This window comes from Stenella coeruleoalba, assembly GCF_951394435.1.
Source record: "Stenella coeruleoalba genome assembly, chromosome: X".
Lineage (NCBI taxonomy): Eukaryota > Metazoa > Chordata > Mammalia > Artiodactyla > Delphinidae > Stenella > Stenella coeruleoalba.
Window position 1 is genome coordinate 87,732,882 of NC_137152.1, and position 1,153,433 is coordinate 88,886,314.

Below are 1,153,433 nucleotides of genomic sequence, written 5' to 3' on the forward strand. Positions count from 1 at the left end.
TAAGCCTGTTGGGAACATATTCTGGGCCAAGAGGGGTCTTTCAAATAACAGAATGTAAATGCCCACTCTACTTGTGCATAGATGGCAAAGAGGATCTGCTACTCCTCCCACCAGATTGGAAGTCCCAGAAACATGGAATTTGAGCTGATTCTCCCGATGTACAGTGGCAGGAAAAGGCCATTATGATGTACATATCTTTTTGTTCAGCTCAACTCCCTCAATGATAAGGGAGGGTGCTGTGATATACCAGAAATGTGAAATTCACAGCAAGCAGCAAGTACACAAGGCAAGGCAAGTCCACGGCCTAACTCATTTAGCAGGTAAAGATACAATGAATGACGTTCAGAGTCAAACAGTTTTTTATTTTATTAGTGAAAGGAAAAGTAGTCAAAGTTTCCTGCTCCTAGTGGTTCGTATCCCAAGCACCAAAAAGAATTACACTGGGGCTTCCCTGGTGGCACAGTGGTTGAGAGTCTGCCTGCCGATGCAGGGGACACGGGTTCGTGCCCCGGTCCGGGAGGATCCCACAAGCTGCGGAGCAGCTGGGCCCGTGAGCCATGGCCGCTGGGCCCGTAAGCCATGGATGCTGGGCCTGCGCGTCCAGACCCGGTGCTCCGCGAGGGAAGAGGCTGCAGCAGTGAGAGGCCTGCGTACCGGAAAAAAAAAAAAAGAATTACACTGAAACAAAAGGGGCCAGAGGACTGCAATGGTAGTTATGGGATATCCAGTTGCTCCGAAGCCAATTCTAGACTGCAACTAAATGACTTTATAGTCTGTAGCTCTCTTCTGAGTGGGATGAGTCAGGAAGACTCTTATCTCATCAGATCTCAGCAGGTGGGAGGCGATGCAAAACTGTCTCTTGACAGTTTCCCAGGGGAGAGGAGAGATACAGAGGTGAGTGGAAGATGGCCGTGAAGCAACTTCTTGCAAGCCTCCTATCTTCTTGTTCTCTGGGAGGGTCACAGGCATTTTGCCAAGACTCAGATTAGCTGTGGTTCAAGCCTTTGCCTGTGGGGTTTATGTGGATAACGCAACTTCCAGGGTACCGTGGTGGAGCTGCTGTTCTATAGCAGTTAGCTGAAGGCCCAGGTACCTTCCCTGGAGGGGGAAAAAAGGAAGTAAAGTAAGGGTCTGGTGAGGAACTTCCTTTCTCCCTCCTTTCTGCTGACCTTCTATTTATGTCCTTTTATTCAGTCTCTTTGGGGCTTGGGATAGGGTGGGGCAGGAATTAAAGGAATAATGGGACACACAACAAATTCAGGCCCTGAAAGATTCAGTACCAAGGCCAGAGAATCCCAAAGCCCAAGTCCTTTGCTATCCATTTCTGGCTCTTAGTTTTTCAACTGTGAATTGAAATGTATGAGTAATCTCTAAGGTCCCTTCTCGCTCTAACAGTATTAATTTCCATAAATGCAAGTTTAGTGAATGTAGTGATAGGAGCCTAATCTGCATACCTACCCCAAGAATGCTGGGACATGAGGGCAGATCATCAGGAACCCTATGACTAGAACAGAAAGGTGGATAACATTACTGTCACTTTAGGACCGCTATCAGATTTCCTTTTGGGGTCACTATACTCCTCCATACACATTTCGATTCATTCAGAGCTCCCCTCACCAATCTCCCCCACTTAACATTTGCCACCATTATTTTTGAGTTTTCCGCTTCAGCCCTCTCCCCCTTCCTTCTTTACTTACTAACTGTACAAGATGCAAATACTGATGTAGCTAGCCACAGCTCAGTTTCAAATTTCGGGTCAGCTGTCTGACAGTCGTCCATGTAGGAAACTGCCAGACATTCCATTTTCCAAGGGCAGAGCAGGTCACTTGATATAGCAATCCACAGGAGTCCTATGTGCCACCTTTCCCAATCATAGCCCTTCTTCCTCAAACTTCCACAAACGCACCCCTTACGTGGCAGAGAAGGTCTTGGCATAGCCACTAGTCCAAGTTATCATTCAATCACCCATTTATTCATTAACTCAACAAATAATTTATTGATAGCTGCTTTGTGTCAGGTGCTGTAGTTCGGTGATAAAGAAAATACGTAGTCTCTGCCCTCATGAGACTCACAATCTAGAGGTGACACAGACCACCAACAAATGAACACCTTCGTAATAATAGGAGCTATCACTGATTGACTGCTTACAGTGTCCCTGACACTATTCTAATTACTTGAGATGTAGTAACTAATTTAATTCTCCCAGCAACACTATGAGGTAAAGACTACTAGTATTGACTCCAAAGGACGCGAAGAGTTAATTCCTGTGCCCTTGCCCAGCCCAGAAGATTCCGTGCTGCCCGGTAGTTGCTAGCAAGGGTCTTGGCTCTGGCTGCCTTTGGCACGGGGTAAAGAAGTCAGGGTCCAAAACCTAGGAAAAGATCCAGCCTAGTGGCTCCTGGATTCGGGGTTGACCAGGCAGGATTCCCAGGACTGCGCTAGACACCCTCGAAACCTCTCCCACCGCGGTTTTCCCATCCTCTTTTTTCCTCCCCTTTCCCTCCCGCTCCCCAATGCCCCCCCCCTTTCCAGGCCGGCCCCTCCCTCTGAGACGCCTCCTCTCTGAGTCATTTCCCCTTCTCCGCCCCAAGACCTTGGCTCTCCCTTCCCTCTGGCAGGAAGGAGAGGAAGGGCAAACTGGCTTTGGGAACCAGGTGAGCGCTTTTCTCAGCGAGAACGAGAAACGCCTCCCGCCGCACCACCCTGCCCCCCAGCGCCCACTCCGTTGGGAGGGACAGGAAGTCGAGGGAGTTCCCTCCGGCTGAGTGGCTGGCTTCCCAGTAGTCCGAAGGCCCCGGTGGCCGAGCGTGGGAGGTGCCACACCCCGCCCGGTGTCTCCTGGGATGCGAGGAGGGAAGCGGCGGCCCAGTTGGACTGGCCTGCCGCAGGCTCGTTCGGGGTGAGCTCAGCGCGCCGGGGAGGGACCTCGCTGCCCGCGAAGCTGGGGGGCGGGGAGGGCCGGGCCGCCAGCCCCTGAGGAAAGCCCGCCCTGGAAAGGGGAGATGGGAGAGGCTCTAGAGGATGCGCGTGTGGAGTGGGGGTCGAGGCGCGGGACTTGGGGAACACGCGTCTGCGCGGAGAGGCGCGGGAGAACGCGCCTGGTTGCAGCAATTTATGGGTGTGTGTGTGGAGAACCTTGGCGCGTGCGTGCGGCGCGTCTGTTGGGAGGTGCGTGCGTGTGGGGGGCCGTGCGTGTGGGGTGCGTGCGTGTAGGCGTGCGTGGGGGTGGGGGAGGAGAGAACGGAAAGGAATGCTGAGGGACGCCGGGGGTGGGGACTGACACCGCGAGCTTGCGGGATTGAGGTAAAGATATCAGAGCGTCTCTGGCTGACAGCTCCGAGTCAGCATTCTTAACTTTTTAATTTTTTGAAGGGCGGGTGGAGGGTGGACGTGACCCGTTTGAAATTCTAAGGAAAAGTATCGGTCATCTCCTCAAAAAGAAAAAACAAAACCAAAAAACCAAACAAAAGCACATGGTGGTTCCTGGGCCCAAGGACGGCCATTCGTAGACCCCAGACTGTGGCTGAAGTCGGGCAGAAAACCCAAATAGGTGACTTAGGTATTCGCCACTGGGTCTTGTGATTCTGCGACGGGGGAACGGAACAGGTGACCGAGCTGTTGCCTCCTTTCTCTGCGGGCCCGTCCTGGGCTTGGTGGCTTCCAGGCCGTGTCACCGTGCCTTTGGGAGGTGGGGCCCTCAGAGTGGGTGTAAGAAACGGGGTCGCTCCCCAGGGTACGGCCGCTCCGGGGCCCATGGCCTTCCCCATCCAGCCGGGGCGCCAGGCCTCGCAACCGGGTCCCGTGAGCCGGCCGGCTGCTCAGCCCAGGTCTGGGCACCGGCCTCAGACGTGCTGGTCAGTTCCCTGCTCTTGCTCAGGTCCTCAGGTCGGAGCGCAGCGCGTCCTCGGATCCCCGCACCCGCAAGCGTCTCCATGGCCCGGGTGTAGTGTGGGGAGTGCGGCTTTAAGGTTGGCCGTTGGCTGGGTAAGTGACTAGGAAAGAAGCGGATTGGGGTTCTGATTCCGTCTTTATCATTAACTAACTGTGGGATGTGAAGCAATTTCCCTCATCTTTCTGCGCCTCACTTTCCTCATTTGTAAAATGGGAGAGTAGCTCACAGCGTGGTTGGAAGTGTAAATAAGACTATAATAAATTCCCAGCAAACGGAAGCATTTAATGAATGTCATCATACCTTAAGTATAAACATAAATAAGTAAGTAGATAAGTTAAAGTAGAAATTGTATCCTGAAAGAATGTATTAAACTGCTGGTTTTCTTTTTTGGTCTCTTCTAGGCACACCTAGTTGTGCCATCCTCAGCCAAAGCCCACCAGATCCATCCTGTAAAGTCACACGCCTGAAGTAAGTGGGCTTTTAGTTTGGATCTTTTGAGATGTTCTGAGAGATAAGGCTTAGTCTACCATCAACTCTCCCCTGGATTGCTGCCTTGGTCGCCAAGCCTTCACACTTGGCCTGCTTCCCTCCCGTTCATTTTCCGTGTTGTAGTCAGAGTTATCATTCCCTCTGAGCTACAGAGTAACCTGCTGGTTCGGAGCACAGACCTTGGTGTCAGACAGATCTCTTTCAGATCCCAGCTGCACCCTGCTCCATCACTTTCTGTGTGACCTCGCACAAGTTACTTCACCTCTTTAAGAATCCTTTTCCTTATCTGTAAAAGGGGGTAATGGTGGTCTCTACCTCATATAGGTGTTGTGAGAAGTTCCAGAAGTAATGCATATAGAGTGGTCCATAGTAACTCATAGTAGCTCAGTAAATGGCAGATTAAAATGGATTAGAGCAGTGAGGCTGCTGGCAAGAGTGTCTGAAGTGATGTACCATGGCCACTAGACTGGATAGGGAGTTAAGCAATAAAGTGGTAATGAGCTGAAGAATGGGAGAAGTCGAAGGATGGGAGATCTTGATGAGAATGAGGAGTGGGTATTCTGAGAACCAAGAAGTAATAAGGGTAAGAGGTTGTAGCCAGAGATTGGGTTAGTGGAGTTCAGAAATTCTGAAGTGGAGCAGCTCCATGTTTATCGGGTGGTCTAGGGCACTAATAGCTAGAAATGGCACGTGAAGTGGCATGTAGTCAGAGGTTGCAGAAGTAGAGGAGGTCAAGGGACAATGAAGCTAGAGTGTTGGATGAGTCATCCATAGCCTTTGAGGTTACTTATCTGATGACGTGGGTTGGAATGGAGAGGAAAATGGAGCTAGGGCCGATCCTGCTTAACAGGGAGCAGTCATTTATTTCACAGATATTTACTGCGCTCTTACTAAATGTCAGGTTATAACAAGACAGACAAGAGTCCTGCTATCATGGAGCTTACAGTCTAGTAGGAGTGATAACAGACATTAATAATCCCACCTATAAGTAGAAAACTGCAAATTGAGATAAGAGCTATGAAGGAAAAATAAGCGTTCTATAAGTACTTATAACAGGAGGACCTGACTCTGTCTGCAATGTCAGGGAAGACTCTCCTAAAGAAGTGATGAGAACTGAAGGATCAGCTGGGGTAGAAGGAGATAGAGGAGGGATGAATGGAGGAAGTGTTCCACATAGAGGAAACAAACATCATGTGCAGAGACCTGAAGCTAGAACACGTGCAAGGGACTTGAAGTACTGAAAGGTGTCTCCTGTGGCTAGAGCACATTAAGCAAGGGGGAGAGTATTGGGAGCTGAGACTGGATGGCAGGGCCCCTTAATTATTTTGGGCTTTATCCTAGGAGCATTGGGAATACTCCTACTAAAGGGTTTTGATTAGGTGAATGACATGATTTATCTGTATTGGTTTCTTTTTTTTTTAACATCTTTATTGAGGTATAATTGCTTTTCAATGGTGTGTTAGTTTCTGCTTTATAACAAAGTGAATCAGTTATACATATACATATGTTCCCATATGTCTTCCCTCTTGCGTTTCCCTCCCTCCCACCCTCCCTATCCCACCCCTCCAGGCGGTCACAAAGCACCGAGCCGATATCCCTGTGCCATGTGGCTGCTTCCCACTAGCTATCTACCTTACGTTTGTTAGTGTATATATTTCCATACCTCTCTCTCGCCCTGTCACAGCTCACCCTTCCCCCTCCCCATATCCTCAAGTCCGTTCTCCAGTAGGTCTGTGTCTTTATTCCTGTCTTACCCCTAGGTTCTTCATGACATTTTTTTCCTTAAATTCCATATATATGTGTTAGCATATGGTATTTGTCTTTCTCTTTCTGACTTACTTCACTCTGTATGACAGACTCTAGGTCTATCCACCTCATTACAAATAGCTCAATTTCATTTCTTTTTATGGCTGAGTAATATTCCATTGTATATATGTGCCACATCTTCTTTATCCATTCATCCGATGATGGGCACGTAGGTTGTTTCCATCTCCGGGCTATTGTAAATAGAGCTGCAATGAACATTTTGGTACATGACTCCTGAATTTTGGTTTTCTCAGGGTATATGCCCAGTAGTGGGATTGCTGGGTCATATGGTAGTTCTATTTGTAGTTTTCTAAGGAAACTCCATACTGTTCTCCATAGTGGCTGTACCAATTCACATTCCCACCAGCAGTGCAAGAGTGTTCCCTTTTCTCCACACCCTCTCCAGCATTTATTGTTTGTAGATTTTTTGATGATGGCCATTCTGACTGGTGTGAGATGATATCTCATTGTAGTTTTGATTTGCATTTCTCTAATGATTAATGATGTTGAGCATTCTTTCATGTGTTTGTTGGCGGTCTGTATATCTTCTTTGGAGAAATGTCTATTTAGGTCTTCTGCCCATTTTTGGATTGGGTTGTTTGTTTTTTTGTTATTGAGCTGCATGAGCTGCTTGTAAATTTTGGAAATTAATCCTTTGTCAATTGCTTCATTTGCAAATATTTTCTCCCATTCTGAGGGTTGTCTTTTGGTCTTGTTTATGGTTTCCTTTGCTGTGCAAAAGCTTTGAAGTTTCATTAGGTCCCATTGGTTTATTTTTGTTTTTATTTCCATTTCTCTAGGAGGTGGGTCAGAAAGGATCTTGCTGTGATTTATGTCATAGTGTTCTGCCTATGTTTTCCTCTAAGAGTTTGATAGTTTCTGGCCTTACATTTAGGCCTTTAATCCATTTTGAGCTTATTTTTGTGTATGGTGTTAGGGAGTGATCTAATCTCATACTTTTACATGTACCTGTCCAGTTTTCCCAGCACCACTTATTGAAGAGGCTGTCCTTTCTCCACTGTACATTACTGCCACCTTTATCAAAGATAAGGTGTCCATATGTGCGTGGGTTTATCTCTGGGCTTTCTATCCTATTACATTGATCTATCTTTCTGTTTTTGTGCCAGTACCATACTGTCTTGATTACTGTAGCTTTTGTAGTATAGTCTGAAGTCAGGGAGCCTGATTCCTCCAGCTCCGTTTTTCGTTCTCAAGATTGCTTTGGCTATTCGGGGTCTTTTGTGTTTCCATACAAATTGTGAAATTTTTTGTTCTAGTTCTGTGAAAAATGCCAGTGGTAGTTTGATAGGGATTGCACTGAATCTGTAGATTGCTTTGGGTAATAGAGTCATTTTCACCATGTTGATTCTTCCAATCCAAGAACATGGTATATCTCTCCATCTATTTGTATCATCTTTAATTTCTTTCATCAGTGTCTTATAATTTTCTGCATACAGGTCTTTTGTCTCCTTAGATAGGTTTATTCCTAGATATTTTATTCTTTTTGTTGCAGTGGTAAATGGGAGTGTTTTCTTGATTTCACTTTCAGATTTTTCATCATTAGTATATAGGAATGCCAGAGATTTCTGTGCATTAACTTTGTATCCTGCTACTTTACCAAATTCATTGATTAGCTCTAGTAGTTTTCTGCTAGCATCTTTAGGATTCTCTATGTATAGTATTATGTCATCTGCAAACAGTGACAGCTTTACTTCTTCTTTTCCGACTTGGATTCCTTTTATTTCCTTTTCTTCTCTGATTGCTGTGGCTAAAACTTCCAAAACTATGTTGAATAAGAGTGGTGAGAGTGGGCAACCTTGTCTTGTTCCTGATCTTAGTGGAAATGCTTTCAGTTTTTCACCATTGAGGATGATGTTGGCTGTGGGCTTGTCATATATGGCCTTTATTATGTTGAGGAAAGTTCCCTCTATGCCTACTTTCTGCAGGGTTTTTATCATAAATGGGTGTTGAATTTTGTCAAAAGTTTTCTCTGCATCTATTGAGATGATCATATGGTTTTTCTCCTTCAATTTGTCAATATGGTTTATCACATCGATAGATTTGCATATATTGAAGAATCCTTGCACTCCTGGAATAAACCCTGCTTGATCATGGTGTATGATCCTTTTAATATGCTGTTGGATTCAGTTTGCTAGTATTTTGGTGAGGATTTTTGCATCTATGTTCATCAGTGATATTGGCCTGTAGTTTTCTTTCTTTGTGACATCCTTGTCTGGTTTTGGTATCAAGGTGATGGTGGCCTCGTAGAAGGAGTTTGGGAGTGTTCCTCCCTCTGCTATATTTTGGAAGAGTTTGAGAAGGATAGGTGTTAGCTCTTCTCTAAATGTTTGATAGAATTCGCCTGTGAAGCCATCTGGTCCTGGGCTTTTGTTTGTTGGAAGAGTTTTAATCACAGTTTCAATTTCAGTGCTTGTGATTGGTCTGTTCATATTTTCTATTTCTTCCTGATTCAGTCTTGGCAGGTTGTGCCTTTCTAAGAATTTGTCCATTTCTTCCAGGTTGTCCATTTTATTGGCATAGAGTTGCTTGTAGTAATCTCTCATGATCCTTTGTATTTCTGCAGGGTCACTTGTTACTTCTCCTTTTTCATTTCTAATTCTATTGATTTGAGTCTTCTCCCTTTTTTTCTTGATGAGTCTGGCTAATGGTTTATCTATTTTGTTTATCTTCTCAGAGAACCAGCTTTTAGTTTTATTGATCTTTGCTATTGTTTCCTTCATTTCTTTTTCATTTATTTCTGATCTGATTTTTATGATTTCTTTCCTTCTGCTAACTTTGGGGTTTTTTTGTTCTTCTTTCTCTAATTGCTTGAGGTGCAAGGTATTTTGTTTCTTTTTTTAAAAGTAAATTTATTTATTTAGTTTTGACTGTGTTGGGTTTTATTTGCTGTACACAGGCTTTCTCTAGTTGCGGCGAGCGGGGGCTACTCTGTTGCAGTGCGCGGGCTTCTCATTGCGGTGGCTTCTCGTTGCAGAGCACGGGATCTAGGCATGTTGGCTTCAGTAGTTGTGGCACGCAGGCTCAGTAGTTGTGGTGAACAGGCTTAGTTGCTCCACGGCATGTGGGATCTTCCCGGACCAGGGCTTGAACCCATGTCCCATGCATTGGCAGGCAGATTCTTAACCACTGCACCAGCAGGGATGTCCTAGATTTATCTGTATTTCTATGTTTCTTCCTCCCACCTCAGATTTATTAAGATATAATTGATATATAACATTGTACAGTTTAAGATGTACATAACAACATAATGATTTGATATGTTTATATATTGCAAACATAATGGTTTGTTATGTTTATATATTGCAATATGATTATCATAGTATTTCTTAAGTAATGCACAACTATATGCTCATTAGAACAAAATAATCAACACAAGTATATAAATTGTGAAAGTCCAATTTGTATTTTTCTTTCTATGCATTAGAATACATATGTACCCACATATAATACAATAGATGTATACATTATTCTATATATAGAATTATATATAGAATATAGCAACTAGCTTTTTCCACTTAACAGTGTGCCTTTGACTTTTTCCATGTCTTTATTTTTTAATTACTCAATAATATATAAGTATATTTTCATGGTAAAAGATTGAAACAGTACACAGGTGTAGAGATAGTAAATCTTGAAACTTGCCTTTTCTGCTCCCTCTATAGTTGTTACTTCCACCCTCACCCCCCAAAAAAAGCAAAACAAAGAATAAACTAATTGTCAACAGTTTGGTGAGTATCCTTACAATCGCCTTTCCATGCATTTATATGAATAAATAAGTCCTTATACCATATATAATTTATTCATATCATTATGCAGCTTTTAAATTTCTTATTTATTGACTTAATTACACAATTGACACACGAATACATTTTTCTTTCAGAGGATTAGAATGTTACAGGGAAGGCTTAAGCCTTCTTTAGTCGTCATTGATTTCCTCCCTGATTCTCTCCCTCCCTACTCACTGTTGGACTTAGCTTCTTCCAGATCTTTTCTCTCTCTCTCTTTCCCTCTCTCGCTCTCTCTCACACACACACACACACACACACACACACACACACACACACAATTTATATATATAGTATTATTTAGTGTTATTTAAAATGTCAATTATTTATACTCCAGTAAAGATGTTAAATATATATATATATATTTTATCATGCTCATATGTATTGTTCTGCTACTTGGTACTTTTCACCCAGCATAATGTCTGAGAACTTTTCATGTTAGTACATGTAAATCTAACTTGTTCTTTTTCACTGTTTCGGAGTATTCTACAGAACAGATATGCTATAATTCATTTAGCCATTTCCCCATTGTCATGATTATTTCCAAGTTTTTTGCTAATATAAAATGTGCTGCAATGTACATCCTTCTACATGCCTCCTTCTTTCCTTTCTCTACTCACTTCTAAATGCTACCTTTAATCAATACTAGATTCTTATGCATATTTAGGTTTGTTTCAGAATTCTTTATTTGGTTCTACTGATCCATTTATTTATACTTGCATTCATACCACACTTTAAATTTCTATAGTTTTATAACGTTTGATATCTGACATGGAAAGTCATCTTTTTTCTTCAATTTTGTGTTATTCTTGCATATTTACTTTATAATATGGATTTTAGAATCAAATTATCATACCCAAATAGAATCTTATTGGCATTTTTGTTGGCCCCGCATTGAGTTTCCGGATTTAACTGGGGAGAATTGGCACCTTTACATTAATGACTCTTCCTTTATATGAATATATGTGGTATGACTCCCCATTTATTCAGATTTTTAAGTCCTTTAATAACATGTCATTTTCTCCATACATGTGTTGAACATATCTTGTTTGGGCTATTTCTAGATACTTTATAGCTTTTGTTGCTACTATTAATAGGATTTTTTCTTTCATTTTGTAATCAAGGGTATATAAGATAACTTGTTTTTTGTTTGAAATTGTGCCCAACAACTTTACTGAATTCTCCTTCTTTCTAATAGTTTGTTCATTGAGTCTGTTGGATTTTCTAGGTTGGCAAACAGATTATGTGCAAATATTGATAGTTTTCTCTCTGGCTTCAATCTGTATACCACGTGTATTTTTCTTATCTGAATGCATTGTCTAGGACTTCCAGTATAAGGCTGAATAGTAACAATGATATCAGACATCCTTAACTTATCCCTCCCTTTAATGGGAATGCTTCGAAAATTTCATCAAGTATGCTTCTTAGTGTGGGTTCTGGCAGTTGCCCTTTATTAAGTTAAGTAAGTTTTCTTTAATTCCTACTCTTTTGAGGCTTTTTAAAGGCAAGAATGGCTATGACATTTTATCAATTGCTTTTTCACCTATAAGTTGGACATATAGGTTTTTCCCCTTTAACTTGTTAATGCATTGAATTGCATTGATACCTTTTTTTTTTTTTTTTTGCGGTATGCGGGCCACTCACTGTTGTGGCCTCTCCCGTTGCGGAGCACAAGCTCCGGACGTGCAGGCTCAGTGGCCATGGCTCATGGGCCTAGCCGCTCCGCGGCATGTGGGATCTTCCTGGACCGGGGCACGAACCTGTGTCCCCTGCATCGGCAGGCGGACTCTCAACCACTGCGCCACCAGGGAAGCCCATGCATTGATAGCTTTTTAAAAACTTTCTATTATGATAATTTCCAAACATAAATGACAGTAGAGAGTACAGTAAACCCCCATAACTGAGCTTTAATAGCCATCAACATTTTGCCATACTTGTTTCAGCTATTCCCCTCCCCTCTTTTGTGCTGGGATGTTTTAGGCTAATCATGAGCATCATATGATTTCACTCCTAAATATTTCAGTATGCCTCACCAAAAATTGTAGCAAAAATGACGTCTTCTCATATAATCATAATGCCATTATAATACTAATACCCGGCGTATCTTCCAATTTTTCCAATTGTCTAAAAAATGGTTTTATTTTTTAGACTTTAAAAAAAATAAATTTATTTATTTTATTGCTTGCTGTGTTGGGTGTTCGTTGCCGCATGGGCTTTCTGTAGTTGGGAAGAGCCGAGGCTACTCTTTGTTGCACTGTGGGGGCTTCTCTTGTTGCAATGGCTTTTCTTGTTGTGGAGCATGGGCTCTAGGCGCGTGGGCTTCAGTAATTGTGGCACGTGGGCTCAGTAGTTGTGGCGCACGGGCTTAGTTGCTCCGCAGCATGTGGGATCTTCCGGGACCAGGGCTCGAACCCGTGCCCCCTGCATTGGCAGGCAGATTCCTAACCACTGCACCACCAAGGAAGTCCTAAAAAATATTTTTACCATTGAGGTTTCTTTCAATCAGGGCCCAACCAACAACTCATTATATTAGGTTATATCTCTTAGATTTCTTTTAAGTTTTTAAAAAGCTAATACAGAACAACACCACCTCCCTTTTATTTTCATGGCATTGGTTTGTTGAAGAAACCTGCTATTTGTTCTGTAGACTCTCCCACTTTCTGGATTTGGCTGATTACTTCCTTGAGGTGCTGTTTTATCTGTTTCTGTATTGCTTGTATTTCCTGTAGACTGGAAGGTGGACCTAAGTGCTTGATTAGATTCAGGTTCTTATTATTTGTTAAGACTGTTTAGTGGTTGATACTATGTACTTTCTTTTACATAATGTTTGCTTGTCTCACTATTAATGATACTAAAACTGGATTGAAGTGGTGTTAGTCTGATCCTGTCATTGTAAAGTTCTCCATCATCCTTTCACCTAGTGGCTTTACCATCCATTTGATAACTATTATGTGAGTCAATTAGTTCATTAAGGATTTCAAAATAATAAGTTTCTAATTCTATTATTCTTTCTGAATTTATTAGCTAGCATACCTCTGTAAGAAGAACTATCTCTCCTCTACTAGGGCTACTTGGTAAGTCTAAAATACAGTTCCTATACGAAAGACAGGATAAACGCTTAACTCTTTCCCTGTAATTGCCAATTTTCCAAGTAAGGAGTTGGTGTCCTGTTCCACGCTGACAGATCTGTAAGTGTTAAACTTCCCTGCATTCCTAATATTAACCTATCAGGTCAGGGAATGATGTGTTTTTTTTTTCTTTTTTAATGTACTCTGGGATTTGAGGGACTAATCTTTTATTTAGCAGTTTTGTATCTCTGTGTTCATAAGTGAGATTGCCTATAGTACTGATCCTCAGCCTGGGGCTAACCATCCCTCTAGGGGACATTTGGAAATGCCTGGAGGTGCTTTTGGTTGTCACAGTTTATTGGTGTGTGTGTGGTGGGAAGTCCTGCTGGCATTTAGTAGATAGGGATCAGGGATACTAAATGAAGAATTGTTCCGCCAAAAATGCCATCAGCATCCCCTTGAAAAATAATGGCCTGTAGTTTTCCTGTGCTTGATTATGGTATTAAGGTTATGCATTTTTATATCTACGTTCATAAGTGAGATGGGCCTATAATTTCTTTCCCTTTACTTGTCAGTTTTGATATCAAGATTATACTAGCCTATAGTTGTATGGTGTCATTTCCCTTCTTTTACTTTGCTTTGGAAATTTTTGTGTAAAGCTTGATTAATCTGTTCCTAGATGGTGTGGTCAAACTCTCCCACAAAACTTTCTGGGGCTGGTGACTTTTGAGGTAGAGTATTATCATTTCACATTCTTCTATGATTAATTGGTCTATTTAAGTTTTCTATTTCTTAGGCCAATTTTGGTTGTTTATTTTCTTGGGAATTATCCATTTCACTTAGGTTTTTTAAATTATTGCTATAAAAATTATACATAGTACTTTTTGGATAATTTTTTAATCTCTTGTTTCTGTAGTTTGGTTCCCTTTCATTTTTTATGTTAATTTATGATGGCTTTATTTTTGAAATCATACTTGCTAAAAATTTGTTCATTCTATTCTTTTCAGATAACTATCATTTCCTTTTATTGATTTACTCTGTTGTTTAATTGTTTGCTTTCTATTTTGATAATTATTGATTTTTTTAATTGAGGTATAATTGACATACAATGTTATATTAGTTTCAGGTGTACAAATATTTGATATTTGTATATATTGTTAAATGATCACCACAATAAGTTTAGTTAACATCCATCACCATACAAAGTTACAGAATTCTTTTTCTTGTGATGAGAACTTTAAATATTTAGTCTCTTAGTAACTTTTAAATATGTGATACAGTATTGCTAACTATAGTCACCATGCTGTACATTACATTCTCGTGATTCCCATGACTTAACTATTTTATAACTAGAAGTTTGTACTTTTTGACTCCCCTCACCCACTTTGCCCACTCCCCACCCCCTCCCTCTCTGCCTCTGGCAACCACCAATCTGTTCTCTGTGTCTTTGAGGGTTTTTTTTTTAACATTCTGTATATAAACAAGATCACGTAGTATTTGTCTTTCTTTGTCTGACTTATTTCAATTAGCATAATGCCCTCAAGGTCCATGCATGTTGTCATAAATGGCAAGATTTCATGGTTTTTTATGGCTGAACATAGGGGGTATGTTTTGTTTTATGTGAAACTGCCATATCTTTGTACCATTTTGCTCTCCTACCAACATCCTTAGTAGCATTTGGTAGTGTCAGTTTTTTTAATATTAACCATTCTGGTGAGTGTGAACTGATACCTCACTGCAGTTTTTATTTACATTTCCCTAGTGACTAATGATGTTGAGCCATCTTTTCATGTGCTATTGGCCATTTGTATATCTTCCTTTGTGAAGGGTCTGTTCAAATATTTTGCCCATTTTCTTTTTTTATTGTAGTAAAATATATATAACATAAAATTTATCACTTTAGTCACTTTTTTTAATTTTTAAATTTTATTTTATTTATATTTTTATACAACAGGTTTTTATTAGTCATCAATTGTATACACATCGGTGTATACATGTCAATCCCAATCACCCAATTCATCACACCACCACCACCACCACCCCGCCACTTTCCCACCTTGGTGTCCATACGTTTGTTCTCCACATCTGTGCCTCAATTTCTGCCCTGCAAACTGGTTCATCTGTACCATTTTTCTAGGTTCCACATATATGTGTTAATATATGATATTTGTTTTTCTTTTCCTGACTTACTTCACTCTGTATGACAGTCTCTAGATCCATCCACGTCTCAACAAATGACTCAGTTTCATTCCTTTTGATGGCTGAGTAATATTCCATTGTATATATGTACCACATCTTCTTTATCCGTCTGTCGATGGGCATTTAGGTTGCTTCCATGACCTGGCTATTGTAAACAGTGCTGCAATGAACATTGGGGTGCATGTGTCTTTTTGAATTATGGTTTTCTCTGGGTATATGCCCAGTAGTGGGATTGCTGGGACATATGGTAATTCTATTTTTAGTTTTTAAAGGAACCTCCATACTGTTCTCCATAGTGTCTGTACCACTTTACATTCCCACCGACAGTGCGAGAGGGTTCCCTTTTCTCCACACCCTCTCCAGCATTTGTTGTTTTTAGATTTTCTGATGATGCCCATTCTAACGGGTGTGAGGTGGTACCTCATTATAGTTTTGCTTTGCATTTCTCTAATAATTAGTGATGTTGAGCAGCTTTTCATGTGCTTCTTGGCCATCTGTACATCTTCTTTGGAGAAATGTCTATTTAGGTCTTCTGCCCATTTTTGGATTGGGTTGTTTGTTTCTTTAATATTGAGCTGAATAAGCTCTTTATATATATATTTTATTTATTTATTTTACATCTTTATTGGAGTATAATTGCTTTACAATGGTGTGTTAGTTTCTGCTTTATAACAAAGTGAATCAGTTATACATATACATATGTTCCCATATCTCTTCCCTCTTGCGTCTCTCTCCCTCCCACCCTCCCTATCCCACCCCTCTAGGTGGTCACAAAGCACCGAGCTGATCTCCCTTTGCTATGCGGCTGCTTCCCACTAGTTATCTACCTTACGTTTGGTAGTGTATATATGTCCATGCCTCTCTCTTGCTTTGTCACAGCTTGCCCTTCCCCCTCCCCATATCCTCAAGTCCATTCTCTTGTAGGTCTGTGTCGTTATTCCTGTCTTAGCACTAGGTTCTTCATAACATTTTTTTCTTAAATTCCATATATATGTGTTACCATACGGTATTTGTCTTTCTCTTTCTGACTTACTTCACTCTGTATGACAGACTCTAGGCCTATCCACCTCATTACAAATAGCTCAATTTCATTTCTTTTTATGGCTGAGTAATATTCCATTGTATATATGTGCCACATCTTCTTTATCCATTCATCCGATGATGGACACTTGGGTTGTTTCCATCTCCGGGCTATTGTAAATAGAGCTGCAATGAACATTTTGGTACATGACACTTTTTTTTTTTTTTTTTTTTTTGCGGTACGCAGGCCTCTCACTGCTGTAGCCTCTCCCATGGTGGAGCACAGGCTCCAGAGGCGCGGGCCCAGCGGCCATGGCTCACGGGCCTAGCTGCTCCACGGCATGTGGGATCTTCCCGGACCGGGGCACGAACCCGTGTCCCCTGCATCGGCAGGCAGACTCTCAACCACTGCACCACCAGGGAAGCCCTGTGCATTAATTTTGTATCTTGCTACTTTACCAAATTCATTGATTAGCTCTAGTAGTTTTCTGCTAGCATCTTTAGGATTCTCTATGTATAGTATTATGTCATTTGCAAACAGTGACAGCTTTACTTCTTCTTTTCCGATTTGGATTCCTTTTATTTCCTTTTCTTCTCTTACTGCTGTGGCTAAAACTTCCAAAACTATGTTGAATAAGAGTGGTGAGAGTGGGCAACCTTGTCTTGTTCCTGATCTTAGTGGAAATGCTTTCAGTTTTTCACCATTGAGGATGATGTTGGCTGTGGGTTTGTCATATATGGCCTTTATTATGTTGAGGAAAGTTCCCTCTATGCCTACTTTCTGCAGTTTTTTATCATAAATGGGTGTTGAATTTTGTCGAAAGCTTTCTCTGCATCTATTGAGATGACCATATGGTACTTCTCCTTCAATTTGTTAATATGGTGTATCACGTTGATTGATTTGCGTATATTGAAGAATCCTTGCATTCCTGGAATAAACCCCACTTGATCATGGTGTATGATCCACTTAATGTGCTGTTGGATTCTGTTTGCTAGTATTTTGTTGAGAACTTTTGCATCTATGTTCATCAGTGATATTAGCCTGTAGTTTTCTTTCTTTGTGACATCCTTGTCTGGTTTTGGTATCAAGGTGATGGTGGCCTCGTAGAAGGAGTTTGGGAGTGTTCCTCCCTCTGCTATATTTTGGAAGAGTTTGAGAAGGATAGGTGTTAGCTCTTCTCTAAATGTTTGATAGAATTCGCCTGTGAAGCCATCTGGTCCTGGGCTTTTGTTTGTTGGAAGAGTTTTAATCACAATTTCAATTTCAGTGCTTGTGATTGGTCTGTTCATATTTTCTATTTCTTCCTGATTCAGTCTTGGCAGGTTGAGCATTTCTAATAATTTGTCCATTTCTTCCAGGTTGTCCATTTTATTGGCTTAGAGTTGCTTGTAGTAATCTCTCATGATCTTTTGTATTTCTGCAGTGTCAGTTCTTACTTTTCCTTTTTCATTTCTAATTCTATTGATTTGAGTCTTCTCCCTTCTTTTCTTGATGAGTCTGGCTAATGGTTTATCTATTTTATCTTCTCAAAGAACCAGCTTTTAGTTTTATTGATCTTTGATATAGTTTCCTTCATTTCTTTTTCATTTATTTCTGATCTGATCTTTATGATTTCTTTCCTTCTGCTAACTTTGGGGTTTATTTGTTCTTCTTTCTCTAATTGCTTTAGGTGCAAGGTTAGGTTGTTTATTTGAGATGTTTCCTCTTTCTTAAGGTAGGATTGTATTGCTATAAACTTCCCTCTTAGAAATGCTTTTGCTGCATGCTATAGATTTTGGGTCATCGTGTCTCCATTGTCATTTGTTTCTAGGTATTCTTTGATTTCTTCAGTGATCACTTCGTTATTAAGTAGCGTATTGTTTAGCCTCCATGTGTTTGTGGTTTTTACAGATCTTTTCCTGTAATTGATATCTAGTCTCATAGTGTTGTGGTCGGAAAAGATACTTGATACAATTTCAATTTTCTTAAATTTACCAAGGCTTGATTTGTGACCCAAGATATGATCTATCCTGGAGAATGTTCCATGAGCACTTGAGAAAAATGTGTATTCTGTTGTTTTTGGATGGAATGTCCTATAAATATCAATTAAGTCCATCTTGTTTAATGTATCATTTAAAGCTTGTGTTTCCTTATTTATTTTCTTTCGGGATGATCTGTCCATTGGTGAAAGTGGGGTGTTAAAGTCCCCTACTATGAATGTGTTACTGTCGATTTCCCCTTTTATGGCTGTTAGTATTTGCCTTATGTATTGAGGTGCTCCTATGTTGGGTGCATAAATATTTACAATTGTTATATCTTCTTCTTGGATTGATCCCTTGATCATTATGTAGTGTCCTTCCTTGTCTCTTGTAACATTCTTTATTTTAAAGTCTATTTTATCTGATATGAGTATTGCTACTCCAGCTTTCTTTTGATTTCCATTTGCATGGAATATCTTTTTCCATCCCCTCACTTTCAGTCTGTATGTGTCCTTAGGTCTGAAGTGCGTCTCTTGTAGACAGCATATATATGGGTCTTGTTTTTGTATCCATTCAGCCAGTCTGTGTCTTTTGGTGCGAGCATTTAGTCCATTTACATTTAAGGTAATTATCGATATGTATGTTCCTATTCCCATTTTCTTAATTGTTTTGGGTTCGTTATTGTAGGTCTTTTCCTTCTCTTGTGTTTCTTTCCTAGAGAAGTTCCTTTAGCAGTTGTTGTAAAGCTGGTTTGGTGGTGCTGAACTCTCTCAGCTTTTGCTTGTCTGTAAAGGTTTTAATTTCGCCATCAAACCTGAATGAGATCCTTGCTGGGTAGAGTAATCTTGGTTGCAGGTTTTTCTCCTTCATCACTTTAAATATGTCCTGCCAGTCCCTTCTGGCTTGCAGAGCTTCTGCTGAAAGATCAGCATTTAACCTTATGGGGATTCCCTTGTGTGTTATTTGTTGTTTTTCCCTTGCTGCTTTTAATATGTTTTCTTTGTATTTAATTTTTGACAGTTTGATTAATATGTGTCTTGGCATATTTCTCCTTGGATTTATCCTGTATGGGACTCTCTGTGCTTCCTGGACTTGATTAACTATTTCCTTTCCCATATTAGGGAAGTTTTCAACTATAGTCTCTTCAAATATTTTCTCAGTCCCTTTCTTTTTCTCTTCTTCTTCTGGAACCCCTATAATTCGAATGTTGGTGTGTTTAATGTCGTCCCGGAGGTCTCTGAGACTGTTCTCAGTTCTTTTCATTCTGTTTTCTTTATTCTGCTCTGCAGTAGTTATTTCCACTATTTTATCTTCCAGGTCACTTATCCGTTCTTCTGCCTCAGTTATTTTGCTATTGATTCCATCCAGGGTATTTTTAATTTCATTTATTGTGTTGTTCATCGTTGTTTGTTTCATCTTTAGTTCTTCTAGGTCCTTGTTAAATGTTTCTTGCATTTTGTCTATTCTATTTCCAAGATTTTGGATCATCTTTACTATCATTATTCTGAATTCTTTTTCAGGTAGACTGCCTATTTCCTCCTCATTTGTTAGGTCTGGTGCGTTTTTGTCTTGCTCCTTCATCTGCTGTGTTTTTTTTTTTTTGTCTTCTTATTCTGCTTATCTAACTGTGTTTGGGGTCTCCTTTTTGCAGGCTGCAGCTTCGTAGTTCCCGTTGTTTTTGATGTCTGTCCCTGGTGGCTAAGGTTGGTTCAGTGGGTTGTGTAGGCTTCCTGGTGGAGGGGACTAGTGCCTGTGTTGTGTTGGATGAGGCTGGATCTTGTCTCTCTAAGGGCAAGATGGGAATAAAGACACAGACATACTAGAGAATGGACTTGAGGATATGGGGGGGGGAAGGGTGAGTTGTGACAAAGCGAGAGAGGCATGGACATATGGACATATATGCACTACGAAACGTAAAACAGGTAGCTAGTGGGAAGCAGCTGCATAGCACAGCGAGATCAGCTCAGTGCTTTGTGACCACCTAGGGGGGTGGGACAGGGAGGGTGGGAGGGAGGGAGACGCAAGAGTTATGGGGACATATGTATGTGTATAACTGATTCACTTTGTTATAAAGCAGAAACTAACACACCATTGTAAAGCAATAAGATGTTAAAAATAAATAAATAAAATAATCCATTCACGTTTTCTTAATTGTTTTGGGTTTGTTTTTGTAGATCCTTTTCTCTTGTGTGTCTCACTTAGAGAAGTTCCTTTAGCATTTGTTGTAGAGCTGGTTTGGTGGTGCTGAATTCTGTTAGCTTTTGCTTGTCTGTAAAGCTTTTGATTTCTCCATTGAATCTGAATGAGATCCTTGCTGGATAGAGTAATCTTGGTTGTGGGTTCTTCCCTTTCAGCATTTTAGGTATATCATGCTACTCCCTTCTGGCTTGTAGAGTTTCTGCTGAGAAATCAGCTGTTAACCTTCTGGGAGTTCCCTTGTATGTTATTTGTCATTATTCCCTTGCTGCTTACAATAATTTTTCTTTGTCTTTAATTTTTGCCAATTTGATTACTTTGTGTCTCAGCGTGTTTCTCCTTGGGTTTATTCTGTATGGGACTCTCTGTGCTTCCTGGGCTTAGGTGGCTATTTCCTTTCCCATGTTAGGGAAGTTTTCTACTCTAACCTCTTCAAATATTTTCTCAGGTTCTTTCTCTCTCTCTTCTCCTTCTGGGACCTCTATAATGCGAATGTTGTTGCGTTTAATGTTGTCCCAGAGGTCTCTTACGCTGTCTTCATTTCTTTTTATTGTTTTTTCTTTATTCTGTTCTGCAGCAGTGAATTCCTCCATTCTGTCTTCCAGGTTACTTATCCGTTCTTCTGCATCAGTTATTCTGCTATTGATTCCTTCTAGTGTAGTTTTCATTTCAATTATTGTATTGTTCATCTCTGTTTGTTCTTTAATTCTTCTAAGTCTTTGTTAAACATTTCTTGCATTTTCTCGATCTTTGCCTCCATTCTTTTTCCAAGGTCCTGGATCATCTTCACTATCGTTATTCTGAATTCTTTTTCTGGAGGTTGCCTATCTCCACTTCATTTAGTTGTTTTCCTGGGGTTTTATCTTGTTCCTTCATCTGGTACATAGCCCTCTGCCTTTTTATCTTGTCTATCTTTCTGTGAATGTGGTTTTTGTTCCACAGGCTGCAGGATTGTAGTTCTTCTTGCTTCTGCTGTCTGCCCTCTGTTGGATGTGGCTATTTAAGAGGCTTGTGCAAGTTTCCTGATGGGAGGGACAGGCTGTGGGTAGAGCTCACTTTAGTCACTTTTATGTGTACAATTCAGTGGCATTAAGTACTTTACATTGTTATCCAAGCATCACCACTAGCCACCTCCAACATTTTTTCATCTTCCCAAAGTGAAATTCTGTACCCATTAAACAATAACTCCCCATTACCCTCTGCCCCCAGACCCTGGTAACCACTGTTATAGTTTCTGACTCTATGAATTTGGCTATTCTATGTACTTCATATAATTAGAATCATATAATATTTTTTATTTTGTGCCTGGCTTATTTCACTTTGCGTAATGTTTTCAAATTTAATCCATGTAGCATGTTTCAGAATTTTCTTTCCTTTAAAGGCTGAATAATGTTTTGTATGTCTAGACCACATTTTGTTTATCCATTCATCCACTGATGGACATTTGGGTTGTTTCCACTTTCTCATTTTCTTCTATAATTGCATTTTTCATTGATTTTTTCCTACTTTTACAGTTGATTTTTTCTATTTTTTAATTGAGTTATAATTAACATATAACACGGTTTTAGGCGTACAACATAATGACTTGATACATGTATATATTGCAAAATGATTACCACAAGTTTAGTTTATAGCTTTTATTAAATTGATCTGATTGATTTTATTCACATACCATAATACCCATCCTTTTAAAGTATACAATTTAGTTATTTTCAGTATATTCACAATGCTGTGTAACCATCACCACTATTTAATTCCAGAATGTTTCTAACACCTCAAACAGAATCCCATAACCATTAGCAGTCACTACCACTTCTCCTTTTCCCCGAACCCCTGGCAACCACTAATCTACTTTCTTTCTCTATGGATTTGTCTGTTACGTACATTTCATATAAATGGAATTTCGTGTCTGGCTTCCTTCATGTAGCATAATGTTTTCAAGGCTCATCCATGTTATAGCATGCTTCAGTACCTTGTTCCTTTATGGCTGGATAGTACTCCACTGTAAGTATACCACATTTTGTTTATTCAGTTCATCAGTTGGTGGACATTGGGGTTGTTCCCACCTTTTTTTGCTATTTAGTATAGTGATGCTGTGACTATTTTTGTACAAATTTTTGTTTAAATACCTGTTTTCAATTGTTTTGGGTATATACCTAGGAGTAAAATTGCTGGGTCACATGGTAATCCTGTGTTTAACTTATTGAGGAGCTGCTGAACTTTTCCATAGTGACTGCACCATTTTATATTCCCACTGGCAATGTATGAGTGTTCTGATTTTTCCACATTCTTGCCATTTTTCATATTTTAAATTACAGCCATTCCAGTGGATGTGAAATAGATTCTTATTCAGTTATAAAAGGGAATGAAGAACTGATACATGCTACAACATGGATGAATCTTGAAAACATTATGGTAAGAAAAGAAGCCAGACACAAAAGGACATGTATTGTATGATTCCATTTATATGAAATGTCCAGAATAGGCAAATCCTTAGAGACATAAAGTAGAATTGTGGTTGCCAGGGGCTGGGGTGGGGGGAGAATGTGGAGTGTCTGCTTAATGAGTACAGCATTTCGTTTTGGGGTGATGAAAATGTTCTGGAATTGGATAGTGGTGATGGTTGCAAAACTTTGTGAGTATACTACAAAGCAATGAGTTGTACACTGTAAAAGGGTGAATTTTATGATATGTGAATCATATCTCAATAAAAAAATCCAGAGTCTCATTTTAGGCCTGGAGGTGAGATTTGTAGCATTTCTTTCTCCTGTTTTTGGCAGCATGCATACCATGTCGAGTCACCATGAAAAGCTGTACAGTTTGTTGACTGAAAAGGCACACAGCCAAGGGTGTGAAGGGGGAGTGAAATTAGCCCATACCCTGCTCTCTAACCTGTGTTCCCTAGCTTGGTGCTCCCCTAGCCCAGAGGAAGAAGCACCATTTTACCATTTTGTAATTCAGCTGCTTGGAGGAGACTCAATTACTTACTTTGATTTCTCTTCTTGAAGAGGGCACCTTTTGGTACTTTGCTTAGTGATTCCATATATTCTAGTGGAACTCCTAGTACAATGGATACTACTTTCCCATCGTGGAATTTGGGCCATCTCACAGCCTTTTACTCTAACTGGGTCTAATAACCAGTTATAAAATACCCCCATAGTTCCCTAAAGGTCTGTTGACTGTAACTAACTCTCTGGTATAATTTCTTTTTCTTTTCAATTTCTTTTTTTTTCTAGTTTTTTCGAGATATAATTGACATACAGCACTGTGTAAGTTTAAGATGTACAGCATAGTGATATGACTTACATACATCATGAAATCATTATGTCGTCTCATATAGGTACAACATTAAAGAAATAGAAAAAATATTTTTTCCTGGTGATGAGAACTCTTAGGATTTACTCTCTTAACAGCTTTTATACAGCAGTGTTAATTATCTTCATCATGCTGTATATTAAATCCATAGTACTTAATTTATCTTATAACTGGAAGTTTGTACCTTTTGACTACCTTCACCTAATTCCCCCCCCCACCTCTGGTGGTCACAAATCTGATTTCTTTTTCTAGGAGTTTGTTTCTTTGTTTGTTTTGGAAGTATAATTAACCTACAACACTATGTTAGTTTCTGGTACACAACATAGTGATTCAATATTTCTATACATTTCAAAATGTCATCGTAAGTCTAGTTGTCATCTGTTACCATACAAAGATATTACATAATTATTGAGTATATTCCCCACACTGTGACTCATTTACTTTGTAACTGAAAGTTTGTACCTCTTGATCTCCCTCACTTATTTCTCTCCTCCCCCAGTCTCCTCCAATCTTGCTACCACCTGTTTCTTCTCTATATCTATGACTCTGTTTCTGTTTAATTATGCTTGTTAATTCATTTTGTTTTTTAGATTACACACATAAGTGAGATTATGTGGTATTTGTCTTTATCTGTCTGACTTATTTTGCTTAGTATAATACACTCTAGGTCCATCCATGTTGTTGCAAATGGCAAGATTTCATGGCTGAGTAACGTTCCGTTTTATATATATATATATATATATATATATATATATATATATATATATATATATTTATCTATCAATGGAAACTTAGGTTCCTTCCATATCTTGGCTATTAGAAATAATGCTGCAATGCAATATCAAAAAAACAACCCAGTCAAAAAATGGGTGGACGATCTACATAGACATTATTTATATTGCACTTGGTCCTCTGCTAAGAGTTTTATGTGTGTCATCTTATTTAATCCTCACAACAAAATAATGAAATAGTTATTATTATCACCATATTTTACAGATGGGTTACTGTAGTCTCAGGAGTTTAAGTAACTTTACTCGAAGTCATCTGGCTAGAAAGCAGTGGAAATGGAATTTAAGTAAGGTCTATCTGAGTTCAGACATTTTTACTCTCTATCAAATGATACAGCAATGCCAACATTAGCTATAGTTTAGGATTATTGAGCCCTTACTATGTACCATGTAGTGTACTGAATACTTCATATGCATACTTCATTTAATCCTCATAATAACCTTTTAAGAAAGGTTGTGATCAACTGTTGTTATAAACTGTTGTTATCCCTATTTAATAGTTGAGGAATCTGAGGTTTAGAGATGTTAATTCCGTGGTTGTCACATAGTTAGTAAGTGGTAGAGTCAGGGCCTGAACACATCTGTTTGATTCCAAAGCCTGTGTGTTTCACCAATACACTCTATCAAAAAAACTAATTCTTAGAACAGTGGCTCTTTTCCCTGGCTGTGTATTTGAATCACCTTGGGAACTTAAGAAAAAGTCGATGCCAAACCTCATCATCAAAGATTCTGATTTAATTAATCAGGAATGCAGACTAGGCACTGTATTATTTTTAAGATTTTATTCATTTATTCAGTTTATTCAATGAACATTTAATGAATGTCTTCTCTATGTCAAACACTTTCTAGGCATTTACTCTCTAGCAAGATGTATTAGTTAGCTATTGCCACAACAATACATAACAACAAGCACGAAATCTCAGTGGCATGAAAAGTTAAGAATTTATTAAGCACTTATTCTCACCGATCTGGAGGCCAGCTGGGACTCAGCTGATTAGGCAGGGTTCTGTTGGGCAACTCTGATTCGGGCTGGGGTGACTCTGTTTTTCTTGCTGAAGGACTGTGAGTAAACTGGGGTGGCTCTACTGCATGTATTTCTCATCCTTGGATGAGTGGACTACCTGGGGCTTGTTTCTCTCATGGCTCATCTCATGCCAGTGGCAGAATCACAAGAGGGAGCATGTACAACTGTGCAAGCACATATCAGGGCCCTACTTGAGTCACATCTGTGTACACTCCATTACCCAGAGCAAGTTTCAAAGCTGAGCTCAAAGATAAGAGGTGGGAAAAAAAAAGATAAGAGGTGGGAAAATAAGTTCTACTTCTTTGGTGTGGACCTGCCAAGTTCATGGCAAGGGCTGAGAATTGGGGCCAATAATTCAATTTAAGGGGAAATACTGAAAGTGAATAATAAACCTAACTCATAAGAAAATAATCAAGTGTGTTAGAAATTGATAAGTAATATTGCAACAAAGAAAACAAATTCTGGAAGGTGGTGTGAAGGTAATTCTAATGTGCAACTGGGACTTAGGACCACTGATCTTACAATGTTCAACCTGGAAAGAAACCTGGGCTAACATTCTCTCCACCATTTTGAAAATAATAAAACAGATTCAGAAAGTAGAAGAATCTTACTCAAGGTCCATAGGTAGATAGTTATAGAAATGGAACTAGGGCTTGGATCTCCTGACTCTCTAAACTGTTTCTCTTATACCACAGTATTCTAATCTGTGGTCTTAGAATTCTCCCTTTACCAGTGGTACCAAATTGACTGTGTTGTAGAAGGACACAGTCATTCTTTCTTATCTTGGCCACAAACATTAGAGGTATACTGCCTAAATCCTATCCTTCCCTTAATAACGCATTTTAGAGCTCAATTTGACATTTCCCGTATTTGTACTCTTCAAAAGTCTGTGGATATTCTATACTCTTTAGTTTTATTTTCTCTTCAAGCTGAAGACTGTTGATTTTGGTCTATCTTCCTGTGATCTCCTAGTCCCACGCTAGCTCTCTACTTGGTTACTAGGCCTTCTCTCTTCCCCAGCTCTGTGATGCTTTGAGTAGTCTTTCTTGAGTTAATTTTTTACTCTGGGCTTCCACCAGGCATTAAAGTCATCATTTCTGTTTTGGGTTACAGTCTTCTTGATTTGCCAGGATGAACAGTCAAAAGAAACGAAAAGATATGGAACCTGCTTGCACCTGGAGCTTATTGTCTGAACAGAAAGGTGAGTAACTGAATGAGGTAAAAAAGGGTGTAATCTAGGTAATCTTGTTCATTCTCTTTCCCCTACTTCTCCTCATGGACTGTGGGATTTTTCTGAATCTTTAAAATTGTGTTGTATGTGTATAGGTATATGTATACTAAGGTATTACATGGATACAGAATTTACCCATTAATAATCTCTCCACAATTTTTGTGAAGAGGCATCTGGTGTTTATAATGTTTTCCATAGTCCCCAAAGCATCTATAATCCTAAAAGACTCTTAAGTCTCTTCCTTTACTGTAACCACAGATTTTCACAGGAAACAGCACAAAAGAGTAAAGAGTGAAGATTTCTGGAGTCCTTCCCCATGTGGCTGATTCCTGAACTCCAAGGAATGTTTAGTTATGGGGAATAGAAACTGGTTATCTTCAACAGACCACTCACTTGCTGCCCATTTCTGTGGCATTCTAATATCTGTCTCTCCATACTCTGCTTCCTCCCATCCACCTAGTCACAGCTCCCAACTATGTCTCACTCTTGCCTATAAAGGTGTGCAAGTACTAAAAACCTATAGGAATGTGAAGGGATGTGTGTGTGTGTGTGTGTGTGTGTGTGTGCATTTGAATGTAGGTCATTGTATATTTCTGTCGAACTAACATCAGCAATGTCTTATTCTTTCTCATTAACAAATTAGGCTCAACAGAAGCTCCAACAGAAGCAATAAGCTAACGTTCAAAGGAAAAAAAAATACCAGAAACAGTCACTTAAAATAATGAATTCCCCTTTAAATTCATGCCTAAAATTTTCCTTATTTATCATATAAATATAAATGTTTACACCCTAAATATATTTGTGCGGGAATTTCTTAGGTTTACCTTATGTTGGACATTAGCTATGAAATACCTTTTTGGTAAGTTAGAATAGATGTGAGGTGGCTTGCTTGCTTTGTTTTATTTCTGTTTGGGGAACAGCATGAATGGCTGTAATAGTGTGACTAAATTTCTGTGTATTTCATGTTTTGGTACAAAGGTGTATTTGCGATACTCTTAACCCCAGCTCTTCCTCCCACAGCTGCTTCAAGTTCTCTGGCTTCATTTTCATGGAAGGAGCTTACAGGTAGATGTCTTTTCTGATTTACTCTTTTTCTGTTTTGGGAATAGTGTCTCCCATGAACCCCACTCATCCCCACTCCTCTCCCATTTTTCCCCCCATATTCACTGAGCAACAATCAATGGTTTTTTTGGTAATATTCATGAAGTCCCAAACTGTCATAACAAATAGGACTTTTATATCATTTAGAATAGATATTCAAATACTAGGAGGACCTCTGATGATGGTAGTCAAGCACCAGATATACAGGACTTTATGGAGACAATAGACCAGTCTGCTTCTGGAATGATCTAGGTTGAGGTCAACAAATTACAGCTAGTGAGCCAAATCCAGCCAGCTGCCTGTTTTTGTAAATAAACTTTTACTGGAACCACCCATGCCCATTCATTTACATATTGTCTAGGGCTGCTTTCACGCTAATATGGCAGAGTTGAGTAAAGGTATACCTTGTTTTATTGCGCTTCATTTTATTGTACTTCACAGATATTATGGTTCTTTACAAATTGAAGATTTGTGGCAACCCTGTGTTGCCAGATGATGATTAGCATTTTTTTGCACTAAAGAACTTTTTAATTAAGGTGTGTACATTGTTTTTTAGATAAAATGCTATTGCACACCTAATAGACTACAGTACAGTTAGTGTAAGTGTAACTTTTATATGCACTAGGAAACCAAAAAGTTTGTGTGACTTGCTTTATTGCAATATTCGCTTTATTGCAGTGGTCTGGAACTAAACCCACAATATCTCCAAGGCATGCCTGTAATTGCAGCAGAGACCTAAAAGCCTAATCTATTTATGGAACTTTACAGAAAAAGTTTGCAAACACTTATCTAGATCAGCATTCCCCAACCTGAATTCTACAGAATACTATTCTCCAGGAATTAATAATTTTGCTTTTAATAAAGGGTTCTGTAGTCATTTAAGTCCAGAAAATACTGGATTAAACAAAGTTAAACAGTCTGTTTTTTTTTAACTGTTGATTTGCTCAGAGCCTTTCATATGCTAATATGTATTGAGAAACTCTAAAATGGGATAGAAGGTGCATTCCCCTTACCTTATTTGACCACTGGACACCTTTTTCACAGCTCTCCTATTAATATCTTGCAAAAATGTTACACAAGAAACTTATTTGGAAAATACTAGCTTAGATATTCACTTAACAGAAGTTTGAATTTGATAACTGACTCCTTGGATTATTTTTTCTAGTTGCAGAAAGTGAAAAACTATGTAATATAGTATTTAAGCATATAGGCCATGGCTTCAGACAAACCTGAGTCTTCATTGAAGTCTCTGCCATTTACTAGCTGTTGAACCTTGGACAAGTTACCCAATGCTATAAGCAGGACTGGCTACATATTTATGGGGTATGGTGCAAAATGAAAAGACAGGATTCCTTGTTCAAAAATTATTAAGAATTTCAAGATAGGAACAGCAGAGCATTACACCAAGTATGGATGCTCTGAGCACGAGGCCTAAGCACAGATTGCACACCCATGAACTTATAACCCTGGTTATAAGTTTTCAGTTTCCTCAACTATAAAATCTGGATAATACCTACTTCATGGGATTATTATGATGATTAAATTTTTTAAAATGTATGTAAAGGGCCTAGTACAGTATCTGACACAGAATAGGCGTAATAAATGGCTTTTTTTCATTCAAAAGCAAGCATTTATAGCCATTTTCAATAAATATTGAGTGTCTACCATGTTCCAGGCACCAGCTAGGTACTTAGAGTATTACGATGAAAAAGACAGACAAGGTCCCTGTTTTCATGTAGATTAGTGAGAAAGACAGATAATGAAAAAAATAAACAAGACAATTGTAAATTGTGCTAAGTGCTGTAAAGGGAAAACAGGGTCCTGGGAGAGGGTATAGTAGAGAGGATCTGCTTTAAACTGGATGGTCAGGGAAGTCTTCTTCTAGGAAGTAATGTTTAAGGTCTGAAGGATGAGAAGGGGATCTCCATGGGAAGAGCAGGAAGAAGTGTGTTCCAGGCAGAGATAATAGCTGGTGGAAAGGCCTGGAAGTGGGAAAGAACATGGCATTTGTGAGGAACTAAAGGTAAGCCAGTGTGGCTTTAGTATAGGGACTGAGAAGGAGAGTGATATAGAAGGCTGGGGAGTGAAGGTAGATAGGGCCCAGATCGTAGCAGACCTTGTAGGATGAGGTAAGGATTTTGGATTTGATATCAAGTGCAATGAAAAGCTCTTGAAAAGTTTTGGGCCATGGCAGTGACGTGATGTAATTGATATTTTTAGAAGATCACGTTGGCTGCCTGTGTGGAGAGGAGCCATAGATGGCAAGAGTATAAATGAGTAGGAGGCTGTTTCAGCAGTCCAGGAAAGAGTTGATAGTGCCTTGTATTGGGTGGTATTTGAGGTTGTAGTGGCAAATAAATGGATTGGAGGCTTATTTTGGAGATATAAATGATAGGCCTTGCTAAATGGATGTGGAGGATTCAAGGGGAAAAAAAGAAATAATGAATCCCAACATTTTTCTGAGCCCTGAGGAGGGGTTTTTTGGGGGGGTTGGGCAGTGGAATAGAAATCAAGAGCTCAGATGCATGAAGTTTGAGGAGGCTTTGAAACATCTGAGTAGAGATGGTGGTGATGGTAGTATTAGTTATAGTTGTTGTTTGTATTGTTGTCTAGTATTCTGTGATTACTGACTCTTGGTGTCACCCCATTAGATTACAGGAAAGTATTTAGAAAACATCTGAAAGAAAAATACCTAAAAAAAGGAGTTGACAAGTGTTATCACCATGGCAAGCATATAGAGTCACGACTGCTTGTTGTAAAAGAACACTGTATATCAGAAAAGCCACCATGCGGAATTCCTCAACAAAATAATTTTATTGAGATGGAACATATATTTGATCCTGATGAAGAGGGCTCCAGCTTATCCCAAACTGTGGTGCTTCAGGGATGTGCTGGGATTGGGAAAACAGCTGTGGTGCATAAGTTCATGTTTGACTGGGCAGCAGGAATGGTTACTCCAGGCAGATTTGACTATCTCATCTATGTAAACTGCAGAGAAATAAGCCGTTTTGCTAACCTTAGCGCTGCTGACCTGATCACTAACACTTTTCAAGATATTGACGGACCAATCCTGGATGTTATTCTTGTATATCCAGAGAAGCTTCTGTTCATTCTTGATGGATTTCCTGAGCTTCAGTACCCTGTAGGTGACCAGGAAGAGGATCTTAGTGCCAATCCCCTGGAGAGGAAGCCAGTAGAGACCCTCTTATGTAGTTTTGTGAGGAAAAAACTGTTTCCTGAATCCTCCCTCCTGATAACTGCCCGGCCTACAACCATGAAGAAGCTTCACTCTCTGTTAAAACAAGCTACCCAGGCAGAGATCCTGTGGTTTACAGATGCTGAAAAGAGAGCATATTTCTTGAGTCAGTTTTCAGGTGCTAACGCTGCAATGAGAGTTTTTTATGGTCTGCGAGAAAATGAAGGCCTTGACATTATGTCTTCTCTTCCCATCATCTCCTGGATGATCTGCAGTGTCCTGCAGTCACAGGGAGATGGTGACAGGACTCTTATGAGATCACTTCAAACCATGACTGATGTGTATCTGTTCTACTTTTCCAAGTGCCTCAAAACCCTTACAGGCATCTCGGTGTGGAAGGGACAGAGTTGCCTGTGGGGCCTTTGCTCTTTGGCTGCAGAGGGACTGCAGAACCAGCAGGTCCTGTTTGAAATCAGTGACCTCAGAAGACATGGGATAGGAGTGTATGATACCAACTGCACTTTTCTCAATCACTTTTTGAAAAAAGTTGAAGGAGGTGTCAGTGTCTATACTTTCCTTCACTTCAGTTTCCAAGAGTTCCTGACTGCTGTGTTCTATGCCCTGAAGAATGACAGCAGCTGGATGTTTTTTGATCAAGTGGGGAAAACGTGGCAAGAAATATTCCAGCAATATGGGAAAGGATTTTCATCATTAACAATACAGTTCTTATTTGGCCTCTTACATAAAGGAAAGGGAAAGTCTGTGGAAACTACTTTTGGGAGAAAAGTCTCTCCAGGACTTCGAGAGGAGTTATTGAAGTGGACTGAGAAAGAAATAAAGGATAAATCTTCTAGGTTACAGATTGAGCCAGTGGACTTGTTTCACTGTTTGTATGAGATTCAGGAAGAAGAATATGCAAAAAGGATAATTGATGATTTAGGGTCAATTATACTGCTTCAACCTACCTATACAAAAATGGACATTCTGGCTATGTCATTCTGTGTAAAAAGCAGTCATAGTCACCTGTCAGTGTCTCTGAAGTGTCAGCATCTACTTGGATTTGAGGAGGAAGATCAAGCTTCAGCATTCATGCCACCAACCTTGACACTTAATCAGTGAGTATACTAATGTCTTTTCACCAGTGTTTTGGCCTACAGAAATGATAGGCCTTCTTGTTTATTTCAAGTATTCAGGCACATAATCATTTCTCGCACTTTCAATAAATAAATTGAATTATCTCTGCTTTCCATATTGTATGTCAATCAACACAATGAGGATTTATTGAGTATCTATTACATATTAAGCACTGGCCAAGGTAGACACTGAGGGAAAGCTAACATTTGTGAGAACTTAACTATGTGCTAGGCACTGTGTTAGCCACTGTAAGTGTGTGTATGTGAGTGTGTGTGTCCATTAGTCTTCACTGTCTCTCTGTGAAGGTGCTTTATAATTATAAAAAGTTATGAGCATATAAATCATTAAGATTATCATTGAAGACTCTGCTATTTTGGTGCTGATGACTATTCTGGAAAAAGTTGTAAATTTAATGTTCAATTTGTCCTCACTCTTCTCTACATATACTTCATCACTGAGGCCTCAAAGAGCTCCAGGTTGGTAAGGGACATAGCTGCACTCCTGTGTATATTGCTATAAAGCCTGGGTTCTTTCTTCTAGACTCACACCTACATGGAGAGTTGAGAGCTGGAGTTCAAAGAGGTTTAGGTAAACCACTCACACAGTATGTACTCTGTATACTACAAAATACAGCTCTACTGACTTACTAAAGCAGCCAAGGAGACTTATACCTGCATTGTCTGGAAAATGCCACTGGTCATAAGTCTGTTCTCTGTACTCAGGTTAATATCGACAGTGCCTCTCATTTAGTTGTGGGGCCAGGTGAGGGGTAGGGGACCTTGAGAAGGAGACAGGAGTGGGCAGAAGGCTCAACTTGGGAAGTGAGTTAACCCAAGTCTTTTCTCTGGTAATTGTTAGTTCCTCAGTGGGCAGTAGCATAGAGGTGGAATTGAACATGGCATAGGTATGTTTGTGGAAAGTGAGGAGGGGAAGGGAGGTGCAGCAAGACTTTGGGACCAGAGAGGAAGGGGTATGAGAAGTTACATGGACTTGGAATTACGAAGCACTTTGGCTACATGTCTTCATGAATTCATGACAGCTTCAATCCAACTGTATATTATAAAGTAAAATAATGGACAGTATACATTTGAGAGATTTTAAGCACTGATGGAAACACAAAGGGGCTTCTAGCTCATTTTGGGTTTCCAGAAAATCAGCCTTAGATGGAGTCCCCATCCTTCAACCCCATTGCTTTCATCAGAAGGCTTAAATTCTTTTCAAAGTTTAACCCCCACAAAAACACCCACTTTTCCCAAGTGTGTTGACTAAGTGAGAGTTTACTGCAGTTGATCCTTGAACAACAAAGATTTGAACTGCGCAAGTCCACTTACATGGGGATTTTTTTCAATAAACGTGTACTACAGTACTATAGGATTGAGGTTGGTTGAATCCTCAGATGCAGAACCTCCGATATGGAGGGATAGGGAGGGCTCACTGTGAAGTTTTATGTGGATTTTCAGCTGTGGGGGTGTTGGTACCCCTAACCCCCATATTGTTCAAAGGTCAACCGTTTTGAACTTTCCTAGTTCTCAATTATTGTAGTTAATTCTTCTATTAGTACTGACAACCAAGAATCAGTTACAGTGTACAGATAGCTTGGGCAAGTCACTTGACCTCTCTAAGCATCTGCAAAATGGTGATTACAATACCTGTCATTGGATTAAGCACCAGATAAGATAAATTCTGTGTGTAAAGTGTTTACCTTGGTGCCTGGCATACAGTACCATGGCTTTGGCTTTGGAGTCAGACAGACCTGAGTACTGACCTTCATTCTGTTCCTCTGTGACCTTGGGCAAATTACCTTTTTGTGCCTTAATTTCCTTATCTGAAAAATGGGGTAATACCTCCTAAGGTTTTTGTAAATTAGCAATAAGATGGCAACAGAAGCCAAAATAAGCCTTTTACTTAAAATTTTGTTAATCATTTTATTTTTGCTTTCTCATCTCTTTTAGGCCCTTCCAGCTGCGTAATTTGCCAGTCTCTCCACTACACTTGCTCTGCCAAGCACTGCGTAACCCATACTGTAAAGTCAAAGACCTGAAGTAAGTTGAACTTTGCTTTAAACTCTTAGGTATTTGCAGGTAAAGACTAGGTTGCTAGAAATTACACTCCCAGCTGATGAAAAGATATGCTACAAGCCTAGAAGGGGTAGGGAGTCAGGCAGCGATCCCTGCCAACCCCTCCTGCCTCTTCTCCTTTTGTATGTGCTGTTTTTGCTGTAGCAAGTGGGTGTCAGACTGTAAAATCCAAGAGTTTGTGTCTGATGCCCGTCCTGGCCCTACCCCACTCCCCTGCCTTTTCCTTCCAGACTCCCATTGTCTTTCCCCTTGGTTTCCTTTTCTCTCCCTCCATTCCCCACCCCTATCCTCCTCTGCAATTATTCCCCCAAGCGCCAATGCTCTGAAGCCCCCACCCCCCACCTGGACCTTAGGTCCTCGCTCACTCTCAGGTGACTTGTCTGCTTGTCTGTCCACATCATACACACACAGACAGGAGCCTGCTTGGTTTCCCTCCCACCTCCTCACCACACACAGCGGTGTCTGCTTTCCTTCCCTTCTGCCCCAGAGGAAGAGGTAGCCTTTCCAAACTCACCCGAATTCCAGACTCACCAAATTCACTTACTTTTATTTTTTGTATTTTTGTGAGCATTTATTTTACTTTACACAACACCAAAGTATATAAAGACATAAAAACCCTCCATCCCACTGCCTCGTACCCCTCCCCACCCCATACCCCCACCACTCCTGCTTCCCCACTGGAGACTGGGGAGGCTTCTCCTGTCATGGGGCTGAACGATAGTAGTCTTCGTCTGCAGCTGGTGCTGGCGTCCTCTGTGTGCAGCCCTGAAGGATTCCTTTAGAGGTGGCCCTGTTGTAAGCCCGGGGTTAACCCCAGGCCTGTTTCTCATGATATAACTCACTCAGAACATGAATGAGCTTCCTGTCCAGTTCATTCCTGGAGACTTGGGATGCAGGAATCCCCACTACCCATCACTCCCTGATGCACCTCCCCTGCCAGTTCCAACATTTTCTTTGACGGTTTGTGATTTGCAACTGCTCTTCTGGTGTAAATTTCTGGCTTGGCAATAATCTGGTTGCCCAGACCAAGAACCCTGTGAAGTTAGCTTAAAGAAAAAAGGATCTGTGTAAAGTGGATTTTCACTCAGCACAACTGCAGGAAGTGAAAAGTGGTCGGGCTGCCACTCTGCACGTCTGGGGTCACGGGATCAACTCCTCTCTGCTTCTCTGCCTCTCTGCTCCCTGGGGCCTCAGACTGTGATTCTCTAAAGGGCACTGGGCCTTTGTAGAGCACACGGTTCTGTTCCCCCACAGCCAAGGCCAGGCCTCAGCTGTGGCCTCGGTGTCCATGACCCCGACCTTGCCCCCAACTCCCAGTGACCCACTGCTTCATTGCCCGACACCACCCTGGCTATGAAATCTGCCTCTCTGTTCAGATTCTCTAGTGTGAGGATCTGTTTGGCTCAGGATGGGTCAAATGTCCACTCGTGCTCCAGTCATCTACAGTCTAGTTTCAGGGGTGGGGGGGGGAAGCAGAGACAAGGGTGTTATATACTGTCTGCCCAGGTCCACCAGATGCTAGAGTTGGGGAGAGACACACACAGAAGCGGCAATAGTTCTGGGGTGTCGAGTACTAGTGCTCTGGAACACAAAGACGGTCATCAGAACACGTCTGTCTTTCTAGGTCTCTCTCTCCGTAAGCCCCCAATCTACAACTTCCCCGGCCACCACCCCATACCCTACCTTCCACCCCATTTCCCCATCTCTCTCGCAGCTCCCTTGCCCCATTCACCCACCCTTTCCTTCCACTCTTCCCAAGCCCTCCCCCACCCCTCCCCCTCTGAAAATTGATTTCCCATCAGGGTACGTTTCTATTCTGTTTCACATTTCTGAATTCAAGGGTTTTATAGCCAGATTCCCCTCCCACAGTGGAAGCAAGTTTTCTCCCCTGGCCTTTGAAGTACTGGAGGTCTCCCCTGCTGGTGGCGATCAGAGTCCCTCCCGTCTCTTTGTGGTTCTTGAGGGCCCATTCCCTGGCCCCCCACATCAGACCACAAGCTAGAATCAGAGGGCCCCCAGTAGGGAGACGTCTGAGATGGAGCTCCTGCTGTGAACGGTGCTGCTGGTGGGGAGGACGTGGGTGCGTCTGGGAAGGGGAATAAGGGGCATGAGTGTGAGGATGGGAATGAGGCAGGGAGCTGGACAGGAGACTGTCCTGTGAGACAGTCCTGTGAGACTGTGCGCCTGGACTTCGCTATCCCAGGTAAATAAAGCGTGGCTGTGTCCATGGACCTGAGCTCTCCCTCCCTCTGCCCACCAGAGGTGTAAATTTTCTGGTTCCCAACTCCGAGAAGCTGCATAAGGTCTCCACGCAGCTCCTCTGCTCCCTCGGCAGCTTCTGACCCTTCCACGTCCTTCTGTTTTCCTCCTCCTCCTGTGGCTCCAGAAGTGGCTGCAGTAGGAGCAGTGGCCTCTGCCTCTTCTTCCTCCTCACGTGCTCTTTCTGCCCCGTCCCACTGGCAGTGGCCAGGCCTGGTCCCTTTGCAACCGACTCCTGGAGAGAAGTGAGCAGATCTGAGACCTGTTCTGGGGGCGGGGGTGGGGGTGGGGTGGCGGAGCGGCGAACGGGACTGGGGGGGGTGGGGGGACGCGTGGGAGCGGCAAACGGGACTGGGGGCGGGTCCCAGGACGGGCCAGGGACCAAGTCAGAGTAATCTTACTGCCTGCAACAGCTTCCACCTCAGGAGGTCCCGCTCTTCCTGCACCTCCGCCAGCCTGGCATGGGCTTGCTGCAGCAGGGAGGCCGTCTCCTTGCGCTCCACGTCCTGCTGTGCCTTGAGCAACTTCATGTCTGAGACCAAGGCCCGCGCCACCGACTTGTGCAGTTTGGCGAGGTAGTACAGCCACTCCACCCTGTACCAGTGTAAGTGGCTCTGCCTGTGGAAGAAGCGCATGCCCAGGGCCAGGCTGCCCCAGACACAGGCCTCTTTGGCCTCGCTGGACACCTGATGATCTTCCAGTATGGCCTGGAGCTTGTCCTCCACCGCCGCCCAGGACAAGGAAATATTCTCGAGATAGAACGCAGAGCCTTTTTCGTGCCTGGCCATGCTCTCATTGATGAAGGCCACCACCTTGCCATGCCGGAACCCGTTACCAGGGTCCTCGAGTTTCAAGGCCATGATAGCTGAGGGCCTTTGGGGCTTGGCTGGCCCTGCGGGGATGAATCAACCAGTTGTCCCCTCCCCTCCCCCTCGGTCTCCTCATCTCCGCTTGCCTCCCCTCCCCCCCCCCCCCCCCCCTGTAAAGAGCTCTGCCCCAGGACACCTCCTGCCAAGCCTCACCTCCTGGCTAGTGCAGGTGCACGCTGAACACACGGGCCTACCACGTTTAAAGAGAGGGCACTGCTCGCTCTCTTTTACTCCCCGAGGGCTCTGACTTAACAAAGAAAGCCTCTTGTTACCACTCCACACGTTCACCTTGGGACTGTTCCAACTTCCAGAAACAGTGGGGGTGGGTGGGGTGCGTGAGGAAGATTCCCGCCCCCCTCCACCGACGTAAGGGAACCCCCTACGCTGTTGAAAGTCTTTGCAGGCCGGAAGAAACAGGAGTGGTCAGAAAAGATTCAGAACCAAGAATGTGAAGCGCTTGTAATCAAGTACAAAAAGTCTCAAACACCCCCCCCCACCACCATAATGGTTTGTCCCACTCGGTGGGCCTGCCCTTCCTACAGGTGGAATATTCTAGAACCAGAAACAGCCCCCATTCCTCAGTGGCCTCCACTACCCTGTGGAGGAAGAAGGTGGAGCCAGAGTACAGCCTCATCCCCATCACCCTAAGTGGTAATAAATCCTGGCTATATCCCTCCCAAAAACGTGTCTTGAATTTCTCTGCCTCCAGCCCTTCCCCCCACCCCGGGCAATTTATTCCCTGGACCACTGCAGCCCTCTGACCCCAGGTTTGTTTCCTGCCCTACCCTGGCATCAGAGGGATCTGACCATGTCTCTTTAAACTTCTAATGGTTTTTCCAGGCCTAGGGGATAAACCAGACAGCCCTCAGGTTGAGTATTACTTTGCCACTTACTGTATGACCTTGTGCTATAATTAAATTTCAGTTTTTACCTATGGGCCTAAGATGAGGACTGAATGGCAAAGCGCATGTAAAGTAGTAATGTTTTCTGTGGTCCTAGTTTTGTAAAATGTACAAATCCTGTGTGTGTGTTTGCATATGTTTCTATGATCTTGGAGAAAGGAGTGGGAGCATACACATCAGACTCTCAACGCTGGGGACCTCTGGGGCGTGGAGTTGGAGGGGAAGTTGGGAAAAAGTTTTCGTCTTTTAAAATCTTTCTGTGATTTCACTTGTTACAGAGAACATATGATGCTATATGTATGCATGCATTAAAAATCCTCAGTGGTTATCTTTGGGTGGTAGAAATACAGAACTTTCTCAAAAAAACTTTATTCTTTTTTTTTTTTTTTTGCGGTATGCGGGCCTCTCACTGTTGTGGCCTCTCCCGTTGCGGAGCACAGGCTCCAGACGCGCAGGCTCAGCGGCCATGGCTCATGGGCCCAGCCACTCCGCGGCATGTGGGATCCTCCCGGACCGGGGCACAAACCCGTGTCCCCTGCATCGGCAGGCGGACTCCCAACCACTGCACCACCAGAGAAGCCCTAAAAAACTTTATTCTTTATATTTTTCTCTATTGTAAAAATTATTTATAGTAAACATGTATTATGTTTTTCAGATTTTTAAGATTTTTTTTTCCTGATAACTTCTGATCACTGTAAGCAATTTCTAAATATCTAGGAAGTAAATGTCTCCCTGTAATCCAACCCTTCCCTTCAACCTGGAAGATAACCATTGTTAGCAGTCTGATATATATCTTCCAGTGTTTTAAAGTAGGCCATAGCAAATAATTGGCAGTTTCTCAGATGAAGCATCCCATCTCTTGCCTCCTGGCTTTCACTCAGGCTGCTGCATGAGTGGATTGTCCCTCAGCGCCTCCTGCTCTCCCCACTCCCATTCTCCTCATCCATCTAAGTCCTGTTCAATTTTTATCACCCTTTCAGAACAACACTCAAGTAGTGGTTCTTCTTACAAATATTTCTTGATCCTCCAAACCCCACCTCAAGCCAGGCTGAATTGTGCCACCTTTCTGTGTCCCCATGATATCTTGTGCATATCACTTGCACTGCTTTTCACACTGTATTATAATCTATGATTTTCTAATTTTTTCCCCATTAACTGGGCATTCCTTGAGGGCAGGGTCTGGATCTTAATTATTTCTGTGGTTTCAGCATCTAGCACAGTGGTAAGCATCTGATGAATTAATTATTGAATGAATTTAAATAATTCATTACATCAGTAAGGGACAAATGGGTACCTTTAAAGAGAGTTCTATTTTCTTCTCTGAAATGCCTTTTTCTCCACACAGACTGATTTTCTGCCACCTCACAGCTTCTTATGGCAGAGACCTCGCCTTAGTATTTGAAACCAACCAATATCTGACAGATTTGGAATTTGTGAAGAATACCCTGGAAGATTCCGGAATGAAGCTTCTGTGTGAAGGATTAAAACAGCCAAACTGTATCTTACAGACATTGAGGTAACTGAGCAGGAGAATTTGTTGTCTGTGTTCATGTAATTTTTTTGTCAATTTCTTTTGTTTTGGGGGAGAGCATGAATAAGGTAATGAGGTCATTCTTCTGTTCTCTGAAGGTTGTACCGATGCCTTATCTCTCCTGCTTCTTGTGGTGCGCTAGCAGCTGTTCTCAGCACCAATCAGTGGCTCACTGAGCTGGAATTTAGTGAAACAAAACTGGAAGCTTCAGCTTTGAAATTGCTCTGTGAAGGCTTAAAAGATCCAAATTGCAAAGTACAGAAGCTCAAGTAAGTTGTCACTATTAGTTTCCATACTGCAAGAAAAAAGTTAAAAATAGTGCAGCTCAAGATGGATGTTGTATGATCAAAACACATTTCAAGGAGTCATGGAGAGGAAGAATAAAAGTGGCAATAACGTTAATGACAGTAATGAAAACCCACACTTACTGAGCAATTACTTTGTGCTAAGCATTCTGCTGAGTGCTTTGTATACATGATTTCCTCTAATGCGCACAACAGCTCTGAGAGATTCAGGTTACTATCCCCATTTTAGCAGATGAGGAAACAGAAACCCAAGTTCAGAAGGCTAAATAACATGGCAAAGGCACAAGTAGAAACCCAGATGTGTCTGACTTCAAAGTCCATGTAGTGACCATAATAAAAAATTTACCATATATATATTAGTCAGGTTTCTCCAGAGAAACAGAACCAAAAAGATGTGTATAAATATATAGAGAGATTTATTTTAAGGAATTGGCTCACGTGGATTATGGCAGCTGTCAAGTACAGTATCTGCAGGGTAGGCCAGCAGACTGGAGACACAGGGAAGAGCCAGTGTTGCAGTTCAAGTCAAAAGGCAGTCCGCTGGCAGAACTCCATCTTCTTCCTGGGAGGTCGGTCTTTCTCTGATAAACTTTCAACTGATTGGATGAGGCTCACCCACATTATGGAGGGTAGTTTACTTTACTCAAAGTGTACTGATTTAAATGTTAATTTCATCTAAAAAGTACCTTCACAGAAACATCTAGAAAAATGTTTGACCAAATATCTGGTACCATGACCTAGCCAACTACTTGACACATAAAATTAACAATCACAACATATATGTGGGGTTTTCTAAAGTAAAATCTCTTTAGCATTAAAGCTTTCTAAATCCACTTTGAATCTCATTTTTTTGGCAAAATACCTCTATTTAAAATTTCCAAGTTGGGGAAATATAGATACGTGATGTCCTTATGAGTCCCCTTCAAGACTGAGTTTGGAGCCTGATAACTCAAGAGAAAATTGAAGACTCAGAGGTTGTAATGTATATCGTAGAAATTCTTGAAAGTGATGGAAGAGAAAGTTGATGGGAAATAGTTCAGGGAATTGGACTACCTAATATGGAGAAACAAAGATTGAGAAGACGGGAAGGTCAGTAAAAACCACTCTTTGTGCCAAAGAAGAAATGTTATATGGATGATGGTGATGAGCTGGGTCTCTCTAAGGATGGCAAATTAATTAGTAATGAACTTATAGATAAATGGAAAGGAAAGGAAAGATCTTTTGACTGTAAACTGTATTAAGGATGATTATAGCATTTTCCCCTGTGATTCAAAAGAAGATATGAGATAGAGTGCTAAAATCCATGCAGGGAATTAAAATGAGATTAGGTCGTGTTGATATTTCCTCCCAATTCTTTTCTTTTGGGGAGCAGTCAACATGTTTTGAGTTCTCATTGGGGGACACAGTGTTGTGGGAGCAACGTACAAGTCCCTCTCATGGGTAAAAGGGGGTTGTGACATATTCAGGGTTGGGGGGGTCTCATATGGGTGAGCCTGTATTTTCTTTGCTCATGATATTTTGCAGGTGGGGAATAGGATGATAAAGTGGCCAATTCTGTGTCTGTTCATCTTTCTTTCTCTCCAGGTTGTGTGCTAGCTTTCTCCCTGGAAGCTCAGAGACTATTTGCAGATATCTTGCCTCTGTTCTCATTTGCAATCCAAACCTCACTGAGCTGGACCTGAGTGAAAATCCCCTGGGGGACACAGGAGTGAAGTATCTTTGTGAGGGTCTCAGACATTCCAACTGTAAAGTAGAGAAGCTAGAGTAAGTTTTTTACAACTATCTGGCATCATCTTATAACTGTTAAACTTGTTAAATGCGTGCTGTGTGCCAGCATCTATGCTTGGTGCTTGCCAGAAGTTATTTCACGTAATTCACTCCTTGAAATAACTATATAGGGTGGGTTTTCTTACCCCATTGTACAGATGAGGAAACTTTGTGGATTGGGGGGAAAAGTGACTTGTCCAAGGTCACACCATTAAAAAGTGGTATAGTCAGGATGTGACTCCAAAATCTATCTCCATACCCCATGCTCTTTCCAGTATACTACCATCCTGTGTGTTTACAGGAGTGATGCTAATTAATATTAACTTTGTAAAGAATACTACTATGTACCCAACACTGGGCTAGATGTGGATGGAGTTATCAGAAGGACTACAAGTGACAGGGCTGCCCTTAAGGACACACAGATGTGAAACAGTTAGAGAGCAACACAGTTCAATGTGTAATCAAGTGCCGAACACTGTAAAATCATTTAGAAATGCCAGATGAGCCCAGGGAAAGGGAGGAGGTCACTGTGGGCTGGAGACCTCAGGAGGAGGCTCTGTGTAAGTGGTGGGCCAGGAGCTGGAACTTGAAGGATGGCTAGGACTTGGCTAAATGGGGAGACTGGGAGAACATTCCCGGGAAGCTAAATGACAGCAGTGGTTGATTTTTCTTCTTTGTCTCTGGGTAGCTTGAGCACATGTTACCTAACAGATGCTAGCTGTGTGGAGCTCTCTTCTTTCTTGCAAGTGAGTCAGACTTTAAAAGAGCTGTTTGTGTTTGCCAATGCCCTGGGGGACACAGGAGTACAGCATCTCTGTGAAGGTCTGCGGCATGCAAATGGTATAATCGAGAATCTTGTGTAAGTGTCTGCCTGTCCTTGTCCTTCTCGTGGGCACTGGCATTTGAGGTTTGGTGGGACTCCCCGCTGCCATGGTTAACCGCCACCTTGGTGTCCCCATCCCTCCAGGCTTTCCGAATGTTCCCTCTCTGCAGCTTGTTGTGAGTCCCTCGCCCAAGTCCTGAGCTCTACCCGGAGCCTGACAAGGCTGCTTCTCATTAATAACAAAATTGAAGATTTGGGACTGAAATTGCTGTGTAAAGGATTAAAACAGCCTGACTGTCAGTTAAAGGATCTGGCGTAAGTATAGTGGACAATAGCCACAGGCAGAGTTCCTTGATGTTTCAGCAACTCCCAAAATTAAGTGATTTTTTTCTGGCCTCGTGATATAATCTCTGCGGAAACAATAAACGAAGACCCAGATAATTTAGGGGGAATAAATCTTCCCCTCTCCATAATCTCTGTTTGGCCCTGGCCCAAGGGATATTTTTTACATGACACTCTGATTTTCTTTTTTCTTTTTTTTTTTTTTTGTGGTACGTGGGCCTCTCACTGTTGTGGCCCCTCCCGTTGCGGAGCACAGGCTTCGGACACGCAGGCTCGGCGGCCATGGCTCACGGGCCCAGCCACCCTGTGGCACGTGGGATCCTCCCAGACCGGGGCATGAACCCGTGTCCTCTGCATCGGCAGGCGGACTCTCAACCACTGCGCCACCAGGGAAGCCCTCTTTTCTTTTAAAAATAAATTTATTTACTTATTTATTTATTTATTTTTGGCTGCTTTGGGACTTCGTTGCTGCGCGGGCTTTCTCCAGTGGTGGCAAGTGGGGGCTACTCTTGGTTGTGGTGCACAGGCTTCTCATGGCAGTGGCTTCTCTTGTTGTGGAGCACGGGCTCTAGGCGTGCGGGCTTCAGTAGTTGTGGCATGCAGGCCCAGTAGTTGTAGCTCACGGGATCTAGATCACAGGCTCAGTAGTTGTGGCGCACGGGCCTAGTTGCTCTGCAGCATGTGGGATCCTCCTGGACCAGGGCTCGAACCCTTGTCCCCTGCATTGGCTGACGTATTCTTAACCACTGCACCACCAGGGAAGCCCGCCACTCTGATTTTCTAATGTGTTTTTCTAGTGGGTAATCCTAATACCTAAAGTGACCCAATGCAGCTGAAATGATGCCAACCTTATCTACCTTACTTCCTGGCAGACTGTGGACCTGTCACCTGACTGGAGAGTGTTGTCAGGATTTGTGCAATGCACTGTACACCAATGAACACCTACGAGTTCTTGACCTCAGTGACAATGCCTTAGGGGACGAGGGCATGCAGGTGCTGTGTGAAGGGCTGAAACACCCCTCCTGCAAGCTACAGACCTTGTGGTAAGTGCACAGAGACTCTTTGTACCCTGGGCTCTTGTTCCAGACTGTATATGAAATGGAGGGTCACTGTGGAACTTGGTAAAACCGGTTTCTTTCTTGAATCCCCAATCCCCCGTAGGCTAGCAGAATGTCATCTCACAGACGCGTGCTGTGGAGCCCTCGCCTCTGTCCTCAACAGAAATGAGAACCTAACGTTGCTAGACTTAAGTGGAAATGACCTTAAGGATTTCGGAGTTCAAGTGCTGTGTGATGCACTGATTCATCCAATATGTAAACTACAAACGTTCTAGTAAGTTACTGTGGTGGGGGAAGTGGGAGAGAGGGGGTCAGGACAGGCACGTTGGGTTTGATCATAGTCATTGCAGTGAGAAAAGAGAAGAAAAACTGAGGGATGTCCATGCCTAGGCAAAATATCAAAGTAAGTGAAATTACCAGTAGGCCTCTTCCTTGGACACAGGGACAAGGAGAGAGGTAGGGAACAGGTAGGTGCTGGATACTACTGCTAAGAAAAACAACAGGGTGTAGGAAAAAGAGCATCAGATCCACATTCTGCTAGGTCTGGCTTAAATACTAGGTCTAGCATCTACTAGCTATATGACCATGCTTACTTACTTAACCTCCCTGAACTTGAGTATCCTTGTCTATAAAATGGGGCTAACATGAGTAGCACCTGACTACCTGATGTTAGCATGGGGATTGCATGAAGTGAGACGTTAATTATGAATGTGCAGCCCCTGGCACGTAGGAGGTACTCCACAAATGTTAGACCCTTTCCCTTTCTTCTTCTAATACCTGCCAGAGGGCTTGATGTTTACATGTTGAGAGTCTTCAAGACTCAGGGGGATGAAGCTGTTGCAGAATTACAGTTACAGAAAGTGGAGGTCTTCACCCTTTCGGGTCAATGTTCACCTGCCAGCTCGGCAGGCTGGCATAACACACAAAGTAATTCTTAATTAGGATGTAGCTCTGCTCTGTTGGCGGCTAACCAGTGGCCAAATGGCCATTTATGTCTGGCATTCAGAACTGGAACACATAATGGAAAATAACGGCTGAGTGCAAAAATTCCACATTCCAAAGCCAATTTGATGGATTGAAGCGTAAATGAAAACAGCATAAAGGCCTGATTACAAGTCTGGCTGAAACAGAAGCTGGTTCTCTACTAGCAAAGTGAAGTCTGTTAGACTCGAGACTGTGGCAATTACTGCCCAGGAAGAGGGAATTATTCACAACATAATAAGCCTCCGGGGTTTAGGACCTCCCTGGTGTCTTTCTCAGAAAAGGGTGACTGGAGTCTGTATTTTCAGTAGGTTGAAATAAACTCAGCAATCAATCCTAATGTTTCTTTAAATATAGAGTAATTTAATGTGGTAGCACCCTATGGTGTGTAAGCTTCAGCAAAGGTCCTAAACGACATCACAGAGAAATTATTTTGTGATGCCATTATTTATTTTTTATTGTAAATTGTTGCACCGTTTCCTGTTTCTCTCACCCTTTGTCTTTTAACCAATGTGCTTCCATTGTGTTTTCAGGCCAACCTTCAAACCCTTGTAATTTGTCAATCTACAAGTTGATAGCAGTGTGCAATAGTGGCTCAAAATACAAAATAAAGGACACACGCACACACAGAGTAGATACCATTCACTGACCTCAAATAAATTTTGAACATTAGAGTGTATATAAGACAGATAACACTGAAATCAGTAGAAATATATACTTGCCCAAGTAAAGTGAGAGGAAACTGTTGATCATTTAATGTGGTGGTGGGCTAGAGAGGGGATAAATCCAGGAGAGCCTCCTAAAAGGGGAGTCTTGTCTGAGAATCGGAAAGGCTGAAGGAAGAAGGTTGTTTTCTAAGAGTTGCTTCAGTATGAGGTCTGAATCTTATTCCTCATTGTATTTTCCCCATAAACTTTCTAGTTCAGTGGTTTGCGTTTAGTAAATGCATATAGGAAACCAGTTATTAATTTAGAGCATCTGGGGGCAAGGCAAGGAGACAGTTCAATAAAGACTAGGTATCTAGACCTTCAGAAGATTGAGGGGAAAAAAAGAGGTTGTGGCCTCAGAGTGACAAGTGCTCACCTTCACTCATTCTACAAGCACTTGCTGAATATCTGCTATGTGCTAAGCAAATGGTGCCAGGTGCTGGGAGACAAGAATGAGTAAGATGAGAGACGTGACTCGTACTCTTTAGGGACCAGTGAACCTAGTGGTAGAGACAGGCACATAAACTTATGAATGCAGTAGGGTAATCATGAAATCTTAAGGGAACCACGGCAGGAGACAACTCACCCAGCCCAGGAGGCTCGGGGAAAGATTCCTGGAGGAAGGGCCACCTGAGTTGAGTCTCGGGACTATAGCCAGGGAAATGGGGGTAAGGACGGAGAAAGGTAGTCCATGCTCAGAAGATAGCATGAGCAAAGGTAGACAGACAATAAGCAGCATGTTTTGTGGTACTTGAGGGGGATAGAGGTGGGAAACCTCTAGGAAGTTCGCTATTGTTAGAGCATAAAGTGCAAAGCAGAATGTGTCAAGAAATGAGACTGAGGGGGTAGGCAAGGCCTTGTATGCCGTGTGTGATTAGTAAGATCTGTTTGCAGAATTCCGGGTTCGAATTCAGTTGTCACTCTTTTCTTTCACATATCTGAGTAGTAGTACATTTGGGCGCCTTTCCTCACCTTTCCAAAACTGGTTCCAAAGATGGAGCCAGTTTTGCTTCCAAAGCTGGTTGGAGAATCAGTCCACTGCCACTGCTGTTTCTTACTGCCACGTGGGGCTCACCTTGAGAACCGATGATCCTACCCAGTCCCACGGAAGCTTGGTGACTGGATGGTGATACCCTGGCTGGCGTGGATCCCTCCCAGCCCTGCAGTGCCGTTATACTTGGACTCCGAGGTTACATATATTTTAGTCCACACCCAAATGTGCAGTCATTGTTCTCTAAAGTACCATATGTGTCAGAGTGTCTGGGTCTAGAAGAGCTCTTTGAATCAGCCACAGGTATGTATGCGTGAAGCCAGTCCTTGCCCACAAAGATGTACGCCCCTGAGTTGAGTCAGGAGCCCCACTTAAGCCTTCTTCTTTCTTCAAGATATTTTATTTTTGGTGCCTTGGTGCCTTTCCCAGGCACTGGGCCTTGGATAAAGCCCCCTAGATCACCCTGACACATGTTCCTAATTCTAAATTTGGAAAGAAGGGGTTGAGAGTAGGTGGTCTCTTAACTCCCGGAAGACCCCCAGGCTTCCTAAGCGTATTGACCTGCCTCTTCTCCAGCAGTGAGTTACACATGTCAGGAGGTAAGACAGCTTTTGCTAAGTCACTCAAAAAATTCTAAAGTTCTTGTTACACTTCCATGGCATTAAATGTCTACTTACCCTACAATTGCATAACTAGCAGGGCTACTCATTTCACTTTGCTAGATAAAGATTAGCTTCTACCTATTAAAAACTAAAAACTGTACCTCACTACACACTTGAAAGTGTTTATACCTTCTTTTGTAGTCAATACGTTTTAATCAGGGCTACACATGTGGAGTTTGAAGCGCCTGCAGGACATTGTGGGAAGTTTTCTAGTAGGTAACAGTTGGATATAGGAGTGTTCCCTGGAGGTGATAGCTGAAGCCATGGCAATGGATGAGATCCTCTAGGGAGAATGAGAAGAGAAGAACCTCTGAGGAACATCTCTTGGGAATTAGACCTGGGCAGTACCAACTTTTAAGAGGTGGGTATGGAAAGGAAAACCCATGGAGAAAACCAAGAGAGAAAGGTGTCCTGGAAGCTATGGAAGAAGTGAGTTTCAAGGAGGAATTGCTCAACAGTGTCAAATGCAGCAGAGATATCCAAAATGATGAGTACTGCAAAGTGTCCTTTGGATTTACCAATTAGGAGGCCATAGGTGACCTTGTCAGGGGCTGTTTAGTGGTGTGATGGGGCTGGAAACCAGATTGCAGTGACTTGAGAAGATGGAAGATAAAGAAGTGGAGAAGGAGTGGAGACTACTTTTTCAAGATTTTTGTGAAAATGAGAAGAAATGTGGGGTTGTAGGCTGGGGAGGGATTGTTCGTTTTCTTTTTTGTCTTGTTTTTTTAGGATAGGCAAATTTGTAAGCTGAGAGAAAGGAGCCCATAGAGAGGGAGAGGTTATAGATACAGGATCAGGGACAGATGGACTCATGGAGCAGGGCCTTGGACAATTGCAGGGAGGGATAGGAGTGAGAGTTCAAGAGGAAGTTAAGCATTTTCTCTTTTGAGATCCGAGGAAGGGAGTTAAGGCTGAGGGAGAAGGTAGATACTGGAGTGGATGAAGTAACTGAGTGGTGGTGTGGTGCAAGTGTGAACAGGAATCTTATCCTTAAGAACAGGAAAGAAAGGTACTGAAGGCGTCTGTTGGCTTGACTTGACACAAGATTCTTTTCATTTTTCATAGCATTGACACGGATCATTTACATGAAGAAACATTCAGAAAAATAGAAGCTTTAAAAATGAGCAAGCCTGGAATCACCTGGTAGTTTCCAAGGAGAGCCCCTGAATCAGCTGCATATAGACCTCCTCTGTCTGGCACCATCTCTAACAGTTGTGCAGTATTCTTGTTCTAAACCTGTTAACCTTTGCTGAGGATGCTAGTGTGAAACAAGCAGCAGTGATTGCTATTTCTTACATAGACCCACCCACTAAATAGGATGTAAAAGGTGGAAGCACCTTAGTTGAAATGTCTTCAGCAATAATACCTTACATTCTTATATTGTGTTACAATGTTTACTGTGTTTTTACAAAAACCTTCCAAGGTTGGAAGATGAGGCTCAGAGAAGTTGTGACGAGCTCCAAGTCACACAGCTCAGTGGGAGAGTTGGGACTAGCATCCAGCCAGGTTTCTCAATACTCAGACAGGGCAGGGAAACAATAGAAAAAAAGACATGTGAAGGAGTCCACTTAAAGAGACAAGATACCTGAAATAATTAAAGAACAAGAGGGTGGACAAACACATGTTATATATTATGGTGCTGATTTTAAGTAAAACTGTAATTCACAAAAGAAAGTGAGAGGAATGAGTTGGGTTAATAGGTAAAGGCTTCATCGAGGTGAGACTTAATGTGGGCATTGAGAATGAATAGGATTAAGATGCGGGGAGATACACTGGCCAGTGGCTATAAGACTGCAGGCAAAAGGGCTATGTTTGTGAGCAGCTCACCAGAAGCACCTAGGGAGAGAGAAATACTTGCATTAGAGTTTCTTGAGCTGCCACAATATTCATATCCTAGGCTCCTGAGGGTGCTCTCCAGTTCCCAGGCTCCACTCCCTTTCTGAACTTTTAATACCTCCCCCATGTGTTTGTTCTTGTTCATAGACTCTTATGACTGACTCACTACTCATCCCTCACAGCGTATTCCATAGCCTAGCATGGATCCTGCACAAGCCCATGTTTCTATCTCTGCCTGGCTTCCACAAAACACTAGATGAGACAAGTGGAGAAAGGGAGTGCCAGGCAAGGAAAATAGCACAGAGCCTGTGGGACCGACAGAAAAGCAGGCTGACCTGATTAAGGTGTAGAGCTGTCTCTGGAAGCTACTTACTAGCTGTGTGACCCTGAATAAGTCACTTGGATTCTTGGAGCCTCAGTTTTCTAACCTATAAAATGGGGGTAAATTGACATTAACCTTGCAGGGCTGCTGTTCCCAGCATGGTGCCTATCCCACAGTAGGTACTGATTAATGGTAGCTGTATGTATGAGTGTGTTTATAGTTGAGCTGTGTAGTCTTTGAGCCCCCAGACCGTGTAGTCAGTGTGAACTGTGCATTTGAACTAAATGTGTGTGCTGGAGGTGGTGAATCTAGTGGGGGAAGAGACACACGGTGGAAAGTTATTGCAGGCGAGAGGTCCAGCTCTCCATGTCCTCATCTATTATCAGGTATTGTTCCCTGCTGCCCTGGGAGGTGGTAACTCTCAGAGACCCGGTTTGGCCTGAGAAGAATGGTCAAGGTAGCAATTTGTTTCCAGTTTTCTCAAGTTCTTCTTTCCCTTTAGTTATTTAACACTTATTTATTGAGGATTTATTATGTGCCAGGTTTTGTGCTAAGTGTTGGCTTTACAGAGGTGAATATACCTTTTTCTGTGCACTTTCCTTACTGTGTTCTCTGACTGCCCTGGTCCCTCTGTCAGTCTGGTGAACATCTGATAAAATTCAGTCACATTAAGGACTCAAAGATATAACGTTAAATGAAAAATTGCAGAACCCTGTGTGTGTGTGTGTATGTGTGCGTGTGCGTGTGTGTGTGTCCTGTTTGTGTACAAAAGGATAAATATGCATGTGTATGTATGTGTCCAGGGTATGTAAGGAAGGATATATACAAGAAATTGCTAACAGAAGTTACCTCTGGCAAGAGGAAGTTGGCAAGCAGGGGCACTGGGAGAACACGAAAGGAACTTTTCATTTTCATCTATAGCCTTCTGTTTTACTTGTTTTTTACCATGTGCATGTATTACGTTTATAATTAATAAACTTGATGTTAAAAATAAAACTTATTCATACTGAGGGGTTATTTTTCTTCTTTTAAGACATGACAATTTAGAAGAAAATACAGGGCAGTCATACATGACATAAAAACCCAAAGGAAGAGAAAGATCTGACAACATCAAAATTAAAAATTTCTTTATGAAAAAAAAATCACCATAAATAAAATTAAAAGAATATTGATAAACTGGAGGAACATATTTGTCACATGTATAAAGATAAGACTAATGTCCATATATATAATAACAAATGTCCAAATATAAATAACAAGTCAGTATGAAAAACAAAACATAGAGGACTTCTACTTCCAGCAATAATGAAGTAACAGTGAGTGGATTTACCCTCTCACATGAGCGACTCAATGGTCAAAATATGGGAAACAGCAGTTTCCAGACGTTGGATAACAGGCAGAGTTGGGACAAAAAATAGCAAGATGGTAGTTTTGAACAGAACTGTATCAGTAGTCATATTAAAGTCAATGGTCTCACAGCAACCCAATTAAAAGGCTGAGATTGGTAGAATGGAAAAAAATATATTTTAAAGACTCAACCATATGCTGCTTATAGATAATCCATTTTAAATATAAAAAAAAAATAGGTGAAACATAAAAGATGGGGAAAGGTATACTATGTTAACATTATTTTTTAAAAAGCTAGAGTGACTATTATCAGAGAACGTACACTGCAAAGGAAAGAATATTAACAGAGGTAAAGAGGGCCATTTCATAACTGGCTAATTAATCATGAGGACATAACAATCCTAAAGATATGTGCATTTTAGTAACATTCAAAATACATGAAGAAAAAAATGACTTGAGAAATAGACAAATCCATAATTTTAGTCAGAGACTTAAATATCTTTCTCAATAATGAATAGACCAAAAAGACAGAAAATAAGAATATGGAAAATTTGAATAACACAAATAATATATTTGACCTAATTGACGTCTATACAACACTCGATCCAATAACAACAGAAAACATTCTTTACAAGCGCACATTGAATATCATGATAGACCATATCTGGATCATGTAACAAATCTCAATATTAAGTTAAAGGATGCAAGTCATACAAAGTGTGTTCTCTGACCACAATGGAGTTAAATTAAAAATCAGTAAAAAAAGAAATACATGGAAAGTCCTCCAAATATTTGGAAAGAATTACACACTTCTAAATAATCCATGGCTTAAGAGTAAGTCTCAAGGGAAATTCGAAAGTATTTTCAACAGAATGAAAATGAAAACATGAGACATATTTTAGAAAAGAAAGGTCTTAAATCAATGACTTAAGGTTACATAATAAAAAACTAGAAAAAGGAGATCAAATTTAATCCAAAGTAAGCAGAAAAAAGGAAATAAAGATAAGAGCATAATATATATTGTATGATTACATTTTTAGAAAATTCTAGAAAATTCAAAGTATTCTTTAGTGACAGCAGATTAGTGGTTGCCTAGTGACAGCTGAGGAAAGGAAGGGATACATTATAAAGGTGCACAAGAAAACATTTGGGTGTGATGGATATGCTCATTATCTTGTTTGTGGTGATTATTTCAGTCAAAGCTCATCAAATTGTACTCTGACAATATATCTAGCTTATTGTATGTGAATTGTACCTCAACAGAGCTGTAAACACATACACAAACACACACAAACATGTCTGAAAGAGTCATTTAAGAACACGTGTTGGCTAAGCCCCTTATTCTGCACATAAGGATCCTGGGATCCAAAGAAGTCAAGGTCACACAGCCAATTCATGATAAGACTGAGATTAGAACTTGTGTCCTTATTCCTGGTCTTGCTCATCTTAGCATACTAAAGGCAGAGCTCAGATCAAAGGAATAAATTGCAAATGGTTGGTCTTCAGTCTTTTGTGGCATACCAGTGGGAAGGAGACATGTGAGTGATGAAAAGGGGTGATTTCCCAGGGTTCTTACAGTGATGTGCCGGAACTGGCTCATATTGACTGGTGAAAGTTGATGGTTACATTTTCAGGAATTTTGCAATCAGTTGTTAAAGCCATCATTAAAAAATCACATGATATAAACTTGCAATTACATAAATTTTATTAAAGGTAATAAATACTCTAGACTCATGACTTCCTACTAATTTTTATCAGATTTTACTATCATCTGTGCTCTTGAGGTAACTCACATCTGTTGTATTTGTGTAGTAGAAATGTTAAATAATGGTGTTTTACTCTGCATCTCTTCGGTAGCTTGAAAATGGCCATAATGGGAGTGTTTACAACACAGAAATGGGCAAATGCTACAAATTAGGGATCCCCCTCCTCCCCCTCCCCAGGAGAGCTGGTTGTTAAAACTTTACCAGCACATTTTTGCCTTAGAGCATCACTTTCCCTGCCATTCATTTAAGGCTGGCCTGGAAGGCCAGTACCTAAAGTCATGCTAGATAAACAGTGGGCAGTCCATAAATGTTTGAGGGTAACTAACCATCCCAGTTTATTCAGGACTCTTGATTCCTGAACATCCCAGGAAACTCCCCAGTCCTGGGAAAGCCAGAATAGTTGATCACCCTAGTGTTGGTACACTTTTTTTTTTAAAAAAATGGAACCAGGTGGGTAAATCAATTGAAAGCTCTCTCCATTCTTGGGAAGGTAGCTTCAATATATCTCTTTCTGTGAGCTAACTAGTGGCACATTTGTGCATAAAGCTCCACACTTTACACAGTCTCAGTAGTAGCCAGGGGGAAAGATAGGACCTTACATGTGATAGGTGTTCAGAGATGTCCACTGGTGGTAGATGATTGCAGAGAGGCAGGCCTGTAATGGGAATGGAGGCCCAAGGATGGTAGAAAGCTGGAGTCGTCTGCCAGCTGCTGGCAATGCAGGTGGCAACAGACTCTGGATCTGAGGCAAGCAGGGGTTGGGGAAGCCTCAAAAGAAAAAGGATCACAAAAGGTAGTGTCAATGAGAGTGATAATGAGTGTGAATACAAAAGGGGGTGGCTGCAACTTTGAGGTGTTTATTGTGGTTGTTAGCACTTTGAGGGCATCAAAGGAGTTTATTGGGAAGCACCTGCCTATTCCACTTTGTTTTCCTTTTCTTCTGTTCAAGACTCACTCCGCCCAAGGGCTAAGTAGACAGTTGCCTGTGCAGCATGGAAAAGTTTTCTTTGTCCAAAGACTTTCCCCCTCTGCCCCTTCCCCAACACCCAGACCTGTATTTTTTTCTTTTTTTCGGTACGCGGGCCTCTCACTGTTGTGGCCTCTTCCGTTGCGGAGCACAGGCTCCGGACGCGCAGGCTCAGCGGCCATGACTCATGGGCCCAGCTGCTCCGCGGCATGTGGGATCTTCCCGGACCGGGGCACGAACCCGTGTCCCCTGCATCGGCAGGCGGACTCTCAACCACTGCGCCACCAGGGAAGCCCCAGACCTGTAATTTTTATAAGCCAGTCTCTCTCATGAGTTAAGGTGCTCAAAAGTGCTGTTAACATCTCACCTCAGGTTAGTAAGTTAGTTCCCGATTGGTTTCCAAGAGTCTAGAACATACAGAACATGTGAGCTAGGTGGTAAGAACAGGAGCAGGGAAGGTTCTACAGCACTGACAGACAACACGGAAGACTGGGCATATCAGTAAAAGCCTAAATTGGAAAGAGAGGTAATGACCTTGGTGTGGAAGGGAGTCACCACAGACAAATGTCACCCACTTCTCAGTTTTGTTTATGGTTGATTGCTTCTCTTATCTCTTTCTTGCTTTTCCAGTCCAGGAAATCTTCCTTGAAGAAGTTCCATTCTGTGACTTCCCTGGTGGTCCAGTGGTTAGGACTCAGTGCTTTCACTGCGGTGGCCCTGGGTTCAATCCCTGGCCAGGGAACTAAGATCCCGCAAGCCACATGGCACGGCCAAAAAAAGAAAGTTCCATTCCCTAGTGTGATTGTATCACACACTCTCTCTCACCAAGCCTCTCTCTCACTTAATCCCCATCAGAACGGCGGGAGCAGGGGAGGCATGCCCCCTTTTCTGAAAGAAACAGATAATAGTAGGAGGAGGAGGAGGAGGAGGAATTATTACTGTTCAGGCATTCAGCTGTGACAGGCATTGTGCTTTACTATATATTCTCATTTAATTCTATGAAGTAGATATTTATTTTCTTCATGTTCTATATGAGATGCAGAGTGGTTAAGTAATTTGCCAAAGGTCACACAGGTAAGTAGCAGAGCCAAAATTCAAACCTATCTCACCCCAAAACCTGTGCTCTTAACAACCACACCTCTTCATGTGGACTCTGGCTAGGGTTGGAGGAAGAAGGAGGTAGACATAAAGGGAGAATATTTTCATTCAACACATGTGTATACACTACTTACTATGTGCTGGGTTTATGGGGTATAAAAAGATGAGTAGGCACAGTCCTTTCCCTTAACAAGATCTCAGTTGAACAGAGGAGATATGTCCATTGTTCTAAGAGCTCTGCTAGAAGGCAGAGTTTGATCAGGACCATAATATAATAATGATAATAGGAACCAGTTATTGAGAGCATACCATGTGTCAGGCACTATGCTAATGTAGTCTGCATATATTTAATCCTTGTGACAACTCTGGGACGATTACTGCATTTTACAGGTCAGGAGACAAGGCTAGTAGAGGTTTCATTAACTTTTGTGGCTCAGAATAATGTGTTACTGGGCCCTTCAGAGGCAGGAGAGAACTGGGCTGAACATTCACTTATGCCTTCCTTTTGAGTGAACTAAATGTATATGCACCCACCTCAGAGCCTACAGACCAGAGCTACCAGCTGCTTCAAGATCATGTATACCTCATCCAGCACTTGGTCTGAAGTACCTTGTCACTATACTTCCGTTGCATTTGGAACCTTGAGAACAGTGAAGGCCACCAGAGTTCATCATTGGCCACCACCACAAATGCGCCTCACCAGCGTTTTTTTTGTTTAAAACCACTCATTCGTTATAATTGTACTTTGTGCCACTGGTCTGTACACTTTCAAATAGATAAAATGATACATTTTATGTTATGTGTAATTTACCACAATAAAAAAACATTTATTACACAAAATGTTAACTTTTTTTTTTTTTTTTTTTTTTTTTGCGGTACGCGGGCCTCTCACTGTTGTGGCCTCTCCCGTTGCGGAGCACAGGCTCCGGACGCGCAGGCTCAGCGGCCATGTCTCACGGGCCCAGCCGCTCCACGGCATGTGGGATCCTCCCGGACCGGGGCACGAACCCGTGTCCCCTGCATCGGCAGGCGGACTCTCAACCACTGCGCCACCAGGGAAGCCCCCTCCTGCTTTTTTGAGGCAGCTTCCTGGCCATTGTTTCTCTGCCCTGCTGGAAACACAACACTAAGTCACATGCTAGTCTAATCATCTACCACAACCTCATTTTTGTTGTCTAGACACTGTTCATGCCCTCAAAGTAAATCAGGCCTTTTAGCTTTTAATACACAGCCTTCCTTGCCAATATCATGTCATTGTCCTGAGGGACTTCACTGTTCACCTGTTTTATTCATCCAAAATTTTGGCCTAGCAGTTCTTGACTTCTTAAAACCTAATGACTTTGACCTACCTCCATTTTATTTATTTTTTAATTTTTATTTTACATTAGAGTATAGTTGATTTAAAGTGTTGTGTTAGTTTCAGGTGTATGTTGATCTCTTTTATTATGGACTGAATGGAGTGACTTTGAGGAAGACAATTTTGTTTTTTTAATTTAATTTAATTTTATGTTGGAGTATAGTTGATTTACAATGTTGTGTTAGTTTCAGGTGTACAGCAAAGTGTTTCAGTTATACATATACATATATCCATTCTTTTTCAGATTCTTTCCCCATGTAAGTTATTACAGAGTATTGAGTAGAGTTCCCTGTGCTATACGTAGGTTCTTATTGATTATCTATTTTATACATAGTAGTGTGTATATGTCAATCTCAAACTCCTGATTTACGCCTCTCCCCCCACCTTTCCCCTTTGGTAACCCTAAGTTTGTTTTCTAAATCTGTGAGTCTGTTTCTCTTTTGTAAAGAAGTTCATTTGTATCATTTTTCTAGGTTCCACATATAAGTGATATCATATGATATTTGTCTTTGTCTGACTTACTTCACTCAGTAAGATTATCTCTAGGTCCATCCACATTGCTGCAAATGGCATTATTTCATTCTTTTTTATGGCTGAGTAATATTCCATTGTATATATATGTACCACATCTTCTTTATCCATTCGTCTGTCGATGGACACTTAGTTTGCTTCCATGTCCTGGCTATTGTAAATAGAGCTGCAATGAACATTGTGGTCCATGACTCTTTCTGAATGATGGTTTTCTCAGGGTATATGCCCAGTAGTGGGATGGCTGGGTCGTATGGTAGTTCTATTTTTAGTTTTTTAAGGAACCTCCATACTGTTCTCCATAGTGACCTGCCTCCACTTTAGTCACGCTCTTTCATGGCTGCTCTCTTGACTTGTACAGCCCAATACATTGGCCACTAGCCACAGGTGGCTATTTATTTATTTATTTTAGACAGGGCTTTTAAAAATTTTATTTATTTAATTTATTTATTTTTGGTTGCATTGGGTCTTCGTTGCTGTGCACAGGCTTTCTCTAGTTGCAGCCAGTGGGGGCTACACTTCATTGCAGTGCACAGGCTTCCCATTACGGTGGCTTCTCTTGTTGCGGAGCACAGGCTCTAGGTGCATAGGCTTCAGTAGTTGTAGCATGCGGGCTTCAGTAGTTGTGGCTCGTGGGCTCTAGAGTGCAGGCTCAGTAGTTGTGGTGCACAGCTTAGTTGCTCCACAGCATGTGGGATCTTCCCAGACCAGGGCTCAAACCTGTGTCCCCTGAATTGGCAGGCAGATTCTTAACCACTGTGCCACCAGGGAAGTCCCACAGGTGGCTATTTAAATTAATTAAAATTAAATAAAAATTAAAAATGAGTTCCTCAGTTGCACTAGCCACGTTTCACGTGCTCAATAGCCACATGTGCCGACCATATAGAGAAAATTTTCATCAGTGAAGAAAACTCCATTAGACAGCGTAGCTTGTGACATCATCCTCACCCAGAATTGCTCCACCTCAGAATGTGTATCTACAATTTTCTAGACACTGTTCAAGGAGCTGAGGATACAGTGGTGAACAAAATAGGTATCATTTATTAAGGCTTACTACATTTATTAAGCTTACTACTAATCAAGATAATATGGCATTGGAAGAGGGATAGACACATAGATCACTGAAACAGAATAGAGAACCTAAAAATAGACCCACACAAACATGCCAAGGTTTTTTTTTTTTTCAAAGCAGTTCAATGGAGGAAGGATAGCCTTTTCAACAAATGGTGTTGGAAAAATTGGACATTCATAGTTGAAAAAAAGACAGAAAAAGGAAAAGAAAAAAATGAACCTCAGCCTAAACTTCACACCTTATACAAAAATGAAAATGAATTGCAAACTTAGAAGCAAAATATAAAACTATAGAACTTTAGAAAAAGCATAAGAGAAAATCTTCAGAATCTTCAGGGCTAGATAAAATTTAAAACTTAATTAAAAACTTTTGCTCTGCAAAAGACTCTGTTAGGAGGATTAAAAGACAAGCTACAGGGCTTCCCTGGTGGTGCAGTGGTTAAGAATTAGCCTGCCAATGCAGGGGTCACGGGTTCGATCCCTGGTCCAGGAAGATCCCACATGCCGCAGAGCAACTAAGCCCGTGTGCCGCAACTACTGAAGCCCGTGCGCCTAGAGCCCATGCTCTGCAACAAGAAAAGCCACCGCAATGAGAAGCCCGTGCACCGCAGCAAAGAGTAGCCCCTGTTCGCCGCAACTAGAGAAAGCCCGCGTGCAGCAACGAAGACCCAGCACAGCCAAAAAGAAATTAATTAATTAATTAGTTTTAAAAAAAGACAAGCTACAAACCAGCAGGAGTATTACAAACCACATATCCAACAAAGAACTCAAATCTAAAATACATAAAGAAGTCTCAAAACAGTAAAAAACCAAACAGTCCAATTAGAAAATGGGAAAAAGACATGAACAAATATTTCACTGAAGAGGATATGCAGATGTCAAAGAAGCACATGAAATGATGTCAAACATCATCAGCCATTAAAGAAATGCAAATAGAACTACCAGAAACCCCACCCCGTGCAAAAAACACTACATTCCTACCAGAATGGCAAAAATAAAAAACAGTGATAATACCAAATGCTGATAACGATGGAGATAAAAAATCACTCATACATTGCTGGCAAAAAGTGGCACAACCATCCTGGAAAACATTTTGTCAGTTTCTTATAAAACTAAACATAAACCTACTATATGGCCCAGTAACTGTACCCCTGGGCATTTTTCCTAGAGAAATGGAAATTTATGTTCACACAAAAACCTATACATGAATGTTCATTGGAGTTTTATTCATAATAGCTCCAAACTGGAAACAACCCAAAATGTCTTTCAACAGGTGAATACAAAGCAACTTAAACCATGGTACATCCATACCCTGGAATACTACTCAATATTAAAAAGGAATGAACTGCGCAATACACATGATGAGCTGGATGAATCTTCAGAGAATTATGCTGAGTGCCAAAAGCCAGTCTCAAAAGGTTACATACTTTATGGCTCCATATATATAACATTCTTGAAATGACAAAATTTAGAAGTGAAGGACTGATTAGAGGTTAAGGGCAGGGATGGGGGAGAGCACGTATCTGGGAGAGAAGAGGGTGTGGTTATTAAAAGACACTGTGAGAGATCCTTGTGGTGATGGGACTGTTCTGTATTTTGACTGTATCAATGTCAATATTCTGGTTAGGATATTATATTATGGTTTTGCAGGATGTTACTGTTGGGAAAAACTAGGTGAAGGATATGAGATCTGTCTGTATTATTTCTTATAGCTGCATGTGAATCTACAATTATCTTAAAAGAGTAATTTCAACTTTTTAAAAAGTCAAGGAGGTGAACATTTTAAGAAGGAGGAAGTGATTAACGGGTCAAAGGCTGCAAAGAAGTCTAGCAAGGTGAGAAATGAAAAATGCCCATTACTTTTGACAGTATGGAGGTTATTGTGACAAGAGCTGTTTTTGCTGTAGTGAAGGGCTGGAAATTAGATGGAAGTGGACTGAGGTGTAGACAGGAAGCAAGGAAACAATGACAGTAAGAAAGACCACTCTCTCAAGAAGTTTGGCTGTGAAGGGGAAGGAGGTTGCTTGAGTGAAGTGTGGGGTTAAGCAAGTTTTTGTTTGTTTGTTTTCTTTTGTTTTGTTTTTAATAGAAACACTTCAACATGTTTAAACCTGTTGGGAAGGATCCAGTGGAGAGAAAAAATTTGAACAAATAGGAAAGATGAGGGATCGTCAATAGTGTAAGACTTCTGAAAGACAGACAATGGGCTCAAAAGTATACACAGAGCTATTGCCAGTGGAGAGAACAAGCAACACCTTTTTTCTAATGTAACAAAAAAGAAGATGAAGATGGAAGGAGATAAGTTTCTTTGTGATGCTGAGAACTGCTGAGAATAGGGGTGGATATGAAGGGAAGAGGGAGGTATATGAGGGAGAACTGGGATTTAAGGAGACTGAGAAGGTTTGAAATACCTGTGTGAATTTCTCTAGCAGTGCTCAGGTGCATGTACAGAGAAGACAGAGTTGGGCTTAGCAAGGTAGGTGGCTTACAAAACAAGTTCAAGGCAAGGGAACTTAGAACTGGCAAGAATGGTACTGAAATGATAAACCATGGCATCTAAGCTAAGTAATGAGAGAAATAAAAAAGAAGAGTCCTAATAGATTGGGAAGAAGTAGAGGGATCCGTGGACTTTAGGAGCTGAGACATTTTCATAGTGCTAGTTGAAAAACTCAAAATACGAGGTTGTGGCTGGAGGAGTAATGACAACCAGGGTGAGGGCCTGGTGGGTTTCATCTCAGCAGATCTTGGAGGAGAGTGGAAACCAGGTCCGATGGCCAGAGTTCGTTCAGCCTAGCATGTATAGTCTCTGCCTATTTGGATTAACATGATGGCAAACCCAGAGGTTATAATTTCTATACTGCCATAGCCTGGAGTGGCATCGATCCCAGAAGAGGTAGCTTCAATCTCTCGGTCCTTGTGGCCTAGCATTGTGGCATCCCTGGTGGCTACAGTTCCACTTCTCTGACCAAAACCCTCTATTTCTCTAGTCTTTATTGTCACTACAGTTATTCTTCTAAGTCATTTAACCCTCTACTCCTTTGACCCCTCCATTATTTCCCAAGAAATCTATCAGCCCTCTCTTCTTCATTTCCACCCCAGACAACTTACCAATATTTTCAAACTGCTTGCTGTTTGCCCATCTTTTGTACTTGCATACTAGCAGAACCCCAAACATACATCAAACGAAAATGTCTATCTCTTATGCATGGGGATTGGCTTCAGTCTCAGCTTGGTTTTCCACACTGCCATGATGGATACTTTGTGTGTCCTTCATCCCTTCATCAGCGTTCTCTCCCATTCACCCAAGAAGCCAGTTCAGCTCCTCACCAGTTTTCATAAGCCCCCTTCCCCCTGCCTCTCAGCAGTTAACTTGGACTCCTACGTTTCCATAATTACAGAGGCCAGAAATTACCTCAACTTCCTGCCACCCAACGTGATACACCCCTCACAGACTTAAAGACATCTATTTAATGTTAATTGTGGCATCTATGCCCTGTATCCTCCTTCCTTCTTCGGAACTTTGATCCATTGTTTGACAACCCTCCCTTCCTGCCTCCCAGCTGTATCTTCAATCTCTCTCTACTATTTTCTCCTTATCTCTCTCTCTCTCTCTCTCTCTCTCTCTCTCACACACACACACACACACACACACACACACACACACACACACACTGTTAGGTATAAATATGCTCAAGTATCATTCAGCTTAAAAAACCCAAATTCTCTTTTCAAACAAGTATTTCTCTGATATTTTATTCAGTTTCTTCATATTTTCTTCAAAATTAAGTCGATTTGAATTAATTACACTTCCAATCCATGATAGCTTGTGTTTGGGGGTGGGGGTGGGGAGTGGGATGGAAAATAATGGAAGAAGCTAGAAGGAAAGGAAAGGGAATGGAAGGGAAGGGAAGGATGCTGACAGTGAGAGAAATGATGTTTCAATATGGCCCATAGGAATAGCAAGAAAATATTAGAATGATGCTCACATAGCACATTTATTGCTATTATCATTGCAAAGTGTTTACTATGTATTTTAATTAAAAAACAAGTTACAAAACAATATGAATGGTTTGATAACATTTTTCTAAAAATGTGTGCGTGTATGTATAGGACAACAATGGACCAGAAAGATAAATGCCAAAATATTACCTGTGATTTTTTCTGGTTTGTGGGATAGCATTGATTGACCAATGTCTTCTAAATCTTCTACATTAAACATGTAAGTTTTGTTGTAAGAAAAAAAAAACCCTCCCTAGACACTAGGTTATTCCCTTCCTGTAGCTACCACCTTATCTCTCTTCTTTCCTTCAAATCTGAATGCTTTGAAGCCTCCATTTGCTTTTCCACGTCTTTCCTCTCCAGTCTCTCCTCAACTGTCTGCGATCCAGCCTGACTTCCCACCACCTACTGAAACCATCCTCACCAAGGTCATGTATGGCATCCTTGCTGCTCATCTGCTACACTTTTCCTGTACTTTTCTGACCTGCCTATGTTGTTGGACTGGATTAGATGTTATAGATTGCTCTGTTCTTCTTTATATTCCTTAATTCCTTGGATCCCAGGACCACCCTCTTTCCTAGGTTTGCTGGTAGCAAATGTATGAACTGAAAAGGCAGACAAATCTGGGTTTGAATCCTGGCTCTGGCACTGACTAACAGCATACATTTTTGCAGGCTTCCTTAATGTCTCTGGGCTTGTTTCTTTCTCAGGAAAAATGGAGATGATAATGCCTACTTCACAAAGTTCTGTTCAGGATTAAATGAGATGAAGCTTGTGAAGAACTTGGCATAGTCATTGGCACATGGCAAGTGGTAGTAAATGATAGTAGTAGCTTTGGTAGAATTGTTATTCCTCCTTCTCGGAATTCTCATCTCAGGTTCCCCTTTAAATGTCAGTGCTTTCTAGGACTCTGTCCTGGGTCTTGTTCTCTTCTGATGCTATGCCCTGTCCCTGGGTGATCTCATCCATGCTCATGGCTTCAACTCCCACCACATGCTGATAAACTATCAAATATGTACCCTCATCTAGACTCATTTCTCCTGAGTTCCAGACCCTTCTAATCATCTGCCTGAGGTTCATCACTTGGATGTCCCCTACCAGAAATTCAGAGATGGGAGGATTGTGTAGCCCAGTGGTTATCAACTGGGGACCATTCTGTCCCTTCGGGGGACATTTTTCAATGTCTAGAGTCATTTTTGGTTGTCATGACCGGCGGTTGGGGGGTGGAGAGTGTGTCTTACTGGTATCTAGGGGATAGAGGCAAAAGATGCAGCTAAACCTCCTACAATGCACAGGACAGCCATCCACAAAAAAGAATTATCTGGCCCCAAATGTCAATAGTGTCAAGATTGAGATACCCTTGCATAAATAACCCCTAAAGGCCCAACTCTGACATTCTTGCAGGGGACATTCAAGTGATGTTGAACGTGGACTGTGAGGTCTAGGGAAGGAGGTGACAGAAGGAGGTTTCAGTGGCAGAGCGATCATTGATGCCATCCTCCTCACTCCTCGTTTGCCTCCCAGCCCTCTTGTGCTTCCCTCTGCTTCCTTTGTAAAATCTTCTTGTAACTATTCCTTAAACAGCTGTCCCTTCAGTCTTCTGTCCTCATCTGCGCCCCTCTGAATAACTGTCCCTGAGTGAGCGCATCTAGTTCCGTGGCTTCAACTTCAACCTTTATGCTGACGACTTCCAGATCTATGTTTCCAAGCCAGATTTTGATCTCTCAAGTTCCAGACTCATGTAGCCCCCTACTTCCTATTATTCAGAGTATCTTCTGAACATAATTTCTATTCTCATATTTAAGGCTTGAGGATTTTGAAGGACTATATACATGCTACTTTCTGCCTGTACCCTCTGTTTTATTCACTTAACTGCCTAGTGTCTCATGACCAATTTCCCACTTTTTTTCCACCTATCAAAATTTACCCATTAAGCATCACACTCCCCGGAATCCTGGCAGGCGGCAAGAGCTAATCTTATAAATTCTACTCATACAAGTATTTGCCAGATGAGTTAGTATGTCTGAGATGCAGCGTCGTCTTTGGGGAATTCAATATAAGGTTACTATAAGAGATATAATCGATTAACGTTTATCCTGGTTCTGTCACTAACTGGCTGTGTGACTTTGGGTAAATTAGTTTCACTTACTGGGTCTCAGTTTCCTAACCGGTAAATTGAGAGGGTTAGAGGAGAACAGTTTTGGGAATGTTCCTGATTATAACAATCAGTAGAACTACTTGCTAAAAGTAAAAGTCTCCAGGCACTTCTCTAGAGTAGGATTCAGGATGGGTTATTATGTCATGGATTTAACCAGCTAAAATCTCCTATAGCAGCCTTAATTCCAATAGACAATCTCAACAGCCAAAAATCTCTATCTGCAAAACTCGGGATTTTCCCCCCGTCAGCTGTCTCATCCCAAAGGACCCAACGCCCCCCTGCACTCCAGCGGTAATGCCTCTCCCTGTCTCCCCCTACTCACTCCATAGCCACGGGAGAGACTGCAACTGCTGGGTTGAGAGGGGACACAGAATTACCCAGGGCTACATGGAGGAGGCTGTGTTTGGGCTGGGCCTTGAGGGATAGGGCAGGATTTCCCCAGAGATGGAGGGAACAACTTCTTCAGAAAGAGACCGTGGTGTGAATTCATTTATTCAAATGGTGTTTACTGGTATCTACTACGTGCCACGGTCTAAGAGCAAGGTAAAGAAGGGCACGGACTTTGGAGTCAGTGGGACCTGGGCTCTGTCGACTGAAAAAAATGCACAACCTAAAAATTGAGAATTATGTTTTATTCAGGGGACTTCCTGAGGACTTAAGACTGGGAGGCAACCTCTCAGATAGCTCTGAGGGACTGCTCTGAAGTGGTAAGGGTAAGGCCAGGATATATAGGAGTTTTGCAACAAAGACCAGGTAGTCGGGGACATCAAAAGATTACTGTCAGTAAAGCAATTATACTCTAATAAAGATGTTTAAAAAAAAAAAAGAAAACCTAGACATCTCAAGTTAATGAATTTAGCACTTTAAAAAATTTTTTTGTATTTTTTATTGGGGTATAGTTGCTTTACCCCAATGTGCTACCTCGTGCTGCACGTGGAAGTGAACCAGCCATTTGTATATGCATATCCGCTCCCTTTTGGATTTCCCTCCTATCCAGGTCACCACAGAGCACCGAGTAGAGTTTGCCATGATATACCGCAGGCCCTCACTAGTTATCTATTTCATACCCAGCGGCATATATATGTCGATCCCAATCTCCCAATTCATCCCCCCTCCCCGCTTTCCCCCCTGGTGTCCACACATTTGTTCTCTACACCTATGTCTCTTTTTCTGCTTTGCAGATATGTTCATCTTACCATTTTCATGTGTGGGAAGATGCAAGAGTCTGGGCTCATTGAAATCATTCCTCTAGTAGGCACCTTAGCTCTCTAGGGCCAGTATCCTGTTCTTTCCCATCCTGAGTCCACCCAGGGCTCACCGCTGGGGCGGGCTATAGTGGTTGAGGGCGTCCTTTATTTCCTAATATGGCAGGCACCATTTTTCATTTGCAGCTCCAAATACCTGTTTGTACCCTCATCCACAACACCCGTCTGACTGCCTACAGCAGCTTGCTGTTCTCCTTGGGCCCCGGAAGCAGCTCCCAGCCCACCCTCGCTGCTCAAATGCAACTGTCTGACCCACAGCCATTTTCCATCCAATTGCTGCTCCCCAAATACGCTTCCTAGGCAGCTGGAATTATGTCCCCATGCATCAGATGCCCATTTTGGTGACTTTGGAATTTGTCTGTAGCAACTCCAACTAAAGTACAGGCAAACTCAGGTGCAAAACTCTTGAATCCCTCACTCCCTGGTATCAGGTCAGGAAAAGCCCTGCAGGCCCTGTTTGCATACTTTGCTCCTGGTCCCTCCCCTGCCCCCCCCCGCCCCCCCCCCCCCCCGTGCCTCTGTGCGCATGTGCAGTTGGCTCTGGCAGCCATATTGTCTCCCTTTTGCTGGTGGTGTGTCGGCAGTTATGTTGTCCCCAGGGGCTGCATGGGTGTGTTTGTGAGGGTTTCTCCTCGAACCCATCAGTATTAGTGCAAGAAGGTTTGGTGACCTTATAGTTTATTGTCCCAGCCAGGTTATAAAAGCAGTGCTACTAGTCTTTACACTGTGACAAAACTTCCCCCGCGGGGAGGTAAGTCCCTGAACTGCCTGGGGTCAGCTGTGATCTATGGTCACACTATTTATACCCTTATAAATACGAGGGTACAAAATCGGGGGTAAAAATATCCATATGCAAGCAGGGGTTCTGGCCCAGAAAGACAGTTTGAACCTCTTGGTATTAAGTCTGAGTCGATTGCATTAGTCTTTTGCAGTACCGAGTCGTATCTGCTTGCAGCAAAGTGGAGTGGAAAATCAGGGTGTAATGCCCAGTCTCCACTAATCTGTCTGTGATATAGTCATAAAGGGACAATGTCTGCCAAAAGGAAAGGGCGCCTTAGGGCCAACGAGACTACCTTAGGCCAAGGTAGGTATAAGTATTCAGAAAGTTTAGGAAGTTTTAATTTTGAAACCCCATTAGCTCAAGTAGTCCGTTCCAGCAGAAAGCAAGGTGAGATTGGAGCTCCAGCCCTGGAGACCTCCTGGCCAGGGCTGGTCTGTGAGCTTGAAGGGGGCTGGTGGGCAGTGGCTTCGGTACTTCAGTGACCTGGAATCCTTGACACTGCAACCAGTCCGGTCCTGGCCCTGAGGCAGTGGTGACCCCACCCACTGTGACCTGAAGGTTGTATTGGCTTCCCTGGGTCCTGACCACACCTGCAGCTGATGGTCTCCCAGCCCACCCTGGCCAGGCCGCCAAGGATGTGGCACCTTTGGGCAGTGAGCTTGGTGGGGCAAGAAAAATGGTGGCAGCCCAGATGCTAGATGGGCTATGAGGAGCCCTGAGGACCGGAGAAGGGAGATCAGCATGGGTGTCAGCTAGGCCACTTCAACTTCAGACCATGGACCCACACGCTTCTGAGGATCTGGTGTGACCACTGTTTCCCAGTTGGAGGAGATGCTACTTGGCCCTGGCAACAATGAGCAAAGGCTTTGCCAGACCAGAAGCCTGCTGGAATCCTGAAAGAAGACAAGTGGAGGGGTCAGTAGCCAATAGGTGGTCTCCATTCTACCAGACCTTGATAATGGAAAAAAGAAGGGGTAAGACAACATACCACATTTGGTCAATAGGAACACCAAGGGAAGATTTTCTGTCTCTTGTTTGAAGTCCTGTGTATATAATTGAAAAGGTTTCTCTTAACTTCCCCCAAACCATTAAAAAGAAAATTTATTTTGCTATATCCACACAGACCGTCTAGCACTAAGGATTCTTGTAAATGTTCCTTTTTTCCCCCTCTTTTTAAAATTTAAGTTTTGGGGCTTCCCTGGTGGCGCAGTGGTTAAGAATCCACCTGCCAGTGCAGGGGACACGGGTTCGAGCCCTGGTCGGGGAAGATCCCACATGCTGTGGAGCAACTAAGCCCGTGTGCCACAACTACTGAGCCTGCACTCTAGAGCCCGTGTGCCACAACTACTGAGCCTGAGTGCCACAACTACTGAAGCCCGCATGCCTAGAGCCCGTGCTCAACAAGAGAAGCCACCACTCGCCGCAACTAGAGAAAAGCCCTCGCGCTGCAACAAAGACCCAACGCAGCCAAAAGTAAAATAAATAAAATAAAATAAATAAATTTTAAAAATGTTAAGAAAAGTAAAAATTAAGTTTTTTGAGATAAATTTCGCTATTTTAACCACTTTTAAGTGTACAGTTTAGTGATTTTTTGTATATTCACAATGTTATGCAACTATCACCGCTATTTAGTTCTAGAGCATTTTTGTTACCCCAAAGATAAATCCTGTACCCTTTAAACAATTGTTCCCCATTCTCCCCCTGGCAGTCACTAATTCGTTTCCTGTCTCTATGGACTTGCCTACTCTGAACATTTCATATAAATGAAATCGGACAATATATGGCCTTTAGTGTCTGGCTTGTTTCACTTAGCATGATGTTTTCAGGGGTCATCTATGTTGTAGTATGTATCAGCACTTCATTCCTTTTACTTTTTCTTCAGCTAGGACAACAAAAGAGATGATTTATTGTACACCTGTTACATTCAGCCACAACTGAGAACAGAACTAGCCCATAACGTTACAGGTCCAGGGCAAAGGACCAAAAAGGACCATTTTGACATGAGCAAGGTGGGTCTCTCAAAGGTAGTTGAGGCAGTCAGAACGGCCATGGATGTTCTAGATCCATTGAGATAAGTTCTAGACAGTAGGCATGCAGTCCAACAATTTGTACCAGCGTCCCCGGCTATGGCTTCTCTTGTTTCTGCTCCTGTGGCTTCCATGGGTGTACAAGTTTACTTGGACCTCTGCCTCATCTTTCTTCTTTTGTGCTTTAGCCTGTGCATTCTCTTCTTCCTCCACTCCACTCTCATGGCACAGAGGTTTCTCAGAAGATGGTGCTAAGGCTGAGAAACTTCACTCCTTTTTGACGGCCGGATAATATTCCATTGTATGAATACACCATGTTTGTGTGTCCATTCATCAGTTGATGGACAATAGGATTGTATCCAGTTTTTGAATAATGCTGCTGTGAACGTTTGTGCACAGGTTTTTGTTTGAATGTAGGTTTTCACTTCTCTTAAGTATATACCTGAGTATGGAATTGCTGGGTCATATGGTAACTCTATGTCTAACTTTTTGAAGAACTGCCAAACTTTTTTCCACAGAGGCAGCACCATTTTATATTCACAGCAGCAATGTATGACGGTTCCAATTTCTCCATATCCTCCCTGACACATTGTTATTTTTCATTTCTTTAATTATAGCCACCCCAGTGAATGTATGTCATTGTGGTTTTGATTTGCATTTTCCAAATAACTAATGATCTTTTCATATGTTTGTGCCATTTGTATATTTTCTTTGGAGAAATGTCTATTCAAATCCTTTGCCCATTTTTAAACTGGGTTCTTTGTCTTTTTATAGAGTTTATAAAGTTGTAAGCATTCTAATGTATTCTATATACTAGACCATTATCAGCTATGTCATTTGCAAATATCTTCTCTAATTCCATGGGTTGTCTTTTCATTTTCTTGGTAGTCTCCTTTGACATACAAAAGTTTTAATTTTGATGAAATCCAATTTATTTTTTCATCGGTTGCTTGTCCTTTCAGTATTATGTTTAAGAAACAACTGCTTAGGCTTCCCTGGTGGCGCAGTGGATAAGAATCTGCCTGCGAATGCAGGGAGCACAGGTTCGATCCCTGCTCCCGGAAGATCCCACATGCCGCGGAGCAACTAAGCCCGTGCGCCACAACTACTGAGCCTGCGCTCTAGAGCCCATGAGCCACAACTACTGAAGCCCACGTGCCTAGAGCCCGTGCTCCACAACAAAGAGTAGCCCCTGTTTGCCACAGCTAAAGAAAGCTCACGTGCAGCAACGAAGACCCAACACAGCCAAAAATAAATAAGTAAAATAAAAATTTTTTAAAAAAGGAAACAACTGCCTAGTCCAAGGTACAAATATTTATTACCTATCTTCTAAGAGTTTTATAGTATTAGTTATTACATTTGGTTCTTTGATTCACTTTGAGTAAATTTTTACATATTATGTGAGGTAGGGTTCTAAATTATTATTATTATTAATTTTGCATGTGGATATCCATTTGTTCCGGCACCATTTTTTGAAAAAACTATTCTTTCTCCATTGAATGGCCTTGGCACCCTTGCCAAAAAGTGATTGACTGTAAATTTATTTCTGGACTGTCAGTTCTATTCCATTGATCGACATGTCTGTTCTTATGATACCCCCACTATTTTGATTACTGTAAGTTTGTAGTACGTTTTGAAATTGGGAAGTGTTAGATCCCAGCTTTACTCTCCTTTTTGAAAATTGTTTTTGCTATTCTGGATCCCTTGCATTTCCGTATAAATTTTAAGACCAGCTTGTCAGTTTCTCCAAAGAAGGCAGTTGGAATGTTGATAGGGACTGCTTTGAGTCTGTGGATTAATTTTGACAAGTACTGCCATCTTAATAGTATTAAGTCTTCCAATTCATGAACACAAGATGCCTTTTCCATTTATTTAGGTCTTTTAAATTTTTTTCTACAAATTTTGTAATTTAGAGTGTACAGGTCTTACACTTCCTTGGTTAAGATTCTTCTTAAGTATTTCATTCTTTTTGATGCTATTATAAATTGAATTAACTTTTTTTGACTTTTCACTGCTAGTGTATAGAAATAACACTGATTTATTTGTATATTGATCTTGTATCCTGCAACTTTGCTGAACTCATTTGTTAGCTATAATAGTTTATTTGTGGGTACTTTAGGGTTTTCTATATATAAGATCAAGTCATCAGTAATCATTGGTACTTTTAATTCTTCCTTTACTATATGGATGCCATGTATTTCTTTTTCTTGCCTAATTTCCCTGACTAGACCCTCCCATACAATGTTAAGTAGAAGTGTCAAAGCAGACATCCTTGCCCTGTTCCTGATCTTAGGAGAAAACATTCCTTTTTTCACCATTATGTATGAGGTTACCTGTGTGTGTTTCATAGATACCCTTTAGCATCTTTAGGAAGTTCCCTTCTATTCCTAGTATTTTGAGTTCTTTTTAATCATGAAAGGGTGTTGGATTTTTGTTAAATGCTTTTTCTGTGTTTATTGAGATAATTGTGCTTCTCCCCCTTTAGTCTATTAATGTGGTATATTATATTAATTGACTTTCATATGTTGAACCAATCTTGCATTCTAGGGATAAACCCCACTTAGTCATGTCATATAATCCTTTAATATGCTGATGTATTTGTTTTTCTAGTATTTTGTATCTAGATTCATAAGGGATATTGGTCCATAGTTTTCTTTTCTTCTGATGTCTTTGACTGGCTTTGGCAATGTTGGCTTTATAGAATTAGTTGGGATGTGTTCCCTCCTTTTCTGCTTTTTGGAAGAATTTGAGAAGTACTGGTTTTAATTCTTTTATTGTTTCATAGAATTCACCAGTGAGATCATCTGGTCTTAGACTTTTTTGTATTGTAAGTTTTTTGTTTGTTTGTTTCTTTTATTTATTTATTTATTTTACTGCTAACTGTATCAATGATTATACCTGTGGTATTTTAATTTGTAGAGGTGACTGAATGTCAACATGGAGAAGTTAATGCTACTGAAAGAAGATTTTTATTACTTATATTTTCCAGGAGGAGGGAGTATGCCGTACCATGCAAGGCCACATGGGGAAGCACCAGTATCAGTCAGTAGGCAGAAAGGAGTGAGTGGAAAGCCTAGGCCAGAGCCTTTACTGGGGTTTCCAGGAAAGGCAAGGCAAGGCAGAGCAGGGTAAGTAGCTTAGGACTGCTAGTTTGAATAATTCTAGTGGGGCTTGGGGCATAGAGGGGCTGTCCCTAGTTGTCTGTTATCTGGCCTGGGTTGACTTAGTTCAGGGGAAATATTGGCTTGGTATGTGAGAGTTAGATAAGGAGGTGGCTCAAAGTATGGGCTCTGTTTATATCACAGAGGAGATATAAACAAATTTGGCCATTAGTTTGGCCCTGTAATTAGTGGATGCCAAAGAGACGATACAGCTTCTAAGAAAACTCAGTTCAAACACTGACTCACTTTACCTGTTATTCAGATTTTCTAGTTTCTTCTTGAGTCACTTTTGATAGTTTGTGTGTTTCTAGGAATTTGTCTGTTCCTAGAAACAGATTATCTGATTTGTTGGCATACATTTGTTTGTAGTATTCTTTATAATCCTTTTTCTTTTTAATTTCTCTAAGGTCAGTAGTAATGCCCTCAGTTTGATTCCTGATCTTAGTAATATGAGACTTCTTTTTTTCTTCGTCAGTCTAGATGAAGATTTGTCAATTTTGCTGTTTTTTTCAAAGAATGATTAATTGATTTTCTGTATTATTTTCTGATTTGCAGTTCGTTTATTTATGCCCTAATCTTTGTTATTCCTTTTCTTCTGCTTGTTTTGGGGTTAGTTTCCTCGTTTTTCTAGTTACTTAAGGTGGACATTAAGATATTGTTTGACATCTTTCTTCTTCTTCTTCTTCTTTTTTTTTTTTTTTTGCGGTACACGGGCCTCTCACTGTTGTGGCCTCTCCCGTTGCGGAGCACAGGCTCTGGACGCGCAGGCCCAGTGGCCATGGCTCACGGGCCCAGCCGCTCCACGGCACGGCATGTGGGATTTTCCCGGACTGGGGCACGAACCCGTGTCCCCTGCGTCGGCAGGCGGACACTCAACCACTGCGCCACCAGGGAAGCCCTCTTCTTTTTTAATGTAGGTATTTTACTGCTATAGTCTTCCCTCTGAGCACTACTTTTGCTGCATCCCACATGTTTTGGTATGTTGTGTTTTCATTTTCATTCATCTCAATATATTTTCTAATTTACTATGTGATTTCTTCTTTGACTCATTGGCTAGTTAGGAATGTGCTGTTTAGTTTCCACTTATTTGTGAATTTACCAAATTTCATTCTACTGACTACTAATTTCATTCCATTGTGGCAAGACAGCATACTTTGTATGATTTCAGTCTTTTAAAATTTACTGAAACTTGTTTTGTGGCCTAATATATTGTCTCTTCTGTAGAATGTTCCATGTGCATTTGAGAAGAATGTTTATTCTGCTGTTGTTGGGTGGAGTATTCTCTAGATGTCTGTTAGGTCTAGTGGGTTTATAGTATTACTCAGGTCTTCTATTTCCTTGATAATCTTCTCTATTTATTCTATCCATTATTGATAGTGGAACATTGAAATCTCCTACTATTATTGTAGAACTGTATTTCTCACTTCAATTCTGTCAATTTTTGCTTCATATATTTTGGGGCTCAATTTTTGGGGGAACTTATATTTATAATTGTTACATATTCTTGAGTGTTTGACCCTTTTATAATTACGTATTGTCCTTCTTTGTCTCTTGTAACAATTTTTGCCTTAAAGTCTGTTTTGCTTGATATTAGTATAGCCACTCCAGCTCCCTTTTGGTTATTGTTTGCATGGAATACATTTTTCCATCCTTTTATTTTCAACCTATTTGTGGTTTGGGTTATAAACGGGTCTCTTATAGACAGCATATGCCTGAATCATGTTTGTTTTTTTCTTTCCATTCTGTCATTCTCTGACTTTTAATTGAGTTTAATCCATTTACATTAATGTAATTACTGATAAGGAAGAACTTCCTTCTGCCGTTTTGCTATTTGTTTTCTATATGCCTCATTTTTTTGTTCCTCAGTTCCTTCATTACTGAATTCTTTTGTGTTCAATTGATATTTTGTAGCATACCATTTTAATTCCCTAGTCATTTCTTTTAATATACATCTTCAAGTTATTTTCTTAGTGGTTGCCCTGGGGGTCACAATTAACATTCTAATCTGTAGTAATCAAGGACCAGGAAAAACTTCTAGCTATCCAGAGTGAAAGCAGACAATAGTAAATACATATTCAAATTCTTGTGATGTAGGAGGCTGTACAAAGTTCATCTGTAAATGTTCAAAGCATCCCTAAGGCTATGGTTTCTCTCTATGTCCCACCTTAAGAGTTTTTCCAGGGACTTCCCTGACAGTCCAGTGGTTAAGACTCTGCACTTCCACTGATCACTGGTTGACCCCTGGTTGGTGAATTAAGGGATTTGATCCCTGGTTGGTGAACTAAGATCCCATGTGCTGCGTGGCCAAAAAAAAAAAAGTTGTCCCAGAGCAGTTTTCAAGTTTGTTTACTATGATAGGTCATAGCCTGCAAATTTTTCATCAAGCTTCATTCCAGAGAGACTGGAGAGACCAAGGGACAGTCTTGGTGTCTCCATAGCCCATTTGATGAAGGGAACATCCAGATTTCTCCCAATATCCTTTTTTTTTTTTCAGAGTCTGATGCTTTAACTGAAGTTTGCTCAAGGTTTCATAGAAGTAATCTGGAGTAACCAGATCATCTTTGATTTGCTGAGCCAAGTGAACTTGGGTGAGAGCACTCTGTTTAGCATATTGATCGGCCAAGGCATTTTCTTTCGCCTCATGGGTTTGTTCCTTAGTATGAGCGTGGGCTTTAATTACAGTCACTTTCTTGGAGAGGAGTACAGCATCTAGTAAAGCTTGAATGTGCTCACAGCTGCTTAAGTACCAGCAGCTATCAGGAAGCTCTGTTGTTTCATTAGTATGCCAAAATAATAAACCACACCAAAGGCATATCTTCTTTCTGTGTATATGCTAGCCCTTTCATTCCTTGCTGGTTGGTAGGCTAGAGTCAATCCTATAAGTCAACTAGTTACGTTAAGTGGACTTCAGGAAAATAATTGAATTCAGTAAGCTCTTGGAAAGTGGTGACAGTGTACCTAACTAGAAAATATACTTGTTCAGTCTCAAAATATGAATTGTCTACAAAGAATTCTAAGTCTGGGTTTTGTGGAGATGTTTCATGGGGATAAGAAAGAGACAGATGGAGTTCCTAGGTTAAAGTTAAACAATCATGAGATTCTCACTTCTTTGGAAGAGGGAATAAGATAGCTGGATTAAGATTATGACAATAAGACATATGAATGGCTGGCTAATAAACACATGAAAAGATGCTCAACAGTACTAGTCATTAGGGAAATGCAAATCAAAACCACATTGAGATACTACTTCATACCCTCAAGGATGGCTCTAAGAAAAAAAGATGGACAATAAGTGTTGTAAGGATATAGAAAATGGAAACCCTATACATTGCTGGTGGGAATGTAAAATGGTGCAGTCGCTGTTGAATAGTTTGATAGTTCCTCAGAAGGTTAAACATAGTTACCATATGATCCAGCAATTCTACTCCTAGGTATATAGCCAGGAGAATTAAAAACATATGTCCACACAAAAACTTATGCATGAATGGTCATAGTAACATTATTCATAATAGTCAAAAAGTGGAAACAACCTGAATATCCATCAACTGATGAATGGATAAACAAAATATGGTATATGCCTGCAATGGAATATTATTTAGCAAGAAAAAGTGATGAAGTACTGATGCCTGCTACAACATGGGTGACACTTAACACATGCTAAGTGAAAGAAGCCAGCCACAAAAGGCCACATATTGTATGATTCTGCTGACATGAAAAGTCCAGAATATGCAAGTCCATACAGACACAAAGTAGATTAATGGTTGACTATGGCTGGTGTGGAAGGAGACGGGGAAGTGACCGCTAATGGATATGGCTTTGCTTTTGGGGATCATGAAAATCTTTGGGAATTATATAGTGGTGATGGTTGAACAACTTTGTGAATATACAAAAAATGGCTGAACTGTTCACTGTAAAACATAAATGTTATGGTATATGAATTATATCTCAATTTTGAAAAAGAGTATGACTCCTAGAGAAGGCAATATGAGCTGAAGACAGAAGCAGCAGTTCATGGGAAGTGAGTCTGAAAGCAGAAAAATGTTGAGTGTTTTTGGTGAGAAGAATTTGAACTGCGTGAGGTACCAGTAGGTGGAAAGGTGACCCCAAGATCAAATGCAGCTGCAGCTTTTGCTCTTAGACAAGTGGGATATGTTTAACTACTGAATAGGGAGAAAGATTGTAATACCAAATGAGTCTCTGATTTCCATTATGTTTCTGAGATAAAACACAAAGAACTTGACCATCCCTTTTATGTTTAAAGAGAAAAAAAGACTTTGTAAAATTTGGGGGTGACCCAGAATGGTAGGGTTGTGGATAGTAGCCTTGAGTTGGTCAAAAGCTAACTCTGTAGTACCCTCTGAAGGCAGAGGTTCAGGGATGTCATTTTTAGTCATGTCATAGATGGTGGCAGGTGATTCAGAAAAATTGGGAATCCACTAACTGCAATATCCCTAAAGGCTCTAAATCTGCTAAGTTGCCTTTTAGTAATAAGGTGAGGGCGATTTTGAATGGCTGTACTTCTGTCTGCTCAGAGAGATTTGCCTCCCTAGGATATACCATGGCTTAGGTAGTGAATCTGAGTGTAACAAAATTGTAAGTTATCCTTACAAACTGTATGTCCTTTTATAGCCGAAGTTTCTAAGAGATAAAGAGGCCTCTTGCGAAGAGGTTATATCAGGTGAATATAAGAGCAGCTCACCTGTATATTGGATCAAGCTAGAGGAACAGAGAAATGGTAATTCTTGGAGATTATGATTGAGAACCCGAGATAAGTATGAAGGGGCTTCAGTGAGGCCTTGTGGCATCACAGTCAAGGTGTAATAATTTTTGTATGTTCAAGTGAAAAGGTATTGGAAATCAGGATGTAAGGGAACACCAAAGAAGGCTGAAGAGACATCTAATGCTATGAAGTATGTTGAATTTGGTGGTATAGAAACCAGGACAGTGTTGGGCTGAGAACCATAGGGAAATGTGGGACACTGTACAGTTTGTAGCCTTACATCTTATACAAAGAGGTACCTATGTCCATTAGGATGTTTTTACTGGATGGATAGGAGTGTTGCAGACACTAGTACAAGGAATGATTAAGCCTTTAACTATGAAATCTGTCACAATGGGTCATACTCCTTCTAGTGCTTTGGGTTTTAGGAGATATTGGCCAATTTAGGCAGAGGGATTGTGAGATCAATATTGACTTGTAAGGGTTCTATATCCTTTATTTTTCCCATATCTGTAGATGAGGGGGCCCTGAGGATATTGGGTAATGAAGAAATTAAATCAGAAAACTGAGGTAATTTTAGGGGGAAAGTGAATGGAGGACTCAGGAGTAGTGCTCAGGTACTACTGAGGTAGTTGAGGACAGCCAACATAAGATGGCATGCTGGGTTATCAGAGTCTAAGAGATCAAGAAAAAGTCCTTTGGGTGTACACCTAATAGTAGTTCCCCATCGAACCAAAAAGTCCCATCTGAATTGGTTAGAGAGGGTGGAAGGACAGAAGAGAAAGGTACATTGAGCAGTTAAGGGTCCCAAAGATATAGGCAAAGGGCTAAGCAAGAGGGAGAGAGTGTATTCAATTGGTAAATCCCATCACAGAGATTTTTTATTATCCCAAGGGAGGGTGGTGGGAAACTAGAAGGAATTAATGGTAGAGAGTGTGGCTCCAGTGCCTACTAAAAATGAGATTGAATGACCATTTGTGAATAAACAGTTATTTCTCCTTGTTGATCCAAAGGCAATTGGGGATACTCTAGGATGACTTTCTTGGAGGGGAGGAATCACTTTGTTTCTGACTGAGCAACCTGTATAGGGTTGCCAGGTAAAATACAGGAAGTCTAATTAAATGTGAATGTCAGATAAGAAACAAATCACTTTTTAGTGTACGTGTGTCCCAGATATTTCATGAGATATACTCACACTAAGATATTACTCGTTGTTTATCTGAAATTCAAAATTTCCTGTATTTTATTTTGCTAAATCTGGCAACCCTAGTTCAGTGTCTTGTTTCCTGGCCAAAGTGGGACATTCGCAGGCCCAGTGTCATTTTCTCTGCAATATCTACAGGTATGCATGTCTATCTGTGTTGTATTTGTGGAGGGCCGTTTATTTCCTTCAAGCTGTTTAAGTCATAATGACATAAATTTGCAGTGTGCGGTTTTCTCTGTGTTTATTATGCTCTCCTCAAAATGCTGAACAAAAAAGTGCTGGACACAAAGTGTAACTCATGAATGGGTGTAGTCTGCCAGGCTATTTTGTGCTTCTAAATATCTGATATTTCAGGCTTAAGGCCATTAACAAAGAATGTGAGAGAGTGGCATGGACATATATACACTACCAAATGTAAAATAGATAGCTAGTGGGAAGCAGCAGCATAGCACAGGGAGATCAGCTCGGTGCTTTGTGACCACCTAGAGGGGTGGGATAGGGAGGGTGGGAGGGAGACGCAAGAGGGAGGAGATATGGGGATATATGTATGTGTATAGCTGATTCACTTTGTTATAAAGCAGAAACTAACACACCATTGTAAAGCAGTTAGCATTAATGCCCAACCCTGAGTATTCTTTAAAAGTGGTTTCTAATTGGTCCCTAAAGTTAGAGACAAATTCATTGCGCCCTTGTTGACAGGTTTGAATTATTCCTCAGTCAGTGGAAGAGGGAAAACCTTCAGGGATTGCCTTGAAAAGAGTTTCTCCTATCTCTATGCCTTGCGCGTATCTGGAGAGTTCTGAAGGTAGGGGTCTAAAGGTGAGAGGAAGCTAAGAAAGGGAAAGAGGAGGAGAAAGAGGGCAGAGTAGAGGACAGAGAGCAAGAGAGGAGGAAGGCCAGGAGGGAATTGGTTTATAAGGGGCAGGCACAGAGTTAGAAAGGAGAAGGTCTTTGGGAAGAGAGAGGGCTGAGGTTGTTTTAAGAGAGGACTCAGTAGATTGGAATCTTTCTATACTGTTTCTTTTCTCAGCTTCTCCTTATCAGTTAAAGAAAGCTGCCATCTTGTTTCCTTTTATTCTAAGGCTCAAGTCTTGACGGGTCCCAAGAGTCCCAAATGGACCACTGTGGTTCAAAATTGTCTTCCTCTACATACAGATGGCCGAAAAGCACATGAAAAGATGTTCAACATCACTAATATTAGAGAAGTGCAAATCAAAACTACAATGAGGTATCACCTCACACTAGTCAGAATGGCCATCATCAAAAAATCTACAAACAACAAATGCTGGAGAGGGTGTGCAGAAAAGGGAACCCTCTTACACTGTTGGTGGGCATGTAAACTGGTACAGCCACTATGGAGAACAGTACGGAGGTTCCTTAAAAAACTAAAAACAGAGCTACAATATGATCCAGCAATCCCACTCCTGGGCATATATCCAGAGAAAACCATAAATTGAAAATATACATGCACCCCCAATGTTCATTACTGCACTGTTTACGATAGCTAGGACATGGAAGCAACCTAAATGTCCATCAACAGAGGAGTGGATAAAGAAGATGTGGTACATATAGACAATGGAATATTACTCAGCCATGAAAAAGGACAAAATAATGCCATTTGCAGCAACATGGATGGACCTAGAGATCGTCAGACTGAGTGAAGTAAGTCAGACAAAGACAAATGTCATATGATATTGCTTATATGTGGAATCTTAAAAAAGGATACAAAAGTACTTATCTACAAAACAGAAATAGGGTTACAGGTGTAGAAAATAAACTTATGGTTACCAGTGGGTAAAGGGGGGAGGGATAAATTGGAAGATTGGGATTGACACATACACACTACTATATATAAAATAGGTAACTAATAAGGACCTACTGTATAGCACAGGGAACTCTATTCAATGCTCTGTAATGGCCTACATGGGAAAAGAATCTAAAAAAGAGTGGGTATATGTATATGCATAACTGAACCACTGTGGTGTACACCTGAAACTAACACAACATTGTAAATCAACTATACCCCAATAATAAAAAAAAAAAACTAAAAATAGAACTACCATGTGATCCAACAATCCCACTCTTGGGCATATACTCAGAGAAAACCATACTTTGAAAAGATACATGCAACCCGATGTTTATTGTAGCACTATTTACAATAGCCAAGACATGGAATCAACCTAAATGTCCATCGACAGAGGAATGGGTAAAGAAGATGTGGTACATATATACAATGGAATATTACTCAGCCATAAAAAAGAATGAAATAATGTCATTTGCAGCAACATGGATGGACCTAGAGATTATCATACTAAGTGAAGTAAGTCAGACAGAGAAAGACAAATATCATATGATATCACTTATATGTGGAATCTAACAACTAATACAAATGAACTTATTTACAAAACAGAAACTCATAGACTTAGAAAACTTATGGTTACCAAAGGGGAAAGGTGGTGGGGGGAGGGATAAATTGGGAGATTGGGATTGACATATACACACTACTATATATAAAATAACTAACCAACAAGGACCTACTGTAGAGCACAGGGAATTCTACTCAATATTCTGTAATAACCTATATGGGAAAGGAATCTGAAAAAAAATGGATATATGTATATGTATAACTGAACCACTTTGGTGTACACCTGAAACTAACACAACATTGTAAATCAACTATACTGCAATATAAAATAAAAATTAAAAACAAAACAAAATTGTCTTCCTCAAAGTCACTCCATTCAGCCCATAATAAAAGAGATCAACATAGAAGAAGAAAGAAAGGCCTTGCTCAACCTTAGGATCATCATCCCATTCTCTGCTCCCAGAGAACCTGAAAGGCCAGAAAACCTCAAAAGACAAAAAGGAAATAGAGGCAGTGACTTCAGTCATACAATGGGTTAACCCTTTCAGAGAATCAAAGCCTGCAACTTGCGTGCAACCAAAAAGAACATGAGTGGGAACAGGACTTACCATTCGACCCACCAGGGGCTTCCAAGAAGGGAGGAAGAGGTTCCCCAGCTTGCTCTGTCCGTAGCTGAATCTCAGTAGGCCCAAGGGTTATCCAGACCCAATCCGAGTCATAGCACCAGACTGTCAAAAATAGTTACAGTGACTCAAATAGAGGTTACAGACTTATTCAGTTGATATGCATCCAGGAGCACCTCAGCATCAGGTAACTCCCTGAGCCGAAGTAGGATTGCGGTTTTTACAGGACGAGCAGAAGAGAGGGTTATAGGACTGTGGTCTTGTTTCAGGTTGCAATTTTCTTTAACTGTTAGTGCTGCACAACTTGAAGTTGGAATGGTTGGAGATGTTCTGGTTTACGGCAACTCTCTGGGCATTGTTGGTGCAATCTCATTTTGGCTGCTCTCAGAACAGTTCTTTGGAAAGCTGTCTTTTGTAAGCCTGTGGGTCCTCTGTTAACTCTCTAATGCCAGTTAAGGTACAGGGGACAGAGGGCTAGAAAAGAAAGAAAACAAGAAGAGAAATAAAAAGAGACAACATTCCAAGCAAGGAAAAAACTGGGATCTGTTTTACTTCTTTCACAGTTGTCTCTCAGCTTCCACCATTTATGCACTCTCCACTCAGGTACACAGATTCTTAAGTTCAAACCTCAGATTTTTCCTTCCCCCTACGGCACAGCTCGAACCATCTCAGTGCTCCCTACAATATGCCCTTGTACCCCAGGTTTGTTGCCTTCATCTCCTCCACCCCATAGCCACAGGACAGGTCACATCTCTTGGGTGAGGAACATGAAATCAGGGAAGGCTTCATGGAGGAGGCCGTATCTGAGCTGGGCTGAGAGATGGGGCAGGATTTGCCTAGGCAGACAGTGGGAAAGACTTTCTAGTAGGAGACAGTGGTATGAATTTGTTCATTCTTCAAATAAAGTATTATGGAGGGCCATTTTTATGCCAGGCATTAATCGGTTAACTGGGTAAGAGTGCGGACTCAAACCCCAAGCCTTGCCACTTTCTGGCCATACTAGGGGTTGGGGGATCAGCCATAACATAATCAGTGAAGCAGGCTGAGTGGAGACTGACAAATTGGAGAGCAAAAGCCCTGTTTAATGAGGACAACTGCTCAGATGCTGACAGTCATAGCCATGTGGGCTAGTTGGGTGTGATATTCTGATAGTTCAAGAAAAGCTAAAATTCTGGATTTTTATGTGAAATACTTTAATTTTTAAAATATTGGCCACTACATTTAAAATAATAAGTTTGTAGCTCAAACTATATACATCTGTAGGCTGGCTCTCTCCATGGTTGACAAGTTTGTCCCCTCTGACTTAAAGGCTTAACTCTGTACTTAGTACAGCAGGCAAGACCCTATAGCTAGCACCTCTGCTTCATCCCCTGCCTTGATTCTCCCTACGTCTCTCCTTCCCTGCCACTCTGTGGCCCAACACAGTAAAATTTTTCTCCACATGGTTCTCTATGTTCATGCACATGTTGAAATGCCCTTCTCCACATCCTCACCTCAATTTTCTTCTCTTAACATCTCCTACTCTTCAAGAGCCATCTCCCTTTAAGAAGTAAGCCTTCACCAGCTCCTTCTCTGTGCTTCCAAAAACACTGGGTAGTACTTACTGCACTGTATTGTCATTCCCTGTCTACACATCTTTCTTTTCCACTAGTCTGAATATACAGTGCCTGGGACATAAGGGCATGCAATGAATATTTGTTTGGTAAATGAATAAATGGAATGAATGTGTGTTTATAATGTCACTCGCTATATGTAACCACACACCAAGAAAAATATGAAGTCCCCTTTCTAGCCACTCATCCATTTATCCAGCAGATACTTATTGAGCACCCGTTATGTGCCGGGGACTGTTCTCAGTGATGGAGATTCAGGAATGGCCATGCCAGACAAAGTCCCTATCTTCACATATCTGATATTTTAGTGTGGGACGACACTAAATAAGATGTGTAATATAATGTAAGATGGTGATAAATGCCACGAGGAGAAAATAAAAGCCGGTAAGGCCTTAGAGGGTGTCAGGTGCACTTTTAGAGTAGTTGGGGAAGGGATCTCTGGGAAGGTGACATTTGAGCAAAGATTTGTGGGAAGGGTGGGAGCAAACCATACAGATAGCTGGAGGAGAACAGTAAGTACAAAGGCCCTGGAGTGGGAGTATGGTTGGCATGTTCGAGGAATAGCAAGGAGGCCAGAGTGGCTACAGAGGAGTGAGCAAGGGGGAGAGTGGTGGGAGGTCAGAGAGGCAACGGAGGGCTAGACCATGTTATCATCACCCTCCTCGACCACCCATTGAGCACAAAGCCTTAGCTGAGAAATGGGGTAAGGAATTTCAGACTTGCTGGGTTGTGTGGTGGTAGCGCCTGGGAGATATGCATGGGTCAAAACAGCTTCCCCAGAGACACATGCTTCTCTTAGTGCCCTCTCTACCCAGAGTCTTTCCCGCAAGGCTCTCAGATGCTGGTCCCACCTGAGACCAGGCACTGTTTGCCTTGGGAGGGTCATGAAGTAGTGGAGATTGGCCAGAGTTATTTCCTGATGGTTTGGGGCTGGGACCAGGCTGCGTGCCTCCGCCCAGCTGGAAAGGGCTCCCGAGCTGTTATTCATCAGATACGTGGGTGTTTAGAACAAGTCTCGAGTTTCCCACTTCTACACCTTTTCCTCTCCCAGGAAGTCATACCAAAAGCCAGGAGACCTGTGTTCTACTACCTGCTCAGCCTCTACAAGGAGCTGGGAGACCCAGGGCGAGGTTGGTGCTCCATGAAATGAAGCATTTGGACTCGATGGTCCAGAGGTGTCACATCATGTCTTTGTATTAACTCTTCCTGCGTGATGGGCAACAGGACTTCTAACCCTGGAAGTGGGCCTCCTGTGGCCCTCTTCGCGAAGCCGCATGCAGGTGTAATAGCTGTGGCGCTTATTCAAAGGCAGTGGCAGCGGCGGGGTTTGACTGAAGCCCCAAGGTCTCTTTCCCCAATTATCTCCTCCCACAGCTTTTCCTCTCCTGCATGCCCTGACATTCCCACCATTAATCATTCCTCACAAGCAAAGGTGGTGACACCTGGGAGCCGCCAGGCCTGCACACCCACCCCGCCCAAGCAGGACTCAATCACTCAATTGTGCTCCTGGAGGGCGGAAAGTACATCTCCTCTGAGCAAGAGACACACCGGCTTCGAGACTGTCGGAAAACCACTGCGGGTGGCTCAGGCCAAGGTCTCTACTGAGTGGTCCTGAGCAGCTCCAGCACACGAAGAGCCAGGGACCACTAGGAAGCCGACTGCCTGGGAATGCTACAATGGATGGTGGCTCTGAAGGAAAACTTGGTTGACCTCGCAGCGTGGTTTGGGGCTAGCTGCTGTGTAAATTCTTCCTGAGTCATGGACCTTTCGGACCTTGAGGCACAGTTTAATACTCTAAACGAGCATAGGAGGAGGACATAACTTGTCAAGGCCTGGTCCCTCAGGGGAAGCGTACCCATTCCTGCTTTGCTGGTCTCAACTTTGTGCTTCCCACACAGTTGCTGCTGCAAAGGATTATGGGAGCCCTAAGTCCTTCTTCCCATGAGAAGCACTGAACTGGGCAGGAAGATCTGAGTCAGTGGAGGAGGCTTTGGGGATGCGGGTGCTGGTGCCTCCCAGTGGCCCAACACCTGAGGCAAAGGAGGGACCCCAGCTGGGGAGGAGGACAGATACTTCCCTTAGACTCTAAGGGTGAGAGCATCCTGTGAGCTCAGCCAGGCCTGGGATCCTGGCCCAAATTGCTTCCTTTATGAGCTCTCTTTGTAAATATAGGGGCTTATTAGGAATCAGGATGTCCCTTTCACTTTAAACCGGGAGTCACAAGAGCACGTGAGGTGGGCCAGGTGTAAGCAGTTGGGGGTGACGGGAACTGTGAGCCCCATGTGAAGGCATCAGCCACTCCTCAGCTGTCCTCAGTTGATGCCATGCTGCAATCTGCCTGGATGGCCTCATCTACCAGTTGTTTTAGGAGAAAGATCTTTACACAGTGATTTTAGAAATTTCCCACATATTTCAATGTTGATAAGAAATTACATTTGTATTTATACAAAAATCACATCTATAGTGCTTACTATATGTAGGCACTGTTCCAAGCACTTTGCAAATAATAACCTGTATGATTCTTATAGCAATACCAATCTCATGAGATAGGTCTTCTTTTATCTCATTTTATGGGTGAGGAAAATGAGGCACAAAGAATTGAAATAACTTACCCACAGTCCCTCAGCTGGTAAGTGGCAGAGCCCGGGCTTAAAGCCAAGCTGCCTGACTCTGGAGACTGTGCTCTTTGTTGCTTTGCTATGCTGCCTCATTAAAACTAGCAAACGAGCACACTATAAACAGCAAAAACAAAACACCGCGCAGGTCAAAAAACAAGCAGACAAGCAAACACAAAAAGAGGCCTTTCATTTGCTTCCCTACTTTAAACCAAATCTGACAGAATTTGACACCTTTGCCATTTTTCCTGCTTTTGCCATCTATCTTCTTTGTAAGCTCCTTCATGCCCGACCTCCACTTAACAACCTTTTTTAGATATTCCCAATGATCTTTTTTCCAGCCCTTCCATAAAGCAACCTGACCTCCTTGCCTTATTGTCTTTCTTGCCCTCTGAAACACTACCTCTCTCTTTTCATTGTTCATTATAGACCTTTACCTTCAAAAATCCTACTCAACTCCTCCCAGAATCCCTCTCTCCTGCCATGGAGCTCATTCTGCAAGGAAGATTTGTGGGCTTACCACCATCCCTTGCAGTGGCCCACATTCTGCTTTCTGAACTTGTATTTCTTTGTTTTCTGTGTTGCATAATGTGGGCTTTCATAATCTCATACTTCTTAGCATCAATCCCTGTTTGGTGTGTATTTGTCTTGTCTTCCCAGCAAGAGTGTGAGCCATGCAAACAGGAGCTGTGTTACCTATGTGTTTTACTGTCCCTTGTTCAGAGCTGGGAGGTCACATCACATAATTGGCAAGGGCATGGGCTATGGAGCTGTCACACTTGGGCTCAAGGCCTCACTCTGCCACTTACAAAGTGTGTGACCAATGAAAGCTCATTTTACCTCTCTGAACTTCCTTTCCCTCATTTGTAAAACGAGGAGCATAACTAATACTTCCTTCATAGGATTAGTGTGAGACACAATGCGTATTAAATGCTTAACGCAGGGCCTATCAGCTAGTAAGCCTTCAGCATTTGGCGACTCATTACTATGTCACAGTACCATTAATCGCCTCCCGCAGCTGTGAAACTCTTCAATCTCTTGGCTCCAAAAGGACCTCTGATTTTTAGGGTTCATTTCACTCAGGTATGGCAAATTTAGGAAGTGTTGAATAAGACTGGCTAAAAAAAAAAAAACCAACCAACCAAACCAGGGCCCTGCAATTGTACAGTTAGAATGTGATTTTTCTGGATTCAAGTCAAACTTGACCTCTCCCAACTGGAAGGAATGGGATGGTCTGAGGCCTCTTTGGGTTGGATAGGTGTGTGCCTGTGTGTGCGCTCATGTGTGTGCTCTTGCGCCTGCACATACATGCATTTTCTTTCCGAAGCAGAGCCTAGGACATGTGTTTATACAGTGCGTCAACACAAACTGCCTAGGAGTAGGCTTCCCCAAACACATTAATGTACACAGCAGGTTGAGTCACACTATCGGTTAACATAGGGTTCCTGGTACTAACTCTTTCCAGCCTCCCTACTATCGCTAGGTAAGCAATCCCAGGCTACTCAACGCAATCTGACTCATACTTCTTGTTAAAACATGACTTACCAAAGGAGAACTTTCTACATGATTCTTCCCTCCAGGACAGGAAACAAAGATTTCCCAAATTCGACATGACAGGAACCTCCATAGTCCTACTTAAATATATTCCTGACGTGCCCTTGCTTCACAGCTTTACTGAAAGCTGCTGCTGGCCATTCTCTGGAGGCCTCTGGGAGGATTCTCAGCAAGGTGCTCAGAGAGCATATTTAGGGGTTGCGAGTTCACACGGGGTTGAGTGCCGAGGGAGATTCCTGTCCTTAAACACAGGGATGGGAGGCAGAAGGAGGACTCTTTCACTGAATAACACCATCACGGAATTTCCTTGAGACTCTCCCTTTCTGGAATCCCTAGTCTGGGACTCCCAGCCTCCTAGTGTGGAGAATTGTAGAATTACGTGCCACTTCTTTTTATTGTTTTTAAGGCAATTCAGTGTTAACTTGGAATAAGGAAGTTTGCTGTTGTTGATGATGTTATTCTAGATTTGTTTATCAACAAGTATACGAGATCGTGTACATCCAAATGAATGCTACCTTTCAAATAGTCACTTTGATATACCATGAACTTGAAAAAGTGAATTCATCAAACATTGCTAGGCCAGTTCCTTTAACTCACAGTCTACCATGAGTTAAGAGCACGTGTCCCAGAGCCAGCTGACTCGGGCTGAAGTCCTGTCTCTGGCATTTATGTGATCTTTGGAAAAATTCTCTCTGAGCCTCATTTTCAGCCATAGGTGGTTACCAGGGACTGAGGTTTTGACCAACAACAGCTTTACTTGTGAGGAGGATGACTGGCAGCCGTTTCACAGCAGGGAACTAGTTAAGCAAGATAAACATGGCTGCTCAGTAGATGTGTGCAGTAAAGGACGGGGAGGGGGGACAGGAGCCAATAGGTACTGCCCACTGAAGAGGGCAGAAGACCATCTAACTGTGCATGTGAAATAGGATGCAGGCTATATAACAGGAAGATTTGAAGCCAGTTGAGAGGGACGAGAAAATGAGTCCTGAGTCTATTTGTTGCTATATGTGAGATTTGTGCAAATTGCTGGATTTCCCCATGCTTCTGTTTCTTCCGCTATAAAATGGGCATAATAATACTACCTATATATCATAAAGCTTTGAAGAAGATTGTGAGATAATACATATAAAGAACTTATCATAATGCCTGGCCCATAACAATCTCAGTGTGTGTGTGTGTGAGAGAGAAAGAGAGAGAGAGAGAGAGAGAGAGAGAGAAATCACCTAAACACAGTCCTTATCCTCCTTCAGAGCTTGCATTCTTAGAAGCATGAAGAGGACCAGTACACGAGTAGCTGCATTAACCTCTAAGTGCTGGGAAAATGGTATTCACTAGTGCTGTAAAGACGAGATCACATCATATGGGAATCAGGAGACAATCTATGGAGGAGTTAGCATTTGTGATGAGGCTTATAGGATGAGTAGATATTTGACAATGAGACTTGGTGGGGTGAGTGATCTAGAAGGAGGGAATAGCTTTGTAAGGGCACAGGGGTGAAAAAGTGAGGCATATGTTCAGGGAACAGAGAGTATTTTGTTTTGTTTGGAGACTACTCGTAAGACTTCGGCCAGCTCTGACATTCTTTGGTGTTACAAATAGCAGAAAATAGACAGGAAAAGTAGGTTGGGTACCTACTGGATGCCAGATAAAAATGTTTATGTCTTGGCAAAAAGATGATGGGGAGTCATGAAAGATTTTTGATTATAAGCATAACATGATTACATTGGACTTTAGGAAAACTTATCTGGCAGGGTTTTAAAAAATGGATTTGAGAGGAAGATTTGAGGCCAGGAGATGGGCTAGGAGGCTACTGCAACCAGCTAAATGAGAGATAACAGTGACTGAACTGGAGTAAGGCAAGAGATGGAAAGAAGAAGATAGACTATTAAAGACGTTCTCAATAGGATTTGGTACTGGTGGATTGGCAGGGTGAATATAAGTAGAAGCCAACGAATACCCCAACGAAGATTTATAATGGGAGCACCAGCAACAGTGGCTGGGAAGTGGCACAGATTTGGAAACAGAGGATGATATGTGTGAGGTAAAGTTTGATGCGCAAGGTGGGATATCTAAGCAGAGATGCCTGGCAGGCAGTTGGAAAAAGCAATGAAGCTTCAATGGTGCTGTGATTGCACAAGGAATTTTTGAAACAACTTCTTCAGAACCGTTCCAACAGGAATGAATTAAAATCTTAAGACTCAAAGCACTGACTATATGGTGCCCTTCTAAATATAATTCAAAATTTTAAAAATCATACAAAAGTGTAAAGAGTGTATAAGGAAGTCCAATAAATTCTGATTTTCCCATGTTGACTACTTCAACTATCAAAAAATATATATGTCCCAGGGAGGCAAGGATTCTTCAATACATGCAAATCAATCAATGTGATATACCATATTAACAAATTGAAGAAGAAAAATCATATGATCATCTCAATAGATGCAGAAAAAGCTTTTGACAAAATTCAACACCCATTTATGATAAAAACTCTCCAGAAAGTGGGTATAGAGGGAACCTCCCTCAACATAATAAAGCCCATATACAACAAAACCACAGCAAACATCATTCTCAATGGTGAAAAACTGAAACCATTTCCTCTAAAATCAGGAACAAGACAAGGATGTCCACTCTCACCACTATTATTCAACATAGTTTTGCAAGTCCTAGCCACGGCAATCAGAGAAGAAAAAGAAGTAAAATGAATACAAATTGGAAAAGAAGTAAAACTGCCACTGTTTGCAGATGACATGATACTATACATAGATAATCCTAAAGATGCCACCAGTAAACTACTAGAGCTAATCAATGAATCTGGTAAAGTTGCAGGATACAAAATTAATACACAGAAATCTCTTGCATTCCTATACACTAACAAGAAAGATCAGAAAGAGAAATTAAGGAAACAATCCCATTCATCATTGCCACAAAAAGAACAAAATACCTAGGAATAAACCTACCTAAGGAGGTAAAAGACCTGTATGCAGAAAACTATAAGACACTGATGAACGAAATCAAAGATGACACAAACAGATGGAGAGATATACCATGTTCTTCCATTGGAAGAATCAACATTGTGAAAATGACTATACTACCCAAAGCAATCTACAGATTCAATGCAATCCCTATCAAATTACCAGTGACATTTTTTACAGAACTAGAACAAAATATCTTAAAATTTGTATGGAGACACAAAAGACCCCTTATAGCCAAAGTAGTCTTGAGGGAAAAAAACGGAGTTGGAGGAATCAGGCTCCTTGACTTCAGACTACACTACAAAGCTACAGTAATCAACACAATATGGTACTGGCACAAAAACAGAAATATAGATCAATAGAACAGAATAGAGAGGAGGTGTGGAGAAAAGGGAACCTGCTTACACTGTTGGTAGGAATGTAAATTGATACAGTATCTATGGAGAACAGTATGGAGGTTCCTTTAAAAACTACAAATAGAATTACCATATGACCCAGCAATCCCACTACTGGGCATATACCCAGAGAAAACCATAATTCAAAAAGACACATGCACCCCAATGTTCATTGCAGCACTATTTACAATAACCAGGTCATGGAAGCAACCTAAATGCCCATCGACAGATGAATGGATATAGAAGGTGTAGTACATATATACAACAGAATATTACGCAGCCATGAAAAGGAACGAAATTGGGTCATTTGTAGAGACATAGATGGACCTAGGGACCGTCATACAGAGTGAAGTAAGTCAGAAAGAGAAAAACAAATATCGTATATTAACGCATGTATGTGGAACCTAGAAAAATGGTACAGATGAACCGGTTTGCAAGGCAGAAACAGAGACACAGATGTAGAGAACAGACATATGGGCACCAAGGGGGGAAAGCAGAGTGGGGGGATGGTGGTGGTGTGATGAATTGGGAGATTGGGATTGACATGTATACACTAATATGTATAAAATAGATAACTAATAAGAACCTGCTGTATAAAAAATAAAATTAAATTAAAAAATATATATATATGAAAAGCTTTACTCCCAGATCTCTCTGTCTCTGTCTGTTTGTCTCTCTCATAATGGTGCCATAAGAATGGCCTTGGTCTGTCTTTTGGAAACCTGAGATTGACTTCTGAACCAGCTCCCAAGCCACATGAAGACAGCAGGCTCATTACCTTATAATTATGCCTCATTTCTTGACCACAAAACAGCATTACTGACCTTGATCACCTACCTTCACTATTAGAATTAGCCTCAAATGAACTAGCTATTTTCAAAGAGAAAATTCCCTTAAAGGGTAAGGATTTGCTCTAATTTAGGACATTAGGGCGTTAAAAAAATATTTCGCCATATGTCACACAATACACAAAAATAAATTCCAAATGGATTAAGTCCAAATTCACAAATTTGTTCATTTAACAAAAAATTATTGAGTACCTGGTACGTGTAAGGCACCATTCTAGGCCCTTGGTAAAACAGACAGAAATTCCTGCCCTCTTGAAACTTACTTTCTAGTTGGGTGAAAAAGTAAACAATAAGTAAGCTGTATAGTATGTTGGACGTTAATGAGTGCTATGAAAAAAGGAAAAGCTAGTGGGGACTGGGAGGGCTGGAGTGGGGACAGCTGCAGTTTTAAATTGTGTGAATAAGGGAGACGTTGAAAATTGACATTTGAGCAAAGACTTGAAGATGAGGGAGTTTGCCCTGTTGATATCTGGGGTTAGAGTGCCACAGACAGAGGCAACTGCCAGTGAAAATGCCCTAAAAAGTGGGAGCATGCCTGGCTGGTGTGGAAGGTCAACAAGAAGAGCAGGTGGATGGAGCAGAGTGAGAGAGGGAAGAATGGTAGGAGATAAGGTTGGAGAGGTGTGGAATGGGTGATGCAGATCACCTTAGGGTCTTCTAAGTCATTTTAAAGACTTTGGCTTTTACTGTGAGAGAAATTGGGAACTATTGGAGGATCTTGAGCAAAAGTGAGACGTAATCTGACTTACATAGAAAAGAATCATTCCAGTTGCTGTGAGAATAGACAAGGGGGACAAAGGCGAAGCAAGGAGACCAGTTAGGGGCCTATTGCAGTGAGCCAGGCAATTGATTGAGACTCAGATGGTAACAGTGAAAGGTGGGAAAAGTGGTCAGAGCCTGGGTATATTTTGAACACGAACCCAGAAGAATTTTCTGATGAATCAGTTGTGGTCCATGAGGGAAGCAGAGGAGTCAAGGATAACACAAAGGCTTTTGGCCTGAGAAAGTGGAAGGGGAGAATTGCCATAACTGAAAGATGGGACAAAATGATAGAAACACTAGAAGAAAGTATAATATTATATATTAATATTAACATTATATAATAATATTTCTATAGTCTTGGATTAGAGAAGGATTTCTTAAAGAAGACATGAAACTCAGAAGCTGCAAAGAAAAAAAATTGCTAGATTTAACTACGACAAAATGCAAACTTCTTTATACTAAAAGACAAATTTTTTTAAAAAGTGATGGGCTGGAAGAAAATATTTGTAATGTATGTACCAAACTCAGATTAAGATTCATAACTGTAAAGAGTACTTCTACAATATGCAAAGATAACTCAGTGAGAAAATGGTATAAGGTCATAAAACAGGCAGTTTACAGGAAAAGGAACAGAAATTAGGCCAGTAAATCTATGAAAAGAGGCTTAACCTCATTAGAGAAATACAGATTAAAACAACAATGCAATACCAGTTTTCATCCATGATACTAATAAAATTAAAAGACTGATAAATTTCATCGTGGACAAGGCTGTGGAGAAACGGGCACTCTCATACGCTCTTAATGGAGGTGTAGATTTGTAAAGAATTTCTGGTGAGCGATGTTTCATAATCTGCCCCAAATTAAAATGTTCATACCCCTTGATCATCCAGCAATTCCATTTCTAGGTACCTAATCTACAGAAATAATCACATAAGTGGGCAGAAATATAAGCAAAAGGATGTTCATTTCACCATTGTTTATAATAGTGAAATACTGGAAATGACCTAAGAATTCACCAAGAGGAGAATGGTAAAGTAAGTTGTGGTATTGTACATTCATACTATGAAATACCATATAGCCTTAAAACGGATAAGGTAGATCTATAGATGTACTTGTACATGGTGACATAAAGAGATAACAAAAGCGCTTTCTGGGGGGAAAAAAACCCAACTTAATAGAACAATACATCTGTTATGATTACCTTAAAAAAAAAAGAATAAACCCACCTCATGTGCATGTGTGTAAATTCATAGAAAGGCTGAGAAAAATGAAAAACTCCCATTGCTTGTGAACATGGCATGAGATTACACATGTGGGTGAGAGAATGGAGAATTTTTTTTATCCTCTGTATGCTTCTTTGTTCTTTGAAATCCCTTTACAGTCAAAATGTATTACTTTTGTAATTTTTAAGTATAAAAAAAATGAGGGATAAGTCAGATAGTGCACGTTTCTGAAAGTTCCCAGAGAAGAACCCTGAAGGCAGTGGCATGTTTGTTACGATACAGTTACACTGTGCAGTGTGACAGGAAGGACAGCATCTAACCCGTGCTCTGTGGCCTTGGGAAAGACACAACGTTTCTGAGCCTCTGTTTTCTTATACAGAGAATGTAGATAATACCTGCCCTACTTTATTATCAGTTGTGAAGATAAAATGGAAAAGCAGTTTGAAAATTGTAAAGCTCTGTAAAACTCTGCAAGATATTTGATAATATTTCACATGCCAGTTAATGACTCGCTTCTTCTGAGCAATAGTCAATGGCATCAAAATTCAGTCCGAAGTGGAAACTTTAGATGATCTCTTATTTTAACAGAGCTCTACCTGTCCAAGTTAGTTCCCACATAGCAACAGTGTAAGCATTTTACTTAAATTTTCTAGAGTGTTTTATGTTTGTATGAGAGATTCTGGTGCAGATGGATTTTGGCAATAGCCTTGAGCTATACCCTCCACTCCCCATCTCAGGGCCAATCACCCTGGACATACTGAATTAATCAGCAGGCTCTTATTTAGCACCTGCTGTGTGCTTAGCACTCTCCTGGGGGCAGGAGGCCAGACGTTCAGGTTTGCCTGGGACTGTCACGGTTTACACTATCTGTCTCATGTAATTGTTAATAGCACCACTTTCACTCTCAAAACTGTCCTAGTTTTATGATTAATTATATGATCACCCTACTATATCACCTATGGCACACGGAAGGAAACACAGGAAGTCCTTAGCTGATAAACATCGGACTCAGAGATTTCTTTCCCCATTCCAGCTCCCCACCACTGGAAAAGCCAGTATTACTTCCAGAGGAGCCATTATGAAAACTATGGGTCTCTCGGAGGCTTGGTGGCTCAGAGGCAGAACCAAGGCTGAGAAGAGCTGGTGTGGACCTCCAGAAGGCTGCCCTACAAGTTGTCCTCCTCTGCAAAACCTCCCTCAGACCATTTCTCTTTATTCATTGCCTGATACTCCCGTTCAGAGATTTACCTGGGGGAAGACAAGCATTCTATTTTCAATAGTGTAAACAGGTTGGGGAATGTTCATGGCAATTGATTTTGTTCCCTCCTAGTATGGAGCTGATACCTGCTTATACAGAGGAGGGAGTGTGTTTCTTGGAGGAATAGGATTGGAAAGAAAACAGTAATTTTTCCGCACAGCGTTTTGGGGGAGTAAGACCCTCCCTTAGGGAAGCCTAGGTACACGAGGGGCCAGTGGACCACGAGGGTGGGGGGCAGAAGGGAAGGTGGGTGACAAAGACATGTAATAGTTATTTGGGAAAAAACGTTGCCTTGTGCTCAACCTGTGTCTTGGGAAAGGAAAGGAATGTTCTTTCTCTGCCACCTGCTGCCCCTTCTTCTCCTCCCCTACCCTACATTGCCCAGCACCCAGAATTCAAGCCACTGCTAGACTATGCTCTGCGTAGGTTTGGGAATGAGACTTCATTTATAGCATTGCTTTAGCAGGAATGTGTACTCTTGGGTTCAAACAATGGGCTTACCAATACATTTTGGGGCATACCCTTTCTTAAGTTGGGAACTCCTTGTATAAGACCTGGTCCCTGCCCTGGAGGGGCTCACAGCCAGTGGATTTAGGGGAGACCCCATTAATAAACAGGAGACTACTGAAGAGTAATCAGGAGCCAACTGTAGGGTATTGGATCTAAGTACAATACAGATTTATCCAAGAGGGAGCCCAGAGAGGGGCGGTTTGTGGGCTCTTCAAAATTTTCACATAGGACAGCATGACTGATCTGCGCTAAGAATATGCTTAGAGAGCAAAAGGAGGGAGGAGAAAGTTCTAAGTAGTGATGGAATTCACCTGAAGCCAAAGTTTGGCATCAGACATGAACATGGACAGAGAAGGCTTCGAGAAGGTATCATACCTGATGAGAGCAAAATGGCTTTCTGAGGAGCAGTGGGAAACTGGCTTGGCTGAGATGAGATGGTGTCAAATATTTCCTGTGAATTAAAATTCATAAAACATCTCACTGCAACTTGCACATATTTCATGGGACTGAACACTTTGAGGCAATAACCTTTGACAGCATTTTTCAGGTGGATGACTTAACATGACTTAAGTTCAGATGAGGTGAGGACCAGAGGCTGGAAGGCTGGGAATCCAGAATAAGGACTTTGGACTTGATGAAAGAGTCCATAATGGTGTCATTGAAGATGCGTGATCAAGATTGGAACATTGGCATGTGGCTGGTACACGGAGTGAAGGGGGAAGGAGTCAGGGAGCCCATTTAGGAAGCTGCTACAGTAGGCTAGAGGCGAGGAGCTGCGTGCCTGGACCGGGATGGAAGCAGCAGACTGGAGAAGGGACAAATCTGAGAACTACTGTAGAGACAGAAACACCAGCATTTAGAGCTTGCAGGTGAAGAGCCAGAGGAGGCCCTTATGTATCTCAGGGTAACGTAAGCATGAGAGCAACTTTGTTAGAAGTTCATGTTCAATTGAAGGCCTCTCATCTCTGCAGCCTGCCATTCCTTTCTAGTGAACCCCCTTTCCAAGTTAACTCTGTGGTACCTATTCAGTATCCTAATTCTGCAAAAATTCAGGCTCATCCAGTGGAAGTCTTAAAGCATTTATTCATTCACCTGATTTTGCAAAATTAGGTGGATGAATAAATGCTATAGGGTTTCTAACTTGGAAGACAAAAGCATGCAATTCATCCTACTGCTAGGGCTTCACAAAAGTGTGACATGTCCAGAGTTTGTTCTCATAGAAATGAATGCTTTCTTACTTCATGTCCGCTGTGCCCTTCCTGTGAACCCTGTCCCCTGAGAAAATCTTAGAGCACCAATTTGCTAACTTAATTTGTAAAAGGTTAGTGAATCAATGCCCTGAGACTTTTATAGAAGTATTTGAAATTAATTAGCCTTGTCAACTTTTATTTATATAGGCTCTCTTCCAATTATATCTTTCCCCCCCAAGTATAACTTTTCAATAAGCTTGATTTTAAACAATAAAACTTAGAGAATCTGTGTAAGATTGAAGAATTTAAATATGTGGGTTTATTATTAACACAGTAGCAAATATGTCAAGGAAACACGCCCCATGAAAAGTGTTTCAAAGAAACACACATCTGCTCTGAGAAAGGTCTATACCCAATAAGTAAGCCCGAAGAGGCTTGTTTGCTTGGTGATGCCAGCAGATAAGACTGGCAAACCTCGGTGTGACTGAAGAAGCCAGTTTGAGACTCAGCCTAGCCCAGGAGAGCTACTGGACCCTGGCTGCGCTCAGCGAACCTTGGCACGATGGTGTTCACATTTTGGAAGGTCTTTCTGATCCTAAGCTGCCTTGCAGGTAAGGAAAGGATTTCCAACCGACCACAGATCATTGGGAATAGAGTTTCTTTTTAAACTGAAATCGCAAATTTTTACATAGACTATTCCCCTCCTGTGCTTAAAAGGAACTATGATTCGTATGCTGAGTAAAATAATTTTCGGAAATCTTGCTTAGCAAATATGTGTCATGCTGATATTTTGGGGGCCCAGCCTGTAAATAGAATTGTTTTATGTAGTTTCTGAATAAGGATTTCTTTCACAGGAAAATCACAGTATCTCCCTTTTTTTTCGTTTGAAAGTTGAACAGATGAATTTACTCAGAAGCTGAAGTTTGTGCCAAGGATACATTTTTCTCTGTTTTACTTCAGCATTTCCTTCAAACTCATTTTGATTGACTTGCTAAGCCTGGCCGGGAGTGCCTGCCGTGCTTTACTATCTAACATTTCTTAAGAGTTGTCCTTTTCCAAACATAAGACTGTGTTTAGGAAAATATGTGAGTGTTTTATCATTGTGCACACTATGGGTGTTCTTAGGGGTTTGAGTGGAACAAAATTATTTTTAGAGTCAAAATCCTAATGTTGGTAGGCCCAGGAGAGATCACTAATTCAGAAAAACCCCTTGGCCAGTTTTTTCAAATACCGGATACATTTTGAATCTGTTCTTATGATAAATTAGGTCCATGGTAGATACAAGAAGGTTGTTTACCCAAGAAATGATATTTTTAAGCCATCAGTAATATTAGGCAGTTATTAGAATGAGGTTTACTAAACATATTTAATGACATAAGAAAATGCTCAGGATAAAATATTGAGTGAAAAAGCAGGATATACCCACATTCCTAGAATAAATTACTAGAAGGTTATATACCAAACTGCTCATGGTGATTGCCTCCGGCTGCTGGGATTATAGATGTTTTTTTATCTTATTCTCTGCCTTTTTCATATTTTCCACGGTTTCTACAAAGAATATTACATAATTTTTATAATCAGAAAAAAGTGTTACTTTTCAAAACTATATGGTATTTAGTAATAGTTCTCTAAATGTTCGTTACTGTTTAAACAAACGTGTTCCGTGGAGTCACCAGAAGGCAATACTGCATTTATCCAGTGATCTAACCAGGACTTAGAGCTGGAAAAAGCCGCCTTTCTCAATTTCCATCCTGGTGGGAACATATGTTACTATTTTCCCTTTCCCCCAGGGATATTCATTTTAAAACCTTAACTTTAGACAGTGAAAGTCTTTGTTCCGTTTAAAGAGCTTCCAGTCATTAGCTAATTGGGTCGCCCCTGGGCCTTCTGCACTAGCCCTCTAAAAATCACACCTGTAGTCAACACCTACTTCCCTATGTGACGCCTTTCTCTGGCCTATACTAGATGCCAGTTTCAGAATAGTTGCAAGAGTGGTTGTTCACTCTAACAAACATATATATATATATATATATATATATATATATATATAATTTTTACCGATTATAAGTGTAATGTATGGTCTTTGTAGAGAGGTTGGAAATACGGAAATGTATAAATAAGAAAATAAAAGTCACCAGAAATCTTACCAGAGATTTGGGTGAATTTCTTATTTTTTTCCTTTGCAAGTGTATGTATTACATTACAAAATTGGGCTTATACCTTGTATACATTTTTTTTTATTGTTTAAAACTTACTTAGATGGTGTCAGGATCTTACTTGATTATGACTTTTGGAACAAAGCCCAATCAGAGTGACCAATAAATACTTCAGAGACTTTGTTTTTAAATTACTGTATAACTGGTTTTGTTGGTGTATAGTGTACATATACAATTTAGCTGGCCCAAAGCAAAATGTGGTAGTGTCAGTCTAGTAGATAGAATGGAAATATGGTACAATATATGGTACAATATATTGTTGTTTGCCTACATAAGTATGGAAGTCAGAGAAAGAAAGACTTCAGTAATGTATGCCTGGCGTTAGTAGTGTCCATCAGTTGATCCAGAAATGGCTGTGAGGTAATGTTTCCATCCATGTGTAATTTGATGTCCTACCTGGACTTGTTTCCTGGTCAGGAAGAATGTCACATTTTTGGTGTCAAGCATGGTGCTTGGCACATGGTGGGCACATAGGAAAGGTTTACTGAAAGAATTAACTACCTTCCGAAATCTTGCCATTCGTGACATGGATGGACCTTAAGGGCATTATGCAAAGTGAAATAAGTCAGAGAAAGACAAACACTGTATGATCTCACTCATATGTAGAATTGTATCTAAAAACAAAAAACTGAATTCATAGAAACAGAGAGTATAGCAGTGGTTACCAGGGGTGGTGGGTGTGCGGTAATGTGGAGATGTTGTTCGAAGGGTATAAACTTCCGGTTAGAAGATGAATAAGTTCTGGGGATCTAATGTACAGCATGGTGACTATAGTTGACAATACTGTATTATATGGTTGAAAGTTTTTAAGAGGGTAGATCTTAAATATTGTCACCACAAAAAAGAAAACATAATTATGTGATGTGATGGAAGTGTTAGTTAATGCTATGGTGGTAATCATTTTGAAATATATATCAAATCAACACTTTGTACAGCTTAAATTTACACGATGCTATATGTAAATCATATTTGAATAAAGGTGGAAAAATAAAAGAGTGGATTACCTCCTCAAACCCCAAGCATCCAGAAATGATTTTCACTTACATATATAAAATGAATTTTTTGTACAGGTAAGCATGACTGATTTTATTTTAAAGAAAACCTTTCTGCTGACTTCTAAGGAAGCTGGGTTAAATTCTACTTCAGGAAAATAATGTTAATCAACAATGTCTTCTGCAAAAAAAAAATGTCTTTTGCAAAAGTTCAAGCATATCATTTTAGATGCTTGTAATATATATTAGTCACCTGTTGGAAAGATATGTTAATGTTGTTTCCATTCTCGGAAGGTACGTGCTATGCATTTTAATGCAGTAATATATTTGAACTTTGGTTTTGCAGTCAGATCCATAAAGTTAGTGATCATTTGGTTATATTATTCCCTAACTCAAAAATGAAGCAATTTTACATGAAGTTGCTGGAAATTAAATCACTTCAAATGCATCAGGTCAAATATGGCTATTTGGTATAATAGGAGAATAATAATCCCCCTACAAGCAAAGTGCCTTCCACACTGTAGGCATTAAATAGATGAATGAACAATCATTACCAAAACATGAGGCATTTAAAATCTTTCTAGAGTGTTGATTAACTCAAGTGTATACAACTTGGATTATTTTCCTTTAATAGTATTCACTGATTTTTAAAAGCAGTCACACATATTTCAACCATGTATGTGTTTTTTTTTGGGAGGGTGTTGTTTTTAATTCAGCCAGGTCAGTGAGTGAAATTGCAGTTCTGAGTTTTGTCTAAATCAGGTACTAATCTTTATTTTGCTGTTTATTCACAGTCTTGTCAATGTGGAGATTTTTTCTGACTTTTTCAATTTTTAAATAATTTCTCAATTTAGACTAAATGAATCCAAAGGAAGGGAACTTTTTTTTTTTCCTGACACACACAGAATCACTTTCAGTTTAAGACTAAATTTGTACTGTTCACTATCCACATGTGGCTATTTAAATATAAATGAATTCAAATTAAATAAAATAAGAAATTCTGTTCTTCAGTCACACTAGCCACATTTCAGGTGTTCCATAGCTACACGCGGGACAGCACAGCTGTAGAACATTTCCATCATCACAGAAAGTTCTATTGGACAGTGCTGGGATAGACAGTGGTCTCAGAGGTTTAAGTAGTGAGTGTGCACTAATTGAATAATGTGACATTTTTTTTAAAGTTCATCTGGAAATATATAACTCAGCTCTGAAATGTATTGTCATTATATTAGAGATGGACAGTTTCTGAAAACTGTCTTTTCTTCAGAATTTAAGGATTGATTATGGTGCTGAGTATTGGGAATCAGGGCAATAAAAATGGCCTGGAAATATTGCCTTGCCAATTGTTACCTATTTACAGAACAATGTGTCGTATTCTTAAAAATATGTTGTCTCCCAGTAGATTTGGAGGTTACCATACTTATTCCGAGGTGATATTGTTGAGCTTTTACAGATCTCAATTTACATATTTATATGTCTTCTATTAAAAATACGTTGAAAATCCCAAATCCTTGATTTTCATTTGCCTCCATTCTGGTCTGTACTATAAATGGTTCTTCATGCGTTGACATGGCAGGCAGAGATTGTGTCTGTCTTGTTCATTAGTATTTCCCCAGTGTTAGCACTGTTTGTGGCAGAAAATAGGTGTTCAACAGATACTAACTGATAGGCATCAAGACTTCTTCCATGGCTTACCTTGTGTGAGAATTGTGTTTACTCTGCCTTCAGGCACTTTTGTCGAGGGTAGCCCTTAAAGGCTTTTTTGGTTTGTTTTTTGTTTTTGTTCTTTTTTTGCCTTACCTATCATAAATTATTACCTTTAGCCAATCCCATAATAGATACTGGGACATACAATAGAGGACAAAAATGATGGCCAAATAATACCTTCAAAATCCCTTTTTTAGGGGAAAGTTTATGGGAACTTTAATGGCCACTGAATCCCCATTCTATCCCTTTAATTTTGGATGCTTTAAAGACATTTGGAAGTCACTATTTGGGCATAGCCAGAGATGGATGTGGCTAACTTCCAGGAGAAATGAGATGGGCTTCTGAGGGCAGGAGAGAGTCACTTAGCTTTCTCCAGTGAACTTTCCATCAGAAAATGTAGCTGATTTCTGCAGGCCAATTTTGTTTTGGGGATACGCATGATGGGAACCAGAAACACATAGGGAGGAGAACATTGGGAAAGGGAAAACTGCATGGAGTTAGAAGGTGCTGCCTTGGTGTCTACCCTAAAACACTTCTCTCAATTCATCAAGACATTGGTTGCCATGTAAACAGCCAACTCTAACAGAGAAGCAGCTGGACCAGATGGCCTGGCTGTGACAAAGGACATGGCTATTGAATCCAGGAAACCAAGGGTAATCAGTACCATGGTTTGCTTTTTCTTTAAAATTTTCAAAATGTTTAATTCTCTGAGTTCCTTTTGCCTGACCACTGTCATTAAGAAAAAATAAAATTAAAGTCGTCTTTGGGAAGGGGGCCAGGAATTTGTCTTTCTGTACTATTTCCTCTGATCTTCCCACCATCTTTGTATCCTCATCCTGTCCCAACCTGGAAGGCAGCTAGCGTTCTCACTCTAGCCCCCCTGCAGCATAGAGAGCACCTCTTAAACTTGACCTTTTCTAATACTTGCCTGACAGTCTTATGTTCCATCGGGAAAGCTTCTATACTCTGACTTCGCAATGGATAATAACCAGTTATTACGATGAGCCAATGCCTCTATAGTGTTACCCAAAATATTGTCCCCTATAACATCCCTTGGGAAAATGTTTACATAGTACTAAGGATTTCAAGTACAGTGGTAGGCTGGATTTTGGGGTAGGGAGCTCTTTGGTATTCCTCTAAATCGTATGGGAAGCAGATCCTTTTCTAAGGCCAATAGTTCTCTTAGGCCCCTTTTACAGTCTTAAATCTTGAGGGAGATTTCTGGTTTGGGCAAAATGACATAGATCTGTGTCTCCTTGCTTCTCCCTACTAAGCACAAGTATAAAGCCTCCCTGGAAATAATGCAAGAGACAACCAAGGGAAAACTCTGAAAGATAGTAAGAAGAAAGCAAACTGGCTTGGACCCTGGGAACTACAGAGAGGCAGGGTATCTTATGCCTCTTTATCCAAAGGAGGAAGGGGCCCCAGTCCTGGCATTTCTTGATCCTAACATAGCAGCCCACAGGGAGACTGATTCTTCCCCCAAACTGAGTGGGAGTCCCTCTAACATCAGATGAGCTCAACACCACTGGCAAGGGGCAATCATCAGGAGACCCACCAACGATAGTAGACAAAAGAAGCGATCTCCTTCCTCACTGGGCCTGAGACTCCCTACTTTCACCTAGCGATACTGAGGAGGGAGGGTGGAACAGATAAGAGGGATGAAACCACAGAAAGTATCTGGTTCTAGAAGGCTCTTTGTCTCTCCTCCCCCACAAAGAGACACCAGGGCAGCTGGGGGTTCCAATAGGAGTGTCCTGCCATACCTGTCTCCCACTGAGAGATACGCAGAAACCTGACCTAGGGAAATGCTTCCACGTGCTCAGGCGACGGGGTCAGGGATAAATAGAAGCCCTGGTGACCCCAGATAACCAAACAGACCAAAGCAACACCACAAAAATTAAACTGGCATTAGAAATATGCAAAAGTAGGCCAAGACCTGTGTGCAAAACATGAAACAAAAGTGACTATCTGCTAAAATAAAAGATTTAAGTAGGAGTTTTCTAACACAATGCCTGTAGGTTTTGACAAATGTATAATCACATGTATCTACCATTATATTATCGTACAGAGTATTTTCACTCCCCTAAAAATCCTCTGTGCTCCACTGATTGATGTCTTCCTCTACACCAACCCCTGTCAACGGCTCATCTTTTTACTGTCTGCATAGTTTTGCCTTTTCCACAATGTCATATAGTTGGAATCATACAGTGTGTAGCCTTTTCAAATTGGCTTCTTTCACTTAGGAATATGCATTTAAGGTTCCTCCATGTCTTTTCATGGCTTGATGGCTCATTTCTTTTTAGCAGTGAAGAATATTGTCAGTGTCTGGATGTACCACGGTTTATCAATCCATTCACTTACTGAAGGACATCTTGGTTGCTTCCAAGTTTTGGCAGTTATAAATAAAGCTGCTATAAACCTGTGTGCAGATTTTTGTGTAGACATAAGTCTTCAACTTCTTCGGTTAAATATCAAGGAACACAATTGCTGGATAGTATGGTAAGAGTATGTTTAGTTTTGTAAGAAACCACCAAACTATCTCAAAATGCCTGTACCATTTTACATTCCCACCAGCAACAAACGTTGCTGGTGCTCCACATCCTCATCAGCATTCAGTGTGTCACTGTTGTGAATTTTTTAAAAAAATTAAAAAAAAATTTTGGTTGCGCCGTGCGGCATGTGGAATCTTAGTTCCCCGACCAGGGATCGAACCTGTGCCCCCTCCATTAGAAGCGCAGAGTCTTAACCACTGGACCACCAGGGAAGTCCCCCAGTAGTGTTGTTTTAATTTGCATTTCCCTGATGACATAAAATGTGGAGCATCTTTTCATATGCTCATTTGCCATCCATATAGCACCTTTGGTGAGATGTCTCTTTAAGGTCTTTGCCATTTTATAATCTGGTTGTTTGCTTTCTTATTGAGTTTTAAGAGTTCTTTGTATATTTTGGATAATGGTCCTTTATCATCTTTGTCTTCTGTAAATAGTTTCTCCTAGTCTGTGGCTTGTCTTTTCATTCTCTTCACAGTGTCTTTCACAGAGCAGTTTTAATTTTAATGAAATTCAGCTTATCAATTTTTTCTTTCATGGATCATGCTTTTGGTGTCATCATCAAACCCAAGGTCATCTAGATTTTCTCTTATGTTATGTTGTAGGAGTTTTATACCTTTGCTTTTTACATTTAGATCTGTGATCCATTTTGAGATAATTTTTGTGAAATGTGTAAGTTCTATGTCTAGATTCTTTTTTTTTTGGCACATGGAAATCCAGTTGTTCAGCACCATTTGTTGGGAAGATTTTCTTTCCTCCATTGTATTGCCTTTGCTCCTTTGTCAAAGATCAGTTGACTATATTTATGTGGGTCTACTTCTGGCCTCTCTATTCTGTTCCATTGATCTATTTGTCTATTCTTTCATCAGTATTACACAGTCTTGATTACTATAGCTTTATAGGAAGTCTTTAAGTTGGTTAGTGTCAGTCCTCCAACTTTGTTTTTCTCCTTCAGTATTTGTCTTGGTTATTCTGGGTCTTTTGCCTCGCCATATAAACTTTGGAATAACTTTGTTGCTATCCACATAATAACTTGCTGGGATTTTGACTGGGATTACATTGAGTCCATAGATTAAGTTGGGAAGAACTGATATCTCGGAAATATTGAGTCTTCCTTAAACATGGAATATCTCTCCATTTATTAATTCTTGTCTGATTTCTTTCATCAGAATTTTTTAGTTTTCCTCATACAGATCTTGTACGTATTTTGTTAGACTTACACTGAAGTATTTCATTTCTGGGAGTGCTAATGTAAATTGTATTGTGTTTTTTTAATTTTAATTTTATTATAGTATAGTTGATTTACAAACTTGTGTTAGTTTCAGGTGTACAGCAAAGTGATTCAGTTATACATATACATATATTCATTCTTTTTAAGATTCTTTTCCCATATAGGTTATCCCAGAATATTGAGTAGAGTCCCGTTTATAGATAGGAAAGCGATAAAGTTTTGTACATTAACCTTGTATCCCGAAAACTTGCAATAATCATTTATTAGTTCCAGGAGATTTTTGCTGATTCTTTTGGATTTTCTACATAGGCAGTCATGTCATCTCTTATTTCCTTCACAATCTGTATACCTTTTATTCCCTTTTTGTGTCCTATTGCATTAGCTAGGCTTCCAGTATGAGGTTGAAAAGGAGTGATGAAAGGGGATATCCTTGCCTTGTTCCTGACCTTAGTAGGAAAGCTTCTAGTTTTTCACCATTAAGTATGCTGTTAGCCGTAGGGTTTTTGTAAATGTTCTTCATCAAGTTGAAGAAGTCCTCTGTTCCTAGTTTATTGAGAACTTTTATCATGAATGCATGTTGGATTTTGTCAAACGCTTTCTCTGAATAAATTGATATGATCATGTGATATTTTTCTTTAGCCTATTGCTGTGATGAGTTACATTAATCAATTTTCAAGTGTTGAACCGGCCTTGCGTACTTGGGGTAAACCATTCAGTGTAATCTCTCATATAAACAGGCTAACTTAAAAAAAAAGAGCATATCAATTGATACAGAAAAAGTACCTGACAAAATCCAACACCCATTCATGAAAGAGAGAAACCAAAAAACCAAAACAAAAAACCCAAAACCTCTTAGCATGTTAGGAATAGACGATGTGTTAGTTTCCAAAAGCTGCTGCAACAAATCGCCATAAACTGGGTGGCTTAAAACAGACAAATTTATTCTCTCACAGTTCTGGAGGCCAAAATTCCAAAGTCAAAGGCTGGCAGAATTGATTCTGGAGAATCCATGCCATGCCTTTCTCCTAGCTGGCTGCTAGCAATTCTTGGCGTTCCTGGCTTGTATATGCATCACTCCAATTTCTGACTCCATCTTCACGTGGCCTTTCCTTCTATGCATCTGTGTGACAAATCTCACTGTCCTTGTTCTTATAATGACAGCAGTCATTGGGTTTAGGCCCCACCTTAAATCCAGGGTGATCTATGTCATCATTAATTACATTGCAAAGACCCTGTTTCCAAATAAGATCACATTCACAGGCACCAGGGATTAGCACTTGTTCGTATCCTTTTGGGGGCCCCAATTCAACCCATGGGAGAATTCCCTTAACTTGATAAAGAACATCTACAAATATCCTATAGCTAACATTGTATTTAATGGTGAAATACTGAATGCTTTTCCCCTAAGACTGGGGACAAGGCAAGGATGTCTACTTTCTCAACTCTCTTATTCAGTAAAATACTGGAAGTTATAGCTGCTGTAATAAGGCAATAAAAATTAATTAAAGACATACAGATAGGAAAGGAAGAAATAAAGTTCGCTCTACCCAACAAAAGACTAGCATCTAGGTTGTATAGAGAACTCTCAAAATTCAACAGTAAAAAATTAAGCAATCAGAAAATGGGCAAAAGACATTTTGCTAAGGAAGATATACAAATGGCAAATAATCACAGGAAAAGTTATTTAGCATCATTAATTTGCATTAGGGAAATGCAAATTAAAATCACAATAATATATTACTACGCACCTATTAGAATGGCTAAATTAGAAAATAGTGACAGCACCAAATGCTGATGAGGATGTGGAGAGGCTGAACCACTCATACACTTTGGAAAACAGTGTGGCTGTTTTTTGCTTTTACTTTTAGTAAAACTAAACATGTAACTACCATCTAACCCAGCAATTGCACTCTTGGGAATTTATCCCAGAGACATGGGAATTTATCCTCATACAAAAATCTGTACATGAATGTTTGTTGGAGTTTTATTCAACTGCTAAAAACTAGAAACAACCCAGATGTCCCTAAATGGGTAAATGGTTAAACAAATCATGGTACATACATAACATTGAATGTTACTAAGCAATAAAAGGCAATGAACTACTGATACACAGAACAATTTGGATGAATTCCTAGGTAATTATGCTGAGTGAAAAAAAGCTAATCAGCAAAAAGGTTACCATGCTTCCATTTACGTAACATTTATGAAATGACAACATTTTAGAAATGGAAGACGGATTAGTGGTTACCAATGCTTAGGATCAGGGATGGGGTACAGGAGGGAGGTGAGTGCGATTATCGAAGGGAAATATGAGGGATCTTTGTGGTGGTGGACTGTTCAGTATCTTGACTGTGGTTGTGGATACACAAACCTACACATGTGATAAAATTGTGTAGAATTAAATGCATACACACACAGGAGTACAAGTAAAACTGGAGAAACCTGAAATGAATAAAATCAGGGGGCTGTATCAATGTCAGTGTCCTGGTTGTGATATTATACAGTAGTTTTACAAAATAAGTTACCATGGGGGTGCTGAGTAAAGTGTACATGGGATCTCCATCTTATTTCTTAGAATTGTGTGTGAATCTACTATTATCCCAATAAAATTTTCAATTAAATATTGTTGAGGGCCCAAAAGACTTTTTGCTATGTAGGTTATTTCTATCTATATTTATTGTATTAGAAAGTAAAACTAAAAGAAATTTAAACACAAAAATACACAAACATGCATTCCATTAGCCACTAGAGGAATATCATTACTTGTCATGTAACTGCTGGAGCACTCCGTTGTGCACTCATGAGAAGATGAGAGTGAAAAAAATAACAACTTAGTATTATTATGAACATCATTTTGATCTTGTAGCCTCCCCAAAATGGTCTCAGGGCTAGGATGACCAACTCATCTAGTTTTACTGGGACTTTCCTGGTTTAAGCAGTGAAAGTCCTGGCAAAACCAGTATAGCTTGCCTGAGACTCACCTGGTTTTAAAACTGAAAGTGCCATATCTACAGAACCTCATCAGCCCTGGGCAAACTGAATTGGTTGTTCTCCATACTCATGGACTTTTTGGGTCCTTGGACAACGCTTTAAGAACCTCTTTGTCAGGCCATCCTTACACAGAAGAAATTCCCAGTTCAGTGTTATTACCTCACCATCACGTAGGAGTTGAACATCTTCACATTGTAATTTGTTAGAAACTCCCCTACCCCATGCCAGTTGCTTGCTCGACTTTCCTATATGGTTCATTCTACATTCTCCTTACCTTGGATTCCCCAAATAAGATGTCATTGAATGTGCTTTGTAATGAAAAAAATGTCATCAGAATGTGAGTGTGTACCATCGTTTTTTGATGATTATCTTTTCAGGTCCAGTTCGTGGAGTGCAAGTGACCATCCCAGACGATTTTGTGAATGTGACTGTTGGATCTAATGTCACTCTCATCTGCACCTACACCACCACTGTGACCTCACTGGACAAGCTTTCCATCCAGTGGACATTCTTCCATAAGGAGTCACAGCCAGTTTCTGTAAGGACTTCTTCCCCCTAAACTCCTCTCCTTTGGTAGTTCTGACATAAACTGTTGGGGTCAGTGTGAGAAGAAGGAATGGTAAGCCAGTGGCAACAGGAGCAGAACCTCAGATGCAAGGTGTTTGAAGATAGCTGTTTAGGGAAGATCATCATCTAAGTGACTTGGCTTTTGTCCTCTCCTCATATTCAGTTACAGCCTGTTATCTCAATTCTGTGTAGGTCAACATCAAGTATATCATGCATTCTAGAGTAGACAGGAAGGGTCTTTCTCACAGGTGAAATGAGCAGTAGTTCTGAAAGGGCTTCTCCCATCCCTCAGATCTCTCCCTATTATTTCCAGAAAACCCCAGTTCAAATATATGTCCTAGTTGATCTGCAAATCTCTGTCAAACTTAATATCTGGGCTCTGCCTGTCAAGTGAGCTAGCTCATTGCGACAGACTGAGTCCTGATGGGATGAGACTCTCCAGGTGGGTGGATAAAGGCAAAGTAGTAATGAACCTTGGGAAATAAAAGGCATCTGGAGGCTAGAGGATAAGAGACAGGAGGGGAGGCTAGGGTCTGGGGAAGAGGTTGCTGGAGGAGGGTGGGTGAAAGTCAAAGGAGGAGGATGATTCTACTTGCAAGCTGCCTATTCCCAGATTTTTTTCATCTGGCCCTAAGGGTAATGCCTTCTTTAAATTAGTCCAGGGACTAACACGGTATACTCAAAAGTATGTGTGTGTGTGTGCATGTATATACACGTGTACGCATGTGCATGCACTCACGCATGTGAGTGTGCAAGCATGTATGCCAACACATATCCCTTGAGGGAAAAAGTCTGTAGCTTTCGTCAGGTTTTCAGAAGGATGTATGATCCAAACAAGGAGTTCAGAGAAGAGACAAATCAGTGTGGTTTGGATATAGTGGAGTTGGGCCTTAAAGGAAAGCAAGGGTTCTGATTATAGAAAGAGAGAGGGAGAGGCGAGTTGAGCGGGCTAGAGGAGGCCCAAGTGCAGACGTGGAGAAGAAGGAGGGCCAGTGTCTCTTCAGCCATCACTGGTCTTTTGGTCTTTTGTCTTTACCAAAGGTCCTGAATATTTGTTTAGCAGGAAACATCGTTCAAGGGGAGACTATCAATGCCACCCTCTAATCAAAGTTCAACAATTTTGCTCAGTACTGGTTACCTTAGACAAGTATCTGAATCACTCTGTGTCTCTCTTCAAAACATGGTAGAATAGTAATATTCTTCTACATGGGCAGTACACCATGTAGCATTCAGTTCTCAGATCCACCCACTTTTTTTTTTTAACATCTTAATTGGAGTATAATTGCTTTACAATGGTGCGTTAGTTTCTGCTTTATAACAAAGTGAATCAGTTATACACATACATATGTCCCCATATTTCTTCCCTCTTGCGTCTCCCTCCCTCCCACCCTCCCTAACCCACCCCTCTAGGTGGTCACAAAGCACTGAGCTGATCTCCCTGTTCTATGCAGTTGCTTCCCACTAGCTATCTATTTTACATTTGGTAGTGTGTATATGTCCATGCCACTCTCTCACTTCATCCCAGCTTACCCTTCCCCCTCCCCACGTCCTCAAGTCCATTCTCTAGTAGGTCTGTGTCTTTATTCCTGTCTTACCCCTAGGTTCTTCAAGACATTTTTTCCCTTAAATTCCATATATATGTGTTAGCATACGGTATTTGACTTTCTCTTTCTGACTTACTTCACTCTGTATGACAGACTCTAGGTCCATCCACCTCATTACAAATAGCTCAATTTCGTTTCTTTTTATGGCTGAGTAATATTCCATTGTATATATGTGCCACATCTTCTTTATCCATTCATCCAATGATGGACACTTAGGTTGTTTCCATCTCCTGGCTATCGTAAATAGAGCTGCAATGAACATTTTGGTACATGATTCTTTTTGAATCATGGTTTTCTCAGGGTATATGCCCAGTAGTGGGATTGCTGGGTTATATGGTAGTTCTATTTGTAGTTTTTTAAGGAACCTCCATACTGTTCTCCATAGTGGCTGTACCAATTCACATTCCCACCAGTAGTGCAAGAGTGTCCCCTTTTCTCCACACCCTCTCCAGCATTTATTGTTTGCAGATTTTTTGATGATGGCCATTTTGACTGGTGTGAGATGATATCTCATTGTAGTTTTGATTTGCATTTCTCTAATGATTAATGATGTTGAGCATTCTTTCATGTGTTTGTTGGCAGTCTGTATATCTTCTTTGGAGAAATGTCTATTTAGGTCTTCTGCCCATTTTTGGATTGGGTTGTTTGTTTTTTTGTTATTGAGCTGCATGAGCTGCTTATAAATTTTGGAGATTAATCCTTTGTCAGTTGCTTCATTTGCAAATATTTTCTCCCATTCTGAGGGCTGTCTTTTGGTCTTGTTTATGGTTTCCTTTGCTGTGCAAAAGCTTTGAAGTTTCATTAGGTCCCATTGGTTTATTTTTGTTTTTATTTCCATTTCTCTAGGAGGTGGGTCAGAAAGGATCTTGCTGTGATTTATGTCATAGAGTGTTCTGCCTATGTTTTCCTCTAAGAATTTGATAGTTTCTGGCCTTACATTTAGGTCTTTAATCCATTTTGAGCTTATTTTTGTGTATGGTGTTAGGGAGTGATCTAATCTCATACTTTTATATGTACCTGTCCAGTTTTCCCAGCACCACTTATTGAAGAGGCTGTCCTTTCTCCACTGTACATTCCTGCCTCCTTTATCAAAGATAAGGTGACCATATGTACGTGGGTTTATCTTTGGGCTTTCTATCCTGTCCCATTGATCTCCATTGATCTATCTTTCTGTTTTTGTGCCAGTACCGTACTGTCTTGATTACTGTAGCTTTGTAGTATAGTGTGAAGTCAGGGAGCCTGATTCCTCCAGCTCCGTTTTTCGTTCTCAAGATTGCTTTGGCTATTCGGGGTCTTTTGTGTTTTCATACAAATTGTGAAGTTTTTTGTTCTAGTTCTGTGAAAAATGCCAGTGGCAGTCTGATAGGGATTGCATTGAATCTGTAGATTGCTTTGGGTAGTAGAGTCATTTTCACAATGTTGATTCTTCCAATCCAAGAACATGGTATATCTCTCCATCTATTTGTATCATCTTTAATTTCTTTCATCAGTGTCTTATAATTTTCTGCATACAGGTCTTTTGTCTCCTTAGGTAGGTTTATTCCTAGATATTTTATTCTTTTTGTTGCAGTGGTAAATGGGAGTGTTTTCTTGATTTCACTTTCAGATTTTTCATCATTAGTGTATAGGAATGCCAGAGATTTCTGTGCATTAATTTTGTATCCTGAACTTTACCAAATTCATTGATTAGCTCTAGTAGTTTTCTGGTAGCATCTTTAGGATTCTCTATGAATAGTATCATGTCATCTGCAAACAGTGACAGCTTTACTTCTTCTTTTCTGATTTGGATTCCTTTTATTTCCTTTTCTTCTCTGATTGCTGTGGCTAAAACTTCCAAAACTATGTTGAATAAGAGTGGTGAGAGTGGGCAACCTTGTCTTGTTCCTGATCTTAGTGGAAATGCTCTCAGTTTTTCACCATTGAGGACGATGTTGGCTGTGGGTTTGTCATATATGGCCTTTATTATGTTGAGGAAAGTTCCCTCTATGCCTACTTTCTGCAGGGTTTTTATCACGAATGGGTGTTGAATTTTGTCAAAAACTTTCACCCACTTCTGATCAAACACAGCACAGCCCATGCCTCGATAGTGAGGGTATGAAGGAAAAGGCAGTCAGTGTCTAAAAATGGTGCATGCAAGAGAAGCTTGGGAAAGATGTAGTTGGACCTGTCAGGCAAGAACACCTGTACTGGATCCCTTCATTGTTTGGGGTCTCTAGGACAATGGCACCAGCTTTTAGGAGTAGGATGGGAGGGTCTGAGTTTGGTAACAATTCAGATCAGCACAAGCCCCTGGCAAAGCTGGGACAGTCTTGAGTTTGCCTTCTCATGTCCATGTCTGGAATTCCTTTCAGCTTCCTCCAAAAGGCTTTGGGACCTGTGGCTGCCTTGAGCAGGGCAGTGGTCAACTCTTGTCATAAGTTCACCTTCTTTTCCTCCCCCAAGATCATTGTGTTAAAGGAGAAGTTGACTCCAAGACCTAGTATTTCTCAGTACCCAGGAGAGAATATCATATCTCTTACTGACTATCCCCCCCATGGGGTCCCTTTGTGAATGGGGGCTATGGAAGTATTCCATAAGTCTTCTGACCAGGAGCCAGGGTATTCATTAGCATGGTATTTCTCTTAGAGAAGCTCTCCTCTCAGAAGACATGGACAGATTCAGATAGTCAGTCCCTCAGCAGGGAGTCACAGCTGAAGCTTCTAGGCCCCAGAACAGGCAGGCTAGCATAGAAGTCTTGGTTCCCCTCTGATCACATGAATGGCCTCCTCTACCACCCAGCTAGTCACTGGTAAAAGTACAGAGACTTCACCTGCCCATGAACAGAACAGGCATTGACCCTACTTAGCATGAGTCTCTCAAACAACACTTACTCTTCCAGAATAGCCACAGTGGAAGAAACCCTGTGCCATCTTCACCTTTCTAACACACATATAATGTGGACAACCTCTTTCTAGAACCTAGTATCTTTATATTCCATGGCCGCTCAGATTCTTCCAACTTGGCCTCTGCAGATAGCATTATATCAAATGCTTTTCAGATGTTGGTGGAGTGAGGGTGCTTCATCTCCTCAGGGGCATTTGAAAATGAGAGGAATATTGGTTTAAGTGTTATAAATGGGAGTCACTACCAGCATTTAGTGGGTGGTGGCCAGAGAGGCTTATAGTCTTGCAATATGTAGGAGAGACCCACACAGGAAAGAATTGTCTGCCCCAAATGCCAGTGTGGCTCCCACCGAGAAACACTCCAAGTTCTTCTCTTCCCACCACCCCTTCCCATCAAAGTGTATCTATTCTGTGTCCCATTCCCTCAGGTGTCTATCCTTGTTAAATCTGATAAATTAGTGTAATGCTAAGGTGTTAAGGACTGGTGATCGTTCACTCTGTTGTCTCCCGAAGAAAATAACTTAAGCCGAAACCTTCCATGCTTCAAAGAAGCAGTTCAGTTGGTGGGTGTCTCAGGCAAATGGCAGGCTGGGAAGGGAGTGGTTTGGAGGCAGGGAAGCCTTCCTTTTGGTGTTATATTCCTTCCACGTGCAATCCCAGCCCCCCTATGCAGTCTAGAGAAAATTCTGGGCTTGAGACCATTGCCACTGTATACTCCTCACCTCCCATGGCTAGCACCTTTATGAACAGTGCAGGAAAGCAAGAAGCTGGAAGGGAAAGAATGGGTGGTTTGCTGTGGACTTCCATGCCCTCCTCATTTCCAAAATGTACCCACAAAGCAGCTCTGGAGGCTAAAGGCATTTATTAACTCCAACTCAGACTCAAACAGAAAGCAGACTGAATTCTTTCAACCCTTCTTGTTTATACTCCAGCTTCTAGTTAGAGAGCAGTGTCACAAAGCTGAGGGGAAAGAAATCTTTTTGGACAAATCTGGCTCCCAGCTGCATGGCCTCCTGTGAATAGGAACTTGGCGCAGTAGGGAGAGAAAGGCTGTCATTGCAGCTGGCAGCCGTCGAAGGCCTCATGTGGTGAACCCACTCGGCATGGGAAGCATCATGCCAATGAATAGCAGCAACTGGCAGGAGAAGGGTTGGGTTGGAGTAGCGGATGGGATGGCCCCAAGAGGGGAAGGTTGCCTGGGAATCATCTTCCTCGTCTAAGGCAGGGCTATGAGTGCCGTGTTAAGGTATTCAGCGGGAATTGGGAGGTCTGGATTCTAGGTCTGACTACAAATTGTGTGACCTTGGGAAGATCACTTCCTCTACTGGGGCCTCAGTGTCCTTTTCTGTAATAGAAGAGGATGAATCAGAGGTTGCAAACTGGCAGCCTCTGGGCCTGATTTGGCCAGTGGATGCATGTTGGTTGGCCAGCCCAGTATTTTGTTCATTTCCACAGTTTGAAAGCCTTGTTTGTCTTGGCTCTCCAGTTCACCACAGTTCCCACTATCCTCCATGATCTTACCACTATCCACCAGCCCCTCCCAGCCATTTCCCATATGTCCAATATCCAGCTGGTTCCTGAAGGCTCTTCAGCCTTAGCAACCATGAGCTAAGTTATCTCTAAGGGGCTCTTATAACTAATGTGCTATTATGTCTCCACATGTCAGCCTCTAATATCACCAAGGGGCAGGCAGAGAGGACCTTGAGGGGAAAGTGGGGCAGTCTGTCATGAACACAGCCACAAAGGGCAAGTGGGCAAAAGAATGAACAAGCACCACTTAAGGGAACACTTGGATGGGTTTTCTTAAAGCTGACTTGTCAGCCCCCAAATCACCACCCCCGAAGGATGTGGCCTGTTGAACAACCATGACTTTTCCTGGACCTCAATTGCTTTGATTTCTAAATTGACAATATACGTTCTTTGAAAAGTGTACAAGGCTCACAGGATCGTGGGCCGGGGTTTGGCCATCGTTCAGCTTTGATTTCTAAAAGGGTTATTCTTTTGTGGAAAATCGAACCAAGTTTCAGTCCTTCCTGTGTGATTAGATAAGTGGTTTCAGGAAAGCGTTTCATTTTGTTTCTCTTTACAAGGACAGTGTGACAGTGTGGACTTCCCCTAACAGAAAGTCCCTCCATCTGTGTGTCTGGCCACTGACCTGCCCTGGGGACTTTCCTTCTCACACAGCACCCTGAGGCCAAGGCCTTTCCCTTTTAGGTCTCCATGTTACACCTCCTTACCTCCATTTCTCTCCCAGACACCTCCAGTATTATTTGTGCGACGGCAGGATATATCAGGCTACAGTGCGAGGAGCAAGGATAGAAGGGCTGGTGAAGGTCCTTTTTGTCGGGAAGTTACAAGTCCAGGGCCTCCTGACTTATTTGCTCATTGATTCCTGGCCAACCGTGAGACTTTTACAATGTGACTTCTTTTCATGTCCTAATGCTGACCTAAAACACATTCTCTTGGCCCCGTTTTCTGCAGTAATAAAGTCCTTTCAACTAGATCCTCTGGGACTTACTGTGGGCCGTAGGCAGGACTGATGTATCTCCCTGTGATGTCATCAGGCTTCAACATAAAACAGACCGACCTACCCTCAGTCCTCCTAGGAGCAGGGGAAGCGGCCAGATGTCTAAGTTGTAAAGGGCTTCCTTGATAGACCGCAGGCTGCGTACCAGGTAAGAGTCCACAGGACCGCAAATTGTTAATTAGAAAGTAAATAAGGCTAGCGCTGACTAGTGAAATGGAAAGCCGGATATCTTGGACGTCAACTCACATGAAGGTAATAGACCTTTGACAAGTTGAACTTCCTCCTGGCCTACCTGAATACCTTAGGTTACACTGGCTTTCCAGTTTGTAAGTCAAACAAGACCCCTCTGGGGCAAAAGTTTGTGATTTCAGTAGGTGTGAATTGAATTATAAATGGTTCATTTAGGGCAGAAAAGAAAGCTAGTTGATGTTAGAGAACTGGAGGAGAGAGACAAGTTGTTTTCTCCTTAAATATATTCTTTTCTTTGAATTTTCCATCAGAACCTCCGTTTCTGCTTTAGTTTAAAAGTATATTGGCTTTCTACCTGAAGGAGAATACACTTGAATTTATCTAGACAATATCTTTTGGTTTACTGATTGCCTTCCCTCTCGTTAGCCTGTTAATGTAAAAAGCACTGGACAAGGAATTAGAAGAACGACGTTCTTGACCCGGCCCCACTGTTAACTTTGTGTGTCTTTTTTTTAACCTCTTTGAGCTTCAGTCTCTTCTGTAAAGTGAGGAGAGTGAATTAAATGAAACATAAGTCTCTTCTAGTAGATTTTATGCAATATTAATTGCCATTGGACTAGGCAATCCCAGTTTATTGAATAATAAAAAACAATCACTGGAATTATACACATTTATATGAAACTAGCAAAGAGTGTAAATAGGCTTTGTGTATTATGAAGGGACCTCAGGGACCACCTAGTCCAGTGATTCCCAAAGTTTAGTCATTCATGTCTCATCTTCATGATTGTGTCATATTTGTGTATTACCAACACTAGTAATTATTTAATGCTGTTTTCTCTATTGACTTGGTTTTTGTTGTTGTTGTTGTTTTGTTTTTTTTTTTTTTTTTTTTTTGGCCGCACCACGCAGCTCGTGGGATCTTAGTTCCCTGACCAGAGATTGAACCCGGGTCCGGTAGTGAAAGTGTTGAGTCCTAACCACTGGACCACCAGGGCACTCCCTGACTTGGTTTTTAAAAGTCTTAAAAATGTCTGCCTTAGTTTCACTGTAAGCAACAATACCCATGAAGTCACAGATCTGATGTGATAGCTATGTCTCTAATACACATTACATTTTTAAAGTTTTCAATTTCTTGCCACCTAAAATCAACTTGTCAGCTTATGCTTAGGGAGTACATACCATACTTTAGAGAACACTACTCTGGTTCCTCATTCAGATGTGGAAACTAGAGTTTGGAGAGATTAAATAACTTTGTTTCTTATTGCAAAGTAGGTTGCCATGTAGACATGAGGTGAGGCTACTTCCCCCATGTCACAGTCAGAGGTCCAGCATGGCTAAAACCCAGGTCTTATGGAAGCAACCTAAGTGTCCATCAACAGAAGAATGGATAAAGAAGATGTGGCACATATATACAATGGAATGTTACTCAGCCATAAGAAGAAACGAAATTGAGTTATTTGTAGTGAGGTGGATGGACCTAGAGTCTGTCATACAGAGTGAAGTAAGTCAGAAAGAGGAAAACAAATACCGTATGCTAACACATATATATGGAATCTAAAAAAGAAAAAATCATTCTAAAGGACCTAGGGGCAGCACAGGGGTAAAGACATAAAGACGCAGATGTAGAGAATGGACTTGAGGACACGGGGAGGGGGAAGGGTAAGCTGGGACGAAGTGAGAGAGTGGCATAGACATATATACTACCAAATGTAAAATAGATAGCTGGTGGGAAGCAGCCGCATGGCACAGGGAGATCAGCTCGGTGCTTTGTGTCCACCTAGAGGGGTGGGATAGGGAGGGTGGGAGGGAGATGCAAGAGGGAGGAGATATGGGGATGTATGTATACATATAGCTGATTCACTTTGTTATAAAGCAGAAACTAACACACCATTGTAAAGCAATTATACTCCAATAAAGATGTTTAAAATAACTAACTAAATAAATAAACCCCAGGTTTTCTTACTCCTAGACCAGGTCTCTTTCCATCACACCATGCTGCTTCCACAGTTGCCATTATGATCTGAATATCCATATTCTTTAACAGAGATGGGACTATAATCAAGATCTTTCTTAAATCTAGTAAATTATAATAATAATAAATAAATCTTTATGGATTTGGGCGAGTCGTTTAATCTCTGTGTTTGAGTGTCCTTATTTGTCTAAAAGCAGTAATAATTCCAGTTCTGCCTCCTGCTATGTGGGGAGAAAGGTAGCAGCTACCATTGACCAAGCACTTCCTAGGCCCTTGGCTGAGTTACTTTGCTTCATTCTCGCACCACCACTATGAAGCGATGGGGCCAGATGGTTTCTCAGGAGCCTCTCTGTTCTGAAATGTTATTCTTCTAACAAACAGGATGAACTCAGTTTTGCTTACCCAAAGGAATATGCATGCAAGGAGCGTGAATATTCTTTTAGGGAAATCAGATATTCTAGATAATCCCACTGGGTAAAGTAAACCGAAATCAAAAATGTTTATCAAGTAGGAAAGACGATGCTTTTGGTTTTCCCATCAGATGTTTGTGTCCTATATAATGAGTTTCCTGATGAGTAGACTCATCAGGTGAGCATCTTGATCTGTTAGCCTAAGCTTAGGAGTTGAATTCTGTCAGCTCCAGCTGCCTACTGTCTATAAGATATGCATATCTCCCTGCCCTGATGACATCACAGAGCTGCTTTGAGCACAAATGAGGTCGTGGCTGTGCAATGCTGTGAGAAAGCTAAAGTGTCCCACTGACCTGAGAAACTTTTGCCACAGGGACCTGTTCCTTACCGGGGGTGGGGGGTGGGGGATACTGCTTCCTTTTTTCATTCAATGTCAAAGTAGGTAACGTTGGATAGGGGGAACTTCCACGTAGCTTATCCTAGCCCCGGACACTGTCCAGTTCTCATTTCTGTCATTTTCTGTCCTAGATTTACTATTCTGAAGGTGGACAAGCTACAGCCATCGGCCAATTTAAAGATCGCATTGTAGGGTCCAATGCTCCAGGTAACGCATCCATCACTATTGCACATATGCAACCAGCAGATAGTGGCATCTACGTCTGCGATGTTAACAACCCCCCTGACTTTTTCGGCAAAAATCAAGGCACCCTCAACGTCAGTGTGTTAGGTATGGACAATTTTTTCTGCTTTTTCTCTTCTTGCAGCAACTTAGGAATTGAATGAGCTAGGGCAGTGAGTTATTGGTACCAATTAAGCCCCAGGGTAAATATCCTCCCTGCTCCTTTTATTATCGGGAAAATAAAGACGCACCACAAACCCAACCCACAGAGTAACACTGAGAAATCACTCATAAAACATGTTGAAACAATTGTCAAACCCAAAGGGCTGCCAACATGACAGATAGCAATAGATGACCACTTCCTGGATCCCTATCTCTGAAGGATGCGATGAGAACAGATGGGAAAATGCACAGTCCCACTATATGATCACTAGCAACTCTTTCCGAGGGAACCTCCAATTAGGGCCAGTCCTACCTGGGGGAAACAACTGTCAACTTGTTACCTCTCCAAAGCCAGCCACAATTCCCACCATTAAATCATTCTGTGGCATAAAGGCAGATGGATCCCTTTCTAAAATATTAATGCTATTTGGAAAAAAAGAAAGAGTTGAGAATTAATTTATTTATACACAAATATTCAGTATGTGACATGGGGCAAGTCATATCTGCTCTTAAATGAATTTGGAGTGGTTCATTTATGCAGCATTTATTGAGTGCCTGCTTTGTGCCAGGAGCCAGGATGGAGGCGTGGTTTCTGCTCCTGGGGAAGTTCACAATTTTGGTGATTCTTAGGGATCCTTCCAGTCTCTGTCTGAGAGGACAATGGGAGTTTTGCCCCTGTCTGTATGCCGAGGTGGTCCTGTCTGCAGGCCTTCAGATGTACTGAAGGGAGGGATGAAAGGGCTGTCAACCTTCGCCAACTAACCAGTGAGCTAAGGGCTCTCCCACTTCTAAGTAACCCAAATGGAGCTTATCTAGCCGTTGCTGCTCTTGAGCTGTGTATATCCATCGCGGGAAAGGAGGAACTAGATCAAACCAGTGACTTGATAATTGAGTAGCTTTGAAAAGCCGCAATTGGTAACAAGGTGCACACCCCAGGAGGACTGCCCAGAACTGTCTGAGCTTGCTGCCCAGGTGATGCCTAAAAAGAACCAGCTATTTACTGTGAGGTTTGCCACTGCATCTACCCACCTGGAAAAGAAGAAAAGGTAATCAAGAGCTGATTTCTAGCAACGGGATGACTCTATCATGTTTTTATTTTGCTGTACCCTGTGCTAGGCTTTGGGGTAAAGGGGATGACAAGAGAAGTATACACAAGCCCTTTCCTGGGAGAGTTGATGTTCCAGTGTGGAATAGATGCTGGCACATCAGGCTGGGAGTCAGAAGACCTAGGTTCTAGCTCTTACTCTGCTACTCAGTGGCCTCAGACAAGTCAGTCCACCTTTCTCTGGCCATTTTGAAATGGGGTTGAAATTCCTGCCCTGTCATATTATCGTTATGAGAATCAAATGATATGCTGGAGATTCAGTGTTCATAGAATTTGAGGGATTAGTCCTCTAATGTTTTTCTCTTACTCCCTGGCTCTGGGTTGTCCTGACCAGAAACAACCTAAAGAAGCCAAGCCTCTTTTTCTCTGAACTTGGAAATAGCCCTGAGGTAAAGTTAGGGTGGTTAATATTCTTCAAGTTCAGAGAGTCCCCAATCAACTTCCATAAGAAGTTGAGGGTCATTTCCTCTCTAAGTTGTTTTTTCCCATGCGTCTTTGGGTCAGTTGTTCTTGCAATGACTGTGCCATGACTTTTCCTTAAGCATCCAGTATCCAGGCAAGATAAGAGACAGAAGGCTCTGTGGATTTCTTTGTTTGGGAACCCTCAAAATCCTATTTTTATTAATTAGGCTAAGAACAAAGGCATTCCACAAATTTATGCTTTCTGGAAATTTTGAGACTGATATTTCCTCTAAAAATTGCAGAGGCTGCTTGCAGTTCTCAAGTTCTATTGCACATGAGTGCCTGTTCTGCTTGCCCTGACTGAGGGGTGGGGCATGGTAGCGGCAAGTGTGTAAGGGAGACCAACTGAGGAGAAAGGTATTGATATTTCCTTAAATATTGCTCTTCCTAGCAATGCATCTTTCGGAGACTTTTCATAACCCAGTGGTAGACATAGATCCCATGCATTCACTCATTCATGCATAAATTCATTCGGCAAACCCTGAACACATGTTCAGTTACCATGGTAGGCAATGGAGATGGAAAGATGTCAAAGTTCAGCTCCCAGCCCTCCTAAACTTCAAAGTCTAGTGGGGGAGGCAGATATATAACATAAGCTTACAGTGGAGGGAGGAGAGGAGAGCTGGGAGATCACAGGGGAAAGGGCATAAAGCCGTGCAGGGGGAACTGGAGAAGGCTTCCTGGAGAAAGTGACTTCTGCATTGAATGTTGAAGGATATGCAAGAGCGTGTCAGGCAGAAGAGGGGCTGAGGTGGCAGGGCACGATTTAGGTGAAGGAAAGAGCAATGCACAAAGGCTCAGGTGGTTTGGACGACCATTCAATTGAGAGACTTCCATTAGGTATGATAGCCTTAGAAAATGAATCTCTGAAAAATACCCAGCAGAAGTTTGAATAATTATTTTGTATGCACTTGGAAGGAGCATCATCTTCCTTCTGCAATTTGGCACATAAAAAGAAAATGATGAATTTAGAGAAGGTTTGAGAACACACTGAAGCGTTTTCATTAATTTTCTGAGGTGAGCCTCTTCTTCCCATCCCAATTCTGTAGAAAGCAATAAAGCTAAATGGTAGATCAGTGGCTTTGCCAGTAAAACATCCAAGTTCTGTCGGGGACTTTAACTGGATGAAATGTCAATTCAATACTGAATCAGTAGCCTTAGAAAATATATGGGTTTGGGATGTGGTTCAAAGTGATTTACTAAGTGTTTGGTTAATAAAAAATAAAGAAAAATGTGTTCAGCAAAATAAAAAAATGCCTATCTGGGTTTGATTCTGGGCTCAAGAAATGAATGCAAGTAATTCCAGGGTTTTGTCCATAATTAGTTCAAGTCCTGGGGTCTGGCTTCGTGATGAAGCACCCCCATTTAATTTTCGGTTCAGATTATTCTATTCCACTTATAGTGGAATAAAATCACCATGTTTTTAAAAAAGGCAATATCTAAATCTAGTGATAGGTGCACTGGATTTCTGGTTAAATAGCCTAGTTTATTTAGGGTAGGCAAATCCAAGGAGTTATCTCCATCTGAGGAAATCAACAGTAAGAAAGAATAAAGAGGGACTTCCCTGGTGGCACAGTGGTTAAGAATTTGCCTGCCAATGCAGGGGACATGGGTTCGATCCCTGGTCCAGGAAGATCCCACATGCTGTGGAGCAACTAAGCCCATGTGCCACAACTACTGAAGCCCATGTGCCTAGAGCCCGTGCTCCGCAACAAGAGAAGCCACCACAGTGAAAAGCCCATGCATCGCGATGCAGAGTAGCCCCTGCTTGCTGCAACTAGAGAAAGCCTGCACGCAGCAATGAAAACCCCATGCAGCCAAAAATAAATAAATAAATTTATTTTAAAAAAGAAAGAATAAAGAGCTAAACAGAAAAATACTTCTTTTAATTAAAAGACACCTGTTTAAAAGAAGGGATGGCACAACAGACAATTGGCTTAAGAAGGTATGGTACATATACACAATGGAATATTACTAAGCCATAAAAAAGAATGGAATACTGCTGGTTGCAGCAGAATGGAAAGACCTAGAGAATATTATGCTTAGTGAAATAAGTCCAACAGAGAAAGACAAATACTGGATCTCATTTATACGTGGAATCTACAAAATAATACAAATGAATGTATATGCAGAGCAGACTCACAGACATAGAAAACAAACTAGTGGCTATCAGAGGGAAGAGGGAAGGGGGAGGGACAGATTAGGGGTGTGGGATTAACAGATACAAACTATTATATATATAATAGATAAGCAACAAGGACATATTGTATAGCACAGGGAATTATACCCATTATCATAACCTATGATGGAGCATAATCTGCAAAAATACTGAATTGCTATGCTGTACATCTGAAACTATAACAGAATATCACAAATCAGTACACTTCTGTTAAAAGACAAGAAGGGATTGTGAAATTTTCAAAGAACTATAGCTATACCCATCTGTTTTCCTGCTCACATGTACAGTGGGTTAGAGTCTGAGATTGGAAGATTATCAGTGGCAAGGTCGGAAATGTGGCAGCAGGAGTTCATTCCTGCCTGTGGCCAACAGCAATTCCACGTGTATGATACTATATACATTATTTTATTTATATAAATACAATATATTTGGATTAGCTGGAGGCCAGGTAATCTCTTGTTCACATTTTACAGATGAATCAACTGAGGTTTGGCTATGTTAGGTTACTTGCCTAAATACGTCTAGGGTAAAGTTGTGGAGCAGTGTTCGGTGTGGATCCAGAGCTGTGCTCTTAACTGCTGCCTCCCAAGTAAGAGCCAGAGAGCTGGGCATCCTGGAGCATTTAGGGTCTAACTAGCCGAAGGCAGAGAATCTATGCCTTTGGAGTGTTTTATATCCAAATTAAGGAAGGTGAATTGGAAAGTATCGATTCAGATCCTTGTCTATAAGTCAGACTGAGGATAGAATAAGCTGTGAGCAGTAAGATAAGTGAGGAGAATCAGATTCTCAGCTTCCCACAGGAGTTCCCCATACGCAGATGAAACTCAGTATATCCCAAACTGACCTCATCATCGCCCCTTCCTCCTCCTCACTACTTCCCCGAAAACCTGCTACTCACCCTAACCCTCACCCTCACCCTCACCCTCACCCTAACCCTAACCCTGTATTTATCTCAGGGGATGGCAAGATCATGTACCCAGCTGTCAAATCAGGAACCTGGGATTAATCACTGAGCCCACCCTCTTCCTCATGCCACAGATCCAGCTGGTCCTCAAGCCCTCTCGACTTCTTAATACGGCTTGAATCTGTCTCCTCCTGTCCCTTGGCTCAGGAAGCCCTGGAGTCAGAGCAATTCATCTAAAACGTTAGAATGATCATCATCCCTCCCCTGCTTAAATTCCTTCTGTGGTCCTGCTGCTCTCGGTATAAAATACATGAAACACGAAGCCCCCTAATCTATGGCCTCACTGCTCTCTAGCCTAATCTCTTACCACTCCCCCACCCTACTTCAGAACTGTGTCAAGAGTCACTTTTGAATCTCTGGTGCCTAGTCCAGTGCTGGGCACACAGAAGGCACTCAAGTAAGTGCTTGTGGCATGAAGGATGAATCAAGATTTCAGTGCCCTGTAGCACACCCCTCCCCCGCAATGGGTCTCCCCTCCCGATGAGGGACACGGGCAAATACAAACCCTCTATTTTGTGTCACCCCCAGAAGAATAAATGCCAAAAAATGACTCACAAAGGAAAAATATGGCATCAATAAAACAATGTTTTAAAAAGAATAAGTAACCAGTTATCTCAAAGTATTTAAGGGTTCTGTTTTCCTTTAAGACTGTGCTTCCAAAGTATAAACTATGTTCCTAGTTGTTTTGTAATAAAGGCATATTTTAAGGCACAATGCAGAAATTCATGGTTATGAATCTGGGGAGCAGGCAGATAGAATGGATGCTATTAGAATATTAATGGCCCAGTGACAGAAGGTCTTTGTACCTGAAGTGCTCTACTCCCACCTGGTGGTACAGCTAGAAAACTGTCAAAATAAGTTTTTAAAGATTAAAAACAAATAAGTATACATACTCTACAAAAGGAAAGTGAGGAAGTGACTAAAATTGGTACAGACTGCCATTCGTCATGCAGGATTTTTTACTCTTTGTCATTGCCTTACAGTCAAACCTTCTAAGCCCTTTTGCAGCATCCAAGGAATACCAGAAACTGGCCATCCTGTATCTCTTACTTGCCTCTCTGTGCTTGGAACACCTTCCCCGGTGTACTACTGGTATAAACTTGAAGGAAGAGACATCGTCCCAGTGAAAGAAACCTTCAGTGAGTATAGCCCTCTGCTGCCCCTGGCAAGGCCTGGTGTGTGGGCTTGGTCGACAGCATGTGTGTGTGACTGGATGTTGTCCTTAGAGCACAATCTTCGAGTTTTCTGGGAGGAGAATGTACAAAGAATGTCAATCTCTCATCAAGATGGCTGTCCTCCGGTCTTCTCCCCAACTTCTAGAAACCAAGACCATTTTTGGCTCGCAGGTGGTGGGTATGGAGAAAATAGGCATCGTCCCAGATGGGAGTCTCCAGGGGTCTAGTTGGACCCTGGACATCTCAAGAAAGAGAGGCCAATGTGAGGAAGTGGGTGGGCATTGAATGATCTGCTACATTCACATGATCTCTACCCACATAAGAGATTTCAAAATGCTATTTCCTGGTTTTGACAGACCCAGCCACCGGGATTTTGTTTATTGGAAATCTGACCAATTTTGTACAAGGTTATTACCAGTGCACCGCTATCAACAACCTTGGCAATAGTTCCTGTGAAATTGACCTAACTTCTTCACGTGAGTTGATCATATATATAACTTTAACAGTTTCTCCTTAAGTCAAGTATGCTGGGCCTGCCAATCAAGTAAATTAATTAGAATTCCTGGTTAGTCCTTCCTGACTGGAGACTTTGGTGCTTTATTTATAGGTTGACATGGTGGATGACCATCCTAATATCTAATGCTTACATAATACTTAATATAAGCCACATGCTGCTTCAAATTGTTTACAAAAATTAATTTGCTTAACCCTCACAAAATCTCCAGAAAGTAAAACAACAGCCTCATTCATAGTACGAGGCTGAATTTTCTTTGTGATGCTGTTGGTAGATCCAGGTGAAGCTACAGCAATCTGCGTCAAACATGGAGCTCACAAACTTTCCAGTTATTAACTAATTTGCTGAAATCTGCCTCTAATAATAATAGTAATAACGACACTTGCACCTACATTCAGAGTAGCTAATATTGCGGAGCACAAAATATGTGCCGGACGCTTGGCCGCGTGCTGTGAGCGTTATCCCGCTCAGTCCTACAATCACTCCGTCTAGGAGGCAGAATATACTGTTAAGCTTCACTTTACTGAAAAGGAAACTAAAGCTCAGGGAGGTAAGTGACTTGCTCAGGGTCATTCAGTTTGTAACTGGCAGAGTCACAATGCCTCTAAACCTCAACCTTGCAGTTCAAACGTGCCTAGTTACGAAGCATAGACTTGAGGGCCTGAGATTGTCAAATTGGGCCAGTTAGGGGGCAAGTTCTCACAGGGATATCTTGCTACACCTCTCAAGGATCACTTCATTACATTTCAGATCCTGTCATTTATTCATTTTTTCAAACTTCCTTTGAATCTGTGATTTTAATATATTCCATAACCAGGGGGCCCAGTTCCACTGGATTATTATTCTCCTATGAAGCTGGGCTTTCTTCCTTTTATTTGTCCGGAATCAGACATTTTCCAACTCCAGTTTGCTCCTTCATTTTCGTATCACTTTCAGCCATTTTTTAAACATCTTTATTGGAGTATAATTGCTTTACAATGTTGTGTTAGTTTCTGCTGTATAACGAAGTGAATCAGCTTTACATATACATATGCCCCCATATCTCTTGCGTCTCCCTCCCTCCCACCCTCCCTATCCCACCCTCCCTATCCCACCCCTCTAGGTGGTCACAAAGCACCGAGCTGATCTCCCTGTGCTATGCGGCTGCTTCCCACTAGCTATCTATTTTACGTTTGGTAGTGTATATATGTCCATGCCACTCTCTCAGTTTGTCCCAGCTTACCCTTCCCCCTCCCCATATCCTCAGGTCCATTCTCTACGTCTGCGTCTTTATTCCTGTCCTGCCCCTAGGTTCTTCAGAACCTGTTTTTTTTTTTTTTTAGATTCCATATATACGTGTTAGCATACGGTATTTGTTGTTCTCTTTCTGACTTACTTCACTCTGTATGACAGACTCTAGGTCCATCCACCTCACTACAAATGATTCAATTTCGTTTCTTTTTATGGCTGGAAACGTCATCTTTTTGTGTGTCCTTTTTTGTGGTCCCATTCTGTCCCTGCTCCCTTGATCATTTCTGCTGTTTTTCTCCATATCTTCCCCAATCTCTTTTTGCCTTTCTAGAGGTACAGTCATATTGCAGATATAGAGACTCCTCAGATTTGTACTTGAGCCTTGCTTCCTTTTGAATCCTCTTTTCAATGATGTCTAGCATTTGGCTTCCTTCCTGCCTTCCTGCCTTCTTGACTTCCTGCCTCCCTCCTTCCCTCCATCCCTCCCTTCCTCAAACCTTCATTGACTATCTACTGTATGTCAGGGAATGTCCTAGGCGATGGAGATTCAGACATTAATAAGATATATGTCTTACACTCAAGGAGCTCACAGATTAGCTAGAGGCACAAACACTAAAATTTGTTAAATGTTATAACAGAGGTCTGCACAGGGTCTATAGGATGCCAAAGAAGAAACAACTAATTATGATTATAGAACCAGGGCCAGCTTTACCAATGAAGTGCTATTTGAGATGGAGCTTGCAAAGCCTGTTTCTTTAAAATTAGGATGAGGGTAAAAGGAGGTTGAAGGATGACAGCAGAGCAGCAGGCTTAGGAGGGCAACCAGTGGACGCTCAGGGAGGAAGGTGGAGGACTCCAGAAGGGATGTCTCCAAGGGAGGAAACAACAACAACATAAGAAACTGATAGATTAGCTGATGTGTTTGAACTACCGAAAAGACTTTTGCTAGAAATTTTGGGGATTAGTAATAATACATTAAAAAACCCATAAATCCCCAAATGAGGCAATTATTAACCTTGGGGAAATTTTTAAAATGTTGTACAAGAAAGAGTCATACTATGTTCTGCAGCTGTGAACAATATTTACATGGTCATAATACTGCAAACATTGATTTAACGATACCTTATGTTATATTAGGAGAATATGGCGGGATGTGAGGGGAGTGGTGTAAGAGTTAAATCTTCAACCTCCAGAGTAGGAAGCCAATAGAAAATGACAAAATTTGGAAAAGGCAGAACATATTAGAACAAGTGTAATAGAAACATGGGGGCAAATTCCTCTTGTGAATGGGACTTAGAGATGGGAAGGAGTGGAGAAAGGAACTGCTGATTTTTTTTGTTGTTGTTAGAAGCCTAGTAGAACTGCTTGACTTTCTAAATGACGCACATGTATTCCTTTAATCATAGAAAGTTAAAAGAATGATCAGGCAACTCAACTAGCCTTTCATCTCAGAGTATAAGATATTCATCCTTGCTTGAAGGGAGGCCGATGGGGATGGGCCCACCTGGAATCCAGACATGGTCTCTTGGGGACAATACCTCAGTGCTTGAAGGTCTGGCGCTCAGCTGGATCATTTCACACTCATTAAGTTTTTCCATAGACTGATCTAATAAACCAGATGCTTGTTTATGGAAATGGGCATATCCCTTCCCAGTGGCCAGAATGCATGAGGCTCTTTGGTGAGCATGGAATCTATGGAAGAGAAGGTTTTTAGGGAACTACTTCACGCATGCTTTGGGAAAGCCTGGTGAAATGTCCCTGCCTGTAACAGACGTCATTTGTCTGGTGACCGGATTGCAGCTCCATCGTGTCTCTCTCACTGCCCAAGCAAATGCACGGTGAAGACTTACTTCTCCAAACCGCATTTTTTAGTTCGGGGGGGCCATGCCACAGGATCTTAGTTCCCCGACCAGGGATCGAACCCACACCCCCGGCGGTGGAAGCGCAGAGTCCTAACCACTGGACCGCCAGGGAAGTCTGAAACCGCATTTCTAAAGCGACCCCACCTCCCCCAAGTTGGCATATTCTTTTCTCTTTATGTGTGTAAATGTGAATGGGAAGGCTACATAGTCAAGCCAGTCACCTTTCTTCTCCCACTATGAGTCCAGCTGAAAGAGTTCTAAGGGTTTCCATGCTCTCAGCCTATACAAGGCACCTTCCCACTATATGAATGCCCTGGATATTCCCCACCGGTCACGAATGCACGTGGATGAGGCAGACACTATGCTCCACTTTACTAACCAGCTGCTTGTGTCCTCCAGATCCAGAAGTTGGAATCATTGTCGGGGCCGTGGTGGGTACCCTAATAGGTGCTGCCATTATCTTCTCTGTGGTGTGCTTCGCGAGGAACAAGGCAAAAGAGAAGGGGAAGAAAAGGAAGAGAAATTCTAAACCCACCACAGAACTCCAGTAAGACCTTACTTTGTTGCCTTTACTTGAATAGACATTTCTCAGGCCTGTCTCTTTCAGTCAGCTCTTCCTAAGCACTCCTTTTAGCATAAGATATAGAGGCATCTTTCTGCTCACCCTCACTGCTTTTATAAAAGAATGGTGATGGCTATCATGTACTGAGCGCTGCGTGCCAGACTCTGTGCTAAGCATTTTATGTGTATCAACTCATTTAACTGCCACGACAATCCTTTTAGGGTTAAGAAAATGTTTTAATATATTAATATACTTGTCCTTCTACCAAGAGTGATAAAATGTAACTTTTAATGTTTATTTTATGGAACAAGGGGCCCATGGAAGCAAAAGTGCTGAGGGCCCAGGCTCTTGACCACTTTGTTATTTCTTATCAAATGTTATTTCTTATCCATTTCTGTGCTTCCACAACCAAGTGCCAAGCATTGCGCTAGATGGAGTGGGTGCTAGATATGCACCAGAGCCATGAATTTGGCCAAAGACCTTATTAGAACTTTAGACCCTTTCAACCTCATAAGTTTTCTCACCTCTTAAACACTGGTTTGTCTTTCTTGAACTCTCATTATATTGTTGAGACCTAACCTTTCTGCACTCCAAATGGAGACCCGTGGTCTGACAGTGAGTCAGACTATCAGAAATCACAGAGGTCCTGAACAGATTGGGACCTATGGTCACGGAGGCTACAGAGCCTATGGCTCCATGTGAGATGTGAAACCCTAACTTGTTCTTCCCTGGGCCTTCTTCCTGCAGACCAATGACAAATGTAAACCAAAGTGCAGAGTGTGAGACAATACCAGATGAAGATATCATCCAAATAGAAGCAACTCTGCCATCTTCCATCCATGAGGCTGAGCCTAATACCACCCTGGGGCCAGATGACAAGCCTCTCCCCAAGCCTGAGCCTGCCTTGCAGCCTGCCCTGGAGCTGGTCTCAGGGCCTGAGCTTGCCCCAGCGCCTGAGCTTGAGATCAAGCTGGAGCCACAGCAGGAACCGGAGCCCTCGATTGTAGTTGAGCCCTTCTGTGATAAGGGAGAGGGGGTGATTAAGACATAGGCCCGTGGCCTGAGTAGTGTTCATCACTAAGGAACCCATTACTGGCGTTTGGAATTCAGTTGACCTAACTAACCCACAACCTCCCTCCATTCTGACCAACCCTCTTCTAACAAGGTGCTCCTACCATCAATCCAAAGCAGACAGGTCAAGATAACTACTAAATAAATGCAAGGGTTCCTGCATTACCAGTATAGAGTACTTACAATTTGACTAACATGTAAACGCAACTAATTAAATGACAAATGATTTTGAACTCAGTTGAAGGTGTTTTACAACATGTGTGTCTTATTTCAGACAATCTGACTTCTCTATTTTTAGCTACTCTTTGAGATTCCACATGCACACATGACAAGGTGGCATTAACTGGATTCAATATTATTTCTAGGATTTGTTGTTGACAGAGCTTCCCTATTCATTTTCACATTGACCACTAAGAAAAGAATTCACCAGCATTATCTCATAGATTGGAAAAAAATTCCTTAAAATTCCAGAGGGAAATAAAGGGTACATATTAATTGGTACATAGCATTTAACACTAGGTCTTAAAATTAATGCTTCATTTATCATATTAGATTTCCCAAAGAACCACCAGCTATCCAATATCTGAGCACAGCAAAATTTTAAAATAACCCAATTTTTAAATGCAAAATAACGTACAGGCAAACAATTCCAAATACACTTTTCCTTCAATGAATACAAAATACTGATACTACAGGTGATGTACAATTTAGCTTTGCATGAGCTATTATGTTGTCACACTGTCTGATGCTATCTACTTTGGAAGGGCCAGAGTAGGAAACTGTTCTAAATGAACACTTAAGATCTATTTTGGATAATCGGAACTAATTAATCTATTTTACTGTTGGGATATTTCACATTAATAAAGAGATATCAATCTTGTATACATGCTTAATATTAACTAAAATGCATTGACATCACCTCTTCACCTGTTAAAAAGCTTTTCTATTGATCACTTTTTACCCACATCTGACTTTGAAGAAATTTACCGGTAGACTTTTTCATCTGTGTAATCAATCAGATTTTAAATCTTATTTTAAGGTTCAATAAGTAATACTCAATAAAAATCTTATTTTAATGATCCTAAGGTAAATCTTTTATAAATAATTTTATTGATATATACATTATGTACAATAAACTGCACCTATTTCAAGTGTAAAATTTGATGAGTTTTGACAGATGTATACACCCATGAAACCACCGTGGTAATCTACATGGAGCATTTCCATCATCCCAAAGTGTTTCCTGTGTCCCTTTGTGCAATCCCACCATCACCCTGGACCCAGGCAACCACTGATTTGTTTTCCATCCTTAGAGATTAGCTTTGCCTTTTCTTGACCTTCATATAAATAGGACCATACAGTATGCACTTTATTGTGTCTGACTTCCTTCTAAGTGAAGTCTTCTTTTAAAAAAATTTTTATTTATTTTATTTTATATTTCATTTTTGGCTGTGTTGGGTCTCTTGCTGTGCGCGGGCTTTCTCTAGTTGCGGTGAGCCGGGGCTACTCTTCGTTGCGGTGTGCGGGCTTCTCATTGTTGTGGCTTCTCTTGTTGTGGAGCACGGGCTCTAGGCGCACAGGTTTCAGTAGTTGTGGCACGTGGGCTCAGTAGTTGTGGCTTGCGGGCTCTAGAGCTCAGGCTCAGTAGTTGTGGCGCATGGGCTTAGTTGCTCCGCGGCATGTGAGACCTTCCCAGGCCAGGGCTCGAACCCGTGTCCCTTGCATTGGCAGGCGGATTCTTAACCACTGTGCCACCAGGGAAGCCCCTAAGTGAAGTCTTTTAAAATAATGAATCTCTAACTTATCACATTCAGATTTTCATGTAGAGGAAACTGTGAAACCATTTGTATATAGATCATACCTATACACTAATTGAGGTAGAGTCTTAGAAGGTTTTAGGGTAGATTGAAATTAAAATTAATATTACGCTTGTCCAGAGTCATGGAGAGAAGAGATAGCAAGTTTTTACTTATGCATTTTCCTTGATGTGTTAATTTTCAGCCAATCGCAGGGATTTTTGAAGCATCTGTAATTCCATTCAGACCAAATACAATATTATGACATACGGTATCTGATGGGTTCAGGAAGCAAAATGATGAAGGTCTTAAGAATGATCTAACATTTACAGCTTAAAAATTTCAATTACCAGAATGCCAAAGTAGCTGGAATTCACCTTCCCTTCTACTCTTATGACAGAGGTAAATCGCAAGAGACTAAAAATATATAATAGTCAACACCGCCCCCAAATTTCTGCTGAATTGGTGCTGAACAGGAAGGCAGGCACTCTTGGTGGTCTTATAGAGCTCTGCTCTTATTAGCACTGTTCTGATCAAAATGCCGATAAATAGCTGGATTAGTGGTTTTTAACCTTTTTTGAGGCCATGGATCACTTTGAGAATACACTGAAAACTCTGGACTCCTCTCCTTAGAAAAATGCTTATACACACAAAACGTCAAGTACAGTTTTAGATAAATTACAGACTCCTTGAATCCAAGAATAAGAACTAGTGAATTAGATAAAAACACAGAAGGTACACTTAATAAATCATGCATCCTGGGGTGCGTGGATACTCAAAATGATCTTGATAGTCTGGAAGGTGAGTTGAAATCAACATAATGAATTTGCCAGGAATGGAGGGTATGGTCCAGATTTAAGGATATAGAGTACATGTTGCCAATGCAGAAACCCTAGCTGGGCAAGGTTGGGAAGTAGGTGAGGTTAATCTGAAGTGGTATCTTTGGGTCTCTCTTTTCAGTTCCCTTCTTGGCCTTCTGGCATTATATTCCAGACACCCAGGGTTGTCATGCACCTACTGGCTCAGTGACCCATTTGGATCTGAGTCCCTCAGGCAGGATTCATTGCTCAACCTATCTTTACCCTTGCCACCCTTTCAAAAGGTAGCTGTTCTGTGACCTGTTCTTGTCCAGTGAACATGATCTTTCATCATCCGGTGATGTCATTCAGGTTGATAATAAACTAGCTCTCTTAGGAAAATTTATCTTTTAAGAGGGGACTCTTTAAAAAATTTTTTTTTTATTTTTGGCTGCATTGGGTCTTCGTTGCTGTGCGCGGGCTTTCTCTAAGTTGCAGTGTGCAGGGGCTACTCTTCGTTATGGTGTGCGGGCTTCTCACAGCAGTGGCTTCTCTTGTTGCAGAGCACGGGCTCTAGGCACATGGGCTTCAGCAGTTGTGGCATGTGGGCTCAGTAGTTGTGGCTCGCGGGCTCTAGAGTGCAGGCTCAGTAGTTGTGGTGCACATGCTTAGTTGCTCCACGGCATGTGGGATCTTCCCGGACCAGGGATCGAACCCGTGTGCCCTGCATCGGCAGGCGGATTCTTAACCACTGCACCACCAGGGAAGTCCCTAAGAGGGGACTCTTGAAGACAGATAATTCTTTAATCCAACGATACTAAAAATGGTGGAATTTCAAGCACTGGAACAATCCAGAGGGGAGATATTCCTGAAGGAAGAAGCTTTCTCAGCCCCTCTCAAATCAAACCATGTGGGTTACCATCTAACTACTCCACCTACTTATAAGGCCACTCTGGGTCAGTGCAACTTTTATCCCAGTCTCCTTAATTTTCTATTAGTACATCCATAATATACCATATATTTATGTTTGTGATGAATCCTGAGACTGTATAAAATACAGAATCATAACAAAATTGTGTTCACTAAATTTTACTTGGGCAGGAAAATGGACTCCTATGTTCAAGAGATTTCCAATAAGGGAACAAAAGAAAGTTTTTTTTTCCTGCTTATTCATCAGTGGATCAGAAGATAAGTAATGGAATAGGTCATTACCCAAATATTCTGATAGCTTAAGCTTCAACCAAATTGTTTCAGCTTAATTCTCATTCAGATAAGGTACCACCTGATTTATTTTGCTACAGGTAGTTAAAAGTTAAGTGGGTAGTGTAAGGCCAACTGGCCCGAGGCAGGGGAACACAATCAGATTCACAGGTTGCATCAGAACGAAATTCTCCGGACCACCCAGTTCCAGAAACTGCCCTGGAGACATTCCGGACCACCCAGTTCCAGGAACTGACCTGGGGACTTTGAAACCAGCCCAGCCTTCCCACCTTTCGAGGGGCAGGACTAACGGTCCCCCAGGATACCCGAAAAGACCACCAAACAAGGAATACCCTGCGCCCTCCCAGATTCACCACACCCCTTTCCCTTCTTCCCCTATAAAATCTTGCCCAACCCTCACCCGGGCGCGACTTCTCCGGCCCCCTTTCTCTCGGACCAGTGAACCTCGCCCGGGAGTGCTCCCTAATAAAGCTCACTTGAAGCATTCCTCTGTTTCGTGGTGCCGTTTGTTTTTTTTCTTTCTTTTATTTTTTTTTATTTTTTTTTCATTTTAACATCTTTATTGGAGTATAATTGCTTTACAATGGTATGTTAGTTTCAGCTTCACAACAAAATGAATCAGTTATATATATACATATGTTCCCATATCTCTTCCCGCTTGCATCTCCCTCCCTCCCACCCTCCCTATTCCACCCCTCCAGGCGGTCACAAAGCACCGAGCTGATCTCCCTGTGCTATGCGGCTGCTTCCCACTAGCTATCTACCTTACATTTGGTAGTGTATATATGTCCATGCCTCTCTCTCGCTTTGTCACTGTTTACCCTTCGCCCTCCCCATAGCCTCAAGTCCATTCTCTAGTAAGTCTGTGTCTTTATTCCTGCTTCACCCCTAGGTTTTTCATGACATTTTTTTTTCTTAAATTCCATATATATGTGTTAGCATACGGTATTTGGCTCTCTCTTTCTGACTTACTTCACTCTGTACGACGGACTCTAGGTCTATCCAGCTCATTACAAATAGCTCAATTTCGTTTCTTTTTATGGCTGAGTAATATTCCAGATGTGCCACATCTTCTTTATCCATTCATCCGATGATGGACACTTAGGTTGTTTCCATCTCTGGGCTATTGTAAATAGAGCTGCAATGAACATTGTGGTACATGACTCTCTTTGAATTATGGTTTTCTCAGGGTATATGCCCAGTAGTGGGATTGCTGGGTCATATGGTAGTTCTATTTGTAGCTTTTTAAGGAACCTCCATACTGTTCTCCACAGTGGCTGTATCAATTTACATTCCCACCAACAGTGTAAGAGGGTTCCCTTTTCTCCACACCCTCTCCAGCATTTATTGTTTCTAGATTTTTTGATGATGGCCCTTCTGACTGGTGTGAGATGATATCTCATTGTAGTTTTGATTTGCATTTCTCTAATGGTTAGTGATGTTGAGCATTCTTTCATGTGTTTGTTGGCACTCTGTATATCTTCTTTGGAGAAAGGTGCCGTTTGTTAAGATCCGACCTTACATTTGGTGCCGAAACCCGGGAGGGGTACCAAGCCCCGCGGGTTACCGCGCGGGCCGCTCCTCCCCTCCCCCAGGAGACAACCAGGGAACCTCTACTCATCCACACGATCCGGCAGAAAACGGGGTAAGCCCCCCTCCCTTGTTCCCTCCGACCCTCAGAGTCCCTGCCCACCGGACTCCCTGTCCTTAATCGCGGCCGCGTCAGGGATCCCTCCGTCCTCTCTCCGGGCCTCGGGCAACTGTGGAGACGTCCCAATCGCCTGACCGCTCTCCGACCCGCCGGGCCTCGGGTGATTGTGGAGACGTCCCAATCGCCTGACCGCCCTCCGACCTGCCGTGAATTGGAGACTGAGACCAGGGACGCCTCTCTCCCTCTCCATTCACTCAGGGACAGACTGGGGGTCATGGGAAGCTCACAATCGAAACCAGATCCTAAGACGCCCCTGGGGTGTCTCCTAGCCAATTTTACAGCCCTCGGTTTCTCCCAAGATCTCCGTCGCCGACGGCTTATTTTCTATTCCACTGTGGCCTGGCCACAATATCCTCTAGACAATCAATCCAAATGGCCTCCTGAAGGGACTTTCGATTTTAACATCCTCCGTGATCTAGATAATTACTGCCGCAGGACGGGCAAATGGTCCGAGGTCCCCTATGTTCAGGCCTTCTGGTATTTGCGCTCCCGCCCTTCCCTCTGCGTCGATTGTTCCACTTCCCAGATCCTTCTTGCCAAACAGACATCTCCTACATTCAAGCCCTTAATTTCCTTTGACGATGACCCCTCTCCACTAGCCGACCCATCCGAATCTCTCGCCTCTCCCCCCTCCAGAGCTCCTCTCCAACCTCCACCCTACCCTGAGGCGGTCCCTCCTCCTCCCGAACCCTCTCCGTCCCCTCCAACCGGTCCCCCGCCTCCCTCGACGGTTTCTCCTCCCACGCCCCTTGCTTCGCCAATTCGTGCACATACACGCTCTCACGACTCCCAAGATTCAAACCTCCTCTGCCCTCTGAGGGAGGTAGCAGGAGCGCAAGGATTAGTTAGAGTTCATGTTCCCTTTTCTCTCCAAGATCTCTCTCAAATAGAAAAGCGATTAGGCTCCTTTTCTGCCGACTCTTCCCTCTACATCAAAGAATTTCGCTCTCTCTCTCAAGCTTACGATCTAACCTGGCACGATATCTTTGTGATCCTATCTTCTACTCTGACCCCTGACGAGAGGGAAAGAATTCAAACTGCTGCCCGAAACCATGCAGATCAGGTTCACCTTACCGACAACTCCATGCCTTTCGGAGCGACTGCCGTGCCTGGCACCGATCCAGGCTGGACTTATCAGGATGGCCAAGATGGCCACCGTAACGCGACCTCATGATCCAATGCCTCCTGGCTGGCATGCAGGCCGCCGCTCATAAGGTAGTCAATTTTGAAAAACTAAAAGAGAGAACCCAAGAACCTAACGAAAATCCAGCTATCTTTCTCAATCGCCTTACGGAGGCCTTAACTCTCTACGCCCGGCTGGACCCTGACACCCCGGCAGGGGCAGCGGTCCTAGCCACCCATTTTATCACCCAATCAGCCCCGGACATCCGAAAGAAATTAAAACGGGCAGAAGACGGCCCTCAAACCCCTATTCGAGATCTGGTAAAGATGGCCTTTAAAGTCTACAATGGCCCTGAGGATTTGGCAGAATCCAGCCGACAGGCTCGGATGCACCAGAAGGGGGCCCTCCAAACCCAAGCTCTTGTAGCCGCCCTAAGGCCGGCCATCTCCCATGGATCACAGCATCCACGGGGTCCGCAAAAGGCAACCCCGCCGGGGGCCTGCTTCAAATGCGGAAAAGAAGGCCACTGGGCTCGCCACTGTCCCAATCCCCGACCTCCTCCTAAGCCCTGTCCCAGCTGCGGGCTCACGGGCCACTGGAAGAGTGACTGCCCTACGACTGGCCCTCCCTCAGCGGCTCCACGCGGGGGGCAGGCCGACCGTGCGGCATTGCCACTCGAAGTGCTGGGATCGGCTGACGACTGACGGCGCCCGGACTCGAAGATCCCCATCACCCTCGCCGAGCCCAGGGTAACGCTACAGGGAGCGGGTAAGTCCATCTCATTTCTGGTGGACACGGGGGCTACCTATTCGGTCCTGCCTACTTATTCCGGGCCAGTTTCTCCTTCCCAGATCTCGGTCATGGGTATTGATGGCAAACCATCCTTCCCACTCCAGACCGGTCCACTCCCATGTCATATCGAAGGACTCCCTTTTACTCATTCCTTCTTAGTCATACCATCCTGCCCAGTTCCCTTGCTAGGCCGAGATGTCCTTTTCCATTTAGGGGCCTCCCTTCAGCTGGTTTGACTTGACCCTAAGGTCCCCTCCTCCCAACTCCTGCTTCCTCTTCTCGGCCTGTCTCTAGAACCCTCCCCCTCTTATCCCCCTCTTCCAATCACACCGAACCCAATCAATCCCCAAATCTGGGATACTTCTAAGCCCATAATAGTAACACACCATTTCCCCGTTCTCATCCGCCTAAAGGACCCCTCCAAATTTCCATCAAGGCCCCAATTTCCCATCTCTGAGACTCACCTTAGGGGCCTACAACCTATTATCACCAGACTCCTAAACCAGGGACTCCTTATCCCCACTGACTCTCCCTGCAACACCCCCATCCTGCCTGTCCGCAAGGCCTCTGGGGATTATCGCCTGGTCCAGGACCTCCGAATAATCAATGAGGCCATAGTTCCTCTCCACCCAGTAGTACCAAACCCATACACCTTGCTCTCCCATATCCCCCCATCCACAACCCACTTTACGGTTCTGGATCTCAAAGATGCCTTTTTCACTATCCCCCTACATCCCGACTCCTATTTCCTCTTCGCCTTTACCTGGACGGAGCCGGATACTCATACTTCCAGTCAGCTCACCTGGACAGTTCTTCCCCAGGGCTTCCGCGACAGTCCTCACCTCTTCGGTCAGGCGCTGGCACGGGACCTCACTTCCTGCTCCCTTACCCCCAGCACACTCCTTCAATATGTAGATGACCTCCTCCTTTGTAGCCCGTCTCTCAGCCTCTCAAGACAACACACTGCAGATCTCCTCAATTACCTTGGCTCTCGCGGTTATCGGGTCTCCCCAGCCAAGGCTCAGTTATCTGTATCTTCCGTAACCTACCTGGGGCTCCACCTTACCCCTACCACAAAAGGTCTAACAGCCGACCACACCCGGATTATCCGTGAACTCCAGCCTCCGGAAACAGCGGAACAAATTCTCTCCTTTTTGGGCCTTATAGGATTTTTCCGACACTGGATCCCTAACTTTGCTCTCCTCGCTAAACCCTTATATCTAGCCGCTAAAGAACCCCCTCAAGGACCCCTCACCTCTCCTTCCGCCGCGGTTCGACAGGCCTTTCTCACCCTCCATAACGCTCTGATATCTTCTCCTCCCCATTCTCTGCCCAACCCAAACCGACCTTTTCACCTTTTTGTGGATGAACGGGCCGGAATAGCCACTGGACTCCCTGCCCATCCTGTAGGGCCTTCCTACCGCCCCGTGGCTTACCTCTCCGAACAGCTAGACCCAACCATTTGGGGATGGCAACCATGCCTTCGGGCCCTAGCAGCGGCAGCCGAACTGACCAAACAAACACTCACACTGACTCTGGCCCACCCACTAACCGTGTTTTCCTCCCACCGGCTGGTCGACCTCCTAGGCCACAAGTCTCTCTCCCTCCTGGGCCCCTCCCGCATCCAGGAGTTCCACCTACTATTCATTGAAAACCCAGCTGTTTCTCTTGATCTCTCCCCTCACCTGAACCCGGCTTCCCTCCTGCCTATCTCTGGCACTGGGGGTTTTCCATCCCATTCCTGCCCTCATGTCATAGAAGCCTTCAAACCACCAAGAGAGGGACTCTTTGACACCCCTCTTTCAAATCCAGACCGCAATCTCTTTGTCGACGGTAGTTCGATACTCGGTCCTGACGGGCGCTGACGGGCAGCCTACGCGGTAGTAACTATCTCAACTATTATCGAGGCTAACAGCCTCCCAGAAGGAACGACCTCCCAAAAGGCTGAACTAATTGCACTTACACGAGCCCTTAATCTTTCCAAAGACCAAAGGGTTAACTTCTACACAGACTCTAAATATGCCTTTCTCATTGCACACAGCCACTCAGCACTATGGAGGGAACGCGGATTTCTGACCACTAAGGGATCCCCAGTGGTCAACGCTTCCCTCATTGCAAAACTCCTGGAGGCCCTCCAGCTTCCTAAAGAAGTAGCAATTATCCATTGCAGGGGTCATCAACTCCCATCCAACCCAATAGCACAAGGTAACTCGAAGGCCGATTCCGTGGCCCGAGAGCTTACAAAAGGGGATCCTCCAGCTCCACTCCTATTTTTCACCAGTCCTACCCAACCCACATATACCCCGCACGAGGAAGCTCCCTTACTATCAAAAGGGGGACACAAAGACAACAAAGGATGGATTTTTATAGACAACAAAATTGCCCTACCTCTGGCCCAAGCAGCCAGCCTCCTATCAGACATCCATAAATCCTTACACATTGGTCCAAAAGCAATGTTCCGTGTTTTGGACCCCCTCTTTCATCTGCCAGGACTTAGAGAGGCCATCTCAAAGACTCACATGGCCTGCCAAACCTGCGCATCCGTCTCCCCACAAGGAGGCCTACGGCCCCGAATTCCTGCACACCAGGTGCGTGGACATCAGCCTGGTGAAGACTGGCAGATCGACTTTACCCATATGCCCCGCTGCAAACGCTTCCGATATCTGCTCACTCTCATTGACACCCTTTCAGGTTGGATCGAGGCCTATCCAACAATTCGAGAAACGGCAGACACAGTCGCCACCATCCTGCTTCAACACATCATCCCCCAATTTGGTCTGCCGGTCTCCATTCAGTCGGATAACGGACCCGCCTTTGTCTCTCAGGTGGTTCAACAGGTATCACAGGCTCTCCAGATCACCTGGAAACTCCACATCCCCTACCACCCCCAATCATCCGGTAAGGTTGAACGCGCCAAGGGGATCTTAAAAGACCACCTCAGCAAACTGTCCCTTGAGGTCCGTGTCTCATGGCCCGACCTGCTTCCTCTAGCCCTTACCCGAATCCGAGCCTCACCTCGGACTCCTACTGGCCTCAGTCCATTTGAACTACTTTACGGCCGCCCTTTCCTCCTTCACAACCTACCAACCCAGAGTCCACCCCTAGCCTCCTACCTTCCCTACCTCTCCCTGCTTCGCCATCTTCTCCGCGAACACGCTGACCGTCATCTACCGACAGTGACTGTCTCTGAAACTTCCTCTCTCCCTCTACGACCCGGCGATAGCGTCCTCCTCAAAGAATTACACCCTCAATCTCTCAAGCCACGGTGGACAGGCCCCCGTACGGTGATCCTCACCACTCCCACGGCAGCTAAACTCTTGGGACACCCTTCCTGGTACCATGTTTCCCGCCTTAAAATGGCCCCAACTCCAGAGACTTGGACGGCCCTACCGCTGGGTCCCACGAGACTACGGCTTGTCCGTCACCCTGTCTCTCCTCCTGCTGCTCCTCCTGCCACCCAGGACTCACCAGATGTCCCTATGGCGCTTCCATGTCCACGGGACATGGCAAGCTAAAGGTCGGACCCACACCCGAGTCCTGGGCACGGGAGACTGCCAACCAGATGGGTGCCAGGCCTTGGTAACAGTCCAGATCCCCATCTCTTAACATAGAAGGTGTTCCCTTGGGATGGTCCACCCCCGCTGTCTGCTTCACTTACGATCAGACCCGAGACTACTGTCAATGGTGGAATGAGACCTATGGGGGGTGCCCCTATCACTCATGTAACATCCATGTGGCAAAACTAGATACCAGGAGCTCGCTCCAACAATCCCACCTGCTCACCAAAAATGGCAAGGGTCAATTATTCGTCAACATCAAAGATCCCTGGGACACAAGATGGGTAAAAGGGGTACAAGGAAAAACCTACCGATGGGCAACTGATGCCTACCCCGTGGGCTCTATCAGGGTCTTTCGCTCATATATCAGTTTGATTCCCAAAGTTATCCAACAGTTGAGCGAACAAGCCACTGCCATCCAGGGAACAGAACAAGCCCTAAGACACCAACTACCTCACCCCGAACACAAAGAGGATCCTTTTTCTTGGTTGACCCTCGTCCGTCAAGCAGTACAGATACTCAACCACACAGGAACAGGTAACATCTCTGACTGCTTTCTATGTGCCTCGCCTGGCCGGCCGCCCTTGGCTGCTGTCCCGCTCGACCAGCCCTTCAATTCTACTTCCCACACCTCCCTAACACATAGTGTTTCAACATCCCGCGACTTAGAACATAAACTCCAGCTAGCCATTGAAGCCTCCGCCGGCTCCATCTCCTCTCTCCAGCGCCAAATCACCTCCATAGCCCAAGTCGCTCTCCAGAATCGACGAGCCCTGGATCTCCTGACGGCCGACAAAGGAGGTACCTGCCTCTTCCTACAGGAGGAATGCTGCTATTACATCAATGAAACAGGACTCGTCGAAGACAACGTAAAAGCCCTCCATCGCTTAAGAGAAGAACTCCAACGCAAACACCAACAGTCCGCCTCGTCTCCCCAATTCCCGATTGGTGGCGATCCACCCTCTATACCTGGCTAACACCAATCTTAGGCCCCTTAATTCTCATCTGTATCTTGCTCATGTTTGCTCCCTGTTTTCTTAGGTTCCTTCGCAGGCGCATGGAGGAAGTCTCTCGGGTGGCCACAAACCAAATGCTCCTCGGTCCTTAACACCTTGCTTCCTACAGAACCCCCCCACTGGTCTCCCCTAAGCCTTGGACCTCTGGTCGCCCGACTCCCCTTTCGACGCCCCCATTCAGCATGAAGTAGCCAGAGATCAGAACGCCGCCCCATTACACCAAAGATGTCGGGATGTAAGGCCAACTGGCCCGAGGCAGGGGAACACAATCAGATTCACAGGTTGCATCAGAACGAAATTCTCCGGACCACCCAGTTCCAGGAACTGACCTGGGGACTTTGAAACCAGCCCAGCCTTCCCGCCTTTCGAGGGGCGGGACTAACGGTCCCCCAGGATACCCGAAAAGACCACCAAATAAGGAATACCCTGTGCCCTCCCAGATTCACCACACCCCTTTCCCTTCTTCCCCTATAAAATCTTGCCCAACCCTCGCCCGGGCGCGACTTCTCTGGCCCCCTTTCTCTCGGACCAGTGAACCTCGCCCGGGAGCGCTCCCTAATAAGAGCTCACTTGAAGCTTTCCTCTGTTTCGTGGTGCCGTTTGTTAAGATCTGACCTTACAGGTAGTCCCAACGAAATTCGAAACCAGCCTTGGCTTCTTAACCATTCACTTCTCACCACCCAAAAAGACTTCCAGGAACTTCTGTCACCTCTTTGTTTCAGCATTTAGCAACTAGGATATGCTAAAGTCAATGGAACAGCTTTTGGGCTGTCTGTCGGTCCTTATTCTCCCCAAATTCATCTGTGTATTCAGTCACCCACTGGACACTTACTGAATGGGTACTATGGACCAGATACTGTGGCTGATGATACAATGGTGAGCAGAATCAGGGCTAGCTCTTGTCTTCATGTAATATACAGCTTTTCTAACTATGACAAGTTCTTGCACGTCATTATCAACAGTAGTGTGCTGACTGAAGGGAAGGCTGGAATTTGTACGGCACTGTGGAGGGCCTCCAAATAATAGTGATCTATGATAAAAAAAAAAAGGAGTAAAACATAGTAATTCTTGACCAACAACCAAGAAATTATGCATTTGAGATCTCCCATGTCCTTTAGAGTACCAAGTGAACTTTCCCCGCAATATTGTATGCTGAGAAGTTAATATTTGCAGCTTTTACACTGGCCTGTAACTCAGGTTTGATGAACTTTCAGTAAGAAGAACTAGAAAGGAGCTTTGAGATCAATAGTACTTGAACTTTTTCAATCTCAGTGCACCTGAGGGTAGTAACGCACACAATGGCCCACTCCTGACAATGATGGGGTGGAAGTGGGAGATGATGCAGAATTATATTCTTGGTGGGGGAGACAGGAAGGGGTAAGTGTAGTTTAAAAAGCTGGGTCATTCCTATAGAACCCCACCCAATCTCCAGAGGAGAATCCCTGAGTGAAGTGAGGTAAAATGATCTGCCTAAGATTTTACAAAGTCAATACTAGATCCCAAGTTCTCTGATTCCCAGTGTAATGCTCCTTCAACTGCACCGAACTACTAATTTCAATGAAACAAACCCAAGTTTTAGTAATAAAAGGTGGTTTTACAACCTTTAACCTGTAAAACAGGTTAGAGGGTCTCATAAAATGTTCAAACCAATCAATGAAGACTCAATCCCACTTGTCTTTGAAGCTTTGGTCTAAAAACAAAAAACTCGGAGATGATAATGAAGGTTCTGGGAAACCAGAAAACAAACAAACAAAAAAATCCCCCAAACCCACGAATTTAAAAAAAAGCACAGGGTTTGGTCGGTGGGGTGTTACAACTAATGGGTTATTATCAAAATACCACAGTACCTTCCATTTGGCCCACTGTTTTTGAGTAGAGGCAGAAAGAAAATGGATCAGGATCCAGGAAAGCTAGATTTTAGTGTTGGCTGTAGTGCTAGTTCTCAGTGTCTGCTCATCTGTAAAATGGAGATGATTTCTATCGTCTTAATGCCTGCAATGGAGAATGGATATAAACATTTATAAAGTGTGGTACTCTACTTTTGTAGAACCCAGGTCTACTGATAATTGATTCAGCATTCTTTTTTCTCTCAACCAGGGATCCTTAACCTTTTGGGAAGTCACAGATCCCTTTGAGAATCTGATGAAAGTTACTGAACCCTCTTCCCAGAAAAATGAACATAAAAATTTCTGCATTCAATTTTAGGCAGTCAATAGAACTGTGAAGCTAGAGTCATACACCCAAAGGAAAGCTCCCACACTATATCAAACTTGCTAACAGAAGGTTTTGGGGGTTTGATAGTGTAAAAGGATATGGCAACAGAAAGTAGAAGACGCTGCCATGTAATGAACTCAGTATAGTTGGTATAGTTAAATTGGGAAATCAAAACACTGGGGTCATACAGTTAAGCTGTTAAGTCAAAGATTACAAAGTAAAATGCAGAATTATCTTGAATCTCACTCATAGAACCTCACTGAAACTGTGGATTCCCTCCAATAGATAGTTGAGAATGTAATTTTTTCCACTCTTCTATTTACCTGTTTCTTCCATCTTATATTCTCAGTTAAGCTCTACAATTAAAATTGTCATCTTTCCTGAGTTCATCTTGAAAGTAACTGTAAAACCTGCTGAACTTGAATCAGCTTCATCTCTATTGGGTTTCCTACAGGGAACAGGTAACAATCTGATCAATATCCGAGGCCATCAATATCCTTAGTTTACACAAATCAATGATTGAAATGTTAAGCCACTTCATTTAAAATGCCAACAGCCTACAAATTACCTGAGGCCTGGTTCCATCTGTATTATAAAGAACTAAGATGAATTTTCTTTTGCATTCACAAAGCCTATTACCTCAGACAATAAAACTCAGTACTTATGAATACCTTCAGCCCTAACAGGCCCTATTAGATATAACTTTACTCTTTGATCATGCTAAAAAGCATTAGAAACAAATTATTTCCCGTCATTAGTTCTATCCCTGGCATTCAATAAACAAAGTTTAGTTCCATAAGAATATGCTTCCCTGATTAATAATCGTAAAGCTCAGCACTCAAAATACTTATGTAAAAGGGTCTGAATATCAACAACACGGTTTGCGTTTACAAAACTCATTTTAGATACTGGTCATTAAGTCTCTGACCCCAAATTAATTGAAGTTTGTGGACTCACTTGGATTACTTATTTCAAGCAATATTTGCAGCATAAAGTTCAAATTAAAAAATAATTTGAAGAGTCACCTGCAGTTCATTAGATTTTATGACTAGTAATCATTTAAAATGTTTCCCTAAATTGAGATCAAGTTTACACTTATTAATTTTCTTTTGCTCCACATTTAATTAGCAATTCAGAAGATTACTATTTTTAAAGATTTTAGCTGCAGGTCAAGCTTCACTGATTTTATTGACTTCAGAGCTACCCAGAAATTGTCTTTATAAAGAAATTGTCTTTATAAAGGATTTAAAGGCTTAAGTGGGTGTCTGATTTGCAAAAAGAATTGGGAGATTCTCTCAACATTTTATTTTTTTAGTTTCTGAAATACAAATAAAAACACATTTTTGTTACACATCATAACAAGCTTGACATTCTTTTCAATACAGGATGACTTAATATAGGTACTTTAAAACTTCCTTTATAAAAACAATAAACTTGGGCTTCCCTGGTGGCGCAGTGGTTGAGTCTGCCTGCCGATGCAGGGGACACGGGTTCGTGCCCCGGTCCGGGAAGATTCCACATGCTGCGAAGCAGCTGGGCCCGTGTGCCACGGCCGCTGAGCCTGCGCGTCCAGAGCCTGTGCTCCGCAACGGGAGAGGCCACAACAGTGAGAGGCCTGTGTAAAACAATACACTTTATTTTGGAGGGAAATAGCTCATCATTAAAAACATACATTGGTACACAGGCTATTATTTTTCATTATTTTAGTGTTTATGAATGCCAAACTTGGATAGCGTGCCTGCCCTCTGAACTGAAAATTTCATCCTCACAATATGTAAGTATTCCTCCTATAACAAAAACAAATTAAACCATACTGTTGGAAAAAACAGAAATATCTGGCATAGGCCTCTGAGTGGGCTTGAAAAACGAGTTACGATGTGTTTCAACTGTATGGAAGAACATTCTAGAATCCACCTAGAAACATCTGGCAAAACAATTGGCCTGGTGCTATTGGGGTTGTTCTGCCTCAGAGGGGGATAAAGGGTGCATGGCAGGGTGCTGAAGACTCACAACAGCCACAGAATCACTGACTCAAAGTTAACCAAGATTCAATACAGAATAATATACAACAATAGAACAATCTCAATTATTATTATTGTTATTCAATGCCTGGAAAGCAAGTTGTAAGCTAAGAAAAAAATACCTCAGCAGGAACAATAGTCAACATGTTTATAATACTTGGAAGATGAAACAACTTCATAATTCATAGATGACATCTTGTGCACAAGTACATTAGTTTCTAGGACAGTAGGGGACAACCACAAAACATACAAAGTAAGAGTAAATCCAAGCTGCTTAACTTTCCACCATTCTCTTGAGTATTAAACCCAGACCACCTTTGGCCACTTGCAGGGGTGTCTTTTCTTCTTTATTCTCAATGTAAATACTTGCTCCATGGGACACCAGCAGTTTTGCTACTTCCACTCTCTCCTCATCACAGGCTAAGTGTCTGAAATCAAGGACCACAAAGATGGATTAATCATTTGCAATTCTATGTAAAGGTTAGGATTTCCTGACAGGTAGTCTAAACTGCATATTATTAGGTAGTGTAATATCGGAAAGTTACTTAATCTGGAAAGGAAAATCGATTTTCATGGGGAAGACTGTTTATAAGTTAAAATTCATTGGAATAGTCTTATAATACCAGATCATAAATCACAATTCTGGTCCTACTACAACAGAAGTGATGTAAATGCCGGCCTAAGGAATAACGTCCTTATTTTATGAAGATTAGTGGTTTACACCAAACACATGCAATAATTCCAGGCTAGAACTTAGAAAAACCTCCATACACAACCTGCTAACAGCAATTTGTGTGGTTTAAATTTTGGAAAAGCAGTTTAAAAAATTTTATATTATCTGATTGTTACAGACACCTTGTAAGTTAGCAAGGTACTATTATCACCATTTTACAGTTGAAATTGTGACAGAGGTTAGTCTTTGCCTATGATGACATGGCTGAGCAGTAAGTGAGGGGGAAACCTTGTCAGGCACTTAACGGTTTACCAGGTAGGGTATTAGACCCTAACATGTTATTTTATTTAACCTTCACAACAATCTAGTGAGGAAGGAATTATTATCCTCACATTACAGATAAGGAAATTAGACTCAGGAAAGTTAAGTAACTTCTCTGAGTTACTTAATACAAGTATTTAATATAGTTGTTTAAGTGGCTGAGTTTGGATTGGGTAAACAGCATGTAGCTATTCCTTAATCGTAGGCTCTGCTCAGGACCCGATACTGCCTGACTCCTAAATTTCCTCCAGGCCACCCTGCCTTTCTTATTTGGAGAAAAGGGATAGAATATGCATGTTTTTCTAGACAGAGTCGCTCAGAACTACAGAAAAAAAATTGTAAAACTAAGAGTTAAGAAAACAATACTTAAAAAAAAATTGAATCCTACTTTGGACTAAAAAGAAGACTCACAGAATTTCTGGTTCAAAAAAGTCACCATTCGATAAGGAAGAATAGTGGCCAAGTACTGTAGAAAAAATATCAAGGTAGAGGACAGCTTCAGGTCAAGCATAAATCAATTCCAGATGGATTTGAGTTAAATGAAAAACAATAACCAAACCAAACCAATGCAATGTTTTAAAAAAATACATAATAAAATACAGGTGAATAGTTAACTAATTTCAGGGTGAGGAAGCACTTTCTAGTTATGAGGGAAGATTAATAGGTTTGACTGTATAGAGTTGAAATCTTCGGTTATTTCAAAAAAGTCATAAACAAAATGAAAAGACAAACTGGGAAAAATATTTTCAACATGGCAGAAGGTTAATATTTGTACTATGTCAAGTCAAGGGTACATAAAAAAGTCAGTAAAAATAAATTAATTCTCCAAAAGGAAACAGAGAAAGGGACACAAAATGTTATAATTTAGAGAAAGAATATAATTAGTCATAGCCATTAAAAAATGTTTAACTTCATTGATAATAAAAAATGTAAATTACAACTCTGAAATACCATTTTTCCTATAAGACAAGGATATTTTTGGTGTTGGTGAGGGGGTAATAGGCACTCTCACACTGCTATTGGGAGGGTACAATGATACAACTCCTCTGGAAGCAATCTCGGAATATACAGCAATTGTCTTAAACTATGTGTATCTGTTGACCCAGCAATTCTACTTCTAACTTCTATACTAAGATAATAATCAGCAGTATGGCCAATGATTTTTGTATAAAGTTGGTCAATGTAGCATTATTTATAATAATGGAAAACTCAAAAAAGCTTAAATATACAGTAATAGAGGAATCATTAAATTATGCCTTATCCATAAAATGGCGTTGTGGATAGCCATTCAAAAACGGTTTAGAAATATTTATTCACATTGGAAAATGCTCACAATATACTATGAGGTGAAAAGAACAAGATATAAAACTATATACACAGTATCGTCCCAATTTTACAATAAAAAAAGCATATGTAAAGTATGTACATTTGCATATAAAAGACAAGGAGGAAATACATTAAAATGTTATCAGTGGTTATTTCTGGGTGGCAAAATGATAGGCATTTTGAATTTTTATCTTTATACTTTTGTGTACTTTCAAATTTTTTTTGCCATAAACATGTATTACATTTATAAGCAGACTAAAAAAAGAAATGATGTGTAAGAATTAGTGCAAGAGGGCTGATGTCAGGTAGAATACAAATGACTGCTACTTGTCACTTACAGAGGAGTGTTACCCTCAGTGTCTTGGATGTTTGTGGAAGCTTTGTAGTACAGAAGAATATGAATCATCTTCAAGTTACCCTTGGCTGCTGCCCGGTGCATTGCTGTAGCCTCATAATGGTCCTTAGCATCTGGATTAGCCCCGCCTTCCAGTAACATGACAGCAATCTGGGAAGATGGAGAAGAAAACAATGCAGGGATCTATTTGTGTTTGCGTACAGGTTTAGAACTCAAAAGAAGTAGCCTAGGAATGGAACCCTACCTCATGCCTGTTTTTGGAAGCTGCATAATGTAGGGGAGTACAGCCATTTTGATTGACAGCATTCACTTGAGCACCTTTTCCCAGAAGAGCTTTTACAATCTCATCCCGGCCAGCGGAAGCAGCAATATGAAGAGGAGACCAACCTGCCTGTAAAAGAGGTGGGCAGAACAAAAACCAGGGAGAAAAGGCACAGGGATTAATGCTAACATTTAGGCAGGGTTTACAGAGCTGTGTGTAAATGGTTTAAAAAAATAATATTCTTTCTCTTTCCCTCATTAAGCACTGCAGGATATTTAGAAACCAGATATATAGAAGAAAAGAAAAGCACCCATAATCCCACAACATGGAAATAATACATAAGTCTAATTCTAATGTGTTTTAAGATTGGGATCAAGGATACCCCAATAGGATATCAAGTTCTGTGAGGTGCATTTTCCACAATGTCCACTTATCATTACGTTGTGAAAATTTTTCTATGTCATTCTTTGGAATCATCACTTTATTGGTTGCATATTATTATCGTTATCATTATTTTTTTTTTTTGGCCACGCCGGGCGGCTTGCGGGATCTTAGTTCCCTGACCAGGGATTGAACGTGTGCCCTCAGCAGCAAAAGCGCGGAGTCCCAACCAGTGGACCCCCAGGGAATCCCCGGGTTGCGTATTATTTTATTAGGTGTATATATATGCTGTATTCAACTGTTCCTCCATTAAACTGTTTTTACTTTTTTGCCATTATCAATATTATTTCATTGAGCATCCTCGAAAAGGAATCTGCCTACAAAAACATTTCCATCCTTATTCTTCACAAGTCTTATCCTAATATAACCAATACCATTACACCAAATCTTTATATAACAAAAAAAGATATCTAGGCCCTCATTATTCAGGCAATATTCACCAAAAACAATTTCCAACATAATAAAAAGGATTTGTAGTCTCTTAGGGATCATCATAATTAAGACTTGATCTGCATGTTTACCTTAAATTACAGGCTATGGGTGGCAAAATGAACATTCTGAAATAATGCAACCACCAGTCCTGTATTTGGTCACTGGGGCCATGCTGTAACTTCCTAGTCATAAAGGTTAAAATTTGTTTGTGAGCTTAATACTCGGGCTTTAGTAAACACCAGTCTGGAGTCTAAAGATAACTGGGAATTTATCAACTCTGCCTAGTACTCACATCATCTTTATCATTCACTGGCACTCCAAGTTGCAGCAAGAATTCAACAATTTCTGTATGTCCGGCTGAGCATGCCCAATGCAAGGCAGTTCTGCTGTCCTACACGGGAAGCAGAGAAGCAATAAGACCAACATTCTTGAAGAAAAATAGAAGCACTAAGGCAAGAAAGCAGAAACAAAAATTAATATTGGAGCCAGCAAACCTACGGTTTGGGAACAAGAAATGGAGAGCACTGGATCCTCAGGTAGGTAACCTTAAACCATATTACTTACATAAGAGAGACCAAGGTTTTAGTAACATGAGGAGAATACATTGATGAAAGTAGGTAATTCTGGGCAGACTAGAGCCATGAAAGCAATAGAGCAAAAAACTGATTTCAGTGCTTTGGCAGAAATACAGCTTTGGCTATTTCCATTATGTACGTACTTTTATGTCAGGCGCTGTGCTAAGAGTTTTACGTGCATCATCTCCTGTAATCCCCATGATCCTATACAGTGGATATTATCCCCATTTTACAGACTCCTCAGGGTGAGCAACTTGTTAAGGTCGCACAGCTAGTAAATCGTGAAGTTGGGACACAAACCCGTCAGCTCTGAATTTTCTAGATGCTCTGGGAAGAACAAATGTATCTTGTGGGAAAGAAATATTCATGAAACTAGTTGAGATTATAACCATTTAAAAAACATACCAGGGCTTCCCTGGTGGTGCAGTAGTTGAGAGTCCGCCTGCTGATGCAGGGGACACGGGTTCGTGCCCCGGTCCGGGAAGATCCCACATGCCGCGGAGCGGCTGGGCCCGTGAGACATGGCCGCTGAGCCTGCACGTCCGGAGCCTGTGCTCCGCAACGGGAGAGGCCACAACAGTGAGAGGCCCGTGTACCGCAAAAACAAACAAAAAAAAAAACATACCACACACAGAATTAGAGAGCAACGTTACTTTAAGAAAATAATAAGCTAGGAGTTAGTCATGTTTCTCAAAGGGAATCTCTCTCTCTCTCTATTTTTTTTGCAGTGACTGCTATATTTCTTAGCCCTATGTAAAAGAAAATGGTATTTTAAACTTTATTACAAAAATTTCAAACTCATATAAAAATACAGGGAACGTAATATAATCCATATGCCTATCACCTACATCTTATAACTATTTTTCCATACTTGCCTCATCTGTTTTTCTCCTTGATGAGATTTTTAAAAACAAATCTTAAATATTATGACCTTTCATACCTAAATATCTGAGTATCTAAAAAATACTTTACTACATAGCTATTACACTGATTAAAATTAACACTAACTCCTTTATAACATCAAATACCCAGATTTCCCCAACTGTCCCCCAAATGCCTTTTTGCACTTGGCTTATTTCAATCAGGATCCATACAAGCTCCATAAGTTGCAAATGTTTGTTATGTTTCTTAAGTCTTTTGATCTTGAATAGTTTCTCCCTTTTTCATGCCATTGACTTGATGAAGAATGGTTAGAAGTATTATTAAATCTTAATATTGTTAAATTAAATCTAAAGTATTAAATATCACCAGAGCAAAATGAAGGTAAACTAGACAAAGGCATTTTCAGGTTGAGCAATAAAGAAAAGTTCCAGAAAAAAAAGTCTCTGAACTTCTAATTCTCTTCCCAAACACACAAAATGGAGATTTGTAATTATGTGACACTGTCTTGCTAGTGCTGAGCACGGTGCCTGTCAAATAGGAGGCAATCTATAAATGTATGATGGCTTACTGAGGGCAACGTGAATCTTTCTAGAAACTCAGGGTGAAAGCATGAGGGTCTTTTGAGCAGGAGGGCAGAAAGAAACACTTCCCAAGGTCCACTCACTTTTGTTCTGCCTTTGCCTAGAATGCCCCTTCATCCCCCAGGGAAATCCCACTCATCCTTCAAGATACAGCCAATCTTCCCTCCTTTGCAAAGCCTCTTCAGTTACGACAACATTCGGCTTTTCTAAGCGAGATTAAATCAGGTTCTTCCATATGTTCTGAAAGCCCCACGTCAACTTCTCTCCCGAGTATTTACCACAATTTATAATCGGACATATGATTTGGGATTATTTTATTAACGTCTGATCCTTCTATTCGACAGTATCCTCAGCTCCCAGCTGAGGCGTTCAGTTACACGTGTTCCGTTGAATAGTCACTAATAAAAGCAAACAAACCCACTTCCAGAAACCAAAAACTTCCCTTCTCACGGATGTCTCAAAGATTGGGCATTTCTGAGAAACGCGCAAACGTTCTAGAAATATCCAAAATACAGCGACTAAGTACTGGGCCAAAAAACAACACTGGTGGTTTGTGGGGCTAGCTCCGGCCGCCCGGTCCCGAGTCCTGAGGTGACCCTGGGGTAAGGATGGGGCGGCGGGGGCGGGGATCTGGCCCTCTCGGAACCGGCCTCCCCATGGGTTGGGCTGGGCCGGGCAGCCACGTTGGCCTCCGCCGCTGCCGCCGCCGCCGCCAGCGGAGAGGCCCCAAGCGTTGCTTTACCTGGTCAGTCCTAGTGGCCAGGGATTTATCGGCCAGGATCCTCTCCTTCAACTCCTCCAGCTTCCCGCTGTAGGCCAGGTTGCAGACCATTAGGTTAGACACACACCCCTCCATTTCGCTTTCCCAGGATCTCGGTGAAGCCTGACCAAAGACCGCCTCACGTCGCCAGCTCCGACTGCCAATCAAAACAGGCATTAGAGCTCCCCCAGTGACCAATCGCGCTCGTTCCTTTGCTTCTTTTCCCATCGCAGGGCGCCTCTGGGAGTTGCAGTTTGAGCGCAGTTCCGGGCGGGGAGGAGCCTTTGCCGCTGTCTCCGTCTCTGCCGTTAGCAGCGCGGAACTACGAGTCCCGGGGTCCCTTGCGGCCGCCGTAGTCAAGTGGCCGGTGGAATTGGCCCAGGATGACAGCTGGAGAATGGAGTCAGGTACGGGGAGCGGCTTCGTGTAGAACCGGGGTGGGTGGTCGCTGTTGGGGCATTGAGTCGGTGACGCGAAGTGGGTGCGGGGTCATGGCAAGAGAGTTATGGGAGCCAGAAAGTCCTGTCCCACGGGGGCCCTGACCTGCAGTGGTAAGCGGAAGGGAAAACGGTAGCAGCTGAGTACTATCTCCTGAGCTCGAACCAGTGCCTGTGGCCATCCTCCCCCGCCGCCAAAGGAATGGAAAGAACTAGGGGTTAATTATTCTTACATTCCGACGGAGTGGCATTAGGGCAGAATTCTGCCACAACAGTGATAGCATATGACACCGTAGTAAGGTGATGTGCCAGGGTGATGCCAAAGGCAGGGTGTGATGCCATAGGACCCACTTGATATCTAAGAGATCTCGGGGAGTCCATGGCGTGGTGACATCACAACTTGATGAGGGTCATCTTGACACTGTGGCATGGTGTTGGCTCTTTAATATCACGATAATAACGGTGACATCGAAGTTTTGCTACAACTATTAAGCTAATAGTGTTTCTATTTATAGGATTCCTAAATAGTGCCATAGCAGAAGAGATGCAAGGCTTATCCTTTATAGGGCATATCCAGGCTGGCATCATACCAAAACCAGGTAACGATAAGAATACACTCAAGAAAGAAACTGACTATGCTTATATTTACCCTGTTATGGTGTAGAACAGAGCTTGGCAACCTTTCCGTAAAGAGCCACATAGTAAATATTTTAGGCTTTGGGGGCCAAAAGGCAAAATCGAGGATAATTTGTAGGTACTTATATGACAAGGGAGAAAACAAATTTCAACAAATATTTATTGATGAAATTCAAGGTATAGTAATAATAATTGATCATTTTTTTGTAATATGAGACTACTAATGAGAATAATGGAATTCTTTTGGGGGGATAACATTTTGTTTATTTGGGGCTAATAGTGTTCCCTATCATCAAAATCATTTCAAATGTTCATCTGTTAATACTGATCTGTAATGAGATTTTACCCATTTCATCTTTGTAAATGTCTTTTCACACAGATAGGTATGAATCCACAAACATATTCTTGTTATTTTTTATTTAAATACATTTTAAATTTCAGAATAGCTTTAGATTTATGGAAAAGTTGCAAAGATAATGCAGAATTCCTGTGTACCCCTCACCCAGTTTCCCCTACTCTTCCTTTCCTATTTTTAACAGCTTTATTGGGATATAGTTTTCATATAATAAAATTCACCCATTTTAAGTATAGTTAAATATTTTTAGTAACTTTACTGAATGGTGCAACCATAATCATAATCAGTTTCAGAACACTTTCATTTCCCCCCAAAGATCCCTCATGCTCATTTATTTACAGTTAATCCTCGTTCCCACTCCCAGCCCCAGGTAACCACTGATCTACTTTGTCTCTATAAATTTGCCTATTCTGGGCATTTCATCTAAATTAAATCAAATAAGAAGTGGTCTTTTGTGCCTGGCTTCTTTCACTTAGCATAATATTTTTTGAGGTTCATCCATATTGTAGCATGTACCAGTACTTCATTAATATTTATTGCCAAATAGTATTCCATTATGTGGCTATAAAACATTTTGTCTGTCTACTCGCTACATGTGTAGGTTGTTTCCAGTTTTTGGCTATTATGAATAATGCTGCTAAGGACATTAGCGTGCGAGTCTTTGTGTGGACAGGTGTTTTGGTTTCTCTTTGGTAGGAACCTAAGGGTGGAATGACTGCATGATATGGCAAATTTATCTTTAACTTTATAAGAAACTATAAAACTATTTTCCAAAGCGGCAGCACTGTTTTGCATTGCCACTAGTAATGTATGAGGGTTTCTGTTTCTCCACGTCCTTGCCAACATTTGTTATTGTCTTTTTGATATAGCCATTCTGAATGGATGTGAAATTATATCTTATTGTAGTTATAAGTTGTACGTCCTTAGTGACTAATGATGATGAGCGCCTTTTCATTTACTTACTAACCATTCATACATCTTTTCCATTTTTAAATTGAGTTATTATCTTTATTGTCTTTTTATTATTGAGTTGTAAGAATTATTTATATATTCTGGATACAAGTCCCTGTAGATATGATATGTGGATATTTTCTCCCACTCTGTTGCTCGTCTTTTCATTTTCTTAATGATGTCTTTTGAAGTGCAAAAGTTTTAAGTTTTGACAAGATCTAATTTATTGGGTTTTTTTTCTTTTATGGGTCATGCTTTTGGTGTTGTACACTTTTAAAAATTGTACAATTTAATGTTATTAGTATTTTAGAATTGTGTTACCATCACCACACTCTTATTTGAAACATTTCCATTACCCCAGAAAGAAACCTCATGCCTGTTTTCACTCTCTCCCCATTTCCACTCCCAGGCCTAGGCAACCACTAATTTATTTTTTGTCTCTATGGATTTTCATTTTGGGGGATTTTATATAAATAGAATCATACAGTATGTAATCTTTTGTGTCTGGCTTCTTTCACTTAGTATAAGGTTTTTGAAATTTATCCAAATTTTAGTTTATATCAATACTTCATTCATTTTAATGGCTGAGTAATATTCCATTGTTTGGCTATACCATATTTCACTTATCTGTTCATGAGTTCGTTGGTTTCTGCCTTTTGGTTATTATGAATAATGCCGTCATAAACATTCACGTACACGTTTCTGTGCAGACATGTGTTTTCATTTCTCTTAGCACATATCTAGGAGGGGAATTGCTGGGCCATATGGTAGCTCTATGTTTAACTTTGTGAGGAACTGCCAGACTTTACCAAAGTGGCTGCACCATTTCCCTTCCCACCAGCAATGTAGGAGGGTTAGAATTTCTCCACATCTTTACCAACACTTGTTAATGTCTTTTTTATTATAGCCATTCTAGTGAGTGCAAAGTGGTATCTCACTGTGATTTTGTTGTTTTGACCTGTGACAGCATGGGATGCATATAAAGCATGTTGACATTACTTATGATTCAAACAATGTTAGCTGTTGAAATGGCTTTCCTGCAGTGTAAATTTCACATATAAGTGCTGTTTTGCCTTGTAATTTTAAGTTGAATTAATTAAGAAACATTATCAAGTCTGGAGCAAAAGCTAATTTCCAGGGCCATTCGGTGTTTGGTAGTACTGGTTGAAGGCAGTTCTTCCAACAGTTAAAAAATGTAAAAATCATTCCTACCTTCCTTACCATAAGAAAAACACATAGTGGATCTAATTTGGCCTGCCAGATGTAGTTTGCTGATGGCTGGTGTGTAAAAGTGTCCTGTATTTAGCAGGTGTTCAATAAATATTTATCCAGTTGATTACAGAGGTACAGTAGGCCTGTTGTGTGGTATTCACACAGGATTGGGTATAGTAACATTTCACCATAATAATACATCAAGAAATTGGATTTGATTGTCAGAAACAGCTGGGAAAACAACTCCAAGTGCCTCTCCTACTGAGTGACTTGTTTGGGTAATCTTCCTTTATAGACTGTGTGTTGTGCTTTTATTTTATTTGATATGACAGGATGGTTAACTTTCAATTCTGAGTCCCTTAAGGCCAAGGGTAAGGTATTCTTTGACTCTTTGGAAGCTTTCAAAGGTGTCTTCCCTTTTGTCACTGTCCTCAAGTATGGAGGAACAATGTGGTTACTGTTTATCAAGAAGAGTCAAAGGGGGGCCCTGTTAGGGACTGACTCAGTTGCTGTGCATACAATTGCATATTCCCTTTACTACTGGTCTTATACAGTCTAGGTCCTAGAACAAGCCAAGTTCACCTTCTGGCCTTTAGAATAACTAACGTTTACTGATCACATGTGTCAGGTATTGGGCTTATCTCATTTAATCCTTCACAACAACCCTATGAGGGAGGTACCATTATCCTCCAGTCTCCACCTTTTAAAAAATGAGAATACAGGCACAGAGAAGCGAAGTAGCATGCCTGAGGTCACACAATTTGGCAAAAGTTGGAGCTAAAATTAAAATCCACTGCTATTCTACCCCAAAGCCCTAGCACTTAACCACTGCAACATACTGCTCAATATTGCTGAAGATGAAATTATGTGTAACTGCAAACCTCAGGGGCTTCCCTGGTGGCGCAGTGGTTGGGAGTCCGCCTGCCGATGCAGGGGACACGGGTTCGTGCCCCAGTCTGGGAGGATCCCACATCCCGCGGAGCGGCTGGGCCCATGAGCCATGGCCGCTGAGCCTTTGCGTCCGGAGCCTGTGCTCCACAATGGGAGAGGCCACAACAGTGAGAGGCCCGCGCACAGCAAAAAAAAAAAAAAAAAAAAAATGCAAACCTCAGGTAACGGAATACTAATTCCTGTCAGAGCTCTTTGGGCTGTAACACTACCTATGATTCTTGGGAAATGTCATGATTTTCATGCTCTAGAGCAACACTGTCCAGTAGAACTTTTTGTGATGATGGGAAAGTTCTGTATCTATGCTGTTCCGGTAGGGTAGCCACTAGTCACACTGAGCACTTGAAATGTGTCCAGGGACTAAATTTTAAATTTAATTTTAATTATTTTTAATTTAAATAGCTTCATGTGGCAAGTGGTTATCATTGTGGACAGTGCAGAGAGAGGCAGTTTCCCCCTACTTGCTCCTTTCTAATTATCACTAAACATTTTATTTAATGTAAATATTCTTTCCATAGCACAGCTGGAAACCAATATATTCTATAGTGAAACAAACTTGAGGAAACCCTACAGAGGTATATGACAGTTAACTGTATGACAGTCACAGGAATAGGTTCTGTCTTATCCAGAATGAAACTTCTCCATTCCCACCACTTACCAGGTAAAGTTTGAACAACTGGCCTGAAGACCCTTTGCGATTGATTTTTTTCACTGTTTGCAGATGTAAGTTGTTTATGTGGTTAATTGCAAACAATTCACAATAGCCAGTTGCCTGGTTTAAGATGAGACATTTTAATCTGTGGCTCTAATATTTTTTTAAGCACATGTTTTAATCCTACAGATAAAAATGTCCTTGGTATTGTGTGTCACTGACCTATGCAAATCTTCCCCGTTTAAATCTCTCTCTTCGTAAAGCTGGCATATTGTTATAGGCTATTATAATAAAACATTTTATTTACTTGCTCCCTGGGTTTTAGCTTCCACACACTCTTGTTTTCTGAGTTATTTGCTTTATAAATGGTTTACTGTTAAACTTTTTACTATAAAGAATAAGGGACTCACAAGAAGTTGCAAAAACTGTACCATACACTCTTCCTCCAGTTTACCCCAATCATTACATTTTATGTAATTATAATACAAGGTAAGAAACAGGACATTGACATTGGTAGGATGTGTGTGTACAGTTCTATGTTATTTTCTCACTTGCGTAGATTTGTGCAACCATAACTGCAATCAAGATACAGAAATATTCCTTCACTAGAAAGCTACCCCTTCATAGTCACAGCTGTCCACAACCCCTGCCAAATACTAATTTGTTTTCCTACTCTATAATTTTGTCATTTTGAGAATCTTATATAAATGAAGTAATGGAGAATGTGATACTTTCCAATTTTTTCCACTTTGTTTAATGACCTTGAGACCCATCCAGGTTGATACATGTATCAGTAGTCTGTTCTTTTTTTATTGCTGAGGAGTGTTTCATGCTATGGGTATACCACAGTTTGTTTAACCATTTACCTAATGAGAGACATTTTGGTTATTTGCAGTTTGGGTCTGTTGCACATAAAACTGTTATAAACATTTGAGTATAGGATTTAGTGTAGACATAACTCTCATTTGTCTGAGATACATGCCCAGGAGAGTAATTGCTGGGTCATATGGTAAGTGTATGTTTAGTTTTTAAAGAAACTTCTCCAGTGTGGCTATATAGCATTTTACACTCCCACTGGCAATGTATGAGAGATCCAGTTTCTCTGCATCCTTACCAGCATTGTCGTTGTAATTGTTTCTTATTTTAGCCATTCTGATAGGTGCATAGTGATATCTTATTGTGGTTTCATTTGCATTTCTCTAGTGGCTAACGATGGTCAGTATTTTTTCATGTGTTTATTTTCCATCCCTATATCTTCAGTGAAATGTCTCTTCATGTCCTTTGCCTATTTTCTTTAAAATAAAAAAAATTATGAGGTAGCAGTGGTTAATAACCTATGTTTCATGTGTACAATATTTTATTTCTGTGTACACGACAGTGGGCTCACCACCAAAAATCTAGTTTCTATCTATCACCATGCATTTCACCCCCGTTGCCCATTTTGCCATCCCTCCGCCCCTTCCCTTCTTGTAACCACTACTCTGTTCTCTGTATCTATGTGTTTGTTTATATTTGGTTTCATTTGTTTATTTATTTTGTTTGTTTATACATTTCACATATAAGTGAAATCATACAGTATTTGTCTTTTTCCATCTGACTTATTTCACTTAGCATAATACCTCAAAATCCATCTACATTATTGCAAATCCTTTGCCCATTTTATAATTGCATTGTTTGGGTTTTTTTGTTTTTTACCTGTTGAATTTTGAGAGTTCTTTATATATTCTAGATATAAGTTCTTTGTCACATATGTAGTTTGCAAATATTTTTCTACCAGTCTATGGCTTGTCCTTTCATCTTATTAATAGGATGTTTTCATAGAGCAAAAGCTTTTAATTTTGATGATGTCCAGTTCATCAATTTTTTTCTTTTATGGATTGTGCTTTTGTTGCTATGTCTAAGGGCTCTTCACTAAGCCCTCGGTCTCAAAGATTTTCTCCTAGATTTTCTTCTAAAGTTTTTTTAGTTATATTTTACCTTCAAGTCCATGATTCATTTTGAGTTAATTTTTGTATTTAGTGTGAGGTTTAGGTTGAGGTTAATTTTTTTAAACTATGGATGTCCAGTTGCTTCAGCTCTATTGAATTGCTTTTGTACTATAGTAGAAAATGAGTCGGCTGTACTTGTATAGGCCTATTTTGGGGTTCTCTTTTCTGATTCATTGATCTGTGTGTCTGTCCCTTTGCCATCTCACACAGTCTTGATTACTATAGCTTTATAATAAATTTTAAAATCGGGTAGAGTGATACTTCTTCCTTTATTATTTTTCAGTATTGTTTGTTTGTCTTTCCCTATACTTTTCAGAATAAGCTTGCCTATATCTAAAAAAAGTTTGCTAGGATGTTGATAGGAATTGTATAAGAACTGTATATCACTTTGGGGAGAACTGAAATCTTTACTATGGTGAGTCTTTCAATTCATGAACAGGGCATATCTCTCCATTTATTCACATCTTCTTTTATTTCTTTTGCTAGCATCGTGTCGTTTTCAGCATTGTGTAGTTTTCAACATACAAGTCCTGTATATGTTTTGCTAGAATTATAATTATTTCATTTTTTGTGTGACTGTTAATGGTATTATATTTTAAATTTTGGTTTCCATGTGTTCATTGCTAGTACATAGTAATGCAATTGATTTTTATATAATTTGTACCCGGCAATGTTGCTGAATTTACTGATTAAGTTCTAGGAGGTTTTTTCTGTTGTTGGTTTCTTTGGATTTTCTTTGTAGACCATCTTGTCATCTGCAAATAGGGACAGTGGTATTTCTTTCTTTCCACTTTTTATGCCTCTTATTTCTCTGTCTTCCCTTATTGTTCTGGCTCAGAATTCCAGTACTATGTGTAATAGCTGTGGTGAGAGCTGAACCTTTGCTTTGTTTCCAATCCTAGGGGGAAAGCAGTCAATCTTTCAGCATTAAGTGTGATGTTAACTGTAGTTTATTTTGGGTAGATATTCTTTTTAAAATTGAGGCAATTCCCCCCTAATTCCTAGTTTTCTGAGGATTTTTATCATCAATAAATGTTGAATTTTGTCAAATAGCTTTTTCAGTATCCACTAATATGACCATGTGATTTTTTTTATTACACTGATTGATTTTCAAATATTGAACCCAGCTTGCATCCCTGAAATAAATCCACTTGGTCATAGTGTATAAATTTGTTTACATATTGCTGAATTCTATTTGCTAATATTTTGTTAAGGATTTTTGTGTCTCTATTCATGAATGATATTGGCGTGTTATTTAATTTTTCAGTACTATCTTTGTCTGATTTTCATATCAATGAGATATTAGCCTTATAATAAGAATTGGGAAGTATTTCCTCCTCTTGTATTTTCTGGAAGAGATTGTGTAATAGTATCTACACAAAATTAATTGTGTATTAATTTTCCTTTAAGTGGTTGGTAGAATTCTCTAGTATAACCAACTGGGCCTGGAGATTTTTTTGGAGTTTTTTTTTTTTTTAAAGGGAATTTTACTTTTATTTATTTATTTATTTATTTTTGCCTGTGTTGGGTCTTCCTTGCTGTGCAGGCTTTCTTTAGTTGCGGTGAGCGGGAGCTACTCCTCCTTGAGGTGCACGGGCTTCTCATTGTGGTGGCCTCTCTCGTTGGGGAGCACGGGCTCCAGGCGCACCGGCTTCAGTAGTTGTGGCTCGCAGGCTCTAGAGCGCAGGCCCAGTAGTTGTGGTGCATGGGCCCAGTTGCTCCATGGCATGTGGGATTTTCCTGGACCAGGGCTCAAACCTGTGTCCCCTTCATTAGCAGGCAGATTCTTAACCACTGTGCCACCAGGGAAGCCCTGGAGTTTTAAAAGTACAGATTCAATTTCCTTAATAGCTATAGGATTACTAAAATTATCTATTTCATATTGGGTGTTTGTTTGTGTTTTTCATGGAATTGATCCAGTTTTCAAAATTGTAAAATTTGTTTGTAATATTTCCTTTATCCTTTTGGTGTTTGCAGAGTCTCTAGTGATATCCCCTGTCTTGTTCTGATATTAATAATTTGTGTTTTCTCTATTTTTTTATTTGTCATTCTCGCTAGAGATTTGTCTATTTTATTGCTCTTTTCAAAGAATCAGCTCTTTATGTCATTGATTTTTCTCTATTAATTTTCAGTTTTCAATCTCATTGATTTTTGCTCTTAAATTGATTATTTCCTTCCTTGTCCTTGCTTTGGGTTTATTTTACTCTTATTTTTCTAGTTTTTTTTTTAAGGTGAGAAATTATATTTTTAAATTTGAGACTTTTCCTCTTTTCTGAGGTAAGCATTTAGTGCTATAAATTTCCCACTCAGCAGCGGTTTAGCTGCATATCACATATTTTTTTATTGTGGTAAAAAACACATAATATGAAATCTACCCTCTTAAAATTTTAAGTGTACATTACACAATATTGTTAACTATAGGCACAATTTTTTAAAAGTGTTATTTTATTTTAAAATTATTTTTAAAAATTTTATTTATATTTATTTATTTATTTTTGGCTGCGTTGGGTCTTCATTGCTGCATGTGGGCTTTCTCTAGTTGTGATGAGCAGGGGCTACTCTTCATTGTGGTGCGTGCGCTTCTCATTGCGGTGGCTTCTCTTTGTTGCAGAGCACAGGCTCTAGGCATGCGGCTTCTGTAGTTGTGGCACGTGGGCTCAGTAGTTGTGGCTTGCAGGCTCTAGAGCACAGGCTCAGCCGTTGTGGCGCATAGGCTTAGTTTCTCCATGGCATGTGGGATCTTCCCAGACCAGGGCTTGAACCCATGTCCCCTGCATTGGCAGGCAGATTCTTAACCACTGCGCCACCAGGGAGGTCCTCCCCACAATGTTGTTTTCATCTTGCATGACTGAAACTCTATACCCATTGAATAGCAACTCCCCATTTCTCCCTCCCCCTAGTCCCTGGCAACCACCATTCTTTCAGTTTCTATGAGTTTGACTACTTTAGATACCTCATTTAAGTGGAACTATGCAGTATTTGATCTTCTGTGACTGGCTTATTTCACTTAGCACAATGTCCTCAAGTTCCATCTGTGTTGTAGCATATTGCAGGATTTCCTTTTTATATGGCAGACTAATATTCTATTGTATTTATATACCATATATATACCACATTTTCTTTATTCATTCATTGATGGACATTTAGGTTATTTCTTCCTCTTGGCCATTGTGAATAATGCTGCAATGAACATGGGAGTGCAAATATCTCTTCCAAAGCCTATTTTCAATTCTTTTGGTTAAATACCCAGAAATGGTATTGCTGGATTATATAGTAGTTCTATTTTTAATTTTTTAGGAGCATCTATACTATTTTTCCATAACAGTGGCATCATTTTACATTCCTACCAACAGTGTAGAAAGGTTCCATTTCTCTACATCTTTGCCAACACTTGTTATTTTTTTTTAAATAGCCATCCTAGCAGGAGTGAGATGATGTCTAATTGTAGTTTTAATTTGCATTTCCCCGATGATTAGTGATGGTGAGCACTTTTTTCATATATCTGTTGGCCATTTGGATGTCTTCTTTGGAGAGATGTCTATTCAAGTCCTTTGCCCATTTTAAAATAAAGTTGCTATTATTATTTGCTATTGAGTTGTAGGAGTTCCTTATATATTTTGGATATAAACCCCTTATCAGAGATATGGTTTACATATATATGTATATATATATATATATATATATATATATATATATATATATATATATATAAAATCTCCTATACTGTAGGTTGCCTTTTCTTTCTGTTGATTGTTTCCCTTGCTATGCAGAAGATTTTTAGTTTGATGTAGTACCATCTGTCTGTTTTTGTTTTGGTTGCCTGTGCTTTTAGTGTCATATCCAAGAAATCATTGCCAAGACCAATATCTTGAAGTTTTTTCCCTAGGTTTTCTTCTAAGTGTTTTATAGTTTTAGGTCTTCTGCTGAAGGCTTTAATTTTGAGTTGATTTTTGTGTGTGGTGTAAGATAAGGGTCTAGTTTCATTCTTTTACATGTGAATATTCAGTTTGCCCCACACCATTTGTTGAAGTGACTATCCTTTTCCCATTGTGTACTCTTGGCACCCTTGTTAAAGATCATTTGACCATATATGTGTGGGTTTATTTCTGGGTACTGTGCTGTGTTCCATTGGTCCATATGTCTGTCTTTATGCCAGCACCATTTTGTTTTGATTACTGTAACTTTGTAATATGTTTTGAAATTAGGAAGTGTGAGGTACCTAGCTTTGTTCTTCTTTTTCAAGATTGTTTTGGCTATTTGGGGTTCTTTGTGGTTCTACATGAATTTTAGGATTTTTTTCTATTTCTATAAAAAATGCCATTGGGATTTTGATAGGGATCATATTGAACATGTAGATTGATTTGGATAGTGTGGACATTTGAACAATATTGTCTTACAGTCAATTAACATGAGATAACTTTCTGTGTATTTGTACCTTTAAATTCCTTCCAGCAATGTTTTGTAATTTTCAGTGTACAAGAGTTTCACCTCTTTGGTTAAATTTATTCCTAAGTATTTTATTCTTTTTGATGCTGTTTTAAATGAAATTGGTTTCTAAATTTCCATTTCAGATGGTTCATTGTTAGCATATAGAAATATAACTGATTTTTGTATATTGATTTTGTAGCCTGTAAAGACTTAATAGTTAGAGCATATGCTATTAATTTATTAGTTCTAACAATTTTTGTGGTGTCTTTAGAGTTTTCTACATATAAGGTCATGTCATATATAAACAGAACTAATTTTACTTCCTCCTTTCTAATTTGAGTGCCTTTTGTTTCTTTTTATTGTCTAATGGCTCTGGCTAGAACTTCCAGTACTATGTTGAATAGAAGTGGTGAGAGTGGGCATCTTTGTCTTGTTCCTGAATGAGGAAATCTTTCAGTTTTTCATGACGGAGTATGATGTTAACTGTGGACTTTTTATATATGGCTTTTATCATGTAGAGGTAATTTCCTTTTATTCCTAGTTTGTTGAGTTAAGAATACTCAACTTTTTAACCTGAAAAAGTGTTCAATTTTGTCAAATGCTTTTTCTGCATCTATTTAGATGATCATGTGATATTTTTCTCCCTTCATTATGTTAATGTGGTGTATCACATTGATTGATTTACATATGTTGAGTTATCCTTGCATCCTGGAGATAAATTCTACTTGGTTATGGTGTATAATTTTTTTAATGTGCTGTTGAATTTGGTTTGCTAGCATTTTGTTGAAAATTTTTGTGTCTATATTCATCAGGGATATTGGCCTATTGTTTTCTTTTCTTGTAGTGTCTTTCTTCTGGTTTTTGCATCAGGATAGTGCTGGCCTCACAAAGTGAACTGGGAAGGGCTCCCTCTTTTTCAGCTTTTTGGAAGAGTTTGAGAAAGATTGGCTTCTGAAACTCTTTTTAAAAAGGAATGAAGTTAATTCTTTAAATTAAGAATTAACTTAGACATGAATTGAAAGTTAATTCTTTAAAATAAGTTAATTTTTCTTTAAATGTTTTATAGAATTCACCAATGAATCCATCTGGTCCTGGGCTTTTTATTTGTTGGAATGTTTTTGATTACTGAGTCAATCTCCTTGCTACTTATAGTTCTGTTCAGATTTTCTGCTTCTTCATGATTGTCTTGATTAGTTATATATTTCTAGGAATTTATCCATTTCTTCTAGGTTATCCAATTTGTTGATGTATAATTGTTCATGGTAGTCAATATAATCCTTTTAATTTCTATGGCATTCATTATATCTCCTCTTTCATTTAAAATTTTTTTCCTCTTTCATTTTTGATTTTATTTATGAGTATTTTTTTAAACTACTGTAGTTAAAGGTCTGTAAATTTTGATGATCTTTAAAAAAACCCAGCACTTAGTATCATCGATTTCTTTCTATTCTCTATTTTGTTTATTTCTGCTCTTAATTACTTCCTTCCCCTAACTTTGGGCTTAATATGTTCTTTTTTTCTAGTTTATTGAGGTGTAATATTAGATTGTTCATTTGAAAAATTTCTTCTCTTTTAATGTAGGCAATTTTCACTATAAACTTCCCTCTTAGTACTGCTATTGCTGCATTCCATAAATTTTAGTATGATGTGCTTTCATTTTCATTTGTCTCAAGGTATTTTCCAATTTCCCTTTTGATTTCTTCTGTGATTCACTGGTTGTTCAAGAGTGTGTTTTTAAATTCCACATATTTGTGAATTTTCCAGTTTTCCTCCTGCTATTATTTTCCAGTTCCATTCCATTGTGGTTGGAAAATATAGTTGGTATGATCCCAACCTTTTAAAATTTGTTAAGAATTATTTTGTTACCTAACATGTGATCTGTCTTAGGAAATGTTCTGTGTGCACTTGAGAAGAATGTGTATTTTGCTGCTATTGGGTGGAATGTTCTATATATGGCTGTCAGGCTCATGTAGTGTTGCTCAAGTCTTTTGTTTTCTTACTGATCTCATGTCTGAGTATTCTGTCCATTATTGAGAGTGACATGTTGAAATCCCCTACTAATATTTTGTTGCTGTCTATATCTCCCTTCAGTTTTGTCAGTGTTTGCTTCATATGTTTGTGTCCTCTGACGTTGCATGCTTTATATTTGTGTTGTTATAACTTACTGGTGAATTGACTTTTTATCATTATATAATGTCTTTCTTTGTATTTCTTGGCAATTTTTTTAAACTTAAAATCGATTTTGTGTGATATAAGTATACCACGCCTACGCTCTTTTGATTACATTTTGCATGGAATGTCTTTTTCCATCCTTTCAAATTCAGCTTATGTGTGTCCTTAAATCTAAAGTGAGTCTCCTGTGGTTTTCTGAGTACAGGTCTCTTGCCTCCTTAGGCAGGTTTATTCCTAGGTATTTTATTCTTTTTGTTGCAATGGTAAATGAGATTGTTTCCTTAATTTCTCTTTCTGATCTTTCATTGTTAGTGTATAGGAATGCAAGAGATTTCTGTGTATTAATTTTGTATTCTTCAACTTTACCAATTTCATTGATTAGCTCTAGTAGTTTTCTGGTGGCATCTTTAGGATTTTCTATGTGTAGTATCATGTCATCTGCAAATAGTGACAGATTTGCTTCTTCTTTTCCAATTTGGATTCCTTTTATTTCTTTTTCTTCTCTGATTGCCATGGCTAGGACTTCCAAAACTATGTTGAATAATAGTGGTGAGAGTGGACATCCTTGTATTTTTCCAGATCCTCAAGGAAATGCTTTCAGTTTTTCACCATCGAGAATGATGTTTGCTGTGGGTTTGTTGTATATGGCCTTTATTATGTTGAGGTAGGTTCCCTCTATACCCACTTTCTGGAGAGTTTTTTTTATCATAAATGGGTGCTGAATTTTGTCAAAAGCTTTTTCTGCATCTATTGAGATAATCATATGTTTTTTATTCTTCAATTTGTTACTATGGTGTATCACATTGATTAGTTTTCATATATTGAAGAATCCTTGCATCCCTGAGTTAAACCCCACTTGATCATGGTGTATGATCCTTTTAATGTGTTGTTGGATTCTGTTTGCTAGTATTTTCTTGAGGATTTTTGTATGTATGTTCATCAGTGATACTGATGAAAGAAATCAAAGATGACACAGATGGAGAGATATACCATGTTCTTGGATTGGAAGAATCAATATTGTGAAAATGACTAAACTACCCAAAGCAATCTACAGATTCAGTGCAATCCTTATCAAATTACCAATGGCACTTTTCACAGAATTAGAACAAAAATTTTACAATTTGCACAGAGACACAAAAGACCCTGAATAGCCAAAGCAACCTCGAGAAAGAAAAACAGAGCTGGAGGAATCACGTTCCCTGACTTCAGACTATGCTACAAAGCTACAGTAATCAAGACAGTATTGTACTGGCACAAAAACAGAAATATAGATCACTGGAACAGGATAGAAAGCCCAGAGATAAACCCACGCATCTATGATCACCTAATCTATGACAAAGGAGGCAAGAATATACAATAGAGAAAAGGCAGTCTCTTCAGTAAGTGGTGCTGGGAAAACTGGACAGCTACATGCAAAAGAATGAAATTAGAACACTCCCTAACACCATACACAAAAATAAACTCAAAATGGATTAAAGACCTAAATGTAAGGCTGGACACTATAAAATTCTTAGAGGAAAACACGGCAAAACACTCTGTGACATAAATCACAGCAATATCTTTTTTGACCCACCTCCTAGAATAATGAAAATAAAAACAAAAATCAACAAATGGGGCCTAATTAAACTTAAAAGTTTTTGCATAGCAAAGGAAACCATAAGCAAGATGAAAAGACAGGCCTCAGAATGGGAGAAAATATTTGCAAACGAAGCAACTGACAAGGGATTAATCTCCAAAATATACAAGCAGCTCATGCAGCTCAATATGAAAAAAATAAAAAACCCAATCAAAAAGTGGGCAGAAGGCCTAAACAGACATTTCTCCAAAGAAGACGTACTAATGGTCAATAGCATGAAAAGATGCTCAACGTCACTAATTATTAGAGAAATGCAAATCAAAACTACAACGAGGTATCACCTCACACCAGTCAGAATGGCCATCATCAAACAAATCTACAAACAATAAATGCTGGAGAGGGTGTGGAGAAAAGGGAACCTTCTCACACTGTTGTTGGGAATGTAAATTGATACAGCCACTATGGAGAATAGTATAGCAATTCCTTAAAAAAACTAAAAGTAGAACCATCGTATGATCCAGTAGTCCCACTCTTGGGCATATACCTGAGCCATAATTCAAAAAGACACATGCACCCCAATGTTCATTGCAGCACTGTTTACAATATCCAGGACATGGAAGCAACCTAAATGTTCATCAACAGAGGAGTGCATAAAGGAGATGTGGTATATATATACAGTGCAATATTACTCAGCCATAAAAAGGAATGGAATTGTGCCATTTGCAGAGATGTGGATAGACCTATAGTCTGTCATACAGTGAAGTAAGCCAGAAAGAGAAAAAAAATATTGTATAATACCTCTTATATGTGGAATCTAGAAAAATGATACAGATGGACTTATTTGCAAAGCAGAAATAGAGACACAGACTTAGAGAACAAATGTATGGATACCAAGGGGGAAAGGCAGGGGTGGGATGAATTGGGAGATTGCGATTGACATATATACACTACTATGTATAAAATAGGTAGCTAATGAGCACCTACTGTATATAGCACAGGGAACTCTCCTCATTGCTCTGAGGTGACCTAAATGGGAAGGAAATCCAAAAAAGAGGGGATATATGTATACGTATAGCTGATTCACTTTGCTGTATAGCAGAAACTAACACAACATTGTAAAGCAGCTATACTCCAATAAAAATTAATTTTAAAAGTTTTTAAAAAAAGAATACCACGGCTTCCTTGGTGGCGCAGTGGTTGAGAGTCCGCCTGCCGATGCAGGGGACACGGGTTCGTGTCCTGGCCCGGGAGGATGCCACATGCCGTGGAGAGGCTGGGTCCGTGAGCCATGGCCGCTGAGCCTGCACGTCCGGAGCCTGTGCTCCGCAACGGGAGAGGCCACAGCAGTGAGAGGCCCGCGTACCACAGAAAGAAAACAAAAACAAAAACAAACAAACAAAAAAAGTTCTAGAAGTGTGAACTGAATATAATGCATATTACATCACTAGAGCTGCATCTAGAAGTCATAATTAGGAAAAACAAGGAAGGCAGTTACTAACTTCCCTGAACATATCTATTTTTAGTATTTATTATAATGGAATTATTTCAACTTTTCAGGTATCTTCGAATTTGAGTGTATGTGCTAATCCTGACTCTGGTGAAGTGTAAGATATGTGAAACTGAAATACAAGCTTTGAAATTTAAGTACATTTTCTATTGGCCACACCCAGGCACAAATTCTAATTAAACACAGCTTTGAGGATATTAACACTTCTTTAAATTTTACAAAGCACTTTCACAACCATTTTCTTATTTGATCCTCACTATAGCTTTGTAGGGAGGAAAGTATTATCTCCATTTTATGGATAAGGAAAGGGAATCTTTGCTTGAAGACTGGCCCAAGGTAACTTGGCTAGTAAAAGAGCAGAAATAAAACCCAGCTCTTCTAATTCATAGGCCAGTGTTCTCTTTAGTATACTATGTTTTCTTTCATTAAGATTTGGGGAACAAATTCAATATATTTCTCTGATGAAGTGACTTTCAAATCAAAATGATCCTGTATAAATAGATAACATTTTAGAATGCTATAAATGGAAAAATCCAATAAATTAGCCTTATATCTAAATAATATCTGAAGCCCCAAGCTACTTGCACTTATATTTGATGTGTGTGTGTGTGTGTACAGGGATAAATTCATAACTATATCTCTGCTCCTGATAACAAAATAATATTTTGTTGTTAGCATAATTTTTATTCGTATTGCCAATCTGTACCAGAAGTAAATCCACTATAGGGACTTATCTTTTTCTTTTTTCTTGAACTGAGGTATTTCTTACAGACAATAAAGTACACAAATCTTAAGTGTACAGCTCAATGAAATTGTATGTATGTGTATCCTCCACCCATATCAAGACAGAACATTTCTGATCCCCCAGAAGTTTCTCTCTTGCCTCCTCTTAGTCAGTACCTTCTCCCAAGGGTAACAACTGCTTTGACTGCTATCGTCATAGGTTAGCTTTTCCTGATTTCAAACTTTATATAAATAGAATTGTATTGTATGTAATGTTTTGTGTCTGGTTTCTTTTGTTTAACATAAGGTATGTGAGATCCATCCATGTTTTGCGTATAGTATTAGCTAGTTCTTTTTTGTAGCTGTGTACCATTCCCATGTGTTATTCACCACAATTTATTTATCCATTCCCCTTGTCTTAGTCAATTCAGGCTGCTGTAACAAAATTCCATAGACCGGGGGATTAAACAGCAAACATTTATTTCTCACAGTTCTGGAGGCTGGGAAGCCCAAGAACATGGAACCAGCAGATTAGGTGTCTGGTGAGGTCCCTCTTTCTGGATTGCAGATGGCCACCTTCTTGCTGTGTCCTTACATGCTGGAGAGAGACATCTCTTTGGTATCTCTTTTCATAAGGCCACTAATCCCATTCATAACAGCTCCACCCACATGACCTAATTACCTCCTGAAGATCCCAAATACCATCACATGGGATTAGGGCTTCAACATATGAATTTTGGGAGGACACAAATATTTAGTCCATAACATCCGTGTTGATAGACATTTGTGTTTTTAGGTTTTGATTATTATGAATAAAACTGCTATGAACATTTTTTACCATATCTTTTGGTGGACATGAGTGCTCATTTTTCTTGGATATAAAACTAAGAGTGGAATTGCTAGGGTAGGTGCAGTAAAAAGACATTTTAACTGAATTAATTTAACTTAGAATAATTTAACTTAGTATTAATGAAAGAACTGATGGCAGAGAATAAGAAAACCCACTTTATGAAGAGTCACTTTTAGGGATTCAAAATGGATCTGTGTTTTGTTTAGCAGGTCAAAATTTTCTGCCTGTCAGATATTAGAGAGTATTTTTGTTGTGGTTGGAGGGTTGGGTCTTTCATGCTTGTGGGTAGATAGATATTTATTTTCCTCGTGTCTGATACATAGAGTGCACATCAGGGCTGAGGAACCATTTTAATACAAGCTGTATCTTTTCTGGATGGGGTCAAATTGTCTTTTCTTGGGTAATATGGCTCAAATGATCATAAAATAACATTGAAAAATCAAGTTCACTTTACAGAAATCTGCCTTAGGATTAACTTGGGAGTACATCTTTTGTTTTGGAAGTGAAGATACACATATAATTTTATGTAATCCAACAATTTAACTCTGGCAGTATAATTTTACATTACATTGGAGGTAAAGAATTTTTAAACATCATATGTCTGCTAGCAACATTTACTAATGAAGTGTGATGTTGAAAGAGTGTGTGGAAAATTCCTGTGGTCTGGGAAGTGGGTGAGGTGGTTGTAAACAGAGGAGAAAACTGGAAAAGTGCTCCAAATGAAGAGTACTGTTTCTGGAAAGGATTCAGGGTTTCTCCAGTTGTGCTGTACCACTGAGTGTCCTGTAAGACAGAGACTCACCTTAAACCCTTCCTTGACAAAGATGGTTGCTTCAGGTTTTTGAGGATTTCTGTTTTGTTTTGTTTTGTTTCTTAACAGAATTTAATTTGATAATGAATGTAAAAAAAAACCAACTACATTACAGGCAATTACTTGTTGCACAGCTTGGTTTCTGCAAATAGTGGAATACCTAGACTTCCTCTTGGATGTATTTGAAACCCTTCAGGGGCTCCATGAAGCCTGGGTTAAGTCCAGAATTTTTACCAAGGCTTCCAAGACCAGCATCTCTCAGCCCTGCCTGCCTCATCAACTTCAATCTTTGACAGTCTCCATGTGGCATCACTATTCCACAGTCTCTCAGCCCTCAGTGTTTTGGTACATGTTTCTCCTCGGCCTGGAACGTCCTTCCCTTGCCCAAATTGCCTAACATTTATCCGTTAAGGCTAAGTCCTGCCATCATCTTTCTTCCCAAAGCCTTCTCTGTACCCTAGGCTGGCTTAGACAACCCTCTGCTGTTCTGCCCTAGCCCCCTGTGCAGACACTGACCATACTATATCAAAATGAACTCTCCTTCTCATTATCTTCCCATTAGACTTGAAATTGCTTAAAATATATTGCTACCCCCAGGGCCTAGCACAGTGCGGGTCATATGCTAGGCACTCAGCAAAGGATTGTTAAATTAATGTGTGGATGGACATATAAACCAGCTTTTGGACTTTAGTCAGTGTGCCCATTCATTCAATAAACAGTTGTTGGCCCTTAGGGGACAACTTACTGCAGGGCACTATGATCAGAACTGTAGGAGATACAGAGATGAACACTACGTGGGCTGAGATGGGAATTCATTCCAATAGCAGAGAGATGACATGCCTGCAAATAACAATAATCTAAAGTAAAAAGTGCCCAGTGCCATAAAGGAGATATAAATAAAGGACTGTAGAGGCTTAGAAGAAGGAGCAAGTATTTCTTGGTGGGAAAATTGAAGAGGAAGGGTTCGTAGAGAAGGTAGTATTTGTGGTAGGACTTATGTGCAAGTAGGACATGAATGAGCAAAGAACCTCCAGTGTATCATGTGGTTTATATTGGCTGAAAAGAGTAGATCTCATGAGGGAGTAATGAGCAGTGGGGAACAATTAGAAATGTAGAATGTGGCCATATTGGAGAGGGCCTTAAATGCCAGGCTGATGAATTTGTATTTGATTCCTATCAGTTGGAGCGATCTGGGAAGCTGGTGGAAATTTCTTAGCAGCTTAGTGACATGGGCAGAGAAATCCTTTAAGATTAATCTGGCAATGGTGTATTTTAGTGTTTTCTTAGTAAATCATTATTAGGTAATTAATTGCTAAGCTAATAATTAGTTTTACTAAATAGGGTGGAAAAACTCCAAGGCCTGTAGCTCCTTGACCTTTTTGCACTAGTTCTTTCTCACTGGAAATGTAGATGAGGTAAGAAATCATATGACCAATTAGTTTTCAGAAATGAAAATTGAAATCGACAGAGGAAAGAAACACTATCAAGTCAGAAATGGCTCATTAAAATGCATAGACATATAAAGTGATATTTGCTTAGGAACCATGTCCAAAACATTGCCTACAGCTGTCTGGAAAAGTCCGGACACAGTATATGAATTATATTGTTAATATTTATTCCTTTGGGGGTAGTTTAGATCACTTCCAGTTAAAAATAACTCTAGTGTTCTAACCTCAGACTGTCTACTCTTACTCTCCCCTATAAACAGTGGGTACTGAATTGTCAGTCTGCTTTATGGGATATTATATAACCAGAGCATCTGGTTTCTTGCCACCTTAGGTCAGGCCTTCAACACTTCATGCCTGGATTATTACAACTTTCTCATTGGTCTCCCTCTCTCCAGTGCTTCAAATCTAGCTTTTATCCTAACAGCAAGGTATAGTGGGAAGAATACTGAATGGAGAGTAAGATTAACTCAGTTTGAATCCTGGTTATACTGTTCATTAACCATATAACCCTGGGCAAGTCATATCACCTGAGACTCAGTTCCTCAACTCTAAAATGAAAGTAATGATCCTTGCCCTGGCTATCCCAAGGGGCTGTCACAGGGTCATGTGAAAGTGCTCTGAAAACTGTTAATGGCTTTACCGAGACTTTGAACTACACTGCCTGGCTTTCCAGCCTCCACAATCCAGTCCTAAGCCACCTATCTAATCTCTTTGCTCAGTATTCTCTGGAACCTGTCCCTGTCTCTGACACACATGAGGTGTTCCTCTCATCTGGAATATTCTCCCCTCTTATCTCTGCTCATCCATATCCAAGCAATAATTTAGGGACCAGTCCAAATCCTACATCGTCCTTGAAATCTTCCCTGATGACTCCAATGCTGACTGACTTCCCCCTTTTCTGAATTTTGACAGCACTTAGTTATTATCAACACTTGCCTATATACATTACCTTGTATTTTTAGCTATTTCATTTACCTAAGGCTCATGTGCTTAACTAGATTATGATTTTATGATGCCTTCGCTTGTTTATTTAACATTTAGTGAATGTTTATAAGGATGTTTCCTCTGTGTTCCTCACAGAACCACGTACGGAATTTAATAAATAATTGCCGCCTCAATTACTTAGAAATTCACGTACAGGCTCTCTTAAGAAAGAGACAAGTGAACCCATCTTCTCTTCCAAGCACTTGGAGTACCCCTCCTAACAACCCACGCCACCTCCACCTCCTACAGAATCATAGAAATGCCATTAGAATAGGACTGTCCAATAGAACTGTGATGATGGAACTATTCTACAGCTGTGCTGTCCAATACGGTAGCCAGTAGCTGCACGTGGCTATTGAGTGCTTGAAATGTGGTTAAGGCAACTAACTGAATTTTTGGTTGTATTTAATTTGAATTAATTTAATTGTAGATAGCTGCACGTGGCTAGTGGCTACTGTACTGGATAGCATAGGTCTAGACCAGTGCTAAGAATTGTTATCCAGCTCTTTATTTTCAAAATTCTTGGTTGTCAGAAAAGCAGGGCACTGGAAGGAAGAGAAATGAAGATGGGGGCAGGGCCTATGCACAGATGAGCAGAGGCTGGGAAGACCAGGACACTAAGTGGACCCAGGAGGAAGGGGATGAAGGTACATTTTAGGCTGAGTTTTGTTTTTCTGGATTCCTCCTGTTTTCCTAGGCTCTGCTAATCAACCTGCCATCTACCATGCCCATCTACATGATCCCTATGCAGGTTGATTTTCCTCTTCGCTCTTTTTTTTTTAACCTCTCATTCCTTTGTCAACCAAATCCATGACTCCAACAGGTTCTGGCTGGATCAAGATTATTATCCCCCTATCCCCAACCATGTTTTTCTGCTACCATTTCATCACCCACACTTGAAAACTGCAACTTATTTTTGACTCTCTCTCTTTCTCACTCTTCCCAGACCCATCCCACATGCAGTTGCTTGCCAGATCCTTTTGGTGTTCCCCCATACAGGAGTTTCCTCCCTTCCCCCATCCCACTTATATCTTATTTCCATTAAGGTTCAGCTCTGATGCCACGTTTTCAAGGTTGTTGAAGATCCATTCATTCCCAGATTAATCATTTGTTGCCTTCCACATCACCTTCCTTTCTTTTTTTTAAATTGAAGTATAGTCGATTTACGATATTAGTTTCAGGTGTACAGCATTGTGATTCAGTACTTTTACATATTATACTCTGTTAAAAGTTATTACAAGACAATAGCTATAATTCCCTGTGTTATACAGTATATCCTTGTTGCTTATCTATCTTATACATAGTAGCTTTTATCTCTTAATCCCATACCCCTAATTTGCTCTTCCCCCCTTCCCTTTCCCCTTTGGTAACCATTAATCTGTTTTCTATATCTGTAAGTCTGTTTCTGTTTTACATATATATTTGCTTGTATTTTTTTTATATTCCACATATAAGTGATATCATACAGTATTTGTATTTGTCTAATTTATTTCACTAAGGGTAATATTCTCTAGGTCCATCCATGTTGCTGGAAATGGCAGTATTTCATTCTTTTTTATGACTGAGTAATATTCCATTGTATATATATACCACATCTTCTTTATCCATTCATCTGTTGATGGGCACTTGGGTTGCTTCCATATCTTGGCTATTGTAAACAGTGTTGCTATGAACATTGGGGTGTATGTATCTTTTTGAATTAGTGTTTTCGTTTTTTCCAGGTGTATACCCAGGAGTAGAATTGCTGGATCATATGGTAGTTTTATTTTTAATTTATTGAGGAACCTCCATACTGTTCTTCATAGAGGCTGCATCAATTTACATTCCCACCAACAGTATACAAGGGTTCCCTTTTCTTCACATCCTCTCCAACATTTATTATTTGTAGGCTTTTTGATGATAGCCATTCAGGTATGAGGTCATATCTCCTTGTTGCTTTGATTTGCATTTCTCTGATAACTAGTGATGTTGAGCATCTTTTCATGTGCCTGTTAGTCATCTGTATGTCTTCTTTGGAAAAATGTCTATTCAGGTCTTCTGCTCATTTTTTAGTTGGGTTGTTTGTTTTTTTGATATTGAGTTATATGAGCTCTTTGTATATTTTGGATATCAACCCCTTGTTGGTCATATCATTGGCAAATACTTTCTCCCATTCATAGTTTATCTTTTCATTTTGTGGATGATTTACTTTGCTGTACAAAAGCATTTAAGTTTAATTAGGTTCCATTTGTCTATTTTTACTTTTATTTCTTTTGCCTTAGGAGACAGACCCATAAAAATATTGCTAAAATTTATGTCAAAGAGTGTTCTACCTATGAGCTCTTCTAGGAGTTTTATGGTTTCAGGTCTTACATTTAGATCTTTAATCCATTTTGAGTTTATTTTTGTATGTGATGTGAGGAAATGTTCTAATCTCATTGTTTTACATATAGCCATCCAATTTTCCCAGCACCACTTATTGAAGAGACTGTCTTTTCTCCATTGTATATTCTTGCCTTCTTTGTTGTAGATTAATTGAGCATAGGTGCGTGGGTTTATTTCTGAACTCTCTATTCTATTCTGTTTATCTATATGTTGGTTTTTGTGCCAGTACCATACCGTTTTGATTGCCATAGCTTTGTAGTATAATTATGAAGTCAGGGAGTATGATACCTCCAGATTTGTTCATTTTTCTCAAGATTGCTTTGGCAAGTCATGGTCTTTTGTGGTTCCATATGAATTTTATTTGTTCCAGTTCTGTGAAAAAAAATGTCATGGGTATTTTGATAGGAATTGCATTAAACCTATAGATTGCTTTGGGTAGGATGGCCATTTTAACAAATATTAATTCTTCCAATCCAAGAGCACAGTGTATCTTTCCATTTCTTTGTATCATCTTCAGTTTCATTCAGAATGCTTTATAGCTTTCAGAGTATAGGTCTTTCACCTCCTTGGTTAAGTTTATTTGTAGATAATTTATTCTTTTTAATGCAATTTTAAAGGGAGGTTTTTTTTTTTCTTACTTTCTCTTTTTGATAGTTCATTATTAGTGTACAGAAAAGCAACAGATTTCTATGTATTAATCTTGTATCCTGCAACTTTGCCAAATTCATTTATTAGTTCTAATAGTTTTGGGGTGGAGACTTTAGGGTTTTCTGTATAAAGTAGCATGTCATCTGCAAATAGTGACAGTTTTACTTCTTTCCATCCAATTTGGATACTTTTATTTCTTTTCCTTGTCTGATTGCTGTGGCTAGGACTTCCAATACTATGTTAAATAGTGGAGAGAATGGGCATTCTTGTCTTGTTCCTGAATTTAGAGAAAAGGCTGTTAGCTTTTTACTGTTGAATATGATGTTAGCTGTGGGTTTGTCATAAATGGCCTTTATTGCATTGAGATATGTTCCTGCTATACCTAATTTGATGAGAGTTTTTATCATGAATGGATATTGAACTCTGTCAAATGCTTTTTCTGCATCTATTGAGATAATCGTGATTTTTGTCCTTCCTGTTGTTAATATGGTGTATCTCATTGATTGATTTGCAAATTTGAACCACCTTTGTGTCCCTGGAATAAATCCAACTTGAATAAATCCAACTTGATTATGGTATATGATCCTTTTTATATATTGTTGGATTCAGTTTGCTAATAGTTTGTTGAGGATTTTTGCATGTACATTCATCAAAGATACGGGCCTGTAATTTTCTTTTCTTGTAGCATCTTTTTGTGGTTTTGGTATTGGAGTAATCGTGGCATTGTAGAAAGAATTTGGGAGTGTTCCATCCTCTTAATTTTTCAGAATAGCTTGAGAAGGAGAGGTGTCAGTTCTTCTTTATATGCTTGGTAGAATTTCCCCGTGAAGCCATCCAGTCTTGCAGTTTTGTTTGCTGGGAGTGTTTTTTTTTTTTTTTTAATTACAAATTCAATTTCGCTACTAGTGATCAGTGGATTCAAATTGTCTGTTTCTTCTTGATTCAGTCTTAGCAGGTTGTATGTTTTTTGAAATTGGTCCATTTATTCTAGGTTGTCAATTTGTTGGCATATAACTATTCATAGTATTCTCTTATGATTTTTTGTATCTCTGTGGTATGGATGTCATTTCTCCTCTTTTCATTTCATATTTATTTGGGTCCTCTCTCTTCTTGGTGAGCCTGGCTAAAGGTTGATCAATTTTGTTTATATTTTCAAAAAAATAGTTCTTGGTTTCATAGATCTTTTCTATTGTTTTTTAATCTCTATTTTATTTATTTCCTCTCTGATCTTTATTATTTCCTTCATTCTGCTGACTTTGGGCTTTGTTCTTTTTTTTAACATCTTTATTGGAGTATAATTGCTTTACAATGGTGTGTTAGTTTCTGCTGTACTGTTTGTTCTTTTTCTAATTCCTTTAGGTGGCATGATCGGTTGTTTATTTGAGATTTTTCTTGTTTCTTGAGGAAGGCCTGTATTGCTATAAACTTCCTTCTTTGAACTGCTTCTGCTACATCCCATAGATTTTGGAATGTTGTTTTTCCATTTTCCTTTGCCTCAAGGTATTTTCTGATTTCCTCTTTGATTTCTTCATTGACCTGTTGGGTTTTTAGTAGCGTGTCATTTAGTTTCCATGTGTTTGTGATTTCCCCATTTTTCTTCCTGTCATTGATTTCTAGTTTCATACTGTTGTGGTCAGAAAAAATGCTTGATATAATTTCTATCCTCTTAAGTTTGTTGAGACTTGTTTTGAGGCCTAGCATGTGATCTATCCTGGAGAACATTCTGTGTGCACTTGAAAAGAATGTATATTGCTGTTTTTCATTGTAATGTCCTGTAGATATATATTAAGTCCAACTGGACTATTTTGTCATTTAAGACCACTGTTGCCTTATTGATTTTCTGCCTGGATGATCTGTCCATTGATGTGAGGTGGTAAAGTCCCCTACTATTATTTATTATTGTCAATATCTCCTTTTATGTCTGTTAGTCTTTGCTTTATATATTTAGGTGCTCCTGTATTGGGTACATATATGTTAACAAATGTAATATCCTCTTCTTGTATTGATCCCTTTATTATTATTATATAATATGCTTCTTTGTCTTTTGTTATAGCTTTTGTTTTAAAGTCTATTTTGTCTGATATGAGTATTGCTACCCCCGCTTTCTTTGCATGTTTCTGTTTGCATGAAACATCTTTTTCCATCCCCTCACTTTTATTCTATGTGTCTTTATCCCTGAAGTGAGTCTTCTGTAGGCAGCATATTGAAGGGTCTTGCTTTTTATCTAATCAGCCACCCTATGTCTTTTGATCAGAGCATGTAGTCCATTGACATTTAAAGTAATTATTGATAAGTATGTACTTATTGCTATTTTATTACTTGTTTTCCACTTGTTTTTGTAGTTATTCTCTTTTCATTTCTTCTTCTTTTTGCTTCTTCCCTTGTGGTTTGAGGATTTTCTTTAGCAGTGTGCGTGTGTTCCTTTCTTTTTAGTTTTTGTGTATTTATTGTAGGTTTTTGATTTGTAGTTACCATGAGGTTCATATATGCTGACCTATAATTATATCTACTTGTTTTAAAGTCGTAGTCATTTAAGTTCAAACACATTCCAAAAGATCTACATTTTTTACTTCCCTGCCCTACATTTTTTTTTTTTTTTTTTTTTGCGGTACGCAGGCCTCTCACTGCTGTGGCCTCTCCCACTGCGGAGCACAGGCTCCGGACATGCAGGCCCAGCGGGCATGGCTCATGGGCCCAGCCGCTCCGCAGCATGTGGGATCCTCCCAGACCAGGGCACGAACCTGTGTCCCCTGCATCGGCAGGCGGACCCTCAACCACTGCGCCACCAGGGAAGCCCCATTTTGTGTTTTTTGATGTCATATTTTACATCTTCAATCTTATCCCTTTACTGTTTACTGAAGTTATAGTTGCTTTTACAATTTTTTGTTTTTTAATCTACATACTGGCTTATTTAAGTGTTTGATCCTCAATCCTTACTATATATTTGCCTTTCCTAGTGGGATTTTCCCTTTCCTATAGATTCTTACTTCTTTTTCATTTAGAGAAGACCCTTCAGATTTCTTTTATGGTAGGTTTAGTATTGATGAACTCTTTTAGTTTTTGCATATCTGAGAAGTTATTTATCTCTCCTTGTAAATGATAATCTTGATGGGTGGAGTATCCTAGGTTGCAGGTTTTTCCCTTTCAGCACTTTGAATATATTATGTCACTCCCTTCTGGCCTGCAAGGTTTCAGCAAAGAAATAGCTGATAGCCTTATGGGGGTTCCCTTGCATATGACTCTTTGTTTTCCTCTTGCTGCCTTTAGAATTCTCTTTTTATCTATAACTTTTGCCATTTTAATTATGATATGTCTTGGTGTGGGTCTGTTTGGGTTCATCTTGTTTGGGGCCCTCTGTGATTCCTGTACCTGGATATCTGTTTCCTTCTTCAGGTTTGGGGAGTTTGCAGGCATAATTTCTTCAAGTACATTTTTGGTCTGCTTTTCTCTCTCTTCTCCTTCTGGAACCCATATAATGCAAATGTTTGGATGCTTAGTGTCCCAGAGATCTCTTCAATTGCTTTAATTTTTAAAAATTTGTTTTTCTTTCTGCTGTTCTGATTGTGTGGTTTCCATTATTCTGTCTTCTAGATCACTTATGTGTTCCTCTGTATTACTTTGTCTGCTATTCATTCCTTCTAGTGTGTTTTTTATTTCAGCTGTTGAATTATTCATTTCTGATTGGGTTTTTTTTATATTTTCTAGTTCCTTGTTGAAATGGTCACTGTTTAGATCAATTCTTTTCCCTAATTCAGTTAACATTTTTATTACCAATGTTTTGAATTATGTGGTAAATCATTTATTTCCGTTTCATTATTTATTTTTCAGGGGCTTTCTCTTGCTCTTTCAATTAAGAGTAGTTATTCTGCCTTTTCATTTTGCTTAACTTTCTTGCCTCTGTGATTTAGGTGAAACAGTTATCTATTGCAGTCTTGAAGGTGTATTTTTCTGTGGGACCATCTCTATACAGACTGTGTATGCCGGATGCCTTTGGTGGGAGAGCTGGATTTGATGTGAATGCAAGTCACATCATTCCTCAGGGTGTGCTGGCAGCTATCACCTTTGTAGCTGGTGTGGCTGGAGCTATAAGGGCTAGAGCTGGAGGTGGGTGTGAGGTGGGACTTCCTCTCTGCTCAGTGGCTGTCACCACCCTCTTGGGGGTGGGGCCTGAGCTAACTCTGTTCCCTTTAAGTGTGTATTTTTCCCTCTCCCCACACCAGGACCTTTGCCCCAGAGGAGGAGAGTGCTGAAGCAAGCGGGGCCATGCGCTGACAAAGGTCTAATGCACTGCCTGTATAGGTGTCTGTGGCTCCACATAGCCTCAGGTGCAGATCCCCTTTGTTCCTCACAGCCTCTGCCACCCCTGCCCTGTTGTGGAAAGACGGTGCCTGTGTGAACTCTCCATGTATATTGGGAGGTTAGCTGTGGTGCAGCAGCCACTGTCAGAGATCTGGGGGGCTTCTGAGGCACTGCTTGAGTAAGAGCTAAGAGTAGCTCCACTCTGGGACTGGGTCACCTCTGTGTCCCATAGTTGAGTCTTTTCCTCGTCATGGGCACCCCAGATCCAGTCAGTGCTGTGGCATGGGTTGAGCAGGGCTAGAGTATTCACTGAGCTTGGGCTGGCGGGCACGGCAAGGCAGTCACGGGAAACCCAGCAGCTGCTAGGGCAGACCTCTCTCTGCCCTGCCTTAGGGGCAGTTCCCCATTGTCTCTCACAGCTGGTCACTGTCCCCAGCCTCAGCTGCTCCCACCCTGTTGTAGAACTGCTCCTCAGGGCAGGCAGGGCCCTTGTGGTCACTCTGTGTGTATTGGGGTGGGGGAGTGAGCTGTGGTGGGGTGGCTGCCATCAGAGATCTGGGTGGCTTCTGGGACGCTGCTTGAGGAAGTGTCAACAATGGCCACTGCCGCCCCACCCAGGCTCCACCCCACGACTCAGTCACCTCTGCATCCCATGGTCAAGTCTTTTCTCTGGTCGTGGCTACCCCAGATCCAGTTGGAGTGCTGTGGCATGGAATGAGTGGGACGGAAGCATTGCTCGGTTCTTCAGGCTGAGGTGCATGGCTAGCTGGTTGTGGGAAAACCAGCCGCCTCAGAGCAGATCGATCTCTGCCCTGCCTCGGGGACAGCCAACGTGCATGCACTCTTCACAAGTGGAGTCCAGTCTTGTTTGTCTAGCTGTCCTCCAACCAGCCGAGGGGCCTTGTCTCCTCCACAAAGAACCCCAGCTCTGGGACACCCAGTCTGTGGCTCAACCTGATCACTCCCCAGGGTGGGTGTCCACCCATGCGACCTCCCTTTTCCTCTGATTCCCCTCCCAGGGGCACGGGTCTCAACCTGATCACTTTTCTTCCCTTCCTACTGGATTATGTGTGGATCGTTCTTACAATCTTGGTTGTACAGGAGTGCTTCTGCCAGTTTCCAGGTTTTTTTTTTTTAATTAATTAATTAATTTATTTATTTTTGGCTGCGTTGGGTCTTTGTTTCTGCGTGGGGGCTTTCTCTAGTTGCGGCGAGAGGGGGCTACTTTTCGTTGTGGTGCGTGGGCTTCTCGTTGTGGTGGCTTCTCTTGTGGAGCACGGGCTCTAGGGGCGTGGGCTTCAGTAGTTGTGGCTCTCGGGCTCTAGAGCGCAGGCTTATTAGTCGTGGCACAGGGGCTTAGTTGCTTCTCAGCATGTGGGATCTTCCCGGACCAGGGCTCGAACCCGTGTCCTCTGCATTGGCAGATAGATTCTTTTCTTTTTTATTTTAATTAATTAATTGATTTTTAATTTTTGTCTACGTTGGGTCTTCGTTGCTGCATGCGGGCTTTCTCTGGTTGCCGTGAGCGGGGGCTACTCTTCCTTGTGGTTCATGGGCTTCTCATTGCGGTGGCTTCTCTTGTTGCAGAGCATGGGCTCTTGGTGCACAGGCTTCAGTAGTTGTGGCACGTGGGCTTCAGTAGTTGTGGCTCACGGGCTCTAGAGTGCAGGCTCAGTAGTTGTGGCACATGGGCTTAGTTGCTCCATGGCATGTGGGATCTTCCCAGACCAGGGCTCGAACCCACGTCCCCTGCCTTGGCAAGTGGATTCTTAACCACTGCACCACCAGGGAAGTCCCTCCAGTTAGTTCTAGTGAGAATTATTCCACATGTAGATGTATTTTTGATGCTTTTGTGGGGGGAGGTGGGCTCCATGTCATCTTACTCCACCATCTTGATCTCTTCTCTCTCACTTTCCTTTCTTATAGGACTTATTGTTGTTAGTTGTTTCCAGACCTATCCTCTCTACTAGATTAAAAGCTTTTGGAGGATGGAGGCTACATCTCAGTGATGTCTTATTCTCTGTGCTTAGCACATAGTAGGTACTCTGTAAAAATTTATGGAATGAGTATATTAATGTATATTCAGCCCTTACCATACCTGTCTGATGTGAACATTTTCTTATGTTTTTGAAGCTGTGACCTGACAGTACGTTAAATGTGTATGTATTAACCTAGTGAATATAACAAAAAGGAGACGGACTGACAGATATAGAGAACAAGCTAGTGGTTACTAGTAGGGAAGGGCAAGATAAGGGTCGGGGATTAAGAGGCGCAAACTACTATGTATAAAATATAAGCTACAGGTACATATAATACAAAACAGGGAACATAGCCAACATTTTATAATAACTATAAATGGAATATAACCTTTAAAAATTGTGAATCACTGTGTTGTACACCTGAAACTTAAATAATATTGTACATCAACTATACCTCAGTTTTTAAAAAAATTCAAAAAATGTATCGCTGAGAAGGCAGTTTTGGAAGCAGCAGTATCCTGGAGTGCTTTTAGAATAGGGTGATCTACAAGGAAGATATGCTGTGGTGCCTCAGGCTTTTTCTGGCCCTGAGATTCTGTGACCTTTTGATTTCATTTTAGAGTGATTGTGTTGTTTGTGGGGCACAAACCCCACAGAATCTGGGAGCCTTGATGTACAAGTTTTGTTAAGCCCTATCAGAAAATCTTGTTTAAAATGATTTTTTCTTCATTTACTTGCAGTTTTACAAAATAATCCTTAGAAATATAGTCAATCACTGGAAAGCAAATTACTTATTTATTTATTTGCGGTACGTGGGCCTCTCACTGTTGTGGCCTCTCCCATCGCGGAGCGCAGGCTCAGCGGCCATGGCTCACGGGCCTAGCCGCTCTGTGGCATGTGGTATCTTCCTGGACCGGGGCACGAACCCGTGTCCCCTGCATCGGCAGGTGGACTCTCAACCACTGCGCCACCAGGGAAGCTCCCTGGAAAGCAAATTATTAAAGTAAGTTATCAGCAAAAATGGCAGAATGAGGACTTCTGAAAATTCTACCCATAATAGAAATGACAAGAATTGGCAAAAATGATCAGAATCAACTTTTGCAGCACTCTGGAAATTAACCAAAGGCTTGCACCAATCTGGGGAGTATTTATTCATGAAAAACGGCTGCATTTTGGTAAGAATAGTAAGCTTTGTGGCGTTTTCACTTGCGCTATGCCCATCCTTTGCTCTCCAGCTCTGCAGTAGCCTTGAGAATCCACAGCCTGCAGCCATAGGGAAAGCCAGCAACCTGGTAGCCCCTGGAGGACGCAGAACACGGTTGGAGCTCCTGTCAAGCCTCATTTCTAGAGAATTGTCATTATTTGATCTGTCTGACAATTCCCGGAAGACCCCACTTACAAGACTTGTATTTATTTGTCCTGACTTGGAGGTACAGAAAGCCTTCCCTGCCGGGGCTTTTTTGGAAAATTATTAGAGGCAATTGATTAACTTCACAGCTGTTTGAGGAGTAGATAACCAAAAAGTTTAAAAGGTAAAGCTAAGGAATAATATATCCACTGGGGCTTTGAAAAGTTCAGGCATATTCCTGGGAATATGGGAGGACCACATGCATGTTCAGGGCTATGTTCATTCCCAAGGCTGTGCGCATGCTCAGGAAAGACCTGAGAAGGCCCTCAGCTCTCACTCTGGCTATCCTCGAGCTCTGTACAAGCAGAAAGGGAAAACTAAGGCAGAGTTAATCAACTGCCTGGCTGACTGTTGAAGGCATGCCCCAACATGTACACAGAGCCACTTGGCCAAGACTGGGAGACTTTTTGGTTCCAGGAGTTTATGGAAACCTTTTTATGAATTATTAGTTGACTACGAAGCTAACCCAGCAGAGACTTCGGTGCAATAATTATTAAAGTAGAATGGAACAGAGTGAAGCCTATTGTCTATCGGACCTTGTAGAAGCTAATTCTTGGTCCACCAAGCTGCAGTATTTGCAGCTCTGCCTGTACAGTTCTATGTCTTTATAAACAGGCTGAAAGGGCAAGGAACTCATATGGGGCTGATGTCTTGTTTGTTAATTTTAAGACAAGACAAAAGTAGTTTTCGAAAATTTTTTTCCAAAGGATTGCCGTTAGTGAGAAGTGATTTGTTTGGAAATGCCATTTCACTTCTGCGCCCCAGCCACATCCCAGCTGGCTTCTTCGTCTCTTGGAGGTCTTCTTGTGGAAGACCAATTCCTCTCTCCTCCCCGGACTCCCATTTATATACTCTCCCTGTGTTACTGCCCTTTGCTTCTGTTAATCTCATCTTCTGTTCTGGCTTTTCATTTGTTTCATCCATGTAGCTTTCAATTCAGGCTGGCTATGGCCTGACACACTGCATTCTGGGAGTCTGTTTTCTAAGAGGAGAATCAGGCAGAATAGAGACTGTAATGCCCTTTCTGCTGGCCTTGGGGGGTGGTGTGGAAGAGCAAGAGGAAAATTCTTTGGCTACCATTTTGGTCAGAGCCATCTCAGATGAAGCAGTGCAGTTCTCACAGCCTTTAAGGGGCTGTACTAATTTGACCAGATAGCTGGGCAATGACTCACTGAGACAGGGTTGGCGATAGAAAAATGTTTCTTTTTTCAGCCAGTACTAAAAAAAGACCCAAGGCTTATATGCATACATGCTGTACATTCATCCAGTGCCACCCTTCCTCATCCCTACCAGGGGAATGCCAGAGAGGTTGCCCCTTTCCCACACTCCTCGCAAGCTACTTATTTCCTGACTTCTTTTTTCTCTTTTCTATGCTACACTGGATGTTCATCTTAAGCTGATTTCTCTTGCCTGTGAGGGGTGTAGAGTAGGGTGGGGAGGTACACAGTGTGATTTATGCCACCTCAGTCCACCACCTCCTGGGGATGGCCTGACCTGGATGATCATTTTTAGCCTGCTGTTTCCTGGGCATGGGCCAGGGGCTGAGGCCAGTGGCAGAAAGGCTAAGACGGCACAAGCTCCCTGGCAGATTCGGCAGTGATGAGTTTTCACTGGGGAATGAAATGGCTGTCTCATTTCTAACTTCTTTAGGTTTGAAATACTGCCAAGGCTGTAACCCTAATGATTAAAACATCTTGAGGAGAAAGGCTACCTAAATCCCTGAAAGATTGGACTTCTGGAATGTGTTTCAAGAAAGGCAGTATCCCTGGGTAGCTGTGTTTCTAAAATTTTAACTTCAAACAAATTATAACTTCAATTTATACAAATTATACAAAGTATAACATCAGCCTCCAACCACGTAACCTGTTTTCATGATCAGATAAGACTCATTTATACTTAAGAACATTTATTTCTATGAAAACAGCATGCCTTAGAAAACAAAGCCAAAAGAAAAGCAATTTGTCCTTTCAAGTGAGCTTAAACACATCCCACGATGCCATTTTTTATAGGAAACTATTCCCCTGCTGCTCTTAGGGACTGGTCTGGGAGAGTCCCTGCAGCTACTTGTATCTGCACAAAATGACCCCTACTCTGTCTGAGCTCCCCTCCCCATAGGGGCTGGGAGCCTCCAAGAGCTGAGAAGAGAAGGTGTGTGTTGAGTTGTCTCAGCTTTGAACTGGAAATATGATTTGTCATTGAAATAACACCATAAACTACGATATATACTAGCAATTTGATTTTTCTGGTTACAGGTTAAGATAGATTTTTCTGGGCTGGCTTGGAAACTTATTTACCTACAATATTCTTTCTCTCAGAAAATTACTTAAAGGGAACTTTTGCAATAAGACCCCTTCATAAATCAGTCTCGACTCTTTTAGCAGACCCTTTCTCCGCAGGTGGTACAAAAGTGAATATTAACATATCTCGCATTACATGGCCATAAGTTCTGAGACTGTGGCCTGTGAACTTATGAGATTTAATTGTATTTTATTCAGTTGCTTTCTCTTGAGAGAGAGTCACTTGTGAATCCCAAGAACAAGTTATATTTATCGGCAGCTTCAAGATTCTTCTTTGCAGAAGTTATAAGTGAATAAAATGGTAAATGAAAGTACTGTTAAAACATCTGGTCTTCCAGCTAAAATATTACGTTTTCACTGTTGTATAGTCTTTCAGGCTTATCATAACCCCCTTCTAAGCCACTGGCCGCTAGAAACCTCACAATATTCCCTGTGATGTGGACAGGGGTTAGGTATGCAGGTATTATTGTGCCACCTGCTACAGTCACACTAGGAGAAGCTGGAAAGTGACTATTTACAAAGAAAGCCCCATTGGAAAAAAGAAGTTTGACATAGCTGTGATCAAAAAATTATTCAGAGATGGTGCCACATGGGACCATGAGAAAGGGAAGGTCAAAATAGGTGGTCAAGAGGAAATCCCTCTACTAAAGAATTTTCAGGCCTTGTGAGTGTCTTTGTTCCTCAAGGAAAAGGATTTGCTTCCATTAAATTCTAGCCAGCCACCTTTTACCTTCAGGACAAAGGTAATAATCAGTAAACCAAAGAAGCAAGCCCTCTGTATTAAATTTTGCCTAAGTTTCTTTCTTTTTCTTTCAGTTTTATCCAAGTATGAAAACCAGATTACTATTTTCGCTGACTACCTAGAAGAATTTCCAGATACAGATGAGCTGGTATGGATCTTGGGGAAACAGCATCTTCTTAAAACCGGTAAGGTTTGGTAGCATTGGACTGTGAGAACCCAAATGAGGTGGGTGCCCAGGGTTAAGGTCCTATCCTGTTTTCCTCCTTGGGTTGATAAGGGTCAATGCTACTCCTAGGCGGATTTACCTGACAACCAGAGGAGTTTTAAGCCTCAGGCCCCTTGCTTGCATGCAAGGTCCCTTCTAAGGCCCTGAGAGGCCCTAGCAGCGTGTTCACATGGTCATTGGTATTTGTACGATTTGAAAAAGTCATGTATTTTTGTTCTTTTCCTTAAAGGAGAACCCCCAGATTCTATAAGCCTCGGGTTTCAAAAAACATGGACCTGCTCCTGGTATCACTAACCAGTATCTAGTCTTTGATGACTGGGCTACATACTTCTCATTCCTCTCACGTCCTTTTCTATCTAGATGAAAAACACTGCCACCCAAGGGACTTCTAAACAGCCCATGGCTGTTTAGAAGTCAGCAACAATATCAGACACTGAGAAGTCTTATAGTTTTAGAGCTTTTGCTGACTGCAGCACTGTCTCCGTTTATTCTGATATTGTATAGAACTTTTTACCCACTGCAACTAGAGGGAAAGGAGGCTTGGATTTTTCTTCTTTACCCTTACTCTCTTATAGATTGGGAAAGACCTTTTCACCTGAAACTGCTAACAACCCAGCACATAGATAAAGCCTGAACTTGGAGAGAGGCAGCTCTGATTTTTGTATCTGAGGAGAGATCCTCTTTGGAGGCCCTAGCATGGCGGGAGGGACAGAAGAAGCTGATCAAAAGGCAGGAGGGGGGACTTCCCTGGCAGCTCAGTGGTTAAGACTCTGCGCTTCCAATGCAGGGGGCGTGGGTTCAATCCCCGGCTGGGGGACTAGGATCCCACATGCCACACGGCATGGCCAAAAAATTAAAAAAAAAAAGGCAGGAGAGGAAGTTATCATCTCTTAACTCCATCTGAGTCTGGCTTCATCCTTTTGATTGGAGAATCCTGAATAGTAGAGAGCACCTAGTGCTAGCAATTAGGAGACCTTTTGTATTCAGGCTCTTCTACCTTGGATAATTCACTTTCTCTTTCCACATCTTAACTCCTTTCACCAGTAATTAACTGGAGGGGGACTGGAGGTGATCTCTTCTAGTTCAGCATTCCATGACAACAGGGATCCCCAAGTTGCCATATATGCCCATTTTCTTTTTTTTAACATCTTTATTGGAGTATAATTGCTTTACGATGGTGTGTTAGTTTCTGCTTTATAACAAAGTGAATCAGCTATACATATACATACATCCCCATATCTCCTCCCTCTTGTGTCTCCCTCCCACCCTCCCTATCCCACCCCTCTAGGTGGACACAAAGCACCGAGCTGATCTCCCTGTGCTATGCGGCTGCTTCCCACTAGCTATCTATTTTACATTTGGTAGTGTATATATGTCCATGCCACTCTCTCACTTTGTCCCAGCTTACCCTTCCCCCTCCCCGTGCCCTCAAGTACATTCTCTATGTCTGTGCCTTTATTCCTGTCCTGCCCCTAGGTTCTTCAGAACCATTTTTTTTTTAGATTCCATAATTATGTGTTAGCATATGGTATTTGTTTTTCTCTTTCTGACTTACTTCACTCTGTATGACAGTCTCTAGGTCCATCCACCTCACTACAAATAACTCAATTTCATTTCCTTTTATGGCTGAGTAATATGCCATTGTATATATGTGCCACATCTTCTTTATCCATTTCATCCGTCGATGGACACTTAGGTTGCTTCCATGTCCTCAAATATGCCCATTTTCAAATGTTAGGCTGGAAAAGGCCTTTCAAGGTGAAATTATTATTAAAATGTCTATACAGCTTTTCCCCAGACTTTCTAGCATATAGGCAAGCTGGAAGACATAGAGAATATCAGAGGAAGGAGTGAGTGGCATGAGCATTTGAGAGGAGGGAATATAATAACAGCTAACATTTACCTCAGGCTTACTGCATACTGTACCATGTAAGCTACTACTTTCCATGTAGTGTTATCTTGTTGAATACTCATAAGTCTATGAAGTAGGTACGATCATTCTCCCCATTTTACAGATGAGGAAACTGAAGCTTAGAGAGGTTAAGTGACAAGCCCACACAGTTGGTAAGTAGTAGAGTCAGGGTTCAAACCCAGGCAGAATATGGCTCCAGAAGTCTTGCTCTTAACCATTTTACGTCTGCTTCCCATAATGTGCTAGGCACCGGCAACATGAAGGGGAAGGAAAATCCAGACAGCTCAACTTTCTGATTTGTTCAAAGGAAAGGCAGGAGAAAAAATAGAGACTATTGGATAAAATTGAACTTCCTTTTCTTCTTTTAAAGTGCAATGGCTATAAGTTCTCTATAGAATACAAATATAGATGTGTTGTTGAGAAGGGGGAGAGAGAAGACTAAGAAAGACAGAACCACATCTAAGTACAGATGACATGTGGATGCCAGATTTGTGGCCATCGAAGTAAATTTATGCCATGAAATACAAGAAAGCATGCTTTGGAAAAAAATATACAAAAGCATTTGTGGTGTTATACATCCATTTAGATTAAAAACGCCAGTGGCAGTAGGTAGTATTGATAAATTTCTTATACACTTAATTTGCTTAGCAGGGACATCTCCTTCATAGTTAAACATTTGTGTGTACCCCCCCACATACACACACACACACACACACACACACACACACACACACACACACACACACACACGACCCATCCCTAGTTTTAGATAACAGACAGTGGATGCTGATAAGAGATCCAACCGTCATCATTCAGGCAGGGGCTGATTGCCTTGTGAGCAGGTTATCCAGGATCCTTGCTTTTCCTAGTCCTTGTCTTTTGGTCATGTGACCCCAGTGTTAAGTACCTGTTGGGGCTTTGGCTCTCAGTGAGAAGGAGGCAGGAACCACTCAGCATCATTGTACTAGCCAGTAGCTCTGATCAAAACATAGGTGGGGGCTTCCCTGGTGGCACAGTGGTTGAGAGTCCGCCTGCCGATGCGGGGGACACGGGTTCGTGCCCCGGTCCGGGAGGATCCCATGTGCTGCGGAGCGGCTGGTCCCGTGAGCCGTGGCCGCTGAGCCTGCGCGTCCAGAGCCTGTGCTCCGCAACGGGAGAGGCCACAGCAGTGAGAGGCCCGCGTACCGCAAACAAACAAACAAACAAACAAAAATACATAGGTGGGAGGAAATGCTGAAATTATTTGGCTAAAATGAGTTTGGGTTGCCTATGAATTTCCCTTAGCCTCATGACAATGGAATTGTCTGGTTATTTGAAATTGAGTTTGCTGCTGGCTCAGAAATCAAAGGCAGATATCTTCAGATGGGATACGGTGATTTAATTTTAATTTCACATTTAATTACAGAAAAATCTAAGCTGTTGTCTGATATAAGTGCTCGTCTGTGGTTTACATACAGAAGGAAATTTTCACCGATTGGTAGGTATATCATTTATTATACTGTGCTTTCTTCTTTGTAGATAGCTTTCCTGAGGTTATCAGTGACATCATGGAAACCTCAGAACTAACAGCTCACTATGGCGAAGAATTTAATGTGGCGGAGTAGTTAAGTCTTATGCTTCATCCAGAAATCTCATTGCCGACGTGCCTCATCGTGTATGGTTCCATGGTGTTAATGTGTAATGCCAGTATACTTTTGAGCCCAACCACCTCCAAGTGTTCAGGCACTTAGAAGTGTTACTTGTTTTAATTCTAAGAGCAAGGCAAAAGTCAAGCTTTTAATTTGGACAGTATCTATTAAATTATAATCCACTGCTTTGTGGAGATATTTGATTATTAAAGTTGGCTGTACCTTGAAGGAAAGAAAATAATTCCTTTGCTTTTTTTTTCCCTGTGAGATGAAAACATCTTGCCACTGGGAGATGAATTATAATGGACTTGCTTGGAACTAATTCTAGTCAGTTAAGAGTACCAGCTGCTGTCTAGAAAAAAGGACAGTTCAATGAGCTAAGTGAATAGGATCCCTCCAGAGAAAATTTGTGAAATGTTTGCAAGTAGGGTGACCTCTTCCTAGTCTCGTGGTACTGTAGGAAAGGATCACCAAACTCAAATGGTGGAAGCTATTCTAAGAGGAAACCTGTCTGACTAATTTTGGTCCAGGACTGGACCTAGTAACTGGAGTGAAATAAACCTTTCTGATAAGTACAAACAGTGAAGTTCACACAGACATTTTTTTTTTTTTTTTGCTCTCCACAGGAAGTACCTGAGCAAAATACGCAAAAGAACAATCTTTAGTACCCAGTGATTCTAAACTGTTAAACTTTTTTCTGGGTGAAGAGATCTTTGCAAGATTTGAAAACATTTGCAGTTCAACTCTGACAATGTTTTGGAAGAGATGATCTTTTTTTTATGTGGGCTTCCTTGCATCTTTTCCATACTAATCTGGCCCATAATCCCACCATTAACAAGAGCCAAAGGACTCCCCTTCCAGCTCACAAATTGGCTCAACCTTCCCCATCTTGCTGTAGCAACTCTCCTTCAGTCCCCACAACAAAAGGAAAGGAGCGGCCACCTTGGCCCACTTATCTTACGTGGTTGATGACCCCCTTTACAGTTAGTCTTGTGAGACCATGCTTACAGCATACTTTTCCACTTCCATGTTGGGAAATGAAGCAATGAAAGCAGAATGTCTCTTCCACCATCCAAGTTATCTCATTTCACTGGTACCTTGAAAAAGGATACTGAGCTCACCCTGGCCACGTTTATGGGATTTTTGTTACATCAAGTGTTCTTAAAATGGAACCCGTTGCCTTATTAACTGGCTTTGTGCCTTTTAAAAAGGTAGTACATTTCTAATTTATTAGTGGTATTTTTAATTATGACCATACTCATAACACCAGATATTTACATCATCCTGAGTGGGTTGTAGAACACTTTTATACTCTCTCTTTTAATTCTTACAATATCCACTAATAGTAGGCAAGGCATGTGCTATTATCCCCAGTCTACAGATGAGACTGGTCTTCTGATGCCTAATCTAGGACTCTTTCCTCTATTTCACATTCTCCCTCTTACTGTTCAGACCTTCATAATGTATATTTAGAACAGTCAAGAGCCTTCCAGATTTCCTTGACCATTTTGATAATCAAGTTTGGTAGCATTTATTCCTTAACTAAGGTAAGATTGCCCTCCCCGAGAAGTGAGTTGTGAAAAGTCAGGTTCGGTCAAGCAGATGATGACATGGCATGGACTAAGTGTTGGTAGTCATACATGTTAGTCATATACCAAAACCGTACACATACCTGGATGTCTCTAGGCAGAAAACATAAGGGGCAGGTTTTGTTCATTTGTTTGTTTTCCTTTGGCCACAGAACCTGTTTTGGTTAACTCAGCATTATCTTTGCAAGTCCCACCCTGTAACAAACCCTGTTTGATGTCTGACTTTATCTCTTGCCTCTCTATTCCGAGTATGTGTGCCTGTCTGTCTTGTATGATTCCCAAATATGCTGATGTTTCGGGAAAGGGCAGTTCAAGGAACTCATATTCATTCCCATCCATTTTGCCAACAGGGGGAACGGGCCCTTCGTCAGACGCCGGCTGGGGATGTATGCTACGCTGTGGACAGATGATGCTGGCTCAAGCCCTTATCTGCAGACACTTGGGCAGGGGTGAGTTCAATTTGTTCTGGAAACTGCCTCGGAGACCTCTGCAGTCGCACTTGCTGCTGGTAGTTTAGCACTGGTGCCGAGGGAACAGAGCTGCAGGTCCTGAAGTGCTCTCTGCAAGTCCAATAGTGGGGCTGACAAGTTGACAAAACCTCTCGTGAGAAGAAAACAGCCGGCATTTCCTTGTGACTCACCAAGCTGGAGACATATTTTCCTGGGGCAGATGAATGCTGAGGCAGGTGTATCATTTAGAGTTTCCATCTTCACTATTGTTCGCATGAGTCCTTAAACAGGTCAGATAACAAAGGGAGCAGGAAGAAGGGTGTGGTGGTAAGTCTGTTTTTTGACCTCATTTAAAATATCTGCCTAGTGAAGGATGTCAGTGACCTAAAGGAAGTGCCTAATGAGGGAGATATTTTGGTTTGGGTTCACTGATGATGTCCATTCGATGATGAAGAAATCCTTAAATCAGCTTCCTCAGGAGGCTGCTTCATTAAGAACCTTCCAGTAGTCACTGCTGGAACTCTCGAGTCTTGCTTTCTTAAGACATGCGTGTGCTTCCCTGTCGGCATCTGTAGGCTGACCTTGGGTAGATGCCAGTTCAGGCACTTGGGTGAAAGTCTGGTTTGCCTTGGGGATGAGGGAGTGAAAGAACACCTTGGATGAGATTGGGCTGCTGAACTCATTGGCTTTTGCTCCTTGAGATTCAGAGGTACAAAAACGTCGCTCCCTGTCCGGGACTACGCAACCTCACACATCTTCCTGCGGTTCCCAGAGAAGATTGGGGAAGAGGCTGGGGAGAGTTTAGGGCTTCGTGCCTTCTTTTCAGGGTCTAGGATGTCCTGTGCCTGTGTTTCCTGGGTAGTATCATAATTTCTGTTTTACAGATGAGGAAACTGAGGCTCAGGAAGTAAGGTGACTTGCCCTGGGTCAAACAGCAAGAAGGCATCGATTTGGGAATAGAATGCAGGTCTTCTGTCTCCTTGTCCAGTGATTTCTCTACTGTACACATACTTCTTGGAGCAGATTGTTCTTACTGTTTAACTTTCTCATTTATGAAACACTTCAAGATGATTCTTCTGGAAGTGAATTTTGTGGAAAGCAAACTGGGGGAAAAAACCCACAGTCAGCAATCTCAATTGTCTTAATATAAAAGCAAGTAGCAGGAAGAATGTGTAAATAGATCTTGTAGCTAAGATGAATGAGAAGATGTAATTTTATAAAGAAGTATTTTGGAGTGTTTCCTATTCGGTTATTTTACAGTTGAGGTGGGGTGTTCACTTATCACTGTCATCAGTAAATATTTAGTGGTACTTAGAAGCCAGCCAATCAGGGTTTCCCCCAGACTTGGACAGTTTGGTAGCTGATGAAAAACAGTTGGGTGTTCTGCACCCTTTGAAGACTGCTGGATGCGAAGTTTAAAACTTTGGTTTCAGAAATACTAGAAGCGAAGAGAACTAAAGACTCTGGAGATAGTGGCCTTTGGCTTCAAGTAGATTTCAGTTGTGAATTCAAATGCTCTCTAAAACCTCAGGAGAGAAACTTCTGTCTTGGAAGGAAACTAAGTCTCAGAAATCTGTCCCATTAGACAGAGTTCCTAGAGCTGAGGGAATGGGAATAGTGCGTCCTGTCCACAGCAGTGACGACGAGAGTTTTTGCAGTTGTCCTCAGTAAGCGATAAGCAGCCCCTATCGGATTTGGGGGGCTGTGCCTGAGGCACAGATGGGATCCCCACAGATGTACTTATTTTAGTTTTGGTCATAAGGAAACCTGGAACACCTGATAACAAAGGTACTTGTTTTTCCAAAACTCATCGTGGCCTTTTTAAAAGGTTGTGTAAAAATGGCAGCATGCATTTAAAAAAAAAGCTTCCTTAGTTGCAAATTGTGTGTATTCCCCTGGGAATAGGTGTGTGTCAGAAGAGCACTTCCCCCCATGAGACTCTGTGGGCAATGCTGCCAAAATATACGAACCAAAGCCATTGCTGTCTGTGTGGACATGAGACATAACAGCGTCTGGGTGAGACACGGATATACTGCCAGGTTTTGTGGTGACCTCCTGTTCACTGAGTAGCTGACCAGAAAGGCCTTGTGACACTGTCTTCATGTAATATTTATCCAACTCAAGCTCGTGGGCTAAGTCAATTCCTTGGTCAACTTCTTGTTTTGCTTTTACTTTATACCCAGTGAGTCTTTGAAAGAAATCAGTTTCCAGATGTCTTGGTCATCAACATTAAAGATGCTTAGGAATGTTCTGACCTGATCGCTCCCACCTTCTACATGTAACTCCTTTGTTTTCCTTCTAACCTCGTAGTCCCAGTAAGAGTGCAGAGATAACAAGCAGTTATAAAAATGATTTTAACTCATTTTTTCTTTTTCCTAAAAAGACTGGAACTGGGAGAGACAGAAAGAACAACCCAAAGAATACCAACGAATCCTACAGTGCTTCCTAGATAGAAAAGACTGTTGCTACTCTATCCATCAAATGGGTAAGGTCACATGAGTAGTTTAAAGGCTGTCTCTCTGTTCTGTAGTTCAATTAAGAGGAAAGGAACACTGTATGTGAAATTCAGCTTACATTGCTGTACTTGCTTTTCTTGTTCCCTGCTTTATATGTGGCTCTACTAAGTCATCCCATCTACTTATTTATGCAAAAAATTAGGAGTTGGTGGTTTGCTAACCTGTTTATTATTTTTCCACATAAAAACAGCACAGATGGGTGTAGGAGAAGGGAAATCAATTGGCGAATGGTTTGGACCAAATACAGTTGCACAGGTGTTAAAGTAAGTAAAAGAGTCTGTCATGCGCCTTATGCTACCGTCTCCTATGCCTCCCTCCACCAACTCAACATCCCATCAACCCAGCTGTTCCTGCCATCCCACTAAGCCACCAAGCATCTGTACCATTTTGCTCAGATAGTTCTTTGAAATGTATAATGTGTGTGGGCAACTGTCTTGGTAAATCACAGTTATAGTCATTGGTATCAGTCTATGGGGAGGCCCCTCAGGACTCATTCTGTATCCCACTTGTAGATTGGTGCTCACGTGCTCAGCCGTCAGCCTGAGGGTCACTTTGAAGCCAAAGGGTTTGCACTAAGTGGGGAAGCCTGAGCCAGCCTAGGCAAGACACAGACTCCCACCCTGTATGGTATATAAAAAAAAATTCTTCACTGATTCATTCAACATTTACTGGGTGCCTCTGTTGCCCTAAGTACTGAGTGCACAGAAATAAACTAGGTGTAGTTCTTGCTTCAAGGACCTCACCACCTATTAGAGGAGACAAACCTCAAGGGGGTCTTAGAATCAGTTTGTCATCTCTTAGGAGACTCAAGGTACCCCAGCATGGTACTTTCGCAATTGTCCTGTTAAGTCTCAGAATTCACCTCCCACAGCAAGAGGCGACATGGAGAGGCCAGGACCAATGCTTTGGAAATGAATGGGGTGAGTGGCATCAGCACCTACACCTGCAGGCCACCTCACCTATTGTCACTCTCCTTTCTGACAACCTATCACCAAATGGGAACTCCATGAGGGCAGAGATTGTATTTGCCTCGTTCATTCCTGTAATATTAGCACAGGAAACTGCCTGGCACATGTAAGTGCTCAATAAATACTTGATGAATGAATGAATGAAAATGGCAGATAGAATCTGGGGCTGGATTTAGGCATCAGAAAATTGAAACCGTCTAGCCTCCTTTGGTAGCTACTTCAATTCCTGGCTCTCTGGCGTGTGATGATGGGACCTGCTCCATGCAAAATACAGATGGGGCACTGTTTCAATTATTAGCCAACCTTCAATGAACTGGAATGCTTTGTAAATGTGCTTTTGAGGGGAGTAGTCTGGATTTCCTGGGGACCCAAGTGAAACCTGTATCTTTGCATTACTCTGCTAACAGTGCAGCCTCTCTGAGACCACTTTCTTACCTTGGTCCGTAGTGGTTTTTGGGGTGTTGTTGATCTGCTGAGTGAGGATCTGGTGGTATTTCGGGAACCACTGTAGGAACCCAGGACAGAAAGTGTAGAAGATTAGAATGGCTGTGCCGAGCCCCAAACCTAGCTTGATATGGTTGGTTTATAAATGATATCCCTCAGAATTTGCTTCTTTCTTCTAAATTTTGAGCTTCCCACAACAAGCAAATGGAAACATACATTTTTAAAGAACTTAAGTGGGTTCTGAGTCATCGTGATTGCTATTAACAACAGTAGATGATGATGATGTCGTCATTATTATTTTGGGGGAAAGATACTACATTAAATGAAATTAAAATATAATGGTAATTAACCTCTTCTTGGGAGTTCCTTTGGTTTGGGAGAGAATGTGTCTTTTGTTTTGTTTTGTTTTGTCGGCCATTGAGACTGGGCTTTACTGCAGAATTCCAGAGTAGCCAGGGTAAACATGTCTTCTCCATACTGGCAAGAGGAGAAAGAAATAAGGGAGAGATAGACAAGGAACTTTACTCAGACATCAGATAATCTCTCTTTTAAAGGGGTTTTCTTTCTAGTCTCCTCTGAAGTCATGCACTTCAGCATGCTCTGTCTTCAGCTGTTGACCAGCAAGGCCCGGCACTGAAGCCATCTGCGGCCCAAGTCTCCTGGGACAGCATCCTTACCGCATGTGGGAAGGGACAGAAGAGATCACCTCTCTCTCTCTCTCCCCCCCCCTGGATTTCCCTAGAACTTATTGTTTGTATTATGTATGCTCCTAAACAAATATATATATATGTGTATATTAATAACAGTTTTCTTTTTTTGAAAGAAGGAGTAAGTCAGAATGTCTCTTATTTAAGAAAAGAAAACAAAATCTCTTGGGAGAAGATGCACTGGTAACCTCTCTCTCTCGCCCAGTAGGAGTAACATTATTTAGCAAGGCAGCCTTTTGCATTTTGTAAAGCAGGTCTTATGTTTGAGGTGCGGAAACAGTGCCTCTGGCATTCTCAAGGTCCCTGGACATAGAATGTTCCAGAGCTCAGTCAAGGGAGCCAGACCTGACCTGAATCCCAACTTCTCTGTGGCTCAGTGTTCAGTAACTTCAGGAACGCTGGGCATACATAGGTTGTACTGCTTCCTGCCGAGATGTCCATCTTCCCCAATTGTGACTTCATTGTATGTTGCTTTGCAGAAAACTTGCTTTATTTGATGAATGGAATTCCTTGGCTGTTTATGTTTCAATGGATAACACCGTGGTTATTGAAGATATCAGTGAGTCCCGGGCCAGTTTACATTCTCGGGTGGCTGGCTGATGCGGTTCTTCCTCACCATTCAGAATGTGTGTGGGGCGTGGTGGAGAGAAAGACAGAAAGCGAGGGAGAGGGAGAAAAAGAGAAAGAAGATACATACATACCCCCATTCCCCCGCCCCACGACTCTCTGGCCTGCCCATCTAGCAGGACAGGGGAGCACCGGGCTCCGGTTAATCATTCCCTGTGCCCCTTCTTCTCTTCCCTTTCAGCTTTCTGAAAGGGAGAAAACAATTAGAGGATCTCTGCTGCCCCTCAGTGAAGCACCAGACCCTTTCCCTGCAGGACTCCCCAAGTGCGGGTAATCAGTTAAACCACTGACAGGTCTTCTGTGGCAGCCCCCCTGTGCTCCCTGCCACGGGGTTAGAGGGACCAACAGATACAGTCCCTGTTTCCAAGGCCCTTGCAGTCTGGTTGAGAAATGAGATTCTCCCAGTGAGCCCATAATATCTGACAAGAGGTAAGTGAGTGTTCAGTTGCCAGAAGGAGGAGAAGTAAGGGCTGGAGGAGTGGCCTGGGCTTCCTGTAGGAGGTCGGGCAGCAGGGCCCCGGTGGCCGGGGGAAGGGCCTTCCAGGCAGCGCTGTCATGTGAGGTCTCCTTTGGTTTTGCCCTTGGCACATCTCCTAGGGCTGGATGCCCCTTATTTACCCAGCTCTCTTGTCTTCTGTTTCTAGAAAAAATGTGCCACACCCTCCCCTTGAGTGCTGAAACAGCTGCCGAGAGCCCCCCTGAGTCTCTGAATGCTTCGACCCAGAGTAAGGGCCCCTCTGCCTGCTCTCCAGCCTGGAAACCCTTGCTGCTCATTGTGCCCCTCCGCCTGGGCATAAACCAAATCAATCCTGTCTATGTCGACGCCTTCAAAGTAAGTCGCACCTTTCCCCAAGCCGCTCGCTGCCCGCCCATCCCACCGCCATGTGAGCACGGAGACCCGTGAGCAGCAGTCCACACATGAGCTGAGAATCTTGCGTTCTCTTTCCCTCCAGGAGTGTTTTAAGATGCCACAGTCTTTAGGGGCATTAGGAGGAAAACCAAATAACGCCTATTATTTCATAGGATTCTTAGGTAAGAAAAGAGGAATCACAAGTAAGTCATCATGGGCTAGGGGAGGGTGGGCAGAAGGTCTGCACGGGAGACCAGGCAATTCCAGTTTCAGGGGGCCCTCACCTAGCCTGGAGATGCTGTGGCCTCTGGGCAGCTCGTCTTGTCTCTGGCCTGGAGAGTAACGTTTACCTGTGCCTGACAGAGAGCAGATCCCCCTTCAGTGCCTCTGCTTCATTGCCTCTTGACAAGATGGTTCCATGGCTGCTTTCCCACTGGACGGCCTCAAGGTCATAGCATTGCTTCAGCACCTGTCTCTCTTTCCTGTGGCGCCCAGGGTGGCAGGGCTTCACTCCCCTGGCCTTGCCGATACCCCTCTTACTGGGGCTCGGGCGTTCAGGCTAGGAGCCGTCCTCGGGCTTCCTAGGCTCATGCAGCTTGGGTTGCTAGCTTATTGTTCAGAGCCCTGACTCTGGTGAGAATAAGAGGAGGTGAAGACAGAGGTATCCCTTTCCTGATACTGGAGGCTAAGCCTTAAAACGACTAACCTCCTAATGTAGATCCTGATGAGCAGCCCGGCATTACCTGCCTCAGTAGATGCCTCTGGAAACCCAGCCACTCACTAGCTGTGACCAGAGACATTTAAGGCCCTTGGCACACGACGGGAGCTAGCCCGGTGCTTCTCAAACTTTAATGTGCACATGGATCACCTTGAGAGCCTATTATAATGTGGGTTCAGCAGTTCTGGGGTGGAGCCTGAGAGCCTGCATTTCTAACTAGGTAGTGCCGGTGCTGCTGGTGCCACACTTTGAGTACCAAGGGCCTAGACACCTGCTTAGTGCCGCAGAGTAAGGGAGTGATGCGGTGAGGGAAGTGGGATACGGGACACCTCTCGCAGGAGTGGGCTTCGAGGAAGCTATGAGCTTAGAGTGCAAGGGAGAGCCAGAGCAGGCATGGGGAATGGCCTGAGGCACGTGCAGAGGACTGAGTGAGATGGGCTTGGTCACCTCCCCACTCATCTCCTCCTCGGGGTTTCATGGAGGTGGGGCGGGTGGAAACAGACGAGCCCTGTATGTGGTCAGTCTCCCACTGGCTAGCTAGCTGTGTGCCAGCAGGAAAAGAGCGTCAGCTCTTTCAGTATCAAGCTCCCTTTATGGAAGATAGGGCTGACCCCCAGCTCACCATGTTGTCCCCTCACAGGAAAGCACTCAGCAAAAAGAGCCAGCCTGACCCCAGCGCCTCTTTCCTCTGCTCGCTCTTTCTCTCTTTAAGGTAGGGTTTCTCCACAGTTGCTGGGGCTCTCTCGAATGCTGCCATCTACTGGTCTATCCTAAGAACTACAGCTTGATGGAACATTTGGAAAGTGGAGGCTTTTCTTTTTCTAAGTACAAACCCCAGTATTTAGAGTGTTATAAATTTAGATGTTCTCTGTTTCTAAACTTTTGGGTTCCTGTCAAAGAAAATGTAGCAAAAATATATTTCCTATTGTCCGTGCTTGAGGAAAAGGTGGAAACACTGGAAAATAATTTTGGAGGGATCTCAGTGAATCCTGGGCACCCTGGCCTCCTTTATCCCAAGTTACCCAGAGAGAATTTGCCAAGCTGGCATAGCCCTCCTGTTTCCTGAGACCACTGGGTTGGGGAGACATTGGTGGAGTTGGACTACTTTTGAAAGAGGTGTGGGCAATCCTCAGTTCCCAAGACAGAGGTTTACATAGTGCCCATTTGCCGCTAATGTCCATAAATCCTTTGTTTAACCTTCACTTGAGGCTCCAAACTCCCCTCAACTCCCATTTTCTGACTTACCCCCTTACTGTATTAGGCTCAGGTGGGGAGAGTCTGGATTGGCAGAATGTCTGAAGGGAGGGGACAGATGAGAACTGCCATTTTCTGAACAAGGGACTCTGCAGAGGGTTCTCTCTCAATCTCTCTCCCCCTCTTTCTCTCTCTCTCTCCATTATAAAAATATATATATTTATATTACTTGTCATTATAATATATTGTTTCCTATGTTATATATAAATATATAATTTATATAATATACAATTATATATTAAAATATATATACATGTATAGAGAGATATAGATTAATATCGAGAGTTATGTAGAGATGTATAGCTTTAGATGATTGATTGATAGAGTTAGCACAACACCCCTGTGAGGTAGAGATCATTATTTCCGTTTATGCCTAGCGGAAGACTTAGAGGGGTTGTTTACTCAAGGTTACTGAGCTCAAAAGTAGCAAAGCCAGGATTCGATCCCAATTTGGCCGTCCCTGCCCACCACACCACATTGCTTCCCGAGTGCCCTCTTGCCCGGTGGGAAGCTGGGAGAAGCTCCTGGTGCACAAGACTATGGCCAGGGTGAGAGACTGGCTGGGAGATTTTTCTCTGCTTAGAATGCTCGTCCCCTGTGCTTTGGTGGAGGATGCCACCTGGAGATCCGTCGCGTGAGCCCAGTGTCTGCAGATGGTGGACCTGCCTGCCACTTCTTCTTGGGCCTCATTAGAGACCTTGATTTAGTCCCCATATCATTTCTAGGACTTTTTTTTTTTTTTTTTTTGTGGTACGCGGGCCTCTCACTGCTGTGGCCTCTCCCGTTGCGGAGCACAGGCTCCGGACGCGCAGGCTCAGCGGCCATGGCTCATGGGCCCAGCTGCTCCGCGGCACGCAGGATCCTCCCGGACCGGGGCACGAACCCGTGTCCCCTGCATCGGCAGGCGGACTCTCAACCACTGCACCACCAGGCAAGCCCTCTCTAGGACTTTTTTGATCTACTGTATCTCTTTTAAGCACTCTCAGAAATAGGGCAGCCCACAGAGCTCCACTACACACACACACACACACACACACACACACACACACACACCCCCACCCATGGGAAAGGGCCAGACTCAGAGAGGACACTGCTATTATTCCCAGTACCTTAACTCAAAACTGGCAGAACGCTCGGTCCTAATCCTGCTTTGGAGTCGCATTTTCTCGTGCACAGCTTCCTTCTCCCCTTCCCTTTCTATGGTCTTAGGTAAGCTTTCCTCTAAACATCCTGGATGTTGCTCTTCATTGAGCCTTGAGGCTTTTTTGATATAACTGGTCTCACCCGCCTGTGGTCTGGGGGAATATGTACCTTGAGTTTCCTAAAGCAAGCCATATGGGGGCATTGATTTCCATATGCTCTTAAACATATATTTGTAGGAAAATCCTTTTGAGTCTCAGCAAGGTACATCTATGACTACCTTGCATTTGTATTGTGTTTTAAGCAGTTCACAGAGGTGAGATCTTCTCATTCTGATAATACCCTGTGAGGTAACTGGAACAGACCCAGTGACCCCAGTTTAAAAGCAAGAAAATTAAGACAGAGTGAAGTGGTTTGTCCTAGGTCTGCGACAGAGATAAGTTAAACTTGGCATCAGACATCAGAAACACTCTTTGCCAACAGAAGCACTTAGATGTACGCAGAAGAATCCTGGGTGCCATTCCAGAGAGTGTCTTCGGGGTGTCCCTTCCCACCCCATACTCCTGCCTCAGGCAGATCTCTCTCTTTGCTTGCTTAACCCAGTCTAGAACACAGAGGCCCAGATGGTTCTCAGGCCTGGACAGCGAGGTTGGGGTGACCCCTTAGGTACGTCAGCCTACTCGGTGTGCTGCTGATGAGCGTTAGAGGGACTCTCAACCCTTTGAACATTAGATAAAAGTAGAGATTTTATTATCCCATACTCCCCCCAGATCATTATTGGGCTAGACTTTTTCAATTTAATGAAGCAGCATTTTTCTCCAATTTGTAACGGTCGACCAATCTCAAAGTGAGTTTTCCCAGCAAGGCGTATGTGTACTGATATTACTGTGACCAAGGCAGTGCTTTCTGACAGGAATTACTGACTTGCTAACAATGACTAACTTGCTAGCGAATCACGACCAGAAGTCAGCTCCCTGGTGTCTCACCCATGGCAGAGTCAGCATTCCCATTTCCTTTGGAGGCCAAGGCCTTTTTCCTTCCCAGATGTGCTCTTTGACCATAGGTCTAAGAACCAATGGTCTAGAGCAAGAGGCTTTCCAGTGTTGAAAGGGTCAGGAAGCTCCCTGATGGCACCTGGACTCATGGCTACTGCTGCTCACCGAGCCCGCCATGTCATCTGTGGTCGCTCATTCCCCCCTTTCCCCAAACCTGTGCCTTTCCACTTTTGGACTTGGGCTTTGAGGAGATATAAATGCTAGGGCAAGTCTTCGCATTGAATGATTGGCTTTGGGCGTGGGTGGCTTCCTTCAAGCATGGTCACCCTCCTTCAGGCTTTCTGTCATCTCATTCTCATTGTCACCAAGGGAGGGGTTAGGACAACCAGAGCGCCTCATCCCAAGGACAGCAGTGTGGCCAGGGCCGGTGGTTCTTCGAAGGTTAAGCATGTCTCATTCAAAACAGGTGATGAGCTCATTTTCCTGGACCCTCACACAACCCAGACCTTTGTTGACACTGAGGAGAACGGGACGGTTGACGACCAGACTTTCCATTGTCTGCAACCTCCACAGCGAATGAACATCCTGAACTTGGATCCTTCCGTAGCATTGGTGGGTATCTGAAGGTTGGGTGGCCCAAGAGACACAACGCTGCCCTATCACAGTTTGGCTCCCTGGAAGTTATCCAGGTTGTTAGGTAGGGCGGCAAAAGAATGTTCGCTCCCCACCCCCACGAGAGGTAGTGTCGTGTGGTGTAGTGGGGAAGGAATGGGCCCTGAAGCCGAGTTAGGATCGAAGCCGCTTACCAGCCATGGACTTAGGGGGAGTCCCTTAACTTTTCTGAGCTTCGGCCTTCTCATCTCTCCAGTGGGCAAAACGGTAGTTCCTTCCTTGCATGGCTGTATGAGTTCACTATGTGTAAGGCACATAGCACAGTGCCTGGCGTGTTGTAAGCATTCTAGAAATGTTAGTCACGACCAGTGTTACCATCTTTCCCCCTTTTCCTTCTTGCCCTCTAAATATTGCTATCCGGGCACCGGGAATAAGGTGAGACATAGGGAAGGAGGGATAAGGAGGCAAGACCTCCTGGGTGGACAATGTCCATTCCTCTGGGCACACAATCCAGGAAGCTGCAGGCTTTCCCCTGCTGGAAATATGACTGCCGTCCACACATGGAAGGGACAGCTGCCTGGGAAGTAGCCAGTTGTTCTGAGGTCTGTCTGCATCCTCTCTACCAGTTTAACCCGATTGTTGGAGGGCCAGTGATGGAGAGCTGACAGAGTCCTCCTCTTGTTTTGGACCATTCTTTTAGTGCTGTAGGATGGTTCTGAGGATGGGGAAGGAGGCTGATGGTTCTCTTTATTCCTTTCTTTTTTTTTTAACCACCAGGGACGTCCCTGACTTTTTTTTTTTTTTGAATTTTATTTGATTTGATTTTTTATACAGCGGGTTCTCATTAGTTATCCATTTTATACACATTAGTGTATATATATATATCAATGCCAATCTCCCAATTCATCACACCACCACCTCTTTATTCTAAAAGATAATTTCCTTAAGGTCAAAGCCACCTTGTTAAGTAATGCCTCTAGCTAAAAGTACTATTTGGCTTTTGTTTGCTGGTTTTAATGGATCATTTTTTATACGTAGGTATATTTGTGCACTGAATGTAATGGAAGTAACCCTGTGCTTTGGAGATTGGTTTTCAAGTTACTATATCTCACCGTGTGAAGGGAGAGGATCAGGGAGGGAAAGGGACAGGGTAAAAGGGAAAGGGACAGAATAAGAGAAAGAGGCAGAGAGAGAGAGAAAATATGAAGATGAATGAGCAGATGTGTGTGTCCAAGTGAGGCACTGATCTAGAAGAGAGATAAGCTCAGACACTCTTCCTCCTTGTTGCTGGGAGGACACATCCAAAGGAAGTGGCCCACATCCTACTTCACAACTCCGGGCCAACGGCTCCATCTTGCAATACAAAGGGCCTGCCTGGGTGCCCCTGACCAGTTCTAAGTTGTCTTCTTTTGCTTTCCCCCAAGGGATTTTTCTGCAAAGAAGAAAAAGACTTTGATAGCTGGTGTAGCCTTGTTCAGAAGGTAAAGATGTATGTTTTTCTTAGTCTTAAAAAACAAGTGTTATTCAATATAATTCCTTTTCAAGACGGTTTTTCATAGTAACATAAGTCCAGCCTGATATGACTTTATTGCAAAAGAAAGAAACTAGGATGTGGGGAATTGTACATAACTTTGGGGAAACTAAAGGAAAACTTTGGTTTGCAATATGCTTAGTGTGTCAGGTGAGCGATATTTTTAACTACTGAATGTTCCGTCTCATTGAGCCCGTGAGTCAATGAAATATTCAACTAATATTCTACCATTTTAACTTAAAAATGCCAATTTCATATAGCTCAGCCTAAATTCTTCCTTACTCTGTTTGTAACACTGAGATGGTTGAAGAAGCCAAACTACTTTTCTATTTGTTTCGTGTCCATTTACAGTTTAATGTGTTCCATTATGGTTTAAGGGGCTTGCCTTTCTATTAACTGTCTTATTTATATAAAATATAGGCACACTGCCACTTAAAGCAAACACAGTTTGCAGAAATCTGTGTCAATACGAAAGCAAGTTATTCTTTCTTTTTGGCATTTTATGTCAGAGGGTATTTATCATTTTGCTGGCTCACAACTTTTGTATCTGCCTCCCTCATCCTTTGCTTCTAACACATGCCAATTATGTGGAAGATATTGATCAACTCTTATTGAAAGAATGAGGGGAAATCATAGGGAGTAGTTTAAAGAGCCCTGGATGGGGTGGCAGGAGACATCATGTTCTCTTATCTGCAAAACAGAGGGGTTGGAGAGATGGGATCTCAGAGCCTCTTGTAAGTGTAAGGAGGGAAGATTTTTCTTCGCAGGTGAACAAATAATTAACACTAAAGTCCCCAGCTGAATCTGAAACCGCAGTTAATAATTGGCTGAGACATAATGGAGAATTATTTTCTAAAGGCATTACTTACATTTCAGAATGCCACAAAACTGTATATCACATTTAACGTTAGAAAGAAAATTTTCTGATAAGACTATGCTATTTAAATTAGGACATATATCATACATCTTGGATTGAAACTGAAACCATGCCAACATGTACCAATATTCTTTGGGGGCAGATTTAACTTGACTAACCAACATTTCTTTGGAGCCAACACTTCAGGAACATCTCACCCCTAAATTGAGTTGGTCCCATGCAACTGGCGTAAGACCTCATGATGGAGCATGGGCAGTGAGTACTGGCCTTCCATCAGATCCTCCCTCCAGCGTCCTTCCTTCCTGGCCAACAGTATCTAGAATTGAAGAGAGCTGGGTCTTCAGACGGGTCAAGTAGAGGATGGGTGTATTTGCTAAGCCTTTGCTTTCACCTTTCAACAGCCAGGCCACTCTCTTAGGGTTTGGAGTCATATACTGCCAACTGGGCAGATATGTAGTGACTCTGCAGTGTTTACAACTGTTTCTATGTCTCCTCAGGAAATTCTAAAGGAAAATTTAAGGATGTTTGAATTAGTTCAGAAACATCCATCACACTGGCCTCCCTTTGTTCCTCCAGCCAAGCCAGAAGTGACAACCACGGGGGCAGGTAAGCTGTTGTTCAGAAGCTCTCTGGCCAGCAGACCCATGGATAACAGTTGCTTTTTGTTTTTTGTTTTTTTTTTTTGCTGTACTCGGGTCTCTCACTGTTGTGGCCTCTCCCGTTGCGGAGCACAGGCTCCGGACGCGCAGGCTCAGCGGCCACAGCTCATGGGCCTAGCCGCTCCACAGCATGTGGGATCTTCCCGGACCGGGGCACGAACCCGTGTCCCCTGCATCGGCAGGCGGACTCTCAACCACTGTGCCACCAGGGAAGGCCTAGCAGTTGTTTTATGAGACAGAAGCAATTGTGCGTCATGTTTTCTGTGGAAATGAAAAATTTCTACTCAGCTGCACTGATCAAGGAATGGTGCTTCTTCTGATGAACTAATATTTACCAATTTCAAAGAATGATAGTAAAAAAAAAATGAGCTCCGTGTAGAAGTTCCATACAAAATCAAAATGACTAGAATTTCTTTTTTTCATGGTCTGGTTCAGAAGACAAATCAGAGGCCATGGGTAATTCAAAAGGTACCTTGAAGGTCTCACAGAGCCTCAACTTCATCACTTTGATTAGGACTGTGTAACAAGTCCAGTTAGTTTGATTCTTTTTTTTTTAATTGAAGTATAGTTGATTTACAATGTTGTGTTAGTTTCAGGTGTACAGTAAGAGATTCAGTTATATATGTACTTTTTCAGTTTCTTTTCCATTATAGGTTATTATAAGATATTAAATATAGTTCCCTGTGCTATATAGTAGGTCCTTGTTTATCTATTTTATATATAGTAGTATGTATCTGTTAACCCCAAACTCCTAATTTATCCCTCCCCGCCCCTTTCCTTTTGGTAACCATAAATTTGTTTTCTATGTCTGTGAGTCTGTTTCTGTTTTGTAAATAAGTTCATTTGTATAATTTTTTTAGATTCCACATATAAGTGATATCATATGGTATTTACCTTTCTCTGACTTACCTCACTTAGTGTGATAATCTCTAGGTCCATCCATGTTGCTGCAAATGGCATTATTTCATTATTTTTTATGGCTGAGTAATATTCCATTGTGTGTGTGTGTGTGTGTGTGTGTGTGTGTGTGTGTGTGTGTGTGTGTGTGTGTGTGTATCTCACATCTTCTTTACCCATTCACCTGTAGATGGGCATTTAGGTTGCTTCCATGTCTTGGCTATTGTAAATAGTGCTGCCATGAACATTGGGGTACATGTATCTTTTCAAATTAGAGTTTTTGTCTTTTCGGGATATATGCCCAGGAGTGGAATTGCTGGGTCATGTGGTAGTTCTATTTTAGTTTTTTAAGGAGCCTCCATTACTGTTCTCCATAGTGGCCACACCAATTTCCATTCCCAGCAACAGTGTAAGAGGGTTCCCTTTTCTCCACACCCTCTCCAGCATTTATTATTCGTAGACTTTTTGATGATGCCCATTCTAACTGGTGTGAGGTGATACATCATTGTAGTTTTGATTTGCATTTCTCTAATAATTAGTGATGTTGAGCATCTTTTCATGGGCCTGTTGGCCATTTGTATGTCTTCTTTGGAGAAATGTCTATATAGGTCTTCTGCCTATTTTTTGATTGGGTTGTTTGTTTTTTTGCTATTGAGCTGTATGAGCTGTTTGTGTATTTGAAAATTAATCCCTTGTCCGTCACATCATTTGTAAATATTTTCTCCCAGTCCATAGGCTGTCTTTTCATTTTTTAAAATGCTTTCCTTTGCTGTGCAAATGTTTTCAAGTTTAATTAGGGCCCATTTGTTTATTTTTGCTTTTGTTTCCATTACTCTAGGAGACGGATCCAAAAAAATATTGCTGCAATTTATGTCAAGGAGTGATCTGCCAATGTTTTCTGCTGGGAGTTTTATAGTATCTGGTCTTACATTTAGGTCTTTAATCCATTTTGAGTTTATTTTTGGATATGGTGTTAGAGAATATTCTGATTTCATTCTTTTACATGTAGCTGTCCAATTTTCCCAGCGCCATTTATTGAAGAGACTGTCTTTTCTCCACTGTATATTCTTGCCTGCTTTGTCGTAGATTAATTGACGATAAGTGCATGGGTTTATTTCTGGGCTTTCTATCCTGTTCCATTGATCTATGCATCTGTTTTTGTGCCAGTACCATGCTGTTTTGATGACTGTAGCTTTGTAGTATAGTCTGAAGTCAGGAAGCTTGATTCCTCCAGATTTGTTTTTCTTTCTTAAGATGGCTTTGGCTATTTGTAGTCTTTTGTGTTTCCATACAAATTGTAAAAATGTTTGTTCTAGTTTTGTGAAAAATGCCATTGGTAATTTGATAGGGATTGCATTGAATCTGTAGATTGCCTTGGGTAGTATGGTCTCTTTAGCAATATTAATTCTTCCAATCCAAGAACATGGCATATCTTTCCATCTGTTTGTGTCATCTTCAGTTTCTTTCATCAGTGTCTTATAGTTTTTGGAGTACAGGTCTTTTGCCTCCTTAGGTAGGTTGATTCCTAGGTATTTTATTCTTTTTGATGTGATAGTAAGTGGGATTGTTTCCTTAATTTCTCTTTCTGATAGTTCATTGTTAGTGTATAGAAATGCAACAGATTTCTGTATATTAATCTTGTACCCTGCAACTATACCATATTCATTGATGAGCTTTGGTAGTTTTCTGGTGGCATCTTTAGGATTTTCTGTGTATAGTATCGTGTCATCTGCAAGCAGTGACCGTTTTACTTCTTTCTTTCCAATTTGGATTCCTTTTATTTCTTTTTCTTCTCTGATTGCTGTGGCTTGGATTGCCAAAACTATGTTGAGTAAAAGTGGTGAGAGTGGACATCCTTGTCTTGTTCCTGATATTAGAGGGAATGCATTCAGCTTCTTACTGTTGAGTAAGATGTTTAGCTGTGAGTTTGTCATATATGGGCTTTATTATGTTAAGGTATGTTTCTTCTATGCCCACTTTCTGGAGAGTTTTTATCATAAATTGATGTTGACTTTAATCAAAAGCTTTTTCTGTATCTATTGAGATGATCGTATGGTTTTTATTCTTCAATTTGTTAATGTGGTGTATCACATTGATTTGAAGATATTGAAAAATCCTTGCATCCCTGGGATAAATCCCACTTGATCATGGTGTGTGATCCTTATAATATATTGTTGGAGTGAGTTTTTTGTTGGAGTCAGTTTTTAGTATTTTGTTGAGGATTTTTGCATCTATGTTCATCAGTGATATTGGCCTGTAATTTTCTTATTTTTTGAGATATCTTTGTTCTGTTTTGGTATCTGGGTGATAGTGGCCTCATGGAATGAGTTTGGAAGTGTTCCTTCCTCTGCACTTTTTTGGAATAGTTTGAGAAGGATAGCTGTTAACTCTTGTCTAAATGTTTGGTAGAATTCATCTGTGATGCCATCTGGTCCTGGTCTTTTGTTTGTGGGGAGTTTTTAAATTACTGATTCAATTTCAGTACTGGTAATTGGTCTGTTCATAGTTTCTATTTCTTCCTGGTTCAGTCTTGGGAGATAGTACCTTTCTAAGAATTTTTCCATTTCTTCTAGGCTGTTCATTTTATTGCCGTATAGTTGCTCATAGTAGTTTCTTATGATCCTTCGTATTTCTGTGGTGTTGGTTTTAGCTTCTCTTTTTTCACTTCTGATTTTATTGATTTGGGCCCTCTCCCTTTTTTTCTTGATGAGTTTGGCTAAAGGTTTATCAATTTTGTTTTTCAAAGAACCAGCTCGTCGTTTCATTTACTTCTATTGTTTCTTTAGTCTCTATTTTATTTCTGCTCTGACCTTAATGATTTCTTTCCTTCTACTAACTTGGGGTTTTGTTTGTTCTTCTTTCTCTAACCTGTTTTAGGTGTCAGGTTATGTTGTTTGAGATTTTTCTTGTTTCCTGAGGTAAGCTTCTATCGCTATAAACTTCCTTCTTAGAACTGCTTTTGCTGCATCCCATAGGTTTTGGATCATCATGTTTTCATTTTCATTTGTCTCTAGGTATATTTTAATTTCATCTTTGATTTCTTCAGTGATCCATTGGTTGTTTAGTAGCATATTGTTTAGCCTCCACATGTTTGTGTTTTTTGCAGTTTTTTTTTTTGTAGTTGATTCCTAATCTCATAGTGTTGTGGTTAGAAAAGATGCTTGATATGACTTCAGTTTTCTTAAATTTACCAAGGCTTGTTTTATGGCCTGGCATGTAATCTATCCTGGAGAATGTTCCATGTGCACTTGAAAATAATGTGTATTCTGCCGCTTTCGGATGGAATGCTCTACAAGTATCAAGTTCATTTAGTCTAATGTGTTATTTAAGACCTGTGTTTACTTATTGATATTCTGTCTGGATGATCCATCCATTGATGTGAGTGGGGTGTTAAAGTCCCCTACTATTATTGTGCTACTGTCAATTTCTCCTTTTATATCTGTTAATATTTACCTTGTATATTGAGGTGCTCCTATGTTGGGTGCATATATATTTACAATTGTTATATCCTCTTCTTGGATTGGTCCCTTGATCATTATGTGGTGTCCTTCTTTGTCTCCTGTAACAGTCTTTATTTTAAAGTCTATTTTGTCTGATATGAGTATTGCTACTTTGGCTTTCTTTTGATTTCCATTTGCGTGGAATACCTTTTTCTATCCCCTTACCTTCAGTCTGTATGTGTCTCTAGATCTGAAGTGAGTCTCTTGTAGGCAGCATATATACAGGTCTTGTTTTTGTATCCATTCAGCCAGTCTATGTCTTTTGTTTGGAGCATTTAATCCATTTACGTTTAAGGTAATTATAGATATGTATGTTCTTATTGCCATTTTGTTAATTGTTTTGGATTTGTTTTTATAGGTCTTTTATTCCCTTTTCTTCTTTTGTTCTCTTCTCTTGTGATTTGATAACTACCTTTAGTGTTATGTTTGGATTCCTTTTTCTTTTTTGTGTGTATATCTATTATAGGTTTTTGGTTTGCAGTTACTATGAGGTTTTTGTTTAACAGTCTCTATATAAATGTGATTGTTTAAGTTGCTGATCTCTTAATTTCAAGTGCATTTTAAATACCCTGTATTTGTACTCTCCTCCGCTCACGATTACAGTTTTTGATATCATATTTTACATCTGATTGTTTTCTGTATCCTTTAACTGCTTATTGTGGATACAGCTGACTTTACAAGTTTTGTCTTTTAACCTCCCTACTAGTTTTGTCTGTGTATTATATACTACCTTTATTTGTCTTTACTAGTGAGCTTTTTCATTTTATAATTTTCTTGTTTCTGGTTGTGGCCTTTTCTTTTTCACCCAGAGAAGTTCCTTTAATATTTATTGTAAAGCTGGTTTGGTGGTGCTGAATTCGTTGAGCTTTTGCTTGTCTGTAAAGCTTTTGGTTTCTCTTAAGGAGAGCCTTGCTGGGTAGAGTATTCTTGGTTGTAGGTTTTTCCTTTTCATCACTTTAAATATACTGTGTCACTCCCTTCTGGCCTGCAGAGTTTCTGCTGAAAAATCAGCTGATAGTCTTATGGGAGTTCCCTTGTATATTATTTGTTGCTTTTCTCTTGATGCTTTTAGTATTCTCTCTTTATCTTTAATTTTTGTAAGTTTGATTACGGTGTGTCTTGGTGTGTTTCTCTTTGCGTTCATCCTATATGGGACTCTGTGCTTCTTGGACTTGGGTGCCTGTTTCCTTTCCCAGGTTAGGGAAGTTTTTAGCTATTATCTCTTCAAATATTTTCTCAGGCCCTTTGTCTCTCTCTTCTTCTGGGACCCCTATAATGCAAATATTAGTGCACTTGGTGTTGTCCCAGAGATCTCTTAAACTGTCCTCATTTCTTTTCATTCTTTTTCTCTTTTTTCTGTTCAGCTGCAGTGGTTTCCATTACTCTGTCTTCCTGCACACTGGTGCATTCTTCTGTATCATTTGGTCTACTATTGATTCCTTCTAGTGTATTTTTCATTTCGGTTATTGTACTCTCCATCTCTGTTTGGTTGTTCTTTGTATTTTCTCTTTGTTAAAAACTAGCTTCTCATTCTGTGCATCCATTCTCCTCCCGAGTTCTTTGATCATCTTTACGACCATTACTCTGAACTCTTTCTTGGGTAGATTGCCTATCTCCATTTCACTTCGTTCTTTTTCTGGGGTTTTATCTTGTTCCTTTGTCTGGAACCTATTCCTCTGCCGCCTCATTTTGTCTAAGTTGCTATCTGTATTTTTATGTCTGTGGTAGGTTAGTTACGTTTCTCAACCTTGGAGAAGTGGCCCTCTGTAGGAGGCATCCTGTGTGTTCCAGCAGTGCACTCCTCTCTTGTCACCCAAGCTATATGCTCTAGGTGTTCCCCCTAAGAGGGCTGTTTGGTTCCTTCTGTTGTGGCGGGCTGACTATGTGGGTGGTCTGCTAGGCTTAGTTGGCTTCTAGTCTGGTTGGTTGCCAGGCCCTGCCTTGTGCAGATGCTGCTGGTTGCTGTTTAGTGGGGCCTGGTCACGAGGTGGCTGGTTGTGGAATCCAAGGGGGCCCTGGAGCTAGTGCTGGCTCGCTGGTGGCCGGAGTCAGGGTCCTGAAGCCTCTGGGGCTGTTGCCCAACTACTGGCAGGGGTCAGTGCTGGATTACTGGCAGGCAGAGCTGCTTCCTGGAGTGTGGCTCCTGGGCCCAGGGATCCCAGAGCTCATTTCAGATCACTGGTAAGGGGGGGCTGGTTTCTGATACAGTTGGGCATGGGGTCTGGGGTGTCCCTGAGGTTGCAGTGGCCTGCTAGTTGGCAGGGTCAGGGGCCAGCTGGTCCCAGGATAGGGTCTCTGGCCTGTGTTGTGGGATTGTAGTTTTCTTGCTTCTGGTGTCTGCCCCCTGGTGGGTGAGCCTGCTTTAGAGTCTTGTTCAGGATTCCTTGTGGGAGGGGCCAGGGCCTGCCCACTGGTGCGTGGAGCTGGGTCTTGGCCCTCAGATGGGCAGGGCCATGTCTAGGGGCTTGTCTGGACGCCGTGGGTCAGGACTTCTTTAGGCAGCCTGTCTGCTGATGGGTGGGGCTGTGTCTCTGCCCAATTGGTTGTTTGGCCTGAGGTGTCCCAGCACTGGAGCCTATAGGCTGTCGGGTGGGGCCAGGTCTTGGCACTAATGATCCAACATGTCAGCCACCAGGAGTGTTCATGTAGTTGAATGTTCCCCAGTATGTCTGCCACCAGGGTGTATGTCCCCTGGGTGAGCTTCAGCCACCCCACCCCCCCCCCCACCTCTCCAGGAGAGTCTCCAGGCCCAGCAGATAGGTCTGGCCTAGGCTCCTATCAAATCACTGCTTTTGTCCTGGGTCCCAGTGCACATGAGATTTTTGTGTGTGCCCTTTAAGAGTGTAGTCTGTATTTCCCCCAGTCCTGTGGGGTTCCTGCAGTAAAGCCCCACTGGCCTTCAAAGCCAACTGCTCTGGGGGCTCCTCCCCCCAGTGCCAGACCCCCAGGCTGGGGAGCCTGATGTGGGGCTCAGAACTCTCACTCCTGTGGGAGAACTTCTGTGATATAATTATTCTCCAGGTTGTGGGTCGCCCACCCTGGGGGTATGGGATTTGATTATATCGCGAGTCTGCCCCTCCTACCCGTCATGTTGTGGATCCTTCTTTATGACTTTAGTTGTAGAAGATCATTTCTGGTAGGTTCCAGTCTTTTTCATCAATGGTTATTCTGCAGATAGTTGTTATTTTGGTGTGCTCCTGAGAGCAGATGAGCTCAGGGTCTTTCTACTCCCACATCTTGGCCCTTAAACCTATTTTGATTCTTTATAGAGAATTGCTAATACTCAGCAGTGGTCCCACCTATAAGTCTCCTCTACACAAACTTTTCTGTAGCAAAGCAATTAAAAATGCATGGTCTTGGGGCTTCCCTGGTGGCGCAGTGGTTGAGAGTCCGCCTGCCGATGCAGGGGACATGGGTTCGTGTCCCGGTCTGGGAAGATCCCACATGCCGTGGAGCGGCTGGGCCCATGAGCCATGGCCGCTGAGCCTGCGCGTCGGAGCCTGTGCTCCGCAACGAGAGAGGCCACAACAGTGAGAGGCCCGCATAACGCAAAAGAAAAAAAAAATGCATGGTCTTAACTACTGAGTAACTTATTGACCGCTTGAGACAAAGTGTCAAGCTTTTTTCTTCCTCTTTTCTGTATTGTGATAGAATTCATCGACTCTACTGAACAACTAGAGGAGTTTGACCTGGAGGAAGATTTCGAGATTCTGAGCATATAGAATAGTGGGAACTCACCTTGGAGATCTGTCTTCCATCTGGCACCAGAAGAACATGAATTCATCACAAAAAACTTTTCTAGTCAGCAAGTGCCTGATATGCCAACAGCATACAAACTTGATAGCAATCATGACTGAGCCAATCACCTTTTCTCAGAAAAAAACACACAAGTGAACAATATACCCCTTCCCCAGAAAGAACTAAAACAATCATGGAATCTAGGAGCAGAAAGATTAGGAGTCGTCTCTTGCACTTCCCAGCTTCTTACATGGCCACAGCGAATCTTCAGCCACTGAAATGAGGAGGTGGATGTCTGGAAGATAGACAGCAACTCCCACCTTGCTTCCAGCACCAGCAGATGAGAGATGGTTACCCTGTGCTTCTTCACCCTTTCAGGTTAGACCTCTCTGGGCTAAATACTAAGAAGCAACCTGTTCTCTTGCTCTAATAATAAAGTGATAATCGTATCAGGGAAAAAAAGTTCTTGTTAAATTATTTGAACATGTGTTTAAATAATTATAATTGATCTCAAAAAGCGTGTCAAAGACATTACATCAAATGTATACTTATTGATCTCCTTCCCATTTGCGAGAACCTTAACTATTTGATGCGTCACTGTCCCCATCTTTACTGATACTTTTGTCAGATGGTCACCCTGTCCTTAAATCATTATCATTTAAATCAGGGGTCTGCAGACTTTTTCTGTCAAGGGTCAGATAGGAAATGTTTTAGGCTCTGAAGACCACATAGTGTCTGTCACAGCTCCTCATCTCTGCTGGTGAAACCCCAAGACAGCCATAGACAATGTGCATGCACATGAGCCTGGCCGTAATCCAATAAAACTTTATTTACAAAAACAGGCAGAGGGCTGGATTTAGCCCACAGGCTGTAGTTTGCTAATCACTGACTTAAATTGTTGATTTTTGTTTGGGAAATTAAAAATTGTGTTTGAATTTGACTCCATTTCGCTTGACAGTCATAACTGGAAAGAATTATTCATGTGGTGACATTAATCTGTGCATCAAATACAATTCCAAACCATTTCAGGACTAGCAAGCAACATACTAAATTTGAAAGCTCATATTCGTCAAATTGGCTTTGCTACCCACTCTCTTGTGTGGCTGCACCTCGTGTCCCAGTGCTATCTTCCCCTTTTCCTCTCCTTGTCTTCTTAACCTATGCATTTCACCTCCATGCTCAACCAAGCCCCCAGGAAGGCCAGCAACTGCGGTTTGAAAGCTAGCACCAAACCAAGGTGGGTTTTTTTGTGTGGTATATTTAGGAATATTTGAACACTTGTTTCCTTAGATTCCATTTTTTTCTTTTCCAGTAGATAATATATTCCAGCGGTTCAGAATTCGAAAGGTGCAAAATGGTATTCAGTGAAATGTCTCTCCCTCCCACAGGTCAGTTCTCTTTCCTGAACGCTCCCAATGTTATTAATTTCTTCTTTATCCTTCCAGAGGATATATTTTATGCATATACAAATATATGCACATATATCTTTGATTTTAATGACTAAAATTTCTCTACATTTTTTTTTTTTTTTTTTTTGGCGGTATGCGGACCTCTCACTGTTATGGCCTCTCCCGTTGCGGAGCACAGGCTCCGGACGCACAGGCTCAGCAGCCATGGCTCACGGGCCCAGCCGCTCCGTGGCATGTGGGATCTTCCCGGACCGGGGCACGAACCCGTGTCCCCTGCATCGGCAGGCGGACTCTCAACCACTGCGCCACCAGGGAGGCCCTAAAATTTCTCTACTTTTGATTTATCTATAAATGATCCTGAGGCCCCAGAAACATGGAAATTCCTTTCTTGAACTCTAGCGTGTGATGGGGCTAAAGACAGTTGTAGGCTTATCTTGAAGCATGGTGTGGATTTGTTGCCTGTTGGAAGACATTATCGACCCTTGACTTTAATTGTATTTTTCCGTGTCTCAGTGTTTTGTTATAAAGCTCGACTTGCAGTGACAGGAACCCCCTTGGCTCTGAGGGGGGCTTATGAATTTCAGTGAGATGGACTTTAGAAAAGTTTTCATCAAAGAAAGAACGTCAAAGGAGTCAAATGTTCATATTGGATTCCTTTTATTTGCAATGTACAAAGCTGACACCATGCTTATTACTGAGGAGGTGAAGTTAACAATAGTTCAGATTATACTGATTATGCTTTGTCTGTGTTGGCACAGTTTACATAATATTTAAGGAAACAGAATCACCTGGAAGGAATTGCCTCATGTCAACATAGCTAAGTGTTCTGGGAAACTGATAATTAAAGGAAATGCTTAAAACAAATCCCCCTAAACAGAATATACTTTACAGTCTACTCAGGCTTGCTTTGGGTCTGCTAACTGCTAAAGAGAGGACTGTGCTAGATTTTTATGAGGCTTTAAAAACATATCAGAATGGTTTAACAGGCTACCTGTGAAAGAACAACTGGATGGACATTTTAATGGGAAGTCTCTCACAGCCTCAAAATGCAAAGGAACCAACACTGCAGTGTCGAGTTGCCACACTGCACACATCTGAATGGCATTTGGAATAAACAGGGGCTTCTGAGAAATTGGGACAAGGGATTTTCCTTTTTGTTCCTGGAGTCAAAAGCAAAATTCACACCTCCTTACCCATCCTCCCCTCTCCCCCCGGTCCGGGAGGAAGGGCTGCGGTTCTCATTTCCCTTTATGGGTCTGACCACATCTGGTGCATCCTCTGCTCTACTCTGAACCAGGCCAAGTCTGCTGCCTGTGGCTGGGGAGGGAGCCGGCAAGGAGGAAGTGACTTGTCTACGACCATGTGAAGTTCCTGGGCACCTCTCGGCTGCTGGTCTTCCAGTGTCCCTAAGTAGTCTGGGGCCCAGTCGTGCTCACTCTCGAAGGGGTCAGAGCTCACCCCGGGACACTGGCTGGCATCTCATTCCAGCTCTGCTGCCTGCCTAGACACAGTGGGTCTCTGGGAAGAGGTGAGAGCTTGCCCTGTGCAGGCTTGAGCCATCCATAATGTTGAGCCAGAGAAATTTTTTTCACGTGGAGACACTGGGTTCTAGTTTAAGCCAAATGATGTGCGGTGACCTCTGGACATAATGAAATGACTCCTTTAGCTCTCACGAAGAGCTTTCTGATCAAGAGAGTGAGGAAAGCTAGCATTCTAAGAAAGGGGTGGCCCAGCAGGTCTTTCTGAGGTAGCCAAGAAGAGTCACACAAACTGTAGCACCGAAATGGGACAGCAGATCTCAGCAGGGTGGGCTCACCCATGGGGCCTGAGGGTGGAGGTGACCAGTGTCCAGTAGTCCAGCCCAAACGAGACTCCAATGTACAACTTGACAGATGGGCAAAAGGGCTTGGCCTTCCTTCTTCAGACCGTTCAGGTTTGTGAGGTGACCGTTGTGCGGGGCAGGGGAGGGCAAGGGGCAGAGTGGCAGGTGCCACCCTACACGCTTTTCATACACACCTGGCAGCGGCTGACCCGGGTGTGGAGCTGCCCGGCTTTCAGCGTCTCAGATACCGGCTCCTCCCCAAACTGCTCCCTCTCTTCCACCGTCGTCAGCCAGAAACTGTACTTGTTGGCAAAGTAGTGGCAGGTGCCGCGGGCACCACTGCACTCGATGAAAGGAGTGGCTCGGAAATCCTCTAGGCAGGAGCCAGGGGAGACCAGGGACTGGCCCCCGCCCTCAGCGCCGGCGGCCGTGTGCTGAAACAGATGGGCGGTGGCTGTGAACTGGTCACCTTGGGAGGTGATGGACTCCGCTGCTCCGTCTCTCAGCTCTGGTCTCTCGGCTCAGCCCCCCCCCGTCTGGCCAGCGGACCAATAGCTATGTTTTAGGACCGGGGGCGCTCGTCCTCCCTTGTCTCAGCCTCAGAGCCAGGAGCGCCCCCTCCAAGCTCTCTAGGGCCCTCCTAACCCACGGCTCCTGGGCTGCGGCTGCATCCCAGCCAGTATTTCCCAAACCGCTGCCGTCCCGCCGAGTCCAAGGTGTGTTAGGTGCCCCCCGAACATTTCCACTGACAAATCTGAGAAAGGCTGAATTAAGGAAACCGCCAACAGGGCTCAGCATGCAGTTCTTCTCAGAGCCCTCCGTCTGCCCCAAGCCCTTGGCGGTGTGCTCCAGAGAAGGGAGAGAGCACGGAATAGTCCACAGGCCGTTAGACCATGGCTCCCTCAGCACTCGATTTCAGAATTTCCCTCCCAGCGCTCCCCGCCCTCGGCCTTCCTCCTGGTGGAGAGGGCGGTGCGGGACCTTACCATGAGGAAGGAGTACCCAATCCAGAGGCTGCGCCAGCCCACGGGGCACTGCGGGATGGTGATGTCCTGGCTGTGCACAGCAATGGCTTGTGAGGGCGCCTCACACACAGAGCAGCGGCTGATGTACGGGGGAATCTGCGTCTGGCCGACGGGCATCATGGGGATGGGCGCGGTGGTGGAGAGCCAGTAGGATTTATCGTTGCGCCGGGCATAGTGGCACACTTCGTTGATGTTGCAGTAGATGAAGGGCATGGTGCTGAAGCGGGGCAGGCAGGAGCCAGCAAACCCTGCAAGGAGAGAAGGTGGGCAGGGGCAGGTAAGTTCTGGCTGAGGGGCAGGGCTGCGATCGTCCCTGGAGCCACTACAGCTGGACTAGATGGTGGTTTGGGTTCATATCCAACTGCTTGTAGCAGAGCAGGGACGCCTTTCCTTCCTATCCCGGACCACTGTACACACACTGAAGTCTATTTTCTATGCACCAGGGAAGTTTGATAATGAAAAGAATCTTTTTAGAAACTGAATGATGACTCCCTAATTAGTCTGCTTTGTCAAATCAGCATTTAATAGAGTGAGACTGTGGTTCGCTGAAACACACACCTGAAGACAATTCAATTAATTCTTGGGTAATCATTGTTGCCGGCAGGTCATATTATTATTACTACTACTGATCGCTAACATTTAATGGATGCTTAATATGTGTCAAACGTTGTTCTAAGCATTTTACATGGGTGATTCCCGTAATCCTTAGCCTACCCTATGGGACAAGTACTAGCATTAGGCTTGTTCCACTGAGAAGGAGGCGGAAGCTTAGGCTGAATAACGTGTCCAGAGTGAGCGGCAGAGCTGGGGTTTGAACCCAGATCTGCCTGACTCCAGAGCTGGTGCTTGTAACCCACTACCCAACATGGGCCCACCAAGGGTTGGGAGGAGCGAGGAGTGTGGCTCCTGGTCCTTGTGGGGACAGAGGGCCAGGGCTGGATGTGCGAGCCGGTACCTACCCAGGTCCTGGTTGTGGGCTTTCTCCTGCCCCTCCACGAACAGCAGGCTATAACCGACCCACAGCTGGCTCATCCCGACAGGGCACAGGGGCACCTGTTCTGACTGGCTGTGCTTCACCAAGGTGTAGCCCACTCTCACGCTCTGCCCAGGCATTCCAGCCCTCCCGAAGGGCCCCGGCTTCCCTGGAGCTCCTGAGATGGAGAGAGCAGAGGTAACCAAGGACCCGCTGAATCAGAGGCAGTGAAAAAGCAGAGCCGGGGTTAGCGAGGCAAAAATCACTCCCTCCTCTCCTGCCCGACAGACGTGGCTAACAATCGCGGCACTTTCCCAGCAAGCTTCAGGACTGTTCTCTACTCAGGACAACTGATTTGCCGTCTCTGATGTAAAATGGAAGGTAAGTAGCAGAGCAGCCATGTCTTATCTCAGATTCTCTTCTCCCTTGAACCACCCCCCTTCCATCCACGTCAGAATCCCTGGGTAGAAGACGAGGTGTGCAGGGCAGGGGGCCACGCTATAGTATAGAGTTATAGCTCTTAAGAGCTGGAAGAGAACCCAGAGAACTCTGTGGAACAGTCCTTTGCCTTCTGGAATGTAGGGCTCTAATCCTTCACAGGCTCAGAATGGAGTGAACAGATTCGAGCCCAGTTTTCCAGCCTGCTAGTAGTATCAAGCTTTACTGCCCAGTTTCCTAATTCCACGATTCGAGATTTTGACTCACCCTCAAGCCTCAAACCCTTACAGAAGCCCTCTGCCCCCTAGTGCCGACATTGCCAGACCTTCAAATCCTGGAGGGCCTTGCAGTCCAGGGAGACCAGGATCACCAAGAGCCCCAGGTGGGCCAGGGAGTCCATTGGGGCCGTCTTTGCCGGGGATGCCAGGTAAACCTTTGAAGCCTGCCAGGAGAGAAGGCCCACAGCGGGGTACTCAATGTGCAGTGTCTGGAGGAGCCTTCCTCGGAGAAAGGGGACTCGTGTGTCATGCCCAGGACTCACCAGGAGAGGGCGAACTGGCCATCACCCTGGAGTGCACGCTGAGCTCAGGACTGAGCCTCCTGGGCTAGTCCTTAGTTCACGTCCAGGCAGCTCAGCCCTGGGACCTCACTCTGAACTTAGCCCTTCTGAGCTCCTTCACACCCATGTCCCCCTCCCTTCCTCTCATCTTCCCAGCAATGCTAGGGAGGATGCAGGGCAACTGCTGGGGTCCCATGTCAGAAATGAGGACACCGAGGTCCAGAGAGACTGCTAGCTTACTCCAGCCGGGGCAAAACTGGGATTGGAAGCCGGGTTTTCCGTCCCCCAGCCCTGGGCTTTCTCCGTTGGTCTCTGTCCCCCCACCACGCTCCCTCCTTCCCGCAGCAGTGCGTTAGCGAGGGACGAGCTGTCTGGATTAGCTGCTGTGCTCTGCCCACACAGAGCACTTCGTTCCGTGTGCTTCATTCTCTGAAGCCAAGTACAACTGCTGGCCCTGCTGGTCCCCTCCTTCCTGGTGAGAAGCTTGGAAGCTTTGTGAAGGAGCCGAGGAAACGCTCCATGAAGGTGCCCCCTTGGAGCCGGGGTTCCCAGCCAGTTGCTTCAGCCTCCCAGCCAAAGCCATCTCAGCTCCCCGCGAAGTCCCCTTTCTCTGGCGCCCTCCTCACCTTGTAGGCCTCCAGGGCCTTGGGCCCCAGGGTCCCCCATGAGGCCAGGGATGCCATCGATGCCTGTTAGACCCATGGGTCCAGGAGGAGCCTCGATGGCTTCTGCAATTGGTGTTTGTCCAGGAGCGCCTCGGGGGCCGGATAAGCCTGTGGGCACGTGGGAGAAACAGAAATGTCAAGCGGAGGCAGAGGAAGTGGCCAGGGTGGGCTCCCGGAGGTTCAGCTGGCATCACAGCCGAGACCCCAGACCCAGCCAGCTGGCCTACTAATAGAAGCCAAACAAGCCAATTTGCTTATGAATTCATTGAAAAAGTATTTGAGGGCCTACTATGTGCCAGAGCCTGGTAGATCAGGGGATAGAGCAGTGAGTAAGACCTTTATGAGACGATGGTCTGGTGATAAAGATGAAAAATGCATAACCTGACAAAAACCATTAATCTTACTGCAAATTGTAAGAAGTGCTATAAAGGAAATGGACAGTGCACGGACAGTGGGAGGGAGCGGAGAGGGCTATGGGGTGGAGAACCTGCTTTAGAGAGAGTTATAAGTGGCCTCTTACAAGCAGTGACACTTAAGCTGAGACCATTAAAGCATTAGAACAAGCTGGGGGGTGGGGGAGAGTGTTCCAGAAGTAGGACTAGCATGTGCAAAGGCCCTGCGGCCAGCCAGGATAACTGGATAACTGAAAGAGGCTAGTGTGACAAAAGCACAGTGAACAGCAAAGGGGAAGGGCTGGTAATGAGGATGGAGAGGGAGGCATCACAGAGGGCTTCATGGCCATAGTTAATTCTTATGCCATGGGACGCCCATGAATGATTTCTGTTTTTATAAGACCTCTCTGACCACTGTATAGAGAAATGATTGTTGGGGGAGGTGAATAATGGAAGCAGGGAGACCAGTTAGCAGTCACCGCAGTGGTCCACGTGAGAAATGTTGGTGCCTTGGACCTCAGTGGTAGAGGTGGAGGTGATGAGAGGGGGGCAGATGCAAGGCACGTTTATAGGAGACACAGCCCTCAGGGCTTGCTAATGGATTGGATGTGTGTGTGAGGGGAGTGGTGATAAAGGACAGAAAGGATGGTTCTTCATTTCTAGATTCAGCAAATGGGTGAGTGGTGATCTGAGTGCAAACGCAGTGACCGCAAATGCAGAAACAATGCAGAGAGGGGAGGTCAGTGGCAAGATCCGTGGTGGCAAAGCGGCAATGGCCTTCAGTCCTGGGAGCTGATGGAAGCAGAGGTATCTCCGAGGTGGAGAAACTCCCTCCCTGGAGGAGCTTGATCCAGCTGCTTCAGCCATTCAGGCTTTCTTGGCGTGCTTAGCAGTGACTCCTGAAGGAATGATACGCCCCAACCCCTCCCCTGAGCTCAGGATCAGCCTGGCACATGCTCTGAACTCACCTCTTGGCCCTGCCTTCCCCTTCATCCCCGGAAGTCCTGGGTCTCCAGGTGGCCCAACTTTGCCTGGAGTCCCCATGAAGCCAGGCTCACCTCTCATGCCTGGCAAAGTCCAAAGGAAAGCAAGTCAGGGCCTGGCACGGTGGTGCTGGTGGTGGTGGGGTTGAGACTAAGCAGAGGTGAGGGCAGGAAAAGCATCATCAGCTGGTCTCTCTTCACAGGGCTGCAGGAAGGGGCCATATCTGACAGTGGAGTGGGAAAGGACCCAGTAGGCAGCCGCGCAGTCATACCTTTCAGTCCTAGCTCTCCAGGGAGGCCAGAGAAACCTGGAATTCCTTGGTCTCCCTTGGGCCCTTGAGGGCCAGGAATTCCAGGGAAGCCAGGGTCTCCCGGGTCGCCTTGATCCGAAGATGGCCCAGGGGGTCCTGGGGGCCCCGGGGGGCCTGGTCGGCCTAGGGATAAGATCGGAAGAGGGATGAGGGCAGAGGGAAGAGGAAGCGGCCATTGCTGAAAGCCTTGGGACTGATAGGAAGCCAAAGGCTATTCCCAGGGCAGATAATGTTCCCTTGCCTTCTGTGGGGCCCCAGTGCCCAGACCTTCCCAAACCCTTTTAGCAAAATGCAGCCCATTCCAACCCCCTGTGCCCCTGCAGGAGGAGGGACGTGGGGCCTCACAGGCCCGTGCACGTCCAGCAGTGGGGATGGGGCTGGACTGTAGACAGGCCCTCCCCAAACTCCAGACAAAAGGTGATGGCCAGCCCTCTTTGGGCTTCCTGACTTTACCTTGTTCTCCATCTAGGCCTGGTCGCCCGGGGTCGCCAGGTTGTCCTGCTATGACTGAGGGCAAGGAGAGACCTGGGGCACCAGGGAGACCAGCGGGGCCCTGGAGACCTGGGAAACCTGCAAAGAATAAATAAAAGGGGCTGCAGGGGCTTTGTGTGGCTAAGAGAGGGCCAGGCTCTCTCAGAGAAAATGGAAGTTCACACAAGAAAATGGAAGCCCTTAGGGTAGGAGCCAGACCAGCTGAGGCCAGCAGAGGGCTCTTCTCCCTTTCTCCTCCGTTGGCAGCCATCGGCCCAGTGCAGCTGGCAGGGGCTCAGAGACTCCTGGCTCGCAGCAGGCGCTGCATTGAATTGGGACGGACAGAGCTTCGGAAAGTTCCAGCTCCCCAACCTCGCTGGTAATGGAAATACTTTAGACAGATTTTCCCTCAATCAGGAAGCAAAGAAGGTATGACTGCAACACCTGGAATCGAAGTTTCCTACAGCGTTTTTAAACCTACTGTCCCTGTTGCACAACATTTCATCAAGTTAGCCAGTCCTGTCTGCGGCTACTCCGAGGAGGTCACAGATCGAGGTGGGGCACAGGCCCCAGCCAGTCAGAACAGACACCCACTCGCCCGCTCAAGCAGAATGGAGGTGGCAAGGGCGCTATGACCCCCGATGTCTTCTACAGCTAACTACTGGGTCTTCCAGGCAACCTGGAAAACAGTTTTATAGGTAATTCATGATATTAGCTGAATGCTTGCTGAATTGCCTGAATCCCTTCTCCCTGTTTGGCCAAAGAGAATAGCCATTTACTGGAGTACATACATAATACTCGTTTGCTCAAAGTTTAATACTGCTTTACATGTTTTCTGTTTGTGGAATGATTTCTATTATAATATGTTCAAAACCAAAAATTTCAACCGATTATAGTAGATTTATACAATATGCATACATTGAAAACATAGATGGTAATCTTGCTGGGAAAACACATCAAAGCCACGTATACAAATGTAGAAATCTATTTTATTCTTGTAACATGGAAGAAATGTATTTATTACTTTGGTATATTCTAAAAGACAGTCAAATGAAGGGGAATAGATTTGAATTGGTTGACAAACTGTTTTGGTGGTTGAGATTCTTGTTTGTGACAAGAAAATCCCAAAATATGATGTTGAATTTTATTTTTCTGACAAGAGAAGCTGAAAATATTAATGTTGAATTTCTCATATTTCCCTAAGAAATAGTATATCCATGATAATTTGTAAAGAAAGATGGCAGATTGGTTAACTTGGGTGTCTTTAGCAGCTCATTGATTAATTGAATACTGAGGAAATATAAAGGAGGAAAAAATAAATTTAAAGAAAAGTTTCCACTTATTAGAAGTCTAGAAAAGAAACAAAGGAAAAACAAAAAGCAAAACTAGTTGCAAAACCACTTGGTGCTACTTTTAGCATTGTCAGTTAGGTCTTGATGAATCGTTGAAGTATTTTTCTTTTTCACAAAGGTAGAAATCTGAAATGAAAGACATTGTATTTTTGTCCTGAAAATATAACTTCATATATCTATACATATATATGTGCTGACATTATGCAAAACCAATAAACAAGACACCAAATATAGTAGAGTAGGTGTGGACAGCACATGGATTGTAAAAATGTCTGTTTCCATGGCAATATTTGGAGCCTCCTTCTCTTTTCACCTGTTTCTTGATTTTATAATTACACCAATATATCATTAAACCTACAATAAAGGTACTACTGACCTCAAGTAGTTAAAAAAAAAAAAAGCTCAAGTATTTCTTTAAGAATGAGACACTTTTTTAAATTTTGGAATTTTATTTTTTTTTTATGCAGCAGATTCTTATTAGTCATCAAGTTTATACACATCAGTGTATACATGTCAATCCCAACCTCCCAATTCATCATACACCCCCCACCCCCCTGCCGCTTACCCCCTTGGTGTCCATACGTTTCTTCTCTGCATTTCTGTCTCAATTTCTGCCCTGCAAACCGGTTCATCTGTACCATTTATCTAGATTCCACATGTATGCATTAATATACGATATTTGTTTTTCTCTTTCTGACTTACTTCACTCTGTATGACAGTCTCTAAATCCATCCACGTCTCAACAAATGACCCAATATCGTTTCTTTTTATGGCTGAGTAATATTCCATTGTATATATGTACCACATCTTCTTGATCCATTTGTCTGTCGATGGGCATTTAGGTTGCTTCCATGACCTGGCTAATGCAAACAGTGCTGCAATGAACATTGGGGTACATGTGTCTTTCTGAATTATGGTTTCCTCTGGGTATATGCCCAGTAGTGGGATTGCTGGATCATATGGTAATTCTATTTTTAGTTTTTAAAGGAACCTCCATACTGTTCTCCATAGTGGTTGTATCAATTTACATTCCCACAAACAGTGCAAGAGGTTTCCCTTTTCTCCACACCTTCTTCAGCATTTGTTAATGGTAGATTTTCTGATGATAACCATTCTAACTGGTGTGAGGTGGTACCTCATTGTAGTTTTGATTTGCATTTCTCTAATAATTAGTGATGTTGAGCAGCTTTTCGTGTGCTTCTTGGCCATCTGTATCTCTTCTTTGGAGAAATGTCTATTTAGGTCTTCTGCCCATTTTTGGATTGGGTTGCTTGCTTTTTTAATATTGAGCTGCATGAGCTGTTTATAATTTTGCTGCATGAGCTGTTATAATTTTGGAGATTAATCCTTTGTCCATTGATTCGTTTGCAAATATTTTCTCCCATTCTGAGGATTGTCTTTTCGTCTTGTTTATGGTTTCCTTCGCAGTGCAAAAGCTTTGAAGTTTCATTAGGTCCCATTTGTTTATTTTTGTTTTTATTTCCATTACTCTAGGAGTTGGATCAAAAAAGATCTTGCTGTGATTTATGTCAAAGAGTGTTCTTCCTATGTTTTCCTCTAAGAGTTTTATAGTGTCTGGTCCTACATTTAGGTCTCAAATCCATTTTGAGTTTATTTTTGTGTGTGGTGTTAGGGAGTGTTCCAATTTCAGTCTTTTATATGTAGCTGTCCAGTTTTCCCAGCACCACTTATTGAAGAGACTGTCTTTTCTCCATTGTATATCCTTGCCTCCTTTGTCATAGATTAGTTGACCATAGGTGCGTGGGTTTATCTCTGGGCTTTCTATCTTGTTCCACTGATCTATGTTTCTGTTTTTGTGCCAGTACCATATTGTCTTGATTACTGTAGCTTTGTAGTATAGACTGAAGTCAGGGAGTCTGATTCCTCCAGCTCTGTTTTTTTCCCTCAAGACTGCTTTGGCTATTCGGGGTCTTTTGTGTCTCCATACAAATTTTAAGTTTTGTTCTAGTTCCGTAAAAAATGCCATTGATAATTTGATAGGGATTGCATTGAATCTGTAGATTGCTTTGGGTAGTATAGTCATTTTCACAATCTTGATTCTTCCAATCCAAGAACATGGTATATCTCTCCATCTGTTGGTATCATCTTTAATTTCTTTCATCAGTGTCTTATAATTCTCTGAATACAGGTCTTTTGTCTCCCTAGGTAGGTTTATTCCTAGGTATTTTATTCTTTTTGTTGCAATGGTAAATGGGAGTGTTTCCTCAATTTCTCCTTCAGAATTTTCATCCTTAGTTTATAGGAATGCAAGAGATTTGTGTGCATTAATTTTGTATCCTGAAACTTTACCAAATTCATTGATTAGCTCTAGTAGTTTTCTGGTGGCATCTTTAGGATTCTCTATGTATAGTATCATGTCATCTGCAAACAGTGACAGTTTTACTTCTTCTTTTCCAATTTGTATTCCTTTTTCTTCTCTGATTGCAGTTGCTAGGACTTCCAAAACTATGTTGAATAATAGTGGTGAGAGTGGACATCCTTGTCTTGTTGCTGAACTTAAAGGAAATGCTTTCAGTTTTTCACCATTGAGAATGATGTTTGCTCTGGGTTTGTCATATATGGCCTTTATTATGCTGAGGTAGGTTCCCTCTATGCACACTTTCCGGAGAGTTTTTATCATAAGTGGGTGTTGAATTTTTTTCTTTTTCTGTATGCGGGCCTCTCACTGCTGTGGCCTCTCCCGCTGCGGAGCACAGGCTCCGGATGCGCAGGCTCAGTGGCCATGGCTCACAAGCCTAGCCACTCCACGGCATGTGGGATCTTCCCGGACCGGGGCATGAACCCATGTCCCCTGCATCAGCAAGCGGACTCCCAACCACTGCGCCACCAGGGAAGCCTGGGTGTTGAATTTTGTCAAAAGCTTTTTCTGCATCTATTGAGATGATCATACGGTTTTTATTCTTCAATTTGTTAATATGGTGTATCACATGGATTGATTTGCATATATTGAAGAATCCTTGCATCCCTGGGATAAATCCCACTTGATCATGGTGTATGATCCTTTTAATGTGTTGTTGGATTCTGTTTGCTTGTATTTTATTGAGGATTTTTGCATTTATATTCATCAATGATATTGGTCTGTAATTTTTTTGTGTAGTATCTTTGTCTGATTTTGGTATCAGGGTGATGGTAGCCTCATAGAATGAGTTTGGGAGTGTTCCTTCCTCTGCAATTTTTTGAAAGAGTTTGAGAAGGATGGGTGTTAGCTCTTCTCTAAATGTTTGATAGAATTCACCTGTGAAGCCATCTGGTCCTGGACTTTGGTTTGTTGGAAGATTTTTAATCACAGTTTCAATTTCATTACTTGTGATTGGTCTGCTCATGGATTCTATTTGTTCCTGGTTCAGTCTTGGAAGGTTATACATTTCTAAGAATTTGTCCATTTCTTCCAGGTTGTCCATTTTATTGGCATACAGTTGCTGGTAGTAGTCTCTCAGGATGCTTTGCATTTCTGCGGTGTCTGTTGTAACTTCTCCTTTTTCCTTTCTAATTTTATTGATTTGAGTCCTCTCCCTCTTTTTCTTGATGAGTCTGGCTAATGGTTTATCAATTTTGTTTATCTTCTCAAAGAACCAGCTTTTAGTTTTATTGATCTTTGCTACTGTTTTCTTTGTTTCTATTTCATTTATTTCTGCTCTGATCTTTATGATTTCTTTCCTTCTGCTAACTTTGGGTTTTGTTTATTCTTCTTTCTCTAGCTCTTTCAGGTGTAAGGTTAGATTGTTTACTTGAGATTTTTCTTGTTTCTTGAGGTAGGCTTGTATAGCTATAAACTTCCCTCTTAGAACTGCTTTTGCTGCATCCCATAGGTTTTGGATCATCATGTTTTCATTGTCATTTGTCTCTAGGTATTTTCTGATTTCCTCTTTGATTTCTTCAGTGATCTCTTGGTTATTTAATAACGTATTGTTTAGCCTCCATGTGTTTGTGTCTTTTACGTTTTCTTCCCTGTAATTGATTTCTAATCTCATAGCGTTGTGGTCAGAAAAGATGCTTGATATGATTTCAATTTTCTTAAATTTACTGAGGCTTGCTTTGTGACCCAAGATGTGATCTATCCTGGAGAATGTTCCGTGCGCACTTGAGAAGAAAGTGTAATGTGCTGTTTTTGGATGGAATGTTCTATAAATATCAATTAAATCTATCTGGTCTATTGTGTCATTTAAAGCTTTTGTTTCCTTATTTATTTTCATTTTGGACAATCTGTCCATTGGTGTAAATGAGGTGTTAAAGTCCCCCACTATTATTGTGTTACAGTCGATTTCCTGTTTTATAGCTGTTAGCAGTTGCCTTATGTATTGAGGTGCTCCTATGTTGGGTGCATATATATTTATAATTGTTATATCTTCTTCTTGGATTGATCCCTTGATCATTATGTAGTGTCCTTCCTTGTCTCTTGTAACATTCTTTAAAGTCTATTTTATCTGATATGAGTGTTGTTACTCCAGCTTTCTTTTGATTTCCATTTGCATGGAATATCTTTTTCCATCCCCTCACTTTCAGTGTGTATGTGTCCCTAGGTCTGAAGTGGGTCTCTTGTAGACAGCATATATATGGGTCTTGTTTTTGTATCCATTCAGCAAGGCTGTGTCTTTTGGTTGGTGCATTTAATCCATTCACGTTTAAGGTTATTATCGATATGTAAGTTCCTATGACCATTTTCTTAATTGTTTTGGGTTTGTTTTTGTAGGTCCTTTTCTTCTCTTGTGTTTCCCACTTAGAGAAGTTCCTTTAGCATTTGTTGTAGAGCTGGTTTGGTGGTGCTGAATTCTCTTAGCTTTTGCTTGTCTGTAAAGCTTTTGATTTCTCCATCAAATCTGAATGAGATTCTTGCTGGGTAGAGTTATTTTAGTTGTAGTTTCTTCCCTTCCATCACTTTAAGTATATCATGCCACTCCCTTCTGGCTTGTAGAGTTTCTGCTGAGAAATCAGCTGTTAACCTCATGGGAGTTCCCTTGTATGTTATTTGTAGCTTTTCCCTTGCTGCTTTCAATAATTTTTCTTTGTCTTTAATTTTTCCCAATGTGATTACTATGTGTCTCGGCATGTTTCTCCTTGGGTTTATCCTGTGTGGGACTCTCTGCGCTTCCTGGACTTGGGTGGCTATTTCCTTTCCCATGTTAGGGAAGTTTTCGATTATAATCTCTTCAAGTATTTTCTCTGGTCCTTTCTCTCTCTCTTCTCCTTCGGGACCCCTATAATGTGAATGTTGTTGTGTTTAATGTTGTCCCAGAGATCTCTTAGGCTGTCTTCATTTCTTTTCATTCTTTTTTCTTTATTCTGTTCAGCAGCAGTGAATTCCACCATTCTGTCTTCCAGATCACTTATCCGTTCTTCTGCCTCAGTTAGTCTGCTCTTGATTCCTTCTAGTGTAGTTTTCATTTCAGTTATTGTATTGTTCATCTCTGTTTGTTTGTTCTTTAATTCTTCTAAGTCTTTGTTAAATATTTCTTGCATCTTCTCGTTCTTTGCCTCCATTCTTTTTCCGAGATCCTGGATCATCTTCACTATCATTATTCTGAATTCTTTTTCTGGAAGGTTGCCTATCTCCACTTCGTTTAGTTGTTTTTCTGGGGTTTTATCTTGTTCCTTCAGCTGGTGCATAGCCCTCTGCATTTTCATCTTGTCTATCTTTCTGTGAATGTGGTTTTTGCTCCACAGGCTGCAGGATTGTAGTTCTTCTTGCTTCTGCTGTCTGCCCTCTGGTGGATGAGGCTATCTAAGAGGTTTGTGCAAGTTTCCTGATGGGAGGGACTGGTGGTGGGTAGAAGGAATGAGACATTGTAAATGATCACATGAAAATGCAAGATGGCATGTTTTCCCAACTCATTCTATTGTCAGAGACCTAAAGAAAAAAAATCTCCAATATATGAATGCAGCCTCTCAATATTTAGTGCAAATACGAAAATGTTTGGCCTAATTTAATGTTATTTAGATGAAGGTATTGTAGGGATGGGGATTGTTCCTAGGAAATTTTCTTGGGGATAAATCTTCATTGTACACTGATTTCTTTAATCAAATCAGAGATTCGGTTCCTGTTGGGGATTTCCTATATTCTTTTTTTTTTTTTTTTTTTTTTTTTGCGGTACGCGGGCCTCTCACTGTTGTGGCCTCTCCCATTGCGGAGCACAGGCTCCGGACGCGCAGGCCCAGCGGCCATGGCTCATGGGCCCAGCCGCTCTGCGGCATGTGGGATCTTCCCGGACCGGGCACGAACCTGCGTCCCCTGCATCGGCAGGCGGACTCTCAACCACTGTGCCACCAGGGAAGCCCCCTATATTCTTTTAAAACAAATTTTTTTAATTAGACATTGAGAAGAACAGAAGAATATTTATAAATCGTATGTTAAAAAATCATCCAGATACAATGAACATCTGTGTTCCAACCGCCCAATTTAAGGAAAAGAAGATAGCGATACCTTTGAATTTCTTTGCATGCCCTTCACAGATTCCACCACCTTCCCTCCCTCCCAGAGGCAACCACTCCTGAAGTTTGTGTTCATCATTCCCTTTTCATCACAGTTTGACCATGCATATTTGTATCCCTAAACAACATATTGGTTGGAGTCATACCAAATATATTCCTGTGCAACTTCCTTTTCTTCCCCCTCTCCATTATGTGCCTGAAATGTATCCACCTTGACATGTGCTGTTTACTGCATTTGTAATTGTGATTTTATTTCCTCAGATAGCCAAAGGCAATGAATAATTTAATGACCAGGAATTCATAGTCAAGGTTTAAAAACAGAACAGGCATCGTGCCTGTGCTTCTACCCAGGACCCTTCTTCTCTATCTCCTGCCAAAGAAGCCACACAACCTCCCTACAGGCTCAGACCCTGTTGGAGGCCTCACTCTGAAGAAGCTGCTGGCTTTCAGAAAAGTACAGGTTGGTCCAGACAAAGGAAAGAGTAAACACAGAGATAGCAGATGCCCCAATATAAAATGCAGCTGGAAATGAATTAATGCATGAATATAGTTCCTGGAAAACCTACACACACATGCACATAAACACATAAAATAATGTGGTGGGACATCAGGCCCCAGAACTATAAGGAACAGAACATTTTGAAAACATGATTTCCCCCGGTAACATGTGATGGTAGAATGGCCAGTGTTTCTTGACCAACTACTATGTGCCATGCACTGTGCTAAGTGATTCCATATACATTACCTCACCCCTCATTGATTCCTCACCAAACCTATGGGGTAGATTCTCTTATTCACCTTTTATGGAAAAGGAAACCCACGTTCCTTTGGGATGGAGGGGCACGTAACTTCCTTGTTCAAGGTCATGTAGCTAGGGAGAGGGAGAGCTGGAATTTGAATCCAGCAGTCTGACTTCAGAGCCCATACTCTTAGCTGTGATACTACACTAAATTCATTTCTTGTTCTACGTTGAGTGGGAGGTATATGCGTCTCCAGAACATTTCTAAGGAGAGTTAATGAATCAGAATTCATTCACACTATTTGAGAAGTGGGGAAATGGGGGCTCAGAAGGGGACTTCAGACTATGTGATGAGTCAGGGGCCGAGATTAAGACGAAACCGGATTTCTAGTAAACCTAGTAAATCCTAATCAAGTGCTTGCTGTGTGCCTGTCCTAGGGAGACATTTATCCTCTTAGATCTGGGCTCCTTCCAGCAGCCACGCTGTCGTTCCAGGGCCCTGGGACTACCAACCGCACTGGACACCAAGGAACTTCTGGTAAACCACTCGCTAAGTGGACAAGCACAGTCCCTCAGGACCATTAAACCCAGGCTGTGGCCAAGTGAGAAAGAGAGGCCCTGAGGTTAATAAGGGAGAGTGGGAGGGAACCTGGAGGCTGGGGGGGTGGGACTCACTGAACTGCTCTCTGACACTCCTTCCCAGGAAAGCCCTAAGTGTAGCCTACCCTCTTTTTGTCGGTGGTCAGTTCCACTGGTTTCTGAGATTCCCAGAGATGCAAAGACATGCACTGCTCATCCCTGTAAGCCACATGGCCCTAAAGAAACCCCAACCCTGGCTGCCCAGCCAAGCCTGACTTGGGCTCACTTACCCCTGCTACCTTTTGGTCCTCTCACGCCTGGATTTCCTGGGGCTCCAATGCCAATTCCTGGAGAACCTTTTTCTCCTTTGGGACCAGGCAGGCCAGCTGGCCCAGGCACACCGGTTATACTAGGTCCTAGGAGGAGATGCAGAGAGATGTGGGGACAGAAGTCAGTGGGGTGAGACCTTTGTGCCTATAGCTCACTTGCAGGGGGCCTGCTTGACAGACACCAGAGGCTGAGGATTGAAATGACAGGAAGGAGAGCTCGTTCGGGTAGAAGGACGAACCCCATCCTCCTTCTTCCCCACATCAAGGCATCCCAAATTGGGGGCTGGCAAGGAGACCTAGGAGTCTGAGGATATGGGATACACCACAGTCAAGAACTCAAGGCCAGCCTCTGTCAGGCTTCCGGAAGAGCAAGTGCTCTCCTCTATGCCTTTGAGGGTCTTGCTTACCTGGAGTTCCATGGGTTCCCTTGGTTCCTGGCAGCCCATTCAGTCCATGTAAACCAGGAAGTCCAGGGAAACCTGAGGGGAGAGAATATCAGAAATGGCTCCAGCAGCTCTGAATCATGAAGGGTCAGCAAAAGGTCCTGCCCCCAGGGACACTGCAAAGTCCTCATTTCAAAGGTCATGGTCTCTCTTGAGGCATTATTTAATGCCCTAAGGGAGACTGGACCACACCTAGTCTCCACCCTCCACCCTAAGTCTTCCTGCCTTTTATTAGAGACCATATAGCTTAAGAGCAGGGTGCTAGATAATGAGGTATCTTCAAGAAGAAATCAGAGTGGCAATGCCAAGACCTTGAGTTGCCAGCTCCCGGAGACTTGCTGCCCAATCTCTAAGTCAGGAAAAGGCTACATATGCCAGGGCAACAACCTTCCTTCCCAACTCTGCTCTCCATGGATCCCATGTTCTCCTCTTCCCATTCACGTTTGCACTCCTTTCTTCTTCTTCTTCCTCCTTTCCTGTTATCCCTCATGAAACCCAGTCAATGACTCCCCTGGATATGGCTTAATCCCAGCTAGGGTCTCCTAAGAAAAAGTAGTTGCCATCCTTTTTTTGAGGAAAGGACCCTTTTCCCCACTGCCTACTCCCAACTCTCATACCTTTGGTTCCTATTAGGCCAGGGGGGCCCAGGGGCCCAGCTGCCCCTGGGTGGCCTGAAGAACCTGGAAGTCCTGGATTTCCTCTCATGCCTGCAACCCCGGGGAGTCCTAAAAGTGAAAACAAGGCAGAAGTTCAGAAGGGGTTGTGACCTGAAGCTGACCTGAACTTTTTCAGAGTAAAGTTGTCATGTGGCATGGTACCTGGGGAGGCAGGAAGGCCAACATCTCCAGAAATACCAACTTTCCCATCTTCACCTTTGTTTCCTGGGAAACCCACATCACCAACTGGTCCATCTTTTCCTTTCACACCTACAAAATCAAGAAAAATGCTGAGGAGTGATCAGGCCACAGTTCAGGCAGTATGTTCCTCCACGGGAGAGGGGGAGCAGGAAGGTGAAGCCATTTTGAGTTGCCATGGGAGCTGGATCCAACAAAGATACTCTGAAAGGGATTGTGACAGCTGTCTTCATATTTGAAAGATGCTTCCCAATTGAAAAGTAAGTAAACTTGTTCTGAGTGTTCCCAGCCGTAGGAGCAATGGGTGGAAATGTTCACGAAGTATTTAGTTTAACTAAAAACTAAGGGGGTGGACACCATTATCTTAAAGGTCTTAGAGACTTATCCCGTAAGTCTGTGAGTCTTGAAGGAAAAGTAGGTTGGTTTGCTTGGGAAAACTGTTGACTGCCTCTAAGTGGATACATGTCAGGTAGGAATTTTTCTGCACTGCATAGAAGTTGCAGAAGTTGGTGTTGGCCTCCAAAATTCCTTCCGATCCTCAGTTTTGAGGAGTTTGTGAGACATGGGAGACAAAAGTGCAGCAGCCTTACCTTTGAAACCAGGCTCCCCAGGTTGTCCCTTGGGTCCTGGGCTACCAGAAATTCCAAGTGTCTGGCCTTGATCTCCTGGGGATATCAAGACATTGTTCAAGTGGTCAGGAGAAGCTACAGCTCAATTTGCAGCACATAGATCTTTTGAGGGAAAAAAAATCATAACCAGAGAGGCTCCTTGACACAGTTACCCACCGGGTAAAAGGTTATGCTTTTATGCCCCAATGAAGGGCTGGGATGCTTCCAGACAATTGGCATGAAATGCTGCTACATGCAGCATATCTCCATTGGGAAACACATCACTAGGCTCAGTATGGGCAGAGAAGATGAGAGGAGGGGCCCTAAAACATCACCAGAAGAGGAGACTGTCTAGAGCTGAGGTTCTCCTCTGCTGCTGAGTCTGGAAGGCAGCTGGGTCAAACCACTGTTTGTCGCATATCTTTGAGGAACAAAGACTGCAAAGGGGGTTCAGCCGAAGGGGCAATGTAAATCGATTCCTTTTCCTCGAAACACAATGTCTCCCCCAGGGAGAGCCCTGGGCCTGTTAGAAATCCACCTTGCTCTGGAAAAATGCATTAAAGGGGAAAATGCTCCTTACCTTTTAAACCTGGGAGACCAGATGCTCCTGGGAGCCCAGGAGCTCCACTGAGACCCTGTGAACCCTTCAAAGCAAGACGGGAGTCAGTATTTCTGCCCAGCGCTCAGGGCCTCCCACCCTCTCTTCCCCCTCCCTTCCCTGAGCCACTGCTGGAGAGATGTCCATCGAGTGGTCTGTGGCAGGGGCAAACAGGTGGGGGGCATCCTGCAGAGGGGAAGGTGATGAACAAGGGGGCGGAAATGCGTATTTACGGGTTATAGGGGAGGGATTCGATCTGCAGAGTAATCCTGGTCTTGTCATTCATAACTTCCCAATGCCTATCAAAACTGGTACCTTGGGAAATCAAGGTGTGAATGTTCTAGCAAGTCTCTTAGAAAATACGAAACTTAACAGTCAGGCCAGGCATTTGATCTGCTCTACATACAGTTGGCTATCACTGCCCATGCCAAAGCTCTGGAGCCATTATGCACGAGAACAAGTGTGACCTCACTAACGTGGGGCTAGCTCTCTGCCGCAGGTTTCACAAGGAACAGAGTCTTTCTGCCACCAGGTAGTGGGCCGTATGCATACAGGTACTGGAGTCTGAATTTGGTCTAATATTTCCGTGATTTTCACAAGAAAAACTGCCTTCACTGGCTAATGTCCAACACACTATCTGAGTCTGGGAAATGGGCGTGTCAGCTGCCATTGGTACAATTCTTTCCCTGGCATCTGGTATGGTTTTGATTCATTTGAGATGTACCCAGTAAGGACATACGCTACCTACTGCCTTGGGTAGGAGTCCAACTTGGGTCACTCTGGTCACTGGACCACGACCCAGGACACCCCCTGCATTCACCTGGCCTCTTCTGTGTATTGCCATATCTACTCATTTTGAGCCTCTGCTCATGCTGGACCCCTCCCAGAACGCTGTCCCACTTTGATTCTATCCTTCCTAGTGTGTAAGTAGCAGGTTGAGAATTGTTTATTTTGCAATTGCTTCAGGGGTGTGTGTGTGTGTGTGTGTGTGTGTGTGTGGTGTTTTCTCTCCACAAGCTGGATTGACGCTTCTAAAGGACAGGGACTTTGTCTGCAGGGAACACAGGTGTCCTGTGATACAGTTTATTTAGTGCCTTCAATACTACTACTATTATTGCTACTATTTACTCAGAGCCTACCATGTGCCAAATACAACGTAACTGCTTTACACACATCAGCTCACTTAACCCTCACTATGGTCTGAAGAAGGTTTGGAAATTATTCCCATTTTTAACAGATGAGAAAAGCGAGGCTCCGGCAAGTTAAGCGATACGCACAAAATCACAGAGCTAATGAGTGATGGAGCTGAGATTCAAGCCTACGTCTTCTCATTGCTAAGCCTACTCTACCACCCAAACTTTTAAGAACACAGAGAAACTGGTTTTGAGTCTTTGTTGTCTCCACAAGAGGCAACAACTGGCAAAGACCTTTCCGAAACCAAAACATCAAATAGTCTGTACCGAATTCTTCTGCTGTCCCAAACTCAACGTGGGATGCTGGCGGTGGGATGCAGACCAAAAAGCATGCAAGGCGGTTCTTGTTCTCAAGTCCTAACAGTCTCATCGAGGAAATCAGACCCACACAGAACCAACTAGGATAAGTGTAAGCAGTGAGAAGTGTAGGGTGCCAGCAGGGTGGGAGCTCAGGGACTCCTGGAGGGGCGGGTGCCTGGGCTGGGGCCTGAAGGATAGGCGGGTAGTCAGCAATTTTGAGGAGGACGCTCTGCCACGTGGGGGAAGATAGGTGAACAAGGGCCCCGGAAGGAAGAGGGGATGTTTGGGAAAGGGTGAGAGGACCTGGCAGACTCAAGGAGGGGCCTTGTCTGGGGTGAGCTGGGGGAGGGAGCTGGGCAAGAGGGCTGGGAAGTGGGCTGGGATCAGAAAGGTGGGCAATAGGAACACATCCCCCTGCTATGGAGGCGATTCCCTGGTGGGGAGATAAAGAGGTGGGCAGACTCACACTTTCTCCTGGTATTCCTGGGAAACCTGTGATTCCAGGGGACCCCTTCAGGCCGGGTAAGCCCCGTAGTCCTGCGGAGCCAGGGGAGCCTGGTCTCCCACTAAGTCCCTTGATGAGGCTGGGGAAGCCAGGAGCTCCAGGCAAGCCTGGTGGCCCAGGGCTGCCAGCCTCTCCTTTGTCACCTGGGAAAGAGGCAAAAGTCTTGGGGAAAGACTCTAGGCAAGAGAAAGTCTTCTCCCCAAGGTGCACGTGCCCTGGGTCACAGGCGGCCAAAGCGCAAGCTTGGGGACAGTTAGCTTAGGGGGAGGAGTGGGGATAGAGGGAGGTGCCTCACTGGGAAAGCCACTCAGTGCCCATCCCCACTGTCTGCCAGGCCCTTCCAGGGATACAGCCGCCCGTGGTTCAAAAACGGAGTTCCACGGTGGCAATGAAAATTGGCAGGCTCACAGTACAGGCCCCCCTCAGGCCCAGGGAAGGCAGCCTCCGTGGATCCCCAGCTGCCACCCATACTGCTGCTCTGGGGGTTCTTGTTCTGTGGGGCCTTTTCTCAGGAAAGAAGTTGAATTTGGTCATAAAAACTGTCTCGGGCATTTCTCCTGTCCATTCCCTGCCCCAGCACCTCTGGGCCCAGGAAATCCGATGGATCCAGGTGAGCCCTGAGAGCCTTTGTCTCCTGTGAAGTGCAGGTTCAGCACTGGAAGTCTGGGGCTGGGTACTCCGACTGGCCCCGGGTCGCCTCTGTCTCCTGCAGGGATGGAGATCATGAGAGCCGTGTGAGCGGGAGCTTAGACACGAGGTCAGGCACGGGCTGACCGCTCATATCAGCTCTTCCCGCCCCACCCCAGGCCCCCTTTCTAGGCTCTTCCACCTTCTTCCCCGCCCCTGTTTCCCAAACTTTGCATTAATGTGCACACCCTCTCCCTCCTTTGACAAGCTCAAGGCCCACCTGCAACTTTAGACCCTACTCAAAACCCTTCTCCGTTGAGCATCGGGAATGTGTGTCCAGGCTTCTAACGCGCAGTAGTAACTCAGAGTGATTAGGTCTTTTGGTTTAAAAGGACTTCATTCAGAAACCTCAAATATTATTATCTAACACAGGGTTGGTATAAGCCACAGGAATGACAAAGTTGATAAACAAGATGTACCTTGGGAAGCATGGGTGGCAATTCCAGAATTCGATTCCCCAGCTCACCTTTTTCACCAGGGCTACCAGCCTGTCCAGATGGTCCAACTCTTCCCATCGACCCAGGAATTCCCTTTAAGCCACTTGCACCAGGAATACCAGGGAGACCTGGAATCCCTGGAAAACCTATCAGTCCAACAGACCCCTTCTCACCTGTTGAGAAACAAGAACTTCTATTATTATCCCTGTTTGACATATAAGAAAATGGAAGCTCAGAGACGTTAATTAACTCACCCAAAGTCACACAGCTAGGAAGCTGCAGAGAAGGGATTCAAACCCAAGCTTCTCTAACCCCAAAGCTCAAGCTCTTAGTCAATACATGTTATGCTACTTCCCTGAAGAGGGACATTGTACTAAGCACCAGAAAGGAAAGAAGAGGTGGGAACCTCTCTTATGATTTGCCAAGTTAGAGCTCATGTTTGGCACAGGAGGAATAAAAAAAGCCTATGGTCAGGAGGCAGGGAGATGAGCTCTAGCCTGGTGCTGTTGCTAACCAGTTGTGTGACCTTGGACCAGTCACTTTCCCCCCCTGCCCAACCTCTGATGTCTAGCAGGACAGTCACAGGAATTGGGAGCTATCAGGCTCTACGGTAGAAGTTGTGCAAATGAGTAACCTTGGTGCGGCTGTTCTTGTCTTGGGCTCCCTGCCCATGCTATTCAGCCCAGTGATCCACCCAGCAGGCAGGGAAGGCGAATCACCTTGGGTGGGGTTCCTCCTTTAGCACTAGCCTTGTCCAACTATCTTGCCAAAAAAGCGCTGCCCACCTCCCTCCCCATTCCCCTCTCCCAGGCAGAGAGGAGGGAGGGGGCGAGCTGGGCAGCATGGCAGCTCCTTTTTGGCCCCCATTGGTGCCTTCCTGATACCTTCACTTACCCTTCGGACCTGGCAGGCCTGGCAGTCCAGTGGCCCCTGGCAAGCCGGAGTTCCCCAGGAAGCCAATTAGCCCTGGAGATCCCGGAAGGCCTTTCAGCCCAGGCAGGCCTCTCTTTCCAGCTGATGCAGGGGGACCTATATCGCCTCTTGGACCTTTCTTTCCAGGATGTCCTGAATCAGTACAGGAGAGAACACAGGACAGCTGTCAAGTGAGACTGTCCAGACCTGGGCCGCTGCCCATTCCCATGGCTTCTGGTTGGTTGGCTTGTTGGCGTTTATAAACTGCCCTTTAACAATGGCTTAGGCAGGCTGCTAACAGGCAGAGTTCTTAGCTGGCTGAAGCATTAGCGCCTACCACCCAGGGCGCCCTGCCAATGGCGACTTCTTTCAACATGGCACTGTAGATGGCGGGGGGGGGGGGGGGGGAGCAAACCCCTTCTGATGATAACTCTCCCCCCTTCATGAATGTGGTTCACACTTTAGCCTCTGAATGGAGCTCTGGGAAGCCAGGGTGGCAACTGGACTCTAGTTTCCTGGTACTTCCAGTTTGAATCACTCCACAATGGCTGTTTCCTGAGCCAATTGGTGAAGTAGAGGTTAAAGCCAAGCCATTGTTTCAGCCTCCCAGGGAGCCATGGATACAGGGCTGCCCTTTTAATCCCTCATGCAAGCAGTTAAGTCAGCCAGTTCCTTGGCATTAGGGTTGAAAGACCCCCTAGTGCCAAGTACTGTAGAAATCCCCAAGGCCCATCTGGTATCCTAGGTATTCTGAAACTTCTTTCACCAGGCTTTAAGTTGCTCAATGGGATTAAGCTCCTGAGCTGCTGCCAAAGTGGAATGTTCAGGTACAAAGCAAGGAAATTAAAAAACCAAAGGATTAAATGAGTGACGACAGAGGTATTTGGGCCCCCAAGGACCTAAATGAATGGCTGACTTGGCCTTCCATGGATTGAAAAGCATCAAGTAGCTGCGAGCCCCAGGATTCTAATGGGAGGCTGTGAAGGGGATTCCACAACAAGGGAAGGAAATTCAATGGGGGCCAACCCCACAGCATGAGTTCAGGGACCCCTGGCCTTGCCAGGTTATAGTGTATAGTAAGATAATTCCCCAAGAGGCCAAGCTAGTGGGAGTGTTAGTCTGTGAGCTTGTGTGCTGTTTTCTCACCTGGACAGCCTATGTGAAGACCCCAGAAACACAGAAGGACAAAGGGGATAAAAAAGATATTAGTGGCTCTGTAAAAACTCAACTTCAGTCACGTGGCTGGGAGTCGGGGCGGACGGCAGGGTGAAGAGGGGGGTGTGAGAAAAAGGCAAGCTGCAGACGGTAGGCTGGAACCAGGGGGCGTCAGGCCCCGCTGTGGAGTGAAAGACACTCTGGTCCTGGGTCCTCAGAGGCCTGCTGGCCCGAGAGGCAGGCTGCCAGCACGGTGGTCACCCTCTCCGCCTGAGCTCCTCGCCCGGCCCCAGTGAGGGCGGTGGAGAGGGGCGAGGCCCACCTGCACAAGGAGGGCAGGAAGGCAGGAGGGAGGCTGAGGCCTGAAAAGGGGGACGGAGGCCATGGGGGAGGGGCGGGGAATGAGCATACTGTGGGGTCACATTTTGGAGGCTAAACTGCAGCGATTGGTTTGGCTTGGCACTGCGAGGGCGACTTGAGAGGTTAGGAAAGTCAGTCTCCTTGTCAACTCTGACCCTGTCACACTGCTGCTACTGCCCCTCAGGGCACCGGGTTGCGGTGGGGGTGGGGGTGGGGCGGAGGGGAGGGCTTAGCTTAAGTCTGTCAAGATGGGGCTCCTCCTCCGAAGGACCTACCTGAAGTGCCTGGAAAGCCTGGTGCTCCTGGGAGCCCGGGTTTGCCCTTGATGCCGAATAGACCATCAGATCCCCGGGGGCCTGGCTGTCCTGCGCGGCCTGGTATTCCAGGGCTGCCCCGATCACCTTTGGGGCCCAGCAAGCCCGACTTCCCAAGCAAACCTAAGGAAAGGAAGGGCCAGACAATTACAGCCTGGACTGATAGCAGGGACCGATTACCAAACCAACTTCCAGCGGAAGAGCCTGCCCAGGATGTACCCCACGGGCCACTGTCTTGTCAGCTCAAGCCTTGTGGCTCATCACAGGCTCTGCAAGAAATCTGACTATGGATTATAGATACTTCTGGAATTACTAAGACAGGAGAATGGACGCAGGTGATTTAAGAAAAAGTTCCACAAAGGGAAGGACAGAACAGAATGACTTTTCATTTCAAGCCCCTAATTAATCCATCACCCCAGAGTCACGCAGGTATTCATGCAAGTATAGCAGTTACTGAAAGGTTTTCTGTAGACTGTCAGATAAGTGGGGCAAAGAGAGTCACCCTTGGGTCCTGTAAGGCCAGAGTCTCCAGGAAATCCTCTGTCTCCTGGCAGTCCCTGTAGGCCTTGCTTCCCAGGAGCACCATTTTCAGCACCAATGATGTCACCAGGGGCTCCCTTGGGACCTGGGAAGCCGGGACTGCCAACTTTCCCAGGCAAGCCATCTTTTCCAGGGAGCCCAGGAAACCCAGGCAAGCCCTTCTCTCCACGAGGTCCAGGAAATCCTAAGTGTAAAGAGGCAAAAATAAAAGGCCATGGAGGTTTAGAAGTGATAGGTTTGGGGAGAGGACTCTGACACAGGTTTTTTCCCTACTACAAAAGCTAACATATTAGTAATGTGTGTCGCTTCCCTTAAAGGTCAGGAGTCTCTGGTCCTGGGAAGACTTGCCCAGTGGCAGGGACTGCCCCGTGTGCCCTGGAGGAGGTTCTAGCTCAGCGGGCAGAGCTCAGCAACCCGCTCCTGGGGAGCCTACAGTGGCCAAAGAGCACAGGTTACACCCGGGACCTCCTGTCAAAGGCCTGGTCTCTTCTGGAGTCGTCTAACTCCTGCCAAGTCACGCCTCCCTCTTTCTGGGTGGCAGACGGATCTGTAGCACTGATAAGCCCGAGGGAACGTGGCCTCAGATGAGCCCCAGGCTGCAGAGCAGGTGTGGTTCTCAAACTGAGCGTGCATCAGAGTCTCCTGGGGCAGGGGTGCTTGGGAAAAGCCAGATTGCGGGGCCCACCCGCAGAGCTTCTGATCAGTAACTCTGCCAAGGGGCCAAGGCACTGCGTTACTACCAAGTTTCCAGGTGATGCTGACGCTCCTGGCCGAGGGAACAGTTTGAGAACCACTGGTGCAGTGCAGAACAATGAAGCTCAGGTTGGAACGACGGGGTGTGAGCGAAGTCTTTGAAATACGACAGCTTCCCTCTCACTCATCTGAATCTCCTTCTCTGACCTTTAAGGAGTTGATCCAGGAAACTGCCATAGAACTTGCAGTCAGACCATGTGGCAGAGTCCTGGCTCTATCACTAGTGACCTTGTGATCTCAGGTGAGTCACCTTCCATAGGAGCCTCAGTTTCCTCCTCAAATGGCCGTTACTGCTCTGAGATGCTGGCATTCTATAGCTCTCAGCTCTCTTGCCTGAGTATGAAATCAAAACCGTCCCACTTACACCAGAGCACAAACCTAACTTCCTATAGTGGGTGGATGGCTACCACAATCAGAACACACAGTCACACAAAAGGAGAAGCAGGTGAGAAGAAGCTCCTTTTCTTACCTGGCATTTCAGGGAGGTGAACCAATCCTGGACTTCCGGGCTCCCCTTTATTTCCATGCAATCCAGGCTGGCCTGGAGTCCCAGGGAGGCCACGGGCCCCGTTAGGGCCTGAAAACCCAAATATGAGTGGTAAGGGGAAAGGAAAGTCGGTGTGGCTAGCTATGATTTGTGACGTCCAGTCAAGAACCCTCGTCTTGGGAATTCCCTGGTGGTCCAGTGGTTAGGACTCCGTGCTTTCACTGCCGAGGGCATGGGTTCGATCCCTGGTTGGGGAACTAAGATCCCACAAGCTGCACGGTGCAGCCGAAAAACAAAAAAAATTCTAAGCTCTTGGAGAACCTCTCTTATTCTCACCTCCCCACACGGCCCTCTCTAGCAGCCATTCTATTTCCTCAATCCTCAAGGCCGCCCTCTCAGAAGGAATGTGGATCCCCAAATGCTACCAGGCTATCCTCAGCTTCCTTTGGTGCATGGCCCTTACAAGTGTGCTCAGTGGCTTTTTCTGGCCTCATTCCATACCTGGGAATCCGGGAGCTCCTGGAAATCCTGATGGACCGTATGACCCAGGAATAATACAAGGCAAGGTGATACCTGTAAATGGTAACATGTGAGCAGGTGGTGAACCCCCTGAGTTCCCCCTAGCATGCGCCTTTACTCCCATTCCATCGAATGGAACAGCTAAGTTATTCTTCCCACCCAGAAGCTGGGAGCCCATGCAGAAAAATCATAGCATCAGAAGCTCTCGGGAGTTACTCCTAGTGCAATTTCTCACAGATAAGAATGCCCCTAGTGTCCAAGTCAGGACATCTCATTCTAACAAAGTTTCCTGTTGTGTAGGAAGAGCAGCAAACGGCAGTTGCCTATTCACCCTGCATTCAGATGGAGCCCCTCCCTGGGATGCGTGCTTGGTGTTAGTTATTATTATGTCCACATCACTAGACTGGAGTGTTTGAAGCCAACACCTCTCAAGTTCAGATGACTGCTCTTTTCTTGGAATGAGGCTTTTCCCAAACCACTGGGTTCTTTTGACACGTGTTATTTGAGATCTACTGAAACCTATTGATTGTCCTTGGTCAGATGGACCCATATGTCTGTACCAGGTAAACACTGAAGGCTACTCTCTCCGCCATGGCAGACAGTGACCCTTCCCTCAGCTCCTCATTTGAAACTGTCAACTCTGCTACTCAGGGAGAAGGGGTAGTCAATTTCACTATTCAAGACATTGAAATTGACCTGCGGAGCCCTTCCCCTGGCAAATTCTTCCTTGCTCGCTCAGAGTACAAATAAAGAGTCTGTAAGATCACAGGGGGGAGGTTTAATAAGATACCAGTGACCAAATTGTTAGTTGGCTCCTTCAAATGCCATTTATAAACAACTGCTAATTAAAATCAGTCTTGCCTATTCATTAAAACAACCCCCTGAGATCTACTTTAAGCCAGAGTCCACAGTTCTAATAAACTGCTATAGCTTTTGCCTGTACGTAAAAGAAATCACAAATTGCATCTCTTAAAGATGTGTATACAACCTATGATTCAGACTGCTTACTGAACTGGCTAGCATTCCTCCTCCAGTCCCGCTTCCATTTTCCAACTTCAAGGCCTGATGGCATTTTAGCCCACCTGTTCTAGTCCTAAATCAAAATTGGGAATTGAACAGTATAATGTATTGGTTAAGAGGTTGGGCTCTGAAGCCAGACAGAGCTGAGCTCGTATCGTAGTTCTGCTACTAACTAGTTGTATGAGCAAGATACTCAACCTCTCTGAGCCTCATGTGTAAAATTGGAGCTACTTACGTCATATGGTGCTTGTGAGGATTATATGGAATAGTGTTAACAGCACTTAGCACAGCGCCTGGCACCCTGGGATGTGCTCAGTGAATACTAGTGTTTTAGTATCTTACTTAAGGAGGAGTATTCAGAAGAGCTCCCGCAAGGCCAACCCCTGGATTCTACCCCAGTCAGGTTAGTGACACTACTTTGTAGCCTGGGCAGCAACTCTCTGCCTTCTAGACCTCAGGCTCCTATAGTTATATTTTCACAGGTGGAAAGATGGCCACAAGCCTGATCTTCCTCCATAGGTAGTCATACCCATCTCCATCCTGCCAGATGTTGAAATGACGGAGCTATTTTGGAGGGCTATTTCCCTACTGCGGAAACATGCTTTATGATGGATGAGATGCTAAATGGGGAGAGGGCTGCCAGTCCTGTGCTCGGCTTTGGACTAGGTTGAAGAACTGCCTCGCTAGATGGTATCATGAGAGGGACCCTGCAGAAAACCCTCCTGCCCCAACTATTTCAGTAGCTGATTGACTCTAATGTGTCAAACATTGTAGTTCCATTGCTTTATGTCTTAAAAAATAAACTGGATAAAATACAAATATCTCTGGGCCAGGTCCAAATATGAAGCCATCCATCTTCAATTTATCATATGTGTTTCATAGATTCTTTTCACCTGTGATAGCCAGAGCAAAACAAAATCTTTAGAAGATGGGGCCAAGGACAGGCATCTGGAGATGTTCCAGGGCAGGAAAAATACTTAGAAAAGGGAAGATGAGTAGAACCCAGAGGAAATCAAGGACATACTTCCCTTTGCCTCGGACCAGTCCTGTACAACACACCGCATTTGTGTATTGCAAGCAGAGGGTCAAAATGGTGAGAAGGTAAGGACTTCAAGTCATACTGCTACCTGACTCTTTTACTTTACATTCCTGTCTTTTATTTTACATCCCTGAATTCCGAGCCTTCTCCCCAACAAAGCAGAAACCAGCTCCACCCTTGTTCTGTTTTATAAGCGCAACAAATGACCTAGTTATTCAGAATTTTCCCCATTAATGACAAAATTCATCTTCAGGATAAAAAAGCACCTCTGGTTATCAAGTTTCTAATATCTCAGTTGATTCTGGTTCCAATGAATAAATGTCAGACATGTGTGGCTCCTTCCAGGTACCTCCCAAGGCAAGTCATGGCCTCAGTTAAGTTCATAAGTGAAGATGCTCAAGGAAGAGATCAGCCAAGCCATCAACATGCACAGTGAAGGAGCCAGCCCCTCACAGAGACTGCATGCCCACTTCCTCTGTCCTCCCCCCCAGGAGAGGTGTGCTAAGGAGACTTTGCAGCGGTGTCAGCGTGAGTCTTTGCACCCCAGCCTTAGGATCACCCCTCCCCAGCCCGGGCCTCCAGCGTGGTACTCAGACCATTGTGAGTGTCTGAGATTAAGTGAACAAAAAGGAAGGGGTGGGGTTGCCATCATTGGTGTTTGAGAACCTCTAGACCTAACTACCTCTCACCTCCCTGTGTGTCTAAGTCTCCTTGCCCAACCTTCTCCCTGCAGCAGCAGTCACCTAGACCAAACAAGTAAAGAAGAAAATTAAACCGGGACAGAAGTTCCTTGAGGCCCAAGGGAAGTCTCGTCTGTAGCCCACCGATCAAATTCCCTGTCTGGACTGAGTCGAGAAAGCTGGCATCCACACAGGATCAAGGACACAGTAGCCGCTGCAGTGATAACCAGGGTGATTGATTACTATGAGCATCTGGATCAGAGCCTCTTTGGAAACAGCCAGTTGTCTCCTTGCCCAGGATTTGTAATAATTCACACTATTAGGTTGAAAGGCTTCTGATTACTTCATTCCCTTTCCTGGCAACGTAGCTGTCCTAGCCTGAGCCACGACCAGTTGGAGTGAGTACATTTAGGAACAACATCTTCATCTTTCATGGCAACAGTAATGGCCATAATGCAAATGTTTAGGGCCCACAAGTTAAGTGTTTTTACAATTGTGTGGAAACAAAGCTAGGTTTGAGGAGTTATATTTGGTGGCTGTAGAGAGAAAAAGAAAGCTAACGCTCTTAATTGAAGTAAGTTTTTGGAAAGTCTTGGTATTGCAACAAGAACATTTTCTGCATAAGACATCTCCCAGGCTATAGCTTTCTAGATCACTAGTTTCCTGAGAACTTTCTGGGTCCAGGGATAGTGAAGTTTGGGACAGAAATGTTCCTGTGGGCTTCCTTCTGTTTCCAAGCAGTTGGAATGTTGATAATATCCAGATTTGAGCATATCTAAGTTTATAGGCACCATGTTAATATAACTCAGTTTAAAACCTAGCTGCCTGCAAAATGGGTTGAACTAGAATGAAGACCCAATTGGCGGAGGGGCGGTGGAATGACCATGAATAATGTCTCTGGGAACAGAGCTGGAAGCAAAGCTATAGCTGACACCAGGACTTCCAAAAGGCCGAATGGTTTTGTTTGACACAATTCCTCACAGCCTTAATGGGGATACTGACTTGGACTGAAATACTGACTTGGGTTTAAGAATCCTGAATCACCCATTTTTAACTTGTACTGTAATCCTTATTAGACCAATTCACAAAAGTACATTTTAAAAGAAATAAATTTTTACAAGACCTGGTATCTGTCTTCTTTTTTTGTAATTCTTCAAGGTGACGAGGTGGAAAGAGGAGAAATAGGTCTAAGAAAAAGCTCCTTGGTTATGGAAAAGGCCCTTTCCTCTGTAAATGTATATTAGTCTCCTGTGGAACACTGCACTATACTAGGCAGGTTGAGAAACACTGAAAAGGATTACTCACCTTCCTTAGTATCCAGAGGCTTACAATGCATTTGGAAAAAGTAAAAGCATTAATGGAAGGAAATATGTAATCTAACTGGCAAAGACATACTATAGGGGTCATGAGAAACCTTAGTGGAAGAATTAGGGCCTATATCGAAGCCTGAAAGTTGGATGGGATGTGAGTACATAGAGAAAAGGAGGAGTATTCAAGAAAAAGGCAACATGGGCGAAATCTTGGAGTTAGAAATGAATATATTGTTTATGGGGACAGTGAAAGATACAGTTGTCTTAGTGTTTTGTTTTGTTTTAATCATGAAGAGTACGAGATAAAGTCAGGTTAGAAAGGTTGGTTGTGTCCATGTTTGGAGACTTCTGAATTCTAGGCTGAGGAGTTTGAACATTATCCTCTATTTAGTAGAGAACATTTGTGGCTTTGGACTAGGGGAGTAACATGATGGAATCAGCTCTTTACAGATTATTAAATTGGCAGCAGTGTTCATAGTGGAATTGAGTGGGGAAAGTCTAGAGGTAGGAAATGAAAAACTACTTAGGAAGTTGTCATTCTTCCATCCATCCATCTATCTATTCATCCATCCATCCATCTATTCCAACGAGCATATAGGTGTTAGCTAGGCATAAGATAATGAGCTTAATACCAAGAAGAAGAAGGGACAAAGATAAGAGGCATTGCAAATGAAGAATATGAGATGAATTTCAAGTTTTCAAACTTCAGACGACTACAGGAAGTGTGGTACCACTAATGGGAACATAGAAGTTGTGGAAACGTAGAAGTTAGGATGAAGAACTGTTCTAGCTGTATGCAAGAAGGCAAGTTAATAGCATAGTACCTTGATCTATAAGCAGGGCTGTCACTCATTGTAATTACTAAAATTCAAGTAGAAAGAGAAGTTATACAAATGGGAGGGATTTAAGGTATGAAATGGAGATCAGACTAGATAGAACTAGGGTCTCTTCTCAATCTGAGATCTCATGAATTAAGGAACGGTTCTTCCCTACTGATGATATTAGAATACAACTTAGAGGATACCTTTCTTGTCCAATTTCCACTCATTCCTTCCATGGCACTTGTAATAAATGGTCATCCAGCTTCTGCTTGAAATCTTCCAGGGATTATGAGCTCATAACCTCCCAAGGCCATTCTGTTATACTTTCAGACTGCTCTGTTGGGAAGTTTTTCACTTAGTAGGGAGGAAATCTATATTGTTCTGTGTAACTGTACCACAGTATGATCCTTTTTCCACATGAAAACCCTCAAGAGGATTGAAAGTAGTGATTCCAGTTGGCCCTCTTATGACACATTCCACGCATCTGGGTCATATCTACCCTCAAGGAGTCAGTTTTCCAAGCCCAAAGCCATCTGATTCCCTGACTCACCTGGAATCCCAGGGGGGCCTGGTTGCCCTGGGAATCCATCTACTCCTTTATCTCCAGGAAGCCCACGAGGTCCAGAAGATCCTGGTAGCCCAATTCCTGGGGGGCCAACTGGACCAGTGCGGCCTTTTTCACCAGGAAGTCCTGGTAACCCCTTTTCACCTGGGAAGCCCTGTCCACCATCACCCTAGACAACACACAGGAAAGGATGAATCATTACTTAAGAGACTTATCTGGAAAGCCCTCTGACCATAGGAAAGAAACACCTAACCAGTATGAGCAGGGCTTTATTTTTTGGTTAAAATTCTCTGTCACTCTAGTTTTTCAATCAATTCTTCTGAGTCGAGTTAATGGGAATGAAGCTTGTCAACCCTGAGTGATCTGATAATGCAAAAGGTTCTAGATTGGTGTGGGTGAGGGGAAAGGACAACTCTGGTGGGGGCAGGTCATAGAAAGCAGCTGGATTACTTGCAATGGAAAGCTCCTCAGAAGCTGAAACATTTTAAGTGATGTGGTCAGTTGTCACTAGCGTTTATCAAGTGAGCCAATGACCCATTCTGAGAAAAAGATTCCTATTTTACAGAAAGGAAAAGCACAGAGACAAAAGTGTCAGTGGCAGAGGCAGGAAGTAGCCATCAGATACTCCCCACCCGCCCACCTGCCAAGTCAGGTGTGAGGATTTACAGCACTATTTACCCAGGAACAATCGACTTACCTGAAAGCCTGGCAGGCCTGGTAAACCTGGTACTCCGTCCTTGCCTGGGGCTCCTGTCTCACCAGGGAGCCCCTGGAGACCAGGATCACCCTGATCTCCTGGCATCCCTGATCCTGTACTGAGAGTCGCTTCCCCTTTCTTTCCTTTGGGACCTTCCAGACCTCGAGGCCCAAATACACCCTGACAAAAAGACAGAAGGGAATGATGAGGAGACGCAGACTTCATAGGATTCTGGCGCCTCGCATAGGTCTGACCTAAAACAGGTCCGTGGGTACATTATGGCACAGTTCTGGACACTGGATTATGTCGTCATCTTGGATTATAATTGCCCATTTATTTCCTTACCCTTTCTAAATTTTGAAATCTTTGAGGATGGGAACCTTGTGTTCAGGGCCTGGCACAGTTCTAGGCAAATGTAAATAATTTTGTGGAAGGAAGGGAGGGAGGAAGGGAGGGAACATAGGTAGGTTAAAGCAGAAAGGGACTTTCAAGATACCTAGATAGACTTCTTCATATTATGGATCAAAACCTTGAAGGTCTGCTTCATCCCCATCTTTCTTTTATGTGTTTTAGGAAAGTGATTGGTGAGGAGTGAGGGGCATTTAAAAGCTCCCATTTGCTCCCTCAGGGCCAAAGTTTGGTAAGACTTACTGGATCCCCTGATGGGCCCTGTGCACCCCCAAAGCCTGGATCTCCTCTTGCTCCTTTCAGGCCCGGAAGGCCCAGGAGACCTGGTGGTCCAGGTAGGCCTGGCCCCCCAGGTGGTCCAATGTTTGGGACACCACCATCACAAGCACAAAAACCAGAGTCCCCTGGAGGAAAAAAAAAGACAACATTAATCTAAGTGGGCCATCTTTCCAAGAAGAAGGAAGACCTGCCAGCGGTAATTCGTGACCTGAACAACTCCATGGAGGAAATCAGAAGGCCTGCAGAGAACAGACTCGAATGAACTAGGTTCACTTTCCATCAAAGTACATCTGTGCTAGTGATTTGGATTTCAGTCTTCTGGGGTGGAGCCCAGCCATCAGTGAGTCTAATGTGCAGCCAGAGTTGAGAACCACTGACCTACACTAACCAACTGAGAGTCCGGAATCCAAGCCACTTGAACATACTATTCACCAGAATGTCTTTCCCCCGTCTTTTGTACACAGAGACAAATGCCAAATAAATTGATGACAGAGATTTCAGCAAAGCATCTTTGAAGAGATAGCAAGGAGTCACTAGCACTATAGCCCAGCCACTTATACCTTCCATGCTTCTGGTCTAGGAAATGAGACTTTGGATCAACAGAGGTGACTCTGAGTTTCCCTAAGATCTTGAAGGGCCTCTTCCTACCTTTAGAAAAGCGATAATCCCTGAAACTCTGAAAGAACAGCCTGTTCTCCAAATAATCATTTCTCGAGTGTGATCCATGACCTCCTGCCTGAGTCACCTGGGATGCTTGCTTATAAGGCAGCTTGCTGGGCCTCACCCCAGGTCCAATCAGTCAGACTCTCAGGCGGCCAGGTCCAAGAATCTAATTGGTAGTAATTTCCCCTAGGTGATTCTCATGTCCAGTGTATCACCTGAGAATCACTATCACTATTCCAGACTTAGAGAGAGAGAGAGAGAGAGAAAAAAAAACCTTCTGGTCCCATGGGAATATAGGAGGGGAGGCATCAGAGTTGGCCCTGTTTTTAAGTATGAGAATGGTATCAAGAAGCACACTAGCTCTGCAGTGAGTCAGGGAAGGGCCAAAGTTGACATCCTAGGTCGAGACTTGAAATTTAATACCCTTTGCCCTCAACCATCTTCCCTGGATCTAAAAATTAGAGATGGGGCTTTCAAAAATTTCTGAACTAGCTCCTATACTTACGTAGTGCCATTTTATGATAGGGCAATGAGAAAGGAGAGGAGTGAGTTAAAACCTTTCTGTTTGAGGTCGAGGAGAGCTGTAAATTCCTTGAGAGAACAGGAGAGATCTCAGGTACCTGAAACCCCCAGGTATACCCAAACCTCTCTTCGGCCAGTACTTTCACCTCTTCCTCCACCCTGCCCTGGGCTGGAACTATAATGAAGTGATTTATTTGCACTTTAGCATCTGCCCCTCAGAGTATGAAATGGAGGAATGACCCAACAGAAAGATGGAAAGTGCAAGGCAGACGAAGGCTGGGGCAATCAATCAATCCTTCAGTCAATCTGTGGGGATCGGAGTTGTTTTCCTGGAGCCAGTTGGCTTTTTCAGAGTTCCAGGTCTTGACCTCTCCTTCGGGCTGAAGGTAATCCTAAGTGACTTCCTGCCTTGGCCTTGCAAACTGAGAGGGGCTGCAGAATGTGCAGAGTAGCTTCTGCAGGTGGAGGGGGCAGGTAGAGTAGCCTGGGGGCCACTTTGTCCTGTGTGACCTCAACCGCCAGCCTCAGTCTTAGAGCTCCAAATAGAGCACTTCCAACAGTCGTATAATCACATTCCCACGCAAGATCCAGGATTCGTCCTGTTCAGGTTCCCAAGGCTGTTAGTTTGCTTCTTCCCAGAGGGCCTTCTCCAGGGAGTTTGGGGAACAAAGAAACCTAAGGGGACAAAATCACCTTTGATTCCTTTGAGGCCTGGGTTTCCTTTTGGACCTCGTTCTCCTCGGAGACCAGGCAACCCTGGCTCTGTGCTCTGTAGAGTTCCCGTCTCAAATGCTGGACCTTTAGGGAAAAAAAACATGAAAGATTGGCAACTTACAGGAGCCTGGGCTCATGTGACTCAGCATAGCAGCTCAGTCACCAAGGGTCCTTGAGCCCCAACCACCAGAGCAGAGACACCCTTCCCCCCAAAAATCCAAGACAAGGACCCAAAGTCTGTAGCAAGTCCAAACTCTGTTGGCTCAATTCTCTCTACTACTACTACTTATAGGATGTCTACTATGTTCCAGGCACTGGACTAGACACTGGGGATATGGGAATAACCAAGGCAGCTTCAGCAACTCAGCAGTCCCCATGTCTATCCCAGGAAGTCCTCTTAGGACAAAAGAGGAGATGGGTACAAGCTGCAGTGGTCAGGGGTTGCAGGTTACAAAGAAACATGCGGGGCATATTTCTAGCCTTTTTCTTAGAATCTAGAATCTCATACTCAGGTAGATGACCTAAGGAGAATAAGCCCTGTGGAGGATTTTAGCAGCCACTTTGAGGATCCAGGCTTGGTTTCCCATTTCTTGGACTCTCAGCCCGTGCCGCTGGAGCCCTGAGGACCAGGGAAAGCTTGAAAGAGCCAATGCTGCTCCTTCAGGAGCTGCAAGACCACAGGCCTAGGGGCTGAGAACAGTGAAGGGGGAAAGGGAATGACTACGAAGTCAGAAGGCATTAGGTAGTGTCTGATCATCGAGATGGCCCTCACTTGCCTATTCCTTGGTGAACACTCTGATCGCTGTGGTCCCTAACCTGTGAGATGCTCCCTCCCTCAAAAATCAGGACTGTTCTGCAATCTGGATCACACCTGGATCTCAAGACCAAAGAGAGAAACAAACGACTTACCGGGTAGGCCTGGTAGGCCTGGTAGGCCTGGCAAACCATCTCTGCCAGGGAGGCCAGCTGCCCCAGTTGTGGTGTGGCCGGGGTTTCCTTGGTCCCCCTTCAGGCCTGGAACTCCCTGGAGCCCTAGAGTACCGGGGCCACCTGGAAGGATAAGCCCACACAAAAATGCTCATCACATCACCCGCCTCTTCAGGGGATTCCAATCAGTGCCGATGTTAGACACTAGCTCCGAGGGAGAATTTGGGAAAGCATTTGCCCTTCTCCTGCAGCTGAGTTAGAAGGGTCCCTAGGAATCAGCTAGCCTAACCTCTTGGGAAATGGAGGCCCAAAGACGTACAGAAACATGGTCAGGGGTGCAGAACTTCTAAGTGGCACCTGAGAGGGAAACCTGGGTCTCCAGCCTCCCATTTCTAGATTTTTTCCACCTTGGTGCTGAGATCAGCTGTACCTCCTCCAAGGGGCCGTTTTAAAAGCACAGGTATCCTTACAGAGGCCCATCTCCAGAGAATTTAGAAACTGCTGTCTTTAAAAGTAATGTCTGAGGCTTTCTATTTGGAACATCACTGCCTCCCAGACGCTGGCATGCCCTTTCTCTGTTTACTACTATAGAGTGACATATGGGCGTGTTCCTCCAATGACTGTGTCAAGGATGTCGTCCACAGGATCCTGGGTTAAGCACAGAGTGAAGGGCTGGGTACAAACTTTCGTCTGGGCTTTTGTTAGCTCCTTCTGGCAAGCATCAACTGGGATGGCACATAAACAGAAGGGTGACAGGGCTCTGGCAGGCCAACCCAGGTCCCCTCATTGATGGTCTGGGATTGCCTATGTAGCTATGGTACATTCCTGAGGTCAAAGGAAAGCTGCTTACCCAGGCCCTATTCTCATATACATTGGCCTTGGGCTTGCAGCAGGGAGCCTACTGACTATAGTCTACCTTTCTTTTGACTGTGGCTGGGTATGTACCCAGACCAGAGTATAGAAGGGGGTGCTGAGCACCAGAGTGGAGATCTGTGCATGGGGTGGGTTAGTTTGTTTTACCTGGTAAAGCTGGTAATCCAGGGGCACCAGGAGGGCCAGGCAGGCCCTGGATGCCTTCATCTCCTTTAAGGCCTGGGAGGCCTGGCGTACCGGGGTCTCCAGGATAACCTGGCGTTGCAACAACAACAAAAAAAGCAGTAAGCAAACCGAAGGGAGGCCCACAAATGCCACAAAATGCCTCAAAAGAGTTGCAAGGAGATGTCCTCAGGTTAGAAGCGCCTTTCTTGCCCTTCACAGGTCTCCCAGATGCTAATGCTCTCATGTGATAATGGGCCTATTTGAGCTAACGCTCTCCTACTGTTCAGTACTGGTCTGGCCAGGGCTTACCTTCCATGGTAAGATCTGATAAGTACTAGGAAGGTTCTTCTACTACTAGTAATCTTTTGTCACGCCTCAAATCTCTGCCATTTGGGTTAAGGTGTCGAAGCCTACTCTTCATGTTATACACAGGTTTCTTGAGCGTGGAACACAGGAAGCCACTGTCAACCATTAACACCTCAGCTTTAATGAGTTTACCAGACAGGGCACAGGCCTGAGAGGATGTGAGGAGAAGGAAGTTAGGAGACCCAGATGGAAGAGGCACTATAGGAGAAGCCTTTGGTCAAGCGAGAAGTAGCTGGAGACACTGACATCTAGATCTCTAGAGAAGGCGAAGGGAAGAGTTGGGCACACACAGTAACTAGAACAAGGAGAGGTGAAGGCAAACTTCCAAAGTGTCACACTATTGAGGGCTGTCCTAACCGAAAGATACTTGCTCCCCTAACCAAAGATACTTTTCCACTTCCTGTGAAATTGTCAAGCTCGAGCATGCATGGGATCACGTACATGAGACCCTGTGTGTCCCAGAGTATCAGGCTGAAGTTAGCCTAGCTGGGAGGGTATGAATCCTTCCCTAAGCATCACTAGGAGAACCATTTTTAGCAAATCCAGACCCAGGCCAACGCAAATCCCAGTCTTGGTGTACCCAACACAAACATGGAGTATGGGGCTTGGCTTCTTTGCCTAAGACATTGGAGTTAGATTCATTTCCCAAGTTTAGGATCCACGAGTGGCCCTTGTGGGGATCGGGTTTAGCAGCAATCCAGTGGCTGACAAAGTATCCTCTTAACAATTACAGGGGATATAGAAGTCAACTTCCTATCTTTTTTTTTTTCCACTCCAATCAATGAAAAGTTGCACCTGAGATCACAGCACCATCTGTATCGATGAAAACATCTGGGCCTGGCAGGCCAATGTCACCCTTTTCACCCTGCAAAGATTAAATACATTAAACACAAATATTTCTGTGACCTCATCACATAAGATTTATGTTCCCTCAAAACCATTCCCTGGGACAATGGAAGGTTCCTCCTTCTGTAACCCCTGATTTCCAGGGCCAAACAATCCATAGGTTAATTTCAAAGTCCAATAAATTTAAGATGAAGGTGACACAAGGCAGCCCAGAGGCCTGACACTCAACTGAGAACCTGTCAAGGACAAGGGATCCCAATTTTATCTTGCAACCTGACTCCAAGACAATCTGCTTCTGGGCCTGGGAAACATATCGCAGGAATAGAAAATATGGCTACACCCAAGAGGTGCTAAGGAGGGAACAGAGTTTTAACTTTTTTCGTTGCGGAGCACAGGCTCCGGACGCGCAGGCTCAGCGGCCACGGCTCATGGGCCCAGCCACTCCGCGGCATGTGGGATCTTCCCAGACCGCGGCACGAACCCGTGTTCCCTGCATCGGCAGGCGGACTCTCAACCACTGCGCCACCAGGGAAGCCCGAGTTTTAACTTTTATTTCCCACTTTCAGCAGGCTTGGGACTCTGCTACTGTCACGGCCCTTGTTAGTGGGTGATGTCAGGCAGAGGAAGTCAAAAGAGTCCTAATTCTCTCAAAAGGGAGACTCAGGTACCAGAATCAGACAGACTGGCATATCCAGGCTTGGGAGGTAGGAGCTGTCTGCCCCAGGTGCAGGCAATAAGGGGATGCATTGCTTGAGAGAATTTAAAAACGATAACAAAACCCAAAAGTTGGCAATTCTAAACAATGTCAATAATAAAATATTTCTCCCTGTAGGGATGGATTCGCTTGTACGCATTTCGTGTGAAAAGGGTGACATCTAAAATGTCAAAATACTAAAAAATACTCCATTTCATCATATAGGCATTTGCTATGATCTGAATGTTTGTGTCTCCCAAAAATTCACGTTGAAAACCTAGTGCCCAAGGTGATGACGACATTAGGAGGTGAGGTCTTTGGGAGGTGATTAGGTCATGAGGGCAGAGCTCCCACCATTGTTAGTGCCCTTATAAAAGAGGCCCAAGAGAGCTAGCCTGCCCCTTCCACCATGTGAGGGCACAGCAAGAAGTAGGCAGTCTGCAAGCCGGAGGAGGATCTTCACCAGAACCTAACCATACTGGCCCCCTGATCTCAGACTTCCAGCCTCCAGAACTATAAGAAATAAATTTCTCTTTTTTTTATAAGCCACCCAGTCTGTGATATTTTGTGATAGCAGCCCAAATGGACTAAATAGCATTTATACTAATTCTTCACCCTTCCATCTCCTCAATCCTGGATTTTCACTTCCTAAAAACATTACCTTAATTCCTGGGAATCCATTAAGCCCGGGGAAACCTGAAGACCCCTTCTTGCCCTGTGACAGAAACATAGTTACAACTGAATTGAATGTCTAAGAGCACAAGAGGGGCTGGTTCTTGGATTAGGCCAGGGCAAATGGCACAGGGATTTTGGCCGGCATTCCAGGATATATATGGATCATACCTGACTCTGGAAGCCGTAAAATGTTCCAGAAGGCAATATGGCGCTTAGGTAGCCAACTTGCATGTTAGGAGGTACAAGGGCCACGAGGCTAGAGACGAATACAAGCAGGCTGGCTTTGCTAGGCCCTGATAACATGTTAAAGGAGTACTACTTCATCATAGGACTGAACACTGGACACTCATCTTCTTGGGTAAAAACAAAAGAAGTGAGTGGCTGAGATTCTATCAAACAAAGAGAGGCGGACAATTTGAATTGTAAGCAGTGTTTCCCTTTGCATTGATGGTCATGTTAAGTAAAGCAAGAGGGCCTTCTGATTTGGATTTTATACACTGAGGCTTTAATGATATTAACCAAAATACCTGACTCCCTGGAGGGCCTTGGACTCCTTCTAAACCCGTGGGACCCTGTAAAGAGAATAGAGGTACCTTAGAAAGATTAATAGCCCATACTAGACAAAGCAACTAGACTTACATAACAAAGCTCTCCAACTGAGATCAGGATTTAGCAGCTCCTAAAACCAGGTAAGAGAATGTTCCTAGACGTGCCTTAATGACTTCTTTCTAAGCACTAATCCATCAGGCTGAATAGGCACACAGGGAAATTTTAAAGAGCTAAATAAATGGAAACATTTTAAGTACTATGTGGAATTGGGTAGAAGGGCTGGGTGGTATTATACTTAGTCTGCATTAGTTCCAAGTCATGAGATTTTTAAATAGATTGTGGGAGGGCCTCTTGTCTCTCTCCCCCAGTGCATTTTTTGTTGGTGATTTTGTGTTTTCAAGACAGGGGAGTAGAGGAAAGTGGAGAAGGAAATGGCAGGGTAATGGATGAACATTGCAGAATACTCAAAAGACTCTTGACAAACTTCATGACCAAGCTAAAAAGACAATTAATTCTCTGAAGTGTTGCTTCTTTAAGGCTAAGGTTGGCCAATTACTAACAACGTAAGACCTAAGTGCCTGAAGCTAGGAATCAGAGAGGCTAACAGTTATTTCTCCACTTGAAGTGAGATTATTATTGGAAACTGTTGACTCCAAACATTACTCACTATGTTCTAGAACTTCCCAGGTTTGTTTCTGTCCTATAAAAATTGCACTTGGTCCTCTTTCTTCCATTCCTGCAAACTGCCCCTACCCCACCTTCCCTCAGGATAGAATGGAATGAAAGTAAGACATGTCATTCTTTAGCCCAGAAGATAATTATAGTTGAGGACAAGGAGAGTAAACGGGCTGAGGAACCACCTGGTGTAGGGAGTACAGTAAGTCCCCTACATGCAAACGAGTTCCATTCCAAGAGGGCATTTGTAAGTCCGGTTTGTTCGTAAGTCCAACAAAGTTAGCCTAGATACCCAACTAACACAATTGGCTATATAGTACTGTACTGTAGTAGGTTTATAATACGTTTGCATCTTTGAAAGGTTCACAACTTGAAGGTTCGTATGTAGGGGACTTACTGTACCTCATTCCTTATTCAAAGGAGCCACTAAGTCAAGGGAATGTGGCAGAAGGGAGAGGAAGAGGTCTTAGGGACCTGCCCGAGGGTTGAGAAAGAGAAACAAGAGAAGCTTAGGAGGCCATCAAGTTACATAACAGAGATGCAAACGGAAAACAAAAGGGACCGGGTGACTTGACAGATCCAGGCAAGCAAAATTCCAGGTTCGTACCCTAGGTCCCGGCAAACCAGGGATTCCCTTTTCTCCTTTTTCTCCAGCAATTCCAAAACCCTAAAGGAAAAAGAGACCACAGATTATAACATTCATTTCGTCACAGGTCTCCTGGCTCCATCCAAAGCAAGGTGGTTATTTCCAATCAGCTCCACTGTCCCACTGGGGAAGCTCAACCATGCTGAGCATCTCGTCACCGTCTGAGAAACACATAGGCCTTGAAGATAATTTGAACCATTCATTATAGGCTTCTTTTTGGTTCTAGAAGTAATGTCTTCTCCCCAAAAAACTATTACAAGTATTTATGGAAACACGAACTAACAGCATAGAAATAATGACAGATCTAACCTCATTGATTTTACAGATGCGGAAACTGACACTCAGAAGGGTCAAGCATCTTGCATGGGTTAGAGAGTCAATGAGACAGTCAGGGCATTAGCTTCCATTCCAGGGCCCTTTCCAAGAGAACAGGCTGCTTCCCACCATCTAGGAGCTTGGGTCAAAGATGACCCACAAATGGAGAATTGTGTTAATCCTTGGGGATCGATGCTAGAGAGAAGAGCTTTTGCCCTTTGGAGACATGATGACTGCAACATCCTCTTCAGTGGGAAGGAGTGTTTCTATCTAGGCGTGATCTAGAACTGTGCGGGCTTTAGGAACACTCTCAAAGGGACTGCAAGATGGTCACCAACCCCTCTTGTCCTGCTCACAGAAGGTGAGGGCTTGCAGCCACGGACATGACTTGGGGATTCTCTAGGAATAAGCAGAAATCCAAAAAGCAGAGTGAATGAGAGAGCTTCCTCCCCTCTGGGTCCAGGGCAAGCATGTTCTGGGCCCCCGAGATACAGAAGAATTCATTACCAGAGTGGATAAAGTCTTTCATGGCAAATGTAATCGAGGTCACTTTGTCGTTACTGTTTAAAATGGGACTTCCTGGAGCACGGATGTTGGCAGATAGCATTTAGGCCTATTATGAGAGTAAAGGAGGCAGTGAAGTTCTCTCAGACGTAAGCTTGTGAAAGACACTAAATGTTATGGCACACCTCCTGTTGTCCTCTTGATGTGACCTGGCTCAGCTAATTATAAAGGCACTGCTCCAATCCCATTTGTAGTTTTTTTTTCTTCCTCTTTCATACTCAGAGCATTCCCGTGGGTACAGTTGGCTGAATAGCCCTTAGTTTTCTAGGCCCAAGTTTTTACTTTCTTTTGTTTTTAAAACGTGAGTTGTTTTTACTGTCGTTGTTGTTGAGGAGGGCAGTGTACGTCTGTGAAGGGTCCAACTCAAAGTAGCCTTTGGCTCCTACTTGCCTTCCCTCTTTTCTACATCCACAGTTAGGAGTCAAATTGCTCAGACCTCATGCTGAATAGGGTTTCTATTTGAAAGGCCTGTGTGTCAAACTGAATGCAAACTTAGTTCTGCAGCTCAAATTGGAAACCAAGGCATGCTGCCCCCTGGTGGCATGTATCTATTGGCGGCTGAAGTCAAACACTTCACGGAGCCTTCCCTGGCCTGTGCACAGAAGCTACGGCAGCCCACGCTGCCCCAAACTCTTCAAGCCCTAAGCCAGGTTCCGGATGAAAGTCTGTGAGAGAAGGTCTGTATCACATTCACTTCTGTCTCCTCCAAGGCATGTTACTGTAGCCTGACACATACAAGGTGGTCCAATACATACTTGTTGAATTAAAAGGAACAATGACCAAGGGAAAAAACTGTTCAAAAGTGTGAGGAAAAGAATGTCCAGGTACCATCTCACAGCCTCCACCTATCTTTACCACAGTTGTAAAGACAAGGGGCCCTTGTCCTTCTTCTCCGGAAAGCAGAAAGAGCCTCTGGACGCTTGCTTTCTCAGAGAGAGGGTGTGAGAGATTGAGCTACAAGGTGAGCAAAAAAACATATACGAAGTTTAAAAAGGAAAAAAAATGTTAAAAAGCAATTTGTGTGTCGGGGTTAGAGCCAATAAAACATAAATGACTTGGCAAGATATTGGGCTGTAGGCTCAGCTTGTCTCCCAGCACAGGGAGGCCCTGTACGAGGCCCTGCTGAACAAGCTGTTCCAGCAAGATGTCTTGGGCCCCGGCCCCGGCCCCGGCCCAGTCAGTCGCCATCATGAGCTGACCAGCACCCACTGCTCCCTTACCCCTTCTCACCCACGGTCAGGAACGCCTCCTCAGAGCCTAGCTTAGCTGTTTACAGGCTGCTCTCTAGGGCCCTGGTCACCTGGTATTTTGGGTTCATGGATGTTAGTGGCTCTGCAAAAACTCAACTTCAGTCACGTGGCTGGGAGTCGGGGCGGACAGCAGGGTGAAGAGGGGGGTGTGAGAAAAAGGCAAGCTGCAGACAGTAGGCTGGAACCAGGGGGCGTCAGGCCCCGCTGTGGAGTGAAAGACACTCTGGCCCTGGGTCCTCAGAGGCCTGCTGGCCCGAGAGGCAGGCTGCCAGCACGGTGGTCACCCTCTCCGCCTGAGCTCCTCGCCCGGCCCCAGTGAGGGCGGTGGAGAGGGGCGAGGCCCACCTGCACAAGGAGGGCAGGAAGGCAGGAGGGAGGCTGAGGCCTGAAAAGGGGGACGGAGGCCATGGGGGAGGGGCGGGGAATGAGCATACTGTGGGGTCACATTTTGGAGGCTAAACTGCAGCGATTGGTTTGGCTTGGCACTGCGAGGGCGACTTGAGAGGTTAGGAAAGTCAGTCTCCTTGTCAACTCTGACCCTGTCACACTGCTGCTACTGCCCCTCAGGGCACCGGGTTGCGGTGGGGGTGGGGGTGGGGCGGAGGGGAGGGCTTAGCTTAAGTCTGTCAAGATGGGGCTCCTCCTCCGAAGGACCTACCTGAAGTGCCTGGAAAGCCTGGTGCTCAGCAGAAAGAGAACTCCCGCCTGTCCAGTAGTTGCCTCAGATCCACTCAATAGGTACCTCAGGATTCATCGCTTTCTTCCCTTCTCTCTCCCATCATCTGCCCTGTTGCCTTACCCTGCGTTTGCTGGTGCCTTGGAGGGCACAGAGGTATGTGACTCTCTCTGACAATCTCCACGGGAGCATCTGTGGCCTACACATGAGTGTGCTGCTGGGACAATGTCATGAAATGTGTGAAGCTGGGGCTGAGCCAGAAAAGCAAGGATGCTGGGTCACTGCAGAAGGGGCAAGGGAAAGAAAGTGAGGTCTAAATCTCTCAGGTTGGCCACTTGTCAGCAGCCCCTGCAAAGATCTGGGCTAGGATGGAAAGAAAACAAATGGTTGAAGGGAACATTTCAGATTCCCCAGAGATTTGCACCCTCAGCGCTGCCTTGTTTCTCAGTGAGTGTGGATAATTGAAAGCCAACGTGAGGGCTTTGGATTTGAGAAGTGTGTTTCCTCTGAAAAGCCCAGAGCATCTCAAACACGTCACCACCTTTCTTCTTACAACTATTCTGGCAGAAGTCACAGAAGTTACCTATAAATGTTCCCATTAAGCAGACAGAGATATTAGCAGCAAAGGAGTTATAGGATTTGGCCAGGGTTGCATGTGGAATCCACACCAAAGTGGCCTGAGAACTCTGGTTTCTTGATTCCCACTCTCTGAAAAGATGCTGTACCATATAAAGGAAGCTTTTTTTTCCACCTTGGATGTCTTTACAATCAACTGGGGTTTCTATTTGTCAGGGCACACTGTGAAACACTGGAAACGCTGAGCTTGAAACGGTATTGCAGTTTACCACTGTGCATTGCTGTCAGTCAGTGTGTCTTTCTTTCACAGGGCAGAAGGGAACGGGTGAAATTGCAGAAGGGGAAATCCTCTGACGTAGAACAGGGAAGGGAATGGTAAGGAGGGAGGGAGCGTGAGCCAGTGAACTGCAAAGCACCAGAGATCACGCAATCCACAACCACCATGACAAGAATGAACTGAACAGTAGGGGGCAGTATGGTATGAGGAAAAAGCCTGGAGTTGGCTAGTATTCAAGAAAACTGAATTTCAGCCTCAGCTCTGCTAATAACTTGCTGAGTGGCTCTGGACAAGCCTCTTTACCCGTTCAGGCCATGGTTTCCTCATCAGTCAGGGATATAAACCCAGCCCACCTTGCTTACATCATAGGGATGATAAGAGGTGACTAGAATTTATGTGAAATGCTCACAAAGAAAGGTGCAGGCTTTCTTCCCCAGCCCACTTGCAAAGTACTCTATGTCTGTGCTGTCCAATCGAAAGATAATGTGAACTACTATGTTATTTTAAATTTTCTAGTAGCTTCATTAAAAAAGTAAAACAAATAGGTGAGGTTAATTTAACAACATTTTATTTAACCAAACACATCATAAATATTGTCATTTCAACACCGACGTAAAAATTGTTAATGAGATAATGTAGATTATTTTCCTCACACCTAGGTTTGGAAATCTGGTGTGTATTTTACACTTACAGCACATCTCATTTCAGACTAGCCACATTTCAAAGGATTGGTAGCTGTTATGTGGTTAGTGGTTATCATATTGGACAGCACAGATTTATACTTTGTAAAGAAACCTGATGAACATTGTGAGTTGGGCCTCAAAACAGTAGATATGACCATTGCCACATGACATATATACAGAGAGGTTCAGATACTTGAAGGCCCAGAGCTGGGGCTGAGGCTGAAATCCAGGTGTCCCGTCTCCAACATGAATATTCTTTCCCTTTATGATTCATTAGATACTGAGCTGATTAAAATCAAGGCCATTGAATAGATGGTTCTCTGTTGGCCCTGTGTCTCTATGGAGTGGTAGGGATCACTGTGGAAGTAATCTGTGCCAGTGGCTCTACTGGCTGTGTTTTCCGGCCACCTGGAGAGACCCAAAGTGTTTCAAAGAACTGCAGGGAAGCACCGGAGTCATCTCTTCCCACTTTGCCAGCAAGCCGGGGGCAGGCCTAGTCATCTTTGATTCATCCATTTCCCTCCTGACCCCTACACCCAATCCATGGAAATCTCATCAGCTCCTTCAAAACATATCTTGTAGTTTAAGAGATATATCAACCAAATGTAATCTGTGAGCGTCATTTGGATTCTGATTCAAAACCAGGTAATTATAAAAAAATATATTTATGAGACAATCATAAACCTGAATTCTGACTTAACAGATATTGTCATTTCTGATAATTAATTAGTGGTGATGAAATCATTATGTTTTTAAAAAGTCCTTATCTCTTAGAAATACTGAGGTATTTGTAATGAAATGCTACATCTGTTGTTGGCTTCAGATTGGCCGTGAGTTGCTAATTATTGACGCTAGGTGATGGGTACACAGGGGGACCATTATGCCACTCTCCCTACTTGGTATGTGTTTGAAATGTTCTGTAACAAAAATTTAAAACTTTTTACATTTTGAATCCATGTACTTCTCTCCATTTCCACTGCCATCATCCTAGTCCAAGCCACCACCATTCCTCACCAGGATTGTTGCAGTAGCCTCTGTTTGCTGCCTTCCCCTCCCCCCATCCTCCATAACCCAGCCCCCCAACTCCCACTACCACCAGAGAGATCTTAAAAATACAAGTCAGGGCCTTCCAATGGCTTCCCATTACATTTAACATAAAAGCCACATTTGACCTACAAAGGTCTCTATGATATGGCTCCTGCCTCTCTGCCTGGTTCTTGGCCTTGCTCACTCTCTTCTCCACCCGCTCACCTTCTTGCTGTTCCTCTAAAGCACTGAGCTTGTTCCAACCTCAGGGTGTTGACACTTATGGTTCCCTTGGCCAGAAACACTCTTCCCGACCTTCCACATGACTCGCTCCCTCATAATAAGCGATCCCTCAGAGAGGCCCTTCTTGACCACTCTGTCCAAAGGTGCCCATCCCATTACCCATCCACACTCCAACACTTTTACCCTTTTTTTGTCTTCTGTGTATCACTTACCAATATATGAACCTGTTCTCCTTCATTTGTTTACTTGTTGATTCTCTCCCCTCCCTCATCCCCCCCCAATTAGAATGCACTTTCCTCAAGGACAGGGACTTTTACTTATCTGACTGTTAGTTGCTGTTGCAGCCTTAGAGTCCAGCAGAAGGCCTGGCAAATAGGGGCCCTCAAAAAGTATTTGTTGGGTGAAAGAATCTAAGATACAAGGGCACATAGGAAAGTGAAAATAGGATCACTAACAGTAACTACCATTTACTCAACAATTGATACGTGCCAGGCATTTATTAAGCCCTTTTCATGCATATTATCTCATTTAATTCTCATAAGCACCCCATTATTATCCCTTTTTTGGTAGGTTAGGAAACTGAGGCTCAGAAAAGTTAAGAAACCTGTCCAAGGTTACACAGCTAGAAACTGCTGAAATCAGAAGTCAAGCCTAGGTCTGTTTTAACTCTAGAGCTTGAGATTATAACCTCTAAGCTGTATAGTCTCATAAAGAACCTAATGTCCCCATGGGTTTGAGAAACAAGACATTTCCTTAAATGCCTTCTAACAATGAAGATGGTGAAATTCTCTACAATAACCATAGGAAGGAGGTCCTCCTGTTAGCTTTCTATTGGTATAGCTTTTGTCCAATCAGATCCTTGAATACATGTTGACCAAATAGGGAGACTTACCGGGAGACCTGGAGGACCACTTATTCCTGGGAAGCCCTGAAGCCCTGGTTCACCCTGGAAAATCAACCAAAGCTTAGTGAGTAGCAGCAGGAAGTAGTGAACATAAAGGAGATAGTTCCCTTGAGTTACTTGGGCTGGGCAGTGGGAAACCATAGGGTATCCCAATTGGGACACCAGAGGCTGGTGCAGATTGCCTAGTCTCCACAACTAGTAACTACACCAGGATGTCTTAGTTTACGGAGCCCTTAGTAGTGTGGAAAGGACCAAAGTCCATGACAGGCAAAGAAAACTATCCAAAACAGAGTCTCAAATGCTCAGGCTAATTGGGAGATAGAAAAGATGATCATCTGCTTTCTTTCTAGCGGAAGAAGCTGTTCAGTGCGATTTCCTCTAGCAAATTACTGGCTGCAAAGACACCAATGGTTTTGGGAAAAGAGTAACAATTACAGTTTGCAAAGGGAAACATAATACTCTAATCTCTTTCCTTGATATGCTAATTTATCTATAAGTGCCATGAAAGGGCTCCCTAAGGTTTGGGAAAGATTAGGGAGGCAGGCAATTTTTCATATGCTCCCAAACTGTTCCCAACTCAATAATTACTTCCTGTAAACCTGGAGAAGGCCCGGAGCTGTTGCTTCCGCAAAGACAGAATTAAAGAAATGAGACTAAACACCTTCCCCTGCCTGGGTCCCTTGACCACAGGTGCAGGATCACAAAACTTAAGGAATCCCCAGGAAGGAAGGGAAGTCAGGTTATTGAAAGATATCTGCACACCTTAACAGCAAACAGTCATTCAAATACAACCACGTGTACATTCATATCAAAATACAGATTTTAAAATATCTCGGTTAAACAGGTCTACAGCTTCAGCCTTGGTAGTTCAGATCAGGCAAATTAGGGCATCTACTGCCACTTGGTGACAGCGTACACTATTTGCAGGGTCATCTTCTGAGGGCAAATAGTTTCTTTAAACAGATAACTTGAAAGCAACCATTATACCCTATTGCTCTGTCACAGTGCTTTGGGGACAACATAAGTATTGACAGGGTTGGTAGTTAGGAGGAAAAAAACCCAACTATTCAATGTTTGTTTTAAGTTATTCAGCATTTTGATAACTGAATCTGCAAAACAAACACAGAAAATAGCACTTGAACGAATATTCAGAAACCCAGTTAAGCTCATATCCGTATTACACAGAACCCTCTATCCTTCCAGTATACTCCGGTTATTAGAGTTGAACTCTGGTATTAATAGGAAAAGGCTTATTAACTTCTTGTTCTCAAATGTTCACTACCTTGGATCCTTTCTTCCCTTTGGGAAATCCCATGAATTCCAGTTCCCCAGTAGATGGTGGGGGTCCTGCAGGGCCAGGCAGGCCAACATCCCCCTGTAAGATCAAAGGAAACATTAAGCGAAGCAGACACCACACAGATATTTCTCCGGAGGGTAGGTTTGTCCTCAGGATGTAATTCACCAATCAACTGTCCATGACTTTAGTCTCTTCACCCTCACCCTTGCATCAATGAGGAAACAAAGCTACCAGTCTCAAGGGGTGAAAAGAATTATAAGCCTGACCAGATGCATTTTGTACCAGCACTGCAGAGGGAGGAAACAAGATGGATGAAAGTAAATGGCAGGTTCACGGTTGCCATGGTCATGCATGAAAGGGTGTTTAGAAGAAAGCAAAAAAGGATTTGAGCAAGGTAAATGGCTACCTCTTGGCAATAGTGATCAGACTCTAATCGGTCCAATCATTGCCAAGAGCACAAGCAGAGGCAGTGAAGTCCGTGTTGGAGCACTGAAGACTGGATTTGCTCCTTGAAGACAGTGCAATCTACAAGAGGCAGCCGCCAAGGATGGGGAGGGCAAGCTCCCAGTCTCCCTTAAGGCTCCTAAATCACTATACAGTTTGTATAGAGGGAAATAGGAGAATGAGGGAAGGGAAATAAAAGGGAATGATGAGAGAGGGTTAAGAAGGAGAGATAGAGGAGATAGAGGAGGAGGAGGAAGGATGGAGAGAAGCGAAGCAGAGAAAAGGAAAGAGAAGGTGACACAATATAATACAAATCAGCAGGGAAATACCCAGGTGGAAGGAAGAGAAAATATATCTCGAGAGCGTATGTTTGTAAGACATGTACATTTCACAAGTAGGAAGCAGGAAGACTACAATATTTTGAAGGAAAAAGACTACAGTAGCCTAGGCGTGCACATGCAGCCCTATCACAAGCAGGCATATGTGTGCAGCTAGACACATTTCTAGGAGCACATGGACTGCAGAGCGTATGTTCCAAAATTTATTTACCTTGACTCCTTTCTCTCCTTGGAAACCTAACCCCATATTCCCCTGAGGCACAGGGGTATAGGGAGGAAAAACAAAATCAATTACTAAACAACCTCCAGGAACTTAAATTGGAATGCAGTCTTTTTTACCAGAAAGTATGTTTAACCAGACCAGAATATCTCTGGGGAAACGAGAGTACTTAGCGGTAGGAGGTCAAATGCCCCAAGACAAAGTATACTTACATCAGGACCAGGGAAACCAGGGGGGCCTGGAGGACCCTAGATTTAAAATGAAAGGAAAGAGTGCTTTTTAGTTTCAGCCCCGAAGAATCTAGGCATGTTGAGAGTCACTGAAGATAAGTCCCCCACCCCCTTGGTGTGGTCTGGCTTTGGTGTAGCAGATTCTAGCTCCTTCTCCCTGGGTTCCTTTTATTAAAATCTCCTTTGAAATTTCCCCAGTTGACCTGATAACCACATTCATGCTAAGGTAGTGAAGACTTCATGTGTCATTTTCCCCATTAGGCCAGCGCTTTTTAAATGATGACTTTTGGTGAAAGTAAAGCAAAGTAATCAGTGGTGGTGGGATTTCACACATTGGAGAGAGAACAATCTGGGGATGTGGATTTCCCAGAACCACACAGATGACTGGCTATGCTCTTCCTATAGCCAGTGATGGGAAATAGGTAGGTGGGAAGAGCTCTCCAAGGTGAAGTATTGAGAAAGATTTTGAAGCCGCCTCTGTGCTCAGGGTGGGTGATAATGGTGTGATTAATTAGCAATGTCTGTCGTGGGTAAGGGGAGTGGAAGGTCACAATAAACGTGCCGGGTATTAGCCATCCTTGGGCTATACTTTAGGTTGAGCTAGACTAGGAGGCTTTGGAGGCACAGAGTGGATGGTCAGAGAGACTCTGGTAAAAGAAGATAACAAATAGCTCCTTACAAGAGCATGCTTCACTTTAACCTCCTAGAATGGAAGTTGCCTTTCTCTGCTAGGAGGGCCTACATTTTACGGGCTTACATTTACTTCACGACCTGGTAGGGAAAGCATTCACGTGAATGCTGTGAACACGTGGTAGATTTAGCTGGTTCTTACTTGCAATCCTGGTGGTCCTATGGGTCCCACAGCTCCTGGAGATCCGGGTGCTCCTTGTGGGCCCTAGAGAGGCATGTTTTTATCAAGGTCAAAAAAGAATGGCAGTTTCTCAAAAAAAAATATCCACAAGAATTGCACAAGAATGTTCATAGCAACTTTATTCATGAGAGTTAAAAACTGAGAAAACACGATGGCCCAAAACCTATGGGATGCAGCAAAAGCAGTTCTAAGAGGGAAGTTTATAGCAATACAATCCTACCTCAAGAAACAAGAAAAATCTCAAATAAACAATCTAACCTTACACCTAAAGGAACTAGAGAAAGAAGAACACACAAAACCCAAAGTTAGCAGAAGGAAAGAAATCATAAAGATCAGAGCAGAAATAACTGAAATAGAAACAAAGAAAACAATAGCAAAGATCAATAAAACTAAAAGCTGGTTCTTTGAGAAGATAAACAAAGTTGATAAACCATTAGCCAGACTCATCAAGTAAAAAAGGGAGAAGACTCAAATCAATAGAAATAGAAATGAAAAAGGAGAAGTAAAAACTGACACTGCAGAAATACAAAGGATCACGAGAGATTACTACAAGCAACTATACGCCAATAAAATGGACAACCTGGAAGAAATGCACAACCTGCCAAGACTGAATCAGGAAGGAATAGAAAATGTATATATCTATATCTATCTTAGATGTGTATGCACCTATTAGCAGAGCTTCAAAATACATGAAGCAAAGACTGATGGAACTGTAAGGAGAAATAGATTAAAAAATCAGTGAGGACAAAGAAGATCCATTAGGTCTGTTTATATTTTGTTTAGTTGTTCTATTAATTACTGAGGGAGGGATGAAATAGATAAATTCATGATTCTAGATGGAGATTTTTTTTTTTTTTTTTTTTTTTTTTTTGCTGCCTGCAGGGTCTGTACTGATATCTCCTGTTTTATTCTTTTTTTTTTTAACATCTTTATTGGGGTACAATTGCTTTACAATGGTGTGTTAGTTTCTGCTTTATAACAAAGTGAATCAGTTATACATATACATATGTTCCCATATCTCTTCCCTCTTGCGTCTCCCTCCCTCCCACCCTCCCTATCCCACCCCTCCAGGCTGTCACAAAGCACCGTGCCAATATCCCTGTGCCATGCGGCTGCTTCCCACTAGCTATCTACCTTACTACGTTTGTTAGTGTGTATATGTCCATGACTCTCTCTCGCCCTGTCACAGTTCCTAGATGGAGATTTTAACATCAGTACTCGTCCCAACCAGCTGAATACATAGTCTCTTCAAGTACATATGGAACATTCACCAAGATAGTTCCATAGGTTGGGCCATAAAATAAAACTGAACAAATATAAAAGCATTGAAATCATCCAGAATATGCTCTCTAACTGCAATAAAATCAAACTAGAAATCAATAATATAAAGATATCTGGAAAGTCACAAATTTGGGGAAATTAAACGCCACAAGTCTCCATGGGTCAAAGAAAAAATCCGAAGGGAAACTAGAAAATATTTTGAAATGAATGATGACAATATTGAAAGCAAGAGAACGAAATCTGAAGAGAAAGATGGTATGGGAAAATGCATGGCCCTGTTAAAGCTGGGGAGCAGGAATAAGGTGATATGTGCTTAGGTAAGGGATGGAGAGGCTAAGTGAAGTTGAGACTTAGGAGGGAGAGAAAGTAGGGGTTCAAAGGTTCCCCAGGAATATATGAGAGTAGAACATTGCTCTGACAGTAACTAATAACCTGTGGTCTCCTTACTGATCACAAAACTCTTATCCGGCCAGGAACCCTCCCCCCTCCCCAAATCTAAGTGGTTTATTTATCATGTCTGTATATGCATACAAACGCTGTACTTCTGGGGGCAGGGAAAGGCATCTCTAAGAGAAGTTATGCAGCAAATACACTGGATGTTATTCTACAGAATTAGGTAACACACCATCTAAGCCAATGCTGTTTCACTCTAGGAGACCTCTATGCCCTTGGTCCTCACTCATCCCTGTTTACATGTGCGCTTGCTCACACTACTCTCTCTGTTTAGAAAGCTTCCTCCCATTGCCAGTCAGCCTAAATGTCACCCACACTTTTCAGAGGCTACCTTCTCTTAGATATAAAGTTTCTCATGATGTAGCCTTAGGTGGACAGCATCTCTTTCTTGATGATGTCAGTGGAATCCTTACGCCACATTCCTACTAGTTTTTCACATCCTGGGGTGGGAGGTGGCTGTGTGTGTGTGCAGAGACCGTGTCTGAATTGTCTCAGGGATCACTCCTAGCCCTTTGCTCAGTATCTGTTCTTCTCAGTATCTGTTCTGGAATGGAAGAAGAAAGGAAGGAACCACGATACAGGAAAAGAGGAGAGAAGGGGCCTTTATGAAGCCACTTCAAAGGAAAATGATGACAATGTGGAAAGTCAAGGAAAAACAAAGCTCTTATTAATACAACTCATGGCCTTTCATGGACTCACTCTTATTGAGTCCCTAAAAAGAATTTCTACGTGGAATACCTTTTAAAGAAGAGTGTTTTGCTTCTTTTATTTTACCCACAGTACTCTGAACACACAGAAAACACTTAATAAATGCTTGCCAAATGCCAGGCAAAATTCTTTCCTAATACATCCCAGGGAGGATGCAGGTCCCTGGCCGAGAGGTCTGAAAGCCAGCCTGCCATGTCACTGGAGGCAGACAGTCCATCCTCTCAGTACTTTCTCATTTGGCAAATGTCGATAGAGTGATCTATTCTACTTTACCTCTCTGGATTGTCCTTGAGAAGCTCTACAAAGACCTTCGAACACCGTAGAGAGGAATGAAAAGGGGTCGTTGGTACTGTTGACTAGAAAAACATTGGGAGCTCAACACATAGGTAACAACTTACAGTGATTCCATCCAGTCCGGGCAGCCCAGGCTCCCCCTGAGAAACAGACAAAGGCAGGACATTGAAGAGATGAATACATTAAGCTTGTGGTATTTCACAGATAACTGACCTAAGATGCAATAGGCATAAAAACGCATCACTGAAGCTTGGGCCTCCGCTGTCAAGGTCTTGTGTTTAAATAATGCATGAATTGGAGAGATTCAACCATCTACTTTTTTTTTTTCCTAAGAAAAATCTAGACTCTAGAAGAAAAATATTATAGCCTTGGTTGAACAGGAATTCATATTTTACTTGGATTAATTAATTTTCACCTTTGCTAGGAACTTATCAATTAGAAACTGCTTCTGCGGGCTGGTGATTTTCCTGCTCTTTCTGGAGGAAAGCAAAGCTACCTTCCAGCGTACCTTCATCCCCAGAGAATCTGTGCCCATATGTATACAACGCAAATCAGACATTTCAAGGGAGAATCAATAGAGCATGTAGTCTCTGATTACGTTTTAATTACTTTGCAGCATCTTAAGTCACCGTAGGAATCTGTACTATAACCATCTTGTGGAAATTGCTGTGTTCCGCTGGGTCCAGGGTCTCTTTGGTTTTTGGCAAAACCATTTAATCAATGTTTGCTACAACAATGGTCACATTCTGACACCTGCTAGTCTTACCCCGCTTGGCTTATAGTGAAAAATCAGCTCTCTGCAACCTGGGAAGAGCACTGCCTGGGTTTTAGCTCTTCGGGAACCTGGCTTGTGCCTGTGAGCGAGTCACATAGCCTCAGGCTACCTCAGTTTTTCTATCTGTAACATGAGCAACATGAATCTGACAATCATGAGGTCCTTTCCAAGTCTAACATTCCATCTTCAGCTATGGCTTCTATAGCCAAGAACCCAAACCCTGTACCTTCTTCAGTTCTCAGCTACCCACACCCATCACTGCCTTCCAAAGTGATTTCCAATATTTCTGGCTCTGTGCATGGGTGGAAGACAGAAAGATGCCATCTTCAGCTGAGTGAGCTCGGGCGCATCTTCCCCTCAGATGTTGCACACATAGATTCCCGTCTGCTCCCAGGGAAATGATGGGCTCCCTTCCCACTCTGCAAGGGATTAGGGTCAGTCATTTGGCACCAGAGTTTACTGAAGGCCCACAGGATACCAGGCAGCATACGTCAAGAATACAGCCACAAGAATACAAAAGGTTCTTGTCAATTCCAGGAAGAGATGAACGTTTCCAGCCAGCTGTAGGGTTGATGGGCAACTTTCGTAGATAGCCAGGGGCCCAGCGAGGGTGATGGCTGGTATGCAGGTACAGAAAAGGGCGGAGCCATGATCCTGGGCTGGTGGCCATGTTAAGATGGGCAGAGACATACATGGCTTCAAACCAAGGTATGCAGACATCAAAGATTCTGTAGTAGACAGAAGGTATCTGCCTCCAGGAAATGTCTCGGCTTGTCAAGGAAAATGACACCCATGCAAACAGTTTGTTTGCTGATCTGTCCCCTATTTTTGGCCTAGATCTTACAAAGCAAATCTTTTTGACAGTATGGTTGCAAACATTTGTCAATGTTTCCACCACAAAAAGCTCTGGATTCTTTTAAAATCCAGCTTGGTCTGCTCCTTAAATAGAGACACAGATGCTAGTTCTGGAAATGTTTTCATTGGATGTGGGGCTCCATCCCGGGGAACTCAGCTTATAGCCTACTCAGCTGTCTGCCTTAGAGGCTCTTACCTTCATTCCTTTGAAACTATCTTGGGCAAGGATAGGTTCACCTTTAGAGCCTTTCTGACCAGGAAGCCCCTGAGCAAAATAAGAAAATTTTGTGAAAAAATGCACGCACGCACGTGCGCGCGCGCACACACACACACACACACACACACACACACAGTATTGTTAATAGTGTGATCTGATCAGACAGAGGATGGAAAAGCAAGAGCCTGAAACCATGTGGCTTAGTCTATGGCAGAGTTGGCCATGCTAAAGGGGCAAAGTACATCCCCTGAACTGTGCTGTGTCTCAGAGCTGCATGCCTGCTCCCCCAGCCTCCAAGTCAGAAGTCTGTAAAGGGATTAGAAAGTAGACTTTGAATCTATTCAGAGTACCAATCTGAACATCCACATATAATACACATGCCGTTTATAAGCCTATAGCTCACCTGCTCCATATCTCACAGGTACAAGTCACTGACAGGGACTAGGTCTAGGACAGAGGTTAGTGGACTTTTTCTGTAGAGAGCCAGATAGTAAATAATATAGGCTGTGTGGGCCATATCTGTGCTCTGTTTCATGTTCTTCTGTTTTTCTTCACAGTCTTTTAAAAATGGAAAAACAAGCCATGGGACAAGGGTCCCATGGGCCAGTTTGCAGACGCCTGGTCTAAGATATAGCTACAAAACCATCTCCATCCTGTGCTTCTACCATACAACTTCAGTTTCTACACCTGTCTAAGAGGCTGGTGTGTCTCACTGTTAACACGGAAAACAGTTCAAAGTATGCCCAACCCATCCAGTCAGCCAGACTTTCAGTGGCAGATGCCACCTAATGTCTGCTAGATGTTGGCCTCCTGGGGAAAATCAATATCCCTATACCTAAGCGGAAGTTGGGATTAGTGTTGGGGGTAGGGCTAAGCTCTGGGGACTGAAGCGTTGATTGAACGATGGATTCCTGAGTTCAAGGTCCATAGGTATAATAAAAGTACAATGTGGTTCCAGAAGCGCAAACCAGCTTCTTGCCTAACACTTCCAATTTCCCCTTATTCTCACGGCCGCTACTTTCATCAAAGAAGATTCAAAGGGTATCCATTCAGTATTCGGCAGGGTTAGTAAGGTTCAGCTTAGTAAAATACACACCCAAGTTCCTATTCAGGCTTAAGGAGAGGTTTAGGGACAGGACTAGGTTTTACCCTGGTCCTTTGGCTGTCAGGGGCTGTTTATTACCTCAAAATTCCTTTTCTCCCTCTTGGGGGCAGTGATTCCTTACTTTGCTGGATTTCCATTGTCTTAACACAGATGTGATCTGTTTTCCTCCCCTGTTGCCATGGCAGTGTTTGGAGGCCTCTGTGACTCAACCAGCTCATACTATGTTGGTAATACATCTTTCTCCCCCACTCCCTGCTGCATATTGGTTTGGTCCTTAGTTGTGAAGGTCCTTATGCCAATCTGGCGCTTGTGCTTTCTCCGTCTCACCTTCTCACGTATGCACTCACGCCCACAACTTGGTCACTGAAGGCAATTCTCTTCCAGTAAAACGCCAATTAATTCATGTAGCTATGGAGTCCAACATATCGTGTAATTTCTAGCTAAATGTATCACATCAGCACCCTTACTCTCTTAGATTATTTCAAATGAGGTTGAGAATGGGCTTGAAATGTGTTATTTTTCTCTTTCCAGCCACTCATAAAAGTAGCCTTGCAAGGGCATGGTATCTTTTAGAGATCTTTTTTTATTTTTATTTTTTTTTTTTTTTTTTTTGCCGTATGCGGGCCTCTCACTGTTGTGGCCTCTCCCGTTGCAGAGCACAGGCTCCGGATGCGCAGGCCCAGTGGCCATGGCTCACGGGCCCAGCTGTTCCGCGGCATGTGGGATCTTCCCGGACCGGGGCATGAACCCGCGTCCCCTGCATCGGCAGGTGGACTCTCAACCACTGCGCCACCCGGAAAGCCCTAGAGATCTTTTAGATCCCAATATTTGAGCTCTATCTGGATGAATGGAATGAAATAAAAGTGATGACACCAAGATCCAATAAACGTCTTAACAATCCCAGAACTGAGGGTTGTGATGTGGGGAGCGGGTGGGAAGAGGGAAAACTACGTCAGTGTAGAGCAGGATTTCTCAACCATTTCTCACTATTGATACTTTGGGACAGATGATTCCTTGATGTTGTGATGGGGGGCTATCCTGTGCCAGTCGCACACCCCCAGTTATGAAGACCAAAAGTGTCAATAATAACTGTCAAATGTCCCCGGGGGTGGGGCCAGGGCAAAATCGCCGCTGGTTAAGAATCGCTGGTAGAGACCAAGCTTGCCAAGCCCTTTGGGTCACTGTTAGTGCTCCCATGATCCCATGTAAGCCTTCCAAGTACGGCACCTCCCCATATCGTCTAATGTGGGAAAATGTCAAATAGCCCAAGTGTGTACTTTGCTCTAAAATTTACTACAGTCTTTTCATAATCTTGCCAACTCTAAAAGCATCATTAAAAAAAACCAAACCCTAAGTAGTGCAGCATGTGTACACTTCCCTGAAACTGGTATTCTTCTTTAGACTTTTAATGTCGTGATGCTACCAGCACAGACTCCTGCATTGGACAAGGGTCTGCAGTGGTTGCCCCTCGGCTACTTAACGAGCTCTCCAGAGAAGCAGAAGATAGGGCACACTTGGAGGCAAGCAAAGACATTTGAAATAATGTACAAAGATCTGACAGCATACGGGTGGTCCGAGAAGCCCGGGATAGCCATCAGGGCCTGGAAATCCAACAGCTCCTTGAGTTCCATTACAGCCATCCAGGCCAGGTGGGCCTCTGGGTCCTGGCTGTCCAGGGTGGCCCTGTTCAAAGAGAAAGAAGGGATCAAGTCAGCCACAGGACTCTCAGCTACTCCAAGCTCCACAGCGAGAGAAGTCAAGGATGCTGTCAAACTCTGGCTCCTTGCCCACTCCCTTTGCCCCATCGCCTCTGCTGCCATCGCTGTTCATTATACTCAGGTGTAGGTGGCTGATGACAGCTCAGTGTTACCCCTCCCCAAAAGATCGCTGTTTTAATAGGATCCAAGCTGAAACCAAAGGGATCAAACGTGAAGAGATGGGCTACACAGGGTGCTGCAACTTCACCTTCCTTCAGTACAAAGATGTACTAAGATGTACTAAGATGGGGCTTAGCTGCCAGGCAGCTGGACTGCTACCAACAGGGAATCATGCCAGGCCTCGGGAATTCCTCAGAACAGACTGGAACCTGGGCAGCCTGGCACGGCTTTCTGTATTGGAAGCTCTGCATGGGAAATGAGGCTGGATTTTGGTCAAGAGCAGAAGGAGTTTCCATAGCACCACCTCTCCTGAATGCTGCTTGGTCAAAAATAAACAAGTCAAGAAAGAACCACACTTTGAACCTTATTTTGTCATTATCTCACGTCATGCTATTGCTTCAGTCAAGGAACTGTATCTTCTCTTCTTCATACTCATTACTGAGGCAGTTGTTTTGCTGGGGAATCAGTAATCATTCACATACAGTTGGTGTCTGAATTCAATAATTCTGTGCTTTCTTGGTGCACAGAATCTACCTCTTTTTAGGAAATATATCTTTTTCAATCTATCAAAAGCAGGTTGTGTGTTGGGTATGGAACAAAGAGATGACCTGAAAGACCAAAAATCTAGATGGGTCAATAAAAGGTAGACTCCCACCCTCCCATACACACTTTTAAAAGCCATATATACACACACACACACACACACACACACACACACACACACACATACATACACATATATATATACATGTATATACATATATATTTTTTGGCTTTAAAATATATATAAAATATATATTTGGCTTTAAAAAGTATATACATATATGTATAATATATATGTGTATATATTTAATGATTTGAGGGAAACATGCCATGTGTTCAAAAATCAACTTTTCAAATTATTAGAGGAAACAACCTTTTGTCAAATGCTTATTGTGAGAATGCGCCACAGAATTCTGTTTCATTGTCATTGCTATTATAGTTGTAGGAGATAGATGATATGTTAATGCAAGAGTATGAGTCTAGACTGCTGGACTTATGGAATGCAGAGTCCAGAGGAGTGGTCAATAAACATATCTTTGCAATAAACCTGTTATAAGCTGTGCCTCTCCGGACTCAGGTGAGGAGTTTTATTTGCACTGGGGAAACTGAGACAGCTTACTAGAGTCATCAACATCTTATTACCAAATGAGATGGCTATTCCTGTTTGCCCTGAAGATCTACACTCTACCTTCCCTAGATCTGTGCCTTGGGAGGCTGACCTTCACGGATGGTACTGTCTAGGCTCCCTTTCCCTCTGTCTTCCAATTATATTTGGTCACTGGGAGGCACAAGCAGGAGATGGGAGAGCACGAGAAGGACGAGCACAGATTGTTTATTTCTCCCATGCCCTCCCTCCTTGGCTATATTTCTGGCAGTGGCCACATTTCTCTATAATCTTAGCTCCCACTGGGCAACTGTTATTCCATGGCTCCAGGTCTTACAGGGTTCCAGTATTACCATTCCTCCTTTCCCCTTTGGGACTAGGGGTGGTAACAGCTTTGTGCTGGTTGCTTCACCCTGCACTGTTGTTTCCCTTAACCCCGCTTGCACCCTTTAAATAAGCCCTTCACTTAACTCTATTTAGTCGACCCCTTCAGGTGGAGTGTCTATTTCTTCCTGGGATCCTAATCACCATTTTTAAATGTCCCGGCCAAGTTTGCTAGGGGTTATCTCTCAACTGGGTAACAGAGATGAGTTAAGACAAGACAACAGGCTGGCTCAGTACTAGGGATGTTCCTTAGCCCTGGGACCTTGGTTTTGCCCTTTCTGGGTAGAGATAATGACTTTACATATGTGTGTGCCAGCTCTCCAAGGGAATGCAGCTCTTTGAGGGAGAAAACCACGGTTCTATATAATCACAGGGGATTGAACACACAGAATAGGTGGATCTGCTGTATTCCAGAAAAGCACTGTTCCTCAGAACCCAGAGTGCAAAGGAAAAGTTTCCATTTGGTGAGTGGTACGTGGTCACTTTGAAGATACAAACCTCGTGTGTTCATTTATGAGTCTCTAGGCGGGGAAATGTTTGAGATTGACTCCACGGGAAAAGCTAAACATAAATTGCAAAGGACAACTTGAAGACTTCTGCTTCCAACTTATTTGAACTGAAAACATTGGCTCAACCTACATTTCTCGTGGGTGCCAACAGCCCAACTCACAGCTGTGATATCATTAAAAGCCACAGCCCTACCGCCCCTCGTCCACGTTGTTTTAATGTTGAATATCTTTATGACTGCTTGCTTGTTCACTCTCAACTGGTGGCCGTGCCCCTTAGTGCACAGACTTGGATGCTCTTGCTCATTCATGTGGAAAGTGTCTACATGACAGCAAAGATGGAGTTCTGGGACCAAAACCAGTGACACAGATGTGAGCAGTCCGCCAATATCAAGAGGGGAAACCAGATTTGTGCAGTGATCCAGTTTAGTAAGATGTGCTTTGGGGAAGCTGTTGGTTTTAGCCAAATGGCTTAATAAAGTGCTGCTGAGCGTTGGGCAGAATCATAAGTCTGACTGGGCTGAGGGTATCTGTGTTTTCCTCTGTCTGAGGGAGTCTTGCCAGTCTGAGAACTGCTGCTTCTATAGGCATTAGAGGTTGGACTCAGTCCCCCCAATATTTCTGGAGTTCCTGCTCTATGCTGAATTTAGCCCTGGGGTCTCTGAGGCCTCTGAGAGGAGCAGAAGACAGACTCCGTGCTTTCAAGGAGCTAGATACGGCTATCGTACAAGACAGTCAATAAATACCATGCACCATATGTAATAAGGAGCTAGAGCGTGTGGGACAGACGCCAAAGACTCCTGGAAGAATAGAGATGGAAAGGAGAGGTAAGCTGTCAACAGGAGGTGCTCATTAATACATCATGAATAGCTGGAAGAGAGGGAGGGAACAGGGGATGATAATTTCTTAGAGTAAGTGAGGCTTGGAGCCTGAAGCTAAAGCGATTGAAAGTCAAAAGAAAAAATGTGCAACCTTAGGTCAAGGGAAGGGCCAAGCTACGGGCCAAGGGAGTGGGGACTTCTACTGGGAGCAGCGCACTCATTTGGAGGAATCTGGACAGCTGCGACTCATTCTCCCAAGCAACGAAGCCCTCAAAGAGAAGTGGTCAATTTCTAGAAGCCCTCTGGCTCTGTTGGCCACAAGTTGGAGGCAGAAGTGTCCAGCTGGACTCTGGGGTGGGCTCCAGCTCAGAACTGGAATCAGCCTCTGCTTCACAGGATTCATTTCCTTCCAGCCCCCATTAAAAAGAGACTACGGGAGGAAGGGTATAGTACTGTTGCGAGCTTCAAATCCTCCACTCATCTCTGGTGAAGCCAGCTCTGCAGGATGAATGGAAGAGGTGGCCTCCAGTTTGCTAGTTTCCCTCACCCATTGGTTCCCACAAGATACACATTCTGAGTGGAGACTCTGGACGACGTGGTCATAGAACACAGACATGAGAAAATGCCAGGGGATGGCGTAAAAGGGTGGCCAACCCCATCCACTTATTTCCCCACTGGCCCCTTCCTGGGCATTTTTCAGACTCTGCAGTTGAATAACAGGCAGAAATATGATGGCCGATTTGTTGATACGTATAACAAATACAAGGTAAGTGAGCCTTCTATTCTCTAAATCCACAAATGTATATGAGATCTGGGGAAAAAGTGAATCAGATGATAATACCTTTGAGGGCAGAGCCATATGCCTTTTTTGTATTCCCATAGTAGAGTGCCAGCACATAGCGGGTACTCAAGAAATTCCTATAGATTGGCACAAAGAAATTCGAACCCCCTTAGCTGATACTAGATGATTATGTAGTGTAACACAAGAAGCTGTTAAGTCAAGAGTTTACCAAACTGCTTTGATATGGTTCAAAAGAACTCCTTAGAGGTTGTTTGAAAGATAAAGGCAGGAGGTAGGACTTCCCTCAAATGGAGGAGCTCCATTTTTTCCTGTTCTATATATGCTGAGCTTCTACACAAGATTTGGTTCTTCTCTTAAGGTTGAAAACCACTGCTAGAGGCAAACACAGTCCAGGCTAAAGATTAAATATATAGAGAAGTGCTGAAGGATATAACTAAAAAGTGATAGCAGTAAGTTCCAAATACTGTATCTTAGAGGCTGGAGAAATGTTACCATGCAACCTCCAGTGGCAGGATAAGTAGGGATATTGGGTGAAAATGGAGAAACTAAGGGATTGAGCTGGATGGAATGGGAAAAGGAGATGTCTGCAAGCTCCGGACTCCCCACTTATCTCTGGCAAAGCCAGTTCCTCAGGATGAATGGAAGAGGCTGTCTCCAAGTGACCTTAGGAGTAGCCACTTTGTAAAAACCATCAACAAAGCAAAAAAACAACCTAACGAATGGGAGAAGATATTTGAAAATGATATGACTGATAAGGGGGTAATATCCAACATATATAAACAGCTCATACAACTCAATATCAAAAGAACAAACAACCCAATTAAAAAATGGGCAGAAGAACTGAATAGACATTTTTCCAAAGAAGAAATGCAGATGGCCAACAGGCACATGAAAAAATGCTCAACATCACTAATCATCAGGAAATGCAAATCAAAACCACAATGAGGTATGACCTCACATCTATCAGAATGGCTATCCTCAAAAAGAACACAAATAACAAATGTTGACAAGGATGTAGAGAAAAGGGAACCCTCCTACACTGTTGGTGGGAATGTAAACTCGTGCAGCCACTGTGGAAAACGGTACGGAGGTTTCTCAAAAAAATAAAAATAGAACTATCATATGACCCAGCAATTCCACTCCTGGGTATATATCCGAAAAAAACAAAAACACTAATTCAAAAAGATACATGCACCCCAATGTTCATAGCAGCATTATTTACAATTGCCAAGATATGGAAGCAACCTAAGTGTCCATCAACAGATGAATGGATAAAGAAGACGTGATATATATATATACCACAATGGAATACCACTCAGCCATAAAAAAGACCGAAACTTTGCCATTTAAAGCAACATGGATGGACTTGCAGGGTGTTATGCTAAGTGAAATAAGGCAGACAGAGAAAGACAAATACTTTACGATGTCAATTATATGTGGAATCTAAAAAATACAACAAACTAGTGAATATAACAAAAAGGAAGCAGACTCACAGATACAGAGAACAAACTAGTGGTTACTGGTGGGGGAAGGGAGGGGCACTATAGGGGATGGGGGAGTGGGAGGTACAAACTATTGGGTGTAAGACAGGCTCAAGGATGTATTGTACAACACAGGCAATATAGCCAATGTGCTGTAATAACTGTAAATAAAAAGCAACCTTTAAAAATTGTATTTAAGAGTCAAAAAGGAAAAAAACAATTAAAGGGAAATTCACTCTGAAATAAGGCTGAAGAAAGAAATTATTAAAATTAAATGTATTAAGGTATCACTAAGTATTTTTCTATCTAATTTCATGAACCCCCTTAATTTTCTTATAATGAGGATGTATGTGCTCTAATGTGGCACTGTCTTCACACCAGTCCCTCATCCCCAATGAAAGCTCCCCTCAAGCCATAAGACCTAACTCACTTTGTCTAAGATACTGATGGTCTTTTATGCCTGCACATGTCTCTGCATCCCCCAACCATATGGTTTAGCTCTGCCCGTAACTGAATCCCAAGGAAACTGTGGATGAGCACTGCCCTTTAAGCCTTACCACGCACATCTCAACACTTGACCCTGAGCACGTGTGCCTGAGACAGGATGTTGTTAAGGCCAAAGTGCTTGAGCTATGAGGCAGAACCTAGAGGTTGTATTAAAAATGCCTCTGTGCAATGGATAAACAACAAGGTCCTACTGTATAGCACAGGGAACTATATTCAGTATCCTGTGATAAACCATCATGGAAAAGAATATGGAAAAAATGTATATATATGTATAACTGAATCATTTTGCTGTACACCAGAAGCTAACACAACATTGTAAATCAACTATACTTCAATAAAATAAATTTCAAAAATGCTTCTATGAACACACTCACCGGAATCCCATTGATGCCAAGAAAGCCAGGAACTCCCATGGGACCCTAAGAAAAGGAGGAGGGAGAGGAATGTAAGAGATGATATAACTGATCTCCATTAGATGAAGTGGGTTTGTTCATGTGATTCATGACCTAAGTCGTTAAGAAGTATTTTGTACCTCCCTCCCCACATTGCATCACCTTGCTCCCTATTCCACTTCCAAGCAATCACTAGCCCCTACCTAAGGTCTCGGACAGTTCTTGTCTTAGACAACGTGGTGTAAGACCTAAAAATAAGGCTCAATATTACATGCTGCCTTGACATCTGGGAAAACTGGGAGGGCCTCAAATGGCCTAAGCAAAAGTTCATTTCTCCACTCTGCTTCTGAAGATAAGGTCTCTTGGGCAAACGACCCTTCTTATTAAATAGACCAGGTGCAGTTCTCGCTTATTCCTGAGTAGTGGGTTTCCGTCCCCTGCTGGCCCACTGAATTTTTCAAACAAGCCAGTCATACTCTCCCTCGAGAATCAAGGGGCACTCACCCTGTTGACATGACAAAAGTCTGCTTCTCACAGCCCCTTGTGGCCCATTCTGTTCCAGAGCGCAAGCCCTGTGTGGCCCTCCATGGGGTGTGATGTCCTCCTCCCCTGTGCTGTGAGTGTATGTGACTAATAAACCTGTTGTTGATCTCTTCTGTCCAATGTCAGGTGTCATATCTTCGGCCATCCCCAGGACCCTAGAGCAGGAATCCCTCCCTCACCAATGGGGTGAATAGGAGGTGATTAAAATCGGCAGATAACATAAACTGAACTGCTAACCTCAGTCAGCCAGCCACCATGACATGACCAATCTTTCTTGCCTCTCTTTCCCTATATTTGTGGCCCAGCTGGCTTCCAAGCATCTGACCCCTTGCATCCCGTTCCCCTTGCTTGGATTCCTTTGCTGCCCTGTTGATTGGCCTCCTGACCCGTGCCCAGTTCAAACCCACATGACTTCCCACCACGGTCAGCCCACTTGTCTAGCAAATAGCTTATACATGCACTTTCTGACTTGCTGGCTATGGGAATCTCTCCAAAAATGGGCTGTAGCAGCACAACACCCAGCCTGTCTCTTATTAAAGTATGTAGCCTGGTACCAAGGTATCTGGGATTAGTATCCTTTCCATAAATAAACAGAACTGAGATTTAGAACCTTTTACCTTCACACTCACAGCCCATGAGTCAAAGGAAAAATCAAGCTTTGGTGTTCTTACCTTATCTCCTTTTGGTCCATACGGTCCCAGAGGTCCTGGGGAGCCCCTTTCTCCTTTCAACCCTGATAAACCACTAGGGCCAGGAAATCCTTGAGGACCCACTGGACCTTGAATTCCAATTGGTCCTGGTCGCCCCTAAGATGGACAGAAGGAGTACGATTAGTCAACAGAGGACTTACCATCCCCGCTTCCCATTTTCCCATGCACAAAGAACACTGTCATCACTTCACTAAATAATTTTGGCTTAGAGACCTATGAAGCATGTCAAAGTTCCAGACACGGATCAGAACAGGCTATTTTAGGGGCCGCTAAGCTTATTTGGATAGAACATATTTTATAAGCACATTTAATAAGATTCATGTGCGCCAAGATCCTTCAACTTTGTACTTCTTAGGAGATTAGTTATTCAGGCTGGATAATATTGTCCTCTTCCTAGTTAATGCTAGGCCATCAGAAGAGTGAAAGAACAGAACTCTGGAGAGCATCAGGACGTTTTCGAACCCATGTCCAAATGGCCAACCGCATGCTTGCAGTGAAGCCCGGAAATGGCTGTGCCTGGAGAACACTGCCTCGGTGGGCCAGAGGGAGGAGAACCCAGAAACCCACGGTTGACCAACCTGTCAGCTTATCTTTGACGGCAGTTCCCAGAACCCCAGCACTGCAACTAGAAACAGACACTCACAGCGAACACACACACATTGTTTATCTGCTCCCTCTCTATGCCCCTGCGCCCCCGCCACCTGTACAGTGTTGAATGTGTAAAATCCAAGAAGCCTGAGAATATCCATTAAGTATCAATGATGATAGCAAGAGGGAGAAGCCTGAGGATTTTGAATGCCCTGGTGATAAAGTGTCTGTAACAATTAAATCTGAGAGTTCAGGCTGACATTTTCTAGCTGACCGAGATAGAGAATTAACCCCAGTGGGTGCAACAGAGGCCGGCTAGTCTGTTTAGAACAAATCCCAGAAGGGACTGAATTTTCTTGGCAGAAAAATGAAAACCATTAGTAATGTGCATTAACTCTCAGAGAACACAACACCGTATCAGGTAGAAAGCCTGTTTTCATAAACACTTCCATCTCTGCCCCTTAGCCCCTTTTACCGACTGTCCGCAATTTCCTACAAACCTGTGCAAAATTCTGAGAAAAGTCCATTAAACATGCCCTTTAATATTCACCTTCAAGATTTACTTTTGAAAGGGCTGAGAAGAGGACAGATGCTTTATGCAGTGGTTAGACTCACGTACTGGAGACGCAAATGTCAATCAGGCCCACGAAGACCCGGGACTCTTGCAAAGAAGTAAAAGATGCTCTTCCCAAGGAGATGCAATTCTCTGAGGCTGCCACCCACCAATCAAACTTTCCCGACCCGTAACACGCAACCTACAGAGGGTGCTAGGCTGCAGAATGCTTAACAGGCTTATTTCTGAGAATGATGGGGTGGGAGGTTAACTTTTGCTTTTTATGCTCTTACCTCCTGTTGGTTGGACTTCTGTTTACAATGATTCTCTTATTTATTACTCTTATAAATTTTCGCTGTATACACACACACACACACACACACAACTAAAAAGTAAAAGAACAACACTTAAAAAAATAGTGCTGGGTTGTGGTTGAGGATTAACAAAGAAGTCTAAAATGTGGGCCTAGCTTTCAAGACTAATGTACACAAAACCATTGCAAACAGTTCAAGTCCGGAATGGAGCAGAAGTGCTGCGGGAACACAAAGGCAGGGCTGGCCATGGAGGGTTTGTGGAATGCTTACATTCTGTCCACGGCTCAGGGGAGTCATGGGCCACACTGGAAAGGCTGAGTGGGCCCCAGCTGAAGTAGGCCTGGAAAGCAAGGCAGGGAAGTTGAAGACTTGATGTGGCAGGAAATAGGGAACCCTTAGAGGTTTGGGGACACAGGAAGGATGGGAGGAAGGCAGTGTTTCAGGGCTGAAACTCATCAACAAGTGTTCAGGAGAACCCACGCATGTGCGCGTGCGCGCTTGTGTGTGTGTGTGTGTGTGTGTGTGAGAGAGAGAGAGAGAGAGAGAGAGAGAGAGAGAAAGGATGAGGCCAGGGCAGCCTGCCTGAGGCTGGAACAAGGGAGACAGATAAGAACCAGCTGTTGGGGGAGGAAAGGACTGGTTGGTGGGAGGATGAGAGGCACGATAGGTTTGGCGAGACCATGTTATTACTAGCAAAGGAGATGCAGTCAGGGCACTGAATGCTTGACCCAAATCTGAGCCCTGCCCAAAGCTTTCGCGCATCAAGGGAGGGGAGGTGAGAGCATGATAAACCGTTGAACAGCTACTGAGAGGGCAGACTGTGGCGTGGCCCAATTCCCATCTCGCTCACATCACTAGAGCCCGAGCAGTGCCTGGTGTGGGCATAGGGGCTGGCACACTCCAGACCTGGTCTCTTGCCTTTGTGAGTGCACACTCAGCAAGAATAAGCAAAGAGACATAGGAGTGAGGCAATTCTCTGGCTGGATTTAACAGGAAATCTGATTCCATCCAGAAAAGGCAGGCTTCCATGGCCCGCTCCCTCTCTCTTGGCTGGGAGGGCAGGCTGAATTTACCATAGCCACACAGATGACTCCTCCGTTCCAGTCAGAGAGCTTAAAGTGAGTCTCTGAAAGAGCTCATGGATTCTTTGAATTCGAATTCTTTTTCCAAAGGGGCATTTGAAACGGTACCCCTTGGAGGAAGGTGTACTTCTGGGCTGGTCCCGGCTAGAAACCTCTCAGACAGAAGCAGGGCCTGCGGGATGTCTTAAGGCCTCTGAGGCGCTGTTGGCCCAGAACTTCCTCTTTAGTGTGGTACCAGGCCCTTCTGGAGCCTGCAGTCCTAGGATACGAGACAAGGAGGCTTCCTATCCACTGAGGTCCTTTCTTTCATACAGTGGCACAGAGCACCGTGAACAGACGAAGATGGCCAAAAAAAAAAATTGAGAGAGACATTTCTTTCTTGGGCTGTTCTGTCAGCCATCTCTAGCTATGCTTACTCTGTGCCTATAGCTGTATGATCTTTTCCCTCGTCTCCAATGCACAGGCTTTCTGTCACCCTGCCCAGTGGACTGCTGACGCTTAATACTAAATCAGTGATGAAGTGCTTTTTTTGGTTTGTTCGCTTGTTTTCCTCCAAACAAGCTATCGGTGGCACTTTTCATAACGGCCAGCAGAGGGCAGTGTGAGAACACAGAGGCTACAGATAAGCAGGTGGGTGGGTGGGCCTCTCCCTCTCCCACTACAGAGAAAAAGAAATCAAACCGGTGTCAGAGAAGTCACGGAATGTTGGAGCAAGAAGGGTCCTTAGAGACCGTTCCATCCAGGCTCTATTTTATACACACGGGGAAAAAAGGAGGCCGAGAGAACGGGAAGGACTTGTTTAGGTCACGTAGCTAGTGAGGAACAGCATGGGACTCAAACTAGACCACCCGTTGCCAGCGTGTGGCTCTCTCCCTGTTTGCCAGTGGCAGATGTCCTGGGGGGGTCCTTGAGGCTGCCCACCCCTCACCCCAGGCCCGCCCCTGGGACTGTCCCCATCAGTAGGCTGCAGTAGCCAGATGCTCACACATCATTTCTCTCTTCCTAACTGATCATTTCACAGAACCAATCTGAAACATCATCACTGTTTGGACTGCTAGCAGAATTTCAATGGGCTTGGACCAATGCCCTGCCCTGATACATGTCATTTATTTTGGCAAATAGACCCAGACAGGGCAGAAGGGACTCCTCCAAGTCTTTCCAACAAGCTCTCCTGCCTCCATCTGCTCGGTATTTTAAATATGCACATCAGGGTCTAATTCTCAAGAGAGTGAGCTGGGACTTGAGCCTAAGGCCCAGGCTGGCTGCCTCCTGCTGACCACAGTGGGTTGGGATCAGCGTGTAGTGGTTCTTTTTTAGATAGTGCTTGGGACAACGCTGGCTTTTTAAAACTATATATAAATTTATTTATTTCGGCTGTGTTGGGTCTTCGTTGCTGCACGCGGGCTTTCTCTAGTTGCGGCAAGCGGGGGCTACTCTTCGTTGTGGTGCGTGGCCTTCTCATTGTGGTGGCTTCTCTTGTTGTGGAGCACGGGCTCTAGGTGCGCGGGTTTCAGTAGTTGCGGCTCGCGGGCTCAGTAGTTGCGGCTCGCGGGCTCTAGAGCACAGGCTCAGTAGTTGTGGTGCACGGGCTTAGTTGCTCTGCAGCATGCGGGATCTTCCTGGACCACGGCTCGAACCTGTGTCCCCTGCATTGGCAGGTGGCTTCTTAACCACTGCACCACCAGGGAAATCCCCAGTGTGTAGTTTAATTTCACCTTCGATCAGACCACACCCGAACCCCAGCCCCAGATTACTGGGTTAGCTGACCCAGAAATGGGCCTGCATATGAAGCAGTACACATATGCAGAAATAACATCTAAGAACCTTAACAGCACATGCCTCCAACCATGTAGAACTATGAAACTAAGAGGGGAATGACTTTTCATTACGAAGCCCATTTCTGCCTTTTTATCCCTCCCTCAAGGTTCCAGTGTCCTTCTCCCATAAAATTAAAATTTGTTCTTAAGGAAGAATCTGAAATTCATTCCCACTGAGGCATAAATGACTGACAACAACTTAGAGCTTTACTTCTCCCCAGGGGATTTGTATTTTAATGGAGAGCAAAGTGTTAAGCTAGGGGATGCAAATGATATTTATGAAGCACAGAAGGGAAAAGCGGTGTGCACAGGCTTTCTTAAGGACCTGGCTATACTGCAGGATGTGGTGGAGTGCTGTTACGTGGTACCATGGTGCAGGCTCTAGAGTAGGACAGACCTGGAGTCAGATCTTAGTGCCATTTAATAGCTATGTGACCTTGGGCAAGTGACTTAACCACTCTGAGTTTCTAAGGGCTCCAAGAAATAATAGCTCTAGTGTAGGGTTATTGGGAGCATTTGAGTCAGTGAATGTAACACACCTGGGAGATAGTATGAACGTATCTGTTTCCTCTCTTCTTTAAGGCATGTTTATGGTACAATGGAGACGTTATAATTGGGTACTTAATGCTCCTTAAGTATAAGTGGGCAATGCACAGACAACACTGTGAAACTCTCTTTGGGGCAGAGATGAGTGCCCAGGAATGAATGGGCACTCCACATCTGGGAGAGTATTTCCCCTCTTAGCACTGATGTCCTGGATCTCTTGGGCACTCAGCTCTTCAGGGTCTGCTCATTCTCCTCAAAGGGACCTCATCTACAAGCTAATGACTCCCCAGTCTGAACCTCCAGACCAGATTCCTCTTCTCAATGTGTCAGATCCTTATAGCCAATGGCTTACCAGACCTCTTCACCTGGATATTCCAACTCAAACTCAACAAGACTAAAGCTGAACCAATCATCTTTTCCCCAGCCTCATTCCCCAAACCAGATGCTTCCTCCTGAGTTAATGGAACTAACTCTGTAAATAGCAGTCCATCTACAAAGCTGATAAAGCCAAAAACCCAAGGGTCCTCCATGACCTCTCTCTTTCCCTCATCTTCTACATCCAATTCACCAGCAAGGACTGTCAATTCCACCTTGAAAATATAACTGAAACCTGTCCGTTTTTCTCTGCCTCCATGGTCTTAGTTTAGGACTTCATTGTCTCTCCCCTAGAGTGTTGCCACAGCCTCCCACTTGGTCTGCCATTCTCCAGTCTAGCTTTAGTCTCTCCCAGCATCCTGCCTCAGGGCCTTTGTACATGCCTTTGTTCTCCTGGCTAGCTCCTATTTATCATTCAGGCTCCAACCAAGATATCAGCTCTTTCAGGGAAACTTTCATGATTACCCCCCTCCACAGAATGGGCTAGATTGCCTCTTTGTGTCCATACCCCCCACAAGAGATTGAACTCCTTTAAGACAGGGCCTGTGTCTTACTTCCCACTGAATCACTTGTGCTAACTACAGTGCCTCATATACAGTGGGTGCTCAGTAAATGTCTGCTGAATGGAGAAATGAATGAATGAATACACACACCAAGAAGCCAGAGGGCCAGGTGTATCAATATCTTCTTTGGAAGTCTGGATGGCTGCACTAGAGTACGAGCAAGAAACATCTGATCACGGAACAACAGAAAAGAGAGCTGCACCAGACTTAGGCAGTCATCCAGTTCAGGATGGAGAAGTTGAAGCCCAGAAAGGGAAAGGGACTAACTCAAGTTCATACAGTATCACCTCTGGACACATCACAAGTGGAAGGGAGTGGATGGGGCAGCAAGACCAGAGACAGGGAACCCAGTGAGGAGGCTGTGATCTCTGGGAGAGAAATAATGGTGACCTGAACTAGGTTCATGGCAGTGAAGACAGGGACAAGATGGATTTAAGAGATATTTCAGAGGCTAAAAATGATAGGACTTGATGCTAGATTGGAATTGGTGGGTAAGACAGGGAGGTGTGAAGGAGGACTCCCGAGTCTCTTGATTGGGCGACCGAGTGGATCTCTTCACTGACGTGAGGAAGCTTAGGGGAGGAAGTTTTGGGTGGAAGATGAGAGTTCACCTCTGGAGAGGTGGGGATTAAGATACCTTCGGGCCATCTTGGGAGATGTTCAGCACCTGTTTCTGTCACTAGACTGGAAAGTCTGAGAGGGTAGGGAGCTCAACTGACTTTGTTTGCCCTGGTATCTCTGAGAGATGCAGTGTCTGGTGTGCAGTAGACCCTCAAAACATAGTTGTGTGGAAAAAGCACAATTGTGGAATGAATGAAAATACAGAATTAAATATGCACATGGGAATCCTTGAGAAGGCCACTTCCAAGTCTCATTAGGGGCAAAATGGGATTAAAAGACTTTGCTGCCATCCCGAAACATCCCTTGTGGCCTTTGGGAAAAGGGGAGCAGAAATTCCTGACCTCCAGCCTAGGGACCAGGTGGCTTGAATTCTACAATTTGTCCCTACTTTTCAGCTGGAGTTCCCATCTCAGCTATGAGGCCAGGGCGGAGTGGGTGTAAGAACTTAACAGATTCTGGCCTAAGTAGCTGGGATCTCTCCCTAGCCATGAAATATGTGGTAAGCAGGAAACTAACGAAGATACCCCCCAAGGGCAGATTACTTAAGAAACTTCAGAACACTATTCCTTTCACCATTCTTTCGGAGCATCACGATACACCTGTGAAGTAGGTGGCGGGCACCAAGCTACAAAGCGGCTAGTCAATGAGGCTTGCTAATTTCACACAGCTGGTCAGTGGCAGCGTGAGTATCAGGGCCTCCCCATCAGTTCTGTGCTCCTTCTATTGCGACAAACGGAAACAGCCATCCGTACAGCCCTACAGTCCACTCTCCTAGTAACAGCACTAATGGTCTAGCGCTGTCTGCAGAAGTAAATAACAGAGAAAGGACACCGGCAGGTGAAGAGTAGGTCTAAAGTCGGCAGATAAAGACTCATATTATACAGATATACAGATCCATTTGGTGGCCCAGGAAGCCCTGGTTCAGCTTGATAATGTTAGCATCATCTACAATTCGCCAGCACAGCCAGTGACCCTTCCCATCTTCCAAAAAAAAAAAAATAATAATAATAATAGGTGATTGGTGTCTACCAAAGAAAGAACCCCCAAAATTCTCAGTGTCTGCCATAGCTGAGAAGCAGTATCAGAGTCTCGCCCTCAACACCCAAATGAAAACACATTTATTTTCTAGTTCTTAAGCTATAATCAGTGTTTGAAGCAGCCAGCCCAGGCATGAAGACATGCATCTACATGTTTTGTTTGCAAAGACACACACACCCATCCCATTGGCTGTTGTCAGCATGTTTAAATTTTTGGAAAGACACCTCCCAGAGTGCTAACGTTTAACTCTTGCTAGGCAAGGCTCTGCAGCCCTCCATTCTACCTGTTTATTCACATTTCTCTTCTGAAACATAATAATAACCTTCTTTTCACCAAACACATACTAAGTGCCGTCTCATTTAACCTGTCTCCTTTAATCCTCTAAACAGCCCTAACAGGTGGGTATTAGCTGCATCTTACAGATGAGGAAACTGAAATATAGACAGGGTAAGGAATTTGCTTGAATTCACACAGTAAGCAACTGGTGAAGCCAATTTTGGTGATACCAAATCCTCTGCTTCTTCTACCAAGCTTATATTGCCTCTCTGCATTGAATAATGCCCTGAAAGTTACAACAGAAGCACAAACCCACTTGAAGAGGAGCAGTGAGAGCTACTCTGGGCAGAAAATATTTTCATTTTCATTGATACTGGAACAATTCATCTCAATTTTCCCAATCTTTTCACTGGAACAGGTACTATTTAATAGAAACTCGCTTAACAGAATTAATAAATTAAGTCACAAAAGGCATTTCAAGGGGTAGCACATCCTAGACCTTAAAAAGATGGAAGATTCCTTCTTGTTCCACAATTAAAGTGGCCTTATTGATTGGTCTGTGGGCAATGGACAGTTTACTAGCTTCTCGTAGACAACTTCTAATGTGCTACGAGTCCCTAATGCTAGCATATTCAATTAGGGGTGGGAGGGGGAATACAGGCACAGTGTACTAATTTGATGATCATCGTGGTGAGAGAAATTGGTAATTTTGTCTTTAAACATGTCGTATTTTCCCTTGCCCTTGGGGAATGCTAATAAGTATTAAAATAGGATGAAGCAGAGACGTCTGCTAGATAGAGGCAAATAAGTTGATGAAGAATTTTCAGATCTCCCTTTTCTCTATAACATGTTCCTAAAACTACATCAGAAACCAGAAAAATCTTTTCTTTTGTGATAATAGTATTATAATTGGGATGGTCAAGAAGCCCACATCAAATGAAACTGGAAATATGACCAATAGTTGGCCACAAAAATAAAAACAGAACAACCAAACACCTCTGTAACCATTACAAATGGTTGAATGAGTCCCCATAACCCTTCAAATATACACGCAGACTATACAAAGAGCTCCACTGTACTATAAAGTGTGTGCTGAGTTTCCAGACTGCATGAGAAAATAAATACAGCTCTATCTACTTAGGATGAATTTAACCTAAAACTAATACACACGTTGGAAAAATTTGAAATACTTAACTTACCATAATTTTGTTTTCCTTAGAATTTGAAGGGCAACTTGTGTATGGTTTGATAGCACAAGTCTCTTAGAAAGCCTTCTAGTAAACAGAAAATTCGCCTGTTTAAAGCAGAATTATAGGATTAAGTTTCTATTTCCTGCCCTCACTTTCTAACTGTGTGATCTTGAGAAAGCCAATTCATCTCTCGGCCTTAGTTTTCTCATCAGCAAAATGGGGATATTACTTGCCCTACCTATTTCCTGAATTGCTTTGAGCATCAGTTGAGGCAATGTATGTGAAAAGGGGCTGAGGGTTCATTCCACGGACTAAGCTTTGCTTCGGGGGGAAAAAAAAAACCCTAGTAACCAAACTCCCAGTTTTCAAAAACCCCTGTTTGCTGGGCTCATAGGGCAGTAAGCTCTTAAATAAATACAGGTTCACGAGGAGGAGATTTCAGTAGATAAAAAATTGAATGAAACAAAGAGCAGAATGTAAAGCTGTGAAAGGTAGGAGCAAATTGACGGTCCAGCACAGGGTTGTCATTATAGTTTAGAAAGGATGTGGACCTACCCTCTTATCCTATTATTGTAGTTTAAAAATATGTGGTTTACAATGTTCATCGCAGCTCTATTTACAATAGCCAGGACATGGAAGCAACCTAAGTGTCCATCAACAGATGAACGGATAAAGAAGATGTGGCACATATATACAATGGAATATTACTCAGCCATAAAAAGAAATGAAATTGAGTTATTTGTAGTGAGGTGGATGGACCTAGAGTCTGTCATACAGAGTGAAGTAAGTCAGAAAGAGAAAAACAAATACCGTATGCTAACAAATATATGTGGAATCTAAAAAAAAAAAATGGTCATGAAGAATCTAGGGGCAGGACGGGAATAAAGACTCTGACCTACTAGGGAATGGACTTGAGGATATGGGGAGGGGTAAGGGTAAGCTGGGACAAAGTGAGAGAGTGGCATGGACATATATACACTCCCAAATGTAAAACTGATAGCTAGTGGGAAGCAGCTGCGTAGCACGGGGAGATCAGCTTGGTGCTTTGTGACCACCTAGAGGGGTGGGATAGGGAGGGTGGGAGGGAGGGAGATGCAAGAGGGAAGAGATATGTGGATATATGTATAGCTGATTCACTTTGTTATAAAGCAGAAACTAACACACCATTGTAAAGCAATTATACTCCAACAAAAATAAATCAATAAAAAAAAACATGTGGTTTATTTTAAAACACATGGTTTAATTACAACCTGGAGCCAATCTTTTTTTCTTTTCTTTTTTCTAGCAAAACATAGCCATGGTTTTATAAGTAAAAACTCAAAGTGAAACAGGTCTTGCCAGAAATTCACTTTACAGCAATTTTTGCTGTAGTGTACCTACTCCATTAGAAAAGGGATACTTGTGGCATTTTTCTCTGACATAATAAATTACCCATCATTGATATACCACACAACCTTTGGTCCAATACTGAGCTTGTGTGAGCTGATTGCTTCTGGATCAGTGTTGGCTTCCCCAAATCTCTGGTGAGAAGCCCTCAAGTTTTGGGGGTGGAAGGTAACAGGGAGTAACCAATTACTGTTCCTTAAACAGAAGGAGAAAAAGGAGGATAGGATCAAAGAAATCTGCTAGGACCCCATTGCCAAAGAACTCAGGGAGCTCTGAAAGGGGAGGGCAGGGCAGGGGAGGGAGAGGAACAACTTAGTCTCCCTGCTGTTCTCCTGCAGGCCCACACCCCTGCATTCATTTAGAACCAGAGGAGCATTCATTTCCACACCCATGCAGATAAAGAGATAGGCATTCCAACCCCAATACACATGCCCGCAGGCACAGGAGTCTGCTAAAATGGTAGGGCTTGCTGGTACTCTGGCTTAGCCTACCCTACACCTCCCAGCCAGCCATGGATTTGAATTCAAGAAGATGGGATGGCTTACAGCGCCCCCTGCTGGCTGTATGCAGTAGTCCCTATGGACAAGTCCAGTCATCCGCACAGACGTGCACAGGCCAAAAAGGAGAGGGGAAGGGCGTCTAGAGGGCGAGAAGCTCCACATTTCTGATATATTTTCCTTTTACGTGGTGGACAATGGGAAGCTGAGATGAAATCAAGCTCTGTGTGCAACAGGAAAGACGGGCTGTGCTGCCGGAGGCTGCTGCAGTATAGGTGACGAGCAGAAGCTCCAGAGCTATTAGTGGCATCAGAAACAAGCTGCAAGCTTGCTTTGGAGAGGCGCTTCAGATTTCAATTGTGTTTGTACATCCACGACTCCACTGAATGTTCAGAATAACCCCATCTCAAAGTACTAGAGAAGTAATTGAGCCCAGAAGTGAATTAACTTGTCCGTTGCCACACAGCTTCTGAGCAGCTGAGCCAGACCTTCTTAGTCCCAGTCTGGTGCTCTTTCTGCTACTCCCTTTATAAAGAGACAGGTCAATTCTGGGTCCAAAATTCCCACAAAAATGTCATGTAACTCCACCCAAAGCCCTGGATCTGGAGCTTATTGAATCCTTTTGACTCTTCCCTTCATCCGTCTTGCTGCCCAGTGGCACACTTATTAACCAATTAAGTAGATGCACAAAGGACAGAGAACTCAAGTCAATCTACATCGTCCCTTCATAACTCATCAATTGAGAAAACAGTTGTGGAGCGCCGACCGTGCGCCCGCCATGGTGCCACATGTTGGGAGCACATAGATGAAAGGAACAGTCCCTGCCCTTGAGGTGCACTCAGTCCAGGTCAGAGAGACTAGTTATGTACACACATGAATATACCATAAGGCAGAGGAAGGCAGAAGGGATAGGATTCTGAACCCGAGGGCTGTCGATAGGTCTGTCTTGAAGATAGAGGAGCACATTTTATCCCTCCAAACTAGAGAGTGGAGAAGGATGCATAAAGAAAAGGAGCCAGGATGAGTTTTGGTAAGAAAGAGGGAAGTGGAGAAAGTCCATTTCAACTCGACCTCAGTTTTCTCAATAAATGTAGGAAGCGAGGTTGCAGGTAGAGAGTGAGGGTATTTGAGGTTGAGGATGACTGGCAAAGGGCGGGAAGGAGATGCTGTGGAGGCCATGGCAGGAAGTCAATTGTTAGAAAAGCGTGAAGGGCTGTCAAGCAGCTCTGAGGGCTCTGCCGACACTAGAGAACGTACTTTTGTTGGGGAAGCTTCCTCAAACAGTACTTGGCAGCCCTGGCAAAGCAGGTAGTGGGGTTTTCCAGGGCTGGGTGCTGGCACATACATCAGAAGTACTGGGGGTGAGGGAGAAGGGTGCGTCCAACAGGAGGATATGAAAGCACTGTTGACACAACTGATCTTGCGGGCCAGGCTGGAGAGTGAGCCGGAGGGGAGCTAGCCATTTCTGATAAACAGATGACTTCCCAGATCATTTGGGCCTGGCTCAAAGGGAGAAGGCTGGACTAACTATAGCTAGGAACTATGCACAGCATTTAGTACTTGAGTCAAGGCTGTCAAGACAAATCTGGAGCCAGAGAGAGCAACCTGGTGATCCAAATGTGGAGAAATCCACCAGACCATTAGCGATGTCACGCCACATCTACACGACCTTGGTGTAGTATCCAATTCAAAGGGAGATGGTTTGGGCTGATGCAAAGATAATGGTGCCAACGCCCAGGACAGAGTCAGTGGCATGTGTGGGTAGGGAAGCAGGTAGCTCCCATGTTCAAAGTTCACTGAAGACATGTTTTGTCCGAGTTCTTGGTCCTCTGTACCTTCCCCACTGCCACAGTGTCATTTACAATTTTGTTATACTTCACTCTGCCCAACTATTCCCTTAGAGATAGGAGAAATGAAAGCACTTTAAACAGCTTAAAACAATGATCTGGTTCCCAGAGAAAGCAGAGTTAGGGATAAATCAGGAGAGGATTCTGAGAGGAATCCAGGTGGAAAATTGGGGAGGAAGGAAGCAGTAGCTGGAAAAGAAAGCAAAAGGAGCCAAACCCTAGGACCTGGGGGACAAAAGGTATGAAAATGGAGCTGGCCTGTCCAGGGGCCTGGCCCAGGGAGGTTATCTGGGCGAGAGGCCCCATGGCCCCCCCCCTTACCTCTCCATCCATCACCACTTTTTTCATTCTCTGGTTTTATGAGGATTTTAAAAGCTTTTAGATCTGATGCTGGCAATCTTTCAGAAAAAGTTAACAGAGAATTCTGCAGAGATAAAATCCCCAGTGAAGCCTGTAGCCAAGAGTAGCAACAATTGTCCCCTAAAGTTGAGTGGTAAACAGACCTTCAAGTGCTTTCCCCTTCAAGGCTTTGAGTGCTGCAGGTCCTTTGGCCTAAGAACCTAGCAGCTAACCACTTCTCTCAACTTGCTGACTGACAAAGAGAGGTTTCTTTGTTAGTCTAGTTTCAACCAGTCTCTGGAACCCAGCAGAAGGAAAAATAAGTGAGGAGGTGTAAAAGGGGGGCAGGGGAAAGCTCTAGTAAGTCATCTGGGAGAGGGATGCTCTCCCAAAGGCAAAACAAAGGAGCATGATTAGGGGAAAGGTGGAAATCAAGGTACAGCGAGGCTAGCTTTCAATGAGCATGGCCAGGTAGGCTGCTCCAGCGCTCAGAGGAACCCTCCTATCCCTTGAGATCCTACTCTTGTAACTACCCTCTCTTCCCCTTCTATCTTCTGGACTGGCTGTTTTCTGTTGGTCTTCAAGATGTACTCTCATCTGCTTGATGCTAAAAAAATAAAGAAAAATCTTTCCTCCGCTGCTCTGACCACTCCATCTCTCCATCACCCTTCCAGAACAAACCTCTTGATAGACATCACTCATTGCCGCCACTCTTCCTCTCCTACCACTCTCCCCACCCCCAGGCCATCTGGGCCGGCCAACTCCTCTGTCTTGAAAGTCCTCTCTGGAAAGTAACCAGTGATCCCTGCTAAATTCGAATCCCATAGGCCTTCTCTGCAGCTTTTGTCATTGCTAAGCACTCGTTTCCCTTCTGAAACCCTCTCCTTGGCTTTCATTGCTCTATACTCTGGACTCTCTAGTCTTTTATCACGTCGCCATCTTCTTTACTGGTCCCTTCCATTCTGCCCAGAGGCTCTTGCCTGTCTCTTGGTGATTTCATCCACCACCTACAGCTTCTACCACCTCCTCTATAAAGATGAGGCATCGCTCTAATTTATTTCTCAGGTCCTGTCAATTTCCCAAGTCCATGTCCACAGCACTATTATTGGTCCCCTTAGGGACCAATACCAAAGCTTATCTCAGTCCCTCATTAGCTCTCCCCTGGATAATGACAACAGCCTCTGGAGTCCTCTCTGTGTCCAAACATTGCCACAATCTAACACTCTGGACAGTAATCTTCCTAAGTCTGATCCTATTGTTTCTCCGCTCAAAACTGTAAATCACTCCCCATTACTTTCGCAACTAACCCCCCTGTACTCCTTAACTGGGCACTGATGGCCCTTCATTCAGTTCCCACCTGTTTTTGCAGGCTTATTTTTCCCCTAAACACCCTTACCTGCCCTAGACTCCAAGTATAACAGTCTCCTCGCTGATTCTTAAATCCACACTGTACTCTCTCACCCCTGGGCTTCCAACCAAGTGGTTTCCTTGCCAAAAATACCCTTCTCTTCCAGAACTCTCTACCAAGGTTCTAGCCATCCTTCAAAGCTCAACGCAAATCTGACCTCTTCCAAAAACACTTCTCTTATTTCCCTGCTTGGAGTTAACGTCTCCTTTTTCCTAACACTTGAAACAACGTTTTTTGGTTTGGAATTCAGCTACAGAGAGCTGGATCAGTCACACCCCTCAGTTCATGGCAAAACAGAATCATTAGTCCATATAAGGCCCACCATTTATTTTTAAATTTTCCTTCACCCAAATCTCCACTCTTATTCTTGTCCCCTCACAGGAAATTTCTCGAATGTATTTGATGTCAGTTCAAGATATCCATCTAGATCTAGATCTACACCTACACCTACGTGTACATCACCTACATCCACATCTTTATCTGTCTCCTACCTTTGGTGTGTATGTGTGTTGGGTTTTTTTTGGTTTTTTTTTTTTTTTTTTGCGGTATGCGGGCCTCTCACTGCTGTGGCCTCTCCCGTTGCGGGGCACAGGCTCCGGACGTGCAGGCTCAGCGGCCATGGCTCACGGGCCCAGCCGCTCCGCGGCATATGGGATCTTCCCGGACCGGGGCACGAACCGGTGTCCCCTGCATTGGCAGGCGGACTCTCAACCACTGTGCCACCAGGGAAGCCCTGTATGTGTGTATTTAAATTCAAGCAAATGTCACTGGGCTATATAGAGACCATTCTATTTCTCCTTTCATGAGAATGTTTTTAAGATCTATGTTGGTATTTGCTCCTAATCCTTGTTAGTATGCATAGTATGCATTCAGCTTGCTTTCTATGTATATTCCCTCACTGAGGGACAACCTAGTTTGCCGCCAATCCCTTAACACAAATGATTCTGTGATAAGCAAATGATTCTATGATAAATATCTTCATAAAGGTTCCATTTTAGAACTATGGAGAAGTTGGCCAGGATATATACTCAGGAGTGAGGTTGCTGGGTTGTAGGAATATATACATAGTTACCATCAAAAAGTGCCACCATATTGCTCTCCAAAAAGCTATTCCAGGGCTTCCCTGGTGGCGCAGTGGTTGAGAGTCCGCCTGCCGATGCAGGGGACGCGGGTTCGTGCCCCGGTCTGGGAGGACCCCACATGCCGCAGAGCGGCTGCGCCCGTGAGCCATGGCCACTGAGCCTGCGCGTCCGGAGCCTGTGCTCCGCAACGGGAGAGACCACAACAGTGAGAGGCCTGCGTACCGCAAAAAAAAAAAAAAAAAAGCTATTCCAGTTTACACTCCCACCAGCAATACACGAGAATTCCTTTTCCCCCACACATGCTCACAAACGCTTGGTGTTATCTGACTTTTTAATTTTTGTCAATTGGATGAGTACAACTTGTTCTCTGTTATTTTAATTTGCATTTCTCTGAATACTAGAGAGATCGATCATCTCTTCATATGCCTGTTAGCCAATACAGTTTTCCCTTCTGTGAGCTGTCCATACTGTAAATATGCTTTGCCCATTTGTCTATTGTGTTTTCTGCCTTTTTCTTGATAAGTTACCAGAGTCCCCCGGACATTCTAGATATCAATGCCTTGTCAGTTTTAGACATTGCAAATACCTTCAAGTCTATCATCTGTCTGTTAACTTTGCCTATGGTGTCCTTTCATTGAATTGAAAGTCTTAGGTTTGTTGTAGTAAAATTCATGACTTTTTTGACCTTATGTTTTGGAGTTTGAGGTCTTATTTATGAAGTCCTACACCATTTCAAACTATAAAGAAATTGTACATTTATAGTTTTACCTTTCACATTTAGGCTTCTAATCCACTTGGAAGTCACCTTCGTAGGTGATGTGAAGTAGCGATGCAACTTCATTTTTCTCCATATAGCAGCGCTTCTCAATCTTTTCGATGTCATGGCATAGAGAGTATATGGTAGTATGCGCCAAGCATAATGTGGTAAACGAATGGGGCTGCTCATAGCCAGAGATGGAGGCCACCGGAGCTCTGGCCACTTTAGGTCCTGCCTGGCCATCCTAAGGGTCAAGGGGATCAATAGCTCTACACCCCTATAACCCATTTGTGGCTTTCAGTATGACACACTGATTGGGAAGTTTTGCCACATGGTGACCCACTCCTTCCAATACCAAACAATCCATCCTTCCCTTGCTGTGAAATTGCACTGTACTTATTATCATCTGTTTCTGTGCTCTATGTTCTATTCCTATGGTTTATTTGCCTTTTACTGTGACAGTCCTACAGTTTATGATGATGATGATGATGTCTCAAACTGTAGAAGAGCAAGTCTCTCATCTGTTCTTTTTCAAAATTGACTTAGATATTCATAGACATTTATTCTTCTATATACATTTTAGAATAAGTTTTTCAAGTTACTTAAAACATCCTGCTGGTATTTTTATGGGAATGACATTGAATTGATAGATTTGGGGAAAATTGACATCTTTACAATGATAAGTCGTCCCATCTGCCAACATGGTATATCCCACCATTTATTCAGGTCATTTATGTTTCATTAATGGAATTCAAAAATTTTATCTGGAAAATGTCTGATATACTCTTTGTTAGGTGAACTACTAACAAAAAAATATGTTACAGGTTCTCCTTTTTGTTGTTATTGTGAATGGTAATTTTCCATACAGAACTTTGCACCTCTATCGTATATTCAGAGTGCGCATTGAACAACTAGAATTCTATGTCTAAGGGTCCGTTTCCCTAACTGGACTTGGAGCATCTAAAGATGGGACTTTGCTTCACCTTTCTTTCCACTACTGTGCTTTGCCATAGTAGGTGCTCACTTAATATTGGTTGAACTGAATTGAGGGGTCTGTGAAGTACTGCAGAATGTTTTAGAAACTACCATCCATGTAATTTTCTGACAAAAATGCCATGTGATTCTCATTTAAAAATAAATAGCTATGTTACTTCAAATTAGATATTGGAGGAAAGAGAGGGAAGGAGAAAAAGAGATTAACTAATGTAGAGATTTTTTAAAATTAATTTTTGTTGGAGTATAGTTGCTTTACAATGTTGTGTTAGTTTCTACTGGACAGCAAAGTGAATCAGCTATATGTATACATATATCCCCTCTTTTTTGGACTTCCTTCCCATTTAGGTCACCACAGAGCACTGAGTAGAGTTCCCTGAGCTATACAGTACGTTCTCATTAGTTATCTATTTTATACATAGTATCAATAGTGTATATATGTCAATCCCAATCTCCCAATTCATCCCACCCCCACCCCCTTTCCCCCCTTGGTGTCCATACATTTGTTCTCTACATCTGTGTCTCTATTTCTGCTTTGCAAATAAGATCGTCTATACCATTTTTCTAGATTCCACACATATGCGTTAATATACGATATTTGTTTTTCTTAATGCGGAGTTCTGACTTTTGAACCATGTTATTGTTTTGCCTATCCCCAAATTATATTAAATTATGAACTATGGAGGGGGAAGGATCTCTGAAATTGAATAGAAACAAAAACAAATGAGTAATTATGGTGGGTAATAAATGGGAGGGGACATATGGGGACTTCTGGGGTGAGGATGGTGTTTTATATTTTGATCTGATTGTTAACATGGGTGTTAACTTTGTAAAAATTCTTTGTGCTGTACACTTATGATTTGACTACACTGTATATTAAATGTAATTTAAAACTTGTTGTAGTATATATAATATATAATTTAAAAGCTGTGAAAAATAAAAGTGAGACATGATAGGAGGTTCACATGTAATATAAATGCATATAAAACACAATATAGTATCTGCACATAAATAATAACACCCAGCATTCACTGTATGTCAGGCCCGTGCTAAGTACCTCATAAGGATGCTCTCATTTAATGCTCAGAAAGTCTTATGAAGGAGGTACCATTATCATCCACACTTTGTATATAAGGAAAATGAGACAAAGAGAGGTTAAATAACTAGCCACAGTCATACAGTTGGAAAGTGGGAGAAGCCCTATTCAAATTCAGGCTTCCACACTCTTAACTATTATGCTGAACTGACATTCAGCAAATAGTACTATGAAGAGCCTCTGTGAGATACACAGAAGTAATGAATTACCTTTTTACAGCTTGGAGCCCTGAGGGAAAAGTGCCCTCTGACCAAGTTATTTGTAGAGGACCATATCATGGTGAGGGGTGCTCTGTTGATCCTCTGCTGCCATCATTTCTAAGGGGCTTGACCTGAAAGCTCTGGAGAAGAAAAGGATTCTAGCTCTTGTTGTCTTCTGTCAGATTGCTCTACTGGTCTTTCCTACATCCTTTCCAAAATGATGCGTCAGACTAGAAACAATTTTTAATATTTTAGTAACCTGTTTTGGGGAATAATCTTAGATTTATAGAGAAGTTGCCAGGGTAGCAAAGAGTTCTCATATACTCCACACCTCCATCACCTGATTTCCCCTAATGTTCACATCTTACATAACTATTGTACATTTATCACAACCAAGAAATTAACATTGGTATGAGACTAACAACAAAACTCCATTCTTCATTCAGATTTCATCAGTTTTCATCCTAATGCCCTTTTTCTGTTCCAGGATCCAAACCAAGACACAACACTGCATTTAGCAAAATGCATTATTTTTAAAAATTGTGGTAAAATGCATGCCATAAAAGATTTACCATTTCAACCAATTTTGTGTACAGTTCTGCGGCATTAAGCACATTCACGCTGCTGTGCAAACATCACGACCATCCATCTCTAGAACTTCTTCATCTTCCCCAACTGAAACTAGTAAAATGCATTTTTACAACAACAAAGAAAACCTTATTGCCCAGAGTAGCTGGCACCAAAGAAAAACAATCACCACGCAATTAATGATTGGTTGTAACAAGACCAGACAAAGAGGGTGATTTATGTGGAAACCATGGAAACTGCTAAGTATGAGCAGTACATATAGGAAACATCGAGATTGGGTTAGTGGTATGCCCTCTTAATAATCAAAACCTTTGGTGATAATAAGCTGAGCAAGCCAACGGGGTGAAATTCATAGCCTGAAAAAGAGGCTGCAAATGGTTTTGAGAGAAGATAATTCTGTGAAACCGATCCAATAGCAAAAACATCACCAGGAAGAAAGAGGGGACTGCACTCCCGTTTTCAGAAGAGAACCTCAAACTGGTCACTTCACTCACATTGTTGGCAGTTACCCAGCAACGCGCATGGCACCTGAGTGAGTGATCAGACCCCAGCAGACCACCTCGTACTCTGTACCATCCAGCAATTGTCTGAAGACTGCCCAGCCAAGCATCTGGTATCGGAGATAATCCTATAGTTTGTGAAGGGCTCACATAGCTATTGTTGCAAATATTTGACTGCATAAGGAAGGAGGAAGATGCTCTAGAGTACAAACGTGTTAGATGTTCTCAATCAGCGCTTCTCAAAATGTACCGTGCGTATGGATTACCTGGGCATCCTGTTAAAATTCAGGTTCTGGTTCCGGAGGTCAGGGGTAAGACCCAAGATGCTGCTTTTCTAACAAGCTCCCAGGTGATGTTGATGCTGCTGGTTGTGGGCTGCTATAAATTAGTAGTTCTCAGCTTGGCTGCATATTGGAATCACCTGGAGGGCTTTAAGAACTACTGATGTCTGGGTCTCATTCTCAGAGAGTCTGATCTAATTAATTGGTTTAGGGTATCCAGTGGGCTGAATTGCATTCTCCTAAAATTCATAATGAAGCCTACACACCCACCCCCCATAATTATACTGGAGAAACAGGCTTAAGGAGGTGATTAAAGTTAAACGAGGTCATAAGGGTGGAGCCCTGATAAGAAAGATCTGGCGCCCTTATAAGAAGAGGAGACACCAGAGTTCTCTCTCCACCATGTGAGGACACAGTGAGAAGGTGGCCATCTGCAAGCCAGGATGAAAGCTCTCACCAAAACCCAACCATGCTGGCTCCCCGATCTTGGACTTCCAGCCTCCAGAACTGTAATCAAATTTCTGTTGTTGAAGCCACAGCAATGATATTTTGTTATGATAGCCCAAGCTAAGACAGGGTATGGCATGGCCACTGGGAGTTGAAAAAGCTCCCCACGTGATTCTAATGTGCAACCAAAGCTGGGAGCCTCTGCTTTACATAGTAGTTGAAGTGAATGCAGCGTCGAAGTTGCATCACCCTTGCACCTGCGTGAACACAAAAGCTACCGCATGTGTTTGGAGAAACATCACCCTATATCACCGCTTCATTGCAGGATAGACACGAGCCCCCTTCCTGCTCAAACAACTTAGTCCTATCCATCAAACACATGAATGTCCTCCCCCAAAGTTGGGGCAGCTTATGTGACATTTAATGAAATGACAGCTGTCATATTTTCTCTTTTAGTTCTCTTCAGAAGAACGGCAATGTTATGATCTGTTTTTTCTGTTTGTGGACTTAACTAAGACATATGATCCCCTTGTCTGAGTGGGCATACGGGAAGCCCTGTGAAAACTGGGCTCTTCAGACGTGTTCATCAACGTTTTTTGCTTCCTTCATGGGAGAATGAGAAGTGAGCTATCAAACGCTCTTCTCTGATTACACCAAACAGGGCTCCATTGCCACAATGTGTTACTCAGTGTTCACTTTTAAGCAACATTCTCAGAGTTATAGTGCTTAGAATCAACATTGAGTTTGATCAGAGAAGATTTAATTTGAAAGAATTTTACAGCAAAATCGAAGGGTTGAGAGAATCAAAGTCTCTTGTTGGTCATCGTTGTATCGTTGGTCACCGATCATAAAAACATGCAACTGTGAGTTCAGTTTGCTTAGGCTCTGCTTCTCTTTGAGCTGCCCAGTGATGCCACAATTCCCCAAGTCCCAGGCCCAGGGCACCTGGAAACACACACCTGAGCACCTGACCTGCCGAATGGCAGAGCTGTCGACCTACTGATCTACAGGGTAGCCCCTAATCATGGAACTTGCACCGGATTGTTGCGAGGGTTTAACGAGAATCTTCAATGGGAAAGTGCTTTGAAAAAGGATTCAGTACTAGGTGAATATGATCAGAGCTTGGTGATTAGACCTTGCGAACGAGTGTGCTGAAGGCTGGTTTGACAACTGTCCTGACCAACACTCCTTTTCCACATACAGATCATCAAGAAATAATAATGAAAGTTCCTAACGGCTTCCCTGGGTTCACTCTTTTGCTAGTTAGCTCCAGGCACTCATCCAAAAAAGAGCCAGCTCGGACAGCCATGGAGCTGGGTTTTGACCCACAGCAAAAAGACGTCTGTCTTTAGACACCATTTCGGGTGTCCCCTTGGCCCATTAGCAGACGGTTAAAAAAAAAAAGGCGTTCCTGGGGGCCCATCACGTGCTACAAAATACAGGACGCTCACAAATTTTCTCCCAACCTACTTGGCAGAAGTAGGGTTTTCTTCTTTAAATTATCAGAGAGAGAAGTTTGCTGAGGGTCAAATCACTCCATCAGTACATGTGACAATAATGAAACTCACAAATTCTCCCAACGAGCTTAAAAGAAGATTCTTTTAACAGAAAGGTGTGTGTGTGTGTGTGTGTGTGTGTGTCCGTCAGTCCCCACGTGCATACACAAACAGGTCAGTCCGATAACACTCCAAAAGCCTTGGTCCAAGAAGCCTCCTTCACCAGTCTGCATTTTGCTCCTTGCTACCTTCGGACTCTTCCAACAGAAGGCTCGCTGCTGTGAGATGTTTACTTGTCATTAATTAGCTTAATGAAATGGTATACTGAGCAGAGGGAACACCGTGTTATTGTAAGGATTCACAAGAGTCCCATGGAAGGAACTCCAGGCCCAGTGGGTAAGACTGAAAAGCTGTATGTGCCTGAACCTTCTCCCACCCACCCCTGAAAAGCTGTGGCTTATTGGCCATTGTCGTCTGCATTGAGCAAAGCAAAAGCTCCAGACCGCTGAGCTCAGGGTGAAAGTGACCATCTGCCCTAGTCACACAGAGAGGACAGAGGGTTGCCTGTGAAATTAGCTTTTGTGGTCATCTCCACATGAGCCACTTCAAAAGACGGCACCGACTACATATTTCAATATGTAGGTGGTATTAACGAGCAAGCCTTGCACCCTATACAGTCAGGCCACTCAAGATGGCTGTTCTCTTGCTCTTTGTACATCCCCTGCTCGACCAGTTCCTGCCTCGCCTACACCCTACTCACAGGAACCTGCTTGCCCCATGCCCTAGCTACTGATTGTTCGAATCCTTAGGCTCGAATGGCTCCACCTGCTATTTTATTAAAGAGAAACATCAGCCCTCGTGATGGTCATCAACCTGAGGCTGTGCCCAAGCTGCTGGTTTCCCTGGTAACTGATGAGCCAACCTGACATAGTTCCCCCTATTAATGGTAGCTGCCTTCTCCTCCAGGAGTGAGGATGACTGCCATGTCTTGCCTGCCGTCCACAGTGGGGGGTGTCACTCCAGGCCCTTTTATTGAGGACGTGTAATGTCCCCTACCCAATAAACCATTGACGTCCCTGTTGCTGTCTCTGGGCTCCTTCTTTGGCCTCGAGGCTGGGCAACTACAAGGCTTACAGGCCTGTGGGGTGCAGCCCAACACACTCTGTCCTCAAGCTGCTACTATCTCTGTTCCTTTCTCCTCTCTGTTTCCATGGTGCTGATCACTTTGGTGCTTCCACACAACATGGGGAAATAATTTTCCTTCATTTGCTATCTCAAAACAGGTCTGGGACTGCTAACTGCTCCATCTCCATTTTCTTCATTTCTTTCATGTATGACAGAGTCAGATAGAACTGGGCTGGAATTTCAGCTGTGTCACTTCCTTGCACTTATTATCTGTGTGATCCCGAGCAGATAAGCTCCTTGTGTCTTAGTTTTCTTCTCTTCAAATTGAGGTTAATGATAGCACCTACTTGTCTGGGTTGTTGTGAGGATTAGATGAGATAATACATTTGTAGCAGTTAAAGTTCTTGGCTGTAAGCAACAGAAATCAAGTCTGCATATATTAAGCAAAAAAGGGATGTACTGGAAGGATGTAGAGCAGGAGAGGGCAAACTTTCTGCAAAGGGCCAGGTAGTAAATATTTTAGGCTTGTGGGCTGTATGTATGGTGTTGCAACTATTCAACTGTACGTATGTTGCAAATATTCAACTCTGCCACCGCAGGCCCCAAACAGCCAAAGACAATACGTATTGTATAAATGCATGGGCGTGGCTGTGTGCTAATAAAACTTTATTTGGAATAAAAGGTAATGGGCCAGATTTGTAGTTTGACAATCTGTGATATGGAGACTTCCAGAATAGATGGAAGGGTGGAGAAGACTTTGGAACCTCAGTAGCAGGAACAGTCTGGTTGAGGTACCATAACCACAGCCATGGACTACCATTGTAGTTGAATTCTGTCTTGTCATCTTAGCTTCAGTTGCTCCAGATTGAAAGTTGCAGGGAAAGTGCCCTATTGGCCTGGCATAGGTCCTGTGCCCACCCCCTAGCTACCCAGGAACGGGGAAAGAAAGCATCTGGTCTCCTTCAGCTTCCACAGTAAGGGGTGAAGCCCTGCCCTACAACAAGACTCATGCAATGGGGAATTCTTTCCAACTAGAAATGGCATTTGGGTGCTGACTGATTTTAAAATGACGTATATTCACTATGCCCCAGAGAGCGCTTGGTGGTTTTAACTACGCCCCTGCTACTGCCTTTATTATTATTAGAGCACTGGCACAATGCCTGATCCGTTGGGGTGCTCCACAGGTGCTAGTCCTTTCCTCTTCTCCTCTCCCCTGTGAACTTTCCCATCACTCACTCTCCACCCCTCACTCTTGAGACGCCACACGGAATAGAGCTCCGGGGTAGAGATTCTGGAGACCGCTTGGGTTGGAAACCTTACTGATACTTCCTAGCTCTGTGACTTTGAGGCAAGCTGCTTTATTTCAGTTTCCCACTTATAAAATGGAATGATGATTGTAATAGCACTTGCCTCACAGAGGTTGTCATAAGGATTAACTGAATCGATGTATGTAAAGTGCTTAGAACAGTGCCTGGTACATAAATGTTGACCATTGTTATTCTGTCTGTTCTCATAGCTGCTCTACTCCCATTCTTTCAACTCCCCAATCTGTGACTCCTGTCTGACTGTTTTCCCAAGCTTCATCCCCCATTTCTCACTGTCCTCAGATGATTTCTATTGGGATGCTGGGCTGTCATCTGAACCAGTTTACAGTTTCCAAGAATCATTGCCCTTCCTCCACTACCCCAAACTTGAGGCCTCAGAGTTGCCATTGATTCCCCTCCCTCCCCTTCATCTGCTACTGATCACTGAGACCCGCTCACGCTTCCTTTGAAATGTTATTTGCATCTGTTCTCTTTTCCATCGTCATTACATTTGTACTTCAGGCCTGAGGTTTTGAAATAGCCTATTAATTTGTCTCCCTGCTTCTACCACCTGCCCTTCCCCACACCACCCTGGCCACAGCCAATTCATCTTATGCACGATGACCAAATTCAATGAAAAGATTAAAGTCTATAGGCTGTTATACTACTCAGAAGTCTTCAGTGCCTTTCTCCACCCAGGGAAGGGGTTCTTAAACTGGGGTCTAAGAATGGGCTTCAGAGGGTTCATCCCCTGTTCCACCCTTTTTGAAATTGTACAAAAAACTTAAGCATCTGTGCATGGATTTCTGGGGAGAGAAGAGGACATGTAGCTTTCATCAGATTTTTAAAGGGCTCTGTGGTCCCAAAATGTTTAACTGATGCTCTAAGGCAGTGGTATCCAGAGCGGGGGCACAGGCACCCCAGGGGGAACACAAGATGATTTTGGGGGGTATGAGAAGGAGATATTAGAACTTTAAAAATTTTATTACATCATCCTTTATAATTTTTGCTTATGCTTTATAATGTACTAGTGCATTAGTATAAGTATACACTTTACAAATAAATATACGTACGTTGGGGGTATGCTAATGTATTTTTCTGACAGGAGTGTATGATCAAAAAGGTTTTGAAGATACTGCTGTAAAGGATCAAATCAAGATTCTTCTGCTCTTTACTCTGGTCTGAAGCTTTTTTTTCCTACCCTTATCTCTTCTACATAACCCCTCCACATACATTTATAGGCTCATTCCCACCTCTGGACCTTGGTTCGTGTAATTCTCTTTGCACAAGTGGCCCTCTTCCTTCTTCTCTTCATATTAAAATTATATGCATTTTTCAAGGCCGCAGGAAAAGTCTCATCTCCATCAAGAACCCTATCATGACTAATCCATCTGCTACATCACTGCAAAACTCTATCTGGAGCACTAATTATGTCACTTAGCACGTGGTCCTTAAAGGTATACATTGCAGATTTTGTCGACTTATCTCCAGTAACCAGAAAACAAGCTCATTAAAGGAAGACTATGGGAATATTTTCCATATCCTCTACAGGACCTAGCACAGTGCTAGAATTAGCGCTTAACAAAGATTTGCTGAAAAAAGCAACAAACTGCTTGGGATGCACTGGGATAATAGAGTCCTCTGATGGTTTTACCGGTGATAAGGCTGTTGGCTGGCAGATAAGTGAACTCATATGAAGCAGGGAATCTTTAGGGCTTGCTGATTATCTAGGAACTATCTGATTATCTATGCAACTATCTATGCACCTATTATTAGGTGTCAAAGGGTAAAAAGACTAAGCGAACAAAATCCTCTCCAGTCACCATAGAGAGCTTTATACTTTCAGCCCGTTTCCCCAGGGGTCCCAATTTTCTCTTGAGACTAATTTGATAAATGCATCTGAGGGGACAAGTATTAATGACTGATAATGTATTTGATGCCTGATCGCATTCCAGATAATGATTGCACTCAGGGACCCTTCAATGGAGTGAGGAATGACTGTCAGTGTAGATACGAACAGGATTGGTTAGGGAGATCTGGGCCTGGCATTTCATCATGTCCTTCACATCATATCCCAAAAATGAATAGGGAGAAAAGTAAAAAATGACGCATCCAGATATTTCACCATACAAAGAGGTGAAGTATACAAGGTCAGAGTAGGCACTAGAGCTCTGTGCTTTGCCTTCCTCTGCAGTGCTTTCTGCCTTCCATGACACTCCGCCTCCTCCCTTTCTAGAGCCTGCAGTGTATATATAACATACAATTCATGATTAAAATGCCCTCCATTGCACAGTTCAATGTAGGCTGCAGTGACATGAAAGATATGGAGCTGGAAACGCTTGAAAATCCAAATAACTCTAAATTTGAGGCTACATTTATTGCAGCGGGTCAACTTCCCTCAGGCTGTGGGACCATGCAAATGAAACTCCAGGAACACAGAATGGCATCCCCTTCCCATCTCTCTTCAGCAGGAAGTCCAGAGGATCAGAGAGAGAGCGCCAGCTGGCCAAGCCAGGAAACTGTAAATTTCCAAACAATTTCCAATTAGCTTTAAAGTATCTGCTCTCTATACAGCACTGCCTTCTATTTCAAGTCTTTTGGGTGGTGGTAAAGGAGCTCTGACAGCTGGAGGCGAAAATTAAGACCATTAAGACCCCCAACAACTCCCTGAGAAGGGGACAAGTGAAAAAAGTAGCCCTTGGTGTTTAAAACTTCTCTCCACTGCAAAGTGGCGGATGTGCAGTGGGCAAACATCCTGAGATGAACTCTTTACCTATCTCAATTCCTCTCGGCTAAAGTCTATGAAATAATTAATTCCAGCCCCCTTGTCATCACTTACATGATCTAGAGAAGTTCATGGGCATTGATGACAAGGCTGTCAACCTCTCCCTACAGCGCCATTTGTTTGTGCGCATAGGCTCCCCTTCCAGTCTGCTCAATCTCTGGAGGACAGAGGCCTTTGTCTCCGAAATCCCTCCCTCCACAATACAATCAGGGCTTAAGTGACTCCCTGGGCCTGTAGAACCAGTCACAATGCCCCACGCTTCCTGCCCTGAGAGCCCAGAATTCATGACCGTGCAGATAAATGAATTATACACTTGGCCAGAGATTAAGCCTGGTCCTTTGTACAGCAACCTCTGAGGTCTGGGGGAAGATCTGACCTGTCAGGATCTGTGTTCATTCTGCCTTGATGAGAGGCAGAGCAAAGCGGTCCTGGCTGTACAATCCCACACCCTGGGGTGTGATAATCAGCAAATTGCAGACAAGGAATTGGCTATTGCCCGATGCTCATTGTCCAGGGCCCAGGCTGAACTGTTCAGTGGTTGGCAGGCTGTTTTTCTGACTCCAGATGGCAGACCTGTCTCTTGCCAACGAAGAAGAGCATCCTGAGTGGTGGTACCAGCTCCAGAGAGGTCACAGAGGAGTTTCAAGAGACTGAATGCACGGAGCTAAGTCTATGCAGAATCCCACATGGGGACTGAAGCAGGAGGGAAACATGGGTCTGAACTCCGTTGCCTTGGCTTTAAACCCAATGATTTAGGTAGAACTGGGAGACTGAGATAATCAACAAGAACCCCCGCTTACAAATTGCCACTTCGAACCCATTTCTTAACATGTCAACTGAGTATCCTGCAAATGGGAGTCACTTAAAAACCAGACACCTGCAGATTTCCAGGAGTTTTTGTACGCCAAATGGGAGCTGTTTGTTGTCTAAAGGGTAACGCCCATGTCTCTGCTCAAATGTCTCTGGCTCAGAGAGACCCATCGAGATGCCCTGATCTACAGCAGATCCCCTTGTTATAATCTCTAATCACACATGTTAATATTCTTTCAAGGCACTTCTCATAATTTTTAATCATCTATATTTAATTACTCATCTGTTCAACAAATATTTATTACACATTCACTGGCTCAGTTCTAGGCGCTGCAGCTACAACAGTGAACGAAACAGGCAAAAATCCCTGCCCTCGTGTGGCGGATATTATAGAAGGGAGCTAGATATACAAAAGTTATGTTATATAGTAAATAAAGGCCCAAATGTGAATTCTCACGTGAAAATATTTTTGCAAGAAGTTATATGCTGGTCAACATATATCCCTATAACATACAGTAATGAACTAATTATGTTTTTTCTTTTTTTTTCCTAGTTCAGATAAATCTGATCTTAACCCATAAAAACAAAGTGGTCACATCAGCAAAGGAAATAATCATCCTTATAGCTATTTCTACTATCTGTCAAATAACAAAAAATGCTCACTTTGCATTGTGTTTATACCTCGATAATAACATTTACCTCTGTAAATTGTGATTGTTAATCTCTTGGTCTCCTTCTGTCACCAGGTAGTGAGGTGCTTGAGGGTGGGGTCTCTGTCTTGTTCATCTTTCTCTAGAACCTAGCCACATGGCCATGAAATATTTGTTGAAATGAGAATCCTGGATCCTGTCATAGGTACTGAGACCACTGAATGATTTGCACATACAAGCCGAGAAACCAAGTAAAAATAGAGAATGCATATATTCCCGTGGAGCCCAGGCCAGGCTGGGGCAGAACTAGAACCCCCACTTCTTTCCCAAGCTGGAGAAGCTCCTGTCTGATTCACAAGCAACTTCCTCAGCCCTTGGGAATTATATCCTAGGATTGTGGGTTCCTGTGGGCCCTATCTTTTAGAAAACTCATTAATTTATTAAGGTATTTATTAGAGTTTACAGCAAATCTTTTAGGTAATGGGGACTCTTGGAGTATGGACTGTGCAAATTTACAGAATTGTATGGTTCATTGAGGCCTCATGGAAAAACCCTTATTGATGCAAATCTCTCTAAATTGTCAGAGGCAAACTTCCTGTCTCATAAGGTAGAGATGATAGTGAATCTTTCTTTGCTATTTGAGAGCTCAGTGGCTTCTGAGTTATTCTCCAGTAGATCATTTCCCATTGTCTGAGTCTGTATTTGTTAGAGCTGCAGGACATGGACTAAATGGGAAGGGGTCCCAGGATGCTACATGAAGGCTCTTTTTTTTTTTTTTTTTTTCTGGGCTATATCCCTGACCTCTCGGGTCATTTCCCTCTCATATGTGATTCTTCCTAAAAGAGGAGTACCACAGATATCCCAGATAGCAAAGGTTCTGGCCTATCAAGGTTTTACTGAACATTTCAGTGGGATATGTGTAATCCTATGGGTACACCTAATTCAAAGGGAATGATTTTTACTCTATAATATTCTTCCCTAAGATGCCTGGAATAGGGTTGCAACGAAAGTACTCCTAGACAGTTATAGTTGACATCAGGGGACTTCTGTAATTTGGTTTGAATTAACACACTCCGAGTCCCAAAGAACATGACATGTTGGTTTGCTAACATGCAAGGGGAATAATTAATTCCTGTCTGGGAAGAAAAAAAGGTGAAATCAATCAACTGTACATGTTAAACGCACAATGATTTGAGGCCAGAATGTCCATTTTATACAGCTCACACACTTCTCTAAATCTTGTATCAATAGATGTGGTAACACTCATGGGCACTCTGCATATAGCTACCTCTGTTAGTTTTGCTTATCTTGGGGAACTGTGTAGAATAGAAGAGGGGTCAGAGGTGTGTATAGGCCAGGATCAAGGAACTAGGATGGAAGGAGTACGTGGGGAGAGGGGAAGTTAAGCTTGGAGAAACCACCAGTGGGGTAAAACATTTTGTTTACTTTACCTTATCTGCGCAAATCCTGAACTTCTTTTTTTCCAGCGAGATAAGGTTTTTTTTTCCCATTTATATTGGAGTATAATTGTTATATATAGTTTCTGCTGTACAACAAAGTAAATCAGCTATATGTATACATATATCCCCATATCCCCTCCTTCTTGGTAGTGTATATATGTCAATGCTACTCTCTCACCTTGCCCCAGCCTCCCCTCCCCTCCCACCATGTCCTCAAGTCCGTTCTCTACGTCTGTGTCATTATTCCTGCCCTGCCACTAGGTTCATCTGTACCATTTTTTCAGATTCCATGTATATGAGTTAGCATACAGTATTTGTTTTTCTCTTTCTGACTTACTTCACTCTGTATGACAGACGCTAGGTCCATTCACCTCACTACAAATAACTCAATTTCACTCCTTTTTATGGCTGAGTAATATTCCATTTTATATATGTGCCACATCTTCTTTATCCATTCATCTGTCGATGGACACTTAGGTTGCTTCCATGTCCTGGCCATTGTAAATAGAGCTGCAATGAACATTGGGGTACCTGTCTCTTTTTGAATTATGGTTTTCTCCGGGTATAGGCCCAGTAGTGGGATTGCTGGGTCATATGGTTGTTCTATTTTTAGTTTTTTAAGGAACCTCCATACTGTTCTCCATAGTGGCTGTATCATTTACATTATCACCAACAGTACAGGAGAGTTCCCTTTTCTCCACACCCTCTCCAGCACTCACTGTTTCTAGATTTTTTGATGATGGCCATTCTGACCAGTGTGAGGTGATACCTCATTGTAGTTTTGATTTGCATTTCTCTAATGATTAGTGATGTTGAGCATCCTTTCATGTGTTTGCTGGCAATCTGTATATCTTCTTTGGAGAAATGTCTGTTTAGGTCTTCTGCCCATTTTTGGACTGGGTTGTTTGTTTTTTTGATATTGAGCTGCATGAACTGCTTGTATATTTTGGAGATTAATCCTTTGTCAGTTGCTTCATTTGCAAATATTTTCTCCCATTCTGAGGGTTGTCTTTTCATCATGTTTATGGTTTCCTTTTTTTTTTTTTTGCGGTACGCAGGCCTCTCACTGTGGTGGCCTCTCTCGTTGAGGAGCACAGGCTCCGGACGCGCAGGCTCAGCGGCCATGGCTCATGGGCCCAGCCGCTCTGTGGCATGTGGGATCTTCCCGGACCGGGGCATGAACCCGTGTCCCCTGCATCGGCAGGCGGACTCTCAACCACTGCGCCACCAGGGAAGCCCTATGGTTTCCTTTGTTGTGCAAAAGCTTTGAAGTTTCATTAGGTCCCATTTGTTTATTTTTGTTTTTATTTCCATTACTCTAGGAGGTGGGTCAAAAAGGATCTTGCTATGATTTATGTCATAGAATGTTCTCCTCTAAGAGTTTTATAGTGTTTGGCCTTACATTTAGATCTTTAATCCATTTGGAGTTTATTTTTGTGTATGGTGTTAGGGAGTGTTCTAATTTCATTCTTTTACATGTAGCTCTCCAGTTTTCCCAGCACCACTTATTGAAGAGGCTGTCTTTTCTCCATTGTATATTCTTGCCTCCTTTATCAAAAATAAGGTGACCATATGTGCGTGGGCTTTCTATCCTGTTCCATTGATCTATATTTCTGTTTTTGTGCCAGTACCATACTTTCTTGATGACTGTAGCTTTGTAGTACAGTCTGAAGTCAGGGAGCCTGATTCCTCCAGCTCCATTTTTCTTTTTCAAGATTGCTTTGGCTATTCAGCATCTTTTGTATAATCCTGAACTTCTTAACTCCAGTTATAAAAAAAGCAACAATGGAAAATGGTGCCTCAGGGAAAAAGCAAACCCTGGCCACGTTTTGTATAAACCCTTCCCTAGATCTGCCAGGGAAGCTTTCCAAAAGTTGGATGGCTTAAGAAGGCTCTATCCCTCTTGAGAGCACACTTACAAAGAACCCCCATTGTTGGTTCTGCTAATTGCTCAGGCCACTCTGAGTCTCACAGGGAAGAAGAAAAATGGAAGGGCACCTCAGAATAGAGGGGACTTACTTCCTGAAGGGAGCTGTATGCAAAGCTCTGCTCTGATGGACTGCTATTTGAATTGGACTAAGGTGAGGGTCTATGCTACCTAGAAGAGTCTGTGTTAGTGCTCCACACTAAAATGTAAAGCAGCATTTCTCAAAGTGAGGGCCAGGATGCCCTTGGGTGTTGAAAGAACTTGAGAAAGGACTGATGGTTCTATAAAGAGACTCATCAGCTAAATAGACTTCTCCCATGCTTGCATATGGCCTACCAAACAACACAGCATTCGGAGCCTCTTTCCTCTTCCCTGCTCTTGTTTCCTCTTTCCTCTAACTTTGTTGAGATCCAAGTTGTGTATGTACCCTGAATCTGCTTTTCAGTTCACTCCTGTCACTGGTCTGCCAACCTCACCCTGTTAAAAACCTCTGACTGTTTTTCTTGCCCATGTTCATTTTTCACACTTCCTCCTAATTATCTGGCAGCCAGCATGTTCGGCTTCTCTTCCAACTCTAAGCTCTTAGGACTATAATCAACCATGGCCAAAACCCCTATGATATAAAAAACAGATGTTGTTACAGACCTATAAAATCAGGTTAAATGACAAAACCTTGCTAGAAATTAGGTGTCTTCAGTATTAGAGAGACAGCTGCTATAATGTCATCCTAAGGCAGGAGGAAGGGGTAGTGGGGCATTTCTTCCAAGAGGTAGTAAAGACAGTGTCCTTGTCAGGGATTTAGGAGACTTGGTCTCAGCTCTACCATTAACTTTCTGTGATCATAAGTGAGTACCTCCTTTCCTTTGGATTTCAGTTTCCTAATTTGAAAAGAAGGCTTATGAGTGACATCAATCCTCTTTCAAAGAGGGATACCCAAACAATAAGTGGTTTGAGGTGGTACACAGATAAATTTATTTTATTTTGATAGTTTTGTATATATTCTATCTTAAATTTGGAAAACACTGGTCTTCCATTTCTATTTTTATTTTAAAATAAATTTAGCCAGGTAAAACCATGAGCCAACCTAAAGAAAAGCATTCAGTAAAATAATGAGTACTACATACGGCAAGAATAAAGGTATTATGCAAATTTGGACTTGATTTGGTGAGGGATGGCCTAGATTATTCTTACTGGCTCTAGCATTTTGGGTCAATTGAACAATAATACCTAACAAGTTACAGCATTTATTATGTGCCAGGCATGTGCCAGTGTACTAAGAACTATATACATTAAATCATGTAATCTCCACAACAACTGTATGAGGTAGGCATTATTACCTCTATTTTACAAATGAGGAAACTGAGGGACTAAGAACTTGCCTAATGTTACACAACTTAAGAGTCAGAGCCAGGATTTGAACTCAGGCAGACTGGATCCAGAAGCCACACTCTTAACTGCTATACCAGTGCTTCTCAAAGTGTGGCTCCTGGACCAGCAGCATCCACATCACTTGGGAGCTCGTTAGAAGCGCAAATGATCAGATCCTCACCCCAAACAGACTGAATCAGAACCTCTGGGAGGGGAGGTCCAATAATTTGTGTTTCAACAAGCCCTGCAGGTGACCTCTGACACACACTCACATTGGAACATGTATTACACTGTAACGCACTGTCCTGAACCAATGGCAGCAAGTGTGGAAAGATGGGAAAGTAATTTGGATTTCAAATTGAGGTAGAGTGAAGGTTTATGCAAGAGTGGAGAAACCAGGACATGTCTGATAGCAGAAGGGAAGGAGCCAGATTATGGAAAGATTATGGAAACAAAGGAGAAGTAGAAGAAAGCAGAGTAGCTTGGGGTCACAAAGGACAACGAGGATGGCTATCTCTTGAACACTGGAAAAGACAGAGATGGACCCAGGGAAGAAGAAGCTGATGCTTTCGATTTTTGCTCATGTGACCAGAAAAATTGATTAATAGATTTTAGTGATGGTGCAGGGGATCTGACCAGATTTTTAGGAAAGAGATGGCTGATTCAAACAACCTGCTGTGAGCCACTGACACGGGTGAAATAATGTTTACTCACAGTGCTTAGGTCAGAGTAGCAGCTGGAGATGAAGATTTTCCAATGAACCAAGCCCAGTGATTCTTAGGTTTTGTGGAAGCCCTGAAAATGTGCCACACAGTTCTCTTGCTTTGGGGAGCATAACTGACAGATGGCCCTAGCTGCTGACCCTCTGAATCCATCGCTGCATTTGAGCCGAGGTCATGCTTCCAGCAGGCAGTTCCTAGCCAATGGCTGAGCATGGCAAGAATACTAATGTGGGCCCCTTCCGTGAGACAGGGGACTCCTCTCTCATGGGCGACTTTGGCTTGAGGACTCTTTATTGGCTTGGCTGAAACATTCTCAAAACTGTCCTGCAATCTGAGATTCTACTTGTCCAATCCTCTTTCCTTCCCTCTCTCTTTCACAGGGGTTGGCCCCGCACTATGATCTAACAGCCCCTACTTCCTTTGGCTCCCTTCCCATTTTTCCTCATGGGAACTCAGCTCAATAAACCTCATGCATATCTAATGCCATATTAGAGTCTGCTTCATAGAGGTCCCAAACTAATAAAGGATTCTTCCCCAACCATGATTTGCTATATGGGCAAAGATATGGACTCTGCAAGTATCCCAGGGTTGGATGGTTTGAGGATAATGGTAACACACATTCTAAGGAGGTAAAGGGGAGTAGAAGTAGAGATTCCTTAACCCTAGACCCTTACAACAGAGGACCTGCAAATTCAAATTCATTCAAATTCCCTCACAGAGAAAAATGTCAGACATTTATAAATTAGCAATTGGAAAGCTCACCATTATACTGGTTTTGGTCTCTATGTGAATTCCACAGGAAAAGCTCTGATACAAGGCCTTGAGCTTAATAGTGTGGAAGGAGTCAATGATCTGAGTAGAATGGGTGGATCCTAGTGTGGGATGAGATACCTTCCTTCAGTATTGATAGGAAGGTATCTGATTTCATGTGAAAATGAGGCTGGTGGTGACAGCAATATGAGAAAGAAGAATGATCTGGCAGAAGTTGAAGGAGCTGATGTTGGCAGTCAGACTTTCCTTTATTAAGAGTGTACACGTAAACTACATATACTCTGTGGGAGGGGTCTCTTTGAGGCTAAATAGCGCCAGGAGAAGTAACATTTTCAAAGCCAACATTTCAGAGGGCATAGTCTGCGATACAGTTGGAATAGAGCTCATTAGAGATGAGTTATGGGGTCTCACTGAAAGAGGAGCTGAGATAATATGAAAAAAACACAAATTTTTACAACTTGCCCTTTTCTACTTTTACCCTGTAAGGGAAGACACTCACATCCTCTTCTCTGTCAAGAAACTTGAGTGTCCCATTTACCATTGCAACAAAAACCCACAGGCAACATCGTTTGCATGGTGAAAACTGAAACCATTTCCACTAAGATCAGGAACAAGAAAAGGTTGCCCACTCTCACCACTATTATTCAAGAGTTTTGGAAGTTTTAGACACAGCAGTCAGAGACAAAAAAGAAATAAAAGGAATCCAAATCGGAAAAAGTAAAACTGTCACTGTTTGCAGATGACATGATATTATACATAGAGAATCCTAAAGATGCTACCAGAAAACTACTAGAGCTAATCAATGAATTTGGTAAAGTACCAGGATAAAAATTAATGCACAGAAATCTCTTGCTTTCCTATACACGAATGATGAAAAATCTGAAAGAGAAATTAAGGAAACACTCCCATTTACCACTGCAACCAAAAGAATAAAACACCTAGGAATAAACCTACCTAAGGAGACAAAAGACCTGTATGCAGAAAACTATAAGACACTGATGAAAGAAATTAAAGATGATACAGACAGATGGAGAGATATACCATGTTCTTGGATTGGAAGAATCAACATTGTGAAAATGACTCTACTACCCAAAGCAATCTACAGATTCAATGCAATCCCTATCAAACTACCACTGGCATTTTTCACAGAACTAGAACAAAAAATTTCACAATTTGCATGGAAACACAAAAGACTCCGAATGGCCAAAGCAATCTTGAGAAAGAAAAACAGAGCTGGAGGAATCAGGCTCCGTGACTTCAGACTATACTACAAAGCTACAGTAATCAAGACAGTATAGTACTGGCACAAAAACAGAAATATAGATCAATGGAACAGGATAGAAAGCCCAGGGATAAACCCACACACATATGGTCACCTTATTTTTGATAAAGGAGGTAAGAATATACAATGGAGAAAAGACAGCCTCTTCAATAAGTGGTGCTGGGAAAACTGGACAGCTACATGGAAAAGAATGAAATTAGAACACATTCCTAACACCATACACAAAAATAAACTCAAAATGGATTAAAGACCTAAATGTAAGGCCAGCAACTATCAAACTCTTAGAGGAAAACAAAGGCAGAACACTTTATGACATAAATCACAGCAAGATCCTTTTTGAACCACCTCCTAGAGAAATGGAAATAAAAATAAACAAATGGGACCTGACGAAACTTCAAAGCTTTTGCACAGCAAAGGAAACCATAAACAAGACCAAAAGACAACCCTCAGAATGGGAGAAAATATTTGCAAATGAAGCAAGTGACAAAAGATTAACCTCCAAAATTTACAAGCAGCTCATGCAACTCAATATCAAAAAACAAACAACCCAATCCAAAAATGGGCAGAAGACCTAAATAGACATTTCACCAAGGAAGACATAGAGATGGCCAAGAGGCACATGAAAGGATGCTCAACATCACTAATCATCAGAGAAATCCGAATCAAAACTACAATGAGGTATCACCTCACACCGGTCAGAATGGCCACCATCAAAAAATCTACAAACAATAAATGGTGGAAAGGGTGTGGTGAAAAGGGAACCCTCTTGCAGTCTTGGTGGGAATGTAAATTGATACAACCACTATGGAAAACAGTATGGAGGTTCCTTAAAAAACTAAAAATAGAACAACCATATGACCCAGCAATCCCACTACTGGGCCTATACCCTGAGAAAACCATAATTCAAAAAGAGTCATGTACCACAATGTTCATTGCAGCTCTATTTACAATAACGAGGACATGGAAGCAACCTAAGTGTCCATTGACAGATGAATGGATAAAGAAGATGTGGCACATATATACAATGGAGTATTAGCCATAAAAAGAAATGAGATTGAGTTATCTGTAGTGAGGTGGATGGACCTAGAGTCTGTCATACAGAGTGAAGTAAGTCAGAAAGAGAAAAACAAATACCGTATGCTAACACATATATATGGCATGTAAAAAAATGGTTCTGAGGAACTTAGGGGCAGGGCAGGAATAAAGACGCAGATGTAGAGAATGGACTTGAGGACATGGGGAGGGGGAAGGGTAAGCTGGGATGAAGTGAGAGAGTGGCATGGACATATATACACTACCAAATGCAAACTAGATAGCTAGTGGGAAGCAGCCTTATGGCACAGGGAGATCAGCTCGGTGCTTTGTGCCCACCTAGAGGGGCGGGATAGGGAGGGTGGGAGGGAGATGCAAGAGGGAGGAGATATGGGGATATAGGTATATGTATAGTGGATTCACTTTGTTATAAAGCAGAAACTAACACACCATTGTAAAGCAATTATACTCCAATAAAGATGTTAAAAGCAAAAAAAAAGAAACCCTGAGTGTCTGGTCTGCTTCTTCGTAGACCCAAGGTATGGCAGGAACCAAGCCAATCTTGTAAAGGAAATTACAAGTCACTAGCTGAAGGGTGTGTCTTCCTATGGAAACTGGGGGATCAGGCCTCTCCTGCTCATGCCTTCGGAAGAGCTGAGAAGCTTCAGATACACTGAAATTTAGTTTACTGAAAGGATTATAAGGATCTAATTGGAAAAACAAGAAGGGGATCTTTGAGACACAACCAAAGTGTTAAAAGGAAAAAAAGGAAGGAGAGTAAACTACTCTAATAAAACTTGCTGCTTAATGGGAATGTTCAACAGCAGCGGAAACTAGGATATAAACATACCTCTAAACAGAGGCACTGAATGTTTGTTCAGAAACAGATGCACCTGGCAGTTAATGATAATGCCATTAACCACAATTATACCCTTCTCCTGATTGTTCATTTATAGTCATTATACTACTTAATAAATAATAAATGTGATTCTCACTTTGCAAATCATTTAACATTGCCAACCTAAAGAACCATTTAGATTGTAAAGACAATCTAAAGAACGGGTAACTCCAAAGGCGGAAGGGAGGAGGCATAAGTTAGGAGTATGGGATTAACAGATACACAACACTATATATAAAATAGCTAAACAAGAAGGATTTACTGTATAGCACAGGGAACTATATTCAATATCTTGTAATAACCTGTAATGGAAAAGAATCTGGAAAAGAATATATATATATGTATACACATATATGAGTATATATATGAATATATATATATATGTGAACCACTTTGCTGTACATCTGAAACTAACACAATATTGTATATCAACTATAAATCAAAAAAATAATAATAAAGATGGAATAACCCAGACTCCCAGGTTCCTGCTACTGCATGATTACAATAGCAGGTTTCACTCCTCTCTATTTAAAATGTGAGGGCTCAACCCTTAGAAACTGCCTGACAATGATATCAATGTTATTAAACTTAATAAACAGTTTATTAAGGCATAGGAGCAACCCCTCTTGAGGACACAGGCTGTATTAAGAGGAGCAAATTATTAGGTGAAGAGCAACACATTAACAAAGGCAAACATCCAGGAATTTGCTAATGATAAAAATAAAGATTGTATTTGTTAATCAGAACTAAACATTCCAGTGGGTCCTGCTAAGCTAGGGTTGGTCGTTTCAATTAATGGGCTGCTATTTCTTTCTTCCAATCAGTTGGCACTGGACACAGATGTCTGGAAAACATGTAAATCCGACTCATGGGAAAATATACCAGATAATCTGTTTGGATGTGGCCACACCACAAACCAATAGATGGGCCCAGTTTAATAGGCCTATCCAGCTCATTTGTCCAGGAAAGTAGACATCGTTTCCAGTAAACTCAAGAGCAATGATACTCCTGCACCAAACATGCAAAATACAATTACCACGTGGTAGGCTGGAGACGGTGTCTGTCTTGCTGAGTCTGTCTGAGTCAGGAGGCTGGGATCTAGTCCTATTTTTGCCACCAACTGACTTTCTAACCTTATTTAACTCGCCTCACTTCTTTCAGCCTCAGTCTTCTCATGTATAAAATAAAGGGATTGGATTGCATGCTCTTTAGGGATCCTTTCAGCTCTAGAGCTGAAATATAATAGTATTTTACTGTGTTTTTGTTTCTTACAAATCGATCATGTCCACACGGCAAAAACCAGAGAGGGAAAATCAGCTTCATCTTAAATGTTGTCAGTTAATTTTCTCACTTGTTTGATACTGGCTGCCTAGAACACTGTGTTGAGAAGAATTCTGAGGCTAGGTCCAAGCTCAGTGGGAAAGAAAGCCAAAGACAAAGGAATGGGTGGGAAATGACAGCTTTCATGCCATGGACTTACCAACCCTGACATATACAATACCACTTGGGCAAGTGGATCATATTCTTTAGAACTCTCCATTCTCACCAGTTCATGGACTGGCGTTTAATATTTTTTCAAATATTCCCAAGATTTATCATGAATGCTATTTGTACTATAAGAGCTATGATAGAAAGTCTTGACTAATAAATGCTTATTATTACTTAGTTATTACTGGTACTAGTTTTAGTAGTAAAACTAGTAGTAATAGTTTAGTAATAACTAAATATCATTTAGTTATTTAGTAATAACTAATAATCATATATTATTTACTATATCAAGAAAAATATTGTAAATTTGGAAGTAAGAAAGGCAAGTCCAGGAACAGCCATAGCTGATTTTCAACTCAACGAGTTGTATAATGAAGAGCTGCCACTATTTTTAATTCAGACAGATGAATAACTCTCTGCAGTCAATGCTATGAAATATAGATCAGTCAACTATTAAATGGCAAAGAAACACTTTGCAAATTAAGTAAACAAGCTCTTTTTTTGGTATAAAAAATGTTTAATGTGAAATGATGAAGGTTGATTCTGTGCAATCTGTGTGATGTCTTAGAATGCCCTACACTGATACTGTTTTCCCAGCTTACCATATTGCAGCTAAAAGCATATTAACATTTCAGACAGAAAAAAAGAGGAAATCAGTTCAATGGCTTGACACTTTTTACTGGCATTAATAAGAACTCAGGAGTTGTACATTTTGAAAACCTCAACCCATCTGAGGATATCTGATTGTATCCCACCTTCTACATCAAAGAAAGAGCATTCCAACTGAGCAGTGTTTACCAACAACTTCTTTAATCTTCTCCAAATTAGAAACCGTCGTTAGCGCAGATAATGGCCTTCTGTAAGGAGCGAGGCAATACCATTGTTAATCGTCTAGCATTATGCTGCCCTATATGGTAGCTCCTAATCACAGATGGCTATGACATTTAAATTAATAAAATAAGATTTAAAATTCAGTCCCTCAGCCACATTAGCTACATTTGAAATGCTCCGTAGCTAAATGTGGCTAGAGGCTACCTTATGGGACACCACATTTCCATCATTGCAGAAGGTTCGATTGGAGGGCACTGCTCCAGAGAGCCTGAGTATTACACCTGGAGTGGGTAGGGATTTCAAATGGCTTAGAGAACGTTTCCATGAGGATTCAGAGCTGGAAGAAATTTTAAAAATTCAAATTCATCTCTTTTATTTTATAGATGAGGAAACTGAGGCCCAGCGAAGGTCACACACCTAATTGGTAGCAGATTGCGGGCTAGAATCCAGGTTTCCTGATTCTGAGGCCCCTCCTCATTCCATGATCCTGGTAATATACCTAGAGTATTTTCCTGGTTACTCTACTAGCTCGGGGTCAGCTCCCACCAACATCAGAAGCTCTGTTCCAGTAGCCAGATGTGCCCATCATCTCCCTGCTACTCCTTATAGAGAGAAAACATCAGGAGAACACTGAATAGGGTTGGAGGTGGGGGAAGAGTATGCAATTATGCAAGTAAATACCTAGTTCCAGAATGAAGAGTAAACATTCCAAATGATCTATAAATATTTAACCAAAGTCATACATCTGGGCGCCAAAGAAAGGGTTTTTTTCTTGGCATTTGTGATTAAAATGGATTAATCCCCTGACACAATGTTAATACTAACCTTTCTTGAGTATAAACATGTCCTAGGATACTCCACACTGAGTGTAAATGTATAGGAACACATTATTCACTGGATAGCCAGCTCTTGGCGAAAACACAATGGTCTATTCTCTGAGCACATGGATGGGGATATTGCATCAGCAAGGGGTTTGTTGGGTCCTGTTTTCCATGGGCAGGGAGGAAAGGAAATGGTCTTGTTTACAAGGATGATTAGGCTGTCCTCCAGACGTTTGGCTACTGGGACTCATTTGGCTGGGTCCAAGGCTGGATCCAAAACCTCCCATGGCAGTTCTGCAATGATACATTTTCACTGGCTGCCATTCATTAACTATCCCGAACCAGGTGCAGGGGCTACAGAGATGGCAGCGCCCCAGCACACTATTTCTCAGAGGACTCATATTGGTTTATTTAGTTTAGGTTTTTTTTTTAAAAAAAAATCTCTATTGGAGTATAATTACTTTACAGTGTTGTGTTAGCTTCCGCTGTATAACAAAGTGAATCAACTATATGCATACGTATATCCCCATACCCCCTCCCTCTTGCGCCTCCCTCCCACCCTCCCTAGCCCACCCCTCTAGGTGGTCACAAAGCACCAAGTTGATCTCCCCGTGCTATGCCGCTGCTTCCCACTAGCTATCTACTTTACATTTGGTAGTGTATATATGTCCATGCCACTCTCTCACTTAGTCCCAGTTTACCCTTCCCCCTCCCCATGTCCTCAAGTCCATTCTCTACGTCTGTGTCTTTATTCCTATCCTGCCCCTAGGTTCATCGGAAACATTTTTTAAATAGATTCCATATGTGTGTGTGTGTGTGTGTGTGTGTGTGTGTGTGTGTGTGTGTGTGTGTGTGTGTGTGTGTTAGCACACAGTATTTGTTTTTCTCTTTCTGACTTACTTCACTCTGTATGACAGACTCTAGGTCCACCCACCTCACTACAAATAACAACTCAATTTCCTTTCTTTTTTTTTTTTAAGTATAACTGCTTTACAATGGTGTGTTGGTTTCTGCTTTATAACAAAGTGAATCGGCTATACATATACATATATCCCCATATCTCCTCCCTCGTGCATCTCCCTCCCACCCTCCCTATCCCATCCCTCTAGGTGGTCACAAAGCACCGAGCTGATCTCCCTGTGCTATGTGGCTGCTTCCCACTAGCTATCTATTTTACATTTGGTAGTATATATATGTCCATGCCGCTCTCTCACTTCATCTCAGTTTACCCTTCCCCCTCCCCGTGTCCTCAAGTCCATTCTCTACGTCTGCATCTTTATTCCTGTCCTGCACCTGGGTTCTTCAGAAGCTTTTTTTACTTTTAGATTCCATATATATGTGTTAGCATACGGTATTTGTTTTTCTCTTTCTGACTTACTTCACTCGGTATGACAGACTCTCATTCCATCCACCTCACTACAAATAATTCAATTTCATTTTTTCTTATGGCTGAGTAATATTCCATTGTATATATGTGCCACATCTTCTTTATCCATTCATCCAATGATGGACACTTAGGTTGCTTCCATGTCCTGGCTATTGTACATAGAGCTGCCGTGAACATTGTGGTACATGACTCTTTTTGAATTATGGTTTTCTCAGGGTATATGCCCGGGTAGTGGGATTGCTGGGTCATCATATGGTAGTTCTATTTTTAGTGTTTTAAGGAACCTCCATATTGTTCTCCATAGTGGCTGTATCAATTTTCATTCCCACCAAGGGTGCAAGAGGGTTCCCTTTTCTCCACACCCTTTCCAGCATTTATTGTTTGTAGATTTTTTGATGGTGGCCATTCTGACCAGTGTGAGGTGATACCTCATTGTAGTTTTGATTTGGTTTATCTAATGATTAGTGATGTTGAGCATCTTTTCATGTGCCTCTTGACCATCTCTATGTCTTCCTTGGTGAAATGTCTATTTAGGTCTTCGGCCCTTTTTGGATTGGGTTGTTTGTTCTTTTGATAATTGAGCTGCATGAGCTGCTTGTATATTTTGGAGATTAATCCTTTGTCAGTTGCTTCATTTGCAAATATTTTCTCCCATTCTGAGGGTTGTCTTTTGGTCTTGTTTATGGTTTCCTTTGCTGTGCAAAAGCTTTGAAGTTTCATTAGGTCCCATTTGTTTATTTTGTTTTCATTTCCATTTCTCTAGGACGTGGGTCAAAAAGGATCTTGCTGTGATTTATGTTATAGAGTGTTCTGCCTATGTTTTCCTCTAAGAGTTTTATAGTGTCTTGCCTTACATTTAGGTCTTTAATCCATTTTGAGTTTCTTTTTGTGTATGGTGTGAGGAAGTGTTCTAATTTCATTCTTTTCCATGTAGCTGTCCAGTTTTCCCAGCACCACTTATTGAAGAGTCTGTTTTCTCCACTGTATACTCTTGCCTCCTTTATCGAAGATAAGATTACCATATGTGTGTGGGTTTATCTCTGGGCTTTCTCTCCTGTTCCATTGATTTATATTTCTGTTTTTGTGCCAGTACCATACTGTCCTGATGAGTGTAGCTTTCTAGTATAGTCTGAACTCAGGGAGCCTGATTCTTCCAGCTCCATTTTTCGTTCTCAGGACTGCTTTGGCTCTTCGGCATCTTTTGTGTTTCCATATAAATTGTGAAATTTTTTTGTTCTAGTTCTGCGAAAAAATGCCATTGATAGTTTGATAGGGATTGCATTGAATCTGTAGATTGCTTTGGGTAGTAGAGTCATTTTCACAATGTTGATTTTTCCAATCCAGGAACATGGTATATCTCTTCATCTGTTTGCATCATCTTTATTTCTTTCATCAGTGTCTTATAGTTTTCTTCATAAAGGTCTTTTGTCTCCTTAGGTAGGTTTATTCCTAGGTATTTTATTCTTTTTGTTGCAATGGTAAATGGGAGTGTTTCCTTAATTTCTCTTTCAGATGTTTCATCATTAGTGTATAGGAATGTAAGAGATTTCTGTGCATTAATTTTGTATCCTGCTCCTCTACCAAATTCATTGATTAGCTCTAGTACTTTCTTGGTAGCACCTTTAGGATTCTCTATGTATAATATCATGTCATCTGCAAACAGTGACGGTTTTACTTCTTCTTTTCCGATTTGGATTCCTTTATTTCTTTTTCTTCTCTGATTGTTGTGGGTAAAACTTCCAAAACAATGTTGAGTAGTAGTGGTGAGAGTATGCAACCTTGTCCTGTTACTGATCTTAGAGGAAATGGTTTCAGTTTTTCACCACTGAGAACAATGTTGTCTGTGGGTTTGTCATATATGGCCTTTATTATGTTGACGTAGGTTCCCTCTATGCCTACTATCTGGAGGGTTTTTATCACAAATGGATGTTGAATTTTGTCAAAAGCTTTTTCTGCATCTCTGTAGATTATCATATGGTTTTTATCCTTCAATTTGTTAATATGGTATATCACATTGATTGATTTGCATTTATTGACGAATCCTTGCATTCCTAGGTTAAACCTCTCTTGATCAGGTGTATGATCCTTTTAATGTGCTGGTGGATTCTGTTTGCTAGTATTTTGTTGAGGAGTTTTGCATCTATGTTCATCAGAGATATTGACCTGTAGTTTTCTTTTTGTGTGACATCTTTGTGTGGTTCTGGTATCAGGTTAATGGTGGCCTCGTAGAATGAGTTTGGGAGTGTTACTCCCTCTGCTATATTTTGGAAGAGTTCGAGAAAGAAAGTGTTAGCTCTTCTCTAAATGTTTGATAGAATTCGCCTGTGAAGCCATCTGGTCCTGGGCTTTTGCTTGTCAGAAGATTTTTAATCACAGTTTCAATTTCAGTGCTTGTGATTGGTCTGTTTATATTTTCTATTTCTTCCTGGTTCAGTCTCAGAAGGTTGTGCTTTTCTAAGAATGTGTCCATTTTCTCCAGGTTGTCCATTATATTGGCATATAGTTGCGCATAGTAATCTCTCATGAGCCTTTGTGTTTCTGCAGTGTCTGTTGTTATTTCTCCTTTTCATTTCTAATTCTGTTGATTTGAGTCTTCTCCCTTTTGTACTTGATGAGTCTGGCTAATGGTTTATCAATTTTGTTTATCTTCTTAAAGAACCAGCTTTTATTTTATTGATCTTTGCTATCATTTCCTTCATCTCTTTTTCATTTATTTCTGATCTGATCTTTATGATTTCTTTCCTTCTGCTAACTTTGGGGTTCTTTGGTTCTTTGTTCTCTAATTGCTATACGTATAAAGTTAGGTTGCTTATTTGAGATATTTCTTGTTTCTTGAGGTAGGATTGTATTGCTATAAACTTCCCTCTCAGAACTGCTTTTGCTGCAACCCATAGGTTTTGGGTCGTCATGCTTTCATTGTCATTTGTTTCTAGGTATTTTTTGATTTCCTCTTTGATTTCTTCCGTGATCTCTTGGTTATTAAATAGTGTACTGTTTCGCCTTCATGAATTTGTATTTTTTACAGATTTTTCCCTGTAATTGATATTTAGTCTCATAGCATTGTGGTTGGAAAAGATACTTGATACGATTTCAATTTTCTTAAATTTACCAAGGTTTGATTTGTGACCCAAGATATGATCTATCCTGGAGAATGTTCCATGAGCACTTGAGAAAAATGTGTATTCTGTTGTTTTTGGATGGAATGTCCTATAAATATCAATTAAGTCCATCTTGTTTAATGTATCATTTAAAGCTTGTGTTTCCTTATTTATTTTCATCTTGGATGATCTCTCCATTGGTGAAAGTGGGGTGTCAAAGTCCCCTACTATTATTGTGTTACTGTCAATTTCCCCTTTTATGGCTGTTAGCGTTTGCCTTATGTATTGAGGTGCTCCTATGTTGGGTGCATAAATATTTACAATTATTATATCTTCTTCTTAGATTGATCCCTTGATCATTACGTAGTGTCCTTCCTTGTCTCTTGTAATAGTCTTTATTTTAAAGTCTATTTTGTCTGATATGAGAATTGCTACTCCAGCTTTCTTTTGGTTTCCATTTGCATGGAATATCTTTTTCCATTCCCTCACTTTCAGTCTGTATGTGTCCCTTGGTCTGAAGTGGATCTCCTGTAGACAGCATATATATGGGTCTTATTTTTGTATCCATTCAGCCAGCCTATGTCTTTTGGTGGGAGCATTTAATCCATTTACACTTAAGGTAATTATCGATATGTATGTTCCGATTATCAGTTTCTTAATTGTTTTGGATTTGTTTTTGTAGGTCTTTTCCTTCTCTTGTGTTTCCTGCCTAGAGAAGTTCCTTTATCATTTGTTGTAAAGCTGGTTTGTTGGTGCTGAATTCTCTTAACTTTTGCTTAACTGTAAAGATTTTAATTTCTCCATCGAATCTGAATGAGATCCTTGCTGGGTAGAGTAATCTTGGTTGTTGGTTTTTCCCTTTCATCACTTTAAATATGTCCTGCCACTCTCCTGTGCCTTGCAGAGTTTCTGCTGAAAAATCTGCTGTTAACCTTATGGGGATTCCCTTGTATGTGATTTGTTGCTTTTCCCTTGCTGCTTTTAATATTTTTTCTTTGTACTTACTTTTCGATAGTTTGATTAATATGTGTCTCGGCACGTTTCTCTTTGGGTTTACCCTGTATGCTACTCTCTGTGTTTCCTGGACTTGATTGACTATTTCCTTTTCCATGTTAGGGTAGTTTTCAACTGTAATCTCTTCAAATATTTTCTCAGACCTTTTCTTTTTCTCTTCTTCTTCTGGGACCCCTATAATTTGAATGTTGGTGCATTTAATGTTGTCCCAGAGGTCTCTGAAACTGTCCTCAATTCTTTTCATTCTTTTTTCTTTATTCTGCTTCCTGGCAGTTATTTCCACTATTTTATCTTCCAGCTCACTTATCTGTTCTTCTGCCTCAGTTATTCTGTTATTGATTCCTTCTAGAGTATTTTTCATTTCAGTAATTGTGTTGTTCATCACTGTTTGCTCTTTAGTTCTTCTAGATCCTTGTTAAATGTTTCTTGTATTTTCTCCACTCAATTTCCTAGATTTTGGATCACGTTTACTATCATTATTCTGAATTCTTTTTTAGGTAGGTTGCCTATTTTGTCTTCATTTATTTGGTCTTGTAGGTTTTTACCTTGCTCCTTCGTCTGTAATGTATTTTCTTGTCATTTCATTTATTTTTTGATGGGTGGTGTTATACTCCTGTCTTACCGGTTGTTTGGCCTGAGACGTCCAGCACTGGAGTTTACAGGCAGTTAGATAGAGCTGGGTCTTGGTGCTGAGATGAGGACCTCCTGGAGGCCTCACTCCGATTGATATTCCCTGGAGTCTGAGGTTCTCTGTTAGTCCGGCGGTTTGGACTCAGAGCTCCCACCACAGGAGCTCAGGTCTGACCTCCAGCCTGGGAACCAAGATCCCACAAGCCAGTCTCTGGGGGTTCCTCCTGTCCCCTTAGGTGTCCATGGTCCCCCACCGGTGCCTGGTAGGTGCCCTAGTTGTGAGGAGATGCGAATTCCACGTCCTCCTAGTACTGCTTTGCATAGTTTTAAGGATAACTCTCAGAAGGTAAGGGTTGAGTATGGAGCTGAAAACAGGAATGGTAGCAAGTCTGTGTATCAGTCTCCCATGTGTCCTCCTTCGCCCTAAGCAGCCTGGAAACGATTGTTCCTTTATCTGCTGGTCTTGGAGAGTCTCCTGGAGAGGCAGAGGGTGGCTGCAGCACATACTGGGGAGCTCCTTCTACTGCATGAAGCCCATGCTGGCAGGTGCCATTGTGGAGGCTCCTCCCTCTTGCCTCAAATTGGTTTTTCAAACAGCTTACCTCTGCAAGTAAATCCTGAAATGGGAAGTGCAAGGAAAAACCAACTTGCAGTAAGAAGAGAAGTTAGTCTTCGAAGCCTTGGGCTCTCTTTGTGAGGTTCTTTTAACTTCTCTTCTATGGTGTCATTTCTCCACCAAGATTGTCATGGCTCTTCCTTCCTGAGAGTATTGGAGGTATTGGGGACTTAATGTGTTAGTTCTGTTTATATTTAAAAACACGGATCTGACGAGGGAATGTTTAAATGAAATACATTCATCATTAGTGATGGAAATTCAAGCCTAAATGAGGAAATAGAGGGAATTTTTAAAAAAATGCATTTTGAGGAATAAGGGGGTGTTCCTACTGTATTCGACAAATCTCACCATGTTTGGTGTGGTCATCCCTGCAAGGCTGACTCTGTCTGTGGTTGTCTAGCTGTCTTACACAACTAATGTGAGGCAGACAAACATACAGATAAAGCTTCAAAAAATGGAGTGATATTTCTTCCATTTGCTTCAAAAAGGACCAGCCAGGTGATGGGGTTCAGGGCATGCTACCCCCAAACATGGCACCTCAATATATTGAATATTTTAAGCTGAAGGAGTTTGAGAAAACTGCAGAAGTAGGAAGGTCACTCTGACCTTCCCCCCACCCTTCTCCCCTGAAACAGGTCATAAAACCCTTATGTGAGATGCCTTCCCCATACCCAGAGGAAAGGAGCATCCTTGTCTCCGAAGACAAAGAGACGCGAAGAAGAATCTGAACAAACAGGCCTTGCTAAGTGTTCCTCAGTTTACTACACTTACCTCATACTCCTTAACCTATCATATTTCTACACAACTGCCCACTCTTCATCAAACCTAGCATAAAAATATACAAGTATAACTCCTTCCGGTCTCCAGTTCCTTATGAAGGTTCTCGTATCATGTAAAACTTAAAAGTTAATTTGTATGCTTTTTCCCTGCTACTCTGTCTCTGTCAGTTTAATTTCTAGACCCAGCAAAGGACCCTAAGAGGGTCAAGGAAAAGTTTTTTCTCCCTTACAATAGCTAATCATGGATTGGCAGTTAAGCTGTCTTTTTGCTCCTACTAATTCACAGTGAGGGGCCTTGAAGGCCTCTCACTTTAAATACAACCTTGTCTTTACAAAGACTGTCTCTTAAAAGCATCAATTGCCCTTGTTTTCATTTGATTATCTAAATAAAATTTAAAAAAACATCTTCAAAAACCTTTCTTTATAGAGGTAAAAGATATTGGAATCTACATTTTATAAACACTCAGGTACACTCAGTAGCTCTTCGTTTAAAAAAATGAGTAAGCAACTGCAGCCAATGTTTACTTAGTCCAGGAAGACCCATAAGACAACCATAACCATAATAAATGATAGATTCTAGTGGGTAAACAAGGTTAGGGAAACAGAAGGGGTTCTACCGCCTAACATCAAGCCAAAGCACTAGACTAAGTCAGGGACGGAATCCATAGCAAAAGAGAAATGACATCTACCTGACGAAGTTCTCAAATGAGGTTCCTGCATCCTACTTCTTAGAGCATTGATTCTTAGAGTTTTAGCTGCACATTAGAATCATCCAGGTTCTACCCTAGAGAGTGTGATTTAATTGATCTGGAGTTAGACCCAGGCACTGGTGTTCTTAAGAAGTTTCCCAGGAAATGCTGATGTGCAGTCTGGGTTGAAAATCACTGTCCTAGAGTACAAGGTTCTGCTTAGAGTTGTCATTCATCTGAGGCATTATGAAGAGCTCAGGGCAGTGATTTCCAAACCTGGGTGCACATCAGCTTCCTCCTGTGAGGTTTTTAAAAATACAAATTCTTGGGACCTATCCCCATACTTCCAAATTCAAAATTTTAAGAGTTGGTCCCAGGAATCCCCAATTTTACAAGCTACTTAGACAATTCTTATGCAGCCAGCCTGGCAGGTCCTTGTTGGAGGAAGTGCATTTGCGAAGTACTGAGTTAAGTCTTCTGTATATCTGTGATGGTACAGAGCAGTGGCTCTCAACCGTGGATGCTCGGATGCCTGAATCTCACCTCCAGAGAATCTAATTTAATTGGTCTGGGGTGGACTCCAGGTACCAGTATTTTTAAAAAAGCTTCCTGTGATTTGTGTGCAATCATGTTAAGGAACTACTAGCTCTGAGCAAGAGTGGAAAAAAAAAGTAGATCATTTGTTGGCAAATTTTCATGTCCATGGCAGACATCACTAATCAATTCTGGCACTCTTTCCTGCAGAGCTCATATGTGGCCTCATAATTCTTCTCACTATATTGTTCTAGGCAGCCACTCATGCATGGAGTGGGCATGAAACTACTGTTTGCCATCTTTACCTTAAATCCTGCCTGGCAGAGATCTAATAACCTCTGGAGAAGCCTTCCTGGCTTTTGCTTCTAGTATCATACTTAAGTATCCAGATTGTTGTCCACCAGGACACTCTTTTGAAGCAGGAGAAGGTGGAAGCCAGAAGTGGATGCAATAGAGAGATCCCTCACCTAGCTACCTCTACTACCCAGTGAAGCACTTTCAACCCCAGCTTCTGCTACAAGTTGAAAGCCTTATGCAGAGGAATTTATCATATTGTGTTCATGGAGGGTCTCTGTATGACCTCCTAGTATCAAGTGTACAGGAAAGGCCAAGCATAAAGGGAGTTTCACTCAATATTTACCCTAAATTCAAACTAGAGTTCTTGTTTGTACGTCCCAATCTATTTTCCATAAACATTCCACCTATTGATGGTTGTCTTATCACAGGACTCATACCCAGCACTCTGAACCTTTGTCCCAGGCTATGGTATGTGGGAGAGCACTTGAGCTTCAGAATGAAGCTCTTCTCTTGCTGTGCTGCTTCCTGGTTTGGAGGAGAAGAAAGGTCAAGTGGGCCAGAAGTTTCAGCAGTTTCTTCTGTAGCTGATAATTAATGTGGTATGTGAGGAGGGCAGAAAGAACATTTTTTTTCTTCTAAGAAAGGGCCTCTTCCCCTGGGGTCTGTTGTTTCTACAAATGCAGAACAAAGAACTGTAGGAAGACAGACCTTTTTCCCTCGGTAACATGCAATAAAGCACCTTTAAAGGCAACAGATCATAATTCTGATTAGGACTGTAGAGGTAAGTGCACATTGAGCTTGCCAAGGATCCAGAAGTCTGCAAATGAGGAGAGCTTTGTGGGAGGCAAGTAGCCTGGAATTAAAGGAAAAAGGCGGGCTTTGGAGTCAGAATATGTTGAGTGGCACTATGACTTATTATCTGCGTGACTCTGGGCAAATTACTTAACCTCTCTTAGCCTCAGCTCTCTCACTTACAGAATGAGGGATTAAATTAATACCTTCCTCATAGACTAGTGGAAAAGATTAAATTAGGTAATGATAGCTTTCTATAAGGCCTCCTGGAACAGACCAGTATCTGGCAAACAGTAACTATCAATGGATGGTATCTAATATTATTATCCGAAAAGGTCATTACACTGCCCAAACACTCAATTCAAAATCCATATTAGGCATTCTCAAGGTATGATTCCCGGACAATCAGCTTCAGAATGACCTGGGGGGAGCTTCAAAAACACAGATTCCTGGGCTACATGCTAGATCTAAAGAATCAGAATTGAGCTTGGCTTTAGGAATAAGCAATTTTAAGAAACACTCTGGGTGATTCTGCTTCAAATTTAAGTTTAAGAGTCACTGATCTATCTAATAGGGCCAATTATATCTGGCTTGTTCATCTTACAAAAAATATAATTAATTCATAGGGGGAAAATTATGTAGAAGTACTTGAGGAAAACAACATTGTAAACTTTCTAAGTAGTATTAACTAACATCATTTAGATGACAGGAAAGAAATGGAGTTAATTTCAGGATTCCAGGTTCAGGGGGAATCCCAAAACACTGGGAACTTTCTCATTGCTTTCTTCTTTATGTATAAGTGGCCTAAGATTTAAGAAAGGTATGTTTTGACTGGACTCCACAAAGATGCCAACATTGTTTTTAACTAATATTTTTTAAATATATACTATAAGCTGGGCACTGGTGGTGACACAGCAGCAGTCGATAAGATAGACGAGGTTCCTGCCTCACTAAGCTTACATTTTAATTGGAGGAGACAGATAGTAAACAGCTGTAAAAGTTGAGACTAAAAGATCATTCATTCATTAGTTCATTCACCCACACTCTTTCTTTCAACAAACATGGAGCTTACATCTAGAGGAAGAAAAAAAATCCAAGTAATTACAAGTTAATAAGTGCTACAAAGAAATGCATGGTGCTAAAGGATTATGTGTCTAAGGGAGGATACTATCAAGGGAGGTCTAATACGGGGTGATTTTTAGTGAGGAGGGTGGGGGCAGGAGTGGGAAAAGAAATAGCTGATGATAAGCATTTCAGGAAGATGCAGCATGTTGAAGGCCCAGAGGTTGAAGAGAAGATGGAAAATACCACAAATGTTTGATATCTGAAAATATCAGAATGGCTGCTGAGGATAGTGCTATAGGCTGAATATTTGTGTCGCTGCCAAATTAATATGTTGAAACCTACTCCCTCAATGTGATGGTATTTGGAGGTGGGGCCTTTGGGAGGTGATTAGGTCATGAGGGTGGAGCCCTCATGAATGAGATTAGTGCCCTTATAAAAGACACCCCAGAGAGCAACCTCACCCCTTCCACCATGTGAGGACACAGTGAAAACATGGCCATCAATGGATTTTGAAGTGAGCTCTTGCCAGACACCAAATTTTCCAGTGCCTTGACCTTAGACTTCCCAGCTTCCAGAACTGTGAGTAAAACAATTTTGTTGCTTATAAGCCATCCAGCCTATGGTATTTTTGTTATAGCAGCTTGAAAAGACTAAGACAGATGAGGAAGGTGGAGAATGGCACTAGAATATGAAGAGGAAGACAGGGCTGCTAGATCGTGATGACTCAGTGCTATGATGAAGAGTTTGGACTTTATTCTGAAGGCAGTGGGAAACCATCGAAGGGGTTTCCAATCAGGAAAGTAATAAAACTCAGATGCCACATGTAATAGAGGACAAAATGACAAATAATAAAGGACACAAAGGCGTGACTCAGAACTGTGCATACTACAGAGGCAAAGGTGAGCTGCTATGGCTGGGGAGGGGATTGTTGAAGGCAGACATAAGCTGGACCTGATAAATGGGAGAGACTTGGAGTTCATGAGGTCCTTCATTTTGGATGGAGGAAAACACCTGAGTGGAGTGGAAAGCTTACAACAAACATGGCCATGTGGGAAGATGGAGCATGAGGGAACCATCCTTCTCTTTCCTTGGTGGAAATATCTGTTTTGTTGTTGGTATTTTTATGTTGGAAGACTGTAATGATAGAATTCTGCAAAGTCACTTTGTGGGATGGGTGAATGGGTGAAAGAGGAGGTACCGGAGTCACAAATCAAAAGCAATCTGAGGAAAAGGATTAGGGGAAGAATGGAGTTCGTAATGGCCTAAACTCTCTGTTTTACAAATGAGCAAAAAACAAGGTATTCCTCAGTCAAGACACATCAAGATGTTGAGAACCATCTTCCTGTAAAATATAGGTCTTGAAATGGGAAGAGATAATGAAAATAGCCTGAGAGCTCCATGAAGACAGATCCTTTATCTATGCTGTTCATCAGTGAGGCCTTAGCATTTAGTGTACTGCCTGGCAAATGGTAGGAACTTAGTAAATATAGTGCTTCTAAGGCCAGACACAGATATTAAGTGTAAATTCTGTGTCTAGGGTACCTGAAAGTATGAAGGGCCTAGGCTTCCTATAAGCACAGTTGCGGGACCAGGGGGTGGTAGTGGTGGTGATGGTTAGGGGATAGAATTTGTTGTTTGTCATCAACTTGGCTCAATGTCTGCAAGAGTTTCTTATTACTGCTATAACAAATTACCATAATCCTGGTAGCTTAACAACACAAGTTTATTGTTTTACTCTTCTGTAGGTCACAAGTCTGAAATGCATTTCACTGGGTTAAAATCAGTGTTGGCAGAATGGCATTCCTATCTGGAGGCTCTAGGGGTTAATCAATTCCTTTGCCTTTCTAGCTTCTAAATGCTGCCCACATTCCTTTGTTCATGGCCCCTTCCTTCTATCTTTAAAGCCAGCAACATTGGTCAAGTCCTTCTTACCTCACATCACTCTGACACTCTCTCTTCAGCCTCCCTCTTTCCACGCATAAGGACCTTTTTGATTACATTGGGCCATGCCAGGTGATCCAGGATAATCTTCCTGTCTCAAGATCAACTGATTAGCAACATTACTACTATCTGCAACCTTCATTCCCCCCTGCCATATAACATAGCATGTTCACAGTGTTCCGGGGATTAGGATGTGGACATCTTTGGGAGGGGAGGCATTATTCTGCCTATTACAAGCTCTCACCCATAAAGCTGGTAAATGTACTCTACTGGGCCTTCTTTCAAGCCCAGAGCATATAAACTACTTAACACAATACACTGACCATATAGTAGAAGCTCTCTTGTATATATAATACTCTCTTGTATAATAAGTAATTGATTGGTTAAAGTGAAGAATCATATAAAATGATACATATGGTCCTTAAGCATTTTATTTCAACCTAAAACACACAAATGTATATTCATTCAGCAATCTGGTGATGTGATGTAAGACCAAGCCCCTCTTTCTGAGTGTGGGTCCTTTGGCTGACATTTCTGACTCTTCCGTAAGTTACATCCCAAATGCATCCCATTTGATATCCAGTTTCATGTTTCCCCCTGCCTCAACAATAGAGCAGTTTTTAAGACTTTTCTTTATCAAGTCTTTCCAAAGAATCGAACTTAGTTTACATGGAAACAGTAGCCTTCCTTTTACTCTCATATTTCATAAATTTACAATGTTACCTAATTACATTAGCAAGTACAACTGGCAAAAATGGGTTTGGTGATGAAACAACTAATTCTTTTTTTTTCAGATCAAGCTAAATATATTTATGACCTTATAGGAGAGAAATGACATTTAATTCAGTGGCTATAGGGCAGTATGCTCCATAAACGGTGCCAGCTGATAATGAAAACAACTAGTTCTTGATAAGCATCAACTTGACACATGGGAGCGGAAGTATAAGGGACAACTGAACGGTAACTTACTGCCCGTGACCTTTCTTTGTGCCCTGAGCATTAGTCAGTATATATTTCAGTAGGAAGGGAAAGCATCAACTCAATCCACCACATCCGTTAAGTAGATGTCAGCGATGGGAGCTTTTACTATATTTAAGAGTTTACTAAAAAAGGAATGCCCAATAGATACCACGTAGTCTCAATGTACTCTGGTACTGATTTCCTTCTTGAAAGTCCCCCCACCCAAAATGTGCATCAGCTAATGTTAACAATGGTTAATATTTATTTAGTGCTTCTTATGTGCCCATATTTGTGCTAAGAACTTTATATTTTATTTAATCCTCATGACAACCATATGAGGTAGGATGCATCATGCCCATTTTTATAGATGTGATAACTAAAACTTAGAGTTAAGAAACTTGCTAAATGTCACACATCAAAAGACATTCAAGCCCAAGCAGTCTAGCTCTAGAGCCCACACTGACTACTACTGTACCATGTTGTCAACTATTAGACACACAAGTCAGGAATCACAGCATGTGGTGCTACCCTGTCAGCTGCCTCCTTGCTTCCTCTTCATATCCTAATGGTGGACCATACCAAAGTGAGAGACAAAATATCTATGGCGATGCTCCTAACCAGACTTCTTTGCTTTCTTATCTCCCTAGCAATGAGCCAGCAAGATAATCAGGGACCACAACTGGACACTGTTTGAATTTACTGATAATCAGGGACCACAACTGGACACTTTGCATTTACTGAGGTTCTTTATCAGTAGCAGAAATTTGTTTCTTCCAGCAGCTGCACCTATTTTTTTTTTTTTTTTTACCAAGCTGGTCCTTATTCACTTTTCCTCTGGATTTAGCTATATTCTCCAAAGGCTCAAGGACAACCAGCATTCCCTCTTAGTTCTACCACTATAGAGGCTACTCACTTACCTTCTGCCTCCAGAAATCACTGCAAGTAATCTGTCTTCCAGGATTCCATGGAAGTATGGAGAAAGAGATCAGAACTCAGCCTCCTTGCTATGGCTAAGGCACATTAGCCCTTAGACTCAAAAGAGATTAGACGGAGCCTCACTGAATGATATAGCCAGACAGCCATAGCAACCAGCTGCTGGAAGTTAGACTACAGGAAAAAAAAAGATAAGGAGAGAACCGTGCTAAGGAAAAGGGAGGGGCTTTCAGAGACTGGGGTCATGGAGACCTCTGTCTAGAAGGTTCATATAAGGCAAACACACTGTCAGTGCATGCTGGCCAGAAACCCTGAGGAGGAGAATTTAAGGGCAGATGGTATCTTCTACCTTTAGGATTCCAAAAGCCAGACTTAGCAGCGCAAGTCTACCAAAAGCCAGAGACACAGGTTGCCATGGAGACTCACACCTGAAAAAATCTTGCAGGCTATATCAAAGATACCAGTTCAAATCTCTTCAGGCTAGGTTTGAGCAGCTTGGACTAAAATTCTACCCAGACCAGACTGGGCAGGATGGGGCAGAGGCATGACTTGAGGGCAACTAAAAACTCTACAAAGGCAGTCAGGTAAGGGCTAAGACAACACTAGCCTGGACCTATTAACATCTAAGTAAAGCTCAGAGTCAGCAATAAGCAAGTTGACAGATTTCAGATGATTATAATATTCCCATTCTTCAAAGAACCATAGTATATTGGGGTTTGAGGCCACTCTAGTTCAACTAATATGTGATGTTTAGATTTTCTTAAAGATCTATTTTTATTAAAAATGGAGAGATAGGTATGTCTGTTTCAGGGACGGGTGAATTTGTGTCTGCATGTTTCAGTAGGAGGAACTTCCATCCTCCCCCTCCCCCAAACAGGTCCAAATGGAAGAGTAGATTGTGACAACTGTGAAGGAGGCAAACCCTAGGGGCATAAGAGAGAACAGAAAAGGACCAGGCCATGAGGGCTCATCCCTGAAGAGAAAAGAGCCGTGGACCTTTACCTAGCTGTGTATGTTATGGGATCGTGGAATTTAGTGTGGCAAAAAGCAGAGAGGACTAGAAGTCATAAGAGTTGGGTTTGCATTCCAGACCTGCCCAGATTTTCCATGTGACCTTGAGCAAAGCATTTAAGTTCTCTGGGTCTCGGGTTTCTCATCTGTAAAACAGGAACAGTCATATCTGCCCTAGCTACCTGTGGAAAATTGCATTACTGACCCCAATTCTTTGCCCCTGCCATCTCCCATCCATTGACTCTGGGTTTGATCATGGAGCTTGCTTTGGCAAATTGGATGATGTGGAAATAACAGTGAGCCAATTATGAGCCCAGGCCTTAAGAGGCATTACTGGCTCTACTCACCCCTGCATCTCTCTCTGCCTTACCATGAAAATAACACGCTCAGGTTAGCCCATGGTTCTAGGAGGAGGATGAGGAGCACATGAAACACAGCCATTCCCAGCCTAGACCAGGTAACCCCTAGGCTTGCCACAGACTCATGACCAAGCCCAACTTAGACTGGCCTACGCCCAAGAAACCTATAGCCTGGTGAGACATAAGAAATCTTTTAAGCCACTGAGTTTCGGAATGGTTTGTTACATAGTGACAGTTATTTGATATAACTTGTAGAGGTGATATGAGTCTCAAATATGATAATATATGAGAGTACTTTTACAAAACATCCAAGGTTTATACAAATGCAATGGACTGTTTTAAGAGTGTAGCAGCTTGAAGGGCTAGAATGCTAGGGTAAAGTGGAATTTGGTCATGTTCTGTTACTGCAGGTTTTAATTGAAAGGGTCCCCTTTGCCACAAGTAAACTAGCGGGGGGGGCTAAGTCTCAAGGTTCCACTCCAGTGACCTCATCCTGAAGTCATCGTTGCCCATGAGTCCCTGTTCAGGCACTTGAGGAAGAACAACAAAGCCTAGAGTAGAAGGAGATAGAAAAAGGATGGCTTAACGAGAAGCCTTGCAGACTTCTTCAGACAGCAGAACAGGATGCCAACAGCTCTTCACTGTGTCTCTTCAAATACTTGCTGTGTTCACTGAACCAGCCATAAAATTCATCGATGTTGGTGGAGTCATGTGGGCTGTGGCCGGCAGGCTTGCTGAGCAATAATTCTGTCAGCTCTCTACTCCAAGCAACTGTCTCTGAGAGTTCCAAAAGCTAAACACAGGAACACCACACCAGCCACAGGCCTCATTAACCAATAAACCCTTGATGGAAAGCAGGATCTCACACGGTTGTTTCTGGTACAAAACTTCCCTAAGGGAGGGGGACAGTTGTACTTAAAAATCCCACTGGGCTGACTAAAGATGCTCCCATCCTTCACAATTTACTTCACAGAGTTTGGGTCAGGCCAGTATTTCTACCCAGAAAATAAATATTAGAAGGGATATTTAGAAGACCTTGGCAAGAAAAGTATAAGTAAATATAAGAGCACAGGCAGGAGTATTTTGAGAAGTAATATTAACTGGACTCAGTGGACTAGAGAGTAAATTATTTACACTCCTAAGGAATCGGGCCAGACTCAGCCATTTAAGGGAAGGAGGAACGACCATCTGCTGCTTCAGCTACAAGTGACCAGCTTACAGGTCGCACGCCAAGGCTTGAACCACAGCCAAAAATATGAATCACAACCAGATACAGCCTCAGAAAATTCCACCTTGGGGGTCTATAAAGGAAAAAAAATTGTGTGCTCTCTTTACTGGCAGCTGGGATTGCTGTTTCTCACTGTATGCAGCTGTCCAAAGGGAGTTCTCTCCTTTATAGAGAATGCGAGAAAGCAAACTACTTTAAACCACTTTATTTCTACTACGTTTCCCTTGTGAAATCGATCAGTCACCCATTCACTGTGAGCAAGGGAAAGCCTACGGTGGATGAATTCCCTTAGTATCAGCTGCCTTCAGGGATACCCAAGAACATCTGAAATCTAATCAATCAGTTTACCCTTCCTTTAACCACAATGCCAAAATAGATACATTTTGATCAGATCCCTTATTACCATCTTACCATCATACCCAAAGCTTGGCAACCCACATCCAATAGGTCCTTCAAATTTGCCTTTTCTTCGGATGCATCTCTGGATTTGTCCTGCTCCTCTCCCCTCCCACTGCTCTGCCCTATAATAGGCTCCTTTCCCCATGCTTTGCTTACTGTAACAGCCGGTGGGACTCCTGGCTTTTAGGTTTTCTCTACTTTCCTTCATGTTGCACTCAGGTCGTCTTTCTCAGCTACCGTTTTGAAAAATCTATTCATTCCCTTTCTTTTCAAGGAATGAGAACGACCCATTTTCTTATAGCACTGAAGCCTCTGTGTGACAGCTCTGTCCCTCTAACTTCACTCATTGTGTCAACCACTAACTTCAGGCTCATACCTGGAAAACGAATTCCCTCCTTCGAAACTGCTCATAACATTTCCTTTGGCTGGAATGCTCCTTGAGACCTCCTCAACATTCCTGCCACTCCATGTACGCATAAGCAGCCTCACGTTTCTATCTTCTCATGAAAATTCTAATAATAATACTAATGAGATGAGTGGAAATCTAATTGGAAACAAACTAAACAACAATAAAAGCAAGATGAGCTTTCTTCTTACCTCTCAGTCTTCTTACTATTGGGTTATTGGTGGTTTCCTCAGCAATGCCTTATTCACCCCATCCCTCCTTTTCTATTTCCACAGGACCATTTTATTTCAAGATTGCACACTTTACCCTCTACCTGCCAGTGGTTCTCAACCTTGACTGTATATTAGAATCACCTGGGGAGGTTTTAAAACACTGAACACCCAGGTTGTATCCTAGACCATTAAATCAAAATCTCTGGGGGTAGTGAGTCCCAGGTATCAGTACTTTAAAAATTGTTCTAGGAGATTCCGAGGTTGAGAACCACCAATCCAGATAACCAGTATAATCTCCTGCCAGGTTTCCTCCACTTCTGGGTTTTCTTAACTGTACCACGTTTTACTGCTGTTTAAATTCTCAGCTCTAAGTGGTTCATTCCCTTACTCAAGATCTTTTAATGGTGTGTCCATATCTATATATCTATTTCTATTTATCTCTATATACATGAACATAAATATGCTACATTAAATGAAAAAACATAGGTTAGAGAAGAATATAGTCTGTTTAAATATCAATTTTATGTGTATGTTAGTTTTCTATCATTGCATAACAGATTTCCACAAACTTAGCAGTTTAAAACAACACAAATTTATTAAGTCACAGTCTCCATGAGCCAGGAGTCTGAGCATAGTTTGACTGCTGCTAAGGGTCTCTCACTGTTTTAAAATATCGGTTTTATTATCAGTCAAGTATGGTGAGGCCAACAGATCAGGGGATGACTGCCGTTGAAAAGATAATTTGTTACTACAGGTTCCAAGAAGAGGGGCACAGCACACCACACAGAGCCACATGGGAAGTGCCAGGGTTGGCCAGGAGGCAGAAGGAGTGAGGGAAAAGCATGGGCAAGGGCCTTTATTGTAGTTTCTATGGGAAAGGCAAGGCAAGGCAGAGTAATCAGGCTCAAGACTGGTTAGTTTGAATAATTTCAGTGGGCTCTGGGCTATAGAAGCTGTCACTAGTTGTCTGGTACCCGGCCCTGGGATGATTAGGGCAGAGGAATATTGCCTTCTGGAGTGTAAGAGCCAAACAGAGGGGGTGGTTCAGATACTGGGTCTGGATTGGTTGGTTTGCATATGAAAGGCACCCCTCTGGGCCAGTCATTTGCTACCTTTAAGAACTGGCTACATAAAAGAAGATGTAGTCAATATTTAGTAGGTTGAAATTACAGCATCAGCCAGGGCTGTGACCCAAGCTCACTACTTATTGTCAGAATTCAGTGCCTTGTGGTTTTAAGACTAAGGTCCCCGATTTCCCCAGTCAGTTGCTGGCTGACTGCTGGGGGTCAGTCTCAGCCCCTAGAGGCTGCTCTCAGGTCCTAGCCACATGGCTCTCTCACAACGTGAAGATTAGTCTTCAAAGCCAGCTGGAAATTCTTATATAATGTAATGTAATTACAGGCGTGACTAGCTCACCACCTTTGGCATATAACATGACTTATCAAGGGAGCCATAGCACATCATATTCACAGGTGTGCCCACACTCAAGAGGAGGGGATTATATAGGGCATATAGCCAGGGAGCAGGCATCTTAGAATTTTTCCTTCTACAAATATGGAATATCCAATAATATGGAATTATTTATATGTATAAATTTGCATGGGATAAAGTCTGGAAATATATATCTCTATATATGGAGAGAGAGAGAGAGAAAGAGAGGGAGAGAGAGAGAGAGATGTTAACATGAATAATCTCTGTTGAGGGGCTTTCAGGTGGAATTCTTTTTTTTTTTTTAGATATTAATTGTTAGCACATATATTACTTGGGAGGCAAGGAAAGAAGGAAGGAAAAGGGGAAGAAGGAAAGAACCTTCAGTTGCTTACTGAACTAAGCATAAATTCATCCTCTCAAAACAGGCTCCCCACAATATAATCCCAACTCTGTTTAAGGAATCATCTCCCAATACAGCCTTCAAATGACCCCATATTCTAGCCAAATGATCTACGCTGGCCCACATTTTACCCTGTGCTTTGCTACCTGTATGGCATACTCACATTATTTCAATGCTTTGTTCTGTCAAAATCTATCCCTCAAGGCCCATGGTTATTTTCTCTGCAAACTCACCCTTGACTCCACCAGCCTTGAGGTGCTTCCTCTTGATTTTTGAATCCCTGAGCAACAGAGCATAGGGGTTAAGCTCCTAAACTCTAAGGTCGTATTGCCTAGGTTCCACTCCTGGCTCTTGCTACTTTCTAGCCAAGAAATCTGGGGTAAATTGCTTAACCTTTAATAAATCAGGACCACAGCTCAGAAGAGATAAAGCAAGTAGGAGAAGAAGGGCTTTTATCCACAATCCAAGGAGAAACAGCAGAGTGGGAACACTGGAATTGAAATATCTAAGTCAGCAACCCAAAGGAAACCACATATGTCTTCAGAAAGAAATCAACTATGTGGGACTGATAGTAGAATGGTGGTTCAGATGAGTGGAGCTTTGATCTTCAAGTCCAAAATATAACCTTTGCCTTGGAAAATTCCCCAGCCAAAGTCACAGAAACTAAACAGAAAGCAAATGCTCCGTGAAACCAGGCAATGCCATCAATGACACTTCCCAGGCCATGTCTCCAAAACAGAGGGTTCTTCCTATTTAGGTCTCTATGCAGTGACGTATGAGTGTGTTCATTGCAAGTGAGGAAATTTCATTTGTTTTTTGAGAATTGAATTCATCCAAGAGAAACGAACATCCTTTTTGACAATTTTCTTCTCCATGTATGCCAGCTCAATTATGAGAGGCAAAGCATAGTATTTCCCAGACCTGTGCTTTAAAGAAACCTAGTACCACACCCTCTATTTAGCTCTCTGTCCTGGCACGGTTGGATACACTAGGATTGCCAAACCCTACCAGGCTCCCTGGGAAATGAAGGATGTGCCTTGACTCCACCAAATAACATATGAAATTGGCATCCATCTGGTAAACCAGTTTAGCTCACCCTGGACTTGGATTCTGATTCACGAATCCTCATTTTCTTTGCCTATATAATAATTGGGAGCCACATCACTGAAAGATACCACTCTATATTCCAAAGAAATAGCTATATGATTAAGATTTACCATTTATTTAGCACCTATTATATGCCAGACTCTTTGGATGCATGATCTCAATTAATCCTCACAATTCTACCAGCTAGGTAGTCTTATTGCTTTGTGAAGGATGAGGACCCACTTGGGGGAAGCAAAATGGGAGGCTGAACAATACCTCTCACTGATCTCTCCTTTCTCTGATACTGTGGAATAACTCAGGCTAAGCACTTGGCTCAAGATACCCCAAAGCAACTTCCTCCTGCTCCTGAGACAAGTGACTCTTCTTAAGATGGCAGGCCACGCTGATATTTTAGAAATGTCTGCTGCTAGGCTGCTAGGTGACATGGGGAAGTAGATCACAGGAATCAGAAAACTGAGGGTTGCAGCTTCTAACTGGCCATGGAGCCACAAGCAAATTCCCTTCACTTTCTGGGGCTCTGTTTCCTCACCTGTAACACGAGAGGGTTGGACTAGACTTATGGCTTGTAAATTTTCAAAATCTATGGAGCTTTAGTTACACAAACAACACCTTATAGAAGTTCAAAGCAGTGTCACTGGTTGAAAGGGACAGAGGCAAGAAGGGCAGAGAGGAAGCATTTGAGGCACTTTGCTGAATCTTAAGGCTTGAGGATCCACAGTTTGAAAACATGGTTGTACTAGGTGATGACTAAAGGTTCTCTCCAGCCCTAACATTTGATGGTTCATAAGCTGGACACTCTATTCTTAGGTTTTATTATATATTTCCCTTCCCCAAGCTGAAAACAGAACATCATCCAAGATGGGGACCATGCTATGCCCATCTTATTTCTACTCTGGTACGTAGCTCAATGCTGTACACAGAATAGGTGTTCAGTAACCACTTGCTATGTACCTGTTGGTTCAAAGAGAATGTTTGCTTTGGGGTGTCTGTACCTTAAGGTGAACAACATCTTTTGTCCATAGAGTGGCTCTCTGAAGTTTCGAGGGGGAAGTGAGCCTCAAAGTCTCTCATTCTTATTCTCTTCAGTAGCTAAAACTGACAATTGTGGGATCTGACATCCTTGATTACAGGTAAGGGCAGGACACAGTGCTTTATAACAGGAACCCTTTAAAAAGCCTTTAAAATCTACATGACAAGGGCATAAAAAGTGACAAGAATGTATTAGACATGGGTTCCCAAGAAAAAAGAGGTCTTGGGAGGAAGGTAGAGCCTCTTTAATAGAGGGTGCTGGGGGAGGAAGATTGTTGGATGCTAATTTGCTGTTTGAAAATATGTTCTGGTTATGTAAGACGACATCTGAAGAAGGGCCACACTTGAGAAATGTAAGCAAGATGAAGAAGCCCAAAATACGGAGGCAGAGAGAACTGTAACGCGTTCAATAGGTTTAGTGTTATATTTATTGATTTGTTAATACTACTTTATTGCCCTGCCTGACTGGTGGAGGACAGATAGCTCTCGTGCTTTAGGTTTAATCCACTGAAAAGAAAGACACAAAGACCTAAAGCTGAATTGTCCTTTTGCATATTATTGGGTGAAACTCTCAACACGTTTTTTTCTCAAAGACAGCAAAAAAATCCTCTTTGATTTGCCTCGTTTGTGGCAATTCACTGGTTGGATCCAAAACACTTCACAGATCTGGAGCCAACCAGTTCAAAGAATGTTATGTTTTCCAAATCAATAAAAAAAGAGGGGTCAGAAAGACAGGCGCTCAGATGGCAAACGTTTGCAATTTTTAGTGTTAATAGTCATTGACAGTTCAAGCATTCACCCCAATCTTTTGATAGCATGGTCAGTGAGGGGTTTGTTAGAATAAATGGAACAAAGTTCCAGTTTTTGAGCTCATATAGCATCAAGCTTCAAATACACCTCCATGCCTAACAGAGGTTTCCTTCTCACCTTCACCTGGAAAACAACTTAAGTTGTTAATGTCCATTTCTTATTGGGTGAAAATAGACACCCAGTCTCATGAGTTATCTTCCCTTTACATTAACTCTCCATCCCTACCTTCATTTTATCCAAACTTCAAGGTCTTACTGAAAACAAAATTACACCTGACAAAACAGCATTTTGTTAAGTCAAAAAGCATCTCTTTCCATTTGGCCTAGATGGTATGCTCTGGGTCTACTGGATGTCCAATGGGAAACCACATTAAATAGGGCACAGCAGGTCAGCGAGTGTGTTTACTGAATCTACTCCATCATGACTTCTGTGGACAGGTTCACAGTGGGAGAGCCCAAGAGTAGCCAGAGTGGTGGTTGTCCCGTTCTCTCAAAGATTTGGGGAAGGTTGAAATAGGAGTAGGGATTGAAACCGAGTTTCCCTAAAGCCGAGTTCCTCTGCTGAGTTTATGATTAACCTCTCTGTCCAAAACTGTATTCTCTTTCTTGTTCTGAACTTGTTCCCTTCAAGATTGAGGAGTATCAAACAAAAAGAGGAATTGAAACCGCATACAAGCCCCTGTGTCCCTGTCCTTTGAAGTAAAAGGGCTTTGCTTTAGTCTCCCAGGCCTCCCCTGAGTCTCGAAAGGCTGGCTCAAGAGTTAATGATTAGGAAATGTGAAGATGTATAAACAAAGAATACTTGTTGGGCCAGGAAACTGGTAACAATTTAGACTATAAATCCACCACATCGCAGAATCACTGAACTCCTAGTTCCCTGAAAGATGGAGATACAGGCCTGACACACATTCCTACACTGTTTATACAGGAAGCAGACCCCCACCAGATGAAAACTGCTGACCACAAGCATGTATACTCCAGACTGGTTGAAACCAGAAGGTTGGTGATGCTCAAAACTTAACCTTGATGCCAACCAATCTGAGAATTATGCATGAGCTGATCATGCACCCTGCAGCTCCCTCCCTCACACTGCCTTTAAAAACCCCTCCCTGAAAGGCATCAGGGAATTCGGGTCTTTTGAGCATGAGCTGCCCATTCTTCTTGCTTGGCACCCTACAATAAACGCTGTACTTTCTGTCACCACAACGTGGTGTCAGTAGATTGGCTTTACTGCATGCAGGAGAGTGGACCCAAATTTGGTTCCATAACAAGGAAAGAGTCTTCCCCTGAGGTCACAGTCTGGAGTCCAAATCAGCACTGTAGGTTCTATCTCAACTCCTTCCACCAAAGCATTTCTTTAGGTTGTTAGTTTGCTATATGAAACTCCTATGTATGTTATACTTCAAAAATCACTATTATTTGGTGTAAAGAATAATGATGGTGGTGATGCTAATAATAGAGAAGCAGTGTGATTACAGGAGGAGAGAGCTTTTTGGGGAGAAAGTGGAAATATTCTACTGCAATGTCTGTGCAGAAGGTTATTAAAACATTACTAACTGGAGAGCACCCAGGCCTGACTTCTTGTAGATTTTTTGGTCTGAGTTGCTCAAGACAGCACACAGAGCTAGTGCAAAAGGCTCTATGGGAAGACTCAGTGAGCCAGTCATATACTTGGTTTGTACGGCACCTTGAAAGAACTGCCATTTTTCAGCAATAGTTTCTTGCCTAACAAAAACAGATCAATTGCATGTCCACCTACCATCTCTTGCAAATAACAGGTTGTATCTATCATGTGCTAAAATTTCCTCCATCAGGAAGAAGGCCCTGATGTTCCAGGGCATGCAATATGGATGCCCCTGTGAAAGTTAGTTTCAGCTGCAGGTGTTAGTGACTTTATTAGGAAAGAAAGAAAGTGAGCTGTTTCAGGACTAGGGCATAAACACATTGAATGACCCCACTGTCTTGGCCAGGATAAACATAGGCATAAGTCAAACAAAATGTTAAACTCCACCTTTAGCTTGGTGTCACTGATTGGGGAAATGGAGCAACTCTGGCAGTTTGATATAAACTCAAAATTATATGGAGGTATGGAGGTTGGAAGTCAAACAACCTCAAACCAAATTAGCCAGATTTTAATTTTTTTTTTTTTTTTTTGCGGTACGCGGGCCTCTCACTGTTGTGGCCTCTCCCGTTGCAGAGCACAGGCTGCAGATGCACAGGCTCAGCGGCCATGGCTCATGGGCCCAGCTGCTCTGCGGCACGTGGGATCTTCCCGGACCGGGGCACGAACCCGTGTCCCCTGCATCGGCAGGCGGACTCTCAACCACTGCGCCACCAGGGAAGCCCTAGATTTTAAATTTTTGAGTATGAAAAACACTGAGGTGTGTCTTATTCAGATTGTTTTTAAGCCAGGAATCATAATATTATTCAAACTGGATCAGGACCTCTCCTGCACTGATAGGAGCCTGAACTTGAAAAGTGGTGGCTAGTTGCCCCCCTATTTTGGTTCTCCCATTCTTCACTAAGTAGTAAAACTCTGACATTTTAACTGGGCACATAGCCACCCAGAATAAAGACTACGATTCTTGATCTCACTTTCAGATGAGTATGACCCTGAAACTATATTCTGACCAACTGGATGCAAGGGAAAGTGATGTCATGTGATTTCTAAGTGTCTTTAAATGGAGGGGCATACTATTTTCCCTTAGTCTCCAAACCTGCTGGTTGGAATGCAGATATGATGGCTGGAGCTAGAGAAGCCATTTTGGATCATAAATTGGAAACCATACGTTGAGAATGGGAGAGCATCAAGACAGAAGGAGCCTGGGTCCCTAGGGATCATGGAGATGCCATACAAGCCCTCAACTACCTATATGGACTTTTACATCATCTCAGACATTGAATTTTTCATCTCTAGAAGTTCTATTTTGGTCTTTTTAATGTCTTCCATATCTTTATTTCACATGCTTAATCCTTCCTCTAGCTTCTAGAACATATGGAAAATAGTTATAATAACTGTTTAAAAGTCTTTGTATACCAGCCCCATTATCTGTGTTATTTCTGTGTCAGTTTTAATTTATTTCTCTCCTTATTATGGGTTATATTTTCCTTGTTTTGGATGCCTGGAAGTTTTTGATTGGATGTCAGATGTGAATTTTGCCTTGTTGGATAGTCTTAGGCTTTGTTCTGGAACACAGTTAAGTTACTTGGAAACAGTTTGAGCCTTTCAAGGCTCTTTTTTAAACTTCATTAGGCAGGTCTAGAGCAGCCTTCAGTCTAGGGCTAATCTGGCACCACTACTGAGGCAAGACCCTTTTGAGAACTCTGATACTGTGAATTATGAGATTTTCCACTCTGGCTGGAAGGAACAGGCACTATTTCTAGTCCTGTGTGATGATATCTGTTCCTCTTGGGTGGTCCTTTTCCTAGTCTCATGTACATGTGTTGATCAGTATTCAGTTGAAGAGTCAAGGGGGATTCTGCAAATCTCCAGAGTTCTTTTTCTGTACAGCTTTCTCTTCTCCGGTACCTTGTCCTGCAAATTCTAGCTGCCCTGGTTTTCCCAACTCCCGGTTCCATAGCCTCATCCACCTGGCCCTGCCTGGATTCCCTCTCCCTGTGTCACTGACTGGAAACTCTTTCCAGGCAGTAAGCTGGGGCAATCATAGGGCTCACCTTGTTTGTGTCCTGTCTCTCAGAGATCACTGTTGTTTCTTGCCTGGTGTCCGATGTCTGAAGACTATTGTTTTCATTTTGTCTGGTTTTTCACTTGTTTCAGGCAGGAGGGTAAATCCAGTCCCTTGTTACTCCATCTTGGCCAGAACTAGGGACTTTTACATCAGAGAGAAATAAATGACTGTATTGTTTAACCCACTGTTATTTTGGGTTTTCTGTGATTTGCGGCCAAGTCTAATCCTAACAAATACAGGGCTGATCCTTGATTTATTTAGAGCAGTTTCTGACTTTAATATAGAGAAGCTAAGATTTTTAGAATAACCAGAGACTTGAATAGCGCCTGAGTAAGGTCAAATACCTGGATGAAAACTGAAATTTCTGTCATTTCCCATGAGAAGAGTGGTGCTTAAGCAGCCAAATCAATTCCAGCTGGTGCCAGTTGACAAAATAAAGTACATATTTTTACTCAGTATGATTAATTTCTCATTCATGGAGACAGTACAATTAGAGAGACATTTATTCCATAAACTTTCCCTGAACACCTATGGTAGCCTAGGCACTAGGCTATATTCTAGGGATACATATATATGTATAGACTGGGACATACGCTTCCACCAGCAGGTCACAATTTAGATAAGGAACCCCTTATTTAGATAAGATCTCTTGTCATGTGAATAGCTCATGAATTTGTCTAAGAGGCTTACTGCCAGCTTTTTTTTTTTTTAATAAATCTCATCTTCTATTTTTTTTTTAATTAGGGAAAATGCCTTTTCAACCCATGGTTCTGCAGTGAACCATGTAATTTATATTTTCAGTAATAAGGTAATTTATACTTGTGGCATAAAGAAGCTTCTCCTGGAACAGGATATTCATGTAAACTCAAAACTTTACCAGTATCAGTGCAATGGAGAAATATGTTGGATACCACCCTAACCAAACGATCGAGTTTACCATTATCAATAATGGTAAAAATGACATGTTCTTCCTGTTGTGAGGCACTGAGAAGGATATAACATTATGGAAAACAAAAAAGTTTAAGCTCAATGTATTCATGAGAAATAATCAGAGGAATCAAATTGAGAGACATTCTGCAAAACATCTGGCCTGGACTCTTAAAAAAATGTTGATGACATAAAAGACAAAAGAAAAAAAAGTGGGGTGTGCAGTTCTAGATTAAAGGAGACCAAAGATACTGACAATTAAATGCAATTCATAATATTTTATTGCATCAAAAAAAAAGCTGTAAGGACATTACTGAGACAATTGGGGTAGTGCAAATATAGACTTTATACCTGTCTGTGGTATCAGAGTTGTACTTCCTGAGTGTGATGACTATATTGTAGCTATATAGGATAGTGCCCTTGTTCTTAGGAGACTCTTACTCAAGTATTTAGGGGTGAAGAGTCAAGATATCTGCAAATACCTCTCAAATAGTTCATAAAAATAGAGTTATAAAGTAGATGTGGGAAAATATTAAGAATTGGTAAATCTAGGTGAAGGCTATATGGGCGCTCATTGTTCTACTCTTGTAACGTTTCTGAAGGTTTGAAAATGTTCAAAATAGAAAGTTGGTGGGAAAATGAAAAGCTTGACAAGCAGGGAAAAAAAAAGTTTCTCTCATTCCTATGACAGGTGTTAGCTTTGGCTTTACTGAGAGGTTTCATGAATGGCCAGACCTGGACTTGCAGGCAGTAACCAGAAGCTCCTCTGTTCCCCTGGGCCTTGCCTTAAATTATCTCACCGGCTGGATCCTAACCCATTAACTTATACTCCCTTCTCCCTCCCTTTTTGACATACTAAAACCAAGCTCCTTGAATAATGCCCATACTTGAATTCTCACTGAGTTTATATACGCTCAGGAAAGCAACTGATTCAAAGTTGGTATTCTGCTTTTAGTGGTGCATTGGAACTGGTCTGCCTTGGCTTGTACTGGCTAGCATTGGTTCACAGAAGCCAATCACAATGGTAATTTGAAATCAGGCCTGGTGGAAATATTTACGACATGACGTCTGCACATGCTACAAATCAGGGTCCCTCTACTCCCTCCCCCAGAGCCAGTGGCTAAACATTCACCAGAACACTACTGACTTTCAGCCTTACTGTATGAGAAGTGTCTTGCAGACCTTGTAATTGGTTTACAGCCTTACTAAAGAATCTTGAAGTTCTCTGAGGCTTGCTAACAAATATCCCATAGATTGTTCCCTGGTGTCCTCTATTTGGCCTAAGAGTAGGCTTTGACTAAACTGAAGATGTACGTAAGAAGAAGGTTGTCTACAGTAAAAAGAAAAAAAACTGTTGCCAATGTTCTCAAAAAAAGCCAAAAGGCTTTTGACTGGGTGGCAATTTAATAAAGTGGAAAAAGAGTGCTGGACCAGGGGACAAATGGCGCTATCACTTACTGACTGTATACACTTAGGCAAGGCGGTTAACCTCTCTGAGCCACAATTTTCCCATCTGTAAAATGGGAGTATTAATTGAAGTACTATCTCATGGATAGTACTTTTAGGGGATTCTCGTATCTGTCTTTTCAAGTTGAGACATATAATCAGTCACATATAATCACCAGAGCTAATGTTTAATGAGTGTTTACTAGAAGACAAGCATTGTATTAATTTATTTAGAAATATAATCTCACTAAGACTTCAAAATTCTACAAATTTGGAATTATTAATACTCCCCTAATCTTAGAATTGTGCCCCAAAGCGATGTAGTGTGTGCCTAATACATGTTTATTATTACTGATAATCCCTTGTATTTGCGAATAATTGAATATAGTCTGCAGAACAAGCTGGTGAGCAAACAAGGTAAGTGTGTATAGCCATAACTAAGACTGAAATTAAGTATCTTGCTAAGAGGCAGCAAAATAGGGAGCAGGGCTTCCCTGGTGGTGCAGTGGTTGGGAGTCTGCCTGCCGATGCAGGGGACGCGGGTTTGTGCCCCGGTCCGGGAAGATCCCACATGCCGCGGAGCGGCTGGGCCCGTGAGCCATGGCCGCTGAGCCTGCGCGTCCGGAGCCTGTACTCCACAACGGGAGGCCACAACGGTGGGAGGCCCGCAAAAATAAATAAATAAATAAATAGGGAGTAGAATTAAGCCCTTTGAATTCCCAGCCCAGTGCTCTGCTTCCTGTGTGACTTTGGTCATGACACTACCCATCTACCGGCCTCAGTTTGCTGAGTCTGGGTGACTAATGCATCCCAGTGTGCACAGAAATTTCCCAGTTTTAACGCTTCAACTCCCACATCTTGGGAAACCCCTTAGTCCTGGATAAACCAGGATGATTGGTCACCCTACTTGAGTCCACCCTCTCGTTCACAGAATAGATCCAGGCCTCTTCCCAAGAAAACCCACCTAGCTCTGCTACCTAGCTATCTCCTCATTCCTTCAGATCTCATTAGCATCCTATTTAGGAATACTTTCTCAGTCTTTTTTGTGGGCTCTTCTTCCTCTGCCTGTCCAAAATTTCCCCCACAATTCTACCTCTTGGTGATAACCACTGCTAATTTTGTGGTGTATGTTCTTCCAGTATTTTTTTTTACAGTTAGATATATATTATAATTATCATCATTACAAACTTGAGATCATACTGTACAAATACTTGTTGCCCATAATTCCCACTTAACATTATATCATAAGCATTTTTCCAAGTCATTAAAGATTCTTCAAAGAAATATCTTATCATCGACTACATTATTCCACTGCAAGGGATATACCATATTTCTTTACTTAACCATTCCCCTACTGTATGACATTTAGGCTTTTTCCACTTTTTAGCGTTATACATAGGGCTCTGACAAATATCTTCATTCATAAATCTTTCTGTACTGCTTTATTTCCTTCAATTACATTTGTAAGAGTGGAATTACTGTGTCAAAGGCTGTGAACATTTTTAAGGCTATTGATACACATTGCCAAAATGCAGAGAGGATTAATTGGGAAGGGAAATTGGCAGCATTAATTTGGAAGACACATTTGGAAATTGTTTGAACAGTATCTGGGTGATTGTGGAACTTCATTTTATAAATGGCTCTGTGGAAAGAACTTAGATTACTTTGGAAAGCACTTTAAAGTTAACATCTAAGAAGGTGAAAAAATTGTGAATAAAAAGTTTAGTCAATGTATATTGTATTGTTTATTTTAGGTGGCATTTTATAATTAGATGAAAAAAGAATGATACAGCAGGGATCCCTTTTATAATCATTATGTAGACTGTACCTGTGTCCATTATAAGGCACAAGCCTTAATTTTATTATTTGGAATTATTATAGTCCTACTGTAAGTATCTTTGCTAATATGAGAAATTGTTGGTCATATTTTAAATTCATTTGATATAGTATCCTTGGTTTGAAACATAGCTCCAATTATAACATTATTCTTTAAGGAAGTAATCTTCTTCGGATGTTATTTCCAGGATTGCATTTACAGTAAAAAGTGGGCACCGCTTATACCACCGTTCTTTCCTCCTTCCACTGACCACTAGAGGGAAGAAAGCATTCAGAGGTAGTTCACAGTATTATCTCCACCCTCCAAAAAGAGCAAGGTGGTTTCCAACAGAGGCCACCCATCTACCACAGTCTTCAGCGCTTTCCTTCTGAGCCTATTTCTGTAGCACCCAGACTCCATCCTTGCAAAATGGGGCCACCTTTTAGAAGAATTGTTGTCATTTAATTTACCAGAAGGCTACATAGCTCTTTAGGGGACAAAGAGCCACCTCCTCCTGCTTGTCATATTTTTTTTTATAGATCAAGGGAAGCAGAGAAGAAATTTAAAGGTAGAGTGATAGGAGCTATTATTCTATTTGTGACCACTGAAAATTAGAATATATGAGGCAGTTAAGACAACGTCTCTGATACTGATACTCTCAGCCCCACCTCAGACCCTCAGCATATTCTTCCTACCACAAAGTAGAAAAAACCATGACCCCAAGTTCAATAATTCTCTGGCTAAGCAGCGAGTCAGCTTTATCGCTAGGATCATTTTATCCTTGTGCCTAAGTCTCCAAGTGTGTGGCCTCTGGTTACCAGCAGTACTATAGTGTTTGGGGAGGCATTCATATGATGCAGTGGTTGAGGGATGTATGTTGGACAGATCTGGGATTTAATCCCAGCTTCACCACTTTCCAGCACTATGATCCTTTGTTTCCTTAACTTTTAAAATGGGGAAGATTATGCTACTTACCCTTATAAGATAGTGGTAAGAATTAAATGAGATAATGAATACACAGTAAAGCCCTTAGCAAAGTGTCTGTTTATATGGTAAATAAATAATGGCAACTATGCTCATGGGTCAAGTTTGGGTCTCTGGTGTTTGCTCCTGGATTGTGTTGGGGCACCCTGCTCTTTGGACCTTTGCTGACTGCTCCTGTTTGCATTGGATGTTGAAATTGACTTAAAGCCTAACCTGATAACCCTGCTTGAAATCTCTATTCCAGGTTCTCATCTTAACCTGCTAACTCTAAAATAGCCCATGGGTTATACTCTCAGCTATATTTGGGCCTTTGACCTCTATCCAACCACATGGGTCTGCCAGGACTACTTGATCTCCTCAGGCAGGTCAGACCCAACTGGACACTGTGCCACTCCTGGCTGTGCTCAATATCTTCCAAGTCAAGTTTTGCTTTTTGATGACAACAGGGAAATGCTGTGACTGCTGTGAGGAAGGCAACCAGAGATTTAATGCCAGAAGGGATCTTTATGCTTTTAGTTGATTAACCTGGCAAGAGTTTGCAGGAACTATTTAACTTGATTGGTATACTACCTGGCAAACTATCATTCATTTCCTTGCATAATAAATGCTTTTTTTAATCAACATTTGCCCTGTGGGCCTGCAGTCTAGAGAGATTCTAGGCCATATATCTTAATGTGTGCTCTATAATTCTGCATTCTACCCACCCACTGAAGCCACCGAAATAACTACTGCCATTTACTGAGCATGTACTCTGTTTCAAGGCATTGCATTATACATTTAGCGTGTATATGCCATTTAGCCCTCATAGCAGACCTGTGATGCGTGTGTACCATTATTATTTTTTGGCCACTCCACGTGGCGTGTGGGATCTTAGTTCCCCAACCAGGGATTGAACCCACGCCCACTGCATTGGAAGTGTGGAGTCTTAATCACTTGACTGACAGGGAAGTCCCGCATGTATTATTATTATTATTATTTGCATTTTACAGCTGAGGAAACTGACACTCACAGGGGCGAATTGCCCAGAGTAACACATTTAGCATGGGGAAACCAGACTGGAACTTAAAATCTAAGCTTGACGTCAAAAGTTTTCTTCAGGGCTTCCCTGGTGGCGCAGTGGTTAAGAATCCACCTGCCAATGAGGGGAACACGGGTTTGAGCCCTGGTCCGGGAAGATGCCACATACCGCAGAGCAACTAAGCCTGTGTGCCACGACTACTGAGCCTGAACTCTAGAGGCCGCGGGCCACAATTACTGAGCCCCCATGCCACGACTACCGCAGCCCGCACGCCTAGAGTCCGTGCTCTGCAACGAGAAGCCACCGCAATGAGAAGCTCCCGCACAGTGGAGAGTAGTCCCCGCTCGCCACAACTAGAGAAAGCCTGCGCGCAGCAATGAAGACCCAATGCAGCCAGAAGATAAAAAATAAGTCTTGTTCTTATCACTATGCTAAATGATGGCTTACTGTTAAACAAAAGTAGGCCTAAGAGAGTATAACAAATTAAAGTTTTATAAGTCTTTTAGACCTTCAATGCAAAGTCAAGTCACTAGCTGAGAAGAGATTTTGACAGGGGAACTGTGTGCTGTATATTAGTATGTATATGAAGGCGGTGTGAGCAGGAGGAGGGTGGTTGCTAGGGATACCAAAGCCATTAATCCCACGAGGGATAAAGGAGAGGAGGGCAAGAAGTGGAAGAGAGAAATAAGAAAGTTACGACTTTTCCCTTTAGTGTCCCTGTTGGTGGAACCGATAATGGACCATGGTACAAATAAAGGACCATCAAGGGGATAGAAAGAGATATATGGGTTTGGGGCCCAGAGAGATCTGCCTTTGACTCTCAGTTCCACATGAAAGAACTCTCAGTTCTTACATGCTGTGGGAACTTGGTAAATCACTTAACCTCACTAAATCTTTGTTTTCTCATTTGTAACATGGTGTTTAAAATAAATACTTACTCCCCATGGCTACTGTGAAAATTAAATGAGACAGGGTGATGAAATGTAATGGAAGTAGATAGTTGTGATGGTTTTGGGCAGCCTTGTGAATGTACTAAAAACCACTGAATTGTACTCTTTCAAAGGGTTAGCTTTCTGGTATGATATTTATATCTCATTAAAGTATTGAGACAACATACGTAAAATACCTAGTACAATGCCTGGCACATAGTAAATACTTCATAAGTGGTGACAACTATTATTATCTCGTTGTTATGTGTTATCACTTTTATGACGGCGACCATGAAAAAGATGACAATCATTTCCTCGGACAGCTCTGAAAGCAATGTCTATATCTTAGTAGGAAAAATATGTCTCTGTGAGCACATTAGTCGACATGAGGAGATGAGTGGGTGGTTTCTGGACACATTTAGATCACAGATGGGACTACTAGGCTAGGAGCTCATTTGGCATCTATAGAGGGCTCAGGGGACTCGGGCAGCTGGGTCACCTTTCCAGAATGAATTACAACTTCCCCCCTTGGGCTCTATCAACACTTCTTTCAGGAGCCTTGGCTATCTGTGGGCCCAGATGGGTATTGGAGGGTCTTTGACAAATAATAGTAGAGCTGCCAGAAGTCACCAACAGCACAGCCAGTTGGAAAATCATGGTGGCCTTTATGTCACTTGTATGTCACTTGTGTATTTATTCAGCACCTACTGGAAGGCTTAAAAAAACAAGCCTGTTGAAAAGGTTTAGAAAATTTAGAAACTAAGTTAATTTTTAGAAGATCTCTGAGTTGATGGCAAGTTCAAACCCAAAGAAAATTAATGCTGATTTGAAAATAAAGTTGTATTACCATAATTCCTTTTGAAGTCAATGGTTAGAGTTTTGTGGATTAAAAAAAAAAGTCTTCGGTTGTTAATGTAAACCAGGTTGCAATTTTTCTCTGCACTTGGCCAGGTCCCATCTGGCAAGTTACAGATAGGCTGAGCCATCTGTAAAGCAGGTTGGTTACTGCACATGGGCTATAATGCAATGCAAGTGAGCAGGGGTGTAGGTTTTAGATGGTCAGGGACTGAAAACATATGGGTTTTATTTAATAGAATTTCTTAGGGTCCAAGCTACGGACATTTCGTTTGGAGTAGGTGGTGAAGGAAAGAAAGGAAAGGCTAGTCATTACTTAATGCCACAGTTGGCAGTAGTTAATGGCATGAATATTATAAAAACCAGTCATTCCATTTTTAATGGAAAAGAGAATCTTGGTTCAAATAGCCTATTTGGTTATTACCTCATTTTCACTAAAATGCTGACAAATTATGTTATTACAATGATCAGCAACACTTAATAGATGTTTTGAGTGTTCACAAGTTTTCTAATAAAATTTGGGTTATGTACTTTTTCTAATGGCTATCCCTAAGGAGCCAAATCCTCAGGCTAACATAAACGCCACTTGCAAATTTGTACAGATGCTAATAGGAGCTGATTAGTGTACAAAGTTGCTCAAAGTTCAAGATGACTGAAAATGAAGTGCAACCAGTACTGTGAGTCAAGTGAATTTATGTTGCTTTTTACTCTGTCAAGTCCAACAGATAAGCTCTGTTCATGCTAACATTTGGTCACAGTCCCACTTCTCCTCCATACTTGGGAGAGGAGGAATTGAGATGATTAATGGGTGAGAACTGCTACTCCCTACCTTTTATGGTCTCATCATTTATGAAGAGGGGAGTGGAAATGGCTAAGATGTGACTCCCTTCTGGATGCCTGTTCCCATGAGACTCTAGCCACCCACCCCCACCCCCGATCAAGCTCTTCCAAACCTATTTCTCCTCTAAGGTCCTGCTCTAGGCTCGTGCCCTCGTCAAGTACTCTCATCCAGAGCAAACTGTTTTCTGGATATATACCCAGATTTGGATATATACCCTGCTATTGAATAAAGCTAAACGTTAATCCGTGCTCGAGGCTCATAGCCCAGTAGGGGAGAAGGATAATAATAGCAATAACATCAGTGGTAATAGTTGTAGTAGTACTGGTAACAGTGACCGGTTGTTAAGTGCTTGATGTGTGCTAATCACTTTACATACATGATCTCATTTAATCCTTAAAATAAATATTATTCATTACTTTATTCATTCAACAAAACAAAACAAACCAGACCAAGTCCTCCTCCTCTTGGAGCAAAGCTTTCTACATTGAGGTAGGAGGAGAATCAAAGGAGTGGTGTCCTGGAAGCCAAGCAAAGAAAGTTTTTCAAGAAAGAGGGAGTGAAAAGCCATTTCAAATGCTGATGGCAGGTCAAGTAAGATGAAGACTGAGACACGGTCGTTGCAATTAACAAAGTGGATGTCACGGGTGACATTTATAAGAAAGGAGTGGTGGCAAAGAAAGCCTGATTAGAGTAGGTTCGAGAGAGAATGTGAAAAGTGGAGATTTTGAGTATAAACAACTATTTCAATGAGTTATGCTGTAAGAGGAACAGAGATACAGGGCAGTAGCTATAAGAGAAGGTGGAGTTAATGGAGGATTTGGGGAACTAATAGCTAATAATTAGTAGAGCACTTACTTTGTGCCAGACACTATGCTAATGGCTTTATATGTTTTAGTCTATATATTATAACAACCCTGTGAGATAGGTACTATTACTCCAGGTCACCGATGAAGAAACTAAAGCTTAGAATGGTTAAGTCATTTGCCTAACACAGGATTTCTCAACCTTGACACTCTTGACATGTTGGACCAGGTAATTCCATGTTGTGAGGGACTGTCCTGTGCATTGTAGAATGTTTACCAGCATCCCCGTCCTCTACTGATTAGATGCCAGTAGCACCCCACCAATTATGGTGACCAAAAATGTTTCCGTACCTGGCCAAATGTTCCCTGGGGGGCAAGACTGCCCCTGGTTGTGAACCACTGGGTAAAGACCACACATCTAGTAATTGATAAAGCCAGGTCTTAAAAGATGGGCTTATCTGCCTCCAAAACCTGTGCTCTCAACCACTGTACTTTCTTGTACTACCAAAATGGGAAATTTCCCCTACCCTGTTCTGCGTACCTGTGCATCCCTGGGAAGTGGGAAGAATATCTGGTCACTGGGTTAAGGGCATTCCTGCTCACAAGTTCCATGGTTCAGTACACACACCCCTGGCCTTCATAATCAAGGAAAACTCCTTGGAGCTTAAGTCTCTTCCACACTATGGACCCCATACATAAGATGAAACGGTTGGACGACATGATCCCCCGAGGTGCTCTGGCTCTGCCATCCTGCAGTCTAAGTGCCTAGGTTTTCTCATGAGGCAAATGCTTTTTTTGCGAGGGGGAGGCCAAGGTATATTTGAGGACTTTCAGTTTGGAAGCTGGTCCACAGTTCCCAGGTTGTGTTTGTTTCCGTGTTTGCTTCTTCCCCACTGGCTTCTCCCATGGCTAAGGGCCGGCGGGCCCTCGGTTTGGGCCGTGAACGCGGTGGGGCGCCGGGTCGGTGGTTCAGGGCCGCCCCGGGCCTCCCCCTCTGGCTGCGGAGGAAGTTGTGTGTCTCCTCCCGGCCGGTCCTCCTCCCCTGGGAGGCAGCCTTGCGAAGTGAGCTGAGCGGCCCCCGGGAGACCCGGCCTCTGGGCGCCGGGGGCGGACTGGGTGTGGGAGTGGGTGCTGGCTCGGGGCCCTCGGGGAGTGGGGGCTTCTGGGGACCCCGCGAGGAGCCCGTGCCACTCCCGGGCAGGCGGGCGGGCGATGAGCTTCCCCTCAGGGATCTGGGACACTGGGGCCTGGGGGCGGCTTGTCATTAGGCTGTCGAGGAGCCTGGGGGAGACGAGGGGCCAGGGGCTCTGCTACAGCGCCTGCTCTGCTTCCTCCAAGGGACCTGGGAGGCCTTCAAGCCCGGCCCCTCATTTCACACGGGCGGGAGGAGACTGGCTTCCATCCTGCTCTTAGCTATAGCCAGGCTTGGGCCTGATTTGGAAGGTAAACTCAAAGAGAGATTCGTGTGTCTTACCCCGGTGCCAGTCATTGGAACCTTGGCCCCAGGTGCCGGGACTGGATTCATCAGGCATTAAGCTCTGTCACATGCCTCAAAAACCAGCCCTCTGTTAGGCATGGTGGGACTCCCGGTATTTCTGCGCTGCTGAGCCTCTCTGAGTCTGTTTCTGAGGGGTGGTACCCTTGGGGTTTCTGGGGATCAATACTAATATCTCTGTGGATGTACAGCTTGAGGTACGTTTTTAAATTCATGGAGTGTCTGCGCTGGTTTTAAGAATAACGAATGTTGCTCTATATGGACACGTGTGGCTTTTCTGTGTGTGCTCAGTTAATCATTCTTCAACTGAATTGCAAAGGCTGTGTTTAACCCCTGGCTCCCCTCCCTTCCTGAGCTTTGTGAAGTTTAAGGCTCTGTTCTTACAGCACAGGGGCCCTGTCTGGGGAGCCTGTTTAGACCTGTCTCTTCCTTTTGTTTGCTTTCTTTTTGTCTCTCTCTGGGGAAACCTGGCTCCTGAACCCTGGTTACCCCTCATTCCATTCAGGGCCTCACAGCCTGTTTCTCCACAGCTCCCTGCTTTGCTCAGAGCTTTACTGGCATTCCCGCAGCAACATGTGAAGGGGGCAGCAACCACTGACTGGTGTCAACCCCAAGAAGGAACCCAACCAAAGCAGTGGAATGCCAAGTTGCTCCAATTACTTGAACTAGAAAAGACATGTACAGGGCCAGAGACCATGGTTTCTTTGATATGGCTGATAACCAAACATATACATTAATCTTCCTGGGGTCTAAAGGAACGATCCTTGTTTCCTCTGGGTTTTCAAAAATTAAGGAGTAAAACTAACCTTGTAAAAACTGTAAAAGCTGTCATAGCAAAGCCGAGTGCTTAGTTAAGTCCACAGAGCCTGCTAAGGTCCTAGCTGGTAGGACCAGGATAAGGGAACCATTCTAAGGTATTCTGTAGATTTCTCCGCTGATCAAGCTTTAAGATCTGTCTTATGTGAACCAGTGCCTTCCTTCTTTCATGATTCCTCAAACCCCACCTTTCACTCATAACTCCCACAACAAAATGCATCAAGTAGGAAACAGATGCTCTTTCAGAACCCACTGAGGTGGCCTTTCTCACTGGGCATTGTAGTAACTGTAGGAGCTTTTAGCGTGTGATGGAGAGAAGCACCTTACTGTCCTCTCTGTAATCAAAATAAGGTCACTTCAGTGCTGCTGATTCCACTTGGTTTGGGGATGAGTTTTCCTCAGTTGGGATCAGTAGAGACTAACCAATGGGGATACTGGTTTCCAAGGAGTTAGAGGAATGTGGTGGAAAGGAACTAGTACCATCGTTCAGTTCATAAAAAACAAAAAGGTGATACCTTCAATGAAGACGAGCCTTCATCGTCAAATCACTGTTTGAATGTGTATGCATCTCTGCGTGTGTTCAAGGTTGGAGAGAATCATTTAAGAAAGATAGAATCTGAGCAGCAGAAAATGCAAAGTTTCCATTCTGCTGTGCTAGGGGATTTTGGACATGCCACTTAACCTCTAAAAATAGAGAGCATTCTATCCACCTATCATGTCTCTCACTCTAATCCACTCTGTACAGCCCCCATCAAATTAATCTTCCTAAAGAAACATTTTTGTCATAATATTTTAAAAAATAGTTTGTTTAATCACTCCAGTCTATACCAATACCTCCTTTTGAGGACTTGTGCTCTCTGGCACTCAGACTTCCAATCAGATGATGTAGCGCTGTGTAGTTAAGGGCTGCTGCTGGCTGTGGTGTGTGTGTGTGTGTGTGTGTGTGTATGTGTGTAGTCTCCCTAACTCTGGTGCTTGTGATATGTCTGCATTCTCCGGAGTGCCTGCACCCCCCCCCAGAGTGTTTCCTTAAATGTTTGTGTAGTGGGTTTGAACCTGATGCAACACAATGAGAAAAACAAAATGCAGAGCATAGTCTAGGACCTCTACCTCTATAAGCAAAGGTGGTCACTAAATAATTGGCCATTTGCCTTATGTGTTAAAATAAAAGCTCTTTTGAAAAGACGACAGTGAGGTAAATTTCTGCAAAGCAATGCACATTTTTCCCCATCGACTTCTATAGCTTAAGAGAGATGCCATGCAATTAATTTTGTTAAACATTCTTGGAAGACTTCCATTAATGCAAGTCTTCTCAGAACAGACACCATATTATTTCCTTGACATATACTTGGTAGTTCCATCTCTACACATTTCTAACTCCATTGCAGAGAACTTCCATACAGCGAGTGGCCTACATAAAGGGACAGACCTGTATCAGAGCTGTAAAAACTGATGTGACACCTCACAAAACTTTCATCTGTGTAATCACAGATGAAAACCAGGCTTTCCTTATGCACGGATTTCAGTTCCTGTGACTTTTAAAAGACAGGGATATTAGGAAAACATTTTAAAACCCAGACAAGGATATAAACAGATGCTATACACATGGTCAGGGCTTACTTCTCACTGGGGCAGGGAAAGGACGATTGATTTGCTGAGATCTGGTCTACATCTTCTTGGCATCTTTTTCTTCTCCACTACAAGTATTCCTCCATTCACGACAATCTAATCAAGATGAGCTCAGCTGATTATGGCCATGAAATTAAGAGGCCATTTGACATGGTGGAAAGAACGCTGAGCAGGGGGATAGAATACTTGGTTCAAATCTCAGCTATGCCACTCGCAAGGGACCTTGGGAAAGTCTCTTAACCTCTCTGAAATGGCTTCTTCTAAAAGTCTTCACGTTTAAAGAGAGGGAAAGAGCATTCACACGCATGGTTTAGAAACCACGATATGCCACTTGAGGCTTGGATCCAACCTCCCAGGCTTGAGATTTTATGATTTTTAAATTTCTTTGCTGTCTCACCTCTCCCAGCTCCTGAGATATCCATTGCTTTATTTTATATAAAGTTGTCAAGGTGAGGCTCTAAAGTTGGTGGCATGGCTGTTCGATAGGGAAAGAACAAGAGATTTGGGGACAGTTATTCTTCTTCTTATCTCATTTATTATCTCATCTCAAGTTCTTTTGCCTCTGCTCGTGGGTCCCATCTATTTTAAGTATGGTCTAGGCCGGTGGTTTCCAAGTCTTTCTGATTGCACACCCTTTTCAGTTAAAAGAAAATTAGAGCAGGGCTTCCCTGGTGGCGCAGTGGTTGAGAGTCCGCCTGCCGATGCAGGGGACACAGGTTCGTGCCCCGGTCCGGGAAGATCCCACATGCCGCGGAGTGGCTGGGCCCGTGAGCCATGGCCGCTGAGCCTGTGCGTCCGGAGCCTGTGCTCCGCAATGGGAGAGGCCACAACAGTGAGAGGCCCGCGTACCACACACACACACACACAAATGAGAGCATACTTTATATATATACACACTATATTATTAATGATTATATAAATTATATACATGTCCTACTCTGCATATATATGTACCTACACATATATTATGAAATGCACACAAGAAATAGAAAATGTAAAAGGATGAGCTAAAGATGAAATAAATAGCATGTCAAATGTCTTGTTCATTGTATTATTAGCTAATATTTCAAGGCACCATACACACTTAGGGAAAGATCTTTCATTACTGAGAATGGGTATAAATCCATATTTCATTTAGTCTTCTTGATTATTCTTGCATCATTACTTTTTTGCTGACTTCTTGTCAGGTATGATTAGGTTGCTGTGCTTTTTACCTCACAATGAGGCTGATGGAAAAACTCATTCAAGTAGTAAGAGAAGTGTGAGCGCTGCCATTTTACATTATTGGTACTATCTTTTTTTTTTTTTGCGGTACGCAGGCCTCTCACTGTTGTGGCCTCTCCCGTTGCGGAGCACAGGCTCCGGACACGCAGGCTCAGCGGCCATGGCTCACGGGCCCAGCCGCTCTGCAGCATGTGGGATCCTCCCAGACCGGGGCACGAACCCGTGTCCCCTGCATCGGCAGGCGGACTCTCAACCACTGCGCCACCAGGGAAGCGCAATTGGTATTATCTTCAATACATGGTTTATTTGCAGGAATCTTCTTAAGACACTTGTCCATTTTGTGAGGGTTAATGTAGTTAGATAATATAATCCGTAAATCCGCTTAACTGGGCCCAAGGAGGTAGCAATACCTCTGGTATACATAGAGGAAAAAAAAAAAAAGTAAGGGCTCCAGGGTCAACCCTTCCACCTGTGGGCTCCCATTCTTCCCTCAGAATACCTTACAAAGCATCTGCAACAGAGGGTGCCAGTGACAATACGTGTATTGCATATTTGAAAGGCTTAATAGTAGTGCTAATAATAGCTAATATTTAGATAGCACTTGGTGTACTATACACTGTTTTAAGCACTTTACATAAATGACATTGCTTTAATCCAAATCTTAATTTCTTTCTAGATGTTTTCAATTTAAATGGAAATAGAAGTCGTAATATTTCCTTTCACACTGATTTTTACAATGGACTGATTTGCATGTGCCAACCTCCCCCTCCACCCAAACCCACCAATTTTGGAGACCACTGATCCAGGCCTTGAGATTTAGAATCTCTGGAGAAGTGCAATGCTTCTGTAAGTACATCTCAGCCACTCTTTCCGATCTCCTGCTGCTATCATTTCACACCTGCTCATAGAGGACAGAAAACAGGGACTGGTGACACAGGAAGCACTCCGAGGCAACTGAAAGCAGAGAGCAGTAACTGGGTGAGGAAAATGAGAATGAGGGATGGAGAGCTAGAAACGCTAGAGCCGGAGGGAGGGAAGCCGGGAAGGAGAAAGAAGGAAGTTAGAGACCAGAGAAAAACAAGGAGAGGAGAGGAGAGGAGGGTACATCTGTGGAGGGAAGATGAAGGCAGATTCTGGGAGAGGAGAGACTACGTCACACATTAGCAGGCAAGATCCTCACCCATGTCTTGATATCCAATGTCTCTGACATATGGATGAGCAGGGCAGGACAAGGAAACTGAGCAGTCTCTAAAGATTTGTACACACGACTTGTCCCCAGAGGAGAGGCCTATGCAATTTATTCAAGCAATGCAAAGATGGGGCCATGCTTAACCTGAAGAGTATGTCTCTAAAGCTAGAACTGCAGGCAGGCCAGGCAGGGAAGCTATTTGGGGGGTGTGTGTGGTGAGTCGACATCCCTGTGACTCTCTTCAGATCACACCAGCCAGATGGCCAAGGAGGAGAGCACGGCACATTCCTGCAGGGGTGCAACTTCAGCTGTTAGGCGCTTCTAGCATCGGCAGTAAAAAGCCATGGCGAGTGATTTACGTCTGATGCAGCTGCCAAGACACCACTCCAGAGGGTAGAACACTGTCAAAAATGGCCCCCCGTATCTCACTGCCACACTAGAAAGCACGATAAGACACTTGAGGGGCAAGGAACTGTCATGGTACAGTAGCACGGGGTCTGACTTCGATCATCAGAGCTGGTGGGTTCTTTGAGATCACCCTGCCCAAACCCCTCACTCTTTTGACTGGTAAACTGGGACGCTGAGAGGGGAAAGCAGCAGCCCAATGTCATCCAGTTGGCAAAGCTCAGGCATGGCACTGAGGTCTCTGGCTACCTAAAGCGGTGCTCTTGACTCCACAGCTGCGTATTAATCTCCTCCTCCAGCTCCTTTGCTCCTCTTTAACAGAAGCCTCCCTCACTAGTACGGATAATATGTTCCATAAATCCCACACTGTCCCAATATAATCAAAGAGAGGATTAAGATAACCACAAACATCTGCTGGGCTACGAGTGCATCTTGACTCCGGGCAGAGACACTAACTTTTAACATTACCATCAATTATCCTTGACCCAAACAACTATATTTAAAATACACAGGGCTCTTTGATATTTTTTACTTCCCTCCCCTACTGTCACCCAGTGGCTACTTCCCTGTGCAAACACTTTTCCCCTCCCCCCACAAGGAAGAGGAACAAGGGAAACTCAAGACCATCAACTTTGCATAAGGTTAAGAGGCTTTAAGCAAAAGGTTTGGTGGAGAGGAGGGTGAAATCAATGTCAAAAAGAAAGGTTGTGATTATCTTTCACTCACGATTATTCATGAATGTCCTCACCTTGGAAAGAGAACGAATTGCTGGTAGTAAAACAGAGTAAGAAGCAATCAGGGTTTTCAAGGTCAAACAGAGGAGTTAGGTAGAGCAAAATCCCAAAGCAAGCTATGGGAACCAGAGTGTGGGCAAGAGCTGGGATCCTTACAGCTAACAAGACCTAAAAAAAGATATGGCAATGACTGCCCTGGCTCTTTGCCTTCTTTTAGCAGAATGGATTCCTCTCTAGACAAGAGACTCTCATCTGCTTCACAGCAACCTAAGAGCTAATCCAGGAGAGCAGGGCTGGAACCATACCCAACCAAACTGGTTGGTTGGTTGGTCAGTCCTTCATGAAACAATCTGTACTGCCTACTGCCCCTGCAGAGTCTAAGGAGACCAAATCTCTGCCCCTTAGGAATTCATAAGATAGTGGAGATCAGACAAGTCATTAGATTGCTGTAGTTCGGCATGAGAAGAAGGATGAGAAGAGAAGATAACCTTCAATCATGGAAAGCTTCTGAGGAGGTGAAGTCTGTGTTCAGTTTTAAAGGATGGGTAAAGAGAGGCAAGTCAGCAGAAAAAGGGTAGAGCCAGTGGAAGTACATATAAAGTGGAAGTACATGTAAAGGGAGTAGCAGGTATAAAACCTGGAATGTAGTAAATAACATAGCAGGTTCTGTGAACTATAAATAGTTCGGTTTATGTGTAGGGTTTTGTTTTGTTTCTTTTTCCGAAGAGGGAGGCTCCTAGCGATGAGAGGTAATGTTGGAGAGGTAGTCAAGGGCCCTGTCATGGAGAACTTTGTAAGCCTGCTAGAGTTAAGATTTTATTGTGAGATCTATGGGGAGCCATTGAGAGATTTTAAGCAAGAGTTTTGTGATCATATTTATGTTTTGGAAAGATGATGACAGCAGAGCGGCAAGTGGACAGTAAATAGCGGGACTGGGGGTTGAGAGACCAGTCTGGAGGCTATTACGGCAGTTCAGGTAAGAGATTATACAGGCCTGGATTGGAGAAAAATAGGTATTGAGAAAAGTGGATGGATTTGAGCTCAATTTAAGAAGATAAATAGATGGGATTTGATGACGAATTGGAGGTAGAGAAAAGCAAGAGAAGACAAGAATGACTCCTGGGTTTCTGGCTTGAGCAATGGAGTGCTTGGTGGGGCTGAGATGGGGAAGACACAGGTAGGACTTAGGAAGGAACATGTCTGGTGGGAGTTGCTGGTTGAATTCTGTGTGATACATGTTTGTGGTGCCAGTGAAACTCCAAGCAGAGATATCCAGCGAGAAACTGATAATGCTGATCCGAAGCTACAGAGAAAGGTCTGAACTAGAGATAGACGCTGAATATCTATCACCGTATGGGTGGTAGCTGAGATCTCTGGAATATATGAAACCACCCTGGGAGAGGCCTACAGTGAGAAGAGAAGTAGGATGAGGAGAGAACGCTGGGGAGTCCCAATCAGAATAGGAAAGAACCAGGAGAGAAGAGCACGATGAAATCCAAGGGAACCGAGAGTTGCAGGAAACAAGGGGGCATCTCGTGCAGCAAAGTCAAAGAAGATAAGAATGAAAAATGTCCATTGTTTTTGGCAACAGGAAGGTTAGTGGTGACCAGCGTTAGCAGTGAGGCCAGCCTTCAGAGGGGCAAGACGCCTGATCCGCAGGCAGCTGGAGCAAGGCCCGGCCACCCAAGGAGGTCATGCACATTATGAGCTTTCGCTTTGGAACTGGAGAGGCTAAGGACAGTGGCTGGCCAGAGCACCCAGAGAGAACAGAAAGATGTTTTACCGGAATTGCCTAATTCAGGAGAAAATGGAACCACCTCTGGGTACTCTCGGTAGCCATGGCGCCAGTCAGCTGACACAGGGAATGCCAGCTGTTTGCAGGAGGAGAGTAAATCGAAGGGCTGGTGGTGAATGCATCTGGGCTCTGGAATTCATGGGAAACACACTTTGTGACAGAGAAGCAGCAGGATGCAGGCAGGAGATAAGGAATTAAGAACCCTGGGCTGTTTCTCGTGAAACTCAGGCTAGTCTCATAAACTCTCTAGCTAGGACATAGCTTCCACAGCCATAAAACAGGGGCCAACAGCCCTTACCTAGGTGGGGAATCCAAACATTCCCTGTGGTTTGGGATTCTCTGTGATAATGCACCCTTAGATGGCATGGCTAATCAGGAGCTCTCCATGCTTTATGTAAACACCAGAACACTTAAAACAGGGAAAACTCTGAAACGCTATTAAGGAATAGTAGACTCAGAACAAAACAAACAGTCCCGCCTGCTCCCAACTCAGACAGACACCCGCCGGTAATGCAGAGACAGCTTTCAAATCCAGTAGGGAAAAGAGAGCAAGGGATGGAAATGTCAAGCTACAACGATTTGATCAATCCAATGGCAGAAGAAAAAAAAATAACCAGGGAAGAGAACAACTCAAAAGAATGGTTTTTCCAGATAACAACACTTACCAGCTTGAAGTCAAACATTAAATCCAAATTTAAATGTCCAGGGGCGGGGGAGAAACACCTTTATTTAACATTACTAGGCATGTCATTTTTTAAAGTTGCCATTCTCCTAAAGTAGGCTAAATAAGGTTTAGCCGCTGACAGGCTAGTGACCTTGGGCAAATCACTTATCAGTTTATTTGTTGCATACAGATAATGATACAGACCCTGGGAAAAGATGCTTTGGAAAGCACAGAGCAGTGCAGCAACGCTAGGCAAGGGCTTTTTACCAGGCATGGCATGCCTTCGAGAAATCAGTTTGAGATGGCTTAAAGCCCAAAAGGGTTGGATCACAGTTGCGCAGGAGTGCTAGGTGTTGTGTAAATGTCTTAATCAGTTCAAGAGGCCTTTGGCAAAGGAAAAATACACACTGCCCAGCAAGCTACGTGCTTGATGTCTCCCCAAGGCAGGAGGCAGGCCCTGCAAAGGGCTGCAGCATATCTCAGGGGTGAACCAACGTTCCGTTCCCCTCCCAGCTCGCAGAGCTGGAGAGAACAGCTTGAAATCCAAAAGGGGCCCTCTTCTCAGCTAAGGAAAACAGTCTCAAATCTTTCTGACATCTGCACAAAAGGGGTACTGAGGGGCTGCCCTGCAGGGTCAACAGTGCTGGGTCCAGTTTAAACAATCCTGCTTGGCCCTGGGAACGCGAGAGGGTAGGGAAGATGAGTAAAAAGGACCTGGCTGCGTGGGCAGCTTCAAGCATCCGTGTGCACAGGATCGGCCCCATGTGCACTGGCCTCCTGATCTACTTGGGAAATAGGACATTCCTGCTCTTGACTCATGAAATACAGCTTGGTCTGGTTCACTAACCTTGACAAGCGTTCCCAGAAACTTCAGGCTTCACAAATAAAGTTTTAGGAGCATATCTGACTGTGTGGACACCGAGTCTTTTAAATATTGACGAAAAAAATCTGTGCGGTGATATTCTATTTTTCTCCATCCCACGACCCTTCAACCACTCATGTTTTCAAAGGAGAAGCCAGATTAGGGCTCCAGATGTTTGGAATCCAAATGAGAGCTCCTCACAGAGGAAATCTACCGCCTTCTATCTTCAAAGATCAAAATCTCAGCCAGGGGTGAAACAATGAGGTCATCGTAGGCATGTTTGCCTGGTGTAGGACTGACCTCTGTTCAGAATATACAAGAATTTCTAGTTTTAAAGGCTCCCCAGCCCCACAAACAGTTCAGAGTTGTTTCTCAGTTCCCTGGCTGCTGGGTCTCTCATGCTCCATCAGGAAATGCCCTTTTGTGTCAAACTTCAAATCTCATCTGCTTCCACTTGGGCCATTTTTACTTGCTGTATCTTTGCAGGGGTAAAGTAAATCAATAAGAATCACCCCTTAGGAAAGTGGGGAGAGGATATGTCCAGGAAATTCACGGAGGAAATACAAACCTGCAATGAATATGTGAAAAGATGCTTAAACTTACATGTAGTCTGGGAATTGAGATGATTTTCACCCATATTAACAAAAATATCAAGTGATGGCAAGGGTATAGAAACATGGGCCCTCTTGTACAACAATGCTGATGTAAATAAATTTGAATAGATACTCTGTGGGGTAATTGGTCATTGGCTTTTAAAATTAAAAGTGCCCATTACCCTTACATCTGGTAATTCGTATCCTTAGCGTCAACACTAGAAATGAGTACAAGGACGACTGTTCAAGGATTTCTACTGTAGCACTTCCATTTTTCAAAATAGCAAAAATTTGGAAACAAACTATGTGTTCATCAAAAGGCAAATGGCTAGATTAAACTTTGGGGTGGAGGAAAAGATCTTAAGGACATATTATGTGACCAAAGAAACCAACCCAAAACGGCATAGTATACTTATGATTATAGTTTGGGAAAAAAACCCCAGAAAATGAAACTATTGTCATACATATTCATACCTATCTTTGATCATGCACAGAAAAAGACCAGAAAGACAATAGTGGGACCGAGAGAACATCAAGGGAGACTTTTGCATTGTCTGTGTTGCTTGCTGTTGTTTAAGAACATATTCATATATTTGTTGTAGAATTATTTTTTTTCTAAAGTGTTGCCTAGATATAGATCAGAGGAAGAACGTGGGCCTCGCTGGCTGTACTGAACACGACTTCCCTGGGAGACAGCAGTGGGTAAAGTAAATAGGCGAGAAATCAAAAGACCCAGGTAATAGCCTGAATCTGTCATCAATCTGCTGTGTGACCTGGGAAGTCATTTTCCTTCTCAGAGACTGTTTCCTCTACCATCTGTGGATAAGACGAGAAGCTCACAAAGATACCTTCGCTTTCTAATATTTTATGATTCCCTAAGTCTCTGCCTTTAATGTATAATATGTCTGGTCCCTTTTGATGAAGAGATGGCTTTTTATACTTTTCCTTCAAATTCTGGCATAGTTTGACATTTCACTGTACTGCAAATGGAAAATAATGAAAGAGGAGGTAGAGTGGTCACTCTGTTCCCTGTTCGGCTATGTTTTTAAGGGTTTGGTTGACCTATTTATGCTACCTTCCTTTGACAATGTAAGCTCTTAGGCTGGTTTGAATGTGATGAGAGTGTAAATACAATGCTGCAAGTCGGAAGATCTCAATTCTACAGGGTGGCCATAAATTTTGAAAACGCAGATAGGATTTTATTTTTTTTATGGATTGATCCCCCCCTTGAATACTTTTGCTGAGTTATACTAAAGATGCAGGTTTCTTCAGTGCAAATCAAAAATACAAATCATCTGGGGCAACACATCACATATGCATATACGAGGATTGATAGAAATGCTGTATCAAGGCACTGTGTTCATTGCAATTTGCACAACAATTTGAACTGGTCATGGCTATTAAAGGACAATACATTGAATAAATCACTTAATGTTTTGAAACGTGTCCTATGCCTTAATATAATATCTATAAATCATTCTTTATGTATAGTCACCTATATTTCTGGACTTTATGGCTACCCTTGATTTTGGATGAAGCACATCCCTAGTCTGTAGATAACGATTGGACCGCTTGTCCCCCAGAGTGGTAGGGAAGAGCCTATCTGTAAATGAGCTATGAAAATTGATGTGCATCTACAAACATATCATAATCTGGTTCTGCACAACTTAATTGCCTTTTGGAAATACCCCAGATGAAACTTTGAGGAAACTTCGCTATTGAGTCAATGAAAGAAACCTCTTCCCGGTCCGTCAGAGACTTTGACTAATCTAGTTCTGCCTATCATTAGTCAGCAAAGCTCCTTCCAGCTGGTCTTCATCACTTTGCTTGTTCCATGAGGTCATAAGAGAAAATTCTAAGCAGTTTAATTCTAAAGAAAACACACACACTTCAGATATCGGCTCCTGTGACTATCTGTCTTTCAACAATGAAGGAAGCAACTTACTCGGGCTCCTTTCTCAGGAGAGCATTTACAGCCCCCAATGCAGTCTTGGCCTCCACATGGCTTTCCATAGGGCTTCTTCTCTCCCTATTAAAAACAAGAAAAAAAGAAAAAAGTGAACCATGTGAAGCAAGAAGCAATGCTGCCCAGGAAGCATACCCCTTAGCCACACTCGTCCTAACGAAATAAATCAGAGCAGCTTGGCGGTGTCATGAGTCCCATGAAATAAAAAGCCATCTTAAGCTAGCACCCTTTTAGGTCAGGTCTATACCTCACTATATAGCCAGCTTGGTAGCTGGTTGGGGAACTGTGACATCTCCCCACATAGGTAGAAATTCCAGCCACAAAATACAAGAGCATTTCTTTACATGGGGCTGGAAATAGACTCTAGCTGTATCCCTAAGCCCCGCTGGACTTATATATTTGCACTCATTGAGAAAGCAGCAACTGTAGCAGAGAACCTGAGAGAAATTCAAGTGCCAGAAATGTAATGATAGATGAAAATAGCCACCCTGTACTCTGCCCTCAGAATTGTTCTCCTCAGGGTCCCACTTTCAGCACAGCATTCAAACCCCTGTGCCCAGTTAGTCAGATCCAAGTTTCTCAGGTGATACTGAACACTATTCCCTAAACTCTCCAATCCAACTTCCTTTTCCCTTCTCTGCTTTTTTTTTTTGGGGGGGGGGGACCGCGCTGCGTGGCCTGCAGGATCCTAGTTCCCCAGCCAGGGAACGAACCAGGACCCCGGCAATGAAAGCGCCGAATCTTAATCCCTGGACTGCCAGGGAACTCCCACCTTCTCTGTTTTATGATGATGATTATAACAAGGTGAACTTCTCCAAAGTCCCCCGCATGACCTGACATGTGCTGACCCTCTCCAACCTGTTCTCCTCACTCTCTCCCTGGCTCACTCTGCTTCAATCACACTGGTATTCATGCTATTCTTTAAACACTTAAGCCTGTTCCTGCCTCAGGGCCTTTGCCCCAGCTGTTACTTCTGCCTGGAATGCTCTTCCCCTAGATGTTTTTGATCACTGGCCTCTTTTTATCACCCTAGTCTCAGTTCAATTGTCTATTCTCAGAGAGGCCTTTCCTGACCACTCAACCTAAAGTAGCCCCCAGTTACTTCCAATCATAGCACTATGTTACCTTTTCAACATTAAACATTCTGTCTCCCCCCCACCCGTTAGAACGTAAGCTCCATGTAAGTAGGGACCTTATCTGTGCTGTCCAACACTGCATCCCCAATGTCTAAAACAGTGGATGGCATGTGAAAAATGCTTGATGACCTCACGGAGCTGGGATTTGAACACAGGTCTAACTCCCAAGCCTTGACCTTAACCCTTATGCCTTAGTGTTTTCTAAGTCTTCTGTCTCAATGCAGACTCAAAAACGAGGAAACTGCCATTCTGACCCTACCCACCTTGGGAAAAAAGCAACACATAAATTCTAACTATTATCTGTAATAAGAACTTTATCTCTGGGATGGATTTAGTATCATCCAACTTTTTTGTTTAATGTTGGCTGTTTTGTTCAAAAGAGAAAGGCATATTTATGAGCCAGCCTCACACTTAATCATTCTTGCCTCTTTGTACTGTGAACCTTTTCCTAATTCCCAGGGAGCACTGTGAATTTCTCAGATGGTCTCTTATCTCTTTAGACATTCCCACAACCCTTTATCACCACAACACCTCGGTAATAAGGTAGTGATGGCAGAGCTATGACAAAATATTGCTATTTTAGATTCCAAACACCTTCTTGATATGAAAGATATTTTATCTCTCTTATATGCCTTTGACATGGTAAGTGCTTTTGTACAGTTTCCAGTTTGCCCTCCACTTTATGGTATACAGGACAGGCAAGTTTTCATAAGGGTGAGATCAAGAGGTGCTGTGGAAGGTGAAAGCTGGGGGCTGGAATGGAATAGAGAACAGGGAGGCAGAGCAGCTTTGAATTTAATCCTCACCAGTGCTGTGCCCCCTTTGTCTAATGTTGAGTGCTATATTTCTCAGCATAATGGATAATTTCTATTGCTTTTCCATATAGTTCTGTATTCTCCAAGCAGTCTTCAATGAACACGTATAATTAGTAAGGAGAAAAAACACCAGTCTGTTTCCGGATGATAAATTCATCACCTTCAAGGGAGAGGACTCAACAGACATTGCCAAACTGGTATCTGTTTGGAGCTATGGCCTAATTCGAAACAATGCCCTTTAGGTGTCCCATAAAATTTGTCCATCATGGACCAAAAGTTTCCAGATCTCTAGCGTGGAGCAAGGAGGCTGGAGGCAGGGAGCTGGATAAGACAGGGGGAAAAAATCCCAATAACAGGAGCTGAACAAAAATATAAGGAGCACAAGCTGAGGTTTCTTGGGAACTTGGCATAACAAGGAGGCAAAGACACCCAGCTAACAGACAGGAAGCCATCACTGTCTTCTGTCACTGAGGAAAGTAACCAGAGAAGCCCCACTGGCCACAAGGCAATTTCCTGTAATGCTGGTCCTGGCAGTTCCCCCAGGAGTCTTCAATTACACTGGGCGGGGGAGGGGGCCGGGGGGAGGACAGGGATAAAAGGAGTGGCTTCCAGGGAACATGGCAAGACCAAGAACAGAGGAAGTCTCTGACCTATCCTGGCTTGTCTGGGGACACGCTAACCGTTGCTAAACCAGGCCACATCACTGGTGTCATTCCCACCCTGGAATGCTTTCTCCCTTCCATGTGTATATATGCAATGCATCTCCAGTGGTTAGGACTCTGTGCTTCCACTGCAGGGGGCCTGGTTTCGATCCGGGGAACTACGATCCCGCAAGCCCCGTAGTGTGGCCAAAAAAAAAAAAGCACTTATTACGCCATAATTGTATTGCAAAGAAAAAACAAAAGTAGTTCATAATGAAACAATATGTATTTTAATATGTAAATGCTCATACGTGGCTCTATTAGATGTAGGGACTTCGCTGGTGGCGCAGCGGTTAAGAATCCACCTGCCAATGCAGGGGACACGGGTTGGAGCCCTGGTCCGGGAAGATCCCATATGCCGTGGAGCATGCATGCATGGCACGTGCATGTGCCACGACTACTGAGCCTGGGCTCTAAAGTCCATGAGCCACAACTACTGAGCCCGCATGCAACAACTACTGAAGCCTGCGCACCTAGAGCCCGTGCTCTGCAACAAGAGAAGCCACCGCAAAGAGAAGCCTGACTACCACAACGAAGAGTAGCCCCTGCTCACAACGACTAGAGAATGCCCGCGTGCAGCAACGAAGACCCAACACAGCCAAAAATAAATAAAATAAATAAGTTAATTAATCAAAAAAAAGAAGATGTAATGAAGTCATCAGAGGCTAGCAGCTTGATGCAGAATCACCAGGAATGCTACAGTCTGCTGAAGCAGAATGATTCTGGAATGTGGTATTGCTGACTCAAGTACCACAGATGGAGCTGCTATTAGTGCAGCGATTCTCTGAAATGGTGAATAACTCATGGTAAAGCTCTATTTTAACACTGTCAGATTTCTTCAAAACACCTTTCACACCAAATCTCATTTGATTCTCTACCACAAATCTGACATAGGTGTTTTAGAGGTACAGGTATATGCAGTGACATACACACATACACAATATTACAATGCTTTCTTTATATCTTCACCTATCCCCCTAGACAGTAAGTTCCTCTGAGGTGATGTTGGTTTGTTCACTATAAAGCAAATCAGTTTAAACCCTCTAAGCCTCAATTTCCTCAACTATAAAATAGGGATAATAATATTTTAGCTCATTGGGTTTTGGGAGGTTAAAGGTAATGCCCCTAGCAAAGTGCTTGCCACATATAGTATGCTCAATATATGTCAGCTGGAATTATCTAGTACTGTGCCTGCCTACTAGGTGATCCCTGGATGACTGATTTGCATTTTAAAGATGAGGAAATGAAGGCTCAGCTGTTAGTGACTTCCTCACCATAGGAAGTTAAGTATCAGAGTTGGGATAAGAAACCAGCTATCCTCACTCTCTGGCTTTTTTTTTTTCCCCACTAAACCCACTGCCACCAATTCCAGGAATCAGCTTGAAATTGGGAAGTCAGGAAAAGAAAGATGAGTGTTAGGAGGTGTCTTTTTATTTATTTATTTATTTATTTATTTATTTTTGCAGTACACGGGCCTCTCACTGCTGTGGCCTCTCCCGCTGCGGAGCACAGGCTCCGGAAGCTCAGGCCCAGCGGCCTTGGCTCACGGGCCCAGCTGCTCCGCGGCATGTGGGATCCTTCCAGACCGGGGCACGAACCCGCGTCCCCTGCATCGGCAGGCGGACTCTCAACCACTGCGCCACCAGGGAAGCCCTGGGAGGTGTCTTTTCATTTTTTTGCTTTTTTTATCAAGATGGGTTTACTGACTTTACCATAACTTGCATTGTTTGTACACTTTCTAAACAACCATCCTACAGATATAATTCTCACAACTACTTTTGAAACAAGGAAAATTTATATATAAATTTTCCAGATTAAAAAAAAATTTAAACCTGAGTCTCAGAGTTGGTATTACTTGGCAGTAGTGAAGACTCAAAGACAGGGCCTTTCTTTTCAGTGCACAGGTAAACTTCTAAAATGAAAAATAATACAAGATGCTGAGGTGCCCTTTTAAAATCTTCATTCCCTGCTGGTTGCCTCAGGGTCCAAAAACCGAGAGAGGCCTCTTTGGCTGTATCAGAACTAGTCCTGGGGCCACATTCATAATAATGGGTACCACTGGAGCATCTGCTATGTGCCTGGCTAAGTACTTCACTTTTGCTATATCACAGAACTGTCCCAACTGCACTGTGTGGTAGGCACTATTACCGCCATCATTTCACAGATGAGAAAACTGAAGCTTGAAGGGATTTACTAGTTTGCCTACTCAAGGTCATATAGGCTAGGGAGTGGCATAAATTCAGACCCAAGTTTGACTCAAAATCTTAGTGCCCTTCCATTAAGCCTGGCCCCCTGTAGCACCATCCTAGGTTTCTGTACTTTGTGATAATAATACAGAGAGTCTGGCTTTACTTTGAGCAATTCCAAAGCAAAACCTATTCATTGAAATTTAAACACACACACACACACACACACACACACACACACACACACACACACACGCTAAACCAACCTTAGTCTTCTCCCATGTTTAATGTGCATTTGCCTTTTAAGAACAGTTCCCTATGAGTTTATGAATGAAAGGCTCTGGGAAGAGAAGGAATGGATCTGTACGAGCTGGCTCCCTACAAGGTGAGACTTGTCACCCACACTTTATTTTAAGGATGAAGCTCACACCAGACATTGATGAGTAGTTCAGAAAGGCATTTCCCTCCATCTGTCCAACTGTGTTCACACACGTACACAAACGCAACAGATGGGCTCAGGGGGTGGTCAGAGGAACAAGCATTTTGGATTTCACTTGGAAAAGCCCTAGCCAGCCAGAATGAACCAGGGCCTGAGGGGATGTACTGTCCAGCTAGACCTTAAAGTGAATTCACCAAGCAAATGCTTAAGACACACAAACAGAAAAACTAAATCTTGTCCATCATGTTCGTAGAACAGCATTTCTGAAGGATATATGAGAAAAATATGTGAGAAAGAGGCTGGGAGAAAGTGAGGAATCTTTGAGCTTTAAAGCTGGAAGGGGCCTGAGGACCAGAGGTCACACAGTTCACATGTAGTTAGGGTAGCCAGTTTTAACAAATAAAAATCCAGGATGTTGAGTTAAATTTGAATTTCAGAAAAACAATAAGTATATCCCAATTAGCATATTGTCTTATAAGTATGTTCCAAATTAGCATAAATATGTTCCATGCAATATTTGGGACATACTTACACTAAAAATCTATTTGTTGTTTACCTGTAATTCAAATTTAACTGGGCATCTTACATTTTATCCGGAAATCCTACAAGTAGCATCATGACACACTTGTGTGACAAGTTCAGATGTGAGGAGTGTCAAAAGTAATTGTTAGTAATAACATTTTAAAGTACAAACTCTGCAACTTACTTTTAAACATATTAAGAGGGTATTCACATTTCTTTCTGTAATTGAGTCACTCTAACTTATTTGCCTCCTAATATGGTTTCTAAAGCAGGAAGGAAAGGTACAGTTATCACTAACATTGGAAGGATTAGATTCATTCATTTACTCAACACATGTGTATTGTGTGCCTGCTGTGTATGAGGCACTGTGCTAGGTGCTAGGGGTAGGATGATAAAAAAAAATTGAATATGACTTTTTCATGAAAGTTCATAGCAGTTTTATTCGTAATAATTCCAAAGTGAGAAGAGCCCAGACTTCCATCAATAGGTGAGTAGATAAACAAACTGTGGTATATTTGTACAATGGAATACTATTCATGAATTTAAAAAGTGAACAAAGTATTGATACATGTAACTGCATGGATGAATATCACAGATACTATGTTAAGTGAAAGAAGCCATGCACGTAAGTGCATATTCAGTATGAATCCACTTATACGAAGCTCTAGAATAGGCAAAGCGAATATATGATGACAGAAATCAGTGGCTACCTCTGCAGGGTTGTGAGAGTGAGGTTGACTGGGGGCATGAGTACTTCCTGGGATAATGGATATGTTCTATATTTTGTTTGGAGAGATGTTTATGAGTGTACACATTTGTCAAAACTCATGAAACTACACATGTATAATCAGCACATTTTATTGTCTGTAAAATATAATTTGATTGGGCTTCCCTGGTGGCGCAGTGGTTGAGAGTCCGCCTGCCGATGCAGGGGACACGGGTTCGTGCCCCAGTCAGGGAAGATCCCACATGCCGCGGAGCGGCTGGGCCCACGAGCCATGGCCGCTGAGCCTGCACGTCCGGAGCCTGTGCTCCGCAACGGGAGAGGCCACAACAGTGAGAGGCCCGCATACCACAAAAAAAAAAAAAAAAAATATATATATATATATATATATATATATATATATATAAAAATTGATTAAAAACTAAGCATAGTACTTGCCATCATGGAGCTGATATTCTCATATGGGATACAGATAAATACTTACACAAATATTTGAAGAATAATCATTGTGCAAAGTGTGATGGAGAAAAACAGGATACTCTGAAAGTTTACAATGTTCAAGTCATTAAGATATAAGCACTACTTCTTCATTCAACAAAGATTTACTGAGTGCCTACTCTGTGCCAGGCACTGGATTATGCCCTGGGAGTACCCTGTTAGACAAAATAGACTTGCTCCTTTGCTCTATGTTCTTGTAGAGGAGACAGATGTTGGAAGAGTAAATAATAATCTTTTAATTATAATTGTGCTATACGATACAAAGGAGACCAATGGAAGGATATGAGAACGTACAACAGGGACACTTGGCCTCCTTGATGGGATCAGAGAAGGTTTATTTAAGAAAGTGCAGTTAGGGGGACTTCCCTGGTGGTCCAGTGGTTAAGACTCCATGCTCTCAATGCAGGGGGTATGGGTTCAATCCCTGGTCGGGGAAGATTCTCCACGCCGAACGGCGTGGCCAAAAAAACCCCAAAAAGTGCAGTTAAACTGACGTCTGAAGAACAGGAAGCATCAGCTAGGTCAAGGGATGGGAGTGAGGCAGAGAATCTTCCAGACAGAGGGAAAAATCAATGCACATGCCCTATGGTGAGAAAGAACGTGGCAGCTAGAAGAAGCTAAAGAAAGCCAGAGTGACTTTAACAGGAAAGTAAAGGGGAGAGTGACAGAAGATTTTGCTGTCTAGGCAGGCAAAGACTTGCTCATGCAGAGTCTTGTGGGTCATGTTAAGGAGGTTTGGTTTAATTGTCAGAGCAACAGGAAGTCACTGAATTATTTTAAGCAGAGACTAACATGGTCAGATTGATATTTTAGAAAAATTTTTCTAGTGGCAGTATCGCTAGTGGACAGGAGCGGGTAATAGTGAGGTGGGAGACCAATTAAGAGACTGTTGGAGAGGGATTTCCCTGGTGGCGCAGTGGTTGAGAATCCGCCTGCCAATGCAGGGGACACGGGTTTGAGACCTGGTCTGGGAAGATCCCACATACCGTGGAGCAACTAAGTCCGTGCGCCACAACGACTGAGCCTGTGCTCTAGAGCCCGCAAGCCACAACTACTGAGCTCGTGTGCCACAACTACTGAAGCCCGCGTGGCTAGAGCCTGAGCTCTGCCACAAGAGAAGCCACTGCAATGAGAACCCCGTGCACTGCAACGAAGAGTAGCCCCTGCTTGCCGCAACTAGAGAAAGCCCGCGTAGCAGCCAAAAATAAATAAGTAAATTTATATATATATATATATATATATATATATAAAGAGAGACTATTGGAGAGAAGATGGTGGCCTGAACAAGGGTTATGGCAGTTGGATGAGGAGAAGTGAATGAACCTGAGACATATTTAAATAGAGGGGACACGACCAGAAAGGGACAAGTCTAGAACAAGGCTTTCTCACACCAAGTCTACTTCACTGATTTGAGGACAAACTTCAATGCACACCTGCTATGTATTATCACTGTGTTGGGCACAATGAAAGAAAGACAAATATTTAGGAAACTTTTATTACACTCAAGGAGCTTAAAGCCTAATGACAACTATGATCAAAAGAAGAAAGTGAGAAGTATTATTGGAAAAGGTAAAGAGATACTTTTCTAAAACTTAGATGTGATTATGTCCTGTCTTCTCTCAAAAACCTTTCATGACCCTCTCTTATCTGCAAACTTCTAAATCCAGGCATAACATTTAAGAGCCCCTTTAAATCAGGCTAAACCACCATTGTAGGCCAAACTATCACCTCCAATATTCTACTCATTGAGTTCTATTTATCAGCTGTTCCATTTTCATGGAATGCTTTTCATATCTTATCCATTTCTCTGGAAATCCTAGTCACATCTTTTCTTTCTCTTTTTTGTAACAATTTTATTGAGATATAATTCATATACAATACATTCATTCACACATCCTTTCTTAAATCTTACCCTCCCTCTTTTCCAATAGCACTATTTATGTTTCATTATGGTATTCATTGCTCACTCTAACAGCTTCTCCTTTTGACTGTTTCAGAGAAATTGTGGTGAGAGTTTCTAATAAAAATATACAAGATTATTTTGAGTGGCCAGGTGGATCCTCAGGTTCCTCAGCTGTGTAAAGCATGGTGGGGCTTCATGTCCTACTTTCTGTGAGCCTATTCTTGCTACTAGACTTTAGGCATACAGTGTCATGGGCTTTAGTGGCCTGTCCCAGAGCCTTATGGCTTATTTATAATATGATGTTTTTAGGGAAATCATTCCAAGTTGAAAAAAAATCCCTTAGGGTTTCTAGTTGGTAGCCTAAGTTAGGATGGAAGAGTCAATAAGTTCTCTAAGAGTTGAACCTACAGGAATAGGAAGGACTGGGATTCCAGGACAGAGTATTCAACTTGCTGGAAATACCCTGACGGACTGTCTCATCTATCATTGAGTCCAAAGGATCAAGGACACTGCCATTTCTGTCTTTTGTACTTGGAAGAGAGAATTTAACCAATGCTCAGTTGAGACAGACAGTGAGTCCATGTGGAATTCACCAGCAGTAGCAACTATCAGAAGGATATAGAATGGGAAACAAATGCAGGTTGTTTCTATAATTTTTTAGCTAGATATTTAGCTCATGATATAGACAGTCTCTAAGGCATACTGATATAGATGAGAGTATAGATGTTCTGCTTGCTCAGAAATGAGCAAAGAGGACATGGGGAGGAGGATCTAAACCAGGGAAATAGAACGGTTCATAGCAAGTCCATCCCTCATGACTAGAAGGAAAATGAGAGGGAACCCCTCCCCAAATTACAAAACCCAGTACATAGAAGACTAGGATCTCTGTCTTCATTTGCCAAGAACTGCATGTTACTTTTACCTAATTTTATGGCTGTAATTTTAAGCTGTAAATCCTTTCAGAAGTTGTTTTTAATTTTGCTTGCATGGTAAGAAAGACAAACTAACTTGTCACATATGCCTGCATTTCTAAAATTAGGAGAAACAGCCCTAATCCCTTCTCATATGCAGAAAATAGAAACTAGTCGAGTAGTCTACTTGGTTGTGGGAACAGACTTTCAAAAAGAAACATGCCAAAAAATAAAAATAAAAATAAAAGCATGATATGTCATAAGCAAAGTTAAACTCCAATTCAAACTTTTTGGCCTTAGCCAAAGCCCACAAGCAAAGGAGTGGGCCAGTATTTCTGTCTCTGATTCTGTTTCATGGCTTTGAAACTCATCTGCTTTTTGTTTCCAGGCAAAGTGACATGCAAAACTCATTTCAGAAAGCCCCTCTATAGCAAGGCCTCAACTACACCTCTGGTAAGTCCTTTGCAATATACAACCTACCAAAGCTCACTGAGAAGAAATAGATAATCTGAATAGTCCTATATTGATGTTAAAAATTGAATTTGTAGTTAAACCCTCCCCACAAAGAAAATTCCTAGGCCAGATAGCCTCCCTTGTGATTTCTACCAAAGCTTTAAGGAATAAATACCATTCCTATGCAAACTCTGCCAGAAAATTGAAGATGAGGGACTACCTCCTAACTCATCCTATGAAGCAAGTATTACCATTACAGACTAATATCTTTTGGGAATATAGACACAAAAATTCTTAACAAAAATTTAGGACATTGAATCCAATAGTATGTAAAAATAATGGTACATTATGACCAAGTACAGTTCATCCTAGGAATGGTAGGTTGGTTTAACATTCAAAAGTCAATCAATATAATTCATCATATTAGTAGACCAAAAGGGGAAAATATGATTATCTCAATAGATGCAGAAATATAATTTGACAAAACTCAACATCTATTCCTGATAAAAACCCAAAGCAAATTAGAAATGGAAGGGAATTTCTTCAGTCTGCTAAAGAGCATCTATGAACAAGCCTATAGGTAACATTATACCTAATGGTGAAAGCCTGAATGCTTTCTCCACTAAGATTGGGAGCAATGCAAATATGTCCACATTTACACTTCTGTTCAATATTGTGCTGGAAGTTCTAGCCAGTTTGATAAAGCATGGGTGAAAAAGGCACCCAGATTTGAAAGGAAGAATTAAAACTGTCTGTATTCACAGATGACAATGTAAAAACACTACGACATCTACGAAAGAAGCAACTAGAACTAAGTGAGTTTAGTAATGTTTAATGACACAAGTTCAATATACAAAACTCAACTGTATATATGTTAACAGCAAACAACTGAAAATTGAAATTAAAATATAATTATAATAGCATCTAATATATGAGACATTTAGGAATAAACCTGACAAAATATTGGCTAAACCTGTACACTGAAAAGTTAATTGAAGAGAAAATTAAAGAAGATCTAAGTAAATGGAAAGCCATTGTTAAGAAATCGATTTCTACCCAATTGGTCATCATAGATTCAATGTCATTTTAAAATGCATACAGAAATACAGAGGACCTAGAATATCCAAAACAACTTTGAAACAGAAAAACAAAACTTTAAGACTTCCAGGACTTGACTTTTGAAAGTATTATTATGAAGCTACAGCAATCAATACAGTGTGTTATTGGGACCAATGAAACAAAATAGAGAGTCCAGAAATAGACCCACACGTAAATGGCCGATTAATTTTCAACAAAATGGCAAAGGCAATTCAGTAAATAAAGGATAGATTTTAACAAATGGTACTGCACAACTGGATATCCTATGCAAAAGAAAAGAAAGAAAGGAAGAAAGAAAGAAAGAAAGAGAGAGAGAGAGAAAGAAAGGAAGGAAGGAAGGAAGGAAGGGAGAGAGAGAGAAAGAAAGAAAGGAAGGAAGGAAGGAAGGAAGGAAGGAAGGAAGGAAGAAGAAAGGAAAGGACCTTGATCCGTACCTCACACCATATACAAACATTAACTTAAAATGGATTGCAGATCTAAATTTAAGCCCAAACTTTAAAATTTTCAGTAGAAACATAGGAGAAAATCTTTATGACAAAGATTTTAGGTTAGGCAAAGACTTCTTAGATACAACACCAAAAGCTTGATGTAAAGAAGAAAAAATTGAGAAATTGGACTTCATCCAAATTAAAAACTTCTACTGTTTGAAAGATATTCTTAAGAGAATGTAAAGACAAGCTCCAGACTGAGAGGAAATATTTGCAAATCACGTATCTCCTAAGGGACTATAATAGAGTCAGTACCATAAATGAATATAAAAAATAAATATGCTAAGTAAAAGAAGCCAGTAAGAAAGCATTTATATTCTTTATTTCCATTTACATAGAATTCTGGAAAATGAAAATTAATTTATAGTGACAGAAAGCAGATTCGTTATTGTCCAGGGACAGGGGGTGATGCAAAAGTGTGAGGGGAGGGATTACAAAGGGGCATGAGGAAATGTTTGGGGATGATGAATGTGTTCATTATCTTGACTGTGGGGTATGTTTTTACGGTTGTATACATATGTCTAAACTTAAAATGTACACTTTAAATATATGCAGTTTACTGTATGTCAATTATACCTCAGTAAAGCTGTTAAAAATACTATTAGGGTAGTCAAAAGGACTCAGAAGCCAATCTGAATACACTTCCACTGGCCAAGTAAGTGATGATTTGTATATCAATAATGATAACTGCAGTGAATGAAATGCTTAAAATATTTAAAACTCCATGAGTTCATAATGGTACTCTCCTCCAGACCTCCAAACAAAAACCCCTCACTAGTCACCTTTGGAGGATGCTAGAGAATTAAGTATTTTTTAAATTGGTAGAAAAATAAATGGGGGGGAGTGGTGGTGGAACCAAGCATTTATCCTGCCTTTACTAAATGAACTATAACTCAGGGTAACCGTAAGAATTAGTGAAGGAATGTTTCCCCTAAAATAAAAGATGGAATTACAGAATCAACATTTGCAAGCCCCTATGAGGTAAAGGATTGAGGCAATGCATATCAACAACTGCTGACATCCCAGAGAAACAAGCATATATTGCAGACATTTTACACCTCCTGATGGGAAGGATAAAATACGACCTGATGAAATATGATGAAACAGTCTTGGAGAGAGAGGAAGGGAGGGGGAGAAAGAGACAAAGAGGGAAGACACAGATAGAGATAGAGGTAGAGATGAGAGAGGGAGGGAGGGAGAGAGAGAAAGAATCTGATCAAGTGTCTAGATCTAACTACCAATGCTTTACAATAATGCAAGAGCAAATGCAGGAAACGGCAACCAACAAATCAAAACCGTGGGCAACTGTTACAGGAAAAGGTGACTTAAGAGACTTACTACCTAATCATAATGTAGGGGCTTTATTTGGACACTCAAGTGTAAGGAAGCAAAACAATGAGAAAATATGAACACTGACTGGCTATTTGATTCTGTTATGGAATTATTGTTCATTTTGTTTTTGGCGTGATAATGAGATTTTGGATGTTTTCGTGACTTATTTTTAAGAAATACATAATGAAATACAGATGAAGTCAAATGATCTCTGGAATTTGTTTCAATATAATTGAGAGTGAGAAGTGGGGATAGATGAAACAAGAGTGTCTGAATTGGTCAGTCTGAAGCTGAGCACTTGGTACATGGGAGGAGTTTCACTGTACTATTCTATTTTGTATATGTTTGAAGTTTTCGATAAGAAAGGATTTTAGGAAAGGAATTTAGGTTTCCGAACTGGTGAATGGACGGATGAAGGTGAATGATGAGATGTGGGAGATGGAGGAGTCAAAGGTGACTCCTTCAGCTTGAGCAACAGGGAGGATGGTGGTGCTATTTGCTGAGATGGGGACGCATGGAATAAGACCAATATGTGTGTGTGTGTAGAGAATGAGTTCTGTTTTGGACACACTGAATTTAAGGAAACTGTGAAAGCCAGGGTGACATATCTAAGTAGTCAGCTATATATGTACTTAGAGCTTGGAAAGATTTGGGCTGAAAGATATAATTGTGCAGGAATGACATTGTGCGTGGTGAGAAGAGGTCCTTGGGAAAAGGCCTGAGGAACACTCACATTAAAGATCTGAGCAGAGAAAGTCGGGTCTAAAATTGTATGGATACAAAGCGGAATGGGACAAAGCCTGCCTTTGGGGAGCTCACACTTTAGCCAGTGAGACACATTCACTTAAGTTCTATAAGACTGGTACTGGCTCAGATACTGGGGAGAAGACAAACTTTTGAAAATATTCACATGCTACCTTGCATGGTTCTCCAAGTATTTTATGGACATTCATTAGTCTTCTCTCCCCCAAGGCTATAAATGACTCCAGTGCAGGGAGTGAGAGAAGAGCTTGCGTTTTGGGGCATAAGTGGAATTCAGCACATTTTAAGGACATAGGTCTTCCCTAAAATACCAGGCCAGCCTTTCTGATGGGTCTTACGTGCAAGTTAGGCACTGATAGAGCCTGAAAACTGAAGAGGCAGTCCTGAAAACCAGGAGGTGGGAGCCGGGGGACAGCTTACTGTCCCAGCCCATAGATGCACTGTCTAGTTTGGCTCAAATCAAGTTGTCAGAGAGACAAATGCGCTGACCAGGAGCATCCATGTGCCTGGTTTTCACGCACAGTGACATCAAGCAACTTCTCCATACCTAACCTGGGCTCCAGAGATTAGGACAATATTAGGGAAAAGCTCTGGCAACACTGAGGCTTCTTAGATCGTCACCACTTTGTCATTATACACCATGTAGAAAGCCAAGATTCAATACATGTTTACTGAATTAATAAATTCAATCAATAGATTTAAACAATAGCCTGAAGAGAGAAGCAGAATCTATTTTTGCCTGGTGGCAAGCTTTCTCCTTCAGAATTAAGTATATTGTCCATTTACAGACAAAGTCTGAGTGCCATGAGCATTATTAGCAGGTGTAAAGGGCAGCAGGAAATACACCTGTGTACTCTTCTTGTGGCTTTATTTTCCTACCTTGTCCTACCTTTGTCAATGTGCTTTGCCATATTTTGCCACATTGTACAAATCTCTTTGTACAGAGATCTCTTCTCTATCTTCCCAGAGCCTAGTACTGGGCCTGGTATGTTAGTAGGTGGCTGTATTAGTTAAGGTTCTCCAGAGAAACAGAACAATGAGGATGTGTGTGTGTTTACTGTATGTATGCATGCATGTATGTACATCTCTACATATGTCTGTACTTTTTTTTTTTTTTTGCGGTATGTGGGCCTCTCACTGCTGTGGCCTCTCCCGTTGCGGAGCACAGGCTCCGGACGCGCAGGCTCAGCGGCCATGGCTCACGGGCCCAGCTGCTCCGCGGCATGTGGGATCTTCCCAGACCGGGGCACGAGCCCGTGTCCCCTGCATCGGCAGGCGGACTCTCAACCACTGTGCCACCAGGGAAGCCCTGTCTGTACATATTTAAAGGAACTGGCTCATACAATGGGGACTGGCAAGTCTGAAATATGCAGGGCAGGCTGTCAGGGTGAAAACTCAGGGAAGAGTTGATGTTACAGTCTCAAGTCCAAAGGCAGTCTGGAGGCAGAATTTCTTCTTCCTTAGGAGATCTCAGTCTTTTCCTCTTAAGCCCTTCAACTGATTGGATGAGGCCCACCCACATTATGGAGGGTAGTATGCTTTACTCAAAGTTTATTGATTTAAATGTAATCATGTCTAAAAAATACCTTCATAGCAATATCTAGACTGGTGTTTGAGCAAATATGTGGGCACCATAGCCTAGCCAAGTTGACACATAAAATTAACCACCACAGTGGTTAATACATGTTTATAAAATAGAACTGAAATCAGTGGACGGCCCACATTTGTATACTACTTTTGAATATCAAGTAGCAAATGCAGTGGGCACACAGGCATCTGGGAACACAGGTCACTGGTTTATTTCTAACTGGACAAAACAGTTTTTCAATAAAGCCTGTGAAACATGAAATGGGAGTAATTAAGGTACAGATGAAACTTATTTTCAGATTCCCTCCAATCTTCTAATCATTTTTTAACTGATGAGCCACTACATTATTCATTCATTTAGAGTCAAAAAAGTAACGTGAGCTGGCATTCTTGGAACTGGTTTCTAGTCCCTTCTTTACTATTAACTGGCTTAAGTGAATTTGGGTAACTCACTTTACCTCTCTTGGTTTCTGCTTCACCAACAGCAAAACAAGATCCCAGACATTCTTTAAAGCAAGTGTGGTATAGTAAATTGAAGCCTTCAGAGAGATCTGGGTTCAAATCTTGGTTTATAACACTTACTAGTTCTGGGCAAGTTGCTTCTGAGCTCGTTTCCGCAGCTGCAACGTGGGAATATGGACACTTACCTCACAACAGGGTTGTTACACAGATCGAATAAGACAAACTGAGTGCACAGTGTACAATGGATGTTAATTACTTTCACTGCCCCTTCCCCTTTCAGCACAAATACTATATGATTCTGTTTTGTGTAGGTGGAACATTAATCCCTCTTAGAAAAATACAGCTTCCAGCCAAGAGACTAATCATAAGCAGGAAATTCAAAAGATACATTTGAGATTATAGAGTCTTGAGCTGCTTTTGTTATGGTGTAATTTCATTTCATTTGGAAAGAATCTTTATGATCATTTGATATTCTTTCGAATCTGGCTAAAGTCCCTTGACTCTTTAACTCCCATGGGCCACATCGATGGCTTGGAGGGTGTGGGAAAGCAGGGAAGGGCAATGTCATGGGTATTTCTGCAGCAACAGACAGAGGGTTGAGAACTTGCTGTGTGGCAAGCACTATGCTTGCGTGATCTCATTTAACATTCATAACAAACCAACAAATGTAGGTACTATTAATATCCCCATGTTTACAGATGAGGAAACTGAGGCTCAGAGGGGTGAGGTAACTTGCCCAAGATTGCACAGCTAGGAAACACGGAATTGGAATTTAGTCCCACATCTGTTTGATTCAGAACACATGCTCTTAACTAGTACACTGTCTCTTCTTGGACAGTGTCTTATATAAAAAACACACAGGCTTTTGACATTTTAAAGAAACTTTTTGAGTAGAAAAATTAATATGTATATGTAAGTGTGTACGTATGTATGTATGTGTGTGTGCATATCTGTACATGTGTACACACAATTTACATAGTTAAAAATTGAGGTGTTAAGAAACCAGAATACCTCATTTCTCTGGAGATTAAGATCACTTCCAGAGTTCTACAAGGGGGTGCAGGGGTAAGTGGCAAAGTCAATAAAAGGGCTGTGCCTCTACTTATCTGTGCTATTGACTATACATCACATTTAGCGTGAGACTTATAGAGGGTATTCCTAGTAGCTGCCATGTATTTAGTGCTTACTATGTGCCAGGCACTGTGCTAAGTGCTTTGCACGTATATGCCACGTAACCCCCCAAGCAACCATATTCAGCAGATGCGAAGACTGAGGCTCAGAGGTTATATCACTCGCTCGAGACCATACAACTAGTAGATAGCACAGCTAGGATTCAACTCAAACTTCAAAACCTTTGTTTTAAACCACTATGCTAGATTTCCATGAAAAGCATGCCATTTCCTCAATAAATTAAACATAGGTTTATCGTATGACCCAGTAATTCCACTATTTGTTATATACACAAAAGAACTGAAAGCTAGCGCTCAAACAAAAATTTATATACCTGCCTTCATGAAAGCTATATTCATAACAGCCAAAAGGTGTAAACAATCCGAATGTCTATCTACAGATGAATGAATAAACGAAATGTGGTATACACACACATATACACAATGGAATATTATGCAGCCATAAAAAGGAGAAAACTTCTGATACATACTATAACATGGATGAACCTTAAAAGTATGCTAAGTGAAAGAAGCCAGACACAAAAGGCCACATATTGTGTGGTTCCCTTTATATGAAATATTCAGAGTAGGTCAATCCATAGATACAAAGGGAGATTAGTCATTGCCAGGGGCTGAGGAGAGGGGGGAATGAGGAGGGACTGCTTAATGGGTATGGGGTTCCCACTTGGAATGGTGAAAAAATTCTGGAATAAGATAGTAGTGATGGTTGCACAACATTGTGAATGTACTCATGTCACTGAATTGTAGACTTTAAAATGGTTAAAATGGTAAATTTTATGTGATGTGTATTTTACCACAATAAAAATCAATCCATCAGCCCATTGGTCCCTGATTTTCCCTGTGTCTAATCGTGGGTTGTGCCCCGTAAAGCATTTAAGTGTCTCTTCTCTGCTGGCCCATCAACACTCCGGGCTCATTTTCCTCTCTTTGCCATAACTCTTTCTGTCCCTTCCTGATTCTTCCTGGGACCTGGAGTCTCCTCCCTCCTCCCTACCAATTCGAATGCGACCCGCCCTTCCATGAAGACTTCCTGATTATTTCTTGTCTTCTGCTTCTAATCAAGAAACCCAGAATGACCCAGGTAAGCCCACTTTATTTTAAAATTAATATGAAAAGTTAACATTGCATGACTGTTCCTAAAACAACACCTTTTGGCTCTTAGGCCTGTGTCCTTTCTATTAACACCTCACTGTCTCCCATAGCACTTAGAGATGTCACCTGAACTGGCGTATTATTATTTTTTTAATTAATTAATTAATTTTAGGCTGCATTGGGTCTTCGCTGCTGCGCGCGGGCTTTCTCTAGTTGCGGCGAGCGGGGGCTACTCTTCACTGCGGTGCGCAGGCTTCTCATTGTGGTGGCTCCTCTTGTTGCGGAGCACAGGCTCTAGGCACACAGGCTTCAGTAGTTGCAGCATGTAGGCTCAGTAGTTGTGGCTTGTGGGCTCTAGAGTGCAGGCTCAGTAGTTGTGGCGCATGGGCTTAGTTGCTCCGCGGCATGTGGGATCTTCCCGGACCAGGGCTTGAACCCGTGTCCCCTGCACTGGCAGGCGGATTCTTAACCACTGCGCCACCAGGGAAGTCCTGGAGTATTATTTTTTATACATACATGTGTATATGTTCTCGGAGGGGTTCCTGTGGGTTAGCCTTATTTCTCTGGTAAGACACTTCTTGATGGTAATACCTGTTTCTTACACGTCTTTGAATCACCCAACATGTGCTGGCTCATGATAGATGCCCAATAAATACTTTTGATGTGTGACCTACAAATTTCCACAATCTGCCTCAAACCCATTAGTGACATGTAAAATAGGACAATAAAATCCATCACTTCATCAGAAAGGAAACATCTGTTTATTCTACTGCGTTTTAGTTTCTAACAAATTAAAATCAGATGAGCTCTCGCTAGCGAAGCAAGGAGCAGACAGACGCTTTTCAAGAAGAGAAAATGTAGTGTACTAGTTAAGAGCATATGTTCTGAATCAAAACAGACATGGGAGTAAATTCCAATTCTGTGTTTACTAGCTGTGTAATCTTGGGTAAGTTACCTTACCCACCCTGAGCCTCAGTTTGCTCATCTGTAAATGTGGGATATTAATAATAGTACCTCCGCTTGTTGTGTGTTGTGAATATATCACTTATATGTGAAATCTAAAAAAATGATAGAAATGAAGTTATTAGCAAACAGAAATAGACTCACAGACAAAGAAAACACACTTATGGTTACCGAAGGGGAAAGGGGAGGAGGAAGGATAAATTAGGAGTTTGGGATTAAAATATACACACTACTGTAGATAACAATCAACAAGGACCTACTGAAGAGCACAGGGAACTTTACTCAATATTCTGTAATAACCTATAATGGAAGAGAATGTAAAAAAAAAGAATATATATATATATATATATATATGTATATCAGTCACTTTGCTATACACCTGAAACAGCATTTTAAATAAACTATACTTCAATAAAATTTTTTAGAAAACAAAGTAAAAAAATATAAATGAGATAATGCAAGCATAGTGCCAGGCACATAGCAAGTACTCAATATACATTAGTATTTATGATTATCAATTGCTTTCCCAAAACTCCTTCCTAAGGACACAGTTTATTCATAGACTTAGGGCTCAGGGAAGCATTCAGCCTAGTTGTCTATATGCTAGTTTTCTATCAGTTCAACCACTGGATCCTAAATGGTGGCATCAGGACCCAAAGATATACATTAGGAAGCGCCAATAATCACATCCAGAAAAATGCAGGCTGATGCTCCGATACTGTAATTATGACCTAATAAGTCCAATTAACTGTGCCAGCCAGATTCCTTTTGGAATAACTGCAGCATTCCTAAGCCTGAGAACAAAAGTGGGACTTGAAAGAAGGGCTAGTTTGCATCCTGGCAGATGAACAAGGGATCTGCTTGTGGCTTACCAGCTGATAATAGAGAAATCAGTGCACGGGAATGAGATGGCATTCCCAGTGTTTAACCACAAGAATAAGCCTTTTAATTCCCTAAGCCCCATGGATCTCTTGGACACATGGGTATTCATCAATTTTCTTCAAACATCTGATTGCCCATGCATGCCAAGACAGTTGCCCATATTTCAGTAGACTGGCTCATGCCTGGGCACAGGGATTTGAGGCTGAAGAGTGAAGTTACATGAGGTGGAAAGAAATAGGGGAGTCAGAACAAGAAATAGCCTTGGGAATCAAAGAGCTGTAATCTTTGTAAAGAATTAGCAATGCACACACACAGCTCTTTCAGACTGGTCTTGTTCAGGAATCCAAACCTCTGACAATATTGCTAGAGGGTATAGAAAGCCATTGAGAAAGATTTCTGTGATTGCAAACCCACTGTTGGTAGACAGTTGGCTGCTCTCGTAATGCATAATCTCCACTTGAATGATTACTTTCCTAAGGTCAGATGAGTTTGTTTCCCCTTTGGGTGCACTGTGTCTAGCTCTTCTGTCATTGGCTTTGGTCCTCAAAAGCCATGGTTAGAAATGAGTTTGCAATATTGTAAGCAAGCTTATAAAAGAGCTTTGTTTCGTCTGGTCCTAGAATTGGTTATATCTTTATTTGTTTTGAAGGTAGGTACTACTCTGATTGAGTTTTGAAAATAACAACAGAAATCTGAACTGAGTTTGGACTATCTATAGCATGTGAAAGGATGAGGGGTGGGCAGGAGAGATAGGATTTTTATGGTCAAGCTAAGCTTCACAAGATTACAGACAGCGACATGGGATACCCTGCTTGACTCATGCACTTTCAAATGGCTGTCTCTGATTTTCCACTCAGAGCCAACTTCCCCTGTGGCCACACACCTGTCCCCTCCATGCCAAAAATGTTGGGGACCAGAATTTTTTCATCACTACCTCTGACTTGGGGAAGTTAGTGGATTCCGGGGAGAAGCTTTCCGGAAAACTAGGAGTGGACTTCAGAACAACTCAGAGAGCCTGGGGCTAGAACTGTACTTTCTAACTGAATCAGACCCATGGCTTCTGAATCTCACACAGCATTCCTGTGTTTTGTTTTGTTTTGTTTTGAATTTCCAGAAAGAACCCTACAATTAATTGAAAGCCAATATTAAGACATGTAAAATGCCCCCACTCGTATTCTGCTTCATCTTACCCTTGCCCTTTTCATCCCCCTTTCCTTTTCGATCTGCTCTTCTTTTGCCACACCTGCTCCCTCACTGTCTCTTACTCTTTCCAGAGTAATTACTCTCTCAGAATGCTGTTCTCAGCAGCCTAGTCCAGGCCCCATCCTCCAACCTCCAAATGTTCACAGCTACTTGTAATGGGACCCAAATTCTAATCTTCTTCCACATTCTTCCAGATAACCCTCTCCTAACCATAGCTTCCACTAAAAGTGGAGAGGCCTCCCGTCTTGTGGGTGATGGCAATCTGCTCAGGAAACAACAAGATTTTCATCTCAAAGCCAGGAGTACACAGGCTTCAGAGATCTTCACATTTTTTTCACAGCCTCTGTCCTGAACTGCTCTCTCTGACCTGCCTTGCACTCTACCTCTTGGCCTCCTTTTAATCTTTTTGGCTTCTGACCTCATGACTCATTTTCCCCACTCACAGTCTTGCCTTGGATCTTATTCTTGCTACAGCTTCTCTGTTTTTGAGCTATCTGATTTCCTCCACAATAATGATTCCAACTCCTTTTCTTGCTATGTTGCACTTGACTGCCTTGGATAAACACCTTGCTCAATTCTCCTCCAAACTCATGCACAGGACCCTGAAACTCTGCTCAAATCCCACCCCTTCTAAACTTGTTTAGCTATTTTTCCTGGAACTCATTTAACACTTACCATATACAGCCTTGTAATGCAATATTTTCACATTCATTCATTCCGTAGATATCAGATGCTTTTTATGTTCATGGTATACTGGGCATGTGCAGATAAAGTCATTCTCCAAGGCAACACTGGGGAATTCAATAGAACTTTCTGCAATGATGGAAATGCTCTATATCTGCGCTGTTAAATTTAGTAGCCACTAGCCACATGTGGCTATTAAGCACCTGAAAGGTGGCTAGTTCAACTGAAGAACTGATACTTAAATTAATTAAAATTTAAATAGCCACATATGGTTTGTGGCCACCATATTGGATAGTGTAGATCTAGTGTATGTATCTAGGGATGGACTTGCTTGTGTTGAAGAGCATGTGCATTTTGTTGGTTTGTTTTCTTTTTCGTTTCTTGAGAGTCAATACATGGGATGATTTGGAAAAGTATACAAATTTTTTTAACTTTTTATTTTATATTGGAGTATAGCTGATTAACAATGTTGTGCTAGTTTCAGTGTACAGCAAAGTGATTCAATTATATACATACATGTATCTATTCTTTTTCAAATTATTTTCCCATTTAGATTGTTACATAATATTGATCAGAGTTCCCTGTGCTATACAGTGGGTCCTTTTTGGTTATACATTTTAAATATAGCAGTGTGTATACATCAATCCCAAACTCCCAATCTATGCATCCCCCCTACGCTTCCCCCCAGTAATCATAAATTCATTCTCTAAGTCTGTGAGTCTGTTTTGTAAATAAGTTCATTTGTATCATTTTTTTTAGATTCCGCCCATAAACGATATCATATGATTTGTCTTTCTCTGTCTGATTTATTTCACTCAGTATGACAACCTCTAGGTCCATCCATTTTACTTTTACTAAATATCACCAAATTTTCCTAAAATGGTTGTCTGTGTTATCCCAAAATAGAAAAATAACTTAAATACCCAACAAGAGGGAATTCCCTGGTGGTCCAGTGGTTAGGACTCCGTGCTTCCATTGCAGTGGGCAACAGGTCCGATCCCTGGTCAGGGAACTAAGATCCTGCATACCACACAGCATGGCCAAAAAAAAAAAAAAATAGCCAAAAAGAGACAAAAAGATACACAAATTATGATTATATACATACAATGGAATACTAGATAATAGTTAAAATGAAAGAAATGGAATTATAACATATTTGAATCTTAAGACATAATGTTGGATGAAAACAGCTGTAAAATTATATATCAGTTACATAAAGTTTATAAATATGTAAAACAATATTCTGTGTTTTTGAGGAATGTAGTAAAAGTATAAAGACATGCATAGTGGACTTCCCTGATGGTCCAGTGGTAAAGAATCCATCCTGCAATGCAGGGGACGCAGGTTTGATCCCTGGTTGGGGAACTAAGATCCCACATGCTGCGGGGCAACTAAGCCCACATGCACCACAACTACTGAGCCTGCATGCCTCAACCAGAGAGTCTGTGTGCCACAACTACAGAGCCCACGCACCCTGAGCCCAAGCACCACAACTAGAGAAAGAGAGAACCCGCACGCCACAACTAGAGAAGAGAAAACCCACACACCACAACTAGAGAGAAGCCCGTGCACCACAATGAACAGCCCATGCACCACAACGAAAGATCCCGCATGCTGCAATGAAGATCCTGCGTGCCGCAACTAAGACCGGACACAGCCAAAAAAAAAAAAAAAAAAAGACACGCATAGGAATGATAAATATCTGAAATAGTTCATTAAAAAATAGAGTCCTTTCTTTTCCAGTAACTTAAAATCTACTAATAGAGGGGAGTAGACAGGAGGGCAGATCAAACTTGTATATTTACACAAATAGCTATGCTTTATGAAGGCCATGAGAGGAGAAAAATGGCCAGAAGCTTACAGGGGAACGATTCTCATATTTAGCTTTGTATAGTTAAACAATTTTTTTTTCTATTTTTTTGGCCACACTGCACAGCATGTGGGATTTTAGTTCCCCGACCAGGGATCAAACCCGTACCCCGTGCAGCGGAAGTCTTAACCACTGGACCTCCAGGGAAGTCCCTAGAACAGATTATTTTTTTATTGAAGAAGTATAGTTGATTTACAATGTTAGTTTCTGCCATACAGCAAAGTGTTTCATATGTATATATATGAACACACACACACAAGGAATCAAGGATGGTATGCAGGTTTCTCCTCTAGCAACTAGGTGGATGGTAGGACCACTAACATAAAGAACAATGGAGCAGGACCGGGTTGGGGTTTTGTGGGGAGAGTAGAGGGGGATGTCTTTTGTTGAGTTTGAGGTTCCTTTGAGACATCCAAGAAGAGCTATCAAGTAGACAATTCAATTGCAATAATCTCCTAACTGGTCTTCCTCCATCTGTTCTTGCCTTCCTACAATAGCCAGTCATCCTTTGAAAACGTAAGTCTATAATGTCTGTGCCCTGCCCCCAATTCTCCAAAGGCTCCCCATTTTACCCAGAATAAAAGCTAAAATCCTTACAATGGCTTACAAGACTCTATATGACCTACCTCCTCCCTTTTTAAACTCTCTAAGCTGACCTAAAACTCTACCTTCCATTTATTTCATTCTAGCCACACTGGCCTCCTTGCCACGCTCCTACTGCAGGGCCTTTGCACTGGCTGTTCCTTCTGCTTGGGACAGTTTTCCTCCAGATATCCACAAGGCTAATTTTCTCAGTTTTTCAAGTGTTGGCTCAAATCTCACCTTTTCAGTGAAGCCTCTCCTGTCCACCCTATTTAAATACTGCTTCTTCATTCCCAGAACTTTCAATCCTCCTTACCCTGCTCTACCTTTCCTTTTTACCATAGCACCTCTGACCTTCTGGCATACTATATAACTTAATTATTATATGTATTGTCTGTTTCCTCTCCTAATGTAAGTGAAGTAAAAGCTGTTGTCTGTTTTGTTTCATGGTGAAACCGAAGTGGCTAGAAGAGTGCCTGGCACACAGCAAGCACTTGATTAATACTTGTTGAATGAATGAATGCCAAAGTGGGTCCGGAACTCAGAGCTAAGGTCTGGACTAGAGCTATCACTTGGGAAATCATCAGCATATATGAGATCACTAAAGCCATGAAAATGCTTAAGACTGATTAGGGTACAAAGAAATGAAAAGAGGGCCTAGGGCCAAGCCTTAGAGCACTACATAATTAGAGGTCAGAGGAAGCTGAGCCTCTGGAATAGGAAAGCACTTCCACACAGGAAGGAAGAGAATACACAACTTTGTTGAGAGCTGATGAGAGGTTCAATAATAAGAGGGATAGAAGTTACCACTGGACTTGGGAACAATTTATTCAGTGATAGCGCAGGCTCCTTATCTCTTGCCTAGATATTTGCAGCGGTTTTGCAATATCACCTTGCCCTCTGCCTCTCCCTTTTCTTTTATATCCAATATACCAAAACCAGATTAATATTCCTACAGACAGATCATTCAGTATTTACTGGGCAAGTATGTCCCTGAACATACATGCCATACATGCCAATGAACCTCATTGCTACCCAGCTTATCCATCTAGAAAATGGGGATCAGAATGACTGCTCTGCTTCATAGGATTAGCAGGAAGAACAAATGAAATGATGAATGTGTAACGTCTGGGTCTTGCATCCGTGCAATTTGACGTTACTTATGTGGAATACAGTCAGATTGGTCTAGGCCTGCCTTCCTTTCCTGGCATTCCTGGGGATGTCTGAAATAAAAACAGTTATTTATTCCACAAGGTTGCATTAAGAGGCATAAGTAACAAGATTACACAGTACACACACGTTAGGTGAATCTGTGTCAGGACCATGAGAATTTCCATGCCGTATTATCCTTTCTATCACCCCCCTCCCACCATTCCCTTACCATCTACCAGCTTCCATGTTCCTCCCCAATGCTGGAGGTGGTAACTTCTCTGCTCCCAGCTTCTGAGCTTACTGAGTTGGAACTGACCTGAAGGAACTGACTTTGCCTCCCCTAAGGCCCCCAAATGGGGTTGAAGTTTGTTTCTTCCCCGGCTCCCCCTGAAGTACCCACCAAATCTTGGAAGCAGGCAGGAAATGTTGATCTCCTTTCACAGCCACAGGCCAAGTTGCCGGGGGATGAGAGTGAGGGTCTGGATGGGCGACGTTATGGGAACTCAGGCCGAGATGAGACCCACTCTGCTTCCAGAGACCACACAGTGATTTGCAGCGTCCCCCTAGCCTCCTAAGCAGGCCTTCTAGCTTGTTCTCAAGCTAAGACTTACAGGTTGCTAACCCTCACTGGTTTCTCCAGAGGGAGGGAAGCTCATTGTCTTTCCCTGGCAGTTTTCCCTTTTCTTCTTTCCCTCATTCAAAGTGTCACAGCCTCTTCTGGGGACCACCTCTCTCTACTCCCTGACACCTCCTATAAATCTTGGTCTTGTTTTTTCAATTTATATTAACACTAGAGTTAGCATACATGATAATAATTTGGTAAGATTCACTTATGCTCAAGAAGTGTATATCTCAAGGGAGCAAAATCATACATATCCACTCAACAATTATTTATTTAATACCAACTGTGTATCAGGCATTGTTCTGTTGGGCTGGCCAAAGAGTTCTTTTGGAAAAACCCGAAAGAACTTTTTGGCCAACCCAATAGATCTCGGTGATAGATCAGTGAACCAAAAAGACTGCAGGGGCCGCGGGTTCCATCCTGGTTGGGGAACTAAGATCCCGCATGCTGCGCAGCGCGGCCAAAAAATAAAAACAAAACAAAAAGACAGATCCCTGGCCTCATGGAGTTTACATTCAGTTGAAAAGACAATGGACTGTGATACATATATCAGAATACAGAGTAACACACGTTAATTGCCATAAGTAAGGTGCAAAGACAACTCTGTGTGTTCAGATTTAGCAGTAACCAGAGAAATAGCAGCACAGGGCAAGGGGACAAGCACAAGTTTCAGGGTTGACCTGGATCCAAGTTCCCTTTATGCTGCCTGATTACCTGTGTGCCTTGGGTAGGTAACTTAACTTTGCTGAGCCTAATCTTTAAATTGAGGATGAATGCTACATATGTTATAGGGTTTTGGGGAGATGTTTTAAATCATGCAGAGCAGACATAGAACATTTAGTTCCTTTCTCATTCTAGACAACTAACTACACCCATATCTCATGCCTTTAGGATTTTCAGATTTTTGAACTAAAGGTCTGAAAGATAGGCAAAATATTTAATATCTGTGAATTTCATTTTTTTATCTGTAAACTGGGGATTAGAATAATTACTTCCTAGGGTTATTTGAGAATTAAAAAGCCTCTAGTATAGTGCCTGGTTCATAGCAAGTAATCAATAAATGGTCATTGGCTTCCTTTATTATTCTTTCTGCCTTGTCCAGGTCACCTACATAGACTCATATCCAATGTTCGAAAGGGACTTAAAAAACTCAACTATCAGGTATTTGTTGATGAAATCTACTTTGGCAGGGTTATTGTCAAGATTAAAGGAGATAAGTCATGTGCCTGGCCTAGTATCCACACATAATAAATCTCATATTCCCCAACCCCGAGAAGTCTAACTGAAAAAATATCCAAGCCCAAGACACCACAATGGGTGATTCAGAAGGACTGGTCATACTCCATCAAAAACCACATGAGGCTCTCTTTTCTGAGTAAGCAAAAGAGCAGAGTAGAAGAAGCAAAATAAAGGTGGACTAGGAGACCAGCAAGAAGTACTCAGTAGGTAGAAGTTGGGAACTTTGGGTGATAGTTAAGAACATCTAACTTTTAAAATGTATGGCTGGTAATTTTTGCAGTTGTGATAACAGTACTATAGTTGTGTTAAAAAAAAAAAGCCTCCTTATCTTTTAGAGATACACACTGAAATATTTATGGATACATTTTTTAAAGGTATTGAAAATTTTGATTTAAATTACGCTAAACTTTAAAATTTTAGGAATATGAATACTTTAGCAGTAATCTGGTTTTCTAAGCAAAGCACGTACGGGCCCAGTTGATACATCATAAACACGCACGCTTATTTACAAATTATATTCTAAGCAAGGACATTCTCCATTTCCTATCCTTTTTCAATTCAAAAACACACTATTAACATAATTACCCCCGATTTATTGAGCACCTACTATATATGTACAACGGTTGGGGGTCGGCAGTGTTCCCATAAACTACAAGGTACACTCAGTTCAGTTTAACAAACATCTGCTATGTGTAAGCCACTAAAATATGGCTCCTGCCTTCATACCATATAAACCAGCGGGACAGCAGTGTAGCATTATCTGGGAGGCATAGATAACAATCTAGGGCAGTGAAAAATTGAGGTTGAGGTTCTTAAGGTTCATTTTTGGTTGGATAGGATGTCTAACTACAGAATGAAAACTACTGCATATAGAACAGTCCCTCTCTTTCAAGAAGAAAAACCTAACAAAAACACTATCTAACAATAAATATTCCTAGCCATAGCAGTATAGCAGTATATAGGTTTGAGATAAACAGGATTTGGGGATTGGAAGGGAACCTGGCTTTGAGATTTGATTTCACTGATGAATTAACTCTTAGCTGAAATAGAAACCAGAGCATTACTAAAAGTTTAGAGTGACTGAATGCCAGAAGTGATTGAGGCACCAAAAAGATTGCAGTAAAACTTTGGTTTTATCCTTCCATTCCAAATTAGGATGAGAATGAACATAATTTACCAGTTATTTTTGGCTGCAGAGGCAAAAAGCCAAAAATGGCAGGGGGGGCGGGAGGGCAAGGACTGGGGAGAGTTAAGTTGCTGCCATTTAAACGTATCTAGCCGTTAACAAAAGGTGGTCCAATCAAACAATAGTGAAATTGATTAGAAACCTTAACTGTCTATTACCAAATGGTAGGGATAAAATACAATAGGTTGACTTACTGATTAGGGAGGGTGGGAGGGAGACGCAAGAGGGAGGAGATATGGGGATATATGTATATGTGTAGCTGATTCACTTTGTTATAAAGCAGAAACTAACACACCATTGTAAAGCAATTATACTCCAATAAAGATGTTTAAAAACATACAATAGCTTGATTTTTGTTGTTTTCTTTTTCATGAATGTTATATCTGTAAAGATCCACTTTGCCGACAGTAGCTGGTATGTACTGCATCCATTTAATCAAACTCCAAGGATAAAATCAACTCCATTCCAAAAAGTAATATTTCTGGAAGCCTCAGATCTGCATTAAAAGTTCCACGATAAAGCTCTGTGTCTAAAGTCAGCCCCTTGAAACACCCAAAACATTAGTTTCCATTTAGAGTGTACTTAGAGGCAAAAGTTGCCTCTGCTTTTCACTTCAAGGGAGCAGACTAAGGATTTCGAAACCCTTCATTTGGTAAAGTAGTGATCCCAGATAAAGAACAAAGCAGCCCAGGACCTCTCTCCTGGCCACCACAAATAAACAAGAAAGAGGGACAGCTTTACAAACAAAACAAACCGAACTATCCTCCCCTTCTGCTTTCTTCATCCTACTTGGCAGAATATCAGAGTTTTGGGGAAGATCTTGGAATATATAAGATTTGTGCTTAAGATAAAACTTAAATTTTGCTGAGGTTTAGCAGTAAGTCCCTTCCAGAAGGCATTATTTTTAACATTTCTGAAAGATACTTTAAACTTTTCTTCAGCAACTTAAGTCACACATTAAAAGCCATATTATCAATAATTCATTTCCAGTGAATGTTCTTTCTCCTAAGAATGCTTTAAATTAATAACATATTATATGATCAACCATCATTTGTTTCTGATTCGAGATCATCTGATTTCAAATTGGTAAATTTATATGCAACTGGGCTTTTTGGGGTTCAGAGAGTTGCTTCATAGATCATGTCCCTGTGTAAAAACCATATCCATTTTCCTCCATCAAGAGCAATGAGACTTTTACAGGAAAGAATCCAGGCAGAAATGCCAGTATTTGAGTGATGATTTATATTTCCATTTTACATAGAAATTAACTGCACACTGAGCCTGTTACCCAGATGAACACTAACCATGGCGGGTAGGTGGCGGGATGATTGTGCCTATATTACTAATATGTCCCACCCTGGATTAAGTGTCTACACCAAGCTAGAATACATCAAAATCATAAAGGGTGGAGACACGTTCCTAACTGCTGCCCTCTCAAGGTAAGTTTTTGTTGCCTGGCTTTGAGCCCTCCAAGCAAACAACAGTTGTCCTACTTGTTTGTAATCCATACTTAACGAAAACCTCAAGTACTATGTTCCCTTCCTCATCTCTCCCATCCCATGAGACTTCATTAACCAAACAAATCTGTTTTCAGATGATTTTTAGTGTGTAATAATGAAGAGTGCATTTTACCACTTATCATCCACAAATGGGCCAAAATTACCAAAAGAGTTGAAAGTCGGCATAATTACATTTTATCTCAATAAAACACATGTAGTCATCTTCTGGAACTGACAGAAGGGCATGAGTTATAGCACCATCTGGAATTGTGGACAAGGCAGATACATGTTGAAGCCTAAATTAATAAAAGCTGAGCAACAGCTAACAGCCCAAGCATAGGAGATCAGCATTAATGAGATTAACTCTTAGGCTACTGTCATATGTTTACTCAACTTAATCACAAGGCCAGGTGTGAGCTTTTTTATCCTCCCTTATGCACACTGGACACATTAAACGGAGAGGGGTACAGTATGGCTAGGGGTGACATCTGGTAAATACAGGTGGGCCAATGCGGATTCTGTGGATTGGTGATTATTGCCCTGGGTCAAGAGATTTGGGAGGAATCTGTGATCGAGGCTGCAGTGGCAGCAGTGGCTGTAGTGGCATTCTGCTGCCTTCAGTGGTATGATGCTGATTTTCATCATCTTTATCACAGATGTGCAGCATCTGCCTAAAATCAAGTGGTTCTCGACTCTCGACGCACATTACAACCACTTGGGGAGCTCTGAAAAATCCCATTGCTCAGGCGCCACCACAGATGAATGAAATCAGAATTTCTGGGGGTGCGGCCCAGACATTTGTAGTTTTTAAAGCTCTGCAGGCAATTCCAATGTGCAGCCAAGGGTGAGAACGACAGGTTTAAATGTTGTGATTCACAAGGATTCGAAGCAACACAATAGAGGGAAACAAGGAGCCACTCTCCCCCTTCCATGGCACCGACACTTCACTGGAGGGTCAGCTGACTCCCTGTCTTGGGATTGCTACCTTACAACTAGGGCTATGAGGACATTGGCTTCCCCTTGGAGAAAACAGTCAGCATTGGATGGGCATTTACTCTGTGGCAGGCACTGTGTGTAAAGCACTGCACGTGCACTGTCTCATTTAATCCTTGTGACATCCCTGCGAGGCATATATTAGTTATTGCCTTTTACTGAGGAGGAAACTGTGGCACAGACAGGTGAAGTGATTTTCCTAAGGTCACACAGCTAGTACTCTGCACTCCTCTGAAACTAAAAAATACTTTGTCTTTCACAAACTGTCCAGAGGCCTGGGTTCTCTTTGGTCACATTGTTTTCCCAGCTAAAAAGGTTTCGTCTCCCTGGAAGGAGCCCGACGGTCTACCTCACCAATAATGATGCATTAGAACAAAAATGTCAGCAAAAATGCATCAAACATCACCCATTTCTATATAGGCAATTTACCACAACTTTAAGCAACTCCTAATTATGAGTTACGTTTCCCCAAACATTTTGTGGTTATCCATCTTTCAACTGTGGCCTTCAGGTAGGGAATCAAACTCAGAGAACATGGGAGAAGAGGATCTGTCAAGAAAATCCACAACTGAGATTAAGAGCCAAAAGCCAAGATTCCAGAAAGGTCAGCTACTTTACCTTACGTTTCGGCAACTCTGATTGGCTCCTATTCCCCAACTTAATAACGAGCATCTATTTCAGAAAGAAACATTAATTTCCCAGAGTCAATGATCTCGCATTGTTATTATGACTGGTAAATTTTTCTAGGGTATTGTTTCACTAAAATCAAGACTGAGTAGAGGGAATGAACAAATTCCATTTCTAACAGCACCCCACTGGGCTGGACATGTGTGAAGGATGGATGGCCCCAGGATACCAGATCAGACTGTTGTATGGTGAGCTGCAGTGAGGCAACCCCAAGCAGGGAGGGCAGAAGAAAACCCATTAAAGCGGCTCTGAAGCCCCACTTCAAACAATGGGGCCGAGCTGCAGGCAGCAGGAAACAAGCAGCAGGCAGGCCAGCCTGGCTACAGCAATAAGGGAGTGCAGGAGGGGGTTGTTTTCTGAGTTCCAGGATGACCTGAGGTCTCGGAGGCAGAGTCCCAATCAACCACCCCTATCAGCACAGCTGCAATTGTAACTCAAAAACAGTCTTTGTGTGTCCAGTGGTCTACAGACTGGAAAGGGCTGAGACTGTCACCCTGGTCTTTTGAGCCCCATCTGTACTCACAGATAACAATCCCCATTAGTAATATTATCTTCAAATGCGTGTAGAACATCAACATAAATATAGCTAACATACCATTTCCGTGAATACAAATAGAGTGGCAGGACCTCTACCGGGAGGATAATAATCTGTGGTATCTTTTCATTCTGTAAATGGATTTCTTTTACAGTAGAGCCATTTCTGAAAAAAAAAATCTATCTGCATATAAGAGAAAAAAATTAGAAATATGCACACTAAAATGTTAGCCATTGTTTAGCTCTGGCTCTTGGAATAACAGATGAGTCTCTAACCTATTTTCTTTTGTTTGTTTGTATTTTCTAAATCTCCGAAAATAAACATATATCCCTTAGGTTATTTTCTAAATTTTAAAAGGGTTTTTGGCTGTTGTAGATTTTTTATTTCAAAAATAAAAACAAACAAACAACGTATAAGTGCCTTAATTTGTCCTCAATCTCAAAGATATCATTTGAGAAAAGGGATTTGCATTTCTAAAGATAGAGCATGACACAATATATTCCTGTACCCTTTGGGGGGAAAAAAGATTCTATAAATAAGTCACAAGAGGCCCTTGACAGGGGTTCAATATCAGTAATAGAGCCAGGCCTAAACTCTCAAAGAAGAGTTGGCCAGAATACCAATTCTACTGAATTTTAGAATCCTGGCATATAAGAAACATTCATTTCTTTTGCTCTTGACTCTTGGAATCTTACCTTGAAACAATACCCAAGGTTTGGTTTGTCATTCTCTACAAGGATGGAGGTGGTGGTATGCTAGAGTCCGCTCACGTCAGCTCAAGACTCTGGATTGTACACATCTCTTCCCAACGATGCATTTAGTGACATCACTGCGATAGCTTGAAATCAGATTTGGTGGGAGTATTTATACCGTGGAAATTGGCAAATGCTACAAAACAGGGCTTTCCCCTCCTCCCATAGAGAACTGGTTGTTAAACATGGGAATATCTAACTTCCCCTCCTAATTCAGCAGAGCCATTGTTTGTCCAATGCTTTCGCTGGGGAGTGAAAACTTTTATTTGTAGGAAAGCAAAACTACACTGCCGTAAAACCTGCAGAGGTTGGGTTCAACCCACGTTTGAACTCTGCCATTAGTGAGCTGGAGTATCTTGATCCCCTTCCTGTGCCTCAGCTCTTTCCTCTCTACAGTGGGAGGACCAGACTATGATGTCTAAGGTCCCTTTTAGACAGGGACAGCTTATGATTCTAATCTGAAGAGGTAGTGGTTAGAGGTTCAGCCTTTGGACAGATGACAGCCCTTAGTTTATTTTTCTCTATTTCTTTTTTATTGAATGACAGTCCTTGGTTTAAATCTTCGCTCTGCATTCACTAGTATCTGTGTGACGTCAGGCGAGTTACCTAACCTCTCTGAGCCTCCATTTCCTCATCTGAAAAATAATGATGATAATAATAATGCCTTCATTATAGGGCTGTTATTAGGATTAGATGAGATCATTCTCAGCAGTCATAGTAGAGGGCATCAATAGATTCTAACTATTATTATTAAACTTGTTCCCGCTTGTCCCTGACACAAAAATGCCTTAGAACTATAAGGAAAACTTGATTTGCTAAGATATCTATGAGATGTTGCCTAGGCTCCCTCAGATATTTATAATCTATAACAGAGTAATCAGCACTGGAAATAGTGGTAGAGCGTCACTTGCAGTATAAATGTAGATAATAAAAGAGGGATAGAGGCCTGATATTTATTGTCCCCTATGCTAGGCCTTTCATACACGCTTTATCTTGTCTAATGCTCACACTCCCTGGGCAAGCCAGGTGTTTTTCTGTTTGGGGTTTTTCCTTTCTACAGATGTGGATACTGCAGTTCAGAGATATTAGGGACCTTGCTCAAGGATCTACAGCTAATAATTGGCAGAGCCAGAAATCCTCTCTCCCAAAGAGACAGGCCCAGATATCATCTGAAGGTATTGGAAGACGACTGTATTTTTTCAGAAACACGCATATCAGAGCAATTCTGTTGATTAGAAGGCACAGGGGTAGATAAAAAGGAACTCTGGAACAAAAATGCTGTTAAGAGATCTGAAAAGTAAAATCTGCAATATGTATGGAGTGGTGGAGTGTGGTGGTAGCTAAGTCCAATAATTTTCTGGAAAAACTCACCTAAAGCAAGAAGAGTATTTTGGATAATTTACAGTTTCATCTTCTCCCTAAATATTTTGGGATAGGATCCTTCCTATACATTCTAGTAGGGCCGTGGTTCTCAAAATCTGGGCCTCAAAGCAGCAGCAACAGCACCACCCAGAAACTTGTGAAAATGCAAATTCTCAGGCCCCCATCCCAAACCTACTAAATCGCAAACTTGGGAGCAAACACCCTTTTCTTAAATCCTCCCGTGTCCCAGGTGTTTCTGAGGCACACTACAGTCTGAGAACCAGAGCTGTAGGTGTTAAGTGGAAAGAGTGAAAAACAGAATTCAAGTGTCTCAAGAAATCTTTATATATAAATATATTGCCCTAACGTGCTGATGGGTGGTGACAATGTAGTAAAAGTGCTACAGCTTCAAGAAAGATTTAAATGATTCATCGTTGTTTTATACATAACAACTAAATCCTGCCGAACACTGAGCTTCATGTCCTTTTGCCACACATCCTACTCTCCCAAAAAGCACCTATAATTGATTTTTTTTGAAAGAGTGGTTTCTGAAAAATAGATGATGTTCAAAGGACCTTGGTACTTAGTACTAACTTTGTTTCTAGTTTGGGGGCAGTGAGGGCCTGGAGAGCACGGAGAGTTGACTGTCAAAACTAACCCTTACGTTTTCGAAAGCTAGAACTCAAGGTTTTAGCCAGCAATGAGCAGGGAAAGTTTTGCTTACATTACAGAGCCTGGGCAGGGACAGTCAATCCCTCTGAAACGGCTTCTGTTCTGGTACTTAATTCTACATTTCCTTCACAAGGAATTCTGCTGCAGCCACGGTTAGCCTCAGGGCGCCCAATAAGCTCTCAGGTGCACATCCTAGCACCCTGACTTTGCTTCATTTCAAGTCACATTACTGTTTTCCCCCAAAGAACTGTGCCCTATTGACAGTTTACTATTCATTACTAAGTTGAAATTAAATGAATCTGTGTTCTGGAAAGATATAATACCCACTGTTAGAAATGTTAACAGTGGCTATTTTGGGGGAGAGGTGGTGGGATGGTCTTTTCTTCTTTATATTTATCTGCATTTTTAAATTTAAAAATAAAGTAGGGCTTCCCTGGTGGCGCAGTGGTTGAGAGTCCACCTGCTGATGCAGGGGACACGGGTTCGTGCCCCGGTCTGGGAAGATCCCACATGCCGCGGAGCGGCTGGGCCCGTGAGCCACGGCCACTGAGCCTGCGCGTCCGGAGCCTGTGCTCCACAATGGGAGACGCCACAACAGTGAGAGGCCCGCATACTGCAAAATAAATAAAAATAATAAATAAATAAATAAAAATAAAGTATTTTTTTAAAATTATTAACTTTCTTTTTTTTAAAACATCTTTACTGGAGTATGATTGCTTTACAATGGTATGTTAGTTTCTGTTTTATAACAAAGTGAATCAGTTATACATATACATATGTTCCCATATCTCTTCCCTCTTGTGTTTCCCTTTAACCAGTATAATTTAATTTTTAAATTTAGGGTTTAAACATAAAAATAAGCAGTATCCGGGAATTCCCTGGTGGTCCAGTGGTTAAGACTCAGCGCTTTCACTGCCGAGGGACCGGGTTCTATCCCTGGTCCAGGAACTAAGATCCCGCAAGCCACGCGGTGTGGTGGGAAAAAAAAGACAAAAAATAAGCAGTATTTTTAAAAGGAGATGACTCTGTGTGTGTGTGTGTGTGTGTGTGTGTATGTGTGTGTGTGTGTGTTGGAAGGGTAGCTGGGAAGAGTCTCACAGCCACACCCTGAGCAAATAAAAATAAAACCTGTGGTCTATTGCTGAAGTTCATGACTGCATTGCCCTGTGACAGATCCCAAATGGTGATACACTCACAGGACTGTACGCTGATCTTAAACTCAGATGCTTCAAGATGGAAAAGGAGACTTTGCTTGTAGAAGGGCAGGAAGAAGGGGAAAAATCAAGAACAAAATAAAGTTATTTCCAACTGGGATAAATAGTGATGCTATGTGCAAAGAAAAACCATTGAGGCTGTATTTCTTCAAGTAGCAAGAAATAGAAATTAAACACACATACACAGAAGCAAGAGAGTAAAACAAGCTACCCATATATTCACTGCCCCAGGCTTGTAATCAGAGATCATTTCTGCCAGAGAGCACTCCGTCCTTTGAAAATTGCCTGGATAATTGACATCATATTACAAAACCTCGTCTTCCTTGATCAACATGGCAAGGTTTTGGGTACACAGGAATCTTGATCAGAACCCTCTGGCCTGCAGTCCTTGCTTTGGACTTAGGTGAACGCAGGCATTAGGAGGAGTATTCATGAGCCTGTCATGAAGAGTGTGTGTGTGTGTGTGTGTGTGTGTGTGTGCGCGCGCGCGCATGCACGCGCGCGACACACGTGCCCTCATGCATGCATGCATACTTCTAGATAGAAAGGGAGGGACACACTTGACCTATAGAAACAAATTCTAAAAATGTGTTAATGTGAATGCAACCCAACATTGTACCCTGGAAGGTGTGAATTGCAAAGTGCTTCCCTCAAAAGTGGACTTTTACTTTGCCAGGAAGCAAGGAGCCAATGTGCTTTGTACCCATGCTTCACAGAATCCTCGTGACAAACCTTTGAGGAAGATAGTAATCTCTTAATGGCCAAAAAACCGTATTCTGAGAGAAATTAACCACAAACACGTCCCATGTAGAGAGCATTTACTATCTATCTGGCGCTGGGCTACATGCTTTCTATGTATTATCTCACTAATCCTCACTAATCCAATCCAGGTTGAGAATATTCTGGAATGTTCAGTGGTGTGCCAGGTAGTCCCTGAAAGCCACAGCAGCATAAACCTGGTACACGTATTTGGAGCACCAACTTTAACTTCAAACATTATTTTATTTATTTATTCATTTTTTGGCCATGCCACAAGGCACGTGGGATCTTAGTGCCCTGACCAGGGATCAAACTCGCACCCCCTTCAGTGGAGACGTGGTCTTAACCACTGGACCGCCAGGAAATTCCCTCAAACATTAGTTTAAATATTCAAACACAGTTACATTATGGATGAGACTACAAAGCAGGTCTGGATTTTAAGACAAAGCATGAGCATCAAACTTATGGAAGGTGCTTTGGGCCACCATGCTAAGGTCCCTAAAGGGTATGTGCTTACTGCCCTCTGTCATTGGCATTACACTCTGTTATACTGCTTCTAAACAAGGTAGCAGGCAATTTTTGTCTATCATTTCATGCGATTTGCTAGAACTTGGGTTCCTTATGAGAATGTCTTAATGAAAGGAATATATATGGTTTTCTTTTCCTCTTATCTATTCCCTCCCTGTGGAATCCCATTATATAGTTTCCTTGGCATCAGGTTGATAGGCCACTGGTTGAAGAGGTGATGTCTCTGACAGGCAGGCTGAGCTACACAGGGTAGTGGTGGCAAGAAATAAGAAAGACCAGACAAGGCCACAGTCCTCAGTGTTTGGTCCCAGTGCCCTTCCCTCTAAGGCTTGTGCTGTACTGCTCAGGGCAGTGAAAAGCCAGGTCTTCTGAGAAATTCCTTCTCAGTGGTAGTCAAGTAAGCCTCCTTCTCTTTGCCTGACTATCGCTTCCCAAACAATCCCCCAAGTCATCTTCTCTTTGTATCATGGAAGACAATGAGAAAACAGGCTTCAGTATACAGAATACCTCCTGGCCAGCCTTGCTAGATGGCGGTCAATTCTGCCTCTACGGCCCTGGGATATATGTGAATCAACCTACAGTTCATTTACGAGTCTACAAATATTTGAATACCTGTATGGAGGCTTTGTGTTGAGCCTTGGGAGGATGAAAAGAAGATTAGGAGAAAAGGCTAAAGGAATTCGCAACACCAAAAGATCACTTCCCACTGAGGTGGCATTTAAATGGGCTTTAAAGGATGGGAAGAATTTCATTAGCTAGAGATTATAGGGTGAGGGAGAGGCATTCCAGAGGGAAGGAACAGCATAAGCAAACATTTGGTAGGGGAAGGGGTGGTGGGAAAGATTGATCCAACAAAGCACGGGGAATAACCAGGAAATGCAAGATAAGTACTCCAGGATGTCTGAGATTAGGGTATATTTTGGAAGGGGTGGGAAAGCAAGCTAGAAAGATAGATCTTGAAAGGGTTTTAGTATCAGACTCAAGGGTTTGATTTTATTTAATTGGCAGGGAAGCACCATTAAATGTTTGGATAGAAAGCAAAGCTATCAGAGAAGTGATTCAGAAAGATTAATACAAGGGAGTGGGAAAACAAGAGAAACCTTGCAGATGAGACAGGGTAAGGTGCTATACAGGACGCAAAAGGAATGTTAAGATATGGTCTCTTCCCTCAAGAAGCATATACTCAGATAAACTGAAACCAACAAACATCATGAAATAATTCCGGGCTGCTTAGTTCACTTCTACCGTATAAGTGCTTTATTGTAGGACACTGACTATAACAACTTCTGAACACACATTTCCCCCTACAAATGTTATTTTCTGTGACAACAACTATTACAGGCATATTGCAGCCCTGACCTTTGAACCTTGTGACCTGGAACCCTTCCCTCTTTCCTCATATTAACACATCCTCATTCATCAGAGGGGAAAGGAAAGGCTTTCCAACAATAGCCTTTTTTTAGGATGGTCTTTAGATTCTCTTTCCTCACTTCATTTAAAAAAACTAGACCTTTATAGGGTAGCAAGACCTCCAAGCTACCATAGCCACCCTCTCCCCACTCTTAAATCACCTGTGCTAATTTGCTGACCAGACTTCTGAGATTACAAGCAAATATCATTTAGGAAGAAAAACATGCCATCTCCATGGCAACCTGAAAGTTTGAGAGGGAGCCCACCTTGAAACCACCAAACAATGGTCTCTTTGAGAAGTCTCCAGGGCCTGGGTTAGACAGTCTCTGTTAAGAGCTTAGCTGTTGTTAGTGTATCCACTTCTCAAATCCCCAAGTATAAGCCCTAACTCTTGAAATTCCTATGCAAGTGGTCTCTTTTCTTTCCACACCTCATTGACATATAAAGTTGTGACGCTAAAAAAAAAACGCAAATTCATTCATACAGTGGATAATTATTGAGTACCCGCTGTGTGCAAATCATGTGCTCAATGCTCTAGTGATGATATAATAAAAATGGCAAGGTCATACCCATTGAGGTATCAGGATCTATCCAGAGAGACCCATGGGAGGCTGTGACCAACATTATCAGGTACCCATTTTGCAATGACCTCCGTAGGAAATGCCAGCATTGCAGAGATCACATGCTTGGATTTTCCAATCCAGTGCTAATGACATTCTCTCTTCTATCCCACCTAAACCATTGAAAATGTACAAGAAATTTCAGTACTTTAGGATCCAAAGTATATTTTCCAATTGTTTCTTATACCTTGAAACATATAAAGGTTCTTTGACAGAAGAGGTTGCCTGGATTTTGGTTCAGAAAATAGAATAACTGTATTTGTTTCTTCGTTCAACACATATGAATTGAACTCTGCCACGTGTTATGCACTACTATACAGATGAAGTGGTGAACAGGGCAGACAAGGACACTGGCCTTGTGGAGCTTACGTTCTAGGGAGAGCACTCAGATAATATGTAAATACAGAAAGCAGATGGTTTCAGAGAGTGGATACAGACAATGAAGTAATCACAGTGCAATGTGATAGAGCACGGCAGGGAGGGACCTACTTTAGATTAGGTGGACAGGGGAGGCGTCTGTGAGGGAATGACATTTGAGTGGACATCTGCATGATGTAAAGAGTCAGTCATGAATATCGCTTAGGGAAGAAAGTTATGGAGAGAGGAAATAGTGAATACAGAGTTTCAGAGGCAAATAATATTAACTCTGTGACAGGCACTGTTCAAATGCTTTACCTGTTGAAGTCATTTACTAATAATTCTCACCAGAACCCCCTGAGGTGGATACTATTAATAACCCCAGTTTTCATAGGTGGAAACTGCATGATATACAGAGACAAAGAGAGGTTTCAAAACTAGCTTAAAGTCAATAGCTATTATGGGGGAAGAATGGAGCGGGGGTTTGGGGTTAGCAGATGCAAACTATTATATATAGGATGCATAGACAACAAGGTCCTACTGTATAGCACAGGGAACTATATTCAATATCCTGTGACAAACGATCATGGAAAAGGATATGAAAAAGAATGTATCTATATATACAACTGAGTCACTTTGCTGTTCAGCAGAAATTAACACAACACTGTAAATCAACTATACTTCCATAAAATAAATTTTTTAAAAAGTCAATACCTATTAAATGACATGACTAGGATTGAAATCTAGGCAATCTGGCTCCATAGTCTGTACCTAAACCATACAAGGGGGAGGTGTCCAAGCAATATAAGAATCTATCCTTAAGAGTTGAAATTTGCATAACACACACTGAAAAGTCTTACATAGCAACCTAGGAAGTTATGAGGCTAACCCAAGTAGCTGGGACCCTAGGAAGCAGGTGGGTTTGAATAGTGAAATAACTCACTTTATATTGAATCGGATTTAAAACATGGGATTTTGATCTATGGAGTTGTGCCTCAGCACCCAGACTTAAACTTTTCTATTGATAAAACATTCAGAAGAATCATAAAAAGGGCAGGAAATACCAGAGTGTAGGAATTTTAACCCTCTTCATAAACAACAACCATAAATCCAAGTCTCCATCACCTATCTAAAGACCTCTCCAAAAAAAGTCTGATTAAATAAGTGTGAAGAAGCTGGCGACATGTCATCAATGTAGACAAGTCAGTTCAGGGGTATAACTATCATTCTTCATTTCCCTGGATTTTTTTTTCTTTATTAGGTCCCATTTGTTTATTTTTGTTTTTATTTCCATTACTCTAGGAGTTGGATCAAAAAAGATCTTGCTGTGACTTATGTCAAAGAGTGTTCTGCCTATGTTCTCCTCTAAGAGTTTTATAGTGTCCGGTCTTATATTTAGGTCTCGAATCCATTTTGAGTTTATTTTTCTGTATGGTGTTAGGGAGTGTTCTAATTTCATTCTTTTACATGTAGCTGCCCAGTTTCCCCAGCACCACTTATTGAAGAGACTGTCTTTTCTCCATTGTATATCCTTGCTTCCTTTGTCATAGATTAGTTGACCATAGGTGCGTGGGTTTATCTCTGGGCTTTCGATCTTGTTACATTGATCTATGTTTCTGTTTTTGTGCCAGTACCATATTGGCTTGATTACTGTAGCTTTGCAGTATTGTCTGAAGTCAGGGAGTCTGATTCCTCAGGCTCCGTTTTTTTCCCTCAAGACTACTTTGGCTATATGGGGTCTTTTGTGTCTCCATACAAATATTATTTGTTCTAGTTCTGTAAAAGAAATGCCATTGGTAATTTGATAGGGATTGCATTGAATCTGTAGATTGCTTTGGGTAGTAGAGTCATTTTCACAATCTTGATTCTTCCAATCCAAGAACATGGTATATCTCTCCATCTGTTGGTATCATCTTTAATTTCTTTCATCAGTGTCTTATAGTTTTCTGCATACAGGTCTTTTGTCTCCCTAGGTAGGTTTATTCCTAGGTATTTTATTCTTTTTGTTGCTACGGTAAATGGGAGTGTTTCCTTAATTTCGCTTTGAGATTTTTCTTCATTAGTGTATAGGAATGCAAGAGATTTCTGTGCATTAATTTTGTATCTCGCAACTTTACCAAATTCACTGATTAGCTCTAGTAGTTTTCTGGTGGCATCTTTAGGATTCTCTATGTATACTATCATGTCATCTGCAAACAGTGACAGTTTGACTTCTTCTTTTCCAATTTGGATCGCTTTTATTTCTTTTTCTTCTCTGATTGCCATGGCTAGGACTTCCAAAACTATGTTGAATAATAGTGGTGAGACTGGACATCCTTGTCTTGTTCCTGATCTTAGAGGAATGCTTTCAGTTTTTCACCATTGAGAATGATACTGGCTGTGGGTTTGCTGTATATGGCCTTTATTATGTTGAGGTAGGTTTCCTCTATGCCCACTTTCTGGAGAGTTTTTATCGTAAGTGGGTGTTGAATTTTGTCACAAGCTTTTTCTGCATCTATTGAGATGATCATATGGTTTTGATTCTTCAATTTGTTAATATGGTGTATCACATTGATTGATTTGCGTATATTGAAGAATCCTTGCATCCCTGGGATAAATCCCACTTGATCATGGTGTATGATCCTTTTAATGTGTTGTTGGATTCTGTTTGCTAGTATTTTGTTGAGGATTTTTACATCTATATTCATCAGTGATACTGGTCTGTAATTTTCTTTTTGTGTAGTATCCTTGTCTGGTTTTGGTATCAGGGTGATGGTGGCCTCATAGAATGAGTTTGGGAGTGTTCCTTCCTCCACAATTTTTTGGAAGAGTTTGAGATGGATGGGTGTTAGCTCTTCTCTAAATGTTTGATAGAATTCACCTGTGAAGCCGTCTGGTCCTGGACTTTTGTTTGTTGGAAGATTTTTAATCACAGTTTCAATTTCATTACTGTGATTAGTCTGTTCATATTTTCTCTTTCTTCCTGGTTCAGTCTTCGAAGGTTATACATTTCTAAGAATTTGTCCATTTCTTCCAGGTTGTCCATTTTATTGGCATACAGTTACTGGTAGAAGTCTCTCAGGATGCTTTGCATTTCTGTGGTGTCTGTTGTAACTTCTCCTTTTTCCTTTCTAATTTTATTGATTTGAGTCCTCTCCCTCTTTTTCTTGATGAGTCTGTGTAATGGTTTATCAATTTTGTTTATCTTCTCAAAGAACCAGCTTTTAGTTCTATTGATCTTTGCTACTGTTTTCTTTGTTTCTATTTCATTTATTTCTGCTCTGATCTTTATGATTTCTTTCCTTCTGCTAACTTTGGGTTTTGTTTGTTCTTCTTTCTCTAGGTCTTTCAGGTGTAAGGTTAGATTGTTTATTTGAGATTTTTCTTGTTTCTTGAGGTAGGCTTGTATAGCTATAAACTTCCCTCTTAGAACTGCTTTTGCTGCATCCCATAGGTTTTGGATCGTCATGTTTTCATTGTCATTTGTCTCTAGGTATTTTCTGATTTCCTCTTTGATTTCTTCAGTGATCTCTTGGTTATTTAGTAACGTATTGTTTTGCCTCCATGTGTTTGTGTTTTTTAAATTTTTTTCCTATAACTCATTTCTCATCTCATAGCGTTGTGGTCAGAAAAGATGCTTGATATGATTTCAATTTTCTTAAATTTACTGAGGCTTGATTTGTGACCCAAGATGTTATCTATACTGGAGAATGTTCTGTGTGCACTTGAGAAGAAAGTGTAATCTGCTGTTTTTGGATGGAATGTCCTATGAATATCAATTAAATCTATCTGGTCTATTGTGTCATTTAAAGCTTCTGTTTCCTTATTTATTTTCATTTTGGATGATCTGTCCGTTGGTGTAAATGAGGTGTTGAAGTCCCCCACTATTATTGTGTTACTGTCGATATCCTCTTTTATAGCTGTTAGCAGTTGCCTTATGTATTGAGGTGCTCCTATGTTGGGTGCATATATATTTATAATTGTAATATCTTCTTCTTAGATTGGTCCCTTGATCATTATGTAGTGTCCTTCCTTGTCTCTTGTAACATTCTTTATTGTAAAATCTATTTTATCTGATATGAGTATTGCTACTCCAGCTTTCTTTTGATTTCCATTTGCATGGAATATCTTTTTCCATCCCCTCACTTTCAGTCTGTATGTGTCCCTAGGTCTGAAGTGGGTCTCTTGTAGACAGCATATATATGGGTCTTGTTTTTGTATTCATTCAGCAAGCCTGTGTCTTTTGGTTGGAGCATTTAATCCATACAAGTTTAAGGTAATTATTGACATGTATGGTCCTATGACCATTTTCTTAATTGTTTTTGGTTTGTTTTTGTAGGTCTTTTTCTTCTCTTGTGTTTCCCCACTTAGAGAAGTTCCTTTAGCATTTGTTGTAGAGGTGGTTTGGTGGTGCTGAATTCTCTTAGCTTTTGCTTGTCTGTAAAGCTTTTGATTTCTCCATCGAATCTGAATGAGATCCTTGCTGGGTAGAGTAATCTTGGTTGTAGGTTCTTCCCTTTCATCACTTTAAGTATATTATCCCACTCCCTTCTGGCTTGTAGAGTTTCTGCTGAGAAATCAGCTGTTAACCTCATGGGAGTTCCCTTGTATGTTATTTGTCGTTTTTCCCTTGCTGCTTTCAATAATTTTTCTCTGTCTTTAATTTTTGTCAGTTTGATTACTATGTGTCTTGGCGTGTTTCTCCTTGGGTTTATCCTGTATGGGACTTGCTGCGCTTCCTGGACTTGGGTGGCTATTACCTTTCCCATGTTAGGGAAGTTTTCGACTATAATCTCTTCAAATATTTTCTCGGGTCCTTTCTCTCTCTCTTCTCCTTCTGGGACCCCTATAATGTGAATGTTGTGCATTTAATGTTGTCCCAGAGGTCTCTTAGGCTGTCTTCATTTCTTTTTATTGTTTTTTCTTTATTCTGTTCTGCAGCTGTGAATTCCACCATTCTGTCTTCCAGGTTACTTATCTGTTCTTCTGCCTCAGTTATTCTGCTACTGATTCCTTCTAGTGTAGTTTTCATTTCAGTTATTGTATTGTTCATCTCTGTTTGTTTGTTCTTTAATTCTTCTAGGTCTTTGTTAAACATTTCTTGCATCTTCTCGATCTTTGCCTCCATTCTTTTTCTGAGGTCCTCGATCATCTTCACTATCATTAATCTGAATTCTTTTTCTGGAAGGTTGCCTATCTCCACTTCATTTAGTTGTTTTTCTGGGGTTTTATCTTGTTCCTTCGTCTGGTAGATAGCCCTCTGCCTTTTCATCTTGTCTATCTTTCTGTGAATGTGGTTTTTGTTCCACAGGCTGCAGGACTGTAGTTCTTCTTGCTTCTGCTGTGTGCCCTCTGGTGGATGAGGCTATCTCCCCCTGGAATTTTTCATCTGCAGTACTTATCTACTGAAATAATAAAAGCAGAAGTAGCACCTTTTGTCTGAAAAAACTAAAAATGCCTGCAAACATTAACTCATTGTCCTCATGATATTAAGAGCAAAGTGTAGAAACGTCTTTTCAATTCCTTTTAGGGAGGGAAAAAAAGAAGGGTTTTGAAGTTGAAATACTTTTATCCACACCACCTCATAATAGACTGTCCTTTGTTCCTTTTCAGTTGTATCATGCTTTTAATATTATATTCTGAACATACATACCTCTATACAAACAGAGAAGTCTAGACAATTCATTCAGTGAATGTTTACAATGATGGGAAGAGAGCTTGAAAATACACAGGACTGGGACAAGAGAAAAACGAATGTTAGAGCTGGAAGACATCTGGTAGAGTTTTATCATTACACACCCTGGGAACTAGACTATACAAGATCCAAAAACCTGCAACAGATAGGCTAGGCCTCCTCTACTGGCAATTTCACAGTCCCTAGCCCAGAGGTTGGTGAGTTCTCAATAAAGACATGATAAAATGATTTCACTCCATGCCGGTTTTGGCCCTAAAATGTCATTCCAACCTGGAATTTGGTAAAATTCCACTTGCACCCCTTGCCTCAGTTTCTCTCCCTGACAACCACTGAGATAGATCAATGACAACACATGGAGTGACCCTCACTCTTAAATACAGCTGCTTCTGTGGTTTCTCATTACCTTACAGGATGAAGTCCAACTCCCTTACTATGGCATACAAGGCCCTCTGTGTCTGCTTCTCCCACCTTCTCTTGTTACTTTCACCAACCTCCTTTTTCACTAAAAATTCCCCTCTTTCATCCCCTTCCTTTTCCATACACTGTTATTTCCTTCCTGCAATGCCACCCCTTCCTCTCTTTGCTTCTCCCTCTCCCCCTTCTTCTGGATAATTCCAACTCGCCAACTCATCTTGGGAACTTTTAGAAGAGTAACTCTGGCCATTAGTATATGATGGCCCAGAATAGGGTTAGCTAGGAACTGGGAGGGTCCCTAGTTAAGAAGGTATTTTATAGTCTTCTGTCATAACACATAGACCTGTTAAAAACAGTAGTAGGCTATATATAAACAATTTGTCACAAATAGTTGTTAAAGTACCAACGTTTGCAAATGACTGAAGCAGATTCAAGGATATTCTTATATAGTATCACTAGCACTCAGGTTCCCCAAGAAGTCTTGCCTGATACCTCCCACACTATTTCATGTGTCCCAGATTTCTACCATACCCCTATGCATAGCACTTAGAACTCTTCCTTGGAACTATCAGTTTTCTTGTCTGTCTTCCTTACTAGACTATGAGTTCCTCAAGAGCCAGGAGAATATATTTTCATTTCTGTATTTCCAGTGCTGGGCACAGCATGTGGTACAGCATAGGCATATGCTGAATGGGAGCATGAACATTGATAAGTAAAGGAGCTAAGAAAACACTAAGAATTCATTCTGCCTCACCTATAACATCTGAGCAGACCTAAGCTCAATGGATAATTACTTTTAAAAATTTGTCTCATCTTCTCATTCTATTGGTTATCAGGGAACTCAATCGATATTCCTTTCGACTTGGGAGGCTGCAGACATAACAGAGCAGAAGTTTTTCTACAGCAATCCTTTCCTTTTGAATTCTATGAGCTGACAATACAGCATAAATTGAAGTATGAGTAGAATAAAGTAGCTGAAATGGAAAGTTAGGAGTCCAGATCCTTTCCAGAGGGTGGCGTTTCTAGACCAGGCACGGGGAGAGGGTATCATTTGAAGAGAACTTCAGAATGCTAGGGCTTGGATCTATACTAAAGATATAGTTTGAACATGGCTCAAGACAGAACAGAATCCCAAACCATTCTGGAAGCAGCTGTATCCACTGCATTCTAGCCACAGTATTCAAAAGATACTATCTCTAAGTCCCTGCTAATCAGTGATTCCCTCCCTTTTTTGTATCAACCTCTTATTCTCTATTGGCTCCCTCCCTACCTCCCCGCAAATGCCCAAGTGTCCTGCATCATTTCATTTGATTCTCAAACCAACTGCATGCAGTATGCAATATCATTATCCTCATTTGAGAAATGAAAAAACTGAGGGCCAGAGAATGAATTACCCAGGGCTACACAGCTAGCAAGTGACCAGATCCAGAATTCTAATCCAGATCTGTCTGACACCAAAGTCCTTGTTTTAAACCACTCTGCTAATTTTGTCTTCTTATCTAACTCAAGCAAGTTGCAATTGCAGGTTTTTTCCTATTATCCTGTCTTCCCAGGTAATGGAGGACAACTGTCTACACTATCCATGTAATACTCTACCTTGTACCAGGAGATCCATGATCATGTCTCTCCTTAATCATTTCTTCTTAAAATTAAACACAGATGGTTTAGCCTATAGACTCTATTTAGCAGATCTCTAATTAAATCAGCCAAACCTGGAAATATTTATTAAGTGCCTACTAGGTACCTGTTCTGTGTTTCAGAACTCAATACAAGTTCTTGGCTTGAAGTGGGAGTGGTGTATCAATATGGAATGCAACATGGTGGGAAGTAGGTACGAGTGAGCAAATGTACATTATTTATTTCAAATGCTCACATGTTCAGCAAAATTAAATGACAGAGGCTGTCATCATTTGACTTTGGGATGTACAAGTTTCAGGGAAATACTACCTGCATAACATATTTGGAGTTAAGGAAATAAAAGAATCCCCATGTATATATCTTCCTTGTGTAGAGTCAACAGATGTGATCCAGAAGTGCTATATTCAGAGCAGCTGCTGGAAGACTGGACACAGCTGGACAAAAGTCATTAACTTCAAGAGCAAAGTATTTCTAAGCACCCCAACAGCTGTGCCAATGATATTTGGAGGCAACCAGATGTTTTGGTCATCAAATACCTTTACCTAACTGTTAAATAATCCCAAACTCCAGAGATCTATTCATTTTTCTTTTAGTTCAACTGCTTGGGTCCCCACATCCTTTCATTCATGCTAACTATTAGTCTCACTTTTCCATTCTGTTCAACTACAACTCTCCTCAACATGAAGTTCTCAACCGATTCATTTAGTGTCTCATCTGCACGTGGTGCTGTTAGGAACACAGTGATACGTCATTTAAGGCAGCAGTACTAGGCTCTGTCTCTCAGAAGCTTACAAACTGCTAATATTTGGGAGACAAGAATGACTCACATGAGAAGATTATTAGAATTTACTGCCTTAAAGTATGACGTGCCAAATGAGAATGCAGACAGGTGTATAGGATTTCAGAAGAGGGAACAGAAAGATCGATGTTTGAGGGTAAACATAGTCAGGGCAGTTTCAAAATGGAGTTGTCACCTAAACTCCTGAAGGAGCAGTGTGTTGTGATTTAGGAAGGAAGGGGACTTTATAAGCAAGGAGGGATGAGAATGATTCATGGGAGAGAGAAGAAATGGATGAGTCTGGAAAACTAGTCTGGGGCCAGATCAGGAAGGTCTTGTATTCCTGGTAAACGATCTGACTGTCATCCTATAGGAACCTGGAAATCCTGGGCTATCAGGATGATGGTCTACAGGATATTGCAAACATTGATTTACCATTTTTAATTTTGTGGAAACCAGTCCCCACGACCTCTCCATGTAATATTTAATTATTTTTCTGCTATCACTTTTAATCCTGTTTTTGAGGATCTTTCCCCCTCTGGTTGATTAAAATAATATATTTATGGTATGAACCCCCAGGTTCAATGCCTTTATCCCTTAGAAGTCACAACCTGAAAAGTTGATAACGTCTATCACACTGCGTTCAGTTAAATTAACTGCACAAATAGATTGATTCTCTAACACAAAAAATTAGCTGGAGAGAGAAATAAAAGGATAGGGAAGGAAGCTATGAGAAGCAGAAGCCAGAAGACAAATTTATCTCACTCAGGAAGCCATACTGGTTATCATAACAATAACAAATATTTATAGAGGGCTTTCATCCTGAAGAATCCCAGAGCCCCAGAGCAATGAACACTTGCAGTAAATAGAGTAAAGGAGCTACTCAGCCATCCAAGAGAGGAAGCCATCTCTCCCAGGCCCAGTGCACTAAGTCATCCCAGGGACAGCATTTGATTTTAGCCAAGGGATTTTTTTTTTCCTGCGGTACACGGGCCTCTCACTGTTGTGGCCTCTCCCGTTGCAGAGCACAGGCTCCGGACGCGCAGGCTCAGCAGCCATGGCTCACGGGCCCAGCCGCTCCGCGGCATGTGGGATCTTCCCGGACCGGGGCACGAACCCGTGTCCCCTGCATCGGCAGGTGGACTCTCAACCACTGCACCACCAGGGAAGCCCTTAGCCAACGGATTTTAAAGGAAGGTGGATGGAACTTTCAAGTCACAAAACATGGACAGCATGCATAAAGAACATCCCAGAATCTTTTCACAGGCGAGAGCCTGTGAGCAACAGGCATGCCCATAGTCATCTTAAGTTTCATGCATTAAGAGCACAGCAGCTTCAGGGGCCAGTGAAACCTCACTGATTTGAGATAAAAGAAGTCACAAATACCATGAGATATTGTTTTATATCTTGAAACCATAGACTTGCCTTACTAACACACAACTATAAATAAATTAATATAATACATATTTGGTGGGAGGATATTAGAGAAGGGCTTACTATCTCTTTAGAAATTAAAACCACACCATTAATAATGAAGTGTATGTTGTTCTGGTCACATTTCTGGATCTAAAATAAGTAGCATATGATATTGGACAAAGTCATTTGGCATCTCTGGATCTCAATTTCACCAAACTACTTGTGTGTGTGTATGTGTGTCTGTCTGTCTGTCTGTCTGTAAGAAAAAGGGAGGGGGGAAGGAAGGAGGGAGGGGGAGAGAGAGAGAGAAAGAGAGGGAGGGGGAGAGAGAGAGAGAGAGAGAGAGAGAGAGAGAGAGAGAGAGAGAGAGAATATGTTTTATATAATTCTAATAACTTTTCTCTGCCTGCATGGAGTGGTCAAAGGTCATTTGGCTCAAGGACCCCTTTGGAGACCTGAGATATACAGTCTACTAGAAAGCATAGAGCTCCCCACTTAGAAGTTTAAGAAAAAAATTAAAAAGAGAAGCAGATTACAAGACTGTAGAACTTGAACAAATGGGTAAAATCTATAGATATACTGATGTTTGAACATGGGAATAAACTAGACTGTAAAGGTCACTTAGGTCCAGTGGTTTTCCAATGATTCCTTGGAGTATCAGGCTTCCTTGAGAGCATCTCAGGGTCCACCAATGGGGCCAAAATGGCTGGCCTCCCAATCCAATGCTGAAATGTCCTCTACAACAGCGGTCCCCAACCTTTAGGGCACCAGGGACCAGTTTCGTGGAAGACAATTTTTCCACGGATGGGGTGGGGCGAGTGCTTCAGGCAGTAACGCGAGCGATGGGGAGCGACGGGGAGCAGCAGATGAAGCTTCGCTCGCTCACCCACCGCTCACCTCCTGCTGTGTGGCCCGGTTCCTAACAGGCCAGTAGTGGTCCACAGCCCAGGGGTTGGGGACCTCTGCTCTGCAACGTCCTTTCTGCTTTTGAAACACATTCAGCCTATGTTGGAATAACTTCAGTTACTGGGAATTCCTTCCCTCTTAAGGTGGCCTACTGTACCTTTGGAGAGCTCAGACTACTAGACAGCTTTCCTTCACGTTGAGCTGAAATTTATTTCCTGTAGCTTCAACATATTGATCTCAGCTCTAGTCCTTGTGGCAATATGGCCCACGGTTACTCTCTTTCCCCCACGACGGCATGACCCTTCAAATATTTAAAGACCACTAATCTGCCCCAGAAGTCCCCTCTACTCCAGTCTCAACAGCCCCAGTTCGTTCACCTGTGCCTTCACTTCTCAAGCCACTCTCTTCTGAACACAAGTCAATTGCCTTACGTATGTGTTAAACCTCATGGCCCAGAACTATCCTTAAATTTTGAGGTATGATCTAACTAGTACAGAAGAATACAGGGCAATCAAGTCTCTTGGTTTAGAGACTCTGCCATGTTTACTTCTATTTATGCGTGTCATATTACGGTAGCTCAAAACAAGGAGAAACCTCCTCAAACCCAGAGTGGCTGAAGATAATTATATTCAATACTAGCACAGGGGGGCATGAACTGTAGCTGGACGTGACACGGGCCTATTGGAGGGGCATAAACATAAAGTGGGATTATTATTTGGTAGGTATATTGTAGTGGGATTTTGGTGGGGTAAGCAATGTTTCCCCATTCCCTTTGAGCCCTTGAGTCTATGATTCCATGAATCAACTGACATCCTACAGTCTCTCATACATGTCTACATCTGGGATGACTGGAACCTCTTCAGAGGTTTCCCACAGTAGAGTCAATAAAGCAAGGAATCTAGTGGGCACTTACTTAGGAGTGTTAACACCCCAGCTGAGCTCGTGGTTTCATACAGGAAGATCTTTCCCAAGTACGGAAGCAGGTGATAAAAATAAAAAATAGCTGGGGCCTATTTTCAGCCTCCAAACATAGGCATAACTTTCCTCATACCCCATAACTAGTAAGTAGAAGAGCAAGGCTCAGATACTGGGTGTCCAGACCCCAAACTACAAGACTTCATCTTCACAGCTGTGAACTTATCCCAACTCCAAACTCATGTACTTCCACGTTCACTTTCGAGACACCTGCAAGTCTGTTACCTGTAAAGGGGGCCTGCAACAACCTAAGTGTCCATCAACGGATGAATGGATAAAGAAGATGTGGTATGTGTGTGTATATATATATATATATATATATATATATATAGAATAGTACTCAGCTGTAAAAACGAATGAAATATTGCCATTTGCAGCAACATGGATGGACTTAGAGATTATCATACTAAGTGAAGTAAATCAGAGGAAGAAAAATAGCATATGATATCACTTATACGTGGAATCGAAAAAAATGATACAAATAAACTTATTTACCAAACAGAAATAGACTCAGAGACATAGAAAACAAACTTATGGTTACCAAAAGGGAAAGGAAAGAGGGGAGGGATAAATTAGGAGTTTGGGATTAGCAGATACAAACTACTATATATAAAATAGATAACCAACAAGGACCTACTGTATAGCACAGGGAACTATATTCAATATCTTGTAATAACCTATAATGGAAAAGAATATGAAAAAAGGGGGCCTTCAAGGGCTCTTCACCTACATCAGACATTCTGTATGGGTTTCAATGACATAATAACCCACATTTTATTCAGATCAATTTGTTCTGAGCCTTTAAGTTGTGCTTTGACTTGACAATTCGGATAGCGAGCTCTCTTCAGTCAGGCACATTTTCCTCCCCCATCATGGCAGGCCCCTGACAATCCTAATCAAGACTGCAGAATCCAGAGCAAATTAAAGGACAGTTTGTCTATCCCCTTGAAGAGACTCTTCTCTCTCCTTCCACAATCAATTCAAGGAAGTTTTATTGAGCACTTGTTATGAGATGATAATATCTGAAAATCACTAAGAACTACCCATTGTATAACGAAAGGAAAAAAACCCCATAAGTTTCTTAGTGTTATACATGTTGTATAGGATATTTTTTCTTTTTAACATCTTTTTTGGAGTATAATTGCTTTACAATGGTGTGTTAGTTTCTGCTGTATAACAAAGTGAATCAGCTATACATATACATATATCCCCATATCCCCTCCCTCTGCATCTCCCTCCCACCCTCCCTATCCCACCCCTCTAGGTGGTCACAAAGCACCAAGCTGATCTCCCTGTGCTATGCGGCTGCTTCCCACTAGCTATCTCTTTTACATTTGGTAGTGTATATTGTCCATGCCACTCTCTCACTCTGTCCCAGCTTACCCTTCCCCCTCCCCGTGTCCTCAAGTCCATTCTCTACGTCTGTGTCTTTATTCCTGTCCTGCCCCTAGGTTCTTCACAACCATTTTTTTTCTTAGATTCCATATATATGTTAGCATACAGTATTTGTTTTCCTCTTTCTGACTTATTTCACTCTGTATGACAGACTCTAGGTCCATGCACCTCACTACAAATAACTCAATTTCATTTCTTTTTATGGCTGAGTAATATTCCATTGTATATATGTGCCACATCTTCTTTATGCATTCATCTGTCAGTGGACGCTTAGGTTGCTTCCATGTCCTGGCTATTGTGACTTCAAGCCTAACTTTGAGCCTTATCTGCAGCCATCCAGCCACCTCTGCCTTCCTCCTCCCCAGCATGCACACATAGCCCACATGACGTACGCACACCTGACTACTTGCCATTCCCTAAACATACCATGTAGTGTGTGTGTGTGTATGTGTGTGTGTATGTGAGCGCTATTCACTCTGTGTGGGAAACCTCTTCTACCTGGGGGTTCAAAGTCAACTTCCAAATTTAACCCTAACTTCTTTCTGGAGCCCTTCCTACCTCCTCATTTCTGAAATCACTTAATCACTCGACTGCACTCACGAGGCAACACTGTTACAGCATTAAGAAACATTTATTAAAGATACTTGCTTCTGTAGAGAACAGACTTGTGGGTGCCAAAAGGGAGGGGGGTGAGGGAGCGATGGATAATTTGGGGTTAGCAGATGCCAACTATTATATATAGAATGGATAAACAACAAGGTCCTACTGTATAACACAGAGAACTATATTCAATATCCTATGATAAACTATAATGGAAAAGAATATATAAAAAAAGAATGCATATATATGTATAACGGAATCACTTTGCTGTACAGCAGTAATTAACACAATATTGGAAATCAACTATACTGCAATTTAAAAAAACCCAGAAAACCAACCAACCAAATAAATAAATAAACAGCTACTTGTGGCTAGTCACCACTGTACTGGACAGTGCAGGTATAGGAAATACAGAATGGCAAGAATACAGAAGTAATCTTGAAAAAGTAAGACATAGGTTACCACTCTTCCAACTTATTATGAAATTCTAGGAATTAAGGCATGGGGTACTGGTCAAGGAGAGGCTAATAAACCAATGGAATATTACAGAGAATATAGAATCTATCTATCTATCATCTGTCTATCTATCTATCTATCTATCCACATACTGGTTCATCACACAGGGCATGGGAGGTTGGGGTTAGCAGATGCCAACTATTATATATAGAATGGATAAACAACAAGGTCCTACTGTATAACACAAAGAACTATATTCAATATCCTGTGATAAACCATCATGGAAAAAAGCATGAAAAAGAATGTATGTATATGTACAACTGAATCACTTTGCTGTACATCTGAAACTAACACAACATTGTAAATCAATGATATTTCAATAAAATATTTTTTTAAAAAAGATACTTGCTTATGGTCGTATGTATTTCCACCAGACTCAAAAGCAGAGGCTTTGTCTTGCCTATCCTTATATTCCCACAACTAGTGTCGTGTATGTAACAGAGTAATGTTTGGAAAACGTTGAGGAATGGAAGGAAGGAAGGAAGGAAGGAAGGAAGGAAGGAAGGAAGGAAGGAAGGAAGGAAGGAATCCCTCCCTTTACTAGACCTCGAGCTCCTCAGGGTAGGTACTACATCTTACTCATTTCTGTACCCGCAATGGCTTATACAAAGGAAACCTCTGCGGAATTGAAAGCAGGTAAAAAAATGATTCCTAAATACAAAATCATTAAATAAATAGCTGCCTCCCAAGTGCTTACAGTCTAAAAGTTGAAAAGAATAGTTTAACTGGGAAGCAATTCAGTAACAAGACAGACAACCCCAAGTGCTCTAGAAGTTCAGAGAAGGGAGAAGTAAAGGAGGGCTGGAGCTGTGTAGGACAGCACTTCTCAAACTGTAATGCACAGTGGGGAGTTTGTTAAAATGCAGAAGCTGATTGTTGGACTGCACCCTGCAGGCCTACAAGGCCTGTACTTGCCCAGCTTCAAGACCGAAAAAAGAGCCTGGAGTCAGCGACAGAGACGTCAATGGTTTAATGGATGGGGGAGCTTACGTGTCTGAAGCAAGGTCCTGGAGCGACACCCCACTGTGTGCGGCCAACAGTGGGCAGGACATGGTGGCAGTCTTCACTACTCGGGGGCAGGGGGAAGGTTACTAGCTATAGGGGCAATTGACGTTAGGTTGGCTCATTGGTTACCAGGGAAACTAGCAGAGGGGCACTACCCCCTTTGATAAGGTATCATGGTGGAGATGCTCTGATCTAAAGATTAGAACAATCGTTAGCTGGAGCCAGGGGAAAGCACGTAGGCATTTACTGATTAGGCTCTATGATTAAGAGGGAAGGTCAGTCATGTGAGTAGGGCATAGGTAAAGCAGGGGATGTACAGAGAGCAAGGGAAGAGCCATCCTGGATGGCCTGATCATAAACTGGTTCAGTAGGTCTGAGAGGTGCCTGGAAATCTGCATTTCTAATGGGCTTCTAAGCGATGCTGATCCTGCTAGTGTGGGGACCATGCTTTGAATATCAGTGAGGATGTAGAAAGCGTTCTTGGAGGAAGCACTTCTTAAGCTAGGTGCATTTCCTGGCTGTTCTAGTCAGGTTAAATAAAAGGGGACGGGCCAAAGGCAGGAAGAACAATATAAGTCAAGTAACAGAGGCACGAAGATAACGTTTTATTCACAGGAGAGCAAATGGAACCATGTAAATAGAGCAGAGAAGTCTCATAAGGGCATGAATGGGAAGGGTAGAGAGAAGAGGTCGGGCCACATTATTAGCTGCATCAAAGCCTCTTCTGAGGATTCTGGACTTTCCATTGTAAATTCTTAAGAACCTGATGTATCATCTTCACACCTTATACTGTTATAGAAGTGTTCAGTTTATAAGACACATTTCTTACTCATTATTGTCACCTGATCCTCACAACGACACCGGGAGTTACGTCAGGTGTTTTGTTTTCATTGCTGTTTTACAGGATGAGGAAACTGAGGCTCAGAGAAGTGAACTTACTTTCCGAAGTTTATCCAAACTTGGATTAGAGACAATAGCCAGACCAAGTTTTTATGACACCCACTCCAAAGTAATTTTTCATCACATCACACTGCAGATTGCCACTTTAAAACAGAGGGTCCTGAAAAGGGGCACTTGTGAAATTATCTTCACATTATTCCAATCTTCTCTTTAACTGCAGCTCATTATCTGGCTAAGGAAAATCTGCCTTTAGAATTATAATTCTCTGACCTAAAAGGCTATTAATTTCCTTCTATTTAGTCATTGAAGGATTTCTCCCTGCCCCCTCCATTCTCACTGTATGTTAAAGAATGAAATTATTGGAGTAAGAATATGAGGAGGCACCTGCTAATCTATTTTGCTTGAGAAAATTAAATGGAACCAGTTGGAGTCTTTTAATGATAGCATCAGAGTCTCCTCCCAGAGGCCTTCTTTTGTAGTTTCATTTGCCATGCATCTTTTGTTTGTATCTCCCAGCCTGGAGAATTGATCACTCTGTTATTGCCTATTGTGACCTTACAGGAGTCTATTATTCACAAATATCCCTTCTTTACTGACTTTTTTTTGGAGATTTGCAGGGCTAGGGGACTGATGGTGTGGCATCAGTGTCATACTTTCTGATGCTTTCTTTTCAGTTGCAAAGAATGAGTTTTGCCATGTTGGAATTAAGTGGGTCCAAATTCCATCTAAGCAGCTCAGGAATTAAGAAACACTTTATCTAGAAAGGAGAAGAGACAGAGAGATGGACTCAATTGAAAGGTCTACAGAACTTGTATCATCAAACAGGTGATACCTTAGGAGGTTCTCAACCAGCATTTCAAATTTGACTAATTTCTAACTTATCGGTTGAATGTTCAGACAGTACCAAATTGAGTTTATTTGTGTTCATCTTGTTACTAACTACTTAGGCAAGAAAAATTTACTGGCTGTGTGACCATGGGCTAGTCTCTTAACCTCTCTGAGCCTCAAGCATCATTAACTGAAAAGGGGATAATGAATTGTGTCAATCCTGCAGGACAGCTGTGAGGATTAAATGGTATAATTTACACAAAGCACTGTCCGGCACCAAAGTAGGAACTCAGTAAATGATGGCTTATGCTCTCTCATTGTCATGCTTTGTCTGAAAGGAACGTGAAAGGAAACAGACCTGAAGAACACATCCCTCTGCCTTTAAAGGCAGGCACCTAAAGAACAGAGCTGTTATCTGATAAACTGTAACTTTATAGAGTCAAGGCAAATCCTTTGGATCAGTGGCTCCCACTTTCTAGACTGACTCACAGTAAGAAATGCATTTTACATAGCTTCACAAAACAATTATTTCCAGTAATGCAATACGAAAGTTTCATTCATTTCTACTCCTGTCTTGTCCATTCCACTCTATTGTATTAGGAAACAAATGCTGGTCAGGATCCATACAATTGATAAAAAAAAAAAAAAAGAATGGGTTTCATTCAACCTGCAGTTTGAAAAATACTGATTTAGATGCCCCAAACTCCATTTCCATCAACCAAGAAAAGAAACAGATCTCACTAGTAGTATCTAGATTATCAATCCTACTCATCCTTCAAATTTTAGCCGAAACGCTTCCTCAGAAATCATTCTCTGACCTCTCCAGTCCACAGCATATTCCTTTGTTATATGCTGTCTTAGGACCACGTTCCTTTCCTTTAGAGCATTTACTACAGTTGAAAATTATATATTTATTTGATTTTTTGATTAACATATATCATCCCCAATAGAATGTAAGGTCAACTAGGACAGGAAATTTGTCCATGTTTTTCATTAGCGTATTTCAGTATCTAGCCCAGCCCAGCACCTGACACATAGTAAGAACCCTATAAATATGTGCTGAATGAATGAGTGAATGAACAAACTAATAAATGAATGAATGAAGATGTTCAGAAACCCATAGGTAAACCTGGTCAGTCATCAACCAGCTATGAAATAATTAGTTGGCTTTGCTTTCCAAAGTGAAAGATGTGCTGAGGTTCTGTTAAAAACTGTCTCTTCTAGTAGACTGTAAGCTCCACGAGTGCCAGGATCATGTCTGGTTTTGCTCCCCATTGCACCTCAGAACCAGTAGAGTCCGTAGTAAACAGCAAATGCTTCACAAAGAGTTGCTGCATTAGTCACAAATTTATAGATGGGGCCTCTGGAAAATTTCCAAGTTTTATGAAAGGTTTTTAAGATGAACCTAATGATTGCAAACAGTCTCGTGCATTAAGCCTTTAGCAGCATCACAAGAATGTCAGAGGTGGAAGAGACCTTACACGTCAATAAGCAGTCAGCTGACATTTTTCGTAAAGGGTCAAATAGTAAACGTGTTCAGCTTTGTATGCCATACAGTCTCTGTCACAGCTACTCAACTGTGCCATTGTAACTGCAAAACCGACCACAGATAATACCACATGAATAGGCATAGCTGTGTTCCAACAAAACTTTACTGGTGGTGGACTACATTTGGCTGCAGTTTGCTGACCCTAACTAACTCTAATCCAACCCATATTTTATAGGTGAGAGCAGAGAGGGACCATTTCTCCATAGGGAAGTGGCTTGTTCGAGGTCACACCACTAATAAACGACAAAGTGGGGACTTTCAACTTCTAGCTTCAATTCTCATGACATAGCAGCCATGTTTTAGGGTCTGCCTGCTTCAGTCCTGGTGTTGGTCCTACACTGCCTTGTTTATTGAAGCTAACAGACTTTGCCTTAAATTTGATTTGCATTGGTGGTTTTCCATTTTTACTTTTTATTCTATCATCCGTGTAGTCTAAAATCCTTGGGAGAGATCAGCTTCACAGGGAAATTATACAACTCCTATTTTATTAGATGTAGGAGTTCTGTCTCCTCACATATCCAGAGAGGGTATGTACTAGGTTCTCTCAGGCAAAATATTCTGACCTGTATAGTATTAAGGGCTGGAGGAGACGAGGAGGTGAGGGCTCTGTCATATCATGTCCTACCGTACACCTACCTGACTCTCTCATAAATCATTCAGTAGCAGGGATTCACTGAGTTCCTACTGCATATGCAGCACTACATTAGGTTTGGGAAGGAAGGAACGATAAGAATGAGAATATTAATAGCAGCTAACTTGTATAGGTTCTGGTTATATGTCAAGCACATTATATACAGCTTCCCTAAAACCTCATCACAACTCTTTAAGGAAGGATCAGATAGACTAAATTGCTTGCATTGGAAGTCAATTTGGTTCATGTTGAAACCCTGGGCTCTCTTTACCACCATCGATGTTCTCAAGGCCATACATTCCTGAATACCCTTCTAAGGATTGGAGGTGAAAAACACAAAGCACCTAGCCCAGTGTCCAGCACACAGTATGCACTCATCTGTTCTCATTACTCACCACACTCGCTCGCCCACAGACACAGTCTCCGACCACACGGAACCTCCCAACACTCCTAGAACCAGCACTGCGCCTTTATAGGTGCTGTCTATTCTTCTTGGAATGCTTCCCACCACATGTCCTCTGCTCTACCAAGCCTCAGCTCAAATGTCACCTCTTCTGTGACACTTTCCTGACACCTCTGGAGACACCAAATCAGTTTCCCCTCCATGCTTTCCCCATCCAGCACTTTGTTCAAATCTCTATTATTGGACCTAGTAAAGCATTTGTTCTCTGGTTCATCACACTAAGAACTCTACTGAGACAGGGGCTGTCTTACTGATTTCCTTTTTTAAATAACATCTATTGTGTGTTTTTAATACAGAGAAGTATAAAAAAGGGAAAAAAGAACCATAATTCATCTCTCAGAAACCTTTTTTGGTTTTTAAGAAAACACAGCAATACAGGAACATATTAGGAAAATTCAAACTGTATAGTAAAGGTACAAAATGAAAAGTAAAACCCTTCCACTAGCCAACCCTCACCCCAAAAGAAATCTTTGATAAGTTGTTTACACAGCCTACCAAAAATATATTTGTACATATATGTCAGAATACATATATAGCATCTTATTAAAACAGGTTTCTTTTTCCACAAAGGTTTTTCTAAACATGATATTATGTACCTTAACTTTTCCCCTTAATTATATACCTCAGAAAATTTTTTTGAATCATCACATATAGATCAACCTAATTTTTAAAGTAACCGCATAGGATATTATTTGGGATGAATGTGAGTTAGTTAACCAGTATTCTATCTATGGACATTTATGCTTTTCTTGATCTTACTGTTACAAGTGACACTGCAATAAAAATCTATATGGTAACTTCTTGTGAATGTGGGGAAGTACCGTATTTCATTGAATCAAAGGTGCATCCCAATTGCACAAATATTAAGATATGGATAAAATGCACATCTATAATATAAGTGTGCATCTTAGAATTAATGAAATATGGTATATTTGTGGGATATCTCCAATAAGTGGAAATGATGGGTCAAAGAGTACGTGAATTTAAATTTTTGACATATGTTGCCAAATTACCCAATAAAAGGCTACATCAATTTCCACTCCCACTAGCAAGGTCTGAGATCTACCATCTTCCCACATTCTTGCCAACCCTTGGCAACAGCCAGTGTTTTAATTGCCAAAGAAAGAGACTGTACCTAAGTTACATTCATGAAGCACAGTCTGAGAATCATTGCACTAAATGCCTCTCAAACTTTCAACCTTGAGATGCTCTGACTTCCTGTGAAATTTCAACAACTAATTGGCTCTAGCAAATTAGAAGTTTTCAAGTAAAGCCATTCAAAGGGCAAGTTTTCCATTTGGAGCAGCATCTCTGAGCCAAAGCACAGCAAGACAGACAATAAGGCCAGATGCAGGGCTGGAGATTTTATGCAAGAAAAACACTCCCTCCCTCGACAAGAGCAGCTGAAATCACTCAGATCTGAAACAAGAATTCAGCCCTCTCTGCCTTCTCTCCTAACCTTGTTTAGTTGATTGCCTTCTTAGATTTCTGCACCATTGTTTCAGCCAGCCTCCCAAACTGCCCCCAATCATGCATCTTCTGGGAAAAGATCTATCTTCTCTAGGTAAATGCTGTCTCATTTTATCCATTGCTCTGGACATCTAGATAACAAAAACCTGCACTTGAGAGCAAGGCACTTTTAGCTGACTTAAGAGCTTTGAGCTATCATTGTGGTTGTTGTCTCCTTGGTGTTGAGGTGGGTGATTTCTCAGCTTCCCATAGGTACGGTTCATACCAAGAGTGAGATGGCGAGTGCAGTTCCTCACTTGGGAGAAGTGAGCTCATTGGGATCTTCGGCAGAGTGTCCACATAATCCAACGACCCAGAGAAGAGCAGACAAAAGCTACTTATTTTATTCAACAAATATGCACTGAGCAACTACCAAGTGCCAGGCTAGTGGTGCAGCACTGAACCCCCAAGCTCCTGCCTCTGTGGAGCCTACATTGTGTATGTGGAGGGAGGGGGTATGGGGGGTGTAGAAAGGACACAACCAAGAAACTAACTAAAATATATAGTATGGCAGATGGTGACTAGTGTTATGATGAAAAGTAAAGCAGGGAAAGGGGAAAAGAAATACCAGGGATTGGTTAAACTATCATTTATTTTGCCAGGCCCAGTGCCAAGTATGTTCCATACATGATGAGATGAAAGACAGGGAGAAGAAGAACAGGATGGGGGAGGGAGGGAGCCACTCCACTTAGCTTAAGCTTGTCTTTAGAATCAGTTTGAGGGCTGACACTGTCCACCTTCACTACAGAGTAGTGGACACACAAAGCAGAGAGAAGGGAAAGTGAACCACTTCTCAGGCTTTCACACTTTTAGGCCTTCCTCATAGTACATCTTCCGAATTTATTTTGCCGGCTGTTGCAAGATCAGAAACAGTCCTCTTTCTTTTTTTAATTAAAAAAAATTTGGGGGGGCCATGCCGCACAACATGTGGGATCTTAGTTCCCCATCCGGGGGATCAAACCTGCACCCCCCACATTGGAAGCGTGGGTCTTAACCACTGGACCACCAGGGAAGTCCCAGAAACACTCCTATTCTGATATTAAGCACAGTACAGCTCCCAAAGGCAAACCTATACTCTTTAGGATTATATAATTTCTTTTCTTCCAGTCACACAAATAACTAAGCATATAGAGAAGAGCTTGAATGCAAGGCGTATGTATGGTGAGGGGTTGCATGTGTCAAAAATAAATAACTAAAATGGGTGAGTGCCATGGAGAGGTATGGGTTAGATCAATGTAGACCATGACAGAGGCGCTATTTGGAAAAAAGACCGGCATGGGAGGTGGGGAAGAAGAGCGTGTGACTAAGTGGAAAAGATGGAAAAAAGAGAAACAACAAAAGCCGGGGTAGGGGTGGCCGGAGAGTCAGTTGAGCTGCCGCTGAGATCATGGGAAACAAGTAAAAAATGAAATCTCTGCTTTGCTTCCTCTGCGCAGACTTAAATCCCCACCCTCAAACAAGCATTGTACAAGACAAGCTAAGGGGTTGGTTGGTTAAAGCGCTTTTCAAGTGCTTTGCAAAATCAAGGAAACTAAGTCATTTTCTCTCATTGAGCAAGGCTGGGCCTCTCAACATCAAAGAATGGCCTCTCTTTTCAATGAGGCAGCTTCCCACAGCAGTACCTGGCTCCCTTAATCTCAGTAACTACAATAAATGCACAAGCCCCCTTTTGTGTGCAACTCCTATCTAATCAAACTAATCGCCAAACAGATCTTTGCCTAACATCTGAGTAACAGAGCCAAAGTCTTTACCCCAGCAGAGGCCCCCAGTAAGCCCCTGTGAATGAGAGGAAGGGTGGTCGGGACTGCCTGGTACGGGAAGTGGCTTCCTCAGTATCCAGTGAAAACTCTTGATACTGACAGGAATTAAATCAGATCTACGCACAGGCATCTGAAGGACAAGGATATGGTCCAACTCTCTACATCTAGATTGACTGGGACCAGGCAAATCCAGATACTGACAAATTGAGAATAGCAGAGATGCCTCAAAACCTGTTTCCTGGGAGGGGAGTGGAGGAAGTCTAAGCGTTGGGGGAAGGGGCTGTTGTGTAAGCTGACACGGAGGCCCTCAATTTAAAGATGATAAAAGCTCAGTCTCTAAGGAGGGGCTAAAGAGGCCCCTTTGTGTAATCTAACTTGTCTAGCAAAACAGTCAAGCCAAACCAGGGCTCCAGTAATTGGGAGCTATAAATGGCTACCATTTATTGAGTGTTTATGGCAAGCCAGGTGGGTAAAACATGCTTTGCTCAGATTAACTCATTTAGTTTTCAAAACAAGCCTATTAAGTATATAGTATTATTATTCCAATTTAAGAGTTAGAAAGTTTTGGCTCAGAGAGGTTATGGAACTTGCCTGAAATCATAACCAAGTGGATAAACTGGGATTCAAACCTTGGCCAGGTCTAGTCAAATCCAAAGCTTATGTTCTTTCTACTACATGATACCACCTCTCCCCAGATTTAACGGATTTGCATAATTTTTAAAAATTTATTTATTTTTTATTTATTTATTTTTGGCTGTATTGGGTCTTCATTGCTGCGTGCGGGCTTTCTCTAGCTGCGGCAAGCGGGGGCTACTCTTCGTTGCGGTGTGCGGGCTTCTTATTGCAGTGTCTTCTCTTGTTGTGGACCACAGGGTCTAGGCACGGGGGCTTCAGTAGTTGTGGCACGTGGGCTCAGTCGTTGTGGCTCATGGGTTCTAGAGCGCAGACTCAGCAGTTGTGGCGCATGGGCTTAGTTGCTCCGCGGCATGTGGGATCTTCCCGGACCAGGGCTCGAACCTGTGTCCCCTGCATTGGCAGGTGGCTTCTTAACCACTGCACCATCAGGGAAGTCCCTAAGAGGGGACTCTTGAAGACAGATAATTCTTAACCACTGTGCCACTAGGGAAGCCCCAATTTAATGGAGTTGATACAGAATTTTCTCTCATGTATATTTTTCTCCATGACTGGTGTTTCCTTATTCTGGTCCTGAGCTTTAATGGAGGGGCCTTCAGAAGGTTCATTCCTCACCCCTGTAATCTTTCACTCTTCAGCCTTGAGACCTATTGAGAACTTGAGAACCTGACTGGATTTAAAATTTAAAACTCACTTCTCTGAGAAAGCTCTCAAATTCTAGAATGCCCTGGTTGGAAGTCCCTTATGTGGTCCCAACCCCTGCAATGTGGAGGGGTGACCTAAAGTTTTGAGAGGGGAAGTGACCAACCCAAGGGCAAGAAGCTGCAGAACGAAGTTTGCATCAGGACTAAACCCAGCTCTTCTGAATCCCAGCCCAGCACTCTTTTCCCTATAGCCTCCTTCTCCCTGTTTCCCCACCCTCTTCCTTGATTAAGCTCTCCTTTCCTGATTAAGCCCTTTATATACCCCTCCGAAGTCCATCCTACACACATCATCTTGTTCATTACTATCCAAAGCAAGGCCTCTACATTAGTCCAGGCTGTTACCTTATGCCCACTTCACTGCTCATTTACTGGAGAGTTCCTTCAGACATATGCATAACGTTTGTGGTTTACCATTTTTTATAACTAGCTTAACCTTCTCAGATCCATCAGCTCCTTTTAAAATTTTTCTTTTGTCTTCTTCCGTATCCCGCATAGGCCTTAAAGGTGCTTAGTAAACATGGGTTAAATCAACAAATATTGACTCCTTGGAAAAAAACAAATGTTTGCTAAAATAATATATCCTCCCCTGAGAGAAAATAAAACCTGGTAAAAAGACTCCTTATCAGTTCTCGTTAGAATTTGACAAAGTATACACTAGTTAATTAGTCCTTCGAAAAGGCTTAGATAGGAGCTTGTGGATGCTAATTAACCCCAAGTCCCACACAGACCAAAGGCAGAGAAGTGGGAAAATATTTTAAGCAAATTTTGTTTCCAAGAGAGTACGGTTTTGTGAAAACCAAACATGGCATATTTACATTACATGTTTAACTGCTGTAGCAACCGAGCCAGACTGGAAGCAAAAAGATCCTGAAAACAAGGCAGTTCATCTTCGAAGCAGCTCACTAACTGCTGAATTCTCAAAACACCTTTTTGAGGTAGGAAAGTATCATTATCCCACTTGAACAACCGGGAAACTGAGACAACCAGGCTAAGCGACTTGTGGGGTGGTGGGGAGGGAGCTAAAGTTATCTGAGGTATGTATACCTGGAATGGATATTCCACACATTTGTTTACTGTTCATAAATCACTAATAGGATGGTCCCTAAAATACAGGTGTGCTTGACAGTTTAGTCTTCGAAGGTAATTGTCAAAAGGGTATAAATCAAACCCTATTTTCAACACAGAGAGAAGGCTCCTGGTGGTGAGTGAATTCTTTAGTAAACTGCCCCCTCATTTATCTATTTGGTAAATAACCTCCTGCCTTGTTCATCACAAAGCGCCTGGACGAGCAGTCTGACCAAAGAAAAAGAGCTAGAATCTACCACTATAATTCACGAAAGAGCAGCAATTTCAGGTGTTTTTTCGAAATGTTAATAACTACTTCATTCATTATACTGATTAGAACTTCACGCTTGCTCAAAGGGTGGAAGTAAGGGTTGGCCATCCACGACACAGAAGGATTGTTATTATCAGGCCTTGGCAGAATTTCATTCAGCTATTTGAAATCAGGAGAGAGCTCTCTGATCCACTGTTAAAAAGCTTGCAGCCTCTTTAATAAACTTTACAGAAGTATTTTCAAAGCGTTAAGTAAGTAAACTGTGCAGAAAGTGTAATGAAGTTGTCTTTTCTGAGTTGTCTGTCCCCTGGATACCATTACCACCTATCTAAGTTAGCTCAAGGACTTAGTATCATTTTAAGTAATCAAGGGGAAGGCTCCAGACTTTTTAATCTAATTGCCATCTCCAGGGAGGTGCCTTCTTCACTCAGCTAGGCTGAAGGGGAAGAGCATCTCTAGGTATTAAGACATGAATGATTTGGACGGTAGATTTTTCAATCATGTTGATGGTACTTGTCTCAGGAATTAGGGAGGTTCCCCGCCCCCCCAATTTGGTTTGTAGTGAAAACGCTGGTCTGGGTGGGCAGGTGTAACAATCTACCTCTTTGGGGAACACCACTAATCTGTGATGCCTGGTATGCTTCTTAACATTTCAAGGGCTACAAATTGCTGATCGCAAGAATCTGGACTACTTTGAATGGAAGATGTAAGAAAATAATATTATCCTCAAAGATTTGTTTTTCTGAGCTGCCTGGGGAAGAGAATTTTTATCATCAGAATCAGTGGGAGTTTAGAAACTTAACATGGTATCTGAGATTCTTAGAAAATTCTTGCTTTTAACATTCTTATTTGTATTCTGGTATAGAGTAGGTACCCTTACCTATTCCAACACTATCTTTTCTTCAGGTATCTTAATATACCAGTCAGGCCTCTACCTGGTTTCCAGCTTTTGTGCTTTCCCTTTGGGGGCCATTTGCTTACCACCTGCAGCTTCAGCCAGGCTCCAACCCCTAGGATTAAGATAAATAATAGCTGAGAAAAGAGGAGCATTTAAAGAACCCTAACTCAACTTTCTAGTCTATAGTCATCACAACACCACTGTCATTGCCAGTCTGGCCCTAATTCTGTATCCTAGTCCTCATAATTTGATGGCTCTGCTATTCAGTTCACTTCAGCAAGCTTTAATGAGCATCTATTTTGTGCCAGGTACTCTAGTTAGGCCTTGGAAATAGCTCAGCTTAGTCAGGTCCAGACATGTAATCTTAAAATATCATAGCATTTTTTCAGAGCTAGAGTTATGCCTAGGGTGCTATGAGGGTCTAAAAGAAACCTGGTCACTACCGCATATGCTTGTTAATAATAGAAACTGGATTCTTCCACCCCTTCCTGGATTGTTCATGTTGCCTGAGTTTTTTAGTTCCCTTAGCTTAGTTGTAGGGTTGGAGACATGCTCTGGGATGTACATATATATATATATATACAGACTCCTACTTCTCCCACGGATACACTCCAGTCTCCTTCTTCAGAACTAGCCACTGTTAAAAATTTTCTATGTGTCGTGTATGTGAATTTTCATCTCATGTCAAAGCTTACGAAGAAAAAAGGTTGAGAAGAACGCTCAAACCCTGGGTTTCTAAACCTAACGAAGCATCAGAGTGATGAGATTCTTTTCAAGTAGTAAATGTTTATTTTGTCTTACAGTTTCTGTGAGTCAGGAATGTGGGGGCAGCTTATCTTGGTGGTTCAGGCCCTGTGTCTCACATTAGATTGCCATCGAGGTGTCAGCTGGGGCTGCAGTCATTTGTAGGCTTACTTAGGGCTGGAAGCTTCCCTTTCAAGGTGGCTTACTTATAGGATTGACCAGATGATGCTGGTTGTTGACAGGAGATCTCAGTTCTTCCTCATGTGGGCCTTTCCACAGGGCTGCTTCAGTGTCCTCCTGACATGGCACCTAGCTTCCCACAGAGTGGGAAAAGAGGTCAGAGTGGAAGCTGCAATGTCTTTTAGACCTAGCCTTGAAAATCACACACGGTCACCTTTGCCATATTTTCTTGGTCATACAGATGGGTTCTGAGTCAATGTGGGAGATGACCACACAAGGGTGTCAATGGCAGGAGCTGAGAATCACTTGGGGTCATCTTGGAGACTGGCTATCACAGGTATAGAGCAAAGCGAAAATGGGCAGAGAATGAATTGGTGGGAATGGGGAGGTGGTGGAAATCAAAGAAAAAACAGCACCCTTCACTGACCACCCTACTTAAAACGTTATGTGCATTCTTGACATTCTGTGCCCCACGACTCTGCTTTATACTTTTCCCCCCATAGGACTTAATGCTACCTGACATATTACATATTTGTTAACTATTTTATTTGCTGATTCCCCTACTAGAATACAAACTCCATGAAATAAAGAACTTAGTCTCTTTTGTTCCCTGTTGGTACCCAACAATCTTTAATTAAATGTTTATGTATTTGAATTAAATATTTATGTATTTATGCATTTGAAAAAACAATTGAGTTTTTCAAAGTTCCAGATTCCCCGATCCTATCCTTAGAAATTCTGATTCTGGAAACCTGGAAATCTATATTCTTCTAAACCCCTCCTGGGTGATTTTTATTATCATCTGGGTTTCTGAATCAGTGCTCTAAATAATAGGGAGGTTGTGTTTGATACCCTAAATGACCTGTCCTAACTGGAGGGTGCTTGGAACTGGAATAGACTATTGGATGGAGAGAGAGAGAGAGAGATACAGATAGAGATAGAGAGATAGATAGAATCGATAGCTGTGGATACTAAGAAGAAATCTAGTCTACCAGGCAGCACAAGATTTCATTTATGCAGCATTTATTGAGTGAGTATCCACTATGTGTCAAATGGTATTGTAGGCATTGGCAATACTACAGTGAGGGATGAAACAAATGTCTTTGGAATCAAAATTAAAGCTGAACGTGAAGGCGGCATGAGGGACAGCACGCCAGAGGCATGAGGCAGAGCACAGTAATAGGCATACAAACATAATATACAGAAATTGAAGTAAGCAAGTAATTGGTATAGGCGGTAGGGAAGGAATTTTATTTTCAACTATGTTCATGTATGGCTTTACAATTAATTTTTTAAAGTTTTCATGCATGAGGAATTCCCACGAGCACATCTGGGATTGCAAATAATACCCCCAGCATTACCTGTAACCCTGCTTCCTTCATCTCCCACTCAGAATGCAGGTTAGTATCAGTGACTTTATTATAAAGCAGCATTCACCAAAGTTTTTTTAAAAAAATGTATATACTGAAGGACTTTTCAGAGCCTTTGATATATTAATATCCATTATAAATCTCAACGCAGAGGGAGAATCTACTAAACATATTTCCCAATTCATATGGCCTCAGACCCAGTTTTCCTCTAAGAAAGTCTCCAGTGCATGTGTTACATATGTGGAACATCCTTTGGGAAACAACGGTTTACAGCAAAGTTGGAAGTAACAAGCAACACATGCAATCCTCCACATACTTTCTCTCCTCTTATTTGCCCTCAGATGCAGAGAATTCTAAGAAAGACTGTGATGATGCCTTAGGCCAGGGTTGGCAAACTATGGTCCGGGGGTCAAATCCAGCTGCCACCTATTTTTTTGTAAATATATATATTGGAATACAGCCACACTCGTTCATTTAAGTATTATCCATAGCTGCTCTTGCGCTACAACAGTTGTTGTAGTTGTGACAGAGACTGTATGGCCCACAAGCCTAAAAGTATTTACTACTTGGCCCTTTACAGAAAAGTTTGCTGACCTCTGCCTTAGGCCATCACACAAACTTGATGGAAGGAACGTGAGTCCCTGAATGACTGCATGGAACAGAGGCTCCTATTTCCTCTATGGACCCTCATTGGACCTTTATCATGTTAAGCCCTTGAAATTTGGGGTTTATTTATTACTGCAGTTGGGCTAACATATTGTTAAGGGATGTGCTCGATATTCTTCTTGCTCTTCCAGATTGACTGTCTACCTTTTTCTACTCTGTTTTGTGCCCAGGGAGGATGCCTACACTTTTGTGAATGGTCACTTTATTAAATTCTCTTTTATTAGTCTTTTGAGTGTGCCATATGCTTTTTGCTGAGATCCTGACTGATACAAGGAATAACCTTGAGTCTGCTTTATTTATATTAAGAAATCCACACATTTTATATGTTACTATTAATATATTACTTGTAGTGCACTTCATAGCCGATGGAGACACAGTAGTAGTATTATAGCACATACAGGTAAAAAAAATACTAGATTTGTCTCCATATCACATTTAAAGTAAGTTAATATTTTTAAAAAGCTCTCAAGGCTGGGTGGTACAGAAAGAATATCCCCCAAGGATTTGGCAATGAAGAGTCTTCTATTTGCTCTGCCCTGTGACTCCCTTGGTATCCTCTCACTTCATTATTTCCAATGAGCAGAGGTCTTCAGAGCTTTTTAGAAGACTGAACCTGGTGGTCTGTCTTACACATCTCTCTGCCACCAGTATTTGATAATGACCCCAAGAATCCACCCACTAACTAACCCAACACACTAAGAATTCAGCATGGAATCTCCTGGGTTTATGCATTATTGAGATTTTCCAGCAGGGGAGTTTGTGCTCAACACTCAGTTAACGAGGTAAGGCTGTCAATCTACTATGTTAAGAACACAAGCTAACAGAGGCCTTCATATATTTAATTAACATAGATTAAATTTAAGGAGGCTAGTTTTTACTTCTGTGAATCAAGAATGTTGTTGATATTTTTTCCTATATAAATTGCTCTCTACAGCTTAAGGGGATTATCTCAGTAAACTAGTTCATAAATAGATGGCTTGCCATTTAAGAAAAAAAAAGTTTAACTGAATCACTTTTTAGAAACTGGATTTCTTCAGGGCTGGAGACATAGATCATGCACTGGCCAGAATGAAGAGTGAGGTCTCCATTGACCCACAGGTTATTTACTGAGCTTTATAATAGACAGGGGATTGGATACACTTTGGACTTAGGAGTTTTTCCACAGGCAATAACATCAATTTCAATCCAGAACAATCTGTAGTACTGATTAACTTTTGGGATCTCTTTTTACCACTACTGATCTGTCTCATCTTTTATTCAACAGCTCCCTGAAAGAAATTGAGAGGCAACTCTGGAACACCTGAGGCAAATCCTACTTGCAAATTCTCTGCAACACTGTTAGCTCCTCAGTTTACAAACTGTCCTTAGAGAATGGGGAAACTGCCCAGATCTTCAGCTCTTTCTGAAACTGCTCTGTAAAGGACACTGAACCAGAAATCAGGAGCTCAGCGTTCTTGAGTCACTGAGTAGCTGTGTGTCCTTAAACAAATCACCAAACTGGTAGGGGCACCAGTTTCCTCATCTGTAAAGAGAGAATAATATTCATCTACTTCAAAGGGTTCTTGACAGGATTCAAAGAGATATACTCATGTAAAGCATTTATTACAATGCCTAGCACATATGAGCACTACTATTATTGGAGTATTATTTTTCATAAAGTAGATCAACTCTGCCTATGATTCTATTTTCACCCACTCTTCAATGTAAGCCATCTGTTGTAAAAATGACCAGTTCATAACTATAACTTTAAACTGCCTTCAATTGTAAGTGTATTATTAAATTATAAGTTGTATTATTTATTACTATTTTATCTATGTTTGTCTTTCTCTAAAATTCCCTGAGAACTGTAGGTATGTCCCATGTCTTAAGGATTGTGACTCATATCCCTACAAGGACGGTCAGATAACATAAATGAGTTAAGAAGGCTGGGTAGGCATTGAAGTCTATGAGAGCCTATGCTCTGTCTAAAGCAGAGACTCATTAAGTCCAGCTGAATATTGCCATGTGGGAAAACATGCCAAGTGTAGCTAGATTTTGGCATATATTTTAAAAGAAGCAGAAAAATCTGTATCTTTTAAGAAACGTAAATTGTCTTTCTTTTTGCATGTTGAAAACAAATTAATTTAAAAAACGCTGCACAGACCAAACAAAAGATAGCAACACCTTCAGACTATATTTGGCTGCATTACTGGCTACTTTGTGTGACTTTGCACCTTAACCTTGTACCCTAGCTTCCATAACTGCAAAATGCGAATAATAGTACCTAACTCATAGGCTGTTATGGGGGTTAAATGAGGTAATGTATGTAAAGAAAATAATTACAACAGTTCTGAGCACTTAGGTAGCATTTAGTAAATGTTAACCCTTATCATATTCATTTAAAAAGTTATTGGTGAGGAGCTTCAAGATGGCAGAAGAGTAAGCCATGGAGATCACCTTCCTCCCCACAAATACATCAGAAATACATCTACATATGGAACAGCTCCTACAGAACACCTACTGAACGCTGGCAGAAGACCTCAGACCTCCCAAAAGGCAAGAAACTCCCCACGTACCTGGGTAGGGCGAAAGAAAAAAGAATAAACAGAGACAAAAGGATAGGGAAGGGACCTGCACCAGTGGGAGGGAGCTGTGAAGGAGGAAAAGTGTCCACACACTAGGAAGCCCCTTCGCGGGTGGAGACTGCGGGTAGCGGAGCGGGGAAGCTTCGGAGCCGCGGAGGAGAGTGCAGCAACAGGGGTGCAGAGGGCAAAGCGGAGAGATTTCCGCACAGAGGATCAGGGCCGAACAGTACTCACCAGCTGGAGAGGCTTGTCGGCTCACACGCCGGGGCGGGCGGCGCTGGGAGTTGAGGCTCGGGCTTTGGTCGGATCCCAGGGAGAGGGCTGGGGTTGGCAGCGTGAACGCAGCCTAAAGGGGGTTGGTGCACCACGGCTAGCTGGGAGGGAGACCGGGGAAAAGTCCAGAGCTGCCGAAGAGACAAGAGACTTTTTCTTGCCTCTTTGTTTCCTGGTGCGCGAAGGAGAGGGGATTAAGAGCGCCGCTTAAAGAAGCTCCAGAGACAGGCACGAGCCGCGGCTAACAGCGCGGACCCCAGAGACGGGCATGAGACGCCAAGGCTGCTGCTGCCGCCACCAAGAAGCCTCTCTGCGAGCACAGGTCACTATCCACACCACCCCTTCCGGGGAGCCTGTGCGGTCCGCCACCGCCAGGGTCCCGGCATCCAGGGACAACTCCTCCGGGAGAACGCACGGCGCGCCTCACGCTGCTGCAACGTCACGCCGGCCTCTGCCGCCGCAGGCTCGCCCCGCCCTCTGTGCCCCTCCCTACCCCCGGCCTGAGTGAGCCAGAGCCCTCGAATCAGCGGCTCCTTTAACCCCGTCCTGTCTGAGCGAAGAACAGACGCCCTCCGGCGACCTACATGCAGAGGCGGGGCCAAATCCAAAGCTGAGCCCCAGGAGCTGTGCGAACAAAGAAGAGAAAGGGAAACCTCTCCGAGCAGCCTCAGGAGCAGCGGATTAAAGCTCCACAATCAACTTGATGGAGCCTGCACCTGTGGAATACCTGAATAAACAAGGAATCATCCCAAATTGAGGAGGTGGACTTTGGGAGCAACGATATACATTTTTTTCCCCTTTTTTTCTTTTTGTGAGTGAGTATGTGTATGCTTCTGTGTGCGATTTTGTCCGTATAGCTTTGCTTTTACCATTTGTCCTACGGTTCTGTCTGTCCATTTTTTTTTTAGTATAGTTTTTAGCACTTGTTATCATTGGTGGATTTGTTTTTTTGGTTTGGTTGCTCTCTTCTTTCTTTCTTTCTTTTTTTTATTACTTAAAAATATTTTTTAATAATTATTTTTGATTTGAATAAAATTATTTTATTTTATTTTATATTCTTTTTTCTTTCTTTTCTCCCTTTTATTCTAAGCCATGTGGATGACAGCCTCTTGGTACTCCAGCCAGGTGTAAGGGCTGTGCCTCCGAGGTGGGAGAGCCAAGTTCAGGACATTGGTCGACAAGAGACCTCGCAGCTCCACATAATACCAAATGGCGAAAATCTCCCCGAGATCTCCATCTCAGCGCCAAGACCCAGCTCCACTCAATGACCAGCAAGCTCCGGTGCTGGATACCCCATGCCAAACAACTAGCAAGACAGGAACACAACCCCACCCATTAGCAGCAAGGCTGCCTAAAATCATAATAAGGCCACAGACACCCCAAAACACACCACCAGACGTGGACCTGCCCACCAGAAACACAAGATCCAGGCTCATCCACCAGAACACAGGCACTAGTCCCCTCTACCAGGAAGCCTACAAAACTCATTGAACCAACCTTAGCCACTGGGGGCAGACACCAAAAACAATGGGAAGTATGAAGGTGCAGCCTGCGAAAAGGAGACCCCAAACAAAGTAAGTTAAGCAAAATGAGAAGACAGAGAAACACACAGGAGATGAAGGAGCAAGGTAAAAACCCACCAGACCTAACAAATGAAGAGGAAATAGGCAGTCTACCTGAAAAAGAATTCAGAATAATGATAGTAAAGACGATCCAAAATCTTGGAAATAAAATGGAGAAAATACAAGAAAGGTTTAACAAGGACCTAGAAGAGCTAAAGAGCAAACAAACAGAGATGAACAACACAATAAATGAAATTAAGATTTCTCAAGAAGGGATCAATAGCAGAATAACTGAGACAGAGGAACAGATAAATGCCCTGGAAGATGAAATAGTGGAAATAACTACTGCAGAGCAGAATAAAGAAAAAAAAAATGAAAAGAATTGAGAACAGTCTCAGAGACCTCTGGGACAACATTAAACACACCAACATCCAAATTATAGGGGTCCCAGAAGAAGAAGAGAAAAATAAAGGGACTGAGAAAATATTTGAAGAGATTATAGTTGAAAACTTCCCTAATATGGGAAAGGAAATAGTTAATCAAGTCCAGGAAGCACAGAGAGTCCCATACAGGATAAATCCAAGGAGAAACATGCCAAAACACATACTAACCAAACTATCAAATAGTAAATACAAAGAAAAAATATTAAAAGCAGCAAGGGAAAAACAAGAAATAACACACAATGGAATCCCCATAAGGTTAACAGCTAATCTTTCAGCAGAAACTCTGCAAGCCAGAAGGGAGTGGCAGGACATATTTAAAGTGATGAAGGGGAAAAACCTATAACCAAGATTACTCTAACGAGCAAGGATCTCATTCAGATTTGATGGAGAAATTAAAACCTTTAAAAACAAGCAAAACCTAAGAGAATTCAGCACCACCAAACCAGCTTTACAACAAATGCTAAAGGAACTTCTCTAGGCAAGAAACACAAGAGAAGGAAAAGACCTACAATAACAAACCCAAAACAATTAAGAAAATGTTAATCGGAACATACGTATCGATAATTACCTTAAATGTAAATGGATTAAAAGCTCCAACCAAAAGACATAGACTGGCTGAATGGATACAAAAACATGACCTGTATATATACTGTTTACAAGAGACCCATTTCAGACCTAGGGACACATACAGACAGAAAGTGAGGGGATGGAAAAAGATATTCCATGCAAATGGAAATCAAAAGAAAGCTGGAGTAGCAGTTCTCATATCAGACAAAATAGAGTTTAAAACAAAGACTATTACAAGAGACAAAGAAGGTCACTACATAATGATCAAGGGATCAATCCAAGAAGAAGATATAACAGTTGTAAATATTTATGCACCCAACATAGCACCTCAATACATAAGGCAAATACTAACAGCCATGAAAGGGGAAATCGACAGTAATCCAATCAAACTAGGGGACTTTAAGACCCCACTTTCACCAATGGACAGATCATCCAAAATGAAAATAAATAAGGAAACACAATCTTTAAATGATACATTAAACAAGATGGACTTAATTGATATTTATAGGACATTCCATCCAAAACCAACAGAATACAATTTCTTCTCAAGCACTCATGGAACATTCTCCAGGATAAATCACCTCTTGGGTCACAAATCAACCCTTGGTAAATTTAAGAAAATTGAAATCATATCAAGTATCTTTTCTGGCCAAAACACTATGAGACTAGATGTCAATTACAGGAAAACATCTGTAAAAAATACAAACACATGGAGGCTAAACAGTACACACTTAATAACCAAGAGGTCACTGAAGAAATCAAAGAGGAAATCAAAAAATACCTAGACACAAATGACAATGAAAACACGACGACCCAAAACCTATGGGTTGCAGCAAAAGCAGTTCTAAGAGGGAAGTTTATACCACTACAATCCTACCTTAAGAAACAAGAAACATCTCAAAGAAACAACCTTACCTTACACCTAAAGCAATTAGAGAAAGAAGAACAAAAACCCCCAAAGTTAGCAGAAGGAAAGAAATCATAAAGATCAGATCAGAAATAAATGAAAAAGAAATGAAGGAAATGATAGCAAAGATCAATAAAACTAAAAGCTGGTTCTTTGAGAAGATAAACAAAATTGATAAACCATTAGCCAGACCCATCAAGTAAAAGAGAGAAGACTCAAATGAATAGAATTAGAAATACCAAAGGAGGAGTAACAACTGACACTACAGAAATAGAAAGGATCATGAGAGATTACTACAAGCAACTATATGCCAATAAAATGGACAACCTGGAAGAAATGGACAAATTCTTAGAAATGCACAACCTGCCAAGACTGAACCGGGAAGAAATAGAAAATATGAACAGACCAAACACAGACACTGAAATGGATACTGTGACAAAATTCTTCCAACAAACAAAAGCCCAGGACCTGATGGCTTCACTGGTGAACTCTATCAAACACTTCGAGAAGAGCTAACACCTATGCTTCTCAAACTCTTCCAAAATATAGCAGAGGGAGGAACACTCCCAAACTCATTCTACAAGGGCACCATCATCCTGATACCAAAAACAGGCAAAGATGTCACAAAGAAAGAATATGACAGGCCAATATCACTGATGAACATAGGTGCAAAAATCCTCAACAAAATACTAGCAAAAAGAATCCAACAGTACATTAAAAGGATCATCCACCATGATCAAGTGGGGTTTATTCCAGGAATGCAAGAATTCTTCAATATACACAAAACAATCAATGGGATACACCATATGAACAAATTGAAGGAGAAAAACCACATGATCATCTCAATAGATGCAGAGAAAGCTTTCGACAAAATTCAACACCTATTTATAATAAAAACCCTCTAGAATGTAGGTATAGAGGGAACTTACCTCAACATAATAAAGGCTATATATGACAAACCCACAGCCAACATAATTCTCAATGGTGAAAAACTGAAACCATTTCCTCTAAGATCAGGAACAAGACAAGGTTGCCCACTCTCACCACTCTTATTCAACATAGTTTTGGAAGTTTTAGCCATAGCAATCAGAGAAGAAAAGGAAATAAATGGAATCCAAATCGGAAAAGAAGTAAAACTGTCACTGTTTGCAGATGACATGATACTATACATAGAGAATCCTAAAGATGCCACCAGAAAACTACTAGAGCTAATCAATGAATTTGGTAAAGTAGCAGGATACAAAATGAATGCACAGAAATCTCTGGCATTCCTATACACTAATGATGAAAAATCTGAAAGTGAAATTAAGAAAACACTCCCATTTACCATTGCAACAAAAAGAATAAAATATCTTGGAATAATCCTACTTAAGGAGACAAAAGGCCTGTATGCAGAAAATTATAAGACACTGATGAAAGAAATTAAAGATGATACAAATAGATGGAGAGATATACCATGTTCTTGGTTTGGAAGAATCAACATTGTGAAAATGAGTATACTACGCAAAGCAACCTACAGATTCAGTGCAATCCCTATCAGACTACCACTGGCATTTTTCACAGAACTAGAACAAAAATTTTCACAATATATATGGAAACAAAAAAGACCCCGAATAGCAAAAGCAATCTTGAGAAAGAAAGATGGAGCTGGAGGAATCAGGCTCCCTGTCTTCAGAGTATACTACAGAGCTACAGTAATCAAGACAGTATGGTACTGGCACAAAAACAGAAAGATAGATCAATGGAACAGGATAGAAAGCCCAGAGATAAACCCACGCACATATGGTCACCTTATCTTTGATAAAGGAGGCATGAATATACAGTGGAGAAAAGACAGGCTCTTCAATAAGTGGTGCTGGGGAAACTGGACAGCTACATGTAAAAGAATGAAATTAGAACACTCCCTAACACCATACACAAAAATAAACTCAAAATGGATTAAAGACCTACATGTAAGGCCAGACACTATAGAACTCTTAGAGGAAAACATAGGCAGAACACTCCATGAGATAAATCACAGCAAGATCCGTTTTGACCCACCTCCTAGAGTAATGGAAATAAAAACAAAAATAAACAAATGGGACCTAATGAAACTTAAAAGCTTTTGCACAGCAAAGGAAACCATAAAGAAGATGAAAAGACAAACCTGAGAATGGGAGAAAATATTTGCAAATGAAGCAACTGACAAAGGATTAATCTCCAAAATTTACAAGCAGCTCATGCAGCTCAATATCAAAAAAACAAACAACCCAATCCAAAAATGGACAGAAGACGTAAATAGACGTTTCTCCAAAGAAGATGTACAGATTGCCAACAAATACATGAAAGAATGCTCAACATCATTAATCATTAGAGAAATGCAGATCAAAACTACAATGAGATATCATCTCACAACAGTCAGAATGGCCATCATCAAAACATCTACAAAGAATAAATGCTGGAGAGGGTGTGGAGAAAAGGGAACCCTCTTGTACTCTTGGTGGGAATGTAAATTGATACAGCCACTATAGAGAACAGTATGGAGGTTCCTTAAAAAAGTAAAAATAGAACTACCATACAACCCAGCAATCCCACTACTGGGCATATACCCTGAGAAAACCATAATTCAAAACTAGTCATGTACCAAATTGTTCATTGCAGCTCTATTTACAAGAGCCAGGACATGGAAGCAACCTAAGTGTCCATCGACAGATGAATGGATAAAGAAGATGTGGCACATATATACAATGGAGTATTACTCAGCCATAAAAAGAAACGAAATTGAGTTATTTGTAGTGAGGTGGATGGACCTAGAGTCTGTCATACAGAGTGAAGTAAGTCAGAAAGAGAAAAACAAATACCGTATGCTAACACATATATATGGAATTAAAAAAAAAAAGGTCATGAAGAACCTAGTGTCAGGATGGGAATAAAGACACAGACCTAGTAGAGAATGGACTTGAGGATACAGGGAGTGGTAAGGGTAAGCTGTGACAAAGTGAGAGAGTGGCATGGACATATATACACTACCAAACGTAAAATAGATGGCTAGTGGGAAGCAGCCACATAGCACATGGAGATCAGCTCGGTGCTCTGTGACCACCTAGAGGGGTGGGATAGGGAGGGTTGGAGGGAGGGAGATGCAAGAGGGAAGAGAGATGGAGTTATATGTATATGTATAACTGATTCACTTTGTTATAAAGCAGAAACTAACACAACATTGTAATGCAATTATACTCCAGTAAAGATGTTAAAAAAAAAAAGTTATTGGTTACAGGGGTATTATTAACAACAGCAACAACAATAATGTTATTAATGACAACAGCGTAGTATACAGTCTAACATATACGTCATCATACACAATCGATGATATTGTTATTAATAATTGACATGATTACTTACTGTTTCTTCCTCAGCTTTACTCAGTAATAGGCATGCAGTAGGGTAGGGACTTTTCATTTTTGATTTTCCTCCTTTTTCTCTCTCTCCTTATGACTAATGCAATATCAGTTCATATTGATTCTAATGTATACATTTCTCTTTTTCTCTTGAATTTGAATTTCCCCTTCCACCTCCAGAATTACTAATTTTAGGACCTCATCATTTCTCACCTAGGCTGTAACAATAGTGTCTTCACTGGTTTCTCAGCCCTAGTTTTGGTACCCTCCAATCCATTTCCAATACAGCAGCCAGAGTTATTTTGCTAAAATACAAGTCTGCTCACATCTCACCTCTGCTCAGAAATCTTCAAATGTACTCCAGTAATTAGAATATATAATTTTCCTTTCATCTCCATTATGTCTGCCAGGGTTTGGTTTTTTTTTTTTTTTTTTTTTTGAATTTTTTTGGATTTTATGTATTTATTTTTACAGCAGGTTCTTATTATTTATTTTATACATATTAGTATGTATGTCAATCCCAACACCACCATCACCCCCTACCCCCACTTTCCCCCCTTGGTGTCCATACGTTTGTTCTCTACATCTGTGTCTCTATTTCTGCCAGGGTTTTAATCCTGGATCTGTTCTGTACTTGCTATGTGACCTTCGGAAAGTTACTGAGTCTCAGTTTTCTCATATCTATTCCATTAGGTGGTTGTGAGGATTAAATGAGTTAGTTTAATGTGTATAAAGCAGTTACCACAGTGTCTGGCATATAGTAAATAATTGATAAATGGAAATATTATGATCACTCTAGTCAGATTAATTGGTTATGTTAACCCCTATGTTGATCTCTGAGATCCAGGTTCAAAGAACATCTTCGTTTCCAAACATTCCAGATTATTCTCCACCTACATACTCATGACCATGTATATTGTGGTTAACCATAAACCTTAGTGCAGCCACTACAAACAACCTCCCCCTTAAAAGAAAAACAATAACCAAGAGACATAACTAAAGAGCCAATATTGTTAGGAGATAAAATGGAATACGAAAGAAAACAAAATTTAAAAACGTTAATTCAAAATAAGGCAGGAAAGGAAGAACAAAGAACAGAAGGGGGCAAATAGAAAACAAATAGCAAGTAATTAGACTTAAGCCCAGCCATAACAATTACTACATTTAAAGTAAATGGGCTAAATGCTGCAATTTAAAGGTAAAGACTGTCAAAATGGACAAAAAACAAGACCCATCTGGTTCAACCATAGACTCATAATTTTAGCATAAATAGTCACATTTGAAATGAAGACAAAATCAGACAAAATGTACTTTAAAACAAAAAGTGTTACTAGAAACAAAGAGGGACATTTCATAACGATAAAAAGGTCAACCCAGCAAGAAGATATAACAATTATAAATGTATATGCACTTAACAACAGAGCACCAAAATACATGAAGCAAACCTGATGGAAATAGATAATTCAGCAATATAGTTGGAGACTTCAATTACTCACTTTCAATAATGAATATAAGTAGGCAGAAGAGCAATAAATGTTCGGCAATGCTATAAAATAAATAGATCTAACAGACATCTTTAGAACACTCCACCAAACAACAGTAAAATATACATTGCACATGAAACATTTTCCAGGACAGAACATAAAAGAAATTTGAATAAGTTAAAAATGGTAGAAATAATACAAACTATTTCTTCAACCACAGTGGAATGAAATTAGACATCAATAGACAGGAAATATTTGGGGAAATCACAAGTATGTGGAAATTAAATCACACATTGCTAAATAATCAAAGGGTCAAAGATGAAATCAAAGGGAAATCAGAAAATACTATGAGATAAATAAAAATGAAGACAAAACATACCAGAACTTAGGAGATGCAGCTCAATCATTGCTTAAAGAGAAATTGATAGCTACAAATGCCAATATTAAGAAGGAAGAAATGTCTCATATGAATAATCTAAGTTTACATTTAAAAGAATTGGAAAAGAAAGAGCAAATTCAACAAAATAAATTAATGTACTACACTATATCACATGACCATCTCTATAGACATAGGAAAAACACTTGACAAAATTCATCACCCTTTTATGATAAAAAATTCAACAAACTAGTAATAAAAGGTAATTTCCTAAACCTGATAAAGGACATCTTCAAAAAATCCACAGCTAACATCATACTTAATGGTGAAAGATTGAAAATTTTCACCCTAAGAACAGGAATAAAAACGAAGTTGTCTGTTCTCACCACTTTTATTCAACATTGTACTGAAAATTCTAGCTAGAGCAATTAGGCAAGAAAAAGAAATAAAAGTCATCCAAATTGTAAAAGAAGAAACTAAAAACTATATTTGCAGCTAACATAATCTTGTATATAGAAAATCCTAAATAATACATTAGAATTAGCAGAAGAGAACTATTAGAACTAGTAAGAGTTCAGCAAAGTTGCAGGATACGAGATCTATATACAAAAATCAATTGTATTCCTATACGCTGGCAATGAACAATTTGAAAATAAAATTAAGAAAGCAATTTCATTAAAAAGAATAAAATATATAAGAATTAATTTAATAAAAGAAGTGCAAAATTTATGCTCTGAAATTTATAGAACATTTTTGAAAGAAATTAAAGAAAATCTAAATAAATGGGAAAACATCCATATTCATTCATCAGAAGATAATATTTTAAGTCGCAATACTCCCCAAATAGGTCAACAGATTCAATGCAATTCCCATCAGAATCCCAGCTGGCTTCTTTGTAAAAACTGACAAGCCAATTCTAAAATCTAAAGAAATAGCAAGAATCCCAGAATAGCCAAAACAATGTTGAAAAATAAGATCACAGTTGGAGGATTCACATTTCCTGATTTCAAAGCCTACTACAAAGCAACAGTAATTAAGACGGTGTAATACTGGTATAAGGATAGACACATAGATCAATAGAATAGAATCAAGACTTTATTGAGAAATAAACCTACACATCTTGATCAACTGATTTTTGACAAGCGTGCCAAGGTCAGTCAAGGGGAAGGAAGTCTTTTCAACAAATGATGCTAGGACAACAGGATATCCACTTGCAAAAGAATGAAGTTGGATCCTTACCTCACTTCATATACAAAAATTAACTCAAAATGGATTAGGGTTCTAACTGTAAGAGCTAAAAGTACAAAACTCTTAGAAGGAAAGGGGGATAAATCTTTAGATTGGGCAATGGATTCTTATAAATAACTCCAAAAGAATGGGCAACATAGGGAAAAGATAGAGTGGACTTTATCAAAATTAAAAACTTTTGTGCCTCAAAGGACATTATCAAGAAGTTGAAAAGATGATGACAGACATTCATACATCTGATAAAGAATTTGTATCCAGAATATTTAAAGAACTCTTACAATTCAATAATAAAAAGACAACCAATTAAAAATGGACAAATGATCTGAATGAATAGACACTTCTCCAACAAAAATATACAGATGGCCAATAAGCATATGAAAAGATACTCAACATTATTAGCTATTAAGGAAAAGGGAATCAAAACCACAATGAGATGCTATCTCACATCTGCTAGGATGCCTATAGTCAAAAAGACAATAACAAGTGCTGACAAGGATGTGAGACATTGGATCCTTCATAACACTGCTGGGTGGAATGTAAAATGGTGCAGCCACTTTGGAAAACAGTCTGTCAGTTCTTTAAAAAGTTTATATAGAGTTATAATTTGACCCATCAATTCCACACCTAGGTATATACTCAAGAGAAATAACAACATGTCTACACAAAAACTTGTACATGAATGTTCCTAGCAACGTTATCCCTAATAGTCAAAATGCGGAAAAAAATCCAAATGTCCTTAAACTGATTAATGGATAAAGAAAATGTGGTATATCCATACAATGGAATATTATTCAACCATAAAAAAGAATGAAGTACAGATATATGCTACAAATTAATGAACCCTGAAGATATTATGCTAAGTAAAAGAAGCCAGTTACAAAACACTGAATACTATATGACTGCATTTATATAAAATGTCCAAAAGTGGTTGCTTAGGATTTGGGCAGATGAAGTTATGGGGGTGGGGGGCAGGTGACTGCTTATGGGTACAAGGTTTCTTTTTGAGATGGTAAAAATATTCTAAAATTAATTGTGGTGATGATTGCACGTATCTGTGAATATACTAAATATTATTGAATTGTACACTTTAAATAAATGAATGTAATGTTACCAAATAACTATAAAGACATAGATAGGTTGAACGTAAAAGGATGAGAAAGGTAACCCTTACAAACATTAGTCACAAGAAAGTGGCTGTGGCTATATTATTATTTTTAACCTGTCCATCTTACCTTCTAAAGCTGTGAGTTCCTTGAAGGCATATAACTGGGCTCTGGATTCCTAGTGGCTAGCACAATGCCTGGTATATGAAAGGCATTTATTGTCCGCTTGTAAAATTACTGAATTGTTCACTAATAGTACATGCTGCTTGCAAAAACATGAATGAATCTCACAGACCTGATGAGACAAAAAAGCTAGACATAAAAGAATACACACTGTATGATTCCATTTTTATGAAGTTCAAGAACAGTCAAAACTAATCTATGGTGATAGAAGTTAGAAAGGAGTCTGGTGCAATTCTGGAAATGTTCTATATCTTCATCTAGGAGGTTGTTTTATATATTGAACTAAACAGTTAATGTTTGTATACTTTATCGAAAGTGTGTTATTACTCAATAAAGAGCTGGCACTAAAAATGATCCATATATGAATAGAGGTTCTGGAGTTCTATGTTGCCATTCACCACTTTCTTTAGTAAGGTATATTTATGTAGATTATCGCGTGAAGCTTGCTTTTATATTAATATTGTCACCATCCCATCCCAACCTCAGCCAATTTACCATTGCTTGCCTTTGTCTCTTGATGCATTACAGAAAAATAAAACAAAAAATAAGGACAAGAATACCCTTTCCTGCAAAGGTTATAAACAGCTCCTCATCAAAGGCTAAACGTGTGTTAATGCATGGCCTTCCACATGCTACCTCCGGAACATCAGATTATGATTCAATGTTTAAAATGGGAAGAACTTATCAGTTTGGGGGTTGAGGGAGGCTATCCTCCATGACAGCAGATCCTGTATGCACTATGAAATATGGCCCCTCAGTAAAAGGATCATTCTTTAGGTAAGGAGCAAAAGCCCCCTGGCGGTATTCATCAATCTCAAAGGATAAGTACGATCGAAAGAAAAAAATCACAGTGAGTGGACACTATAACTGTAGGTATCTCAGATTTTCCCTTAACCCAATATCTAGAGAGCATTAAATCTGATAAAACAGAAATGACTTGACTTTGGTTTATCCCGTCAGTCTGATTAAGCACGTTCCACATTTCCTTCACCGTTTTAGGTGCCCTGAATTATATTTGATATTTGCCCTTACAGTTTGCGTGGCAGTTTGAACAAATGCACTATGCTTATGCCAGTATGTATTTTATATTTTCTGAACTTAACTTCTGTCCCAAGAGTTTCTCACCAAGGCAGTCCAAAATACATTTAACTAGCTTTTCCAAAGGATTCCATAATAAGAGGGGCTGACCTCATTTTTTCTCCCGGTTAACCATCTTGCAGTTTTATGATGAATCAGAACAAACACAGTTTGTATTCCTTGTATTCCTCATTTAAACATGGCTGATCCAGGACAGCTTTAACCAGCATTAAACCATACACGCTGTCATTCTGGATATACTTATAAGTGTCTCAAAATGGTATTTGTCTCTCCTCCTTTCTCACGCTACCCCTCTCTCATTCCCCAAATTCTGGGGAAAAAAAGCAGAAAATATTAATATTAATGTTCATTCTCCAGAGCGAACTGTCAACTGTCTATGGAGCAATGGGAGTTGGATTACAAACTGCTTTCCCCAGGTATGTGAGAGCACTAGCCCGTACCTGTGCCTCACGCTCTTCACACATTCCTCTGTTGTGGAATTCAGGTCAGAAACTCCACTCCTCCTCCTCCTCTTTCCACTCTCCCTTCTCAAGGCCTCACAAGAATGAATGCACAGTCTTGGAATGAAGAAGGTGAACGGAGCTTTTTCTTTGCTCATCTGAATGTCTGTGCACTGGCTTGGGTTTTCCCAAATTGAGTGAATTCATCAAATGTGTCGGGGCAGAGGTGATCTCTCTTGTTAAGCTCACTCCAGCACAAAGGCATTCTCTTCTCTAAAGTCTGTGGCCCAGTGCCTGAACTCCTGGCAGTGAGATACCTATAGAAGCTCCGGTAACTATTTCAGGACAGAAAGGTATGATACAGCACCACCTCGCAATGCTAAATGATCATTCAACAGGCTGGTTGGGGAAATAGGCTTACAATTTAGAAACAATTCAAGGCACTATTCACTTAAGACTTATAAAATAATATCATTCAGAAGGTAAGTCACAGGAAGCGAGTTCAATACTGACCAGGAAGTCAGGGAAGGCAAATCAATGTCATGGGCTCCTTCTTCTTCTGCCTATCCAATTTCCATGCCTCTTTTAAGGTCTAACTGAGGTTTCACATGATCCAGGAAGCCTTCCCTGACCACCGAGGCAAATGTTGAGCACTCTCTCTTTTGATCACTTATTGCCTGAAACTGACACTTATTTTAAAATTATTTCTATTTGTAATTAAATTTGTATTTCTATTTCTATTATTTCTACACATGTAAATCATGCCTATCCATATAGGTTGCAACTTTCTTGAGAATAGGAACCTTGTCTTACACATCATGTCCTCCACAAAGGCAATTAAACACACAGTACATTCTGAATCCTCAACCAAGAAGACCCTCTCTTTTTCACTAAGCCAGACCCCATCTATTCTTTAAGACCTAACACAAATAAACATATAATCCACAGAAGAATAATGTGCTTGCTAATGTACACGTAGCTTCAAGGTAAGTCCTCCATCCTCCCTTCTAATCAGATTGCCATCCCCTAAGCCTCTCCTACACAGAAATTCTGAATCAACCATAATGGTGACAATCTGTTTTCTTTTTCTTTTTCTTTTTTGGGGCCGTGCCACGTGGCATGCAGGATCCTAGTTCCCTGACCAGGGATCGAACCCCCGCCCCCTGTAGCAGAAGCATGGAGTCCCAACAGCTGGACCCCAAGGGAAGTCCTGACAATCTGTTTTTGAGACCTTCTCCAACGTCCCAAAAGGGAGGTTGCGGTCAATAATTTTTATTGTCTTTACCATTTACTATTGTTGCTCAAATATAGTCAGTCTTGCATCTTTTTTAGCTCTCTTTCATTATTATATCTTGTTTCTCAAACTAGGTATTAAATTACAGAATGACTGGGATCAGTGTATTATATTTCTGTTTCATCTGCCACAGCCTTTGAATGCATTGCTGTGTGTATAGTAAGCTCTCAAAAATGGCATTAAATGAACAGAAGATATTCGGGACAATAAAGTGCTAGGCAAATAGAACATAACTAGGAGTAGATCAGCCTCTGCCTATACTTGGAGGGCTGTGTAGTGTTGTTCACCCTCAGTGTGAACATAGCTCCCTGTAACGGACACCAAGCAAACAAATTCCACTGAAGTTAGTTTAAAAACTGCCAAGCAGACAAGATGTACCTTTTTGAAAGAATTAATTCGCTGACATTTTGTGTCAAGATGGCCAACCAAAACACAAAATGAATAATCAGATATTTATTGAGCTTCTTGTACATGCAGGACCCTGTGCTAGATGATGTGAGAATTTAGTCCACAAAGCAGGTAACTATTCTTAAAATTATTTTGAGAAAGACAAAGCCATGAGCAATATATGATAAAATAGTTAAATAAAGCTCATTTTGCTCAGTCAAAAAGTACTCTCCCCACCCTGCCCTCGCAGCAAGAACTGACTAACGATGAATCAATCTCTGCAAACCTTCGGCACTGCCCATCTATTTTAGGCATTATCAGATTCTGAGTCACTTTACTCTTGCAATTAGTTCTGCACATTTTCCCTCATTTTATGTGAAGAATCAGACTCTTAGAAATCCTAGAGCTGGAAAGGCTGAAGGGGTTGTCCAGGGGTTCTGCACCATTGTGTGTTTGTGTATTTGGGCGGGGTGCCATGGACGTTTTGGCAGTCTGGTGAAGGCTTTGGAGACAGAATAATGGCTTTAAATGCATAAAGTAAAACACATAACAGTGATTCGTACTAGTTAAAGTTTTAGAACAGGTAAAACTAAACTAGAGTGCCAGAGTCATGACAGTGTTATCTTTGGGGGTTCTGATTGGAAGGGGGCCTGAGGGGCCCTTCTGGAGTGCATGTAATATGCTTATTTCCTATTCTGGGTGCTAATTATACAGTTATGTTCACCTTGTAAAAATTCATTGAGCTGTACACTATGATTTGTGTACTTTTCCGGATGCATGTTCTATTTCAATGAAAAATTTTAAAAATAAATAAGCTATATAGGATTACAAAGAAATCTATTACATTGAAATACAGTTCTACCCAGATTCTTAAGGGATCCATTTCTTAGGTTAATAATCTAGAAAAATAAAGAGGAAGGGTATACAAAGAGATATGAGACATTACAAGGACTTAAAAATCTACTTGAGGAAAACAGACTGACAAATCTGCAATCTGAAGAAACCAATAAGCATACTGGATAAGAGCCAAACTGGAGGAGAAGCCAAAAGAGAAACACGGGAATAAGTACTTTGGAGCTAGAGTGTCAGGGCAGAATAAGTAGAGGATGTGGAATCCATACTGTAAATGGAAGGGTGTGAAGTGTTTGGTTAAGTTGAAGTGAGAGCATTCCTCTTGTAGTGGGTAGTCAAGGGCTTAGGAGATCTTGTATCCATTTGGCCATGGTGAAGGAGGAATGACTGTACTTAGGATGAAATAAAGCTGGTGACTACTGCTGGGTGCAGAATGGGAAGAAGATTTTGAACTGGGATTTCTCACTAATAGAAAGCCATTGAATTTTTTTTTTTTAGCTAATCAGTAAGACAGAACGTTGTTTTATGAAACGATTCAGTTCAATTTAACAAATGTTTACGAAATGCCTACTAGGTTCAACGTACTATGCTAGATTCTGCCCTGGTTGATGGTTTTAAGTATTCTCTAAGATTCTCTGTTTTGTATCTTTCATAAATACTAGACCTGTCTAATTTGTAAACTGCAACTCTTTAGATGTTACAAATCAAGCAAAACTGGGGCAAAAAGACAATAGGGTATCTTCCTATTTGGGTCAGGAACATGCCTCAAAGTTTTTAGCTGGATTCTTTCCAAGCGTACTGTTTGTCCAAGTGTTTCCCCTTCAGGCAATGTTCTTTTCAACACACGAAATGCTAGGGCTGGAAAGAAGATGAGACACCCAGGGAAGGCAGCAAATTTTAATAACCATTGAATAGCCCAATGAGTCACCCTAACATCTTTCATTATTAACCATTTTGAAAGTCTGATAATGAAAAAGAACCATGGAAAAGTCCATCCAAGTATATATACCCAGATAATGGAGAAACTTCCAAACTTCCCAGCCCATTCTGCTTTCCTAGTTGTCTAACATGGAGGTCACACTAAGTTGTAAGTTATAGAAAGTCAGTTTCACATTGAGGAAGGAAATGGAGATGGCTGATTTCAGGGAGTTTATTGTGTTCCTTTCAGTGCCTGAAAGCTATTCTATCTTTGTCATCATGACTACCAGTCAAGGCATGCTTTATGATTTCTATGACATTCTATCCAGACTACATGGCTGCCAATAAAATATTTCTTTTCTGAAGACCAACACTAAGCCTCCTTTATTGTGAGGTGAAGGTTAGTAAAGATTAGTATTTGCTAGCAAAATGTGTCTAAGACAATTCTGCAAGAAATTAGTTCTCTACCACATTTACTGCTGGGTTAATATTTTGCCCTTATTACCTCTAGGAAACAGAAATCCCTAGGCTCGTAGTTTGATTCTGCTCTCTCTCCTCTCCTTCTTTCCTCTCTCCTCCAGAGGATCTTAAACTATAGGATTTCTGTACTACAATGTATAAAGACTTTAGTCATACAAATCACATACAGGTGGTAATGTCTCACTAATCATTTCACATCAGAAGAGGTTAATTTAACTATCAGCATTTTAATAGTCACTCCCAGATTTTCATAGCCCTCTTATTTTTTCCCTTAGCTAAGACTAGAGCTGCATCTCAAAGCGATGATGGAGGGAATATGACTTTTATCTGGGCTCCAAGTATAGCGAGGTGAAACTGCTGTGTCTCATGTCACCTGAACCTCAGACTAAAAAGCTTCTTATAATTTCCGTATAGTCTCAGAAAATCTGTTTTCCAGCTCCCAAACTGAAGAAGGCTAAAAAAGAAAGCTTTGACTTCTCTTTCTTGAAAAAGACCCGAGTAATCATGTGTATGTGTTTATATTTTCATACACATATACATGCACACACAAACCATAGATAACCTTCAGTTCTTTAAATAGTAATGGATTAAACTTTTCTTATGCATGTGTTGTAAATGTTTTCCCAAACGTGGCAGTCTACCAATTCTTTCGCGACATATTTTTGACACAAAAAGTTTAGAATGTGCTCCAATGTATCAACATTTTTCCTTATGTTTTAAGATTTTTATAAGAGTAGTTATTCCCTACTTCACACTTATGAGAACACTTCTCTACATTTTCTTCTAGGATTTTTGCAGGTTTTATCTCGTACAGTTAACACTTTACTGGCATGGTAAAACTTTACCTGGCATATATTCTGGTACATTGTGTTCAACACAGATTTGACTTTTTCAAAATTATTAGCCAACTATCTCCAAAAACTGATTTGAGATGCTACCTTCACTATATCTTAAGTTAATACATGTACCTGGTTATGTGCCTGAAGCTGGTAATTTCTTGGGTCTTTAGAAAAGGTGTAGACCCTTTAACTTAGCAGTTTCACATGTAGTTATGTACCTTAAGAAAAATCATAGATAAGTATAAAGCCTCAGCTATAAGAGTGTTAATCACAGCATTATTTATAAGAACTTATATTGAAAACAACCTAAACTGCCTAACAATAGGGGAGTAACTCAATAAATTACAGTATAGCCATTTGATATGATTCAGTACAGCCATTGCATGATAATGTATAAAGTTGTTAGGGATGTGATATGAAAAATATTTATGATATTGATAAATGCAAAAAGGAGGTTACAACAGAGTAGTATGCACACACATAATCACATTCATGTAAGTTACACAAATGCACACACATACACAAAACTATTGGAAGGATATGCACAATAATGTTAGGTGTTGTGGAATTATGGGTAATCTTATTCTTCTTTTTTGTGCTTTTCTATATTTTTCTACTTTCTATAATGAAGATATATTATTTTGTAATCAGGAAATTATAAGTTTTACTGTTAAATAAAATAAAATTCACAATATCTGCAGGTTAACAGGAAGTAACCAAACTGAAATACGAGACATAAAATGTATTGCTTATTGCTTTAAAGATGTTTCAACCTCTGTGGAGATCAAATTAATTGTCAGGGAGTTATCCATATACTATTGTGTGAAAATTTCTCTACTGAGAGGAGCATAAGTTTTTCTTCTTGAATCTATTAATATGGTAAATTACATTTATACAGGCATACCTTGGAGATATTGCCAGCTTGGTTCCAGAGCAATACAAGAAAGTGAATATCTCAACAAAGCGAGTCACACAAATTTTTTGGTTTCCCAGTGCATATAAAAGTTATGTTTGGGGACTTCCTTGGTGGTCCAGTGGTTGGGACTCTGCACTTTCACTGCAGGGGACATGGGGGTTCAATCCTGGTCAGGGAAGTAGGATACCACATGCCTCATGGCATGGCCAAAAAAAAAAAAAAAAGTTATGTTTGCACTTTACTGTAGTCTATTAAGTGTGCAATAGCATTATGTCTGAAAAAACAATGTACATACCTTAATTTTTTTCCTTTATTTTATTTTTTATTGAGGTATAATTGATGTACAATATTATATAAGTTTCAGGTATACAACATAGTGATTCACCATTTTTAAAGGTTATATTCCATTTATTTTTAGTTATTATGAAATATTGACTATCTCCCCTGTGTTTGTACATACCTTAATTTAAAAATACTTTATTCCTAAAAAGACAATTACAATAGTAACATCAAAGACTGCTAATCACAAATTACCATAACAAATATGATAATAATGAAAAAGTTTGAAATACTGTGAGAATTACCACAATGTGACACAGTAGACATGAAGGGAGCAAATGTTGTTGGAAAAATGGTGCCAATAGACTTGCTTGCAGCAGAGTTGCCACAAACCTTCAATTTGTAAAAAAATGCAATAAAGTGAAGCATGATAAAACAAGGTATGCCTGTTGCATTCCTGGAATTAACCCAACATGTCATGATAGTTTTTCTGTTTTATATCCTGGTGGATTTATTTCTCTAATATTTTGTTTAGGCTTTTAACATCTATATTCATGAAAGAAACTATCCAGTCATTTTCCTTTGTTGTCATTTTATCTTTTTTTTTTTTCTAAAAGTTATCCTTATTTCAAAAACTGAGTTGTGTGTGTGGGCATACTCCCACTTCTTCTATTCTCTGGAAGAATTTGTTTAATATTGGGATAATCTGTTTTATGAAGTTTTGGTAAAACTTTAACTACAGAATTCATTTCTTTAATAATTATTCTTCTAGAAAATTGTCCACTGTCAAAATTTATTGCCATAAAGTTGTTCATAACATTCTCATTATATTATTTTTTGCTTTAAGCCATTTATTCACAAAATATTCATGCATCAATTTATAACAGACTTTGTGTTATATACTGGGAATACAATAAAGAATAAGACGATGAGGTCTCTGCCCTCAAGACAACTACCGTCTATGGTAGGGAGGCAAACATTAAACAAATAAGTATAGAAATAAATATTTAATTACAGTGCTACAAAGGAAAAAGTCAGGATGCCATCAGAGCTTAAATTGGGAACTCAATCCAGAAAGTTAAGGAATTCTTCAATGAAGAAGTAGTATTTAGGCAGTCATATTTAGGTCATATTTAAATCAGGAATAGTACTTAGCCAGTCGAAGGAGAATAGGACTATTTCAGGCTAAGGAAATAGCATATTCCAAGTCATTTCCTCGAGTGGGATGAATTCCAAGAAGTTAAGAGTGAGATCAGTGAATGTTGAAGTTGTAGAAGAAGGTAGATCATGAAACATTCTATAAACCATGTAAAGATTTTGGATTTTTTTCTTTTTCTTTTTTTAAACATCGTTATTGGAGTATAATTGCTTTACAATGGTGTGTTAGTTTCTGCTGTATAACAAAGTGAATCAGCTATACGTACACATATATCCCCATATCCCCTCCCTCTTGCGTCTCCCTCCCACCGTCCCTATCCCACCCCTCTAGGTGGTCACAAAGCATGGAGCTGGTCTCCCTGTGCTATGCAGCTGCTTCCCACTAGCTATCTAGTTTACATTTGGTAGTGTATATATGTCCATGCCACTCTCTCACTTCGTCCCAGCTTACCCTTCCCCCTCCGCATGTCCTCAAGTCCATTCTCTATGTCTGCGTCTTTATGCCTGTCCTGCCCCTAGGTTCTTCAGAACCATTTTTTTTTAGATTCCATATATATGTGTTAGCATACAGTATTTGTTTTTCTCTTTCTGACTTACCTCACTCTGTATGACAGACTCTAGGTCCATCCACCTCACTACAAATAACTCAATTTCTTTTTATGGCTGAGTAATATTCCATTGTATATATTTTTAATATCTATCACATCTGTACTTATATCCTTTTTTCTAAAATATCACTCATATCGATTATTTGATTACTGACCTTATTCTTCTTGCCAGAGGTTTTTCAGTTTTATTATTCTTTTCAAAGAACCAGCTTTTGATTTTAAGGACGCTTTCCACTGCATGTTTGTTTTCTATCTCATTAATTTCTGCTCATATTTTAATTGTCTTCAATCTTTTAGATTTATTCTATATCTTTCTAACATCTTTTAAGGTAAATGTTTATACAATTAATTTTCAGTCTTTCCTTTTTATTATAAGCATTGAACACTATATATTTTCTTCTCTATATACCTTTCACTATGTCTCACAGTTTTGATATGTAGAATTTTCATAATCATTCCGTTCCAATGTTTAGTTTACATTATGATTTCTTTTTTTAATGTGTGCTTTTAATGTCTAAATGCATGAGGATTCAAAATTTTTTCTTTTTGTTATTGACTAACTTAATTTCAATGTGGTTAGAAAACATGTTCTGTGGATATGGATTTCTTTGAATTCTGTTGTAATTTGCTTTAGGGCACAAGACATGGTCAATTTTCATGTATGTTCCATGTGTGCTTGAGAAGAATGTGTATACTCTAATTGCTGGGTACAGCGTTCTATACACATTCATTATATCAAGCTTGTCAATTAGGTTGTTCAAATATTCTACAGCTTTGTTAATTTTTATCTGCTTTAAGTATCAATAATTGAGGGAGGTGCTTTGAAATCTTCCTCTAAGATGGTAGATTTGTGAATTTCTTCTTGCATTACTGTTAAATTTTGCATTCCATTGTGAGTGGTAAGTGATCTGCTATCACTTTAACTGTAGTTCCTTTGTAAGTGATCTTTCTGCTTTTAAGATATTTTTGTTGATGGTGTACTGAAGTTTCACTGCCTTTGCCTAGGCTAGAATTCTCTCTCTCTCCCTCCCCATCCCTATCTTTCTATTTCTATCCCTGTCTCTATTTCCCTCATCCTGTTTGGTATAAGTTGTGCTTCCTGAATCTGGGACTCATGTCTTTCATCAGTTCTGGAACATTCTCAGTGATCATGTCTACAAATAGTGCCTATCTTCAATTCCCTCTATTCTCTCCTTCTGGGGAGCTAATTAGATATAACTTAAGTGTTCACATTCTGTACTCCATCTCTCTCTATTTTTCAAAAATATATTTCAGCTCCTTGTGTTTCTGTCTCTATTGTAGATAATTCTTCTAGATTTTTCTTCTAGTTTACCAATTCTCTCTTCACTTGTGGCCTGAGCTATTGTTTTAAACAGTCACTGCATTTCTTATTTCAATAAATACATTGCTCATTTCTAATAATTAAGTTCCACTTAATTGACTAGAATACAGGTTTTCGACGAATGGAGGGGAACCTGGGTGCTTTCAGGATAATAATTCAATAAATAAGCACAATTATTTTATTTTTCAATAGATCAATTATACCTTATTTTAATAAAGAAAAATAAGGACTTGCAAAAACTACTTCATTTTTAACTTTTTAAATATGCAAACTTTACTAATCCATTTCTATCAGAAAAATATAACACTGATTATCTTTATATGCTTGACTTCCAGGGATTTATATCCTTTGCTGATAACTCATAAAACTGATACAAGTTTTGTTGCTTAATTACTGGAGTGGGATGGAGGAGAGACAGAAGCTATCACCCTCATAAGCAGATTATCCTTTTCCCAGGTTTTCAGAAGAAACAATGACCAACAACCTACCAGAAGTTTTCATTTGTAGAAATTTCATCACTGAGTAATCATAATTGTCAATTCACCTCATGTGTCATATATGATGAGTGAAAAGGTTGAATGGCAGAAGCCCACTGAAGAACAAACTCAAGAGCATACTATTTAAGAATCTACATTATTTGGCCTTGTCTCAGTACCCAATACCTCATCTGGCAGGCATCTCCTAACAAATATGTATTCCATTTTCCCATCTATTAGCTCATACTTAGCAATATATGATGATTTAGTGATGTTGAAGTGAATGAAATAGAACTGAATGCTGGCTATATATCATTACCAATTTTTCAACATTGATCTCATTCCTTCCTTTTCACCAAAAGTAGAGTCTGAGGCATTATATTCATCCCACATATTTTGGTTTTTGATTATATTTAAATCAGTCCTTCAGAGAAGTGGTTGCCAAATTCTCTTTTTTAACAGTAAGGTCCCCATTCACCCCCACCCAAATCATTTACCCACACACAGAGTAGAAATGAAGGTGCTCTAGTTAAGCGCTAGTGAAGCATGTTCTGGCATGAGTGAAGTGGCTGCCCAGCCTCTTCCTTGCCCCATGCAGCAGCCTCAGTGGTAGCTCCTCAGAACCCTGGCACTTTGAGGAACAGTTTGAAATTTAGTATTATCTTTTTTTAAAATAAAATTATTTATTTTTACTTATTTGGCTGTGCTGGGTCTTAGTTGCAGCATGCGAACTCTTAGTTGTGGCACGCAAACTCTTAGTTGTGGCATGTGGGATCTAGTTCCCTGAGAGGGATCGAACCCGAGCCCCCTGCATTGGGAGTGTGGAGTCTTAGCCACTGGACCACCAGGGAAGTCCCAGTATTATCTTTAAGTAGGTTGTAAAGTGCTTGAGGTCAGGGCCCTCTTATATTTAGCATAGACACTCAGGAAGCATTTGTTAAATATTGATGTTGTACCAGGGTTCTATTCTCAGATCTCTGCTCTTTTTATTCTACATGTTTTCCTTGAGTTAAGCTCATCTATTCTCATAGTTTCAACTACCATCAATATATCCATCATTCATATATATCTATACATATCTGTATCTCTTATTTTATATATATATATATATATATATATATATATATATATATATATATATATATATATATATATCTCAAGCTCAAACCTCTACCGAGAAATAGTATTTCCAACTGTCTCATGGTTATCTCCACTTGTAAGGACCAAGGGACATTGGGCATCTCAAACTTAAAACATCCAAAACTGATGTCATGTCTAATTCCTCCTAAATCTCTCCCTCTTCACGTGTTGAATCAATCATTGCCATCACTAAGCTAGACACCTAAGGTGGGAGTTTTCCTGAGTAATTCATCTTTTTCTGACCCCATGTGCACCAAATCAAAAAGTCCTACCAATTTTATCTCCCAAATATCACTTGTGAATCTGCTTTTTCCACTCCACTTCTACAATCGTTGTCCTAGTTCCCACACTTATCACCTCTTAGTGACAACTTAGGAAAACTGTCACCCAATCATTCTACTAGACTTCTAGTATCCACCCTTATGTTAGAATCTTCTAGTAGATCACTATCATTTAGATGAAACATTTCAGGCTTCTTATGTTATTCAAGGTCCTTCTTGATCTGGCGCCTGCCTGTCCTGGCTTTGTTTTTCATTGATTTCTACCTGGCGCATGGTGCTTTTCTAACACTGAACTGCTTGGAGATTTCCAAACACACCATGCTAGTTCTATGCTCAGTGCAGCAACCTCTGCTTTAGTCTTTCTTTCCATCTTCACCTCTGTCCCTGGAAAACTCCTTTCTATCCTTTAGGATGTCCTACGGAGACTTCTTTAGGTGCTTCCCTCCTCTTTGCTTTCGTAATACTCTTTGCATATTTCAAGTAGAATGCTATGCAATAAATGCAATGGAAATCTGTTTGTGTGTCTGTCTCCCTTGCTAGACATTTAACTCTTTCAGGGCAAGGACTGATGGTGGTGGTGGTAACGATGGTTTATAGAATGTTTGTGGAAGGAAGGAAGGAAGGAAGGAAGGGGGGCAGTAGTCCTCTAACTCTTTAAGGAATGGCAATCTAAATTTGCCTGCTGGATTTTAAGTACAGATTGTGTTAATATACAACTATCAGGGTTTTATGGTATCTGTGATTTTACGACCAGAAACCTCAACTCTGGCAGTGAATTATATGTAATCAAATGGCTTGGACTATGCTATGACTGCTAATGACTTTTAGATGGCTGCTAAAAGTAAATTTTATAACCAGAAACTGTCGAGCCTAAAATCAAATGTTTCTTGCCTCTCCTATGAGAGATTAATGCTAAAATGCAAACTCTCAGGAGGGCCCCAAACTGTGGTTTGAGAAGGAGGGCCAGTGACCTCTTAGTGACTGTTGAACAGGAGTAACTTCCTTTCCTTCTTTAGTGGATATTAAGTCCTTCAAAATCTGAACGTTCTCGCTGAGAAGCTGAGGAGCTCCTTACCTACATAAAGGTTAGTACCCTCAATTCAGGAGACAAAAAAAAAAAAATGTATAGCAATGTTGGAGAAAATGGAGAGGAAGACCAAGAAGAAAATTTAGTTTTATGTGGCAAGGGGTTTAGGGGTGAAGGGAAGTTTCTTTCAAATCCAGCGAAGTGAACTTGAATACAATCCAAGAAATAGTTTTTGAACATCTGCTGTCCCAGGCACTATAAGGATTACATAAATAAATAAAATATAGGGCTTGCCTGGTGGCACAGTGGTTGAGGGTCCGCCTGCCGATGCAGGGGACACGGGTTCGTGCCCGGTCCAGGAAGATCCCACATGCCATGGAGCGGCTGGGCCCGTGAGCCATGGCCGCTGAGCCTGCGCGTCCGGAGCCTGTGCTCCGCAATGGGAGAGGCCACAGCAATGACAGGCCCACGTACCGCAAAAATAAATAAATAAATAAATAAATAAATAAATAAATAAATAAAATATAGCCCCTGCTCTCAAACAGCTCATAATCTGCCAGGCAAGGACTTTGCAGAAACCTAATCAGATGTCTAGACCAGCGGTTTCCAAATTGTGTACTAGAGAACCTAGAGTTAGTATTTGACAGAGATGGACATTTAAAATGAAGCATTTAAAACGTTGTAAGATACATTTGAAAAAGTGTTCCCCACCAAACAGGTAAGATGCAAGGAGCTAAGGAATATATTGAACAATTCTATTGCTCTATGATTTAAGGAATTCAAGCAGATGCTGCTGGTGGTGGCGATCATGACCGTGCCAGTTAATATCTACTGATTGCTTACTACGTGCTAGGCACTCTGAGAAGTGTGCAAAATTCTTCAAAGACCTTTACATACAATATCTTATGTTCCCTCATAACCTTTTGAGCTAGGTACTATTGTACAAATAGGGAAACCAAGGCCCAGGGAAGTTAAGTAGCTTATACAAACCCATGCAATTTTTTTCTATTAATATTCTTTTAAGTTCTGGATTAGTTATTAAGACAAACTCTGCAACAATTTTTGATTACTACATCTATGTGAACTTTATTTTTTTTAACTGTGTGGAAAACAAAATGCAAAAACAAATGTGGATTACAATGACAAAAGACTACAACTGTCATCCTTAACACCTAGTTTCATTTTTTGCACTGAACATATACACAAGTATTATACACCTGCACCTATGAAAAATTTCAAACTAATAAAATACTACCTTTATATGTTTTCTATATTAGGGCTCTTTGTATGATTTCACGTGGGTGAAAAAGAGGTAAGCTGCCGTTCAAAAAGTTTTGAAAACCACTGTTCCAGACCATTTAAGGACTGTACTTTGGGAATTAAGAAGAGATGCAGCCTAACTGAAATGTTCAGGATCTTTGGTCTCCATAGCTGGGAACCCAGTGGTTGCAATGCCTAGCTTTTAAGCAGTCTATATTCACAGAAGGCATAATCACATTAGGTAGAAGGAACTTGGCCCGAGTTTGTAAGGAGAAGAATCTAGTAAACTCTTCTCCTTAAGCTGTGGCCCACAGAGCTTCCCAGAGACCTTCTATAATGGCAACGATGATAGGAAGTTATTATTTATTATATTAATAATTATAATGAAACTATGACATTGGGAGCAACTACCAGCAACAATCAAGTGATTACTATGCTAAGTGATTTAAATGTACCATCTCATTTATTCCTCAAAACAATCCTGATATATGGATACTATTATTATTCCTCTTTTACCAGTGCAAAAGTTCAGGCTTGAGTAAATTCGAAGGAGTTAAATCACTTCAGCAAGGTCTCACTACTAGGAAGTGGAAGAGCTGGAATGGAACTGGGGTCTATCTAACACTACCTCCCGTGCTTTCACCACTATGTCAAACCCTGTTGCCCACAGTCAGCTCTGTAAAAACTCCATTATGTTGCTCTCTTTAATTGAAGCCCCTCAAAAGTAGTAGGAAAGGATGGCAAGGCATCAGGCAAAAAAAATGGGTTGGATACCAAATCTCGTGCTGAAAGCTATGACCCTTAAGGTCAACAGTGGCACTGTATGGTCAAGGGTAGAGGATGGTCTTCATTTTTCCATTGAATGGCTAATGAGATTGCTCCCAACAATGTTTTCCCTGAGCTGAGCATGACCAACCCTTCTGCATATCTCAAGCAGCTCATTCCAGGCTTGTCCCCTGAAGTCTTCTCCAGGATCCTCCTCCTATCATCCAGGAGACAGATCCTTGGGGAAGGTGAGAAGTTGAGAATAAGGAAAGAGTTTCTCAGTGGCTGTCAAGCATCAGGTCCGAGCGTTTTTGGGAATTGATCAGTATGTTTTGTGAAGGTTCTGTATGCATACATAATTAATACGATTGATCAATAAATATCTCTTCAAAGACTGGTTATCACGATTTTAGGGTGAACAAGACTTGTTTTGCACTATCCCTAACAAAAGCCCAGCCATTCATGTTACTTTACTACCGCATATTTGTATTTTCTTGGTGAAATTTGCACGAAGAACTCAATTTCCATCTTATATGAATGACAAACGAGTTGTGGTGTGTTTTTTAAGCTTAAACAGAGAATGTTTTCTCCTAAAGAAACTCTATACTAGGGCCACCTAGGACAATAATTTCCCAAACTTTTAATAACCGTTATCTGCTTAGACATCAACTCATACTAAAAAAGAGAAAAAACTGTCAAAGGGTAAAACAATCAACATCTGCAAAACTGAAGAATTTGGGTACAGTAGACGTAGATTAAAAAGTAAATAGGGCTTCCCTGGTGGCGCAAGTGGTTGAGAGTCCGCCTGCCGATGCAGGGGACGCGGGTTCGTGCCCCGGTCTGGGAAGATCCCACATGCCGCAGAGTGGCTAGGCCCGTGAGCCATGGCCGCTGAGCCTGCGCGTCCGGAGCCTGTGCTCCACAACGGGAGAGGCCATAACAGTGAGAGGCCCACATACCACAAAAAAAAAAAAAAAAAAGTAAATAAATTGCATTTCAATATGGTGATTAATGCATAAGAAAGAGAAGCCCAGAGGTGGGCTAAGGCAGGCACTAGTAAATATCTTCTCTTAAAAATCTTGCCAGTAAATCATAATTACATACCAAGATCATAAAGTCTTTTCGAGAAGGTACGTTTCACTTGGTAAGTGGACAGTGTCTTAAAAATATAACAAAACTACAGAAAAGATTAATGATTATAATAAGTTTACATTTTGATTTCTTCTAGCTGCAGTTGATAGGAAGTGGTAGGCAGTTTTGGCTCCTTTGTGATAGGGAAGGGAGGTGTCTGAAATAATATAACTTTCAAGTTCTGTGGGGTCTTGTGTACACTTTCACTATTATGTGGCAATTTGGCTACAACCTTGTGAGGTGTACAGGGCAGATACTGTTATCATCATTTTGCAAACGAAGCAACTCAGGAAGAATTGAAGTGAAATGCCTAAGACCACAGTGGTAGGGCCAGAAGTCCTCCAGTTGGTACCCAGTGAATTTCCACTACTCCCACCCCTTTGAAACAAACAGGTTAAATAAGAGTACTAGGTTATCTATGAATTTAATTTATCCAGGATATTCTAATCTACCAGCAGGACAGAGAGATGTACTTCAATTGTTTTAGAACTCTAGGTACCTGACATCTGTAAATCCAGGGCACCTGTGCATGCCAGAGTTGATCCTTCAGAACATTAAGCTTTATTTTAAAATCTGCAGGCCTTTCAAGTGCATCTCTTTAGTTTCAGTTTTTTCCCTCTACTGCTATTTGGAGGGAGGGGATGCTCAGTGTTGAGGGTAGGGGTGGGATCAGAGGGAAGATGAGAGATTTATGGAGACCATGCAAGGGAGGCCATTGGGGTGCCTGTTGTGCTGGGGGGGCTGCATTTCACATGCTAAAATAGGCATTTTCACAAAAGCACACCTAGATCTTAATGAAGAGGAGCATGAGATAAGCCTTATCAGGGAAAAAGAAAAGACTCACAGGAATAACATTAGTGTTTGCTTTAATAGAAAAGCAGGAAATGTGTTTTGGGACCCATCCAAAATGCCTGCGCAGGAAAAGGAGTGAGAGATGGTGTCAGTAGATTTGTAGGTTTATCTAGCTTTCCCCAAGCAAGTATTATATGTAAATACTGGTTTATTACTACTCACTCTAATTATATTAGACGATCTGGCACAACTTAGGACAAACAAAGATTTATGTTCTCGCAGAAATATCAGATGCAGTACAGCACACCGGCTAGAGTTTCTATATCCCTCTCACAAGAAGTTTGAGAACAGAGGTAGTTTCTCGCTGCTTAACGTGTCGTAAGCTTATTACGTGAAGGAGCATTCTACTTAATCTAAGACTTCCATAAATTCAGAAAGGATGAGGAAGCAGAGGTGAGGGATAAGGGTGCATCATTATCATAATGTGCCATTTGAGGGGCCATTTTTGGTTTGTAGGAGATCTGTGGAGGGATCCCACAACACCACCCCTGCCCCTGTGAATTAAAAATGCTGCCCGCCATATCAGCAAACAAAGGATGTTGCGGCCATCAAGCCATCAGTCACTACCCGCACCAACGTTGAGCCTGAGGGAACTCAGGATGGAAACAAATGGGCTGTCCACAGCCAAGCCCTCAGCCACTGCAGCAACGCCCCCAAAGGTGTACCCTGAGGGGACTCAGGATGGGAAAGAACAGGATACTGGCCCTAGAGAGCTAAGGTGCATATCAAAGGAGTGATTTCAAGGAACCCAGACTCTTGCATCTTCCCGTATGTAAAAAAGTGCTAAATTCATTAACCTGAGACATCTGGTTTTCTTTAACTAGCGGTAAATCTTCTGATGTCTTTGTTGCAAAAACCCCTATATATCCTGGCTCCTCCCTTACCTCTTTGGAGTAGTTCCTCACAGCTATCTGAGAGGCTACCTCCGCAGCTTGAGTCCTCAGAAAGTCCACCAAATAAACATAATTCTCAGCTTTTAGGTTGTGCAATTTTCTTTAGTCGACACCCTACTAATTTGATAAAAAAAAACACTAAAATGCCTTTGCCTCTCCTGTGACCCTCTGGCACCCAACCACTTTAGGCACCAACTCCACGGAATGAAAAGGGAGCCCAGTTGACATAGGAAAGTTTCCGGGATTCTGACAGCCAGTGTATAATGATTCCAGTGGGTACACACCCGTTAGCTGAACAAAGGCATTTCCCTGATCCAGGAAACAAAACATTGAATTTCATGTTCAGCTAATTCAACAAAATTCTGGCACAATCAAAAAGTTTGCACAGCTTGGAGTACCGTGAAATTGATTTGGTATATGCATGCCAAATATTCAAAGCTACGGAAGTGACTTTCTTTTGAAAGGTCTTGTTAGTCATTGCTGGGCAGTCTATATATCATTTGACCCACATGCTGTTGTTTGGGGAAACTGAAGGTTGGTAGTACCTTATTGTGGAATTTGGAAGAGTAGGTTATATAGCCTGAATGTTTAGTAGTCTTAATGGCACACAGGAGGATTGCTACATCAGTCAAAGTAATCAGAGGTAAAAAGACTTTATTTGGGGATCATGTTAGTGTGTAAAGATGTGAATCTCCAAATGAAAGTACGAATGTTAAAGTTCAGGTGTAAGAAGATGATAGATTTAATCTTCACACATTTTAAAAGAAAGGAAATAGTCTATATGATGGAATTGAGTCAATGGATTGCCTGGCTTACGAAGTTAATCACAACACTGGGGGCTGGGGTCAGTCTAGCCCATCTGAGCTGATTCATCACGCTCTGCAGGACCCCGAAGAGAAGAGATAATATAACCCTGCCATCCTTCTAGCAGCATTCAGGCAATTCCCACTGCTTTACTGCAAACAGGATGCACTGACTTTGCCTGGCTTCTAGACAGTCTATTCAGAACTAGTTTTCCCAGCCTAGGTCCACGGCACTCTGGAGGTTCACAAAGACTGAAGGCAATGTAGGAGTTAAACATCTATTACTACTGGTTTTCAGGGACCATGTAGATAATATCTAGTGATTCTCATCTATGCAAAGCTCTTCAGAACCATCATATCCTCAAGAGACACTAATTAAAGGTTTCACTCTCTCCCCATCTCATTTGCTACAAAATGCATGGGTTGAGGGTTAAGTCTATGGCCAGTGCACACAGCAAAGGGAAATTCATAGAGACATGGAAAATGCACTGTACGACGATTTTTAATGGAACTCTCTAATCAGACCTCTCAGAGTTATGCTCAGTAGTCAGTGACTAATAGGTTGAGGAGGAAAAGATTATATTCAATCTGCCTGTTAAGTACAAGACTTTAATCAATTTCAGTGGACAATGGTCTGAGGCAGAAAGAAATATAATAGGGCGGTGATCTAATCTCTAAGAAAGCTTGGTGCCATTTTCTCTTTTCTCTCCAGTTGTGGAGATGCATTAGCTGAGACCTTTCCTAAGTGTATTCTACATCAGTGCTGAGGAAGAAGAGGGTCATCTTGCTCAATGAACCACACATATCCTTAGCTACGAACTGCTGAAACCTGGCTTTCCCGGTATGGTTGTATTTCATCGCACCAGAGCATCTGGAGGGCCTTGCTGGGGGATTGTGGCAAGCCTGTGGGCTCAAAGTCCTGCCCTCCTGTCCAGGAAAGCCAACGGGGTTCTACCTGTAGCATACAGCATGATGAGAACAAATCACATCTTTGAGCCAGATTTGGACCATGGCTCACCAGTTTGCAACCTCCAGTCTAGACCGTAATTATTAGAGGATTTTAGAGAAAAGGGAGATTAATGGAGGCCAGAATGGTCACAACATGCTTTGCGGAAGTAGTGCAACTTGAATGGACCTTGGCAGGTGAGTAGGATTTCTCTTCGTCCAACGACTTTGTTTCACATAAACATACTTTTGAAAGGTCTAAGAACAACACCCTACCACCCCTACACGTGCTCACCAATCTCTATCAGCACCCCCATCAATTTAGATTCAGGGAAACATATCCTTTGCCCACCTATGGGATTTATCGAAGAAGGAGGGAAATTGATATATCATCCTGCAACTCAAACTTACAAGGAAACTTTCCTGATTATCCTCTTCCCAAATGGGCTCTCCCCTCAACCACCTCAACTGACTACTCTAGGACTTAATGTCTGTACCATTTATTTATTCACAGAAGAGGCTTGCAATAAAAGAGCAGATCTCTTTGTAAGATGGGATGTTATCAAGTCACAGGATGGACAGAAAAGCAAATAATGTGGGACTGTTGGAAGACCGCTGAATTCAGGTTGTGGCTCTGTAAATGACTTTTCTACTTATCAGCCAGGTGACCACTTAAAATCAGTTAGCTTCAGTCCCTTTCATTTATAAAATGGGTATAATAATTGCTACCTCTCTCATATTAACTGCTGAGTAGCTCAACTCAGATAACATATGAGAGGCCTAAACACAAGTGGAAAGATACCGTCATCATTATTATTCAACATTGCGGCCTGTGAGAATGGGTTGTTTAAAGTTCACTCCGGAAGAATGACCAAACTTTCTATTTACTAGTTGCAAAAAGCAACTCTCCTGACGTATTATTCATTATTCCTAGTAGCCTTGCATGACAAGAATTTATAAGGAACACATTTTGAGCTATACGTTGGAGATAAGATTTATATAAAGAACATCTGACTATATTGTTCAGGCTCCACTTGAGAAACAGCAACAATGAAGACCAAAGAGAATAAGTAAATAAGCACAAGTAAAGGCAAAGTAGCCAGTAATGCTGAATGAAAGGGAGGTGATTACCTAGGGGGAATCCAGGCCAAAATACCTGTCATAGGACTTGAGCCCACAGATTTGAAGTCTCCATTGTGACTTAAGTCAATGTTTGGCTCGGGCATCTTCCTAGCAACAATTCATACATTCCTTTTCATTCTCTTCCCCTTCTTTTCCTAACTCCCACTGATTAGGTAGTACAGGGTAATGGTTAAGAATGGGAGATTTGGGTTAAGTCAGACCTTGGTTTAAATCACTGTTTTGCTTTTCTGAGTCTCAGGTATCTCATTTGTAATAATGAGATAATAATAGTAATTAAGGCGCAGCGTCTGCCACATAGTTATTCTTTTTTTTCTTTTTTCTTTGGCTGCACAGCTTGCGGGACCTTAGTTCCCCGACCAGGAATCGAACCCAGGCCCCCAGCAGTGGAAGCATGGAGTCCTAACCACTGGACCACCAGGGAATTCCCTGGCACATAGGTATCTTAACAAGTGTTAGTTATTGTTGTTACAGTAGATAATAAACAATTTGTTAATACACTCCTTCAAAATCTCCCTAGCAGTGATCCATGCTCCAAAATGATCTTTTACCTCTTTCAAAACTACCCTGGCCAAACACTCAGCAAAGATTAAAAAATATATATTGTACTAATCTATAAATGATCTGTACTTTCTAGAGATATATGTAATTAAGGATAATGTCTAGGAGTATCAGTGGCCAAGGGAATGGATCTATAATAGTCTAATTTTAGACAGTATGTGATAAATGGCAGGTAAAACATTTGGGGCCCTTCTGTAGCAGGGAGTTCCTGGGAAGGTTTAGAAGACTATATAGCTTAATGAATAGCCTCATACTAATGGCAAGCCTTATCTAAAATTTATTTTATTCTCATAGCTCTTCTTCTATTTAAGTATAAAATCTAACAATCCAAGTCAACAGGCATTTATCAAGTGCCTGTTGTATGCCTGACATCATGTTAGGTGAAAGATAAATGAGGATTAGTTTCTGTCTCCCTTTTAATCAAAAAAAAAAGGATGAATATACTTTCAACAGTTCAAGAGGAGTCAAGATTGAATATAACAGGAGCAGAAGGTGATGTGAAGAAGTCTTGTACCTCGAGCAAGTAAGAAGTATCTGAGCCTCCATTTTTTCATCCTAAATGAGTATATTACTGTAAAATATTTTCCTTTCCTATTTCATAGTGTTCCTGCTAGGATCACATGAGATAGTACACATAAAAGAGATTTTGTTAACTGCATGTAAATTTAGATGCGAATGAAGTATCATACCCTGCTATGAGAATGAGTGTTACAGCAGTAGCAACTGTGAATGAAAAACGTTGCCTGCCATATTAGCAAACAAAGGATGCCCTCAGTCACTGCAGCCACCTCCAAAGGTGCACCCTGAGGGGACTCAGGATAGGAAAGAACAGGATGGCCCTAGATAGGTAAGGTGCATATCAAAGGAATGATTTCAATGAGCCCAGACTCTTGCATCTTCCCATGCAGAGAAAAGCACTAAATTCATTAACTTGAGATATCTGGTTTTCTTTAATTAATAACAGTAATCTTTTGATGTTCCGACTACCTGGTCTTTGTTGCAAAACTCCTATATATCCTGGTTCCTCCCTTACCCTTTCGGAGCAGTTCCTCAGAGCTATTTGAGAGGCTGCTGCTTCCTGGGTTTGAGTCCTCAGAAATTTTGCCAAAAAACCCATAATTCTCAACTTCTGGGGTGTGCATTTTTTTCAGTTGACACAACCCACTGCAAGATGGAGAAACTGCCCATAGGAAATACAAACAGATGAGCTCTAGCGCCTTCCACCAATGTACACTACCTGATATCAACAGTACCTCAAGCAAACAAGGAAGATCCTCTCACCCTACTTACTACCCTTGGGTTGTTGTGAGGATGAAATAAAAAAGTAAATAAGATCCTTAGTATAACGACTGGCACAGGCATTATCATCTTCTTTTGCTATTGTTATTGTATTATTGGTAGTAGCAGGCATTAATTTACATACAATAGCTTAAGCTATGGTCTTGCCTTTCAGAGCTCTGGAGTGAAAAATGAAAGCATTAGTAAGTTTGCATCCCAAAGCCTGCTTAGAATTCTCCAAAGCCACTAAGTAACCTGTGTTTCAGCAGATAGGAGTCCTCCCCCAGCAGATCACTGTTACATGTAATATAGGTATAAAATTAAAATAATGTTCAGTTCTGCATGACAAAAAAGTACTAAAACCTTCATTGTTGTCAAGTTCAATGCTTACTAATGGAGATGAATATAGAGAGAATATTGTTTTATTTACAGAGTATTAAAACCCAGTATAGAATCCTACCTTGATATGGAGACAGGCTTCTCTACACTGTACCTGAGAGTAGAAAATGACTGCCAAAATATTCTCCTACTGAGCCACCCAAGTTTACAGAATCCACACTTAAAGAAGACAATATCCCCGACCTCACATAAAACAATATCATATTGACAGAAAATATAAAAGTGTAGACTCCTTAACCTTATAGTAAGGTATTATGTTTTAACTTAAATAATTCAGTTCCAATACACCTTTATAATGTTATTTTCCACTACTAACTGTTCAACCTTATATTCTTCAGAAAGCTTTTTTCTCCACCAGAATGTCCACATTCTGTTCACTGAGGGCACAACTAAACTTTGGGGCCTATCTATTTGTTTCAATGGTAACTTGTGTGATAAAACTCTCAATTTTTCCTGTATTCTTCCCTCAGAGTGGGATTTCTGCTCCTTCAGAACTCTAATGAACTATGGAATGGATTCATGGATCTATTTGAGAAACACTGACTAAGAAAGTGAAATCTTGGGGCTTCCCTGGTGGCGCAGTGGTTGAGAGTCCGCCTGCCGATGCAGGGGACGCGGGTTCATGTCCCGGTCCGGGAAGATCCCACATGCCGTGGAGTGGCTGGGCCCGTGAGCCATGGCCGCTGAGCCTGCGCATCCGGAGCCTGTGCTCCGCAACAGGAGAGGCCACAGCAGTGAGAGGCCCGCATACCGCAAAAAAAAAAAAAAAAAAGAAAGAAAGTGAAATCTTATTTTATAAAAATGCCTTTTGATAATGCATTGCCATTTTAAAAGATAAGTACTGATAAAAGAGTTCGACATGAGTACAAGAGTGAACACTCAGAAGGATTATTACCAGTTTGATATTGGAAGAATGTTTCTTAATCTTAAGAACTTATAGATCCCCAAGAATACATTTGCTGATACCCGAAGGTTGATAGACCACAATAAGAGAAGCAGTGGTCCTTTTCTAGCTTTTAAGTCCTTTGATACAATGGATAGATCCTGATAGGAGGATGTTGGCTCCCTCGACTCTAAGAATTTCTTAGGAAATTGGTTGATAACGTCTGCAGTTGAGCTATTCTAGTGATATGAATATTTTGAAAACTATTTTTCTGGTGGTGTGAATAAATCCTCTTTACGTAAAAGCCTAATATTTATACTTACAGTTGCCATAAAAAGTGAAAAGATATTTAAAAATAGTTCATAGCCATGAAATGCAAATGATTATGATAATCCTCATAAAGACCTCATAGCAGATTGGCCATGAATTGATAATTGTTGAAGCTGGGTGATAGGAACATGAGGTCATATGATACTGTTCTCTCTGCTTTGTTCATGTGTGAAATTTTCCATGAGGAAAAAAATTGACCTGGTAGCTAAATGACTATGGCAAAGGACTCCGTGAGAAAACATTATGGAAGATATTCTATCATCACCACAGATATAAGAGAAATTGGCTTTGCCTTTGCACTAATGGCCAGTGTTCTCAGATATCTAGCCTTGTGCTTCTATATATGGCAATAATGCTGGGTTTTAGTGTCCAAAGAGTAATCAAGACCACCTGATAGCAGAAGGCAAAGTATTGGAACAATTCAGAATATCGTCCTAATGGGTTGTGTGTGGCATTCTTTAAAAAGGTTCCTTGTTCCTAACCTACAGTTTATATTATTGAATGTATATAAAATGGTGTATTCTTCTGTTAAGCCTGCGCAGAGGTTCGTGTTATCTGCAGATACCCTGGACCACCCATGTCATATTTGTTCATATCTTAACAAGAATTCTATGCCTGTGTGTTAGGGCTTGTTTTTGTATTAGAGATGCCTCCTTTATTATCTATGATTTTTAGTGATAGTCTCATTGGCTAGGGCCTTTTTTTTTTTTTTTAATCTTTTGGCCGCGTGGTGCAGCATGTGGGATCTTAGTTCCCCAACCAGGGATCAAACCTGCGCCCCCTTCACTGGCAGTGTCTTAACCACTGGACTGCCAGGGAAGTCCCTGGGTAGGGCCTTTTCTTAAACAGTTATCAATAGTGAATTTGGTTAACACTAGAAATGCCACTGAAGAGCTTTATAGTAAACTATACCTGAGGAAAGCCCACAGCAGTTCACACAAAAACTAACTCCAAATTGAGACAGGCTGACACAGCTTGTGCAGTAATGCTTTCACTAAGCTATTGATACCATTTGTAATTTGAAGCCTTGAACATTGTCTCACATTCTAAATACTAGTGAGAAACAAACCTGCAAAAACACAATGCGTGCAATGCCTTATTCTAGATTGAGATAAAGTGAAAGTCCTTATTTGTTTGAGTCTTACAGATAGTCAGGATCATGTCATTGATTCATTCAGGGCCAGTTGTTTATTTGCTTCAAGAAAGAACACAAACTTATTGGCATCGGAATCCCAGGAATCTGATTTTATGACATGGAATTCATCAAAATACTCCAAAGGAGACATTTAAGTGGAAAATTCCTTCTGTTCAAGATTAAAGACTAGGTTCTGTTGTTACCAGTCATCTCTGGTAGTAAATTACAGAGCTGCCAGTTATACAACTTTCTTTATAATAGGGCCTGGTGTAATAAAAAGAAAACAGACTCTGAGTCAGAAAACCTGAGTTCTAGTTCAGGCTCCTCCGATACCAACTAACTACACACCCTTGGGCAAGTCATTTAATCCCATCTTTATGGTCAGAGGATCACAGAATTATAGCTATTCTGTTACTTACAACTGTAAACAGCAGGAGGTGAGGAAGAGTCCAAAAGACAGCATTTTATTTAAACAAAACTATTTCAAGCTAATACCTCTGTGTATCACAGCAGCATACAACTGCAGGAACACCAAAGAGGCTGAAGGAATTCAAATCGAGGGGAAAAAAAACCTTGCATTAAACAACACAGCCTACTACCGTATGCACAATAATTACCAAACTGATAAGAAGTAGCTTGGTTTCTACAGAAGCAGATAAACAAGAATGAGTGAAATTGAAGGGAAGTGACTTAGCAAGATGTCCCAGGGAAAGGGACAGGGCTAGAGACCAGGGACGTCTTTCTACAGAGAACATTAAGTAACAGTGTGACTGAATATTTCCAGCTCTCCACCTTCAGGGCACATGGTAGGATTGCCCTTCTTGGCCTCCAGTTGGTCTCTGATCAAGGCTGACCAATGGTATATGAAAAAAGTGACATATGTCACATACAGAAATAAGACTTAATTGGTAGTCCAGTGTGAGACCTGCAGAGCTCCCTTTCCCTCTGCTACAACAATCAGTAGTGTTCCGGATGGTGGCTGTTCCCTCTGGGTCCTAGATTGAGGACCACATAATGTCCCCCAGATGACCCATGATGGACATGCAGTGTGAACCAAAAATAGACCTTTGTTATTTTAAGCCACTGAGATGTTGGGAGTAGTTTGCTATAGCAACATAACCTATCCTATCCTGACCGAAGGGATGGCAGTTATGAGGTCAAGCACTCTACCTAACAGAGGGCAAAGATAACTTGGCTGACTTTCTCTTAGCTGATGGGCCTCAGTGAGGGCTTTGGTGCTTCTCAGAGGTTTGTGCCCTCAGATATTTTAAGGTTCTATTATGCATATGAACAAAAGTATGTCACTGTTACTGGCAGCTAATAGAGGACATGAAGGATAAAGAGGACAGCTCAGGACAGGGCAGACTCAGGGGACTGGTAACTTGATATAAATCCTTCCTCTCATTCTGTTCCAAGTAAATAGTGTCTGAAAGTCATATGGCTCTTCAATGGCCTGTCCAGGATAACTGGCCCTAGGCCAGCTTGAAGCCAGCAGGTGTCCTTCGTAATAGAGTTGGCACCTACATTTGTCAGTCTGTTTAGTAGCAGAGTGGGCAAAAAGCTGAACAAACAAGGAAAGGAGAACTAACTTCTTACCACCTGAGGTTTTTAAAGGTGACCAGGCTGAGAACAGCGTTACAAACTTTGGGGGATGAAATTTAAAACTATATCCTTATGTAATTCAAGGCTAACTAGACTTCACCTAAATTATTTTCTCTTAAAGACTCTTAGGATCACTGACCCTGCCCTAAGGAGAACTATGAATACGTATAGGGGTTACTATTAGGCTAATGAACAGCACTGCAGGAAGCTGAGGCACTAATTGCAGGCTGTCTTCCTGGCATGACCTCTGTCCATTCATAACACCTTAAATAGGGGGCTGGGGGATGATGAGTGGTATGAGAATTGACTGCGAATAATAGCTACAGTTTATTGAGCACATACAACAATCAGGCACTTTATGAACATTTTAACTAACCCTCACCACCATATGAGGTAGGTATTATACTTTTCAGATGAGGAGACTGAAGAATGTCAAGAGAGTGCAGAAACCAAGGCGAGGGAAAGAGTCTAGAAGAAGTGAGTGAAGAGTACGATGCTACTGGTAGTTCAGTGAGGATGGGGACTGAGAAGAAGCAATTGAATTTGGTGATTAAGAAGTGACCTAATCAATTCAATCTCAGTGAATTGGTTGGGGAGAAAGCCAGAATACAAAGAGCTAAGCAATAAACGAGTGGCGGAAAAGGATATGTGCTAACTGTAGACTATTTTTTTGTGAACTCTGCTATGTCACACACAGCTTACGTTTATGCATGTAAATGTCATCAAAGCTATGGACCTTTTCCCCAGAAAAATGTACATGCATATCTAATTTTACATACAGTTTCAGGGCACTTACAGACCTACCTGAAACCCACTTAGAAACTCCATCTTACGAATGAATGATATATACCAAATTCAAGATGGTGGAGGTGGGGGGTGGGGGTGGGGGTGGGGGTGGGGCTGGGGCTGGGAGTGATACACAGGTGGTTTCAATTGCATTTTATTTCTTAAGCTGGGTGATGGTCATATATTCATCATATTTTGTTTAATTACATTATTATATATGTTCATTATATTATTTTACATAATATTATATAAATAACATTCCTGTTGCCTAAAATACTTCATAATAATTTTTAAGAGAAAAAATGACTACATAGCAGAATATCTTTGTTTGTAGGAAATATACACTAAAGTATTTGGGAGTGATGTTGGATCATATTGGCAACTTACTCTCAAATGGTTAAATAAAAAATTATTGTAGCATACTTGAAGCTTTTCTGTAATTTTGAGATTGTTTCAAAATTTTAAAAAGACAGTAAAAGACACAACACAAAAAAGAAAAAAACCTGACAAACAAAATATGTTAAATAAATACATACTCTCACAGGTATACAGGAGGGCATAACCAAACTTACAGAGAAATGTACACATAGAAATGCATAGGGAGATCCTTCAAAATAGAGAAAGGAAGTGCTGTCAATTTGGCTCTAAAGTACAATGTTTTATGTCAGAACTCTCTTCTTCCCTGACTTATAGTCTGACAGGGAGAGTATAAACTGGGAGTCAGTGGACGAAGAAGCTGCCATCTCTCTCAGCACCTTTGGTTGTCACAGCCATTAGGGAAAGTGGGAGCCACAAGCCAGTCTCAGGGCTTCAAGACTGGAGATCGCAGGCTGAGGGCTCAAAACAGGTGCTGGACATTAAACCAAAGAAAGCTACGGATCTCTTCCAACTTGACCACTGTGCCTTAAATTCTTCAGGTGGTCCAGTAGGGAGAGATTTGGGGGTTGGGGGGAGAACTACAATGTTTTAATGGAGTAGGCATCTGGGTGATGTTACAACTTCTCGAGGAGGGGAAGAATAAAAGTGGTGACTTAGGATAATACATAGAAGGCAAGAAAGTAAAAGCAAAGACTGTGGTTAAAGCTAGAGAGTAGTCTTTACAATGAAAAGAAAAAGAAATCAATACAAATTAAAACAGCACACTCTTGGTATGTATATGTGTATTTACGTTGGATATATAGGATACAGGGAGTTATATGTACAGGCACTTGTCTGACATATGAAGAGCGGGCAAAAGACCCACTGATCATGTCAGTATTTCCCTCAAATAGCAATCAGCACAGCGCTTTGTAGCCAACTTTTTCTCTCTGCCTGGGTTTTAAGACCTCCATAACCTAACCCTGCCTCAGCTGTCCATAATCATTTCCTTCTACTCCGGTGCTTTACCCAGGTAGGTCTTCTCGCTGTCCTCCATTCAACCATATTCTTGCTAGGGCTGCAGTGTATGACTGCTCATGGGGTTCACTGCAAAAGGAACCTTGACTGAGGGGGCACATGGGGGCTGAAATCCACACTGCTTGCTGCTCAGCAAGGAGTGAGGCGTGGCAGGGAGCTCTGACTGCCTAGAGGAAAGTGTGCCTTTTTCTAATTTCCTCAAAGACACTGCACCCTCATACCTCCTCCATGTTTTTGCTCATGCTCTGATCAGCTTGTCTCTTTGATATTTAATAGGACTACATTTAACTATCAAAGATAAATCATCTGTCCTGACAAATACAAGTATATTTATAGAGACCTAGAGAAGAAAAACTTGAAATCGGGGATGTCCTGGAAAAATCTAGACTATCCCATCTCCACATTTATCATTTATTTTCTAGGAGTCCTTTAAGGCCCAGCACGCATTTTACTTCTGTGAAGGTTTCTCTAACTACAATCCATACTGACCTCTTCCTTCTTTCACTTTCTAGAACACTTCATTCTGATCTATGAAGTTTGATGCTGGCTTATCATATAATCCAGTGTTTTTAAAGGGTGGCGGTATTTCAACAGTTCCACAACATCTGATTTTAATTTCAGTTAAAAATTCCATTTTAAACTATTTTAAGACTGTAATAAAACACAGCATGTACCATTCAAATGGGTTCCACACCGAACATTCACACATCAGAAACCATCACCGATTGCACTAATGTGTGCTGTCAAGTTGGCAATGTGTGTGTATGTGTGTTTATGTGTGTGTATGTGAGAAAGAGAGAGAATGAAAGTGAGAGGACAGAGAGAGTAGTGTATGTATACCTGGAAATATAGATTTTCTTCCTATGTCTGTTTAACTGAAGAATATCCAGAGATGACAAGACAAACTATTAAGCAAAAAGCCACTACTTATTTGGGTACATCAGAATTTTCTCCACACAGGAATAAACTGGAGACTAAGACTGCCATAGTTCTCAATTTCAGATTTTATGTTTTTTCCATTCTCTTCCTTCTTACTGACTTTACAAATAAATATTAAAAACTTTGACTTATTAGCAAAACACTTCGGTTTTTATGTTGGGGGTCATATAAGATTTTGTTCCGGGGAACAGGGTCTACTGCTGTAAATTTTGAAAAGTGCTCTCATCATTCTTCTTCATCCTTATCAGCATCAACACCAACTTTATTATCTATGAGCATGTTCTGGGTATCTAGATGCTGGCGAGTATTTTTGCGACTTAATCTTATCGCAAAGGCAAGGTCACATAAATCTTATAAATCTCAAGTTGATCTTCATTCTCAAGGGATCTGCTACACTCACAAACAGAATTTAGAGATTCTAGGCATTTCAGATTTTCTCTGCCAACTCTCTTTGCTCTGGATAAGGAAAAATTGTCGCTCAAAGATTTACAGAGCAAAGGAGAAATACCACTTAACTTTCCTTCTCTCCCCCAGAGAAAATGTGTCTCCCAAAGGACTAATTCTCTTGGCCAGAAGTCCCAGACATTTCTGGGAAAGCCTGGTCTCTCTGAGGTAAATACTGTTAGAACTTTAGGGCCAGGGAAATTTCCACTGAAGAACACCAACTCCCCCTCAGTAAAAGCAACCAGATTGAGAGATAATGGCAAACTACCTCTATTGTTGTTGGACTAAAGGGAACTGGGACTTCAAAGATGCCTGAAGAGGTGTCTTCAGACATCATCTTCAGTTGGTACCCTGGTCTCTACAGGAAGTCACAAAGGTAGGGCAGCAGAGGTAGAAGTGGCTTTGGAGAAACTGGAACAAATATAACAATTCTAACTCTTCTTCTCCCTTTAGGAAGCTTGAAATACAAATTCAACACATAATTAAGCAATTTACTCTAAAAATGCCCCCAAAATGGGTTCACCACTCATTTTTAGTGCAAAGGCAGTCACAGTGAGTGATGGGAGCAGAATAACAACAATAGTAATAATTTTTCAGCCAATAATACATTTAGTGATTTCTCCTAAGGCCATAATTAATGCTGAAGTCTGTATCTGAACTGAGAAACATTTAGCTCCAAATATGGAGCTCTTTACTTTTTTAACCACACTATAATCCATAAAGGGAAAAAAATCAGGAAATAGACCTCCAGACTTAAAACATGGAACCCTCCCAAAAAGCTGAAGAAAAGACACATACCTCATGACTTACCTAAATTTTATAAATCTGGAAGGGGTAGATATGTGCCACAGGAGTGAGCCCTCCAGGCATAAGGGTTTGCCAGTGCTAGACACAGAGATGGTGGCCAGCAATAACTATAACACCTATTACACTCCACCAGAGAAATACACCTTAGTGCAGGCATTAGGTAAATGCTCTAAGGAATCAGGAGCCAATAAGAGTGCAGGGTAGGGACTTCCCTGGTAGCGCAGTAGTTAAGACTCTGTGCTCCCAATGCAGGGGGCCTGGGTTTGATCCCTGCTCAGGGAACTAGATCCCACATGCATGCCACAACTAAGGAGCCCACTGGCCGCAACTAAGGAGCACACGTGCCGCAACTAAGACCCAGTGCAACCAAATAAATAAAATAAGTATAACAAAACAAAACAAAAAGAGTGCAGGATATATCTGGTCCTTTCCTGTTCCTCCAGCCTCATCTCACACAATCTTCCACCTCCCTCCCTCTACTTCCCCCTCCCTGTGTTCCAGCCACACTGGCTTGGTACTTGCCATGGTCCTTCAAACAACAGGGATGGCCACAGTGTTTGACACATAGAAGGCACTAAATAAATCTTTGTTGAAGGAAGCAAGGCAGGAAAAACAGAGGGGGAGACAGAAGGCTAGAAAGAAGGGGAGATTTCAGAAAAACATTCACTAAACTGGGCTTAAGGGAAAAATACTAAGTCCATCGGCAGAGACAGGAGGAAGAAAGAGGAGGAGAAAAGAAGGGTGTTTCAAGCAGAAGACAAAGCAGGAGGATGTTGGCATGCTGAGCCAACATCAAAAGCAAACTGTGGTCTAAACATCAGAATGAGAACAGTAACAGGAGATGGGGTTGGATGGGTGGGCAGGGCCAGATGATGATGGGTATGGGGAACTTGGAGTGGCATGATCATATTTGTATTTCAGAATAGGCCCCTTGCTCGCAGAGGATGGCTATCAGGAGAGGGGGTGGGGGGCAGGGGAAGACTGAAACCAGAGGAAGTCAGGTCTGTTTTGGAGTCCAGATAAGAGATGATAAGATGCCTGAATTAGAGAGACAGCAGAGTATAGTGGGTTTTAACCCAAATGCTGCCATTTGCTGGATTTGTGATCTTAGAGAAATCAGTTAATCTCTCTGGGCTGAGAATATTTGCCCTATATATTTCTCAGGGTAGTCTTGAGCTGCTAATAAGATATTGAGAAAGTGCTTTGTAAACTTAAAGCACTAGTAATTATATGTCATTATGAAAGTGGTAGAAGAGGGAAAAAGAGACAAGGGGGCAATTGAGAAACACGACCATTCTTCTAGACATACAATCTACAAAACGAGAGTCTTGTCCGGCATCTCTTCTTTTTTTTTTTTTTTTTTTTTTTTTTTCCGGTACGCGGGCCTCTCACAGTTGTGGCCTCTCCCATTGCAGAGCACAGGCTCCGGACGCGCAGGCTCAGCGGCCATGGCTCACGGGCCCAGCTGCTCTGTGGCATGTGGTATCTTCCCAGACCGGGGCACGAACCCGTGTCCCCTGCTTCGGCAGGCAGACTCTCAACCACTGCGCCACCAGGGAAGCCCCGGCATCTCTTTTTATCAGTTGTCAAAATTAGGAAATACTTTAAAAATTTCCCTCAGCATTAAAAGAAATAGAGAATACTTTTCCATAGGGGGATAGAGTGGGGATTTAGTAACTACCTTGTGAATGGTAACTACACATACGTTCTCCCTTCTAATCACCCGACACTCTCAGGAGGAAGGTGTTATTATCCCTTTTTTACTGATGAGAAAATTGAGTCTCAGAAAGGTAAAATGACTTGCCTTATGTCACACAGTGGGCAGAGGCAGCATTCAAACATAAGTCTGATTCCAGAGTCCTTTCTCTTAAACATTATACCATTGAACAAGGTGGTTATTTTTCCATCAAAGCAACTGTTATTAGAGTTAACATTTATAATTCTCAAGAGAGACAAGGAAAAGGCAGTTGTTACAGGCCATTAGGAGTAGATCTGTTTACTCACTTGAAAGTCATCTACTGATCACTTCCTATATGCTTGGCAGTATCCTGGACATCGTAAGTTTGAAGAGGGCAACGTTGCATACAAACATAGGAATTTCACAACTATGTGGTAGGTTCCACCAAAGGGGCCCAAAGAGTTTTGGAAGCACAGGGGAAGGAAGAATAAATTCTTTCTGAAGAGGACTGGGGCTGTTTCATAGAGGAAACAACATTTTATCTGGGTATTAAAGATTGAGGAGTTCACTAGGAAGAGAAGGTGTAAATGGTGGAGAAAGACATTCCAGATGGAGGGGATGGCATATAGAAGAGCAAAAAATGTGAAAGAACATAAAGTAGTTTGGGAATGGAGAGAAGTTCAGTCTGAATGAAGCGTAATGTACACTATGAGTTTGAGAAGGAGAGGTGGCAGGAAAAAACACTCAGACATGAGGCTGGAATGGTAGTTGGGGCCAGATAATGAAGGCCCTTAAATGTGTCAAGCCAAGGAGTATGTATTTTAATCTTGGAAGAAACAAGGAACCAACAAAACTTAAATCAGGAGATAACATAGCTGGATTTGTTGTTAATAAAATAACTCTGGTGGCAGTGTAGAGATTAGAATGGAGTCAGGGGGTAGAAAAACTAGTTAGGAGATTATTTATATATGATGATGAGACTTGGAACCATTAGAATATGAATAGAAAACTGGATTCTGCGGGGTTTTGGTAAAACTAACAGAACTTGGTGGAGATGGAGATAATGAGGTTTGGTGCCTGATTCTATAGTTTCTCGCTTGAAACTGGGTGGATGGTGATGACATTTAACAAAGATAAAAAAGATAGCAGGTTGGAGTATCATGGTAGAGTAGAAAATAATTTCATGTTCAGATACACTGTGTTTTGGGGCAATACAACATAAGACCTGGCATTGGTTGAGGGCTTATACTAAGCTCTAGGCGCCATTTTAAGTGCTTTGTATGTAACAACTAATTGAGATATAGGTACTTAGTAGGTAATTGGAAATAAAGATTTGGAGCTCAAAGGAGACATCTGGGCTGGAAATAAAAATCTGATAGTCATTAATGTATAGGAGGCATAGTTAAAACTGTTGAGGCAAGAAGAAGGCAAAGGATAAAAATGCTGAGCAAAACCACCATTTTATGACCAGGGAGTGATGAAGATTGTAACCTCCATGATGGCAAAGGTCATGCCTGACTTGTTCACCACTGTGTCACCAGAGCCTGGCATACTATTTAGAATACAGTGGCTGCTCAATAAATAAATGTTGAATGAATGAAATAAAAATATCAGAGGGAATTCCCTGGTGGTCTAGTGGTTAGGACTCTGCACTTTCACTGCCGAGGGCTTGGGTTCAATCCCTCGTTGGGGAACTAAGATCCTGCAAGCCATATGGTGCACAGCTCCCCAGAAAGAAAAATCAGAGAAGTGTAATGAGAAACAATGAGGCATCGTGACTTGGAAGACCAAGGGGGAAAGGCGGTTTGAGAATGACTAGAGAATGCCAAGCACTACAGTAAAGAAGTCAGATAAAATGGGGACTGCAATGAAACCATTGGGCTTGGCAGTCAGGTATCCATTAGTAACTTGAAAGAGGGCAATTTTGGTAGAATAGCCTCCTTCTAGACTGTAATAGGCTTAAGGGTAGATGGTTGTTGAAGAAGAGTAGAAAATGACCAGAAATTTGGTGGTAATGTGATTGAGGGGGTTAGAGTAACAGAGGAAAATGAAGCCATGGTTTGTTAAAATTTTATTTGTTTTTATAATGGAGGAGACTTCAATATTGTTTGTAGAAGAAAAAATATCCTAGGAGCGGGATAAATTACAGATGGTAAGAGTAGATAATTGTTCTTAGCTAATTTTCCTGTCAGTTTTCCCTTGGGCATGCTTATCAGGTGTTCTATTTATATTTAGACCTTAAAACAAGTTAGAGCTCTATGATCTGCCTCACTGGGACATTGGTCAGCTTAAAAGGACTTGGTAGTTTAATACAGCATGGTGCTTTCCTAATATCTTCTTTCTAGATGTATATGTCTTGTCATCTACGTAGGATAGGACAAGTCTATATACTCCAAGCATGGTGGTGAAATTATGGAATTAAGCACAAATTGAGGCAAGTGAACACCAATATGTATTGATAATTGAGGTCAATCTATTTGCTTCATTATTATATTAATGAAGTAATTAGGGGAATAGCCCACTTTGCTCCTGTGATTTGGCTTGACTATGATCTTATAGACTATAGAGGCATATTTACTGGAGGCGCCATAATATGCCTAGAATCTAAAAGGTTGTTGGCACTTGTCAATACAAATGCCCTCACACCTGAAGATGCCTTAGACACCAAATTGTAAAAACCAACTGCATAACTAGATGGGTTCTTTTTCAGTACCATGGATTACTCTGACAGTCTAGTGAAGCCTACAGGCTCCCTTTCAGAAAAGTATTTTTAAATGTAGTCAATAAAATACATGGGGTTACAACAGAAACCAATCATCAAAATGTATAATAAAACAAATTTGTGATATGGTAATATATCTATCTGATTCTTTAGTAACACATTAAATAATATCTATTTTCCCCTCCACTCCTATCTGAAAATGTTTCTTTTGACCTGTCAATAATATAACTACATTATCATCTATTGCTACCTATTTATGTAGTCATTTGATGGTTCACTTGATGATGCACTCATACATATGTATCAGCATTCCCAGTCACCCAAGATACATATTTGATGTCCGTGCAGACACACATATATATGTTATATATTCCAATCATTCATATCTAGCTGATATAGGATATTTGCTAGCAGGCAAAGCAGAAGACTACTTTAAGAATTCATATTAAGAAAATGAAAACATAAGCCACAGACCGGGAGAAAATATTTGCAAACTGTATACATGGTAAAAGACTCGTATCTAAAATATACAAAGAACTCTTACAACATAATAATAATAAGACAATCCAATTTTCAAATGGGCAAAATATTTGAATAAACATTTCTCCAAAGAAGATATCCAAATGGCTAATAAGTACTTGAAAAGATGCTTAATTGATTAGTCATTAGGGAAATGCAAATTAAAACCACAACGAGACACCACTTCACACCCACCAGGATGGCTATAATAAAAATGACAGACAATTACAAGTGTTGGCAAGGATGTAGCAAAACTGGAATTTTCATACAGTGCTGATGGAATGTGAGGTGGTACAGCCACTTTGGAAAACAGTTTTGCAGTTTCTTAAGAGGTTAAATATAAAGTTTTCACACAACCCAGCAATTCCATCTACTCAGGAGAAATAAAATATATGCCCACACAAAGATTTGTATGTTAATGTTCATAGCAGTATTGTTCATAAGAGCCAAAAGTGGAAAGAGCCCAAATGTCCATTCATTGGTGAATGCATAAAGAAAATGGGGTATATCCATAATGGAATACCAATACTAAATACCAATACCAATACTAAAAAAAAAAGGAGTAAAATACTGATATATGCTACAACATGAATGAATTTCAAAAATATTATGCTAAGTGAAAAATGCTAAACACAAAAGATTATATATTAATTGGTTCTATTTATATGAAATGTCCAGAAAAGACATATCTATAGAGGTAGAAAAGTAGATTCATGCTTGCCTAGGCTTGGGGAGTGGGAATAGGGATTAATTAAAGGGATATGAAGGATCTTACTGGGGTGATGAAAATGTTCTAGAACTGGATATAGTGATGGTTGTACAACTTAGTAAATTTACTAAAAACCATTGAATGATATACATAAATGTGTGAATTTATGGTATGTAAATTATATCTTAATAAACTTGTTTTAAAAGAGAAAAAAAGAAAAATCCTAGAGACAGCCCAAACAAGGCAAATATTCCTCTTGATCCTTATATTAGGAAGGGATTTTCTCCATCTCTGAAAAACCTTAACACTCCCTTCATACTTTGATGACTGTGATTATGACTGAAAATCACATTGGAAAGGACCAACCTGAGCAAGTTACAACTTTAAGAAGTTTGTATTTCAATCAGATCTTGATTTGAATGTGGCTAAAGGCACTTTACCTGTGCTCTAGGCAGAGTTGATAATAGACAGGTGTTTTCTCCCCTTTGCCTCTTCCCCACTCCATTAACTCTCCCACTGGGCTTTGACTTTTAAATATGTCTGGTTGTATTAGATCCTCTTGTGAAAGCAGATTTGGGGCAAAATGGGAAGAAAACATGAGGACCCTGACTAATTTGGGATATATTTTAACTTCTAAACATATTGGCCTTTGGTGAGATATAGGTCTTTCTAGTCTCTTCTCTAACATGATGCTGATGGTAATTTATCAATAAGTATCCTATATTTTAAAAAATATTTTTATTTATTTATTTGTCTGTGCCGGGTCTTAGTTGCGGCCTGTGGGATCTTCGTTGTGGCTACGCAGGATACTTTAGTTGTGGCATGAGGGATCTAGTTCCCTGACCAGGGATCAAACCCCGGCCCCCTGCATTGGGAGCTTGAAGTCTTAACCACTGGACCACCAGGGAAGTCCCAAGTATCCTATCCTTTAAGGAACAAAATGACAACCATTGTCTGAGAAAGTGAACTCCTACAGAGTTAGAGACTGTGTTTAAATAAATCTTTGTGTGTGGTGCCTTAGGCACTTAATAACCAAAAAACCAATATGGATGTTCTGAAATTCTAGGCTCTATCTCATTCAGATAAATTGTGAAAATATTTCAAATAAATGAAGATCAGCACTCTTTTAAAAGAAATTTAATGAAAATTCATTATTTAATCCTGGGTTTTAACATTTAGTTTTCCATCCCTTCAAAAGTACTGCTTTATAAACTCTGACAAAGAAAGAACTCAAAAGCACCTAAATGACCCTATCTTAAATGCTCACCAGTATTCCTTTATTGACAACGTTTAACTCTCACAGTGAAGAGACTTTGTCATAGTGAAGCACAACATAGTTCCTGCCAATCTATTTATAAGTTATTTTTCACTAATATAAGTCAAAAAGTTACAAAGAATTCAAATGTTTAAAATCATCTGAAAGGTGAAAAATATTACAAACCCAGATGATGAACTGGAATTGAGAGTAAAAGATGAGAACCAGCTAATATAAATGATAATACAGTACAAAGAATACAAAGGAAAAAACTTCCCCTCAGCAAAGTCACCTTCTGAGAACTTATCCAGTTACTCTTCTCTTTCTCTTTGCCATTTTTCCAAAAATTAAAAATTAGCTTTACAATGTCAAACATATAATGCAGAAGTAAATAATAGGTGAATGAAGTAGTTATGAACTGAAGGCAAAAAATAAAGTACCGTCGGTGTATCTCAAGGTTTATTTTAGTCTTACCAAGGTCAGTCACACTGACATAGCAGGTGACATGGTAAAACAATGGGACAGAGTCTAAAATCCACACACCAAAGTAGTGGATGATTTTGGAGACATGCTTCAACACTTCTCAGAAATGAAGGCAACATCCTCTAGTAACTTTTAAAGTTATCAAGTGATAGGATGCAGTGTTTGGGAAATCTCCTAGAATGATTTGTTAATGCTTTTCCCAAAAGTACACTGAATACGATCAGCCAGAGTCTGAAATAAAGGTTTTACTGGAGGGTATTCTGCCCAAGCATGACATTTTTATAAGTAGTAAGATTCCCAGACAAATTGTTAACTAATCAAAACCTGGCATTTTCAATAAATGTAGTATTGAGCCTCAAGGTAACATATAACTAAACTTGTATACTGCAGGAATCAGAAAGGGAAGTGTGCAGAAAACTAGATCAATACCTCTGCTTACAAAATCTAGAACTTACTTACATAAAAGCTGATGTTCTGAGTTAAGGGGTCACAAAACATTAAAAGTCAAGTTTTCTGGCATCATCCTCTTTTCATAAGAGAAGTCATTTCACTTTATTCTGATATTTTCTTAAAGACATATACCAGGACAAAGTAATCCATTTTTTTCCCATAAAAGTATTAGGTAATCTTATTGGGTTGAATTAAGTATGGCTCTATAAATAGTATTTTAAAATATCTGAAGTATTAAAAATAGAGCCAATCAGTGAAAATTGTCAAAACTCACAAAGCAAATATTTGGAATATATATTTAGCTGTCATATATATACATATATATATATACACACATATATAGAGTACATGCATGACTTTGGCAATTATTAAGAATTTTTAAAATAGAACAGTGAAACAGTACTCAATAGTTAACTTCATATTTGAACTCAATGATTAACTTTATTTCTGCAGGCGTAAGTTGCTAGTGAGTCTGGAAAACTGCAGCATCTCTGATTATTCAGGTCACGCCACTTTTGGTAGCTTATCCTAGTAATTCCATTGGAATTACTACTTTCTGGGATCTATTAAACTTTTCTTGACCAAACGTCTACAGAAAACCCTTTGCCTGCAGCCCCTAGCTGACTTGATGGATGATATCTAAACAGCCTATGAAATGTTAACTTTTAGAATTTTTTTTCCTATTCTAACCACTTTAACTTTCTGATGATAGAGAAAACCAGTAAAAGGAAACATCAGGCAGAAACTGAACATCATCTAGTAGTATCAGTGCAGTTCAGGCAGTTAAAGAATCCAGATGTTGTCACCTGGTACTGTCAGAGGACTCACAAGAAAATACTTAAGTTTAACTTCTAACAACATTCTCGGTACTTCCAAGTCCCACTTCTTGGATACTCCTCCCACTTTCAGACTTGTGTGCCAATTCATGTTCTTGTAAGCCAGGGAAAATTACATTTCTTCTGCCTTGGAGATCGATACAGAGAAAGGCATCAGATGTCAGTCATCTTTAAGTCGTCCGGGAAGACGCTCAGAAATGCGTGCCTCTTGTGTCTTCTACTTTTATTTTCCCAACCCCTTACGAAGTTTTGGAACAGAAAGATGCCTGAGTCCCAAAGGCATTAGCCTGACACTGTGCTATTCCTTTCTAAGAATCCCATTAACTCCCAGTAGAAATGAGAATGATGTGAACTCCGTTTCACGGCGCAACCCTCTGCAACCCCCTTACACAAACACAAGAGGTGGGATGGGGAGGAGGTCAAAGGAGGAGGAGGGAAAGGGGTCGGGAGATGAGACTCACCGCTCCTGCCAGTTCCTCGGTCAGGCACAACGTAACCAGGAGAAGCCACAACCTGAAACGGGAGGGAGGGTGAATAACATGGGTTCTCTAGGCTCCGGGGTCCTGCGTCTGCCCATAGACCCCCGACCCCTTTTTGCTGCCTGCCCCAACTTTCTCTGTAATGACAGAAGTACAAGTATAGTCCCGGTCCGGCAAAGTGGCCCAGAATAGGAAAGAGGAGAGGAGCTCGGGGCAGCAACAGCTCACCCAGGGTGCATGCTTGCGGCTCCTCCGGAGCTGGGTCCCGGGAGACTGCTAAGCGGCTCCGCGGCCGCGGCTCATCGGATGCTTGGCGGCTGTTTCCTTATTCAAGAGGATGGGGTAGGGGGGCGAAGCGGCTCACTCCTGAAGAAACTAAACTCAGCTTCTAGATAAAGAGGTTCCCCAAAGGGAAACACGGTCAGCGGTGCCCGCTACAACTTGCCGCACTCAAAAGATAGTTCCATGCACCAGGGGAGGAAGGAATGGAGGGGAAGGGGGCGGGGCTGTCTGCTGTCAATCATCCCCCCTACCTCGGGCAGCCGGTCGTCTTTCTCACTTTCAGGCACCTCTACACGTAACATTCCTACGCATCTCCACAGCTTCACGCACAGGCCCACAGACCTACACACTAAGATGTAAACAACTGTGCATCAAACACTTTCTTAAAGCACTGTTAATTGTTACACATATATAGATTAAGGCATACTCCTCCCACATAGACACATGGGCCTTTGCACACTTTCCCAAATGCATATCACTCATTCTAATTTATTGCACACTAACCTCTTGGGGTGGTGGTAGTTTCTGGGGTTGTAAAACTACCTTTAGCTGAGCTGAACCTAAGGATAAGTGGGCCCCCGTGATATAGGTCCAAAGCCCTGAAAGACGCTGAAGTGGTAAATTCTAGGGTGTGAGATAACAACTGTTCTGAAGAATTCGTCAAGAAATCCCTAAAAGATCCCCCAAGGAGTCCACATAAAATATTTTCTGGGCCTGATGGTGCTTTAAAAAATCTGTATGTCAGAATTACCAAAGTAACGTTCAAGTCTACTTTATTTGGGAGACATCAATTCAACTGCCATTAACTCCATACAAATATTTCCAACTAAGTGTCCGTGTTAGTATTAAGGAAAATTGCACTAAAGTTATTTAATCCCCTACCCTAAATCTCTCCGAGAAACATCTGCAATGAGAGTCAATGCCTTTTATGTTAGTCAGTATGAGGTAAATATTAATTATGGCATTCAATGTAGCTAAAGAAAAAGATATGACTGTATTACTATAACATCCAACCACATAATAATTACTCATATCTACTGAACGCTCCCAAATCTTATATGAATATAATATGCATAAAGTCTTCACACACGTGTACGTACGTTCATTTTCTTAATTCTTCAGCTGTAAGCATATATTTAATTATATAAATATATTTAGATGTTTCTAATATTTTCACATTTTCTGTTGTATGTAGAAACTCCCTCCTGTGAGCAGGTGGAAGGCAAACAACCCCAGCAGCCCTGGGAGCAGGCACCAAAATTTGTTTCTAATCATTAACAATAAAAGAAACCGTTCTCTTAGATCCCTCCGCTACAAAAAATAGTCCCAGCTCAGGTCTATTTGTAATTGGCTTTGGTGCTCACACCAATGAGAGAGGGACTGGGCAGGGAAAAGGAGTATCAACGGAAGGTGCAAGTGAACGAATAGAAAAGCTTCCCGGGGGGAGTCAGGGTGCGCAGTCAACTGGGCTGGACGTTTCCCTCCTCCAAATAACTGAGCGTCACTCCCTCGCAGGTTGCTGGTGCGGTCTAAAACTGTGGCGGAGTGATCCTCAAATTCCCCAGGGCTGGTGGGGAGGGGGCGGTGCAGGGGAAGAGAGGGAGGAAAGTAGATCTGTGGGACTTGCGCGAGGAAAAAGTTTGCAAGTCTGGACAGAAGGGAAAAGTGCTCCCGAGAGACCGGCTTTGGGGAGGGGAGCGGGGAGGGAAGAATAGCTGCTGCTTTTTTTTTTTTTTCTTTTCCCCTTCCACTCTTAAAAACCTACTTTCTCCTCACCCAAGACGACCGGCACAATTGGGACACCCTCGCTGTCTCTCTCCGGCTCTAGCTCTCTCCCTATAAACCCTCAAGATTATGTCAGTTGGTCAGAGCCAGCCAGGGATTTCGTGCGGGTGCTGAAGGAGCTGCGGGAGCCGGAGAAGAATGAAACTGCGTGGAGTCAGCCTGGCTGCCGGCTTGTTCTTACTGGCCCTGAGTCTTTGGGGGCAGCCCGCAGAGGCTGCGGTAAGTCCTTCCTTCTACCCCCGACCCCCATCCCATCACCTCGCTCTCACGCTGAAATCACTTTTTGTGCCTTTACCTTCCTTTCTCCTGGGCCTCGGCTAGGGAATTCAGGTGTGCCTTCACTTGTTTAGGAAGAAACATTATTTACAACGCTAGTAACTCAAGCCTTCTGAAGTCCAAGGGAGAGATTTAAGTGTTTAAAAATAGGGCTGCTTGCTTTCCCTGCAGCTAGCTGCTCTGGGGGCAAGAGCAGAGCCTGGGGAGGAGGATGCATGTTAATAGATAACTAAGCTCTGGTGGATATTTAAAACTTTTCCTCCGCACCCTCCCACCTCGAGTGTTTCCCTACATGCCCGCTAACCTTTTCACTAGTTGTGCCCAATCCACGCACTCTTTAAACTTTGTCGATAGTTTACTATTTTGGCCTTTCTAAAATCCACCTTCCACCAAAGTGTTAAGCGCGCCCGTGAAGTTCTTCCCTTTTGCCTTTTCCTTAAGGAACATGAACCTACCCTCACCTCTGGTCAGTAAAGCCTCTGTAGAGACTGCTTCCCTCTTGACATCCTTGTTGCAAATGCTCAGGTAACATACCAAGAAGAATGAGGTAAAGACGGATGGCTTCAGGCTTCGGTTTTTCTGCATCTTTTTTTTTTTTAAGTTCTCAGTTTTTGTTGTTTACTTTTTTTAGCTTACTAAGGCACCTGAAACAAATTGAGAATTTGCCCATCACCTATTTAAAGGAAAAGAACGGTCTCTTTTTCACAGGAGAATGAGTGTTCTGGTTTAAAGGAGAGTGGAGGAGGGAAGTACACGTGAAATGACAGAGCAAAAACTTCCACTCAGTTTTAGGAATGTAGAATTAAAATCCTAATATATCTCTTAGAAGGGTATCTAGGTCCCACCCACTATCCTTCTGGGGATGAGAGGCAGATCTAAAGGAATGAATGGCTTTGTCAGAGAAAATGTTCTCCAGACTGAAACCCATCATCCTTAATTTCACTTAACCTCTAAATAGAGAATTAAGTGTGTGACAAATTATTTAAAAGTTATATTTGAGTGAACATAATGGGTGGTTTTAAAAACACTTTAATATGAGATCATGGCTTAGGCCTTCACATGGTCGAGTGACTATCAATTCTTTATATGCAACTGCTGTGTTATATAGCTTACGTGGGTCCACTTGTAAGTTAGCTGTCTAGCTGTTCTATACACTCAGCATGCCTCAGGTTACATTGCCCTCCTCCCATCCTCCAGAAAGTGTGTACTCAAGATATGAGAAAAGTAACTTTCATATTGCTCTAAGCACAACATAATAATAATGGCAACTCTGCTGAAAAACCATGCATATCAAATATTTTTAATTACACTTGCCATAATTATTCCTCCATCAAAGTAGATAGATAATTTAAAATTGCTTTTATGATGCAGAGCTTCTTAATGGGCTAAGGTTTAGCCACTCAGTAGGGCTGCAGGCCCTTGGATAAAACTACAATTGTGTTGTTGAAAATAGTTCCTTTTAAAAACATCATCTTGGTGTTTACTGCTCGTGGCATTTGGCCCAGGGGCAAAGATTTTGTGGATGTTTGATTAAATATTTCTCGTTTTTTTACTTTTGACGTTGCTATTAATAAATGTACACCAGATACCAATCATACAGGTATGTATAGCTGTACTTTATGTCAGATTATATTAAATCATGTTATGTTAAAAATGAAATTTCTTTTTATGATTGACAAAATTTGGGAGCAAGCTTGTTTTCTTGGACTCTTTAACAATTGAGTGTTCATAAAGAAATTACAGAAGACACCAGGCAGTTTTTTTTCCTTTTTTCTCCTATGCAATTATTTATTTATTTTCCTCCTATATAATTTTTAAAGAACATTTTAGACCCCATTTCCCTACCATTAGTATAGTGTGCCTCTCATAAAACCAGGGTTTGTTTTTTCTGCTTCACACATTAATATCCTAGTTAGAGTGATGTTTTAATCATCTCAGAGATATGAATGGTATCTGCTCTCCATACTAGTGCTGGGGATATTGGTGACCTTCTCCAGAGTAAACTGGATGGTAGTGGGGCTGCTTGTTGACTGAAGTAGTCTAGTATTGGGACTTTTATACCAGGAAGAGCATTGCTACTTAAATTGCTTTAATTTTTCATAGTTAAGTGATTTCTTTATCTCTGAAGTCATGCCAAATTGGGATATCACAAATATGTGGAAAATTTTTTAGGTGGAGAGTTTGTTAGGTGGAATAAAGTAACTCTTATTCCGAAAGGTTAGCAATAAAGGAAGAAGGCAAATTTAGTTGGAAAGGTCAGTTCTAGTGATGGAAATACGTACTTTTATGTAAAGGTACCTGTGCTGACTCTCTGTTAGTAGGATATACACTTAGATTTATGAATATGGTGTGTTAAATTCTAGTACTACTATACAATTTTTAGTAACTTCGTGTGTGTGTGTGTGTGTGTGTGTGCACGCGCGCAGTGGAGTGGATAAGTTTCTTTAAATGTACTATCTCCCTTGTGACTAAGAGCAACAACTTGTTAAGGGTAGCAGTGTGGTTTGTGGCCATGGAACAGTTTTTCATCTGAAGTATACTGCTCCACAGGGAGAATTTGTTGACATTGTTATCATAACTTAACATTTTTGCATGTTTACTGTGTGCCAGGCACTGTGCTAATATGGAAATGTACATTATCATGTTTAATCTTCACAACAGACCTATGAAGTATATACTACTGTTATTCCCACTTTACCGATCAAGGAGCTACAGATCACAGAGGTTAAGTAATGTGCCAAAAATAACATAGTTAGCAAGTTGTAGAGCTGGAAATTTGAATCCAGGCAATTTGACTCCAAATTCTTTACCCTTAATGACTGTCCTATACTGCCTCCTTTGTATGTGGTCTACAGAGATGTATTTGCTGTTCAGAGTATTTGGATCTCTGCTCCTTTTTTTTGAGTTAGGGGGAGACACAGGAGGTGAAATGGAAAATATAATGGGGATTACATCTCTTCCTGCTGATGTTAGGAGAAGCATCATGTTGTAATGGAAACAGCTCTGGGATTAGAATAAAAAGATCAGAGTTTGATCTCTATATGTATGTCTATTTATAGAGAGATAATTTAAAAGTAATCTAGAAGCAATTGCTTGTTGCAGATTGTATGATTTTATATCATTACATATATGAAAGGTTAGATTTATAGAACAAGTGTAATTTTGTGGTAGGTGATTATTTTGAAGAAAGATTTGTCTTATTCTATTTGTAATTAGTGTCCATAATAATTTTAAATATACTGAACTTTTCAGGAGCGTGTCTATTGTGATAAGACAGAGTACGTGTATGTGGTAGAATACTTTGCTTAAGATGTTCAACTCACTTCTTTTGTTTTACCAATTTACCCACCCATCATATCCAATTCTATGCACTCAACTGTCTCTATAACTTAAGTCTTGTGTGTGTATTTGTATATGTATGTGTCCTGTGACTGTAAAGAGTGTGTACCTTTTTTTCCTGTGTTTTTACTTGGCTTTTGATGTATGTATATTCAACATATGAGACTCTACCTTGAGTTAAAATTGATAAGTTGGTCAAGGTTGTGTCTGCCAGGTTTATCCACTGTAAAGTCACTGTTTCTCCCTTTGTAATTACAAAGCGACCAGATTTTCTAAGACTATATGGGGCAATATTGCAAGACAATGTACATTTCTTGTTTCTCATCGTAGTTTTGCCCACTGTTTTAGCATCTGTTGAGGATTCTGACCTGAATAATTACTGCTGTGATATTTTTCAAATGGTGATCTTCAGTTATCAACATTTTCTGCATTTATTTGTTGAATTCTAATGTAACAAAGAACTTTACCTTCTTTTCTGTTTGTTTCTATTTATTTATTCAGTGATTTATTTATGATAGTATGGACTTATGGATACTTGTTTTATTCTATGAACTATAATGAATTATGCTATTTTTCCTTTTTTTTGCTGAAATAACCCCAGATTTGGTCAATAGAAGCCCCTTCCAATTGGCTCCTGTGTCCTTTCAGTGTGTCCCATCATTTTTTGAGCATTCTCTTACATTCTGGTACCACAAGGTATTCCAGACTCATTTTCTACTTTCCCTGCCCCAACCCTGGAATGAGCCATTTTTCTAAGGAGCTCTGATTCTTTTTGTTGAGTAATGGTATTTAGAGATCAAGATCTGGGTGCTTGGCGTGCTCATTATTACTGGGGTGTCATTGCTTCTAGGCCTTCTCAGCAGATAAAACTAGGGAATATATGTATATATACATAGACACATACCCACTTCTGTATTTCTTACAAAAGCATGAATTTGCACTGATATCTCTGATTCCAGTCCAAAATCACAGAATAAACATACCTCTTTGATACTATGGGATCTCGCTGCTTTCTGGTACCTCTCTTCAGGCATATTTTGTGGTCTTATACAGAGTCTTTAAGAAATTGGCCTCTGGAGTCAGATCTGGAGTCTGAGTGGAGGATGTGTGACCTTCGGACAGGTAGTAACCTCTGAGCTTTAATTTCCTCGTTAGCAAAAGGGGGCCAGTGGTACCTATGTCACACATTGTTTTGAGGATAAAATGAGAGAAGTTATGTAAAGCGTTTAGAATAGTACTTGGTACATAGTAAGTGCTCAATAAGATTTCAATTAGATTCCATTATTGTCATTACAAACTAGTTATTGACTTGCCATTTCTTATTTCATTAACTCTCAAATTCTCTGCCTGATTTGCAAGGTCTAGCATGATCTTTCCCTTCATTCATCCTTATTTTTCATTACATCTTACAATACACTCCCTCCATTCTAGCCTAGGTGAACTTCCCTATAATCCCTTGAGCATTACATACATTTTTAAAAAATTTTATTTATTTTTTTATGCAGCAGGTTCTTATTAGCTATTTTATGCATATTAGTGTATATATGTCAAACCCAATCTCCCAGTTCATCCCACATTACATACATGTTTTGCCTCTCCATCTTGTTTAGAATCCTGTGGGTCCAAATCTTTCCTCAATTTCAGCATAACATTTACATTCATTCAGCAGATATTTATTCAGCAACTCATAAGTACTTAAGAATTATATTTATGTTGTTCTATTTCTCCCCTCATGGATATGTACTATCCACAAAGTCATTTTGTGCTAGACACTATAGATAAAACTGAATAAGATAGACAGGGTCCCTGCCTTCATGGAGCTTCCATGCTAGTGAGCATAGATAAATAGTTCTGTGGAGCTTTCCCTTACCATTAAATCAGTTGCTGATTTTACCCTTCTTTGAACATTTGTCATATTTAGCCTCTTGTCTAGTATCTAAATGTATTTGGTCTTACAAGCATTTTGTTTCATGGGATTTTATGTCTTCTCCCTATTAGATTATAGACTTTTTGAGGGCAAGAACTGTATATTTGTTCATTCAACAAACTTACATGTTGATTTTGTCTGATGACAAAAATAATACATGCTTAATGTTGGAAACTTGAAAAATGAGAAAATTATAAAGAAGAAAATAAATCTCTCTCCACAGTTCTACCAACAGCACAGAAATAACCTACATTATTGTTTTGATGATCTTCCTTCTTATGTATCTAATATTTTCTTTAAAAAGTAGATTGATTAAAATTTTTTAAAAGTTGGGATTACGATATATACAATTTTATATGCTATTGTTTTTTCACTTATTATTTTCCCATGTTATTAAAATTCTTAGTTTAAAAGTATTATTTTTAAATGATTGCATACAATTTGTATTTATACACACCACAATTAATTTACGTGTTCACTTTTATAGACTATATTTTTAAATTTCAATTTTTTTTAGTCATTATAAGAAATACGGCCATAAACAATTCTTATTCCATATTTTGTATTATTTTGTTAGTACTGCCTCCTTCGTGGAGAATTATTGGGTTAAAGGTCATCAGTATTTTTAAAGTCTTTGGTACATGCAGTAGACCCTGACATTTACAAAGGCTGTATCAACAGATGATATGATAGCTAACTTTTTTTTTAGTGGTTACTATGTTATACCGTCTTAGGTAGATAATATTATTCCCATTTTATGTACAAGGAATCTGAGGCCAACAAGGTGGTTAAAAAAACTACCAGAGGTCACACAGTTAATAAGTGATTGAGCAGTTTAGCTCTAGAACATGCTCATGAAATTTTCCTCAGTTCCTATTTCATTCACGGTAGTACAGAAAAATAGAGTCATGTTGAAAAGTTGAATAATTCCCATTACCGTTTCCATGAATTGATTCTAAAGATAGGCTTACCCACCAGTTCATCCTTTAATAGCTCTTTGCTATAATTGCCTGGGCCATTCATCCTCAAGGACCTAAATTTTAATTTTGTAAACCATGCATCCCCCTACATTTCTCCCCTATACGGAAGGTGGAGCCTGTATTCCATGAATACCTCCCCCACTGACCTCTTCCTAGCTATAGCAAGGGTGTAACATACTCCAAACTCACTGACATTCTCCCTCCCCCAGGAGAGTTTTGGAATGCGTCTGAATATGGAGACCCCCTTTACCCTCTCTCCCCACCCCCTACCCCATAGCTGCCTATGAGCTTTACACTTAAATGCCGGTGTCTTTGCCTACTGTTGTCCCTTGCTTTCATCCTCCCTAAGTGATACTCCAGAAGTTTCCCCCCATTAATTTCTAATCTGTTTTTCCCACTTTGGGGTGATACTATTCCAGCCCCCATCTCCTGTTTTTATCAACAAACTTGGAAGTACATATGGAGTGAGAGGTCCCCCATCCATTTTGCAACACTCCCGCCTTACCTTTTCCTTGTGTTTCCTCACTAGCTAAGTGACTTTACTGCCTTTATGATAGCCCTGTGGCTTGTGCATTTCAAATGTATTCCTCCACAAAATCACAAACTGTTACACATTATGGCTTTTCCAGGTGGCATTTGAATAGCTGAACTTTAAGCTTCTGAATAATAGGGATCTGCTCTTGCCAAATTACTTTCCAGAATGTTTTTACCAATTATATTCCTATCAGTAGTATAAAAGAGTACCTATGAGACAGTCTTAATAATGTTTTTTCTATCTAGTACAGTGACTATAGAATTGATGCTCAATTGATTGCCAGTTGGTTGGCAGATTTGGTTCTATCCTCTAATGATTTTCTTTTTAAAATGTAATCCTTCCATCATCTCATCCCCTTCTGACAATAGCAACCATAGAACAGAAGTGATTTTTGAAAATAAATTCTCTTCTAATTAACATTATAAATGAACCACCCAACCACTTAACTAAATCCTCATTACAAAGATTGTTTTTAATAGCGGTAATTCTTGAGGTGTTTTGGAGAGGCGTCTTTAGTGTGATCTCTGATACATTAGCTTCTTTCATTTTAACCAGATTCTCATTTTATGCATTAATGCTTGAGTTTATTTACCTTCATAATCTGTATAGGTCCAACTGCCCTTGGTTCCTTTAGAAGCTTCTGCTGGCCTTTTACCAAAAGTGTAGTCTGTAATGGTACCTGCTACCCTGTTGAAAAGGGAACCTTAAATCCCTTGCTATTTGCTAACGAAAGACAACCAAAGGCAAATGTTACAAAAGAAACAGGTTTTTGCTAAATTTAATTTTTAACTTAAAAAAATTTACTAAATCATTTGCTTTACTTTTTAACTTGTAGAGAGACTTAAGCACCTTTTTTGAGCAAGTGCTAGTCAGGTTAATGGAATTGGTTTTATGACAGTGAGTACTAAAATAGAACTGGAAGAAATTCTGTTGGCATTTGTATCATCTTATAATTCAGTCAAATGACACTCTTCATATATGTTAACAGAACTGGCTGATTTGCTTCCAAAATTTCTTATAGTGTGTGTGACATTAATGGAATCCTGAAGGAGATATTGGAACTTTGGCGGGGGAAGATGGTATTAAGAGTGGGACACTAGTGAAAAATTGTTTCGTGTATTCTGTATTTTGAGCTCTCCAGGACTTGCTAAAGGAGGAGAAGTCCTTCTCTGTCCATAATCTCATAATCTAATTGATGTAGTAAAACACTTCTGTATGTGAAAGGCATAGTAGTGCCTGTTTATATCAGGTTGTTTTCTGTTGCAAGTGGTAGAAAACACTAATTCAACTGCCTTAACAGAGAAAAATTTTAACTCACATTACAAGAAGTTTGGAGGTAGAGTACCTCCAAAATTAATTAATTCAGCCAAATAGTGACCCAGGTTCTTTCCACTTTCTCCTCTGCCATACTCTGCCTATCAGCTTACTGTCTCAGATTCGTGCCCCTCATACTTGCAAGATTGCTGCTGCAGTTCCAGGGATCACATGCAGATGCCACAATGCCTAATAGAAGAAGAGTATGAACTGTTCATTTGTGTCCCTTTTTATCAGCAGTGAAAACTTTCTCAGGAGTCCCATACCTTCACCCTTACATCTGACTGGTTAGAATTGTATTACGTTACACCAGTACATTGGCAAGTGGAATAGGACCATAAATGTAGAGTTAGACAAGTGACTTACACTGCCACCTCCCCCTGCAACACACCAAAGCACATTGCTGCCTGGAAAAGTTAGAGGGTGGGAAAATTTGAATAAAATCAAGGTTCTTTTAGGAAGGAATACATAGTTCCTGCTTCACAACCTCATGAGTTTGTTGTCAGGATCAGTTGACTAAAAGATTTGTAAGAATTTGATGTATTTGTTAAATGTAAGATGTCTTTCTTAATAGGGAAACTAATGTCTTATAGAGTTGTACAAATGAAAGATGAAAATGAAAGGCTATTTACGTAACTATAGATATTTTAGCATTGGAGGGACATTAGGTCAGTGGTTCTCAAAGTGTGATCTGAAGACCCCTGAGATTCCTGGCATCCTATCAGGAGGAACATGAGGACTATTTGAACAATAATTTGAAGACTATTTTGCCTTTTTCACTGTGTTGACATTTGCACTGATGATGGGTAAGACAGTGCAGTATACCAAATTGTCCTAGTAGCTGTATTCTTCATAGTCTTGGAGGACAAAAAGCCAATTTTACTTAACAATGTCCTCAATGTAGCATTGATTTTATTCAATCTTGACCCTTGAGTACAGATATTTTAAAATTTCTGAATGACAAAATGGGAATTATACAGAAAACGCTTCTGTATGCTGAAGTAACATCATTTCTAGGAAAAGCTCTTGTGCTTTGTGAGTTGTGTGAGTTGGGGGCTGCACTAGCTGATTTTTGCCTGGAACACATTTTTACTTGAAAGAACAACTGAGACAAACTGTGGTTATTCAGACTTGAGTATTTGGCAGGAATTTTCTTGAAAATGAGCAAAGTGAGTCTGTCATTTCAAGGAAGACAACTGGCAGTGTTTGTTGCCAATGAAAACATTTGAGCTTTTCAAGTATTAGAATTTTAGAAAACTTGCATCTTGAATATGGGCTTGATAGCTTTCCAAAACTTAGCCTTTTCTAATGAGATTGGTAACTATATTAATGTGTATGATTTTTTTATATTATGAAATAAAATGTGTTAACATTTGGAAGTTCTGCAAATCCCACTGAACTAATATTTTCCAAATGACTAATGCATGATGTTACAAAATCATGATGGCTAAAAGATCCATTGAAAGACAAGTTAGATCAATCAGTTTTAACGTAATTGAGTACAAAAATTAAATAGATAAGGTATCAGATTCTATGTTGCAACCTACCTTCTTTTAGGTAGACTCTTCTGTCTACCACTTGCAGAATTTTGGCATAGTATCAAAGAATATCTACAGTTATTTTAAAAAGGTATTAAAATACTCAGTTTTCCAAATATATAACTTCATGAAGCCAGATTTTCTTCATATATTTCAACCAAAACAACATATTGCAACAGAACAGATGCAGAAGCAGATATGAAGATCTAGCTGTCTTCTATCAAGGCAGACATTAAAGAGATTTGCAAAAAAGATGTAAAACAATCCCTCTTCTCCCTTTTTTTTTGTTTTGGAAAATATAATTATTTTCATGAAAATGCATAATATATGTTAACATGTAATGAGTTCATTATTTTTTAAACATTTGTTTGTTTATTTATTTATTTATTTTGGGTGCACCGGGTCTTAGTTGCGGCACGCGGGATCTTCACTGGGGCATGCGGACTCTTAGTTGCGGCATGCATACGGGATCTAGTTCCCCGACCAGAGAGCAAGGAACCTGGGCCCCCTGCATTGGGAGCGCAGAGTCTTACCCACTGGACCACCAGGGAAGGCCCATGAATTCATTATTGTTGCTTTTAAATGAATAAAGAAATAATTATTTTAATTATTACTCAGTTTTATTTTATATGGTACATACTGATAGATGTAATCCACATAAGCAAAAGCTTTGGGGTCCTCAGTGATTTTTAAGAGAGTAAAAGGGTCTTATAAAGTTTGAAAACCACTACAGAGACCAGCTCCCATCATTTTACAGGAAAGTGATTGATGAAAGATGCAGCTTGTTAGTTGCAGAGGCAGAGAAGTAATATTATTCCATTCCTCTCTCCAGTATACCACATTGGTTTAGGGATTGGTGATATGATTTTGTAATTTTATTCATCCTAGTAGATAGAGTTAAAATACCAAATAGAAAATGTACTAGATTGTACTTGTATCTTTCCTATAATCTTCAGTCTAATTGACAAGTCAGAAACATTCTCACTATACAAACCACAGCAGAGGAGACACTGATGAAGAAAGACTATGAGCTAAAGTTACAGTTATTTTTAGATACCAAATTGGAAAACCCATAAAACCAGAGTTCTTGGCTTACATATCTTTGTATTCGTCACAGTGTATGGACTAGTTCCTTGTATGTAGTTGATTCTCAATAGCTAATTGCGGAATGAATTTTGAATTTTGGGGAAGGGTAGATTTATTTGCCAAGAGACAAGACCTAGAATCAATTAGTTAAGTTATAGGAACTCTTGATATCAATTATTTTATAACCATTAAGCTATTTAGTAACAGGAATGACCCATTACTAAAAGTGCTCAAAGAGAGGGTAGATGCTACGTTGTCAGCAATACCCACAAAGTCTCTTTCCACTCTAAAATTCTATTGTTCTGGTTGTTGGAAGGAACTTTCTTTTTTATTGAGCTCAAATCCTTGTCTCTATAATTTTTAAGTAACTCGGAGGTATAATTGACATAAAATAAAGTGCACATATTTAAAGTGTACAATTTAAGGAGTTGTGACTTATGTGTACACTTGTGAAGCCACCAGTACATTAAAAATAATGAACATATAAATCACTCCTGAAGATTTTCATGCCTCTTGGTAGTCCCTCTCTCCCTTCCTACTCCTATCCCCCATCCCCAGGTAACCACTGATCTGCTTTCTGTACATTAATTTTGTTTTCTAGAGTCATATAAATGGAGTCATATGTACACTTTCTTTGTTTTGGATCTTTTTTTTTCCAGCATTTGAGATTCATCCACATTGTAATGTGTATCCGTAGTTCATTATTTTCTTGTTGAGTCATATTCCATTATATGGATATACCACACTGTGTTTTTCTGTTCGCGTGTTGATGAATATTTGGGTTATTTACGGCTTGTCTATTACATGTAAAGCTTCTGTGAACACTTTAATTTTTGCATTTTAACAGTTATTTTATTGAAGTGTAATTTACATAAAGTGATATGTACCGATCTTAGGTGAACAGCTCAAATATATATTTTTTTAATTGTATACACTTTGGTAACCACCATCCAGGTCAAGATATAGAACATTTCCATTACCCAAGCTCCGCCATGCCCCTTTCCTTTCAGTGCCTTTTGTGTCTTCTATAAAAATGTTTAAACTCCAAGGTTGCAAAGATATTATAATATGTTTTCTTCCAGAATATTTATAGTTTCAGTTGTCTTTAGGACCATTTTTTTCTATATAGATAACCAGTCGTTCCAGTACCATATATTGAAAAGAAATACCTCTTCTCATTGATTTGGTTTGATGGCTTTATTAAAAATCAGTTGAATGTATAGGTCTTGGTCAGAACTTACTAGTCTGGCCTGTTGATCTGCTTGTCTATCCTTATTCCAATATTATGCATTCTTCATTATTTTGGCATTGTAATAACGCTTTAAATTTTGTAGTGTAAGTCCTTCAAATTTGTTCTTTAAGATTGTCTTGACTATTGTCTTGAATGTTTATTCCATATAAATTTTAGATTCATCTTGTAAATTTTTACTAAAAAACTATTTGAGATTTTGGTAAGGATAGCAATAATTCTATGGATCAATTTAGGAATAAGTGAAATCTTAAAATTATTGATTTTCCCAATCTATGAACACATCTCTCCTTTAATTGAGATATTCTGTAATTACCTTCATCATAGAAGTCATGCTCAGCATTTGGTCAGTTTCTTCCTATGCATATGCTTGTATAGTAAATGGTATAATTTTCAAAATTGTATTTTTAGTTTGTTGCTAAGATATAGACATTCATTTATATATTGATCTTTTTACCCTAAGATATTACTGTTTTTTCTTTTTTAGGGTATGATTTATATATTGTAAAATTCACCCATTTTATGCACAGTTCTGTGAGTCTTGACAGATGCATACAATAGTAAGTGTAGTCAATCAAGATATAGAACAGCATTGCTAAGATTATTCATTAGGTTCTAGTAGTCTGTATTTTCCATGTACATAATCATATCATCTGAAAAATAGAGTTGTTTTTCCTTTTCAATCCATATGCCTTTTTCTGCTCTCCACCTTATTGTACTGGCTAAGACTTCCAGTACAAGTTTAATAGAAGTGGTGAGAGAAAATATCCTTTTTTTTGCACTCTATCTTTTGGGGAATATATTTACTATTTCGCTCTTATGTTAGCTTTAAGTTTTACACAGTAACAGATTGAGGAGCTCCTATCCCATTCCTATTTGCTGACATTAAAAAAAAAAGTTAAATTTCATCAAGAAATAATTTGCACCTATTTAAATCATCATGTTGTTAGGAACTCAGCTGAACTGCTAGGTGTCTTAGTAGCCAGTTAAAACAAGCAAGCCAAAATGAAAATAACAACCCCTTAACTGCTTATTATGATTGATAAGCAAGAGACTATATCAGGGAAAGTGCCAGCTCCCCTTCCCTCCCATTTACATTTTTCTCCATGCAGTGACTGCAGGTCTGGTGGATCAGCACAGACTTGGGGATCAGGTCATCTCACTGATGCAGGAGCCTCAAACAAAAAGCTCCTGCACTTTTAGGGAGCTGGAGACCTAGGAGAGGAAGAGGAGAAGTGCTATGAGTGAGAAAGGTACTGAGTACTGAGTCAGATGGAGAAAATTGTCTTCAGAGTTTCCCCCCACTTCCTCTGCTATGAGTGTTGTGAACAAGTCTTTGTGTGGACATACGCTTTCATTTTTCTTGGGTAAATAATCAAGGAATGGAATTGCTGGGTTGTGTCATAAGTCTATTTTAAATTTTACAAGAAACTGCTAAATTGTTTTTTAAAGTGGTTGTACCATTGAACATTCCACCAATGTATAAAAGTCCTAGTTGCTCCTCATCCTAACCTACGTTTGCTACTGTTACTCTTTTTAGTTTTAGCCATTTTGATGTCTGAGTATTGCTACCTCCTTGTAGTTTTCTTATAGTTCTTTTTATTTATTTATATACAGTAAAATTTACTATCATTGATGTACTGCCTGTGAGTTTTGATAAAAGCATACAATCTTGTAACCACTGCCATAAACACGATTCGGAACAGTTCCATCACCTCACAATATTTCCTAATGCTGCCTCTTTGTAATTAGCTCCTCCACTTACCCACAGTTCCTGGTTATCAGTGATCTATTTTCTAATTCTATAATTTTACCTTTTTCATAATATCATATAGATTGAATCAGCCAGCATGTAACGTATTGAGTCTTTTTTCTCTTAATGTAATGCATTTTAGATTTATCCATATGGTGTCTATCAGTAGGTCATTTCTTTTTTCTTATATTTGAGTGGTAAGAGCTCTTACATATTTGGGATACAACATCTTTGTTTGATATATACAAGTTTTGTGGATGTGTTCTCCCATTTGGTGGCTTGCCTTTTTATTTTCTTAACTGGTCTTTGACTACTCCAAGGTCACCAAGATTTTCATCCGTGTTTGCTTCTAAAAGTTTTTTTAAAAAAGTAGTTTCAGCTTTTGACCCATTTAGTTGTTTGTGTATGGTGTTTGGTAAGGGTACTGGTTCAGTTTTTTCCCATGTGTTTAACTAGTTCCAGCACCATTTTTTGAAAAGATAATCCCTTCCCCATTTAATTACTTTGGTACCTTTGTTGAAAATAATTAACCATATATGTGTGGGTTTATTTTTGGACTCTAGTAAATTCCTCAATCTATATGTCTACGCTTAAGGTAATAAATAGCAGACTGCCTTCATTACTGTAGTTTTATAGTAAGGCTTGAAATCAGGCGGTGCAAATTCTCCAAATTTGTTCTTTTTCAAATTTTTCGTTCTCCTCCTCCTCTCCCTTCGCCTCTTCCTCCTTTCATCCTTCTTCTCCTCCTTTGCATTTCTATGTAAAATTTGCAGTCACCTTGTCAAGTCATACAGATAAACCTCCTGTAATTTTGAATGGGATTGTGTTTAATCTGCAGATCATTTGGGGGAAAATTGATCTCTTAACGGTATTCATTTATTCTGATAAATGAACATGGTATATCTTTCTGTTTACTAAGGTGTTCTTTAATTTCTCTCAGCAATATTTTGTAGTTTTCACTGTGTAGGTGTGTACATATCACTGTGTATGTGAGTGATATTTTTCTATTGACATATATACTATGATCTTGCTAAATTAATTTATTATTTCTGGTAGCTTTTCAATGAATTTCTTAGAATTATCTACATAATGTGATTATATCTTCTGTGAATTAAGATATAAGATAGATTTACTTCTTCCTTTGTAGTCTGCACACTCAATTTCCCCCCTTATTTTATTGTTAGGACCTTCAGGAGAATGTTTAAGTGTTGAAACCACCGTCTTTGCTAACTTTTCCCAATGTATGAAAACATTTGTTTCACATACTTTGCAGAGTTTTTTGGTTGTTTTTGGCAAGATGGCAAGTCCAGTAGCAACTGTTCCAACATAGCCTGCTGTCATTTCTGTTGATAACACTGCTGTGAACATAGCTGAACAAAATTATTTACTTTTCAGATTATTTCCTTTGAGTAGACTTCTAAAACTAGATATTGTCATCTGTATACCTATATCTGTACCTATCTGTCTACCTACTTATTATCCATCCATCTATCTATCTATCTAAATTTACAGTATAAGAGTTACCTTGGAGGGGACTACCATGGTGGTCCAGTGGTAAAGAATCCGCCTTACAATGCAGAGGATGCAGGTTCAATCCCTGGTCAGGGAACTAAGATCCCACATGCCGCAGGGCAACTAAGCCCATGTGCCACAACTACTGAGCTCACGCAGCTCAACTAGAGAGCACATGTGCCGCAAACTACAGAGCCCATGTGCTCTGGAGCCCGTGTACCACAACTAGAGAGAGAAAACCCACACACCACAACTAGAGAGAAGCCCGCGCACCGCAGCGAAGAGCCCGCATGCCACAGTGAAAGATCCCGCATGCCACAGTGAAAGATCCCGCATGCCTCAATGAAGATCTCATGTGCTGCAACTAACACCCAGCACAGCCTAAATAAATAAATAATCATTTTTTAAACAAAGAGTTACCTTGGAATGGAATTGCTGGGTCATATAGTAGTTCTATTTTTATTTTTTTGAGAAACTTCCATACTGTTTTCCACAGTGGCTGCACCAATTTACACTCCCTCCTTTTTTCTACATCCTTGCCAACATTTGTTATTTGTGTTTTTTTTGTTTTTTGATGATAACCATTCTGACAGATGTGAGATGATATCTCATTGTGGTTTTGATTTACATTTCCCTGATGATTAGCAGTGTTGAGCATCTTTTCATGTGCCTGTTGGCTATCTGCATTTCCTCTTTGGAAAAATGTCTATTCAATTCTTCTCATTTTTTAATCGGGTTGTTTCTTTTTATTTTTAATGTTGAGTTGTATGAGCTGTTTATATATGTTGGATATTGATCCCTTATTGGTCATATCATTTGCAAATATTTTCTACCATTCCATAGGTTGTCTTTTTGCTTTGTCAATGGTTTTCTTTGCATTGTTGTGCAAAAGCTTTTAAGTTTAGTTAGGTCCCATTTGGTTAGTTTTGCTTTTATTTCCTTTATATGACTTGACAGTTCCACTCCTGAGTATATATATGGAAAAAACAATAACACTAATTCGAAAAGATACATGCACCCCAATATTCATAGCAGCATTATTTACAATTGCCAAGGTATGGAAGCAACCTAAATGTCCATCCACAGATGAATGGATAAAGAAGATGTGTGTGTGTGTGTGTGTGTGTGTGTGTATGTATACACACACACACACACACACACATATACACACACAATGGAATGTTACTCAGCCATAAAAAAGGACAAAATAATGCCATTTGCAGCAACATGGATGGACCTAGAGATTGTTATACTAAGTAAGTCAGACAGAGAAAGACAAATAACATATGATATCACTTATATGTGGAATCAAAAAAAGGCTACAAATAAACTTATCTACAAAACAGAAATAGAGTTACAGATGTAGAAAATAAACATGGTTACTGGGGGGTAAGAAGGGGGAGGGATAAATTGGAAGATTGGGATTGACACACATTACTGTATATATTCACTAAAATAGATAACTAATAAGGACCTACTGTATAGCACAGGGAACTCCACTCAATACTCTGTAATGGCCTATATGGGAAAAGAATCTAAAACTCAGTGGATATATGTATATGTATATGTATAACAGACTCACTTTGCTGTACACCTGAAACTAACACAACATTGTAAATCAACTGTACCCCAATAAAAATTAAAAAACAAAAAAGAGAGAACAGAAGACTAGGGTCATTCCTATAGTTTTTATTTCCTACTACCTTATTTTACTTCATTTAAGTGTCTTATTTCTCTTCGATAATGTATGAAACAAAGAATTAAACTATAGGACTAAGACTGGGTAACTGATAAAAATATTTTAGAAAAAAATACAGTTCAGTTTATTTTGGGATGAGGAAGACACTTTTTCTAACTTTCCTTTATTTTGACTTAACTTCGTAGGAGAAATGTTTGAACGACGACCCTGTAGGAAATGGCCCTATCCATTTTGAGTTACTATGATTTAATTTAGTTTCAGGAAGCCTTCTGAAATGTGAAGCATTTATTTAAGCTTTAGTATCCCTTCTGAGTAGTTTTCCTAGCTGACTATAAATGAGCCAATTTTCCCTAGCTTTAAGGTCATGTTAATTTTCATTGTTTTGTTTCAAAATGAAGGAGTCAATTCCTTTTATGTTGTGATTTTTGAAATAAGCTATACATTTTTTTCAGATGTGGGTATGTTGAAAGTTTCCACTATCTGGCAAGATTCATCTCTCTAGATTTCCCCCTTCCCATTTTCCTCACTCCTTAAAGGTACTAAATACATTTTGGAGGAAGAAAAATGATATCTTTTTTCTTCTAGTTCTTATGGTCAGTTGAGTTCCTGGGTTTCTAATTTAAAAATTTTTTTTTTACCTTGGAGTGAATGTACTCAATTTATAGTAATTTGGTTCATAGTGAATAAATGCATCCTTAGCTCTTCTCTCAATTCTACTTGCTGTTTATCTTTTACAGCTTATTTAGGCATTTCATTTTTCTCCACAGTTGCAGTAAAGACTTTTTTTTGTTATAGCACAAGCTTATTAGACCTTATCATAGCCTTCATGCCTTCATTTGTGTATACCGTATAATGGAAAAAAACACAGACTAATGTTGTAAAGTAACAAATGAGATTAAACTGAGAAAGGTCACCTTTTTTAGAGGCGGAAAAAGAGGTTCATCTTCAGGGGCTTAGGTTTGTTTTGCTAACTAATTTGAATGACACATTTGAATTTGCAGATTGACAACCATTATATTTAAAACATGAGCTTACAAACTTATATGTATCCTAGTAGATTTTCACACCCATATTCTCATTTTTTCTGCACTCCATTATACCCAGATAGGGAAAGAGAAATATCTTTTTTCTTCAAATGGTTAAATCGTTATGATTTGAAGTTGACAATATGCTAAAAAACACAGGTGAGTTCAAAATCAGATCTTTCTGATTTCCATGAGACATTATAAACATTTTGTTACTCAGGCTTTGTTTTAAAATCAGGTCCTAATTTATTTTGAAAAACTGAAAATATTCATAGGCAAGAGCGATTAAATTATTTCAGGTTATAATATTTTTCTTACTTCTGCTTACATGTCTACTTTTTCATCTGTATTCTTCATGGTACTTAAAAATTCTGTAAAGATTTTTATTGGGTTTAAATGTTAATAAAATCATAAATTATTATAGGAGAAAAGTATATAGACATAGGTTTTCATAAATCACAATTAATGGAAATGTATACTCATAGGAACATTAACTTGGTTCATTTTGGGTAGAATACTCTAGGGTGTAAAGTTTCATCTCCTTTCCATACCATTGTCTTTAAGAATGCAATATCAGTTTAAACATGAAATTTTTATATTAACAAAGAACTTCTCTATGATAAATGTTTATTCAAAATTAAATGGAGAAAAAAGATTCAGAGGATGATAGATTATGGGTCCTTATTTTTTTTTCCTTGTCTATTTTCTCAGTTATCTATAGTAAATGTTTATTATTTTTGCAATAAACATGTTTTTAAAATATTGCATACTAGTTGACGGCTGTATATTTCAACTTTTTTTGGATTTAAACAATTTAACAACACATTTTAGGGTTTAGCCATTTTTATGCCGCTATTCCTGTTAAAGGAAAAGAGGCTAGGTGAATTAATGAAAAACTAAAACAGGATTTTATTATTTTAATAAACATTTCGGGTCAGTTTTAGAGTTTTCCTTTACCTGTCTTTTTTTTAAAAGAACTTCGGTGATTTTTTTTTTTTAAGTAAAAAATTCCAGAGGCTGCCAGAATAATCTAATGCCAGTAGTAATTCTGTCATTGAACACTATGGAGAGGAAATATCTTTAATTTGTATGTACTCTTTCATGTAAAGTGTAACATGTATTCTCATCTTTTCCCCTCACTATTTACACCTTCCCACTTTTTACTTTACCAACACTAAAAAGAGTGATATTGAATGCTGGATTCAACTTTTTCACTTATATTTGGAGCAAAATATGTAATGTATGTATGAAACCTGTGATTTTATTTTAAGGTCTTGTAAATGTATCCAAAATATTTAGATAAATTCACACAAAATTTGTGATAAAATAGAAATTCCCTCTTAAAAGGAAGACTTTTTTATTTTTTAAATAATTTTATTTTATTTATTTTGGACTGCATTGAGTCTTCGTTGCTGCACGCGGGCTTTTCTCTAGTTGTGGCGAGCGGGGGCTACTCTTTGTTGCAGTGCACGGGCTTCTCATTGAGGTGGCTTCTCTTGTTGCAGAGCAGAGGCTCTAGGTGTGCGGGCTTTAGTAGTTGTGGAACGCAGACTCAGTAGTTGTGGCTCACGGGCTCTAGAGCACAGGCTCAGTAGTTGTGGCACATGGGCTTAGTTGATCCACAGCATGTGGGATCTTACCGGGCCAGGGATCGAACCCGTGTCCCGTGCATTGGCAGGCAGATTCTTAACCACTGCGCCACCAGGGAAGCCCCAAAAGGAAGACTTTTAAACCTTACATTTTAGTTGAGTGTTTTCTGGTTGAATTAGGAATATTCAGGATTTGTAAAATATGTAGTAACTCTCTAATAAACACTTCAAGAAGGTATCTTAGTTTTTAATTACTTACAAGTTCTATAATTTATTCCAAAGCCTTAATAAATCATTTTAACTAATGATTTATTAAGGCTGTTTATGCTGTTTCCCAGTATTGGTTGAAAATAATTGGATAATATTACCTGTTGCTGTTCTAATCCCCACCCCATTTTATAATTTCCCTGAAGAAAAAATTGTGTCAGTCTCAGTGAGTGTCTGAGAGTTGACTTCATAGCCAAGATAGGGTGTTGTGGTAGTGAGATATACTTTTAGGGTTTATACTGATGAGAGGATGTACACTTTCTGAATCTGTCTAGAAGATGGTGTAAGTGAATGCAGCTGGGAAAAGTGAGAGTGGCATCCCATTAGGCATGTTGTACCCATCTTATTTTAGGATTCTGCACATTTCTTAGTCATTTCTTTAAGAGGTAGTCAGCATGTAGTGTGGGAGGTACATTCATCTTCTCCACACTGTTGCTTTACTGTTGCACTTTATCACAGCAAATTATTGGACAGAGCAGGATTTGGAAGTTAGGTTATTCAATAGAACTGGGGTAGAGAACGACTGCTCAGAGAGTTTATCCTGAATAGCAAAGGGTCAGGAATTAGAATGGTGGATAGCTGTAGTACTTTGGTGTTTTGCAGTAGGTAGGACAGATTCCTCTCTTTTTTTGTGGCAGTGCAAAACCCCTGCAATGGCTAGTTCTAAAGTTACTGTGGTAGTATAATGTAATGGTTTAGTTTAAAGCATGGACATTGACATCACGCTTGGTTTAAGTCATGACTCTTCCACCTACTAACTTGGCTAATATTATTGACCTAAAGTGCCTTAATGCCTAGCATATAGTAAGTGTTCAACAAATGATAACAGTGATTCTCCTGCAGGATCTGTAGTCTGTCTCAATATAACTTACTGAAATCTAGTTGCCTTTCTTAGGCATAGTAATTTGTTTTCCTTCTTGATTAGCTTTCTTCATCTCTGGTCTTTACCATGAAGTGGAAAAATGACTTAGAAACACTATTTTAGTTTATTTCTAGAGGTGTTGGCTAGACATTATGTCAGTTAAGTATGGCTATACCAGTATTTGATATATTAAAAACAGATATAATCTCATAAGTAGTGTTGTCTGACTAGAGATGAAATGGTCCGAAAGAGACAGGAAAATGGGGAAGTGGGAGTAGTTGTAAAGACAAAATTAAAACTAGCGTGTAAATAAGAAAGCAGGTTTATCTGCATCCATAGAGAAAAACTATTAAAACTACTTAGCTCACTTTAATTTCCTAGGAAGCTTCCTAAGGTTCTTAATTATTAAATTATGTATTTGGTTGAAACTAAATATTTAGATAGTTGTAGTATAGATATGCATGTCTGCATGCATGTATGTTACATATATGTAAATTTGTTATTCCTAAACTAATTTCAGGGGGTTCCTTCTCACCTAAAGGAAATTTAAATAAATACTTTAAATATTTTAGGAAATACAACATACCATTTAGTAAATTTACGGGAACAAGTGAATAACTTAGCTATTCCAACAATGTTTTGCCTCCGCATTCCTTGGCGCAAACAGGGACCTCAGTGAAGCGTCCCTCATGGGAGTTGCCTGTGGAAATCTTACAAAGAGGTCCAAGTCCCAATTCAGGCTCCCTCCCTTCTATTTTTTAAAAGTCAACTTTATTGAAGTATAGTTTACATACAGTAAACTGCATTCATTTTAAGTGCACAGTTTAGTGAGTTTTGACAAATGTATACACCCTCAACAATCAAGATAGTGAATAGTTTAATCACTCCAAAAAGTTCACTTGTGTCCTTCCCAGTGAAATCTTGCCCTGTCCCTGTACCCTGGAAACCACTGATCTGCTATCTTTTGCTGTGAACACTGGTGTACAGTCATCTTGTACACAAAATTTTCATTTCTCTTAGGTAAATACAAAGGAATGGAGTATATAATGTATTTAACTTTACAAGAAACCACACAAATATTTGTCACGATGATTTTACTGTTTTACATTCCTACCAGCAATGTATAGGATCTTTTTAATTATTGCTGAGTGAACAATTCAGTGGTATTTAGTACATTCACCATGTTGTGCAGTCACCACCCCTATCTAGTTCCAAACATTTTTATTACTCCAAAATAAAACCTTGTACCCAATAAGCAGTTCCTTCCCATTTCCACCTCCCTCCAGCCCCTGGAAACCACCAATCTGTATTCTGTCTCTGGATTTACCTATTATGGATATTTCATACAAACGGAATCATACATTTTGTTTATCCACTCATCCATTGATGGACATTTGGGCAGTTTACGTTTTGGCATTTGTGAATAATGCTGCTATGAACATGTGTGTACATGTATTTGTTTGAGTACCTGTTTTCAATACTTTGGGGTATATACCTAAGAGTAGCATTACTGGCCATGTGGTAATTCTATCTTTAAGTTTTTGAGGAACTGTCAAATTGTTTTCCCACCAGCAGTGTACTGGCATTCCAATTTCTCCATACCCTTTCAACACTTGTTATTTTCTGTTTTATTATTATTATTATTACCATTCTAGTTTGTTAATGAAGTAATTCTTCATTGTGGTTTTGATTTGCATTTTCTTACTGACTAATGATGTTGAGCATCTTTTCATGTGCTTGTTTGCCATTTGTGTATCTTTGGGAAAATGTCTATTTAAGGCCTTTGCCTATTTTTTAATCGGGCTGTTTGTCTTTTTGTTGTTGGGTTGTAAGAGTTCTGTTCTGTATATATTCTGAATACTAGACAAATACATGACTTCAAATATTTTCTCCCATTCTGTGAATTGTCTTCTTACTTTCTTAATAATATTAGTTTATGCACCGTTTAAAATTTTTTTCATGAACTCCAATTTATCTTTATGTTTTGTTTTGTTACTCATAATTTTGATGTCATATGTGAGACTCCATTGCCAAATCCAAGGTCGTGAGGATTTACTCCTTTGTTTTCTTATAAGAGTTCTATGGTTTTAGATTTTATATTTAGGTCATTGATCCATTTTGAATTAGTTTTTGTAAATGACATGAGGTAGAGGGCCAACTTTATTCTTTTGTGTGTAGATATCCAGTTGTCCCAGCACTATTTGTTGAAGAGGCTATCCTTTCCCATTAAATGGTCTAGGCACCCTTCTCAAAAATCAATTCACCATATGGGTTCATTGCTGGACACTTAATTCTATTCCATGGACTATTTCTTTATCTTTATGCCAGTACCACAGTTTTGATGACTATAGTTTTGTAGTAAGTTTTGAAATCAGGCAGTGTATGTCCTCCAACTTTCTTTCTCTTTTTTTTTTTTCCGATTATGTAGTCTACTTTGGGCCCCTTGCAATTCCATATGAATTTGAGGATTGGCTTTTCCATTTCTGCTCAAAGGCCGTTGGAATTCTGATAGGGATTTCATTGAATCTATAGGTTGCTTTGGGTGGTATTACCATCTTAATATTGTTGTTTTCCAATCCAAGAGCAAAAGATGTCTTTCCATTTCTTTTTGTCTTAATTTCTTTCATCAATTTTTTCTGGTTTTCGATGTACATGTTTTTCACTTGGTTAAGTTTTTAAAAAGTTTTTTTTATTGGGGTATAGTTGTTTTACAGTGTTGTGTTAGTTTCTACTGTACAGCGAAGTGGAGTTCCCTGTGCTATATAGCAAGTTCTCATTAGTTATCTATTTTATACATATTAGTGTATATATGTCAATCCCAATCTCCCAGTTCTTCCCACCCCCCCCTTTCCCCTCTTGGTGTCCATACGTTTGTTCTCTACATCTGTGTCTCTAGTTCTGCTTTGTAAATAAGTTCATCTGTACCATTTTTCTAGATTCCACATATATGCGTTAATATACGATATTTGTTTTTCTCTTTCTGACTTACTTCACTCTGTATGACAGTCTCTAGGTCCATCCACGTCTCTACAAATGACCCAATTTTGTTCCTTTTAATGGCTGAGTAATATTCCATTGTATATATGTTCCACATCTTCTTTATCCACTCCTCTGTTGATGGACATTTAGGTTGCTTCCATGTCCTAGCTATTGTAAATAATGCTGCAATGAATATTGGGATGCATGTGTCTTTTTGAATTATGGTTTTCTCTGGGTATATGCCCAGTAGTGGGATTGGTTAAATTTATTTCTAGGTATTTTATTCTTTTGGATGATATTGTAAATGAAATTGTTTTCTTAATTTCCTTTTCAGATTGTTCATTGTGGTTGTATAGAAACAAAATTGATTTTCGTGTGTTGATCTTGTAACCTAACACTTTGCAGAATTTGTTTATTAGCTCTGGTATTTCATTTGTGGATACTGTAAATATTCATTTACTTGGCTGCGTCGTGTCTTAGTTGTGGCACATGGGATCTTTTACTTGCGGCACGTGGGATCTTTTACTTGCGACATGTAGGATCTTTAGTTGTGGCATGCGAACTCTTAGTTGTGGCACATGGGATCTAATTCCCTGACCAGGGATGGAACCCAGGTACCCTGCATTGGGAGTGCGGAGTCTTAGCCACTGGATCACCAGGGAAATCCCCATTTGTGGATACTTTAAGACTTCTGTATGTATGTATGAAACAGACATAGTTTTACTTCTTCCTTTCCAATTTGGATGCCTTTTATTTTTTTTCCTTACCTAATTAACTTTGGCCAAGACTTCCAGACTATGTTGAATAGAAGTGGTGAAAGCAAGTATCCTTGTCTTGTTCCTGATCTTTGAGGAAAACCTTTCAGTCTTTCACCATTGAGTATTGAGTTAGCTGTGGGTTTTTCATAAATACTTTTTATCATATTGAGAAAGTTTCCTTCTGTTCCTAGTTTCTGAGTGCATTGATCATGAAAATGTGCTGAATTTTGTCAAATGCTTTTTCTGTATCAATTGAGGTGATCATGCGTTTTCTTCCCTTTGTTCTATTAATGTGGCATATTATATTGATTGATTTTCTTATATTTAACCATTCTTGAGTTTCTGGAATAAATTTTACCTGATCATGGTGCATAATCCTTTTTAGTCAGCTATTGGATTTGGTTTGCTAGCATTTTGTTGAGATATTTTGCAACTATTTTTATAGAGGATATTGGTCTATGATTTTCTTTAGTGTCTTTGTCTGGTTTTGGTATCAGGATAATACTGGCTTCATAGAATTAATTAGGGTGTGTTACCTCCTCTTTTTATTTTTTGGAAGATTTTGAGAAGAATTAGTGTTAATTTTTCTTTAAATATTTGGTAAAATTCACCAATGAAGGTATCTGATTGTGGACTTTACTTTGTTGTGAGGTTTTTGATTATTGATTCGATGTCTTTACTTGTTATAAGCCTTCTCAGATTCTCTATTTCTTCTTGAGTTACTTTTGGTAATTTGTGTGTCTAATTTGTCCATTTCATCTAGGTTGTCTACTTTTTTGATATATAAGTATTCATAATCTCTTATAACCCTTTTTATTTCTGTAAGGTTGGTAGTAATGTCACAACTTTCATTATTTATTTCAGTTATTTACATCTCTATTTTTTCAGTCTAGATAAAGGTTGGTCGATTTTGTTGATCTTTTCAAAGAACCAATTTTTGGTTTCATTGATTTTTCTCTATTTTTCTATTCTCTATATCATTTATCTCCACTCTAATCATTATAATTTAATTCCTTCTGATAACTTTGCCTTTGGTTTGATTTTCTTTTTCTAGTTTTTCTAAGGTGCAAAGTTAAGTTATTGATTTGAGATCTTTCCTTCTTTTTAATGTAGGTATTTACTGCTATATATTTTCCTGTGACCACTCCCTTTACTGCATCTCATAAGTTTTGGTATGTTGCGTTTTCACTTTTATCCTTCTATGTTTTCTAATTTCCTTTGTGATTTCTTCTTTGATGTATTGGTTGTTTAGGAATGAATTGTTTAACATCCACATATTTGTGATTTTTCTAGTTTTTCTCCTTTTATTGATTTCTATCTTTATTCCATTGTGGTTGGAGAAGATCCCTTGTATGATTTCAGTCTTTTTTTATTTATTGAGATTGGTTTTTTGGTTTAACATATGTTCTCTCTTAGATAATGTTCCACATGCACTTGAGAAGAATGTGTTTTCTGCTCTTGAGTAGAGGGTTATATATTTATGTCTTTTAGATATAAGTTTATGGTGCTGTTCAAGACCCCTATTTTCTTATTAATGTTCTGTCTGGATATTCTGTCTATTACTGTAAGATGGTTATTGAAATCTCAAACTATTATTGTACAACTGTCTAATTCTCTCTTCAATTCTGTCAATATTTACTTCATATATTTGGGGCTCAGTTTGCTGAGTATGTTTATAATTGTTATAAATTATTGATGAATTTACCCTTGAAAAAAATATAGAGTCCTTGTTTGTCTCTTGTAACAGGTTTTCACTTAACGTCTAGTTTGTCTGATATTGTTATAGCCAGGCAGCTAGTTTTCTTTTGGTCATTATTTGCATGGAATATTTTTTTCCTTACTTGAACTTTCAAACTATTTGTTTCTTTGGATTTAAAGTGAGTCTCTTATAGAGATCATATAATTGGATCCATGTTTTCATATCCATCTGCCAGTCTTTGCCTTTTGATTGGAGAATTTAATCCTTTGCATTTAAAGTAAATGGATTAATACAAAGGATTTACCTCTGTCATTTTGCTGTTTGTTTTCACCCTTTTAGGGTGCTTACACCCTTTTTGCCCCTCATTTTCTACACTAATCTCTTCTTTTTTGTTCAACTTATTTTTTAATTCCTTATTTATTTATTTTTTATTTTTGTCTGCATCAGGTCTTAGTTGACACATGCAGGGTCTTCGCTGTGGCATGTGGGATCTTTTGCAGTGCCTGGGTTCTTCGTTGTGGCAAGCAGGCTGCTTTCTAGTTGTGGTGTGTGGATTTTCTCTCTCTAGTTGTGGGGCGAGGGCTCCAGAGCATGTGGGCTCTGTAGTTTGTGGCATGTGGGCTCTCTAGTTGCGGTGTGTGGGCTCAGCAGTTGTGGCACATGGGCTTATTTGACCTGCGGCAGGTGTAATCTTAGTTCCCTGACCAGGGATTGAACCCGTGTACCCTGCATTGGAAAGCAGATTATTTACCACTGGACCACCAGGGAAGTCCCTTATTTATTTATTTTATTGTACCAGTTTGATTCTTTTTTATTTTATGGTTTTTGTTATTTTGGGTTTTTTTGTTTTTGGCCACTCTGCATGGCTTGTGGGATTTTAGTTCCATGACCAGGGACTGAACTGGGATCCTTGAGAGTGAGAGAGTGGAGTCTTAACCACTGGACTGCCAGGGAATTCCCTTATGTATTTCTTTTACATATTTTCTTGGTGGTTACCATGGGGGTTAAAATTACTGTCCTAAATTTATAACAGTCTGATTTGAATTGATACCATAATTGTTGTTCTCACATGTTACATATTTATATATTGTGTGTACTTTAACATATATTTTTAGTTATCTTTTTATGCATTTGTCTGTTAAGTTATATAGGACATACTGGGTTTTATATTTACCCATGTAGTTACCTTTACTAGAGATCTTTATTTCTTCATAAGGCTCTGAGTTACTGTCCAGTGTCCTTTCCTTCCTGCCTAAATCCCTTTAGCATTTCTTATAATGCCATAGCAATGAAAACCCTCAGGTTTTGTTTATCTAAGCATGTCTTAATTGTTTTAAATTAATTTATTTTTATTTATTTTTGGCTGCGTTGGATCTTTGTTGCTGCACACGGGCTTTCTCTAGTTGCAGCGAGCGGGGGCTACTCTTCGTTGCAGTGCACAGGCTTCTCATTGTGGTGGCTTCTCTTGTTCTGGGGCACAGGCTCTAGGCACACGGGCTTCAGTAGTTGTGGCGCATGGGCTCAGTAGTTGTGGCTTGTGGGCTCTAGAGCACAGGCTCAGTAGTTGTGGTACATGGGATTAGTTGCTCTGCAGCAGGTGGGATCTTCCCGGACCAGGGATCGAACCTGTGTCCCATGCATTGACGGGTGGATTCTTAAACACTGTGCCACCAGAGAAGCCCCTAAGCATGTTTTAATTTTACCTCCATTTTTAAAAAATTTTTATTTAAAAAAATTTTTTTAACATCTTTATTGGAGTATAATTGCTTTACAATGCTGTATTAGTTTCTGCTTTATAACAAAGTGAATCAGTTATACATATACATATGTTCCCATATCTCTTCCCTTTTGCGTCTCCCTCCCTCCCACCCTCCCTATCCCACCCCTCTAGGTGGTCACAAACCAACTAGCTGATCTCCCTGTGCTATGAAGCTGCTTCCCACTAGCTATCTATTTTACGTTTGGTAGTGTATATACCTCCATTTTTGAACGTTTTTTGCTAGGTAACGAATTCTTGCTGCTTCTTTTTTTTTAATACAGCAGGTTCTTATTAGTTATCAGTTTTATACATAGTAGTGTATATATGTCAATCCCAGTCTCCCAATTCATCACACCACCACCCCCTGCCCACCACTTTCCCCCACTGGTATCCATACATTTGTTCTCTGCATCTGTGTCTCAATTTCTGCCCTGCAAACCGTTCATCTTTACCATTTTTCTAGGTTCCATGTATATGCGTTAATATACGATATTTGTTTTTCTCTTTGACTTACTTCACTCTGTATGACAGTCTCTAGATCCATCCACATCTCAACAAATGGCCCAAATTCGTTCCTTTTTATGGTTGAGTAATATTCCATTGTATATATGTACCACATCTTCTTTATCCATTCATCTGTCAATGGGCTTTTAGGTTGCTTCCATGACCTGCCTGTTGTAAATAGTGCTGCAGAGAACATTGGGGTGCATGTGTCTTTCTGAATTATGGTTTTCTCTGGGTATATGCTCAGTAGTGGGATTGCTGGGTCATATGGTAATTCTATTTTTAGTTTTTTAAGGAACCTCCATAACGTTCTCCCTAGTGGCTGTATCAATTTACATTCCCACCAATAGGGCAAGAGGATACCCTTTTCTCCATGCCCCATCCAGCATTTGTTGTTTGTAGATTTTCTGATGATGCCCATTCTAACCGGTGTGAGGTGATATCTCATTGTAGTTTTGATTTCCATTTCTCTAATGATTAGTGATGTTGAGCATCCTTTCATGTATTGGTTTGCAATCTGTATATCTTCTTCAGAGAAATGTCTGTTTAGATCTTCTGCCCATTTTTTAATTGGGTTGTTTGTTTATGATATTGAGCTGCATGAGCTGCTTGTATATTTTGGAGATTAATCCTTTATCAGTTGTTTCATTTGCAAATGTTTTCTACCATTCTGAGAGTTGTCTTTTCATCTTGTTTATGGTTTCCTTTGCTGTGCAAAAGCTTTTAAGTTTTATTAGGTCCCATTTTTATTTTATTTTTGTTTTTATTTCCATTACCCTAGGAGGTGGATCAAAAAAGATCTTGCTGTGATTGATGTCAGAGAGTGTTCTTCCATGTTTTCCTCTAAGAGTTTTATAGTGCCCAGTCTTACATTTAGGTGTCTAATCCATTTTGAGTTTATTTTTGTGTATGCTTTTAGGGAGTGTTGTAATTTCATTATTTTACAGGTAGCTGTCCAGTTCTCCGAGCAGCACTTATTGAAGAGACTGTCTTTTCTCCATTGTATATCCTTGCCTCCTTTGTCATAGACTAGTTGATGATAGGTGCATGGGTTTATCTCTGGGCTTTCTATCCTGTTCCATTGATCTATATTTCTGTTTTTGTGCCAGTACCGTATTGTCTTGTTTACGGTAGCTTTGTAGTATAGTCTGAAGTCAGGGAGTCTGTTTCCTCCAGCTCCGTATTTTTCCCTCAAGACTGCTTTGGTTATATGGGGTCTTTTGTGTCTCCTACAAATATTAAGATTTTTTGTTCTAGTCTTGTAAAAAATGTCATTGGTAATTTGATAGGGATTGCACTGAATCTGTAGATTGCTTTGGGGAGTATAGTCATTTTCACAATGCTGATTCTTCCAATCCAAGAATATGGTATATCTCTTCATCTGTTTGTATCATCTTTAATTTTTTTCATCAGTGTTTATAGTTTTCTGCATACATGTCTTCTGTGTCCCTAGGTAGGTTTATTCCTAGGTATTTTATTCTTTTTGTTGCAATGGTAAATGGGAGTGTTTCCTTAATTTTTGTTTCAGATATTTCATCATTAGTGTATAGGAATGCAAGACATTTCTGTGCATTAATTTTATATCCTGCAGCTTTATCAAATTCATTGATTAGCTCTAGTAGTTTTCTGCTGGCATTTTTAGGATTCTCTCTATATAGTATCATGCTGTCTGCAAACAGTGACAGTTTTACTTCTTCTTTTCCAATTTGGATTCCTTTTATTTCTTTTTCTTCTCTGATTGCCATGGCTAGGACTTCCAAAACTATGTTGAATAATAGTGGTGAGAGTGGACATCCTTATCTGTTTCCTGATCTTAGAGGAAATGCTTTCAGTTTTTCACCATTGAGAATGATGTTTACTGTGGGTTTGTCTTATATGGCCTTTATTATATTGAGGTAGGTTCCGTCTGTGCCCACTTTCTGGAGAGTTTTTATCATAAATGGGTGTTGAATTTTGTCAAAAGCTTTTTCTGCATCTATTGAGATGATCATATGGTTTTTATTCTTCAGTTTGTTAATATGGTGTATCACATTGATTGATTTGTGTATATTGAAGAATCCTTGCATCCCTGGGATAAATCCCACTTGATCATTGTGCATGATCCTTTTAATGTGTTGTTGGATTCTGTTTGCTAGTATTTTGTTGAGGATTTTTGCATCTATATTCATCAGTGGTATTGGTCTGTAATTTTCTATTTTTGTAGTAACTTTGCCTGGTTTTGGTATCAGGGTGATGGTGGCCTCATCGAATGAGTTTGACAGTGTTCCTTCCTCTGCAGTATTTTGGAAGAGTTTGAGAAGGATGGGTATTAGCTCTTCTCTAAATGTTTGATAGAATTCACCTGTGAAGCCATCTGGTCCTGGACTTTTGTTTGTTGGAAGATTTTTAATCACAGTTTCAATCTCATTACTTGTGATTGGTCTGTCCATGTTTTCTATTTCTTCCTTGCTCAGTGTTGTAAGGTTATACCTTTCTAAGAATTTGTCTGTTTCTTCCTGGTTGTCCATTTTACTGGCATACAGTTGCTTGTAGTAATCGCTTATGATCCTTTGTATTTCTGCAGTGTCACTTGTTACTGTTTCACTTTTAATTTTATTGATTTGAGTCCTCTCCCTCTTTTTCTTGATGAGTCTTGCTAATGGTTTCTCAATTTTGTTTATCTTCTCAAAGAACGAGCTTTTAGTTTTATTGATCGTTGCTGTTCTTTTCTTTGTTTCTATTTCATTTACTTCTGCTCTGATTTTTATGATTTCTTTCCCTCTACTAACTTTGGGTTTTGTTTGTTTTTCTTTCTCTGTTTCCATTAGGCATAAGTTTAGATTGTTTATTTGAGATTTTTCTTGTTTCTTGAGGTAGGCTTGTAGAGTTATACACTTCCCTCTTAGAACTGCTTTTGCTGCATCCCACAGGTTTTGGATTGTCGTGTTTTCATTGTAATTTGTCTCTACGTATTTTTTGATTTCCTCATTGATTTCTTCAGTGATCTCATGGCTATTTAGTAACATATTGTTTAGCCTCCATGTGTTTGTGTTTTTCACGTTTTTTTCCCCGTAATTGATTTCTAATGTCATAGTGTTGTGGTCAGAAAAGATGCTTGATATGATTTCAGTTTTCTTAATTTTACTGAGGCTTGATTTGTGACCCAAGATGTCATCTCTTTTGGAGAATGTTTCATGTGCACTTGAGAAGAAAGTGTAATCTGCTGTTTTTGGATGGAATGTCCTATAAATATCAATTAAATCTATCTGGGCTATTGTGTGATTTAAAGCTTGTCTTTTCTTATTAATTTTCTGTTTGTATGATCTGTCCATTGGTGTAAGTGAGGTGATACAGTCTCCCACTATTATTGTGTTACTGTCAATTTCCTGTTTTATTGCTGTTAGCAGTTGCCTTAGGTATTGAGGTGCTCCTATGTTGGGTGCATATATATTTATAATTGTTATATCTTCTTCTTGGATTGTTCCCTTGATCATTATGCAGTGCCCTTCCTTGTCTCTTGTAACATTCTTTATTTTAAAGTCTATTTTATTTGATATGAGTATTGCTACTCCAGCTTTCTGTGATTTCCATTTGCATGGAATATCTTTTTCCATCCCCTCACTTTCAGTCTGTATGTGTCCCTAAGTCTGAAGTGGGTCTCTTGTACACAGCATATATATGGGTCTTGTTTTTGTGTACATTCAGGAAGGCTGTGTCTTTTGGTTGGAGCATTTAATCCATTCATGTTTAAGGTAATTATTGATATGTATGTTCCTATGACCATTTTCTTAATTGTTATGGGTTTGTTTTTGTAGGTCCTTTTCTTCTCTTGTGTTTCTCTCTTAGAGAGGTTCCTTTAGCATTTGTTGTAGAGGTGGTTTTGTGGTGCTGAATTCTCTTAGCTTTTGCTTGTATATAAAGCTTTTGATTTCTCCATCGAATCTGAATGAGATCGTTGTCGGGTAGAGTAATCTTGGTTGTAGATTCTTCCCTTTCATCACTTTAAATATATCATACCACTCCCTTCTGGCTTGTAGAGTTTCTGCTGAGAAATCAGCTGTTAACCTTATGGGAGTTCCCTTGTATGTTATTTGTCATTTTTCCCTTGTTGCTTTAAATAATTTTTCTTTGTCTTTAATTTTTGTCAGTTTTATTACTGTGTGTCTTGGCGTGTTTCTCCTTGGGTTTATCCTGCCTGGGACTCTCTGCGCTTCCTGGACTTGGTAGGCTATTTTCTTTCCCATGTTATGGAAGTTTTTGACTATAATCTCTTCAAAATATTCTTGGGTCGTTTCTCTCTTCTCCTTCTGGGACCCCTACAATGCGAATGTTGTTGCATTTAATGTTGTCCCAGAGGTTTCTTAGGCTGTCTTCATTTCTTTTCATTCTTTTTTCTTTATTCTTTTCCGTGGCGGTGAATTCCACCATTCTGTCTTCCAGGTCACTTATCCATTCTTCTGCCTCAGTTATTCTGGTATTGATTCCTTGTAGTGTATTTTTCATTTCAAGTATTGTATTGTTCATCTCTGATCGTTTGTACTTTAATTCTTCTAGGTGTTTGTTCTTTAATTCTTCTAGGTGTTTGTTGAACATTTCTTGCATCTTTTTGATCGTTGCCTCCATTCTTTTCCTGAGGTCCTGGATCATCTTCACTATCATTATTCTGAATTCTTTCTCTGGAAGATTTCCTATCTACACTTCATTTAGTTGTTTTTCTGAGGTTTTATCTTGTTCCTTCATCAGGTACATAGCCCTCTGCCCATTCATCTTGTCTATCTTTCTGTGAATGTGTTTTTTGTTCCACAGGCTGCAGGATTGTAGATCTTCTTGCTTCTGCTGTCTGCCCTCTGGTGGATGAGGCTATCTAAGCAGCTTCTGCAAGTTTCCTCAAGTCTTTGGCTTTTCTCTAAAGGTAATGGTGAGCTCTTGTAGCGTTTTGAGCAGAAAAATGACATGACTTACATGCCAGTACCTCTCTGCCTGCTGGGTTGAGGCATGCATCTGATTGGAGCCAAAGCCTTCATTCAGATGTTCTTACGTTTCACACATCACTGTTTGCTTTGACGACCAGGTGAGATAACGCTTCAGAGAGGCAGCCAGAACCACAACCAAGAATTCTTGTTTTTCAGGTTTTTTTTTTCCTTTCAGTACTTTAAATATGTCATCCCACTCCCTTCTGGGCTGCATAGTTTCTGGTGAAAAATCAGCTGTTAATGTATTGAAAATCCGTTCTTTGTGATGAGTTGCTTCTCTCTTGCAGCTTTTCCAGATTCTCTCTTTGTCTTTGTCTTTTGACAGTTTGATTATAATATGTCTTGGATCTCTTTGAGTTTGTCCTACCTGGAGTTAATTGAAGTTCTTGAATATATTAATTCATGTATTTTGAAACTTGCGAAGTTTTCAGCTAATATTTCTTCAAATATTCTTTCTCAGCTTTTCTCTCTCTTCTGGTATTTCCAAAATGTTTATGTTGGTCTGCTTTATGGTATTCCACAGGTACCTTAGGCTCTGTTTTTTTTTTCTCTATTCTTTTTCTTTCTGCCACTCAAACGGGATAATTTTAATTATCTTCAATTTCATTGATTCTTTCTTCTGCTTGCTGATATCTGATGTTGAACTCTTCTTGTGAAGTTTTCATTTCAAATATTATCCTTTTTGGCTTTAGATTTTCTGTTTGGTTCGTTTTCATTTTTTCTATATCTTTGTTGATAGTTTCCTTTTGTTCACATTTTTTTTCTGGTTTCCTTTATTTCCTCATCCATGGTTTTCTTTTGCTCATTGAGCATATTTAAGATAGTTGTTTTAAGTCTTTGTCTAATAAGGACAAAGTCGATACTTCCTTAATGATGATTTCTATCAATTTTATTTCTTGAATGGGCTATACTTTCCTGTTCTTTATATGCTTTATAATATTTGGTTGAAAGTGGAATTTGAATTTTTTCTTCCATTTTTATTGAGAAATAATTGGCATACTGTACTGTATAAGTTGAAGGTGTGTAGCATAATAAGTTGATTTACATACATCATGAAATGATTATCACAATAAACTTAGTGAACCTCCACCATCACATTTTGTATAGATACAAAATTAAAGAAATAGAAAAATATTTTTTTCCTTGTGATGAGAACTCTTAGGATTTACTCTTTTAACAACTTCCATATATGACATACAGCAGTGTTAATTATATTTATTATGTTGTACATTACATCCCTAGTACTTATTTGTCTTCTAATTGGAAGTTTGTACCTTTTGACTGCCTTCCTCCAATTTCCTCTCCTCTCACCCCTCCCACCCATGGTAAACACAAAGCTGATCTGTTTTTCTCTGAGTTTGTTTGTTTTTGAAGTATAATTGACCTACAACACCATGTTAGTTCTTTTCATTTTTTATTTTATGTTATTTAGTTTAGTTTTTTTTTTTGGCTGCCCCATGTGGCATGCTGGATCTTAATTCCCTGACCAGGGATTGAACCTGCTCCCCCTGGAGTGGAAGAATTGAGTCTTAACCACTGGACCACCAGCAAAGTCCCAACACTGTGTTAGTTCTTTTGGTATTTCTATACATTTCAAAACGAAATGATCACCAGGATAAGTCTAGTTACAATATGTTACCATACAAAGATATTACATAGGTTTTGACTATATTCCCTACACTGTACATTTCATACCTTGACTCATTTATTTTGCCGGTGGAAGTTTGTACTTCTTAATCTCCCACACCTATTTCTTTCTTCCCCCCATCCCCTCCCCTCTGGCAACCACCTGTTTTTTCTCTCTGTTTATGACTGTTTCTTTTGTGATGTTTGCTCATTTGTTTTGTTTTTTAGATTCCACATATAAGTGAAATCATATAGTATTTGTCTTTCTTGGACTTATTTCTCCCTCTAGGTCCATCCATGTTGTTGCAAGTAGCAAGATTTCATTCTTTTTTATGGCTGAGTAATACTCTTCTTTATCTATTCATCTTCTTTTTCCATTCCTCTGTTAGTGGGCACCTAGGTTGCTTCCATATCTTGGCTATTGTAAATGCTGCAATAAAAATAGGGGACCATATTTTTTTTCCAAGTAATGTTCTTGTTTTCTTGGGGTAAGTACCCAGGAGTGGAATTGCTGGGTCATATGGTAGTTCTATTTTTATTTTTTTGAGGAATTTTCATACTGTTTTCCATAGTGGCTGCACCAATTTACATTCCCACCAACAGTGCACAAGGGTTCCGTTTCTCCACATCCTTGCCAACACTTGTCTTTTTGATAATAGCCATTCTGACAGTTGTGAGGTGACATCTCATTGTGGTTTTGATTTGCATTTCCCTGATGATTAGTGATGTTGAGCATCTTTTCATGTGCTTGTTGGCAATCTGTATGCCTTCTTTAGAAAAATGTCTATTCAGATCCTCTGCCCATTTTTTTTTGTGGGGGGCGTTCATGGGCCTTTCACTGTTGTGGCCTCTCCCGTTGTGGAGCACAGGCTCCGGATGCGCAGGCTCAGCGGCCATGGCTCACGGGCCTAGCCGCTCCACGGCATGTGGAATCTTCCCGGACTGGGGCATGAACCCATGTCCCCTGCATCAGCAGGCAGATTCTTGACCACTGTGCCACCAGGGAAGCCCTGCCCATTTTCAAAAAATTTTTTAAAATGTAATTTAAAAAGTTATTGGAGTATAGGTGATTTACAATGTTATGTTCTCTGCCCATTTTTTAATTGGGTTGTTTATTTTTTTTTTGCTATTGAGTTGTATGAGTTCTTTATATATTTTGTATATTAACCCCTTATTGGATATATTTTTTGCAATTATCTTCTCCCATTCAGTAAGTGGCCTTTTTGGTTGGTTGATAGTTTCCTTTACTGTACAAAAGCTTTTTAGTTTGATGTTGTCCCATTTGTTTATTTTTGCTTTTGTTTTCCTTGCCTGAGGGGACATATGCAAAGAAATATTACTAAGACAAGGTGTTTGTATATTTTATTGTAGTAACTCTGGAAATCCGATTCTTGCCCTTTGCCAGAGTTTGAGGGCAGCAGTTATCTGTTTGGTGACTTTAAAACCTATTTTAGCAGAGACCATATCCCTTGTTATGTGTGGTACTGAAATTTGTGTTCCTTTATCTTGTGTTTAGATAGTGTTTTGATAGGTATTTCTTTGAATGCCAATAATCAATAAAGAAAGAGAGGGAAAAGGATTAAAGAAACAAGAGGAAGGAGAAGGAAAATCTCCTCTCTCTCTCTCTCTCACCCCCTTCCTCCCTTCCTACCTACCTCTGTGTGTGTGTGTGTGTGTGTGTGTGTGTGTGTGTGTGTGTGTGTGTGTGTGTTGCAGCACTCTTTCAACACTTAGCCAGGCCATGTGTAGCTCTGCTTTAGCCTTTACTTCCTGCTTACACTGTGCCTGGAGATCAGCTAGAGTGAAAATTCAAGGTTTACTCAGGTCTTTCTTGAGCATGGGTTCTCCTCTGGGCATAGGCCTGCTTTTTAAAATTTCCTAGTATATATGGGCACTTTCCAGTGCCCTAATTTTCCCAAGGAAAGTCTCTTCCCTGCTTTTCCTCCCAGGTGTTTGGCACTGTCTCCATATTCCTCACCTGTAATCTTTTGCCCCAGGAAGCTGTAGGTTGTTCATTCACTTTACAGTGTTTTCTCACAATGCATATGGTTCTTCTGTCCTGAGTCTTTTCTAAGTTAGGTGAAACAAAGATAAGTGCCCTGCATTAGCCTTTTAGGTAGCCCCCATAGAGATTAGACAGACAAACAATTCTTTGTGAAAAAAATCTGCTCTATTCCCTCTGGAACCAGGGACAAGTGTTCCACAATGTGAACGTGGCTGCCCTTTTGAAGATTGCCACTAAGCTGGAGAGGCAGTTGGGTCAGAGCAAGCAAAAACACCACAGACATTTTATACCATCTAAAGTTGTGTTTTTCTTGATTCAACGTTTGCTTGGTTGTTGTAAACCTTAGATTGTTTTCCAGAGTTCTAAAAAATTTGCTTCTGATAGTTCCTGCTTGATTTTTTGATGTTTCTATGGAGGGACAAGTGTTTAGAGCATCCTGCTTCACCATTTTCACTGGTGTCCAAACATAATTTTCAGTATGAATATCCAGTTGTTCTTTCACTGTTTTTTTTTTTCTTTTGGAAAGACAGTCCTTTCCCTGTTGAGTTATGTTTTCATTTTTTGTTGCAAGTCAATTGACCATATATGTGTGAATCTATTTCTGGACTTTATTTTGTAGATCTACTTGTCTATCCATATGCCAATACCATGCTGTCTTGATTACTGTAGCTTTATAGCAAGCCTTGAAATCAGACAGTGCAAGTTTGTTTTAAGTATTTTAACATTATTGTGTTTCCATATAAATTTTGGAACAGCTTGTCAATTTCTGAAAAGTCTCCTGGGATTTTGGTTGGGATTGCATTTAATCTGTAGTTCAGTTAACATTAATGATATTGAGTCCTCTTACACATGTCTATAATATATTTAGTTTTTAGGACTTCTTTAATTTGTCTTAGCAATGTCTTACACATTTCAGTGTACCAGTTTTATTACTTCTAGTAGTAGCTTTTTACAGATTCTAAGAACGTTCTGTATGTACAATTATGATGTCTTTGAAAGGGGACAGTTTTACTTTTCCCTTTCCATTCTTTATGCCTATCTATTGTTTTCTTTGCCTTGCTCTCTTGGTACTGAACTCCAATGTACAATATTCAGTAGAAACAGTGAGAGAAAAGTGGTGAGATCAGTCATCCCTGCCTTGTTTCTGTTATTAGGGGGAAAGCATTCTGTCTGTTACCATTAAATGTGATGTTAGTTCAGTGATTCTCAATGGGTGGGGAAACTGCCACAGAGGACAGTTGGCAACATCTGGAGACGTTCTTGGTTGTCATGATTGGGGGCTGTTAATTGGCATCTAGTAGATAGAGGCCAGAGATGCTGCTAAACATCCTACAATACATAGGACCCCCACCTACCTACTCTGTGCAACAAGGAATCATTCAGGCCAAAATGTCAATAGTGCCACTGCTGTGAAACTCTTGTTAGCTCTAGGTTTTAAGGGATGTCCTTTATTGGATTAAGGAAGTTACCTTTATTTCTTAGTTTGGTGTGTTTTTATCACAATTGGCTACTGAATTTTTGTTAAATGTTTTCTTCTGTATCTACAGAGATGATTATACAGTATGTTTTCCCTTTTTCTATTAATACAGTGAATTACTGGCTTAGTCTGTTCAGGTTGCTCTAACAAAATACCATAGACTGGGTGAGAAATTTATTTTTCACTGTTCTGGAGGCTGGAAAGTTGAAGATCAAAGTGCTGGCAGAGTTGATGTCTGGTGAAAGCCCCTTCCTGGTTCATAGACAGCTGGGACAAAATCTGGATCTAGGAATACACTTGATTTATTTGGGATTTGTGAGACTAAACTGGCTAACAGAGCTTCACATTGGGAAGTGTGGAAAATAATTGTTACCCCTCTGTTGATTATCTCATTATAGTTGGGCTGAAATATATTAGGATGTTTTCAGAAATGAGCTAATACTATTAACATTATTTAACTATTTCGTTTTACTTGGCATTGAACATTTAATTTTCCATGTATATTTGGTTCCAAGCACTGCTCTAACAAAATACTGCAAACTGGGTGGCTTAAAATAACAGAAAATTATTGTCTCTCACAATTATGGAGATTAGAAGCCTGAAACCAAGGTGTCAGCAGGGCCATTCTTTTCTGAAGGCTCTAGAATAGGATCCATCCTTTCCTCTTCCTAGCTTTTGGTGATTACTTGCATTCCTTGGCTTATAGATGCATCATTCCAGTCTCTACCTCTGTCATCACATGGTGATATGATGTGTGTCTTTGTGTGTCTCTGTGTCCAAATTTGTCTCTTCTCATAAAGACATCAGTCATTGGATTAGGGCCTACCCTAATCCAGTATGACATAACTTTAGTTTGATTACATCTGCAAAGAACCTACTTCCAAATTAGGTTACATTCTAAGGTTCTTGATGAACATGAAGTTTGGGAGGACAATATTCAAACCAGTACACCATGTATAAGAACATTTCTTATTTGTGCTTTCAAAGGACACCTTGGAAAATATTTTCATTTCAATGTATTTTGGTCTATATGCCAAATCTAAATAGTGTTATGCGCAAATGTTCAGATAGACTAAGATTAAAATAGACTTTCCCGAAGTTTTCTAAACAATAAAAATGTGGAAGGACATGTTATCAATGTTACTTTCTTATGATTTAAATTTATCAGAATTTAGCAAATAATGATTACATGAGAGAGTGTTTGGGGGAGGAAGTTAGGCAGTTGTCAGACTTTTACATTGCAATGTGTATGCCAGGGTGAGTAGTACATAATCTCTTCACACCGCAAAGAGCTCACAGTTCTGTTGAGAAAGAAGTTACAATATAGCATGATGAGTGCAATACTAGAATTGTACATAAGGCACATAAAGAAAGAATTATCTATATTTAATTATAAAAAAAATCTCTGTGTGTGTGTATGTGACACAGAGGGAGGGAGAGAGAGAGAGAGAGAAAAGAGGGTTAACTGATCTGAAAGGTAATTAGGTAAACTGAACAACATTGTATATTTCACTTACACTAATTCAAAAGTAATGACCCTCACAGTGTTGTATTTATCAAAATGTTGACTTATTTATTCCAAAATGATGATTCTCTGATGATGTATTTTCTTTTGGATCTGGAGGATCTGCAAAGGTGAAGCTCTCATATAGCTTATCAGGAAACATCAGTGGGGAAAACTTACCAAAATACCATGAAACAAACATCAACCTGAATACTGATTTTGTAACTGAAATAAATTGGTACCTTTGGTTCTTACCCTGCCCCAAGGTGTTTTTTAGACAGGAGAAATTAGCTGTAATAATCGCTTCTTGAAGATGAGCTGTGCTACTCTGGATTGATTTTCTTTTTCTTTCTTACGTTTATTTTTGATTAGGTACTGCATTCAGGTGGTTCAAATTTTGGTAGTTATAAAAGAGTATACAAGGAAAGGGCACTCTTTGTGTCCAGCTACATAGTTCTCCTTCCCAGAGCAACCTGTGTTAACATTTCTTGTTTTTAGTTCTAGAGCTATTTGATGCATAAAAAGCATGGGCACTCACAAACATAAACATACTTTATTGTTTTTCCTTATTTTTACACATTTTTATGTACTTTGCTTTACATCATTCCATATTAGTACATAAAGAGCTATGGCTACACAGTAGTGTTTGATTGTATGAATATGCCATAATTTATTTAACCAGTCTCCTGTTGAGGAATATATAGATTGTTTCCTGACTTTTGGTATTGCACTTCTGCAATGAATAACTTTGTAATAGGTCATTTCAGATATGTACTATCTGTAGGATAAATTTCTAGAAATGGGACTGCTGGGTTGGATAGTATGTACTTTTGTCATTTTGATGGATATAGCCAAATCGTCCTCCATAGACGTACCAGTTTACACTTATACCAGCAGTAGATATAAAAGTGCTTGCTTCCCCAACCCTCACCAACATATTGTGCTATCAAACATTATATCGTAATATGATACGTGAAAAATTATATCTCATTGTGGGTTTAATTTGCATTTTCTGGGTAAGGTTGAGTCATCTTTTCGTATATTTAAGACCATTTGATATTTATAAAAAATAATTTCCTTTTTATAATGGTTGGGTTGCTACTGGATTCATGGGCACAATGTCTTTTCTCCTTAATATATACCTATGGGCATGTTCCTTTGCACAAGAGAACAAGGATGATTCCAAAGAGCATGTTTAGGTCAAATAAACTCTAAGCCAGGAACATTTTATGTGTTTAAAAAATTCACTAGCTTTTTATAATTCACTCATTATACAGCTAATATATCATGGTTGACAACAACTGAACTAACATCCCCTAGTAATTTGAAATGATTTAAATTACTCATAAGAAATTTAACTCAATATTTTGTTACTTCTTAACATAGATTGTACTTTTTAAAAATGTTTTTTATATTCCAAGAGAAATAAAATTATTCTTTAATTAGAAATTTAACAATGTGTTAGAATTTACACAGAATTATTTAAAATTATGATATGTTCTCATTTGAAGTATGTGTATGAAGCCACATTACAGGAAGGTTAAAATTTCAGTGTATATTTATTTATTTATTTTAAAAATTAATTAATTAATTTTTGGCTGCATTGGGTCTTCATTGCTGTGTGTGGGCTTTCTTTAGTTGCAGTGAGCAGGGGCTACTTTTCGTTGAGGTGCGTGGGCTTCCCATTGCGGTGGCTTCTCTTGTTGTGGAGCACGGGCTCTAGGTACGCAGGCTTCAGTAGTTGTGGCTCGCGGGCTCTAGAGCACAGGCTCAGTAGTTGTGGCGTACGGGCTTAGTTGCTCTTCAGCATGTGGGATCTTCCTGGACCAGGGCTCGAACCTGTGTCCCCTGCATTGACAGGTGGATTCTTATCCACTGCACCATCAGGGAAGCCCCAGAAGTTCAGTGTATATTTCAGTGTGTTTGATGATGCATAAATGGCTCTGGACTCTTTTGCATCATACAACAAAATTGTTCTCAGCTTTGTCTATGGCACACTAGATCACTTCTCTTATACGACTTATCAGTGTCTGCATGTATCATCATTAGTTACTTGTGTGTCTGCCTTTCTCACTAGATTGTGTACTTCTAGAGGATATAATTTGTATTCCACATTAGCACTAGCTTAAGAGTTTTGCATGTACCCCATACTCACAAACTGTTTCTTGAATTGAATTGGATCACATTTATATTTAGGTTTTGAGTTGCATTTTTAAAAACACTTTTCCACATATTGTTTGATTTTATTTTTCTTGTAAAATCTTATTCTAATGCTGCCTGGATTTGCTTTCTGCTAATATTACTGACTTTGTGTCAAAAAGAATTACTCAGAATGCTCCTCTAATAATAGCATTGAAGAGGTAGATTTTTTGTACATATTTCTTTGCCATTCTTCATTTTTTCTGTCAAAGTCCTACTTTATTTCTAGCCACAGACAGTTCTATGTATTAATTGGGCAATAGTGGGTAGACTGAACATTTTGGTGAGATATATTAGTTGTTTCATTTCACTAAGATTCCCAATTTATGCAATTTGAAATGTGCAATTAAAGTTCTGATCACTGCTAATATTAAGTAATTTAGAAGGTTCTATAGCAGAGTGAACAGCTTTTCAAATTGCTGCGTTTTTCATATAAATTTTTATTGAAATAATTGTAGATTCACATTCAATTCTAAGAAGTAGTACTGAGAGATCTCTTGTACTCTTTGCCTATTTCCCCCAATGGTAACATCTGTGTTATGTAATATCACAACCAGATATTAATATTAATGCAATCCACCAGTCTATTCATATTTCACCACATTTACTTGTGTTCATTTGTGTTTTAATACTATACAGTTTCATCAGGTATATAAATTCATGTATCCCCCACCACAGTTAAAATACTGAATAGCTCCGGGACTTTCCTGGTGGTCTGGTGGGTAAAACTCTGCACTCTCAATGCAGGGGGCCCAGGTTCAATGAACTAAGTCCTGCGTGCTGCAACTAAAGATCCCACATGCCACAACGAAAGATCCTGCCTGTGGCAACTAAGACCCGGTGCAGCCAAATAAATATTAAAAAAAATACTGAGCAGCTCCAATATCGCAAAGATACCTGTATTGCCCTTTTATAATTACATACACTTTACACTCCCACCTTCACTATCATAACCCATGGCAACCAGTAATCTGTTTTTCCATTTCTAAAATTTTGTCCCTTAAAAAATGTTATACAAATGGAAGAGTATAGTATGTATCTTTTTGTGATTAGCTTTTCTGACCAGCATAATTTGCTGGAGCTACATCCAAGTTCTGATTATCAGTAGTTATTTCCTTTTTATTTCTGAGTAATATTCCATCTTACGTATGTACTGTGTAATGATTTTTTAAATCATTCATATACTGAAGGAAGCCTGGGCTAATTGCAGTTTTGGGCTATTATAAATAAAGCTACTTTGAATATCACTGTACAGGCTTTTGTGTAAATATAAATTTTCATTTCTTTGGGATAAATGACCAGGGGTATAATTGTTGGGGTGTATGGTAGTTGCATGTTTACTTTTATAAGATAGTGCCTAACTGTTTACAGGGTAGCATTCTCATCCCAAGTAAATGAGAGATCCAGTTTCTCCTCACCCTCACAAACATATATTGTTATCACTATTTTTAAATTTTTGCTACTCTTTACAGGTGTGTAGTGATATCTCAAGGTGGTTTCAATTGGTAGTTCCCTAATGGCTAATGATATTGATCATCTTTTGATGGGCTTGTTCGCCATTTTTGTATCCTCTTCAGTGAAATGGCTTTTGCTCTTTTTCTAATTGGACTTCGTTCTTTTTACTATTGAGTTTTGTGAAGTCTTTATATATTCTAGTTCTAGTCCTTTGGTAGGGGTGTGGTTTGCAAACATTTTCTCCCAGTTTGTAGCTTGTCTTTTTGTCCTCTAAACAGGGTCTTTTTCAGAGCAGAAGATTGAAAATTTGATGAAGTCCAATTTATCAATATTTCCTTTTATGGATTGTGCTTTTGGTGTCAAGTCTAAGAACTCTTCACCTAGCCCTAGATACTAAAACTTTTCTTAAAAGTTTTATAGGAGAGGACCTTCAAGATGGCGGAGGAGTAAGATGTGGAGATCACCTTCCTCCCCAGAAATATATCAAAAATATATCTACATATGGAACAACTCCTGCAGAACACCTACTGAACTCTGGCAGAAGACCTTAGACTTCCCAAAAGGCAAGAAAGTCCTCACGTACCTGGATAGGGCAAAAGAAAAAAGAAAAAACAGACAAAAGAATAGGGACAGGACCTGCACCTCTGGGAGGGAGCTGTGAAGGAGGCAAACTTTCCACACACTAGGAAGCCCCTTCACTGGAGGAGACAGGGCGTGGGCAGGGGGTGGGGAAGCTTCGGAGCCACAGAGGAGAGCGCAGCAACAGGGGTGCAGAGGGCAAAGCAGAGAGATTCCCACACAGAGGATCTGTGTTGACCAGCACTCACCAGCCTGAGATGCTTGTCTGCTCACCCACCAGGGCGGGTGGGGGCTGGGAGCTGAGGCTTGGGCTTCGGAGGTCAGATCCCAGGGAGAGGACAGGGGTTGGCTGCGTGAACACAGACTGAAGGGGGCTAGTGCGCCACAGCTGACCGGGAGGGAGTCTGGGAAAAAGTTTGGAACTGTCTAAGAGTCAAGAGATCATTGTTTCAGGGTGTGTGAGGAGAGGAGATGCAGAACACCGCCTAAATGAGCTTCAGAGATGGGCGTGAGCCGTGGCTATCAGCGCGGGCACCAGAGATGGGCATGAAACGCTAAGGCTGCTGCTGCAGTCACCAAGAATCCTGTGTGCAAGCACAGGTCACTATCCACACCTTCCCTCCCGGGAGCCTGTGCAGCTGGCCAGTGCCACGGTCCCGTGATTCAGGGACAACTTCCCCTAGAGAACACAAGGCATGCCTCAGGCTGTTGCAACATTATGTTGGCCTCTGCTGCCGCAGGCTCGCCCTGCATTCCATACCCCTCCCTCCCCCACCCTGAGTGAGCCAGAGCCCCCTAATCAGGCGCTCATTTAACCCCCTCCTGTCTGGGTGAAGAACAATTGCCGGAGGGCGACCTTCATGCAGAGGTAGGGCCAAAACCAAAGCTGAACCCCAGGAGCTGTTTGAACAAAAAAGATAAAGGGAAATTTCTCTGTGCAGCCTCAGGAGCAGCGGATTAAATCTCCGCAAATCAACTTGATGTACCCTACACCTGTGGAATACCTGAATAGATAATGCATCAACCCAAAATTGAGGCAGTGGACTTTGCGAGCAACTGTAGACTTGGGGTTTGCTGTCTGTGACTGACTAGTTTCTGATTTTTATGTTTATCTTAGTATCGTTTATAGCACTTGTTATCACTGGTGCATTTGTTTATTGGTTTGGTTGCTCTCTTCCTTTTTTTCTCACTTTTTAAATCATTTTTAATCATTTTTAAAAATTTATTATTTTAATAACTTTATTTTATTTTATTTTGTTTTGTCTTTCTCTCTTTTTCCTCCCTTTTCTTCTGAGCTATGTGGATGACAGGGTCTTGGTGCTCTGGCCGGGTGTCAGGCCAGAGCCTCCGAGGTGGAAGAGCCGAGTTCAGGACACTGGACCACCAGAGACCTCCAAGCCCCACATAATATCAATTGGTGAGAGCTCTCTCAGAGATCTCCATCTCAACACTAAGACCCAGCTCCACTGAATTACCAGCAAGCTCCCCGATGCCAAACAACTAGCAAGATAGGAATACAACTCCACCCATTAGCAGAGAGGCTGCCTAAAATCATAAAAAGTTCATAGACACCACAAAGCACACCACCAGATGCAGTCCTGCCCACCAGACAGGCAAGATCTAGCCTTATCCACCAGAACACAGGCACCAGTCCCCTCCACCAGGAAGCCTACACAGCCCACTGAACCAACCTCACCCACTGGGGGCAGACACCAAAAACAATGGGAAGTACAAACCTGCAGCCTGCAAAAAGAAGACCTCAAACACAGTAAGTTAAGCAAAATGAGAAGACAGAGAAATACTCAGCAGATGAAGGAACAAGGTAAAAACCCACCAGACCGAACAAATGAAGAGGAAATAGGCAGTCTACCTGAAAAAGAATTCAGAGTAATGATAGCAAAGATGATCCAAAATCTTGGAAATAGAATGGAGAAAATACAAGAAACATTTAACAAGGACCTAGAAGAACTAAAGAGCAAACAAACAGTGATGAACAACAAAATAAATGAAATTAAAAATTCTCTAGAAGGGATCAATAGCAGAATAACTGAGCAAGAAGAACGGATAAGTGACCTGGAAGATAAAATAGTGGAAATAACTACCTCAGAGCAGAATGAAGAAAAAAGAATGAAAAGAATGGAGGACAGTTTCAGAGACCTCTGGGACAGCATTAAATGCACTAACATTTGAAATATAGGGGTCCCAGAAGAAGAAGAGAAAAATAAACGGTCTGAGAAAATATTGGAAGAGATTATAGTTGAAAACTTCCCTAATATGGGAAAGGAAATAGTTAATCAAGTCCAGGAAGCACAGACAGTCCCATGCAGGATAAATCCAAGGAGAAACATGCCAAGACACATATTAATCAAACTATCTAAAATTAAATACAAAGAACAAATATTAGAAGCAGCAAGGGAAAAGCAACAAATAATGTACAAGGGAATCCCTATAAGGTTAACAGCTGATCTTTCAGCAGAAACTCTGCAAGCCAGAAGGGAGTGGCAGGATATATTTAAAGTGATGAAAGGGATAGACCTATAACCAAGATTACTCTACCCAGGAAGGATCTCATTCACACTCAACGGAGAAATTAAAACCTTTACAGACAAGCAAAAGCTAAGAGAATTCTGCACCACCAAGCCAGCTTTACAACAAATGCTAAAGGAATTTCTCTAGGCAGGAAACACAAGAGAAAGAAAAAACCTTCAAAAACAAACCCAAGACAATTAAGAAAATGCTAATAGGAACATACATATTGATAATTACCTTAAATGTAAATGGATTAAATGCTCCAACCAAAGACATGGACTAGCTGAATGGATACAAAAATAAGACCCATATATATGCTGTCTGGAAGAGACCCACTTCAGACCTAGGGACACATACAGACTGAAAGTGAGGCATGGAAAAAGATATTCCATGCAAATGGAAATCAAAAGAAAGCTGGAGTAGCAATTCTCATATGAGACAGAATAGACTTTAAAATAAAGACTATTAGAAGAGACAAAGAAGGACACTACATAATGATCAAGGGATCAATCCAAGAAGAAGTTATAACAGATGTAAATATTTATGTATCCAACATAGGCACACCTCAATACATAAGGCAAATGCTAACAGCAATAAAAGGGGAAATCAACAGTAACACAATCATAGTAGGAGACTTTAACACCCCACTTTCACCAATGGACAGATCATCCAAAATGAAAATAAGTAAGGAAACACAAGCTTTTAAATGATACATTAAAGAAGATGGACTTAATGGATCTTTATAGGACATTCCATCCAAAAACAACAGAATACATTTTCTTTTCAAGTGCTTATGGAACATTCTTCAGGATAGATCATATCATGGGACACAAATCAAGCCTTGGTAGATTTAAGAACATTGAAATCATATCACGTATCTTTTCCAGCCACATTGCTATGAGACTAGATGTCAGTTACAGGAAAAAAAACTGTAAAAAATACAAACACAGGAGACCAAACAATACACTACTAAATAACCAAGAGATCACTGAAGAAATCAAAGAGAAATCAAAAAATACCTAGAAACAAATGACAATGAAAACATGATGGCCCCAAATCTACAGGATGCAGCAAAAGCAGCTCTAAGAGGGAGGTTTATAGCAATACAATCCTACCTCAAGAAACATCTCAAATAAACAACCTAACCTCACACCTAAAGCAGTTAGAGAAAGAAGAACAAAAGAACCCCAAAGTTAGCAGAAGGAAAGAAATCATAAAGACCAGATCAGAAATAAGTGATAAAGAAATGAAGGGCACAGTAGCAAAGATCAGTAAAACTAAAAGCTGGTTCTCTGAGGAGATTAAAAAAAAAAAGATAAACCATTAGCCAGACTCATCAAGAAAAAGAGGGAGAAGACACAAATCAGTAAAATTAGAGCTGAAAAAGGAGAAGTTACAACAGACACTGCAGAGATACAAAGGATCATGAGAGATTACTATAAGCAACTATATGCCAATAAAATAGACATCCTGGAACATATGGACAAATTCTTAGAACTGCACAAACTTCCAAAACTGAACCAGGAAGGAATAGAAAATACAAGCAGACCAATCACAAGCACTGAAATCGAAACGTTGATTAAAAGTCTTCCAACAAACAAAAAGCCCAGGACCAGATGACTTCACAGGCAACTTCTATCAAACATTTAGAGAAGAGCTAACACCTATCCTTCTCAAACTCTTCCAAAATATAACAGACGGTGGAACACTCCCAAACTCATCCTACGAGGCCACCATCACCCTGATGCCAAAACCAGACAAAGATATCACAATAAAAGAAAACTACAGGCCAATATCACTGATGAACATAGATGAAAAAATACTCAACAAAATACTGGCAAACAGAATAGAGCAGCATATTAAAAGGATCATACAACATGACCAAGTGGGGTTTATCCCAGGAAAGGAAGGATTCTTCAATATACGCAAATCAATCATTGTGATACACCATATTAACAAATTGAGCAATAAAAACCATATGATAATCTCAATAGATTCAGAAAAAGCTTTTGACAAAATTCAATACCATTTATGATAAAAACTCTCCAGAAAGTTGGCATCGAGGGGACTTACCTCAATGTAGTAAAGGCCATATATGACAAACTGACAGCCAACATCATTCACGATGGTGAAAAACTGAAACCATTTCCACTAAGATCAGGAACAAGACAAGGTTGCCCACTCTCACCACTCTTATTCAACATAGTTTTGGAAGTTTTAGCCACAGCAATCTGAGAAGAAGAAGAAATAAAAGGAATCCAAATTGGAAAAGAAGGAGTAAAACTGTCACTGTTTGCAGATGACATGATACTATACATAGAGAATCCCAAAGATGCTACCAGAAAACTACTAGAGCTAATCAATGAATTTGGTAAAGTAGCAGGATAGAAAATTAATGCACAGAAATCTCCTGCATTCCTGTACACGAATGGTGAAAAGTCTGAAAGAGAAATTAAGGAAACACTCCGATTTACCATTGCAACTAAAAGAATAAAATACCTAGGAATAAACATATCTAAGGAGAGAAAATACATGTATGGAGAAAACTGTAAGACACTGATGAAAGAAATTAAAGATGGTACAAACAGATGGAGAGATATATACCATGTTCTTGGATTGGAAGAATCAACATTGTGAAAATGACTCTACTACCCAAAGCAATCTACAGATTCAGTGCAATCCCTATCAAACTACTAATCGCATTTTTCACAGAATTAGAAAAAGAAATCTCACAATTTGTCTGGAAACACAAAAGACCCCGAATAGCCAAAGCAATCTTGAGAAAGAAAAATGGAACTCGAGGAATCATGTTCCCTGACTTCAGACTATACTACAAAGCTACAGTAATGAAGCCACTATGGTACTGGCACAAAAACAGAAATATTGATCAATGGAACAGGATAACAATCCCAGAGATAAACCCACACACATATGGTCACCTTATTTTTGATAAAGGAGGCAAGAATATACAATGGAGAAAAGACAGCCTCTTCAATAAGTGGTGCTGGGAGAACTGGACAGCTACATGTAAAAGAATAAAATTAGAACACTCCCTAACACCATACACAAAAATAAACTCAAAATGGATTAAAGACCTAAATGTAGGCCAGACAGTATAAAAGTCTTAGAGTAAAACATAGGCAGAACACTCTATGACATAAATCACAGCAAGATCATTTTTGACCCACCTCCTAGAGAAATGGAAATAAAAACAAATATAAATAAATGGGACCTGATGAATCATAAAAGGTTTTCACAGCAAAGGAAACCATAAACAAGATGAAAAGACAACCCTCAGAATGGGAGAAAATATTTGCAAATGAAGCAACTGACAATGGATTAATCTCCAGAATTTACAAGCAGCTCATGCAGCTCAATATCAAAAAAACAAGCAACCCAATCCAAAAATGGGCAGAAGACCTAAATAGACATTTCTCCAAAGAAGATGCATAGATTGCCAACAAACACATGGAAGGATGCTCAAAATCACTAATCATTAGAGAAATGCAAATCAAAACCACAGTGACGTATCACCTCACACTGGTAAGAATGGCCATCATCCAAAAATCCAGAAACAGTAAATGCTGGAGATGGTGTGGAGAAAAGGGAACCCTCTTGTACTGTTGGTGGGAATGTAAATTGGTACAGCCCCTATTGAGAACAGTGTGGAGGTTCTTTAAAATACTAAAAATAGAACTACCATACGACCCAGCAATCCCACTACTGGGCATATACCCTGAGAAAACCATAATTCAAAAAGAGTCATGTACCACAGTGTTCATTGCAGCTCTGTTTACAATAGTTAGGACATGGAAGCAACCTAAGTGTCCATTGACAGATGAATGGATAAAGAAGATGTGGCCCATATATACAATGGAATTTTACTCAGGCATAAAAAGAAAGAAAATTGAGTTATTTTTAGTCAATTGGCTGGACATTGAGACTCTCATATAGGGTGAAGTAAGTCAGAAAGAGAGAAATTTATACCATATGCCAACACATATATATGGAATCTAAAAAAAAAAAGAAAGTTTCTGAAGAACCTAGGGGAAGGACAGGAATAAAGATGCAGACGTAGAGAATGGACTTGAGGACATGGGGACGGGGAAGGGTACACTGGGATGAAGTGAGAGAGTGGCATGGACTTACATATACTACCAAATGTAAAATAGATAGCTAGTGGGAAGCAGCCGCATAGCACAGGGAGATCACCTCAGTGCTTTGTCACCACCTAGAGGAGTGGGTTAGGGAGGGTGGGAGGGAGACACAAGATTTTTGGGATATATGTATATGTATAGCTGATTCATTTTGTTATACAGCTGAATGTAACACAACATTGTTAAGCAATTATATGCCAATAAAGATGTTTAAAAAGTTTATAGTTGTACTTTTTAAATTTATGTCCGTGATCCATTTTTAATTAATCGCCCCAGCACCATTTGTTGGAAAGGCTATAGTTTTCCATTGAAGTGCTTTTTTACTTTTGTAAAAAATATCACTTGGGTTATTTGTGTGGTTGTACTTCTGCGTTCTTTATTCTGTTCCGTTTATCTGTGTGGCCTTCCACCAGTAACATACTATTTGGTTACCATAGCTATATAGTAAGCCTTACTGGGATGACTGATTCCTCTCACTTCTTCTTTTTTCCCAAGATTGTTTTAGGTATTCTAGGGCCTGTGCCTTTTCATATGGATTTTTAAATTAGTTTGTCTGTGTCTATAAACCCTTGCTCAAATTTTGATAGCAACTGAATTAAACCTACAGAAAAATATGGGAGAATTGACATCTTTACTATGCTGAGTCTTCCAATTCATGAGCATGGTATGTCACTCCATTATTTAGATTTTTCTACCCAGAATAGTCTTTATGGTGTTTTCCTTGTTTTGTTGTCAGATGGGAGTGCATACATTAATCTGGATTTCAACTTCTGTAGGCTTGCTGAGAATGATGAAGCTCATTTATTAATATTCATTCACTATTTATTCATTCATTCATAGTGCAGGTATATTTGTCTTACTCCATTGCGATTGATAGATATTTTATGTTTGTAATATTAATTTTGATTTTAAAGATTACAACACTGTAAATAGGTGAGGAATTGTACTAAAGAAAGAACAATAGTGTTATAGACTAAGGAATCTTTGTAATAATATTTACTGTAATTATTTTTATCTCTATCATATTAAATAAATGTGATAGGCTGATGGAGGGATTACTGACTAAAGGAATAAGGATTTATTGGAGGGAGGGTATAATCTTTGACAAATGTCTTATTTGACAATTTTTGAGCCCAATATCAAAAAAATTGCAGGTATGGAGAGGGTCAACTCAGGAGGTGGAAGTAAGTGATTATTATTTAGATGACCCCAGATAAATAAGCTTGGCCTGTACTAGAGAGATCACATCATGGAGTAATAAGAACATTTTGCTTAAGGTTGTAACTCCTTCTTGAAATAGGAAAATCTAAGGAGTTGTATTTATGGAACCCCTACTATTTTCCCCACTTTTTGCTGGGAACTGTTAATATATAGCTGTTAAATATATCCCTGAATTCATGGGATTTACACGGTAATATGATTTATGACATACCAGTTAGAGCATGTATAGGTTTTTCAGCAGGTAAATGGCATGATAAACTCATTATTTGAGTAGGCCTATTTGCAGTTATTAGTGGCCAGTACAGTAAGGAATACCAACCTTGTACATCAATTTTTAAGTTAGGATGATTTTTTCTGGTTTTAATGGTTTTCAAGGTTTTGGAATCTATACATTTGAGATTATTGATCCTATTGTCAAGTTAATTATGACTTAAAATGTTTTTTGAGCCATTTGTGAACAGCATTTTATATATTTTTGGTGAATTGGTAATATATGTCAAAAGGGAAGGCGTATACAACCTTTGCTATAAGAAATCTAGCATAAATGGCTGATTATGTTAAAAATATGAGTCACATTGTACTTCTCTCTTCATTCATAAAAGATCAAGGAGTCTGTAGAAGCCTGTGTAAAGTTTATATTAAAATAGATACCCTGGAAAGCAGAAAAGTATACTTCCTGTCATGTTAAACAGTAGAAACCCACTTTAAAATGTGGTTTAGATTGAATGGCATGTTAATAGGGATATTGGGAATGATTATATCTTTCAAACCATTGATTCTTTTGTGTATTTCATTTGTTAGATCACAACCATCTATTTTACAGTTTTAAAAATTCCTTTTGAATATTTTGCATTTTTAAACCTCCCATTCTTATTGGATTTCTATTCTGTGGAGTTGTTTTTGAGACATTAGTGATTTTTCACTGTTCACTTTCTTTGCTATTCTCAGTAAGCACATTTCTGGAAAATTTCTCTTAAGTCCCTAGGGACATTTAAAGGAAAATCTAATTTATAGGGAATAATATTTCCACATTTTTCTCTGAAAATCTGAATTTTCATGAAATAGAATTGCATAAAACATGGTATCTTATGCAGCTGCCTTTTATAAAAACCCAAATGTGTTAAAATATTTATAATTTCTTTAAAATAAATGAATATTTTTTTAACATCTTTATTGGGGTATAATTGCTTTACAATGGTGTGTTAGTTTCTGCTTTATAGCAAAGTGAATCAGTTATACATATACATACGTTCCCATATCTCTTCCCTCTTGCATCTCCCTCCCTCCCACCCTCCCTATCCCACCCCTCCAGGCTGTCACAAAGCACCGAGCCAATATCCCTGTGCCATGCGGCTGCTTCCCACTAGCTATCTACCTTACTACGTTTGTTAGTGTGTATATGTCCATGACTCTCTCTCGCCCTGTCACAGCTCACCCTTCCCCCTCCCCATAACCTCAAGTCCGTTCTCCAGTAGGTCTGCGTCTTTATTCCTGTCTTACTCCTAGGTTCTTCATGACATTTTTTTTCTTAAATTCCATATATATGTGTTAGCATACGAATAAATGCAATATGATTTGTTTGAATCTTTATTGGAGAAGCAGTCTGTCTATTTTAGTAAAGAGTAGGGATGGTTTGGGTTCTTAGAAATAGATATCCACTCTACCCCTTGATATGGGTGGGGTGGTTATTGTAGAATGGAACTGTAGTGTATTCCAGTGGTGAGGTAGTCAGAAGAGGATAGCTTGTTCATGAGCTCCAAGTTTCCATATTATCTATATTATCTATATCTATAATATTATCTATAATAACATATTTATTTTGTTCTCTTTTTTCTCTTCCTTATACTTTTTTGTTTCCTCTTTTTTAACTTTATTTTTGTTTTTAAAATTTTTATTGGATTATAGCTGATTTACAGTGTTGTGTTAGTTTCAGGTGTACAGCAAAGTGAATCAGTTATACATATACATATGTCCACTCTTTTTTAGATTCTTTTCCCATGTGAGTCATTACAGAATATTGAGTAGAGTTCCCTGTGCTATACAGTAGGTCCTTATTAGTTATCTTTTATATATAGTCGTGTGTATATGTCAATCCCAATCTCCCAATTTATCCCTCCCCCACCCCCACTACTTTCCCCCCTGGTAATCATACATTTTGTTTTCTACGTCTGTGACTCTACTTCTGTTTTGTAAATAAGTTCATTTGTACCTTTTTTTTTTAGATTCCACATATAAGCCATATCATATGATATTTGTCTTTCTCTGTCTGACTTACTTCACTTAGTATGACAATCTCTAGGTGTATCCCTGTTGCTGCAAATAGCATTATTTCATTCTATTTTGTGGCTGAGTAATATTCCACTGCATATATGTACCACATCTTCTTTACCCATTCCTCTGTCAATGAACATTTAGGTTGCTTCCATGTCCTGGCTGTTGTAAATAGTGCTGCAGTGAACATTGGGGTGCATGCATATTGGCTTGCACATGGCCAACATACCTTTGTAGCCATTCTGTATCATGGCCTCTTGGCTTTGTTCTCATTGCTACCTAAGTTAATCTCTTGCTATTTCCTGGTTCAAATTCATGAGAGTAAATCTGCTCAGTCTGATTGGTATAATTTATCTTTTCCATGCTTGCCACATCATAGTCCACTGGCCAGCCTATGGGTTGATTGTCTTTGAGTTACCTTGCTTCCTCCTTGTCTATAATTACCTATAGTCCTGTGCATGGGAAGCCTGGGTCATGTGGTCTAAAATATGATTGTCTGTGACTGGCCTTGTGTTAGGAACTGTTGGCAGGACCATTTCACTTAGAAAGGACTTTAGTTGTCACTGTGATCAATAATAGTAAAAAATAACTTCTGCAAATGTACTACCTTCAAGTAGGCTTATTTAGGCCTAGAAACTAGTTTTTAGGAAGGATCTCTCCACCGTGTTACAGTTAACTGGGATGTAATATTGATTCAGAGTTGTCTTCGTTCTTCATTTTAGAAAGTTGCTGGTACCCTAAAGTTTGCATTGCACACATTACTTTTGGGAAAATGGACGAATTTCAGGTCTTCATCTAACAATATTTATGTATACTGTATAAATATAATGAAGTGTAACTTACTTGGGCAGTGTCTACCTATTGTTCTTTACCCAGTTTGAACCTCATCAATGTTATAGAGATAACTAAATTGGTTTGTTTTATCTATACAGACCTGTGTCAACATTTGTATAGACTGAGCCAAGAGTACAAATACAAATCTACATGCCATATGTATAAAATTTTAAAAATTTAAGCTGTTAAATAAAATGAAGTCCTATTCTCACATTTTGACAAATATGCCTTTATAATGAACTGGAAGGTCAGGTTCAAGTTTAGAATTCTCAAACTCCTCCGACTTCAACACTGGCACATGATTGCACTGGGAAAGTTGGCTCCTAGACCTTGGCTGGCCTCCTTCTCTTTAGATACCTGTCTCTGTCTTGCACCAGAAAGGGCCTCTCACTCTAATGTATGCTTCACTCCAGCCTATGTATACAAGCTCTGTCCATGGTCCCTGTCACTGGCCTACTTTGACCACCCCTTGGGCTTAATAGTGGGCACATAGATAGCAAGATCCACCCTCTAGAACAACACTTCAAAATGAGTTCCAGGAGAGAATTAAACCATTAAATTATTTAAATAATTAAACCATTGAATGCTTTAAATTAAACCCCAAGGCATCTATTAGATGAAAACATTAAAATGCTATCAGCCTTGTGCTGTATTTGGGAGAGTGGAGAAAATGGTTACATGAATAATTTTCTTTAGGGCTTGAGAAAGGTTAGTGGGCTGAGAAAGGCTGGTGAAGAGTAGACCTGAAGAAGAGGCCCATGTGGGCTCATGAAAGTGGCTTGGGGCTATTTGGGCAGGGAATTTGGGGATCTTGGGTACACAAATTATGATCTAGAAGGGGGAAGCACAGGCTTCTGATGTTTTTTTCCCTGTGGCCCCACAGATTCTTTCCTCTAGGAACTGGGAGCAGCTGAGGAATTGGTAGAGTGGGTTCTGCTAAGTTATGGGGCGTCTCTTACCCACATCAAAGTGTGGCACTTCATCCATTAATTGTTTTTCGTGTCTTAACTATTAAATGCTATGTTAAAGTTTTTGTCTTGAAAATGTGTTTAGATGTAATCAGGCTTAATTCCAATGAACATGGCAGAGCAGGGAATCCCCAAAATCCATATTTCCATAAAATCACAAATAAACTAGCAGATACTCTCAGAATCAACCTTATTGGTATTCTGGAAACCAATCAAAAGTTTATAGCAACCAGGTAAATGCTTAATCAAGGAAAAAAACAGTTGAATCTCAGTAAGAGAGCTTTGTGGCATTTTAACTTACCTTGTCCCCATCCCCTTCACTCCAGATTGGAAGAAGCTTTGAAGACAACAGTCCATATTCGAAGTACAAGTTCTTAGTGCTGGAGGTAGTAGAAGTGACCTCATTCTTAAAGAATTGTGGTTGTTCATTTTGACCAGCCTAGTGGCTCCCTGAAGACTAGCTCTAAAAGGCCTGCCCTTATTTTGCCTAACTCAGAACTCTCTGAAGGTTGAGGCAGCTACTTTGGGGGGCATTTAATAGATTTAAGGGCAAATGTATTAGCCACTGCCTCTCAGAGCAAGGAATAGCAGTTGGACAAACAATAGACCAACCGAAAATAATAGTATTTGGGTGTAAAGTATCTCTTTGAGACCCTGCTTTTAATTCTTTTGAGTACTTGCAAGTGAAATTGCTGGATCACATGGTAATTCTATTTTTAATGTCTTGAGGAACTGCTACACTTTTCCATAGCAACTGTACCATTTTACATTGCCACCAACAGTGCATAAGGACTTCAATTTCTCCACATTCATAGTAGTCACCCTAGTTGGTGTGATGTGTATCTGTTTTTTTAAAAAATATTTATTTATTATTTATTTGGCTGCACTGGGTCTTCATTGCCACCTGTGGGATCTTCGTTGCTTTGTGCGAGATCTTCGTTGCAGCATGCAGGCTCTTAGTTGTGACATGTGGGATCTACTTCTCTGACCAGGGATGGAACCCGGCCCCCTGCATTGGGAGCGCAGAGTCTTAACCACTGGACCACCAGGGAAGTCCCGCATTGTGGTTTTGATTTGCATTTGCGTGTTGATTAGTGATGTTGAGCGTATTTTCATGTGCTTCTTGGCCATTTCTGTCTTCCTTGGAGAAATGTCTCTTCAGGTCCTTTGTCCATTTTTAATCTGGTTGTTGTTTTTTTGTTGTTGAGTTGTAGAAGTTCTTTGTATATTCTGGATATCAACCCCTTATCAGATATGATTTGCACATATTTTCTCCCATCCCATAGGTTGCCGTTTCACTTTATTGATTGTATCCTTTGATGCACAGTTTTTACTTTTGATGCAGTCTAGTTTATCTATTTTTAGTTTTGTGACCTGTGCTTTTGGTGTCTTATACAAGAAATTGCTACTAAATTCATTGTAATTCATGAAGCTTTTCTCTTTATGTTTTCTTCTAAGAGTTTTATAATTTTAGCTACTATATTTAGGTCTTTGGTCCACTTTGAGGATGTTTTCATTTTTTAAAATATAATGTGACATTCATCATTAAAGGTGAAAAAGAAGGATGGAAGTTGTTGAGTGGGAGAGATTTAACTTGCTGTATTGCTCACTGAATAAGTGAAATGGATGAATAAAGTATTTAACACAACTGAGGGGACTCTCATTTACTAGTAAAATATGCTTTTATAGAAATAGATAGCTATTAAAAATGTCTGGCCTTTTTATTGCATTATAACTTATAATTAAATTTTGGTTATTGTTCTGTCTTATTTTGATATGTAGAAGCTAACCCATTTCTCGTGAGCATATGGATTGATGAGTTTTGCTCAAATGTTAAAAAAAATCACTGAGTATTTTGCAGGATTTGGTTCTTTGACTCTAGATAAAATCGTATGTATAAACCCTTTCCCGAATAGTACCTGGTTTTGCTATATTTCTCTTTCTTCCAACTATATAGCCCAATTTTTACCGTCTCATTTGTACCTTCTACTGGGCATTTAAATTTGCTTAATATTTTCATTTTATAAAGAAAGCATTATATAACTATTTAAAAAATAGATTGTTTAGTGTAATACCATCTTAAACTATAGACCTCTAATACCTATCAAGACTTATCAAAAGGAAGAGGAATTTTTAAAAAGATACATTTATAAGCAAGGGTAGAGGGGGGGTTCAGTAAGTGAGTCTGGAATTGTGCATCCATTTCAGGGCTCTTATTAACAGAAAATAGAGAACATCAGGGAAAAGACTATCAGTTTTATCAGCTGAGTATACTTCATGTATATAAAGCAATTTGAGTAGAGTTCAAAGGGAAAATTAATGATTTCAAAAATAAAAGTGTCAATTTTACTTCACAAGCTGCTAACTCAAGTAGTGAGCATCTAGGAAATGTACTGGGACAGCCTATAGGTGACTTAAATATTTTTCTTAATTAAGCCTTTGTTGGAAGAGTTGAATTTAGTGATTAAGATGCTTCTTTGTGGTGTTTTTCTGTGTTGGCTTTTATTTACATACTTTATGTTGGTGACATGTCATCAGTAGAAATCGTAAGGCAATAGATATGCTGTTGTTTAACTCCAATTCTGTTTTTCTTAAAAAAGAGCAAATGTGTGTACAGAACAGTTTGTCTATTATCCAGGGATTATAGGGACTTAAGCCTTGGGTCTACATAGCCATCAAATAAAGTATCATATTTCACTTGAGGGTGCTCCCCAATTGCATGGGGCATTAACCAGCATTTATAGGGCTTACCTTGTATCTCCAACATAGAACTGATGCAAAGAATAGTATCGTTTACATGTTCTTTGACATTTTAGTTGATTCTCACCTTTGTTTTGTAAATTAGTATTTTGGCGGGAATAGGCTAAAGCTAGAGTGAAGCACATTAACATACGTTAAAATGTGACTGCTTTGTTTACTTTGTGATTTATTTTGATATTGGCCGATGCTCAGAAAAGCATAAAAACTCTTCATAAGAAACCAAATTGCAACTATTTAAGTACATAGTACTTCTTTCTTGTTTTTATAAATTAAATTTCAAGCACAGGCTATATTGAGGCTACATTTAAGGCTGGTTTTGAACTAAACAATTATAATACTGAACTCTGTGTATAGTTTTGTAGAATTCCTCTGTAAGTCCAAACAGATCTAGCATTATGGAGACAGCAAAAAAGATGCTGCCTCGGGGTGTAACAGGACCCATAATTGAATTACTTGAAATTATTATTCTAGAAAAATATTTCACTCCAACATGTAGATTTTCTTATAGGTCAGCATTTTATATAAATGAGCCTTATGGCAAATGGGTGATAGGAAGGGCAAGAGAGGAGAAAAGATCCATAAGTAAAGATATAATCAGCTGTAGTTAGTGTAAGGGGCAGGAGGTAAGAGGACATCTGGTTCTTCTATCTTTTCATTTTGAGATGCTTAAATCTTTTATAGATAAGAAAATATTTCACGTTTTAATACATTTATGCTATTTTCTTAATTTGTATTTCAGCATTCTATAAGCATTTACTTCCAGAAGGACTTTTTCTGTTATAAATTAAAGCACTGATGTTTTTTCAGATGTGTTTATTCAGTGCATTCATAGGTTAGATAATGTAAAGAGAGGTTTATGTGGAAATGATTGTTTCTATAAATAAACAATCATCCAGTGAGTCACTCACATGGTCTCAAAATGCCTTCAATGTATTAATATATATGAGTGGCAGATTCTATACTGCGGAAATAATGCCAACTTTGTAACAATTAAAATAAAATTAAGCTTTTTCATCCTCTCATTCTCTCTACCCCCATGATTGAAATTAGTATCACTGGGGATGAGAACTTACTTAGATAGATGTACACTTGATGTGTTCGGGCTCTGGGTTAGAGTAAAATGCTTAAAACTCAGTTATGAATATTGAAAAAGAAGAGTAAAGGTGGGAGGAATCACTCTACTTGATATTAAGGCCTACTGTATAGCTAAGTTAGTCACCGTAGCTGTGATAATGTAAGAGGGATAGACACATAGATCAATGAAACAGAAGAGAGAATCAAGAAATAGACCTACATAAATATGCCCAGCTAATTTGTGAGAAAGCAGCAAAAGAAATTTGATGGAGGAAGGATAACTTTTTCAAAAAATGATGTTGGAGCAGTCGGACATTCATAGACAAAAAGGTGAACCTTGACCCAAACCTCACATCTTTAAAAATATTTACTCAAAATGGATTGTGGACTTAAATGTAAAAATGAAACTTTAGACTTTTAGGAAAAAAAATATGGGGAAATCCTCCATACCTAGGGCTGGGTGAAGAGTTCTTACATTTGATACCAAATGCCTAATTTAAGAGAGAAAATACTGAAGAATTGGACTTCACCCAAATTAGAAACTTTTGTTCTGTGAAAGTCTTTACTAAAAGGATAAAAAATACAAGCTATAGACTGGGCAAAAATATTTGTAAAACACATATCCAACAAAAGATTAGTACTTGAAATAAGAACTCTCAAAATTCATTATTAAAAAACAAAGAATCCTATTAGAAAATGGGTAAAGGACATGAACATACATCTTACAGGAAAGGATATACAGATGACAGTTAAGCACATGAAATTATGTTCAAAATTGTGAGCCATTAGGGACATGCAAATTAAAGCCACAATCAGATATCACTATACCTATTAGAATGGTTAAAATAAAAATAGTGACAACACCAAAAGCTGAACAAGGATGTAGAGAAACTGACTCATTTGTACATTAGTTCTCCTTTGTAGTGATATTTCATCATGGTTTTAGTTTTCATTTCCCTAATGGCTCATGATGTTGGACATCTCTTCATATGCTTATTTGTATAACTTCTTTTGTGAACTATCTGTTCAAGTCCTTTGTGCATGTTTAAATTTGGCTCTTATTTACTTACTGTTCAGTTTTTCAGATTTCTTTATATTCTTGGGATACAAGTCTTTTGATTACTACGTGATTTACAAAATTTCTTCCAGTCTGAGCTTTTCTTTTCATTCACTTAACAGTGTCTTTCACAGTTCAAAAATTTTTAATTTTGATGAAGTACAATTAATCCTTTTTCTCTTCTATGGAATGTGTTTTCTTCATCATATCTCTAAGAATTTGTGTGTGTGTGTGTGTGTGTGTGTGTTAGACAGATTTTATTGTTGAATAATTTTGCCTAAGGAAGATTTTGTCCTATATTTTCTTATAAAATATTTATAGTCTTAAAGCTTACATTTAGATATCTCCTCCATTTTGTGTTAATTTTTGTGTAAGATGTGAAATTTCATTTAAGGTTTATGCTTTTGTTTATGGATTACCAATTGTTTGAATACAATTTGTTTAAAAGACTACCCTTTTTCCATTGAATTGCTTTTGTTCCTTTGTTAAAAATCACTTGACCATATTTGTGTGGTTTTATTTCCTGACTATTCTTTTACACTATGTGTATATCCTTCCATCTATACCACTCTGTGTTGATTACTGTCTCTTTGTCATTAAAAGTCTTAAAATCTTCAGTGGGTTTCTTCCTAATTTATTGTACTTAAAAATGTTTTGGCTATTCAACTTACTTTGTTTTTCTATGTAAATTTTTAAATTAATTTTTATTGGAGTATAGTTGCTTTGCAATTCCATGTAAATTTTAATACTAGCTTTTCTGTATTTACAAAAATTTCTGCTATGATTTTTATTGGAATTACACCAAATGTATCTATCATTTTGGGTAGAATTGACATCTTTACTATGTTGCATCTTCAAATCAACAAAATAGTATGTGTCTCCGTTTAATTACATTTTCTTTAATTTCTCTTATGAGCATTTTGTGGTAAAAATGCTTAAAAATATATAAATCTGCTCATAATTTGTAGATTTATACCAAAGGATTTTATTTGTTGGAGTTGTTGTTAATGATATTTCTTTCTTAGTTTCAGTTTTCAATTGCACATTGCTAGTATATAAAATACAATTGATATTTTCTATCTCTTTTTCCATTTACTGATTTGCATTAGTTAATTAATTAATTTAAGCTGATCATTGCAGTGATCCTCTTTTTGTAATAAATTTATTTTATTTTGTTTCTGGCTGTGTTGGGTCTTCTTTGCTGCATGCGGGCTTTCTCTAGTCATGGCGAGCGGGGGCTACTCTTCATGGTGGTGCACGGGCTTCTCATTGTGGTGGCTTCTCTTGTTGTGGAGCATGGGCTCTAGGCACGCGGGCTTCAGTAGTTGTGGCACACAGTCTCAGTAGTTGTGGTGCATGGGCTTAGTTGCTCCACAGCATGTGGAATCTTCCCGGACCAGGGCTTGAACCCGTGTCCCCTGCATTGGCAGGCAGATTCTTAACCACTGCGCCACCAAGGAAGCCCCAGTTATCCTCTTAGAGTACAGCCTTGGTAGTCTCAATTATTAGTTATACATGATGTTTTGTTGATTCCCTGGGTTTTTTTACATAGAAATTTCTTTTATATTTCTAGCTTATTAGGTTTTTATTATGAATAAGTATTTTATTTTCTTAAATGCTTTTACTGAATGAAGTTTTTATTCTCTAGATTGCTAATATGTAGGATTACATTGATTTTCAAATATTGAAGTACTTCATGCATCCCAGAAACATATCCCATTTGGTCACAATATATTATTCTTTATGTATATTGCTGGCTTCAATCTGCTGATGTTTTATGAAGAATTTTTGCGTTTATGTTGATGAGGGATACTGGGTTGTAATGTTCTTCTTTTTGTATTGTCTAAATAGGGTTTTGGTGTTAGCATAATGCTGGCCTTATAAAATAAATTGAAAAGTGTTCCATCTTCTTCTACTTTCCAGTAGCGATTATATAGAATTGGTATTATTGCTTCTTCAAATGTTTGTAGAATTTGCCAATGAAATTATCTGGGCTGAAATATTTTTTTCAGAAGGTTTTTAACAGTGAATTCAATTTCTTAATAGGTATGGGACAATTCAAGTTATCTGTTTGATTTGAGGTGAGTTTTCTAATTTGTAGATCTTTAGGAATTGGTTCATTTCATCGAAGTTGTCAAATTTATGAGCATAGAGTTGTTCGTAGTATTCCTTTACTATCATTTTAAGGGCTCTTGGATTACTAATGATGTCTTCTCTTTCATTTCTGCTATTGATAATTTAGGTGTATTGTTTCTTTAGTCAGCCTGGCTAGAAGTTTATCAATTATATTGATGTTTTCAAAGAGCCAGCTTTTGTTTTCAGTGATTTTCTCTATTTTTCTGCTTTCAGTTTCATTGATTTCTGCTCTACTCTTTCTACTTCCTTTGGTTTTGTTTTGTATTTCCCTTTCTAATTTCTTAAGGTATAAACTTAGATTATTGATTTGAGACCTTTTTTCCTAATATGTGCATTTAATGCTATAAATTTCCCTCTAAGAACTGTTTTAGCTATATGCCACCCATTTTTTAAATTGAAGTACAGTTGATTTACAATATTATATTAGTTTCAGGTATACAGTGTAGTGATTTAGTATTTTTGAAGATTGTATTCCATTATAGGTTATTACAAGATAATGGCTATAATTCCAAGTGCTCTACAATATATCATTGTTGCTTATCTATTTTATACATAGTAGTTTGTATCTGTCAATTTCATGCCTCTTAATTATTTTCCCCCACTACCCTTTGGTAACCACAAGTTTGTTTTCTATATCTGTGAGTCTGTGTCTGTTTTACATATACATTATTTGTATTTTTTTTAGATTTCATATGTAAGTGATATCATACAGTATTTATCTTTCTCTGTCTGACTTATTTCACTATGCATATTATTCTCTAGGTCCATCCACATTGCTGCAAATTATATGCCACTCATTTTTTTTAATAAATTTATTTTATTTATTTAGTTTTGGCTGTGTTGCATCTTCGTTGCTGCGCGTGGGCTTTCTTTAGTTGCAATGAGCTAGGGCTACTCTTTGTTGCAGTGCACAGGCTTCTTTTGTTGTGGAGCACGGGCTCTAGGGGCACAGGCTTCAGTAGTTGTGGCTCATGGGCTCTAGAGCGCAGGCTCAGTAGTTGTGGTGCATGGGCTTAGTTGCTCCGCGGCATGTGGGATCTTCCTGGACCAGGGCTCGAACCCGTGTCCCCTGCATTGGCAGGCAGATTCTTAACTACTGCGCCACCAGGGAAGCCCTGCCACCCATTTTTGACATGTTGTTTTCATTTTCACTTATTCAAAATACATTTCTTTAAAGAATTCTGCTTTGACCCATAAGTTATTTAGACTTGTTTTGTTTCATTCCAAACATTAGGGGATTTTTCCTAGTATCTTTCTGCTTCTATTTAATTCTATTATGGTCAGATAATATACTTTGTATGATTGTATGATAATATACTCTGTATGATTGTTATTCTAAACTTATAATTTTTTATGGCCCAGAATATGTTTTATCTTGGTGAATGAACTATGTACACTTGAGAAGAACATGCATCCTGCTGTTGTTAGATGAAATGTTCTATAATTATCAAGTTGCTTAATAGTGTTCAGGTCATCATGAAGAAATCCTTACTGATTTCATCATGTTTGTTCTATCAGTTACTGAGAGGACTGATGAAGTCTCAAAATTCAATCAGGGGATGATTGGTTCAAGATGGCAGAGTAGAAGGACATGCTCTAACTCCCTCTTGCAAGAGCACTGGAATCACAACTAACTACTGAACAGTAATCGACAAGAAGACACTGGAACTCACCAAAAAAGATAACCCACATCCAAAGACAAAGGAGAAGCCACAGTGAGATGGTAGGAGTGGCGCAATCATGATAAGATCAAATCCCATAACCACTGCGTGGGTGACTCATAAACTGGAGAACATTTATAGCACAGAAGTCCACCCACTGGAGTGAAGGTTCTGAGCCCCACGTCAGGCTTCCCAACCTGGGGGTCCGGCAACAGGAGGAGGAATTCCTAGAGAATCAGATTTTGAAGGCTAGCGGGATTTGATTGCAGGACTTCGACAGGACTGGGGGAAACAGAGGCTCCACTCTTGGAGGGCACACAAAAAGTAGTCTGTGCATCGGGACCCAGGGGAAGGAGCAATGACCACATAGGAGATTGAACGAGACCTACCTGCTAGTGTTGGAGGGTCTCCTGCAGAGGTGGGGGTTGGCTGTGTCTCACCTTGAGGACAAGGACACTGGCAGCAGAAGTTCTGGGAAGCACTCCTTGGCGTGAGCCCTCCCAGAGTCCTCCATTAGCCCCACTAAAGAGCCTGGGTAGGCTCCAGTATTGGGTCGCCTCAGGCCAAACAACCAACAGAGAGGGAACACAGCCCCACACATCAGCAGACAGGTGAATTAAAGTTTTACTGAGCTCTGCCCACCAGAGCAACAGCCAGCTCTACCCACCACCAATCCCTCCCATCAGGAAACTTGCAGAAGCCTCTTAGATAGCCTCATCCACCAGAGGGCAGACAGCAAAAGCAAGAAGAACAACAATCCTGCAATCTGTGGAACAAGAACCACATTCACAGAAAGATAGACAAGATGAAAAGGCAGAGGACTATGTACCAGCTGAAGGAAAAAGATAAACCCCAGAAAAACAACTAAATGAAGTGTAGATAGGAAACCTTCCAGAAAAAGAATTCAGAATAATGATAGTGAAGATGATCCAGGACCTCAGAAAAAGAATGGAGGCAAAGATCGAGAAGATGCAAGAAATGTTTAACAAAGCCCTAGTGGAAGTAAAAAACAAACAGAGATGAACAATACAATACTTGAAATGAAAAATACACTACAAGGAATCAATAGCAGAATAACTGAGGCAGAAGAACGGATAAGTAACCTGGAAGACAGAATGGTGGAATTCACTGCCGTGGAACAGAATAAAGAAAAAAGAATGAACAGAAATGAAGACAGCCTAAGAGACCTCTGGGACAATATTAAATGCACCAACATTCGCATTATAGTGATCCCAGAAGGAGAAGAGAGAGAGAAAGGACCCGAGAAAATATTTGAAGAGATTATAGTCGAAAACTTCCCTAACATGGGAAAGGAAATAGCCATCCAGGTCCAGGAAGTGCAGAGAGTCCCATAAAGGGTAAACCCAAGGAGAAACACACTGAGACAAATAGTAATCAAATTGGCAAAAATTAAAGACAGAGAAAAATTATTGAAAGCAGCAAGGGAAAAATGACAAATAACATACAAGGGAACTCCCATGAGGTTAACAGCTGATTTCTCAGCAGAAACTCTACAAGCCATAAGGGAGTGGCATGACATATTTAAAGCCATGAAAGGGAAGAACCTACAACCAAGATTACTCTACCCAGCAAGGATCTCATTCAGGTTCGATGGAGAAAGCAAAAGCTTTAGATACAAGCAAAAGCTAAGAGAACTCAGCACCACCAAACCAGCTCTACAACAAATGCTAAAGTAACTTCTCTAAGTGGGAAACACAAGAGAAATAAAGGACCTACAAAAGCAAACCCAAAGCAATTAAGAAAATGGTAACAGGAACATACATATTGATAATTACCTTAAATGTGAATGGATTAAATGCTCCAACCAAAAGGCACAGGCTCACTGAATGGATACAAAAACAAGACCCATATATATGCTGTCTACAAGAGACCCACTTCAGACCTAGGGACACATACAGACTGAAAGTGAGGGGATGGAAAAAGATATTCCATGCAAATGGAAATCAAAAGAAAGCTGGAGTAGCAATACTCATATCAGATAAAATAGACTTTAAAATGAAGAATGTTAGAAGAGACAAGGAAGGACACTACATAATGATCAAGGGATCAATCCAGGAAGAAGATATAGCAATTATAAATATATATGCACCCAGCCTAGGAGCACCTCAGCACATAAGGCAACTTCTAACAGCTATAAAAGAGGAAATCGACAGTAACACAATAATAGTGGGGGACTTTAACACCACTTACACCAATGGACAGATCATCCAAACAAAATTAATAAGGAAACACAAGCTTTAAATGACACAATAGACCAGATAGATTTAACTGATATTTATAGGGCATTCCATCCAAAAACAGCAGATTACACTTTCTTCTCAAGTGTGCATGGAACATTCTCCAGGATAGATCACATCTTGGGTCACAAATCAAGCCGCAGTAAATTTAAGAAAATTGAAACCATATCAAGCATCTTTTCTGACCACAACACTATGAGATTAGAAATCAGTTACAGGGAAACAAGCATAAAAAACACAGACACATGGAAGCTAAGCAATACATTACTAAATAGCCAAGAGATCACTGAAGCAATCAAAGAGGAAATCAAAAAATATGTAGAGATAAATTACAATGAAAACACGACAATGCAAAACCTGTGGGATGCAGCATAAGCAGTTCTAAGAGGGAAGTTTATAGCAGTATAATCCTACCTTAAGAAACAACAAACATCTCAAACAAACAAACTAACCTTACACCTAAAAGAACTGGAAAAAGAAGAACAAACAAAACCCAAAGTTAGTAGAAGGAAAGAAATCATAAAGATCAGAGCAGTAATAAATGAAATAGAAACAAAGAAAACAGCAAAGATCAATAAAACTAAAAGCTGGTTCTTTGAGAAGATAATCAAAATTGTTAAACCATTACACAGACTCATCAAGAAAAAGAGGGAGAGGACTCAAATCAATAGAATTAGAAATGAATAAGGAGAAGATACAACAGACACCACAGAAATACAAAGCATCCTAAGAGACTACTGCAAGCAACTCTGTGCCAGTAAAGTGGACAACCTGGAAGAAATGGACAAATTCTTAGAAATGTATAACCTTCCAAGACTGAACCAGGAGGAAATACAAAATATGAACAGACCAATCAAAAGAAATGAAATTGAAACTGTGATTAAAAGTCTTCCAACAAAGGTCCAGGACCAGATGGCTTCACAGGTGAATTCTATCAAACACTTAGAGAAGAGCTAACATCCATCCTTCTCAAACTCTTCCAAAAAATTGCAGAGGAAGGAATATTCCCAAACTCATTCTATGAGGCCACCATCACCTTGATACCAAAACCAGACAAAGGTTCTAAAAAAAAAAGAAAACTACAGACCGATGTCACTGGTGAATATAGATGTAAAAATCCTCCACAGAATACTAGCAAACAGAATCCAACAACACATTAAAAGGATCATATACCATGATTAAGTGGGATTTATCGCTGGGATGCAAGGATTCTTCAGTATACGCAAATCAATCAGTGTGATACACCATATTAATAAATTGAAGAATAAAAACCATGTGGTCATCTCAATAGATGCAGAAAAAGCTTTTGATAAAATTCAACACCGGTTTATGATAAAAACTCTCCAGGAAGTGTGCATAGAGGGAACCTACCTCAACATAATAAAGGCCATATACAACAAACCCACAGCAAACATCATTCTCAATGGTGAAAAACTGAAAGCATTTCCTCTAAGGTCAGGAACAAGACAAGGATATCCACTCTCAGCATTATTATTCAACATAGTTTTGGAAGTCCTAGCCACGGCAATAGAGAAGGAAAAGAAATAAAAGGAATCCAAATTGGAAAAGAAGAAGTAAAACTGTCACTGTTTGCAGATGACATGATAGTATACATAGAGAATCCTAAAGATGCCACCGGGAAACTACTAGAGCTAATCAATGAATTTGGTAAAGTTGTGGGATACAAAATTAATGCACAGAAATGTCTTGCATTCCTATACACTAATGATGAAAAATCTGAAAGAGAAATTAAGGAAACACTCCCATTTACTATTGCAACAAAAAGAATAAAATACCTAGGAAAAACCTACCTAGGGAGACAAAAGGCCTGTATGCAGAAAAGTATAAGACACTGATGAAAGAAATTAAAGATGATACAAAGAGATGGAGAGATATACCATGTTCTTGGTTTGGAAGAATCAATATTGTCAAAATGACTATACTACCCAAAGCAATCTACAGATTCAGTGCAATCCCTATCAAATTAGCAATGGCATTTTTTACAGGACTAGAATAAAAAATCTTAAAATTTGTATGGCGACACAAAAGACCCCAAATAGCCAAAGCAGTCTTGAGGGAAAAATACGGAGCTGGAGGAAACAGACTCCCTGGATTCAGACTATACTACAAAGCTACAGTAATCAAGATAATATGGTACTGGCACAAAAACACAAATATAGATCAATGGAACAGGATAGAAAGCCCAGAGATAAACCCATGCACCTATGATCAACTAATCTATTGCAAAGAAGGCAAGGATATACATTGGAGAAAAGACAGTCTCTTCAGTAAGTGGTGCTGGGAGACTGGACAGATACATGTAAAATAATGAAATTAGAACACTCCCTATCACCATACACAAAAATAAACTCAAAATGGATTAGAGACCTAAATGTAAGACTGGACACTATAAAACTCTTAGAGGAAAACATAGGCAGAACACTCTTTGACATAAATCACAGCAAGATCTTTTTTGATCCACCTCGTAAAGTAATGGAAATAAAAACAAAAATAGACAAATTGGGCCTAATGAAACTTAAAAGTTTTTGCACAGCATAGGAAACTACAAACAAGACGGAAAGACAGCCCTCAGAATGGGAGAAAATATTTGCAAATGAATCAACGGAAAAAGGATTAATCTCTAAAATATATAAATAGCTCATGCAGCTCAATATTAAAAAAACAAACAACCCAATCCAAAAGTGGGCAGAAGACCTAAATAGACATTTTCCAAAGAAGACATACAGATGGCCAAGAAGCACAGGAAAAGCTGCTCAACATCACTAATTATTAGAGAAAGGGAAATCAAAACTACAATGAGGTATCACCTCACACCATTTAGAATGGACATCATCAGAATATCTACAAGCAGTAAATGCCTGAGAGGGTGTGGAGAAAAGGGTACCCTGTTGCACTGTTGGTGGGAATGTAAATTGATACAGCCACTATGGAGAACAGTATGGAGGTTCCTTAAAAAACTAAAAATAGAATGACCATATGACCCAGCAATCCCACTACTGGGCATATACCCATAGAAAACCATAATTAAAAAAGACACATGCACCCCAATGTTCATTGCGGCACTATTTACAATAGCCAGGACATGGAAGCAACCTAAATGCCCATCGACAGATGAATGTATAAAGAAGATGCGGTACATATATACAATGGAATATTACTCAGCCATAAAAAGGAATGAAATTGGGTCATTTCTAGAGATGTGGATGGATCTAGAGACTGTCATACAGAGTGAAGTAAGTCAGAAAGAGAAAAACAAATATCGTATATTAACGCATCTATGTGGAACCTAGAAAAATGGTACAGATGAACAGGTTTGCAGGGCAGAAATTGAGACACAGATGCAGAAAACAAATGTATGGACACCAAGGGGGGGAAAGTGTCAGGGGGTGGTGGTGGTGGTGTGATGAATTGGGAGATTGGGATTGACATATATACACTACTATATATAAGATGGATAACTAATAAGAACCTGCTGTATAAAAAAAAAATAAAATTCAAAAAAATAATTCAATCATGGATTTGCTACTTCGTTTTTTTTTTTAGTTTTATCAAGTTTTGCCACATGTTTTTTGAAGCTCTGTTGTTCATTGCATACACACATAAATATTGTCATATTTTCTTGAATAATTTATCCCTTTATTATTATGTAATGTTCCTCTGTCTCTGTCAATATCACTTATTCTGGATAATATGATGTCAAAAATTAATATTGCTGCTACAGCTTTAATTTTTTAATACTGTTACTCTTTTTTTAAGGAAAAAGGTTTATTGAGCTGTAATCCACTCATTCAAGATGTACAAATCAATTTTTTTATTGTATTCATAAATTGTTGTACAGTTATATGCACAATCTAATTTTGAAACATTTTCACTGCTCCATAAAGGAACCTCATACTACTAGCAGTAAGTTCCTATTTTCCCCTAATCTCTCAGATCTAGGCAACCACTAATCTACTTCTGTCTCCACAGATTTGACTGTTCTGGATATTTCATATAAATGAAATCATACAACATGTGCTCTTTTGTGACTGTATTCTTTTACTTAGCTGAACTTTTACAAGGTTCAGCCATGTTGTAAGATAAATTAGTACTTCATTCCTGTTCATTACTGAATCAAATTCCATTATATGGATACACCACATATTGTTCATTAATTCATGAGTTGATGGACTTTTGGTTGTTTCCTCATTTTGGCTCTTATAAATAATGATATAAATATTTGTGCAAAAGGTTTTGTATAAATGTATGTTTTCATTTATCTTTGACATATACCGAGAAGTAGAATATTTGAGTCATCTGGTAACCCTATATGTTTACTTAGTTGGAAAACTAACATTCTGTTTTCTAAAGTGACTACTTCATTTTACTTTCCCACCAGAGAGCCTGGTGAGGTTCCTGGAAAGGGCTATTAGAGAATGTCTTCCGTGTAGCTCCCAGAAGTTTCACACTCATGTCTGTCCATGCTTGACCTTTGGCAATTAGTTAAAATTTCTAATTTCATCCTCCTGCCTGCTTCTATGCATTCAATATTATCATCCCCAGATAATCAAATGTTCTAAACTGGTTTCTCTCTGTAAGTTTGGGCACGTTGTTTGCCCTGTGATCTCTTTTATCTGTGATTGGTCCAAGGAATGTTGTTAATCTGCACGTTGCTTAGCTTTCTCTTGTTTCAAGTTTAGGAGTAACGTCTTTCTAGTTATCTACATCTCCAAGCTAAAAATGCCATTTAATGTTCAGTTTTAACTGTTCCTTATATATTATGCATACTAATCCTTTATTATATATGTTTTGCACAGGTCTTTTTCCAGTCTGTTCCTTGTTTATTCATTTTCTTGACAGCGTTTTTTGATAAGTAGAAGTTTTTAATTTTGATGAAATCTATTTTTTCTTTAGTATTTATTTCTTCTGTTTCTTGTCTAACAAATCTTTTCCTATACCAAGGTCAAAAAGGTATTTCCTTTTTTCCCCTAGAAGCTTTAAAATATTATCTATTATATTTAAGGTAATTATTGATCTCAAAGTAATTTTTTGAATGATGTAAGATAGAGATTGACATTTCTTTCTAAAAAATATGGATATCTTGTTGCTTCATCAAAATTTATTGGAGAGTTTTCTTTTCCTAGTGAAGTTTTCTGGTACCATTTTTGGAAATCACTTGACTTTATTTTTGTGTATCTAATTTTGGGATCTCCATTTTGTTTCACTGATCTATCCATTCACTAACATTATACCATTTTGGTTGTGTAGCATTCTAGTGAGTGAGTCTTAAAATCGTGTAGAGTATGTTTTACAACTTTCTTCCCCTTTTCAATATTATTTTGAACTGTTTACATTCTTTTCATTTCCATATAAATTTTATAATCAGTTTGTCCATTTCTTAATGTCTCCTAGGATTTTGATGGGGGCAAAATTGAATGTATGGATCAATTTTTGGGAAATTGATAATATTTAGACTCTAGTACATGAACTTTGCATATATTTCCATTTGTTTAAGAACCTTTTAATTTTCTCAGCAATATTTTATTATTTTCATTGCATAGGTCTTGCACATCTTTCCTTAACTTTATCTCTTAGTAATTGATGACTTTTAACAACAGTGTAAATCGTATTATTTAACAGTTTTTAATTTTATAATAATTTAATATTAGTTTCATTTTTGTATAATTACTTTTTATACTGTGATATCACAAAATTCGCTTACTTAGATTTTACAGTTGTTTACACATGACTTGGAATTTTCAACATTTAATAATTATGTCATCTTCAAGTGATGAGAGAGGATATTTATCTCTGTTCCCAATCATAGGGAGAAAAGTCTTCAATATTTTATTATTAAGTATAATGTTAGATGTATTTTTTTTACATGCACATCATCCGGTTGAGGAAGTTCCCTTCTATTTTTAGTTTGGAGGCAATTTTTATTATGAATGGTGTTGAATTTTATCCAATGACCATATAATTTTACTCCTTTAATCTGTTAATGAATAAGATTGTATTTATTGATCTTTAATTGTTAAGCCAATCTTGCATTTTGGGAGCTAAAACCTATTTGAGCAAGATATAATATTCTTTTTATGTATCACTCTATTCAGTTTGGTAATATTTTATTAAATTTTTTGCTCCTGTGTTCTTGAGGAATAGTTGTCTATAGTTATATTTTCTTGTAATTCCTTTGTCTAGTTTTTGTATCAAGGTAATCGACACCTTCTAAATAAGTGTTTTCTCTTCCTGTATTTTCTGAAAGTGTTTGTAGCATTGATATTAATTTTTTTCCTTTAATATTTGATCAGATTCACTAATGAAGCTATCTGGACCTAGATATTTCTTTGTGTTATAATACAATTTTTATTGTATTTATTTAATTAACATTATATCATGAGAATTTTCCTATTTCATTAACTATTTTTCAAAAACAAGATTTTTCAAAGTTGCATAATATTTGTTTGAATAAATATACCATAATGTATGTAAGTAGTCCCCTACAGTTGGCTATTTTGGTTGTTAAATATTTTCCTCTCATTGATTTCTTATTACTAAGCAAGACAATTGAACTGTGATGTTCTTTTTATAAAACATCCATCAGTGTGTATGAATATTTATGTATAATATATATTATATAAAGCTATATAACGCAATATATTATATACATTATGTACATAGATAATAAATGTATATGTTTATGTATAAAAAATACACACATATACACACATACACACTGAAAGAGATAGACAGATTGACAGACTATGGTATTAGATACATCAGTACATTAACATAGTCCAACTTTGGATGTTAGGAGTTTGGGAAACTTTTTCTTTCTTTTCATAGTTTTTGGTATTTCTATGTTTTTATTTCCAGACTGAAAATGTCACTTTATAGCTAGAAAGGAAAGAAAAAAAACTGAACTGTTTTTTTTCTTGGGAATTAAAAAATAAAGGATTTATTAAGCTATCACAGGCAGTTTGAGAAATTACTAAAATACTATATGGTAGTTAAAATTCTAGCAATGTTTTACATTTGAGAATTTTTTCCCCCAACAGCAGAACATTAAATGATGTCTGAGTAGGTGCAGTATTTCAGGCTCCCATGGGAATTGCCAAATGATCAAAGGGGCACTTACGCTCTTTGGGAATAGGTCCAGGTTTTATTTTTGTCCTCCTTTTTCAAAGTCTTAAAGAAATAAAAATCTTCACAGCCAAATACATTTTTTGGTTCCCTTTGGTTTAGAGCATGGAAGGCTACCCAATGTCAGGAGACACTGGGAGAATTTGGCTTGAATTTTTAAAGCTATTTGATCGGGGGAAGGGAGATGAAAAGAATTACTTTGAAGAATTACCCAGCTAAATCTGGTTAATGTAGCCAATGATAGGATAAAGTAAGTTTTAGCACATGTAATCCATTGTGATTGCTCCAATTTTCCAAGCCAAGTAAGAAATAAACTTTATTGCTCATAGTCTTTAGAAGTAATGGAAAAATACATGGATACTTCATCAGGTGCTTGTAAAATTAAGTGGGTGACAGTTTAGAACTGTTACTTAAACTCTTTAACTTCTTTGTCTTGTACAAATGTATGTGACAGCTTATAAGTTTTTAAAAGAAACATTGAAAGAACAAAAATAGAGGGCTTTTTAAAAGGTGCATGTATATAGGTAGAGATCTAGTATTAACCCTCCCTTGCAATAAAATTGTGGAAAGAAAGATGTAATCATTAGAAGTCAGAGTTTACTTAGGCTGTTTTATATCAACCGTGAGGGATGAGTGTAGCAAGAGGAATAGGACCAGAGGACCAAGGAAGGATGAGAGGTTGTTGGGAGGTGGAGAGAAAAACTGGAAACAAAATAATTAGAGAAAAATCCAAAAGGTTATTGGGCATAGGGTGAGGAAGTTTTTTTTTTTTCTAATTCCCTAAATTGGATGATTTCAGAATGCTCATATCTGTATCCGTAAGTATGTTATTCTTAGATCAGTCTAGGATTAAATGATGCTAAGTACAAATAATGAGGCCATAAGAAAATGAAAAGAAATAAAATCTTATTTGCCCGATTTCTCTAGGTCAGTATCTCATGTGTAGTCAGAAGACTACCCAGTTTTGTCACCTGGGATGCTTGCTAAATAGGATATAGAGTCCTGAACCCGCTTCAGACAATGAATTTCTGAGGGTTTGAACCTGGGATCAGCATTTTTAACAAGCTTCACAGATGATTCAGAACATAGGAAAGTTTAAGAACCATTGCTATCTAGTGTATGTCAGACTTACTCCCATTATTTCCTAATCCATAACTCCTCCTTTTCCACCCCATCGCCCCTGCCCCCTTAAACACAAGTGTGGATCATTTATTTGATCTGGAATAGATGTCACTTATTTCAAAATTGTTTTGCTCTATCATTCCTTTTTTCGGTACTGAACTAAAGGTACATTTCTTATAGTTGTTTGTAGTTTTACTGCAGTACCAAATTGAATAATGCATCCTTAGGCCAGAAAGCAGTACAGGGCCATCACTTAGTTTGTGAGTGAGCCTAGGCAGCTGTCTGCTGGACAGCTATATCTCCTTGTGGCCGTATTTCCTCTGCTCATTATTAGGTACACTCTAATTGTTGTGGAGTTATAAATAATATTTATTTATTTTTTTGTTTGTTTCTTTTTAGTCATAATGATCCTAACCAGAAAGCTATCTGCTGAAGATTGTGATGGAAGTGAAATAATGTGAGAAAATTAACCTTTAGTCATGACATAGCTGTGTCAGTGACCTTTCAGTTACCTATTACTACAGTTTGTTTGGGACATTATATATCCTAGTGCTTTTTGTAATTGTGGGTTTTGTAGTTTGAAAATTTATGGAGAGCATTCTACCGATACTCTCTTTTTTCCCCATTAGGCAATCATCAAAGTCTTGTTGGGTTATTTGTGTTTCTTTATTTCCCTTTGATTATTTGAGAGGTAGCAAACCAAAGAAGAAGGACCTGGGGCTCCTAAAATGGGGCAACTTGAAGTATCACCTTTGTTTTTTTGTAGCCAGATGTTTGGTGAACATGGATGAAACCCAGAGAGTATAGAACAAAACCAGGATATAGGGTAGGTTTCAACAGTAGGCATTTTGTAAGTCCAGATATCTGTGTAGTCAGTATGGTTGAGAGTGTGGTAGGTATTGTTCGCAAGTGAGTTGAGTACAAAACCCAGGGTAGCTAGCGGTAGGCAGTATGCTGAGATCCAAGTCAACATTATATCTCTGGTTGTGGGATTGGAGCAAAGTTGAAAGTTTTACAGTGATCACTCATGTAGCCACTGCCAGATTTATCATTTAATTTTGCTGTAGTTGTTTTATCGGTGTGTCAGTTTATCCATTCCATTATCTATTCATTAATTCATATTATTTTTTAGAAGTAAATTGTGGAAAGACATCCCATGATCATACATCAGAAGAATTAATATTGTTAGATGGCAGTACTCCCCAAATTGATCTAAGGATTCAATGCAATCTCCGTAAAAATTACTTCTGGCTTCTTTGCAGAAATTGAGAAGCTGACCTAAAATTCCTATGGAAATACAAGAGAGCCAGAATAGCCAAGACAGTCTTCAAAAAGAAGAACAAATTTGGAGGACTCACACTTCTAATTTCAAAACTTACTACTAAGTTACAGTAATCAAGACTGTGTGATACTAATATAAAGAGAGACATATAGATCAATGGAATAGAATTGAGAGTCCAGAAATACATCCTCATTTTTACGGGCAATTGATTTTTTACAAGGGTGCCAGGGCAATTAGATGGAGGGAAGAATAGGCTTTTCAACAGATGTTGTTGGGTCAGCATGCAAAAGAATAAAGTTGGTCTCCTACCTCCACCATATACAACATTTAATTCAAAAACGGATCCTTTGTATGAAATGTACAGAATAGGCAAATCTCTAGAGAGAGAAAACAGATTAGTGGTTAACTAGGGCTGGGAGAGGATTGGAAGGAAATATGGAGTGGCTAACAGGTATAGGCTTTCTTTTTGGGATGATGAAAATGTTCTAAAATTAATTGTGATGATGGTTGCAAAACTCTATGAATATAATAAAAACCATTGTACTGCACAGAAATCATGGCTTAATAAACTGTTAGATAAAAACAAGTAAATTGTAGAAATCAGTACATTTTCCCCAAGTACTTCAATATATATTATTAATATACAATATTTGTTTACAGATTTTCCTTTTGATGTTAAAATTATATATAATGAAATGCATAAATCTCAAGCATGCATTCACTGAGTTTTGACAAATGCATACACCTGTGTGACCCATTCCTCTATCGTGTTATAGAACATTAACGCCATCCCCAGAAAGTTATGACCCATTCCTCTATCGTGTTATAGAACATTAACGTCATCCCCAGAAAGTTATGTCACCTTCCCAGTCAATTTTTCCCTTACCCCCATTAAAGGCATCCTTTGTTCTTTGTTCTGATTTTTTCCACCACACAATCATTTTGCCTGTTTTAGTATTTTATATAAATGGCATCATATAACACGTACTGTTTTGTGTGAGACTTTCACTCGGTATACTGTTTCTGAAATTAATCCATGTTGCATTTCTTTAATGGCTGAGTCATATTTCATTGTATGAATTTATCAAAGATTGTTTATTCATTATCTTAATGACACACACTTAATCTCTTTCCAGTTTCTGGATATTATGAATAAAGCTGCAATGGACATTTTATTACAAGCCTTTTTGTGATTCTGTGTTTTCATTTCTCTTAAATAAACACCTAGGAATGGAATTGTTGGGTCATAGGGAAGGTATATGCTTCCCTATGACACATGAAAGCTGCCACAGTTTTCCAAAAATGGTTATGCCATTTTACATTACCATCAACTATGTATGAGAGTTCCAGTTATTCCACACCTCTTCAATATTTGATGCCGTGTCTTTTTTAATCTTTAGCCTTTCTGCTGATTGTATAGTGGTATTTCATTGTGTTTTTAATTTGCATTTCACTGATAATTAGTGATGTTGATCACTTTTTCATGTCCTTATCGGCAATTTGTGTATCTTCTTTTGTGAAGTGTCTGTCCAAATCTTGTGGCTGTACTTCCATTAGGTTGTTTGTATTTTTATTGTTGAGTTGTAGGAGTTCTTTTTATATCCTAGATATCATTTCTTTGTCAGATATATGTATTGTGAATATCTTCTTCCATTCTCTGCCTTTCTTATATTAATTATGATGTCTTTTGATGAATAGACATTTTGAATTTTGATGAAATCTTATTTATCAGTTTTTTTCTCTTACGGTTTTTCCTTTCTTTGTCTTGTCTAAAAAAATCTGTGCCTAAGCTCAAATCACAAAGGTATTCTCTTATATGCTCCTCTAGCAGGTTTGTGGTTTTTAGCTTTTATGGTTTTTTTCTATGATCCATTTCAAATAATTTTTGTGTTTGGTATGAGGTAGGAATTGAGGCTAATTTTTTCCCCATAGGGATATCCAGTTATCCCAGCACCATGTTTTGAATATATTTTCCCTATTGGATTGCTTTGGCACCTTTATTGAAAATCTAATATGTTATATTCTGTTTAATTGATTTATTTCCTAATCCTTAAGAAACCACACTGTCTTAATTACTGTACCTTTACAGTAAGTCTTGAAGTCAAGTTTGTGACCACCCCCCAAGATTAAGCAAAAGATCTAATAAAGAAAAACAAGCTTTTAACTAAGTTATAATAAATACCCTCATTTTCCTAATATGAATAATGATTCACTTTGAGTATTTTCAGCTGGATTAAATGAACCATTATAATTTTCGGAAGGCCATTTCAATTTATTAGGGAAACTACTCTAATAATATGTATAATTTGGGGCATAATCCTTAGGAATATGTGAACCTAGCATTAGGTAACCTTTCCTGAAACTTAGCAGGACTCACCATCCAAGACCACTGCACTAGTTTTGTACTGTTTAACTCCAGGGGGCGCCATTTACACAGGCATAGTTAGAAAAGTAAATGAAAGCACGAAAGAGATAAGAATAGAGAGGAAAGATGAGGAAAAGATAAGAGAAATATATGTTGTGTAAATGGTAGGTCATCACATGTCTGGTATCCTATAGATAGACTAGGAAATTTAGTTTCAAATATTTATTTTAAATGTATCAAAAAAGTAAAGCACATATAAAAGTGGAGCTTCTCTGTCTAAAGGATGTGTGTGTAATATCACCAGAGCTCCTTCCATTCACACCTTCACGTCTCCTATAGTCCCTAAAGTTGAAATCCAGTATATAAGGCTATTTATTATGTTGCATATTGCAGTTTGGACTTTTACACGTTATGGTGGTAAAAAAAAAAAAAAGTATTGTGCTACGTGCCAAAGTGAAAGCTATATAATTCTTTGAATCTTTTTGCCATTAAAGCAGTTAACAATTATTTAATTAATTATGCAGTTGACTCTGATTATTGCATCTCTGATTGATTTTGACCATTGGGGAAATTGTGTACAAGATAGATTTATTTAAAAACTATTTATTTGAGGTTGCTAACATCTATCTAGTTAAACTCAATGTAATGAATAAAGTACAATTCTGCACATACACTTACAAATATTTTCTTTATTCTCCATCTCTTTCACTTTCTTTCCATGTTCGATAACTAAGAGATGCTCAAAAAGTTGATTTAAGCATGAACACCTCAATCAGAACTATGACTTTTTCCTAACAGGTTAGAAATTCAGAACTGTCGTTTGTTCTTATTATGTAAGTGGGAGAAGGTAGAGAAATCTGCTGATTTTTATTAGTTGCTACGCAATTTTCTATTCATGGGTGTTTTATTTTCTGATCTGTAGTTTATTTACCATTGTTACAGGATAGGAGTATTTTGGTTTAGTGATTTTTCATTCTGGTTCTGGAATCAAAGATATTGGTGGGATTCTTGGCTCTACCATTTACTGTGTGAATTTGGACAAGTTACAAACATTTTTGCTACCAGTTTCGTCATCTCTAAAATGAAAGTAACTATTACTGCCACCCACAATTGCTGTGAAGATTGAGATATAATGCATGTAAAGCACTTAACACAATAGTTCTGATGAAGTAAGTGCTCAATAAAAGGTAGCTTCTAATGTTCATACCATCTTCTTCTGAAAAGGGTTTGATGTACGTCAGAACTGAGTACTCTTCCCTGAAATGGGACTATAACCCACCCACTTTTGTGTGGGTGGGTTATCAGTTTCTTAAGTTGTCATTTCTGTTGCCTGGTCTCTGTTACAGTGATGGAATTCTTCATTGTATGACTTAATTTACCCCCATTTGAAAGGGTAAGGAAGAAGGCTTACTTTTGATAAAAAATACATTCATGGCTGTTTTGACCAGTCAGCTGTACCCATGGAGATGATACTGTAAATGTTATATTTAGTGATAGCTTTGTAGATGATAACATCATGTTTGTTTTAGGTATAACAGTAATAGTTTGCTGCTTAAATTGAATTCCAATGAAAATGAAGACTTCACACTCTTTAATAGTAATTAGCTCAATGATATAAATAACAGATGTGGTATTGAAGTAGATATAAACAATTGAAAGGAACTAACCATCTCATTTAGTGTGTGTTCAAGAAACTAGACTGAATTAAATGGATCAATAGCACTTTACTATTTACTCACATGTACTTAAGCTTATTTACTTCCTCTTAATCATGAAAGTCTTTTTGACGTGGTGATTAACAATTTTTATGGATTTCATTACAGATTTTATCTGACAGTCTTTTATCAATTTTTTAATAGAATTGTCATCATTTTTTCTGAGCATGTTAGAGCCTTCGGTAGGCAACTCAGTTTTAATAACTTGGCTTGTTCAAAGAGGTATCATAAACTGCAGAGAAGCAGTAATAGGCAGGGTGTACCTTCAGATTGTATTGCAGGTCTGACAGCTGTGAAAGGACAAGTGGAAGGAAGTGTGCCAGACTGCAGTGCAGCTCTAACAAAGTTTTGACCAGGCCAATGGAGAGTCCTTGAGCCAAAGTCACCTGTTGGTGGAGTCCCTTGTCCTACAAGAATGGATCTGTAATAGCATTCCTGCTATGATCAGTCATTGTCTTGGAGCAGCCTGAATGAAGCATGGCCTTGTTTTGAGCATGATGGTGGTCTAGAGGGATGGCAACTTGGACTGTAAATCCGCCATGATCCCTGCAGTATATTTGAGTGGCACATTTCCATAACCCCCACATTCCCTGTGCTGCATACATCCACTTGCCCATGCAGATTTGGGGAGCAGTTTGTCCATGCATGGTGCCCATGATCCTGTCTTCTTGAGGGGAAACTTAGAAGAGAGAGGTTAGTTGGATGAACCATGGTCTCCCATTCTTGCAGTTAGTCTTGGGGCTTCCATCTTGCCAGAGATTATTGCTTCTAATAAGGAGGAGGTTGGGCTGCTTTTACACATGTGGGATCAGGGAAGAATACAGGTGAAACCCAGGGGATCTACTTGATGTCTTCTTGCCCCGTTTAAACTGTGAATGGACACCTGGAACAACTCTGACATGACAGATGGATCATTACCAATGGATTAATTCCTTCAGGAATGAATATTTAAGTCACACCAAGACCCATAGAGGGAAAGCTAATGATGAGAGGGATTTATAAGGGCTAGTAGAAGAGGGAGAAGATGAATAGCACTGTTTCAGATATTGGGATCTACTAGCGAACAGAATAAACTCATTGTCTTCATGGTTACATTCTAGTGTGGAGACAGAGTATACACACACACACACACACACACACACACACACACACACACACACACACCCAACCACATAATGAGTCATAAGTACTATGAAGAGAAATAAGAAATAGAGAATGATGGTTTTGCTTTTTTAGAATGAATGATCATGGCAGAACTCTTTGTAGGGATAATATTTGAGCTGAAACCTGAATGAAATGAATGAATGAGCCAGGTATGTGGATATCTGGGATTGGGTCATTCCAGTCAAAGGCAACAGCAAAAGCAAAAGCCCTAAAGCATGAACACTCTTCGACATGTTTGAGGCAGGGCAAAAAGGTTAGGCAATAGGATAGTGTGAGAAATAAGGTCTGAAAGATAGGAGAGGAGTCAGATATTGTGGGACCACCTTGTGGTCTATGGAGAGGACTTTAGGGAACTCATGTGACTGAATCATAATTTCATCCAGCCACATTTTGCCATTTTATCTATAAGTATATTGTATTAAATGCCTTGCTGAAATTAAAGTCACTATGGTATTCCATTTCCCTTATCTAAAAAACTATTCTCTTATTTCACCTGTTAACTAGTTCAACCTGTTAACTAATTTCACCTGTTAACTTTTCTGTAGTTCCTCTAATTCTTCTCTTTTTAACAATACTGAAAATTTTCCAATTTGAGTCATCCAAACATCTTTACTGCTTTCCATACATTTAAAGATTTTCCTAAAAGTGGTTATGAGAAAGCTTGCATTAGCTTAGTGCCTAATTTATTTGAACCTGGAAATGTGAATACATTTAACAGTTAATGACATTGCCTGCCCTTTAGTTAGGGTCTCAACTTCTCTTCTGTCCAGTTTGAAGACCACCTTTCTTGTTGGAGATGAAGGAAACCAAGTGTTTCCCAAATAGCACACTAACCACGTCCCTGTTTGCTACTTTTGTTTTTCTAAGCATTTTTTCCCCCATGAGCTTTGGTCCCTTTTATGTTTTTACCTTTCCTGTGATTGTTCTTACAGGTTTGTATTACTCATTTGTGCCTTTCTTCATTTCTTTTTCTCCTTTTTCTATCTTTTCACATTTTAAAAATCTAATTTAGTCAGAGTGTTCCCTGTGTTGTACCTCTGGTTTATTCATATGGCTCTATTTTCTTTGTCATTGAATTCTCGTACTTGTATGATAGAATTTTACTTTTTAGGATTGCCCATAATCACTATGCTATTAGAGTCTTTGGTCATGAAATCACAGTTATAATTTTGAACTTTCAGAAATCTGCTTTTTAGCTTACAGGGTCTGCGGTTGACTGAGCTCAGCCTCTCTTCCCTTACTATTAACAACCCCAATCTGACATTACAGTTTTTCTTCCTTAGGTTCCTTTTACTGCCAAATGTCAATCACCTCAACTGTGCTCTTCAGCCTTAAAGAGCAGAATGCTTTGGTTGGAAATAATCTGATTTCAACCACCTTTTGAAGACTGAGTCTTCCCAATTTTTTAAACTTAGTGGTTCTCAGCCTTGGGTGCACATTAGATTTAATTGGTCTGGATTGGGGACAAGGCAATCAGATTTAGGACTACCATTGTAACAGAAAAGGAAGCTGCACAGAAATTTTTGTATTACCCAGGTGATGAGAAGGTGTTTTTGTTTATTCATTATCATGTTTTTAATATTTCCTCTTATTATAAGATAGTTTTTCCCACCCACTCTTCATTATTCTTTTTTCTTGGTTCTGTCTTATAGCCCAAATATATCTCGCCAGTAACGATCACAATTGTCATTTTTGTTTTCTAGATCAGCTTTATTGAATTGAAGTATAAGGCATGTGACCCATAATTTAAATTTTTCTACAAATGACCTTAAAAAAGCATAAAAAACAGGTGAAATGAACCTTCATAACATGTTTAACTCACTATATCTAAAAATGTTACCATTTCATCATGTAATATATAATTTATTAGTGAGATATTTATACTCTTTGAAAGCTGGTGTATATTTTACATTTATAGCACATTTCACTTTCGACTAGCCATATTTCAAGTGTTCATTAGGCATAGGTGGCTAGTGGCTACTGGTTTTTTTTTTTTTTTTGCGGTACGCGGGCCTCTCTCACTGTTGTGGCTTCTCCCGTTGCGGAGCACAGGCTCTGGACGCACAGGCTCAGCGGCCATGGCTCACGGGCCCAGCCGCTCCGCGGCATGTGGGATCCTCCCGGACCGGGGCACGAACCCGTGTCCCCTGCATCGGCAGGCGGACTCTCAACCACTGCGCCACCAGGGAAGCCCGTGGCTACTGTTTTGCACAGAGAAGTTCTGTGAATAGTTGTCCGCATTATTTTCCCTTAAAATCTGCTATAGAAAATGCCTGTTGATTTGTTCTTTTGTCATGACTTTTTCCTAATTAGAATTAATCCTTTATCTTTTCTCACATAGCACTTTGTTTTATACTTCCATCATTGTTTTTATTATATTATAATTTTATTGTTTTTATTGTTTTTATTATATTATTGTTTTTTTGTATTTTATTGTTTTTATTATATTATAAAATTGTTTTTATTATATTATATTGTTTTTATTATATTATAATAAATTGTTTTTGTTGTTTTATTTTATTGTTGTTTTATTATATTATAATAATTGATTGGCCTGTGTGTCTCTCCAACTAAATTGCCAGGTGTTCGAAGGCAGATTTTGTGTACTGTATTCACCTTTGTGCCATCTTTCCCCATCCTCAGCCGTTATCATTGCTTTCTGAGATAGTAACTCATGCAATAAATGTTTATAGAATTGAATACAACCCATCTCGTGGTGTGTCTACATATTACAGAGGGTTAGTAACTAACTAGGAATGTGGTCGGTATTCCCTCAAGAATAAGGAGAAATTCCGTTTTCAAACATCTAGCCACAAGTCAAGATAGTGTACGTTCTGTTCTGATTTTGTCTACTCACATATGTGTAGCTCTTCTTCTACCAGATGTACCATTTGAATTTCTTTTTATGATTTTCTGTTATGTAGTATTTATTCTTTTTGTTTCAAATTCAGCTTTGCCTTCAATTATACTTATAGATGACTAGCCAGGTAGACTTTGATTTCTAAAATTGTTTTGCTAGTTTATGTATGGTTCTTAAAGCTTTTCACCCAACAGTAGTATTTGTTCCTAAGAAATGGACTGATGATGGAAATCAGGTACAATATCATGTTAACAAACTTGATTAAATAGCAAATTGCAAGGTTGTTGCAATTTTTATTAAAATAAAAGCTCATAGATTGGCTCTGTGTATGTAGGGTATGTGTGGACTCTTTCTGCCTGTAAAGGATTTTCTGTCTTCATCTTCCAGATCTGTTTGTCAAATCATCTCTCTCACCTACACTTCCACCGATCTCTCTAAGACAGGGCTAAGTAAAGACAGATTTTTGTCATGACAAGAGCACAAAGTGACAATAGATTTTGAGTAGTATATAAATTGAAGCTACTTTGTAAATACTCTGAGTGACAAATATTGAAAAAGTACTGCCAGCTTTAATGTTAGAGGAAGTTGTAAGTTTTCTAAATATTGACTTGACAATTACCAGCCTATTAGATGGAGCTAGAGCTTTTGTGATTTGGGAGGGGTGGCAGCGGTGACGGTGGTATACTGCTTCTCACCTTTGATATGTGACTTTATGTAATCAGTGTCCCAAAATCAAGAACACTATTAAGAAGGCATTGCCTTTTTTCCTTGCTGATTATAAATGAAACAGCCAGAACTGAAGCATGCCTGCTTTTTGTGATTGTACTAAACTAGGGTTTTCTGATTTCTGTTTGTGTTGGAAAATACCATGGAGGTTTTCATGCAGAACACTTGCTTTACTGAAAGTGGTAGCAGGGTTTCCTGCTTTGCTGCCTGTGAAATAAAGATCATATTAGCTCCTCCTACCATGAATACCAGCTGCTGCGGTGATCAGCCAGTAATTCTGTTAGAAATGCACAGGAAATGTTGGTCTACTCAGTGTAAGGGCAAAAAACAATTTCTGCTTCTTAACTTCCTGCCAGCAGCCAACAGGGAGGCCTAGGGTATATTAGTGCATTTTTACACTGGCATAGGGCCCTAGAATTGGATGCACTGAGTCTTTTTTGGTTTTTAACATCTTTATTGGAGTATAATTACTTTACAATGGTGTGTTCGTTTCTGCTTCATAACAAAGTGAATCAGTTATACATATACATATGTTCGCATATCTCTTCCCTCTTGCGTCTCCCTCCCTCCCACCCTCCCTATCCCACCCCTCTAGGTGGACACAAAGCACCGAGCTGATCTCCCTGTGCTATGCGGCTGCTTCCCACTAGCTATCTATTTTACGTTTGGTAGTGTATATGTGTCCATGCCACTCTCTCACTTTGTCCCAGCTTACCCTTCCCCCTCCCCATATCATCAAGTCCATTCTCTAGTAGGTCTGTGTCTTTATCTTAAATGCACTTAGAATACAGGTTTTGACTGCTTCATAGGAGACATTCCAGACATATTTATGCTCAGCAGAACTCTGAAGTTTTTATTCTTATTATCATGGTACTGTGGTCTTTCTGCTTGTTTCTTTTATCTGTAATGTTAGAACTCTTCCAAGGCCACAAATAACTCAGATAAGTTCAACTTGTGCTATAACCTCTTTACATTAATGGAACCGCTTTACTGAAATCCTAAGAAAGATGTTGAAACTCAGGATGTCTGTACAGGCCTGGTAGAATGGAAAGCCACAGTGCTTTCAATAGCCAGTCTATAAAAATCTTCTTGCTACAAAATCAAGGTTTATTTTACTTCTCAATTTTCTTTTCTCAGTGAACCCATAGTTGTGGTTAACTCATTTATCTGAAAGTAAGTCATTTTAAATGCTGTTGGAAGTTTTCATAATGTCCAGAAGTAAATTATAACATAAAATCCAATGATTTTATTATATTACTCATGTTTGTAATTCCATCATTCTGGACCACTGATTTTTAATTGGAAATTTTGGATACTTTCTTCCAGAGTTAGTAGTGGAAGGAACATAGCATTTGGAGGCAAAAGACAAAAACCTGAGTGTAAGTATTAGCTTACTGTGTGGTCCTATATCAAGTCATTTAAGCTCTCTAAATCCCCATTTCTACATGTGATACCATAGGTAAGTATAGCTGCATACATCCCAGCAATATTACTGAGACGACCAAATGTGATATATATCATATCATTTGTAAATTGTAAAGGGCTATTAAAATGTTGGTTATCATTTTTATTATTCTACAACCCTTTCACCCTAAAATCTTCAATACATTTATCTCAGGCTTATAATCCCTTAGTGGCAGGTTGGATATGATAGTATCACTTAAGAATGTACGTTTTGGGGCTTCCCTGGTGGCGCAGTGGTTGAGAGTCCGCCTGCCGATGCAGGGGACGCGGGTTCGTGCCCCGGGTCCGGGAGGATCCCACATGCCGCGGAGCGCCTGGGCCCGTGAGCCATGGCCGCTGAGCCTGCGCGTCCGGAGATGTAAAAAGAATGTATGTTTCGTTTTACTGCTGAAAATGTATATATCACCAGATTTTCATACGAAGTTTTCATATTAAAAATGAATAATAATTCCAGCAGGAACAATTTATGTGTAAGCACTGTCCATCTCCTTCTACCCACAAAGTAAAATAACCGCTTTTAGTTTGAGTAGGGAAATTAAATGTTTCTTCTTCTGCTTATATTACAGCTTTATTAAGTGATTCATTGGGTTGATCTCATTTTAAAGTGATTTTAATCTGTTACTTGCTTGAGTTCCCATTGTTGAATTTTCTTTGTAAGAGACTTAAGCAGATTAAATCTCTTACTGCACAAGTGTCTTAAACCTTAGTACTATGGGCTGCATTATGAGTTCATCACTAGAGGTGTTAACTAGGTGAGGCTGGATGGCTAGAAATGTTTTAGGTGGATATCATAGATCATACAAAGCTAAGAATTGGAAAGCTGCTAATTCTGTGATGTGATCCTTACTTGTGTTTATTTTCAAAGTTAGATCATGAATATGCTTATAGATACTTATTTCCTTCAAATATTGCTTGTACCACTTAAAAACTTTGGAAATTCTTGCTAGGGAAAAATCTACTAGAGTAACGTATGAAAAAAAATATTTTGTGTGTGTTACCAGTTTTCTAAGCATTTTTTTCTTTTTTCAGTGTTCATAATACTTTATGTTCATCTTGTGTCATTTATCTTACTCTGTCTAATAAATACTAATTTGCTTATTTCTCTAATTCCTCTTTTTAGGTTATAAAATTTTCTAGAGAGATAAGATATTTAATAATCTCCCTACACTCCATATTAATTTGTACAGAGCCAGACTCAATAAAAACTTCTCAAATTTAATTTATGGTTACTGGTACCTAAAACTGGGGAGAAAGTTGCTCTTGATTAAGGTAGCTTACACTTGGTTTTTCTTCCTATCTGCCAATCATAGAATCTTCTCTCAACAAATGCCATTCTGATTTAGGGTAATTTTCTAATGTAAAAATCCCATTTATACAAACACCATTAAAAGTATCTAGTAACCTAATTTTTTTAAAAGTTCCTCCATTTCACGTATTTCCAAATGGTATTCAATAATACTTGGAAATAATAAAATTTGCCCAAAATAGGTATAGCTTCTCCACCCTAAATGTAAAATCACTAAAGCTAATGTGAGTAACTTGTTTGTGGATTTTTAAGGTTAAAGTACTTCTGGTAATAAAGCATTTGGTAATTTGTCCAGACTAGATGCCAGAAGAGCTCCACTGTCTGATACTTGATATCTTTAAATATTTGGGTTCACTTTGACCAACCTTAGTTTATGAGCATAAACACATAAACTAAGGTTTAGGCCACCGCCTCCTTTCCCCAACATTCTTCCATCCCTGTTGGAAAAAGAAAATAGAATCTTGAAAACCAAATGAGTGTGTCTTTTTCTTTAGTTATCTTAAAAATTGTAATGTTTTTAATCAAGGAAACTCATTACCTATGTTAGTATTGGTGAATCACATGTTGTAGTCATCAAATTTTTAATGAGTCTCCATGTATTTTTTAGTTCTAGATTTGTAGGAAGTGGCAGGTGCTGCTTTGGTTAAAAGGCTTTCAAACTGATTAATAGGTTCATCTATAATTTGATTTTTAAAGAAATACATTTATGATAGTGAGAAAATGTTTCCTCTTCATAAAAAATCTGGCAAGACATACTGGCTTTTGCTCAGAATTTGAAAGTATATGGGAATCAGTTTGGAATATTGAAAAAGTCAAGAAACTAATTCTAGCTCTGGCGCTGTCTTTCGCCGTCCATTTCTTTATATTTAAAATGAGGGAGATATATTAGGTAATTTCTAAGACCTCCTTCAACTCTACTGACATTCTTTCATTGATAGCATTTATTCAGAAGAAATAGATCTGTTTATGGATTGTGTCAGGATATCAAATGAAGGGATGTAACAAAAGATACATAAATTTTTACCCTTGGACTGTTAAAGAATGGCGACTCTGTGCCCACTCCATCCCCCAAAATGGAGGTTTTGTGTTAAGAGTAGGCAAGTCAAAGATGACTTACGTATTGAAATCTTAAATTACTATCTTCTAAGAGTTTATGAGACTTGTGAGAGTAGCCCTTGTGTGATGATACGGCATAGTATTATATTGTATGCATATGGTATTTTTTTAACATCTTTATTGGAGTATAACTGCTTTACAATGTTGTGTTAGTTGCTATTGTATAACAAAGTGAATCAGCTACATGTATACATATATCCCTATATCTCCTCCCTCATGTGTCTCCCTCCCAACCTCCCTATCCCACCCCTTTAGGTGGACACAAAGCAACGAGATGGTCTCCCTGTGCTATGCGGCTGCTTCCTACTAGATATCTATTTTGGTAGTACATATATGTCCATGCCACTTCCTCACTTCGTCCCAGTTTACCCTTCCCCCTCCCTGTGTCCTCAAGCCCATTCTCTGTGTCTGTGTCTTTATTCCTGTCCTGCCCCTAGGTTCTTCAGAACCTTTTTTTTTTTTTTTTAGATTCCATATATATGTGTTAGCATACGGTATTTGTTTTTCACTTTCTGACTTCATTCTGTATGACGGACTCTAGGTCCATCCACCTCACTACAAATAACTCAATTTCATTTCTTTTTATGGCTGAGTAATATTCCATTGTATATATGTGACACAACTTTATCCATTCATCTGTCGATGGACACTTAGGTTGCTTCCAAGTCCTGGCTATTGTAAATAGAGCTGCAATGAACATTGTGGTACATGACTCTTTTTGAATTATGGTTTTCTCAGGGTATATGCCCAGTTGTGGGATTGCTGGGTTGTATGGAAGTTCTATTTTTAGTTTTTTAGGAACCTCCGTACTGTTCTCCATAGTGGCTGTATCAATTTACATTCCCACCAACAGTGCAAGAGGGTTCCCTTTTCTCCACACCCTCTCCAACATTTATTTTTTGTAGATTTTTTGATGATGGCCATTCTGACTGGTGTGAGGTGATATCTCATTGTAGTTTTGATTTGCATTTCTCTACTGATTAGTGATGTTGAGCATCCTTTCATGTGTTTATTGGTAATCTATGTATCTTCTTTGAAGAAATGTGTATTTAGGTCTTCGGCCCATTTTTGGATTGGGTTTTTTGATTTTGAGCTGTATGAGCTGCTTGTAAATTTTGGAGATTAATCCTTTGCCAGTTGATTCATTGGCAAATATTTTCTCCCAAAATAAGGGTTGTCCTTTCGTCTTGTTTATGGTTTCCTTTACTGGGCAAAAGCTTTTAAGTTTCACTAGGTCCCATTTGTTTATTTATTTATTTTTCATCCATTTCCCTAAGAGGTGGATCAAAAAGGATCTTACTGTGATTTATGTCATAGAGTGTTCTGCCTTTGTTTTCCTCTAAGAGTTTGATAGTGTCTGGCCTTACATTTAGGTCTTTAATCCATTTTGAGTTTATTTTTGTGTATGGTGTTAGGGAGTGTTCTAATTTCATTCTTTTACATGTAGCTATCCAGTTTTCCCAGCACCATTTATTGAAGAGGCTGTCTTTCCTCCATTGTATATTCTTGCCTCCTTTATCAAAGATAAGGTGACCCTATGTGCGTAGGTTTATCTCTGGGTTTTTTATCCTGTTCCATTGATCTATATTTCTGTTTTTGTGCCAGTACCATGCTGTCTTGATTACTGTAGCTTTGTAGTATAGTCTGAAGTTGGCTATCAGAATCTGAAATTTTAATAAACATCTCTAGGTGATTCTGATTCATGTGTTCTAAGATATATACTACAAAATAACGGCATAGGGAAACGATACCCCAATAATGGAGTTAGGTATCCAGACTGATATGTCTACTTAAAAAAAAAGATAAACAAATGGATAAATCGTTAGCCAGGCTCATCAAGGAAAAAAGAGAGAAGACTCAAATCAATAGAATTAGAAATGAAAAAGGATAATTAACAACTGACACTGCAGAAATACAAAGGATCATGAGAGATTACTACAAGCAATATATGCCAATAAAATGGACATCCTGAAAGAAATGGACAAATTCTTAGAAAAGCACAACCTTCTGGGACCGAACCAGGAAGAAACAGAAAATATAAACCGACCAATCACAAGCACTGAAATTGAGACTGTGATTAAACATCTTCCAACTAACAAAATTCCAAGACCAGATGGCTTCAGAGGTGAATTCTGTCAAACATTTAGAGAAGAGCTAACACCTATCCTTCTCAAACTCTTTCAAAATATAGCAGAGGGAGGAACACTGCCAAACTCACTCTACGAGGCCACCATCACCCTGATACCAAAACCAGACAGAGTTGTCACAGAAAAAGAAAACTACAGGCCAATAACACTGATGAACATAGATGTAAAAATCCTCAACAAAATACTAGCAAACAGAATCCAGAAGCACATTAAAAGTGTCATCCATCACGATAAAGTGGGGTTTATCCCAGGAATGCAAGGATTCTTCAATATACAGCAGTCAATCAATGTGATACATCATATTAACAAACTGAAGAAGGAAAACCATATGATCATCTCAATAGATGCAGAAAATCTTTTGACAAAATTAAATACCCATTTATGATAAAAACTCTCCGGAAAGTAGGCATAGAGAGAACTTACCTCAACGTAATAAAGGCCATATATGACAAACCCACAGCTAACATCATTCTCAATGGTGAAAAACTGAAACCATTTCCACTAAGATCAGGAACAAGACATGGTTGCCCACTCTCACCGCTATTATTCAACATAGTTTTGAAAGTTTTAACCACAGCAATCTGAGCAGAAAAAGAAATAAAAGGGATCCAAACAGGAAAGAAGAAGTAAAACTCTCACTGTTTGCAGATGACATGATACTATACATAGAGAATCCTGAAGATGCTACCAGAAAATTACTAGAGCTGATCAATGAATTTGGCAAAGTGGCAGAATACAAAATTAATGCACAGAAATCTCTTGCATTCCTGTACACTAATGATGAAAAATCTTAAAGAGAAACTAAGGAAACACTCCCATTTACCATTGCAAAAAAAGGAATAAAATACCTAGGAATAATCCTATCTAAATAGACAAAAGACTTTTATGCAGAAAACTATAAGACACTGATAAAAGAAATTAAAGGTGATACAAACAGATGGAGAGATATACCATGTTCTTGGATTGGAAGATTCAACATTGTGAAAATGACTCTACTACCCAAAGCAATCTACAGATTCAGTGCACTCCCTATCAAACTACCAATGGCATTTTTCACAGAACTCTAACAAAAAATTTCACAATTTATATGGAAATACAAAACACCCTGAATAGCCAAAGCAATCTTGAGAAAGAAGAACAGGACTGGAGGAATCAGACTCCCTGACTTCAGACTATATACTACAAAGCTACAGTAATCAAGACAGTATGGTACTGGCACAAAAACAGAAATATAGATCAATGGAACAGGATAGAAAGCCCAGAGATAAATCTACGCACATATGGTCACCTTAGTTTTGATAAAGGAGGCAAGATAATAAAACGGAGAAAAGATAGCCTCTTCAATAAGTGGTGCTAGGAAAACTGGACAGCTACATGTAAACGAATGAGATTAGAACACTCCCTAACACCATACACAAAAATAAACTCAAAATGGATTAAAGACCTAAATGTAAGGCCAGAAACTATCAATCTCTTAGAGGAAAACATAGGCAGAACACTCTATGACATAAATCACAGCAAGATCCTTTTTGACCCACCTCCTAGAGTAATGGAAATAAAAACAAAAATGAACAAATGGGACCTAATGAAACTTAAAAGCTTTTGCACAGCGAAGGAAACCATAAACAAGACGAAAAGACAACCCTCAGAATTGGAGAAAATGTTTGCAAACGAAACAACTGTCAAAGGATTAATCTCCAAATATACAAGCAGCTCATGGAGCTTATTATCAAAAAAACAACCCAATTAAAAATGAGCAGAAAACCTAAATAGACATTTTTGCAAAGAAGTTATATAGATTGCCAACAAACAAATGAAAGGATGCCCAACATCACTAATCATTACAGAAATGCAAATCAAAACTACAATGAGGTATCACCTCACACTGGTCCTAATGGCCATCATCAAAAAATCTACAAACAATAAATGCTGGAGAGGGTGTGGAGAAAAGGGAATCCTCTTGCACTGTTGGTGGGAATGTAAATTGATACAGCCACTATGGAGAACAGTAAGGAGGTTCCTTAAAAATAGAACTTCCATACAACCCAGCAATCCCACTACTAGGCGTATACCCTGAGAAAACCATAATTCAAAAAGTGTCATGTACCACAATGTGCATTCCAGCTCTTTTTACAATAGCCAGGACATGGAAGAAACCTAAGTGCCCATCGACAGATGAATGGATAAAGAAGATGTGGCACATATATACCATGGAATATTTCTCAGCCATAAAAAGAAACAAAATTGAGTTATTTGTAGTGAGGTGGATGGACCTAGAGACTGTCATACAGAGTGAAGTAAGTCAGAAAGAGAAAAAAAAATACCGTATGCTAACACATATATATGGAATCTAAAAAAAAAAAAAAAGGTTCTGAAGAACCTAGGGGTAGGACAGGAATAAAGACGCAGACATAGAGAATGAACTTGAGGACGCGGGGAGGGTGAAGTGTAAGCTAGGACAAAGTATGAGAGTGGCATGGACATATATACACTACCAAATGTAAAATAGCTGGTGGGAAACAGCCGCATGGCACAGGGAGATCAGCTCAGTGCTTTGTGTCCACCTAGAGGGGTGGGATAGGGAGGGTGGGAGGGAGATGCAAGAGGGAGGAGATATGGGGATACAGGTATATGTATAGCTAATTCACTTTGTTATAAAGCAGAAACTAACACACCTTTGTAAATCAATTATACTCCAATAAAGATGTTAAAAAAATGAAAATAAATCTATTTAACTCTTAATGTAGCTGGCATATAGTACTAAAAGCAGAGTATATAACCTAATCACCTATGTATAATAAATAGTGGCTATATAACTGTTTCAATTAGAAATGTCAAGTTCACATCTGTTATTGGAACAGTCTTTTGCAATGTGCATGAGAAATTTCCCCCAACATCAAGCCCCTGTAGTTTGCTGTTATAATCAGGAAAAGGAGTTTCAGTATGAGGGTGACTTCGAGTTGCAGCTGAGTGGGTTAGGATTTCTAACCGGAAGGACAAGGTTAGTAGTTCGTTAAGGATTGGGGAAGGTACACTGGTAGTGATTGGAGTAAAGGAAAGCGCGGAATGATGGGACGGAGGCTATCGTACATTTTAATTCATAGTCTCCCATGGCTGAACATTGATAAACATTATTTGGTATTTACATCACATAAAAATTTCTCTTATTTGATGAGAAGCGTAACCCCTTATTGTACATAAATGCTGAGCTATCTACATATGTTAAACTAATTACTATTTGTTTTTCTAAGCAGTTCAGCTTCATGCCAGAGTAAAGGATAGTTCTGGATGGCAGACATCATCTATTGTCTTCTTGTCCTACAGGTTCTTATTTTGGAGGAGTATATTTTTCTGGCTCTAGTACCTCAATTCCTCATATGAGTGAATGAAGTTGTTACGAGTGGCTATTTAGGATACCTAGGCTGTGGGAACAACTTTTGTGGTAAAGCTTGGAGCTATTAGAGACTGAGCTACTAGTGATGAAATAGCGGAAGCAAAGAAAAGAAAGGTGGTAAAAGACAGTATGTAGTTCATGCTCATGAATGCAGAAGAGCAAGGGACTTTAAGTAGCAGGCATCTTTGGCTAGTTGCCGAGGTCTTTGCTAATATAGATTGAGAGGTAATTTCTTATAAGTGATGTTAGGAGAGAAAATGAGTTCCTTAGAGCTGAAAATCATATTACAGGGAAGTTGTATGGATTTCTTTTTCATTTATAAAAAGACATTTTTTGGGCTTCCCTGGTGGCGCAGTGGTTGAGAGTCCGCCTGCCGATGCAGGGGACACGGGTTTGTGCCCCGGTCCGGGAGGATCCCACATGCCGCGGAGCGGCTGGGCCTGTGAGCCATGGCCGCTGGGCCTGCGTGTTCGGAGCCTGTGCTCTGCAATGGGAGATTAAAATTATAAGTATTTGCTCATTTTGAAAAGTTCAAACAGAAATGTATACAATAAAAGATGAAAGATTCCCCAGAGGTAACCATTGTTTGCAATTTTGTATATATCCTTTCAGATGTTTTTCTGGTAGTTGTTTTACAAGTTTGGATTATTGAATTCATTTGAGCTATAAGTCAGAGTCTGGTTTTCAGGTTCATATTTAATGATTTTCCTCCCCTTTTCTCTTCCTTATAGGCTTGCTATGGGTGTTCTCCAGGATCAAAGTGTGACTGTAGTGGTATAAAAGGAGAAAAGGTAAGATATGAGATGAGCCTTAAAAAACTTGGAAAACCAATAAAATCGTGATTTTAATATTTTTTTTAAAAAAACAGGGCTTGTACCTCAGCATCTAATTAAATAAAATGAATTTTACTCTACTGCTTATTTTAGATTGCTTTAAGGATTAGACTATATCTCAGAGATCAGCAAACACTTTCTGTAAAAATACATATGGTAAATAATTTAGCCTTTGTGAGGCACATAAGGTCTCTGTCACATAATTTTCTCCCTTTTTAAAAGTAGCCCTTTAATAGTGTAAAAACATTATTGGCTCTTGTACTATACAAAACAGGGATCTGACTGAATTTGGCATGAGAGCTGTAGTCTGCCAACCTCTGATGAATCTTGTTGCAGTCAATGACTTAATAGGCAAAAGAATGCAAAATTCTTAAGGAACCAAACATTTATCAGGCTACTAATCTGTGCTAGTTACCATACAATTTCATGTGTTTCATGTATTTTTATCTAATCCATTTAAGTTCAGGATGGTCTATCTCTGTTTTCATCCCACTTTAACCACAACAGCATCCCTATTATATAGATATGATGATTACAAAGTAAGTATTGGTGATGATTAAATAACATAAACCTAGCCACTATGAATCAGTGACTGACATTGAAAACAGAAGATTAAAAAGGGATAGTGAATTGTGGCCAAAAAGGAATTGTACTAGGAGGAAGGTGATCATACCCTAGTCTTCACTCTTTGGGGCTCAGTGAATATTTTTGAATGAATTATTGAATATTACTAATGATATATGAAAAAGTTTGGGATAATATCTCAAGAGCATATTCCATTTAGGCATATAGAAAGGTACACTAGCATACTAAAGGTGTTTAAAAGTCCTGGAGTAAAGAAACCTATTTGTTTGTTTTGCAGTGCTGTATTTCCAAGCTCTATTTAACCATTTAACCCACTTTGCTTCCTTCTAACGGAACACCTATTAATGATAATTGAAGAGTGTTATACAGAACGCTTATTTGAATAACATTAGCTTGAGGGGAATAGTTTTATAGTAAAGCTACTTTCTGTAGCAGTAAAAACACCAAGAGGGATTCATTTCTGATATTAGCGGAATGACTTTTATCAGATTAACTCTCCTTAAGATAAGAAGTAAACACTCTGGACAAAATATAACAACTATTTAATAGTACAGGAGAGTGGCCAAAGTAGGAAAAAAGTAGAGAGGAGTCTTTTAAAGAAGGGAAGTACAGTGGGCAAGTTTGCACTTATGTGCCTTTTCTCCTGGGTGGGCGCTTCAGTCTGCAGGGCAAAGGATGGCAAGAACCCAGACAGAAAAACAAAGTCTCAGTGGCTTGAGAATTCCAGGACAGAATTGAGGATGCCAGAATGGCTGGAAAATGATGGGAGATATGCTGGAATGGAGGGAGTCACAGAATGGAGAGACCAAAAATCTGCTTGTAAATGCAGCCCAAATACTTGGTTGGACCCTGGACTTTATATGTATAGGGGAGGATTCATGCAACCCAGCAAGAAGGAACAGCTGGAAGCCTGCAATAAGTGAACACAGACTTAACTGCTGTCCATTGAAAGGAAAACAGAGTTTTAAGTGTTAGTTCAGCTGAGTTAGCTATTTCCTAAAACAAAAGTTCAATACTTTTTAGACAATATAAAACAATCCAGTATGTGTACATATTAATAACTACAATGTCCACTATGCAATTAAAACTTACTAGACGTGAAGTAACAAGTAAAAGCGACCCATGGTCAAGAAAAAGACCAATCAATGAAAACTAACTCTGAAATAACACAGATGTTAGAATTCTTAGACAAAGATTTAAAGCAGATAGGATAAATATATTTGTTGATTTAAAGGGAACTCTGTGAATAATGAGTGAACAGATAGAGAATCGCAACAGAGCATTGGAAATTGTGAAATAAAAAGGAGGGAAATCTAGATTTGAAAAGCAAAATATAAGAAAGAACAGTTTACCAGGTGGGCTTTTAACAGCAGAATGAAGAACACTGAAGAAAGATGGACAAATAACTTGAGAAATACACGTTACCTAAAACTAAGTAACTAAATGAAGCAAAATATGACTAGCCCTATATCTACTAAGGAAATTGAATTATCATACTCTTCCCACACACACATAAAAATTCCAGTCCAGAAATTTTCACTGATGAATTATGTGAAACATTTATGTAAGAGACAATATCAATCTTGCATAAACTTAGAAAATGGAAGTGTAAGGCCAACTGGCCCGAGGCAAGGGAACGCAATCAGACTCACAGGTTGCATCAGACCGAAACTTTCTGGACCACCCAGTTCCAGAAACTGACCTGGAGACTTTCCGGACCACCCAGTTCCAGGAACTGACCTGGGGACTTTCCACCCGGCCCAGCCTTCCCGCCTTTCGAGGGGCGGGACTAACGGTCCCAAGACTGATGCGACCGGCACCAGATATTGCCAGGATACCCGGAAAGACCACCAAATAAGGAATAACCTGCGCCCTCCCGGATTCACCACACCCCTTTCCCTTCTTCCTCTATAAATGCTGCCCAAACCCTCGCCCGGGCGCGACTTCTCTGGCCCCTTTCTCTCGGACCAGTGAACCTCGCCCGGGAGCGTTCCCAAATAAAGCTTGTTTAAGCTCTCCTCCGTTTCTTGGTGCCGTTCCTTACAGGAAGCATTCGGGCTGATGTCCAACTAATTTTATGAAACAAATATGCCCTAATACCCAAGCCGGACAAGGATAAAATTTTAAAAATCATTAAACTATAGCTCATTAACATAGATGCAGAAATGAAGAACAGAATTTTAGCAAATCAGATCCAATGGCATATAAAGTGGATAATGTGTTCTTACCAAGTGGGGTTTATGCAAGGAATGCATGGTTGGTTTAACATTTGAAAACCAAAATTATAATTCACCATATTAAAAGACTAAATACAATTTTTTTTTTTTTTTGCGGTACGCGGGCCTCTCACTGTCGTGGCCTCTCCCGTTGTGGAGCACAGGCTCCGGACGCGCAGGCTCAGCGGCCATGGCTCGCGGGCCTAGCCGCTCCGCGGCACGTGGGATCTTCCCGTACTGGGGCACGAACCCGCGTCCCCTGCATCGGCAGGCGGACTCTCAACCACTGCACCACCAGGGAAGCCCCCTAAATACAAATTTTAAACATAAATAAGCCTACCATGTAACTATCTCAGCAGATGCAAAGAAAGCATTTACGAAAATACATCATGGATTTTTTTTTTCTTAAGGCAAGGCTTTACTGAGGCCCCTGCTGCAGCAGGGGTAGGGGTGCATCCAGGGATCGGGCCAGAGGGGTGGCTTAGGTGTTTTGCCCACCCCTCTGGTGGTGGTGTGTGCAGGGGGCATGCTCAGTACCCTGCTTTTGCTCCTGACACCCTGTTTTTGCTCCAGGCTCTTCAAAAGTGGCAGTTGGGTTTTTTGATCTTTTGTATCTTTTTGGGTCCAGAATTTGCCCCAACTGCACATGCGTGCAGTTATTTTTAGTCCCATATAGTTTCTTTGCGTGTTGTTCTTCCAGGAGAGCTGTGTCCAGGTGCAAGCATTGCAACACTGTAGCAAAGGGTCCCAGGTCCCAGCCTGTTTCTTTTTCTTTTTTAACATCTGTGTGATATTCAAGTGGAGATGTTTAAGATAGTTGGCCCTGTGAGCCCAGTTTTTAGGGAAAAATGTGTTGATGTTTGAGATTTCCCAGGGAAAGGGGGAGAAAGGGTCAAAAAGGGCCTCCAGAGAAATACCAATATTTAAAGGACAGGCAGGGGGAGAAGAATATTATTCCATAAAGAAAAATAAGACTGATTTTTTATTCAAATATGGGCAGGCAGCATAAACCAGGTTTTTTTAAAGTTTGACCTTCAGAAATAGATGTTCTACACCATTTTCTGTGTTAGTGAGTGTTAGAAAATTACAGTAAAATCTAGGTAGCTGTAAGGATTAAATAATTGCCTGACAACCAGTAGCAAAGGGTAGGCACATAACAAATGTCAGCCTTCCCTGCCATCTGTATTAGGAATTAGGTAGAGGACCCTCCTGGCACCCTCTCCTCATGGAAGCCTTCTATAGCTTCTACTGCAGGAAACTTTCTACCTTTCAAAGGCTGGGGATTGCTATTGCAATTCTTTTTGCTACTTTCCAGTAATTGCCCTTCTATCTTCTGTGGTATAATATTGCTCTGTCAGCTAGATAGGACTACAGCATCGTTTGACTATAGTGTGAGATTTCAGGACAAGTATCTGGTATAGGTATATGGTTTTTAATAATCCCAGCACAGTTAAGCTTTTTAGCACTCTCTACTTTCAGTTTCTAGTGTATTCCTCTCATATCTATAGCCTGGGTAGCAGTTTTGCTTCTGAGAAAATATAGCTCTCTTCAAGCATTATTCTCGAGTTTTGGCAGAGATATGCTTTAAATACTAGCGGAGATCCCAAAACGTAGCTGTGTTTTCCACTTATGGAAATATACTCGAACTAGATTGTCTTTTTCCTTCTAGCTTACTTGTGGTCTGGCACTTGTGGTCAGATTTCTACTACCTGCTCTGCCAATATGGGCTATGTAATGATTTGAGCCAATCCAGCTCTAAAATTTTTGAATCTTTTATTTTTCTTCTCTTGTTCTATTTCCTTCAAAATAATGACATTGAGATTGATGGATACTAAATTATCATAATTCTATGAGCAATTAAAACAATAAAGAGATATATTTATAGAAAATAGAGAGAAAATGCTGTAATATGTCAATAATAATTATTGTCAAAGCTACAGGAATGTTTAGGTCTACCTTTAACTGGCTAACATTTGCTTCATTTGCTTTGAAGTAATAAGTGAAAACTGATCAGAAGTAGCCTTTTCAAAGGGCTTATATTTATTGTAGGATGCTTCAACAGAAGAAGTTATTCAATACAAGATCATCTAAGCTATCTAGGCTAAACTTAGTATTTACCCCCTGTTGCCACACACACACAGACACACACAGATACACACACATACTGGGGTTATGAATGAAAGTCTATTGTACCTTAACCTCCAAGGGTAAGTGCTTCTAATGGCCCATTAGTCAGTTGCCTTGTAGATATGGATGCTTTCTCTTTCTCAGGTGCTGCCTAGGCTGTCACTCTGGATAGGATCTGGGGAGAAGAGGGTTCCCAGAACAAGGTCCAGAGCCTCTGGCCGGAGACTCCACCTTCAAGCCTTAGGAAAGTAGAGGAACTGCTTGCAGCACTGCAGTTGGAAGCACATGCCACGGAGCTGTGAGCCCTTAGGGTTCTTAAACTTAACAGTGATGAATTTGCTTTCTGTGACTGGATCCCCTAGAGATGTTAGGGTTCACACTCTTAATATAAATTGACTGTATGCAAGTTAACTAACCCTAATGTGTCTATCTAATGGTATATTAGTATACATGGTCGCCCTGCAACACCCACCTATCTGGTTGTATAGATATGCACATCAGGCAGCCTTTCCTGATAGATGGTGATAAGATGTAGACCTAGTAGACCCTCACTAGTAGGTAGACAGCCCCCCTGTGCTGGTGTTGATAAGTGCTGTGGTCAGAACTGGGACTTGAGTCACAATTGCTGGTGGTTTTTTCTTTTCCTCTACAACAAACATTGATTCCTTTTTGTGTTGATTTTACAGTCAGAGAAAAATATAAAAATTTTGATGTTATAGAGCCTTTTTCTAGCTAACTCATCGCTAATCAGCAAATGAATTTCCATTCTGAATAATCCTGCAACTCTGTACTCCACAGCAAACCTGAAATCTTCTCTGATGTTTTCCTTTTGCACTTCTTCATCCCTGCACCATACTTATTTCATGTAACCCCTTCATTCCTGTTTTCCTGGATTTATTGCCATCTTCCCTGTTAAATTCTTGATGTCAGTATATATAAACTTCATTTCTGATAAGCTTTTTACTTTTACGAGAAAGCAAGAGATTACATTACCAAATACGATATAAATTCAGAGTGATTTGTATCTTTCCACTCCTATCTTACAGGTTTCTCCATGTTAGTGGACACTCTGAACTTAGCATAATTAAATTAATTTAGTCTTCTCTAGATAGTCATTTGATGTTTTTGAATCTCAACGATGTTTGTGCTTGAAAATTCACAAATGACTTTATCTTTCATTCTTGTTCAATTGCAGGGGGAGAGAGGATTTCCAGGTTTGGAAGGCCATCCAGGTTTGCCTGGATTTCCAGGTCCAGAAGGGCCGCCAGGGCCTCGGGGACAAAAGGTACGTGCCAAATTACCAACCAGTAATACTAAAGGAATTAAGCCATCTTAATGTGGGACAGGTGTCAAATCAATTAAAAAGTTACTGAATTATAGCCAGAAACTAATATTTAAATAAAACAATAGAATGGCCAAGAATCTATACTTCATTGTTGTTGTTTTTTTAAAAAAGCTGAATATTACTGCTGTATTCAAATGCTTTTGGAAGCTGTTAATTGTGTGTGGTCATTGGGATCCTTAACAAAAATTAAGTCCTGTCAGGAGCTCAGCTGAGCTGGAGAGAGCTTAACTGCCAGGTGTCAGAGTACTGATTAAGACAACAAGCCAACATGAAAGTAACAGTCAAGGCTTTAGTCACTTAACCGTGACAGTGTGTATAAGCAAAACATAAACCAGAGAAAGCGTGGACTCCCCCACTCTTCCATTATTCCTCATGGAACAGTGCCAGTGAGGGTGAAATGGATAAGCACAGACACAGGGAATTGTTTCACTGCTCAGGGAGCTTGGAGCAAAAAACTGCTGTTTTGGTTTTTTTGTTGTTGTTGTTTCCAACAAAAGGTTCACATGTTTATTACAGAGCTACACAGTGAGCAGTGATGAGGAAAGCTCAAGAGGAGAGAGCATCAAACACAGGCAGCTGTTCCAGACACTAGTGATGTTCTGATAATGTGTGTGAATTCATATGTGAGGCTCATTATAGACCCAGCTTGGTTCTTCTCCAATGTCTTCTCTTAGAGTTGTACCTGATTTTATTACCAGTTTTCATTCGAATCCATTGGGGAATGGGATGATTCTGCTTTTGTTTCTTGGCCAGAAATCGCTTGATCCTGAAAGTCTTGTGAGAAGACATGGCGATGATCAAATCCAGCCGCAGATAGAATGGAGGACAAGAGAAAAGAGCAAAACTGCTGTTTTTTAGTATACCTGACAGCGGGATGAAAGAAGGGAGGGGGGAAGGGCTAGGAGTGGAGAACTACTGAGTCAGAGTACAGAAAAAATGTCCTCAAGGTTCCCCCTCTTTGACTGAAGACGTCTTCACCAAGGTTCCACGTAAAGAGGCCTTTCAGTGCAGATATGCATAAGAGCATGACCAGCCAGGGGGATTGACTCCTTTACTACAATTCCCTTCAGAGACTGACATGCATTGGCTGTGCACTAATTCTGGTGTGGGATGGGCAGCTTTTCTCTATGAGGCTTACCATATGGTTGGGCCTGAAAAATCACACATAGGTCTTTAGCCAGGAGCCAGATTCCTCGATTCCATTTCCTGATTTTTCAGGACCCAAATGAGAAACATAGGTTACTCCAACATGGACCTGAATGGGTCGGGCCTTGAGGAGTTATGTCAAAAAATAGGTAGTTAATCTGAGGCTCCAGTGGATCATGGTCATGATCAAAATTATTCCAAGCAGGACAATCAGGCCTGCCTGGAGGAGTGAGTGTAACCATAAGCTCCAAACATTACCAAGCCAGGAATAGATGGGGTTGGGTGGTGAGAGACATGTCTAGCAGTTTGTCAAATTTACAGTGGCGGCAGCTATCTGAGACAGGTGTATCAATGAATTTGGTGAGGTGGAAGTCACACAGGCTATTCTGTGGGAGAGAAAGAAGGAGACAATATATCCTTACACTCTCCCTCTCCTGTACCCAGGCTCATAGATCCAAAGGTGCTGTTATCCTGTCAGTTGGGAATACTTTTCCCCATTGACTGCTGTGTGGGCAGTTTCTCCTATACCACGAGCAAGGATAGCATCTTATATGCATGTTAAGATATAGGATGTGAAGAGATAATAGTGAATTTTAAGATTGGGAAAAGCTTCTGTTTTTTTTTTTTTTTAATGGCTCTTTGACTGATGAACTGATATATGAAAGGGCCAGTTCTGTTCATTTTCCTGGAAAATAATAGTGGTTTAGAAACCCTTTTTTTCCTAATTTTATTTCATGGAATAGTGGTACATCGTGTCATTAGAGCATTAAGGAAATCAAATGGATACTCATCAAGTAGTCCTCTGAGTAAAGGGGGAAAATTAATTTAAACGCACAAATACTTTTTAACACTTAACTATACCATAGCATAGATTGTGGGAATAGGCTTGAGCATGATCTCTGAGGAGGTGGCAGTACACCAAGGAAGTTTTATTAGATTCAAGAGCAGAAGGGACATGTGCTAAATTTCCTGAGTAGAACTTTACACTGAAGAAAAGGCAAGACTCTAAATGACTGCATAAAATTTAAGTTAGATGGGCCATACAACAGAATTTCCTATGTCCAATGAGGTGCAAAATAGCAGAATGTTTCTTGTGCACCCAGAAATAGCAGAAGGATCTGAAAGAGTCAAGTGGGTAGAATTGAGCACTAACTCAGCAGCAGTCCATGTAGACTGCTGGCATGGGACATCTCAATGGATTCCAGCTTGGACTAGACTGTCCCACCCCTCAACGTCTCAGAACTGCTTAAGCCCTCCATAGCTTAGGCACAGGCTTGTGAAAATGAGGTGGGAAGTCCAATTAACTGAGGTTAAGTTTCAGCCATCTTAGTGAAATGGGTGCTTTGAAATAGAAATTAAGTTGAACCATAGAAAAATAAAGTTACATTTCTTGTATCTGAGTTTACCTGGGATTTGGGGCTGAGTTTCTTGCACACTATGCTCAGTGAGAGGTGGCAAGTCTAATAAAGATTTAGGTCAGATTAAAAAGAGCTTCCCTGGTGGCGCAGTGGTTGAGAGTCCGCCTGCCGATGCAGGGGACAGGGGTTCGTGCCCCGATCCAGGAAGATCCCACATGCCGCGGAGCGGCTGGGCCCGTGAGCCATGGCCGCTGAGCCTGCGCGTCTGGAGCCTGTGCTCTTCAACGGGAGAGACCACAGCAGTGAGAGGCCCGTTTACCGCAAAAAAATAAATAAATAAATAAATAAATAAAAGCTAACTACATCAGATTTTTTGAAATAGTTTAGCATTAACTGGGACTATTGTACAATAGTATGATAATTTTTAAATGTGTGGTTGTATGCAGTTTAAATTTAGAAAGCAATCCAGTCTTTTGCTGTGATTCCATTTCTATATCCATAAAAGGAGGAGGTTTGACTGCTTTCTAAACTTTGGGGATTTTGAATTAGAAGCACTTTCTGCTTCTATCTTCAGTATGACTTCATGCTCCCCAACATAGCTGAATTTATACTTTTTATGTGATTGGGTATTCGGGCATATGTGTATGTGTTAACATACATACCAAGTCAAAAATTTTGTAGGATTATTCTTTAATCTGTATACTCATATATGAAAGTAAATATATATAAAACAAATATATATAGGAGTGTATATATAAAGATTGCCAAAGGATTTCTTTATTCTTAAAAATAAAATTTAATTGATTTTCAATAGATAATATATTCATTTTCTTCAAAATAAATTAACATAAAAAGGGTATACAATGAAAAAAATCTCCTTTCCACTGTGTCCATTAGCCACTGAGTTCTACATATTCCCAATGGGCATCCACTTATGTTATTTTCTTGTGAATATGCCCAAGAATTTTTTATGAATATGTGTACAGATACAAATATATACATGCACATACATGCATATACACACATGCACACTTTTACCTCCCTTTGTTTATAAAATGGTATCCAACACATTGTTTGACCTTTGTTTTTCACTTGACATACATTGTAGATATCCCATATCAGTATACACGGAACCTCCTCGTTTTTTATAACTGCATTGTATTATATTGTGTGTATAAACCATAACTCATTAAGCCAGTTCCCTATTGATGATCATTTAGGTGGTTTTCAATTTTTTGCTACCACAAACAGTGCTGCTATGATGTACAATTTAAATAGATTTTCTTTCCCCAATAAGGGATTATCTCTAAGATTACTAGAAGTGATTTTGCTGGATCAGAGCATACATGTATTTATATATTTTTGTGGATATCGCCAAATTGCCACCCAAGAAGTTGTATGATTTATCCTTGGTTCAGCAATGTACAAGAAGATCAATTTCCCTGTAGCTTCACCCAATCCTATTATGAAACTTGGATTCTTGCCAATCTGTTAGATGAAAAATGGCCTCTCAATGTACTTTTAGTTTGCACTTCTCTTATTAAAAATAAGATTGAGCATCTTTTCATTTCTGTGAACTGTCTATTTATACCATTTGCCCATTTTTCTACTGGATTGTTGGTGTTTTCATATTTCACCGAGCTATTTATATTTTAGGGAGATTGCCCTTTATCTGTGTCGTGAGTTACAATTATATCCCACCAGTTTGTCATTTGTCTTCGATGGGTGTGTGCATGTGTATGTGTATATTTATGTGTGTGTGTGTGTGTGTGTGTGTGTGTTTTGTTTATCAGAGGTCTTTTGTGGCATTTGGGTTTTGAATATTAAATGCCTTCCCCACTGTAAGAGTATAAAATAATTCTCCCATGTTTTCTTCCAGTATATTAATAGTTTCACTTTTTTCATGTGAATGTTTTATTGATTTCAATTCATCCTGGTATGGTTTGTGATGTAAGTTCCACTTTTTTTTCCAGATGTCCTCACAAGTGTGTCCCAATATAATTTTCCCCACTGATTTGCAATGCCACTTTCATTATATACCAAATTCACATGAATATATGGACCTGTTTCTCAACTTTTCATACTCTTCCAGTGGTCCGGTTATTCAAATATCAGAACCAAACTATTTTAATTATTGACATCTTATGCTATATTTTTATATCTGCCAGTACTAGTGTCCCCTCATTGATCTTTTTTTTTCTTCAGAATTTTTCTCAATGTAACTAAATTGTTGATAATTGACTTTTTTAATGTTGAATCCTATTATCCAGGAACATGGAATGCCTTTCCATTTGTTCCAGTCTTCCTTTTTGAACTTCAGAAGTGTTTTAAAATTTTCTTCTTATGAATCTTATACATTTCTTGCTCAGTTCATTGCTAAATATTTTATCTTTTTCTGCTATTGTAAATTGCACATTTTCTTCCATTATGTTTTCTAACTGGTAGTTGTTGGTATATAAGAAAGCTATTAATTCTTCATATTAATTTTATATACAGTTACCTTACTGAATTATCTTATTGATTATAGTTTTTCATTTAACTATCTTGGGTTTTCCATGCATACAATCGTATTATTTGCAAATAATATGTTTTACCTCATTCTTTCCAATTTTTATACCTCTAATTTCTCTCTCTTATTTAGCCACGTTGGTTAGTATGACCAGTATAGTTTTAAGGCATCCTTGTCTTATTTTCACCTTTAGTGGGAAGACACAAAAAGATTCATTGAACAAACAATTTTCTAGTTTTAAAATAGAATTAGATTTACTTTAATTTCCTTAGAGATGCATCTTTTGTGAAAAGAGTAGATTATTAACCTTGTTTTAAAGCAAGGTGTGGTAGGCAGAATAATGCCCACCCCCTAAAGATGTCCATAACCTAATCCCCAGAACCTGTGAATATGTTAGGTTACACAGGTAAGCAAAATTAAGATTGCAGGCGGAATTAAAGCTGCTAGCTAGTCAGCTGGTTTTAAACTAGGGTAATTATTCTGGATGATCTGGGTGGGCCCAGTATAATCATAAGGGTCCTTTCGATGTTGAAGAGGGAGGCAGAAGAGTCAGTGTCAGAGTGGTGCAATGTTAGAAAGATTCATTCAGCCATCACTGACTTTGAACATAGAAGAGGGCCATGAGCAGAGGGATGCTGGTAGCTCTGGAAGCTGGAAAAAGAAAGTAAATGAATTCTCTCCATAGAATCTCCAGAAAGTGCATAGCTCTGCCACTGAGACCCTTCATACCTCTGACTTCCAGAACTGTAAGATTGTATTATTTTAGGCCACTAAGTTTGTGGTAATTTGTGAGAGGAGCATAAGGAACTAATACATCAGGTAACCTTTTCTTCAAATAAAACTTTTCATGGAAGCCCCAAATAAAACAGATAAAAACAGAGCTTCAGTGATTGAAGGAGGGTGGCATAGGCATAAAGGAACCTCCAGGGGAAATTCTAGGGTTGTAAGTAGAGTAGTTTGAAAGCCACTTGTATAAAGCAAGATGTCCCAGTTTAATAAAAACTATCTAAAGGCTCAGATGGTGGCCTACTAGCTGTATGTTCCACTGAAATTCCTGCCTATTGGAGCAGAATTAGGTTTTCTTTATTCCATTTTTAAAAGAAACTACATAGTAAAACTTAGTGAGGCAAGACTAAATTCTCAGCAATGCGGTTGTAACTAGAAATGGGTAAATAGATTAACGAACATGTGGGCAGCCTCTTTTGCATGGAGTCTATAGCAGAAGCTTGAAAGGAAAGTCTATGGTTTTCTTTTTCTTTCTTAGCTCTGCCAGTAGAAAGTGTCTTATAAAACATAGCAAAGGTTTAAAACAGCAAACTCAAGAACAGCACATGTTTAGGCCCAGAGATGATGCAAGCAGATTGACACAATATAGAAACTGCCCAGATTTTCAGCTCTTATTTTGTTTATGCATAAATGATTTGGGGAATATATATACTACTATTTCATCTTTCTTTTCTTGCATGCTTCATAATTAACTTTACAGGTATAAAGTTTCTTCTACATGTTAACAGTTTTCTTCTCAGTAAATAAAGGCGTTTCTTTTAGCATCTGACTTACCTCAGTGCTTTCAGTCTCAATAATACATGCTTCTTCCTTGGGCATGTAAGTGTCTCACTAACTTTCACAAAGGTTCACAAAAATGTGTCTCAGTTTACAGTCTAAAATTAGTTATTTGAGGGCTATTTTTGAAGGAAAAATAACTAAATATGTTGTATTTTTCAGGGTAGTGATGGAATTCCAGGGCCACCAGGACCAAAAGGGATCAGAGTAAGTGATATTTGCTGTATCAAATGCTTTGTTGGTCAAAATAGAGAAGAAGCAAATGAAGTGTTATGAGGCAACTAGAAAAGACTCATACTGAAATGCAGAAAGAAAACTGAAGTCTTTAAAAAGTTAAATTTAAGAGTTTGTATATGTCTACAATTAGCCTTTCTCTAGTATTTTGATAGTTACCTTTATATATCCAGATGTCTGTTTAAACTAATGAAAGAAGACTTTTGGTTAAGAAATAGAAAGTGTTGAATTACAACAAATTTTCAATTTATTAAAAATATATATCATACAGGTGATTTAAAGCAGAACTTCCCAACCAGTGCGATCATCTCAGTCCTCTGGGTTCAGAGGGCTGATCGATCACATCAGGCTGTGTACCCTCCCCGGTCCTACATACAAATATTATAATTTTATTTGTGTATCTTGAAGAGAACAAGTTTGTGAAGCACTAGTTTAAACCGTTAGGTTAAAGAATAACTATTTTTGGAAGAATACAATATTGCCTCAGTTCTAAGATGTATGATTTTTCAAGTTTTAATGTTCTGGAAATCAGGATGTGTCTCAAAATTGAAGTAGACATTTAGTGTAATTTTTCTGAAAAGCTTTTAGGTTGATATATACTTTTCACTGTGTTTTCGATTTGGGAGGAAACTGTGACGTTTAAAAATAGTACTGACTTTTGGAAAATCATATTTAACTTTTTGAGCCTCAGTTTCTTCATTTGTTAAATTGAAGAGAGTCAAACAACACAATCTCCAAGGTCCCTTTTAGCTCTGAAATTCTGTTGTCATGGATTGGCAAGGTCCCTGAATTTGAATATAAAATATATGGGTGGTGGCTATGTGTTACAAAGACAAACATTCTGATCTTCTGGATCTCCAGAAATTTAGTAGATGTACACATTTTATATAAATATTTAAAACAGTCTGTTTGCTATCTACGTCTTAACAACATGTAGCTTGCCTTACGTGCTGCTTATGACTGGTGTGGGTAGGGCACTGGAAAAGCAAGGAGGAAACTCAAAACTCTTCGTTTATTTTAGCAGACATGTATCTATGTTTTTTTGTAGTAACTGAATATCAGTATACTATTAAAGCTCTTCATAATAATCATATCTCTTAATAGCTATAGCTACCATTAACTATGTTCTAAGCACTGTTGAAACTAAATAGCTTCAAAATAACAATATGCAAATAAAACAACCATTTCAATTTTAATACTAATAATAGAATTCTTAAATGCCACTAATTATTTCTTTGCTGTTCTTCTTTTCCCCTTTGAATTGACTAATTTCAGTCAAAATATCATGTTTTAAAGACACTTGAAGTAATTCTCTTCTCTGTATGGTTACTGTCCACAACTTGCTGTACATTAGGTTCATTGGTCCCAGTTTGCTTTCAAGTTTTAACGATTTCCTTTTTACCGCTTTCTAATTTTTCATTATTTAAAACATTTACATTGTTCTATAAGGCAAGGTATAGTCAGAGATGCTACCTATCCTTCCTTCCATCTCCCTATTCTCTTTCCGCCTTCCCCCAGAGGTAATCATTTTTATTATTTTCTGTTTATCTTTTCATTGTTTAGTATCACTACCCTTGCTATAAAAAGTTAGTGTATTATATACACTACTTACACTTTGTTTCTTTTGCTTACCATTATATCCTGGAGATCACTACATATTTCAATGTACAGAGATTTTGCTCATTCTTTTTAACAGCTGCATAGTTTTATATTATGCGGATGTACCATAATTTATTTAGTCATATCCCTATTTATTTAGTCATGTCCCTATTTAGGTTAGAAACCTAAAGGTTTCTAACCTTTAGCTATAAATATGGTTATATGGCCATTTCTAGACTTTAGCTATAATAATGCTTCAGTCAGTAACCTTGAATTTCATATTTTGTTTCATAATTTCTTGTGTGCCTTTGGGATAGATTCTTAGAAATGAATTTCTTCGAAGAGTACATAAATACATGTGTAATTTTGTTAGGTATTTCCAAATTTCTCTCCATGGTGTTTAAATCCCATTAGCAGTTGTATGAGAGTACCTTTTCCCCATAGCCTCACCTACAGAGAGTTTTGTCAAACTTGTATTTTTGCCAATCCTGACAGGGGAATTTGATTAAAGAATTTTGTGGGTGATCACATTGATGTTCTCAGGGGCAGATATATTTGCCACATACCCATACCCTGCTGAATTCAATATTCATCACAAACCTGGGAGAATCACTTTGTCTTTTAGAAAAGACCTTTCATCCACTAATTTGCCTGCTCCTGCTAAGTGCAATAAAGGCAATGCTCCCTCAAATAGGAGTTTTTTTCTATAGTTTTCTATAAAAGAGATTTTTAAACACATATAGGAGTTTTTTCTATAGTGTTTAAAAGAACGAGTGGTAATAATCAATGAAACACATTTTGTCCATTGCTATTCTAAATGTAATTCTCATAATTCCCTTAGGTAGGATATTATTTTATTGTTACTGATTATTATTTGATTCAAGGAATTTATTTCTTTTATAGGGTCCTCCTGGACTTCCTGGATTTCCAGGGACACCGGGTCTTCCTGTAAGTAGGATTTGGCTTCTTATTTTAAAATTCCTTAAAAAGTAATCTAAGAAATATTATACATGTGTTATATCCCCTTTCAAAGGGAATGCCAGGCCATGATGGGGCCCCAGGACCTCAAGGTATCCCTGGATGCAATGGAACCAAGGTGAGATTTCTTTGACTTAATCTTAAGCAATATGCTTGATAATAATAGACTTAAAAATTTCAAGGAATCCATATGAAGAATGTCAAAGAAGAGATATAGTAGCTTCATGTCTAGGACAGACATAGGATATGTTCTCAGTTAACATTTTCAATATATTGAAACATCAGTAATTCTTGAAGCTTGTGTAATTAGCTGGGATATTGCATTGGGTTGAAGATTATTTACCAAATCCTTTTTTTTGACTTTAGTGTAAAGTAAGATGAGAGTTAAAAAGGAATTAGGATATATATGTTTCAAATATTGTATCGGTTGTTAAGAGTAATACTTGTGAATGTCATTCATTAGCTTTGTCTTTTTTAAACAACTAGGTACAGTTTAAGTTTTCAAATCTTTCATATTCTTAAAACTTCTTTACCTTGCCTAATAACTTCCTTAAGAAAAATCTTAAAAATCTATATGTAATATATCACATCAGTTTTTACCATAAACTATTAGTATGAAACCTGAAACTTCTCCATCAGTGAAAATAATGAATTTAACAAGTGAAAAAATAAAACTTCACATACTACAAACATCGTTTCCTGACCCACTTTTCTTATCTTTAGTCAATCCTAATTCCAACTATTTGGATTTAATATAAAATGAGAGAAAGAAAAAAAAAAGAGGAAAATCTGCTCTTTTTGAATGCTTACATATTATTGTTTCTGCTTCTTCTTCCCTCACTTTTCTCATTTTCCTATAGGTTAATGAAATTTATTATTATTTTCTGTATATCCTTTTGGCATTTCCATTTTGTACATAATATTCAGTGAAACTATTTATGAAATACCCTAGATTTTTCTAACTAATGACATGTGTCATATTTTATATTAGGGCATATATTTAAAATAACTTGAAAAAACTATTTTGCATTATGGGAGGCCACGTTTTGTGATAATCGTTGTAGTATATACTTGAAGGCAATAAAATATTTTTACCTCCAATATTTCTCCAAGTCGTTGTGACCCTTGCCAATAATAATAATAATAATGCCATTATTTATTATTATTATTATCATTTTGATTTTGATTGTGGGTTTGTTTTGTGAGGCTTAGTTCTTCATTTCTGCTTGGGGTGACCTTACAGTGATAGAACCAATGTGGAATTAGTTTGCATGGCACATTGCATGTTAAAGTAGGCTACATTTGTATGCCTATTCTGGTAATTTGTTTGGTTTTTGCCAGCACGCCTTGAGCAACAGACCACTAGCCAGTTTTAATTTTGAAGACCAGATGTATCTACAATGAGTATAGCATGCTATGTGATTAAAGGGATCTTTTTCTTTCTTTTTGTTAAAGCAGCACCTTAGCAGATCTCATGATTAGCTTGTGTTTGAGGCAACAAAGTTTTTGAAAATGGATTTATTATGTATACTTTCAGATTAAATGGTTTCTTATATTTCTAACTACGTAACTAATAGAACGAACCCTAGAGATGGAGCCAGAATACATGGGTTGTTTTGTTTTCTGTCTTCTAAACTCAGTGTACCGGCCACTCCCTTTCTCTCTGGGCCTACTTTGTCCATGTGTAAAAAGTGGTAGAGAGAGGGATATTGGACAGTAACTCAAAGGCACATAGCTGTAATCATTTTACTCTTTTAAGCCTCTGACGAGGATGTTTCTAAGATTACTATGGCATATAGGTATTTGAAAGGAGGTTGCATTGGGGTTCTTCTACAGCAATTTTAGCTTTTGTTTTCTAAACCAAATGTCCATATTAGTACTTTACAAAAGGGAGTGAGAAAAATTGGGTGCCTAGAGAACATAATGACCTGCAATTGCTAGAACTATTGCTATTATTGTCCTTTTGGTGATATTAATGGCGTTCTTTCTTATCATCTTTTCCTCTTTACAAAAATAATTTGAAATAGTTTATGATGAAAGAAAAATGCAATAGGGCAGTTAAAATAAAAATCTATATAATACATGGGCAGGAAATTGGGGCAGATCATTAACTATTAAATGTGATGATGGCCAGGAATCTGTGGTATGATTGTCTCAAAATGGATTTGTCAGAAGAAAATGACTAAGGTAGAAGATTTTTTTCTTTATTTCTGATTGGGATTGATGAGTAGAGATAAAAGTATCTTAGAAGGCTGAATTGATATGGATAGTAGATATTGAAGTAATTGGAAAGTGAAGGCTAATGAATTTTTGGCAATCTGGTATGTTTCAAAATGGCTTTTACAGAAATCTTTTCAATAAGTCATTGTTTGTTGGTATAGCTACGCTTTGTTTTTTGTTCCTCACGCTCTTTATTTTTAACTCCTTCTAGGGAGAACGTGGATTTCCAGGCAGTCCCGGTTTTCCTGGTTTACAGGGTCCTCCAGTAAGTTATAAAATTTGGGATTATAATGAACACAGGAATTAACAGAAGAAGCAGAATTGTAGAAAGTGAGCTCAGTGCATTCATGTGGAACAAAGGAGTACATTTTGAAATACTAAACTAGAAGAGGATTTTTTAATATAAATTTATTTATTTATTTATTTGTTTATTTATTTATGGCTATGTTGGGTCTTCGTTGCTGCACACAGGCTTTCTCTAGTTGTGGCGAGTGGGGGCTACTCTTTGTTGCGGGGCGTGGGCTCAGTAGTTGCGGCTCGCGGGCTCTAGAGCGCAGGCTCAGTAGTTGTGGCGCACGGGCTTAGTTGCTCTGCGGCACGTGGAATCTTTTGGGACCAGGGCTCGAACCCATGTCCCCTGCATTGGCAGGTGGATTCTTAACCACTGTGACACCAGGGAAGCCCAAGAAGAGGATTTTTTATAAAAGAAGTTAGTAATACACAGAGCTCTCTGCTCTGTAAAACTAAAGATTCTGTGGTATTTAATATAAATGTCATCTCTAAGTATCTTAAGATACCTTGTACTCAGAATGATCTTACAGTAGTCTATTCAATTTGTGTTCTTTTGCTTGCTCCCCTCTCATGTATATAAAATAATCCCTTTTCTTTTTAATAATAGGGACCTCCTGGGATCCCAGGTATGAAGGTAAGCATCTCATGTTGGGAAGGTAAACATTTTGAATAAAATATTTAGAAAGCCTGCATCTTCAATCAGATAATGTCTCTGACTTCTGTCTTAAAATGGATGCTTCTAGAAGTTGTGCAGGTGCACATTTACGAGCTCTCCTTAAGTAGTCTCCTTTGTTCTCGTGGCTTTAAGTACCTTTTATGGGCTGATACACTTGCAAATGTGTATATCAGACTCACATTTCTTTTTTGATACCTTCCTCATTACATTTTTAAAATATTTATTTATTTATTTATTTGGCTGCACAGGGTCTTAGTTGTGGCACGCGGGATCTTTGATTTTTAGTTGTGGCATGCGAACTCTTAATTGCGGCATGTGGGATCAAGTTCCCTGACCAGGGATAGAACCCAGGCCCCCTGCATTGGGAGCGCAGAGTCTCAGCCACTGGACCACCACAGTTGACCACCTGCTCCCTCTAGAAATATTCTTTCTCTCTGGCTTCTGAGACGCTACCTTTTCCTGATTTTTCTTATGCATCTCTGTTCATTCTGCAGTCTTCTGTGCAAGCTCATGTTATTCTATCCAGCAGGTATCAGGACACAGTCCTGACCCCGTCTTCTCTTCTATGCCTAGCAATATTATTAATGCTCATGTTATTGATTGCTGTCTAGTTATGGAACACCTACATTTCTTTGTCTAAAACAGAATTTTCTTCTGTGTTAGATGCATGTATTAAACAGCCTCCCTGACATCTCCACTCAGATATCTCCCAGACATTCAAATTAACATGCTCAAAGTTAACCCAGACCCCCAAATGAACCTGTTCCTCCTGTTTTCCCCATCTCTAAAATTTGTATCACTATCATGTACACTTTTGCATGTATCAAAACCTGAGAGTTAGTATTTGCATTTTCTACTTCTTCACACAGCTCCTCATTCCATGCTATCTCTAAATGCTGTTAATTTTGCTTGTAAAATATATCATAGATTCATCCACTTTTATTCATTTCCACTGCCACCACACTAATCATAATGCCTCATCTGGACTAGGTAGTAGCCTCTTAACTAGTTTCTTTTTTTACACACCCTCACCTCCCAGCCTGATTTATTCTGTACAGAGCAGCCAAGAATGATCTTTTAAAAATGTAAATCAATAATTTAATCTCCCTCCTTGTTATGAAGCACAGAACTTTTGGAGAAGCCTTGAATCCCAGAAGAGAGGTTTTTGCTGCCTCCATGGCTCCTAATGCCAGACCTCGCTCTGTTTCTGGTGTGGGACAGCAAGACAGAATATTTGATTTGAATGACGTGTTTGCCAGCAAATAGATTGCGTTTCTATTGCATAATGTCATTTCATACCAAAAGATACAACAGTCCAAAAGCCATAATCCTAAATAATGTTGAGTCAGTATCAGTCAGGATACACTAAGAATATAAGAAGTTTCCGCATAATAAAGGACTCTCACAAAATGAAAAATATTTAATCTCCCTCCTTATAAACCTTCAAGGGCTTTCCACTGCATCTAGGATACAGTTCACATTCTTTTCCATTGCCTGTAAGACCTGCATATTCTGGTCTTTGCCCCATATTCCAGCCGTATCTTAAACCACTTTTCCTTTGGCTCACTGATCACACCTGTCTGCATTAAGTTATTTGAATGTGCCCAAGCTCTCCTCTTTCTGGGTCCTTTGTTCATGCTGCTTACACTGCCTAATGCTCTTCCCCCATCTTCACCTGGCTGACTCCTTATTATCCTTTAGATCTCAGCATGAATGTTAACTTCATAGATTGCCCTTCTTTACTACCCAAACTAATTTCCTCCACTATTTCTTTTTTTAGTTGAAATATATTTGATATATAACATTGTGTAAATTTAAGGTGTACAACATGTTAATTTGATACATTTATATTTTGTAATGTGATCGCCATTGTAACGATAGTTAGCCCCTCCATCACGTCACATAATTATCATTTCTTTTTAGTCCTCCACTGTTTCTTTTTTTTTTAAATTTATTTATTTTTGGCTGTGTTGGGTCTTTGTTGCTGCACGTGGGCTTTCTCTAGTTGCGGTGAGCGGGGGCTACTCTTCACTGGGGTGCATGGGCTTCTTATTGCGGTGGCTTCTCTTGTTGCAGAGCACGGGCTCTAGGCGCACGGGCTTCAGTAGTTGTGGCTCACGGGCTCTAGAGCGCAGGCTCAGTCGTTGTGGTGCACGGACTTAGTTGCTCTGCGGCATGCAGGATCTTCCCGGACCAGAGCTTGAACCCGTGTCCCCTGCATTGGCAGGCAGATTCTTAACTGCTGCGTCACCAGGGAAGCCCTCCACTGTTTCTTTATCATGTACCATGTAGTTTTCCTTTATAGTCCTAAACAGAAAATTTTGTCATCTTATTTGTTTATGCATTATGGTCTGAATTTCCCCAGTATATTATTAGTACAATAAGAACAGAAGTCTTGTTTATCTTCTTCACTATAAAGCATCCAAAGCCTAACATAATTCTTGGCAAATATTTATATTTAATAAATGTTTTTAATGAATGAGTAACTAAAGGTATGACAGGTTCTTAATAAATCGACTGTACTTCAGCGTACTCTGGCCACTTCCTCATTTTCCTTTAAAAGGTAAATTTAAAAAATGTCATGAAGAACCTAGGGGTAAGGCAGGAATAAAGACGCAGACCTCCTAGAGAACGGACTTGAGGTTATGGGGAGGGGGAAGGGTGAGCTGTGACAGGGCGAGAGAGAGTCACGGGCATATACACACTAACAAACATAGTAAGGTAGATAGCTAGTGGGAAGCAGCCGCATGGCACAGGGATATTGGCTCGGTGCTTTGTGACAGCCTGGAGGGGTGGGATAGGGAGGGTGGGGGGAGGGAGACGCAAGAGGGAAGACATATGGGAACATATGTTTATGTATGACTGATTCACTTTGTTATAAAGCAGAAACTAACACACCATTGTAAAGCAATTATACCCCAATAAAGATGTTAAAAAAAAATAAGAAAAAAAAAATAAGGTAAATTTATTCACGTTAATTACTGAGATCGCCTAATCTTTGGGGACACTTCTGTGACAGATTGAATTCTCAGATCACTTTTTTGTGTTCTTGCCAGTTTTCATGTATCATAACTATTACTTACAATTTCCATTGATGATTTCTTTCAGGGAGAACCAGGTAGTATAATTATGTCATCACTGCCAGGGCCAAAGGGTAATCCAGGATTTCCCGGTCCTCCTGGAATACAAGTAAGCATCTGGTGATTTTCTTCTTTGCTATACTGATTAAATCAGACCACAGCATCACTTTTTTATCCTCAGCCTTTAATACTCTCTATTTTAGTTATAGAAATTATCACTTGAGGTTTGATAGATATTGCAGGTACCTTGTACGTGAAAATAAAAGTATTCTGGACCAGGGAGAATTTTAAGAAGCGCTGCTTTGTTCTTTTAACTCTCAGTCCAGTTTCCATGGAAATTTTTGTTTTGGGGTTTCGCAGCAGAAATAGGCTTCTATATTCTTATTCCTATGCTGTGGGGATCAGTAGGGTGGTAGGAGTAAATGGTCTGATTAAAAATAAAAATTGTGGGTTTCCCATTTAAGATATTAGAAGACATAATTTGTAACATTATCAGTTATAGATAACATGAACATATTTTGAAAGCTAAAAGGATAAAATTTATACATAGTGACCATCAAGTATAATTTTCAGAAAAATAGTCATGTCAGCCTACACATAACATACATGGAGACAACAATAACTTTTGCGAATTTATAGATTAGGAAATTAATTTCTTGAGGTTTATTTTTCATGAAGATTGATCCCTTTGCCAAAAATAAAAATCAGTACTTTCTAGTATTTGATCACTAAGATACAATTTCAGGAACTTTTTTCATTAGCCACCTTCTCATTCCATACTTGATATAACCCATCCATATGTTCTTAAGTACTCCCAATCTTTTATCTCTTATAAATTTGTATTATGTTATATTTGAAAATATCAGAATACATGCAAAATATATGTAGGTTATGAAGCATAACAACCACATGAACACTTATGAACCCAACACAGTGTTTAAGAACTAGAACATTACAAATAATTTTGAATCAACCTGTGGTTTCCTTGGCAGCCACATCCTTCTGCATTCTCCCAAGATGTGACTACCATCCTGGGTGTTCCATTGCTTCTTAAAAATAGTTTTATTATATATACATATATCTTTAAACAAGAGTGTTTAGCTTTTGAAATAATACAAAATTTATGTGTAGTTTTCTCCAACTTTTTCTATTTGATATGTTAAGATTCATCCATATTATTGTATGTGGCTGTAGTTCATTCAGTTTCACTTCCGTATACAGTCCTCGTTTGAATATACTAGAATTTGTTTCTCTGATCTCCTATTGTTGGATATTTGGGTTGTTTTGAGATTTTTTTAAATTACAGAATAATCCAGGATTTATACCTAGATATAAAATTACTAGATTTCAGGGCAGTCAAAATTTCAACTCCTTAAGATGCCAAATTGTGTTCCAAAACAGTTATATCATTCCCTTACCTTTTGTCCCAGTTATTCTCACTCCCTTCTTTGTCTTTAATCTCATTTATTTTTATTTTAAAATTAGAGAAGCCACCTTGAATCTAGTAGCCTTTCCCTTCCCATTTCTAGCATAAAAGCCCCACTAAATGCCCATCGTTGTTGCTTTATATTTTAAAACTTCCTTACTATGTGTTTGTCCCACATTTGTTATGTACCACTGTAAAACATACGTTTTCTAATGCACCCATTTTGTTTAGTTGAATTTCTTTATAGTTATTTAATGCTTTTGTTCTTCTACATTTTAAAATTCTGCTTATAACACTTCAGAATTATAGAAATGTACAACAGAATTCTGGCAACTGAAGTTAGAATTTCATCCATTTAGTTCTTTATACAATACAGTGAGACTTTTTTTTCTCATCCTTTTCTTTACTTCCTTTGTAACAGGGCCCAGCTGGTCCCACTGGTATACCAGGGCCAATTGGTCCCCTAGGACCACCAGGTTTGATGGTAAGGTTGCTTCTGTAATTTCATTTCTCCTTTTCTTTTGATTTCTTTCACAAATATTAATATTATTTGTATTACTTGAAAGTATAATGTATTTATAGTGTTCATGATCTATAGTTTTCTTAAATTTTCTTATTTATGGGAGATTTTACAATGTTATGGTGAACAATATGTATGCTAAGTAATAGCTCCATTTTATAGATGGAAAAAATGAAGTACACAAAAGGAAGGATTTAAAATATTTTGTCAGTTCTGGCCATCTTATGAAGTCTTCTAAGGCAGTTCTTTAGTCACTTGATGAAATATGTTTCTTCAAGCTGTGGTTTGCTGTTAAAGAGGTAACCACAAAACAGGTATTCACCAAAAAAATTGGCTCTCATTTCTTAAGGACCTGTAACAAAACAGTAGGATTGGTGAGGGTAGTGAATCACTGTGCAATGGGATAAGGATTGGTATTCTCCAGGAAAGAAGCAAAAACTTATAAAGACCCTGAATGTGCAACCAGTTCTCTTACTTTACTACCTGTATGGTCACTTACATTTTCTACTCTAATAAATTGTAAGTACTTTTACCCCTGAAATACTTAGATTTCATTCAAGTCATGTTTTAGACTTAGAGCTCTGCTGTTGCCCTCTTAAAAGGGCAAGAAAATTGTACTTCAGTCAAAGTAATTTCTCATATGCCACTCTATCGCTCATCTACCATATATTTAAGTGACAGTTTTCATTATACCTTTATAGAGTGTACATTTTTGCTTGTGACAATTGGTCCTCTATTCATGAATGAAGGAAATAACGTTCGATAAATACTAGAAGACCTATCAGAAAAAGATTGTGATTTTGTCTTTTTTATAAATCTTTGGGAGAGGATTAGAAAACCTCTGAGTTTAGTTTGTTTTAGTTGTAGGTGTCTTGCAAAACATGAGATTCTGGACCATGGCACTTTTTCCTAACTCTGTTATTTACAACCTTGGCCTACCCTAGGTGTATTGTTACACCTTGAATTTCGTTAACTCTTGTGACCACATAACAGATTCACTCTGTGCTTCTTAATGTCCCTGCAATTAACCCTGATTCAACAGATGAAGCAAAGTCTTAGAAATGCCACCAAGGTACAATATGTAAATAAATAGGTCAGCTGACATCAAGAAGTGATATACTTGGGCAGACAAATGCCAATTTAACTTTTCAAACCTTGAAACATTCTCAAATATACAAAGGTTATATAAAATAAAACTGGACTAAAAAAGTAAACACATGCTTTTTAGAACTAGACAGTTAATTGTCTTATGGTACCTAAATTTAACCTATAATTCTGATACGATAAATTTGATGTTTGTTGAGATTAATTTTTGTATTGATTTTTGGCACGAGTGTTACTCCTCTGCCTCTACCCATCCTTGCGTTTCTTCCCCCGCCCACGTGTAGCCTGTCATGAGAAGTCTCCACAATTATCTAGTTTCTTTAGATCAATTTAAATGTGTGTCTCTGACTAGAAAGCAATGAGAAAAAACCCCAGGAAATATTATTTTGAAGGGCTTTTTCAGTCCTCACTTTTTATGAAACCAAATAATTTTTTAATATACTCATTAATATAACACTTTTTTCCCTTTTCTGTGTCTTTTATTCTTAGGGCCCTCCTGGCCCACCAGGACTTCCAGGACCAAAGGTAGTTTTCTTTTTTTTTTTACATCTTTTATTTGGTGTGGATTATTTTTGTTATTGTCAATGAGGTTTTAAATTGAAATCTTTCTCTTCAGGGGAATATGGGCTTAAATTTCCAGGGACCCAAGGGTGAGAAGGTGAGTAAAGAAGAAAGTTGCTTATTTAGCCCTCAGTTTTTTCCTGTCATAGTCATTTGAACTTGTGGTTTTGCTTCCTGCAACTGTCTTAGCTTACATGTTATATTATTGTCTGTTTAAACTATGAAATATCACTTTCTTATTTTATCTTGAAAACAGGGTGAGCAAGGTCTTCAGGGCCCCCCTGGGCCACCTGGGCAGATCAGTGAACAGAAAAGACCAATTGATGTAGAGTTTCAGAAAGGAGATCAGGTGAGTATGGAGGCAGGAAATCAATGAATATCTTGCTATGAAAGTAGCATTGCATTAAAATGCATTACAAGCTGGAATAAGGTTATATGTGAAAGGCCTTTTAAAATAACAAGGATTTGAGATAATTAAAATTTTAAAGTAGCTTGATTGAGATATACTTTATATACCATACAATTCACCCATTTAAAGGGCACAATTACATATTTTTTTAGTATATTCACAGGGTGGTGAAACCACCACTACAATTTAAGTTTAGAACATTCTCATGAGCCCCCTCCAGCAAAACCCCATACCAGTTAGTTATGACTCCCCATTTCTCCCCAAACTCTCGAGCCCTGGGCAACCACCAATCTAATTTTTGGCTCTGTAGATTTGCTTATTTTGGACATTTTGCATAAATGGAATCATACAATATACGGTCTTCTCTGTCTGGTTTCTTTTACTTATTATAATGTTTTCAAGTTCATCCATGTTGTAGCATGTATTGGTACTTTGTTCATTTTTATGGCTGAATAATATTCCTATGTGTGTATATTCCACATTTTATTTATTAATTCAACGGTTGATGGGCACTTGGATTTTTCTCCATTTTTGGCTATTATGAATAATACCTTTATGTACAAAATCAAGTCGTGGTAAGATAGATTGTCATTGTTTTAGATGACTCTACATTTCACTGATATGCGGGGAGAAAGATGGTATTACTCTATAAAATCTTGTCGTTTTTAGAAATAATTTTCTGATACATTGCTTCTACTAGAATAGATGAGGGGATCAAACACATCTTTTATAGAATAGTGGCTCACCCTTCAACAGAGTGTGTGCATTGTTGTTTCACTTAAATGCTAATAAGAAAGTTAAGAATAAAGGACAAATTATACTGAAACTCTACCATCAATATGTATTGGGCCATTTAAATCTCTGCCAAAATGGATGTGTGTTATATAGCTCCCAAATCTCCAAGTTTTAGGTACCCTTGCTTTTTATAAAATATTTTATAAGAATAAAAAATCATTAATACTTTTGGGACTTCCCTGGTGGTGCAGTGGTTAAGAATCCACCTGCCAATGCAGGGGACAGGGGTTCAAGCCCTGGTACGGGAAGGTCCCACATGCCATGGAGCGACTAAGCCCGGGTGGCACAACTACTGAGCCTGCGCTCTAGAGCCCGCGAGCCACAACTGAGCCTGCGTGCCACAATTACTGAAGCCCGCGCATCTAGAACCTGTGCTTCACAACAAGAGAAGCCACTGCAATGAGAAGCCCTAGCACCGCAACGAAGAGTAGCCCCCGCTCGCCGCAACTGGAGAAAGCCTGCGTGCAGCAACAAAGACCCAACACAACCCAAAATAAAATAAATAAATAAACTAAAAAAAATCATTAATACTTTAATTTGAAGTGTTTTCTTGCTATTTACCTCAAAACTTGGCTTGTCCTAAAAATTAGCTGAAATGAGCAAAGATGGCTCTAGATTTTTTGCCTAGTAGATTTCAACTTTGAATTTGAAACATCTTATTATCTTTGGTTATATTACATGAGTTTATAGTTCAGCTTGTTAAAAGTGTTCCTAGCTAGCTCTAGTGCTAACTGCATTTATATTGCTTTCCTTCTCCCTACTACTGCATAGGGACTTCCTGGTGACCAAGGGCCTCCTGGACCTCCAGGGATACGTGGTCCTCCAGTAAGTAACCTAAAATTCTTTAGCATCATTTAATGTAAATTGATATTGACACATAGTACTCCATGAACCAATGTAAAATTACTTTTGTGTGTACAGGGTCCTCCAGGTGGTGTGAAAGGTGAGAAGGGTGAGCAAGGAGAGCCTGGCAAAAGAGTAAGTGTTACGGCTACTAATACTCTTTGCAAAAAATTTTAAATGTGTCTATGTGTGTGTGTGCGCCTGCCGGTGCACATGCACATGTGTGTCATTTTCTTTTTTTCCTCTTAAATCCTGCTTTCATTGCCTCAAAATGTCATGACTGACATATTCATTTATTTATTATAACACTGAAGTCCGAAAAGTCTACTTAAGAGAGTCCCACGCAGGAAAAAGCTTGTTATATTCTTTAACCTTATATTTCCAAATAACAAATATATATTCTTACATTTCCTTGAATCCTATAGGGTAAACCGGGCAAAGATGGAGAGAATGGCCAACCAGGAATTCCAGTGAGTATTTAAAGTCTATCCCTTCCCTCAAAAAAAAAATGGCAACATTTGTACATGTTGGTAAAGAAGCAGGATAGCAAAGAAGCTTGGCTTTGGAAGTAGTATAAATGAATGGAAATTTTGCTTTCTTTCTTTTCTGAATGTGAATTTGAAATTTCTCTGTTTTTCAAGACAGATTTTTGTCAGGTTTACTGAGATATAATTTGTATACAGTAAAATGAACCATTTTTAGTGTACAGTTCTGTGTATTTTGCTAAACACGTACAGTTGTGTAACGATCTCCATAATAAAAAATAGTTCCGTCCCCTCAAAAGTTCCCTCACGATCCTTTGTAGCTATTCCCTACCCTTCCCCAAAGCCCCTGGAAACAACTGATCTGTTCTCCATCCCTATAATGCTGCCTATTCCAGAGTGGCATATAAATGGAGTCATATTGTGTATAGCTTTTTGAATCAGAATTCTTTCATAAAGCATAACGCACTGTACTGTATATCAGTAATTCATTAACTTTTAATTGCTGACCATTATGTGGTTATATGGATGTACCAAGGTTTGTTTATGCATTTACCCATTGAAGGATATTTTGGTTGTTTCCGGTTTGGGCCATCAGGAATAAACTGCTAAAAACATTCCCATACTATTTTTTGTGTGAATGCAAGTTTTTTCAGTAAAAGTTTTGACATATAATTCTAATTGCTACCAAAAAAAGAGGAAAATAAAATATGCAAGTCCAGGAACACTATTTCAGGCAGCCTCAGTTTCAAGAGTATCCACCATAGATGTTAAAAGAGGGTTTTCCAGGACAGATAGAAAATTTGATGAAATTTGGAGACTATTCTGAAGGAAAGGGAGCATTCTTAACAAGACTGGAAGTTATAAAGTCAGATAAATTGATTTCCAGATGATTTTCCTAAACAGGCAGTCCTCAGCTTATAAACTCTAGATTCACCAATGGCTTAAACATATAAAATGGCATAAGGTGGGGTTAAATTCAGGGCCCCAGTTACTGGCTTCCTTTGGAAAAGTGATTTAGGCAGCCATGATGTTCAGCAATTCCCTCTGATTGTTTTTGACTGATATCCCCAGGGAAAACGCTTTTCTCTGTTTGCACTGGGAGAACTAAAATTAGGTCAAATAAACATAGCCATGCAAGTGGGATCTTTTTGGGAACCACCAGACAGGTCAAAAATGACAATTCCCTGGGAATGGGGCTTTGAAGAAGCTTCAACCTGGTTCTTTCCCTTCCAGTTGCTGCTGTGCTGCTGGTTTTTACCTTGATTGTGAGCTGTTGGTTTTCAAGGCTACTGCGGAGCTGAGGAAGTGTGATGGGAATAGAGCCACAAACCTCTGTGTTCTCACCAAGATTCAATCTTTTATTTTTTTTCAAGAAACACTTCCTGGATTGCTGCAAGCCTTTGGTTAATTTCTAGAGTTCTAAAAAGGTTGACTCTGACCATTTTTGCAAGTGTCCTTGTTGCTTTCATGGAGGAGAGGATTTTTGGAGGTCCTAATTACTCCACCATTTTTGCTGATGTCACTCTGTCTTCCATGTTTTAAAGGGTTTGCCTGGTGATCCTGGTTACCCTGGTGAACCAGGAAGGGATGGAGAAAAGGTAAGAATTTTAACACTTTGAAGTGACTGGTTTTATTCCAGTTAGTACACTCCTTTTCTTGCCCAAGTTTGAGTTATAAATGAAAAAATTCTAAATAACTAGCTTTTGTATTCAAAACATACCTTCTTTATCCATCTTTTGGTGTTGCTCCCTTTTCTGTTATACCAGTTCCTCTAAATTTTCACTCACTATCCTAAATCACAGTCCATGTGATAGAAATACATGGAGAAATGTTTAACTTTAGCATTTCCATTGTTAAAAGTTGATGCCTTTGCTTTGAGCATGTATCGGCAAAACTTTTGTTCTCCAGAAAGAGGATTCAGCACTATTTTAGTCAGGTCCTCATACTAAAAAGGCTTATATAGTTGTGAATTTAGAATGTTGCCACTAAACATTTCCATTCTCTATGCAGTTATTGTCTGGAAGTCTGTGGCTAATTCTTTGTTGTTTTTTTCATTTGGCTATGCAGCCTGACTGAAGTCATTTATTTAGCAGCCTATTTTAAAAGTGACTTTGAAAGAATGTATGAAGCACACAGTTCTCCTATTTATAGCAAATCACAAAATATCCAGTTTTCCAATCTCTCTGGTCTTTAATTGCTTTCTATGAAAACCAAAACTGAAAAGCTTTGTTCTGCAGGCAAGGAGGGAAAGGTGTTACAAACTTGAACGTACCCAGAGGGCACACGTTTTAATGGTGGTTTATCTCTAAACTAGATCCAAGTTCGAGCTTGGCTTTAGAGGCACAGCTAGAATAAAGGAAGATAATAAATACTCAGAGAATAGAAGTTTGTTTTTCTAGTGTAAGTAAAGTTATAGGATAGAGTATCTTCTTAAACTAAAAGGAGTTTATAGATAGATGAAAGGTTCCTATGAGCAAGTCTAGAATGAGAACAGAGGTGTGAGAGAGATATCTATTCTTGGGTCTTGGCCAGTAGAGTAACAGTTGAATACTGTGTTCTTCAGCTGTTGTAGCTACTGGTTAAGGGTAAACAGTTTTGTCTGAATTTGTCTTTCATTAGATTCTAAGAGCAAAGTCACAAAAGTAATTATGATTTATTAACTGTTCCTGATGATAGTTAAGTCCATCATCTCTAAAATATCTGTCACTGATGGAAATGACACTAAATTTATGCCGTTGACAAGTTTTTTGAAAAGGAACATGGCTAAATGTAAAAAACAAAAATGTAATGATTATAGCTGATTCTAGTGCTACAAGTTTGTAAATCAGCATCTTCTTAATAGAGTATTTATAGTTTGCTGGAAAATAGGAACTTTAAAATCAAAGGATGTTACAGCTAGACATACCTTAGAAGTTTGGTCTATATATAAGGCAGAAAAGTTAATTGATTTAGTCAGCATCATAGAGCTTGTAAATCTGAGACAATCACATCACAGGTCTTCCTAGGCTTAGCTAAGTACTGTTTCATTACCTCATTTTGTATTTCTCTTTGAGATATTTTATTATGGATTTCTGGGTCTTTATGAAACATAGTTATCTGTTATATCTTTGAGAAAATTGATGTTTTCATGTGATTTTTACTAACCTGTTTTACAATTGTATTGAACAGGGCCAAAAAGGTGACATTGGCCCAACTGGGCCTCCTGGACTTGTAAGTTTTTTGTTTCAGTTTTTATTTATTAAATTTATTAGTGCATTTTAATTTTCATGTTTTAATTATATACTCCGTAACTTTTCCTCATAGAACACAAAATTCCAAGATCAACTTTTCCTGGCTTAAAAGTCTTTACATCCGAAACTTCAGTGATGTTGACCTCCAAGTCTTTGTATTGTTCTGCCTGTATATTACTTCTCCATAATAAAGGTTCAAAATTACGGCATTAGGTTGTTTTGCATCATGATTGCCAAATCATTTCTCAAGTAACCAGCAGGTGGTGCAAGTGTTGCTTACAAAGTTTCAAAAAAAGAAAGTGTTGAGGAACTAGGGGATTGGTCCTTTCCCCTGCAGAGCTCAGGGGAAAGATGGATTTGGTCTTAGTAGGTTTTCTCAATTTGTAATTGTCTGATTCACACCTCTTTCTTCCCTGAGTGTGTGCTTTCTAGGAGCTCTTAAGCAGAAATGTAGGAAACTGCTCTGTAAAAGAATACTTGAGGGGTTTACAAATCTTCTGTCATGTTTGCATTCACCATGAAATTCTAGTCAAATATATTTTCATTCTTATTAAGAATAAAATGTCACTGTTGCAGTTGACATATTGGTTTTACTATCATTGAAATTTGCTAAGACTCTTGACTTTAGGCTGCACTGAAGCTGCAAAGGGTCAAGTGCCTATAAAACCTATATGTTCAGACATTTGAATAACATTAATTATTTTTGTCCATAGTGAGTATCAGATATTGATACTTGGTACTTTACCAAATCTAATGAGGAGGTACTTAAAGAAGATCTTAGACAATTTTTATTCACTTGCATTTTAAAATCAGAATTTTACTTCTCTAAGAAGCAATTTCTCTGAAAAATGAAATAAAATTTTGATGATCATCAGAAGAAATGGAAATTTTGAGAGTGCAATCCAATCCAACAGCTCACTTCCCCTTTTGAACTACTATCCCAATTCTAGGTCCCACAAATTTCAGTGTCCATTTGTCTGAATATTTCTTATATCTAAAAGAGCCAGGATAAATATCTCACTTTGCCAGTAGGTGATGATTTCTGTCTCAAACTGATAGTTTCTTAAATGTAAAGCTTACTTTACCTTTATAGCTCTATGAAGTTAATTTATTTATATTTAGATTATTTAATGTAAAATTATTTAGGCATAAGGGTCTAAGAAGATAGAAAGGGAATGATCAGCTAGTTGATTTTAATTAATAAAGCCTTCCTGGTAGAGATGTGTTTTCTTTTTTTTTTTAAGAAGAAGAAATAAATATGGGTTGACAAAGAGAAAGATTGGGGGAAGGCATTATAGATGTTTAGAATGGCATATTCAAAGGCAAAAGCAGGAATCTGCAAGATGCATGAAGTGGTTATAATCAGATCTCACTCTCCTAAAAGGTCATTCAGGACGTGAAACAGGTGAGAGAGGTATTGGGAGTGAGAAGTAACTTGACAGAGTCCAGGGTTAAAAGTGACATCAGATATAGTAAGAAGTAGTGAACAATTTTGAATCCTTTAACAGGATAAGTAACACAGAAAAATTGGTTCTTGAGGAAGTGTGTCCAAGTAGTAGATTTGGATTAAATGGGACAAGCTCAGAGTTGCTTCTGTTAGTCCAAGTGTAAGGTAAGGATAGAAGCTGTTGCAACAAGAAAGAAGGAGACACGTTGGAGAGACCTTTTTAGTAAAGAATTATCAGGCTTAGGTGATTGGAATGAATCGAATGTGAATTATAAGATAAGAGACATCAAACATAATTCTAGCTCTGTAAGTCTGGGGCTCAGGAGAGTGGTAATATTAGTACTGGCACTGAACATTTTCTAATCTGTTGAAGCATAGAAGTAATATAGAATATGACTCACAATCTTCATAAGTAGTCTTGATGATTTTGCATCTGAACACCTTGTGACAATGATACACTGTAATCATATATAGCTGCTAGGTTATTTTCAGAAGAACAAGTCTCTTCCTCTTTGAATTCCTTTATTTTTTTCTTTCATAATAAAGGTGATTCCTAGGCCTGGAACTGGTGTAACTGTAGGAGAAAAAGGAAACATTGGGTTACCTGGCTTGCCTGGAGAAAAAGGAGAGCGAGGATTTCCTGGAATACAGGGTCCACCTGGCCTTCCTGGACCTCCAGGTAAAAGAGACTGTGCTGTACTTAATAGCCCTGAATTTATAGTATCTTTACTAATCCAAGTATACAGTATTATCATACTAGTTCCAGGGTGAGCATGGCAAGGAAGACAGAGGTATTTTTTAATTGACAGAAACTTCTCAACTCTTACTATAGCTTTTCTTACCTGTTTTCTTACCAAGTTTCTTACCTGTACTTTAAAAAAAAAAGAAAAAAGCAAAGTTACTTGAATAGTGTCCTTTTACCCTAAAAAAATACCATTTCTGCCTTTTGTTATTAATAAATTACACCAAACAGTACTATGATCCAAAAATTAATCATTATACCTTTCATGCTGTTATGAAAGGGAACATTGTGCTAATAATGCCTAGTTATATAAGATTTACTGTATTTTTATATAGGAAATAGCACTATCCACTTAGAATTCCGGAAACATCTACCTAGAAATCCCCATGGTGATTTTGCTGTGCAGTCAAATCTTGGAGCTCAATACTGAGTTTTATATCATTCCTTTGTTGAAGATAACACAGTATAGTAGAGCATTTCTAATTTGGCCACAAACTGAGCAGTACCCTTGTTTAGCATGTTTATTTGGATGTTCTGTGAAATGAGGTGATAGTAAGGATTTATGTAATATTTGAAAAAAAAATCTACAGTATCTGTCACACATACATGTATAATACATTATGGTTACTTTTCCTTCAAAAATATTTGGCTAATGAAATATTAACATGATGAGATGAGTGACACTCAGTGTTCCTCCCAAGGAGAAAGAGAATAAATTGTGGCTCCCATTTCGCTCTAAGTATGCACTTTGGATTTCGAACTTCAAGGTAATGGACTAAACACATACTGTGTCTGGAAAATTGAGATAAGGAATTCTCCAAGGGTGTAGCAGAAAAGTTAAAGTGTTAGATAGTATGAAATAAAATTTAAGACGCACAAAGGATAAACCTAGAAGTCCCAAAATCCAGCATGAAGGAGTTCAAGGAGAGAATAGGACAAGAAGCAATATTTGAAAAATTAATGGCTGAGAACTTCTTTCTATTAAAAAATGATTCCCTGTGAAAAGGCTTATGAATTACGAAGCAAAAGTAAAATAATAATACAAAAATACGTAACTAGACAAATTTTAGGGACATTTTAGAATTTAAGGGTAAAAAGAAATTCTTAAAAACTGAGAGCAAAGGCAGATCACCTACAAAACAGTGAGAATAAGAGGAGGATAATGGAGCACATTTTCAAAGTAATAAGGAAAAATAACTATGAATTTGAGATTCTATATTACATCAAACTATCATCCTAGTGTGAAGATGGGATGCTTAGAAAGTTTACTACCTCCAGATCTTCTCTGAAATAGTTACTGGAGGTTTTACTTCAAGAAGAAGATAATGAATTCAGGATGAAGTTGGCGGTGGGGGTGGGTAAGATATAAGAACCAGTGGTTAGGAAAGATATTGATAAAGTATTTTAAGTCTAAATAAGTATGGATCATAAAAAATAACAGAAGTATTTTAAGTAACAATATGGAAGTATAATTGTACACATGACTAACACAGGATATGGACGTACAGCGAGAATGGGGAAGTGAATGATAAGGTTTTTTGTCTTGTTAGAGGGAGAGAATATAAATATTATTAACTCTCTAAGTTTTTTGAAAAATATAAGTTTTAGTACATAGGTTAAACATTTTAATAGTAACCACTAGGAAAGAATAGAAATAATATACATTACTTACTTGTTGAGGAAAGAAGATGACCAAAAAGCTGGATCTATGTCACACAAATTAGGATTGGGACAAAACAGACACAGATAAACCTGAATAAATAGAAAAAAATAAATAAAATGACAAGAAGAAGTTAAAAATAAATCAGCAACTCCAATAAATGTGAAAGGACTAAACACTGATTAGTAGACAAAAACTAAAATAAAATTAGAATAAAAATATCTGTATGCTGTGCACAGTAGACATATCTAAAGTAAAACAACATAGAAATTTTGAAAATAAAGCAATGGGAAGATATTAAGCAAATGCTACCAAAGGAAAGCTGGTTTAGCAATTCTAATACGGTGTGAAATAGAATTCAATGAAAAAATGCATTAAAAAACAGATATTTCACGTGGATAAATAGACAACTTATACCACAGTGATATAAAGGTCACTAAACTTATGCATCTAAAAATATAGCTTTGAATATGTAAAATGAAAACTGATAAACTACAAGGGATAATTTGGCAACTCCCCAATATATCAAGTAAGTGAAAAATAAAAAGGATATAAATGATTTGAGCAACACAATTAAGCTGTATTTATGGGGGAGAGAGAAAAACTGTGTGCAGCAGAGAATGTACATTCTTTTCAAACACACATGAAGCATTTATAGAAATTGACTCTATTAGACCAGAAAAAATCTTGTAAAATTATATGCGGGCCATGCTCTGTGACCACAGTGAAATGAAGTCAGAAATTAACAACAAAAAGCACCAAATATTTGTATATTAAAGTGCATATTTCTAAATAACTCTAGAGGTAAAGAGAATACAGAAATGGAGATGATGAACTACTAAATGCTAAATAAACAACCCGTATCAAAACTCATGGTACCCTCAATTTATCACAAAATTAGAGATACTGAAAATAAATGACCTAAGTTGGAAAAATAATAAGAAATAAAACAAGCACATGCCATTTGCAGCAACATGCGTGGACCTAGAGATTGTCATACTGAGTGAAATAAGTCAGACAGAGGAAGACAAATATCATATGATAGCGCTTATATGTGGAATCTAAAAACAGGCTACCAATGAACTTATCTACAAAACAGAAACAGAGTTACAGATGTAGAAAACAAACTTATGGTTATCAGGGGGCAAAGGCGGGGAGGGATAAATTGGGAGATTGGGATTGACATATACACACTACTATATACAAAATAGATGACTAACAAGTACCTACAGTATAGCACAGGGAACACTACTCAGTACTCTGTAATGGCCTATATGGGAAAAGAATCTAAAAAAGAGTGGATATATGTATATGTATAACTGATTCACTTTGCTGTACATCTGAAACTAACACAACATTGTAACGCAACTATACTCCAATACAAATTTTAAAAAAAAGCACAAGCAAAATAGATGGAAAAACTTGAGAAAGGTAAAAATAAAATATGGTCAAGATAAAGGGAAGAGAAGGCACAAATAAAATCAGTAAAGAAAAAAGATTATTACCATAACTACAATTAAAATTTTTAGATTACAAGATAACTCTAAAACTATGTCAATATATTTTAAATTCTAGGTGAAATATACATTCCTCATGAAACAGAAAACATAAAGTAATAAAATTTTCCCGAGAAAGTAGGACACCTAAGTAGATCAATTACCATAGAAGATTTTGAAACGTTAATGGTCTCCATGAAAAAGCATTGGTTTTGTGGGTGGTTTTATAGAGTTTTATGGATGAAATCTACCAGGTTCTTGAGCAGGTGATTCTCATAGTTTATAAACTGTTTCAGAACATTTTTTTAAAAAGGAAATTCAGTTTAGCAGTATCAATACCAAACCACCAAGGAGATACACTGGAAATAACTATAGTTCAATATCACTTATGAATGTGGAAGTAACAATCTTAAATAAAATATTATCAAATCAATCCAGAAGTATATTAAACAATATGATATTATGACCAAATAAAATTTACCCTAAGATTGCAAGGATGGTTCAACATCACTGTCATTGACCACACTGACGTATTAAAAGAGAATAGGCCAATAGATGCAAAGAAAACAGTAAAATTCAATACATATTCATTTTTAAAAGGAAAAAAAATCCTTAAACTAAGATTAGGGACTTCCCTGGTGATGCAGTGGTTAAGAATCCGCCTGCCAATGCAGGGGACATGGGTTGGAACCCTGGTCCAGGAAGATCCCACATGCCATGGAGCAGCTAAGCCCATGTGCCACAAGTCCTGAGCCCATGCACCTAGAGCCTGTGCTGCGCAACAAGAGAAGCCACTACAATGCAAAGCCCACGCACCACAATGAAGAGCAGCCCCTGCTCGCCGCAGCTAGAGAAAGCCCACACTCAGCAACGAAGACCCAACATAGCCATACATAAACAAATAAATAAATATATTTTAAAAAACAACTAAGATTAAAAGGGAGCTGTTTTGAAGACCTAAATAGACATTTCTCCAAAGAAGACATACAGATGGCCAAGAGGCACATGAAAAGCTGCTCAACATCGCTAATTATTAGAGAAATGCAAATCAAAACTACAATGAGGTATCACCTCACACCAGTTAGAATGGGCATCATCAGAAAATCTACAAACAACAAATGCTGGAGAGGGTGTGGAGAAATGGGAACCCTTTTGCACTGTTGGTGGGAATGTAAATTGATACAGCCACTATGGAGAACAGTATAGAGGTTCCTTAAAAAACTAAAAATAGAATTACCATATGACCCAGCAATCCCACTACTGGGCATATACCCAGAGAAAACCACAATTCAAAACGACACATGCACCCCAGTGTTCATTGCAGCACTATTTGCAATAGCCAGGTCATGGAAGCAACCTAAATGCCCATTGACAGATGAATGCATAAAGAAGATGTGGTACATATATACAATGGACTATTAGACATAAAAAGGAACGAAACTGGGTCATTTGTAGAGACGTGGATGGATCTAGAGACTGTCATACAGAGTGAAGTAAGAGAAAAACATTGTATATTAACACATATATGTGGAATCTAGATATTGTATATTAACACATATATGTGGAATCTAGATGAACTGGTTTGCAAGGCTGAAATAGAGGCACAGATGTAGAGAACAAACGTATGGACACGAAGCGGGGAAAGTGGTGGGGGGTGGGGTGTTGTGATGAATTGGGAGATTGGGATTGACAAATATACACTAATATGTATAAAATGGATAACTAATAAGAACCTGCTGTATAAAAATATAAAATAAAATTCAGAAAAATAAAAAAGGAACTGTCTTGGGCTTCCCTGGTGGCACAGTAGTTAAGAATCCCCCTGCCAATGCAGGGGACACGGGTTCGAGCCCTGGTCCGGGAAGATCCCACATGCCATGGAGCAACTAAGCCTGTGCACCACAACTACTGAGCCTGCGCTCTAGCACCCGTGAGCCACTACTGAAGCCCGTGCGCCTAGAGCCCATGCTCCACAACAAGAGAAGCCACCGCAGTGAGAAGCCCACGCACCTTCATGAAGAGTAGCCCCCGCTCGCCGCAACTAGAGAAAGCCACACACAACAACAAAGAACCAAAGTAGCCAAAAGTAAATAAATAAAATAAATAAATTTATATAAATAAAAGGGAACTGTCTTAACTTGATGACAGAATATAAGACTTGATGCCTTATATTCTCTTGAAGCTATCTACTTCATATGGGAAGTACAGGACTGTTCGGGAAATGTCATACTTTTTGGTGAAACATCAGGAGCATTCTCATTAAAGTCAAAAGTCAGAAAAAGATATGGTCACCAGGGCTTCCCTGGTGGCGCAGTGGTTGAGAGTCCACCTGCCGATGCAGGGGACATGGGTTAGTGCCCCGGTCCGGGAAGATCCCACATGCCGCGGAGCGGCTGGGCCCGTGAGCCATGGCTGCTGAGGCTGTGCGTCCGGAGCCTGTTCTCCACAACGGAAGAGACCACAACAGTGAGAGGCCTGCGTACCATTAAAAAAAAAAAAAAAAAAAAAAAAAAAAAAAGATATGGTCACCAATACTGTTTGATCTTATACTGAAGATCCCAGCCAGCATACTAAGTCTGGAAAAAAAAGAGGTGTATGGATAAAAAACAAAAAGCAAACCAAATTTTGGTTATTTACAGGCTATGTGATAATCTACCCATAGAGCCTAAAAGAATCAAATGACAAATTACCAGAACTTAGAATGTTTGCAAGGTAGCCAAATATGAGTTGCAAACTTAAATAACTTACCTTCCTCTAAACCAGCAATAAAATAATTAAACGTACAAGAGGACAAAATCCAGTTAACAAAAATAACAGTCATAAAACTGACATTAGCAATCAAATTTACCCATGAATAAACCAAAGATGTGTAAGATCTCTTTCATAACTTTGTAAACTACTATTAAATAATATAAAATTAATAAATGGAAAGATATAATAATTATTACTTGATGCGAGAACTCAATATTATATACAGGCGATTCTACCAAAATTTAATCTTTAAATTCAAATTAATCTCATTCAAAATTACAATGGCTTTTTAAAATGAAACTGACAAGCTGACTCTGAAATTCACTTGGAAGAGTAAATTTGTAAGTGTAGTGAAGATGGTTTTAAAAAGAACAAAGATGGGTATATTTTCCTTACCAGTTTTGCAAACATTATAAAGCTGTAGTAATGAAAAAGTGTGTTAATGGTGCAGGAACAGATAGTGGAACAGAAGAAAGTCCAGAAACAGAGCCACGTTTACATGAGAACTTTGAGATGCCTCTTTTTTTTCCTGTAAATGGCTTCCTGGTATTTCTGAGATTAAAAAATCATAGTCAAAGGAGAGTGAGTAGAGAGTTAGTTATTAGTACATTTCCAAAAGTAATAAAGCTACTTTAAATTAGTCTTTCTTATACTCAAAGTAGTACTTACATTATTGGAACTTTCCATCTTTTCTCTAGATGTTGATTCTCATAGAAAAAACTAAGAACATAACTGGTGTTATACATTAAAGGAAGATCTTATCATTACTTAATGTCTCATTGAGACCTAAAGTAATATGTCTAAAATAAGATCATTTTGATCACTTTTAATGGGTATTTGTTTTTATCTTAGGACTTGCAGTTACAGGTCCTCCTGGGCCCCCTGGCTTTCCTGGGGAAAGGGGCCAGAAAGGGGATGAAGGTCCACCTGGAATTTCCATTCCTGGATCTCCTGGACTTGATGGACAGCCTGGGGCTCCTGGCCTTCCAGGGCCTCCTGGCCCTCCTGGCCCTCACATCCCTCCTAGTAAGCTATAGTTTTTTCCTGTTAAGTTCTATTGTTGTTTTTGTTTTGTCTTTATTTATAAGTGAATCTAGCTGAAGGTTGACATCATTCTTTGTATTTCTGATAGCTAAATATTCTTCCACCGCTTCTACTTTTGATTTTTGGTGATTCTTTGATATTTAGATTTGTTCTTCAAATTATCACTAATATTATATCTTCCTTTTGTTTATAGGTAGTTGTATTAATGCAGAGAAATAACTGAAAATAGATCTCTTTTTTCCTAGCCTATCACACTTTCTCTTTGTTGTCTTCTGGATATTTTACAAAAATTGGCTTGCTGTTCTTGTTTTATCTTATCTCAGGTGATGAGGTATGTGAAGCAGGCCCTCCTGGCCCTCCAGGATCTCCAGGTGATAGAGGACTCCAAGGAGAACAAGGAGTGAAAGGTTTGATTCCCATATTCCTTCATCCTTTGAAATCATCAGCAAAATCCCCTATATCCTCCATCCTACCTCAGCCACTCACTCCCATGGTCATACCCCAAGACCACACGTTACCAGTAGTGCACACTTCCATATTTTGATTTCCCGAATCTCATTTTGTGACCACTACATCCTATCTTTCTAGCTTACTACCTCTAATAACCTGACTCCAACATTACTTCACACTCACTGAAACCTACCAACTTTGACTGTCCCTCAACCTTTTGATGTCCTTTCTGCTCTCTTAACCCAGCTTAAATTCCATAATCAATCTCATACATAAACTCTTGACACCTTTGCCCTCCTCTCCTGCCATTGTACTCACTTCAAACAAAAACACAGCCCTGGTAATTCCAAATTACCACCTCTTCTGAGCCTGTGCCTTCTCTCTTCAAACTTCTAACACCTCCTCTTCCATTCTTATTTTAGGATTGTGACTTTGCTTTCTCTTCCACTGACCAATTGAAGCAATAACAAGAGAACTTTCACAGATTGCCGCCACCACCATATTTACCCACCTATTTGCATCTTGCCCCTATATTCTGCCTTCCTGCCTATTATTGTCACTGCTCCTATCTAAAGCAGTTCTTCTGTTTGTACAATAGATTCAGTTTCCTCTTGTTCTCCCCCAAAAATTCATTCCAGAAATTCTTGTCACTCCCATATCATCAATTTTCCCCTTTTACTGGATCATTCCCAGCAGTATACAAATATGCTTTTTTCACCCATCTAAAAATATTTTATCATAATCCCACTTCCCCTGCCTGATACTACGCCATTCCTCTGCTTCCATTTGGAGCAAAACTCTTCAAGAATTTTCTACTCACTGTCTCTAGGTAACTCTACTCTCATTTTCTCTTAAACATACTCCTCAGGACTTCACTCCCCTCCCCCAACCACTCCATAGATGCTGCTTTTGTCAGTCATCAGCAGCCTGTTCACTGCCAATTCAAATATCAAGTCTCAGTCCATTATTTCCTTGATTTTTCCATTCTTTAACACTTTCTTCACTTGGTTTTCAGTATATTACATGCTCTGTTTTTCTTCCTACCTTCCTGGCATATCGTATATATTAGATATAGATATAGGTATAGATATGTCTCTCTCTATATATAGATATGCCTCCTCCCATATATACTTTGTCTCTATATGTATATCTCTCCGTATGTATGTCTATCTATTACCTCCCATGTAACTACTGTCTAAATCAAAATATAGAACTTTTCCAAGACTCTAGAAGACTCTCTTGTGTATCCTATACAGCACTCCCAAAGGTAACCACTGTTGTATCCTCAATCAAACAGTTTGCCTAACTTTGAACTTTGTATAAATGGAATCATACAGTATGGGCTCTTTTATGTCTTAATATTTTATCTGGTTTCTTTTGCTTAATATTATATCTGTGAGGTATATCCATGTTTTTGTTTGTAGCAGTATTTTTTCACTGCTCTTTGGTATTTCATTGAATGAATATTCCTATCCATATTCATCCATTCTAATGTTAATGGACATTTGGTCTGGGGCTATTATGAATAAAGCTGCTATGAACATTCATATATATATATATACAGTAGGACATAAGCATTCATTTCTGTTGTGTAAACCTGGTAATGGAATTGCTGGATCATAAGGTAGATGTATCTTTGATTCCATAGATACCACCAAACCATTTTACAAAGAGGATTTAGTTTCCATTTTCCTCACAACTTATTGATGCTGAGCCTCTTTTCTTATAGTCTGTACATTCTGTTTGTAAAATACCTATCTTCTTCTATTTTGATTGGGTTGTTGGATATATGTATCACAAATATATTCTCCCATTCTGTGACTTGCTTTTTTACTCGCGTCTTTTCTTGAACAGAAGTTGTTAATTAAAAGAAGTCAAATTATTAATGTCCTCTTTTATGGTTAGTGCTGTTTATGTCCTGTTTTAGAAATCTTTGCTTATCCCAAGGACCTGATGATATTCCTCTATGTTTTCTTCTAAAAGCTTTATCGTTTTTGCCTTTTACATTTCGACCTTTGATCTGTCATGGAGTCATCCTTGATTCCCTTCTTCTCTTGAATTCTGTATGATCCATGAGAAAACCCTATTGGCTCTACTTTCAGATATGTCCAGAATCTAACCAATTCTCATCATGTTCATTGCTGTCACTCTGGAATGAGCTACTATCTCTCCTAGATCACTTCAGCAGTAGCCACTTATGTGTTTACCCTGTTTCCATCCTTGTACTTAGATTATATTATTAACATAGCAACCAGAGTCATCCTTTTAAAACTTAAGTCATATCATGTTGCTTTTCTGTTTAATTTCTTCTCCTAAATTCTCATTTCACTCACAGTAAAAGCCACAGTCTTTGTGGTGGCCTATGTGATATTTTATGATATGCCACTTGTTATAACCTGTTAACTGTCTGACCTGGTTCCCCTTCCTCACTGTACTCCCACAATCTGTTCTCCTTGATGTTCCTTCTATATACCAAACATGGCTACTCTTTCTACCTGGACTGCACTATAGTCGTTATGCACGTGCCATGTCCTTTAAGTTTTTTTAATCACGTGTCATCTTCTCAATGAGGTCTTATCCTGACCACCCTATTTAAAATTGCAACCTGCCACCCACCCCTAAGCATATCCAATTTCACTTACCCAGCCACTGGTAGAATGTAAACACTGTGAAGGTATGGATTTTGTCTGTTTTGTTTATCAATGTATTACAAACTCCTCGAACAGTGCTTGACACATAGTAGGTGCTCAGTAAATATTTATCAAGTAAATTGATTCTAGATATAGGCTTCTCCAGCTACACTGTTAGGTAGGAATATTGTCCCTTAGTGCTAACTTCTTTAGAACCTATCTAAAGAAGGTATATGTACCCCTTCAAGTAAAATTTGTTTTTTATTATGGTTTTCTCTAGGTGACAAAGGTGACACCTGCTTCAACTGTATTGGAACTGGTGTTTCAGGGCCTCCAGGTGAACCTGGTTTGCCAGGTCTTCCAGGTCCCCCAGGTAACACATTCTTCCTCAGGGCAACCTTAAAAATATTTCTTGGCTAGATATTAGTGAGCTTATAGTTTTAAATGATACCAGTGTCTCATTTTATGACTAGTCACTCACATCCATAAATAATTAAATATGAAATGTCATATCTGCTGTGAAATAAATTATGCTCTTGTTTCCAGTAGCTGAAGCTACCAACATTTTCTATTAAAGAATTTCGACAGTATTACTCCAGGAAAAGTATCTTCCTTATTTTCCATATGGTGAGGAAAATAACTTATACAGAGTCAGACTTCTTTATTCCAGAAAACTGGGGAAAATGTTCATAATACCTGACCCCTGAATATGGTTTTCAGTGGCCAAGATTCTAGTCATTGGGATGTATCACATGTTGTCATTACGAAACGGTCTTCTACCAGAGTTTGGCAATCAACTGCCAATATTCCTCTTTATTTTTTTTAATTTTTAAAAATTAAAAAATTTAAAATGTTCTTTCTTTTTTAAAAAAAATTTTATTGGAGTATAGTTGATTTAAATGTTGTGTTAGTTTCATGTGTACAGCAAAGTGAATCAGTTATACATATACATATATCCAGTCTTCTTTAGATTCTTTTCCCATTATAGGCCATTACAGAGTATTGAGTAGAGTTCCCTGTGCTATACAGTAGGTCCTTATTAGTTATCTCTTTTATGTATAGTAGTGTGTATATGTCAATTCCAGCCTCCTAATTTATCCCCCTCCTCCCTTACCCCCCTTGTAGCCATAAGTTTATTTTCTTCATCTGTAACTCTGTTTCTGTTTTGTAGATAAGTTCATTTGTACTCTGTTTGTAAATTCCACATATAAGTGATATCATATGATATTTGTCTTCCTCTTTCTATATATAACTCCCCCTTCCCCATTTCCAACTCTTTTACTCAACTGCCTCTTGGGGTTTCCCAGGATTATATTCTCTTGAAATCACACTTCATGTCTGAGTCAGTCAGGGCTGAGAGTAGATACCAGATCTCTTACCTTTCTGTCTAGTGTGTCTGCCAAACACACTTTTGGTGTTTGGAAATAGATTTTCAGCCAGTCTTATAGCTGCCCCTAGAAGTTAAGCATCTAGCCTTGTACTTCCAGTCTAGTGGTTTTCAAACTTGGGAGTGCATCAGAATTACTTGGAGGGCTTGTTAAAACCCAGATTCCTGGGTCCCACCCCCCAAAATTTCTGATTCAGTAGACCTGGGGTGGAGGGCCCAAGAATTAGCATTTCTAACCAGTGCCCAGGTGATGCTGATGCAGCTGGTCCAGGGACCCATTTTGAGAGCACTGCTTTAGTAATATTTTCTCTAGTCTTTGAGCACCAATCCTTTCTCATAAACCAAATTTTAGGGAGTGACAAACCAAAGAAAGAACTGGTAGGAATCTAGGAAAATTGTTTAAGTAAGAACAAAGAAAGATACACAGACTTTGTCCTTATCTCCTTCTCACCTTGGCAATGGGGTGATTATAAGAGCAGAGCATTTCTGTGCATAGTACTTGGTAGCTGCGAACTCTGAGAGGATTTGGAATTGGAAATACCTAAGGATACAATGCTGTATGTACCAGGAAATGTTAGCTTTACCTAAAAGAAAGGATGATCTCCTCGCCTTCAGAGCATAGAATAGAAAGATCAAAATGTGACTTGTTAAATGGGATTGAATGGCATTCTTATTTTTAATTAATTAATTAATTAATTAATTTATTGGCTGTGTTGGGTCTTCATTGCTGCAGTGGGCTTTCTCTAGTTGTGGCGAACGCGGGCTACTCTTCGTCGCAGTGCATGGGCTTCTCATTGCGGTGGCTTCTCTTGTTGCGGAACATGGTCTCTAGGCGTTCGGGCTTCAGTAGTTGTGGCACGCGGGCTCAGTAGTTGTGGCTCGCAGGCTCTAGAGCTCAGGCTCAGCAGTTGTGCCGCATGGGCTTAGTTGCTCCACGGCATGTGGGATCTTCCCAGACCAGGGATCAAACCCGTGTCCCCCACATTGGTGCATTGGCAGGCAGATTCTTAACCACTGCACCACTGGGGAAGTCTGGCATTCTTATTTTAAAACTTGACTTCCTGACTTGCTGATTTTTATATGAGCTTTGTCAGGATTTCAAGCTCAAAGCTCACATTATTCTGTGTGTGTGTGTGTGTGTGTGTGTGTGTGTGTGTGTGTGTGTATTAGGATCTCTTGGTTTCCCTGGACAGAAGGGTGAAAAAGGACACGCTGGTGCAACCGGTCCCAAAGGATTAACAGTAAGTTTTGAGTATATCATATAACAGAAGAAGTAGAAGAAACCTATTTACACTTTGATTTTCACTTGTGGATATATATAAAAGAAATTTAGTTTTCTTATTATGATATATTTGATTCTTTCGCTCGCGCTGACTCATATGTCTCACTTGACTCATAGCTTGGTACACTAAGTGTTATTGGGCAGGTTGATGGGATAAACTGGAGAAAGTATTAGAAAAAAAGAAACTGAGTTTCTTTTTCTCTCTCTTCTTTTTCCCCTCTTTATTGCCCCCCCCTCAGGGCATACCAGGAGCTCCAGGTGCTCCAGGCTTTCCCGGACCTAAAGGTGAACCTGGTGACGTCCTCACTTTTCCAGGAATGAAGGGTGACAAAGGAGATTTGGGTTCTCCTGGAGCTCCAGGGCTTCCTGGTTTACCTGGCACCCCTGGACAGGATGGATTGCCAGGGCTTCCTGGCCCCAAAGGAGAACCTGTGAGTTGGTTTGATATTCTTGGTTTTGTCATGTCAAATTGTTAGTGATGTTTCCTAGGATAGGCCTGGTGCTGAGATGAACATGTAATCAATGCTTAAAAGAATGTGATTATATATAGTAATGGTACATTGTTATTGACTACATAGGGTTTCTTTACAGTTCTTTTCTCAGTGGTTTTATTAATTATTTCTGCTTAACCCACTGCTATATTGAGTAATATTTGCTATGACTAGGTAGGCAGGAGGTTAAGATGCTTATGGGTCACTGTGAGGTTCCCCTTTTCTTATCCCACATAGCCTTGTCTGGTTTTTTTTAGACCGGACAACAAAAGACTAATTTGGTTTTTATATAAAGTAAGCTTAGAGATTAGTGTGAGTAGATGGCCGTGTGAAATGTGCCGTGGAGCCTACAGATTGAAGATAAATGAGTAGATTCTTATTTTGTGCACAACACACAGCCCAGGATATTTAGGTAGAAAGTGCTGTTTTATTAAATGTTAGCTAGGCTGTAAACTTCTTGACTTCATGAACACAGAGATTTTTGCCAATTTTTATTCTTTGCTTTATCACCAGCACCTGGCACATAGTAGGAACTCAAAAATATTTGTTAAAAGAATGAATAAGTAGAGTGAGCACACATACCACCCGATAATAACACACACTTATGTAGTTTTTAAGAACTATTTGTGGCTGTATCATTTCTCTAGTTGTACTTAGTAATACCAACCTACAGATAGCTGTTATATCTATGTTTCTGTATTAAATTTTTCCCTTTTCAGGGTGGAATTGCTTTTAAGGGTGAAAGAGGTCCCCCTGGGAACCCAGGTTTGCCAGGTCTCCCAGGAAATAGGGGGCCTATGGGCCCTCTTGGTTTTGGCCCTCCAGGCCCACCAGGTGAAAAAGGCATACAAGGTGTAGCAGGAAATCCAGGCCAGCCAGGAATACCAGGTGACTTTATTATGGTTGTTTTGTTTTTAGTTTGGTGCTTAAAAGCAGAAATGTATTTATTATCTTTTGGCCATTCTTGGCTTCTTTTTATGAGAGTTGTGTTTCCGTCGCCATTTATATTTGGGCCTTTTCGGAGTTTCTTAGCAGGGAAACATAAATGTGTGTGTGTGTGTGTGTGTGTGTGTGTGTGTGTGTGTGTGTGTGTTTTAAGAGGGGCTTCTCTTTAAATTTTTTGACTATGTTTATTGTTACTGTTGTTGTTTTTAAGTGCATGATATATATAATGTACATGATATATAAAATGCAAAGTTTAACAAATATAATGGAAACACACACATAACGACCACACACGTCAAGAAACAACATTGCCAGCATCCTCGAAACCCCTATCCTCCTCTCTCTGTTCTTTCCTGATCATAATCCCCTTCCATTTCTCCAAAGGTAAACACTGTCCTGACTTTTGCATAATTTCCCTCCATATACAGTTTTATCACCTAGATATGTATTCCTATCAAAGTACTTTAATTATGCTTCTTTTTGAGTGTTATATTAATGGAAGCATAGGGTAAGTATTCTTTATGTTAACTTTGTGTATGGATATAGCATATTCATTTTCACTGCTGTACAGTATCCCACTGTGTGTGTGTGTGTGTATCACCGTTGCTTTATGCATTCTATTGTTAATGGACAGTTGGGTTATTTATAGTTCAGGCCTATTATGAATAATGCTTCTATGTGCATTCTTTTATATATATTTCTGGTGTACATGTGCATACACTGCTCTGTGACAGAGATCAGCAAACTACAACTCTGGCCCTCCACATGTTGTCATAAATGAAAAGTTTATTTGAACACATCCACAGCCATTCACTATTGTTTATGCTTGCTTTTGCACTACTACTGCAGAGTTGTTGTTGCTACAGAGACCAGATGGCCCACAAAGCCTAAAGTATATGCTGTCTGGTCCTTTACAGAAAAAATTTGCCAATCCCTAGGCTAGGGTATATATTTAAGATTAGCATTCTTGAGACATAGAATAAATGCATCTTCCAGCTGTACTAGATAATTCCAAACTACGTCCAAAGCAATTGTACCAATTTATACTCCCACCAGCAGTATTAGAGGTTTCTTGTTGCTCTGTATCCGCATAAGTATTTTGTATTGTTAGACTTTTTCATTTTTGCCAGTCTGTTGAGTGTGATATATCTCATGGCAGTTTTATTTTATATTTCTCTGATTATATTAATGTTTACCACCTTTTCATATGTTTGTTGACCATTTGAATTTCTCTTTGTGAAATGTCTATTCAAGTGTTTTGACCATTTTTTCTTTTGGATTGTTTCTTTTTCTTATTGATTTGGAGGAATATATATATGTGTGTGTGTGTGTGTATATATATATATATATAATTTGTATTAGTTCTTTATTAGCTATTTATTTTGTAAAATCTTAATTCACTATGGCTTGCCATTTTCACTCTCTGTATGGTGTCTTCAATGAACAGAAATCACTTTGAATGTAGTCAAATATATCAACCTTTTCTCTCTCATGGTTAGTGCTTTTTATGTCATGTTTAAGAAATCCATCTTTGTCCTGAGCCTATTTCAAATTCTTATTTCAATTAATGAGAAGTAGTTGTACTTGGACTTTGCACACATAAAACCTTAACCAAAACTAGTTAACCAAAAATAAGTATTTTTCTTTTGACCTACATTTAGAAAATATTTTTATAGATGCCTAATATTTTTATAGATGCCATCTTCATGGAAACCCTTAATACTGTCATCTACTTTTATCTTTGAAATTTCATCCTTCTGTTTAGTATCTTCCTTGAAAATATATACAGGATTGTTTTTCTCATGGATTTTTGTTAGTTTGAATTTTTAGAAGATTGTAAATACTTTCTTTTTTGTTTTAATTAGCGGAGATCTTTAGTCAAGTGAATACTTCCCATTCACTATTAATTCCCACTTGTTCTTAGGTCCTAAAGGTGATCCAGGTCAGACCATAACACAGCCAGGGAAGCCTGGCTTGCCTGGTAACCCAGGCAGAGATGGTGAAGTAGGTCTTCCAGGTATGTGAGGAATTTATTTGACCATGTCTTCAACACTTCTTGGTTTCTGTCTTTGGCTACTTCCAAAAAACTGCTGTTTCTCCGTAGGTGAACCTGGACTCCCAGGCCAGCCAGGCTTGCCAGGTATACCTGGTAGCAAAGGAGAACCAGGTATCCCTGGAATTGGGCTTCCTGGACCACCTGGTCCCAAAGGTATGTAGGACTGGGTAGCAGGCAAGGTAGGTTAGCTGGTTAGTATGATATTATTCTTTGATATAGCTCACAAAACAGATAAAGTATATTCGTGCAACTTTTTTCTATGTGCAATAAAGAATGTAAAGGAAAAGTCACAGCATGTATGTACTATAGTTTCATTGTCTTTATGTAAAACATTCCAGACAAGAAAATATCTAAATCCTAGATATGCAAAAATGATATACAAGCTTTAAATATCACAGTAATTATTGTCTTTTGTGTTCATCACTGTATTTTCAGGGCTCAGAAAAGTCCTGGCACGTATTAAGCGCTCAATAGATATTTGTTAAATGAATGAATTGTATTAAACAGAAAACAGATTTATTGCACACTTATATCCAAGTAATGTTTTATCCTAAATCATATTCTCTTGATTTACTGAAATTTTTAGGGCTGTTGCTTCAGTTATGCTTTATTCTTCACAGAATTTCTTTTCTCATGAATGGCAAGAGTGTGCATTGGTCTGAGATCAGTGCTTAAACATGTCCTTACTCATTTATGCTACATGACTTCAAAAGAGTCAGATTTGATTTTATGTGTATATATGTGTATAATATCTGCGATTTTTTTTACATCTTTATTGGAGCATAATTGCTTTACAATGGTGTGTTAGTTTCTGCTTTATAAAAAAGTGAATCAGCTATACGTATACGTATATCCCCATATCTCCTCCCTCTTGCGTCTCCCTCCCACCCTCCCTATCCTACCCCTCAAGGTGGTCACAAAGCACTGAGCTGATCTCCCTGTGCTATGTGGCTGCTTCCCACTAGCTCTCTATTTTACATTTGGTAGTGTATGTATGTCCATGCCACTCTCTCACTCCGTCCCAGCTTACCCTTCCCCATCCCTGTGTCCTCAAGTCCATTCTCTATGTCTGCATCTTTATTCCTGTCCTGCCCCTAGATTCTTCACATCCATTTTTTTTTAGATTCCATATATATGTGTTAGCATACGGTATTTGTTTTTCTCTTTCTGACTTGCTTCACTCTGTATGACAGTCTCTAGGTCCATCCACCTCACTACAAATAACTCAATTTTCTTTCCTTTTATGGCTGAGTAATTTGCATTGTATATATGTGCCACATCTTCTTTATCCATTCATCTGTCGATGGACATTTAGGTTGCTTCCATGTCCTGGCTATTGTAAATAGTGCTGAAATGAACATTGTGGTACATGACTCTTTTTGAATTATGGTTTTATCAGGGTATATGCCCAGTAGTGGGATTGCTGGGTTGTATGGAAGTTCTATTTTTAGTTTTTTGAGGAACCTCCATACTGTTCTCCATAGTTGCTGTATCAATTTACATTCCCACCAACAGTGCAAGAAGGTTCCCCTTTCTCCACACCCTCTCCAGCATTTATTGTTTGTAGATTTTTTGAAGATGGCCATTCTGACTGGTGTGAGGTGATATCTCATTGTGGTTTTGATTTGCATTTCTCTAATGATTAGTGATATTGAGCATCCTTTCATGTGTTTGTTGGGGATCTGTATATCTTCTTTGGAGAAATGTCTATTTAGGTCTTCTGCCCATTTTTGGATTGGGTTGTTTGTTTTTTTGATATTGAGCTACATGAGCTGCTTATAAATTTTGGAGATTAATCCTTTGTCAGTTGCTTCATTTGCATATATTTTCTCCCATTCTGAGGGTTGTCTTTTCGTCTTCTTTATGTTTTCCTTTGCTGTGCAAAAGCTTTGCAGTTTCATTAGGTCCCATTTGTTTATTTTTGTTTTTATTTCCATTTCTCTAGGAGGTGAGTCAAAAAGGATCTTGCTGTGATTTATGTCATAGAGTGTTCTGCCTATGTTTTCCTCTAAGAGTTTGATAGTGTCTGGCCTTACATTTAGGTCTTGAATCCATTTTGAGTTTATTTTTGTGTATGGTGTTAAGGAGTGTTCTAATTTCATTCTTTTACATGTAGCTGTCCAGTTTTCCCAGCACCACTTATTGAAGAGGCTGTCTTTTCTCCATTGTATATTCTTGCCTCCTGTATCAAAAACAAAGTGACCATATGTGTGTGGGTTTATCTCTGGGCTTTCAGTCCTGTTCCATTGGTCTATATTTCTGTTTTTTGTGCCAGTACCATACTGTCTTGATTACTGTAGCTTTGTAGTATAGTCTGAAGTCCGGGAGCCTGATTCCTCCAGCTCCATTTTTCTTTCTCAAGATCGCTTTGGCCATTCTGGGTCTTTTGTGTTTCTATACAAATTGTGAAATTTTTTGTTTTAGTTCTGTGAAAAATGCCATTGGTAGTTTGATAGGGATTGCATTGAATCTGTAGATTGCTTTGGGTAGTATAGTCATTTTCACAGTGTTGATTCTTCCAGTCCAAGGGCATGGTATATCTCTCCATCTGTTTGTATCATCTTTAATTTCTTTCATCAGTGTCTTATAGTTTTCTGCATATAGGTCTTTTGTCTCCTTAGGTAGGTTTATTCGTAGGTATTTTATCCTTTTGGTTGCAATGGTAAATGGGAGTGTTTCCTTAATTTCTCTTTCAGATTTTTCATCATTAGTGTATAGGAATGCAAAAGATTTATGTGCATTAATTTTGTATCCTGCTACTTTGCTAAAATTCATTGATTAGCTCTAGTAGTTTTCTGGTAACATCTTTAGGATTCTCTATGTATAGTATCATGTCATCTGCAAACAGTGACAGTTTTCCTTCTTCCAATTTGGATTCCTTTTATTTCTTTTTCTTCTCTGATTGCTGTGGCTAAAACTTCCAAAACTATGTTGAATAATAGTGGTGAGAGTGGACAATCTTGTTACTGATCTTAAAGGAAATGGTTTCAGTTTTTCACCATTGAGAACGATGTTGGCTGTGGGTTTGTCATATTTGGGCTTTATTATGTTGAAGTAAGTTCCCTCTGTGTCTACTTTCTGGAGGGTTTTTATCGTAAATGGGTGTTGAATTTTGTCAAAAGCTTTTTCTGCATCTATTGAGAGGATCATACGGTTTTTCTCCTTCAATTTGTTAATATGGTTTATCACATTGATTGATTTGCGTATATTGAATCCTTGCACTTCTGAGGTAAACCCCACTTCATCATGTTGTATGATCCTTTTAATGTGCTGTTGGATTCTGTTTGCTAGTATTTTTTGAGAATTTTTGCATCTATGTTCATCAGTGATATTGGCCTGTATTTTTCTTTCTTTGTGACATCTTGGTCTGGTTTTGGTATCAGGGTGATGGTGGCCTCATAGAATGAGTTTGGGAGGGTTCCTCCCTTTGTTATATTTTGGAAGAGTTTGAGAAGGATAGGTATTAGCTCTTCTCTAAATGTTTGAAAAAATTTGCCTGTGAAGCCATCTGGTCCTGGGCTTCTGTTTGTGGGAAGATTTTTAATCACAGTCTCAATTTCAGTGCTTGTGATCGGTCTGTTTATATTTTCTATTTCTTCCTGGTTCAGTCTCAGAAGGTTGTGCCTTTCTACGAATTTGTCCATTTCTTCCAGTTTGTCCATTTCATTGGCATATAGTTGCTTGTAGTAATCTCTCATGATCCTTTGTATTTCTGCAGTGTCAGTTGTTACTTCTCCTTTTTCATTTCTAATTCTATTGATTTGAGTCTTTCCCTTTTTTTCTTGATGAGTCTGACTAATGGTTTATCAATTTTGTTTATCTTCTCAAAGAACCAGCTTTTAGTTTTATTGATCATTTCTATTGTGTCCTTCATTTCTTTTTCATTTATTTCTGATCTGATCTTTATGATTTCTTATCTTCTGCTAACTTTGGGTTTTTTGTTCTTCTTTCTCTAATTCCTTTAGATGTAATGTTAGGTTGTTTATTTGAGATTTTTCTTGTTTCTTGAGGTAGGATTGTATTGCTATATACTTCTCTCTTATAGGTACTTTTGCTGCATCCCATAGGTTTTGGGTCATCGTGTTTTCATTGTCATTTGTTTCTAGGTATTTTTTGATTTCCTCTTTGATTTCTTTAGTGATCTCTTGGTTACTTAGTAGTGTATTGTTTAGCCTCCATGTGTTTGTATTTTTTACAGATTTTTTCCTGTAATTGATATCTAGTCTCATAGTATTGTGGTTGGAAAAGATACTTGGTACGATTTCAGTTTTCTTAAATTTACCGATGCTTGACTAGTGACCCAAGATATGATCTATCCTGGAGAATGTTCCACGAGCACTTGAGAGGAAAGTGTATTCTGTTGTTTTTGGATGGAATGCCCTTAATTATCAATTAAGTCCATCTTGTTTAATATGTCATTTAAAGCTTGTGGTTCCTTATTTATTTTCTGCAATTGTTTTTAGATCACTTCCAGAATTATGTAGTAGGTCTTTTATCATACTGTATCCAGATGTAAGCAGAAGAAAAGTTTCTCTGCATTTTTGTGTTGGATTCATTCCTTATTTTTAGTTCTGTCTCGTTGGTAATAGCTTTGATTTTCCTTAGAAGAGCATATCTTCCACACACATTAGCCCTATATGACAATAATAGGGGACCATATGGTGATTGAGAGAGAATATCAGTTATCTGTAAGGCTTAGTCTGAAGTAGTCATCTAGAATGTCATTGTGGTTTTACCATCTTACTGTAGTCACTAAGCATGATTGAATAGGGTGAAAATGTGGGTTTGGGAGTTTGGGTATCTTTCTTACAGTGTCTTCTCTTTGGAGATTAAAAAATGGCTTCTAATTTTACAGGTTTCCCTGGAATTCCAGGACCTCCAGGAGCACCTGGGACACCTGGAAGAATTGGTCTAGAAGGTCCTTCTGGGCCACCAGGCTTTCCAGGACTAAAGGTCTGAGACATTTTAATTTATTTTTTATTCTTTTTCTATTCCCCCTACCTTCCTTAGCCTTCTCTATTTTGATTTAGACATCATCCCAAGGCTTCACTGTATAAATAAAACTTAACTTATTGTATTTTTATTTAAAAATATTTAATTCCAAATACTTTTTAATAGTCCAAGGGGTCAAATTTGAAGCAAAAAAAAGAAGTTTCTGAACCTGTTTAGAGTGACTGGTTATATGATGAGATGAGATGAGAGAATACAATCATCAGCTTCCCCTGTGCTTTTCTGTAATACCATCATTCCATTTAATCTCTGTCCATGTCTGTGTGATGTTTGGTTGAAATGGTGTTGAATATCATGCCAAGTACTTCTCATACGTTTCCCCTCTGTCCCAATTCCATCCCAGATACTTAATGCAAATCATTGCTATCGACTTAGTACTAATAATGGTACTGTGTTTGAGTTGGTTTCTGTCCCTCTTACTACATTTTAGCTAATGTAAAATTTTCCTTAGTCAGTCTTCAGCAAACTGCCATGGTACGTAATTATCCTAACTGTTCCTATATTTTCTCTGTGTTTAATTAATTTAAACTTCCTGTGTTTTTATGATTACTATCAATAACTTTTTTCCATGGGAAGAAAAATTGACCATGGCCACAGTTGTCATGAGAAATCACTTCTCTATTGATTGTTTTTATTTTATTATTAACCTTTTCAAATGAACGCAAAAGTAAAAGGAATAATACAGTGAACTTTCATATATCCATCACTCAGATTCCAAATTATCAAGATTTTATCATATTTGCTTCATCTACGCTTTTTTCTTTGCTGAAGTATTTTAACCCAAATCTCAATATTGTGTCATTTCACCTATAAATATCTATACTTCAGTATTCATCTCTAAGTAAACAGACATTATATAGAAAACCCACAATTCTTTTATCATACTTAGTCAAATTTAAAATAATCATCTAATACAGTACCCAGTCTGTAATCATATTTCATCACTTCGGTTCTTGAATCTCATGCTGTCTCAGTTATTTCTTTTTTGTCCTGAAACCAGACCAAATAATTCAATTTGTTTTACTAAGCCCAGTTTCCTATCCTTCCAGATGTTCTGTCCTGCTTGCCAATTACTTTTCATTTAATTATCCTACTCCCTTTACCATGGCAGGGGGGATATTACCTTGTATTTTCTGCTTTAAATTCTCTGTAGTAAACAGTAAACACCAAGAAAGTCATGGGAGTCTTTGTTGTGTTTTATCTTGTGTACGCTCAAGGGAGAACCAGGATTTGGGCTACCTGGGCCACCTGGGCCTCCAGGACTCCCAGGTTTCAAAGGAATACTTGGTCCAAAAGGGGATCGTGGTTTCCCAGGACCGCAAGGTCCTCCAGGACAAGCTGGCTTGGATGGGCTACCTGGACCAAAAGGTATGGAGGCTGTTGCTACTTCTCAATTTGCTTTTAAATTTATAGAAATTGAAACTGTTGTGACAGTTTATGGGTGATAATCCCAATTAACTAGAAAGCCTATGCTGCCACTCTATCATGGCTTTTTTTTTTAATCCTCCATTGGTATATGTTGTGTTTTATTTCATTGTATAGATGATACAATCATATATGTATTGAAGTAACACTTTTGTAAAGGTCTTCCCTTTACCCCATATCCATCCATTATGTTCCTCCCCATCCTATATGTAGCCATTTTTTAGTTACTTATTTGTCCTTCTGGTGTTCCTTCATACAAATACAAGCCAATAAGAATATGAATATATATATATATATATATATATATATATATACAGTTTAACATCTTTATTGGAGTATAACTGCTTTACAATGGTGTGTTAGTTTCTGCTTTATAACAAAGTGAATCAGCTATACATATACATACATCCCCATATCTCCTCCCTCTTGCGTCTCCCTCCCACCCTCCCTATCCCACCCCTCTAGGTGGTCGCAAAGCACTGAGCTGATCTCCCTGTGCTAAAGAAGAGTAAAGAATATATGTATTTTTATTTACTACCTTTCTCAAAAGATAGAGTACTACCTTTTGAACTTTTTTCATTTAACTTTATATTCTAGAGAATCCTCCATGTTAGTACATAGAGATTGTGATTTTTTAAAAATAGTTGCCTAGTATTGGATTGCTTGGGTATGCCATGTTTTATTCTACCAGTTGCTAGTTGCTAGACTGTGTTTTTGGCAATATTTTCTTATTAGAAATAATGCCACACTGAATAATCTTGCATACATGTTATTTCATGTGTGTACAGGTGTAATGTTAGAATAGAGTAATAAAAATGGGTTTTCTGAATGGAAGGGCAAATGCATTTCTAGATATTGACAGATTCCTCTCCATTTGTACCTTTTTACACTCCCCCCCAAAATGTATGGGTGTGCTTGTTTCCCCACAGCCTTGCTAAATGAGTATGTTGATAAACTCTTGGATTTTTGCCAAATTGTTGGAAACAAGTAGGTATCTCAGTATAGTTTTTTAAACATTTTATTGTGAAAAATCTCAAACACACAGAAAAATTAACAAGAATTGTACAGTGAAAACCCATCTATCTACCACCTAGATTCTACAATTCACATTTTATCTCTCTGCCAACATTTAATTTTTTTTTCTTTGCGGTACGCGGGCCTCTCACCGCTGTGGCCTCTCCCGTTGTGGAGCACAGGCTCCGGGTGCGCAGGCCCAGCGGCCATGGCTCATGGGCCCAGCCGCTCTGCGGTATGTGGGATCCTCCCGCTCCGGGGCACGAACCCATGTCCCCCGCGTCAGCAGGCGGACTCCCAACCATTTAGCCACCAGGGAAGCCCCGGTGGGGCTTTTTAAAAATTTTTTTAAATTTTTTATATAAAGCAAAGTAGAAAGAATTTTACAGTGACTACTGTATACACACCACTGATGTTCTACTATCAACATTTTACTATGCATGATTTGTCACGTATTTGTTCATCCCTTTCTACTTTCACTGACTTATTTTTAATGTGTTTCAAAGTAAATTACAGTAGCAATGCACTTCTTCCTAAATACTGCAGCATGCATGTCTATGGTTGTTCTTTTTCTTTTGATACACTACCAAATGTAAAATAGATAGCTAGTGGGAAGCAGCCACATAGCACAGGGAGATCAGCTTGGTGCTTTGTGACCACCTGGAGGGGTGGGATAGGGAGGGTGGGAGGGAGGGAGGCGCAAGAGGGAAGAGATATGGGAACATATGTATATGTATAACTGATTCACTTTGTTATAAAGCAAAAACCAACACACCATTGTAAAGCAATTATACTCCAATAAAGATGTTAAAAAAAAAAGATGTGGCACATATATACAATGGAATATTACTCAGCCATAAAAAGGAATGAAATTGTGCCATTTGCAACAACATGAATGGACTTGGAGGGTATTATGCTTAGTGAAATAAGTCAGACAGAGAAAGACAAATAATGTATGATAGGACTTATATGTAGAATCTAAAAAATAAAACAAAATAGTGAATATAACAAAAAGGGAACAGTCTCACAGAAATAGAGAACAAACTAGTGGTTACTGGGGGGGAGAGGGAAGGGGGAGGAGTAAGATAGGGTAGGGGATTAAGAGGTACAAACTACTATGTACTATAAAATAAATACAAGGCTATTATTATTATACAAGGATATATTGTACAGCACAGGGAGAATATAGCCAATATTTTATAATAACTATAAATGGAGTATAACCTTTAAAATTGTGAATCACTGTGTTGTACACCTGAAACTTATATAATATTGTAAATCAACTATAACTCAATAATAGAAGAAGGAAATTACTAGACCTTTTCCCAAAATGGTTGTATCATTTTCTAACCAATACGGTATGAAAGTTTTAGTTGTTCCACATTCTCTCCAACATTTGGTTTTATTAGTCTTTTCATTTTTGAATTTTAGTAGGTATGTAGGTAACGTATTTTGGTTTTAGATTGCATTTCCCTGATGGCTAATGATGTTGAGCTCTTTTACATGTACTGGTGAATTATTTACATATTCAGGTATTTTTCCCACTTTAAAATATGGGTTGTTGGGCTTCCCTGGTGACGCAGTGGTTGAGAGTCCGCCTGCCGATGCAGGGGACATGGGTTCTTGCCCCGGTCCAGGAAGATCCCACGTGCCGCAGAGCGGCTGGGCCCGTGAGCCATGGCCGCTGAGCCTGCGCATCCGGAGCCTGTGCTCTGCAACGGGAGAGGCCACAACAGTGAGAGGCCCTCGTACCGCAAAAAAAAAAAAAAAAAAAAAAAAAAAAAAAAAAATATATATATATATATATATATATATATATATATATATATATATGGGTTGTTTCTCTTTTTATTGTTAAGTTGGAAGTGACCTTTACGTATCCTGCATACTGGTTCTTTGTCAAATACATGTTTATGAGTATTTTATCCCTATCTGGCTTGCCTAGTGTATTTTGATGAGCAAAAGTTTTAATTTTATTGACTTTTCATTTATCAATTGTTTTCTTATTCGATGATTATTTTCTGTGTTTTATCTAAGAAAACTTTCCCTGTTCCAAAGTTGCAAATATATTCCTTTTTATTTTGTAAATTTTATAGTTTTAGCTTTTATGTTGGAGACTATCATCCATTTCAAGTAATTTTTGCTTAGTATCATTTATTTAAAATAGCTCCCTCCTCATTGGATTATTTTGGTGTCTGTGTCAAAAATCAAACGACTGTTTATGTGTGGGTGTATTTCTGTGCTGTCAGTTCTGCTTATCTATCTTACTATCCTTAAGTTCCTACCAACTGTTTATATTACAGTAGCTTTACAGTAAGACTTGATGTCAGGTAATATAAGTTCTCCAACTTTTTTCTTTTTTAAAAATTTATTTGGATATACTAGGTCCTTTTCCTTTACTCTCAGGGTAGTTTAAAATTTGTATTTCCATTATTATGAGGGAAATTGACCATCTTTTCATATATTTAAAGGACATACATATTTTTTCCTGTAAACTGCTCATGTCCTTTGCTCATTTCTTTATTGGTTTCTTCTATCCCCTTGATTTTGATTTCCCTAATTATGTATATGAATAGAATTAGTCTAACTGGTTTGGCAATTGTTTTTTTTTTCTTTCTGGTTTGCAAGGAAGTAGACTCTCCTGGTCAACGTTTTGGCCTCCAGAAAATAATCTGAAGAACCCCATGCTTCTGAAACATGTTGGATTGATTCCTATTAAAGCAATAAAACAGCATTGCCAAATTTAACCAGCCTATATTCTGCCAGCAAGAGCCCCAAACTAACCCAATACAAATTGTTCTCAGATAAGCGCTTTTAAAAATACCTTCCTGTCTTTGAGTACACAATTCTGGCCGGCTATAAACTGTAACACTCAAAGTTACAGATAGTGTTTCCCATCAGTTACCTCCCCCAGCTTAAACCTGTGACCCCCCAAACTTGCAGATAGAAACATTTCAAATGATAAGCTATGTGGCAAACAGTCTCCATATGGAAATTACTCACTCATTATACTTTGTTTATGAAAATATCCTTGAGACAGAGGTTGGGAAGAAAGGGGTTGAAGCCCATTTTAAACTTCAGCTCTTTATCAAGCATTTGCCTAACCTTTGAAAGGAAGTATAGGATCCCCATATCCTAATAGGAATCATTCCCAAATATTAAAACCTCAGTACAGTTCCTAAGATGCTAGGAAAAAAAGAATTTGGGGCTTCCTGCCACGTAATTCCTTTATTCCTCAAACATTCATTATGTTCTTATTCTGTGTCTATTACTACTTGAATCGTTAGAAACACAAAGGCATAGACTCTGCTCTTGAAGATCTCAGAGATTGTTCTCTACTATAAGAAAATCTAGGTGGTATCACCATGACAGTGTTTATCTCAACCGGAACTCTATGAATATGTAGCACTAATGTTTTGGACCAATAGACCATAGTCAAAACACAGCAAGCAGATCACAATAAAAGTTCACCCACCAGATATACTTACACCAGTGGCTGGGTATCAGAACTTAGTGACTAAACTATAGGAGAAATTGGTACGGCATCTTCAAGGCAACATAGTGACCAATAATAAATTAATAAGGCTAATATCCATCAGGAAAGAACTATAAGAGGAAGAAAATGTGCTTAATACTGAACATTGGAATCATTAAACAAAAAAGAAAAAAATGATGACTTTGGAAGCATTTAGTTTACCTCATATGTTACTTTTGTTCAGGGCCGCATCTAAGGTGCCTTGGGAAGCTTCATATACAAGGTGACATTTGAACTGAATCTTTAGGGAAGGATGTTCCAGGTAGCAGAATTACGTGCAAAATATCATTGTGACAAATAGAATAGTGTGTTTGTAAATATTGAAACGAATAAGAAATAAAATATAATTTGCAAAAAATCTATATCATATCTAGAAATTAATAAAACAAAATGTGCCTAATGTATTTGTGGGAAAAATTAAAACTATTATTAGCAGCTTGAAACTTGTGTTTTGAAAAAGGGTAGAATTAATTGGTTAATAAATCGTACGTGTAGATGGAAAGAGACAGTCAATTCTCCCCAGATTTGTCTGCAAATAAACTGCATTTTCAGTGAGAATTCAAGTAGAAATTTTCTGGATATGACATAACTGATTCTGAAACTTGATATTTAGCAAACATATGATAAAACATACTACAAACTCATTGTAATTATAACTTGTGAACCAATGCTAAAGACTAGTGACTCAGCTATTGTTGTTTTTAATATCTAAATTATATTTCTTCCTTAAAGGTGACATTGGACCAAATGGACAACCTGGGACAATGGGACCTCCTGGGCTGCCAGGAACAGGTGTTCAGGGACCACCAGGGCCACCAGGAATTCCTGGACCAATAGGTCAACCTGGTAAGATTGGAGTAAATGTGCATTTTGTAGTACTAATTATGTAGAGGTTGATTAGCCCCTCAATAAAGTGTAACCTATGTAACAGTCTTCCAGAAAACAGTTTTGCGAGTTAACATGTCCACTTATATAATTATGTAAAAGTGAAAGAGCACAGATCACAAGAGCTACTTTAATCCCTGAAATTTCCCCTCCCTGTTAATTTAAAATTGATCTATTAACAACAGTGCAATTTAACCATTGCAGTGTGTTGCCATGGCTTATAATCATTGAGCTAGTCATAGCCTTGGAATCCCAGACCTTCTAGTGCTAATCATTTCAGACCTGAGTAGCTATATGGCATTAATAGACCTTTGTGGAACCTCGTAACATTTCTTAGCACATGAGAACTAGGGTTAAAAAAGTTCTTTGAAAAATGTTTCTTAGGCATTCTCAATTATTTTTAATAAAACAAGTGAGTTTACTTGAATTTTCTCTTCTTTTGCCCATAATCAGCATTTACTTTGCAACTCATAAGCACGCTAAGGTTTTTCTTAATATGAATACTCAGAAAAGTTTTGTCAGCTTGTAACCTAATAGAGAATCATATGATTCCTCTATGTTTGTGTGAGAGCTTACTCGAGTTTGTGGATTCTGAGACATCTGGTGATGTGAATTATTTTTATCTTAATCTAGGCAGGCATAGTAAGGGCCACACTTGGGCCAAGATTATGTTATTGCAAAGCACTATAATAATATATGAAATTAAAACAAATATGGAACATTTCATCATTCCTTACTTCACATGAATACATCGGATGACTTAAACGCACCGTTCAGATATACATACATTGACTTTGAAACAATGGAATATATTTTCTGACCTTAAATGCCAATAGGTATTTTGTTAGTTATTATGCTAAACATCTAGAAACACTGATTAACAATATAAAAGCCTGGAAAGTAAAGGTTATTTTTGCTTATGTCCTATTTTAAACATTTATTTTATGGCACATTATACCGTTTTTTTAGTGGCCCCTAACATGTCACTACTGATTTAGAAATAAGAAAACTTACAGTGTTGCTTTGAACCAGCTTGTTAAAAAGTAAGTGCTTCAACATTCATGAGAAAATCATCTGTCCAACTAGCAGAGGGATCTTGAGAGAAAACAATTAATTTTTAGGTTTGGCCATTATAGTCTTGGCCCGCTGTTTCACAAAATGGCTAAAATGAATTTATCATTTCTGTTGTGTTTTGTCATTTATTTTATTTCCCAAAATTGCATGAGGTTTTGGAAGCATTTTGAATTCTTAAATCACAGCTTAGCAAGAATAAAAAGAGACCACTGTTAATACCAATATGAACAAAATAAAAATACATTCATTTGTGCTTTATGCCTTTTCAAATTTAGCTAATGCTCTATGATGTTTCATTCATCTAATGTTGTTTCTTTTTAACTGATGGATATATAGGTATATTTATAAAGTCCATATAGAATGGGCAGGGGGGAAGTAATGATGCTGAATTTAATCTCATCTCTTCCTTCTGTAAATATATATTTTGCTACAGAATTGAAGATCTTAACTAATATGGTTCAACAAACAAATGAAGTTAAAGCAACTGCCATGAAAATGTATTGAATGCATTCTTATTAATATAGAAATGTTCTCAAATCACAATTTTTTTTACCAAAGGATGACCACATTTTGTATTTGATAATAGCAACATGTACTCACTTTTAAAGTAAATTTTATTTGTATCACCAAAGCAGAATATTATCTTAGTCCATTTCAAAACTACCATAATTTCTGTTTGTACCTCTCAATAACAGGATGATCAGCAAGGCTACTACTAACATCTTGATACACCTGACTTATACTGCATGGCTGAAATTCTAACTACCAATTTTTTTCTAATAAGAAGCTTATTAAATATACTTGCTGTGTTTCATTTTGTAGTAGAAAACTTAATGCAAAGTATTCTATGTTGTCATTTCTCCAGAAATATATGCTTTTCAGGCTTTTCTTTTGACTCCAGTTTTCTATTATTTAATTAAGCTTTACTATTTGTCATTCTCTTTTCCATAGCAGGCTGTACAGTTTAATGCATGTTTATAAGTTAAAGACCTGTTGAATATCAATTCCTCATTTGGCAGTAGGGAAATAAATTTTTTTAAAAATGCTAAGGGACAAGAAGCAAAATGCTTTTCACCCCATGCCCTAGTAACCCAGGCAGAAATGGAAGTTTTTGGTTCTTATTATTTGGTCTGGCCAATAACTAGAAGATAATTGCTTTAGTCAATCGTTTTAGAGGTCAGTTAAATATACTCAATTCCATGTCTACAGATAATACCCTAACCTGAGTTAAATGTGGTGTAACACTTGCCCAGCCTCAGGAACACGTGCATGGCTGAATCAGCTCAGGCTCATCACCACTAATGTGAATCAAAGGAACAAGGAATTAGTCGTGTCATTTTTATAGATGAAGGAGAGTACATTGTAGTTTTCTAACTTTTTTTGGCTATAAAACCCTTGGGCTGTGTGTGTGTGTGTTTGTGTGTGTGTGTGTATGTAAAGTTTTCACAGATAATGCATGCTTTTGGAATTTTCTCTTTTTTCCCATAAACTCATTCCATTTGGCTGCAAATAAATTTAGAGCATTATACACCTCTAACATACTTAGCCTCTATAGATATATCCATATAATTCCTTTTATTGTATAAGGAGATTCAGCAGAGCCTTTGAATTTATATTGACTTTCTTCATTCTGGATCTTACCAGGATGCCAATTCCTGACATAGTCGTGGAAAAGATCTATGCTGTGAAAAACGCAGCATAATATCTGTTACTACTACTAATGACAATGCAGAGATCTTTGCCTAGCACATGTAGTTTGCTTAATCATAGACTGCACTAATAATTATTGAGTTATCTGTACCTAACCTGTTACAGTATAAAATCAAGTTTATTTTTAAATTCTAACTAACCTTTACGAGCTTAAATTCCAAAGTGATCATTCACAGCAATATAAAGATCAGAGATAAACAAGAGTGTAAAGCTGATCTTCATCAAAAAGTATTACTTTTTGTGAATGTAAATATTTTATTGTGTCCCTGTTGGCAAACACATTTATAGTATATGTTATATGAGCATCTGAGCAAATGCCTAAAATACATTTCTTTACTGATTACTAATATATGTTAGTAATGAATCAATATCTAATAAATTCTATTCGTAGACTTTTTGTTCTAATCTTTACATGGTTAGTTTTGTTTCCTAACCTAATGAATCTTTTTGCAACTTGCTTCTGCTTGGGTGGTTCATCTTACTGCTGAACTGTAACTTCCTGCCTCTTGAACTTCAGGTCTACCAGGTACTGTAGTTCTCTCTCAAAAGCCTTATCTTTTTCTTTTTTAATATTGAGAATTTATTATACTAGTGCAAATGGAAAATATCATTCAAATATAATAGGATCATCGTAAAAGATGCAAGAGATATTACATGAAAATGGTTCTGAGAAACTGTAAATAGGATATTTCCTTTGATTTATTATCTTTTGAGCTCTATTGAGGTATAATAGACAAATAGAATTGTAATATATTTCAAATGTACAATGTGATTATTTGATATATGTATACGTGGTAAAAGAATTTTCACAATCAAGTTAACACATCCATCACCTCACATATTTTCTGCGTTTTGTGTGAGAACCCTTAAGTTCTACTCTATTAGCAAGTTGCAGTTATACAATACAGTATTATCAATGATAGTCACCATGTTATACATTAAATCCTCAGACCTTATTCATCTTTTTTTTTTTTTCCCAAAAGCCATACCTTAAAGCTTTAAACTTGGAAAACAAACAAGATTTCTCCAGATTGAAGTCTTTGGTTTCTTTTAATTATTTTGTAGAACCACTCTCTTGGAGCATATTTCAAAGGACTAATTAGTTATCTTGAAAACTCAGCTATTAAAAACTACTTGGGCTGTAATATAACAATAGACAGTGATTCATATAGGGCTATAATTGTGCACATGATTAGGTATCTCATCATATTTAATAAATATAATAATATAAAATATCTCTCCCCTTTAATAATCTTTTTACTATGAAATGGCAGCATTGGAATCATCACTACTGTACCAACTAAATGGAATTCTCTAATCTTCAAAGTGAATTTAATCAGTTTAAAGGCATGCTGGTATATGACATCAAACAGGTCTTAAAATGCCAGTGTCTTGGTCTCTTATAAAAATAATTGTCTGTGAATCTTCAACAGTAATAAAATTAGGTCTTATTGTTGAAGGGATGCTTGGAATGGTCCCCTGTTTCATCCCGCAGCTTTCAGTCAGTTATGGCACATCGCCATTTAACAGATGAGGACCAACAACATTAAGTGACTTAATAAGTCACGTAGCTGATAGGTATTGGAGTGTGAACTTGCACCATGTTTGTAGTGTAATTCTTTTCACTAAACATATTCTTTTTTAACCACCTTGTTTCCTGGAGTATATTTTTGCAATGACATATTTTTTCTATAAAATCCTTGCTGGATTACTATGAAACAAAAGTTAACAACAAAGACTAATAATAATGTATTATTAAAACAACATGTAAAACAAAGCCAAAATAAAGTCAAAAGGGCCCATGTAACTTACTTATTCAGTAATTAATTTTTTATGGATTACAAAAATACATCTTTATAATTCATAATACCTTAGAGCAATGCAAATCCAAGTGTGGTCAATGGACCAATGTCGAATTACCAACTGTTTGTTACCAGTCTGCACTGGAATTAGAAGAAATAGAGAGTAAGCATTTAGAAACTTTTATAGCAGTTTGACAATGTAATTATATTTATTGAATATAATAACCAAAAGGTAGGATTGTATTTTATATGTCTTTAATTTTTTATTTTAGTATTTTAGTAATTTTTATTGTATTTTATTAAAAAAATAGTCCATGATGGACCAGGAATTAAGAAAAGATTGATCGTTCATGAGAAATAATTTCAGAAGCACTTTCTTAGAGAAATATACTTGAGAATCCTAAACTTTTATTGTTGGTTATTTTCTGTGCATGATGCCAAAAGTGTCTCTAACTCACTGTTAGGTTTGTTATATACAGGATTCTATCACTTGTTTGCTAGAAAAATAACCAGATACATCTCTTAAAACTGCTTCAATACTTCTTAATATTGGTTTGTATTAAATAGGCTTGCATGGAATACCAGGAGAGAAGGGGGATCCAGGGCCTCCTGGATTTGATGTTCCAGGACCCCCTGGTGAGAGAGGCAGTCCAGGGATCCCTGGAGCACCAGGTCCTATGGGACCCCCAGGATCACCAGGGCTCCCAGGAAAAGCAGGTGCCTCTGGCTTTCCAGGTAATTTTTAAGTCTTCCCTGATTTTGGATTCAGGAAATTAAAACTAATATGACTCTGATATATTATCCTCTTGTACTTTTCTGGATTGACACTGTCCTTTAAGAAAAAGTGTTAAATGTCTTTGATTGTAGGAAACTCACTTTGCTATTTGCATTACACTTTTTCTGTCTGAGGGCTCCAGTTATATATTGCTGTATAACAAATGACCCCAAAATTTAATGATTTAAATCAACCTTTTAATTTTGCTCAAGGTTTGCGGGTCAGGAATTAAGGGATGGCTTGCCAGGGTTGTTTATCTCTGATCCACACGGCATCAGCTGGAGTGGTTGGTGTTGAAGGATCTACTTCTCTGACACCTGAGTGTTCATTGGCCTCTTCACATGGTATCTCATTATCCATAGAGGTACTTCGTGTTTTGGTAGTATCAGGGTAGCTGCTCTCCTTCCAGGGCAGCTGGCTTCCAAAAGAGAGAATCCCCAAAACTGAAAGTGAGTGTACTAAGAGCCACAGATGGAAACTGCAAGACTTCTTATGATCTAGTATTGGGAGTCATACAGTGTCACTTAGTCAAGGGTAAGGCACAGAGTCATCCTAAATTCAAGGGGAGAAGGCTACTCTAGGCTGTGTATACTGGGAAGTGTGGTTCATTTGGGGACCATCTTTAGAGACTAACTACCACAATGATATAGGCAGTAGTGGTCACTAAGGTTACAATAGTTGGAAAGGGGTGAAACAGTGCCTTCCCTCCAAGTTTCAATAGTTCTCCAGTTGACATCTTTAAACTTATCTTTTATCTTTCCAAGGTCAAGGAAAGGTAAAAGATACTTATCGATATTCTTAAAAGGTGCCAAAGGTGAAATGGGTATGATGGGACCTCCAGGCCCAACAGGACCTTTGGGAATTCCTGGCAGGAGTGGTGTTCCTGGTCTCAAAGGTAATATTCAGGGTTTGCTGGCAGATGCATGAAAGAAAGAAAATTAAATGTTTTACTTTATGTCAATATAGAATATTTTTATTTGACTGCTTTAAAATGAGCAATGCTTACTTGTATTTTGTTTCTTGTATTTTCATGGCATTTAAATAGGTACTGTTTTAAGTTTGGTGGTATGCTTAGCTTGAATACTATGAAACATGGTAAGTGCTTAGCTCAAAATAACAGAATATAGGGATTAAATTTTTACTTTTTACAGTCTTTGTAATTGTCCAAGAATCCCAGAAGAGAGATTATTTGAGTGTAAAAGTGTGTGTGAGCTCGAGTTATTTATAGACAGTAAATAAGGTGCCTAAGTGTTTTGGGTGGTCAGTGGCCTACCCAACTATGTAACATATGAATAATCTTTATATATGCATTAATCCTGGACGGATAAATCTGATCTGCTGTGTCTTCCCCACACATGTTGTGTTTAGGTGATGATGGTTTGCAGGGTCAGCCAGGACTTCCTGGCCCTGCAGGAGAGAAAGGTAGTAAAGGAGAGCCTGGCCTTCCAGGCCTTCCTGGACCAATGGATCCAGATCTGCTGGGCTCAAAAGGAGAGAAAGGGGACCCTGGCCTACCAGGTGAGTGAATGCATTTATTTATTAATGTGTTTCCTGCTATATATGAATTTTAATTTTTAATAGCATGGAAAGTGACTTGTAATCCAGGGCTCACCAACAAAAGGCAGTTAGGTACATCAAATTTTGGTAATGAAAATTAATTTTCACTGATTTCACTGATCAACTTTTGTTTGAGTATTTTCTTTGTAGTTTATCTGTCACAAACTATGAGGTTTTAAAATAGACAGTCACTTTCAGGCCTTCCAGAAAATAGTATATAGGATATGGTCAAGAGAAAAAAGATCTATAGCCAGAATTACTTGGAAAACAGATTTCAGTGTTTGGAAAATTTGCTGGTCCTTTAAACTTTTTCACCTTGAAACCAGATGAGGATGAGTGGTACTTTGTTGCCCTGCAGTGTTTTGATATCCACATCATGCTTGACTTTTACGTACAGTTCATTGTTATTCTACCCTGGAAGAATAAACAAGTATTGGACTTTGAACAGCCAAGCTCAGCTCTGGGGGAGGTCGCTGAAAGTAGGTCTAGGGAATGACTGTGTTGTTACAGTTATTTTATTAGAAGCAAATAAGGTATGAAGTGTAACAGGTTTTTAACATTTAAAAGTCCTTTTTTCTTTTTATAAAAGTGTAATATATTCATAACAAAGCACCAGAAAATATGAATAAGCACAGATCAATAAATAATACACAATCCAATCTATATAGAATAGTCTTTCAAACAACATGGAACTTTAAAAACTATCTATGTTTATTTGCAGTTCATAGTAAAGTTTGTGACTCTTTCTGTGTTGTAACCATTACTACTGTCAGTCCGCGTGTGAGTGTGTGCAGGTGTGTGTGTACACAGATGTTATAAGCTTCCCTATGAGCAGGATCTGGTGGGATTTCTCCTCAAAAAAGAGTGTTAAGACATTACTGTATACAGTCATGAAAGAAGCAAAGCCACCTAATTTTTATTCTTGTTAAAATGAGATACTTTCTTGACTGACTTCTTTCAAGGCTTCTCTTCTCTTTCCATTATGCCTTCTGCAAAACAGAGGCAGTAAACTGTATTTGCCTGTGATATAGGGTTATTAAAGATAGTTATAGAATCTAAGAGATAGCTTAGAGATAATCCTCCCCAATTCCTTCATTTTACAGTGTAAGAAACTGAGGACCAAAGAGGAAAGTGACTTAATTATTGAGTGCTCTGCAATTCTTAATGGTAGCTAAATAAAAAAGTGGGGGATTTTAGTGAGTCCAGTGCTGTTGGTTCATACTGTATCAGAATATCACTGTATTTCATTCATATTTCAGAGTTTGGTTAGCTTGCTTCACCAAATTTATTTAATGATATCAGCCTAACTTGTCTTTCTTATACTCATCCTTGGAAGGTATTCCTGGAGTTGCAGGGCCAAAAGGTTATCAGGGTTTGCCTGGAGACCCAGGGCAACCTGGACTGAGTGGACAGCCTGGATTACCAGGACCGTCGGGTAAGTATGATAAACCACCTGTAGCAATTGGGTGGTTGATCCTGAACCCTGGAACAAAGTAATTATGTATTTATCATGTGTGATGATATTTTGAATCTGGTCATGGCAATATGCTTGGGTAGCTGCTGAGATACGGACCTCTCCTTAACAGAGATGTTGCCATTTGGCCCAAGTGTCAACAGACAAGATTTGTAGAATATTTTGCTTTGCTCAGTTTCTTCTTTTTGTGGCATCAGTGTGTATGCAAAATCAGAAGTACATCCAAGTAAGGTGCTGTGTTTTATTTATATACATTGCAGCATATGTAAATAAGACAGGTTATCTGGTAGGAGCCTGAAGAATTCACCCTTTTCAGTTCTCTGTCTTCAGATAAGTCAATCATTAAACCATGTAAAACAGATGGCTGCCAATTCTATTTTTAAAAGTTTCTAGGGATAAAAATTTCACAATCTACCTTGGTAATGTGTTACAGCATTAATCATTCTTACAGTCAACATGGATTTGTTTTTCTTATTTCTAATAAAACTCTTTCTTGCTGCTTCTTAAGCCATTTTCTTTTAGTTGGGCCCCTAAGGAATAAAGAGTAGCTCATCTCCATCTTTGTAGGAGCCCTTTAGGTCAGTTATTCTGTTCTGGACTCTGTACTGCATTACCTTGATGTAGTAGGAAGGAGAAATTATCTCCTTTTCTATCCTTCACATATTTTGCATTTTCTTCCCCAAGCTGGAAGACAGTGTGAAAGAAAAAATAAAAGAAAATAATATTTAAGGCAACATTGTGGTCCTTGGAAAATACCTGGGTGACACCACAGAGCTCAAGTATCTAAGCTCTGGGAAGAATGTGTAAGCACAACAGCCATGACTGTTGCGGGGAGATAGTCCAGTACTTCTCCATCAACTCTTATCTATCCCTGGCCTAGTGTGCTGAGGGTGTATCATGATAGGTTACCACTTTCCTCTTCTGGTCTCACATGATCAGGCTCTACATGGGAATGCCGCTTCTGAATCTTGTAAAAAGAGTCCCTTTATATTGGATTTGCCTGTGATAAATATAGTAAGGTACTTACTTATACACAAACAACAAATAAGATTTCAGGTGATTGGAATAGTTTTAGGGCAAGAAACAAGGTGTCTTGGTGAAAGTTTTGCATTTTTAAAATAAATTTGTATTAGGAAACCTCTGTTACCATGATTATATTGTAATGTGTTCCTAAAGAGATTTCTTAGGTAACTCTTAACTGTTTTATGCTGAGTTAGATCTATGGAACTTAATCATATGTTAAGATTTAATCCATTCAATCTCACGCTTGCATTTTAATTACAACCCATACCAGGAAACCAGGAAACCTTAATATTGCTGAGTTGTCTTAATTTTACCAATTTGACTTTTGTAGGTCCCAAGGGTAACCCTGGTCTCCCTGGGAAGCCAGGACTTACAGGACCTCCTGGACTTAAAGGAAACATAGGCGATATGGGCTTTCCAGGTGAGTGATGAAAATTTCCCAAATATTTAGTTCCATTAATGGAAGATGGTTCACTATCTTTGTTATTAGAAATGAGACTGGTGTTGATAGAGTCAAACAGAGACAATATCTAAGGCAGTCAGTGGGTAGAGCTCTCTCATTACCCAAATATTTGAAGTGCGATTTAAGAGACAGAGCTTTAGAAAGAATTCACAAACTTACATTGTTTTCTCCAGCATACCCTTTCACTTAAACTTCCTTGAAAAATAAGCTTTTATATAATCCTGGTTGTAAAGCTCATTATTATATATATCAGAATTTGAAGAATTCTTTTTAAAAGTCTTTTTGCTTGGTCATGTGCATCATATATATCCCACAAACAATATTTTGTAAAAGATTGCATATTACAATATTTTGTAAAAGATTGCATATTACAAAAAGATTGCATAATACAATTACAATTGCATATTACAATATTTCTAACAGGCCCCCAGGGTGCAAAAGGGTCTCCTGGAGCTCCTGGAGTTCCTGGACAATCTGGATCCCCGGGATTACCTGGACAGAAAGGAGAAAAAGGTGATCCTGGTATTTCAGGCATTGGTCTTCCAGGTCTTCCTGGCCCAAAGGTAATCCTCCTCAGGTCTATGCCTGAGCAGATATGATTTTTCTTTAACATTGTACTCGTTCCTAATTCTTACTTAAACAAACTATAGAATGACGTGGTATAGTCTGGGCAAGAAGTTCATTCCTTCTCTTTTCTCCTATATTGTAAGGAGATATATTTTAGGTTTGCAGACAGTCCAAAAAAAGGGGGGGAAATCTTTCTGATTTCTTTATTTTCCCTCTATCTTACTCTTTGAGCATGTTTCAGTAACCCAAAAGCATATTTCTGCCTAGCTTGGGGTTTTTTTTTTTTTTTCTTTTTAGTGATGGAGTTGTTGGTCTTTGTCCTAATATTATTATTAACTAATTTGAAGAGGCTTATAGGCAAAGTAACTTATAAAATTAATGAAGGTGCAGTAGTATTCTTAACTGCATATCTGAGGTGTTTCTCCGAAAACAGTTTTACATATCTCTCTCTGTCCCTAGTCAGTGTGAAAACTTTGGTGGTATTTCTCAAGCAATCAAATCTAGAACTTGTTTAAGAATCACTGGACTCACAAATGTTTGATAACTGCTTAATTCCATGTAAAAAGGTAGTAATTGCTATTGATTTGCAGAAGTATTTTATAACTAGCAGAGAGGTATCCATTGTCTGATATATACGTTGCAAGTATTTTCTCCCAGTGAATTGTTTGTCTTATAACGATGTTTAATCATTCGGTTACAACACAAAACCTGAGAGTATTAGAAAAGGAATTGTGTTGCTCAACTTCCATGAAAGTAGTGAAACTTCCCACTGAGATAAGAAGTTATTGAATAACATTTTAAAGATAATTTCTTTTTAATAGTATACAAAAAGACTATATTTATTTTCTTTCTTTTTTTGGCTGCATCGGGTCTTAGTTGTGGCATGCGGGATCTTTTATTTGTTGCAGCGCGGGCTCTTCGTTGGGGTATGCAGCCTTCTCTCTAGTTGTGGTGCACGGGCTCCAGGGCACGTGGGCTCTGTAGTTTGTGGCACACAGCCTCTCTCATTGAGGCACGCAAGCTCTGTAGTTGTGGCACATGGGCTTAGTTGCCCTGCGGCATGTGGGACCTTAGTTCCCCAACCAGGGATCGAACCCGTGTCCCCTGCATTGTAAGGCGGATTCTTTACCACTGGACCACCAGGGAAGTCCCCAAAAAGAATATCTTTTGATTGCCCAGTCCGTCAACTTATTTTAAGAAGTAATCAAGAGAAATTTCTGCATATTAATTGTGGATTAACAGTATAAAGTTTATTGAAATGAATCTTAATTTTTTCTATTTAAATTTTATCAGTAATACATGAACACATATTTTACTAAAAATAATAATACAGACATATCAAGGGCAAAAGTGAAAATCTCCTTTATAACACATCTTCTTTATTCCATTCCCTTCCCCATAGAATCCACTGTTAATAGTTGGTGTGTAAATTTGAATCCCTTGCAACATATTCTCTTTCTCTTTCTCTCTCTCTTTCTCTCAGTACACACACACACACACACACGCACACACACGCACACACATATATACACACAGAATTTTGTTTTTTCTATAGTTTGTGTATATGTAGAATCATAGAATACACACTCTTCTGTATGCTACCTTATCACTTATGCCTTTTAATATTTCTTCTTTCAATATATCTTAATCAGTTTTCTTCCTCAGTGTACATCATTGTTAATGGCTGCATGATATCCTACTTCTGTTGCAATTCATATCATAATGAACATTCTTACACATATCTGTGGACACATGTACAATTATTTATACTGTAGAGATTCATAAAAGTGAAATTGCTGGGTCAAAAGATATGTGCATTTCAATTTTTGTCTTTTTAAGTTTTTATATTAATAGTAACAAATTAGATTGATTTTAAAAATCAACCAGCACACCGTAGTGTATACAGAAGTAGAAATATAATGTTGTACACATGAAACTTTTATGTATAATGTTATAAATCAATAAAAATAAAATCAACCAGTATGAAGTGATGTAAAATGAGAACTCGTCTTTCCACACATTTACATACTCCAAATCCACAGTTCTTCCCCAAGGTAACCACGTTTAGTAGTTCCTCATGTATTTGTACAGAAAAGGCTTTTTACGCATATATATATTTGTATATATGATAGGTATTTCATCAATTTTAAGACTCAGTTTTGTACAATTCAAAATCTCTGATATTAAGGTGCATCTTACAATGGGAAACATCTTACGATGATAATTAGAAGCATTTTTCCCTCAGTTATTGATGCATGGAATGATGTGGCATCTTCGAATGGAAGTTATATTTTTATTTATATGCATGAAATCATATTCAGTACTATATATCTGCTCTGGACCTAGTGGTCATAGTTTGTAGATCTTAGCATACTTTCTTTATCAGCCTATAAATATACACCTCATTCTTTTTCATAATTATAAAGTATTTTCTGTTTAGGTTAACCATAAATAATTTAACCTATTATTAGTACTGAAGTTGTTTCTATATTTTCATGATTACAAACATATGTTGCACTGAAATTCTTATCCATATCTACATAAATATCTTAAGATTATTTGGTAAATATTGCCATAGAATAAATTCTGAATAGATTTGCTGGAATCCAGCATACATATGTCTTTTTGTTTTTTACATCTTTATTGGAGTATAATTGCTTTACAATGGTGTGTTAGTTTCTGTTTTATAACAAAGTGAATCAGTTATACATATACATATATCCCCATATCTCCTCCCTCTTGCATCTCCCTCCCACCCTCCCTATCCCACCCCTCTAGGTGGTCACAAAGCACCAAGCTGATCTCCCTATGCTATGCGGCTACTTCCCACTAGCTATCTATTTTATCTTCGGTAGTATATGTAAGTCCATGCCACTCTCTTACTTCGTCCCAGCTTACCCTTCCCCCTCCCCGTGTCCTCAAGTCCATTCTCTACATCTGCGTCTTTATTCCTGTCCTACCCCTAGGTTCTTCACATCCATTTTTTTTTTTTAGATTCCATATATATGTGTTAGCATACAGTATTTGTTTTCTCTTTCTGACGTACTTCACTCTGTATGACAGACTCTAGGTCCATCCACCTCACTACAAATAACTCAATTTCGTTTCTTTTTATGGCTGAGTAATATTGCATTGTATATATGTGCCACATCTTCTTTATCCATTCATCTGTCGATGGACACTTAGGGTTGCTTCCATGTCCTGGCTATTGTAAATAGAGCTTCAGTGAGCATTGTGGTACATAACTCTTTTTGAATTATGGTTTTCTCAGGGTATATGCCCAGTAGTGGAATTGCTGGGTCGTATGGTAGTTCTATTTTTAGATTTTTGAGGAACCTCCATACTTTTCTTCCTAGTGGCTGTATCAATTTACATTCCCACCAACAGTGCAAGAGGGTTCCCTTTTCTGCACACCCTCTCCAGCATTTATTGTTTGTAGATTTTTTGATGATGGCCATTCTAACTGGTGTGAGTTGATGCCTCATTGTCGTTTTGATTTGCATTTCTCTAATGATTAGTGATGTTGAGCATTCTTTCATGTGTTTGTTGGCAGTCTGTATATCTTCTTTGGAGAAATGTCTGTTTAGGTTTTCTGCCCATTCTTGGACTGGGTTGTTTGTTTTTTTGATATTGAGCTACATGAGCTGCTTATAAATTTTGGAGATTAATCCTTTGTCAGTTGCTTCATTTGCAAGTATTTTCACCCATTCTGAGGGTTGTCTTTTCGTCTTCTTTATGTTTTCCTTTGCTGTGCAAAAGCTTTGCAGTTTCATTAGGTCCCATTTGTTTATTTTTGTTTTTATTTCTATTTCTCTAGGAGGTGGGTCAAAAAGGATCTTGCTGTGATTTATGTCATAGAGTGTTCTGCCTATGTTTTCCTCTAAGAGTTTTATGGTGTCTGGCCTTACATTTAGGTCTTTAATCCATTTTGAGTTTATTTTTGTGTATGGTGTTAGGGAGTGTTCTAATTTCATTCTTTTACATGTAGCTGTCCAGTTTTCCCAGCACCACTTATTGAAGAGACTGTATTTTCTCCATTGTATATTCTTGCCTTCCTGGTATAAACCCCACTTGATCATGGTGTATGATCCTTTTAATGTACTGTTGGATTCTCTTTGCTAGTATTTTGTTGATGATTTTTGCATCTATGTCGATCAGTGATATTGGCCTGTAGTTTTCTTTCTTTGTGACATCTTGGTCTGGTTTTGGTATCAGGGTGATGGTGGCCTCGTAGAATGAGTTTGGGAGTGTTCCTCCCTCTGCTATCTTTTGGAAGAGTGTGAGAAGGATAGGTGTTAGCTCTTCTCTAAATGTTTGATAGAATTTGCCTGTGAAGCCATCTGGTCCTGGGCTTTTTGTTGGTTGGGAGATTTTTAATCACAGTCTCAATTTCAGTGCCTGTGACTGGTCTGTTTATATTTTCTATTTCTTCCTGGTTCAGTCTCGGAAAGTTGTGCTTTTCTAAGAATTTGTCCATTTCTTCCAGGTTGTCCATCTTATTGGCATATAGTTGCTTGTAGTAATCTCTCATGATCCTTTATATTTCTGCAGTGTCAGTTGTGACTTCTCCTTTTTCATTTCTAATACTATTTTAAAGGATCTTTTTTTTTTAGATGTTGGGGGTAGGAATTAATTAATTAATTTTTGCTGTGTTGGGTCTTCATTTCTGTGCAAGGGCTTTCTCTAGTTGTGGCAAGCAGGGGCCACTCTTTATCGCGGTGCGCGGGCCCCTCGCTATCACGGCCTCTCTTGTTGCGGAACACAGGCTCCAGACGCGCAGGCTCAGTAATTGTGGCTTATGAGCCTAGTTGCTCTGCAGCATGTGGGATCTCCCCAGACCAGGGCTCGAACCCATGTCCCCTGCATTAGCAGGCAGATTCTCAACCACTGCGCCACCAGGGAAGCCCTCTAATACTATTAATTTGAGTCTTCTCCCTTTTTGTCTTCGTGAGACTGGCTAATGGTTTATCAATTTTGCTTATCTTCTCAAAGAGCCAGCATTTAGTTTTACTGATCTTTGCTATTGTTCCCTTCATTTCTTTTTCATTTATTTCTGATCTGATCTTTATGATTTCTTTCCTGCTGCTAACTTTGGGGGTTTTTTGTTCTTCTTTCTCTAATTGCTTTAGGTGTAAGATTAGGTTGTTTATTTGAGGTTTTTCTTGTTTCTTGAGGTGGGATTGTATTGCTATAAACTTCCCTCTTAGAACTGCTTTGGCTGTATCCCTTAGGTTTTGGGTCATCGTGTTTTCATTGTCATTTGTTTCTAGGTGTTTTTTTATTTCCTGTTTGATTTCTTCAGTGATCTCTTGGTTATTTAGTAGTGTAAGGTTTAGCCTCCATGTGTTTGTATTTTTAACAGATTTTCTTCTGTAATTGATATCTAGTCTGAACGCGTTGTGGTTGGAAAACATACTTGATATGATTTCAGTTTTCTTAAATTTACCAAGACTTGATTTGTGACCCAAGATATGACCTATTCTGGAGAATGTTCCATGGGCACTTGAGAAGAAAGTGAATTCTGTTGTTTTTGGATGGAATGTCCTATAAATATCAATGAAGTCCATCTTCTTTAATGTATCATTTAAAGCTTGTGTTTCCTTATTTATTTTCATGTTGGATGGTCTGTCCATTGGTGAAAGTGGGGTGTTAAAGTCCCCTACTATTATTGTGTTACTGTCGATTTCCCCTTTTATGGCTGTTAGCATTTGCCTTACATATTGAGGTGCTCCTATGTTGGGTGCATAAATATTTACAATTGTTATATCTTCTTCATGGATTGATCCCTTGATCATTATGTAGTGTCCTTCTTTGTCTCTTGTAATAGTCTTTATCTTCAAGTCTATTTTGTCTGATACGAGAATTGCTACTCCAGCTTTCTTTTGATTTCCATTTGCATGGAATATCTTTTTCCATCCCCTCACTCTCAGTCTGTATGTGTCCCTAGGTCTGAAGTGGGTCTCCTGTAGACAGCATATATACAGGTCTTGTTTTTGTATCCATTCAGCCAGTCTATGCATTTTGTTTGGAGCATTTAATCCATTTACATTTAAGGTAATTATCAATATGTATGTTCCTATTACTGCTTTCTTAGCTGTTTTGCTTTTGTTATTGTAGGTCTTTTCCTCCTTTTGTGTTTCCTGGCTAAAGAAGTTCCTTTAGCATTTGTTGTAAAGCTGGTTTGGTGGTGCTGAATTCTCTCAGCTTTTGCTTGTCTGTAAAGGTTTTAATTTCTCTGTCGAATCTGAATGAGATCCTGGCTGGGTAGAGTCATCTTGATTGTAGGTTTTTCCCTTTCGTCACTTTAAATATGTCCAGCCACTCCCTTCTGGCTTGCAGAGTTTCTGCTGAAAGATCAGCTGTTAACCTTATGGAGATTCCCTTGTGTGTTATTTGTTGTTTTTCCCTTGCTGCTTTTAATATGTTTTCTTTGTATTTAATTTTTGATAGTTCGATTAATATGTGTCTTGGCATGTTTTCCTTGGATTTATCCTGTATGGGACTCTCTGTGCTTCCTGGACTTGACTGATTATTTCCTTTCCCAAATTAGGGAAGTTTTCAACTATAATCTCTTCAAATATTTTCTCAGTCACCTTTTTTTTCTCTTCTTCTTCTGGGACCCCTATAATTCGAATATTGGTGCATTTAACATTGTCCCAGAGTTCTCTGAGACCGTCCGTAATTCTTTTCATTCTTTTTTCTTTATTCTGTTCTGTGGTAGTTATTTCCACTATTTTATCTTCCAGGTCACTTATCCGTTCTTCTGCCTCAGTTATTCTGCTATTGATTCCTTGTAGAGAATTTTTAATTTCATTTATTGTGTTGTTCATCATTGTTTGTTTGCTCTTTAGTTCTTCTAGGTCCTTGTTAAACGTTTCTTGTATTTTCTCCATTTTATTTCCACGATTTTAGATCATGTTTACTATCATTACTCTGAATTCTTTTTCAGGTAGACTGCCTCTTTCCTCTTCATTTGTTTGGTTTGGTGGGTTTTTACCTTACTTCTTCATCTGCTGTGTGTTTCTCTGTCTTCTCATTTTGCTTAACTTACTGTGTTTGGGGTCTCCTTTTTGCAGGCTGAAGGTTAGTAGTTCCCATTATTTTTGGTGTCTGCCCCCAGTGGCTAAGGTTGGTTCATTGGGTTGTGTAGGCTTCCTGGTGGAGGGGACTTGTGCCTGTGTTCTGGTGGGTGAACCTGGATCTTGTCTTTCTGATGGGCAGGACCGTGTCTGGTGGTGTGTTTTGCGGTGTCTGTGACCTTATTATGATTTTAGGCAGCCTCTCCGCTAATGGGCGGGGTTGTGTTCCTGTCTTGCTAGTTGTTTGGCACAGGGTGTCCAGCACTGTAGCTTGCTGGTCATTGAGTGTACCTGGGTCTTAGTGTTCAGATGGAGATCTCTGGGAGAGCTTTCACCGTTTGATATCACATGGAGCTGGAGGCGTCTGGTGGACCAATGTCCTGAACTCGCCTCTCCCACCTCAGAGCCACAGGCCTGACACCCAGCCGGAGCACCAAGACCCTGTCGGCCACACGGCTCAGAAGAAAAGGGAGAAAAAAAGAAAGAAAGAAAGAAAAAATAAAATAAAGTTATTAAAATAAGAAATAATTATTAAAAATAAAAACAATTAAAAAGTAATAAAACAAAACAAACAAGAAAAACCAGACAGACAGAACCCTAGGAAAAATGGTAAAAGCAAAACTCTACAGACAACATCACCCAAAGAAGCATGAACATACACACTCACAAAAAGAGAAAAAGGAAAATAATATATATATCATTGTTCCCAAAGTCCACCGCCTCAATTTTGGGATGATTTGTTGTCTATTCAGGTATTCCACAGATGCAGAGTGCATCATGTTGATTGTGGAGATTTGATCCGCTGCTCCTGAGGCTGCTGGGAGAAATTTCCCTGTCTCTTCTTTGTTCACACAGCTCCTGGGGTTCAGCTTTGAATTTGGCCCCACCTCTGCATGTAGGTCACCTGAGGGCATCTGTTCTTCGCTCAGACAGGATGGGGTTAAAGGAGCAGCTGATTAGGGGGCTCTGGCTCACTCAGCCCGAGGTGGGCATGGAGGGGTACGGAATGCAGGGCGAGCCTGCGGTGGCAGAGGCACACATGTCTTTGCACCAGCCTGAGGCGCGCCATTTGTTCTCCCTGGGAAGTTGTCCCTGGATCACGGGACCCTGGTAGTGGCGGGCTACACAGGCTCCAGGGAGGGGTGGTATGGATAGTGACCTGTGCTTGCACACAGGCTTCTTGGTGGCTGCAGCAGCAGCCTTAGCATTTCATACCCGTCTCTGGTGTCCGCGCTGATAGCCGCGTCTCGCGCCTGTCTCTGGAGCTTGTTTAGGCGGTGCTGTGAATCCCCTCTCCTCGCACACCCCGAAACAATGGTCTCTTCCCTCTTAGGCAGGTCCAGACTTTTTCCCTGACTCCCTCCGGGCCAGTTCTGGCTCACTAGCCCCCTTCAGGCTGTCTTCACGTGGCCAACCCCAGTCCTGTCCCTAGGATCTGACCTCCGAAGCCCGAGCCTCAGCTCCCAGCCCCCACCCGCCCTGGTGGGTGAGCAGACAAGCCTCCCGGGCTGGTGAGTGGTGGTCAGCACCGATCCTCTGTGCGGGAATCTCTCCACTTTGCCCTCTGTACCCCTGTTGCTACGCTCTCCTCCGTGGCTCCGAAGCTTCCCACTGCCATCCCCCATCTCCACCAGCGAAGGGGCTTCCTAGTGTGTGGAAACTTTTCCTCCTTCACAGCTTCCTCCCCAAGGGACAGGTCTCGTCCCTATTCTTTTTTCTCTGTTTTTCCTTTTTTCTTTTGCCCTACCCAGGTACGTGGGGAGTTTCTTCTGCCAGCGTTCTGTAGGTGTTCTGTAGGAGCTGTTCCACATGTAGATGTATTTCTGATGTATTTGTAGGGAGGAAGGTGATCTCCACGTCTTTCTCTTCTGCCATCTTGAAGGTCTTCCTCTAATTGCTGCTTTTCCTCATTTTCTCGTGGAGTGTCTAACTTTTTTTCCCTTGTTGCTTAGTCTGGTTTCCCTTGCTCATAGGGGGCCGCATGCAGAGTTCTCGCACCTGGCCCTTCAGACCAGAGTTCCTCCTGGGAAATAACTGTGCCAACACCTCAGCTCTGGGATGGTGTGCAGAAGCCTGTATATTCCTTTTTAATATTGATAGTTACTGGCAAATTTTTCTAATTAAATAGCTCTACTGCTTGATACTCCCTTGATCAGTGTAAGAAATGTTCTATTTTCTCCTCATTTTACAAGTATTAGGTATTATCAGTCTTTCTAATTTTGCCAATCTAATGGGTAAAAAGTAGCATATCATTGTTTAAATTTGAATTTTCCTGATTCCAAGTGAGATTTCTTCTATGTATATCTGCTCAGCAAATTTTCTATTCATACTCTTTGCCTCATTTTTTAGAAGGGGATTTGCTTATGTATTTCCTATTGATTTGTAAAAGTACTTTATAAACACCAAAGATGCATCCATTGTCTATTATATATGTTGCAAATAGTTTCTCCCAGTCAGTTGCTTGTCTTACTACAGTGTTTACTGTATATTTCATCAAGTAGAAGTTTAACATTTTAACATAAACGAATGTTATACTCATTCATTCATTCAAAAAATACCTATTGAGTATGTATGATGTGCCAGGAACTATTTTAGGTGCTGGAGATAGAGTATGAGTGAAACAAATTCACTGCCTGCATGGAGTTTACATCTAGTCAGTGAACAAAATAAACAAAATAAATAAGTTTGTTAGAAGGTATTGCAAAATTAGAGTGAGGCTTGGGGATAAGAATTGCTGAGAAATGTTACATTTTTTAAAATAGGGTAGTAAGGAAAAGCTTCTCTGATAACAATTGTTTAAGTGGCTTCATGCAATGAGGGGGTTAGTCATTCAAAGACCCTGGCATTTCGAGAAATATAAATGAGGCTAGTGTGAATTAAGCCAAGTATTGAGGTGAAAGTCAGTAGGAGATGAGATCAGGTTGGTAATGGAGGGTAGATTATCTAGGGCTTTTTAGATCATAGTAAGGCTTATACTCCTAAGTGAAATAAGGGACAAGTGGAAGGAATAACATGATTGTACTTTAATTAAAAAAAAAAATCACAGCTCTCATTTTGGATATAAATCACAGAGGAGTAAGGATGAAAAGAGTGAGACCAATTATGACACTTTTTATTATTATTATTTTATTTTTATTTTTATTTATAATACAAACTAGAGATGTTGATAGCTTGGATCAGGGTGGTGGCAGTGGAAGTGATAAGAAACTGTCATAATCTTAAGATATTTTCCAAGTCAAGTCAGCAAGATTTGTGTATGGAATATGAGAGAAAGAGAGATGTCAAGAATGACTCTAAAGTTTTTATCTGAGCAACTGCAAGAATGGAGTTGCTACATACTTAGATAGGAAAGATTTGGGGAGAAACAGATTTGGCAGAAAAGATCAGGAGCATAGTTTTCTGAATGTTATGAAGACTTCTATATCTAAGATTATAAAAAGAATCCTATATATTTTATTCCAGTATTTGCATGATTTTGTTCTTTATGTTTACATCTTTAACCCATCTGACTTTTTCTGTGTGTTTTGCAAGGTGAGGAACTATATATTTTTTTCCAAATAAATTATCGAAATAACCCAAACCCATTTGTTATGAGCTCCATTCTTTACTCATTGATTTGAAATTACATTTTAAAATTTTTCTAAATTTGTTTATACATATTTTTTTCTAGACTGAGTGAACTTTAACATCCATATAGTGCAACCAAAATTACCATAATAATTCATCTCTGAAACTATAATGGATGGCAGCAGAAAACCATGTTTCAACTGGCCAGTGTCCACAGTATATTCAACTCTTCAAGCAAGAGGCTAACTCTTAGTTTTTCTATGCATCCTACAAGTATATTTCAATAAGGAAATCTACACTAAATTTGGACATTTGCAGAGCTGACAAAACCAGGAAATCATGTATTTGAAGTATCCTACTCTTTCTTTCAGGTGGTATTATTTTATCTTAAAATGATGACATATTTAAAAAATAAGATTTTACCTCTCAGTTCTAATAGGCACAGGCAGTCCTTGCTTTGTACAGTTCTGATATGCACAAATTTGTTACCACAGTTTAGTTAAATAGCATCAGTCCACAACAATATGGTTCAAATTTAATTTACCATGATATATTAGCTCTTCAATCCCTAAACCACTATGTAAATATCTACTGTGCATCATGATCAGTGAGCAGTCATTTCACTTCTTTCAAAATCTGTCAGTGATTCATCACTGTGAATCTATTGTTCCCATAATGCATTGACAGCAAAGTATGTAGGTGTGTTGCCTCTGTCTCTCATTGATAAACCAAACTGAAATTTAACAAAAATGGATAATCAAAAGAGAAAATTGACCAACAATGATGAAAGTGCAGTTAAAAAAAAAAAGGAAAGGTGATAATACTGGAAATGAAATTTAAATCTAATGTAGATAGAGTTAGAGATGAAATAGCCAGCCAAAGGAATGTTGACACTGCCACCATTTGAGAGACTTTAGATGTGCAGCCAAGAAAGCTAGCGAAGTTGAAATGATCAACATATGAACTTGACTCTCTATACATGTATAACTGACAGGAAGAGGGATTTTAGTGTTTTGAGAAAAACTTTTACAGGTCATAGAATGATCATATTTTTCCCATTGATTTTTAAAATCTCTTTACATGGTTTCATCTTGCATTTTCATTTTTATAGTCCAATACTGTTATGCAAAATGAAGAGTGCCTGCCTATATTGTAAAGGAAGAGTAGAATAAAAGTTTCAGAAGACATGATAGTATGATTGGGGGATGTCAAGCATAAGAAAAAATTCTATAATTAGTGAGCTGTTAAGAAGTAAGGATAGTGGTAGAAGGTCAGATGGTAGTTTGTTTTACAAATGACACAATTTATGAGAAAGTGTCCTTGTTAGTCAAAAAGCATAATTAATATAGTACACTGAAAACCCTGGACAGGGAATCAATAGGCAGAACTTTGAGTCCCGAGTCTGTCTACATGACCTTGTAAGTCACTTAATTCTTTTGTATTTTCACTACTTTGTCAGTAAAATAGAAAGAAGAATTATACCTATTGCACAGAGTTATTGTGAGGTTTCAGTTAGATTTAAAAATACACTTTGTAAATTATAAAGCACTCTATACAAAATGTTTGTCTGTGAGATGAGACAGCTGGGCTAGGTAGTACCTAAGATTTCTTCAACTCTTAAACTTAATGACTGTATTCTTTAAACGTGGCATAATATTTCTAACCTCCATTAATCCTTCTTAAAATCTAATCATACTACAGACTCAGAGCGATCCCTATCATAATCCCAGATAGCTTTTTTGCTGAAATTGACAAGCAGAAAGTCTTAGAAGAAAACATGATATATCTTCAGGACCTTGGGTTAGGGTAATTATTTCTTAGATATGACACCAAAAGCACAAGCAAACAAAGAAAAAATAAATGAATTGAACCACATTAAAATTTTGTGCTACAAATGATGGCATCAGGAAAGTGAAAAGACTACCCACAGAAAGGGAGAAAATATTTGCAAATTATATATCAGATAAGAGATTTGTATCCAGAGTATATTTTAAAAACTCTTATAATTCAATAAGAAAGCAAATAGACCAATTTTTAAATGGGCAAAGTCAATTGGGCCTAACAGACCTATACAGAACATTCCAACCCACAACAGCAGAGTATCTATTTTTTCAAGTGCACAAGAAACATTCTTCAGAATAGGGCATATGTTAGGCCACAAAATAAGTCTTGATAAATTTTAAAAGATTGGAACCATACAAAGTATCTTTTCCAGTTACAATAAAATGTAAACAGCAAAAGGAAAGCTGGAAAATTCACAAATATGTAGAAATTAAAGGACATACTCTTAACAACCAGTGGGACAAAGATGAGGACACAAGGGAAATTAGAAGATATCTTGAGACAAGTGGAAAAGAAAACACAACATACCAAAACTTATAGGATCCAGCAAAAGCAATGCTAAGAGGGAAATTTATAGTGTAAATGCTTGCATTAAAGAAGAAAGATCCTAAGTCAACAATTTACCTTCATACCTTCAGGAACTAGAAAAAGAAGAACAAACTCAACCCAAAGCTGGCAGAAGGAAGGAAATAATAAAGATTAAAACAGCAATAAATACAGTAGAGATTTAAAATAATAGAGAAAATCAGTAAAACCAAGAGTTGGTTCTTTTGAAAAGATGAACAAAATTGAAAAACCTTTAGCTAGGTTGGCTAAGAGAAAAAGAGAGAAGACTCAAATTTCTAAAATTAGAAATGAAAGAGGGTACATCACCACCAATTTTACAGAAATAAAAAGGATTATGAGGATACTATGAACAAGTGTACAACAACAAATTGGATAACTTTGAAATGGACAAATTCCTAAAAACACAAAATTTACCAAGACTGAATTATAAAGAATAGATTTTCTGAATAGACTTATAGCAACTAAGGTAGTATCTTCCTTGGGTGGTAAAGGATACCATAGGGTTCATTATTTTATAAACTTAGTTCATATTATTTTTCTCTAAGTTCATCGCCTTTTCTCTAAGTTCATCACCTTACACATACTCATTGAATCCCATGTACCGTGTTTTGGCCTGCTCAGGCAGCTTTGAGCCTTTATTTATCAATTTGTCCCTGTTAGCTTAAAATTTCACTACCTGGGAGAGGAAAGTAGCATGCAAACTTGAAGATCTTATTTTATACTCCCTTTCCTATATCATTTAGTAAAATGTTAAATAAGAGTATCTCTGCATCCACTCCTTAAATCCCTATTGTTAATATTTCCTAACTAAAGAAGAACCTATATATGGCTTGGTTCATGGTGTCTTTAATCTCCAAATATAAATTGAACTGTAAAAAAATTTAATAATTATGTGAGAACCACAACTTCCAACTGATTGGACTACTATTGCAATACTCTTCTTGCCATAAAACAGGGTATGGTTTTTACCCTTTCTCACCAGATATTTTCAACTCATTGTCCTGTGTTTTTTTTTCTACTGGCAGTGCTTCTTCAGTTTTACAGTGGAACACAATAGCAGTGTTAGCTTTTTCACCAACTGATGTCTTCTATTCTGTATATTGAGGTCAGCCTGATATTTTATTCCAGGTCTTAGGTTATAGCATGGAATGGAAAAGAGATTCTGTTATTAAGAGATAGTAGAGAATGACTATGATCCAAATACTCTTAGATAACCAATTTGGATTTTAACAGCAAAATAGGTATCAACTTGACTCCTTTTTCTACGTGGAGTGCCTGTTATATAGCACAGTGACCTTGAAAGCAGTTCTAGTTTCAGGCTTGTTAAAAAGCATTTTAGTCTTACAGTGTTACTGTATTTGTTAGGTAGTTTCACAATGTTAAATTTGACTCATTAGGGATGATATATTCCATTTTCAGTTATATCAAATCTCCCAAAAAATAAAAGTCTAGAACCAGACAGCTTCATTGGTAAGTTCTATCAAACATTTAAAGAAGAATTAATACCAATCCTTCTCAAATTCTCCCAAAAAAATAGAAGAGAAAGGAATACTTCAAAATTCATTTTATGAGGTGAGCATTACCCTGATACCAAAACCAGACGAGGATGCCACAAGAAGAGAAAATTACAGCCAATATCACTGATAAACACAGATGAAAAAATCCTCAATAAAATATTAGCAAACCAAACTCAAATACTTTAAAAGGATCATACACCATGATCAAGGGGAATTTTCCAGAGGTGCAAGGATGGCTTAACATCTGCAAATCAAACAATATTATACACCACATTAGCAAAATGAAGGGTAAAAATCATATGATCGTCACAATAGATGCAGAAACGCATTTGACAAAATTCAATACCCACATATGATAAAACTCTCAACAAAGTGGGCATAGAGGGAACATACCTCAACGTAATAAAGGCGATACATGATAATCCCACAGCTAGCGTCATACTCAATGGTGAAAAGCTGAAAGCTTTTCTTTTAAGATTAAGAACAAGCAAGGATGCCCACCCTTGTCACTTTTATTCAACATAGCATTAGAAGTCCTAGCCAAAGCAATTAAGCAAGGAAAAGAAAGAAAAAAACAATCAAATCGGAAGGGAAGAAGTAAAACTTGTTTGCAAATGACATGATATTATATATTTTTAAAACCCTAAAGACAACACCAAAAAACTGTTAGGACTAATAAACAAATTCAGTCAATCTGCAGGATACCAAATCAATATTAAAAAATGTGTTGTGTTTCTATACACTAATAATGAACTAGCAGAAAGAAAAATTAAGAAAACCATTCCATTCACAATTGCATCAAAAAGAAGAAAATATCTAGGAATAAATTTAACCAAGGGACTTGCACACTGAAAGCTGTAAGATGTTGATGAAAGAAATTGTAGAAGACACAGATAAAAGGAAGGATATTCCATGCTCATGGATTGGAAGAATTAATATTGTTAAAATGTCCATTCTACCAAAGCAATCTGTAGATTCAGTGCAATCCCTATAAAATTCCAGTGTCATTTTTTCAGAAAATAGAACAAACAATCCTAAAATTTGTATGGAACCATAAAAGACCTCAAATAGCTGATGCAATAGAAAAAAGGACAAAGCTGGAGGCATCACACTCCTTGATTTGAAACTATATTTCAAAGCTATAGTAATCAAAAAAGTATGAAGACTATATTTTCAGGGATCATTTGTATAGTTTGTTACTAGAGAAGTTTTTATGAACGCGTAGAGCACCCGAAACCACGAGAAGGAGGTGCAGCGTTCTCTCCTGAGTGTGAAGTCAGCTCTTGGTGTTACTTCTGCAACTGCCACTAGCCACTGATGATTGTTCTTCTCTTCCTTTGGGAGAGTAAGAGGGAGAGAACGCTGTCAGAGTTAAAAAACAAAAACAAAAACAAAAAAAAACCAAGATGGTATTCACACAAAAACAGACACATAGATCAATGGAGCAAAATAGAGATCCTAGAAATAAACTTAAGCATGTATGGTCAGTTAATTTATAACACAGAAGCCAAAACTATACAGTGGGGAAGGGACAGTCTCTTTAATAAATGGTGTTGGGAAAATTGGACAGCCACATGCAAAAAAATTGAAACTGGACCACTATCTTAACACCATACACAATAATCAACGCAAAGTGGATCAAAAATTTGAACATAAGACCTGAGACCATAAAACTCCTAAAAGAAAACACAAGTGGTAAACTCCTTGACATTGGTCTTGGCAATGAGTTTTTGAATTGGACTCCAAAGCAAAGGCAACAAAAACAAAAAAATAAACTAGTGGGACTACATCAAACTAAAATACTTCTGCACAGGAAAGGAAACCAACAAAATGAAAAGGTAGCCTACTAAATGGGAGAAAATATTTGCAAATCATATATCTGATTAGGAGTTAATATCTAAAATATATAAAGAACTCATTCAACTCAATAACAAAAAAATCAATCTGATTAAAAAATGAGCAGAGGGGCTTCCCTGGTGGCGCAGTGGTTGAGAGTCCGCCTGCCGATGCAGGGGACGTGGGTTCGTGCCCCGGTCCGGGAAGATCCCACATGCCACGCATGGCTGCTGAGCCTGCGTGTCTGGAGCCTGTGCTCTGCAACGGGAGAGGCCACAACAGTGAGAGGCCCACGTACCGCACACACACACACAAAAATGAGCAGAGAATCTGAATAGACATTTTTCCAAAAAAGACATACCTATGGCCAATAGGTAGATGAAAAGGTTCTCAATATCACTAATCATCAGGAAAATGCAAATCAAAATAATGAGATATCACCTCACACCTTTTTGAATGGCTATTATCAAAAAAACAAAAAATAACAAGTGTTGGCAAAGATGTGGACAGAAGGAACTCTTGCACACTGTTTCTGGGACTGTAAACAGTACCCAGGTTCCTCAAAAAATTAAAAATAGAACTACCATATGATCCAGCAGTTCCCCTTCTGGGTATTTATCCAAAGAAAATGAAAGCACTAACTGGAAAAGATATATGCACCCCCATGTTTCTTGCAGCATTATTTACAGTGGCTAAGCAACCTAAATGTCCACTGATGGATGAATGGATAAAGAAGTGGTGTGTAAAAAAGAATGAAACCTTGCCATTTGTCATAACATAGATGGACCTTGAGGGTATTACGCTAAGTGAAATAAGTCAAACAGATACCATGTGATGTCATTTATATGTGGAATCTAAAAACAAATAAAATCAAAACAATAAAACAAACAAAAACCAAGCTCATGGATATAGAGAATATATTGGTAGTTGCCAGAGGCAGGGGAGGGTGGGGGTGAGTGAAATAGGTGAAGGGGGTTAAAAAGTACAAACTTCTAGCAATAAATTAAATAAGTCATGGGGATGTAATATACTGCATGGTGACTATAGTTAATAAATTATATTGTATATTGAAAATTGCTTAAAACTTTTCCTCACAAGAACAAAAATTTTATAACTGTATGGTGATGGATACTAACTAGACTTACTATGGTGATCGTTTCACAGTATATGCACATATTGAATCATTATGTTGTACACCTGAAACTAATATGTCAATTATATCTAAATTTAAAAAAGAATTATATCAAAGCTTGACATTAGAATAAATATAGATATTTGTGCTTTAAGTGTATGGATAAGTGTGGTTTAAGTCTTGCCTAGCTTTTGCTGAGAGTATTAGTAGACTAGAATTTTCCCTTCTCAGAGTGATTTATAGGATTCTTGGCCAGGTTGTTGATTTTCTGAGTACTCTTTTTCATTATCTTCTTGCTTATCTTTTTAGAAGCTCATTATTTTTTCTGCAAGTGTATGAATAATAAAAGTTTAGGTGAAACTTAAACTAGCAAATTGTAGTACTTTTCAGAAGTCCTAGTGAAAATTTACTTTCTTTTTTACAGTTCACTTGGTTTGAAGGAGTAGGGCCATACAGTGGTAAGAAGAACTGTATCAGGGAACAAGAACTGGTCAAAATTACAATTTGGGGTTATTTGTAGAATTTAAAATACTTCATTATAAATAATCAGAAGTTTATCTACTGCATTTCATGTTTACCATTAGCAGAATAATAGAATTTTCTTCTTGTTTTTTTAAATTTTGATATATGTCATTGGTTCATCAATAACAAGAAGAATTATGATAGTTTATTCAAAGCTTTTCTTTGTAAGTACGTAAGCTGGAACCAGTTCAATCCAAAATTCAATTGTATACCTATTATGTGTGTAAAACTATGCTAGATATTTGATTTATAATGGTTCAGACAGAAATACATATATTCCAAGCACAAGATTGTTAATTGTTTTTTAAGAAAGGGAAGTAAGGAGAAAAGTCATTAGTTTAAAAAGCTTTTACCATAGTGTGGAAACACTTGAGTCACAAATATATGATCTTACTCACCTAGACAAGCATAAGCACTAAATGAAAAAGAAAGTATTCAGCAGGTGATGTTGAACACTTTGTTGGACAGGTCATGGTCCTCATGAGCAGAGCAGTGAACACTGTGGTAGATTTAGTGTTATGACATATAGTCTCATTGTTGTTGGGAAAAACTTGTTTTAATCGTGAAAGTGGGTATGAATTCTTCTAAGGCTTTATTAGAAGAAAACAATGCAAATGTTCGTTGAGCAAAAGTGCTTATATATGAATTATCTCTGACCCCAAAGAAGTTTTCAGTGTAATTGAAGAGTCAAGACATGCATATGTGAAAGCATTATAAACATAATGGAGTAAGAACCTACCCTAAATTTTTAGGGTAGGCTTTCTGTCCTGGAAGTCTTCATGGAGGAAATGGGATTTGAGATGTCCACTGAAGAACTGATAGACTTCTTCATGTTAAGATGAAATTTCCCTTTTACAGTAGAACCTACTGTAATTATTATTTGACATGCTTATTGTAAGCCATGAATTTCATTGTAGTATACTAGGGATGATGATCACAGGTTCTGAAATCAAACTGCCTGGACGCAAACTCAGATTCTACCACTTATTAGCTGCATTACCATCAAATGGGGATAATAATAGTATCTGTCTTACAGAGTTAGGATTAATGAGAATAATGCATCTGCCTATCATGGGAATAGCATGAGCTCTGGAGTCTGACAGATCTTGGTTCAAATCCCAGTTCTGCTACTTACCAGAGACCTTAGGCACTTGAGTTCTCCAAGATTCAGTTTTCTCATTTATAAATGGAGATGATAAAGCCTAACCCCAAGGGCTGTTGTGATGATTAAATGAAGAAATTTATGTAAAGCACTTAGTAGAGTGCCTGACATACAGTAGAAGCTCTATGAATAATTTTATGTTGTTATAAAATCTAAGTCATGTAGAGACTTCAGTTTTATCTTTCTATTCATGTTTTTAGGGTGAACCTGGTCTGCCGGGATACCCAGGGAACCCTGGTATCAAAGGTGCTATGGGAGATACTGGTTTGCCTGGATTACCGGGGAGCCCTGGAGCAAAAGGACAACCAGGCCTTCCTGGATTCCCTGGTAATATTACTTTTCTTAAATGCTTCCTTCTCTCCTTTCTTATCTACTCTAACCCGTGTCACAAAGCAACTTCTTAATTGACAGACTTCTGTTCTATTTCTCAATTAGCTATGGACCAGCAAAGCAATCTCGAACTAGCTCTTTAACATTTTTGCCGAAATTTCTTTCTGTATAAAATGAAAATGGGCATTACCAACTCAGCAGGACAATATCCTGTGGGCAGAGAGCACTTTTGAGTCTTTGACTGCTAGCCACAAGTCAACTAAGAGGCCTTACTAGTTTGCTAGGTGATAATGTACACTGCTAAGCCCTAGCCTGCTGCTGATTCCCTTAGAATGTTGTACTCAGGCACAGGTGGGTAGCTGTTGGTAGAACAATCATGCAGTTCATTCAAATGATAAGGACTGAGTCATGCAAGCAAAGGGACTTAAGCGCTGTAGTCAAGTAGGTGGTCTGAACTCAATTGTTATAGTACCTGCTCTGTTTACGCTTGTATTTTTGTTTGTTTGTTTGTTTTTTGGATTGCACAGTGGCATGGATGCATTGGGCCTTTGGTTATCTTTTCCTTCACCTTTTTATTAAAGTATAGCATACAGTAAAATGTACAAGACAATAAATGAGTTTTTACATTTTATATATATATATATATATCCATGTACGCACCACACACATCAAGGTATGAAACAGTTCCCTTACCCCATGAAGTTTACCTATGCCCCTTCACAGTGACACCCCCCTTCCCCAGGTAACCACTACTATGACTTCTATCACCACCAGTTAATTTTACCTGTTTTTGAAATTCACATAAATGGAATGATACAGTATATATCTTTGTGTCTAGCTTCTTTCACTCATCACTATGAATGTAAGATTCATTTATCTTGTTGCCAGTCAGCAGGTTTTGTGCTTTTTTTTTTATCATTGCTCCATAATATTCCATTGAAGAAATAAACCATAATCAATTACCCATTCTCTTCTTGATGGACTTTTGGGTTGTTTCCAGTTTGGGACTATTAAGGAAAAAGATGCTATTAACATTCTTTGACACGTCTTTTGCGGGACACGTGTACTCATTTCTCTCACACAAAAACTTAGTGGTAGAATTACTGAATCAGAGGGTAGGTGTACATTTAACTTTAGTAGATGGTGCCAGTTTTCCAAAGTGATTTTATACATTACAGTCCCACCTGCAATGTATGAATGTCCATGGGTGGCTCCTGGTGGCTTGCCATAATCATATAGTAGTTAGTACTTTGTGTTGTGAAATGTCCAGTTGCCTGTATCCTCACCTCACTTGATATTGTCAGTCTTTTTAATTTTAGCAATTCTTGTGGTTATATAGAGGTATTTCAATGAAGTTTTAATGTACCTTTTCCTAATGAATGACAATGTTAAACACCTTTTCATATACTTATTGGCCATTTGGCATCTTTATGAAGTACCTGCTCCAAGTTTTTTTGCTCTTATTTAATGAGTTGTTTGCCTTTTTTCTTATTATTCAGAGCAGTTCTTTATATATTCTGGATATGTATTACAAATAGATTCTTTCTGTCTCAAATTTGCCTTTCACTCTCTTAATGCTGTCATGTGATGTTAATAAAGTCCTTTCTTACTCTTCTTTCATGGTTAGTGCTTTTGTGTCCTATTAAAGAAATATTTGCCTACTCAGGTTTATGGAAATATTCTAATTTTTTCTGTAACTTTCAATGTTTAAGGTTTAAGGTTTTATATTTAGGTTTATGGTCTGTCTCGAAGAAGAATAGTTTTATGGTGTGATTGGGGTCAAGGTTCATTTTTTTTCACACAGATGTCCAATTGCTCCACACTCTTTTTTTATTTTAAAGAAACTGAGTTCTTTTCTTCTGCTCATCGAAAGACACCATTAAGAAAATGAATAAGGAAGCTACAGACTAGGAGAAGACACTTGCAAAACATGTATCTCATAAATGACTGATATCTGGGATATATAAAGAACTTCTACAACTTAATAATAACAAGACATGCAATCCACTTTTCTAAATGCCGAAGACTTGGAACGTACATTTCACAAAAGAAGGTTCACGGATGTTCAATAAACACGTGCAAAAGCGATCAATATCGTTAGCTATCAAAGAAATGCAAATTAAAACCACAATGAGGTAGCACTACATTTCTACTAGAATGGCTATTATTAAAACAACCGGTATCACGATATGTTGTACAAGGATCTGAAGCAACTGGAATTCCCAAATATTGTTGTTTGTTTGTTTATAAATCACAGCATATACCTATTCTGTGACTCAGCAGTTTCACTCCTATCCAAGTATTTACCCAAGATAAATTAAGACTTATGTCTACAAAAATACCAGCACAGAGTTATTCATAGCAGCATTACTCATAATAGCTAAGTAGACCAGGTTTCCATAAATAGAATAGATATTCATGATAGCTAAAACCTGACAACAACCCAAATGTCCAACAAGAAATGAATGGATTCTTAAAAATTTGGTATATCCATACAATGGAATCCTACCAATTAATTCTACCAGTATAATATGTGATAATTGTTTTTATTATGAATATAAAATAATGTCAACCTCTGGATAAATCAATTTAAAACTTAAAATTATTCTTAAATCATCAAGCAAACACCAGCATCTTTTTGGGTTTTCTTTCTATTCTTCACTGTTTCTATGCTAACACTCTAAATTGTAAATTTGAATTGTAGCTCTCAAAGCAGTGTGGTTTTTCTTTTATCATTAAATTGAGCTCTTTACTCTAGGAACCCCAGGCCTTCCTGGACCAAAAGGTATTAATGGTCCTCCTGGGAACCCTGGCCTTCCAGGAGAACCTGGTCCTGTAGGTAAGAATGAAAAATAAGGGTTTGCTGTTCTGGTAAACTAAGGCTTTATTCATTTTTGGAAAGTCAGATCATTTCTGGGAGCTGTGAACATTTTCAAGACAAAGAAACATGGTGATCATTCACTTAATACTACCTGTTAGGTACGAAGTGAGCAATTCTTAATAAAAGTTGCTTAAAATTATTATTATGGGACCTTATTTGGGGGGCTCACTTTTTCCAAGGAGAGTTATTTCAAGTATCCTATAATAGTAGGTAGACACTCTGATTATTTTAGAATGGCAAGGTGTAGTTTTCTTTGTTTACTGAATTCTAAAGCAAATCACTTCCTTTGGCCCCATACAAGGCCTATAATTCACCCCACTTCCATCCCCCGACACATGCACATCTTGCTTTCTTATATATTCTAAAGGTAGATTAAAATGAGAAAGTGAAATGTTTTGAATACTGAATGAATGATAAAGCAGTTCCTTATTCTCAAATTATCCTGTATTTCTTTTCCACAAGATTTCATGATTTAAAAGGAGTGTCCCAGAGACACTTTGTGTCTTTTGGGTAGAACTATTTGAAGCCAAAATGGAAAGAATTGGGGATATGTAAGGAAAAGGGAATTAGGAAGATAGGTGTAACCTGCTGTACTCTGTTCTTTAGGTGGTGGAGGTCGTCCTGGGCCACCAGGGCCTCCAGGTGAAAAAGGCAAACCAGGTCAAGATGGTATTCCTGGACCAGCTGGACAGAAGGGTGAACCAGGTGCTATATTTTTTTATTGTCCTTAATTTTCTAATTTCTTCCTTGTCTACTTTAACTTTTGCCCTTTTTTACCCATAGTGAAATTGTATCTTCTTTCTTACCCTCTAAGCTACCACATACTTTTTCCCTTCCTAATTACCTTCTTCCACTCCGTCCTGCGAATATTACCTCACATTTATCGATAAAGTTGCCTCCCTCTTATGAAAAACTCCATATCCTTTCTTGTTCAGTTTTTCATGTCAGGAAGCTACCTGGACAACTTCTTGTCATCAAGAAGTCAACTACTCTGGATGACCTCCTTTCACTATGCAATCTCTATTCCATTTATATATATACACATATATTCATATGACATGAGTTTTTAAAGATAACACTCATCACAAATAGAATATAAGTTTATATGGTTTTCTCATGTTAGAATTGTAGTTCCATGTTGGAAATGTCTTCATGTTTCACATAATATACATTGCAGCACTTACGAAAAACCTAAATGATCCAAAAATAGTTTGTCCTTGTTTCAGTTATTATTATCTATTTGAGAATTTTTGGTTTATGCTCTAACAGGTCAACCAGGCTTTGGAATCCCAGGACCCCCTGGACTTCCAGGACTTTCTGGTAAACTTTAATGAAGCATGCTATATCAGTCCATAAAATATAATATTCTCCAGTACACTTACTTATTCATCTCCACATACAACCCCAGACAACTCAAAGCTAGAGTTACATCTTAAAGCATTTCTTAATTAGCAACTTAGTATAAAGAGTTGTACTATAAAAAATGCACCATTAAGAACATTTACATATAGATATCTCTTCATTAACCTCATAAATAAGTGTTAGGGGTGGGATAGGGAGGGTGGGAGGGAGACGCAAAAGGGAGGGGATATGGGGATATATGTATACATATAGCTGATTCACTTTGTTATACAGCAGAAACTAACACAACATTGTAAGGCAATTATACTCCAATAAAGATGTTAAAATTTTTAAAAAAAGAAAGCAAAATTGTACGAAGAGGTAGATTTCACTAAGTTTTTAAAAACCCTTTTAGCCAGAAGAAAAACACTTTTTTCTCCCCATGGAAACCAAAACCAAGGTAATATAAGAAAACTGTAGAAATATGTACCAATAATAAAAATGTCTATTGAAAACTCCATCTTAATTTACATCTTGCATTTTGGATGGGTAGGTGTGCACACACATCTACCTTCCCTCATTTGTTCTTACTATTATTGTAAGCACCAAGTAGTCAATTAAATGACTGAATGTGTGTACAGATATGTATGTTTATGTTCTGAAATGACCATTGGCTATTCTATGGAGGCTTTTTTCAAACCACACATAGATCTCTTAGAAATTCCTGTATTTTTTTCATGAATCCAACATAAAAATTATTAGTCTAATCTGCGACTGTTTTATTGCTCTCAAGCATGTCGGTGGTGTAGAAAAGGTGTTGAAAAGAGTTCATCTAGATTGTGTTTCTAAATCTTGGATAGAATGGTCTTTGGGGACACACAGCAACCGTTGAAGATCCATATCTTCCAATGGTCTCAAAAATTAGTCTCAAAACATTTGTGTTAGGAATTTCCTCCAGCTATCTCTAACCTATTGTTGCAGATATTTTATACTTTTCTATTTTTTCTCCTTTTTTCTCATAACTACTGGTCATGTGATCATTGCTGTGTGTCCTAATACAAAGGATATCTTTTAGGATGCAAGTTATTATTGTTTCTATATTTCTATACATAGAAATAACAGTATGGGTTTTCTGGATGGGCTGGGGATTTGGTAGGAGGTAGAAATGACCTTAGTAAATTCCATTACTTGTTCTAGTAAGTGGGAGCAGCTTTAGTCTTACAGACAAGCCTGATATTCAGTATCATTTAATGTGTTCTCTAACATGACTTCACTTTCATAGGTCAAAAGGGTGATGGAGGATTACCTGGCATTCCAGGAAACCCTGGCCTTCCAGGTCCAAAGGGTGAACCAGGCTTTCATGGTTTCCCTGGTCTGCAGGGTCCCCCAGGCCCTCCTGGTTCTCCAGGTCCAGCTCTGGAAGGCCCTAAAGGCAACCCTGGGCCCCAAGGTCCTCCAGGGAGACCAGGTATGTACATGAGTGGTAGGGGAATGGTCTATTTATTAGTCCATTTATTTCATTTTGCTGGTAGGTTATTCAGTCTTTAGGACTTTTGAATCTATAATCCAAAGAACTTCTTAAAAAGAAAGAGCTTATTTTATTCATAGCTCCATCCATTTCCATGGCATCTAATAATTCTTTTCAGTAATGCGTTTCATCATTTAAAGTTGAACTAAAACATACCAACTTGGAGGAAAAAAGGAAATAGTGGATTTATTAGTCTTTTTATTAAACATAAAGCTATACTGATAACCTGGCAGCAAAATGTCATCTGCATTTTTAATGTGAGCTTCTCAGCATGTCATCACAGAAATCATTTTAGTGATCACCCAATAGATGCTTGTGGTCCATACCAAAAGTGTTGCTATGGTTCTGTCATATGATCAGCAAATGTCACCAAGCACAATAAAGAAATTTTATCTTCTCTAGGAGCTAGGCAATCAAATTTATCTTCAACATCACAGCATGATTAAATTGAATAGTGATCTCTTCATACCAGCTTCATGTCTATACCTCATTTGTCTTGTGTTAACTGCTCTAGTAGTCTCAGTTTTGCATCCAATGTTCACTTTTCATTTTGTGTTTGTGCTGTGTCATTTCATTTTAGTAAGTTTGGAAACGCTCATTTTCATCCTGAATTAATGTCGCTGAGCTCAATCACTGGAGATAGATTATTAATACATTCTTGAGACTTGATATTCAATTTTTATATTTCTAATTATTGAAAACTTGGCCCTCATCGATTTTTTAAAAATAAGAGGAATGTAAGATTAAAAAAACAAAGCAATTGCCTTTTTATCCTTTGAAGGTCTCTGACCCATTTTTAAAATGTATTTAAAAGTGAAAATTTCCATAAACTCTGAAGAGATTGCAGTCAGTTTTAATACAGTGTGCTCTAAAAACATGAATTAAATGGGATCACATACTTTGTTCAGAAGATCATTTTCAAAACTAGATTTTATCTGATCTGATTTGACTGTTTATAGAGAGTGTTATTTACAGTTTTACTTTGGTTTACTACTGAAGAAAAGCAGTGAAAAGCTCCTCAGCCATGTTAATTCTCTTGCATGTAATGTAAAGAATTGACACAAATATCTTGCTTGGTTATGCATGCAATAATTCAAATAAACCAAACTATTATCATTTTTTGTATTTTAATCAGCACTGTGGCTGCTTATTCTTACTAGTAATAGAGCTCAATGCTGAACATTACTCTGAAATATGTCAACATAAAGACATCAGTCACAAAGGTTCTTTAAAAATTACTGTTTCGGACTTCCCTGGTGGCGCAGTGGTTGAGAGTCCGCCTGCCGATGCAGGGGACACAGGTTCGTGCCCTGGTCTGGGAAGATCCCACATGCCGCGGAGCGGCTGGGCCCATGAGCCATGGCCGCTGAGCCTGTGCGTCCAGAGCCTGTGCCCCGCAACGGGAGAGGCCACAACAGTGAGAGGCCCACGTACCGCAAAAATAATAATAATAATAATAACTGTTTCTAAAAGAAATAATAACAAAAGTAGTCAGAAAAGAACACACATCTGACGAGTATTTGTGACTCCTTGATTTGTTCATAAACTACATATTAAAATGGAATTTTAAACCCAATTGCTCTTAGAATTGATTGTTGTCGTCTACATTCATAGTAATAATTATTATCAAAATGATTTTTGGTCTTTCAAAATTTGTTACATGTGCTGTTTTTATTTTAGTGTTGATGTGAAGTGGTGATAGTTTGGTTTATATACAGATGCATGAATATGAGCTGCAGAGTATTCTTTTATTGAATTAAAGTTTAACTTGAAAGAAGTTAGTGTAATGCTTTAGTTTCTTGATATTTCTAACAATTTTGATATTTTTCCTTTTTGTTAATGATGACATTGGGCCTTGGTGAACTTTGATCCCTATCCAGGTCCTACAGGTTAGCTCCTTAACTCCAAAGTAGTATCTGCATGAAGTATGAAACTTTTCTTATATTTATATATATATATATGTATGTGTATATTATTTATATACACATATATAGTGTATGTATGTGTGTGTATATAGGTGTATATACACCTGTACCTAATATTTTCAAGTGTTTGAATATATTTTAAGAGCATATATGCCAATTCAATTCTTACATGTTGATCTATCTCTGAAAGTTGTCAGGAACTTGCAGAGTCCAGTTTTTCTGTCTATTGGAATAACTCAAAATTACCTAATTAGGAAAACTGATTTATCATTTTAAAATTCATATATTTGTGTCATTTTTAGTTGAAAATTTTTAGTACTCAAAAGTATATTGTATACTATTTTACGTTTACCTTTAGAGTGTATTTCCTATTTTTGCCTCGTATCTGTTAATGTAAATGAAATATTCTTCAAAAAGACATTCTTTTTAAACAATAATATGTATTATCAGATCCTGCAAATATGCAATTCTTGACGAGCCATACCTCTTGTAATTTTTCAAACCATCCCATCTTCACATTTTGGTTTGTCACAAAGTTCTAAATTCTGCTGCTATGTAAATGGACTAATAGGCACAGAGTAAATAAAAAAGTCAGTGCAACCAGCACAGACTAGAAACCTCTTAATCTTACTTTCATCCTATACATATAAAAAGTACACACCCAAGAAAAGTTACCAAGAGCTGCCCATTAGAAAACTGCTAATTCATATTAAAAGATGTTCACCTAATCAGGAGTAAAAAGAACCACAAATATCTGAGTGTGTTTATTATTTTTCAAGATAAATAGCCCTTTTCAAATTTCTAAGGAGGAACTAAAAGGGGAAAAAGTATAATCCTGAGTTCTGGCTATTGGAAATGGCAGGAAATTTTCTCTTCTTATGATTTTAAAATTCATAATTTTTCAAGATTCTTTTTAGGAAGCCATCTATCTCTGTGTGAATCAATTCCCTGGTTTATTACTGCCCCACAAACCCATCATTTCATATAACCATAGATTATCGATCTAGAAGGACCTCATTTTTACATTTGTCAAAGAGGTATTCACAAGGCATTTGTTGATGATAGCAAGACAGATTTTATTCAAGACTATTGAATTAGGGAAGAGACTATCGTAATAGGAGAGACTGAGCTCAGCTCTGAGTACAACAAAGTCAAATGGAGATTTATAGTCCACTAGCAGAGTGAAGGAGTCAGTGGATGAAAAATTACTAAAAGGAGACTTCCAGGGTAAGCAGATTCTTGCTAAACTGGGCTGTTAGAGTTCTCGCTAAAGGCAGTCCAAGGACTTACACATCAGGATAAGCAATGAGGAACTTGATCAGATATCAAGGGTAGGGAGGCTCTCCCTAAACTGACTTAGCAGGATTCTTGCTAAAACTGGACTCAACAGACCAAGGCCAGGGCCCAAGGGGTGAGGCCTAGTTGAGAAGAGGGCTCAGAGAAACCTGTCTAAAGTTTAGTCACAGATGAGGAAACTAAGGCCCAAAGAGGTTAATAAGCTTGCTCCAGGTCATATTGTTAGTTACTGGCATAGCTGGGAATCTGACTTGGGGCTCTCCAGTACTCCGTTAAGTGTCTGTTCTACTAGTAACATGTATCATCTTTCCACAAAGGCAGTTACATAGCTTGATGCTTATGATCTGGCCTCTTATTCTAGTTATAAATATGATAAATGATGGAGCAAAGCTGCTTCTGCCATTTTAGGAGACTCTTATAGATAGCAGACTGGGCCTTGACTTCGCTTTCTTGTTTTCTGTTAACTCAAAAGCTCCATCAACCCCTACTAACTGCTTCTTGTGTTTTTCCTAAATGGATGTCATCAAAAAGTTTAAGACAAACACATGATATTTAACTATTGCCAAGATAAAGAGAAGACTAGGGTATTCTTTGAAGTAATTTTGAGTCCTGTCCTATCTGACTTACATAGAAGTCTGCTGCCTTGATCACTTCCAGACTTTACTGTCAGCTAGAATATTGTTTTCTTCTGAGGCACTAGAATATATTCAAAGAAGAAAAAGGAAAGTAGCCACATTACTTTAAAACTGATTTGACAACTTATTTACCAGATGTACTCTAAATTACATAGTTATTGGAATCTGGTATCTGCAGCGTTCTCTTCTTTGCAACGGTTGAAGACTACAACCTTAAGTGGAAACTGGATTTAAAATTTACCAGTCAATTCATCAGCTTATCTTTAGTTATTACCACGTATATACAAGACTTGAGATTTTTGTTTTATTTTGTTTTTCAGCTAAACTTTGTTAGATCATTTGAGAAATAATGGATTGAGAGCCTCATGTACAAAATTGACTTGGCATATAACTCATTAAAATGTTACCTTTTAGAAATTAAAGTCTTAGAAGTTTTGCTATGATATGATCTGAAGTTTTCCTTGTTACTTACTCAGACTGAAGTATCATATAGTTCAATGACATATTTTTCTAAGAGTTCTTGTTTTGGTCCTTCTATATCAAACACATATATAAAATGTCTTTACTCAAACTCTGAATTATCTTTGGTAGGAATTCTAATTTATCTAGCTAATTGTGTTGCCAGACTGCTCAAAGTGTTGTCTTGAGTCAGTTTGCTGTGTGTGATTTAGAAACCATTTAAACAAACAGAAACTGAGTTTTGGCCTCCTGAATTTCAAATCGTCAAATGCTTTAAAAGTTTTATCACTAGGTAGTAATAGCAATGTTTTATATTTATATGACATACCACCATTTATATCATGTAACATACTTTCATTATAAGCTCCTTGAAGGCAGAATTTGGGTCTAGCTAATCTTTGTGTTCCCTGTAGCATCTTTCACATGGCAGATATCAGGTCAACATTTTTTTAAATGAATTTGATCTTTAAAACAACTCTGAAGGAGGTTAGGGCAGACAACACTATTCCCATTATGTGGGTGAGAAAACAAGCTCAGAGAGATTGAATTACCCAGAATCCCATAGATATAAGTAGTAGAGCCAAGAATAGATCCTAGGTCTTCTGATTCCTAGGATTCAGTGCTCTAGCACAATTCATTCTCTCTGCTAACCTCAGTGCTTATAAATCATAACAAGACTTGTAAGAAAAGGAAATTGTGTTTATAGTCAATTAACATTAACCAAGGGTTGTCCTGTTTGTAGGCTTTTTATCTTTTTATTTAATGATCCTTCTTTTAATAGTTAATAGCCTATTTTAATATGTGCATTGAATAATATAAAGTAAATGTGATATTTTCTGTGGTTTGGGGTGGGATATTGCATGCCAAAATATTTTGAAGTGCCCCTTCACTGATGGTCTTCATATCTTTGGAAAATTCGAACTCAATAGTGAGCAAACATATATTGTCTTTTTGTCTTTGAGTAACTTATTACAAGTAATAATGCACAGAAGAACGCCTCTTGACGAATTATTTTTAAAAATCACTATCTGGCTTCATGGAATGATTTTCAAAGACAAACAGAAGTACAGTTGGTAATGGCCATTGTATACTCGTGTTTTAATTTCTCTATTTGATCACCTATGATCTTTGTATATTTGTCTAATAAGGCCTTTAAATTTAACTGTAGCTCCTTGGAGCAGCCTGCACACACCAATAAATTTGCACCTCATGTTTTTACTAAAGAATGGCAGAGGCCAAGATAAACTTTTACCCAAAAGTTTTACCCAGAGGAATAGAAGGCTATCAGTGAAGTGGTACTACCTTTCCAACTTTAATGTTTTGAAGGTGCTAACTTTTGGAAAGCCACTGTAGCAGTGTTAACATGTCTTCAGTAGAGTTTTGCATTTTTTGCATTAATGAAAATTAGCAGCTTATTTTCTAGAATAAGCTCTATTTTAAAATATTTGGCTCTCTATACTCCTGTAGGGTCCTGTTTGCATACTGATTACGCTGTAGGTATAAGAAATGCTGGCAAAGAGGATTATTGTTTAACTTGTGCTATAATGTGAACCACTTCTAACTCATAATCTTATTTTGTACTGTGTGATGTCTGATACTGCTAACATCGATCTTTGGGCTTTGGTGAACTCTGATCTTCCCAGGTTTTCAAGGTTAGACTCTTCACTGGTCAATTCTTTTTTTTTTTTTTTTAATGCTTTGTATGTGTGACAAGAGAAATGCACTTTTTTTGCTATAATTCAGAAGTCATTGAAGAGTGCTGTTATCCTCAAATACTACCTGCTCTGGTATTTAACATTTTGGTGAAGGTAATGTGACTTGTTTATAATCAAGTTTGAAATGACATTAGGTCTTTGTGGTTTCAATTATTTATAATAGGTAATTCATACATAGAAACATGTTGAATTTTAAGTGGAAATACACTTATTTTTAAGACTGCATTAAGATATTCAGGCAGGCATCTGGCCCATTTGTAACCTCTGTATATTGATTTTATTTTCTTGAATTTTTGTTCCTTGAGATTGATCAGATCTGTGTTTTCATGGCTATTTTCAGTAATGGAAGAGGGTAACTACTGAGTATTGTTAAAAATAAATCTTGCATCATTAGCAAATCAGTAATTTAAATTTGAGAGACTCTAGAACAACAGGTCTGAATTAATAACATGTAAATTTCCCCAAATTTCCTTTTAATTGCAAACAGAGCAATGCCCAAAATATGCCTACTTTTTTTCCAAATGATAACAATGTTCTGTTTACTTTTCAAACTGGGGAAGCAGGGTGTAAAATGTTCCTTTTCTTCTTCCTCTTACTCTTACCCTAGTCATTGTTAGGCTGATTCACAGATAGTTTACTTTTCTCTTAATGACCTGATTTGCTACCTGATTTCTAGTCCAAATTATACATATGGATGAGACTAACAATTTTTCTTAGAAAACCCTATCAAGGGGTTTGAACTCAGAAGTTGTTTTTAATTTGTTTGTTTAAGTTCAAAGTACCCCAACCCTTTCTTTATGATTGGGAAGGGAATTTCTGAGTGTGTCTGTCTGGTTGCTGGGCTAGGGTGACTATATGATTAAAACTGTTTAAAGATAAAATGATTGTTGTACTGTTGTGAACCTGCTTCCTCTTTCTCATGTGACAGATAGAACACTGTTATATTATGAAATCACATAGATATAGCTGAAAGATTAAAAACAGGTTTATATTTTAAAGATATGTTCTTACCTTCAGTTTTACCAATAATGAAGATAATACTAGTAATAATAATAATTGTTTAAAACTTCTTAAATAATTCTTACTGTGTGCCAGGCACTGTGTTTATATATATTATCTTATTTAATTCTTGGAACAACCTGATAAGGTAGGTACTATTCTTATTTCCATTTTAAAGAAGAGGAAATTGAGGCTAAGATGGTGAATAAACTTATTGAGGTCAAACAGCTAAAGATTAATGGAGCTGGGATTCCAACCCAGCATTCTAGCTCCAGAGTCCGGCATTCATAATCCCTATAGCATGCTGCCTTGTTAGCCTGTAGCCATTGATTCTGGGTCATAAGAGTATTGGAAAGGATAGGATAAAAAATGAGACCTTTTGTGCATATTGTAAGCATGAACTCAGTATTCTAAATTCATATGCCTATGTTATTTCCTTCAAAAATAATCCCTACATATTTTCCTTTTTTGTTGAAACCAATGAAAAACTAAGATTACTGGAGGAGAGAAGGTATAAGTGCTCACTAGTTGCTGTTCATTATTTGGGGCTTCGTAATTATTTTCTTAAGGCAGGACTACTTAGTCTCCACCTCAGCTATTGCTTAGCACACTGCAGGCAAGGAACAGCTATTTCGCACCTGGTGAGAAAAATGTGGCCATTTATCAGATCTTCTTGGTTGCCTAATGGACCTGATATCTTTATTTAGGAAGAAAAGTTTAAAACACAGAATAAGGAAAGAGCTTACCAAATCCCCTTTTAAATTATTTATTCAGAAGTTATATGCCAAATCCTTTATTTCTCTTCAGAAATATTTAAACTGTAAATAATACAAAAACATATTTAAAGTAAATTCAAAAGTACTATATTGAATCAAGAACTTTCTGACACTAAAATATTCCCATGTATTAAGCATGTCACTAAAATGAAATTAAACAATTAGTTTGCTTAAATAACTATCTTAATTACATAGTAATACAAGCTGAATAAAAGTAACTACTTACAAGTAAAGAAATTTTATTTTAATCACAATGAGACAAATGGTTTGAATCCCTGATTGCCCTACGAAGTGTGGTCATGAACCAGCAACTTCAGCTACAGGACACTAGTTTATCTATAGGGCATTTGTTAGAATGCAAATTCTTGGGCCCCTCTCCAGCCTAACAAGATTCAGAACTCTGGGGTTAGACCCAGGAATCTATTTTAACAAGCCCTCCTGGGTATTCTGATGCATTTCCAATTTGAGAACAGTGTCCTATGGTGTCTCTTTTGGTTCACTTAAACACTTAGGGATTACAGAAGCAATCTTTATTATAATGTCCAAAGTCCTTCCTTTAGATATGAGCTTATTGGATTAAATATATAATAAAATACAAACTAAAAGAGTCTGCAAACCAGTGTTAATAACAAAAAGAACCCAGCCCACTTTACATTAGAGAGTCAGCATGGATCTATATATTTAATGTAGTCTGGATTTTATTCTGCAAACTAATAGTATTTAGATGACTAATAGTATTTGGATAATGTAAAAGCCTGACTTTGATGCTATTCTTACGTTATACTGAAATGTGATTATTTGTTTTGCATTATCAAGGTCTACCAGGTCCAGAAGGTCCCCGGGGTCTCCCTGGAATTGGGGGCATTAAAGGAGAGAGAGGAAACCCGGGCCAACCTGGGCAACCTGGTTTGTCTGGTTTGAAAGGAGATCAAGGACCACCAGGACTCCAGGTAGGAAATGGGAGTATTTGGTGAGGAAGGGGTGTGGGTGCTTGCATTCCAAATGAGAATTCCAAATTGCATTATTTTAATTAGCATTTACTGGTCAAAGCTCTTGACTAAGCTATATATATATATATATATATATATATATATATATGAGCATTGCATGTGGAGGAGTAGTCCTTCCATAGAGAAATAATCATGGTGAGTGTGGGGATATTTTAGACTTTGAAATTAGATAGAGTTAGGGTCAGATTTCAGCTCCTCTGTACACTTCTACTTTGTGTCTGTGAGGAAGGCAGACAGACACTTTGTGTTTCTGTCTTTACCTGTAAAAAGAGAATAATAGCATATCCCCACGTCTGTGTTCATGTGTTTTCCACCTTCGTTTGAGTGACCCAGAAAGTCACATACTTCTTTATGGATCCTCAAAGCTTCCTTCCTTCATTCAGGAGGATTGTTGGTAGATTTTGCAGCCAACAGAGTCTGGGCTCAGTCTTTTAACTCTGATGGCTGCTTTATAGCAGAAAAAAATATCTAAAGAAATTGTCCTTAAAGCTTTCTATCAACTAACCATTTTTTCCTGTTATCACTATTCTTCTAGACATCTAGACTTAAAATTTTAATCTTCTCTTTATTCATTCTCTACTCACTTCCTACCTCATTCATTTCCCATGTCCTTCCAGTTCACATGTCACTATGCCTGATTCAAGACTACTGTCTGATACCAACATTTTATAAATCTGGTATTGTCGAGTTCTGTTCATTTTCTTTCATGCAAGTTCTTACATTTGCACCTTTCTAATTTTTGTTTGGAAATAATGTTAAACTTATAGGAAAATTGCAAGAATGGTGAAAAACCACATTTACCCAGATGAACCAATTGTTAATGTCTTGCCCCATTTGCTCTCTGTATGTATGTTGTGTGTGTATGCGTGTGTGTGTATAATTATGTATTTTTTTTCTGAAATATTTGGGAATAAGTTGTATCTATCATGTCCCTTTATCACTAAATACTTCAGTGTGTAATATTTCCTAAAATTAAATATATTCTTTTATATAACCATAGTACAGTTCTCAACTTCAGGAAATTGAGCATCGATGTAACATTTTTATTTCTGCCCACATGTTCTAATTGTATCAATTGACTTAGTAATATCCTTTATAGCATTTTTCCTCATCCAAAATAAGATCCAGACCAAACTATGCATTGCATTTAACTGTTATATCTCTTTATTCTCCCTCAGTCTGAAACAGTTTCTAAACCTATTTTTTTTCATAACCTTGACATTTTTGAAGAAATGTAGCCCGTTCACATTTAAAAAAAAAAAAGAATGTTTCTTCTTTTGTCTGCTGTTTCTTCATAATTAGATTCAGGTTATGCATCCCCAGTTGGAATACTCCATGAGTTGTGTGTTCTCAGATATGGAGGCCCATGGTGTTCATCTGCCCTTCATTAGTTATCTCAATTTTGATCTTCCCATCAAGTTGTTACCTCGTTTCTCCACTGCATGGTTACTATTCTTCCCCTTGTAACCAATAAGCAAAACTACAGGAAGACACATTAAGATAATGCAAATATATATACTATTCCACATCAAAATTTCTCCCTAGATATAATATCTATTTATGATTTTTGCCTCAACTGTTCAATACTGTGATAGTGGCAACTACCTCCACATATACCACTCAGCCCTACTGTAAGCAAGAGCCTCCCTTCTCTTCTATTTACTGTCTATTTGTTATCATTATGGACTCATAAATTCTCATTCTCTTCAATGATTCATAATTTTTATTCTATTATTACTTATTTTGATGCTCGACCTGTCCTAGATTTGGGAGCTCCTTCAAGCTGGATCCTGTGACTTTCTGACGTGCCCCCCGTTTTAAAGTTCTTTCTTACGTTTGGGCATAAGATGTTCCAGCCTTGCCTCTTTTTTCATTACTACTAATAAGAGCTTCATCGTTCCACACTTATTTTCCCTTTAGATCCATTCTAGAGTTATTTTCAACTCTTCTTCTTCCCATTGTTTTCCTGGGTCCTCAAACCCACTATATTTTTTTGCTTAGTCTTTCAGACTTTATCATTTCTTAGATTCTAATTCACACACTTACCACATCAGGGCTACACTAAAAAAGAAGTGCCGGGCTTCCCTGGTGGTGCAGTGGTTGAGAGTCCGCCTGCCGATGCAGGGGACACGGGTTCGTGCCCCGGTCCGGGAAGATCCCACATGCCGCGGAGCGGCTGGGCCCGTGAGCCGTGGCTGCTGAGCCTGTGCATCCAGAGCCTGTGCTCTGCAACGGGGGAGGCCACAACAGTGAGAGGCCACAAAAAAAAAAAAAAAAAGTGCCTTTGTTAATGATAGTAAAATAATAACTAAATTTATTAAGTATACATCATATGCCAATCAGTTTTCTAAGTACTTAATATGAATTATCTCATGTAGTCCTCACAACAACTTCATGGAGTAGATACTATTATTTTCTGTATGTTAGAGGTGAGAAAATGATGCATCAAAGAAGTTAGACAACTCAAGGTCACATAAGCTAATAAGAGGTGAATTGGGTTTTGAATCCTGGAAGTCTGACTCTAGAGCCAGTGCTACAAATCACCACCTATGCCCTCACTTCCTTCCCTCCCCCCCAACTTTTTTCTAAAATGAATGATTTTATTTATTCAGGGTAATCCTGGCCGGCCAGGTCTCAATGGAATGAAAGGAGATCCTGGTCTCCCTGGTGTTCCAGGATTTCCAGGTATTTGAAGGGGTGTTTGGAAGTTTCCCTCTTTACATTAAACTACTTTGGGAGAAGACACCCATTTTCTGATTTGGCTGGGTAAAGGCTGTGGCCCTGTTGCTTTGCTGTGCAATTGTGTGTACCTTCTTTGCAGGCATGAAAGGACCCAGTGGAGAACCTGGTTCAACTGGCCCTGAGGGGGATCCAGGACTTATTGGCCCCCCAGGTAAGAGTTATTTCTGGAGCTAGTTATACCTGATACTTAAACTCATTGAAGAATTTGAAAGTTTGCATTCTGCCTTTCAACCAAAACTTTCAGAGTCTCAGTCCCCAACAACTGAGGGGAAATAGGCAGGACTCTCTCTCTATTAACTAATCTTCTCAAGCTCTCTATTTCAATAATGTAATATCAGGAGCAGACCTTTTAAGTTTAAGGTAGATGCAGGACCAACAAGAATGCTTCAATGAGATTTTTATTGACCTAATTTATACTAACTTTCCCGTATTCACTTGAATAGATCACAAGAGCAAGTCACATAAGTATGTTTGTATATTTTTAATATGAAAAGAATTCTTTTTGCTGAGAGACTTAAAGAGGTTTCCTGTAAACTGTGAAACAGAGCATCTACTAAATTCCTCTACTAGTTAGTTCAGTGGGTCCCTTGACAAGCACAACAAACAAGAACTGCAAATGATGTTAGAAGCAGAATGGACTCTACAGCAAATAGAATTGTCTAACCTTGACACCAGTGTTCACAGATTTGCAGTGGATTAGACTTTCTTGTAACCGAGTCATGATTCAAGGCTTGAAAATTGAGACAGTATGCCTAATTTGTCCATGGACCCTAAGAAAATTATTTATTTTTTCAGCCTTTTGGGTGAGATAATGATAATTTTCCCAAACAGATTTCTGTTGGACATAGCAAATTCTAATACATGTAACTTGTTCCTCTCAAACCAATTCTTATTCTGACCTGAGGTTACTTTGGCGTCCGTTCTTTCCGACCTTTCTCTTCCCTACCTTCAACTTCATGTGCTTTGCCTCTTAGGCCCCCCTGGATTACCTGGTCCTTCAGGACAGAGTATTGTAATCAAAGGAGATGCTGGTCCACCAGGGGTTCCAGGCCAGCCTGGATTAAAAGGTCTACCAGGACTACCAGGACCTCAAGGTTTACCAGGTACCTTTGTAGATCATCTTTTTAAGCCTTATGTATTTGAAAACATTTCCCTCATTCTTCTTTCACTTGTTAGAGTTTGTCTCTGACGATAGGAGTCTCAGCAACTAGTAGAATACCAGACCATTAGGTTCCATTTCCTTTTCTCCTTGAAAGTGTTCATTTCTCATGCCCGAATTTCTTTTAGGCCCAGTCCAATTTCTTTTAACTCCTCTGGCTATCCTAACTTGAATGATTAGGTTAATGTTGTTAAAATCTCTGTAATGAAATTAATATGCATTTAAGATATGGTGCTTTCTCTATCCCAACCACAAGAAGGATAGAAGGCTGATTTGGTGGGCTATCAGTTCCCCACTGTGAGGCCGCCTGATTTTCAAACTAAATCCTATCTAGTTGGCCATTTGACTCTATGCTTGCAGCCAACTTTGATTAAAAAGAAAGCTAGAAACTAACTTGTCTTTCTGTTTTATCAGGTGGCTTAATAGCAGTTTTTTCATAAATAAAGTGTACCAGGCAGTAACAGCCTTGCCTATGGTGAGATATATTATAAAAGTTGGCCTTGCGCTCTATCTTGTTCTGAAGGCGAGGAGAACACAACTGCCATATTATGGAAATCTCCACAGAGGCAAATGAATTGTTTAAAATTAAAGCTAAATCCTTGTCTGCTTCTTTTGTCCTGGGCTTGAGCTGAATTAAAGACAAAACCAGATTATGACTTCAGTGACACTCGAGGACCTAAGTGTCCCAAATCTATCTGGATGTGGATTTATTCTACCCACATTTGAAAACCCTACTTCATTTTCCTATAGGTCCAATTGGCCCTCCAGGAGATCCTGGACGCAATGGACTCCCTGGCTTTGATGGTGCAGGAGGGCACAAAGGAGACCCAGGTTTACCAGGCCAGCCAGGTGAGACATGCTGCTGATACTAGTTTTTAAGTCTGGGGGACCTCTGGACATACGGCCTCCGATTGAAGCTGTGAGAGCCTCCTCTTGAGAGAGCATAGCTAGGTAGGGAGTCTGTTGCTTGGGAAAAACGGGATGACACAGATGTGCCAATATAAGAGAAGCATAGAAAGGTGTTTTTATTTATGTGTTTAGAGCACTGGAAAACCCAGCTTTTCCTCAAAATGAGGATTTTCCAGGTACTCACTGTACTTAACTTCTGATGATTTTCAATGTTTTTTGAATAAATTTATTTATTTTATTTATTTATTTTTGGCTGCGTTGGGTCTTCATTGCTGCGCGTGGGCTTTCTCTACTTGCAGCGAGCGGGGTATACTCTTCGTTGCAGTGTGTGGTCTTCTCATTGTGGTGGCTTCTCTTGTTGCGGAGCCCGGGCTCTAGGCACGTGGGCTTCAGTAGTTGTGGCACATGGACTCACTAGTTGTGGCACGCAGGCTCAGTCGTTGTGGCTCATGGTGCATGGGCTTAGTTGCTCTGCAGCATGTGGGATCTTCCCGGACCAGGACTCGAACCTGTGTCCCCTTCATTGGCAGGCAGATTCTTAACCACTGCGCCACCAGGGAAGTCCCTCAATATGTTTTAACAACTTTAGATAATATAAATATAACTCTAAAGAATATAAACATAAAGGTTTGTATTGGTAAAAACTAGCAGCGGCAACAAGGCAGGTTGGTGATAACTGTGTTGCTCCTAGAACCAACACCCTCCTGTTTCATTAACTGTATTTCTAGGGAAGAAACAAGTTAGTGCCATCTTCATCCCATCTATGGCATTGCTGTGAAATTCCCCCAAATGAAAATCTATACACACAGTGGCCAAAGGCCTGTAAATAGAGAAAATTTTTAAATAAGCTCAAGTCGAGTGGCCAATTGGAGAATGGGAACCAGTGGTAGATTGAAATTAGACATTTTGAAAAGTTTCCTTAGAGTACCCAGCCTATTCTCTAAACAAAAAGGTATGCGTGAGAATAATTCCGCAGACAGATTCACAGGAAAATGTTTATCAGCACTGAAGCTGGCAGGTTGATGGCAGCCACACCCCTCCTTTCTCGTTGAGGAACAAAACAGCAGGCTGAAATTTCGTCATGGGGTTTGCACTCCTTTAGTACAGCAAGAGACTAGATAACACAAACCCCCCAAATAAGCATCACATTTTCCCATCTAATGTTCCATTCACTCAGTATTTATTTAGTGCCTAATGTCATCAACCAATTTCAGAAGAAAAAGACTACATTTAAATCTCTTTGAGGGCAGGGACTGTATTTTATTTATCTCCAAATCCATGATATCTGACAATGCCTTTGTAGACATTCTATAAATATTAACTAATCAAACAAGGTCATAATGTTGTGTCGATAGCCATACTAGGGAATCAGAGCTTACTTAATTTGTATACTGATGATTCTTTGGAAATAGGTATCCGTGGTTTGGATGGTCCCCCCGGGCCAGATGGATTGCAAGGTCCCCCAGGTCCCCCTGGAACCTCCTCTGTTGCCCATGGATTTCTCATCACACGTCACAGCCAGACAACAGATGCACCACAATGCCCACAGGGAACTATCCAGGTTTATGAAGGCTTTTCTCTCCTGTATGTACAAGGAAATAAAAGAGCTCACGGTCAAGACTTGGGTGAGATAATCAGCATCTTATTTCTTACTATGCATTTTGTTTTTGTTTTGAAAATCTTGTTGGGTTCTAGAGTAGCCTTGGCCAAAGTGTCTCTCTCTATTCTTTTGGGGCTTCTAAACTGAAGATCATGTCAAGGGCAGCTGAATATATTCACTATACGTTTTAAATAAATAATATTTAACTTTAAACTAAAAGCATTGATTAGCTAGTGTGAGGTACAATTCTTGGCCTAAAGCAAGGCATTTGGAAAGGGCCATATGTACTTTTGTTAGCTTAGTTATTGAGGAAACAGATTATCTGGGCTCTCTATAGTATAGCAGCTGCTTAAGTGGGCAGTGTTCGTAACTCATGGGAGATAGTTTCCTCTTTCCTGACACTGGTCTTTATCAAGTTAAAGATAAGTGCTGAAGAGAATCTTGGATTCTAGATCAAAGAAAGTAAGGTCATTGCTTAATTTTGCTAGTTCATGAATAAGCACCTTAGCTTTATAAAGTGTTATCAGAGTAGTTTAAAGCTGTACAAAGCACCATATTTCCATATAGGATCCACTTCATTTAATGTGTTCTCATGCATCTTCTCTATGCTATAGGGTGGGCAGTTTTGTTGATGGGATGAGGCTGGACTGAATGACTTTCAAGACCTCTTCCAAATCCCTAACATTTCTTTTTCTGGAATTCTGACTTTTCATTTTGAGGCCCCATTGTTTGACCTGGGGCTGCCTATTTTAGAAATCACTATCCCTTCTGCCTCCATAAAGACATTTAAGAAGATAGTCTAGGTCTCCAGTTTCTGGGGTCTCCATAGTAAGAGGCCTTCTGAAGTCTCTTTACCTGGGCCATTCTGTGAAAACAGTTCTGCAGCAACAGAGACCTCCAGAGGTCTGCTGTGCTCACTCTGTTCCAGGACACATGGCCACACCTGCCAGGCACATCTACCTACATGGAAGCCAGTAGTCACAGGTCATTTTTAAGAGCCTAATAAAGTAGGAGTTTGCCAAACAACTTTCTTCTTTCTCTTCTACTTCTCTTTTTTTCCTTTTCATCTTCCCTCTGCTACTTTTCCTTCTCTCTTTTGCTTTCTTTATGTAGCATCTTTTCTAATTTTAGAATCAACAAATCTTTATTATGAAAATACTCTTATCTTTTAGATAATTTTCTCTAGTTTTTCTCCCATAAACTTTTTTTTTTTTTTTTTTTTTGCGGTACACGGGCCTCTCACTATTTTGGCCTCTCCAGTTGCGGAGCACAGGCTCCGGATGCGCAGGCTCAGCGGCCATGGCTCATGGGCCCAGCCGCTCTGCGGCATGTGGGATCTTCCCGGACTGGGGCACGAACCCGTGTCCCTGCATCGGCAGGCGGACTCTCAACCACTGCGCCACCAGGGAAGCCCTCCCATAAACTTTGTCTCCTTTTATTCCATTCTCTCTTTACTGTCAGAGTCTAACTTATACCCGTAATCAAGCTTATAAACTTCAAATCTCTAACCTATCTAGTGAATAGAAAGCATTAGAAGTTTTTGAACATCATGAAATTCACAAATGTTATGCAAAGAAAAAATGGGATCTCTTACCCTGTATATCACTATAACTTTTCAAAATGTGTGTATCTGGTCAAACGAGACCCATCATAGTATGTATTCAGATGTAGAGGCTATAAACTGGCCCTGACTCAGGTACAGCTTATGCCTCAGACATAGGAAGGCCATGATAGGGCCCAAGATCCCAAGTGTGATACTGGATTGCAAGGTCTATGCTTAGAGCTCACTCAAGGATCAAACTGGAGATATCTTGATGGCTAAGCAAAGAATAGTTATAGGTTTGATGTTAAGGAAACAATCACCTGATTAAGTAAATACATAGTCTCTGCTGGATTAGTGAAAGGATTATGGTGTATAAAAAAGAGGGTGGAGGAAACACACTGAATACTAAAACTGTTCTGTCTGGGAGAAAAAAAGCATACTAGGAACCATTAGTCTATAGTTTTAATAGAGGCATTGAGAGTTCATGAGATCACAGTCTCTTTGAATGTTTAGAAACTATAACCAGAATTCTGCATCATTATAGGTAGCCTACAGCATAAATACAACCAAACACCCATGTTCTCATCATTATGGGCATTCCTTTTATGCACATCTTCCTTTTCTTTCTGAGACCAGGGATATTTCCATCTCTGTCCCTGATTAGTAATGTTAGTTTTATTTTTAAATTACTTTATAATTTAAAAGTACTTTCATATTCATTATCCAATTTGATTTTCACAACTATGATCAAGAATGATATAGGACAAGTATTGTATTTTTCCACTACACACACCCACATGCACGCGCGTGTGTGCGCACACACACACACACACACACACACAAACTGGCTAAGCGGTTAAGTGACTTATTCAAAACCACACACTCAGAAAGTGATGGAGATAAGAATTGACTCCAACACCTACCAATTCTTTTTTATTTATTGAAGTATAGCTGATTTACAATGTTGTGTTAATTTCTGCTGTACAGCAAAGTGATTCAGTTATACATATATATGCATTCTTTTTTTTTTTTTGTGGTACGCGGGCCTCTCACTGTTGTGGCCTCTCCTGTTGCAGAGCACAGGCTCCAGACGCACAGGCTCAGCGGCCATGGCTCACTGGCCCAGCCTCTCCGCGGCATGTGGGATCTTCCCGGACTGGGGCACGAACCCGTATCCCCTGCATTGGCAGGCAGACTCTCAACCACTGCGCCACCTGGGAAGCCCTGCATTCTTTTTTATATTCTTTTCCATTATGGTTTATCTCAGGATACTGAATATAGTTCCCTGTGCTATATACAGTAGGACCTTGTTGCTTATCCATTCTATACATAATAGTTTGCATCTACTAACTTCAGACTCCCAGTTCAACCCTCCCCAAACCCCCTACCCCTTGGCAACCACAAGTCTGTCCTCTATGTCTGTGAGTCTGTTTCTATTTTGAAGATAGTTTCATTTGTAACACCTACCAATTCTAAACCCATTCGTTTTTCAGTTATGTCAGTTTTGTTATTTGCTCTCACTTGACTTTGAAATCATTCACCCCTCTGAGCCATTTGTTTCTGAAAAAAGTATAAATTACAATAAATCAATGCTTTTCAACCTGGGGAACTTTTGAAAAGGTTCCTAGGCCCATCCCAAACCTATTATATAAAAATTCCCAGTGATTCTGACAGTCTACCAGTTTTAAGAATTATTGGTCTTTTGTCAGTCACCTTCAGCCTGAGATAAGCATACCCCTTTGGATACATGAGGAATTTCCAATGTATAATTTTAAAGGACTTAGTTTACAAATCCTCAACTTTCATATGTACTTTCTCCTAAAGTCGAACTGCCTGTGTATGTGCTTTGGATAATCTTGTTTCCCACGTCCCCTTTCACTACCACGCATCTCCCACTTTATAAAAGACTCATACTATGGCATATTGCCTTGAAACATGAAAACCTCTAGGGGACAAATTCAGAGGAACAATTCAAAATAATGGCTTTGTTAAAGTCTCCATCAACTCAGGCTCTATAATTCACTTCTAATCCATCTCATTAGGAAATGCATTTCCAATAAAAGTTTTCTTTTAACGTTTAGTAATTATCAAAATTTATAATAAACTATCTTTTTGATCAATGTGAATTAGTAATTATTATGATGATGACCATTCAAAATAAAATATTTAACATGTAAAGCCTTAGGGTCACAGAAAGTTTTTAAAAGTTACTTTAAATTTTTGTTTCAGAAAACTATGATTGGATAATCAGTAAAAGACTTTCAAAAATAAAAAAAAATACATTAGGATAAAACTGTGTGAGAGAAGTGGAATGGAAATATAATTTCCAAATGCAAAAGGAGCACTGTATAATTTCCAGTTATTAAAGATGAGTTTATGCACTTTTCAAAAGGTTTATTGTTAGGTTTCAAATACTTACATTGGATACATTTAAAAGAGTGATGTCAAAGTTTGTTTTTAAATATAAATATTCACAAAACACTACAAATGACAGCTGGCAATGTTGAAATGTGGTTTGCAAAATTCCAGGCTCCGGTATTACAAAGTATAGAAGGGTGGGTTTGAAGCCAAGAGACAATAACCAATAACTTAATAACTGGCACAGTATCAATTTAAACTTCTGATGAAAAATTTGAGATGTCAACTTAAAAATGTGTGAGGGGGTTACATCATTTTTCATCATTCTTTTGTGAGTAAATGAGAAAAGAATGGCCTAATCGCTGGTAGAGATAACCTCTATTGCCCCTACCAGCTCAGAAATTTAAAGACTCTAGTTCCTTTCCTTTTTTTTCCCCTTACGTTCTTCCTTTCTCCCTTATTTACTTTTTTCCCTTGTATTATTTACCTGCAAACCTGTCCATGGTTGCTGTGCATATTAGTCAGCACTACAGTTTTCCCTAGGCTTAAAGAGATTGTGAACCCACATAAGACATATACTGGGGATGTCTTGAAAGAAGCGAGGACAGCCTGGAGAGGAAATACTGATATGATATTATAAGGAATCAGTGTGTGCCTTTCTCTCGTCTACAGTAAATTACCCAATATTCTCCGTAAGACACCATTGTTTATAAGATGCCTCACCAGTTTAAAAACAGTGCTGGGGAGTATATAATAAGCTACCACAATAAATGTCTACATAAGTTGTAAGATCTGTCCTGATTTTAGAGATGTAAAAATATGAGTAAATGTGCATCTTATAACTGAAGAATTAAAGTATCTTTATTATCTAAGAGATGGGGGAAAGTTCCTCTTTAAAAGGTGGTTAGTATGTTAGAAGAAACTAATCATCATGACATTTTTTCTTTTTCTCCCCATTCTTCCCAGGAACGGCCGGCAGCTGCCTTCGTCGCTTCAGTACCATGCCTTTCATGTTCTGCAACATCAATAATGTTTGCAACTTTGCTTCAAGAAATGACTATTCTTACTGGCTCTCCACCCCAGAGCCCATGCCAATGAGCATGGAGCCCCTGAAGGGCCAGAGCATCCAGCCATTCATTAGTCGGTGAGACACTGGTATACCTTTGATTTTTATCAATCTCCAGTTAGTTTAGCTAGTTACTTTAGCTAGTTAGAAATGAGTCCAAAGCTAATAATCTGATCATATTCATCTCAGGTTAGGTAGAATAGAGGTGCCTTTATAATACTCAGTGCAGTATGTAGTTTGATCCATATTTATCAGGGATCTACTTTTGACCAGGACCCATGATAGACTAGTGTAATGTACAAAAAAAGCTCACAGTCTAGTCACTAGGCAAATATATGTAAATTAATATGTATCAGGCTTGGGCTAAGTGCTGCAATAGATCCAGTAAAGTGTTATGAAAGCATTGGGAAAGGGATATTTAATTCCAGCTAGAGAAATCTGAGATGACTATATGGAAGAAATACGTTTTGAACTGCTTAGCCCTTGAAGGATGTAAAGGACTTGAGACACAGGCATTTATAAGGGAGAAAGGCATACTAGGTAGAGAACATTGGAATGGGTTGTAGACTGATAGGTCTAGAATGTAGTTTCTAAAAGTTGCAGAGGGAGAAGAGATCAGAAAGTTAGCTTGGACCTAGACTGTAGAAGGCTTTCAATGTTAGGTTTTAGTTCTGAATTTATTTGGTATGTAATGGGGACATCTGACATTTTTGAGCTTTCAGGGAAGATTACAGAAACATCAATGTATAACATGGATTTCAAAGGGGATAGTCCAGAGGTGGAGAGAGCAGTTAGATTGAGAATATCGCCGTAGTCCTGGTAGGAGTGGATTGGAACTCTCAGTAGGGTACATGTATCGCATTAATAGAATAAATAAGATTTGGCATGATTAGTTATGGGAAGGAGAAAGTGGTAGCCGAGACTTGGCGCATGCGTAACTAAGAGGAGGGTGGTACCATTAATAGAGATTTCCTACAGTGTTGCTACATTAGAACCCTAGTTTAACTCGACCTCCTAGGCATGTTAGATATTGCCATTTTCATTCTGATCATGACCCAATTGACCTGGGAGTCTAGTAACCATAAAGGGTGAATCATTGGAAACTAGTTTCTTTGACATTGAATATAAAGGTTAAACCTCGTTCAGCCTCTCTTAATAGCAAATTCATGGTGCCCTTTTCAATATATTTGCCCTAATCCTTTGGGAATTCATTTTTGTGTGTGTGATTTTTTTTTTGTCAGTCCCAACCTTGGGAATAAAAGATCCCCTAAAGGCATTCCCTATTTTGTAGATAAACTTTACCAAATTGGTTTAGTCATATTTCAAAAGGTACCCTCATGCTCTTTACTAAAGATTTGGTAGACTCAGCTGTATTTTACTTGATTTTATAGATTTAAGCCACATCTCCAAGTGCCTGGGTACTTGCCCAGCATTCTGGGTATGTTGTACTTCTACAGATATGGCCAAATGGTTAATAAATATCCTTTGGGCCAAAAATAATGGGTGGGGATTAAGAAAGTGTCTGTTTCTTGTCTTTTTAAGTTTACTAGACATTGTTCTTACCACAGTTTCAGCATTACTAAATGTCTCCCCTCCAGTTGGGCACTTTGACAGCAAGTAGTATGTGCAGTACACTGAGCCGAACTCTTACAGCAATTATGACATTGACTATAGCAAGTATGGATACAAATTTAGGGCAGAATAGAAAATGAAAATGCTATAGCAGTGGTTCTGTAGTTCCTTTTTAAAAAAGCTTACACTTTTCATTTATAAATTTATTATGTATATTGGGAGACTGGGCTTATGCAAAAGCAATTCTCAAAGTGCATTTTTCTCCTCTTTTTCTGAGCACTGAAGACACCTTAATGGGCTTTTATACCAGGAAGCCTTCCAAAGAAGAGGGACTGCTATTTCCCATATGCTTACCCTGTAGATTGTGTTCCTTCTGCCTTTCCCTTACCAGATGTGCAGTATGTGAAGCTCCGGCCGTGGTGATTGCAGTTCACAGTCAGACCATCCAGATTCCCCGTTGTCCTCAGGGATGGGATTCTCTCTGGATTGGTTATTCCTTCATGATGGTATGCAACACTCTTCCTTGTCTGTGTCATCAAAGCTGACTGTCCCGTCATATCTACATTTCTATCTAATATGAGGAATCCCTATCATCTACGTAGTAAGAAGCTTGAACCTCATATAGCTTCTATCCAAGCACTGTGTTCCCTCTCATACATTTGCTGGAACATATTTTCATAATCTGCCTGTTTCTTCTGTTGGATACCTTTGGTGTGGATACTGTTCTGTTACCTCTGGCTCTAGTTCCTTCACTGGCTTTGAATTTTCGGTCCAGCTCAGCATATATCTTTGGATGTTCACTAGGGTATCATGGCACATGGGTATTGTGGCACATTTTCCCTTGTCTTTTCTAGCACACAAGTGCAGGGGCAGAGGGCTCAGGTCAAGCCCTGGCCTCCCCTGGTTCCTGCTTGGAAGAGTTTCGTTCAGCTCCCTTCATTGAGTGTCATGGGCGGGGGACCTGCAACTATTATGCCAACTCCTACAGCTTTTGGCTGGCAACTGTAGATGTGTCAGACATGTTCAGGTAAGGTGCTTATGGCTTTAGTTTAGGTCCTAAGCTTCCTTCAGAGGTGCTAGCGAACAGAGAGGCAGTTCATGGATGGTTTATACCCAACAGATATTAGGAATTTAAAGGACCATGTCGTTTATTCTTGCTTGTTCTCCTCATATACCAGACTCTGGTCAGCAAAGCAGACTTGGCTAATAATAGGTATATGTAGTTTGAGATGGCTTGGTAATAATTCTTCAAAAGCAAAACAGAGCAAGGAAAGGTTATGTGACCTGCTCAATAACAAGTGAGCGACTGAAGCCACCCCAGAAATTGAAGCAATAATCTGTGTTGCCTTCCCCAGTCCAGTAGTCTCCTTTCCCAGAATGTTTTCAAGGCTCTCATCCAAGTGTTTGAATGAGTAAGACCACATATGATACATGTACCTCAGGATACTTTATCCTATTGGAATTTTTTTTCAATTTCAATTTATTTTTATATGTTGCTTTTTTTGTTATCATTAATATTTTTCCTATGTATTATCTTTATGTAATTGTTATGTATCATCATTTATTCATCATCAATTGCCCAGATCCCTCTCGTTCTAGGACCATTAAAAAAATGTATAAGAGAAAGAGAGGGAGAGACAAATAGACAAGGGTAATGGCGGCAGGGAGGAGAATCACAAAAATACCTATGACCACTAATGACTCTTAGGCTATAGCAGTCATTGCGTTAGATTGCATTGCTCAAAAGTTAACCAGTAAGTCATCAGAAGAGCTACTGAAACACAAAGAGAATGTTTACATATGAATTTGAGCCAAATACCAGAAAAGGCTAATCTGATAATCTTGTTTCTTATTTCCCAGCAAACCTCAGTCAGAAACGCTGAAAGCAGGAGACTTGAGGACACGTATTAGTCGATGTCAAGTGTGCATGAAGAGGACATAACATTTTGAAGAATTCCTTGTGTGTTTTTAAATGTGATATATATATATATATATATATATATATATATATATATATATATATTTCCCAGGATGCAATGTCTCACTCTCCCCAACTTTACCACTGCTGCCACCAATGGTGCTACTATATATGACCAGGAGAACATGCTGACTAGTAATCATGAAGATTCAAATGTACCTCAGCAATGTGCCAGAGCAAGGTCTCTATTATTTTTCTACGAACAAAATAAGGAAATGAATTTACTTTTTGGGTCCAGAATGACTTTCCCCAAGGATTATAAGATGAAGATTATATATTTTGCCCAGTAACTAAAATGGCACGTTAAAAATTCAATTAAGAGAAGAATCACACTGAGTAAAATAAAAGACTGCAGTTTGGGGGAAGAATTATTTTTCATGGTGCTACTAATCCTACTGTATCCCAGTTTTTTAATATAAAAGTGTTAAGCTTATTTTGCTCTGTAAGTACAGAATGTGTATATTGTGTAAACAGCCTTTTAGCTCAAAATGTTGAGTCATTTAGATGTGACCTGACATGAATCACTCTTTACAGAAAACTTAGGAAAACCTAGAATACAAACAGCAAGATTTTATATCCATGTTTATCAAAGTGAGAGAATTTATATTCTCGCATCAAGTTATTACCGAGAGTGAATATAACTTGAGTTTTATCCCCTAAGTTCTTATTTGACTTTTTTTAAAAAAATAGGTCATTTTTAGTCACTTTAATCAGAATTTTAAATGTACATGTTACATACCAAATTATAATATTTAATGAAGTAATTTCTCTTTTGCTGTATTCTCCAAGACACTCTTAACACTAGATGCCCCCAGCTTTGATGTTTCTTACATCTTGTTTTTGCTCATCCCCGACTGGGCAAAGTTCTCCCAAATAATTTTGAGAAACAAAAATGTATTTAAAAAATTGACAATTCTTTTCCCTGTGCTTTTTATGTAAGAATTATTCTCCTGTGGGCTGTGCTTGTACAAGAGCTGGGAAGACAATACTTAGTCTTCTCTCTTCAATTACAAAGCCAATTGATGTTTCTTACTTTTTTATTTTAAACGTTTTATTATAAATAGTCATAAGAATACCTTATTTCCCTAGCTGTCATCTTCTCACTTAATGTTTTTTAACTCACCAATATCAATTTAATTAAAGATATCATATGTTGTAAGGATGGTTTGTTGTGTATCTCTTCAGGCTATGTGTAAAAATCTGCTCATTTACAGATAGACTACACAGCTGCACATCAACAGGTAGTCTGCCTTCTCAGAGAATCATTTAGAGCAGTTCTAAAGCAAAAGGAGTTTCTGCAGACTTTGATCACTCTGATACCTGATAGGAGACATAGTAATGTACTTTTTCCAATGAAGAAAACAACTCCTTGGAAAGTATTTTTGAGGTAATAAATTTATTAACAACATTGTGTTGATGGCTGAGAAAGGAAGCAGAACTACTTTCTATTTTGGGAAGAATTCATTAATAATCTTTAAAGCAGATTAGTGAGTTAATATTCCTAATGATTAAGAATGAACACATGTAGCTCTCTGAAATCGTTGAGGACTTGCCTCTATAATAAAATGTGTATTATAGCTAAGATATGAAACAACCAAATGATTTTGAGAATTTTAGACCCTAATATGAACCCATGTAAAAACTAAAGCTTAGCGTGTATAGTGGTAAAATTTAGGTTCTAAATAATGGTAGATCATAGTGCTGATTGCTCGTAATACTGTTGATTTCAAAGCTAGCCAATTGCAAATTCTAGCTTTATTTTTCCATGAGCTACACGCATGAAAACACTAACGGGTAATTGTAAGTGAAAATGCCATATTACATCCCATACATTTTTCTATATGCTGTACACCTGAAGGTTGCTCCTTGAGTTACAGCTGCAAACACTGATTCCAGAGGTTTTGCTGTTTGTAGCTTTCCCTCTCATGTTTCGCTGGTTGAAAATCTTGGCTCAGAAAGAACCTCCTAATATTTTATATTTTAATAGTTGCGTGTGCAGCTGGTTTTGTGTTTCTTAAATCCCCTAACTAGCCCCAGCCCTGCTTTGTTGTTTAAAGTACATGAACCCAGTCCATTCCAGGATCTTAATGTTGTTGACTCACCCTTGCCACTGAATATTCAAAGATTATTCTGATGTAACTGCTCTAGTAGTTACCTGTAGTGAGTTTTGCAGTCAAATACAGTTAATGGTTTTCCCACATAGGCAGGCAATGAATGAACTGTTCTGCTTAATCAGATACAAATAGTTATTACATGTACCAACCAAATGAGATATGTGTGTGTGTGTGTGTGTGTGTGTGTGTGTGTGTGTGTGTGTGTGTGTGTGTATGCCACATTGCTATCACACTCATCATCTCCAACACTTCCAAAAGTGTTTTCGCTGGACACCTTGTGATTATACAATGCCTTTTCTCACCTGGGCAAATTTGAAAAACACTTTCTATTTCTTATGGTGCCAGTGAGGTTCTTTGCCTCAATTGGCATGTTTAGTTGAAATCTCACTGGTCATGCCAAGCCATCAGAAGTTTATTCATATGTTAATCACAAGAGGGCACTATCGCCTTTAAAAATAAATCAACATGGGAAAAAAATAAATGTCAGCATGTATTTGTTGAGCTCATTGTTGATGAGATTCCTCGTTTTAGCTTCACGTATTCTTTCATCCTCATAAAGATCAGTAGCAAGTATTTTAAGAGGTGGCCCAGTTACCCAATATCTGCATGCGAGATAAGGGACAACTTTGCTGTCAAAGATTTTCTTAAGAGCCTGATTAAGAGTTGGCTCTGGTAGTAATTCCTGTGCCTCTCAACACAGAAGCAAATGTCCCTGCTCCCCTATGCAGCCACTTTTGTTTGGCCAGGATTTCAATTGGCTTCTTCAGCAGAGAAGCGCTGTTCTCAGACTGGACTGTAAAAACACCTTCATCTATAGGCAGCTCCAAAATAAATTGAATAATATTTTGAAATCATATGTCATTTCCATTTTACAGCAGTGGTTTCTAGAGTATATTCAGGATGTTTGGAAGGTTTTTACGGTAGAAGCACTCGTAGGTTGGGACATGGAAGGAAAAAGTTGAGCTAGGCCTGTCTCCCAAGTTCCATAGCAACGAACGTTCATTAGGTACTTATTAGCTGTAGGGCACCATAATAGATAGGAATCTAAAATCAACTCAACCAGAAAAATAGGTAGTCACTCTAATATATACTCCTAAGAATAGGTATGCTGTTACTACCAAATCTAATTCTAGGCCGGACTAGGACAGATCATGAGGCTTTTTGCCAGCAGTAGCTGTCTGGAGAAAGCTGGCTCACCCACCCATTCTCTAACACATGGGCAGGCTAAAATCACATTTATGTAACCGTAATTCTCTTCTTTTATGAGTAGACAGCATGCCCAACACCTGACCCCACAGGACGACGAATTGCTGATATCATACCAATTTATGCCACATATCTTCTGTTTTCCTCTTCCGGATTCACATTGCATTCTTCACCCTGCTTTCTGCCCCCGAGGGTTACTGTGCCCTCTGGCTTCTGCTTGGGTTCAACCAATGCGATTCCCCAACAGGATAGCAGAGTGATGTGCAAGACTGAGATTAGGGTATTTATTTTTATGGGGCCTCTAGGGTCACCTCAGGTTGGCTTGTCCTCCTCAATTGAATGTCTCTGCTCCTCTCAAGATGACCTGTTCTTCTTAATTATCTCCCCCTCTGATTGTAGTAACCTCTTCTCATCCCTTCAGGTCTATGTTTATGATGACAAGTCTGCTGTTGCTGTGCTGCTCGTCCTGGATTCCTGCATTACCTTCTGTGGTTTCCCTACAGACTCCCTATATCTTTCTAATTAAACTCTCCTCAGACTATCCTAATATAAGTGTATTGTATGTTGTTGATAACCTGACGAATGAGCAACTGCTTCTTGTTTCCAAAATCTGTTGGAGGTGCTTTATTCTGCAGGTGACACAATGAGGCTGAATTGATAAAACCGACATGCATGACTAGCACCTGCCACTTTGTACTGAGGGATAAGCCAACAGAAATGACTTAACATCACTTAGTCTAAGACCTAGTTTACCAAGCTTTATTGGAAGCTGTGTTCCAAGGTTCTTAGGGTGAAACGAGGCAAAATATATTTGTTAATCTTAAATTATTTAACTCTTTTCAAATATTGTTTCACTGGATCTCTAAAGAATGCATCTTGACTTCCCCCAAGGTGGTCATTTGGCTTGCTTCATCCTACTCTGAATGAAGATTCTCAGTTGGCAAACTAGATGCTAAGCACTGGTAACTGATCCCTGAAAGCTCCAGAAAGAAAACTCCTAGTAGTACTACTTCCCCCAGAGAAATCTGCCAAGTCAGGTGTACACGCCTGTAGTTAGTTAAAAACCCCAAAGTATTACTAGGCCGAGAAATAGACAATTTAAATCACCTAAAACAAGTGGTGTTCTAACTTCAAGAGTCCCTGTGAAAGGTGAGCCAGCAGAAATACTTCAGATCTGCTTCCCTGTGTTCATCAAGGGTACCAGAATGAATACTTAGACTGGGGATTATGCGAGATGTAACAGCCTCTAAAGCCAAAGGCAGTCTGAGACTACTTGTAAATTTCAACCAGGGCCACATGGAGGCTGCCAAGAAGTGAAGATATTTTCATTTAAAGTGAAATCGTTTTCTGGTTGATTTCCTTGGGGCCAGTAAAGTGTTTGCTATTGCCAGTCTATCGCAAGCCAGAATGGTAAACCAGATGTCAGGTTTTTGTGTCTTTTTCTGACGCAGTAATTTGACTCTTGCTTGGGCTGTAAGAAACACTATCACTGATGCCTCAGTAGCAAACAAGAGTAACACCTTACATTTATATAGTTCTCATTAAAATGTCATTCTTCAAACATTATTTCATCTGAACCTCAACAGTGCTGATCTATTCAAACTGCATTTTACAGATGCAGGAGCTGAGCCTTAGAATGGTTAAGTGACTTTCTCAAGATCATAGAACAAACCGCTAAGTTCTTTTTCACTCAGAATCTAATCATCACCATCTAGTCATGAAGATGCCTGTATCAAAAAATTCAGAATCCTATGTATTGGAGATTCCTGGCACTACAGGTCTCTCTGCCTCATGAGGAGTGATAAGTTGCATGTTTTGAAAATCTTGGTTCCTAGTTAATGATGAGTGATTTTTCCCAGCACCATTGCAGCACCTGAGACCCTTTAGAATTAGCCCTTGGACATAGGGGACTTACAGTAAACCCACGGTACCTCAGGATACTTCTGTCTGTCTGGTCCAAGTCTCTGTAGTGAAAGTAAACCTTGTGAGTCTGGCCTGGTGTCCGCCTCACATGACCTTCCTCGGGGATCTTGAATCCAGATGAGCGCCTGGAATTTGAATGCTCTGATCTGCAAACACTCCAGTGCTACTAGTGTCCAAGTAAGGACCAGTGTGTATTGATTGCTATGTAAACCTGAGACCATGCAGATACTCTCTATTGTCTATTTTAAACAATGTAAAAAGTACTCTGGGGAGGGGAACTTTTCTTTAGTTCCAACAGGAAAGTTCATTATATTTCATTAACACCAGCATACATAAACACACAGAAGCAACTAGAGTTTGCTAACTATAACCTTCACTGGTCATACTTTACATGCAATAACTTTCCTTATTTGGCTCCCTTCAGCAGAAATTTAGGCTGGGAATCAAATGAACCAACATCAAACCAACTGGGCCAAGCAGTATGTGGTTACTTATCAGAATAAAAATGAAGGGAAGGTTGAAGACAAGTTGGAAAACATGTGGGCTAAAATAGGGCCCTGCTTAGCTTATAATAATCAGTACAGTAAGAAGCCAGGCTTTGAGATTACTAGACTTAAATATGTTCTTAAATTAACTGTGTACTTTCAGGTGGCAGCTGTTGCCCACCTCAAGTCCAGCAGCAGCACAGAAAACTGCCCACATGGAGTGGAAAGAGATAACAGTCTAAAGCCATTTTCACAAATGCATCCTTCTCCTGCTCTGAGAAAGCGGTATTTTCTTTTTTTTTCCTGTATTCAGGTTTTTTTAAATTGAAGTATACTTGATTTACAATATTATATGTTTCAGGCGTACAACATAGTAATTCACAATTTTAAAGGTTATATTCCACTTCTGGTTATTATAAAATGTTGGCTATATTCCCTGCGTGTACTATATATCCTTGTGGCTTATTTATTTTATACATAGTAGTTTGTACCTCTTAATCCTCTACTGCTATCTTGCCTCTCCCCACTGATAACCACTACTTTGTTCTATATATCTGTCTGTTTCTGTTTTGTTACATTCATTCGTTTTATTTTTTAGATTCTACATATAAATGAAAACATATAGTATTTGTCTTTCTCTGATTTATTTCACTTAGCATAATGCCCTCCAAGTCCATTCATGTTGTTGCAAATGGCATTCTTTTTTATGGCTGAGTAATATTCCATTGTATATATCTGTCTAGATAAATAGATAGATAGGTAGATAGATGGATAGATAGATATACACAACATCTTCTTTGTCCATCCATCTGTTGATGGACACTTAGGTTGCTTCCATATCTTGGCAATTGTAAATAGTCCTGCTATGAACATTGAGGTGCATATTATCTTTACAGATTAGTATTTTCATTTTCTTCTGATTTATACCCAGGAGTGGAATTGCTGGATCATATGGTAATTCTATTTTTAGTTTTTTGAGGAACCTCCATAATGTTTTCCATAGTGGCTGCACCAATTTACATTCCCACCAACAGTGTACAAGGGTTCCCTTTTCTCCACATCCTCACCAACATTTGTTATTTGTAGACTTTTTGGTGATAGCCATTCTGACAGGTGTGAGGTGGTATCTTATTGTGGAGAAACTAGTATTTTCTTTTGTCCTCTCTGAGCAAGCAGAAGCAGCCATGGGCACATGACAATGTGCTAAGGCTTTTCTCCTTGCAGGTCTGTCAGGTTTTGCTTCATCTATTTTGAAGATCTCTTATTAGGTGCATGAATATTTACACCAGTGGGTGTAAAGTGGTATCTCATTGTTTTGATTTGCATTTTCCTAATGCCTAATGATGTTGAACATCTTTTGTATGCTTGTTGGCCATTTGCGTGTCTTCTTTAGAGAAATGTCTCTTCAGATGTTTTGCCCATTTTTAAGTTGGGTTATTTTTCTTTTTACTGTTGAGCTGTAAGAGTACTTCGTACACTCTGAATACTAGTCCCTTATCAATATTTCCAAATATTTTCTTCCATTCTGAGAGTCGTCTTGTTACTTTCTTGATGGTGTCCTTTAAAGTATAAAAGATTTTAATTTTGATGAAATCCTATTTATCTATTTTTCCTTTTGTTGCTTTTGCTGTTGGAAACATATCTAATCCAAGGTCATGAAGATTTGCCCCTATGTTTTCTTCTAAGAGTTTTATAGTTTTAGCTCTTACATTTAAGTCTTTGATTCATTCTGAGTTAGTTTTTATACATGGCGTGAGGTAAAGGTCCAACTTCATTCTTTTGCATGTGGCTATTCAGTTGTTCCAAAACAATTTGTTGAAAAGACTATTTTCCCCCCATTGAATTGTCTTGGCATCCTTTGAAAAAATCAATTGATCACAAATGTGTGGGTTTATTTCTGGACTCTCAGTTCCATTCCATTGATCTATATGTCTGTCTTTATGCCAGTACCACACAGTTAATTACTGTAACATTTTAGGAAGTTTTGAAATTGTCAAGTGTGAGTCTTCCAACTTTGTTCTTATTTTTAAGGATTGTTTTGGCTTATTCAGTCTCCCTTGTGATTCCATATAAGTTTTAGGATCAGCTTGTCGCTTAATTCAAGGGAAAATATAGCCAACTGGGATTTTGATAAATTGCACTGAATCTGTGCCTCACTCTGGGGAATTTTGTATTTTAATAATCACTATTCCAACCAATGAACACAGGATGTCTTATCATTTATATAGGTCTTCTTTAACTTCTTTCAATGATGTTTTGTAGTTTTCAGTGAACAAATGTTGTAGTTCTTTAATTTATTCCTAAGTAGTTTATTCTTTTTTACATTACTGTAAATGGAAATTTCCCCTTAATTCTCTTTTTCAACTGTTAACTGCTTGTGTATAGAAACACATTTTTTCTGTATATTGATCTTAGTATCCTATAACTTTACTAAATGCATTTGTTAGCTTGAATAGTTTTTAGTGGATTTCTTAGGATTTTCTATATATAAGGTCATGTCATTAGCAAATAGAAGTAGTTTTACTTCTTCCTTTCCAAACTTTATGCTTTTTATTCATTTTCTGTTATTAATTGATCAGGCTAGAAACTCCAGTATAATATTAAATAGAGATGATTAGAATGGACATCTTTTTCTTGTTTCTAATCTAAGGGGAAAAGTTTTAGTCTTTCACCATTAAGTATGATGTTAGCTGTGGTTTTTCATAGATGCCCTTTGTCAGGTTGAGGAACTTCCCTTCTATTCCGAGTTGGTGAATGTTTTTATCATGAAGCGTTGTTGAATATTGTCAAATGATTTTTATGCATCAATGAGATAATCATGTGAGTTTTTCCTTCATTCTATTAATTAGGTATATCACATTGATGGATTTTAATATGTTGAACCAACCTTGCATTCTGGTATAAATCCCACTTGATCGTGATGTATAATCCTCTTAAGATGCTTTTGAATTTGTTTTGCTAGCATTTTGTTGAGGATTTTTCACATCAATATTCATAAGGGATGTGAATCTGTAGTTTTCTTGTAGTGCCTTATCAGCATACTACTGACCTCATAGAATGACTTAGGAAGTGTTCCCTCCTCTTCAATTTTTTGGAAGAGTTTAACCAGGGTTTTATTAATTCTTCTTTAAATGTTTGGTAGATGTCACTAGTGAAGCTGTCTGGTCCTGTGCTTTTTATATGTTGCTTAGCTGGATTTGCTAGTGGCTTTTATTGTTTGTTTGTCTGTTTAAAGATTTTGTGTCTATATTCATAAGGAATATTGGTCTGTAGTTTTTTGTGGTGTCTCTCTCATGTTTTGGTATCAAGATTTTGGTATCTATGAGGTTTTGGCCTCATGGAATGAGTTGAGATGTTTTGCCTCCTCTTCAATTTTTCTGGGAAATTCTGTGAATGATTGGTATTAATTCTTCTTTAAACATTTGGTAGAATTCACCAGTTATCTTGTTCTAGGCTTTTATATGTGGGAAGTTTTAAAATTGATTATTCAATCTTTTTACTTGTTATATCTATTCAGTTTTTCCATTATTTATTGTCAGTTTCGGCAGTTTGTGTCCTTCTAGAAATATGTCTATTCCATTTAATGTGTCTAATTTGTTCACATACAATTGTTCATAGTATTCTTTTATAGTCATTTTTATCTGTGTAATGTCAGTAGTAATGCCCCCTTTTATATCTGATTTTAATAATTTGAATCTTCTCTGTCTTTTGTCTTACCTATGCCATGAATTCTAGCCACATTGACCTCCTCGGACTTAGAGGTCCATCTCTTTAACTCAAGGAATTGGCTTAGATTCCACAACCCTGCTCCATGACCTGAAGTTGTTCTCAAGGCAGTAAGACAGGGCAGATGTAGGTCTTACCAAGTTTGTTTCTCATCTCTTAGGGATCAGTATTCTTTATTACTTGATATCTAGTGTCTTGAACCCCCTTGTTTCATATTCTGAGGTTCTTTTCTCAGTTGTTCAGGTGGGAGATTAAATATGGTCTACCTTGGCCAGAAGTGGAAGTCTCATATCTCATTGCTTACAATTACTTGGTGCCAGCACAGGGCAAATATTCATTACAACAGTAGGTCAAAATCTTTGTAGAGGATTTTGTTTACTATATGGCACATAGGGCTTTAACTGTAGGGTCATCTGTTACCTCTTGTAATATGAATATTTGTATTAGGATAGCCTAGTCTTTTGTCTCAGCTGTGATTTAACAGTTGGAGTTTCAGATAAGATATTTTTCTCATTAACTTTAGTAATACAGTGTTTTACTTTATTGTAAGTGGGGAAAGTAGAAAAAACAGTTTTAGGCTCTGAATCCACAAAGTGAAATATTGTGAGCACCATTGGTGTAATGAACACATTTCTTAGTGGGGGTGGGAAGTATGAAAACAGGGAAGGAGAAGTGAAAATCCTCCTTTCAAATCCTATATGGCAAACTCTCATTTTTTTTCATGTATCATGGGTCATAGAACTCTAGATTAAGAAGAAATCTTTCCAATCGTTACATCCTATTCTCCTACTAGACCTCTTATTAGGACTTTAATAGCTAGGAAAGATGGTTAAAATAGACTTCTCCAAGGGAGAGAAGTGGATGAAAAGAGAAGTAGTTGGAAGGATGGTAGGGCCTGGTCTATACAATGCCTAAGATACCTTGTAGTTCTAAACCCAATTCCAGACTATCAACTCTATACAAACTAAGAGTCAAATTTAGTTTTCTAAGGTGTTAAGGAACCAAACTGGAATCCTTGACAACTAAAAGGTTGACCTATTGTCATTGTTGTGCTCCCACCAAAAGACCTGGTAGTCTTGCAAAAAAAGTTTTTTGCAGTTTCTGTACCTTATATGCGTTATATCTACTGTGTAATTAATGTGAGATATTTAGCTCTGATTCTAAGTACTGTCTAAGCACCACCACCAATACTGCCTGTCTTCCTAGAATGAGCATATTCTTAATATAAAGAGGAAAAGAAAACATAATAAAAAGGCAGGGTCAGAAAGATGGTTCCTAAACTGCTTCTGAGAAAGTTAAAATAAAACAATAACAAAAATCTGAGCATGGACATATTTTCAATGGCCAATATGCATTCAATTCCCTGAAAATGATGCAGAAAGTACAAAAATGTTGAAAAACTTCTTGGGAGTTACAAGTGTGGAAATACAGAATGAACTGTGGGCATCACATTTTTCTGTAGATGTTTAAGAATCTGCTTCCCATTTCAATATTTCCTTGCTCCTTTTGTTATTGAAATGATATTTCAGGTTACTGCCAGTGCAATAGAATACCCTATAACGCATATTCTGAGATTGAAAAGTCAAATCATTAGCAAAATGAAAAGGCAACCTACTGAATGGGAGAAAATATCTGTAAAGCATATAACTGATATGGGATTTGTATCCAAAATATATAAAGAACTACATAACTCAATAACAAAAATACAAAACAAAACAAACAAACAAAAACAACCCCAAACAATCTGATTTAAAAAATGAGCAGAGGATATGAATAGACATTTTCCCCAAAAAAGACACACAGATAGTCAATAGGTACATGAAAATATGCTCAACATTACTAATCATCAGGGAAATGCAGATCAAAACCAAAATGAGATATCACCTCACACCTGTGAGAATGGCCATCATCAAAAAGACAAGAAATAACAAGTGCTGGTAAGGGTGGAGAAAAGAGAACCTTAGTTCACTGTTGGTGGAAACGTAAATTGGTGCAGCCACTATGGAAAAAAGTATAGAGGTTCCTCAAAAAATTAAAGGTAAAACTACCACATGACCGAGCAATTCCACTTCCGAGTATTTGTTTTAAAAAAAACACACTAATTTGAAAAGACACATGCACCCCTATGTTCATTGCAGCATTATTTACAATAGTCAAGGTATGAAAACAACCTAAGCGTCCATCAGTGGGTGAATGGATAAAGAAGATGTGGTACATATGTACAATGGAATACTACTCAGCCATAAAAAGAATAAAATCTTGCCATTTGCAGCAACATGGATGGGCCTTGAGGGCATTATGCCAAGTGAAGTCAGACAGAGAGAGACAAATGCCATATGATCTCACTTACATGTGGAATCTGCAAAAACAAATGAACAAACAAAACAAAGTCCATAGCTACAGAAAACAAAAAGGTGGTTGTCAGGGGGAGGGGGGAGGGGTGAAATAAGTGAAGGGGGTCAAGAGGTACAAATTTCCAGTTATAAAATATATAAATCATGGGGATTTAATGTACAGCATGGTGACTATAATCAATAATATCGTAGTGTATATTTGAAAGTTGCTAAGCGAATAAATCTTAAAAGTTCTCATGGCAAGAAAAAAATTTTTTGTAACCTTGTATGGTGACAGATGGTGACAGACTTATTGTGGTGATCATTTTGCAGTGTATACAAACATTGAATCATTACATCGTACACCTGAAACTACCAGTTTTATATGTCAATTATACCTCAATTAAAAAAAGAAAAAAAAACAAACAAGAAAGGTCAAGGAGGGGATTGTTTCTATTTCAGTTCTATGGACCCAAATGTTTAAGTTAAATCAGTGGTCTTCTCTGAAATTCTCAGGACTTTAAAACGTTTCCCCCATTTATATAGCGCAGCACTGATGTTACTGACAAATTCCAATGTAGTATGCAACAGTGGTTCCTAATTGCTTTAGCATTTATCATGCACAAGAGACAGGAGGGAAGTTGTCTCATTTTGTACAGCTCAGTTGCATTTCTTATCTCCAAAGTACGCGTAAGCAGCGAACTGGGACTTAAGGTAGCTGCCTGAAAACCAGCATCCGTTAAAATGCCTGTCTTGGAGGGAAAATGTATTGGTTTTTCTAAAACAGAATACAGTTGAGCCTCATTCTGTGCCTTAATTTTGCATGATTTCTCTTTTGCACATTTTATAAATTAGGGGCCCTGATCTGGTTTCCCGTATTTTCATACTCACATTTTCCAGGTTCTGCCTTTGGGCATTTTTGTTTTCAAAACATTTTAAAAAGCATTTTGGTGCATTTCCAAGATGCCCTTTGGGGTCAGTTACCACCTAGTAATATTTTTCTAAGCAGTCACCGAAGGTGCTTAACTTGTGTATACTTAGGCATGTTTTACCTGACAAGTCTTCTGAATAGGTTTTATGCTTTAAAGAAACAGTACCCCTTCACATTGTACAGTGAGCACGTGGCTGCTATGTATGTGATTAGAGGAGTGGAGAAGCTGAAGTTCTGTTCACATACTCTTCAACACAGAGCTTTCCAGCTGGCAAGTTCTGCTGATAGTCAAAGCAGCCACACTGACTATGCCTACTATTGCAGGAATTCAAGTTCCATTAAGATGTGAATCAGCAAGTGAGTATACAATGATTATATAGACTGAAAAGCACAGATGTGCCTATCTGTCTTTGAGGGGCTGTTTGGGATGAAAAAAATATATTTGGGCTATGCCTTGGCAAATATAGATTGCCTACCTTGAAGAGAGGAGAGATAGATCTATCCATATATATAGATATAGATAGATAAATAGATATATTAAATCTGTAAAGTGTGTGTATATGTATATATACATATGTGTATGTGTGTACACATACATGTACACATATACACATTTTAATTACAGATTTTAAGATGATCTCTGTTGTGGACACTTTCTAATGATAAAGGCAGTCTAACTAATACATTCCCACTGTGATATTCTTTTACACACAACTTCTTAGGTGCATCAAGTAAACTCAAGCTGTATAATGAACTCAATTGTCCACAAACATACAATCCATGAAGCTCGTGGCTTATGCACGTGACGTGGGAACTGCTTCCTACTCTGTGGCCCATCTGACTCCACTGATCCGTCCCCCATTTCCCCGTTGATCCTTGAGCAAGCATGGGTCCCAAAGTCTTATTACACTGCCCTTCTCTGTGGCAAGGGCGATTTGGTAAAGGAAGGAATCGGGGATGCAATCATTTGTCTAGTGTTCCTTTAAACCTTTGGCTTCTGGTTAGGCTGACAATACAATTTACTAATATATTCTTGACATTCAATCCATTCATCAATGCAGAAATGTTTGCTGTCTGTTCATTGGTGAATTTTCCATGTACTCATATTTATCTTCCCAGGGGTTAAAAATAAGTAAATAAAAAGGGAGTCATTTAAAGGGCAAGAGTAAGTGGCAAGAGAAGGAGACAAAAGAAAACTGTAACTGATTACCTGAAACCTTACTGAGTAGTCCCTTCTACTTGGGATTCACACGTTATCAGGATTGACATGAAAACTCAGGTTAAGTTCTACACCAGGGACTTCCCTGGTGGCCCAGTGATTAAGACCCTGTGCTTCCACTGCAGGGGGCACGGGTTCGAACCCTGGTCACGGAACTAAGGTCCCACATGCCACGCAGTATAAGCTCCACTTTTGGAGAATCAAGACTTGGGAGATATTAACTCTATTAAAAAGCCTCAAGTTTCTAGGCATAGTAACTTTAACCCAAACCCTCAGTTATCCCAACTGCTTTATTCTGAAAAATGCAGTCAATCCTACCATGGAGCAGAAAAATATATTTATAATGAAGTAGTAGAGATAACACTATTAAGAAAAAATGAGTCTCCACACAAATAACTTTCATGAACACATTTATTGCGAGTAGCTCTATGGAAAGGCAAGTCGGATATATATATAAACACTATACAGAGTTGCACGTTTGTCTCCCAAAACTGCAAATGAGATGTTTACAAAGAAAAAAGAATATAAGAGTATTTACAAAGGAAGACAAAGCCAGAGCAACTCAAAGCAGATCTGTGAAGCAGAAATAGCAAATGTAATGAACTGTTGGAACTGTAAAGTTTTAGATTTTACTGACCAAGTGACTATGTCTGATACCAAATGAAATGTAGACGTCACAAAAAATCGTTCCATCATTGGTTTTTCTTAACAGCAGCATAAACTGGTAGCTGGACGGTAAGTGATATATTGGTACACATATTCTAAAAAGATTCTTCCATCACAATACTGAATAAATTAGTTGTGTCTGTAAACTAAGAAGTAGCGTCAAAAGATTGCATATTTGTTATGCTGTACCTGTGACTATTTGTACCTGTTACTATTTGTACTGTTGTGTATGAGGTTTCCCATTCATTTATTCAGCAGTGTCACATCTGTGCTGTACCCTGTCTGCTGGCAGCCTCTGAACCTAATATGCAAATAAAGCAATACAGCATTTTCCCCCAAATAATCTTTTCATTCCACAATTCTGAACGATTATGACTTAACTTACTTGAAAATAAAATGGTGACAGAAGGCTTGAGAAAAGGCTGCCTAAAGACGCATTGTTACCATGATGAACAAAAGCCACACTGAATTCTTTGATTAGGTTGGAAAAAGAGAAGAGTCTGAAGGAACTGATGAAACTGATACCCTAGCAGTGACCAGTAACTGGAGTAGTGATTGGTACTGCAGCCTTATCCTCTCCTCAGCACCACTCACAAGGGAACAAACAGTAAAGAGCCCCCCCCCATCCCTTTGGTTGGTAGGCAAGGAAAAATCATAGAAGTCAACTCGGTTCTTCGGAAAAGTTAGTGTAGCAACACATGTACTATAAGCCTGCTTGAAGATAGAAGTACACGTTCAAAGACATCAAAACCAAGTGGCGAAAAACTTCTGGTAAATGTTATACTATTTCAAAGTTGCACATTAAATGCAAAGCAATTTTTTTAAACAGAGTTACGCACAACAGGTACATCTACAATCACATGTACACAAAAGGTGTGCACACACGTTAGCACTCACACAGTTATACAGACACTCACACCCATCTTTGATATGATGAGGTTTGCCAGTGATGGTACAAGTCGTGATTTGTGTGCCACCACGTAACAAAGCTCTAAGCAAGCTTCAAGACCTTTGTACCTATCCTCTGTGATCACCACCTGTTAGTGTCATGTTCTCAAAGGTCCAGGTTCCTAAAATCTTAATTCAGTTTCCATCAGAGGCAAGCAAAAACGGGAGGGGCGAGCTTGCTCTGATTCTTTTTTCTTTTTTTTTAATTTGGTACATCTTACATAGTCTCATTGTCCAAAGGGAAACAAGACCTTATAAGAGGTTCCTTTTGGCTTAAGTTTTAGTCAGAATATTGATTGATATGTATACGCTAATGTCTTGAATATGGGAAACTGATCTCTTTATAGGAGCCCTGGGCATAGGAGGGAAAGTATGTGTCAAGGAAAGAGCCAGAAAGAGGGGAAGAATGGAGGGTGAAAGGGGGAGGCCCAGAGTGGCAGAGAGGGTCTTTGTGAGGAAACGTTTTGAAGAACTTGGTTCTTTTAGGGGGAAAATGTAGGTTTTAAAATTTTTTTAAATTAATGAGTTTGGAAATCCTCAATTGATTTGCAAGCAGAACATCACAGTATTGTATAAGAAGAAACAGATCACCTGTTTCTCAGTTCTGCCTTTATAACATTGGAAATGTTCAATCACAGTATCAGTTTAGTTAACATTTAATGTGGACAGAATGTTGCAGTTTTGTTAATGAGCAAAACTGAGATAATCTGCCCTTTGGTGCTGCCTTTAAAATATTAGAAATGTCCCATCAAGGTATCAGTTCAGTTCATGTTTAATTCCTTGATCAAGAAAAGTTTTGTGTATATACTACTCAGAAAAAAAAGATTCCAGATCATACCTACCTTCTCAGGAACATACCTTTCTTCTTTATCTCCTCTTATTTCAAAGGTTTTCAACTTCAAAACTTAATCTAAGTATTATACATTAGTAAAATGGGTACTGGCCAAATTTACACATATGTAAATAACATTTTTTTTAAAAGAGGAAATGAGTTATGAGATGCTCACTTTTATAGTATTTGTTTCCTTTCAAAAAGACAGATTGGGGAGGGAAGCCAGAAAACAAAAAGAAAATACAGTGGGAATTTCTTAATTCAAAATCACTGGATCTATAAGGCAGCAGTACGAATGATCTGTTGTAGGATCATTCAACTGACAGCATCCACTTGTAGGCTTTTAGAAATTCAGGTTGCTTTCTATTCAGAAGCCTGTTATTTCTCTTTCTTTTAGGCAGATCTGGAGTAGACAAAGATGAAATTCCATAAGCATCACTTTTCTTCTAAAATGTGTTTTTGTGGCAATGTAATCACTCTAGGAAAAAAAATGACAGAATAAAAGTTACTTTCAGAATTAAAGTGTGAAGCGCTTTTACCCGCACCCTATTCTAAAACAAAACAAAACGAAATCGAACTAGTAGTTTTGGGGAGCCATATTGAGGAGACTGCCTTTGCACAGACATGCATAACGAAGCTGGCTGCCTGTGACGTTTGAAACGCCAGCACAAGCCCAGCAAAGGCGCAAGGGCAGTTACTCCTTTTGCCCCCAGGCTCCACTCTGACTTTTCTGGTGGACAGCAGCTTTGTCAATCAATGTGCGTGCACTGCTCTACTTTCTCCCAGTGGGGCCAGCAAGTGAGCCTGGCATTGGGCAAAGAGAAATTTTCTCTTCTCCTACATGCTTGATTATGCCTTCATCAAATTATGTGGCACGAGTCAAAGGCTTTAAGCATAGACTTGGTGCTAGTCTCCAGATTCAATCACTAAATTTTGTCTAAAAGAGCAAAATCACACCTGTAAAGGAGATATGACTGAAATCTCCATCTGTCTAACAGAAAGAAGTCTGGTATTACTCTCTTGGCCTTCTGCTTATTGAGAGGGTACATAATCGGGAGTGGGGCAGAGGAAGGGTGTCTGGTACATTGGAGAAGGTGCTGAACTGGAGAAGGGATGGGGATAAAATGGTCAGCAAATCGATTATGGGATGTGAGTGTTAATTTAAGATCAGGTCACATCAAAGAACCAAATATTCTATTTCATTATAGCCAATGTAAAAAAATCCATGGAACACACACACCCCGCCCCCGCCCTCCCCCAGAGTGGGCTTCAAGTACAAGATCTTGCATTAAACCAGCAGTATACGTTTTAACCATTCATTCTTTCATCAGAGGTTTTAAAAATGTAACAACTTGCCTCTGGATGAAGCATCAAAGCTCTCCATTCCCCTCCCACCTACTTATGGCTATTCATCGTGATTCATTGTATAGGGCCGTTCCTCCACATTAAAAGTTTTCTTTTTTTAAATTACACCTTAGATTAGTAAAGACATTAAGTTTTCTTGTCAGTAGTGGGCTTAGGAAACTTTAGATTCTATGTATCTATCAATTTTACACAGGATGAAAGGTGTGATAGCTAGAGGTTAACCACGACAGTACATACTAGCAACTCAGTTATCCACTGCAAAATTAGGCTAGACATTGTGGAATTTTGAAGCTCCTGTCAGCTAGAGGATTTTAACAGAAATTTAAGGTTAGAAAGATATTGCAGGGGCAATATCAAAACTAAATTAGGTATTTAGTTTTCTACTTTGTTTTAATATAAAAATATGTTCATATATAGTATACTGAATGGGCTTTAAAAGAGATTTCTTACTACCCTCTGTAATCTACTATATTTCACAGGTATTTTTTCTAGAAACATACAAACTAAGCTCCATCTAACTGCCCCATCAACATTACACTAAGCCTGAACTTAGGGGCATTTGTTGCTATTAGCGGTTTCTTTCGTCTTACTTTTTAAAAAAATGACAGGGGCTCTACTAAAAATTTGATTCATATTTCAACTGCTTTCCTATAACACCTACACACCGGCATTGAGTGAATGGTTGACAACATACTAAAACCTAGCAAATAATGGTGTGATTTCACGTTTACTTTACAAAATATATTTGTCAACTCTTGATTAGCCATGCTGGTAGAAAGGAATAATGCTATCCAAAACAAGATAATCCAAAAATAATTTAATTTGCTTTTGAAATGCATTATGGGAACTTGACCCACAGGTTTACCTTTATAATCCTGTTTTACTTAGGCCAATATTAAAATGAGCTTACATTCCCGGAGCACATTCCAAAGAACAGCGTAGGAAATAACCCAGAAGCTTGCTGGGTGGCAAAGGAAAGCAATTTGGGATTAAAACTCCAGCAAAAACAGTCTGCAAAATGAATCAAAGGGCTGACTGTCATATCTTAGTTCTGTTTCCTGTTCATTTTGATATCATTCCACCACCAGAAAGGTAAATGTCGATGCTTTTAAGAATGTGATCTGATTTTGATGGATTACTTCCACTTGAGATTGACAGGTTGTAAATAATTACTGTACCAGGTATTCTTACTTTCTGATTAACCAAAGATCTCTTTAATGACAAGTTAATTCCACCCCTTTTAATGGGAGGTATGCTCTTCAAGTAGTTTTTCTCCGTAAGGGAGAAAACTCAATGGACTCTGGATGGGTCAGAATATTTTCCTACTCTTGGCCCCCCAAATCTGGCAGGTATCATTTTCTTCTCAAAAACAAACGCAGTAAATGTTTCTGGTTCAATTTGTCTAACGATATAAACCTAAACATTAATCTTTAGTATACTAATAAAACACACATGACTTCAATATCCCTGGAAATGTGCAGGGTGAGCCAGGAAGGCAGTTTCTCCAGGGCATTCCAGGCCTCTTCACATGAATTGCAAACATGCCTCTATTACAGCCTGAAGTCCAACACAGCAGTGGTTCCCCTGCCCAGAGAAGCCCAAATGATAACGATATATCCAGTTAGCCTCTCATTCTCTTTCTATTCTCCTCAATCTCGTGGCCTCAGTTATATTTCTAACTCCAATCTTCCTAGAACTGAAAAAAAATTCAAGTTCTTTTGAAAATTTCTCACTGTTTATTAGTCAACATGCTAGCCATCCCCATGATCAACTGGTGATCACAAACAAGCAGGGGCAAACAAAGCATTGAAGACAAGCAAATGAAAGTAAATGAGGAGAAATGGAAGCATTTACCCCAAAGACGAGTGTATAGTAATACAGTTACATTATTTAGCTTAGCACTGCTTCTGGCTTATATACAGTTTTTTTCCCCCAATAAGAACAGATCATCACACCTTTCTGTGCCCTGTAAATATATGGGAGGATGACCCTCAAGAGCCTGATCAAAATCGAAGTGCTGTCCCTCAAGGGTGAAAACTAGCAATAATTGCTGCTAGTCTTTACAACACCAATCACAGCGGACTGTTGTCTCCTTTACAGATTAGAAGATCAAATATGCTTCTCCTCATGGCGGCAACGGTTTTGTGATGGAATACTCAAAAGAATCTGTTAAGGGAAATGGATGACGCTGGTAAACCTCCATCTCCTCTAAGGTCAGCTCAATTGTTTCACACCTGCCCTTCGCAGGCAGGCCCTGGACCACTTATGCATGTTCATTCCAGTCTTGATTATCTGGATACAAACTATCTGGGGATCAGCTACAGGATTTTCCTCGCAGGTCAGCTTCGCCACTACCTCCCAACACACACTTGGGCCACTTCACTCTGCTGCCTAGTTACTGCAGACTTAAAGAATGCAAGTTACTAGAACTCTAATATAGGCAGTCTCCGATTTACAAAAGAGACATATTCCAAGCCTCATTGTTTAGTTGAAGCTCAGAATAAATTATCCTACGGAAACAATGTTATAAATAAATGGCGGATAGGTTCCTAGGTTCACCCACACATGCCTGTATTAAACCTATGCAGGTCCTGAACTGGGAGAGGAACGATTTTGACTGCACCCAATGGTCACTTATCATTTCTGTGGGGAGATCTGTTTGAAGTTTCAATATGAGGCTCCAGGAAAAGATCTCTTCTAGCCATGGCAATAAGAATAGGGTCCCCTAAATTCAAGCAGCTAAAATAGCTGGGGGCAGGGTGGCAGGAGAAACTATGGTCAGAGCTGCAGCCACAACAAGGAGTCCTTCATAGGAGGTGGCAGGTTTGCGTGTGAGGACAGTGTTGATATGCCTTCCAGACCAGAGGCACAACTTATGAAGAGGCAGGAGTTAAACACCACACTTATTGGTCAGACCTTCAAGGGCACCGTGGGTGCACACGTGAATCATTTTCAAGGTGAATTTAGAGGTAGTCTTCGTGGATATTCTCTCTGAGTTTCAAGTCTACAAGTAGCAAATTAGTAATCATAGAGAGGCCAATTATATAAATTGTGAAAACTAGCTCAAGTGACTACAGTTTATGGGGAATTGGATATTCAGTAAATCCAGAAGGTCTGGCTAGCATCAGACATATTGTGGTCAACCCAACCAGAAAACGGCTTTAAACACCAGCCCAGCTGCCTCTGTGCCAACAAGTGAGAGCAGGGCAGGCAGCACAGCCCAGGACCTGCAGAACAAGAAGGCCACAAGGAAGGCTGTTCCTGCGAGCTAAGCGCAAGCAGCCTGTGAACTAGGAGTGGCAACATCTGGGGAAAGAAATCCTCCCTCTGGGGGCCTCGAGGGACTCCCAGAGCAGCCTCACCTTTACAGCTAGAGAGAGACCAGGAAAGGCATGTTTTCCTGAAATTAGGGACACAAGTTTGGCAAAGGGCACAGGAGGGTAAGACTCACATAATGCAATCAATGCAACCCTAACCAATAAGAAAGGGCACGTCAGGAAGCTAGGGAAAAAATAGCAATAATTTTCTCATTTCAATAAATAAATATTTAACTACATATTTTCCATTAATTCTAAAAGGAATTAAGTCCTCAGTCAGAAATTGTAAGGTACCCTGTACAAGAATGCAAATTTAAACTAGGATAGAGGTCTACATTAAAGAAAATCTTTAAAAATTCTTAGTTCTCAAGTGTGCAGCCCAACATTTTCAAAAGAAGATGGAAATCTAAGACCTGTTGCTGCACAACCAATAACCAATGCAGAATTGCTAGAGAACGTATTTTCATTTCATGTGGTGAGTGCATTATCTTGGCAATTTTATCAATAGCTTTAAAATTAGCAATCTAATAGTTGTGGTAAAAACTGAGTGTGCTGTAATGTATTCATTTCATGATTATAAAAGGTAGCCTTTTTCATCTCTCATTTCTCACTCAGGACCAAGCAGTACTTTCCAGTAAATGATCCTCACCATCTTTGAGCCTGGCAGCACCTCTGAGACAAAACATACTGCAGGCTTTAATTAAGCATTTGACAAAAGCTATTTTCCAATACTGCCAATAAAATGTCTGAGCTATTTGAGCTATTTTTACATAGTCTTAAAGCATTTTCAAAAAAGTGCTAAACAAAATGAATTTAAAAACGGATTTTTTGGTCCCAAGGAGAGGATTTGATTTTCAAGGCTTCTGAAGTCTACTTTCCTGACTGCCAAAAGCAAATTTGCTTTTTAAACAAATGAAGAGCATCTCTTTCTTACAGTGCTTTTGCTTCCACCTGTCTCATTTTATTCTGTTTTTTCCCACCATGATGGTGCAGATTAAAATATCAGATTTTATACATATGGAAAAAATGGAATTGAAAGACTTTTGGCCATAACTGGCAAATGTCAACGGATTATTCGGAAAACCACACATAGGTGACTTCAGTTAAGGAAAGGACCATTACTGGAAGTTTACTGAATGTACCCCTTTCATTCCTTTCAGTGTTTCCATGGGATCCAAGTAGATACACACACTATTTGTGTTTGAGAGGTAAAGATGAGCAAACTCCTCCCCCAGACTGAAAACCTTCGATTCCAGTACAGGTCAAATTCTTTTCTTCTAAAGCTATGGCAAACAGTTCAATGTAATGAAAATGACCCAAGCTCTGGTGGATGGCTCACAGTTATAACACTCCGAATGAATTACTTACAACGAGATTGGATACTATCAAATTCAAGAAGACTTTAAATTTTCCCAATCCTTGCCTGTATAATAATCTTTCATCAACAGGAAAATAACATATTGAACATCTGATGAAAGGGCAGTGTGGTGTTCTGGGTGGAGCACTGGACTTGAAATCAGATGTATGGGTTTGATTTTCTGCTCTGCCACTTACCTCTTTGACCAGGGGGAAATTCTTAACACCAGCTTCAGTTCCAGTACCTACTGTCCCCCAGTAAAATAATGAATGTAAATATGCTTTGCAAATTATAAGGCAGTAGGCAACTGTAAGGCATTTCCTCCATCAACAAGCTGACAATTTAACAACAATTCCTTTTAAATCACATACAATATTCCTGATTTCTCCCTACACCGGTTATCCTCATCTATTCCAACATGAAGACTTGGGGGGATCACTCGAAGAAGTCCAAGTTTGTTCCCCAAACAATTCCCTGCCAATGACTGAAGTGTTTTGGTTCATATTTGGTAATTAGGGGGAGGAAAAGAAAGCAAGAGGTCTTATTCGAGTTTTGATGCATGTGTGATATTCAAGTCCCAGTCCTTGTTTAAAGAAGGTCTTTTGCTAGTGAATGGCCAAAATTTTTACCTGGGAAGCATCACTCTTAAAAATGGAATGAATGCACATGGATAATGATTGCCAATAACTTTAGTTAACTTTAACTGAATGAAATCTTTAATTGTTATAAGTCAAATATATCTGCTCCAAATGACTGTCCAGTTGTGTTTTTTTTGGTGGGGATGAATGTTGCCTAAAATAAGTGACCCATCCATGGTGACTGACATATCTCTGCTATATGGAGATTTTATTCTAGTAACGTATAATAAATAAGTCCAATACAACAAAAAATTTGCTCTCAAGCACCTATAATTTATAGCAAGAGGAGTTGGCAGTAGTACACTGCAAAGAAGCTTATATCTCCTTCATGTTAATAACACTGTCTACAATTTCAAAAGGTAATTACTACAGATTTTTTTTTTTTTGCTTTTTCATACCAGGTGCTGTTATAACTTTACTAATTTGGCTGGCCAATTCTCTCACCTCTCTTAGAGCTGCTCTTATCTTCCCATCTCTGGAATGGAAAAATCAGTGAATTTTTTTAACCTTAAGTCATTTCAAACTATGAATTCTATATCAGATACAGCAGTAAAAGAGGCAAAAATGCATTCGTGGGTCAGGAGTCACACTAAACCATATAAGAAACTGCATTCTCCTCCTAAATGCTAATACTTATAACCCATGTGTTTAAAATCTGAAGACTTCACACTTCTTAAATTATTTCATTTATAAAAAAGTCAAGTCCAGGTTATACTTCTGTGTGCTTCTTTCTAACTGACTTGAACAAATGGCTTTGAAGTCCTTACTTATATGCAATGTGACTTGTAGGTAAATGAGATTATATATTAATTTTGTGTTATATGAAAAAAGTTGTCTCACTGCCTTACGGGCTCCCTTCATTTCGCTCAAGTTATAAACAGATCCCAACTATGAAGATCCCAACTCTGAACAAGCATGTAAGCCATTTTAAGTGAAAGTAATGACTAACTGAAAAGTGGGATTTGGGGACACAGAACTTTAATTTAGCTTTGTGTTTCTAAAGGTGATAATAATAAGAACAGTAACAACAATGGTAATAGTAGTATAACAATTCATGTATAACACCTACTATGTGCCAGGAACTGTTCTAAGCATTTGCCATAGATTAAAATTACTCTGGGAGATATCTAACTCCTAATGAAGAGACTGTGCCTTTGCTCCTTTGTCAAAGCATAATTGTTATTTTCTAAGATGATCTTTTTTTAAATGTTAGATAGGAAGGTGAAGAGAGATCAGAAATGGGTGAAAATTATTCTATAGCTTTATAGAATCAGAATTAGCCAGCTTGTTCTTAACCCTTCACAGACAACATTCTACCATATCAATTTACATAAAGATGGTAGCGAAAGTAATTTCCTGCAATGAGTTCTTTCTACATATCCTCCCTTTTATATATCTCAGCAAATCACGTGCTTTAATCAGTCTCAGGACCAATCATTTTGGCAAGAAGCTAAGTCATCTGTTGAAATTGTCGAAACTTCAATGTTTGTTAATCCAATGACAAAATTAAAATATCTTACACTTGTAAAGTGCTTTAAAGGTCCAAAGTGCTTCCACATTCACTCTCTTGTTTTAACCTAACCACCTACCTCCCTGTGAGATACAGCCTCCTTGCTGTAGTTACTCAATAAAGTTAGGAATTTCCTCAATGAACAACACATTTAGAGAACATTAAGCCTCCAGAATAGCTACGAAGTCATTTGAAGTTATTCATAAATCAGTAACTTATGCTAAGATAATGTTAATTATTTTAGAATCTAGATAATATTTGGGAAGACAGGGTTTATTTAAGGAACAAGAAATTTTCACTAATTTTCATCTTTGCTTAAACAAAGAGTAGTGGAAAGTATAGACAAACCTCTATGAAAACCTGTCCTTTCCAAAGTACCACAGGGACATAGACGGCTATGGAACACCCACATCAATATCATAAATGGTGTCTTCAGCAGTTAGGTTCAAACAGTAGCTTAAGACCAATTTCCAGGTGTACTTTACAGAATAAAATAGATCTGTTCTTGAAAAGCTGGTTATGAATTAAATTCTTGGAAATAGATCTGTATATTTTAAGTGCATGGTTCTAGTAGTAGTGGTGATTGTGTGTGTGTGCCTGCACGTGTACGTGTGTGTGTGTTGGGGGAAGCTCACAATTTAAAGGAGATCTGAATTGAATCCTTTGGCAAGCCAAAGCATCCTTTGGTCGTTTTAATGATCACTCTTTAATGTGTCCGTGCTGCAAACGTGAGTTTTTGTATGGCAAGTTTTCTAAAGCAGGGGGAGAAAGGGGAGGGGGCCTACACCTGCACTAAATAGGGAGCTTGTTAGGTGACTGCTGTGATCAGTCCCCAACTTGTTCTGCCTGATCAAGCACAGTGGGCAGAGATCCAATCACAAAAGCATTCCACAAAGCAAGCAAAGCAAAAATCTTCACTAAACTGACTACTGGAATGAAAACTGCTGGGGTCCATCCCTTCTCTTCCCTGGAAAAGCAGCACATTCTGGTAAAGAGGGAAGGCAGTTGAGACTATGGAGACATCATCTTCCAAAATCATTTCTTGAGAATGTCTCCAGACACCCTGATAACAACATTGCACGATGTACACGGCAGATTTACTCGAAGTCTTATTTCCAAGATCCTATCCTCTCTTACTTCTTCCTTTGGAAAAGTAACCCTTTAAAAAAAACTTCCACTCTTCCAGGGTAGGCTGCCCCTGGGGTCAGGTCTTCCTCCAGCCCTTATTATCTTGCTTACTGAATTGCCCAGAAGACGCACCAATTAGATGTTTTAAATGCTTTCTAAACCTTTCAAACAATATTCATACCCATTATAGTGTTGTCACCATACCCTCTTTGGGGGGAGTTACATGAAGAAAATGAGGCACAGCAGAGGTGACTTGCCTGTCACTGTTAGTGACAAAGAAAAGGAATGCTCAAGGTTTCTGGCAACTTATCCTGTGTAGAAACTAAGCAAATCAACACAAAAACACATTCCAGAGCCAAATACCCTCTTCTTTCAATCACCTGTTGTTCTGGATTATTTACCTTTTGTTCCCTCCAGACGTTCATGCTAACAGTTGAGATTTAACTTTCTTGGTAAATCACAGCAAACCAGCATAACAATGACTGCTTTTTAAGAAAGTAACTTTCGGAAGGAGAATGTCATCAACCCCCAAAGGTTAACAGTTGATTATTACTGCTCAATATTCGGGGCTCTTATTAAATTTCCTGCAATTAAATATGGTCATTTGTAGAAAAGCAGCTTTCACTTGTTGATCTGAAAATGAGTTGATGGGATTCAATTTACGATGTCCTGTTTGTATAACTCACTAAGCGTTAGGGAAGGATATCTGAAAGCATCCTCATGCTACATATCCTTAAGTTTGAACTACTCCTAAAATGTAGAACCAATGTTTAAATGATAATCGGTTCTTTCCGGGTAAAGAAACTTATCATTAGATTAAAACAAGTTTTTGCAACGATCACAAGGTATTGCATGATTAAAACTGAATTCTACTTTCCATGCTAAATAAGCACCAGTGAATGAAATGTTAGCTCACATTTTCCTAACAATGCAGACAGAGTAGTGCATCGATCGATTCATTAAGCAATAACCATTAACTTCAGGGAAATGAATTCTAAACTCACCAACCTCTTTGGGGAGAGTCGAACTTCTCGTTGTCAGGTCTGGCAAAGTCCATTCTCACGTACGTGTCGTCGTCGTCAGAATCTTCTTGCTCTGGGGGTCTCGGCGCCCGGCCGCGGCCAGGTGATGGAGGGGGAGCGGCGGCTGCAGCGGCAGCCCCGCCGGCTCTGTTACCTCCCGCAAGGTCTGCCGATGGGTTTTGGGCTCTGGGGTTCGAGCCACCCGCAACGTCTTGGGCCGCTCTTACCACTTCGGCACCAGCAGCATTAGCAGCAGGTTGGAACCGGCGGACGGAGGCGGAGTCAGATCCCGCGGCGGCCTCGAGGCCCGCGGCGGCAGCGCCGCTGCCCGGGGCAGCGACCAGGGTGGAGGCGGCGGCTAAAGCCCGGCTCACGGCTACGGTTGGCGCGGTTGCCGCGGCCGCGGCTAAAGAGGCGGAGAGGTCTCTCTCGAGGCTGTCGGTCGGGAAAGCAGAGACGGCGGCTCTGGCAGCTGCAAAGAAACTTTGCGAACGGCTTTGTGGGCGTCTTCTCTCGAGCTCTTCTTCCAGCAGCAGCCTCGCTACAGGTGGTGGTTCAGAGCAGCGGCTCGGGGAGAGAGAAATGTCCATACAGCACTCAGAAAATGGGTCGACCACGTAGATGCGACCTGTTTCAGCATCGTAGCGAATGGCACTGTCAGCAAAAGGCACGGCTGGTGTCATTGCTGGGTTGAAAATCACTTCAATGTAGTCACCTTCTTCCTCATTAGCACTGTTACCTGTAGCACTGGGAGGAAGAGGCGGAAGTGGCCACCTAGCACCGTCCAGAGAGAAGGGGTTGGCACCTGGAATAGCTCTTAAAAGATCTGAGAGGTCGTTTGCTGGATTTGGAAATGGCACTCCGAACTCAACATTCACGTAATTCGAAAAGGCGAACTGTCTGGGGTCGGCAATTATGCCCCACAAACCCGGCAGTCTTTGAATACAGGGAGCTGGCATATTGCTACCTCTTTTAGCGAAGTCAATCTTGATGTAGCCACTAGTGCTGTCGGCTTCTTTCTGCTCATGTGTGGGCTTTTGTGGTTTTGGCTTGATTTTATTCCCTTTTGTAATAAAAGGAAGTCGATTAGGTCTCTTAGTCTTGTTCTTGGGGGGCCCATCACCTGAACGCTTGTTAGGTGATCCCTCATCTCTAGGCTTTGAGAATGACCCCTCAACTGAAGGCTTTGAAGTTACATCTTTGGGGCCTCTGTTAGATGAGGCTTCTTTGTCTAGGCCCTTCCCCAGGAATTTTCCAGGTAACATTGGTACATACTCACTGTGGTCACTCTGCCCCAATGGGGAGCTCCGAAAAGCGTTTGGCAGAGAGAAGTAGGAGCTCCAACTTTTGGAGGAAGAGCCTCCCTGAGGATTTCTGGGGTTTTTTGGAATTGCACCAGCTCCAGGAGCCATAAACATGTAGTCACTGTCACTGTCATTGTCCTTTGAGTCATCCTCTTTGTCAGGATCAGGTGCTTTTGCAGGACTTGGTGCAGGTGGTGGGCTCACCCTGGGAAACATCATCATGTACCCTCTTGAATCTTCGAAAGGTGATCGAGAGTGGCGCTTCTTTGACACAGAGACATTTTGAGGAGCCATTGGCATATAATCGCTGGAGCTTGAGAGAGGGGCAGCCACCCCTGGCCTCATTGGCACGTATGGGTCATCCTCATCTTCATCAAAAGCTCTGGCCCTGTGGGGACCCCGAGCTGCACCTTCTGGGGTCTCTGCGTCTTTAACTTCTTTGGCTTCTTTGCGTTCTTTTGTGGCTCCTCTGTCAGCACAAAAATAAAGTCGGAACCTTCCCCCAGACTTTCCTTTTCCACCAGTTGCTGCAGCTGGCGGGGGTGGAGGCGGTGAAGGTGGTGGCATTTGCTGTTGCTTGCTTTGAGTTAATTTGCCAAAGTAGGATCTTTTCTTCAGAGATTTCCCATGGTCACCATTGCCTTCGGAGCCTTTCCCACTTCCTGAGCCTTTGCTCCCTCCAGAGTTCCTGCCCCTGCCTGAGCCATGGCCATCTCCGGGTCCTTGGCCACGGCCTGAGCCGTGCCCACCTCCAGCTCCCTGGCCACTGCCTGAGCCATGCCCACCTGAGGTGCCCTGGCCATCTCCTGAGCACTGGTTTCCTCCTGCACCCTGGCCCCCAGAGCCCTGGCCACTTGAGCCCTGGCTGCCACTTGAGCCCTGGCCACCTCCGGAGCCGTGCCCCCTGCCCGAGCACTGGCTTCCTCCAGAGCTCTGGCTACTGGAACCTTGGCCACTTGAACCCTGTCCACCTCCTGAGCCCCGGCCATTTCCAGAGCCCCAATTGTTCATGGGCATATAGTCGCCTCCGTTTCCTTCCTGGTCCTCTTTTCCCTGAGGATTGCCTTCTTCCCCAGAGTTGCCAGAGCCGGAACCAGGTGCTTCAGAAGACAGGCAAGCTCCCTCGCTGGGGGCTTCTGCAGGGTGCGGGCCACGCACGGGGCTGGGTGCTACACGGCGAAAAAAGCTGGCTGGCACTGAAATCGCTCTCCTGGATCTCCGCGCTCTGGGCAGGTGCAGTCTTCCTCGCCTGGAGGGGGGCACAGGCTCACTGGGTGTTATGTAGCGCCTGGCGAGGAGCATCTCGTCTTCCCCATCACCGATGGCCCTGAGGTGGCAAAACTGCTCAAAGCGGGACCTTCTGAGCCAGCCGCCGGGCTCGAGCGGCAGCATGTCCAGGTGCCTCCTAGTGGACAGCAGGGTTAACAGGTGGGCGCCGATACTGATGCTGTAGCTGCGGCAGCGGGCTCTGTATTCGTCTGCACACAAGGCTCTCATCTTCTCCAAAAACAGCTCGTGCATGTTTTGGGCCACCACACAGTCATCGACCTGCATCCAGAGCTCCCCCGGACCGATGACGGTGGACCTGCCGACTTCCAAGAAAAAATACTGCTCCGAGTGCCCGCAGCGACGGATGCTCAGGAGCTGGACGACCACGCTGGCCACTTCGGTATTTAGCCTCACAAACACAACCTCCTCGTCGGTAAGACAGAGCCGGAACACGCCGCTCAGCTCTTTTCTGTGCCCCAGCCCCCTGGGTTTGACTATTACCTGCCACACATCTTTGTAGAAGGGTGGCTCCGCCGCCGCTGCAGCCGCCAGTGCGGCCGGCTCTCCATCCGGCTGCGCGCCGGGCGTGCCGCAGCGGCGGCGCTTGCTCTCGAGGATGAGGCGGCTGAGCAGCAAGTACCAGCTCTCTTGCTCCGACTCGTTCTCGGCCACCATCGCGAAGTACTCGTCCTGGGTGAAAAGAGCGATGAGGTGTCGGTACCTTGCGTCGGCTCGCTGGCTCACCGAGAAGCACTGGTACAGGGTGATCACGCGCCGCGGTGGGATGAGCGCGGGGACCGCGGCGCCAGAGGCAGCCGCCGCTGCTGCAGCCGCCGCGGCGCGGACACTGTGCCGGAACTTCCTGGCATTTTCGTAGTATTCCAGTCGAGCTGGGGCGTCGGCGGTCTCCAGTTTGAGCACGAAGTAGCGCCTGTGGCCATGCTTCTGCTTCCGCAGGTAGCCGCGTTTGCAGACTTCGTCCCCGACGGGGAGGTCCTCCTCATCGGACTCGGAGTCTGACCGGGAGCCTGTGGCCGTGGAGAGCCACATGGCTCCCGGACAAGACGACCCGGTCCCAATGAGTGCGGTCGGGGTTCCCGAGGAAAGAAGTGGGGTGGGCGCCACCGCAGCTAGAGCTGCCGCTGTTGCCGCTGCTGCAGCTCGCAGTCTCCTTGTCGCTTGGTCGCGAGCGAAGGAGCAACTCGCCATGGTGATGCACGATGGTTTTAAGGTGAGCGGGCGGAGGGGGGGGGGCTCGGGGAAGCGAGGGTTGGGGGAAGAGGCCGTTTACCCCTGTCCGCCCGCCCGCCCGCCTCGGCCCGCGCCCCCGCCCACTCCACTCGAAGCGCGCGGCGGCGGGCAAAACAACACGTGACCGCTGCCTCACGCGGCGGCCGCTGTGGCTCCGGCTACCAACACAGTGGAGGGGCGCGAGCGGCCGCCAGCAGAGGTGTGCGAGGGAGGGGGCAGTGGGCCCGAGAGGCGGGGCCACCTCCTATCCCGCCTAGACCCTCTTGGAGAATCTTCCGGCCTCTGGGCCTCGGGAGGACCGACGGGAGGAGGAGGGGCTCTCTCGCCACGCAGGTCCTCACGAGGAGTCCACGGAGGCACGGGCGTGGTAGGCGGGGTTTGGAGGGAGAAGTTCGAGAGACGCGGGAGAGCGGGCCGCGACGGGGGCAAGAGCACGGTTGGCTGGAGGGGGCGCTAGGTGGCGGGAGGAGGCGGAGCCTCCGCAGCTGTCTTGGGCGGTGCAGGGGAGAAGAGCTGGCAAGGTTCCGGGACGGTTTGTTTGTTTATTTGGGAAGCCGAAGCCAGGTGAAACTGTTACAAGGTTTTCATTGGATGGGATGGGAGCCAATGGGAGTGTCTGGCAGGGAGGCGGCCTCGAATTAATTAGTTTGGGGGGCAGGAAGGGAGCTGAGGGGCGTGGAGGAGTGGCTTGCGTCCCGTAGTGGGCTCCGCTGTCTGGTTGTCGCGCGTTCGGCGGTAAACAACCCTCTGCGAGTAGCTATTAATGGTAGTGATAAACTCATGCAAATCCCCAAGCCACGGTGACCCGGGACCGAGCCGGGCGCCCTCTCTTTTTCTTCCCGTCCCTCACATAAATTCTCTCTTTCTGTCACAGTCTGGTCCACTAGTTGCTGCCGCGCACGGCGAGCCGACAGTCTCGGGAGAAAGCGTGGGCACCCCCTGGAAACGTGTTAACCACCAGGGCACTCAGACCTGCCGCCCACTGCGCTGCAGGCACTCGCGAGCTCGCTTCATCCCTGACAAAAGCCCGCGAGTCTGAGGCACACAGATAACATCGATGCGCTCAAAATGAACCTAATCTTTCATCAGGGCGCGTCTGTAGCCCACGAGACGCAGGTTGGCAAAAGATGGTGTTTCTGGCTATTAGATTAATGCTGACTATGAAAGCACAAATTTGGGGGCCTGCAAAACAGCCATGACGAAAAAAAAATCGGACTCGATTCTTACTCAAATACACCAGTGTTGAGCTGTCGTGATATTTTCCCGTGGGAGATGCTTTGAAAGGCGTCTTTAAGAGAATTTCAAAATAATATTAAGTTTCCCTTTCCTTGATCGAGACCGAAAAACTTTAGAAAAAGAATAGCTCATACCTAGAACAAAGGATCATACTGAACACATATCCTAGAATATATTTCACATCCCTTGCGTCGAGAAAAGAAGATTTTTGCTGAATCTCAGTCTACAACTTGACACCTCAAAAATAAGAACTACTGCCTCCTCTGTTTCTGGAAAAACTGCTGGAGTGTAAGTGCAACCTGAAGTGTTTCTCAATTCCTCTCTCTCTCTCTCTCTCTCCTACTAGGATTTCAGCTTCCTAACTGTGGAGATGGGTCCATGTTACATTAAAATGTTAAAGGGGTGACCACAATTGCAAAGAGGGATTTTGGAGGGGGAGGGTGGGACGTGGTATTTCTAAAAGAATGGAATGTCAGTTCACCTTTGCCCTTGGGTAGATGCTGCAAAGCGTATTATTCATAAAATCTAACAGTAAACCAAGCAATGTATACATCATAAAAATAACCCCCAACCCTGCCCTCTTAAGAATTTGTTCTCTGTTAGTAACAGAATAAACACATTTGGATGAATGACTCCTTTTTGATGTTCCCATTTTGGGAGAAAAGAAATTGGTTTTGGCTGTCTCCAAAATATTAGAAATAACCATTAACATTCCCTCTGCTGCCACCGGTTTATAAGCACAGTATATCCACAGGTGCTAGGAGCAGCCGTGATTTCTGAAAGGGGCTAGAGGTAGAAGGAGTGTGGATGCTGACAGAGCTCTGACTGCAGCTGCTACCCACGTTTCAGCTGCTTGGTCACATATATAGAAGATTCCCTACTCCTATAACCAAAATGAAAATGATTAAAATCATTTGAGATTTTTATGATAGATGTTATAATGTTTCATAAGCCTTTCCAAGCACTGGGTTTTGCTTTAGATAGAAATGTTTTGAAAACAAGGCAATGCATTTGAAAGTGCTCTGAGTAAAAACTTGACATTTAAAAATGTATGGGAAAACATTAAACTGCATGTTGAATAAAATTTTGAAAATACTGAGAATAATAGATTTTTAAATCCTCATGTCTTTATAGAATTTTATCATAGAGTGGTAGGCTTACAATGTATAGAATATTGTATCTTGTTCTTTTCACTTAACATTACATGATAACATTTGCCCATATTATTATAGATCAACCTAAACATTATTTAAAATGCAGCAAACTATTCTAGGCAGCTGTATATTAATGTACTTAATCATCCCTCTGTTCGAGGTATTTAGGTGGTTTTCTTTTTTTTAATATTATAAATAATGCCGCAATGAACATCTTGGACCTATAGATTTTTTTTTTAATGTTGAGAATTATTCTCCTGGGGTAGAAACTGAGGAGTGGAATTACTGGGTTAAAATATATGAACTTCTATCTGATGCATTATTTTTCAAAAATATTTTATCAGTTTACCCTGTCACCACACTGATTGCCAGAATTGTATATTGTTATTTTTTTAAAATCACTGATAAGATGGGTTAAATGGTATTCCACTGTTTTTTTAATTTGCATTTTTTTTTACTAGTGAGATTAGAAAAAAAAAAACCTTTTACATATATTTGCGGACAATAGTGTTATCTTCTTTAAAGTGTCTTTTTGTGTCCTTTGCCTTACCTGTTGGGTTCTCAGTGTTTTGGGGGTGGGTTTTTTTGTCTTATTATGTGTGACTTGTTTACATAATAAAGATATTAAAACCTTGTCATATTTGTTGCAAGTTTTTTCCTAGTCTGTTGATGAGAAATATCACTTTTAAGCTAGATTCTCTTCTGTTTTGAAAGATGTGTAAATTTGGCACAAGGAGGTTTGTAGTGTAGTTTAGAAGGGAGATACTGACACACACAAATGTTACCATGATCACTTCTAACCTTCTTTTAAACAAACTCACATATCTAAACTTACCTGCTGTTTTAAAGAGAGAGCTAAGTTTGTTCTCATATCAACAAATTATAAGAGAGCTTCTATACTTCTTAAATGTTATGGAGCACTCTTAAACAATAGTTTGTAAGACATTATTTTCTACTCTAGCGGGGGAACCCCTAGGACTAATCAATGTGTTAAACAAAACAAAAACAAGCATGAAAATAATTTTAAATAACTGCAGTGAAAGATTATCAATGTTGATTATTTGTATGCAAAGTATATTATTTGGCTGCAAAAGAATGGAATTAGAGAGCGAGTGAAATGTTTCATAGAGGGATCTTACTTTCTGTGTTTTCTACGATGGGAGAGGATATGGTCAATATTAGTATTTGTGAACAGGGAGAATGTGTGGCTAGAAGAACGTTATTTTCTTTACATAGGTTAACCAAATCTCCTCAGTTCTAAAAGTTGTTCCAACACTGAAGCTCTCTGGAGGAGACGATCATTACTGAATTGCACCAGATGCTGTAGCTTGTCTGACATATATTTAAACTTTCATCTTCCTGGACAACTTAATGATATAGAATAGTTGTTTAGTTTAGGTCAGGTTTCCATAGGCAAAATAAAGCAGAGGGGTGGTACAGACCTCTAGATGGTTCAGGCAAAAAGGAGAGACTTTGTATTTGGCCTGAACTCACCAGATGGTTGCTTTTACTGTTCTACTCTCCTTTGGTTGTAGATTCTTGTCTCTTAATTTTTTGTTTTTATATTTAGGACAAGTTACCCCAGAAAGCTCAAGTTGTCATAATTTCTGTAAAGTTTGGACTCTGAACCAAGAATCTCAAGCACAGATTTTTAAAACAGCAGATAAGAAGTAATGAAATCTACAATATTTTTTATTTGTTTACCACTTTAGCTGAAGGGGGGAAACTCAAGCATTTCAGCTGGTATTTTACACCTAGAAACTAAGATCAATGGATAAATACAGCCACAGTACCTTTAAAACAGTTTCTATCTAATGAAGAAATATGCCTTTAGTGCAGTTTGCCTTTAAAAGGAATCTCCTGTGAATCCTGTTTTAAGAAAGCAGTTGTTTGACTGAATTGATAGTCAGTAGTAATAAAAACTCATCTGCTTTTTTCCTCATACAGATGATCATCAGTCTTCTAAATTCCACTTGTTCTAAAATCAAAATGAACAATAGAAATGTGGATTTACTTAGCTTGAAAATTAAACCGTTACTTTAAATAGGGACATTGTTCAAGAGAATAAAGCCTGAGAGGAAAAAGTAGCCAGTATTAAAAACACTATTATTCTCGCCCAATATATAAGTTGTCCTTTAAGTATTAACTCTAGAGTTTTTGTGAGCTAACATCCAATTATGTTGATAAAAATGTGGTGCTACCTTGATATCAAAAAATGATGCTAGTGATGATGATTGCTTTCTCTGTTAGGACATAAGTAAAATCATGCACGATAAATGATGTTTTCTACACTGTGCAGGAAAAGGGGCTGCCCTGTGATTTGTGGCTGCCGCCACTGCTTGCAGATGATGGCTTTTCGTCTCAGCTTTACTTCTGTGCTACTCAAAATCTCTGCTGGAGAAAACAACCGTCAAATGCCTGGCTGCTGCGCACAGAACAGGTCTGTTTGCTGCTTTTGTTTCCTTGCAGTCTGCGGCTAAAGTAATTAGAGCAAATACATGGTTTAATTAGGCTCCTAAAGCTTCCCTGTTATCTCAGGAGTCAATTGAAAATTAACTCAGTTAAAAATCAAGCATTTCTTTCCACCTTCAAAAGATAAAACTTTCATTTGGAAGTGACTTAGTAAGTAAACTGAACATCAGAACAATTAAATCTAGCAGATTCACATAAATGTCAACAACTTCATACTATATGCATTTTCTGTGTTAATATAAATGAACAGTAAAAAAAATTAGCTAATGCTGTTCCTTGTGGTATCATACAGTAGCCTCGTTCTTAGTATCAAAAGATTATCAGTTCATACCGCCTCATCGTGAAGAGTTAGGATCTTTATTTTGTAAATTAGATAGGATCGTTATATGGCTAAATTTGCTATTTTTAAGGAATTAGTATTAGAGACTTACATTTTTCTTTGGGTGTTTAGAAAGCCAGCTATCATATTTAAGATGTAGTATATTATGCTTATCATCGATTCCTTTCTCCGCTCCTCACGTGGTCTTGCAATATCTGTGAGATTGAACCCTTCCTTTCATTTCCATAGTCACCATACTGGTTCATGCCCTAATGAACTCTTCCCCAGGGTTGCTGAAGTAGCCACCTAAACTGGCCTTACCCTTCTTCAGTCTCTATATAGTCAGCAGAATGGTTTTCCTCATACGTCACTTTCATCATACTGCTCGAGGACAGAGTAGCCATCCCCCTTTTTTCCTGCTATGTCAGAACTAAACTTGTAACCCTAGCATATGTTTCCCTCTTCCCAATTGACACTACAACCAACCCCCTCTCTCCCTTGCTACACACAACCCATTCTTCCAAATGCACCCTTCATCCTATTACAATACATTCTCACTGCCCACACTTCCAGTTAAGTTGGTCTCTTTAATGGCATTCTATATATATGATTTATCCATTTCCACTGTTACTTGGGCTATTTCTCACGTCTAAATGTCCTCCCCTTCCTAGTCACCAATTAATGCCAATCTTCTTTCTCAAGACTAAGCTCAGGACTCACTCAGGAAAGCTTCCCTCACTCACATAATCTCACTATAACCACTGCCTTCTTTTCCTAACTGTTGGCTGTAGTTAGAGCTAAGGATTTAATTGGTACCCACTGATACAGTCATATCATCATTAAATGACAGTCATTGTTAACCATTTGGTAAATAGTTACTGCCACAAACCAACCCCCCTCCAAGTGCTGTTACCTACCCAATTATCCTGGCTACTCCAACCCCTCCCTCAGGACCTCCTTCCTCGCCACTGTGCAGCCACTACAAGGTTAACTACTAGCACAGCAGTGGATTTCCAGAACCCTACTCTGGAACCTTGACTGGCATATATTCTCATCGGTAGGCTTGTGCTACATGGGTTGCTAAGTAGTTAAAAGTACTACCCCTGGATATAACGAATCCCTGAGTTGGGAACGCTGTTTTAGGCTATAAACTGCTTGAGGACCAGGGCCAGGACTGTGTCATATTCCTTTTTGTATCCCTCATGCTTAGGATTGTGCCTGGCAATCACCAATATATGTTTGCTTCAAGGAAGGAAGGAGAGAAGGAAGGAAGGGAGGGAGGAAGGGAGGGAGGGTGGAGGGAGGGAAGAAGGAATGGAAACAAGGAAGGAGGAAGGGAGAAAAAGAGGAGAAAAGACATGGCCAAGACAGGTTTAAATGGCCAATGCAAACTACCTCCTTTTAACAGTGCCCAAGCTCTCTGTGACTGATGGCAAGGCTTTGGTGATTTCTGCCTGATGTAACACCCTTCCTCCTCAAAGGAATCGTGCCCATTTTCTTTCTCTCATTGGTCATAGCTGAGGTCATCTTTTCTAACATACGTCCCTTTCCCATCCTGGGGTTGTTGCCAGAAACCTCGGGAAATGTCTGTGCCCTATATTTGCCCCACCCTCCTTTAGTTCCATTTAGAACAAAGAGACATTCCAACCCCAATCATGGAGGGTGGTAAATATAAAATTAATATTGGTCATAAACAGAGTAATGGTCAACACGAAGCAAGGAAAAGCACTTATCCGTTCTTGACATCATTGTTTTTCCCTCCCAGCCCCCACTAGAAGGTAAGATCCCTGTGTTCTGGTGTGTTCCCCATGCGCTCTCCCCATGTACTCCCAGTGCCTGACATGTAGTGGAGATCCTCAATAAATACTTGTTGAATGAGTGAATGAAAGTGAAAAATATATATTTTGAAGTTGAAAGAGAGATATGTCGCGGACTGCAGGTGTTCTTGATAGGGATTCCTTTCTGAATCTCCACAGAAGTCTTCATCTACCTGCTTTAATTAAACATGCTCTTTCTCAAGCCTCAGCATTCAGAATATATCGAGATGTATTTTGTAAACCTATTTCATAATCGTTTTTGTTTTCCAATTTTTGTCTAATAGTATTACGACACTTTTGCTTTCTACTGTATTTTCCTGGCAAATATACAGAGAAAATTTCCCTATATTCCGAATTAAATGAGTTTCTTTTGGCAAACCTATAAACCCAATCAGCATTTATTTATCACATTTCTGTTGGTAAAATGTGTTCTAAGTTGAAAACAACACCCTTACAAAGTGCTTTAGTTTCGTGAGTTTCTACGTTCAGTCTGTGCTTTACTCTCAGACAATTGTTTATGGATTGTAAGTACTTTTTTCAGTTGCCTCATTAGTGGATGCTTTATCTTCCCCAGTGTATTTAAGCTCCCCTGAAGGCAGGGATTATGTTTTTCTACTTTTGTTCACCTCTTCATGGTGCTTAGTACTGCATTGAACTCAGTAACTACTTGTTGAATGAAGGATTTTACCTAAGTGCAAAATACTACATAAGGTGATAAGCCCAGAAGACAATGGATTTTTTTTTTCTGCAAAAGAGGAAACATCAGTCATTCAATGCACTCTTCAGTATTTAGGGCCACTGCCCTTGAGAGTCACGTTAGATACCACGTTTTATTTAGGCTTGTTAATCATTCTTCCCTGTCAAATTTTTCACATGAGGTTTTTTAAAAAAAATAGCAACAATACAGGACAGTAAGTCATAATTATAAAAACGTCAGCAGCATAGGTTTAAAATATTTCGTTCTTCATTAACTATACGTTCCCTCTTCCCCTTGAATACCTCACCAGGGAGCATCATGAACTATTACGTAAAGAATTTAATTTGAGTTCAGGAGTTAGGAAGTAAGGTGTTTGTACTTGTTTACTTCAGGACCTTTTCCAAATTTGGGACTAACATGTCAAAAGAGAAATGAGGAGGGAAATTTTTCATTTTTGATTAAGGAACAACAAGGAAATTTAGACTCTGTCTCATCGTAAACTGCTCCCTTCCTTCTGTGACAGTGCATTAAAAAACACCTGGGATTTTATTTCTTAACCTGAGTGATAGTTACATGGGCATTCAGTGGGTATTTATTATTTAAACTGCACATATGTACTTTGTACAGCCTTCTGTGTATATGATGTATTTTACAATCAACGAAAAGATACCTTAAAGAAAAATCTGGTCCAAAGAGGGAAACATCAATATTTCACATCGATTCAAAATCAAGAACCAAGTATGAACCATTCCTTCTTTTTGTTAATTAGCATTCAGAAAGGAATAATGTTAACATTTGAATAGAGTGTTTAGGAAATAGTCACATTTGCATCTGAAAAGAGGTGTCCCTTGGAAAATAAAATTGGTGCTTTCAGAATTAAAAAACAGAAACCAAACGAAATAAAGTTTTGCCTACCTAAAAAGATTTCTTTAAAGATTGTTTCAAGGTCCACCTGAAGACTTTTGTCACATGGTTCAGCACTCCTCTGGAATCTCTGAGGTGTTACAGAATCAAAGCTGAGAGCACTCCAAAAAGTGAGACATGTAAGCTGAGAAACCCTATTCACAGTGCCTAATAGTACAAGCTGATATTTATCAGGGAAGAGATACCTTTAAAGTTTATTTACTTTCTATGATTTTCACCCTCTGTGCATATGTGTGTACAATACAATTGTGGGTTTTGATGTAAATTTTTTTCTCATCAACATGATTGTAAATTTCTTGAGGACAGGGATAATCTGCTGTCTTTCATGCTCCCTGAGTGTCCTAGCTCTGTGATAGTCACCTAATACCTCCGCTTGATTTGCAAATGCATTCATGTCATATTCTGATACCTTGTGACTCCTTTGTCTCCGCCATTTTATACTCAAAAGAATTTTTGCTGGAGAATATAAGGATCACCGTCTCCTGTCCTGTAATGCATATGATCTGGAGGCATTATAACCATTAATTGTAAGTTTTAGGGTTTTTGTACAGTGAAAATAATTGTAATATAAATGTGAAAGCATGCTGTGATCTGGAAATCTTTTAAAATAGTATTAACTCCATAAATCAATTTTGAAGATTTTCAGATATCCAGGTTAAGTTTTTGCCACTCTGACCATAAGTTTTAAAAAAAACTCACTCAACTTACTAGAACTATTGGCTTGTGCCTTTTTTAAACTTCTATTACTTAAAGTGGAAATTGATTTACTATATACAATCTTTCTGTGAATTGAAAATCTAATATGTTAAAATTTAATCCTCTGTGACATTTTGCAATGTTACAAATTACTTCTAGCACCTGTATTGCAACACATCTCTAACTTTTAGATGTCATCATTCAACGTTAGCCAAGTGTTAGTTTTTCATGAGGATTGAACACGTGTGATTTATTTTTGTTTTACAATTTTAAGTTCTCGCCCATAGCAGACCATACACTCATAAGTAAAACTTTCTTGAATTCATTAGTTCTCTTCATGAAAGACCTATCTTTTAAGCTTTGCTATGCCATAATAGAACAAGTATTTGATAATGACCAAAATATTTATTTTTAGTAATAAGAAAGGTGTGGAAAGAACACCACACCGGAACTCAGGCGAGGTGGGTTCCAGTCCCAGTTCTGCAACGTACTAGCTGTGTGATCATTTAATCCTATATATATATCAGCAGTCCCCAACCTTTTTGGCACCAGGGACCAGTTTTGTGGAAGACAATTTTTCCACGAATGGGGTAGGAGGGGTGCTTCAGGCGGTAACGCAAGCGATGGGGAGCGACGGGGAGCGGCAGATGAAGCTTCGCTTGCTCGCCCGCCACTCACCTCCTGCTGTGTGGCCTGGTTCCTAACAGGCCGCAGACCGGTACCAGTCTGCAGCCTGGGTGTTGGGGACCCCTGTTATATATCATTGTTTACTCTTCTGAAAAATGAGAGGTTGGGGACAAGTGATTTCTAATGTTTCTGAGACAGGGAGGAAGAGGACAGACATATACATCCCAATTGCTATACATTTAGATTGTTCCTTATTTTGGACCATCCACAGAGAGTAAGCTTTACCGTGTGCCCTTGGAGCAACAAATCTTAACCACTGAACATCTCGTTAAATTATTAAACAAAATTTGTTTTCATCCTCTTTTTTCATTCATTTATTTAGAAATATTTATCACAAATCAGATATGTTCCAGATAGTGTTTTAGGAGCTGCAAATATGGCAGTGAATAAGATAATGTCTTTAATCTCATGGAGTTTACATTCTAGTAGGGAGTAGCCAAATAAATAAATGCATAAGAAAATACCAGGTGGTAAAAAGTGCTGTTTAAAAAATGGAATTGGGTGATATGATAGAGAATATAACTGTGTTGGTTGATCAGAAAATGTCTCTCTCAAAGGAGAGGACATTTGTTCTGATATGCAAATGCCAAGAAGAACCGAGCCATGCAAAGATCAAAGGAAGCATTCCAGGCAGAGAAATAGAAAGTACAAGGCATAAAAGCAGGCATGAGCTTGGACTGTTAGAGGAACAGAAAGAATGCAGGGTGCTGGAGCATAGTGGGGTCAGAGCCAGGGGCCACATCAGGGAGGGGATTGTAGGTTAGGGTGAGGAGTCTGGAAGTCTTTCTAGATAAACTGGGCAGCCATTGGAGAGGTTTTAGCTGAAGAGTGACATTACCTGATTTATGTTTTAAAATGGACACCACACCACTGTCACTTGGATTGATGGTGGTCAAAAGTGGCAGCTGACAGACTAGCTAGGAGAATTTTGTAGTGCTCCAGATAAAGCTGGGTTAAAAAGTGTTGATAGTAGTGGAGGTAGAGATAAATGGACAAAGTTGGGATATATTGATATTTCGGAGGTAAAGTCTACAGAAGTTGCAGAGGGATTGGATTTAGAGTATGAGGGACAGGGATGAATCAAAGATAACTCCTAGGTGTTTGGCGTGAACAAGTTTAGTGGAGTTATTATAAACTTAAACAGTTTTACAGAAAATAGAACCCATTGAACATTAAACTCTATAGGATTTCATTTCTTTTTCCATCTCTTAGTATAGTCTCATATGATTTTACTTAACTGTAATAAGCGAAGCAGGAAGTTTGAACGGTTTGATGTTATTTTCAACTTAACATTATTTTCAGCATGACTATATCATTCTCATACATTCCCCTGTTTTATAGATACACCTTGTTTTACTGCACTTCATTTTATTGAGCTTCACAGATTCTGCGTTTTTTTTTTACAAATTGAAGGTTTGTGGCAACCCTGCATCAAGCAGTCTATCAGTGCTGATTTTCCAGCAGCATTTGCCCACTTCTTGTCTCTGTGTCACATTTTGGTAATTCTCACAATGTTTCAAACTTCATTATTATTATATTTGTTATGATGATCTGAGATAAGTGATCTTTGATGTTACTATTGTAATTGTTTTGGGGTCCACGAACCGTGCCCATGTGAGATGACAAACCTAATTTATAAATGTTCTGTGTGTTCTGCTTGCTCTACTGACTGGCTGTTCCCCCATCCCTCTCCTTCCTCTCGGGCCTTTCTATTCCCTGAGACAGAACAATATTGAAATTGGACCAATTAATAATCCTACATGGCCTCTAAGTGTTCAAATTAAAGGAAAAGTTGCACATTTCTCACATTAACTCAAAAGCTAGAAATGATTAAGCTTAGTGAGGAAGGCAGGTCGAAAGCTGAGATAGACCATAAGGTAGGCCTCTTCACGAAGCAGTTAGCTAAGTTCTGAATGCAAAGGAAAGTTCTTGAAGGGAATTAAAAGTACTAACTTTGGTGAACACACAAAACAGGCTTTTTGCTGATGTGGAGAAAGTTGTAGTGGTCTGGGTAGAAGATCAAGCCAGCCACAACATTCCCTTAAGCCAAAGCTCAATCCAGAGCAAGGCCCTAACTCTCTACAATTCCACAAAGGGAGCCATCTCCATAACATAAAAGTGCAAGGGGAAGCAGTGAGTGCTGATATAGAAGCTGCAAGTTATCCAGATCTAGCTAAGATCATTAGTGAAGGTGGCTGCACTAAACAACAGATTTTCAATGTAGGCAAAACAGTCTAATATTGGAAGAAGATGCCATCTAGGACTTTCATAGCTACAGAGGAGAAGTCAATGCCTGGCTTGAAAGCTTCAAAGGACAGGTTGATTCTTAGGGGCTAGTGCAGCTGGTGACTTTAAGTTGAAGCCAGTGCTCACTTACCATTCTGAAAATCCTGGGGCCCTTAAGAATTCTACTAAATCAACCCAGTCTGTGCTCTATAAATGGAAGAACAAAGCCCAGATGACAGCACATATGTTTACAACATGGTTTACTAAATATTTTAGGCCCACTGCTGAGACCTACTGCTCAGAAAAAAAGATTGCTTTCAAAATACTACTGCTCATTGACAATGTATCCTGTCACCCAAGAGCTCTGATAGAGATGTGCAATGAGATTCATGCTGTTTTCATGCCTACTAACACAACACCCATTCTGCAGCTCATGGATCAAGGAGTCATTTCAACTTTCAAGTCTTATTATTTAATAAATACACGTCCTAAGGCTGTAACTGCCATAGATAGTGATTCTTTTCATGGATCCAGGCAAAGTAAATTGAAAGCCTTCTGGGAAGGATTCTCCATTCTAGATACAATTAAGAACATTTGTGATTTGTGGGAAGAGGTCAAAACATCAACATTCACATGAGTTTGGAGGAAGTTGATTCTAATCGTCATGGATGACTTTGAGGGGTTCAAAACTTCAGGGGAGGAAGTAACTGCAGATGTGGTGGAAATAGCAAGAGAACTAGAATTAGAAGTGGTGCTTTAAGATGTGAGTGAATTGCTGCAGTGTCATTATAAAACTTAAATGGATGAGGAGATGCTTCTTATGGTTGAGCAAAGAAAGTGTTTTCTTAGGACTGAATCTACTCATGGTGAAGATGCTGTGAAGATTGCTGAAATGAAAGCAAAGGATTTAGAATATTACATAAACTTAGTTGACAAAGCAGCAGCAGGTCTTGAGAGGATTTGACTTCCAATTTTGAAAGAAGTTCTGTGAGTAAAATGCTATTAAACAGCATTGCATGCTAAAGAGACACCTTTCATGAAAGGAAGAGTCAATTGCTGTGGCAAAATTCATTATTGTCTTATTTTAAGAAACTGCCACAGCCACCTCAAACTTCAGCAAACACCACCCTGATCAGTCAGCATCAACATCAAGACAAGACCCTCTACCAGCAAAAAGATTATGACTGGCTAAAGGCTCAGATGATTGTTAGCATTTTTTAACAATAAAGTATTTTTTCATTAAGGTATTTACATTGTTTTTTAAGACAATAATGGACTACAGTATAGTGTAAAAATAACTTTTATATGCACTGGAAAACCAAAAAAATTGTGTGACTCGCATTATTGCAATATTTGCTTTATTGTGGTAGTCTGGAACTGAACTCACAATATCTCTAAGGTATGCCTGTATTCCTGTTATCACCCTAACCTTAAAATATATATTTTTAAAAACACTGCCACTTTAAATCAGGGGCCCATTCCACACTACTTTTCCAGGTCTGCTTTTCATCTTTATCAAACATTTATTAAACACCTTTACTTACTAGGCAACTAACCACATTATTTTATTTTAAAACTTTAAAAAAAAATACTGTGCAACTCTGGAGGAGGTTAGGTACGTAAGCACCTGAAAGCAATTGAGGAAATTTTGTCCTACTTAGTTGCAAATACAGTATTAAGCCACTTTATGACTAATGCTGTCATACACGATATGAATGATGGCTGTAGTTATCTTCATGTTTGGCTAGAACTATAGGGCTCTGTTGCACAAAACGAGTATACATACAGAGATGGTTCACACCCTTATGATAATCCTTTTTTCAGATTATGGTGGTGTTATGCTGGAACCTGTGTTTGGAAACAGTCATTCAATATCTGATAGCTACAGAAAACAAACTGATGTGCCTTCTGTTGCTATTATTTCTCAGCTGAAAATAGAATGCTACGTTGTTTGAAGTTTGTTTTCTTTTTATTCAGAATGCCCGTGAAATGCTTCTTCTGTTCTTCTTGTTTATTATTTCCTTTCTGAAGATCACTATTCCTGCTTTCATCCATTCTTCTCATTTACTTTGCAAAGATTCTATCTCATAGAAGACACTAATGAAAAACTCCAAAAGGCTATCAGGCTCTTTATAGTAGTCTGTGATTTTGGGAGAGGCCACAAAAGTGAGAGTCCCACGTACTGCAAAAAAAAAAAAAATACAAAAAACAAAAAATAAATATCTCTACAAAGCTTGTTATAAAAACAGCTATGCTCTGTTATAAAAACAGCTGTGCTCTTCCCCCATTTGATCATGGTGTATGATCCTTTTAATGTGCTGTTAGATTCTGTTTGCTAGTATTTTGTTCAGGGTTTTTGCATCTATGTTCACGAGTGATATTGGTCTATAATTTTCTTTTTTTGTGATATCTTTCTGATTTTGATATCAGGGTGATGGCGGCTTCATAGAATGAATTTGGGAGTGTTTCTCCCTCTGCAATTTTTTGGAAGAGTTTGAGAAGGATAGGTGTTGGCCCTTCTCTAAATGTTTGATAGAATTCGCCTGTGAAGCCACCTGGTTGTGGTCTTTTGTTTGTTGGAGGATTTTTAATTCCAGTTTCAATTTCATTACTTGTGATAGATCTGTTTATATTTTCTAATTCTTCCTGGTTCAGTCTTGGAAATTTGTACGTTTCCAAGAATTTGTCCATTTCTTCATGGTTGTCCATTTTATTGGCATATAGTTGTTTGTAGTAGTCTCTTATAATCCTCTGTATTTCTGCAGTGTCATTTGTGATTTCTCCTTTTTCATTTCTAATTTTATTGATTTGTGTCCTCTCCCTTTTTTTCTTGATGAGTCTGGCTAAGGGTTTATCAATTTTGTTTATCTTCTCAAAGAACCAGCTTTTAGTTTTACTGATCTTTGCTATTTTCTTCATTTCTCTTTCATTTATTTCTGCTCTGATCTTTATGATTTCCTTCCTTCTACTGACTTTGGGTTTTCTTTGTTCTTCTTTCTCTAGTTGTTTTAAGTGTAGGGTTAGATTGTTTATTTGAGATTTTTCTTGTTTCTTGAGGTGAGGTTGTATTGCTATAAACTTCCCACTTAGAACTGCTTTTGCTGTGTCCCATAGGTTTTCGTTGTCATTTGTTTCTATGTATTTTTTAAATTCTTCTTTGATTTCTTCAGTGATCTCTTGGTTATTTAGTAGCACACTGTTTAGCCTCCATGTATCTGTGTTTTTACAGTTTTTTTTTCCTGTAATTGATTTCTATTCTCATAGCGTTGTGGTCAGAAAAGATGCTTGATATGATTTCAATTTTCTTAAATTTTCCAAAGCTTGATTTGTGACCCAAGATGTAATCTATCCTGAAGAATGTTCCATGTGCACCTGAGAAGAAAGTGTATTCTGCCACTTTTGTGTGGAATGTTCTATAAATATCAATTAGATCTATCTGGTCTGTTGTGTCGTTTAAAGCTTGTGTTTCCTTATTTATTTTCTGTTTGGATGATCTGTCCATTGGTAAAGTGAGGTGTAAAAGTCCCCTACTATTATTGTGTTACTGTCAATTTCTCCTTTCATGGTTGTTAGCATTTGCCTTATGTATTGAGGTGCTCCTATGTTGGGTTCATAAACCTTTATAATTGTTATATCTTTTGCTTGGATTGATCCTTTGATCATTATGTAGTGTCGCTCCTTATCTCTTATAACAGCCTTTATTTTAAAGTCTATTTTATCTGTTATGAGTATTGCTACTCCAGCTTTCTTTTCATTTCCATTTGCATGGAATATCTTTTTCCATCCCTTCACTTTCAGTCTGTATGTGTCCCTAGGTCTGAAGTGGGTCTCTTGTAGACAGCATATATATGGCTCTTGTTTTTATATCCATTCAGCCAGTCTGTGTCTTTTGGTTGGGGCATTTAATCCATTTACGTTCAAGGTTATTATTGTATGTATGTTCCTATTACCATTTTCTTAATTGTTTTGGGTTTGTTTTTGTGGGTCTTTTTCTTCTCTTGCATTTCCCTCTTAGAGAAGTTTCTTTAGCTCTTGTTGTAAAGGTGGTTTGGTGGTGCTGAATTCTCTTAGCTTTTGCTTGTCTGAAAAGCTTTTGACTTCTCCATCAAATCTGAATGAGATCCTTGCTGGGTAGAGTCATCTTGGTTGTAGGTTTTTCTCTTTCATCACTTTAAGTATATCCTGCCAGTCCCTTCTGGCCTACAGAGTTTCTGCTGAAAAATCAGCTGATAACCTTATGAGGATTCTTTTGTATGTTATTTTTTTTCCCTTGCTGCTTTTAATATTTTTCCTTTGAATTTAATTTTTGTTAGTTTGATTAATATGTTTTGGTGTGTTTTTCCTAAGGTTTATCCTGTATGGGACTGTCTGTGCTTCCTGGACTTGGGTGACTATTTCCTTGTGAAATTGGGAAGTTTTCAACTATAACCTCTTCAAATATTTTCTCAGACCCTTTCTTTTTCTCTTCTTCTGGGACCCCTGTAATTCAAACGTTGGTGCATTTAGTGTTGTCCCAGAGGTCTCTGAGATTGTCTTCAATTCTTTTCATTCTTTTTTCTTTACTCTGCTCCTTGGCAGTTATTTCCACCATTTTGTCTTCCAGCTCACTTATTCGTTCTTCTGCCTCAGTTATTCTGTTATTGATTCCTTCTAGTGTATTTTTCATTTCAGTTATTGTGTTGTTCATCTCTGTTTATTTGTTCTTTAGTTCTTCTAGATCTTTGTTAAACATTTCTTGTATTTTCTCAATCAATGCCTCCATTCTATTTCTGAGATTCTGGATCATCTTTACTATCATTACTCTGAATTCTTTTTCAGGTCGATTGCCTATTTCCTCTTCATTTATTTGGTCTTTATTTGGTCTTCATTTATTTGGTCTTCATTTATTTGGTCTTTTTCAGGTCGATTGCCTATTTCCTCTTCATTTATTTGGTCTTGGACCTTGTAGCAAGGATTTTACCTTGCTCCTTCATCTGTGACATATTTTTTTGCCATCCCCCCCCCCGTTTTTTAATGAGTGGGATTGTGCTTCTGTTTTACTGGTGGTTTGGCCTGAGGCTTCTAACCCTGGGGTTTGCAGGCTATTGGGTGGATCTGGGTCTTGGTGCTGAGATGAGGAACTCCATGAGACCTCACTCTGATGAATGTTCATTCCCTGGAGTCTGAAGTTCTCTATTAGTCCAGTGGTTCGGAATCAGAGCTCCCACTGCAGGAGTTTTGGCCAACCCCAGGCTCATAAACCAAGATCCCACAAGCTGCCTTGGGCAGCAAAAACAAAATAACCCAACAATAACAAAGTAAAAAGTAAAATTAGACTAGAAAACTAAGAGGTATGTTAGGAAGAATATAAAAATAAAAATATAGATGAATTAACAACCAGAAGGTACATCAGTACCACAATAGTAAAAAGGAGGAGGAGAGAAAAGAAAATAAAAGAAAAGAAAAAGGAGGGGAAAAAGCCTTGTCTGTGGAGGGTAGGGCCTAAGCAAGGGCAAGGTTTGGGTGGTGGGTAGGGTGAATGCTCAGGACGCACAGGGATGGAAAAGGCTCTGTGGGCTGTGGGGGGTGGGGCTTAGGCTCAAGGTACAGAAAAAGTAGGAATGGCTAGGCACCAGATGGCAAGGGCAGATTTTTCAGATAAGAAAGATGGTGGACTTTTTTTTTTTTTACATCTTTATTGGAGTATAATCACTTTACAATGGTGTGTTAGTTTCTGCTTTATAACAAAGTGAATCAGTTATACATATGTTCCCATATCTCTTCCCTCTTGCATCTCCCTCCCTCCCTCCAACCCTCCCAATCCCACCCCTCTAGGTGGTCACAAAGCACTGAGCTGATCTCTCTGTGCTATGTGGCCACTTCCCTCTAGCTATCTATTTTACGTTTGGTAGTGTATATATATACATGGCTCTCTCTCACTTTGTCACAGCTTACCCTTCCCCCTCCCCATATCCTCAACTCCATTCTCTAATAGGTCTGTGTCTTTATTCCTGTCTTACCCCTAGGTTCTTCATGACATTTTTTTCCTTAAATTCCATATATATGTGGTAGCATATGGTATTTGTCTTTCTCTTTCTGACTTACTTCACTTGGTATGACAGACTCTAGGTCTATCCACCTCATTACTAATAGCTCAATTTCTTTTCTTTTTATGGCTGAGTAATATTCCATTGTATATATGTGCCATATCTTCTTTATCCATTCATCTGATGATGGACACTTAGGTTGTTTCCATCTCCAGGCTATTGTAAATAGAGCTGCAATGAACATTGTGGTACATGACTCTTTTTGAATTATGGTTTTCTCAGGGTATATGCCCAGTAGTGGGATTGCTGGGTTATATGGTAGTTCTATTTGTAGTTTTTAAAGGAACCTCCATACTGTTCTCCATAGTGGCTGAACCAATTCACATTCCCACCAGCAGTGCAAGAGTGTTCCCTTTTCTCCACACCCTCTCCAGCATTTATTGTTTCTAGATTTTTTGATGATGGCCATTCTGACTGGTGTGAGATGATATCTCATTGTAGTTTTGATTTGTATTTCTCTAATGATTAATGATGTTGAGCATTCTTTCATGTGTTTGTTGGCAATCTGTATACCTTCTTTGGAAAAATGTCTATTTAGGTCTTCTGCCCACTTTTGGATTGGGTTGTTTGTTTTTTTGTTATTGAGCTGCATGTGCTACTTATAAGTTTTTGAGATTAATCCTTTGTCAGTTGCTTCATTGGCAAATACTTTCTCCCATTCTGAGGGTTGTCTTTTGGTCTTGTTTCTGGTTTCCTTGGCTGTGCAAAAGCTTTGAAGTTTCATTAGGTCCCATTTGTTTATTTTTGTTTTTATTTCCATTTCCCTATGAGGTGGGTCAAAAAGGATCTTGCTGTGATTTATGTCATAGAGTGTTCTGCCTATGTTTTCCTCTAAGAGTTTGATAGTTTCTGGCCTTACATTTAGGTCTTTAATATCCATTTTGAGCTTATTTTTGTGTATGGTGTTAGGGAGTGATCTAATCACATACTTTTCCATATACCTGTCCAGTTTTCCCAGCACCACTTATTGAAGAGGCTGTCCTTTCTCCACTGTATATTTCTGCCTCCTTTATCAAAGATAAGGTGACCATATGTGTGTGGGTTTATCTCTGGGCTTTCTATCCTGTTCCATTGATCTATCTTTCTGTTTTTGTGCCAGTACCATAATGTCTAGATTACTGTAGCTTTGTAGTATAGTCTGAAGTCCGGGAGGCTGATTCCTCCGGCTCCGTTTTTCGTTCTCAAGATTGCTTTGGCTATTCGGGGTCTTTTGTGTTTCCATACAAATTGTGAAATTTTTTGTTCTAGTTCTGTGAAAAATGCCAGTTGTAGTTTGATAGGGATTGCATTGAATCTGTAGATTGCTTTGTGTAGTAGAGTCATTTTCAAAATGTTGATTCTTCCAATCCAAGAACATGGTATGTATCTCCATCTATTTGTATCATCTTTAATTTCTTTCATCAGTGTCTTATAATTTTCTGCATACAGGTCTTTTGTCTCCTTAGGTAGGTTTATTCCTAGATATTTTATTCTTTTTGTTGCAGGTGTAAATGGGAGTGTTTCCTTGATTTCCCTTTCAGATTTTTCATCATTAGTGTATAGGAATGCCAGAGATTTCTGTGCATTAATTTTGTATCCTGCTACTTTACCAAATTCATTGATTAGTTCTAGTAGCTTTCTGGTAGCATCTTTAGGATTCTCTATGTATAGTATCATGTCATCTGCATACAGTGACAGCTTTACTTCTTCTTTTCTGATTTGGACTCCTTTTATTTCCTTTTCTTCTCTGATTGCTGTGGCCAAAACTTCCAAAACTATGTTGAATAAGAGTGGTGAGAGTGGGCAACCTTGTCTTGTTCCTGATCTTAGGGGAAATGCTTTCAGTTTTTCACCATTGAGGACGATGTTGTCTGTGGGTTTGTCATATATGGCCTTTATTATGTTGAGGAAAGTTCCCTCTATGCCTACTTTCTCCAGGGTTTTTATCATAAATTGGTGTTGAATTTTGTCAAAAGCTTTCTCTGCATCTATTGAGATGATCATATGGTTTTTCTCCTTCAATTTGTTAATATGGTATATCATGTTGATTGATTTTCATATATTGAAGAATCCTTGCATTCCTGGAATAAACCCCACTTGATTATGGTGTATGATCCTTTTAATGTACTGTTGGATTCTGTTTGTTAGTATTTTGTTGAGGATTTTTGCATCTATGATCATCAGTGATATTGGCCTGTAGTTTTCTTTCTTTGTGACATCCTTGTCTGGTTTTGGTATCAAGGTGATGGTGGCCTCGTAGAATGAGTTTGGGAGTGTTCCTCCCTTGCTATATTTTGGAAGAGTTTGAGAAGGATAGGTGTTAGCTCTTCTCTAAATGTTTGATAGAATTCGCCTGTGAAGCCATCTGGTCCTGGGCTTTTCCTTGTTGGAAGATTTTTAATCACAGTTTCAATTTCAGTGCTTGTGATAGGTCTGTTCATATTTTCTATTTCTTCCTGATTCAATCTTGGCAGGTTGTGCATTTCTAAGAATTTGTCCATTTCTCCCATGTTGTCCATTTTATTGGCATAGAGTTGCTTGTAGTAATCTCTCATGATCTTTTGTATTTCTGAAGTGTCAGTTGTTACCTCTCCTTTTTCATTTCTAATTCTATTGATTTGAGTCTTCTCCCTTTTTTTCCTGATGAGTCTGGCTAATGGTTTATCAATTTTGTTTATCTTCTCAAAGAACCAGCTTTTAGTTTTATTGATCTTTGCTATCATTTCCTTCATTTCTTTTTCATTTATTTCTGATCTGATCTTTATCTTTTCTTTCCTTCTACTATCTTTGGGGTTTTTTTGTTCTTCTTTCTCTAATTGCTTTAGGTGCAAGATTAGGTTGTTTATTCGAGATGTTTCCTGTTTCTTAAGGTAGGATTTTAGTGCTATAAACTTTCCTCTTAGAACTGCTTTTGCTGCATACCATAGATTTTAGGTCATCGTGTCTCCATTGTCATTTGTTTCTAGGTATTTTTTTATTTCCTCTTTGATTTCTTCAGTGATCACTTCGTTATTAAGTAGTGTATTGTTTAGCCTCCATGCGTTTGTATTTTTTACAGATCTTTTCCTGTAATTGATATCTAGTCTCATAGCACTGTGGTCGGAAAAGATACTTGATACAATTTCAATTTTCTTAAATTTACCAAGGCTTGATTTGTGACCCAAGATATGATCTCTCCTGGAGAATGTTCCATGAGCACTTGAGAAAAATGTGTATTCTGTTGTTTTTGGATGGAATGTCCTATAAATATCAATTAAGTCCATCTTGTTTAATGTATAATTTAAAGCTTGTGTTTCCTTATCAATTTTCATTTTTGATGATCTGTCCATTGGTGAAAGTGGGGTCTTAAAGTCCCCTACTATGAATGTGTTACTGTCAGTTTCCCCTTTTATGGCTGTTAGTATTTGCCTTATGTATTGATGTGCTCCTATGTTGGGTGCATAAATATTTACAATTGTTATATCTTCTTCTTGGATTGATCCCTTGGTCATTATGTAGTGTCCTTCTTTGTCTCTTCTAATATACTTTATTTTAAAGTCCATTTTGTCTGATATGAGAATTGCTACTCCAGCTTTCTTTTGGTTTCCATTTGCATGGAATATCTTTTTCCATCCCCTTACTTTCAGTCTGTATGTGTCTCTAGGTCTGAAGTGGGTCTCTTGTAGACAGGATATATACAGCTCTTGTTTTTGTATCCATTCAGCCAGTCTGTGTCTTTTGGTGGGAGCATTTAGTCCATTTACATTTAAGGTAATTATTGATATGTATGTTCCTATTCCCATTTTCTTAATTGTTTTGGGTTCGTTATTGTAGGTCTTTTCCTTCTCTTGTGTTTCTTGCCTAGAGAAGTTCCTTTAGCATTTGTTGTAAAGCTGGTTTGGTGGTGCTGAACTCTCTCAGCTTTTGCTTGTTTGTAAAGGTTTTAATTTCTCCATCAACCCTGAATGAGATCCTTGCTGGGTAGAGTAATCTCAGTTACAGGTTTTTCTCCTTCATCCCTTTAAATATGTCCTGCCAGTCCCTTCTGGCTTGCAGAGTTTCTGCTGAAAGATCAGCTGTTAACCTTATGGGGATTCCCTTGTGTGTTATTTATTGTTTTTCCTTTGCTGCTTTTAATATGTTTTCTTTGTATTTAATTTTTGACAGTTTGATTAATATGTGTCTTGCTGTATTTCTCCTTGGATTTATCCTGTATGGGACTCTCTGTGCTTCCTGGACTTGATTGACTATTTCCTTTCCCATATTAGGGAAGTTTTCAACTATAATCTTTTCAAATATTTTCTCAGTCCCTTTCTTTTTCTCTTCTTCTTCTGGAAGCCGTATAATTCAAATGTTGGTGCGTTTAATGTTGTCCCAGATGCTTCTGAGACTGTCCTCAGTTCTTTTCATTCTTTTTTCTTTATTCTTCTCTGCAGTAGTTATTTCCACTATTTTATCTTCCAGGTCACTTATCCGTTCTTCTGCCTCAGTTATTCTGCTATTGATCCCATCTAGAGTATTTTTAATTTCATTTATTGTGTTGTTCATCGTTGCTTGTTTCATCTTTAGTTCTTCTAGGTCCTTGTTAAATGTTTCTTGCATTTTGTCTATTCTATTTCCAAGATTTTGGATCCACTTTACTATCACTATTCTGAATTCTTTTTCAGGTAGACTGCCCTTTTCCTCTTCATTTGTTAGGTCTGGTGGGTTTTTATCTTGCTCCTTCATCTGCTGCGTGTTTTTCTGTCTTCTCATTTTGCTTAACTTACTGTGTTTGGGGTCTCCTTTTTGCAGGCTGTAGATTCGTAGTTCCCATTGTTTTTGGTGTCTGTCCCCAGTGGCTAAGGTTGGTTCAGTGGGTTGTGTAGGCTTCCTGGTGGAGGGGACTAGTGCCTGTGTTCTGGTGGATGAGGCTGGATCTTGTCTTTCTGGTGGGCAGGTCCACGTCTGGTGGTGTGTTTTGGGGTGTCTGTGGACTTATTATTATTTTAGGCAGTGAGTCTACTAATGGGTGTGGTTGTGTTCCTGTCTTGCTAGTTGTTTGGCATAGGATGTCCAGCACTGTAGCTTGCTGGTCGTTGAGTGAAGCTGGGTGCTGGTGTTGAGACGGAGATCTCTGGGAGATTTTCGCCATTTGATATTATGTGGAGTAAGAATTAGTAAAAGAAGAAAGAAAGAAAGAAAGAGAGAGAGAGAGAGAGAGAGGGAGGGAGGCAGGGAGGGAGGAAGGAAGGAAGGAAGAAAGGAGGCAGGGAGGGAGGGAGGGAGGGAGGAAGGAAGGAAGGAAGAAAGGAGGCAGGGAGGGAGGGAGGGAGGGAGGAAGGAAGGAAGGAGCGAAGGTAGGAAAGAAAGAAAGAAAGAAGATCAAGTAAAATAAAATAAAGATAAAATAAAATAAAGTTATTAAAATAAAAAATAATTATTAAGAAAAAAAATTTTAAAAAAACGGACGGATAGAACCCTAGGACAAATGGTGGAAGCAAATCTATACAGACAAAATCTCACACAGAAGCATACACATACACACTCACAAAAAGAGGAAAAGGGGATAAAATCATAAATCTTGCTCTCAAAGGCCACTGCCTCAATATTTATTGTTTTTTATGCCTGAGTAATATTCCATTGTGTGTGTGTGTGTGTGTGTGTGTGTGTGTGTATACACACACACACACACACACACACACACACACACACACACATATACACACACACACCCAACTTCTTCTTTATCCATTTGTCTGTTGATGAACACTTAGGTTGCTTCCATATGATGACTATTATAATTAGTTCTGCCATGAACACTGGGGTGTGTGTTATCTTTTCAGGTTAGTATTTTCATTTACTTCAGATATGTACCAAGGAGTGGAATTGCTGGATCATATGGTAGTTTTTTGAAGAACCTCCATAATGTTCTCCAAGGTGACTGTACCAATTTACATTCCCACCAACAATGTATTAGGGTTCCAGTTTCTCCACATCCTCATCAACATTTACTATTCATTGTCTTTTTGAGGATAGCCATTCTGACATCTGTGAAGTGATATCTCATTAGGGATTTGAATTTCTCTAAGGATTAGTGATGTTGAGCATCTTTTCATGTGCCTGTTGGCCATCTGTATGTTTTCTTTGGAAAAATGTCTATTCAGGTCTTCTGCCCATTTTTTTACTTGGGCTGTTTCCTTTTTTGATATTGAGGAAGAGCTCTTTATATATTTTGGATATTAGTCCCTTATCAGACATATCATTTGCAAATGTATTCTCCCATTCAGTAGGTTGTCTTTTCATTTTGTCAGTAGTTTCCTTTGCTGTGCAAAAGCTTTTAGGTTTAATTTGGTACCATTTGTTTATTTTTGCTTTTGTTTCCCTACCCTGAGACAGGTCCAAAAAAAATATTGCTAAGACTTAGTCAGAGTGTACTGCCTGTTTTCTTCTAGGAATTTTATGGTTTCCAGTCATAAATTTAGATCTTTAATCCGTTTTGAGTTTATTTTTATATATGGTGTGAGAAAATGTTCTAATTTCTTTCTTTTACATGTAGCTGTCCAGTTTTCCCAACACCACTTATTGAAGATATTGCCTTTTCCCCATTGTATATTTCGGCCTCCTTTGTCATAGATTAGTTGACCATATGTGTATAGATTTATTTCTGGGCTCTCTATTCTGTTCCATTGATCTATGTGTCTGTTTTTGTACCAGTACCATACTGTCTTGGTTACTGTAGCTATGTAGTATAGTCTGAAGTGCAGGAGCCTGATTCCTCCAGCTCCGTTTTTCTTTCTCAAGATTGCTTTGGCTATTCAGGGTCTTTTGTGTTTCCATACAAATTGTAAAAGAATCCACAAACCAAGGCATCAAAAGCATGTGAAACAATGGCACCAAAAATACCATAAAATACTAGTTATAACTCTAATAAATTATATGGAGGATCAGTATGTTGAAAACTACAAAAGACTGATGAAATGCAGTCCTAAAGAAGTGGATAAATATGCTATGTTCATGGATTGGAAGACTCAATATTTTTCATATGCTATACTCCCTAATCCTGTGATTCAATGCAATCCCGATCAAAATCCTAGCAGGATGTTTTATAGATACCAGCTTGTCAGTTTCTTATAAAATTACGTATACACTTACCATAAAACCCAGCAATCCCACTCCTAGGTATTTAGCCACAAGAATGAAGACTTAAGAAAGCACACTTAGAGAAATGCAAATCAAAACTACAATGAGATATCATCTCACACTGGTCAGAATGGCCATCATCAAAAAAACTAGAAACAATAAATGCTGGAGAGGGTGTGGAGAAAAGGGAACACTCTTGCACTGTTGGTGGGAATGTAAATTGATAAAGCCACTATGGAGAAAAGTATGGAGTTTCCTTAAAAAACTAAAAAAAGAACTACCATACGACCCAGCAATCCCACTGGGCATATACCCTGAGAAAACCATAATTCAAAAAGAGTCATGTACCATAATGTTCATTGCTGCTCTATTTACAATAGCCGGGACATGGAAGCAACCTAGGTGTCCATCGACTGATGAATGGATAAAGAAGATGTGGCACATATATACAATGGAATATTACTCAGCCATAAAAAGAAACGAAATTGAGATATTTGTAGTAAGGTGGATGGACCTAGAGTCTGTCATACAGAGTGAAGTAAGTCAGAAAGAGAAAAACAAATACCGTATGCTAACACATATATATGGAATCTAAGAAAAAAAAAAGGTCATGAAGAACCTAGGTGTAAGACGGGAATAAAGACACAGACCTACTAGAGAATGGACTTGAGGATATGGGGGAAGGGTAAGCTGTGACAAAGTGAGAGAGTGGCATAGACATATATACACTACCAAACGTAAAATAGATAGCTAGTGGGAAGCAGCCGCATAGCACAGGGAGATCAGGTCGGTGCTTTGTGACCACCTAAAGGGGTGGGATAGGGAGGATGGGAGGGAGGGAGATGCAAGGGGGAAGAGATATGGGAACATATGTATATGTATAACTGATTCACCTTGTTATAAAGCAGAAACTAACACACCATTGTAAAGCAAGTATACTCCAATAAAGATGTTTTAAAAAAAAGAAAGCACACAAAAATTTGTATGTGAATGTTCATAGCAGTTTATTTTTCATGATCACCCCCAACTGGAAACAACCCAAATATCCTTCAGTTGCTAAGTAAAGAAACAAAAAGCTTTGTTTCATCTATACAATGGAATACACTTCAGCAATAAAAGCTAATTAACTACTGATACACGCAGCAGCATGCATACATTATGCTAAGCTGAAGAACCTAGACTGAAAGTCTACATATTGTGTAATTCCACTTATATGAATCCTGGAAAAGGAAAACAATAGATACAGAGAACAAATCAGTGGTTGCCAGGGGCTGGGGTTGGGAAGAAGAGTTGACTACAAATGGGTAACATAAGGCTAGATTGTGGTGATGGTTACATAGCTACATGTGTATTTAGAACCATACATAAATGTTCAATAAAAAGAATGAATTTTACTGTATGTAAACTCTACCTCAATAAAGAAGTATGAAAGAAATGGAACTAAAAATAACCTATGATTATTTGACATTTTAGCCTCCCTCCTCTGCTCCCAGGAAGTGAACTGTAAAAGCCTTCCAGCCCCCAAAGAAGGGCATACTATTCTCCTAAGATTCACTTCCTATATACTTCAAAGGGTAGACCTGCGGAATATGAAGGAAATAGATAAGAGAATTGTCACCATAGGACTTCCAGAGGAACTTACCTCACTGCTAAGGGAGGGAAAGAATCATCACAATCATGTTTAGAAGGATTCAATGATTGCTACAGGGCAGTGATTACCACATGTTCTCATTCTTACTTTCTTTGAATGGAAGTTTTTATTGAATTTTATTTTGTCCTTACCCCACCATTTTGTATTGGCTGTTTTGAGTGTAGGGTAGGGAGAGGAAGGTAACATGTCATTTACACGAAGCTGAATCTACAGCCTATCTAAAACACTGCATGGTCTGTATACTACAAGTTAATCTCTTCTATTTGTTTTGGTTGCTGTCTTTCATAAGAAAAAGTTATCAGGTTATCATTTGTTGTCTGCTCATTTTAAAGATTGTGGAACTAAAATGTTGCTTGGGGACTTCTGCTTCTGGTAATTGCAGATTTGGTAAATTGGACTAACCTTCCCACTGAGGATAACCGCAAAAAAAGAACTAATCTTTCCTGAAATCTTCAGTGTATCAGAGAATAAACAAGGTAGTGAAGAAACATTGGACTTGGATCAAAGAAGATGGGAATCCAGAAATGTGAGCTATCCTTTTGGAACTGCTCTTCCCCTTGGATGTTGTCAATTCTATAAAACATGGCAAAGATACAAAGCAGAAATGTTGAAAGACTCTTGAGTCTAGAGGGGCAAAAGAGTCCATGATCTGCTAAGAGGCAGGAGGCCTGGGTAATCCCATATGTTTTGGATTGGAGCCCTGAAGGATCTGCCATAGAAGTAAGGGTAACCTTGAAGTAGGTTAACTTTTGCAGGGATTGCAGCTTCAATCCAGCTTCAAATCATATTCATCTCTGAATTTGTAGTATAGTGATTCTATATTGTTATTTCCCACAGGTGCTTGGCAAAAAGCTAATGTAAATTTTCTCTGGAGGATGGTAACATTATCTTAAATTTCAAATTATTTCTATAAACAAATTTTAATTAGAATGTTTAATATACAATTAAATCACACCAAGAGACAAAACAATATGAACAAGAACCAGCAGAGAAAATAATCAATAGCAACCTATGCATGGGGGATCCCGAAATATGAAGTATCACATACAAATTTTAAAATAACTATGTTTACCATGCTCAAGGGGCTATAAGACTAGATTGAAGTTTTTGGCAGGATACTAAAAAGAATTTCTAAAAAGACATGAGGGATTTGAAAAACAACAAAATGGATATTTTAGAATTGGAAAATTATGGTAACTGAAATTAAAAATTTGGTGGACGTGTGGGTTTTTTTTTAACATCTTTATTGGAGTATAATTGCTTTACAATGGTGTGTTAGTTTCTGCTTTATAACAAAGTGAATCAGTTATACATATACATATGTTCCCATATCCCATATATGTTCCCAGTTATACATATACATATGTTCCCTCTTTCGTCTCCCTCCCTCCCACCCTCCCTATCCCACCCCTCTAGGTGGTCACAAAGCACCGAGGTGATCTCCCTGTACTATGCGGCTGCTTCCCACTAGCTGTCTATTTTACGTTTGGTAGTGTGTATATGTCCCTGCCACTCTCTCACTTTGTCCCAGCTTACCCTTCCCCCTCCCCATATCCTCAAGTTGGTGGATGTGTTTTAACATCAGATAAAACCTAGCCGAAGAGTAATTTGATGAACTGAAAGATAGGTCAGAAGAAAACTGCCCTAATAAAGCATATACAAAAGGTGAAAAATAAAGAAATGAAGCTGGAACTATAGAGAATGCATGGAGAAGTTCTAACATATGCATAGCTGCAATTTCAGAATGAGAGGGAAGAGAGAATGGGGCAAAAGTGGTATTTGTAGAGATAAAGTAAAGGCTTTCTTTCAACAAATAATGCAGAAACAACTGGATAGCAATTTTGAAATAAAAAATTAAATTTTATTCTTACTTTTCACATTCATAAAAATTATTTTCACAAAGAGTGTAAATGTACATATGAAAGGCAAGATAATAAAAACTTCCAGAAGATAATATAAGAGAATATTTTTATGATGTTACAGTAGAGAAATATTTCTTATACATGATAATGTAGTAAAAGGAAAAAAATTGATAACATAAAATTCAGAGCATCTATTTAGCAAACCATTCAGAAAGGGAAGAATGAAGCCATGGAACATATTTGCAAAATATCTATTTGACAAAGGACTCATATCCAGAATGCCTAGGAATCTATAAAATAACAGGCATGAACATGCTGTTCCAAAAAGAGAACATCCAACAAATGTATGAAAAATTGTTCAACCTCCTTAGTTATGAGGGAATAAATCAAAACCACAATGTGATAACATGAATGATCCAATAAAATGGTTAATACCAAGTGTTAGCAAGGATGTGGGTTAACCAAAACTCTGAGACAGTGCTAAGGGGAATATATATTGGTACACTATCTGCAAAACTACTTGACTCTATCCACTAATTTAAAAATATCTGTATCCTATGATCCAGCAAAGGTATATTTCTAGTAGATATGTGTGCATATGTGCATGAAGAAACATGTACAGGACTATTTATAGCAGCATTATCTAACTAGGCAAATTGGAAACAATTCATATGTCCATTAATCGTAGACTAAACAAATAGTAGTAGTTAATAGTAGAATAAACAAATCATGGCATATTCATACAACAGAATATTATATAGTAGTGATTCTCAAAGTATGATTCCTGGATGGGCATAGCAGCAGCATCCAGAAAGTGAGTAGAAAAGTAAATTCTTGAGCCCCATCCTAGACCTTCTGGATCAGAAACACTGGAGGTGTGGGCCCATACATTTGTGTTCTAAGAAGGCTTCTGAATGATTCTGATACTCTCGAGTTTGAGAACCACAGCTCTACAATAATGAAAATGAATGAACTACAGCTACATGCAACAACATAGATGAACCTCACAAACATAATGTTGAGTGTAAGAAGCCATATATAAAGTAAGCTATGTGATTTTATTTATATAGATTCTAACCAATTAGGCAAAACTAAACTATATTGTTTAGGGATGCATGCTGAGGTAGTAAAACTAGAAAGAAAAATCAAGGAAATATTTGCTATAGAAATCAACATAGTGGTTATTTCTAGGTGAGGAAAGAGCAGGTAGAGATTTGGAAGGGGCTCTGAGGAGTCTTCTGGGGCTGATAGCGAGCTTCCTTCATCTGCATGGTGGTTACTCAAGTGTTGTTTGTGATCATTCATTTGTTTGCTTATCTATTATATATATCTAATAACTATATACATAAAATATTTCACAATACTTTTTTTAAAAGGTGATTGTAAATTCCAGGTCATTTTGAGGAGAAACCCCAACGTTTCTTTCTCTAAAACGTTTCTTTTAGAGATTCAGATTTCCGAGAAGAATCTTTAAATCTCTTGCCTGGGAGGCCTGAGGCCTGGCTTCCAATGTTCTGAGAACGGAGAAAGAGGGCTTTCCTGACAGTTAACAGTTACCACTTGTCCATCTGCTTACCTGAAATGTTGTAGCTTTTACCTCTTCTTCCATAATTTTTTTTTGTCTCTGTGGGTTTAAGCCTTTACACAGTTCTTACTGTTGCTTTAGTGGGGTTTCAGGAGGAAGAAAAATAAATGTATGCATTCAATTTCCCATCTTTGCTTGGAAGCCCTCTATCATTGGGACTTTATTTCACACGTTGGAAGACTTCATAAGGAAATGTTCCTTGTCTATGTTCATAACTTAAACACTAAATATATTCCCATTGGGTAATACATTCCCATTGAGAAAAACATAAATATAAATAAGAAATTAAAATTAGTCTTCTTTGATCTTTTTAATGTTTTTCTTAAGTGCATACTATATCTATAATTCTTTCTATTTTTTCATTTAACTTTGTATTTTCTCATGTTATTTAAACTATAGAGAGTGACATCAGCAAAATGGCAGCATAGGTGGTTCCCTGTTCTTATGTCCCCTCAGCAACAATAATTTGGCAGCCATCCACAGACAAAAGTTTCTTTGTGGGAGCTTTGGAATCCAGGTAGTAGACTGTGACATCCCAGTGGAGACCAAGTCTGAGGAGGTCCACTTTCACAAGGCTGGCCTATGCCAGGGTGGCAGACTCACCCACTGTGGTCATGGCTATAGACTGGGCAACAACACTTTCCCCCTGTGGATTCAGATACAGCTCCATTTAGCCTTGGTCCTGCCACTAAGTGGTACTATCTGCCAAGGCACCTGGCAGGAGTTACATCTCCCCATGCTTAAGGTAACAAGCCCACCGACCTTTGTCCTGGTTGTGGACCCTGAAGTGGCTAGTGACCTGACTCCAGCCCCTCTTAGCCATGGTCAGGGAGCAGTCCCGCCCACCCAGGGATCCACCAGAGTCACACCCGTCTGTGCTTTCAGAGGTAGGCACACAAGCCTCAGCCCAGCTGCAGATCTTGAAGTGGTACTGTAAGCTAGCTCCAGCCCCTCCCAGCCATGATCCAGGAGCAGTTCTGCCCGCCCAGGGACCCCCCAGGAGTCACACATCTCAGTGTTCCCAGAGACAGGCCCATCAACCTCAAGTCTAAATGCACACCCTTAAGGAGCCTGGTGAACCAGCTCCAGGCCCACTCAGCCCAAGTCCAGGAGAATTCCTGCCTGTCCAGGGACCCACTGGGTCCTCTTCGGCAAGAAGTCAGTTGTCTGCAACTCGGAAGAGGGCTTTCATGAGAACCTCACCATGTTGGCATCTTGATCTCAGACTTCCAGCTTCCAGAACTTGAGAAATAAATTTCTGCACTCCCGTGTTCATTGCAGCATTATTTCACAGTAGCGAAGATATGGAAATGACCAAAGTATCTGTCTATGGATGAATGGATAAAGAACATGTATACAAGTTCAATAGAATATTATCTAACCATGAGAAAGACGGAAATCCTGCCATTTACCACAACATCTATGAACCTGGAGGAAATTATGCGAAGTGAAATAAGCCAGACGCAGAAAGACAAATACTGTATGATCTCACTTCTATATGGAATCTAAAAAAGTTGAGTACATAGAACCAGAGGGTAGAACAGTAGTTGGCAGGGGCAGGGAGGTGGTGAAATGGAAAGATGTTGATCAAAGGATATAAACTTTCAGTTATGAGATGAGTAAATTAGGGGGATCAGATGTACAGCATGGTTACTACAATTAATAATACTGTATTGTATGCTCAAAATTTGCTTAGAGAGTAGATCCTAAGTGGTTGCACCATACACACAAAAAAGTAACTATGTGAGGTGTTGGGGTGTTCATTAACTTGATTGTGGTAATCATTTCACAATGTATATGTATATTAAATCATTACACTGTACATCTTAAATAAGCACAATTTTGACTTGCCAATTATACCTTAATAAAGCTGAAAAAATAAAAGGATCAAATCATTTTATTTTTAACAGCTACATAATATTTCATCATAGAGGCAAGCCAGAAATTTACTTATGTATTACTATGATTTGATTTATAGAGTTACCCCCACCCCAACTTCCCTTTATTATGAGGAATGTTGCAATGAATAGCTTTGTGATTCTGATCTTTCCCTTAGGAAATATTTCAAGAAATATATCAAAGAACACAAAAAATTTGTCTATTTTTCTTCCAGAAAATGGAATAATTGATTGATATTTTTCTGGTTATAGAGCTAACACATGCTTATAGGAACTTTCAGAAAGTAAAGTAGGACAAAGCAGGGAAAAATTACCCACAATTCCACAAGCTAGTCCTAGAAATAAGCACTGTTAACATTTTGGAGTATCCTTCCACAAATATTCACAAATACAAATACAGATTTAAACATGAATCTATTCTTATAACTTATACTTAAAAAAATTGAGATATAATTGACATGTATCATTGTGTGAGTTTAAGGTGTACAACATGTTGATTGAATTCATTTATATATTTGCAATACGGGTACCACCATAGTGTCAGCTAGCATCTTCATCATGTCACATAATTATCATTTTTTTGTGGTGAGAACATTTAAGATCTAGTCTCTTAGTAACTCGGAGATATATAATACAGTATTGTTAGCTATAATCACAATGCTGTGCATTAGCTTTCTAGACCTTAGTCACCTTCTAATTGCATAATGTACACTTCTTGTTTAACAACCTGCTGCAGACATCTATACGCCACTGTCCAGTAGAACTGTTTGGAATGATGGAAATGTTCTGTTCTACACTGTCCAATATGGTAGCCACGAACCACATGTGGCTAGTTCAACTGAGGAGCTGGATTTTAAATTGTATTTAATTTTAATTAAGTTAAATTAGATAGCCACATAAAGTTAGTGGCTCTTTTATTGGACAGCACAGGTATATAATATCTACATATTCACTTTCATAGTTTTCAGAGTACTTCATTGTATGGATGCACTATAACTTGTTTAGTTACTATCTAATTGATAGGTGTAAGTTTCTTGCAATTTTTGCTATTATAAACAATGGTTCAGTGAATTCTGCAAAGAAAGAATATGTTGAAAGAATACTGGGCTAGTTCACCTTTCTGGTGTATTATCAGTTCATAATCTTTTGCCAATGCTATACATAATTCATTTGATTACTCTTTTAATTCAGTTATGGAAATATTTTGCTGTACCTGGATAAATGTTTCATAACTTTAACATTCTGAGTATTTCCTTTTGGAAGATTTTCCTAGTGTTCAGGTAAATTTTCTCACACTAGTTCCCTAGTATGACTGAATATAATATTTTTATTCCATACCAATTATAAAACACTCTTGTGATGGCAAGGAATGGATAATTTAGTAAATTAACCAGCCTTAGAATATTAGTGAAATTCTCAGAGAACTAACTCTATGTGATATACTTTAATATATTTTTTCCTTTATAGGGTAGTAGTTTTATATTTTTCTTAACTTTGAAAATTAGCATACACACAAAAAATATATTGAAAAGTGTTTCTAAAGTTGATGGAAAAAGTAAAAATCAACATACATGCATGTACCACTCAGTCTAAAAAATAGAATATTACTGTACCCCAAAAGCTCTACACATGACTCTCTGTCATCATATATATATATATATATATATATATATATATATATATATATCCTCCCATTTCCCAAGAGATTAAACACTTGACTTTTGTGTTAATCATTCCTTGTTTTCTTTAAAGTTTTTAATGCTTAAGTATGTATCCTTAAAAAATACATTGTCTAGTTTTGCCTGTTTTTGAACTTTATACACATGAAATCATAAGTATGTTTTCTGTATGGCTTCTTTTGCTTGAATTATGTTTTGTTATTGATGATGTTATTGTTTTATATTGAAGGATAACATACACACAGTAAAGTGCATTAATCTTTATTGTACATCTTATTAATTTTTTAAAATTTATATTGACACCCATATAGCCATCACTCTTATAAAAATAAAAAATTTTTCAGCACCCTGTAATATTCCCATGTGAGCCTGCCCTGTCCATCACTCCCTTAGAGGAAACTACTATTCTGATTTCTATCATTAATGGTTAGTTTTGAATGTTTTTGAAGTTTATATGAATGCAGTCATACAGTATGCGATATTTTGGAGTCTGGCTTCTTTTGCTTAAAGTTATATATTTGAGAGTCATTCATGTTGTGATACCATTTATGTATCATTATTATTATTATTTTTCAATAGGATTGCATTGTATAAATATACCACAATTTTTTGGCAACTTTTTTGACGATGAATATTTGGGTTGGTTTTAGTTTTTTGCTATTATAGAAAAGGTATTATGATCAATCTTGTACATGTCTTTTTGTGGGTATAAGCATTCATTACTTTGGGATATATTCCGAGGAGTGAAATTGCTAGGCCACAGAGCAAGCATATGATGAGTGTTGGTAAATACTTGCAAAGAGGTTTCCAAAGTGGCTATACAGTTTTACATTTCCAGGAGGAGTGTATGAGAGTTCCAGTTCTTCCACATCTTTTCCAGCAATTCATATTGTCAATATTTTTAATTAGAACCAGTTGGGGTTGTATCTCATTGTGGCATTAATTTGTATTTCACTGATGAGTAATGATGATGAGCACCATTTCATATGCTAATTGGTCACTTTAATCCTCTTTTGTAAAGTGTCTCTTCAAGTTTTTTGCCATGTTTTTATTGTTTTCTTTTTCCTATTAATTTGTAGAAATTACTTACTAATTTGTAGAAATAAAATTTCTTTTTATACATTTAATATGAGTAATTTGTCAGATATGTGCATTGCAAATATCTTTTGGAACCCTTTAGCTTGCTTTTTCATTTTATAAACGATGTACTTTTAAATAGCCTTACTGAGACATAATTCACAGATCACACATTTAAAGTGTGCAGTTCAATGGCTTTTAGAGTTGTGCAACCATCAACAAAATAAATTTTAGAACATTTTTATCACTCCATAAAGAAATCTATTACCTATTAGCAGTCACTCGCCACTGTCCCTAAATACGCCCAGCCTCTTGCAACCACTAATCTGCTTTCTGTCTCTGTAGATTTGCTGTTCTGGATTTTTCATATAAATGGAATTATACCATATGTGGTCTTTTGTGACTGGCCTCTTTCATTTAGAATAATGTTTTCAAGGCTCATCTATGTCGTAGCCTATATCAATACTTCTTTCCTTATTGTGGCTGAAATAATAATCCCTTGTATGGATATACCATATTTTTTTGTTATTCATTCATCTGTTAATGGACATTTGGAGTGTTTCCACTCTTTGTCTATTATGAATGATGCTGTTATGTACACGATTTTGCATGGACATATGTTTTAATTTCTCTTGGGAATATATCTAGGAGTGAAATCACTGGATCATATTTTAACTCTTTGCTTAGCTGTTTGAGGAGCTATCAGATCATTTTCTAAAGTGGCTCACCTTTTTTTTCCATCCTCAATAACATCTACGTGGGTTCCAATTTCTCTGTATCCTCACTAACACTTTGTTATTATGTGGTATTTTTTGACTATAGCCATCCTAGAGGTGTGAAATGGCATCTCACTGTGGTTTTGATACGTATATCTCTGATGGCTAATGATATTGAGCATCTTCTCATGTGCTTCTTCACCATTTGTGTATCTTCTTTAGAGAAATGTGTATTCAAAACCTTTGCCCAGGGCTTCCCTGGTGGCGCAGTGGTTGAGAGTAAGCCTGCCGATGCAGGGGACATGGGTTCGCGCCCCGGTCTGGGAAGATCCCACATGCCGCGGAGCGGCTGGGCCCGTAAGCCATGCTCGCTGAGCCTGCGCGTCCGGAGCCTGTGCTCCACAACGGGAGAGGCCACAACAGTGAGAGGCCCGCGTACCGCAAAAAAAAGTTTGCCCATATTTAGTTGGCTTTTCGTTTTATGATTGTGTTGTAAGATTGTTTATATGTTCTGAATATAAGTCCCTTGTCAGATATATGATATGACACTAATTTCTCCAATTCTGTGAATTATCTTTTCACTTTCTTCATGGTGTCCTTTCATGCACAAAGATTTTATTTTGATGAGTTTAATGATGGTATTTTGATGAACAGCACAGGGCTTTTAATTTCAGTAAAGTCCAGTATGTAATTTTTAATTATAAATGCATTTTGTATCCTATTTAAGAAATCTTTGCCTATCCAAATGTCATGAACTTATTCCTTTGTGTGTTCTTATAGAGCTTTTTGGATTCATTTTACATTTAGAAATATGATCCATTTTGAATTCATTTTCTCTATAGTGTGAGATAGTCATCAAGATAATCTATTTCTGAATTTTCTTCACTTTCATTGATCCATTTGTCTATCTGCTAATACCACACTGTCTTAATACTGTTGCTTTATGGGAAGTCTTCAAAACAAGTAGTATGAATCCTCCAACTTCATTCTTCTTCAAGATTGTCTTGGTTATACTAGATCCTTTGCATTTTAGATTTTTAAATTAGCTTATCAATTTCCACAAAAATTCTTCCTGGAGTTTGATTGGGATTAAAATAAATCTTTAGAGAATTCCCTGGCGGTCAAGTAGTTAGGATTCCACACTTCCACTGCTGGGGGCCCGGGTTCAATCCCAAGTCAGGGAACTAAGATCCCACCAGCCTCATGGCATGGCCAAAATATATATATATATATATATATATATATATATATATATATATATATATCTGTAGTTCAATTTGAAGAGAATTGATATCTTTGATTCATAATTGATATGTTAACAATGTTGAGAATTCCAATTCATGAACATGATACAATTCTCAACTCATTTATGACTATGCTCAGCAATGTTTGTAGTTTACACTGTAAAATGCTTGTACATCTTTTATTGAATTTAGCCCCAGCTATTTGAAATTTTTTGTTTGTTTCCAGTTTATATAAATGCAGTTTATGATCCTTGTCCCTATGGTGAGCCACAGCCACCCCCCACCTCTGCAGGAGACCCTCCATCACTAGCAGCCATGTCTCCGGCCAGGTATCAGGCCAGAGCCTCTGAGGTGGGAGAGCCGAGTTCCAGACATTGGTCCACCAGAGACCTCCCAACCCCTTGTAATATCAATTGGTGAGAGCTCTCCCAGAGATCTCCATCTCAAGGCTAAGACCCAGCTCCACTCAACAGCGAGCAAGCTGCAGTGCTGGACACCCCATGCCAAACAACTAGCAAAACAGGAACACAACCCCACCCATTAACAGAGAGGCTGCCTAAAATCATAATAAGGTCACAGACACTCCAAAACACACCAAAGGACGTGGTCCTGCCCACCAGAAAGACAAGATCCACCCTCATCCATCAGAACACAGGCACCAGTACCCTCAACTAGGAAGCCTACACAACCCACTGAACTAACCTTGCCCACTGGGGGCACACACCAAACACAACGGGAACTACAAACCTGCAGCCTGTAAAAAGGAGACCCCAAACACAGTAAGTTAAGCAAAATGAGAAGACAGAGAAATACACAGCAGATGAAGGAGCAAGGTAAAAACCCATCAGACCAAACAAATGAAGAGGAAATAGCCAGTCTATTATTCTGAAAAAGAATTCAGAGTAATGATAGTAAACATGATCCAAAATCTTGGAAATAGAATGGAAAAAATACAAGAAATGTTTAACAAGGACATAGAAGAACTAAAGAGCAAACAATGATGAATAACACAGTAAATGAAATTAAAAATTCTCTACAAGGAATCAATAGCAGAATAACTGAGGCAGAAGAAAGGATAAGTGACCTGGAAGTAAAAATAGTGGAAATAACTACCACAGAACAGAAAAAAGAAAAAAAAATGCCAAGAATTGAGGACGGTCTCAGAGACCTCTGGGACAACATTAAATGCACCAACATTCGAATTATAGGAGTCCCAGAAGAAGAAGAGAAAAAGAAAAGGATTGAGAAAATATTTCAAGAGATTATAATTGTAAACTTCCCTATTATGGGAAAGGAAATAGTCAATCAAGTCCAGGAAGCACAGAGAGTCCCATACAGGATAAATCCAAGGAGAAACAAACCAAGATACATATTAATCAAACTATCAAAATTTAAATACAAAGAAAAACTATAAAAAGCAACAAGGGAAAAGCAACAAATAACATACAAGGGAATCCCCGTAAGGTTAACAGCTGATCTTTCAGCAGAAATTCTGCAAGCCAGAGGCGAGTGGCAGGAAATATTTAAAGTAATGAAAGGGAAAAACCTACAACCAATATTACTCTACCCAGAAAGGATCTCATTCAGATTCAACAGAGAAATTAAAACCTTTACAGACGAGCAAAAGCTGAGAGAATTCAGCACTACAAAAACAGCTTTATAACAAATGTTAAAGGAACTTCTCTAGGCAGGAAACACAAGAGAAAGAAAAGACCTACAATAACAAACCCAAAACAAGAAAATGGTAATAGGAATATACATATCGATAATTACCTTAAATGTGAATGGATTAAATGCTCCAAGCAAAAGACATAGACTGGCTGAATGGATTCAAAAATAAGACCCGTATATATGCTGCCTACAAGAGACCCACTTCAGACCTAAGGACACAAACGGGCTGAAAGTGAGGGAATGGAAAAAGATATTCCATGCAAATGGAAATCAAAAGAAAGCTGGAGTAGCAATTCTCATATCAGAAAGAATAGACTTTAAAATAAAGACTACTACAAGAAACAAAGAAGGACACTACATAATGATCAAGGGATCAATCCAAGAAGAAGATAGAAAAATTGTAAATATTTGGGCTTCCCTGGTGGCGTAGTGGTTGAGAGTCCGCCTGCTGATGCAGGGGACACGGGTTCGTGCTCCGGTCCAGGAAGATGCCACATGCCGCAGAGCAGCTGGGCCTGTGAGCCATGGCTGCTGAGCCTGCACGTCCGGAGCCTGTTCTCCACAACGGGAGAGGCCACAACAGTGAGAGGCCCGCGTACCACAAAAAAAAAAAAAAAAAAGATTCATGTACCACAATGTTCATTGCAGCACTATTTACAATAGCCAGGACATGGAAGCAACCTAAGCGTCCATCGACAGATGAATGGATAAAGAAGATGTGGCACATATATACAATGGAATATTACTCGGCCATAAAAAGAAATGAAATTGAGTTATTTGTAGTGAGGTGGATCGACCTAGAATCTTTCATACAGAGTGCGGTAAGTCAGAAAGAGAAAAACAAATACCATATCCTAACACATATATATGGAATCTAAAAAAAAATGGTTCTGAAGAACATAGGGGCAGGACAGGAATAAAGACGCAGATGTAGAGAATGGACTTGAGGACACGGGGGTGGGGGAAAGGGTAAGCTGGGATGAAGTGAGAGAGTAGCATTGACATATATACACTACCAAATGTAAAATAGCTAGCTAGTGGGAGGCAACCATATAGCACAGGGAGACCAGCTCAGTGCTTTGTGACCACCTAGAGGGGTGGGATAGGGAGGGTGGGAGGGAGATGCAAGGGGGGTGGATATGGGGATATATGTATGCATATAGCTGATTCACTTTTTGATACAGCAGAAACTAACACACTATTGTTAAGTAATTATACCGCAATAAATATGTTTAAAAAAAAAGAAAAGGAGCAGGTTTGGGAATTATGAAGTCAGTTTGGGATGTGTAAAATTGAGATCAGGGTAGTTGATTTGCTCTGGGTGTGATCAGCTGCACAAGTACAGATTAGTTGTATGGATTAAACAAGATTTATCAAAAGAGTGACTCATGAGACAACAGAAGACAAGACATATGATTACGAGGGTATATGTAATTATTTTAAGGACAAAACATGGATTAAAGACAGAAGCTGGTTCAGGAGCTCATTAAAAAAATGCAGTTTAGTTTTGTAGATTGATTTTATGTCCAGCTACCTTGCTAAACTATCTTATTTATTCTAATGATTTATCTATAGTTGCTTTTACATATCCTTGGTATACTATATTATCTGTGAATAATGACAGCTTTGTCTCTTCCTTTCCAATCCTTATGTATTTTGTTTAAAAATTTTGTCTATGTATTCTACCTAGGTTCTTCAGTACAATGGTGAATAGAAATGGTAATAATGGGCAATTTTTGTCTTGCTAATGATCTTAAAGGAAATATCTTCACTTTTTAAGTAGATTAGTATGATCTTTTCTGAAGAAATTTTGCAGATACCCTTTATCAGGTTAGAAAAGTTCCTTCTACTTTTAGTTTTCTAAGAATTTTTCTTATGAATGCATGTTGGATTTTATCAAGTCTTTTCTACATCTATTGAAATGATCACTTGTTTTTTCTTTTTAAACTACTAATGTCATGGATTACATTATTTGATATCAAAATAAGCAAATTTATATTCCTCAAATACATTTTTATGTTGATACGCTATTTTTTATAATTTTTAGATTTAATTAGCTAATTTTTAAAAATTATTTTTATATCTTGGTTCATGAATGAGACTATCTTGGGATAGTTTATGTGAGATTTGAATTCCTTGTTCTTTGAATGTGAGATATTGCTCACTAGTAAACCTTGTGGAGCTGGAATTTTCTTTCTAGACACATTTTTGAATAATGATTCATTTACCTAAGGGTTATAAAACTATTCAGGTTTTCTATTTCTTTCCAGTTCATTCTTAGTAAGTTACATAATTTTGGGGGTAATTTGTTTGGTTTATACAGATTGCTAAAATTTATGGGCATAATTTTGTTTATAATATATTATTTTTTCATTGTCTGCAGTATCTATAATTAGGTACCCCACTTCATTCTTAATATTGTTTATTTCTGTTTCCTATCATATTTTTCCTTGATCAATCTTAACAGTAATTTTGTTAGTTTTATTAGTTTTTTCAAAGAATCATCTTTTGTCTTCATTCATTTCCTCTATTGCTTGCTTTTATCTATTTCATTAATTTATGCTTTTATTCATTATCATTTCCTTCTTTCTATCTTATCTGAATTTATTTTACTGTTCTTTTACTAAGTTCTTAAGATATGTATAGTATATATAATTTTCAGAGCCACTTGGGAGTACATTGTAGACAGGATGACTGTTTAGCCCTAAATATTTCAGTATGTATTTTCTTAAAAACTTTTTTCTTACATAACCACACTGCAATTATCAAAATTAGGAGCCTAACACTGGTTCATTTCTATTATCTAATCTACAAACCTCATTCAAATGTTGCCAATTATGCTAATAATGTCATTTATATAAAAAGATTTTTATTTTCTGGTCTAGGTTCCAGTCCAGGATCACACATTGCATTTATTTGTGATGTCTCTTTAGTCTCCTTTAGTTTAGAACAGTTCCTCATTCTTTCTTAGTCTTTAATGACTTTGTTACTTTTGAAGAGTTTAGGCTAGTTATTTTTGTAAATTGCTCTCAAATTTTGTTTATTTGTTGTTTTTCCATGACTAGATGCAGGCCACACAATTTGGCAGGATTACCACAGAAATAATATTGTGTTCTTCTCAGAACATTATATGAAGACTCAACTATGTTGATCTGTTCCCTTCTGTTGACACTAATTTTGATTAGCCACAGCCACTTGTGTTAATATCCATTGAAAATTCTTGCCCAAGTCAATTATTATTATGGTGATTTGGTTGCCAAATTCTTATTCTGTAATCCCATCATTACTTTTACATTTGTTAGTTGGCATTCTAATGTAAGAATGAGATATTTTGCTCTTTATTTGTTTGTTTGTTTACTTGTAGTATGGATTCATGCATTCTTATTTTATTTAATAGGTTACAATTCATAACCATCATTATTTATTTTGATGCCCAAATAGTCCTACATTTGGCCAGTAAAAGCCCTTTCATAGAGACATCTGTATCCCTTTGGCATGTACTCATCATTCTTTGAGCGCTTCCTTACTTTCTGACTCTACAGGATCCTCAGACTCATCTTTTAATTTCTCAGCTCCAACTCTGGAATGAGTCATTTCATCAAGGAGTCCTGGGTACTATGTGTGCTTGTTGTTACTAGAGTGTCATTGCTTCTAGGCCCTCTATATCTATATAGGCCAAGCTATATACATTTCTGTTTATTTATATACATAAAATGCTAATTTGTTATATTAGTTATAAAGTTATAATTTTACATATATTTTATGATATGTATGCATGAAAATCAAGAGTTCACATTGATACATCTAATTCTAGTCCAATATCACAGGGTTGATTCTAGCTTACCCCCTTTCCACAGTTGTAGCTCCCTTTTCCAACAGTGAGAAATCTGGCTCCCATTATCCATAATACATTTACTCATTTGCTCAATCCTAGAATGCACAGAAAGCAGTTTTATGATTGCTAACCAATTCTACTGTGAGAAACAAACCTATAACTCAAGCTCAATATTTGTTTATAGGGGTTTTTGTTTTGTTTTGTTTTTAGACTGAGGATATATAGTCAAAATACTGCATTCAAACATTACTTGGGTTTATTCTGCCCCCTCCTTCAGTTTGGTTATAAGTTAGGTTCATTTGTTTCTGTTTCCATTTTATGTTTTCCCCATCCCTTTTTTGAGTATGTGAAATATTAACATGGTTCCAAAAGTCAGAACTATAGACAAAAGTATTCTCAGAGAAATGTAACTACCTCCAACCTTTATATCCCATTTACACTCCCATCCTTTCTACCCTGCCCCCACCCCAACATATGTATAAATCTCATTATTTCTGCATTTTTTTCTTCCTATGTTTCCTTTTGCATAAATGCATAGACATTTTTTCTTATTTTCCGTTTTTGCTTACACAAAGATGACTTACAGTAGACACTCTTTAACACTTTGCTTTTTCCATCCACTTAGTGTATCCTGGAACTGATGTTCAGAGATTTTTTTCATTCTTTTTAAAAAATTATAATTAATAGACTTTTCTGGAACAGTTTTAGGTTTACAGAATAAATTTAGCCAGAAGTACAGAGTTACCATATGCCCATTACTTCCCAACAATTTCCTCAATTTTTAACAGCCTGCATTAGTGTGGTACATTTACAAATGATGAGCCAATATTGATACACTATTTTTGAAGTCCATAGTTTACATTAAGTTTCACTTTTTGTGTTGTACATCCTATGGGTTTTTGATAAATGTATAATGATGTTTTATCCATTATTACAGCATCATGCAGAAAAAACTTCATTGTCTTAAAAATCTCCTGTGTTCCATTACCATATAATTAATCCCCATCACCCATTTTGCCCAACCCCCAACCCCATTCCCCCCTGGTAACCACTAATGTGTCCTCTGCATCTATGAGTTTGTTTCTGTTTTATTTTGTTCATTCATTTGTTTTGTTTTGTTTTTTAGATTCCACATGAGTAGACTCATACAGTAGTTGTCTTTCTCTGTCAGACTTATTTCACTTAGCATAATACGTTCAAGGTTCATCCATGTTTTCAAAAATAGCAGGATTTCATTATTTTTTATGGCTGAATAGTATTCCGTTGTATATATAACCACATCTTCTTTACCCATTCATCCATTATTGGACACTTAGGTTGTTTCCATATCATGGCTATTGTAAATAATGCTGCAATGAACATAGGAGTGCATATATATTTTCAAATTAGTGTTTTTGTGTTCTTCAGTTAAATACCCAGATGTGGAATGGTTAGATCATATGGTAATTCTATTCTTAATTTTTTGAGGAATTTCCATACTGTTTTCCATAGGCTTTTGTTTGTTGGGAGAGTTTCAAATTATTATTTCAATCTCCCTATTATTAATCAGTCTATTCAGAATTTCTCTTCATTCATGATTCTATTTTGTGAGATTATATGTTTTCATGAATTTATCCATTTCTTCTAGGTCTTCAATTTGTTGGCATATAATTGTTCTTAGTAGTCAATTATAATCCTAGTCATATTATAATACTACTAGTAGTCTCTTATAATCCTTTGTATTTCTGTGCTATCAGGTGTAACTTCTCCTGTTTAATCTACGATTTTGAGTTCTCTCTTTTTTTTCTTTGTTAGCCTAGCTAAATATTTGCCGATTTTGTTTATCTTTTCAAAGACCAATTCTCAGTTTCATGGATCTTTTCTATTGTTTTTTGTTTTTGTCTCTATTTCATTGATTTCCCTTCTGATCTTTATAACTTCCTTCCTTCTTCTAATTCTGGGCCTCCTTTATTCTTATTTTTCTAGTTTTTTATGTGCAAAATTAGATTATTCGAATTTTTTCTTATTTCTTGAAATAGGTCTGTATTGCTATGAACTTTCTTCTTAGAACCACTTTTGCAGCATCCTATAGATTTTGATATGCCATATTGCTATTTTCATTTGTCTGTAGGTATTTTTAAATTTCTCCTTTGATTTCTTTGATGACCTGTTGGTTGTTCAGTAGCATGTTTTTAATCTCCATGCTTCTGTGTTTTTTCCTGTTTTTTTCTTTGTGATTGATTTCTAGTTTCATACCATTTTGTTGGAAAAGATGCCTAAAGTGATTCAACCCTACTGAATTTATTAAAACTTGTTTTGTGACCCAAAATGTGTTCTATCCTGGAGAATGTTCCATGTGCACTTGAGAAAAAAGTGTATTCTACTGCTTTTAGATGGAATATTCTATATATATATCTATCTATTAAGTTAATCTGGTAAATGTGTCATTTACATTCGTTGTTTCCTCATTGATTTTCTGTGTGGATGATCTATCCATTGATGTAAGTGGCATGTTACAGTCCCCTATTATTAGTGTATTGCTTTCAATTTCTCACTTTAAGTCTATTATATTTGCTTTATATATCTTGGTGCTCCTCTGTTGGGTGCATATACATTTATAAATGTTATATCTTCTTGCTGGACTGACCCCTTTATCAATATATAATGATATTCTTTGTCTTTTGTTGAAGTCTTTGACTTCAAATCTATTTTATCTGATATGAGTATAGCTACTCCAGCTTTCTTTTCATTTTCATTTACATGGAATATCTTTTCCCACCCATTCACTTTCAAACTGTGTGTGTCCTTTCTTCTGAAATGAGTCTTTTGTAGGCAGCATATAGAAGGATCTTGCTTTTATATCAATTCAGCTACTCTATATATTTTGATTGGCAAATTTAGTCCATTTGCATTTAAAGTGATTATTGGTAGGTATGTACTTATTGCCATTTAGTTAATTATTTGCTGGCTGTTTTTGTAGTCCTCTATGTTCCTTTCTCCTTCTTCTCACTCTCTCCCTTTGTATTTTGTTGGGGTGTTTTAGTGTTATTCTCATCTTCTTTTGTGTATTTATTGTAAGGTTTTTGTGGTTACTGAGGTTCACATATGACATCGTAGGTATTATTGGGGTGGCCACAAGGTTTTTTTGGTTTTTTCCATAAATGGCTCTAGTAGTGCTTAGTTGTCTTTAACTTCATTCAAAACAATTTTGTTAGATTGTATTGTGACAGCTGTCATATCAGTGTGCATTAAAAAAAAAGACATCAAAATTGGTGAATTTTTGTGTAGCCATTTTAATATTGAAGATGGAAGAAAAGAACAACATTTTTGGCATATTATGCATTAGTATTTCAAGAAGGGTGAAAACACAACTGAAATGCAAAAAAAAAGAGACTTATGCAGTGTATGGAGAAAGTGCTGTGACTGATTGAACGTGTCAAAACTGGTTTGTGAAGATTTGTGCTGGAGATTTCTTGCTGGATGAGGCTCCACGGTTTGGGTAGACCAGTTGAAGTTGATAGCGATCAAATTGAGACATTCACTGAGAACAATCAACGTTATACCACGTGGGAGATAGCCAACATACTCAAAGTATCCAAATCAATTGTTGAAAATCATTTGCACCAGCTTGGTTATATTAATCACTTTGATGTTTGGGTTCCACATAAGTTAAGTGAAAAAAACCTTCTTGACCATATTTCCCCATGTGATTCACTACTTAAATGTAATGAAAACATTTTGTTTTTAAAACAAATTGTGACAGGGAATGAAAAGTGGATACTGTACAATAATGTGGAACGGAAGAGATCATGGGGCAAGTGAAATGAACCACCACCAACCATACCAAAGGCCACTCTTCATCCAAAGAAGGTGATGTGTATATGGTGGGATTGGAAGGGAGTCGTCTATTATGAGCTCCTTCCGGAAAACTGAACAATTAATTCCAACAAGTACTGCTCCCAATTAGACCAACTGAAAGCAGCACTCAATGAAAAGCATCCAGAAATAGTCAACAGAAAATGCATAATCTTCCATCAGGATAATGCAAGACCACATGTTTCTTTGATGACCTGGCAAAATTTGTTACAGCTTGGCTGGGAAGTGCTGATTGATCCCCCGTTTTCACAAGACATTGCACCTTCGGATTTCCATTTATTTCAGTCTTTACAAAATTCTCTTAATGTAAAAATTACAATTCCCTGGAAGACAGTAAAAGGCACCTGGAACAGATGTAGAGAACAAACGTATGGACACCAAAGTAGGAAAGCCGCGGTGGCGGGGGGTGTTGTTGTGATGAATTGGGCGATTGGGATTGACATGTATACACTGATGTGTATAAAATTGATGACCAATAAGAACCTGCTGTATAATAAATAAATAAATAAATAAAGTTCTTGGTGAAAATGAAAAATGTGTCTTTTATTTTTACTTAAAATCTGAAGGGACTTTTTGGTCAACCCAATAGTAACCTGTTTTAAGTTGGTAGAAACTAAAATGTGAACACATTCCAAAGCTTTATCGTTTTACCCCTTCCCCTGTCATTTCATACTTTTGATGACACATTTTATACTTTTGAGGACACATTTTATATTTTTATACTGTATGCATCCCTTAGCTAACTTTCTGTACTTTTACTGCCTTTGTCTGCTAACCTTCATGCTTGCTTTATAAGTGATTGATTCATTACCTTTATTATATATTTACCTTTTCCATTATGATTTTTTGCTTTCATATGTTTTCTTGTTATTAATTAGTGCCATTTCTTTTCTGCCTAAATAAGTTATTTTAATGTTTCTTGTAGGGCTGGTTTAGTGTTGGTAAACTCCTTATCTTTTGCTTATCTGGGAAACTCTTGGTCTCTCTTTCAATTTTGTATGATAACCTTGCTGGGTAGAGAATTTTTGGTTGAAAAATTGTTTTCCTTTCAGCACTTTGAATATGTCATGCCACTCCCTTCTGGCCTGTAAAGTTTCTGCTGAAAAATCTGCTGACAGCCTTATGGGATTTCCCTTGTACATGACAAGTTTTTTTTTTTTTTTCTCTTCCTGCTTTTAGGATTCTTTCTTTATCCTCAACTCTTACCATGTTAATTATATGTCTTGATGTGTGTCTCTTTGGGTTCATCTTATTTGGAAATTTCTGGGTTTCCTGGACCTGGATGTCTGTTTCCTTCTCAAAATTAGGTAAGTTTTCAGCCATTATTTCTTCAAATAATTTTTCTGGTCCTTTCTCTCTCTTCTCCTCTGCGACCCATATAATGTGAATGTTATTCCACTTAATGTTGTCCCAGAGGTCCCTTAAAATGTCTTCACTTTTAAAAATTATTTTCTCATTTCGCTACTCTGTCTTGGTGAGCTCCTTTGTTTTGTCTTCCAGCTCACTGATTAATTCTACCTCATCCATTCTTCTATTGAACCCCTCTAGTATATTTTTCATGGGTACTTTATTATATTTTCTATCTCTTTTTTTGAAGTCCTTACTGTGTTCATCCATTCTTCTCCTGAGTTTGGTGAGGATCTTTATGACCTTTACTTTGAACACTTTATCAGGTAAGCTACTTATCTCCATTTAGTTTAGTTTTTTTTATTTTTTGAGATTTTTTCTTGTTCTTTCAATTGAAACATATTTCTCTGTCTCCTCATTTTACCTAATTCTCTGTGTTTGTTTCTATATATTAGGTGTATCAGCTATTTCCCCCAGTCTTGAAAGAGTGGCCTTATTTAGGAGATGTCCTTTGGGGCTCCTAAAAGCAATCCTGCCTGGCCACCAGAGCCAAGTGCTCAATGGGTGTCTCTTGTGGTGGGGCCAAAGCTGCCATGGGACACTGCTGGGTGGAGCTGTACCCCTGGACTAGCTCCAGGACCTGGTGGTAGCTGTGACAGGACACTGGTAGGTGGAGCTATCACTTGGCTGACTTTGAGGCCTGGTTAAGGTGCAGAGATGGGCAGGGCTCTCAGTGGGGCATGTACACTGGTGCTAACAGGTTAGATGGAAAGTTCCAAAATGGCAGCCATCAGCACCAGTGTTAGCAAGGTAGCCTGAAATTGCATAAATGGTTCCCACCAATGACTCAGTCCCTGGGGAGCATCTGAACTGGTTCCTGCCTCTTTGACAAATGCTTCAAAATTAGTAAGTGGGTCCCTTTCACCTATGATGTTTTTGTACTGGTTTTCAGGTTGAGTGTGTCTGCATGTGAGCCCATTAAGAGTGGATTTTCCATTTTCTAGTTTTCCTGGGCATATTCCCATTGGTTTTCAAAGCCAGGTGTTTAGGGGTATTGTTTCTTCTGTGCAGGATCTAAGGGTTGTGGTGCCTGATGTGGGGCTTGAATCTCTCGCTCCTCAGGGAAAAGATTTTTACTTGTGTGATCCCTCCCAATTGTGGGTTGCTGCAACTGGGTTTTGGGGTTTTTTCTTGGCAAGCTTGTATCTCTGCCTGTCCTACCCATCTCAGTGCTGTCATTTTACCCTTTTTTGTGAAGCCTCTGTTTATCCAATAAGGTTCCTTTCCAAGGAATTATTCCATATGTAGTTGTAGATTTGTTGTTTCTGTAGGAGGAGGTGAGTTCAGGATCTTCCTATGCCACCATATTGAACCCTCTTGGCAATTTTCCTCTTGGTCTTTTGGGAAAGCAGATTTATTTATAGATTATTCTTAAACTGACCTCAAATTTTTGAGGTTCAAGATTTCCATAAGGACCTTTTGGTTGATTCCACACCTTGAGGAAACCCTGGGCTTTCTCTTCTGTTTTCTAAACCCTTTAAATATGCAAAAATTAATGCTTAATTCCACATAGTTTGGTGAGTGTTATCATGATGAAAACTTTAGTGTTCCACTTAATTTACTGTGAGGTAATTTTTTTTATTTTTAGGTAATTTTTTAAATACGTAGCCAAACGATTCCTTACTTTTTGTCAGACCTTAAAAGGCCCTAAAAATACTTTAAAGTGTTTTACCCATTATTTTTATTGCTTTCTTATGGAGGATCATTCTGGTCATGTAATCTGCTTTGTTGCTAAAAAATGGAACCATTTTGAAAGGACAGAAAAGATAGTGATTTTATGTTTTCCTATATTTTATGTGCAACAAAAATATATTCTGTTTTGATTTGGGGGTGGTCTTGACTGGTAATACGGTAGATTCAGAAGGACTAGAGACAGCATGTCAATAATGAAAAACAGATAAATTTTATGATAATCATTCTTACCAACTTTATTTTCTTTCTACTTGAAGAACACGTTACAAGAGATAACTCTGAAATCTTTTGGCATTATTCACTGTTTAATTTTTTAAGAGATAGCCTTTAAAGGTATCTTCTCTTGACAGTGTACTTAAAGATATGCTGTCAAAGCCTTTAGCATTATGTTTCTTCACAGCTGTGAAGGTAGTGTGTTGCAGTGAGTGAATGATCGCTGTCACTTCTTTAGTAATCCCCCTGTCTTTGTGATTAGAACCATCTTATTTCGGCAATGACACTGAAAATAGGAAATAGCTTTCATTTTGCAGTTATCTTAATGGTATAATATTCTTTAGCGATATAATAATTTGAAAAGCCCTGAATTTCTGCAGCAAAGAATTAATTTGGCATGAGCTTGTCAAACAAGGCCATAATTTGAAGTGGAAAAATTATCTTCAGTTAATCTTCACAATTTCTGACATTCTCTGCTGTTTTGAGTTTCGTAAGTCTTGATAAAAATTTTTATTATGCCCTTACACTATAGAAAAGTATCTACCTACTATTACAATCTAAAATTTCTGCCAATTTATGCTGCAAATAAAGTTGCCATCTATAAACAGATAACACAATAATTTCTTTGACATTTGTGGCTAGCTATGATAATGATATTTAACAGAAATGAAACCTATGACACTCATTTAAATGCTATTTTAACTTTTCCTTCCAGTTTTATTGAGATATAATTGATATACAGCACTATATAAGTTCAAGCTGTACAACATAATGGTCTGACTTACATACATCCTGAAATGATTATCACAGTAAGTTTAGTGAACATCCATCATTTCATATAGGTACAAAATTAAATAGAAAAAAATGTTTTCTTGTGATGAGAATTCTTAGGATTTACTCTCAACAATTTTCAAATATAACATATAGCAGCGTTAATTATATTTATCATGTTGTACATTATATCCCTAAGGTAGCCGTATTTTTAATCTGAGTCCAGCCACGAATCCAGATACCAAATGCACAAAGCTGGAAACCATGGAGGTATGGTCAGAATTGAAATTGTTTTGAAAGCTTCCTGCAATTGCTTTGTTTATTTCTGTTCAGTTCAGTAGTGTGTATAATTGTAACAAATTTCTTATCTCAGAACTTGAAGTCAGAGTAGTTACAAAGAGATTTATCTTTGATGCAACCAAGATATAATCTATCACCATTGGTGCCTCCAGTTACATTTCTCAACCACTAACCTGATTGTTTTACTTCCCAGCTCAAAAAAAACCTTTGCTGTCTCCTCAGTACTCAAAGGATAAAGTTAAACTCTCTCTCTATATATATATGAATATATACTAACTTAAAAGTCCTAATATCCTCTCCAGTTTCCTTTCCTATCACTTTCTCTCAATGTCTCTTATTTTTCCATGCTTTAGCTGTACACATCTTGCCATTCCCATATCACACTGTGCCTATATACACGTGGACATCCTGTTCATTCTGCCTGCAATGTCCATTCCTTTCATTGACACAAGAACAACTGATTCATTTTTCAAGGCCCACCTCATATATTACTTCCTCTGTGAAGCCTTACTTTACATTTCCAGGTACAGTTAAGTTATTCTTTCTTTATTAGATATGGTACACCAGGCTTCAGTAATAAATGGATCCCCAAATTTTATCACGTTAGCACTATATAAATATTTTCTGTCTTTTAACATTTGTGAGAGATTTTTCAGGTTGGTGGACTAGCTCTCCTCTATGTAGTCATTCAAGACCTAAGCTGAGAAAACACTCCAATCCTCAACACATGACTTTCATTTTGCCTTGAATGTCAACATCCTAGGCAGCCAGAAAGAGGAAAGAGCATGGATGAGCAGCAAGCGTGGGTAGTTTTAGGATCTAGATCTGGAAATGGGGTATGTCACTTGTGTTCAAATTTTATTTGAGACAACATATTCCCTTGGCCATACCTAACTACATTAGGTGCTAGATTGTGGCCTAGTTGTGGGCCCAAAAATGGAAGAAAAAGTTTAGTGGAGAGCTGTAATTTCTGCCATATCCTCCTAGAGGGTTCCCATAACACTACATAAGCATATTTCCATTTGTAATGCAATTATCTTTTTGTATGTTTATCTCTCTCAATAATCTGGTCTTAAACTGTGAGTTTTTTGAGAACTGGGACTTTTGTCAGTATTCATAATTCATTCCCTCAATAAATGCTTATTAAGTGTCCTATGTGTGGCAGTGTCTCAGTACCTATTACATATTTCCAAATTAATTAGTTAAATAACAGAGCTTATAGTATTATGGAGTAGGGATTGGCAAATATTTTCTGAAAAGGGCCATATAGTAAATATTTTAGACTTTGTGAGACACATACAGTCTCTGTCACAGCTACTGAACTCTGACTTTGTAATGTATAGGTTTCCCGTCTTGGCCTGTGGCAGGCCATAAATTGCCAACCTCTGGCATAGGGGAATATATGCTAAGATATAAAATCACTGGCTATTTCTATAGCCAAAACAGGTATAAAATATATCAAATAGTTTTAATAATTACTTGGAAGGCCAATATAAAAGAATTTTGTTGGCTGAAGCAAGATGGCAAAGACTCAATTTTCCCTGTTTCTTGGCTCTAAATAAAATTAGATACTATAACAAAGGGGCTCAAAAATGTAGAAAGCAAAAGGTAGACTGGCTGGAGAGCCCAGAACTTGGAGCAGGACACTACAGTGAGCTCCCTAGGTTTTCTTTTTATCTTCCATGTATCCTGGACTGGGTGCTGGAGAGTTCAGCAACCCAGAAACACCAATAGGTATAGAAAAAATAACCCTCAAAAAAGTTTGCTGCCTCTGGCCAAAGGATTGAAAATGGGGGAGCCCAGCAGGGACTTAATGTAAGACCTAAACCTGCTGGCATCAGTAGAAATGATCCTCTAGAATTAGTGGCAAAAGTGGATTGATTCAGGGAGTGATAGCTCACCATGTTCCCCACACCTGCTGGAGGAAGTGGATACAATCTGCCCACAGTGGTAACAGCAGAACATGGACAGGACAATTCCCTCCATACTCAATACTAAGAGGTAGCAAGTATGCCCCTCTGCCCATATTAGAGGCACCACTGTGCCTGGTGTCTCCTGGCCCTCCACCCAGAAGAATATGACTCAGGGCTGGCATCTCTTGACCTTCCTCCAATGGCAGAGAGTGACTTAGGCTTGGTGGCCCCAGCCCCTCCACCTCGTAGGAGAAGGAGGTCCAGGTAAGCACTTCCCTTCCCTGAAGGCAAAAGCAGAAATATAGTGGGAAGTCCATCAGCAGGCATCCAGTGGGAGAATAGGTCAGGGGAAATGCTCTCCATCCTCTGGGTCTAGTATACCCACTCCATACCTAACAACACTGGGTAGCATCACCAGGGATCCAGCAGGAGCTCAAGCAGAGCTAGAAGTTGGAAACACCAAAATAGCATCATAAGAGCTCAGAAATCTCAATTTTCACTGGAACTACAGATCACAAAAGTAAGCCATAATCTACATGATAAACCTAAACAAGGTGACTGCTTGCTAAATTCAAAGATTTAGATAGGATCAAGAGTCTCCTGACATCTAAAATATATACACTATGACAGAAAATCACCCATCATACCAAGAGCCAGGAAAATCACAACTGGAATGGAAAAAAAATGATTCCAACACTAAAATGAATCAGAAGTTGGAACTACCTGATAGATATTTTAAAGCTGCCACCATAAAATTGCTTCATTGAGCAGTTACAAGTTATCTCAAAACAAATTTAAAAAAGAAAAATCTCAGCAAAGGAAGAGAAGTTATAGAAAAGAATCAAATGGAGATGATAGAACTAAAAATATGATAACTGAAATAAAAACTCACTTGATGAGATGAATAATGAGTGGATATGACAGAAAATATAATCTGAACTAGAGGGCTGAAAAATAGAACTTAATCTGAACAAAGCAGAGAAAATAGACTGAGAAAAAATAAACAGAAACACAGGGATCTGTGGGAAAATAACAAAAAAATTAACGTTTACAGATGCCAAAGGGTCTATGAGTCCCAGGAGTAAAGAAAGAATAAAGGGCTGAAAAAGTTTTGAAGAAATAGTGGTGTAAAACTTCCCAAATTTGGCAAAAGGTATAAACCTACAAATTTAAGAATGGAGTGAATCTCAAATAGGATAAACCCAAAGGAATCCATGCTAAGATACAACATAATTAAACATATGAAAAGTAAAGTCAGGAAAACATCTTCAAAGCAACCAGAGATAAATGGCCCATTACTCATAGGGGAACACCTATGTGAGTGGCAGAGGAATTTTCGTCTGAAATCATGGAAGCCAGAAGAAGGAGGCACAACATTTTTCAAGTCATGAAAGAAAAAAACTATATACCCCCAAACCTATATCTATTCTTCATCAATGAAGTGGAAATAAAGACATCCTCAGGCAAAGGGAAATTAAGACAATTTATTATTAGCAGACCTTTCCTAAATAAATGATTAGGAAAACTCTTCAAACAGAAGGAAATTATAGCAGACGAAGGCTTGGAAACTCAGAAAGGAAATAAGAATAAATAAATTGATAAAATATGGGTATATAATAGACTATCCTTCCCCTCATAAGTTTTCTAAGTCATATGTGATGGTTGAAGCAAAAATTCTACCAACATCTATTGTAATGCTCAATGTATGTAGAGGAAATACTTGAGACAATTATATTTTAAATGTGTGAGAGTGAAAGGAAGTAAGCATCAATACTTCTTTCAAAGTAGTAAAACATGGATACTAGCAGGCTGTGATAAACTGTGTATAGATATTGTAATACCTGTAGAAATCCCTAAAAATCTATGCAAAATGACATACCCAGAAGCAGTATAAATAAAACAAGAGGAATCCTGGAAAAATGTTCAAGTAACCTACAGGAAGGCAAGAAAGGGAAAACAAAGGAAAGAAACAGAAAATTAATAATAAAACACAGACAAACCCTAATAGAGCAATAATTACATTAAATATAAATGGTTTAACTACACTAATTAAAAGAGATTCACAGAATGGATTAAAAAATATGAGCTAATAATATTCTGTCTACAGGAAATTCATTTAAAATACATCAACAGAGGTATGTTGAAAGTTAAAGGATGGAAAATGATATATCATGCTAACATTAAGTTAAGAAAAATAGGAGTGGCTATATTAATATTGATAAAGTAACTTCAGAGCAAAGATAAATAACTGCCAAAGAGATATTACATAATGATAAAAGAGTCGATCACCGAGAAGTTATAGTGAGCTTAAATGTGTATGCCTCAAATAACTGAGCTTCAAAAATACATTAAAAACCCAATAAAACTAAAAGAATAAATAGAGAAATCCAAAATTATAGTTGGGGACTACAACACCCCACTCTCAGCTATTGATAGAACTTACAGATGGAAAATTTGCAAAGATATAGAATAACTCAACAAAATCATCAGCCAATAAGATCTAATTGGCATTTATAGACTACCCCATTCAACGACAGCAGAATGCACATGTTTTCAAGCACCCATGGAACATTCATCGAGAGAGACCATGCATTAGTCTTCGTGCTGTCATAACAAAATACTACAGACTGGGTAGCTTAAAAAATAGAAAATTTATTTTCTAATAGTCCTGGAGGCTAGAAATCCAAGATCAAAGTTCTGGCAATTTCAATTTATGGTGATATCTCTCTTCTTACTTGCAGACAACCACCTTCTCCCTGTCTTTACGTGGCCTTTCCTCTGTCTATGCATGGAAAAAGAAAGGGAGAGTGAGCTCTCTGGTATCTCTTCTTATAAGGACACAAATTCTATCATATCAGGACCCCACCTTTATGATCTCATTTAAACTTAATTACTTCCTTAGAGGCCTTATCTCCAAATACAGACACATCAGGGGTTAGGGCATGAACATATGAAGTTTGGGGGGACACAGTCAATTCCTAACAGACCATATCCTCAATCATAAAACAAATCTCAACAAATTGAAAAGAATTGAAATTATACAGAGTATGTTCTTCAAACATAACATAATCAAACTGGAAATCAGTAACACAAAACCAATAAGAAAATATTCAAACATTAAAAATTAAACAACACCCTTCTATCTAATCCATGGGTCAAGGAAGAAGCCTTAAAAGAAAATTTAAAATACATAGAACTTAATGAAATAAAAACTTAACATATCAAAATACGTGGTATGCAGGTAAAGCAATGCCAAGAGGGAAATTTATAAAACCAAATACTATCAAATAAAAATGAAAGGTCTCAAATCTATAATCCAAGTTTCAAGACACTAGGGAAAAAAGAGCAAGATAAATCCAAAGCAAGCAGAAGGAAGGAATAAAGGTATGAGCAGAAATCAATCAAATTGAAAGTAGTAAAACAAGAATATAAATGAATCCAAAGCTGGTTCCTCAAGAATATCAATACAATTGACAAATCTTATGCAGAAATGACAAAAATAGAAAGAGAGAAGTCATAAACCACCAATATCAGGGCTGAAAGAAATCATATAGCTACTAAAAGACACTAAAGGAATATTATGAGGAACTTTATGCACATAAATTTAACAACTTAGAATAAATGGATCAATTCCTTGAAGACCACAAACTACCAAAACTGAACCAAGATGTAACAGTTAACCAAAGTAGTCCTATAAAAATTAAAGAAATTGAATTTGTCATTAACAAGCTCCTGAAAAAGAATTTTCCAGGCCCAGATGGTGTCACTAGACAATTCTACTATGCACTTAAAGAATTAACAGCAATTGTATACAATAAATTTTTCAGAAAACAGAAGTTTTAAACTTATTTTATGAGGCAAGTGTTAACCTTGATATCAAAATGAGACAAAGAAAGTGCAGAGAAATATACAGACTAATGTTTTTCACGAACATAGACATCACTCCTGGTGAATATACTGTGAAGATTGTTGAAACGACCACAAAGTATTTAGAATACTACATGAATTTAGTTGATAAGGGAATGCCAAGGTTTGAGAGGATTAACTCCAATTTTGAAAAATTTTCTACTGTGGGTAAAATGCTACAGAGGAATTGTACATGAAAGGAAGAGTCAATTGATGCAGCAAACTTCATTGTTGTCTTATTTTAAGAAACTGCCACAGCCATCCCAACCTTCAGCAACCACCACCCTGATCAGCCAGCAGCCATCAAAATTGAGGCAAGATTCTCCACCAGCAAAAAATCATAAAACCACTATGGAAAACAGGATGGAGGTTCCTTAAAAAAATAAAAATAGATGTACCATACCGCCCAGCAATCCCACTACTGGGCATATACCCTGAGAAAACCATAATTCAAAAAGAGTCACATTATCACAGTGTTCATTGTAACACTATTTACAACAGCCAGGACATGGAAGCAACCTAAGTGTCCATCAACAGATGAATGGATAAAGAAGATGTGGCACATATATACAATGGAATATTACTCAGCCATAAAAAGAAACGAAATTGAGTTATTTGTAGCAAGGTGGATGGACCTAGAGTCTGTCATACAGAGTGAAGTAAGTCAGAAAGAGAAAAACAAATACTGTATGCTAACACATATATATGGGATCTAAAAAACAAAATGGTACTGATGAACCTACTTGCAGGGCAGGAATAAAAAGATAGACACAGAAAATGGACTTGAGGACATGGGGTGGGAGGGCGAAGCTGGGGCGAAATGAGAGCATCGACATACATACACTACCGAATGTAAAATAGTTGTCTGGTGGGAAGCAGCAGCACAGCACAGGGAGATGGGCTCAGTGCTTTGCGATGACCTAGAGGGGTGGGATAGGGAGGATGGGAGTGAGGCTCAAGAGGGAGGGGATATGGGGACATGTGTATGCCTATGGCTGCTTCGCTTTGTTGTGCAACAGCAACTAACACAGTACTGTGAAGCAATTATACTCCAGTAAAGATCTATTAAAAAAAATAGATTATGACTGGCTGAAGGCTCAGATGCTTAGCATTTTTAAGCAATAAAGTGTTTTTAGTTAAGTATTTACATTGTTTTTTAAGACATAATGCTATTGCACACTTAATGGACTACAGTATAGTGTAAGCGTAACTTTTATATGCCCTGGAAAACCAAAAAAATAATTGTGTGACTCGCTTAATTGCAATATTCACTTTATTGCTGTGATGTGGAACTAAATCCACGATATATCTGAGGTACACCTGTAATATGCTTAAAATTACAAAATTATAAAAGGTGGAGAACAGATTAGTGGTTGCCAGGGGTTAAGGACACACAAGAGAAGTGGCTGTGGTTATAAAAAGACAACATGTGTGATCTTTTTGGTGATGGAACTCTAAAAATAAAACTGATGAAGTCTGAACAAGATTGGTGGATTGTATGGGTGTCAAAATCCTGGTTGTGATATGGTACTATATTTGGGGGAAACTGATTAAATTTATGTGAGATATTTCTGTATTATTTCTTACAACTGCACGTGAACCTACAACGATCCCGATGTAAAAGTTCAATTTAAAAAAGTATGGTTTGGCATGAAAGAATCAGAAGTTGGTTAAGTCTATGAGAAATGATTTTTTAAAAAATTCATAAGAAGGACACCATCTAACGATGCATTTTTCATAGCTAAAACAGGAAGCAGAATTATGAGAAGTATTTTTATGGAAAATTACTCTAATGGTCAATTGTGAATTAAAGAAAAAAAGTAGAAATGTGAATATAAATGGAAATGGCATGCTCTTTTCTTTGGAAATAGTATTAAATTTACTTCTTGAAATTATAACAAGTAATTTTACTGATATTTTGCTGCTCTATTTTTCTGATGAAATAATACTGGAATAAACTACCAGAAAGATGTGGATTTCCAAATCCATGAGGGATTTCAGACTCTGTGTTTGCACTCTTTGCTTTGGCAAGATCACTCTTATTTGGGGACCATGATTCCTGCTTAATTCAAAACCCTTCTGTATGGGGAGGGAATCTTTCCCCTTCATGGAAATCTTGCCAGAAAAACAAAATTTTTTTGTGAAGACCAAAAAGCTGACAGGGTTTTTCATCTTGGTAGAAATTATTTTAATTTTTTCAGAATATTTGTCTTCTGAAGTTTATCAGAAGTTTATTTTAATTCTATTAAATTAATACATTCTGAAAGAGGCATCACTGGGTTTAGGGCAGAGGTGGAGAAAGAGAAGGGGGACAGGTTTGACCTCCATAGCATCCAAAACATAGATGCCAGTTTTCTTCTCTCTCCCCAACATATTATGTGCTTTTTAAAAAATATTTTATTTATTTATTTATTTGGCTGTGCCGGGTCTTAGTTGTGGCACATGGGATCTTCGTTGCAGCATGTGGGATTTTTAGTTGCAGCATGTGAACTCTTAGTTGCGGCATGTGGGATCTAGTTCCCTGACAAGGGATCGAACCCGGGCCCCCTGCATTGGGAGTGCAGTGTCTTAGTCACTGGACTGCCAGGGAAGTCCCTCCCCAACATATTATGTTTATTTCAGGACTCAACCTTGTGCTGTTTATTCTATCAGGTGGCTAATTGTGGAAGTAAATCCCCAAAGGAAATTTTCTGGGGTTTTTTTCTGGTGGATATAGGTCAACTTGAAGATCTGATTCTCCCTTGGCAACATATTACCACTTGAAGCTACTCTTCTACCATTTCACCCTTGAGTTTCTTTAAACATTAGAGTAAATGGCACCTTTATATGTGTATCATTTCACATCATATCTATAACTCTGCCTGCCTGTTTATGATCTAATATCTGACTTCATTACTTCACATTTCATTTAGATTCAGGATTCTCCTTCATGGATTCCACAGTAAAGAAAAAAAAAACCTCACTGGGTCTCTCTGCTACCACTCTTTCATGCTTGATTATACTTTTGGCCTGATCATAAGGCAGCCCCACTGATTCTCTAGCTCATTCCCTGGTTTTATATCTTAAAAATATTTTAATATTCATTTAGGAATGTCTTGTAGGGTGATCCTTGAAATTATTTTTTTTTTTTACTCCACCAGGCACACATTTAAAGATTTCCTGTTCTCTTCATGTAGGGAATTTTTTTTTCATCTTTGAAAAGTGTATTCCCCTCTACCCCCTACCACCTCTCTTAGCCTCTTTTACTTTGTCATGTAGCTGTGGAGATCTTAAAGTGTTTTTATTGCTAAATTGTTTTTAATACACTGCACACATTTTTGGTCTTTTTAAAATAGAGATGTAATTGACAAATAACACTGTGTAAGTTTAAGATGTTTAACATATTGATTTGATACATTTATATTGCAATATGTTTGCCAATGTACCATTAAATAACACCTTTATCAAGTCACATGATTATAATTTCTTTTTAAGTACTGGGAACAGGGGACTTCCCTGGTGGTCTAGTGGTTAAGACTTTGCCTTCCAATGCAGGGGGTGCAGGTTAGATCCCTGGTCGGGGAGCTAAGATCCCACATGCCTCGTGGCCAAAAACCAAAACATAAACAACAGAAGCAATATTATAACAAATTCAGTAAAGGCTTTAAAAATGGTCCACATCAAAAAAATCTTTAAATAAAAGTACTGGGAACAATTAAGATCTAGTCTCTTAGCCAGTTTAATGTTTATAATACAGTTTTGGTGTCTATAATCACTGTACTGTGTATTACATCTCCAGGACTTATTTATCTACTAGTTGCAAGTTTGTACCCTTAAACTCTCCCATTCTCCTACTTCCCAGCTCCATAGTAATCACCATTCCACTCTCTGCTTTTTCAAATTCATTTTAAAAAAATTTCACATATAAGAGGTATCACACAATATTTGTCTTTCTCTGTCTGACTTATCTCACTTAGTGTAATGTCCTCAAAATCTATCCATGTTGTCCCAAATGGCAGGATTGCCTTTGTTCTCGTGGCTGGATAGTTGTGTGTGTGTATGTGTGTGTATGTGTATATCACATTATCTTTATCCATTCATCCATTGATGGACACAAGTTGTTTCCATTTCCATATCTTGGTTATTGTGAATAATGCTGCAATAGATATGGGAGTGCAGATATCTCTTAGATAATATGCTTTCATTTCCTTTGGATATATACCCAGAAGTGGGATTGCTGCATCATATGGTGATTCTTTTTTTAATTTTTTTGAGGAACCTCCATACTAGCTGCAACAGTTTATAATCCCACAAACAGTCAGTAACAATGCCTTGTTCTCCATATCCTTGCCAACACTTGTCTTTGTATTTTTGATGATAGTCATTCTTACAGGTGTGAGGTGATAGCTTATTATGGTTTTTCTTTGTTTCCTTGATGATTAGTGACGTTCAGCACTTTTTCATGTACTTATTGGCCATTTGCATTTTTTTTTGGAAAATGTCTATTTAGTTCCTCTGCCCATTTTAAAGTCTGATTTTGTTGTTATCGAGTTGTATGAGTTCTTTAAAAATTTTAGATATTAACCCCTTATCTGATACAAGGTTTGCAAATATTATTTTCCCATTCCATAGGTTGCCTTTTCATTTTGTTCATTGTTTTGTTTGCAGGGAAGAAACTTTTAAGTTTGATGTAGTCCCACTTGTTAATTTTTGCTTTTGTTGTTTGTGCTTTTAGTGTCATATCCAAAAAATCATCGCCAAGACCAATGTTGAAGAATTTCTTCCCTATGTTTTCTACTAGGAGTTTTACAGTATGAAGCCTTATGTTTAAGTCTTTGGTCCATTTCGAGTTAACTTTTGTGAGTAGTGTAAGATAAGAGTCAAATCACATTTTTCTGCATGTATTTATCCAGTTTTCCCAGCACCATCTGTTGAAGAGACTGTCCTTTTCCCATTGGATATTCTTGGCTCCTTATCGAATATTAGTTGACCATATATGCAGGTCATTATATGCATCTAATTCTGGGCTCTTTATTCTGTTCCATTGGTCTATGTGTCTATTTTTATGCCAGTACCATACTGTTTTAATTACTGTAGTTTTATAATATAGCTTGAAATCAGGAGGTGTGATACCTCTGGTTTTGTTCTTCTTTCTCATGATTGCTTTGGCTGTTCGGGGTCTTTTGTGATTGCATACAAATTTTAGGATTGTTTATATGTCCATGCCAGTCTCTCACTTCATCCCAGCTTCCCCTTCCCCCTCCCCTACCAAATGTAAAATAGATAGCTGGTGGGAAGCAGCCTCATAGCACAGGGAGATCAGCTTTGTGCTTGTGGCCACCTAGAGGGGTGGGATAGGGAGGGTGGGAGGGAGAAGCAAGAGGGAGGAGATATGGGGATATATGTATATGTATAGCTGATTCACTTTGTTATAAAGCAGAAAGTAACACACCATTGTAAAGCAATTATACTCCAATAAAGATGTTAAAAAATAAAAATAAATAAATAAATTGAGTTTCTTGCAGCCAAAAAAAATTTTTTTAAGATTGTTTTTTCTATTTATGTGAAAAAAATCCATTGGAATTTTGATAGGGATTGTATTGAATCTATAGATGGCTTTGTATAGTGTGAAAATTTTAATAATATTAATTCTTCTGATCCATGAACAAAGGATGTCCTTCCATTTGTTTTTGTCTTCTTTGATTTCCTTCAACAAAGTTTTGTAGTTTTCATTGATTTTTGGTCTTTTAAAGTGATTTTTAAAAGATTTTAGTTTGTAAAAGTATGTTTTAAAAAGTAGCAACACCTGCATTTTATCATCAGTCTCTTTGCTGAAACTGAATAACCAAGTGATTGATAAGTCTGTTTTTTTGTTTACACTAGTATGCGAAACTTAACCACTCTTATGCAGTAGTTCCTATGGATATTTTTGGTCTCTCAAAGTCATATTTTTTTTATTTAGAGTCATACAAATCTCATTATAAGAAGTGGTCATTTGTTTTATGCAAATCTCAATTATCTATTTCATCTCAATGACATGTTTGATAAATTTGCTTGTGAATAATTAAAAACCTCCAGAAGTATAACATTGACTTATTTCCATTTTGGGTGGCAAAATTGTATTATTCTGGTCAAGTCTTCTGTGAAGTAGACATAGGCTACTAATTTTGTTAATGAACTTTACATTTTAAAGATGGTATCTTTGCACTCATATAGTTTGTATTGCCCTTTCCTTGTCTAAATATTCTATGCTTATACTATGTATGTTGACCCTTATACACACAACAGCATACTTCTCTATCAGCCCAGGCTGGGCCTTCCTGTAGTTATATATAACTTGGCATTGTAAATGATTGGTTTTTCTCCTTCTATCAAATTGCTTAAAGGCTAGTTATATATCCTTACATGCTGGTCTACATTCCAATTCAGCTATTTTCCTTTTAAGGCTTCTAGAAAAAGTATAAAAAATATGTACTTATATTGTATTCTTACTTATTTTAAACCACTTCCTATATATGTCAATTGTGTATTTAAGAAGTTGGCATTGTAAGTTGTCTTCCATTTTATTTATGCCACTGTCATAGCCCTTACCCATTTTCCATTCCTTTCTTTAGCTTCCTTTACTCTAGTGGGATCTACATTGGTTTGAATATTATGCTTTTCTACTAGCTTGCCTCATGTCCTTTCCTTTTTAGTACAAGATTCCTGATGACATTTTGTTCAAGAGGAACATAGCCTTCCTATATAGTCTACAACTATTAAAAGAGTTCTGTTGGGTTAGGAAGAATTTGGAGTATCCATTCTTATTTCTCTGCATGGAACTGATGCTTTTTAGAAGACATTAACATAGAGATTTTGGCACTGAGTTTCTTGTCTAGGGCTCTAAATTTGGCCTCCAAGACTAAATTTTCTTAAGTCTTAATATTTAAATGTGCAATGACTACTGGCTTTTCCTCCTGCCATCACTTGAGGCTTGCCTGGCACATGGTAGCCATGTAGCTAATATGGCTTAATGCTCTTACATAACCTTCATTATTATCATAGGCATGGCTATCTGTGCAGTCTATGATCTGATCTATCAATACTAACACCACGTGTTGCTAACCTATCTTGGAGACATACTCTCCATATATAGGGCATTGTAGCAACATATTGATGATTGGATCTCATTTAAGGATCTTTTTCTATTCAAGTCCACCTTCTTTAAGGATTTTTTTTTTCTCCTGAGCACCACAGTAACTGCCCTCATGGAAATGGGATTATTCTACAATAATCTAGAAACCCTTTGATGCTGTTTGTATCTGCTACTTTTCCTGCATTTACTGACAGAAAATGAGCCTATTCTATGAGAGCCAAGAGTTCTTTGAACTTAACGTGGACACACCACACTTTTCAGGGATGCTATAGCTCCCATGCTAGTCCTGACATTTAAAATTGAACGTAGCAAGCCATACTAAATATTGTGGTGTTCAGAGTCCAAAGCTCTGACTTTGGGTCCTAACTGCAACTATTTATATCCTTGAAGAAGTCATTTAAACATTCTGTGCCTCAGTTTTCTTATCTGTAAAATGGTCCACCCCACACAGTTGTTGAAAGAATTGAATTAATTAATGCATTCAAAGTGTTACATAAAATTTTGCTATATAACTATATAAAATATGTATTAATATAACATACTAATGCTATATATAATGATATATAATATTAACATACTATATATCATATATCATATATAATACTATATGTATATGTGTTTTTACAACTTAGATTACATAGACACATAAAATATTAGACCTGAAGCCACCCTAGAGATCATCTAATCCAAATACATATTTTTACAAATGACTAATCAGAGTCCCCCCCAAAATTAAGTTGCTCAAGTTTACTACAGCTAGTGTGGCATACCTAGAGCTAGAATACAAGTGTCCTAATCTCTTTGCTTTCTTTCTGTTTGTTTCCTTCAGTCAGTCACCAAGTCCTATAGATTCTGCCTTGGAAAAGTGTTTGAATAATAGTTAACATTTATTGAATATTATTACTGTGTGCTACACACTCTTCTAAGTATTTTGCATGTATTTCCAAATTTAATCATAATGACAACCTCAAGATGTAGATACTATTTTTATTCCCATTTTGCAAATGAGAAAATTGGGGGGGCAGAAATACTAAGTACAGTAAGTCCCCTACATATGAACGAGTTCCATTCCAAGAGCGCGTTTGTAAGTCCAATTTGTTCATAAGTCCAACAAAGTTAGCTCAGGTACACAATCGGCTATACAGTACTGTACTGTAATAGGTTTATAATACTTTTCATACAAATAATACATAAAAAACAAACACAAAAATAAACATTTTTAATCTTACAGGACCGTACCTTGAAAAGTGCAGTAGTGCAGTACAACAGCTGACATACAGGGGTTGGCATCGAGCGAACAGGCAAGAAGAGTTACTGACTGGAGGAGGGAGAGGAGGTGGGAGATGGTAGAGCTGAAGGATCATCAGCAACAGGAGACGGAGGGCAGGCTGCAGTTTCACTCACGCCTGACGTGGATGGCACAGGTTCTGGTTCCTTGCTGGATTCAATTCTATCTACCCTCTTGAAAAAACGGTCCAATGATGTCTGGGTAGTAGCTCTTCTTTTCTCGTCATAGATGACATGGTAGCACTGGATTGCATTCTGAACGGCTGCTGCAACCTTCGTGTACCGTCCTGTGCCTCAAAAACTAACAGTGCCTCCTCAAATAAAGAAAATCCCCTTGCCATTTCCTGTGTTGTGAATCTCTTCTGTTCTTCAGTTACTTCTTCTTCCTCTTGTCTCTCTTCGTTCTTTCTCTGGGCCTCCAATTCCATCAGGTCTTCATTAGTAAATTCCTTGTGTTGCACAGCAAGGAGTTCAATGTTATAAGAACGAGCGACGTCTACCATCTTTTCGCCTCGCTACACTTTCTCAATTATTTTCACTTTTGTTTCCATCGTTATTGCTTGGCGCTTCTTAGCAGTACCAGTTACATCACCACTGCTTTTACGCTTGCTTCTGGACATCCTGAGCTTGAAATAAAGATACTGTACTACTGTACTCTATACAGTACTGTACAGTAAAGTACACAAAAGCACAACTACTTGTAGGGGATGCACGCACGTGACAATGTACTCCAGACACGTGAACTAACTTACGTGATTGGACATGAGAACACATGTTCATATCTTTGAAAGTTTGCAACTTGAAGGTTCGTGTGTAGGGAACTTACTCTAATTTACTGAAAGATATGTAATCTTCCTAGGATTAAAGTTTCAAATGCTAATGAAATAATGTGACTAGTTGGATAGAAGTGATATGATTGGTATCCAAAGTAGGGTAATGTAGGGTATAAATAGCAATGGTAGATTCCAGATTCTAACTCAGGCAGTCTCCAGAACTCATGTTATTAACCAAAGTACTCCTCTATCCTTTTCTCTATATTTCCCTCACCACCACCATAGGCCAAGCCCTCAGTTCCTCCTAAAGGATTTCCCTGCTGTATTCTTGCTCTTTTCCCTGCAGTCCATTATCTTCGCCTTGGTTTGATCAATATTCCTAGGCCACAACTTCATTCACGTCATTATCTTTTTCAGGAACAAGTCATGTTTCTTAATTGCCTATCATATCACGTCCCAAATTCTGTCTCACTCACTCAAGTTTCTCTACAATATAGGCTCTCTTCATTGTCCAATATGATTGCTCACTATTCACCAGCATGAATCCTTTGCTCTATTCACATGAATGGCTGGACAAAACCTGATTTCATTCAAATAAAGAGAACTTACTAGCTCATATAACTTAATAAAACCAGAGATAATTCTGGCTTCAGGCAAGGATAGATCTAGCAGTTTAGTGATGTTACCAAGGATCCAGGTTTACTCTGAATATCTTCCACTCTGCTTTCGGTGATGTCCATACCAACCCACAAGGTCCACATAGTAGATCTTTGGCAACTGCAGGGTCTCCCTACAACAATGGTTTTAAATGGCTAGAAGCTTCGAATCTTCATAATATACTAACCAGTAGAAGAGAGATCTGTGTCCCATTCTCAGAAAATATGCAGAAGTTTACTATGATAGAAGCCTTTAAGAATCTACTTTTATATTAATTACTGGGGCCAGAGGAATAAGATTCAGTAATTCGTTTAGACTTGGGTTACATACCCATCCCGAAGGCAGTCACTGGTGCCAGGAGGATAGACTATCCTGATTGACTTAATGCAGTTATCATGCACACCTGGAGCTAGAGTCAACTCTGCCTAAAGCACTTGGCTGAGAATTGTCTATGCAATGGTTTCCCAAGCGAGAATTCAGCAATACTGCAAGAAGAAGGGAGAAATAGATTTTTGAGGGGAGGCACTCAGCAAATGAGTGATCCAGTTTTTCTCTCTCTTCAGCAATTCAAATCTTATCTTTTCTTTGATGTCCAACTTAATTTTGCTCACTCTGGTTCACACTGATCTCTGAAGCCACATAGTAGGTACCATATTGTGTACTCTATACTTGGGTTTATACTGCTTTAATAGTTTATATCAAAGCAGTATAAACCCCATTAGAAGATGATGTCTTCTAACTCTATAGCCCCCACAGAATCTAGAACGTTTCTGGTCATATAGCCAGTGCTATGCAAGCACTTGTTCACTTGACATTGACTGGTTGGTTTAGGTACAGCCAATTTGTTCATTTTGGTCATCCTCAAGATTGATGCTGATTGCTCTGGTTCACTCAGCCATTTGGCTCTCCACATCAATCATGAAGATAACCAAAATAAATGGGTTGGCTAAGGCTTCAGTTCATTCATTGTGCAGTTATGGATAGATATAGCCTTGCTGGTAAGTAGTACTTATCTGTATGTACCCAAATCATACTCCATAGTTTTGTGTAGGTTTTTGAAAATGTATCTTTTTGTTTAGCTGTAGTTACTGTTAATACCATTTCTATTGAAAACATTCTCTAATAATTGGTTACATCTGAGTTACTGGTAAGTGCTTTCTATTTTGCAGTGTTTACTTGCATTAACTATTGTACCCTATTTGGTGTGCATCTACCTTAATCTTTTTCTATTTTGTGTTATTATATTTTTCATGTCCCATAATCAGACTTCTGGAAAACAGCATTAGCCATGTTGAGTGCAGTTCATCTTGTACACATAATCCACTATTAGCATGATTTCACCTAAGTGGAACACTCAACTTTTTCTCCAGATCCATGGGACTTTTATTTTCTTAACAAAAAAAAATTAAGTGGATCCCAAAGAGTTGTCTTGTCCTGCCTTTAAGATTAGTTTCAAAGCTAATGAAAAGATAATGTGGATAGTTGAATACCAGTGATATGATTGGTATCCAAAGTAGGGCAATAGAGAGTATAGGATTTGGTGTCAGAAGACCTCAACTAGAGTCCTAATTTTGCTTCTTACCTACATGATCTTAGTGAGTTCACTTTACATTTTGTGAACTTAGGTTTCTTCCTAAGTAAAATGAAGAAAATGATATCTACCCACCAGGATGTGGAAAGATAACGTGTACGGATAAGACTTTAAAACTTTCAAGTACCCCCAGAAAAATTAGTGGCTATAATTATAGCAAAGGAATTTTGGAAAATGACCTTTTTAAAAGGTACAATTGATTACGTCATCCCCTGCAATGTCTTCTAATTGAGCTTAAGAGTATTATTATGCCTATAAGGCCTTCCATGATCTGGCTGCAGTTTCTCCGTCTTCATTTTCCTTCATTTTTCTCCTCACTCCCTTCCTATACTCTAGCTGTGTTCCTCCTCACTCACTACTAGGTCTTTTTTTTAAAAAAAAATATTTATTTGTTTATTTATCGGCTGCATCGGGTCTTAGTTGGGGCATGTGGGATCTTTTCTTGCGTTGTGCGGGCTTTTCTCTAGTTGTGGTGCACCGGCTCCAAAGCGGTGGGCTCTGTAGTTGCAGCACTCAGGCTCTCTAGTTGTGGCACATGAGCTTAGTTGCCCTGCGGCATGTGGGATCTTACTTCCCTGACCAGAGATCGAACCCGCATCCCCTGCATTGCAAGATGGTTTCTTTAACCACTGGACCACCAGGGAAGTCCCTAGGTTTTGAGTTATTTCAAGCTTTTTCTTTCTTCTGGAAATTTGCAGACACTAGTCATTCTTCCTGGAGTCACTCTTCCTGATTGTTCACCTAACTGTAATTACTCCTGCTCATTCTTCCAGTCTCAGCTAGGTTTCATTTTTTCATGAAAGCAGACATTGTCTATGTTTTGTTCACTGCTGTATTAGGTATTCAGTAAATACTGACTGAATGAATGAATGACACATTATTTACTCCCATCTCTACTAAACTTTAATTTGCAGTGGGTTGATATAAGTGTCATTTTCAAGTCAATGCAACATCTACTTTAAAAACCAAAAGGGTCATAAATATTTATCTATTAAACACTTAAAAAATTTTGGAGATATCTATTTTAAAACAAAACAGAAATCTTCAAGTTAAATGGAGGTAAGCTCAAGTAACAATAAAGATCTACACTTAAAACTTCCTGTCTTGAACATTTTAGAGTAAAGGAAATAAAACCTTAAGACTTAACTTTGAAAGATTTATATAAGTTAATAAAGAATCTGTAAACACATAGTGGAGAACCTATTTCCAAAGGCTAGTACAGAGTAATCTTTGTTGTTTGGGACATGTAAGTTAACTAAGAGTTATATTTGGTTTTTATTTCTCCCAAACTTCTAAAGATTTCTGCTTTCTGACTCTGTGCTTTCACCCATCAGATATTTCTAATAACTTTTGAGCTTTAAAAAAATATTGTTACACAAGTATTGCACTCATGAAAGAAAAAATATAGGTAAATATAGACAGGAAAAATAAAATAAAATCACCCATAAAATCGCCACCTGACGTAAAATACCGTTTACATTGTGGTGCTTAATCAACTGGACATTTTAGTGAACATATACACATATGGTGGGCACAAAATAGGATCATGTTATACATGGTTATTTGCAATTGGCTTTTAAAAATTGTGGTAAAATATATGTAACAAAATTTTACCATATTAACCATTTTTAAGTGTAAAATTTCGTGGCATTAAGTACATTCACAATGTTGTGCAACCATCATCACTATCCATTTCCAGTACTTTTCATCATCCCCAGAAGAAACTGTACCCACTAAATTGTGACTCGCCATTCCCTTCTCTCCCCAACTTCGGGTAACCTCTATTCTACTTTTTGTCTCTATGAACTTGCCTGTTTTAGATACCTCCTATAAGGGGAATCATACAATATATTTCCTTTTGCCTCTGGTTTATTTCACTTAGCATAGTGTTTTCAAGGTTCATCCATGTTGTAACATATATTTAATTGATTTTTTTGCTATTTAAAACATATTGTGATTCTCTCTCTCTCTCTCTGTCAGTAACATAAAAATAACAATTTTAATGGTTGCATAGAATTCCATTATAATATGGGTTTACATAATTTAACCAACTATCATTGAGATTATTTCCAATATATTGCTATTATAAACAACACTTTGCCGAATATTCTTAAGCATACATCTTTTCACCCTTGTCTGATTATTTTCTAAAAGTAGAATTCTTGGATCAACAGATATGCACATTTTTCAAGTTTTTGATCCTTACTGACCAAAAGCCCTTCAAAATTCTGGTACCATTGGAAACAGCCACCTTTGGTAGAGGAGTGCTATTTCATACATCCACTTGATTATTTTTGCTGATCTGATGGGTGACAAAGGTGTATTGTTTTTGTTTGCACTAATTTAGTTACTAGTGTTTAGTACTTTTTAACCTGTTGTTGGCTATTACACTGTTTACTGGATAAATTGCCTGTTTATGACTTTTGCCCATTTTCCCCTGGTATTGTTGCCTTTTCATATTGAATTGTAAAACTGCTTTGTGTATTGATATGGTATAAATTTCATTACGCACACTGTATATTATCATTCTACAAAAATTATGAAATATCGATGAGTGAAGGGCAAAGAAAAGCAAATAAAATTCCACCATCCAGAATCAACTACTGTTGACATTTTGATGTATATCTTCTCAAAATGTTTCCATACAAATGTGATCATAATATGCATAACTTTTTTTCACTTTATTTACTGTGAATCTTTTCATATCAATAAACATACACATATGTAATTGTCTTAATGGCTTCATAAATATTTAACCAGTTTTTTATTGATAATTTAAGTTGTTTCCAATTTTTTGAATGAAAAATAATGGTATGTTGGACTTCCTTATCCACCAGCCTTTTTACATTTGTCCAATTACGTCCTTAGAAAAATTCCTAGCAAAAGGATTGCAAAGTAAAATGGTACGAACTTTTGAGGACTCTCAGTACATGTTTCACCCAAATTGCCCTCCAGAAAAGTTGTGACAATTTATCTGCCCACCATCAGCATTTGAGATAGTGTCCATCTTCCTCCATTTGCTCAACATTGAGTATTTTCATTTTATTCTAAGCTTTGCCACCCTGATAGACAGAAAATGGTATGTCATTATTCAATTTGCATTTTTTGATTACAGGCAAAGTTGAATTTTTTGAATTTTCTTTTACAATTTATTGGTCATTTGTATTTCTTATTTTGTAAATTGCCTGATCTTGTTCTTTGTCCATTACTTTCACCTATATCTTTTCCTTATTAATTCATAAGAATACATTCTATATTAAGAATATTATTCTTTTGGCAGTCATATATATTTTAAATATTGCTTTTTATTTTGCTAGCTGTCATTTTTATTTCATCAAGATTTTCCAGTTTATTGCATATAACTTTATACTTATTTTTTAAGAATCTCAGGACTTCCCTGGTGGTGAAGTGGTTAAGAATCCTCCTGCCAATGCAGGGGACACAGGTTCGAGCCCTGGTCTGGTAAGATCCCACATGCTGCAGAGCAACTAAGCCCATGCGCCACACTGCTGAGCCTTCGCTCTAGAGCCTGTGAGCCACAACTACTGAACTCACGTGCTGCAACTACTGAAGCCCGTGTTCTTGGAGCCCGTGCTCCACAACAAGAGAAGCCACAGCAATGAGAAGCCCATGAACTGCAACGAAGAGTAGCCCCTACTCGCTGCAACTAGAGAAAGCCCACGTGCAGCAACAAAGACCCAACACAGACATAAATAAATAAATAAATAATTTAAATAAATAAACGTTCCTTAAAAAAAAAAGAATCTCTGTGCTGTAATAATTGTTTAATTTTTTTAATTCTAAAGTTTGGTTGTTTGGATTTCTCTATTTTGCTTGTTTAATATTACTGTTTCTCAACATTTTATTTTGAAAAATTTAAACCTATCAAAAAATTGCAAGTGTAGTATAATGATCACTTTCTATATTTACCACTCTCACTATGTTTGCTTTCTTTCTCTCTCTCTCTCTCTCTCTCTCTCTCTCTTTTTCCTCTCTCTAATATATGGACATATATAGCTGTCATTTCCTTATTGAGTTTGTTTGTAATTTCGCTCCACATAAAACTTGAAATTTTTATAGAGTCCAATGCATTACCCTTTTCCTTTATGAATTCTGCCTTTAAGTTCATATTGGAAAGTCTCTCCTCATCACAGGATTATGTGTATATTCACCAGTATCCTATTCTTTCTTGTTTTTTATTCACATTTTAAATCCATATAGAATTGATTTGGGCTTATTGCTTTAGGTAGGAATTTTTTTCCAAATGGTGCGCTAACTTTTCTTGCTATATAAATAATTCCTATAAATCAGTAAGGGAACAGACCAACAATATGCTAGAAAAAATAGGCAAAAAATAATAACTAGATAATTTGTATAAAAGGAAATAAAAATGATGGCTTATAAATATATGAAAACATGAAACTTATTATAAAAGAAATGCAAATGAAACAAGTTCGAGATAACATTTTTCACCTGTTAGATTGGCAAAGATCAAAAAGCTTCTGGTACTCTGTTTTGGGAACAGTCAAAGGAATCAGGCACTTTTATGCATTGCTGATGTGAGTTTAAATTGGTAACTCCTCAGTGAAATAAGTCAGACAGAGAAGGACAAATACTGTATAATCTCACTTATATGTGGAATATAAAAAACTGAACTAATTGAAACAGAGGACAGATTGGTGGTTACCAGAGGCAGGGAGTGGGCAGGTGGGGAAAATGGGTGAAGGTAGTCAAAAGATACAAACTTTCACTTTTAAGTACTGGGGATGTAATGCACAGCATGGTGACTATAGTTAACAATACTGTATTGTATATTTGAAAGTTGCTAAAAGAGTAGATCTTAAAAGTTCTCATCACAAGAATATGAGGTGATGGATGTTAACTAAACTTATTATGATAATCATTTCACAATATATAAATACATTAAATCATTATTTTGTACAACTTGAACTTACACAAAATGTCAATAATATCACAATAAAACTGGAAAAAATACATTGACATTTCCTCTATGGAGGACAGTTTGAAAATAATATCTATCAAAAATAAAAGGAGACAAACCGTTTGACTTAGAAATTCCACTCCTAAGTACTTATCCTACAAATACAGTCATATTTGAGTGAAATAATTATTGCAGCCTTGTTTGTACCTTCAAGAGATTGGAAATAACCATCACTGAGAGCTACTTAAATTATGATACATCTATATAATGGAATATTATGCAGTTATTAAAAAGAATTTGGCAGCTCAACATGTAGTTATATGGAAAGATATCCAAGATATTTTTAAGTGAAAAGAACAAGATACAGAGCAATGTGGTGGTATGCTACCATTTGTGAGGGGAGAAAAGAATGTATAAATAGGAAATCCTTGAAAGTGCACAGATTATCTCTGTCAGGATATACAAGAAACTTGTAACACTCCAGGGAGGTTGTAGTACACGGGAGAAAGGGAGGCTTAGCCAGTTATCTCCACTTTATTTATTGAATAATCTACCATTCACTACTGGCAGTGGTTCATGCAAGATGCTCCCTTTGTCATATATTAAATGTTTACATATATTTGGCTCTGGTCTGGACTTTCTATTCTACTGATCTACCACTTCAATTCCTCAATGGTACTACACTATTTTAATTATTCATTATTCAATTTTTAACATTTAAAAATACCTACTATAGAAAATTCCCCTTCTTTACTCATTTTTTCTCAAAGATTTCTTTACTATACCATTATGCTCATTTTTTCCCAAACAACTGAATAATCTCTTTGTCAAGAACCCTTTTCCCCAAATACTACTGGGATTTGATTGAAATTATTTAAAATTTATACATTATTTTTCCTTCATTCATTCTATAAGTATTCATTGAGCATCTATTATGTGCCAGGCACTATTATACATACTGGGAAAAAATGAACAAGTCAATGAACAAGTCAAACGAGATCATTGCTCTTGAGGAGCTTACATTTTAGTCAGTGGTGGTAGTGTGGAGGTGGGTAGTAAACAAGTAAATATATACTGAAATAAGTTCAGATAGTAGTGAATGCCATAAAGACATTTAAAACAATGTACTGTGATATGAATATCTGTTTCAGCAAATGGAGAGGAGTATTTTAGATCAGGTGGCCTGGGGAGTTGACATTTGAACTGAGACTTAATTGATGAGAAGAAGCCTTACGAAGATCTAGAGGATAAGTGTCCCAAGCTGAAGTTAGAAATCAAGAGTTCTGTTCTGTGTGTTTGAAGTTTGATATGCCTAAGATGCATCAGTGTGACAGTGTCAAGTAGGTAGTTGAATATATGACTCTAGCAGTCAGAGGAGAGGTCAGTGCTGAAGTCATCAACATATGGGGAGTATTTGAAATCACAGGAGAAGATGAGTTGACTTAGGGAGAATGCAAATAGAGAAGAGAAGATGCTTAAGGACTAAATACTTCAGAGGTTCCTGGAAGAAGGAAAACCCAGGAAAGAAGACTAAAAATGAGCAAGGAAAACAGGAGAAGATTATAGAATAAATGCCAAGAGAAGAATGCGTTTCAAGGAAAAGAGAGTGGTCACACCTTTACACCATTAAGTCTTCCCATTGAGAAACATGACATGTCTCTCCATTCATTTAATTCTTCTTTTATGTCTTTTCTGTTTCTCAGTGAAATTTTGTGGTTTTCTTCACAGAAGACCTTAACACACTCACAAAATATTTAGTTTTGCTCTGAGTAGAGAAATGACTGAGTAGAGAAATGACTCACTTTAGAGTTGGTCTTGGTTTATTTTGCTAAAAGATCCAGCTGCAACTTGATATTTACATTTTTATCACTGATTACTTGAATATTTATGTTATACTTGTCTATATTGTGTGTGTGTTTTTAAACAGATTTTAGCTCCTTATATCTACTTCTAGTCATACTTCATTTTGAATGATTTGTTCTTTCTCTTGGAATTCAGATGTCTACCTATGTGAATTCTTTTAAATGGAAAATATTTTTAATATTCATGAAAGTAATTCAAGTTAATTGTAAAAATACAAGCAGTACAAAAAGTGAAAAATGAAGTCTCCACCATTTCCATCTTTCAAAGAGAAACTTTGTTAATTGTTTTGTGTCTATCCTTCCATATATTTATCTATGCATACATGAACCTACATATACATGTTTTTTCTTTACAAAATTGAATACTAGTTATATACCACAACCTGCTTTTCTTCCCTTAAAATATATGGGGAACATCTTTTCATGATATACATAGAGTTTTAATTCATTCTTATTCTTTAACCAAGTAGAGATGCACTTATTTTTAACAATTTATTCTACTTAGTCTATCATTCATGTCCACTCTTTCTGTATTTTTTATTTCAGCACTATTTTAGAAAAGTTGCACTACAGCCCTTTACTCCTAAATATTATTCAGCATGTGTTTCTTAAGAATGGGTATATTGTCTTACATGATAGTACACTCTCCAACTTCAGGAAATATAACATTGAAAAAATAATTTTTTCTAATCTCCTATCCATATTATATTTATGTTAGTTGACCCCAAAATGTCCTACTAGAGGATTCAGTCTAGTGTCAGGGATTGCAGTTAACTGTCATGCCATTTTTGTCTTTGGTTACATTGACAGTTTTGAAGAATACAGTCTCATCCTCTCTTTTTTCATAAAAGGTTTCTCATTTTTTCTGATATGTTCTCATAATTAGATTTAGTTTATGCATTCCTGGCCAGAATAGTACATAAGTAATGCTGTGTTCTTCTCGGGGTACCATTCAGTAGGCACACAATGCCCATCTGTTTCTCCTTGGAGATGTTACTTGTGATCATCAGTCAAGGTGTTATCTGATTTCTCCACTGTATAATTAGTATTTTCCCTTGAAAATAATAAGCAATCTTTAGGGAGACACTTTCATAATATGAAAATACCCTTCTCCTCATCAAAAATTTTCCCTAGATTAAGCATCCATTGATGATTCCTGCCTGGACCGATCTTTATCATAATGATTGCAAAATGAATCATCTTCTAACTCATCACTCCCTTCACATTTATCAGTTGGCACTCAGCATTCTAGGTAAGCAAGCGACCTCCTTCCTCTCCAATTTGCTTACTTTTTATCTATCTAGTTGTTACCAGTATGAATTACTGGGTTCTTATTTTTTCAATGTTTTATAATTAATCATTGTCTTTGTTTTTCTTGGGTTTTTTGATCCTAATTTTGTTCCAGATTTGGCCAATGGTGGCTCATTCAAGGTGGCCTCTGTGTACTTTTGACACATTCCCATCACTTTTCTAAAGCACTTCCTTACTTTCTGGCATAACAGTGTTTACCAGGCTCCTCTTGTGCCTACCCTGCTTCATCTCTGAAGAAGTACAATTTTCTTTTCAAAGACTTCATATTATTCGACTATATAATATAGCATATCTATTTAAACTTTCCCTTATGGTTGGACAATTTAGGTTGTTTCCAGTTTTCTCATTATTTTAAATGCAGCTGGGTGCTCTATTTGTACCTAATTTGGATGACAGTCTGTAGAACCAATGAGTGCTACAAAACCAGGGTTTGTAGAACAAAATACCTTTGAGGGGATCTATTTGCATGAGTTGATATGCATGGGGGCTTAAAGAAGTTTCGTTTTGTTGCCTGATGAAGGTCTTTTTGTTAACTAGGGTAGAGGAAGGGAGAAGATAAAGATAATGTGGATAGGTAGGTGCACTTGGAAAATGCTGTACATCATCATACAGAGCCAAAATAAAATTTTGTGGCCCCATATTTTAGCAATATCAAAGAGGAAACAAAGAAGAAATTATAAATCAAGCGTAGATTTTATATTTGATCAGGGGAGGCCACTTCATATAGAGGGAGCAGAAGAGTAGAAGGATCATAAGGATAATTTTTTTTGTAGTTTCCAGCACAGGAATATTATCATCAGGTTTAAATTATGTGATAATGACTCATATTCTGGAAACCATGGAACCTTTTTATTTGTGAAGTTGTGTGCCTAGTCTTGAAATCGCCTGATGCTTTGAGGTTTGGAACCTATATTGAGTCCAGTGACCTATTTTTGTCCTTGATCCCTTCTTTAGTAAACACTAGCACTATGAGCAGGAGATGGAAGAGTTGATAGCCTTAAAACCAGTTAATAAGGGGGAACCTCCCCATAAGCACATGGATGAAAGTGGGTGTGAGCTCGATCACATGATTTATAGAATTGTTGGCCATTTATGCTTATATAAAGTGAATTGCACTTTTGTGAATAGGACTGAGATCAAGTGAATTACTTCCTTGGTATGTACCTTATGTAAGGAATTGTGAAAAGGCATAAGAATAGATAGCCAGACTATTCTGTAGAATATCTGATAATCCTTCATGATGGCTTTTAGTGAATACCAGTAAATATTCCTAGAAATAAGAAATGGCCTTCATCAATACCCAGCAGCCCTCAATTAAAATGCCCTCCTGGCTCAGAAAGTAAGGAAAAGTAATAAAATGTTCTTTTCCCAAATTTTTAGGCGGCAAGTGTGCTTGTTCATTCAGAATTAATTATTCAGCTACTGGGGTCTTAGTTTTAAAATGGTCCAGTCTTTATTCTTTTTCAAACAGAGTACACTTTGGAAGATAAGAAAAGGTTCGATTAAATCAAAGTCAATATTTCTCAACTCCATGCCTTCAAATTCTTCTCTTCATGAACCATACCATTGGAAGGAACTGAAACCACCTCCTAGATCATACTGTGGATAAGCAGTTATATACAGGGCTCACTAGCTCCATGTACAATCAAAGAGATATTTTAGTCTCAATGCCTTGGTTATTTGATGAATTTCCCCAAATCCAAAGGTGATAAAATGAACTTGGGAAAACCGCTGCCTCGATTTGAGTCCCACCTCAGCCATTCACTAACTTACAACCTTTGACAAATATCTTAACATTTCTGATACAGTCTGCTCCTCTATAAAATAAGAATGAGGATCAGGGTATGGATAACATAGCATATACTTGTCTCTTCCTGCTTCCCTCTATTAAATACAACTTTAAATCCAGGAAATAATGCAAGGTAAGTCTGAGTAGTGGTAAGAGGAAGGTGAATTGGTTTGGGACTTAAGGAACAGAGGAACAACATAGTGGCAGTGTGTAGAACCAACCAGCAGAAGAAGGTGACCCAGGCCCAGAATTTCCTGACCCCCCAACCCTAGAAACAGAAGAGAGCCTAGGTAGGCTCGTTCTTCCTCCAGTTGCACAAGTTCCACAGATAAGACCAAGCAAGCCCAGAAGGTAGTGAGGATTGACTGACTGGAAGTCTTGCTGACAATAAGCAGTCTGGTGAAGTGCTCTTCTTCTTGAGATTGGGCCCAAGATTCTGCTCCTCCACTGAGAAATACTGGGGTGACAAGCACCAGGAAGAAGGACCCCACCTTATGAAATGACCTGGCTTGGGAAGCCTTTATGTCCCTGCAGGTCAGAGACTTCCTTCTCCTTCCCAGAGGCAGCTGGAGAGATGGATGGCACCAGCAAGAGGGGCCATACTACAAAAAGTGACCAGGTCGGTACCCCTTTGGTCTCCTGGGCCTGAGACTCTCCTCTCCCTCAGGGGGAATAAACTCACTGGATGAACTCGTTAGTAGAGTGAAGATGACAGAGGATAGAATCAGCTAACTTGAAGATAGATTAATAGAAATTACCTGATCAGAACAACAGAGAGAGAAAATAGTCTGAAAAAAAAAAAAGGAACACAGCCTCTGTCTGGGACTGCAGCAAATAACAAAAGATCCAACATTTGTACCATTGGAGTCCCAGAAGGAGAGGAGAGAATGGGACTGAAAGGGTATTTGAAAACATAAGGCCAAAACCTTCCCAAATTTGGCAAAAGACACAGACTTACAGGTTCAAGAAGCTGAATAAACCCCAACTAGGATAAACGTAAGAAAACCCATGTCAAGATATATGATATTTAAATTTCTGAAAACTAAAATGGGGATAACAAATTTTGGGTCATTATGAGGATTAATTCATGCAGTTCATAGAAATTGCTTGGGGCATAGAAAATACTCAAAATATATGAACTATCATTATAAGCTTCTTTCTTCATTATCTCTATAGATAGTAAGAGATGATCCTTGAATCATCAGAAGAGTGTACATATCACTATGTCCAGAAGCAGACGCTTCTTTCCATATCTTATAGGTTTCATAACCTTTCAGAATTGGGATATCTAATTTCTGTTTGTGAGAAGAAGGGCAGGGCAGGAGAAAAAGAGGGTAAATTACCTGGGAATCCAGTCAGTGTCGTGGTAGGAAAGAGATGACATGCTTAAATGGTATAATTGAGGAAAGCTTATTAAAGGGGCTATTAGCAAATGTGTGGTCAGGGTTAGGGGAATGCAACAAAGGATGGTGCAAGGTCCTAGGACTAGAAACATCGGGGAGCCTATAGGCCCAAGGGAGCAAGAGGACTTCACAGTTGCCAGAATCCATTAAAAGCTGTACGAGGACAGCCTGACAGAAGGTATGGCTCTTATTCGATTGACTTAGACAGCCCATGGTGATGCAGCAGAGAAGGAACTAAGGAAATAAGTATCCTGATCTCACTATGATGCCCTTAAGTCATCTGCCAGTATTTCCCATTGGCCACACCTAATGTGAAGCCAAAGGACAGGATGACCTGTTGATGCAGCCTGTAAAGTCCAGTTTCCCAGGCCACAGATCAGGATGAAAAAGGGTAGAAATGGATCTGAAGGGCAGGGGGGGACAATGGAATATAGCTAGCACAGGAAGTTTGAGTCTATCAATTGTTCATACTCTAATTAATATGAATTACTTTATTCAGTAACCAGAATTATTTCCTTTTTGCTAGTCAGCTGAGGGAACAAGATCGTAGGGAGAGGGAAGAGTCAGAAAGAAGATTATTTTTAGTATAAATCACTTTTTTATTGAGGTATATAATTGATGTACAATGTTATATGTTTTAGGTGTAGAACATAGAGATTCACAATTTTTAAAGGTTATATTCCATTTATAATTATTGTAAAATGTTGGCTATATTCCCTGTGTTGTGCTATATATCCTTGTAGTTTATTTATTTTATACATAGTAGTTTGTACCTCTTAATCCCCTACCCCTATCTTGTCCCTCCCCTCTTCCATCTCCCCACTGGTAATCACTGGTTTCTATATATTTGTGAGTCTGTTTCTTTTTGTTATATTCACCAGTTAGTTTTATTTTTTTAGATTCTACATATAAGTGATAGCATACAGTATTTGTCTTTGTCTGTCAGTATAAATCAATTTTGAGGAGGGCATCTTGGGTTACTTTGAACTTACCGAGGCCACGGGATAATACAATGGCCCTAGATAGTGGTGAGGAGCTGCTAACTGCAAGTGAGAATGGCAATCAGAAAAGACGGTGAGAAGGGTCAAAACCAACTGCGCATACTCTGCAATTTGGCTTTAGCCCTACTGGTCATCAAACCTCCCTGCCTCATTTCCTCTGGCAACTTAACTGATACACCATACAAAATGAGTGAGAATAGCCGTCTGAATCTTGGCTCAAAGCTTGGCTCAAAGCTTTCAAAGCTTAGCAGTACCTTAGGAATGACTAATGTCAGAGCTTTTCAAATTTTGAAAAGATAGGTTTACGTCTGCCAGGGCAACTAAAGAGTATAGATTTATAATCAACAGTTTTTAAACTGTTTTAAGGCAGGAATTTCCTGTATACACATATTATCAGAGCTCAGATTTCATTTAATATACCTAAATGCACTCACTTGAACACTGATTGTTATCTTAAAACCAAGTGATTAGAACCTTAGCATGGCTATTCAAAAAACAATTTCTCTTATGGATTAAGTGATTCTGAAGCCACATTTGTAAACATCATTTACCAAAAGAGCCAAAGGACTGAATGCTCTATGTCCCGTAGTACCTCTTGCAACCTAATATTTTAACACAGAAACCAGAGGTCCAGAAGCGTATGAAACGGTACCTACAGCTCAAGGCAGCTTATGAACTTTTGAGTATCTCTCCAATAGCATGGAAGAAGGCACAGATTTTAGCTACTGATAAAAATACTGAATTCTAAAAATTTTGGCTTTCCTCAGGTCTCCTATCCTGGAAATAATCTCCTATCCTGGAAATAATCTCCTTTGGCTCTGTGTGGTTTTAAGAGCAAAGAAAACTACAGCTCCACTCTCTAAGCATTGATTCTAACTGGCTCATTAATGTTTTACTGAAAATCATGGATAAGGCCACATTGTTAGGCTCACGATTTTGAATAAGAAATAACTCTCCTGTGTTCACCCTCCCCCCAACCCTTTCAGAGGTGAGAGGGAATGTTCTCTCCCAGGTTTTGTTTTATATTTTATGGTGGATGCCAGACAAAAAAAAAGAGACATCAAATGTTTTATGAATTTTGTTATGACAGCACTATTCAAAATGCGTAAGCTTATATTTTCTAATGGATAATCAAATGTAAACAAAATGTCTGTATTGAACAAAAGCTGACAAACAGAGCAATATATGGGAATTTTAACTTAATTTCTCAGAATTAATTTTAACATGAGAAGCAGAATGCATTTATATTCCCCAAAGTCTGTTCTTTGCTGTTTACAAACATAGCTCTCCAATAGGAGATAAGCTCCTTTATTACTGAAATCTTAGAATTTTTATCAATGACATGCTTGATGGAAAAGTCATTTTTACAGCCATTTTAGAAAACGGTTTGGATGTTTCTTAATAGGTATTTACCTAACGGAAAGAGAAACATATGCCCATACAAAAACCTGTATGCAACTGTTTATAGCTGCTGTATTCATAATCGCCCAAACTGGAAATAGCCCAAATATCCATCAGCTAGAGAATGGAGAAACAAACTGAATCTTCCATCCATACAATACAATACAATTCATTAATAATAGGAACAAACTGTTGATACATGCAACGACATGGATAAATCTCATATTTGCGTTGCTATGTGAAGGAAACTAGACTCAAAAGGCTACATGCTATATGATTGCATTTATATAACATTATGGAAAAGGAAAAAAGAACATAAATCAGACGAGTGATTGCTGGGGAAGGGGTCAGGGTTAACTACAAAGGGAACTTTTTGATTGTGGTTGTGATTACATGGCTGTATACAGTTGTTAAAATCCATAGAATAGTACACCAAAAGGGTGAATTTCACTGTATCTCAAGAAGTCTCCCCTTAAGAAGCAGCCGCATAGCACAGGGAGATCAGCTTGGTGCTTTGTGTCCACCTAGAGGGATGGGATAGGGAGGGTGGAAGGGAGATGCAAGAGGGAGGGGATATGGGGGTATATGTATATGTATAGCTGCTTCACTTTGTTATAAAGCAGAAACTAACACACCATTGTAAAGCAATTATACTTTAATAAAGATGTTTTTTAAAATGTCCCTTTAATAAAACACACTGTAAGCTATTAAATTAATCATTACAGCTAATAATTAGTCAGAGATGATTAATCATTTGGTGAAATTTCTAGGCCCTTTCTTTCTCTTCTTGCACACATCTTCATTGGTTCCTGACATATTCACACTTCTACCAAAGAGTGATGGAGGCCAAAATAAGAATGGAGTAAACCTTAAATCTGTTGGTATATATTAATTATGGAAAGTATAGAGATAAATGTAGGAAAACCAAGGTCTAAAATTAGATTTGGGGGCATGCTATGAATTTCAATGATCTAGCCCCAGTAGTTCTAAAACATGAGTGCACAAAGAGCTTTGTTTTTGTGAATTACATCCATCAATATTTACCATATTATAAATTAAAACTGAGAAAGGTTAAAATATTTATTTCTTAATTCATTTAAAACGAACAATAATAAACCCACTATATGTTAATATAACAATATAACATATAGCTGTAAAAAAACACTACATTAAAAAATATAATAGTGAAAAGTGAGAAGAGCGACATTATTTTGCATTTTTGCAAATCTCTTTAATATCTGGCTTAATAGAAGACAGCTGGATTGTCCTAGCTGCTTCTCCATTCAATCCGTTGTGGCACCCCACTCCACTGTAAACTTCTAAGAGGATGAGAGTGAAAAAGGCAAGTAATATTTTAGTGTTATTATGAAAATAGCTTTGCTCTCACAAACCCCCTGAAAAGGTATTGAAGACCTGCAAATTTCCCCAGACTACATGGAGAGAACAGCAGTTCTGTACGATTAGTGTGGCGGAAAGGACACAATATTTATGAATTACCTACTATGAGCCAGGCACTGTGCTTAAGGCTTTGCATACATTGTTTATTGTTATTCCCATTCTATAGATGAAGAAACAGATGTTCAGGGCCATTAAGTTCCGATCACACCAGTAGTAAATGACAGCTTTAGGATTGAAACCTAGGTCTTTCTGCCTCTAAAATAGGGCTTTCTTCACTGTACCCCAACTCCATTTTTACTAATAAGTAAAGTGTACTCATAGAACCTGTTTCCATCCTGTAGTTGAAAGAAATAGTATTTTATATTATTGGAGCAAGTAGAGATTTTACATAATTACTGTTTTATTTCATGTGTTTAGAATTTATTCCTGATGAAATTGCAAGGGATTAATGACTCAGAAGAAAGGAATGCATTAATGCTAGTAGAAGTGCATTCCAAACTCCCTTTGAAATCCTCCTTTTCCCTTTTTATACCTCAGTATCTCTTGCAGGAAGGGATCGATAAAACTAATTCTCACTTAGGTGTTAGGGATTTAATGATACTCCTCTGAGGAGTATTTTTAGTACCTGAGGGTGGAGAATGGCTCTTATTTATCTTTGTAACCTCAGCAACCTGTACACTGTCTGGAACAGTCGGTGTACAATAAATATTGGTTGCCTTTATAGACTAATGGGAAGTAAAAAGCCAAAGAGGGAGTTCTTAAAACCAAAGAGTGGAATTTCAGTCATCAGCAGAGGAAATATATTTATTGGATTCAACAAATCACAGCACCAAGAAAACTACATATCAAACTGCATGGAAAGACAGAAACAGCTGCTTTCATGTAAATGCCCTTTATTCAGTTTTGATTTGATTGTTCTAGAAACTCTAGAAGGTAATTAATCTTTTAAAATGTTCAAATTAGCTGTTAATTACCAACATTAAACTAACATTTTTTGGCCACAGTATTTGTTTTTATGCTGTTGGTTTTCCTCATGGGTGTTAGAGAAATGGAGAGAGTATAACTCCATTTCAACTAATAGCAATGTTGTTCATTACTTTTCTCATCAATGGTTTGTCTTTATTGTAGCTTCTGTAGTAATTCAAAGAAAACTCCTAGTCATATTTTTCATTCGTTCCATTTGGATGTTTGACCTAATCTAAAAGGCAAGAGGCTTAGTCACTGCGGAGAGGATCAAAAGCAGGGCACAGCACGTAATATGTGTGTTCTACTGTAAACTAATCTCTACCTGATATCAGTATCAGTTTTGTCTGTAGCCAAATTATGTTTACATTGCATGCAGTTTTTTAAACCTGCAGAGAAATAATGCAAATGATAATTGTGTGTGATGATTAAGGAAATATGTTTTTCATTTAAAATTGGAAAATAACCATGTTCAAAGTAATAGCTTCCAGCCAGAACTCATCCTAAAAATTCTGATGGAGATGGGCTCATAATTCATGCAATATTATTAAATCTTTGGTGTGTTGTTTGCAATGCTTTTAAACTTCCTCTTCCATAATCCTAAACCCAATACTGAATTTGTCCATCTATAGATAACGATTGATAGACAAGGTTATTAAGTTTTGTCTTCTTGGTGTCGCTGCTCTCTAGAATAATGAAAAATATTAATTTCCTTTCAACCTCTAGGATAGATGACTGTTATAAAATCCAGTGGACAACTTGTCCTACCCATGTGCTTGTCAGTAAAAGATCAGTCTTAGAGGAATTCAGCTATTAATTATACAAGTTTCTTAGATATTTGCAACCCATTATCACTGGCAGCCACTTTCTATGCATATCGACATGTTATTTCCACTCTGGGCCTTGGATTATTAAGATGGTCAAAATAAGTCATCATGTGTATGCTAAAATTACCCTGGGCTGATGTGGTTTCTATAACATAGAGAATATTTAAATGTGACCAGGACTTTCTTTTTTCATCACTGTAGCATATAGCTCTGAATTACTGAGCTAATTGGATTCAGATAAGTAATGGGCTGGCCAAAAAGTTCTTTCAATGTTTTCCGTAAGATGCTCTAGTAGCTCTTAGTTGTCTTTAACTTCACTCAAAACATTTTTGTTAGATTGTATTGTGATAGCTGCCATATCAGCATGCATTTTTTAAAAAAACTTAACAAAATTGGTGAATTTTTGTGTAGCCATTTTTCTATTGAAGATGGAAGAAAAAAGCAACAAATTTGGCATATTATGATTTATTATTTCAAGACAGGTAAAAACGCAAGTGAAACACAAGATTTGTGCAGTGTATGGAAAAGGTGCTGTGACTGATCGAACGTGTCAAAAGCGGTTTGTGAAGTATTGTACTGGAGATTTCTCGCTGGACGATGCTCCACGGTCAGGTAGACCAGCTGAAGTTGATAGCGATCAAACCGAGACATTAATTGAGAACAATCAACGTTATACCACGCAGGGCATAGTCGACATACTCAAAATATCCAAATCAAATGTTGAAAATCATTTGCACCAGCCTGGTTATGTTAATCGCTTTGATGTTTGGATTCCACATAAGTTAAGCGAAGAAAACCTTCTTGACCATATTTCTGTGCATTTCTCTACTTAAACGTAACGAAAATGTTCTGTTTTTAAAACTGTGATGGACGATGAAAAGTGGATACTGTAGAATAATGTGGAACGGAAGTGATTGTGGAGCAAGTGAAAGGAACCACCACACCAAAGGCCGGTCTTCATCCAAAGAAGGTGATATTGGGTATATGGTGGGATTGGAAGGGAGTCCTCTATTATGAGCTCCTTCCGGAAAGCCAGATGATTGATTCCAGCAAGTACTGCTCCCAGTTAGACCAACTGAAAGCAGCACTCGACGAAAAGCATCCAGAATTAGTCAACAGGAAATGCAAAATCCTCCATCAGGATAATGAAAGACCGCATGTTTCTTTGATGACAGGCAAAAACTGTTATGGCTTGGCTGGGAAGTTCTGATTCATCCCCCATTTTCACCAGACATTGCACCTTCGGATTTCCATTGATTTCTGTCTTTACAAAATTCTCTTAACGGAAAAAATTTCAATTCCCTGGAAGACTATAAAAGGCACCTGGAACAGTCCTTTTTTCAAAAAGATAAAACGTTTTGGGAAGATGGAATTATGAAGTTGCCTGAAAAATGACAGAAAGTAGTGGAACAAAACGGTGAATGTGTTGTTCAATAAAGTTCTTGGTGAAAATGAAAAATGTGTCTTTTATGTTTTCCTTGAAAACCGAAGTCACTTTTTGGCCAACCCAATAATTGTAAGTTGAAGTAATAGCACGCTGTCAATCTTGCTAAGAGTATATCTCATGTAGAAAATAAAAATGGTTAATATTTTTGGGCCACTTTTCTAACCACTAATTTTCACTCTAAAAACCTGCTTTGTAGTGAAGGGGGTTACGAAATGCTTCTTCTCCAGGGTAATGTGTCCTATCATGTGGAGGTTTGGCCACCACTGTAATGCACTTGACCTCTCTCCACCCTTTACTGTGCCTCCCCATGAGAGGTGGAATGACATGGCTAGTGAGTTTGGGAACAAAAACTGGATTTGAATAGTCCCCTCTCTTCTTGGGAATGAGCTATACCCTCTTTTGTTCTTCTTTTGCTCTTATAAGGAAAGGACTCTCAACATACCCTGTGGGGAGAGGCCTGATCTCATAGAGCACTGCCTGTGCCTGGGTTATTATCTCTGTTAATTCTGGAATTCGGTATCAGGAAACTCTTGACTAATGTTATGAGCTACATCTTCCAACCCATCCCTTATCAGTGATAAAGGCTCACTGTTTTGTCTTATTTCACAATAGATCCAGAATTCAGGCAGGGAAAGGATGACCTTTCTAAGATGCCAACACCAATTTCCATCATCTACTTACTGAGCCATTCTTTCCAGTGCCACCTATTCTCCATTCATCTGTTCCATTCTCTTTCTATCTACATGCCCACCAAGTCATACACCATCTGAAAGAACTGCTGTTATCGCTACGTTTTCTGGTAAATGGTATAACCTCGGATCATACCTAGGAAGAACTCAACATCCTAGCAACTAATTTTAAAAAATCAATAATAAATTTGAGGCACGGTTTTCCCTAGGACACTGTGAATTCAAAATTGTCCAGGTCTCTTTGCCTAAGGGAATAGGTAGTGAAGGGGAAGAAGTGATTCCCTTCATGAACACTAAAATTATTTGAGACTTTTATAAAAGCAATTTCATAGAGCTTCCCTGGTGGAGCGGTTGTTGAGAGTCCACCTGCCGATGCAGGGGACGCAGGTTCGTGCCCCGGTCTGGGAAGATCCCACATGCCGCAGAGCGGCTAGGCCCGTGAGCCATGGCCGCTGGGCCTGCGCATCCGGAGCCTGTGCTCCGCGACGGGAGAGGCCACAACAGTGAGAGGCCCGCTTACCGCAAAACAAAAAACAAACAAACAAACAAAAAAACAATTTCATAAAATCTCCAATTATCTCCAATGTAAAGTAATTGGGCTACTCCTCCTCACTTCCAACGTATTTCCTTTTAATTTTATTTTCCTTATTGAATGCTACCTCCAACGTACGTTGGAAACTTATTTACCTGTAAGTAGGTTTACGAATATGAAGAGAGGTTGGGTAGAAACACATGGTGTGATTTCCTCCTCTGGATGACTCTGGGTTCATGCCACCCTAGAGGGGTAGGTACATTCAAGTAAATTGCCCAGACCAGTGGATACAACCTGGCCACATGTTATCACCAGGCTGCCATGAATCTCAGGGATGACAGAAAGCAGGTATTCTGTGACAGCTTTGGATCTGAAAGTTCAAATGCAACAAGCATTCATTCTGTTCTTAATATGTGCATGACTGTACTAAATATAGTGAGGAATATGAAGATATCCACAGTGTATTCCATCACACAATCCTGACATTATCTTAAAGCTATCCAAGAATGCAGAGCGTGCAACAGGGATGACAAAAATGCCAGACATTCACAACACACGCAGAGGGCCCTCAGGGCCTCGGACTTAGCTCTGGGTCATATAACACGGAGTATACCCTATGAGGGTTTGTTTTTGAACATGAAACCTTAGAGTCAGAAGAACCTTAGAAATTATCTAGACTAGCCTCCAACTCAGTGTAGGAATCTCCACTACAGTACCCCTTAAAGGTGGTCATACAGTCTCAAATTCAATGTCCCCGGTGATGGTGAGCTAACTACCTCAAAAAGGCAGCATGTTATGTGTCTATAAGCTTCGGATAAAATTGCATGTTACTTGGGTATTTACGTATGTAATTTAAATGCTTATTTCGCAAAATTTTTTTTTCTACAAAGTACTCAGCAAAAGCTCATATTACCAGGGCAACAGAAAATGTGGCATATTATGGTTGTTGAACAAGTGGGTTACCAATAGTGCCCGTAAAAGATGAGGCTCCACATAAAATCTCAACCCAAAATAAAGGAGAAAATCCTAGGGACCTTCTCTAGTAACTTGAAGGAAGTGTACTTCTTGCTGCAGTTCAGCACTGGCTATGTGGCTATCAAAACCATCTAGCTGCCACGTTTGGGGAGTAGGCAGAAGTTGTACAAAGCATCTCTCTGGACTCCATATTATCAGGAAAGATGGAAAGCATCCACAACAATTGGGGCAATATTATTAAAAGAAAACAAAGACGTTTTAGATTCTAATAACATAGAAAGAACTCAAAGCTAAGGCAAGATTGCCAGTCTTTCTATTTTAGCAACTACAGATTTGTATCCACTGTCCCTAAAACAATGCTCTGCTCATAGTTGAATTTTCATTGAATGTGTCGTGGATGAGCAAAAGGAGAAATAAAAACGCCTGACCCGGTGAGGTATACAACATGTCCAATAGGTGTAAGGCCTTTTACCCAGAGAATGAAGCTTGATTTTTTTAAAGAAGCAGCAGCATCCCAGGATCCGTGGGCCAAAGGTGTCATGGCTAAAGGTATCAAAGACAGAGTCATGGAGGGAAATAGGAGAAAGGGTCACAGAAAAGGAAGAGAAGGTGAGGAATCACTGTACAACTGCAAATAAATATAAACATAAATATGTATAAAACATAATAATAGATGTGTGACTCTAATCACAATGGAGTGAACTAGACCATCTTTAAAAGCGCAAATTACATGAAGGATTCCTGAGCACTATTAGAAGCAAGAGAATGTGCTACAGACCTTCAGGGGAGCCATATCTTGGCCGTTAGGATTTCCCATGGAAGGTATAGAGGAAGTCGGGAGTGACTCAAATACGGCCAACCTGAAAGTGTACCATCTTCCAGGAGCACTTATCTAGGATGGGCCATAGGACCTGCAGAGACTTACCAAAGCTACTGATCACTACCCGTTCCTGTCGATGCTTAGGACACCATCAGAAGATCAGACAGATATCTCTAAAGACTGTGAAATCTGTGGCAGTAAACTGAGCGACCTGGGAAGCTAGGAACACAGGTCTTTTTTGTTTGTTTTTCTATTTCTCCTTTTCGAAAGTTGGGCCTTTGGAAGAAGAGTTAACAGGATTGGAAGGTGGCTGCCTGATTATGCAGATTGTGTCAAATAATAAAGAAAAATGCATAGATACTAAATCTAGTTCCAGTAGAGGAAAGCAGGTATGACAGGAAAAGGGGAAAAAAGATCAAAGTTTAGAATTTACCTGGTGATTAACATGAGAAAGCAATTAGGGAAAGGGCTAGTCACAGTATTGTGTCCACAAATGTTTGTGTACTAATGCCCAGAGACAGTATGTGTAATAAAGTGAAATTTGTATTAGAACTCAGGACATTAAATGTGAGCTCGTCAGTATCACTGAGACCTGATTGAATGGAACATCTGGCTGGAAATTGGAGTTGGTGGGTAACAGGAAAACCTACGGTGAGAGGACTTGGAGTACGATTGCAACAACACTATGTACACCAGTCTGAAAATTCATGAATGGTGGTGTCGGAGGAGCATGGTGGCATTCTCTGGTCAGTTACACCAGTCAATCTTCAAATAGATATAGACCTGCGTTTGAGGAGAGCCATCAGGATGAAGGGACTCGAATGCCTTATGAAGTTCAGATGAGGGAACTAGGAATGTGGGAATAACGAAAGGATAACAGGCTTTGGACTTCGAAGTCGAATCCCAGCTCCACCACTTACTGGCTGTGTGACTTGGGCGCTGAGCCCTACTCATTCAAATCAGTTACTGTTTACTTTAACACCTGCCATGTGTCAGGCGCTGTGCTAAGCACTGGGTCTATAATGCTGACATAAACAGGCACAGTCCTCGCCTTTAGAGAGTTTTAGTTTCTTCACTAGTAAAATGGGGTTAATAATATTAAGCACGTCCCTTATACAAGATTATTGTGAGGATTAAATGAGATGATGCATGTTCGTGATGCATGGAGAGTTCGGCTCAGTACACAGTGTTGGGGCTTTGTCAATGTGTAATAAATTGTAACTTTATGTACATGTAGGGATGCATGGATGTTTTACTTATATTCAACTATCAGAAGAAATGTCCTGTAGAAGATAGGGTAGGCTTTTCTGTATGTTAGAACCAGGAGGTACAGGTAGGAGCCTTGGGGAGAGGCAAATTACTGCTCAGTAACGGAAGATGTTTCTAATAGAGCTGACCAAAGATGGAACGAGTTGCTTGAGAAGCTTAAAAGTTCCCCACTGTGAGAAGAAATTAAGCAGAGGGTAAATAGCATCCTTACAAATATGTGCCCTGTCTTAATTCTTGGTTGTGTGGTCCCAGTGTTTTGTTAAAGCTCCTTTGCTTGTATGAACTGCATAGTACCAGATGCAGATGAGGCACTGGATTTTCTTCTGGTTTTCCCAGTCCAGATGTGGCCTGATGGAGTTTGCTTTTTAGAGTGAGGTACAGGGCCAGGAGTAGGATAAGGCAAGACAAATGCCTAAGGTGCAAAATTTAAGGAGACACTCATTCTCATGGCCATGCAAGTATATGGTTAGCAACTGCATGACCCTGAGAGTGAGTGCCTTATTCAATTTTGCACCTTAGGCATTTTTCTTGCTTCACCCTAGTCCTGGACCTGTTGACATATTAGGACAGTAAGGAGTGGGTTTGGTTGGGAGTTCTTTCAAACAATAATGACATCGACTTTCTCGGGTTTAGGTGTCTACATTGCCACTTACGGTACCCCCTACATCTGCTTTTGACCCAGGCAGTTGGTGAGCTCGAGGCATCTCTTATTCCTGAGTGACTCCACCTTGTTCATGTGCTGCTCAGGTGCTAATACTGCGAAGACGTGGAGTGCACTGCATTCTGCACCTGGTGAAAACTCTGAGCACCGAGGAAGTCTCCAGGGGAACACTCCCTGAAATAAATAACTTTGTAAAAAAGACATGTTTATGGCTTTTCTCTTACCCTGTAGGTACGTGCACATTTGTCTCTGTCACCAGAGGTGCTTCTGATCTAGGGTTTCACAGTTTTCATCTCCTCATCCATCTCTAGGAATCCTTTCTTCCCCACCCGTTTTGCTTAACCTGCAGCTGAAGATGCAGTACTGAATTCTTTGACTCCCTTGTCTAGCTGCCTGGAATCTGGGATATGGGCACCCAGGCTCTTAAAGAGCCCTGTTAAGAACACCTTTACTGGCACACAGAGAACTTAGGGAGATGGTTGAGGAATCTCCCCAGGCAGAAGAGTTCTGAGAATAGAGGTATTGGGGCAAGGCAGCTGGAAACCTCTATTACACGTAGCTTGGTTTACCGCTACATCTCTGGTGTGTCAGGCAGGGAAGGATGCCACCTACAGAGTCTAGCGTGCTTGGCATGTGGAAATTTGCTCCATCCCAGGAACCAAGTCTTGGGGTTATTGGGTTGCCCTATTTAGAGTACTATTCACTTCCTTATTTTTCCCTATGGCTGTCTGGAGGATTACAGGGATTCCAAGGAGGAATATAGTGAGGGTCTGGGTTGGCATCCAGAGAGGGAGGTACTCCTCACATACCCCCATCCCTACTTCCTTCATGACCAGCTGTTGTCAGTGAGCACAGTTGTATCAGGACTACCAGACCTTTTTCCGGTAAATAGTGCAGAGGATTTGGGGACTGGTGGCCAGGTTATAAGACTATAAGTTTAATACTACTGATCAAAGAGAGGACAAAGAGATGGCCCCTACTCCTTCACCCCTTCTGGGGAAGGGGGTCATGGTGTCAAGAGTAAGACAGGATTTTAACCAGAGGTAGATGAGGATTGAGAGCTCTGGACTGTATCCTGACTCGCTGTTTCATCTTCGGGAAGAGCGCTCTGACAACCTGCCCCAAGGTCTTCTGCAGGGGAGACTGTGAACTCAAAGGGCCAGATTACCCTTTGGGAGCCTCAGAAAAAGTTGCAAACATTAGTGAGGTGAGTCGCTGCCCCACCTTAGCCCCGGAGCAGAGAGAGCAGTTCCAGCCTGCTGCCTTGCTCGGTGCCTCTACAGCGACCCCAAGGATCTGCCACATTTGCGAGCAGCTCCACAGCTGGGCACTGACACACCCACAAGCTGCCTATGCCGCAGCCGTCTTTTTTGCTTTTTTTTTTTTTTTTTTTTTGCTGTGAGGCCGGGCTTTGGGGGTGGAGTGTCATCTGGCTGCTTCAGAGGACTGAGTGGTTGGAAAGAATTTGGAGGTTTCGGGGCGCGGGGGCTTGTGGGAGAGAAATGAAGAGAAAACAAATCGGTCGGCGAGGTAGTGCCTAAGTAACACGCGTGATGTTGGGAAATGAAAGTGGAGTGTATATGGTCCCAGGCAACAACTATACGCTGCATGGTCTTAAGTCCGCTCAAAGTAGCTGAGGGATTTCAGACCCTTTCTAAACGAGGTGGAGCAGTGTTTGTGTGCTGTATTCATGTGCGCAATTGCTCGTGGACAGACTGGCGAGGGAGGCACAGTTAATCTTTGGTCTTATCCATATTTTAAGTGAACGGAACAAATCTGAGTAAAGTGTGTGCGGTGTGTGTGAGGGTGTGTAAAATTCCTAGAGGCTCATAGAATTCAGCACAGAGACTGGCTTTGAATGCCCTCCTTTGCTTCCTTCCCAGGCCTCTTCTCCTGCAGCCCCTGCTCATTACCTCTCATATTGGGTTTCTCGTTCCCCCTCCCCACCTCTGCCCCCTCTTCAGTTCTCTGCTTCCCTCCACCTCGGGTCCCTAGCCCTTCTCCCTCTCAGCTTCCTTCTCCCTGCTGCTCTCCCCTCTGGTGTCTCGTTCTCTGCACTCCCCTTCTCTGTACCCCTCTCTCCCACTCTCCTCCCTTCCCTCCTAATCCCCCTCCTGTTTTTCTTCCTTCTGATCCAACTGCTCAGACCTCCCAGATTTCTCCCCTCCGGGGGCCTCAATGTTGACATTCTGCTCTCTCCCTTACTTTCTTCTAATACGAGGCAGAAAAGGATAAAACCCTTAAGTCTTTACATACACTGAAACTGGTCTAATTCATCCTAATTGCGGACTGGAGGTGGAGGGTGGGAGAAAGGGAGGAAGTAAGGTCAGTCTGAATTAATGAAAAATCGAAGTAATAGAACGTTTTGCAAGAAAGGTAATTGTACTACTTTCAGGTACATCCAGTAATACTGCTAACTGGAACAGAAGCCAAGAGACTCTTATAAATGCTTTAACAAAGAGATAAGAATCATGGATAATTAGCATTATTATGCAGCTGTAAGGCCCTCACTCTTAAATAGGCTGATATTTCCCTTATTTATACTCTAAATCTGTTAGTAGACCTCTTTTCTTAGCTAGAGGTAAAATCCTATTATAAGGGTTCTTTATAACCCTGATTTCCATGTCACTGCAGATGGTCCATTATAACAGTGCTTTGTTGATCTGGTTACCAAAATTACCGACAGCAATGATGTACAACAAATGATTTTTCTGGTCCCTATCTATTTAATAGTTATTCTCCATAAAGAGAGCTCTTTTCCACTGTAGATGGTAAACAGGAGAGGGGAGTGGAGATGAGTTATTCTGGAGCTAAGCCATGTAGATGTGTGTATTTGTGTGCACAGATCCATGGCTGTTGATTTGTGGGGAAGCATTTAATGGGATTGTGTGCACGGTAGCATATATAAGGGGGTCGGCTGTGTGTCTGTATGTATAAAGGCCTGGTAGGTACCTGGATGTGCGTTGAGGTCACTAAGTATGTAAGTATCAGGATGTGTGTGTCTGAGATCTGAGTCTTTTTATGGGTATGGGCGTGTGTGAGACAATTTGTTTAAACCACTGTGTGAAGGGTAGAGTTTGGGGAAATTGTAGTTTAACCCTGTGAGCATAGCTATGTAATTTGTTATGTGTGTGTAAGAAAAAGAAAGACTATGTGGTCTGTACACTAGTAATTCTCAAAACAGGGCTATGAGATACTCCTTAAACCTACTCCTCTCCTAATATAGATCCTTTGAGTTCTCTACCACCATTTTTTCCTTTGTTGCCTCTCTCCCTTCCCTTCTTCCTCCAGCTCCTTCTCCCCCCTTTTTCTTCCTCTCTGATTTCAAAGGAAAAAACCTCCTCAAGCCTCCGTCAGTTATTCCTATCTTAATCCTGTCTTTTCTTCTCCATCCATAGACTTGTCAGTTTTTCTCTCCAGGAACATTCAACCATGATTAATTCAAAACACCATTCAGAAATGTGCCCAGCACTCTACTAGGTGCTGAGGAAGAGCAGGTGGGGAAAGCTGCCGAAAAAGCCTTGTAAAGGTGACAGTAGGGAAGACAGTACAGTAGTCCCCTGTTTTCCACGGGGAATATGTTCCAAGACCCCCAGTGGATGCCTGAAACCAAGGATAGTACCGAACCCTATATATACTATGTTTTTTCCTATACAAACACACCTGCAACAAAGTTTAATTTGTAAATTAGGCACAGTAAGAGATTAACAAGAATAACTAACTAATAATAAAATACAACAATCATAACAGTATACTGAAATAAAAGTTATGTGAATGTAATCTCTCTTGAAATATCTTATTGTACAAATTAATTGCCTTTTCCATCTTAACTAAGCACTTACCATGCACTGTGGCCATGACTTTTGCTGTTTGAGGGTTATGGGTGTCGCTGGTGGGACCCGGGAGGAGGGGGATGGCATGAGATTTCATCATGCTTGTTACTCAGAACGGCACACAGTTTTAAACTTATGAATTGCCCATTTCTGGAATTTTTCATTTGATATTTTCTGACCACAAATGACCACGGGTAACTGAAACCATGGAAAGTGAAACCTCAGATAAGGGTGGACTACTGTAGTCTCCTTTGGTGAGTTCAGCAATTTTAGGATACAAGATTCCTCAGGTAACGCTCACAGTGTCTCCCTAGTGCCTCTGAAAACACCCTAGCACCACAGTGATGGTGCCGGCTTTCTTACTCCCAGTGATACTGCGCACCACTTCTTCAACCCCCTGAGGGGAGGCTAAGCCTTTACCACTCACAGTTCTTCTTCCATAATTTCCCCAAACTCTGAATTTTGGTCCCACTTACTATAACCTCCTATTTATTCACTTATTCATTCATTCACTCAACAAATATTTAGTGATGGATATTCATGTATCAGTTACTGTTTGTTTCAGCCATGTGGGGTATATTACTGAACAAAAGGGACAAAAATCCCTGCCCATGAGCTCATATTCTAACGTGGGGGGACAGATAAACAGCAATGAACATTAAAAAACATGTAAACGGTATACTCTATTAGTCGGTGATAAAGTAGACCAAAGTGAGACAGCTTGGGAGTGTATAGGTCCACTGTGGGAGTGGGTGTCACATATTTCAATTTTAAGCAGCGTAGTCTAAATTGCCTTCACAAAGAAGGTGACATTTGAGCCCAAACTTAAAAGATCTGAGAGAGTGAATACACTAGTCCTCCCCACCCCATTTGAGGTTTTGTTTTCCATGGTTTCAGTTGCCTGCAGTCAACCATGGTCCGAAAATATTAAACGGAAAATTCCAGAAATAGACAATTCACAACTTTTAAATTCTGCACTATCCTCAGTAGTGTGATGCAATCTCAAGCCATCCCACTCTGTCCTGCTTGGGATGTGAATCATCCCTTTGTCCGGCATATCCCACCCATTAGTTACTTGGTAGCCGTCGAGGTTTATCAGATCTACTGTTCTTGTATCGCAGTGCTTGTGTGTTCAAGTCACCCTCACTTTACTTACTAATGGCCCCAAAGCACAAGAGAAGTGACGCTAGTAATTCGGAAAGGCCAAAGAGAAGCCATAAAGTGCTTCCTTTAAGTGAAAAAGTGATTTCTTTCTTCCTTTAAGAAAAAATCAAATGCTGAGGTTGCTAAGATCTACAGCGGGAAGGAATCCTCTATGCGTGAACTTGTGAAGAAGGAAAAGGAAATCTGTGTAACTTTGGCTGTCATACCTCAAACTGCAAAAGTTATAGCCACAGTGCATGGTAAGTGCTTAGTAAAGATGGAAACGGCATTCAGTTTGTACAGTAAGGTATTGAGAGAGGGAGAGAGAGAGTGAGAAAGAGAGAGAGAGACCACATTCACATAACGTTTATTTCAGTATATTGTTATAATTGTTCTATTTTACTATTAGTTATTGTTGCTAATCTCTTACTGTGCCTAATTTATAAATTAAACTTTATCATAGATGTGTATGTATAGGAAAAAACATAGTGTATATAGGGTTCGGTACTATCCTTGGTTTCAGGCATCCACTAGGGCTCTTGGAATATATCCCCTGCAGATAAGGGAGATTACTGTAATGTGGATTCCAGGGAGAAAGATCTTTGCAGCACAGAGAATAGCTAGTGCAAAGGCCCTGTGGTGGGAGCATGGCTCATATTTTTTAAGGCACAGGGAAGATGCACAGTGGCTCTAACAGACTGAACTGTTAGCAGGAAATGTGTTCCAGAAAGGAAATGGTGAAGGGTTGGGGGGTGTGTGGGGAATTTGTCTATATACTTCTTGTCCTCTACTCCTTGTTGTTCACCTCATCGTGATTACCTCTTACATAAAATGCTTAAGAAAGAGGGTTGTGGGCTTCCCTGGTGGTGCAGTGGTTGAGAGTCCGCCTGCCGATGCAGGGGACACGGGTTCGTGCCCCGGTCCGGGAAGATCCCACATGCCGCGGAGCGGCTCGGCCAGTGAGCCGTGGCCGCTGAGCCTGCGCGTCCGGAGCCTGTGCTCCGCAACAGGAGAGGCCACAACAGTGAGAGGCCCGCGTACCGCAAAAAAAAAAAAAAAAAAAAAAAGAGGGTTGTGAGAATTTAAAGAGAAAACATGTATACGGAGCGTGGAACATTATAGGTCCTTTTGGAATGTTTTCCTCAGCCCTTCCCCCTCTCCTTAAGTATCCCATGACTGGCCCTTCACCAATAGTATACGGAAATTTAGTGAGAAGTCCCATAGTTTCTATTTCAAAATGTTTAACTTCCTCCTCTCTCTCTTGCTATATTCTGCCTTTAAGAAAAAATTATTCCTTTCTTCTTGCCAAGGCTGACTCCTCTGTACCTGTGCTTGGTCTTCCCATCTCTCCCTCCTCTTTATCCCCTTTCTTGCATGCATTTTCAAACCCTCTCTTTCAGCTGGCATCTTCTCTTCTGGGGACAAGTATGCACAGGCCTCCATTACCATAAAATACCTTCCTTTAACCCTACTACATACTCAAGCAACAGCTTTATCTGTCTCCCTTAGCAAATTTCTTGAGTCTTGTTGCTTTTTCTGTTTCAACCTACATGCAATTTGACTTCCACTTTCATTTCTATATAGAAACTGAACTCAGGATGGTTACTAATATCCTCTTTCTCACCAAATCCAAAAGTATATTTTTAGTCCTCCTCATTCTTGTTTCCTTTGCAATGGGCTTTGATGAAAAGAGCACAGACTGGATCAAAAGCAACGTGGTTTTGGATTCAAATCCTGGCCCTGCAACTATAACTTTTTTGAGCTACAGGTTTTCTTCATCTTTAAAAAGGTGTTGATAATATTTGCTTTGCCAGGTGTTGGTGAGGTTTAGAAACAATGGATGTAAAGTACCTAGTATATACTAGACACATCGAGTAATTTACGTCTACCTTCTGTGATTGATTTTTTTTAATTGACATCCCTATAATTCAGTAGATACATACTTTGTTCTTCTAATTTCTTTTTTTTTTACATCTTTATTGGAGTATAATTGCTTTACAATGGTGTGTTAGTTTCTGCTTTATAACAAAGTGAATCAGTTATACATATGTTCCCATATCTCCTCCCTCTTGCATCTCCCTCCCTCGCACCCTCCCTATCCCACCCATCCAGGTGGTCACAAAGCACTGAGCTGATCTCCCTGTGCTATGTGGCTGCTTCCCACTAGCTATCTATTTTACATTTGGTATATACCGTATGCTAACACATATATATTGAATCTAAGAAAAAAAATGTCATGAAGAACCTAGGAGTAAGATGGGAATAAAGACACAGACCTACTAGAGAATGGACTTGAGGATATGGGGAGGGGGAAGGGTAAGCTGTGACAAAGTGAGAGAGTGGCAGGGACATATATACACTGTGGTTGATTTTTAAATCACTTTTGCTGAGTCTTCCTCCTCCTGAATCCATAAAAAGATTTGCATGACCCAAGATTTTGCCCTTGAATCTCATCACACTGAAACTTCCCAGTCTGTTACCTACTGCCACCTCTAATACAGATATTTGGATGACTTTTACACCTAATTCTAGGTCTCTAGAAACTTCTTCTAAATGCCTGGCATGGATTTCTGACTTAAAGGTACCTTCTAGTATGTACTTTCTGTGATTCTATATTGGAAATAAATGAAAACAGAGCTTTAAAGGGGCATGGATAAAGAGACAGCTGAGGTAGGGTACTACCTACTCTAGGCTGATGAGTTTAAATTGATAAAGTCAGCAGACTAAAGGAGTTCTGAGAAGTGGAGTAACATGATTTGAATTTAGCATCTATGTGGGTTGCACTAGAGCAAAGCAAAGCTGGGGCAAGGAAACCATTTGAACATATATTATGAAAGTCTTGAATTACCTGATGTGATTTTACAAAGGAAAATTAAGCTGCAACCCAAGGAACTTTGCAGAGGAAGAATTAGAAAGACTCAGCAATATATTGGATGTTGTATAAAGATTTGCAGGAAATCAAAAATATTCCACAGTTTCAGGGAAAAGACACTGGAAAACTAAGGTGGTGGTGGTGGTAGTGGTGAGATTAGGAGGAATTTTTGTTTTAAAAAGGATCCAGAGAGTGAAAAAGGAGAATAATTAAAAATTTGACATATTAAATTTCAGGAGACAGTAGGCGACCTAAGGGAAAAATATCTTTTGGGCAACTGGAACTAGAATACAGAAAAGAAAATAAGAAACTAGTATCAGTCAGTGCTGGTGCTAGACATATTAGATTCATTTGTATACAAGGAGTAGTCAAAATTGGAAGAATAGATTAGCTCCCCTAAAAGAGTGAGTACAAAGGGGAATGGTTGGGGGACAAGAATTGAATTTTGGGAGACAGCCAGAGGGAATAAGTAGGAGGAAGAAGGAGAGCTGGAGGAGCCAGAAACAGAGAATTCAAAAACATAAAAGGAGAAGCAGTGTGAGAGAAACCTACTGAGTTTCACACTAATTCATTGGTCCCTGACTGACTTTTCCATTTTGTACCCACTCTCTTTTACTCCCCAACCCGGTCCCAAGCTTTTCTTTCCATCTATCGTTTATCTGGGCCTCCTGGGCCTCAGAGTCTAATTATTATTCCTACTTTCGAAATCACTCTCAATTAATGCTTCCCTGCAACATCAGTTATTAACTCTTCTGTCCTAGGTAGTTAATACAGTCAAGAATACTCATTCACAAAAAACACACAGAAGGTGCTATATTTGCTAATTTGGTAAGTGATGTTTATGAACTGGAACACAATAGTAGAGGGTCTTCCTTCCCAATAGGGTGGTCTGTAGGAACAAATACAGATGATCCAGTACACATTTATTTGTTTAGAAACAATGAGTGAAATATCACATTCTTATTAAGGCCCTTTGTGTGTCCAGCTGCCCCAAATCAATGAGAATATTGTGAGCAAATTAATATATAATATGAATCAGAGTAACATATCTAGACTTTTGTGCACTCTTTTTCTATTTTTTAAAGCTTTCCTTCCTCAACATACTTCTTGCCTCCCCCATTCCCCCTTTTCTTCTTTTACACTCAATCATATTTCTTTTTTTTCACATGCTCACAGTCTGCACACATCCATAAATATTTTCAAAGACTCAGGACTCTTCTACGTTGCACTAACTTGCACACAAAAACTTCCATTCATGTTTTTATACTTTTCTCCAGCTTGAATATTCAGCCAACTCAATAAAGAAATGTCCTCAAAAACCCAGCATAAGAATTAGATCATTTATACTTGTCCATCTTTGTATTTCTAATAACATTTTGCTATTGGAGGGTGTAACATAGAGATCTAATATTGTCTTTGATTCGGAAAGTGATATTTTCTCCTGGATTAATATTTTATTTTATTATGGTTCTAAAAATTTAAAATATGTCTTTATTATTTCATCTGATTACTGAAGCAATATATATATATATATACATACATTAAAATATTAAAAATTTAGAAAAATATAAATAATAACCAAATATCCTCTGCAACCATGACAGAGTAGCTGGCAATGAACTTGATCTCCTGCCATAAACAATAATGAAACTAGAGAAAATATTTAAGGACACTATTTTCAGGAACTAGACAATAGACAGTACAGGAATATGAACCCTAAGAGAAGGGAGACAAATGAGGTGAGCCTCACATTCTCCCACCTCTCTGCCTGGGGACAATTTTCCAACAATGGCACAGAGACCAGAGTTTGTGAGAGGGTTTCCTTTAGGTGTTTGGCTTAGGCCTGAACTGCACAAGTGCAGAGCAAGATGCCATGAGACCTAGCAGACTGTGGCTGTTAGAAGTGAGCAGAATGGAGATTTTAGAGGTCACACAATGCAGGGAGATATTAGGATTCAATTCCAGCCAGAATGGAGAGACTTTGTTAAAACCTAGGCACCAGAAGGGCCATGCCTTAAGAATAAAGACCATGCCCTAAAGATAGGGCCACTCTAGACACATCTTAACAAAGCTTAAAACCAAGCCTCCACAGGGTAAAGGAAAACTACTAGTAAATAAACTGAATATCAGAACAAAAGTTATCATTCTTTAATGGAAGTAAAATCCAGACTCCTTAAAGTGTATCTTTGACAATAACTGGCATGCAATAAAAAATCACTAGACATGTGAAAAATCAGGAAACTATGACTAAAATCAAGAAAAAAATATGCTGTCAATGGAATACAACTCTGTGATGATCCAGATATTGGAATGATCAATCAAGGATTTAAATCAATAATTTTTAAAATGTTCAAGTTCATAAAGGAAAATACTATTTTAATGGACAAAAAGATGGGGAACCATAGCAGAATGTAAGTTCTAGAAACAAAAAGCACAAAAATATAACATGAAAAATAAGCTAGATGAACATATCAGATTGATGATGACAGAAGAAAGGGACAGTGAACTTGAAATACCATAGAAATGACCCAATCTAAATAATGGAGAGAAAAATGATTGGGAAGAAAATGAACAGAGTTGCTGAGACCTGTTGAAATCCCAGATGGGAGGAGAGAGGGAGAGAATGGAGCAGAAAAAAATATTTTAAGAAGTAATGATTGAGGGACTTCCCTAGTGGTCCAGTGGGTAAGAATTTGTGCTCCCAATGCAGGGGGCTCGGGTTCGATACCTGGTCAGGGAATTAGATCCTGCATGCCACAACTAAAAACGATCCCGCACATGGCAACAAAGATCCTGCATGCTGCAATGAAGATCTCGCATGCAGCAATGAAGATCCCTCATGTCACAACTAAGACCCGGTACAGCCAAATTAAAAAAAAGAAAGAAAGAAAGAATGATTGAAAATTCCTCAAATTTGGTGGTATTCAGCAACCTACAGATCCATGAAGCTAAGTGAACACAAAGAAGAAAAAAATACAAAGATGTCCACACCTAGTTTCATTATAGTTGACCTGCCAAAAAATAAATAAATAAAGTGAAAATTTGAAAGCAGAGAAAGAAAAATGACACATTACATACAGAGGGAAAGCAATATAAATAAGAGCTGATGTCACATCAGAAAAAATGGAGGCCAAAAGTCTGTGGAATGATATGAATGAAAACAAAAAATCTGTCACTCCAGAATTTGACACCCATCAAAACATAATCTTCAAACATGAGGGTAAAGAGAGGACATTTTTGGATAAATGAAAGCAAAGAAAATATGTCTGCAGTGGATCTTCACTATAAGAAGTATTAAAAGGAATTTTTCAGGCAGAAAGGAAATGATACTAAGTAGAAATATATAATATATAAATAGGAAGAAATAAGGAACCAGAACTGATAATGAATGAAATATGTGGAGAAATATGAGACAAGTTTTTTATATTTTATTAAACTTTTTAAAAGGCAAATTACTATTTAAACAAAAATAATGTCATTGTAAGTGTTATTGCATATATTAAAGTAAAATGTGTGACAACAAAACAACAAAGGATGAAGACAAATGGAATTATACTGTTGTAAGTTTCTTACATTTGTGGAGTATGAACTATGAAATAATACAACATTAATTTTAAGCAAATTATGGTAAGTTAAGAATGCATATTCTAATATCTAGAACAACCACTAAAAATTACCTAAAGCGGTAAAGCTTAAAAGTTAATGGTGGAAATTAAATTGCATATTAAAAATATTCATTAAATGCAAGAGAATACAAAGAGAAACAAAGGGAAAGAAACAAATGAGGCAAATAGAAAACAAATAGCAAAATATTTAAATCCAAACACATCAATAATTACATTAAATATTAATGGAAAAAAACTCCAAAATGTCAGATTGCATTAAAAAGCAAGATTTCTCAAATATATGTTGCATATCAGAGACAAATTTTAAAGATGCAACACAGTAAAGGATAGGTAAAGATATTATGCGAATGTAAGAATATGAAAACTGGGGTAACTATATTAAGATTAGTCAAAACATTATCAGATGGAGGAAAACTTTTAAAAATTTGTTACCATCATACCTATCATAAAAGAATAGCTAGTAGAAATTCTCTAAATAGAAAGGAAATGACAAAAGAAAGAACCTTCAAACTTCAGGAAGCAAGAAAGAACCAATGAAAGAAAGAATACGGGTAAATACAATAGGTTTTCTTCCTCCTCTTGAGTTTTTCTAAATTATGTTTGATGGCTGAAGGAAAGATTAAAATCCTGATATAGTTCTCAATGTACACAGAAAAATATTTGACAGTTGTATTATAAATAAGGGAGGGTAAAGAGATGTAAGGGAGTTTAGGTTTCTATGCTCCTCTTGAACTGGTAAAATGTTAACACCAGTAAACTGTGATAAATTAAATATATATAATATAATGCCTAATGCAAATGCTTAAACAGCAGAACAAAGAGATGCACTCAAAAACACTATAGATAAATTCTATAAAATGTTCAAGTAACTCACAATAAGGCAGGGAGAAGAAAATGGAGACATCAAAAATAGAGTCCAAATAGAAAACAAAAAATAAAATGGGATGCTTGAGACTAATGTCAATAATCACATTAAATGTAAAAGGTGTAAAGACACCAACCAAAAGTCAGAGATGTCAGGATGGATAACAAAAAGTGACACAACTCACTCACTTCAAATGTAAAAATATAGGTTGACTGAGAGAGTAACAGGATGGGAAAAGATGTAACAGTGTGGAAAATATAATCACTAGAAAGCAGGAGTGGGTATACTAATATCAGATAATGTAGGCTTTGGAGCAAAGAAAATTACCAGAAACAGATAAGACTATTACATAATGATGAAAGGGTCAATCCATTGAGAAGACATAGCAGTCCTAAGTGAGTATGCACCAAACAACAGAGCTTCAGAATATGTAAAGCTAAAACTGATAGAATTGAAAGGAAAAATAGACAAATCCACAATTATAGTTGAAGAGTATAGTACATCTTATGATGAATTGATAGAATAGAAAAAAATCAGCAAGTATATTGAAGAGCTCAACAACACCATCAATAACAGGATCTAGTTAACATTTGTAGAACACTGAACCCAACAACAGCAGTATACATATTCTTTGCAAGTGCCCTTGGAAAAATATATGAAAGTAGACCCTATCCAGGGCCATAACACAAACCTCAACAAATTTAAAAGAATTGAAATTATTCAGTATGTTTTTTGGCCATAATATAATCAAACAAAAAAATCAGTACTAAAAAGATAACAAGAAAACCTCAAAACACTTGGAAATTCAACAGAACAGCTCTCAATAATCTGCAGGTTAAAAAGTAAGTCTCAAGAGAATTTAAAAATGCATGGAACTGAATGCAAATTAAAATACAATATATCAAAATTTGTGGGATGCACTGAAAGCAGTGCTTAGAGGAATATTTATAGCACTAAGTGCTTCCATTACAAAAGAGATAAAGTTTCAAATTAATAATATAAACTCCTGCCTTAAAAAACTAGGAAAGAAGAACAAAATGAACCCAAGGCAAGAAGAAGGGAAAAAATACTAAAAATAAGAACATAAATCAAAATGAAATTGAAAACAGAAAATCAGTGAAACAAAGATCTGGTTCTTTATAAAGATTAATAAAATGGACTAACCTCTAGTAAGAAAAAAAGGAGAGAAAATACAAAAATTACAAATATTAGGAATAAAACAGTGGACATCACTACAAACTTTGCAGATATCAAAAAGATGAGTAGGTCCAACTTCAGAGTACTTAAATAAATTAAGTAAATATTAACAGATCTGAAGGGAAAAATAGACAACAATGCAGTATAGGGAACTTCAATACCCCACCTTCAACAGTGGATTGATCATCCAGACAGAAAATCAATAGGGAAATAATGGACTCAAACTATACTTTAGATCAAATACACCTAACAGACATACACAGAACACTCCATCCAACAGCAGCAAAATACACATTCTTCTCAAGTGTACATGGAACATACTCCAGGATAGATCATATGTTAGGTCACAAAATAAGTCTTAGAGAACTTAAAACATTGAAATCATACCAAATATCTTTTCCTACCATAATGATAGGAAACTAGAAATCAATAACAGGAGGAAAACTAATAAAAAGCACAAATATGTGGAAATTAAACAGTACACTCCTGAACAACCAATGGGTCAAATATGAAATCAAAAGGGAAATTTAAAATTCTTGAAACAAAAATGGAAGCACAACATACCAAAAAAAAAAAAAAAAAGGTAGTGTTAAGAGGGAAGTTTAAGTGATAGATGCCTACATTAAAAAGAAAGAACTCAAATAAACCACCCAAATTTACACCTCAAGGAACATAAAATAGAGAACAAACTAAGCCCAAAATTAGCAGAAGAAAGGAGAGAAAAAGATCAGAGCAGAGAGAAATGAAATAGATAATAAAAAAAAATAGAAAAGACCAACAAAATTAAGGGTTGGCTTTTTTTTTAAGGTAAACTAAATTGACAAACCTTTAGCTAGACTTACTGCGAAAAAAAGAGAGAGGATTCAAATAAATAATTTTAAATGAAATAGGAGACATTACAACTTATCCTACAGAAATACAAAGATAATAAGACACTGCAATGAAAAATTATATGTCAACAAATTGAACAACCTAGAATAAATGAATAAACTCCTAGAAACATATAACTTATGAAGACTAAATCATGAAGAAATAAAAAAACAGAACAGGCCAATAATGAATAAAGAGTTTGAGTCAGTAATCAAAAATGTCTCAATGAAGAAGTGCCGAGGACCAGAGGACTTCACGGGTGAATTTTACAAAACATTTAAAGAAAAATTAACACTAATCCTTTTCAAATTCTTCCCAAAAAGTTGAAGAGGAGAGATCACTCCCAAACTCATTTTACAAGTCCATTATTACCCTGACACCAAAGCCAGATAAGGATACTACAGGAAAAGAAAACCACAGGCTAGAATCCCTGATGAATATAGATGCAAAATGTCTTAACAAAATACTTACAGATCTAATTCAACAGCTCATTAGAAGGATCATATGCCATGATCAAAAGGGATTTATACCTGGAATAAAAGATGGCTCAACCTATGCAAACCAATAAATGTGATACATCACATTAATAGAATTAAAGATAAAAATCATATGATCATCTTAATAGATGCAGAAAAAGCGTTGACAAAATTCAACATCCTTTTATGATTAAAAACTCTCAACAGATTAGGAATAGAAGAAAATTACACCAATATAACAAAGGCCATATATGACAAACCCACAGCTAACATCTTACTCAACAGTGAAATGTTGAAAGCTTTTTCTCTAAGATCAGGAAGAAGACAAGGGTACTCTCTCACCACTCCTGTTCAACATAGCACTGGAAGTCCTAGCCAGAGCAATTAGGTAAGAAAAGGAAATGAAAGACATCCAAATCAGGAAGAAAGAACTAAAATTATCTCTTTCTGCTGGTGACATGATCTTGTATATAGAAAATCTATATACAAAAACAGTTCACCAAACCCTGTTAGAACTAGTAAAAAAAATTCAATAAAGTTGCAGGATACAAAATCAATGTACAAAAATTAGTTGTGTTTCTATACACTAAAAATGAACTATCTGAAAAAGAAGTAAAGAAAACAATTCCATTTATAGTAGCATCAAAATACTTAGGAATAAATTTAACCTAAAACTGTAAGACATTGATGAAAGAAATTGAAGAAGAAACAAATAAATTGATAGATATTCCATGATCATGGATCAGAAGAGTTATTAATGTGAAAAAGTCTATACCACCAAAAGCCACCTATTGATTCAATGCAGTTTCTATCAAAATTCCAATGGCAGTTTTCACAGAAATAGAAAAGAATCCTAAAATTCATATGGAACCACAAAAGACTCTGAATAGCCAAAGAAATCTTGAGAAAAAACAAAGCTAAAGACATCACACTTTCTAATTTTAAGCTATATTACAAAGCTATAGTAACCAAAACAGTGTGGTACTGGCATAAAAAGAGACACACAGACCAATGGAACAGAATTGAGAACTCAGAAATAGACCTATGCATATATAGTCAACTCATATATGACAAGGGAGCCAAGAACACTCAATAAGGAAAGGATACTCTCTCCAATAAATGGTGTTGGAAAAAATGGAAATTCACATGCAAAAGAATGCAATTAGACTCCTATTTTACATCACTCACAAAATTAACTTGATATAAATTAAAACAACTGTAAGAACTGAAACCATAAGACTCCTAGAAAAAAACATAGCAGAAAAGCATCTTGACTTTGGTCTTGGCTATGACACCAAAAGCACAGTCAACAAAAGCAAAAATCAACAAGTGGCACTATATTAAACTAAAAATGATTCTGCACAGCAAAGGAAATAATTAACAAAATGAAAAGGCAACCTATAGAATGGGAGAAAATATTTGCAAACCATATGTCTGGTAAGAGATTAATATCCAAAATATATAAGGAACTCATACAACTCAATAGCAAAACAAAATAAACAAAACAAAACAAGAACCCACAATCTGATTTAAAAATGGGCAAAGGGCCTGTACTCTCTGTTTCTTTGAGTTTGTCCTTTTTAGATTCCACATAAAAGTGATATCATACAGTATTTGCCTTTCTCTGTGTGATTTAGTTCTCTTAGAATAATACCCTCAAGATCCATGCGAGTTGTCGCAAATGGCAGGATTTCCTTCTTTATCATGGCTGAATAATATTCCTATCTTCACATCTTCATTCATCCACTGACAGACGTTTACATAGTTTCCATATCTTGGCTATTGTGAATAACACTGCAATAAACATGGGAGTGCAGATATCTTTTTGGTATCTTGTTTTCAATTCCTTTGGATATATACCCAGAAGTGGGATTGCTGGATTATAGGATAGTTCTATATTTAAAAATTTTAGGAACCTCTATACCATTTTCCATAGTGGCCGCATCAATTTGAATTCCCAGTATCGATGCACTAAGCTTCCCTTTTCTCCACACCCTCACCAACACGTGTTATCTCTTGTCTTTTGATGGTAGCCATTCTAACTAATGTGAGGTGATATCTCATTGTGGTTTTGATTTGTATTTCCCCGATGAGTAGTGATGTTAAGCACCTTTTCATGTACCTGTTGGCCATTTGTACATCTTCTTTGGAAAACTGTTCAGTTCCTCAAAATGGGCAAAGTATTTAAACAGATAAGTCACCAAGCAAGATATATGGATGTTAAATAAGCCAATAAAAAGATGCCCAATATCATTAGTCATTAGAGAAACAGAAATGAAAACAAAAAAATGAGATATCACTACACACATACCCTATAATGGCTAAAATAAAAACACTGAGTATATCAAGTGTTGTGAAGATGGGAGCAACTGGAAATCTCAGACATTGCTAGTGGGAATGTAAAATGGCACAACTACTTGAAAAACAGTTTGGAAGCTTCTTTAAAAGGTAAGCATTTCACCTACCATATGAATCTAGCTATGCCTCTCCTAGATATTCACCCAAGAGAAAGGAAATGATATGTCCCTATAAAGATTTATACATAAAAGTTTACAGCAGCATTATTTGTAATAGGTAAAACCTGTGAAAGTCCAAATGTTCATCAACAGAGAAATGGATGGATAAACAAATTGTAGTTTGTCTATACAAGGAAATACTAGTCAGGAAAAAAAGAAAAGAATGAACTACTGATAACCCAAGAGCATAGATGAATGGCAAATAATTATTCTTAGTGAAAGAAGGCAGACAAAAAAAGAGCACATTTCATTTATATAAAATTCTAGAAAATCTAACCCATAATGACATACAGCCAGCCGGTAGTTGCTTAGATGGAGGTGGGATGGTAGAAGAGGTAGGATGGGTTGATTGTAAAGAAGCATGAGAAAGCTTTTGGGGGTAATAGATGTGTTCACTATCATGATAGTGTTGATAGTTTCATGGGTGTATGTGTATGTCAAAACATCAAATTGAACACTTTAAAAATGTGCAGTTTATTGTATGTTCATTATACCTCAATAAAGCTGGCTAAAAAAGAAATTTAAAAAACTCCTTGAAATGTTTGCTTAAAATCTCTGTACTTTATAGTAAAAAAATTATGCTTCAATCAAGGTGATTTAATTTTAAAAATGGAAAAAATAATTATAATCACTGTTGGCATTTAGGTATATACCTTTTTGGTCTGTTTTCTACGTACAAGTATAGAGAGGGATGCATATTTTACAGGCATATTATACATACTATTTTAAATTTGTTTTTTCACCTCATTCATCAAGAATATACATCTATTCCAATAGATATAAATTGACACAATCTCTTTAATGGCTATATAAAATTCTATTGTATGTATGTACTATATTGTATTCAATGGCTCTCCTATTTTAACTTTGGTTTGTATTTTATTATTACATACAAAACTGGGATGAACATCCTTATACATATATTTTTGCAAATTTTTATATTATTTTCTTATAATAAATTGTTCTAATTGATTTCTATGTCAAAGGACATTCTTTTTTTCTTTTTAGGGCTTTTGGTGCATACTGCCAAATAGTCATCCATAAAGGGTTATAGCAACTTATACCCTTGTCAGAAATATATGAGAGTGCCTATTTCCAGTCATCACTGAGTATTTCCATGTTTTCTTTGCATATCTGATGTGTGAGAAGTGGTTATCTCATAGCTATTTTAAATTACATTTCTTTGAATAATATTGAGGATGTATATTAAAAAAATTTTTGGCATTTGTATTTCTTTTGTGAATTGTCTGTGCACATCCTTCTCCATTTCTCTATTAAGGTGTTATTTTCTTATTTATTTAATGGAGCTATTTTAATAGTAAGGATATTAACCGCTTGTCTGCCATGCATATTTCAAATATTTTCCCTCATTAGTTGTTCATCTTGTCTTTTTTTTTTTTTTTTTTTTTTTTGCGGTACGCAGGCCTCTCACTGCTGTGGCCTCTCCCGCTGCAGAGCACAGGCTCCGGACGCGCAGGCCCAGCGGCCATGGCTCACGGGCCCAGCCACTCCGTGGCATGTGGGATCCTCCCGGACCGGGGCACGAACCCGCATCCCCTGCATCGGCAGGCAGACTCCCAACCACTGCGCCACCAGGGAAGCCCCATCTTGTCTTTTAACTTGTGTTTTGCTGTTTAGAATCTTTTCATTTTATATTCTTTTTACAATTTATATTCGTAGACTCTAAATTTTGTGTTGAAAAACAGGAGTTATCATTTTGTGTCTTTCACCATACATTGTGTTGTACTTATTTGATATTCACAAAATGTAAGAATGCATAGAACTATACATGTAGAGCACTAGGAACAGTGCCTGGCATATAGTAAGTATTCAATAAATTTTAGCTACTACTATTACTGTTATCCTTATTAAGTTAAAAAGTGAGTCTGATGATCTGGGAAATGAGATAGTTATATCAAATACAAAAATAAGGCTCCATTTTGTGGCCTCCACCCAGAATGAAATATAAAGTTGACTTCATCCAAATATCAACCGTCAACTTCTTCCTTTTGCTCCCTTTACATGAAGATTGAATGGCTTGATCTTTGGAGCTGATATAAATCACCCATCAAGTCTAGTTGTCCATCCTCTATGCTTACAAATCTACCCTGAAGCTCCTTTTGGCTCTGACAATTTCAATGGAATATTTTGGTAAAAGAAAGATTCCCTAATAATTGAACCTGAGTGTGCAGAAAAAACTTTCAAACGTCTCACCTTTCCAACTCCTGTAGCTGCAGGCATAGTACAGAATGAAAGTAAAAGGAGACAGTAATGATGCCATAAACAAGAATCTGAAGCAGTCGCCAAGCAGCTGAAGGACTGTGAGAGCAGAGTGATGCCTGTTGGAAAGAAGTTGTCTGATATCGGGAATGGTAGCATGTGATTGACATAGGTGAGAGTTATAATTGACCATCTCTCTCCAGCAGGGCAAATAGTGGGTAAAGATGTGTTCTTATCATAGTCACGTTTGTACTTTAGAGATGTTCAAAGCATCTAGAGTACATGAATTTGGAGGGTGATATAATGAACATGTTAACAGTCAATTCACTCATTTTATGAATGAGATTTGGGTAAAAGTAATAATGAAATGGATGCCTGGACCTAATATAGCATTGTAGCATTTAATCATAATCAGAAACTGTGCCTTATCTGGATCAATGAGAAAAATAAAATAAAGTTAACCATGGAACACTAATGAAGTTTGCATGAAAATTAAGACATGTACTTTACTACACACAATATTTATGTTTTTAAGTGGGTTGTACAAATGTAAGGTTTTAATTACAACAGAGAACAATCACATAGGCATCTCTTCTAAAAATATTGTCTATTGGTCAGGTAGCTCCTATAGTTTATCACAAAATCCAACTCGACTAATGCTGGGTTACAATGCTCCCATACCCTTAACTCACTGCCCGAAATGCTAGTGTCATGCTTCCCCCGTCCCTTTTATTTTTGCCTCTCCTGGTAGATTCTGGGGAACTCTCAGAGGTTTCTGCATCTTCTGATGTCAGCAGCAGCTGTCCTTGCTGGTTTGGTTGAGAAGCATAATAGTGCCTCGCCATAAAAACCTTGGAGAAGATTGCACTTAGACTGTAAATAAAAATAACCTGCAAATGATCTTTAATTCATTTTCTATTTTCCTTGGATTTATTTTTCTTCAATAAGGATAAGGATGATGAGATCGTATGAAGAGAACACACGATGCTTCAGGAACCTCTTGGACTCCATTATCCTTGACCTGTAGTTGCCTGTCACGCTTTAATGGTGATCATCCTCTCCCTTTTGAAATTTTATTCTATTGGTTTCCATGACACTGTATACTGCATTTCTCTTGCTTACCTCTCTCTCTGCTACTTCCTATTTTTCTATCTTCTTTGCTGATCTCCTTCAAAATCTTGCTTCCCAAATGTGTGTGCTTCGGGTCAGTCTTTGGCACTCTCCTTTTCTCTGAATACATACTGTTTCCACGCTGTTTCAAATGCCACCAAAATGTGCATGACTCCCGAAATTTTCTCCCAGGCCCTAATATTTCTCCAAGCTCATTTCACCTTCAAATCCTGGCTGGGTATTTCCACTTGCTTGTTTCACCTAAACTCAATACATCTTGAAATAAGTTCACTACCTTTGCTATTCTTCATGTGAAGTGACTTTTCTTCTGACTGAATTATTTCTGTTAACAAGCTCTTTTCCCAGTTACATAGTTGTGAAGCCTCTGGATCACCTTTAACTTCCTTCTATGTCAGCCTTCTACACCCAGTCAGTTACCAAGTTCTGTCTGTTCTTCCTTCCCAATTAGTCTCATATTCTCTATACATTTTATTTCCCACTGCCACCACCATACCTTACTATTTCACACCTTGTTTATTGTGCTGGTCCTTCTGCCTCCTGTATTTCTTTCTTCTAAACTATTTAAACAAAAGTCCAAGCTCATCTTTTTAATATACCATTCTCATTGTGTCATTAAATGCCTGAACCTATTGTCTCTTCATTGAAATCCTAACTCATTATTTTGGCGTTTAATCTTTCTAATATTATGGTCTCAATTGTCTTGTCCAAACTTATCTTCCATTATTTCTTAGAAGAATTTAACTCTGTTTTTCCACATCCAGATTTCTATGCTATTGTTGCTGCATTTTAATTCTATATTGTTAAAATCCTCCAAAGGATTATTATTGTTTCGAATAGTCAATATTCATTTAAATTTACTCAAATGTTTACCACTTTGCTCTTCACTCCTTCTTTCTTTTTCCTGGAGTATATCCTTTAGAATACCTTTGATTCTATTTCACTCTTCTAAAAGACACCTTAGTTTTTGTTTGTTTGAAAAAGTCTTTAAAGTAATAAAATACTGGTTTCTAGGTTAGTAGTTATCTTTAAGCTAATTGAAGTCATCATTTCCTTGTCTTCTCGTTTCCTTTGTTGCCTTTGAGACATCAGCTGTTGTCTAACTTGCTCCTTTGAAGGTAATCTGCCATTTTTAAGTTCAGGTTGCTTTCAAGATTCCCTCTGTGTCTTTGTTTTACTGCAATTTTACTCTGATGTTTCCAGGTGCAGCTTTCTTTTTATTTATTTTAGTTCATATTTCTAGGACATTTTAAATTCATGAATTAGGTTTTTTCATTAGTTTAATGAAACTGGCAAGTATTATTTCCTCAAACATTACCTCTGCTCCATTTTTTTTTCTCTCCTCTCCTGGGTTCTGATTAAACAAATGTCACATCTTCTCACTCTGTCCTCTGTCTCTTACCTGCTTTTCTTTCTGTATATTCTATAATTTTTCTCTTTGTGCTGGATTCTGGATATTTTGTTTTGACTTATTTTAGGTTCATCAATTTCTCTTTGGCTATGTCTAACCTGCTGTTATACCCACCAAAGAGCTTCTAATCTTGACATTGAACTGTTCAGTTCTAGAAGTGTATTTGGTGCTTTTTCATATCTGCTGTATCACTTTTTATGGTTTCGTGTTCCACACAGACCATATTCATGCTTGTCTCTTATTTCTTTAAGCATAGTAACCATATATATTCTTAGTCTGTATCTGATAGCCCCAAATCTGAAGTTCTGTGGGCCTGTTTCTGCTGTTTCTTGCTCGTTCATCCACATGATGTATTGTTTCTGTATGGGCCTGGTTGTCTTTGTAGGCTGACAATTAGATCTTAATAACTATTAGTAAGAAAAATTCAAGGTCGAGAATGATGGTATCCTCACCAGAGAAGATATTTTTTTAACATCTTTATTGGAGTATAACTGCTTTACAATGTTGTGTTAGTTTCTGCTGTATAACAAAGTTAATCAGCTATACGTATACATATATCCCCATATCCCCTCCCTCTTGTGTCTCCCTCCCACCCTCCCTATCCCACCCCTCTAGGTGGTCACAAAGCACGGAGTTAATCAGAGAATATTTTTGATCCTTCTGCCAGGCCCCAGGGAGCATTACCAATTTGGGACCATGTTAACCAAAATTTATGGCCTGAGAGTCTCTGGGCTACTCATGAACTGGGTTGCAAGTCTATGGAAGGGCAGGTCCGGTTCCCCTTTACCCTGAGGGTGTAGCCCGTTGGGGTCTGAGCTTATTGACAAAGGGAGTTTATCAGAATCTCCACTTTGAAAAGGCATTGGGCTTTGACTTCTGTTCCCCTCACCAGTGCCGCTACAAAAACCACTACTCAATTTCACAGCTATTTATCTCAGACTGTCAAAAGACCTCAGGACAAAAGCAGCTTTTAGTACTAGGCTTACCTCTCTGGAATATTGCTTTCTCCTAGGTTTTGAAAAAGCAATTCCTATCCAGTTAGTATTTTGATACTTTTAAGATGATTTTAAAATATTTCATTCTTCCTAACTGGGAGCCATCAGTAGGAATTACCTAGCCCACAATTATCAGAAGCAGAATTTCCTCTATGCTTCTTTTCAAAGAATACTGTACTCAGGCCAAACTGCCCTGTGCCCTCTTGCCTGAAATGTGATTTGCATATTCCCAATTACTAGTCCTTTCTTATGTTATACCTTATGTTTAATTCCATTCTCTTTGGGTTTCCATTTAAACCACTCACCTGTCTGTCATTTGTCTCTTGTAATCTGACCTATGCATTAGGCTCTGTTTATTCTCACCTCCTTTATGTAGTCTTCCCTTACTAGAGATTAAAATGAATTATCCTCTGAACTATTATGAGAACTCTTTGCCTAACCTACTCCTTTGTCACATATATATTGCCTTTTATTTACTGCATTTCATTTACCCCAGGATGCCATTCTGATTTCAGAAAAGTTAACATGAGAAAAAAGTACACATTTGAATTGATGAAATTTGATTTTGTATTAATTGCACCATTTCTTGTGTACATCTAGAGAGTAAGCTGCTCAAAAATAGAGACTGTGTCTTAAGACTTTTCTGTAACCCCTTGAAGTATATGTCACATGCTAAGTTCTAAATATATGTATTACTTGGTTTATTGGTTCTTTCTGTGATTTAATTGGAAAGTTGAAGGTTGTGGCACTAGAATAATCTTTCATATTTCTTGTTTAGTGTTTTCTCAGTCAGAAGGACTCTGGAGGAGAAAAAGAGCTCTACTTAAAACTTGTAAAATATCAAAAACTATGTTGTTATAATTTTCAGCATTTTATGTAGCCTATCTTTAAAGAAATCAAACTTTTAATTTTGAAATAATTGTAGATTCACATGCAGTTATAAAAATTACAGAGGTTATATACCCAGGAGTGGAATTGCTGGGTCATATGGTAGTTCTATTTTTAGTTTTTTGAGAAGACTCCATACTGTTTTACACAGTGGCTGCACCAATTTACATTCCCAAAAACAGTGTATGAGGGTCCCCTTTTCCCACATTCTTGCCAACATTTGTTATCTGTGGTCTTTTTGATGATAGCCATTCTGACAGATGTGAGGTGATATCTCATTGTGGTTTTGATTTGCATTTCCCTGATGATTAGTGATGTCTTTTCACGTGCCTGTTGGCCATCTGCATTTCCTCTTTGGAAAAATGTCTGTTCAGTTCTTCTGCCCATTTCCTAATTGGGTTGTTTTTTTTGACGTTGAGCTGTATGAACTGTTTATATATGTTGGATATTAACCCCTTATCAATCATATCACTTGTAAACATTTTCCCCCATTCAGTAGGTTATCTTTTCATTTTGTCGATGGTTTCCTTTGCTGTGGAAAAGCTTTTATGTTTAATTAGGTTCCATTGTTTATTTTTGATTTTATTTCTTTTGTTTTAGAAGTTGAATCCAAAAACATATTGCTATGATTTATATCAAACAGTGTTCTGCCTATGTTTTCCTCTAGGAGTTTTATGGTATCTGGTCTTCCATTTAGGTCTTTAATCCATTTGAAAAGCTACATGCACCCCAATGTTTATAGCAGCATTGTTTACAATTGCCAAGATATGGAAGCAACCTAAGTGTCCATCAACAAATGAATGCATAGAGATGTCACACACACACACACACACACACACACACACACACACACACACACAGGAATACTACTCAATCATAAAAAATAATGAAATTTGCAGCAACATGGATGGACTTGGAGGGCAACATGCATCATGCTAAGTGAAATAAGTCAGGCAGAGAAAGACAAATACTGTATGGTATTGCTTATATGTGGAATCTAAAAAATACAGCAAACTAGTGAATATAACAAAAAAGAAGCAGACTCACAGATTTAGAGAAAAAACTAGTGGTTACCAGTGGGGAGAGAGAAGGAGAAAGGGGCAATTACAGGGAAAGGGGATTAAGAGGTACAAACTTTTAGGTATAAAATAAACTATGAGAATATACTATACAACATAGGGAACATAGCAAATATTTTATAATAACTATAAATGGAGTATAACCTTTAAAAATTGTGAGTCACTATATTGTACACCTGTAACTTATATAACAGTATACATCAACTACACTTCAATAAAAAAATACAGATGGATCCCAAATACTTTTTTCTCCATTTCCCTCAATGGTAATATTTTGCATAACTATAGCACAATATCACAACTAGGATACTGACATTGATACAGTTAGTTATATCACCACAAAGATATATTATGTTGTGCTTTTATAATCACACCCACATTTTTGCTTCCTGACCCCACTTAAGCCCTGGACACCACTAATCTGTAATCCGTTTGAGTTAATACTTGAATAATTTATGAGACTTAAGTCAATGTTCTTTTTTTTTTTTTTTTGCCTATGAATGTGCAATTTCTCCAACACCATTTGTTGAAGACAAGTTTTCCTCTACTGAATTGCTTTTGTTCCTTTGTCAAAAGTAAGTTTGGTATATATGTGTTACATCTTAGTTCTTTACATATGGGTTGATGTATGTGTCTATCCCTAAACTAATACCATACAGTTTTGTTTTGTTGGAGTAATACATTCTTTTATTTATTTTTATTTTTTTGTTAGTTTCTACTTTATAACAAAGTGAATCAATGATACATATACATATGTTCCCATATCTCTTCCCTCTTGTGTCTCCCCCCTCCCACCCTCCCTATCCCACCTCTGTAAGTGGTCACAAAGCACCGAGCTTATCTCCCTGTTCTACGCGACTGTTTCCCACTAGCTATCTATTTTACATTTGGTAGTGTATATATGTCCATGCCACTCTCTCGCTTTGTCACAGCTTACCCTTCCCCCTCCCCATATCCTCAAGTCCATTCTCTAGTAGATCTGTGTCTTTATTGCTGTCTTACCCCTAGGTTCTTCATGACATTTTTTTCTTAAATTCCATATATATTTGTTAGCATATGGTATTTGTCTTTCTCTTTCTGACTTACTTCACTCTGTATGACAGACTCTAGGTCTATCCACCTCATTACAAATAGCTCAATTTCATTTCTTTTTATGGCTGAGTAATATTCCATTGTATATATGTGCCACATCTTCTTTATCCATTCATCCGATGATGGACACTTAGGTTGTTTCCATCTCTGGGCTATTGTAAATAGAGCTGCAATGAACATTTTGGTACATGACCCTTTTTGAATTATACCATACAGTTTTGATTACATTACCTATACAAGTCTTAAAATCAGAGTTATTCCTCTAGTTTATTCTACTTTTTCAAAACTGTTTTAGCTTTCTAGTCCTCTTGCTTTTCCATATAAACTTTAGAATAATCTTTCTTATATCTACAGAAAAAAACTTACTGAGATTTTGTTGGTAATCCTGTTTATTAATTTGGGAAAAATTGACATCTTTACTATGTTCTTTCAGTCCATTAACATAGTATTAATCTCCATTTATTTGGACCTTTTCTATTTCCTTCATCAGCATTTTATAGTTTTCAGTGTGCAAATCCTGTACATGTTTTTTACATTTATACACTATTTTTGAGCGGTTATAAACGTTATTACAGTGGCCATGTATGTGTCCACTGCTAATATATAGAAATGTAATTGATTTTAGTGTTTATCTTGTGTACTTTGACCTTCCTGAACTCACTGAACTCATCTAGGAGGTTTTTTTTTTTTTTTGTAGGTTAGTTGCTTATTTTCTACAAATATCACCATGTGATCTGCAAATAAGGATAGCTTTATTTCTTTTCCAATCTGTATTCCTTTCATTTCCTTTTCTGGCCTTATTGTACTGGCTAGAATGTATAGTACTATGTTGAATAAGAGTGATAAGAGCAGGCATCCTTGCTTTGTTTCTTAACTTAGGGGGAAAGCATGTAGTCTTTTACCATTAAATAAAATTTTACCTCCAGTTTTTATATGGACGTACTTTATTAAGTGGAGCAAATTCTCTTCTATTTCTGTTTTTCTGAGAGTTATTTAAATCATGAATAGATGTTGAATTGGTCAAATGTTTTTTTGGCATTGATTGGTATGATCATATGATTTTTTAGCCTGGCTAATATGGTAGATTACACTGATTTGATTTTCAAATATTGAAGCAGACTTTTATCACTAGAATAAACTCTATTTGGTCATGGTGGATAACCCTTCTATGTATTGCTGAATTCTATTGCTAATATTTTGTTAATTTTTTGTATCTATATTTATAAGGTTTGTTTGTAATTTGCTTCTTTTGTACTGGCATCTCATTGTTATATCAAAGTAATACTAGTTTTTAAAAAATTAATTCCCTCCTTATTCTATTTTCTGGAATATTGTGTAGAATTGGCAAAAAAATCTTTAAAAGCTTGGTAGAATTTTCTAGTGGAACCATGTGGGCTTGGAAATTTTGAGGGGGAGGATTTTAAAATAAGAATTTAATTTCCTTAATAGATATAAGGCTGTTTAAGTTATCTACTGAATTTTGGATGAATTGTGGTAATTTGTATTTTTTGATGAATTGGTCCAATTTATCTAAATAGTCAAATTGATATGTGTGGAGTTGTTTCTACTATTCTCTTATTATCCTTTTGATGTTTTCTTTCTTTTTATTTTATCTTCCTTGCTAGAGGTTTGTCAATTTTATTCATCTTTTCTAAGAATCACACCTTTGAATTTCATTGAATTTTGTTTTGAATTTCATTGAATTTTGTTTTGAATTTCATTGAATTTTTATTGATTTCTTCTCTTTTATTATAATTTTGCTTCTGCATTCTTTGGGCTTATTTTGCTCTTCTTTTTCTAGTCTCTTGAGGTGGGAGTTTAGATTATTGACTTAAGACTTTGCCTCTTTCTTAACGTAAGCATTTAGTGCTATAAATATCCCTCTCATCATTGCTTAAGCTGAAACTCACAAAATTTGGTATATTATTTTATTTTTCTATTTCACTTGAGACTTATTATTTGACCCATGAATTATTTAGAAGTGTGTTGTTTAACTTCCAGGTGTTTAGAGATTTTCTTGTTTATTTTTCTGTTATTGATTTGTAATGTGATTCCATTGTGTCAGAGAAAACACTGCATATTTCAATTCTTTCACGTTTGTTTTATGGCCCAGGATATGGTCAACTTTGATATATGTTCTGCAGGCAGTTGAAAAGAGTATGTATTCTACTGTTGTCAGGTGGAGTGTTCTATAAACATCTCTAAGATCCTTTCAGTTGATGACATTGTTGAGATCTTCTATAAACTAGCTGATTTTCTGTCTAGTTGTTCTGTCAATTGTTGAGAAAACTGTGTTTAAGTTTCCAACTATAAATGTGAATTTGACTATTTCTCCTTTCATTTTTAATCAGTATTTGCTTTGCATATTTTGCAGTTGTGTTGTTTGGTTCATAGGCATTAAGAATTGCTATGTGTTCTTGGTGGATTTACCCTTTAAATATTATATGATGTTGCTCTTTGCCTCAAGTAATCTTCTTTCCCCTGAAGTCTATCTGATATATCCACTCCTGCTTTACTTTTATTAATTTTTGTATGATATATCTTCTCTCATTTTACGTTCTACTAGCCTGTGTCTTTATATTTGACATGAATTTCTTTTAAATAGTGTATAGTTTGGTCATGTTTTAAAATCCAATTTGCCAATTCTTGTCTTTTAATTGTTGTCATTAGACCATTTACATGCAATATAATTATTGATATCTACCATAACTTGAATTATTTGTCCCCTATAAGCAAGATGTCATTTTTCTCTGGCTGTTTGCCAGTTTAATTTTCTCATTAATTTTCAGAAGTCTGACCATGATATTTTGGTGCGGATTCTGTTGGGGGTTGAAAATTTTCTGGAACCTGTAGCTTTATGTCTTATGCAAAATGTGGCAAGTTTTCAACAATTTTTTTTTCAGCACTGCTCTCTTTTTCTTGCCTTCCAGGACTCCAGGTACATGACTGGTAGATCTTTTGTTACTGTCTCACAGATCCCTAAGGCTCTGTTTAATTTTAAAATCTATTTTCTCTCCATTGTTCAAATTGCATAATTTTTATTGTCTTAACTTTAGTTTTGCTACTTTTTTCATTTGTCCCCTCCATTCTGTTCTTGAGTCTATTCATTGTGGTTTTTATTTTATTTTGTTTACTGTAATTTCTTAGTTCTAAAACATCCATTTGTGTCTTTTCCTTTAATTGTGATAAAATACCTATAACAGAAAATTTAGCATTAGTGATATTTAGTACATTCACAATGTTGTACAACTATCACCATTATCTAGTTCCAGAACATTTTCACTACCCCAAGGAGTAACCTCATACCCATATGTAGTCACTTCCCATTCCACTCTCCACCGAGTCCCAGCCAATCACTAATATGCTTTCTGTCTCTATTGATTTGCCTATTCTGGATATATCATATAAATGAAATAACACAATATGTAGACTTTTATGTCTGGTTTCTTTCACCTAGCATGTTTTTGAGGTTCATCCATGTTGTAGCATATATAAGTACTTCATTTCTTTTAATAGCTGAATAATATTCCATTGTAGGGATATGTCACATTTTGTTTATCCATTAATCACTTTATGGACGTGTGTATTGTTTCTACTTTTTGGCTATTGTGAATAATGCTGCCATGAACACTTGTGTATAAGATTTTTTTTTGAACATCTGTTTTAAGTTCTTTGGGGTATATATCCAGGAGTGATGGGTCAAATAGTAATTCTATGTTACATTTTTGAGGATTGCCAAACATTTTTTCACAGTGGCCTCACTTTTTTACATTCCCACCAGAAATGTATGAGGATTATATCTCCACATTGTCACAAACACTTGTAATCCTCTGTTTTATTATTATTATTATTATATACATCCTAGTGGGGGTGCAGTGGTATCTCATTGTGGTTTTTATTTGCATTTCCCTAATGACTAATGATGCTGAGCATCTTTTTATATGCTTATTGGCCATTTCTATGTCTTCTTCGGAGACATGTCTATCCAAGTCTTTTGCCCATTTTCAATCGGGTTGTTTGTTTTTTGTTGTTGAATTGTAAGAGTTCTTTATATATTCTGGATACTAGATCTTTATCAGATATATGATTTGTAAGTATTTTCTCCCATTCTATGAGTTGTTTTTTCACTTTCTTGACTGTGACCATGATCCACAAGTGTTTTTTTTTCCACAAGTGGTTTTAATTTTGATAAAGTCTAATTTAACTAGTTTTCTTTGTTTTCTTTATTTGTTGCTTGTGCTCTTGGTGTTATATTTAAGAAACAATTGCCAAATCCAAGATCATGAAGACTTACCCCTATGGTTCCTTCTAAGAGTTTTAAGGTTTTAGCTCTTATCTTTAGGTCCTTGATCCATGTTAATTTTTGTACAAAGTGTGAAATGTATGCAACTTCATTATTTTACAAATGGCCATCCAGTTGTTCCAGCCTCATTAATTGAAGAAAATATTCTTTTCCTGTTGAATGGTCTTGGCACTCTTGTTGAAAGTCAACTGACCATAAATTTGATGGTTTCTTTTTGGTTTCTCTATTCTGTTCTATTGATCTATATGTCTATCCTTATGCCAGTGCCACACTATTTTGATTAGGGCAGCTTTGTAATAAGTTTTGAAATTGGGAAGTGTGAGTCCTCCAACTTTGTTCTTTCTCAAGGTTGTTTGGCTATTTGGGTACCTTGCAATTCCATATGGATTTTAGCATAAACTTTTCCATTTCTATGGAGAAAAAGGCTGTTGGGATATTGATAGCTATTTCATTTGATCTGTGGATTGCTCTGAGAAGTATTGTCCTCTTAACATTGTTGAATCTTCTAATTCATGAACTTAGAATCTTTTTCCATGTATTTAGGTCTACTTTATTTCAGCAGTGTTTTATAATTTTCAGTTCTACAAATCTTGTACCTATTTGCTTAAATTTATTCCTGTGTGTTTTATTCTTTTTGATGCTATTTTTTTAAACATCTTTATTGGGGTATAATTGCTTTACAATGGTGTGTTAGTTTCTGCTTTATAACAAAGTGAATCAGTTATACATATACATATGTTCCCATATCTCTTCCCTCTTGTGTCTCTCTCCCTCCCACCCTCCCTATCCCACCCCTCCAGGAGGTCACAAAGCACCGAGCTGATATCCCTGTGCTATGCAGCTGCTTCCCACTAGCTATCTACCTTACGTTTGGTAGTGTATATATGTCCATGCCTCTGTCTCGCTTTGTCACAGCTCACCCTTCCCCCTCCCCATATCCTCAAGTTTGATGCTATTTTAAATGGAATTTTTTCTGAGTTTCCTTTTCAGATTGTTCATTGCTAGTATATAGTTGTACAAATAATGCTTATGTGTTGATCTTGTACCCTACAACTTTGCTGAATTACGTTTGGTTCTGTGTTATATGTTCTATTTATTTGCTGAAAGCTTCTTTTTCTTTCTTGAGGCTTTCTATCTTGTCATTTGCTTCAAATGTGTTCATAATTGCTGTTGAAACATTTTTATAAAGGCTATTTTAAAATCCTTGTCAGATTATTCAGATATCTCTGTTATCTTGGTGTTGATATTTATTTATTGTATTTTTATCATTCAGTTAGACATCTTCCTGATTCTTATTACAAAAGATTTTTTTATTGAAACCTGGCTTTCAGATATTATGAGACTCTCATTCCTATTTAAACTTTCTGCTTCAGCTGGTCTCCCCTAAGACCATGCCATCAGAGGAAATGAGAGTGCCACTTAATTACTTCCAGGTGGAAGTAGAAGTCCAGTTTCCCTGCTTGGCCTGTGTAATAAAGAGGGTGCTCTTTATTACTGTCAAAAGAGTGTGGTAGTTCTGGCTCTCCGCTTGGCCTACAGTGATACCTCCCTGAATGGGAGGATCAGGTATTCCTCATTAATGCTCCCCAAGTAGCCTTCACTGACACCACCAGATGATGGCCTCCTTATCACTGGGGTTAGTGAAAGTTTTACTCTTCTTTAGACCTTTTCTGACATTACCCTAGTGAGGAGGGGGAGTGGTGCTTTGTCACTGCCAGATGGGAGTGGGAGTCCAGGCTCCCCACATGGTCTCCACTAACACTGCAGTAGTGGGAGTCAGCAGGCAGGGGGAGGAGGAGAACCTCATTACTTCCCAGCAGGAATGAAGTCCCAGCTCCCTACTTGTCCTTCTGTGACACCACCCTAGCAGAGTGTTTGGGGCACTTCATTACAGCCTGGCTAGCCTGGAAGACTTGGCTTCCTACTTGGCCTTTACTGGTACGTAAATGACCACAGATTTTTTCCTGTGGTGTTTAGCTGGAGTAGTCTGTATTGTCTAAAAGATTTCTGTCTTGCTAGGCTGCCTCTTTCCTTGTCCTTTGGCTAGAGAAAGCAAGATTTTGTTGAAGGCTTTATTTTGTCCAAGTCCATTAGCATTTCTGGGTTGCTGGCTCCTCCAGTACCTAGTCTGGGATATATAAGGCAAAAAGAAAACCTAGGGAACTCATTACTGTGTTATTCTTCAGATCCTGAGGTTTCTAGCCACTCTGCCTTTTCCTCTCCTATTTCTTGTGTTTGATATATAAGTACCAAACATAAAACAAAATAATATATATATGTATATTCATTCCATATATAAAGTTGTTCTTAGTGAAAGAATAAAAAAAAGTATGTCTACTACATCTTCTCAGAAAAATAAGTCTCTACAGAGGTCTTAGAACAAGTCTGTGTAGACTGTTTCTAAAGAACTTTTCATTTTATTCTTACCACATATTCATAATGGAAAGGCAAATAATATTCATGTGTCAGAGATAAAGAAACTGAGGCCCAGAAGTATTAGATACTTCTCCATGTGAAGTCATGATTTCTAGGTGAGTACACGGGGAGAACCAAACCCCATTGTTCTGATCAATAACCTAGGGTATTTCCATTAGGTCGTGCTTTATAACCCAGGTAAACTTCCAGTCTTCTATGTGCAAAGAAATAATTTTGTTGTAATAACAGGATACATGCATGCTAGTGCATGCTGTGGAAACACTGAGAATTCTTGAAATTCTGGAAGAAATAAAGCCACAGGGAACCTCAACCTGTAGGTTATGATCAGATGGGACATAGCTTAGGTGTAGCATCAGCTATCGCAGGATCCCTGTTGCAGACATCAGGTAAATGATTTAAGGTACATTTTTCTGGTAGAAATTCCTAGTCAGTACACATTTTCCAAATATGGTTCCTGGTACTTTTTTTTTTTTTTTTTTTTTTTTTTTTTTTGCTGTACGCGGGCCTCTCACTGTTGTGGCCTCTTCCGTTGCGGAGCACAGGCTCTGGACGCGCAGGCTCTGCGGCCATGGCTCATGGGCCCAGCCGCTCCGTGGCATGTGGGATCCTCCCGGACCGGGGCACGAACCCGTGTCCCCTGCATCGGCAGGCGGACTCCCAACCACTGAGCCACCAGGAAAGCCCAGAGCTAGCAATCTTAGAGTTACCAATCTGTGCTGGGTGGCTCTAGAGAACAAAATAAAGGACAATGGCAATTAGAGGAAGACAGGTTACATATTGATATAAAACTTTTCAAACTATCAAAGCTATCCATTATGATATGGGCTGCATCATTGAATAGTAAGTCCTTTATCACTGGATAGCTTCAAGCCAAGGGATACTGTAGAATTGATTCTTGCACTCAGTGGGCACTTGGTCGAGATGAACTCAGAAATCCCAACTTACTCTAAGGTTTTATCATGACTTCTTGTGCAAAATCAACTCAGCAATGCCCTCTTAGTGTTCTCAGGCTGCCATAGCAAAATACTATTGATTGGGTGACTGAAATGTATTTTCTCATAGTTCTGGAGCCTGGAAATCTGAGATCAGGGTGCCAGCATGGTCAGATTCTGGTGAGGCTTCTCTTCCTGGCTTGCAGATGGCCACCTTCCCACTGTGTCCTCACATGGCCTTTCCTCAGTGCATGTGCCTGGAGAGAGAGTGTGAGTTCTCTTTGCCTCTTCTTATAAGCGCACCAATCCTATTGGATTAAGACTTTACCCTTATGACTTCCTAAAAGCAGTATCTCCAAAAACAGTCACATTAGAGGTTAAGGCTTCAACAAATGAATTTTGAGGGACAATTCAGTCCATATCACTCTCTCCTGTTCCTGCTCAAGATTTTGTTTGTTTGGTTGGTTTGGGGTTTTTTTTTTTTTTTTTTTTTTTTTTTTTTTTGCTTCCAATCCTATCACCTAGAACCCAGTCACACCAAATTCATTGCTCTTTCCTGAGCACATTAAGCTCTTTCATACCTCCAAACATCTGCCTGGGTAAAAGTCCCTTTGCCTGAAATGGCCTTTTTTATCTTTTCACCAGGCAACACCTTCAAGATCCAATTCAAATGTCACAATCTTTATGAAGACCTTACTAATTTCTCAAGAAAAAAATAACAGTTTATTCCTTTAGATTCCCCAGCAGTTTCTTCATGCCTCTATAATAGCCCTTCTCACATAGCCTTACAGTTATTTATTAACATCTGTTTCCCCCACTAAACTGTGAACTACTTAAGGGCAGGAACCCTTGTCTCTTTGTACTCCTAGCACCTACTGAATAGTAAATAGTGGGTGTTCAGTAAATGTTTATTGGAAACATATGTGCTTTTGAGCTGCACAATCTGATAGTTATTGAAGTATATTTAACTTACAATGTTGTGTTAGTTTCAAGTGTACAGCAAAGTTATTCAGTTATACACACAGACACACACACATGCGCACACACACACACATATATATACACATATATATTCTTTCTCAGATTCTTTTCCATCATAGGTTATTACAAGATATCGAGTATAGTTCCCCGTGCTATACAGTAGGTCCTTGTTGTTTACCTATTTTATATAGTAGTGTGTATATTTTAATCTCAAACTCCTAATTTATCTCCTCCCACCATAGTACTTTGGCTAGTCTTTTTATTTAGAAGTGAAGTTTAGTTTTATTTAAGATATCAATCATGTAAAAATAAGATAAATAACAGAATGAGAAATGTAATCATATTTATTTTACATATATATTTTTTACAAGAAATTTTGTGATATGTGGAGGTGACATGTTCCTGAAGGACTAGTAAATTTCACGTCTCAAAAGTTAAATAACCCTGAGGAATACTATGTGTATGCATAAAGAAGCACTCATACTTGTAGTTCTCTTTTTCTGATTCAGCATTATTTTGATTTTAGCATGTAGTGTTTTAAATTAACAGAATTAATACACATTCCATCTAGAGAAAGGTAGTTAATTCAACTTTCCAGTACACATATTAAATCTGTGCCATTTTGTCTAAATAGGCTTTATGTAGGCATATGTGAAAAGGATCTGTACCTCCATTTTAGATGTTGCCACCTGATAATTCAGTTACTAAAGACGTTTTTCACTAAATTTTAAATTCTAATATCAGTCCTGTAGTGGAGATTGAGAGATATGGAACATTAAGGGAGCAGAGATTAAAGGGAAATTGTCATGGTTTCATAAACACTTAGGAAAAAACCCATCCAAACAAAAGTTGAAAGAAATAGTTATCACTAGATCTCTATCTACATGAAGTTGTCCATGTGGACTAAGTGAAAATTAGAACAAAATTTTGGCCAATATTGGTTAAAATATGAGAATTATCTTTCTCGTCTTCTCTAGATAAGTGTTTTGCAATATGACCTGCACTAGCAGCATCAGCTGCTGACAACTTGCTAGAAACTCAAATTCTCAGGTCCTACCAAAGACCTGATGAATCAGAAACTCTTCAGGTAGGGCCTAACAACCTGGTTTTTAACAAACCCTGCAGGTGATTCTGATATGAATGCAAGTTTGAAAACCACTGCTCTAGATTTCTGGCATTTATGAATTCCCTGGGTAATTAAATATCTTCCTTCCTCATTTTTTCCTTTATGGGGCTGATGACACATTGTTTTCAGGTGTTAATCATCATTATTATTATTATAAAGATTGTTCCAACTCCCTTTGTCCGTGGGCTTTGCAATACTTGGACTCCTAGCCCAGAAGCCCCAGATTGGCTTTCCATCCTTTGATACCTAATTTGGCCTCCTCTGTCATAGAATATAAGTTTTATCTTGCCAGCTGATGAAACCTGGAAAACACACTTTCAAATAACAGAAATAGCACACACTGCTTTCTGGGTGTGTAGACTGTGTGTGGGAGTGAACTCTGCCTAAAAGTCCCCTTATCTCATTTCTGGAACTCTGTCCTAAGAATATATAAAACAAATGTGGAGATAAATATCCAAAGTTTTTCACTGTAACCTTGTTTGCCAATATGAAAAACTGGACAACTCAAATATTTGAGTTTGGGGACGACTATATAAATTATGTTAAATTCATATTATTGAATATTATGAATCTGTTAAAAGAATTTAGTAGCTCAGCATGTACTGGAATGGAAAGATATCCAAGATATGTTGTAATGGGATACAAGTAAAACCATGGTGCAGAACAGTATTGTTTATATGATCTCACCACTAGAGAGGAAAGGATATTTGAATTTTCAGCATGGACATATTTCACATTTACAATGAAAAAAGAGAAATAAGAGCTATATTAGAAACAAAACATGATCACAATATGCTTTTAACTGCAAAAAGAGTGCACTACAAAACAGTATGCAATAAAAACTTTTGGAAGCAATGTGTTTATCTCAATGGGTCTTGGGTTGTATGCGTGTATGCATTTTAAAAAACTCATTAAATGGTACCCCTAACATTTGTGTGTTTCACTGTATGTGAATTTTATCTAATTAAAGGGTCATACAAAAGAATGAAACTGGACCCCTAACTCACACCATATACAAAAAGCAACTCAAAATGTATTAAAGACTTGAATATGGGCTTCCCTGGTGGCGCAGTGGTTGGGAGTCTGCCTGCCGATGCAGGGGACACGGGTTCGTGCCCCGGTCCGGGAAGATCCCACATGCCGCGGAGCGGCTGGGCCCATGAGCCATGGCCGCTGAGCCTGGCGCGTTCGGAGCCTGTGCTCCGCAACGGGAGAGGCCACAACAGTGAGAGGCCTGTGTACCGCAAAAAAAAAAAAAAAAACTTGAATGTAATACCTGAAACTATAAAAATCCTAGAAAAAAACATAGGGAGTAAGCTCCTCGACATTGGTCTTGGGAATGATATTTTGGATTTGATACCAAAACAAAGGCAACAAAAGCAAAGATAAAAAAAGTTGGGCTACATCAAAATAAAAGCTTATGCTCAGCTAAGGAAACCGTCAACAAAATGAAAAGGCAACCTTACAGAATGGGAGAAAATATTTGCAAACCATATATCTGATAAGGGTTTAATATCCAAAAAATTTAAAAAAGTAGCCAAATTTAAAAATGGGCAAAAAGACATGGAAACAACTTGAATGTCCATCAGTGAGTGAATGGATAAAGAAGTCGTGGTATGTATGTATGTATGTATGTATATATATATATATATATATATATAACAGAATATTATTCATCCATAAAAATGAGGAAATCCTACCATTTGCGATAATATGGACGGATCTTGAAGGCACTGTGCTAAGTGAAATAAGTTAGAGAAAGACAAATATTGTCTGATTTCATTTACATGTGGAATTTAAAAACAAACAAAACGCCTTACTAAACTCATAGAAAAAGAGATCAGATTTGTGGTACCAGAGGCATGGGGTAGGGGGAGGGGAAATTGGAGGAAGGTGGTTAAAAGGTACAAACTTCCAGTTATAAGATAAATTATGTACTAGGGATGTAATGTACAGCATGATGAGTATAGTTAACACTGCTATATAATATATAGCAGTGTTAACTATAGTTAAGAGAGTGGATCCTAAGAGTTCTCATCACAAGGAGATAGTTTTTCTCTTTTCTTTTTATTGTATCTGTATGAGATGATTGATGGTAACAAAGACTATTGTGGTAATCTTTCCACAATATATGTAAATCAAATCATCATGCTGTTCACCTTAAACTTCTACAGTGATGTATGTCAATTTTTCTCAATAAAACAGGAAAAAAATTTTAAATGAGCAGAGGACCTGAATAGACAATTTCTCCACAGAAGACAAACAGATGGTCCACAGACACATGAAAAGATGCACATCATTAATCATTAAGGAAATGCAAACCAAAACCACAATGAGATACCACCTCCCACCTGTCACAATGGCTATCCTCAAAAAAGACAACAACTAACAAATGTTGGCGAGGATGTAGAGATAAGGGAACCCTTGTGCACAGTTGGTGGGAATGTAAACTGGTACAGCCACTATGGAAAACAGTATGGAGTTTCCTTAAGAAATTAAAAATAGAATTGCTATACAATCCAGTAGTTCCATTTCTGGGTATATATCCAAAGGAAATAAAAAATTATTTTGAAGAGACATCTGTTCTCTTATGTTAATAGCATTATTCACAATAGCCAAGAGATGTGTGTGTTTGAGTGTGTGTGTGTATATATATATATATATATATATATTATTCAGACTTAAAAAAGAAGGAAATGCTGTCATTTGTGACAAGACGGATGAACCTGGAGGGCATTGTACTAACTGAAATTAGCCAGGCAAAGACAAATAGTGCATGGTATCACTTACATGTGGCATGGACTTATATATACTACCAAATGTAAAATAGATAGCTAGTGGGAAGCAGCCTCATAGCACAGGGAGATCAGCTCGGTGCTTTGTGACCACCTAGAGGGGTGGGATAGGGAGGGTGGGAAGGAGGGAGATGCAAGAGGGAAGAGATATGGGAACATACGTATATGTATAGCTGATTCACTTTGTTATAAAGCAGACACTAACACACATTGTAAAGCAATTATATTCCAATAAAGATGTTAAAAACTTCCAAATATAAAAAAATTAAATTAAATTAAAAAAATAAGTTGAATTTGTAGAAACAGAAGAGAAAAGTTATTGTCAGGGACTGGGGGAGGAAATAGGGAGAGGTTGGTAAAAGTGTATAACTGTCAGTTATAAGATAAATAAGGTCTGAGGATCTAATATATAACATGGTGATTATAGTTGATGACACTGAAATTGTTAAGGAGTAGAACTTAAGTGTTCTCATAAAAAATAACAAGAGAGAAAGAAAGAAAAAGAAAGAAAGAAAGAGGTAAATATGTGAAGTGATGGATGTATTAATTAACTCAATGGGAGGAATCTTTTCACAATGTACATGTAATATAAAATCGTCACATTGTACACTTTAAATATCTTACAATTTTTATTTGTCAATTATACCTCAATAAAGCTGGAAATGGTTTTTAAAAAGCCATAAACAAATATTGGACTCTAGTTATTCATACAAAGGTATTTAGGGGTAATTTGTACTGGTATCTGCAATTTCATGTGAAATATATCAAAAATTAAGAGGGATTAATGGACTGACAGATATGTGTAAAGCAAACAGGATGTTAACAAGTGCAGAATCAAGATGATGAGAACATAGGAATTCGCTGCATATTTCTTTCAACTTTTCTAAATGTTTGAAAATAATCGTATTAAGTGAAGTAAGCCAGGCAGAAAAAGACAAATATCATATGATATTGCTTATGTGTGGAATCTAAAAAAATTATACAAATGAACTTATTTACAAAGCAGAAATAGACCCACAGACATAGAAAACAAACTTATGGTTACCAAAGGGGAAAGGGGAGAGGGATAAATTAGGAGTTTGAGATTAACATATACACACTACTACATATGAAATAAATAACCAACAAGGACCTACTGTATAGCACAGGGAACTATACTCAATATTTTGTAATAATCTATAAGGGAAAGGAATCTGAAAAAGAATATATATATGCATGTATGTATGTATATATATATATATATATACACACACATATGTGTGTGTGTGTGTATAACTGAATCACTTTGCTATACACCTGAAACTAACACAGCATTGTAAATCAACTATACTTTAATTTATAAAATGTTGAAAAAACAGCATGTATAGGATAATCTCATTGTAGCTCATTTTTTGATTCTCCATGATTTTGAGTTTGGCACATAGTCTATAAATTAACAGAATTTATATAATGTTACAGTACAAGAATGTTTATTCTTGACATGGAACGATATCTAACCTTTTAAGTGGACAAAACATTTTGCAAAACATCATATATAATATGATCTCATTTGTGTAAAAACCAAGGTGTTTATATAGACAAATTAAATGTCTAGAAGAATGAACATGAAACTGTTAACACTGGGGATCCCTGGGGGTTGAAATAATGAGGGCTTTCATTTTCTCTGTACTATTTTAATGCTTTACTACATTCAACTATATTCAGCAAAAAAAAAAAATAGATATCTCCATTTTAAAATTTAATTGGTTTTAATGATGACAGATGGTATAATTTAGGGGAGAAATGGGAATTTTCCAACCTGTGCTTGAATACCTCTGGGCTTCAGGAGTTACCTACGTCAAGAAACAGTCTGTTCCATTGTTGGAAAGGCCTTAATTGTAAAAGAGGTTTTGCTTATAGCAAGTTAAAATCTCCTTGCCTCGGTGTTTTTCTTATTGGAACAACACTGAACAAGATGACATTTTACTATACGACATAGTGGTCTAACAATATAAAGGGAACTAGAGCAACTAACGGTGGCACAATGTATGGGTGATGGACATAGACAAGGAGCAATAGTGAGGGCTATAACAAGAGTTTTTGAAAAGAAGGCACAGTAACTTCTAAGAGATTTGACCCAGGTCCTACCTGGAGTGAGAGATGACAAAGCCACAGAAATTCATCTGAGAGCTTTCTAGGGGTTCCCAGTTGTTCTCTGCAGGTCTGGGGGCGTTGTCTTGTAAGGGGCATTGCATTTCCAGTGATTCTGTTTAGCAGGAACACTACTTGACAGTACAAACTAAGACTAGAATAAATATCTGTGCTAATAGACATGCTCAGCAATCAGAAAATGATGAAGCTCTAATCAAACTATCAAGATGGCGATTGTCTTTAAGTACGTAATTTTATTATGCCTGAGATATGTGTTTGAGGAAAAACTCATCAAGTTTGCAAATGATACAAAATGACACAGGGGCTGCTAAATATTCTCAAAGGCAATTCAATTCAAAATGACTTTGACCAATTGGGGGAAATGTCCCTACAACAACAGGATAAAACTTAAAAGGGAAAAGTACAAGTTGTTACTTTTAGGATGGACTGATGGTTAGGTGCATGTGTAAAAGGAAAAGACTGAGTAGGATGGAGAGGATCAGAATTTACCAGAATCTATAGCATAAAGTTGTTGTGGGAAAAGTACCAACCAAATACTGGGGTAAAATTAGGATTAAGTAGTTCTGGGAGATGGGCCTTTATATTACAAATTTCTCAGAACTCTCTTATTCTCTCTTTCTCTGTCCCCTTACCCATTTATTTATACCTTGCCTTTTCCCAGAAATATAATTATACATCTTATAATGACACATGAAATAAAATATAATGAAATAAAAATAGATGGCAAAGAAGAAAGATAAACAAGTGTGAGGATGTAAGACTAGGAATGGGGCTCAAACATGCAAGTTATAAAGGCATATATCTTTTCTGTTGGTGGAAAGCAAATTTAGCTTTAAGCTTATTCGCTGCTAATTAAAAAGAGAAGAAGAAAGAAACAAAGCAGGCCAGTTATATAGTTTAGAAGTGTATGGTGTTTATAGTAGGCTACTAGAGTAATAAAGTATACACAAAGTGGAAATGTGGTTAAAGAAACTGAAATATCAATCCTATGATGAAAGGTTAAGAGAATTGTGGCTATTTAGCCCAAAGAAGAGAAATTTAGAGAGTGACCTATTTTCAAATATTTCAGAGGACTTTATGTGAGAGATTCAAAGTAATTGTTTTCTGTGCCTATGGAGAATAATAAAAAACAAATGGACAATTTAATCTAGTGACAATTGTGATGTACCTAGCAGGTAAAGATTCATATCCGCAATATATAAAGAACTTCTACAAATTTGTAAGCGTGCTTAAAACAACTTAACAGAAAAATGGTCAAATACATGAACGTGTAAGTTATAGAAGAGGAAATACAAGTGACCAATACAAATGAAAAGATGCTTAACTCCACTAGCAATCAGAAAAAAATACAAGTTATATTGGCACCATTTTCTTCCTGGACTGGAAAACAAACAAACAAAAATACCATGATAATAACAAGTGTTGAGAAGAACATGGGGAGATATATATGCTCACAGTCTGACAGTGGGAATGCAAATTGGTGTAGCCACTTTGGAATTTAATTTGGGTGTGTATATTAAAGTGGGAAATGCGTATGCCCTATGACGTCAATATTGCTGATTATTAGAGTAATTAGTGATCTTCACTGTTATTCAGTTCTCCTTTCCTTCTGGGCACACAGTAGGACTGCACTCAGTGGTTCTCTTATGGTTGATTAGGACTGTGTCTAGTTCTGGTCAACGAGTTATTATTTCTGTCGCAAGTGGGAAACTCTGAAAAGCTTTTTCTTCTGCCATGTGGACTGTCAGTGTTCAAAATGGTGACTGCTCCAGCAGTCTGGGTCCCTGAGTCCAATGAGCAGAGCCCTCTAACCCTCAATGGACATGTAACATGAGCAAGAAATAATACCTTTTTAAAATATTAATCATCGATCAATGTAGCGAGAACTCAAAAATGTATGGTTAAGTTTTAAAAAGATGAAAAATGATATGCCTAATACGATACCATTTATGAACAAAAAATCAAACCATCAAACTTCAAAGTATATTATATCTCTTCTATAGCTCCACTTATGTATTGTCAGTTCTCAGAAAAGAGTCAAGAGAAATACATCCCATAACACGCAACCTCAAAATGGTGGTTACTTTCAGGGCAGGACTAGTTAGACCAGATTTGACAATGGTGGCCAAAGGCCATTTAGCTTACTCGAAAATGTTTTAAAGGAAGAATATATTAATTTTAAATAAAAAATATTTAAAATGTTGAAATGGCATAAAGTCAGGAAGATTTTTATTGTTCATAAGGGAAGAAATTTTTACTGTTAGTTTTAAAACATCGATGGAGTGTAAACTCGGTAGATAATAAATTGGTCATATATATCCATATAAAAATGCACATATCCTGTGATTCACCATTCTAGGGGCACATGTGCATGTAATGTGTGTACTAGAATGTTTATTGCAGCACTGATTGTGAAAGCAAAAACTTGAAAAAAGCTTGCAGCCTTCATTAGGGGATTGGTTAAATTAGTTGTTGTACATTCGTAAAATGGAATACCTGGCAGCAGTTTAAAAGAAAGAGGAGGATCCATATTACTGATACGGAAAGATGTCCAAGATAGATTACTAAGTGAAATGCGATGTATAAAATATTTTGTATAGTATATTAACATTTATAGAAAGAAATGTAAACAACACAAAAAAAGAACGTATCTATAGTTCTTCTCTCCAAACCAACAAACACAGACAAATCTTGTACAAGATAAGAAGGTGACAAAGGGCCTCAGCGTGTCTACGAGTTAGAAAAATAGCTTACCCCAGCCAAGAAACATCAAAAAGGTTTTTACTTTATCCTGGAATATTTGCAAGTATAGTAATAGAAAAGGATTACTTTTGCAAGGAGGCCTATACAGGACTAAACAAATGATGTCTGAGAAAGCAGTGATTACAGAGGAAACAAGATAAAATGTAAGCAATGGAAAACAATTGGTTAATGGTAGGAGAGGACATGCATACTCCTGCGAGATGCTGAAGGAGCCACTGAGGCTGAGCAGGAAGAAGATTCCAAGAGTATAGGTCCTATACTAGAGGAGACAATACAGGAAGACCTGGACCAGTGTTTCTAAAAGTGTAGTCCTGTTATAGTGTAGTGGATCCTCTGGTATGTAGGCAGTGTAACCTCCCGAGATGGAACTTTAGACTACTTCATATTCTGTATCACTGATGCTCACGAACATCTAGGTCTACTCTGGCATTAGATCCTATTCTCCTCTGGCCATGGATGCCCGCGCCATCACAGATGAGGAAGTGAATATGCAGTTAGACTGTGTGCAATATTAAAGTGAGATTGTGGGCTCTCTCTAAGTTTGCATACTAAGATGGGCATTCATAGACACCCAAAGTTACTATTAGTTGAACATAAGCAGTTTATTAATAATATAAAAAGTCTCAAATAAGATTGAAATTAAAAATGAAAACAAGCTGTAGTCAGGCATTCATGGGTCCATTTTGTAAGTTTTGTGCTATTACCATTATTATGCTGTGATTCTTGATAGGCAGCTTCAGCCCTCAAGGGGCTATGTTTTTTAAAAAAATTTACTAACATCAACTCCATCACCAATATCAGAAACCTGGTTGTACTCAATTTCCTCCTTTTTCTTCAATTGAAAATAATTATTGCAACAGATTCCCAATTAACGTCCCTAACTACATATTCTTTTCATATGTTCTTCAAATTATGACCTGAGAGTTACTTTCTAAAATCTAAGTGTGCTAATGTTGCTCCTCTTTACAACTCATCAATTGCTTCCCATCGATCTACTGAGTAAAATGCAAATTCCTTAGCACCATAGGCAAGATTGTTTAGTCCTCGACTCTTCAACCCTATCTCAAGGGGCTATTTTTTTCTTCATCAGGTACTTTGCCCACAATTAGAGTACAGTGCTTTTATAATGAGCCCAGTAGGTGTCTGGATTCATACCGTATCATGATTAAATATACAAGGCACATGTTTTATCTTCAAGTTGAATCACAGACATTAACTTTCCCCTCAATATCATTTTATGGTCAAAAATACAAGCCTTTGCTAAAAGAGTTGAATTGAAACATTAATAACAAAGTAGATAGTTCACACAGAACAGTGTTACAGGAGTGTGGTCCTTTGACCACCTGCACCAGAAACAACTGGAAGCTTGTTAAAGCTGCAAACCTCTGGGCCCTATGCCAGCTCTATCAAATCAAGCCCTGTGGAGGTGGAGCCCAGGAATTGGTCATTTTAATAGGTTTCTCCAGTTGTTCCTGGTGCACACATCAGTTGATGAACCACCTGCCTGTATGATGACGGTGACAGCAGAATTAAGGAGAATAAAGTAGAAAGAAAAAGCTTTTTTTCCTCAAAGAAGTGATAATTTAAAAACTAATTAAATGTGTGCAGGGGTTAGACGAGTTGAACATTACCCTAAGTTACCTCATTCAGGATGTTAAGAAAAAATGATCAAATTTCCCCTTTACGATAGGAAAGTTTAGCCTGAAGGAAGCCACAAAGAATAAATGTATGCTCACACTGACGGTGACACTGATAGACATCTGCTAGAAATCTTTTCAGTAAAGTAAATTCATTAAAAGTACAACTAAATGTGGTTGAATTTTTGAATCTTTGCAAGTCTTCATATGAATAATTCACAGATCAGAAAAAAAATCCTTTGTCAGGTCATGCATATGTCTCCTGATTTTTGGTGCAGAAAATATGGTTGCCTTAGTTATACAGGACTGAACCCATGGATTAAGCTCAGCGCAGACAAGTAGAATTGTGTGTCATCCACAGAGACGATAATTGAATCCAGGAGACAGATGGTATTGACCCTGGTACAGTAAACCCACCACATTCAGAACTGTGCAACTTGATGGTTTCATAATTTCAGCAGAAGCCAATGCTATGGGCAATCAGCACGGAACTGCTAATCTCTCTTGATAGAACTTTTAGCTTGGCTGATTTATTAATTCAGTCAAGGAAGATGTACCTCCATCTCTCTTGTTGACATCTTTTAGAATAACTAACTTTTCTCCTCTTCCCGTAGTACAAAGATCTGTAAGTCTCTTTGATTTGGGGATCTCTAACAGTTCGTCTAAGAACAGAAAGGGCCTCATTTGTAGAGCAATAAAAAATCCCAAAAGGGAGTCTTAAGGCCAGTGGGAAATGCTTTGATGTGAAAGTATAGAAACAGATACTAGAGAAGAAGCCAAAGATAGGAGATGCAAACCAGATGAAGACTAATATTACTGAGGCCCAGATTGGAGAATGTGTTTAGGAGTATGTAGTGATTCATGGTATCAACAGCAGCAGAGAAGTAGATATGATAAAGAAAAACTATCCTTTGATGTGGCACTGAGGTTTTTATTGACCTTAAAAAGCCACGTTGAGGGTAGAAAAATCCAAAGATTTTTAATACACAGTGTTAAGAATTCACTCCAGAAATTTGGTGATGAAAAAAATAGAAAGAGGATTAAAGTTTATTGATGCTTACTGTGTACCTGCCACTTCATATTTGTTATTACATTTCTCCCTCACAACAAGGGTGTGGAAACTAAGCCTCAGAGAAGTAATTAACCAAGGTTAAAACAGCTTCTAAGTGACAGAAATTGGTTTTGAACCTAGTTCTGTCTTATTCCGTATGTAGTGCACATTCCATTGTAAGAGGCTGATCACATGACATTTAACAGGATTTTGTGACCCACCAGCCTTTTATCCTTTAGGTCCCTACTTTGGACACTGGAGTAACATCAAGGTTGAGGCAGCAGTTGTGAGGAGTTGATTGGCTGTGGTTGGAGGAGTGGAAAGAAGCCTTAAAGGTACTTAAAGATTACTAACTTATTTAAGCCTCACAACAATCCTATGATGTAGGTACTATTACCATTTTGCAACTGAGAAAAATGAGGTACAGAGCATTGAAGTAACTTATTCAAAGTCACCCAGCCAGTACAAAGCGGTATTCAAACCAAGTTTGTTTGCACTATGCCGTATTGCTTGGAGAAATGAAGAAGTCAGGTGTTCGTTCTTGCAGATTGAAGAGGAGCCAGAAGAGAAGGCTGAGAGTGAAAGATCGCTTGTCTGGTTTCAGACTAACATCCCTCCTGTGACCCTGAATTAATTCTCTCTCTCTGTCTGCCTGACTCTTGCTCTTTACTGTGTTACTTAATAAGATCCCTCCTCCATCCCTCTTCACATGTTATTGTTCTTATTTTAAACCTCTCATTACTATGGTCCTCTCTTTAAACCTAGTAATCCCATAGCATTCTTTCACGACATCCCTAAAACAATCTCTTGTTCTTTATCATCTCTCTCTTTATTCTAATCCATTATGTAGGACAACCTCAAATCCCTACCAAATGTTAGAACCCATTTCCTCTTACCTCTCCAGTTCATCTTACCAAGTGGAACTCTTGTTCTCTCCTGCGAACACAGATTTCTCTATGGACTCACCAAAGAGGTCTTTTTCAAGTCAATGGAGGTTCTTTCAACTCAGTGGAGTTGAGGAGGTGTGCCGGTGGCACACTCAGAGCTTCACCTTAGAACATGTACCATGAAGTATCGAAGCTGAATGGGGACCCTACTGATCATTAGTCCAACCCTCCCACACCACCTTCTTCAGTGGAAAAATCTGAGTCCCAGAGACTTTTCCTTAAACTGCATATATCTCAAAGTTCATTCATATACTAATCATAACTACGGTAGGCTAGACCCACTTCTCTCCTAGCCACCCCTTTATCACCTTCTCTTTTGTGGGTAACTAGCACTTAGATGACTTTTTCCTCTCTACTTCTTCCTTTGCTATTTTCTCAGCAACATTTATGTTAAGCCATCTATCAATCAATATTTATTTTTAGTGACCGACCAGGTGCCAGAGATAGAGGAGTCATTGCTCTTCTAAACTTTGTTTAATGCTTGCCTTCACGCTACATTTACCACTCACCAACAATAATAGGACTTCATTCAGCCCAGCTCTATGTCAAACCACAATCTTCTTACAAGCTCCCTGATTTCACCAGGACACTCAATTGCTCTGACTCCAATAACTTCACTGAGATCATTGATTCTCTTCATGCTTTGCTGGACTCCCTCCGCAGCCTGACCACCATTACTCACTCCTGTATCTTTTATAGTTCTTGAGTTCTCGTAACCCCCATTTGTTGTCCAACTAACTCTTATCTCAAGCATCTTCTGTAACAACCTCTAGCTAACTATTATGTCCTTACCTATTCAATTATCCTTCCTGTTCATGACCGCTCTCTACCTTGCCTGCCATGCTAATGTGTCTCTGCTTATGCGTCTGCTTTTGCCTGTTGACCAAATGTCTTCTTATGTTTTTATCCCCAAATTACTTGCTTGATACTTGCCTGTCTACCATTGGCCTATTATTCCCAATTAGTCAGGTATGGCAATGATCTGCCCCATAGTGTGCCTTGCTAGGGATATAGATCACACCCTATAGTAAATCTGCAACATCTCTGGTCTTTTTTGGGGTATTCTCTCCCTCTACACATCTGCCCCACTCAAGTGAACAAAATAGAAGTGGTTAAAGTGTTCTGCCTTAATATTGGCAATTTAAGGCAAGAAAATGATATCTGATAACAAAGGTACTAATTGCTATTCTTGTCTTTGGTTTATGTTCCGTGTAGTTGATAGAGAAGTGAAGAAAATACTCTAGTTGTAGGATTTGTATTTATGTGAATTTGGTAGATGAACCTAGACTAAGTTATATATGATATGTAAACAACCAGAATATAGAAATGGAAAGCAGTTTATGTGCTCCATAAGGAGGAGCAATTAGTAAATTTATGGTTTGGAGTTGACGTTATTCTTGTAATGTGAAAATAACTATTTGTTAGCTAAAGTTAGTTTTTAAAAAATAAGTTAATTAATTTATTTTTAGCTGCATTGGGTCTTCGTTGCTGCGCGTGGGCTTTCTCTAGTTGCGGTGGCTTCTCTTGTTATGGAGCATGGGCTCTAGGAGCGTGGGCTTCAGTACTTGTGGCTTGCGGGCTCTAGAACGCAGGTTCAGTAGTTGTGGCACACGGGCTTAGTTGCTCTGCGGCATGTGGGATCTTCCCGGACCAGGACTCGATGCCGTGTCTCCTGCATTGGCAGGAGGATTCTCTTTTTTTTTTTAACATCTTTATTGGAGTATAATTGCTTTACAATGTTGTGTTAGTTTCTGCTGTATAGCAAAGTGAATCAGCTATACGAATACATATATTCCCATATCCCCTCCCTCTTGCATCTCCCTCCCACCCTCCCTATCCCACCCCTCTAGGTGGTCAGAGAGCACCGAGCTGATCTCCCTGTGCTATGCGGCTGCTTCCCACTAGCTATCTATTTGACATTTGGCAGCGCATATATGTGAATGCTACACTCTCACTTCGTCCCAGCTTACCCTTCCCCCTCCCCGTGTCCTCAAGTCCATTCTCTACGTCTGCGTCTTTATTCCTGTCCTGCCCCTAGGTTCTTCAGAACCAATTTTTTTTTTTAGATTCCATATATATGTGTTAGCATACGGTATTTGGTTTTCTCTTTCTGACCTACTTCACTCTGTATGACAGACTCTAGGTCCATCCACCGCACTACAAATAACTCAATTTTGTTTCTTTTCTTTTCTTTTTTTTTTTTTTTGGAGTATGCGGGCCTCTCACTGTTGTGGCCTCTCCCGTTGCGGAGCATAGGCTCTGGACGCGCAGGCTCAGCAGCCATGGCTCACGGGCCCAGCCGCTCCGCGGCATGTGGGATCTTCCCGGACCGGGGCACGAACCCATGTCCCCTGCATTGGCAGGCGGACTCTCAACCACTGCGCCACCAGGGAAGCCCAATTTTGTTTCTTTTTATGGCTGAGTAATATTCCATTTTATATATGTGGGCAGGCGGATTCTTAACCACTGTGCCACCAGGGAAGCCCAGTTGTTATGCCTTGATTACAATGACCAATATATAAGATTGTTGATGGAAGCTCTTACCCCACTATAAAATACAAGACATGTTGACTTCAGATATTGATATAAATTCTAAACATGCTGTTGCCTAATCATAGGAATTAATGACTTTAATGAAGTCAGATACTCTTTCTAAAATCACACAAATGAATGGTCTTAGTCATAAAAAGAGAGTCTGTTCCTTATTTATGAATGTATTAATTGTCCTTCAGTGTTGGTTTGCTGCATTGGAATCCTCATCTCCTGTCATTTCTACTAAGGAAGTGATGGTTACCTTTCTTACCCCTCCCTATCACACCCCCCAACACCTAAATGCTTCTGCCAAACCAAACCAATCCTTTGTTAGTTCCTAAACATATACTTTAATGTAGGTGGAGCTTCAGAGAGCTTTAGAGCTCTCATAACCTTATCACCCTTCCAAAGCCATCCAAATAAATACCCAAGCTATGGAAACATGATGATGTGTCTTCTATGAAAAAATGGCCTTATCACTTTAAGAGAAGTTTCCTAGACCTTCCTCCTATTCAGTTTATCCTCCCCAATTCCCCCTATATAAAATTTCTTGACCTGTCATGGCCTTTAACAATGTTAATCTCTATGCATGCACAATGATTTCCCACTCCCACCAAAGTTCAACCAATTTCTAATTTTCCTTCAAGAACTGCCTCAAATGTTGCCTTCCATGAGAAGTCTTTTCTGACCCTGGACTCAAAATAGTGGATTTTTCTTTTGTGATCTTATACTGTTTTGCTAAAACTATAGCATTTCTCAATTAATATTCCAAAGCTTTACTTACATGAATGTCCCCCGCGATAAACTGTCAGCTTCCATATTCAAGAATGATGTAGTTTATATTCTCAGTTCCTGCAACAGTGGCTGACATAGGTGTTTAATTCATTATTTAATACGTGAATACATTATATTGTAAATCAATTATTGCAAAATCTATTAATAAGCATGTCCTCCACAATATAAATTATTTCTATTAAGTGCCCACTGCACTGGATGTTGTACAGAATGCATTATGAACTAATCAGACATGAGGTACTCATATAATCTAGACATTTAAAACCTCATAAATTCTGATTATACTAATTTAGAAATTGAGACAATCCAGATGGACCAGCCTCAAGATTACCTTGGTTACAAATTCCTCTCTTCGTTTTTGCGAAATAATAGTAACCATATTCAAGTACCCTAGAACAATTTTAAAGTGTTTTATATAAAATAACTGATATCCTAATTAGCAATAATTCTTGTCCATTTTCATTAAAGCAAATTTCCCTAAGGACCTCTATTAGGATACAGTTTTTGTTAGCTCACATTTAATTATAATATGTACTTGAGGGTAATGGTATTTACTGAGGAAAGAACTGAAAGTGGGAAAAGAGTGTGGAATCGAACTTGGACTATAGCTCACCCCAAAGGGGCATAGACTCAGAGCAAATTACATTTATACCAAAAGGTCTACTGCAGTTCCTTTCTTCACCTTAAGCCCCAGTATCTTAAAGGCCTCCAATAAATATGTTATTTTCTCTCTCACCTTTTCCCTTATACAAATCTATTCTCAGGAAAGTATCTGAAAGAATTTTAAAGAATGTTCCTAACACCGTGGTCCCACATAGCCACATTTAATTCGTTTGTTTGTTTGCTTGTTTTTTAGTGTGGTAAAATATACATAAAATTTACCACTTTAATCTTTTTAGGTTTACAGTTCAGTGGCATGAAGTAGATTCATGTTGTTGTGCAAACGTCACAACCATACATACCCAAATTTAATTTTAATAGAGATTGAAACCTTGAAGTAGAAATAAAGTCTGGACCGTATTTTCAGCCAGTTGATGAGAAAATACCTGGGTGAGGTGGAGTGGGTCTTCCTTAGATCTGTGACGTCACTTCATTGTGATTCTATTGCCTGCTACTCAACGGTGACTTTTATTAGGCTTGCGCCAGGTGAAGGGCACAGATGTCGGGATATTGGTTTCACCTCCTCGTGACGGTATACATTTTTTCTCACGATGAACAAAAGTTCTGTCACAGTTTAAAGAATTATCCTTTATTATGAAGTGGGTAAATGTGTCCCACTGAACCCCTACAGGCTTCCAGGGCCTTTCCAGAGACAAAGCAAACCTTTCCTCTTTTCTAACATTTAATGAATATTGAGAGAGCATCTGAAATCACATTTTTTCCCAGAAGTAAGTCTTCTGAGTATATTCATCTCTTGCCTCAGCTAACCTTAAAATTCCAGTGGGAATCTTTTGTTATGAAATAAGAGTTACTGCACTTTTAACATGTGAGGCACATTTCTGCTAGTATTCCAGTTTCACGTTGTTATAAATTCGTTTAATTGGTGACTGGTTTAACGATTGTGTAATGTCTCTGGAAATATAGAATGGAGTGAAGAGCCAGAAACAGATTTTTGGTTATAGTTGACATCAAGATCGATCTTCCTCCAAGAGGAAACTAAATGTTAATTTGCAGTCAAATTGTATGTAGACATGTGGTTGTTGGAGGGGGTGGCAGAGAAGCTGAAGAGAGAAGAATCTAAAATAGAATCTGGTATGAATGGAACACCAAGAGAATCAGGGTAATGAGATTCCAGTTTCAAGTTTATTGTCTTAACTTTTCCCATTGCTGTCCCTATCTGTAAAATGGACAGAATTTCCTTCCCTTGCCTACTTAAAGGGGCTGGTTGAGGACAGGGATATTTCGAGTGCCCTTTTTAAAAGGCCCTACTCATGTTTAACAATTAATTGTCCTTGTAAAGGCAAGCCACAGAATAAGAGAGTTATTTGAAGTTCATATATTCAACAGAGGACACATCAGAATATATAAAGAACACCCAGAAAGCAATTTAAAACCACAGTATACTCATAGAAAAAGTGGTTAACAGATTTGAATAGGCACTTCTCCAAAGAGGATATCTAAACAGTCAATAAGTATACAAAGGATGTTCAATGTCAGTAATCATCAGGGAAATGCAAATTAAAACCACACTGACATGTAACCACAAAATCCAGAATGGCTAAAACGAGAAAGACAACAAATATCAAGAGCATTGGTATGAATACATTCTGGTGGGAACATAAACTGAGACAACAATTCTGGAAAACTCTCATAGTATCTTCTAAAGCTCAGTATATGTGCACACTATAACCCAGCAAGTTCACTTCTGGTAATAAACCAACATAAATACTCTTATATCATCAACATAAGATATGTACAAGAATCCTAATAGCAGCACTATTCATAAAAGGTAAATACTGGATTCAAATGTTCATCAACAGTATGGATAAATGCATTACAGTATACCAAAAGAGTACACAAAAGAGTGCATAAAGTATGATTCCATTATGTGAAGTACAAACACAAGCAAAACTAATACATGTTATGAATCAGGATAGTAGCCACCCTTATCTAGGGAATGACTAGAAGGAGCCTTGAGGAGGGCTTCTGGGACGTTAGTTTTGTTGTTTTATTTTTATCTGGATGCTGGTTACATGGGGGCGTTCAATTTGTGAAAATTCATTGAGCTGAAAACTTAGGTTTTCTTCACTTTTCTGCATGTGTGTTATACTTCAATAAAACTTTAAAAAGAATCACTAACGTTTTTTATCAGGACTCTGAGACCCTGGTTGGTTCCGATATTCTTTGCACATGTGCTAGTAGGCAAATATTGATAATTTAATCTCTTTTTTTTCTAGCTTATCATCTGAAAATGGGTTGATACTTACTCTACCTGGTAGGAATCTCTTTATATTATGTCATTTCCCTTTTGTGAGGAGAGAAAAAGTTTTCCCAGTACCCACCCAGTACATTTCTACTGTGTGTATTTAACTTTTATGGTCTTTATGGTGGAGGCAAGCAACACATTCAGGTTTTTACCATTGAGTATGATGTTAACTATGGGTTTGTCATATATGACCTTTATTATGTTGAGGTAATTTCCTTCTATTCCTAGTTTGTTGAGAGTTTTTATCATGAACGGCTGTTGAATTTTGTCAAATGCTTTTTCTGCTTCTATTCATATGATCACATGATTTTTACCTTTTATTCTGTTAATGTAATGTATCACATTAATTGATTATCGTATGGTGAACCATTCTTACATACCAGGGATAAATCCCATTTGGTCATGGTGTATAACCCTTTTAATATGCTATTGAGGCCTTCCCTGGTGGCGCAGTGGTTGAGAGTTCGCCTGCCGATGCAGGGGACACGGGTTCGTGCCCCGGTCTCGGAGGATCCCACGTGCCGCGGAGCGGCTGGGCCCGTGAGCCATGGCCGCTGGGCCTGCGCGTCCGGAGCCTGTGCTCCGCAACGGGAGAGGCCACAACAGTGAGAGGCCCGCGTACCGCAAAACAAAAACAAAAACAAAATATGCTATTGAATTCAGTTTACAAGTATTTTGAGGATTTTTGCATCTATGTTCACCTGGGATGTTGGCTTGTAGTTTTCTTTTCTTGTGGTGTCTTTGGCTTCAGTATGAGGGTAATGCTGACCTCACAAAATGAGTTTAGAAGTGTTCTCTCCTCTTCAATTTCTTGGAAGATTTTGAGGAATATTGGCATTAATTCTTGTTTAACTGCTTTGTAGAATTCACTCATGAAGCCATCTGGTCCTGGGCTTTTTCTTTTTTCAGAGGTTTTTGATTACTGATTCAGTTTCCAAACCAGTTATAGGTTTGTTCAGACTTTCTATTTCTTCATGATTCAGTCTGGTAGGATGTATGTTTCTAGGTATTTATCCATTTCTTCTAAGTTATCCAGTTTATTGTTGTATAATTGTTCATGGTGGTTTCACAACCCTTTTTATTTCTGTGGCATCAATTGTAATGGCCCTCTGTTTTTAGAAGAGTAAAAATAATGTTTTATTTTTCCCCTTTAAAGAAACATGCTGAATAAAAGTGATGACTTGGAATAACATTATGTAAAAGGATATTTTTACACATAAAATTTTAGTAGAGAAACTCTGAAGCTAGTCTGCCCATAAATACTTACTGAAAGGCTTACCATATATTTGGCAATATAGCAGTAGCAGAACAGTGACAAATAAAAAGATCTAGATCATGTTAGTCTAAAACAAAATTTTACATAAACTTCTGCTACCAGTCTTATCCAGCCCCCCATTACTTTTGATCTAAATCCTTTTTTTAATTATAGTTGATATATAATATTATATTAGTTTCAGGTGGACAACATAGTGATTTGATATTTTTATAGATTATACTCCATTTAAAGTTATTATAGAATATTGCTATATTTCCTGTGCTGTACAATATATCTGTGTATCTCATTCTTTTTATCCATAGTAGTTTGTACCTCTTAATCCCCTACCCCTATCTTGCCCCTGCCCCCATCTATCTTGCCAATGGTAACCACTAGTTTGTTCTCTATATCTGTGAGGTAATGATGCTTTTTTCATTTCTGATTTTACTTATTTGGGTTTTCTTTCTTTTTTTCTTAGTCTAGCTAAGAGTTTTTCAATTTTGTTTAACTTTTCAAAACACCCAACTCTTAGTTTTGTTGACCTTTTCTATTTTTTTCTATTTCCTATTTTATTTATTTCTGCTCTAATCTTTGTTATTTCCTTTCTTCTTCTAACTTTGGGTTTAGTTTGTTCTTATTTTCTAGTTCCTTCAGGTGTAAAATTAAGTTGTTTATTAAGATGTTTCTTCCTTTAATGTAGGCATTTATCACTATGAATTTCCCTCTAGTACTGCTTTTGCTATATCCCATGAGTTTGGGTATGTTGTGTTTTCATTTTTGTTTTTCTCAAGGTATATTTTAATTTCCTCTTTTATTTCTTCTTTGGTCAAATGATTGTTCAAAAGTGTGTTGTTTAATTTCCAAATATTTGTAATTCTTCCAGTTCTTCTTCTGCTATTGATTTTTAGTTTTATCCCATTACGGTCATAAAAATACTTAATATGATTTCAGTCTTCTTAAATTTACTAAGACTTGTTTTGTGACCTAACGTGGAATCTATTCTGGAGAAAGATCCATGTCTTCATGGACTGAGCTCATGCAGGAGATGACACTCACCATGTAGCCTAACCAGAGATTCTGGAGGCCTCTACCAACTCTCAGTTCCCAGGAAAAAGCAAGCAGCTGTAGTATTGGTTGGCTTGCTCTGTGTTGAGAGAGCAGGAAGGAGGAGGCATGACATCTACCAGTCCAAGCTGCCACCTCCATTTTTCCATGGGAGGCTAGACTGTGCTGGACCCATCACAGCTCCAAGACTGGCAAGACAGAAGCCAGTCCTCTGGAAATCTCCCTTAGAAAATTTGGGGCACAGGACATGTGAACCAACCCCTTCCTTCCCCTGGGTGAAGTTGGGAACTAGGGGATCTCTTCCTGATTCTATCGTGCTGCAGCAGGGGCAGGGGTTCTTGTGAGAGAGTGTCGTGAATCTTCGTGCCAGCTTTGGCGAATGTGGTTTTGTGTTCTCCCAAGGTGCAGGAGCCTTTCAATTTGTTTCTGATTTCTCACAAAGCTAAGTTGTCCATGAATTGTTACTGAATCAGTGTGTTTGTAGGGGGAAGGATTGTCCAGGGCTTCCTCCTCTGCCATCTTGCTGACCTCACTCTCTAGAGAAAATTGGTCCTTATCTCTAATCAAATCACAGTTTTGAATCTCTCAACTTTGTTTTCTGTCAATAGAGAATGCCATCAAGTAGTTCCTTGCACCATGGTCTAACTAGCCCAGCCCACTCTCTTATTTACCCTTATCTTCTCTTTTATCCACAATTCAGCCCTCATCCTTCTTTCACCTTCTTGTCCATTTACCATCTGCCTTCATCCCTCCCTTTCTCCCTCTTCATTCTCTGCTCCTTCCTTCCTTTTGTATTCTTTATACTTTTCTAACTGTGATGGTTGACATCTTGTTGTCGATCTTTGCCCATCCTATGTATGTTTTTCCTAGAAGTGTGCGCATGTGGGAGTTGTTGGGGATTGTGACCAACTATGGTTGCATGAATTTGAAGGACCTATATGGGAGGGTGCAAACATCCAATGATGGTGCTTGTATATATGAGAATAAGGACAGTCACATATGCTCCAACAGCATCTGTGAAAAAGATAATCTTAATCCTTTCTCTTTTTTTTCTTTTTCTTACCAAAGTGACTTTGAGGTTCTCTTTCATGGTTTTCATTGTAGATGGCCAGATCAGGATAGTCTGCTACCTCCTCACTCTGATGTCACCACCTATATCCTTTGTAAACACACATAGTTTTTCTGTTTCTGTGTTTCTCTTTGGGGGAACAATGTAGGATTTGAGATGGAGAGAATAAGGTCCAGGGTCAGCTTCATGGGCATATGATCTGTGGAGTCACACAAGGCTTCACACTCAAAAGGACTCCACGCTTGATTTAATGCTCTGCTGTCACTGTCTTGAGAGCCTTAATAATTTTATCTTTGAATTTGTGTTTTGTAAGTGTAGTAGAATGGGACGAGTCATGTGTGTGAGCAGTGGAGATACATGCAATATGTGTGTCCATCACCATTTCTTGCCACTGTATTTGCATATAGCATTCATGATGCCCCAGAGTACAGAATTCCAGTGGACCCACTCTGTGGGAGTTCAACATGTCTAATAGTGAGTAAGGGAGACGCTGTCAGCCAGAGAGGCCACACTTTCCATTCCAACAAGAACTTGCTTCTAACACAGAAAAAAAGCAATAGCATCCTAAGAAGCATGAACTATCAAGGAACCCTTCTTATCTCCTTTCTTACTTGTGCTACCTCCCCAAATCATCCAACCACTTAAGCTGAAAGCAATGCATATAAAAAAAGGGAAAGATACAGCAAACCATTCTTCCTTTTCCTTTTAGTCCTTCCATATTCAGCAGCAAACTGAAGGTAGAGAGTATCAGTAGAATATGAGTGTAAAAATAAATTAAATAAAAACGGTTGAGTTAGTTTTGTGCAGCGTTTCCACAATTCTGGTAAGAACAAAATATATAGGCAAGTATCGGCTATGAAATATGAATTGTGTCTTTTCAGTGATTTCACATAGGAGTTCAGTGCTCTTATATTTGCATTTGAAAGACGCATTTCACAATATAAAGATGAATGGTAAAATTCATGCTAATACTTTAATGTTTTTACTATTTAGAATGGTTTTCAATAGCCAATAGAAAGCACTATCACAAGATGAGAGAGAGAGAGACAGAAAGAGAGACAGAGAAGGGTGGTATTTTAGTACCTTTAATGACACTTTTTTGAACAAGGAGACCCACATTTTCATTTTGCCCTGGCCCCTGAAAATTATGTAACTCATCCTGTTTAGGTCTGATATTGTTTCTGCTGTTCTTTTTTGGGGAGAGTGGGTATTCATTTTCATCCAACAGAAATGGGCTGCTGAAAGTTTCACTGCTCAAACAGAAGAACAGAAATAACTGTTTCTTCTCCTTCCTATAAATCTATAACGTTCTAAGTTCGTTGTTGTGCAGTTTCTCTATTGGATTCAAAGATCCTACCCATTAGAGCAATATGACTATAAGATGGCATTAGAAATGAGATCAGAGTAAAATTTTCTGTTTGCTCATAAGTACTTATTCATTAAACATATATTATTAATTGCCTACTATGTGGTAGTCACAGTTCTATGTGTGTGATATGGCAGTGAACAATGCAGGCAAAGTCCCTGCCTTCAGAAAGCTTAAATGCTCTATCACAATAACATTTAATGCATTACTAATTGGTGAAGAATGAGGAATCTTGGGTTCTCCTATCAGCAAATAATATATTTGTCATGAGTTCACACAGCTCTGTCTACATCATTATGATGAAAAGAAGAGTGTCAAGTGATTTAGATGATGAAATTCTTCAATTTAGGTATGAAAACTTTCCTTTTCCCCCAATGGCGTGTTTTTCCATTCAAATTATCTAAGTAACTGTTTCAACTTTTTGTCTCTGTCTATGTAACACTCACTAAATATTTTTTCTCTTTGGAGTTATCTGGTCAGTCTAATAAGTGAATAGCACCCTTCTCATTCATCCAGGCTAAACAACTCACTGTCGCCTTTGGCCTCTTTTCCCTTGCAGCCCACGCATAATCAGCTCCACTCCATAGTAGTACTGAGATCTACTTCCTCCTCTCCTCTATCCATTATTATCTCTCTGCAATAGTTTGTTATCTGATCTCCCTGCCTCTGGATCCTGAAGGCACTCTCCTCACAGTTGTCATATTGATCATTCTAAAGCATGACTCCAATTGCCACTTCAGGCCTCAAATTTTTCAGTGGCTCCCCATTGCCTACTGGATGCAATCCAGACCCCTCAACCTGGCAGTCACAGTTCTTTACAATATGGCCCCAGTCTACCTCTTTAGCTTCATTCCTTTACACCTTGAACTCTTGCCAAAACTAATCTCTCGTTCTTTCTTAAAATATCCCATGTTGCTCATGTTATTCCCTTCTTTTTAAGCCACATCTTTACACATATAAATCCTACCTATCCTGCAAATTCAAATCTCATTTCATGAAGCCTTTCTTTAAACCCCCAAAGTCCCAAAAGAAAATAATTTCTCCATCCTCTGAAACCTCAAATATCAAATTTGACCATTTCCTACAGTATTTACCTCTTTGTATTTTTGCTATAAAATTTTGTACTATTTTATGTCATTTATAATATTTTATATTTACAAAATAATTATGCTTTTACAATAATTATCAAGCATGATAATTATTATAATCTGCCTTCAGAGATTTGAAACTCATACCTGGTCCATAGAATATACTAAAAAATGTTGAAAGAATGAGTGTATGGATGGATGACAATAATAATTTGTTTCCCAGAATATGAGCTGAACACCAAGAGGGCTAATGAAGATTGAAAAGCTCTCTGAAATTTGCAGCTGAAAAATCCCTTTAGGTACAAAGTGTAAATATTTGACAAATTAAAAAATCAACCCATGAGGAACAATCTTATTTGTAGAAAAAAACCCCTTGTATTCTAGTAGAACAAAACAAAACAAAACAAAAAACAAGCAAAATACAGGATAGCTAATCTTGTGGAGTTATCTTAGATGAGAACCAGACCTCATGAGTCCCTTATTCCTTCATGCCTTCGCATTCTGTCCCTGAAATGTCTTGTATTACGCCCCTTCCTATGTACTCCCACTGCCTGGGTCCAGAATTTTATATACTTTTTTTATCTGTACCATTGCAAATTGCTTACTGTTTTTGCTACCTCCAGTTGTACCAAATTTTACAAATGCTTTAAGAGCAGCTGAAACATCAATCATCCCCTTACTTCAAACTCTTGCCTACTTTCCTTTATCCCCTACCTAGATAAAGTCTAACTTTTTTTTTTTTTTTTGCTGTACGCAGGCCTCTCACTGTTGTGGCCTCTCCCGTTGCAGAGCACAGGCTCCGGACGTGCAGGCTCAGTGGCCATGGCTCATGGGCCCAGCTGCTCCGCGGCATGTGGGATCTTCCCAGACCGGGGCACGAACCCGTGTCCCCTGCATCGGCAAGCGGACTCTCAACCACTGCCCCACCAGGAAGCCCAAGTCTAACTTCTTAATAAAGACATTCAAGGCTTTTCAGAGTCTGACTCCAACCTATTTGCAATGGTCATCATTTATATTTCTAGCTGCCTATCCAACATCTTATGAATAGGTTTTCTATGTTTAGAAAAATGTCAGTGTATTTAGGCTCACTCTTTAGCTATAGATGTCAGAACTCAAATTTCTAGCCTCCCTTGCAGCTAGGAAGCAGACATTTAATCTAGGATCAAACAGGCACACTCATGTGAGACATTGATTTGCGAGTGTGTAACATGAGGAAACTGGCTCTGTGTGGAGCTCTCACTTTGCTGGCACAAGTGGTGGTAGAGGCATCCAACTTTCAGGAGCAGCAGCAACACAGACGTGGCGTTGGTACTGGCAGCAGTACCCGTTGCAGTCAAGTTGAGTTCCTGGCACTTAGTTTTTGGCAGTGGTAGAGATTGCAATTTCCTTCTCATCAGGCCAGTTCTGTGGTGTGGTTTTGGGCATTATTCCTGGAAGATTAGCCTTAAGCCTGTTTCTTCAGCCCTCCCAATAATACTCTGAGCCACCTAATAACTGTTAATAAATGTCTTTATGCTTTAAATAGCTGGAGTGCATTTTGTTGTTTGCAACTAAGAACTCTAACTTCAGCCTTGGGTTTTTTTGTTTGTTTGTTTTTACCAATTTCTCTCATGTGTGCTGCCACACCAGATTACTTACTCATGACTCCATGCCTTTCCTCCTGTGCTTCTCTTTTCTTAACATACACTGCATTCTCCCCACTCTCTCAAGCCTAGTTAATTCCTACTACTCTTCAAAATCTGGCATTGAAAAACTTTGGGCGTATGTTCCAGGTCCATCTTTCACCTTCATTATTTTCTTCAGCATAGAGTTCACACTCTTCCTAAGCATCCCAAACTCAGCTGTCTTTCAATGAAGTTTATATTCTGAGGCTGTCCTTGAAGACATAGCACCTGCCACATAGAATTCCCCAAAATGTTCATCCCTTTATGACAGCTTGACTTCATTGTTTTACCGGGAGTCTTTTTCCTTAACTAAATTTGTGTTTTTATTACAAGAGTAATACATAAATACATTCTCATTGTAAAAAATCAAACACAAGAAAAGCAAAAAATTTATCTCTTTATAAACAACTCTAAATTCCAGAGCAAAAAATGTATCTGTGTTATTCCTGCTCTGTCTCTAAGAACATAGTTCATACTCAATAAATATTTGTTGAATGAAAAAATGATTCTTCCTCTTCCCATGAAAGAATTGAAAATATGACTTAGATTCAATAAGACAGAAGGTCTCTCTTACAGCTTTGATTCTTGAGTGAGTGAAAGAACGCTCTGCTGCAGTACTCCATGGAGCTTCTGTTTTGTGGCTTGGCTTTGGGTCCCGCCTCCTTGGTTCCACACAACTTTCTAAGCCTGATCCTCCAGCTAGCCACCGATTCTCTGAATCCCTGATGATCTTCCAACAAATTCCCTTTTTGTCTAAGATCATCACAGCCAGTTTCTCTTTCAGGAAATCAAGTACCTTGACTGACACATCTTTCTTAGATGATTTATGCTAATCTCTCCTATTTTCTTCTCTCCAGAGCTTCATCCTCATGAAGATACTGGCATATAATTCACATCTAGTGATATTCTGCTTTTATGGATCATTACTATTGCACGGGCAAAATTGTAGATTTTTATAACTAGAAAAGATCTTAAATATCTTGTTTGATTTTCTTATTTTAAAGAAGGGAAACTGAAACTCAGAGATATGTTGAATCCATTATCCAGGTCTCTAGAACCTTGGTCTTTTATTTCCACTGTAAATCTTTATGCCTCTCTCTAGACTCCTTGAGGAAGTCCTAATTACATAGCTCCAAAATGCCCTTAAAGTTTAAGAGTAAGATTACTTCACTTACCTCACATTTTGTCTTGGAAGGCAAGAGAAGGTAATTCTTCCCCAAAGGATGCATTTTCCCTTTTAAATTTGCAATACCTTTTGTACTTTTGGAAAAAAATTAATAAAAAGAATACAGAGAAGTGAACAATTAGTTATATTCCCACCACTATGGGTTAATAACTATTATCCTTTTGTGGTATTTACCTCTAGTCCTTTTTCTTTTTTAAATATATAGAAAATTACATAGAAGTTAAAATCTCCTCTAGGGACCACCCTCATTTCTATTGCACTCTTTTACCTGCCAAGGGGAAACTACTACCAGAATTCGGTATATATCTTTCTAGTCCATTTTCTATATAAACATATCTATAACTAACACATAATATTGTGTGTTATTACATGTGTGTTTTTCAATTTATAAATGATATGAAGCATATAGTTTTATATATTCCTAATATAACTCAGTATTATATATTTGAGATATAATACTCTATTGTGAGAATGTACCATATTTTATCGAATCTGTTTCCTTTATATGGGCATCTAGTTGTTCCCAATATTTTACATTTATAAATAATGCACCAACTGAATAAACTGTGGGCTTCTTTGCATTTTTTTGGATGAATATCTTCAGAGTAAATTTCTAGAAGTTGAATTGCTGGGTAAAAACATATGTAGTTGTGTTAAACAATGCCAAATCCCTCACCCTGCCATAAATGTTGCACCATTTTGTATTCAGTCCAGCAATGTATGAGAGTGACTTTTATTCACAGCCTCTTCAACAGTGTTTTATTGAGGCTTTGAACTTTTGCCAATCTGTTAGATTGTAAATGATATCTTGGATTAGTTTTAATTGCATTTCTTTTATGTTGTGTCAAATTGTACATCTTTTCATATCTTCAAAGGTCATTCATATCACTTTAAAAATTATCTGTTCATGTCTTTTGCCTGTTTTTTTTAATTGAGTTTGCGTATTTTTTTGTTCTTACTTTATGAGTTCTGTACGTAGTAAAGATACTACGATATATGCTGAAATCCTTTCTCCCAGTTTACAATTTGTCTTTAATTTTTCTTATGTTGCTTTGGGCTCATGTTAAAAAAGCTTATAGTTGGGTTTCCCTGGTGGCGCAGTGGTTGAGAGTCCGCCTGCCGATGCAGGGGACACGGGTTCATGCCCCGGTCTGGGAAGATCCCACATGCCGCGGAGCAACTGCGCCCGTGAGCCACGGCCACTGAGCCTGCGCGTCCGGAGCCTGTGCTCCGCAACGGGAGAGGCCACAACAGTGAGAGGCAAAAAAACTTATGGTTGAATTCATCAATATTTTTCTTTATTAAATCTGGATTTTGCATCTTAGGTAGAAAGCCTTTCCCACACTCAACTTGTATAATTTCACTTTTTACATTGAATCTGTCTCCTTTACTAGAGTTTATTCTTCTCGATGGTATGAGGTATGGATCCAATATTTTCTTTTGCAAATAGTTATCCAATTGTTCCAACACTACTTAATAAAAAGCCCATCTTTGTCCCTAAGATTTAAAATGCTCCCTTTATCATATACAAAGTTTCCATATGACTCTACCTATTTCTGAACTTTTATTCTATTCCATTAGTCTAACTCTCCATTACTTTCTAATATGTTATTGATGGCATATATTAAAGATTGATTTCTATATGTCAATATTATAGCTACCTTCTTTCTGTACTCCGTTTAGCTGTATTAGTTTATTAATTGGGGATAACTATGTAGATAATATTTCTGCAAATAATGACATTTTCCCTCTTTTTTAGCATTTCATAATCATTTTCTTCTATAAAGTTGCCAAACTTTATACCATTCATTTTTTTTAACTCTCATTCATTAGCTAAGACTCTAGTAATATGTTGAATAATAATACTACTGACCAGTATCCTTGTTTATTTTTTTATTTTAATGGGGAGAGTTTTAATGACACAGCTAAATATGATGCTTGATGTAAGTTTCTGGTAGATACTTTTTGTGAAGTTAAAAAAGATCTAATTAATTTTCTATGATTTAAAAAAAATTATGCATGTATGCCAAATTTTACTAAGTGCTTTTTACCCCCAAAATCTATTGATGTTTTTATGCTATTTTTTTTCTTCTGCAATCTGTTAATGTGTAAATTTCATTGTTAGATTTTCTAAAATTTATCTACCCTTTATCATTGACACACTATCCTTCTTTCCCCCAACTTTATCAAGATATATTTGACATTTAATATTATGTAAGCTTAAGGTGTTACAATAATGATTTGATATATGTATATATTGTGAAATGATTACCATGGTAAAGTTAGTTAACACATCTATCACGTCATTTAGTTATAGTTTTTTGAGATACTGTTCTTTTTAATTAGGGGTTCTGTTTATCAATATTTTATTTGGGATTTTCCCATCTGAATTCATAAGTGATATTAGCCTACAATTCTCTTTCCTTGTGCTATCTTTTTTTTCCAGGTACATAAACTGAGGAAAATAAATTGTATAGGGTCCATTTTTTTGAATGCTCTTGAAGAGTTTGTGTAGGATAAAAATCATTTCTTCTTTGAAAGTTTTCCCACAGTACCACCTGGGCCTCATGTATTTTTTAGGGAATATATGTTTGACTACTGTTTAAATTTCTTCTGTAAGTGTTGGTATATTCGCATTTACTATGTCTGCTGGGCCAATTAGGGCAATCTTATTTATATTTCCTTTTCATCTAGGCTTTCAAAATAACTTATATAAAGTAATATATAGTATTATTTTGTACTATATCTTATACTATTTATAATTTCATCTGTATTTGTAGTTTTTCTCTTTTGGTTTATATTATTTGTGTCTTCACTTTTATTTTATTTTCTTGATTATACTTGTTAAAACTTAATTCATTTCATTTAGGATTTTTGCATCTATGTTCTCAAGTGTGTAAAAGACTTGCGAACAGCATCTAAAGATTCTGAAAGAAGCAACTCACAGGACTCTTTGAGAGGCACAATAGAATGGATAAGCAAAAACAGTTAGGAATGTCCCCCAGAGATAGAGAAGATCATTTGAGATTTGTCAGGGGGTGCAAAAGAAAAATAAGGTAAAGAGTCGAGAGTTTGAGAACAAGGTAAATTCTCAAAAGCTGTGGAAGATCATGAGTCATATAACTCAGACGAGACAAAGGGCCACACCAAGGGCAAGTTCTGTTTCTCAGGGAGCAGAGGGGAACAGTGAAGAACATGAACTGCATAGAAGGCATTGCCAGGAGAATCAAGGATCAGATGGTGGGAAGGTAGAAAGCCTGGGGATTTGGGAGTTAATAGAGAAATTGAGGGGTGGGGGGAGGGAACTTAGAAGGTGCATGCAGAAGGAGGTAGGCAATGAAGATTCTGCCAGTTTTCTCCCAGAACATAAAAAGTGGAAGTTAGTGCTATCATAAGCTTGTATTTTTGCCATAGCTGGAGTGAAGTCAACGATTTGAGGTGTGGAGGAATAATAAAAACAATGATCTTTTAGTGAAGAATTAATACTGTTCTAAATGTTTTCCATATATGACTAATTTTGTCCTCATAGCAACTCTGTAGTGTAGGTATTATTATTGTCCATGTATTACAAATTAGTTAGAGGAGTCATAGTGAGATTAAGCAATTCACCCAAGGTTATCCAGCTAGTAAAGTGACAGAACTGGGATTTGAGCCTTTTAGACTCTAACTGTAGGTCTGTCTTACCCTACAGTCCATCTGCTATACATAGGGCTGCTTCTGCTCCTTCTTTGCCTTTTCCTACAAACCCTCTTATGTGCTCAATTTTTTTCCTGTAATTCAACAGAAACTTCCTAGTCATTTTGTTAAATCCAAAGAATATGAAGGGAGCAATGCACTCTTGACACGGTAACTTATTGTGGTATATGTTTCTGGGATAGTGTCTCTGTGATCTATCGAGGGGATTCCCAATTTGCCATATTCTTTGTTCTGTCCAGACCCCATAAAACTCCAATAAATGGGCAGTAAGACTGTGTGCCATTGGGTGGCAAGTGTTGGTGATAAAAAAGAAAAAGGGCTATATAGGTCTGCTGTGATTATGACTAATTCTTGATTTCTGATTCTTTACTATAGAGTTATAAAGGTTGTTGGCAGTGAGCTTAATTTAGAAGTCTTGAGTAATGGAGAAGTGGGATAAAAATCCTTTTGGAATTAATCTCCTTCGAATATCTTTCAGCAAGTTAGGATTCTTGCACAGGAAATTTCCCATTGCATTTTCATTCATCAAAATAGAGAATTTCCATTTCAAGTAGTCACTACTGCATGCACAGAAAGGAAGTGTGCAGCTGGAGAGTTAGGCCTTTAGTGTTTAACTGTGAGGAAAAACCCAGTATTATATTCAGGACATGGTATCCATGGCAACCTGCCCAGCAGCTTTTTAACTTTTCAACCTATCAAAAGATGATTTCTTTAGTTTTCGTTCAATTTTCTTCCTCTGATTTTTTTGGTCCGTAGTCATAATCATTCCTGGTTCACATGGTGTTATTTCTCACCACACAATAAAAACACTGAATGATCATATTAGGTCGCCACTAGTATGTTTATCAGAGGTAAATATGAAAATCTTCATAATCCTGAGTCCACTAATTAAAGATCTTTGAGGGTTGTGGTAAGGCAAGGCTGGACTAAACCTCATCTATGCACTAGCTAAAGACAGAAAGCTTGCTAAGAAGATACAATTGGAGGTGCAATTTTTTAACTGTATTCATATACATGTAAACAATTGTTAGGCTCATTGCAGCAGTCTTGATGACTTTTACTGTTCAAGGAGGGGAGGTTGTAATGATTTACTTTCCTGGTTAACCAAAGGTTAAGCAGAAAACCTTTATATTTCAACCCTCGTTACAAATTCCTCTGAAACATGCTAGTTTACTTTCCTGCTTTAGCAATGCAGTCTACTGAAGATAACTGGCTCTTTCTTCGATGCCAGAGGATCCTGCAGTCCCCAAGGCTCATGACTCTGGAAGTCACTGATCTTTGTTTGGAACCACATATGTAGCTGCAGAGACCGCAGGATGTAGAAGAGAGCATTCAGTGTGTGCTGGTGCCAAAACATACTCTGAAAGTTTTTTTTGTTTTGAAAATAAATCCTTGATATCAGATTTTTTACCTGAGGCCAAAGGTTGTTTATCCGAGGCAGCACAGTACTCTAGTTAATAGCACAGACCCCGGAGTCAGCCTGTTTGGGTTCAAATCTGGGTTCTAACTCTTAAGTGACTGTATGATTTTGAGTAAGGTACTTAATCTTCCTAAGTTTCCTCATCAGGAAAATGAGGCTAATCATCAAATCTACTTTATACAGTAATAATGAGGAATGAATATGACAACCCAAGTAAACTGCTTAGAACAGTGCTTGCCTGGTATATAGGAAGTACAAAATAAACATTAGCTATTGTTATTTCTCTGAAAGATGGAGTGCCAAGGTAGAATCTACTTCATTGAAAAACTCTCATAGCTGGGTTCAAGGTAATTGCAATTGCTCTAAAAAATCCATTCTGAACTCTTTGTGGAAAGCCGGTCCTTCACCAGGCAAAATTGTCTTAAGATAGTTTGAGTAACTGTTTGCACTTGAAAGTAATAAAAATGCATGTCTTTAAAAATATTGTGTATTTCAGATTTTCCACTATTTCAGCTTAGCCCTGCCTCCAGTGACTTACAATAACGAGATTATATTGGGCATTGGCTTAGCCATTTGTATGTGTGCCTTCAAATGTTTGCCAACACAGAGAACAATTCGAAAAGAAAAAAGGTAGTTTTTTTTTAAATTCCTTTTGTCTGTCTAATTTCTGCTTTCCAATGGTTAGAAGATGCTCTCAATTTTACAGGATTTTTTTTGCTTCTCAGATAGCAGTAGTCGTTTTTGCATTTGTTTTTTTTTTTTGCCTTTCTATCATGAGATGTGCATGCTTATTTTCTTAGAAATACATTTCCTAAAAGTTTGAATTATTTAAATATATATTTTTATATATACTAATATGATCATTTTGCACTTGCATAATTGTTCTGGGAAGTGAATCTACTGGAGAATGTAGAAAAGGTGATTAGAATTTACTTTAGTGTGTGGAATGCAAAGGCTTGATAGAAAATTCTAGCTTTGAAACACTAGTATTTGGGGAGATTTGTGTCTCATTCTGTTCTAATCCACCCTTAGGTAGAGTTTCTATGGAACCAGACTAACTCATTTACCCTCTCTCTTTCACACTTCACTGCTAATCCAGTCTCTCACCTCCACCTCTGCCTCTCTGACCACCTATGGCTTTCCCTCGCTTTCTCCCACAATTCTCCTCTCTGCCTAACTAATTTTTTGAGGGCTTGAAAAATGTGTGCTTTTCTGGATGTCTCCCTTTGTCCCTTTGTTTCTGCTCAAAAGCATACACGTGTCCTGGTAGCCACTGAGGTCTCTGTTGACCATTGTGTATGCATGGGTGGCTGACTGTGTGTGTCTCCCATTGAAGAATAGGGGTTTGGGTATTACAGGTGGCCTATACTCCATAAATCATCCTTAAACAGGAGTGTAAGAACATCCTCAAGCCCCGTTGCCTTCCTTTTCAGCGCTACCTTAACATTTCTGGCAGGATTCCCACATAAGGAGACCCTGACTCTGAGAGAGGGGTTACAGAGGCTTGGGTTTTCCCACTCTTGTGTTTCTTCCTTTTTGTCTGTCTTGAGAGCAGTGGTCCCCGGTAACTCGCCCTTTAACTCCTCCTTTTCCTACCCATTTCCCTCCTCCCTTTTCTAGGCTATGCCAAAATCTCCCCAGCAACATCTAAAGGGAAAGAGGGTGGTGCAGGGAGTTGGGGGGACACAACCAATCATAGGTTCGGAAAAAATATACAAGTTAATGAAATGTTGGCTCAGATATTGTTCCTGGATCTGTGGATGAATGTGAGTCTTCTATGTACTAAATGGACAGATTAGCAGTATCAAGCAATATCATATTGATGAAACCTTTTTTTAAAAAAACATATTTATTGGAGTATAATTGCTTTACAATGGTGTGTTAGTTTCTGCTGTATAACAAAGTGAATCAGCTATACGTATACATATATCCCCATATCTCCTCCCTCTTGCGTCTCCCTCCCACCCTCCCTATCCCACCCCTCTAGGTGGTCAGAAAGCACTGAGCTGATCTCCCTGTGCTATGCGGCTGCTTCCCACTAGCTTTCGGTTTTACATTTGGTAGTGTATATATGTCCATGCCACTCTCTCACTTCATCCCAGCTTACCCTTCCCCACCCCCTGTGTCCTCAAGTCCATTCTCTACAGATAAGAGACCTTTTGATTAAGAAACAAAAATGTTACCCAACTTAAAACATGCTTTAAACATTTCAGAGTACCAAGTTTGTTTGATTATACTCTCCCAAGGGTGTGTTAAAATTGAACAGAACACCGATTCCTCCAACAGGAAGGCCTACCTTTCTGTAACCTGCCATGAATTTTGATCACCTTGTGGAATCACGCAGAAGACTCTTTCTCCCAACAGAGAGCTTTCCCTTAATCATTTGAATGAGAAGATGGAGATCTGGAGTCTAGTCCCATTTCTGCCATTGACTTACTGAGCGACCTGAGACACATTGCTTACTATCTCTGCCTCAGCTTCTCCAAGTATAAAGGAAAACTCTCTGCTTTCTGCTTCCATATATATTCACATAATAAATGGGGAATATAGGGAAAAGTATGATTTACTTTGGAGGAAATGTTTTAGACATTTATGAACAATACCATTTAACAAATCTGAAAGAGTTCTCTCCTCAAATAATTGGCCTCCAGTGGCTTGACATAATGAAGGGGTCTCAAAAACACAAACTAAGAAAAAAATAACCCTTAAAAGATTTTGTTTGCATTCCATATATCTCCTTTGCTGAAGTGTCTGTTTAAATCTTTTGCCAATAGGATCAGTCTTACTCTTAAAAAATAAATTTTATTTTGGAATACAATTGACATACTGCACTTGTTTAAAGTGTAACGTTTGGTAAGTTTTGATATATGTATACACCCCTGAAATGATCACCATGATCAAGATAATGAAGATGTCCATCACTCCCAAAAGTTTCCTCATGCCCCTCTATAATTCTTCCCTCATGCCCTTCTCCACAGCTCTTCATCCCAAGGCAACCACTGATCTGATATAAACCTTGACAGATTAGTTTGCACTTTCTAGAATTTTCCATAAGTGAAATCATATAGTATGTACTCTTTTATTAATGGCTTCTTGCACTTGAAATAATTTTTAAAAGATTCATCCAAGTTGTTATGTGTACCAATAGCTTATTCCTTGTTATTACTGAATAGTGTTCAATTGTGTGTTGATACCACAATTTGTTTATTTGTTCATCTGCTGATGGACATTTGGGTTGTTTCTAGTTTGGAACTATTGCAAATAATGCTGCTATGAACATCCATGTACAAGTTTTTGTGTGGACATATGATTTTATTTCTCTTGTGAAGATACTTAGACTGGCTGAGTCATGCAGTAAGTGTTAAGTAAGAAGCTGCCAAACTGTTTTCCAAACTGGTTGTACCATTCCCACCATCAATGTATGAGAATTCTAGTTGTTCACTGTGTTTACCAACACTTGATATAGTCAATATTTTAAATTTTAGCCAGTCTAGTATGTGCATAATGGTATTTCATTGTGGTTTCGATTTCTATCTATCTCCCTAATGACTAATGATACTGAGTATTTTTCATGGGCTTACTGGCCATCCATATGTACCCTTTGCTGAAGTGTCTGTTTAAATCTTTTGTTCATTTTATTTGTTTGGTTGTTTTCTTATTATTGAGTTTTGAGATTCATTTACATATTTTAAATATGGCCTTTATCAGATATATGATTTGCAAATATTGTCTCCAGATCCGTGGCTCAATTTTTCATTCTCCTAAAAGTATCTTTGAAGAGCAGAAGTTCTTAATTTTGATGAATAGAAGTATTTTCTCTTTTCTTTTGTGGATCATAATTTTGGTCTTGTATTTTTTAAAAATCTTTGTTATGACTTCCCTAGAATTCTTGATTTGAAAGAGTGTCCTAGAGTCTTCAGGTGTGTTACTTATCCTACCAGATGTTCTTAACCTGGAGCCAATGGACAAAGTGGTATACTATTAAGTATTTAGCAGTTGTCTCAGCAGGGTAAAAAGCCCTGGTTTGTAGCACTTCCTGGTTTTCATGGCTGATTTCAAGTTACCAACCTGATGTCACCGAAAGTGGAGTTGGGAAGATGTGGCATGGTAGCATGCTATTATATAGTATTTTTACCACACAGATACAATAGATATAAATAAATAACCTCAAGAGCATAGACAAAAATAGAATGCAATGAAATAATTAGGAAGTGATGAGTTTTTAGTGTTTATTGACTTTGTTTTTAATATAATTTATTGAATTCTAAATTTATATAATTTACTTATTAACAAAGGTTTCATTTAGCAACCAGTTTGCAAACTGCCTGAAAATTCAACAGTCATTTCTTGTAAGCCACTTCATGTCAACTCCAACACACCACTATGTAGACCCGTTGTGGAGCATAGATGGGGTCCATGGTTTTAATTCAAGGATTTAAAAACAATTTTTATTAAGAAAAATTACACCTTACATAAATCACAGAAAGATCTTTTTTGATCCACCTCCTAGAGTAATGAAAATAAAACCAAAAATAAACAAGTGGGACCTAATTAAACTTAAAAGCTTTTGTGCAGCAAAGGAAACCATAAACAAAACAAAAAGACAACCCTCAGAATCGGAGAAAATATTTGCAAACGAAGCAACTGACAAAGGATTAATCTCCAAAATATACAAGCAGCTCATGCAGCTCAATATCAAAAAAACAAACAACCCAAACAAAAAGTGGGCAGAAGACCTAAACAAACATTTATCCAAAGAAGACATACAGATGGCCAAGAGGCACATGAAAAGATTCTCAACATCACTAATCATTAGAGAAATGCAAATGAAACCACAATGAGGTATCACCTTACACCAGTCAGAATGGCCATCATCAAAAAATCTACAAACAATAAATGCTGGAGAGGGTGTGGACAAAAGGGAACCCTCTTGCACTGTTAGTGGGAATGTAAATTGGCATGGCCACTATGGATAACAATATGGAGGTTCCTTTAAAAAACTAAAAATAGAACTACCATATGACCCAGCAGTCCCACTCCTAGGCATACACCTGGAGAAAACCATAATTCGAAAAGATACATGCACAATGTTCACTGCAGCATTATTTACAATAGCTAGGACAAGGAAGCAACATAAATGTCCATCAACAGAGGAATGGGTAAAGAAGATGTGGTACATATATACAATGGAGTATTACTCGGCCATAAAAAAGAACAAAATAATGCCATTTGCAGCAGCATGGATGGACCTAGAGACTCTCATACTGAGTTAAGTAAGTCAGAGAAAGACAGATATCATATGATATCACTTATATGAGGAATCTAAAAAAAGCTACAAATGAACTTATTTACAAAATGGAGTAGAGTCACAGAGGTAGAAAACAAACTTATGGTTACCAGGTGGTAAGGGGGGAAGGGATAAACTGGGAGATTGGGATTGACATATATACACTACTATATATAAAATAGATAACTAATAAGGACCTATACTGTATAGCACAGGGAACTCTACTCAATACTCTGTAATGGCCTATATGGAAAAAGAATCTAAAAAAAGAGTGGCTATATGTATATGTATAACTGATTTACTTTGCTGTACACCTGAAACTAACACAACATTGTAAATCAACTATACGCCAATAAAAATTTTTAAAAAAAGAAGTCAATGAATGACATTGCACTCTAACGTCAAACATGCCACTCCTTTGCTGAGACTATGAACCAATCACTTCAATTTTTTGAATTTTAATTTTTTTTAAAAATAAGGAAAATTTTAATTCCCTTATTTGTGAAATGAAAGTAATAGTACGCATATCCAAGTAATTCACAATATTCTCACAAGTTTCAAATTCCAATAAATTTACATGAAATTCCTTTGTTTTTTTTAAAAGAAAAGTTACATCTTTATTTTTATTAAACTCTAAGTGAAACTTATCATCTCCTTCGATCATGCATGTACTTTGAAATTATAGGTAGAACCACTGCTAGATCTTCTATTTAAAACCTTAATAAAAAGCACATTTATTGTCATATAATTTTTAAAAATTTTTGTTAAGAAAATTTTAATAGGTCTTCTTTGTAATCCTAAGTATTTTTATGCATTTTAAAAGGGCTTTAATAGGCTTTCCATACATTAAGGTGGTCCATAGCACACACACAAAAAAATGTTAGGAAATCTTGCAAGGGATTCCAGGTGAATGGGTAGCATCTGTGTTCATAAATGGGATGGACAAGATATAGTCTCTTTGCTTAGATCACTATCAGAAATGTCTACCTCCTTCTTGTTACTTAATGCCTTGTAGTCTGAGGCATTTTGGAACATGTAGATATAAGTTCAAGCCCCAGTTATGTTATTTATTGGTTACATGACTTTGAGAAACTTCATTTGGCTCTTTGTGTCTCATTTTTTCAACTGTAAAGTAGGTGTAATAATGCTTGCCTCAAAGGTTTTTATGATGAGGATAAAATGAGTGCTTGGCATGCATTAGGTGCTCAATAAATATTTGATTCCTTCTATTTCAGTACTCAATAAAAGAGGAGAATCACTGACCCATTCCTGGTTGTCTATTGCCTAAATTCATCATATTATAATTATTAGGGTTTTTTCTCTGTGGTGGGAATGTCTCTAATTCTGAAGAGAAAATTATATTCTTTCCTGCTTTCAATACCAATCACTGAAGTCTAGAGGTCTCATCTGTCCTGTGTTCATCTCAACTCAAAGTTAGGGACCAAGAAGATTTCTGGGGAAAGGATGTTGGATTCTGGTTCTCCAGCTTTGATTATTATGCTGATCCCATCTGCTCCTGATTCTATCCCTTTACTGGTCAAGATTCAGAGTGTCAGGTATTACCTCACTCAAATACACAGTCACTTCTTTAACCCAGCCCTGAGGGCAGGCCACAGCTCCCAGGACATTGATATAGTGGCTCTCCATCTTTTTCAGTCTGTGGACTTCTTCCAGTGGTAAAAGCTCTGTGGACCACCTGCACCTCCAACTCTCCCTTGCCACAGGCACAAAAACAAAACCCAAACTTAAAACTAATGGAAAGGCTGGCACTACTTTAAATGAGACACCAATGAGATGATGTCTGGTTTAAATGTCATAAGCAAATTATTTACTCATGCCAGAAACCAAAGTATAGGCCTTGCCATACTGCACATGTTAGCACATACAAGACATCAGTCTATGGACCTGCTCAGGATAACCTTTGGAGACAGCGATAGTCTCATTTGGAGTCTCCATTTTGGGAAGTATTGCTTTCCAAGAGTACTGCATGCTCATTTGATCATTTAGTAAATTCACTTATAAATTTTATTTTCATAAATTTTCTTTTCTTTTCTTCTTTTTTGGTAGAGAGACAGCAGGGAATAGTGGAAAGAACACTGAATTTTCAGACAGAACTGAATTTGAACTCTTTCTGTGTTCATTACTTGTCGTTAGCTTCAGCAAGTTCTCTCAACCTCTCTGAGCTTCCGTTGTGTCCTCTGTATAATGGATATATTTATTCCATAAGATAGCGGTGAAGGCTAACTAAAATAATGTACTTTATGTAGCTAGGTCATAATATATTCATGGCCCTCTAATTCATTTCTTTCCTTCCTCTTCCTAGGCCACAAAACTAAAGTAAAATAAACCAAGAAGAAGCCAATACTTTACCAGTATCACTGGTAAAGTATTGAGGAAGAATTCGTCCAACACCGGGATCTCCAGGCTCTTTTATCTTATCAATCCCTTCCATCTTGAGCCTGGACGACATAGTGCTTCACTGAATTCTCTCTCTCGATGAACAATGTCCATGTCCTCCACTTCTTGTTTTTCTGACCTAACTACTTGGCTAAAAACTCCAGCCTTGGATCATTCTAACTGCCTGCTTCTCAACTTCTACAACCAATAATACCATCTGCTGAGGACACCACACGGTTGTGCTCATTGGTGTTGCAGCAAATTTGTGTTCTCTAATCTCAGCTTTATGGCCCTGATCACTGCCTTAGTCCAAGCCCCAGAGTGAAAATTACAAAACTTCCTACCCTGCCATCTTTCCACTCTCTTTTAGAAGCTTATTTTAACTCTTATTTCTTAGAGAAAATTGAGACTATTACAGATGGACTCTTTCTATTTCCCACACTTAAGTTTATCTTTACCTGTATCCACTCTCATTTTCCTCCCTCTGGTGTCAGAACTTTTCCTTCTCCTGTCCAAGTTTAATATCTCCATCTGGCTCTGGTGCCTATCTCTTAATATACCTTCAAGAACTTCATTAGCTATTCTCTCTGTCTCCTTTGTATCTTTAATACATCTTCCCCCTTTCCATTGACATATAAACAAGTCCAAGTTGCTCTGATGCTGAAAATTCAGTAACCCTCTCTGGACTCTGCATTCCTCTCAAGCTACTACCCTCTCTCTTCTCTTTTCTTCTTTCACAAGCTTCTTGAAAAGTGATCCGCTCCACTGTCTCTAGTTCCTTCCTAATTTCCCATCCTTTCACCAGACCATTATAAACTGCTATCCACCCCTAAATCTCCATTGAGACTGCTCTTGCAAAGGACACTAATGATCTCCTAACAGTCAGAGCCAATGGACTCTTTTGATTCTCATATTACTTAATCACTCTGGGTGAATTTGGCACTGTTTAAGATTCCCTTCTTGAAACTCTGTCCTACTTTGACTCCTTAGGCACTACTTTTAATCCCACCACTTTGAGTGTTCTCCCTCAGGCTCCTTTGCTGACTTCTCTTCCTCTGTCTGTTCTTATTTTTATTTTTTGCCGTACGCGGGCCTCTCACTGTTGTGGCCTCTCCCATTGCGGAGCACAGGCTCCGGACGCACAGGCCCAGCGGCCATGGCTCACGGGCCCAGCCGCTCCGCGGCATGTGGGATCCTCCCGGACCAGGGCACGAACCCGTGTCCCCTGCGTGGGCAGGCGGACTCTCAACCACTGCGCCACCAGGGAAGCCCTGTCTGTTCTTTTAATGGTAGTTTTTCCTAAAGAATCATCCGTGGCCTTTTATCTTCTCAATCTATACCATATACCTGAGCAATTTATTTTCATGCTTTTGACTACCACCCATAGAATTATTCAATCTCTATCACCATTCAGCTCTCTCTACTGTGTTTCAACTCCCTATTGGTCTTCTCCATCCAGCTGAATGTTCTACAGATACCTCAAATGTAACTCAAAGGTTAAGAAATGAAATCTTAAACCTATTCTACTCTAATATTTCTTAGAGTACAGTAACCAACCAGTTATTCAAGGCATAAAACTAGATTTTCTCTTATATGTTTCTTTCTTCCCTACTTTCTACCCACAGTGTGCCAGTCATAGGCTTGTTTGCCCTTGGATCCATTCCTTACCTTTCTTTGCTCTGCTCTTTTTTGCAGAGGGGTTGATCACTGCAAGCTGTGTTTCCCATGTTTCCATGTTAGGAGGCTCTGATTGGAGTCAACCAATAGGAAACACCAATAGGAAATTGGAGGATGGGATAAAAGGAGAATCCAGTGGTTTTTGGCAGCAGCTGTGTCTCCTGCATGTCTTCAGCTAACACTAGAAAAGCTTGCAATGATTCCAGCTTCCATGGTGTGACCTCTGCTCTTGGTCTCTGGTAACAACATCTCTTCTTGTTGTCCTTTCAGCCTTGGGAGTGTCAGGGGATTCCTGCTGTTGCTAATCTCTGTGTAGCTTCAACTTCCTCTGTGTGTCATCTCAGTTTTTCCATCATCAATGTTACCAGTTGTATTTAATTTCCTTTGTGTTAAATGCTTAGAGTGGTTTTCATTTTCTTGTTTGAACCATGGATTAATGCACCCATTCACCAAACATTATAAATGCTGTCTACTTAATAGCCTTCATATCTATCTGTTCTCCCCAGTCTCACTGCTACTGCTTTAGTTCAGATTTTACTGCAATACTCTAGTTAGCCCCCCTTTTTATTTATCCTCCATGTTATAGGCAGATTGATCTTTCTAAACAATAAATCTTATAATTTTACCCCCCATCTAAAACCCTCCAATATCTCCCTTGTAGAACTCTTTCCCAAATATCAGTCTTCTGTACATTACCCTCATAATTTTTTGCCATATCTGTGTACCATCTGTACTATTATTTAGGTAATATTTTTCTTTAAATTTGTTCATTTTCAAAAATTTTAGCTTTGCCCTGAGCAATTACATCTGTGAAATCAAGTTTGAAGGTCTAATATTTTTCTAATACACATTAAAATAAATACTATTAAAAATAACAACATAACCCATATACCACCTTAAACATCCCTCATATGTATAATCATACTTTGGGACACACTGGCCTATAGGATCAAGCAAAAAGTTTTTATTGAAATTTATAAGGTCTCTTATGATCTGGCTCTTGAGCCTTACTTTCCCATCTTCTCCATGGGTCCCCACTCACACTCTCTGTTCTGGCCACCCTCTCCTGCCTGTAGTTCAAACTGATCACTTACTCCTTCATAATCCCCTCTATGCCATATAGAGACATATTTTTTTGCACGTACCTATTTACATGTCTTTTTATCCCTACTAACCTGGTTTAAGAAACTCATTGCTGACTGTTGTCCATAGTCTATATGCCTATGTCATTCTGGAATACTAGATGATAGTGAGACATTTTTTCCAAATATGTAAGGTCTTCTTAAACAAGAGTAACATCAATGTTTTTTTTTTTTTGCTGAAAAAGATGCTGTTTTTTTGTTATCAAGACAACAATGAATCATCACTGTAAAGTAGTATTTTACTCTTTCTACTTTCATCTAACATATGGACTTACCTTGGTAAAATTTGTTAGACTACTAGGCATAGAAGTTGGACAGGAGAATAGAAATTATAGTTGGCACCCACATTAATTCCAATACTTCTTTTTGTTTTCAAAGTATAATAAAAGTACCCAAAGGATAAAAAGCTATGTTGCTTTTTTCTTATGCAGCAGTATGGCTTGAACTGACTTTCGACTTTTTGATTTTCTGCTGAGGGCAAGGCTTGAAGTAAAGAAGAAAAAGGGTCAAGTTGCAAGTTTTTACAAACAGCATCACAAACTCATAGAGCTAGATGGTACCTCAGAGATAATCTAGTCCAACCTCCTCGCTTTACAGATAGGAAGTGAATAAGGCCAAGAGAAAGGGAAATTCCAGTCTAAGTGAGGATTCTTCGGCAGAACTGGGAAAAATACTACCATTTGGAGCTATCTTATTTATAAGCACACAATTCACATATACAATTGCTTTGACTATTTGTGCCAGGAAGGAGAGACCAACGCGTAGTCCTGGCATCACTCACAATCCCCACAGAAGACAGCAGAGTGACCTGTGCCCACATTGATGATGCATTTCTTTTTTTAATCAAATATGCTCTTCAGTCATTATCAGTTTTTCTTCAAACTAACCCTAGAGTAGTCTGGAGGTATTCCTGTTTCACAGATTGGAAATTAGAGCCTGAAGCAAAAAATTGCTCTGGAAGACAAAAGCAGTCCTAGCACTGAAACTGCATACATAGGTAGTTTTGGACTCCAGAACTATATATCTAGAGGATATATTTCACACATCTGATATGATTCTGGATTTTTAAAACTTCTGACCCCTCCTTTGCTCTTTTGATTCCTGATTTGTGGTCCAATCTTAGTGATGAAACTCCGGAAACATCAGGAAGAAACTAAGGCTATCTAATGAGCCAACACAGACTACTCTTTTAGATCCAGTGACTGATTATTATATTAGTAGATAATACCTCTTCCCCTTGTTTCCCACTCTCCATTCTCCTGCTCATTAGACAGGGATAAGAAAGGAAGTGAAACAAATCTCTACATTTACTTAATTGTCAAGAGCTCTGATAAAACTCGTGATTAGGAAAGAGGTTGAAATTAATGGATAAAAATGAACTGTAGGACTTACCTGTGGAATTACACTTAATCCATACTTTGCCTGCTCCCCATAACCCCAGTTAATTAAGAATTGACTGCACTGCATAATGTTCTTTTCTGACAGAGGTGTCTGTCATGAGAGGGTATTGTGTTACCTCTATATTTGTCAGCCGAGAAAATATTTCTTTAGGAAAACATTCAGTATAATAGAAGATAAGTACTCATACAGCAGTAGGAGGACCGATCTTAATTTTAAATTATCTCCAGTGACTGAGTTTTGGAAAATAAAATAAATGGCAGTATTTACTTAGAATGACATCCATATGGGCAATTTTTCTGCCAGATATAAAATGAAAGTAGGCTTGGGGAATTTTACATACAGAAAACTGGTTTATTTGGGCTGTCTACAAGTTATCTTTTTGGAGAAGTGGCTGAAAAATGTCCAGGATCCTTTCAGAAGTGTACTAAGTAGATACCAGAATGGGAGTTCTCAAGATATCCCTCTGACCTGCCTCTACAAACAGAAACTAGAAACTAGTGTTGATTTCCATTAGCAGACTCCTTCAGGTCGCAAACCCATTTCCTCACCTCAATGGCAACTCCCTTTTGAAGGACTGGGCGTTTTTAATAAACATCTCATTTGGAGTTTGTTTGCCAAGGCATGGCTAGACTTTCAAGTTTATTTTCTTAAGCCACTGCATTATTTCTCACTTCTCATGCCTAAAAACTAAGTTCGTAAGAAGATAAGTATTTCGAAGGACAGCCGAAGACAGTTGTGACTCCGACTCAAAGGGAAAGGTTAAGTGAACTGAAGTTTTTTAACCATGTTAAAGAAATTTTGAATGAAGGCAGGTGGTAATGATGTACTGGAAAACGTGGTAATAAAAGAGACAACAGAGCAGCGATGTCTAAAAACAAAGTCATGTGTTATAGAAGAGGAATAATTAAATCTTAAAATTAAGGAGGTATTTTGATGATTCAACTAAAATAGCAAAAGATCTTTTCTTAGCAAAGAAATGATGATAGTTGTCAGCAATCACTTAAAATAGTTGAGTGCAATCAGCAATGCCTTGGGGTGCCACTGGGTGCCAGTGCTAGGCCTAAGGCTTGGGTAGGATAAAAGGAGAAATAGAAACAAAAAAAAAAAAAAAAGAAAAAGAAAACTAGTAAGACAGTTGAAAATAAGGGAAGATGAAAAAGAAAGAAAGAGAAATACATAAGGAGGGAATATCCAGCAACAATTCTTCTGATATAATCTTATAGTAGCAGGACCATATATTATGACTTAAATTTTTAAATATAGGCAGTAAAGTAAAAACGTTGTTGATAAAACTATTGTTTATTAAAAAAAAACTTAAGACTTCATATATTCTGGAAGTAAAACCCTTACCCATGAAATGCTTATATGCTTTGTCATTGCTTTCATTCCTTTAAGTAACTGTGGTATACTAAAATTAGTTTCAGAGTAGTTTGGTAGCTATAAACTTTTTTTTTTTTTTTTTTGCGGTACGCGTGCCTCTCACTGTTGTGGCCTCTCCCGTTGTGGAGCACAGGCTCCGGACGCGCAGGCTCAGGGGCCATGGCTCATGGGCCCAGCGCTCCGTGGCATGTGGAATCTTCCCGGACCGGGCCACGAACCCGTGTCCCCCGCATCGGCAGGCGGACTCTCAACCACTGCGCCACCAGGGAAACCGGCTATAAACATTATTTAACTGTTTGTCCATTCTCTAGCTCAGTGGTACTCAATACTAACATCTTTATGGTTATCAGGATGGCATTCTGTTTTAAAAAATCTGGGTGTTGGTACATTGTACAAACCCATGCTTTAATAAGACTATTAACTACTTTAACAGATTGCCTATATTACAAGGAAAAAGAAACAAATCCTTTACATAAAATAGGTCATAGGAGTTATCTTAAAGAGTCCAAAGTTAATTAGCCTGCTCCCTAAGATTCATATGCTAAGATACATTCATTTTCCCAAGGCCTGAGAAAAGCAATGGTATCCTTCTAAACACTGATGTTGGCACAGCATAGGCCACTATCATTGCTACCCCTGCTTATCAAAGATCCCTGTATCTATGACATGGAATGAAGCCATGGCTTGAATTTGTGGAGTTTTGGAGAGCTCACTGCTCTTCAGCATCATGCATTGTTGAGTGAATGAAATAAATGGAATGAATAGTCTAGTGAGGGCATTGTTACATTAGTTGCAGAGCTGTGCTATCTCCCTTAAGACAGTTCTGAAGAACTCTTAGATAACATATAGAGTATATAGAGTATGCTCTCTCTATGTATAGAGTTTATTGTCAAATCCTTCAAAGTTGCTCCTTTCTAAAACTTTAGAAAATTTTAGCAAAGTAATATGGTTAAATGCTTGGCTAAAAAATCAAACAGCACAGAAGGACTTATATGGAAAAAAAGGCAATTCTCTCCTGCCCACCTTCAATGTGGCTCCCCAGTGAGAATCACTTTTAATTCTTTCAAACATTTAAATTTTTTCTGGTATTATCTCCATATCTCTTAAGTAATATGTTTATTATTTCTTAATCGATTTTAGACATTGTCTATTGACATCCTGCTCTGCTAGATAAGCATGTGGTGAGTTTATGTAAGTCTCCACTCAACTGTCTTTCTTGCTATATAATTTAGAGCCCCATTCTCATTTCTACCCTAGTTACCTCTGAAATGTTAACTATATTTAACATTTAAATGGACTAATGTTCCATCTCTGGTTCCATGTTTCTTGATTCCCCACTTTGTAAGATGAAGACATTAACACTCCCACTCTCTTTTCACTGTTCCTCATCATCCCCTACCTTTTAACCATTTTCAGTTAAACCTTTATTTTTACATTGTTAAGACTGATGACATTTACATTCTGTTATGTAACTATATTTAAGTGTACTGTAATTAGTCAGATTGATTTATTGATACTAAAACTTGAATACCAGCAGACATTATAGTTATAGTTCTCACTGTATAGCCAAATTGTGTGCTGGAATAGTAATTGCTTCTCTACAGGAATGATGTTATGTTCCTGTACCATTCAGTGGAGAATATTTTGATGATCAAGTTCAAATAGATTATCCTATTTTTATACTCTACCAATTGCCTTGATCATATCCTCAAGTTGTTTTAAACATTCAATCATGCTATCAATGCCCCTCACTTTTTTTACTGGGTACTATTGGTATACCAAGGGCAGGGCAGTGGGATCAGTCACCATGACTCAACAATCACTGCAACAGTTGTTTAGAACTTAGACTAACAAAAGATATTTTTAGAGAGGAGTATTTATCACTGATATTTTTTACAATTTCTGGTACATGGTGGTAACAGAAAGTTGACCAACTTTATTCAGTTTCATTATAGTTTTTAATCCTCTATTAAAATGCATTTTCTTATTGCCTACACCCAGAGAAAATGACTCTTACTGCCCTGGCCCTTGGTACACCAATGCTAGTGACAGCTCTCCCAGAATTCTTTTCTATCTTGTCTTCAAATATGAGCTGCTGCACAGTGACTGTCCTAGGACTTCACTTTCTTACTATTCTGATTTAGATCTACTTTTTCTTAAATCCCATGACTTCTTTTTTCTTTGCTCTTTCATTTTGCTGTAACAGTCTTTAAGTAATGTCTAAGAGAGGATGCCTAGGAGGTCAACTTTCCCATTCTTTCCATATCTGAAAATGTCTTTATTCTATCATCTTACTTAGTTGATATATTTGTTTGCTTTAAAAGTCTAGGCTCAAAATAAGTATCCCTCAGAACTTTGTAGGTATTGTTCTAGCATCTTCTAGCATCTAGTATTGATAAACTCTATGTCAATCTGATCCTTGTTAATTTGAGGGTAAACTTTTTTTTTCCACTAGAAATTTTTAGGATCTTCTTTTTATCCTTAGTGTTTTGGAATTTCATGATTCTGGTTGTTGTTTTGGAGTTATCTTCAGTTCCATATATTCTATTTCCTCAAAGAATATTTTTTATTAATTTGTTTTTTTTCTTTCAGGTTAGAGATTTTCCTCAGTTGTCCTGTGGCTGGTGATTGATTATCCATCATAGTTATGAGTAGGAAAATAGGAAAGCTGACTAGGAGCTCCTACGAGAACAGGGCTTATGGTCTGGCAGGATTTGCTTTGGGTGAGCAGGCAGTGAATTAGCTGGTATGCCAGGGAACTCTAAATGCCAGGATGAGGAAGGTTTTTATTCTGAGACACCAACTCCCACACTAGCTCATTAGGTTATTTCCAGGCAGTCTTAGCCTAGGGGAAAATACTTTGTTTCATGGCATTCTATGTGGGGGAATGGAAATGTGTGGGTAGGAGGTCAACATTTCCCTATAGAGACCTGCTTCATTACCCATTTCCAGCTCACTTCTCACTCCTACCCTAAAGTTTTCGTGAAAAGATTGCCCAACTCCTTCTACTCTAGCTCCCCTCCTAATGTTTTTTAGGCTGTGGCTTTCTTTTTTCTACTTTACCAGTTACCATCCTTTCATCTGCTTTTTCAGCTTCCAGAAATTTGTTTGAAGTCTTTTATCTACTGCAACCCATTCCAATTCTCTTTGCATTCTCTCCTCCCTCAACAAGTCGTTTTGGGGCACTTAGAGACCTCCACACCAGGTACTATTCTATGCACTAAAGACAAGATGAAAAGAAAAAGTGAAAGATACAGGTATTGAGGACACAATAGAGAAAAGACAAGCAGTCTAGTAAGAATAAACAAGGCAACAAATAAACAAGGTAATCTCAGAGAATATTAAGTTCTATGAAGCAAATAAACAGAGTAATATGATATAGAGATCTGGTGAGAGGCAGAGAAGCTGCTCAGAGAAGGTATCTCGTTTGACCCTAAAATCATGGAATCCTAAATTGGGGAAGATAGTTCTAATTTGAGCACATAGAATGATGAGAAGCATTAGGTCTGGGGAAGGACATTCCAGAAAAATGAAACAGCCTTAAGGCAGGAAAACAACTAGCAAATCCAAGGGACCAAAACAAATGACCAAATAAAGGGACCAAACAGGGGCAGATCAATGAAGAAATAGGAGGACAGTAGGAGGTGAGATTGGAGAGGGAAGCAGAGGGTCTTGAAACCATGGTAAGAAGTGTGTATTTTATTGTAAATGTAAAGGAAGACCACTGGGGGATTTTTCCCAGGAAAGGACACAACTGGCTTTCTGTTTTATATTTTCTTTTTGTCCTTCATGATTATTTTAGTGGAATTTTAATGTGAGAGGTAGGAGAGTGTAGTTGTCAAGAACGTGGAATTTGGATCCACATTACTGGCTCTGCCACTGACCATCCTTTATACCTTGGGCAAGATAGTTTGTCTCTCTATGTCTCAATTTTCTCATCTGTAAAATGGAAATAATAATGACACCTACCTGATGGAGAATTACTATAATTAAGGTATGTAAAGTACTTAGAACAGTGCCTGATACATAGTAAACACTGTATAAGTGTTAGCTATTACTAATATTATTGTTATTATTATTGTATGGGGAGAATATAAATATGTGTAGTCAATCTACTTTCTTGAACAAGAAGCCAAAAGGTGTTGATTTGCTTAAATGGAATAGAGTTTTACAAAGAGCTAAAGAAAGACTCCAATTGTCTATTAGATGCCATTACATGTCACAGAAATTAAATAAAAAGATTTTTTAAATCATTTTCTCTTTTTCTATATCTTTATTTCATATATTCTTCAAAGTATAAATGGAGATTATTTTCTTTATTTGTTGGAAATCTTCCTTTTCTGTAGTTAAAGAAAGGTATAATGTTTGTTTAGCAATGTATAATATGCACTGTTTTTCAAACTAATACATATGCTTTTTAAAAATAAAATACTGTAGTCTTACAATGAAAAACAACCATTCTCTGCCCAAGTTATCCCTATTCCCCCTTCCTCAGGTTCAATGGCTTTTGACTTTTTAGCTGTTTACCACATAGCTTTAAATAATAGAATATTATTTTTAATATTTTGTTTTTAGATAGTACCTATTTATTTCCAGATATGGCACATGAGGATTTAATTATCAATCTCTACTGCTACTTCAGGTCCACAATCCTCCTACTATAGTTATAGTATTCTTTTTAGTTAAATTGATAAACAGTGCTTGCATTATTTTTGATACTCAAATGTTTTTCACTTCAGAGTCAAATTAGGCAATGGGGTGGGCCTTGCAGGACATTTGGTCCTGTCCAAAACATCCATAAGACATTGGTCTATGCCAAAAGGTCCTTGATATTAGTTAGGTCTTTTTCAAAACCATTTGGCATGGATGAAATATGCTCATGGATGTTTTTTATAGGACCTTTAAACGTGAACCAAATGTCTTATAGACATCTTGGACAGGACCAAATACCTGCCAACCCATTTTCTATTTCTGGGGTTCAGAAATTTTGCAATTACAAGACTTAGTGAGTGTGTGTGTGTGTGTGTATGTGTGTGTGTGTGTGTGTGTGTGTGTTTCTCTTTCATTTGCTATGCTGGGAACTTGATGGGCCCTTTCAATTTGGTGATTAGTGTCTTGCAGTTCTAGAAAGTTTTCTTGCAAGGTTTCTTAAATAATTTTATCTCCTCCATTTCTCTGTTCTTTCTGGAACTCCTGTTATCTATTGTCAGGTTATCTGGATTTATCCTCTGATTTATTTATTATTTTTTAAAAAATTAATATTCATTAAAATTGACTTTTTTCTGATTTATTTTAGTGTTTCAATCTTTTGAAATCTATTGATAATTGTTTTAAGACCTAGCATATGATCTATTTTAGTCAGTCCCAAATTAGAAATTAAGTCTTTTTTTTTTTTTACAAAAAAGCGTAGTGGCTCATGCTTTGTTTAGGGGGAGATACAATACTATATGTTGCACGTAGCATCCCTGGCCTCTGCCCCCTAGACACCCCTAGCACTGCATCCGTGGTAACCAAAAAAGTCTCCAGAGTTGTCAAGTGTCCCCTGGGAGCAAAATTCCTGCCAGGTGAGAACTTCTGACTTCAGGTATGAATTTGGATTACAGACTGTCCCGACTTACGATGGTTCCACTTAACGATTTTTCACTCTGATGGTGCAAAAGTGATACTTGATTCAGTAGAAACTTAGAATTCTGAATTTTGATCTTTTTTCCAGGCTAGCAATATTCTCTTGTGATGCTGGGCAGAGGCGGGGGCCGCAGCTCCTGGTCACTAGGGTAAACAAATGATATAATCAATCTGTACACACTTGTAAAAGTGTGTATTTTACAGTCACTGAGTATAATATTCTCTCAATGTCAATTTGATCAAGTTATCCAAATCTTCCATAATCTTGATAATATTGTTTCTTCTTGTTCTGTCAATTACTGTGAGAAGAGTTTTTAAAATCTTCATCTATGATTGTGGATTTGTTGAATTTTTCTTTCAGTTATGTAAATTTTTGTTGGCTCATTTTGAACCTATGTTATTGGGTGTACAAACCTTTAGAATTTTCACATCTTTCTGGTGAATTAAACCTTTTGTCATATGACACAACTCTTTTTCTAGTAATACTCCTTTCCTTGAAGACTACTTTATCTGACATTAATATAGCCACACAGTTTTCTTACAATTAGTGTTTGCATTGTATATCTTTTTTTATCTTTATATTTTCAATATGTTAATATCCTTATATTTAAAGTGTGTCTCTTTTATTTTTTTTTATTTTTTTGCTGTATGCGGGCCTCTCACTGTTGTGGCCTCTCCCTCTGCGGAGCACAGGCTCCAGACACACAGGCTCAGCGGCCATGGCTCACGGGCCCAGCCGCTCCACGGCATGTGGAATCTTCCCGGACCAGGGCATGAACCCGTGTCCCTTGAATCGGCAGGCAGACTCTCAACCACTGCGCCACCAGGGAAGCCCTAAAGTGTGTCTCTTTTAAATAGCATATATCTTGGTCTTTAAAAAACCAATCTGACAAATTCTGTCTTTTAATTGAACATTTTAAGTTATTTATATTGAATATAGTTACTGATATGGTTAGCTTTATCATATTGCTATTTGCTTTATAATTAAACCATTTGTACTTATTACTTTATCCCTTCTTTCCAGTCTTCTTTTTAATTAATCATGGATGTTAGTAACTTGATTTGTGTCCTCTGTTGGCTTTTTAGTTATACACATTTGAACCAGTATTTTCTAGGTTGCCCTAGAGATTGCAATATAAAACCCTAATTTACCACAGTCCATTTTGAATTTCTATTCTATCATTTAACAAACAATGTAAAAAAACTTTTAACACTATAATTCCATTTTTAACCCATCTAGCCCTTGGTGCTATTATTCTCACATATGTTTCTTCTACATATATTATAAAGCCCATCACATATTATTTTTGCTTTAAACAGTTGATAATCTTCTAGAAGCATTAAAAATAATCTTTTATATTAACTGATATATTAACTATTTCTGGCACTATTCATTCCTTCCTGTAGATTTAGGCTTCCACCTTTTTCCTTTTCCTTTCACCCTGAAAAATTTCCTTTTGTATTTCTTGTAGTAAAATTTGTTGGTAACAAATCTCTCAGCTGTTGTTTGCCTGAAAGTGTTTTTATTCCTCCTTCATTTTTTATTTGGTTATGTGGTCTGCAGCATTTTTAAATGCCCCTCTCCCACGATTCCTGGCCCCTGGTTATTCAATCAAACACTAATTTAAGTGCTGCTATGAAAGGATTTTGCAAATGTAACTAAAGTCTCAAATTGGTTGGTTTTAATATATCTGGGAGGGTCTGACCTAATAACATCAGCTCTTTTAAAGCAGATTTTTCTCTGGCTGGTAGCAGAAGAGGAAATCAGAGATATTTGAAATGTGAGAGGAATTCAATGTGAGGGAGATTCTCTGTTGCTGAGATGTAAAGGGCCATGGGGTAAGGAACTGAAAGTGGCCTCTAGATGCTAAGAACAGTCTCTGGCAGATAATCAGAAAAAAAAAGAACAACATACAACATCAATGAACCGAATTCATCTAACAATAAGTTTGGAAGCATATTTTCCCCCAGAACCTTGAGCTGAGGACTCAACCTGGCTGACACCTTGATTTCAGCCTTGTGATCTCTTTAGTTGAGAACCCATTCATGCTATACTGGACTTCTGACCTACAGAAAGGTCAGAAGTAATAAATGGGTATTGTTTAAAGTCAGTAAGTTTGTGATAATTTGCGCTGCAACAATAGAAAATTGATACAAGTTATAATTTGCATTCAGTAAAATGCTTAGATCTTAAGTGTGCCGTATTGGTTTGGTCAAATGCATATGCTCATGTTACCCACATCCCTATCAAGATACAGAGTACTTCCATTACCCCGGAAAATTCCCTCAAGCCCTCCTAGTCAGCCCTACCACCACCAAGTAAACACTGATCTGATTTCTATCATCTATGGGGTAGTATTTTCTGTTGCAGAATATCATATTAATGGAATCATTCAGTATGTGCTTTCTGTGAACATATATTTTCATTTCTCTTGGATTACTGCCTAGGGATGGAATTGCTTTGTTATACAGCAGATTTACATTTAACTTTATAAGAAACTGCTGAATAGTTTTCCAAAGATGTACCATTTTGCTCTCCCACTAGCAATGTACAAGAGTTTTTGTTATTCCATATCCTCTCCAGCATTTGATGTTGTCATTTTTTGTCTTGTTTTGTTTTTAGCAGTTTTAGTGGGTATTGCTATATCTCATTATGGTTTTAATTTTCATTTTCTTGATGACCATTGATACTGAGCATCCTTTCATGTTCTTATTGTCTATTCATGTATATCTTGTTTTGTGAAGTGTCTTTTCAAGTGTTTTGCCCAGTTTTACTCGGTAGGTTTTCATTCACTATTGAGTTGTAGGAATTCTTTCCTTCTATTCTGGATACAAGTTATTTGTCTGTTCTATGCTGTAAATATTTTCACCCAATCTGTAGCTTGCTTTTTCCTTTCCTTAATGTTGTCTTTTGATGAGCAGAAATTTTTAATTTTGATGAAGTAAAGTATATTAATTTTTCTTTCATGGTTCATGATTTCTATGTTCTCTCAAAGAAACATTTGCCTACCACAAGTTTGAAAAGATATTATCCTATGTATACTTTTAGTAGGCTTATAGTTTTAATTGTTGTGGTTAGGTTTATGATCCATCTTGAATACTTTTTTGGGTGTGGTATGAGATAGTTATCTAGGATTTTCCTCCATAAGGATACCCAATTATTAAAGCATCATTTGTTGAGGTTTCCCTTTATCCTAGTGAATTGCTTTGCACCCTTTTTGAAAATCATATGTGCAGGTCTATTTCTGGACTCTCTGCTTTTCCACTTATCCTTTTTTAACTCCTGTCCCCGGTACCACATTGTCTTGATTACTGTTCCTTTATACAAAACCTTGAAGTCAGGTGGCATGAGTCCTTCAACTTTGTTCTTTTTCAAGATTGTTTTGGCTCTTCTAGGTACTTTGCCTTCCAAATAAATTTTTAAATCAACATGCAAATTTCTTTTAAAAAAGAGATTTTTCAGGATTGCATTGAATCAATACTTTCCAATAGAATTTTCTGTAATGATGACAATGCTTTGTATCTGTGCTGTCTAATATGGTAGCCACATACATGTTGTTGTTGAGCAATTAAAATGTGGATAGTATAAATGAAAAAAGGATTTAAAATTTTTATTTAATTATAATTAATTTTAAATAAACAACCACAAATCTACAAAATGAAACAAACTAGTGAATATAACAAAAAAGAAACAGATTCACAGATATAGAGAACTGGTGGTTACCAATGGTGAGAGAGAAGTGGGGAGGGGCAAGATAGGAGTAGGGTGTTAAGAGTTACAAACTACTACGTATAAAATAAATAAGATACAAGGATATATTGTACAGCACAAGCAATGTAGCCAATATTTTATAATAACTATAAATGGAGTATAATCTATAAAAATTTTGAATCACTATGCTGTACACCTAAATCTAATATAATATTGTAAATCAACTATACCTCAATAAAAACAAAACAAATTAAAAAAATAAGCAACCACATGTGGCTAATGGCTACCATATTGGACAGTGCAGCTCTAGGTCAGCTTGTGGACAATTGACATCTTAATATTTACTCTTCCTATCAAAGAACATCTTATTCTGCATTTATTTAAGTATATTTTAATTTCTCTCAACAATGTTTTAGAGTTTTTAGTATATTTATCTTACACACTTTTTGCCAAATTTATTGCTAAGTATTTTGTATTTTGTCAGATGCTTTTTCTGCATCTACTGAAATGATTATAGGATGTTCTTCTTTAATCTGATAAAAATTAATCAATTTTTATATGTGAAACCAACCTTGCATGTCTGTGTAAAGCCCACTGATCAGGGCATATTACCCTTTTCATATATTGCTGTATCTGACTTTCTAATATTTGTTGGGACTTTTGTATCTATGTTCAGAAGGGATAGTTGTTTATAATTTCTCTTTCCTGTATGCCATGTTTTGGTATCAAAGTTATACTGGTTTCATAATTTAGTAAGAAATGTTCTTGAATGATTTTGCATAGGATTGGTATTATTCCTTCCTTAAATGTTTGATAGAATTCATCAGTGAAGTCATCTGGGCCTGGAGCTGTTTTGTTATGAATTCCACTATGTTAACAAGTATAGATTACCTACTTCTTCTTGTATTGGTTTTGGCAATTTGCTTCTTTCAACAAATTTATTCATTTCTTCTCTGTTGTTGAATTTATTGGCATAAAGTTGTTCATATTATCCCTTTATTATCATTGTAAAACCTGTGTAATCCATAGGGATATCTCCTCTTTCATTCCTAACATTGATTATTTATGTTTTCATTTTTTTTCTTGATAAATCTTGCTCTGTGTGTCTTCATGCTGTTAATCTTTTCAAAAAAAACACAACTTTTGGCTTTGTTGATAATCTCTACTATTTGTTTCTATTTTATTGATTTCACATTTATTTTTATTATTTTTCTTGTACTTACTTGGGTTTAATTGGCTCTTATTTATCTGACTTCTTGAGATGGAAACACGAATTATTGATTTTATATCTTCTTTTCTAATACAGGCATTCAAAGTTATAAAATTTCCTCTAAGGGGTGTTTCAGCTGTATCAGGCAACATTTGATATATTGTTTTATTATGATTCATTTAAAAATATTTTCTAATCTCCCTTGTGATTTCATTTTGACCCATGAGTTTTTTAGTAGTATGTTACATAGTTTCAAAATATTTGGGGACTCTGTATATATCTTGTTGTTATTGATTTCTATTTTAATACCTGGGTAATTGGAGAATATACTCTGAATGATGTCAAGCCTTAGATATGTACTGGGACTTGTTTTATGGCCCAACATGTGATCTGTATTGGTGAGTGCTGTTTACGAAATGTGTATTTTACTATTAATGGGTTTGATGTTACATAAATGTCAATTAGGTCAAATGATTGATGATGTTGTTTAAGATTTTTCTCTACATGTTCTATCAATTACTGAGAAAATGTTGTTAAAGTCTTCTTGCTTGTAGAATTGTCTATCCCTTATTTTCTAATAATTTTTGCTTCATATATTTAGGGACTTTTCATCAGATGCGACACATTTAGGATTGTTATATCTTCTTGATTAATTAAACCTTTTATCATTATGAAATGTCTCACTTTATTTCTAGTATATCTCCTCATCATGAGCTACTTTGCCTGATAGTAATATAGCCATAACAACTTTTGTATGCTTAGGGTTTGCATGGCATATCTTTTTCCATCCTTTCAATTTCAGCTTCCTTGTGTCTCCATGTTTAATATATGTATAAACTAAGAAACATATGGTGGGGTCTTACTTTATCATCAAATTTGACAGTCTTGTATTTTAATTGGGGTGTTTAGTCTATTTACAAAATGAAATTGATATTTTAAATTGAAGTCTACCATCTTGGTGTTTGATTTTTATTTATGTCATCTTTTTGTTTTTCAGTTCCTACTTTCCTGACCTTTTGGGGGTTAATCAAATCTATTAAGTATTGACCTTGCCTGCACTTGCCCAGAGCCAGTGGTTCTCCATACACCTGGCATCCAGTGAGATGATGGAGCAGACATGGGCAGAACGAGGGTGGCCAGGCTCAGACTGGGGCTGCTGCTTTTGGTGTTACTCCTACCCATGCAGATTTATTCAAGTCAAACAACTGTTGTAACCCTTTCAAGTAACTCCTCCCAGAATACCTTGGCTGCCTCAAAATCAGTTAACCCCACCACCAAGGCAAGTAGCAGTTCTCTGCAGTCAACAGCCAGCCTCTTTGTGATCTTGTTCTCCCTTTTACATCTCTACTGTTAAGAGACTCAGGCCAAGAAATCTATACTTCCTCATCTTCTAAACCCAATCCAAATGGCATCTAGACATCTAGTGTGACAAGGGAAAGACAGGTCTTCATTGAATCTGCTAATTCTACACTTTATTTTACTGATACATAAAATGTTGAGAATCTCAAATTTGATTGGTTTGAAGGGGATTTGAAGGGTTTGACTAGATCATGAATTTCAATACTAAATCTGTTCTTGTTGCATCTACGAAATGAAGAGAGACAGCATCTGAAATTAGTTGAGATGATTTCCTTAAATGTGGCTTAAGTAGCATGGACACATAAATCTCTACCTTGAAAGTGAGAATAGATTTTATTTTATCTAGAGATAAAGGATTGGATGTGGAATAGAGATTAAGTTTTCATTTGGTATATTAAATCTATAAGGTCATAAAACAGGTAATACAAAATGCTTCCATGATTGTACTTATGTATACATTAGCCGAACTTCCAGGTGTTACTGTAAATCCTCAATGCATGTTTCAGGAGTACTAATTTAATTCTGATATACTCTAGATAAAGTTTTATATTGTTAAGCTAGTGTTACTGTAAGTCCTCAATGCATTACTTCAGCAGTACTAATTTAATGCTGATATATTCTAGATAAAGTTTTATATTGTTAAGCTATCACTGTTCTCTTGGGAACTGAATTTTTCTTCTGAGGCTTTGAATTTGACATTGCATTTTACTTTTTATATAGTAATTGACATATACCTGGGCAATTATGGATTGGAATCTACCCCAAATCCAAGCAAAATGAGTCAATTTTTCTTATATACTTATCAACTATTCTTATTTAACAAGAGCGCTAGATTCATTTAGCTAAACTGATAACAAAGAGTAGAAGTACATTGACCTCAATTAATTTCAAACTGCTTTTTACCTCTGCATATGTTGAATACTTTTTATGATTTTAAAAATGATGTGTTTTGAAGGTAAAATTGACAAATCATGAAATTAGAAAGGAAAATACGTGGAAGAGCCAAAATGTATATCAATCATCTGGAATGTGAAGGCTGGAAGCTTATTTACATTAAATTCAGAAAAACTTTTATACTCTTTCTGTAAATACTTTAAAAAAATCTCTGTGAATCAGAATAGCAACATTTTGAACACTTTCTGTTATCAGTCAAGATTGTTAGATAGCTAGAATCTGGTCCTAAGCATAAAGTAGGCTTCATTTTCGAAAGTAATTCTTTTCACAACTGCCTTGATGCACAGAAATCTTTTAAAAAATAGACAGTCCCTAAAGTCTTTTGTTCACATGATCACACGCTGACGCTTAGATGTTCCAATATCTAATATGGCCACAGTAGTCTTGATAGTCAAAGTCATTTTTTCCATTTTTAGACACCTACACCAAAACAACCATATCTGGCAGATCTGAAACTACTGTGCATATGAATGAACATTCCCTTTTGCTTAATGCCCCAATGCCATACATCTATTTTGGATTGTATATTGTGTTTGTGTATTTATGTTTTGATTCATAGTAACTTCTCATGTTATGGAATTGATTTGCATTAACACAAACTACAAATAAAGAAATGGCTGAAAGAGCAAAAAAAATTATTTAGTATTTTATTTGTTTAGTTACTTACTTATTTAGTCAAATATTTTAGTGTATTTCCCCATTGATATTTTAGTTATTCCTCTATCATTTTTATATTTTACTTTTATGCTATTTCATCTTTAATCATTATTCTAGAGATTATAATATATCTATACATCTACTAAACATTCAAAATGTACTATATTACTTCGTGAACTATTTAATAATTTTATAACAGTATATTTCCAATGACTACTCTCCTACCCTTTGGGTTCTTGTAGTGTATTTCATTTTCACATATGCTATATTCTGCACATTCCTTTATTGTTAGGTTTACATTAAATAGCCAACAATCATTAAAGAGATTTAATATGATAATAAATAAAAAGTAAATAATGAATAAATATAATAATGATAATAAGATTAATGTTTAAAAGGCAATTTATTCACAAATTTACTCTTTCTGCTGGTTTTTAATTTGTTCCTGCAGAACTGTTTCTATCTGATTACATTTCCCTTCAGCCCACTTAATTTCTTTCAGTATTTCTTATAGTACAGGTCTGTGGGGGATGAAATCTTTCAGCTTTGTCTGCCAAAAATATCTTTATTGCACTTCCATTTTTAAAGGATACTTTAAAATTCTGATTTTATTATTTCTGATAAGAAAGCAGATATCATTCTTATTATTGTTTTCTTGTATAAAATGCTGCTTGTTTCTCTGGCTGCTTTCAAGATTTTCTATTTACCTTGGTCTTCAGACTTTGACTATGATTTCCCTATGTGTGCTCTGTGTATTTCTCTTGTTTGAGGTTTGCTGAGCTTCTTGGATTTATGGGCTAGTATCTTTGATCAATTTTCAAAAAAAATTTGGTCATTATCTCTTCAAATACTTTTTAATGCTTCATTCCCTCTATCCTTTCTCCCAAGACTCCAATTACATATGTACTAGACCATTTGATATTACCTTACAAGTCTCAGATGTTCTGTTCTGGTTTATTTCTTCATTCTTTTTTTTTGTTGTCTCTTTACTTTGATTTGTATAATTTCTGTTGACCTGTCTTTGATTCCACCAATCCCTTTTGTTATGTTCAGTCTTCTTTCATTCCAATGAATTCTCTATTTTAGATATTGCATTTTTTAGTTCTAGAATTTCCATCTTATTCTTTTTAGAGTTTCTTTTTATATGCTGAATTTTCACATCTGTTTACAGTTTTCCCCTATTTTCTCTAATTTTTAAACCATACTTACAATAACTATTTCAAACTATTTTTTTCACCTATTAATTCCAGCAGCTGGATGATTTCTGTCTCCTTCTAATGAATTTTGTTTTTAGTATTATAATTCACATTTTCTTGCCTCTTTACATGTAAGTTAAGTTTTTTTATTGTCTACTGGACATTGTGAATATGTTGTAGAGACTCTGGATTATGTTGTCTTCTTCCAAAAATTATTAAGTTTTGGGCTGGAAGGCAGTTACATTACTGGAGACTCATCTTGATCCCGTCAAGGCCTGATTTTAGGTTTTGCTGGGTAAGGGTGGGGGGACAATTTCTATTTTGCCTCTAGTCCTAAGGTGCAGCCCCTACTCCTGGTTTGTGGTTCCTACTCCTAAAGTGTGGTCTTTCTCAGGTTTCAGGTGAGCACTTGATATGTTCACCAAGGACTCTTCACTCTGGATGGGTCAGAACTCTAATATATTCTCAGCACTATATGAGTTCTGAAATCTCTGTTGAGCTGAGGATTTGGCCAAGAACCTAATGGGTACTCCTACACAGATTTCTGTATCCCCTTTTCCAGTAACTGTCCCACAAATTTCAGTGAACTTAGCAACTCATAACTCTGATCTCTCTTCCCTTTGCTCCATGAGACTGCTACATTCTGCTTGAGCTCCACTTCCCTGCACTACCGTTTGGAAATTGCCCACAGACAGAAAGCCAGGGAGTATATGGACTTCAACTTGAGTGCTTTTCCTCTCTTGAGTGTAGGAGACCTGCATGTACACTATCAAATGCTTAAAAACTACTGTTTTATATATTTTGTAAGGGAAGCATCTGAGTGGCGTAAAGCCCTCTTGATAAGAAATTGGTCCATACCCACGTGAATCAGTGTCAAAGACATTTATAAAATTAGAACATTTTAACTGAAATAAGCTGTGAAACAGGTTTCTCAAGATATTCTGTGAGAATCTGGGATCTTTTAGGAAGTATCCAGTGTTACTCAATGTAGTTCTAGCTAGTGCACCAATTCACTATGCCTTTTACTCTAAGCGTTAGAAAAGCAAGAAATTGAGCATTTCGTTGAGTCCTTTCAACAGTTACAAATGCATGACTTGTGAGACTACAGACACTCTGAGTGCACTGTGAACAAGGCACTTACTCCCACCCTCACCATTGCAGCTAACTCTAGGAGTCAAGCAATTCCCTGATACTCTCGCTAGCAGGAAAGTCTCAGTAAAATGACCTTTCCCAAGTGAATCCAACATCAAGAGGTGATACAACTGCAGATACCCGTAAAAGTATTCTCATGAAGGGGTCTTCTGAATTAAGTACCTGTCGTGAATTAAATTGTCATCTTCTTTGGAATTTTTCAGTGTTTTGTAAAGACTCTGCATCTGATGATTCCAGGTGTGCTAACCTATTCCAATAATATCTGAGGGCATTATTTCAAGACTTGGTTAATTAAATCAAACAAAAGAAACAGGAAAGTAAAACTTCTGTTGTTTCAGTGTCACTTTCTTAGCCATGTGGCATTAGCCCTACCCCTTTCCACCTACCTACAGCAAGAGGAGATACAGGAGAGTCCTCTTCCTTAAAATATCAAGATCTGTAAGCCTCCCTGGGGGCAACACAATCTTTACTGTGTTTTTCTTCCACAAGTCAATAATTTCTGAGTCACTTCATTGTCTACTGAGAAAAAATTATGTTTTGGTTTATCAGCATATGGAATCTTTCCAAATCAAGTTAAGAAAGTATTGGCTTCTCAGTATGTGCTAGAATGGTGGGATAAACATCAGCTACCTCTTCGTATTTGGGCTTAGTCCCCACAAGTTAAATAGCACTGACATTGTCACTTGCTTGCAACTCAAGAGCAGTATTACCTGTATATAAGAATTCTGCATAAATTGTCAAGGCAACCCTATTGTAATAGAAATCAGGAAGAACCACAACTAGCTCCATGACTATTTCTTTGCTATTTGTATTATTCTCAGCTCTGTGATGATTGCTTTTCAAATCAAGAGGAGATGCACTCCGTATCATCCCTAAGTAGACAACATTGAAATTCCTAGCTGAGTTTCTAGGACCATACCCATTGAATGCTGATAATATCAGCTGTCTGCCCCTGAAGATTCTAGGTTATGTTGAGTCACCTCCATCGGAAAATTTGATGCTGAAAGATCTCCCAGATTCAGCTCTTTCGGCTGATCAAATTGCATAATTAAGTGCAAGAGATCTCAGATTAGCCTGGGTGTTGAACTGGATCAGGAGGGGGTATTCATAAGGGAATACCCAAAGAATTTAAGACCTTCAAAGCTGTCAAGATGAGTTACCTGTCCATAAGGAATGCCTTGTATGGGGGAATTGTAGCGTTTTTTCTAGAAGGAAGCTTTCTTGTTATCTTGGCCATGCTAAATGTAGCATATCCGGGGTCTGTTTGCATGAAAGCCTCAGACAGAAGCTATTTCTGTTGTCCCGGAATTGGTTCTGATATTTAAAAGACTGTAAAAGAGTATAGCCTGTGACAAGCTACTTGAAATAACCAATTAAAGGTATTTACTTTTCTACTGGGCAGAGGGGTGGGTGGTGAGAGGGAATGGAGACGCCGAGGGATCAGAAGACATATAAGAATCCATATTAATGTTGGAGAGCCACTCTAAAGTAATGGTTTCTTCATTGAGCTAGGATCCCTTTCAAAATGTCCCAAAGGGGTCACAGTACCACCTCCAATCTCTGTTGTGCCAGTTGTTTTCAATATATGGAGTAACAGGAACTACTATTTCTGACAACGTGGCATACACATTGAGATTTTAAACGTGTTGAACTACTTAGAAGATTAAAGTAACTCCAGAAAATTTAGAAAACACAGAGAATTGAAAAAAGGGAAAAAAATGACCATAAATCCCTACCCTCATCCACCCTTAGAAAACAATTACCATTAATATGTTGGTATTTCTTTCCTATTTTTCTAATTCATTAAAAAGCATTAAACTAGTTTTTAAAAATTAAATAACTTTGTACATGGCAAAACACTTACAAGCAATTCAGAAGTGTCTAAAATGAAAAGTAAAATAAATACCCTCATCTCTATCCCCCAGTTGCCCTTGAGTTCCACAGATAAAGACCCCACTTAGGTTTTTATTCTTCAGGTGGTTTCCAATTTAGACAATATGTTTATGCTTCTATTTCTTGGTGTTTTAAACAGCATCTATTGGTTCATTTCAATTCAGCGGTTAATAGCATAGATCCTGAAGCCAGACTGCCTGGGTTTGAATCCTGGCTCTGCCACTTCCTGGCTTTGTGACCTTGAGCAAGTTCCTTAATCTCTCTGGGCCTCCATTTTCTCATCAGTAAAGATAGAGATAATGGTAGTACTTACTTCACAGTGTTTTTGTGAAGATTACATGAGTTGATACATGTAAGACGTTTAGATAGTGCTTAGGACATAGTCAGTGTTCAGTAAATGTAATTATTTTTATTATCTTGAAAGATGAAAATTCTATCTCATTTTCATGGCTTCCTATTTCCATTGTACTCCCCCATATTTGTTATATTATTTTTAGGATTTAAAAAATAGATTTCAATAATGAATTAAGTCTATATTTCTTATTTTAACTTTAGACTGTGTCTGTTGATCCTAAAAGGTGAGATGTGAAAGATAATGAAATTAGCACCTTTTTATTTATCTCCGCCTTCCTACCATTTCCCACTTCCTAACTTATACCTTTACTTTCATTTGACCAAGTTGGCTAATATTTCCATTCTGTTTTGAAATGATAAGTCTTTTGTGATTCTTTTAGGTTCTGCTACTCAAAGTGTGGTGCTTCTACCAATAGCCTTGGAATTTGGGACCCTGGGGGCTTGGCAGAAATGCATAATCTCAGGCCCTACCTCAGACTTGCAGGATCAAAATGTGCATTTTAACAAGATCCCCAGGTGGTTCACATGTGCATTAGAGTTTAGGATGACTGCTTTAGAGCAGTTGTTTTCTACTTGACTCCTTCCTATGTGATTCTAATATGCAAGCAGAGTTGAGAATCATTAGTTCATGGCTATCTGTTGTGGGGATCTAGAGTTACCTCAAACTCTCTTCAAAACCCAACACCTTCGGAGCCTCTCCACTCCAGGCAGGTATTTTACTCTCTTTATAATGCAGATGCAGTTCTCTGGTTTAATCCTGGGGGCAGGTCTAAACTGGCATCCACTGTTTGCCTTGAATGGCAGGGAGGGCCGTGGGTAGGACGAGCAATTCTACTGGCCTAGCAGTTTTGAATGCAGTTCCTTAATTACACTGAAAATTACCCCGTGGCTCACTTATGCTCCTGTATTTCCTGAGTCTGAGCATGGCACTTCTTGGAGCTCTCTTGCTCCAAGAAGAAAATACTCTTACTACCCTGGTTTTACGTTGCAGTTTTCCCTCTATTTCCTCCATTAATCAGATCCCATTTGCTTTACATCCTTAAGGATTTTCTTAAACTTTTGGGCTATTGCTGGATGCCTTTCTTATTTTTTAGCCCTGTTATGGTTTAATTATTTTGAAAATGTGTTTTCTAGCATTTCAGTGAAACTATGGAACAGAAAAGAAGTAAATACATGTGCCCAGTCCACCATTTTTTGCTAGAACACCTTCCCCAGCTGCGTCTATGAAATCTGTTGTCTGAAGCATTCTCCAAACTGTCACTATCACACCTCAACACCCTCAAGCAGATAGGCATGATCAAGGAATCATGCAGACAACTAAGAATGCACTGAAGTGGATTATTCAGGGAGACTGGCTGATACTTGCTAGGTCTTTAATTGGTTCTTTTGTCATTTCGTATTCAGTGTAGTGAGGCAAGCTTGTTGATTTACTAACTGTATGACATCTCCAGCCTTGCCCTGATTGTGTCCACTCAGACGTCGATGAGGACTTAAAAGTTTAAATTCCAGATGCCACTCTCTTTACACCTAAAACAACATACTAACAGATGGTATGCATTTAATGAATAATTGTTAGATGATGAATGAATGCGTGACTATGCCTACATAGCACTCATTTGTACCATGAGACTTTGTTTCTGCTAGTAGGTTAGAAGCTAACCCAAGGTGGGTTTCTGCTCTCTAATTTAGGCAACAGACCCTGGGTCATATGAGTCCAGAGACAGATGGGCAGGTGCGGCATTAACATAATGATCAATAGTAAAGATCTTCCTAGGGAGATTTGTCAACAGCCAAACCCTTGGACTCATCTCTGCCAGAGCCATCTGTTGATGATTTTTTAGCTACACTTCTGGAAGACACATCATAACAACAAAATGAAGAAAGCAGTAATTCTTCTCTAGCTCCTGAGATGACCAAAATGGAGTCACCTGGAATTTCTACTCTTTTACTAGAAGAACACAGCAGCTGATATCCACAAGGGAGCTCCTTTGTCAGTTTAGGGGCGATATTTTAGATAAGGGAGGATGTGGGTTATATATGCCAGGAGGCACTGTGCCAGGCAGTGCTTTTGTTCCCCAGACTAAGTTATGATTGCAGACTTGTAGGGATTGGTTGGTGTGGCAGTGGAATTAAAATACAGTCTTGTTACAGACCAGACAGGATTTTAGTCAGGCTTTGCTTGGTGTAATACAACCTGACACAGTAGAAACAATTGCCTGGAGGAAAACCTGTCCTCTAGCCCTCTGAGCCTATGTAGCAAACGGCAATATTCTAAAGGAATTCTGCTGTCTGTTGGATGATGTTGCCTTTGCTCAAAACACATGCTGACCACCTGTGTCCTACATTTATCCCTTGTTGCTACTTCAGCACCCATATTAAGAATGTTTTCTTAGTCTTTCCCCTTCAACTTTCCCCTAGTTTAGTTATGTGGCTTACTTTCTGCCTTTTTTTCCACTGAGAGCCCTTGCTTCACACTCTTCCCCACCAAAAAGAGGAAACAAGAGTCTGTTGACAAAGGAAAGATAAGAGTTTTAAGGGGCTAAAGTTGGAAAACAAAAACCAATACGTGGAGGAGTTGGGCTCCCTAAGCAGAAGGGACATTGTTAGAACAGAAAACACTCTGTCATTTTGCTGGAGCTATAGCATATGGTACTTGGCGGTATGACTGTCCATATCCTGGAATTTCTTATAGGAAATAGCTACACTTCAAGTGGAAATTTTGCAAGGGACAGGGCCCTAGAGGAAAAACAATCAAAAGGATTTGTGAAAACAGAGGGAGAAAAAGAAATAGAGAGAGAAGAGGGAGAAGCACAAAGATAGCAATTGTGATTGAGTTGATGGAAAGCTGTTTATGCATAGAAATAGGAAACCGTCTTGAAAGCTGTATTCCTTAATGTCCTACAATCCTAGCTCTGAAGAAGGTAATCAAAGACAGACTCATAAGGGCAAAGCAAGTAACTTCCTCAGTAACCCTATAGGAATCCTCAGTGAAAAGCCACTTGAATAGAATTCTGGTTCATTAGAAAAGCTTCAGATTCACTGTAAGATTTTGGGGGGGACCTCTGAATAACTACATATTCAATTATCACAGTATAATGGAAAATACATCAAATTTGTAATCAGATAATTTGGGTTAAATATTAGATCTGTCACTCACTAAATGTATGAGCTTGGGCATGTTAGCAAAACTTCCCTGAGCCTTGGTTTTCAGATATATAACATTTATCTCAGAAATATTTTCAACATGTATCAAAGGAGATCATATATGAAAGACACCTGCTTAAAAATCATTTATCATTATTGTCATTATTTCAGGACATACGTTTTCAGTTTATTAAAACAAAAAATTACATTCCTCCAGGGTACTGTCAAGTACAGGTCAAGGTTACCAGGCCATCTATATGGCCTTTATTGTGTTAGTTTGCAAATTCAACCCTGTAATATTTACTCCTTCATGGTATTTTCGTTACTACAAGAGGTTCTGTTTGGATTTTGGAGATACACACTTCTTCTCTGCAGAGAGAAAAAATTGGTCAAGGGTGGACTTTCCCAAAATAACTTGTGAGAATCCTTTACCCTTAGTATTGCTAAGAATTCACATTCAAGAACAACCATTTTGCAAAATACCTATCGATGGTGGCCATGCACTCTTAATAAATCCTAGTTGTTCAACATTCTGAATAAAAAACTTGAGGAAGAAAAATATGGCTAGTTACTAATGAAATTTGACCATAATTTATTAAAGTGAGAAGAACATGGTGTCCAGTTTGATATTTTCTTGTTTACACCTGTGTGCTGAGATCAGACCACAGATGCAGCAGGTTAGGTGGTTCTGAGAAGGGTAATGAATTTTAATATTGAATAACAGTACCTAGAATTTACAGAACACCTGATATTCGAGTACTTCTCAGACATCATCTCATTAATTTTCAAGCCCATCCTGTGAAGCAGATGTTGTTTTTGGTATACTAATGGGAAAAACAAGTATCCAAAAGGTCAAAAGACAGGGTAAAACAAGTTAAAGATACAGCTAAGGATTAGAATCCAGGCTGATTGACTTCCACTCTGTTCCTTTTATTACTTTTCAAAATGTCAGAGGTGATAACTTAAGTCAAAAAGATGTTGTTTCAACCACATCAAGTTAACAAGAGGATTGTCATTGGGATGTCTCAAATTTGGGCTTGTGTTTGTTTGTTCACAGATAGTCTGGTGCCTTCCATAGCATAAGATTAGAACCAAATCAAAGAGGTTTCACAACTGGAATGACCAGAAAGTCCTTATTATAACTCTTTCCTAGGTGTGCTTCCCCAATTTTTTTCATTATTACATCTCTTCTAAATAAATACATCCATGCTCATATGTTTATGAAAGAAGAAAATATTAATTAGAAGGCTGAATGCCTAGCTTTTTATCTCTAGATCATCGATTTGGCCACAGTTCAATCAGCAGTATCTAAAATATTTATTTTTCCTATTTACTGTATCGTAGGTCTTTTCATTTCCCATGTGAAATAAGTTATTGGCCATGTCCCAATACAATTTTAATCAAGTTATATCCATCAAGTAAGCCACAATCACTAGCTGGTTCTTGTTAAAGCTCTCAAAAACTAGTAGGCTCTGGTTCTAAGGAACCTGACATTGAAAGGGTTCTTGGAGTCTTAGATGCTCTTTCCTCCCTTCAAAATTGTGCACTTATAAGCTGGCAGGAAACCTACCGGGGTTGTGTCAAAAGGCTAGGAAAATGATGGAGTAACTGATGGCTTCCTAACTCCAAGATTAGAATATAATAACTCAGTTTTAGATACATTTATCTATTAGTAGATATTATGAGTGGACAGTATGCTATTTTCTATATCCCATCTATTACAGAATAGTAATCAGGGATATTTTTAAGATCTTCTGTTCTTGATAATAAAGATTAGAGTAAGGTGGTTCCATGTTTCAGCAGTCTTGATTTTTTTCCCCAAAGTTAGTTAACAGTGATAATGATTATCTCCCCCTTCTTACTCATTAGCTTAAATCAGAAGGGAAAGTAGAGCAGGTGATGGCGGGGGGGGGGAGACGCAATGTCTTCAGTCATCATGCCATAAGTACCAGATTTCATTAAGGAAATTATAGAAATTTATTCATATCAATAAAGTACATTGTAAGAATGGGATATGGAGTCTGTCATCTTTGGCTAGTAGAGTTTTCTCTTCTCTACCCAAGGATTTCTGGCATTTCTCAAAGTGCTTATTTTGGTGGTGGGGAATCATGTGGCTTCCCTTTGCATTATGTTCACCATTCTAGTATTCATATTCACCTAGGAATTTTTCCATTTTCATTATATCCAGGCTCATTCACAAACATAGACATTCCTCTAGTACTCTGGAGCCATTGAAAAGACAGGTAGCGAATCTCTGTTTTCACTAATATGAAGGGCAAGACATAGCATATTACATCATAAAGTTACCAAGGTTTTAAGGGTTTTAAATTTAAAAACACAAAATCAGCCTTGTTATTTTCAGTTAAATAGCCCTTTATTGAACCATTACATTGGGTCAAACACTATGCTAGATGTTGGGATACAAAGATGAAAAGACATAGTTGCTGTCCTAAAGGTGCTCCCAAGCTGATGGGAGAAACAGACATGGAAACATATAACTTCTCAACCAATTTGGTAAGTGCAGAGATATGCAAAGGATGTTAGAAGAGCAGTCTCTTATTCCAGACAAGCGTCTGTTATGAAATCCAATGTATTCTTCCAACATCCACCAAAAAGTAGCTTCTGATGTCCTGGGAGATTGTTTGTGCAAAACCTCTACTATCGTCCCTCAAAACACCACCCCCACCGCCTCATGCCTCTGCTATTAGATGTTGCTATGTTTTGTCTGATAACTACAGTTTCCCTTCCTTTCATACTAGCTTGAAAGACCAAATTTAAGGCTCAAGCCCTAATCTGGATATACCTATCTGTTTCAGGGAGGAATGTTATGTCTTTCTTAGTTTTCATCCCTGTGAAGTAAGTGCATTTCATGGATGAGAAAACTGAGACTCAATGAGTAAGACTTTCCCAAAGTCACACAGCTCATAAGTGGCAGAGCAGGGCATTAAAACATGGGAGAATTCTTAAACCTAACACAAATGTTTCCCAAATTTTAGTCTTTTGAGTACCACTTTCATGATTTTGCCACATCTATGTTAACATCTATACTATCATTTACTTAATTTAAAAAGTTACTCCCTCCTTTTTAGAAACCTTAGTCTTATCCTAGGCAATAGAATCTGAGTAATCACAGTTTTCTAATGCTAGCCGTGTGTGTGTGTGTGTGTGTGTGTGTGTGTGTGTGTACCCATAAGATAAAATAAATATGTAACTATTATCATAAAAATATTAGTTTATGTACCACCTAAAATCATCTCACATATCACAAATAGTATGCATGCCATTCTTTGGAAACACTGCCCTACTCTATACTATTTGTATATGTAGCTAATTTATCATAGCTACAAATTTGGTAGTGGATATATTGATTAAAACTTGAGTCATTAGGTTCTGTCTCTTTTTACTTCTCCAGAAGAATAAATTAATTTACAGAACAAGGAGGAGCATCTGAAGAAGTGGCTATGGCCCAGATACAAGCGAAAGTGAGAGGTGACTGATGGAGCTATAACCAGGGGGAAAAATATTTTAGTAAGAAGAAAATTTGGGCTAAGGAGAACAGACTTCACTAGTAATCAGTTAAGAGGAGGAAGCTTGGACCAAAACACCGAGAAAATTGACAGTATTGAGGGACTTGGAGTTAGTTATGTACCAGTGATTGTAATGTGTAGATAGGTAAAGCAATACAAGCTTCTTTCACTCCAGTGTTGTCATAATTCACTTTGAGGAAATGTGTGTGAAATCAGGGTCATCAGTGTTTCTGACACTATTGCCACTCCACTTGAGAGACTCCCAGGCCCTCAGGTGCTGACAGCATGAGTGAAGAATAAGCAGTGAGCTAGCTACCTGCCTGTTATAAGGGCCAAGAAAACAGTTTGTATGTGTGAGCAGGCCTGAGTTGTTATTATCTTTACCTCTCTGGGATAAGGCAATGATTATAGATATGAATGAGAAGTGTTTGTCTGAGCCCTGGTGGACTGTACTCAGCTTAAACATGAGTTGTTGCTGCTGTTGTTTTCAATTTGTACCATTAACAGAAAACATTTAAGAAGAAACCATAAGATTAAGGATAAAACCAGAAGGCTTGTGGTGAAACCCAATAACATAGTATCCCCATTTTGTTCTAATTGGTTTTAACTAGCAATCAAAGAGGCCAGATGGCCTCCCCTGGGAAGGAGAGCACTATATTTTAGGGAAATATATGCTTGTCCTTCTTCATGAATATTCGTACTCTTGTTCTTGCCAACATCATCGTTTTTCATTTTATCTCTTCAATAGCAACTCAGATTTCATTTGCAGTCTTTAAAAAATATGACATGGGTATTAAAATATCAATCTGTGAAATTTTTTTTCATTAAGGTGCTAGTTTTGTTAACCTGCATTTTGGTGTACTTTTATAAATTGGGGAAAACATCCCTCTTTGGGATATATTCAGGACAATTTAGAAACAAACTACAGAAATTGACAATAAGATAGCAAATTTGTTTTTGAAATCTGGAGTCATTTCCAGCAAAGAAATGAAGTAAGAGCTGATGAATTAAATGTTATATGTGGAGCTAGTCAACGAGATAGGATTTGGGGGATCTCGGAAACCCTGAGAAGTGAGAGAGAAAGGCAGAGGAGTTTGTAGAATGAGAGTTACACCCAGACTGTCAAACTGAGTTTTAAGTTTCAATATGTAGTTCTGTTCTTATGCTCAAAAAATGAGATTGATCTTTCCATCTTCTAGGATCTTCTCTATTTTCTTCCATTTGGTTTACGTTAAAAGCTAACATTGCCACTATGCCATCATCCAGTCTACGTGTTCCTTCTAGTTTTTGCAAGTTTTTTCTTTTACACATACTATGTTCTGTTCAAAACAGCTCAGATGAGATTTACTACTATTTACATGCCTAGGTCATAAGTACCAGACTCAAGAGAACATGCGTCATATTGACTATCAATGTAAAACATCCTTTAAACATCAGCTCTTTCCAAGGCACCAAATAGGGCTACAGATAGGACTACAAAGAAACTGTAGTCCCTGGCTCTTAGCGCTTGCAATCAAGCTGGACAGAAAAGAAATCAATCCCTGAAGAGACAACTAGTAAACACTCTAAAATATAGTCTATGCTTTTTTTTTTTTTTTTTGCGGTACGCGGGCCTCTCACTGGTGTGGCCTCTCCCGTTGCGGAGCACAGGCCCCGGACGCGCAGGCTCAGCGGCCATGGCTCACGGGCCCAGCCGCTCCGCGGCATGTGGGATCCTCCTGGACCGGGGCACGAACCTGTGTCCCCTGCATCGGCAGGCGGACTCTCAACCACTGCGCCACCAGGGAAGCCCCGATCATCTTATTTTTAATATTAAGCCAGCTTTGCTTTCAATTTCCATTCCCGACTAACATTTTGCACAATGTTGGTTGAAAAAATATCTAATATGGTTCCAGAAAGTAACCAACACAGAAGTGAAGCTAGGATCACTAAAATATTTGGTCTTGGCTGTGTACTTCTTCATCAAAGCCTATAGAGTAATCTGTATCCAATTAATATCATTTAGATTTGGGTGTAAATATCCCTGAGTGCTTCTATGTACCATGCTTTCTGAGTTCTCCACAAAAGGTATTCTTTGCAAACATCAAAGGGAGCAGTGATGAATGACATGCACCTAATGCATAAAATCCCACTCCCACATCTATTTGAAGGCAGCATGCTTTTCTTTCATGAACCCACACTATATCAATCGGGACAATTCAGGCTGAAAACAACCACATGATGATCCAAAGTAATGCATATAAAAGCAGAAGCTTTTTGCCTAAATTACCTTGGTAATGGTACATGTGTAAAGAGGGTGCTAGGGACATTTTGTTTAGGTGAAAGACAATTAGATCATCCAATTCTATTGACTTTATTAATGTCATTAGAAATACGATGTGCTTAATTCTCAAAAATGATTAATCATCATTTTCTTTACCTGTAAGAGGCCAGTCTTCACATTTCAACTTCCTGGAAAGGTAGCTGAAATGTAGAGCTCAGAGGAAATGTTTAGATGAAGAAAATAACAGAGATAATAATTGTTGCTTCTGGAAAACAGAGTGCAAAATAGGGTGCTTCTCATGATGCCATAACAATATGGATGTGAGTCAATATTTTGTTATGTAAAACAGTGTAAGGACCACAAGTATGCTATCTAGAGACAAATGCTTCCCAAACTTATGTGTTTCAAGGGCCAAAGACTGAACCAAGGGCAATGTCCAAAGCAAGAAAATAATAGTAAATTCATTAATTCATTTTTTCACATATTGTATCTATTACCCCAGGGCAGTTGGTTAAGTGAAGCTTTCTACTCTAATCAACACTGTAAATATCTAAGAGTGTGAGTCTGATGTTTTGGTATAAAATGCAAAATTGTGAAATACAAATATACTTGAATTTCTAACATCTTGCTGAACATCTCCACAATATTTTTCCAGACTCTAATACTCAATATATCCAAAAAGAAATTGGCAACCTGCCACTCTGCCCCCTCCTTCTTCCTACCCACTGGTTTTACCTTGTTATACTAAGTTCAGAGGAGCTCCGATTAGTTTATTAGAGCAGAATTCTTCTTTTTTGAAGATTTTACTAAGATTCCTGTTCCTGCAGGTACCAGAAGAGAAATGTGGGAAGTATTATACACACAACATTCACCTCGGGATTTGTTTTGTTTGATTTAAGTGATTTGGAAGGCTAGGTTTGGGGTGTGTGTGTGTGTGTGTGTGTGTGTGTGTGTGGTATTTTGGTGGGGAGATGATGGGGAAATATTTTAAGAATGCCACAAGAAGAGTAATTGAGCGGAAATTTCTACTTGATGCCTGGACAAATGAGGATTAAAGTGACTATCTACAGTTCAGTTTAATTTTCTTCTCCTAAACATAGTGCAGATAGTACAGGATCAGGTATTTTTATTATAGAAAGAGGCTATTACATGTACAGGTAGGGGGAGAAGTGTCTTTTTGTACAGAGTCATCATTGCAGAGAATTTGTATAACCAGTTGATAAACAAAGCAATATTACAATGGGTCATCTACCCAGGCACAGGAATGGTCTGTTACACTGAATGTTTCCCCATAGCCACATTCTGCCTGTAGAAGTTTTTACTAAAAGAAATAAGGAATGACCTTACGTATTGAGAGCAACAGAATTGTTCATTATTCTTTTTTCCCATCACTTACCTATGCATATATCATTTTTTCTGTTTAAAGACAGCCCTCCAGTAGTATTGCTATAGAGCCTGGAGGAAAGTGTGTGGTTAAGAGATTGTTTAAATGGCCTTAGCAAGCAGTACCTATATGCAGACTTCCATTTAGTTTGCAATTTTATGAAATGAACCAGGGTAGGCTTCTACAAGTTGAAATTGCCTTTTGCACAGGGATGGACTAGAAAAAGGTTCTGGGAACAAGGGTTAATAGCTGGATTTATGAATTAATCACTGATTTTCTCCATAAGTGAAAGAAAGCAGAAGAAATACTTTCAAAATCAGAGCCATTTTAAGGCAGGATTTGAAAATGGGGAGGGAAGAAGCTAGTTAGATAGATGAACAAAGGTTTAGCAGAGGATCAGGATAATAGTCTTCTAAATAACAGTGACATCCCAAAATAACAAATGAGAATGGCAGTGTGAATTTGTCCAGAGTGGCATCTCTGTGAGTCTATGACAGTACCAACTTCTCCTTGGATCCTAGTGCTAGGACTTGCCATTGAAAAAATCAGAGGACGGTGAGTGACTTCAGCTCACAGCCCTGGACTGCATATGTCGCATACTGAGCCAACCCTTGTAGGAGAAGAAGAAATAAGAGGTAGAAGCAAAGTGTTGTGACAGTGAGCTTGTCAGATAGAAACAATAAAGTACCATTCTTGATAGCAAGCTATTTGGGAGTCAGAGGTCTGAAGAGGGAGTGAGTAAGGTGGCCATGGTTACAAGAATGGAAGAAAATTTTAACAGAAACATTTTGAGCCATTTCAGAGAGAGAGAAGATGGGTTGGATATGAAGGAGAAAAAACACAATGGAGAAAAAAATGATAAAAATATGGATCATGGTTTCAGCTGTCTAGATGAAGAAGGAATGGAGGTTAAGGAAACTGTGAAAAAAGACATTTAGATTTTGCAAAAGCTTAAATATTAATTTTGCCTTAATAGTGCTTTATTGGTCATAGAACAGGATGAGATTCCTTAAGATTCCTCACTCTCTCTCCTCATCCCAGGGACCATTTAGAGCACTGGTTCTGAACCTGGGGTCTATGGCTGCCCCCAAAGAGTCCATAAAGGTAATTCAGAGGCCCTGAATTTGTAAGGGAAAAATTTATATCTTTATTTTCACTAATCTCTGATTGAAATGTAGCATTTTCTTTAATTATGAATGTAGGCAACACACTACCATCCCTGTAATTTTTTAACCATCCCTGTAATTTTTCTGCAGTAATAATCACAGATATTTTCATATTATACTAAAATTTTACAAGATATTTTAAAATAGTTTATATTTACTACTATTTTGAATTTATGGCATTCATTGGACTTATCACTATATCTTATTATTTAATGCATTAATTTAAAAGTACATATGTTAATATATCATAAGTGCATGTTAATATTTTGAAAACTATATTTCAACATACTTAGTTTCCTTTGGAATTCTGTATATTTAATTTTATCTATTTGAAGAGATTTTTAGAGGAGATCAGCTTCTGGTATGACAGTGAGGAGCTCCACTGACCTTCTCCCCAATAAAAATGGAGATTATATATTATATAAAATTATATATATATTTATATATAATATATTATATATAATTTTTATATATTTATATATATTTAAATTATATCTATATGATATAAAGATATAGATATCCCCATTTAAAGTCTGTGGAAATGGTCATAAGGGCAAACAAGAAATGAAGAATCAGCTATTCTAGAAAATCTATGGAAATTTTTGAAGAAAGTCTGGTATTTGAACCCAAACCACTCTCTCCCTCTGCCCTCTCAGTTCAACGAGATTCCACTCCAGATTGCTACAGCCAAGAACACAGGGCTCCCTCTTCCCCCAGCTTCCAGCTGGTGGGCTTTCTTCCTAGGAGGAGCAAGATGTCAGTGTTTCTCATCTTGCTTACAGCTGCCTGTTGCTGAGGCTAAGCCCTCAGCAGTGCAGTCAAGAAGAGGTGGGGATTCCCTTCTTCTGTCTAACCCCCACTTGTGAAACAGTGGCTCTACCTTGGCTATGGTATACTGAAAATACTTGGGTCTCAAGAGCCCTTTCCCCAGTTCATGAGGTGGTATTTTCATACCAGGAGAAACAAGCTAAGAGGACCTCAGATACTGCCACCCCACTTCACTGAGCACTGAGCTCCTAGAATGGGAGTGTCACTCAAAGAGAAACTTACAATTGTCCCCACCACTAGATCTAGAGCCCAGTCCCAGAGAGTTCCCTGCAATGGGGGAGAGAAAGGTTGAAGTAGACCATTAAGCAGATAGCTCCTGTTTTAGGAACAGACTTTCTTTGCAACAGAGCATGGAGAAGTGTAAACCTGAAAAGAAGAGTGGAGATTGTGGTGAAGGGAATTGGGAAGAGAATTTAAAATCTAATAATACAGGCTACACTATAGGTCAGCTAGTTTGCAGGAGAAATCAGAGTAATTAAGTGAGCTGGAGGAACCCTCATGAAGTCAGAATGGATACCAAGTAGTGACCTCAGAAGTTATTCTGATTAGATTAGTTTGTAGAGGAATTCATGCCTCAGGGCATTGTAGTAGCTAATAGAGCAATCAGCAGGCAAAAAGTGGAGCTTAACAGCTGGGTGTGTTCAGGGAAAGAGTAAAAGAGAGCCCTACTCTAGCACTATGATCACAGGGTGACTGTGGGCATACCCAAAGCTGTGATTCCTTGAAGAACAATATCAAAGACTGAACACTGTGTAATGGGGGGAATAGACTTCATTAAAATACCCAGTCAGTAACTAACCAAATAAACATGCAAATAACAACAACAAGCTCCAAAGGAGAGGTACCACTACCCACAGTTGCTATAATATTTTATCTAAAATGTCCAGTTTCCAACAAAAGATTATGAGGCGTGCAAATAAATAGGAAAATATGACCCTTGTACCAGAAAAAAGCAAGCAATAGAAATTGCCCGAGAGAGGGACCAGATGTCAATTTAACTGGAAAAGATTTCAAAGTAGCCATTGTATTGATAAATACATTTACAGAACTAAAGGAAAGCCTTCCTAAAGGAGTGACAGAAGATATGGTGCCAATGTTGCACCAGATAGCGAATATCAATAAAGAAATCGAAATTTTAAAGAAGAACTAAATGGAAAGTCTGGAGTTGAAATGTAGAATAACTAACATAAAAACACATTCTTTAGAGGGGCTTAACAGTATATTTGAACTAGAAGAAGAAAGAATTTGTGAACTTGAATATACATCAATTGTGATTATGCAAACCAAAAAACAGAGTGAAGAGTAAAGAAAAATGAACAAAGTCTCAGAGAAACATGGGACACCATGAAGCACACTAACATATATGTAATGTGAATACCAGAAGGAGAGGAGAGAGAGAGAAAGAAGAAAAATAATTGAAGATATTATGGCTGAAAACTTCCCAAATTGATTGAACAAACAATAACCTATATATCCAGGAAGCTCAGTGAACTCCAAGCAGAATAGATTCAAAGAGACCCACAAGCAGACACATCATAGTAAAAATGATGAAAGTCAAAAACAAGGAGAAAATCTTGAAAGCAGCAAAAGAAAGAAGACACCTTACTTTCAAGACAACCTCAATAAAATTAATCTGACTTCTTAGCAAAAACAATGGAGGCCAGAAGACGGTGGGATAACATTCAAATGCTTAAAGAAAAAATGGTCAATTAGGATTCTCATACCCAAAATAATTCCCATATCATTCAATAATGAGGGTGAAATACTTTCCCAGATAAACAAAAACTGAGAGAATTTGTTGCTAGCAAAGCCATCTTACAAGAATCTTATAGAAAGTTCTTCAGGCTGAAAGAAAGTGACCTCAGATTGTAATCCAAATCCAAATGGACAAAGAGCACCAGTAAATGTAATTACATAATTATAAAAGACAAAATTAATGCATCTTTCTCCTTTCTTCTCATAACTGATTTAAAAAGCAATTGTTTAAACTAATATGTATACAATATATTGTTGGACCTATAACTTATAAAAATGTAATGTTGTGTACTATATTTACCAATAACAGCACAATAGTGTTAGGTTGAAGAAAAGCTGTAATGTTCTAAAGAAATGACAATAGATGGTAAAGTAACAATTATAACAATGTATGGGTGAGTTTGCACCATTGATAGCCATTGATAGATGTAATATGTATAACAATAATGTCATAAGAAGGGAGAAAATGGAATAGAACCATATAGGAGCAAAATTTCTCTATATTACTAGAATTAAGATAGTATAAATGGGAAGCTGATTCTGAAAATTTGAGATGCAACAACTAAAAAAAAAACACAAAAAATAAGTGAAACTATCATTTATGAAATTAAAATGCCACAGTAGAAAACATTCACTTAATGCAAAAGAAAGCAGTAAAGTAGGAATAGACGGGGGGGAAAGACATGAGATATATGGAAAACTAAACATTTGATGATGGACCTAAATCTAATGATATCAATAATAACATTAAGTGTGAACAGATTAAACAGTTCAATCAAAAGGCAGAGATTGTCAGAATGGATTTTTAAACAATGATCCAAATATATATTATCCACGTTGGACATACTTTAGATTCAAAGACAAAATAGATTGAAAGTAAAAGGATGGAAAAAGATATATCATGCAAATAGTAACCACAGGAAAACTAGGGTGACTATACTAATATCAAATGAAATAGATTTTAAACATAAAATGTTACTAGAGATAAAGAGGGACATTTTATAATGACAAAAGTGTCAATCCATTTGGCAGATATAACAATTATAAACATATGTACACCAAATAATGGAGCATCAAAATACATGAAGCAGAAACTAACAGAAATGAAGGGAAAAAAGGACTATTCAACAATAATGGTTAGACACTTCTATACCCTGCTTTCAATGATGGATAGAACAACAAGACAGGAGATCAATGAGGAAATAGAAGACTTGAACAACACTATAAAACACTTAGACCTAATAGATATCTATAGAACAATCCACTAAACAATAGCCTAAAATACATTTTTCTCACATGCACATGGAACAATCTCTAGGAAAGACCATTGCTAGGACATTAAAAAAATAACTAAAGAAATTTTAAAGGGTAGAAGTATTATAAAATATGTTCTCTGATCACAATGGAATGGAATTAGAAGTCAGTAAAAGGACTTTGGGGAAATTCATACATATGTGGAAATCAGCAGCACACTCCTAAATAACCAGTCAGTCAAAGAAGAAATCAAAAGGGAAATCAGAAAACACTTCAACATGAATGAAAATAAAGACACAAGCTACTAAAATTTATGGAATCAGATAAAGCAGTTCTTAGAGGGAAATTTATAGCTGTAAATGATACATTAAGAAAGAAAAAAGATCTCATAACAGTAACCTAACCCACCACCTTAAGGCGTTGAGAAAAGTTAAGGAAACTAAACCAAAAGCAAGCAGGAGGAAAGAAATAGAAAGATTAGAGCAGAAATTAGTGAAAGAGAAAAAATAGTAGAGAAAATGAATAAAACCAAAAGCTGGAAATATCAGCAAAACTGACAAAACTTTAGCTAGTTTGACCAAGAGAAAAAAAAGAAGACTCTACTAAATCAGAAGTGAAAGAGGGGATATTATTACTGACCTTATGGAAATAAAATAGATTATAAAGGAATACTATGAACAATTTTATGCCAACAAATTGAGTAATTTAGCTGAAATAGACAAAGTCCTAGAGAGACACAAACTACTGAAACTGACTCAAGAAAAAATAAACAACCTGAATAGACTTGTAAGTAACACAAGTGAAGGAGATTGGTCAGTAATCAAAAAGTACACATAAAGGAAAGCCTAGGCCCAGATGGCTTCACCACTGAATTCTAGCAAACAAGACTGTTTTAACATTCAACAATCAATTAATGTAATACAACACATAGAGTTTCAAAATTGCACTATCATCTCAGTAGACACAGAAAAAGCATCTGATAAAATGCAACACCCTTTCATGATAAAAACAATAAACTGAGAATAGAAAGAAACCCTCAACCTGAGAAAGGGGATCTATGAAACCCCCACAGCTAACATCATACTTAATGGTGAAAGACTGCATGCTTTCCTCCTAAGAACAGAAATAAGAATATCAACTCTACGTCTATTGACAGATGATATGGTCTTGTATGTAGAAAATACTAGGAAATCCACTAAAAAAAATTATTAAAACTAATAAATGAGTTGAGCAAGGTTGTAGGGTACCAGATTAATATACAAAAATCAGTTATATTTCTATACACTTACAATGAACAATCCAAAAATAAGAAGTCAATTCCATTCACAATAGCATCAAATAGGAAAAATTACTTAGGAATAAATTTAACAATAAAAGTGAAAAACTTAAACACTACCAAGTGTTGTTGAAAGAAATTACAGAAGTTCTAAGTAAATGGAAAAATACCCCATGTTTATGGATTGGAAGATTTAACATTTTAAATTCACCAACACTCCCCAAAATGATACACAGATTCAAAGCAATCTCTAGCAGAATCCCAGCAGAATTATTTGCAGAAATTGATAACCTGATTCTAAAATCTGGTGAGAGATCCAGAATAACCAAAACTATCACATTAAAGAATAAAGTAGGGGGCTTCCCTGGTGGTGCAGTGGTTGAGAGTCCGCCTGCTGATGCAGGGGACATGGGTTCATGCCCCGGTCCGGGAAGATCCCACATGCCGCTGAGCGGCTGGGCCCCACGAGCCATGGCCGCTGAGCCTGCGCGTCCGGAGACCGTGCTCCGCAACGGGAGAGGCCACACCAGTGAGAGGCCCGCGTACCGCAAAAAAAAAAGAAGAAGAAAGTAGGAGGACTCACAATTCCCAATTTCAAATTTTACTCCAAAGCATCAGTAATCAGGATAGAAATATAGGTCAATGGAAAAAAATTGAAAGTCCAAAAAGAAACCCATACATTTACGGTCAACTGATTTTCAGCAAAGGTACCAAACCATTCAATGGGGAACAAAAGTCTTTTCAGGAGTGGAGGGATAGGGTGATGATAGATAAATGATATGGGGTTTCTTCTTGAGGCAGTAAAAATGTTCTGACGTCGACTATAGTAATGGTTGCAGATATCTGTGAATATACTATAAACCACTGATTTACAAATATAAAAGGGTGAATTGTACAGTATGTAAATTATATTTTAATAAAGCTGTGTTCTAAAAGAAAGGGGAAAAAAAAGATTTAAAGAAATTGTCCAGTAGGTTTCACCAAACCTCCCAAGGGGTCCATGGCACTTCAAAAATGGATAAGAACACCTAATTCAAAGCTACTTTAGTAAGTAAAATTCAGTCCCCTAAGGCTGTGCTGTGGCTGTATGATAGCCACCTATGTGGCTATTTATATTTGTATTTAAATTAAATTAAAAATTCAGTTCCTCATTCACACTAGGCACATTTCAAGTGCTCAATAGCCACATGTGGCTAGTGGCTACTGAGTTGGATAGTGCAGATACAGGACATTTCCATCACTGCAGAAAGTTTTATTAAACAGGGATGCTATTGCTCCACTCTGCCCAGAACCAACTACCACCAAATTAGGTGAAAGGACCAAATGGATTTCTTACAAAGCTGACATCAGTATCAATCATAATGCACCACTGTGGGACTTCCCTGGTGGCGCAATGTTAAGAATCTGCCTGCCAGTGCAGGGGACACAGGTTAGATCCCTGGCCCAGGAAGATCCCACATGCCACGGAGTAACTAAGCCCATGTGCCACAACTACTGAGTCTGTGCTCTAGAGTCCTCGAGCCACAACTACTGAGCCCACGCACCGCAGCTACTGAAGCCTGTGCGCCTAGAGCCCATGCTCCGCAACAAGAGAAGCCACCGCAGTGAGAAGCTGGCACACCTCAACGAAGAGCAGCCCCCTCTCGCTGCAACCAGAGAAAGCCCGCGCGCAGCAACGAAGACCCAACGCAGCCAAAAAAAATAATGTAAATAAATAAGTCTTCTAAAAAAAATAAAGCACCACTGTGTTCTTGGAACTTTACATATTTCATCCAATCCTCCAACAACCGCATGGTGGGATATTTCCCATGTACAAATGAATTTCTGGAGCCAAGTAGACTTTAAATTGGAGCTAAAATCTCCCAACACTTCAAGAGGTGGGATCAGTCATTCGGGTTCATAAGAAAGGACTTGGAGAGAGACTGGTGAAGTCCTTCCACTCCAAATTTAAAGCTGCCAGGTATTTCAGATCAGGTGAAATAAGCTTGGTTGGAATATCTGAGGTTGGATGCAAATTAGAAGATGAATATAAAATGTCTTTAATAGGAGCATAAAGAACACAAGCTGATTAACAAAATTGCCCTGTTTGTCTTTCCACTGTATTTGGATCACTCTCATATTGTTTGGTTTGCAACTATAGCTATAACAATAGCAGCAACTACAACAACAGCACAACTCTACAATTTAGCCAAGATTTAATGAAAAGGCTGTCAGTGGCTTGTCTGGCTGCCAGACTGTGATTTTAAACTTGTATCCTGGCTTTTAGAAACAAATGCATTTCGCACCCTGAAGCCATCTTGTAGACATATTTTCTAGCTTTTTCTTTTTTACACTGAAATGTGCTCCTTGACATACATTCCAATTTATAAATATTGGAAACAGCCAAAATATGAAACTAAAGTTAGGAGCAAATTTGACAGTGTAAAGAAATTGCATCATTACAAGCTTCCAACAAGAAATGTTTATAGTGCATTTATCATTGTCATTTGGCTCACACTGGACTCTTCATAGTCACAGATATTTTCCTGTGAAAAAGTAGCATGGGGACTTTTTTTAGCAGTTCTTTAGTTAATAACACAAATGCCTGTTCAGACAAGTCATGATGACCTTTAACAATGATTTACTACATGACTCAGAGATGGACCACCAATGAGAGTCAGGTGTTCTGTGATTGCCAAAACAATTTTCCATTTTACTGTTTTGTTCCTTTTAAATAGGAAATGACATATTATGCTTTTTCCTACCTGCAAAATGTCATTTTGAATTTATGATTTGAAAGAGCTTTGCTGATGAGTTAATTTATATCAAAGGTGCTTCTAATATTGCTTCACATAATACCTTGGTCATAAAGAAGGTGTATAAAGGAGTGATTCTCATCTATAAGAATGAAAATAAAGGGACTGAATTCAGCATTTCTTTTCTGAACCTAATGTAAACCAAGCGTTTGAGCAAGTGTTCTTATTAATCTCCATTTCTCTAGATCTTGAAAAAGTTATTTGCAATAAAGTGTCTAAAGTCCACTAATCTTGAAAGCACAGTTCAAGTTTTTCCATATGTCTACACCCGTGTAACCAAGACCTAGATCAGGAGTCAGCAAACATTTTTGTAAAGGCCAGAGAGTAAATATTTTAGGCTTTGCAAGCCATATGGTCTCTGTCACAATTACTCAACTTTGCCTTTGTAGCACAAAAGCAGCCTTAGACAATATGTAAACAAATGGGTATGGCTGTGTGCCAATAAGTATTTATTTAGGGACACTGAAATGTGAATTTCATATAATTTTCACGTGCCATGAAATATTCTTTTTAATTTTTCCCCCAACCATTTAAAATATAAAAATCCTCCAGCACCAAAGAAATCTTCCTCAAGCCCCTTCCTCAATACCTTCCCTGCAGAGGTAACTGTCATTCTGACTTTTATTACCATTCATGAGATTTACCTGTTCCAGAACTTTATATAAATGGAATCATATAATACGTACTCTTTTGTGTGTGACTTCTTTCACTTATAATTCCTGTCTGTGGGACTCAGCTTTGTGAAATATATCAGTAATTCATTTATTATTGCTGTGTAGTATTCTGCTGTAGGAATACATAATTAATTATGCATTTTTTATTTATTTGTTCTACTCTGTGCACTTGAGTTGTTTCCAGTTTGAAGCTATTATGAATAAAGCTGCTATGAGCATACTTGTACACATTTTTTGATAGACATAAGCATTGATTTCTCTCTCTGTGCCTCTCTCTGTGTCTCTTTCTCTCTCTCTTTGTCTGCGTGTGTGTGAGAAAAATGGCTCCAAACTATTAGATGTGATTGGTGGTCAGAACCACTTACAGCGTCTGATTTGTGAGACCATGTGAGCCTCTCGTTTTTTTTCATTCTTACATGAGAACTATTATAGCATCCAGTGTTAGATGGCAGTGGGAAGATTCCTGGTGGAATAGGTAAGATGGTGAATTCCCTGCTGAAGTGAGCACCACTCCCACCAAGAGCATAGAGAAAATCCTAAGACTGCCATGAGTGCCAGGCACACAGACATTGAAAACGGGCTACATCCTGCCTTACGTGGGGCATACACCCAGAAAGCACATAGCAGGGCAGGGCTGCAGAGTGATGTGAATGTCTGGCACTGGGGATCTGGAAAAATGCTGGTCAATTCATCATGTTGATCCCCTGTCAGCCCTGGCTTCAGCTTTGGCTCCCATATTCCCATAATTGTGATTCCCGAACAATTACATTTGCTAACTAAAATGGGAAAAAAACATATTTTCTATAGTCAGATGAAAATATTTGCCTCTGAGCAGCGGATACTGCTGCGAGCAGTTTGCCTCTGAATAGGAGATGATAATAAAATTTAATTTCCAAGTTATATGGAACACAAAAGAAACAAACATTGAAGGTTTCCAATGAGGAAGAAAAAATGGGAGTGATTTCTCTCTTCCCCGATCACCATGCTTTTCCTCGTTCTCTGTCTGTTTTTCTCCGTCAGTCTCTCTCTCACACCCTCTCAAGCGTTTTTCTTTAGTCTCCCTTTCTGTGTATCTTTGTAGATATGTCTCTCACTCTGCTTCTTTGTGTGTGCCTCTCCCAATTTCTCAGTCTCAATCTTACCCTCTGTCAGTTTCACTTTGTGTATGTGTGTCGCTGTTTTTGTCTTGCCATCTTTCTCTGTCACTGTCACTCACTGTGTCTCCTTCTTGTTTCTTTGTGTAAATGTGTGTATCTCTCTGTATATGTGTGTGTGCCACTCTGTGTTTCTCTTTCTTTGTACCTCTGTGTGTGTGTGTCTTTGTGTCAGTATTGTGTCTTTGTGTGTGTCTCTTTCCATGGGTGTCTCTGTCTCTCTCTCACACCACACATACTCACTCACTCACACACACACATGCCCATAGGCCTGTCTCCTAGCCATAGAGAAAACAAAGCAAAGTATTCTGGAACATTGCACCTATTCAGAAAGAAGTTCAGCAAAATGGAAACCCCTAAATAAGAGTGGGAGCACCTTTCACCCTCATTCTGCTTGTTCACATCTCAAGACCAAAATGGTCTAAATGCAAATTCCTGTTGAGCTTTTGTCTGAGGCCACTCTTTTTAAAAGAACCAGCAGGGTTAGCCTTAAATATTGGGGAAATATGAGGTTGCCTATAGAGTGTGATTTGAGGAAGCCCACACACAGCAAAATTTGCCACAGTGCTGTCATGCTATCTTTAGTGATCCATTTCATTTGTTTCACCATTGCCGTCTTCCCACTTTTCTCTTTGGAAATGCAAATATTCCTGGAAGATAGGATGCAATAAAGACATTCACAGTGAGATGCTAGCAGCTTGTGAGAGGCAAGAGAAGCTTCTGCTGACCACCTGGGATAGTGTGTGAGTGCGTGCATATGTGCATGTGTGTTTCTTTTACTAGAGGTGCAAGGGGGTAGAAAATGGAGGTGAGGAAGATGAAAGAAAGTTAGGAGTGGAATTAACACTCTTACTAGTTGAGGGAACTTGGCCAAGTCACGTAGTTTCTGTAGACCTCAGCTTCCCCAGTCAGCATATATGGGAGAAGATGTGGCGAGGGAGTAGACTAGGTTTCAGACTGCTCGATCCCTACTTTAATTAGAGACTCTCCCTTTTACGAGGTTCCTATGTTGGGCTTTCAAGCAAGATTTTGACTGAAGAAACTTGAAGAAAAGAAATTCGAAAAAAACAAAATACTAGGTAAACTCTAAAGTCCCTGTCTACTCAGAACGTCTCTGATTCCAGCCCTAAAGCACAAAGGTGTGGAACTACCTCCAGAAATTCGATATGCCTCATTTAAGAACATGTGTACTAAAAGGGATGCCAAATAGTTTCATTAGTCAGTAAATCTTCAATTTGTATATTTGGCTACTTTTGATGTACTCTTTTTTTAAAGTCTTTTAAATCACCCTTGGTCATTTTACAGACTTATTCATGCAGACTCGTAAGCAGAAACTTGTAAACAAAATTCCATTTTCTCTTTGATTTACACTTTAGTGTCCAAACTGGATATATCCATAGAAAATATTAGAACATCAATATGAACAAAAACACACTTCGAATGCAGCCCAGCTTCCTTTTAGACCACGGAACACAGAAGCAAGTATTTTTCTGAAAAATATTGGTCTGTGTCTATATTATATTAAACTTGATTGTGCTACCATTAAAATATTGTGTTAATTGGGCATTTGGGGAGATAAAGGGAGGCTCTTGGACCTTTTTATCATCCTAAAGTCCCAAATAGAAGTCATCATATTCTCACCTCCAACGGTTCCTAGAAATTTGCAGGCAAAGGCTTTCCTTTTAACTCTGCCTTGGAAGTTGCCGGGTATGGATCACTATTTGAATCCAGTAGCCTCACCCCATTCAGTACACTCTGTTCATAACGAATTCCTGTTGCTCCTTTCCAAGCAGCACTATTCACAATAGTCAAGACTTGGAAACACCCTAAATGCCCATCAACAGATGAATGGATAAAGATGTGGCACATATATACAGTGGAATACTACTCAGCCATAAAAAAGAATGAAATTCTGCCATTTGCAGCAACATGAATGGGCCTGGAGGGTATTATGCTCAGTGAAGTAAGTCAGACAGAAAAAAAAACAAATATTCTGTTTGCATGAACTCCAAAGCACAAAACCTCAGACTAGTTTGAAGTAGACCCGTGACCTTGTTCAGAAAATTTAGTGGTTTTCAAACAAACTTAATCCCTTCAAATGTACTTCTAATGGTTTGTAAACAAAAGCTCCTCCCTTATCTCACTAGTTTTGGCCTACTGAACAATTTCAAGGACCCCTTCCATGAATCCTTTGGGTTAAAGCTGAAGAATTTCACAACTGTAAGAAGTAGCCCTTGATTTATGTTTTTTAGAAAAAGTTGTAGTTTTCTATCAATTGACTCCCCTAGCAGTGGAAGAAATGCTCCTATTATGTTTCCATAGCGAGACATGGAATATCTACAGTGTGAATGCCAAAGAAGTCCTCTGAGACTGCAAGGTAAAGTATGGTGGAATGTCCGTTTTTACCAGTTACCCACTTATCTCCTCACTGTCAGGGACAGAAGGTCAGGATGCATGGGAATTCAAGGACCCTGGCCTCCTAATGATTCAGAGAGAACTTTGTAGAATTCAGCCCACGTTTCTTCCCATTCTTGCTTAATTGTACAGGAAGAAATTACTGTTGAGCTATGAAAATGTAAGATGGCGGGAGGCTAGATGAATTGATGGGAAGCCTTGATTATAAGCTATTCCAAAAGAAAATAAGTATGGTTGTTTGCTTCCATACACAGTAAAGTAAAATAAGCCAAAGAGGGCTTCCTGGTAGGACTTCCTCAAGGGAGCTGCTTCCAGAAATTGGTAAGAAATTTACCAATTTAACAACTAACTTAACGATTATACATAAATGAAGGGAGTGCTATTCAAGTATTGAACACTGCATGGAAAATTGGTGTTTTAAGGAATTTTACAAATCTTTGCAGGAAAATCGTGTTTACTATTGGAATTAGCTTAGCAAGTTGGCTTCTTGGAGCATAAAAATAAAGTAGGCTGGTTCCTCAATTTTCACCAGTTTTAAATTAGTAGATTTCAAACTAAGGCCATTTGAGGTTTGGCTCTGCTTGTGTCCATTCAGTTCTTTCCCCTACACGTCCGCATCCTCACCCCCAACTAATAAGAACAGAACAGGAATTTTTTTTCATTGACAGTAACTCTTGCATAGATGAGAAGCAGAAAAATGAGTATCTTTGTCATTGTTCACCATTATTCCTTTTGGAGAATTGGCTGAACTAAGCACTCTTCCTACAGGCCATGTGACATAAGAAAGTGGGTCTGAAATGCCGGACCCTTCTAATGAGATTGTACCTGTGTCTATGATGAAAGAGCTCTTTTCACAAACTAATTGTGTAAACAAGGGAAATATTAGCCTACTTCAGTGCATAGACCTCAGCAGCAGCATTTGTGTCTCCAAACTGAATGTCCTAATTATAAACGAGCCACGCTTATTTGTCAAACCACTTACAGATCTCTGAGACATATAGCTTTGCCTTTTATCCTCTTGTCTTAGTCATTGGGATTACTTTATGTACTTGAAAGTAATGAGATTGCATTTTCTCCCCCCAAATGTCCTATCACTCATACTTCTCATTTAAGGCAGACTGACCTTTCCCCCCAATTAGAACAAATTAGTGATGTTTTACTTCATCTCAAAACCACTGAGCCATTGTAAGAGCAGAGTCAATGGTGGGGCCCTAATGGGGCCTTGAAAGCTGAGCAGAAGAGAAAGAAACAGAGAGAGAAGGAGAAGTAAAGGAAGTGGGGATGGTGACAGAGGGTGGGGTGGTGGTGGTGCCAGTGGTTAGGAATCAAAGGAAAGGAAGGGGAAATGAGGGTGAGGTGGCCCAGGGACAAGGGAGAAAAGCCTAGGGAGGGCAGAGGGGGCAGGGCGCCGAGACTGAAAAAGGAGCAAGAAAGAATGAGCAGGAGACAGGTGTCAGGTGCATTGAACCTCCAAATGGGGGAAGTGGGGAGAGTGATGAGGCGGCTGCCCCATCTGCTTTTTTTAATTTAATTTAATTTATTTATTTTTAACATCTTTATTGGAATATAATTGCTTTACAGTGGTGTGTTAGTTTCTGCTGTATAACAAAGTGAATCAGTTGTACATATACATATATCTCCATATCTCCTCCCTCTGCGTCTCCCTCCCATCCTCCCTATCCCACCCCTCTAGGTGGTCACAAAGCACCAAGCTGATCTCCCTGGGCTATGTGGCTGCTTCCCACTAGCTATCTATTTTACATGTGTTAGTATATATAAGTCCATGTTAGTATATATAAGAGAGTGCTCTCACTTCGTCCCAGCTTACCCTTCCCCCTCCCCGTGTCCTCTACGTCTGCATCTTGATTCCTGTCCTGCTCCTAGGTTCTTCAGAACCATTTTTTTTTTTAGATTCCATATATATGTGTTAGCATACGGTATTTGTTTTTCTCTTTCTGACTTACTTCACTCTGTATGACAGACTCTAGGTCCATCCACCTCACTACAAATAACTCAATTTCGTTCCTTTTGATGGCTGAGTAATATTCCACTGTATATATGTGCCACATCTTCTTTATCTATTCATCTGTTGATGGACACTTAGGTTGCTTCCATGTACTGGCTCTTGTAAACAGAGCTGCAATGAACATTGTGGTACATGACTCTTTTTGAATTATGCTTTTCTCAGGGTATATGCCCAGTAGTGGGATTGCTGGGTCGTATGGTAGTTCTATTTGTAGTTTTTTAAGGAACCTCCATAGTGGCTGTATCAATTTACATTCCCACCAACAGTGCAGGAGAGGGTGTGGAGAACCCATCTGCTTTTAACTGACTCCCTTGCTCCTTCTGTATACAGGAAAGAGCTCTCGCTTGCTCGCTGGCATTCAATCTTTTCCTCTGTCCCAGGGCCCTTTCTCTTTCATAATGATAGGAATACATTAGGATAAAAAGGTAGATAAGTGACTGCCTAGGGCACAATGCTGTTGTAAAAAGAGGTTGGCATCTGAGTCAGACAGTGTTATATTCAATTCACTGTGAGTCCTGGCAAGCCATCTAATCCCTCTGAACCTCACTCTCCTGAAGCAAAAAATATTATTCTTTGATATGTGGTTGGTACCAAATGAAATTTTGTGCAGGCAAGTGCCCAGCACAGGGTCTGGCACATAGTAAGGGCTCAATAGGTTAGCGCTGCATACTGGCACCAACTTTTACAAATATACAGAACCATTTGTGGCCCTTTGTACAGAGTAGGCAAACCAATTCGTGGTATCAATTGAGACACTGAGGGAAGGTTTGCCTTGCAGGATTTTTTCTTGCCCAGCTTGTTACAGTTTCTGAATACTAGAGACCAGAGAGTCTAATGACTGGACAGTCATTCTTGTTATCTAAAGTACTCTTTGCAGACAGTGCTCTTTCAAATCTAACCATCTTACATGTGGCAACAAGAAAAGCCTTTATTTAATTTCTGCTTTGTGCCATATACTTTCTATTCCAATGCCATGCTTCTTAAACAGTGGACGCTTAACCCTTGGAGGAAGGGAATGCAACAAGACAGACATGACACATCTTCTTCGAGCTTTCAGTTTTACTTCCAGATTTAGGGGAAAGCAGTGAAGTAATTCAATTAATGCGTAATTGAAAACATTATTATTACATTCAAACAAACACAAGTACACCGTGAAATAGAAAGAAATCTGAGTGCATTTTCAAGATGAAGCATGAACGTGAAATTTGCAAGTTACTTTCCACCGAAAACACTTGGGCTGTGCTCTCAGACCCTCTAAATCAATCTTGTAATCGTTAAGCTAACCTGCCATAAATAGACCCCAAATTAAAACGTCTCAGCCACAAGAGAACTCTATTCTTTGTTTAGTATAAGGTGAGTATTCCTGGTCAGCAGGTAGTTTAATTCCATGTGGTGATTCAGGACCCAGGCTGACCCCAGCTCAAGATTCCATTATCTCCCAAGCCAATTTTCTCAAATTTTAGTGTGCGTTTGCATTACCTGTGGAGCTTGTTAAAACACAGATTGTGATTCTGCAGCTCTGGGGTGGGGGCTGAGATTCTGCATTTCTCATGAGCTCCTAGGGAATCAGATGCTAGTGATCTAAGGAATGCACTTTGAGAATAAGGCCATAGAGCAATGGTTATCAAATCTGACTGCACATTTCAATGGCCCGATGAACTTTTTAAATATCAATTTTATTGACATCATTTATAAAACAATAAACTGCACCTATTTAAAATATACATTTCCACGAGTTTTTAAAAGTGTGTTTACCCATATGGTTACCATTATCAAGATATAGAGCATTTCCATCACCGCAAAAGTATTCTCATGCCCCTTTACAGTCAATGCTCTCTACCCCCATTCCAGGCAACAACTGATGTGCCTTATATCATTATAGATTACTTTGAATTTTCTAGAATTGCACATTAATGGAATCATACATTCCTGGATTCATTCACTTAGAATAACATTTTTGAGATTTATCCGTGTCATTGCATGTATCAGTAATTTGTTCTTTTTTATTGCTGAGTAGTATTTCATTGTATGAATATACAATTTATTTATTTATTCACCTAATTGTGTGCCACTTAAAATCATCTCCCTTAATAGTATTTAAGTGGTACACAATTACAAAAGTCAAATTGTGTGTGTGTATCATATCATGTGTATAATGCATATGTATATAGTTTATATTTATACATGTATATATCTTATATGTGTGTATATATATATGAAATAAATATATATAGTAGCTTAAGATGAGGTGATTTTAAAAAGTGAGGTGATAATAAGAGATATATTAGGTAAATATTAAGTACTACTGTTATGTTGCTGTGACAAAAATAAGAACATGACGTGAATGGCTGAAGTTTGGAAAACTTTAATAATGGGAGGGTAGCACTTGGGGCCTCTAAGAGTCATTAACACCTTAGGAGTAATAAGCTAAGCAGTGAGCAGAAATGGAGGCCATAACCCAGGGAAGTGGGGGGTTTGTGGGAGAACCTACACAGTGCCTAGTAAATAAAATGAATAAATAAAAATTGTGTTGATTGACAGTAGAATGTCAGCTTTGCCTATCAAACCACAACAGTGGTGCCTAGGTGCCCAGCAATTATTCCAACAAAGTCTTCCTCTAGATTCAACCACAAGACATGATTTCTTATTGCCAAGGCTCAGACGTCATAAAGCCTATCACTCATTGAAGGGAAATTAGAGCTAACTGTTTCTGGAAAAGGAGTTTTCCCCCTGACTCAAATAAGCAAAGAGAATTTTTTTTTTGTGTATTTTACTATCTTAATTTTTTGGGGGGGTGTTAGTTTGTTTAATTCGTTTTGACTTTGAATTGCTCGTTTCATGTGTTTGTATATTTTTTGGTCTGCTTTCTATGTGTGTGAAGCAACATGTTCTGGAACTTAGTAAGAAGCCAGTAGCAGCAGATGGGGTATTAAGTGGGAGACAGGATCGTCTCCATTGTTTTTAGCCTTTACTGCACCTGTCAAATCAAGATAGATGATGAGTTTGGGTTCTGCTCGCCCCCCAAGCTAAAGCATCTATGATTCTGTTTCCTGGCCCTGTCATCCATCAACTTGATCGAAGTTGAGTAAGTCCAAAAGCTAAACGTGCCACAACTCTCATCTGACTGCCTTTAAATGGGCTGAGGGTAGGGTAAGGAGAGGACAAGTTGAGAGAGAAAGAAAAAAGGTTGGGAAGAAGAGGTAGAGAGTGTAGGTAGTTTTCATCCAATTTTCTTAGATCACATCTGCATTTTAAACAGAAAAGTTCTCTTGCATACTAACTTAAAATCTTCATCTAATGTCAATACTGACATTTTCAATCTCTTTTTACATTTGTCATATTATTGGGAAGTGACTTGGTGTGTCTGTGGACTCTCTGGAATCCTATAAGAATAAGATCACGCAGGACAATGGCAACCCATCAAGTACAACTTGTATTAAAGCTCCTTGACTTTGAGAAGTCTCATTATCAACCAAAGCACAATGTTAGTCTAGCAGGAGGCAAGTTAGACTGTTGATTAGCAACACTATGCACCAGCCACTGCATACTTTTTCTGTGATCTTTGTTGTAACCCATCTGGGCTGTGACTTGTTATGTGTTCTGCATCATGCCATTTATTCTTTTTACCTGGACTTGTGCCATGGATTTTTAAATGATTTTGTACAGTGAAACAACACAAGTCCAGTCATAGGCCATCTGTACCAAAAACTATCATTATCTTTGCCTCATATTCTGCCAATCCCAGAAAAGAATACCAACATGGGTTATAGCAGCTACACCAATTGGATAGTAGAAACTAAATACTGAATATTCATTCGTGAATCTTACTCATTATAAAGACTAGTGGGACAAATAGCTCTCTCTTGCTCTCTCTCTCTCTCTCACTGTATCTCTCCCTCTCTCTCCCTTTGGATTCTTTAAATGAATACATTCAACACAGTCTACTGCAAACATTTATTAGAAGGCAGTAGTATGAGAATAGCCAAGATATGAATTCCTTCCCATTTGGATAATTTTTATCTAGGAAAAAACTTTTGAAAATGCACACAACTGATGCTTCAACACTGCTTTTTGGATGCAAAGGAATGGAAATTGAATGGCATGACCGTATGACCTAGTTACTATATGACTTCGTTACTAAGGCAGTCAGGTGACTGAACTACTGAAGAGACTTTTTTCTCAAGACCTGAAAAGTAGAAATGAGGAGGAGGAAGAAACATTTGTTTACAGACACTGAACAACAGAAAGTACAGTATTATTGTTCCTGAGAGAAAAGAAACAAATGAAGTTAACGTTGGCTTTCTACCTAGAGGTAATTCTAGACCATGGTGCAGGGCAGGGGAACCCAAGTAGAGCATAGTGGTTTCACCGAGTCGAGGGCAGAGAGATCAATATTCAGGAAGACTGAGGTAGCCAGGGAGGAGGAAGCTACACAGAGAAAGAACTCTAGAAATCTGCCTAGAGGTCCCCTGGAATTTGTTACTAAGTAAAAAGCCCTGAATGCATTAGGCAGAACTCTATGAAGCTGGTCAATGAATGATCGGAGAACTGTGAGTAGAGTGAAAAAATTCTCAGAGTTCACACAGAGCTGGGAGATATTTAAGTTCCTACCAGCCAGAGTAAAGTGGCCTCATGTAGCAACCAGGGCTTCCAATTGGATAGTAGGGAGCTAGGAAGGGTCATGCCTTTCTAGTAAGACTAAATTAGCCAAGAGTAAAGATTATCCTACATCCATCTCACAAACGTAAAATAGGCCTTGAAAGGATCAAACTGATATGCAAGTAAGTCCACTGTCTCCCAGAACAATGTCCAACAGTCCTTAAAGGAAGACAAGAAAACCCAGCACTCAAAAGTGTAGCAATCAAATTCCATCCTCCAATAAAAATAATCATTAGACATGCAAATGGGAAATGGGACCCATAACTGGGGAAAAATCGGTCCATAGAAATAGACCCAGAAATGACAGAGGTGATAGAATTATCAGAGAAGGCATGCAAAACAGCTATTATAAATATGCTCAGGGTTTAAAGGTATACATGAACACAGAGAAAGGAAATGGACTTATTAAAAAATAAACACATGGAAATTCTAGAGCTGAAAAATACAATATCTGAAAAATTCACTGGATGGAAGTGAAGTCAGATTAGTTACTACAGAAAAAAATAGTCAACCTGAATAGATAATGACAGAAACTTTTCAAAATGAAGCACAGAAAGAATAAAGACTAAAATTAGTAAAGATGAGTTCATAGACAGTCAAGCTGAAGGAAAAGTCCAAGCAAATGGCACAGCGGCTTTGAATTTGAGGATGAGGTGTTTGGGGAATAGTCATATTTCAATGTGGTTAGAACATAGAGAGTATGAAGGAAAATGCTGGAAAATGATGTTATAAAATTGGGTTCAGTCCTACCCAGGACCTCATATACTATGCTAAAAATTTTGAACCTTATCCTATGGATGATGGAAAACAATCTGAGCTTTTGAAGTGAGTACTTGACATGCTAGGATTTGTGGTTTCAAAGGTAAATTTTGATGAATGATGATTTGCAAGCAGGAGATATCAAAGTCAGGGAGATAAATTGTGCAGGTTTGTAGAAGTCAAAATGAAATAGGACAAGCACCTGAGCTTGGGCAGTAGATAAAAAGAAGAAGGGCAATTCACAAAATTTTTAAGCAGAACTGACATTATTTGGTGCTAGGGTTTTGAGGAATATAGGAAGAGGGAGAATGAGGATGCTAATCAATATTTTCTTTTATTGAAGTATAGTTGATTTACATGCTGTGTTAATTTCTGCTGTACAGCAAAGTGATTCAATTTTGTGTGTGTGTGTATATATATATATGTATATATATATATATATATATATATATATATTCTTTTAAAAATATTCTTTTCCATGATGGTTTATCATAGGATACTGAATATAGTTCTCTGTGCTGTACAGCAGGACCTTGTTGTTTATCCATTCTATATATGAAAGCTTATATCTGCTAACCCCAACCTCCTACTCCATCCTTCCCCCAACTCCCTCCCCCTTGTCAGCCATGAGTCTGTTCTCTATGTCCATGATTCTGTTTCTGTTTTATAGATAGGTTCATTTGTGTCATATTTTAGATTCCACATATAAGTGATATCATATTGTATTTGTCTTGCTCTTTATGACATACTTCACTTAGTATGATAATCTCTAGTTGCATCCATGTTGCTGCAAATGACATTATTTCATTCTTTTTTACAGTTGAGTAGTATTCCACTGTATATATGTACCACATCTTCTTTATCCATTCATCTTTTGATGGTCATTTAGGTTGTTTCCAAGTCTTGGCTATTGTGAATAGTGCTGCTATGGAACACAGGGGTGCATGTATCCTTTTGAATTATAGTTCTGTCCAGATATATGCCCAGGAGTGGGATTGCTGGATCATATGGTAATTCTATTTTTAGTTTTCTGAGGAACCTCCATACTCTTTTCCACAGTGGCAAGAATGAGGATGTTAAAGAAGAGGAGAATCATTTCTAGGTTTCTGGCTTGAACAAATGGGGAAATGTTTATATCATTCATTGAGACAGAGAATGAAGTCGGAACATCAACATGGGGGATACAGTTTTGGACATACTGAGTTGAAGTTGCCAAGTCAGAATTTATTCACTCCTAATTTCAGGTGTTGCATGTCAATAATAAATTCCTCCACTTAGAAAATCTCTTTCTGTAAAACTAAACTGTTGTTGCATATGACGCTATTTTTAAAAGTTTTAAGACTAAGAAGCTGCATTTAAAATGAAATTATAAAGCAGATTTAATGAGGTTCTCTTTTTTTGCCATAAGTTCCCCCAAGTTCCTGTACAAATTAGTATACTCAAAGCTATGTTCAAGTCAATCTCAAACTCTTTGTGTCCCAGCCCCAACCATACTAGCTCCAGAATTGTTATTATCATAAGCCGCTGCTTATAGCTTGAGGCCTGAGTTAATGCCACAAGGGACCAGAGATAATCCTCTGCTGGGTCTGAAGCTGCTTGAGGTCAGGCGGATAAATGGTAGAAGAAGTGCAGGGTACTGGGAGAGCACAAAGCAAGGAGACCTCATCTAGGCTGTGACTCAGGAAAGAGCCTCCCTGAAATCTGAAGAGTGAGTAGGATATAGTGTGGAGGTCTAGAGCTGAAAGAGCATGTGGTATATTTAAGAAACTAAACAAAATTCAGGGCAACTGGAGTATAGAGAACTAAGAGATAATGGTGTGAGAGGAGAGTGGAGAGGTGGACAAGGTACAAAGCTTGGAAGGTAAGTCAAGAAGAAGACATCCCTCTTAGTGGTATAGAATGCAAGCACAACACTTGCATTGTTACCACTTAGTGGTAACAATGCATTCTATACCACTTGCACAACCAGGGAATTACCACTTAGTGGTATAGAATGCAAGCACAACCAGGGAATTCCCTGGTGGTCCAGTGTTTAGGACTCCACACTTTCACTGCCGAAGGCCCAGGTTCGATCCCTGGTCAGGGACTAAGATCCTGCAACCTGCAAACTGCGTGACGTGGCCAAAATAATAATAATAATAAATTATATATTATTTTGGGCAATAATAAACCAAATACTGTTCTAAATGTTTTACAGATATTAGCTTATTCACACTATCTCTTATTCCCCATATAAGAGATGAGGAAACTGAGGAATAGAATAGTTAAGTAACTTGTCCAAGATCACACAGTGACAAAACTGAGACTCAAACCCAATATGTCTGGCTCCAGAGTTTGTGTTCCTAAACACGCTACAATACTGTCTTATGCCAATGTAATGTGCCTTCTTGGGACAAGTAAATAAGCTTTTCTTTAGAATAGTTAGAGGTACTAATTCTGAAGCAAGAAAATTTTTCGGTATAGAAGCATTGGACTCCAGGACACTCCATAGATAGCAGAAGCCCAGGAAAATCCACCAAAAGGAAAAAAAGGCATGTGTTCATGTGCATGCACACGCACACACACACACACACACACACACACACACACAAATTAAGTTTTGTTAAAAGATATGTTTGATTACTTCTGATTGTGGGAAGATGCAGTTGAGTTACTTTCTCCTATTCCTTCCAATTAAGTATAAGTAAAACCCTGGACATTATGTATGAAACAAACAAGAGAAGACTTAAAATTAGAAGGAAGAAAGCACACTGGCTAGGAAATTTGGGACCCAAGGAATGACATGGTGGTGAGTTCCCTGGGTTTTCTTATTGCCTCATATATCACAGACATGGAACTGAAAGAAACCTTCAACTAGAAAATGCCTACAGGTGGAAACAAAAAGGTCCCCACAAAAGCCTCCTCTCTCTAGCTAAATGACCAAGAAAGGGACAGCCTAACAAGATAGAAAACGTTTTAGGTAATACCTGTTCTACTCCAGCTAAACACTACAGATAAAATGGTGGCCCCATGCCCATCCATGCTAGTAAAGGACATCCAAGCCTACTACTCCCTGGAGTCTGTAACCAGACAGCACAACACCCTCACAGAAAGGCTGAAGTCAGAGAAGGCAAAATAAGGAGTTGGGACTTTCATCACTGCCAGCTTGTAACAAGGTCACACCTTCACCTGCCACAGTGTCAATGCAGACTGCATGGGGAACCTGAACTTCCACCCGCTTTAGCAGTAATGAGGCACTTTTCCCCCTCCCTGCTTGTGGTGGTATCAGAGGAGGCCTAGTGGAGAGTAAGAGCTTTCACTACTAGCCAGCAGTCATAAGGCCACTCCACCTCATGGTGTCATTAGATGTCACTTGGAGAACAGTAGTGAGGTACTCTTACCCCTCCCAATCAGGGATATATCAGTAGTAGGGAGCTAAAAATGCCACCACTACCCAAAAATAATGACACCCCACTTGAGTGTCAAAAAAGGCTGAGTAGGGTTGTGTATACATGGGGAATATAGCCAATATTTTATAATAACTTAAAAAATGGTTAAGATTGTAAATTTTAAGTTATGTATATTTTAATACAGTAAAAATTTAGAAAAAAAGAACTTGAGTAGGGAATCTGGAATCTACCTCCTGCTGGCAGTAACAAGATGCATTCCTCTTCTCTGCTAGGACAGAGTCAGAAGAAGCCAGCTAAAGCAAAATTAAATAAGATCCAGAATCTCGTATAATAATACCCAAAATATCCAAGTTTCAATAAAAAATTACTCATCATACCAAGAGCCAAGAAAATCTCAATCTGAATGAAATGCTTTCACAGGTGTTTGCATATGCCCAAGCTCATAAAGTGTCCACATTAAATATGTACAGTCCTTTGTATGTTAGTTATACCTCAATAAAGCTGTTTTTAAAAAGACAGTCAATAGGTTCCAACACCAAGATGACAGAAATATTAAAATTCTCTGACAAATATTCAAATCAGCCCCATAAAAATACTTCAGCACACAATTACTTACGTGCTGGAAAGAAATGAAAAACTCTTAGCAAGGAAATAGAAAGCCTCAGCAAGAAACAGAAGATATAAAGAAGAACCAAATCAAAATTTGAGAACTGAAAATTTCAATTACCAAAAACAAGAAAAAAAACCCACCATGGATAATTCCCAACAGAAAGAATCAGTGAACTTGAAGAGAGAAAAATAGAAATTGCCCAATCTGACAACAGAGAGAAAATAGCCAGGGAAAAAAGTGAACAGTCTCAGATCTAGTAGTCATGCCATTGGTGTCTCAGAGGAGAGAATAAAGATGGCAAGATGGAAAAAGTAATCAAAAACATAACTTTTGAAACTTGCCAAATTTGGCAAAAGATACAAAACGACACATTCAAGAAGTGAAACTTCCCTCCCAAAAAAGAAATCCACAGCAAGACACATTATAGACAAACTTCTAAAAACTTAAAGACAAAAAATAGCATTTTCCAGAAGGTAGTAGCATAGATTTTTTTCAAGTGCTGAAAGAAAAGAACTGTCAATCCAGATTCCTGTACCTGGTAGAAACAACCTTCAGGAATGAAAGGGAAATTAAAACATTCTCAGATGAAGGAACACTAAGAGAATTTGTTGCCAGCAGCCCTACCTTAAAAGAATGGCGAAAAGAAGTTCTGTAAACAAAGACATAACAAGAAAAGAAGGAATTTTTCAACTTCAAAGATCAAACAAACGAAAGAGCAAAATTATGAGTAAATAAAGTTGGCTTTCCTTTTCATCTTGAGTTTTCTAATTATGTTTGCTGTTTGAAGCAAATATTATAACACTGTCTAATGTGGATATAAATTTGTACTCCAGTAACCCAAAGTAAGGCAGGAAAAAGAAAACACAGAAAGGAACAACAGAGAGAACAAACAGAAAACACAAAGGAACTAGGCAGACATAAGCTCTAACAAATCAATAATTACATTAATCATAAATAATCTAAGTACACCAATTAAAATAAAGTGGAAGAGTGAATTTAAAAACATGACCCAACCATATGTTGTCTACAGAAGACTCACATAAGTTAAAGCAATTTACGGAGGCTGAAAGTTGAAGGATGGAAAAAGATATATCATGCTAACATTAGTCAAAGAGACAAGAATGGCTATATTAATATCAGATAAAGTAGACTTCAGATCAAATAAAATTAATGACAGAGACATTGCAAATGATAAAAAGGGTCAATCCATCAGAAAGACATAGAAATCTTAAATGTATATGCACCAAGAAACAGAACTGCAAATTGTGTGAAACAAAAACTTAACAGAACTAAAAGAAGAGATAGACAAATACAGAATTGTAGTTTGAGATTTTAGCACCCCTCTCTCAACAATTGATAGAATAACTAGACCAAAAAATAACAAAGACGTAGAAGAATTCAATGACAGGGTCTAATTGGCATTTATAGAACATTGCATACAATAATAGCAGAATACACATTCTAAATACATATTCTTTTCAAGATCCCACAGAACATTTTCCAAACTAGACCATATCCTGGGCCATAAATCAAACCTTAACAAATCCGAAAGAATTGAAATCATTTAGAGAATGCTCACTGACCACAATGAAATCAAACTAGAAAATTAACAGGAAAATTTTCAAACACATGGAAACTGAAGAGCACACTTCTAAATAACCCATGAGTCAAAGAAGCTTCAAGGGAAATTTAAAAATACATTAAACTGAATGAAATGGAAACATATATATCCAGATCCATGGGACATAGCTAAAGCAATTCTGAGAGGAGAATTTATAGCACTAAATGCTTATATTTGCCAAGAGGCAAAGTCTCAAATCAATAATATAAATCCTACTTCAAGAACCTAGTAAAACAATAGCAAAATAAACACAAAGGAAGCAGAAGGAAGGAAATAATAAACATAAAAGCAGAAATCAATACAATTTAAAAAAAGATAGAGAAAAATCAATGAAACAAAGACCTGGTTCTTAGAAAAGATCAATAAAATTGACAAACCTCTAGCAAGACTGACAAAGAAAAAAGAGATAAAACACAACTTACCGATATAAGGAATGAAACAGGGAATATTGCTGTAGATGCTGCAGGCATCAAAGGGATAATAAGAGAATGCTACATATAACCCTACAGGCTTAGATGAAACAGATTATTCCTTAAAACATATAAATTACCACAACTAGCTAAATATTAAATAGATACTTTAAATAGCCCTATAAACTATTAAATAAATGTAATTCCTAGTTTTAAGCTCTCAAAAAGGAATCTCCAGACCCAAATTGTTTCACTGGAGAATTCTACCAAACACTAAGAATTAATTCCAATTCTACACAATCTCTTGCAGAAAATAGAGGCTAGTATTATGAAGCTATTGTTACCTCAATACCAAAACCAGACAAAGACAGTACAAAAAGGAAAACTAAAAATACTCCTCGTGAATATAGATGCAACAATCCTTAACAAAATGTTAAGAATAGAATTCAGCAATATATAATGAGAATTATACCCCATAACCAACTGGGATTTATTACAGGGATGCAAGGCTGGTTCATATTAGAAAATCAATCAGTGTAGTCTACTATATTAATAGGCTAAAGAAGAAAAACCACAGGATCATATCAATCTATGTAGAAAAAGAATTTGACTAAGTTCAACATTCGTTCATGATAATATCTCTCTGAAAAATAGGAACAAAGGGAACTTCCTCAAAATAAAGAGCATGTAAAGAAAAGAAAAACAAAACCTAGAGCTAATATTAAACTGAATGGTGAAAGAATGACTGCTTTCCCCTTAAGATCAAGGCAAGGATGTGCATTCTCACTGCTTTTATTAAACATAATGCTAGAAGTTCTAACAAGTGCAATAAAGCCAGAAAATGATATAAATGGCATATGGATTAGGTGAAATAAAACTTTTCCTTTTTGAAGATGACATGATGGTCTACATAAAAATTCCCAAGGAGTCTACAAAAAATATCCTAGAACTAATAAGCAAGTTCAGCAAAATCACTGGATACAAGACAAACATATTAAAATCAATTATTAGAGTTTCTATATATTAGCAATGAACCTGAGGTCACCAAAATTAAAAATACAATACCTTTTACAATTGCTCAAAAATGAAATATTTAGGTGTAAATCTAACAAATATATAGAGAACTTGTATACTGAAAGCTACAAAAAGCTGATGAAAGAATTCAAAGAAGATCTAAATAAATGGAGAGGCATGGTTTGTTCATGGACTGAAAGAGTCAACATAGTAAAGATGTCAATTCTCCCCAAGTTAATATGCAGGTCTAATATAATTCCTCTTAAAATTCTAGCAAGATTTCTTGTAGATATAGACAAGATTATTCCAAATTTTATTTGGAAAAATAATAGAACTAGAACAGCTAAAGCAATTTTGGAAAATAAGAATAAAGTGGGAGGAATCACTTTACCCAATTTCAAGACTTACTATTAGCTACAGTAATCAAGATTGTGATATTGAAAGAGTGATAGAATGATGAAACATAGAATGATGGAACAGAATTGAGAACCCAGAAATAGACCCACAGAGATATGCCCAACTGATTATTGACAAAGATGCAAAATCAATTCAATGGAAGAAGGATCCTTTTCAACAAATGGTATTGGAGTAAGTAGACATCCATAGAAAAAAAGTCATAATAAAGAACCTTGACCTAAGTCTTATGTCTCATACAAAAATTAACTCCAAATGGTTCATGGACTTAAGTGTACCCTGCAAAACTACAAAACTATTTAGGAAAACACATAGAAGAACATCTCCAGGATCTAGGGCTTGGCAAAGAGTTTGTAGACATGACACTAAAAGCACAACTCAGAAAAGGAAAATTAATAAATTGGGCCTCCTCACCAAATTAAAAATATTTTACTCTGAGAAAGACTCTGTGAATAGGATGAAAGGACAAGTCACTGACTGGGAGAAAATGTTTGCAAACCAAATATCGAACAAAGGACCCATATGCAGAACATATATCAAATTCTCTAAACTCAACAGTAAACAAATAAATAAATAATCCAATTAGAAAATTGGCAAAAAAAATAACACATGAAGAAACATTTAACTGAAGAGGATATGCTGATAGGCTATAAGCACATGAAAAGATGTTCAACATCATTAGTCATGAGGAACGTGCAAATTGAAACCGCAATAAGATATCAACTACAAACCCACAATAATGGCTAAGACAGAAAATAATGACAACACCAAACGTTGGTAAGGATGCAGAGAAACTGGACCACTCATACATTGCTGCTGTAAAGTGGTACAACCACTTGGAAAACAGTTTGGCTATTTCTTAAAAACTAAACATGCAACTATTATGCAATCCAGCAATCATGTCCTTGGGCTTCTACTCCAGAGAAATGAAAACTTATATTCATACAAATTCTGTACACAAATGTTCATTGCAGATTTATTTGTAACAGCCCAAAACTGGAAATAACCCAGATGCCCTTCATTGAGGTGAATGGATAAACAAACTGTGGTACCTCCCTGCCATGGAATACTATTCATCAATAAAAAAAAAAGAACAAACTAGTGATACATGCAACAACCTGGATGAGCCTCCAGAGAACTATGCTGAGTGAAAAAAAGCAAATCCCAAAAGGTTACATACTGTAAGGTGCCATTTACATAGTCTTGAAATGGCAAAATTATATGAATGGAGATTAATGGTTGCCAGGAGTTACGGAAGGGGGGACAGGAGGGAACTGGGTGAGGCAATAAACGGGCAATATAAGAAATCCTAGTAGTGATAGATATACCTTGCATCTTGCCTGTATCAACGTCAATATCCTGCAATCCTGTACTATAGTGTTGCAAGATATTACCATTAAAGAAAACTGGATAAAATGTACTTTGGATCACTCTGTATTATTTCTTATTGCTGCATGATAATCTACAATTATCTCAAAATAAAAATTTTAATTAAAAGAGATATTTGAAGTATTAGGAATATCAAAATGTATTCCATAAATACAACAAGTATTTTAAAATATGTTATTGCCATTGCTGCTCTGCCCTTGGGCACTCTGTAATCTTCAAGGTGATACCCCTTATTACTTTCTTTTGAAATTCTGAGTAGCTGATTAATCACTATTATAGGTCTCTTAATCTTCCTTATCTTTAGATTTTCAATTTCCTGAGAAATGGACACATGAGAGCAAAATTTTCTCTAGGGTGCAGCAACAGGGATCAGAACAACACTGCCTTGAAAGCTAAGTATAATGAAAAAAAGGCTGAACCTGGAGCTTAAGAAACTGCATCTAGTCCCAGTTGTCATAATTAGCAGGGTAATCTAGGAAAATCTGCCTATTATCTCTGAGTCCAGCCCCCTCATCTGTAGGAGAATGATCTCGAAGGAACCCTTTAGCTCTGACATCCTAGGAAATCAAAGGGAGGCTGCCATTGGGAAGAGAATTTTCCCACCTTGATCTAATTAGACTAGCCATGTGAATGCCACTCCAGTTCTTAGATACCTGTCATGACTACCTTTTCTCCAGAAGTCACTGTAGATTTAGGGCCTGTTCTGTCTCCTGAAGATAGTGAGTCTGAAGTTGCAGATGTGATATTTTGTGTAAATGTAAGGGAAAAAAATCTCGGAAAAATCCCAGGAAAGACAGTGGGGTAAGATAATTTCATGCCAAGCAGACGTGCGGTTGACTGTGAGCTCTGAGCCAATCACAATGGGAAGTTCAACTTAGTGACACTGGGAAGAGACTAGGTGCCTTGAAGCAGCACCAGAAGAAAAGTTTTCTGTGTGCCAAGATCAAGACATGCCTACTGAGTGGTGACTTCAACCTGAAACTGCTGAAATTGGACTTAGGACCCCAACAGATAAGAATCCTGCTTCATCGGTGACCCAGAGAACAGAGAAGTAGGTGGTGTGTGTGCATGTGCCGGTGTGTGGGGAGGAAAACCAACAGGGCAGAATGATCATACAAAATATACTACAACAGTTTTCTAATTGACCTCCCCAGTCTCTCCTTACTTCAATTCATCTTCCACATTGCCATCAAATTCATTTCCTAAATCCCATATCATATTGTCTCTTCTTGTTTAAAACTTTTCAACAGCTTCTCACTACATTCAGAATAAAGTCTTAACTATCTAGCATGGCTTCTGGCAACTTGCCAGATTTGACTCCAACCTATCTGATCCAACCTTATCTGCAGTTATGGGTTGACCACGTATTCCATACTACTCTCCAACCCAACCACATGCTATTCCACAAACAAATCTCTTGGCACTCCCAACCTATACTTTGTTGGCTTCACATATTTCTTCCCCTATTGCAAATTGCCAACCCCTTCCTGTATGAAGTCTTAGTTGACCACTCCAGTTAATGTGCATTTCCTTCCTCTCCTGAACTCCTACAGTACTTTGCATCTACTTTGGAAGGAGAGGAATTAATCATCACAACCGGCTTCAAACACTTTCTCATCTTACAAATTATTTCTCCCAGCCTCATTACTCCACAGTGAAATCTTTGTTTTGCTTGACTTTCCAAAGGAGTATTTAACTATCTCCTCAAGCTATGAAGGAGAAGGCAGCCTCTCATACTACTTTGCATGCTGCATAGTGGTACCAATGCTATGCACTTAAGAGGCCCTCAAGTTTTACTGATTTTACATTGATGACTAGCTGTTCAATGGGTCCCTTCCTCTCCATCCTCCTTAACTCATGCCCTCCTCACCTGTCAGGAACCACTGCAACAGGCTCTTCAGTGCTTTCTACTGGGATGATCTGGCTTTCTAAATGTGAGCAAGACCCATTGCTCCTCTCAAATAAACCCACCAATGGCTCCTCAACTCCTAAAGAAAATGTTCAAGGCCTTTAAGGTGGTATGAAAAGAAATCCCACCAGAGATTTTTAAGAGCTGGGGCCATGTCTTTCTGCCCTGCAAACTGGTTCATCTGTACCATTTTTCTAGGTTCCACATGTATGCGTTAATATACGATATTTGTTTTTCTCTTTCTGACTCACTTCACTCTGTATGACAGTCTCTAGATCCATCCACGTCTCTACAAATGACCCAATTTCATTTCCTTTTATGGCTGAGTAATATTCCATTGTCTATATGTGCCACATCTTCTTTATCTATTCATCTGTTGATGGACACTTAGGTTGCTTCCATGTCCTGGCTACTGTAAATAGAGCTGCAATGAACATTGTGGTACGTGACTCTTTTTGAATTATGGTTTTCTTAGGAACTTTAGAGAGTATAGTTTTAGAGATGTAGTTCAACCCTCTTGATTTACAAATGAGGAAAACTAGTCTCAGTGAGTTTAACACTAAGCCAGTGTTCATCTCAACCCTCTGTACTGCACTGAACTTTGGTAAATAATAGAATGGGTCTCCTAAAGTGGAATGTGATGCTTATTCTCTGAACAATTTTAAATATAGAAAGCATGAAGACTACAGGGCTGGAACTCACTGGTCTTGGTTAACTCCAGAAAATTTTACAACTTGGCCCAGCACAGTGTGAAAAAACAGTGGTATTTCCCTCCTTCTTAGTAAAGCTTTTTAAAGGCCCAGAATCATTTTTCCCAAATAAACTTACAGAATGTAATGGAGGGGAAAAAAGACCGTGTTTTAAAAAAGTAGCAAAAAATGGCTTGAAATGTTAGATGCAGACTAGCTTCTACTCAAAGGACACTTTACCCTGACACCTACAGTTATGATGCACACAACAGGCCAAGTCAGGAGTTGGCTCTGTACTGGAACCCATGATACAGAGGCCTCTTACCTGCTCGTGTTTTCCAGAATGCCTAGCTTTGTAAGAATCCCACTCCAAACATAATAGTAACTTTGCCCTCCTCCTTTCAGTCAAGAGATACCTCTCTAAATGTCAGGGAGTCTTCAGATACCTCCCTCCAGAAGAATCAGGAATATTTGAAAAGCAGCATACATTCTCTAAGGTGCTCAAGAGACAGGAGTAGCTTTAGCAGGAAAGGGATATTATTTTGCCTAGATACACTTATGCCTTAGTGGCCACCCTTCTTCCTAGGAATATCGTGACTGCAGAGACTCCTCAAGGTGAAAGTAACCAGTGATTTAACAATTTAGGAAGGTGTACGTATGTTGGGAAGAGGTGAAGACCGTGATGATAGGAAGGTGAGGACCCTTCAAGTGTCAAAATCTCATTGAAGAGATACACTTTCCTGTGTCCTCAAACTCATTTTATATGGTATCAAAAGACAGTTGTTTGATAAAGTCCAGGAAAAGACTTTCTGGATTTACCATACCTTTTCAACTTATTAACCTTCAAAAATGACAAGGATTTCTTTCTTGCTTCAAACATTATCTGAGTGTGACACGACTTCCTCGTGACCTAAAAAATATGTGTCTTAAAGTGGTTGTGTAGAAGCAACCACTTTGGAGCTTGAGTATTTATGAACAGGGCTTGGTGTTGTGATAAAATACAGCTTATAACTAATAAGTTATTCTGATATATATTGAATCATCTGCATAGAAGTAACTGTGCTTTATGGTCATGTGGAATCATACTTCAGGAAGTCAATGTAAATGACTAATTCCTCAAACTTGGACATATAGCCTGATGAAATGCCTAGTTTTTCTTTTTGTCCCTAGACTTTGGGCTGCGGTACCAGGCATTTCCAACCCCTTCGTATTCTCTCAGAACCCTTGGCCTCCCTCCCTGATTACTCTCTGATGTTCCTGTTCTGAAGGATCAGCCCTGGGTATCTAAGGGACTCCTAGCAGCACAAATTCTAGGCCATCTGGTTCAGCCTGACTGGTGTGGGGACCACAGAAGGGGCAAGGAAGGCATGGCAGGGGAAGGGGGTGGCTCCGCTGTGTATGTATGCGGCTAGGAAAACCCAGATAGGTGAGGAGGTAAAAACCCAGGTGGAGTGTTCAATGGACTCTGGATCCACAGAACCTTCATGCTTTGAGGCATATTGAGAACAAGCATTCTGATCAGGCTGTCAGTTCAGGCAAGAGCCAGAAAAGCAGGAAAGGCTCCAGTTTCCCAGGCTCCTTGGCTCCCAGAAGTCTCAGGGAATAAGTAGACAGGCACTGTGTTAATCCCCAGAGGCTTATTGACTCTAAAGGATGGCAAACCCACAGCTGATCAATCTTTTCTCTGATAAGGAGAATTGAGGAAAAGAGCAGAGGGAACTGGAGCATAGAAAACAAACATTGCTCATTTCACACTTAGACGTTGGATGTTGTTTTGACCTATTTACCACTAGAGCCTTCTAAGGGCTGGGACCATGTCTTATTCCCACTTGTATCTGAAATCCCTACCCCACGCTCCTGTCCAGTGCAGTGTCTCACACATTGTAGATCCTTAATAAATATTTTCAAACAAAATCTAAAGATGTATGGAACTGGACAGGGGAGTGGAGATAGAGGAAGTATTTGAGGTTCTATCTAGCACTGGAAAACTTGGCTGGGTCATGAACTTTACTTGTTATATTTTCCCAGAGGGAAAGACTTACAGTGATTTGAGACCTTAAAAACACTGCCTACTAATGCTTGAGCTGTATGGGTGTTTGAATTGAACTATGAAGGCTGTACAATTCTAGGTATAAATATCAACAACTTAACTACTTTATTTTTTTGCTGTTTTTTCCTTTATCTTTCCAACAGATTTATTGAGATATAATTAACATACAATAAACTGCACACGTTTAAATACATACATACATATATATATATATATATATATATATAAAAAACCTTCATGAGAGCATCACAACGATGAAGATAGTGAACATACCCATCATCCGAAAAAGTTTTATCTTCATCCTTTGTAATTCCTCCTTCCTGCTCCTCCTGCCACAGGCAACCATTGATTTGCTTTCTGTCACTACAGATTAGTTTACATTTTCTAGAGTTTTACATTAAGGGAATCACACAGTACGTACGCTTTTTGGTCTGTCTTCTTTCCACTAAGCATAATTATTTTCAGATTCAAGTATGTTTGAATCTGAAATATGTGGCATGTATCAATAGTTCATTCATTTTTATTGCTATGTTGTATTCCATTGTATAGATACACTAGAATTTGTTTTTCCATGTACCTGTTGATGGACACTTAGGTTGTTACCAGGTTTTTGGTTATTATCAATAATGCTACTATAAGCATTCATATATGCGTCTTTGCATGAACATAGGCTTTCATTTCTCATGGGTAAATAGTCAGGAGAGAAATGACTAGGTCATTAAGTGTACACTTAACTTTTTAAGAAACTGCCAGATTGTTTTCCAAACAGGTCGAAGCATTTTACATTCCCACCTGGAGTATATGAGAATTTCAGTTCCACACACCCTTTCTAGCACTTGCTACAGTCATTAAAAAAATTTTTAACTATCTTAATATTGTGTAGTGGTATCTCACTGTGGGTTTTTTTTTTTTTTGCTTTTATTTATTTTTTTCTTAACATCTTTATTTAAATCGAAAGCACCTCTTCTTTTATTCCCCTTCTCTCCCGTTTCCCAAAGGTAACAATTGTACTGAAATTGGCCTGTAATAAACACGTATCCATACGCATACACAAACACACCTACAGATATAACAAAATTAAGTATTTCTGTGTGCCTTTTAACGTTTATATAATGTCATCATTCAGTGTGTATCTTTTTTTTAACATATTTATTGGAGTATAAGTGCTTTACAATGGTGTGTTAGTTTCTGCTTTATAACAAAGTGAATCAGTTATAGATATACATATGTTCGCATATCTCTTCCCTATTGTGTCTCCCTCCCTCCCACCCTCCCTATCCCACCCCTCTAGGTGGTCACAAAGCACCGAGCTGATCTCCCTGTGCTATGTGGCTGCTTCCTACTAACTATCTATTTTACGTTTGGTAGTGTATATATGTCCATGCCACTCTCTCACTTTGTCCCAGTTTACCCTTCCCCCTCCCCATATCCTCAAGTCCATTCTCTAGTAGGTCTGCATCTTTATTCCCATCTTGCCCCTAGGTTCCTCATGACTATTTTTTTCTTTTTAGATTCCATACATATGTGTTAGCATACGGTATTTGTTTTTCTCTTTCTGTCCTTTTTTTTTTTTTTTTTTTTTTTTTTTGCGGTACGCGGGCCTCTCACTGTTCTGGCCCCTCCCGTTGCAGAGCACAGGTTCCGGATGCGCAGGCTCAGCGGCCATGGCTCACGGGCCCAGCTGCTCCGCGGCATGTGGGATCTTCCCGGACCGGGGCACGAACCTGTGTCCCCTGCATCGGCAGGCAGACTCTCAACCACTGCGCCACCAGGGAAGCCCTGTCCATTTTTAAAATCAGATTTTTTTTTGTTATTGAGTTGTATGAGTTCTTTATACATTTTGGATATTAGCCCCTTGTCATATACATGATATGCAATTATTTTCTCCCATTCAGTAGGTTGCCTTTTCATTTTGTTTATGGTTTCCTTTGCTGTACAGAAGCTTTTTATTTTGATATAGTCCCACTTGTTTATTTTTGCTTTTGTTGCTTTTGCTTTTGGTGTCAGATTCAAAAAATCATTGCCAAGGGCTTCCCTGGTGCCGCAGTGGTTGAGAGTCCGCCTGATGATGCAGAGGACATGGGTTCGTGCCCCGGTCTGGGAAGATCCCACATGCCACGGAGCGGCTGGGCCCATGAGCCATGGCCACTGGGCCTGCGCGTCCAGAGCCTGTGCTCCGCAACGGGAGAGGCCACAACAGTGAGAGGCCCACGTACCGCAAAAAAGAAAACAAAAAAAAAACATTGCCAAGATCTATGTCAAGGAATACACTGTCTATGTTTGCTTGTAGGTGTTTTACAGTTTCAGGCCTTACATTCAAGCTTTTAACCTATTTTGAGTTAATTTTTGTACATGGTGTAAGGTAGCAGTCCCATTTCATTCTTTTGCATGTGGCTGTCCAATTTTCCCAACACCATTAATTGAAGAGACTGTCCCTTTCCCCATTGTATATTCTTGGCTTCTTCATCATAAAGTAATTGACCATATATTCATGGGTTTATTTCTGGGCTCTCTATTCTATCTCATTGATTTATGTGTCTGTTTTTATGCCAATACTATGCTGTTCTAATTGCTATAGCTTTGCAATGTTGTTTGAATCTGGGAGCATGATGCTTTCAGCATTGTTCTTCTTTCTCAAGATTTCTATGGCTACTCAAGGTATTTTGTGGTTCCATACAAATTTTAGGATTGTTCATTCTATTTCTGTGAAAAATACCATTGGAATTTTGATAAGAATTGCATTGAATCTGTATATTGCTTTGGGTAGTATGGACAGTTTAATATTAATTCTTCCAATCCATTAGCATGAAATATCTTTCCATTTATTTGTGTCTTCTTCAATTTTTTAAATTAATGTCTTGTAGTTTTAACCTCTTGGTTAAATTTATTCCTAGGTATTTTATTCCTTTTGATGCAATTAAAGATGGGATTGTTTTCTTATTTTCTCATTCTGATAGTTCATTATTAGTGTAAAGAAACACAATAGATTTTTTGTATTGATTTTGTATCCTGCAACTTTACTGAATTTGTTTATTAGTTCTAATAGTTTTCTCATGAAGTCTTCAGGTTCTTCTGTACATAATATCATGTTATCTGCAAAGACTGAGTTTTACTACTTCCTTTCCAATTTGCATGTCTTTTATTTCTTTTTCTTACCTTGTTGCTTTGGCTAGAACTTCCAATACTATGTTGAATAAAAGTGCTGAGTGTCTTGTCCCTGATCTTAGAAGTAAAGCTTTCAACTTTTCATTGTCAAGTATGATGTTTGCTGTCAGCTTATCATATTTGGCCTTTATTATGTTGAGGTATGTTCCCTCTATACCTGCTTTGTTAGGAACTTTTATCATAAATGGATGTTGGACTTTGTCAAATACTTTTTCTGCGTCTATTGAGAAGATCATTTGATATTTATCCTTCTTTTCATTAATGTAAGGTATCACATTGGCTGATTTGTGATGTTGAACCATCCTTGCATCCCTGGAATAAATTTCCACTTGATCATGGCCTATGATCTTTTAATGTATTGTTGAATTCAGTTTGCTAATATTTTGTTGAGGATTTTTGCATCTATATTTATCAGGGTTATTGGCTTATAATTTTCTTTTTGTGTGGCATCCTTATTTGGTTTTGCTATCAGGGTAATGCTGGCCTTGTAAAATGTGTTTGGAAGAGTTCCCCTTGTTCTATTTTTTGACCGAACATATTTTTTATTATATCACATCCTTTATTCTATGACACCAGAAGAGTTCATTTTCTCTGGCAGTCACTAAGGCAGCTTCACACAAGACATGCCATCAGTTTCTAAGCTCAGTATTGCCAGAATCAGGTGGAATGTCTGAAGTTTTTTCTTGATTTCCTTGGACTGTAGTAAGTATCCAAAAATATTTGGTAAAAGAAGGAAGAAAGGAAGGGAGGGAGGGAGGGAGAGAGGAAAGAAAGAAAAGAAGGAAGGAAGGAGGAAAGAAAGAAAGAAAGAAAGGAAGGAAGGAAGGAAGGAGGAAGGAAAAATGGAGAGGGAGGAAAGGAGGGAGGAAGGATAGATATAGATATTGTCCTCAAGGAGCTCAAAATCTAGTAGAGAAAATAAATAAATGAACAAATCATTTTTAATATAATCTGGATGATGGATTAAGTCTAGAAAGATGAGTGTGAGTCAAATAAAAAAGGTAGGAAGTGGATTCTAGGCAGGGAACTTATCTTCAGTAAAGATGTGATCAAATATAATAGAAGCCTTGATGTTAACCAGTTATTTTCTTATCCCTTCTTGCCAGCTCTCTTCCTTTGGTTTTTACCCCCTTTCCATCCAGTTCTGCATCTAGTTCCCTTCAGGCTGAGCCATTACACAGCCTCCCCCGTCTTCAAGTCTCCTCCTGGAACTTCTGTCTCACCTCCCTCCAATGTAGGGTGCATAGGTCACTAAGAATATTTCTGGAGTGTTTTGATTTTCTTCTCTTGCTCAGATATTCACTACTCATAGAAAGTCCAAACTTCGCTGTCAAAGCCCTCTATAAAAATCTCCTCCTTGGGGTTCCTTGGTGGCACAGTGGTTGGGAGTCTGCCTGCTGATGCAGGGGGCGCGGGTTCGTGCCCCGGTCCGGGAGGATCCCGCGTGCCGCGGAGCGGCGGGGCCCGTGAGCCATGGCCGCTGGGCCTGCGCGCCCGGAGCCTGTGCTCCGCAGCGGGAGAGGCCACAACAGTGAGAGGCCCACGTACCGCAAAAAAAAAAAAAAAAAAAAGGTAAAAATCTCCTCCTTGTTAAACTTCCTTCAGTTCTTGCTACTGTCTGACTTGAAATCATTGTTCCAGGCCAAGTAATCTTATTTCCTGAGTAAATATGACTTGCTCACACCTGTCTCTGAACTGTCCTACATGCCTGGAATCCCCTCTCTTCCCCTCCCTCCTCCATGAACACAGCTCTGGCAGGAGATCAGACTGATGACTGAAATAGAGCCCACTGCAGTACGCAAAATGCAAGTTAGCTCCCTGCATATCTGAAACAGGCAGAACAGCTTTGTTCGGGTACTTGGGTCTCCATTTACCAGTTCTGGGCCAGTTCTGATCCTGAGGTCCCCTGAGGACTCCTGGGAGAGAGAACTCAGGCATTTCTGATCTCACGAAGTTAGGTTCAAGGTTCTGAGGCTGCCCTTAATAAAGTTGTGAGATTATCAAGTTTGTCTGTAGAGGTCCCACTAGCTTCACTGTCTCCTTCTATATTTTTCCTCTTTTAAATCCTCTAATCCAGAACTCACCATCATTCCCCTTCATCCTGGCAAAAAGAAAAGGGGATCCAATAATTTTATTCATATTACAGTGTTGAGATTGAATCTGCTACGTCTCACAGGAGGATGTCAGGGGTTAGAAGGAACCTCTGCCGCTTACTAGCTATGTGATCTTGGGCAAAGAGCTTGATCACTCTGTGCCTCAGTTTCCTTATCTGTAAAAGGGGGATAATAAGAGTGCTTACATCATTGTTAGATATAATTATTATCTGTCAATTCCCAATAAGGCAGCCCTGCTCAGTAGTTAGGCAGCCTATGCTTCAGTGCCTGCAATGATGGGAGCACTCTGCCTCCCAGGACAGCCCATTTCTCTTGCAATTAAAAAGCTGTATCAGAGAGAAGGGATAGTATTTGCAGGAGAGGAGTGGGTCCCTCTCAGATTTCTAGCATAAAGATAGTCCCCACCATGGATTTTGTGAGGCTGCTTCATTCCTTCTGAGGTCAATACTTGCATAATCCTAATTGTTGTAGAATGTTTATAGTAATAATAATTCATCTATTGAGCACGTACTATGTGCAGGCATTGTGCTAAGTATTTTATATGCATTATCTAAATCCTCAAAATAAGCCTATTATTATTATTATTATATTAAAACTAAATTTTAGATGGTGCTTATTATGAGCCAGGCACTTTTCTAAGTGTTTTAATTATATTAATGAATTGAATTATATAACAACCCTAAAAAATAGATATTATTATTTGCTCACTTTACATGTGAGAAAACTGGGGCACTAAGAAGTTAAGTAATTTTCTCCTATTAATACAGCTGCTTAGTGACAGAGATAGATTTTGAACCCAAGCAGTCTGGCTCCAGAAATACTCCTTAACCACTAAGTCATACTGCACACCTTATGATGTGGCAATTCTAATCAACACGGTCTCAGAGAGTATAACAACTGCCAACATTCTCTTTTTGCTCCTGCCCTCACCCCAGCCCCCCATGGGGAAACTTTGCTTTGCTTTTCATGTTACCTCAACTGTCCTCTTAGGGATCATTCCCACCTTCCCATCTTTGCTAGGGATGAACAGTGTGGCATAAGACAAATTGCGTGACCTCCTTCATTCTCAGTTTCCTCCCCTACAAAATAGAAATTATATCCACCTAGCAGGATTGTTATTACTGTCTGCCCCAGCCCATACCAACCAACTCCAGTCAACCCACCCACACGCTATTCAGCTAGCAGCCAATAAAGCCAAATACCAACCCTCAGGGCCCTTTTCATGGCCATCACCTTGAACCCACTACTTTGCTCCTACTCTGGCTCTTCATTCACTCTGAACTGGTTCTTATGGGTACTTGCTTCCTGATCTTGGCTCTGCACCCTGTGTCTGTCTTCACACGGATCCCCCAGATTTGACCATTTCAGTGCTTCCTAGGCAAAGATTAGCACTCACCCTATGGTTCTGCCTGTTCCTGGCTATTCCAGTTACGTCCAGCCAAGCCCCACACCTAACTCCCAATGAGGCAGCCCTGGGCCACTGCCAAGGGCCATCAGACTAAACCTCTGCTAGTACTTCTTGTGCAGCAACATGACATATTTTCCCAGTTTACTACCATTGAGTTCCCATTCAGGATTTTTTTTACATGTTGAATGCACCCTTAACCTAGTCACTGCATTGACAGTTTTCATCCTTGCCACTTTCCTGCATTACTAAGCACCATCCCAACCATGTAAATTCCAAGCACTTGGGGAGAAAATTCAGATAGCAGATCCCATCCAGTTTTCTTCCCGATAAAAATAAACATTACCATTTATTAGACATCTACTATACGCCAGGCACAATGCTAAGTATTTTACATGCATACACTCACATAAGCTGTTCAACAACCTTATGTGACAAATATTATTACCCTCATTTTCCAGCTGTAGAAACTGAGGCACAGAAAGGTTGAGTGACTCACCTAGGATTACACAGCCATCACATGGCAGAGCTGGGATTTGAGTTCAGGTCTACATCCCACACTTTTAACCGCTGAACACTATTGCTTCCCAATTTACATCACCTCCACCCTTCTAAGTGCTTGAAGACCTTGCTGGAACTATTTACAATTCAAGAAACTGTGAACGATTTGACTTCTCTTTTCTACTCACCCTGCCCATGTAATGGGTAGGTGGCTTCCAGCACTCTTGAATAAGCCCAACCTACCCATATCTCTCCCTATAGCCCCATGTCCTTCCATGACAACCGGGGACTGGGGAAAGAGGAGGTGATGAAACTCTCAGCTCCACAGTGCTAGTTGCGGGAGCTGGTGCAAGAAGAAGGCTGTGGATTAGCAGAGTGCTGGTGGGAACCAGCCTCCTACCTCAAGAATGCTCTGGAGCAAGTCACAACTTCTCACTGGGCAAACCAGGAGAAGTCCCGGATCCATGTCATTATACTGGGCCAACTCACCCACATACTACACAGCAGGTGGCCAAAGAAAATGAGTCACAAACCTCAGGCTCTCCTTCGAGGCAACTACCTCGAACCCTCTCACGTCTCTGCTGCCCTTTCTCTTCATTTCCTGCTCTGTTCCATTGCATACTTGGCTTCAAACCTTTTTGGAACTATCTCCTATTTGTAGCCCTGCATTCACCCCTTAGGCTTGCCATGCTCAGCTTCTGACCCTCTCAATGCTCTCTAAGAATAGCCTTGCCCTCATCCTCCAGCTCTTGCTGATCTTTAGTCCTAGGTCACTACCCTGGCCAATTCGAACTCCTGTCCCTGGAAACTCTACCCTGGCACTGGCTCACCTGACCAGTACCCCAGCCCTCAAGGTGGTGAGGGGTTGGGAGAACAGAAAGGGGGATCAGAAAGTGATGAGAGATCAATGAGAAAGATGCCTAGCCAGTGTCCCTATCCTACTGTAAACACCTCATTCATGGTATACTAAACCCTAATCCTCTTTCACTATTTGGAAACTTCCTGTGGCCAAATCATTTTCCCGCAAAATAGACATGATCCAGGAAACTGAGAATGTACACAGCTGCCATATTCTTCAGACTATAAATTAGAATACATGAACTGATGCTACGAATGTACTTATGACAACAACACACGGAATGTTTGAATTCATTACTGCCCTGGAAACTCTTTGATGTGCCATAACCATGCTTATATAGTATGATGGAAGGGTACCACGTGTGCTTGTGTGCTCAAACACAATGCCTCTTCCCTAAGCATTGACATGTTGACATATACCCTACCGCACACGGCTCATTCCTTGTACTCTGGCCACACTCATCTGCCTTCAGTTCATCATATTTGCACCACTCCCTCCTGCAACAAGGTGCAAGCTATTTCCTTTTCTGGAAAGTTCTTTCTCTCTTCTTGAAATTAACTCTCTATCATTTTCCAGATCTTACCTCCATCACCACTTCTCTGCAGGTGTTTTCCCTGTCTTCCTCATTAATAGTATCATGACCTTACCCATTGGATCCATTGTAGCACTTATGACAGTTGCAATTTTGCATTTATTTGTATAATGTGATTAATGTCTGCCTCCACCATTAGAATAAAAGTTCCATGAGAACAGGGACCATGTCTTCTTGTTCACCACTATAACCTTGGCACTTGGAATGGCCAACACCAAGCAGATGTGGTTTTTTGTTCGTTTGTTTAATTATGCAACAAATGAGTAGATTGAACTGCTCACCAACCAAGTCTTCCAAAGATCTTTGGCTATGTGCATGAACCCCATGGGAGGAGAAGGAGGGTCCTGGAGTACATTTGGGCTGGTTTTCTCCAGTCAACAAATTGGTACCTACAAGTTTAACAGATGAGTAAAATGCAGGCTCTTAGCAAATGGGATATAGGCTATGTACCTTTCTAGAATAGAGAAATTGTGATAGGCAGGACACAGAGAGGTAAGCAACATGCCCAAGTTCACTTAGCTAGTAGATAGAAGAGCCAGGATTTAAACCACAGCTATCTGGTTCCACTTGACTAATCTTGCTGAAACTCTGTTTTCTCATCTGTAAAATGGGAGCAATCAATGGTGCTAGCTTGCAGAGTTATAAGAATTAAATGTGATAATGTATGGAAAGAACTTGTGCATAATAAGTATTCATTGTATGGTACCTATTACTATTAGTTTCTTTGAAAGTGAAGGGAAGGCAGAGAATCTATATGCTAAGATGTGGAGAAATAGTCGTCCTTCCATAAAGACCTCACCCACCCTTGTCTTGTTCCCCCCTCTCCCTTTTCCCTTCTCTGTCCTTCCTTTCTCTCTCTCTCTCTCTCTCTCTCTCTCTCTCTCTTTCCAGCTATAATCTCCAGAAGAGATGCTTTTAGGGGTTAATAAAGGAAGAGAGGGGAGCAGATGGAGAGAGATCAGACTTATGAAGAAAGAGGCTGAAAAGAACACTAGAAGGAGGAAGAAACAGAAGAAAGGTAGGAGAGAAGGGACAACACATGTAAGATGGTTACATTTTTCCTCTACTAAATAAAAGTATGGCTGCACACAGCTTTACTACAGGACTTTCTTTTCCTTTTTAAAAAGGGATGGAGAAAGTGGGAGCATATAGACATGGGCTTGGAAGGGTACTGGCTAAAAGCCCAATTTAATTTATGGTCAGCTCTGCCCTAAATTTTTTGGAAAGGACGAAAGGCCTAGAAAAATTACCTCAATTTATGTAGCTTTGAAACACACACACACACACACACATACACACACACACACCGTTGTTCAGTGCTGTCCCTTTAGCATTTCCCAGTCATGTCATTCATATTTGTGTGTTTGTTGGTTAAGCGTGTCTCTGGCCCTCATAGAACAGGAGCCCCAGGAGTCAAGGGAATGTATCTTTTCCTCTGCAACCAAGTGCTTAATGTTTGCTGGGAATTGTGATGAAAGATGGATGAGGGGAATGGCTCTTCTGATGGTGGTAACACAGGCAGCTCCCCTTTCCCTACTGGGTTTGTTTAGCTACGCCTCAGATACCAGCATACCTGGGCCTCTTAGAAGACAAGGATCCAATTGAATAGATCCCCTGGAAGTCCAAGGGGCAGAGTGCAGCAGGAGAAGTGATTTTGGGGAGATTGCTAGGCCAACTTGGCAGACTGGAGACTTGGGAAACCTCTGGGGTACATATCCAAACCAAACTTGTGAAATACTGGCTCATCCCCAGGTCCTCTGTTAGGGCCTTTGGGGAAAGTCCTAAATGAAAGCCAGTCAAGTTGAACATTACACTATTTATAATTATAAGGCAGGAAAAAAAAGACAGGAAAAAGGGGAGGGGAGACAGAAAGCAGGAACATAATTAAGGCTTGGCTAGCAACAACTTGGATACAGTATCATTGAAAGTAAAGCATGCTTCTATAAATCAATGAATGAAAGCTTTTTTAAAAAAAATTTGTTAGCAAGAAAGAAAATGAATGTGCAAAAGGAACCATTGTAGTTCTTAGCATTTCATAAAATGAAAAAGATACTTGTATTCAAAGGGAAATGTGCCATGGAAACACATAAGAGATGAAATGCCGCAGGATCTTAATCATGAACATATGCAAAGCATTATTATACTTAGCATTTTTACAATTCTATATGAAATATAATTTAGTTGGGGAGGGTGGAGTGGGGGCAAGCATTTTACATCTGATGAGTCACCATAATGCTACTTCCCTATTCCTGCTTATGGTGAACTGACCATCTTTATATCAATAGTATGCAGAGTTGTCTAAGATTAGGAACAAGACAATGGTGCCCACTCTCACCATTCCTATTCAACATATTACTAGAAATCTTAGCTAGAGTAATCAGGCAAGAAAAAATAAAAAGGTAGTAGAATTGAAATGGAAGAAGTAAAATTATCTCTATTTGCAAGTGACATGATTTTATATATAGAAAATCCTAAAAGCTCAACCAAAACACTGTTAGATCTGATCAATGAATTCAGTAAATTTGCAGGATACAAAATTAACATACAAAAATCATCAGTATCATTTGTATATACTAATGACTTTCCTGAAAAAGAAATAAAGAAATTGATCCCATTTACAAAAACATCAAAAAAAACCTTAGGAATAAATTTAGGAGGTGAAAAATCTCTACTCTGAAAACTGCAAGACCTTGATGAAAGAAATCGAAGAAGATATGAACAAATGGGAATGTGTCCTATGTTCATGGATTGGAAGAATTAATATTGTTAAAATGTCAATACTACCAAAATCTATCTATAGATCCAATGCAATCCATTGTTTACAGGAGTAGAAAAAAACACTCCTAAAATTTATATGGAGCCACAAAAGACCCATAGCCAAAGAAATCCTGATAAAGAAGAACAAAGCAGAAGACGTCACACTTCCTGATTTCAAGCTATACTATGAAGCTATAGTCACCAAAACAGTATGGTACTGGCCAACAGACCAATGGAACAGAATTGAGAGCCCAGAAATAAACCCAAACATATACAGTCAACTAGTATTTCACAAGGGAGCCAAGAACATGCAAAGGAGAAAAGACAGTCTCTTTAATAAATGGTGCTGGAATAACTAGTATTCAGAATGAAGCTGGTAATTATTAGAGAAATGCAAACCAAAACTACAGTGAGGTACCACCTCACACCAGTCAGAATGACCATCATTAAAAAGTCTACAAATAACAAATGCTGGAGAGGGTGTGGAGAAAAGGGAACTCTCCTACACTGTTGGTGGGAATGTAAATTGGTTCAGCGACTATGGAAAACAGTATGGAGTTTCCTCAAAAAACTAAAAATACAGTTGCCATATCATCCAGCAATCCCACTCCTGGGCATATATCCAGACAAAACTATAATTCCAAAAGATCCATGCACCTCTATGTTCATAGCAGCACTGTTTACAATAGCCAAGACATGGAAACAACCTAAATGTCCATCAACAGATGAATGGATAAAGAAGATGTGGTATATATATACAATGGAATATTACTCAGCCATAAAAAAGAATGAAATAATGCCATTGGCAGCTACATGGATGGAGCTAGAGATCATCATACTAAGTGAAGTAAGTCAGAAAGAGAAAGACAAATACCATATGATATCACTTATATGTGGAATCTAAAATATGACACAAATGAACTTATCTACAAAACAGAAACAGACCCACAGACGTAGAGAATAGACTTGTGGTTTCCAAGGGGGAGGGGGACAGGAGAGGGTTGGATTGGGAGTTTGGGACTAGCAGATGCAAACTATTATATATAGAATGGATAAAAATCAAGGTCCTATTATATAGCACAGGGAACTATATTCAGTATCCTGTAATAAACCATAATGGAAAAGAATATGAAAAAGAATATATATACATGTATGACTCAATCCCTTTTCTATACACCAGAAACTAACACAACATTGTAAATCGACTATACTTCAATAAAGAAAAGAAAGAAAAAGAATGAAGCTGGACCCATATCTTATACCTCTTGTAAATACTAACTCAAAATGGATTAAAGACTTGTATGTAAGACCTGAAATCACAGAACACCTAGAAGAAAACATTGGAATAAATCTCCTGTACATGAGTCTTGGTAATGATTTTGTGGATAGGATACCAAAAGCACTTACAACAAAATAAAAAGATAAGCAAGTGGGACTACCTCAAACTAAAAAGCCCCTGCACAGCAAAAGAAACCATCAATAAAATGAAAAGAAAACTCATGGAAAGGTAAAAATATTTGCAAACACTCTATCTGATAAGGGGTTAATATCCAAAATATATAAAGAACTCACACAACTCAATAGCAGACAAACAAATAACCCATTTAAAAATATGGGCAAAGGGCAGTAATAGACATTTCTCCAAAAAAGACATACAAAAGGCCAACAGGCATGTGGAAAGATGCTCAGCATCTCTAGACATTAGGGAAATGCAAATTAAAACCAAATTAAAAACTCACACTTGTTACAATGGTCATCATCAAAAAAAGATGCTGGTGTGAATGTGGAAAGAAGGGAATTCTTGAGCACAGTTAGTGGGATTGTAAATTGGTACAGCCGCTATGAAAAATAGTATGGAGGATCCTCAAAAAATTAAAAATAGAACTACCATGTGATCCAGCAATTCCACTTCTGGAATATATCCAAAGGAAATGAAAACACAAAATCAAAAATATATCTGCACCCCCATATTTATGGCAGCATTATTTATAATAGCCAAGATACGGAAGCAACCTAAATACACATGAATAGATGAATGAATAAAGAAGTTGTGTGATTTTTAAAAATATACAATGGAATATTACTTAGCCATAAAAAAGAATGAAATCTTACCATTTGCAACATGGGCAGACCTTGAAGGCATTATACTAAATGAAGTAAGTCAGACAGAAAAAGACAAATACTGTATGATCTCACTTACATGTGGAATCTTTTAAAAAAAGCTCATAGAAAAAGAGATCAGGTTTGTGGTTACCAGAGACATAGGGGGAATTGGAGGAAGTGGTCAAAAAGTACAAACTTCTAGTTAAAAAATAAATAAGTACTAGGGCTTCCCTGGTGGTGCAGTGGTTGAGAGTCCACCTGCCGTTGCAGGGGACACGGGTTCGTGCCCCGGTCCAGGAGGATCCCACATGCCGCAGAGCAGCTGGGCCTGTGAGCCATGGCTGCTGAGCCTGCATGTCCGGAGCCTGTGCTCCGTAACGGGAGAGGCCACAACAGTGAGAGGCCCGCATACCACAAAAAAAATAAAAATTAAAAAATAAATAAGTACTAGGGATGTAATATACAATGTGATGACTATAGCTAACACTGCTGTATGATATATAGGAAAGTTAAGAGGGTAAGTCCTGAGTTCTCATGATAAGGAAAAATTATTTTTTTTCTTTCTTTGCTTTTTATTATATCTATATGAGAAGATAGATGTTAGCTGAACCTATTGTGGTAATCATTTCACAATATATGTAAATCAAACCAACATGCTGTATGCCTTAAACTTATACAGTAATGTATGTCAATTATTTCTAAATGAAACTGGAAAAAAACAGAGAAATAAAACAGTGATTTTTAAACATTGGACAACAAGGCCTCACAGGATCCCTGAGAGAAGGGAAACAAATAAGGTGAGCCCTACAATTGCCCTAGCTTCCTTCTGGGAAAGAATTTCCAGGGCATAATGCAGGAAGTGAGAAACCGGAAAGAGTCTGGTATTCTCACTAAGTTGAGGAGACAGGATGGAGGATTTGAGGAGGCCAAGGTGTTAGAATATGCAGGGCAGAGTAATAGAGAGGAGGAGTCTATACAGAGTAAGAGCTCTGGAGACACCCAGAAGTTTCCCTTTCCAGTTTTCCAGTGAGTTCTGATCATGTATTGTGAGGAAACTACCCTCAGACCATCAGAAAGGAGCAGGCAGACCAATTCTTGGAGCTCAAACAGAGCTGTTGAGAGTTCACATTCCCAAAAGCCAAAGTCAAGAAATGTCCTAATAAATGGGACATCAGATAAAGTACACGGAAGGATATTATCTCAGTAGAGAGGACAAATTAGCCCCAGACCAAAATATTTTGGTAGCTTCTGGTATCACCTAAAAACTCTTAAAAGCAAACCTCAAACTGATCGAGCTGTTTCCAAGTATCTTAATTGTGTCTGAGATCAAGGCTTTCAAAAAAAAGGAATTAAAAAAAGTCCAGCACCCAACAATGTAAAATTCAAAATGTCTGGCATCCAGTCAGAAAGTACCAGGCATGCAAAGGAGCAGGAGAATACAACTCATAATGAGGAGGAAAATCAATCAATATAAACAGTCTTAAAAATGCACAGATAAGGGGCTTCCCTGGTGGCGCAGTGGTTGAGAGTCCACCTGCCAATGCAGGGGACACAGGTTCGTGCCCCGGTCCGGGAAGATCCCACATGCCACGGAGCGGCTGGGCCCGTGAGCCATGGCCGCTGAGCCTGCGCGTCCGGAGCCTGTGCTCCGCAACGGGAGAGGCCACAACATTGAGAGGCCCGCGTACCGCCAAAAAAAAAAAAAAAAAAAAATGCACAGATAAGAGAATTAGTAGACAAGGGTATTAAAACAGCTGTTGGTAAATGTACTCTACATGTTCACTGCCTACCCACAAGATCATAAATACACTCTTTTATTAACCCACATGGGGTGAACTTTTGTGTATCTGCAAAATAGAAGGCAAGATTCACTTTTTTTTTTTACACTATGTGGATATCCAGTTGACCAAGCATCATTAATTGACAAAGAACATTCTTCCCTTGCAATGCAGATGTAACCTCTGTCACAAATAAAGTGTTCATATATGAAACAAAAATTGTTTTCAGAAAGAAAATGAATATGCAGAAGGAAACATTGTAGTACTTAGCATTTCATAAAATGAAAAAGATACTTGTATTCAAAGGGAAATGTGCCATGGAAATATACAAGAGATGAGATGTTGCAGGATCTTAATCATAAACATATGCAAAGTTAGCATCACACTCTATATGAAGTTCTTGGAAATACCATTTAGTCAGGGGTGGGGGGTGGGCATTTTGCATCTGATGAGTCACCATAATGCTACTTCCCTATTCCTGCTTATGGTGAATTGACCGTCTTTATATTAGTAGTATGCAGAACTATTGAACAAATGGAATTTCCTTTCTCACTATTGTAACCAGGGGAATGAAAATTAATCTCTTAGTATAACGAGAGTTAGAATATTTGAGTTATGTTCTTACCTTCCTCCTCATCCTACTATAGAAGCTCAATAAGTCACTTCACCTCTCTGAATCTCAAACTCTCCATCAGTCATTTAAATTTAATGCATGGGGCTTCCTGGTGGCGCAGTGGTTGAGAGTCTGCCTGCCGATGCAGGGGACACGCGTTCGTGCCCCAGTCCAGGAAGATTCCACATGCCACGGAGCAGCTGGGCCCGTGAGCCATGGACGCTGAGCCTGCGCGTCCGGAGCCTGTGCTCCGCAATGGGAGAGGCCACAACAGTGAGAGGCCCGTGTACCGCAAAAAAAAAAGAAAAAAGAAAAATTTAATGCATGTTACAGATGGTGCTGGCTTTTGCCAAAAGGGTATTTTCTCCCAACATGTGTCATAGTTGTAGGTCCAATACAATGATTTGGGAAGTCCTGAAGATCAATACAGATCTATGTTTCTAGCCCCTCTCCAAGAAATCTGTATGAGCTTAATGAAAGCTAGCCAATGGCTTCAAAAAATGTGACTTCCTTTCCCTTTGAAGTCAGTAAGCATTTCTTGAGCATCTACCGTATGCACAGGAAGCTGAAGTAGTACATGTAGAATTTGGAGACCACTAAACTTTCTGAGGAACTCTCAGAATGGCCTCTTTACCCTCATGCACTGACCCCACTACCTCTTTCTGACTTCTTTAACCACTAGGACTCTGCTTAGTTCAGGGGGGCCAACAGACTCCCCGGCCCTTTCCTTCTATTCATGCCGGGTAAATTTCAGCAGCAGCAGAACTCTGGATGAAAGAGGCCAACTGAGCCTAGAAGACTCAGAGTCCCTTTGAGCCTGTGGGAAATACCTGACTTTTGAAGCATCTATGACAAAGTGTTTTCTACCTATTACTCCAATCTCCAGGAAGGGAGAGAAAAGGTTAGAGACAGGGAGTCCTGTTCCCTACCTCCCCTTCACAGCAGCCCTTTGGGTGCAAAGAAAGGCATGGTTCTCCTAAACTTCCATAATCTGTAAGGAGGTAACTCCTGATACAAAAACACTACCTCACTCCTATCCCACACCAGCCTAGTATGATGGGGAGTGGGAAAAGGAGGTCACTATTGAGAAAGGAGGAAGGGCTGCTGAGTAAGGTGAGATTCCTTCTGTGCTGTCATCTTCTTTGTTTGTATTGCTATCAAAGCTCCACCCTGGGGCTTCCCTGGGCCACAACTGTGAGAGGCCCACGTACTGCAAAAAAAAAAAAAAAAAAAAAAAAAGCTCCACCCTGTGCTGGAGAAGTTCTTATAGCCTATCAGACAGGGTAATAGGGAATAGTCTGGATACCAAGGAGAAGCAGAGAAATTCTATTGTAACAGGTCACCCACAGCCAAAACACATTATTCCCTCCAACTCCACTGGAAACCAGAGCCCAAACCAGTGAGCAGCTACCAGGGCTCCCTGTGCAGCTCTGGAAAAACACACAAAGCATACAGCTGCTCACCATTAACTGATGAGCTGATAATGAACACCGTGTATGTAGACTTTGGGCACAATATGTGACTTGATTTGTGAAAACAATGTCTGCCAGCAGCCTCTTTGGTTCTGAGGGACCCCAGCTGGGACTGGGATGGGGCCAGAGGCAAAGGAAGACTAAAGAAGACCGCTGGCTTCCTTGAAACCCAGTCAGGGGAGAAGTCAGGGAGAGGAAGGAATGGGAGCAAGAGAGGAGACAAATAATGGAGAGGAAAGAAGGGAAGGACAAAGGAGAAAAAAAAATAAGCAACACATTTCTCAGAGGGCCCCAGACAAGGTCTTTGATGTCACGGAGCTTGCCATCCCTCCAACACTCCCACTCTCCACTCACATTCACTGCACCTTTATTCTTGTTCCTCCTACCCTACTCTCTCTCCATACTCATTTTTGGGGGTAACCAAACCCACATATCTACAAACAGAAAGACATGTCGAATCCGTTTTTGCTTAAAAGCTAGCTGTCACCTACCTTTTAGTGGCTGACAAAGAGGCCACATTACAAGTAGCTCTCTTTTGCTGCCAAATCTCTTGCCGCCATGCTACTCTCTGTAATTGTGTCACTCAGTTCTCTTGGGTGAGCCAGGAAAGCTGAAGGGTTCCTTTTCTAAGAGTCTCCTCTGTGCTCATCTCCTAGTACAGCAGGGCTGACTGTCTCTGGTATCCTTCCACCTGTCCTTTCAGCACCATTGTCCTCCTTGACCCTGATTCCCTCTATCCGGCCTCCTGGCTCAAGGTCCCTCTACTAGATTCCTTATCCTAATTCCTCAGGGACCTGCTTTCCCTTCTGCCAAAGAGCAAATGAACTCCACTGAAGGTGTTAAATGTAGTTGGTGGCTTAATGTGTCACTCTTCCCTTGTATGATTGTTGCATTTTCATAAGGGTTAAACCAAAGGAATAGCCCTCATATGGCAGAATCATAAGCATGATGGTAGATAAGGAAATCTGGGGACAGGAGACCTCCTTATTCTTCTTCTGCGAAAGGCTGATCTTGGACATGAGGATAGCACTATCAGGTCACCAGGGATATTTCCCCAAACTGAAACATTGCCCTGTAGTTTTCTTATATTGGTTAGAGGGAAGAGAGGGCAGAGCCAATGGAGGTGAGTTTTACTTCTTGACCTGTTGCTCAAATTCTCAAGAGTGCTTACGTTCAGGAGTTCCACATAATGGCTGTCTCCCGCCATGGGATTTACTCAGCTGAATAAATTTTCCAAAGCTGTATTAACGACAAGGCCAACCACAGAAAAGCTAGATTATCTTGGACCCAGGGTTACTCCCCAGAATCATGCATAAACCATGGTTATTTCCAAGCTATGCTCTTGATTCAACCCACAGACTAGCTGGGCAAAGCAAGGTGATTTGCAGGCTGATCAACATTCACAGAGATAAAGAGAGAGAATTCAAGTCAAGTCCACTCTGGTTTACCCCTGGGCTAGTCATATGGGACTGCCTCTGCACTTTTTGGCCACACATCTCCTGTGCCGCTTGTTCCACTGAGTTCTGAGCCAGGGCAGAAAGGCAAGTATATCACTTCTTCCACGTGAGATGGCAGAGTTCCAAGTGCAGGAAGGAAGCAATCTTATCAGACTTGTGGCCCATTGATAAAACCACAGAAGGAAATCACTGAATTTCAAATTCAGAAAGAAAAGTCTTGGATAAAACTAGGAATTAATTGCCTAGGGAGTTTCCACTTTAAAGTCATTTTTTCCACATCAATAAAGAAAGCTTTTTATCAAAGCTAGGGTAATGGTCTTAGAGCCAAAGTGCTGTCTGCCTGTTTAGAGCTGTTTATAAGGTCTTCAGTATAAACTAGTCCCTTCCACCAAAATAGCCATTCTTTTCTCCACCCCACTTCCTTTTTTAGATCCATCAGGCCTTTTCCTAGAGGCACTGGGTTCTTCTCTCAGATACTCTCTGAGGATTCCCAGTACTTAATTTAGGTTTCACAATAGAGCAAACTACCAGATGAGGCAAGGAGACTGGCTGTACCACATATCAAAAGAAATTATGGAATTGTTTTCATGTAAATACGTTCATGCAGAGGATCATCTATTACCCATCTGAGTCTGTCTAGACTATATTACTCCATTTCAAGGTCCTTTTTAACACTAGACTTTGGGAATTCTCTGTAGTGTTTTGGTTTTGTTAGTTAGCTAGCTTGTTTGTTTTTGTATTCAATGATATTTGTCTTTAACAACACTCAGGAAGAGACCAGATACACTGAGGAGAGTGGCCTGGTGTAAAGGCTGAGGTGGGTGTACACTGAGGCCAGAGAAACTTTTCAGATAGACACACAATTGAAAGGAACTTTTGTGCTAAGCAATGATCTTTAGCCTTCCTTGCTAACTTAAGCTGAATTCCTAAGGGACAGCGGCCTAAAAGCCTTTTCAAGAATGAAGGATACAATAAAGAACTAAGTTTTTCCCAAGTTTGGGAAACAATGCAGTATAGCGAGTCACGTCTGTTTTATAAATTCATTTTTAAGTAGTTTTATCGAGATAATTTACATACCATGCAAGTGAATCATTTAAGGTATACAGTTCAGTGGCTTTTAGTATATATCCACAGAGTTGTACAACCATCAACACCATCTAATTCTAGAATATTTTCATCACCCCAAAAAGAAACTTTCTATCCATTAGCAGTCATTCCCCATTCCCTCCAAATCCTTCTCACTATCTTTGGGCAACCAACCACTAATCTATGTTCTGTCTCTCAGATTACCTATTCTGGACACTTCATATAAATGGATTCATACAATACTTTTAACAGCTTTATTGAGGTATAATTGACATACAAAGAACAACACATATTTAGTATGTACAGTTTAATGAGTTTAGACGTAAGCAAACATCCATGATGACATCCCCACAATCAAGGTAATAGACATACCCAACAACTCCCAGAGTTTCCTTGTGTTCCTTTGGGTTTGTTTGTTTGTTTGTTTGCTTTAGTGTGTGTGTGGTAAGAACACTTAACATGAGATCAGCCCTCTTAACAAATTTTGTAGTGCACGATACCATATGGTTACTACAGCAGATGTCTAGAACTTATTCATTTAGCACACATAGCTGAAACTTTATAGCCAGTGAACAACTCCCCATTTCTCCACCATCCACCCCCTGGCAACCACTACTGTATTTTCTGCTTCTACAAGTTTGACTTTTTATATACCTCAATAAGTGGAATCATGCAGTATTTGTCCTTCTATGACTGGTTTATTTCATTTAGCCTAATATCCTCCAGGTTCATTCACATTGTCACAAGTGGCAGGATTTCCTTCTTTTTTAAGGCTGAATCATATTCATATATATATATATATATATATATATATATATATATATATATATATATATATATATATATAAGTCCCTTAGTAAATTCACTTAAAAAATAAACTAGGGTTTTCCTGGATCACTGTTTTATTTCCCACATTTCTTCCCAACACCTAACATAGTTAGACAATCTGCCTCCTGCTATTTATTGCTTTTAAGCTGCTGCCTCCTTTTCAGGGACACACTAACACCTCTGGCCACCAATGATTTTTTGCAATGGATGACAGGCCCTACTTTTGGTATCTTGAGGTAAAGCTTACCCAAGACACTGGACGTCTTCACTGTCCTCTCTGCTCGCCAACTAAAAACTGTCTACAATTCAACCTTGAACTGTAAACAAACAAAAAGAAAAAAAATATAGCACCCCCATTCCTCTACCCAAATGACTGAACAACTAAAGAAGTACATACCAACCTCCAGCTAAGCTGATGGCTGACACCACAATGGTTCTAGCTCCTCTCAGACATTAATCAAATCAGACATTTCAGCACCTTGAATCACCTCATGAAAATATCTTGCCCTACTTTCATTGATATCTCTTCCACAAGATGGTATCTTCTTCAAAGAAAACAGACAGGGCTTCCCTGGTGGCGCAGTGGTTGGGAGTCCGCCTGCCGAGGCAGGGGACACGGGTTCGTGCCCCAGTCCGGGAAGATCCCACATGCCGCGGAGCGGCTGGCCCCGTGAGCCATGGCCGCTGAGCCTGCGCGTCCGGAGCCTGTGCTCCGCAACGGGAGAGGCCACAACAGTGAGAGGCCCGCGTACCGCAAAAAAAAAAAAAAAAAAGAAAGAAAGAAAAGAAAAGAAAACAGGGAACCATCCACGGTGACCATCTAAACTACCAGTGTTAAATGAAAAGGTTTACAGGGGCTCAGCAGGTAATCTGATGAGTAAAGCCACCCAAGTGTAGGATGTGCTGAAAGCTTTGGGAAACTGGAAAGCAAGTACCAGTATAATGTGTAACCTGGCCCCAGCTGACTTTGCCATGCAGGATTGAAGTTCCCATGTTGCCAGATATTTTTTTTAAAAGAAGCTCGAAAGTGGAAATTTTATGTGAAAAATTTCTTTTTAAATACTGGCAATAAATTTGATATTTTAGAAAACACTGTGCAGGTCAAACAAAACATGTGTGCTGGCTGGATCTAGCCCATGGGCCACCAGTTTACAATCTCTGCTCAAAACACTACTTAATTCTTTCTCCTACATTCCCTGTCATTGGCAGCACCAAGCTAGGATCCCATTGCTGCCCACATTCTTAAGTCTTTGTCCTTCAGACTGTTAGCCTTTTATTAAAAAACACTTTTCTTCTAGCTCTTTATTCTCTGTGTGCACACTCAGCTGTATCCATCCTTAAAGAGTAACTTAATACACTAATGAAGAGCATGAACTTTCACTGGAGTCAGTGAAATCTGTGTTCAATCCTAGCTCTGCCAACTACTAGCTATGTATCTTTGGGCAAGTTACTTTACCTCTCTGAGCCTCAGTTTCCTCATCACTAAAATGGGTATCATAATCTCTAGTTCACAGGCTTGTTCTGAAGCAATATATTTAAAGAACCTGGGACAAAATAGATGCTTAATACACATTATGGGTCATCCTTCATCCTTACTTTTTCAGTAACAGAATCTAACATTTGACACACTTAACCGCATCTCTTTTCCCCCTTTTAACATCAACTTCTTGTAGCAGCACTGTTTATACTCACGTTGTGAAATTCACAAGCCCCAACATTTATCTGGACCCTGTCCACTGTCATTTGAGACCCCTGATCCCAACCCTAAGCTCCATCCCAAACGATGTGTAATTTTTTTCATTGTTAAATCTAAATGACAGTTTGTTTTCATGCTTGTCAATCTCTCTGAAGCCTCTGATAGAACAAACCTCATATACCCTCCCAAGCTCTTTGTTTGTTTTTTTTAAAATTTTTATTAGTGTATAGTTGATTTATAATGTTGTGTTAGTTTCTGCTATACAGCAAAGTGTATCCGTTATACATGTACATATAGCCAATTTTTTTAGATTCTTTTCCCATATAGGTCATTACAGAGTACTGAGAAGAGTTCCCTGTGCTATACAGTAGGTCCTTATTAGTTATCTATTTTATATATAGTAATGTGTATTTCTCAATCCCAGTCTCCCAATTTATCCCCCCCTCACTTTCCCCCCTGCCTATCAAGCTCTTTGAATGGGCTTCCAGGATAACAGTCATCAGACATCTTGGACTACCCAATGATCTCTATCTATTCAATTTTGTATCATACAGCTCTCTTGCTTTTGTCTTTATCCCTTAAGACCTAGATGGAATTCATTTGGTCACATGGAGTCTACTTCACAAAGGGTAGAAAGTGTAGAAGAGTTTCATCTAACTCCATTTGCAAGCAAGCAAACTCTGGCAGGATGATATACCATCAACTCAAGATAAACATCAAAATGAAAAGAGGGTGTTATACCTGGGAGAAGATCCCAGAGGCCATATGGATCTCTCCACCTTTAATTAAGATGGCTCCATTTACTATATTGGTGTCGGTGGTCACCTCTCCAGCTTACCAAGTGATCATTAAAGGTGGTGGCTAGGAAGCCATGAGTCATATTCCAGTCTTCAGATCCCTTTTACATTGCAGCTAGTTATTTCCACTTTCTCTCTTAAAGGAATGGGTGCAGTCTGCACGTTTGGCTCTGAAGGCTAGACCAGAAGAGAATATTCAAAGGTATGTTGGGCTTCATTAAGAATCTAGACTCTCAAGATGTCTGCTTTGAAGAGGACAACACTGTGGGGATGTAAAGTACTGGTATGTTTGTATCAAAAGAAGTCACATTCATCACTTTATGGTTACACCTCATTGTGAAGGCACACCTGTTTCAGGTTCCCTGCAGGCACATCTCACTCCCACCTCTGAACTTTTTCCAAAGCAATATATTCTCCCTGGAATACTTCTCCTTCAGGCAGTCAAATGGTCTTTCCCATCATTTAAACAGCTTCTGAAATCCCATCAATCCTCCAGTCTTCTAAGATAGATTGGCCAACGGACAGGTTTTTTGGTTCAGCCTGGACATGAAATACACACAACTATTTTCCCTTCCCTGATCATGTACTTAGCCCTCATTGCCTCACCTATACTAAAGTACATTTACCTTTTCTTTACATTGGTAGGATTTGTTCTGGCCAAAGATTGAACAGAGAGTAATGTCTGCTGTACAAACGAATAGCTCATAAATCTGAAACTCAGAATTCTACCCATAATGCTATTGTACAATGCATTAATTTAGTAGCTTAAGTAAAATCCTCGGTTTTGGTTACAGATATTAGGGTATAAAAGTGTTGACAGAGGCTAGGTCCCTGTTGTGAAATACAAATGCAAAATGTAAATGCATATATGTAAATTAGAATGCAGTAATATTTACTAATGATCTTGATGAAGGTAGAAAAACACAGTAAAAATTAATAATATATTACATCTAACAATATAGGTGAAGCTAGGGCTCACATATTGATCATTGGTGTTTTTCTCTGTCATATACATTAAATAGAGAGTAGCAAAGTAGTTCAATGAGAAGTCTATTCTGTAGACCACTAAGTAAAATTAGGTCGTTAAACTGCTTTCTGAGAAAGTAGAAGTTAGAGGAGAAGAAGACAGGGAGGAGAGGTAGCGGTGATTTCTTGCCACCCCTACTCCACCACACCTCCAGGGTGATTCGTGCCCTTCCATGGAGCCTAGCAGCCCTTATGTCAAGGGAATGCCTATGGCATCTTGCATCATCACAGCATGGTTGTGAGACTTGTTGAAAACAAAAGTGAGCGCCAGAAGAACTGGGTGAATATCAGCATATTATGAGAATTGGGAAGAAAACATTAATTGCTTATATGCTATATCTTGAGAGGCCCAGAAAGCCTGAAGGGTCCCATATTGCTGTTTAATGCCTACCATTTGAGAGTTACTTATTTTTAACAAGTTCCCCTTCGAAATGTATATTTATTTTGGGAAATAAACACATTAAGCCAGATATCATTCACATCTTAAGTCAAGTTAATTTAATCAGAATGCTTCCTCACTACCACATAGATGGTCTCCACCGTGGACAAAATGGGCGATTGGCTCCAGCCATTGTCAGAGAGAAGATTAATTTCAGAATGTAGGGGCACTGCTTAAGTGTGGGGAGGAATTCATGAATCTGTCCCCAGGCCCTCTTTTAAAATGCCAAAACTCGTGGGAAAGGATAACCAACACAGTTTGTCATTGGTTTATCTGATCTGCTTTGCTCCTAGCAGCAATGAGGAGGGCTTAGCGTAAAGACTGCAAGATGGAGAGGAGAGAGAGGAAAGAGATGATCTTTTTGTATCTGGTCCCCACATCCAACCCAAGGACTTCATGTGGTCAATGCTTGATAATGGGCTGTTGACTTGAAAGTAGGGAAAGGCAGAAGGAGGAAGGCAACAATTGTTTGTCCTTAATGCCTCCCTCCCATCAGTGACAATTTAAGTTCCAGCAGAATAGTCCTGGAGGTTCCCAAGACTCTTTGGAACTTGAGAATATAGGTTCAGCAGGTGGGACGGAGCCTTGGCACACTTTAATATTACAGGGGTGCCACAAAGCTGGCTGCAGAGCTGTGTCTGCAGCACAGGGAAAAGCCCGGCCAGACACAGGACCTAACGGTGGACTTTCAGGTTCTATGACAGGCCAGTGTGAGAACAATTTCTAGGTGGAGAGGACTTCATGGTTATTCTAAGATCAAACCACAAAGGTAAGCACCTGCCTCTCAGTTTGTCTCTGGTGATTCTCCAACCTTTACATTCTTCCTTTTATATGCGAATCTGCGTCTCCAACACACAGGGGCCCAAATTTGAGTTCCCATTGAATGAGTTGACAGTTTGTTTCAGAGTCAAAGACTGCCGTCCCACCTGCTTAAGGTGTTCCTCCCCCTGATGTTACTGGGTGAAAAGTCAGTAAGGTTGCAGACAATGAAGGAAAGGGAAGGAAGGAGCAGGAAAAGAAAAAAGGAAGCAGGAGAAAGGAAGCAGCTAATTGTGCCTAAGGAGCTATTGGTTCTAACACGCACGCATACTCGCAAATCCATAAAAGAAGGAATCAACCAAACCACCTCCACTACCTGGACCACCTAAACAAGGATGAAATCAAGGCCAAAGGATTTAAGGTATTGCTGGAAATGGAAGAGTCATACTTAAGGTGGTCTTCACAGCCTAGTCTGAGATCGTGAACTACAGAAAGCACAGCGATATACATTCATTCATGCAGATATGGCATATCTCCTTCATACACACACAGACTCTCACTCAGTATATGCATAGATACAGCTGCATACCAAGACCACTGCACTCATACAGATACAGAGAGAGATACATTTCACCAAATACCAAAATATACATCTATACACCCAGGTAAGTACATGGATACAAAGTCAGATACGGACACCTGGAAAATCTAAACATGGAGATATACACAAGAATACACAACTGCAAATAAGATATCTATGTAAAATGGAATCGATCTTACATAGATATGTAAGCCTCCTACTACCATTTATCAGGAGTCTACTATGTCCCCGGCACTTTATATATGTTGGCTCCTTAATCCTCACAAACACTCCTCCAAGAGGGGTATCATTAATCTCATTTTACAATTGAGGAACTAAAACTTAGAGGAGATTGTAACTTGCCAAGAGTCAGGCAGTTAGTGTGGCTTATAGTAGAGCAGGAACTCAAACAAGGTCATGCTACCTGAAAGGCTGCAAGTCTCCAACACCCTTATGCTGCAGCCTCTCCTGACAGCTCAGAGGCAACCACAAACAGACACACATCCATTTACAGGTACTCACGCTCCCTGGCAAAGAATGTGATTAGCATACTTCAGGGTCTGTTATCATCATAATCATTTGTTTGAACTAAACAATGTGGAATTCCTTTGGGTCATTAGTACCCGTCAGTAAATTATCACGTGTTTAAATTACCTCTGGAGTACTTAAATTTAAACACTCTAGCATCTTGGTCCAGGGCCAGCCAATATTTTAAAATAATAACACTATAATTAAAGCTTAGGGTAAGCTTAGGATCTCATTCAAGTTAACAAAAGATTACTCTTCACAGTAGAATTAAAAACAAGATTCTAATTAATGAATGTGCTAATTGTTCTTCCTTTTTGCAATCAGCATGGCAATTTCATCTGAGAAGACACTGCAAAACACGAACACAAAACCCCCAGCTGATGCCCTGGTTGGATGCATGGCCCAGGGAGCTGTCTCATCTCCTTGTGCTGTCCTGGGCAACTGTGGGCACTCTGTGATGTCCAACATGGGCCTAGAGTAGGGTCCTCAACTGTGAATCCACACCATCAAGTTTTAGAGAGCTTTATCTCCAGGATAGGGAAACTAGTTTTTCTAGTTTGCCCAAGACAGTCCAGTTTACTCCTATGGACTTGATTCAGCAAAGAGCACTCTAAAGAATGTCTCCATTTGGCTGATAACTTATGTAGGGACCCTACTTCAGATCATTCATGGAGCCATGAATCTTTCTAGCAGGGGAGGAGAATAGGAAGTGCTGTAGACTATTGACTTTCTCCTTGAGCCTCCTACTAGCATTGGTATTTGTGCCACAGTGTGGATTTCCTGTCACCACTCCCTACTTTGTGCAATAATAACCACATACAGCCCCAGTTACTAGGGGCTTCCTTCTCCGCCAGCACAGCCCAAATTATAGTGTTTCCTGAGAACTAGAGCCTTTTCTTTCTTCATGGTACGTATAAATTTTAGCACCCTGAAACCGTGGTGATAGTGCTAAGGAATGGGCATGGGTACAGCTTTGAAAAAATAGTTCCTCAGTGCTTCACAGTTCTGTCTGGCCTGAAATTGGAAGATGATAAGCCAATATAACATATAGACTCTTCAGAGGAAAGAAAAGATTTGGAGAAAATTCCTAGCAAAGTATTCAGGGGAAGAAGATTGGAAACGCTAAACCAAAACACACGGGATGTGTCAACGGAGAGCAATCCTGCCTGAACAAGCAAGGAGTTGACTGCTCTCCTGGACTTTTTTCAAGTCTAACTTCTAAGGACTTCTCTCCTGAAGAGACTGAAAGGAGAACAATGGGGGTCAAACTGCAAAACATATAGCCAGCAAAAGCAAATCTTTTTCATGAGATCCTTGAAAGACACTGAGAAACAGTAACAACTTAGATCCCTACAACTTCCTTTTGAAAAGCTTGCTCATGGCTCCAGAATTTTCTATTGAATTCTCTCGACATTTGTATAGCATAGGCATGCAGAAATAGAGGAAATTTCCCTAGGTCTCACAAGCCAGTGCCAGAGCCAGAGTCAGAACTCATCTTTCCTGACTTCAAGCTTAGGAGAGTTTTAATGTTTTAATTAAACTCTGTGCCTATGGTAAGATTACATTAGTATAGTGGCTAAATAAAAGGACTCTTGAGCTTGCCAAGGTTTGAATCCTAGCTCTACCACTTATCGGCTGTGTGACCTTGGGCAAGATCCTTCACCTGTCTGTGTCTCAGTTTCTTCATCTATAAAATGTGATAATAGTAGCACCTCCTTCAGAAGTTGTTGGGAGGATTATATGTTACATATGAAACCCGTAGAGCAAAGCTTGACACATAGCAAGCACTCAATAAATGTTAGCTGTTATATATAAGATAGGTTTGAGAAACCATTTGGGGTCCTTTCCTAAGCAAGTGGTTGGATAGTCACACATAAATAAATCTGATAATATCCATCAAATGATCAACCCAGGTTTGGGGTAACCAAAGTGGATCAGATTAACTGTGAGACAATCAATTTGATGATTGGTCTCTTGATACAATCAGAGTTCAGGCATTCTGCCGAACCACATGTTTCTGAGCTCTTTAGTCACCAAGAAAGGAGTCTCCATTATCTGGATATGTCACAGGTTCCTTTCTAGAGACTTAAACAGGAAGGGAGTCTTCTTTAAAAGGTTTTTGGGGACCCAGGAATGAAACTTACCCTGAGCTAAATTGTAGGAAAAAAAAAAAACATGTTGGGAAGGACATGATGTGACTGAGTTTTCCTCCTGGAGATTTTAAAGTATATGATGTTTTACACTCAGTTCTAATGCTTATTTCCCAAGGAGCAGGTTGGAGAGACAGGACAGTGTATAAGGACCACTCTCTCTTTCCTCCCCAATCCTTGCCAGAGAACCCAGGTCTGGCAGCTTTGGGCTGTGTGGGCCTATCGTAGATGCAGTTGGGTGGTGGGTGGTATGCTGGAGTGTACTTGCACCACCCTCAAGGGCCATTTGTGTTCATTGCTTTCCAATTCCACATTTAGTGACGTCATGCTGTTAGCTTACAATCAATCATGGTGGGAGTATTTTCACCATGGAAATTGGCAAACACTACAAATCGGGGCTCCCCCCCCCCCCCCGCCACAGAGCCAGTTGTTAAGCATTTACCAGCACATCTCTGGGCAGGACTAACTGTCATTGCGTCAGATACAGCTCCCTTCTGTGCTCAGGTAAGGTGGGACCCTTTCAGCTCTTGGCAAGTGTCAAGAGCCTTTTACCAACTGAAGAGCTTCACTGGGCTAGGACTAGACTGCTTTGGTTCAATTTCTCATTTTAGGTTTGTTTGCTGTGGCTGTCCTAACAACATATTCCCAAGGGGCACTGGATTACCCAGCCTCCTCAAACATAAGAGGTCTCAGCCCATCAGAGAGGAATTTGAGGCCCAAGATGCTGGACACTGCTGTAAAGAGAAAATCCAAAGGAAGGTAAATGGTAGGAAACTGAATACAACGAAGGAACAGTAACTAGCCTGCTTTCAAGTTTCCAACCATCATTCTGGGGAGTGAGATCGATTCTATTATTAAAGAAAGAAGGGGATTGTACACAAAGCCAGGAACCAATTTGAAATTTAATGACCAAAACAGAGAGAATTGGGTTAAAGCCAATTTATAGAACCAGTGAAACGGAGGGAAGTTGAAACAATACAGGCACAGAACAAACAGGCTTTAGGCCACGTGTAAATCTAGGCAAATACAAAACACATGGTGTAGTCTCAGCACACAGGCCTTGCTCTCTGCCTCTCCCTCCCCCATACTCCTTCCCTTAAACTTGGTCAGTGACATATTGATAGGACCGGAAGAACAGAAAGTTAGCTATTGATACTGTAAGGTCAACATCCAATTCTATCTCTGGCACTCCCACAGAATCCTCAAGTATGAGTGCTAGAAGAATATTGTCTACTGTAGTCCCCTCCTGTAACAACTTTGGAAACTGAGGCCCAGAAAAGTGAATTTCCCAAAGTCTCCAAGCTAGTTAGTGGCAGATCTGAGCCAAAAGCTCGGGACAAGTGTGTTCTTATAAGCCACAAGTCAAATGTTTCTTAAGGGTTTCCTCCTGTAACTGTCCCTGTAAAGATGGAGTATGTTCTTATCAAGTTGGGAAGACCCTGATCTTCTGGTTATTGCTCCTAGCTTTCCTATTATAGCCCAAAGTCTATAGTTCTTTCTCCAGATCACAGAAGTATATACAAATTGAACTCACATGCAGACCAGAAATCTTGGCTTTAAAAAATTATTGATAGCAAATGCTTGACACAGGAGCATCTGTGAACAAGGTGAAATTCTATCCATGTGTAGGGGGAAAGCATGGGTGGGGTGGCTTTTCTGTATTCATATAAGAAAAAGCTTCTACCTCCTGGTGGTACTTTTTCTGTCTGAAAAAACAATATTGGTTCAAAATGACTGAGTACTTGAGATATAATTTACCTCTGGATGTAGAATTCTATTACTGAGGCCTTCCTCTTTGCTCTTCCATTTCCCAGTTGCCAAGGTAGTCCCAGTGACTACCTTGAGGCAGCAAATCCTTTTGTACAGAAAACCAACATGTCTGCAGAAAGTTCCTCCAAGGACACATTTAAGGTCACTCCAACCATTTTGACTTATACAATTACTTTTTCTACCAACTCACCATGATGCCACGTTTCAGCAGTTAGCTGACCATTGTTATCCTTGGGATTCTTTGACTTGAGGATTTTTCTGGGTTTCAACATCACAGGGTCAACTTGCAGATATCAGTTTGCAATTCTACTGCTGTAAGGAAGGAGGAAAGGGAATAAAGAGCAATGAACAACTATGTGCGGACAAGCTACAGATTGCCTGCAGCCTGGAGAATCATACTCTTTCCACAAGACTCAGAACAAGGGAGAGTCCTGGATCTGCTGGAGGAGAGAGAGCTAATGTTTGTTGAAAGCCTCCCACGTGACAGGGAAGTTAACTTGGAATCTTCCCCAAAAGTCCATGCACTACAAGAAAACTGAGGCTAATAGAGGTCAAGTTACTCAGGTAGAAAGTAGCAGAAACAGAGTGAGACTCCAGGTCCTTTGGATTTCAAAGTTCATGATCTTTCCATAAGATCTGCCTCCATAAAGGGAGGGAGGAACATCTGAGCTGAGTCCTAACCAAACTCTTGTCACAGCGCTTCTCGGAGAAAGAGATCTTCCTCGCTGTGTTTATAGGCTCATTTGCTCAAGTCTGGGTTTGGCAGCTGCCAGCCTAGAAACGGCATCAAAGGCAGCAGGAGATGGAGGCATCAGCCCTCCAGGTGGAGAACCCAGGCTGAACCCCTTGGCCTTGCTTTGGAGCGTTCCCACCTGCTAACATTTTACCTAGGACAGATGAATAGCTCCTTGCAGATCTGACTGTCTTCACTGTACCTCCCTGACATAAAGACCATTTGCCTCAGAAAAAAATTCTAATTATTCAGGCAACAGAGTGGGCAGTTAAGTCTTGTGCAAACTCTTGCTCACACCTGTGGAAAGGGAAATAAGCAAAAAATCATTTCACCTGCCTGTGGGTTTCTTTGCTGAGAGCACCAAATCTTGGCATTCACTCATGCAACCTACAAATAATGAGCTCCTAATATGTGCCAATTATTGTGTTAATTTCAGGGGATATGAAGACAAAAGGCATGCTCCCTTCCTTCAAGGAACTCCTAGCTCTTAGTAAAACTGCAAGCTCTGAGAGGCAGTCTGGTTTGATGGCCAATAGCATGGACCCTAGAATCCAACTGTCAGGCTTAAGTCCTGACTCTACCACTTACTATTTGTGTAGCCTTGGGCAGGTGACTTAACTTTTCTGTTCCTCAGTTTCCTCATCTCTGAAGTAAGGATCGGTGAGATTAGTTAGCCCAGGTAAAGCCCTTATAACAACACCCAACAATTGTAAATCCCCCATAAATATCTATTATCATTACCACTACAAGCCAAAGCAAATTCTTCCAAAGCCTGCCATATCAGAATGAGTGTATTCAGTGAATGAGGTAACTTTAGCTATCTAGAAAAATCAGTCTCAATGTGTGGATAGAAATAGAAGCCAGAGGTGGGGTGGGGAGGTGGTGGTCTTCAAATGAGAGGAAAATGTATCTCCTTATCCAGTTTATTTTGAGAATGTGTGCCAATTAAAAGCAGGTAGTACTATTGACATTTTATAAACAATTAATTACCCTAACAGCCTCAGATATGTGGAGAATTTCCTTAAAACAACACAGCTTGGGCCGGACACTTCCCTTCTGTGGGCCTTTATTTCTCCATCTGTGGGTTAAGAGGGTTTGAGTGAACTGATTACTAAAGGCCTTTCAGGTTCTGACACTCAACATTTCTCCTATTCTCAATGCTCAGTTGTTATTCCTGGAGAAATAAAAACATAAAAGCTTTGTTGGAAAGTTCCAGAAAAGTTTATTAGAAAATTTCCTGTTGTGATAAGCTACATGGCTAGGGAAGAAAATTCTGATATAGCAACCATTGATCACTGATCAAAATATATGCCGTTATTATAATTATATACCAGAATCATATGCAGTATGTAAACATTTGAAGAAACTTTAAATTAGATCATCTAGACCAGGGTTCTCAACCTTGACACTATTGGTGTTTTAGGCCGATATTCTTTGCTTGGAGGGTGAGGCTGTCCTGTGCATTGTAGGATACTGAGCAACATCCTTGGCCTCTGCCCATTAGATCCCAGTAGCCACCCCCATCCCCAGTTGTGACAACCAAAAATGTCTTCGGACATTGCCACGTGTCCCCTAGGGATAGGATTGCCAGATTTAGAAAATGTACTTTACCTGGCAACACTACTTGGTGAGGGGGGCAAAGTCCCCAGATGAGAACCATCAAAGTTCTAGCCTCTTGCTACTCAAAGTTCAGCATGGGCATCACTTTGGAACTTGTCAGAAAAGCAGAATCTCAGGCCTCAACCCAGATGTACTGAATCATAAAGGGCAGGTATTTTAATAATTTCTCCAAGTGATTTTGTATGTATATTAAAGTTTGAGAAACCCTGATTTAGTCTTAACCATGTATACATATATCTGATTTACTGGTGATGTTTTAAAAAACTACAGATACTCACCATGATATACTCTAATTCAGTAGGTCAGGGGTGGATACAGCCCTAGAATTAGTATTTTTGATTCCCACTGGTGCTTCTGCCCAGTGAGTCTAAGATGCAGCAAGATTTAGGAAACGTTAATCTAGTTAGTCCAACCCCCTCATTTCACAAATGAAGCTGAGGCCCAAATGAGGCAAGTGATTTTCTCAGGTCACAACTCAGTTGAAGAACCATTGTTAAGCTGCAGAATTAGACCCCGAGCCCACTGACTCCTCAACTAGTATTCCTCTTCTTTTCCACTACTTCTTCCACTGTCATTAATGTTGTCCGCCAAAAGTTGACTCTTCCCAAGAGAAGACAAACGAAGCAGAAGTGTTGCAAAATCAGCGCTCATCAGATGAACGGATAGATGAATGGATAGAGAAATTGTGATGTGCGCACGTGCGTGCGCGCGCGCACACACACCCACACACACACACACACACACACACACACAGTGGAATATTACTTGGCCGTAAAAATGAATGAAATTTTGCCCTTTGTAGCATGGACCTGGAGTGTACTGTGCTAGTAAAATAAGTCAGACAGAGAAAAACAAATACCATATGATTTCACTTATATGTGAAATCTACAAACCAAACCAAACAGAAACAGACTCATAGATACAGAGAACGAACCAGTGGTTGCCAGTGGGGAGTGGGGTAGGGGGGCAGATGAAGTAGGTGAAGGGGATTAAAAGGTAAAAACTTCCATTCATACAATTAATAAGCCATGAGGATGTAAGTTACAGCACAGGGAATATGGTCAATAATATTGCAACAACTTTGTATGGTGATGGATGGTAACTAGACTTATTGTTGTGATCATGGACATATATACACTACTAAACGTAAGGTAGATAGCTAGTGGGAAGCAGCCGCATAGCACAGGGAGATCAGCTCGGTGCTTTGTGACCGCCTGGAGGGGTGGGATAGGGAGGGTGGGAGGGAGGGAGACGCAAGAGGGAAGAGATGTGGGAACATAGGTATATGTACAGCTGATTCACTTTGTTATAAGGCAGAAGCTAACACACCATTGTAAAGCAATTATACCCCAATAAAGATGTTAAAAAAATATATTGAATCACTATGTTGTGCACCTAAAACTAATATAATATTGTATGTTAGTTTTAACCGACAAAAAATTTTAAAATAATTTTAAAGAAATTTTTTTTTAATTTTTAAAAAGCAAAATCAAATAGACTGTCGCTACTCCAAAAATGTTAGGAGTTACTGGCCTTGAAGACAGAGGGCACCCTGGTAGGAATGCCGATTCTGGTCCCTATCATCAGCTGTAAGAAACATTGTAATTAAAAGCAGGCTGACCTAAGGGAAATCCATATCTCAGCTCAGTTCAGCAGAGAATATTGCAGAGGATAATAGATTCAGGTGCATTTTGAAATGAAATGAGCAAGCAGAGGACATCTTAAACAGTATGACAATGAGCCTGGATTCTACTTTAGGTCAGTTACAGCACTGAAAATCCACATAACTGGCCAGTGCTACTAGCAGGCTACCATCCCTGAGAAGGAAACTCTCTACATCCCAAGATGTATACCTTCTGAGTAGGAATATGTAGGCTTGGCACAAGGTACCATGGGAGCCAACAGTCATCAGAAGAATTTAGGAAACACCTCACTTCCCAGTTTGTATTAGAATACTCTAGGATGAATTAGAATGAAGCAGTCTCTTGCTGGGTTTGGGGACTCCCAAAAGTCACTGAAATTGGTGAAAAAAAAAACCCAGCGCACACCAGTATGTTCTTGACCGAAGGCCAGGGCTGGAGAATATACTGCCTCCAGAAGTCAGCTTGAATTCTAATATCTTCATATTCCAGAAAGAATGCAACATTCGCTGATTAGAAGGAGAAATCTGGGAAGGGCAAGGCATGAAGCAATTTTTGCAGGCTGCCCAGCCCACTGTAATCCACATAGCCCAGGGCAGAAGCAGATGGATCAAATTTACCTTTATAGTTAAAATGATTTGTTAGGATTTATGAGTAATGTCTTTAACACCAGTTGATTATTGGGTTGTCTTAGAAAAACAGAAAAAAAAGCTCGTTTGTAACAGCTTATGCTTGCCAATTTCCCCATCTGGAATCAATCAACAAGTCATGTAATGTTTTGAGTGCCTACTATGTTCCCCGTGCTGTGCTGGGCATGATAGAAAATATAGGGTAAAAAAGATAGGATATCATCCTCATTCTTAAAGAACTTACAGATAAATTCTATACACAAAGGACAGTTACACATTAAGCAACGTGCATTCAGAGGTCAGAAAAAGAAATGGAGTTACCTGAGAAGACTTCATGGAAAAGGTGGAACTGGAGTGAGACTGTATAGGAAGTTGTGCCTTTATCCCTTCCCACATCATAAACCATTTCTAAAGCAAGTAGTAATCTATATGAGATCATTGGTTTAAAATATAATGTCCAATCACCTATTTGGGATTTATTGATATATAGCTTTTTTCAAATGTTATGACATCCATTCAACAAATATTTATTGGCCCCATTGTTCTAGGAGCTGAACATATACCAGTAAACAAGGCAAGAAAGTCCCTGCTTTCCTGAAGAGTCCATTCTAATGGGGAAAGAGACAATAAGCGTATATTCAAATAATTATGAAACAGGATGAGAAGATAGACAGTGACAGAGGGTCTGACTTTATATAGGGAGAGCCAGGGAAGATCCCTCTGAGGAGGTGACATCATTAAAAAATCAGCACGAAAACTATTGTAGATACTATTAATAATACAGGCTATTATTAATAGTGTCTAAAAGAGACATTATTATATAGACACTATTATAGAGGAAGAGGTCAGGTGGATACCTGGGGGGAAAGTATAGACTTGTTTCCCTGGTCACTCTTGCCTTGTGTGGGCATCAGTAAGCCTTTGTAATATCCTGCTCCCAAACTATACCTGTTGCCATTCGAGATGGCTGATTCCATCTGCTCCACTAATCCAGTGCACCTGCTTCTGTGCTAAAAAAAAAAAAATGTTCCATCACTCCTTTGAGCTGATGGATTCTTGTTACCAGCGAACACACTGGAAATTTTGGTGAGAGTTGGGTGATCATTTTAACTAATGTCAACTTTAGAGTAATGCTAGAAGATGTAAGTGGCTTAGTTTTGACCCAGGCAGTTTCATAACCACTGGATTCTTTATTTCTGCCAATCATTTAATAATCAGAACTAAAACTATTTTAGACACTACTAATAATCCAACTGTATTATTAGACTGACAATCCCTTTTATGAAAACAACTGGAAAATGTTTCTTAAACTGAAACTCAAAAAAGCCTTCTAACTTCTGTTTTGATCTTGATAGTTTATTTTTAAGAGCACATTATATGTACTTTATACTGTGAGTCTTATGAAGGCTTCAGACCAAAAACAGTAAAGTTCTGGACGGACCTAAATGCCTTCCTTCCCCTCCGTCTCTCCAATTCTTTTCCATGCCAAATCCTCATAACTCCATGAAGGCTGCTCAACCAGCCTCATATAAGGTTTTCCTCCTCAATAGACTATCCCAAGGTAGGGGCTACATCTTACACTTCGTGCCACTCTACTGTACCTAACAGAATGCTTTGCCCTCAGGTACTTTATAAATACTTGTTTTTTGATCAACTAAATGTAAGGACTAATTGAGGTAAGCTTGGACAGAAGTCATAGTACTATAGAAACTCTTTCCAAGTTCTTTGTTGGTAAGTTCAGTGATATACTCTCTGACAACTCAAGTCCTAGGGATAAAGGGAATGACTGACCCCATCAAAAAGGGTAGCTTATTGGTATGGCAATCTATCTGCCCAGGAAACCAAGTCATCTCTTACATACACAGGTCACTGCAGGAACGTTTGACTTTCTCTCCTTCTGGGAAATGCAGAGGCACTCGTCTGGGAAATGGAATAATCATTCCAATATCCTATCTCTAACACAGGATTCAGTGTATTCCTAACTCTTTGGATCAGTGTCTAGCACGACTTGGGCATTTCATATAGAGCTATTATTAATCATGAATGGAGAAAAACTTTCACTTAGGCTGATGGAAGAGGGTATAGAGGTTGATGGACAGTGGCAGGAGACGTTTTGAAAGAACAGATTAGGTAATTGATAGGCTATGTGGATAAGGCATATGTTAAGTGATATGCTTCTAATATGGGGCCTGGGAGAACGCTGACGTCTTCCTTTACCTTAAGCACTGCCATCAGTTGTCAACCCTAACGCTAAAGGGCCAGCAGAGCATGCATCTCTTCTCAAGTTACTACCATCACCTCCAATGTTGGTCTCCAAGAAGGCTGCATTTAATGACACCTCTTCCATCCTTCTGTTTATTGGTTTGAAAGTTAAGCTTGTTTAGTTCCCATTGATTTGTTGTGGGGTTGTCAGGTGTGATTTATCAGTAGCTTGTTCATGGTGACCTTAAAAATACCACCATGTTATAGCAGCCATGCCGTTTTCTCAGTATCAGAGAAATGATTCCATTGACCTAGTCATGCTCTTTTACAACTTACTAAATGCATGGGGTGCTGAACACTTTCTGTTTGCTTCTGTTTCATCAGAACTTGGTAACATATTAGCTATATATGAATTAATCAACATTTAGCCTTGAAAGTTAATTTGAACATTTTAGTTAGTCAAAATATCCATAACCACATTTCTCCAACAGGTTGGTGTTTGCTGTGGAGTCCACTAGCCTCTTCCTGCTCTTGGAGAAGGCTGGAGCTCACTTGAGGGTTGGAGGTTTATAATTTCTTTCCCTTCTGCAGCTGTCCTCATGTTTGTAAGGGAAGGGAACCATGAGAAGTATGATCACTGACTAAATATTACCAGCATTGCCTCCTGTACCACGAACTTCTAGGTACCCTGGTCAAGGGTAGTTACCCCTGATAATGTATGGATCGTGGAGAGACTCATGATCACACCATTAATTCTACACTGAAAACTGTGGATGGCCCTTCTGGAAAACCACAGCCTGTTGATCATGGTGCTGCTCCAATCATCATCCCTACAAGCGTTGATACCACCAAGGTTGTAGGCAAGGTCATTCCTCAGCTAAATGGGAATCTCATTGGCCTCTGTGTCTCCACCCCTAACATGTCTCTCATAGACATAGACAAATATGATGACATCAGCACCGGACAGCCCCTTGAAGGACATCCTGGCCTACACAGAGGATCAGGCTGTTTCCTGTGAGTTTAACAGTGATACCTACTCCTCTATCTTTGTTGCTTGGGCCAGCATGGCCCTCAGTGACCATGTTGTCAAGCTCACTTACTGGTATGACAATAAATTTTGCCATAAGAGCCACATTGTGGACTTCACGTTTCACGTGGGCTCTACGGAGTAAGAGCCCTGAACCGATACTCCCAACAATAGCACAAGAGGAAGAGAGAGGCCTTAGTTCTTGGGAGTCCTGTCTCAAATCTACCCCTCAGTACGCTGAGAATCTTCATCCTCAACATGATTCCAATCCCATGTTCATTAGAAGGAGAATACCGTCAATATAATACCCTATACCTGGCAAAGGAAAGTATAGGATGGTTTGCTATGAGTAAAACTTTGAAGCCAACTGTCAGTCAAAAAGTATGAGGCATTGCAGATAACAGCTTTAGTGCAGACACCATTTGGACATGGAGTAGAAGTGGGCCTTAACTCACGGCCCCTAGGCATGGCTGTTCAGATCCTGTGGAATATATTGAGATACCGTCCTCTTTCCTTCTTTACGTCATTCTATGCCATATTTTTTTCCTCTACTGACCTATTCATAGGGGTTAAAGCTGGCTGTACGTGTCTCTTTTGCCACTAGCACCCTGCAGCTGTGACATCATGAGTGTCACCTTTTAACCGAGGAGACCATGATATATGTCACAACGTGCAAAACCTAGTTACTCTAACACACTTAACAGAGGCAATTGGCCCCTTGAGGTGGAGGGAGGATGTTTCCCATGTGGACTCTCTATGCTATAGGGAGGCTTTTTGCATGTGTGTGTATAGAGAGGCAGGGGACTTCCTGTGGGTTCCAAGGGTGGTCTTGAGGTCTGGGAACCCTCAGGTCATATTTCTGTCCGTGGTTTTATTTGTGCGTCCATTAAGAAGAGATCTGAGTATGACCTAAGAATAGCTGTTCCTCAGCCCCTCACCAGGCATCGGCTCTGCGGGAGGTCTATAGCCAAGCACAAAATCTCTTTGCCAAGTTGGAGTTTAGGAGATCTTGCGAGTATAAAATGGGAGCCCAAAGAAATGTGGGTCTCATATTAGAGGTTTTGGAGTTAGTCACCCAGGCTATGAGCTCTGTGGGTCATGAAGAAGATCCTTAAGTCCTCGAATAACTCCCCGTTGAATTATGTCACCAGGCTCTATTTTGGGCGGTTAAGCATGTGCCTGTCTCTCTGTGTCTCTGTCTCTGTCTCTGTCTGTCTCTGTCTCTCTCTCTTTCTCTCGTGTTGGGGGAAATGCTCTTTTAAAAATATATAGCTAGAACAAGAAGGGAGTAAGTGGGAGTGCTGGAAGCTTGGGAGAGAGCCAGAAAATGTAAGTTTGGGCTGATGAGGTCAAAACTACCAACTCTGGGAAGGGCTGGCTCAGAGATTGTTTGCTTGCTCTCTGTACTCAGTGTGAGGGCTTAGGACAGGGAGCATCTATCAAACCCAAGGAGGCATAGAACCACAAATGCCCTTATATTTGTCTCTTCAGGATGAAGTTGAAAATTTGTTGAGCGGGAAACAGCTTGGTGCGTAGAAAGAAGTAATTTGGGACTCCTCTTACAGAAGAAGAAAAGACCTGGGTAAGCTATGGGCTCCTGCTGGCCTGAACTGCAAGTATCTTTGGGCTTTTAGCACTGTGAAAGGGGGGAGCTCCTGGCAGGGGAGCGGGAGAAAGGAGTGGAGATCATATGTTGTTAATTAGAAAAGAAGGAATGAGAAGAATGCCACGCTTTAGCTTAAGCTCTCCTTGTAGGTTGACGACAAGCCACATATAAAGTTTAAGATGGGTATTTTTGAACTCATCCTTCTGCCCCACTGGAGCAGCTCCAGCTGTATGGTAAAGAAACAGATGTGGCGAAAGAACAGGATGTTTCAGGCTTTGGGTTTCGAAGGGCCAAATAGAAGTGGAGATCTGGTCCTTTGGTCTTCTGAACACTGAAGACTGAAAGGTTTGTGGCTCTCTGGGGCTGTATTTCTCAGCCTGAGTAAGGGCCCTGTTTTTTCAGGTGTGACTATAGGACAGGAAAAAAAAAAAAGAGAGAACTCAGGTTGATTAGGCCCTGTGAGGGGAGAATATGGGCTTTCTCAGGTATGAAGGCAGAGATAAGTGGCCATTCCTGGGTCTGCCAAGAATCCTTGGGTAGCTCACTGAAATTGCCACTCAAGATTCCCAAATGGGACAATCTGCAAGTCTCGAAACAGAGAGAAGGTATTTCCCTGTATTGAAGGCTGCTAGATTCCTAGATCTCCTCTGGATAGAAGGAAGAGGGAAGACGCTTGACTGGGTACGCCTTTAACTGGGGAGAATATAAGGAATTTTAATGACTTCCTGTGTAAAGTCTTCAGGGGCCTTGTGTAGCCAGTATAAACAGGAGGCATTTCAGTTGATTGGATTTATGTTTCTGAAATCAGGAAACAGGCCAACATGGGCCTCTGTTTAACTCCGTTCCATGGGATTTTAAGTTGGAATGCAAGGAGATGCCGCCTCAGATTTCATCCTACAATCAGTGGCTACTCGGTCTACTTGGTTTTTATCTCAGCTACTTAAAAATATGTATGTGGGGCTTCCCTGGTGGCGCAGTGGTTGGGAGTCCGCCTGCCGATGCAGGGGACACGGGTTCGTGCCCCGGTCCGGGAAGATCCCACATGCCGCGGAGCGGCTGGGCCCGTGAGCCATGGCCGCTGAGCCTGCGCGTCCGGAACCTGTGCTCCGCAACGGGAGAGGCCACAACAGTGAGAGGCCCGCGTACCGCAAAAAAAATGTATGTGTGTGGGTGTGTGGGTACGTATGTGTATATGTATTTACAAACTATCTATCAATCTATATAGTTGCCTCCATTCTCAGGGAGGTTGGGAACTGTAAGAGGGTCTAGCTTCCATGGTTGGAATGACTGAGTCACAAAAGGATCTCCTTCAAGCCTGAGATAATATTTCTGTAAGGTGCAAATGGTCTTGAACATCCATTTCAGAAGATCCCTTGTGTAAGAAGCACAAAGGGCATTCAGGAGATTCTGTACTCCATTTGCTGGCCAGATCTCTAGAGTTCAGGCCACTTTATCTCACACTCATTTCTACCTTGTCTTGTGCAAAGAATTTGACACTAGTTAGCTCTGGATTCCATGTCGGGCTTTGCCACCAGCTAGCTGTATATACTAAACAATTCACTAAGTAATGAATTGATTGATTGAATGCTTACTTACTACGTCAGCCCTATGCTAAGTGCCTTACACAGATGATCACATTTCACCCTCCCAATAACCCTAGGAGGTAGAAACTATTATTATCCTCAGTTGAGGAGGATATTGTTCCTCTGTTGAGAAAACTGAAGTTCAGCGATTAACTCAAGGTCAATAGCTAATCAGCGGAAAGTCCAAATTGGAATCCAGAACTATCTCCAAAGCCCATGTTCCTGAATACTATGGTAGACTTCTTCCACCCCCATACACACTGTACTCTTTGTGTCCTGGGTCCTTGTAAAATAGGAGTAATACCTTGATTAATACCTTGTCTGCCTTTTTACAAGGATGTTTCAAGGATAAAATGAGAGGTTAGCTATTCCATTCCATGACCATTTATTGAGTGTTATGGGTGAGGCGTTGTTCTAGGGTTTGGGTATTCAAAAGTAAATAAGATGTGGTTCCTTCACTCCAGGAGATTATTATCTGATACGAAACTGCCTTGAAAAGCATAAAGCATTATACAAGTGCCAGTTTCCTATGGTACAGTTTTATTGCATGTACAGCGAAGGGAAACTAATAGCCGTAGGTACAGAACAAGCTAGGGTAAAAATCCCACATGGCTTTCAGCTGCTCCCTGCAAAACTTGGCAACTAGCTGTTGCCAATCCCCATTGAGAACGAAAGGAGAGGAAACAGGCAATAATTTGAAATATGACCATAATGTAATTTGACTGCTGCTTTTTCACAAGCATATTAGGACGTGCACATCCAAAAGAGTGGTGTTCCCTTCAGACTAGCACCTTGGGAGGCTAAATCCCTATACATTTAGTGCAGTGATGTTGCCGTTGCTCAAAACGTTTTTTGGAACTCCTCTTTAGTAATTGAGTTCAGAGCCTGCGGTACATTCTTTTCAATATCCTCAGTGGTGATAAATCTTTGTCCTTTGAGGGTGGGTTTGATTTTCGCGAACAGCCGAAAGTCACACAGAGCCAAGGCTAGAGAATAAGGTGGCTGATCAAGCTCAGTGATAGAGTTTTTAATTAAAAAACAACCCACTCCCTCTCTTCGCCATTCCTTTCCCCAACTTACTTCATTCTACCTGCCCCTCTCTCCCCCTCGCCTGCCCTTCCTTCCAAGTATAACTGTGAACCATTGAGACCATTTTTCTTGCGTGGTTCATAACCTAGCGCAAACAGAGATTAAATGACCTCTGCCAAGGTCACAAGTTTAGGTAAGAAGTGAGCTAGGACTAAACCCTATGTCTCCTGCAAATCATAGCATGAAAAACTTCAGCTAACAGAGAAACTTGATGATGACAAAGGGGTCTAATTAATGGAAATGCATGAGCACAGGGCCATAGGCTCTCCATTGCTAAAGGTCTTTCCAAATCCCTCACAGAGAACGTAAATATAATGCTGCTTGATGGCAGCAGGAATGCCCTGTGATTTGATGCCTCTCTTCATGCAAATCCAACTGGGGATAAGCCAACATCTCTGAAAACTGACTTTCCAAATAAGGTATAATTAGAAGGAGGTACGAACTCTCTACTTCCTTATCCACTCTGGAAACAAAACAACAACAAGAAGACTAGAAACTCCAGGGCTGTCCCCGAGTAAGATTGTAAGGGAGGAAAATATGCATCCTGGGCAACCGCTTTTCCAAATCTCTACCCTTCCCCCATCACTTTCTCCCTATTTCTCTATCCTCCAGTTAGGGAGAAGTACGTCTGATTAGTGCATTCACGCAAAGGGGTTACACAGATCATCTGTGTTTTAGAAAATGACATGGGAGCTGGGACTATCCCAAAGGAAGGGAGACCAGACTAAGCAGAGGCTCTTGATCCATCAATGAGGGGATACTTTTAGGCAAGGCAAGGGTATGCCAAATCACGCCAGTGAGACAATCTCCACTACTCCTGTGCATGAAGTTATCCCTGGAGCGAGCTTTCTCATAGGCTGCTTTCCCTCAAGTGTTGTCCACTGCCTAAAGAGCTGGACTTTGAAGCACAGAATTTCAGAGCTGCCAAAGCCCTTAGAGAGGACGCTGTTCCCTCATTTTGAAAGTTGGGGCCCAGGGTAGATGGGAAAAAAGAAGCAGGGCGAAGAGTAGCCTGCTCCCAGATCACACAAGGAATTCATGGCTCCGCTGGGGCTAGAGCCCAGGTCCCTAGCTTCCCACCACACCAGAGGTCCCTTCAGTAAACACCTGGCCTTTCCCGGGCCTCCTCTGGCCAGCAGTTGTTGGCAGAAATGCCCAGCTTCTCATTCAGTGTACCCTGAAGGCTTTTTGAAGTAGATCACGGTTCCCATGCTAGCTTCCCCTTGCTATTGATACAAGAAGCTCTTGTGTTTCTCAGGGGAGGAGGGAGTGAGAGAAACGTCAGAATCCTGTGTCCTTTCCAGAGGCGCAACAGCATCTCTCTTTTGAGGACAAGCAATCCCCTTGGGAACCCAGGTGACTTGCTTTTGAGCCCAGGCAGCCAGCATCCCTTCCTCAGCACCTTGAGTTTGTATTTCCTGTTGAATCCGCAAGCTGAACTATTGGAGAAAGTATTCCACCAATTATGTTTCCATGGGGCCCAGAGCACATGGTCTTGATTAGAATGAGCAAGAGCACAGCAGATTTCCCCCTGTGATGGTCTGAAAGCAACTTGAAATCCAGCCAATGCTGTCTGAGCAGCCAATGCCTGGCTTCCAGCTGCTGCTTGGTGAATTTTCCAAGCTCAAGGAGATGATACCTGGAGGGGTAGCTGGAGGTGCAGAAGGCAAAGCGAAGGAGGAAGAGAACCACAGGAGGACTGCAGTTAGAAGAGTTCTAGGTTATGGCTCCCCGCCACACCCCTCTGTCCCAACTCCAAACCCCAATACACCCAGGCAGAGCTGATCGCCAACCCGTCACAGTATGGGGCTCGATGGTGAGTCTCACTGGATACTAGGTCAATTCCCACGTCCTACACAAAGTCTTCCCAAGCTCTTCTAGCTCACCCGGAAGCTTCCATGCCCTCTCGGCTCTTTCAGCAAGAAGGTTGCTGGCAATTCTCTCTCCACCACTATATCCAGTTTTTCAGTCTCCAGTGAGTAGGTTAGCCTCTTCCTCCTCAGCTCTGTTGTGAGATTCCTGAGCCCAGAACCTGTCTCCTCCTTCTTTCCACAACCCATAGTGCCTCCCTCAGTGAAGGCGCCACAGGTGATTGACCGCAGAGGAGAGTCTGGACAGAGCACAGAAGCACGAACAGCCCTCTCAGCTTTTGCTGACCTTTTCCATCCAGGTTGCCACTCTGACCTGCACAGCTATGCGGGCCAGGAAGAACTGGAGGAGAGGCCAGCCTCTGCAGGAGCCACCAGACAGAAGGCAGGTGGAGGACAGGTGAGTGCTTTAGTGGGATGTGGCAGTGAGGCCAAGCAAGTTGGGCACAGGGCATGGAGAACACTAAGAAGAGGAACCTCATAGCCCTATTTTTATCTAGGGATGACCTTGCCTGGAGGAACATCTGTGGGAGAGGAGAAGATTCTAACTTCCTTAATCCTGATGTTTGCTCTTCCAGATATGAGCCCTATAGCTCTTATTTGGGTACATCTGGGAGGCCAAGCTTTGCTTCCATGGCTGTTTATGTGTGTGTGTATGGGAGGGGTGCTAGGGAGGGGAGGTTAGAAAAGCCCAGAACCTTGTGGATGTGTGGATGTGTGTGCATGCGTCTATATATTTGCACTTTCTTTTATTTTTCACACTGTGTCCCAGCTTGGATGCTGCTAGACAAACTAATGCTTCTGTCACCCCTCCTCTGAAATGTCACTAACAGGTCCCAATCCACACAGCTTCCACCACCAGTAAGGTGGCATGAGAACAATAGTTGACTGCCACATGCTAAGTGGAAACACGTGGCTTATCATTCAAACAAGAATCCCTATTTCCTCTGAGATGCAGAGCATTAATAGAAAGGGAGCCCCAAGCTACGTGCGGAGAACTGAAAATAACCCCTCTACAGACAAGCTGGAGAAAGGAGCTGCTTTCTCCATTGGTTTTCTTTAGCTGCGCCAGGAATCTCTGAAGTACCCAGGAAACAAAGAAGTGCTCTGACTCTCGAGGACTCCTGTAGGACTACTCAGAAATAGCGAGAGCGAAGACGGTTCTGAACATTTCTTGGGCAAGTGTCGCACATCTCAGTGGGATCCCCTTGCTACTTCTTGTTAGCCTGGCCTGTCATTCCCTCAGACTGAGGCTCTGAGCTGTCCAAACTGCACCCAGATTCTCTAGTAAGCAGAGAGGGTGACCACATCTTGGAGGATTTCCTCCTTTGTATACCGCATAGTGCCTCACCCAGGACAGCCGACTCATTACTACGTACATCATCACCCACAAACCGAGAAGTCAGTAGCACAAGGAATAGAAGTCAACCAAAAGGGAGCACTTACAAACAATAATTAAGGGAATTTGTCAAGAAATTTAAAAAATAGGGGTGCTGTGGCATCTGCCTGGGGTGGTTTAAGTGTGACTCTATTTCTCAAAGTCCCTTCTTACGCTATGACCTTGTCACCTCAATGCCCTTCTTCTTAAAGACCCAGAGGAAAAACAACTTTAATCCAAGAGGCGCGATGCCCTACATCCCATTGCCCGCTTTCCTTCAGGTCATTTTGCTTACTTGCTTATTTCAGACACCTTTCAGCCCTGATGGCTTTGTTGAGAGCGCTTGTAAAAGGTGGAAGGCAACATAAAGAGCAATTTCAAGTGTGTGCTGGGGGGTACACTGGCTTCAGGAATCCCTAGAGTTCGAGCCTATCTAAGCGGGTGGGTTGAGGGTGATTGGGATGGGGGGCACCTTTAGGTGGGTCTCTATAACTCTTCAGGAGTCTTTTGTCTTTGGAAAGAAATAGACACACACTTATAGAGACATGAGCACGTGCACATGCACACACGCGCGCGTGCACACACACACGCACACAGCATTCTCAAACAGGCTGACTACTACGGGGAAGCTGAACAGAACTATGCCCTTATCATGGAGGGTAAGAGTTCAAGTTTAAATTTTTCTAAGTAAAAGTTTTTAAACGATAGTACTAATTACAGGATTTTGGAACTGAAAGAGATCTAGAAGAAAAAACAATCACATCTGTTCCAGCACCCCTGCCCTCAGGTCTTCAGAGAATGTGCTTATTTCATCTCTATCCATTGAAGATGTACCTGCTACTTCCTTTCAGTGACACCAGAAACAACACAGTTCCTCATAATGTAGGCCTTAAAGTCTCCCCTGCTGTACTGAGTGTAATGGATACTGGGTTGCTGGTGTCTGGTGTTTCTCCAGCGACCTTAATGAGGTATCAGAGCTCCACAAAGCTGCTGCAAGAGGAAGACTATGGCTGGCCCCAAGGTGGAGCCAGGTAGCAGTTTGGGCCAATAGGAAAAACAGTGGGACTTGAGAAATCCAGTGGTCCATGCCCGGGTTGGGGTGCTAAGTTGCATGAGGGAAATTATCTAAGCGCTTCTGTACATCCACCTGGACTCTATTACTTCACATCTGCTATGCTTTCTTGGAATTGTCCTAAAGTCCTTTTGCATATGTTTAGATAGCAGGAGAAGGCACACTAGGGCAGGGAGGGCCTCCTGGTTCTTAAGTTCCTGCCATAATTCCAGAGCTCTGAATTTACCAGGCACACACATTCTGGTTGTCTAGCTATGTGCAGATATAATCTCAACACGGCTCATTGTCACGTCCCAGAAACACTCAGAGGCAAGGTTTGCTTCCTTTTATTTCATTTCATTTCCCCTTCCCCCCTTCCTACCTCCCTCTCTCATTCTTTCATCCTTTCTTTATATTTCATTTCAGTACCTCTTTTAGGATCAGAAACTAAAGGCAGTTCTTGGAAGTCTGCACCGCATTCAGCACGGCTGCGTGGAAGCCAGTGTGCTCGCTTGGCTGCAGTGACTCCTGCATGGCACAGAGCTGACTGGCCTGAGGACTGGCCACCTGACTTGTCAGGTCAGGGAAGCCCTGCCGTTCTTGCACTCTGCCCTCCATTGCTCGGGCTCAGCTCGAGGCAGAGCGCAGTGGCTGGCTTTGTGTACTTTGGCAAGACAGCACTGTTGTAATAGGCCAGGATGAGGTTTTCCTCAAGCCAGTCTACAGTCCCTTGGGAGACTGTGGATGGCCCAACCTAGCTGAGAATTCACTTCCTCTTCAGACTTCATCGAGAAGTTGTAAAATCGTCAATGACTTCCATAGACATTGGAAGGAATACAGCTGCTGTCAGGCTCGGAATACTCACTAAGGGAGGCTTTCCAAAAAGGGAAGTTTTCCTAGGTTAATGAAAGGCAGTTAACTCAGCATCCTAGGGGAGAAGCTAAGCTGGGTGGAGGCAATTAGCCAGAATGGGTAATAGGCATTCCCCATGTCTACTGACAACAGCACGAAAGGAAATGCTCTTAAACTGTAGCATGTGGGCTTTAGGGGAACTTTAAAGCAACAGCCTGGATTGCTGGCAGGCAATGGCCCAGGCTTAGAGGAAGACATGGACAGCTGCTCCAGCGTAGATCTTTGGCAGTTCAGGGGCTAGATGTGCATACCTGGCATGACATGTAGAGACCACTCTCCAGTGTAACATGTGGGGCCTCTGATCAAGAGGACAACCTGAATGGGTTGGCCCATGGTACCCAGCCAGATGAGACTTCTTTTTGTCTATTCTTAGGACATAAAACAGGAAAATTCCTTTTTTCTAAGGAAGATTTAAGGGAAAATACACTAAATGATCTGCAAAATGGCTTTTAGCTCAAGGGGTTGCTGAATATCGGCATCTGCTCAACCAGGATGCGATTAACACGTGAGCCTAATCTAAGTTATTGTGAATGTCCTCTCCCAGCGTTGCTCTGTCTTTCTGGATGGGGGAGCAGCTTCAGCAAGAGCTGAAGATAAGGTTTCTTCTTACCTGAAACAAGAAGCCTAGAGGGCTAGGCATCCTCAGGTTGTTTTGATCTTCACAAACCCCCTGCACTGCCTCCCCAACCTGTTACTCCCATCCGTGTTGTCATTCGTCTATCCCCCCATGCGTGACAGGCCAAACCATTTCCCCTGACATCTCTTTCTTTACCTACTCTTTTGAGTATGCATATATTTCTAACTATATATGACTGATATATACATTAGTCAGGATAAGATCAGCTATGTGACAATAACAAATAGACTCTTACATCTCGGTGACTTGGCACAACTAAAGTTTATTTCACATGGACATAAAATCTGATGGGAGTCATCAGGGGCTCTCCTCCAACTTGGGCAACGTGGGGCTCCAAGCTCTTTGCGGCAGGGGAAGAGAGGGCTGAAGGTTCCCGTGAAATATTTTAACGGCCAGCCTAGGGAGTAGTTTACATCCCTTCTTCCACATACCACTGACCAAAACACAGTCACATGGGTCCCATCTAACTGCAAGGAAGTGTGGGAGATATAACCTTCCTGTGAGCCCAGAAAGAGGAAAATTAAACAGGACTTGGTGAACACATAAGATTGTCTCTGCCCGTGTTTATGTCTGTGGTTTTGTCCCTCCTTTTTCATCTTGGTGTTTGGCCCCTAGGGAAGTACCTTACCTCCTAACCCACGCACATAGAAGGATGGATGTAACTAGCTAGCTGTGGACGTGAACCTTACCTCAAAGCTAATGTAATACGTAGAGCATGGCATCACCAAGGCCACAGTAACACATGAAACTAATCTGTGCCCCTTTCTCTAATGGTAAAGTGCGGATGTAATGCTTATCTTACAGTGCTGTCAGGATTAAAAATACCATATGCCGTATTTGAAAGTTGCCAAGAGGATAGATCTTAAAAGTTCTCATCACAAGAAAAAGAAAATTCTGTAACTGTGTGTGGTGATGGATGGTAACTAGACTTACTGTGGTGATCATTTCATAATACGTACAAATACTGAATCATTATGATTATGTTGTATACCTGAAACTGATATAATGTATGTCAATTAAACCTCAATGTAAAATTAATTAATTTTTAAAACACCATATGCCAGACATAGGTAGGAAATAGATACCCTTTCAATCTTCACTTTGCCCTAGTGAAGATCCGTGATCCCCGAAGTGGTTCCAGAAGCATTCAGTCTGGCTTCCCCAGGATGTAGTGAGGCCTAGAGCATCTTACAGTGAGCTCTTCTCTGATGCGTAGGCTGAAGATGGTTCCCTGCCTGTCACTGTCAGCCTGGGTGTATATATTTCACCTCTCTGAAGAGACTGGCCTGTTTCCTGATAGGCATGCCTAGCTAGGGAGACTAGCCAGCTCTGCCCAGCAGGGCAGTAAGGGTTTCATTAAATAGCAATACGGAGCTCCACAGAGCTGCTTTAAGGAATTGCAAGAACTACCATTTATTGAGTGCTGCTTTATATGTATATTCTCGTCTAATCTGTACAAACATCCTCCCAACTTTACAATTGGGGGAAACTGAAGCTCAGAGGGAGGGGTTAAGAAAATTGCCCAGAGATCATGCAACTAATAAGTGACAGAGCTGGGGTGAAAATTCAGGTATGTCAGTGCCCTTTGGTGGGAGTATAGAGTGAGGGGGAAAATAATGCTTGGAAGAGTGGACCCTTCTGTTTCAACCACATTTATTCCTTCCTCTTTCCTCTGTTTGAACTCCCCCTTTCTCTCCTCCTTTTGGTCTTGATAGCACAGCTCCAGCAATATCTAATGGAGGACAGCAATTAGGTGTAGAAGCAGCCTCCGGATCATAGAGTCATCCACTCTAAAAGGGTTTCTGGACCAAAGGCAATCTTGTCTATCACAAATGGACAAATTGGCCTATTAGAGGAAAAGCATATAGCCAGAGAGCCATGGACAATTAGTGAAGTGACCTCGGGTTCTCAGCTAATAGACCCCAGCATGAATCACTCTTTGGTGATATAATGCACAGCAGTAGGGGAAACGCAGTCCTGAGCCGACCTTGCTGAACTGGTAATGGGGCAGGAGAAGAGTAAGAACGGGGTGAGGAAGCCTCCACCACCAATCCAGCAGGGACCAGATAATAAACTTGCTGGTAAAAGAGGCATGAGCTACCAGGAAAGACTCCATCAACCCCAAACTGAGCAGCGGCCATGGAGTAAACAGAGACCCCCTTGGGTAAGGGGTGGGGTAGCGTGGGGAGGATGACAGAGTTACATGGGCCTATAGACATGTCTAGTCCAACTCCCTCATTATCCCCGTGAGGAAATCAAGGCTCAAAGAGGGGAGGGAACGTGCCAGAAATCACACAGCTGACTAGTATTAGAATCAGGACTGGAATTTGAGTGTTTGGACGCTAAGTAGAAGGCTCTTTCACCCTATCAATACATAATGCAGGCAGCCGGGATTTGGAAAAGAGGGGGCCCCCTAAGTGTGTGTACATTTGGAGGGGTGGGTAAAAGACCATGCTGTGGGAAGTCTGCTTGTGCTACCTTGCTGTATCCAGGAACTATACCAGTTTGTTACTGGAAAACCCTCGATGTGTCTACCCATAGGACATTCCTGCTTTTAGCATACCCTCATGCCCCAGAAGGATAGTGAAAAGAACCTTCCATCTTCCTGCCTTTTTGGGCCCAGAACTTTCCTACCCTTCTTCATACCGGTCTGTTCTTCTGGAAAACTTACCAGTGTCACTCCAGACCAGCAAGTAGGTGCCTAGTTCTAGTCTATAACCGTGTTTCTACTGGTCTGTGTTGAAATTAGATGAATCAGGACAATGCAGGGGTTGTTTTATGAATTACATTTACTTCAAATTTATTCTGTCCTTGCTACCTTTTTGGAGTTAAGTGTCACTGATGAATGAAGTGGTGGAAATTTTTGCTTATAGAGGTTTTCCTTTTTTAACAAAATAAAAGCTGACCACCCTATGCCACTCCCAAATTAAATGATTTGTACTCTTCTATGAAATTCTAAATTCTGGGGATCGCTGGTGTAAGCTACCCATCCTGTTTCCAGTAATATATCTAGCCCCTCACTCGCCTTATTTTCTCTGCTTACTGCTTATTTTCTCGACTTTGCTTCCTGCCCTGAAAGGGCAGACGCCAGGAACACAGCCAGTGTCAGGTATTAGTGACGCTAATGCTAATCACTGCTCTATCAAATGCTTAACGAGATGCCTCAGGGAAGGCATACACACCAGACCTGTTTGTTAATGGAACTGAAGGTAGCCACAGTATTATTAATAAATTAATTGCCTCGTGATGTGAACCTCACACACCCTTAGGCTCATCTTCCTAGCAACTGGCAAGATTAAAAGAAATAATATGTTCCACCGGGGACACCCCAAAGGGGAATTTGATGATAGCAAAGGGTGCGGTTAGAAAGTTGCTCAGGGTTTTTACGACCATTATCATCCTCCCACCTCAATGTTCTAGTCTGAATAAAAGTAATTTCTTCTCATGATAGAGCTGGGAAGGAAGACAAATACAAAGCTCTTAGAGGAATGGAAACCTGAAAGCTGCAAGGCAGGAGAAGGACCCTTTCTAATGACTCAAAGCCCTCTGGTCTCTGATAGGCCAGTGGTAGCCACAGGAGGGAATGGATGACATGCCTGTGGTCTGATGAGACCATGTGTCTTGGTGTGCCTCGGTGTTCCCAGGTCTATGGTAAAAGTAGGGAGATTATATTATGTTTGGCCCCTTCCAGCTCTGCCGTTCTGTGGATCTATACATTATCAGCTGCAAACTCCAGTGATCTTTAGACCTTCTGATTAGACTAGGACCTACCTGAACAAGGCAACATATTTCTTAAAACAGTGAGTTTTCTAACCTGAACTTTACAGACCCTAAGCCCAACCCTACCGGGCTGCTTGGCGGCTATCCACATTGGAGAAAGAGGCGTCACTTCCCGTTGTGCAGCACTTTTAATGTAAGATAGAACAGCTGAGACTCCTAACTTCCTCAGGTCCTTGGTAAAATGAAGTGGGGAGTGAACGAGTGAACACTTACAAGCAGGCTAAAAATCTGACTCTACTGAACACAGTTCTGAGAAGCAGACATCAGGGTGTGCGACACTTGGCTTCCACTAGTTCTTTCTCCCCTTGCCGGGTTTTCTGTAGTCCTTATCACAGGTTAAGTACCTGACCTCCACCGTTTCCCTGCTTCTTCACTGGTGACCCAAAGAGGACAACAGCTTATGACACCTGTGAGGCTGTGAGGAGGTGGCAGGGAAAAGTGCTTAACGGTGAAAGACTGGAGGGTGCTCTGAATGAAGGACTAAATGTAAAGATCTTAGCCATTCCAGAAATCTCTGACGCACGCGTCTTCATCCCTTCCACAGTAAACCGGCTTGGTTAACCCCTAACCATGAACCCATCATGTATGTATGTCACTTTTCTTCGTTGCATCTGAGGCTCTTCTACTAAGAGCTTTCCATTGACTAAGTTGACTAAGGCTTTTTGTTTCTGGGAGAGGGGCCAGAGCAGAGCAAGCAGCAGTGTAAGAGGCGCCCATTTAAAAGAATCAATATTTCATCAATATTTCACCTTCACCAGGAAGACATCGTATCTCTCAGGCTGGCAGGGATGTTTGGCTTCAACCACAACCCAGAGTTTGCCGGGTAAGCTAAGAATGCTCAACCTAGGTTCTAGGCTGCTTCAGTACAGCTTCCTGAGGTATAGGTGTCCCACGTATGTCTCAGCAAGCACCTCATTAATGGACAGCCGACTAGTCATCCAACACGTGCATTGCCACCCACCAGCAGGGGTCTCAAAGAGCCATGGCATGCTACCCAGGACTTTTTCACCTTCCCTAATTATCCTGTGGTCGGTAGCGTCTGGCATTACCAGAATTCAAAATTGAATTTCCCTGGAAATTTTAATGATCTGCTTGAATTGCCTGAACACAGAGTACATAGAAAATTGTCTGGAACTAAACGTACCAAGCCACTTATGGCATTTACCTCTGGGGTGGAAATTGGGGGATTAAAGGGGACCTTTCCCATTCTAGTTTATACACATTGGTATTGGTTGAAAATTTGTCAACAAGTATGTTTGTCTCTTGTAATTTAAAATATTTAAAGTAACTTAATCTGTGAATGTCATTTTGGTGCCAATTTAAACTGGTTGAAGAAGGAGGGCAGGCTTAGGCCATGAGACACCTGCAAGGGAGAGGTGCCAAGAGTACTTAGATCCCTGAGCCAGGGATGGGTGTGGTCAGCTGGAAGCAAAGCAATGAGGGCCCCTCCCAGGCTGGGCAGGGGTTACGAGTTGCAGTTGAGGGGCGCTCATGGACTTGTTTCATCATCACCACCCTACTCCCACCACCCCCAGGAACAAAAGACCAAAGGGACGAGTGGCTGAGGCAGAGCTGGAATGCGGTGGGTTGTGGGCAGGGAAAATAAAGAAGTCTATTTCCTGTCCCCTTTCCCCTATCTCAGAACCTACCCTTAAGTTATCTTAGACTCAGAGGCCTTAGAGATCAGAAAACTCTTCAGATATGCCTTTTTCTCTTCTATTCACAAGGCAACCTCAGCTTTCACCCACTCTGTCCACTCTACCGCCTTCAAAATCTCTTGCAGCATGAAGTAGTAAGTCTCATTTGGGGTATGAGCTAATGGCTGTGCAGTCGATTCATTTGAAACTTTGGGGGAAAGCAGATTTGTTTTCGTACTTCATCAAAGTAACCATGCCAGCCTGCGATCCCTAAAGGCATGCCCAGGTGATGGATGGAAAATGAATAAGAATCTTTGTATGTACAGACTATAGCACCTTTCACATAAATTTAATTCAGAGACTTCATCAACAGCTTGTTGTTTAGCTGTATTGGATTTGGGCTTGGAGCCGGTGAATACCTGCCAGGACACCAAGGTATCTGGTGACTTCTGATGACTTGTTCAGTGTATGTCCATGGCAAGCCAGAGGAGGGCAGAACAGGATGCCAGGAAAGAAGGCAACTGCTGACTTCCTTGCGCCTGGTTGTCCTAGGCCATTTGAAAGACTGATGATTGACCAAATCCTGAAGGATTAAGGGGCCTCCAGCCTGGCACACGAGGTGGCTCAACCAAATGGGTCATTGCGCTGAGTCCCTGTTTCAAATGTGCAGCTCATTCCCAGGACCAGCGCAAGTTTTGGCAAAGAGAATCGGTTTGGATTCTGGCTTCAGTTAAGACCGGCCTTTTGGCCTTTAGGCACATTCTGCCAAGGAGTAAGGCTGGCCAGGCCCACTGACTAGTAGCTTATTTGCTTCTTGTCCCCTGGAACTTACCTTAGTTTAGGAATATAAGGCGACAACATGACAATCGCCAGAGGTTAAACAAGTGAAAATGGCTTCTTGCAGAAGACGTGACCTCAACGGTCGGAAGGGAAACATACACAAGTCTAGTACCCTCTGCTTTTCCAAGGACTTCCATCTATATCATTTCTTTTGAATCTCACAACATCCCCATGCACTAGGTAAGGAGAATCAAATAGTCCCACTCCACCAGAGAGGAAACATGATTTGTCCCAGACCACAAGTTAATGACAGAGCTTGGACTATATCTGAGGGCTTCTGACTCCCAGAGTTATGTTCATTGGACTACGCCGTATTATTTTATGTCATATTTTTCTTTTTTCCCCAAATGTTTATTGAACACCTTCTAGGCACTATTGAAAGAACTGGGATAGGGCAGTGAACAAAACAGTCTTTGTTCTCATGGAGCTTACCTTCTAGTGGTGGGAGAGAATAAACAACTAAAAATAAAAGTATAATTTGTCAAGTGGTGTTGGATGCTATAAAAAAATATGAAGAAGAAAAGTATGATGGGTGCTATTTTTGATGAGGTAATCATAGAAAGCATTCTCCATTAAGGTCACATTTGAGTAGAGACCTGAAAAAAAGGAGAGAGCGAAGTATGTGGAGGTAAAGTCTTCCAGGCATGTGCAAAGAACGAGGCAAGAGTATACACGGTGTGTTTAAGAAACAGCCCTGTGTGTTTCATATCTTATAGTGACATTCACATGCATCCTATTGTGTTTGAAAGCAGACAATTCCACCTTATTCTATTGCTCATGCTCTCTCAGAACGTGGGTGAGTTTAGGGGTGATGTGACACAGGGGTCTTGACCGAGTTGCTCAGTCAAAGCAGAGCTGAGCTCTCTAAACACAGAGTAGGGCTCTAACTCTAGGATCTCAGTGGCATCATCAATCAAGGACTGAAACTGACTGGACTAACATGTATATCAATTAAATTCAGGTTTAATATTAAGATTATGTACTTTGAAGTTCGGTGTTAGTTTGGGTTCAGTCACTTCAGAAAATATACAGCATTGGTTCCAGTTTGAATAAATTCACTGTTTGTTAAGAAAAGAAAAACAATAACAACAAACTTTGGTTCAGGTCACAGTTCAGTGAGAATATTTGGCTTCAGTTGGTGAAGTACGGCTTAGCAAATGAGTGTGGCTAGTCCTGGCATTTGGTTCCTGGTCTGGTTTCATCCAAATTCCAGTATTCAGTATCCATCAGAGGCCCCTTCTGTAAGAAAAGGTAGACCGTCTTGAAGCATTGATGGTTTTAGTGATATAAAACTTTAAAAGATGTTTGATTCAGTAGATTGTTTTTCTTCTGACTAATGCTTTAAAACAAAACCTCTCTAACAGGCTGAAATTTCAGTTAAGAGCAATGTGATTTAATGGTTTGTGTTTGCTTATTTTGTTTCACATTCTGAAGGAACTCATTTCTACCTACCCAGCCAGGCAAAACACAGGGAGCACACACTCTACCTCTGGTTGCTGAATATGCTCGCCCCCCACCCTTATGTGTTCTCCGGTAGCTGCTTCATCCATCAAGTATCTGTCGAACCACGCCTCAAAGCTAGGAGACTGTTCCCTCAAGTGGGAAATAAATTCCTAGAATTCAGAATTCCAAATAGTCCACTGCCTTACAAAGTCTGCAGTGAAAATGTTATTTTGGTCTCCTTGGATAAGTTTGCCTCATTTGAGTATAGGAGAATGTGAATCTGGTTTTGATTCCACTTGCCACTTAACCACCTTTGTGGCCTTGGGCATTTGTTTACCCCTTCTGAGCCTGTTTCTTCATTTGAAAATTGGAGTTAATAGTAGCACCTGCCTCCCAGAACTGTTGTGAGGATCAGGAGAGATCACGTATGTACAGTTTCTGCCACATAGTAGGTACACAGTGATAGTGCTTTTGATTATGATGAGATTTTCTGCTAAAAGGAATAGATTAGCAATTTCCTGATCTGAAAGTGACAGGTTATCTGGCTCTTCAGAAAGCTAATGATGCCTGGAGTTAATAGCCACAGTTGATGTTTACTCCAAGGATGATGAGCTAAAGTGGAAATATGCTTTGGAAATTCCACAGTTACCTGATTGCTCATAAACTCACAATCCAGATCACTTCAGCACCCCTACCACAAACAAAACTCCACTCTGGAAACCATTTATCTGGTCTGGCTGCTTCTGCAGACCTGATGAACGGAGTATTTTCCCAGATCTCTTTGCCATATGTGTCATCCTTGCATTGATTCCTTGGCTCAGAGATGGGATTGGAAAAGAAGCAGAAAAGAAACTCCAACTATTGCCCATTTGCCAGTACCTCTTTGACACTATGATAAAAGAAAAACATGACTGGAGAAACTTCCAAGCACATTCTCAGGGTCACCAGGCTGTATGAATATCCAGCTGATCTCACAGGATGCAGATTAACCAATGAGTCACTTTAACGAGTAACGCCTTGGACGGAATCTAGACAACTGCCTATTCCAAATTGTTCTATTGCAGTCAGGTAAGCGAATGGTATATTAGACCTCTGGGTAATAGTCTGTTTACTGGTTAATATTCAATATATTAAATCAGGCTTCTGGAAGTTAAGTTTATATTTATAAGGGACAAGAAGGACAGGTCAGAACTGCAGTTCCATTGAAGTTACTGTTGCCATTGCCTACAACTGACTTTGAATACATTCAATTCTCTCTTTCCCAGGATAGATAATACCACACTGGTGAGTGTCATAATTAAGTGAATTAGAACTCACTGGCACAAATACAAGGTGGAATTTTAAAATCAGGTAACCTAATATCATGAAGGCGTTATTTTAACAAGTTAGTCTGAAAAACTGTTATGTGGGAGATCTGGCAGCTCTTAGCAGATTCTTGTTCTAGTTGTAACCTTTCACAGTCAGAAGATTTGGGTTAGTGGATTTGGAAACTAATTGGTTGATATGTGATCCTAAACTGATCCATAGATTGGCAAATTCAAGCCTCTCTCCCATGGGGGAGGAGAACGCTGAATAAATACATTATTCACATAAGTATGATTTACTTCCTTGTAAGGTCTAAAGACTAAGTCCATTTAGAAAGTATAAGTCAGGAAATTCTTAAGAGTGTAGACTAAATAATCAAAAGTTGAGGCCTTTCCTTTCTACTGATGTGATATAACTAACCAACTGAGCTCGTCCAAAAAATAGTTTGTGTAGCTTTTTCAATCGGCGCCAAAGACGAAGGGAGAAAATGCAAGATCATGGAGCAGGCTAGAAATGATAGTGCCGTATGAAGACCTAATTAATCACTAATGATTCGTCTGCTTCATAATGGAAAGGGGTCAGAATATATTGAAGTGAAGTGCAGAAGTTACTGAGGACACTTGGTGCTTTTTCAATAGTGGATATTTTGCCGACAGCTAGTGTTTGAATTTAACAGTAACTATGCACCTGAAACAAAGAGAAAGGAAGCACTAGTCCCAGCTCTGCCACTAACCAGCTGTGCAAACTAAGAGAGGGTACTTTCTTCTCTGGAAATAGTTTACCAGTCTGTGAAATAAGAAGTTGAACTAAATGATCTTTGAGGTCCCTTCCACCTTTGAAGTTATATGAATCTATTTATTGGCACCATAAAAAAAAAACAAGGTATGAAAACTGAATATTGGGGGGTCTGTAGGCGAGATATTTGGGTAGATGATTAAGGATAGATATCATTTTCATCACCGTTAAGCTTGACCTGCTTTTTCATTAATACATGCCAGAGCCTTTGCTAAGTGCTTTAGACATTGTGCCAATACTGGTATGAAACCAGAATGCATATCCCATCTGGTATCAGCATCCCATGACTTACATGAAATAGCAAGGTTAGAGTGACTACTAAAGTGATTTACATTGTTAATCTGGGAAGAATCTTGAAGAAATCTATACATAGTGTATACTTCCTTACCTTTCTAAAATGTACAGAAGCTGGCATTTCTTTAACTCTATAGCCAGTGTTTTAGAGCCATAAATGAGAGGATGAAGATGTTTTCTCCACATCTTTAAGGTGCTTTCAACTCAATTTTCTTTCTCTTAGCCAGAATCTTTACCAATAGGGAAGAATGACTGGTGCAATCAGTTACCAAAATATTTACATTTGGCTTTAGAATTTGGGGTTGGATTTTTGTTTGAAGAGGTGTTCCTAATGCTTGGGGATTTCATACCACAAGTGAAATATTGAAGCTGCACTACAAAGGGAAGACACAGGAAACACTGGGAAGTTTAGCCAACTCCTCCTTGCTCCTTCTACATGCTGAAGATGACATCTCTTAGAATGATGTATACAACCGGTCCAAGAGGAACCCCAGCCTTTCCACCAGGCTTACTACCTTTTCTCACCTCATCCACAAGAAGGTTTTGTGATAACCAACTATTGTTTCCAAAGGTCTTTGTTTCCAACTCTTGTGGGAAAATCTATTCTATAAGTTGGAGCGAAAAACAAGAGAAATTGGGTTAATAACAAAAGAGAGTTAAAGTGAGTTATTCTGATGATCCATCTCTCCATAATGAAGAACAGACTAAATTTCCATGTCATGGTGTGATGGAGTGAAAAATTATGCATGTGTAGATGTTAACAATCTTCTGCCTCTCCCAGTGCATCAAGGAGAAGTTGAGTTGTATTTTCTCGGATTCTCGCCATTCCAACTTCTCCCTCCTATGTTTAGCAAAATTGATATTTGGCCTTTTGCTATACACAATCAAGAAGAGAAAGCAAGAATACATGAGAGGCAGGGGGAAAGGATTTAGGCTGCATTCTAAACCAATATACATAATAAAGTGCTTGGACAGAGGAAAATATTGAGAAAAGAGAATTGCTCTGCCTGGAGGTCCAGGGAAAGTTGGGAGTGGGGTGGATAAATTGAAGAGAAAGACACTGGAGACCTGTGGAATATGATGCAAAAATCAAACAAACAAAAAAACCAAAAAAACCCACACGAGATAAAGGGGAATTTAACGAGCTGCTCTGAATCTCCTTCATGGTTTTTGATTAGCACAAGAATTTGAATTGTTTTGAAATTACTTTTGGTTGCTAGACTGTCTTTGAATAAGACCTACTCTGATACTGGACAACGAGGGTCCTTACTCTATCAAAGCTTCATTAATTTCACAAAATCATCTTTCTGTGAGGTTGAATGTCTTGCCCCTGTCAATATGCAATGACACTTCATAGCAGATCTCACAAATTGGCTTTTCCCAGTAGCTAACTACCAAAGCCCTGCCAGAGGCCTAGGCCCTAGTGAGATGCAGTCTGGTGGCAATAGCACTATCCCTCATCCCTGACATTTGGTTAGATATTGTAACTTTCCCCAGTGCTTTGACATCAATTTTCTCTTCTTCCATCCTCACGGCATCCCTACTGGGTTGGTAGGACCAGGATGCATATCTCTATTGTCCTTTGCCAGCAAGTAACTGGCAAAGACCACAAATCTTTAGGTTCCTAATCTCAATCCTCCTTGAGAGACCCCTCAGAGAATTCAACAATGAATTGTCTGTGATCGAAAGGATCACTTGATACAGGAGACACTTGAGAATAGATAAGGATCGTGTCAACTGTCCATTCTTCTAGGTTCTCTGTTCTGGGTCTCCATATTGAGGCAGATCAACAGAAAGCAACTTACCTTAACCATAATACCTTAGTGTTCTGACAGAAAACGGCTTAAGATTTGACAGTTTACACACATCCCCTTTTCTCGAAGGGGAAGAAAAGACATTTCCATTTGAAGATTATATCTGTATCTTTTGTAAAACCACATTGTCCATTATAATAAACACTACCTATTGTACAAGGAATTACATAATAAATTCCTCTTAGAATTCAGTGGCAGGAAAAAAAATCTGGGCAGATGAACTCACAGGCATTTTTTTTTTCTCAACAGAGAACCATATGACTCAATTTTGTTGTTTTCTTCCATTTTTACCTTAACTGCCAAGAAACTCAGAGTAAAACTTAGTGGTCAAAGACAGTGATTTATCATTGGGCTGTCTGAACTTTCTAGTTCTACTTTCTGTAATGTTTTCTTCTGTTTTTAATTTGAGTTGATCTGTTTTTATATGTTCTTAAAATTTGAAAACCACCTTAGTCTCTTTTAAGTAGGCATGTTAGGGAATCATAGACCAAGAGACTCTCAAAGTAGGAAGAGATCTTCAAAGATCATTTATTGCAACCCCCCTACAATCCTAGAAATATCATCTACTCTATCCCCACCACATGGCCATTCAGCCTCTATCTGAATACCCCTAATAACAGAGAACTCACTGTCTTTGAGACCCAAACATTCATTTTTGGACTGCTCTGATTTCTAGGAAATTCTTCCTTATATTGACCTTATGTTTCTAGCTTCCATCATTTGATTCAGATTCTGTCTCCTGAGACCACCTAAAACAAAGTGAAATCCTGCTCTTCATTGTAGCCTTTCACATATATCAGACAGCTATCATGCCCCCCACTTAGTTCTTTAGTCTCCACTTTTCTTGGCTAGGTATTATAATTCCTAAAATTGGTTCCTCTCAATGCCTTAAGAGAAAACCATAGTAAACAATAATTGGATTCTTTTCAATGCATGAATGGAGACCATTTTTGCTATCCAAAGACAGTGACACCATCACCTTGATACCAAAACCAGACAAGGATGTCACAAAGAAAGAAAACTACAGGCCAATATCACTGATGAACATAGATGCAAAAATCCTCAACAAAATACTAGCAAACAGAATCCAACAGCACATTAAGAGGATCATACACCATGATCAAGTGGGGTTTATTCCAGGAATGCAAAGATTTTTCAATATACACAAATCAATCAATGTGATACACCATATTAACAAATTGACAGAGAAAAAACATATGATCATCTCAATAGATGCAGAGAAAGCTTTTGACAAAATTCAACACCCATTTATGATAAAAACCCTGCAGAAAGTAGGCATAGAGGGAACTTTCCTCAACATAATAAAGGTCACATATGACAAACTCACAGCCAACATCGTCCTCAATGGTGAAAAACTGAAAGCATTTCCACTAAGATCAGGAACAAGACAAGGTTGCCCACTCTCACCACTCTTATTCAACATAGTTTTGGAAGTTTTAGCCACAGCAATCAGAGAAGAAAAGGAAATAAAAGGAGTCCAAATTGGAAAAGAAGAAATAAAGCTGTCACTGTTTGCAGATGACATGATACTATACATAGAGAATCCTAAAGATGCTACCAGAAAACTACTAGAGCTAATCAATGAACTTGGTAAAGTAGGATACAAAATTAATGCACAGAAATCTCTGGCATTCCTATACACTAATGATGAAAAATCTGAAAGGGAAATCAAGAAAACACTCCCATTTACCATTGCAACAAAAAGAATAAAATATCTAGGAATAAACCTACCTAAGGAGACAAAAGACCTGTATGCAGAAAATTATAAGACACTAATGAAAGAAATTAAAGATGATACAAATAGATGGAGAAATATACCATTTTCTTGGATTGGAAGAATCAACATTGTGAAAATGACTCTACTACCCAAAGCAATCTACAGACTCAATGCAATCCCTATCAAACTACCACTGGCATTTTTCACAGAACTAAAACAAAAAATTTCACAATTTGTATGGAAACACAAAAGACCCCAAATAGCCAAAGCAATCTTGAGAACGAAAAACAGAGCTGAAGGAATCAGGCTCCCTGACTTCAGACTATACTACAAAGCTACAGTAATCAAGACACTATGGTACTGGCACAAAAAAAGAAAGATAGATCAATGGAACAGGATAGAAAGCCCAGAGATAAACCCATACACATATGGTCACCTTATCTTTGATAAAGGAGGCAGGAATGTACAGAGGAGAAAGGACATACTCTTCAATAAGTGGTGCTGGGAAAACTGGACAGGTACATGTAAAAGTATGAGATTAGAACACTCCCTAACACCATACACAAAAATAAGCTCAAAATGGTTTAAAGACCTAAATGTAAGGCCAGAAACTATCAAACTCTTAGAGGAAAACATAGGCAGAACACTCTATGACATAAATCACAGCAAGATCCTTTTTGACCCACCTCCTAGACAAATGGAAATAAAAACAAAAATAAACAAATGGGACCTAATGAAACTTCAAAGCAAAGGAAACCATAAGAAGACCAAAAGACAACCCTCAGAATGGGAGAAAATATTTGCAAATGAAGCAACTGACAAAGGATTCATCTCAAAAATTTATAAGCAGCTCATGCAGCTCAATAACAACAAAAAAAACCCCAACCCAATCCAAAAATGGGCAGAAGACCTAAAGAGACATTTCTCAAAGAAGAGATACAGACTGCCAACAAATACATGAAAGAATGCTCAACATCAGTAATCATTAGAGAAATGCAAATCAAAACTACAATGAGATATCATCTCACTCCAGTCAGAACGGCCATCATCAAAAATTCTATAAACAATAAATGCTGGAGAGGGTGTGAAGAAAAGGGAACACTCTTGCACTGCTGGTGGGAATGTAAATTGGTACAGCCACTATGGAGAACAGTATGGAGGTTCCTTAAAAAACTACAAATAGAACTACCATATGACCTAGCAATCCCACTACTGGGCATATACCCTGAGAAAACCATAATTCAAAAAGAGTCATGTACCAAAATGTTCATTGCGGCTCTATTTACAATAGTCCGGAGATGGAAACAACCTAAGTGTCCATCATCGGATGAATGGATAAAGAAGATGTGGCACATATATACAATGGAATATTACTCAGCCATAAAAAGAAACGAAATTGAGCTATTTGTAATGAGGTGGATAGACCTAGAGTCTGTCATACAGAGTGAAGTAAGTCAGAAAGAGAAAGACAAATACCGTATGCTAACACATATATATGGAATTTAAGGAAAAAAACTGTCATGAAGAACCTAAGGGTAAGACAGGAATAAAGACGCAGACCTACTAGAGAATGGACTTGAGGATATGGGGAGGGGGAAGGGTAAGCTGTGACAAAGCGAGAGAGAGGCATGGACATATATACACTACCAAACGTAAAATGGATAGCTAGTGGGAAGCAGCCGCATAGCACAGGGAGATCAGCTCGGTGCTTTGTGGACCACCTAGAGGGGTGGGATAGGGAGGGTGGGAGGGAGGGAGACGCAAGAGGGAAGAGATATGGGAACGTATGTATATGTATAACTGATTCACTTTGTTATAAAGCAAAAACTAACACACCATTGTAAAGCAATTATACTCCAATAAAGATGTTAAAAAAAAAAAAGACAGTGGCTCTCAAAGTAAAAAAAGGTTAAGCAACAATGGCATAATAGAAATGTGACTTAATTTACCTCTTGGAAATTTTATGAGGGGGATATAAAAACACTACTGCTTTTCAAATGAAAAGCAAGATATTTAACCTCAACTTAATAAACAAAAAATACAAAATACATTTTTATAATGGTTAACTAAATTATATATATATATATTTATATAGAGATACAGATAGAGAAGGGTGGTGAGAGATAGATAGATGGATGGAAACCCCGGAAAAACATTAAATAAAAAAGGAAAAGAGATGAAAATGCACAGAGGAAAGATATACAGAGAGGCATAGAAACATTCATTTATTCATTCACCAAATATTTATTGAGTGCCTTTTATATATGTCAGGCACTATGCAGAGTACAAAGATGAATTGAACATGGTTCCTGCCATCAAGAAGCTTGTAACATTTTTTTTCTCTCTAGAATGAAGTATAGTAGAGACAACAAGACAAATATACAAATAGCTAGAAAACAAGTTAATATTATATAACTTTTAAAGAAGTATAGGTACAATTATTACAGGACTTCAGAAATAGGAACATATCACTAGTGGGAAAAAGGAAGGCTTTTTGGAGAAAGTGATATTTGACTAGACTTTGAAGGATTGCCCTCCTATGGTAGTATTCAGAGGGAATTTCAGGTAGAGGGAAAAGCATGAATAAAGGCATGGAATCAGAAAAGGTCAGGGGAAAGAGCAAGCACTAGGTTTGGGCTAGAGCATAAACTGTAGAAAGAGGATAGAGAAGATGATAAGATCTGAGCTTTAATCCCAGAAAGGTACACAGAAATATAGATAGAGATATACACAGAGAGGAAAAAAATATACTTCTCTGGAGTAACATAACCATCTTTTGACACCCTTTTGGAACACTGTCACTACAAACCATTAAAGTAGTGTTGCACTTCATAGGCATAAATAAGGATATTTCATGTTAATATTTGTCCTTTGGGGACAAGAGACCAAGTCAACCCAAGTCTGACCTATGAGACAGGTTCTGCAGACTCACAACCATCCAAGTGAATTTAATCTGACCCTAGATTGCTCCTGGACCGAGGGATACCCAAAAGAACAAGCAGGTCTTGCTTCTTAGTCACATCAAATATGTCCCAATTAAGTTAATATACTGCCACTTATAAAGAACCTACCTCCATCAGCTAGTCCCCTAGAGGGTTCTAAGCATTTGCTTGGAGCAATTGCTTTTCCTTTGATCTCTCGTTCCAGAAAAGCATGGTCATGAGAAATTCACCTGGGACTACTTCCCATGCTGGGCTCAATCATCCTGAGGTAGCTGGAGCCAGTGAGTGCAGGGGCAAAGTCCCTTCCTGGCCAGACTATTCCCACTGGGTACAGAACTGTACCCACAACTCAGATTTCATGGCTCTGGAGGAGAAAGGTGTTGTCAACAATAGTAATCAGAATTGGTTCTTATCTCGTTTTGAAGTTTGCAGGCTTGGTTCTCCTCTGACTTCCCTCCTCATATACTGGAGCTCTTATTTGGATGATGGGCACAGTGAAAATGTTCCTAAGATGTCCTCTGAAGTCAGGCCTCTTCTCAGGTATTTCTGAGACTTTAATTCTATAAATAGGACTAAGACCATGTGCTTTCAACTGACAAATGAATCCATAAGGCTGGGCAGAATTGGAGGTTTGTTTCTCATCCACTCGGGCCAAATCAACTTAGGAACATGTATGGCTCTGGATGAGATCCTGTCTGCATGATAAAGGTGATACAGTGACCAAGGAATCTGCAATTTTTTCTCTCTCTCTCTCTGGACTGTGATGTCAATACAGTCACCTAGCTCAAAACACCCCAAACCAAAGTATTCCTGCCAAGCTTACGCCCATACGTACACTTAGGGGTCTTTCCCCAGGATCTCTAAGGAGTGTTCCTAAGGGTCAAGGGTTGTCCTTGATAACTCAGATCTCTTTTTGACTTGGTAAGAGCAGTTCTTCTTTTACTAACTAGATGGTGACTTTAGGAAGATAGCTTCTGCTCTCTGGACCCTAATATACTTTTCCACATTTCAACACGGTTGATGGTCTCCAGGGCCCTGCCAGGTCTATAACTCTATGTGCGCACGTTCGTTTGCTTGGAATTAGGTCACCTTTGAAAAATCTTTAGTGGCATCTGGAGCCACTCTAATTTGCAGTGAGCCAAAGTTAGAATACAGATTAATAGTCACCTCTGCTCTCAGTGCCTCTTTGAAAGAGATCCACTATTGCTTGTCCTGCAGCAAATCCAAACTGGAAAGGAGGTAAGATAGCACAGTTTTTACAAACCACTCCAGAGAAACCCAAACAACATACAAATAACAGATGTATTGTAGGTTTTTAAAAGGTACCTTGTGGCTATGTCTGTGGTCTACCTATCAGTCATCTTGAGCTGAGAAGACGGCATGGACCAGAGAAGGGGTAAGAGAGAATCGTATTGCACAGATTCCATTATTTTAATGGGCTAGGAGTAACCAGCCAGGTGGGAAATGTGCTTGATTAAGTCGACTAGCTTTGGCTGAAGAGGAGGCTAAAATAAAAGGGCCAATCCATTGTGGCCTTTTGTCTAATTAATGCTTACTTGATTCAACTGAGTTTTCAAGTTACATCCAATTGTCTGATGTCACATAGATGTGACCACCCAGTGTACGAAGTATTACCATTTGGCTGTTTGCCACCTCCCACTCCTTGCAAGTTGATTCCACCTGGCTTAAGGACAAGAATGTGATGAGATGAGTAGCTTGGTAATAAAGTTGTTTATACTAAGTCTAAGACGAGGTAGGCAGAATGGGAGTCCTTGGAGCAACACTTTTTGGTAGAGTAGTTTTGTGTAGTAAACCAAGTTACAGACGAGGTAGATAGCCATCTGCTATCTCGTCCTGCTTAGCTACATGGAGTGAAATAAGGAATAAGTGGATCACTGAAAGCTGCCCACAATCTAAACAGATTCAGCCTCCGCCACCAGACACATGAGTAACACTGCCAGCAATAAAATAAAATAAAAGTCAAGTGGACTAATTTGAGAATCAGGCTGACTTCAGGTATTCTTTGGCTGGCTGGATGTTATAATAACATGCAATGATCTATGAAGTGAGCCCAAACAGGAAGGATAAAATAGAATAAATGATCTAAAGGGATTTCGAGCAATTTTAATTTCCTTTGTGCCTTTCTGTGTTTTCTAAATTTTCTACAATGAACATGTATTGCTGTTGAGATCAGTAAGAAAAAAAATCTAAAGAGATTTAAATAATCCCCCATGGGATGACCATTCTGTTACGTTACGTTTGTAGAGTACAGTCCAACCTCAAGTAAGCAGAACCCAACTTGAAGTTCATCAGCATTTGGCTTTCTTTTTCCAATAATCCACTTTGAGTAGAGGCGAATCACAAGAAAACAAGCAGATATGAGGGATGTGGTGAAACTGATTTAAATAGCTATTTGAAAACCTTGTTTAAGTTGTTTCCTAAATATTTTGTTTTGCGCAAAGAATATAGTTTACTTAGGAAAACATCATTTTGAAAAAATCATTTTGGTCCCTCTTAACCACCAACTCAAGCTCCTGTGTTATTAGTGACAGATGAATAGAGAAATATAAGAATCAGGCTGTACTCCACTAAATAAATCAAATGGTACATGAAAGTAGAGAGTGTTTTTCTTCTCCATAAATAATTAAAACACTAAGGCAAATTGAAGAAAGCTTAGTTTTGGTCAAGGCAGAAGGCCTTAATGGAAAAGAATCCAAGAAAGGATGGATGGTTTTAGATAGAGGTTCATGATAGAATCAAGCAAAGGAAGATGTGATCATGACCAAGACAGAACTAGCAGGCTGGACAAGGTAGGCTTGGTTGGCATGCTGGACTAGAGAAATACCAAAGGGGGAACTAGAGGGTAGGATTCGATACAGAGCTAGCGATCACACTCAGTGGATCTTATGGCCACTAAAAGACTTTGGCTAGTCAGTGCTCACTTTACAGGGCCAGCCCAGGGGCTAGACAGTCCCCGGGGCTAAAGCACTACACGATGTCCGGGAGAATCCTGATCCATGGCACCTACAGCTGCAGCCTCATTCCCCCTACCTTGCCCCCCAAAATCCTTCCATATTCATATAAGAGGGCAGTACCACCTCCTCTAGGAGAAGTAAAGTCATGTTTTAAGTTGGTACCTTTCTTTGAAACTTCCCTCAGGCTTTGCCTCTTTCTAGAAGTCTTAAAAGTTCAGCTTTTGACTGAACCTTGCCACCAGTAGAAGATGATATTTCATGTCTCCTCCTCCACTGCCACGTCTAGAAAAAGGGATTAGAAACTCAGTTCGAGGAGACTGAAAGGCAACTTGAGCCTTTTCTGCATCCTCTTGAACAGCGTTAGTATAGTAAATAGACCACCCTGAGGCTGAGAGAAGTGAGTTTCTGTGAAGAGAGTAGTAGTCTAAGGGCGCTCTGACTGAAGATTGAGGGGAAAATGCTGGGAAGAGCTTGTGACTCAGATTCGGGGTGAGCTGATAATGGAAAAATTGAATATTAGTGAGAAAGGTATCAAATTATACCTTAGGCATTTCTTTCTTTAAAAAGGCTTGTTCTAAAAGAATTAACTGCTTTACTGGCTGATATGTTTGGGTTCAGCTGTTTTAATAAAGAGATTATTTTTTATAATAAAAGAGAGGAAAAGCTTGCTTAACTATTTTAAACATGCCTGTGACTTAAGCCTTATTGCTTCGGTCCATGTGACTGTGGCAATCCACTGCCAATAACCCCTTGAAAGTAGGAAAACTAAAAGAATAAAGTGAAAGCAAATGTTCAAAGGGATTTAGTTTAAGAGCAGGGGTAGGGGCTTGAAAGGCAGGGTGGACAGGGGAAGGGAGGGAAAGTACCAAACTCTAAGGGAATTGCTCAAGTCAATCTACGACCGCTATATCTTTTACCCTAACAATATCTCTTACATCTCTTCCGTCATGTTCAGAATGTGACCCTGAGGCCCAGTGAGATACTCACCTAGCAAGGACAATTCAATTGTGTTGCCTAGATTCTCCTTACTTAGACAAGAAAAGGGATCATGACAGTTTGGGAAAGATTTTGAGTAATAAGCAATCAGAAAACAAAGGAACTTCTTCTTAGCCCTCAGTTATCCAAACAACACAGTTAACCAGACTCTTCTCCCCCCTCCTCTTCCCTATGCATTCCAGCCAACTGAGGTCACAGTGCACTGGGATTCAGATGTATGTTTGCTAGAAGATGTTTTTTCCTGGCACTAATCTCACAGTATCTGAGTTGTAAATTGTGCTCATTAAATACTTTCTAGAGATTCAAACGAAATGAAAAAGAAAACAAAGTGCCTCCTACTTTTTTTCTGTAAAAACAGAGAGCTTCTTATCTTAGTCCAAGTAGGGTCTGCTCTTTTAGAATGACTAAACTTGGAGGTGGTTCTCTGCCCTTCCTTAGGGTTCACATCCATTGTAGTATACATTCAAATGGCCTTTGGGTGATAGCTGTGTCGTGAGCGAAGCTTATTAAAGTTACTTCCCAGGGGCCCTTACAGTGGAATTAGGCTTGAATAACCCTAGACATTGGTCATCATCCTCAGAGGTACAGTCATTCACTAATTTCTTGCCCAGGCAGAACAATTTGTTGAACTGGAGTGAACTTTTCCATTGCCTCACCAAGAGAAGATGCCAATCTTGGAGCCATTTGCTCCTGGGTGGGAGAAAGAGAAAACAGTAAGTATACCTTCTCCATCCTAGGCCTTTCACAGGATTTCAATATGAATGATTCCAAGCTCTGCAACATCATGCTACTCCACCAGCAGTTTGCAAATTGCTAAACTTTCCTGGGTTGTCGAACAAATAAACATTATTACATTTGTCAGGATTCCATAATTACAATTGCATAATGTTGCTATTTACAAGGTTTTTACAGATGTAACAACAACAAAAAAAGAGGAGGCACATTAATACCTAGGTAACTCTCAACTTCCTAATGAGATGTGTCCTAAACATTTATAAGTCAATGACTTGGAGTTTGGAATGCCTTGCTGCATAGAAACTGTGTTACATATGTGGTGGTCAGGTTTCTAGGCCAGTACACAAAGGCTGATTTAACCCACATGAAGCAGAGTTATATTAGCCCTCTGGCTGAGGTCCTAGGTCCTGAGAGCAGAAGGAAAAGCATTCTTTCTTCCCATTCTTTGGGTCCAAGGAAAACCCAAAGCAAAAGTTTTAAAGTAGAGGAATCTAAACTGACTTTTCCACCCTCATACTTGTTTCACCCTTCACACATCTCCTAGGGATCCATTGCTCATGTCTTGTCCCAAGCCTTCCACTATAATCCTTCATTCTTCAAAACTGCCAACTTCGGGCTTCCCTGGTGGCGCAGTGGTTGAGAGTCCGCCTGCCGATGCAGGGGACACGGGTTCGTGCCCCGGTCCGGGAAGATCCCGCATGCCGCGGAGCGGCTGCGCCCGTGAGCCATGGCCACTGAGCCTGTGTGTCCGGAGCCTGTGCTCCGCAGCGGGAGAGGCCACGGCAGGGCGAGGCCTGCATACCGCAAAAAAAAAAACAAACAACAAACAAACCTGCCAACTTCTTCATTTCTCCTAGTCCTGATGAAAATGAAACTTCCCAGTCCTCCTGAGCATCTAGCTCAGTTCACCTTCATTATGATATTAGTGATGAATCGCCCCTTACCCTCCAAAATGTATATCTATGGTTGGAAGAGGAGGCTTATGAACCCCAGTTGGTGAAATTTAAGGGAAAGTAACAACCTCTAGGAAGTTTTAGGAAGTGGTAGATATTGGAGGACAGGAGGAAGAAGCTACTAGGTAGGCAGCAGGGTGCAGCCTGAAAGGCAAGCCCTGCAGTCACTTCGCCAAAGCTATACCCCCTTTCACAGTATCTTTCCTTCCTCCCTGTCTGACACCACAATGCTCTCTCAAGGTTTCAAGTGTCTCCTCAATGGCTTCCATGGTAGTGGCAGTGCGTGTGAGCATTCCTAGATCTTGTGGGTATTTTATAAGTTGAGTCTATCTCACTAAGAGTCAGCCTGAAACTTCATAGAAAGTTGGAAACATTCTGGAATAGGTGGTGTTAGTCGGTGGCATCAACATAGGACATTTAATGAAAGGTAAGTGAGATGTCTGGGAGCTCTTGGATTTAGGTCAAGCCTTCTGAAATTTGTTAAGGGGGCTCTTTTTTGAGGACTTTTGTGATTTGTACAGCCTGCCAACCCCATTGTGGTCAATTAACACGCTGGTTAGAGCACAAGTGCTGATGAGGCCAGGATCAGAGGTCAAATCCACTTTGGGGCCAATTGGCTTCAATCCGTTCCACAGATGCACAGCCCACGGAATCTTGCCCTCTATCAAGGGGATCCAGATGAGTGAGTGTAAATGGCCTCAGCTACATCCATCTCCAGTGCTGGGAAAGCGCTACCAAGCACACAACCAATGACGGCGAGTCAGCCGCAGTGTTTTCTGCTGCAAACTCCAACACATTCTTAGGAATGGATAGGTTCTTGTGTGGTACCTCCAATGCCTGTGCCACCCTGCCAGAGGGAAAACCCTTCAAGAGCTTCCAAACCCCTTTTCTGCTGTGAGAGAGAGACAGAGGCAGAGACCGAGACTGACTGTGTGCTGTGTGTCTTGGGTGTTTCCTTCCCCACAGGAAAGAATGTCTTGGAGATTGGATGAATGTGTGTCCCAGTTGATCATCTGCTTGTATTGGTTAGAAGGAAAGAACAGAGCCGGGTCCCAGGTGGCAGGGGGCCGCAGGGCAGCCACATGTTCAGTACAGAAGCTTTCTGAAGCATAAATGTTACAACACATAGAGGGTACCTGTGATCGTCACAGAAATGAGGATGCATTGGGTTTTCTTAGGAGAAAAGCAGTCATCGAGAGCTGACAAAGTCAACAAAGGCTAGTGGAAATATAGGAAGAATGTGGATGCCTTTGGTAGCTGCTGTTGGAATTGTGATTATTCTGGAACATGTTAAAAAGACAAGGGAGCAGGAGTGTGTGGAGATGCCCTAATGTTTACTTTAGAATCGTGTGATTTCCACGGATATGTGGAGAGAGCAATGGGTCTGAGGGTCAGTGTCTCCATGAAAGAGAGAATAAGAAAGCAATATAAAGAAGAGAAAAGATACTGACAGGAGCCCAATAAAGCAATGGATTCCTCAGAAATAAATACATGGGGAGAATTCTTGATAATTAGGCTGTTGTTGCTGCTTCTAGTAGAGGAGGAGGGATGAGGGAAATTGTCCTGAATTCAAGCCAGGCAGTCAGGGAGTTGCCAGGCAGAAGCAATGGGGCAGGGCCTGCAGAGGAAATGACATAAGCATCCCCTCGAAGATGATCTTGCCAATAAATCCTGGGAAAAGGGGGTCGTGGCAATATTGCTGTGTGGCTTAAATAGAGGTGAGTCTCTGAAGACCAGAGGTGGCCCACCGTGAGGCCCAAGTGCTCACAATGAGACAGATGGGCGCACCTGCCTGATAACTGGATAACAAGGCCAGCCTCATTAACATTCAAATACGTTATCAGTGAGGAGGTGAAGATCTCTCTAAGGCCGGGGCAGCTGACCTCCCTCAGATGCAGCTTGCTCTGCAACAGGCCTCCCCACAAGGTTTTTGCACAACTCAGTGGAGCTTGGAAATTCACCAACTCCATCACACTCTGCCAACAGAATGTAGGCTGAGACTGGCATCCATGCCAAAGGGAGCCCCAGCTTTGAATATCTGGCCAGTTCCTGGGCTCTGTTCTCCTGCTGGCCATTACCTTACGGCTTGTTTCTCACCAGCTGCTTTTCTGCTTTTCTTCTTTGGAAGGCTGCGATCTCCACTGGTTGCAGGCCATGGCCCACTTGCCTGCGGGGCAGGAGAGACACAAAAATAGTTAACGAAGAGAGTGTGGCAGAGAGGGGCATGGGACGACGCTAACTAAGTGTGATCTCCACTTACCCATCTTTGCCCACTGGTGGAGGCACGGGAAGGGGCTTCGTGAAGCCTTTTTTTCCAACCAGCCAGAAGGTCTCTTCTGTGCCTTTGCCCTTATTATAGAAAATACGGAAACTCTTAAACGTGCTATAACCAATTTTCCTAAAGAAGTCCTTCTGTTCAATAGGGTGCAAACATTCTGTTTGGCTCAGAAACTGCCTCTGCTTTCCCCTTATCACCACTCGCTGGAGTCTTCCTTCCTACACGGCTTCTTTGCCATATATACCTAAGGCTCAGACAAGCTCCATAAGCTGCCACAGGGGCCAGATGAAAAGCGAACAGCATTTCAAGCTGTCATCCAGATATTTTGTCTACCCGCTGACACGCAGCTCCATCTTTGGGAATACGTGGACGTTCCGCTTCATAGCAACCAAACATCTGTACATTCAATCAAAGATTCCGTTTGTCATTTTTGCCACGGTCTTTTGGAATTAGGCAACCCATTGTCTTTTGTATCTAGAGTACATACATTCGGAGTCCACCTCCATCCCCAACACTCCACCATCCAATGGCTCTCACAAAACCCAAAAAGGGAATAGAAATGGAAAGCACGCCATGCAACTTTGATCTTAAGCCCAGGGCCTCCTGGCTGCTTTGAGAAGTCTGCATTTCTGCAATGTTCTTTTCTTCCTGCCAAGGGAGTCTTACAGAGAGAGACCCCAGGGAGGCCTCCACCTACAGTCCCATTAGTTGACTGTCAAGAACCACAGGTCTGAGAAGAGGAAGGGAATGTAAACTCAAGTTCATTGCCCCAGAGCCTGAGTGATGACCTCAGAAGAGCCAAATTTTCTGCCTCTGCGCTGTCCTCCCCTCTTTCCAATCAACCCTCCTCAACAACATGGTTCTCTCTCCTCCTTTCAATTCTCTTTTCTCTGTCCTGTCATTTCCCCCAATCCGTAAGGAAAAAATGTGTTTACTAAGACTGAGAAAAGTAATGGGATGTGTTTCCAACTCAATCTGAAATATGGTCTCACTCTCGGCAGATCTCATTTGGAACAGTTCTAAATAGTTTAACTTAGAAATTCCAATTAGGTTTGCCCCCCTTTAAATATCAAATCCATTATTCTCTATGTTACATCACATATATCCATCCCTTAACAATCACGACAACAACCATAATAAAAATTAGCACATTTAACTGGAGAATCTCAAAGCGTTCGCAAATATTTGGTTCAAGGCTCTGAACGAGCCCTCCATGAGGCAAGTAGGAAGAGAATACCACAACAGCCCAACCTCCATGAACAGGCAGCCAACCCACCCTAAACCTAAACCTCAAATAATTGGACTGTTTGGGGCCACTCTGTTTTCAGAAGAAGTGAGCAACTTGAAAATATGCTCCCATCACTCATTCTTACATTTATTCCACCCTCGTTGTGTCAGGGCTGGGAATACAGAGATGGCTCTGTCCTTAAGGAGCTCACAGTGTAATTAAATAAAAACAATTATCACGGGCTTCCCTGGTGGCGCAGTGGTTGAGAGTCCGCCTGCTGATGCAGGGGACGCGGGTTCGTGCCCCGGTCTGGGAGGATCCCACATGCCGCGGAGCGGCTGGGCCCGTGAGCCATGGCTGCTGAGCCTGCGCGTCCGGAGCCTGTGCTCCGCAACGGGAGAGGCCACAACAGTGAGAGGCCCGCGTACCACAAAAAACAAAAAAAAAACAAAAAACCCCCCCAATTATCAGGCCATGTCTTGGGCCCTAAACAGAAGCACAACTCTTCTGCTTCCTCAGCTCTTTATTTTCCTCACAGAACCTAGTACAGTGTCTCGTACAGAACAGGTGCTCAGTAAATAGACTGTTCCATTAACTGGCACTCTCATTCCTTGAGTGCCTGGAATACTCAAGGTGTCGTTGGACCTCATTTTGGTAAAACATACTCTCAAAACTTGACCCCAACCCCCAACCGTAGTTGACTGTTTTTCTTGAGCTCTAGGGGCTATCAGGACAGTATGCCAATCCCCAAGGGAGATTTGCAGATGCCAGGATTGTCTAGATATTTGGGTGAGTCCTGGGACATACTGGCATGCCAAAACCAATGGTTGCAAAATAGGATGGAAGTGTTATGGACTCAGGCAAGCTTCCAAATCAAAGAGTATGCTGGGGAGCTCCAGGGGCTCTCTGAGGTTTTGGAGCCCATCCAGGAGAATTCTTAGAATCCTAGCTCTCTGTTTACCCACCCTACTTTCAAAAATCTGCTGAAGGGAGGTGGGGGGGGGAACAAGTATGTAACAACCGAAGCCTAAGGCGAACTCTCTGACTCAGTATCCATCCCTAGGCAGTCCCAGAGACCTCCCAAATAATAGCACCTTACTTTGGCCTGACACTTTTAAGATACTTTGGCACTCCTGTCTTATTTAATCCTCACAAAAACTGTGGAAACTAGGTTTATTATTAACCTCATTCTGCAAATGGGGTCCCTGAGGTTTATGGTGATAAAATGACTTGTCAATAAGCAGGCATAGCTGGGACTTGAACCTAACCCTACTAGACTACAAATTTTCTTTATTTATTTTTTACTATGACTTTGCTATATTTTATTGAGGTATAATTGACATACAACATTATATTAGTTTCATGTGTACAACATAATGATTCGATATTTGTATATATTGTGAAATGATCACAACAAGAAGTCTAGTTAACATCTTAGACTCCAAATTTTAAGTGTTCTTCCCTCTACACCATATAGCTTTTCCAACACACTGGAGTCAAGGGGCAGGTCTAGAGGCCAAAAAGCAACTGCAGGGAATTTTAAAGCTTGTGATTAATGATCTGCCTGATAATCACAGGTCAGAAGAGGCCTCCATGTTGAGAAATGGAAGCACAGAGAAGATGAAGTTACTTGTCCAATGTCACATATTGAGTCACTGATGGGACAAGAATTATGGACCAGACCTTCTGACCTTCATGACTCTGTCAATACAACCTCATTACTTCTTAGCTCAGTTGCTGGTGTGTAAATGCCCACCTCTGGCAAGGACAACAGAAACCAGCTAAGAACAACCATTTGGGGAAATCTTTTCAGAATGTAAAGCTACCTAAGAGGCCCTGGCAAATATATGTGATAAGCCTAGATATATACAAAGTCTCAGCAAGGAGCTTCAAACTTGTTAGGAAAACAGTAACTGAAACAGGACTCATTCGTGTAAGAGAAGAGGTAATAAGATGACTTATCGCCAGGCCATTAGGAGAAAAATATTGAAAAAAGCAGAAATGGCCCGTTAAGCACTGATGATTCTGTGCCAGTACAGTACAAGGGGAGGTCGGAGTGGGCAGGGGAACAGATTCCCAGAGAGTATGAGCTTCTTGTCTCTAAATGTGTCCTCCTCTAAGCTTCCTCATTTTGGTCTCTTTCTTTGTACCCCGCTCCCACCCAATGACTCAACTTCTCTGTGTTCTCCTCTCTCAGCCAATCCAATCCACACCTTTGATCCCACTAAAAGAAACAACTTAAAGCGTCATCACTCCAGTGAAGGAAATGGGATGGGGGGTAGAGGGGGGAAGAGTGGTGTTGTTACTGGATCCAAGCCTTGAGCTGAAGAGAAGAGGCTCTGATGGAGGAATTTTAAGCATCAGCCAGCTGGAAGGAGAGGATGTTTTTGGCCATCAGCTTTGAAATCACACCTGGCTGGCCATCAAATGTAGTCCTTCTGACCCAGGCACTAGAGCGATTCTTGCTTTCCAGCAACACGGTGTGGATGGGGGAGGGGGGGCGGGTGGTGGTGGAAATGTTAAATCAGAATTTCTAAAGTGTGCTGGTGATGTCGTCTTATTGGGGATATATTGCATGCCCTCAAGGGACAAGGAATCTTCTGTCCCCAAGTCCCTACTAGGTAATAGCCAATACCTGCCTCTGGTGGGGAGGCAGAGGTACAGAGACAGAAAAGATCTCCCCTCCTCTCCCTTCCTTTCTGTGGGTCTTACTTCCTGTCCTTATCCTTCTTTTCATTGGCCCTTCCTTTCCCCTGGGGCACCCTCTCTTCTTCTCTCTCAGTATCTCCCTCTCGATCTCTCTTCCTCAGGAGGTCCCTGCCACCCCAATAACCAAGGCCTGACATGGCCTTAGGGGAAGCCTCTCCCAGCCTCTTCCCCCAAATTCCCCGGGGCAGGGGAAACTGTGAAGTTGCAAAGGGCCCTTCTGAAGCAGTCCTGCTTTTGTATGTGAACCACCCAAAGATGTGATTGCTCCTGACTGGTATTTGGGGGGCAATAAAAACCATGGGGATGGGGGTCTATTTTTCCTTTTCAGTTTCAAAAGTGGCACCTCCTCAGCTCTTAAATTCTCTCTTAAATGAGGGAATCTGTGTCTAGTAACACAGGCAGGCAAGTGCTTCAGGAAGCCAAGCCACCTTCGTCCTCTTCTGCTGAGAAATGTCCAAATATACAGAGGGATCACAAACGCCTTGGGTGATTTGATTCATTGCCTAAGTAATATCGTCCCCCACATCCTATCTTTGCATTCTCTGCAGAGGTGGGAAAGAAACCTCTGTCCCCTGATAAGTGACCCATCCCCCCTGCTAGAAGATATTAAGGATCTATTGGAAGGGACAATCTAGGACTAGCCATTAAGGGAATTAATTGATCAACTAGAACCAGGCCTTCCAATCTTTGACTTCTGAAATCCTTTTATATGTAAATTGCCACTATTTGGGGTAGGCATGCAAATGACAGAAACAAATTGTGCATCACTCAGTGCCCGGATTTTGCTTTGCCTAAGAATAATCACTGAGGAAATAATTTTCATGGACAGTGGTATCATAGAAAGACTACTGAATGGGAAGTCAGGCTTCCTGGGTTATGGCTCGACTCTGCTATCAACTGACTATATGACCCTGATCAAATTACTTCACCTTTTTGGGCCTTGGCTCTTCATCTGAAAATGGAGTTAAATTATCAAATCTCTAGAGTCTGTTCCAGTCGGGACGACCAGGGGCCCTGGGGTACCCAGAGGAAGATGAGAAGAATCCAGTGGAAATGGTGAAACAAGAAAAAGGAATATTACTATAATCCTGAATCCCAGATCAAGTGATAGTCCTAACAGAGAAAAGGCACTATAAAATGTTTGTCTTTCATCAGAACTGACTGGTCCTTGGGGAAAGACATAAAGCCTCTCTGTAAACAGGGGGTCAATGTTGTGGATGAAAAATCAGAAAGGAGAGCCACCAAGCAGATGGACAGAAAACCCAAACTCCCCAATACTGTAGCACTGCCACATACTAAATGAAATGGAAGTTAGAAAATGTAAATAATAGTGCCGCTCACTGAAATGCCAAATTCTGGGCAATTTTTTAAGAGAGAAAAATGCAACTCCTAGTCAGAAAAATGCAGAGGGATTTTAACGATCCTTCTCACTGTAGCCATATTTTAAAGGAATGAAAGGTGAGGCAAAAAGGAACAATCTTTTGGGAACCAGAAATGGAGCTGGAAATTCTGCCCAAATTATAGTCAGACACCCAGGTAAACTCTTTCAGCAGACCATGACCTCTCCAGGAGCAGGTGTGTCCAAGTGGTTTGACTCAAAAAACAAAAGGACATTATACCTTGAGCTCTGTCCTTCCTCGAAGCTCCACTTCATAGCCTTCACTCAGGGTTCGAAGAATTGTCACCGTGCTGTGACTGACGTGAATGCGATAAGCTGTAAAAGCAAGAGAGGCATGACTTTGGATCTTTTCAGGTAAAATCAGTGAGAAAAATATTAATGTAATAAATGCCCCCACTTCTAAATGAACTAGACCCTAAGCAAAGTCCCTGAGAGAGAGAGAGCGAGCTTTAGCTAGAGTTTCACAGGAGGAGGGGACGGAGATGGATGGCCTTTCTCACCAGGCAAAACACCAAATAAAACGTTAGCTGTAGCACCTATCAGCCTCCTAGACTCTATCTCAGATGAAAGACCATGCAATAGAAAGGTGTTCATTCAACTTGAGGTTTGAGATGAAGAAAAAAGCAACCACTACTTTGCTCTTAGCTGAAGCGTGACCTCCTCTGAGGGAGGTTAAGCTTCAGCAGCTACTCTCACAGGCTGCTGCTGGATCTGAACCCCCAAGGTCTGCCCATCCTACTTAAGAGGCAAAAGGGTGTCTCTTCCATATACATCCATCCAACTGTCTTTCAGTATTGCTGAACTTAAAACATCAGTGAGAAATGTACCAAGACCTCTGCCAACATTCTGTGGTGACTACATCTATAGCTGTCCTTTGGGTGGGTGGCTCTAGCCGTGCACACACATGAATGGATTATTTTCCAACTAATAATCCCAACTTAGGATGAGAGCTTTATATGAGGAACTATGACTAAAACTTCTTTTTAGAAATTAAGTGTAATTCTTTGGTGAAGAACAATCATTTAACTGAGGTAGGATCCTTAACTGTCCTGAAAACTGTCATCCTATGAAGTAAGACCTTGTTCAAGTTTTGTTCAATAAAAGTCCAAGACAGTCTCACACACACTTGAGAAAGTAATTCTTTTAGAATCTGAGTACAATCTGAGTAGCTGAAAAGAACTGCAAGAAATTTATGCTGTGTTCTACAATGACTTTCCTTCTCTTGACAGCTCAGTATCGTTTGTATCTTCCGCACTACCTCATGGTCACCCAAAACCTCTGCTCCGAAAAGGTTGTCCCATCCTTAAAATTCAGCTAGTGTGTCCCGAGCCAGCCCTATGTGTGACATTCCACTAGCATCTTGTTGTGAGGGAACATTTCAGTAGAATAATCCTACTGATGGGGAACACACAGCTCAATACAGAGAGATGGATCATGCCAACCACCATCCAGTTGTGTGGCAAGGAAGGTCACTCCAGGGCTGGGTTACTAGTCGCTTCCACTCCAGAATCAGTAGATTCAACTGAGCATAAAGGAGGTACTGATGAGATTGATTTTTTAAAAAAATAGACCTATGACACGTCCTAGTCTCATATCCAACATGAAGTTAGTCTACCTCTTTACAGATCTTCACTCAGGAGTGGCGCTTAATGTCCTATTTCAGTCTGTCATTAGCATCCAGAAAAGCACTCTAACCAGTTCCTGTAGTGCAGAGACCACATACGTATGCTTCTTTGTATCCCTCACAATGCCTTCCTTGCATAGTCAGTGCTTAATACACACTGCTGTGCATGGTTCACTCCATTTGCTCCTTGCTAGCTGATCCCTGGACGAGGTGCTGCCGGAATCTGAAAATTCACTTTCTGCTCTCAACTCTATTTCCAACGTGAAATGTGTGGAGTGAGTTTCCCTGGTGCAGACCAGAACATGACTTCAGCGTTCTCCAGGCTTACATCAGTCCAGAGTACTGTGCCAAATCTGCATTGCGTTTCCATGATCAATTTCACTTCATCTCGGGTTGCACTTCCAGAGCAAAGTTATATGCGTGCGGCAGTTCCTGGATGACTCCTTCCATGGCCTCTGCCATATCTGTGGAGTTCGAAGACTTTCCCAGATGTCAGAAAATGTATTCTGACAACAGCTTCTAAGTTCCATGCTGCCTCCTTAATCATGGCTGCACAGGCTAGATTGACTAAGACTGGACCTGTTGTGCAAGGCTGTTTCCACACATGAGTGATGAGGAGGGGGGGGTCACACAGGGCACCACCCACTGTGATATAGGCCACCATCATCAGGGACTTGTTTACGTATATTGCTGAAGTTTGAGAAGAGCTTGTCTTGCTTAGTAGCTGCCACAGCCAGGGCTGCTAAGGGCTTAAGTGGTTTTTTTTTAATGTAAAATCCATGAAAACTATATATAGAATCTATTGTGGTTCTTGGTGCTTTTTTTATACTAGCTTGAACAAATCGCTTTGCTCAACCATAACATAGGTAAAGCACATTTTGATTCTGACATTGCCTTAATAGTAGCAGGAAATAACCAAGGAAGAGTTGCCAGCGGCGCACAAGTGACTTAATGGTTTGTACAGTTTTCTTCTCAGAGAAGTAGGGAGAAATGGTATCTTTGATACCATGCCTGTTTTGATAGAAAGAAGCTAAGAGTTTTATATACAGGCAAGTTGAAATTAATTATTTCAGAATTCCAAGCTCCTTAGATTGAGGGATTATTGCTAGCTAAATTTGAGGGCACTATTGGATGAAGCCAGAACTCCTGGGATCGTAACGAGTTCAAAAAGAGGACTAGAGCAGCAAACAGAAGCTGGCTGAGAGACAGCTGGCTCTGGGTGTGTCTCCACAAACTAGCTGAAAAACTGAAAAATGTCAGTCCCTTACCTATTTCCTTTTTCAATATGACGCTCCCAAACCTACCGGGTTGGCCAATTTGTTCCTTTACCCAAAGGATTTTTTTTGAGTTGTTTTGATCAAATTGTCTGGCTGTTTCAGCGTCACCTAGCTACAGCTTCACGGCTAGAACAACATCATGTTCAATCCAACATCACCCCCTGCTGGTTTGTCATTAGAGACCAAAATAATGTGTGTTAAATCTTCAACTTCTCAAGTTATCTTTGATTTTTCTTTGAAACAGTAAAACATCTCTCTGCTCTCTTTCCCCTCTCTTTTTTAAGAAAATATTTTTTCTTTTTTTTTTTAACTTGGCTGTGCCGGGTCTTAGTTGTGGCTTGGGCAGTTTTTAGTGGCGGCACGTGGGATCTTCAGTTGCGGCACGTGGGATCTTTAGTTGCGGCACGTGGGATCTAGTTCCCTGACCAGGGATCGAACCCGGGCCCCCTGCATTGGGAGCGCGGAGTCTTAATCACTGGACCACCAGGGAAGTCCCTCTTTCTCCTCTCTTGACGAAGAATCACTTTGTCAGTAGCAGGAGGTTACCATCCCATCCATCCCTCTAGAAGTACTCACGTAACCCTGTCGATTCCATCCGAGAAGCTGTGTTCACAGTGTCTCCAAATAAGCAGTATCTGGGCATGGTGAGGCCCACCACTCCAGCAGCAACCGGCCCTATAGAGTAGCAGGCAATTGGGAGTATAGTCAACAGGTATGCATCCAATGCTAATAGAGGAACACTGCCAAGGGAAGGAATGCAGCTGCATAAAAGAATAAAGTTGCCACTAAATAGCTCTGGGCATCTGAAGGAAGTCTTACAGTGAGTAATGAACTCTTTGCCCTACCAGAAAGCAAATTTATAATGATGAAGAAATGATTACCCTTCTGATTTATACCTTTGTTCCAAGTAACAGTTACACCCAAGATGCTTATATCTGTCAACAGGGACAAATAAGCATTAAACCCAATCAGAAAAGCCTGGGCAGGGATTCAGGATCCAAACATGTTTGTTGCGAGGGAAAAAATGTGACTCTTTCTCGTGCCTTAGGGTTGGAAGGAGGGATCTCATAGGGCTGTCTCACAAATTGTGTCTATAAAGAGAATTATTGCTAAGACAGTTGGAAAATCTGAAAAGAAGTAGAGTTGACATTCAATCGTTTGTGTTAGAGGCATGGAAGAGTGGTATATAAAGATAATCTGAGAATATTTTCTATTTGCCCTTAGAATGGGTTTTGTTCTTGCATTTTAGTACGATCATGTTAAGTGTCCAGAGGGTGAACATTACTTGAAAAAATCTCAGCAACCCTACTGAAAACCTAGTTCAAGATGATCTAGAAATTTCTCCACCTTCCCCTTTCTGGTCTCTGTTCTGTTTCTATGTGAAAAGTGTTCAGGATTATCTTTTTGCTGTTTCCTGAATTAGAGAAAATAATTAAGTGTTTTTGCTTCAAAAAGTTCTTTCTGAACATTAATTTTGAAGAATAAAAGTTATGTTTCTCATTTTAATTCATTTCTCACCCATTAAGAAGCATTCATTAAGCCCTGAGCTAGGCACCAAGGGGAATAAAAAATGTAGCACGTGGTCTCAGTTCTCCAGGCGTTTATAATCTAATTGAAGAAAAGAGACTACCAAACTGGAAGCAATTAAGCAACAACCCAAGACAATGTATGGCTGAGGCAAGATAAATGGCACAGGCAGAAGTGCTCTAATAGTTTAGAAAATGGGGGAGGGGTTGCTTATTAAGACCTGGTTCAGTCAAAAATGGCCCAGTGAAGAAGGTAAGGTAAGGTAAGGTTTGTGGTTGGGACTGAGCATGGAATTTTGGGAAGCTCTTAGAGAAAGCAGTCTGCTTAGTTCATGTGCCTAAGGAGAAACTAGAGACAAGGTTGGCTATTGGGTTGTACAAGATGGCAGACCTTGAATCGTTAGAGAAGTTTGAGCAGGGAATTACATGATGAAAATCCTTTTTCTTTTTCTTTCTCAGGTCAGTGTATAGAATGCATCGAAAGGGGAGAAAGTAAAACCAGGGAAAACCGTTAAGTGTAATAGCAGTAATTCAAGCACAAGGTTGTAAGTACTGGAAAGGAGGTGATGATGGACGGAGGGCAAAAAGGAGTGATAAAAGAGAGACATTATCAAAGGAGAAGTGTTGACTGTCTGATTGACAACCGTGAGGAAATTGGCATGGGCTTATGAGCTTACACTGGTTTGTGGGAAAAGATGACTTGAAGCTTTAGATATGCAGAATTTGAAGTAATGGTGAATCATCCAAGAAGAGATGTGCTGAGGGGGGTTGTTGATGTGAAACTGAAGCACAAATGGGAGATGAAGGCTTTTCTTTAAAAGAAAAATACTGAACACCTGCTGTGTGCTAAGCATTCAGGATACAAAAATGAGTAAGATCTGGTTCCTGCCATCAAGGAGCTTACAGTCTAATGGAAGGACAGGCAAGCAAACACAGATGTGGTGATGACCATGAGAAGGATGGTTAGAAAGAAGCAAGAGTGGAAGCAAGAAGATGCTATTGCAGTGATCCAGGCAAGAGATGCTGGTGGCCTAGACTTAAGCAGTGAGAGTCAAGAAGAGAAAGACAGAATCAAGACATACTGAAAAGGTAAAACGTTTAAGACTTAGTAATTGGTTGAATGGTGAAGGTCAGGGTGAGGGAGGAGTCGAGGAGGATGACTCTCAAGACTAACTGGAATAACTAGGTGAATGGTGGTGACAACAACTGAAATAGAAAATAAGTACAGGAAGAGGAGGCTGTTTATGTGGGAAGAAAATCATTCTGTTTTGGATCTGTTGAGTCTGAAGTCTGTGTGGAACATTCAAGTGGAAATGTCAGTAGTAAGTCTGCTATATAGGGCTGACGCTTAAGGGAGAAGACGGGTGCTGAAGTTGTAGAGTTGGAAGTCATCAGCACACGAGTGGTAGTTAAATTATAGACATGGATGAGATGACCCAGAAGAGCGTATAAGGGGAGAGAAACAGTGGATGAAAGACAGAACCCTGAGGCATATCAATATTGATGGGACAGAAAAAGACAGAAGAGATTATCAGACAATGGTAGAAATGAAAGCCAGATTGGAGTGGGTTGAGAAATGAATTCGAGGTCAGGACATACAGAGAGCAAGGAGATCACAGCTCAGAGCTTTGCAGAAAATGTGGGAGCAGTTAGAGAGCAGGGATTGCTAAGAGAGCCAGTAAATGAAATGGAGAAGAAGAATTCAGAGACTGAGGAGGAGGTCATAAAAGCCAATTGAGGGAGAATCGTCAAGAATATCAAATGCTGCAGAGATAAGGGCAGACTAGGACCGGGAAAAGTGGTAGGGCTAAAGCCAGATTGCAAAGGGGTTAAAGAGGCAACGGATAGTGAAGAAATGGCAGGATAAATGTCAATCATTCTTCTACAAAATTTGGTAGGAAAGGGATGAAAATGATGGGAGAAGAAAAGGAACCTAGAAGAACAAAGCAAAGATAAAGAGGAGGGGAGCAAGAGGCTAGTAGGTGAGAGACCTGTGAAGATACCTATGAATGTGAAGATAGGTGGAAAGGGTACGATGAAGGGGAGTCCTGAAGATGTTCAAGCAAGTGAAGAGGCGTGTGGGAGAAAAATACTCCAGGAGTTGAGATTTTAACGAATTAAAGCAATTATCCTAAATATCACATGTGCAGGTTGGTCTTGTATCATAGTCAAACATGGAACTGTTGGCTCTAACAGGAAAGGTAGACTGGAAGGGTATGGTACCTAGAACAAGGGTTGCTGCCCACTGGGGTAGGGCAGGTGCTGGGAAGAGAGTAAACTTGGGGAGACATAAAGGAATGATGTAGCACTAGACACCTGGATAATCCAGCTGCCAATAATCAGGGGAGAGCTACCCTCTTCCTCCCGTTTCTAGCCTTCCCTTGAGGTACATGGGAATGTCTTCTCTTGCTTTAGCTGCTGGTTGTTACCTGAGTGCAGGCCTATTCGAATCCGGACTGGCACCTCTGGCATGTGCCGCATCTTGAAGGTACCCACGGAGCTGAGGATATCTAGGGACATGTTTGCAATCTCGGCTGCGTGCCTCATGCCATTCCTCTTTGGGAGGCCTGAGGCCACCATGTAAGCATCTCCAATGGTCTCTACCTGGAGATCAGGGGAGATAGAATTAGCAAGTAAATAACGTGTGTGTGTGTCTGTGTGTGTGTGTGTGTGTTTTCACAGAGCTTAAAGGGTATGATGGAGGCCAAGTGTTCTTCTTGTAAAGTGAGGAAGCCAGAGAGAGGCTGTCACTGCTTCACAGTCCTGCCTGTACATTAGAATCACTTAAGGAGCTTCACTTAAAAAAATACTGATGTCTAGGTCCCATACCTATAGATTCTGCAGTTACTTCTCAGGTTCCTGTCTGACCCTAGAGAATTATCAGACTCCAAATTCATCATCCTAGGAGAAGGTGCTTTCCCAGCAAGCATTTCTCTAGATGATTTCGGGTCAGTAAGCTAGAACAGCCTTAAGGAAAGTATAGGGAAAAGGAAAGGAAGGAGGTGAACGATTCTGTTCCTTCTGCTTTGCCTCGCTAATATGATGGAGTTAGTTTTGCAGTCTCCTTGGGTATGAGAACTCAGTCTTTTCCCACCAGCTCCCTTCTCCTGTCCTACTGCCACCTCTCAAAGGAGCAGCAATAGTAGCCCTCAGTTGCTTTGCAGGGGCAATTAGAGCTGGACACCTGTAAATAAAGGCAAATGAATCTGTGCTCATCTTCCCCACAGAAGTGTACTCACTCTTTTAGGTGATTAGTAAGGTGAAACTTTTCAGGTAAATCCGAAAGATAAGTAAGCTGAAGGGACTTCTATGAAATGTGCCTGTCAGACTCTGCTAGTACAAGTTTGGATCCAGTTAAAATCTATGTTCTCCTAAAGAACTGAACTCACAGATTGCCATAGTTAAGAGCATGAAATTCTGAAGTCATACAGCCTCGTTCAGAATTCCAGATGCACCATTTACAAACTGTGTGGCTTTAGTCACGTAATTTAACCTCTCTGTGCTTCAGTATCCTTACCTGTAAAACAGGGGAAATGACAGCACCTACCTCCTAGAATTTTCTAAGTACTAAATGATATCAAAGCACTTAAAACCTGTCTGGTGGATAATAAGCGCAAGCCATTAGCACCACCACCATCATTATCACCACATCATCATCGTCAAACTGACGTGTCTTGAAACAAGTCATAGGATTGTGCCTATGACTCAGCTCCAGAGAAAATTTTGTAATTGGCAATAGGCCCCTCATCATGACTTCCCATGTAGCCAATAACAGCGATCCTTTGCACCTATGGTACTTTGTACCTCAGGATGCTTCCATTCAGGGCCTCCTATACCTGGTGCAATTTGAGAAAAGGATCCCTGCTCTCAGATAAGCGTGCCTGCCTGCACGGAGGAAGGCAACAGTACAATGCAAATACTATATGGGAGGGAGAAACTCACTGGCTGGCCATTATCACTGACTGGTGGTTGACACTTCAGCTTTAACGAGTCAGTCATCCAGGAGTCCCCAGGAATATGGATGAGACAGTTAGAAAGGCAGGGAGCACGGGCACTGTTTGGCCTTGGTGTGAGACTGCTGTGGTGAACTGTGGGTTGTATAAACCACCATAAGGACACAGAAAGGGAAGAGGAGGTATAGAAAGGGGTCTGGTTGAGACGGAGTGGTAGTAGGAGAACTGAAACTGAAAACAAATCACTAACTTCATAATTCTGCAGCAGCCTTCTTCCTTCCATTTCAGATTATCAAGTGCCAGGGGAGGTGACTCCAATTTTACAGGTAAGGAAAATGAAAACACAAACGGTTTTGGTAACTCGCTGCTGGTTCAATGTTTATTTCCTTTGCACTGTGTTGTTTTGATTAAAAATGACTGAAAACTTAGATTCCATTTTTGGATTTATATAGCCCGACTCTGTCCTGAAAACAGCCCACTAGCTTCTTACTGCAGCCGTGAAGTATCAAAATACCTAACAATCTCATTCCCAAGACCCCCGACAATTGTCTGAACAGTATCAGCTGGATTGATTAAACCAGTGGCTGTGTTACTGCCCACACTGAGTCATCTTTGATTTTAGTTTCAACTGAATTAGCTTCCAGTGATTTGTTTTTCTCTTCAGGCTGCTTGAGTTCAACAAGTTAAGACAGGTAGTCTGATTCCATGGATTTTTCCTCCACCGTGGTTTCCATGTGTGCTTCTTGATTAGTTTGCAGCTCCTGCTGATTGACAGGTATGATGTCTATTTCTGAGCCCTATTTAGGCAGCTTGGCCTAGCCCCGAGGCTCTCTACTTGACCTGAAAGGGCCCTGTCTAATCTGAGATAAACACACTGCCCTGTGTGTGATTTGAGAGTTGGAACATTTCAGACTACTGTGAAGGATCCAATGAATGGAGCTACTCATTCTCCAGCTCTACCTGGGTTCCTGGGACAGAGGAGCTGTCTAAAGTGTGGGATGCCTGGGGCATCTTTCTCCATCAATAAAACAAGTAACCATGTTGCAGACGTGGAAACGTTCCTATGTAGCTATGAGATTTTTAGTCATTTTCTGCCTAGAGACAGGACAGCACATACAATCAAGGGTAAAGAAGCATGGCACCGCAATGAGTGAATGCAGTCATCTGTTCTGTACTCATCTTCTGCAACCTTTGAAAGGAAGAGTGGAAATTGACAGGCTGGAGGGGTGGGGGGAAGTGGAAGCAGTAGGTTGCAACCTCACAATTAATCACTTCCCAAGACCTCAGACCACTAGGTGGGCTTTAGGTTACCCTACAGCAATCCCAGAGAGCCTCAGGTCCAATAGCTCCTTGACATGTATAATGCCAGAGTTCCCTCCTGTATAAAAACGGTACCTAAAGGAGGAAACCAAGTTTTAACAGCACGTATTAGATGTACACAAACTTTACCAGGATGAACTCTGTCATAGTCATCAACTATGGGCCAGACACCAGTACTTTCTGTAGCCCCTTCCGTGTCTGCACTGTGGGTACTTAGAAACTGAAGTGCAATAATGCTTTTTGGCCCCAACCTCTCCTTAGTCCCAGTTCTAGAAAATAGCTCAAAAGAAATCTGACTGGCAATCTCTTGCCGGGTTGAGATTGTTGTTTTGGAAAGTGTGAAATTCTATGCATTCTATTTGGCCTTCATTTCCAATGGGAGACCAATGGAAGTAGTGTACTATTTACATTTTAATTCCTAAATAACAGCATTCAATACAATTGCATCCTTCCTTCCATTTTGGAGTACACATAGGTGAGCCTCATATCAAAATTTCTCTCTGGAATATACTGCTCTGCTAAGTAACGTACCTTGTATACATCATGACTGCCAATGATGGCATCAAAGAGCGTGTACAGGTCATTGAGAAGATCCACCACCTCGATGGGCTCACTCATGGCTGAGATGGTAGTGAAGCCCACAATGTCACTGAAGTACAAGGTGACCAAGTCAAAGCCCTCAGGTTCAACCGTGCAGCCCTTTTTGAGGGATTCAGCAACTGATCTGAAAACAGACACAGCTATTCCTCAGAGGACACAGGTCTCCCTCCAGGCCACACAAAACATCTGCTAGAACACAACTTCTCCAAAAATCACTACCAAGTAAGTGATAAGGAAGAAAATGTCACCTGGATGCGAACACTCATTCTTTCATCTCTTTTACAAATAGATATTGAGTGCTTACAATGTGCCAGGCACTGTGACAGGTGCTGGGATGCAGCATTGAGCAGAGAGCCCTGATCTGTACCTTTGTGGAGTTTTTTTCAACTCTCTATCCTTCCTCAGTTCCCCCGCCCCAACTCCACCCCACCTGAGGGGGAAATGTTCCCAGGCAGCTGCCTTTGCATGAGACTAGCTTCCCCAATTATCTCCTCGAAGATCATGTTACAACATGATAAGGTGCCTTGGAAATTTTGGAAATTGTAGCAACACATAAGGCTTTCACCTAAGGAAGGAAAAACATAGAAAAACAACCCTGCTACTTTCCTCTAGGAGCTAAAAAATCTGCCTCCTTTTAATTGGTCAACTTCCAGGCAAAGTCATGAAGTGACACATAGAAAAACCGAGGCATCAAAAACTTAAATGACTAGCATTATCCACAAGCAGTGGAAAATTAGGAAGTGCGCTCTGCCCCCTTGGCCTTCCAATTCTTCTTTGATTTGAAGGTGTGACTCAAACCTACCGGGAGTAGAGAGTGTACAGGACAGGGGGAGGGAGCAGTTAGTTGATGGGAAATTTTTTTCTATTTTTAATAGAACACATTGTTACAAGCATTCACACTCCTCAGGTGTTCACACATACGGTGGTAGCATCTGTGTTAGAAGCTTTTCCGTCTTCTGTTTTTCAATTTCCAGCTCTTCAGTCCGCTCCCGGATCAAATCTTCCAGGTTGTTAGAATATTGCTCCAGCATCCGAAGCATAGAGTCAATAATATTAGTCTTCTTCCCTTTATTGAAAGTTTTAAACTGGAAGTAAACAGAAAGAGGAGCCAGGGAATTCTTACTTCTTAAACTTAGAGATGATGGAACAGGACCCCCTTATCATAAACCCCTTCCTCTAAGATGAAAAGGCAGGAGAGGTGACCCCAAGTATAAATAGGAAAAGTCACTACCCACCCTTATTGTCACCCTGGCCCACTCACAGGGCTCTTTTTCCCTGAGTAGTTTTTCCCCTACCCTTCTGGTTCTTTCAAGTCTAAGCAAAGGTGCTCTCCAGGCAGGATCCTTCGGTTCTGAGATGCTAGCACCTGAATAGTTAGCCACTTCAAAGGCACCAGGATTTGGTCCTGAGCTCAGGCCAGTTGTGAGTGGGGTCAGGGGAAGAGGGCAGGGAGTGTTCTTTTACTCTTCTAGATCATCAACCTATAAAATCATCCTTATCTTCTAATGCTACCATGTTGCCAGTTCTCAGACAGTGGGAGGTTCTTTGACCTCTTAAATACGACCCAAGCTCGACGTGGTAAGATCTACCCCTATTTCTCACCATGGGGTCCAAGAATAATGGTGTCTCCTAGCACTTGGCCTTCATGTCAGTCAGGGTCATGTAGAAATTCAACTGGTCTTGCCCCTGGTCCTTTAGAGGTGGCTGCATGCCACAGATTTTTAATAAGCCCTCCCGGGACCCTGTTCATTTACAGAGACAAGGAGCTTGGCATAGCATTGGAATCACGAGGGGTAACCCCTCCTTACTGCTGTATTCAGCATGCAAAATGCTGGGCTGACAACAAGGGAAGACTGGTGGTAATTTTGCTCAGCACATGCCTAGGAATCTGTCCCAATGAACCCTTTTATACAGCTGAGCCGCACGTGCTCTATATAGCACTCAATGTCCCCAGGCTAACACTAGGAGCTTCCTTCTTCGCCTGGTCCAGATCTACGTGTCCACCAAGGTCCTACAGTAGCCAGCTCAGATGCTTTGGGCGCCCCCTATTGCCTAACCCAGGGAGCCTCCCTCTCTTCCTCTTCCCATTTCAGTTTTATTAGCTGCAGGGAGTTGGGAGGCTACCCTTGTCTTTCAGACAGTCCAAACTTCCACTGAAGCATTTCAGTGAGGGCAGCTCCAAGCAATCTTGTTTGAAGGTCGTATGATGTGCACTCCTTCTATCTATCACCGGCTTCTCTGCTGCCTTCTGAAATAACATCTCTAGCATCAACACCAGGGCAAATGCTTTTTCTCCTGCCTCATGGTAAGTTTTCAGAAATTTGACCTTCATGGTCCTTTGCCTTTTCCATACTATTGCATACCTGTTTGAGTGTCCTCAAAAAACTCAGCCGGGCTAATGGAGGCATTGTTACCTGGGGACACGGATGACTTCATATTCAGGGCCCCTCAGGCTTTCAATCCAAGTCTTTCTTTTTTCCGCCTCAGATACCTGCCACTCACAAAGCATCTCGGTGCTGTACCCTAGCCAGGCTCCAAAGCCTCTCCGCCAGAGCTGACACAGCACTCCCAGAGAGCACCCTCAGCTTCGGTATCCTGTAGCTTGAACAAATCCCTCAACAGCGTGCTCCAACAGAGGAACCACACCCTAGCAGGGCTCCCTTAGCAGGGCTCTCTCTGTCTGCTCCCCATTTCCCCCTTTTAATCCCCAACTCTAGGGAAAGCGTCAACCTCTTTAGAAACTCAGTATCTTAAGGAGAGAGCTTATCACTTTTCGTGCACTCCATTGCCTCAAGTCATTCCCCAGAAACCTGAGGAATCCCCTGCTCTTGTACTCCACATTTGCACTTCCTTCCATCTGGAACACTGTTTCAAACACCCCATATTTTCCCTGACCCTCCAAAAGCAATCTGGCTTCACTTAAATGGGATACTCATCAGAGTTCTCTGGAATTTCCAAAGCAAAGGGGGCTCTACGAGGATCCCCATCTAGTCCAGGATACATCTATTCCACCTTCTAATGGTCTCAATGCCATTGTCTTGCAAGTGCCTAGTGGTTCAACTCCATCTTTGAAGGGTCAGTTAGATCGGATTGTGGATGGTCTGGAACAGAGGTTCATCAGATAAAGAGCACAAAAACCTATCCTTGTGCTCTTGGAGGATGTGCTGGGGATGCTCCAACACCAAAGGCCTTCAGATAGCCAATTCCACGCTTCTTCCCCAAGACGAACGCCTTTTTCTCTTGCAAGAGGTTCCACAGTGTGATGACACCCCATGGAGTTCATTTTAGGTGGGCTGGTTTCAGTACGGCTTCTGGGCTGTGAGTGTTAAGATTCACGGAGTCCTTACCTGGTTAAATATTTCATCGAAAGTTGGTCGCTGTTCTGCAGCCTCAGCCCAGCACTGCTTCATCAGCTGGAGACATTCTGGAGGGGCGTGCTCGGGAGGAACCACTGGTCTGTAGACAGGAGGAGGCTTCTTAAGTCTTTCTATGATTTCTGTCCAGAAGCAAGAAGAAAAAGGTCTACAGATTGTGGGGAAAGCACCAAGATTCGGCAAAGATAATTGAGTTTTAGCCAAGAATAGGGTTGGTCAGGAGAAATTACAAAAAGGCAATGTCTTTTGCTTTCTCCTTAGGTGGCCTGAATATAAATTGTATCTGAACAAAGGCTACATCAATCAATGGAGGAAGGACTGAGAAACTAATCAATTGAGCTATTGGTATCATTTAAGCACAGCTTTATTCTGCTTCTGCTAGATATTATTTATGTTTTCATTGAAGTATAGTTGATTTACAATGTGTTAATTTCTGGTGTATGGCAAAATGATTCAGTTTATATATGTGTGTGTGTGTGTGTGTGTGTGTGTGTGTGTGTGTGTGTGTATACACATATATATATTCGTTTTCATATTCTTTTTAATTATGGTTTATTACAGGATATTTAATACAGTTCCCTGTGCTATACATTAGGACCTCGTTGTTTATCCATTGTTTCAATGATCTGGCTCCTTTCACCCACCCCCAAATCATCTAAGCCTCTCAGTCTCTACAGTAGACCCAATTAGCCCCCGCTGAAGGCCCAGGCCCAGCCCAGTTCCGGGCTATGGGTCCTGCCTGGCCCCTAAGGTAAGGGAATTAAGAACTCCAGTAAAGGGACTTCCCTGGTGGTGCAGTGGTTAAGAATCCACCTGCCAACACAGGGCACATGGGTTCGATCCCTGGTCCGGGAAGATCTCACATTCCGCAGAGCAGCTAAGCCCACGTGCCACAACTACTGAAGCCTGTGTGCCTAGACTCCGTGCTCCACAACAAGAGAAGCCACCGCAATGAGAAGCCCGCACACCGCAACGAAGAGTAGTCCCCGCTCGCCGCAACTAGAGAAAGCCCGCGCACAGCAATGAAGACCCAACACAGCCAAAAATAAATAAATAAATAATAAATTAAAAAAAAAAACCTCCAGTAAATAGTTCAGGGCCCCATTGGGATCCTTCTGGCTGCTGGTACTTGAACCCCACTTTCAGTGGAACATTAACTGTGTATCAGACTATGGGCCGAGCACTTTGCATGGTCTCTCTGCTTCCAGCCTCGCCTTCAACAAACCATTCTGAAAACATGGATTTGGCCGTGTCACTTTTTTGCTTAACATCCCTTCATGGATTTTTATTACCCACAGGATAAAATCCAAGCCCCGACTATCTCTTCGGCTTATTTCTTTTTTTTTTTTTTTGGTTGAAGAAAGATTTTACTGCACATGGAAGTTGGAGCTTCCATTTTCAAATTTAATGTCCCACATTTCTTGGAATAGCTTTATTATTTATTAATTTTTACTGGTGTATAGTTGCTTCAGCTCACTTCTTACCCCTAGTCCCCTCTCCACACCCTTGACTTTAACATCCTCATCGTGAACCAAACCTTGCTTCCACCACCAGTGTGCCTTTCCCACCCCTGCCTTGGCTGTAACACTCCAACAGCACTGCTTTATACCATTATAAGTGTCCCCTTGCCTCCATGAAAGAATTTCAGTTGTTGCCTCTGACTTCTCAGCTCCTTGTGACACCACACCTTCTGCTCTGTTAACCCAGGTTGGCCCACACCAGTAATGGTTTCTCCATCACATCTCTCACCCTGCCCCCAGTGCAATAGATTCCATGGACGTCGACCCCTTGGAGTGCAACCGCCCCATCCAACTCTCTGGTAGAGGGAGTCCCTTCCTGAGAACACCAACGAGTGAAATAGGTCACCTCTCTGCTTAGGCCCAGCATGATTTAGGTCCTCAAGGAGCTCACAGTTTAAATGGGAGGATAAACAATGACCAGCAATATAAGTGCTCTAGCAGATATATACACAGGAAAACACAGAGGGGACACCTGACCCACACTGAAAAGGTCAGAGAAGGTTTCCCAGTGGAGGTGACATGAGCTGGATGAGGCAAGGTGGGGAGAAGGTAGGGGCAACACGTGTGGAGGCACAGAGGTGGGAGGTAGTGATTTCAGGGCACTGCCAGTCACGTGCCTTAGCTGGAGTATGGGGAGTGACAGAAGATAAGCCTAGAGAGGTGGCTAGGGACCAGATTGTGAAGGGCCTTGTACCTCATGTGAGGAGACTGGGCTTCATTTAACTTGTGATGAGGAACTGTTGGGGGGTTCTAAGTAGAGGAGTGAACTAAAACTCCGAGTGGGGCAAGAGACAACTAAGTATTTTAGGTTTGGTTTGGTTTGATTTTGCAGTTTTTAAATCTTTTATTTTGAAATAAATTTAGACTTCCAGAAAAGTTGTAAAAATAGTACAATAATTGCCTATATATCCTTCACTCGGTTTCCCCCTAATGTTAGCAAATTATTATTTTTTTCTTTTTTGGCCATGCCATGTGGCATGTGGGATCTTAATTCCCCGACCAGGGACTGAACCCATGCCCCCTGCAGTGGAAGCGTGGAGTCTTAACCACTGGACCACCAGGGATGTCCCCGAATGTTAGCAACTTATAAAACTGCAGTACAAAGGAAGTTAATATTGGTACAATACTATTACTAATCTAGAGTCTTTATTTGAATTTCATCAATTTCCCCCTAACGTCCTTTTTCTTTTTTTTTTTTAACATCTTTATTGGGGTATAATTGCTTTACAATGGTGTGTTAGTTTCTGCTTTATAACAAAGTGAATCAGTCATACATATACATATGTTCCCATATCTCTTCCCTCTTGCGTCTCCCTCCCTCCCACCCTCCCTATCCCACCCCTCCAGGCTGTCACAAAGCACCAAGCCAATATCCCTGTGCCATGAGGCTGCTTCCCACTAGCTATCTACCTTACTACGTTTGTTAGTGTGTATATGTCCATGACTCTCTCTCGCCCTGTCACAGCTCACCCTTCCCCCTCCCCATAACCTCAAGTCCGTTCTCTAGGAGGTCTGCGTCTTTATTCCTGCCTTACCCCTAGGTTCTTCATGACATTTTTTTTTCTTAAATTCCATATATATAACGTCCTTTTCCTGTTTCACAATCCAATTCAAGATCCCATATCGTACTTAATTGTTATGTCTCCGTCTCCTCCAATCTGTGATGGTTCCTCATTCCTTCCCTGTCTTTCAGGACTTTGACACTTTTGATGAGTACTGGCCAGTTATTTTGCAGAATGCCTCTCAGCTGGGGTGTGTCTGATGTTTTCTCATGGTTAGATTGAGGTTATGCATTTTGGGGCAAGAATACCACGAGGGTGGTATTGAGCCCTTCTCAGTGCATCATGGCAGGGGTACATGATGTTGATGTACCTTGATCACTTGGTTAAGGTGGTGTCTGCAGGATCCTCCACTAATAAACTTACTCTTTTTCCATTTGTAATTAGTAAATATCTAGTGATTTCATACTTTTAGAATACGTAAACATCCTGCTTCCCCTCAAATTTTGCCTGGTAGCCAAAGATTCTGATGGGAGATAAGGATGAAAGACTATGGCGTGTCACAGGGAAAGAATGGGAGGACTTTTGACATCCAGGAGCATCACTGAGGGGGCACTGAAATGTCTGGCAGGGGGTGTCTCAAAGGAGTAGTAGGGGGCTGCTAAAAAAAGGACTAACGTAAGTCCTGTAGGCCCCTGGCTTATGTCACAGTTTGGAAAACGACCAGCTTCTTGGGTGAGGGTTATTTCTTCCAAATGCCTAAAGCTGTCTGGCTCCAAGTCCCACCTGCACACAACAAGGGCTGCTTGCAGACCAGTGGGCAGTTAGCACAAGCACGGAATCGTGTTCACTCTTCTGGCATATCGCAGCAGCCTGGGTTGGCCTGATGATCTGGGTCATGGTGGGCTCCTGGTACCCTTTTCTCACCTCCCGCTTACCTTTGGCAGGCAGATCCATCATGCAGAATGGGGTGCCCCGGACCATCACTTCTTGCATGATGATGGCAAAGCTATAGACGTCTCCTGCAAAAGAACGTAACCTGCTGCCCCTCGGGGCTCTCAACAGTTCAGGGGCCATCCACAGCAACTCTGAAAAGAAAGCATTGTGTAATGAATACAGGGCGGATTAACTGACAGCATCTGCAATGCCCTCGAGGGCTCCAAGGGTGCTGTTTCATTGACTGCTTTATATTGGTATTAAGACAGACTGGCATGCTAGTGCCTCCGCGCCCCCCCTCCCCCTGGAGTCTGCATTTATGAATCTAAGGAATTACTCTCAGAGAAAGCATACTACTTTCCCCACACCAGGACCACGCAGGCAGACACAGCGGAGGTGTGGGGAAGGGCAAAGAAGCTCGAAATAAAAAAACTATCTGGTGCTGACTTTCTTGCTCTCTTGAGCCTGCAAGTAGCAGTTGGCAGGCTTCCAGGGAAAGGCGAGTGCCCTGCCCGACTGGTTGCCATGGATTTGCTGTGTGCTGAGATCTATATGTGTCTGATAATTTGACTGTGCTGGGGCTCGAGGAGTCATAAGTTGCTTTCTCCAGGTCTTATCTAAGAGGATTAGAGGATCCCCAAGTCTCCTCTGTTCCTTGCAGAGCAAAAGCGTGCAGCAATTCCTTCAACTCAGTTCTGCAAATATTTATTGAGGATTTACTATGTACCAGGCACTGTGCTAACGACAGGGGCAGTGCCAGAGATGAATTAGACCTTGCCTTTGCCCTTGCAGAGTTCACAGACCAGTGGGCAAGACACACACGTGTACCCCTAACTGCAATACAACAGAGATAGTGATGAGGGCCACTATTTAGTGTAAGGAAATGAATCTATTAAAAGCCACTCTTGAGAACGCACTGTGTGCTCTGCTGCATTTCAGACCCGAACAGGGAAAAAAAGATATTATCTCTGCTTTCAGAGAGTTATGGCAGAGACTCAGAAATTTGGGGTGAGGGCCCCTTAAGCAATATATAAAGAAATACCAGTTAATAATATAAATTGAGTAGTCAAAAATTGGAGGGAATGCTTCATATTGAAACATATGAAATTCCATTTCTGTAGATCAAAAATGGTTCAATATTGGCAATTCCATGAGGTTCAAGCTAATAAAAAAACTGAGCTGATCAAATTAATCCAGGAAGGCTTCCCGGAAAAGTTAAAGGAGCTTGTTAAGAAGGTCAAGGATGCAGTTTCCTAGAGCCGACGACAGGGTAAGGGCTTTGCAGGGAGAAAGAACAGTATGTGCAAAAGAACAAGAGGTAGAAAGGAGCAAATTGCGGATGGGGGTGCTGGTAAGCAGATTAGCTTGGCTGAAGAGAAGGGCTCTGTTAAGGAATAATGAGAAATGAGAAATGGGGTTGATGAAGTGGGGGAGGGAGGGTGGCTGGAAGAATGAGGGCAGAAGGTGAGAGGCCCTGAGAGCCAAATGAAGGCATTTGGAGCGAATACAAAAGGCAGTAGGGGTGCTGGAGCTGGAGAGGGATTTGATGAAAGCCGTGTTCGGGAAGATTAATCTGGCAACCTGCACAAACTGGATTGAAGAAGGAGAGAGGCTGGAATCAGGGAGACCGGCTAGGAAGCTATTACAGTAAGAGCCAGAGGCGAGGTGAAAGGGGCCTGAATGGGGGCAGGGGCGACGGCAGCAGGATGGGGAACGAGATATATAGGTAGGCTACAATGGACAGGGAAGGGACAGGGCTGGGGACAGGCTCAGTATGCTCTTCCGAGGGGAGAGAGGTAGAGTAAACAGCAGGTTGATGTCCAGATAGGGAGGCTGGAAAAGAGTGCCTCCTGAGGGTGAAGGTGGCATGCGGAAAGCGCTGGCTAACTTTTCATCTTCTCAAATTTGGGGTATTGGGAAGGGAGCCCAAAGGACAGGTCCTATGAAGCAAGAAGGAGGATAAAAGGTCAGAGATGATTTTGGTTTGTTCGCGAAACCCAGGAAAGAGAAACTCACCCTGGAAATTCTTACTTTGAGGCAACTCTGATCAAAATGGTGGAACAGGGAATTCTAGCCTCACCCCGAATCACATACTCATCTCTCTTTGCCCTCCAGGTGTCCCCAGCCTTTGTCCCCCAACTCGCCTGCCCCACCACCCCTGTGAGTCTCTGATACGCTCACTATAGTGGTTTTGCCCTTCTATCTCCTCACCTAGGAGAACTGATATTTGCAAATAAAGCCAAAAAGACTGAATAACACTTTAGTCAAAGGAATACATTTCTGACCATGGGATTTCAGGCATACGGTTTTGGGGGGAGGGAAAATGGTATGCAGCTGCTTCTTCCTGGCATCCTCTCTCCCTGCACATTTAAAAGCACAAGAAGGAAAAAAAAAAGCACAAGAAGGGAAAAGAGGACATGACTCTCTGGTAAAAAGCTGGGTTATTAAATACAATCACTACCAAACAGTATTTTCAGAGAGCACTTACATGTATGTTGTTAATGGCTAAAATGAGGCTTTATCTGGACTATACTTATGTAATTGAGAGTGGGCAGTAATGAATACACTTACAACCTGCCCCCATTTCCCATTCCCACTCCAGAGCCAAGTAAGAGCCACTACCTACCATTAGACTTGAACTCTCAGGAAAAAAAAAAAACTAGAAAAATCACTTTGGCTTGTTTTGTGTTTGCTGGAGCTACTACTAACTCTCGAGCCCTGCTATGGTGATAAAATCAACCTTGGAGAGCCAGTGTGGTGTGGTACAAGAGAACACATGGTGGAAGTCAAGAGACCTGGGTTCACAATCTCAACTTGGTCACTGATCAGCTCACCTTTCTGAACCTCAGTTTCCCCATCCATAAAATGGAAATTGAGCCAGATGACCTCCAAGGGCCTTCCAATGATAAGATTCTATTAGCCCTGTCGTCTAAGGCAGGGAGCCTCAAATTTCTTTATTTTATTTTATTTCATCCATTCATTGATTCAACAAACATTTACTCCACCAAGTATTGTGAAAGGCACCGAGGGAGGCAAACCTGTTTCTCCCCTTCACAAAACTTACAGTTTGGGGAGGGAGAGAAGACAGCTAATTAAACATGTAATACCAACAAAATGTGGTATTACAACAAAGTTCAAAGCCTTAAAGGATCATAAAGAGGAGAATTTAGCCAAGCCTAAGGGGTCATGGAAAGTCTCTTGAAGCAGTGGTATTTAAGTTGAGCCCTGTGGGAGGAGGAGAATCTAGCCAGACTCAGATGAGTGGGTAACAGAGTAGGAAGGGAAGAGTGTCCCAAGCAATGGGCACAGCATGTGTGAAGTTCTGGAAGTAAGAGAGAGCCTGGTGCAAATAAACAACTGGAAGGCAGTCAGCATTGCTGGAGCACAGAGACAGAGGAGGGAGTGGTTAAGCACAAGAGGTCCTCACGGCCCAGACCATGAAGGGCTTGTAAGCCACGTAAGAGAGTTTGAACTTTATCCTAAGAGCAATGGGAAGCCATTCAATGAATTTTGGCACCGTTGTAACATGATCAGATTTGCAGTTTAGGAAACTCCCTCTGGCTGCAGTGTGCAAAGAATGGACTGAGCATCCAGATTGCCCTTGCAATTTGGAGAATGGAATGAAACGTTAAGAGGGAGAAACAGGGAAAGAGACAGACACAGTCCACCAAAAATAAAATAAAATAAAAATAAAAATAGGGCTTCCCTGGTGGCGCAGTGGTTGAGAGTCCGCCTGCCGATGCAGGGGACACGGGTTCGTGCCCCGGTCCGGGAGGATTCCACGTGCCGCGGAGCGGCTGGGCCCGTGAGCCATGGCCGCTGTGCCTGCGCGTTCGGAGCCTGTGCTCCGCAACGGGAGAGGCCACAACAGTGAGAGGCCCACATACCGCAAAAAAATAATAATAATAAAAAATTTTAAAAATAAATAAATAAAAATAAAAAACACCCACTGCAGCTAGCTTTCCTCACTCTGAAACCAGAGTTTCTTAAGTTTGAAAGTAGCCAACCTGTGAATTCAATGGAATTCTGGGAAGCTGGACATTGTGTTTTATCTTTTATAGATGAGTAATTTTGACAGGAAGCTAAGTACTTCCCACTCTACAGCGGTTGTCCCAACATCCTAGCACTAACACCAGGCAACTACTCCAAGCTCTCAAATTGGGATTAGCCAAATAATACCCATACGACTAAGTGGTCAACAAGAACAGGCCCACAGAGAGAAACAGACGAAGAGAGAGACAGAGACAGAGAGAGACAGCGAAACAGAGACCCAGAGGAAGACAATAGCACCTGTTGCTATTGTGATTACCATGAGCTGCAAGTCCTTCAAAGCATGGATGGGCAGAGAAAGAGGAAATTGTTACTAAATGTTTTAATTTAGCTGCTAAGTGGCTGCACGATTCGGGCAAATCTTGAGACTCAGGTGTCTCATCTGTTAAATGAGCAAGTTGGACCGGATGACTCCCTAAAATTTCGTATTCCACTAGCTTTGTAAAGCTCAAAGATGATGCCACTGATGACTGGACTGTGTCTCTATCCGTGCATGTGTCTCTCTGTGTCCTGCACTCTTCATTTCTCCTATAAAGTCAGCAATTTTAAAGCTTATAACACCAAAGATCATTTTAAGAATATGAGTATATGTTGTCATTTTGCATCTCTCCCTCTCTGTGTCTCTTCTGGGTTGTCTGTTTCTCTGTGTTTTTGTGTCATTATTTCTCTTCTTCCCCCTTGCAATACCGGTTAAAACTTTTAATGTGCAAACTTCCTATATGTATTTAACCCTATTCATTTTCTCTCCTTACTCTTTCTCTTTCTTCCTCCCTCCCTTCCATCAGTTCATTCCCTCATAGTTCTCAATCACCCACTCCCAAGCCCCATCTCAGGTTTCTATTTCTTTGATCTGTTATGACCTCTACAGGCATCGTTTGGTGTTGCCACACGTGCACTAAATAGAAGACAAAAACACAAAGTGGACATTACAGGCATGCCTACTGACTTACTAGAAGGCCATAGTTCGGTCTGAAGCCATCCCACACAACCCACAGAGCATTTACTTGCTGCCGACCCCCCCCCCTTGCTTCTTTCTCTCTGACAGAGACAGTGAGGGTAGGCTCTAGTGACATCCCATTCCAGAATGGGCTTTGTGGGAGTCCAGCTACCAAATTACCTTCCATTCAATCTGACAAGTATTTATTGAGCACCTACTGTGTGCCTAGTGCTCAGCAAGTTCCTCCAGGGACACCTGGGGTCTCCACACAATATAACCTAATCCTGCCACAGCAGGAACTCAACATTATTGCACTGGCTTTGTTCAGAAGGCTTGGCTGCGCTGAGATTACAGCCTGCAGACTTCATTCAACTCCTTTGGCTTGGAAATGAGGCTGCTTTTCAACAAAAGTGGGGAGTTGAATCAGCCTGAGGCTTTAATTCAGGGCATGTTCTCATTTGAACTTTGGAGTTACCTTGTGTGCATCAGAAGGGTACAATACATCGCTTACCTTCCGCAGAAGGTTCCTCTTGGGAGAGTCTTAGCGTTTCCAAGATGTCATTAAAGCCATAATCTGTCACTTTGAGTACAAAACGCCCATCTACCACACAGTTCCGAGACTTCAGCCTCCCATGAGCAAACTCTCTGTGATGTAAGTACTTCATGCCCTGCAGATGATACAAACAGGATTTATTTAGCAACTTATTTAACTATTTGGGGCTTTTAGAACCACTTTCTGAGATTGTTAATGGCAGGAGCTATTATGATCTAGAATTCAGCCTTTTTCTCTTACACGCAGGCAAAGCAAAACTCTGACAACAAGAATCGTTTCCAGGTCCCTTCTAGCGCTAAAATTTTACGTTTTGATGAAGAATCATATCTTGTGGGCATAAAGAACTGTGTGTTATTGGAAGATTTATTGACATTTCAAACACAGAGAGATCTACACATATATAATTGTCAAGAATTTGAAGATTCTGATTTTCCCCCAAAAGGTCTAGCCAAACTCTCATCTACTACTGGCAGGAATGGAAATTGGTACAGCCTTTTGGGTGGGTAATTTGGAAATAGCTATCAAAATGGAAAGTATGCGTACCCTGTGACCTAGGGATTCTACTTCTCCAAGGAAATGCTTGCACATGTGCACATACACAAGAATGCTCCTTGCAGCTCTGCTTTATATTATATAATTGGATGTATAATAAATATCGAGAAGGGACGTCCAAATTGTGGTACATCCAACCTATGGAATAGTCTGCAACAATTAAAAATAATAAGATCAATTTGTATGTACCGATAGGGGACCATATCTAAGCCATAAAGTAAGTGAAAAGGAGTAAGTTGCAGAACTATGTGACAGTATGTATTTTAAACAACAAACAAAATCTATAATGTATGTAAATACACGAAAAATGAATTGCAAGGCTAATCACCAAATTGTCAACAGTGATTAATTTGGGGGGAAGATATGAAGGAGGATTGAGTAATTGTCAGTATTTTCCCAATATATTTATATCACTTGATTTCTAAATTTAATTGAATGCATTACTTTTATAATTAGAAATGTCTTGTTTTTATAATTTATATAAAATATATTAAAATTATATAAAATATATACAATTTATTTTTTATATATTTTTAATTAAAAATAGACAATAAAAAAGAAAGCTGAAAGCAAGAAAGCTGATACTGACTGCTACAGTTTGCTTGGCAACCTTATGACATTCAAATGTGATCTACCAGGACTTTACCAGATGGGTTTAATCATTCACATATAAATACATCTATTTTCTAGTGCAGTCATCTCGGGACTGTTTATGCTGAGTCCTTTTAAGTATCTGGCTCTACTTTGCCACCTGACACCCCTTTGTATTTGTATGCTTTACATCTTGTACCCTAGGAAATTCTGTAGTCCCCAGTACTTCCAAGCAGAGTCTATAGTGGGGGAGATTTCTCCCTAGGTGTCTAATGCTTAGGTTTCATTCATCACGGGTCTGAGAGGACTCATTTAGAGGACTCTCCCTTAACTCACGGGACTTTGCTTACAGAGTGAGTGGAAAGAGTATTAGAATAGGAATTAAGAGATTTAGATTCTATTATTAGCTCTGCCACTTAATAGACAGCTGGTAAATGTTTATTGAGTATCTACTATGTGTGGTAGACACTATATAACAAAAACCTCATTTAGTTTCTCTGAGCCTCTGTAAAAGGAGGATAATCACACTTCTTTTATAGAAAATTGGAATGAGATTATGTCTATAAAGCTACCTTGAAAAGAGTTAGGCCACAATACAAGGGTCAAGACTGTGATTAATATGCAGGAAGCTCAATGACTATTGGCTATCCAAATCAGCCCACTACAAGTGCACACAGACACAATTTTCATATCACTCTAGGGAGTTCATAGACTCCACTGAAGCCCATCCATGGACCCATCTGTGAACCCCGTTGGCTGTTAATAGTCCTTGCCTCTGAGAATGGAGGTGCTGCCTGGTAGAACCGATGGTCTTTTGGCTTTCTGGTCATGCTGAGTTCCACATCTATACCTATGGTATAGACCTATGCAAAGACCCATCACCTAGTTCTAGACTGAACCACCTTTTAGAACGTGAAAGCCAGGAGATGGGGCTAAGCAGAACCAAAGAGCCTGGGAATGAGCACTTTCCCACATCCAGAAGGCAGAGAAATGGGATGGAAGAAAGGATTGCTTAAGGCAGAAGAGTGCTCAATAGCTATAGGAAGTAAAGACAAAAATCTGGCCCTCAAACAGGGGAGCAGGTGAGGAGCAAGCAAACTCTTTCTGTATCAGGACCTTATAACAGATATGGACAAAAGGGCTATGAGAAGAAGTGAGGGCAGACACAGGGAAGGAAGGTGGAGGAGTAAGAGCATCATAATGATCCAAGGCAAGTGAAACATCCCAAAATATTGAAGTTCTAATCTACAGGGAAAATCCTGGATTTTCAGTCTTTCCATTAACCTTGATGAGATCCAGCAGGAGTGATGATTTAAACATCCAATCTAGTTTCACATCCTGATTTGTCAGTATGTCTTCCAGGCTCCTTCGGGAACAGAATTCTGTCACAATGGCAAACATCCCCGAATCATAGAAGAAGCCCACTAAAGGGTTAATATTCTCATGACGTAGGTCCTTCATCTGGAAACAGAGGGAGAGAAGAGAGTCACAGCTGTTCTGTCTCAATTGGAGCTGGGGCCTTCTTCCTGATTCTTTAGGGACACTGTGGAGTGGAGCTCAGTGACCCAGGAATACTAAAGAGGTTAGTACAGTAAGAGGTGGAATAGATTGTCTTTCCGTGAATATTCATCTATGCAGCATCTATTAAAATAAATAGCTTACATAAACATCAGGCCAAAGCTTACAAAATTTGTTTCAGAAGAAACACTTCGAATTTTGACTACATTTTACCTTTGTACCCATTCATTTTTTTCCACTAATGTGAGAAGCATTTAGTGTGTCTCAACAATGTCCAAGGCATTGGACTGCATGCTAGTGATATAGAGATAAACAAAATGAAATCAATATCCTGAAAGAGCTCACATTTAAAGAAGGGTGATAGACAAACAAACTGACAGCTGTATTTCCCTGTGAAGTGGTTTCTTATGGGAGAATGGGATGCTGGTAGAGTTCAGATGGTAAGTATCTAATTCAGTCTGGGAGATCTGGCTTCCCTGAGGAGGTAATGTCTAGACCATCATGAAGCGCAAGTAAGAGCTGACCATGTGAAGGTGACATGGTGGGAGGGGTTGAGAGTGAGAGCATGTTATGCTGAGGAAATTGCAACAGGTTTAGGGTGGCCAGAACACAGTGCAGAGGAAAGAATATGAGACACAAGGCTGAAGAGATAGGCTTCCCTGGTGGCGCAGTGGTTAAGAATCCGCCTGCCAATGCACGAGACAAGGGTTCAAGACGTGGTCCGGGAAGATTCCACATGCCACGGAGCAACTAAGCCCGTGAGCCACAACTACTAAGCCTGCGCTCTGGAGCCCATGTGCCACAACTATTGAGCCCACGTGCCACAACTACTGAAACCCGTGCACCTAGAGGCTGTGCTCTGCAACAAGAGAAGCCACCGCAATGAGAAGTCTGCACACCACAACAAAGAGTAGCCCCCACTCAAGACAACTAAAGAAAGCCCGTGTGCAGCAATGAAGACCCAACACAGCCAAAAATAAATAAATAAATTTATAAAAGGCTGGAGAGTTAGACAGGCGCCACATCCTGTGCAGCTTTGAGAACCGTGCTATAGAATTCGAAGTTAATATTACGGTCACTCAATAATTGTTATCTATTATTATTACTTTTTAATGGGGGATGAGAGAGAAAAGGGCTCCATTTTTGCTTCTAGATTTCTACTTGGATTCCTGGATAGATGGCAGTGATATACATCAATATAAGAAATTCAGGGATGTTTTAGTAGTGGATATGTTGGTGCCCCACCTATATCCCCTTTACAGTGCATCCTGCAGCTGCTGTAAATGTTGGCTGGTAACTCACAGTCGCTCCATTCTCTGGAAAATTGTCCTAGAGGCTAAGCCAAAGGGGAGCTATCTTACTTGAAAGGTTAGGGCCTACCCACAGACCTCAGCTAATGATTGACTGACTGGGAAAGGTACAAAAGTTCAACTCCCTCACCTCAAAGTGGAACTCATGGTGTAACTTGTGCTCCAGTATTTCTCCCATAAAATCATACTGAAGCTAGTCTCAAGCTGAGATCACATACTTGCCGAGCTTTTGCTTCTGCCTTATCCTGCATCCTCACTCCTTTTCTCTTGAGAGCATTCTCTCAATGAGTAATTTGAACAAGAATCTCCATCTCAGGCTCCGCTTTTAGAGAATCTGACCTAAGACAGTGGGAAAGCAAATTCTGGGTGATGGGGACAGCTGATTAATTCAGTTTGAGACACATTAAGAATGAGGTGCCTGTGGAACATCAAGGTGGAACTATTCCAAGGAGATAGTGTGTTCTAGCTAAATAGACTTGGGAATTGTAAACATGTAAATGGTAGATGAAATTAATGGGAGTGAATGAGATAACCCAAGGGAAGCATATAAAATAAAAAGAAAAGCGGGGGGTGCATATCAACATTTAAAAGATGGGAAAAGGAAGAACATCCTGCATAAAGACTTAGAAATGAGGCTAGAGAAGTGGAGAAAGGCTTATTTAGAACAACATTATGAACACCACAGGAAGAGTTTCAGGGAAGTGAGGTAAATGCCAGAAGGAATTTCAGGAAAATGTGATAAATACTAGAGAGGTCAGGTAAGATGAAGACAGCTACACCTAGACACATCATAATTAAACTCCTAAAATCTAAACTTATGCAGGCAGTCAGAGAATATACAAAAACCTCTTCATGATTAAAAAAAAATTCACAGCAAATCAGAAGTCAAAGGGACATGTGTGAAAAAACCTTCAGGTAACATCAAACCCAAGAGTAAAACATTAAATTCTTTTCCTCTAGAGTCAAGAGCAAGACAAGGATGTCTTCCTTCACCATTTCTACTCAATATTGTATAATAGCATCAAAACATTGATGAGAAAAGTTAAAGAAACCTTAAATAAATGAAGATCTATACCACATTAATGGACTGGAAGGTTCAGTATTGTTAAGATGTCCATTTTCCCTAAATTGATTTATAAATTCATATAACCCCCTATGAAAAATTCCAGAAGGCTTTATTGAAGTAATGAACAAGTTTATTCAAGAACTTATTGAAAATTAAAATAAACTACCCTATCCAAAACAATCTTGAAAAAGAACAATTTGCAGGAGCTTATACCACTTAACTATAGGAGTTACTCTGGAGCTGTGATAATCAAGATAGTGTGATATTGGCAGTAGGGTACACTAATGAGTTAGTGAAACAGAGTACAGAGTCTAAAAATATACCCACACATATATAGTCAGTCAACTTTTCACCAAGTTGAAAAGTTAATTAAGTGGAGAAAGGAAAGGCTTTTTAAAATAATTGTTACTGGAACACTGGATATCGCTATGAAAAAAAAATTAACCATGACCACTATCTCAGTCCATACATAAAAACTAATTCAAAATGGATCATAATCCTAAATCTAAAATCTTGGAATTGGCAAAGATTTTCAAGCCGCAAAATAAAATCATAAATTGGATTTCCTCAAAATTAAAAATTTTGCTCATCAAAACCATTAAACAAACAATCCACAGACTGAGAAAAAATATTGTAAAACATATATCTGACCAAAGGAAGGTTATATAAAGAACGTCTACATTTCAACAATTAAAAGGCAAAACCCTCAATTTTTTTAAATGGGAAAAAATGTGAACAGACAATTCACAAAAGAAGATATACAAATGAATTATAAACACATGAAAAGATGCTCAATAACATTAGTCATCAAGAAAATGCAAATTAAAACCACAATAAGATAACATTTTATACACCGTAGAAAGGCAAATATCAAAAAGACAAATGTTGCTGAGAATTTAAAGCAACTGGAACTTTTGTACATTTCTGACAGGAGTGTAAAATATTGTAACCAATTTGGAGACCTGTTTGGATGTTTCATATAAAGTTATACGTACATCTACTCTATGACTCAGTTTGTCTATTCTTAAGCATTTACCGAAGAGAAGTGAAAATACATGTTCACAAAAATATCAATACTTGGACAAAAATGTTTATAGTTGCCTATGAAGAAATACTCAACATACTAATCATCAGAGAAGTGCAAATCAAAATGGCAATATGATATCATCTCCCACCCATTAGGGTGGTTACTATAAATTAAAAAAAATAACCAGATAATAACAAGTGTTGACAAGGATGTGGAGAAATTAGAACTCTTGTGTACTGTTGGTAGGATTGTAAAATGATGCAACTGCTATGGAAAACAGTATGGAGGTTCCTCAAAAAATTAAAAATAGAACTACAATATGATCCAGAAATTCCACTCCTGGGTATATATGCAAAGAATTGAAAGCAGGATCTCAGAGAGATACTTGCACACCCATTTTCATAGCAACCCAGATGTCCATCAAGAAATGAATGAATAACATAAAATGGAATATTGTTCAGCCTTTAAAAGGAAAGAAATCTATTCACACTTTACCACATGGATGAACCTTGAAGACATTATGCTAGGTGAAATATGCCAGTCACAAAAAGACAAATACTATATTATTCCATTTATATAAGGTGTCTAGAGTAGTCATATTCATGGAAACAGAAAGTAGAATGGTGGTTAACCCAGAAGAGGGGGAGGGGAAAAAAGTGAGCTGCTATTTAATGGGTACAGAGTTTTATATTTGCAAATTGAAAAAGTTCTGGCGATGTGTTTAACAACAATGCAAGTATATTTAACACTGCTGAATTGTACATTTAAAAATAAAGATGGTAAAATTTATGTTATGTGTTTTTTCTTAATTAAACAAATATTTATAGTTGTCTTATTCATAACTCCAAAAAACTGGAAACCCAGCCAAATGTTCATCAACAGGAAAATTATAAACAAATTGTGATATATTCATAAAATGAAATACTACTCAGAAATTTAAAAAAGTGAACTGCTACTGATACCTGCAAAAACGTGGATTTAATCTTAAAAATACTATGTTGAGAGAAGAAAGTCAGGCACAAAAGAGTATATAGTCTATCATTCCACTTATACGAAATCCAAGAACAGAAAAAATATTAATTCATGATGATAGATATCAGAACAATGATTGCCTCTGGGATAAAAGAAATGACTGAGAAGGGAAACAAGAGACCTTTCTGGGGTGATAGACATATTTTGTATCTTGTTTTGGGGAGTGGTTACACAGATATATGCAATATATGCAATTATCAAAACTCACTGAACAGATAATTCATTCATCAAATTATACGTAAATAAAAAAGTCTTTTCGAAACACAATGAGACATTATACTATGTGAAATAAGCCAGTGACAAAAAGAGGTATCTAAAGTAGTCAAATTCATAGAAGCAGAAAATAGAATGGTGGTTATCAAGCGTTGAGGGTGACAGGGGAAAAGGAGAGTTTTGTTTAATAGGTACAGAGTTTCAGCTTTGCAAGAGAAAAGCTGTGACAATCTGTTGCCAAAAAATGTGAATATACTCAACACTTAGAGATGGTAATTTCTGTCATTTTATCATAATTTAAAATTAAAAAAACACAATGAGATACCCATAGAAACCTACTAGAATACTAAAACCAAAAAGACTGACAAGACTACATCATTGGTGATGATGTAAATGGAGCTCTCATAACTTGCGTGTAGGAAATTAAACTAGGAAAGGTTTGATAGTGTCTTATAAAGTTAAACATATACTATATTTTAACATAGAAATTCCACTCTTAGGTATTTACCCAAGAGAAATTAAAATATGTGTCCATAAAAAGACATAAAAAGCATATTCGTATCAGTTTTATTCACAATAGCCAAAATTGGTACCAGCCTAAATGCCCATCAGCAGGAAAACAGATAATTACATTGTGTTATATTCATGCAATTGACTACTACTCAGCAATGAAAAGAGCAAGCTATTTATACACATGATAACACGAATGAATCAGTCAGTATGCTGTATGATTCCACTTATATGAGGTTATAGGATAAGCAAAATTAATGCAAGATAGACCAAAAACCCAGAACAGTGGTTTTCTTTGGTTTGGGGGGGAACGCAATAATTTACTAATGAACACAAGGGAACTTTCTTGAGAGAAAGAAATGTTTTATATCAGGGGTCAGCAATCCTCTTCTGTACCTATAGTAAATATTTTAGGCTTTGCTGATCATGTATAGTTTCTGTTGCATAATCTTTGTTTTCTTTTTTTACAACCCTTAAAAAATGTAAAAAACATTCTTAGCTTCCAGGATGTAAAAAACAGGCCAGGATGTAAAAACTCTGCCAACCCCTATTCTATATCATAATAGAAGTCTAGATTATATGGGCATATCTCTTCATCAAAATTATATATCTATGATATGAGCATTTCAATGCGTGTAATTGTACCTCAGAAATACAGAACTGCAAAATAACAACAATAATAACCAAGTTAGAGATGTGAGAAGTGGGTGGAGGTAGAGATGAAATAATAATGGTAGAATGTTGATAATTGTTGCAGTTGGGTGACGGGCATATGGAGTTTGTTTATATCATTCTGTTTATTTTGTGTGTTTGTTATTTTCTATAATAAAAGTTTTTTTTTTAACATCTTTATTGGGGTATAATTGCTTTACAATGGTGTGTTAGTTTCTGCTTTATAACAAAGTGAATCAGTCATACATATACATATGTTCCCATATCTCTTCCCTCTTGCGTCTCCCTCCCTCCCACCCTCCCTATCCCACCCCTTCAGGCTGTCACAAAGCACCAAGCCAATATCCCTGTGCCATGCGGCTGCTTCCAACTAGCTATCTACCTTACTACGTTTGTTAGTGTGTATATGTCCATGACTCTCTCTCGCCCTGTCACAGCTCACCCTTCCCCCTCCCCATAACCTCAAGTCCGTTCTCTAGGAGGTCTGCGTCTTTAATAAAAATTTTTTAAAAGAAAAGAAAAACTTCCAGGATGTAGCTGAAGCAGTACTTAAAGGAAGTTTTCTAGCTTTAAGTGACTGTATTGGAAACTAAGAACGGTTAAAATCAACTATAAAAACTTCCAGCTCAAAAAACTAGAAAAAGAACAAATTAAAAGCAAAGAAACTAGAAGGAAAGAAATAACCAGAATACAAATCAATGAAATAGAAAGCAGACATACAACAGAGAAAAATCAACAAAGCCAAAAGTTGATTTCTGGAAAGGATTAATAAAATTGATAATCTTCCAGCAAAACTGATCAAGAAAGAGAAAACACATATTGTCATTATCAGAAATGAAAATGGGAGCATCACTACAGATCCTAAGGCTACTTAAAAGATTGCATGAGCATATTATGTACAACTTTATGCCCGTAAGTTCGACAACATATATGGAATGGACAACTTCCTTTTAAGACATAACTTACTGAAACAGGTATAAGAAGAAATAGAAAGTTTGAATAGTCCAATATCTATTCAAGAAATTGAATCTGTAATTTAAAATCTCCACACAAAGAGAAGAACGATAGGAATCTAATTAAAGAGATTCAAGCAGAGAACTGACAAGATCAGGTTTGATTTTGATTCAGATTGCAATGTGGAGAAAAGATTTGACAATGATAAAAGTGGATATGTGTAAAGACAATTGCCAGTGGTTGCCAGGGTTTATGGGGAGGAAGGTGTGAATAGGCAGAGCATAGAGGATTTTTAGGGCATTGAAACTATTCTGTATGTTACTATAATGGTAGATACATCATTATGCATTTGTCAAAATGCATAGGATGTACTACCCTCTGAACCCTAATGTAAGCTATGGACTTTGAGTGATAATGATGTGTCAATGTGTGCTCATGGATTATAACAAATGTACCACTCTGGTTCAGGATGTTGATAGTGGGGGAGGCTCAATTTTTCTGTGAACCTAAAACTGCTCTAAAAACTAAACTGTCTCTTTAAAAAAAAAAAACAACAGACAATTGCCGTAGCTCTAGTGGGTGATGACGGTGGCTTGGACCAGGATGGTAACAGTAAAAATAGAGGAAGAGAACATTGGACTTTTAAGGAAAATGGAGAAGCTCTGAAATACAGGTTGTAGAAAGTGAATTAACTAATGAAGTATTATAATGGACTTAAAGGATAATTTTAAGGGACATTTTAAGATGGAAACAATATACCTTGTTGCATGACTTTCTGCCATAATACTCAGCTGTTCAGATGCAGGCACAAAGAAAGTTAAGAGTTAGGGTCATCCTGAATATGAGTTTTATGTGTGTCCAAAAAGACAGAAATAAGAATGTGTTCAAACGGTCAACTATGAAATCTAAGGTGGGCATGAAAGAAGATAAAAGAAGGGCTTGTGGGATGGGAGAAAGTAGAGGTCAGTAGATAGGAAGACCCAATGTAAAATATAGGCACAGTTGAAAGAAGAGAAGGCTATAGTCAGAGAGTGTGATGTTTGAATCTATGATTTTGGAAGTGAAGCATTTTCAGTAGCAATTATAGATAATGACAAACCCCGAGGTATAATGATAGTAGTGGATGGCCAAAGTGAAATGGAAGAGAAGATGATTAGAGATTATATGGCAAGGAACTAAATAGCCAAGGTATTAGAAGGTACAAGGAGTATGCCACTCAGTTCCAGATGATGGGAAAGAACATGAGACTGGGAGACAGATACAGCCTGATTTTCCTGCATACGTCCTTGGAGAAGTTGGGACCCTAAAAGATGTTGGAAGTCATCAGTCGTTTGGCCTTCTGACTCCAGCTGTTTCCCTTTAAGGAATATCTATCTGACTGTACACGACTCCCTTCTATAGCTGGCTCACCAAGATGTGTTCTCCAGTCTGGCCCCTGATACTCAGTCCCAAAATTTTAAAATCATGAAGGCACATAGTAGTCAAAGCAGTGCTAGACTCACAGTGATAGCATCGTCAGATCCACTTCCTGCTTCATAAAAGTACTAGAAAGGAATTAGGGCCTTTCACATGGTAAATTCTGGAAAATTGGCCTTCACCCTAGAATTGAGTTACTATCTGCACCTGACATAGTAACACAAGTTAGTAAGGGGACACAAAAAGATGTCATGAGGATAATGGGAGCCAGTTTTCTAACTGTTGGAGAAAGGAGTTACAAATACGGAAAGGGAAAGGATAGAATGAACTCTGTGGCATTCAATTACAATTGGAGGTATTATGGATGATAGATAGATGCTAGATAGATAATTGAATAAAATTAAAACCACTGGTATAAATGTATGAATAAATAAATAAACGGTAGAGAAGGTAAGGCTCTTTCTTACAATACAGAGCCAACAAATAAACATAGAAAGAATGCTAGAGTTAGAGAATCATCAATGGATGCTAAAATTAGTAGGTAAAAATTTGATCAAAAAAACAGGCTATTTATACAGACTCAAATGATCTCTCTACAAATTATGTATTAATTACAATGAGGAAAAAAATAACAGTAGCTCTACAGTGGCAAAATCTGGTAGACACCACCTAAACCAAGCAATAAGAGTTAATATCACTAATAATGGGACAACCAACATTATGTGCTTCCTAATACAAAGCACTGAAAAGAACACTGCATCACTTCTGTAGCATTCTGGCTGAAGATGCATAACCTAAATCTAACCAGAAGAACATGGAAAACACCCAAATTGAGGGACCATCTACAAAATAACTCAGCTGAATTCTTCCAAAAATATCAAGATAAAGAAAAACAACAACAAAAAGCTGAGACTCTGTTTCAGATTAAAGGCAACTAAAAAGACATGACAACCAACTACGATGTGTAAACTTGGATTGGAAGCTGGCCCAGGGAAAAATTAGCTATAATGTATTATGACTAATGATAAAATTAAAATATGAGCAGTAGTTTAGATAATATTACTGTATCAATGCTAAATTTTCTGATTTTGATGATGATACCATAGTTATATACAAGAATGTCTTTGTTTTTAGGAAATAAACACTGAAGTATTTAGAGGTAAAATGGCATGATGTCTACACCTTACTCTCAAATGGTTGAGAAAAAAAGAATATATAGTCAACCCTCAGTATCCACTGGGGATTGATTCCAAACCCAGGAGGATACCAAACTCCATGGACGTTGAAGTCCCTTATATAAAATGATACAGCAGTACTTTGAATTCTCCCTTGAAGTGGTTGTAATATCTTCCTGATTCCCTTATATATTTAATGATTTAAACAAAACCTTTGACATGTATTCATTTTGTATTTGTGCGAGAATCATGATTTTATCCTTTAAAAAAATAATAGTTAACACATGATATTGGTTGTTATCAAACAATGTAATAAATACTTGTCAACTTAAAAAAAACAAAAATAAAATAAAATAGTACAGTGGGCCCTCCGTATCCGTGGGTTCCGCAGCTGCAGATTCAACCAATCTGAAGTTGGTTAAATCAAGGGGTGCAGAATACATGGACTCTGAAGGCCGACTGTACCTAAATTTATAAATAGAGAATGAAAAGCACTAGGAAAAATGTAAACAATTGCTGAATCTGGGTAGGATATACAGTAGTTCCTTGAATTATTCTTGCAGCTTTGCTGCAAGTTTGAAATTATGTCAAAATTTTAAATTACCCAGAAAAAGGTATCATGGACACACTCTACCTTGGGTCTTCTTATTTCCATACTTCTAGTTTATCAGCTGCCCCAGGTTTGGCATCGTTTGGCTCCATACTTTGGATCTAGCTCTCTGTTTAGCATCCCAGATCATCAAACCAGTGTGGGACTGCTTATTCTAGCTCTGACCTTAGTCACCCCTTCTGGATTCATCTCTCATTATTTTTCCTTCAGCTCCAGGCATCAGCACCACATGTAAGGGAAATACCAAATCCTAACATCTCATTCTGATCCATGAGGCACATTGGGTCCCTCATGGGCTGCACCTCTTCCATTTCCCCATTTCCCTTGTTTTCTCACTTGTACAGCAGTCTGGATGTAGCAGGTGTCTCATTCAAACCTATTGGATTGATTTGAACTTGCCTGATTCATAAATGTGAAGAAATATATCATTATCTTCTAGAAATCCCACTTTCATGAGTCTGAAGGAACCAGAGACAGTCTCCGTAAATCTTTTATGAACTCAAAGTTCAAGGAGGAGTCAATTTTAAATGGTTTGAGAGGAAGCATCATCATCTCTGCCTTATGTACAGACTGCTTCCTTAAACAAACTATCCAAGGACTTTTTTTTTTTTTTTTTTTTTTGCGGTATGCGGGCCTCTCACTGTCGTGGCCTCTCCCGTTGTGGAGCACAGGCTCCGGACGCGCAGGCTCAGCAGCCATGGCTCACGGGCCCAGCCGCTCCGCGGCACGTGGGATCTTCCCAGACCGGGGCACGAACCCGTGTCCCCTGCATCGGCAGGCGGACTCTCAACCACTGCGCCACCAGGGAAGCCCCCAAGGACTTTTTTAATATAATTGGTGGCATTGGGAAATCACCATTTTTCTTATGTAAATAGAAATTACCAGATGACTTTTCCAGGCCTGGCAAACGGAGATTTTGAATGATTATGGGATATGTACTTAATAATAATCAGATACCTACCATTTTACGAAGAAGCTATATGTCAGGAAATGTGCAAGATGCTTTACGTGTATTACCTCAACCCTGGGAGGTAGACATTAATATACTCCTTTTACAAATAAGGAAAGTAAAGCTCAGGGAGTTTAGGTGACTTTTCCAAGTTAATGTATCTCTTAAGTGGTAGAGCTGAGAAGTGAATCCTTCATGTCTTTCTGACTCCGGAGCCCATACTTTTGCCATTGCATCATACGGTCGTAATGAGTCAGTAGCTACCCTATAGTTTCCCTGCACTGATCTGTTAACGGATCTTCCTAACAGCTGGTATTAGTTACTTTGGAGAAACGATTGGTGGTTTCAGTGGGAATATATATAAGAGAGGGTTTCTCATACCATTTCAAACATATCACTTGCACTTGATTTGATGGATTTAATGTCTCCAAAATCTCCAGAGGGGAACTTTTTCAGCCACACCCAATCACCCTAGAAAGAAAAGGTAAAGATTGTTGGTGAGCCTTAGTTGCCAGCAGCTTTAGAGCAATGTCCCTTCCACATGAAGAGTCTATAGTTAGACCATCAACCTAAACAAGCGTTGTTCCTCCTCTCTCACCCTCCACCCCATGGACATTCTGTATTCAGAGCTAAAAAGGAGGTCACACAGAGAAGTTAAAGTTTAAAGTTCCAATTAACTAAAGCAGGGAAACAATTGCAGGGATGCAGATGCCATCAAAGGAATGATACTGCTCTCTGCAACGACTTCCTTAACTAACTGCAGAAAGTCCCGGGTCATTTCACTCATTCATAGCTAAGTGACGTAGCACCAGGTTTCCTGCGATTAATGGTGATGGTTAGTGGTTGCAATTCTCACTGCCTTGAGGCGTCTATGTCGAGAGATGTAGGGCAGGAGATGCAGTGCAGCAAATGTTTCCTGCATTTACCTTGATCCATTTTTCTCTTGTGGGACAGGTCATTTTGGGAGCCTGTTATGCTTTAATCATAAACTGATTGGCTTAAACATCGATTAAACATTTTTTATTTGGATGTACAAATGTACTACCATAGTAATAGAGTAATCTAGACTCTTTCAGAAGTCTATTTCTGACTTTTTAAGCACAAAACAGCTATTTCTAAGGCTGCTGTCAAGTCAAAAACAACAATTATTTTACTGTCTTCACTTTAACGCCAGTGCCTGATAGATAATTTTCTTCTACGTGCATAGCCTCAAGGATTCGTCAGTCACCAAGCCCTATTTAGTTTCTGTCCAGCCCAAATCTGAAAAAAGCAACACACAGATTCCTTTTTCTCTGTGATAATAATAATAATGCCTTACATTTGCACAGCGCTCTCTCCTCTTCAAAGTGCTTTCACGTCTATTACCTATAGCCTGGAGATTCCATTTCAGGCTGCACCAATTTGTCATCAAGTAGAGATAATAAAGCAGAGAGCTCTGTACAGTCAAATTCCGAGAATAAGAGAGTGTAGCCACTCTCTTATTATGGAATATATCCAGCTGTGGCACTACATCTGGAGACCAGCCGGAGGCAAAGGCTAATAATGGGAGCTGCAGGCATCTGAGTTACTCGCCGTACTGGGTGTTAGAGGGTATCTTCTGGCCAAGGAGCTCAAAACCCTTTAACTAGGAAATGGCTTCTAGAGACCTTCAGCAGCTGAACAAAACTGTGCCAGCCAGGCTCACGCCCACAAAATTCAGAAAGGTAGTCCAGGACCAGTGCCTGCCTGTAGCAGATTGGTCAAAGTACCAAAGGCAGCTTTCCTGGTCTCTTGCCCAGCAATTCCCTGAGTGTGGCCCTAGACCAGTTACATCATAGTCACTTAGGAACTGGTTAGAAAGGCCCATCGTAAGGCCCCACAAAATCTAAAGGATTTTGCCCTTTAGAGAGATCAAAGGCTGAGGTTTAATCTGAAAGAATAAACTCTAACTGGGAATTTACAGTCAGCCCATGTGTGGGTTATACACTGATGTGAATATAGTAAAGCCTTCCCAGCACGTTTGCAATTATATTACATGGACCATGGTCACCGCTAGCTTCTACGGCAACTTTGTGCTAATTAGCAAAGGGTGCTTCCCCTCAAGTAAAAAAATAATGTGAGAATATTATTTTGCAGCCTGTGGCAGCCCTGTGATGTTGGGCAGCAGCCCCAGCTGTATATATCTGTGCATGTACCACGCTCTCGTTGACTCATACATCCCCCAGACACCAGGGAAAACACTCCACTAGCAGCTTCAGTATTCTGCGTACCACCAAGCCCTGCCTGCCAGGTAAGGCCTCTTTGTCAGGTCCGCTACCTCATTCCAGAACTAGGCTGAGAGGCCAGAATCTCTTTGCTCACTCCTGCACCACTCTCATATACGTTACTATATGTCTACAATGTGAATAGTACCCTCTTAGAAGTGGTTCCCTTGTGCAGTGTACAGCCTGAATATCAGTACTGGCAGCCCTGACTCTGCCTATAGCCAGTGCCTAATACCTTCTTCCTGGAGTCCGCCCTATTGCAGATACGGGTCCGCTTTCTCTCTTGCTTATTAACTTTTACAAGTAGTTAAGCAGAGCTTTTTTTCCTCCCGAATCACCAAATGTGAGGGCTTCATATTTAAAGTAATTGAAGCCTGAAGAGATTAAATGACTTGCCCAAGGTCAGAAGGTTAGGTAGTAACAGAACCAAGGTCTTCCATCTCCCACTTTGTTGCTCTTTCCTCGCATGGGCTTTCTTTGGTTTGGGGGATTTGTGTGTGTTTGTTTCAAGATTTAAACAATTCTCATGAACTTTATAAGCAAATGTTTATTAAGTCTGTGTGTATCCTACTTTATGAGTAATGAGGAAAAGGGAGGATATGGGCTGGTTTTATCTTTACCGTGCATGCACTATTTGTTTTGTTTTTTCTTTCAAGAGAAAGAATGATAAAATACTTCACTCATCATTCACTTTTTAATTAAGAGGAAGAAACATCAAACTCTATCCACCAAAGTTTTTAGAAGTAATTTAAAGTCCATCAGTTTTGCACTAAGGCCCTGTTGTATTAACTAAGAGTCAAGAGAATTAAGTTCTAGACCTGGCTTTGCCTCAAATTCAGGGGTGGTCTTAGGGTAGCTACCTCATTGACCTGAGCCTCAGTTTCCTCACTGATAGAGCTGGACGACTTAGATGATTTCTAAGGTCCTTTTCAGCTCTGATGATCCAATTCTGTGATGAGAGAGAAAAGATGGTTGGTGCGAAGGAGAGGAGTGGAGAGAGAGCTATATGGGATATAGAAGGTGGGAAGATAGAAAAAAAGGCTCTGGAAAAGAGAGATGAATGGGGAGGGTGTGCGGGGGAGAGACAGAAATGAGACAAAGAGCAAAACACAGGGAGAGGTTGAGGGACAGAAGGAGTCAGAGAATGAAAAGGGAGGATCAGTTCAGTGGGTTCTCTCTGAGTGTGTCAGGGTTGCACTACTGCCCACCTCACCCCCTCTCCCCTAGACTGTGGCTATTAGAACAGATCCCGACACGTCCCCATGGCATCGGCCAGTCATTGCTCTTTCCCCAGCAGTCTGCTCAGCCGGCTTTCCTTTTACATCTCACAGAGTATCTCTGAGATAAGGGCTGATTTTCCTGTACAGTTCCGAAGGCTATGCATCTGTGTGTCCCAACAGAGTGTGAATCTGTGTCAGTGTATTACAATGTTATGGCATGTCCTAAAGAAGCCTGTCCTCTGTTATTAGGTATCTGCTACTCCAGGCACATTGTCTGGAACTTCCACACCTTCCAGTAAAAATTCTTATGAAAATTCGGTTTATTCTAAACAGAAACTAGATAATGAATCTTTAAAACACTCCTAATAGAGGGCTGTTTCAGAAGGCACACTGGACCTCTTTCTTTGGTCTGTTGATTCGATTGACTACCGCTCTCTCCCGGAGTCCCCGTTAGCTCTAGCTAGGCAGTTTTCTAGCTTCAACTGTCTTCCTTTACACCCTGCCATCAGCCTAATCTTGACCTCATGGCGTGGTATCATTCTCACTAACACCTTCCTTTTGTGCAGATAAAGTCCTCCTTTGGCCTACACAGTTCAGAAACACCCATGATCTGACTGACCAACAACAGGCATTATGGGAACTAACTCAACTGTCTGCTTCCTTCCAAAGTGAGGAAATATCTGACAAATTCTTAAAGGCCAATTACATACAGATGTTTATTTTCTCCCTTCTTAATTCTACACTATCACCTTCCAGCTCCACCAAATAAAACATACCACAATTAAACACATAAATTCTTCCACAGAATCAGAGATTCATAGCATATCTGGGCCAGAAGAGGCCTTACTCTTAGTTCAGCAATTCTCAACCCTGGCTGCACATATAGGGGAACTTTTAAAAGAAATACCAATGCCTGGGTCCACCCCATACCAAATGAATCAGAGTTACTATGCCTGGGCATAGGTATTTTTTTAAGTTTCCCACAGAGATTCTAATGAACAGCCAAGTTTAAGAATTTAGTTCAACCCCTCAATTTACAGATGAAAAACCAAGAGACTGCCATAGGTATTGAGATTTACTTCAGAATCTTAGAGATGTCAATATATTTGTAAAGCCATCAGCCCCATTCCATTTGACATTCAGAAGATTATCTTGAGATTATCTTGCCTTTGGTCTTTGAGAGAGTAGAACTGTCAATTCCCCAATACCTCAAGTTTACATTTGAATCAAATCTCCTCTTTGATTAAATTAAGTTCAAGGCAAGATCCAGAGGTTTCCTGCTCCAAATTTAAGTCAACACACTTCAGGTACACTGAGAAAATATATGCCACGCTAATCTTGGTGTTTTTATGTAGCTATAAATTATTTATCCAATGAAGGAGAGCATTCACTTGGAAAATCCAATGGTGGACAACCTAAAAACTCATTCTGGCCTGTTTTGGACTTTCTTTGTAGTTACTATTGAAGTTGAGAGTGTTTGCTGCTTTTGGGAGTACCTTCAAACAAAACAAGGAAACCATACTGGGAAGGCCTTACTTAGGAGGGACAGAAAGGCAGTCTAGTTTCCCTTTTACCCCCTGCTTAACTCTTTCCTGCTGAGAAGAAACAGTTCGTCTCTCTAACTGATGCAAGATTTGTTCTGGTTGCCAAATTCCAGTATCTTAGAACAAGGGGTTGGGGGTGGTCTCTTAAAGCTTGAAAGACAGAAATTTAAGTGAAATAAAAAGGATTTCTATTTTAGACATCAGAAGGTAACCTTTTACTGCAAGAGGAAGTACAGGCTGAGGAAAGGAAAGAAATGAATAATTTTTTAAAGATTTCAGTAATATCAGAGAATAACAGGTAAAGGAAGAACAAGCAGTATTTGAAGGGAAGAGCTTGCCCCAAGCCTTACTCTATATAAGCATGTCTCTAGACATCCCATCACAAACAGTTCACTCAGGAAGTCATTTCTTCTATTATTATATCTATGTCTTCTGGAATAAGTGACATGGTTAAGTGTTTGGGCCTCACAAACTTTTTTCTGCATTCATAGTAAATACATGGTGTTGAAAGATCAATGAAGTTGGAAGTAAGTAGATTAGCTGCCGAGGAAAATCATCGTCAAAAATGTCAACCAAACAAGTCTGTAAGGGGATAATGGACAAAAAAACTTATCAAAAGGAAAGACTTACCAAAGGCCTCAATATTTTGGCACAAAGACTAAGTAAGTCCTACGTCACTGTCTCAATTTAAAACCCAAGAAGGCAGCAGATTAGATAGCTGTTGGATATCCTACCTCATAAATTGCTATGTTGGAGTTTTCATAGATAGCTGGAGTTAGACTCCCTGAAGAAAAGGAGAGCCTTGGGTACCTTCCACTTTGGACCTCCGACGTGATCTGGAAGCTTACACTGACACGACTTCCTCTCTGTGAAAGGATTAGAAAAGAAAGTTTATGAACAAAATTATCGTGATTAAGGACAGAGCATTGAGCTATGGTATAGACACTATGCTTACGTGGTATTCTTTTTCTTTTTTAATTCCTAATCGAGTAACTCTATGAGCTGAGCTCTATAAACCTGAGATTGATTAATTTTTCCTATCCCCAGCATTTTTTAATGCTAGGATTGGTTCTGTGCTTCACCTCCGTATACCACAATTCACCTCCATATACCACAAAAGAAAGGCAAAGCTTTGCAGATATTTCCATCTCCTAGAGAAGATTAGAGCCATGGATTTTGGGGGACAAGAAAGAACGCCTGTCATAATTTAATTTGGGACCCTCATTTTATAGACAAAAATGAGAAAAAGATGAGAATCTAACATTTTGAAAAAATCAATAGAAAAATTAGGACAGAATCCCACTGTTCTGGCTCTTAGGCCTAGCTCTTTATGTTATACCATCTTGAATGGCATCCTTTTTTGTGCAGGCAAGATTAATGGCAGAAGATATCTCAGAAAGCTATAAGATGGTAGAGAGTGAGAAGATCATCTGCCCATGATTTATAAGTCTGATGTTTAAATAGGCCAAATTTCTTATTCCTTTATTTGTTAATTAGTACACATAAGTCTGATAAGAGAGGGCTAGGAAGTGTACAGTTGAATGACAAAAGGAAGGGTTATCTCCAATCTGTGTTAACTTTTAAAATTGAACATCTTCAACTGAACTTAATATCTTCAACTGAACCAGCAGATGTACTTCATGTGAAGAAATAATAAGTCAACAAGTTCCTCATATCCTTCTCCACTTCTCTAAATACACCTTTCTTAAAATTATAGCAATTCAGAGTTAGCAGTTACATTTGGTATTGTCTAGGCCATTCCCCACCACCAACTCCAACACTCTCATTTTACAATGAAGAAACAGAGACCTAGAGAAGGACTTAGGGACTGGAAGAGGAACGTAGATATTATGTTTCCGGTCTTGTGTTCTTTGTACCACATCATGCTTTGTTTCTCTCTTGCTTGCCAATAAAAATTAATCTTAAGTAGTTTCACACACTCTGCCCTTAACAGTCTTTAATAAACTGAAGATCACCAGTTGATTTAGCCCCGAGTTCAGCTCATTCTACCAAGACAAGACAATCACAAAGCTCCAAGGCAATAGTAAACTATACTTAGCCCCTAATGTGTTGAAGTCCCAACAACTCAAGATTCAGACAAGGTGGAAAACGACTCTTCACATATCCCTTGCATCAACCTGAACTCTCCTCAACAGAGCAAGGCCAGAGAGGAATCCACTTCCCTTTCATTCTTTATTTTCATATCTCAGCAGGAGCACCTAGATCTGTATATTGAGATATAAACCTCTCCATGAAGGGCAAAGGAGAAAGCAAGAGAATCTGCCAAAATCCACATATATTTGGGCTTCAGCTTCACTTTCTTCTGAAAACTTCCTTTCCTGACCTGACTTCTACTGACCTGCCAATTTTTCTAGACTGAATTAATTTTTTATTCACCAAGAGTTTACACTTTCAGACATTCCATTTGGATGGAATTCTTGCCTTGGCTTCTTGACTGATTAGACACAGCCAGCTGCAAGTTTGTGACTACACAGCAGTTAAGGAAAATATATGCTCCCCTTATCTTCTTCCATAAGAACCCATGATACAAGCCAAGTGCCACAAAGGATCTGGAGGCCAAGGGCTATGTTCTTCTAGGTAATGCCATCCCTTTCCACCTGGGCCAATATAGCAAAGAAAGAAGGAGGAGGAGAAGAAGCAGAAGAAGAAGAAGAAGAAGAAGAAGAAGAAGAAGAAGAAGAAGAAGAAGCAGCCCTGTAAGGCTATCTATCCCTGTTGCTATTAATTTTTATCACTCATATGGTGAGAAGTGGTGATGACTGTTTTTTTTTTTAACTCTCATTATGTCAGAATTTATGCACAAGTAAAAGAAAAGATCTATTATCATGAACAAGATTTTAAAACCTTGGGCACTTTGCTCATCTGAAGGTAGCACTATTCTGCTATTTATGGTGATTTTGTGAGAACTGGTATGAAACCCAAATATATTTTGTGTCTCAGTAGGAAAGAGAGAAGGCATAGGTGGAGGAGATTTTATATTTACTGGACTACTGCAAGGCCTATAAAAAGGAGAGGCTAATTCAGTCCAAAATTGAGCTATGTTTATTGTTTTGACACTTTAGACCCAAAACATCTAGTTATACTGAATATGACAAATCCAGACAAATTCCACCACTTGAGTTCCAGTGTCCTCTGGTGGCTTCAAAAATAGAGACTAACATCAATAAGTTTTGATGGCATAAGGGTAGAATGTAGCTTTCAGCCACAGTGATCATTTTGGCATTCAGCAATACATTTCCAGGAACATGATATCAACCTTACAAAAGGATCTGGTGATTTAAACAAGTAAGAGTTAGGGTTGTAATTGAGACTTAAAGCAAACAGCTGAACTTTTCATTTGATTCCAAATGCACAGGGTGTTATCATGTAAATCCACTCTCACCCAGTCAACTAGTTAAAGCATACCTTTTAGTGTCACATTTAGGCAAGTGATCAGTTCTGTCACAGAGATAATTAATTCTCAGATCTGGTATGCTGGTGTAGCAAAAGTAAATAGCACATAAGAACAATGTGAGGTGTGGGAATCCTCTCCCTACGCCCTGCCACCACCATACTAGAATTTGCAAAGACTAATGTCTTTATTTTGACCACATATACTGGGCACAAAGAGGCACAGTCTCCTACTACTAGCTGCATTGGACAAAACTCTTCCCTACACGTTTTCTTTTCCAAGCTTTTGTTTGTGCTGTTTTCTCTGCCTAGGAGGCCTATAGGGGCGAGGCAGGTAATATAAATTGATGAATTAAGTTGAGTATTAAGACAATAGAGAGTGATGGGAACTGTGTCAAACTGCAGACACCATTTTTGCAAATTCTTCCCGAAATGGCAACTACTGAAGAGTTTCAGCCAGTTGCCACAATGATGCCCAAAGTTGATAGATCTTTCAACCTATAAAGAACATCCAGAAATCCAGGTTTTTATGTATAATCTCACAATTCCAAAATTCTGGCTATAATTTTTTTAAACCATAAATGTCAGACAAAAGTGGTTACCAGTTTGTGACCTGGGACCTAGACAAATCCTCTCCCGCCTTCTTTAAGACCCAGATTCGGTGGTGGGTCTCTAAGAAGCCTTCCTCCACTGATCTATCTCCTCTTAAGTTCTACCATATTTCTAGTGTCCTTTGTGCAATATGGCATCTACCGACTCGTATGGTATGATTTGTCTCTCTGACTTGACTGTAATCTCCATGAAGGCAGGGACTACATGCCATCTCTTACAAAGCCTAGCCCAAGGCCAGGACATGGTGGCAGGCACTCAGTGAAAATAGCCAATTACGACACAATCACAATCAGAAGAGGACCCCTGGTGACGCTTAACTTTCTTTCACTAGTTGATTCATTCACCACTTTTAAGAGCACCTATTACACTATCAGCACCACATCAGGTGCTATGGGCTAACATTAAAACAAAAAAGATGTACCTCCACCACTGAGGAACTAGCAATCACATGTTGAGTCCAAATGTACAAACAAGGGCTATATGTAGTCAAAGCTACACTATTGCTCAAAGTGCACTGCATCACTTTCTCAAAACTAAGACAGCACTATCCAATAGAAATGTAACATGAGCCACATATGTACTTCTAAGTTTTCTAGTAGTCACATTAAAAAACCTAAAAAGAAACAGGTGAGGTTAATTTTAGTAATATATTTAACCCAATATTATCTAAAGTATTATCATTTTGACACGTCATTAATATATTTTAAAATTTTAATGAGATATTTTACATTTATACTGTCTTCTAAGTCCAACGTGTATTTTACTCTTACAGCACATCTCAGTTCAGGCTAGCTACATGCCAAGTGCCCAGTAGTCACTTGTGGCGTGTGGATACCAGCTTGGGCCGTGCAGTAAGAGCAAGGGATGCTCCTTACCTTACTGCCAAAGTGGGGGTTGATAAACGTCACATCCTCCAAAGTCAGTAGAATTCTGTTGGGTCCTTTAATCAACTGGATTTTATTTATACGACGTCTGAAAGAAGCATACAATCAGAAGGTCACAGGGGGCTGGATGTTTTGCAAACCAGGGGTAAATTTGCCCTATGATAGAAGTTTAAAAATATACAAGATAATTGGGAGAATAACCACACATAGATGTTTACCACAGTATCCACAGCAAAGAGAGAGAACGAGCCTGGTCCTCATAACTTGCAATGTTACAAAGACCAAAAGAGAAAAGTGAAAATGCTATTAAAGAGGTATCAAAAGGGAAAGCGCTGCATGGGGATGGTATCTCAGACTCATAAAACAGTGATTCCACATCAAGGGTACATTCAAAACAACACCTCTGAATACTTTTAAAGAACTCAACAACTTTTCTCATATGCCATAGTATATATTCTGATAATACCAAGGCCAAGAATCATTAATCTCCATTTTATAAATACAAAAAAACACATTAAAGAAACAAAACAAAATTAAGCAAATTATGTGAGATTCCATAGCCTGAGGCAGAGCTGGGACTTGAATCCTTGGTGTCTGGCTGTGGGCCCAGATTTCTGCCCACAGACCACTTGTCTTGCAAAGTTGCATCTGTACGTTGCCAAAGCAACAGGTTGAAAAGTGGAAAAATTCAATCAGTTGGTTGCTTTGTCTACATGATTCCAAACAAGTGGGCTGACTGAGTTTTTTTTCCTTTGACTGAATTGGTCTCTTGTTTAAAGAGTCTTGTCTCACAGTTTAAACCTGATTCTCTCCAAACATGTCCATTAATTTGCGGTGAATGCAATTATTTCTTACAGATCAATTACTAGACACATAGGAGTTTATGATGTCTACCCACACAGCCAGGTGGGTCCTCAGTTGAGCTAACTGAGCAACCTGAGGACCTGAAGGGAACCTTGGATTAGTCCGTGTGGTTGTTTTGTTCTGTTTTGTCTTGGGGGCTCTGATAGCTACAGTTTGGCTTCACTTTTTCCATAACCCCTTAATGGTCACCCTGTGGAATGTATTAAAGCCGACAGCCAGAATGGGGAAAACAACCACTGAATGAAACTGCTTTGTCAAGTTGCTCTAAGAAGTCTACAGTGTCACTGTAGCTTTAAGTACCGGCAACCCAGACAGTTTTTCTCAGTGATTCTACTGATTTGTAAACAAACAATTAATGTGTTTCTAATTGTCTGCCAACAAATATGTCCCTTATCACTGTGGGAGCTGCTGCCCTGCAGAGAAAATTAAAAGAGCCCTGTAGTGAATTCTTGGGTAGAGCACATGAATCTTTTGGCAAAGTAAAGCATCACCCCCTAACTTATCTATTTCATATGTGCAGTGAATTGTCTTAAAACAGGCACACCTGTAAAAATAATCATGCTACAGAATACACTCTAGTAGAAAAAATACTGGACTCTCAATCCAGATTCTGTCATTAATTAGCCAGATTACCTTGGATAAATAATTTAACCTCTTCATGCCCCAGTGTCCTCATCTACCTCACCAGATAATAGTCCTTGCATTACTCGCTTTATAGAGTTGTTTTGAAAATCAAATGAGATAATATATGTGAAAGTGCTCCGAAAAGCGCGAAGCACTATGAAAGTATAAGAGCTCATTATTTTCATTATCATCATTAGTATTACAGAGCACGGGAGAGCTTTATAGAAAGGCGAGGCAATCTGGTTCAGAGTAGGGAGAAAGGAGGGGTTCAAAGAATCCTTTGTTTTGGGGTGGTTGGGTTCTTTGCACGTCTTTCTTTCTGAAGAAAGAAAAAAACTTAAACAATCAAAACACAGAGAAAAGGAAGGAACAGAGAGCCACTCTCCTGCAAGTAATCACCATCTATTACAGAAACTCATCAGCCGCTCAGCTCTTCTGATTGCAGCCGCGGTGGGCAGCGAGAGGCAGGAAGGCAGCAGAGAGAGGGCACCTTTTGTGCTTTGTTAACTGAAGAACCAAGGCCCAAGTGACTCTGGGAAATGATGTGCCTCTCTCCCATCTCTGAGTTTTCTGTGACCACTTGAAGTACCAATTGTCTCACTCATTTTCCTCTCCAATCATTTTCCTCTCCAGTCTTCTTTGCCCTTCGGCCCACAAGATCCAAACAAACCCCCCCCCCCCATGACTTTTTTTTCTTTTTTTCCTTCCCTTCCTGAGAATTGCAGGTTAGGCTCACTCTAAGCCCAAAAAACCAGTCCATTCCATGGGAAAGACCAGTGAGATCAGTCATTTGGGGGAGAGTGGGGGGGGGGGACTGACAAATAAACAGCTAAGTGATTCCATTTTCCACCTTGCCATGGCATCTTTTGGCATTGGGGAACCAGAGCCTATTACTCTTCAAATCTCCCTAGAGGGGGAAGATTTTGATTGGAGGGCATTTATTTTCACTAAGTATCTCATGATGTTAATTAAATACTTCATTCTTTGGCAGCAGCTAAAGACATTAAATTTCTGTTCTGAGCAGAGATATGTCACAGTCATAGAAACTGAAAGAAAAACTTCCTTTGAACTACACTATTGTCTTTATCAAGTGTGCTTTAACAATGCATAAGCTACCTACTATTTTGTGTGGCTTTATCAAGTTTCTAATACTGGGGAGATGGATAATAGTGGTTTTTCATAGCGATGCTAACATTCTAACACTAAGAGTAACACCTGTTATAGTTTCAATCCAGGATTTTGCAGACTCATTAGAACATCAGAGCTGGAAGGGCTCTTAAAGATCATCTAATCCAATTCCTTCATTTTACAACTGAGAAAATTCTGGCCAAGAGAGATTTAGTGTCTTGTCCAAATTTACACAGCTACTGGGGCTTCGCTGGTGGCGCAGTGGTTGAGAGTCCGCCTGCCGATGCAGGGGACACGGGTTTGTGCCCCGGTCCGGGAAGATCCCACATGCCGCGGAGCGGCTGGGCCCGTGAGCCATGGCCGCTGAGCCTGAGCGTCCGGAGCCTGTGCTCCGCAACGGGAGAGGCCACAACGGTGAGAGGCCCGCGTACCGCAAAAAAAAAAAAAAAAAAAAAAAAAAAAAATTTACACAGCTACTTAATACACTCTAGACATTTTTCTTCTTGGAATTTTCCAAAATAGCTCACTCCGTTCCCTACCAAGTTCTTGTCATATTGTTGTTAGGACCACCCCCAAAGAGATAACACAGGTGTGGTTCGCAGGGTGGAAAGGGTAAAGTGGGAGGGGTATGGCTGATTTCATTTTTCATTTTTCCCAAATCATCCTAATGTGGGGAGGATCCAACTGTTAAAATGCAAAGATTATAAGAAAGGGATGTCATATTAAGCCATCTTCAGCCATTTATCCCTGATCCTGAATTAGTTCATCAGAGTAGTTGGTCATGTATTAGATGATCTGAGGGAGAAAAACAAGGACTTGATGATGTTGACGATCAGCTAGGATAGTTTTTGTCCAAGGAAGGAGGACAGTAAAAATCTGGACTATGATACCCTGGGCAAAAGAGATTACTATCAAAGTGAGGATCCTGGGCTCCCAACAATCAGCAGGAGAGTCCCACGTGCTTGGGAAGCAGATGAGATTTACTGTTTCTTGAGCACCTACTGTGAGTCAGGTATTGTTCTAGGTACAATACTCGCTTCAGCTTATTTAATCCCCACTACAGTCCTGTGAATTAATACCATTATTCCTAAATCTTAGATTCTAGCCAAAGTCTGCCTAATTCTTGGAACTTGTTAAAATATCCCAGTCCATACCTACCAGTCCATACCATTTGAGGAAGGAAGTGGTTATAGGAGACTCTGCCAGTGGAAAAGGGAGCACAGCTAGGGAGTAGGCAGGCCCTAAAGTATTAGTTCCCTTATTTCACAATAGTGTTGACAGCCAGATCTACTCACAGGCGACAACACTGACAACACAGCTGAGGAAGTTATTCTTGGCATCATGAAAACACTTCACTCTAAATGGGCCGGTGGGGATGGTAAATCACTACAGAAAAAAGAAAATCAGTGGGTCATGTAATGAGGCAATTGTACTGCAACATGACTTCCCAGAAATCAATATTAACAAGGCTATAATGGGCTTGTGTTTTTACATACAAAAAGAAAAAATGTACCTTATAAAGTAAGCAAATCCATTAATAGATAGCAGGGCTATAAGCAAGGCAAGGCAGACCATCACAGCAAAGGCAGGGTCGATGCCTGCAGAGAGGAAGAGGGAGAATGGCATCAGAAAGAGGCTGTAAATAAAGGGCACCACTGAGTGACTCCTCGTGCTTTCTGGTGACTCTAAAATCAAGCTACACCTACCTAACTTAATTCTATTTTTCTCCAGCACAGTCTGTCTTGTTGACTTTATGGACACAGAAAGCAATTTCACTGTTCTGAAGCAAAACCACTCACCACTCTGCCAATAACAAATCACATGAATTAAGGCTGACCCGGGTGTTTCTTTGGAGAAAAAAAAGTCCACGAATGGAAAACTTTGAGTACTTTAAGTTGGACAGCAATAGAGTTCTTGAGAATAAATATATTATCTCACCTGCAAAGGGTATTATGTTGGCTTCATAAAATAAAAGACCTTTTTAATTCACCTGAGCCCATAGACCTCGTGAGTTATAGACGAAAAACGTAACACTTGTCCTTCAAGGGTAAGTCTGTTTTGGATAATTAGTGTTTTCACTAGGATGTAAATTGTCCTCTGTAAAATATAAGTATTTGGATAGATTACTAAGATTTCAGAGGGAAATATATGATGAGGCAAGTAAAGAGATAGCTGGGTATGTCATGCTAAAACAAAATAGAAGTTGAAGTCTATTTCAAATAGATGCATTTGGTTTTAGAAGGGTGTGGGGTACACTTGCATAGGAATAGTATAGATCCTTCCAAATTTCCCCTCTGGCTCTCAGAGATTGGATGGAGTTTCCCCTCTTCCACAAACTAGAGGAGTTCCATCAGTCAATCAAATGCAAGTATTCATGGGATGCCAACTGTGTTGGGTGGTTGGAGGGTATAAGAATTATTAGCTCTGGTCCCTGCCCTCAAGGAGCAGTCCATTTGGGAGGAAGAGACACAATCAATACACAAGAAACAACTGAAAAGCAATTTTGTGCTAAGCTGTGAGGTACAGACTTTTAGTTCAACGGGAGTTCAGAGAGGAGAGGGTGGAAAATGGTATTTCTGTGGTGGAACCTGATTGAAAGGATTTGGATACATCAAGGGAAGGACAGGTGAATTTTCTAGCAGGGGGAACAGTCACAGATCACAGCCTACGAAAGACCAAGAAAAGGCATCATGCCTTCCTCTTATTAGAAAAACCTCTTTGGGAGTGGGATCCTTTTAAAAACAGGTAGGGGGGGCTTTTAAATTGTGGATGGTTATTTAAGGCTGCAAAGTACCTATCATTGTCCTTATTATTTAAAATTAACTATGTAGAGTGCCAAGATGTTTATGTCACCTAAATGCAAATGACTGATTCTATGAGTGTCCCAATATTAAAATATGCCTCCTCCTAAAGAGGTTCCCTGTAACCCAAGCTGAGCCAAATTGACTACCATTGATTTTCCATTCCTTACCTCCTTGGCAGATCTTCCCTTCTGCAAACCAGCATTTTGCATCTGCTTGAGGGGGCCTGCCACCAGGGAAGTGAATTGGGGTCTCTCTGAATCGTAGGAGCTCTGTTTCCATGTCCACAGTGTAAGTACTGTGAAGTTCCCATTCTTTCCAGTTGGTGTCCAGGATTACATATTCTGAAATTCCATTTCCATTTGAATCTGTCCTTATCAACTGGTTGAATCCATAGAACTGCATGTTTCTGGAATGCTGAACCAGGCTGGCAGCGCTAGCCCGTCCATTTTCTTTCATAGCATTATTCATGGCTTGTGCAATAAAGTAAATTGAATTGTAGATGGTTCCAAACAACGGTGAAACCTAGTTTTAAAAATTACAATTATCTTGAGCCCTAGTCACCCTAGAGCAATCTCAGAGTGTATTCCAAGCCTGTGTTCATTATTAAGGGCTGCACGTCTGAGTGGAGGTGAGCTATGAAGACCCAGAGGAAAAAAAAAAAAAACAATTGTTTCTCAGGCCTTGCTTGGTTTCTCCCCTGAATTTTTTCTGTTTTTCTCCCCCAGGCCTTCACATCTTTAAATATATCAAATATGACAATTTTATGAGCAAACCAAGTCATACACAATATATTTTTATGCTCCTAAGCTAAGATAGTGATTTAGAGTTATAAAGGGCATTAAAAAAGAAGTATGAAATAGACAAGAGGCACGCAAAGGAAATTGACCAGGTTAATTACTAGTGCATTATGCACGGTAAAATCTTTTTTTAGACAAGAGGCATGCAAAGGAAATTGACCAGGTTAAATACTAGCGCATTACGCACGGTAAAATCTTTTTTTTTTTTTTTTTTTTTTTTTTTTTTTGCGCGGTACGCAGGCCTCTCACTGTGGTGGCCTCTCCCGTTGCGGAGCAACAGGCTCCGGATGCACAGGCTCAGCGTCCATGGCTCACGGGCCCAGCCGCTCCGCGGCATGTGGGATCTTCCCGGACCGGGACACGAACATGTGCCCCCTGCATCGCCAGGCGGACTCTCAACCACTGCGCCACCAGGGAAACCCAGTAAAATTGTTTGGTTGGCACTACTAGAGTGGTAGGTGTATGTGGTAAGACTATAAATAATGTGTCTCTACAGTCCAGGTCTGTGTCCCGACTTAGTTCAAAATGGCTATTCTCGGGCTTCACTGGGGGCGCAGTGGTTGAGAGTCTGCCTGCCGATGCAGGGGACACGGGTTCGTGCCCCGGTCCGGGAAGAACCCACATGCCGCGGAGCGGCTGGGTCCGTGAGCCGTGGCCGCTGAGCCTGTGCGTCCGGAGCCTGTGCTCCGCAACGGGAGAGGCCACAACAGTGAGAGGCCGGCGTACCGCAAAAAAAAAAGGCTATTCTCCTAGACACGTGCTCCCCAGAGAAAGTGAACACTAGAATACAGTTTTAAACATATACCCCAACTTATACACATGCAGACATGCACACTGACACACACACCCACAAATACAGAGCCAAATGTTGTGTATAGAGAGAGTAGGTTTTAATCAAGAAATCCCATATCCTATTGCTGTGCAAAGTGGCAAAGCTTTGGTGAGAAGCCACTGTAAAGCAACAAGGCTGCTACAATGGACAGCATGACTCTTCCTCTCATATAAATATGGTAAAAGCAACAGCATTTGTGTCCTGTGTCTGATACCCTGCTCATTAACCTGGTAAGTTTATTTTTGGAACAAACCTTGTATTCTTTTTCCAAAAAGGTGGGGAAGAAGAGCAAATGATCCCTCCATGCTTCCTCCCACACTGGCCATGGCTTCGTGGCTTTTCACATTTCACTTCTAGGATGGAGTTCAAGAAAGCTATGGTGATGCCATTTTACTGGGCTTCAGGGAAAGCTGATACTTGCTACTTTGGTTTCATAAGGTCTAGAAAGCTATCCTCCTGTAACAATCTGCATCTGAATAAAAGGGTTTAAAATTGAGTGAATCATTTTTGTGTTAGAAATACAAGTCAAGATGCAGAGTGGTGTAGCAGCTAGCAAGACACTGCCATGCCTTGTAAATGTAGAGCAGAGGGTTTTCAACCCTGGCTGCACATTACCTGAGGAATGTCAAAAATACTAACGCCAAACACAACCCAGCCAACAAAATGAGACACTTTAGGTTAGGAACCCAGTAATCAGTATTATGAAAAGCTCCCCAGGGATTCTAATATTCATACAGGGTTCAAGACCAACAGTATAGAAGAAGACACACTGGCCTGAGGTCTTTTCCTAATGCCAGTATGTTGGGCGAGTTACTTATTCCCTCTCTCTGGACTTCAGTTTCTTCCTCTCTAAAATGAGGATATAGAATCATGAATGTCTAAACCTTGGGAGTCATCTGGTCTAGCGATCTTACTTCCTAGATATGAAAGAGAGACCCAAAGAAGTTAAGTGATTTGTCAAGGTCGATTAGCAAACACTTAGTCCTGTCCAAAATAGTCATAAGATTTTGGTCCATGCCAAAATGTCCTTGAGATTTGGTCATATTTAGTCCTATCCAAAATGTCCATAAGACATTTGGTCCACACCAAAACGTCCTGGAAATTTGGTCCTACCCAAAATGTCCATGAGCATATTTGGTCCATGCCAAATGGTTTTGGAGAGGACCAAATATCAAGGACCTTTTGGCATGGACCAAATGTCTTATGGACCAAATGTTGATGGAAGTTTTGGTCAAGACCAGATATCAAGGACTTTTTGGTGTGGACCAAATGTCTTATGGATATTTGGGACAGGATCAGATGTCCTGCAGTGGTCATGGTCACTCACCTAGGCATAAAATCAGGACTAGAACCCAAGTCTCTTGGTTCTTAGTTTATTTTAGCATTCTTTGTTGAAATAGATGTTCTCTGTGGTCTCTTCTAGTTCTAAACTCCTGTGAAACTTCCCAAATCTTGATCTAGTCCAGGGAGCAAATTTAGCTTGCAGACTTTTTTGTTTGGTTTGTTTATAGTTTCTTCTTAATTTCTCTGATCTTTTAACATTGGCGTGCCGCACAGCTCAGTCCTTGGTCCTCCTCTCTATCTACACTCACTCCCTTGGTGATCTCATCTGCTCTCATGGCTTTAAATACCACTCTATGCCATAAATGTCAGGTTTACACTTCCAGTTATGACCTGTTTCCTAAATTCCAGTCATATAGTCAACTGCTTACTTGGTATCTCTACTTAAATATTAAGTTTCAGTGTACCCAGAATCAAACTCCTGATCTTTACCCCAAATCTTCGTGCTCCATTTATGAGTTCTTCCCATTTTTGTTAAAAGCTACTCCATTCTTCCAGTTGTTCAGGCCAAAGACCTTGCCCCAGTAACAGAGCATCTAATAGCAGAGCAGAAATCAACATCTCAGTCTCCTGAGTTCTATTCCAATGATCTCCCTTCACCACCCTGCTTTAACACACACTATAGATATAGGCATGGTGAATGGATGCCATGTGCATCCACACTTAGTTGCCTAGCACACACTGAGGTCCCTTCAGGGGTTTTTACTAACTCCCCTTCCTGACGTTCTCAGATGATCCATTTAATTGTATTTAGGATTGCTGCAAGAGTCTGCCTGTTTACTGGGGCTTTGGTAGGTTATGACGATAAGTGAAGGCTGGAAGGTAGAGTATAAAATCAATACTAGTAAAACAAATGAGTAAAAAACCACAGGGCAGCAAGACCCTGAGAGCAGGGAGAATGCTAGTATTCTGTTTTGAAAGGCACAGAGCCTTCTGGGAAAGGGACTGCATCTAACCTACAACGAAAAGCAAAGATTAAAACGCTTAAAAACATCATCGTCACCTCTGAGCTGACCCATCGCACAGAGTTTTCAGCTGGCCAGCCTATGCTGCCCTTGGTGCTCTCGGATTGACCCCTGCTAGAGCTGACTGATAGCAACTCCCCAAGATGAATGAAACCTGAAGCTTGTTCTTCAGGATTCTCCAGCCTCCACCACATACCACACACATACACACACATGCACGTGTACACACACATGCGTGCACGCACGCGCACAGAGCCACAGAAGTATGGTAGGGGGACTTGAAGCTAGGAAAGAACATAGCTGTAGCAACAGCACTTGGTTGCAAAAGAGGGGCTGTCACTATGCCCCACTCTTGCTGTGAGGCCTTAGATTTGTGTTCTAGCTGGTTTGTGTTGCCATGTTACCTGCTGTGCCTTTCAGCAATGGTAATTGCCCCTTCCCATAAGCCAAAGGCATACTCTGTTAGCGTTGGTAACAAAAGCTCTATAGTTGCAACTGCTGCAAATAATGAGAAAAAGAGATAGAGGATTGGACAAGGAAAGTAAGGACCCTCTTTACGACCCTCTGTCTTGGTTTCTGACTAGGTTCTAAAGAAGCAAGACAGGATTGGCAAGACCTTCTGTCGGGCAGATGGCCTTGTTATATCACAGGCCAGAATGGTGAAACCACTGATGACTCAGTCTATTGGTTTGGGGTGCTGTATAGACCTGAGCCTGAATGAACGAATGAATTGTGAATAAATGAATGATAATTGAAACTTATCTTTCATTATTATTCAGTGACTTTAGCTAGCTCTACCCTAGGCATTTTTGGAGCTTGTATCCAAGAGAACACGGTCTGGGTCAGGAGCAGTGATATTTGAATTTGTTCAGTTTAATGGTTCATGGTGTCATCAGGTTGACTATCATCAGTTCAGATTTACTGTGCTTAAAGGACACAAAACGGATTTCCAAAGAACTTTGTCCTTGGAAGTGTACATTAAAACACCTGGCTTGGAAAACACCACTTGAAGGACAAAATGGCAACATCACCTTTGAACAAAAAGCCAGGTGCCTACAGAGACCAAGAAGCCAAGGGGTAATTGAATTCTTGTTATTAAAGGTGGTACCTCCAATAATGCATGATCTCAACCCTTGGACTTAGCCAAAAAATGTCTAATAGCCTAATCTGTTTGATATGATGATACTCATGAAGATAACACTCTTATTTTACATAGAATGCAGTACAAAGACAATTGTAGCCACTGTGAGCTGCAGGCAAGCTTTTCTGACAACCTGTCTAGTGGGCCCCATCCTGGAATGTTCCAGTCCTAACCACATCGCCTTCGGCCTAGCATCCCCCTGCCAAGCACCCATATTTATGGTAATGGAAAACAATAGGTGTAGGAGCTTAAGGTCCCCCAGGCTGGCTGAGAAATCCAGAGGATTTCTTTTGCTTAGCCAAATAAGGCCACATTTGGAAAAAATATCCAAAATGTGTGTTCTAGCAATATGCATTTGTAGCCAATAGAATTTCATTGAAAACAAGCATTGGGAATACAATGAAAGAGAAGAATGCAGGAACTAAAATCTTATTTCAGAAGTCTTTTTGTGCCAAAATATAAAGGTACAAAGTGATAATCCTTGCCCAATCATGCTGAGACCAAATTAGGAAGTTTTTCACTGATGTCCCACCCCCGCAATCTCTCCATTCTGATTTATTTTTCTCTTTTCACAGGTCCTCATAAAGCCCTATCACCTCCTATATCAGAGGAAAACAATCCATTCAAATCAAATACCCATTCAAATCAAAGTATTAGTCACTTAGCAATGTTACTGTGAGTAAAGCACTAGACATGGGACACGATGTAATTTTTTTTAAAGGCTAATGTGTGGTTAAATGGTCAGGTTGTATTACTTCAGGTAGTAGACTTAGGTTGGAATCCCAGCTCTGCCACTTGCCAGCTGTATGACCTTGGACAAGTTACCTTGAGCCTCAGTTTCATCATCCATAAAATGGGGTTGATAATACCTAATTTGTAGGCTTAGTCTGAGGATTCAATGGAATCATTTACGTAAACTACCTGGTGCAGAATAATCACTGGCTACATGATAGCTGCTATTGTTTGCATTTAAGAAGAGGAACACAGGGCTCTGGTAATATCATCATGGAAGTTAGTGTTCAAGACCCTTGTCTCAGTCGTGAATTTGTCACAAATATGTAACAGAGTGCCACTTTTGGACCCAGTGTCCTTAGCACCCTGAAAACTGTTCCCCTTCACTGGAGGAAAGATCTTGCTTCTATTTTGTTTTCCATTATATCACCAGCAGAGTGCCAAGGCCATCATAATAATAAAAATAACAACATTAACAATAATAATGAAAAACATTTATTGAGGAATCATTAGGTGCCAGGCAAGCTCTTTATGTGTATTAACTTATTTAATCCTCACAACAACTCTATGAGGTAGGTACTATTATTATTCCCAATCTAAAAATAATGAAAAGAAGATACAGAGAGCTTAAGTAAGTTTACAGCAGTCTGCCTTCAGAGCCCATGCTCTTAACTACCATGTTATATCTGAGCTTAATAAATAAATGCTAAGTTAATTCATGGACTGTCATTAAACCCACCAATAAAAGAATATCATATATACCTTTTGTAACTTCTTTTTTTCCTTTCATGACTTCCCGATTAATGATAGCAAAATCAAGACTTTTTTCCTTCACTCTCTTCCTCCTCTCAAACATCACTCCCAAACAACAAGGAGAACAAGAAACAGAAACAATAAACCACCATATTTAATGGCACTAGAAGACAAGTATAATCTTGACCACAGAATATGAAGATAGAAGGCTGCTACAGGAGTGGTAACTGATTTAGCAGAGTGGAGGGTGATTAAATCTAAGTATCTGAAGAGGGGAATATTGGTAAGCAGCAAGCAGATTTGCTCCCTGTGAATCCTGGAAAGACTTAGGAATTAGAGGCACTATGTACAGAAGTGGAGGTTAGGCAGAGCACGAAAGAGGGATGGCTTTGGATGTCTGTGTAAGGAGCAGTTAGACTTCTGCCATCCCACTTGTACTAACGAGAACCAGATCTCTGCAGGAAACAGGTTAAACTGATTCAGAGCAGCTCTAGAGCTGGGACACTTGACCCAAATGACAGTGAGAGTGAGGTGGGCCATAAAAAAAGAGCGATGAAGTTAAAGTCTTCATACTTAATGATGAGAATCTCCCCCAACATGGCTCCTAGAATAGTGACAACCAGGATTACAACTCCCAGGAAGGAGGTTGAAACATTCTTCTCTGAAGAAAGTGACTGGCTCAAGAGGCAAGATCTACAGGTATTGGGGGGAAAAAAAAAACAGCTGGCAAGCCAATTGCCCTATACTAAAGCCTACAGGTCAACATAACCACCATGTACATGCACTTCAAATTCTCCTTTTAAAGCTTCACTCTTAAAAACATACAGATAGCCAGGATCATCAGACATTTAGGGAAAGCTTCCAAGATTAAATAGAAAGAGCAAAACAAAGAAGCATGAAAAATTAGGAACTGAGGGAAACACAAAGAGCAGAAGAAAACTTCAAAGAAATTATAATGAATATCTTCAGAGAAATATGAGAAAATACCATATTCAAAAACAGGATGCTATAAAAATAGAATAATCAAACAACTAGAATCAATTATTGGAACTTAAAAATATGATAGCAACAAAATTTTTTTAATCAGTAAAAGAGTCAGAACACAAACTTGAGGAATTCTTCAAGGAAGAAAAGCTTAAAACAAAGATATGGGTGATACGAGAGAACTAATAATACAATTAAAAAATCAACCCAGGCAATCTTCTATCCAACTAATAATATTTTCAGAAAGAGCAAAGACAATGTTGTTGAGGAAATTATCAAAAAAAAATAACATAAGAAAATTTTCTAGGCAGAATGAGTTTCTAGATTGAAAGGTCCCACCAAATACACAGCATAATACATGTCAAAGACCCAAACATAATCATGAAATTTCATTACTTCAGGAATAAGGAGTTACCCTTAAAAGTTTCCAAGGGAGATAAGGAGGAGTGAAAACAGGTTGCTTCAAAGGATCAGGAATAAGAATGACATTGGAGTTCTCAATACCTACGGTGGAAATAAGAAGACAATGTGCCATGTCTTCAAAGTGCTAATAGAAAATAATTTTTAACCTAGATTTATATATTTAATCAAACTATCAATCAATAATGAAGCTAGAATAAAGACTCTCAGTACAAAATTTCAAAAGTTTACCTCCTGTATACCTTTTTCAGAAGCTACTAAAGGATGCGCTCAACGAAAATGAGAGAGTAAACAAGAAAATGGGAGTCATGAGAGTCATGAATAGTGAATCCGGCACAGAAGAAAGAGAAAGCGAATTTCCAGGGTGATGAAAAGAGAGATCCTACCGTAACAGCTGTACAGCAGCCTTAGGGAACAACAAGTTTAGATTGGAATAGGAGGACAGAGAGCCTCAGGAAAAACAAATGAAATTGATAAGGGATTTAACAGATTTTACTGTGTATAAAATTGTTTTTATGTTTTTGTTTTTTGGGGGGTTTTTTTGCGGTATGCGGGCCTCTCACTGTTGTGGCCTCTCCTGTTGCGGAGCACAGGCTCTGGATGCGCAGGCTCAGCGGCCATGGCTCACGGGCCCAGCCGCTCCGCGGCACGTGGGATCTTCCCGGACCAGGGCACGAACCCGTGTCCCCTGCATCGGCAGGCGGACTCTCAACCACTGCGCCACCAGGGAAGCCCTAGTTTTTTGCTTTTTATAATTTTTGAATGGGCAAGTGTATAAACTAAAAGAGGATGCAAACCACTTCTATAAGCAATATAGCCTATATATAGAAATTTCAATTCCACTGGAAGTTATTGGGCAAGGGAGAAATATAGCCATCTTTCTCATACATTTGTTTACTCATTTACAATCTCTCTTTCATTAGAATTTAAGCCCCATAAGAGCAGGAACAAGTGATATGCTAGTAAATGTTGGCAACAGCTCTATGAAAAGGGAAAAAAACTCTTATTTGTAGCATTTTCCAATTTCTGTGGTGTTAATGCTCTCAATGCCTGATTCAAGCTACCAACATGATGCCACTGAACACAGTGTTTGGCAAAGAGGCACACAATTAGCTTTTATGAACTGGCTCCAACACACTACTGACAAAAATCCTGTCTTGTTTACTGTTCTATCTGAAGTTCAGCATAGTACATGGCACATGGCAGGTGCTTAATACATAGTTGTTGATCTGTTGACTGAATAGGAAAAAACAACAGGAGCCAAGGGATAAGCAAACATTGAGCTACATAATTTGATCTGAGAAAATACCATTTGGAATTCTGAAAGTGAGATAATTTTGAAAGCTGGAACTATTGAGCGATTCTGTGCCAGTAATCATAAAACTTCAAGAGAGCAGGAAGTTGAGGTCAGACTGTAACTTAGATGCTAGGTCACCATCAACCAATAAGGTCATCCTGGCCCCAAAAAGAAAAGGTGGAAAGGAAGTAGCTATAAGCCAGGCACTCTGCTAGTCACTTCACACGTATTACTTTGTTTAATCTTCACAATAATCCTAGAAGCTGTAGATCACTAACCCACTTTACAGATGGTAAAATTGAGACTCAAAAATCTAAGTAACTTGCCCAAGGACACGCAGCTAGTAAGAGTGAGAGCTGAGATTTAAACCCGAGTTTGTCTAACTCCTTATCATATGTTCTTTCTGCTATACTAGCTCCCTTCAAAAATACCTTTTAGCAAGGTAATTTAGGAAAAAAGGGGGTTTTGTTTATCAGAGATGTGAAAATAATTGTCTCACTCTTTTATCATTCTTTGGTTATGAAAGTAAAGCCAAGGCATGTGCAAAGTGGGGGTGGAAATGTATCCAAAAAAGCTTTTTTTTTAATAAGCTTTACAGTCTTTGTTTTCACTTTCTCTATTTTTTTGTCTAAAGTAGCGTACAAGCTGCCTAGCAACCACACTAATGGCGTCTTTTTTTACCTTAATTACCTTATGTTTTCCACAAGCTCGAAGAGATTGGATCAAACATTAAGAGTAGAAGGTCTGAATTTTTTTTATCAAAATATCTGCTTATACATATGATACACACACACACACCTTTCTATTTCCCTCAATCCTGTGATTAAAGTAAAAAGATGACCTAGTCCTGTATCTATGTGATGCGCTATCATTGGATAAAAAGTACAAAAATTCACCATATGATTGCTTGCTTATAAATACACCAAACAACTGGTTTGAGCAATCATTCTTAGCAGTTTGAGGGATTCTTGCCTTTCTTGACCAAATCAATGAATTGTTTTCAATTCAACATGTGTGTGTCTCCTAAAAGAAAGATTTATTACAAACATATCTGTGGCAATAAAGTTTAAATCCAACACTGTTAATACCTCTGCTGGTCACTTTTTTTTATTAGAACAAGAATCTGCAAAATCTTTGTTATCAATACTCAGGACAGAAAGAGATAAGAAAACCTAAGTTTCATCTGAATCATTTATTCAGATAGAGAGGCAGGGCACAGGATAAAGGAATAAATAGTATACAAAAAGGAGAAGATCATGGAGAATGTGAGAGTTGGGTATGGAATTTCAATTTTTTGCACACTTTTCCAGCAGCCATAGAGTCAGTCACGATGATCTCATTCCTCTTTCTAAATTATTAGTTTGGGTATGGGTATGGGACACAATTGTGACCAGGAAAGTGTGGGGAGAAGTCTGCTTGACGAGCATTTGGGCAAGATTTCGTCACTCTTAAAAAGAGACACAAGAGAGGGACATTCCCCATTTTTGTCTGTAGACAGTTGCACTTGGACATGATGTCTGGAACTGTAGCAGTCATCTTGGGACCAGGAGAAGACCCAGATCATGAGGGCAATTTAGCATGCTATCATTATAAACTGGAAAGATGAAAAGAACCTGATTCACTGATAACATCAATGAGAGGCTGAATTAACTGACCCTAAAGCCCCCATATCTTCCAGTTTTGAACAAAAAACAACTACTTGGGCCATTTTGTGTTGAGCTGCCTCTTAGTTACAGCCAGAGCATTATAACTAATACATTATAACTAATGTATTAGTTATAACAGAGCATTATAACTAATACAATATGTTAGCAAATGCTAGAATTTTTAAACTTATTGATGGGCCATTCTGAAAATGACTGCCTTCTACATCTGGCCTCTAACCTATAAAAACCCCTTCTGTATTTTTTCTAATCTAACTATCTTTGGCCTTCCCCTCTTCCTCTCATATTCCTTGTCTCTTTTGTATTTTTCCCTCTTTGTTTTTGTCTTTTGTCCATTTTTGGGTCCATTTTACTCTTGTCCATTCATTTCCTTGCTTTCATCCTGTCCCCACTGCTTTTCCTTCCACTAGCCCTCAAATGGCTGTGATTTGATCTGAAATACGTTTATACATATATTCATCTATACATACATAAATATTATTTCTCGTATATTATTAGGGAGGAATTCTTCCCCATTCCAAATGATTCCTTTCATATAGAGATAGCTCTACTAACAAAAAACACCTGACCTCTTCAACCCCTTACTCATTCCTTCCCACAAAGGAGTGACTTAATCTGACTGGTTAGTTTGGAAGGAGAACTGAACATGTGTAGCCCAAGCCTTCCTAACTTCTTTCTCTTGGGAGTAAGCTCCACTATGCTCTTTCAGGCTGGACGTTTTACAAAAGGCATGTCCTCACGGGGCAGAAATATAGGGGTCCAGCAATGCTGGTAACTAGATGGAGAAGTCTGATCAACCCCTAGATTCAATACTGGGAAACTCAAATGCATGTAGACAGAAGCCGCATTCTCCAGCACCAGCTTTATCAATAATAATGGTAATATCTTCCTACATACCAGCTCTCCTATTGTTGAATTGGTTCCAAACTTGGGTGAGAAACAAGATTTCTTTTTACTAGGCCCCTTGAACGGCACTAGTATATATTAAAGTTTTGTTTCCCTGTTCTGAAACACATTTTATTTCTTCTTCATGGCTGTATATGTTATCATTGCAGGTTGCTTGAAGATTTAAAAACAAAACCTCCAATAATGTATCTTTGTTTTATAAATGTTTTCTGCAAACAAAAGGTGTTTTTAATTTGTGTGTGGTTGCCTGCTGTTGACTGAGTTTCCTATGGAATAGAGGCACTTGATAGGAAAAATATTTACCTTCCTGATTTTTGAGGTTTTCTGTTCATGATTAACTTGTGAATCTGCACTTACTTGATCTGACTCCAGCTTCTCAGGAATTTCACCTCTAGCTGCTGCCTCCATAAAGGCTTGATAGAAGGTCTTTTCTTGGGACTCCACTGTAATGGTCAACACAGCATCATAGGCTTCCCGGAGTTTTGGATTGTTCCTTAGAACCTGGTAGGAGGTATGCTTATAAGGTAAACTGTAGAGCAGGGCGTCATAGGGAACAAAGACATAGGTTCCATCAGTCATTTTCAGATCGTGAGCCCATTCCAAGAGATGCGTCTGAGTCTCTCCCCCAATCAAGGTCGAATGCATACACATGATGATTACTGAAACCGACAAAGCAGGGAGGTTATGGTGGCAATACGTTAGTAAAATATAGTGCCAAAAACTACAGACTGGGAGAAACAAATAATTGTATTATAACCAATTTGTAAATGATATCTATCTTATGTCTTTAGATGAACAAGATGTTGAAACCCTGAGTTGAGGCTGAGGTATTTCAGGGACTCTAATTAGGCAATAGGGAAAAATCAGACACGTCTACAGGCTGCAGAGACTGGTACTAGACTGAAATAAACAAATATAGCAAGTGGGAGGTAGCATAATGAAGAGGCTTTGGAGTTGGAAAACCTAGGTTTATATTCCTAACATCACCAGTTACTAGCTGTATACCCTTAGGTAAATTACTTAACCTCTCTCTGCCTCATTCATAAAATGGAGATAGTAAATATGTACTTCGTGGGGTGGTAGTGATGACTGAAGGGGGAATACATACAATGGGCTTAGCACACAGCGCTCAATAAGTGGTAGCTATTATTATACCTAAGAATAAGAAGGCTAGAGGGAGAAGATGGGTGATATTCCCATAGCCACTGTTGCTTTTTATTGCCTACCTCCTACGGACATACATTCTAACAGATGTTGACCAACTGTTCCCACCCTTACCAAGGCCATTATAGACAATGAATGGTACTAAGTCACACTCTGCTATAAATGCTACTAATATTACGGGTGATATGTTCAATTTTAAAAAATCCAACTTCCCTATCATTGGAATTACTTTGCACTCACTTTAATTCTTCCTAGACTTATGAAACTATGTTGTTTGGCAAGGCTATGCTAGAATAGAGTGGATTAGTGGAGGCCACGGTTGAAGAGTGGCAGCTAGACCATGAGACTGAAAGTCTTGTATCCAATTTCGCCCTTGGCATGCTAAATGAGTTTAGTTTAAGCCCACTTGTGCTTCACTGCCCACATCTTTAAAATGTAGATGCCAATGCATTTCACAGGTACATTGAGTAGTTTAATTAGATAATGCCTGGCAAGTATTCTGAGCTCCTTGAAGAAAGGCAAAGACCCTACTGCCTTTGGTAACTATTAATTATACATGCTTACACGGAACCTTTAATCTCAGGAACTGAGTATGCTTAAACTACGTTCAATGACTGGTCTTTGGTATTTACGTATTGCCTCATCTATTTTCGAAAACCTTCTTTGCACTTGTTAGATACCCTCAGAAAATTTCCCCTTTGAGCCAGAGATGGTACCCTTTATTTTTTAAGGTGTACCTCGTAAGTTATGAAGTGGATTTAGATACCAAACACACACACCATAACTTGAGTTTTCAAATGACCATTAGCTCCTTCCATATAATTACCCTGAGAGGTTCTACACGTATTCTGATGCGCAAACCTTCCTTTGAATACTCTAGGGATATCTTTGGAGCTAGTTCTTGAGCCCTTGTTCATAATCACACATTGTATGATGGGAAAATGGAGTGACAGAGAGGTCCAACAAGGCAATGATTGGAGTTAGAAAGAGAAACTAGAACCGAAGGCCCCTAACTCCCTAAGTTTGGCTACACCATTAAACATGAATCACTTTGGTCAAATTAATTCAGTAACATGTCCATTGAGGGGAAAAACTGAGTTTAGTCAGGTTCTTCGGGTAGCTGGTCAGTTCTTCCAACAGTATCCTTGGCAAGCGGGTCAGTATTGGGAACTTCTACAAAAACAGAGATTAGATTATGAGACCAAGGTTACCCAATAGAGATAAAATTCATTTAATTAACTTAAAGGAATATTAAAATTACTCCCCTGGATGGGAAATGTTAAATAGAACTAAGTGCTTTGTGTTGGTTGAAATACAGCAAATATTTTAACATATACTACGTGTATTGGGCGCTGCGGTGTGCCAGTCAGATGCAACCGTCAGGAATGAAGCATTCATTCTCCTAGCTGCTGGGAATGTTTGGAGATAATAGCTGATACCTCTCAGGGAATTGCCCTCAGCTGAGGAGAACCACCGTAGTGTGTTGGGAGCTGGCTTGTGCTGGTTCACAAAAGACTATGGTTAAATTTTCAGGGATATTATGAACTAGTTAATGTCATGTTGGCAGCTTGAAATTGGCCATGGTGGGTGTTATAACACCATGGAAATTAGCAAATGCTACAGAGCAGGGCTTTCCCCTCCTCCCCCGATAAACTGGCTATTAAACAATTATTATCACATTGCACCCCTTTCTCTGTATCTGCCTGTACCCAATGACTGGTCAATATGGAGGCATAAAGGCCAACACTCCTTAATTCTGGACAACACTGAAGGGCCACCCCAGCTCCAGAGCTCCCACAGGGACTGGCTGGGACCTTTGTTGTGACTGCACGACAGTTTAATTTTTCCAATCCTACTGCTGCCTCTCCTTCACAAGTGTTATCCTTGAAAGCATTCCCCCAATAAGCTTCCTGCACACAGATCTCCATCTGCCATTCTTTTTACTAGGGTACCAACTTGTGACACTGGTTTAGAGCCCCACTGTACCCTGAACTGACTTCTGCCATGGCAGTTACAAGATTCATTGCCCTTATTTATTTATGTCAGCCTCTACTATGAAACCATGAGTTCCTTGAAGTCAAAAACTGTATTTTATTTCTGTATCCGGGTACATATTATATACCCAGTGAACAATGAATGTTTGAAAAAATTTCAGAAAGAGAAGTTTTGTATCTGGGTATCTTTCGTGGGTTCCTTGAGATGCGAGACATGGGCATTTTGGGTTGCTAGTGTGGAGGAACAATTCGAAGGGATATTTGCTGGGCAGGTAGATAATAACATGCCTGTGTTTAACGTTTAGTGTCATTAACTGTGCTCAAGACCTTACCCTCCCGTTAATTTTCCTTTCATTGGCCCACACAGAGGACATTTTAGGCAGAGTCAGAGTTTTTATTACTGTAAAGACCCTTTGAGACCATCTAGCCTGTCTTACTCCCCCATTATTTTACAGATGATGAAACGGAAGCTTCGAGGGAATGATCACAAGCTACTCTATTTTTTGCAAGGTAAGACTTTTCCATCGAACACGATTAAAACAGAAAGCATAAATACTGAATTCAAACAGCACCATCTTAATTTAATAGATTGAGTGCTTTGTCAATAGGGATTTGTAGATGCATCTGTTCTACATGATTATTTTACTAAATAGCTTTATTATCTCAAAATGACATTCATTAAAATGGGATTTTACCTGTAAGTTGTCAGGAAAGGATTAGTGGACAGAAACCGTAAATCCTTGACAAGACCTGGGTCAACAGGTGATCACTGAGTAACATTAATTTGTAAGTTTCCATCCTGACTGTTAACAGTCAAGCCACTCTATAGCCTAAACAAGGACCAGGAGATACATCCTGCTGAGATCCCATCTCACTAGGATATGATATTAGCGCTTTCTCTGAGCCACCTGAGCCCCAACTGAGTTGTCTAGTAGCTATGTCTTCATACTGTGGTACCCACTATGGCAGGCTGCTCAGGACCCTCCCTTTCACCCTCAATGCTAGCAGCAGGAAATGTCTAACTCTAGGAGAAGCCAATTCCCAAGTCACTCAATTCCTACCTCTCTTCCTATATTGAAATACTCTATCCAATACTTCCTCGAGGTGGAGGAACTATGTTTCTCCAAAAGCAAATTTTATTTCTCCCAGATTACTGGCTATGGAGTGCTTGGTGGAGGAACCTGGGCCCAGTCTCACACCTTGTGAGATGAAGATGGTTTCACTAGCTATTGCTGAAGAAGTTCTTAGGAGTCATATTCATATTGTGAGCCCACAATACTGCTCCCAATCCCCAGAAACCCTCCATTCTATTGTCCTTAATTTTCATTTTAACCCTTTTGCGACATTTCCTACCACTAACCTTCATTTTAACCCATTTTGTGTTAACAAGTGTTGAGAGATGGGAGAGTAAGCAGGTCAGAGGAGGAGGGGGGCATACAGTGTGATTTATCCCAGGTCTCACATTCCCCCAGGATTCAGCCCCATCTGGCCACACTCTGAAACAAGTAGAGTCACACCTTCCTCCCCTCAGTTCTCCCCCATGCACTCTATAAAATGGATACATAAAAAGAGGGAGGGAGGCTCTGGAATCTGCATGTTTCCCAACCACCGCCCAAAGTGTGATTCAGTGCAGGAGGCCCTCAAACCACACTTTAAGAACACTGTAGTACACGATGTGTGGCTATTTCTATCGACTGAGGACACTGCACACATTTTTGGCCTTAAGTTCTGAGACCACCACTTAACTTACCTGCCACCAGTGTCAAACTGGTCCAAGTAGCTCAGCATGCTGTCAGACACATATTACATTCAATGGCCATTCTGTCTGCATCAGATCGTGTTTTTTCTTACCCAGTAAAACTGTTATTACAAGTACTTTTATCGCCTTCACATTGCTGCCCAGCTTATGTTTTTAATATTTCTCCATACTTTGCAACGTCTGTTTTCTTCAGCTTTTCCTAAATTGCTATGCAGGTAAGGCCTCCTAAACGCAGGAAGCCTAGATGTTTAGAGATTTCCTCCTGGGCTGGGTCTTCAGTAAATATATCATTACTGATAGTGGACCCATTCAAGAGAGCAAGTTGTCCTTTCACCATTTACATTTACTTACATTTATCTATACCAAACTGTATACCAAATTCCCTATCATCACTAAGGCCCTTGGCCATAGTATTACAGTATCACTATTCTTACTACTGTAGGAAAACTGGGGCGATACTTGTTACCTTGGGGCACTTAAAAGAATTTCATCAGTGGGCCCAAAAGTTAAGAGAGAAAAATGGAAGGGCTAAATTATACACCATGGAACACAGGGTGTCAAGTGAGTAAGCTTTAGGGGCATCCCTCAAGTGGACAGGAGGCAGGAGAGCATGTCTTTCATTAAACCAGTGATTCTCAAAGTATGATCCCTGGACCAGCAACATCAGCACCACCTTGAACTGGTTAGAAATGCAGATTCTGGTACCCTATCCCAGCCCTCCTGAGTCAGAAACTCTGGAGGAGGGACGCAAGCCCCCCCAGGGGATTCCGGTCACACTTAGGTTTGAGAGGCACTGCTTTAGATCAACCTGAATACATATCCTAGTTTTCCCACTCACTAGCTGTGTGACATTAAGCAAGTTATTTAACCTCTCTCAGCCTCCAAAGTCTCATTCGTGAAGTGCATTAAATAGTAATTGGCCTTACTTTATAGGGAGGTTGCAAGAATTGAATGAGATGGTCCATATAAAACCCTTGCAAAATGACTAGCATATAACAAATTCTCAATAAATATTAGCTATTATCATTGCTATTATTATTATTGGTTTTTTTTTTTTATGTCAAGAATCTTCAATAGATGGAAGAGGCCAGCCAGGTCCCTGACAATGAGGTAGTAATAAAGTATCTGACTTTGGAAGAACAAGAGGGAAGAGATATGGGAACATATGTATATGTATAACTGATTCACTTGGTTATAAAGCAGAAACTAACACTCCATTGTAAAGCAATTATACTCCAATAAAGATGTTTAAAAAAAAAAAGAGAGAAGGACATTCTGACTGTGTCCTAGTTACCGAACATCATACTGTAATGAAGCATTCCCAATTTGGAAGGATTTAAAGAAATCCCCAAATGGCTCAACAACCTTGTAAACCCACATTGAAAGGATTTCACAATCAGCCAAGCATTGATAGGCAAAAAGGTGAGGAGAAGGGAGGAGGGCTCGAAATAGCCATTTGAAAAGTTCTCTAAAGAGCTTTTTAGCGGGGCCTCCTGCTAGTCTTTGTTGAGAATTAGCAAAAGAACTTCTGGGTAATTGCAGTCCCTCAGGTGCTCTGCCTGGTGAGTGATGCTCTTTTGTGCCATTGGATCAAAATCTCCAACAGAAAAAAAAAAAAAAAATCTCCAACAGGACTCATGGTTTAAGGAGCAGAGAGTGAACTGAATTTTGGCCCTCAAGCTCACTCAGCTAGATTCCCTTGGGCAGGGAAAGCCACACACAGCAGCCCTGCCTGTAAGCTGAGGCCTTTGTCCTTGATTAATATCTCTCCTATATGACTTTGTCAGACACAAAGTTAATTGGTAATTGCCTCTGAAGCTTAAAAGAAGTGAGCTGACAATCTGGGAGAGGCTGAATCCCGAATCCCCCCTTCTCTGGGACTTCATTTACCCCATTCTTTGGTGTTAATAATGCGTACACCTACCTACTTGTTATGTGAGATTCACAGCTGTTGTAAAACTTGGAAGAAAATACCTTGCTCCTGGATAACCCTGAGGATTAAATGACATTATCTATATGCAAATACCTTGTAAACTGTAGAGAGCTGTTCACATGTAAAGTGGTATTATGGTTGCTTTCATTGTCTCAATGGCAGCCTCTAGTAACACCCCTGCTGTTTCCCTTCCCAAGAGCCCACAACCATTATTATTGTTATGATCATCTTTACTATTAAATTTTATCATTGTCCTGCTGTTGTGTAAGCAAAATTTAGACCAGTTTCTGAGAAAGACATTCCTTCTGACTCCAGTAATGTGCCAGTGATAATTGGAAACATAAATTTACGAGGAAGAGAAGTGGCATAGCAGCTCTACCCTCCCTCCCCAACACTATCTCTCACTGCCGCCACCACTGCCACTGCCACATGGGGCTTTGGTCACTGTTATAGTGAGTAGGTCAGACAAAACCAGTCTTCCAGCTATTTCCATTACTTCCAAATATTGCCTGTCCTCTCCAAAGGGATCCCTTTCCACTATATTTTGTACATCACAAAAGGTCCTTCTCTGAAGGTTTACTTGGGGGTCCACAGTGTTAAGAAGTAGTCTCATACCCAGCAAAATAAGGAAGAGGCCAGGCACTGCCTTCCTCAGCCCTTCTCAGCTGAGGTCACCACAAAAACCTCAGTGCTCTTTCAGTCCCAATAGTCAACAGCTAGGAATACTTTCACAGGCTCAGCCCTACCAGTTGAAAGGGGCTAGAAGATCAGCTAGAGATTTGATCTAGTAGATGCTGGATATGGTGTATTGTAACCGTCCTTACTGCTCAGTTGGCGCAATCCATACTCATTAACTTCTAGCTCAGTTTCTCACCAGATCTCCCATTCTCTGATTGGACTGGAGATGTGCCCTGAACCCTAGGCCTCGTGGCTAAAGTCCTGATACTCTATTTATATTCATACTCTGAATCATGCTCCTATTGGCTGGGGCACTAGTCTCAATGGATGATCAAGTGGACAACAAGCTTACCTTACTTTAAGACTCACTCCCCTTCTGCAAGTCCTCCTGTCATATCGCACCCATCACTTGGAGTGCCCTCAGATACCAAAAACTAGCTGTGCCAAGTGTGAGTACCACGCACGCTTTTGGACAGTGCACACTCAGGTGCCCGAGGTCCTACTCAGGCCGCAGCTCAGCCAACGGCTCAGTTTCCCTGCACCCGCCCCAACCTACCCACGTTCTGATTCATAACACTGAGTTCCCAGCACACCTCACCTGAGTCTGCCTATGTTTTGTCAGAAACCCGGGGCAAAATCTTGGAGAGCAGAGCTTTGTCTTCACTCCCTTTAATCTCCCTTTCTGAGTCCCTACTGCGCTTTCTGCTGCTTTTCTCCCTACCCAGGGTCTTTCTTTGCTGCATAACCACATACCTCCCTCTCTAGGCTTCCAGCCTCCTACCCCCTTACCCCCATCTTAAAATTTTCATTCCCTTAGCGAGCTGATCCACACTGCTATACAGAAAGCAATCTGATTAAACAAAGTCATATTAAGACAAAAATTTGTCTGGTAACTTAAAGTAGGGAACATTTATTTGCATTTTCTTGAACTTGAAGCAGTGGTTCTTGACTCTGGCTACATTTTACAAGCACCTGGGAAGCTCTTTAAAATACCTTTGCTGGGGCCTCACCACAGACCATCAGAATGTCTGGAGGTGGTACTCTGGCCCCAATCATTTTGAAAAGATATCCAGGTATTTCCAGTGTGCGGCCAGAGTAAGAACCATTGACCTAGAGGAATGCGTCTCTAATAGTACGGCGATAATATGGACATTTGCTACCTCCCTGCCTCAAAAGAATTGTGGGTGGTAAACACTCAATCCTAACTTCTCTCAGTCTGACAACCCAAAGAGCTTCGGGGCCTGGATTTATTTAACATTTCATGGTAGAGGCCAAAATGTCATTTCAAAGAGTATACTATTTAGAATGGGTGGGATGTGAAACACTCATGGAATGTAAACTTGCAGGAGACACTGGGCTTCATGAAGATTTGTAACATAAAGTTATGATGTTAAGTATGTTAGCCTGTTTCTGGCATGATTCCTCCCTGGAAATGGTTGTATATCTTTAAAAATAATTCTGTGCTCTGCTTTGAAAGAATCAAGCTCTATTATGAAGTAATCAGAGCCACACTGATTGCTTAACATTTATAGGATCTTGTAGACTGGAGCTGGAAGCAGACTACTATAGTTCCTGGAACTAAAAATTCTTGCCCTCATCCTCCCATAATGATCATAATTAAGGTCCAATACTGGAGACACTTGAAACTTAAAATGGGCTCCTGGGTATAGGCCAGCCCTAAGCTGGACCATTCTCTAACAAGTCCATTGCTGTGTTAAGGAAATGACTGGGACCAGGACTAATCCTAGAAGTAATCAGTTTGACAAGTAGTTTCTGAGCTATCTGTCCTAAAGCGATGGAGTGACTGCAAGAGAGGATGAGCAGTGTCCCCACAAATCACTGCTACTTTCCAGAAAAAAGGTAAAGTGGAGATTAAAAAATTCGAATAGAAAAATAATCAAAACCAAGTGTCACAAAGGCTTGCAGTATGTATATGTAAAAGACTTCCATCTGATTTAAGAGGACCAGGAAGAGCCCTCCCCTTTCCCAAAATGCACCCAACTCGCCCTGGGTCAGTGGGTCAGTCCTTTGCTTTACACTTGGTCCATGGTCTCTGCAAGAATCATCTTTGTTTGTTTGTGGTTTTTTTTTTAAGAATCATCTTTGAACATAAAACTTCTCTTGGGAGGGGAAAGGTTACAATTTAGGCAGGCTTCTCATTTTAATATGCTTTTAATTATCAGCTAGCTCCCTCCACGTCGGCTTGTTGTGTGCTGCAGAGAGAGAAGCCCTGCTTTCAGGGAGTGGAAAGTGAGAAGGGGTGGGTGTGCATTTTTGAGTCCAGAGAAGACAGGTTCTAAGTGAGATGTGATGACACAAGGGCACTGAGCACCTATGAGGGAAAGTACCCAGAAGAGAATCAAGGGTAAATCTCCCTTCAGTGACTAGACCAGACAAAAACAGAGCTATAAGAACACCGCTTCTTGGCTGATCTGAAACTGCTGGGGTCCTAAGGGCATGGAGGGTGTGTGACCACAGCTGCTCTTGATGCTAATCTTCCCCACCCAGGTGCTGAGATAGGCTCTGTTGAAGCAGGAGAGTCTTGGGGCCCGAGTGTGACTGAAAGGGAGCAAATGCATGAAGAACTGGAGAGTGATGCGCTATCCTAGGGTGTGAGGATAGGAAAACTGTGGACATTGTCATATCCTTTCACTGAAGCCACATTTAAAGCTGAGCCAGGAGAAGGCACTCACTGAGAATTCTGTCTGCCTGGCGAATCCGCTGTAGAGCTTTCTGGATGCTTTGGCTGTCTTGTCCTGTGGTCAGGACGACCCCTACAGGTAGGCCGCGACTCCGAAGAGCACTTGCAACTCGACGGGCTGTATGCACCCAAATGTCTTCATCTGAGGAAATGACTCCAGCGTGAGCCCACTGGAAATATTTCATGACGGTTACCAGCACCCGGATGGGAGAAGGGAGTGTCCGAGAAAAGGTCGGGTGGCTATTTTTATTGTCTAATTCATAATTCACACAGGCCCAAGAGAAAATCCCTTTGTCCCAGCTGTTTCCCAGGAGTGAGGCTGCCTCGCAGTAGCCAGGGTTGGCAGGGCCAATAAATCCTGAGGCCATCTGGTGGTGGGAAATGAAACTGGATAGAGCCCTGGAAGCCTGGCAGTCTTCGTTGAGAATCACGTATTCAAAAGAGTAACCCAGGTCAAACGATGGGTCCTTGTTGATCCGCTCAATGGCCAACCGAGCGGCAACCTCGGGCAGGGCCTTTGAGAACAACGGATCACAAGTCCAAGGGCCCACCACCCCTATCTTGTAGGGGGGTGCCCATATCCGCTGTGGGAGGGACGTAAGGGCCAGGAGGCACAAACACCACAGGAGCTTGAAGGATGCAAGGCCACGGAGCCCTCGCTGTCTTCCGGGAGCCGCAAACCAGAGCATAAGGTGAGAGAAAGGCCAGGGTCCCAAGAACAGAGCTCTCCTGCTTCCAGCAGGCTAATGAAGAAATACTGGAAGGTGAGTCTGCTGTCCCGAGATGGACACTGTTGTTTCCAAATGCCTGTCAATCAGAAGAAAAGGTATGTTACGCACATTATTCCTGAAACTTCTGGAAATAACAGTTATGAAAGAATGGCAAAGGAATGGCAGTCCCTACACTAGAAGATTCTCTCCCCTACCCTGACCAAAAGTCCTCCTCTTCCTCTACTTCCTGTAATCCTTATCTCAGGAGATGGTGCGTCCATCTACCCTTCACCTACTTGCTCCGGTCAGAAACCTGGTAGTCAGCTGAGACTCTTCCTTCTTCTCTGCCCCTCATTCAATCCATCACCAAGTACTGTTGATTCAACTTCAGTAATAGTTGCTCATCTCCCAGTGTTGTAAGGATTACATGGATTAACATACAGCAAACACTTTTAACAGGGGTTGGCAGGTCATTAACTTTATATTAGTGATATTTTTATCATTATTATAGTTTCAAATATGTCCATGTTTCTCCACCACACCGCCCTCTTGGGGACAGACACAGATGTAAATAGATAATGGCAAAGCAGAGTAAGAAGTGCTATGACTGAGGTAGCCCAGACAGAGGAAAACAGAGAGGATCACCCAAACCCAAATTTCAGGGGAGGAGAAGAGGGAGGGGGAAGGACGTCTCTCTGAGTTAAGTATTGAAAGAAAAGTTAGCCAGCTGAGTGGGGTTGCAAGGGGGTCGTTGCTAAGAGCCTTCTAGGCAGAAGGAACAATATACAATATACAACAATATGTAAGGCCCAGAGGTTAAAAAAGGAAAAAGATATGCATTTGTTCTGCTCAGGTCTGTGATGTCAACCAAGGCAGGGGCCAGGTCACCAAGAGTCCTATATGCCATTCGTAAGTTTTTAGATTTAATCCTGTAGATAATAGTTTTAAGCAGAGAAATGATGTAATAAGATCTTCATTTTCTAAAGATTACTCAAGTAGCAGTGTGGAGAATGGGTTGGAAGGGGGCAAGACTGGAGGCAGGGAGACCAGTTTGGAGGCTGTTGTAGTAATCCGTATGAGAAATGATGGCAGACCAAGAGAGTGGTAGTAAAGACGTAGAGGAATGGAGATGAATTCCACCAAGATTAAAAACATCAAAGAGATTAAGAAGGTAAAGCCAATAATAACTTAGTGACTGACAAGATGCAGAAGGTAAGGGGGAAAAAGGAGGACTCCAAGATGATTTTGGGCTAGGCAACTGGTGAGAAAATGATATAAGTCTCTGAGATAGGGAACGCTAAAGGAAGGGTTGGGAAATATAATGTATTCTATTAGACACGTTGAACTGATGATGCCTGTAGAATATCCAAGTAGCAAGATCCAGTTGACCATTTGACATACTGGATCTTGTAACAGAAAGCTGGGCCAGAGATATAAATTTGAATGTAATCAATTGATAGAGGGTAATTGAAGACATGGCAGTGTATAAGATCAACAAAAGAGGGCTTCCCTGGTGGCGCGGTGGTTGAGAGTCCGCCTGCCGATGCAGGGCACACGGGTTCGTGCCCCGGTCCGGGAAGATCCCACATGCCGCAAAGCGGCTGGGCCCGTGAGCCATGGCCGCTGAGCCTGCGCGTCCGGGGCCTGTGCTCCACAACGGGAGAGGCCACAACAGTGGCCCGCACCGCAAAAAAAAAATAAAATAAAACATGGCATTGTTTCTCATCATCAAAAAAAAAAAAAAAAAAAAAAAAAAAAAAAGATCAACAAAAGAGACTTGCAAAGTAGAGAAAGAAGTCAGAGGACAAAATCCTGAAAACCCACGACAATTAAAGGTCAGGCAGAGAGAAAGGAGGTTATAATGAAAACTTCCATGAAAAGTCCAGAGAAACAGCAAAATCCAGGAGACAGTGATATCTTACAATACAAGGAAGATGACACTTTGAGGATGAAGACTGTTTATCACATCTCACACTCTGTTGAGAAGTCAGGTGAGCTAAATATAGAAAGGTCTCTGTCCATTAGATTTGGATTCAGAGAGTAAGGCTGCAAGTGGAAGGAGCCACAATGAGTCAAAAATAAATGGGGATGGGCTTCCCTGGTGGCGCAGTGGTTGAGAGTCCACCTGCCGATGCAGGGGACACGGATTCGTGACCCAGTCCGGGAAGATCCCACACACCGCGGAGCGGCTGGGCCCGTGAGCCATGGCCGCTGAGCCTGCGCGTCCGGAGCCTGTGCTCCACAACGGGAGAGGCCACGACAGTGAGAGGCCCGCGTACCGCAAAAAAAAAAAAAAAGAATGGGGATGAATGAAGTGGAGTCAGTAAATGTGGAGAGCTCTTTCAAGATGATGCATGCAAAGCCTTTCTCCACTTGGCCCTTGTCTTTCCCTATACCCCCCATCTCCCTGTTCTCTCCTGATGCTATAGTAAATTTTTTGCAGTTCTATAGACATATGTCACATAGTCTGCCAAGCATAGGATTTGGAAAATGCCATTCCTTCTGCCTGAAATGTCCTCCTCCTTCCTCCCATACTCCACTTCCAGATTCTCCTGATGAACTCTACCTTCAAGACCCAAATAAAGTGTTCCCTCCTCTGTGCAGCCTTAATTAACACCCCCAGGTTGAGTTCATTGTTTTTCCACCTGTGCCTTATACCCATTAGGAAAGGCGTTCCTCTGATTTATAAACTGTCCCTGTTTCTGGTCTGTGTTGTGACAAAGCTACCGAACTGTTTGCTATCTCTGTATTTACAGGACTTCATACTTTCAACTACAAGGGGTAGGCAACGAGGGCAACTCTCTATGGGGAACAGAGCCCATTGTACTGGGATTTCCTAAGGATCTTCTTCATCGCACTAATGCCTAGCCAACACATAGTAGGTACCAGATAAATGTTTGTGAAATGAATTAATAAAACACTAAAGTTGCTCCAAGGCCAAGAATAACCTCACTAGATATAAAAAGAAGAATTAACTGCTTGGGGGAGATAGTAATGAGGAAAATCCTTAGTGAATTTTTAATTCCAACCAAAGATCAAAATAATGGCATGGCTCTCTTCAGGGTTAATAATCGGCTCTTGTGTGACTGGGCTTGCCAGCAATAATTCTGTCTGGGCCGGGTCTGTTGCTTATCACCTTGACTTTCACCCCTAATTTTATGAGAAAGCCTGACTCTTCAAGAAAGCACTCAGGGGCACATCTGCTGGATCTTACAGACGTACCACAATAGTATGCCCCATCATTTGTACACAGGTTAAAATGGAGCACTACTCAGCCATAAAAAAAGAACAAAATAATGCCATCTGCAGCAACGTGGATGCAGCTAGAGGTTGTCATATGAAGCCAAGTTAAGTCAGAAAGAAAAAGACAAATACCATGTGATATCACTTACATGTGGAATCTAAAATATGACACAAACGAACCCATCTGCCAAACAGAAACAGACTCACAGACACAGAGAACAGACTTGTGGTTGCCGAGGGGGAGGGGGATGGGGGAGGGAAGGACTGGGAGCTTGGGATTAGTAGATGAAAGTTATTATATATAGGATGATAAACAACAAGGTCCTACTGTAGAGCACAGGGAACTATATTCAGTCTCCTATGGTAAACCATAATGGAAAAGCATATAAGAAAAAGAATATCTATATGTGTATAACTGAGTCACTTTGCTGTACAGCAGAGATTGGTACAACACTGTAAATCAACTATACTTCAATAAAAAAATAAAAGAAGAGCAACTAATGATAGTAATAACTAAGTAAAATAAATAAAAATAAATAAATAAATAAACAAAATCGACTCGTCGCAGCCCTTTGAGGTAGATACTATTATTACCCTCATTTACAGATGACGAACCTGAGGCTCAGAAAGGGTAAATAATTTGCCTGAGGGCACACGGTAGCAGGATGGGGATTTGTATCCCAGTTGATCAAGCACTGCCTGCCAACAGCCCCTAATCTATGAAGTCACTGAGACAGTCCTTATTATACCTTCTATGCTACCCAGATAGAGCTCGAATGATTCATTGGTGGTTTTTTTAAAATCCCTTTGTTCCCTATGAAATAATAAATTAAGTAATGAGGGGGAGGGATGGAGTAAACTAGGAGGAACAGACAGAAATTTATTATCCAACTAGAAGAAATTTGCCACCAGTGTTCCGGCCAAACCTGGGGACCCCTCACTGAGGGTGCAGTATTGCACAACTGGGGGTGCGGGCCTCCAATCACATGGTACTCTATATGAAGCTAATCCTAGTCTTTGAGAACAGAAGTCTTGGGAGTACGACCTTTGGCACGTTAGTTCTGCTTCTTAACTGCTTCATCTACAAGATGGAGGCAAATTTAATTGAACGCTTTTGAGGTAAGGGATTAAATAAGATAGAATGCTGAGCACGCAGTTGTCCTTCAGTAAATACTAGTTCTTCCTTGCTGTTTGGAAAGAGGACTGCTTTGGGAATCGGAAGGCCTGGATCTTGAACCCAGATCTGCCACTGACTCACCATGTGACACTGAAGATATTGTTCCCCCTTCTAGGTCTCTCTTTTTCTCCCACAGCTGAACTAGAGGATCTTCAAGTCCCTTTCTTCTCTGATGTACATTGATCCTGGGATTCTGTACTTCTTCCAAGCAGTGACTTTTCTAAACCTCTGCACTATGAAACTGCTTTCTGAATTCATTCAACATTCCCTAGGCTCTGCTGTTCTAATTAGATTTTGCTGGAGTGGTTTGCGCTTACTCCCATCTGGCAGATCTAGTTCCTGATCATTTTAAATTTGGGTCTAGAATCCTCTATCAAGTACCTACAATGTGGAGTGCCACCCCCATGCTGTAGTTATACTATTACTGAAAATCTGGATTCCTAAAACCATTCACTATCTTATCACTATGAGCAAGGATACATTGAGGACCTGTTCTGTGCTAGGCCTGTAGCTACGAAATAAAAAGTGGGGGACTATAGGGCCTGGCCAAGAAATCTTACCAGGAAAAGAAACTATGTACATCAGGAGGAAGAGAGCAATAATATCCACCAACATGGCTCATGTGTAAAAGGTCAAATTTGTAAGTTCCCTGCTTGCTTTTGCTCACCATGGTATCTCCAGGACCCTGCACAGGGCCTGAAACATAACAGGTACTCAGCAAGTGTTTGTTGAATAAATAGTGAAGAGGAGACATGGAGCACAAGTGAAAGGTTTTATTACCATGTTCTTGAACAGGCTTTTGTTTCAGGCCTTGCAAACTCTTAATGGGAATGTAAGATGGTGTAGCAGCTATGGAAAACAGTATGGACATGCCTCGAAACATTAAGAATAGAACTACCATATAATCTAGTAATCCAACTTCTGGATATACATATCTAAAAGAATTGAAATCAGGCTCTCAAAGAGCTATCTGCACTCCCATGTTCATTGCAGCATTATTCACGATAGCCAAGATATGGAAACAACATAAATGTCTGTCGATGGATGAATGGAAAAGAAAATGTGGTAAATACATAAAATGGAATATTATTAAGCCTTTGAAAAGAAGAAATTCCTGCCATATGCAAATACATGGATGAACCTGGAGGATATTATGCTAAATGAAAAAGCCAGGACAAATACTGTGTAATTCTGCTTATGTGAGATGTCTAACGTAGTCAAATGCATTGAAGCAGAGAACAGAATAGTGGCTGCTGAGGGCTATGGAGAGAGGGAAATGGCAAGTTCAATGAGCAGAGAGTTTTAGCCCAGCAAGCTGAAAAAGATCTAGAGATTTACTGTACAACACAGTGCCTATAGTTAACAATATTGTATTTTGCACTTAAAAATTTGTTAAGAGGGCAAATCTCATGTTAAGTGTTCTTATCATAATAAAAAATTCAAATTCAAATTTTGCTCCTTTTGTGTGGCATTTTTCAAGTTTACACATTTACAACATGGGTCCTTCCTCAAGCCACACACACGTCAGAGAGTACCTCTTGCTATTTGTCTAGGTTGTTGTTGCCCTTTGTTAAACAACTCCCAAGCTGAAGATCTGTCTCTCCGTTCTTCCTGGGCTCTATTTCATGCATTGGGTGGTGTTTCTAGCTCTGCTAGCACTCCCTTGAGAACCAGAAAGTTCTGTGTTGCTCTAGAATGTAGTCTTGATCCCTGATCCCAGGATTCTGCAGAAGGAAACTTAGTCTGAAAAAAAAAATAAGGAGACAGAGAAGAGAGGAAGATGAAGGGAGGAAGGGAGGGAGGGAGGAAAGAATGAAGGGAAAAAGGAAGGGAGAGGGAGGGAGGGAGGGGGGAGAGAGGATGCCCTAAGCCTTCTTTTTTCCTGCTGATTTGGGCTTAAAAACAAAATTATAAAGCTCTTGTGTCAAAGACACTGTCTTCGCAACAAGCCTGCTGAAGCCTTCTTTGGGATTAATGGGAAATGTGGACGTAACTAAAAGTTTGAAGGTATGAAATTTTGAAAATAGAATACTACTGACCCACAGCTCTTCTGGGGCCGTTGCCTAGGTAACTCAGGTTTGAACACCTGCATGGAATCGGGCTTCCATGGAAAGGAGCATAGGGATGCATCATTTTATTTCAGGTAGCTTTCACAATGTGATGCGAAGCCTGATTTCAAAAGGGAAATGACTGTTCTTTAAACATGTACAAAGAAAGACTATGACAAATAGCTCTGAGGAAAATGGTTCCTCATCCTAGCTTGTCAAGCTGAGGACTTCTGTGGATGATAGATCTTCGCAGTTACAGCCTGAATCAAGTTAACAGCTTGTGTAAGACAACATCAGGATGAAATAAAAAAGAACCACGAGAGAAACTAAATGAAAGCTTGGATGAGAGCCTTTGAGCCCAAATCTTTATTTAAAGTGTCTTGAAAGCTCTTTTTTCCCCCTTTCTCTCATTCTTTCTTTCTTTCATTTTTTATTTTGTTTCTTTTTTCCCGCCACACATTGCAGTAAAACTGATATATCTCAGTCAGAAGATTGAGCTCCCAAGTGGGCTATGTTTTTTCCCCACTACAATATTTCTAATAAACAAGAGTTGTCAACTACTCACCATGTAATTCACCACTCAAGTCTTCAATTTACCATCTGCGCATGCAAATCTCTGGCTACCCCGTGTGTCCATTTCAGGGCATCCTCTGCGTTCATAATCCTGCCAAGGACTCCAGTCTGTTGATAAATTCCATTAATGGGGAAATAATTGAGAGGGAGAGTACACCTTTTTTTTAAATCACTCTTCGGCATCCCCAGCCCAAGACCAGGATTAGGATTTAGAGAGACACTTCTAATCCTTTAAATTGATCCCACCTGTAGCAGAGTTAGTGCTGACCTAAATGCATTGACCCAGAGATTAACAGAGTCCTCTGGATAAATGCATCCTCCACGGACTACTGCCTACTTCTACCTTTCAAAGTTGGACTCACATACCCTCGGATTTTGCCTCTGTGTTCTTCCTTTTTCTCTTCTGTCCAATAATCACACATGATGTCCTTTTTCCAGGATGGCTTTAAATGCCAGAACATTCATCAGTTGTGATTCCAGTCCAGGATATGAAAGATGATCCAGGCTGACTCCCTGCAAAATTGGAAGTAGGTGAAGTTTGTCTCCTTCTGTCCTCCTTAAATGCCTCACTGCCTTTCCTTCCAAGAGAGACCCCCCAACTCCCTCTCCCCCAACTCTGCACACACGCCCATACTTTAAATCTATCCCCTTCCCCTTAGCAATCCTCTTTGTCACGAGCATCATTCATTCAGGGACCTGTTCTGTATTCCTAAGGTAAGAGCTGAGGGGTTGGAGGCTAAAAATGATTTCTGTTAAATTATGGTTACCATATGTCAGACATTTAAAAAGCTAACAGCTTTACTGAGACATAATTCACATACCGTAAAATTCACTCTTTTAAAGTGTACAATTTGGCGGGTTTTGATATATGTAATCGCAAGGTTGTATAACCATCGCTACTATCCAATTCCAGAACATTTCTATGACCTGCCACAAAGAAATCCCGTATCCATTTAGCTGTCATTCCCTATTCTCCCCCTCCTCCCAGCCCTTGTCACCCACCAATCTACTTTCTGTCTCTGTGGTATTGCCTGTTCTGGACATTTCATATAAATGCCCATGTACAATATGTAGTCATCTGTGACTTAGCACAATGTTTTCAAAGGTCATGTATCTTGTAGCATGCATCACTACTTCATTCCTTTTTACGGCTGAATAATTTTCTGCTTTATTGCATATATCACATTTTGTTCACTCATTTATGAATGGATAGACATTTGGGTAATTTCCACTTTTTAGCTATTATGAATAATGCTTCTATGAACATCGTGTACAAGTTTTTGTGTGGACACACGTTTTCAATTCTTTGGGGTATATACCTAAACGTGGAATTGCTGGGACGTGATAACTCTATGTTTAGCTTTCTGAGGAATTGTCAAACTGTTTTCCAAAGAGGCTGTACCATTTTACATTCCCACCATCAATATACGAGAGTTCTTGTTTCTCCACCTGTTCTTGCCAATGGTCATTATTTGGCTGCCGGTTTTTAGTACGGTAGGCATTTTTACATGTACATTATCTCATTTTATATTCACAACAACCATGAAAGTAGCTATTATTCCCCCCATTTTGTAAATGAGGATACCAAGACTCAGATAAGTTAGGCAATAATAATATTTATTGAGTACTGATGATATGGTAGGCATTCTTGGAATCCCTATATCTCCCTTTATCTGCACAATGATCCCATAAGATAGGTACTGTTTGAATTGCAGAAGTAAAGAGAGGTTAAAGTGACTGACCCAAAGTAACACAGCCACTAATCGGTGGAGCCAGAATTTAAGCCCAGACAGTTGGATTCTGAATAAGTGGTGGAGTCAGAATTCAAACCCAAGGCCATTTGGCTCCAACAAAGCCCACTCTTAGCCTTGCCACATTCCACTAATGCATCTCTTGTGCTATAGGTCCAAGGCTGCTTGCATTTTAACAGGGGGTCCAGGAAATCCTGGTGACTACCCAAAGGAAACAATCCCCAGTTGTGGAATGTTAGGTGACGTGATAGAAATATTCATGCAAGTGAGGGCCCTCTAGCCTTCTCTACCTACGGGGACAGCAGATTCTTCACAGGAGAGTTCTGATAAGGGCTAGGATGCTCAGGGGGCCACATTCAAGGAATGCTCCAAAATCCTGAATAGGCATGAGATTCCAAGTTTATAGGTAGGAGTAGCTGGGAATTAACATATAAATAAAACTTCTAAAGTGATTTTTTTTTATTGAGTTCCACAAACACTTGTCTCTCTCTATGTTAATAATTATAGCTAACAGTTACTGAAGGCTCACTATGTGTTAGTCACTGCTCTATGGGCTTTACATATACTAAATTGTTGAATCATCACAACAGTCCTATAGGGTTTGTATTATTATCATCCACATTTTATACATGAGGAAACGGAGGCAGAGAAAAGTCAAGTAACTTGCCCAAGGATACACAACTAGTACGTGGTGCAGCCAGATTGTGAAAACAAGTGGTCTAGTTTTAGACTCAAGGTCCTTAATGACTGCCTCTTAAAAGAAACTGTAGGGCTTCCCCAGTGGTGCAGTGGTTGAGAATCTGCCTGCCAATGCCGGGGACACGGGTTCAAGCCCTGCTCCGGGAGGATCCCACATGCTGCGGAGCAACTAAGCCCATGCACAACTACTAAGCCTGTGCTCTAGAGCCCGCGAGCCACAACTACTGGGCCCAAGTGCTGCAACTGCTGAAGCCTGTGTGCCTGGAGCCCGTGCTCCGAGGCAGGAGAGGCCACCGCGGTGAGGGGCCCGCGCACCATGGCTAGGAGTGGCCCCCGCTCACCGCAACTAGAGAGGGCCCGCGCGCAGCAATGAAGACCCAACGCAGCCAAACATAAATTAATTAATTAAAAAAAAAGAAATTGTAGGGTGGGGCCATTGGATTTATCCATAGGCTCAAAAATACTCATTGGATCTCTAGACCTCAGTGACAGTGTAATTAATGATGATAAATGATAATGATTCAAAACCACTAGGGTTCCTTGTGAGTCTAAAATTTTACAAAAACCTTAAGTTCATTCACGAGTACAATCTTAGGGGTCATTCCTATGGACCTTTTAGAATCGCTGTGTCAGAAACATCAGCTACACTGTCTGGTTAAATATTGTCCCTCAGGGGTCTTGTTGGAGAATATTAGTGGGATTCTACTGGATGTTATTGAAACTTATATCAGTTCCCATTCTATGTTCCCTATATGGAAGCCTAACAATTTATAGAATTCAAGCATCTCTGGATGATCTTTACTTCCTAAGGAGCCATGGAACAAGGATCCAGAATGGCACCCTCTCTCCCCACAAGACTGACTGTGAAGCCAGACACATGTGTCCAGGTTCCCTCTTAATTTTAGCTGCAAAGACAGAAACACAGCCCTTTAATATTTAATTTTTTTTTCACTACTAAACACTACAGGAAACCCCCAATTATATACATCATGGGAAAGTGGGAAAGGATTTCCATGACATTAGCCTGGGATCTATGTACTCTTTTTGAGACTGAGGCACAGGATGAATAATTCTGCAGGGCTGGGGCCTGGGCTATAAAAATAAGTCCAGAACGGTGTGTTCCTAGTTAATCTCCCACTCTCTGTCATCTTCCCCCACCTCCCTTGCTCCCTAGGTTCTCACGTGACTTCCTGACTGCAAACGTCCACATTTTGCCACAAGGGCTGCCATGTCACATATAACCCTGCTGAAGATAAGGAGGAAAATAAAATTTAACAGTTGCTGTGAGCTCTACATGCCAGTCACTGTGCTACAAGCATGAAAGGTGCTCTCTCGTTTCAATCATCACAAAAACTCTATGACGCATGTAATATTATTTTCTCCATCTTTGACAAACGAGGCTTAGACAGAGCAGGTACCTTGCAGGCTTAAGCCAGATTCAAAGCCAGATCTGCCTGATTCCAGTGCAAGCTCTGAAGTGCAATTTTCCACCTCTCTTTAAATGTTTCATATAAACCCTAACCCACTGAAAGTTCTTTTGTGAATTCAGTAGCAATAACAAAGTTCTCTCTGCTTATGATGCTCAACAAGATACATGTTGGTTCTTAAAGGAAGGACAGCTTTGGGTAGCAGGCGATATAATAATTACTGATTATTAAGCACCCCCCAACTAACACTATAAATGTATTATTTTATTTATTTCTCTCAGAACCCTAAGATTTGGGAGACAATTCTTATCCTCACTTCAGAGATGGAGATAAAGATAAGTCCAGAGAAGTTATGTGACTCGGCCAAGATCACATAGCTAGGAAATGGTGGAGTCAGGCCTCAAATTCAGGTAGCATGGCTCCAGGGCTGCGAGCTTAACAACTTTGCTATATTGCTTCAGGATACAGAGAAACTATTAGAGGGTGTTTCATTTATCTATTTATTTATCCATCTATCTATTCTATTTCTTTATGAGTCAGTGGCAGCTCTGCTTCTTTTTTTTTTTTTTTTTTGCGGTACGCGGGCCTCTCACTGCTGTGGCCTCTCCCGTTGCGGAGCACAGGCTCCAGACGTGCAGGCTCAGCGGCCATGGCTCACGGGCCCAGCCGCTCTGTGGCATGTGGGATCCTCCCGGACCAGGGCACGAACCCGTATCCCCTGCATCAGCAGGCGGACTCTCAACCACTGCGCCACCAGGGAAGCCCAGCTCCGCTTCTTGTGGTCTTCTCTCCAGGACCCAGCTGGTGGAGCGTCCTGTCTGGAATATGCCAGATAAAGGCATTAGTGACCTTTTTCCTAATGTGGATTCCTGGCAATTTTGTGGAGCTTACAGACCCTTCCCAGAATAATATTTTTAAATATAATAAAATTACATTGAACTATATTTAAGTACAATTGCCAAAAAATGACATTATAAATGGGTTTATTTTTCTCCAGTTTTGAGAGGAAAGGTAGAATCCTGACCTAGTTTTCGGCCACATTCAGCCCACAAATCTTGACCAGCATGAAGCTCAGTGCTGCCCTCTAGTAGTCAGGTCCCAAACTGAAATTAAAACTGAGACTGTAATGAACCCACACATAGCCACAGGATGTCACTATTATACAAGTATTCTCAAACTCCTCAATTTTTTTTTTTTTTTTTTAATTAAAGTGTTGCATGACTTGTAAACATATTTTGGAAAATGCAGAGCAGTAAAAATCAGAAAAATTTTGTTTTTAATGAATACTGTATTTTTTCTAAAAATCACAATCAAACTACATATACAATTTTGTAAGCTCCTTTTTAAAAAAATTTGATACCATAACATACATAAATTTAAGGGCTCAGGATTTGGATTCAAGCCAACCTGTCTTCAAATTCCAGCTCTGACTTTCCTAGCCATGTGACCTTGGGCTACTTGCATAAGTTCCCTAAAGCCTAGGTTTCCTCCTATGAAAGAAACGATGATTAAACAGAGCTACAACCCAGCACTGCTGTGGGGATTAAAGATGATGCATATAAAGTGCCCGGAACACAGTGGGTACTCAAAACATGGCATTTCTTAGGCAGAGCATTTTAAGACCATGCTAAACCCCATGTACTCTTGCTTTAGGTGGCCTCACCCCAATCTCTCCATTTATACTTTAACATGTACCCACATCCTACATTAAATATATTTTTTGCTAAATTGAAGTAATTTTTTAAAATTTTGCCTTTGAAATGTATTAGTTATGACTTCTTAGCAGAGATTATATATACTCAGGAACTCTTACAAACTGATTCAATCTAACCAACAATTTTTCCAATGTATTGAAATGTTTCTGAGTACAAAAAGAAGTAATTCATAAAATCGATGTGTTACATTTTTTGACATTTACTTAAACATTTATTGACTTTAATTTTGCAGTTACTTACATATTTTGAAGCCAATAATATTCATCACGTGTCAAACACCTTTGCAGGTCTTATAAAAGTTCATAGATCTTAGACATTGTGCCTATAGTGCTTGATGGATTAAAATAAAAGTTTCTGGCTAACATTATTATCATTACACTTATGCATTATTTTATGGCTGTGGAATACTTAATTTTGTGTACGATCCAAAATTCACTCAACCATTCCCCTATTATTATATATTTAGGCTGTTTCCAATTTTTTTCTATTATAAGTGATGTTATAACGAATATCTTATAATATAAACTTCTCTTCAGTATATTAGTATTATTACCTTAGGATAGATTCCCGGAAGTGAAATTACTGGGTCAGAGTATATGAATATCAGTGATGATTTTTGACATGTATGGTATTCATTTTCCAAAATATTTGGGCCAATTTATGCTCCTTCTAACAGTGAATAAAATAAAAGTGTCCTTTTTATCGCTCTGTCATCAGCTCCAGCTTGTCTCAAATTTATATTTGTTAATTCCACAGGCCAAAAAAAAAATCTAGCTTTAATATGCATTTTTGGATTACTGGTGAGTTGTTTAAACATTCTTCTGCCATAATTTTATAAGTCATATGCATTTCCTGTTTTGTAAAGTGTCTCTTTGTATCTTCCCCCACGTCTAAGGTCCAGTGGTAGACAGAGAATAGCCCAAATTGGTGTCTTGCCCAGCATTATGCAGAATTGGGTAGTTAGTAATGCTATATAATAACTACAGACTGTGGCTAACAGTATGCATTGGTTTACTCCACTTGCATTCCACCCCAGAGTCCCATCCAGCTAGGGCTTTGCATGTGAATTAGATATCACCCAGTAGATGCACTTATGTGAAAGTCTGGCAGATGGAAATTGGCTGACAAGCTAGAAATTGCAGTCCTGCCTGTAGAAATGATTTTCTGCAGTGTTTCTTCTCCAGCTTCCTGGGTATCAAGAGGAACAGAGGGGTTACCCCCAGCAAAGGCAGTAACAGCAGTTTCTTGATGTGGTTTCTAATCACTGGATCGCAGTTACGGCTGCTCTTCAGCTAGCTCCCTGGGTATTCAGAGAGAGCTGCAGAGGTGACAATGGCAGCTCCTTGATTCCCGCAGGGCTCTAGAGGTGACATCAGAAGTAAGAGCTCCCTTGAGGTTTCAGTTCAGTATTTTTTTGTAACTATTCTTTTAAATCCAGCCTACACACCACTCCTTTAGACCTTCCAGCAATTCTGTAAGTACTCAATTCTCTGTTCTAAATTCGTTGCTGTAAATTGTTATGGACTTTCTGGAATGTAGTTTAACTATCTATTATGGTTTTAAAATATTTGTACCCTTTGACCCAGCAGTCTTATTTGGAAAATTCTATTGTACAGAAATAAGAGCATCAGGGTCCATTGCCACAAAGACATTTATTGCAGTTATTTTTAGTGGCAAAAAAAAAAAATCCTGGTGACAACCTGAATTTCCATCAATAGGGGAATGGCTAAATTCATACAGTACATCTCACTATGAGATATTTTAGACCAAACTGAAAAAAATGTTGTGTGTGTATTGACATGTGTATGTATGTCATGATATATGATGTATTCAGTACAACAGGTTGTATGATTCTATTTCTGTAATAAAGAGGTAGGGACATCTCTTCCTGCTTAAACTTCTTAGAGTGGCTTCTGTTTCCTGCACTAAAATCTGACTGATACACACACTGTAACACTGTCACCATCATTAAACATTACATATTTAAGGTGTTGTAAACATCTGGTTTCCAATTCAGTTATGGGCCAGATAAATGAGGTAAATATATAAGAAATTTCTTGGAGGCCCAATACTTATTAAAATATTGTACCATACAAGGGACTTCTGCTTCAAGATGGAGTAACTTGTAGCAGACCAATGTTGTTGCTGAGAGTAACTAGAAAAATCAGGTGAAATTCCAAAAAACAAAATCCTTTTCGAAAATATCAGAGAACCAGGCCTTGAGAAGGCAGATTCCAGAAAGAAGGGAAATTCATCAAAGCAAGCCCAACTTCCTACATGTTGTTTTTCCCTTAGGATATTTGTCAATTCGTGGCCCAGACACTGGGTAGAGGGTGACTCTGAAGAGGCAGAGAGGCCACCAGAGCTTTAGGTAATATCACAGGACTGAAGCGACAAAAATTGGGGTTTAAGTTCTGCCAAAGCCAACTAGGATTTGAGTGGCCACAATCTGGAGGGAGGAGAAGCACAGAAAAGTGAGCCTGACACTCAGCCCAGGTTTTTCCTTTCAGGAAATTGCCAATTAAGTTACACAGGGCAAAATATTAGAAGTCAAGCAGAGTGGCCAAAAAGTAGAGTGGAGTTTGGGGAAGTTTCAGAGAGCTGAGGAAATAAAGGTCGGAGTCCAGGACTTCTCACGGAGGAAGGTCCCTAGGAAACATCCAGCCCCTGGCTCTCATTTGGGACCCCGTAAAGAGCTATATCCTTGGAATGGGGCAAACTAGAGGTAGGCTGAGTCTAGCAAGTGCTGTAAAACAGCCTCAAGTCACTTCAGTGGCTGATTGGATTAAGGTAATTTGCCCTTCTGCTGCCTCGCAGAAAATGGGGGGAAACCTCTTTGGAGGGACACACGATCATCTAGAGCCTGCATACCTTTGCAGGCACAAAGTCTTGCAGTCAGTAAAAAGTTAACTGACATACCAAGAAATGAGCCCAAGAAGAGAAAAATAAACCAAGCAATTGAAACAGACTCATAGTGATCCAGTTATTGCAGTTGTATGACAGGAACTATAAATACTCAAGAAAAGAAATGCCAACATAGTGAATTTCACCTGAAAGCTAGAACCTATAAAAAATAATCAAATGAAAAATCTGCAATCGAAAAATACAATAAATGAAATTAAGAATTCTCCATGGACCACATAAAGACTAATGTTTACTGCTACTTTTCAGGACATTACAAGCGCCAGCTGTGTTACTCCCTTTGGAAGACTCCTTTCCCCCACTGTGTGTAGCATTTGAAGGACGGCCAACCAATATATCCTGCGCTTCTCTGGTCAAGAGGCGGGCATGAGGTCCAAGCCAAATCAATTGGATCCTCTTAGGAATTTAAATTTTGAGCTGAGCAATGCAAAGATGGGAAAGAGTTGGAGCTGATTCATAGTGCCAGTGTGCCTAGAAAAGTGGTCCATTAGTTCCCTCTATCTAGATCCTGCAAGATGCCTTGTTTCTGAGACCTGGTTGTTTACTTTTTCCTTCTGTGAGCTAAATCATTGCCTTCCAGGTGTATTCCTTGATTAGCCAGTATATTCATTTAGGTAAGTAATAAACAAACTCCTAAATCTTTGTGGCTTAAAAAAATGTCTATTTCTTAATCATGTCCAATCCAAAGTGGGTTAGCAGGAGGACTATTCTCCACGCTA

At 39.7% G+C, this 1,153,433-nt stretch overlaps 10 protein-coding genes and 1 long non-coding RNA gene across 28 annotated transcripts; 5 read left to right on the forward strand and 6 right to left on the reverse strand.

Annotated features, from left to right (window-relative positions):
- Nucleotides 1–2,589: 2,589 nt before the first annotated feature.
- On the forward strand, nucleotides 2,590–50,646 carry LOC307179918 (NACHT, LRR and PYD domains-containing protein 12-like). 8 transcript variants are annotated; one of them, XM_079909762.1, is made up of 15 exons: nucleotides 2,685–2,899; nucleotides 3,878–3,984; nucleotides 4,294–4,360; nucleotides 26,676–26,763; nucleotides 27,814–27,858; nucleotides 30,546–32,205; nucleotides 34,177–34,266; nucleotides 39,678–39,848; nucleotides 39,962–40,132; nucleotides 41,753–41,932; nucleotides 42,624–42,794; nucleotides 42,903–43,073; nucleotides 43,973–44,143; nucleotides 44,262–44,432; nucleotides 48,565–50,646. In XM_079909762.1, the coding sequence occupies exons 4-15, from the start codon at nucleotides 26,694–26,696 to the stop codon at nucleotides 48,644–48,646; spliced, it is 3,153 nt and encodes a 1,050-aa protein (XP_079765888.1). In that variant the 5' UTR covers nucleotides 2,685–2,899; nucleotides 3,878–3,984; nucleotides 4,294–4,360; nucleotides 26,676–26,693; the 3' UTR covers nucleotides 48,647–50,646. The 8 variants fall into 8 exon arrangements, with proteins under 8 accessions (XP_079765893.1, XP_079765889.1, XP_079765894.1 ...); XM_079909763.1 differs by lacking the exons at nucleotides 2,685–2,899; nucleotides 3,878–3,984 and adding an exon at nucleotides 2,591–2,654; XM_079909761.1 differs by lacking the exon at nucleotides 3,878–3,984.
- Nucleotides 36,147–37,421, reverse strand: TEX13B (testis expressed 13B; the record flags this gene model as incomplete). Its single annotated transcript, XM_079910316.1, is given in 3 exon segments — nucleotides 36,147–36,748; nucleotides 36,751–36,796; nucleotides 36,963–37,421. Coding segments are annotated over 3 exon segments (1,107 nt in total).
- Nucleotides 50,647–95,425: 44,779 nt separating the features above from the next.
- On the forward strand, nucleotides 95,426–129,885 carry VSIG1 (V-set and immunoglobulin domain containing 1). Its single transcript, XM_079910722.1, has 7 exons — nucleotides 95,426–95,645; nucleotides 107,101–107,261; nucleotides 117,403–117,601; nucleotides 123,349–123,504; nucleotides 123,897–124,016; nucleotides 127,546–127,693; nucleotides 128,456–129,885. The coding sequence occupies exons 1-7, from the start codon at nucleotides 95,597–95,599 to the stop codon at nucleotides 128,757–128,759; spliced, it is 1,137 nt and encodes a 378-aa protein (XP_079766848.1). The 5' UTR covers nucleotides 95,426–95,596; the 3' UTR covers nucleotides 128,760–129,885.
- Nucleotides 129,886–141,424: 11,539 nt separating this feature from the next.
- On the reverse strand, nucleotides 141,425–151,779 carry PSMD10 (proteasome 26S subunit, non-ATPase 10). 4 transcript variants are annotated; one of them, XR_013825836.1, is made up of 8 exons: nucleotides 151,618–151,779; nucleotides 149,130–149,228; nucleotides 147,947–148,093; nucleotides 147,686–147,852; nucleotides 145,343–145,455; nucleotides 143,330–144,621; nucleotides 142,640–142,784; nucleotides 141,425–141,822 (listed from the first exon to the last, which is right to left on the reverse strand). XR_013825836.1 is itself a non-coding variant. In XM_079911634.1 (6 exons), exons 1-6 carry the CDS (start codon nucleotides 151,729–151,731, stop codon nucleotides 144,398–144,400), a joined length of 864 nt encoding a protein of 287 aa, XP_079767760.1. In that variant the 5' UTR covers nucleotides 151,732–151,779; the 3' UTR covers nucleotides 142,955–144,397. The 4 variants fall into 4 exon arrangements, 3 of the variants coding, with proteins under 3 accessions (XP_079767760.1, XP_079767761.1, XP_079767762.1); XM_079911634.1 differs by lacking the exons at nucleotides 141,425–141,822; nucleotides 142,640–142,784 and having other exon boundaries at nucleotides 142,955–144,621; XM_079911635.1 differs by lacking the exons at nucleotides 141,425–141,822; nucleotides 142,640–142,784 and having other exon boundaries at nucleotides 144,493–145,455.
- Nucleotides 151,780–151,920: 141 nt separating this feature from the next.
- ATG4A (autophagy related 4A cysteine peptidase) lies at nucleotides 151,921–215,574 on the forward strand. 2 transcript variants are annotated; one of them, XM_079911632.1, is made up of 14 exons: nucleotides 152,023–152,042; nucleotides 152,588–152,671; nucleotides 187,125–187,235; nucleotides 190,594–190,665; nucleotides 192,756–192,854; nucleotides 195,238–195,339; nucleotides 195,561–195,633; nucleotides 197,969–198,048; nucleotides 198,761–198,948; nucleotides 199,070–199,148; nucleotides 203,540–203,685; nucleotides 205,110–205,166; nucleotides 206,591–206,699; nucleotides 214,801–215,574. In XM_079911632.1, the coding sequence occupies exons 1-14, from the start codon at nucleotides 152,033–152,035 to the stop codon at nucleotides 214,869–214,871; spliced, it is 1,281 nt and encodes a 426-aa protein (XP_079767758.1). In that variant the 5' UTR covers nucleotides 152,023–152,032; the 3' UTR covers nucleotides 214,872–215,574. The 2 variants fall into 2 exon arrangements, with proteins under 2 accessions (XP_079767759.1, XP_079767758.1); XM_079911633.1 differs by lacking the exon at nucleotides 152,588–152,671 and having other exon boundaries at nucleotides 151,921–152,042.
- A 1,373-nt stretch (nucleotides 215,575–216,947) lies between these two features.
- On the reverse strand, nucleotides 216,948–501,042 carry COL4A6 (collagen type IV alpha 6 chain). Of its 6 annotated transcripts, XM_079911243.1 has the most exons (48): nucleotides 500,954–501,042; nucleotides 500,105–500,202; nucleotides 499,800–499,959; nucleotides 499,554–499,605; nucleotides 374,892–374,975; nucleotides 283,914–284,048; nucleotides 282,682–282,726; nucleotides 276,349–276,465; nucleotides 273,657–273,725; nucleotides 271,935–271,970; nucleotides 269,056–269,118; nucleotides 268,206–268,241; nucleotides 267,985–268,026; nucleotides 266,977–267,069; nucleotides 265,683–265,736; nucleotides 259,142–259,201; nucleotides 257,838–257,882; nucleotides 257,297–257,350; nucleotides 255,891–255,960; nucleotides 254,712–254,819; nucleotides 253,674–253,814; nucleotides 252,744–252,848; nucleotides 250,830–250,990; nucleotides 250,179–250,358; nucleotides 249,467–249,650; nucleotides 246,795–246,848; nucleotides 244,029–244,100; nucleotides 243,510–243,617; nucleotides 242,250–242,471; nucleotides 241,709–241,870; nucleotides 239,901–240,071; nucleotides 239,036–239,179; nucleotides 238,463–238,588; nucleotides 237,844–238,025; nucleotides 235,867–235,930; nucleotides 235,269–235,343; nucleotides 234,643–234,750; nucleotides 234,442–234,549; nucleotides 233,789–233,860; nucleotides 233,343–233,468; nucleotides 223,918–224,034; nucleotides 223,426–223,587; nucleotides 223,139–223,237; nucleotides 221,740–221,886; nucleotides 220,880–220,996; nucleotides 220,103–220,294; nucleotides 219,105–219,391; nucleotides 216,948–218,552 (listed from the first exon to the last, which is right to left on the reverse strand). In XM_079911243.1, exons 3-48 carry the CDS (start codon nucleotides 499,808–499,810, stop codon nucleotides 218,292–218,294), a joined length of 5,121 nt encoding a protein of 1,706 aa, XP_079767369.1. In that variant the 5' UTR covers nucleotides 499,811–499,959; nucleotides 500,105–500,202; nucleotides 500,954–501,042; the 3' UTR covers nucleotides 216,948–218,291. The 6 variants fall into 6 exon arrangements, with proteins under 6 accessions (XP_079767369.1, XP_079767368.1, XP_079767370.1 ...); XM_079911242.1 differs by lacking the exons at nucleotides 500,105–500,202; nucleotides 500,954–501,042 and having other exon boundaries at nucleotides 499,800–500,026; XM_079911244.1 differs by lacking the exons at nucleotides 267,985–268,026; nucleotides 500,105–500,202; nucleotides 500,954–501,042 and having other exon boundaries at nucleotides 499,800–500,026.
- A 393-nt stretch (nucleotides 501,043–501,435) lies between these two features.
- Nucleotides 501,436–719,917, forward strand: COL4A5 (collagen type IV alpha 5 chain). 2 transcript variants are annotated; one of them, XM_079911756.1, is made up of 51 exons: nucleotides 501,436–501,857; nucleotides 597,547–597,606; nucleotides 603,772–603,861; nucleotides 610,660–610,704; nucleotides 613,234–613,278; nucleotides 613,364–613,426; nucleotides 615,740–615,793; nucleotides 616,427–616,453; nucleotides 619,604–619,684; nucleotides 621,423–621,485; nucleotides 623,115–623,150; nucleotides 623,242–623,283; nucleotides 623,443–623,535; nucleotides 625,162–625,215; nucleotides 625,312–625,368; nucleotides 625,659–625,703; nucleotides 627,263–627,316; nucleotides 628,887–628,928; nucleotides 630,942–631,074; nucleotides 637,897–638,070; nucleotides 638,412–638,495; nucleotides 641,449–641,541; nucleotides 643,726–643,796; nucleotides 644,077–644,268; nucleotides 645,048–645,216; nucleotides 647,198–647,290; nucleotides 647,378–647,482; nucleotides 652,185–652,282; nucleotides 653,557–653,707; nucleotides 659,046–659,159; nucleotides 664,352–664,519; nucleotides 665,365–665,454; nucleotides 665,928–666,077; nucleotides 667,453–667,551; nucleotides 668,945–669,034; nucleotides 669,500–669,639; nucleotides 689,068–689,194; nucleotides 691,956–692,036; nucleotides 692,685–692,783; nucleotides 693,348–693,398; nucleotides 694,702–694,887; nucleotides 703,569–703,702; nucleotides 706,375–706,447; nucleotides 706,584–706,655; nucleotides 707,479–707,607; nucleotides 708,414–708,512; nucleotides 709,985–710,197; nucleotides 715,040–715,217; nucleotides 717,103–717,217; nucleotides 717,566–717,738; nucleotides 718,572–719,917. In XM_079911756.1, the coding sequence occupies exons 1-51, from the start codon at nucleotides 501,777–501,779 to the stop codon at nucleotides 718,651–718,653; spliced, it is 5,058 nt and encodes a 1,685-aa protein (XP_079767882.1). In that variant the 5' UTR covers nucleotides 501,436–501,776; the 3' UTR covers nucleotides 718,654–719,917. The 2 variants fall into 2 exon arrangements, with proteins under 2 accessions (XP_079767882.1, XP_079767883.1); XM_079911757.1 differs by having other exon boundaries at nucleotides 664,352–664,420.
- Nucleotides 604,389–604,768, reverse strand: LOC307181020 (large ribosomal subunit protein eL39-like). The gene has a single exon (XM_079911758.1). The coding sequence runs from the start codon at nucleotides 604,708–604,710 to the stop codon at nucleotides 604,555–604,557; it is 156 nt and encodes a 51-aa protein (XP_079767884.1). The 5' UTR covers nucleotides 604,711–604,768; the 3' UTR covers nucleotides 604,389–604,554.
- A 13,131-nt stretch (nucleotides 719,918–733,048) lies between the features above and the next one.
- IRS4 (insulin receptor substrate 4) lies at nucleotides 733,049–749,208 on the reverse strand. The gene is made up of 2 exons (XM_079910023.1): nucleotides 745,396–749,208; nucleotides 733,049–735,550 (listed from the first exon to the last, which is right to left on the reverse strand). Exons 1-2 carry the CDS (start codon nucleotides 749,189–749,191, stop codon nucleotides 735,546–735,548), a joined length of 3,801 nt encoding a protein of 1,266 aa, XP_079766149.1. The 5' UTR covers nucleotides 749,192–749,208; the 3' UTR covers nucleotides 733,049–735,545.
- Nucleotides 749,209–749,725: 517 nt separating this feature from the next.
- On the forward strand, nucleotides 749,726–821,091 carry LOC307180021. The gene is made up of 4 exons (XR_013825652.1): nucleotides 749,726–749,797; nucleotides 750,108–750,757; nucleotides 753,923–754,063; nucleotides 820,707–821,091. It is a non-coding gene; the product is annotated as an uncharacterized lncRNA (long non-coding RNA).
- A 218,632-nt stretch (nucleotides 821,092–1,039,723) lies between these two features.
- GUCY2F (guanylate cyclase 2F, retinal) lies at nucleotides 1,039,724–1,137,440 on the reverse strand (the record flags this gene model as incomplete). The annotated part of the gene is made up of 20 exons (XM_079911000.1): nucleotides 1,039,724–1,039,925; nucleotides 1,056,755–1,056,843; nucleotides 1,056,937–1,057,025; nucleotides 1,062,511–1,062,605; nucleotides 1,065,768–1,065,866; nucleotides 1,069,147–1,069,321; nucleotides 1,072,522–1,072,714; nucleotides 1,073,512–1,073,675; nucleotides 1,075,938–1,076,086; nucleotides 1,079,922–1,080,071; nucleotides 1,085,418–1,085,574; nucleotides 1,087,887–1,088,063; nucleotides 1,099,436–1,099,525; nucleotides 1,104,796–1,104,927; nucleotides 1,108,960–1,109,056; nucleotides 1,113,098–1,113,182; nucleotides 1,114,556–1,114,910; nucleotides 1,126,578–1,126,879; nucleotides 1,136,442–1,137,192; nucleotides 1,137,375–1,137,440. The coding sequence occupies 19 exons, from the start codon at nucleotides 1,137,438–1,137,440 to the stop codon at nucleotides 1,056,756–1,056,758; spliced, it is 3,414 nt and encodes a 1,137-aa protein (XP_079767126.1). The 3' UTR covers nucleotides 1,039,724–1,039,925; nucleotide 1,056,755.
- Nucleotides 1,137,441–1,153,433: the final 15,993 nt, after the last annotated feature.

What these genes read in the sequence shown, in the direction of transcription:
- LOC307179918 (XM_079909767.1), top strand. Translation starts at nt 26,694, where the DNA reads ATGAACAGTCAAAAGAAACGAAAAGATATGGAACCTGCTTGCACCTGG. An exon ending in TGTATCTTACAGACATTGAG is followed by an intron (nt 39,849 to 39,961) that starts GTAACTGAGCAG and finishes TGTTCTCTGAAG; the next exon opens with GTTGTACCGATGCCTTATCT. An exon ending in GGTATAATCGAGAATCTTGT is followed by an intron (nt 42,795 to 42,902) that starts GTAAGTGTCTGC and finishes CCATCCCTCCAG; the next exon opens with GCTTTCCGAATGTTCCCTCT.
- VSIG1 (XM_079910722.1), top strand. Translation starts at nt 95,597, where the DNA reads ATGGTGTTCACATTTTGGAAGGTCTTTCTGATCCTAAGCTGCCTTGCA. An exon ending in GATCCTAAGCTGCCTTGCAG is followed by an intron (nt 95,646 to 107,100) that starts GTAAGGAAAGGA and finishes TTATCTTTTCAG; the next exon opens with GTCCAGTTCGTGGAGTGCAA. An exon ending in AGGAGTCACAGCCAGTTTCT is followed by an intron (nt 107,262 to 117,402) that starts GTAAGGACTTCT and finishes TTTCTGTCCTAG; the next exon opens with ATTTACTATTCTGAAGGTGG.
- PSMD10 (XM_079911634.1), bottom strand. Translation starts at nt 151,731, where the DNA reads ATGGAGGGGTGTGTGTCTAACCTAATGGTCTGCAACCTGGCCTACAGC. An exon ending in CAGTGAATGATAAAGATGAT is followed by an intron (nt 148,094 to 149,129) that starts GTGAGTACTAGG and finishes CCTCTTTTACAG; the next exon opens with GCAGGTTGGTCTCCTCTTCA. An exon ending in CTTCCAAAAACAGGCATGAG is followed by an intron (nt 147,853 to 147,946) that starts GTAGGGTTCCAT and finishes CCATCTTCCCAG; the next exon opens with ATTGCTGTCATGTTACTGGA.
- ATG4A (XM_079911632.1), top strand. An exon ending in TGGCATCATACCAAAACCAG is followed by an intron (nt 152,672 to 187,124) that starts GTAACGATAAGA and finishes TTTTTCTTTCAG; the next exon opens with TTTTATCCAAGTATGAAAAC. An exon ending in CGTGGTTATTGAAGATATCA is followed by an intron (nt 198,049 to 198,760) that starts GTGAGTCCCGGG and finishes TTCTGTTTCTAG; the next exon opens with AAAAAATGTGCCACACCCTC.
- COL4A6 (XM_079911243.1), bottom strand. An exon ending in CGGATTTCCTGGGCCCAGAG is followed by an intron (nt 238,026 to 238,462) that starts GTGCTGGGGCAG and finishes CCTCTTTCCCAG; the next exon opens with GTGACAAAGGAGAGGCTGGC. An exon ending in AGCCCACAACCAGGACCTGG is followed by an intron (nt 219,392 to 220,102) that starts GTAGGTACCGGC and finishes CTCTCCTTGCAG; the next exon opens with GGTTTGCTGGCTCCTGCCTG.
- COL4A5 (XM_079911756.1), top strand. Translation starts at nt 501,777, where the DNA reads ATGAAACTGCGTGGAGTCAGCCTGGCTGCCGGCTTGTTCTTACTGGCC. An exon ending in CAGGACTTCCAGGACCAAAG is followed by an intron (nt 623,151 to 623,241) that starts GTAGTTTTCTTT and finishes CTTTCTCTTCAG; the next exon opens with GGGAATATGGGCTTAAATTT. An exon ending in TGGACCACCTGGTCCCAAAG is followed by an intron (nt 647,483 to 652,184) that starts GTATGTAGGACT and finishes CTAATTTTACAG; the next exon opens with GTTTCCCTGGAATTCCAGGA.
- LOC307181020 (XM_079911758.1), bottom strand. Translation starts at nt 604,710, where the DNA reads ATGTCTTCTCACAAGACTTTCAGGATCAAGCGATTTCTGGCCAAGAAA.
- IRS4 (XM_079910023.1), bottom strand. Translation starts at nt 749,191, where the DNA reads ATGGCGAGTTGCTCCTTCGCTCGCGACCAAGCGACAAGGAGACTGCGA.